The sequence below is a fragment of the Apteryx mantelli genome, chromosome 17 (assembly GCF_036417845.1).
Source record: "Apteryx mantelli isolate bAptMan1 chromosome 17, bAptMan1.hap1, whole genome shotgun sequence".
Classification (NCBI taxonomy): domain Eukaryota; kingdom Metazoa; phylum Chordata; class Aves; order Apterygiformes; family Apterygidae; genus Apteryx; species Apteryx mantelli.
The window spans coordinates 16,870,874-17,999,522 of NC_089994.1; the positions used below are offsets into that span (position 1 = coordinate 16,870,874).

General features: G+C 47.5%; 39 protein-coding genes, 1 long non-coding RNA gene and 1 pseudogene across 75 annotated transcripts; 20 read left to right on the forward strand and 21 right to left on the reverse strand.

Moving 5' to 3' along the window:
* Nucleotides 1-4,497: 4,497 nt before the first annotated feature.
* On the forward strand, nucleotides 4,498-53,163 carry MLXIP (MLX interacting protein). 2 transcript variants are annotated; one of them, XM_067306848.1, is made up of 17 exons: nucleotides 4,498-4,874; nucleotides 33,250-33,356; nucleotides 33,706-33,791; nucleotides 35,162-35,251; nucleotides 35,529-35,570; nucleotides 36,992-37,163; nucleotides 38,186-38,275; nucleotides 39,182-39,273; nucleotides 39,441-40,104; nucleotides 43,094-43,215; nucleotides 43,854-44,040; nucleotides 44,746-44,870; nucleotides 46,912-47,013; nucleotides 48,874-49,001; nucleotides 50,057-50,180; nucleotides 50,512-50,641; nucleotides 51,274-53,163. In XM_067306848.1, the coding sequence occupies exons 1-17, from the start codon at nucleotides 4,498-4,500 to the stop codon at nucleotides 51,393-51,395; spliced, it is 2,760 nt and encodes a 919-aa protein (XP_067162949.1). In that variant the 3' UTR covers nucleotides 51,396-53,163. The 2 variants fall into 2 exon arrangements, 1 of the variants encoding a protein (XP_067162949.1); XR_010885882.1 differs by lacking the exon at nucleotides 50,057-50,180 and having other exon boundaries at nucleotides 4,673-4,874; nucleotides 51,274-51,339.
* A 13,830-nt stretch (nucleotides 53,164-66,993) lies between these two features.
* LRRC43 (leucine rich repeat containing 43) lies at nucleotides 66,994-73,403 on the forward strand. The gene is made up of 11 exons (XM_067307343.1): nucleotides 66,994-67,110; nucleotides 67,226-67,435; nucleotides 67,546-67,656; nucleotides 67,752-67,891; nucleotides 68,253-68,491; nucleotides 69,180-69,398; nucleotides 70,283-70,422; nucleotides 70,533-70,619; nucleotides 70,876-71,082; nucleotides 71,674-71,761; nucleotides 73,234-73,403. Exons 1-11 carry the CDS (start codon nucleotides 66,994-66,996, stop codon nucleotides 73,401-73,403), a joined length of 1,728 nt encoding a protein of 575 aa, XP_067163444.1.
* Nucleotides 73,404-74,582: 1,179 nt separating this feature from the next.
* B3GNT4 (UDP-GlcNAc:betaGal beta-1,3-N-acetylglucosaminyltransferase 4) lies at nucleotides 74,583-76,905 on the forward strand. The gene has a single exon (XM_013956188.2). The coding sequence runs from the start codon at nucleotides 74,918-74,920 to the stop codon at nucleotides 76,007-76,009; it is 1,092 nt and encodes a 363-aa protein (XP_013811642.2). The 5' UTR covers nucleotides 74,583-74,917; the 3' UTR covers nucleotides 76,010-76,905.
* Nucleotides 76,906-79,590: 2,685 nt separating this feature from the next.
* Nucleotides 79,591-84,322, reverse strand: DIABLO (diablo IAP-binding mitochondrial protein). The gene is made up of 6 exons (XM_067307114.1): nucleotides 84,256-84,322; nucleotides 83,260-83,380; nucleotides 82,737-82,868; nucleotides 81,617-81,727; nucleotides 81,365-81,461; nucleotides 79,591-80,334 (listed from the first exon to the last, which is right to left on the reverse strand). Exons 1-6 carry the CDS (start codon nucleotides 84,300-84,302, stop codon nucleotides 80,120-80,122), a joined length of 723 nt encoding a protein of 240 aa, XP_067163215.1. The 5' UTR covers nucleotides 84,303-84,322; the 3' UTR covers nucleotides 79,591-80,119.
* Nucleotides 84,323-91,675: 7,353 nt separating this feature from the next.
* On the reverse strand, nucleotides 91,676-101,186 carry VPS33A (VPS33A core subunit of CORVET and HOPS complexes). The gene is made up of 13 exons (XM_067306765.1): nucleotides 101,085-101,186; nucleotides 100,841-100,906; nucleotides 100,265-100,392; nucleotides 99,526-99,715; nucleotides 98,589-98,705; nucleotides 97,738-97,912; nucleotides 96,780-96,973; nucleotides 94,853-94,979; nucleotides 94,606-94,673; nucleotides 93,839-93,976; nucleotides 93,039-93,176; nucleotides 92,684-92,852; nucleotides 91,676-92,119 (listed from the first exon to the last, which is right to left on the reverse strand). Exons 1-13 carry the CDS (start codon nucleotides 101,184-101,186, stop codon nucleotides 91,926-91,928), a joined length of 1,806 nt encoding a protein of 601 aa, XP_067162866.1. The 3' UTR covers nucleotides 91,676-91,925.
* A 157-nt stretch (nucleotides 101,187-101,343) lies between these two features.
* On the reverse strand, nucleotides 101,344-182,470 carry CLIP1 (CAP-Gly domain containing linker protein 1). 2 transcript variants are annotated; one of them, XM_067307009.1, is made up of 29 exons: nucleotides 182,407-182,470; nucleotides 166,784-166,979; nucleotides 164,913-165,484; nucleotides 150,553-150,677; nucleotides 149,235-149,451; nucleotides 145,951-146,148; nucleotides 145,451-145,554; nucleotides 143,110-143,170; nucleotides 141,928-141,960; nucleotides 137,613-137,717; nucleotides 133,126-134,070; nucleotides 131,611-131,727; nucleotides 130,524-130,581; nucleotides 130,202-130,285; nucleotides 128,970-129,126; nucleotides 128,154-128,319; nucleotides 127,853-128,068; nucleotides 124,558-126,843; nucleotides 123,179-123,316; nucleotides 120,795-120,901; nucleotides 116,793-116,913; nucleotides 111,757-111,809; nucleotides 109,156-109,176; nucleotides 105,888-106,005; nucleotides 105,442-105,601; nucleotides 104,679-104,723; nucleotides 104,634-104,644; nucleotides 103,013-103,137; nucleotides 101,344-102,368 (listed from the first exon to the last, which is right to left on the reverse strand). In XM_067307009.1, the coding sequence occupies exons 2-29, from the start codon at nucleotides 166,875-166,877 to the stop codon at nucleotides 102,146-102,148; spliced, it is 6,660 nt and encodes a 2,219-aa protein (XP_067163110.1). In that variant the 5' UTR covers nucleotides 166,878-166,979; nucleotides 182,407-182,470; the 3' UTR covers nucleotides 101,344-102,145. The 2 variants fall into 2 exon arrangements, with proteins under 2 accessions (XP_067163110.1, XP_067163111.1); XM_067307010.1 differs by lacking the exons at nucleotides 104,634-104,644; nucleotides 109,156-109,176; nucleotides 124,558-126,843; nucleotides 141,928-141,960; nucleotides 182,407-182,470 and adding an exon at nucleotides 172,835-172,896 and having other exon boundaries at nucleotides 104,674-104,723.
* Nucleotides 182,471-188,857: 6,387 nt separating this feature from the next.
* Nucleotides 188,858-206,236, reverse strand: ZCCHC8 (zinc finger CCHC-type containing 8). Its single transcript, XM_067307283.1, has 14 exons — nucleotides 205,305-206,236; nucleotides 204,427-204,467; nucleotides 204,048-204,122; nucleotides 202,358-202,463; nucleotides 201,519-201,596; nucleotides 201,095-201,198; nucleotides 199,252-199,317; nucleotides 197,260-197,320; nucleotides 196,648-196,790; nucleotides 195,778-195,920; nucleotides 194,463-194,578; nucleotides 193,678-193,761; nucleotides 192,616-192,730; nucleotides 188,858-191,871 (listed from the first exon to the last, which is right to left on the reverse strand). Exons 1-14 carry the CDS (start codon nucleotides 205,485-205,487, stop codon nucleotides 191,048-191,050), a joined length of 2,139 nt encoding a protein of 712 aa, XP_067163384.1. The 5' UTR covers nucleotides 205,488-206,236; the 3' UTR covers nucleotides 188,858-191,047.
* A 968-nt stretch (nucleotides 206,237-207,204) lies between these two features.
* Nucleotides 207,205-223,135, reverse strand: RSRC2 (arginine and serine rich coiled-coil 2). 2 transcript variants are annotated; one of them, XM_067307284.1, is made up of 10 exons: nucleotides 223,042-223,135; nucleotides 219,630-219,786; nucleotides 218,686-218,729; nucleotides 215,830-216,020; nucleotides 214,710-214,853; nucleotides 210,813-210,935; nucleotides 210,646-210,725; nucleotides 209,823-210,055; nucleotides 208,381-208,470; nucleotides 207,205-207,847 (listed from the first exon to the last, which is right to left on the reverse strand). In XM_067307284.1, the coding sequence occupies exons 1-10, from the start codon at nucleotides 223,045-223,047 to the stop codon at nucleotides 207,668-207,670; spliced, it is 1,248 nt and encodes a 415-aa protein (XP_067163385.1). In that variant the 5' UTR covers nucleotides 223,048-223,135; the 3' UTR covers nucleotides 207,205-207,667. The 2 variants fall into 2 exon arrangements, with proteins under 2 accessions (XP_067163385.1, XP_067163386.1); XM_067307285.1 differs by lacking the exon at nucleotides 223,042-223,135 and adding an exon at nucleotides 217,703-217,780 and having other exon boundaries at nucleotides 215,830-216,042; nucleotides 219,630-219,669.
* A 345-nt stretch (nucleotides 223,136-223,480) lies between these two features.
* KNTC1 (kinetochore associated 1) lies at nucleotides 223,481-266,867 on the forward strand. Of its 6 annotated transcripts, XM_067307282.1 has the most exons (63): nucleotides 223,481-223,618; nucleotides 223,720-223,840; nucleotides 224,222-224,337; nucleotides 224,713-224,785; nucleotides 225,895-225,972; nucleotides 226,554-226,588; nucleotides 226,844-226,954; nucleotides 227,850-227,943; nucleotides 228,289-228,341; nucleotides 228,605-228,717; nucleotides 229,537-229,591; nucleotides 230,078-230,176; nucleotides 231,304-231,347; nucleotides 231,462-231,527; nucleotides 231,616-231,691; nucleotides 232,884-233,009; nucleotides 233,101-233,190; nucleotides 233,881-233,946; nucleotides 234,437-234,498; nucleotides 234,883-234,994; nucleotides 235,834-235,977; nucleotides 236,221-236,277; nucleotides 236,360-236,461; nucleotides 237,575-237,691; nucleotides 238,193-238,336; nucleotides 238,631-238,729; nucleotides 239,733-239,836; nucleotides 240,004-240,109; nucleotides 240,962-241,096; nucleotides 242,324-242,443; nucleotides 243,256-243,325; nucleotides 243,401-243,468; nucleotides 244,514-244,806; nucleotides 245,493-245,665; nucleotides 245,866-245,963; nucleotides 247,323-247,464; nucleotides 248,452-248,508; nucleotides 249,069-249,232; nucleotides 249,773-249,877; nucleotides 250,646-250,774; nucleotides 251,401-251,517; nucleotides 251,889-251,998; nucleotides 252,232-252,442; nucleotides 253,099-253,188; nucleotides 253,528-253,699; nucleotides 254,116-254,174; nucleotides 254,331-254,547; nucleotides 255,081-255,154; nucleotides 255,470-255,680; nucleotides 255,793-255,902; nucleotides 256,596-256,645; nucleotides 257,363-257,441; nucleotides 258,110-258,228; nucleotides 259,084-259,219; nucleotides 260,252-260,347; nucleotides 261,258-261,314; nucleotides 261,745-261,799; nucleotides 261,895-261,958; nucleotides 263,007-263,136; nucleotides 264,280-264,369; nucleotides 264,940-265,085; nucleotides 265,989-266,079; nucleotides 266,342-266,867. In XM_067307282.1, exons 1-63 carry the CDS (start codon nucleotides 223,487-223,489, stop codon nucleotides 266,375-266,377), a joined length of 6,669 nt encoding a protein of 2,222 aa, XP_067163383.1. In that variant the 5' UTR covers nucleotides 223,481-223,486; the 3' UTR covers nucleotides 266,378-266,867. The 6 variants fall into 6 exon arrangements, with proteins under 6 accessions (XP_067163383.1, XP_067163378.1, XP_067163380.1 ...); XM_067307277.1 differs by lacking the exons at nucleotides 223,481-223,618; nucleotides 223,720-223,840; nucleotides 224,222-224,337; nucleotides 224,713-224,785 and having other exon boundaries at nucleotides 225,899-225,972; nucleotides 254,098-254,174; nucleotides 255,449-255,680; XM_067307279.1 differs by lacking the exons at nucleotides 223,481-223,618; nucleotides 223,720-223,840; nucleotides 224,222-224,337; nucleotides 224,713-224,785 and having other exon boundaries at nucleotides 225,899-225,972; nucleotides 254,098-254,174.
* Nucleotides 266,868-267,306: 439 nt separating this feature from the next.
* VPS29 (VPS29 retromer complex component) lies at nucleotides 267,307-272,060 on the reverse strand. 2 transcript variants are annotated; one of them, XM_067307078.1, is made up of 4 exons: nucleotides 271,939-272,060; nucleotides 269,331-269,522; nucleotides 268,700-268,935; nucleotides 267,307-268,380 (listed from the first exon to the last, which is right to left on the reverse strand). In XM_067307078.1, exons 1-4 carry the CDS (start codon nucleotides 271,939-271,941, stop codon nucleotides 268,263-268,265), a joined length of 549 nt encoding a protein of 182 aa, XP_067163179.1. In that variant the 5' UTR covers nucleotides 271,942-272,060; the 3' UTR covers nucleotides 267,307-268,262. The 2 variants fall into 2 exon arrangements, with proteins under 2 accessions (XP_067163179.1, XP_013811654.1); XM_013956200.2 differs by lacking the exon at nucleotides 271,939-272,060 and having other exon boundaries at nucleotides 269,331-270,869.
* A 150-nt stretch (nucleotides 272,061-272,210) lies between these two features.
* Nucleotides 272,211-282,182, forward strand: RAD9B (RAD9 checkpoint clamp component B). The gene is made up of 12 exons (XM_067307344.1): nucleotides 272,211-272,244; nucleotides 273,079-273,149; nucleotides 274,096-274,245; nucleotides 274,806-274,920; nucleotides 275,912-276,011; nucleotides 276,994-277,100; nucleotides 279,087-279,193; nucleotides 279,668-279,732; nucleotides 280,325-280,447; nucleotides 281,187-281,436; nucleotides 281,525-281,562; nucleotides 281,750-282,182. The coding sequence occupies exons 1-12, from the start codon at nucleotides 272,211-272,213 to the stop codon at nucleotides 281,928-281,930; spliced, it is 1,341 nt and encodes a 446-aa protein (XP_067163445.1). The 3' UTR covers nucleotides 281,931-282,182.
* Nucleotides 282,183-283,330: 1,148 nt separating this feature from the next.
* PPTC7 (protein phosphatase targeting COQ7) lies at nucleotides 283,331-306,688 on the reverse strand. The gene is made up of 6 exons (XM_013956187.2): nucleotides 306,395-306,688; nucleotides 296,018-296,197; nucleotides 292,826-293,024; nucleotides 290,493-290,616; nucleotides 288,283-288,412; nucleotides 283,331-286,972 (listed from the first exon to the last, which is right to left on the reverse strand). The coding sequence occupies exons 1-6, from the start codon at nucleotides 306,594-306,596 to the stop codon at nucleotides 286,914-286,916; spliced, it is 894 nt and encodes a 297-aa protein (XP_013811641.1). The 5' UTR covers nucleotides 306,597-306,688; the 3' UTR covers nucleotides 283,331-286,913.
* A 2,402-nt stretch (nucleotides 306,689-309,090) lies between these two features.
* Nucleotides 309,091-314,889, reverse strand: LOC106495689 (uncharacterized). Its single transcript, XR_001294480.1, has 3 exons — nucleotides 314,823-314,889; nucleotides 312,426-312,470; nucleotides 309,091-309,143 (listed from the first exon to the last, which is right to left on the reverse strand). It is a non-coding gene; the product is annotated as an uncharacterized lncRNA (long non-coding RNA).
* On the forward strand, nucleotides 314,500-329,846 carry TCTN1 (tectonic family member 1). Its single transcript, XM_067307069.1, has 15 exons — nucleotides 314,500-314,683; nucleotides 315,705-315,825; nucleotides 317,809-317,939; nucleotides 318,672-318,838; nucleotides 319,246-319,333; nucleotides 320,192-320,301; nucleotides 323,384-323,404; nucleotides 324,098-324,220; nucleotides 325,263-325,388; nucleotides 325,772-325,854; nucleotides 326,277-326,417; nucleotides 326,708-326,864; nucleotides 327,992-328,117; nucleotides 328,446-328,590; nucleotides 329,177-329,846. The coding sequence occupies exons 1-14, from the start codon at nucleotides 314,500-314,502 to the stop codon at nucleotides 328,587-328,589; spliced, it is 1,722 nt and encodes a 573-aa protein (XP_067163170.1). The 3' UTR covers nucleotide 328,590; nucleotides 329,177-329,846.
* An 88-nt stretch (nucleotides 329,847-329,934) lies between these two features.
* Nucleotides 329,935-335,861, reverse strand: HVCN1 (hydrogen voltage gated channel 1). Its single transcript, XM_067307071.1, has 6 exons — nucleotides 335,818-335,861; nucleotides 333,605-333,864; nucleotides 332,976-333,080; nucleotides 332,441-332,672; nucleotides 330,627-330,739; nucleotides 329,935-330,274 (listed from the first exon to the last, which is right to left on the reverse strand). The coding sequence occupies exons 2-6, from the start codon at nucleotides 333,821-333,823 to the stop codon at nucleotides 330,209-330,211; spliced, it is 735 nt and encodes a 244-aa protein (XP_067163172.1). The 5' UTR covers nucleotides 333,824-333,864; nucleotides 335,818-335,861; the 3' UTR covers nucleotides 329,935-330,208.
* Nucleotides 335,862-341,208: 5,347 nt separating this feature from the next.
* Nucleotides 341,209-359,982, reverse strand: PPP1CC (protein phosphatase 1 catalytic subunit gamma). 3 transcript variants are annotated; one of them, XM_067307330.1, is made up of 9 exons: nucleotides 359,815-359,982; nucleotides 359,020-359,163; nucleotides 357,827-357,885; nucleotides 348,817-348,948; nucleotides 347,329-347,559; nucleotides 344,694-344,798; nucleotides 343,547-343,770; nucleotides 342,868-343,002; nucleotides 341,209-342,403 (listed from the first exon to the last, which is right to left on the reverse strand). In XM_067307330.1, the coding sequence occupies exons 3-9, from the start codon at nucleotides 357,873-357,875 to the stop codon at nucleotides 342,314-342,316; spliced, it is 966 nt and encodes a 321-aa protein (XP_067163431.1). In that variant the 5' UTR covers nucleotides 357,876-357,885; nucleotides 359,020-359,163; nucleotides 359,815-359,982; the 3' UTR covers nucleotides 341,209-342,313. The 3 variants fall into 3 exon arrangements, with proteins under 3 accessions (XP_067163431.1, XP_067163432.1, XP_067163430.1); XM_067307331.1 differs by lacking the exon at nucleotides 359,020-359,163 and having other exon boundaries at nucleotides 359,815-359,866; XM_067307329.1 differs by lacking the exons at nucleotides 357,827-357,885; nucleotides 359,020-359,163.
* Nucleotides 359,983-370,418: 10,436 nt separating this feature from the next.
* Nucleotides 370,419-384,352, forward strand: CCDC63 (coiled-coil domain containing 63). Its single transcript, XM_067307345.1, has 11 exons — nucleotides 370,419-370,496; nucleotides 377,436-377,602; nucleotides 377,758-377,947; nucleotides 379,514-379,633; nucleotides 380,120-380,301; nucleotides 381,070-381,251; nucleotides 381,755-381,975; nucleotides 382,647-382,721; nucleotides 383,129-383,321; nucleotides 383,811-384,020; nucleotides 384,207-384,352. The coding sequence occupies exons 1-11, from the start codon at nucleotides 370,419-370,421 to the stop codon at nucleotides 384,350-384,352; spliced, it is 1,764 nt and encodes a 587-aa protein (XP_067163446.1).
* Nucleotides 384,353-385,609: 1,257 nt separating this feature from the next.
* On the reverse strand, nucleotides 385,610-390,755 carry MYL2 (myosin light chain 2). The gene is given in 8 exon segments (XM_013956185.2): nucleotides 385,610-385,900; nucleotides 386,291-386,339; nucleotides 386,425-386,500; nucleotides 387,815-387,919; nucleotides 388,897-388,972; nucleotides 389,690-389,779; nucleotides 390,641-390,697; nucleotides 390,699-390,755. Coding segments are annotated over 8 exon segments (609 nt in total). The 3' UTR covers nucleotides 385,610-385,801.
* Nucleotides 390,756-400,130: 9,375 nt separating this feature from the next.
* On the forward strand, nucleotides 400,131-477,927 carry CUX2 (cut like homeobox 2). Of its 2 annotated transcripts, XM_067306918.1 has the most exons (20): nucleotides 400,131-400,235; nucleotides 457,892-457,970; nucleotides 462,593-462,730; nucleotides 462,889-463,003; nucleotides 464,209-464,285; nucleotides 464,390-464,456; nucleotides 465,914-465,962; nucleotides 466,695-466,802; nucleotides 467,043-467,234; nucleotides 467,398-467,456; nucleotides 467,547-467,595; nucleotides 467,685-467,784; nucleotides 468,102-468,758; nucleotides 469,723-469,824; nucleotides 472,202-472,968; nucleotides 473,248-473,407; nucleotides 474,546-474,815; nucleotides 475,228-475,416; nucleotides 475,581-475,854; nucleotides 477,111-477,927. In XM_067306918.1, exons 1-20 carry the CDS (start codon nucleotides 400,173-400,175, stop codon nucleotides 477,844-477,846), a joined length of 4,251 nt encoding a protein of 1,416 aa, XP_067163019.1. In that variant the 5' UTR covers nucleotides 400,131-400,172; the 3' UTR covers nucleotides 477,847-477,927. The 2 variants fall into 2 exon arrangements, with proteins under 2 accessions (XP_067163019.1, XP_067163018.1); XM_067306917.1 differs by lacking the exons at nucleotides 400,131-400,235; nucleotides 457,892-457,970 and adding an exon at nucleotides 458,020-458,347.
* A 4,352-nt stretch (nucleotides 477,928-482,279) lies between these two features.
* On the reverse strand, nucleotides 482,280-484,015 carry PHETA1 (PH domain containing endocytic trafficking adaptor 1). The gene is made up of 2 exons (XM_067306999.1): nucleotides 483,686-484,015; nucleotides 482,280-483,256 (listed from the first exon to the last, which is right to left on the reverse strand). The coding sequence occupies exon 2, from the start codon at nucleotides 483,243-483,245 to the stop codon at nucleotides 482,490-482,492; it is 756 nt and encodes a 251-aa protein (XP_067163100.1). The 5' UTR covers nucleotides 483,246-483,256; nucleotides 483,686-484,015; the 3' UTR covers nucleotides 482,280-482,489.
* Nucleotides 484,016-490,833: 6,818 nt separating this feature from the next.
* On the forward strand, nucleotides 490,834-520,260 carry SH2B3 (SH2B adaptor protein 3). Its single transcript, XM_067307035.1, has 9 exons — nucleotides 490,834-491,040; nucleotides 499,098-499,826; nucleotides 512,953-513,054; nucleotides 513,177-513,268; nucleotides 513,382-513,473; nucleotides 513,591-513,826; nucleotides 513,961-514,132; nucleotides 515,051-515,429; nucleotides 517,150-520,260. Exons 2-8 carry the CDS (start codon nucleotides 499,125-499,127, stop codon nucleotides 515,317-515,319), a joined length of 1,665 nt encoding a protein of 554 aa, XP_067163136.1. The 5' UTR covers nucleotides 490,834-491,040; nucleotides 499,098-499,124; the 3' UTR covers nucleotides 515,320-515,429; nucleotides 517,150-520,260.
* A 904-nt stretch (nucleotides 520,261-521,164) lies between these two features.
* On the reverse strand, nucleotides 521,165-576,076 carry ATXN2 (ataxin 2). Of its 10 annotated transcripts, none has more exons than XM_067307239.1 (25): nucleotides 575,859-576,065; nucleotides 568,196-568,232; nucleotides 566,448-566,507; nucleotides 565,662-565,733; nucleotides 565,274-565,424; nucleotides 557,207-557,331; nucleotides 555,850-555,941; nucleotides 552,850-553,047; nucleotides 552,177-552,355; nucleotides 550,427-550,636; nucleotides 548,151-548,333; nucleotides 546,374-546,433; nucleotides 545,540-545,647; nucleotides 544,608-544,678; nucleotides 543,568-543,875; nucleotides 543,021-543,084; nucleotides 541,792-541,944; nucleotides 540,332-540,398; nucleotides 538,151-538,335; nucleotides 537,387-537,519; nucleotides 532,968-533,021; nucleotides 527,389-527,534; nucleotides 526,219-526,446; nucleotides 522,664-522,832; nucleotides 521,165-521,808 (listed from the first exon to the last, which is right to left on the reverse strand). In XM_067307239.1, exons 1-25 carry the CDS (start codon nucleotides 575,984-575,986, stop codon nucleotides 521,780-521,782), a joined length of 3,210 nt encoding a protein of 1,069 aa, XP_067163340.1. In that variant the 5' UTR covers nucleotides 575,987-576,065; the 3' UTR covers nucleotides 521,165-521,779. The 10 variants fall into 10 exon arrangements, with proteins under 10 accessions (XP_067163340.1, XP_067163335.1, XP_067163334.1 ...); XM_067307234.1 differs by having other exon boundaries at nucleotides 540,338-540,398; nucleotides 546,374-546,562; XM_067307233.1 differs by having other exon boundaries at nucleotides 546,374-546,562.
* Nucleotides 576,077-586,808: 10,732 nt separating this feature from the next.
* On the reverse strand, nucleotides 586,809-603,564 carry BRAP (BRCA1 associated protein). Its single transcript, XM_067306921.1, has 12 exons — nucleotides 603,383-603,564; nucleotides 602,974-603,123; nucleotides 602,004-602,205; nucleotides 600,964-601,153; nucleotides 599,149-599,262; nucleotides 598,459-598,607; nucleotides 595,740-595,815; nucleotides 594,970-595,108; nucleotides 594,368-594,477; nucleotides 592,546-592,635; nucleotides 590,522-590,625; nucleotides 586,809-589,240 (listed from the first exon to the last, which is right to left on the reverse strand). Exons 1-12 carry the CDS (start codon nucleotides 603,462-603,464, stop codon nucleotides 588,880-588,882), a joined length of 1,767 nt encoding a protein of 588 aa, XP_067163022.1. The 5' UTR covers nucleotides 603,465-603,564; the 3' UTR covers nucleotides 586,809-588,879.
* Nucleotides 603,565-603,921: 357 nt separating this feature from the next.
* Nucleotides 603,922-620,302, forward strand: ACAD10 (acyl-CoA dehydrogenase family member 10). 4 transcript variants are annotated; one of them, XM_067306960.1, is made up of 14 exons: nucleotides 603,922-604,402; nucleotides 604,944-605,092; nucleotides 606,022-606,216; nucleotides 607,901-608,059; nucleotides 608,830-608,989; nucleotides 609,425-609,566; nucleotides 610,926-610,994; nucleotides 612,221-612,402; nucleotides 612,969-613,119; nucleotides 614,342-614,487; nucleotides 615,594-615,767; nucleotides 616,686-617,050; nucleotides 619,133-619,204; nucleotides 619,520-620,302. In XM_067306960.1, exons 1-14 carry the CDS (start codon nucleotides 604,132-604,134, stop codon nucleotides 619,631-619,633), a joined length of 2,349 nt encoding a protein of 782 aa, XP_067163061.1. In that variant the 5' UTR covers nucleotides 603,922-604,131; the 3' UTR covers nucleotides 619,634-620,302. The 4 variants fall into 4 exon arrangements, with proteins under 4 accessions (XP_067163061.1, XP_067163062.1, XP_067163063.1 ...); XM_067306961.1 differs by having other exon boundaries at nucleotides 619,136-619,204; XM_067306962.1 differs by lacking the exon at nucleotides 610,926-610,994.
* Nucleotides 620,303-622,824: 2,522 nt separating this feature from the next.
* Nucleotides 622,825-634,026, forward strand: ALDH2 (aldehyde dehydrogenase 2 family member). Its single transcript, XM_067306777.1, has 13 exons — nucleotides 622,825-622,980; nucleotides 624,173-624,277; nucleotides 626,008-626,148; nucleotides 626,929-627,008; nucleotides 627,764-627,875; nucleotides 628,846-628,974; nucleotides 629,514-629,627; nucleotides 630,007-630,109; nucleotides 630,832-631,016; nucleotides 631,374-631,538; nucleotides 631,868-632,025; nucleotides 632,817-632,931; nucleotides 633,481-634,026. The coding sequence occupies exons 1-13, from the start codon at nucleotides 622,852-622,854 to the stop codon at nucleotides 633,511-633,513; spliced, it is 1,569 nt and encodes a 522-aa protein (XP_067162878.1). The 5' UTR covers nucleotides 622,825-622,851; the 3' UTR covers nucleotides 633,514-634,026.
* Nucleotides 634,027-635,223: 1,197 nt separating this feature from the next.
* MAPKAPK5 (MAPK activated protein kinase 5) lies at nucleotides 635,224-662,397 on the forward strand. The gene is made up of 14 exons (XM_067307413.1): nucleotides 635,224-635,290; nucleotides 639,971-640,044; nucleotides 641,330-641,405; nucleotides 642,610-642,707; nucleotides 644,194-644,302; nucleotides 646,973-647,062; nucleotides 647,695-647,790; nucleotides 649,024-649,104; nucleotides 653,152-653,339; nucleotides 655,775-655,895; nucleotides 656,569-656,699; nucleotides 657,335-657,450; nucleotides 657,812-657,916; nucleotides 658,718-662,397. Exons 1-14 carry the CDS (start codon nucleotides 635,255-635,257, stop codon nucleotides 658,810-658,812), a joined length of 1,416 nt encoding a protein of 471 aa, XP_067163514.1. The 5' UTR covers nucleotides 635,224-635,254; the 3' UTR covers nucleotides 658,813-662,397.
* Nucleotides 662,398-664,371: 1,974 nt separating this feature from the next.
* On the forward strand, nucleotides 664,372-666,678 carry LOC106492966 (disintegrin and metalloproteinase domain-containing protein 21-like). The gene has a single exon (XM_013952898.2). It carries the CDS (start codon nucleotides 664,372-664,374, stop codon nucleotides 666,676-666,678), a length of 2,307 nt encoding a protein of 768 aa, XP_013808352.2.
* Nucleotides 666,679-668,448: 1,770 nt separating this feature from the next.
* Nucleotides 668,449-670,941, forward strand: LOC106492967 (disintegrin and metalloproteinase domain-containing protein 20-like; annotated as a pseudogene).
* Nucleotides 670,942-671,526: 585 nt separating this feature from the next.
* Nucleotides 671,527-685,955, reverse strand: TMEM116 (transmembrane protein 116). Of its 2 annotated transcripts, none has more exons than XM_067307173.1 (11): nucleotides 685,908-685,955; nucleotides 684,417-684,463; nucleotides 684,160-684,223; nucleotides 680,279-680,410; nucleotides 676,085-676,189; nucleotides 674,319-674,368; nucleotides 673,825-673,908; nucleotides 673,603-673,741; nucleotides 672,884-673,028; nucleotides 672,696-672,769; nucleotides 671,527-672,149 (listed from the first exon to the last, which is right to left on the reverse strand). In XM_067307173.1, the coding sequence occupies exons 1-11, from the start codon at nucleotides 685,926-685,928 to the stop codon at nucleotides 671,949-671,951; spliced, it is 1,062 nt and encodes a 353-aa protein (XP_067163274.1). In that variant the 5' UTR covers nucleotides 685,929-685,955; the 3' UTR covers nucleotides 671,527-671,948. The 2 variants fall into 2 exon arrangements, with proteins under 2 accessions (XP_067163274.1, XP_067163275.1); XM_067307174.1 differs by lacking the exon at nucleotides 685,908-685,955 and adding an exon at nucleotides 685,408-685,490.
* A 1,660-nt stretch (nucleotides 685,956-687,615) lies between these two features.
* Nucleotides 687,616-691,616, reverse strand: ERP29 (endoplasmic reticulum protein 29). The gene is made up of 3 exons (XM_067307133.1): nucleotides 691,441-691,616; nucleotides 689,576-689,714; nucleotides 687,616-688,408 (listed from the first exon to the last, which is right to left on the reverse strand). The coding sequence occupies exons 1-3, from the start codon at nucleotides 691,558-691,560 to the stop codon at nucleotides 687,906-687,908; spliced, it is 762 nt and encodes a 253-aa protein (XP_067163234.1). The 5' UTR covers nucleotides 691,561-691,616; the 3' UTR covers nucleotides 687,616-687,905.
* Nucleotides 691,617-693,153: 1,537 nt separating this feature from the next.
* NAA25 (N-alpha-acetyltransferase 25, NatB auxiliary subunit) lies at nucleotides 693,154-726,630 on the reverse strand. 2 transcript variants are annotated; one of them, XM_067307389.1, is made up of 24 exons: nucleotides 726,544-726,630; nucleotides 723,311-723,396; nucleotides 722,200-722,338; nucleotides 720,348-720,466; nucleotides 717,378-717,452; nucleotides 716,389-716,496; nucleotides 715,700-715,778; nucleotides 714,686-714,797; nucleotides 713,431-713,520; nucleotides 712,904-713,073; nucleotides 712,021-712,133; nucleotides 708,750-708,957; nucleotides 707,793-707,882; nucleotides 706,075-706,255; nucleotides 705,270-705,369; nucleotides 700,653-700,804; nucleotides 700,212-700,337; nucleotides 699,658-699,901; nucleotides 699,312-699,435; nucleotides 698,882-698,947; nucleotides 698,271-698,368; nucleotides 697,449-697,559; nucleotides 696,846-696,992; nucleotides 693,154-694,980 (listed from the first exon to the last, which is right to left on the reverse strand). In XM_067307389.1, exons 1-24 carry the CDS (start codon nucleotides 726,599-726,601, stop codon nucleotides 694,861-694,863), a joined length of 2,916 nt encoding a protein of 971 aa, XP_067163490.1. In that variant the 5' UTR covers nucleotides 726,602-726,630; the 3' UTR covers nucleotides 693,154-694,860. The 2 variants fall into 2 exon arrangements, with proteins under 2 accessions (XP_067163490.1, XP_067163489.1); XM_067307388.1 differs by lacking the exon at nucleotides 726,544-726,630 and adding an exon at nucleotides 725,641-726,202.
* A 4,892-nt stretch (nucleotides 726,631-731,522) lies between these two features.
* TRAFD1 (TRAF-type zinc finger domain containing 1) lies at nucleotides 731,523-743,874 on the forward strand. The gene is made up of 12 exons (XM_067306829.1): nucleotides 731,523-731,559; nucleotides 732,545-732,609; nucleotides 734,059-734,194; nucleotides 734,269-734,322; nucleotides 735,653-736,061; nucleotides 737,544-737,810; nucleotides 738,703-738,773; nucleotides 738,969-739,181; nucleotides 740,943-741,075; nucleotides 741,387-741,699; nucleotides 742,486-742,546; nucleotides 742,932-743,874. Exons 2-12 carry the CDS (start codon nucleotides 732,566-732,568, stop codon nucleotides 742,974-742,976), a joined length of 1,746 nt encoding a protein of 581 aa, XP_067162930.1. The 5' UTR covers nucleotides 731,523-731,559; nucleotides 732,545-732,565; the 3' UTR covers nucleotides 742,977-743,874.
* A 418-nt stretch (nucleotides 743,875-744,292) lies between these two features.
* HECTD4 (HECT domain E3 ubiquitin protein ligase 4) lies at nucleotides 744,293-822,770 on the reverse strand. Of its 6 annotated transcripts, XM_067306824.1 has the most exons (76): nucleotides 822,600-822,770; nucleotides 810,168-810,685; nucleotides 807,505-807,594; nucleotides 807,025-807,155; nucleotides 804,695-804,803; nucleotides 803,903-804,041; nucleotides 802,817-802,987; nucleotides 801,455-801,647; nucleotides 799,890-800,051; nucleotides 799,681-799,794; nucleotides 798,325-798,465; nucleotides 797,734-797,966; nucleotides 797,123-797,268; nucleotides 796,122-796,192; nucleotides 795,340-795,445; nucleotides 794,579-794,699; nucleotides 793,432-793,560; nucleotides 792,095-792,219; nucleotides 790,883-791,036; nucleotides 790,475-790,575; nucleotides 789,518-789,716; nucleotides 787,889-788,008; nucleotides 786,577-786,681; nucleotides 785,654-785,817; nucleotides 785,020-785,253; nucleotides 784,599-784,791; nucleotides 784,334-784,438; nucleotides 784,162-784,250; nucleotides 783,381-783,556; nucleotides 782,736-782,871; nucleotides 782,449-782,590; nucleotides 782,170-782,336; nucleotides 781,440-781,586; nucleotides 780,940-781,124; nucleotides 780,376-780,529; nucleotides 779,753-780,033; nucleotides 779,209-779,398; nucleotides 778,315-778,396; nucleotides 777,329-777,531; nucleotides 777,010-777,145; nucleotides 776,160-776,342; nucleotides 775,714-775,884; nucleotides 775,152-775,321; nucleotides 774,619-774,734; nucleotides 773,659-773,762; nucleotides 773,222-773,383; nucleotides 772,935-773,083; nucleotides 772,600-772,679; nucleotides 772,319-772,482; nucleotides 771,552-771,789; nucleotides 770,966-771,102; nucleotides 770,667-770,793; nucleotides 769,540-769,677; nucleotides 769,021-769,157; nucleotides 768,700-768,860; nucleotides 767,432-767,613; nucleotides 765,763-765,968; nucleotides 765,303-765,433; nucleotides 764,868-765,073; nucleotides 763,735-763,914; nucleotides 762,163-763,466; nucleotides 760,285-760,492; nucleotides 759,248-759,471; nucleotides 759,016-759,167; nucleotides 758,661-758,767; nucleotides 757,587-757,710; nucleotides 756,573-756,763; nucleotides 755,291-755,437; nucleotides 753,912-754,031; nucleotides 753,617-753,772; nucleotides 751,617-751,720; nucleotides 750,584-750,805; nucleotides 749,927-750,093; nucleotides 749,236-749,431; nucleotides 748,201-748,423; nucleotides 744,293-747,769 (listed from the first exon to the last, which is right to left on the reverse strand). In XM_067306824.1, the coding sequence occupies exons 1-76, from the start codon at nucleotides 822,768-822,770 to the stop codon at nucleotides 747,633-747,635; spliced, it is 13,257 nt and encodes a 4,418-aa protein (XP_067162925.1). In that variant the 3' UTR covers nucleotides 744,293-747,632. The 6 variants fall into 6 exon arrangements, 5 of the variants coding, with proteins under 5 accessions (XP_067162925.1, XP_067162926.1, XP_067162927.1 ...); XM_067306825.1 differs by lacking the exon at nucleotides 822,600-822,770 and having other exon boundaries at nucleotides 793,438-793,560; nucleotides 810,168-810,478; XM_067306826.1 differs by lacking the exons at nucleotides 793,432-793,560; nucleotides 822,600-822,770 and having other exon boundaries at nucleotides 810,168-810,478.
* Nucleotides 822,771-840,733: 17,963 nt separating this feature from the next.
* On the reverse strand, nucleotides 840,734-845,032 carry RPL6 (ribosomal protein L6). Its single transcript, XM_013952904.2, has 7 exons — nucleotides 844,968-845,032; nucleotides 843,986-844,207; nucleotides 843,771-843,869; nucleotides 843,069-843,212; nucleotides 841,939-841,987; nucleotides 841,422-841,606; nucleotides 840,734-840,932 (listed from the first exon to the last, which is right to left on the reverse strand). The coding sequence occupies exons 1-7, from the start codon at nucleotides 844,992-844,994 to the stop codon at nucleotides 840,780-840,782; spliced, it is 879 nt and encodes a 292-aa protein (XP_013808358.1). The 5' UTR covers nucleotides 844,995-845,032; the 3' UTR covers nucleotides 840,734-840,779.
* Nucleotides 845,033-845,408: 376 nt separating this feature from the next.
* Nucleotides 845,409-877,252, forward strand: PTPN11 (protein tyrosine phosphatase non-receptor type 11). Of its 2 annotated transcripts, XM_067306906.1 has the most exons (17): nucleotides 845,412-845,555; nucleotides 850,267-850,389; nucleotides 851,637-851,831; nucleotides 853,144-853,336; nucleotides 854,765-854,881; nucleotides 855,426-855,539; nucleotides 861,010-861,106; nucleotides 861,742-861,821; nucleotides 861,954-862,112; nucleotides 865,300-865,431; nucleotides 866,572-866,726; nucleotides 867,399-867,466; nucleotides 868,123-868,274; nucleotides 871,961-872,073; nucleotides 872,279-872,380; nucleotides 873,771-873,828; nucleotides 876,934-877,252. In XM_067306906.1, the coding sequence occupies exons 1-15, from the start codon at nucleotides 845,542-845,544 to the stop codon at nucleotides 872,346-872,348; spliced, it is 1,782 nt and encodes a 593-aa protein (XP_067163007.1). In that variant the 5' UTR covers nucleotides 845,412-845,541; the 3' UTR covers nucleotides 872,349-872,380; nucleotides 873,771-873,828; nucleotides 876,934-877,252. The 2 variants fall into 2 exon arrangements, with proteins under 2 accessions (XP_067163008.1, XP_067163007.1); XM_067306907.1 differs by lacking the exons at nucleotides 868,123-868,274; nucleotides 872,279-872,380; nucleotides 873,771-873,828; nucleotides 876,934-877,252 and having other exon boundaries at nucleotides 845,409-845,555; nucleotides 871,961-872,028.
* A 34,903-nt stretch (nucleotides 877,253-912,155) lies between these two features.
* On the forward strand, nucleotides 912,156-940,663 carry RPH3A (rabphilin 3A). Its single transcript, XM_067306905.1, has 20 exons — nucleotides 912,156-912,232; nucleotides 912,329-912,343; nucleotides 914,930-915,073; nucleotides 921,025-921,154; nucleotides 921,375-921,461; nucleotides 921,903-922,050; nucleotides 922,299-922,340; nucleotides 924,552-924,692; nucleotides 927,689-927,763; nucleotides 927,862-927,927; nucleotides 928,011-928,223; nucleotides 929,611-929,690; nucleotides 931,398-931,472; nucleotides 933,471-933,580; nucleotides 934,228-934,354; nucleotides 935,102-935,158; nucleotides 935,409-935,560; nucleotides 937,742-937,823; nucleotides 938,694-938,790; nucleotides 939,174-940,663. The coding sequence occupies exons 1-20, from the start codon at nucleotides 912,156-912,158 to the stop codon at nucleotides 939,302-939,304; spliced, it is 2,049 nt and encodes a 682-aa protein (XP_067163006.1). The 3' UTR covers nucleotides 939,305-940,663.
* A 51,218-nt stretch (nucleotides 940,664-991,881) lies between these two features.
* Nucleotides 991,882-1,004,959, forward strand: WSCD2 (WSC domain containing 2). Its single transcript, XM_067306910.1, has 8 exons — nucleotides 991,882-992,310; nucleotides 996,611-996,725; nucleotides 997,307-997,491; nucleotides 997,647-997,768; nucleotides 998,557-998,731; nucleotides 999,196-999,360; nucleotides 1,002,272-1,002,472; nucleotides 1,004,416-1,004,959. The coding sequence occupies exons 1-8, from the start codon at nucleotides 991,947-991,949 to the stop codon at nucleotides 1,004,766-1,004,768; spliced, it is 1,680 nt and encodes a 559-aa protein (XP_067163011.1). The 5' UTR covers nucleotides 991,882-991,946; the 3' UTR covers nucleotides 1,004,769-1,004,959.
* A 10,115-nt stretch (nucleotides 1,004,960-1,015,074) lies between these two features.
* Nucleotides 1,015,075-1,020,209, reverse strand: CMKLR1 (chemerin chemokine-like receptor 1). Of its 2 annotated transcripts, none has more exons than XM_067306971.1 (3): nucleotides 1,020,069-1,020,209; nucleotides 1,017,853-1,017,926; nucleotides 1,015,075-1,016,970 (listed from the first exon to the last, which is right to left on the reverse strand). In XM_067306971.1, exon 3 carries the CDS (start codon nucleotides 1,016,899-1,016,901, stop codon nucleotides 1,015,816-1,015,818), a length of 1,086 nt encoding a protein of 361 aa, XP_067163072.1. In that variant the 5' UTR covers nucleotides 1,016,902-1,016,970; nucleotides 1,017,853-1,017,926; nucleotides 1,020,069-1,020,209; the 3' UTR covers nucleotides 1,015,075-1,015,815. The 2 variants fall into 2 exon arrangements, with proteins under 2 accessions (XP_067163072.1, XP_067163073.1); XM_067306972.1 differs by lacking the exon at nucleotides 1,020,069-1,020,209 and adding an exon at nucleotides 1,018,311-1,018,365.
* A 76,673-nt stretch (nucleotides 1,020,210-1,096,882) lies between these two features.
* Nucleotides 1,096,883-1,100,592, forward strand: FICD (FIC domain protein adenylyltransferase). Of its 2 annotated transcripts, none has more exons than XM_067307275.1 (3): nucleotides 1,096,883-1,096,967; nucleotides 1,097,984-1,098,325; nucleotides 1,099,347-1,100,592. In XM_067307275.1, the coding sequence occupies exons 1-3, from the start codon at nucleotides 1,096,883-1,096,885 to the stop codon at nucleotides 1,100,420-1,100,422; spliced, it is 1,503 nt and encodes a 500-aa protein (XP_067163376.1). In that variant the 3' UTR covers nucleotides 1,100,423-1,100,592. The 2 variants fall into 2 exon arrangements, with proteins under 2 accessions (XP_067163376.1, XP_067163377.1); XM_067307276.1 differs by having other exon boundaries at nucleotides 1,096,923-1,096,945.
* On the reverse strand, nucleotides 1,100,510-1,120,909 carry SART3 (spliceosome associated factor 3, U4/U6 recycling protein). 2 transcript variants are annotated; one of them, XM_013946254.2, is made up of 19 exons: nucleotides 1,120,361-1,120,909; nucleotides 1,119,195-1,119,321; nucleotides 1,117,944-1,118,048; nucleotides 1,116,259-1,116,443; nucleotides 1,115,189-1,115,294; nucleotides 1,114,544-1,114,668; nucleotides 1,113,879-1,114,034; nucleotides 1,112,659-1,112,797; nucleotides 1,112,143-1,112,250; nucleotides 1,111,696-1,111,773; nucleotides 1,111,418-1,111,476; nucleotides 1,110,114-1,110,223; nucleotides 1,109,719-1,109,831; nucleotides 1,109,214-1,109,290; nucleotides 1,108,642-1,108,810; nucleotides 1,107,430-1,107,881; nucleotides 1,106,530-1,106,682; nucleotides 1,104,651-1,104,838; nucleotides 1,100,510-1,104,028 (listed from the first exon to the last, which is right to left on the reverse strand). In XM_013946254.2, exons 1-19 carry the CDS (start codon nucleotides 1,120,544-1,120,546, stop codon nucleotides 1,103,848-1,103,850), a joined length of 2,817 nt encoding a protein of 938 aa, XP_013801708.2. In that variant the 5' UTR covers nucleotides 1,120,547-1,120,909; the 3' UTR covers nucleotides 1,100,510-1,103,847. The 2 variants fall into 2 exon arrangements, with proteins under 2 accessions (XP_013801708.2, XP_013801702.2); XM_013946248.2 differs by having other exon boundaries at nucleotides 1,107,430-1,107,884.
* An 833-nt stretch (nucleotides 1,120,910-1,121,742) lies between these two features.
* On the forward strand, nucleotides 1,121,743-1,124,304 carry ISCU (iron-sulfur cluster assembly enzyme). The gene is made up of 5 exons (XM_067307151.1): nucleotides 1,121,743-1,121,831; nucleotides 1,121,916-1,122,029; nucleotides 1,122,326-1,122,436; nucleotides 1,123,268-1,123,346; nucleotides 1,123,748-1,124,304. The coding sequence occupies exons 1-5, from the start codon at nucleotides 1,121,748-1,121,750 to the stop codon at nucleotides 1,123,840-1,123,842; spliced, it is 483 nt and encodes a 160-aa protein (XP_067163252.1). The 5' UTR covers nucleotides 1,121,743-1,121,747; the 3' UTR covers nucleotides 1,123,843-1,124,304.
* Nucleotides 1,124,305-1,128,649: the final 4,345 nt, after the last annotated feature.

The window sequence follows — 1,128,649 nt, forward strand, 5'->3', positions numbered from 1 at the left end:
CAGTACCTTGCTAATTTAAGGTGCTGGCTGTGGGCTTGGTACTCAGTTGATGTGTAATGGTAACTTGGGGGGTGGAGGGCAACATAGTGTGAAAATATGCTTCAGTTTCAAAAGATGCTCGAGTCAGATGCTAGCAAGGATAAAGCTCCTTCAGTGTTTTAGAATGATTCTTTATATTCAAGAAGCGTCCTGCTTATTTTCACTGTTGTCTGCTCTGTCCCAGAGTAGCCTGCAGAGTTTCGCAGACAACTGAACTGACCTACTTGTTCACCACTACCAGAATGGTGAGCCACAGCTGGTTGGTTTTGTTCCCTCCCTTGCATTTACTGCGGTGCTTGTGGGATCCTCTTGTGAACCCTTACAATTTGCTAGTCCAGGAGAAAACTACCCATTTTTACTTAGTATATGTATTTTTTCCCTCTGGATGGGTGAGTTAAATCTGCACACAGATATCAGCACAGCAGAGCTGTATAAGGAATAGAGTGGAACTGGAGAGATAATAGAAAGAAGAGAGCAGAGATACAAGCAAGGATGTAATTCAAGGCAGTTCCAGAAGAAAAGGCCTCTGAACAGGTAAGGCTTGGCCAGTCGGGTTACAGAGCGAGCCACAGCGTGGCTTAGAAGCGGGTATGGAGCTGGACGTTGGCCCTGTGGCTCCCCGGGAAGCCAAACAGGCAGAGGAGCCAGCGGAGGGCACCAGGACCACAGGCACCTGAGGCTGGGGGTAGGATTCCCTGCACTCATGCACCTCACCAAAGTGCTTATAGATTTAGGAGGATAATCTCTTAATGCAGTGTACTCCACAGTACTTAGTGGTATATATTTTAAAACCTTGAACCCGTTTTTCTCTCTTCCATGCCTATTACAATTGAATTCTAAGTCAGTAAACTTGCCTCCTGTGCTAAAAGCCTGCTCTGTTGAGGGAACATCAGCAGAACATGGTGGGCTACAGAGTTTCACTTTGCACTGCAGAAACATTAAGAAAAGCATACCCAAAAGATGCTATACTGATATGTCTGGCTGCTCTTGCCCCTTAGAGTTTCCCTGTGCCTCCTGGAATTCCCTGCTATGGGAAGGAAAGGACAACTGGGAGCCTTGACTTGCTGGTGGGCACCAGTCACCTAAATACTGAACTTAAAAAGGCAAGGCAAGAGGTCTGTCCCTAAAATAAATGGATTTATTGTAAGGACTGCTTCTTTCCTTGCATCTGTAATATTTGCACTGAGGCTGATTAGAGGAGAAAATTAGAGGAGAAAACCCTTAATCTACCCTTAAAACCCTAAACTGCATCAAATGTTTCTCATAGCTTAATATTGCTAGCCCTGTTTTAAATGTTTTGCAATACTACTAAATTGTCTTAGAAGATTACATTGCTGTCTAGCTGCTTTATTTTAATGTTATCCCTCTTCGCAAACAGGAAGAGGCAAGTGTAACAGCAACTGTGGCTTCCAAATAAGTTAATAAGGTAAATGTATAGGTTATTGTCATGAAAGTACTGTACACAGCACAGTTATTGATCTGTAGCTGTGATTTTTTTGAGTTCAAGTGCTCTTAGAGCAAACTACATGTCAAACTTAAGATAGACACTGTAAAACTATGAATGTTGCCTTGAATTGTTTTCAATTTTTGCTCTCAGTACTCCCAATGAGAATGCTGTGTAGAGAGATAGCACTTTTCTTTTTATCGACATTAACATAAGCTAGCAACAATTGACTTCTTTGAAACTAAATTATGACTGTGGCCTGTTCTCAAAAGTTTTAGTCAAGTGTGATGTTGATTAAGAACTGAATGTTAGTCTTCATTTTAAAGATTAATAACAGCCTTCACATGATGTGACAGTGCTTTACCGCTCCTTTAATGTGCGGGGAGGTATTTGGCTTGCCGTTCCTCTCCTAAACAGTGATCTGTCTTGATTTCACACTCTCTAGTGGAAAATATTAGATCATTGCAAGGACATAATTGTGATATTGGAATGAAGGATTCTTACGTGCCCAAGACTTGCAATCTCTATTCCTTGGTCCTATTTCTGATTTTACAAAGAAGTTCCACATGGTGACTTAGTCTTCTTCAGGGGAGGAAAAAAATTAGGTAGAATAGCTTGTTTTTTAACTACAAGGTCCTAGAGCTGAGAGAATATAAGCAATTTAATGTAAATGCCTTGGAGTATGCTACCTAGAATACAATTACTCTCCTGGTGATGGAGGTTAGCTACGTGGAGCGAACCAGAAGTATGTTCTTCCTGACTTTGTGTGTGCATGTGTATATTTATGGGGTTTTGTGTGGTGAACTTTTTCTCTCCGCAGACTGATATATCCATTGGCCTTATTAATGTGCTTTGATCTTGATCTATAGGATCCACTGCTTCCCTTATGCTTTTGAGAAGGATGAAATTCAATCTTCACATCTACTGAAGCCATTGTGCTTATTTTACACACACCACCAAGCAGGTATGTGGGTTATGCTTGAACTACCAGGCTAGAAGAAAGAGCTTTATGTCCCAAGCTTTTCTATATGATTCTAAACTAATCCCTTCAGCCATCTCTGTAACCTGTGTCCTGCAGATCTCCAGCTACTTCGATAGGTATCCGGGCTTCTTGCAGGTTGTTTCTGGAAAATAATAAGCAATTTACTGTATTAAAGATGGTTAGAAATCTATGAAATACTTCTAGTGTTTCATGTGTGTAATTGCATATTTAGTGAGGAGAGAAAACTCACCATGGAAAAGTAGTTCATGCCAAAAAAAAAAAGCGCACCTTGGGTCTAGTGCCTTCCTCCTTGGCTTTACTGCCTTTTTGGTTTTAATTCAGGCTGAATTAAAACAGGACAGATGGTCTGGTAGCAGAGTCCTAAAAACATATTAAGTTGCATCTTATTGATTTTTCTCTAGGCAGTTCTGGGCTGTTCTCTTTTCTTCTTATATTCATGATTCCCGTAAACTAAGGGACACTTCCCAGAGAAAGTGTATTAGCAAAGGTGTGTTATTGTTAATTCCTGGTGACGGTTCTGTCCTTAACGACTAGAGCATCCCTAGCTGTCTTTAGCCTTAAGGTCAGAGGTGGTTATGCATTTTTGGTGCATTTGGTGCTTTCTGTGCCCCATCTCAGCCCCCGTGGCCCTGTCCCACTTAGTGGAAGTGCCCACTGGGTTGTTTCGTGGCAGCTAGCAGGAACGGGGACAGTTTGGGGGATTTGGGGGCAGTGGGGACAGGAGGAAAGTGGTGGCGTGCGATGGGGCCCTGCAGCAGTGGCGCCTTCCCGTTCTCTGCGACTCCGGCAAGGCTGCAGGCAGCCCTGGAGGGACATTTCATCACTGACAGCGGTACAAGGGGAAGCTCAAAACCCAGTGGGTGTTAATTATGGCTAAGAAACTGGTACAAGGGGAAGCTCAAAACCCGGTGGGTGTTAATTATGGCTAAGAAACTTCTGGGTTCTCGGTGTGGGGCGGGAAGGATGATCCTGCGCTCTCCGCTGAGCTGGGCTCTCGCTTTGCAACGAAACTGCTGCTGTCCACATTCGGTGTACAGGTGTGCAGAGCCGCTACCGCAGCATCGGCCCGTGCAGCCCCGCTGCGTTACTGCAGCGGCTGCTGGGCCTCCCTTTGCTCTCGCAAATAGAAACAGCCCCCAAAAGCATGCTTTCCTACGATGCACTGGCAGCTCTGTGTCTTCGCTGCTGCCAGAAGGGCCAGACCCCGCACGGTGCCTCCTTCAGCGCAGGCAGGGAAAGAGTCCAGCTCGGAAACTCATTTCAATGTCACCGTTAGCTGGGAAGGAAGAAAAAAAAAACGCTGTCTTTCTGTGTGTCCGCGGCGCGACACAGGAAGCGGATGGCTGCAGAAGAGCCAAGGAGGGGGCACTGGGGCAGCCGGGGCAGCGTGGGAGGCGGCTGGGGCTGTGCTGGGGCGCCGGGGGGCGGGAGGGGGCGAGGCAAGGCCCGGCGCTGCCCTAATCGAGCCCCCAGACACGAGGGGCCGCACGGGGCCTTCCCCAGGGCGGGAGGGGGGTCTGCTGCGCCCCAGCAGGGGCAAGAAGCGGGTTGGGGGCCCTGGTGGCAGGGCAGGGACCCGCAAAGGCAGGCAGCGGCCGGGGGAGGGGGGGGAAGTGGCCTCGGGGGTGGGCGAGGGCGGCCCTGGCTGAGAGGAGGCGGCGGCGCGCGGCCCTGACTGAGGGGAGGCGGCGGCCGGGGTCGGCCCTGGCTGAGGGGAGGCGGCGGCCGGGGGCGGCCCTGGCTGAGGGGAGGCGGCGGCCGGGGTCTCCGGCTGAGGGGAGGCGGCGGCCGGGGGCGGCCCTGGCTGAGGGGAGGCGGCGGCGGGCCGGGGGCTGCGGCCGAGGGAAGGCGCGAGCGCGGCCGCGGGGCGGCGGAGGAGGGCGGTGCCGGCGGCCGCGCCGCCCCGGCGGGGGCGCTCGGGCTGCTCGGGGCGGGGCGGGGCGGTGGCGGCGCAGAGCGGAGCAGAGCGGAGCGGGCGGCGGGCTCGGCCGGGGCTGGCGGCAGCGGGGCCATGGCCGCCGACGTGTTCATGCGGCCGGCGCGGCTGCTTGGCGCGGCGGGGCCGCTGCCGCCGCCGCGCACGGAGCCCGACGAGGACTCGTCGGACACGGACGACGGCGGCGCCTCGCCGGGCGGCGGGCGGCGGTGCGGGCCGCGGCGGGGGGGGCAGCCGCCGGGCCCCCAGATCATCCACTCGGGCCACTTCATGGTGTCGTCGCCTCACAGCGAGCACCCGCCCAAGAAGGGCTACGACTTCGACACGGTCAACGAGCAGACCTGCCAGACCTACCAGTTCGGGGCGGCCCGCGGCGGCGGCGGCGCCGGCGGCCGCCTCAGCATCGACGCCTCCCTCACGAAGCTCTTCGAGTGCATGTCGCTGGCCTACAGGTACCGGCCCGGCGCGCCGGGGCCCAACGCCGCCGTCTGTGCCGCTTTTGTTTTAAACACACCCGGGTGTGTGTGTGTGTGTGTGTGTGTGTGTGCGGGGGGGGGGGGGGGCTCCCGTAGGCCGGAGCCCTCGCTGCGGGCGGTGCGGGGCTGAACGGAGAGGGGGGGTCGTTGCGTTTCGGCAGCGTGAGCAGAGAAGGTCAGTGTGGGTTTTTTCCCCCCCCCCACCCCCCACGCACCCCCCAGTTCCAGGTTTTTACCCGTTTCGCCGCCGGCGTGGGAGTGCTGGCCGTCCCCGCCGGCTCGGCGTGGCGCTGGAAACCGCTCAGCATCCACGAGCGGGCTTGAAGTTTGCGGAAACATTCAGGGCTGCAGCGGCTCGGGAGGGATCTGGAAAGGGCCGAGTAAATACTAGTGTCCTTGCCTATCTGCAAGCTAGCCAACTGATCTTTTTTTTAATAATAATAATAATAAAAAAATAATAATAATAGCCAACTCAAGAAACTAGGATCTATCATTGTTTCCTTTGTTCCGGTGCCTGGCGTTGGTTAGCAGCACTTCCTGGGTTTATCTGCGCCTTTTGCTCAGGCTCCAGTTTTGCTTTTCGTCCATCTAATAAGGTGTTACGTTCCCATTTGCTCCCTTTGTCTGCCTTCCAAAATGGAGGCAGAGCTATGGGGTAGCAGGGTTTGGGAAGGATGGATGTCTGCTCCAACCTTTTGTTCCATGTGATGTAGCAGGAATTGGATCCAATCTGATGTTCCCTCTTAAGCATGTTTGAGAACTTGATTAAAAGGGATGACGGAAAACTCTTCTGAGCATTTCCTTGGAAATGTGTCTCCTCATGTGTAGGAACCATGTTAGCTTGATAAAGGAAAATGAACTTTGCCCACCCCAAGTTCCTTCTTGGTTTTACAGATGCTATTTCTGTTTTTAGGACGTTTTTTTTTTTTCCAAGTACTGTTGAATGAAGGAGAAACAGCAGAACTGTCTCTTCTGTATGTTTAGCAAGAAAATCTAACGTAAGCAGCCTTCTAATTTTGATTATTTTTGCCCTGCAAGTTATTAGTTACTGTCAAGACAGGGAATCTTATGTAGGTGCATACTGAGGTGGACATAAAATCTTTGTGTTTACAAATGAAAATAAGAGTGTAAAACTTGACTAAAAATTAACCAGTCTGCCTTTACATATCCCGCTCAGCTTGTACAGTAAAGTAACCAAAAGTATGAAGAGTGACAGAACTTGACTTTTCATGTCTTATCTTCTTATCAGCTGCTGTTAGCCTTTTTTATTTTTCTTTATGTTATGTTTCCACTAGTGTACCCTTGGGATTTTGAAACCGAGGATCACATTTAATGTGAAGGAATAATTCTGTGATATAAATTTGATAATATTTGAAATCTGATATACATGCATAAATTGAGCACTGAATCCATTTTAGCAGAAATGATTTTGCTGGTGGTGGCGGTAGTATGAGGCGAGGTGCAGAAGATACCTTCTTAGATGACAAAAGCATATCCTTAATATGTCTGTACTTGGCTACCTTAAGATTTGCTTGCTTCCATCCCATGAAATGCCCTGCCCAGGTTCAGTTTGCTTACTTGGTGTCTTTGTGATAGTTTTTATCAGTCTAACAAACTGATTGCAAAATTCTGTCTGAAAAACAGGATTAAAATCATTTTGGAAAGTCTCATTTTGGGTGATGAATCTAGGTATAAAATGAGGAGTTATCACCATTTAAAGAATGATAGATTAAGCATGTAGACAGAGCCACTCCACCTTCGAAGTGGTCTCTGCCTATATCCTCCATGGGGAACGTATGATATTCACCTAAACACCAGCTGGCTTTTGTGCTGCACTTGCAAGTCTGGTCTGAGGAGCATTGGTTGGCTTATGGGGGATGTTTTTGTTGCCTCTGCTGCGTCTTTCTGTTATCGTTTATCTGATTTAGCACTGACAAAGCATGTAGACACCATGTTTACATTTTTCCTACCACCTTCACTGGATAGAAATTAATTCTTGAAAATAATTAAATTAAAAAAAAAAAAAAGCCCCAAACTACAAAACAAAAAGGTGAAGAAATGTGGTTTTTGCTCCGTGGGTGTTGCAGAATCAGCAGCATGGGGCACGAGCTAACTAACGAGTAGGGGTGATGTGGCTGGGTTAAATACAAAAACAAGGAAGTTGCTGTAACAGAACTCTGTGTGTGTGTAATATTATTTACACTTGACACCTATTGCTAGTAGCTAAATGTTTAAAGTCTTAAAAAGAAGCACCAAATTATGTGTTATCTATTAGCTTTACCGATGAGCTAGAAAACCAAGTTTTTGTAGATTGCCTAGAGATCCAGCTCAGGATGGTTTCTGTTTGGCAGTGACCAAACTTATGCTGAATCACATTTGGTTTGGGATGCACAGCAGAGCCTGGGCTTTTTCAATTTTGTCCTCAACTTCAATTGTTTTTTTTTAAATACGGTTTTGTGGTGTTAAACAACTGTCACACTTTTCAGGATAAAAAACCTGTTTCTGAACAAGAGGGAAGTGATTCCTTCTCGCTTTTGAGTAGTACAGGCTAACCTGAATTTAATCTTCATACGTATTTCAGTCACGTATACGACTGCAGAGGTAGAAAAATCTAATTTCAGATGATCCACTTCGCAGGGAAAATATGACCACAGCATGCTTCACTGTACGGTTGGGAGATTAAAACAAGCTTCTAAATCAATAAGTTACTTATAAACAACAGAGTATACAACAGGTGTCACGTGGCCGGTACTGCGCGCTTTATCTAAATGTCACCAGTTACTTTTATGAGATTGATTGTGGGAACCACACCACACTGCTGAAGGTAAAAGAACCTTGGATTTTTTTCTTCTAGCTCTTCCCTCTCAGCCCCTTAAAACAATATGACCGTGCAGCTCTTGTAGGTAACGTAAGTAGCTATAATTGACCTATGGCAGGTAGGCCACTTTAAAAAGCAACAACGTTTTTAAAATGTGCTTTCCAAAACGAAAACGAGCTTTGACACTGTTCATTCTCATGTTCATGAGAAACTGTGCCAACAGTTATGTGGTCCATAATGCTTATCAAGCAGAATTAAGCCAAGTGATATGTAATCCTGATATTTAATTTAGTAAAGCCCTTTAATAACTTTAAAATTATCCAGATAATTCCATTACCCAAAAATAACTCTCCAGAACTGAACTATATTCTGACATGTTCTGACCATAGCATACCATAATGAATGATTTTTTTTTTTTTTCCTCAGATTGGGTCAGAAGAATTTCTGCTCTTCATTTTGTTGGGCTCTTGATTTCAGTGGAGGAATAATTTTCAGCTCCCTGCAGAATCCAGGCCAAAGGCTTATGTGAAGTAAAAAAAATTGTGATTTGAGAAAGGACACTGTAAGCATTTTATTGCCCTAATAAACTGGTATATGGGGATGTTAGAATTCCCTGTGGAAAGCCTTGCTTTCCACAATGGCACATAGCCTGTTTAAGGTCTGAAACCTGAGATATATGCACGTAGAAATGCAGATTTTCACATTCCAAACACTGAGAACCCCAAAGCGCCTGTGGTGGGAATCGGTGGCATCGTCTCAAGCTGCAGATTCTTCACAGTGTCCGCGTCTTTCCAGTAGCAATGGTTTGAGGCACTGGTAGTTGCTGGTCATTGAGGAAGGGAAATCATGCTGTTTTTTTCCCCCCCCAGGTTTTTGATGCTGAAGTGGTAGATTTTTGGAGTGGTGAATCCTGCTGGAATGACTTAATGTAAGCTTTGCGGGAGATAATATAGCACTCTTGGAAAAAATGGTCTTAAATTCATGCTTTAGTTATTTTCTTTAGGTGTAAAATGGGTAAAAGACAGCGCAGACTTCAGCTAGTGCTCACCCGGTGTGTCTTGTCTATGCCCTTTAAGGAAATGAGGGGTTGATGAGTGTCAGGGACCATTTCTTCATTTCTTTAGGAAGGCTCCTCTCTTTTGCAGTGCTCGGCAGAAAATCCATGCAGTTGAGAGAATGGGATTGCCAGTTGAGCATGGAGTGTGGTCAGGTACATAGTGTAAACAAAGCACAAGCTTTATTTTAGGAATTAATGAGTGTGAGTAGTATCTTTAATGTGTGTGGTTTTCTTTTTAAACTTTTGTTGCATGTAATTATGCCAGTTGATGTCCATCTTATTCAGTGGTAGAATATGAAAGGGTAAATGAAGATGACTTTGTGGGCTCATTTGTTAGTAAGCAGCCTCAGAGTTCTCTCTCCTTCTAAAAAGAGCTTAAGGAGCATGCCAGGCGTTGTATTTTAGGTAAGTGTTAACATTGGCATTAGATACTTGTCTAAAACCTGCTGGATCCTGCTCGTTAAAATTGCACAGAGCAGGAGAATGGGGCTACCTTGTGAAACGCTTGCCAGCTTGTTTCTAGATCTCATCTCTCTTCAGCAATATGACGCCTCCACTTTATGTAGATGTAAGCCAAAAGCATCCCTTCATCGGTTGGTTGATATTAGGGGTCAGCTTGTTTCCAAAGCATCTTTGCCACATATTTCTCTTAGAGCAGCAAGTATTTCGGAAACTTCTTAGCTTTGGTGGTAGCAGGTTTGAGATGACAAGCTTTCAGAATTTAATTATATTTTATAAGCTGCTCGTAAAAACTACTCTGATGAATACACCAATGTTCATCCCATGAATTAAGCCTAATTTGAACAGAGCTGCTGTGTATACGAGTAGTCATAGTTAAGTGTAATTTCAAAGCAAGAATGGTTTATTCAGAGTGCAGTATGAATCAGGACATAGTTACTGAGCTTATTATCTTGCTTGTGTCAAATGCTTGACATAGTCACAAGCTGTTAAGCTCTATTTAAGATGGACTGGTAAGTTCCACCTTGGCAACTTGAACATCAGAAAGGTTTGCAGAAAGGTTGCTGAACAGTTCTTGTTTTGAAGGTAATTTGTTTTGCCACAGCAAATACTTAATAATGGTAGTGTGAAAAGGCCTCAGTTGAAAGTAGGGTCTTGATGTCTTCAGTGCTACACATGGCATATAGGAATAAATGACATAATTTTGTAGATAGAGAATTAGATGTAGGGACAAACCTTTTTGAGTTCTTCTCCTGGTTATTTCCGTGGCTCTGCAGGTCACAAGCTTTTAGTGGTTTCTGTGGACAGGGCTGTGCGGGCTGTTCCTACACGCTGTGTGGTACATAGTAAGCACACTTTTCATGAGAACCATGTTGTTGATGCTATCTTTTGATTTACTGTTTAGTCTACATGTTTTGTTGTAGTTCCTTTGTCCTGTGTTTTCACACAGTAAACAGATTTTATTTTCTGGCTTAAATACAACTTGGATTTCATAATCATAATCTTTGATGGTTTGCTGAAATAGGGAAGAGGGAGCTAGTTTGTTCCCAGGTTGCCAAGTCGCAGTAACTCATGCAAGGTCTGATACAAGCTTGGTTGATAGGTGAGATTTGGAATTACTTTTAGTGAACATGTCATATAGCGTGATTATGAAGTGATGTGCTTTGAATTAAATAAAGGTTGGTGGCAACCAAAATTAACACTTTGATTGCCAGTTCTCTCCTCCTCACCAGTTTTCATTTCTTTCCTCAGAGTAGCAAGAGGAATTAAAGCCAAGAAACCCAGAGTTCAAGACTTACATTTACTCATGTTTTTCCACATGCTCCTTTAATAGGTCACTGAATCACTCTTGTTTTGTTATTCTCCCATGTGGAAAAAAAATATTCCACTTGTTTGGAAGGCAGAGTTGATACACAGTCATTTCAGCATCTGCTTATCTGTCTGTGTATCCTTAAGCTATGATTAGCCTTAATCAAACAAAGGGGGTGTCTGGTGGTATAACAAGCTGGAAAGTGGTGGGGAGGAATGGTGGGAGTTTTGTAACTATGTTGAGCTGGGGCTAGGCATTTCTGAGATGTCAGAGAGACTCACTGGCGTTTTAAATTTGCACAGAATTTGAAAGGCTTGATGTAGAGGGAACTCCGTAAGTTGTTTTGTGTAAGTGGAATTTTTTTCCCTGGTGACGGTACTCAGAAATCTGTTGCAAAGAAAGAAGATTGAGAGAGCGAGGAGTGAGGCCCAAACCTCACTGAAAGTTGGAGTAAGGTTAAGAAGATCTTTGAGGGACGTGTTGAAGGAACTGGAAGAGCCAAGAGCATTCATAAAGCTGCACAGTGGAGTGGACGGAGCTGGTAGAGGAGCTGGTTGGTAGAGCTGGAAACAAGATCAAAAGAAATGAAAGGCACTGTGAAATTCAAGTCAAACCAATGACCTTTTAGCTGGTTGGGAGAATTTGAGCCTGGGTTACAAACTTGCTGAGTACATGCTGGTGAGGAAATGTGTGGCAGTGGGGTTGACTGGAGTGGCAGCAAGGAAGGGGAAATTACTGAGGGTGATAGAGACTCTGTGAAGAGGAAAAGAGATTGGAGCTGTAAGTAGACAAGAACTGATGGGAAGGAGGTGGGTGACTGGAATAAGGATGAGATGGGGAGAAGAGAGGATGTGGCTGTAGTGTGGTTCAGGACAGGAAAAATAGGTGTGGAAGGTGCGATGGCCTGGAAAATAAGGGTAGGTGATTGAAGATGTGTCTGGAGTCCGAGAAGTCCTGGGTTTCTTCCCCATAATTTGGTCTGTGACAGGAGAGCTTGATAGGAGGCGCTTTGTAAAAGAGTGCCTGATAAAGGGAGTGAGGGAGCTGGATGGGCCAAGTCATGGAAGCCCTGGATGATCCTGCAGGAAAATGGTGGCAGCAGAGCTGGGATTCCTGGCTTGGTGTTGCTCTTCTAGTGCTGCCTTGCTTCCTTCTGCTGGTAGAAAAAAGCTTTGTGTAAATAAATAAAAATCCAAATCGGTTTAAAAACTTGGACCAGTTTAGATTTAATGTATTTCATTTGTAATAAACAGACTTTAGACTATATGCTTGTTATTTCCTTTCCTTTGTATGCAGAAATTAATTGCATTTACAGTTTTTATTAGCTGTCCTATAGTATTTTAACATCATTGGCGCAAGCAGTCTCTTTAAAGACAAAACTTCTAAGCTATTGCTGAGGAAAAAGACAAGCTTTCTAAACTCTTTGATGGCTATTGAAATATTTTACAGCTTTTATTCTTTTTTTACTTTCATACTGGGAAGGAAACCTTTAAAATGTCTATAAAACAATTACAGAGATAATTAGGAAAAGTACTTGTTTCAGTTGTCTCCAAAGAAAATAGAGTTGGTTCTTTGTGTTCCAGACAGCGGTGGAAAAATCTAAATCTGATTGTTTTTAGTGCAGGCTAAATTTACAGTATTGCCACTGTTTCTGAAGCAGGAAGGCTTGGAAAACATGGTTAAGAAAAAGTAGGTTTTCCAGAAATCACGTCTAGTAGTTTTACTACTAGAATAGAGATTCTGAACGTGGTTTTTAAAAAATAATTCCTTTTTTTTTTCCCTCTTTGCTCAAATGGGAGTTTGGAGGTCATCTTTGACTTATTTTGAATGTGGTTAAAACTCGTTCTCTTGATGGTATTCATAATATGATTAATGGAGACGTTTCATTGTAAGTAAAAGCAGTAATCAGCATTGGAAATATTCTAGTATGCGTTTGCCATGGCTTATTTACTTTGTGGCACAAGCACAAGGCTTTTGGATAGCCCTTTGTTTCTAGCTTGTTATCTGAATGATCTTAGATAAATCAGTTAACCACTTTATGCATCGCTCTCCCCCTTTTAAAAATGACCAAAACAGTCTCAGCACTGCAGAGACCCAGATGCATGCACCAATCATTTTAAAAGGGAGAAAGACAGGCATAAAGTTCAGAAGTTAACTAATATAGGAGCCTAAAAGGAAGGTGTATAACAGATGGCACTTCAGTTGCAAACCTAAATGATAATAGAAAAAAAGAAGACAAGTGGAAAATTTAGAAGGGGAAGAGGAAGAAGACCTGCAACTTACTGACACTGCTGTTAGAAAAGCCACTGGCCATTGTAACTGATGAGAAACCCTACAGATGCAAACTAAGGGATAATAAAACCAACTGGTCTTTGAAGGATGATCATGGTACTTCTGGAAGGCCCTGTTCTGCTGACTGCCTTCGGCGCTCGCTGGACTGTCTGTGAAAAGGAGCTGCCCCCTGTGGAAACAGGTAGTTCTGAACCTGAGAAGAAGCATCATTCTCCCCGCAAAAAGGGATTGCGAAGGAAGCTCAAGTAGCCAGAGCATCAGCTCTGCATTTTCCAGCCTGCTGATGGTGGGGCCTCCTGGAGAACAGGAGCTGTATATTCACAGAGGAGTTTGGGTTTTCCTGCTGTGGACTGCTGTTTTCTTGGGCTTGGAAGCCTAAATGGCTTGAACCTCCTTGAGCTGCCAGACAGTCGTCATGTGTCAAAGAGAAATCTCTTAAAAAGGTGAACCTGCTGCTCCAGTTTGCAGAAGGACACTACGTGTCAGGGAACCTGTTTTACTCTGCAGGAACGAGTGATGGGGGCCCCTTGTCTGCTCTCCTCCCTTTGCTCCGTGTGCTGCAGTCGCTGGACTGGATCTCACTGTGCTGAAAGCGCTGCTGGTTTGAGCAGATGGTTTGCGTACCCAGACTCCTCTGGGGACAGTGTTTATCTTACTGCCATTCTCATCTATGTGATGATCTTTTATCAGTCTCCTGCAGGCTTAATGCCTCTGGGGAATGTTAAGGGAGAGTCTGGATGAAGCCTTGTGCATTTGGTTGCCGTAGGCATGGTTGGCTGCAGGGCGATCACCATTCCCTTGCTGTCAAGTAGGTTTCAGTTTGTGCTTTAAGATGCTTATAGTCAGGGTGCTCTTTAAGAGCAGGCTCAGCCTCAGACACACTTGCCTTTTTGAAACACCATTATTTTTAAAGTCGGGCAGTCTAGCTGTATCATCATGTGCGTGATAGAAAATGGGACTGGAAAAGACCTTAGGAAGCCAGCTAGCCTCACGGCACAGTGAGCTAATTCCCTTGCGCAGTTATCCTGACAGATAACGTGAGAGAAAAGTTGGCTAAGACCTTCCTGTCTCTCCACCCTTTAAAGGCGGAATGGCACAAACTGCTGTGGTTCCCAAGCCCCTGTCCATGGCCACCTGGAAGGCACGTTTAACCTACAAAGCCCAGGGTGGTGCCAGTGGCCCTAGTAGCTGCTCCCTCTCCTCTGAGACTGTAACTCCAAAGGTGACAGGCCACGGGACCGTCCTTCAGGCCACCACCTGGATTACTGTATAGCAGGGTTCTAGTGAAAGAATCTGATTTTCTTTAATTAGGGATATGTAAGTGTGTTTAGGCCAGACCACGGCTGACCTACAGATCACCCCTCTTGGCATGATGCATTTTGCAGCATAGCATAATGTTTTTAGAAAGAGAGTTCAATTCTTTAAATAGCTAAGTGTGCGGCTTAATGAATTGAACACTTTTTGAAAAAAAGTGCAGAAAGATTTTAATGGCTTGTTACGGTTCAGTCAGACGGCTTTTTGATCCTTGGGTCTATGTTCATAGCCCAACGTTATCTACAATAGTAATGCACAGTTAGAGGCTTTCTCATCTCTCTACTCCTAGTTCAGCTGATGTTGTAGTGCAAGGAAACATTAACAGTGGTTGCGGTCTTTTTTGCTGTATTTACTGTTTTTCTTATGGGAAATTTTTCTTATGGGAATGTTTTGTTTTGTATGGAGAGTTTGTTTGTTTGTTTGTTTAATATAATGGGAGATTTGTGGATTGCCAGAACTATCTTTAATGTTCATTTATACCACACCAGAGCCAGCAAAGGATACCTTTACAGTTAAAGCACATGTGCATGCTTCTCTCTCTAATAACAGATAAACCATAGTTCCCTATGCATTCCCCCAGTAATTTGGGAGATGAAAGACAAAATTTTGGGGAGACGGTTCAGAGCAGCACTGGAAGAGCTGAGGCTCCTTCAGCAGAAGAAGCAAAAGAACAAAGCTTGAGATGCCTACCTGCTTCCCTCCAAAAGCAACTGTCCTTGTCCAAGTATAGGGCTCTGATGCTTGTTACAGCTTTGTTTCTGCCTGGGCATGGAAACACTTCTTCCATCTCGTTTGGGAGATGACAGAGTAGTCATGCTTTTGCTGCTGTTCAGTGGGATCTGCTTGTACTAGGACTAGCTTGTGAATAAGGACAAGAATTGTAGAGCTGAGCCTTAGGGGTGACTGAGGGGGTAAAGAGCAGGAAGATCCAGCTAGCCTTGCTCTTGTGTAAGAGCTTCGCCCTTCTTGAGAAATAAGATTGCCATTATTTAGTTTGGGAAGTGAAACAGCAGCTGCATTGTTTATACTTGGGTTTTGCAGATCCGGGGGGAAGGTGACAACTTGCAAGTTGTGTCTCTGATCAGTCTGTGTGGTGTTTGCGTGGTCTTCTGCGCTGCTTGCTTCCTACGCTGTATCTGCACTGGCATTTTCGTAATAGAGTCCTGCTTATGCAGACTCTTTGGGGTAACCACACTGAGCGCTTGGGTGAACACTAGAGCTTTACTGCCATTAGAGTAATTGTGGTAAATACAGTAGCTTGGTCCTGGGGCTATGTTGTGCTGGGCTGTGTGCAAGAGGCATTCAAGACCGTTCTTTTGTTCTGAAGAGTTTTTCTTGTATCTTCTACCACTGCTTAGAATAGCTCCTCAGGAACATACATAAACAGTCTGAGCTCTTGTCTTCTCACTGATCCTTCCAACACTTAAGCCAGTTGTTCCTCATATATCAGCAGGGGATTTTTAGCAATATCTCTGAGTAACGAGATCCAAGCAAACCCTGCACAGGCATGAAGGACGCTTTTGCTGCTGGGATCTCCCAAGATCATTGTTTTCAGAACGCTCTAGCATGGGATGTTTACTCGAAATCCGGGCCTCTGTTTCCCTCTGCCACTTTGTTTACTCTCCCTTCCCTCAAGGTCTCATAGTAACGGGTGCTCTGCTGTGGCAGTTCAAGGATATGTCTCCTGAAGCGACCTTGGCCAGCATAGCTTTGAGACCTCTAGCGGGGATGCAGCGATTGCAGTGACTTTTCTGTCCAAGAGTCACGCCACTTTCCCAAGCTACGTGAGCTAGCTGTCCAAAGCACTGTTCTTGTCTGCATCGCCGTGTCTGTGCCAGGGGCTTTGTCACCTTGGTTGAATTATTACCCAGCCAAATTCTAATGTAGAACATGGGTCAGACTCAGAAAATAAAACCAGGAATGATGATGCAGAACCCAGGCCTCTGCGATGGTATTTCTGCGTCTTTGGAGCAGCTGGAATGAAGTAACACTGGAGTTTCACAATAGATCTAAAAATAACGTAGGCCCACTGCATTTAATTACTGTCTAGCAAGAGTACATTCTTGTGAATATGCATATGAGCTGTCACAGGCTATTCAGCTAAACTTGCTCTTGCTGCATCTTGCATCCAGATTTTAGGCTGCGGGTAAACATACTCACTGTTTATCTTCGCTGTTGACTCCATTCCCAAAGGGGCAGGGACCAAATGGAGCATGAATTGTGGAGGAGCTTCTCAGTTCCTTGTGATTCTTCTTTGAAGTCTATTGCTGCTCTTCGTTATCTCCTTATTATGCAGACATTTGCTTTCAGTGCTGTGGTATGGCACTTGATGCAGCCTGTGTTAGTTAGTGAAAACTATTACTTTGTAGTGTATCAGAGACAGAAATGATTGACAAGGTAAAAAAGGAAAGGCATGCAAATAAAAAAAAGTAAAAAAGGAAATACCTGGGCTCTGGGCTTGGCAGCTGCTAGAGAAGTGCCAAACAGGAAGAGGCCGGGGGAAGGTCCTGTTGCATTTCTGATATGCCGATCAATGGCTATGGACATTATCTGCTGTCACATTTCCCAGAATGAAGAATGATACAACGTGTTATTTTGTAGGATAGTTGGTCTCTGCTCATTTTGATGAATTTCTGGATGTTTGCATAGAAGCTGTAGCCGGGTGAACAAGCTTATCCATGGCAAGTCAAGCTCTGCTAATGCTCCTGGCAGTGGGAACTGTCTGCATCCAGAGGACTTGCCACAGTTGAGTGAGGGGCAACACAACAAAGACAGGTTTTACTAAGCTGCACTGTGGATTTGGGAATGGGCTCTGCAATTTGCTTGTCTGTTAGCAGCACATAAAGATCTGGATGTTACATATCTTTTTTTCTCATGTTAGCTCATTCTGTACAGTGTCCAAGGAAGGTATAAATGTTTCCCTGTGTGTGTTCAAACTCCTGTGTATTAATGTCTGCATAGATAATTCAGCCTAGTCCAGCTTTTTGTTTGCTTGGTAAATACCTGTCCGTGGCAGGGAGGAGGGTGAGAGAACTTGAATAGAAAACATGGTGGAGTCATGCCAGATGTGGAAGAGCATGAAACAGTGGAAGGCAATGATCTACCTGCTTTTGCTCCTTTATAATACAGCCTTTAAGAAAGAAAATTGGGAGGGAGGGTTGTAGTGTGGCGAGCAGGGTAGTGACCTAGCAACACACACAGAAGTGCCCTCTTCTGGGGTTGAGGATATGGAATTTTCAGAAAGGAAGGGCTAAATCAAGCACTGGCAAGAATTTGAATATTATTGTGAAATACTTAGGTCTGCTGCAAAGCCAGAGAAGTTCTGTGCATGTTGTCATCTTATTTCAAATGTACCTAGTGTTGAGATAAGAGAAATAACTTGATCAAAGATACAGATATCCTTAAGGAGGAAACTGAACTTATTTCAGATCCTTAGCAGCCATGTTTGACACCTAAAACCTATTGAAAATGCAAAGCAGAGCTTGTGAAATAACTGAGATTCTGAAATGATCTATCCAAAAGCTGGGACATTTGAATTGTTGCAGCATTCACTGTAGTGGCTGTTCTCTATTAAGAATGTCATTATCCTTCCCTTTTCAAAGCAAAGACCTGACAAATCAATACACATACTCATCTCACCAAAGCGTGGAAAAAATGGGGTCTCTAAACAAGTCAGGAGAAATAATGTAGTTCCTCTGGTACACTTGTAGGGGGTGAGCAGGTTAATATCATTTCCCTTTACAAAAGGTTGACGTCCTCGTGATCATGCATCGAGTCGAGTATGCAGAATACTCAGTTAACCTGCTCTCGGGCCAGGAAAACTCGCAAGCCAGGACTGGAGCCGGATTAAGCTCTGGCTGGGTGACCCAGCTGGTAATTCTTAGAACCAGGTTTTGCTTTGGTTCAGTCTAGGGCTGCCTGAGATACGCAGAGCCAGTGAGGACGCAGTAGTACAGGTAAGGTTTTGCAGCGTCTGCGAGTTCCCTTGGCTGGAAGTAGCTGGAGGAGGGGAGCGTGCTGGGGATCCGGAGGGAGTATCATATGCATATGCTTGTCATGTTTTCATCCTTCCCCAAGCATCTGCTTGTGGCCACTGCTGGAGACAGAGGACTGGGAAATTTTGGACCTTGGGCCCAGCCTGTATGGATGTTCTTAGAGCTCTTGTGCTGAAGCAGGCTAGGTCTGGTGCCAGATACTAAAGTGAGCTGGACACAGCTTTAGTATTAGCTGTAAAAAAAATCCCGGCAGCATTTTCACTGTCTGCTAACCTTTTATCTTCATAAAGGAGTTGCCTTTTGACTCATAAAAATTACAGCTTTAGAGTGTTCTCATTTTATAGCTGCTCTTTGGTACTGAAACGTGTGTTCTCTTCGGAGCAGTGCAAGACGGTGTGTGTCAGTGGCTTTTGGGTTCTGGAGAGCTGCAGATAAGTTTAACTTATGTTGCTGTGCGGCTTCTTTCTGTGATATCAACCTCGTTCTGAGCTGCTGCCTTCCCTAACTGGGCGCCTGAAGGTACAGGATATCCCACTGTATTGTGAAAGCAGAGAGCCAATATGTTTGTAACTTTAATGTGCCTGTGCTCTGAGTCATTGCTTATATGCAGGAGGGATAGTCTGTAATCAAACTGCATGGGAACACGAGGCATTCGTATGGTTTGGTCTGTCTCTCTGGCTGTGTGAAATAGTTAACCCTTCCCGTATCGTGTGATTAGATTTCACTCACTTACTGCATCAAACCAGCATATGTTATAGAAAAGCACAATTCCACTTACAGACTCTCTAAGTAGATGCACAGAAATCTGAAATAAAAGTCAAGCCATTACTGCTTCTAATAAAGTTTGGGTCTGTGAGGGCTCTGTTTAGGAGCCCAGTATGCCTTCCATCTGTTCTCAGTATCCAGTCAGACAAGCAGAGTACTCAAATCTCCAGTAAAAATCTTAGCAGCGCTTAAGGAGCCTAAAATTTTTATTAGCAGTTTCTGTTAGCACATTAGTAGGCTTGGGATCTGACCTCTGCTTGCGGTGATTATAGGCTGCATGGGTGTAGCAAGCTTTTTAAAATGGGGAGACGGATCCTGGGGAGTTTAGAGAGATTTCTTCCATCTATAGCAATAAACATGTAACAAGTGTTACTTACCTTTCTTTTGAGCACTCTAAGGGACTCTGCGGAGTCAGACTGGGGCTGGTTTATTATTATTTTTGCAGATGGGACAAACATGGTTCAAAGAAGAGGCTTGCATTAGGCCCACTCAGTGAGATTTTTTTTCTTGTGGTAAGATTCAGGAAGGTGCTGACACTGTAATTTGTTTTAGTCAGGAAGCCACCACTTGCTCTGGGATGTGTACCATCTAGGTCCATTTGAAAACGTGCTCTTGGTGAGGAGAGGGGATCCATCGGTCTAACCGTACCTTAGAACCAGTGGAGGGGTGAATGGTGTGAGACAATTTCTGAAGCTGTTTTGCAGGTAGATAGTTGGATGTGATAGTCACTGTGAGCAAACGAATTACTTTATAAGGTGTTATTGCAATATCAAAGGTAAACCAAGGTCTTTCTCTGACATTTGCCCCATATAGTGTGATTAAATATTGCTTCATAAAGTTAATTGCTGTGAAGGGTTCTTAAGCCCTATGCCGTGGTGAGCACTGAAGGGCAGTACATCAGCTGATCCATCTGGCCCAAGGACGATTGTGGCTGCTGACGCTTGACAACTTCAGTTCTATATCATGCCATGACTTCCAGGCCAGCTAGGTGCCCACAGGCATTGGAAAGGCTGCTCGGCTATAGTTTGGAGATACAGGCAATAAAGAGAAGCTTTAAATTGCCTCTTTTTTTAACTTCCTGCTTCTGAGTAGTTATCTTTACATAACCGATTTGCTTGGGTTAGGAAATTCTGACAGAGTTTCATAGTGATGGAAAAAGGATTGCCAGTGCAGGCTTGTTACTTGTCTAAATCAAGTAAGTAGGAAGCCAGGGTCTGTGACTTGCAGGCTTTAATCTGACTGCAAGGTGTTGGAGCCATCGGTGTCTCAAAGCTGCAACTCATGTTGGAGTTTGTCTGTCAGTGGGGGATTTGTTAGTGATTTTTTTTTTTTTTAATCCATGTATAAATTTGACCACAGATACAGGGCTTTTCATCATGGAGAAATCTGAAGGGCTTTATAAACTCTGTGTATGTTAGACATGGATGGTCCCTTATGAAAGGTTTCCTGGGGTCCTCAGCGATCCTGCTGACCAGAGGTGAATCTTGGGATAACGTAGCCTTGTGCAGAAACACTGATGGTCTGTCAGACATGGTTAGTGTTTGCACGCATTGACTTTATTATTGGCTTTTTGTCCATGGCATGCTTTTCTCTGCCAAAGTATATAATATACTTGGGAAGAGTTTCTATTCTTGCATTTTCTCTTTTCTCACGCTTGCAAAAGTTTGAAAACATAACTGTATCGTAGTTACCATGACCTGCGTATTCAGCCTAATAGCTGACTGTTACTTCATCAGTTCTAGCCTCTGGAGACAGGGACAGCGTTTAAACTTCAGTGCTCCTGAGCTTGCCTTTCTGCATCTCCCTAAAGTGGAAATTAAAGATGGTGCAGCATTTTGATTTTAATCTTCAGAGCCTATGATCCTAGTACTCCAGCCTCTCAGTTCTCCTTTCGCTTAGCGCAGTGAATGTGCACTGAGCATCTGGAAAACTGGCTTCTCAGCCTTCCAGACTCAGCAGTTTCTCGCTGAACAGATTACGGTCACTTTTGACAGGCTTTGACAGTCTGTTTCCTGCTTGTGTAACAAAATTATACTGATGTTTTTTGTCTTTTTATGCTTGTGTGCTGTGTTTAGTTATTATCAGAAGTTTAAAATCTTTAAACACTATCATTGTAAAGTAACAAATTCTACTTTTCAGTATGACTGGCGTCACTTTTCTGAGGACAGGGCTGCCGCAGGCTGATCTGCTCCCACTCCACGTGTGGGAACCAGGAATCCCCCTTGGCCTGTCCAGTCCCAAACTGTCAGCACACGTGCCACGTGGGACAAGTGTGGTGAGGATTTCAGTGTCATGAGCATTAGTATGCTTCTCCGCCGTGTCCCAATTAATTCAATGAAGGGTCACTTACACAGCCTTTCAGAGACTGATGCAGACAATTTTCCACAGCTCCTGTATGAGCTGGTGACCCAGAGGTGAAAGTCTGTTTTCCGCTACTCGTTATCTGAACATTCAGCCTTCCTAGGAAGCTGCGGGCTTTGCTGGGGGGACCTTGGGGGATGTCACTGCTGTGCTTTGAGATGTGGCTGCCCCTGTAGCAGGAAGAGGAGAAACTGCCGATTTCACAGCTCTCTGTACTGGTTGCCTCTAAGAGGAGGGCTGGTTTTGGTGAAGGCATTGGAAAAGCATTTGTTTGCATTTAGATCCAACAGTGCTCTAATTAGAGCTTCCCTCTGAGATGTACGTGGCCTTGGAGAGGGGCTCTTTTTTCTTCTCCTTTTGTCTCACTCCAGTCTTTTTTATGTTAACTCTGGAAAGGATTTTCTCCCTAGATTATCTTTCTATGGGATTTTTTTTTTTTTTTTTTGATCTTTCAGTAGCCTTAGTAGTAACATAACTGTGCCTTTATTCTACTGGTATTTTTTGTGCAGTTTCTGCTTTAGCTTTTATGTAAACTCTCAAAAATCTGTACATTCTGTTGAAGTCTCGAGTCTTTAATGACTGAATTTGGTAATAAGTCTGGAGTTTTTCATGCTGCAGGGAGTGGGTTGCAGACAGATGGTATGAAAGCTTTGTTCCAGAAGGCAAGAGGTGGGGAGCGTCTCTGCTCTTTTTAAAACGCTTAAGTCACTTTCAGAATAAGATCCCTGAAGTCTTACAGTGTATTTATAGGCTTGCAATGTTGTGCGGAGAATGTTACATTATCCTCTGTCACAGAAGGGCTGGTTTCAGGTTTCTCCGCCTGTTGAGCGCGGTAAACAGCTCTCAGTTCCTGTTGGTCTGTGCGCTGTACTGATCTGCCCTGCTGATTATGGTTTGTTTGGGTTTCTCAAGAGCGCTGCGCGGGAAAAGTCTCTGAACCACAATTTAGGTGCTTAAAACCCAGTCCCAGGTTATCACATATTGATAAATTTATTAATCTAGGCTAATGCCTTAATGTGCAAAGTGATCCTGATGCATTCATGGCTCTGTACAAGAGGGTGCTTGGTGGCAGCTGTCCTTTGAAATGGAAGGAAGGAGCGCTGGACAGCAGCAATCAGTTCCTGATTGTCTGTATCTGAAAACAGCTCTTTGTGATGTATATTCTGATCCTGAGGAGTCCGAGCGAAAGCCGGTGACAAAAATCAAGTTTTAGGAAGAAGCGGAAAATTTCGAAAGACCATGAAAATAGCGAGCAGGATCACTTCCTTTATGCTGAAGCTGTTCTGAAAATGAAACTTTTCATCATGCATGATGGGATGCAGAACACGCTTCGAAGACAACGGAAAGCAAAGTTTACTATCTAACATGAATTGCTTTGCTGATATGTTTACCAAGGCAACAAGATGGTCATCATCATAACACTTGATACGAGTAGGAAAACTGTTCCTGTAAAGGAACTGTAAGAAAAGATCACAGTAGAACTAATTGTAATATTCTTACTACGCCAGCGACAACATTGTTAGATATACAAATGCTTCCTTTGCTTCACTAAGATCTTTTAAATCTTACTTGAGTAGCAGGGAGGTGAGAGATGAAGAGAAGGAAGTGACAGAGAGGAGAAGAAAGGGTGCTCCAAGTACAGTGGCTGTTTTCTAAAAGGGAGGCGTGCATGAGAGATGGAGATGAAAATAAAGCTATTGGTGAAGATGATGCAGCAAAGAAAATCTGGTACTCACCACACCCATCACTGCTGCTGATCACAGTATAGTAGTGGTGACCCATAGCATGTTACAAAGTCACGCGGGATGCTAAAGCTGATTTGTCTTTTGCTCCTTTCATACAAAGCATAGAGAATATGTTCTCTACGTTGGAAATTCTCAGGCCTGTTGTGTTAAAATGGTTTTGACTTTTATGTGAATGATGCTGGATACTCATTTTCTGGTCATTCTGGTCCAGGACACGACGCTGCCTGAGCTAGACTAACCCTTGTGTGCAGTCCCAGCGCCGGAGAGAAAGGGAGCTGGAGAGGGGGCTGCATTTGAGCTTTGTGTCTCGAGTAAATTGACTTCAGCTGCTTGGCCTGCAGCTTGCAGGCTGAGAACAGCTGTCTGGCATTCTGGGAGCTGGTTTCGTACATACTGCTTTAAATACAGAGATAACAGGCTCTTTTTGTTACAAGGGTGAGTTATTTAAAACATGAGGCATTAAGCTACGCCACAGAAAACATTAAAAGGAATTGACTTTCCACCCTCTTACCCAGTAATTATTATAGGCAACACTGGTAACACCTCCTGTTCTTAAGTTACCCACAAATTCCTACTGTGTAACTGTACTTTTGTTTGTTTAACTGCTTGATCTGAAATTTCATGTGTCTGAGCCTATGTTTTTTGGATGAAAACTTGGTCAGAGCGGTTCAGTTTGTTCCAGTCATAAAGCTGAGGCAAATGTGTTTCCCATACTAAAAAAAGAAAGAAAGAAATTCCAGTGATTTTTCAAAAGTCACATTACCCTGAGGTTTGGAACAGGGCCTTGATATTTGGAGAGCGGTGGCCCATGTGCCAGTGGAGTGCCCTGTCCTGTGAAGCTGTTTTTAAACTTGGTCAGGTTATAATTTTCCGAGAAGCTGGAAGTAGCGGCTAGTTGAAGCAGGACTGCAGAGCTGGTCGGGGTGTCAACTGGAGTTCAGCACGGGGTGGCGAGAGATCAGGAAAGGGAACTGGAGGATGCAGATTTGCAGGCAAACACAGGCATGTAGTCTCATGTTGGCCAGATCTGAGAAGTGGATAATGAAATATTAATAGGTCTATGCCTCAGTTTCCCATCTGCAAAATGAGGGTGGAAGCATTGTAGAAAAGCCCAAGAGGAATTTGTTAATCCTAAATAATAATCTATAAATCGAGCTATGAGTACTGAGCAGTAAACAGCATGAGGGGCCAGCAAGGAGAGTGCTGAACATTTCAAGATGTGCTGGGTACCATCTCCCTGTGCACTGAGGCTTAGGATGTGGCAGAACTTGTGTGTGATCCTGTCATCAAAGCTTTTCACCATGAGAATGTGCAGAGAAACCTGCAGTATAAAATCAGATGCTTCCTACCTTTTTCAGTGTTTGTATGTGCTACTACACTGTTCCTTTTATGTAGGATTTAATGCCAATTCAGTATTAAAAATGCATTAGCGTTCAGTTCCAGTTGGGATTTGGATTCCACTGTATAAAGTAGGAGTTAAATATATACAGTGTAGGAGAGCTAGGGAAGGTGTGAACTGAAGTATGCAAGTCTAACCCCTGCTGAAACCTACCTGCGTTCTTCTCCTTGGTAGCATTTCCTGCTTACGTTATTTTTAGAAATTTGAATAACCATAGTTAAATTGTTGGGTGTGCGGGCGCAGGGTCATTCCCAGCACGTGGGCTGTGGTGTGGGTACGATCAGCTGCGCTCTCCCTCGCCGGCTCAGTTCGGTTAGATGAAACAACGGTGCTTCCCCCCATCTCAAAGCGTTTTGCAAGTTCTGTGTGTCAGCGACTGATCTCTTTTCATGAGGGTATCCGATAGCTCTTTAAAGAAAGTCTTGATACTTAGCAGTTAAAAAGTATATGACATTTTAGAAGTTAAAGTTTATAAAGTATGTGACTCTTTTGCAGATGGGGAAACTTGTGTACAGCAAGGAGAGAGGAGAGGTCTTGCCCAGGAGTTAGCAGCGAGGGATGGTGACAGGGAGGCCTGTTCTCATCGTCCTGACGAAACGTTAGGAGTGACAATCCTTGCGAATTGGAGTGACAATCCCTGCGAAGCCTCTTCAGCTTTCTTGCTGTTTTAGTTTTGTGGTAAAGTGAGTCAATATTGGACAAATGTCTGAAAAGCAGGAATGTTTTTAGAAATATCCCTTGATTTCAGACTGGAAAAGAGAAACTCAGAATATTCTGAGTCTTTAAACAGACGCTGGTTGAAGGACGCTGTAGCCTCCGAGTCTCCTTGATGTTTATACTGCTCTTTATTTTCCCCTTCATTCCATGCTGTTTCAGTGCTCTTTTCACCCTTTCATAACTCGCCTGAAACCTGCTTCTCTCCTGAGCATTTCTCCGATGGTCCTTCCCAGCTGTCTCCCAGCATTGCTCTTTGTGCATCAGCTATTGCCTGTGTTATGTTTGGCTAAATCTACAGTTTAAAACTTCTTCCAGCAAAGGCATCTTGCTTGTTCAGCAGGAAGTTTATAGTGCGTTCGTTGGGGCAGGAATGTTTGGTTTTGTAGTATAACTGACTTTTTTTTTTTTTTTTTTGACTTTCCTGCTTCTTTTTAGGAGGTGCATGCCTCAGCCTTCCTGGGTGAAAACAGTTTGGATAGCACGTTCTTGGCAGGTGTTACAAATCCGGTTTGCCAATGGATAGCTTTGTTTTGTTTTAGTTTTTTTTGTTTTCTTTAAACTTTTTTTTAATGTGTTCACACAATAGGGGAAAAATGTTTGTCCATTTTAGTATCTCTGTCTTCAAGATTGAAGCATTATTTTAAAAGGAGAGGAATCGAACAGTGGGGCGGTTTGGTTGTTTCACAGCATGTTTGTTGTAACCTCAGCACGAAGCTCTCTACCATCATCTGTGTAGTGTGGGCAACGTAGCATCCCTCCACAGCCTGAATCTGCTGTCACGGGAAGACTTCAGGTAGGAGGATGAACTGGGTAACCTCAAGAAAATGAGCTGCCCTAACGCTCACTTTTCAAATGAGCGCTGTCTGGGTTTGGCTTCCTAGGGCTGTGGCTAGGATTGGCTTTGTAATTAGGAGTAGTAACAAGCATCAGTGCAAAAGCGTGGCCTCCTCACGAGTCCTACATGCGTTGACTCAACGTAGGAATGTTTTTGTTTCACTTGCCTGCCTCTCTGCTCCGGCACACAATGCGTATAATCTGATTCTCTGAATGAACCTTTGTTTGGGGAAATATTGTTAGTTTTGGCTCTTAGAGAGCTGAGCTGACAGGCCCAGCTCCCCAGCAAAACAGATTGGAGATTAAAAAACAAACTAAAACCACTCCTTTACAAAAAATGCTGGGGAGAAGCCAAAAAGTTCATTTTCTTTGTTGCTGAAAAGGCTAATATAGTTAGCTACTTTAATATCAAATTAGAATTTTTTTCTATTGCTTAAATTATAAGACCCTTATTACCAACACCTGCAAAAAAATCTTAGAATCTCTGCAGTCTGCTTTGTAAATGAAGACTGAATGATCATATACAGGAGGGAATCAGAAAAAACTCGCAGAAGTGGGCATTAAGGCTGGAGCTGACAAAGTGAAAAAGAAAGCTTTTAGCACAAGGGCAGTGGGAATTCATAAAACAAACAAAACATAAAGTACACTTCGGTAGGTTGTTCCTGTAACCAAATGTACAAAATTTAGGTCTGAAAACAAAATAATTAGTTTGCTTAGAGCTACAGTACATGAGACCCCTATGGCCTGTATGAGGAGGGGCTCCTGCAAGTCTGTAGAAGCTACTTTTCAAGGTATCTTTGCTGCGTTTGCTGGGAATATATATTTGGGCAGCAGGGTCAGGCCTGTGGAATCTGAGCCTCAGAGCTCAGAGGTTTGTGTTTAAATTCCATTTATGATAGATCTAGGCCAGGTGCTGTGAGAGCGCAAAAGGAAAAAATAACTTCTCCTGAGCTAGAAAGCCAACTCTAGCCCGAGATTTCCCTTGTCCTTGTGTAGCAAAATAAGTGAAAGATAAGAGGGTGAAAATGAGGCTTCTCCACGCAGAGTATGGAAGCATGTCAGGAAAGCTGGGTCCCATGCCCAGCTCTGTCTGTTGCCTGCTTTGTAGCTATGGGTGTATAAACCAGCCTCACTGCTTATTTCCTAATTTTTAAATGGGGGATTGGGCAGTGCCCTTCTTCCCTCCCAGGGTGCTTGAGAGACCTCTTGTTTTGCAAGGCGTTCAGGTCACTACAGTTGCCGGACAGCTTCCAGCTGAAAGTCCTTGCTCGGCAGCATTCATGTGCCGTGGTGTGGAGAATGAGCTGAATTTTTTTCTGAATGGGGGAAGGGGATTTTTCAGACTGTTGTTTAAGGCAAAGTGGAACAGTCTTTCCTACTGTCTTCTATTAGAAAAAATTATGAAACATAATGGTATGCTACTGTTTTGATCATTTCTGAGGCTGATTAAGGCTGGGGAACTGCAAGTTGAAGCAGAAACAACTTAATAAAGCATTTGAGCTGTATTTTTTTTTAAAAAAAAAAGTATGTTCTATTGTACTATATTACATAGTTTTCATTTAATCAACACTTATTCAGATTTAATGGAGCTTATATAAGCTGTCCAAACCTGCCTCCTGCAATTTAGTCCTGTTTGGGAAGTACTTATCTTAACGTTTAAAAAACTTTCCTTCTCCTCTGCCCCTTCAGTATTCTCTTTAGAAACCAATGTTTCTTAAAATAATGATTTACCAGTTAGTAATTAAAAAAGAAACCAAAAACCTCTTCTGGGTTTGCACACAGATAAATGTCCTTTTCTGTCCTAATCCAGAGGGTGATGGTATCACATGGGTTTATGTTGTCCGAAGTCCATTTTAAAATCCTCTGATCTAAGAGAGGAGAACAGGGGATTCTTCTGTTGTGAGTCATCTTATATCAGAGCTGGATCCTGCTTCCACTGGTGTCAGGAGTTTTTTTCCATTGACTTCAGTGGAGTTGGATTGAATTGTTTCAGTGCTCTAATTACAGGGAGCTGCTGCATCTTAACAGGGGTGGGTGGCTGTCTCACGTGCCCCATACCTGGTAAGGAAGAAGGTCAACCCTTTGCATTGTCCCTGCTGGGTCAAAAGAATCGCTAAAATATCCTGCAAGATCATTCATTAACTGCTCTTGCAGGCAGTATCTGTTAGCCGTGGCCTTTAAATTGTGTTCATTGCGAATCGTCGGTGGAAGGCATCTCTAACGTGTGTTTGTAAAAAATCTGTAAAGATGAGGAGAGAACAACCCTCCATAGGTACTGTTCCCAAGGGTGAGAAGGTAGAAGGGTGTTACAATGTAGTTGGAGCTAACGGTGTTTAGAAATGCCTGTGTAGGTGCAATTAAAATATTACCTAGTTTGTAGATTGGTGTTTTATGATTCTCGGGATGTTTTAGTTAAAAATAAGATGATTAAATCCCAGCTGCCTGCACTTTACTAGCTCTTAGAGCAAACAGAAATAGATGATTAAGAGTCTGGAGCATCTCTTGTACGAGGAGAGGCTGAGAGAGCTGGGACTGTTCAGCCTGAAGACGAGAAGGCTCAGGGGGATCTTGCCAATGTGTATAAATATCTGGTGGGAGGGTGTCAGGAAGACGGGGCCAGGCTCTTCTCAGTGGTGCCCAGTGGTGGGACGAGAGGCAACGGGCACAAACTGAAACACAGGAAATTCTTCTGAGCATAAGAAAAAACTTCTTTATTGTGAGGGCAGCTGAACACGGGCACAGGCTGCCCGGGGAGGCTGTGGAGATGCTCCAACCCCAGCTGGAGCTGGGGCTGAGCAGCCAGCTCAGGCTGGCCCTGCTGGAGCAGGGCTTGGACCCGGTGATCTCCAGAGGTTCCTTTCCAACCCCAACTGTACTGTGATTCTGTGAACGGCCCAAAATGTTTAAAGCCATGCAAATACCTCCTTCTTCCGGAAATGTTTTATTTTGGATTTTGAGAATCTCAGCATTTCGTTTTATTTTCATGAAGGCAAAACTTTGAATAAAAATGAAAGTTGCCAGGGCAAAAATCTGTTTTGTTACATATTAGAATGCACGCCTTCTCTAATTACATTTCAGACTATTAAAGAAAAATATTTTAAAAATCAAATGTACTTGTGTTTAAGGGAACCAGGTCACAACCTCACAGTGGACATCTGTTTCTTGTACTTTACTACAAATACCGTAGTGTTTGAAGGTTTTTAATTGCTTTTAAAATACAGCTACTTTTACTGGAATTTTAAAAATAAAGACAGTTCTGTTACTATGACAGATCCGTGCTGCATATCTGCCTGCTCGGATCTCGGTTGCCTGAGGTGGTTCCTGAGCTGGGAAGAAGTATTGTGTGTCGAAAAGCTTGGGAATGAAATCCAGCCCCTCTTGGCGTATGTGGGACTCGTAGGTGAAAGCTGCAGCGCAGGAGGTGGCAGCCGGGTTTGTCTGCGGCTTCTCTCTTTGGAAATGCTGTGACTCCTCCCGAGCGTGGAGGGGCCCTGGGACGCGAGGGGATTTCCAGCTCCGTCAGCTGTTCAGCTGACGCTTTCTTAGTTGGCTTGCTAAGCTCAAACCACTCGGGGTCATTTGGTTTCAGGAAGTGGCGATTTCTCCATGGGAGACTGAACTAAACTCCTGGAATTTATTGCATATTACTCACCCCGTGGTTTTCATCACTTCAATTTGAGCTACATTTGATAGCGATGAAGATGAGAAAGTTGCATATTCCTCCGGCATTGCGTGTGCGGGCAGTGCCGCCCGGGCTGCCGGCAGCGAGGACACCTGCAGACCTCAACCGAGATCCCAGCTGCCTTCCCTCCACGCTCCTGCTCCGCGAGCAGCCTTCGTGCAGCACCAGCACCCGCCCGCTCACGCCACTTGCTGGCACAGCAGCGCCCGCGTGGATGGGGCTGTCCCAGCTGGCACCGCGGGCCATCCATGTGTGCCCTCACGTTTCACACTGACGGGTACCTTGCAGCTCGCTGCTTGGTTGGCAAGTTGCTCTGCGTTCCTTGTAGGAGCAGCGGTGGCCTTGGGGGCCAGGGAGCTGGCAGGGGCAGCAGGCAGTGGGTCGCTGTGGGTTTTCTTGTTTTGCTGCTTTAAAACGTGAAGATGAGTTTGAGTTAGGCAGCTGCTCTCAGTTACAGCGCGGTTCAAAGTAATGACTGTTGACATTGGTGGAATTTGGAGTAGGATCTAAATATTGTTCTCAGCTTCATGCTGGTTTGTCTCCACTGAGGATAAAGCCGTTTCACTTATGACCTCAAGTTGGACTTGTGCTTTGCTCCCATGGGAACTAAAAATAATAATTATTTTAAGAATAGGTTCTTAATCACTTCCTTCTTTTGATGCACTATTTTTTGTTTAGTATTTTGTGAGAATGTAATAGAAAATGTTTTAAACTATTTGTATTTTAATTCCAGTTTTAATTGGCTACTAGGAGCATACAAGAAATAATTATAGTTCCTTTGAGGTTTTCTGTAGAAAAAGCAGGTGTTCTTGTTATTTTGAATGAAGATTAACTAAGTAATAGAGTGCTGTTGCTTTGGCAGACTATCCAGTCATACAGAGCGATCAAGAGATGAACATTAAGTTGACATTGCTTAGTCAACGGCATGTAGGCACTGTATCAATGTTTAGAGTGATGCATCAGCGTATTAATCTCCTCTTTCTCTCTCTCTGAACTGCTAACGTGCATATGAGAGACAGGAAAAGGTGTGTGTTAATCTGGGTTTAGAAATAATGGTAAGCCAAGATATACAATGAGTTTATGACAGAGCTGCACGGTGAAGGCAGTGAAGGTGATGAGATAGCTCGCAGAGATGGGGAGACCATTAAACGAAAGGAGGAGTAAAAAACTTGCAGATGCTTCCCTCAACTGGAAAGGTCTTGAAACTCAGAAATGGGGCTTGGGGAGGCATATTTCAAAGGGTGGCATGCGAGTGCTCCAGCAAAAAAAAGAAAGCAAAAACAAAAACATGAGGTAACAGGGGCTTTCCTAAAGACTTCAGTGAGCACATGTTGTACAGAGTGTCTTAGAGCCCAGCTAAAGCGAATAACATGAACAAACTGATAACTATTTTTCCTGCTCCTTGCTGACAGATCACGTTGTTTTCTATTACTCCTAGCCTGTGAAGCTGCCCACTGCAGCCAGCCTTCCCTGCCGTGGGGAAGCCAGCGCTGGCCCATTTCATGTACCAAATTCCGTTTGTGCTTTCTTGCTTCTCAAGCACCAGAGTCCCAAAAGTTGCATCAACCCTTTTGGCGTGAGGAGAGGGGCAGTAAAACCCTAGAGGGTTCAGGCTACCCCCAGAGGGGTAGCTGGGGGCCGTGGTTAACACAGCCCTCGCGAGCTGGTTACTTGTCTACTCTCTTGCTGGGGAATTGCCCTCATCCTTTTAGTGTGCTTTATCTGGCCTCTGCGCCTGCTTCCACGTGCATACAAAAGCATAGCAATTTATTTTTTAAGAGGATAAAGGAGTAAAAAAAAAAAAAAAACAAAACTTTCTGCCCTTGGGCAACAGCTCGCCTGACAGTGATTTAACCTGCTACTACAACTGGCAATGCACAGTAGTGGTGAAATTAAAAGAAAGCTAGCTGGTTTTTCTTTCCCTGTCAGCTTGGCTGAGGCCTGGCTTTTGCTCCTGCGCTGCTGTAGCAGCTGTGGGAATACCCAAGTGGTAACAGCCGTTGTGGTGCTAGCAAGGGAGAAGAGTAGGAGCCGTGAGCCAAACAGCTGAAGGAAGCGTAGCTCTGGCATTTTAGGGTCTTTTGTGTAGGCTGCGAAGACTTTCTACTTGTGTATATAGTGTTGCAAATTTTCCTTAAAAAGAAGCGGTGAGGAGGTTTCCTAGACTGAGTACGAGGCTGGGAATGAGCAGTTCTCGAGCCGTGAACCTCCCTCGGCATGGCCATGGGCTGGCTCAGTGAAGCCCCTGGTGCTTCTGGGCAATGTGCTTTCTTGTCTCGCTGTGGTTTTAGGGCTTAAGTTTAAAACGGGCACTTCAAAGAAAAAATACTCTGCTCTTTGAGTGCCTTTCTACTGACTGTGGGATATCAAGTACGGAGGGCCCCAGGGCTAGTACATCTCTGTGTGGTGTTATTGCGACTCGTGGTAGAGGTCACTCCTGGCTGACCAGGTACTTGGTCTTTTTCTCTGAGGGGGCAAAGTATTCAGCAGCAGTGGTATTCGTGTCCCCTGTTCGCATGCTCTTCACTACAGAAGCAAGTCTCATAACGTTGGCCTGACGCCTGCGATGTTTCAAGAGGAACCTTTTGCCTTTTGGTGCGTTGTCATATTCTTTGTGGTTTGTACTGTTGATCCGCTTGTGTTGTGCTGAAGACACACAAACAGCATCAAGTAGGAAGATGTATGACTATAAAACTGTAAAAATGAGGAAGGACCCTGGGACAGGTGCAATACCTATGTTTTAATCCGTGATGTAAGATTTACTAGATTACCGGTATTTCCTACTTCCTCTGCTCTGTCAGTAACCTAAGATTAATGATTCATAAAGGTGTGTTTTAAGGGTTGGGTAGCTGGTGTTTATACAGTGTTTATTGGAGTCTCTGTTTCTCCCTTTTTTTTCTTCCCTATCCCCGGAAGATTGTTCACACATAAGCTGTGCCTCTTTCCACCCTCCCCTTTCCTTGAAGGTGAGTTACTGTTTCTAGTCTGTTGGTGATCCCTTGCAGAACTGGTGGGTGACAGTTCTTCTTAGGCCAGAGTTGGTGTTTTGTTCTTCCTTTCCCATGTTACCAGCCTGGAGAATCAGAAGGAACAGCAGAAATGAATTTGCATTGACTTCATCCAGCTCCTTGTCAAGATCCAAGCCAGGCAAAACTAAAACTCAGCCAACCCTGCAAAAAGCTGTAGGCCAGGGTTTGAGCTGAATTTTGAGCAATCTTATTCTCCGCTAATGGAAGCTCATAGGCTGGCATTCAAGAAGGCCGAATGCTGGCAAGGAGAAGGTGGCCTTTGGGTAAAATGAGTAGCAGTCCTGCTTGAGATGCTTGTGACCCCCATGTAGCGAAGACTCGTGGTCACAGTTGTCAGCAGAATCTGAAGGAGGCCTGAAAGGTGGACTCCTCTCTGGCACCTAGGGTGGTAAGCCTTGGCCAAAGCATATACGTAGAGAGCATACAGCAAAACCTGTTTGTCGCTGGCCAAGCATGGCTTGTTGTACTTTCTCTTCTGTTGGCAGTTTGGCAATTTTAGGAGGGCGCTACTTATCTTGAAGAGAGGAGCAAGAAAAAACTGAAATCAGAATGTTTTTCTTTCTGTTCTGTTTCAGTGGGAAGCTGGTTTCACCAAAATGGAAAAATTTTAAAGGCTTGAAACTTCAGTGGAGAGATAAAATCCGTCTCAATAACGCCATCTGGAGGGCATGGTACATGCAGTGTAGGTATCGAACTTCGTTGCGTGTCACTATAAAATATTTTCTGCAAGACATACACATAAGAGGCGAGACAGGAGAACTGAAGTTCCTGTCTAATGGAAAGTTCAAAAATTGTTAATGAACTAAATGTCTAGAAAGTTGTCATGACAGTGTCTTTGGATCAGTCCTCTTTGCAGATCTCTACACTGATGCTGCACTGTACAATCCAAGTACAGTCTGAAATTTCCCCATTCCCTGGTGGCTATCTGGAAGGAACCCTGACTAGATTTTTTCACATCTTGCCATTCAGGTGACAGGGCTCTCTGCAGAGCCTGCACATGCTGAGCACTTGGTTTTTCATTTGTGTTTCAGATCTGGAGAAGCGCAAGAATCCAGTGTGCCATTTTGTGACTCCACTGGATGGCTCTGTTGATGTAGATGAACATCGTCGGCCAGAAGTACGTACAACCTGAGGAATGTCTATACTAGTGAGATCTAGAAATTGAACTAGATTTTCTAGTCCACTAGATATAAAGCAGCATAGCAAGTCTATGCTCTGGTGCGTTTATCTGTCTGGAAGGAACCATCAATATAAAGAATACGTGCTGTTGAGCCAGTGTCATGTTAAGATGATCAAGATGCAATCCAAAGGCAAATTATTATCTATGTAACCTATGTCTGTGTTCTAGTTTGGTGAGATATAAGTCTCAGAAGTGAAATTTGAATAGCTAAAAGATTCTGACAGCCACAGCTCTCTCTGGCTGGAGATTGCTGAAGTCAGTGGGAAATCAGAGTGCTGACTGTTTTCAGGACTGAATCTAAGAGGCCCTGCGAAAGTTTTCTGTATCTTTATTCATTTGATGAAGTGTGATTTCAAGACAACAAGCAATTTTTTTTTTCTCTGTCAAGGTAACTTCACAAAAAGAGTGAATATGGGTTTGTGTACTTTCATTTTGTGCTACTGTAAACGTACATGCAGACTAATAGGTGTCCTCTGGCTCCTTGCAGAAAACCAGTGAGGCCCTTGATGTGGCAATATTTGGCTCTCTCTATACTGCATAATTCCAGAATAATTTATAAATGCTGTACCCTTCTAGGAAACAGCAAGGTAGCAACTGCTACTGAAAGGAGTTCCAGAAGAGTTTGTGGAACTGTCCCCGAAAAGAACAATGTTAATGTTTTTGTTGAAAGATGATCCACGAACCCAAGAAAGTTGTGTTAAGGCTCTCATTAGTCTGCTGTCCTCAGTTTCTCATACCCTGGTATCTGTGATACATTAGAGACCCACATTGTTCTGATCCTTTTGTCGTTGTTAGGGCACTGGTGTGCAGTATGTGGCCTGCAAGGTCACGCTTCTCCCTAAGTTGGACCTTAGGCTTCTATTACTTTGTGTCATTCTTAACAGCTTTTGTGTATGCACATGCATGTTCACACAACCTTGTGAAATTCTCTTTGCCTGTTTGCTGCAGGGCAGGGTGTTATAAGCTTTATATATTATATTTTAGTAAGTTCGTTTTTAGTTGTTTGGGTCTTTTTTGTCATGTCTTAAATATTGGTTATGGTTGATCCAATATGGGAGATGCTGACACTGCAGTCAGAAGCCATCTCTTGTTTGTTTATTGTGGGAAAGATGAAACTGGTACTATGTCAGATTTGCTCTGTGATATCTGAATTCTGGGACAATGTGGTCTGCTGATACATGAGCTCAGATAGAAATAGCATGCTTTCTTTCCTATTTTTTTCTGCCTGAAAATTTGCTTGAAAAATCTATTGAATGTTCAACCATTCTGTGATTCTGTGTAATTCCTGGTATATGTTGTGTTCTCAGGCCATTGCAACGGAAGGGAAATATTGGAAACGAAGAATTGAAATAGTCATCAGGGAATACCACAAGTGGAGAACCTACTTCAAGAAAAGGGTCTGTTGGTTTGCACAGTGATAGTAACTCATTTGAACTAGCAGCAATATGCTGTTGCTTTTCGAGTTGCAGTGCCACTTTTGCTAGCATGCAAAAATACTTAAAGCTGATAATAAGCTAATGCAGGCATACTCATCTAATTAGTCCCACTAAACTAAAACTGATTGTGCAGGGACTAATTGTGCATGATCAGAATTTTGCAAAATGAGATCTTCTACTAGCATATACAGGTTCTGTTTTAACTTTGTTTTAAGTCTGTTTTGTTCTCCTTTTGCAGTTACAAAAACACAAAGATGAAGATCTTTCAAGTTTGGTCAGGGTAGGTAATATCTCTGATAAGTGGCAGCATTTCTGTTTGTAGAATCTGCAATAAGTAACAAAGCTGTAACATGCAGTAGCTTGCATTGATTAGAATCTAAAGACAAGCATCTTGCTTTAGTCTTAATTAAGGTCAGACACCTTAATGCTTTTGTGCCGTAGAGAGCAGTGTAAATTTTCCAATTTAAATTGGGTGGAAGAGAGGCTGAATGTAAAGTGCTGTGACAAAAGAAAAGAGAACCGGTATTGGGTGCCCAGAACGATCAATCTCTTTGAGGGCTGACACATTATTTCATCTTGTTGCTGAGTCGTAGCTGTCAGCACGGCCTTGCTTGTGTAACTGGATATATGAGGATGCGCGTGCTATGTGTTGCAGAGCTTCCTGCTGCCACAACATGGGCAAATAGTCTGCCAGGATCCAAGAAAGGCAAGATGCTTAGAGGAACAGCAGCATCTTCATTTAGTATGCCCCCTAAAGCTGTCAAACCTGCTTTAGGCATAAACTGATGATCAGAAGCATTGTTCAGATTTTTTTTGAAGCTAAGCATAAGTCTGGATCTGTCCCAGGTTCACAAAATAATCAGCTGTTTTGACCCTGAGCTCTGGTGCACCATCATGGCACACAGCTGTAGCTGGTGCTGCAGGCTGGCTCAGCCACAAGAACCTGACTGTGCACGCTTTTAGTCTGCAGCATTGTAAGGCAATGCAATTTAGCTTAGCCTGTAGTGAAGGAGGGGCAAGCCAAGTCACAGTATGTTGTAATTTTGATGTACTGAAAGTGCCCACAAGAACATAAACCTACCTCGTAGAGAGTCAGATTAATTACACCTAATTACATTTCAGAGATTCAGCAATACTTCAAGATTGGGAGGGTGTTTGTTTTTAGTTTTTGCTGTCCATGTTATTTTTAAATCTTTATTCAACCCAGAAGGTCATTAAACTGTAGGTGCAAAAATATGCATATAATCAATGAAGCTAGGAAGTGTTCTTAAAGTTATTTTTGGTTTTGTGCAAAAACTTCCCCCAGAGCGTGGTGATATTGTACTGAAGTTTGCTGCTGCTGTTCAAAGCAGTGAGCTTAGGTTATTGTATTAGGAGTACCACCGATCTGTTTCAATATAAAGAGATGATACTGATGCCAGACTAGAGGAGCAATTGGTCTGTTTAGTATGTAAAATAGGCCAGAATAGATGGAGTGCTGGTTTGATGCGGTGTGGCAGGAGGTAAAAAAGCACAGGTGGACTAATGTGAGAGGAGGCAGGGTGCTGGAGCAGGTTGTATGTGAATTCTGTCCATTTGAATGGCTCCTAAAGGAGAGTTTCTTTCTCTTAAAAAAAATGTGAAAACTGGAGACTGTTTTTATATATCTGCTTTACCTACCTGTGTCTAGGCAATCTGACTTTTCTTCCTTTCCTTTGGCAGGATGATGATGTGGTCCTCTGGCAAAAGAGAAGGTATGGTAGAGAAACTCCAGTCCCCATGGAGGAAGACTCCCTCTTGGATGCAGATATGCTTATGTCCGAGTTCACCGACACGCTGTTCTCCACGCTGTCTTCACATCAGCTGGTTTCCTGGCCAAATCCCAGAGAGATAGGTATTTTCTGGCTGTTAGCTATGTTGATTTTGCAGTGAGACTCTCTAGGAGATGTCTGGTTTGTTGCTTTGCTTCTTTTCTAGTCTTGTTTCATTCTGTGCTTAAGAAAGCTTACCTTATTTGGCTGAAAGAGATAAAAATAGCCCAAGGAATATAGCTGTTTAAGTTATAGAATCCCAGTTATTCATCCAAATATCATTTCTGTCTTAGCTTCTTATTCAGTGTTCCTGATATAGCCTCTAATACTGCTCTGAATAAATCTGTCTGTAGTGAGCACTGTTTATCACTGGAGAAGGCATTGTTATTTATCTCAAATCATATGTATGTATTTATATGTGCATGTGGGTGTGTATAAATATGTATGTATTTTTAAGGAATACCTATTCATTTATGTAGCCTCAAAATCCTTGGGTATGTCCCTTAGAACAGACGAAGTCACATCTGTAAAAACAGTCCCAAGAGCTATGCTGTTCTGTCAACCTCTTTCTAACCGAAGGCTCTGACTGGCTAATGGGACAGCAAATGTCCACTGTGCACCGTCCTTGCTGCATGGATATCTGAGCTATCTGAGCAACTCCAGAGCCACTGCAGTTTACATGAAGTGTGCTTAAAGCAAAATGAAATGGATGATGGTTTATTTTAAAACACTGTTTTATAAACTGTGGTGGTTCAGGATCTGATTCACAGCAAGCTGATGTCTTGTGCAGCAGGGACAGGACAGGAGGTTTGGGAGCAGTAAGCCTGTGAGGTGTCCAGGCTAGGCTATCCTAGCTGTTAGTCAGAGCCTTGAGGGTTTCACCTCTTCCTTTTCACTAGTTCAAAGTTTAATTCCCCAGCAGTCTGATCTCAGAACTGCGCTGTAGTCCTGAAGGAGAGCAGATGCCCAACCTGTTTCAGCAGCAGTTTTTATGTAAATGTCCTGGCCAAGCCTGGCTGTGGTGTGTTAATTCTAGCCAAGTGCCAAATTCCTATTGATGTTACTGTGCAAATGATGCAAAGCTAATCTCTCTTAAATTTTCCAGCTCACTTAGGAAATGCTGACATGATTCAACCAGGGCTTATTCCTCTCCAGCCAAATTTTGATTTCATGGATACTTTTGAGCCTTTTCAGGGTAAGAATCAGAAATATTATCAATTAATTTCTTTAAAATTACAGTGATTTATGAACTAGTGTTTTACAGAAAACTAAACTTTACAGATATGTACTCCCTTTAGAAGTTACAAAATTTGACTGAAAGGAGAAGAACATTTGACGTTTTCATTGTTGTTTATTTCAAGCAGATGCATGTGTGGGGAGACTCTCTTGTTACTGTGATCCCAACTCCTTGCTTATCCAGCTTTGAAAATCACTTTACAACTGTTTATTCCAGTGTTTGAACTGAGTAACTATTTGTTAATTGTGGCTTTCCGAAGAATGGCTTTTAGATCTTAAGTCATTGAGTAATTAAAGACAGAATATCAGATGTGGATAAGAGAACTTTTTGCATTAATCATCACCCACAGAATCACTAAGGTTTTCCCATTTAACACTTCTTAATGGTGAAATATCAGGACCTGTGTTAGAGAGTTGAAAACATTTTTGTTTGCCCTGGAATATTTGCTGGTACTCTCAAGAGTTACCTATGACATTAAACTACTCCTGACAGCGTTGATTGTTATGGATTTTGATGGAAGTTGCATGTTTGCTGGGCCTCCACGCGGTTTGCATCAGCTTACAGAATTTTGTGGGACAGGTTGGAATCAGCTCCTGGCTGTCTGCATATAGGTGAACCTTAAAAAGTGCAATGAATTTGTGTGATTCTCGGCTTCTATAAAAAGCGAAGAACCCTGCCTTGAAGAGATCAGTTCCTCTGGAAGACAACATTTAATTTCTTAGCCAGCAGTTGTGTGAAGCAAAAATCTTGTGGTTTCATTATTTTCTAAGTAATATTGAGACTCCTGTGAATTTGTGTTATTTAGCAATGCTGCCTCATCAATATGAAAAATAGAAGGTTAATAAGCGACTTTTCATATTTCAGATTTGTTCACATCCAGTCGTTCCAGTAATTATTTCCTTTCTGTGTCTGCTGTCAGTTCTGCTACAACAGACAGCAGCAGCCATTCTTCTCAGGTAAGGTTGATTCTTGATGTTTACAACAGACTCAGCTCAAACATGTATGTGTCGTGTAGAATTTCAGACATGAGACATGTTCTCACCTCAGAAGGAGTTGAGAAGAGGCTCAGATGAAGAGTTTTAGGGGTCAATGCTGAATCAGAAATATTTTTCTTTTCTGTCAGTCTCCTGTCCTGCCGTCGGGTTCATTACCCAGCGCGCTTCCAACGGGGAACCTCAGTGATGGACTGATTGCTCCCTCAGTACCTGCTCCTGTCATTCCTGATGTTGGCACTGACCAGTGCTCCAGCATTAGAAGCGGAGGATCTTTCATCCAGCCAGCGGACTTCACTCCTGACTCGTCTCTCAGCGGGCCCCAGCCTTTTGTCCCAGTATTTCAAACTCCTCTGCCACTGCTTCAACCTGCGACCCCACAGCACCAGTCCCCGTTGCCTGCAGTGCCTCTGAATACTGGCTTAAGCTCTCCACCATCTGCTTTTGCTGCCCCAGAAACCCAGAAGTTTGGCCTCTGTGAATCTACAGTTATCACCCATACAGCTTCTGCTACGCTGACCCACAATGCCCCTGCCACCACCTTCAGCCAGAGCCAGAACCTTGTCCTGGCAACGCAGCAGCCAGGGGCAGGAGTGCCTTGTAACCTGGCTTTCCAGACTGCTGTCCTGCAGGGGCAGCCCCGGCCCCAGCTTCAGTCCCAGCTGACGTTTGCACTCCCTAAAGCTGTTCCTCTGGCCAGTGCTGGGACAAGGCCCAAAGAGTCACAAAAAATAGTGCCTGCTCCGAAGCCTGAAACAGTGTCCTTAGTATTAAAGAATGCCTTCATCACCCCAGGTGAGAGGCATTGGTGTGGTGTTTCTCTTTACTGAGTGGGTCTACTAGGAGGGAGCGATCTTGCTTTTCTTTTTTAAATAGTGAGTAAAAACGCAGCTTGCTAAGGGTGTCCCGGCGACCTGTGAATCCACTGGAGTGTGGCCACGCTGCACGATGGGGTGCTCTGGACTGCTGCTAGCACTGGAAGCAGTTTTGTTGAGGGTGTGCAAAGAGACCTGCCAAAGGGGTGATTCACTATGTGGTTTTCAGCCCCAAGATTATATCTCCTTGTAAAATTTGTGCTGAGCTCTATAGATGCATCAGCTTACGGGTTGACTAGAGCTCTGCACCCCTGCTCCATAGAAACCTTGGTTGTGATATTTAATGCTGTTCTGATTAGCTCTGCCCCGCTTAGCCACGCAGCACAGATGGAGATGGCAGGGAGACAAGTGTGGGATGGAGAATGGCAGGTTTGTCACTGTCACTGACTCATCTGGTTGCCTTGGTCAAGTCTGTTTACTTATCTGTGCATCACTACCCTCTGTAATACCAGGGTAATATTTACCTGCTTCAGCTGTATTCTGAGGCTGAGCTTAGTGTGCCTGAAACTCTTTGAGACATAGTACAGGGGTTGGCTAGGGAACGGCTGTTGAAATGGACCACAGCGTTGGTGCAGAAGGAAGCATGGGAGCACACATTCGCAGACCATCACAGCAGTGATGGGCACCAAACATTTGGGTGGAATAGGACATGGAGCATGCAGAGACCTGGGGATCTTTGCCTCAGACAATCTAAAGACTCCTGAGATGCTGTCAGGAGCATGTGATTTTTTTAGTTCAGTGCATCAGTGTGCAACTGATAAGCTGGGACCTCCACAATTGCATTGACTGGGCATGATTTGGAGACATTTGTGGAGGCTGAGAACAGCAAACATGAGCAGAGAGAGAGTTTTGCTGGCAGTTCTTGTGGGAGAGCTCAAGACTAGGGCAGGACAGGCAATACACTTTTTCTTGGGATTATTGTACTCTGTCTTCAGACTTGTGCTGGATGGTGGCAAAGCAGCTTCAGCCACCTGAAATGTGCAACACTAATCCAAGAAAACCCCTGCCTGGAGGAGTATCATGAAATAGGCTTTACTAGGGAGTAGGTGTGTCTGCCAGGGCCTGGCACTGTGATTACCCATCAAAAAATCAGTGTTTAGGAGTGGGAACAGACCTGACGATCTAAATCTAACATGTCACTGGGAACAAGTTGGTCCACGGTTAATAGCACTAGGGTGCTCCTGGCCATGTTTCTGCCTGTAGTCTGTTATGAAGCAAGAGTCCATGTACCTTCAGCAGTCAAGACCTGCATTACTTACCTAGTAAAGCATTGTAGACAACGCTCATTGCCAGAAAGCCTTTGCTCCTAGCTTACTCACTGCCTCCTTAGTTGTATACCTTGCTCCTCATCCCGTACGTCACTTTTCCAGTACCTTATGAGTTACTTCTGCGCTATTGCAACCAAAAGTTTTGTTTTTCATCCAGACTTTTGATTTTTTTTTTTTCACTTCTGGCAGTGGCATGTGTTCAGGGATCACAGTGCTCCAAAATCACTGTGACATCAGGCTCAGAGTTCAAATCCAAGATTCTATCTCAAGACTGGAGCTTTATTTTTGGCAATAGAGTATATATCAGTACTTGTAACTGAGGCATTTATGCCTGTCATTTCTGTTCAGGACACACAAATCACCTCATGACTGTAAAGTGAATTGCATTATAACCTCTTTTGGAAAGGGATGTATTATGTTTATTGTCATGTGAAATAAGGACTCAGAAATCTGCGCAAGTTGTCTCATCAGGTGCAAGATTTCACATGGAAAAGAACTGTGCTATCACTACTGCAGCTTAAATGTTCTAATTTGGAGAGGAGAGTCTACAGAAGATGTGTATGTAGGATGGAAACCTGAAACCTCTAAAGGGCCATCTAAGCATGTGCCGATTGTTGCAGTTACCCAAATGTGGAAGTCAGAAATACCAAGTTTGTGCAGTAGAATTAGTGCACTGGTAAGAGTAGGCTCTTCCGCTCGTTAGAGATGTCATGAATACAGCTGGACAGTATAGCAGTGAACAGTGGAAGGGGGATGATTCCAGCTTTGCAGGTGGGAATGCTCAGACCAAGAATGAGCTGCCTGTCTCGGTGAGAGTGACCGTGCTTTCTGCCAGATGTACCCACAACAGGGCCTCCAAGAGTTGCGCAATCCATAGGACTTTCCAGTAAAGGAAGTACAAAAACTTTAGCTAATTCAAAACACAGTTGTTATTAGCCACAGATGACACAGACAAGGGAGAGGACATTAGGTATCGTGCACTGTCTCCCTGTTTTGCTATACGTATTCTTCAATATCCTCATGCTAAACTGCTGAGGTGTTGGTTGCCAGGGATTGAGCTATTCTGACTGTTTTCATACACCGTGACTTTACCAGTACAGAGGAGAGCTGAGGCTATGCTATGTGTCATGTAAAGCGGCTGTAAATCCAGACGGTGAGAGGAGCTAGTAGAGTGAGGTGGTAAGGGAGTGAAAATTTAATATGTGGACAAGGAAGCACAAAGTACGAATATGCATCCATCAAATGGTTTCTGTCAGGGGTCAGCAGAGCAAGGCTGAGATCCAAGCAGCATGGATGTGAGAGGAGAGGTGATGAAGATGATCCTCCTCCTGTCAAACCCAGCTATGATACAATGAAGACGTGTTGTACCTCCCTGATTTACTAGGCACCTCTGTAAATGTACCTTGAAACAGTGACAGTGATGCTAGAAGCCTCAGAAATAATTGGGGTGTTAGTCTTGTGTACTGCATTTATGGGCCTGAGATTCTCAAAAACCTAGTAGCACTCTGTGTTGCAGTGAAATAGTACCAAATAGGTACTATTAAACTATTTCTCTGTTCCATGCCAAGTTATTTCATACAAAATAATCTCCAGCTTTTTTTCCTGTCTCTTTAACTATTCTAACTTAATTGTGTTCTTCAGCTGCCTTTCAGGGACAGTCCAGAGCTGTGATTGTAACTCCAGCACCTTTAAAAAGAGAGGGGATTTTGACTCCAGCCATGTCTCAGTCTAATGTTGCAATTGCACCAGCTGGAATTGCCAGAGTAAGGAGAAGAAAAAAAATGTTTGTTTTAGGTCTGTTGCTTGCAAGTAGCTAGAGCTGTAATGTGCTCAGGAGAGTAACTGTCTCCTAAATCTCACCTGTTACCCAGCATATGTGTTTGTATAGTCAGCATTATGGTTTGCTTATTTTTATTTTCACTACTTTGTGTGCCTGGAAGCACTACCTAGTCTTCACAGCCTCTGTCTCATACAACAACATGATTATAAAGAGGCATGTGTACACAGTATTGTGAAAGGGGATGTTTTATACTTTTTTTTTAATCATCCAGAAGCTAGAAAGAACCTAGCATGCTCAACTTTCCAATTACAAGTTGGAAAGTGTGCCTTGAGTACATGAACCAATATATTTTTTTCCAATATGTTATGTAGAGGAAGATGGAAATAAGTTTTAGTATATTGTGCTGTTGCCGTGTTGTAATACTGCATTAAGTTATGAAGAGACGCTGGTCTCCTGCCAGAAGTCTGACTTCAGTGCCTGCCAATTTCTCACGTTAGCCCTTGTTTCATGTTATCAGATTGTTAATCATGTATTAATTTGCTACTTCTAGTGAAAAGCAAGGTAACAAATCTCTCTTTCTCTCTCTCCCTCTCTGTGTGTTTTTCCCTGTGCTGTTCCCAGGCTCCAGGGGTGACGGAGTTCCGCAGTAACATTCTGGTTGGTCCAGCGCAGCAAGCACCAAGTAACCAACAAACCCAGTCCACAGTCTCGCACCTCTTCTCTCCAAGTGTAGTCCAGGATGTGCTGGTGGAAGGAGAGCAAATCCCATCCCACAGTAGCAGTTCACAAGTTCCCTCGCCTACACCTAGTAAGTTAGAAAGCTCCGAGCGTTGTCTCCCCTGCACGTACAAGTGCATTTGCATTGGTTAGGTAAGAGGTAAATGGGCCTGTAAGATTTCAGCTGAACAGAGATCCCAGGATAATTTTTGAAGGAACAGCTTTTTAGGCCCTTTTACCCTGCAGCTTCATTTGCATCCAGTTGTTTCCAGTATTTGTTTTGAACTGCTGTTTAACAGTTGTTGTGATTTTGTGCTTTCTGTAAGTGACTCCTTTCTAAAAGGAAGCACCATCATTTTCACAAAGAAATAATCAAACCTCTTTGAAAGGCATCTGTGCAGAAAGTGCTGAATAGGTTTGTGGTTCAGTATCGTAACTATAATTTTTTGATCAGAGGATCTCAGATACAGTCCGCATTACAGTAGGTGGGTGCAAAGACTCCTTTGGTATGTGTGTTGATAGAGGAGTTTGAAGAGATGCATGCTGGTTTCTCTGGCAAATGGTTGTAAGCATTACTGTCAGGTCCCAGGCTTTTAGAGCCTCAAATGGGAGTCATGAAATGTCATGAAATATTAGGCTTTCCCAGCAATCTTGGCTAGCATCTAGCTGCTGTATCAATGAATATAATTTAGTTGTTGACTGTATTTTAGTTGTGTTCTGAATAGAAACTTCTCAGCAGTTACATTTGCTACAGAAAGTGCTTTTTTATGTGACTTGTCTTTTTTCCTTTATGAAGGCCGAGACTGTCAGAATTCAGGCCAAGCTTCCCCCTGCACTTCTGAGCAGAGCCCCAGTCCTCAGTCTCCCCAAAACAGCTGCTCAGGAAAACCTGCCACTGACCCTCAGATAGCTGCGTCTAAGGTGCGTTTCCTTTCCTTGGAGGTGTTTTTCTTGTTCGCCTTTGTAGCTCCTTTTTTTTTTTTTTTTTTTTTTCCCCCTCCCGATATCCGAGCGTGGACTGGAGAGTAAGTTGTGCTTCAGGATCAGTGGAATATTTGTTTCTAGGGCTTAGCTTGCACGGCATCTGTGCTGCTCTGTTCAATTTAAAATGTCAGACTTTATCACTCTGCTTTGTTCCTGGGGAACCAGAGGGGCCAGGCTTAACTGTGGCTCTGCAGGTCGTTATAGTCATGACAGCAGTTCCTGCTGCGGCTCACAGGAGTCTTATGACAGGTCTCAGTTTACCTGGTCAAAGGTTTCAGGCTTAGTTTTCTAAACATGGCTTTTAGCCATGGTTCTGTTGGAGCTCCTGTGGCTCTTTAGGCCTGCAGGACCCTGGCCATCCCTGGGGGGCAAGTTCTTGACCTGCTGAGTTTGTACATGTCTCCAGTGATGCTGTGCTGCTTCACAGAGGAATTCCTGTTTGGAGCACAGACTACTGGTTACATCTGGAAAACACTCTGGGAATTACTGGAATAAGATGGCAGCTGAAAGTGCTGGTTGTACTTCATATACAAACTGACCTTGTCAGAACATTTTCTTTGATGATATGAGAAACTTCTCCACAAAAAATAACAAATACAGGAAAATCGACTCTAACCCTTGCATCCCTTTTGTTGTGAAAGGAGCATTACTTAATCATTTTGCAAGTGACGCCCCCTTTTTGGCTTCTCTGTCTTTTTACACCCCATGAGTTGGTGTCAGCTTTGTTACTCCTGGGGCAGAGAGGTAAGTTTAAACATTTGCAGCCTGTGATTGCACCCAGTTCTATTTCTGTTGCAGAGGAGGATCAGAGTGCCACTTGCTGAGCGTGCTGCAAGATATTCATGGTAGCTTGCAGTTCTTTGCTTAGCGTAAATGCTCACGAGCAGTAATTGCAGCCCGTTCTTGCTGCTAGAGAGTAAGTTAACAAAGGAACAAATTCCTTTGAAAAAAACAAAGAAACCCTTTTTCATGATCCCCAGACGGGAATGAAGGCATGCTTTTGATGGGAAAGTAGCCACCAGATGGAGCAGTGTCCTTAAAAGTAAGGACACTGCAATCAGACAGGCTTTATAGCTGTTTCAGCTCACCTCTGTTGATAGGAATTGTATTGTATGTGTACTGTCAGTAACTCTTTCATAAGAAAGGAGAGAAACAGTGAGGTTTGCCTGTCTCCAGGTGTAGGTTCTTTGCTCCTTTGCAGATGGCATCATTCATTAGACTAAGCAGTTCCATTATTGCAGGGTAAAATTGGTTCTTCAGTGTGGCGAAACATGGAGGGCACTGGAAATCTCAATTCTGCTCTTGAACCTGCATTTGATTTGTTTTTGGGCAGCCACTTAACTGCTTTGTTGCATCCTTTTCCTTCATTATAAAATGGGGGGATGATGAGTTACTATTGGGAAGCCTAGCTCTGCAGAGAAACACATTCTCAAAGCGCAAACTCCTTATTTTCTTCCAAGGATTATGGTAGAAACAGCTTCTAAGTTTTTAATGCTGCAAATGAAAATGTAATTCCTGACAAAGGTTTTATCCTCAGTGTGGGTCACAGCTGCGGATGCTTTTTTTTTTTTTTTTTTTTTTTTGTCTGCAGTTGACACCAGCAGACATTCCATGTGTATTAGGAATAAATGATACAAACTATTAAACTTACTGGTCACAACAAGATTCTAACAAATTGCATGTCCCTAAATATAGAATTAGACTTCAGAAAAGTGAATTGTGTAACAGTCTTGAAAAAAGTAGGAATTTTTACTTTAAAAAGAAAACTTACAATGTTTGGAATTGAATTTAATAAACTGGACACTTTTTAATTTCTCAAATCATTGTTTACAAGTTTATAGCCCTTTTGCTTGGACTAGGAAGATTATGAATGCCATAATTCAACAAAATCACACTGTGAATTGCAATAGCTGAAATAATTATAGAAATAGAACAATAGAGGAAAACAACATAGATTGAGCTAATTTTATTTATGCAGAATCGAAGAATGAAGCAGATTGCAGCAGAACAGAAACGAAGGTTTAATATCAAGATTGGTTTCAGTACTTTGAACAGCTTGGTTTCGGCCAACTCCATGTTGGTAAGTAACTTGGCACCACTAACAGTTCAATATGGAATTTAAGAAACTATGAGTCATTCTGAAAAGAGTTGTTGATAAATGTAATCTCTCCGCTGTTGACTAAGAATGCCGGTCAGTGATTGAAGATACTTGAACTGAGGGACTTGGAAAGGGTAGGAGGAGAAAACCGTGGCTTCTTGTCAGAAGATTGTGAGAGCGCCCTTTTTCTCTTAGATAGTGTTCTTTCAATGCCTTTCAAACATTCCACAAGTCTTATCTGCTGAGATGCTGCAGCTTTAAAGCCACCAGGGAAAGAAGAAAACTGATATTTGCAATCCTTCTCCCGGAACCCCAGTAATGATGATTTTGTCATGTGTGCAGCATAAGATGACTTTGTATTTACTGTTATGTTGCTTTTCTTCTGACGTACTGGCGTTTTACACCCATTCAGGATGGGTTCTGGTCCCCATAGCTGGACTTAAAAAGGGTATGTCTAGCCAGTACTGTGAGCTTATTCTGCCTGCACCATGAGCCAGCCAGAAGCCAGGTAGATGCCATTGGTATGGATGTTGGGCCTGGCCTAATATGCCTTGATGTTGAGCCTGAGCTAGTACATCTTCCTATGAGAACAATCTGTTAGCTTAGGCTTTGTGCTGTGCTAACCGCAGCTATACTGCTTTTGGTCAGCTAGGAGCATGGCGGAGCAACGTCGTGCATCTGCAAATACTGTTGAAACATGTCAGTGCGTCGAAGGATGAAAAGTGTCCAGTGAGATTTCTGAAAGTTTCTACACAAATGAGATCTCTACTTCCTGATGGGAGTTAGGAGCCTGACCACTTCAGATGATTTTGAAAATACCACTAGGTCTCTTGACATCCAGTATCACCTGCCTTCAAGAATTTGGCTGTGTGTCCACAGACTTGGAAACGTTCTCAGGTTTTTCTCCTCTGTCGCTCATCTTCTATGCATACGTTTATAGAGGGGAAAAAAAATCCCAACTGGTTTCTCAATGTTGAATGGCTTTGTTTGAATCAAGAACGCATTCTGTCCTTGCTAGCTAACTTATCTCACTAAACTGAAAGCAAAATTGTTAAAACATAGGCTTGTCTGCATGACAGAGTTCTAAATGTCCTTTAAATACCAGAACTTTTTAAGCAGCATATCAATTGATTTCTTTACATCATTTTTATAGTTATATACATTTAGGCCGTAAGTTATCAGAATTTCACTTCCTATTTTGAATAACCTATTTGAAAAGTAGGCAGCTTTAAAAACTTGACTTTAATAAAATGTCTGATTATTTTGTTTTTCAAGTACAAATTTTTAATTCTTTCATCAAAACTGAAAGCAGTTTTTGAAAAAGATCTGTGACATTGTTTCTATTTCCTTTGGTGATAGCTAGATCATGTTACCTTCTGTTTGATAACTTCAGGCTTCCCAAACCAAGTAATCTAAATCATCAACTTGGAATGATGCTTCTAACAGCACAGTAAATGTATCAGCAAATGCAGCACATCCCTCAGTACCCCAAATAAAAATTTTAAATATTTTTAAGAGGACAAATAATTAAATATAACATTTTAATACTTCTTGAAATACTTCTTTCAAAAAAGAACAGAGTAGCAAAAATACAATTTGGGGTAGAAGAAAACTACTGCAACCACCTTTCTCTGCGCTAGTGTGCAAATGGGAGTCAGAGAAATGAGAATGTTATCTTAACTTAGTGTTTCTGTCTGTCTATCTATGTGCTTTGCCAGGGTGAAGGAAACTTAAGAAAAGGTGCTGAAGTGCTTTTCTGGTTGTTACAGCAGGTTAGGGGCAAACTCTTCATCTGTTTAGCTTTGTTCTAGAAAGTGAGCTCTATGTTTGTGTTTGGTCTAGATCAGCCATGCAATCACTCTCCAGAAAACAGTAGAATATATCGCTAAACTACAGCAGGAAAGAACACAGATGCAAGAGGAAACCAGGCGCCTTCGGGAAGAAATCGAGGAGCTAAACGCTACCATCATGTGAGATTTGGGGAGATTTCTGTAATGAAGCCGTGCAGGTGGAATGTTGCTTTGGCTAACAACAGGGGATGTTTGCCTCAGATGTCATGCCAAACAACAGATGGGTGTTGGAGACAAGTAGAGTTGCTACCAGCTTCCAGACAAAGAGCAAAGTTGTTGTGGGATGGGCACTGGTAGCAAACTGTGTGGATTTTCAGCAAGCTCCGACCATGAATGCACAACAGTGGCAGCATCAGCAAAGCTGCATCAGGTCAGTTAGAATAATTTGGAGACAGAGACAGTGACGATTGTTTTTAAAGCTAGGCCTACTGGGGATCAAACACTCCTACTCTTCATGATAGCTTTGCTGCAGCTTTCTTTCCAAATGCAACCTATTTTAACTGGAAGCAATATGGTTGAGTAGGTAGGAACCAGGTCTTGGAATTAAGGAGTCTTGCTGCTGCTGACTGAATGTAACCTTGATCAAGTCAGTTCACCTTTCTGGTGCCTCAGTTTCCTTCATGGGTTTATGCTATTTAGGCCTTATTGCAAAGCATGTTGAGATCCCCAGTGTTTTTTCTTCAATCCACAGAAGTGTTAGGCTTTATGTAATTAGGCTGACTAGTATATCAAAACCTTTTATTATTTTTTAAAGTATGATAACATCTGTTTGGTTTTATTTTAAACTGATCTCTTTCTTAAGAATCTTTGTAGCATTTTCTTCTGTAACATTGCTCAGGAGTAAGTCTGTAAATTTTTCCTTATCTCCTAATGTGCTTCTCTCTAAGTGGATGCTGAAAACTTTGTTTTATGTTAAACTTTGTTTTTAGTTTTGTTGCTTGTCATAAGAAGTGTGTGGTAGCTGGAGAAATCGCTTTGCTACATGAATATAGACAAAATTGATTGGAAAACAGTATGTATTCCTGGCCATAACAAATAAATACTGGGGGGATCTTTTAGTAGGAAGCTATCTCAGTCTGAGAAACTTGGGATGCATACTTTCCTCACGTTACATTTTAGTCTGGCAGGGAGTACGTCCTTTGTGGTGAGATGCTGACCTCAAGATGTCTTTTCAGTTCTTGTCAACAGCAGCTCCCTGCTACAGGGGTTCCCATAACACGGCAAAGATTTGATCACATGAGGAGTATGTTCGATGAGTACATCAGAAACAGGGCTCTCCAGAACTGGAAGTTTTGGATTGTATCCTTTTATATTAATCTGTTGAACATCACGTTTGGTATTGATATGTTTGGAGCCAAGAACTCTGGATTCTGATGCTGTGACTTTAAACTAAGTTGTTTAAGTAATGCATTTCCTCAGTTTTCACATCTATATGGGGTTGTGAACCCTTGCCTCTCTTAGTGCCCCAAACTTTAAAAAAATATTTTCCAAAATGTTGCAGTCCTTCCAGTAGCTGAAGTCCATGTAAAAGTCTGGGGTTTTTGTTTGTGGATCAAGCTATATTAGCCTTTCCCACAGAATGTTTTGAATTCTTCCTTTGTTCTCTCCCTTAACATTTGATAATTTGCAGTTCAGCATTATTATTAAGCCATTGTTTGAGTCCTTCAATGGGATGGTTTCCACAACAAGCTTTAAAGATCTGAATCAAACTGCAATGGCCTGGTTGGATCAACACTGTTCTCTTCCTGTTCTGAGGCCAAGTAAGTAGTGCTCTAACTAGCAGAAATTCCAGATCATAGTAAGTGAGACCATATATAATACTGCTTCTTGAAAGTCAGGGTAGGACAGAGAAAGCGCATGATGCTGAATACATTTCCATACATTTTCATTGTGTCAGTGGAAAGATAAGAAGCTCTCCTACTATGCACCTGGTTGCAAGCTTAACACTGAGGAGAAAAAACTTACTAAACTTCTGAATACAGATTGCAGAATTTAAACAGACTCAAGCTGCATTTAAATTTTTAATACTCCACGCTAGTCGGAGTAATGTTTAGCAGTGTGATTTGCTTCATTATAAAGGGAGAGGCTTCTCATATTTGTATTTATATTTACAGTTATTATTGCCAAGTGATACTCTCTTTAGTAGAAGAGATTGGTGTTGTGTTAAAGTGCAGTTAAACTCCTAGATCTCCATTTCTTGTTCTCTCAGCACAGTTCTTGCGCTTCCCTGTTTCTTGCTGTTGCTGTGTGTGCAGGTGTGCATGTTTTGCAGAAATATTCCCATACTTCTGCAGTACCTAACACCCTTGCTATACTTGTACACTCTTATGCATAGATTTGTTTGCAGTCAGATTAATGGTTTTTCGTAATACCTTTCTGACCTTTATTCTAGTGGCGCTGAACACCCTTCGGCATCTAAGTACCACCACCTCAATTCTGTCGGATCCATCGCGCCTGCCAGAGCAAGCCACTGAGGCCGTTAACAAGATGAACAAAACAGCTGGTGAAACCTAACAACCAAAGACAGTGAGTTGTGGAGAACCTGCCAGTCTCGGCAGCCTGGTGAGTCTCCTTTCAGCTGGTGCACTTTAGAAAGAATTCTCTCCATCATCCAAGACGTTGTCCAGGGCATCTGACTTTGCCTCGGAATATGTGGAAGTATGACGCAACGTTGTCATAACGTTTTGATTCCTCTTCAGTGCTGTGCTCTACTCCGTTAAGTGAGAACACCAAGCTCAGGTAAATTAAGCAGGTTTGAGTCCTGCAGGCAGCAATATATCTCCATCAATGCAGCATGCATCTATATGCAACAAACATCTTTCTATAAAGCAGCTTCAAGTAGTAATTTCTCTGAAGTGTAAATCTTGTACACCAAGGAATAGTCTCTTAAAGGGGAAATACACTTTTGATTTCATGAAACAAAATGTGCTTTTTATTTTGTTTTCAGGCGTTCAGTTCCATTTGTTTTACTTGAACAGTAAAAATTGTTAAACAGGATCATATTAAAAACCAAAGGAGAAGAAAAGTCCATCAGTGATGTCAACTCATGACAAAATACTAGAATTAAAATCTCAGGCTGTGTATTGTGTATTTTTATTTTAATGAGTGTATCATTGCATATGATCAGTTTCAAGGCAGGCTTTATTTCCTAGCAAATGAAGTAACTGATTTTTATTATTTTTCCTGATTTAGCCATTGCAAATGAGTAGCAGGCTGTGCAGTAGGTGCAAGAGAGCAGTTTTAGTTTCCATAGATTCTGCAATTATAATAGAAACGAGAAATTCATACCCAATTTATCTGTAAACTCTTTTCTTGCACTCTGCAGAGCTGAGCTGCCTTCCTCATAAAATGTGCTCATATAAAACACATCCATAGATAAATGTAGTAATGCTTCAGAGACAGGAATTGAGTTTGTATTGTTAGGAAATTGACTTTTATGTTTTCTCAGAAATTGCATCAAACCACATGGACTTTTAATCCATTCTTAATTTCTTTGTCTTTTTTGCATATCCTTTCTGCTTTCTATCTGAAAAACCTGGAGGACTTAGCCAAAGTTGTTTGTAGTAGCAAGGTTATTTTCAACATGGATTTTAAAACACATCTTGTTTAAAATCTGAAATACTGCATTACAGTTTTCTGTGACAATCTCCTCTGATATCACCCTTTGCTGCAGATGAGCTTAGTTTCATTACGGCAGTGGCAGTGTGTCCATCGTTAAACAGCACTGGGATATTCATTCAAGCCAATTGTTCGTGCTTTGGGCTGGAATGATCCTATGACCCTTGTAGTTCCTCTCCTTACTTGATCCTGATTCTTAGGAGCTATGCAAACCGTGGATAACACTGCCCTGGTACCTCCCATGAGTAGTTTTCTTCCAGTTTCAAAAGCAGGCTGTCTGGAGGTGATTAGCAGGTTGTCACAGTGCTAAAATGAGGAAGAGCCAAAACATACGGACGTTGCACATTCTGAAATGGGGTCAGTAGGTTCCCTTGCTGGGATGTAGGTTTTTTCTGCATTCTTCCAATGCAGCAAATTCTTCCCAGTCCAATTCTTCCCATTCATCCCCACTTGGTGGACTAACCTTTTAAAAAGCAACAATAGGTTTGGAGGGTGTGGGGGAAGGATTTTTCTTTCTTCCTTGTTCTGAGATTATGCAGATAATGGTTTTCATTGCAGCCTTCACTTGTGTGTGAGCAGGGCCCGTAGCAAGAAGAAAGCGTGAAGGGTTAGTCCCCGGGAACTGCTGCTTCCTGCGCAGAGGGACTGTGAGTTGGGGGGCTGAAGGGGGCTGCTGGGGGTGGAAGGAACCTAAGGGGAGACAAACAAAATGGCACGACCTGAGCACCAACATGCCTTTCTGCAGCTGTACAGAAAAACGAGGAGATGCTCTGCTCTGGCCCTTTCACCAAATCTCACAAATCATTTGGAGTTTGTGCCACATATGAAAACCTGTGTCCCTCTGACACAACCAGCAAAAATACAGGCCTCAGCTAAGCAATGGTTTGTTGAGATAGTGTATAAAGATTGTCATAATAATTAAACAGTGAGTGGCTTTTCTAGGGGGATCCATATCCAGATGTTTCATACATAATATTTTGGTAAAATGAGCAATATTCTTTGGGATGCATCTGAATAAAAGGTGTTGAATAAATATAAGGGTTTTTTTCTTTTTCCCTTTTTTTGTTATCAGTGCTTTAATTCTCCCATTTTTATCGCTGATCTTGAACTTGATTCTAGTAAAGCCTTTTAACACTGATTAGCTGGGCAGTGTCCCTCAAATTCTTCTTTACTGGGCTATCTCTCTGAGATGCATAGATATCTACATGCATATTTGCATGTTAAAAATATGTATCTGGTTTTATAGAAAGAAATCAGTAGGCAAATTATCCAGAAACAGATCCACCTGTGGTTTTGCTGTACATCTAAGATGAACACATTCTGTAATGCCTGCTCTGCAGTGCAGCCTCCTGCTTGTCATGTAGGAATTGTGCCTGGTTCTTACCGTATTCTTAACCCTGTGTCACTGTGTTGCAGCTGAGGTTGCCCTAGCATCTATGAAATGAGATCAAAATGTTTTCTCACAGCAAAGTGCACTACAGGCATGCTTCAAAGCCCAGGGAAGTCTGCTGACTTCTAAGCTTAGATCCCAGCATCTCAGATCTCACTGACTGCATTGGAAGCTGAAAGAGACCTTAAAGGAACAGGAAGGGGTAGTATGATAGAGCTGCTTAAAATTTTGCTCGTTAACAGTTTTGATCTGGATGTGGATGGAAAAATCATTGTGCTCATTTCACAATGGGCTAGTTACAATTGGAGGGAAAGTGCTTACTTTAATAACTTGTGGTGGAGAAACGAGCTCATGGCACATCTTTACTACATGAAGATTTGCAGCCTTTTAGGAAAAAAACTAAATCAAAGATTGCTTACTTAGGCAAGAAGGGAAGAAAGTGTAGGAGGGGGAGGGAAGGTAAAGTGCAAAGATACTTTCCACGTAGGGCATTTCCCAGAAATGATCTGGCTTCTCTTTGAAGCAGTGATTCAGTGTGTTTTTGCCACCCTTTTGCAAATCAGAATTCTCTTCTCTCCCCAGCCAACCTTATGTGATTTCACTTCAATAGGAAACACAGGAGAAGAAGGTATACTACGTCTCACCTCTGCACTGGGTATTGCTATTGGTGTGAAAAGAAATTGGCCACATATGTATGAATTCCTGTCTTGATTTATGCTTTGTTGTATATTTGAACTCCTTATTCCTCACCCATTGAGGAGTTTAATATATTTCTTTTAAAAAATACTTCATACCACTTCTGCCCTAATTTAAGCCTCTGTCTCACCAAAGTAAACTTATGCAAACAAAACACTCTGTGCCTCTAGTCTAGAGAGAATTTCAGGTGCCGCACATCTATCTGTAGTGGATTGGTGCTGGACTTTTAAAGAAACCCCATATAATTGAACAGAAGTCATATTCAGTCAAATCCAATTCACTTGGCTCAATAAAGGAGTGGCTGGATTAAATATTATGACCTGTGATACACACAAGGTCAATTTGAGATTGTCTAGTGGTTCCTTCTGACCTTGAGTTCTATTAATATATTGTAGATGTACCCCCCTCCCTCAGTTCTAGAGAACTTGTGCGTTATCTGGTGTAGTTATCTTAGACTTGTATGGTCCCTGTTAACAGGAGAAACGGGGTGAAAAACCGAGTCCAGGAGCGAGCTAAAATTGAGGGAATTAAATGAATAGAAGGGATGGAGACAAGTCCATGCTTTATCTTGACAATGTGATCTCTGCACAAAACCAAAGGATTCTTGGTTAATACTGATTAACCCCCTTGGCAAGTTTTTTCCATGCTTCACACCCTTAGGGAAGCTTTCCTTGAAGGGGGACTTACTAGAACGTTTCTATCTGTGCCTTACATCCTGCGGTCCTGTGCACATCTGATGTGTCTTGAGTCAGACCTTCTTTCCCCTGATATGATGATATGTGGAAAATTCAGTGAAATGACAAAGTGGGGCTTCCCTGGGTTTTGAGAGTGTATTTTATTTGCGTGGCATTACTGTGATTCTTTACAACTGAGATTGTAAAAATGGTATGTATATGAAAAAAGTTGCATCTTTCCTGCTGACTTCTCCATATTCTTCCCCTCCCATGTATGCATGTGTGCATATGTGCGCACACGTGCGTGCACACACACACACGCTGTCATACCAGAAGTTGTTTGACAGATTCTCAGTCAACATGCAAATGCATGAATCTCTAAATCTGGATGGCTTGGAAAGACAAAGGACTATCAGACTGCATTGGAAAGTAGCATCTTATCTAAGGAGTTAATCACTATTTTGTATCCTCAGGTTTTTTACATTCCTTCTTGTGTGTGTGTGTGCATGCATGCATGCACACATGATAGAGGTGAGAGGGGCAGGTAAGTTTAGTTTTGTTTGTTTTTAAAGCCCAGAACTCCCCCAAAAACAGACTAAGGAGAGGGAAGCTCATTGCAAAACCAGTAACACAGTACTTTTGTAGTCCAATTTACTTGGAAGCAATTTCTTTTTTTGTGTTTCTGGAGTGGACAATTCTTGCCTTGATTTTGCCAACTAGAAGGTACTGCTCAAAATAAGATGAATTGTCAGTGATTTTGACTTTTTTTTTGTTCCTGAGCACCTTTATCATATGAAGGATGAAAAGGCTAATGATCCCTGGTTTAGGTGCTTTAGGGTTTCAGTCATGCCAGTCCGGGAGAACCCAGGACCACTGTTGATGACTTGCAGGAGGTCTTTTGATTAGGTGAGACAACAGGAGTTGTCCTATCATTCTTCCTCAATTTGTACATTTGGCTTTTAGAGGAGCTTATTTGTTTTTTGAGGGTTTTGTTGTATGGGGTCCCAATGCTGTTCCCACAACATTAATTAAGGCCTCGAGTTTCCTTTTGTTTCATTCTCGGATGGATTTCATGCTCCTTTGCTGTGTTAGAGCAGAAGCAGTAGTACAGAATTGTAGATTGATCTGTAAAACTTAATTCAGTTACAAACACACTCGCTAGGTATATAATAGAATGACTTTGTAGGCATTATCTGAACTGCTTTTATATCTGAATTTTTCCAACATGAGTAAAGTTTTGAGACAAGAGAAATCAATGTTAGGAGCAATCCTCTTAATTAACAATACAGTGAAGAAATTGCTCCTTTCCTTCTTCTAACCATGTATTTAAATGTGTTTTAAGTGAATGGAGTTGATTTTTGTTGTAAAAAAACTTGGAGGTATGAGGACTTCAGGTTGTGCTCTTGCTTTGCCTAGGTTTCCTGTTCTGTTGCATGACACAACTTCTGTTGTGCTGTTGATATGTAGCACTTTTCAAGTAGGTCTATTAAATTGTGCAATGCATTTTTTTTATATTTACAACCAAAACAATAAAGGTTATTTTTTTGAAGAAACTGGTTGTAATGTCCTTATTTTCAAACTGGAACTTGGCTTGAAGGTGGGGAAATGGTGAGTAGAACTCTTCCTGGTTCACCCACCAGGACCAGCACCTCCTATCCCTTGTGCAACTCTGGAAGGTGACGGGGCTCATTTCCCTGCTAGCAATGCTGAAGTCACCCCTTGGGATCCTTGTGTTTGGCTCTCCCTTTGCAAGGCTTGTGTCCTCTATTGAGCTTCTGAAGCTTGGACTCCCTCTTTCAAGAGACTTGATGCCCCTTGGACCCTTCTCATTTGAAAGAGCTGGCTCACTCTGGGCTTAGTTGGAGCTTACCAGTGATTTACCTTTTCTCGTGCCTTGGCCACCAGGCTATATGTGCTCTGTGCTGAGTGTTCCCTGTCTCACCAAAGTCAGTGTTAGCCAGGTGAACAAAAACTGAGTATCTGCACTCTATAGTCAGCTCTGCTCCCTTTCTCTGAAGCAGATTAGAGATGGGGAATGAACAGGCTGTGTTCAGTACCACCTCCCCAAGCCCAGTCTGCAGAGTACACCTCTTTCTTCACCCTAAGTAACTGCTGGAGTTGTCAGCCTGCTGTTTCATATTTTACATGACATAATTTTCCAAACGTGTTGAGGTTCTGATGTGTTCTTAGAGCAATCAGACCCTTACTACTAATTGTATTAAGCACAGTAGTGTGGGAGAGCTCTTCTGACAAAACTAACTGGACAAAGATCTTTTTTTCTGTACCTGATTTTAACTTGCAGGCTAGTAATTCAAAGGTAGCCCTGGTGTTTCTCCAAGCAAGATAAAACTCCTAAGCCTGTAGGGGCTCCACCAACACCTTGAGCCTGATGGTAGTATTTTCTCTCAGGCTTGGATTTAGGGCTCTTGGTTGATATGCTGCCTGGGCAGTGGAGTCAACAGAGCAGTGCTGTGAGCAGACAACATGGTATATTCTCATGGAATCGATGTCAGTGTTAGAGATTGAGATGCTTCAGTCCATTTAAAAAACACAACAAACAAACGATGTTTCACTTTTGCCTTTAATGGCTGAATAAGTCGTTTCAGTTCTGTGTGCTTCAGTTGACACCTCGTTGGCATATTGGATTTCCTTGTGTCCAGTGGAAGCAGTCTTGAGTGACTGAGGCTCTAGTTAAAGTGAAAGATGCTAAATGAGTGAAAAGAGAGATTTCTAGTTTAAAAGCATTGCTCGAGAGTTGATGCTGATTAATCTTGCGCTTGCAATTGGTGGCTTTGACCTAATATAGCATATGAGAACTTTTAATGAGTCAGATCTGTGGTTTCAGGAGAAGGTAGAGCATCTCTCTTACTCTATTTGCATTTAATTTTTTTTTTTTTAATATCTTTGACTTGATCTCACACAAAGCATTTTGGTAGGAGAAGGCGGTGATGGAGAACGCTATCTAAACACCTTTAGCCTGACATCACTCTCAGTTGAACATACAAATGTCTGTGTTACTGTAGCGATACTATCAAACCTCGCTGGGAGGAAGCTGTGGCTGGAGAGCACTGTTGCTTTACAACTGATTTTGTGGTGATTTCAGTGAGGCTGGCATGACTGTAGCTGGTGTGCCAAAAGAGTAATTGAAATGGCTTATTCCTGTGGCTGATTCTGCTAATCCTTGAACAATACAAAAAGCAGACCTACGTTTGCTCTTTGCAAATTACTCCAAATGAAATAAGTGCCGTAAGATAATTGGCAAGTCAGTGGGCCAGCAGTCCAGGTCCCTCTTTATATGTATTGACATCCCATATATTTTTCCAAAAAGTATGTTGTAACCCAGCTCTGGCAGAGTTTGCTTTCTCCTAGCACTAGCTGAATCTGTTGCAAAATGAACAGCAAACGTTGGTCACTAGCTTTTTTTTCCCCCCCCTTCTTCTTCTGACCTGTGTTTACTCTCAGGAACTCTCCTAGGGCTATTCTCGTCAAAGAGGACTTCCTCCTGAGCGTGTTCATCAGCAGGAGGTGTGTGGATGGTGAGTACTTGGGTGACAGGGAAGTTCCCGGAGTGCTCACACTACAAGAGGGCCCTGTTATCATCTGGAGAGATTTTTAACATGTTCCTATCTCGGAAGGAGGTGTGTATACCACAAACCCAGGCCTGAGCATTGCAAAATGGAAACAAACCCACAAAAGGTTAGGCTCCATCACCTCCCTAAGTGCTGCTGCTGCCTTCCCTTTTGATGCTCCTTAGAAAGTCCATCCATGGCTCCCCCGTCTCAACTGCTCATTCCTGCTCCTTGTTCTGGTAGGCCTTGAAGCCAACAGCTTCATGTTCAGTCAGGATAAACGGGGAGCTCCTTGTCAAGAAAACCCTGTGTATGACCACCTCATCATCACAGCAGAGATGCGGCATGTGGTGCGAGTGGGTCCCCTAACTTGTGGCCTGCGAGGGCTGAGGAGGATTCAGGGCCCGAATCTCCTGTCCCAGGAAAGGTACAAACTTGCAGTTCTCACACTGAGCCCCAGCAGTCTCATCCTCCTAGGAGTGACTCGGACGAGCCTTGCTCTCTGCAGATGCTCATGCCATCCTCGGAGCCTCTCTGGGCTTCAGCTCCAGCTTTTGAGCTCTCTGCCGCAGGCCTGGACTGCAGAGGTCCTCTGAACCTCTTCAGAAGGAAGCCACGAACACACCTCTGCAGTACAGCTAGTGTTGGCTCTCAAATGTCCTCTTTCCTGTTTACTCCAAGCTCAGTCACCAGATACGCGACCCTAACCTGTTTTATTTCCCTCCCTTTTCTTAAGCTGTCCGATGTTCTCAGAAGAAGCAGGAAGAGCTCTTCAAAGAAGGAGCCTCTGTGCCTGGCCAGGGTTGGCAGGGAACCAACCGCACTGGGATAGACGGACCAAAGGACAGTAAGTGAGCAGCTCCACCTCTATAGGCTGCCTGCAGGACCCCAATAAACTGTATCTAACTGTTTGCCATAGGAGCCTGCAGAAATTAGCCAAATGCAGACCTCAGAAATGCTTTGGAGATACAATTGTGTCGCGTTGTGTATCAGACTATCTGCAATCACTGCTTCGGAAGGGCTGTCTCGCCTGTGTGTACACCTACCCCCTCATCCTGGCTCCTCTTGGCGCTGATTGTCGCTTCCTCACCTCAACCTTTGAAGTTTGATGTCAGGTACCAGCCGGTCTCACTGCCTCGCTGCATCCCAAACACTCGCGGCAAAGCACTGCCGTCTTTCAGGTACATGCAAGGAGAACAGCGGTTTGTCACAGTTTAGCATAAGCTCCCGAGGTGAGCCGTGTCTTTGGGGCTGGCAGTACACCACTTCATGCGCTCATAGGGAAGAACAACTCTCTCCCTTTTTCAGGTCACTCTTCCTTGCCCATGACATGAATTGGGACAGTCTGACTCACTTCTTTAACGTTTTCTTTGAGCCTCAGGCGAATCTGCTTCCCTTTCCAAGGAAAACCCTTTCTTTGCTCCTTTAGCTCTTCAGATACTCAGAAGGTGAAATAAAAGGTGTGTGCATCAGATGAAACCACAGGGAGTGGCTCTGTGTAATCCTCTGGTTCAGCAAGGTTTAAGTGGTTTGCTTCAACCGTTGGAAAGGGTGATGTCTAAGTCCTCAGTATCTTAATGTCTCCCTGCTCGCAGTGGTTTGTTGACCCTGTCTGGTAAGGTCAGCAGATGTTGCTTCTGCCCAGGGGCTAAGCACATCCTTAGACAGGGATCCTTTTACATTCCCTCTTCTTCCTCCAACCCTTAGAAACTGAGGTTGGGAAGTTGGGATTGCGCCTCTTGGACCCTGGGAAAATTGTTAGACCTGGGACTGAGCAGGGTAATCTGTGAGGGTGCCCCAGCCACCAGGGTGTCTCTGTTGCTCTCACTTAGACTTCCAGGGCTGGTAAGTGGCTTTCTGATTAAGAAGAGATCATGAGCAAAATCATCCCAGAAAGCCACCTTTGGACTCCACTCACCATGCTTGCACGAACCTCACGCAGGTCAAAGAGGTGGCTTATTAAAACGTTCTTTGAATTCAAGGCACACTGGCATGGCACTAACAGGAAAGAGGGCAGTGATAGCTGTGTTAACACCAGGAACCGGGTCCTGGAATCAGATTGGCCTCATCCTTCGGCCTGTCTCCAATATATGATGTTTTCGGACGGTGCCTGGAAGCGGTCCCGTCTGGGAGGAATTCTTCTCCATTGCTCCAGTGTCCTCAGAGCCCGGTTGCGGGTGGTGCCAGCTCCTGCACCACCCCCAGGAGCCCCAACATAGGTGAGCCTCTCCCCTCCCCAAAAAGCAGCCTCAATACCCCACCTGAGCGTGACAGAAGATGCTTCACGAGAACGAAAAGGCCGGGCATGTCGGTACGGTGGGCTGCAGGAGCAGGAGGCTCCGCAGCTGCATCTGCAGGGATGGCAGCATCTCAGAGAACCTTCACATCAGGAGGGGAAGCTGCTCTTCCGCAGGACGCTGATGTGCTCATGTTCAGGGGTTTGCAAGGAGGCTGGGGGAGACGGGCTGATACCAAAATGCCTCGCTCGGGCTGCTCGCAGGCTGTTCGCAGCCTCCCAGCGCCGCTGCTCAATCCGGCTGCGATTCGCCCGACGCTCGGAGCGCAACCTGAGTGCTCCCGAGCAAGGTGACCCTGCGCAGGGCTGCTTGCTGGTCTGGACCCACCGTCCATGAACGTGGGGGGGCGGTAGCAGAAAGAGGAGTAATCTTTTATTTATTTATTTATTTACTATTTATTATTAACCACCCCATTTGGGGGGATAACAAGGGGTTGATACGAGATAAAGGAAAAACAAGGATATGAGAAGTGCTCCTAGACCAAAGCCCATTTGAGTGTCTGTGCTGTGTTACCAGTTCCAGGAGCATTAATTAACTCAGGCACATTTTGGGTCTGGTGCTTGTGCCTGAGTGAAACCCAGTAAAAAGACAATCCAGCAGTATTTGTTTTATTTCATCTCATTTTAATTAAATTCTAGTTTTTGTCCAAAGATATAGTGATGGAAAGCATGAGTAAAACCATTCATCAACTAAATAGGAAATACACCATTCATCCCTCTCATCAATAAAATATAAAAGTTAAAACTCTGAATAAATATGTGTAAACTGTATAATTGCTTAAATAGATTTATAAAAATAAATGTATTGCATAAATTCATAAATACAAAGTGTACTCGCTAGCAAAAAGAGAAGTACAAAACCAGTCTATTGACAACCAACTTTTCTTTTGGAAAATAACCACAGGATAAAAATATAAATAACATTAAAATTTCTGAAATCATGATTTCCTGTTTGCTTATTTATATCATGACCAGTTACTTAAATCACCCTGACTTACTTTAGTCCATCCTTTTTATACAGTGTTGCAAATAAAACAATATAAATAGTTTTATAATAAATATAGTCAATAACTTAAGATATTCATGCTTTAAATATTAAATTAAACTAGATCATATAGTTAGGATAAATAGAATTACATTATTAATGTTGTTCCTGGCATCAAACTAATCACATAAATACCGGTAGGTCACATTTAGCCAAAGCTCTGGTACCTTGAAGTTATTTTTTCATCCTGGCGTATAACGCATTGTACCGTTTTGTTGTATTTTGCATAAACTGGTCGTATTTCTGCAAAACCAGCCAGATGTATGTCATCTTCTGCGTCGTTTTCATCTGGCTCCACTTGGCGTCCACCTGGGGAAGGTCCTCGCTCCGGCAGGCGTAGAGCTCAGCCCCCTCGCTCAGCACCACCTCCAGCTGCCTCAGACTGGCGTCCACGGGCGGAGCGGTAGCGTTGCACATGCCTTCTGCCTCGTTCCTCAGGTTCTGTAGAGTTTTGTAGAAAACGTGGAAGGCGCAGCAGTTTGCGTTGAAGGCTGGGCATTCGGGTATTGCCCGGACCATTGCTGTGGCTTGGGAGTCAGCCTTTAGCCACCCTATGGTTTGGGGCGTTACAGGGCTGCACGCGTTCTGCAGGGGAGGAAGAGGAGAGACGAGCTGTAGTAACCTTTTGCTTTGCATCTTTCCTGGTGACCTCTTCCCATTAGAGGGTCTAGGAGCATGCACGCTGATTTTTCAGGTTTTGTGTGCATTTTTTTGTTGTTGCTCAATAGTGATATTAACACCCACGCTCCTTTTATTGAGGAGGTATCACAAACTATCTATGGCTTTGATTGCGCAGCACTTTCTGTCTTAATAGCCTGTTTGGCATTGCTTTCAGCTTTTCTAAGTTTTTTTTTTTTTTTTTTTTAACCATATGGGTAAAATTTACTCATGGAAGAGACCTGCTTTGACCTGAAGCTATATTTGACTGTTTCAGCAGAAATGTTTTTAATTTCAAGCATGAGTTCAAGGGAAATCTCTTACATTGATGTTTTATCTATGTATTCTTAAGAATACCTTCCCAGGAATTGAGATTGCCTGAAGCATTGACTGAGCATTGACCCTTAGGATCAGTGCGCATTTGGCACAGAAAAGAAAGGGAAAAGAAAGGTCCAGTTTGGCTCCAGTTTTTAAAAGAAGCTTATTTCTCAGATGCAGATGAAGATGGCTAGATGAAGTGAGAAGGAGAGCATAGACTCATTAAGAGTTTGGTACCAAAAGTCTCTGAAGGTTTCAGCTGCAGGAGATATGTACGACCTGTGGCGACCAGGCTGCTACGCAGAGCACCCTCCCAGCTCATCTGAGCTTGAGCCCTCCAAGGGGCTGAGCCGGTTTCCTGCAGAAGTGCTCCCGACTGCCCTAGCACTAGGGTCAAACCCAAGAGCAAGGCGATTGTCCCCATTTTTTCCAAAGATCTGGCTGGTTTCTTCCAAAAAGCTGCCTGCTTCAAGCCTGATGCAATGCAGGAGGCAGAGGATGAGCAACGGATTAGTCTGGAAGATACAACCGGCATGAGCTGAGGTGAGGTTGCCCAAGCTCGCCCAACCTGTCCTAGACATTGTTCCAACTCTGTACTGAAATAAAGCAATGTCAGTGTTTTCCCTCCTGTGTGGAATAGAGAGACACTGCTTTTAAGTTCTAACCCAAATATTTCTTTTCTGATGGGCTTTCTAGTATTTTATATTAATTCAAGGGCTTTCTTCTCAGACATAGGCACAACAGATGCAAAATGGTACACTTACATATTTTTCAAACATGGTCCTTGCGTGTGTTTCCAGCACTGATGCTAAGGTCTTTATGCTGGTAGTAAAATGCTTCTGCCCTGTAGTAGTAATTTTGCCTTCTGAGGTGACAGTTGGGGCCAAGGAGACCAAAGGAACCAGTGAACAGATGAGGAAGATTGCAAACCCGTTGATTTCTGCATTCAAACGGAGGGGAAGAAAAAGGAATACAATGAATACAGCCTCAAGGCTCTACATCGATTTTGCAGAACTTCCTGGGTTTTGCTACGTACTAAATTTTTAAAGCGTATAGGCTTTAAGTTGCTGAGTTAACAATAAGCATCGAGCAAGGCAAACGTGCAGCGTAAAGTAAGGCATACCCACCTGTCTGGCGCTTCATGGCGGGCTTAGAGAGCAGCTGCCTTGGCCACAAGCTAGCTGGACGCTGGTGCTCAAGTTGCTGGAGCGCTGGAGATGGGGACAGCCGGGCTGTATTTAAGTACAGAGGAGTTTTGCGTCAGTGGCTCCCCCATGGGTTTTTTTTTTTTTTTCACATGATAGTTTGGGGTTTTTTTCTTTTTTGAAAGATTACATCAGAATTTGGTTCAAATGCGTCTGCACTGATTGTGATCTAGAATACAGTTTCAAACTGACACAGATGGTATCCCGTATCATCTCTTCAGCTAGGAGTTCAGGACACTTGGCTTCGCCATCCCATCCGAGTCGTTGGGATCTCCAAAACGCAGCTCTTTCTTAGAGCGTAGGCTCTGGTCTTCAACAACCTGGTGGAGCCCCAGCAGCAAGCGCACGGCTGGGGCATGACGGGAAAAAGCGACGAGTGGCTCGTATGCAAGGTAGGGCATTCGGAGCAACATAGGCATTAATTCCATGGATCTCTGTAAAACCCTGTCTTCCAGGCGCAATCCTTTTACATAACCCAGTGGAGAACGTCCAGGTCTCACCTCCCATCGCTGCCACCCTCCCTTCTAACTCGGCTGAAGCTGTCATCTGCTTCCAGTAACTAGATGCTGGATATTCTCATATGCAGCAAAATGGGGGGAAAAAAATCATTCCTAGGACATGCAAGTAAGAGGCTGTGATCAGAAGAGGACCTGCAGAACTACCACCAGTATTTTAGGACAAAAAGTGAAGGAAAGGAAGCCCCTACGAATGTTCCCTTGTGAAAGCATTAAGTGATACACGTTCACTTGTACTGCCTAGACCAGGGGTAAGAGAAAGACCTGAAAGGCAGTGATAGATCCAAGGATGTATGTGTGCAAAGTTACCAGAAAACTTTCAAGGAACAACATTTCGGTGTCAAAATCCTCAGTTCTTTCTCTTTTCCATGTGAAAAAAAAAAGCAAGCTCTGAAAATAAAAGGCTCCGTGTGTGCATAAACTTCCCCAGGGTGTCTGGGACTGGTCACAGCTGGCCATGGGCAACGCCAGGCAGCACCTCCAGCCCTCTCCTTCGAGGGCAACCCGTGGGACTCGCTCACCTTCTCCAGGACGTTTGTTCTCGCACAACCCGTGATCCTGGGCACGAAATAATGCAAAGAAAGAGAAAGAATGACCTTAACCTAAGGTATGAGGCGACGACAGTATTGCATTCAACTGGAGAGGAACAAGAAAAGGACTGTTCCGGCAGAGGCTTTTTTATTTGTTTTTTTATTACTATTTTTGGGGTAAAATGGGGAGAGGGGTGTTTCTTTGTGCAGAGTGTTCTTAAGGAAAGTCCCTACAACGCAAATTCGATGTGTACAGGCAGCTCCTTTTGGAGACATCACGGGGGAGGGGGGGGGTGCTTGTTTGGAAATCAAGCCACGGGAAAAGGAGGGATGGAGGCGGACGGACAAGCAGAACGGGGAGCTGGTCTCCAGGCCGAGGCAGGACAAGCCGTGGAGAGGCTGGAAGGGGAAGACGAGCAGCAGAGAGGTGCGTCTGGTTCGCGCACCACGGGGCATTGCAAAGGGAAAGGCACGTGAGCCGGTAGGTGCGGGAGACTTGGGCATCGCGCGCTGTCCCCTTCCAGCTCCTCCAGCTGAGCGGCCGCGGGCACACGCAGCCAGGGAGGGCGGCTCAAGGAATCACGGCCGGGTTTTCCTCCTAGCGCCGGGAATATTGGTTTGCGCTGTTCCTGGGGCAACAGGGCCCAGTTCTGACCTACAACCCTGACATAACGCAGCGATACAAGTAAGAAAAACGGTATTCTTGCACCTTGACTTTCCCGTGAAACACGATGCAGCCACCGGCGACCCGTTCTTCAAAGGTTTCCAGGCTTGCCTTCATTTTCCGCGGGGCCGAAGGGCGGCAGCATCCCCGCCGCGCCACGCCACGCCACCGCCTCCATGGGTGCCTGCTCTGCACATCCTTTCCCAGCTGCCTGCAGCTGCGATAAGCTGCTGAGCTGATAAGGGAGCAGATCGGCATCCGTCCTGTAAAACCCGCCGCGAGTGGAAGTTCAGCCTTCCACCACGTAACCGCCGGCCGCCGCAGGGCCTCTGCAGTCCGGGTGCTGGCGTTTTGCTGACACAGGCTGCTCTGCCCTACGATGGAATCTGCAGCTCTTGCCTCAACGCCCGTCGCTGGAAAAAGCAAATAAACCTCAGAGCTCGGAGACCCGAAGCTGACCCGGGGCTTGCAGGCCTGGAGCTCGTCTACTTTTTCCAAGTGTAGGGGAAGGTACTTTCAGCTATGAACTTTGTTTTCCGACAGCCTTGCGCGGTCGTGGCGGTGACAGCAGCGCGCTGCACACATGCGGAGCGTGGTGTTTTCGCAGCTAACTGAGGAAGGGACCGTTTCCTCCCCGAAACCCGAGCGACTCTCAGCGCGCCGATAACCGAACCACGGCAAATGCCAGGCCGCGGGCCCGGGGCGCAGGGCTGACTCCGCGCCCCGCAAAGGCCGCCACAACCCGCGGGTTTCTCCCCTCGCGCGGAGGGGAAGCAGCCCCCGGCCCAGCAGGAGGGGTGTCGAGCCGGTGCTTTATTCCCCGCGGCGGCGCCCGGCCGAGCGAGAGCCGCCGGCGTTTGCGTCCTTGCCATCTCCTAGCGACGGGGACGCTGCCGGCAACGCGGCCAGGGAATTCCCGCGGGGGCCGGAGCGGGATGGCAGGGCCGGGCGGCCGCAGCGCCTCGGCCGCGTTTCGGGAGCACCTCCGGCGCCTGGGCCTGCACGAGTTCCCCTGCGGCGCGGGCGGCCGGGTAGGAGCCGGGGGCTCCGGCGCTGCTCCGGGAGGGCTCGGCCAGGCGCTGCCTCCCGGCCGCCGGAGCGGCAGCACGTGCCGCGGCGGAGCCGACGCCGGCGGGACCCTGGCTGCCCACGCGCCTCCCCTTGCAGCAGCAGCGGCCCCGCGGCGGCGCGGAGGACGAGGAGAGCCGGGAGGCGCGGACGGAGCTGCTGCGCTGCCGGCACTCGCCCTGGGCCCTGCCGCCGGGCTGCGGCCCCGAGGACCAGCGCCTGCGGCTGCTGGCCGTGCGGGCGCCCGGGCTCGTCCGCGACACCGACGTCTTCCTCTTCTTCCGCGTCCTGCGGCTGGTCGATCAGGGAGTAAGTAAGCGCAGCCACCGGCTGGGCGGGAAAGCGCGGTCGGAGGCCCCGTGCCACCGCGGCGTCCCTGCGGCCGGGGGCGAGCGGCGGCCGGACCCGGCACTTTGCAGGTAGACGAGGTCGACGAGGGTCTGCTGCGCTTCCAGCGCCTGGAGGAGCTGGTGCTCAGCGCCAACCGCATCAGCACCGTGGCCTCGGCCAACCTGCCCGGCACGCTGAAGGTGAGCCCGCGACGGCGGAGCGGGTCCCATCCCGGGATGCGGCGCGAGGAGTGGCTAATTGCAAAGGCGCTCGTCGCCCCCGCTGCCCGGGGCAGGTCCTGGAGCTGTGCGGCAACGCCGTGAGCGACCTGCGGGACCTGTGCTCCCGGCCGCCTCCGCCGCTGCAGCACCTGGGGCTGGGGCACAACCGCCTGCGCGGCGCCGCGCAGCACGGCTGCCTCACCGCGGACTCCTGGTAACCCCGGCGGCCGAGCGCGCCGGCTCTCGCAAAGGCGGTGGGAAGGGGTCGGCAGCCACCGTGGGCAGGGCTGCTCGTGGGAGCCCTCTCCCTGCCCGAAGCCCTTCCTGGGAAAGGGCCTGCGGATCGGGCTGCGCCGTGGAAGGATGCGGTAGGGGGGTTAAGAGATGCTGAAAGAGCGTCTCGGTGAGTTGTGGGGCAGGCTGGTGAGGGGCTGGGTGGCCCAGGGACTTGCGGTGGCCTCCTGGGGGGGGGGGGCTGCACCGGCAGGTGCCCCCACGAGCTGCGGGCTGCCGGTGCTCTGCCTTCCCGCGAACATCCTCTGCCTGCCCCGGCTGCTGCCCTCTCTCTGCTCCAGGCCAAACCTCGTTTCCCTCGATCTGAGCTTTAACGCCCTGACGGATCTGCTGGGGCTGGTCTCCAAGCTGGCCGGTCTGCAGAAGCTCCGCGTGCTGCTGCTCCAAGGGAACCCGCTGGCTCTCCTCGCCGCGTACAGAGGCTTCGTCGTGGACAGCCTGCCCAGGCTCCGCGTCCTGGACGACGTGCACATAGGGCCCGACGAGAGGCACCGGTACCGCGGGCTGGCGGCGCGGCCTGGTGAGCCTGCGCCTCCGCGAATGGCCGGCGACTCGGGAGGTGGTTTGGTCGCAGCTGAGCTAGGAGTCCTCGGGGCTCACGCTGCGTCCAGTATCGACTTCTTCCTTGCCTTTTCTCTAATGCACCCCCTCCCCCGCGCCTCCCGCCCCCATCAGCACGGGGATGCTGCAGCCCCGGGGACGGGCAGCGAGGCAGTTTGCTGCCTTTCCAGTGCGACCTGCATCACAGTTTAAGCTGCCCGACGTGGTTAGGGCAACGTCCATCACTTAAACCCCTCTGTTTTCGTGCTGAATTGCTCGTCAGAAGGACGAGGGTTTTCTCGATAACCCCTTTTCTCCCCGGCCGGGGCACCGCGCAGGGCTGCAGCAGGCACCCCGAGGAGCGGGACGGCGGCGCGCGCGGCGCGTTGGACGCGGAGGGGGGGGGAAGCGGGGCAGGCGGGAGCCGGGATTGGGACGGGACGGGACCTCCCTCCGGGGGTCCTGCTCGGCGGGGCCAGGCCCTCGCCCTGCTTCCCGCTGTCCAAAACGTCGCCCCGGGGCCGGGGGGGGGGGGGGGGGGTTGCGGCGCAGAGCAGCGGAGCGCGGCGCTGCTCGTGCGGCGGGCGAGTGACCCCGTGCGGCGGTGGCCTGCCACAGCCCGGGTGGCCGCGGTGACACGCCCCCCCCCCCCCCCCCCCGCCCGGCAGAGCTGCTGGCCCGCGGGGCTCGCGTGGCCGTGCACGTGGGGGCGGTGAGGGGCCTCCCCGCGCCCGGCGCCCCCGAGCCGCTGGACGCCGGCGCCGACGTCGCCGTGGTCGCCCGCAGCTACTCGGTGACCTACGAGTTCGCGGCGAGCGAGGACGTCGGCAGCCCCGAGGTTTGCGCTTCACCCCGCGAGCGACAGCCGCTGGCCACCCCGGTGGGGGGCTTGTAGCCGCTATAGCCGCCCTCGGGGCCGGGGGTCCCGGTCCCCCGTGGGGGCACCGCGCTCTCCGCACGGAGCAGCGCGTTCCCGGCTCCTTGCCTCCCTGTTCCCGCCACGGGCACGGGCTGCAAAATGGGACCGCAGCGGGGATGCGTCCCCTGGGCTCGAGGCAAGCACAGCCGGAGGCGTCCCGCCGGGAGAGCCCTCCCTGCCCCAGTAACAAAAATCCCTCAGCATCCCACGGCGGCCACGCAGGACCCCGGCGGCGGGAAGGCAGCGCGGGACGCAGTGGAAAACGAGGGCCAGGAGCAGTCCAAGGCCGGCACCAGTAAGGGGAATTAGGAACAAACCTGCTATTCCAGCAGCCAGGGCAGGTTTACAGCTCCTTTGGGATGTGCTGGCATCAGCACGTCCCTCGCAGCCGGGCCGGCACCGAGCCTGGGCTGATGGATGGGGAATTGGCACCGTCTGGTCCCTGGCGTCACCTGAGCCGGGGCAGGAGCCACCACCTGCATGAGCCAGGCGGGTCCGAGCCACTGGCCCAAAGAAACCATATTCTGGTTCCTGCACGCTTGCCTGGTATCCGTGGTTTCATAAAAAAAAAACAAGAATAAACCCAGCCTAGATATTAACCCTGGCTCGACGTTACTGGGTTTATTCTTGTTTTGACTGGAATCGCGATAACATTCGTTTGCCATTATTACGATGGTGCAATGTCACGGGAAACTCATTAGCCTTAAACTGCTAGTCTCGGGGTCTGCTGTCGTATCCCGAGCCGATTCCGCAAGCAAACGTTTCCGTGCGGAGGGAAAACCCCCTGTCCCCCGTGGGGCGCCTCGGGGAGGAGCGGTCCCTCCGCCGAGCCCCCCCGGCGTCCCCGCGCAGCGCAGGTGCACGCCACCCCCGCGAAGCCCTGGGCAGACCCCATGGACTGCGGCTACCGGCGGGAGCACGCCGCCCCGGACCTGGTGGGGCTGAAGGCCTTCCTGGAGGCCGGGACCATCCTCTCCGTGGTGGAGGAGAAGGTGAGCGCGCGGCGGCGCGGGGCCGAGGGGCCGGGCGGTGTTGCGGTGCCGGGGGGAGCGGTGACCCCGGGCCGGGGGCTGGGTGTCCCCACGCGCCGCTGTCCCGGCAGGTGCTCTCCTGGCCTCTCGTCGTGGACACGGATGAAACCGCCGTCAAGAAGGGGAAGGCAGGGCGAGGGCTGCAGCACGGCGCTGAGGTAGGACGCTGGCGGGACCCGTGTTCGTGCGCTGCCCCAGCTGCCAGACCCACCGGGGGGGGGGGGGGGAGGGACAAGGGCCCCGGTTTGGGAATCTCCCGTCCACCCAAAAGTCCCCTCCTTGCTGCGGGAGGAGGCGGCGGCCGCTGGACGCGTCTCAGCCGGGATACAGCGGTGGGACAGCGTGGCCTGGTGCCCTTTGGCAAAGGAACTGTAACGCTCTGCTGAGGCTCGTCCCCACCTTGGTGCCCCGCAGGACACTGGGCCCGGGGACAAGCAGAAGAAGAAGCAGAGGGAGAAGCCCCGTGAGCTCCGCAGCGACCCTCCCATTCGGAGGACCCTGGGCACCGGGAGGGTGAGCCTGCAGGCCCTGCTGACCACCGAGGCCCTGGTGGCAACCGTGTGTGACCTCGGGATCCCGACCGCCGAGGAGCCGCCGCGGCCACTGAGCCCAGAGGAGAAGGTACCGAGTGGAGAGGCAGGTCTGCTGGGCTGGGGACTGCAGTGGTCTCCTCTACTCCTCCTCCTTCTCCTTCTCCTCCTCCTCCTCCTTCTTCTTCTTCTCCTTCTTCTTCTCCTCCTTCTTCTCCTCCTCCTTCACCTCCTCCTTCTCCTTCACCTTCTCCTTCTCCTTCACCTTCTCCTTCTCTTTCACCTTCACCTTCTCCTCCTTCTCCTTCACCTTCTCCTCCTTCACCTTCTCCTTCTCTTTCACCTTCTCCTTCTCCTTCTCTTTCACCTTCACCTTCTCCTCCTTCTCCTTCACCTTCTCCTCCTTCACCTTCTCCTTCTCTTTCACCTTCTCCTTCTCCTTCTCTTTCACCTTCACCTTCTCCTCCTTCTCCTTCACCTTCTCCTCCTTCACCTTCTCCTTCTCTTTCACCTTCTTCCCTCTCCCCCCCACCATGCTGCTGCGCCCGGGTGCCCCTTTCCGTTGCCCTATACATGCTGGTGACAGACCCCAGACAGCAATGGCCATAATCACGGGGCTCACTTTTGCCCCCAGACAGTTAAATCCCAAACCCCCTCACTGTGGAAACGTCTCTCTCCGCAGGACAGGAGAAAAGGGAAAAACAAGAGCAAAAAGCCAAAAGAGGGGAGAGGCAGCGAGGCCAGCCAGGGGACCGCCACGTCCGCCAAAGGTGACCGCAGGCCGGAGCTGGCCGGGCAGAGCGTGCTGGGGGCGATGGCCCCGTCCCGGGGTGCCGGGCTCGGAGGTGGCTGCGGGTGCCCAGGCGACCCTGCAAAGTGCTCAGACACATCCCGAACTTCAGGTGGTGAATACTGCGCTGCCCTGCGGGGCTCTACGGTTAGGCACACACCAGATACACGTTGTTGGGTTGGTGTCTGAACACGCACCGAGGGTCGGCTCATCGGCACGGCCCAGGAGCGTCCAGCAGCTCCGCTGGGGCAGGAGGGCAGAGCAGGTTTTCGGGTGAGAGCCCTTCCCAGCGCGCGGCCTCGAGTGCTTTGCAGAGGGCATCACCAGTCCGCGCGGTCCGGAGATGGGATGCAGAGCCATGCCCAGGGCCCCGTCCCCGTGGGCACTGCGGCCGCCCCGCGCACAGCTCCCCACCGCCCGGGCAGCGGCGCTGCTCGAGTACCGCGGACAGACCTCCCGGCCTCGCGTGTGTTTTTTTTCCAGCAGTCTCGTTTTGGCTACAAAACCAGCCGTTGCATTAACGCAGTGTTTGCTCTCCCAAAGATGCTCATTTGCAATGAGCGTTCCGTCCGCACCGAGGCGCTGGAAAAGCCGTGCAGCCCACGGCTGCGAGGGAGCCGCTGCCAGCGCCCTGCAGAGCAGCCGGGGCTCGGTGCTGCGGCACGAGCCGCTGAGATCAGCTGGATTTAGCTGCCGCGCATTTTTCTCCCTTCCCGCCCGGCGCTGCGTGCGTGCAGCAGCTCTTCCCTTTCGCGTGAGCGGGCGGCGAAACCTTTCTGCGGGTGGCCGAGGCGGTGCTGGGTGCACAGAAAGCACCCGCGGGGCAATTAGGCAGAAACTTGTGATTAATTTGGCGTCCCCCTGCCCCGCTGGCCAGCCCCCCCCCCCCCCCGGCTGCAGCACGCGGCGGCTGGGCTTCGCTTTGCAAAGAGAAGGTGCCAAAGCTGCGGCCGGCTGCCCCCAGTGCGGAGACCGGCGTCCCCCGGGCAGCGCCGGGGGCCGGTTTGCGTCCCCCCCTCGTCAGCAAACGCCCACAAATAATGAGTCCTCTCGGGGCGAGCGGGCTCGTTTCTGAACGGCTCCGAGAGGAGCGACGGCCTTGTCTGGAGCACATGGTCTGCCCGCGCGTCGGAGGACGTCGTTGGAAGTGGTCTCATGTAGGTCCCACGCTTTGATTTTCCAGGATCCTCCGAACGATTTATTTCTGCGTCTCTCTGCTTTTGCTAGAAATACCAGGGTGATTTTACAACAACAAACAACAAAAAAGCAAAATTGCCCCCAGCTTGACTTCCTGTTTAAAGACACTTTTGGGACTTCTTAAGTAAAGTCATACTAGAATAGGTTTTCCCTCGGGGCCTGCAAGTCAGCGCTACCGCGGTGGACACATCCCTCCTGCTGGCTTCAGGGTGATTTCTTCTGCAAGCGCAGTGACCGGTTTACTTCTTTCCACAGGAAAAGGGAAAACCAAAGAGCCCGCGGGGCCGGACGAGGGCCGAGGGGTGCCGCCGGCGCCGCTGACCGTTCAGTTCCAGATGCAGCTGCTTCGCTGGCCCGCGGCGGCCGAAGCCCAGCAGCCGGCGAGCGCTGCGGCGGCGGTGGCGGCAGCGGGGAAGGTTCATTAGCGCGGGTGTAGCGAGTCGTAGAGGTTAGTGAAATAAAACCCACGGAACACTGTGGCTGCCAGTTCAGCACGTACGCGGCCACAGGCTGAATCACCAACGCCAGGAGATGACAGAGTGAGCGTCATCTGCCCGGGGCCGCTGCGGAGCGGCTGCTGGACTGCTGCGGCGCCGGGTGCAGGGCCGGGGGCGCAGGGCACGAGGTGCAGAGGTTGGTGTGCAGGGTGCAGGGCCCCGTGCGCAGGGTGCAGTGCGCGGGGTGCCGAGCTCGGTGTGCGGTATGTGGTGCGCAGTGTGCTCGGCCCCGTGTGCAGGGTGCAGTGCGCAGAGTGCAGTGCGCGGGGTGCTGAGCTCGGTGTGCGGTATGTGGTGCGCAGTGTGCTCGGCCCCGTGTGCAGGGTGCAGTGCGCAGAGTGCAGTGCGCGGGGTGCCGAGCTCAGTGTGCGGTATGTGGTGCGCAGTGTGCCTGGCCCCGTGTGCAGGGTGCAGTGCGCAGAGTGCAGTGCGCGGGGTGCTGAGCTCAGTGTGCGGTATGTGGTGCGCAGTGTGCCTGGCCCCGTGTGCAGGGTGCAGTGCGCAGGGTGCCGAGCTCGGTGTGGGGTGTGCAGTGCGCAGCATGCTCGACCCCGTGTGCAGTGTGCAGGGCCCAGTGTGCTTGGTCCTGCGTGCAGTGCGCAGGGCTCGGTGTGCAGTGCGCAGGGCTCGGTGTGCAGTGTGTAGGGCTCGGTGTGCAGTGCGCAGGGCTCGGTGTGCAGTGCGCAGCGTGCGCGGCCCCGCGCGCAAGGTGCCCAGCTCGGTGCGCGGCGTGCAGGGTCCGGCGCGCTCGGCCCCGCGGGCAGCGTGCGGCGCCCGGTGCGCAGGAAGCGCCGCGCACTGTGCAGAGCCGGGCGCGCAGCGCCGGTGCCCGGTGCGCACCGCCCCCCCCGGGCTGCGCGGCGCCGGCTGCGCGCGGGCGGGGCCGGGGCGGGTCCCGGTGCCGGTGCCGGTGCCGCGCGCTCGTGCGGCGGCTGCAGCGGCTGCCGGTAGGTGTCGGCGGCGGCTCCGCTGCCCGGGCTCGGCCGGCGGCGGCGGCAGCACCAGCGGGGCCCCGGCCCGGCTCCTGCCCCGGCCGCGCCGTCGGCAGCGCTTCTTCCCTCCCTTTCCCTTCCCTTCCCGTGGGAAACCTCACCCCCCCCCCCCGGGCCTCGGCGGCGTCCGCGGCTGAGCCTGCGCGCCGGGCCCTTTCTTTGGGAAGCGGCACCCCTGTCCCGATGGGAACCCGAAAAAAAGGAGCTGGCGCAGGAAGCGCCGAGGCCGCGGCGTTCCCGTGGCGCTGACTCAGGCCGTCTCGCCCCCGCGCTCCCGTCGCTGCCGGGCCGTCGGCGAGGCCGGACTGCGCTCGCCGCTCGCCTGCAGCTGCGCTTGCGGGCCCGGGGGCTGCGGGGATGGAAAGGGGAAGAGCAAGTCTGCAGGTGTAATTAATAAACGACTTGTGTTTCTTTAACTCGCAGGGCCTGGGTTCTGCCCCAGAGACGGAGATGTATCCCAGGATGAAGAAGCTCGTGCTCTACACCCTGTCACTCGCGCTGCTGGCGTGTTTCTTTTACATGAAGAATGACATTAACTTGGCAGCATTGTCAGGAGACCAGAAAGTGGAAGTAGCAACTCTCAAGCCTAAGTCTTTGGTCCTGGACCGTGTTGAAGCCAGCAGGTGCTTGCCAAACCTGACCCTTGCCAATTCCTCTCTCGCCCTCCCAGAGCTTCACCACGTCTTTTTAACATACAAGCACTGCCGGAGCTTCTCCACGCTGCTGAAGCCCTCCAGGTGCAGCGAAGAGACCTTTCTGTTGCTGGCAATCAAGTCTTCCCCCATCAACATAGACCAGCGGGTGGCGATCAGGAACACATGGGGGAAGGAGGTCTCTATTGGCAGCAAACGCATCCGGCTGGTATTCCTTCTAGGGCGCTCGGAGGCCAGGATCCAGGCACACCCCCTGCACCAGCTGCTGGCTTACGAGAGCCAAGAGTTTGACGACATTGTGCAGTGGGATTTCATTGACAACTTCTTCAACCTGACCCTCAAGGAGCTGCACTTCCTCCGCTGGTTCGTGGAGGACTGCCTGCATGCCCGCTTCGTGCTCAAGGGCGATGACGATGTCTTTGTCAACACCTACAACATTGTCGAGTTCCTCCGAGAACTGGACCCTGAACAGGATCTCTTTGTTGGTGATGTGATCGCCAAGGCCCGGCCCATCAGAAACACCAAGGTCAAATACTTCATTCCAGAGTCCATGTACAGAGACCCCTACTATCCTCTGTATGCTGGTGGGGGCGGCTACGTCATGTCTAGAGAGACCGTGCGCCGCCTCCAGAGCACAGCAGAGGACACGGAGCTCTTCCCGATAGATGATGTCTTTGTGGGAATGTGTCTGGCAAAGATGGCAGTGACCCCGAAGAACCACGCTGGCTTTAAGACTTTTGGGATCCAGAGGCCTTTTAATCCTTTTGATCCGTGCTTGTACAAAGAACTGATGGTTGTGCACAGATTGAACCCCACTGAGATGTGGATCATGTGGACGCTGGTCAAGGATGACAGCATTAGGTGTGCGGTATCGGTAATACACCCCTAGAGAAGGGGTTGAAAACGAGGCCCCTGGTGAGCACCGGGGAGTGTTGACTGGTGACGAATACGTGATACTTAGACTAAAAATCAGGTTGCGGTAGAAACATGTCCTCTGCTAACAGACTGTACTTGAGCCATAGGGTTTTGTTTTGCAATAAGCCCTTTTCTGTCGGTGGGTTCCTGAAGCTGTTGAATTGTCACGGGGAGGGGACGGGACCAGTAGCTCGTAGCTGTGGTTAGACGCGGTACTGGGACCTCTTTGCTCAGTTCCTCCCAGGCAGCCGGAGCCAGGGAAAGTCACAACTGCCTCATAGCTAGTCACAGGCGAAGGGAGTGAGGTGCCACCTCCGAGGGAGGTCCTGCAGCACTGGGGCTGCTGCCGGCCTGCCAGGCTCCTGGAGGAAAGCGAGCGATGATTGATGAGTGACGGAGCACTTGAAATTACCTCTAACCTTTTGAAGTCAAGGCAATGGTGGAAGAAAGACCGGCGCCTGCTGCTGGGTCCACTGCAGCGCAATTCCACTGTCCCTGGCTAGAAATCCTGCAGGTCCTACTGGGCAGCAGGAGAAAGGGAATGGGGTGGGGAAAAAATGCCTCTGAAATTTAGTGCCTTAATGCAGCAGGGTAATCCAAGGACTTGGATTCCAACGTGAGCCCTTTGGGTTTTACAGAAGTCTGTTACACGTGTGCTTGCACTGGAAACTTCTGCACAAACACACTTTCTGGTTGGGTTTGGGAGAAGTATGTCTCAAATAATCACAGTGTTAATTATAACCACAGCGGCTGCAGCTTTTTATGTTGTGTGGGCAGTGTTGGGTGTTTTTTCTTTTTCTCTTTTTTTTTTTTTTTGTTTGTAGTGTTGGGTTTAAATAAAACAGAGTTTTGAAAGTATTTGCACAGGAGTATTCTCGGTCCCCTGAAAGCTAAGAGACCTCAAAGCCAGAGAAACTAAAATCTGGTGCTGGGTATACGCATTAAGGCGCTCTTGATATTGCAGAGAATAAGGTTATGTGGAAATGGAAACTTGCCGCTTCTTTTGCTGTGCGCGGCTGCCCTTCTCTGCCCCCATCCAGGCAGCAGGTACTAACACGGCGGCAGCAGTTAAGCTCGCTTGTGGAGCTGTAAATTTGAGGAAAGATCAAAGGTGAAGCCAAGGCTCGCTTCTGCTTTTATGAAGCTTCTCGGCTTCAGGGTGTCTCAGCGCTAGATCGGAAGGCGGCTGCTGTGCTGTGTGTGAGCGGTAAGCGGCCAGGAAGCTTCAGTGAAATTTGGGTTGAGAGGAAGTGTCTGATTACAGAACTCGGAGCCTATTTGTGTTGTGCTGCTGTCATTGCTCTTACACCAGCTGCGAGCTGGAGCTTTCAGATATGCCTGTGATGTGCTTCCAGGAGCTGCCTATTTGCACTGCTTAGAGTGAGGATATCCTTCTCTTACACCGGAGATTTGGCAAGCTCTCAGGAGGCTGGCGGGCTGCCTTGCCTCCCAGCGCCGTGGTGCAGTACTGTGCTACCTCCAGCTGAGAGATTCCTGGCAGTAGTTGGTCCTTGTTCGATCGAGTGTCTTTCCTTCAGCATCGCTGCTCTGTCTGGTTTTTTGACACTGGTGGTGCTGAACAGCGTGGTGCAACTTCACTTGTGGCCTTGGCTTGGTAAGGCACTGGGCGTTGTTCTAATTTAGCCCTGCTGCATGACACACAACTTTGTGGTTGGGAGTTGCAACCCTCATGTGAGCTGTTTCTGTGCCAGACATGAGTAGGTCTGAAAAAGTCGCTCCTCCAAGGGTGAGCCTCGGTGTGCCCATCTGCAGCGTGGTCTTTGTACAAGCTGCTACTGCAACTCCTCACTGATTATCACTGCGGCTCTAACAGCGATTAATGTAGGAATCAGCTGTATCTGAGAAATTGTCTGTGTCATTTCAAATGTATTCAGTGTTGGGTTTGTAAACAAGGCATGATGTCAGGCAGCAAAACCTAGTGACTTCTCTTCTCTGGGCACTGCTGCTTGTTCTAGAGAAGAGACTGGACAGAGCACGTCTGGTACCACGTGAACTGCCATGGTAGCATTTTTCTGTTCCGCTAGATGTTTCCAAATGCAAACTCAGTAACATAACGTAGAGAGCGAGACTCATGGCTGTTCTGGGCTTAGGTGTATTGGCTAATCACTGATGGGCAACTCTCATTTCTTAATGAAGGTGAGGGGCTCTTTTCCACTGTTTTGGAGGTGAGATAGAGCCGTTCATGCTCCTCACTCCCTTTTTGACTTGACTGAACTGACTTGTTTTCTCTGTCACATCTGAGGGTCAGTTTTGTGCAGGTACAGCCTGCATCCTAGGTAGTGAGAGAAGGGCATACGGTGAAATAGAGAAGCGGGGAAATGAGGGGGAGCTCTGAAAGGGGAAGAATGGACTGCTTCCCGAAGGCCCCGTATCAGTGCTCATGTCTTAAGCGGTACCGCTGCCAGGCAAGCATCTGTGTAGTTACTGTGTTACAGGAACACAAGCTGTGGGTGAGCACATACATTTGGGTAAGCGGCTTGGCAGAAGTTCTTACACTGCAGCATGTAACACAGAACAGATGCGGTTAGAGGCTGACCTGAAGTTACATTTGGCTCTGAGGGAGTTTGTGCCACTGCTGCAAATACTCCTCTCGTGGTAGCAGGTTTTCCCACCACTCCAGCCCAAAGACATGTTTGGGGCCCTCTGACCACTAGCGCAGGAGACACTGGTATCTTCCTATGTGCTTCGATTCCAGACTGCCATCCTCATCGAATACAGCAGCATCCAGTGAGAAGCAGAAGCAAGGGAGGTTTGTTCTTTTTTACTTAAGCATGATAGCTACAAACTTCACATAGTACTGAATAACTGAACTCACTTTTAAAGCCTATTTTTAACCTGCAAGTGTACAACGCTGTAGAGCTGGGACTGCATTTGTTCAAAAGGCAGGCAAAATGAGATATAGAAAGGCTCATGTTAGAGCTGAAAAAATTCCTAGTTTAGCACAACTCACAGTCTAGTAACAGTAACCTCAACACAGATGTAATGCATCACAATGCTAAGTTGTCTTGAAAAAACTTATTAATGTATGTGTTTTCCTACAAAAACTGATGAATAGGGGTTAACTGACTTAAAAACTTAACAGTGCTAAAGTTCCAATGGATGCTCTTCTACAAAACAATTTCAGCTTAAGTTTACATTGTCTAGACAATTAATATTGCAAACTTCACACTAAGCTGTCAAATTAGAAAATGAAAATAGTGAAAGACACTTGTGGTTTTGAAGCCTGCAGTGAAACATTAAGCTTACAAAAAGAGAGAATTAAGTTTATTTTCTTGAAACTTGGGCTGGAAAGAATTCAAATATGTAAAACTCATTTTTGCTTACTGCTTAGTATAGAAGTCTGCAGCAGTTGCCATAACTACTTTGTTTATAACCACAGTATCTTTAAAACCAAATCTCCTTTCCTTCCTGGGGAAAGCAGCTATACTTGAAGCAGTGACTTTTGGGTGCAGGAGATTACTGTATTAAACTGCAAAACCTCAATAAGAACAACTCGGGTAATTCCATAGAATGTTTTCAGATCTACAGCAAATGTTTCCTCTGATTGCAATTAAGTTTAATTAGATGTAGCTGTCAGAGTCAGCACCATTACAAACTTTTCAGAGTACAAATAGAAAACAGCACTTAATCCCTTATCCAAAGGGGCACACTCACAATGAGATGCATTTGCACAGTTTATTAAAGGTATCTACTAACAGACATCATTTACTTCACAAGTTAAAAATAATGACTTTTAAATACACTTCTTTGGCTGATATCTCATTAGTCTCCAAGTTAGAGAGATCCCACAAACATATCAAACCATTTGTAGGATCCTCCCAGCAGAGAGACACTTATTAACAAGCTATCCTTGATAGCCATTTTCACATTTGCATAGTTAAACACTTAACTGAATTGATAAGTATAAACATGATAGGTTACAAACAAGAACAGGGCCTTTCAGATACTTGGAATTGAGTTGATTTAAAAAATGGAATCACAGGCTTATTTGAGCACTTTCCCCACTATCCAACACCGACGTTTGAGACCATTCAATTACTCTAAGGTGACCCTTAAGTTCTTCTCAGTCTTCCCGAAGATAAGGGTCCTCACCCGCCTCTGTACTTCCTAAAATACCCTGTGGCAATGAAGATTCCTCTCCTTGAGCTTTTATGAGCTCTTCTGTTTGAGCTTCAGCTAACTTGGTTTCTGCTTTCTGGGACAGCTGCCGCACTTCTTGCACCTGTGATTTCACTAGCTGAATGTGGCTGCGGGCTGTCACTGAGGCTTGATCTGCACCTGAAAAGTAATCATTTAAATACTTTGGGTTAGAGGAGCACTCAGCAAACCTTCAATTAAGAAAGTAATTGTCTATAATTAGCACCTGCTTTGCTTAGTGTTTCAATAACTCTTGGGCTATCTGAATGCTAAATGTGTTTACTGTTCATTTACCTTATACAACAATATGCCTACTCTGAGATTTTTTGGGCCCCTAAAATTCTTCTCACCAAAGTGGATTTCAGCCAGTGCCTGATCAGAACGATCAGCAAGCACTAGTGGGTTTGAGAGCTAAGCCCAGCCCAGCCATCGTATCATATCAACTTTCTGTCCTTGACCTGTCCTGGACTGGAACCTCCTGACAACTAGAATGTCTGTAGCATTGCTGAACTCGGAAACCCTTGTCCTCCTGTACTCCTACAGACTGTCTTTTTCAGCAGTTTCCTCAGGAAGCCGCACTTGCACAGTTACACTGCCCTTGCGTATTCATCTGTTTCCTCCCTTTCTTCTCCCCCTGCTACAATAACTTTCCTATTTGCCACAAGTCAGCCCATAACTCAGTCTCAGAGCTATCAGTTTTGTGAAAGTTTGTATAGGGGGAGGAAAGACCAAAATTAGTATTTCCCTGAAAGGCAAATCTTCTCACTTTTTAGTAAGAAAGAATCCAGCTGGTGAGACCTGCTGGATCCAGGCATCATTAGTTCTACTCCCAGAACTGTGATTGAACAGTGCATTTAAAAATGACTAACTTCCTTCAATCATTTTTTGGCATAGGTAGTCTTAATCAAAACAGCATTTGCTGTTTCCAGGTCCATCTCTCGGAACACTAGTACTAGACCTGAAGCCAATAAAAGAATACAAGTTCCTGGCACTTCTGAAAACCAGGCACTAGTTCTACATTGGTATGTTAACTGAGCTTACATTCTGTGCCTCTCTCAACTCCATTCTCTCATACAATAATTACTGCCTAAATGCCGGTGAAAGACTTTGTCAGTATTTTTGCTTGCGACTTAGTAAGTGAATTACATTAATGCTTTTAACTGTGACTTACCTGATTGATATGCAGCTTCTGCAGCCATCTCTGAAAGACGTAATGCAGTCATCCAGCTGGATTCCAGCCTTAGATATTCTTGCTGTTTTGTTGTCATCTATGAGTAAAAACAAAGTATTATTTAACTTGATACAGCAGTATCTGAATGTTCTTCTACACAATACCTTTGTGGAAAGGTAAGCAAATGATAAGAGAGATTTCTGAGCAGAGTAAACCAGGCAAATTGATGACTGGAGGGATTTGTTTCTTTACCTCAACTCTGGCTCCTATTACCACCTGCCAAACTGCATCCACCTCTTCTGAATTCATTTTCCCAAGAAGATTTGCGTATTGCTTGTAGAGAGACACCAGTGTATAAACTGCCTGCAAAGAAATCATTTGACACAATTACGTGGCAATCTATAAATCACTGATGACGTCTCAGTGTTATCCAGCGTTAACTAGGCATAGAAAATAAGAACGAACCTGTCTGTATTTAATCCCTATTATTTGAAGTAGGTAACAAGATCTTTAAATAGTTCCAAAGGTGCTTTGCTCTTAAGTTTACTGTTAATTTGAAATGTGTTGAAAGGAGGAAGATGTGCACTGTGACTCAAACTGCAGAAATTTGATGCTCCAAGGGTGTGCATCATTCTTGGCTTTTTAGAATCCAGAGCACTGCCGCTCTGAAAGCCAAGTCTGCTACCACTTGTGCTACTCCTTGCAGTACAACGTGCAATCAAACATACTTGTACTGGGCAGCAGAAAGCAGAAATATGTAAACGTGCAATAGATCACAGCAACTTTGGGAGTACTGACAGAATTTGCCGTCTTCCTATAGCAGTGCTGTAGGTAACATCTCTTTATATACTTGCCGTACTAATAAGTAAACTGGAATGCATATACGCCACTCACATTGAAACAGCAAAATATGGTTTTAATTTTGTAAACGTCAAACTTAAATATGGCTCACTCCATTTTTCTGATGAAACTCAAGTATTTCATGGCCTAGAAATGGGTCCAGAAGGCAAAGAATATACCTAAGACTACAGGGTGGGGTATCCTAGTTACTCAGTATTAGGTATCTGACAACTGCTCAGGGTTTCTTTAGCACCAGTTCTGAGATATAGATCTTCCAGGCTGAAGTCCAAGCTCAAAGCAACAGTCTAAGAAATCTAAAAATAACTTCTGTATTTGATGCAGTAAGAGAATGGTAAGCCCGACCCCACTGTTCCCTAGGGACCTGACATCTTCAAACCTTGATGCCTCTGTTACTAAAGTTCAAAAAAACCAAAGTGCATTTTAACTGTGATTTAATAGGTGCAGTTAGTGCGTAATAATTTAGTATTTTGAGTATTAACTTGCTAGCAGAATGTGTAAATTCTCAGCTTACCTTTGTATACTCTGTCAAAGCTTCAATCAGTGCATATGTTGTTTGAGAGAGGAGAGTAGATGTACTATCAGTTACTAAGGAAACTGCTCTTTTAATCAAGGCATCATTACTGAGAGAAATTGAGTTCTGCTTCTGAAAGACAACAAATTTGCATGATCTTTACACTGGTTTTCATATATATGGTAATAGAAACAAGCAACAATAGAAAAATCATCATTGTTAATTATAAAGTTGGATAACCTGATGATGAGTAGAGTCAGGAAACAGAACAAAATCTTCCCTTTCTCTGAAAGAAAAGGCATCTTTTTCTGCAAGATGTTATTGAAGGTGAGCATTAACCTTCTCATTTTTCTTCCTGAACAACTATGTGGCTTAAACATCTGTGTTCCTGAGAAAGAATATAACTGTCCTGCTCTATGCATAAGGCTAAGTATTAGCTTGTAAAATGCTGAGCAAGTGGTTTTGAATATTAAACTGTTTCTAATGAGCAGGTGCTGTATGTTGCTCACTCCTCACACATTACCTCTATGACTGGGACTGCGCACAAGGTAACTCCCAGCCCCACTCCCACAATTTGGTGCCATCGTCCATTCAAGCCTGAGAGGCAGCGTCTCCTAACGTTAGCCAACACAGGGAAGCTTTGTCTGGAAATGCAAGAAAAAGTTAAGTGCAAAACATAACCAGTGTGTGGTGGAAAATAGGTATTGAAGAGAAACAGAACACCCAGAGACTGTCCTAGGTGTCCTAGTCTCTACCAGGTTTCTGTAATACAGCTGCATTATAGTGAATAAGCAAGTTTGTTTTGAAACCTGTTATATTACCTAAATATAATTGCAAGAAAAAAGACAAGCGCAGTAACTTGCGCATTATTAATCCTCTGAAAGAAAAAATTTATCTTGACTTGTCTGGTACCAGCATATTGTTAATATTCATTAATATTGGAAAACAGGGTAAAAAAGCATGCTTAGAAATGGTATACGCAAGTAAGCAATATGAGTGATGATTGTTGGCTGTGATCCAGCAACACTTAGGGCCTTCTGCTTTCAGTGAGTTTTATTTACATCCAATGTTGTGCAAGCGTCTGCGGGGTCAGGGCCTATCACTGAAGCACTAAAGCAAACAAACAGAATTTAGTCATGACAACATTCTTGCTATGGGTTAATATTCTGAAAATAACGGGTCGGTTTTCCTTCTTTTGTGCTGTGTGTTGAGCTACAGAACATCAATGGATAGCGGCGTGTGGGTATCACGGCTCCCGATTCCAGCTACAGTATTGCATCTGGAAGCAGCTACGTTGCGTTACGGTCATTTCTGACGCTGCTGCGGGGCCCCCGCGGTTCCAGGCGCGATTATATTGAGCAAACGAAGCGGAGCAGCCCTGCCAGCCGCGCCTGGCCGCTGCCGCCGGCTCCGGCAAGGTAAAGCGCCGCACAGCGCGCTCGCGGCCGGCGGGCCCCGCGGAAGCGCGCCCGGCCCGCCGCGGCCCGGGCACCCGGAGCGGCGGGGCCGCCGGCGGTACCTGAGGAGGGAGCAGCAGCCGCGGAGCCACCGGCCGCCCGCCGCCATCTTGGGACTGGGCGGCGCGCCGGAAGTGACGCGCTGGCCTCCCGGCGGGTGGGGCGGTGGGGGCGTTCCCGCCGTGGCGCATGCGCACGCGCTGGGCACGTGGAGCGGGCGGGAAGTGGCGCGCGCCCGGCCGTTGGGCTAACGGTCGCTGCGCTAACGGTCGCTGCCTCCCGCCGCCGGCGCTGTGGGGAGCCCGGCGCGAAGGGGAAAAGCGGCTGCCCTCCCACCACCCACCCCTCCCGGTACCGGCCCTCGCGCAAGGGTTGGGTCGGGTTTCTCCCGCGGCGTCCCCACTCCCACCGGTGGCTGCTCTGCTGTTCAGGTAACCGCACTTTTCTTGGGCCTGAAGTTGCCAGGCCTAAGAGAGAAACAGAAACGCTCGTTATGAGTTCTCAGTTCAGGGCCTTGCTCTTTGCTCTCCGGTTTGGCCAGTTCCTCCTGTGTAGCCCTACTCATAGACATCTGACTGAGACCAGCCATGTTCGCAGATGGGCCAGGCCATCGATGGGAGTGTTGACTGAGATCACACAGATGGACTTTGACAGGTTCTGCTTGTACCCTCCATCTGGTTTACTTCATCCTTATTTTTCAAGGTGACGCTGCTTTGGTTTTGGCTAGTTCCTTATTAGCAATAATCCTTAGCTTCTACAACTAACATTTCGTGTATGGTTCCATGTGAAGGGCCCTGCTGGAATCCAGATCAATTAAGTCTATTCTGTTTCCAGATACTAGGAGGTCAGACCTGTTCTCAGTGAGACCCATTTTACCCAGCACAGTTTGGTTTTAGCAAGACAATGCTGCATCTCAGTCACATCTTTCAGCTGTCTCCATGTTTTAAGCATTTGTTGAAAGCATTGCATACTCAAGAGAACCAAATAATAGGCCAATAGATAATGTGTTGTTGGAGACATTTACCCCCTCCCTGTGAAAGTGTACCTCATGAAGCTGTAAGGAGAGGGAACATCTGTGCTGATTTGAAAAGTCTGTTTCTGGGACAAAGTGGGAAAAAAAAGTAAATTCTGTATTTCTGCCTTCACACCCTTAATGAGTGAGAGTTAGGCAAGGCAGGACTTGTTTACTTCAGATGTTGGTCACGCTCAAATAGTGTCGCATGCCTCCCATTCTTCCCCTGTGCTTGGCAGGCTGCCATTCTCTGGGGGCATCTGTGTGGGGGTGGGAATCCCTGGATGAAACTGCTGGGAAGCTTTTAAAATTTTCAGAGAACAGGAGCAAATGTCAAGGAAACAGAAAAAGAATCTGCAAGAGCCACAAAGATCGGTAAGGTACATGCATATAGATATATATATTTTTAAGCTTTCTTCTTTTTTACATAAGAAAATAAGATTGTGATTAGGCAGTAATAAAAGAAAACACTTGCAGAGTTGGTGCAGGAGAAAGGGACTGCCATTCTGTTTGCTGAGCAGATGCCCAGGGCAAGCTGCGCAGTGGGATCTGTTGCGTCTGGGCCAGTCTGTGGTTGCAGGAGCAGAAAAGGAGCTGTCATTTAAGCACCAAGAAGTAAGTCGTCCAGCCAGCGAGGAGCAGCGCCCCGACCAGCACCGTGTAGCTGAACAGCACGAAGGCCAGGAGCTCCTTCAGCACCTTGAGGAAGTGGACGGCAAAGGAGTCCGGCATGGTTCTTGCAGCAGTGCGAGGCAGGTAGGGTGTCTGGGGCTGCTGGCACCCTGCTCTGTCCGGGTCTGCAAGAAAGAAGAGCAAAGGGGCAGCATGAGTCTTTCTGGGCAGGAGACTGCAGAGCTGTGAGTGTGAATCTACTGTAAGAAGTGGCTGTGTTCAGGAGGGCTAATGGTCACCCTGCTTTCTCAGAGCTTCAGCGTCAGGTTGGGATCGTGTGTGCTTGTTCACAGAGTCCTCTCCAGGGTTACCAGGCTGTGCAGTGTTGAGAAGGAGTTCAGGATCTGGTCACAGACTCCAAGGCAGGACTGATAACTAAGCAAATTAAAATATAGACACACATGCAGTGGACACTGATGTATAGGTAAGGACCAGTGGCCCAGAGTCCAGCTGGCTAATGGTGTCTTTTCCCCTGTGTCAGTTGCTGCGCATCCAGGAAGCTTCACATTTAGAGCATTTGCTGATGGTACATTACCAACAGAATGTTCTAATCAAAGTGGTCAATTCCTCCAAGGAAGCCACCATTAATATTTAATGATATAATAGCATCTAATGGAGATACTGGCACAAACTGAGTCCTTTGTTTAAGACTGAAGAAAATGGAACTTAAATACAAGTTTGCACAGCCAAAGATTTCTAACTCGCATTAAAAATAACCTTTAGATGGGGGACAAAAGGTAAGATATTTTAGAATTCATTTCTAGTTGTATTTTAAAGTCATACTTATGCATCACTTTAAAAGTTGCTCATTAGTTAGTTAAATGCAAAATCTGAACACTTTTTCAAAAGTTATTGGCTTCTTGGACTTAAAGCTGTGAAGACATATCTAAAAAATTCTACTGTGTCCCCAATTTACATGTTATTTTTAATTTTGTTCAGAAATATGCCTGCACTCTTAGTCAAGCTCATAAAGGGATTTAAAACCAGATTCAGGATAAGGCTAACCTAAAAGGATTATTTCTCATTTAAACAGTCTAAAGCCGGTCAAAGTAATCTGAATTCACATTCTGCCACTTAGAATATTTTTAAAGAGCTGTTATCATAAAGAGTTCACCTTTTGATTAAAAATAATTTGGTCTTTTTAAATAGTTTCAGTCATTTCCCCCAAGCTCAGGCACATGTATATGTTATAGAAGCTATTACGTTGTAAAAACAGCTATAGCTTCCCGGTTGTTCAAAGTATTGAAGTTTTCTATTTATAGTCTTTACATATTTTTTCATTACCTAAAGACGTTGACAAAGAAATAAACTGCTTACCCAGGTAGATGATGGAATCTACTTGTAAAGTTCCTATTTCTAGCCGGTTTTGTTCTTCAGCTGTCCCTTGAATTTCTGGCTTCCAAAAGGTTTGTGCTGTAGTTTGATCCCCTTCTGATCTGCTAATCCGGGAGCCAGGAGTAATGAGGTCGTATTTACAGCCCACATGAGGACTAATGCACTAGGTGTGGTCAGGACCAGTTGTTATATGACATAGCGCCTTTGCTCTCTGTGCGGCGCAGCAGTACAGAATGCTCCAAACAGCTCCCCTTCCCCAGAGCGCTTTTGTCAACAGTATTTTGTGATTGGAAGCAGTATGGCTTTCCTCGTGTTATCGGGTCAAAACCGGCATTTGTTTAAGTGTCTTTATTTTGCTCTAACAAAGCTCTGTGTCATCTTTCTTATGCCTTTTATTCCACAGTTCTGTTAACTGAGAGGCTGTTGAGTGTATTCCTCCATTCTCTGAGAAATTGTGCCTTAGTGGGCCACTTGAGGAGGAGGATACTTGCATACAGCTGTGGATCTCCCAAGATCAGCAGCAGGTTACAGAATGGAGCTATGTGGATTGAGTCAGGCTCTGTTATCAGAGGAGAGTGAGCACTGAGAACAGTCTTTCCGCTACACTCTCACTAGTTCCCTGCTGCATCTTTGCCCTTGCACGCTCAAAAACTAATCTCTGCCTTTTAGAGAGACAGCAAAAGATACAACTTCTTTGCAGCAAGAAGGTGGGGGCAGGGGAGACAAGATACCTGTTTATTTTTAGTAAACTGCTTTCTGATAATGTTATATGAAAAGTGAAAGTGTTTTGAGGTGGAGGTTGGTTAGTTTTTTTGTTTTGGGGTTTTTTTTTGCTTGTAAACCAGGCAAATGCAGACAGCAGAGAGAGGCAAGATTATATGTACTGCAAATCAAATCTCTTACCTACAAAGATAATATGATCTAGAAAATGGCCCCTTAATTTAATTAGGCTCTCTTGTTATCAAATTATTACCCGCATGGTCAGCAAGGCCTTAGACAGATGCAGAGCATAATCAAGCTGCTCAGGAAGCCTGTTAAGTAGTAATTGCTCCTCCAGAGAATCGATCATAGTCAAGATGGCCTTTATTTTATTGTTTTTGTTGTATAGTTCCAGGAAGAGACTTTGTCTAGTTTGTGTATCTGTTTGATTCTTGATTGTTTGTGGTGCAGGCTACAGCCTGTGCAAAACCAATGCAGCAGTGTTGCTGGAAAGTTAAAGTTTACCAAGTGTTCAGCATAAACTATTTGTAAAACAAGTTTAGACCCTAGTATTACTAACACATTTGCTGGGCCAAGTGAAAAAGGTAGGCAAGCTGTTGAATTGGTGTTTTGCTTTGTTTCTTTTATTCATCTGTTTTGTAGCTTTTATACATCATAAGCTTGGGTCACAAACTAGCCTAATCAGTGCTATTTGTTTCTTTGTGATTAGTTTAATTTTCAAGGTTCCGGGGAAAAAAAAAAAATCTGGAAATTATGATAGGGCAAAGACAAGACCCTCAAGGACAAACCAAGGACATTCTGTGTAATGATATACTGAAAGAACTGCACTGAATACCTTTTTTTTTATTATTAATATTTTGCACAGTATCATCTAATTTTTGATCCAAAACTGCTTCAACTTTCTCTTTAAACACTGCTAACTTATGTACTTTCACAGTGGAACTGTATGAATAAAGCTTAGCGGGGCAAGCGTTGGCTTCTTGCATAATTCATAGGGTTTGCTGGTTGAAGTTGCAGTGTGTTAATTTTAATTCAGGTTAAGTTAACGGATAAAAATGACATCATGGCTTGTTATTTTTATAAGGGAAGTCTGCAAGTTGCTTGCCTGCCTTAAGTAAAAATCCTCAAATGTTTAAAAATATATTTCTTTTAAACAGTCAAGAAATCCTGTAAAGATTTTTCTAATACAGTACATAAAATGGCAGAATGGACTGTAGTTAGTGTTATGGTCTGTGTGTGTGGAGAGGGAGAGAGGGAGAGAGAGATCTTTTAAAAGTGATCACATAAGTAAGTTTTTGTTTTATTACAATAAGCAAACTGGAGTTCGATGGACAGAAAGGGTTTCTGAGAAGAGGCAGATCCAGCAGAACTCAATCTTCCCTTTTTTTTTTTTTTGAAAAAAATAAAAAGGCCAGATCTCACAGTTAGTTATAACTAACTGTGACAACTTGGAAAAAAATGATGATTTGGGACATATGCCGCATGCAGGGTAACTAAGAGCAGAAATGTGTGCAAAGACAATGTTTTAATGTGTTGGGGGGTTTTTTTTAGGTTTTTTTTTTTTTTAGTTTTTAGTTTCAACTATTTACAAATGAAAGGCAATGCGAAGCAGAATCCCAAGTGGTTGCTTTCAAAGAGTGTGAGTACATATAGTGAGAGGGGACAGAGCAGAGGGCCTGAAGCCAGCAGCCTAGGCTCTGCCAGTGGTCAGCTGCACAGGCTTATGCAACAGTCCCTGGTTTTGTCGTCCCAGCTTCTAGCAATTAGCAAGACTGAGCCTTCTGGAGCTAGAAACTGCCTCATGCTCACTGGCTTAACATCAAGGGCTGCTGCCATCATGCCCATGGAAAATTCCATTTTACAATTTTGGGCTCTGCAACAGCTTATTTAAAAAAAAAAAAAAAAAAAAAAAAAAAAGGTGTCTTTAAAGCCCGATGCTTGCTGTTTCAATGAGATTGCTGGTTTTGGCCTGAGTCCCACCTGGGGAAGGCCCATGTGACTTTAAACGGGCTATCAACACACTGATGTAATTCATACTCTGGAGCTGCTTTACAGTCATGTGGGTGTACCAAGGACCCTGGAGAAGCAGGCCAGTTCATACAGACCCCCTTCAGCAGGCCGTTGAAGTAAAGAGCCAGTAAAAGGCTCCAACGTTTCCCTTGTTATTTGAGTGCAGTTAGTTTTATCTGCAGTTAGTGAGTGCTGCTGCCCTGCATGTGGACAGTTTAAACTGATACCGCATGTGGTAAAGGAAACCAAACGAACTTCTTGCCAAATAGCATGCAGGACTGTGGACTTGAATGTGCCCTGGAGGCAACTAACCATAACACACAGCTTGCTACAGCTACAGCGCAGGCTAAGCGAGGAGCATTACTCTGGATGCCTGATTGATAGCCACGGAGTTTCTGAAGGGGAACTGAGGACATGCAGCAGTAGCAGGAGCAGAAAGGTAGGGAGCCTCCTAGAACAACTGGCTCCAAAAGGAGCCTGTCAGCTCATCCTGTTTCATTTTTAAGTTATGCATGATGGAACTGTGAATTAATTGTCATGTAATTGGCCTTTTGTCCTCAGAGTGTATCTGAATCTATGCAGTAAAAATGTTACTGTTTCCCCTTTTCAGCAGCTATCTTTCCATTGCACAATCCGTTGCCAAGAACATGAGAAAACTTAGTTGCTGTGGTCTGGCCTCTTTGGCTGCTTATTTGCATGAACATGCTGGAACTTGGAGAAGCAGAAGTTCCTCATCTTTCATGAGAAAGCCGAGAGCAGAGGACACCACCCCCTATACAGAACCCTTGGTGATTAAGTGCTGAATCCATAGTACAGTCTTCATCTAGGGCTTTTCCTCCCTTCACCCAGCTAAGACGGCAACTTCAGTTTCTCCATTTCTGATTATATAAAGTCACTCTTCTTAAGTCCACAATCAGTGAGTTGGCAAACTGAAAGGGTTACTCCACACGACCTGCTCATGTTGCAAATGCTGTAGCCAAGCTTCAGAAATACCAGGCCATGACCTTTCTAGCAACAAAATAACGGTACAAACCTTGGAAGTGCTAGAAAAAAACTAATAGGAAAAAAGTTACGGTTTTAAGTTTTCTTTAAAGTGATGTGCTGATGTTGGAGGAAAGAAAGCACCTTCTGCCATGTCTTTGTTCTTTGCCATTACTTTTATCACTAATTCCAGTTCAAGTCATGTGCATTGCTACAAGCTCTCAAGAAAAGCATCACTAAGTCATAAAAAGAACATCACAAAAATTACTGGGTCAGGTAAGGTAACTGGGAATGCACATACAGTAGCAGGAATAAGCCTAGAACCAAGAGTGCTCGTAGGTCTAAACAGTGCAATAGTTCTGGACAGAGCCTAAGCATGGCCCAGAAAGGAGACCTTTGTAGCTACCAGTAAATACAGAATGCGGAGGGAGCCCAGAGGAAAGGAAATGAGCACGTTTTAGGGCCCCCCCCATGACAGCTGTTCAAAGCACAGCTGAGTATGGATCTCTGACAGCAACAGATCTCAGTGCATTTACAAAATTACCAGATGAGAGAGACTATGAATATTGGTATGCAATCAGGAGAAGACATCCTGTCTCCTGAGCTTCTTAGGAAGGTGACCAAAAAAGTAATCACATCACCAGATTAAAACTAAACTGAAAGGAAGAAAAAAAAGATGCAAACTGGCAAGTGGAAGGACCAGGCCCCCTCCCCTAGCACTTGGTTGCTGATTCAGACCACAGGCAGTGACATCTCTTTCTCCTATTGTTTATTTCATTGAAAGTGCCTTTCAGCACTGCTCGTCCGTAAGGAAGTTCCACAACAAGCAGCAACACCAGAGTGTGGAGAGGAATGAGGGTAACTGCATCATGACCTGGTCTCAGGAGAGTCTCTTCCACCATCATGTTTCTCTGATGTCTAAGCAGCCGTGCCAGAAGACCAGAGACCCATGTGCCTGTATCACACATGGCCTCTCAGTTTTACAGTCTCTTGCCACAGACCCTAGAAAGGGGCAGGCTCCAGTTTTTCCATCAGGGATTTGATCCAGCTTGTTCCATTGATCAGTTTTGTAGTGGCAATGACATATTCTGTGCCTCCATCTTCCATCTGAGACAGAAATCTCAGTGCGGCTATTTCTGCATATGTCACACCTCCCAGGAAGAACACCAGAGTGACTCGGTTCTCACCATGTTGACCTGTGTATTCAAAGAGATTTACAGACTTAGTTTTATTTTAATGTTTCCTATCCTTTGCCTGTCAGTCAAACTCAAAATGTCCTAAAATAAAGATAGCAGCTGAATTAGAGGAGAAACCTACTGGGCAGAGTACCAGACTAGGGCCCAGATATGCAAGCTATATTCCCAGCTCTGTAGTTTCTTTTCAGGATGTGCATCTGTCTCCTCAGGCTTAGTACTATGAGAGTGATGTTGACCTTTGTAATGTTACTTATTAAAATCTCAGTGTAAGGTTAGTGATTATTTTAGTACTCTGATGAGAAGTTAAATATATCTACAGCTCTATATTATAAAGATGCATTTTAAATACACATGGTGCTGTTCATTAATAGGCTGAATAGGTCACTGGCAGTTTTAAAGAAGTCAGGAAACTATCTGTCAAGAACAGGCTAGGCAGATCTAATATTGTGGGACAAGCAGATGAGGTAGATGCCCAGGCTCTGCCAGCCCTGATGCTTGTTTGCCTCATCCCAGCCTAAAAAAGATGCATGTTTCTTTTAAAAATGGGGAAACAACAAAACTTACGCTTTTTCTGAAGGCCAGTAGGTAACTGCTGCCTCTCCTCAAAATGGGGACCTGGCAGCATCTTTAAAACCTCTTCTATGCTCCGCCACCCTGGCCGAGCCAGTAGCTGTGCCAGGCGCACGCTCAGCGGAGCATAGCCACTGTACACGTAGGAGATATCGTTAGGATTCTGAGAGAGAGAGAGAGAGAGAGAGAGAGGAAATGCAAGAAGCAGGTGAGTGCTACTTCATGCCGGAAAGCAAAGCACCATAAAAATTAAACAACAGTACGGCGGTTTTCCTGCTGCACATAATCCTGTATTGTTAGATGTAGTGTTCACTGCATAAGCTGACCGGAAGCTAAAGTGTATGTTTACCTGTTCATTAACATCATCCATCCATAAGCGTAGGGTTTTCCTGATCGTAGGATAGTTATTCCTACCACTTGTCTGAGATTTCAAGAGTCCAGCCTTTTCCAAGTTGTTTAAGGTCAATATATGTTCATAGCCATAAGTCTGCAACATGAAAAATTTGCCTTTAATACCATGCCCACCTGTTCAACAACAAGCATTAGACTAAGTGTTGTACAAAATGCCTACTTCCCCCCTCACAATACAAACTAGCAAAATTCAGTAATGCAGTTGTTCTGAAATCTAGATATTCACCATGATGGTTCCCCAAAATGATGATTCCAATGGCATTGTCCCTGAAATCACTGAGCAGATTCATCTTAACTCATGAAGGTAACTCACTGTGAATTTACAAATGTGCAGAGTAGAAATAAACACTTAAAAACATTTTCATGCATTATGCTGAGACAACAAACATCATAAAGTGTAGCTTTCAGATAAAAAGGGCAAAGGTGTTAGTTTAAAGAGAAATTTTTGGTTAAGACTTTTCTAGACTGTATCCCATTTAGAGCATTTAAATGATGACAGCAAAGCATGCAATGATACAAACCTCTTTCTGTACCTAGATGTTGTAAGACAAATATAGGCACCTACTATGTCACAGTTGTCAGCCCAAACAAGTCCCAGTTCTGCATCCGTACACATCTGTAGTCACACTGAACACACTAGGGCTACACATGTAGCTGTCTAGAATGCATGCGCTGTAGCATTATGGTTTTAATGTAGATTTTATCTGAAATTTAACAATCCAAAAGTTATAGCCCAACCTGGATAATCTCTTTTTTATAGTGGTCCAGAACCTTCTGCTTCAGTCCACTGTTACATACAGATTGCAAGCAAACGAGACGCAAGATCTTGATTAATGGATGTTTTTGAGCAATGCAGTCTTCAATATAATTGTTAACCTATGGGAAAAAAAAAATACATAAGCTGTTAGCCAAAGTTTTGCTAAAGTGCCTAGCAGACCTGGAAAGAAAGATCTAGTTTTACCTAGTTTTACCATGCAAAAAAAAAAATAGCAAGAAAGGGGGTGCAGCTGCTTTCCAGGCAGCTTAAGACCATCTTTCGAATGGTGATATAGCACTGGTTCCACCTAGCATCTTTCTAAGGTCTGTTGATTCCACAATCAATAGCTAGACTGTGTTTGATGCACTGAAAAAGTTCTGATAATGGTCTTGAATTTTTCAGTGAGCCCTCACAGCACGTAGTGCCACTGTACAGGTCACAGCCCTCAAGCTGTGTACTCCTGCGCTACAGGCAGTGATACGTAACTGGAGCCTGGCAGAGCACACAGTATGGCAACGCCTCCAAGTAGGTTCAGCGACGCATGTCTCTTGGAAAAGACTTCTGTAAATGCACGAGGAGACCCACACAAGAACTCACAACTTTGACACTGGAAGGACACTATCCAGATCAGGTGTTTCCACTCTTGCTCTTGAAAAAAAAAAAAGGGGAGGAGGGAAGACCCTCCCCTCCCCTCAAGAAACATTTAAAAAAAGAGGAAAAAAAAGCAAGAATCACAAGATCTACTTACCTTGTCTGTGTCTATTCCAGACATGAACTCTTGTTCCACTGTTAAATTATCAAAGAAATCTTCTGATGCTTAAGGGTAAAGAATAAAAATCAATATATTAGCAACTGACAGCTTATTTTCTACATTTATCATTTTCAGCAGAGATGTACCAGTGGGAACAAAGCCAGTCTTTGGAAAGTTGAACGATATTGAGCAAGCAGTCTTGCATGTAGACACACTCAAATCAGACTATTCAATGAGTACTCACTGGTGATGTCTTTGATGAGTTCTGCAATTGAGGTGTGGTTTGCTAGGGAACTCCTTGCTGCCTGCATGTGTGGCAACTGTGAGACAAACTGCTTAATCTCTCCAACGGTTTTAGCGTGGTGTCTTTCCTAAAGAAATTCATCACCTAGATTAGATCTTGTTCAGTATAATTAGCCACACATCAGCTAGATCATTTCATTGCACAAAAGTTCTTTACTCACTGCTTAAATTACAGAAAGGGAAAATATGTGAACAGCAGTATACAAAACTATTTTTTTGCAACAACAGATATTGTTAGAGATGTTTGACCTTTCAGAAAAAATAATTTAAGTGCCCACTAAAATCACAGCATTACCTATAACTGCACTTTGAAAATTAGAGGAGCTAGCACATAGTACAACAGGAGGGAGGATCTCAGCATTACATTGTTTTTTTCCATTATACCAGAATTGCCAAACACTTTTCTCCACCTTTATCTGACTTCCTCCATCACTATCTGTTCCTCAGTTTCCCAACCAGCAAAACTCTACCTTTTGCATGCAAAGATGAATTATTTCGCCAGCTGCCAGTAAATGTGGAGCTTTAGGCAAATGCAGTCAGAGAAGAGGGCACATTTCCCCTCAAAGCAGTATTCAAAGGTGCGGAGGAATAGCAGGATTTGCATCTCTCTCAAGAGGAGGAGCCCGCCATTCACTGTACTTGGCTGTAACACTATCCCAGGTTTTGAGCAATTGTCCGATGAAGCACAATGCAGACTTCAGCTGTCAGAGCAGCCCAGAGGTCTGTATTTCATTTGGGCTACTTGGCTCTTGCTGCAACTTGGAATAAAAATAATAATTTGACTTATGTGTGAAGGACTGAAATGGGCAAGTACAGGCAGGAGAGTGATAATAATGAAGCCTGCAGTTTAAGAAGTCCTCTGTTGCCAATATGCTGCTGTTTCATTATCACCTATTACCTCTGACAATTTCTTAAATTTCTTTTCTTAACAACCATTATGAGTAATCCAGCCTTAAAGCCTTCAACACTAATATTGCAATAATACACATTTGCTAGGAGATGAGCCTAAGCACACTCCATTTGAGTTAAGGTACCACTACCTTGTCTTAAATGTGGCAGAAGTGAAGATGCAAAGAAAAAAAAAAAAATCAATACAACAATATGTCTTGAGAATCACCATGTAGTCTGAAACCACAGATGTGTAATCTCTGTCTCTTCATGAATTATCAATATGATGTTTCCAAACAAACCCACAAACACGCCCCACAGCATTCTCCAGTTTGTCTAAGGTAACATTTGAGCATCGGTTTAGAGGTTAAGCCTCCTGTAAGACAGTTGGGTCTTCCACGTTCCTAGTGTTTTTAATGCCAGCCATAATACTCTATGAATATGCATTCTGGAGTTTAATTTCTTAAAGCCTTCTCTCTCCATCCTCAGGGAATAACAAAGGGACAAGCAACTTTCAGTTAACAGGTAACAACAGCAATAAAGAGAAATGGATCAGTATGCTAAAATTAACTTTTGGCCTCTTGCAGACGTAAGCAGCATCTAACTATTCTGCAGACCGAAAAAAGCAATTCCTATTCAGGGAACTGTGGGCTCACACAGCAGAAATGCAGTTTAGGCTACCTTTGAGGACAGCAAAAGCCCCAGAACAGAGGTCTGGGGACAGCAGAGGATCTGCATTACATTTCTTAAGAGGAGATTTGACCAGCACCTACTCAGAACAGTTGAAGTGGAGCTGATGTCGTGCCAGGACAGGGGAACAGACTGGAGGGACTTCTGAGGACTATCTTTGTTTTCTCTGGCTGGGGGATTATTCCATGGCAGCAGCTCGAGCTGCCAATTGCAGCCCCACTGAACACAGACCATGTCTGCACCTGACGACAAGAATGCCCAAGGGATGCATGGTCAGATACAGGTCTCACCTCAAAGGCTGCTGAGATGATCTTGGCTTTCTTGCTCAGCACTGACCCCACAGCATTGAAGTTCTTGTCGCGGATTTCCGCATACAGCTCTTCAGCAGAATTCAGCTGGAGCTTCTTGGGTTCTGTGGGGAGATCTTTGCCACCCTCACCCTGCTTCTTTGGGGCAAACTTCTCAGGAGGGAGTTTCACATAAGCTATCAAATGCAGAGAAATAACTTCCATAAGAACTGGAATTTCACCACAAGAAGTTAAGGAAAGCAGAGCATGAAACTTGTCCTCTGATCTGGAGACAGTTCTGAGCAGCAAAGCCAACATAAAAGCCTTAATAACAACTTGGTGTGTGGGAATTAAGGACAGTCTCCTGTACTCACAGGGGAACCCACAGACCTACACACACAGGTATCAGAAATATGTACACAAGTATCAGAATCCAAGCACTCACTATCCTGCTTCCAAAGAGGTTCAGATGCAGCCTTCCAGCTAGTCATCAGTACAGCAGGGGGAATTAAAAGCTGTAAATGCCCCTTGGAGTTCTTTTCCTACTCTCCCAAAGAAAGGGGGAGAATCCTGAATGGCATTTCACAAACTCTTCCCTTTCCCTCAGTGTGGCACAACATGAACAATCCAGGCTGGAGGGTGAAGGCGTACACTAAAATTTCTACTCCCACACTGTGTGTTCTCTGTCACCATGTTTGCACCCAGCTGACATCCAAAATATTCACATTCAATAACATGCGCTGCACCCAACTCCTCTTCCTACGTAAAAAGAGGAGCAAAGCTCATCTTGATGGACTCTAGCTTGGGATTGCTAAATCAAGTGTCTGACCCATCCCCCTACTAATTTCAAGTGAGCTATTCCAACATCACTGTCACATAGTGGAAGCAGAAATCCACTTGACACACTGCAGCCTGCTTCAGCACACCAGAGGCTTCTCCCCCTTGGATGTGCAGTACTCACTGTTCTGAATTCCATAGATTTCATCAATCAGCCCTTCATACGTCAGCTGCGTAGCTAAAGGTGTCAACAGATCAACGTTACGGTCCAGCAACAAGAGGGTATCGAAGACAGGAAATATTGAGTTCTGGCTTCCAGGGAACTCACGCTTCATCCTGATCATCATATTAGCCACGTGCTGAAAATAAACCACATTGGTCTGGTTATGGTGCAGGCCCCAACAGAGATTTCTAGGCTCTACGAGCAGGTACTCATGCAAATATCTTGTTGTAAAGAGTCTTGTGTAAAGGAAGGGCAAGAGGTACAAACTGACTGACAGGAGGGGAGCAGGACAAGCAGACACAAACCAAGGCCTTCTCTACTAGCTTAGCACAACAGCGACAACTGTGGCTAAGGCACTGGTTTCCTCTCAAGCCACTCCCTAATTACAAAAGGTAGTAATTAAACTGTAGGTTGATCAGAGAGGAGAAAAAGAGGATGAGTGACTTATATGGAGAGATGAAAAAGATAAGGCATGAGCAGTAGGTTGCACATCTCCCTCTTTGTTCAGCCTTTCTGATGCAAACAGAGCAGCTAAGTGTTAAACTCCACAGAAAGACAAGTTGCTGAAAGCATAGTGGTATAACTAAGAGTAAGATATAGGAAATCGGATAAATCCTCCTGACAGCGAGGTTTATGGAACAGCAAAGATTGTTTTGGCCAGAGATGACAAAGACCTGCTGGACATGCTCCTGAAATTCCAGTATGACAAGAAGGGTCCATGGCTGGATTCAAAAAACCTCACAGATGTCAGTTAACCACACATGCCCCAAGCAGTTCCGAAGAACTAGATCAAGCAGCAGCATTTGCCTTACCCGGGCACACTCCCCCTTTCCAAAGATCTGAGGGATGGTTCCGTAGAGAGCCTGCAGTGTCATCAGCCCCTTCGCTGCATGGTACAGACTTGTCTGGTCACTCTCCAAGTAACATTCCTAAACAATGAGAAGGATTCCCAATGGAATCGATCTGACAGAGATGCTTTCACAGTCGAATGTGGTCCATGTGAATAGTTCAGAAGAGACATAGGCTAGGAGAAAAAAAACTATGGCCATTGACAAATATGGACCTTAACTGCAGGTGCTGTTAGTGTATTAATCATTTAATCAAACCATTGTAATATTTTCTGACCACACACACTGCTCCCAGCTTGACGGAGTGGAGTAATAAAGCCAGAAAGCGACTGCAGAGAGCCTCTCCCTCTAATTAGGCCAATCTGAGAGCACGGCACCTCACGACAGTGGCTGACAAGCAGCAACAAGCCATGACACGTCCTCTTGGCTTGACTTGATAAGGTTGAGATGGCCAAAGAAAGTCTCTCAAACATTTCTGTCCCCAAGTGAAACATTCTGAGTAAACGGGGTTCACAGTTGGTATGTGACAGTTGTTAATTCTCAGTACAGCTTAGTGCAAAACAGTAACCATTGCACATGGCTCTTCTGCAGCATGCTGACGGAAACTACACCAGTTCTTTGTAACAACTTAAATATTTTAAGCCTTATGAATGTTCAATTTGTGAAAACAACAGCAGAAATTTATAGCTAAGATACAGCTTGGTGAAATGATTCTTCCCTCTAGGTTTAGTTGGGAAATGAACTGAGAAGTTCTGACTCACTAGCACTCAGAATCAAACCACACCTCTGCAAGGCCTTTAATTGCTGTGTGAATAACTGAAAAACATGTTGAGAGCCTCTCTGTCGGACACCGACAGCCGGATACAAAGTGTTTTTCCTTGAAGATGAGACAAGCACTTACCTTGAATGCGCTCTCGGACTCCATGGACAGCAGGTCTCCATCAAAGGGTATCAAGTCGAGGCTGTACTGCTCTCGGTGGATGAAGGATCCCAGCACGCCTTGCTCCTTCAGCCACTGCTCACAAAGCAGGCTGCGCCGCGGCACAAACAGGATGTGGAAGTCCCTCTGGGGAGAACGGCCTCTGTCTTCCCTGGAAGAGTCACAGGCAGGGCACAGCAAACGGTAACTCAGCTACGCTGCTTAGCAGCACGACACAGACCGTAGGCTAGGGGCACTGAACACAAAGGAAGAATGCCACGCCTGGTTATTATTATCAACTTTCATTCCTAACTTTTTATTTCAAAGTGTTTTGTACCTAGCCACACGTGCCCAGAGCCACAGGCATGAAACCAGGTCAAGGCAGCCTCACTTTCCTGCAGTTCTCAAAAGGAGGGTCATTCAAAGCACGACTCATTACAGCTAATTAAAAGGAATGTACAGATTTCCCTCTGCAGCTCTCACCCCAGTGAAAATCCCCTCTCCCTTCCCAGGGTGTCTGGAGCCCCGGAAGCGGCTGCAGCGCAGTGCCAGCATGTGCACACAGTTCCCCATTCCAAGCTCCAGCAGGGCAAATCACGTGGCAGGTTCACAGCCAAACTCGTCGCTTCCCTCAGTGGGAACGCGAGACAGGGTTCTTGGGAAGGGAACCGCGAGCCAGCCCCTCCACAGCTGCAGGCTTTCTGTTAAGCATTATCTGTACCTGAGCACATTGTCTGTAATTATATCCATTAACTCTAGCTTGGGCCTAACGAAGAAAATGATATTCTTGACATCAGCCTGGGGCAGACGGCCTGGCTTGAGGGTGAACATCTTTTCCACCTCATGTTCCTACAAAGAGACCAGGGCGTTATTCAACTGCAGGCACCTCCTTGGTTTTGAACACCGTTTTCAAAAGAGAATAAATCAGCAGAAGCTCCCCAGCCATCCCATCGCCGCTCGGCTTTAGCAGGAAGCAGCACAGCGCTCCCCCTCCGCTTCCCGGCGCGGGCTACGCAGGTCTAATTCACTGCACCGCTGTATTAACGCGGGATGCTCCGCGCAACCCGCTGGGAGCTGGGAAGTCAAATCGCGCAGGGGACGTTCCCGGAGGCACCATGTCTCCTTAAAGACCGTTTTCATTCCTCTGCTTTTAAGCACCCACCAGCTCTGGTCGCGCGGGTTACAAGGCGGCTCCCCAATACCCGCTGCCCGCAGATTTCCGCACCCCCCCGTAGACACGGGGCCCCTCGGGCCCGGGAGCCCCTCAGGCGGCCTCCCCGCGGCGCCGGGCGATTACCTTCAGGAGGGAGTACTGCGCGATCAAGCCGAAGGGCCCCGTCAGGTACTCGTCCCACACTATGGCCTGCAGGGAGCACACAGGGCGGTCGCTGCGCCGCGGGGCCGAGGAAACGGCGCCTCCGCCGCAGCAAGGGCCGCGCCGCGCCGCTCCCGGCAGCTTCGCGGGCGGCGGAGGCCGCGGCAGGCCCCGGACGGGGACGGGGCGGGGAAGGGAGGAGAGGGGAGGCCCGGCCGCCGCTCACCTTGGAGCCCGCGCACTTGTCGAGGAACTCGCGGAGCTCCCGGCGCCCGGCCTCGCGCAGCGCCGTCAGGTTCACGCGCCCCGAGCTCAGGTGCGCCGCCATCGCCGCCCCCGCCCCGCCCCGCCCCGCCCACGTGACACAGCGGCGCCGGCCGCAGCGCGCAGAGCGCAGCGCCCCCCCGCGGCCCGGCGGCCCCGCTGCAGCGCGGGAGCGCGCTTCTCCCCCCGGCACCTCCCAGAAAGACACGCAGCACAACGCATTTTTTTTCCAAAATATAATTTTAATATATATACGTATATACACACACACACACGCACAACTCGCACGCGCACACTATAGAGAAGCTGGAAAAAAAAAAAAGCAAAAAGGGGTTTGTCACACACCGCTTGGGCTGTGCACGGCATACACGGTTTCCACAGAAGTCCCCACAGTAGCTTACGTCTTCTTACCTGCTTCATGATTTTTTGCATTTCACACTGTAGTCAAACTGAAAACAAGGCACTACGGCCATCGGGGTAGTGCACTGAGCTCACGTTCATTGACCAAAGCGCAATAAAATAGTTAATGAGTAAATGAAAATAAAGATGAATTATTTCTCAACCCATTCCAGTGTCAAAAAAGCATAAAAATCTACATGTACAAATGCAGCCTTAATGGTTTAGTGCAAATATGAAAATTAACAGCATAACTTTAAGGTATTTAAATAAGCTTTAACATAACTGCAGCACTCTTCTATACATGTTTTCCCATCAATAGATGCAAGGGTAGGGGGGCGGATCTTGTTAGAGATCATACAAACCCAAAAGCTGGGAAGAAACAGCATAAAATCATTTGTTAAACCATTTATTTATATTTCACTTAAGTTTATTAAAGGGGAATAAGGTATTTATTAGTGGAAGAGCAAAATATTTATCGATTCTGGAGTGGAAGGGTGAGGAGAACGGGAGCGAAGGGTCAAGAAACACTGTCCCTTTTCCTGACATCTGCACACACAAATGCTGGTGGTATAAATCGTCCAGTTAGTGCGTACAAACAGTTCGTTCTCCTGGCCTTGAATTGCATCAGAAGGTCTCGTCATCATTGCAATTGGTTGTCCAGTGCCCGAACACCTCACAAATATCGCAATAGGGGCGCTCTTCTTTCCTGCTGCCATGGTGGGTTGAATGGGGAGGGTCATCAGACATCTGTGCCTGGGTCGGACAGTCTTCAGTGTCATGAAGATCGAAGCAATCGCAGATATCGCAGAAGAGGCGAGGCTTCTTCTTGGATTGGCTTTCTTCCTCACTGCAAGATCAGTAGCAGCACAAGTCATGCAGGATACTGGCCTACTCCCCTGCCTCGCACAATCAGCTATCTCATAATTATTAAAACCAAGAAAACACCACAGTGGTCAACAATAACGATGAGAAATTACAAATACGCTTCTGAAAATCTTCTGACACCTCCTGCAGTACCCCAGATTCCCCCATGCTGTGGCATTTACTAAACAAACTGCCTCTTTTTGTGTAAACGTATCCACAGATATAAATATTATTAAAAGCAAAAGTAAACTGGTAAAAATGTTTTTTATAGAAGAGATCTAAAGTTAGAATATTTCAAGTAGGCTTGAGTTGTTTTTCACTGAACTGGATCCCCACATCCCAAAGCAGCTACTAGCCTCTTAAAAGCAAAGACTTTTACTGAGTCTGGAAAGGGGAACCAAGACTGACAGCAAACATGAGAAGATACACCAGTGTTTATCACAGAAATGCAGAGTTTTTTCACCACCAGATTCACAGTAGTAATGGACCTAACGGAAGGCTGGATTCAATCACCCTAAATTCACAAGAAAGTTAACGTTTGTCCTTCACAACTGCAGGTGACAGAACTGACTGCTAGCAACAGCTTCTGAAACACAAACCAAGTGAGTTTTCCTTTAAGATTTATACCTGTCATAATTAATTAGCTCCTCTTCATTGCCATTGAGGGCTGCTTCACACATTGTCTGCACCTTCAGCTTCAGTTCTTCATTCTTCCTTTGCAGATCGACTATCACTGAATTGAGGAAGTCAATCTACGACGTTCAAGAACAAGGACAGTCAGCAGGTTTAGGACTGCACTTCCAGAGAAAACAAGCAAAGAAATGCCCCTCAAAATGACATGTACATATCCACATTAATTCTGACCATTAGAACGTGGTATTACAGAGAGGATGTGGGGAGACCGAGAGAATGGGGGGCAGGAATGATGAAGAATTTCCCAAAGAACCTTTGAGACCCTCCGTACAATTTCTGTCCAGGGAGCTAACTAGTTCCACCCAACGGCCAACATGCCTGCCAGGCGTCGCTGGGTCTCCACCCACCACCGATAGATCAATTTCTTTTTTTTAATGCTGCATTATAAACATAAAAGCAAGCTGTATAATCCCAATCGGAACAGCGTCTGTGTTTCTTTGAACCTGCCGTTCTAGCGGCTACACCAGGGATATTACTTGGGGCTATCCTGGAGGGGGCAGTGGGACAGTGCAGCGCGCACATTCTCTCCAAACACGTCTCCCAAAGCAAGTTTGAGCCACAGACAGAGGCACAGAGATCAGCAGGGCAGCACTGCACAAGCATTGCACAAGCTGTCCCAAGGCTGAAAGGCAAGTGGTCAAGTAGCGCACAGGAAATTAACATAGCAAATAAAAATAAAAGAAGCTGAGAAGCAGAACAAACCATGTGCTGATTGGAAGAAAGCGTTGCCAGCAGCAGATGAATGCAAGGGATGCAAGGAGGAGGAAAAAAACAAAACAAAAAAAGAAAACAAAAAGGTGGTTAGTATGTTAGTTATACTACTTCTGATCTCTGCATAGACTATGTTACTAGGAAGAACACTTTTATCCAAGTAACTGACATCAGTGATCTAACAAGAACTTTTAATAAGCAGCAAGTGCTGTTATTATAACCTTGTTTCCTAGGCATTCGTTGTCACAGGCAGCCTGTTGCTCAGCAGCACTTTACATGTTCTTCATGATAATCATACTCTTTCATAGATGTTTCTCCTAAATATGTTACCAAGTATATTCTAACTAAGCAAATTCCTTACCCCATTGCTGCCAACTCAAATTCTGAGCAAGTTCTGCAGTTAAAAATAGCAAAGATAAATGTTTTCAACTGCAGAAGCTTGGAACTGGCACCAGCACTTGGATAGCCCCTTTCTCCAAGATGGCAAGCACCACATTTCCACAGGCCGCAGCTCGCTCCTCCTCCGTGTCCGTGAAGCCTTTGGAAAGGACAAACCTGCGGAGCCCTACGAGCGAGCTCTGCTGGGCTGCACCTCGCCAAGGGGCTGTGGATCAAAACTTGCCACTCTGGCTAAAGCATCCTGCTTTCCTGCTTGCTTCCTCACACCCCTACAGCCTAAACTATTTCTCCAGTATGGCTCATCACTTAATCCTTAATGTTTCCTGACATTAATATTCCCCCTCAGGAACAGAAGGGGAAAGAAAATCAGCCCATTATAATCCTGATGTATAAAATTTGATAGGAACCGTCTTTGAAAAAATATTTCACTCTGCTTGCTAAAGACACATTGCTGTTCTAATATGCTGATATTTCAGACCAAATACCTGACTCTCCTTTGCACCTTCATCTTGAAGTAGATTAGTGGCAGTGTCACCTTAAAATAATAATATAAAAAAGGAAGATAATAAATAACCAGTAACCTAAATTATGAAGCATACAATGGCTTAGTCAGAGACAGAAATAGTGTGAGCTTTTCTGGACGTTTTTTTTTTGACCAGTGCATTACAGAAGCTTATTCAATACTGCACATTATTTATTTAAATACAGAAATTTATGTATTTCTGTAGTTCACAAATCTGCAGGGAAACTCTCCTTTCTGTTGCAAAGACGAGACTGTAGTAGTACAGAGCTTATGAAGCTCAGCGTAAGGAATGAATGAGCGTCTAAAATGTTGGATTCCCAGTCCTGTGGTCAGGTAGGTGATTTTGTTGTGATGTCTGCAAGTTACTTTGCAACTACAAGACGAAAATCCAAAATCGATCTAAGGAAGCCTCTTGAACAGAAAATCTACACCATGGAAGGGATAACATTTTGGAAGGGTTTATGCATGTTTCATTTCAGGTCAAATTGCCCCCGCACCTAGTATAAATGAGGTGAACTGGTAATGTCAGTAGCTTTCATGTTTTACAGTTAGTCAGATTCCCTTCATTCAAATCTTGCAGGGGATCTACAAGAGGAAAGCCATATTTATCAGAAGTTACATCAGTTAGGCTTCCTTTTAACTATTTGGTTTACAGTTGACACGAAAGACGTGAAAATATACAAGACGATTAAAGCTGAAAGCACAGAGAGAGGAAACAGCGCTCTCTTACCTGAGGAGCTAGTTACAGTTAAAGGCTGTTTCTTGTTTTCCTTGAGTTTTTGCTCCAAGTTCTTCACCTTTTCCTCAAGCTTCAACTTATCAGACTCCAGAGACTTAACTACTGACTGCAAGGTTTTTGCAGAAGCATTTTCTCCACGGAGCACTGTGATCTGCAAGAATTATGAGAGAACGTTTAGGCCGTCCAGAGCGAAGTCAAAACACCAGCGGAACATTCTTAGCAGTAAGGGCTAAACAGCCACCCAAAATAGGTCAGCAGTCACCTGAACTAGGCACAGATATCTCAGGATTTAATTCTAAGGTTTAACTATGCTCAAGTAAAAAGAGAATTAGCCAACTCTTCAGCAGCAATCACACCAAGTCAGACACTTCCTAAAACAACAGGCTTACAAAAGCAGAGCATCTAGCAGCCTGACCACCGCATCTTCAAAATTGTACCTCGTTTCTGAGCTTCTCCAGTTCTTCATCCTTCTGTGTGATCAAGGCACTAGTAACACTGATGGATTTTTGTAAAGATGCTCTCTCTTCATCAATTTCTTTTTTTAATGTTGATTCTCTAAAAGAAAATCAAATACAACCAGAAATCACCTAAGGAAAAGTTTATTGTTGTTGCCTAAAGAAGTTTAATTTAATTTCAAATATTAAACTACTGTAAAAAGTGGCTCTTAAAAACAAATTTCAATTCTGCACGTGACTGAGATTTTATATATGTATAAACACTTCAGATTTTACAACTGTGGAAACAAAGCAAAAAGTTTACCTACGTAGTACATGCCAGAATCTGCATATCATCGTATCCATTTGAATTTAAACAAACAAGTTAATAGACTGGGGAGATATAGGATAAACAAACATTTCTCACAGAATGTTCCACAAAACCTAACTTCAGAGTTTTGTTACTTCTTGAAAATTATTAACAAGCAACAAAACGTACATGCAAAGCTCATTATACAAGTTGTCATGCAAAGCATTGATGATGCTGGAAATATCAGCTGGTCCTCACTAATTTCAATAACATCGTGATTGCCAGAGATGCGTACTTTGAGAACTTCTGGGCCTTTAACAGCTACTGTTTCAGCAGAAAACTATTTGGAATTTGTTTTACTTCAAGAAAGGCAGCTTTAAAAAGAAATCCTCCAAACCATGCACAAACTCTCCCTGTGTACAAACAATTTTGTCCATTTTCCCAACTTTTTCAGTTGATCCAATAAGAGCTATGACTTCCACCTAGAATTACTGCTGGTGTCCTTAGAGCGTCATAGCTACAACATACCCAGCACTAGAATATCCGAAAAACATTTGATGCTTTTTGTCTTCATGATCTAAAGATTTCAAAAGTAATCCAAAGAGTTAACAGGCGATGTGAAACCGCACCCGTGTGTCGGCACCACATTCACAGTTAAGCCCAGACTGGAACAGCCTCAGCACCACTGTTTAAGGCAGTGACAGGCACAAGGGCTCTCAGCAGTCTAGATGTCAGCCGACTGCACTAGCAGGGCTCAAGCATGGGCAGGATCTGGCCCCTTCGCTGGGCAGCAGCTGGCAGGGCATCGCTGAACTGAAGGCTACGGCATTCTCACACTAACACTAGCAAGTCTTCCCGACAGGTCACAACACACACCCGGGAGTAACTGTGCCCTGATGCCTACGAGGGCTACTGGTACAGAAGTTCCTTACGAGCTGAAAGGTTTCTGTTTCTTTTTTGTTCGTTTATTTATCTAGAGAGCAACTAAGCTTCTGAAGATGAAGCCTGTTTTCTATGCAGTTTCATGCATCTCAGTTTAGAAAACCAGGCTCATTGCCCCAGAAGTTAGCTGCTCTTTCTTCTTACTAGTTTTGAGGAGGCTGATGATGAACTAACCTACCAGATGTACGTCCAGGACAAAATACGAAGCGTGAAGTAGCCAATACTTCCAAGAGACCAAATGGCATAATGATTTCATCCAAGTAACTAAACAAAACTACAATCTCTTAGGACTGTTCAAGAGATTAAGAGTGGAACATGTCCCCGTGTGACAGTGTGCAGTGGGTAGGGGATAGCTGATAGGCCCAAACTGAAACGTTTTCATAACCATGGTATCTACAGTTAGTGAGAGCCACGATACCCAGACCATGAAATACAGTAATCTCAGTGACTTAAGATAAATAGGAAACTCAACAATGAGAGCACAATTAATGTAATTCTTTCATTGTTAAGATTATACTCAGGAATGGAAGCAGCAAGTGGAGAATCTGGGGTTTAGAAACGCTGGTGTGGCCACCACACAAGAATCAAAAGGTTGGTTTTGGTTTTGGTATATTTTTACAATGAGAGAATTAATATAAACAGAAACACAACGAACTGCAGACTGCACAATCTTGCCTTCAAATACAAGCTTATACTCCTGTTAACAAAAAGGGCAACAACATTTAATCGACCTCCTCATTATCCTTTGCCAATCCTGATTCCACAGAGCACTGAAAGCATGAGAGCAATCTCAGTTTTCTTCAGCAGGAATATTTACATGTTCTAGCCTAACCCATATTTTTAAATGCTTTGCTGAATTGGGTCAAGAGCTCGGAGCAGTGCAAGAGAAAACAAGTGTGGGAAAGAAACGTCTCTCCAGTGTATCAGATGCCGGGGAAGGCGGCTGCTGAGGAGCACAGCTGCCCTTTGCAGTCCACAGAGCTGCAACTCCACTGCGTGCTTTTAAGACTGGGGAAGCATTAAAGTACATCTGGAAGTTGCTGCTCACAAACTCTCCCATACCTGAGAGTTCGCCCAGGTTTCTCTGCTCTTCATGCAGCTGTAGAAGGGCAGGTGGGACCCCAGCGACTTGTCTCATGCTCAGGAGGTTGTTATTAAGCCAATGTTTCCACTTTTTGGTCAGATCCTCATCTTAGAGGTCAAGACCAGACACATTTTTTGCACATAAATGGTTAGCTTGCCATTTATTGGCCTTGGTAAAAGGGAGGCACAAGCATTTAAGTGGTTGAAAAAGGCAAAACAATTTGAGAGCGTATACATATAAATTTACAAATGCAATATAGGAGTCTAGAATACTGTAACACAAGGAGAGAGAAACAAGATAAGAAAGAGGAGAGAAAACAAAAGGGGGGGGGAAGGTCCCTGTTTTGTAGCATTTTTTTCTTTTACAGGACGTTCTCTACAGGAACAAGACTTCAAACTTTATGCATTTCAGAGTGCCTCAAACTGGAGCTGTAAACTGGAAAGCCTACAAATATAGCAGGTATATGTCACTTTAACACCTTCCACTTGAGCCTGGATCACAGCTCACTTCCAACATCAGCAGAGAATCTACCCCACTGATGCTCTCAGCTTCAATTTATAATATGATTCATAAGAGGGGAAGTAATTTTCAGGAGCATATGTTGAATGTGAAATAACTAAATATTGATTACTTTCAAGAAACAAATCTTGTGGAAAACATTTATTTTATCAGAAGAAAATTGGTAGAGTGAACTTAAACCCTTCCCCTGCCAATTCATGCCCAAAACATGTGCTTATCTGAAGGAATAAAAAAAAATTACTAAAAAACTACTTTATCATTTCACATGCCATTTAAAAATTCTACTTTCATGAGGAGGTTAAACCAGATTTTGAGCAGTGTATGGAAGTCATGGGAAAGTGCGTTTTTTAGCCTTAAAGTTACCCAGATTCTTCCCTTACCACAAAAATAAGAAATTCTAAGAATGAAGCAAATACCTTAAAGTGTTACTGGGCAAGCTTTAAAAATGCAAGATAACAAGAACCACATGTTAGAAACGTGGAATAGAAATGCAAAATTCTGTAAGGAAGAACGAAATTTGCACCAAGGGGCTTTCTTGTCTTAGTAAAAAAATATAGATTATATTTTTTTATATATATATATATAATATATATTGCTGAATATTTTACAAAACAAAAGCAAGACACCGAGGGACAAAAGCAGCCAAAATATGTACAACAACTTTACTTAAAAAAAAAATTATTTATTGTAACGTGGATAGACTTTCTTGAGTCTTACCATTAAAGACACACAGATATAGCAAAGGAAGCAAGGGCAGGAAAGGGAAGAGAGAGGAATGAAATGAGTATCGATAAGTAGCGCAAGCTCAAAGACAGTAAGACAGTTAGCAACCCACAATGAATCTAATGAGCTGAAGTAACATAGAATCCCCTTAGATTCATAAATATTAAATGCTCATCATTCCTAGCTGGACTATTTCATAGAGAAAGTCTGCTAAAATAAAGGAAGACAATTTCTGTGGGTGGAAGGAGATGGGAAAACTGCTGCTAGAGATTTGACCTAACTGAAAAAAAGATGTTTCTTGTCTTAAAAGTCTGAGATACTGAAACAAACAAAGACGACACAACTCATCATCAGCTTCAGTGCAATTCTGGAATATATACTTTATTTATTTATTTATTTATTTAGCTCTTTATTCAGCCTAACTTCTTTGTTAGCAGTAATGTGTCATGCATTATATGCATATTTTGACACCTGCAGTGTGTTTCAATGAAGCTGACTGTTCCTGCTACTCGTTTTACCCTTTCTATTGGAGTTTATCCAACACTGTTGAGAAACATGTCATTAACCCAGTCAGAGCAAACTTGGGCATCTCAGTGTAACTGACTGGAGGTGAGCAAAGACAAATGGATCTGACAACCCAGAAAGTAACATTAAGATTCACTTTAACAGTAACACAATTATCTAGGTTTATTTCAGGCAGCTCACACAGGGTAAAAACATACATAAAATTAACAACTCGATAAGTCCAGTGCAGATACAAAAAAATCAAACTCAGGAGAAGAAAAATCAGAGCCACACACTTTGCTTTTTATAACTTACTGCAGAGTTTGAATTTAAAATATATATCAGAAAATGGAACTGCTAGAAACTATTAAGGCAGTCTTGGGGCCCCATTCCCTCCATCCTTCCCTCAAGGTAAAAGTAACTGCCAGGAGTTATACTATTTAAAATAACTCTCACAGCCATTTAGAATATTTTTAAACATGTTAAATAATGGCTATAAACAGCTGCAAAGCTGTCAGCAGCACTAACATCATCCTCCTTTCCCCTCCCTTCCTCCACTTCAGCTGTTCTGGAGATAACCCTCAGCTGGTGTAAATTTATTAATTTCTGTACATGTCAAAAGGTCTATGATAATTTACATGAGCTTAAGACTCTTCATCTATCTTTTTCATCTCTTCTTAAAAAACAAACAAACAAAAACACATACCACCTTGCAACTAAAGACTGAGTGATCCAGTTCAAAAGGTTGGTTAAAATTGGACTTTCAACTATTTATTTTGCTTCTAATTATGGAAACTAATCAAACTGTTATGTTCTCCGAGGAAGCTTTAGCTTGTGTAATACCCCATGTGCACACTGATCTTTAAAAAAGTGTGATATTTAGCAATGGGACCCACCCCCAAATATCAAATTATTAGGGAATAAAGTGCTGAATAGCTAAAGATGTGCATGAATACCAAGGTGCCATTCACTGTTCTCTGCCCTATCATTACTGATACAGGAAATTATAAACAGGGTTTTGTTTCTTTGTTTCTCCTGGAACAAACGTGGTGTCATGGAGAGCTGCATCTTTTTCAAATAATTTATATAAATTCTTTCAGAAAATCTACATTTTTCTAAGCGTACTGTGGCACTTAGCCAATTAGCTCTCCCTATATACAACAGAAAGACAGCACATTTTGTAATTGGGACCATTTATCGAATAGTGGAGTTTACAAAGGGATGCCCCAGTCACCCAGGACAAATCTCCTGGTATTTAAAAACAGTGCTGAATGAACCACAATAACTACTGTTACAATGAATATCTCGAAACTATAAAAACAATAAATTCAAAGCTGAAATCAAAGCCGGGGGTGGGGGGGGTTCCATCCTTTTTTAATAACAATCCTTAGCACCACTAAAATGTTCCATTATTCTGTAAGAACTTAACTGGTGAGGGATGTGTGCATGTTTCTCACACTGATGGGCAATCCAATACTCCAGAGCAGACTAAACCCAAACACTAAGCTGGTTACTGAAAACGAAGAGGAACTAGCATAATGCAAGAGGTGCATAACTAAATAAGAGGAAAGGGTAAATACCACTTCTTAGCATGTTCCTATATTAATACGGATACATTTTCATCTCACTTTTAGTAAAGAAAGTGTAGAGAATGCCATCTATAAGCCAATCTGCGCAACAACCTCAGGACTTTTAAATATCAAAGAACTTTTCTTAGTACTGTTTTCATATTATGTTTTCTCACGTTTTCTGTAGGAATCTGTAGTTAAATGCACATCAGAAGAACTTACCTCTTTTTCATCTCTAATAACTGGTTATTGAGTACTGATCTCTCCTCTTCCAGCTAAAACACAAATACGAAAAGAGAGAAGAGGGTGAATACATTAAGAATTGTTTGCTTAGTTTAACACATCATAGCACCATTATCATCATAAAACAAACTTGGAAGAGGTTATGAAGCATAAAATTCTTCTGTCAAAGTAATCAAATTTTCTCCTGGGACAACACACAGACAAACACAAATTGTTCAGCGACCAGGAATATTAGCTAGTAAAACCTTCAACTGAAAATGTTGTTTCTGCAGGTTCTTGGGGTCTAAATTGACAAGAGCACATGGGTTAAAAAACAAAAACAGAAGAAAAACAAGAAAACCCACAAACAGACAAAAGACCCCACCACAGCAGATATACTGGAATAACTGAGAGCCTAAATATCTTTCAAGCCAATGAATTTTTGTTCCCCATTTCATCCTTTTTCCTTTCTTAATAATTACTAAATGGCCGGTGTCAGTAATTACTGCCCCAAAAAATTGCTTATACTAACAGCCACATGTGCCTTGAACACAATCTCTGTTTAGATTTCACAAGCTTTCAATGTCCATCCACAAATATGGGGATTTAAAAAGGAAGCCTCAGTGTCCTGGGAGCAACAGGAAAGTCTATTGCTGAATAAATACTTCTAACACACTGCAGACATTCCAGTTCGGCACAGACAGGCATAGAGAGTATATAATCCTCTGTACAGAGCAGAGGAAAGCACGTTCCAACGAGAAGGAAGCTCTCTGCCAGCCTCCAATTCCAGGCTAATGCAGCTCACCTAGATAATCGTCTCCTCCATATTTTATGACAACTTACCTTCTCCTTTCATGTACTGACATGGAGTAAGCCTTCCAGGTTTAGGATTAACGGTATCGTTTTGCTAGGTCTTAGTCAGACAACTTTACTTGTATGATTAACAGATACCATAAGAGTGTAGAGAAGCTATATTAAAAGGTCCCAAAGAAATCAAAATGTCTCTCAAACGGCAACTGACCACAAGGATGAGCTGTGTAAGGCTGCTGAGCAGCTTAGTAGCATGGGGGTATGGCCAAAGTTTCCCTGCAGGCAAGTCAAAAATAGCAATTCCACTGGCAGCACAAAATACACCCCCTGGTTTTGAGGATTTTTGTCTGCTTCCTACACACTGGCAGCCTATATGATCATTCTGAACTCCCTATATCTATACAGCCTGCTGACAAAGAAGAGAGGAAAAAAGCATGGGAAAATTCTGAGAAATGTTTCATCTGTAAATCCCAGAAATGTTCTGTTTTATCGTGATTCACACAAGGAAGTTCTGTGGATGTACCCCATTCGGCCACCTCTCCAGAGTCCGAGCTCACTGAAGGCTACAGCTTAGCTGCCCCCTCTCCTCCCTCACACCCATATTCCAATCTCTCGCGCATCACGGTTTTCCAGCTGGGTTTTTTGGACTAGTTCTCCTCTATCAGCATTTGCGTTCCCCTATGGCCATACAGCGCACCTTTAACCTGGCACCAACGAGCCACAGTCCACAAAACAAATTGCTTCATTTCCCCAAGATAGCTTAACTTTTGGGGGTTTATGCTCTGACTGCCACCTGCAGCTGGAAAACCTCATACTGACGCTCTTCACCCTTTGCTCCCCAGAGGCCATGGTCCACAATGCTCCAAGATGCTCCTTTCCCCAACCCAGAAACACTCTTCTTTCACGTCAGCTTCCTTCAGGAAAACACCGTGAGCAGAGAAACTGTTTCTGAACTTGTTTACCTCAGAAATCCTTCAACATTTGTAGAATGCCCTAAGACTGCGAGCATTAGCCTTGCACCTCCCATCCCTGTTAGTAACCCGGCTGGCTGGGAGGAGCCAGCTGAGCAACGCTCCAACAGGCCAAGCTAGGAGCGGATTTGAGAGAGAAAAGCAAAAGGAGAACAAGATGCTAAGGGAGTCGTGCAGCTTCTAAACCGCTGCTGCAGCTGCGGCCAGCCGTGGATCAAGCCTTGAGCAGCTTTGCGGCAGAAGGGGAGAAAGGCTCCCTCTTCTCATCCACGTTTCTCCAGCAATCTGCTCACTCTCTTTTCTACAGTTTTTCCAATGAAATTAAAAGGTCTGGGGAGGTCTGGGGCTCCCCCAAATATCACAACAGATAATTTGAAGCCAGAGAGTTCCCCAAACTGAATATCTATCTGACTGGGAGTCTGTAACTAATTACAAACAGCTAATTATTTATGAATCAATATAGATAAAACCCCCTCAGCATCTTTACTATAATACACTTTAACCTTTAGATGTCAGGATAAATCATTCATGAAACAGTATTCATTAATTTTGCAAAGTGTGTCACATGCAGCCACAGATTCACTAACCCAATTGACTAACATACTTGCTAGAATTTATATAGTTACCATAGCAACTGCTCAAAATACTTAAAACATATGCTTGCTACCTTTCTTACTGCATTTTAATAGGCACATGCCACGAAACTTGCACAGACCGAAATATTGCTACATTCTTGTGCTTTCCTCCCTGCTGCCCGCTTTTTCAATATCCACTGCATAAAATGCAGCTCCACAAGCGATTCTGCTCCATGTTAAACCTCTTCATTGTTAGGATGGACACTTGATCTCTAAAACCAAATTGAGCAATTCTTCACAGTAACATTTCTTCCTCTCTCGCCCTAGACAGCTTCAACTGTGAAATCCAGAAGCATGCTGTAATTTAGTGCCCAAATACGCTGTACGTTCACCCAAATGACAGCAAAGTGAAGGTGGCAGGGGAATTAGTGAGATTGCATTAGCCTAAGATAGCCCTATCAAAGCTAGATTCCTCAAGGCAAGCTAGTTTCGCAACCATTTCATTAAGAGAACCTGGCAGAATCAAAGGTAGAACGATTGGACTGTAAGTTTAGGTTAGGTAAGATCTAAAGAGAGATGAAAAGAGCGCTATTCCTCAAGGTAATAGGAGCTTTCTATCAGACTGAAAAGAAGGGTTAGTATCTTACGCACTCCAGATGAGACAGGGAATGCTTTTTAGGAGAACATCTGCTTTCACTCCCAAGCAACCAGGAAATACATGACAGTTCAGAACAAATATGCAGCACATTTCACCAATGTAAGCTGAACAACACTGAACTGAGAAGAGCTGCATTCATTAGTTATGGGACACCTGGAGGAATACCTGCGTTTTATATGACACCATTTCACCTTTGTTCCTTTTGCCATGATAGAATTCCCTGGAATACTGAAGGCCTCTCTCCAGTCTTTTAAAAGGCCATGCAGTTCATTAGACCTAAATGCACTGTGGCAAAAAAACTGTATTTAAGAAACATAACAGCCAGTATTCCCACGTTTGCAAGATTTAGACTAAGTCTTCCTCACAGAAAAGAATTAAAATGCAACACAAATGGCTAAAGAAGGCAATCAGACCATTTCTCCAAGCTCCAGCAGACCTCCCAAACACTAGATCTTGGAGCCTTCTACTCACAGGCAGAAAAGGCCATGGTGCAAGCAGACTGAGACTACTCCAGTTTCCAAGATGACTGACTATTCTTTGTGCTTCACGGATTACAGCTCTCTGTCCCAGGAATAGGAGAGGACCTCTGCTGACAGATCCACAGCTAGGCTGGACACAGTCATCAAGGCTGAAGTGACCACTGCCAGCCTATGCCTTGCGGGCTGAAGGGTGGTCTGACTGCCACCTCTGGCTACATAAGACAAGCAGAAAGATTCGCCCGATGTTGCTGAATCCTTCTCAAGTTACAACCTTTTCTGAATCTGACAGGTTACCCTCAAAGGTTCTGAAATAATTTAAGAAAATATGTGGGAGGGGGGAGCAGAGCTCCCACTGGCTGTTCAGGATGACAGCGTTCTCTTATCACATCACTACTCAGATGCGGCATGAGTCAGTGGCTGAGCCCACACGTCTGGGACTCTTGTTAATCATCTCCAAAGGTTCTTCAGGATGAAGAAGCTCATGTATTACTCCTGTCAGCAGCCAAAATGGTTTAGAAACAGGACAGATTCTGTAGTTACCCATCCTCAACATTTCAAAACAGGTCCCTTGGAGAAAAGTCAGCCTCTTGGCTCTAAAAACACCAGGCTCCGTGGCAGAATGAAAAGGATCTGTTCAGCTGTCACTGGAAACAGGCATACCCTCTACTGCACAAGTGCTATCTGAGAAAGACAGTACATAGGTCTTATACGCTCTTGCTTTTGAACTAGGTCTTCTAAAGATGCGTTCATGGCATGGCTGTCACCAAAACGTTCCAAAAGAGAAAGAAAAATAAACCCACCACATTACCACATTTAACAGCTGTAAGTCTATCATTTTTTGGCAAGTACCAGTGTTACAAGCTGTATACCTGTAAATGCGTAATTTAAGATTCCAATAACGTGCAAATGCAGTGATGAAAAAATAAAATAAAAATAATGAAAATCTTTCCTTGCTGTAAACTACTCCAAGAAAAAAATCTAACATCAATTCCAGTCCTCCAGTACTCACCAAGTGGCTGCAACAGTGTTCATGTACAGTATGAAGTTTGAGCAAGCATGCATGCGCATAGCACTTCTTACAGAGAGAGCCCAAGTAGTTTTAAATAGGGTTCTGAAAGACATCCTAAATACTCTTTTTTAGTGGGGAACGGGAGGTAGGAATAAGGAGAGTTAAATAGCTAGCTTCCCTTAGCACAGGGTAGATCAAGATTTCCATAGTTGTGTAACAAAATTGCTCCTGACAGAAATAGCAAGTGTCTTTTAATACATTTGGTTAAAGCACAATAAATTTATGCTTCCTTCCAAGCCTCCTAAGTATCCTTTACGGGTTACGTAACCTTCTGTTAGCCTGCAGTTCTAACCTCCCAATGCAGGTGGTTTCCAAATTTATTTTAAAACATTCTCAGAACAACTCGTCTTTAAATCACAAACACACAGTGCAACGTCACCCAGACCTCAGTGGAAACAGCACGTACACCGCTTTAAGCCAGTCAGACTGCAACAACCTCTAGCCATAGATCAGGAAATGTTCTAGCCACTCTACCTTCTGATGACTTGTGACTTCGTCCCTGCTCCTGCCCAGCTCCTCGGCAAGTTTCACGTTCTCCTCTTGCAAAGCTGCAAGCTGCTGGGACTTCTGAGCAGCTGCCAGCTTCAGCGCTTCGCTGCGAGGACAGAGAGTGCATGGTTACCATAGGAACGAGGGAGGCAAGAAAAAACTGGGGGAGAGAATCGGCTTCACAGCTTGGAAAAATACATCTAGGTCACGTGTCTAATGGGATCTATAATACAGGCGACAAGCTATACCTCCGATGCACGCTGAGGTGTCACCCTGACAAGCAGCAGCAGCAGCACAAAGCACGATTGCTTCCTGTTCCTTTAGAGGCGCTGGATGCTCGCAGAAACGCAGTGCGAGCTCACGCTGTTTGTTCTGCCTGTTTCTAATGATCAACAGATCCTTGGATTTACCAACACACTCAGACAGGGCACAGTTAGAGAAGACCGTCGGTGAACTTGAGAGCCCAGACTTTCTCGTAAACGAACGTATCTGAGTAGTTTGTAGCCAAAGCTAAAACATGAGAATTGTCTAAAAAGAACTTGTGATCCCACTTATTTAAACACTCCCTGTGAGGTCTGACACCCAAACATACAAGAATGGGCAAGATCACATGGGCAAAACAGAAACTATCTAATCTATTCTCATTTTAACAGCTACAAAACCAAAAAACCAGACAAAACAAAAACTGAAAAATAAAGATGGATTTGCTGGTTTCATTAGCTTCAGTTGCTACTAATAAGTCTGGTTTCCTTAAAGTAAGTTTATTTTCAATGCATTTTTGAAAATAAAATTTTTCATGCTTGCGACACAAATCACTGAGACAAGTTCCTGAAAGACAAGGTCAAATGTTATAAAAAAATTAAAAAGGCACACTGTTTCATTAAACAGTAATTTTTATGACTGTGTTTTGTTTTCATAAAAGGAAACTCAGTACTCCTATGTGCCAATATTACACAGAGTTAACTCCTGACTGGAATATTAAAAATATTTTCATGACCTTGGAAGGCAGAAGAATCCATAAGCCATAAACTTACTCGACACTTCAAAAAATAAAAACACTGGTCTATTGATCATTTGGCACATGTAAGCAAAGGGAAGCCTGATGTACTTTCAGTCTTTCGAATGTAACACGACTAACCCAGGTTTTCCAACTATCCCCTCCATCTCTGAGCTCCAGCTATATCAATTCATCAGTTTTCAGGTTCCACCCTGACGAATTTCCAGTGGAGTTTTTCATTTTAGATCAATAAGAACCAGTCTGACTGGATTAAACAGGCAGCTTCACATCAATGAATATGGAAATAAATTATCTCGGTATGACTCTACTTGCTGATGCAGGAATATACTTACTTTCAACCACAATTATTTGCTGAACTGCAGTACTTATCAGCTCTCTCCTTTTTGCTTTTAGCATTAAAGTATGGATTTAGGGCATTATAAAAAAAGAGAAGCAAAAAAAAAGAACACACACATAATACTATGGTCAATTTGCATGAAACACTTCTCTGCCATTTTTTAGTACCAAGGAATTTTAAACTGACAGCTGCAAGAGCACTTTTCAGTATGCAAAGCTAAATGAATAGGCAACACCCAGCTAGTGTCACTACCTAAGCCTAGTTTTACACGGCGAGCTGGTAAGCTCTTTTACGAACACACCACTTCCACTGTAATATCTTCCCACCTCCCAGAGCCACTGCTGCAAAGCAGCAGCGTGTCCCTGCCTCGAGGCAAAGCTCCCTGCGGGCAAGGTCGCCCCTCTGCTCCCCTTCACAAAGGCCTCCATCAACCCACCTCTCAAAGGTGTTCTCACTGCCCAAATTTCTGCTGATCAAGAAATGTCTATTATCAATCTAATTCCTTACTAAAAAAAAAAAAAAAAAGACAACATAGAATAATTAAGACCGCAAAGATCAATTAAGAATGAACTAGACAAGCTTCCACATATCCAGTGTCTCATACCGCTGACGATTAGAGACCACATTCAGCAATTGTCTATGACTAAGATTTGCCTTAAGGAAAAAAAAAAAATCACAAATTGATCAAGATCATGAGAAAACCTTTCAGTGCTGACGGTTACAAGGAAGTAATTTCTATAAATAATTTCTGCCTGACAAATTACAGTCTAATATATTTTGTCTTCCCATGAAACCAGATTCTGCTAGCCCCCTGCTGTCCTAGCATTAGAGCAAATAGTCTGGAAATAATTATTTTGCTTTGGCATTTCCCACAAGCATTGAGGCAGGTAGTAATTGCTCATGGAATTAAATCCTGTTGTTTGTAAAGGAGGTTTCTCTCTATATAGACATTCAGCTTTTTTTAAAAGCAAGCAGAAAAACCTGTCAGTTATATAGAAACTTAGCATTAATTCTGCGTTTTCCTTTCCTCTGTGGCCTGCCTTCATCTCAGACCGGTGATAAAAACTATCAACAAAATCACTTATGGAAGTAAAAAAAAAATAATAATAATAATAATAATATAGTCAAAGCTACTCTTAGTTTTCAGTTCAAATCCAGATTCCAGCTCTTGCTTCCATTAGTCACCAAATTCTTTTCAGAATGCGATGGGAACAAAGAGTTGTTATTTCATGTATCACATCTCTGAAAGCTGGGGGATATGTAGCTGCCACTGCAGGGCAGATATAACCAGGCTGCATTTTTATTCATGGTGATAAACCAAAAGCTTTGATACAATAAGATTCCATAGGGTAACAATTAATTCCCATTAGATGCTTTGCAGTTAATTTGTTGTATACAGTGTTACACATTACTGGCTTGTAGTATACAAGAGGTAGTTTCTCAAATGAAAGAAGTTATCTAAAATTAATTTATGTTTATCACATAGTGCTGCTGAGTAAGAATGTGCACATGGACAGTTATGACTAGGAAAAAGCCAATGCACAATAATTTGTTATTTTGTGGTAGTTTGTTCCTGCTGCAAATCTCAATTTCAGACTGTATGCTATCAGTTAAGAGCTCATTATTTATTTAAAGGATAAAATGCATAGGCTGAATTGCAGCAAGGGGACTTGACATTACCAAGAATGTCTACAATGAAAAGCAAAAGTTAGAATAAAATCATCTTTAATTCAGAGCAGCTAACTCCCAAGTTAGCAGTAAAACAGCAACAGAAACATGAATCTAAGGTTTTAAGTCAGGTCACGAAATTCAGCTGCTGCTTCCCCCCACCTTTTTAATATATTTTGAAAACTTATTGTATTCATTTCCTGTGAGAACAAATGACTACATTAACACCGCTAACTCAGAACAACCGCAAGCCCAGACGACAGACCAACCTGCCTCACACCCTTTCGTAGCATCTTTCTAATTATAGACTCCCTCTCAAGGTCACACAACGAATTATGGTCACATGATGAAATGTGGTCAGTTAATGTTTGCAAAATATATTTCAGATTTTAGTAGACCTTTAGTGATATTTTGCAATGTTAACACATTTGAAAAGGACATATTGTCTTGAGATGGACACAGCTTTACCGATACGCAATTAACTTTAGTTTTACATGCTATATACAGAGTTTGTATGGTACCAGTTAGAAGATACATGCACAGTATGGCAGCTGGAATAAACTGGATAAAGCAAACAATGAAAAATAAAAGTAGAACCATATTTTATACAAACAAAACCACTTAACACTGCAAGTGCACTTGTAATTAAATCCAAACAGGAATCCTTTGTAACAAAGCTTTTAAAATAATCTGGTGCCCTCAGGTGGCAGAACTATATACTTCATCCAACAAACAATAAATTATTTCAAACAATGATCACAGAAGTGAAGCATTTACTTCAATAACCTCCAGCAATTCAGGAGCAATGTTCTGATTTCAAATTTTATGTATGTCAAACTGGTATTTAATTTTGACCTAATACTTGTTTATAAGGATACTGAAGATGTACTGAAAAACTTTTTAAATGCAAGGTAAATATAATTGCAAGGCAAGGGTTTAACAGGTTAAACATTGAAATACTTACAATTCTTTTCTAAATTCTTCCATTTTCTTGTTCTCTAGATTTAGAAGCTCTTTTGATTTATTAAGTTCCTCTTCATTTTTCAAGTTGTTTTGTTTGAGCATGTCCAACTTAAAGAGGGAAGAAAAGAACTCGTTACAGTAATGAAACTGTATAATTCTCAGGTGTAGCACTTGGAAAAGGTATTCAGAAAAATGGAGGCCTGAGTTGAGCTGTTGAACTTTTTCATCTTTACCACTTAAAATAAATCTGCTATTTGTTAGATGAATGCTTCTCATTACAAGAAATGTGGTAAAAACGGTCACAAAAATCACTTATGGAACTAAAATAATCATAATAATAAAGTCGAAACAGTTATAAAAGAATGTAATGAGCTTTTCTGTTTTAAAGTCCAGCAGCCTGAAGAATTAAAAGTCCATTTAAAACCTGCTTACAGTAATTTGATATATAGATATTGAAATAATAGGTAATCAAAGCAACTCCATTTTAAATGCTATGCAACTCAATGCTTTTCTTTTTTTAAAAAAATAGTTTAACACTTCTGGCTAAGACCAGAGATCAGCTATTCCCCCGATCTTTATTCTTTTAAGGTAACTGATAAAAAGCTCTGCTTTACTATACCTTAACTTCTGAGAAACAGTAGGCTGAATGTTGCACTTGCAACAACAGGAAATCCATTCCTTGGGGAAATCTTGTTGCATGGGACAAATTGTTGTGTATTTTCTATCTACTGTGCTTGCATCTAACATTTAAATACCATGAGCTCGTGAATCTCATTTGCTCACATTCAGTGACACATTATCTTACATAACAGATTATCTTCAGCTACTCTCATTTACAGGCCTTTTTTTTTTTTTTTAATCCAGAAAGTGAACTGCTACTATTACTAACATCATCGCTTTTAATTCTCGAGCCATCAGCTCTCCTTGGAAATCACTAGTGTTTCAGCACAAGCTGTGGCATTTATGTTAGCCAAGCTGTTCACTACCCATTATTACGGGGGCTGCAAAAGATTAAAGAGCCATCAAAAAGAGGCCACAGAGTGCTTAGGATCTGCAGAAAAGCTACCAATTCAATGTTAGACTACATACTCTGGGGCCAAAGAGTGGGAAAGAGACCAGTGAGGACACTTTTCCCCCCCTAACCCTGAAGCATCACAAAGCGGTGGGAGGGGATGGACCGAAGAATGGGTCCCCGAGGCAGAATTGCTGTACTCGTTGGGACAGTCATGCCATGTATGCATTTGTGTAGCATCCAGCTCAGAGGAACTCTTACCTTGTCAAAGCACAATTCTGATGAATAGAAAAGAGGGGAAAAATAAGTTTCAAAGGAGAAATGAAAACACTACAGCATGTGTCAAGGTTATGGTGTAGACAGCAAGGAGACCATTATAGGCTAGAACTGGAGTGATAACTTTTGTGGAGCAGGGGTATTATTATTTAGAGCTCTGCAGCACTTTTTTTGAAGTGCAACTTGCACTCCAATACAACCAGGGAATTGGAGCACAGAGTGGTCACACATCAGCAGCTTACCCAAAGCCATACAAAAAACTTTGATGAAGACAGAAGTTGAACCTATGGCTCCTAAATCTGTGATCTGCATAAGCTACTGGAACATCCAGAACTCCTATTACATCTAAGATACTTTCTTAGGTTGCTGCATCAGGATTTAAGGGACATGACCTTCTATGCTGTAGAATATTTGAAACCACATACAAACTACAAAAGCACACTGTTCACATGGCTATATAAAGTACACAGATCTTCCATAAATATACACTTATCTAGTAGGATTTCACAAGTCAGATTGAATTTGGTGGTGGAAAAGTGACAGAGTCCACTCTCGCCTAATCCCCAACGGTTTCCTTTTCTCCATTCTCTTTAATACAATGCTTTCTCCTGTGCTGTTATCAGTCTTTCAAAGGGTTCTGGATTGCCTAGTGAAAAGCTAAGTTTGCGCTTTAGTTTTTCCTTAAGTCACGCACCCTCAGAAAAATGGGATTCAAATATCATCTCACATACAATTTCAATTTGATTTTGAAGTCAAAGTATGCATAACTCAATATATGACTAAATTCTACAGGAATAAACAAAGACACACAGAAGATCACATATTACCTGACAAATTGTCATGCCCTTACCTATTTCAGTGTACAACCCAGACTCCTCATCTTGCCAAATTTGCCAAGATTTGCTTAAACTAACGAGCTGTTACTGTGCTATTTCTTGCTATGTAACATAAGAATTTTGTTGCATTGTTTCATACCAGAAAATAACCAAAGCCTATAACACAGATTTCACATAAATTGCAGAGACACTGCAAGAAAGATCAAAGTTGCTTATAAGGTAGGTAAAATTTATCATATAAAAGCATTTAAATGTGATTACTTCATTCTGCAGCTTCTCATTTGTCTGTCTAGAGTTCTCCAAAGAGGCCAAAGTTTCAATCTTTTCTTTGTGAAGGGCATCCTTCTCTTTGGTCACCTGCTCCACAATCTGAAAAGCATCTTCTGCCATTTTAGCAGCCTAAATATAAAGAAAAAAAGAAGTATTACCAACAGGTCCTCCAAAAGCAAAAGACTAATCACAATACTTTATGCAGAACTCCTTGTTTAAATGGAAAACAGATGGCAAACAGTGAACTTTATTTTCATAAAGGGAATTGAGAGTACTTGCATTCTGAAGCTGCATAAAGTATAAAATAAATGGACATGAGAAGGTCTAATTCCATGCAAAAATCCAGTCATAACCCCATGCTCGTGTCACCACTGAGAAAGCCCACTTCCTTTTTAGTTTCTGGATTTCTAATTAGAACTGCTGTGATTACTCTTAGATTTCCAAACATTTTACAATAGTGGTAGTTCAACAGATATTCACTTCCAACAGACTGCTCTGTTTTTGCAGAAAATGTGGAATTATAAAAAGCTGTTAAAAATTATTTGAAAATAAATTTAAGTAGGAGGTAAAGCCAAATATCACATTATTGCAGTGCTTTTCATTATGATTTACCCTCATGAAAGAAAATATTTTCTGTATATTAAAATATCTGGGTAGGCATAACACATTTCTATATAGTATCTCAAATCCAATTTATATCGTAAGTGATTTCGTGAGTTTCAAGCTACACAAACCAAAATTCAAAAATACTATTTCAGAATTTGTTGGTGGTGAATACAAAACACTTCTGTGAATAAAAAGAACACCAGAGATGCCATTGTCTTGAACAGTCTGAAAGTCTTATAAGTTTAAATGGTTCTCTTGCAACACTTTTTATCCAATTGCATTTACAGGAGCAATACATTGTCTCATATTTTTTGAGTAGCTCAAATTTAGCTCAGATTTATAGTGTTCATTCTTCCAATTTAACATAAAATTGCACAAAGATCTAATCTAAAACCATATCTATTCCTACACTAGCTATTAAGCCGCAAAGTACTTCAACAGAAGCTGCTGCTCAGTTTCTCCTATGAGAGTCAGGAAACTTCCTTTTATTCACAGTTTACTTTGTTTTCTTGCAACATTCAGCGACAACATAGGCTCATATATTTAGACACAATTTAAAAAAATATTATAGCTGTTAAAGGATCTTTCAGACTCTGTTACAATTTGAAATAAACAAGGTAATATACTGAGATGGAAGGTAATTGCAGCCTGTTCACCCTGAGATGAAGTGCTGATTGTGCAATGGAGTGCAGACAGGAAACCATTGAGTTAGTGCTCAGTGTTAGTACAACCATACTCGATTGTTTAACAACGTGTCTCAATACCTCAATTTTTTGTGTTACTGTTTGGGCCTGAAGAGTCTCAATTTCTTTTAGTTTCAAAGCCATATTGTTCATCTCCTCCAGCAGCATCTGATTTTTGTCCTGAAAGACCAGTAGTTTGCCTGAGAGGTCACTATTAGTTTGTGCTAAAAGTGCTACTTCCTCATGCAGTTTATAATAGTCCTTGGAGAATTTCTCCTTCTCTTTTAGTATTTCTTCCTTAATGATGACCAGACACTTCTGTTCAGCAAGCAGGCTCTCATTTTCCTGGAGCAACTTTATCCTCTCCTTCTCTGTCACCTCGTGGCTTTCTCTAAGATCTTCTAGGATCTTGGAGAGACAGCTGTGCAAGTCCTGGAGCTCTGCTTTTGATTTAGACAAAGAAGCAAAGTCACTCTTCAGCTGGTCAATATTGGAAGCAAGTTGCTCTGTCTCTGCACTGAGGATTTCCTTTTCTTTAATTATTTCCTCCAGTTTAGATTCGGATTTTTCTTTCTCCTGAACCAAAAGTTCTTTCTCAGTCAGCAATTCTTTATTTTTCTCTCTCAGCTCTTCTATTTCCTTCTCTAAGAAGCTGATGTTGTTTTGAAGTTCCATACGTTCCAACAAAAAGGATTCCTTGTCCAGCTTCCTAGCTTCCTTTTCAATGGCTAAGTTTTCTTTCATAATCTCAACCTCTCCATTTAATTTCTGACACTTATCTTGCAGTTCAGTCCTCTCTCTAGTCAGCATTTCCCTATCAGAGGAACAGGTCTTGAATGAAGATGACAGGACCTGCTTGGCATGTGATATGGCAGCCAGTTCATTTTCTAATGTTCTTTTGGCATCCTGAGTCTCTTTCAGGAGATCTGAAAGGTCACATTTACAGGCTATTAGCTCTTGATTTTCTAGCGTCTTCTTGTCTAGTTCTTCCTTGAGGGCTTCAATGGAGTCTTGGAGTGTGGTATTCTCTTGGACCAGAACTCTCCTGGCTGAGACACCCAGCTCATGTTTTCTCTTCATATCAGAAATTGCATTTGCAGAAGACTCACTTTCATCAAGAAGTGCCAAGTATTTGCTCTCCAATTCATTCTTCTCTTGGAAAAGAGCTTCATTCTGTTTTTCAAACTGCAATGACTTACAAAAAACAGATTCCTTTTCTAAGCTCAGTTCATTGATTTTCTCGGTAAGGATTCTCTCAGCAAGTTCAGCGTCTGCTGTGGCCTTAGCAAGTTTTTCAGTAATTGCCTTATTTTCATTTAAAAGTTCCTCCCTTTCGGCCAAAAGCCTTCGTTCTGATGAAGAAAGAGCCTCCTTGTCTTGAAGTAACTGAATACATTCAGAGTCAGATATCTCCCTTGAGGCCTTAATTTCCTCAAGAAGCTGAGAGAGGCTATCAAGGGAAGCCTTCAACTCCATATTGTCTTTTAGCACCTTTTTAAGTTCTTTATGTTCAGCCTCTAGTTCTGTTTGCAGCTCTTCTGTTCTCACATTTAAAGCCTGGTTTTCACTAACAGTAGTGGCTAAGCTCACCTGCAGCTCTTCTATGCCTTTAAGGAGCTCTTCCTTCTCAGACTGCAAACTCTGGCTTGTCTGCAACAGATGGTCTGTTTCATTTTTTAAGGCTATATGTGTACTTTCAAGATCCAAATATTTACCTAGGGCTGAATCTCTCTCTGTAGTCAGAACTGACACTTCTTGCAGCAGCTCTCTTTGATCTCTGGCCAGGTCCTCACAAGAACTTTTCAGCTTCTGAATGACACTATCTTTGTCTTTAACAAGTGCATCGTTCTCTGCTAAAAGTTTCTTCTGATTATCCTCCAGTTCCTTCTGTTCCCTGATGTGCTTCTGACATGCCATATCTACGGCATCTTTGCTGGCCTGAAGTTCTTTCAACTGTTGGAGCAAGGTTGACTCTGCAGACCGGAGAGCATCATTTTCTCGAGTTATCTTTAGAAGATGTTTCTGTGCTACCTCTATTTCAGAGAGTAATTTGCCTTTCTCAGAAATTAGTGCCATCTTTTCCGTGCTTTTCTGCTGGCTTTTAGCCTCAGCTTCTTCCTTTTCCTTTAGGATTTTTTTATTTTCTGAATTAAGTTCATCATTTATTGTCCAAAGCTTTTCTTGGTCTTGTTGTAAAAACATAATCTTGGATTCCAACTCTAAAAGTTTTGATAACAATGAACCTTTCTCTACTTTTAAAGTATTCCCCTCCTGTGCCAGAGTCTCTCTTTCTGATATCAAACCCCTCATCTTGTCTGACATTAGTTCAATCTCTTTTCTGGCTGTTGCTAACACAGAGGTTAAGGACTAAAGAAAAAATTGGGGAGAAGGGAAAACAAAAATGAAGTCAAGCAGACAAATGAGAAATACAAATTAAGGGCAAACAGAGCTATTAAATTTTAAGTTTTAAAAAAGCGTATATGCTGACACACAGTCCCTGTGCGATCTGACCTGCTGATTGCCAATGATATTTCATTGCAAAACACCAATCATCCACAAGAAAACTCTTCAGAGTTTAAATGAAAAAAGATCACCCTTGAACGCTCCTCCATACAAGACTTCAACTTGTTTATAAAACTACCAATGAACAGCCACAAAATGATTTCATCAGAATCTAAGTGAATTAGTAGCAGGGAGTTAGTTAATAAGATACTGACTTCCAGTTCTCAGAGTCACCCTGTATAGCTAATTCTCCCCAAGAGTTTATCCAAGATACATTGTCATAAAATGTTCAATTCAAAATGCTGTATCAGAAATGTATTTAAAATTAACCTGTGTGTCAATTTATACACTAAAGATTTTGCTAAAGCATAAAAAAATAAATTATAGCAAATGACTAATGAGGGATGAAAGCAAGAAGCAATGTCAAAGAAATGGGGAAAAAAATATTCAAGTCAAGCTACATATAAAATAGCTGCACATAACACGGGATCCTATTACAGAGCAAAATTTCAGGTGTGTAACACCTCTAAATGAAAATTTCATAACATACTTTATTTATAATTCATGCATTTAAACACCGAGAATGAAATATAGCTCCAACTGATTGTGCTGAATCAGATATCTACGAACATAAAGTGTTAACTTCAAAGAACCATATTTCATGGATACTTTAGTGCCATATGGAGAAGACAGAGAACCAGTTAGTGGTGTATGTTTCACTTTCCCAACCACTGTTAATCTACCCTCGAAAAGTTCACAAAAGAAACACTGCAAAAAAACTTATAAAAGGATGAAGCCAGGCAAAAAGGAGCGATTCACTGAAACAGAAAGAATTAAACTTCAAATTACTTGCAGAGTAACAAAGTATACATACTTTGGCCTGTTCTGCTTGTTTCTTCAGCTCCTCGGCCTGTGTTTCCAACTCATTGTTTTTCTTTTGTGCAATTTTCAGCGTCTCTTTTGCATCCAACAAGTTCTGTTCAAATCCTTTGATATCTGCCTCATGTTTAGATATCATCTCAGAAGTTTCTTTTTCATACTTTGCCTGAAGATCCTTATACTGATTTTGGCTAGTCTCGATTTGCTTTTTCTGACAGAACATAAAACAATTGGAATACAATTAGAGATGTGGTGTTACAATATTCTTCATGTAGCTATTTTGAAGTTGTTCTTACCAGGTCTGTTAGCTGATCCTGCATTTTTTTCAGTTCTGCTTGATGAATCTTGAGAGTTTCTTGCTGACTCTGCTCAGCTCTCTGTGTTGTCTGCTCCACATTTTCCTGAAGCTCAACAGCCTTTTCATTTGCTTTTGTAAGCTCAAGTTGTATTTGTTCCAACTGCCTGAAAAGACCAAGTAAAAGAACAACATTACTTTTTGCTGATAGCATGATGAATGCAGAGATGAAAGACTTTAAATTGTGCTAAAGTTCTATAATCTGTCAAAAGATTAAGAAAGAAGTTTAATTATTTAGCATACAGAGAATGTTCTGCTAAATTAAATATACACAAATGAGAGCAAGCATTTGCAGAGCAGCACTGCTGCCACAGTTACCTTGTCTCCACAGTCCAGGGTTTTGTAAAGCTAAAGAACAACTATTCTACAGATAGTTTTTGTTTGAAACAAAACACATTCTCATTGCAAGTCAAGGAAGAGAACCAAGACTTTTCCATATCCAAATTAAACCAGCTGAGCAGGTAATCAAATAATTAGGAAGCATAACCATGAAGCAGGCCAGGTTATTAAAATATTAATTTACTCTGGACAGTAAAAAGTATGTGTTACATAAGAATTTTAGAATTCTAAAAGCGAGTCTCTCTTCACATCACTGAGGAGACTATTTTGATGAACTTAGTTTGATAGAAGTTCCCTTGTCATATCAATGTGACATTCAGGAGCATCTTGTTCAGCTATTTACAAAAGGATAAAATGAGAAGAGGGGAGTATGGGAGTAAAGAATTAATGTGAAAGTGTTTTGACAATGGTGGGATACCTTTCTTTTAAGCGTAGCTCATCATTCATTTTTGTAAGCTGGGCAGAGCTGTCTCCTGAAGACTTCATGATCTCTGCAATATCATTTTCAAGTTTGACTTTAGCTTCAATCAGTTGCTGTTCTCTTTCTTCTCTCTCCTTCAATTTCTTCTCCATAACTGAGCAAGACAAAGGTTAGTAGCATAGTAAATTTAAGAGAAATGGCATGCACAATATAGCTAGAAGACCATAAAGGATTCTAAAGAATGTAATCTTGATGCTAAAAGCCTTGCAAATTCAATCTCTAAAATTAAAAATCACAATCAGTTTTCGACTTTGCACTGTGAGCTGTAGGGAAGGTGAAGAACTTTTAGGAAACACTAGAAAAGCAACTAGTCACAAATCCTTTCTTTCAGAAATGATTCACTTAGCTTTAGGTCGCAGGCCATAAGAAGCTGGTATGAGTTCTACTCATGACAGAACAATCAAGCAAGTAACATCAAGTAATCAAGCAATACAGTGAGAGGCATGTGCGTTTTGCAGGCAGAAACAACAGACCAATTATTTAGCAGATCAGTGGAAAACAAACAATGTAAGCAAAATGAAATTAGAGCGAAAACCATCTCCATATACATTCAAGGCAGGCCCTGCCACCAAGGGCAAGAACAGCTCTCAGGATGACTCCTTGAGTCTTACTGATACCTTGAGAAGCTTGCTTACAGGGTGCACATTCTTAATTTCTTTCCAAATTGGTCTTAAATTGACCAGTGACTAGAATGATATAGCAAGCCTCCCTCCTATGAGATAGTAAGAAGTTGACAATCAAACTAGTTTAGAATCTTTTAGCTGTCCTTCAAAATAAAACACTATTTATGTACAACATTTCTGTGAGTTAGACCATCTTAAACTCGAAATGCTTCAATCCAGTCCCAAGCCTTTGTCTAGCACTGGGCCATTATCACAGCATGATTTTGTTGCAATGTTAAAGCAAGAATTTAACTATTTATTCAGAACACACTTAGCCAGAAAATATCCTGCCTTACTGCACCGTTTCCTTAACATCATGGTCACCTTGCCATGTCACTGTACATGGTGCCACAAGACTTGCTTTCTTCCTAGAAACAAGAGTTTTAAGTAAAACATATGCATTTGTGAAAGCATTACATACTATGACATGGCGAGCTGAGTAGGAGGCCACATGAAAGCACAAAGCTGATGCGTATTTCAAAACATTCCATTTTATTACTTCCTTACCTGTCATATTAGACTTCAGCTGTTCCAGTTCTGAAGACATGAGTGCAAACTGCTCTTCTTTTTGGCTTAGTTTTTTTATTGTTTCTATGGAAGTAAAATTTTGAAGACGAAGTTAGTAATTACTTAAGATTCAAACCACTCCTTGGCCAGGCATACTACTCTCAAAAAGAGAGGCTGCAAGTAATCCTATCCTATTTCTAGTTGCTGAAACAAATACTGCTGTTTTGCCATGTGTAAATCTGAAAGCACGTGAAAAAATTCTTTATTTTACAGTATTTCTTTTCTGCACTTTTTTAGTTGTTTACTTTAGCAGGAGACATACCTTGCATAGTTTTTTGAACATTTTCTGCTTCATCAGCTGCATTAGTAAACTTTTCTTTCTGAAAATGGATAAAAACCTAAGGTAAGACTTGGTAATGACAGTATAATTGAACCACTGAATTTATATTAAGTATTTTTCATGTACAAAATAGATCAATCTTCACTCCTATCATAAATGGATTTGAAGGTTTTGAATTACAGTTAGCATTGATATATTCAGCAACACAAAGCAAGCTTTTAAGATTTTCCCCTGTCTTGTTTGGAAGCAAGTCTCTGAACTTTCAAAATAACTTCTCCATCAGCTGGCGTAGCAACACAATTGCAGCCACACAGTCAAGAGTGGGAGACGTGGTTTCTGGGCCCCTCAATTTAAGAGGCTACCCATGCTGCTCAAAGGCTGTAGTAGGCATCTGCAGCCCTGTGATCAATCTCATACCAGGGTTTTCCATCTTTACCAGCAGGAAGAGGTGCTAGACTGTGAAGAAAAGGCAGGATATTGAGGAAGATAAGTGAGACTCTTCAATCAACTTAAAATAGTTACTATGGCCACGGAAAAGATGTTATGACAAGGACACTAAAACCTAAGTGGTATGTCTTTGTTTCTAACTCTGGTGTAGTTTCGCAGGAGAATCCTACCCAGCTACAATTGCAAACAATTAAATTTGCAAAAGGAGAAATCAGGCAAAAAAGTCTGTCTTCAAAACCCATTCGCAACTCATGCCTACAGCAAGCCTTAATTCATACAACAGATATAATCCTAAAGGGCCACGTGTTCCTTAACGAGTAGTGTAATTTTATGCTGCATGCTGCTTTTGATCTTGTTTATTGTTTTATCTGAAATCTGTAACAGATGAGTTCTATGTGGGCAAAACACCTGAAAACCAAGAAGGTAAGCGCAATGCTCTTCTCATTCTGAAATTGGATCCTATTGGTAATGAGACCTTGCATTTCTTTCTTGAATAAAAGTACCTTTGAAAGGCTTTGTTCAGTTAGGAAGACTCAGAATTGGTCCTCAGATTTCAATTACACTCTTACCATGAAAAGCAAAATCCAAAGGATAAAGTCAAAAATTTTTGAGTGTTACTCACCAAAACGTGAAGCTCCTTTTCCAAAGAATCTTTAACTTGATTTACTGCACTCAAGTTTTTCTCAAGGTCTAGAAGCTTTTGATCTTTGCCCTGCAGTTCTTTGGCCAGATTACTAGCCTAACAAAGATGATTAAATGGAGTAAAATAAAATTATAAACATGAATGAAAAAATAGGGAAATTAAAAGTTGAATCTGAAGGAAATAACTACAATGTTAAAACTACAGTAAGATGAAAAATAAAAAAAAAACAAAAACTGAAGAAAAAAACATGATCTGTTAATTGAATGAAGCTGATCTCCATCGATGACTACATCACAGTAGTAATTTCTTCTGGGATATGTTTGAAATAATTAAAATTTAGTTATCTTAGAATTATGGTGAAAATATTATTTAGTGGCAGACATTTTGAAGTATATTCAAACATTTCCAAGTGTACTTATGACATCAGTTGAATTAGTATTATTGGTTATTGTTTTGATTTTTTTTTTTTTTAAGCTGATACATTTAGCATTTATGCTTCAACTGGCTATTCTGACCATACACACACAGGGGATGTAATTTTTCTCTGTACCACACCCAGAGGTGGTGCAGAAACCCATCGGGAACTCTAAAAATTGGGCCAAAGGTCCATGGAAATATAGTATTTTTGCACCATCTGCGAACGGTTTAGGAAAGCTACTTCCAGTTACCTTCCCACTACTTTTACAATTAGAGCTCTAGCTTGTCAGGCCATGCACAGAGGTTGGGGGCAGGGAGGAGGGGGCAAAAATGAAATCTTAGCACTTTTATTCCTAGCTGCAGTGGTAGGATAACTTTGGGGTGCTGAATGCCATACTATTCAATTCAAAGACACATATCATCTGAAAACAAGAAAAAGCATGGTAAGCTGCATTACATTGCAGTTAGCACTTCAAAACGCTGTGAAAAGCTTCCATGACTACACCACTGCGCACCCTCATCTTAAAGAAAAGTTCCATCAGGATCTCCATTTCTTTAAAGTATTCTCTTGCCTCTCTCACCATCCTGTTTGCTAAGAGGACAGGTAGGGAAGGTACTGATTCTATCAGTATTTTACTTCTCTAGGTAAGACTATCATCAGAGGAAGAGTCTCCCCATTGATCCCTATGTCACTTTATCTGCATATCTCTACCACCAAAAGTTAAAACCTTGTATATTAAAGTGTGTGGATTTTTCTCCCCAATACACCAATAAATGAATGTTCATAACACAAAGCTTTCAGCGCAGGCACACATAAGTCTGCAGCAAAAAAGTACAGAAACAAAAAAAATTTTTTTTTTGGGGCCAAGTGGTGTGGACTGAGGACTGTGCAAGAACACTAGCTTTTTAGAGGTCTGACCCACTTAACACTTTCTCTAAACCTTCTCAGATGGTACTAAGATACACATCTAATAAAACTAAATTTTTCCTCTGTGATGAGTTTGCTATAGCAGATTAAAATAGTACAAATGTAAAATAAAAACAAAGTAAAACCAAAAGATGGATGTTGATACAAACCTTGCTACTTCCATCAACCTTTTCAGCCTCTAAATCCTGTATCTGTTTCTCAGCTGCCTCAAGCTGCTTGCTAAGTTTCTGGATTTCCAATTTACCTTCAGAATTGGCTTTTTCAAGTGCAGCAAGGTCCAAAAGCTTTTCTTCAGCAGCTTTGATCTGTGGTGTAAGACTATCAATAACCTTGGTTTGTTCATTGCACTTGGCTTGCAGTACCTCTAGCTCCTTTACCTTTATTTCAGCTTCCTGTAATTTGTTTAAAGTGTCTTCCATTTCTACTAGATGTTGATCTTCCACACTTTCCAGTTTGGTCTTCAGGCTTTCCAGGTTTTGCTCTTTCTCCTCTGTGACTGCCAACAGCTTTGCTTTCAGTGCTTCAATCTCTTTTAAATGATGAGATTTTTCATTTTCCTGCTTCAGTTTTAAATTGGACATTTCATTTTCATAGTCTAATTTAATTTTCTCAATCTGAGTCTTTAACTCTGCAAATTCTGCTGTCTGAGCCCCTACACCTTTGCTGAAAGAAACTTTTAGTTCTTCCATTGCTTGTTGATGGGAGGCAATCGCAGACTCCAGCTTTGATTTCCACAGCTCTATTACATCTGAATTTTCCTTGTTGGCATGATCAAGCTTGGTTTTCAAGGACTCATTTTCTTTTGTCATTCTCTCATTTGAAGCTGAGAGTGATTTGATCTCTTTCTGTAGAACTTCTTCACTAATTCCAAACTTCTCTTTCATTGAGTTCATCTCATTCTGATGTTCCTTACTAACTTCTGCCATTTTTTCTTGCAGGGAACTTATTTCTCGTAACAATGAAAGAGAAGTGTCCACATCATCAATGGGTTTACTAGACTCTAATCTCCCTCGAAGCTCCGCTACTTCCTTCACACGCAATGCTAGATCTCTTTCTAGTTCCATGATGCGAGATTTTTCTGATACTGTGGCCACCTGTGATTAACAGCATTTTGAGAAAAAAAGAATTATAATATATATATTTAATATATCGAGACACTAAGAGCTCAGTGAAAAGAAATCACCAGTTATTGCAAACAAAGCTCATTAGCATATTCTTACCAACTATTTGGATTATAATACCTTTGAGTTTCACTGTCAGCTCTTATTTCTATGGAAATGCTAAAGAAACCTTAAGTAAAAGCAAATACTGCCTTTACTTGGAAGGCAGTGAAACAAGACCAACTTGTTTAATTTATTTATAAATTATTGCTTTAAAAAAATAAGAGTCAATATCTTTGTATTACATGCATATTATATTCTCTTTAAAGATGGAATTTATTTAAATTGCTTTTCTGAAGTTATTTAGAAATAATGACTTGTTAAGCGAAAACTTACACTTATGTATACTGTTAATGTTTAACAAAATGCTTCTCAGAAGCATTTTAATGCAGACTAAAAAAAAGGAAAACTTTCAGGTTTGCATTTGTTGAAATAATTGCTTCCAAATTCATCTCATGCTAGCTATGAGACTGCCTGAGAAAATGCAAGCACATTTTTAGCCCACAAATTCTATGAAAGTCTTTCCATATCTACTCCATCGTTGTCTCTGAAAAAGCGTCCTCATTATCAAAGCTTTTCACCAACTGTTAAAGAAATCTATGGTATGCAAAAAGCACACGAAGCCACCACAATTATTTCTAATTAGAAAGTCACTGTTTCAGCCTCCTTATTTTACCAACATCCTGAAAAAGATATTACTTACCTGCAATTGCTCTTCAAAATGTATTTCTTATAGAGTACTTTCTTGGTTTTACAGTATTCATCCCCACCCTACCCTCAAAAACTTCTGCTTGCATGTTTGTGTGAATATGTATTTGTTTTCAAGAAGGCCATCAACTGTGTATACTATGATACATGTTCAAAGTTTTTCCCTGACCTAGCCAAAAAGAGCTAACATTCTTCAACTCCCTAATTAAGTGGCTGGAACAGACAAGGAAACGCAGGAAGTATTATCTAGAGTGAGCAGTGGACAATTTCATTGCTGTTGTGCAATGACTAAAACAAGCAACATTTTGTACAAATATGTAAGTACCAGTTTTGGATATGATACTATCAGCTGTATAACTACCAAGTGTTAGCTGACTCTGCCACAATAGGAATGAGGTAAGTGTATAAAACTCTTACCCTCTCTCAAAGGAATGTTTACTTTGGAAAAAAGGGAAACGGTAAAACATTTTATGATCCTTCAGAAAAAAAGCTGATTCACAAGCAGAGAATTATAGCATTTCTTTAGCTGAATCCCGTGTTTTATAAGTCTTAAAAATTTGTGACAACTTTCTGCTTTGTTTGGAAAAGATAATATTAACTCTTTTCTTCTAAAATGAAGAAACAATGCAGTAACTAGGGGAAGCTTGCACCTTGTAATGCAAAGAAGTTGTCAGTTTGAGAAAAAGGCGGAATAAAATTCAGGCTTCACTATGCCAAGTGATCTTAAGGGATTTATATTATAAAATGTACCACAAAAAAATGAGTGGTTTATTTCCATTGCATTGCTTTACATTGAAAATGTCTGATTCATTGTCTCTAGAAGCAGATTTACAGGTTTTCAGTAAATATCCTGACACCCAAGCCTGAAGGTTGCAGAATTAGTTATCTATTACACTCTCTATTATTGGATGCTTCCTGTCTCTGGCTATCAGATTCCACATGTCAGGAACAATCAACAGGGGCATCTTAAAGTAATATGGATGCGTGCTTACGCGCGAGGAATTTAGGACAAAGAGCACTTATAAACAATGGCGTTCCATTAGCTATGACCTAAATTCCCTTTACATAACTGGACCTGACAGAAGGAAATGCAGCTATCAGTTTCTGGTACAATATAACCCCCAAAATTATTAGGATCATTTAGTTGATCCTGTTGAGATGTCCAGTAATATCAAGAAAATAGTACATTCAGCTCTAGGAAGAAATTTTCAGCTTTAGGAAGAATTTGCTAATAATCATATATGTTGAAAGTTCCTTCCTCCCATCTTCTCTTTAATAACACTAAGTAGTTTGGCTGGATGTCAACAGCATGACCCACATTTGTCTGTGAGTAATTTGCTTATGCAAAACAAAGTTCTCTTATTTGCACAATGAAACAATCATCCTCTTCTCCCAAAATCAGAGATTCCATACCAGCATTAGGATACCCAAAAACAGGCCCAGCTGTGGGACTGTGAGTAAATAAAATTTCCTTACCACATGATACAAGCATTTCAATATTGTATTTCAAATGTAACAGAGCTGTAAAAGATGTTAAAAGAAAGCATCTTTTACCATTCTTTTACTATTTTGCTTCATCATCTTCAATATACTGGACAAGCATGAACCCGGACACCCTTTTTCATCCCTTTTTTGTCTAGTTTCACAGAGCTAAGAAAGTACTGCAGTACTTTGATTTTATGGGCAACAGCAAGGACCTGTCTAATAAGCCACCCCAAGCCAAAATTAACTCTCTAGAGAATTCTCACAAGAGAAAAACAACTGATGTTACATCAGCTAGTCAGCAGTCAGCTAACTAACGGGATCAAGGTTATAAAGAGAAGCCTGTTATGAATGAACTTCACAGAAGCCACAAAGAGCAAGTTAAGAGGATTAAGCAACAGTACTCCAGATGTTACCCATAACCTTAAATGTTTTTGCTTTTTTCATCCTTCTTGGATCTTCACTTTCAAAGAAACATAGATACATAATGCACCATTACAACACAATGGTCTTTGCCAAAAGACTTGTAAGTGTTAAACACTGAAGTCAACCAAATCAGTCCCATGGGCCTTGTTTCAAATGAAGCTGAATAGGGCTAGCACCTTTCTAGCAAGAACAATCTTTATCAGTCTCTAGAAAGGTGCTAAAACTCTTAGAAATGAGCATCTGCTGAACCTCTGTCTTCGGACAACATTTCTCTAGTAATTTTTTGCCAAGGCTACTGTATTACTAATGCTACTGGAATCCCCACGAAAAGATCATGTGATGGGTGGCAAAAAAAGAAGTAGAAAGCCACTGGAAACCATGGTTCAGCAAAGCAAGTAATACAGCCACTTCTTAAAACTTCGGAAACCAAATACAGCCCTGAAACACTAAGTTTGTGTTAAAAACAAAGACACCTCTGCATAAAGATGTGGATCTTTCTTCTTTCGGACATAACGAACTTTGCTACTTCTAAAAATTAATCACTGTGCACTCCTTTACATCACTTCACAGTCCCATTTGCTACTTTTCACCTGTATTCAAGCGTTATTTTTGCATTTTGAAATCATCTTACCTGAATTCCTCTGAAGAAATGCGTACACATATACATATACACACACACATTCTACTGAAGCTCAAAATTAATGCTAATTTTAGAAGTGTTCCAGCTACATCGATAGCATGCACCGATCACTGCAGAAGCAAGGAGCTCTTCTGGCATGTTTTATACCCAGCAGACAGTGTCATCAGAAATCCTCCAAAACACAAGCGAGTCTTGTTATTTAAATAGTGAAAACCATTACCCTAGTGTCTTCTAACTCCCTCTGGAGTTTGTCAGCTTTGGTCTTTTCAAAGAGCAGGCTCTGTTCAAGCTCCTTAATGCGGGCATGCTCCAGTTTGGTCTGCGTCTGTTAGTAAAAAGGGAAAGGAAGAGAACACAACGGTGCCACCATCACATGCCAGCACAAGAGGAGGTAGCCACATGCAGGCCGTGCCGCCAGAATCTTCTACCAATGATGAGCAGAGAAGATGCAGTGGATAAAATGAACAGGGAAATGCTATGGATGAATGAGAAAGATGGACTGAAAGTGTAAATTGACTGACATGGAAAAAAAATAAAAATCCACAAACAAGAAGAAATATGAACAAAAAGTTTCATGCAGCCAAGTAGAAGTTATTTATCAGTACATGAAGTTTTCAGCACAAATTAGAATAGTTATGGAAAAAATATATACATCTGTTCTAACAGGATGATTTGTCCCTTTTCTTGTCATCCCACTAATGCTTTTTTCCTCAATATAATGGGCTTATATTTTTAAATGATTTAATTATGAACCAGGGATGAAAATTCACCACCGAAGCTCATGTGATGACTCACAACCAGTCTTTTACAGTAGTAGTTGTATCTCAAGTCTCAGCCATAAAAATCCTTTTGGCCACGTCCTGGGAACATCAAGGTTCATTTGTCACTGGGATATGAATTATTTGAATAGAAATAAAGAACCTGGTTGCCTGTAACTGCAGATCCCTCCTAACTGTTCCCCCTCCTCCTCCAGAATGGAAGAGAGCAACAAGTGAGATTCTCCAAAGGCAGGCAAACAAGTGAATCAGTCTGGTTGCTCTATAATTACTGAAGTCTAATTACACTGAACAAGGTGTGAAAGTAAAAAATTTTAAGATCTTTGTAATTCTAAGAGGCATTGTTTTCCTAATGAGAAGTAGGAAGTACACAAAACTAAGCAAGCAGATACTTTCTGTCTTTTGCTTAAAAAAAGGGGCAGAATTTTTAGCAAGAATGTAGAATATCAGTAAGCTTGATACCCAGGCTCCCAGAGGCCTGCAAGACAGCTTGAAGTTTGAGAGATGCAGGAAAAGTCTAGCAGTTAGTCCAAATCTGACTAGCACCTCTGAGGTGGGGAAAAGAAAAAAAGAAAAAAAAAAGAAAAAGACAAGAGAAAAGAAAAAAGGAAAAGAGATATACTGAGTTAAGAACTAGGTGTCACACTTATTTCGGAAATGCAAAGATCTGAATATTGTGTCAATCTGAACAGGTCAATGTAATTTAAAAGTAATCTTCCAAATTAAAAGGATTGTTGAAGTCTATTGTTGTTTCACAATATGTTTTCCGGAAAGGGCAGCTTTTCAGGGCTTACCCACATCAAGAGTAAGATCTCCAGAAAGAGAATGAAGTTCTGGCTGGTTAGGCTGAAATGCGTTTATTAGCCAAGAAGTTGCATGCATCTCTCTTGACAGATGTTCTTCAACAGTTTAGCTGTAGCAGTTACTTCACCACAGAACAGAGTAAAAAGTTAGAAAAGCTCAGAACCCTATGAACTATTCTTAATAAGAGAGAGTCCTGCAGCCTGAAAAGCTACCCACTGAGCACTAGATTGAAAGAATCCAAAAGGATGGAAGATGCATGAATGATACCAAAGCCACACAGCTGCCAAGCCCCCAGTGTAGCAGTGTGTGCACAGCTGGCAGGACACTGCTGCTTCTCTGGTCTTTGTAATAAGATAGCTTGAAGTCCCTGCAGAACTGTTATTTATAAAGAGTGACGAGCTGATTAGGACTGCCTCCAAATCAGCCACAGCAGTTAAAAGATCTTACACAGTCCCTGCAGTGCAAGTGAGATGGGGATGAGTCTCCTGTTTTGCTTCAGGCCTGTTTTTCTCCAATCACAGTATTCCATTCTGACAGCATCAAGTTATCTTCTTTCCCAAAAGCATACAGACATCTGGTGCTGTTCTAGAGTAGGTTTTTATTGTTGTTGTTGTTGTTTGTTTTTTAAATATCTCTTCTGCTGAAAACAGTTGGCTGTTTTCACTATGCAGTTATTAGATCTAAAATACTAAAATCCATAATCATTAAAATTTGCTTCTTAGATTGATTCAATTTTTGAAATCCATGGCAGATGTTTCTCTATCAGTGGAAGATCTTCAGCGCATATTGGGGGGCGGAACACGACCAGAACTTGGGCTATTATATTTTACATCAAGCAGCCTTTGACAACTGAACTAAATACTCTGAGGGAAATAAAATTTTTAAACAATAGTGGTTTTAAAAAAGTGGGTATAATTTAGTCCCCTCTCTCGGACTGGTTAGTATTACTTCTGATCCACAAAAAAATTCTAAATCCTAAAAGTGTTTTATTTTAAGATTTTGAATAGACATATCTTCCTCGCTGCATTTCCTAAAAAGGATCTATTAAAACAAACCCAAAACCTGACACCCACAGAATTGTCCTCACATCACTTTGCAAAATATGCTATCTTAAGATTTTCCATACTACATAAACAACAAAACACTATTGATCATTAATTTTATAGACATTGCTTGAATATTGCAAAAATCAGAAATATCAGCACTGATGACCGATATTTTTAAACCCCATCTCCTATGCATTGCAAATAAAAACAAATTCTACCAAAATGGAAATAGAAGCTAAAAAGAAAAACTCCAGAGATGATGATCTTTGCTGGCCACTCTTTTCACCATTTAGGAGATGGGGGAATTATGCTTTAAACAAGTCTGATTTCCAAGGGACATGCTCCCGTTCCCATGAGGTAAATTCACTGCAAAATTTTGAGTCACTCAACCTTCTTCCCTGATCATCTAAAGAGAAATGTCTAAAGGATAAGTTCCTCTTTGAGGAAATCCAGAGTGCAGTAAATCAACGAGAGCAGAGTAATATAAAAAGAAGAAGAGAATTTGATTGCAAACTTCAACAGCAAAGAAAAACAGAAAAACAATATGGAAGTATCTTCCCTTTCTCTAAAACATCACAGTTAGATGAAGATAGGGAAATGGGACAAGCCTTACGTTGGCTTGAACCCTAAAGGATTCCACTCAATCCAAACATCAGAGCAGTCATCAACCATTTTCAGCATTTGTGTATTCTAGCTACTCTTTCACTTCAAAATAAACGTACAGTTAAGTTCTCCATCTATAGGTCAGTCTGTGAAATTGTGCCGAAGCCATAAATGCTGATAATCGGTTCTAGGATAGGGGCGAGAAGACCTTCAGTCCCTTCATGCTGAGATAATCACAGAACACAACCGAGATTATGAAACATTAGTTTTGAAACTAAGTGATCACCCACTTCTCTCCTTTAGAGAGTGAAGATGCCCATTTATGGAAAAATTAGAATAGGAAAATCGGGAGTAGAGATAGGATTAAACAAGGAGCGCACAAAACAAGAGAAAGGAAGGGCACATGCAGATTTACTTCTAACACACCGTGAGCCTGATTTGGAAGAATAGAGGAGACCCAGATCGCTGAAGTAGCTTCGCAAAAGGAACACCTAAGAATGCACAGCAGGAAACCAGTTTTAGTCTTGAGAACTTCCTATCTTGGCTGGGGATGCAGCAGAGGAGGCAGCTTGTGATAAATTTTCCTGAATCCAATCAAAAAGAGAGGGCTTTCTGAATTCCACTTATTCTGAACTACAGAAGTGACAGGGCTGTTTTAATTTCTTGTAAGCAGTTTCTATTAACCAGTAACATGTGTTTTTCCTGCATAATTCAGGGAGAAGCTATATTAAGATAAAGTGAAAAACAAGACAGTTTGGACCACTAACTCTTAAGTCTTTTTTAAAATTCTCTCTCCACTTAGCATTTCATGGCAAAAAAAGAAACAAGTAAGGGGGTGTGGGGAACATTCCAATTTAATTTAATTTAATTTAATTTTTTTTTTAACTTGGAGAAAAATTAATCAGTTAACTGCAAACTGCATCTATTGAACAGCAGTGGGAGCTCATAGGAAAGAACGGAGGATTTTGTGAGGAAAGCAAATTAAAATCCTACATTTAAATGAAAGACTTCAAGACAGTCATTTTCTACAAGCTCCTATACTCTTCAATTAGTTGCAAAGTTTCTGACACTAAAGAATTCTTATGATGACACATTTGCCCTCTCTTCAGTTAATGGGGATTACAACGTTTAGTCATTACACACATTCTTTTTGATAAATGTTGTAATTGCTCTGAAAGCAACATGCACACAAATACTAGAGTCAATGTTTCAATAACAGATTATGCAGTTAGTGAATAAGTATAAGCATTTTCTGTACACAATCTGTTAACATGGGATGTCTCTGCACATTTAAGTGCCCTCTTACATTTTCTGGATCTTCCGAAATCTGCCTCTTTCGCTATCAGTAAAATTAAAAAACAAAAACAAAAATATTTCACCTGCACACTTAGTACTATCATTCCAACACAAACAACAGGACACATTTCATTATATTGAATTCAGTTTAAACTCTAAGTTATGCAGCTTGACAAACCAGAGTCTCTAATACGGTTTGCCATGACTATCAACTAATTTAACAAAAAATAAAAAACTAAAACTTGCATGGACTAAACAATAGAAGGAGCATTCTATGAAGAGTCTAGATAGGTATTTTTTAATGAATGGAAGACTAAAATAAAAGAAATGTTATATGAAATGAATCATTTTCATAAGGCTAGCACTTTAAATCATTAAGGGTTCATGGGGTCACAAGTCAGTTAAATTTGTACTCTTTATGCTGTTCAAGAAGCTCTATTATTTTTCAGATTAAACAACAACAGAGAAGAACAACTAAAAAGTATCTTGCTTTTTAGCTTTAAATTTGGTAGGAAAACTGGCAGTGTTCAAATAGTCAAGAGTAACTCTTCATTAAATGTATTTTCTAATCTGTATAACAGCATATTGCATTTTAGTCTCACATTATAGCTAGACAAACAGTAGGAAGATAAAAATAAATTTCAAACAGTAATTGCTGTTTAGGTTTTGTGTAAAATTTAACTCATGATGAAACACACTGTTAATCAGTTTTCCCTAAGGCAAACACAGGGATTATTCAAAAAAACCTAATCCAAGATAAATGGGACTATTGTTCAATGTTCACTTCAAAGACACAAATATTAATTGCCAGTCTTACATCTTCAAAATGATTTTTTGTATTTGATTTTAAGCAATTTCAGAAATGTTAGTAAGATATAATACAAAATAATATAAAATAGCAAAAAGTAGAGTTTTACCATGAATTAAATTAATTATTCTAAACAACCACAGCCATTCCACAGTAGAACCCTTGCTAAAGGGTGCAACTGAATTAAGGGTGCAATCCTGGTTATCTTACTCAAGGACTGCAGAACTGGGAATTGCCTTCATGTGCTTTGCATACTCCTGAACCAGCATTGCATCTATTAATCATTCCTGCCTCTTTTTTCCAGAGAAGAGTACAGTTAACCTGAACTGATTGCATTTCAATGTCCTATTAAATGTGTTGTTTACCAAGCTAGAGATATTTTACCTCTAGGTCGCCTTTGGTAATGGATTCTTCTTCTACACGGAACTGAAGGTCTTCAACTTTCCTGTAAGGACAATTAATTAAAATTCAGACACCTTTGAAAGCAAATGCTTTCAAGCTCACTTTTCAGTGGAAATTAGAACTACAGTGACATCATTCTGATTATATCAGCAAACTGCCAGAAGCATCAGGGAAGGAGAAATCTCTCACACAAAATATGTCTTGAAAACAAAACCACTAAGACAGACATCATTCTTCTTGCAGCTCTGTAAAGAAAGTATTTTGTTGCATTTTCTGATGAGTTAAAAAGAAAACCTTTAATCATCTTTTCTCTCCTTCCTTCACCGTTTTGTGTGTCCTCAAAAGCAGTGACCTAAATGAACAGCTTGATCTAATATTTGGTGTATTCTACCATTCAGCCAAGAAATGGGCAGAAAGTTAGGAAATATAGGGGGGAGGGGGAAAAAAAAAACACCTAAGAGCATTCTAGAACTGTGCTGGTTAACTTGCATCAAAGCTCTAGCAGAGACAAACACATTAGCTGTCAAAATGAATGCCAAGATGCAGAATGGGGATATAGGCAAGAACACAGATACAGCTTGCCTTGCCCCTCCAGGAGTATTAGAATGACCAGCTAAAAGTAAGAAGCTAAAAACTGATTTAAAATAATTGATTTTTTTTTTCCTTCCCTCCCCTGCCTCTGGCATGCCTCAGTGAAGAAGGTTGTTAGAGCCAGATTTTCTCCTTTTCCCTTTGTTCCTTTCAGCACAGTAAGATGTGGCAAAGGAAGAGACTGGCATGCTCTCTTTCCTTTGAGTTACGCACACTGCTTGTGTCTGGACTTGGGCTGATAGAAGTAGAGAAGACCGCAACAAGGTCATTGTATCAAAGCGAATTACAAGTGATGGATGTCTAAAAGATAAAAGACAAAGACACTAAGAACTTAAATTTGTCTCATCTTAATACTGAAAGTGGGCCTTACCCCCATGCTTTGGAGAACACAGGATTAAAGATTATTTGACTTCAAGTTATTGCTGAGACTGTACTGAACACATATGACAGAGACCTTTCAAAATAAATAATACTAAAGTGGTTAGGAGGAATGAGAAATACTACACTGCTGAAGCCATGAAATATTTCCCTAGCTGTAAAATGTCACTTCAGTTAATGGGTAGCAGGCATACACAGCGACACTGTTACACTGCCTAGCAACACGCTGAAGGTGAGCTCAAGGCCACAGAGGACTGCAGTAAAACAGACCCCCGCTGACCTGGCATTCAGTGAAAACAGGTTCACGGCCAGGCAAACAGAGGTGCTGCGATTTTTTTTCTTTCTATTTAAGCATTCCATTGTTTTGTAGAATATATACAACCAATTCTAGACCTGACATCTACTGTTTTGAAAATTCAGTTAGAGTGAATCCCGTAAAGTGGGAGCATGCAAATTGCAATGGTAAACCTTGGGCAATTCCTTTGCATCTCCTCACCCGGAATTTCAAGTTTTAAGGAGGCCTTTCAGGGAGGCTGACACCTGCCTGATTTCAGGAAAGCACACAAGCCAACAGTGCAGACTGACAATGGGTTCCCAAATAGACTTGCTTTTCAAAAGCATTCCAAATCCATTAAGACAATTTGTCAGATTATTTCCTCACCTAACTGTGCATATCTATTTGTTAATCTCAGTTCCTTTCCTCAAACAGTTAAGAATGGCAATTACAAAAGGCATTAAAGGATTTGATGTTTTTTTCTGTAAGAGACGAACCCTACCTAGAAGCATGCAACTGATGGCAATAAATTATTCACAAGAGATGTAAGGTGTAAATTCCTATTCCAGCACTCTTAGGAAATGGAATTATCAGAACTTTCACTTTGAAGTGGGAGATGAGTGTTTCAAGAACTTCAAGCATAATCTACTAACTTGATATGAGTAGGAACAAAACCCCTGGCAACAGAGGGCAATACTAAAAGGAATGCATTGCATAAAATTCAGCTATAAACAGTAGTTACAGTCTCTAATCAGTCTCCACTTGGATTGTTTCTTGAGCAGTGCCATCTGTCAAGCCTAAAAGGGGACATTCAGTCACAAGAGATCTCAAAATACTAATTTCCTCTTCGAGTTGCAACTCATCATAGTATAACTTTCATTGGCTGCATTATACCAGCTGTAATATCCACCCAATGTAAAGAATTTCTTTCTTAGTATTATTTTTAAGAAACTGCAATACAGTTTTGTACAATAACTGCCCATACTTGCATTATTTGAAATGTGTTTCATATTTGCAAATCATTTTAATAAAAATTTTGTTCTTAACAGAGAGATACAAATGAAGACATTTTGGGGTCACCTTTTCTCTTCCTCAAGCTGATTGAGAAGCTCCACTTTCTCCCTATCAGCAGCCTCCACCATAGCTCGTAGCTGGTCCATTTTTGCTTCCATCTCCAGTACATGCTAATTGGCAGTAACAAGAACAAAATATAGTAAGTAGGCAAGTCAGGCAATACATAAATTTAATTCAAGTTATATAGCTATATATCTCAGTAATCATGATTTGGTAAAGTGATAGTCCAATGGACAGGAACATTACCATATTCAGATCTGCATATAGTAGTAGAAAACCATCACTTACTGAGATGTAGAGAAGTTCAACCAAAATTAGCTAAATTAAATAGATTTGCTATCTTGTCAAAACAAAGCCTCCATGAGGAATAGCTGATAAGTATGGACTATTTCAGTTTTAGAACACCATTTCTTACTCCCAGACCTTTTCAATAAGGCAACACAATTTTGGGAATTAAGTCCACTGTCTTATAGCTTCTATTTCAAGAACAGCAACACTGCTCTTACCCGATCATGTCCATCTCGAACAAGTGCTAATTCCTGCTCTATTTCCCCTACGTGACTGGTTGCTTTAGCAACTTCTGCCCTCTCCAAGTCCCTTTCTGCCAGGAGCTGTTCAATGTGTTGCTGCTTCTCCTTCAATGCCTCCTGTAGCGCTGTAGTACCAGAAATTTTTCTTGCGTACCGGGAAGATGTTTCTGTCAACTTTAGAAAGTAAATATGTTAAAAATCATTCTGTATCAGGTGAGAAAGCCAGGGATGCCTCCAGATTCTACAAACACTGGGTTAGTAAAGCAAATGCTTTCTGTAACCTACTGTACCTTCTCCTTTATGTTTTTAATAAAAGAAAAATATTTTTCTTGTTTTTACATTTAAATTATGTCATTTTCTAGAAGTTAACAATGGACATACCTGGACAGTAAGATTGTTTTGTGGTAATCAGCAGGTGGTTATGTAGGAGACAGAAGCGTTCAAGTGAAAACAAAAGTCTGGCCTCAGTTTAAGGTGGGTGCTGTATACTCGCATGAAGGCTAACTTGTTAGGTTTCTAAGCACCTTTTTGTGCAAGATATAAAGGCATCCTTACAGCAAGTTAAAAACATTCTCCCTCTATTTACCAAGTCATAATCTTAGGTCACCAGCAACAGTATAACATTCCCAAACGCTCTGGGAAAGCTTTTGGAAGTCCAACTGGCATTTTGTGCATCTACTCCGAGAAAAAAACATTCAGGATCAAAGGTGCTTACCTTGCCTTAAAAAGCCAGCCTTACAGCTAATATAATCCTAAAACATTTTGAAGTAGTACAACTGTTATCTGATAAAACATGTAACACTTAGAATTAGATTAATTCCAGAAAAAACTTCTGAACGATTAAACTTAAGAGTATAGATATAAATGAATGAATCTGGAAAACTATAGCTAAAATGAACCTTCAGGTTTTTCTTGACCTTGCATGATCTCTGCTCCACTGAATGGAACCAGTGTCAGTGAAAATTCAGCATGGCCCTGTCTTCTACTTCCTCAAGACTTTTTGAGCTAAAAGGGAAAGTGAATAAACTGAAATTACATCATAAAAGTGAACAAGAACTGAACTAAAAAAACCTGATACAGTTTATAAAAACTGACCTTACACTTAGCAGCTCAGAAATCTGAAGTGAACAACATCTCATTTAAAACCTTATTTAAAACAAAAACCCATATGCAAAGACTTGCTCTTTTGTTACATTTACCTTTAGCTCTGTCCAATAGTTTTGCCCAAGAATAAGAACATTTCCTTTCTGATCTTTTCAGAGATTGAAACATTGAAGAATAGTTGCCATACGCAGCAGGGAATGCCAGCACCCAGTAACATTGACCACAAAGCGTAACATGGACATAATTTTCCTGTCATCACAAAAACATGTCTACTCTTCTGTTACTGTGATTCCTACAGAATCAATATTTCTAACTTGTCTACTCACAGCCTTGAATGGCAAGTCCATAATCCATTGGAAATACTATATCAAGTGACTCAAAAGGTATGAGACAGAATAAGTTCACCTTCTAATAAAATGAAGCTTTCACTGATGTTTAGATTAGTTGTTTCTTACCTTCTCAGTTTCTGGAAGATGTCTCATTCCAGAACACATGAGAAACTTTACCTCAAGCACAACTATTGCTTTTTAACAAGTCTAGCTCCTCTAATCCAGCTTGACTTTATTTCTGATTTCAAAAGAAATCCAAAAGAAATCAGAGCAATAAAAATCTGCTGTGTCAAAATTTGATTTCAGGAAATCCTGTTTCTTCAGCAGGTTAACTTTTGAAGAAAGAAAGCGTCAAAATTATTCTCACCGTTCTTTCACTTGATTAGGAACCAAAGACTCATGCTGCCTAAGAACAGATCCGGAGGGAAGCTGAAATTTTAATTCCAGAAATAATGGATTACAGAAGCATAAGATTTTATGGCTCAAAACATCCAAACGCCCTGGGGCACAACACAAAGGCAAAATAAGCAAATATGCTGCAGGCATTTACAATGTAAAACTATGCTGTCTTATTGCCCAGAGTATCATAGCATACTAATGCTTCACTGAGAGTCTGCCAGGCCCATGAACTCTGCTGCAAGCAGGCATTCCCTTACTCTGAGGTAGTACTAAAACAGTGCACCAATTGCAAACTAGGGGGCACTGTGCAGTTAGTAGTGTAATTTCCAGAACAGATTAAGTAATAAAGTCCCTCCTTTTGTGCCAAATAAAGATCCCATATGCTTGTTGCAATAGGGTATTAACCCTGTTTTCCGGACCAACTCTTGACCTCTGTTCACTTGTAATCTGCTTCAGTTTTGAAACACTACAGTAAGTCACTTCTGTCCTGCACCTGCTGGTCAATGGAACAGTATGCTAGCTTACTGGTTTCAGTTCAGTGGGAGCTAAAGTGATCTCTTTCCAACTATATGTATTCATGTACTCTGGTTTCAAAAAAGAAAAAGAAAATCTAGTGTGAATACGGAAAAACAATTATTTCTATGCTTTTAATTGCCATGAAAGAGAGAAGTTTTTTACTCAGTTTGGCTTTCCCAGAAGACTTCCATTTCACTGCATGTGACCCAAGACTAGGACATCTATGTAGTAGAGTAACTTCAAAAGAATCCAGAGTAAGTGTATTAGGCAGAATTAGTACAATGTTAAAATTCATCTGAGCACTGTACTTTGCAACATCTAGCCTTTATGAATTCACAGGATTAAAATCAAATCTAAAGGAAAAGAAAGAGGCTTCTTGTCAGCAAAGACTTGAGAATTGCTAATTCTATATTTGTCAGTTGATTCATCTCTTTAGTGATAAAAGAAAGACTTTTACATTTTAGATAATTTGAAATTTCTTGCTCAGTAAAACTCAGTTTTGGTCTTTGGAAGCTTTGGTGGATACCGATTCCTCAAACACAAACCCCATAATACAGAGGTAGTGCTAGGAAAAAAAAAAAAAAGAACAACTAACAACATAGATTCCAATCAGAAAACACTGATGCCTTTTCATTTTGTTGGCATCACAAGCCCCTTTCTTATTGCAATAACTCAAGTTAGTCTGAGTTAACTGTGTAAGCTTAAATATTCAAGTATTTAGCTACATTTCAGGGCTAGCTAAGATTTCCTTCCTTTATGCATGCTTTGAGTGGGGGGAAAAAAAAAGCACAATTAGACATACATTGTACCCAAGATCTGCTCTGTTCTCAATTTATGCAAGTAAACCACAGGCAAGTGCCATGTGGATTCCTGCTTAGGCATGTAAAGCATGCAATAGAAAAAGAAGCTTACTAGTCCTGTACGGCTTGGCTTGCTGCTTACTGAAGATGCCACAGAACTGAGAGAGCTCAGGGAAGATGCACTTGGACTGCGTTTCAGGGCTGAGGGAGTTGCAATCACTTTTCGCACAGTTGTCTTCGCTTTAGCTGGGGTGGTTGAGGGGAATCCAATCTTCGTAACTTTGTGGACTGGAGCAAACAAACCATATTTTGGCTGACACTGAAAATACCTTTAAAAAAAAGAAAAAAGACACACATATGAGCACTAAATTAACTTCTGCCTTTTCATACACATGCTCTCACAAAACTTCACAAAGAATTCTAGATCAGTAGCCTAAAAGTACTAAAGGACAAGGTAACAGCTGGTGACAACATAATCTGTATTAGGCTGCCTAACAATTTTTTTAAATAATAGATTTTATGGGGCAGTGGGCTTTATTTTGAGAGGCTACAACAGCACTAATACAGCAGACTTCAGAAATTCAACATGGAGAAAATTCTTGAGCTAGAGATATCCAAGTTCTTTGTTTCCTAAAAATTCCATTCAGATTCAAATTTTAACATGTATATCCTTCCTCTTCAACACATTCTGCTGAGCTGGCCACAATAAATGTGACAGCAGAGATTTAAAAATAAAATCAGATTTTATTTAAATCAAATATTTATATATTTGATTATACGTGTTATATATACATACACACACACACAAAAATATACATATATTTGATTACATAAAGCAGATATTTGGTTATACATAAACAAAAGCTGCTTGGAATTTCAAATTGTGACTACCTACATTAAGGCACAATTCTTGTAGAAAATTTTTTTAATGAGTTGAACTGTACTTTATACCAAACAAGCAGGAAACATGGAAACATTAACTTGTGATGTGGTTTAATGCTTTCTAAATGTGACTTACTGGAGTAAGCATCTATACTATTCCCAGTCTTTATGATGGAGCAAATGTTGCTATAAGTGCCATCAGTTCCTGCAATGCAGAAAATTTTCCCCTAAGTTTTGAGAAACCAAGTAGAAGTTTAAAAAGCAGGAAATTGTATTTTCCACTACCAGCCTATGAATAAAACACACGTGGGAGTAGGAGAGATCAACTAATACCAGGAATGTGGAGTTGAAGCAGACTTTCAGAGACACGTAGGTGTCATAAAATTCAAATCACTGTTTAAGGATTTTCCCCCTCACCCCCCCACCAAAGTAGACAGTCAGGTTTGCAGTCTAACTACTCTTTTTGATATAAAAATTTTCACATTTAGAAAAGCAAAACACAAAGATCCAAAATCTTTAAGGCGGCTGTTATCTGATGATTGACTAACCTTGTTCCAGCCACTGCTCCATCATTCTTTCCCAGAGGTTCATCCAGCTCTACTCCACACCACTCTCCTTTAGCAAAGTCCGTTTCTCCCAGGAAACGAACAACTCCAGCTTTTGTTCCTCCAACCTGAAGCAATAAGACACAACAGTTTTTACTGCATTTCCAAATGAATACAAAATCAAGTGTAAAAATATTCAGTATAATCATAATCGCAAAGCACATTAATGATGTAATCATTTTTTATTTCAAGTTGTATATTCTGCTATCTCTAAATCTTGTTTTAACACCTTGAACAGGTTTTCACAACAAAATTATTTACAGGACCCCCCCCCCAAAAAAAAAACAACCCCCCCCCCTTTCCTAGCATTTAGTTCTCTTTGATTTGGCATTCAGGAAAAGTTTGCCATAACTGAAGGTCACAGTTCTCTTAGGTTACTTTATAGGGCTATAAGATTAAAAATATTTTTGCCAAGACTCAATATAAACAGGGTACTGAATGCAAAAGATTTGAGGTATAGGTACAAATAGACTTCTATCAGCAATTAAGGTTTTCTAAGAACTGCTTATTTCTTATCCTAATTTTAAGAGAAAAAGTAAAATAAATGGGAGGAGGGGGAAAAAAAAAGTCTTACATATTTTCTCTAAAGGATAATTCAGATAAACCATATAATCCACCTCTCTTGCATTTGAAAGAATTTATATAAAGTATAATGCATTGCATCTACATCTTTGCAAAGCGCTAACACGTTTGAATTTTCAGGGAGAAAAATCATTTTCTTGATCTTTTCTTCACACTTTTTGCACTCCTAAATGGAAGGTTAGAAATGATTTGTTTTCAAACTTATTAAATTTTTACAGCCATTGTGATCACATTCCTCTTGCTCACAATGTCTGCAATGACAGCTCTTCATAACTACCAGGGGAGAGAGGAATTAAACTAAATGAAGAAGCAAAAGGTGTTCAGTGCCACTGACAGTTGCCAAGAGAGGCCCCAAGCCAGAACTCAGGATTCTCGCAGGGCAGGATGACAATATGTTGTGCCCCATTTGTGTGAAAATCTGTTCAGCCTGCATCTAGCACTAAGCACTTCTCATGTAGCAAATATTAATCAAAACTACCTCTTCAAGAGGTTACCTGGATTCACCAGGGACATTTGTTTTTTGTGATTTTTTTTTCTTTTTTCTTTTTTTTCTTTTTTTAACTTGTACTTTATAGCACAATATAGCACACATTATGCAATGAGGAATATGTTTTGTAGCCTTGACAGAAAGCTTAGATGCAACCTGCTAACACAAAAACTGTCATTTTTCTTTTTAGGTACTTTAAAGTATATTAGCATTTTATACAACTCTAACATTAGACATTCTATTGGGGGGGGGGGTTACTTCCCAGGATAACTAGAGAACAACAAGCTTCTTGTACCATAAATTAAGGTGCATGCATACCGTACACTGGATAATTCAAATTAACGCATTTGAGGAGTGCTCACACAAGGGGTTAACAGTGAGGAATATAGACACGGAGGACATTATCCTGCATGGAAGCACTAAGCGTGCACAAAGTACTGAGACTGCGCACAGTAGCTGCCATACTGAATTTGTGCTGTAGCTTCTGGTCAGCAACTCTGCAGAGCAGACAGCTCTGTTAGCAAATCGAGGCTTCAGCTGATGACAAAAATTCCTAACCTACAGGCTTAAAACCTCAGAAAAACAGGGAAGAACGATTAACCCTTTTTTGTATTACTCAAATGAGAACAGCCAATAGAGACACTTTCATCCATATTTAAAAAGGCAGTCCTGTTTTCCTCTCTCATTAGAGGCAGCCTTCAAACAATTTTTAATCTGCAGACCACCTTTACATCTTGCTTTAGGTGGTTCTGTAGCAAATTTTTCTTCGTCATGGAATACAAAGACAAAGTTTACAGTTATCATGACTCAGCTTAAAATAGTAACTGGTAGAATGTTTGGTATTTAGTGTTCTTGGCAGAGAACAGGAACTTCCCCTTTCTTAAAAAATAAACAAGAATACTGCCTTGTGGGAAAGAGGAAAAAAAAAAAGAGGAAAAAAAAGAAACTCAACTGAGTTACATGGAATCCAAAGCTCCTCTAGGGTACAGTGGTGAAGAGGGAAAATACAACATCGTTTGTGAACAGTATTTCCTAGGAACAGCTATCCCTGAAGTCCATGTTGGTCTCCCTCATACATATCCTACTTTTTCTAGATGATAAATATAAAAGTACAAACATCAAAGTAAAATCCAACTGAGCGGTATGAAAGAAAAATACGTACATGTGCGTGTCTTTATGTGCATGTATACACATACATATCAGTCCATGCCAGGTTTCCCAAGCTGTTTTTATTCACTTTCTAGCTTGGTTGCTTTTCCTCTGCGCCCCCCTCCCTTCATTTTTTAAAATAAAGGTGGAAGACTTCTTTATGTGAAAAGAAAGACTGGTTAGTTCTATGCACAACTGTTTACCTACTCAATTTTGTGCTGCTGTCTGCCTGAATAAACAGAGCTAAAAGTCAAAGGAGGCTGTAAAGAAGCCAGGCAGGAAAGCTGGAACAATAGCCTAGATAAGGAGCATCCCCTCAAAGACAACAGCCAGGTCTGCACTTCCACAGAGGGAGTCCTCAGCTCCCTTAGCAGGACTGCTTGGCTAAGCCAAGGAGGTCTGCCAGCAAGTCTGGAGGGGGCTTTTGTTGTTTAAACAACATAAGTCAGTTAAAGAAGAAGGGGGGAGGGGGAGAGAGAGAAAGAGAGAGAGAGAAAGAGAGAGAGAGAAAGAGAGAGAGAGAAAGAGAGAGAGAGAAAGAGAGAGAGAGAAAGAGAGAGAGAGAAAGAGAGAGAGAGAAAGAGAGAGAGAGAAAGAGAGAGAAAGAAAGAGAGAGAAAGAAACTTTCCATAGAAAGGTAAGTAAGGTGAGCAAGATAAATCTAGTCAAAGCATGTCAGTGAAAAAAGGTTAACTGGATGTGAAGATTCTCCAAGAGGCAGGAACAACTGTTGCAAACTATTTCCTCCAACTTAAGCTGTAAATAAACCAGAACTGTGATAGGTAATAATTTGTTACATCAACTCGTGAAGTGATTTTATCATGAAACTAGGCGCTAAGTACCGGCTATCACCACAATGATTGTACTGAGTCAGCAGAGCGATATTGTATTGTGAAATGTATGCGCGTGACCTGAAAGGCACCACGTACAACGCAGAGGAAGACCCCAGCTTTCATCCCGACCCCCCCCCAGCAACAGCCGGCGCAACCACAGAAGTTACAGGCATATAAGGGGACTGTGAGCGGGGGATTGCGCGCGCCGTTGGTGGAGCAGGAGACTCCCCGGCCGCCCAGCGCTGTTTTGCTTACTTGTGACTTGCTCAATTATTCTATTAAATTGGAATTTATGCAACCCGGCCCGAGTGGTTGTCAATTCGTCGCGTTTACCCATAACAAGAACTATTGAAGCTCTGGTAAAATGCAGGTTGGTCTGGGGTGCAGGATATGCACTGCTTTTTGTTTCATACCTTAGCCCTGCTCACTTTCCACATATAGGTAAAAGAACGTGCGGCATTTGTTCTGAAGAAATCACACTGAAACGACTATCCAGGAGACACAATCTGGAAGAAAAGCTTTGGCAGTGTCCAGTCCCCACTGGACCTGCGACAGCAGTCACAGCGGATCTGCACAGGACTACAACCCAAGGCCTGGTGGGAGCGAGCAGATAGAGGAATTCATTCACCAAGAACATATGGGGATGCGCAACATGAGATCCCCAGGAGAAACAGCAATGTGACTAGTCTTGTAACCATGGTACCAGGCTTATTTTAAAACAAGACGCAATAAAGAATGCCAAAGAATTTTTATTTTCTCCAAACCTAGTCAAGCTTCCTTGAAGAGCCAGTTATTGAATTTCTGGCCTTCTGCAAATATTGAAAGATGCATCCTTACCAATAACAGTAAAGTGCTCATAACATGGATGCAGCTATATATGCAATTTTGCTCAGTTCTAAGCAAAAGCCTTCTAAATCTCCAGTTTTAAAGACAGGGTCAACACTGATCTCTAAAATTTGAATCTACTGCAGACTTCCAGTCACTCAGAGGTCTGCCTAAAATGGTATATATCTCTCCAGTTGCAATTAAGTAGTCAGCAGGTAACAACACACCTACTTTGAAAGTATTTAACAGAATAAACAATCACTTATTCCCTTGACAGGATAATGTGAGGAGCTACTGTACAATATAGTATGATAAGGGCTTATCTATGCATAAAAGTTGTTCTACATACAGATTTACACATAGTGCTCTAAAGGGAAAAAGAGATTAAGAAGCAATTAAGCCAACACAAAATTTTATATACTAATATGGAAAAAACAAGTGTATTTACATGAATCAAGTAATAGAAGCTGCTACAGAATGATAGCAAAATTGTAAAAACTATATAACTAGTTGTATTTGCCTGCAGACCTACTTCCTAGTAGGGCATGAAAGAATAAAAAAAAAAAGCCCTGTTCAGTTTTTAAAAGCTACATGGGAAAAATAGGGCATCATTACCATGAAGACAGTTTTCCATGACCTTCATTCATGCTAAGACAGGTCACTAAATAATAGAGCACAGAAAAGAACTGCCAAGTCTTTTTTTAGTCAGTTATCACACAATATATTCAAGCTGAACGATATAAAACAATAATATGCCAGAGTATCTAAGTTAGGCTATTGGGCATTGTGAGGTATGGAAATTTATTTGGAATTTGGCTAGTGTTATGTCAATCACATGGGAAAAGTGATTAAACTCCATTTATCAAATTCTAACTAAGCTTACCTGAACCTACTGCAATGTAAAATAAAGTAATAAAACAGGTTTGTAAACCCGAAACAATCACACTTCAAACACTTCTTGATGAAAGCACAGCGGTATGAGTAAGTCAAGCTGCGTGAGAACCTCTGGAGAGCTGCATTTCCAAAGATAAGCAGAAGTAGGAAACAAACACAAAAAAAAGTGCAATCCAGAAAAAAAGAGATTGTCTAAAAAGTCAGACTGCTGTTTAAACAATGTTCATCAAAAAACACAAATCTGAAAAATCCACTGTCTGAAACTCGGTCAGTAAAACAGTATCACTTACTCGGACACAGGTGGCACAAAGAACTGACCACTTTCCTTGCTGCGATCGTCCTTTTCAACCTTCACTAGAGGAGTCAGAAGAGCAGAGTTCAAAGTGAAGAACAATTGCTCTGTTTTCTCTTTTGCCTCATCACTGTAATTTATGGCGCGCTTTGAAAAGCATCGCTTGGATGTTTCTATGCTTGTGACACAGACCGGGAGTCTCCAGAACCACTCGAACTATGGCACCCATAACATGCAGCACTTGGGGGTGGGGGGGCGGGAAGAGAAGCACCCGGAGAAAATACAAACAAAAACCACCTTTGAAAATAACTGGGATCTACTAATCAGAATTGTCCTTTTCTTGTTTCTCAATACTTAATAAGCCATTTCCAGTTAGCAAAAACAGTTGTATTTAATTGATTCTTTCACTCATTCAAGGCCAGAAGGAACCATCAGTTCTGGGTCTCCTGTATCTGACAGGACATTACAATTCACCCAGTTATATCCCTATTGGACCCAGTAACTGTACTGAGCTCAGAGGTCTCTCTCTCTGTTTTTAGATCAGAGCTGATATCCATCAGAAAGTAAGCTTCCATTGGCAGCTTGTTTTCATAGTTAATCATCCCATTGTTATAAACACATTTAAGCTTCAAATAAAACAAATTTGACTTTGGCTTCTAGCCACAGACTCTGATTATGCTTTTATTCAGAAGATTACAGAGCTCTTCAGCAACTGGTATTTAGCATGTAGGAAAGTACGTACATGTTTTAAGTAAGTCACCCTTTAATCTTCACCTTCATAAATAAAGCGGATTGAGTTCAAGTGTTTCATTGCAAGATATTTCCTTCAGCTTGAGTCATTTTATCCAGTGTTTCCAATGTGCTTTTCAAAAAACAAAGGTTGTAACTATATGCAGTATTTGAGTACTGACCAAAAAGGTGCTGCGTACAAATGTAAAACACCCCTCCCTGCTCCTCTCAGCAATTCCTGTGTAGAGACACACGTGTCACCGTCCTTTTGCCACAGCAGCAAACCATGAACTCCTATTCAGTACCTTTGACTCCTGGATCTTTTTCAGACATTACTCTCTCCAGGAGACAGCTATCCAATTTATAAGCCCAAGAATAAGAGCATAAACCGCATGACAAACTCTGCAACTGAATACAACCAAACATACTCTGGTTTAAACAGCTTGGCCTACTAGGGATGAAAGGAGAGGTTCTCACGGGCTGCCCTTCGCCTGCTGCTATTTACCATTCTCACCATGCGGAGACTTCCTCAGAAATAACTTTTACTTCCAGAGCATCGATCAGAGTGCTGAATAGTATTACTACTAGATTAGTTCACAGAAAAACCACGCTTGTGACCCATATCCAGTAGAACCCAGACTCGAGAGGGGGGGGGGGAAGAGAGCAGGGGGAAGAAGGGGAGTGCCATCAACTGCCCAGTTCCTAAATACATTAATAGAAGTAAAGCACAATGCTAATTTTGAAGTTATACTGTCATACAGTATCCAAAATTATTAAAAAAGACCAAGCATCTTCTGAGTTTCCTTCATTAATTAATATCTTCAAGGGAAGAAGTAAAATTTAAGAACCATCTGCTTTAATAACACTATCATGTTTCAGTCTGTCAACATCTGGTTCCCCTGTCAGCTTTTGCCTTTCTTTTTATAGATATTAGACAAGCTAGCTTCTGCTTTTCCAGGTCATCCCATTTCCTTTTAGGAGTATCTGCATAACATTAGCACTCTTCCAGTCATGCCCTGATCAAGCGTTCAGACTATCTACTAAACTTAAAACCTGTCTCCGTAATTTAGATTTTTCAAACCAGCAGCTTTGTGAACAGCAGGATTGATGATGTCGGTTTTCCTCTGGCACTGGATATTACAGTTGAGTGACTTTGCTATTGAAAAATGCAACAGTGTCCACAGCTATTTCCACTGATGAGAACAGTATTTAGACAAGATCTTGATCATGTGGATTCTCTGGTGTGCAGAAGTCTGCAAAGTCACACCGCACCCTCTCCAAAACATGTGGTATAGATTCTCTGCCTTCTATTTGGCTACCTATTTTTAAGAAACTTTTTAAAACTTCTCTTTAAACCACTACTTCTCTGTTAAATTTGGTTGGCTAACAAGTTCAAAAGCAAGGTTGAAGCAGGCAAAAAAGATAATGTGGAATAGCAGACTTATAGGTACAATGTTATTACACAACTCTACTTCCAGAAAAAAACAAATTCGTAATTAAAAATAATCTGTTATTGAGGTTCCTCCACATGTGAAATAACATAGAAATAATTCGAATGTCAGAAACTTAAGACCCTCAATTCATTTGTCACAAAGGAAAGTATATGAAGAACTCTAACAGCAATTCCATACTGCAAACACCACACGTGAATCTGCTACCACTAAAAAGCAAAGGTGAAGACTAAAATAAGTAAATAAGTTGTTCTTTTGTCCATCCTGTGTCAAAACGAGCAAGTACAGCATGTTCCTGGACTTCACGCCCCTCAGGAAGGCGGGGGTAAGGTAGGGAATCCATGCACATACAAAATAAAAATTCAAACTTGCATGGACAAACTATTAACAAAGGGTGTGAAAAATCAACTATTATTGCCATAAAATTACATGTGAGTTACTGTGATGTAAAGACAAACAAGGAGTTGCCAAAACAAAATGACTCACAGTTACACACAACCAACACCTTCCTGCAATGATAAGATAAATTTAACATCTTATCTATCTCTGAACAAGTAAGCACAGAAAATTTGTCCTGAAAAATGTTAAAAATATAACACTAAAAAAGCTGCAGTTTGCACAAAGAAAATCACCAAGATCCGCAAATTATGGACAAAGTCTTTGGATACTCTCTAGAGTGTCCTTCAGATATATTTTTATATGTATTTTGCATGCTGTGGCAACCACTTCACAGTTAATTTACATCACACTCTACAATATCTAAAATGCTATGTCTAAATATACATAATATAAGAATCACTTCTACCCTTGAGTTAACATGACAAAGCCATCAAAACACCTTACAGTCAACTCAGCTTAAGGATGAAGCAAAAGTATGATTGAGCAGTTAAGCCTAGTGATACATTTGCAATTACAACAAATGAGGCTCAGGAGGGGTCAGCCAGGGTAGAGCGCACAACCACCACAGGTGCTCAACTTCCACAGCTTTCTTTCTTTTCTATTCCTCATGCGCATTGTGGCAAGACACCTTTGCACTGCTGTACGTGTAACAAGGCCTATGAATTTTTGCTTTTCAACAGTTAAATACTAACCATTTCGATTTTTAAGGGAATAAAAACTCAGAGGTGTATTTTCTATTTGGACTGTTACAGAAGCTAGAAAATGGAAAGTCTACAATAAAAATGCCACATTGACAATGCAGGATTATTTCTAAAGGGAGAAACTTCTCTTTACACGTGAAATACTTTTTCCCTTGTTGCTGTTAAGAGTCCTGGAATTTAATCAGTTCACAGCCTTACGTCAGGTTCACTTGAAGATAGGTTACACGGGTGGAAACAAATCCGACAATAATCTCCTATCAGTCTCTGCCTATTAGATCACTAAAGAACCCAGTAAGGAACTCACTTGCAAGAAATAACTTAGAGTGAGCAGTATAAAACAGACACAGTGAGAGGAAATTGAATATTACTCATACATAGAGAATAACTTTGTAGAAAGGCCACATCAGCAGATGCCTGTACATCTAGTTTGTAGTGTTTTGTGAACATATGGATGGAGGCCCAAGCTACAGCTTTACAGCTCAGCTCCAGCAGCACCAGATTTGGCAGACCATAATGAAGCCGTAACTGGTTGAGAGAATGAAAGCACTTTAATCCCTTGAGAAGGTTAAGGCCCCTTAGGCTGATAAGATTTTTTTTTTCTTCTGTTTTTGAATGTAGCATCTGGTGCCTCCAGGAAGAAGCCTAAGATACTCTCAGAACAGCTTCAACCCTTGGTAGGTGCAATGTTTGTCACTGAAAGCAGGCTTCCCCCTTTTATTTCAACATGATACCCTAATGGTAAAAATAAAACAAAACAAAACAACACTTTATATTGGGCTCTGGAGAACTCATGAGTGGTTGCAATGCCAGGGCAAACAATTTCTCTGGCTGCAACTCAAACAAACAGGAAATAGGAACTGGTTTAGCCTGAAAGAAATTTGTTTCTTAGCTTAGTTTTCAGCCAGACCAGTTCTTCCCCAATCTGATTTACTACATGGCCACAGCAACACTTCCACTGGCACGTGAAGGGAGAAGAAGGAAGAGGAGAGGATGGGATCAGTTTTTTCATGAAAATTTTTATTTATACTAGCTTTAAAAAGGTCAGCAAAATGCAGTCTCATTTTCAGTCAGCAAGTCAGCTAGAGTTCTGTTAAAGACCTTGCGCTCTTTATCATTAACCCAGTAAAAGAAGCGAAGGAAGCACCCAGGGAAGGAAGAGCATATTTCCCTATTAGCATTTCCTACTTCACAGCAGTTCCCAAACATGAGACCAGGCTGCCCCGAGTTAATGTTCTCTCTCTGCATATACCAACTAAATCATATCCAGATTCTGCAACATACTTTAGATGTTAAGAATGGAAATTATGATTAAGTCAGAGCTATCTGAACTACCCTTTGCATTAATCATTTTTCCTTTGCTTTGGCTATTTTTTCAGTAGAAGCTGTACATCAGTGGAACAAGTATGAAAAGATGACTAATGAATTACATATCAAATACTATCATTCTTTTAAATATGTAACTTATCTTCCTATCATTTTTCAACATTTATACATACTAGTATGAAGTTTCTCCAAATACTTGTTACTGAAAGGAAAATTACTGCTCAGCTTTAGGTCAACAAGGCAATTAAGTACAGGACTCGCTGAATTTGGCTTAAATAAACCAGGATCTAAGGAAGCCAGACTTCTTATCAGAGATTTCCCAGACAGCAGAGGGCTTGCCTGCCATTTTAACTTAATTGCCTTTGAGGAGAAGTAAACTACAGAAATCTAAGGGACCTCTCCTCCTGCCCTGGACCATCCATTTTGGGGCACGATACATCAGTTTGTGTATTTACTTCACTTTTAGTTTGATTTGCTTTTCATTTGTTTTGATTCCTCCAGAAACTCAAGGAAGAAAAGCTCTACGAAAACAGGGCTACTTAAATTTCTCCATCACTACTATACTTCCCTTCCTGACACTAGTGTCTGCAAGCAACTATTTTTCTAGTGCTTTCATCTCAATTTAATGACCCGGAATCTGTCATCATCAAATAAATAAATGAAAAAAATGTGGCCAATTGTTGCAGCAAAACTGCTGCGGATACTTTTCTGCAAACATCCACAGGAATACAACTCCGTGGACACACCCCATACCCTGAAGCACTGTCTGCCTGTTTTGTTATTAATGAAACTTTATATGCAGGGTCTCTTGGAAAAAGATTTTTTTATGCCCACTGAAAAAACAAACCTAAATTCCAACGCAAATCTTTGCCGCTTTTGCATCTTTTCATCTCTGCTTTTATTGCATTGTTCAGCATGACCTTAACATGAGATCCTCTAAGCAGGCTTGCATTGCAGGAGTATATAGGTGACAACCTCACAGCTCTACCTGGTTCTTGAAACGGCATTTCTCTGACTAGCGCTGTATCTGAAGTGTCTGAAACACTTAGCTGGCATGCCATCGCTATTTTTCTTAATGGTATCTGAAATAAGAAAAGATGATTTAGGGCTCCTTTCTTTGAGTCCAAATAAATCAGAAACTGATATTTACATCGGAAACCTCTTTTATTACTACATATATATATATTTTCAAAGACAAAGCAGTTTCCCCATAGAAGTTTTGGGGAACACCACCCATGACACCATGCTGCATTAGGTAATTCTAACTGAGTGCACAATAGACTGGTGAAACAATAGAGATCAAAAGAATACGGAAATAAGCTTAAGATGTTTTCTAACCATACGGAACAATGCAGACTATGGACTACGTACATAGGTGATTAAAGCAATCATCTCTCCAAGAGTTCTTTGCACATACAGCCTTTAATCAAATTGCCTCATCCCAACACCACTGGCTATAAGCACTTGATGCAGTAGTTTACTGTGACAGACTGCAGAAGCAAGTATGAAGAGTTCACAATTTCTTAGAAGTGGAATTAATGTTGTGATGCAGAACCTTTCATATAGAGGAACAGTAGTAACATTTCAGTAGGAACTGAAGAATATTCCAATAAAGCCTAGCTGATGGGAAATGCCAATTTGTTAAGCCTGAAATGATTTGAACCCAACATTTCAGGTTCAATGTAAATTTGACAAAAGTTTGTTATCTAATGCAGAAATGAGCTGAGATGAGATGTGAATTGCTAGCTGCATTTCTCTGGCCTTTAAACATTTGTCAAAATGGCTTCTTGTTTCTTGACAGCCCAGGGAAGGGGGGGGGGGGGGGGAAGAAGCGGTAAGAGCTTGTTTTCCCCTTTTTTGTTGAAGATATCATCCAAAACCAATCAGTTGCCAACAAGAAGTCTGAACAGGTCAATTTAAGATGACTCATATTAAATGCATTTTAAAAATCAAATGAAAGTTAGAGGAAAAATATTAACATATTGAAAAGCAGTAACACTCTACACCTAAAGATTACATAGAAAGATCAAAGTTGAGCCACATCTGAAGTCCATTCTAGAATGTAATCTTAACTGATGAGCTGCATCTTACCTATCTATGAATTTGCCCTTGAGGACATATTTTTCCAGTGAAGCATTTTAATAAGACTCCCAAATGAGCAGTTGCCTATCATGAATTCATTGTTCTAGTGAACTGCAATTCTACACTGCTGGAGGCTCACCATTTCCAAGATGCAATTCTGAGCAGTTGCTCTTCCCAGATATCCCTAATCATCTTCAGTATGGCATTGCTATTACCAAGAACCTTCATTAAGTATTCAACAGCAGTCAGTCCAAGTTGCAAGAACTGATAAATTTGTACAGTATTTAGGCATTAGAGATTTGCAAAGGCATGGCTGGACTGGAGGGCATCTCGGGGCTAGGATGCTACACTCTCACTTGGAGGTGAAATCCTGGGCTGAGCTGGGAAGTACAAATTCCATCAACCCTCTCATCCTCTTGTGTAACGTACTGCTGAAGAGTTACTGCTGTCTGCATGAATAGAAAACAAATGACATCCCAGGGAGCGGTCCAGAGGCATTTGTATCATTGATGGAGACTGGATGGCTAGGCAAGCTACAGTAAACGACAGGTCTTCCATAACAACTGGTGCTAGCTGTAGGCTCTGCAAACAATGACAGTTCAATTCTACAGTCCATAGCGCTGGACATGAATTCAATGAAGGAAAGAAATAATAGATCTATTCAGCCAAATTCACCAGTATTTGCACTAACCTGGAGATTTAAAATACTTAAATGTGAATTATTATTAGACATGATATCTGCTGGGAAGAGTCTGAGATCTATTAGAAAAAATTAGTATGGAAAACAAAATTTCATTTTTCTTAATACCAGATTTTGAGTATCTACTAAAAACAAAAAAGGGTTAAAGACAGCAGACAAGAATCCTGAGCATTTAACATCTGCATTTTTGTGCATACACTTGCTTACACTGGTGTATAAATTAGATATGCATCACTGTCATGCTGTACCAGGAATTGCCCCAAAACCTCAAATCACAGTTTGATATTTCAACAGGAAAACTTAAGGCAAAGAGCAGAAGTAGGGAGGATGAAGTAACACTAAATTTAATCTATTCTGCATAACAGAATTCGGGACCTGCTACCACCTTACTATTATCAAATCATGACATCTAGGATATGCTTCTCTTGTAATTTGCACTAATGTGATACAGCAAAGTTAGAGTGATGCCTTCACATATATCATAGAACTTTCCCTCACAAAAAGGACATTGCAAAGATCCTTGAGAAAAAAGCAAACAAGTGGTTAAAAAAAAAAAAAAGACATAGCTGATTATGAGAAGACAGGGCTCAAGTCCACTGTAAGAAATAGCTAGGGATAAATACTAAACCTTCATTCCCACTGGCACTCCACATCTCAGCTCAACTCCATCAATGATCTGAACCCTGCCCTCACTTTACCTTAGTCTCCTTCACACCTCCTTCACTTTGGCCCTATGTTTTGAGCTCTCTTTACAAAGAGGAGCAAACGGTCAAATTCTTCCTTAAGAAAAATTAAAAAATAAAATTAAAATATCAAGCTACCTTCACTGCAGAATCATTAGTTTGTGGGTCAGTACAACACAAACAATATCTAAGAAGTTTTCTACACAAGGTTCTGATGTTATCCACAGAAATACTTAATTCCTGTCCTTGTTTTAACCTAATGGAAATTTTGGCAGTTATATTGCGGGGGGGGAGGGAGAGAGAGATTGTATCAAAATTACACTAAACCAGTTCTTCAGTTTAATTATGACACATGCAAGTAATTCAAGCCTAAAATCTATTAAAGTGATTGTAGATCTGGGGGGCATACAAATATTATTCTGGTTTTATTTAAAGACTACAACTTAAATGATGAACCTCCAGCTTTCTAGTGCCTCTTCTAGCAAAGGATGGTTGTTTGAGCAGTTTCCCACTTTTCCTAGCAGACATATGTCAAATCAGTTATCAAAAAATGACCCATGCTCTATTATAGTGGTCTAAAAGGTAAGCAACACAGATTTAAAAAGTGTTTAAAGTAACAGAACTTCCTTTTAAAAGAGTGAAAGTGATACATCAACAGAAGCATTTGTGGTTCTGAATTTATGAAGGGCAGCCAAGTAACATGGCACATCACCAGCAGAACACGTAATTCTTGGATGATCACTGGCATTATGAGACTACTTCTGTTGCTGCCTGTCACTACTCAGGGGAGCCATCAATTATTCAACTGTTAGCTTTGTAAAGACTTTTCTGCCTGAACAGCTCAGCTTCTACTTAGCATGACCATAGCTCTTAAAGTTATGGAAAGATAAGCTACAAATAGGTTGTTACCAAACAAAGGTTTTTATCAAACACTGGCAAAATATGATAGAATAAAAACTGCCAAACTAACCGTTTTATCTTGGTACTGGGAAGATCTTCCTATAGTATGCAAAACTGCATGTGAAGAGCTTGTCCACATGAGAAAGTTAATGAAAAGAAAGCTAGAGTAAAAATGTACACTATCTGAACCAGGGTAGCAGAAGTTTTGAGTATTAGCAAAAATGACAATTCATCATTCAAAAAGCAGACACAGAAGCTGCAGGGAAATCTTACCAGAACTCGATCTCCAATTTTAAGCTCCCTTTCTCCTTTCTTCAGAGATCCTGCTTCAGAGAGATTTGATATAGATTCACTTGCAGTTTTTGAAAGATTGCTAATTTGAGAAGGAGTCGAGTGCTCTTTAGCAGCAAGTGGTGAAGTTTTTTGTGGAATTCCTGAAGGGGGAAGTGCAGCAGGGGACGAAGACACCACACTAGCAGCTGATGTGGAAGTCGGGGATGTAGCTCTAGAAGCATGAGCTGTCTGTGTACCATTAGCTTCATCTTCCGTCAGCACTTTTCTTGTCAACTTTGATGGTCTTGTAAATATTCCCCTCAAGGGTTCACACTGGAAATACCGAACTCCAGCCACAGAGCCATCATTCTTACCAATTGGTTCATCTAGAACAATCCCTGCCCATTGTCCCGGAGCAAACTGCGTTTCACCAAGAAACTGAATAAAGCCAGGTTTATTTCCATTGACCCAAACACGCTCCCCAATTCTGAAATCATCCACAAACTCATCATGTGCATCTGCAGTGGTTGTGCTTGCGGACTTTTCACTGGAAGCTGCTTTTTCTGCAGGAGCTAGAAACAAGCAGAATGAGAAAGCAACAGGTATCAAATATACTAATATTCCACTGGGCTTCATTTATTTGTTTCAATTTAATGAGCGTTTGGAAAAGCATGATTTCTAAGAGGAAGAGCACAATTCCAAGTTTTCTTACCTATGAAAATACTGTAATCTCTGAAATACATAATTCAAAGTCTAAGGACAGAGACATTGAATGCATTTAACTCAATCTTTACAAGACTTTAACCGAACCCTAGAAGTCAAACCTCAAAAACTAAGCAACCATCTTTATCATGATCATGAAAGTTTCTTCAAAGAAAAATGATGATGCTTCAGGTGAGTGAAGAAGTAGAATTCTGAACTAGGCTAAGGATTGTCAAGTATGTATGCGAAGTAGTTATCTCACAGGATAACTAGATCAGTCTAAATGAAAATTATGTTTCACGGCTGACACAATCCAAGTTGTTTAAACTAAATCATTTATGAGGGACATCTGGCACCTAAATTCTTCAGTTCCTCCAAAAACTCCATCCTGAATGTCTAATTGCATTTATTAAAACTGAGAAAATAGCTACTTTTTCAGTGAAGGATTAAAACATACACAAAAGCTTGAATCCACAGAAAGCTCACATCCAGGTAGCCAGCAACAATTTTCAGTGTCTTGATTTCCAGTACTATACTTTAACCATAAGGTCCTTATTCCTCTTGAGAGCATCAGCAGAGATGCATATCTAGACAACAGCTTTACAAAAGCTGGACTTCAAGACCCTCTGCTACTTGCAAACTTCTGTTAGTGTATTAAAAAAATTTTCAGATGTCCAACAACGAATATAATCGCTTAATTATTTGTGATGATTCTTAGAACAGTTGTATATAATTTTATACATTGTTATTTTAGGAGAAAGATGGAACAAAAAAGGTTTGCTGTACTTGCAAAAGTACATCTCAGCCAGCAAAACTGACAATATGCTAAATAATTGTGGCAGCCACTTTCCCTCTACTGTAATTTGTTGAACTGTTTTCAATTTGAAGTGGGGGTATGCTAGGATCAAAGGGTTTTTTTCTGCATTGCAGCATGCTTTCAACACTACAGCATTTGCTTTTAGAAACAGTTTGTTTCAAACTAAAATTGCATTCAGTTAGTAAAATCAGACTTTACTGCAGGTTTTATGTCATTTTTGTTAGATCAGAAATATGAACAAAAATAGCTTAGTATAAATAGTAAAAATAGTATATAATCATAGCTGTCAAGTTACTTTTTGTTAGAAGAAAAGATGAATAAGCAAAAGTTAAGATATCTAAATATTCATTACCAGCTGCAACAGGTGTAGGTGTTTTCAGTAACGTACTCCCAGGCTTGGTGATCTTTGAAGGAGCCTTAAGTCCACTTGGTTTTAACATACTCATCTTTCTGCAATGCCAGTGTTAATCTTCTTCGCCCGTAGTAACTATCTTTTTCTTAACATGGATACAGTATGTTTTTCTCTGTTTTCCACCTCTGGGTTAAACCTGTATATAAAAATATTAGACACAAAAAAATAGTATTTTAACTCCTGCAGAATAAAGAAGTTACTACATGGCAACCTGCGTATGATAACACACAATAAAAGCCGCTTTACAATAACAACTATAAGCATTTCCCAGGATAGCATTTCCAACCCTTCATTTCTTGAAAGGCATTTCCTATTAAAAGACACTAAGCCTGAACTTAAAACATCAAAATAATTCCCTTCAGTGAATGCTGATGTATTCATCTTGAGCTTTAAAGTAAAAGGCTATTTTAAGAAAGAAAAACAAAGCCCTTAACAGCATTGCTAACAACATTACGCATAGATATAATCGCTCTGTGCACCCTACTGTTTTAAGTCACATTTTTCAAGTGTTGCAACACGCCAGCAAAAACAACTTGAAACTAGAGAAGTCAAGAGAACTGGAAATTTCAGGATAAAAGGAAAAAGTTTTTTAAAAAGTTATTGGAACTGAAAAACTAAGATTGATCAACAGAGCTAGATGTTTACAACTAAAAAGTAAACATCCACCTCAGCTCTACTGGAATCACACACTTCAGATCACAGGATACATTAGCTCACAGTCCCCAACACAGCGCCCCAGCTACAACCCTCTGGAAAGAGGAGGAGGAGGGACTCTTCCCTGCGTTGCTAGGATAAAGCGCTGCTCTGACTTGGAAACCAGCTATAAGCTTTTCAGGGAAGTATGCCATGAGGTTTTTGCCACAGAAGGCATCTTCTTTCCGATTACAAAAGCTTTAGAAAGGCTTTTTAATTTATATTGTGAATTCAAAGCCAAGTTGTAAGCTGACTGGCTCCCCCCCCCCTTAAAAGTATAAACTGCTCTTCACGAACATAGCTTAGATATTTACTAAGATAGATATATATATATATAGCATTGACAAAACAACTATGCCCACTTAAAAATCACCACATACCTAAACAAAAACCTAAAAAATATAAAGGAAATGTAGACATGTGGCAATGTCAGACTGTTTGCTCAGATTATGACAAACAAGAACCGTAAAGCAGGTCTCAGCCCTGCTATTTACTCAGCATCTTGGCACCAGTCGTCCCACACGACAGGCAGAGCTGGCCAACTGCGGATTTCCCAGAACCAGTGTTACTAGCACCCAGGTGTGCATGCCAAGCACACGGCACATTTAAAGGCAAGAGAAACACTAGTAAAGAAGAGACTGATGTGCTACAGTAATGAAGACTAAAGAGAAACGCCACCCATGTCTTTTACCTACCAGTATAAGTTTTACCTCTCATGTATTATTAATAGCAAGCACAGTAGTGTTGCTAAAAATCAATTCACTGTGAAAAAAGAAATTGTCAGTCACGCAGCTCTGTGAACCTATATGACAAAGTGAAACATTCTTCTGCTATTTCAAGACTGGCCGTGCCAAATTTAAGCCATTTTCTAATTAGCCTGCAATAAATTTATACTTTAAAAAGCGTTAATTACCAGCTCAGCTGTATGGTATTTATCTACAGTTTAAGTTATGCTGCATGAAAACTCTGAAGTAGCACTGTGCAGATTGCTGAACATTTCTTCTTCCAGCACTGCCAGAAGTATGTCACCCACCCATCTGCAGTTATGACTACTGAAGAGAAAAATTTCTCTGCTCTTTCTGTAAGATCCACACCAATTTACTATTAAATTTAAAATGGGAGCTTTCATATTCACAAACAGCAAAGCAGAGAGTGAGATCTCTGAAATCGAAGTACAGGGACAGGTATGGCCCTATTTCTTCCCAACCCATCAAAATCCATGGAAGGAGCAAACTGTATACAATCATGCCAAACTTTGTGGTTTGGTAAAGAAATACAGACGTGTTACAAAGAAAAGCCTTTGAGATTAGTGCAAGACTTTGTTTTCCTTTATCAAAACACACCAAGTAATTTTCATTTTTCAAAGTGTCATCATTATCTGGCTCTTCTTATACTGAATCAAGAGGAATGCTAAATAAATTTTGTTATGCATCATTACAATTGGTAATTAACAGATCTATACCTAAGATATATGAGCACTTTACATTACTCTTAAACAGTAAGCTATTCACCTAAAGGATTATAATGCAGCTGATCACCGATTACGTCTGTAACCCATTTCAGCCAGCTCCAAATAACGCACTACCACAACACTTCCCTTCAGATTAGTCTCATGTTACATGTGGAGAAACCCTAATTAATGTTGATTCTATTAGTAAAAGCATGGTTCACTTCAGAATTATCATACTGAATGAGTATCATCCAGAATGAATAAAGACAGTTCAGTGTTCATAACTTGTGTTCATGCTATAATGAAAGATCTTATGGGCCTGTCTCCATTTGTCTTTTATTCTGCTTTTGAAAAGAAGCGGCTATTCTAGTTTTTTTTAGCTACCAGTCACTAAGAGCAGTCCATTACGAAAAGTAACACAAGCACTAAAATTCCAACAGGAGTATGGGGGGAAGGAATGGTTAGCAAATTGGCACACTGCACACAGTTGAGAAATTGTTTTGAAAACAGATTTCTACTGATCTTCGTCACTGCTAAAAATCAGAACGTCACGTCATCACTAGCCATATAAAAATGGGTCATGCGGTCTCCAGTGGAAAGGGAAAAAGGAGAAAGGTGTCATTTGACCAGCACACAATTAATCAACCCTGCAAGACAATTAATTCTACAGAATCTCAGGAACCAAGCTGTGCTTATGCAACAGTTCTCTTGAAGAGTCTTGCACCCATATCCTGCATCTTTCAGTGGGAATACAACCCCAAAGTTGCAAATTCATCTAGAAAAAAAACAAGGAGAGCAGAAAACAAGCAAAAAAAGGCTACACAAACCTAAAAGAGCCACTGACATCTGTCAGTTCTTTCTTTTTTCCTTCCTCCCAACTTTATGATGGTGCCAGTTTATCACTACTGGTTGCAATTCCAAGTCACAATAAAGAAGGATTTGATACAAACACATAAATACAAGAATTATCAAGGTCAGAATTCTTTTTAATTCACAGACCTCTGTCAGTGGCAAACACAAGATTTATGAAAATTCAACTACCTCTTTTGGGCCAAAGGCAAGAGCCAAGTTCCCTTCTGAAAAACCCCTGCTTCCTAAAACCAGGAAGCAATATTCTACCATTATATTTTTTTGAAACTGGCTATTCAAGTGCTGTTTAGATTGCAAAATATATATATATAGGATAGGTGGGTACAAAATATATGATAAAATATAAATCTTGTGTAAATCCCTCCCCCCCAATTATATCTTGCTTTTGAATAGCCAGTTTCAAACAATTATTAAATAAAGTTTTAAAAGTTTTCGTCAACAGAAAGCTAGAACATTCTAATACTGCATTTCCTGGCATGAGGCACTCATTCATATTTTAATCCTGCTCTCCACAGTCATGGGTTATGTATCTGCTGTGTCATTTGCTTTTTTCAATATACAAGCCTTCAGCTAGGCCAAAAGTAACACGATCTCTCATGCCCTGGTTTCAGTGTTACTGAAATCATAGCTTAATGCAACAAACTGCTAAAATCTAGGCAACTCATTTTAGCATATTACTACCTTATTGCAATAGTGAAAATGCAGCTTTCACTTTTAGAAAGAACCACAATCTTCATTTTCATATTAGCATTTCATAACAGAATTAACAAAACACTGCAAGTTCTTAATTTTGCATCACGTGATTTTAAGTATTACACACTATAGAATTTCCTCACAGGCTCCAGATGACAATTTTCCCTTATGAGAACTAAAGTGTGGTAATAACTAGCTACTTGACTTGAATTCTTCACTTTCCTTCCTTGAATCTTTTTCAGTTCTTCTTCAAAAAAATCTAATTACCAACAGGCAATAACTTAACTGAAAATTTCCTAAAGATTGTATCAGGAAACTATGGAAATACTGAGAAGTCATCTGATAATCTGTCCTATTTTGGTGTTCAGAAAGCCACACATTCCACCTAAACAGAAACTGTGCTCAAAGAGGAGATTTTAAACACAAGCTTTGCGCTTGTGCTGCTACTGGTGGGAATTGCAGTTGCCAGCAGTTCTGTTGCATGCTTAGTTTTATCAAATACATATCAGACTGTCACCAAGGCTGGAACATTTAAAAAATATATTTATTTATTTATTTATTTAAGGTGCTACAGCAGAGATATCAAACATACGACTTGCTGAAATTATGATTTCAAATACGATAACGTGTTACATTTTCTTTTATAAATATAAGGCGGCAAATCACAGAATCTGATACAATGAATTGTAATTTTTTTCTGTGTGGACTACTAGACATTTTCAAATGCAGATGTGAAGCTTTGCATTGCCACTTATAACCAATCATCAATTTGTTTATTCTTCTTAGTTACATTTCACAGACCCCTTGGTGTAGTTCATGGACCAAAGCAATCCATAAGCCATAGGCTGAAAACCACTGGTCTAAGAAAAATAAATTCTAATACACTGATAACATATATGAATTGTGTCAACAGGTTGTGATAAAAAAAAATTAACCACACAACCCTGAGTTAAAAACCATATAGCCAGACAGTTCTGAAGTTTTTACCATTCACTGCTGAAACATACTTATGTCACTCAATTTAGTGGGATGATTTTGATGTGCAGTATTATCTTTCGTCTTAGAAACAGTCAATTTTCATGAGTGACAAGATATTGAAAGAGTCAAAGTCTGAAGCAAATAAATCACAGAGGGAAGACACTCATTACTTGTGGGGGGGAGAGGCAGGCTCACTTAAAGCATCTCAGACTGAACTCCCAGAAGTTTAGACATCCAGAACTGCCAGTTGCTTTAGAAAATTTAGACCAGAATATATAAGTGAAGAGAAAGGCAAAGCACATTTTAGTGAATACATCATATGCACTGCTAATTTGGAGTTTAAAGAGATGCATTGATTTGTGGTCAAGCTGTCTAATCACCTAAGAAAACATCTAAGTCTCAGTGCAAGTAAATTTGGTACACTCTTCCTTGCTCTTAGCACCACCTCAAAGCACAGTATTTTCCAACAGTCAAGAGAGGAATTCCTACAATAAAAGAGTGCTGTCCACTGCTGTTGCTTTCAGAACAGTATTTCTAACAACTAGTACCCAAAAACCTAAAGGCACAATCAAGGAAGAAAAAAAGGTTAAAGTCTTAGGTCACTCCACATAAGACCCCTACAGTCACAACTAAAAGAGAACAGTACCAGTAGCTCTTTAATCTTAGCTGACATCTGAGAAGCGTGCTGCCATCGCCACACCCTCCTTCCTCAGGACAGGTAGTGCCAACATTAAAGTAAAATGTTTCATCTGATAAAACATTTGAAACTATGACTTGACAATTTAAGGAAGAAACATTTGCTAACATTACACCTCGCAACTACCATGGAACAGATGCAGTGTTTCCATGGAGAAGAGCAAGCTGTCTGTAAATTCGGTGGGGGAACAAAGAGGACATTCTAGAATAGAGCAGCATAACGTTTGAATTGACTCAAAACACAGACTGCGTAACGGCAGTCTTCTGCGTGCCGACACATGCAGCCTGACCCTGTGCAGCGTACTCCGAGACCAGAACGCTACTCTCATGTGGTTTTCTTGTACAATAACAAAGTGAAACAATTAGTTTATGAACCATCATCCACAACTGGTCATGCACAAGTTCTTCAAAAATTTTTATATTAAAAAGATTAGTATTAAATTCATAGTTAACACCATTAAGAGACTAAATATTGTTGGAAAACGCCTTTCAAGGTCAATATGCTTCTAAGCTTAAAAAAAGAGACAGCTCTGACTTGTTAATTCTGCTAAGTATACTGATGTTTGCAAAATAAACCTTAAGACTAATACATACTAAATATTTTCAAATACCTGTGTAAAATAAATAATTCTGCTAGGCAAAGTAAATCTTCTGAAGAACTCCCAGGGATCTGTTACCAGAGAAGATCATGTTTAATCACTGTGGTAGTCAAGCAGTAGGTATCTTAAAAAACAAAACAAAACAAGAAGTTCTAACCCTGCCGTGAAGAAAATATAATGACATGTACAAAACAAATCACAAATTCCCTTCTGTAGAAAAATGATATGGAAAATATATTTCAAAGACCACCACAAACCAGGAACTTCACTTTCCTAAGGGAAAAACTCATCACATGAAGCATTATGCTTGAAACAGCAGTCTGAACAGCACTTCTTGAGTATTTTTCACACTCTAGATGTTCATACCATTATTGCCAAGCTTTCAAAAGCTCATGAATCATGCCTCAAAAACCCTGACAGTGGTTTAGAGATAATAACCTGGAAGAGTTTTCTTTTCGCCCAAGAGTTACTCCAAGGGCTAAGACCCTTCATGATTATAAATGCTTACAACCTGGAAAACATTTCCAATGTTAAAACACAGTGTTCCAAAAGCAAATACTTTAAAATTAATAAGCATCTTTCACATGAATCAGATCTACTGTTTATAACAGTTCTAACAGTTATATTTGTGTAGATTGATACTAGGTTTCTGTAAAAGTGAGGATACATATTGCCCAAAGCAATTAAAATAAAGCTTTTAATAGAATTTAGAGGCTTTTTAAAATTATATAAAATTTAAAAATACAACCATATTTCAGTTTTAAACAAAATAAATGCCTTCACATTGCATTACTGTTTGTCTCTTCCTGCCTCTTTAGTAATATTTCTCTTTGAAACAATGTCCCAGATCAGAGGCCAACTTCCGAAAGGTTCAAATAGGAATCGGATGAATTCATGAACAGCAGGTCCACAAACTAACTAGATAAGGACATATCCACCAATATCCTTACTAAAATAATTCTGAATAACGTGGATATACAAGGGGGATAAACTGCAGAAAGCGTCCAGGCTCACATGTCCTCCCTAAATAGCATTTTCTATTGCCACTGTCTTATTTTGTTTCCAGGGAAGAATATGAGCGTAGTGCCCCACTACCACAAATTACGCAGTCAAATTTCCTGTGTTTTGGGAAATTGTAAAGTCAGCACACCCGGAGTGGAGGAGATGAGCCTCATCCCCAAACAATAATCTTCTTGATCATGGTGCCTTCTCTGCCAGGTGCTGGGAGAACACTTGGCTAAACTGGCTATTGGTCTGACCCAGTAGGCATTTCTTGTAAGACAGATATCTGCCTCTATCCAAACACATGTACATTTATACAATGTATATATATATACATTTACATTTATATATATTATTTGCCTTATATAAAGGCAAATAAAAAGTCTCTTTCATTTATATGGAAGTCTCAAAAAAAAAAAAAAGACCAAGTTGGTCATTTTGAGTTTCATACAATCAAACTCATTTTCTTCAGATTATTTCTTTATTTGATACTTAGAGTACTCAATTTCATTATGTTAAAGTGCACCCAGTTTGGTAGGGGTACTAGACCTCTGTCCTGTAGAACTGAGTCTAGCTGAGGTACTTCATGCTGAGCAACCAAAAAGACTGGATTATCAGTATCCAGTTTTACAAAAGTTGGCTTACATTTACAATGAAATAATGCTTCAGCACACAATATCCATTACAAATGTCACACTAAGCCTCGCATATGGTTCTGGAATAATTATAAGTAGTTAAACCAAAAAGATGAATTTGGAAGCCTTCATGCATTAGTTTTTCAGAACTTCTCTTGTAACAATGCAACACACTTTGTATTCTTAGCTATTTCCTACTTAAATACAACTATTTTGGAGCCATAAATTCACATCAAGGTCTCTTTGCATTTAGCCACTGAAGTTAATTAGCTAAATGGCAAGTAAACTACTTTGGGAACATAATGATCATGACTTGGTGCAAATTCAACATGTATTTTCAGCTCCAAAACGTTTATGGAATGAGTAGCAAATTCTGACAGAAACAGGCCAGAAAGAGCACTGTAGGCATTTGATAGCTGACAAAGCAAATCATAAACAGCATGTACTGCTATAACAGCCTCTGTAGTGGTCACTTTTAAGCTGAATTGATTATCTTAACGTTGCTTAAGAATTCAACTGCACTGTTCAGTGATTAGACTATGGGATTACACAGGTATCTTCAGGTATCATTTAAGCTGAAGTGAATAGAATTTAAGAGAGAATTTAAATGGAATACAGAAGATAAAGAGAATTAAGGGAATTTAAGAATTTAATAAAATAAGGGTCTGTATTTTGGAGTCTATATGTGACTACTCATTCAACGCAGAGCAATTAGGAGAAAGAAAGCATTTAAGCATTACTCAGCATTTAAAAACACAACTTTAGTCTTATTCTGTCTTCCAGAAACCATGGATTTTGATGTCCATTGAGCAAGGAATATGATGATGTGAATACATTCTTTAAGTACATCACTCCAATAAGAAGAGACACCAGAAAAATATGCATCATTTAGTTCCATGTTTATGTGCCACGAGAGCCTATTTATTTGGATTACTAGGTGCTATGCTTACTGCCAGCATCAAAATATATGGACTGGTAGGTGCCTATCAAATTGGTGTTTTGTACTTCATTTTTAAGGATAGGAAAGATTTTGTATTTAAAACTTGGATAATAGCTCAGTTTATCAGGTGCAAGAAATAAAAAGAATTCAGAACTTTCTCCTAAGCATACAGTTTGCACATACTGGTATAATAATAAAAAAAATAATAATAATAATGAAAGAATATCCCATAGCTTATATAGAATCATTCTTCTTATGACACTTGAATATATTCCACTTCAGCACATTCCAGCCCAATCCAACATAACCCTCACATAAATTCTAGACAAGTATACACTTCACAAAGGCAAATTCTCATCCTGCTTGAGCCACAAAGCCTCACTTTCTCGTACTGTTTTACAATTCTTAATATGAATGTGAATTTTTTTTTTTTTTTTTTTAGGGACAGACTCTTGAATAAGTTCATCTCTGATAATTTAATAGTTACACCTAATTAAACTAAATGGAATGAAAGCAATCCATCACTCTTCTGAAGTGCCTTCAGAGACACCACCAGTATGACTCCAGGAAATTACTTTAGTATGCAAGCTTTAGAATTTCTGCGTAACTCAAAATACAATTTACTCTGGCTATCTTAAAGATACAAAACCAAAAGGTTTTAATAAGTTGGGAAGTACGCCCATTAGCATGACACAGTTCTTTTGACAGTATCATTAGTCTGATGAACATAACTTGAGGCAAAGAATGGCTGATAAATTACTCAAATTGTATCACATCTACATGATCACCAGTGGAGATCTTGCAAATCTTTGAACTCTGTTACAGAGGGCACCGGTTTAGATAAAAATTACTTAGTCTGAAGCAACTATTATGTTCAGTGAAACAAAGACACCCAAAGAATACTCAAAATAGCCCCAAGACTGTAATGTAAACACTAGGTGTTGTCATCACTCATACCTCTATCAGGCAACCATCACACCACAGTTTAAGGACTTCCCCAAAAATAGCTCTGGTTTCTTTGTATCTGCAAAGGATGAATCTCTGTTTCTTTAAAAACTTGGAAGACACTCCTATCTTATTGCACACTTACAGGGACTTAGGAAGAACAAATCTTATTTGGGAAGCAATCCAAAAGTCCCACAATGTTGACCTCATTAGCTCTAATAACATTAATCTAGAACTCAACCAGTAATTTTAGAGTTGTTTCTTAACTGAAACAGATAGTAGATGCTATATCTCTAGGTTGTACAGATGACTCGAACAGTTTTCTTTTCAGCATGAGTTCACAGACCTGTAACATATTAAGGACCAAAGGCTTTTAGCTTATCTTCCAACCTCAAGGCCTTTATATGATAGCCAGGCCTGCATACAGCTCTGTTTCTCCTTTTGAACCTGCTGGTTAATTTAAACTAGATTAAATAAAAGGCAGGAGGTTTCTGAGAGAATTACATTCTTACAAGTTCCACAGAAGAGACCAACAGGTAGATGGGAGACTTGCGTTCAAATAGTCTTGAGTTTCTCCCAGTGACTTCAGATCAGATCAATTAATTATTAAAGCTAAATGGAAAAGCCAAAGTGTTGCCACCAATACATTTAGCAGCACAAGATTATCAGTATACATGAAGATGATATAAAATTTGAATATAATACAGTTAGAAAGGCAAGCACCATGAGACACATCTACTGAAAATTACATGTTTTTAGCGACATCGCTAAATGGCTAAATAAGAGACATGGCTGTCTCTCTACCATGGAAAGGGAAGGATCTTCACCGCAAACAGAATAGACTGGATTCTCTCTGCCTATGTTTGGGAGAAAAAGGCAGGACAAATTCCTGTGGCTGAGAAACTGTACTATGAACAAGGAGATAATTCAGATGAAAGACAGTAAAAGGCTTAGGGTCTCAAACCATCAGTCAGACATTACAATGATGCCATGAGAAAGGTAATTCATTAAAGCTTCTGTTCTGTTTATGGATTTTAATTCTGTATCAAGGACATTTTAAGTCACCCCATCTTATCATTCTGTAACCTACTATGCTCATCCAGATTCCTAACAGTTTTGAGAGCCTCAGTAAAAAAAAAAGTATACCACTGAAACATGAAGACTTAGATTATTGAATACGGAGCATCAATAAGAGAGGACTCCTAATGTCTGTAACAGTTTAAAGTTATTTTTGGGTAGCAATATTATAAGTAATTCTTTCTAAATCTATGTAGCTTTTAGAAAGATTCCCACCTTTAATTAACAAAGGAAGAGCTAATAACTGTTAAAAAGCCAAAAAATTCACAGAAGATACGATGCAAACTCTAACACTTCACATTGCCAGTGTACACATGCATTATAAAAATGTCACTGCTAGAGTCTATTAAAAGACTAGAAAGCACATGATCCTCCTAAACACACATCATTCTCTACAGAATGAGTCAAGGATTGAGAAGGCGAGAAAGTTTTCAGCTGAGAAAGTAAATTACCACGTCTTCTGATAAGCCCGTTATCAATACTTATTATTCTTCCTCATTTTTTTTCCCAAGGAGATTCACAACTGGGTTTTCAACAGCCCTCCATTTCAATAACAAAAAGAGTATTTTATTTGACTATCAGCACTGGCTTCTCCTGATGATAATGCACTTTAACTATCTTAGTAAGTGCATTCAGTCCACAACAGCAATTATGATTTTGGAACGGTAGAACATAAGCTAAGTTATTTGAGATCTAAAGTTTAAATGAAAGTTTGAAAAGGAAAATATCATCTCCTGTCATCCTCAAAACCAAGTACATATAAACAAGGACATACGGCTACTAACTGATATAATTACAACTGAAGTAGCTGAAGCAAAGATGCCACTTTTTTACAGTAAGAATTTAATTCTGATAGACTTGGATGAAACTGTAACTATTTCACACTTCTTGAAAACAAAGTCAGCAATCCTTTTTTAGCTCTCAGTGTTCTTACCCTTTTAAATAGTACCATGACTGCTACAGGGCTGGCATATAATAAACTAGAAGCACAAATACAGAGCTTAGATAAATATTGCTCTGATTCAGTGGATCCTGCTGTCAAGCATAGAAGCAGAATGACAGAGACAGATAAGCCAACTCTATCACTGAGTTTCGCTCATTGTCTTGCAATTTCTCATCAAAATAATCTAAAAATACAGACAGCGAGAATATAAAGATTAAGAAAACTGCACAGCTTTTAATGGTGTTTCTCCTTAGAAAAATAGAGTGGAGATATGTTTCAAATTAAATGAATGGTACCATTCACCCAAAGACCTCATGTCTGAGTTTGTACAGGACAGTTGACCAGGACCTCCAGGTGGAAAACTGTTAGGCAGGTGGTAAGGCAGAAACTAGTACATTCTGTTTGTAGAATACTTCTTTTAAATCCTTTCCAATCTTTCTGAAGCCATGGACTAGATACCAGATTTGTGGATATTTTAAGTGTCAACTGTGCCACTCCCCCAGGTCATGTGAGTGCAGCATCACTTTGCAAAAGTGCCTGTATAAGCCAGGCACCTGGACAAGCACAGACATAATAGTGGATGTTTGAAACCATCAGAGGCAGGAACCATGCTGCCAACAGAGCTGGCTTCAATTCTGCTGGTCAAGAAGAACGAAATGGTTGCTCCAGTAGAAATTGGCACCCAGCTCAGGGCAGCTGAGATTACAGCTAATGCAGGATATAATTGCCTTTCATTAAATAACAAAACACCATCCAACTGAAGCATTTCTAAACATGCCAGTCCAATAAGGATTCCAGTGCATTACTTTTTTATACATGCCAGCAGAGCCAGTAGTCCCCAAGGAATGCCAAAGGATTAAACAAGAGCTGCATTCATTCATGGCCATCATGTTCAAACATTAGAGAACTTGCATTTAACATAGAGAGTTAACATTTGACCTGAATGTTTTAGAGAGAAAGAGAAACGTAGTTTTGAAAATTATATTGGCAAGACAGATCGCTCTATTTCTATTGAACGAAGATCTATTTTAAGATATTCTCAGTCACTCCCCAAGAGAAACTTTAACATGGCCAAAAAGATAAACAGAGAAACACTAAAGAAATTATCCAACCTGTCCAACCTAAGTAAACAAAGGCTATCCTGGATATTCACATTCATACAGAAAGTCATATTAATCAGCATATATTGGCACTGTTCCATCTTACAGTATATTCACAGGAGGAAAGAGGTTGTTTATTCCCTATAGTACACCTCTGTGATGATAATACAAGACAGATGTTTCCCCCCACACACTCCAACGCACTTGAAAGTTGAAGTCTTCTCTTTGAAAGGAACCATACAAATTCTGTAAAACTAAGAAAAGTACTTCCATGATTTAAGAATTATGTGGAGGTTTTGAGATCTTTCTTTCCTTAAACAGAAAACAAACAACTGAATTTCTTTACAGTATTTGAATGTCAAACTTCAGAACACATTGCCAAACTCTAACATTCAAAAACTAATGATTTTATACCATATAGTAACAAAGACACATGTGAGAATTTTTTGTCCAATTACAACTCTAACATATCATCTCCCTCTTGATCCCTAAAAATATGGACATTAAAGGTCATGTTTCCAAGCTTTTCTGCTTCAGCCAACATATCTCTCTCCCTCGAATACACACAAAACTTTAGTGCACTATTTAGTGCACTTTAGTACACACAGGAAATCTTCTAGTGTGTATTAAGGACTGGTTGGGAAGAGAGAACCCCAAAATGCCATAATCTTACACCAAGAACTAATAATCTTCTATGCATTTTCCAGTCATTCTATTTTCAGTATGCCATGAGACAGTTTTGCCAGTAACTGAACAGTTATACATTCCTTAGACTAAGATACCTTGTTGTTAAGGAAAAAAATTATTATTTTTTTTTCCACTGTATTTAATTTGCTGTCTTGTTACATGCTGCAGCAGGTGCACACAGACACACACTTAAGAAAAATCATTCTCTGGCATTGCTATTTTCAGAATTGCGTGTATATTTCTGCTCTTAAAATAAAATTCTTAGCAAGCAGCAGGCATAACGGCACTTCCTTTTTTGTAGCTCTTTTTTTCTTCCTACATATTAATACAGACATCATGTGTTTTTAAATCTTTCCGCTCAAAGATCTCAAAGCAACTCATGAACTTTCACAAATCCCTAGGAGGTACTGCCTCCATTCTACAAACTGGGTAAGTAAGCAAGGGGGAGAAAAAAAAACCCTCTTCATCTCTCAAGTCATATTTTTAGTCAGGGACATACACAGTCACAGACTACATTTTTTCCTCCATGTTGTGTTTTGGAAGAGCTTTTTTTGGTGGTTTGTTTTTTAAACACATACACAAAGGTGCTACAATGAGCGGGAAAATATAACTCCTGGTTTTAATGCAGCAGGAACCATATTAATGGGATGGTAACCAAAACGATTACCTTGAGCCCCATGACAGCCGAGGCATTGAAAAGAGAACACTAAATTGCCTTAGGTAGCAGCACTAGAGATAGAGTGGAAAGCAGGAGGGGCCTACAGCATAGCCTTTGTCAGGAGATCCCACAAGTCTAACACCGGCTCCGAACATGGCCGAGCTGCCCTGAGCAGCGAGGTGATACGTGGGCATCTCATCTGCAGGTCAGTAGCTCCCAGAAACGAGGCAGGCATAGGGAGCAGAACTTAAAACTAAAAAAAGTCAAGGTAAACTATAAGCCAATTCATCAATCAGGAAAAATGACAGCATATAGTAAATAAGTGTGGGATGCTGAAAACTGTAAGTCAGCATTCAGCATGAAATACTAGGACCCCACCTCCGCAGAACCATCTACTCAAAGCACAAGTAACCAAGCACAGCTCCGCACCTTCCAAGACGGAAAGGTAACATCCACGCGGAGAACGCATTCAAACCAAAGGCCCTACCTGCCCCTCACGGATCACGAAGATGACACCCGAGCGCTTTGCGCGGCAGAGCGACGCGGGCCCGAGCAAGCCCCCATCCCGCTACGGCGGCGCCCACGCTGCCGCACGCACCGGTTGATCCCGATTTCCGCCCCAGCGCAGCGACGCCGCCAGCCTCGAGCGTGCAAAGCGCGGCCGGACCCCGGCGCAGCCGAGAGCCGGCCCCGTCCTGGCGGCGCCACGGTGAGGGAAGGCCACGCGCGAGGGGAACCCAGCGAGCCCGAGCGCGCGGGCCGCCTCGCCAGCGAACCAGCCAAACCGGCTGCTGTCACCTCGGCAGCGACGCGGGGCCACGTGCCAGGGCGACACTCGCCGCCTCCCCGGGCCAGGCGCCCGCAGCGATGGACGATGCACAGCCCGGCTGCCCAGGGCCCGCGCACCGGCCAGCGGCGCAGGATCGTTCCTGCCTCGCAGGGTCCCTCAGCACCCTCGGGCATCAGCACAGGGTCCCTCAGGGCCTCCCAGACCAGCACAGGGTCCCTCAGGCATCAGCAGAGGGTCCCTCAGGGCCCCCCCCCTCAACCACCACAGGGTCCCTCAGGCATCAGCAGAGGGTCCCTCAGGGCCCCCCCCCTCAACCACCACAGGGTCCCTCAGGCATCAGCAGAGGGTCCCTCAGGGCCCCCCCCCCAACCACCACAGGGTCCCTCAGGGCCCTCCCCACACGCACAGCCGTCACTGGGCCCCTCCACACCCCAACATAAGGTCCCTCAGCACCCCGCCACCCCGCAGACTGGGCTCCCCCCTACGTCCCCCCCCCCCACTCACCTCACAGACCGAGCTCTTCCCGCCACAGCGGGGTCCCGCCCCCCCCCCACACACACAGACCGGGCTCTCCCAGGACCTCCCCCCCGCCCGGCGCCTCACCGCTGGCCACGCCGCTCCCGCCGCGGCCCAACGCCCGCCTGCTCGCTCGCCGCGGGCCCGAGCGGCGGCACACCAGCACGGGAAGCGGAGGCCCAGAGGCGGGAGGCGGCCGGCGGCTCCCCGCTTCCCTCAGCCTCAGCCGCCGCCGCCCGCCCCCCGCAGCGCGCGCCCGCGGGGGGGGGGGGGGGCCAGAGGCCGCCTCACCGTTGCTGCCGCCGGCTCCACGCCGCCGCCTTCCACGGCCGCCAGCGCCGGGCGCAGCTCCTGCTGCCGCCTCCTCCTCCCTCCCGCCCCTCTGCAGCGGCGGCGGCGCCTCCCCGGCTCGCGGGGGGCGGGGTGGGCAGACAACGTCTGCGCCCGGCGGGGCCCGCGGCGCCGCGAGGCGGAGACTGCAGCAGAGGGAGCCGCTCCGCCCTGCCGCTCCTCCCTCCGCGCGCCCCGCCGGCCCTTCTCCCCCGTCCGCCGCCGCCGCCGCTCTCGCCTTTGTCTCCCCCTCCGCTGCCTCCTTTGTTCGCCCGCGGGCAGCGGGAGGCCGCGGCTGGGTCCCCGCCGAGGGGGCCGCGGCGGGAAAAGCCGCTCGGCTTAATCCTGCCTCCTTCCCCCGGCCTCCCTCTGCCGCTGAGCCGCCCGCGGCCCGGGCAGGCCCCGCAGCGCCCGCCGAACGCCGGGGGCCGCCGCAGCCCCCCGCGCGGGGCGAGCGCGGAGCTGCCGGGATCCCGCGGCGGGCGGCGACTCGGTCCGGCCGCTCCCGGTCATTCCCCGCTCCGGCCGGCGCCGGCGGAGGGAGAAGGAGCGGGGAGAGGAGACGGAGCGCGCTTGAATAACTTCGCTTGCCAGGTTTTCTCCGTTTTCCTTTTGTCTCGATACCCACAACTGTGTCTTCCCTTTCTCCAGACTACAGAATATTTTAATTTGCATTCGGCTTATCGAGGAGCGCGTGGGGACCTGGCATTGCCCCGTTTCTAAACTTTAAACAGCCACGTCAGTAGCTCCAACGCCATCAGCAACAATTTTGGATCAATGTTCAAGGTTGAATGAAAGACTTCTGCTTCACTTCTCTACCTCTTATAAATATGTAAGAGACCCAGCCAGCATTGGCCTAAACTTCTGAATTAATCACAAAGCAAACCTCAGTTTGCAGGCTCATAGATCATTTGGTTTATGCATGATACTCTTCAAACAAAAGGGTGATGAGAAAGCAATTCCATTCCTGGAAAGTGATTGGAATTTGTGTTTCATTTTGACTCCATTCTTTGGCATTAATCCAGCATGTTAAAGCACAAAGTGGTGTGACGCAGTCCCCCAAATAAAAGGTTTCAAACAGATCAGCATTTAGCAATGCTTGTTATAATTTCACTTCCTAAGTGTTAAATAGAAGCTCTTCCTGTGACCTTTAGATGTTAATCGAAACAGATACTCAAAGTCACATACAGCCACCATTCTTCCTCCTTGCAAAATTTTATAAAGTTTTGCTGAGTAAAAACTTTAGAGTTTAAATATTAGATTGCATTTAAAAGTAAGAGCAGGACCTGCAAGCGATGGCTTAAAACAAGAATACGACCCTGCAACTCCTACCTATGCAAATATGCCTAAACACAACGATTTTTAATTAGGGTAAAAGCTAGAGACTTAGGCTCTAACTTTTATAAAACATCTACATGAAATAGCTGTTGGCTTGTGAGCTACAGTTGTGACCCTGTTTGTTTCTGGTATCATAAATTTGAGCTTTCTGTGCTGATCAAATGCTAATAACAATGTGTTTCCCTCTAATACATTGTTTTCTATAGGTCCCCATTACTACTTTGATTTTTTTGTCTCAGGGTTTATTTATTAACATGTAGGTAGATTTCAAAGAGCATTCAGCTTGCTGCACAACATTAAATTTTTATTTAATATTAGCCTAATGTATTTAGTATAAAATCAGCAAGTAGAAGTCAGCTTACTACTGAAGAAAAAAACTAAGAGTTGCAGCTTCGCTCTGCTCTTGCAGAACTTCATATTCAAGCTTTAGTCAGTTTGATGTTAGAGTAAAGCTTCCTTCTATATTGCCTATGAGAGACATACCTAGTAGATTTTGTAGTGCTTACAATAAAAGTCCAACAAACTCAGGTAGTTTGTTTAAATAGATTCTTAGAAGCACTCCAGTGTCAAATTTCCCCAGAGCTCTATGAAGTAAGAAGTAGTAATGAACTAGCACATGGGAATTTAAGTGGAAAAATAGCAACCTAGAAGAATATTACTTTTATTTGCAGGTTGAATCAGGCTAAGTAAAACGCAAGCAGTAAAATAGAAACTGGGCTGAACGCATAGCAGAAATGTGACTCAAACATTTGTAATACCTTTCTTCACTTCCTTGCAAGAGTGAAGCTAAAAATGTCCTGTTTCTAAAACAGAACTGAGAATGATTTTGCATAGTTAAAAAGCTTCAACCTATAAAGAGGCTGTACACTTGTTTCTGCATGCAATTCTAGTGAACAGAACCATAGCTGCAAGATCAAAGTCATCTGGTAGGAAACAAGACAGCCAGTTATCTATCAGTCAATCAGTATCAACCTTCAAACCAAGAAAAAACAGCTTTAGAAAAACTGTAACTAAAGTTTAATGAATTCATCCACATTAGTAATGTCTGACTTAGTTTCTGTGTACCAGTTTACACTTAGATGGAGATATAAGCAGACTGTGATAATGACAAACATATCTAGTCAGTTCACATCCACTTTGTACCAATCATTATAAAAAAGGTGCTAGTACTATAAATCATAGTACTATGAAGGACTAAATATGACTGGAAGTCAGCATATCTAATTCTAGTTCTAGTGCCTCTCTTTTCTGAGCTGCATGAGCAATTAATGTGTTTAGACCTCTTCATGACTATGAAGACAAGCACTGCAGGATGCTCCAGGGAAATGTGGCTGACATAACCACTGGCATGTCGGCGACAAGTACGAGGACTACTTTAGATCAAAGAGAAATTATTCTCTTCAATAATACAGGAACATCACTTGAATTTGTTTCTGCCCTTTGTCATCTTTGTGAAGTGTCCAAAAGTATTTAAGCTTTCAGAATGGCTAAAATTTTATTCTTTAAGAACTGCATTTACGCATGTCCTGACTTAGAGATCCATTTTTATATTCAAAGGGATATATGTATGCAAGGACGAAGATCCAGAGTACATGTATAATTATTTTTTCATCTGAATGCACTCTTGAATATGTACATATTGCAACTCCTACATTGAATTGATGGTCACACGTGCTTCAGAAAAAGCAACTGCCCTTTTAGCAAGAAAGTACTGCTTCACAAATTCTGGTACAGAAATTGTGTGCTATTATTTCCTGTAGTAGTTTCAGTCTTCACAAAACACAATAGCATTTCTCTCCCTTTTAACCCAAGTGGTGTGTCTTGCTCATATATTTACAGCCATATTGATACCAAGGATATTTAGTCTCTTGAAGTCTCATACTTACCCTGGTATTTTTGGCTTTAAATTCTTGACTGAGTAAAACTGACAGCTCATGATTGATAGGCTAGACTAGACGAAAAACAGTCCTTTTTAGTGTTAAGTATTATATATCAAACTTAGTAATGCCTCCATTCTTTCTAGCATTTCAACTTTTATATTTCACTTTTTGTCTGCAAGAAGAGAGCTGCAAAAAATCATGGAGACAAGGTAGTTATTTTCACAGCTAAGTGGCTTGAAGGACTACAAAACTTTTTTCCATTCCTAATGCACTTACTGTTTTCCTTCACTAGATCAGCAGTCATAGAAGAGCCCTGCAAGTCCACAGTTCTTTTGCTGGAGTGCTACACAAGTCAAATTTTCATCCAATTTTACATTATTTGTTCTACCTAACATGGATAAAACAACAGTGAAAGGAACAGGCAGTATTTAGAGAGTCCCTTTGGCATGCTCAATTAAACAAGGTACTTACTTTAACAACAGTGATCTTCACCTTGACTGTTTCATTTTACACATAACTGAGAAACTGTATTCTATCAAGAAAAAATAGACTGTGCAAGTAGAAGGATAAACATTCTACCACCTACATAAAATGCAACAAAAGCTGAATTGTCTCACCTACAGAGAAGCAGGATTTTTTTTTTTTTTTGTCCTTAATGAGTGATGGGACTCAAAAGAAAGGGTAAGTCCATTTTTAGTCAGTCATTGGATGACAGCCAAATATAAATTGCAAAATACAATCTTATGTCAAACCTCTGTTGCATGTAGTTAAAGTTTAGGAAGTGTCCAATAGTTACTTACACATTAATTACCATGTTATGAAATCCATCCTGTTTGTAAGCTTCTCCAAGGACCAAGAGACTAATCCCTACCTCTGAGTCATTCCCCCCATCCGCCAATATGCAAGTAAGACTATCAGCTCTGCCCTGTATTCTCAGGAACAACATCAATATTTGATGGCATTTACTTACCACAATTTTACTGCCTCTGGTTTAAAATGAAGGTACTAGGGAGTTCCATGGCAAGCACCAATGCATTTGAAATACTTTCATTATATTTGAGCTTGTTCCTCTTATTCTTTTTCTTCAGCTAAATGCTTATCCTGCATTACAGTTTGCAGTAAAATAATTCTTCTTAGCAGCTACCATGTCTTTCAGATATCTTCTAGAATCTCAGCTATTGTTCTTTCCATCACATTTTAAGCACAGTGAATTAGGTTATAAAAAATAAGTTAAAAGTAAAGACCTCTTTTTTCCAGAAACTAAAGATAGCCACCAGACTGATGCCCTGAATTTTTTGCAGAGATTAATTTTTTTAAACATACAAAAGCATTTTTAAATAGTTTTGCTTTTGCTGTTCTAAACATTGTAAATGAATGTCAGTATTATATTAGCAGGAATCTGTGGGAAAATCTGAGTGATGCCTGCTCACACTATACCCACCTCATTACAAATTTTATTACTCATTTTAGTGAGCTCTAAACTAGGTTATCGTGCCACACCCATCACCATGAGAATGCAAGTTAAATGTATCAGAAGTACTTTGTTATTCCTCTTTTCTCAGATATTGCAGTTTCAATATATAAAAACAATGAGTAGTCATACCTGACAGATTCAAGAAATTAAAGAATTATGCAAGCCTCCTAAGAAAAGTCTAGGGCAGCAATGATATATAACACTTGATATGAACAGTGGACATATACATAATTATTTAGAGATCAAGATTAACTCAATCCTGACCACAAGAGAAACAGCAGTGACAACTCCCCATCCCTAATTAACTGTATGACTTATAGCAGAGGTAAATACACCAGGGATTTTGCTCAGTGGTTCTGCTTGAGTTTCTCAAAGCATTGTCCATACTGAACACCACCTCTACAGAAAGGATGATTTAAAAGATTCATCTAAGTGTCCAGTATTTTATATGGTCACCTGTATTTCAAAACAACTAGTACAAGTTAAAAACAAAAATGAAATAGTTCCTGCCACAGCCTGTCCACTTCTCTGAGATCAAAAGTATGTATTACAAAAATTCTCTTATTTTAAGAAAAAAAAAGTATAAGTTTCTTTTACAATTTGAAAGGCAAAAGAAGAACTATTCTCTACAGCATTGAAGAGTATTCTATTCCCAGCTATGTTTTGCACAGGGTAAGTAAAGAAATTTTTAGGCTAATGGGGAAAAATTTTTGTTTTGATATATGGTTTATACAGATCACTAGAGAAAGAGAGTTTGGATTCTAGCAGCTCCAGTTTTGCAACTAAGTATCCACAGATAGTTCCTTTAAGTTGATGGAATAAGAAAAAATGGTGGAAAGATGTTCTCAGTATGATACAGGTACTTCATGCTCTAACTTGTGGCAGGATGGAAGGATATTCTCTAAACACCATATTCAGATAGCCCAAATTCCAGGCAAAGCCTAGCACCCAATGCTTTCCAGAGACTGGCTCCAAGTAGCTCCCTGCTCAGTGTTTTCTTAGTCCCCTTCTAGTGGTCTACTGATGTGCCTGCTTTTGCCCATCAGTAACCAATTAGTTATACAAATTTTGACTATATAGGGAAATACTTGTACCATCTATTTTTTTTTATTATATTGATCTCATTAGAAAATAATGAGTACTGGTATCAAATGATACCCCCAAAAGTATATGCAAGTAAGACAGGGATCATCTGCTAACAGTGCAATTTGCAAAAAACAGAAAAGCAATATAAAAAATAATTCTGAGCACACAGACAATTTAGTATTTACAAAAGCATAAAGTCTTTCAATACATTATAAAACAAGATTGTTAAACCAAAACTATCCAAATTGTGGGAATTTTAATTTGAGGGTGTATGCATGTATGACAGCATGGGCTGTAGGTGACCAGTTGCATCAAATTATAGATGGAGAACAAAAACATTTCCTAGTTTGAACAACTAGTCACTCTGACCAAAAATTCCAATGGATATAAAAGCTGGCCTCAAACATTCGCCATCCCCTCCCTGAGCCCCAACAATAACATTTGCTTCAGACACCAGCAGACATTTTTTTCCAAAAATGAAAAAAATCCACATCTAAGTAGTTTGTGTGCAGCAACTGTAAGAGTGGCCAGAGTGATAAAAAAACTGCTGAACAACTTACAGTTAAAAGCTTTATAAAAATAAAGTCAATAAAGCATATTCAAACTAGAATTTAGCATTAGATTAAAACCTGGGTTGCTGAAATGACTTCACTTTATTCCAATACATTTAAAACAAATCTTGGAAGCAATAAAATTAATAGCTGTGTTAGCAGGAAGTCTGAGAACTTGCAGAAAGTTAGAAGACTCATCTGTTCTGATCAGTTAAGTGGAAGGTGATTATGAATTTCTTGTGAACGTACAGAGCTAAGTACAGTGTTAGAGGGTACTAAGCATATAACATAAAGACGATTTTAATCTTGGGGTGTAAGCAAAGCAGATGTAAGTATGCCTGTAAAGTTTAGGCCGTATGTTCTACTAAAGAAGTGGCATTTCATAAGAGCTATAAAAAAGATCATCTAGGGTGTGGAGAAAGAACTTAATGTTTAAAACATGATTACCTCAACACACCCAAAAGGTGTGTACACTTTATATCATTACCTCATGTCTCGCCTCACGTTATCATCCACGTGAATGATGCAGCACACAGCACATAATGGGTTATGTAAACTGTGATTACTAGTTTTTAACTTCTGGGGGGAGGAAGCATGGAGAAAGCACAAGATCTTTATGTGCTTCCCAATGGAGTTCTCTTCTTGTCAAGTGGGTAGAAACTGGAAGCTATGTACTATTTCCACCCCTGTTCCAAAAATCAATACCCTTAATTTATCCTAAAAAGGATGAAACAAAAAAGCCGTTTATTTTTACTACCTATGATGAACACTTTACCCTGACCACCGCTTTCCACATGTAACCAGATAAACTGAACTGGTACATGCTGCAAACAAACTTTTTTTAAGCAGTTCATATATAAAAAAATCATTTTAGTTTTCCCTTCCCAGAAAGTTTAGAACAACAAAGAGAAACAAATATAAATGCTTTAACTACAAAAAAAATCGTTTTTAAGTGTTCATATGCAGAGTATACCAATTCCACAGATTATGAGGAACATAAGGAAATATCTGCCTATTATCTACAAAGCTGAGGTTTCTAAAGAGTAGGTTCAGTCTCTTGTTACCAAAATCACCCTTGAACATCCCCCTTACAAGTATTTTCTTAGATACCTGACAATACTTTGCTTCACTGCGCATCTCACTTGGCTAGAAACTTTTTTTCCTGCATTTACACAGGACAAACAAATGCTTTAGTGGCTCCAGTGAATACTGTTAAGGCAATATAGTACTCCCTCTGCTGGCAATGCAAATAACGTACAGTCGTTCCACCAGTAGGTCCTTCAGGGAGAGAATTAAGAGGAGAAAAAAAAAGTTAGAAAAATTAGCAGAATTATAACACTTCCAGGTTTGTCCTTTGAGAAGATGGCATTCTCCAGATTATGAAAACTGAATGATATGGCAGTTTTCTACTTAAGTAGGTAAAATAATTTTAATAACTTCTTGATCATAAAAACTTAAACCACAAGTTGTGACCTTTCCTAAAATATTCAACTCTGTTCATCCTCATTTTATATCAGCTTGTTTTTCTATTTATCTTCAGCAGCTATTTTCCAAAAATCAGCATTTTGATGGTTTAGGACTCCAATTAAAAAAAAAATCTTTTTATAAAAACTCATTTATTAAACCTCTGTACACAAAAATGAACAGGTATGTACAGCAAGTTTACATGAAGGAGGATGTTACAAAAGATACAGTGGTACTTAAAACTGACCCACATAAATAATTTATAAAAATATTTGAAATGGTGAAGATAATGCTGGTAGTCCCTGATTACTTCCATCCAATTGCCAGGATTTAGATGTGGGAAATCTTTATGTTCACCCTTTTTAAAAACATTCTGAATATATTAAACTTATCTACAGGATAATTAGCAAAACGTATAAAGTATAGGTTATTATACAAAGAACAGATTAAAAAAATCACCAATCCACCTGAAACTCAAGGACAATATAAATCTTAGCCAAAGTAATGAACACCAACCCACAACTTCGAGTTTCATGTATTGGCAAGTAAATTGTTCTTAAATCAACAGTCCTGTTATTCCTTAGTGGAAGGATATGGGAAATTCCTGTATATTTTCTGGCAGCGTTGGTCCTGGTCGATATGGAAGCCCTGCACTGAATGCAGTTCCAAGGAAGACCGGGGCAGAGCTGTATTTTTCCAGAGTTTCTCCTTCCCATAAAAGGATGAAGAAGATCATCTAACTTTGTAAAATTGGAGGAGGAGAGAGACGGGCGCAGGGATTTGGACATAATGGAACAAAGGAAGACCAGTTAAGAGGAGGGCTTTTTCTTTTGCTGGTTTCTAGGGGAATTTTTTAAAACACTTCGTATGCGAAGATAAACACCTGTTGATTCTGCCATATTTTCAAATTCAAATGGCGTTATTCCTGCAGCAAACTTGCTCATGTCAGGAACAGGACTGGAGTTTTTTGCAGATGATTCAGTGCTTGTGACCACTTGATTAACACCTGTACTTCCTCCATTGCTAACCTCAACTTTGGGAGCAGGGGTGGTGTTATCCAGCATGCCTTCAGAATCTGCATTATCAGGATTTTCCTTTAAATTAAGTGAACTATCCCCTGGATTAGGACTAGTTTTAGAATGTTCACTTCCTGGTACCTGTGCGCTAATGTCAGAAAACTTAGTTTCCACTGTAACCACCTTGTCAGATGATCTTACTTCTGCAACAAGATCTACTTCATTCCTAGATGGTGATGATGTACCAGAGTTTCCAGTTAAAGGTGTATCAACAGGAAAATCAGAGTCACTGTTTGTGCTTTCTGCCTGCTCTAGTGCTGCCCAAATCAATCGCTGCTGTTCTTCTAGCTCTTCTAATGTCAGAGTATCCTCATCCATGGTTGAGTCCACTATTTTTGGCTGAGAAATATCACTGGAAAGAGTCAATGGTGGAGTAGTCCTAGGAAGAGGAGGGGGAGTGGGTGTTGTAGGTTGAGGTGGTGTAGAATTTAGTGGAGTAAGTGGAGGTGTCCCTTGTGGTAAAGGAGGAGGAGTTGAACTCGATGGAGGTCCAGGTGGCAGCGGAGGTTGGAACTGAAAACTGTTACGAGTTTGAGATCTTTGTGACACTTCCAGATCTAGAAACAGATGAAAGGCATGTATTATAATCTGAAATCTGTGCAGGGCAAGATTCAGAGTACCAATGCTCTGATTAACTAGCAGACTTATGCCTTCTCAGCTTTGGTTTTTAACTGATATGGAGCATGCCTTTTGAAGGTTTTAACATCCACTGGAACTATTTTTGGATTTTAATGCTGATGGCCATTCAAGAAAAAAAAAAAAAAAAAGATAAAATACTCTTGAATGTATTTAACAAACTCCTTCCATATTGAGATGCACTGAAGTACCCTCCCTCAGAAGAAATCAAAAAGAAAAGCCAGAAGCTTCAACAGCTATTCTAACATTGAAGCAACATTCTAAATCCTCTTAAATTTGACTTATTTTTAAGAGGTTGTGAATCACCATTTCATCAAAATATTTTAGAATTTGGAGGTCTTCATAACAGAACTATCTTTAGGATACACCTAAAGTAAAGAGATTGGAATTGGTGACCTAGCATTTCAGTTACTTTGAGCAGATCTAAAATCTCCTGCTTGGTATTGGAAGATAAAACAGTCACAGCAACAGAGAATGCTTTTTGTAGAGGCCCAAATGCAACTACAATAGGACATTGCTAGTCTATATTAGTAGTTACCATAAGTACCAATACAGAATACCAACACTTTGGTTTCTATCAACACTGACGTTTCAATTCAGAGTAAGTTATTTTGAAAATAAAAATTGAAACTTGAAGGAAAAAAAAAAGGGCAGAATAACTGTACCAGAATCTAGGTCCATGTCAGCTGCTGGTACCTCCAAGTTGTCTTCTTTTGGTCGCTTTGAATGATGAGAGCTTGACTGCGTTGCAGCCCTTTTATTGCTTGATTTTGTACTTGACTGAAGAGAAGTTACCCAGGAAGACAAAATAAATTAGAATTAAATCATACCAAGTAACATTTCCTGCTACAAGAATATCTTTAAAGCAATTTCATAAATTAAGCAATCACTTGGTGACCCAGTTTGTAAACTAGACATTGAAATTTAAGAGGTTTAATGCAACTGAACAGAACTGTTATTTTGTTTAAGTAGCAAAGGAAAGGATTGTCTGCATGCCTAACACAGGATTAAGATCAAGTTTCTACCTGGACACCTAGATCTTGTGAGACCATCACAACACAAGTATTGCATATTCCTTCACAGCAGGTTTTGAATTTGCCATTTAATTCCCTACAGCACTACACAGTAATGCTGACTGAGTATAGAACACACATCATCTGTGATCATCTGTGATCTTTCGTCCTTAACTGGAAGTATTCGACAGTAGGCAAAACTAGGCTAGAGTCACATTAGAGAAGATCTGAGAATGCTAGAGGACTCAGGTACCACATGTTTTCTGAAGCCGTTATAAGAAGATTACTGTTAATCATGCCTATGGCACTTATTATGGAAGTCTAGCACTTAGCAGACTGCTTTTAGTCTGTAAAACTTTAAAGCTATCATTATTCACAAATATTGAGAAAATATTGCATAATCATGATCTGCTCATGTTAACTGCAATAATGGAATTTGTTCTAAACATGAAACTCCTTTTTTGTTAGGAGAGATAGGCCAAGATACAGCCTACCTTACTGGTTCGCTGGAGTGCAAAGTCACTAGCATGTTAAGACAGTTTACTACAAAACTAATAAAAGCATCAGTTTCACACTTTGAAGTGTCCATAAGAAAGTCTATTCCCTTGTGCAAAAATGAAGATATAAACAAGAGATCATTGCTATCAATACTAACTAAAAGACTTCCTTAGACAACTTTTTTTGTGTGTGCGAATAACATTGAGATATATTCACCGCATGAAAATTAGAAAGGTAGTTAGCAAAAACATCCTTCTGTTGAGATGGCTGCATGGGTATGGAACCAAATATCCGCCATTCCTACAGCAAAAAAGAGAAACAAGGCTGATGTTGCATACAGTTGGCTAATAATATGACAGTAAAACATAAGAGAAACACTAAGAGATAACAAGCCAAGATCGATTAGAGTTCTCATCAAAAGCCTCATTTATCAGAGTAAATAGATCTTAAATGTGAACTTTTGGCAAACCAAAGTGCTCCACTTCAACATACAAACACAAACAATTGATGTGATGCACTATGACTGGCTAGTAGTAATAAAAATCGTCACCTTTATGAAATGTCATGTTAACCCTTTCGTAGTTACCAGTCTTCAACATTCGTAACACGACTACAGACTTCCCTCTGAAATAAACTTTCAGAGAAGAAGGCATATTTTGAACAATACATTATTTTTTTGTGAAAATTGTGACAAAGCTCTAAGCACAGAACTTTGAGTAAGAACTACGAACAAGAAAACACATTTGGAGGCCATTAAGTTGGCAAATGGAAAGCTGCAAAACAAAACATACAAGTTATTTTTAATGCACAGGCATTAACATCAATGATGAAGCTTGTTACTAACAGCATGTTAAATTGTTCTTGAATATAAAGTTTGGCAGCAAAGGTCATAAAAGATTCCTTGTCTGAAGAAAAATGTCAGCCACAGAATGTAATGCTATACTTGGCTAAAAGCAATTAATGTTCCTCAGTATGCTATTTAGAAAGCAGAGGTCACTTACATCTGGGATCCCACTTGGAGTGGACATATTAAAGCCTGGATAGTTTATCAACTTAGAGACATCATAAGTGACACGTTTTGGTTGATGGGATCCTTCATCTTCTGTTTCACCATCATCTATAACAAAATACAATTATTACAGATGCTAATTAAGAATGTTACTGAAGAAATCCACAGTTTTAAGAACACAGTTTTGATTTTTGGAAGGTAAGTATTGATAAAAGGCTTTCCAAATCACAAGGCAATAACAGTGACCAAATCTATCAGATATATGCATGCAGCTTCCCTAGAACCCTAACTGGATATTCATAATACTACTATTCCAAATCTGCCGTTAGTAGCCTCAGAATTTGGCTTCAGGACTGTGCTCTGCTCTGTGTCAACAGTGCATGTTTTCTCTTGGCATGGACCTAGCAGAGCTGGAGGCAACTGCAGTCTTGTTGTTGTCCATGGGACAGTCAGGCTTGTCTTCCAACACTGGAAAGGCTGATGTCCTGATAACGAGGCCCATCCAAAATTGGCGCGATCAGAGAAGAAAACTATCTGCAGAACAAACATTAGTTCTACACTTTGCTGATGGCCTGCACCAAGTGAGTTTTTATGTAGAACGTGAACCAGGAAAGCAACTGATAAAGGACAGTGTTAGCCAATTTTGAAATAATAAGGAAATAATAAGGGGGAAATATAAGGGGGAAATAATGGGGAAAATTTTCTGATAGCTAGTAACAAAACGTGATCTGTTTTTGTGTTCTAGAAAGGTGGCATAAGTGTTGGTTATTAATAAAAAGCTGGAAAACTACTCCATGGCAAATCAGGTTTCAAGAAATACATTCGTTGCTTGCTGGTCTTCATGTTGCCTAGTTTGATCTTGAAATCTTATTATACAGGAGTAAGTTACTGAACTTCAGAAAGTGTTATGGCTTCTTTCATGAAACATAAAACAAAGAGAAGTTGTAAACTCATTATAATAAGGAACATGAGGAAATCTGACAGCAGACTATTTGGAAGTCTTAGCAGTTCCATCCACCAGAACTCCACGTTCTGTTATCAGTTGTTGATAAAAGAGTGAAATCATATTGACAGTCTCTTCATCCCTGCAATTCTGTCATTAAAGAAGTTGTTTTGTTGTGACAGAATAGCTAGATAAAAGGGAGTATTTTTACATGACTGTAGACAAGAAAATTTGATTTACAACATTCTCACTCTTTTGTGAAGATGGCAGTTCACTAACTAGATATGTTATTGCCTTCTAAATAGGATGCAGCAAGTAAACAGTCTGCATACCGAGAACTGCATTCCCAGTCCATGTTCCTTACCTTTTCCATCATAAAGTGCAAGGCCCGAGTGTTCCATTTCAGCCTCTTTCAGCCAACCTGGAGGATAACCCAGCTGACGCATGCGATATATAAATGGAGGAAGACTCTTATCTGTGACACCAAGTGCATCTTGAAGCTCTCCACTAAGTTAAAACAAACAGAAAACAACAAGTCCTCCAGGAAGTCCGTAACTGAGTTTCAGAGGAAGGAAGTTATGAATATTTTGTTGAATTTTAAACTACCAAGTAAAAACATTTTAGTTTTAGAAGCTCACTAGAAGATGTTGGTTGTTAGAAACTTTATGCTGCCAATCCCAGAAATAACTAAAGTCAAAAACAGCACTGATATTAAAGAAAACTTGTAACACTTCAGTTTATCCAACAAGTGTAGGTATGTTTAAATATTTTATATTTACTGATGATTTGTTTAGACCGCCACAGCTATATGACGACTTTTTGTTAATATATAATTTGAACACCGAGGAAAAGAGAGTGAGAGTCTCAAAGCCTAAAATTTTCAGAATCCTGCATTCATCTTTAATTATCAGGAACCTAATATATTTATAATTCTCCCTGTGAGAAGAGCTGCAGTAGCAGCCAAAGAGTAAAATCCATCCCCCTACATCAGAGAAAGTGTCATGAGAAAAGGATGGACTATTAAGCTAGGCATGAGAATTTTGGTTTGAAAAATATCTGAGGAATTTAATAAACACAAAAGTTTATTCAGCAAACAAATTTGAACATAATACACCCATAGTTAAGATTAGCAGATTGACTTGTAGAACTCTAAAAAGCAACATTTGGCATTCCAAAGGTAGAAAAGTTATTCCAGAAAAGCAGCACAACAGTTAAAGGAAGGAAAAAGAGATACCTAATTACTCCTGGTTTAAATTTTCCAAATCTCTCTTCTACTTCTTCTGCATGATAACGCTGCTGAAAATTCTGATTGCTTGCTTCACCACAAGCTTCCAAATACTCCTTTCTCTTCTCACTTATACGAGCAGCATTTCGTGGCTTAAAGATAATGCAGTTGGAAAGTTTAATTTTGGACAATTTACTATTTATGCACTCCTTCACCCAACATAAAACTTGTACTCTTTGCCCTGAGCTTGTTCAATCTTTTATCACACATCCAAGGTATAATTACAGTTTTAATGAAAGTTAAACAGGAAAAAAAAAAAAAAAAAGCATTTGAACTAGCAGATCTCTAAAACAGGAATAAAGACTGTTCAAACTGAACAATGTTCCTACGTAAGCAAAAGGGGATATTCAAACCATTATGCTATGAAATTCATTTACATGCTGATTTAGTATGTTAGTGTATATAAGTTACATGTATAGAGAGGTATAATTTAATCAACAGAAATTAATAACTATTTGTAGATCCTGACCACTGCATCTTATTGTTATTTATTTAGTGTTGCAGTTACAAGGAAACATTTTTGGAGAGAGGCAGTCTTTTGAATACTGATGTAGAGTTTACCTTTGGACAGTCTTTCATTTGATGGTCTTCAGAACCACAATTGAAACAATGAGCTTTTGGCCTGTTTAAGAAACGCCCAAGAAATTATTAAGTTTGAAAATCATTTTGCAATGTTAAATGCAATTAATTCTTTTAAACTTTGTTGGATTTTTAGTCTTAAACTTAGAAAGAAAATATGTTAAGCACTCCTTGCTGATTTCACATGCTGTCTTCTGCTTTTCTGAAATTAACTGCTCAATGTAAATCTTGAAAACAGAATAACAAAATTTTGTTTATTTGATGGTCCTAAGTAGAATACAAGAACGGAGAAAGAAAAAACCACGCACAGTCCTGTAAAAAGTAAACGAATGCATGACTGCATGTGGAGAGGAAGGAAAGAAAGAAGACAACTATAATTATAAAGTAGTACTTCCAGACAGAAATGGAGTTTTTATATCCTACAGAGTAGCAGCTATTCCTTTAAGAGTGAATATAATAGTCACAGAATAATTCAGGTTAGGTCTCAGGAGGTCTCTAATCCAATCCCCTACTCAAAGCAGGGTCAGCTGTGAGAGCAGACTAGGCTGCTCAGGGCTTTATCCAGTTGGGCCTTGAACATGTCTAAGGATGGAGACCGCAAAACCTCTCTGGGCAACCTGATCCTATACTTGACTGTCCTAATGGTGAAAAAGCTTTTCCTTATATCAAATCATGCTGCAGATAGAAGAGTATTCACTGAAGGATTTCTGCTTTTGATTAAATATAGAAACATTTGCTTAGATAGCACCAAGGACAATGCAAACAAAACCTGTATCGTAAAGCTTATACTATGTCAAAAGGTAGGAAAGATGTTAAACAGTACTTTTAACTCTAGAGTACAGATAAGGAACCTTCATCTTAGTATGTCTGTAGTACAGTAATATCTCTATTACTCTTCTCATGCTTGTATCATCAGAGGTCTTACTGTTTTTACAATACTTAGAATCAGTTACCAACAGAAACAAGTAGGAGAGTATGAATTGGAAGGTTCTGGTCCACAGACTGAAGAAATTACACATATTGTGAAACTGCAAACTGAAAACCTTTAAGTCTTGTCTGACTACAAATGGAATTGCAGTTGACTTCGAGTTTAATTTTCCTTGTAAATTGATGCCATGGTAACAAGCATGTTTGACACTGGGGAAAATCCCAATCTCTTACAAGATTTTAGAGAAAGATTTTTTTTCCCTAAATATTCATTTTTATCAAATTAGGAGGGGAACCAAAAGGGGAGACTAACAGGTGACACAAAAACAAATGTCCAGGATAACTCCCCCCAAGTCTTAAAGCCTCTCATTAGATAAAATGAGGTGCATCATCTGCTTCACGTTTACATGCAATTCAAACAGAAATATTCTGCAGTGATTCAAGTACTTTACCACCATCTCATTATCGTGACTACAGCTGTTAAATCCGCTTTTCCTTCAAACTGTAGTATTTCCACCCAAAACAGAGAAGTCTAACTCAACACGCCACTTTGTCTTTGAATTTCCCAGTAAAAGCTTGTGTGGTCTTCACTGCATCTGAAATCAATGACTTCTGATGCTATGAAGACCACACAACCTATCACTGGGAAATTCTATTAACTTTACTTTTCCCCTTGTAAAAGCCATAAACCCAGCTCCAAGTCTGTCTTAAGAGCCTAGAAAATAAGTCAGACAGGAGTTGTTCTACAAAACACACAGTACCATGATAGTATACCAGTGCAAGGACGACAAAGCAATCATTAAAAAGACAAGCAACAGAAGACCAGAGCATAAACAGCTTCAGAAACAGTTTCTTACACACTGATTTTAGGCCCTTTCTAAAGAAAGGCAAGGGACCACAAAAACCCTCTCACTGCAGCTCAGCACTGGTTTATGTAATTTGAACTCATTTCTCGAGTATATTCAAGGATTTAGTATACTAGGGAATAATCACAGTGTACATCTGAACTTTTCAGCTCAAAACTTTATATTCAAGAAGAATACAAACCTTTTTGGTTTTACTTGTATTTCTTGTCCATCTAGGGAGAGAATCTGGCTGAAAACTTGCTGATATCTTTAGATTTCAATAAGGAACTGCTACTGGATGAAGCAAAATTTCAATCTCATTTAAAATACGAATAAAAGACTAGTAGTGCTTTTAATAGAATACTGACTCTACTGATTAAGTTACAGATGGGTCCTCAGTATAAAGTCTATACTTGAGAAGTACAATCCACTATAAACTATTTTCTCAGATGGATTTATGTAGTTCCCTTCTACCCCATTTCTATCCAATAACCAATTTTGATCTTTCTATCCACTTGCTAGACTGGAACCCTCTTGTTTAGAGCCAGAAATTTCACATTTATAATTGTGATATACTTCTTATCAGTCTTGTGAGTATTACAGACCTCAAAAAAACTAGTAATATATTCTGGCAGAATTTCCACAATATAACTCACTTCTCAAGTAGGTAAAGTCAGGGCATGTCATATTACTTCTTTTTACTTTTTGACTGTAATGTATCCGTTGTTCTGCCCACTCAGATAGAAACCTACAAGGAGAGAAGAGGGTCCCAAGGGAACCAACATGGAAAAGGCTGAGAGGTTCAGCAGAGTTCAGAAGCACGGCAGCATCCAGAATCTAACAGTTGCTTTTTTAAAAAAAAGCATTTGTCAGACACTAGTCAAGCTGACACACTGAGTGCAGTACTTCAGTCCCTTAGAGCCATGGTACCTGATACATCATTTAATTCACTAGTAAGGGCTATTTCAGGCTCAACGTCATCTATGGGAGCTCTAAAGAAAGGTGCAATAAGCATATCTAAAGAACAATTATAAAGCTAAGATGATAGATATGAAAGTTTAGCCATGTTAAACTTTGCATTTTAGGAGAAATTCCCCTGTTAGACATCTAATTCCTTTATTTAGAGGTTGGGAGAGGGTACAAATGCCACTTGAAGAGCAGAATTTACTTAATGCACTACAACAGAGGCAGCTTTTGAAATGTAAAATCACAGCACAGTGCATACACAGTCAAAGGCAGGCACAAGAAAACCCAAGTAAGCCAGCCCATAAATTTAGATCTTCATCAGATACAAGTCATTTTTAACACTAGGGACTGACCTTTATCTCCAGTTATTGCAGAAATGAAATGTGAAACAGGTTTTTTTCCTGACTCCTGAGGCAGAAGCAACGTTGCGAAATTGGGGGGATAAGATTACTTGAGAAAACTGAGCAATTTCTCGTCCAATTTCTTTTTGTCATTGAGGACTACAATATTAAAAAATACTTTCTCCAACACTTCCCTCACTCCCACCTCTCAAATACTGTCTTTAAGAAACAGCAAAGAGCCAACTTTGTAAATTAAGATGTAAGTTAAGAGGACGTAAATCAGGAGCATTCCACAATTAAGTTTTGTTAAGAGATTTTCTCCTTGGCTCCCAAATTTGGCTAAATCACCTCAGAGCGTATTTGAGTTTGCCAAGCCCTTTTCTTCTCTCAAATAACAGATCTTACAAAGGCATATCTGGAATGAGCTGTTATTCAAAATCTGATCACAGACTGACCCAAACAATCCCAAGATTCGAAAGATCAATTTACAGGGATGCAGTATTTACTCTTCCCAAGCATAACAGTCTTCTAAAAATCAATGAGCCAATCATATCAAAATATTTATACGTTTTGAATAAAGTCATATTAATTATTCATTAAAATTTTTCATCTTTAATATCTGATATGGCTTAGATAAAAACGTAAAATTTACCGAATAGAATCTGAGTTCAACGCTACCCACTAGCATTCTTTGGAGTTAATAAACAGAAAAAACCCTTGTTTTAGCAAACAGGATACTTAGGTATTTCCCATCCTTCTGTCAGCTGTGGATTCTCATTTAATATAGGCTGTCCCAGTTTATCAAGACAAAAATTGGTAAAATACAGAACACTTCCTACAACCTGTAGAAAAAAAGTCAGAAAATTGTCAGAAACGTGTCAGTATTTAGGACAGATTATCCGGTAACATTTTTAGAAATTTACAATGCTTGATATACTTCCAGAACTTTTCCCCCACTCTGCAAGAATTTTCAAATAATACATGCCCACTTCTGTACACATCAGCATTTTTCTAATGATGTGGCCAAAACATACTGAACTGGACTGTTATTACATTGGTAAATGAAATTTAGCAATGAGATCTCACTTTAATGGCACTCTACACTGAGTACATAGAATGGAGAGTTAGACCTACCATTGAAGAGTATACAGTTAAAACTTACACTGAAGGCTTCCTTCATTTTTTTAATGGAATTCGAGCTTGCTGCTTTAGAGTCCTCTTCCAAAAGGACACTGGAGGGCTGACATGAAAAGCAAAAGTGCAAATAATGAAAAAAAATGTAAAAAGGAGAGTTCCACAACTCCTAAATTATTAAAGCATGCAAGAGTCACAGAATATGGAGTACAGCTTCTACTTTTTCCATGACCAAACACACATTAGCTTAATAGTAGAATGAGATATCCATGTTAATCATAATGCTTTGTACAGTTCAAATTATGGCACAGCTCATTTCTAATCTTTTCTTTGATAATGAGAAATAAGCTACATAAGAACATCTTTATTCTTAACTCAAAAGCTGAAGAGAAAGATGGAGAAGTATGTCATTCTGCCTTATTATTCAAAGCAAACCATAAACAGGAATGTACAAATGAAATTCCAAATTCTAAACTAAGAGAAGAAAGTGGAAATTTCAGTATTCTGTTGTTCAACTATGCTCTTCTATAGACTCAAAGTTGGGCCAAACACTATCAGAAGAGGATACAAAAGTTTGTATCTTAGGGTCTTTTCTTGATTATTTAAATCAACTCATTCACTTTGCTTTTACACAGATTTCAATAGGAACAATTTTAAAGAAGCATTTATAAGGGCAGAAAGGATATCTTCATTGTCTTAGTCCTTCTCTATTTTTGGAAGAAGTAGTTTTACAACATTCATTTGATAGAGTTAGATGATTTGCAGTTAAGTTGGAAGCTGGCTATTTAGCAGTGTTAGCATTTCAATATCACCCCTATGAAGATACAAGGGAAGCAGTCCCTAATCACAACTTCAGCTTTAAAGTACCTGTGGCTTAACATTGAAGTGGGTTTTTTCTGGTTCAGATCTCTGTTGCTCTTCGTATTTCTGAACTAAATTAAAAATAAAATCTTCAATTTCTTGATGATATTGCCTGTAACAGAGTGAAGAAATATACAGAGATGAAGAAATCAGTGCAAGTTGTGGACGGAAGAACTTTTTTCATGACGTTGAACCTAGTGCTTTGATCTGTGAACATTTCATAATTCACAAGATGGACTGTGAAATAATCTTTCAAGAGAAACGTAAATATTCCAAGCAATAGGGCTTGTATGTTAGATTAAGCAAAAAACCTGACTGTTAGGAAGAAAAGGTTGCTGGGGGAGGAGGGGAGGCTCAAAAAGTTAGCATCAAGAGATCTTCCTGCTACTTCTAACTGTTGGAATTTTACAGTATTTCACATTTTTTGGTTCAACCAGTCCGTTCTTGGTTACGAAAAATCATGAGCATGAGTTCAAGTGTTCTTAAAAGAAACACACACATACACAAAAAAAACCCACACACAACACCCCCAAACCCTCAACCAGTTCATTATCATATACTCAGACAGCAAAAAGCCTGTAATGGCTTTTTCAAAAAGAAGTTAAAGAACGTTATCTAACAAGAATATGACTACAAAGAATGTTAAGATTTACAGTTCTTGTAACAACAAAATTAGCAAGACTGAAACATGTCAGATTTTTTTTTTTAGCATCTACCATTTACTGTTTTTTGAGAATTTAGAAAAGGGATGGTCAACTCTACTTCTCTCCTGTCCTCTTCCCACTTCTCAACAACACAAATGCTGCCAATTATTAGAAAGCATTCTTACTACTACTATGGTTAAAAAAAAAAAAAGACTCAAAGGCAGGGACAATTTAATTTACTGTGTTTAGTTATAACACTTGGGAAGTTTAAAGTGCTACTCAGACTCCAAGTTCCTGAAAGTCCCACTTTGTTTTGTGATAAAAAAAATACTGCTACTGAAAGCAGCAGACCTCCTGTCACATTGCTCATTCTTATCCTTCTTCTCATGCAAGCACCATCACACAAATGCAGAGGTGCGTATTCAAGGCAAGAAGTCGATCTGATTAAAACATCTCTCTTCCATGAATCTCCATACTACTAGATCAATACTAAGCTAGCAAACAAAGGAAAAGGGGAAAAAAGTTTGCAATGTCTGGCAGTAGCGTCAGCTTACACTAATCACAAAACTATGCCTTCAGATACAGTTTCCCCAAGTCCTGCAAAATATACCACCAGCAGCAGAGCTGAAACTTAAACTAAAGCATCAGAACAGCCAACAGCATTAATGTAGAAGGCAACATCCAAGCATCTTTTGTTTTGCTAGCTTTGGTTGTTTTAGAGACTGCTTAGAGAAGGAAGATGTGCCCTGCAGTACTACCTTACGTAATGTTTTTTCAAATACTTTTTTAAATTGAATATGAACTAATGATGAACTCGTACTGTACTGGTAGACAGTTTAATTAGTGTAAGTACATTTGAGGAAAAATAGATTACTGAAATGGAGTCTTGCTGAATTAAATAAACACAATCCAAGTTTAACAAGTTTATGTCACTGAATACCAGACATGTACTTCAGATAAATACTAACATATCCAAAAAAAACCCCCAAAAAACCCAAAACAGTCTAATCTCCTGTCAGGATTGCTTTTGCTTGGCAAGAGAAAGTACTTACTTTGAAATGACATTGTTCATAAATAAAATCTGTAACAGAGGCCCATCATATTTAGAGCTGTCCACTGAAATTCCACTAGAAGAACAGAGATGCAGACAATAGTTACTGTACGAGCTTTACTGTAAATCGTCCCTATCCATTTTATCACAACAAAGAGGCTCTATTCCAAAGAGCACACAGAGGAAAGTTTGGCCAATGCAAGCTCTGTTCTTTTAAAAGTTTCTTCTATCTAGGGGAAGAGGCATGAACACAATCTTTCTACAGGGGAATGTTGCAAAAGACATAGTGAGCTCAGGCAACTACTATCTCTGTTCCAGAGAAGTTCTGTTTTAAATACACATAGGTCACACAAAGTGCTTTTAATTCAACATTAACATACCTAGGACGAGTCAGAATATTCAGTTTCCTTTTAAGTTCTTGATGTTAACATCTTGTTAAGGAACATTACTTTCTTCAGAATGCGCACACATACATACACCCCTCAATCAGTTACACAGTTAACACACACACACACAAACCCACCCCTAACAAGAATTCCACAGAATAATGTATGAGGTTTTCAGGTTTTTCCATTTCATTGCAAAAAGAATCATTCACACACACATCCCTGTTACTGAAGAAATACAAATAAAAAGCAAATACAAGAAAATAGCTGGAAAAAAAGGACTGGCCACGACAATCCAAACAGTAACTCATTACATGCACTACGGCTGAATTGCAAGACTAATAACATTTTATTTTTAAAATACCTATATTCATCACAAAAGAGATAACAGTCAGAAAAGGGGCGTCCAGCATTATGCGTTTTAACAGTTTACTTATCCCAATACCCAAAAGCCCAACCACCTCCTTTGCCAACAGAGGCAAAAATAAACACTGACAAAACTTCAGGAAAAACTTCCTCTTAAGCGATGGAAGCAGAACCGGAGGGAGGAAGCTGCCGCCGCACCGAGCCCCGGGCCTCCCGCAAGCCTCAGGAGGGGCGCCGCCGCCTCCTCCCCGCCGAGCTCGGCTCTCACCGGCCGCCGGGACACCCCGGGGCCGCGGCCGCAGCGCCTTGCCCCCGCAGCCTCGCCGGGGCGGCGGGAAGGGCCGCAGCCCCTCAGGCCGGAGGGTCCCGGCGGAGGCGGCCGCCAGCCCCCCGTGAGCAGGCGCCAAGGCTGGCCCGGAAGGGAACCGGCAGCGGCGGCAGCGGCGCCCCCCGCCCCCGCCCCGCGGCTCCCTCCCCACAGCAGGCCCTGTCGCTCCCGTCAGGATATTCTCCGCCCGGAGCCGCCGCACCGTCTCTTCGCAGTCCCGCAGTCGCTCGCGCAGCTCCTCCAGGGCGCCCTCGGGTCCCTCCTCCTCCTCGAAGCGGAGGTGAGGCGGCGGCGGCGGCCCGTCCTCCTCCTCGAGCTGCTCGAAGAGCTCGCGATCCCCGAAATCCACCTCGGCCGCCATCTTGAGCTGCGGCAGGAAGGGAGGGGCTTGGCGGGGAGGTGGAGAGCCGCCGAGCGGGCAAAGGGCAGAAGGAGCCGCCGCTCGCGGCGGGAAGTGGCGGGCGGGCCCTCGGCCCCGGTGCGGAGCTGGAGGACCACAACTCCCAGCAAGCACTGGCCGCAGCCAGCCACCGCGGCGGCCTGCCTCCGGGCGCTTTGCACCCTGGGAGATGCAGTCCTCCCTCGGGGGATGCGGGCGCCGCGCTGCACACCGGGAGCTGCAGTCCGGGAAAGATAACCTGCCCCAAAATGGGAGTCAGCAGAGCTCGGCCGCCAGGGGCGGGAGGCTAGAGTAGGACCCCGGACTGACTAATTCCTCAAGGACAAACGAAAATTCAAAGATGCCAGGAATATACCTTTGGAACCTCCACTGTGGTGGTGCTTTTACCCTTTTTTTTCCTTTTTTTTTTTTGGGGGGGGGGGGGGAAGAGGGAAGAAGAGGGCAGGACAAGAACAAGAACATCTCTAGGTAAATTGTCTGCAGTACAGGCCCTGTCCTGGAGAGGATGTCATGTGCTCATGCTTTAGGCATTGCCTTGTATTTTAACATGCTCAAATACAAATATCCTTATACTGTAAGCTTGCTTTCCTCCTAATTATAAAGCTTAAGTTTCCAGTGCTTCAAAGTACTCTTAACAATACAAACTATTAGCAGCAAGGGGCTCATAGAAACACACCAATATTATTAACAAGAAAAAAAAGGCTCCCCCCCCCCCCCCCAAACACAACCTTGACAGGCAATACATTATTTAAACCAATTGCTACACATTGGTGCATATGTTATCTAAAAGAAATAAGGTTCCATTTTGCCCTTGACTGCAAAGGGCAGTGAATACAAGATCATGAAAGCAGCTATTCTACCTTGTATTAGACATAGCACATTCCCTTTTGAATCAGCACAAAAAGTTACTCAAGTTCTATCCTCCTTCCCAAAACATAATTGTTACAGCATGGGTCATGTAAGAAATGTAGATAAGGGAACGCATATACAAATAGGAGAACTTAGAGATGAAACATCTTAGCCGATATAGCCATATGATAAGCATAACCCCTGAATACTAGATTCTACGAACGCCAAGGTAAAATAAGCCTGGTAGAAGGTAAACGTTCAAATTTGGTCTCCTTATTTTATCTTTAAATTTATGTATACATACACTCAAACACAGATTTTTGTGCTTAGATATTTCTCACGCTTTAAAAGTTGCGTGCTGCTGAGGTCTCCTCATGAGAGTCAAGTGGAGCCAAACATTTAGCTCAAACTGTATTAGTAAGAAAATAGCTGCATACAGCCAATATATTCTTGGACCAAAAACTGGATGAAAAATGAAACTAAGCACATTTTAGAACTAAGTTTTTTCATTAAGCACATTGATCAAGTTTGACATTTAGATTACAGTCCAATATCTTACCTTTCTCAGCAATGGTTTTGTCATCCCTCCCTTTCTCTTTACTAAAAGGAAGGGTGTGCTAGTATCAAATTAAGAAAAGAAAACAAGTTCAGTATTCATCACCTTTAGTTAGGAACCATACCTCCAATCTCCATATTTTTAAAAATTGTATTTCAAAACAGGCAAAGCAAAACAAGTGCTCCATTTCTGACATCTCGTAATTAGTTCTCTGACATCTCATAACTAGTTTTAGAGTTTGGCCCAAAAGACAACTTAACATAAAATAAGACCTTAGAGAAAAAAAGTCTTTATTATTAACCAGGTTTTTGCACTGGATTATGTGCCTATTGGCCCAGACCGCTAAATAACATCTACACAATGTTTCTTTCATGTTTCAAGAATTGAAAATAACTGTACAAGGTTAAAGTACAAAAGTACACAAGACAGTGGACACGAAATATCCATGTATGAGTTTACCCCATCTGCTGCTTGGTTTGAAAAGTAGAACTTTAAACTAAAAAATACTGTCCTTCTATAGTTCTGTCAAGTTTAATGGAAGTGGGTATAACCTGATTACAACACTAACACCAGTATCACTGATCTGATATTTACAAAAAAATTGTATTTTTCAATAAATTAAAGTCAATGCAACACCCATGCAAGCTAGAATGCTAGCTTTTTGGTGAACAAGGACCCAACATTTGAACAAGAATCTTCCATAGTCCCAAACTTTAAAATCACTTTTTCTTTTTCCTCAAACCGCATCCATTCCTCGCATTGAAGACGTAAACCCCAATCCCATTCCTCTTTGCGTATGAGTCTGTGATCTTGCCATTTCATACTGTGCATCTAGATTTCTGAAAACTTCTTCCTGTTGTTTCAGAGTTTTGTAACTCTCTTCATCAACTGAACTACAGCCAGCTTCATCCTCACTCTAGAAAACAGAAAGAAGAAAATAAATATTAACTTCATAGGGAGTGGTCTTTTCATATATTATAGGCGTTCTAAACTCTTAAACAATTTTGCTTTGCTGTTTTCAAAGGCTGATGAGACTTCAAGTCTCTGGCTTTATTGCTGTAGTATTCTAATTTGGTTTCTTATCATGGTCAGGAAACATTTAGAGCCCTTCATGAGTCCTGTTCTCTAATTCATTCAAATAAATGTCTTCAATTAAGTAGCTATGCACTGTTACTAAGCATGACCTTTTATCAATTACAAATACTTAACTGAGTGAAGGTTACCACTAGTGTTGTTACAGACTGTAACAGATGCCTTGTTAGCCAGAAACACCATGAAATGCTAGAATTTGAACTGAATGCTGCTTGTGAGCTTAAGTCAGAAATAATAGAAGTTTAATTAGATCAGCTTGTTTCAGGTTAACTTTTAACATCATTTTTGTTAACATACACTTAACAAACCTATCCCGCAATTCTTAATAAACCTAATTACACATTCAGAACTCTTTACCTTAATGCCCATCAGTTTTCTGAATTTGACATTTTGGTCCTTGTTTCCAAAATTTAATTTTTCCCATATTTCTGCAGACTGTGATTTATCCTGCAAGAATTAAGAAAGATATATCAACTTTTTACACAAGTTTCCACTAAAATTACAACATAGTTGCAAGCAAATAAAGCCGTACTGAAAATGAACCCATTGTGCAATTCCAACACAGTTAAAAGTAAAGGATTCCATAAAGAAGTTTCCAGGTCATGTCTGACATGCCTCAATGTCGAAATGCTGCGGCACTCCCCACAGAAACACTTTCTGAGGGAAATTTGCTTAACTACATGTTTCAAAATGGTGGTATATTCTTTACTTGGGTAGAATGTAATTTCCATAAAGTTTAGAAACCTTGTCAGACTGCATACTTAAAGTGAATTACAGAAAAAACAGTATTTTCTTATTACAGCTGAGAGTGATACATAACAAGTCAGGAGGAACTGCTTAGACAGCATTCAGGTTTCTTCTCCCCTCCCATCAGTGCCACATGAACTAGTTTCAGTTTTTCACATCTTACGAAAGAGTCTGTGAAAAGCTAACTGAGCTTGTTATATAATGGTCACGTGATTATAATTAATCTAATACAATAACACACTTCAATATTAACATAGAGTGTTGAGACAGAACATAAATATTAAGTACCAATTTTTCCATGACACCTACAGGTGAAAACTCTGCTGAAATTCAGTGTTACTGTCTGAAAAAGCAATTGCTATAGATTTATTTTTTTTTTAAATCAATGGCCTGTGTTTCATTAAATACCAGAGCATTTATTTGAAACATGCAAACAAGGTCTTCAGACTTGTATGCTTTATAATTTTTGTTACTGTAACTATCACAGTAACAAATTACTCCCCAAAAGTGATTTAAGAAGAAATCTGCAGGCCTTGTAAATTCTGGACAGGATACAACTATGTAGAAAAAAAAAAAGAAAGAAAACCCACCCTATAGTCACAGAAAGAAGGAAGCCAAAGCAATGTAACAGAGCACAAGCAATCCTACTTATGAAGCTGCTAATCACAGCAGTGTCACTCTCTGGATAATTTACTTAGTTTACTGAAAAGTAATGGTTCACACTATAGAAAAGAGACCATTCTGTATTTGATATTTAGTTGCAAGTTATAGGCAAACCAACAAAAGTGACACCAAGATCTAATTACACCCCCTAAAGTTTTATGGCATTAGGGTTTTTCCTGTGGTTTGTGTCACAATAATCCTTTGTTCAATGTCTAGTCATCTTAGTCCTTTCACCCCAAAAGTTTTATCTTGGGTTACTGTTAATATGGAAACTTAGTACTAAATAGTAAATTAATTTAGCTGGAAAAACTGTTAATAAGCATTCTTAAACTGTCTGAATGTAGCATATTTCCAAACACGTTTCATGAGTTTAAGAAAGACAGTATTACCCCTTCTTTTTTGCCTTGCCAAAGCATCTTCCGCTTTTTTTCTTGTTCAGCAAACTTCATTGGATTCACTGCCGCTGGGTTGTAATAGCTAGGTACAGCTATTCCAGTCTCTGCTAGTGCTTTTGCTTGTAGTGCTGCCATTTGAGCTGCCATTGCTATTTGAGGAGTTACTTGTGTTCCCGATGCCAGAAGAGCAGCAACATTAATAACAGAGCCTCCAGTGGCTGCAGCCGCTGAAGAAAATGGTAATATGCTATCACACAACAATTTCAGACCTAAAAACAAACAAACAAAAACCCACCCTCACACAACCTCCCCAGTTTCCTTCATTAGAAGTAAATTGAAAGTGCCTGGATAAGAAATGCATGACAAAATATTTCTATTAAGAAACAAGTCTCCAGTAGTTTTAGTAAACCAGTAAATTATGACACTCATGCTGGTATTCCACAAACAAAATGCAAGAAATGCCCAAATCTGATGAAATATTTCATATTTCTGAATATTCCTGAGCTTGCATTAACATTCAAATTCTTGCTTAATGATGCATAAGGCAAGGGTCCAATGACCATCACCAAATCATTTACCAGTCTAACATAGAACAGTTTTGTTATCAAGTCATCAGTACTGGATAAGACAGGAAGAAATCCTGTTCTTAAACATTTCCTTGTGCTAGTGGTTCTTATATATGGACCAAATTAACAATTACCCAAAGAAAATGACAACTAGTACATCAGTTGGGCAGGACTGTAACACTTAGGACATAGCCTACACGATCTTTCACCCATACTGTTCTTTAGGAATTAGTATAATGCAGATGGACTACCTGCAGCCATTTCCTGTTGTTTCTGTTTTTCAACCATTTCTTTCTCTCTCTGTTCTTGCAATTTCTTTGCTCTTTCCAATCTAGAAATAAATGCAAAAAAATATTTAAATATGCAAATGCATCAACAACTGCTTATGTCACATCACATTAAAATCTTCATTTCTGACCTTCTGGCTAATGCTTCCTGTGCATCCATAGCTGTATTTCGTCCCCGAAAAGGTGGCGGACTCGGACTCCGGCTGTGACTCCTGCTGAACCTTCGGGGTTTTTCAATTCTTTTCTTTCTTTCTCTGAAATCAAATTTAAGACAGTTGGTAAAACAATACACTACATCTATTTAGCATTTCACAAGTTATTTGATTGTGTCTCTGGAAAATTGCAAGATTAATTTTGAGAGCTCTCAAGAACAGCTTTTGCACAGAGAGGGTACTGAAACAGTGTAACTAACAGTTGCACTCATATGGTAACAGCACAGAGCTAAAACCCAAGATTTCCAGCTGTAAGATGTAACAAAATGTGTAATTTTAGGTGCTGTTTTATCCTATTACCTAGTGTTTAGAACACTCCCTGTTCTAGTGGGTTGACTGAACACTGATAGCCCAAACAGATCTGCTCAAGAGACCTTCACTCTAAATCTTGTCAAGAAAAATCACTGTGTAACTTTCAGCAAGTCAATTGCAAGCAAACTGTAAAACAGATCAAGTCACAAGAATGTTTTAAAACCACGGAAGACCTCACAGCACTGTGTTAAAAACAAGCATACTGAAGAGATCAGAGTCAAAAACTGTCGTAAGACTCAGGGAAATGACTATCCTTTCCTTCTTTGTATACTCTCCATTAAACATGCTTTGGGCTACCCTTTGAGACAGGACACTGAACTAGATGGAACAGCTGGTTTAAACACGTCATCTGTCCTGTTTTTGCTCTGGAGTAAGATAATACCTGTACAGGGAATTATGATACATGCATTATCTGAAGGCTGAAAAATGAAAAGCACTTAGTTTAAATGTACTTTTTAGCAAATCCCCCAAATATTCAGTGCAACTCTCCTTTAGTAGCTCCCTCCCCTTTCTCCCAATTAAGTTCTTCACATGACATATACATCTACTCCCATTTAAGCAACAGCTACTCAAAATATATAAAGGTAGTACTATTACCAGTAGTTCTCTTTGCCAGTATCACCAATAACTACATTACAAGAGATAAAGGTTTCTCCCATTTAAGCCTCTGACATTAATGTTCTAAACAGAAAACTCTATGATTCTGGGAATGTCTGACAAAATTTAAGTAACATGAAAACTTGCTCTCCTTTTCCCAGATTTGCCATAAACAAATTAAAAGATGCACAAAGAATGGTTCTGTTGTTTTTTTACTTAAACTTTATTATGAACCATTTGAGATAACTGCTAACTAGAGTCAGAACAGCCTTTTTAAATAGCATTCAGCTATTCTGTTTTTTGTTTGCAATTTTTGTAGCTCCACAAATGTCATTATACTTAGCCTGAAGTTACAAGAGAGCTCCTTGTTTACATTATAAATCTGGTAGAAGACAAAGGAGGCAAGACTGATCTTTCAGTAGAAGATGACAAGATACAAACATAGCCACTGGGAGCGACAGATCTGCATTCTTAGATAATATATAATGCATGTTTCAAAGACACCTTCATTCTTGCCGTGCTGACTATTGTAGATTGGTCTTGACTTTGGTCTGATGCTTTATTGCACTGGTAAACATCAAGGAAATAAGAATTTGAGCTTTTGCATTTGAGCAATTCAGTTTGAAACAAGCAGATGGTGTTGTGTTTTCTACCTAGCATATAATCAGAGCAATGCAACAGAAGAACTGTGAACCTTCCACATGTTCACAGAACAGAAAGATTACATGCTTGTAAGGACAGATCACTCAAAGATACATGAGCTTGAGATTATGCAAAGAACCATCAACAGAAGTTCAAGCCATAGCCTATCAACTGTAGCACAGCAAATATTACATTTCATGAATAAGGGAATTCATTTCATGGTTGACTTTTACTAGATTAAGTTCCACATCATGCTCATCTGGCTTGTGAAAAGTTTTCCTTGAGCTTCACCCTGTAATTCTCTTTTCAAAGGCTTTAAATGAGCCCAGAATGTGATGAAGAATTCTAGCTACTGTTAGAAAGTACTTATGCCTCCCTTATTTTCCCTTCCCTAGAATCTGCAAGACAAAAAAAAAGTAAAGAAATGGATTCTTGCAACATATCCATTATTATGCAACAAGGCATGGTTCCAGTTAAAGAAATTCCTAAGCAATGAATATCCCTTACTTTTTCTTCCCACATTCACTGTTCTGTTTCAGGTAGTTTGAATTCCACTGCAGAAGCAAATACCCATTTTGGGATGGGGAGTTTTTATGGAGCCATTCAACAAAAAAAGTGTTCAAACATTAAGTTCACATAATAATGTAAATAATGGGGGATTAACGCCTTACATATTGTGCCAAAATGTGCTTAAATACCATCAACTGCATGTAATGTGTATATACAGACTGAAGACTCAGCTTTACTCACCCCAGCTGAAAGTTTGGTAGAAAGTGCATGCCAATATAGAATATGACACAGACCATGTAATTCAACATGCTCTTCAGAAAGATAAGTCTTCTTATAGTTTCACAAGTGATGTTGTAGCATTACACCAGTGTGCAAGATTCTTAGTCTCCAATAGTCCACTGTAACGTTGAGTAGTCAGCACCAACTTCTACACCATTTAAATATGCAATTTAAAATACTCTAGTGAAAATACTCAAACAAATGAACTGGAACAGTGGCAACACTATCTTGGGAGTTCCTGAAGGACATCAATTTACACCCAAAATTCAGGTGTTTTACTTTAGAGAAGCAGGAGGGAAAAAAAAAAAAAAAAAACAACAATAACCTTGTCACCCACCGTAGTCATTAATCCTATTTCAACTTATTCATCCAGAAAATCCTACAGGGTATTAAAAATGCAAAGGAGACACATACAAATAGACTCAATTTTACCCTGAAATACTGAATGATTCATCAGTTAGAAAACATTGCCTCCTAAACTCTGAGGAAAGCCTTAACTCTCTAGCATATTCCAGCTGAGGCACAGATCCCAACTGAGTAAGTCAAAGAGACCTGGAGTGAGCCAATATGGGTCTAGAGTATTTTAATCTGTGCTTCCAGAATTTAATTTGAAGAAGAAATGAAAGCACCCCTGAGAAGGGGGTGGGGCACAGGGGACCAGCATGGTGAATATTCTCTTTCTGGACTTGACAAAAGAACTGATAACCACTAATACAGAATAGTACACTCAGACCAGAAATAGTCCACGTGGCTTGAAAATTCACTTTAGTACTATACTAACTGCATTAGTTCACAGGTAAGATGAACAGATCTTTAAATAAAGTTCATGGAGCTTATCAAGATTAGCAAATACATTGAGCAGAATCTCTGACAACCAGTGATTCCAGTTAAACTTCCCTTTTACAATACATACATACATAGAAAGAAAGAAAAAAGTATTTTTAAAATAGCGCTCTCCTGATCACACTACTCTGTAGTATCAAACACACAAAAGGCTTAGTTGCATCTCATTCTTCACTTTTTCCTACTTAAAAATTATTCCCTAAGGTAGTAAATTCAGTTGTGATGTAAGAAACCAAAAGAGCTTGAACTGTGGTAACCATACTACACAAAATACTAAGTTACTTACTTTCTCTCTATAGTATCAGCCAGAGACTCTAAAATGGTAATTTTAGATGGTAGCCACAAAATTAACTCTACAGTTAAACATTTCTAGCTGGTAACATGGAATCATACTATGTAAAGCTGAGAACCTGAGACACTTAAGCTGTCTGGGACAAATGTTCCCATAGTAAGTATATGCACAAGTACCTTGTGTTTAACCCATCGTTAATGGTTAATGCAATTGAGAGGAAAAAAACATTTCGTTACACTGAATAGTCTTTAACTGTCCAAATCCAGCAGTCTTTTATACAACAGAACCCACAGACCATTCAACCAAAGAACAACACTAAGTATGTGAAAGTTAACACTTACCTGCTTCTGCTTCTAGTCCTGCTTCTACTTCTACTTCTATGTCTGTGTCTAGATCTTGATCTAGAACGAGATCTTATGCGGCGCTTTCTCTCTCTGCTGCGAGATCGGGATTTTTTCCTATCACGACTTCTACTACGGTGACGTCTGAAACACATGTCCCAAATTCTTACATATATTCTCATATTTAAGTTTGGCTTCTACTTAGGGGTCAGACACAGGTTTGTCAATACAGGACAAAATGCATCAGGCAGGGTGAAGGGGGCAACAAACCACATACAGAAGACCTTATGCCTGGAACAGTTGAAGTTACAAGACTAGGAAGTGATGAAATGGGAAAGGAACCAAACATTACCACCAACCACAAGAGAGAATTGATTTATTTAGAGCTTAAATACACAACCACACTCATCAGTATAGCCATTTTGATTTGCTCATGGAAGCATACACCTCAGCACAAGCATGTGGCCAAACTGATCAAATACATAAGTCTTAAATTCAAAGCAACTCTTCCCCTCCCCAAGATATTCTAAAACCTCGGAAGAGACAAGAAAAGTTGGGAAGTGATGCCCAGATTTCAGCTCGTGAGCTGCACAGAGCCCCTAAGTATATTATTAGTTGGTTCCTTGCTATTACATTTACTACTGGCCCCTCACCTACGGTCAGAGGTGGCTGAAAGGTTCTGCAGGCAACAACCTATTTGCCACAAGCAATGCTCCTACCACAAGTGTGCTAGGTGGCCTACTGCACAAGAAGGTTTACACAGCATCGTCTTTAGGTAAACTCTTGATTTAAGATGTAAAAAGCAATGACACTACATCTCCTTTCCTGTCACTGACAACAGGGAACATTTCACATACACTGTGTACAAGAGCTACAAACTCGGGTTAACATTAGACAGAATACCTATATAAAGCCCTGGAAATACTTTACTCAGAGTCACCCCGAAAAAAAACTAGTAGCAGCAATATAATTAAAATTGGAACATACAACATAATTTAACTCCAAAGCACCAGTTTATGTTACGAATATAATTCAATTGTATTTCAGAAATCTACACAAATTCCAAAGACTATTTTTATGAATGTATTTTAAGAAAAAAAAGTCATGTAAAACAATTTACCTTTCACGAGACCTGGATCTTGAGTGACTCCTCCCTCTTGATGATTTTCTTTCTTTGCGTTTATGTCTATCCTCACCATTTTCAGATGAATTTAGGCTCTCTCTTCCTCTGTCAGAAGAATGTTCTTTGTCATTGTGGTCTTCAGATTTGTGCTTCTTGGAGGACTTCTCTTTGGATTCATGTCTTCTTGCCTGTTTTAAGAAGAAGTTGGTTCTTTCAGGAAAATAGTGCAACAAAGAGAGTTAGTATGGGTATCAGAAGATAAAAAATGATAAGTTGTGATGCAACATTAGTAACCTTAGGAGTGTGGCTCAATCATGAGTGATGGCTATTTTACCTAATGCCACCAACTACACAATGTTGCAAATGCAAACTATCATTCCCCCCTCCCCTTCCCCTCCTCCCCACTGTCTGAAGTATTTCTAAAGCACCCATCAAGGTATCTTTACAGTGTTTCCATATGAGAGTTCACAGCATTCTAAACAACTGTCAGTCTCAGTTACTTTCTCTATTCCAAACACATAGTATGTTCCTATCTTTAAGAGTCTGAGAATATATGAATATGCATATATATGAATACTCACATTCACAGTTTAATATTTATCTACAGCCTACCATGTAGAAACAATTATTAAAGTGCATACATACAGTTGTAGACACAAACTACCCTTCTTTTGAAATTAAAGAATTCTTCTATGCATCTTAGATAGTTAACTTTAAGCTTTACAAGACTCTCTTCAGTCAGTAACTTCCAACAGTTTTTAAAAAGCAAAGCAATAAGAAGTTACATGGCTGACATCTCATTTTTAGTACTTAAAACTAACATGCATCACTGAGACCTCCCACAGTAGTTTTAAATTAAAGATATGCTGCTACACCATACCGCAATTTCTTCCTGCGGTGCCTCTTAAAAAAGAGATTCCTTTTTATAGCTGCACCGCCAAAAATACTTAGCAAGGTCAGGCCTGATTTTTGCCAGTGTTTTCCTTAGAGACTAAGTCATGACATCAACACTTTTTCTTAATATATCCAGTTTATTTTGAAAACCTTTCTAGCACAAGAAGCATAGCCCACTTATATGGGCTTATATTTAACAGTGTTTTGTTTCAAATCACAATTTAAGCATGATATAGTCATCTTAGACTAAAATTCAGTGTTTCAGAGTTTTCTCACTTATCTAAACCTGCTCTATGTTAAATACTTACAAATCCTTTCCCATAACCATAATGCTCACTCAAAAGAAGCAAGTCTGGAAGAGATACTGTAACTAGCTCACACCCACTTATCCAAGCCTTTCCAACTGCTTATTACCATAGTTCAGATTCTAAATATATTTCATCATAATTTTTCACGTATACATATCTGGTTGTAGGTTAAGATTTTTTTCCTGCTCTTACAGTATTTTATTTTTAACTCCTTGAACAATTACTTCTTAAACTATATAGCTGTTTTTATGCAAGATATTACTTCTACAAAGAAATTAATTTCAAATGTTTATGATGTAAGCAGCTGTTCTGATGTACATATTAAAGAAGCTTTGATATGCAGTATTTACTCTATGGGCAAAGAGCTCAATCTCACAAGTGAATGGAAAGAGTAGCTCAATCTACTGTAGGTCATTATACATATAATCTATTCACATAGTGAAATTTAGAAAGCTTTAAATAAATTGTGTAAGATTAACTTAGATCTAACAGCATGGTAAAACACTGGACACAATTTTAAATGAGGAACATCTTTTCTGAACATTAAAACACTATTAAAAAAAAAATCAGGCTTCCAGGCAAACACTTAGTAATAAAACACCATTATATCCCATAACGGATTTAAGATATTTTTAAGGGAAATATGAGTTTGAATGACTAATAGTTACCTTATCATGAAGTAGGCTTATAATTTTGCTATCTGAGTCTGCAGCGTCTTCAGTTCAGTCTCTTCGCGCATTAGCACGCTGAGTATGATTTATTATAGAAATGTTATCATGTGATCTAAACAATATATTCAATTTCACAAAAACTCTCCTAGATTATTTTTTTTTCCTTTTTTTTTTCTTTTTTAAACAGAGCTTCCATTGGAATGGGAGAAGGAGAAGTTCCTGACCCGTGTTAAAGTTAAAAGCCCCTCCTCTGACACAGCCTGCTATTGCCCCACATGGCTTAAGCTTCCTGACTATTTTCGATGCTCCTGGTTTGCTTGTTTCATCTCTTCTCTGGTGGTTAAGCCAGTTATTTCCAACGTATTATTGAAGCTGTCTCTTCTCACTCCCCTGAGTTTGGGGGGGGGGGGGGTTGCTGTTTTTTTTTGTTTTTTTGAGACAGCCCTCTGAAATTTTTGTTGCCACTGTCATACTTGCAGCTGACCCTGGCTGACATTGTTTGTCAAGCTGTAACAGTCTTTACAATTGAAGGTTGCAATAAACAGAGCTTAGTCAGGTGGGGAATGATTTTTAACAAATATACTTAAGTAGATGGGTATGCATCATTGAAAGTCCTGAATGTTGGACAGGTATAAAGCCACACAAGGTCTTAGAATAATGGAAGCTCTGTGAAACAGTCATCAAGAACACCATTTTATTTCTCCATATGAATTCTTTCATTTGGCTGTTTCCACAAAAAAAAGAAATTAAGTTACTAGTTTCTGAATGCATTTTTCTATAAAGCTATTACCTTGTCAACATGATGGCTGCAATCATGCTTCACTATGAAAGGATCTCCATATCCATTTTTAAGCTTAAAGTTTCCAATTTTTTTGTACTTACCATAAAGTCATTTATATAGGTTTACACATGTGCATTACTACAAGATACTTTTAAAGATGTATTGTACAATTACCTAAACACTACAAAGTGTTAATTACCTCTTTGCTTCTGCTCCGGCTTCTGTGTTTTCTTCCTTCATTATCTGAAGAAGAAAAAAAAAAAAGAAAAAAGACATTTATTGTTATTTACCAAGTTAAAGAAAAGATCAATTTGTTATAATCTTAAGTTTCTTTTAGTTGTTCCACCCCCAAAAGTCAAGGATAAGGACTTAAAAACAAACAACACTATTAGAACAGATTATTAATTCAGAATGTGAACTCTAGCCATTATTCCCAGTCCTTTATTTGTTTGCATTTACTTCAGCTTTGAGAGTGAAAAAATACACAGTTTCTTCATCTTCCAGTCACATTCTACTTTTTCATGCAGGGTAACTTAATTTTTTATTACCAACCATGCAAGTGTCTCAGTCTAACCATATCTAACTAAAACGAAGACAAACTTACAATATCTTTTTTTTGTTTCCCCCCTTCCCCCGTCCCCCTGGAACTATTTTATTATTAGCCTCCTCACTATATCCTCTGAGCATTGACTTTTTCCCTTAGCACTTCAGTCACTGAGATTGATGATAGTTTCAATATAATGCATTTGAGGTGCAAAACCAAAACTAGTAGTTTCAATTTTTCTAATTCTATCAAGTCATTGAAGATAAATCTGTATTTTTCCCCCCAATAGCTTTTAAGATATTTCAGTTCTACAAGCATACATGATTTAATAACATCAAAGTAATGAATACCAGAATATACTGGTGTATACTTCTAAACAGTTTCAGTTTCATTCCAGCTACCATGCAATATCTTTCCTGAAAGAGACCACGAAATTTCATCTCCGTAACATCTGATTTAATTCTTTGTCAGGATACCTGCTAATTATCCAGATGAAGAATATCCTACCTTTAAGTCTTTATTACACTGCAAAATTCTGTTAGCCACAAGATTTAAGTAAATATGCAATTAAAGCGACTTTGATTTGATAAGGACCATACCTGACTTCCGTCTTCTTTCTCTTGACCGTGAACGTGATCTTGAATAATGATGTTTTGATGTTCTAGGAGAATTAGATGCATCTGATTGTTCCTTTTTCTTCTCTCTTTCTGGAGAGGACTTTTCTGGGGCTACTCCATCTCGTTCTGTATCACTACCCTGCATACAAAGACAGAATATTTAAATAACAAAACTAAAAACTTAGGACCAAAAAAAAAATCCTGTTTATTTAAGATTCTACTGGTACAAAAGAAGCATCTCTCAGTATTAGTAATCAGTGCAAACGCTGAAGTAATTTTTGAAAGTTTACTCTGAAAACACAATTAAAATTACTTTCTGTCAAGAAGATCTCAGGAGTAACCATCCCCTTGTTTTTTAGGCACTTGCTTGATAAACTCGCAGCGAACTATGTAACTGCATAGCCATTAATTTTTAAAGGCTTTTAGGAGAACTAATGTACAATAAGCATTTCACTTCTCTGCTACGTTAGATTGTAATTTACTTTTTCCACAAGGTTTTGGAAATTTCAGTAAGACTAAACTTTACAGAAGTTTTGATTCAGTTTTCTCTAAATGGTTTTGTTTACAGGTTAACTACCTTTAAGCATTTATGTCACGAAGATTACTTAAGCACTATGCTGTCCCAACAGGTCTAAGTCACCTTACAAGTTAGGGCATTACTGAGGCATAGCACAGAACCCTCACAGTCTTTTGAGGTACAGCATGAACTCTGAAGAGAGATGAAATGAGGTATACCATATTATAGTGTTAGACTAATATGTTCATGGTATTTTAAAACTAGTAACTTTTGAACAATGAAAAACCTCAAACAGTAGCTCTATGCAAAAAATGGATATTTGTAAGAGAGTGCATATAGGTCACACCTGCCCATACCAACATTTTTTGTATCAAATTTTCTTAGATGACAAAATCTGGATGAAAAGCAAGATGTTCCCTCTATCCCGTCCAACCATTCTCCTAAAGCCAAAAATTTATCTTGGTGTGTAACAGTCAAGACTGCTTTGTGATATAATTTTGGGAGAAGCAAATGTTTACAATGGGCATATAGTACAATGAAAGGGATAGAATGGAAAGATTATACACTGAAAGCATGAAAATGCCCTCATTAATGCCTTCACAGATTCATTGATCTCTGTTGCTTTCATCATGTAAATGGCAAGCATAATCAAACCTTCTGAACATGATGTGGCTGCACAAGGTTTCACCAAGGACAATTTGGCCCAGAGAAAGCTACTGATTAGAAACAATAGAAAACCATATAGGTTCAAGTACTCAGTTGGGTTTAATCAGTTTTATTTTTACTTGTAAACTAAGCAAGAGACATGACAACCAGTCAGATGGTGATTTATAGTCATTATTTTGAAATCTAAGCAGTTGTTTTTGTTAAACCACAACAGATGCTATGAACACCACATTAGCTTTCTTGATCATTATGGTTAAAATACTGTGTATTAATGCTATGCTTTCTTCCTGAAAGACTACAGCTAGATCTTAAGACTTATATTTCAGTTACTGTTTTTTAGTCTATCCAAATCTTTATTAACTTGCAGGTGCACAAAAATACATCCACAGTTCAATCTCCATGGGTGAGAGGTAAAACAAGGTAGGTGTTCACTTCCCCATTACTATGGTATAACAGTATTTATTTCAAAACACACCATTATCTGGAAAGGAGGAGGGAACACAGAGACTTCATCTGCAGCAGAACTTTCACTATAGTCTCAGTTACACTTCTGAAAACTATTTTAATACCCCACCCACTCCCCTGAAAACTCTTAGAACATTAGATAAAAAGCAGGAAATGACTCTCCTATTTGTGACCTCAGCCATCACAATCCTTGGCATTCCACATCCATCTCATCTGTTCATCTATACGTTGTTAAAAGTCTTCTCCCTGATCTATCCAGTCATTCCCCTTTTTCATGTAAGGTTTCCAAAAGACTCAACTAATGAAACTTTCAAAGTAATTCTGAGATTCAAACATAATTAACTTTTTGAAGTTTTATGAGGATAAGAAAAACACTGGCCTGCAGTCTAAGTTAACTGGGTTTTTTAATGTTGTACCGAGCAGAAATTGAGTCCATTGTCACATTTTTCAAGGCTACCAGCCTCACTATTTATATATATTACTGTTCATTAATGCCCACCATACCTTACAGCAATCTCCCAACCCTACAAAAACAGACAGCAAAAAAAACACTGATCGACTTCGACAAGACTATTCTCAGTTATTAAAGCACACGTAGATTGGCCACAGGCTCAGGATTTCACTGAATCCCCACCTGCTACTTAAGAGGGATCTCAAAGATAGGGCCAATAACCTGGGGGCAAAACCGCAAGTCTAAAATTCTTCAGTTACTCTTAGAGAAATTTTTCATCTTATTCTTAAAAGGTTAAATTACATAAGCTCACAAAAATTCTTTTTCGAAAAGATAAATAATTTCTCCAGACATATATGGTCCTCTTGTTCTCCAATAGTGAAAATTGGTCAAATTTTCAAGGGAAGTTAAAATACCAAATTAACCACCACAAAATACTTAAAGCCAACTTTGATGAGTTTTATCACTTCAGATTTAGATTCTGACTTTTCTGCACTCTCAAGTGAATAAAATTAGTTTTGAAAAACTTAAAGACACCGTGTTTACATAGCTACTCTTGTTGACTCTTCATCTCATTTATGGGACAAATACATTCATACATTACCAGGCCACATGAATTTTACACGGGAATAAAGCTACAAACTTATACAATATATGAACATAAAGAACAGTGTCAGCATTCTTTTTCTTAGACTCCAAGCAAAGATAAGGTGGCCTAACTACAGCAAAGGCGTTTCCCATCGTCGTTAACCATAAAAGGGGAGAGTGGGGAAGGAGAAAAGAAAACAACCAATCGCTCCGTGCAGGAAGATACTGTAAATAACAGACCTGTGACCAAACACAGAGAAAAACAGTAAGAAAGAGAAAGCTACGGGAACTGAACAAGGCCCAACCGCCAGAGTGATGATCCTCCCTTTCCTCCCCTCCCAGGGAGCTTGTGCTCCACAGCCCTCCTAAGAAACGCCCGTTCCTACAACTGTATTGCTCCTCTCCTGGAGCAGGAAACGGCAGCGCCCAGGCCACAGGCCCCCCTCGCTTTTATTCAAGCCCAGAGAAACGAAGCAGAAACTTCTGGAAATAGGGAAAGGGGTAGGGAGTGAAAGGCGACCACCCCCTCCCCGAGGCCCATCATGGCGCCGGCAGGGGAAGGAGCGGCGGGCGCCATTTTGTCTCTTCGCGCACACGGCTTCCCGACCTAACCCTCTCCATCTCCCACGCTCTTCCCTCCCCCTCCTGCCGCAGCCCCCTTTCCACTTTGGCTTCCTCCAAAGATCCTGGTGAGTAGCACCACTTACCGCCATGGCCGAGCGCCTGGGACGTCGCTCCGCTCACCGGCTGCTCGCAGGGACTCAACCTCCCGCAGCGGCCGTGGCGCTCGCGAACTGAGAAAACAAGCCCCGCCCTCCCTCTCCCTTCGAGTACCCGGATGTAACAGCGGGGCGGGGGGGGGGGGAGGAGGCAGCGAACGGGAGAGGCCGCAGTGCATTCTGGGGGTGGGGAGGGAGAAGGTGGTGTCTTAGCAACGAGGGAGGGAAAGTAGTCGCGTCTGGAGGAATTTTGACCTGCGCTGCGACCGGTAGTGACAGCCAGGCTCCCGCCAATTCTAAAGGCTGAGGCGGCGGGGGAGCGCGGCGACCTCTCGGGGCGGCGGTGAGGCGGGAGGGGCTTTTTTGCAAACCCTCTGCCTTAAAGCAGGTTCTTTTAGCTCCTGTGTTTCCCACGTGCTTATTGTAGGTGAACATGTGGAATGATATTGAACTCCTTGCAAACGATGATACAGGAAGTGAGAGACTCTCTGTAGGTTTAGGGCAGGAGTGTGGAACTGCCTTGTACCAAGTGGATACACTAGTTCAAATAACTTCTTCTGAGAAGGTAGACTTCATCAGAACTGCGTTTTTCTTTTTCTTAATACTTATCAGAACTTGTTTGTCATATTTTACGATGTATTCTAACTATAATAACCTTTTTCTTAGGTCTCAGTTAATCCACAGTTGTACGCATGCAGTTCCAGGGATGGCAGTATTATTGTTGTTGACAGATCAGTGGCGCTTCTTGACAGTACTGGCCAGTCTCTTCAGATGCACATTCAGTTTGGTAAGTTCACCACGTTGCAATTCAGCTAGAAGCCAAAACTGACTTTTTAAAAATATGTATAATTTTTTATAGTAAATATAAAAAAAATCTTGCATGACTATCTACCCTGTAAAAGGAAGCATTAGAATATATGCCTACATAATAAAATGTCATTTCTGGTTCTGTATGTCATTAACAAAGTATTTCTGTACAACTTAATTAGGATGCTTGTCAACTCTTCACTGAAATGGAAGTATGCCCTTTCCTGTGTTCTGATTTATCAAAGTAAATAATTCTGAAAAAGATCTGTGATACTGTATTGTCCACTTCCTGTGTTTCAAATATGAATGTCTATTAATAACAAAATCTTAATATCTGACATTTTGGCATGGAACTTTTCAGATGCTAATGTGGATGTGGTTGGTATGTGTCAGGAAAAACATTTTCTTGTGGTTGGTGAGAGAAGTGGCAATCTCCATCTTATTCACATACCGTCAAAGCAAACCTTGCTAACTAAGGTACAGTGCTTTTTCTAAACTTTTCTGAAAGCCTTTTATTCTTGGAATTTCTTGGGTTGTTTTTTTTTTCCTTCCAAATATCAAAATATAAATATTCTTGAGTTAGAACGTGTCTTCTAGTTTGAACAATCATACAGATTAGTGAGACATTTTTCTTCCCATAAATAACAAATAAGCAAAATATATCCAGGAATGCATGTATAAACAAGAACCATCTCAATGAGAACATGCAGGGTGAAGCCTCAGGACTACTGTCTCTAACCAGTTCCTTATAAAAGAAAAAAGCGTAAAGTTTAAACTGGTGTTCAGTATTTCAAATAAAGATTTTTTTAAATCAAGCATAGAATAATAGTCTCTATGTTGATTCCATTTTAGATTTTAGTTGAAAAATCTTCAAGTGAAAAGACTTATTTAAATCTCATTATTGAGAAAGATAACGCAGTTGCAGGTAAGCTTTTGAATGACTTTTTCTTTATCTAAGTTCTTGTGTCTTTTTTTTTTTAATCATCTCCCAAGGAAAAATGGCATAAAATAAATAATCAGATGCAGTTTTACTTTGCATTGCAAAATATTAGATGCAGTTATGTCATGTTGGGCCTGACTTGTAGGTCAGTGAAAACTTTGGAAAGACAATCACTTTCAGAAAATTTAAAATTCAATTGCTGTTTCAGCACATCTTTTGTAAAACTGATTGTTTTTCGTGTGAAATCTAGTTGCTAAATTATGGACAAAACACACCATTCATGTGACCCAGTACTTTATTCTGGCTCTCCACAGACCTAGTTAGTACTCTATTTGAATAGTTAGAAATATCTAGACTAATTAATAGTTACATTTTATTTCTAGTAACCTGTATGGAAAAAAGTTACATTGTCTTTTTCAGTATTTTATATGTTTGAATTGCAAAGTGAACTGCTTGCTCTTCACTATTTTGTTTGTTTTTCACTTTTTTGTTGTAGGAGGGAATTGCTTTCCTGTAAAGATACTTAACTCTCATGAATTATTTTATGAATGGCATAGAAAACAACAAACTTTCATAACTCGGTACCTCTTTCTGTCAAATATGTATGTTTTGAGATTGCACTAAACCTATGAAAATGCTCAAAAAGGCAGGATTCCCTCTGCCTGATTCCCTCTGCCTCCTTCTTGCAGCAGGCTTTAGAGTGCAGCAGTTCATGTTCTACAACCTCCCAGTCCTGTCCGTCAGAAGATTGTGCATATATTTTTTTTGCTGAAAGCCCTTAGATATTTAGAGATGTTTGATATTTAGAGATACAAGATATTTAAGCCTAGTTTCATGATGAAAACAGAATTTGCAGTCTGACGGATGCACGCAAAAATCATAATTTCAGACAAAATTCTAAGATGTATGTACTTATTCTACTCTTTTTAAGTGAAAGTAACAAGCTTTTTGTTTCAAAATAGTCTAATCTGGTGGTCAGATTTTTTCAACTATCAGTTATTTCAGTGTCCTGTTTATAAACAAGTGTTCTCTTTATAGCTATTGGATAGTTAAGTTTGAAGTGTTTGTGGCTTGTTGTTGTTGTTGTTTTTTAGGTGTCTATCATATGTTCATTCTCACAAGCAATGGATTCTTTTGTATTATGTGCCTCCCACTTGCTAAAACACAGGAAGGTAGGATGACCTACAAACCATTTGGGATTTCCATATGAACAGGGAAAGCTGTATTTAAAAAACTTTTTCCATACTTCTTTCTACTGGGGTTAAGAATCTTGTCCTAAAATATTTTGTGTAATCTTAGTTTGTTTTCAAAGGAAACTGATAGGCAACTAGTTCTATAATAAAATTATTTTTGCATTCTTCCAAAAATTGCTCTAGCTTATGTTCCAGTGAGTCATTGTTTTAGAGAGAGTACGGAAGCGGAGTTTAAGTCATAATATAATATTGTACTGAAGAATATAGAGAATAATTTTAATTTTTAATGCTATGTAAGTGTAGTTATTAGTTAAAGTTCTGTAACTCCACATTGTGATCAATAGAAATAGACCCTATCAATGATATGGGCCAATGTGTTTTTCAGAATAGTCAGGTTAGGATCAAACTATCTTATATGAAGTTGGTTGTTGTTTGGGGGAGGGGAGGATGTTTGGGTTTTTTTCTTTTGTTTTTTTTCCCTGAAAAATTCTGAAATAGGTTTTCTTTTTTTTAACACTGATTTTTTTTTTTATTTATTTTTATTTTTTATTTTTACATAGCGATTGACAATACAGATATGATTACGGCAAAGAAGGTAAGAAATACCCATTTTCTAGCATATGTGGTAAAGCACAGAATCTGTAACATAACTTTTGATCTGTGCATTTCATTGGTTACTTATTAGTTTATTATTACAACTAGTAATTGTTTTTTATTTTTTCTTTACATTAGAGAAGTGAGCAGTTAAGTTCAAAGTTTTATCCACTGATGTATAAATAACTTTTAATTTCTTTTGTTTGCCTTCCTTCCTTCCTTTCTCCCCTGCCCCCCTCCTCCCACCCCCCCAAAGTTACAAGGACAGATAAAAACAGCCTTCATTTCCACAGAAGAGTATCACAGCCTTGGCTGTCAGAATTTTGTGATAAGTAACTCAATGAACAACATCCATCTGATAATTGGGGTAAATAGCAAGATATTTATAATGATTTTTCTGTGATCAATGATGACATTTTTTTGATCTGCAACATTTATCTCTAACTGGTTGAAAAAGAACACGTACATTTTATAGACTAAGACTTGTTGTTTCTCAGTTCCTTCATTACAGATTTAAAGGCTGTAAGTTGTTCAGTCTGCCTATGGTTTTTCTCCTAAGGAAACAATTGTTGTCATTTCAGACCTGGCACTGTTATGATGGCTAGGGAAAAAAGATTTTCACCCTGGTTGTTTCACCCTTAATAAATCACTGTGGTTCCTAGATTTGACAGGCTAGTGTATTGGTAGTTTAGTCCCTGGGCTTCGAGAGACAAAGCCAAAGTTGGCAAGAGTCTTCCTATCAGGTTCCCATTCAATAAAGTCTTGTCAAAGTAACAATTTAAGGTCCCAATTGAACAAAGCATTTAAGCGTGTATTAACTAAGGGAACTAATGAATAAGTTGAAAAATTTATTTTGAAATGCTCTGGTGGACTGGAAACAAGTTCTCAGAGTTCATTGTCTGAAGCCTGTTGAATTCAATGCAATTTCTCTCAGTTGGTTCAGTATACATTTCATTCAGGTTTCATATTCTACAAGAATAAAAAATGAATGTTTTGAAATGTGGCTTGCTTTTAGAAGAGCCAAAAATGTTCTGGGATGCTGACTGTAATAATTGATGTGGTAAAGGCCATTCTTGAAATGGGAAAGGAAGAAAGCTAACTTCTAAACATAGGAGTTTTTCTGAATATCAACATTCATAGGGAAGAAAGTGTTTGGCTAGTCTTGCAACTTTCCAAATATTTTTATAAATTAAACATAATTAAAGAAGCAAACCTGTCAACGACCACATTTAATGTAAAATTCCATTTTACTTTATTAATAGGGTGAAGGTGATTATGTACTCTCCAAATGGGAGATAGATAGTACCAATAATCTAGTGTCTGCTCAAAGTTTTGCTGATTCGAGTCTGATAAAAGGTAAAAGTCTTTTTTTTCTTAATAGACAAATGTAGAATTCATATTTAATTACAGAAAGGAATATGGTATTTTCAATTACTGTATTGTATTTAATAAATACACATATACCAAATGGAAAACTTATGTTGTAAAGGTACAATCGAGATGTATGCCTCAAAACTGTTCAGTTTAACTTTATGTAAATCGTGCTTCTGTTGAAGCTAAGATTCTAATGGAACTTCCTAGGTCTGTAAAGCTAAACATTTGTATGTTTCCAATGCTTGATTGTACATTGTAAAACATTTATGCTTCAAATATATTTCTTAAATATATTAAATTTATATGAATATGGCTGGGTTTTTTTAGGTGCAGTGAAACTTCAGGTTCTTGACAATCTGCTGTTTGTTTTAGATACAGAGGTACGTATAACAGTTTAGTCTTTATTTTACTGTTTATAAAAATTGAAACAGTTTATAAAAAAATTATTTTAAAATTATAGCTCTAAAATATCTTTTATAAAATAAAGTTACCTATCTCTTCAGAGAATATGATCTTTTTTTTTTTTCTCATAGTAATTATTTAAGCTATGGAATATGTTAATATTCTGCTCCAAAAAACCAACAAATATCATCTGTGAAGAAAATATGAGATCATATCTAAATATTTCTATGTTTTTATCTAGAATACCTTGAGCATGTGGGATGTCTATACTCTTACTTTAATTTGGGATTGGCCTTTAGTACATATTGAAGAATTTCTTCTAACTACAGATTCAGATTCTTCTTCAGTCATACAGTAAGTAAGTGTTATAGCATGAATTCTGAAAAGTTGTCTATCATTACAGGAAATGTCCAGGAGTCATTTGATTTTCTATGGTAATTGATTTTTAGAATGGATAATTTCTAGTTGATCAGATGAGCAACTAGAGTCAGGCTTAGACATGAAGAGGTCTAAGAACTGAACTGCATGGTACAAAAGATCTCTTTTGCATCTCCATGTAGTCTGTTGAGATTTTTCTAGGCAGTAGGCCAACATGCTGGACTGTAGCTCAGGTATTCTTGGCTCTGCATTGTAGACAAAAAAAAAAACAAGGTGTTTTCCTCAAAGAGATTCTTTTTCTTGGTTTGCTTGTTGTTACTGCTAAGGAAGCTTGGACTGATTCCATATTATTTTGGAAATGCTTCTCTGGAATAAGGTGTGAAGTATTGCTTACAAGCCTGATGTTATAAAAAAGCTATATGGTCTGTCCTTAGAATAGATAAATAGTAAGATCTCCATTCTGCAGATGGAGAAGTTAAAACCCGGAGGTGAGTGTACTGGTTATACTACAAAAAGAGTTCACAGAAAATAAGACTCTATTGCTCTTTACCTTACTCTTGCTATTGCACACCCAAAAAAAGGAAAAAAATCAGATGTGTTAGAAAAGCTTAAAGTTAGAAATTAAATGTCCCCTACATGCTAAAACATTGTTATTTTCAGGTCCGCCATAAGATTTTTAAATATACCAGTTTCCATGGAAAACTAAATTTTATAAAACTCAGAAGCCAGAATATTTCATAGTTTTAACATAAGATTGATGCAACATATTTTGCTCTTTTTTCCTTTGTTCTGTAGGCAAGGGCTTACCAGCGTTAAACTGATAATCCTGACAGTACCCGATAACAAACAGGTACAACTTCTTTATTTGTTTTCTCTTCCTCAATTGCTATGCAATTACTGATGAAAAACAACAATAGGAGATGGCTAAATATTTGGAGCATTCAGAACTTTCAGGAGCTCAAGGTCAAAACTGAGATGTTGCCATCTAGATAATAGGATATACTGAGTGAGGGGCCATCACTATGTCTTATAAGAGAGACTAGGGCAAGCAGCTCTGCTGTTTGTTTGATTGTTTGTTTATTTTTTAATAGTAGTCAAATAGGAGACAGCAGAAAATTTTACTGTTGTCTCATATACCTTCACAGGTTTCTTTAGAGCAATATCTTTGCTGTATTCAGCATTTACCTGCTGAATAAAAAAAAAAAAATACACCTTCCATCTAATTCTATAATAACCCAGAAATGATTCTACAAATATGACTGTGGCACCAGTATACAACACTTTTTCTGACCTGCATGTTTGTGTCTTCATTTCTCTCCTGCCTTTTTTTTTCCAGATGAAAAGTCTAATGGTTTTTGCATTGCCTGCTATGCAACTGCTGTATTCTTTGGAAGTATCTATTGTTTCTTCACTCGTTCAAAGTGGGAGCTGCACAGTATGTTTAGAATTTTTTTTTGTTCTTTAAAGAAATATAATTATCTGAATAGGTATAATTATTAAAGAGGGTACTATGTTATTCTTGCTAGATTAGAATGAAATTGTGCTAAAAACTGTGCAGGAACTGTACACAAAAAGATTAAATGATGTCCCCAAAGGAAAAGATGCAACATATAGTAAACTGAACAAGTTGATTCTGAGCCCAGATCTATTAGTTTAATGTTTAATTCTGCTGCCAATTGTTCTTGCTGCTGTTATAGCTAAAAGCTATATGAAGTTTTTAATTTTCTTAGTATAAAAAGTGGTCTGGGTTTATCTGAGATGTATTTAGATTTTAGATGGAAAATCTACTTTTTCTTTCTAACTTACTTCTTTGTAAAGACTTTAACTAAAGGAGAAAGTCAAAAAAAGTTGGTGAAAACTTGATGAATTAGGAATGTTATGAAGCCTGAAGTGGAGTGGGTATGTGAGAGGATACTAAGTCAGAAGTCTAAACAATGGCTCATTATTAGAATCATGAAAGTGAATGTAGTAAAGTTTGAATCTGATATGCAATGATAGGTTGATGAAATTACTTGCCTTGTATGAAGCACTTGGCAGAAAAATTATATATGCAGCTACACTGTGGAGAAAATCGTGGCTTATATATCTCTTTTTTTGGTCTGAGATGATATATGCTCTGATATTTCTCACACTGACAGTATTCCATTTGTGAATGCAGCACAGAGGTTGAATTCTAAAAGATGTGAAGATGGATACAGTGTGGCCTGGTTATGGCTTGGACAAAAAGAAAGCGAAGAATAAGTTTAAGATGATTTGGTCATGTGGAGAGTGAATTGATGGCAGTTAAACTGGGATAGTAGAGTGGTTTCAGCATGTAGATGAAAAGTCCAGTTAAGGCCATCAGAAAATTTAGATGGTGGAAACCATCCAAGAAATAAGTTTTGGGTTTTTTTTGTTGTTTGTTTTTTTTAAAAAAGAACACCATACTTATCTGAGAGAAGAGCAGTAGTTTGTTTCCAAATTAATAAACTCTTAAGGCACTACTGTTGTGCTTTCTTATGACTGTGGTGTTCTCTTCCCCCCCCACCCCTTACTAATGATTTTTGTTACTACTTGCTACAGGATACAATATACTTCTTGGAAGGAATTCATGACAATCATCAGATGTAAGATAATGTTTTATATATCACTAGATCACCACTGTATAAAAATGGCAGTTTACTTCTACATACAGTTATTTTACAGTTGATAAACTAAAATAGTTCCCTTATCACCCTCAGTTCCCCTGAAGGCCCAGTTTCTATTGTTGTGATGAGAAGTTTAACAGAAGCTCTGCCAGAAAATAGGTACTTTTTTCCTTGAAATTTTGCTTTTTCCCATCTGTAACTTGGCACTTAAATTTAAGTATAATGCTTTACTTTATTTCACCCCTAGACTAAGTCGCTTACTTCACAAGCACAAATTCACTGAAGCTGAGAATTTTGCTATTCAGTTTGAACTGGATGTTGAGGTAAGTTGCCCATTTTTGATAATTACACTGGGAGATTAATTAGTATAGCTGAACTTAAAAGCAAAGTTTCTGCCATATAGCCCAATAGAAAGCATTTAAAATATTACAGAAACGTTGGTATGTCACATTACAAACTCTTTATAAATGAAAGCTGATTCCAAATTAGCCAACTGCATGGTGAACTATGTTTTTATTTACCATAACTAACAAACACTGCAATGGAAAGTGATGCAGAAGTACACGTTCTGATCAAAATAAGAGTTGCTGGATCAAGAGCAGGGGCATTTGTGTTTTTAAGTATCAGGAAACAGTATTGCTTGAAAAAGAGAATTCTCCTGTGCATTCATTAACATTTAGTCAGACTTCATTCAATGATTTGTTCAAATAATGCAATGTGAATGCAAAATCTTTGCTTTATTGCTGAATCTCCATAAGGTATTTGTGTAAAGGTGTGGAACTCCTTCAGTTCCTGTTAACTTTTAAGAATTATCAGGATCTCAGAGTGACACCTTCCCTAATCTCACAATAAATAAATAAACCTCAGAGCAGTGAGATTCCCCATTCCCCCATCCATTTCTGTAGGCAGCAAATCTCACTTTTCTGGTTGAGGTTGTGCTGGATTTCCTATTACAGTCTGCAGGAATAGATTGATTCTGGCAAGAGCTTTAAAAAGTCTATAGAATATTCCTTGTAGTGGAGTTGTACACTTTCATAGACAACCTGCAAATAATCAGAATTTATTTTAAAAATAACCTCTTTAATAATGAATTAATGAACAAGTGGGATTAAAACATTTTTATATGGTTAGCTTCATATTTGTATCTAATATACAGGTAGTCTCACTTAAGATTTCCTTTTGCATTTTTGATTTGTTTCAAGTATTTAATCTTTCTAGGATCTTTAACATAAACTTAACGTTGAAGGTATGACTTTACAAGATGTTATATGGAAGTATGAAGAAGACTGTTTCTTCTGCTTTACTTTTTTTTAAACAGGCTTAGCTAGTGAGACAATTCATGATTGTTAGGAACTGATAGATAATCCATTTCTGTAATGAAATCATTTGTTGCACACAGCCACGCTTCATCTCAATACAATTGTGAAGGCATGTGTTGAGTTTTCAGTTGAATACTGTCTGCTTAAAGCTGAAGTACATCAAATTGAAAACTGAGTGTTTCTTTTTTTTAAACAGCTTGTATACAAAGTGAAAGCAAACACTATTTTAGAGAGACTGGCCTCAGCTTCTGTTGGGAGTTATGGTCAAACAGTCTGGTTAGATCTTGTGAATGAAGCCAAAGAAAATCTGCAAAAAATTCAGGTACATTTTTGTGTTCTCTCCTTCCCTACTATTTTAATTCAAATTATAAAGGCACTTAGAATTAATTTAAATTTTTTCCTTAATCAAACAGGATAGCCAGTTTGTTGTGGATTACTGCATAAACGCTCCGTGGCCACTATATGAAACAACTCAAGAAATGTTAAACTACGCTAAAGTCAGGGTAAGTTCAGTTTTTTTGTTTCATTAAATCAGATTTCTTGTACCTGCTTATTCCTATTACATGCTCCTGTACAACTTGAGGGGGACGTTTTCAACAAAATAACAGTTATTCAGAAAGTAAATGTGTTATAGATTGTATATTACCAAATATGAAGAAGAAGCAAAGCTTGTTCTAATCTAGTTCTTGCTGTTAACAGCACACATGATGGTCATGTTGACTAAAAACAGCAAAAAAAAAAAATTGCTTCTGAGTGTACCTGCAGTCTATGGGCTAATTATCTACATAACTTATGTATGTGAAGGGATTTTTTTTTTTTTTTTTGCTGTTTTCTGCATAAGGGCAAAAAAGGGATTGCAGTTTTATTTTCACATCAGAAAGCAGGTTTTAGTTTGGAGTAGCAGTCTTTTTAAGTTCCTTTTACTTTCAGGACTAAAAGCGCAAAATATGTGATTCTCTCCCCTGCCAAACATTTTAGTCTTTCCCACCTTATCACATGGAACTAGAGATGCACATGATCTGTCTAATCCTGCATGCATGTAGAAATCCAATCACAGCCCAACACTGTAGAATAAAGTGCACAATTTACAGAGGTGCTAGGTTTTTGCTAGTGTCCTCATTAAATTCATGCTACTGTCTGATACGTTCTGCAGCAACTGAGTTGTCAGCCAAATTTTCCTGTATTTGTTTCAGATCTTGAAGAAAGATGACAGAACCATTGCTCCGTCACCTGATGGGGCCTCAGTATCCATAACTGAGGTGAGGACAAACTTTGCAGCCCTGTTGTTTACCATATGGTAAACAATTATGATGTAGGATTTTAAAAAACTGTACTACTGTCTAACTTTTTTAAAACCTAAATATTATATTTTAAAATATGAGAGTAAATCACAATACTGACAGCTTTCAGAATTAAGTGATTCTTTCAGCCATAGAAAGATCCATTTTTGAGTGTTCCAGAATTTGGAGGATAAAACTTTCTTAGGGGCTTCTAGTTACTTATTTTATTTCTTAGTTATTCTTGTATACTGCACAGCTTTCATCCAGCTTCAAGAAGAATCAGTGAAAAATGTTTATAGAAATGAAATTTTGGATTAGTCTTTTATTAGACAAAACTGTATTACATATGTAACTAACTGAAATTCTTAAAGCCTTTTCCCGCATCTCTCCTTTATGATGGTTTTTCTAACCATGTAATATTGTTCCTCAGTAATCCAGATATTGATCTTAGTCTCTTGTCTGCATACAGGTATTGAGAGCTCAGGCAAGGCTTACCACTTTCTATGGAGCCTTTGGACTAGAGAAATTCAGGTTTGTTTTTAAGATTTGTTAAGATTGAAGGTAAATTTAATTACAATGGTTAAAGTATCTGCAATTGAAACTAAGATTTTTAAACTTTAAATCCTTTCTTTTCTTCCTGAAGTTTCCCTTCCTCCACTGCGGAGGATGGGAAGTTGAGTTAGCCTGTATGTTGAAAACATGTATTATTTATTGCACATGAACTGTCTTGTGTAGATATATATCTATAGATATTTTTAAATTTATATTGGAGGCGTGTAATTCCCTCCCTCCCCATTTAACACAGCCCTTATCTCTTACAGCACATAGCACTAGCTAGAAAAGGGTTTTTTCCCCCCCTTTCTTTTTAATATTGATGTATAATAATAGGATTTCTTTTCCTTCTCTAACTTGCAGTGGTATTGCTTGGACAGAATTCTTGAATAATGAAGACATTTTCAAGAATATCCTTTTTCAACTAGAAGAAGGAAATTTACCTTGTGCACAGTACCTTTGGCTTAGGCATCAGGTGAGAGGACATAGCCATCTCTTTGGTGTTTATGGAAGATGTTAAGTCCCTTTAAACTTTCCAGCCTAACTTAGGGTCAGACTGATACTGTTATGAAACAGCTTCTCAAAGAAGCAAAGGTCTATGGCAGAATCTCATCTGTTATCACAATGATTCCCTTCTCATCCTTGGAAAGCTGAATGTGCTATTGATTTAAGAATGAACTGGTATTTCTGATATCAGAATGCATGTTTCTATTGCATATTTCTATGCATATTTCACTGTCTGAAGGACAATAATTCTACGATTTATTCTGTGATTTATTCTGTGGTGGTTGTAATCTTCTGTTCACCTTCTTGGGAGCACAGCTCTTGGTCACTTACAGAATTTCTAAGTGGCATTTGCTGGCTACCTTGCAAGTCCTTTATAAACAATCATATAGACTCCTTACTCTGAATGACAGATTCATAATAGTGGCTACAGGGTATTATATTACTTAGTGCAGAACTTCCAAGTCCACATCTCTTATTTTCTTAGTATGATAGAACTATAGGACAAGTCCTAAAGTAAAAGTATAATTGTGCCACCGTAATTAGCAACAAAATTGCTTCAGTTAGGTCATGTTTAAGAAGACCTTACTCTAGTTTTTCTGAACAGAGTTTTCTGGGAGAGGGTTGTTTGTTTCTGGGATTTTTTCTTTTTAATTCCTATCTATGCATGCTGAGATTTTTCTCTTTGTGTTTGTGAAATATAGTGTTTCTTTGTATTGGTGGAGCAGTGTTACAAAGTATCAAGTAAAGCTCTACAAAGTATCAAATAAACTCTATAAACCTATTATTTGTTCCATTTTAATATTTTAGGCAGACTTTGAAAGCAGCTTTGATGAGAAAATGCTAGAGAACCTGCTTAATGCCATCCATGTCACTGTTCCTTTAAAGGAACTGTGCTTGTGGCTTAAAAATGTTGTGATCCCTTTTTTAAGAAGAGTTGTGCCAAAGGGACAGGTAAGACTACTAAAGAAATGTCATTACAGACTTAAATACAGAATGTAATTTTCTCAAACTAAGACAATTTTATAGTCAGACCTACAGAAATTGCATTTTTTTTTAAATGTCAGAACCCTATTCTTGCCTTTTTAAAAGAATTTTTCCCTACAGTTTTGTCTTAAAGGAACTCATTTCAAATATAATTTCTAATAGCAAATTTTGTTTTGATAAATAGTATAACTCTAACTGTATTTATTTCAGAAAATATTAGCAAAATGGCTGGAACAAGGTGCTCGAAATCTTGAATTAACTGATAAGGTCAGTCAAACTGCAGAAACTCTGCATGTCTTGTAGTTCTGTATGTGTAATATAGTTTGCTAATGTCAATTATTTTGAACAGGCAAATTGGCCAGAAAATGGGCTCCAAATGGCAGAGACTTTTTTTACAAGTAAAAATCATGGTGAACTGGGAATGACAACTTTCTACCAGTGGAATCCTTTGGTAAGAAAGGTGACTGATATATGATCACTTGGTATTAAGAAACTTCTGAACATATGCTCTGTGCTAGAATTGGAATGAATGATGATTAGATCACTATTGTTTTTGGTGAGGAATGACTGAATTCAGTGAAAGGAAGTAACTGAGTTCCAATCTTCTTGAGGTTAAACCTTTTAAAAAAATCAGTGCAATGTTAATACCCTTAATAAGTATATTAATAGTCTAAACATGCATAATATACTTGAGTGTTTTGTAATGCACAAATAAGCTTACATACTACAGAAACCTTAAATTCCAGTAAAGAACCTCCATGTGAACCTAAATCAGAAACGCGTATCATCTCTATCAAAAATTTTGGAATTTTTTTGCTATTAACCATGTGTTATGGTCTGGAGAAAACGGGTATCTTAGAATCAGCTAGCTGTGAGGTTATGAATATTGAGTTATGTAGATACAAATAAATCATGTATGTTATATCCTAGGTATACCAGCATCTATAAAAGTGGTAGCAAGAAAGTGGAAAACTGATAAAGCTTAAAGCTAAACAGCTGTACTGAAAACAAGGACATTCTGTATTCATTAAATCTACTGTCTTAAACTTCTGAATCCCACATGTGAAGCACGTGAAGGAAAGGCTTCCTCTGTTAAGCCCCATTTTCAACAGGCAGCTTAAACTTTTCATTGTATGCCCTATGAAGGTAACAATTCAGCACAGAGATTCATAAAGTATGCAAAGCATAAAAATTGTATGCAAGGTTTCTCAGGAAATCAGAAAAAACAGGGCTTCTACCCCCAAGAAAGGGTCAGTTGTAGGCACATTGCCCTTGATAGCCATTTGTCTAAGCTGTCTGTAAAGACTTTCAGTGAATGAAATGCTCATGCCTCTTCCCTATGCAGGGTGTTCTAGTGCTGCACTAGCCTTATCTTTAGAAAGATTTCTTGTTTTGTTTTGTTTTGTTTTTTAACATCGTACCAGAAATCCTTGCTGCATTGTAAGTCGATTATCCTTATACCAGAAATGTGGAGAATAAATTTTCTTCCTCTTTATGACAGCATTTAACTGATTTGAAGATTGTAGTAAGTCATCTAATGTTTCACCTATGAACACCGTTTCAGATATGTGGTGACTGTGAAGAGGCGCATCGGTTAAAGAAGCTGGTAAATGATCTACAAGAACTGATAAATCTGTACAGAAAATACAACTGCAGGCTGGCACTCTGTGATTTTGAAAGGGTAATTATGCAGGCACTTCACAAACAATGCTTTTGAGTAGTGGATAGTTCTGATAAATCCTATCCTACAATGTTTTTCTCCTTGAAGCTAGGCAGAATGAGAATCCTGAAATTTTCATTTAATTGGTTAATCCTGTGTTCATAAACCGGTAAGGCTATTTGATACATTGTGTTATAAATTTTGTTTCAATGGGGTATAAGTGTATAATGTGACGTGGTACTAAGAAAAGGTATGACTTAAACTCCATTCATTTGCAGTTCATGGCAAGTCATATGTACTAAGTCCTGGCACAATCATTAGCAACAGAGAAATTAGAAGTACAACTGAACAATAAGGGTCTTTGTAAAACGAAGATTTGGGGTGTTCGCTTTATTTTCAGCTAAACAGATGCTAGTTTCACAGATCTTTCAGTTGATTTATTTGGGCAGTAGATGTTGAACTAGGTCACTGGAGAAATAAAGAATCATGTTCTAACCTGCCATTGTTCTACTTGCTGCCCAGGAAAATGCAACTACTATTGTGTTTCGCATGTTTGATAAAATTTTGGCACCAGAGCTTGTCCCATCCATTTTGGAGAAGTTTATAAAACCCTACCTGTGCGAACATAATCTACAAAAAGATGAACTGCTCTTGCAGTATATAAAGGTATTCATATTTTCTCTCTTTTGAAGAATGTGTGAATGCAAGCAGGAAATCAAATCTGATTTGGCCAAACCATTTTTAGTTACGCTTGAATTTTAGGATCAGCTTTCAGATTAGCTTACTTCTGTTAATAAACTTACTGAAAGTTAATATTTCAGCAATAGATAAAAGATAAAAGAGAGAATAGCCAAATCTGTCCTTTAGTATCCAGAAACCTTTTCATTGTTGTTTATGTCATAGGATATTCCTGGCTTTTCTGAATTCAAATACCCTAATCTTCTTTATCAAAATATGCAGGATTTGCTAGAACGCTGTCGTACACGGTCTACTTCAGTATTTGAAACTGCATGGGAGGCAAAGGCAATAGCTGTCATTGGCTGCATCTCCGATACAGATGTATGTATGTTTTGCAAAATAGTCATTATATGGCTCTAATATATTAGTTCAGAATGAAAAACATGATTTTTACCTAGGAACAGTGAGTGGTATGAAGAGGACCAAATACTATGCTGTTTTTTTATTTTATCTTAATAATCTTCTCTCACGTCATGTTCTTTGCTTGATCTGACAGCACGCATGTTTCCTTTATCTTAGAATGGTTTGTTTCTACTTCATTGCCACTTTTGGTGGGCAGTTGTGGAAATGGCATTCAGCTAACAATTAACCACTCTCAACACGTAGGATCATGAAATGAGGTCCAGAATTGTGGTCATGGGGAGACTGGTTAGTGAGGCAGTGTCTTGCTTTATTGTTGAACAATCCAAATTACTTGGGTTACTTCAGTTTTGTACATCTATCTGTTTGGAGATATTCTGTGTCACCTTCAGCATTTTCTTGAATAATAACATTTGAGGGTGCTCTTAAAATGCATTAATATTGCATGAGCAGCTGCAAAGTTTATAGTAAGCACTGCACACTATATACTATAAATGTTATAGTGAGATGCCTTAATGAAGTTAAGAAACAGAATTCAAGATACCTGTAAATTAGTTAGCTTCTACCTTTGAAAACTGTAAAAGACTTTGTAAGATGTTTTACATGACTAAGTATCTTGCTAAAGATAGGGAAAATGTTCTCAAACGTATCTTAAACAAATGTTATAGAAACTTTGAAATAAGGACATACATACAGAACTTACAGCATAGTTTTGATGACATCACATGGAAAACTCACCAATTCTAGTATGTATGAAACTTGAGCTCTACAGTGTCATAAATTGCCATACCCATTTTCTAATCTAACTTGACACATCATATTATGATAATGATATTCCCTTTATGCAAGTGGAGATTGGGCCAGGAAATAAAATGCTTATCTAAATGAATCACATGTGAACAATACTTCAAGAGATTACCTGATAACTTATTTTGAAAAATAATTTCTTTATTTTCTTTTATAGCTGAAATTTGATGCGGTTCTGCAGATAATGCATGGTGCGATGGTACCATGGAGTGCAGCAGTGGAGCTGCTGGTAAAGCAGCATTTGGAAATGAATCATTTCAAGTAAGGCAACATCCCACACTCTACCTCTCATCCATCAGATGATTCTATGTATACTTTCAACAAGAATTTCTCATTTTCTTTTAAAAAAAAGTTATGTATCATCTGATGTATTATGATGCTCAAATCTAAGTAGCAAGGAAGTTAGCAATGGTCTGATTTGTCCACAGAGTAAAGTTATTGCAGGAAAGTTACCAGCTGATGGAGATGAAGAAGCTTTTGCGAGCCTATGGGATAAGAGATACTAATCTCTTAAAGGACAAGCAGATGATAATGGTAAATGATCAGCACTTCTCTTATGACTTCTATTAAGCAAAAATCTGTATGCTTATCTGCATGTATTTTGATGAGGTATTAAAGGCCAGATTTTGAAAAAGAACTTAGCAGTTCGTACCTGCCATCTGTTATCAACATCCATTTACTTGTATGGCTGGGACTTCCTTGTGCTGTCATTTTTCTTAACAAGGTACCTGAATCTGAACTGATCAGTTGAGAATATTTTAAATCCAGTCTTAAGTCTTTTTTCAATAACTGTATGAGTTTGGTTTGGTTTCTTTATGCTTGGAATAAATTAATCTTGTTCTGCATGCTTGCCTGAAAGCCACCAAGTGATTTTTAAGTGATTTTTATTTAAGAACTAGAAGATCTCAGATAGCCTATACTGATTAGCACAGCACTGATGATCTAGTGCTTTCCACAGGGGGGAGAGAAAAGAGGGAGGGAAGCTAAAGAAATGTCAGGCTACAACCTCTTAAGCCTCCCAGTCTGATTTCTCCTAAAGTCACTGCATACAATGTTTGGGGATTTTTGTTTTCAGTGTCTCCCCTTTAACAGGGAGAAAATACGAGCATTCCTGTTAAAGTCCTTTGCCATCTTGTTGAACTAGATGAGGCCCCTGAATTTTGAGAGTTCTAGGATAATTTGTACATCTATACCAACTACATAATTCTCTTTCTCCTAGCCCAAACCCAGTTAGTATTTAATCAAATTTTGTCTACAGGCAACTTCTAGATAACTAACTTGCTTGGTATGGGCTGTATAATTATAACACGGAATTATTTTATATAAATGACTTACTTTGTTATCCTATAACTAAAGCTAAACTCCTTATCTGTTTTCCTCTTACAGAGGCTGGTGAAATACATTCTAAAACAAGATACCCCTACTTCTTTAGAAGATGCTTTGAAAATTGTGGCAGCATATATGTTGCCTGCTGTGGAAGTCTACATCCTGAGAATGATAGACCTGATTGACAAAGAAAGGGTACTGAAATACTTCATGTCACTTGATATCAGTATTTAAAGACACTGTGCCTGTTTTCCAGAACAGGGGCAACAGTTGTACTATTTGCTGAAGTCTTATACACAGTTTTCATGTTTGTATTTTGTTACAGTTCTGCTAATTGTACACGTAATTACCTATACTTAACATTGAAAATTAGACCTTTGTCAGAGTTTTGAACATAGTGAACCCTCCTTCATTTCCCACCAAAAAAGATAAAAACAATGTCCCATATATATAAGACAAGCTTTGAAGTGAAGTATGCTACCTAATTTTCACATTTCACAGAGCTACCTACTCTTTCTGCTGGAATTGCTTTTGAGCAAGTTGCTTTCTTGCTAACAAGAAAAAAAGATTCTTTCTTCTGAGTTGGTAATGCAACATGATACCCCACATCAAAACATAGCTGCTTCTGTGGTATTAAGGGTGCCTAAGTTTTGTATGTACCACAGACTGTATGACTTGTGATACAGGGTATTGAATGTTCCAAGCTTAAGACTTTCCTGTTGCATTCAAACAAAACAGGTTCCTTTTCTGTCTAGAAGTGTTAATTTTAAGACACAGTTTGGGGGGGGGGGGGACTAAGAGATAAGTGCAATTTAAAGATTACTAAACTAGAACATTTAACTTTGCTGCATTACAATAGGTATCTTTAATTACCAAATTGGTGATTACTTCTATAATCTGTGGTTATCCCTGGTTATGTTATTATGATCTCTTTGACTTGAAGAATAGGAGGCTTTGAATCAAATTAACAAACCTTGCAAAATACAGTTTCTTACGTTAACACTTGTTCTGTCCTATTAGCACATCACATGCACAATTCTTGATAATCATACTGTTTTAGAAACATTGCATAAATGCCAATGAGCTATTTTGCAAGACTGCATTTTAATTTGCCTTTTATCACTCTCAGCAAGTAAACACATAGATTTTACTGAATGCTTCATAGCTTTAGCGAAAATTATTCAGGAGTTTAAGGAAGTCATGTCATGGTAAGTGTATTTTACGAGGACATTTGAAGTTCATCAACAGAGCATAAATCTTATCTACTGGGCCATCATGCAAACACTGAAGTAAAGAAACATGCATAACTTAGCTGCTAAGAAAATTAAACCCTTCTACAAGAAAATGCTCTTTTCTGTTTTGCTTACTTCTGATTTTATAAATAAATAAATATATATATATATATATTTTTTCCCCCTGCAGGGAGAGGAATCTCTGACTCTATTAAAATCTCTGACTCTTGCTGAAGCTGAGAAAGTTGCGGAGAGATTGACTGTATGGGGGACACTGGTATTGCAGAATAAAGCAGATAATTCTGAGGAGGTACTAAGTCTTTTCACATCATAAAGTGTGTGCATTAATTATTCTAAATACTCTTCCTACCCAGATGCTCTAAAAAAAAGTTAGGGAATGAAAATGTAAAAGCTGTGTCTTTCGGCAAAGAGGGCCAATGAATTGACCCTGTTTTGAGCAGAAGGTTGGACTAGGTGTCCTCTGGAAATTTCTTCCAACCTGAATTATTCTGATTCTGTATACTGTAAAATTACTCTATGTTATTTTTAAAGGCATCTCCACCCAGTGGCATCACCATCTGAATTCAGTTAATACTTTTATAAATCCTACTGCACTATTATACCTCAAGTCTTACATGTTTTCCAATTCTTACTTTAGTTGCTTTGAAAATATGTATTCAAAAACTGTAGAAGGTGTGGCTTTGCCACACACCAAAGTGGGATGAAGCACTGCAGTTGACAGTGCGCATCATTAGCTTGCAACCACAGAGGAGAAACCTTTTTCAACAGTTGTTTTAGGGGATTATTCTGGGAAGGGGAAAGAAGAACAAAGGGGGAAGAGCGAAGAGAGTTCCAAAATTCCTGTGAGATCTAATAGACTGTAGTGGAGTACATATATATTGCAGCTATAAAATACATGCTATTTCTATAAAGGATGTATATTTACAATAAATTTCTATTCCCTTGCTTTTCAATTGGTATTATTTTAGAGGTGAGAATTGTTGCTCAAGATATTTGCAGAACATTGCATAATATTTTAATAGAGCGAAAGCCTGAGAATCACAGCCTGTTACTGGCAACATTTTGACCAAAACAAAACCTTAACCTTTCCCTTTCCTTCAGCGCAAAACACAAATGTTTATGACAAAGACTCTCGTGGAAATCCTTAAATTCCTGTTTAGCATTCAAAAAGGTAAGTTATAACTTGCAAATCTTTTATTTTGTTTGTAAGTGGAGTCAGGAAGTAATTGTTTTTGTCCCCCAACAGAAAATCCTCTGAAGAAAGATGAATGTGAAGCAAACCTGAAAATGTTTGAAACACTTGCTACCCTGCAGGTAGGTATTTTCATAGCTTCAAACTACTTTTGATTTACTGTAGTTGTTTCAATTGTTCTTATAATGTGGATGATATCAAAAATTTATTGTTTACAACTTTTGTGCAAAAGGTATTTGTATTAGTGAATTCAAATAGATTGTAAGGCTACATCTATGCTACCAAATTAAAGAGTGTCAGGTCAAGTACCCAAGCACTAGAACTCAGTTATCCTCTTAAACTGTTAGCCTGTCTGGAATGCCAACTAGTGCAATCCTAGACAATTCTCAGGCGCAGCATTGGTGTTAGAATCAGCCAGAGATCATTCTTAATAGACTCTCCGGGTGCTCCTGTTCTATGCTTTAAGACTTTGATTAATCAAAGACTGAATCTGGTTAACTTCCGAAAATACAAATGTAAAAGGAGATTGAAATCTATGCTTTAAGCCCAGGTCTTCTGCTCAAACACATTATTATTATTATTATTATTATTATTATTATTTTTAAGTCACTCTATCATAGGCTGAATCACTCTGTCATAAAAGCTGAAGCAGTATCTTGCTGTTGATCAAACATTGTTCACATTGCTTAAAGTATTTCCTAACCATATCTCTGCCTTGTTAGAAAGGAGGTGGCTAAAATTGCTTACACATGCAGCATGCAACACTGTGCTTCTGGCAAGAAGCGACAGAACTTCATGATGTCCATTTAAAGCGAAAAGTTGGATATTCTCATACATCAAAGATTTCATGATAAAGTACTATAGTGTTTTATTAAGGTTTCGTTATGGTTTGTAAAATTAAATTATTTAATACTGCATTTGAGCAAGCAGTATCTTTTTTCTTTTTTCTTTTTTTTTTTTACCTTGCTTAGCCACTACCAAGCAAAATTCTCTAATTTATTACATAAATCGTAGCACTTGATAGAAATGAGTAAAATCAACCTTTTACTGAAACTATTCCTATAAGAATGAAACAAGAAATAAAAGCATTTTAACAAAGACAACAAAAATTTCCAAAGAAAGTCACATGAATAGAAATGTCATCGTATTTTTTTGTTGTTGTTGCAGGAAGATTTTGATATCTTTCTTTCAGTCAAAGATTTCAGGAATCCTTCGCTGATGTCTAGGCTTCTTGAGGAGCACATAAAAGCTTATGAAACTGTCAGATCTCTATCAAAGTCTAAAAAAGTGCAAACAATGAATTGTGATTCAGAAGATGGTAAAACAAAGAACCGTTCCACTGGGTCAAGGTTGTACAGACTGGCTTTGCTCCTGCAAAGGACAGAACAAGAACTGGGAGAAAAACTGGCCTTGAGAGCATTAGATGCTGGAAAAGTTGAAGACTCTATGAAAATATGCAGGTAAAATTGCAGAGGTTTTTAGGAGTTTAATTCTTTTTTAATGGGCTTTTCTGTATCTGTTTCTGATACTTTGTAGAAGTAAGTAGATATAGAACAACGGAAAGTTTTGGTTTTGTTGGGGAGGGGGGCGTTCATAAAAGGAAGAGGAATGTTTAAGCAATATGCTCTTCTTTTTGTAGAAGATTTTAAGCATAGCGTTGTATTGTATTCTCTGAAAACTGTAATTATTTTTTGCCATAGCATGATTACTAAGTAACAAGACTTCCTCACAGTTTTATAGCGAGGTAAAGCATCATCATCACAATATTAAATAGCTGTTGTGAGAGCTTTTCAACTCCTGCAAGTGGAAGAAAACCATTGTATACTGGCCATACAATGTCACGGGTTTAACTGGTGTCTGCCCCATGCTTACCTTGTCAGTTCAATATTACTACCCCCATCCCCAAGAGAAAAATCAGATGAAAAAGTTAAATATATTTCTTATTTTCAGTAGCGTGTTCACTTCAGTATTTATCTCTAAGGCAAGCTCCATTGTACTTTTTCACCTCAGTCAGAGAAGTTTTAGCTGCAGTGAATCATCTAGGTGAAATAATTTAAGCAGAATTTGTTTCTATTTGATGCCCTTTTGTATTTTTATTTGCCTGTGGCCTAAAATAAAGGCCTTTTTTAAATCTATTTTTTAATAGGGAGTTCTATGAAAATCACTGTAATGAAGAAACAGGGAAGCTACTCTTCTCAGCATGTCAAAGGCTTTGTCATATGTTAGGAGCTGATGTTCCAATGATCACCCCTAAAGATACGAATCTTCCAGCAGCGATCTATGAAATGGCTTGCCAAGCAGCTACCATATGCAGTCCTGGTAATTACTATTATTGTTTATTTGTGTTCATGTTGGAAAAAACATCTTTCCAAACAACTTTTTTCAAATGAACATGAAAACAAAGTGAACTTCTACCCATGCCTCTGCAAAAATAGGTGATGCAAAAAAACTAGTTTTCTTTTAATAGGGCATATAAGCCTTTCATTAATAGTATGCTAATGATATTAATGTTTTTACAGATTTGCTATTAGACTCTCTGGAACTATGTAAATATACTTTGGCTGCCAAGGATATTTACAGACAATGCCAAATAGAAAACTGTGGATTTACAGCAAAGGTAATTTCTTCGAACTTACACATATTCACAAAATATATCTTTTTTTTTTTTTTAATGCCTTCATTAGGGCCACTAAGATGATTAAGGGACTGGAGCATCTCTCATACGAGGAAAGGCAGAGAGAGCTGGGCCTGTTCAGCCTGGAGAAGAGAAGACTGAGGGGGGATTTTATCAATGTGTATCAGTATCTGAAGGGAGGGTGTAAAGAAGATGGGGCCAGACTCTTTTCAGTGGTGCCCGGCGATAGGATGAGAGGCAACAGGCACAAACTGGAACACAGGAAGTTCTGTCTGAACATGAGGAAAAACCTCTTTGCTGCGAGGGTGACAGAGCACTGGCACAGGTTGCCCAGAGAGGTTGTGGAGTCTCCTTCCTTGGAGATATTCAAAACACACCTGGACACAATCCTGCGCAACATGCTCTAGGTGACCCTGCTTGAGCAGGGGCGTTGGACTAGATGATCTCCAGAGGTTCCTTCCAACCTCAACCATTCTGTGATTCATTGACAATTCTTTCACATTCCTCTAGCAATATTTGATCAGTTCGCTAAAAAAACTACAACTTAAAACTTTCCTGAATATGCCAGTGCAAAGAGTAAACTGAAGTGAGCACTAAAAGCAGTGCAGCAGTGGCACAAGCACAAGTGGTTATTCACCACTTATGTTTCAGTATACAAAATCCTGCTAATGCAACTCTGAAAATAGCAGTGCTTTAACTGAAAAGCTGTTGCCAAGACTGCTAGAGAGCATAGAAATCTGACTTTATAAAAGCTTTTTTTAAAAATGGCGAAACAAGGCAGGCAGGGTTTGTTTGTTTGTTTTTAATGTATGTATTGTTTCTTAAACACACGTATTATGTGAAAGCATTTCCAACAGTTTTGTAAAATTTTAAGACAGATCAAATTCTTGAATAGCATCTTTGTTTTTTGTTCAGGTCAAGCAGTGCTTTGGGCTGTTTAAAATGAATGGGCTCTTACAGTTCAAGTGGAGTAGATCAAAGCAGATAGGCAAGCGTATTTATGCACTGAATGTTATTATTTTTGTCTAAATAATCAACTTGAAAAATGTTTGCCTATAATATGAATGTTTATGCTGAGCCTCCATTAAATTAATGATGAATGAGTTTTGGCTTTGAAACTAAATGCAACATTAAAGAGAAGTGTGGTAAAGTATATAGGTAGGAAATCTCTTCAATCCTATTTAACAAAAAGTAGTATAATAGAATCTATTTTCAAATGTAAGATCATGTTCTATTCCTATGTTGGAAAACTGTATTCTTTTGCAATGCTTAGTTTGTTAGTAGATATACCGGCTAGGTGTTCTTTTGATTACTTAAACTATTGACAATGTTCTTATTTAGACAACAGCTTTTGGAGGAGATAAAGATCCTTATGAAGAGTGGACTTATGATGACTTCTTTAATGAAGACGGGATAGTTCTTGATCCACAGATAGCTCTTCCAGTTGCATATGAAACTATTGCTTCTCTTCTGCCTATTTCTGGTAAACTTTTTCCTGAATATTGAGTCAATATGCAATCTATACTTCATACATATATATATATTTTTTAATCTAGGAGCAGAAATAATTCCACACATGTGGAAATTAACACCTCAGAAATCACTATTGGGGGAACTTGTGGAAGAAGTATCCATTGAGGGGGCTGTAGAATATAGAGATGGCTTCTTTATGTTCTGGTTCAGGAAAACTCTGAACTGCAAATACCTGAAGACTGATAGTGCTCTGGAGAAGTATTACTATAAGCTTGCCTTGTTCTTATCTTCTTTAGACTTCTTTTGGTGGCCACTAGCAGAGACAGGATTTTAAGCAAGATAAGGTTCATGTTAGATCTAGAATGATTGTCTGTATGTTGAACACCATTGTAGATGAACACAACTTTTTGAAAACTTCAAGTATTATGAACAAAACTCTACACTGTTGTAGGTGCTGAAAAAGACACTGTAGAGTTCTGTAGATGCAGCACTGAATATTTTAGGGTTAATTACTTTTAGGGTTTGGGGGGGAGATATAAATACTTTTTCCTAATGTGTCATTGGTGTATTAAAAAGCACTTATTTGCAAATATTATTTCATAGGGCTAAATCTACCTTTAAGGGATATGCTTATTTGGTTTAATCATATTTATTACTTTCACAGATAAATGTTTACATTGGCTGCCCTATCAAGGCAAAGGGATTTACACATAAAGAATTTACTCAAAACTGCTGGCTTGTATTCCTTTATGCATTTGAAGAGATATTCCTTCCTATAAAATGACTTATAATTAGGCTCAGAAAAAAAAATAGCAGTCCTGGCTCTTACAATTCATGTGAATTCTGTTCTTACCCAGTGCTTATTTTATGTACTTTTCTTACCCAGTTCTTATTTGACGTAGTGTCCTTGAAGTATAGTATTTTTAAATTACTTCCAGGATTCATAATGTTGCTGAGATCTTGGCACATTACTGACATATATTTATGTGTCTTTCAGAGAAAAAGCTGTATCCTTTGGATTCAACAAGCTTGGCAAACTGTGCATTTACTAAAGGTACCATGACAGCAGATTGACCACTTTCTCTAGTTGTCCAGTTATTTATACTTTTAAAGTGGGGTTTAAATTAAACCCACATAAGCATGACTAGCTTGTAGTTTTTAAATAGCTGTCTAGATGTTCCACTTACAAACTGATGTTAGGGAGACAGCTTGGTTCAGCACAAAAGACACCAGGCTTGATGGTAATTTCTATCATTCACCTGTGTGATTTTGGGCACATTGTCAAAGACCGTAGATTTTTTTCAGTACAGAAGTGCCAGAACTACTAGCTAGGGGTCATTACAGCCTTTCTAAGAAGATGACAAACATCTGGTTTTCAAACTAAAATGGGAGTCTGTATTAAGTTAAAAACCTTGCAAATTTAAGGTTTATGAAGGAAATTAAGGCTGATCTTTTGATACCAATTTAATGGGGAAAAAAACAAAAAAAAATTCCAAGAACAATATGCTTTTATACACACACACACACACACACACACACACACACACACACATATACATACACACACACTAATTGTTTTCTGGGGTTGTTTGTTTTTGGTGAAATATGTCATAGGACAGAACCTTCTGCTGCCAGCTAGAACACCCATCTGCGCAGAACTACAAAACCTCATGGAATGCAGTCAGTGTGAGTTAGCTTTGCGCCTAATAGTCTGTTCATTTGGATCTTGTCTTCAGCATGGTATATCAAACAACATGGATTTGTCCCTGAGTGAGAAGGTACGGCAAGGACTATGCTTAATTTTGCTGGGGGAAAAAAAATTTAGCATTATGTCAGCCATTAATAAATTTAGAGTTGTACAAGTAGCTGATAGGTTAGGGAGAGGCTATCCCCAAGACCTCCCTGAAAAATTACTACCATCTGATCAGATGCACAGTAGCTTTGTGAGATGGTAGGGTTTTTTCTATTTCTTGTGGGCATCTGTTTCGCTTCGCAAAGTATGTTCCAAACCAAACTCCTAGCCTCTGCTTGGAGGTCAGGAATCAAATTGGGGTTAGTAATAGGTTATTATACTGTTTCACATTGTGTTATCATTGATTAGTATGGGAAAAGCTGCAAGGGGAATATTCAAGCAGCATTGCTCCATTCAAAAGCACTGGGAAACAAAAATCCTTTTTCTCATTCACAAGAGATCTTTCTAAGATCTTAATTCTGAAAATTAAAATTACTATAGTGCTTCTTAGTATGCTATAAATGACAAGAGAATTTGAAGGCTTGGAATTTATTTTTAACCATCAACTATCTTTTTTTTATATTAGCTACATGATGGAAAAATGCTAGCTGACACCAAAAGCTTTCTCATTGCTATGAAACAGAAGTCCACTTCAGCAATTATGACCACTATCCGGACCTTACTACACAAGGTAAGAACATTCTGTATCAAGAGGAGGCTACCCTTCCTACTACAGAATTCTGACATTTTCATGTGGCCAAATGCTATAAACCCCCCACACTCTGGAAAAAAACATGCGTCTTGAAAAACGATAGACAAGGTGAAGGAAGCAGTGACAGTATTTCACCAGTGGGTTCCACAGCCTCATGTCTCCATGCTAGAATGAGACAGGGGTGGGCTGAACGGCCCGAGAGGGTTGGCTTCAGCAGCCCCTGCTGCCTTACTTCCTTCCACAGCGGGGGTGTGCGTTACTGAATAGCCCCTGAACTGACACCACCTTGCTGGCAGCCACATGTTGTCACCCTAGCACACCTCTTACAGGCTGTGCCTCTTAAATTATACACTAGTTGCTCTGCCTGCAGGCTTTTGTACAGTGGAAGCTTGAGTACTGTGGGAGTCTAAGTGTTACTAAATTATTATAATGGCCTTTATGATCTGCAGGTATTCTCCACCTGATTTTCAATCCTAATTTCATTTTAGATTTTTTTTTTAAACACTTTAACTGAAGAGTTTTTTAAAAAGCTATCAGAAAAACTTGCAATATGCTGTCTTCTAAGGTAGTTTAAACTAAAGCCAGTTAGTTTTAGACGGGCTTCAGTGTATTCAGATATTAACTTTTAAACTTGAAAAAAAATCTCTCTTTCTCTCTCTCATATATGTACTCTATATGTACTCAGTTCCATTAAAACAAAGTCTTAAAGTTTTATAACACTTCCTTTTCTTTTCTTTTAATACACAGGTGTTCAACTGTCGTCTCATAGATCAGAACCTGGCATTGGGATACTGCACAATTTTGCCCAAGGAAGATATGTTCAATAAACTCTGGGATGTCATAAACAATACATGGCAAAATTACAAAAAAGTTCTGGTAAATTCACAAGACCATGTATTTCTTCAACATAAACAGCATGTTAAAGAGTTTCTTCAAGATGTTAGGAATGTCATATAGAAATACAGTAGTTTGCCCTTATTAAGGGTACAGGTGTTTGAACAAGTTCCCCACTTGTACTTAGGGCACCGCTAAGAGATAAACCACCTCCGTTTACTGCAGAGTAGAATTGTGCACCGCTCCTGTAATATTTTGGAGAAATTGTTCTTTGACAGTAATTGTAAAGAATGGAAGGAATAAATACACATATTGAAAGATAAAGGATGATGGGAAGTGAAGGATAAAGAAATAGGGAGATAGAGTGCCATCAATTTGCAGAAGAGGTTGTGTCTAAAAATACCTTTTGTATTGTTATCACTTTCACTAGTACAGTACTGGGAAAATATTTCCGAGAAGCTCAATTTTAAAGTAACTAGACCAGTAGCTATGAACTGCTGACTCGGGAGGTGTGGTAACCCTGATAACATTTTCTGTGAAGACTGTTTCCTTCTTATACAATTGTGTGATCTTTGAATTGTTTAAGCTCCCCTAAAGATTTAGACCTTAGTATTCCCCATTTTCAAGTTTACTGTATTTGTGTTCACTTCTGTTCTCTCTCCTTTAAGGCAGTAGCTCTGGTTGGAGCACAGCTTGCTGCCCACTGTGGTGAAGAAGAAGAAAAAAGAAAATTCCAAGAATTGGTTACTGATGCAGAATGGGGTATCCAACTTGGTAAATTTGGGGTAAGTTTGAATATTCTGATGGTTTTATTAACTGATTAAATGTCAGTAGAGTTTGAGATGTATTTTGCATTGATTTAAAGTTCAAGTGTAAGGGAAGCTGGGGCTCTGTTTTAACTTTTCGTTCTGCCTGTGCTGAAATAAAGCTCAAAAATTGAGAAATGTATTAATTAAGGATGCTGTAAAAGAACTTTAAGTGCTTAAACATCATTTGGCACAGGGCCTATTCAGAAAATGCACTGCTTTTTCCTGCTCTAAAAATCTCTGCATTGTAGCTAAAGGAAAAGTTAAAAGGTTAACTAAATAAGGAATAAGTTTTGATACTGTCTAAAAGAGTTCTTTGGGAAGAACACTAAATGTTTCTTTATCTGTAGATTTCTTTTGAGACTGTATTTAGACAACCACCAGTAAGGAAGAAGGAACTCATAAGAACTCTGGTACAGAATCCAAAAGTAGACACAGATCTCATATTGAATTACTGCAGGTAATAATTGAAGCAAATCAGGCCTGTGTTTAATTGCTGCTGTAATAATAACTGTGCCTATTGAAATCTATTTTGGTTTAAATAGATCCTGATTTATGTAACATACAAATTGTTTTTTAAAAAAAGACAGACATAAATCAGAGTATATTCTGGCCTTAGTGAATTTGTTCATAAGGAAATAAGTACCTTGGCCACACAAAAGGTCACGAAGAAAACGTTCTGTTCTCTTCTAGTACTTTTATGCTGGACAGTGATGCCGCACTGCAGCTTTGCATTGAAACACTTCTTCTCCAGAATGCTAATACAAATCATATTGAAGATGACTCTGCAGAACACAGTGAGAAGCAACCTCATTCCACATTACTGGCTAGAGCGCTAGCAATAATTCCTCTACTGAAAAGCACGAAAGACCTGGTCATGAGCCTCAGTGGAATATTGTACAAGGTAAAAAATAAAAATAAAATAAAAAATAACAAGCAAAACAAACAGAAATGCATAGAGAAAGTATGCATCTTATCTCAAATGTTGCACATCACTTGAATGATAGATTAAAGTAATCACTTATGGTTATCATTCCATGGAAATCTGAAAAAGCTTATTTTTTTTCCAGTTGTGCTACAGAATGTAAATGTTATGTTTCAGTTCTCTATAGAGAAAAGTAGAACAAAATATCTAATTGTCCTTAAAGATAGGTGAAGTCTTCCATCCCCAACATGCATTAAAAAATGAACACAATAGTCAAATAAAAAAAAGTTGCTTTCAAGAAACACACCATACTAGAAATGTTTTAAAATGATACATTAAAAACATATAGGAGCAAAAGAGGTGTTTTGGGGAAGTTTGTTTGTTTGTTTTTGTTTGGTTTTCCCCTCTGTTCATCACTAATGTAAGTGGTCTTTCTGCAATATCCTAGCTATTTTTTTTTTTTTTAGGCTTTAGGATTGTGAAACAGAAGTCTCTTGTGTTAGGGAAGTATGTCATGATGTTTATACTGTTTCTTCAATATTATGCCTATTTAATTAGAATTAAAATTGAATAAGTGTAACTCAGTTGTATGTTTTTATAAGAGAAATCATATAAAATCTTATTATTTTGAACAGCTTGATCCATATGACTATGAAACTATTGAAATTGTCCTGAAAGTGATGCAAAATGCTGATGAAAAGAACACCAGTATCCAGCTGAATCAGGTACAACCAAATATGCTACTGTTACTTTGTAAATAGCATCTGTATTCTCTTTTGTCTGTTACTAGTGTAACATTGTGTACTAGTGTAATTATTCAAGAGTCTGTTGAAATTAAATCAGTTATTCCATCTACACAGCTTTCATTCAGAAAATGGCATCAAGAAATAATGATCTCTAGCTGTCTCTCAGCAATGAGTCAGAGCAGGGATAAAAACCTCTACAGATCTATAGTAACTCTGCCAAATGATATGTGTCCGAACCTTAGGTTTTACTGAGGGGAAAAATATAGTAGTCACAAGCTTTTTTTGTTTTTTTTCCCTCTCTCTCTTTTTTGTCCCTAGGCTTTGAGCCTTCTCAAACATCTGGAGTCTTATAAAAGAATTTCCCCACCTGTGGACCTGGAACACCAATATGTTTTAGAGCATGTGATTCCCTTATCTCCAGCTGCTCAAACCAGACTGCCCTTTCATCTGATATTCTTTAGAACGACACAATGTTTCTGGAACATAATATGTATGTTCAGTATTCTTTCTGGCTAGATACATATGTTATTCCCTTTCATTCTGCTATCTGGGAACTTAAAAGATCTAGGTCTATGTTTTGCTTTAACTGTATTTCTATACTAATGTAGCTGTTTTACTAATGCTTCTTAAAGCGCTTGTGCTCCCAAATTGCTGCTGGTGAGGTAACTGGCTTTCAGTCGAGCTAAGACAATACAATAGAGTTTAATACAGTGCAGAGTTCTGTCCTCAAATGGACAGAGCCTCTCGAAGAGCAAAGTAACCCAAGTATCCCACATCCCAGGCCAGCATACCTATTTAAGATTATATTTTTTTCTCCCAGTGAAGGCCTAATAATAAACTGAAAGTGCTTAATTTTATACAGGCAGACTGTGATACTATCATAAGCAGCACTCTATTTCCTTACAGCTGCAGAGCTCAGTGAGGAATCCTTCCCAACACTTCTGTTGATTTCCAAATTAATGAAGGTAAAGTTACATCTTTAAAGGATTTATTTCAGTTATCTTTTTTTTTTTCCCCCCTCAGAGAAAAGAGTACAAGCTTTCTTCTTTCCTTTTACATGTTTTTTTTGGACTCACTTATAAGCATCTGACAACTTTTAACCTACTTTAATGCTTTTCTAGGTTTCACTGGATACCTTACACATGTCTGCAGCTCGACATGTCTTTGAAAAAAAACTGAAACCAAAAATATTTGAAATGAGAAACACTGGATATACATCAGTTATTAACAAGGAAACAACTAAAACTGTACAGACAATTCAGTCTTATCTGTTGTCTATAATTAATCCAGAGTGGGCTGTTGCTATTGCTCACAAGATTGCACAAGAATTTCCAACAGGTAAGGAACATATCTGATGACTTGAAGGGCAAAGTAGCTGTGAGGAAGAGAATAGGTTTGAGAAAAGAAAAGCTAGACTGTAAGCAAACATCAGTTTAGTATTCTTGAATAAAGCCTGGGGAGGTTTGATGAAAATAAGATGTGTTTTGTCTCCTATATCCACTTTTGAACAGTAGGCTAGAAGGACCACTGTTGTACAACCTATCACTGTTGCATTCTATGCTCTTCCTTTCTCATTTAAGCCATGTTGTCTCTCTTTAAGCTACTTCATGTCTAGCTTTGTCCCAACATATCGTCCTCTTCTGCCAGACAAGTTTTCTGGCAAAAGGAAATATCTCAGCTAAATCCCAGCTTCTCACTTCTCTGAGTCTAAATAGATAATAATTTTTGCTCTTTAGGAGCAATAACATATATCTTAATATTTGAGAACTTTTTTTAAAAAAAAAAATTCTCTTTAAAAGGGATATTCTATATACTGTAGGGGACACTTATGAAAACTAACTTTGTGTATTCTATTTTTGTTTTTTTCTAAGGTCCTGACCAGATTCAGGCATTGAAATTCTGTCTCTATCTAGCTGAGAAATGGCTAAAGAATACTACAGCTAAGGTAATGACAAACCACTTGCAAAACTGTTGTTATCTAGTCAGGTATTTATTATAGTGTTTTGTCTTTTGGTGTTTTGGATAGTGAAGTATACATTGTACCTATGGAGAATACTTTCTTTAAAGCAAAGAGCAACCTGGGTAATACCATCTCTTTACAGAAAAATGTCTGTAGGTACAGATACAGAAACACATCAGAAGAACAAGTCTTGTACCCTCTGTTAACTGTTTTAGACTATAAAAAGATTAATGTGATTTTTCTAGAGCTTTTGAGTAAAAGGAGGTTGTTTTATATAAGAATTGTGGTGTTTTGCTAAAGGATGATGCACATGAAAAAGCAGAAGTCCTACAGAAGAAACTATATATGCAGTATAAGAGGTCAGCTACAGAAAATGTTCTAATAACCCATAAGTTGAACACTGCAGAACACTTAAAGTCTATTGGAAAACCAGCAAATCTTATCGTTTTACTATATGAGCATTGCAGTATAGACCAAAGAATCCAAAATCCAACTGGCAGAGATTATCCAGGCAAGTATGCTTTATCTAGTTTCAAAAGGACAAAAAAAGTTTTTTTTTTTGAAAAAATCCTAGGCAAGAAAATACTTGTTCATAAATATATTGTCTCGATCTATTTATGTAGATATCCATGCGGCAGCTAAGGAGATAGCTGAAATCAACAATTTGGATATGAACAAAATTTGGGATAAACTGCTAGATAAATGGCTGTGTCCAAGTATACTGCCATCAGAAGTAAGTCATCTCTGGATATTTGATTTTAGATAAAACTGGTCAATTACATAAACTATATTTTTCTCCCTTGTTTAAAAAAAAAAAAAAGCGTTATTTTTGCACAATTCACCTTTAGTACTCACAAATATATTTAAGATGCATCTGAATTCAGACTACAAATGATTTCAATACCATCTTACATTCTTGCAAGCCACTATCTCTAGCAGGAATAATTTGAAATGCCTTTCCTTATCTCCGTATAGAAATTAAAATCTTATCCTCAGTATTGCACTGAAGATGTGTAGCCAGTCAAAAGGAGTGAAGAAGTGGTGTAAACATATTAGCCTCACCCAACAGTGATTCCAGAGGCAGCAAGTGGCTGAATGCTCTCCTGTTGCAGCTCAAAGCAAACTGAGGGTTGACTGCTGCCTGTGTTGTACCCCGTACACCTGCATGGAAAAGGGCAGGGAGCAGAAACTGGCTCTGCTTCAAAATACCAGTTAGCGGGGTGAGGGATGAAGGAGTGTTGTTGACTGCCACACATACAGTTAAATAAAGAGAGGACTGATTAAAGATCAAAATTCCTTTCCTTGCCTGCTTTAACAGGGGCGCCCAGCCTTCAGATTGGATTTAAGCAAAGATCCACAACCCAGCAATTTTTGCAAACAATTCAAATAACTCTCACAACTTTTTTTCCCCCATGTATTTTTAAAGAAAACTCAAGGAATCTTTGGAGATGTACAGGAAGATGAAGAACTCCGAAGGTATATGTATTGTCTTACACATATTATAGCCAATTATTCTTATCTCACAAGTTTAACTATATCTGGCTTTTCCATAGGCAAGAAACCTATTACTGTAGGAGATTCAGAACTCGCTGCTGCAGTCTCTAATAAGAAAAAATTCATATCAAGACTAATGATAAACAAGTATAGGCAAGAAATGTCATGTTAGTGCTGACGATCTTAGACTTTATCTTCTTGCCCTATCAAATAGTAAAGTTTGTAACTAATAATTACTGCTAATATGCAGAAATAGAACTGCATAGGAGATAGCTGCCCTATAGCACTCCCATTTCTACTGCTTTGTTGCAAGCGCAGGAGCTACATTTTAATGAAGGCTGATTTATTTAACTTCTACATATTGTAATCAGAGCATTTCTTTTGCTTTCTAAAAGTTAATGGCACTAGATAATATAAAAATATCTGTCTATATTTTGTCTTTTTTTATTTGCTGGTAATGTCAGTTTTGAATCTTCAAATATTTAGTTATAAAATGAAATTCCATTTGCAATAACTTACATATGTAAGTGTTTGTAAGACTAGTCATTTGGGTTTTTCCCATCATTTTCTATAGCCTCAGAATCCCTTATCCTCAAACTCTTTTTGACAGTGAAATATATTTACATTTATATGAAAAATGATATATTTTACTTCAGTGGCAATGCTGTACTTGTATTTAAAACAAATGCATTTTTGCAGAGTTATATATCTACTTCAGTCACGCCCAATGGATTACAGTTCAAGAATGCTTTTTGCAATTACAACATCTGCCACATCTGTAAGTTTCTAAATACTAGTTTTAACTTGCTACTTAAACTTTTACCTCCTATTAAAATCAAATATTATCATTTGTTTAACTGTATTGATTTCAAATACAGGTTTTGTATCTGTCTCTGGATAGTTTATAGGCCTGTGCAAGTTCTATGCTTCTCCCCCCTGCCCCCCTTCTTTTGGAGTAAAATTAATGTTCATTTAATTTTGCTGTTGACTGTAAAGAGGGGCTATTGAACTCTAGGTTTTCTAAATTTACTGCTGATATTACCTGAAAATAGCTTCATTCAACATTTTCTAGAAAATGCTTTAAGCTAGTATAGTAATATATTGGTTCAGTTTGATTGGGTAAAGTTAAAGCAGGAAAATTATTTTAGCACACCCTTAACCTTCAGTCTTTCACACTTGTTGGGGGGGGTATTTTTTCTCTTTTATATTAATACTCTAAATCTATAAAACAGCTGATTTAGCAGTACTCTTTGAGGTTGACAAATATTTCAACTGGGCAGTATAAAAGTCGAAGGTAATCCAGTCTGTTACTTAGCATAAATTTATGCTAAATTAATGCAAAATCTTAGAAAGATCATATAAAACGCACATAACCCTCTTTTCCGCTGTTCAACCAATAGTTGTAGATTTTCACTTCTTTTTTTTTTCTCCTCTCTCCCCTCTCAGCCAATTGGTGTTAATCAGTTGACATTTGCTCACAGGAGTAGAGCACTTAAGTGTCTGCTCTACTTGGCGGATACCAATACTGTGGAATCGCTCTTCAAGAAACCCATTGAGAAAATAAAGTAAGATGAATTTTCCTTAAGGTATTACTTAACAATAACATATTGCTAGTCTTTAACAGTCATTGGAAGCAAATCTATAATATTTGGAGAAGGTTTTTTAAAATATATATATATATATTTCTGATAATTAGATCTTTTAACTTCACTGTAATTCAGTCCAGTATATCATAGTCCTTTTTGGTAAGCCTGGAAGTAACATAGCATTATGTAGAAAATACTTTGATCCATTTTGCATAGATTGCGGTTACTTCTCTACTAACTGAAGTATTTTCTGCTATCTGTAATATAGGACAATGTTCAGATTTTATTTTAGATAGAACATCTTGAGTATAAGTTGTCCTTTTTATCTTCAAATTTGAGCATCTTGCAAAGACATCCTCTGCAAAAATAAAAAACAAAACCCCAGCAGAATAACGTTGGTTCTCTGAAAGTAACTGTAGAACCAACTTGCTCAAAGTAGATCCACAATATAAATCTGTGCTGGTAACCTGGAGTTACAGCCTTTTTATGGAAAGTGATGTCTAGAGCGTGCGATGCCAAATACCTACATGTGGGTTTCTGTAAATATGCAGTCTCTGTATGTGACTTAAATTCTAGTGTAAGAGTTACAGGAACTGGTTTATCTTTAGAGATGATTCAAGCTGTCCATCATTCAGAATGAGGTTTCCGTAGGTATTACCAGGGTCTTTGATCTCTTTCATTAATACAAACACTATCTACGTTATTGTCCCTTTTATTAAAGCAACAGAAAACACCTTTTCAATATTCTCCTGAGATTCATTATGCAAGTTATAATGATCACTGTAAATATTATTAGCTCCTGGTTTTTGCCTTTTTTTTTCCTTTTTTAAACAGGTATTTTCTAAAATGCTGCATTTATCTGGCAGAGTTTGAAACTTTGAATATTCCATATACTTATGAATCATTTCATAAAAGCCCCAAGGAAGGGATGATTAAAGGGCTATGGAAGAATCACAGCCATGAACCCACGGTATGATCTTAAATCCTTTGTGACTTTTTTTGCTACACATTGTGTGAAATGTGCACCTTTCCATGTAGTGCATGTATTTCTAAATATAAGTTGCTCCATGGTACATACACTACTCATAATCACTTAAAAATTCCAGGAAGTATGCAGTTACCCTAAAGACTCTTCTGTTTCAGAGTGCCAATATCAGATAATGAAAAACATCTCACTAGGTTGTTGTTTTTTGCCATAATGCTTAATAAATTGCTATTACAAGCTGTTGATGTGCTGAGTACTGCCCGTCACATGATTATTTCCTAGTACTTGCCCACCTTCGTGTATCCCTACCTTGTCTCTTGCCTTGGGGGGAAGATTTTTGCTGCAGAAGCCCTCTCCCACCTTTTCTTTTTCCTCCCCTCCTCCCGTCCCCCTTTTTTAATAACCCATTGGGTACTTGAAATTGCTTAGACTAATACCTTGTACTTCAATATGAATTAAATACTAACAGGTGTATACTTTTAGAATAGCTGTCGGTTACTTATCTAATATGCCAGCAATACACTGAGTTTATGCTCTCCTTAGGAACCTAAATCTGACAATTGCTTTATGTTACTGAGTATGATTTTTAAACAGCTAAATTAACACTGAAGATAAGGGCAGGTAAATGAGATTTCCAGAGAGAAATTAGTTCATGGCAAGAAAGGATGCTATTCTACTAAGGAAGGCTTCAACTGTAGTACTTTTAATTTATAGCCACAAAAGAGAAGCGATCTGTTCTTTAGCCAAAATATACACATGCTAGTTTAAAATATGAAAATGACAGATTAAAAGTTTTAGTCTTCCTAAAATTAGAAAATAAAACGATAAAGTGTAGGGGGGTTTTTAATCCTCTTCAGGACGCATACAAAATTATTCTACATTCATGGTTGTGACCTTTCAGGTGATCAAGGTCCAGGTAAAACCATAAAAATCTGAAATTACTCTGGCAAACAGAAAAAGCTTGAAGATCATAAAGGTATATTTATTAAAATACACTGTGTCCTTGTTCTCCTTCAGGCTGTTAGACTTGTGTCTGAACTTAGTCTGGAATACAAAGTATATGACTCCCAGCTCTGGAACGGTCTGCTACAGAAGCTTCTTGGTTTCAATATGGTAAGGAACTTTTAAGCATGAAGTTCTACAGTGAGGTGAGAAAAAGGCTTTTTTTTAACCACTAATTTCTGAAGAATGTGATAAATATATAAATTCTAAACTTATTGCGAGCTATTACCTTATCTATGGTCTACATGGTTACTTTGTGCTCTGTGTCCCTGAACGTTTATGAAGCTTTGAGGAATGTGTTTTAATGGTACTGTTTGAGAACTTTGATCTTAAATTGTTCTAGCTGTACAAACTTTTTGAAGGGGGAAAACCTTTCAGATTTCAAGAAGATTAAATCCTATGATAAATTATTTCTTCATAGTATTATAATTTTACAACATATATAGACAAAAATATGCATAATAACTACATATATACACATACACACAAACAGAGTGTATCTACACATCTGTGTGTATACACACACATTACCCCCTCAAGTGTTCTAGGATTACTATCATAATTACTATTATGATAGTAATCCTAATTTTGTAATTCATAATCTTAATTAGCTCTGGTTGTCAAACAATGTTACTATAACCTAAGGAGGTAAGAGATGTGATTGGCATTGTGATTGTATCATGAGCAGGTATTCAAGCTGGCTTTAATCTAATGAGAGTCAGGTCTTAATAGCAAAGACGACAGGATCACCAAGTTTTCAGCACCAGTTGCATTACTACTGGAAATTCTGGGTACTTCCTGAGACAACATATGCTGCTACTGCTAGTGAAAATTTAATTTACTAAACTATAAATTGCATTTCCTCATGCATCAGTTGCTCCTCCTAAAGGAAACAGAGGTACCTTGAGGAACTAAGTTCACGTTCTACACACAAGACAACAAGCACAATGCAGTCCTGTAGATTATCACCAAATCTGTAAAAAACACTGTAGCATTTTATAATGTAATGTTTATGTTTCAGATGCAATATCTAAGAAAAGTTTTGATAGCAATTACTGGGATTCATTCATTGTGGGAGGTAAGCAAATATTCCGCCAGTGTCTCTTGCTCTTCTTCACCTAACAGGCATAGAGTATCCGGTGCGTGAGTGGCAGTCATCTATACAAAGGAGTGTTACACATGGAAAAAAATTCTCTTTAATGATTATTCTTATGACATTGCACCATGCAATTGAGCAATTATTCATTGCTTAAGTGATTCATTTTGCACTTATGGTTCCTTCAGCATACCCTTATTTTACAAGTTTTATGAAGTCGGACAGAGTAATGTCAAAATATGGCAAGAATCTTAGTCTAAGAGAGGGAGAAGCAATGTTAGGGAATAATTCCTCCAATATTTAAAAACACAACAGACTTCTGCCACCTGTAATGGGTCAAGATGCCTGTGTTTGCAAGTACATTTAGTTACAACTGTGTATGGCTATTACTTTAAAAATTTATTTTCAACAGATTCCCAACTTCAGTCGAGCTTGGCGAAGTGTAGTTCTGTCACCGTTTCTTGCAGGTACATCATTACCAGCTGTCTGTCATGCTTGTGTAGTAACTTTGTTATATAGTTACTTTATCATGGTTTCAGTCACTCATATCTTTATTTTTTAGCTTCATGTCCACCAAGTCCTAAGCAGTTAGAGGAATGCTGTGAATGTTTTGTGATTCTGCTGAAGTAAGTAGATACTACATCCTGCATTTGGATGGTTTGAGTGGGAATCTCCCCTTTGCAATCACTCTTCTAACCCCCTGGAACATGCAAAGGAGCTCTGAGAACTGGGGATTCTGACCCGAGGCATGGGGAATAGCCTTGTGCCTCTCGTGGGAGGGGCAGAATCAGGGTATATACTCAAACAAAATTCAGTGCTTGCCCACAGGCTGTTGGCAACATGTGCTATAACTCAGTACCTTGGCTGTCTAAACTGTACTGGAAACTGCTCTCAGAACTGGGACTTTGCACAGAGTGCTGAAAATCAGTTTATCTGCCCCTGTCACTGCCTCCATGAGGGATGTCAGTTCTGTCCTGACATTTTTGGAGACTGATGGTCACCCTAGAAGTCCAGTTAATTCTTTTTCTTAGCAAAATATTGTATGATTCCCCAAACGTTAAACAGAGTATAAGAGAGAACGCATTCATTTTCCTATGAAGAGTAAACCTTACATGGAAAAAAAGCCAATAACTGCACATATATAAACATGGTTAACCTACAGTATTAACTCTCCAAAACATTCTATACATAAACCTGTTTTGCATTGCCTTACAATGTAAAAAAAGCACCATAAACCATTAGCTAATTCACATCAATGCTCTGACTTGCTTGACAGAAGAGCCAGAGCTCAGAGACCCTGATCTGAAACAAAAGCCAGTTAGGAAATAAATACTGGAAAGGGATCCAGCTAAAGAGCATGCTCACACTTCTGTGCAGATGCGCATGTATCACAGCAATACTCTGGGCAGTTGCCAACACTTCAGCTCAAAATAAGGCCTAGAGTGTTCAGAAAGAGTTATAAATTTGGGAAGGGTGTCATGTTTTTAAGCTCGAATATCACCATGTATTTGTATTCTGTGAAACTTCAGCTAACGTAGGTTGTCCCATTCTGAAAATAAGATAAAGTTAAAAAATATTTGTCCATCCTAAAATCTCAAAGCAATTTTGTTGAAAATATTTAGACATCTAGCTATACATCTTATAGCCGAGAACTTCCCTCCTAATCTTCTGAAGGTGTCCTGTTCTGGCTGACTTGGACGTCATCGGAATAGCTAAACAATATGCACAGCTGGACCTTCCAGCTTTTGCTTTGGGATGTCTGTTGCTGATTCCTCAGTCTGAGAAACGAGAGCAGCAAATTCAGGTAAACAAGAAGTATGCATTTCTGCTGTCCAAAGGGAATTCATTTAAAAGTATTATTTTCAACAGAGACTGAAAGATGGTATCTTCTAACTCTAGGTTATTTGAATACATTGCTGCTAAGCCAGCTGCTCAGCAACCCCCACCCACAGCAGTTAGTTATTGCCCTAAATTTCTGCTTCTGAAAGGGATCATGTGAACACTTCCTCCTTTTTCCCTTTAAAAAAAAAAAAAATCAGCTAGCTTCAAGTCATCCTCAGCAGCTTTGTCACATGACTTTGTCTTTTGTGGCTTAGAAACCATTTTATGGGATCCCACCCTCCACCACAGTTATAAGGCCTGTAATGCCCAGCAGAGGCCTTGAGCAGCTGATTCATCCATCCACTTCCTCCAAATATTTACCAAAGTATTACCTTCCCCGATATCCAGTGTTTATTTACAGTGAATAGTCAGTGTGCATGAAAAGAAAAAACAAGCCTATATGCCAAAGCAGTGTGAAGTTGATGCCAACACGTATAATCGCTGAGGAGCTATTAGTGGGCTCGTCTCCAGCAGCTTGTAAGAGAAGTACAGAATCCTACTTCAGACAAATGTTTAAGGTTGTGAGCTCCCATCTCTTTAGAAAGATGCTTGATATGCATCACATGTTCCGACATAAACTTTTTGCCTCAAAGCTATGTCCTCAATATTCATGTATCTTCACTGTTTCCTTTCTCTTCTCATTCATTTCCATGACTTTATGCTCCATGTCATTCTCCCTGATGAAGCACTGTAGGCTGCTCCCTATCTGTCATGTCAACACTGGCACAAGTAAAGGCATCTTAAATTCTTAAATTTCCCTTGTTTAAAGTTCAAGCTAGGAAAGTTTTCCCAAATTATAGCACTAGTGTAAGAAATTTAGTCTGGCAATGACAGTTAGAAAGTCTCTGATAACAGCTACAGCAAAATACCATTTTGGAGTTAAATGTAATAAAAATACTACTCTTTCAGTCAAACTGCACAGATACTGGTTTGAGAATTTCATATTTGTACCTAGTATCTCAAAATACAAACTGTTCCTGAATAAATCAAATACTTGTTCTGAAGGGAAAGAGTTTATATTGTAATCATTCACAGAATATTAATGTTTTATATCTTTTTTTGCAAGGGTTTCTTATCAACATGTAACACAGAAACTGTACTGCAACAAATAGATGAACATATGAACACTGGAGAAGTAGTGGGGTTTGCTTCTCAGGTAAATAAATAACATCTATTTCTCTTACCTTTGACTTACAGATTTTCTTGATGGGTCAGTGTACATAAAACCTCTTTTCTCTCTACCCTGATTTTGCCAAGCATCAGTTGGCAAAATGCACACTTCTAAAATATAGCAACATTTTCAGGCATTTTTGCATTTTTATTAATTTTGTGCAACTGGCATATATATATATATAATTTTTTTTTTCCATAGTGCCATGTTACAGACTGCCCCTATTTGTAGGGCAGCATTGTTTGCAGCAGGAGTACTTTGTTTTTCTAAATAAATCTTTTATGCAAAAAAGCCAAAGGGCTCACAAATCGGCACTCTCTTTTACCCTCCCTTGACTTTCTAAGGGCAAGTTTCTTACCTCATTCTGCTATCTGAATCTGAGGTTAGTCTTCACGGATTCTGCCATTTTGCAGCACTACTGTAATGAGCAGAATTTATGTTGTTTTTTTAATCTGTCAAGAAAAATCTGAGCTCTGATTATTTAAGGATCAAGCTTCTTATGTTTAAAATATTAATACTTTTTCACTACTAAAACTTTTATCTACTACTTTTCAGATTAGAGCTTTGATTTTGGACAGCATTATAAATGAGAAGCTGTATGAAAAATTTTTGAAAACTAAGTATTTTTCACTGTTGAAGCAACAACTGATGAACACTCACCGAATTAAAGAACTGGTGGATTATTTTGCCAGCAAGAACTGGTAGGTTAATAGAAAGTAAAACATGATGCATTGCTGATGCTAGTCATAGAAACTGAATCTTTCCTTTATTTTGGTTTTAGTTACATAAGTCCTAGAGATTTTTCAATATTTAAGAATCTTAAGTACTTAAGAGTTTTGAAAGTATTGCTAAGTTAAAAAAAAAAAAAAAATCTTAAGAAAAATCTCACCTTACTACTTCGCATACATAGAGGACAGTTTCACAATGTGAGCCAAAATAACAACTTATTACCCCTAAACTGGCAAGCAGATTAAACTCAGTTAAAATAGGAGAAGTAACCTGACTGAAACAGTAAATGCTTTTGCTTTGAATCAGTTTACCTTACCTTCAGACGAGTTCAGCTCAGTAGTATCCCAGAGTCACAGCTTCAGCAGCAAGAGCACTTTGAAAACAATAAACAAATTGCCTGTACTCAAGATTTAGGAGTGGCTTGGCCAGTAAGTTTTTCAAGAGTTAGAAATGCCTATCAGGTTCCACTTAAATATTGCCACTGAACCTACTGCAGGGCAGTGCTAAATCAGCAATCTCAGTGACTCATAGCACCTGTGCTCATTGTGCACTGCTGCTAACTTTGATTTTACACCCCAAATACTTAGTCTTCAGTATTCCAAGTTAGTTTGTTACCAGTTATCCTACAGTCAGAACATGATAGGAACCAACAAATAACTATTTAAATTCTAGTATATGTGGGTTTTACTAACAGCCACAGGTAAAAATGCTAGACTTGTCATGGCTTGTTGTCCTCTACTGGGAAATGATAGGACATACCTGGTTTCAAAAATGGGGGTTCATACCTTGTGTTATACTTCAGTGCACATAGTCTAAATTCTTGGCTTTTTAGAGAACTTCAGTTGATGAAGTTGAAAAAATTTTGCCTCCTACAGCATTGATGATGCGACAGCCCTAATACAAGAGTATCAAAAGAAATGTGGAAATCCCACTCTGGTGGATGCATCAACTTCTGATATTCTGAAGGTAAAACAAACCACCATCATACCTGATGAGTATTTGTTTCCCTGTTTCTAAATTACGGCTTTCACTTAACTCTTTTTGCTAAAAGCTAGGTAGCCAATATTTTAGTAAAATATTTTGTATATAGTAAAATATTCATTGATTCAAATAAAATGTATTTTAATAAAATCTGTGTAGTGCTAAGCTTTCGAATGTTAAGTACTTCTACAGGACTCAAATTATATCTGATTTTCCTAAACTCTAATATTGTCCTCTTACCCGCCAGGTGTTTCAAAATGGACCAGAGGAGACCTGTAATTGATAAAGTCTTCATCTACCCTTTGTCTCTTCTCCCTCTACTGGCATGATTAGTGACATGCATTGGGAATACATGTTCTTGTCAGCTACCACGGAACTAAACCTTAATGCTCTTTTACCAAAAGCTACCACAAGCTTTTCAGATTTTTAACTGATCTAGGCTGTTTTTTTCTCTCCATACCAGCAAAAATATTCTATCCCAGTTGAAACAGTTTAGATTTACAGCAGGATTTCCTGTTTCTTTTAAACAGCAAGGTTCTTATTCAGCACTTTGATATTCAGATTAATTAACTTTCTTTCCACTAACCTTATATTATTTCCTCTGTTGTCAGAATCTCTCTAAAATGTCTCATTCACATAAACATCACCTTCTATGTTTGTGCTAAATTCTTTTAAACTAAGTGCTGATGTGTTTCATGTAAATACACTTTGTAGACAAATCCTAATTTTAATTACAGTGAGCATAAATAAACTGACAAATTGATTTTGGCTTTAAAGTATTCTATAAGCTTCTTTTTTTAAATGATGAAGTTGTCAATAAGTTCACATTGTACTCACTCACTGACCTTTCTTAATGGAAACCAACATTTGCAGAAGCTTTCTCTTAAACTGTTCTTTCTGTAGCTCCCTAGTAAGATAAAAGCAGTAAATTTCACTGCAATACATGCAGGGTAACCAAACCTAATTTTTTTCCCCTAAGATGCCAGAATGAAATGCTTGAGCTTTTTCTAAGGTAAAGCAAGTTTATTGTGAATAGAAGTAAGGTATTGAGTCAAAGCTTATGACACAGAAGTAAGGATCCTAGTTGATCCTTTAAGTTTTGTGGATAACCCATTAGTCTAACTCACTTTCATGACAATGGTAATACTGTACAGCTTTTCACAAATACTGCACTGGTAGGAGTCATATAAATACACAAAGAAAACAGGCCACTTTTAGAATTCTAAATCTTCTGTAGAAGACAAAAGATAATTGTTTTTATTGGAAAACTAGCAATCATGAAAAGTGGGAGCTGTTAAATACATTCAGTTCCCTACAACCAGCTGAGAGTAGGAGAACCAAAAGTTCCAGTCCTCTTGAACAACCAATTTTTTAGTCCTCAGTAGTAGTACAAGTGCCATACAGAATTATATTATTTAAAACTTTTGTACATGGAGGAAGTTGTGTATATATACAGTGTCAGATACATAGATATATAAGCTAAGTAAAGGAAAGCCCCTCTCCACTGATTACAGATTTGATTAGACCATCATTCAGTAAAGCATACAAGTTGTTTTAAACCACTTTGACTATAAAAAGACTAAAGTTAAACTTTCTACAGTGAAATTACTACAGTTGTGAGTTGATTGTAATCTTTTCAGAATCTATCAATCCCTTTACTCTTTCAACTTAATTTGGAATGAAAAAATTTAATATCAAATGGATTCTGAAGCAAATCTAACATGCCTCCCAGAATCTCAGTCTTTAATGCGTTTAAGCCTGTTACAAGAGGCTTATGCTAAATTTATCCTTTAGACATAAATCACCAAATCTACATCAGGCTGTTTGTTAAGCATTATCAAGAAAAAGTACTGCTAGACACTTTAAAAGCAGGTATAACTTGCATTTTTCAACAATGGTTCATAAAGCTTAGTTTTTCTATGAAGTGAAAAGTTTAATACAACATTAAGGAACAGTATTTAAACCAGTTATTTTAATGGGATATTTTTACAAATCAAATCATACAAGAGAAAATAAGCAAACACATTGTTGGTTTGAAGTTGATACCAATGAGCTACATTGTTAAGCTGTTAGCAAGTAAGTGTAGTACTGTAAACTAGCAATCAAGTATTGCAGAAACTTGCAGTTCCAGAATGAGATGGTAAAAATACCAGACAAGCAAAGACACTTCAGGATTTTTTGTACTCAATTCTTTCTACTTTCACATCATCTCCAATTAGTTGATAAACATATGTAACTACTGTAGAAGCTTGGATATCCATCAGCACAAATGAAGGAATGATGTTGCTAGAAAGGGGGGAGGAAAATAGTATTAATAGTATAGTTAATAGCTTTAGTGTTTGACTATTAAACTTCTTAACAGAAGTCACTCCAAGAAACATGGATTTGAATTTTGTAAGCACAGTACACCAAATCCAAGCTTTAAGTATTTTACTATCATTTGTTTCAGTCAGGGAGATTTAACAAGTGCTGTCAACCCCCACCCCCATCCCTGGCATTTAAATTTACAAACACCAACCTTCATAATGATTACTGTCCTTCAATTTTGTTATCAATGAGAAGTGTAACAGAAAATCGCCATAGGTATTTCCCATACTTCACTTACTTCTCTAAGGCATGATAAGCTCCTGTAGCTGATCCTGGATTGATATAGAATTTGTTTTCATGTTCAAATGCCTCAAATTTGTGTGTATGTCCTGAAATTAAGATGTCCACATCAAACTGCCTTTGTAGCAGTGCCAGGCTGGCCATATCACCCCAAGGAATAACCTGATGGCCATGGATCAGCCCAATTTTGAATTGTCCAACAGTTACAACTTTCTGCTCAGGGTAATTCAGGTTCTAAAATTAAAAAAAAAAAAAAGTTGGATTAGCTATACAAGCTTATATTAAAAGATGCAACACCAAGGAAAGTGGGGAGCTCATGGAAATACTCTGTGTAACTAGTCCTACTACTACACAACGAGAGCTACAAAGCTCCTTCATGAAAACTGTTGAGAACTTAATAAGATGCAATGAACTTCAGTGATTTGACAACAGCACATCCTCTTTGCCAGAGTCCTAGACTTGGCTAAGTACACAAATTACTTCCTGGGCAAGTCACATGATTGATCATAACCCCAGCTCTTTTGCTCAATTTGATTTTCATATTGCTCTTAATACTATGCTCCATTTACCCACTTTTACTTAAATTACAAATAACCTAAATATTGCCTTTATGTAAGAGAGGCACATACCTCATCAAAGTCCCCTCTCACAACATGAACATCCCCAGCCAGAGTCTTGAGGTAGTCATAAGTGTCCTTGGTGCAGAGGTTTCCTGTGCAGAGGATGTGTTGGATCTTTCCTGGAACCAGCAGCTTTTTGAATTTAGCTGGAAGGCTGTTGCATCGGTGTGGAATGTGAAGATCTCCTAATACTAACACCAACTTATCAGGTGTCATGGCAGGAAAGAAAGATCATTACAGAGCCTTATTAAGACCAGCAAGAACCATTAGGAAGCAAAAAACATGGCAATATTTTCCTCAATTTCATAATTTTGCCTTTGATATAAAAGCTATTGAAATAAAAAATGAAACAATGATGGAATTTATGTATATTTGAGGGAAAACAATGGCCCCTATTAATACAGAATGGTGCTGAGACAAGGGCCTTAAACACACAAGGGTCTGTAGAGGCTCTCATAAAAACAAAAAACTTCTACAGACCCTTCTGTTTTTTATAGAGGTATAACAAAAGAAATGTATTACTACTCGATGTAATTTACACAAATTTGGGAACTACAATAAACTGATTTTTTTTTACTTTAATTATTTATTCTTCCTCATAAAAAGTAATAAAAAAGCAAATTTGCAATATGTGTTAAGGGTTAACCAGAATAGGAAGCTTAATCAGAGCCATTATTGTAGGAACCACTGAACAACAGCAGAGTAAGACAACAATTTTTTTGTTAAACAGGACACTGCACGGAAGATAAACCAGACTGCTGCATACAGTGTTTCCATTACCAGATATATTCATAGTTTCGGTAAAATAGATGTTAGAAGAATACAAATTTAATGCCTGAAGATTCTCTAACATCATAGTAATGGGGGCTTCAAAGTTAAGGATTCAGATGCAGTAAGACAATAGTTTAACCTCACAGGGTTTAAATGTGCTAATAAAGAAATAATTAATGCAAGCAAAGTAGCAATAAATTAATTATGCAAAAAGGGCATGAAAAGCTCTATAAAGCATGGGTATTGTACTACTACACTGTAGAAACACTGGATCTAAAGACAGTCATCCCTGTTATCCTGATAAATACCTCCATATTGACAGCAACAGTTTATCTCCCAACCAGAATGTTTTGTTAGTAAGCCAGTTCCTAAAAGGACAGCCATCAAACGTGTTTGTAAAGGATATAATCCATAAACAGTGGTAACTACGCTATGAAGTTACCCTTTTAAATATTTGCTATCTTTTTTATCCTTAGGCTATGCCAATATATTCATGCTAAAGGTCATAAAAAAAGGCAGAGAGGGCTTGGGATTTTTTTTTTTCTTTTTTAACTAAGAAAGTGCCAGTGCTAGTATCAAAGCCATGCATCTCTGGAGAACAGATAGTTGAAAGTATTGGTAAAACAACACAAGTTTTTTAACTTGCAAGTTACCAATTTAAAACAAGTCCAGGACAGGAAAATAAACATTTTTGATGGCCTTGTAAGAATTCCAAGTGAAAAATACTCTTACTACTATCAGTCTAGAGATAGTATACTTGAAAGCATATAAAAAACATATTCATAACAAGCGATTTTGATTATAACAAAGTGGCAATAGATGAATTCTCCAATTGATGCTTAAGGGACTTGTGCATGCAATACAAGTTATGTATTTAATACTTAATCAAATTATGCTGCCACTTAAAACAGATAACCCCACTGAAGTGAGCAGAGCTTATGCATTCAAAGAGCATTTCCTTCGCTGATGAACAGGGAGGCCCCATACTTCCCCCCAAATCAAGTTTCAGCTCCCTTTAATTAGAGAAAAGCTTAGAAGACTACAATAACAACAAAAAAATTATTCAAGCGTGTTTAATAATCACATGTATTGGTAGCATAAAATAATGACCAAGTATGATACAACACCTGGCTTCAGCCAGGAATTTAGGTGCAGTCTTGAACATGGCTTGAACAGCAGCCGCTTTGTAACTCCATGTACGTATCACCTCATTCACAGCACGCAGTAACATTAACAAGCCCTTACCACCAGTGTTAGCAACGGCCAAGAGGAGTAAACTTACTCTGTGCCCAGCCTTATTGGAATGAAGAAGTTGATTGCAGACAGGGGGAATGAAAAACAGGGTGAAACATGATCAATGTTAAACCAAAGAAAAGCAACAGAAAAGAAAACATAGCCAAACGAATAGGCAAATAATAATTAATGAATTTTTAATGTTATGAGGGAAGCGTTAAAAAACAAAATAAAATATAATAAAATAAAAATAAAAAAAAATCGGTTATTGTGCCACAACCCGCCCTGGGCCGCGACGGCCTCCTGACCGTCGCCGGGGGCACCTACCCGCCGCCGGGCTCCCCCCGCCGCTCCCTGACCCCCCTCGCAGGCGCCGCGGGGCGGCGGCCGCTGAGGGAACAAGCGCCGCCGCCTCCGCGCGCGGCCGCTCCGCGGGCGCGGGCCTGGGCCCAGGCCCCGGCCCCGGCCGCCCCCAGGCCGCGGGGGCGCAGGGCCGCGGCCCGGCGGCGGGGGAGGGGGAGGGGAGGCGGCGCGGAGGGGGTTGGGCCCGCTCCTCCCCCGCGGTGCGGGGGCGGCCCGGGGCGGCCCCGGTCGCCCCCCCGGCGCCGCTCACCATCCTGCTGCGCTCCGCGCGGCGCCCCCCTCGCACAGGCTGGCGGCGGCTCCTCCCGGAAGCGAGCGGCTGGCTCCAACCGCCCGCTACGGCACCTCCGAAGGGCCAACGCAGGCAGAAACGAGCTTCGCCGCGGCCGCCCTGCCGCTACATCCGGGTCTCTGTGGAGCGCTGACCCCGCCCCCAGACTCTGCGGGGTTTCCCGCCCTTTTTGGAACCGTCGTGTGAGGGGAAGGGAGGGAAGGCGGCAGCTCCTCCGCCTCTCCCCGGCCATGAAGTGTGTGATTGGGGGGGGGCACCTCAGAGGTACCGGTAGCCCCCGGGAGAGGCGGCACGTCTGGGGCAGAGGGGTCTGCGTGGGGGGGAACAAGCACCACAGCGCTGGAGCGACGCACCGCCTCAGGGCAGCGCACCCCGGCAAGGCCCGCGGCCCTGGGATGGGCAGCTGCGCTGGGGCCCACACACGCTGCCCGCAGCGAGCTTCCCCCGAGGGGGCTTTCCCCCCCCAGTGCAAAGTGGGGCATGAAGCACCAGCACTCGCTGCCAACCCCGGCTGCGCTCGCAGGGGGTGAGGAGCAGCCTCCCCCCTCAGGCGGCCAAAGCTGTTTCCAAGAGGCGACATGCTGCCCCTGAAGGTTGTTCAGATTTGAATACAAAGAGCCGGGTTTGGGGTGCTTTCAGGTGGATAAGCTGTTACTTTATCTGCACGCCTCCTTATGCACCTTGTTCTCCTTCCAAAGGCCCAACTAAACCTCCCCTTGCTTTTCATGCAAAATGCTGCTCTGCCGGTGCCAGGGTGGCCAAGGCGAATTTTGAGACCCGCTGCTGGTTCCTTGTGTGTTCCCTAGGGCTAGGTCTTTACAGCTGCCCTGCTGCTTTCCTCTCGCTGAAACCAGCTGATGCCTACGAGGCATGGTCCCTAACTTCAGCAGGGCTTTTTTGGTCCAATAAGATTAAATTAATTTGCGGAGGCATCAGGTCATACCAGTTGCTGCAAAGGGACATCCAACATTTGAGGCAGCTTTTGAAAATGTCAATGTTGATTTATGTTTCCTCTTAAGTTATTGTGGAGAAAATGTAGTCTAGCTTGTTTTTCATTTAACTGAGAATGCATATTGCACCTTTCTCCTTTTCTACTAGTGTTTGGAAGAGCAATACATGCCATAGCACGTATTAGTGATGAATTTTGGTTTGACCCAGTAGAAAAAGGTGTAAGTGAATTTCATTTATTGTAATTTAAAAAATTCTTTTTTGGAAACAAACATCACTGGATTTTGTATTTAATTGTTTTCCTACAAATTCCCTTCAGTCTGAGTTACATTCTCCCTCAGCTTCCTCCACTTTAAATATGGACAAATGCTGTATTTTCTGTCATTGTAATTATGCAGACTGTATCATGGAAGATTCGTCTCCACTCTGCCCCTAACATTCATGGATTTTTGTATTGCCTTAGCTGAAGCTTGTCCAGAACATCCAGAGTGCTACTGTGGGTTTCATTTTTAGTGTCATGGGTCAAAAGGCTTATGTTTTGTACTACATCGGAAACTGCCTCTAAACAACATGTTTTTGTGCTGCTTTGCTGTGACTCAACAGGAAGAATGTCCCTCGTTAATCAACCATCACTTCCAGCAGAATTTGGGTTTTCTTTAGAGGCTTCTTAGTCAAGGCTGATTAGGCTCAACTCTTCTTACCTTGCAGGAAAGCTTGCAAATTAGAAGCGGAGCTATTTTCTTTTTATATCTAAAATATTTTTGAGGTGCTAGTACTGTGATACACAATGTCTTTGCTCATTTGTTTGCATCATGTGGATGGGCAAGAATTAAAATTGCATTAAAACAAGCTCCAATCTCTCAAAAGCCTCAAACTCAAGCTTAGCTTTAAATGTTTAGGTAATTCACACTTAAAGGCTTAACTCACACACTTAAATGCCCCTAGATTGGAATCCTATGTCTATATTATACCAGTGACTTCTGACCTGCAGTAAGGAGGGTGATTAGTTTGAAGACGATTATAGGCACGATGCATCTATGTTTATTTTGGGACATGCCTGTTGAAAGGTTTTGTGCTTGGGTATGGTACTGAAGCATAGAGATAGCCTTTTTGTTGAAGGTTCAATATAAAACAGTTTCAAGTTAATGAAATATTTTTTATTTTCAGCTTGCCTTAAGATCAGTGAATTCTTCTAGGTCAGCCTGTGCATATATCTTCTTTTCATCTATGTTTTTTCAACATTACTGCTGGACAGCCGGGTCCAAATCATGTCAGAGGGAGAAACAGTTACCCCTTCCGTGTAAATTGATAATTAAGGTACATTTTAGTGGATTGGTATGCACAGCTTTGTAAGCTGCAAATCAGCCCAATTTTTAAATTAAATTATAGGGGGAGGATTGTTTAGGCATATAGGTGACATATTAGCATTCTTGGACTAAAACCCGAAGACTACTGTGGCTTTTGGAGCTCTAAGCTCTAGTGCTCCTGAGCAATTCTGCAAACGAGAACATTTGTGTTTAATGATGTTTAGGAGATGTAGCTTCCGAGCTGTACCCTGCCGTTTCCAAACGCTGAACCGGTTTCATCTTGGGGTGAAGAAATACCATGTTTGTGTCGCTTGAGTGTTTCTCCTGTAACCTTCAAAAATAGTACGAGCCAGAGAGCTTTGACCAGTTCTTTAGCAAACAGGCCTGTTGGCCACCCGTTGCGTAGCGGGTGAGGATGGCAAGGATCATTATCGCTACCTTGGTGTCTGCTTACAAAGCAGTTTTGGGAAGCCATAAAAACAGGAGCTTGACATAAACTGCATGAGACTAGGGAAATAATACTGCAAAATTGCTTGGTAACCTTTGCACCTTTTTTTTTTTTTTTTACAGTCAGTTCTTCCTGTATTTAGATGTGTAAATATGCTGGAAAGGAATGTAGAGAAATGCAACATTTATACAAATATTAATGATCGTCACATAACTTTTCAGCTCATCTGTAAACACGGTAGGTTACATAAAGTGACTTTCCAGAAACAGAAGCAGTTTAAAACAGGAAGACAATATTTAGTGTAATTATTAATTGTGTGTTACTGATGGAAAATTATGCCAAACACTTTCAGCCTCTTCACATCCTAATTAGTATTTTTAACGCACATCACCTTGTTAAAAAGAAGTTGTAACAGGATTTATCAGTCAGCTTTCTTCTGTGCTTCAGTTCAGTAGTTATGTATGTTATACACTAATTGTTAGCCCACTGCTTGCAACATTTAAAATTAGGCTGCATTAAATTCTGAAAAAAACCACACATTCTGGAATTTAAAAGGGGAGGAAGGGAAATCCTGTTTTGGCAGCTATTTGAACTAGAGAATTTACTGGGTCTTTACCCTTCCAGTACTTACGGTTCTTTGGCTTTGTAACAGGTCTGACATCCTCAGTCCTGCGGAAGACTGTATTCGTAGACATTAGTCTCCGCAGAACTCACAAAGAACCATTATCTATGAACACAGCCTGCAGAGCTGTGCTATGCAATGGGCAGTGTTTTAGAGCATTAAAAATGTAGCCTGCATTAATAATAATGAGATATTATATTACTTAGGTCAAGTAAGCTAACTTAGCTCATTCGTCAGCTCATGCTTATCTAGAAATAAATAGAGACCTGTATGGATTTAGTTTTGCTTTCTCCCACCATTTATATTATTTACCAGTTAAATGTTGAAGGCTTCTTTTCCCTGTGCTTGTTGCACTCATTGCTGTTCACTTGTTCATTGTGAATTCTTAAGAACCACAGATTTTAGAGAGGAATAACTAATAGTATGAAAGAAGTCTTAGACAGCATTTTAATTCAGTTTTCTATTTGTGAGTGAGTTATTTCCAGGTAGGTAGACTGAATTCCTTGGTTCCTTTTTTAATGAGATTTATGAAAAAGAACAATTAATACTAATAAGCATTAAAAATTACAGGCCAGCATTAATCTTTGTTCATACACTTTTACTTAGGTATTGTGAAAACACATAATCTGACTTTTCAAGAATGTGATCCACTACAGGCTGTTTTTGCAAAGCACATGTGTCCAAATGTACTTAAACTCCAATCCAGGTAATGAATAAACATATTTTTCTTTAAAAATCATACATGATGCAATCCTGCTCTCATAGCAATTAACATAATCAAAACCTGATTAGGGCCCCACAGCTGAAAATGGTGAAGTCCTAAATCCCACATACTAGTACTTGATATTTCACATTACAGCTTCAGAAACCTGGAGTATTCTGCCATTAATCCTATGCCGTCTAACCTTGAGAAGTGTTTAATGTATAATTTGAATTAATGCTTTTGAGCAACTTCCACCTATCATAAATAAAGTTGTGCTTAAATTGTATAGGAAAAGAATCCAGTGGTAAAAGTACAAGTTCTTTTACAAAATAAAGCAAAACTTTGTTTTGAAAAGTAACCCGCAAAAAAAAAAAAAAAAAAAAAAAAGCCAATGAGGAATCCAAGATTTGGCATGCTGTTGAAAAGAAAGGCAACGAACAGTTAGACTGTGCTTTTCCTGACAGCATTTCTGTTAAAGTGCATCTTGTGCATAGATGCTTTTATCACAGTAATCAACCATTAACACACTGGAGATAGATATCTCTATATAGATATATATCTAAATATATATTGTGTATCTATTATGTATTGTGTTTATAAAACCATAACACTATTTTTAAAACTCCAAGCTTTTGAATAAAGAATGTGACATGTGCTAAAAATATACATATATTTGCTAAAAATTGCTATATATATATATATGTACATATATAAAATAAAAAAAGAGTGATTTGGCAGTATGCACAGCAGTATGAAACATTAAATTTGATTTTCATAGTTATTAGTTGTAATTTTAATTTACATATGTAACTATTGCAGTATAAATCAATTTAAAAAAGATACACTTTAAGAGGGGCACATTTCAAAGGCAGTTTTTCTAATCAGTATTGCCATGTAACAATTTTAATTTCTAATGTGAATAACAATTGCTAGCTAATAATTTGTAACATATAAAATTATTTTAAAGCTAAAATAAATTTTATAGGCTGCTGACTGATATAATGATTCACTTTCCAATGAGTCAAGAAGAAGTAACCCTAGCAGTTACTCCAATGAAAGTTTGTTTCAAGAGTTACACCGAGGAAGACACTGGTAAGGAAATTCAAAATATGAAAGAATATTGGGACTTTAAAACAAGTGAACTGAAGAAATAATAAGAAGCATTGCAGCATAAATGGAAAATGCATTTCATGGCTGAATGAGATTTTTTAGGAAAGGGAACATACAGAGACAGATTTTAAGTCATATTGCCACCCATAGGATTTGATATATTTATGTTAAGACGATATGTTTTTAATAATATTTTTTCTGGTATCAGTGGCAGATACCAGATTGAGCAGCCAGTTGAAATAAATTATGCCATTTGCTGAGGCTTGAAGAAAGATAATTATCGTGCTGCAAGAGCAGACACATGGCAACAGGCATGCAAAAGGAGATCATTTTATACTTTTAAAAAGAACTATTTAAATCTGAATACCATAATTATAGAATTGATATCAATACTGAGTATATCTTAACATAAGGGCGATACAGTGTGTTAGCTGGCCTAAAACTTTTACGTTGTGCGGTGCCATTTACAGATTGGAGATGGAGAACCATCTAGCTTCTTGGTGGGTGACTCAAACTAATTTTAGTAATTGTGTTTCTGAAGCAGGGGCTCTTGTATATCATATAATAAAGGGATGTTTTTCATACTTGCTTCTGAGCAAAGCTGAGCATAATGACCTAGAAAAAGATGCCTGTCTAGAGCGCAGGGGTGGGGACCAGGCTGAGAACAAGCTCTAGCAATGGAGAGGGAGAAGGGTAAAGTGGTGGAAACTGGCTGGAATGAAACAGGAAAGAAATTACTGAAAATAGAAAGACACTAAAAAAATTGTGTTCTGAATGATCAGTTTTGTTATTTTAGAAACATACACTTAAACGGGTTATTGTAAGAAGGAGAGTGAAAAAATGGTAGGTAAAAATGTAATTCTGTAAACCAAAAAAAAGAACAGTCAAACAAGGGGAAAATGGAAGAATTGAAAGCAGCATTCTTGTTGTGTAGAATGTAATGTAATGTATTGCCTGCAGCAAATGTTCTGTATATACTGAAACAAAACATATTCTTTGAACGCATCATCTGGTGATGGCTTGGGTTTTTCCAGAGTCAGATTTAATTTTCAAAGAAAGAAATTATACTTTCTGCCTAGACTTGTTTCCATTTGCATGCAGTAGGCTCTGTCTTGTGGAACTTGGCAGGTGTAGTAGAAGAGTGCATTTCTACAGTTCTAAGGAACTCTACAAGATGATATTTGTACATGCGGTTGGACCTTATTGAAAGCTGAGACAAGAAAATTCTTAAGCAAAGAAACAGAAGACTGGGAGTAGTTTGTAATACTTTGTTAGCAGCCTGGCTTTGAAAGCAAACTGGATAGGAGCGCACTATTTAAGCTGCTGTAATATTCTTCTGAATGCCTGTGAGATTGTATTGCATCATGGAAGTAACCTCTTATTTTCTTTTCACACCCCTTATAATAACTAGAGGGGTATTCTAACGCTAATGAGCAGCAATTTAATACCTAAAAATGAAGAACCTATTTTCCAGTCTGCCACTTATGTAAAGTCAGGAAAAGATTACATTTTAAAACAAATAACCTAAGTCTGCATTCTTATACCTCTGATGGTTGTCAGCAACTATGATTTATCTGCTAAAGTCATGCTGCATTTTGGTCTTATCATCTATGCAACACTAAAAAGCTAGTAAGAGTATTTATGAAGAACACCTGTAGACAATGCAGGCTTGCAAGTACAAAAGCAGATATCGGGGTTAGATCACACAGTGAAATATAAAATACATTTTGTTAAAATCATTTTAAGCCCGCAATATATACTCTTAATATTTTGGGGATTTCCAAGGTATTTTACTTAATTGCAAAAGAAATTTAGCCAAAGCCAGCTAGACATTTATTACTATTAGTCACTATAAAAATAGTTATTTGTTCAAACAATGCTGACCTAAAAAACTCATGGTTATAATCATAGTGTTGTTGAGTTCAAATTTCCATTTTGAGTCCTTGACTTTCTTATTATTTTGAACAGACTTTTCAAAGGCAATGCATACTGAAATACAGCTAAATCCAGATGAATTTGACTACTTTCAAGTTGGAGTGGATTCTGAAGTAACATTTTGCCTTAAGGAACTGAGGGTAAAATAAGAATTTGTTTTGAAAAGAAAACATTTTCCATGAATTTGCATAATTTAACCTGGAAAATACAGAATGGTCCCTGGTGAAGGTGTTCTACCAGGCCTCCTGATCATCATCAGTGTTTATCAGCTGCTGAAGGAATAGCTTTAAAAACAAGGATCTGCAGGACACTGCAGAGTCCCTCGCTATAGCCTTTGAAGGGCAAGGGAAATGTTTTTAAAACAACAAAAATATAGTTTCAGTGCTGGGCAAGTACCTTATAACTGTACTGGAGAAAGTATAGTGGCCACAGTCTACACGCAGAAGCTTCTTGGGCAAAACTCCAGTCAGGGAAGGCAAGAAATGCATTCTAGAAGCAGTAGACTTTTACCTTCTCTTTTCACGAGTAAACGACAGTTGGGATAAATTCATATTCTATTATTACTCTTCTTCTGTTTTTAAAATAGCACTTAACCTCCCACCCCTTCTTTTCAGGGACTACTAGCATTTTCAGAAGCTACCAGTACTCCTGTCTCAATCCATTTTGACAGATCTGGAAAGTATGTTTTGGAACACGCCTGTCTAGAACAATTGCAGTTACAACTCTACAATCAATTTCTGTCTGCAGGTTACTCTATGAATATTTAACTGTAACAATAAAATTGATTTTAATTTCTTACCAAAAGCTATATTTCTAATTAACCTGCAATACAGAGTTAAGCAGTTTGTTATTACACGTGAGGCATTTAATACAGGCATCAGTATTACGAAGCTGGCCATGCTGACTGCTGAGCACCCACAAGTTACGTGGGCATTTCAGGTTTTCAGTCTAATGCATGCAACAACTTTATTTTATTTGGTAGTCTAAAGAAACAATACATTTTCTGTTTAAAGTGCAATTTTAACAGTTACATGTTGAAAAGCACAACTGAACTAAGTATAATAACTGTGTAACATTTGCTCATTGATGCATTTACATCTGCAGTAGGAAGCCATCTTATATTCCTAAGTAGCAAATACTTGTATTAGCTTTTAATCTTTCTAGAAGGGTTATTTTTTTAATCAGTGTGTATATAATTGCATGAGCTATGCTTCCTCCCCAAAATCCATGTAATTATACATGCTATTTAGTCTCTGAACGTTTCTGTTTAGACCAATTGCTTTCAGCATTGAAGATATGGTGCTGGAAGCCAGCTTTATTTTGGCTACCTTATCTGACATTGAAAACGAGACAGCCTCCGAACAGCCTCCACGCTTTTCACAAGGGCAGGACAGGTAACAGCGGGCTTCAGGGGTGGGTGAAGGAGGCAGATTGCCTTAGACTGAAAATCAAACAGCAAAGTCAAATTTAAAGGAAATGATCTTAATTATTATTGGACATTTATAAACATTGTACCCAAAACCGGAGCCTTTGTTCACAGGAAAATTCTCAACTATAAAGGTTCAGGAAAAAGCTGACATAATTTGAGACCCAGACAAAGCACTACCATGAGACAGTCTCTTCCTCCACTGGTGGATTCTTTTCATCAAAGCAAACAGCTACTGATCTGCTATTTGTATAGGCCCTGCCATAGTAGCAGGCAGCCAACATTTGCTTGAGCAGCCTGAGTCCCCTCTCCCATAGGATTCTCATACCTTTACCTATCACTGGCGTGCCAGGGAATGGTTTTAGACAGATGTTCCCTTCTTGAACACAGTCTTAACTTTCATTACCGGTAACGCTAAGGTACCATTTTGGCAGCAAAAGGAGAGACAGCACAGGAGTCTTGGGATCATTTCTTAATATGCATAGCAATAAAATTCCAGGTGCAACACTCCACGCCCGCCTCTGCTTTGCTTAGTCTCCATGGAGTTCTGTTCCGGTAAGGAAGGAAGGGAAGACACTAGCTGAGAACCTGTTCTAAAGCCATAAGGCTTTTCATTAGCAGGAAGTACAGGCTGCCACTAAAGACATGTAAAGGCTAGTTACTAACCCGACCTACTCTCTCACATCCAGCTTGAAGACATGTATGAGTAAATCTGAAAAAACCTCCGTGGATAGAGATAGTAATTCAGAAGCAATAGCTTCCAGGAAGCCACAGTGGAATGGAAATTCACAAAACACGGAGCTGGTAGCACCTAGAAGTCCTTTGGCAAAACAAGAGATAAAAATTATTCCCAAAATCTCAAATAAAGATACTACAGGCACAGAAGGAACTACCATAACTGAGACAGATGACTATACAATGCTGGAAGCAAGGCCAACACATTTTGATTATCACAAGGTAAGGAGACTCTAATCGTATCTACGTTGTTTTACGAAACAGCGGAATAGTGTTCTTAAGCTGCTATTTAGCTGCATGCTCCATGTAGTCTAAGTTGCTACACACTGGTATTGGGTTCTGCACATGGTATTTCACTGAACAGGAAGCAGCTTTCACAGCAGCATAGTTGACAAAAATTCACCATGTTTGACTGTAATGCTGTAAATATTTGCAGATGGCAAATGTATTTTACTTAGAAACACTGTAGATTGACAAAGATTAAAAAATGTGCTTTTTAAAGTAACAAAGGCTTGAGAAATAATTAACCCCTGAGGTGTATCACATGCGTAGTATCTTACTTGTATAAATATTGCATTTTCCAGTTTCATTCCTTGTTTTTTGGAGCAGTGTCTTTTAAGGAGAAAGATGCCATCAACCACATCCTCCATAGTTTAGCAACAGCTAGCGACACTGAAGAGGATTCTGTCAATATGCAGAGATCTCAAGTTCTCTAATAATATGAAGTGTCTGCAATAGTCTTTACTTAGTGATTACGATTGCCTTCAAAGATGGAAGTATATTTGACATGGTAATTGTAGAGCTGTTTCTAGTTTTAGAAAGAAGTTTAATTCTATTATGAAACTGTCCTACTGTTCTTAGACAAGTTAGATCTTATCAGAAACTCCTTTTATCTGTATTCTGAGCTTGTAACAGGATGGTAGACTGAATTTCACTAACATCTATTGAGAAAGTCTGAAAAGTAGAAATTCTACCTAATTTGTACCCCCCCTTTTTTTTTTGCAAGACAAACATACAAAAAGGACAGAACTCTACTCAAGATACAATGCTATAATTTTCCGCTATGTCAGCACAAGTTAAATATTTATTCACTACTTATGTTTCACAGGAGTCTGATTTTTGAAATCCAGCTTTAAGAATTAAACACACAAGTTTTTTGTTGTTGTTAGCTTTGGTCGGGTTTCCTACTATTTGTAATACTATACGTTAGCCACCAGAACTGTGGATGTATTCATAGTGTAATATAAATTTAAGTCATGCTTGAATAGACTGAGATTTGTAAACTAAGTATGCTGTAGATGCACTGCTTCATGTTCAGCTCCCCAGTAGCACACTAGAGAATTCACACTGCGTTACCACTTCAGGCAAATTAAACTACTATTGTAAAGTTACGAGCGATGGAATAACAAACCCATCCACTCTGGCATAGCCAAATACATTATTGCTATATAATAGCTGGTATTTTTACAGAAACTTTGTAGAACTAATATTGAGCTGAGTAATTAATAATACTATACACTGTGATGGAAATGCATTAAAAATAAAAATATTAGTGTCTGAAAGCATGAGTTCAAGATGTTTCTTATGTTCTAGAGTTGCATTGTTCTTCTCCCCCCCCACCACCTCCAACACAAATCAGTGACATTGGCTCTTTACCCCTAGCAACTGCATCTCAACAAAAAGCCACAAAACTGCATTTGCTGTTGTTTTCTTGGGGAGAACTTATCCACAACTGATCTGTTGTACTGCTGCACTGAAAAAGCAGTTTACTTGTACGGAACAGAGGAGGAGATTTGCACAACAGTAGTGCCCAGCTTTGCTCACTGTCAAACAAGCTTGCAGGGAATACTGCTATTGTGCAATATTTCCAAAGTCACACTGGATTAAAATACTGAAACTTCCAGTCTTTGGTTAATTTAAAAGATGGCAATTCTGTTTGCCTAATGGTTAGAGAGACGTTTTATCGAGTAGGGTATGGTGCCATTCACACCTGGATTTGAGAGAACGCTGTACAATGGTCTAAACAAAAGCCAAACACCCTTAAGAGCTAGTGGCTGGGCCACCATATCATTGCATTAACAAACAAAATTTTTGCAGTCAACTTAAAAAAACCACATTTTAGTATAAATACTATATTTATTAAATATCTTTACAATTCATTTAAATGTATTTACAGAACTATTCCTGCATAAGTTATACCTCAGACATGAAATTCACATAATTGCCTCTTAGGTAAGCATAGATGATAGTCTCATTTTAACAAAACAAAACAACAAAAAAAGCATCCTCATTAGATACAGACTCAGATTTGCTTTATTATTTCAGCTATCTTTGTAAGAAACTACTTCATACAGTCAGTTACTACACATACACAGTCTGGTTTTCCCCCGGAGAAAGGATGTCCATTACCAAGAGATGGAGGTTCCATCACAAAATACTTTGCATCTTCACTAGACCTTCACCTCTCCCTTCTCCCTTACTCAGGCATAACTATCTGGTCCCAAAATCTGTTTTGTTTTGGTTTTTTTTTTTTGGCCATACCTTCTTTATAAACCTAAAGAAAGTAAATTTAGAGGGAAACTGTATGTTGCAGGTCTCCCAAAGATAGCCATAAAAGTAGCAAGGAACCACAGTTTTTCAATTCACCACATCTTAGCCCTTTTTTACCCATATACCTAGTAACACCGTTGCAGAAATCCCAACTCCTGCAAATGCTATTATATTCTGTGTACCATAGGTTACTGGTATATGAAACTCTTCCTTCTCCTTCAGATTACTGCTCCCTAACAGCCAGCTCCTGATAAGAAACATAAAACTCTCAGCAGCAGCTGGAAGCCAGCTTGTCCTCCATTCCTGCATGTTCCCATTTCATGGCACACCTTTCTTGTACGTTCCTCACGAACAGTCACAATAATCTAATCCTAGGAAGTGTTACTGCTTCATGCATCTTTTAAAGTTATTTTGATATTGTGGGCCCTGTCATTTCCTTTTCCAAAAATTTGTTGTGCGCAGACAGCTTAAGTTCATAGGAAGAAATTAGGTTTGATATGTTTAGAGTGCACATCTTAAAAAAACAAAAACAATCAAGCATGTGATAAAAATATTAATTCTTTATAATACAGTATTGCTTTATAAACAGATGGAAAAGCTATAAGCTTTACTGGTCTTTGGTGTGTCCAGTGAGGGATAAACTCATGATTTGTAAATTAAAATCCAAATTTGTTCTTTATTTAAAAAAAAAAGATGATGTGATATGAGGCAAATGGCTTTATATATACTGCTCAACTAAAAACTGCTTTAACACAAATAGCAAGGCTTAGACTCAAACCCACCAGGCAGCACAGTTTAGCTTCTGAGAAGGTGGCTGAATCTCTACGATCTCGGGTTCCAGACCCGGGATCAAAAGAGGCAGAGTACAGCGCATGCAACATCTCACATGGGGGCAAGCACCTTTGCCATACTCATTTATCCGATCCACATACATCTCCTAATTTAAAGTTCTAGCAAGTCGAAAAAAATAATGAGGACTGGACATGAGTGTACTGAGAGTAAGGGGTAAGAGTGCAAAACAGTCCAGGTCTACCGGGGCATTATTTTAAGGTAAGTTCAAGGGAGAGAATAATTGATCAAATCTGCTCTAATAAAGAAGCATGATAGTAAATACTGAAGAATAAAATGTAAAGATACCCAGATCTGAGAGAGAAACAGTCCTCCCAAATACTAGAAACAAAACCCTATACTGCAGCATGAATACATTCCTTCTAACAAGACAGCTAGATACAGCTTGTTCAATTTTAAAAAATAACAAGGACTGACAATTTGTGCAAAGTTATCCACCACTCACTGTTCCATGTATCGCAAAACTAATTAATTTTTTTCTTCATTAATATAATCCTCCCCGTACCCTCACCAAAATAATATTTTGGTCAAGTTAGGGTAGTTAAGGCATTTTGACAAGTAATTATAAGGTGATTTAAAATAGATAGCTAACATTATGCCAATTTAGGAATAGCAGATAAATTACTGAAGAGCTTCCAAATTAATCACTTATTATAAATGAAATGCCTGTTACAAGCATGATGCATTGAAATATAGTAAAATGACATGTACATGGTACATGTTAAATGATCTTAAATAAAAGCTTGACATAGTTACGCAAATATACAGTACAAGTCCACAAAAAATTCTTTAAACAAGTTGAGGTAACCTCAAACTTAAACAGTTTTAATACAATAAACCAGGTAGTAAAAATCTCCTTTTGAGATCAGGTAAGATTACTTACTGACCAAGTTTAACTGCACTCACCTAAACATCAACATTACCCGACTTTTTATATATAAAAACATGGCTTTAATTTATTTCTACATACTTTTCTACCAGCAAAAAAGTTAATGAAAAACTGACCAAAAATATATATAATCTTTACAGCTATCAGCTTTTTGTATGAACCTCAGGAAACAAAGGAGAGCTTGATGGAACGGAGGGGAACAATTGTGAGCTACTGTAATTCGAAAGGAAATGTAATATTGCAAAGTGGCTATTAGATAACTGTAAACATCATTAAGGTTCATTCTGAAAATCCTAAACTTTAGTTATTGAAATGTAAGTTTTGCTAATTATTCATTTAAGTTTGCATTTTCATACCTACTGCTGCTGCCACAGCATAAGCAGAGATGCACGTTTGAGAGTCAGAAAGACAAGGATCAACTTGACTTAAATTGGTGCAACGTACTCTGTTCTATATAAGTGGGAATGGCAATATCAACACAAATTATGTTCAGTTAACAGAATTATCTACCAAAAGCAAAGAAGTTCAGAGTTGAGGATGATCCGTACTTCGTGCAACCTCTCACTGTAGCACTTAGGCCATATCATCACATGCTGGTGAGATGGGTTAAAATGCTGCAGGGACCTCAGCTTTGAGCGTCTTGGCTTTTTGAGACTGAGTTATTACTTATGTTTAAAAAAAAAAAAGGTTTACCCACAGCCAAAACATCCAGATACCTGGCCCATTATGGACGAATGATCCGCAGAACTTTTAAGATCACAGTTAAGCACCTGAAATCACAAAACACATTTGCATCCATATAACTCGAACTAAGTATGTTTTTGAAATTTTGTACTAGAAAAGGCTCCTAGGCTGACACCATGTATGGCAAAAGCAAAATGTTTACAGCAGTTATAAAGTCTCCTGAAAACCGGAGCTTAGAAACACAAAACCTCAGCTATCACTGTAACAAGACTATGCTTCTGAAACTGTGTTCTGTAACATACCCTTTAATGAATAGTGAACGTTTCTAGGAGATATAGTAACACACCCTCTTGTAGAGGTTTTTTTCTATTAAATCTAGTTTGAATGCTGATAAACCAATTCTATCCATTTGAAAGTAAGTCACATTTCAAATGCAGTAACAACGTGCGATTGATCCTCCCCCTTTTACGGACAATTACTAAGCTCTGAAAGACATGCTTCAAGCCTTGAGTTTCTTCATTTCTTGCTGGCAGACAAAGACCAGTGTACTACAAGAGTGGTTCTTAACAAGGACTTCAGTTGTGTCTCAAGACAGGCAACGAGCTTGAAAACTGGCTGCTGAGATCAGCTGCAAAGAAAGAAAGCAATCCTGCCAGCAGGAAACTGTACATGTGAAGCTAGGAGCTCAGGGATAATGAAAACATCAGAAGCCGACACTCTGGGCAGATCAGTCTGTATATTCAGCTACAATAGAAAGAAGGACGGTGATGTCATCTGGTTTTCCCCCTGTAACATAAGAAAAATAAAATTATTTCATCAAACCACAGTGGGTCATCTTAGATAACTTCTTAGTCTGTGATATTTCCCTACTGCAAGCTCTTTTTAAAATAGTTTAAATACTCAAAAGTAGTTTTGCGTAGACAAGAGAACTCCGCTTCCTCCACTTCCTTTCCGAACGCAATTGAGAGTAGCAACAACATTTACCAGGGCAGAAGAGTTCTCCTTTTTAAGCAATATTGAGATCACAAACTGTTAAAAGGAGTATAGAACCCTGAACACCGTTGTTAGCCAGCAGAGCAGAAAGCCTGTTTTCTAATATACAGAGATTTTTTTTTTCTTTTTTTTAAATTACCTGAAATTGATTTGTTACAGGCAAGCTCCCATAAGTAAAAAAGTTTCTTCTCAGGAATTTACTGTAAATCAAACACTGAAGTATCTCTTTAACATCTTCTCCAGCACTATATTACTGCAAATCCTTTTAAAAGCTACTTAGTATTTTTAATAAGCACTTTTCAAACCAGAGTAACTAGAACAATACACTCCAAAATTCTAGAGACATAGCTCAGAGAAAAGGTATTTTACTATGCAGAAGTTCAAATCAGTCCTCTGGACTCAAGAGAGCTGCAGTTTCATTAGTGAATAATTGTGCTGGACAGCACTAGCAATAGATTCCATTTAGAGTTTCCACCACAGATCAGGCTCTTTGTAAAGCTCCTGCTCCATGTTGTTACAACTGTTGTCCCAACCTTTAGGAAAGGTGCTAAAGGGCCTTGCAGGAAATCCTGCCCTCCTGATACAGAGATAATGAGGACATCTTTACTAGCAGAATTTTTTTTTAAATATATATTTAATAGGACTATGAACTCTGCCAGGGGTTAGTGACCTTTCTAGAGCATAGAAAATACAGCCAACACTGAGATCAGTACTGGGATAGTAATGTTAAAAGGACAAAACAAACACAAAAACCCACAAAGAGCCTGAATTCAAGGAACAAGTCAAGAACAGTTCTCCTGGGAGCCTGGAGAATTTGTTCCGGGCTGGATTCCTGGTGCAGGAGAGCACATACTACATTGGAGAGCGTGCTGAGCCGAGTTCTCTGCATTACAGCCGGCTTCTGATTAGCTAGGGCCTGGTACAACCTCGTCAGGATCTGGGGCCCTTGGCAAACACAAAGCACTAGGCTGGGGCGGATCTGTTGCCAAGACCATTTCTTAACGTTGTGTTTTCATTACCAGATTTTAGAATACCAGAAATTCACTTTCTAACTTAAGATTTCTCAAGGATGGCAGGAGTGGGAGGAGGAAGAAAAATCTTACCTCTCACATTCAATCCATTGTCACATGCAAACTGTGCAAACGGTGACATGTAAGTGGGATCATATGCCAGCTCGTGAGCTTGCTCAGCAATGCTTCTTGCAGTCTGCTGTATACTCTCATAGTTGGAGTTCTAAATTAATGAGGGGAAAAAAAGTTATTCTTGTAAGAAATTCTATCAGTAGTCATTTTACTGATGCATGTCAGCTTTATAGACACCTGGCTGCAGACTTCTCTCTCACAAGTTCATGTACCAGTTATCACCTTCTGTTCCAAAAGGAACCTTCACTGTGTTTTAGGCCTTATAAATTCGGGCTAGAACTGCAAATCTTCAGAACTGAAATCTAAACCTGTTCCCTACCAGCAGCTATAAGACTTGTTTTATAGAGGAAACATAGGTTTTAAATACTTAGAAGACTAATACTTGAAATAGATTAAACAGTCTCACCTGAGGGAAACAGATTTGATACCTAATACTAGCAGTTCACAAGGAAAGAGCCATTCTTTCCTCACAAACCAGGCTCAGTTGAAGTAATTATGTTTTAATTTGAACAGAAAGTCTTAATTCTCTGAGCCTTTTGCCCAAATCAACAAGCGCTTACTTGGGAGAGAGAGAGAGAGAGAGGGTACTTAAAAAATTAGATGAGAAAATTTTAATGAGGCAAACTTTCTATGGACTTCCTTTTCTTCAAGTTCCAATCTTTTTGGTTTCAGTACCGCTGCTGCTTTACTCCAAGACTTATTTTTTTCATACTCAAGCAAACATGACACGACAAACACCACTGGTTTTGTTTTTAACTATTTTTTACGTGTCCTGTCATCTCAGAAGTTTTCCCAGCAGTTTGGGGAATTAGAAGGCACTTTGGCTGAACTTCCTACCCCAAGGAGCACTCCAGGGCCTTACTGAAATAACCCAATAGGTGGAGCTCAACTTTCTTCCATTAGAGAATTAAACCCCTAGTGTCCACTTAGGCTAAGGTTTTGTCTATGCAGAAAAAGGAGAGCAGGAACGTAGCAAACCCAAGTATTATTTAGCTAAAGCGTAAGCAACAGCCACACAGGCTAGCAACCAGCGTACAAGTCGCTTCCAAATCTGGTCATTAAAGCGTGCTAATGCACCTTCAACGCTGTCATTACCGCTGCTAGCTTGGTCAAAGCCTCTGCAATAGTTTGACTTGTACTACAATCACAGTTTTCCTTTTACAGCGTATCTGCCCGCTTTTCACTTTCAGGTCTGAATACTACACCAAAAAGAGGGGGGAAATGACAGTGGTGACTGTAGAGAGGGGGAAACAGTCTACCTCATGCTCAGACAGAGACCTCTCAGACATTTTGTCTGTAAGGACACATATTTCTGTCTAACATCACCTTTCAGTTGTGCAGCTGCAGGATAAGAGCAGGCAAAATTTTTTGAAACCGCACTATAATTCTACACATTAGCCTTATTTGCACTTCATAACATCAGAATAGTTTCCTCAGGAAAGTTATACATATTGATACCTCACAAGTATGCTTTCCTGTGTGTAAGTAAATAGCCTTCAGCACAACATTCTCATCCAAATTAAAATTGTTTAATACATTTTTACCATTTAAATGAACATTCACAGTTACTAACCTGGAAAAGTTAAACATTTGTGGAAAAAAAAGAAATTTTTAACAGAAAGGTAAAGATTTTCACGCCCAGGCAACTCAATTCAGATAGCTCATACTTCTTTAGAACTACTGTTTTTTAAGTTTTCAGATAACCTTCAAATTATTTTTAAGTATAGAGCCCACTCCCTCAAATACCCATAAGAGAATGCTGTATCTTCACGTATACAATCTACAACCTGCAAGTACAGATAAAATACAGTGTATGAGCGGTTGGCCGGGGCAGAGCCTGCTGTTGAACACCTCTCCCCATTTCCTTCCTTGCCTCCCTCCCATTACTGGCCAGTGAAACGGTACTGGCTTTTACTCAGGAAGTTTATGCAGAAGCTCCTTCTTCTAGATTCAGAGTGGGCGAGATCCAAGAGAGGGCGTTTTGGGGTGAATGTCCCTTTCTATTGCTCACATGTGGCATCAACTGAAAAGCTGCCAAATGAGAGCGCTCTGTGATGGGTCTTGTGTTTTATGCATAACACAGGTTATGGGCATAGAAAATAATGGTAATAGCTCTGAGGGATTGCCGGGCAAAAGCTATGCGAGAGATTTAGAACACACACACTTCTCACCTTTAGCTTTTTTAACTCCTGAAGAATCATGTAGTCAGGCATGTTGTCAAAGAGTCCATCTGTTGCAGTCAAAATAATGTCTCCAAGTTGGACGTCAAAAGAAGTACTATCAGCAGCATCAGGGCTGTGAAGGTAAGAGGTATGTCAAAGAAATGGACTCCAGCTCACACTAAGGCACCAAGCGATGGCAAACTAGCACACCAACAGCTTTTGCAATTCACTACCGCTATGTGTTTTGCTGCAACAGAAGAAGAATCACCAGCTGTGGAGCTTTTGCACCAGGGTAGCTTGTCAAGAAAGCTACAACACAAGAACTGTGATTGCAAACAGGTAATGTTCCAGCTATTACACAAAGGATTTGCATTTAAAATTCCCAGATGAACAATCCTGCAGACTAATCCACTTTGCAAGTGTATCTCCATGGAAACCAGTAAGCAGAATGGCAGTTCAGGGCTTCCTTCTTACCCATCTTAAACATGTAATAGAGCTATACTTGAAAGGACAATTCATAACAGGAATGGCCAAATCACTTTCTATCGCAATGGATAATGAAGTACGTCCGGAATTCACTACCAAGAGACCACAACAACTAGGTCTACTTATGTCTCACACATTACACAATACAAAGAAGAGGAAATATGTATTTTGGCCATGAATACAGCTGCAAAACCTGATTCTCAGAAGCAGCATAATGACAAAAACTTAATTTTAAAAGATCCTTTGGGATCTTTAAGAGAAAGAAAACGCACAGCATATCACGCCATTTGGCTATCCCAAAAAGCAGAAGAGCTGCTTTTGCTCAACTGATTTGTAGCTTCAGGAAGGTTAATAGGCTTTAGATTGTCTGCCCATCTCCACATATAGCCAAATTTAACATTTAATTGGGGCAACAATAAGAAATACCAGAGGAGCATTTAGACAACAAGCATGAGTACTAATTAACGTCAGCAGCAGCACAGAAACTAGCCAGCAAGCTATAATCATGATTCAGAATGGAAGTGTGGGAGCTGATTTATCTTGCGCTTTCCTTGTTATGCAATGACTCCAATTACTTCGTTTTCCTGATTTCCACTGGACGTTATCAGTTATCGCTTGTGGTAATTTTTTTTTCTTTCCACATAAGACACAGTACATCAGAAAAATTAAAACATTTTAATAGTTCCAGAATTCCAAAAAGTAACTTAAGGCTAGTCTAATACAGAGGTTTGTAGATTATTTAAGGGTTCTAATTTCAGAATCCTACACTGGCTTCTTCTCTGCAGCTTTATGAAGTAAAAAAGTACAAATGAAGTCATAAAACCACATGCAAGAACGGTGAGGAGTTCCAATAACTTTCAAAAAGAGCTGTTTTTGCAGTAAACATTACAAACCTTACTGCATCAGGCTTGAGATTTAAAACCTTAAATGAAAAAATTAAGATTCCTATTCCGTTCCCTATATACTATGTAGTAACTCCTTGAAGACACCTTTTTAAAATCTTTTTGTATTCATAAGAGGGACAACACACTAATGAGAGCATAACCATTGATCTGAGAGCTAAATTTTGACACATTTAAAATATGAATACTTTTTTTTTTTTTGCATTTTATTTTGCATTTTATTAGTGAGATTTCACAAATTCAGAGGAGTGATTTGCCTGACATTCTAGATTTCTTAGGGGAGGACACAAGTACAAATCTGCCTTTGGAACAACTCATTTCTGTGAACAGATTGTCCTTTCCGAATACTCTAATTTCCCAGCCTGGTGTTCTGCCAAACAGAGTTTTGCTCATTTTGGTCAAATACAATATGCTGCTGGAAACACAGCTACTCAGAAACACAAGCTACAGTCACATGTTCCCCTGCTCTATTCTTCAAGTACTTATTACCCTGCTGCCAAGATATCTAAATTAGTGTACTCCCAACCAGTCGCAAGAGAGTACAGACAGGGACTGCAACAAAAGCTGTCGATAAGACAAGACACTCGTGCAGGATGGCCTGCACCCAACAGCTGTAGCCTTCATTGCAACCGCTTTATTGAGCAAAGTCCCTCCCTGGACCAGAACATGCCGAGCGCACACCATAGACTCTATGGGAATATGTCATTATGATAACCATTAACCCAAAGTTGGACTGCACAACAGCCTACAAAATTTGGTAAGTATGAGATGAGAAATATTCACATTACCTTAAATACAGATGAGGATGGATGCAAGACTCTGATTGGATACTTTACTTAAAGCCCACATGCTACACTGCACTATCCAAAAAAAGTATGGTAGCGGCAAAACTGCAACCTTCTGGAAGTTAATCACAATTACAGATTAAAGATTTAAGATCCTGTCCCATCTTACCTGTCACTTAAGACAACTCCTTCTGCTTCTGGTGGAGCTATTGACAACTGGAATGGAGTGTTGAAGTAATGTTGCTGTTCATCAGATCGATGTACTACTTCTCCTCCTCTGACTACCAAAAATCCAGAATCTCCCAAGTTGGCTGTATGTAAACGATGACTTGTTCTGTCTAGAACTACTATACAAGCTGTACTGCTTCCTGGAAGCAAACGGAAAATGGTAACTGGAATTAGCCTTACAAAAATTGCTCATTCTATATGGAAATACTCAATAATGACAGAAAATTAATATACACTTAAAAATAGCAAGATACCAGAAATCTTTACAACACATACTATGACTTTATGTAGAACTTTTCTTGCTTTGGTCTAGGTAAACACATTATGCTGACAAATACCTGTTTTATTCCAGTTTATTTACAGCAAGATATGTCAGCACGTTTACAAAAAACACAAAATGCAGAAATTCTGAAAGCATGAGAATAATTGAATTCCCATAGCATCCATACTATGCTAGGTGTCTTCCACACCTTTTCATTCATCAACTGAATACAATCCATGACAAGTAAATAGATAATTGCAAGCGGTTCTTAGATATTGTTCCATTATTCTTGTCAAATATAAATATGCTTTTCTTTACGGCATGACTCTGTAAAACTGTCAACAAGAAAGGCCTAAACATTTTAAAGGAGCACAGTTTATTCATGTCATCCATTCAGAAGTAATATACTTCTCTAAAGCTGAAGAAATTAGCACCATTATCCAGTTAAGTGACAACAAACAGGCTATGCTATACATAATTTGGTGTTCTGCTAGCTTTTTAAAAAAAATTTGTGACAATACAAATCAAGTTTAACACAGTTCTATTTAAACAGGAGGAAACTTTTTTGGTAAATATCGTCACTACCCACCTTACTAAGCTAAGAAAAATTCCTGTCTTGTGTTCAAGATATTACTTCCACAAGTTGAAAGAAAACATACTTCAGAGACAAATACTGCTCCAGATTAAAAATTTAAAGCAAGACAGAATGGAAACGTTTCTACAAGTCTACAGTGCTCAGAATTATTCCAGTCATGCTTGAGGACACTAAGGAATTCTTGATTCATTCCTGGGGATCTAGCTACCAACTGTGCTTGGTGGCAAACCACAACAATTACTGTATCACAAAGACACTCATAACGCAGACTAAGTGCTTCACAGAAAACATAAATCACTTAATTTCTGCCAACAGGATAGCAATGCATCCAAAAGAACTTTCATTCCTGAAAAGTGTGAAATACAGCTGAAGCACTTCTTCCTGACTTCAAACTACCTCCAACAGAAGACCCCGTATCATGGGCTAGAGTATAACTAAACTTCTGCCCTAACGTTCTACCAGCAGAAGTTTCCAAGCACAGCTACACCTTGGAAGGACCACGGACTTACAATGAGCTAAACTCACAGTCAGGCTTGCTACCAAAGCTCAGCTGACTCTAGGCATCACTTATTCCAGAGGCTTCACTTTCTAATATAGGAATTCCCTGCAATTCACTTGCACTTGATTTGTTCTTTAGGGCATATAGTGAACCTCTGTTCTCCACTCTTAGAGAATAAGCCAAAGTAGCATCTTGAAAAAAAGATTAAGATTTTATATATGACAGAGTCCAAGACTGTTCTGTAATACAAGAACAGTGCTTAAATAAATGCCTCAACTTTCTCCCTCTTCAGTTTTATGTTAAAATATTTGGTAGATTCAATTCTGATAAACTAAGTATCAAGGCTTAAAGCACAACAGCAAGGAGAAGTTAACGTTTAATGAATCCTTCCTAATGAAGTCCTCTCCCTTCACTTTATTTCAAATAAATCCTAAGTGTTCGCTGCTGGGTTAATTCAAGGGTTTTCTCCTACTTCTAAAAAATACTGTTCTTGGACAAAGGAAAAAGACTAAAGACCATTAGCTTCAAATTCTAACTGTATTAACACAGTGTAACCAGGAGGCCATGTGTGGAATGCAGATCTTGTGACTCAGCATATGCTGCTTTTCAGAACTTGAAAGGTCAAGCCAAACAGGGCTGCCTCCGTCTACAAAGGAGTTGTGAGAGCTCTCACCAGCGGCCCACTTTGTAGATCACTTACAGCTACATATGCTTTGCACAAATAAGCACTACTAAACACACAAAATCCTAATGCCATTACTGACCATCACTATTTTAGTGACACTTGAGGTCACTTCTGAGGTTTGAACCTATTCTTTAGGCATATAATGCGAGAACATCTGTTCCTGAGCTCAGCAGACAAGCTAAATATAGCTTACCCAGCACTCTCCTGGCACAGTATTTTAAGGTCAGGTGAGAAGTATGCATATCATGCAGGGTAACTCTTTCTCGGTGCATAAGAGGTCACATGCCCTTCAGAAACCTGTTCTGTTTGCAAGGCTGTCAGCTGAGCCCAAATTTTGCCTTAATTTCTATCTGCTCACAATTTTCAAGGCATATGCTGCCTAAAGTCATGCTTGGCACAGAATATGCTAGGCATATACTTTAGTTTGCCAAAAGCACCCCCCCCCCCAAAAAAGACAACCCTATAATGATCTCCCTCCCCATGAATTATAAAAATAATATAAGATACCAATGACTGTATGATATAAACTAACTACTTAAGTCAGCAAATTAGGTTTTAAGTTTGTTGGACAGGAAAGGCAACAAGAGCAGTGAGTGAGTAGAACTGCATCCTATTACTATTATCATCAGAAAATATTTTTGTTCGGACAACTTAAACAGCCACAAGGAACTCTTAACAGTTTTGAAATAGAGAATGATTATTTATATGCACATTTACACAGAAAGAGAGAGAGAGAGAGAGAGAGAAATAGCACGCCTGCACAAGCACACACACAATAACATATTCTATAGCAAAGCTTATTTTGCAAACTTTCTGCAAGCATGGGTGAATTACCACCTTTCAAATACAAAGGCAGTTTGTTTTCTTTTTTAAATAAACAAGAATTCCCTGCATTACTGAATGAGTCAAGATAATTTTTAAACATACAAGCAAAAATAAGATGCTATCAAAACAGACATCTTCATCTCTGTTAAAGACAACTGTCTGTAAATTTGTTGTAGAAGCATAATAACAGAGTTAAGCAACACCGAATAAGCACATGTCTAGATAACATACTACACAGATCCAATTTGCACATCTTTGCTGTCTTACCAAGCAAGGGTACTTTGTTCTGCAGCAGCTCACAATAACCTGCGGTGAGAATCCCAACAGGATTACTTGGTACAAACCGTCCTTCTTTTACTAAACGTTCACATGTTCGCATTAGAGTCCCTGAGAACTGAGAAGGGTCAACCCCATAGTCTCTCCAGCCACCTACACCATCTGCTACCCCTAGAAGAAAACAAAACAAAAAGGGTTATATGAACCGAAATAGCTACCAAAACAAGGTTTTTAACTGAATTCGCACACAGTTATTACATTCAATAACTAAAAAGCACCACACAGCACCTGGCTGAAAAACTTTAAGAAAAATATTTCTAAGCATTTTTAAGATAACTTCTAACATCAGCTCCTACATAAAACTCCAAATACCATCTGAGTTGCTAAAAAGAAGGTAAAAGTCTATTGCTCAGAACTCCATGAGGAGACTGACTGCACTAGAGAACAACTGTTGGGGAGCTTCTTGGGGATCCAATCACATTAACCTTCCATTAGCCCATTAAAAAGGAAGAAGAGTTTTTTATTGACTTTCAGTTTTAGAGTCCTATGATTTTAAACAAGATAAAAATGATAAAGAAACTCTTCCCCACTACTGAATGCCCCGAAGTCTTTCCTCAAGCAACTTGCTCATTGGAAGGATGATGCTTTCCACTTGGTAACGTCATTTTCTGTAGAAACAAAACTATTTTTCAAAAGCGTTCAAAAACCACATAAACCAACACAATGCTGGGACCTACATCTTGCAAAAGCAGTTTGTTGCTTACAGCTCCTGCCAAGTAAGAGAATGAAAACTGACTACGGTCCAATCATTTTTCACTTAGTTATTCAAAACAGCCTAGATAGCAGAGGATTAGACAAATTCTGCCAAAGCTTGGGAAGCTTCTGCGCAACAGCAGAGGCAAATACCGAAGATGCACATGGAAAGGAGGTGGTCAGAGGTGGATGAGCAGCAGAACCAATCACTATGTTCATAGTGGTTTGATGCCACTGCCAGGTGGAGATAAGAAAAGCCAGCTGCTACAAAAGACTAAACTCCTCAGCTGAGTCAGGAGTAAGGGGTAGATATCGTACAGAAACCCATCAGTATCTTGAGCACTTCCAACAGCTGCATGTCTATGCTTTCCTTATCCAAACAGCAGCAGTGCCCCATTTCAGCTTTCTGAACCACAATTTAGTATCTTTAGTTCTTAAACTATGAAGTTTCCGGTGAAATTTTGACCCTTGTGGTTATGAGGGGATGCAGGTACAGTGGCAACAAGGAAGATGCCTAACAGGCTGAAATAAGAGATCTTTTCATGAGATAAGAAAAAAAACCACCACCCCCAAACCAGACATATTAACAGTAAATAAAGGGATATGCAGAATGAATGAAGAGACATTAATCCCAAGAGAAGAGTCAGGGAAACGGATTTTTAACCAAAACTGAGGGAAAAAAAACCTACTAACAGCAAATGGTATTCTGCTGCCTATTTGGCCAAAATATTTTGAACTTACCCAATCCGTTTTAATGTTAAAATTAAAATACTGTCTGAAGATAGGTATTATCCATGAGAGCAATCTACCCAAGGAAAAAAATAATTCTATCTGGAAATTTTTTCAGAATTTAAGAGTCTTTTTGATCCTCAGACTATAAGGAACTAATCACCTGGAGCATAGGGTTTTATAACAAAATAAAACTCACATAATTTGTTCATGATAAAAGCACAAAGACCCAATTTCAGAGATCAGACTGTGCTAAAGAACTGTCTCTTTAGAAAGAACACCACTTCTAGCAAACGCATGAAGATTTGACTGAGACGGTAAAACTAAGTTTGCCTCATCTACAAATGCCCTTCACATCGGACACTGTCTGAAACTGAGATGGAAGGTTTAGAGCTGACCTTGGCACGAACTATAATCTGACAGGAGGTTATAGCCAGATTCTGAACAGCCTATCAACATTAATCAGATTTCTCCCAAAAATAGTGCACAACCTTTCAGACACCTGCTTTGTCCGTGTTTTCTTTCTTTGAAGAACAGTATAGGAAGGCAGATCCCTGTGTTCATCTCTCTAGAGCAGAACCTGGAACAAAGCTCATGCAAAAGCAGCCTTGGCAATCTGCGACATGCCTTTTCTGGTTCCTTCAGGAACAAACTAATCCTCTCTTTACAAATCCCACAGGTTCTGGTTAATACTGGATTAACCCTTTGCTTCCTACCACCAGTCACACAAGTCTAAAATAAAAGATCAACAGGAAAAAGTTTCCATTCTGATCTAGAATATGAACTGAAATAGAAACTGAGAAATGTCAGTTTGGATGATGATGATGCCTGCTTCGTATTAAGTTACCAAATGAGCATCTTTTTTTTCCCCTTTGATGAGCACAATCCGGCTATAATTTTTTCTAGCTGAATATAGCAGTACGAAGTTGAAGGCCATATATAAATGGACCTCTTGCATCTGCCATGTTACTAGCATTGCTTCAGTGACGAAAGTATTAATGCAATAAAAAGATGATGTTTGAAAATTGCTGACCAAAGCTTTTGAGTCCTAAGGTTGTTACAAACAAGCTCATCAAAAGTTACATAGTTTCCTCAAATGCTCAACAGACCTTTTCATTAGTTTTCTTGGGAAATATTTAAATAGAAATATTACAGCACCACTATACAGTACAAGAACGACAGTTTTCATGAAAAGCAGCTGATCAGGTTAATTATCCAAACCTATCTCAATTTTTAAAACACACATGAGAGTATGCCAGCCGATTTCTTTGGCTCACTTCTTACTCCAAGCAGGAAATTTGAATCTGTAATCATGGCAGGGTACTTCAAACTCTGTCTTGAGTCATGAAATGGCTTTTTCTGTCTTCCTTCCTGTCTTTTTGCAAGCTATAAACAGCTATCAGTACATTCTGCCAGTATCTTCCAACACAAGTATCCTCTAGTTAGTCTATGAGTAGGTCCCTCTAACTTAGCTCTGCACCGCACTGGAAAGAACAGAGCATCTGCTTCAGAATCAACAAGAGAGTCATGCATTCCTTCTCCATCCCTGGCACGGGAGCAGCAGGACCATCACATTCCCGAGCAAGCCCATAAGTATGCTTTAACTGCAACATCTGTCTCCCCTAATCTGCTCCCCATAACTCATGCACCATCACGATCGCATAGCTCTTGTCCTCTCCCAAGATAGACAGCGTGGGGTTTCTGCAAGGATTTTTTTTTTTTTATTGCATGCTTTAAAAGAAGTCAGGTCAATTAATTTAATTTAAGTTAAATGACCTTACAGGCTCCTAAAGCATGGTACGTGAACACTGCCAGAATAGGCAAATGCTTCCTCCTGCTCAGGCACAGAGCCAGGAATTACTGCTGCCACCCAGATCAATGACAGTACACAGGCAAAATACATTCAGGAAGCTCTAAATTACACAGTACCACCTGGAAAGTATCTACCTTCACTGTTTTTGCCTTAAAGTAAGAGTTTTCAGTTCCCCAAGATCTTCAGCCAGCCTGTCCTACAAACCAGGATGGTTTTTAAATAAAAGCAGCATTTTAAGTTCTCAACATAAACTAGACAGTTTTATGGAAAAGGAGTGAGATTTTAAACAGGTTGAACTCACTGCTACTGAAAAAAGATGAAATGTAAATGAGACTAAAGTACAAGAAAACTTTGTGACATTTGACATATAGAAAAAATTGAGCTAAAAAGTATTTGTGAGACATTCCAAACTCCAGAAGAAGTAAGAACAGAGAACTATACTCTCATAAATAGGTCACCTTCTATGCAACAGCATGTTTTCTCCTCTCTTACCAAAGGAAAATGTATAAGTACTGCTATTTGCGGTATCACTGCCAGGGAATAATGATAAGCTATATTGATCCATATTATCCTTATTTTCACCTAAGACAAAAAAAATCAAAAATTCAAAATAATTATTATTTTAACAAGTAAACAAGATTACTCAAGTTTTGGTTTTCTTACATTTCATCAAAAAACATTAAATATGGTATTCTAGAATCCACCGTTTAACCTCAAATATTCAGCTTACAACATATGAATCATAGCACATTTAAAACAAGCTGCGTGGCTGACAGAAGAATTGCTGAAGTTGAACTGTATAAAATCTTTGATTTTTTTAAAGCTATTCAGTGAATCAGAACATTCTATAAAAAGAATATTTCATTGGATTTTCCCTGTTCAAGCCTATTCAGAGGTTACACAAGTGTCCATGTACAATAATGAAATGCCCGTGGCTAGATGAACAACCACCATAAATAAAGCAACTGAAAATATCAAAATAAGTTACTTACTTTAAATGAGCAAATGCTTCTCAAATATTTCACTGCATTATGCGGACCCTTCAGAATTAGTGACAGAGTTAATTCTCCACTACATTGCCTTCTGCTGGAAAATACACAAACACTACTGCCAGATTAAATACTCGCTGCATGTGTCAGTTCAAAAATTGGCTCTTTCTAACTTCTTAAAGACTGAGTAAATCAAGATCTCTCATAGAGATACAATCATAACAAAGTTTCAAAACAAAGCACAAGTGATTGATGCTGCAGTACCAGAACTGAGCAAGTGAAGATAGCGGCATTCAAATCTTTTAAAACTGAATTCATAGTGCTAAAAGCACCCGGGCTAAAACACCAGCTGAAATACAAGCTTAAAGTTGTTTTGACTACCAGAGCACTGCATAAAGTTAACTGCAGAGGCCCAGAGAACAGACAGCCAATGCTGAGACTACTACTATGTGCTTTTCACTGTACACATTTAAGTCAGATCTAAATGTTCCGTCTAGTTCAGACTAAATAAAAACAGTCTTGAAGTTCAGAGCAAAATCATGACATTATCAAACCTGCTTCAAATCAATAGCTTCAGGACTGGAAGTTCTGGCCAGCTGGCAAGCTCAGCTGTCCATGGTCAGAATCCAAAAGTATCACCCTGTCCCAAAAATCTCTTGAAAGACAGTCACTTTCAAAACTCATATCAGCTAAGAAGAACAAGTATACACAGAAGCACCAGACAGGCACAAGCATGCCAGTAGGAATCGCTTTTGCCTGCAACCACAATTAACATTGCAAGACATTCCACTCATCTTAATGAGCTTTAAACTTCTTGAGATCCCTACCTGAATTAGCCACGAATAACTGATAAAAGAGCACCAAAAGGATATATTTATGCGACCAGATTTATTTTGCATCAAATATAGAAGAAAGACTAAAACGTTAACAAGGCACAGTCTATTGTACTACACAGAAGTTCGAAATATAGCACCTAATATTTGTCAGCATATCAGAGTCGAGATAAACTGATCTATGATTTATTTCATCAGTGACAAGATAAATTACACACCTAGATAAGCTCTCCATCCAAAGCAAGTTACAAGCTTAAAATCAGCATTAACTTTTCTAGCAATTTCAACAGCAGCATGTATGGGATCATGATATTATAGTCAAATAGTCTCCCCCCTCCCCAAGTTTTAACACAGAAATAACATAGTTAAATACAAATCCCTAAAGGTAGATTATGTGTGACTAATAACTAGTTACAAAATGAAAGGTTACTTACTCACATTAGGCATTTTAAAAGTTATGCTAGTCCTTAACTACACTTGCATTAAAGATACTGGAAGAATAACTGGCTAAGTGAAAATGATAGAAAAAGAAGCAGGAGACAAAGTGAGAGGCAATACTGAAGAACATATGAAAGGAATAACAGGAAACTGAAAAAATTAAATTGTGCATCTACTTTCAGGGGAAAGCAGAAGCCCCTTACATCAGTTTTCTCCTGCTACAGTCCACCATTATTTCTGAAACAGGTTTTTACAGGTGGATCTCTTACCCATTTTATTTAAGTCTAAGTCTGAGAAATCGCTCAGTGGATTTTGAGAGTTACAGGAAGGCACTAAACTAGTATTTATCTCTAGAAGTTCTGTAAAAATTTCCCCATATAGCTAGAACTACATAATCTCTCAAAATGTTGAACAATCTGGAAACTTTTTTGCAGCTGAACTGCTAGTGGCAGTTGACAATTAAATGCTGAAAAGGGGTAGGTAATGTAGAACACATCAGTCATGCTGTACTGAAAGTACTTATAGCCTGAATAATCTCAGGCTCACATATTAATAGTTCAGAAGAACCAACGTAAACAGCGGGAAATTTTTGCAGTGTTTCCTGCAACATAAGTATGATTAATGCCTCACCTACTGTACTTGTGTTCAGCTTTGCTTATTTCCTTCTGTGATTTCTGACAAAACCTGCTTTTCTTTCAAGCAGCAACCCTTAAAACCTGCTTGTGAAAGGAAAATTGTCCACTATCAACAAGCATCAATAGCACACACAATAACAAAAAAAAGCATTCAATTGCAAATTCTGATCAGAACATGTTCAGTGCTCTTACAGAAACTGTAGTAAAGAAGAAGAATCAGATTTTAGTTTCATCCTCAGAAAGAGAGCTACATTTCTCAGAAGTTACATTCTATACTACTTAGGAATAGCTCTGCTGACATTTGGATTAGCTGTCCTGGCAAGCGTGTCAGTGAATTTAACTGCTAAAGGGCATGTTTCTCAGTAATCTGTAGTTCCTTTACAAGTGGCAGTACTTATGTTCCCATGTTAAAAAGAAAATTTTGTTTTACATTCCTGGACTATTGCATGTAGACTTTTTTTTCAGACCACTGAATACTTGATCTAAGATGTCCTGAGTTTTCCCCGTACAGTAGGTGAAACTTGCAGATCACTTGCCTGCTTTAGTTTGTAAGTTTTAGCAGCAATCTCTTTAATAGATACAATACCAAATAAGCCACTTAACACGGTCTTATGTGACCTTCAGGCATCAGAAAGAGAAACGCTTTGTCCTCTATAGTTGCCAGAGCAACCTTGACATTTCATCTACAAATCCTTTTACGTTTTTTAGTTTACTTTTCTTGTGCATATTTTTCTTGACAAATAGCAAGACTAACAACTAGCAAGGGGCTTCATTTGTCATGGGGTTTATACCTCCTATGTAGGCTGCTGACAAATTTAATTTTTCAAATAAAATGCTATTCCTTTCAGTTCAGATTTGAATCAAGATTTGCAGCTGATAGAACAACTGCTAAATTTTAACTTTGTAGTGGACAAACGGTTCCCTACTACTGCTGAGGGTACAGAAATAGTTTGGAAGACTAATCAAGTCATACTGGCTACACCCAATCTTTTACCCAGCACAGACTTTGTATAAGTGATGCTGTCACAGGATGCAGACTGGTTGCTGTAATGTTTCAACAATGAGTCACACAACAGTTTGGAAAATGCATAAAAACTAACAAAGACATCAGGAGCCTGATAAGGCAGGAATAAGCAAGAAAAGGCAGATCCCAACAACAGAGAAGAAGATCACCAGCATAAGACATCTCAACATTTATAAACAAGTTTCAAAATTTAGTTTTGTAAAGTGAAATGCTTATATAAAACATTTAAATTCATTACAAAAAAAATTGCGTTTTGTTCCCTACACTCTAAAAAAATCCACTCATATGATAATTAGAAAAAAATGAAGGTGTCAGTTTCTGAAGTTTTGTTTTTTAGCTTTGAAAAATTACCTATCTATCCTTTACAGTTAAAAAGGCATGTTTTCAAATACGAACTGCTATGTAAATATCTACAGAGTCAAGAAGATGTTCAAATATTTTGACCATTTCATTCTGTAACCATGTGAGGATCTGGACAACCAAGAACCTGACAGTGAACATACAAAAAGGTACAACATGGTACAAACAGCAGCAGTAAGCAAACACTTGCATAAATCATGAGGCTCCAAGAACAGAGATTAATATTAGCAGTAGAGCTATTTCCTTTTCTCAGAGGCATCCCAAAGGAAACACTATGGCTTTGAGTTTCTTGTTCCTTCCTGTGCTCAGGTTGAGAAGAAAACATACAAATCTAACAGGTATGTAACAGCCAGAATACAAAATAAGAGACAACGACCCAAGGATTCAAGCACACCAGTAACAGTCCCTACAAAGCCTTTAACGTCTATGGGAGGGCTGGAAATAACATGAATCTTCAAAAGGTTTCTGTTGATCTTACTATGAAAGGATAAAGTTAAACATTGTTAAATTTTCAATCTTTGCAGTATACATGAAACAAACCAAACACGTTTAGCATTTTTGTATATAAATAGATCTCTGCTATTAACATACAACCTCTCTAGCCCTAGTCAACTTTTGTTTGACCAAAGAAAATGAATCCCCAAGCACTCATGCCAAGTAGCTGGGAGTAGCTCTTTCACTGTTACACCACACCCATATCCACCCCACACAGGCTTACTTTCCATATATTGATTCCAGAAGAGACCGCACAGAATAATTTTAAATTAATTATCTGGCATAGCTTTGTCACTGATGACTACTATGGCAGACTAAATCTAAGTGATCCCCTTGAAATTCACTCTTCTCTAAAAACATCCTTAGTGTATACAATATTCACTTCTGCCAAAAGCATATGAGCCTCTTCATTAAACTAACGCTAAAAATTTTGAAACTTGAAATGGCAACAGTTCAGACAGTTTTGCTGAGGTGTACCGAGTTAGTACAAAAGTTACGTGGCTCACTAAAAGATGGATAAGGAACTTCAGATTTGTGATGAGAATAAGGGGAACTTGAGGACAGGGAAACCCTGGTGCTGAAACTTCTTTTGCAGCAGCATAGAGGAGCTGGTGAAAAAGGGAGAACAAAGAGGCGATTGCACTAGCTGAAACAAGGCAGCAACTACAACCACAAGCTTAAATTCCAGATGAAGAAAAAGCAACAACTTAGATTGCATCAAAAACCATCCTGAGTGTTAATGTTTGCAGAATATGCAGCGATTTTAATTTATTCCTACATATGAATATTAGAAAAGCAATAAAGAACAAAAATGAAAATGGCTTTACAGAAAAAGAAAAAAGAAGTTCTATTTAAATTCTGTTTTCATTTTGATACTTAAAATATGCTGGTCTGAAGCCTTCTTTGCTGTTTGATCCTTGAGTGGAGTTACAATTCCATTTGTCATCAAGTTGCCATGAAAATTAATGCAAAGACAAACTTAGTAATGCGATTCTCTGTTGATTCCAGCAGGAAGACAAGACAGGCTGCAAGTTCACATATGGTAATTACCAAATATGGCCAAAAAACCCTAAACATTAGCAGATGGCTCTAAATACACTCCCTTCCCCATGCAAAGAGTCCACCTGTAAGTAAACAGAGATTCTGCATTTCTCTTAGGGATGAATACCAATTGCTCAGCTATTTATCAGTGTTGGCCTCATATGAACTTTAAAGGCAGCCAGTGTTAGTCACATGTTAAAGTATGGTTGTCCAACAGCTAATTCTAATGGCAAAAAAGTTACTCTGGAACAGGCACAAAAGAGACACAGATTACCTAATACATTGATAGAGCTTCTCTATCTCTTTGAAGATATAGCATCACCTACAGCTCCCTTAAGAATAACCAGCAAAACTGTTACCTAGCACCAAGTTACAGTTTCCTGAAATAATGTCTGTTATATTAAAATGTAATTAAGTTACAATGACAGCACAAAATTCTTAAGCATCAACCAAGCACTGTAACACTGTGACACACTGCAACAAAATCCCACCATTTTTCAGTTGAAAAGGCGGGGGGGGGATCTTTTTTTTCCTAAACATCAAAAGTTGCAGTGTAAAGTTATTTCTGTCACTGAGAAGCTCAAAAACTAACTCTTGCAAGTTGCCAGCCATGTTCAACCTTGACTACACAGGAGAAAGGTCAAGCACTGTCAGAAACAATGCCACTCATAAGCTGAATATTCCATTGATTTGCTATAATTATTCACTATATTGAAAGCTAAAGTCTTAAGATCCACCTTGCACATAAGTGCAGACCGGACTGTGTAATCAGGATATGAGAAATACCAAAACTGAGGTTTGACATTTGAAACCAGTCTCAATGTCACTTTGTCTTTCACTTGACAAGGACAAAGCATGGACTAAAATAAGGAAGTGTCTGCTTCAATGGTCTTCTGTGTTGAAAAGGAATACATATTGCACTTGGCTAGACTTTAAACATGGAAACAAAGTGAAGCGTGCTCCAGGTTGTTTCTCTGGCTTTCAGAGCCACTAGGCCTTGGAGGCACCTACAGGTGACACACACCAAGGTTGGGCCTGGACTGGCGGCATGCGCTGCCCCTTCTCAGGGCAGGCTGAGCCCGGGGGGTGTCACGCTGCAGCTAAGAGCAGAAGGCAAGTAAGAAGGGACCCTGTTTTGCCGTTTAGAGGCACCGCAGCCCCAGCTCTGCCGTGACCGGCGCGGGGTCACGCCGCAGCCCAAGCGCTTCAGCATCTGCGGCTCGGGGCCGGGGCTGCTCGCAGCCGCTTCAGCACTTACCCAGCACGTCTGCCGAGCGGTGCCGGGCCACGAAGCAGGCGTCATCCCCGTAGCACATGCCTTTCTTGAGGATGCCCTTGCGGAAGTCTTTGCCGAAGCCGCAGCTGGCCGTCACCAGGCTGTAGTCGCGGGAGTCCGTCTGAGAGAGGCCGCCCAGGACTGCCCGCGCCACCAGCCTGCCGTAGGAGAGCACCGAGAACATGGCGCGGGGCGCCCAGCAGCCCAGAGCGCCGAGCAAGGGGAGCCACCGGCGCAGCCGCCTCCCCACCGGCCCGAGCCCGCGGCAGGCGGCCAGCCTCCCCCCGGCCTGCCCCGGCCCCGGCCCCGGCCCCGGCCCGGCCCCGGCCCGCGCGGCCTGGCCCCTCCTCGGCCCGGCCCCTCGCTCTGCCCCCGCCCTCGCTGCGCTGCCCCCCGCGCCGCCGGGCTCCCCTCAGCGCCGCCGGGCTCCCCTCAGCGCCGCCGCCGCCGCCTCCCGCGGCGGGGGGGGGGGGGAGGGGGCTCTGCCTCCTCCTCCCCGCAGTGGCCGCCGGGCGCCGCCCGCTGCGCTGGCGCGGTCAGAGCCGGCGCTGCGCGCTGCGCCCCCTCCGCCCCCAGCCGGCCGCCGCCATCTTCGACGCGCGTGCTGAGGCCCGGCGAGCGGGCGGGCGGCGAGGTCAGCCCCGCCCCGCGCCACGGCGCCTGCGCGGCGGCCCCCCCCCGCCGCCTCATTGGCTCCCCGCCGCGCCTCATTTGCATGCGGAGAGACAATAAGGCGGTGCGTCTCCCGGCGGCCCCTGCGGCGCCCTCCCCCTCCCCCTCCCCCCGCACCGCCTCCCGCCCTCTCACATGACGCCCCGATAAGCGGCGTCGCGAGGCCCGGCCGGGCCCGGCCGGCCGCTCCTCTGCCCCTCGCCGCCGCCTGGCCCCCCCCCCCCCCCCCCCCGCGATTGCGCAGTTATTTTTTTCGGCCCACGGGTTAGCAGCGCTGCGCGCGGCCTAGATACTTGTCCTCCACACCCGTATCGGGTTGCGCGTCTCGCGTGCTCTGAATAACTTGAAGGAACTTGGTGGCCTTCTGCGCTTTTGGGCCATTGAGCACGGCTGCCTGAATCACAGCAGGCGAAATTTATTTTTAAAAGGAGAACTCCTTGTGTTTTCGTGAGATGTACAACCAGCTCTCCAAAAGACGCTTTTTTTTTTTTTTTTTTTAATTATGTGATTCTAGTTGAAATGTGTGCAAGGGTACAGGCTATTGGTCCATTTTAGAGATGGGAGATTAGGTGCCAAATAAAAGAGGGCCCTTCAGATAGGGTCACCATATGCAGTCACCACGTAAAAAAAAGCACTGGATAGTATCACAATTCCACATCAGAATGTGATATATAAACAAAGAGAAGCAGAGTGTGTTGGTTTTCAAGTGTCAACTTGGACAACTTGAACACACCAACCCCTTAATGAGTCACCCTTTTCAAAAAGGTTAATTCCTTATCCTCCGCAGATTGGTTTTCTGCGCAACTTGTGGCTGTGCAAAATGGCTCGGCGCTTTGCAAGTTCCTACAGTAGCTCTAAACAATGCACGTTAATTCATGTAGAGCCTATGCATACTCACGCATAAAGCGGCTGCCACCGCATTATATAATCAAAAAGGTATGTAAATAACAAAACAATAGACAGGAATAAAGCAGAGGTTGGCCTGAAACCTGACTTCAGTGAAAGCAAAAGCTGCGTGGCATACTTCCTGGACCCAACCCACTGGGAACATTCATATCGAAGAGATGTCATTATAATAGGATAAGTACGCATTTCAGTTGCTGTCTATCTCGATGGAGGAAATATTCATTGCCTTTAAATTCGTAGAGGCTTAAATGATGCACAAAAACTTTCAGCCTAAAACCAAAATTGTCTCCAAACTTCAAAAATTAATCTGCTCGTTTGCTATTCAGGATGTAGGGAAAGACAACGCAGAGACCTTGGAGAAGGCCCAGGCCCGCTTTGGTGAAATCAGAAGCTGCCACTACTCTTGCCAGCAGGCTGGAGATAAGGGTGTGCTGTGCCGCAGCCAGCCAGGGCGTGTGGGATGACAGACAGCGCTTGCAAGGTGGCTCCTCTTAACAGCAGACCTCGCTGCCGCACCCCTTCCAATATTTCTAGCAGGAAAAGGAAACACAGACATGCAGTTCACTCATTATCTTTCCCTTTCCTTCTTCCTCCTTCTTGTCCAGGTCCTTTCTAGGTTAAGCCCAACCTGACTCAAACCCTTTTCCCTTGATGCAGCAAAATTCAACATTGCCTGTAGTGCTGGAGTACCCTGAGGCAGCTCTGGTTAGCAGCACAAGGTGTTTTGTCCTACACTGGTTTGATATGAGTTGCTTCTCAGTCTATAATCCCCTACCTCACTTCAACTAAATGCGAATTTTTCTTGTCTCCTCACATGTGTCTTAGAGGAGGATGGGACGCTCTTTGTAGCACTTTGCCAGTCAGCCGCGGCTCACAGATTGAGAAATTCAGTGCAAGAGCAAGGCTGTCAAACCTACTTGGCAGAGCATGACTGTTTCAGAAGGGTTTCCAGGCCAGGATATAACATCAGTTCATCATTAGCAGTTCAGAATCCCTCCATGCCAATTCACCCACTCAGGTTTACCCAGACAGCTGAGGAAGACATCATTTATGTGACAATTAACCTTTGCTGAACTCTTTCACTCCTGCACGATGACACCTTTTACTCAGATGAAAAAATACTAGTGTTTTTCATTCAGAAGATTCTGAGCTCCTGTGAGAAAAACAGAAAGAGTATTTTTAAATGAATTAGGACAGAGTTTGTTTCTCACTGTACAATATCACTACTGATAAATCTCCTTGTAAATCCCTCCCAGTATGTGAGAAATGTGCCCTGCTGTCTCACCCAGTATTATTCTCGTACCCAGATGGGCTATATCCTGCCAAGTGATATTTGTTTAAAATTCTCAAATTTGGCACAAAAACTGGGGCAAAGGGCATCCCCCTGGTTACTGCCGCTGTGTTGAATCTTCCCAACTCAAAGTCCAAGATCCATTTACATCATTTAAGCTGCAAAACAAAATGAACTCTTCCCACTAGGCTTGCTTAGACAAACTAATAAATGCAGTGGGGAGTGCTAAGCAGAAGTGGTGTCCAATGTAATCAACTGTTGAAGGCACAAGCAGAGTAGTAATATTAGTTCAAGAAACTAGTGTGAAAAGGACAACATTATCAGGCCTCTCCACTTGGAAGAATCTTGAGAAGAGTCAGAGCCAGAAGATCCCCACCCTGGGGAACTTGGACCTCCCAAATCCCAGCTTTCTGTGAAATCTGGGGAGAGCTGATTTATTTGGTGTATCAGTTTCTCCATCAGCTCTTTTAGAACCTCACCCAAGTCATCCAGCTTCTCTATAAAATGCAAACTATCGTTGTTTAATGGTGACTATGACTTTTGGTCAGTGTTAAAGTTGTTTTGAATGGTATCAAACTGAAAAAACATATTTAGATCAAATAATGCACATACAAAACTGTTCCTCTTAGGATTCTCTTCTGTCTAATTTTAAAAATTTAAAGTAACAGGAATGATACGATTTCCTAGGGAAGCTCTTTCACAATAGTAGCTCTAACTGTTGAGCATTTTATTACTAAAAATTTCCTAGCACCAAAACCTGTCTGAGGTCAATTAAAAGCCTTTTATGTGGTGTGTTCAGAAGAAACACTTTATCAAAATGCTGCAGATCATACAATAGTGGGAACAGCACACATTCAGCCAACAAACAGCTTGAATATCTGGTCCATCATAATTTATGAAGACCAGTTTTATTAAGCCAGTCCTGCTCTGAGTTAGTTTAAATGTCCAAACATAAATTTAAACTGTTCAATCAAAAGGAAGTCTGTCCATGAGCAGAATTTCTTTCATTGCCCTGCTGCAGAGAAGCATATTGACTTTGCCAGTTTACTCACTAAGATTTGCATATTAGTAACTACATTCAGGATAGATATTGGTGCACTATTCTGAAAACTGTAGTATCTTTTGTTCTGAGGAACAGCAATAATTTCATATATGTAAAAGTAATTAAAATATTTAAATATTAAATAATTTTAAAAGGCAATGGCTATGGTGAAAGTTATATAGCAAAAAAAAAATCTTACTGAATTACTAAAATAAGCTTGGATGAGAGAAACTGAAATGTAAGTAGTGCTTTTTGCTTAATCTTAGTGTTTTATAAAAGACAAATGCCACATGTTGCAAATGCCACACTATTATGTTTAAATGCACATCAAAATTTTGTTGCTTAAAATATAACTAAGGTAGTAATAGAATAAATCCTTTAAAATGGTTTTAATAGACAACAATCTACTGAGTCTTAAATGGCTTGAATTTTCATTTTATAGGACCTCCTATATGAGGATCACAGTGCCCTTTTAATTATTAACTCATGTTGATAGGATAAATTAAAATCTCTGTGATGGAAAACATGTCTTATTTATTAATGTCCTGACCTTGTCCTACACACTGTGGAGCATGCTCTTTGGAACCTGCTTCTCAAGTCTAACACAGTTTTTTTTTTGTGGTGGTAGGATTTTTCAAATGTTTTCTCTTATATGTATTTTTGGCATGCCTTTCTTTTCTGTATGACAAAGTTTTGTGGGTTTTTTTCCTATTTCCATTTTCTTTGTGTTTGTTTCTGCATAGACTTTTACTTACTGCATTCTGTTAATGTGTATATATATCTGGAAAGGCTTCATGACTTTATTACACTATCATATCCCATAATTTAGAAATTCAGAATTACTCGCTTAATAAAGCGATAATAAAGAGGAAAGTGAAGTGACACAACACCTATGCTTGCCCTATTTTTCTTTTATGGCCAGTATTGGAGATGGGGTTAGGTGAACTGTTGGTCTGACTGAGTAAAGCCCTTACTTCTGCACAAGCTGTCACAAGAAAACCTGATTCATTGCATCATACTTTGCTATTGAACACTTTCCCATTTGTTCTATTCTATTTCAATGGTAGATGCAGTAAGAAATGATATCTTCTTACTTATCCAACTCCTGTGCATGTGTGTTCAGAGTCCAATCTGTGTTTGGCACTAACTCACAGACTTTAGCATAGCCTGGGTTTCATCTAGGAGCCTGTTCCACTGTGCACCATCAGCTTTGCAAAGTCATTCTGGATGAAAAAATGTATTAAATTCTATTTTCCCTTGCACATTATCAGCGGAGTAGAACTCTTCACTGATTTCAAATCCATTAGAAATGTGTAAGTTAACAAGTAGGGGTGCTTCGATATTAATTATCTCATCTGACAACAGTGCAGTCGCACAAGTGAAACAGAAGACAGGATATGACCAGTGATGATACTCAGAGGAGAAAACTATAAATTAAGCACCACTTTCCCTCCAAGCCCACAGACTAAATTCTAAGTCTCAAATTTTACAAGACTTACAGATAGGAAAAACATCTTAATTCTTGTTAACTGACCACATGCAGTATATGGAACTGTTTAGTCAAGGAAGCTCAAGGAACTGTAAATCCCCAAGTCAGCATCGTCCAGGGAGATGTTTGGTCTCAAACACATGACAGTGGAGGAGAGAGCAGCCACCTTCCTACAGGAATGCCTCTCAGCTGGGACAACAAGCACCACAGCAATTAGAAAAACTTCAAAATCTATTTTATTTTCCCTCAAGCAAATGGGTGTGGAAGCTTCACTCACCTTACAGTGACAAAAGAAAAGAACTTCACTCTCCTTTCAGCAGGCAGGAAACCAAGCCCTCTTTACAGAAGGCGCTCTTCCCTGCCTAAGGCCTCCTTCTTCTCCTTGAAGCTGCAAGACTTCTAACTCTGCTAGCTGGGAATAAGTCCTTGGTTGACGTCTATTACCTGGGCCTATCTCCTGTACAAAGCAGTGCCAAATACCTGTTGTTTTTTTAGGAGACCATGTAACCTCTCCCCTACACACGCACATAGTCTCCACTGTGGCTGCAGCCAGTCCTGGCACAGTCTTAATGAGAAGCAGAAAGTACTCCCACAATGACATTTTTATACTCACTTTCTAAAACAGAACTGTACGTGAAGTCACTGCTATTCTTCAAGCCTGAAAAAAAAAAAAAATAAAATAAAAAACCTAGCAACATGATTTTGGAGACCTTGTTGAAAGGAAATGCATGAATGTTTCCAGCTGAATCAGACTAAGGTAATCTCAGAATCAGCAAAGAAACAAAAGAACAAAAAGTACATCAGTTCTCCTTCTAGGAAGGAGGCAAATACAGTCACTTGGGGTTATACTTGTTTTACCAGAAGGACTGTAGAATGGAGACCCAGGTCAGACAGTTATTGCATTTAAGGCACCCTGAGGTCTGAGGTCCAGTGGAGTACACCAGATTCTCACCTTCATGTCACCATGTCCTTAGTGCACTGATGACTTTCCAAGGGGAGGGATGACTCCAGGGTTTTGCCAAGCGATATGGAGCTATTTCAAAGCCATCTTAAGTAACTGGCAGTTGTTACCAGCTGTGCTATGAGATACAATCAAAATGACCTTGGTAGCCCTGTACCGTGTGCGCCAGACAATAGCCTGTCTCCCATAACTCCGCAGCACTTTTGTCAATAATTGGCTCTTGTACAGCACCAGTGGAGCAGTAGAAACCCGAGTAGGCTAAAGAGATTAATTAACTCACCTTGTCTTCTTTTGAGATGTGGTCTGCCCAGGCCAGGCACGACACACTCAGGCAGAAGACAGAAGAAGTGGCAAAGATGCTGTACGCACTGTGGAATTATTTCAGTTTTCAGTAAAAGAACCTGGAACCTCTCCAACATGCTAAATTTGCATGCAAACATGAAGTTATCCTGTTCAGATGTTGTGACTGGCACTGAGAACAGCCAGATATGTTAAATGCAAAACAGAACATGCCCCCTTGTGGTCATGAAGCTTTCGGTGGCTTCTCTTCAAGATGATAGGAATGACTCGAAAAATAAGAAACCCTGTGTAATGATGCACTGTGTGCTTCGATGCAGGAGCAAACGTTGCAAAGCCACTTCTGATCAGATAATGCAAAAGACAAACCTCAGAAAGTTTAACTTTAAAAAGCATGTGTTGTCTCCCGGTTAGACCCAAAGCCTGGATGTTAAAATTCGTGAGATAACTCTAAGGAACCTTGGTCATTTAGTCACTGTGTAGCTCAGTTTTCCCAACTATCAAATTGGTATAAAAATGCTCAGATATACTGCAGAGGTACTGTCAAGATTAATGACTGCGTGCACTGAGCATTAAGGACCAAAAGGACCCGCAGCATTGTCAAAAGAAAATAAAAAAGGATACTTTAAAAATTACAGTTTAAGAAACGCAGATTATTAAAAACAAAGTTGCATAAATACATAAATCATAGGATTTTATAGCTCACAAGGGGGACCCTCTTCTGCCTTTTTTTTTTTTTGTTGTTGTTTTTGCATACGGTTTTCCAGTAGTGCCCAGCCTCGCCCCCGGCCTCCCCATGCTGAGCGAGGCGTGGGGGGATGGCTGCAGCCCTGTCATGCCGGGGCCAGGGCCCGCCATGGCGGCCTGTCCCGTGGGGCCTGCGGCAGTCTCCCTCCCATGGTGCCCTGGGGCTCTGGGTTGGCCTCTCTCCCATGATGCCCTGGGGCTTGGCCTCTCTCCCTGATACTTCATGGCTCTGGGTTGGCCTCTCTCCCATGATGTCCCGGGGCTCTGGGTTGGCCTCCTTCCCATGATGCCCTGGGGCTTGGCCTCTCTCCCTGATACTTCATGGCTCTGGGTTGGCCTCTCTCCCATGATGCCCTGGGGCTGTGGGGTTGACCACCCTCCCATGATGCCCTGGGGCTCCAGGTTAGCCTCCCTCTCATGATGCTGTGGCTTGGCCTCTCTCCCTGATGCCTCATGGCTCAGGGTTGGCCTCTCTCCCATGATGCCCTGGGGCAAACTCTTTCCCATGATGCCCCAGGGCTCTGGGTTGGCCTCTCTCCCATGATGCCCCGGGGAAGGGGGCGGGCTTTCCCGCCCCTCCCGTGATGCCCCGCGCTCCCTTAGTAACGGCGCGGGGCGGGGAGGGGTGGGGGGAAGCGGCGCCCGCCCGTCGCTAGGGGCGGCCGCGGCCATGGCGGCGACGATGGCGGCGCTGAGAATCGCGTCCTTTCTCTTCCTCCTCCTCCTCCTCCTCCTCCTCCTGCCGCCGCGGCCGCGCAGCGCCGCCAGCGCGGAACCCGCTCCCCCGCCCGGCCCCGCGGCGCCGCCGGAGCCCCCCGCTGCCTCCCGCGCGCGGGCGGGGCGCAGGCCGGCCCCGGTGACGGACGGTGGGTGCCCGCGCCGCGCCGGGCCCGCGGGGAGACCCTGCATGCCCACGGGGCCGGGCACGGGCCCGCCCAACCCGAGACCCCTCGTTCAGCCCGGCTCTGCCAGTGCAGAGCGGCGCTGTGGCGGCACAGCTCGTACCTTAGCAGAGCCGAGCTTTCAGCAAGCGTTCCCGCTCTCTGCCGGTTAGCGGATAGCTTTAACTTTGATTCCCCAGCGTTGTCGCCCCTCGCTTCCATTTTGCTAGATTACCTGCCAAATCAGACGTGTCCTAGTGCATGCCGCTTTAGGAAAGACTTAAGCCCCTGCTCTCAGGGGCACAGCCTCGCAATCACATTTTCCGTGTTTAAACTTCCCTTGTTTACAAGGTGAGCAAAAGACTCCAATCCTAAATTCGGCTGACAGAACAGTCAGAACTTTGGAAATTCTGGGAACTGGCTGGATACAGTTCAGGTGGGCAGAGAGCATCCAGAGGGCCACAGGGAAATGTGTAAAAGTCAAACTGAAAGGAAAGAAGCAGTAGTTACAAGATTAAATACTCATTTATATCCAGCCTATGGAGTGCTGATCTTCATTTTCTACGTAAGCAACTTTAAAGAAATCAGCTCTGGTTATGCTGGAACATCAGGGAAATGTATTACCGTATCCTGGGATATGTTTGATACTTCCAGACTTCTCATTGCTGTATCAAAACCCTTCTCTTCCCCCACAAAACCCAGCTGAAACAAACGTAGTATTGCTACATTATTTGTATCTTTTTTTCTCAGCAGTAGTGAATAATATTTTAATACCTTCAACATTCCTATCAACTCTGATTGCTTTTTTGATTCCACAGGGAACACAGGATCAGATTTATAGTATGGCTTTGAAAAGATAACTTTCAAAAACAACTTGTTAAAAAAAATGTGAATTTGGATATAGACTTTTGACCATTGTCAAAATAAGGCAAGGTGAAAAATGAAGGTGTTCGGGTATGTGTTGTAATGTGTTAAGATTCGATTCTAATTTAAATCTTTTCTCCAGTTGCCAAGCTGTGTGTTTGTGATCTGTTGGTGGCGCAGTGTGATGTAAATTGCTGCTGTGACCCTGACTGCAGTGCAGCGGATTTCAGTCTCTTTACTACATGTTCAGTTCCTATTGTCACGTAAGTGAATAAATAGTTTTCTGAAATACAAAATCCCGTCCTATTTGCCGCATGCATTTGTAAGGACTCTATCCTCTCCTTTTACAAATTCCTAACCCAACCATGCTGACTATGCTTTCATCAGTCTCCCCTGCATTAGGCATGTAGTCCTTTGCCCCCAGTGAGTAGAAGAACAGCAAATTGACATTCCACCCCAGTTTCTCATTCCCTCTTTTCCAAACCTGTGCTCCTTGCTTTTCCCCTCTTCCACTGTTCTGCTGTATGTGGGCACTTAGCTGGTGTTGCCTTCTTTAGGGGGAAGAATAATGTATCTTTAGACTTCAATCAATATAACAGTGTCTAGAAGCTAAAAAAGCTGGTATCATGGGACGATTTGACCACCTCCGTGGGTCATCAGCAATTTATCAGTAACCTCTTTCATTGATGTTTATTATATCAGATAGAACCATGATCAATTCAGGCCTGTAGTGAAGTACTGTGAGAATAAACTCTGATCTTAGTTTTATGAGCAAGTGTCCAACTTGCTATCTCACTGCCATTGTCACTTCAGAGTAAAATGTAATGTAATAATCAAAAAAAAAATGCTGATAGACCGTAAATAGCAAAGAAACAATTATCTGAAAATACCTTTACCCAGATTTAATCTTCTCAAATAGAAGTTCAGAAAGCTAATTTCAGAATCTTAATGTAAAAATTTAATGTAAAAATCTCTTGGTGACTTCTCAGAACAATAAGTGTAGCTCACCAACCTACCTTCTGCATAAATTATGCCAATCTGAAAACCAGGGTTTATTCTCAGTGCTTTGAAATTTGAATTAGCAGTCATTCTCGAGTGCCATTTCTTATTATTCTTGCACACAATGACTACTGCTACCCATTTATAGGTATTTATATAAATCAGAAAGGTCTAATCAACGCCTTCCTGAATGACAGTTTAATTGTCTCAGGTGACTATTCTGTCTTTGTCAACTAGAAATGCATAAAATCAAGTTGTGTTTTTTTTTCCTAAATTCTTTTGTGTAAGATTTTCATTTTGCATAGAAATCCATGGCATTTTCAATGACTACAAGTGTTCTGGATCTCATTATTTACTTGTAGATTTATACACATTTGAATAATTGTGGTAGTTACTAATAGGGTTTTGATCACAAGTTAGAGGTTATGTGGTCTGTAAGATGCAGAAATCAGTGATGTCTTATTTAGGATGTGATCCTATTAAGAAATGGTTCACCTCATGAAAAAGTTTAGCTCCATGCATAAGAAGCTGTTTCTAAAAGTCATTTCACTTTTTCACTTTCTGCCCTTGACAATTTTGACTCACTCTGCCCTAAGTACCAGTTTCCCAGGAATCACCTTCGTGTATTTCTAGCACATCAGAGACACTGGTACAACCCAATTGGATCGGTATTTCATCTCCCTGTTTCTCACCTTGTCATTTCTTCTATATGCATTTCAAATAGGTCACTGTGCCTTTTTACAGAGGTAAATATTATTCCATGTCCATGAAACTTACCTTTTTCTGGCCGACTTAACGTCATGCTTCCTTCAAGGTCATCGTTCCCACCTGTCTTATATGAATGAAAGTGCTTCTGAGCTGTCCAGTTTGTGATGCATCCTGCATTTGTGGTGTCTCACACTGTCTGAATCCCATCCAACTTGTCATCTTAACACTAGTATTATTATTATCAGGTTCTTCCCTTCACCACTGGCTGTCTTGTATCTTATTTCATGATGCTCTTCACACTGTTTCCTCTGCTAGATATAATAAAGAGTTCTCCAAGATGTTTTTTTTGTTTCTAAGCACACAGTATAAAATGATACAAGCCTTCAAAGGATACAGAATTGCTATACAAACTGTGTTAAAAAGAGAATAACCCCATTAGTGCTTTTCTGATGCTACCGTAACACATGAAGATAACTTTAAAATGGTATGGTTAATACTAACTTCTAGTGGATCATTGATTTTACTATTATTATTCACAGAGGTGACAGCAATCTTTGCAGTCAGAAAGCTGCTATATATTCACTTGATGTTGAAGCAAATCCACCAGAAAGGATATTTAAATTAATTGACCAAATCAATCCCAATGTTTTCTGCATTCATGCTGCAAACTGTAAGTAGAGTTTTTGCCAATACTAAGCATTGCACTATTATTTTTGTAATCTTTATGTATCAAAAAGACAGACCAAAATTAAAAGTAACTAAACCTGTCTGAAAACTGATTATTCCATATGCTCACAAGCTGTATGTTGTAATCCTTTCACTTGTGAAACTATGGAGTCAAAACATCTCAGATACTCTTCTTAGTCTTCTCTGTGGAAAGAATGCTGTTGGCTCTGACTAGGCTTAATTACAAATTTTAATAAAATTTTCCTTTCCATTGGCAACTATGGAGTTAAAAAGTGACATTTTTCTCAAAAAGGGGGAAAAAATTTGGGGGGGTTAAGAATTTTGTAGAAGTGGAGAAGTGATTAGTGTTCTAGTCTCTTAATTTAATTATGACTGTGCAGTATTTATCTGAATGCTTAGCATGGAAATTGTACTAGTTGGCAAGCCTTTGTTTTGGAACATATGATGCTATTAGAAACCATGATTTTTAAAAGAAAGGGCCTTACCTCTTTCCTTAGATTTAGGTATGTACTTTCATGAATCAGGGTGAAATCATAAATTAAGGTACCTCCTAGCTTTTCTCCTGAATGTTCCTCCTCCTTTGGTATTTTCTGGTCATTGATTTTTTTTATTATTATTATTTCTTTTTAACCCCCCCCCCCAAAAATTATTTCTAAATATTTTTTCTGTATCTTGTATCCTAAATGTTATCTCATTCTTTAAAATGTTTTGACAGATAAACAAGCTCTCTCCTTCATTTCCCCTGAAATGCCTACTTCTGAAAATTTTGATCAATTGCTTAAACAGTTTGGAAGTGCTACTTTCAGTACTGAGTTTGATAGCTGGAGTATAAACCCAGATTCTCCAAATTCTTCTGTTGAAAATGAAACATACAGATATGAGGTAAATAATGGTCTTATGCAATCGGTATTATATCGTTCCATATCAGAGCAAGCGAGCATTGTTTGCATCTGCTTTTAAGAAGCTGTAGTTTTTCCTCAAACAGACAAACTTTATTTTGGTCTTGAAATATGGAAATATCAGAGTAAAATGCAACAGTTTGTGTTAGCCTACTTCAGAAGTGAACTACATTAGATCTGTGAAAAATAAGTAGCTGTTTTATTACTATAAACATGAAGAAGGCTGTTAGCCTATGGCTTAAGAATTGATGTGCATAGAAGTATGCAATATTGAGAGCTGTAGTGTAAATAAAGGCTTCTGCTGTTCAGATTTGCTGTTAATGCAAACGCTCTAAAGCTTTCCATGAACTGAAGTGTACCTATGTGCTTGAATGTCCTTTTATTTGGCAGTATGGTGTTCCTGTACAGACAGTGGATGCATTTCTGAGACTGCCTAGTCCTGTTGTCTCCTCCTGGTGCTCTGACGCTAATCCTGCAGGTTGGAAAAAGCATTTGAGTTCTAGTTTATTTGGTTTAGAGTATTCTCCTGTTATTCCTGACTTGAGTTTAATCAGTCAGTAAAATAGCACATACACCAGCTGAATTCAGATAAAGCTTTCTGAACAAGTGTTTTTCAAATATCTTTTATTTCTGTGGGTTTTTTTAGATATACATGGGAAGCTGTTGCATGTAGATTAAACATGCAGCTTTAAATATGTAAATCTTAGTGAGTATTGTTAATGGGTTGTTTATTTCACTAAAACTGAACCTATTTGTCATAACTGGCTTAATAAAATAATACAAGGGTGACACCATGAGGGAATATATTATTATACAGAGCAAAACCTAATTGGGCAGTCTTTGTAAGATGTCCCTTTAGTGCAATGAGGTTCCTTTCACAGCCTGAATGCAACTCAAGTCAGACCTGCAGGCTTGGGCCTACATTTTAACCTTTCATGCAGTTCCCTAAAAATCTGCAGAGAAAAAGAGAAGACTGCAGCTTCCCAAATCCTCTGTTATTATTAAATATGGTAGCATAATGATCATGATGATGAGCATAGGAAAATTGAAGTCTCTTGTAAAAGAAAATCTTACAAGATTTCTAAAAATGCAATCACAAATCTTCCTGTAGCTTTTATTAAACATCTATTTTTAGGAAGTAATGTTTTGTCTCATTGCATTTCTGGACAATCTAAGATAATGTCGTGCTTTACAGCACACACAAAACCTTATCTGCAGTAGAAGTTACATTTACTTTCAGTTTTGCATTTAATTAATGTTCTTATGTTGGTTTTGTTTCTGTTTTCTTAATTACTATTTAATTTCCTTCAGTAATACTTTGTGACTTTTTTTCCAGGGTTTTTAGTAAACCAGGCTACAAAATGCAGTAGATTAGTAAGTGTGGAAAAGTGTAGCACCATTCAAGCAGTTAGTATGCTGTTCTATATTAACTCCAGCATTTTAGCAGTAAGTATGATTTGAAACCATCATATAGCTGACAGATGGTATTGTCTTTTTTTTTTTTACATCTACAGAATGAAGTAGCTTTTATTTCCTAAGAAAAGTGGTGTTTCATTTGGATTCTAAGTTGTGGATTAGTAAACAAATCTTCCTGTGCAACAAACTTTTATAAACAAAGCCTTTGAAAATGTTTTTACTTCCAGCTTAGATAACAGAAGAATTTATTGCTCTCTGCTTAGCCAACAAAAATAATGGTCTTGAAGATACAAGTTTGTGTTGCTGAGCTAATAGACTTAGTGCAATGGCAGCAGTTTTATGCAAGTGTGCATGTTTAAGCTCTTCTAAGGAGCCTATTACCAGAGTACATAATTCTAGGAAGTCTGGGTTTTGAAGAGTTGGTAAACCTTTGTACTTAAGAACCTGGCAGGTTGAATCCTCTGCATACATGCCTTATTTACAAGCCTAGATTTTTAATAGTGAGGTATTTCACCCCAGGTCCTAGGCCTTCCTTACGCTCCTCCCCAAGGATAGGACCTTTTACCCCATTGAGAACAAACTTGTTAGTATCCAGCCTACTACCAAATCCAGTCTATGGCTGATCTTTACATTCCTTTCTGAACTGGAGGATGTCTTCTGTATAAATAAGTCCCTTTTACATATGTTCAGGAAGATAAAATAAATCAAGCATGCAGAATTACAGCTGAGGTACCTAATACCTTAACTTGATGGCTCCCTCCAGAAGGATGGACATCAACAAGAAGCAGCATCCTCTCCTCCCTTAAAATATTTTTAATTTATATATTTATTTGAATTCAGTTAATTAGCACTCCATAACAAGTGACTGCTTAAAGACTGCTTCTGGTCTTCTGGTTCACCTAACAAATTCCAAAGCCCTCAATGGCAGCAGAAATTCCACTAAGTAGTTCACACTCTCACAGGTGGGATCATTCTCCTAATCTTTGAGGATGTAATTGAAATCAGCTAAGGCTTACAAACTTTAGCTTTTGATTATTCTGCTGTGGAAGAGATGGAACAACTGCTGACTCAGAAATGCTTTGAGTGTTTCTACATGCACCCAAGGTCAGAGTTTTTGGAGGCTGTAGAACCACAGGAAAAGAAAAAGCATGCCCCAGGATAGGCTCCAAGTGGCTGGATGTTTTTGAGTTAAGAAGTGTATTCTCTTTCCTCACTGGAACTCCACATACCAAGTTATGCATGGATCATTTGCCAGTTACTATGTCCCAGCTTGGGAGAAGGAAGGTTCCTGTCCAAAGTACAACAGATGTTCAGGAGGGATCAGGTGCAAGAACTGGAGAATGACAGATAGCCACAAGAGCTGGTCTGTAGGCAGCTCCCCTTCCCAGAGGGAGCTGAAGAGACAACATGACTATAGAAAAGTGAATTTGGGGCTGTTGGCTTTGGGGACAGGATGGTCACAGGGGAGAGCAGGGAGCTCCTCCAGTGCCAGCAGGTGGAGCTGCCAGCAAAAGAAATGGCAAAACACATCAGCCTTCTCAATGAGAGGACTGGTGCAGCAATTCCGTTCAGAAAATCCCGTCATTATCAGCCCATACTTACTGCCAGGTTCGGCAGCTTGGGTGATATGGAGATATTGGTAATTGTTGTAATTCATCTCTGCTAGCTACCCTGGCCTGTCCAGCAGAGTCAAGAGGTGTTTAGGGTGCTTGGTACCCTCCACCAAGATACAACACTGTGATGCTTCTCACGATGTGGTCAGTGAGTACTGTGCAGCTGACAGAGCAAAGCACTAGTGCCTGCCCCTGCTTGGCTCCCTGGCTTATGGGAAGATCAGTTCAGTGGGAGGCAGCCATGAGGCCGGAGTGCTGTCTACCATTGACCTGGCTTCCCAGTGACCTACAGAAACAAAATCCATCATCCCAGCCACAGATAATAGAATTGGTTGGAGCTGTGATCATTCCCTCTTCCCCAGTCAAAACCAGCATGTTTTCCTGAAGGCAAGGTCTAGTCTTTACAAGTGCTTCTAGCCATACAGCTGCGTCTGATTGCTGAGCTGCACCTGAGGATGTTAGACCAGATATTGATATAAATATGTGACAGTGTGTGGCAGACTTTACCTGCATCACCTTCACATCCAGCTCACAGGCGTTTATTCTCTGCCGTGACATTAGATAAGCAGCCTGGTCTCAGTATCATGTCATAATTCTGCAGAACTGGTTTCGTGGCTGGACTCCATGCTTTTAGTCCCTTCCCAAAGATGTGAATCAAGGACATGTTGGGAACTCACAAAAATAAATCCGTTGACAAAATGGTGCTGTGTGTGAGTATCTTGCAGCCCTGATTGAAGACCTTGGTCTGACATTTCTTCCTTTCCATCAAAATTTGGTGGAAATTTTCTAACAGGGCACCTGTGCATAACCAGGCACTATATAACAACAGAGGGAATGCTTGCTTCTCATTTCTTTGTTTAGAGACCATCGAACTATGGACTTGTTACCATCAGAATGGGTCAACAATAGCTCTTTATCTCTTTGGGTATGAACAGCCTGGCAGACTTCCTAAACTGGCAGCCTATGAATAGTTACAAGTGTTTTTGCACAGATCTGTAATAGGAACAGTATTCTCTGAGGCCCTCAATAGGCCAAACAATATGATACACGATAACAATTGTGTAAAACTGAGATGTCTTTCTTAGGTTGCCTTTCTGATGGAAGTGAACTTTTTCAGTGTTTCTTAGCTCTGAGTTGCAAATAGTGTGTCAAAGGGAAATACTAGATTCATCTACTATTTATTGAATGTATTATTTATTTATTGGGAATGTTGCCAGAGTTAGGCCTGATGCAAAACTGATGTCAGTAAGAAATTTTCCATATATTTCAGGGGAAGGAGAAGAGGATTGGACTGTAAGATTTTTGCCTACTAGCCACAAAACCTAGCAGTTATTTTCACACTACCTGGATACTATAGTGTATATTCAACTACTTCCACAAAGTAAAAGTCATTGTAATAATAGATAGTTAAACAGGCAAAGCAATTAAGCCTTAACTACTACTTGTAATAGTTCAAATCTTTGCTATTGTTTGAAATTGTTCTTTTTTTTCTGCTTTAGGTACCAAAATCAAGTCAGATGGTAAGTATCCTTCTGTCTTACTTGGAACATCTGGGGGTAAAATTCTTGCTCTTTTATAGTCAGTGGGAGTATTCCTCTGACTCCACCAGAACAGGGACTTTGTCCTTGCTCTTTAAATGAAAACAAAAAACAAGAAACAAAAAACCCATGTGCATTAGAACACAATTGCCACATTTCCTATCGGTAATGATACTTAGCAACTCCAAGATAATATGCTGCCTGCTGAAACTTAAGTCTGATGCATCACCTCCATGTATAACTCTCTTTTAGCTAATATTTGCTACTTAAAAACAGAACCTCTCATTGAACTTCAGCAACACATGTAATAATGCAGTTGTTAAAGGATTGTTGCCTGCAGCCTCCGTGGAAGAGAACCCTGAACTAGCTCTTTCTTGTGTCTTTTAATATGAATACCTAGGAATAAAAGAGGTGATGGTAGCACCTGGCTAGTATAACTGTGTCCAGGGAACAAGCATGTTTACTAAAAAAACCCACAAATAAACAAAAAACAGTTTTAAACTTATAAAATACTGTATAAAATACAGTATAAACTGTATAAAATATGACTGTTGGGCTTCTTTCATAGATATAAAAGTACTTGCCCGTCATTCAAAGTTCACAAACATAATAATACACAAAATGGCAAAAATGATTATACACAATATTCAGAAATGGCATGAATTTGTTTTTCAGGTTAATATTACTGTCCAGTCCATAGTTGTCCGATCTCTGAATGGAATACGGACCTTACTTGACAGTAAGGTCCTCAGGCTCCCTACAATTTTGGATGAACTGTGCATAAATATAGTTCTTGGGGTAAGTATACCCATTCCTTTTCCTCCTCACGTTGGATGGAAGGCATGTATACATCAAATCATGAAATCATGTTCTGATTCACAACTTACAAAGACTCAGGAAAGACTTTGCCCAGTTTCCATACATTGTGACATTGCTAAAGGAAATGCGACAGGAGAAACACTGCCTTTGGTGTGAAAGAGAGCATTGTGTTTTGCAAGGAAGTAATAAATATACATAGTATACATAGAGACAAGATAAAATCAATTTCTGTTACTACTATGAGTATATGACATCACAGACAATAAGATGAGTTTAGAATCTAAGTTACTATGCTTGGGAGATGATGTCCTCAGGCACATGGGTGGGAGAGGCAGAGGAATACACCATGCAGATCACATCATCTTTTCATCTTGAGTAGCTGAACATTAGCATTGGCTTAGAAAAAGTTTCCAAGAAGTCAGTTTTAAAGAGACTCCAATCTTAGATCCATTTCTGACCATTGCTAATCAGTGGTTTGATTTGGTAACAATCATGTCCTTTATCTCCTAAATCTGCTAATATGGATACTAACCTCTTTGGAGATGTCATGTTTTTGTCTGTCAGGTTAGACCACCACTTCATTCATGCTCTTCTTGAAACTCTCTCCCTTGGCAGGCAGGAGATGAGTGGCAAACTAGAATAAATAAACAATAGCTCCAAACCATGCTCCTTAATCTTTAGGAGAAAGCTAGATCAATATCTGGAGGGAAAAGTCTGTCTAATCAGTCCCTGTGTATCAGTACTTATAAAAGCGTTTGCTACTTTGGATATACAGGCAAGCCTTGTGTTTTTAATGAAAAGACTTGTAAAGTGACTAGCTACCTACTGAACAGTACTTCAGTTCCTCCTGTTCTCTGGACTCATCCTTGCCATACTGCAACTGAGGATATACTACATCTTTACAGTGTCGTAGAGTGGTTTTTAAGCAAGGAAACAACTTGTATACTTTTAAATTCCTTTATGCTAGTTTCATACTCATATGTATTTGTTCTAATTAATATACAAAATGTTTTATTTTCAGGTGAGTTACCATATTACCTACACAGAAGCAGGAGAAATAATAGAAGCAGCTGCTTCTTTTGTCTTGGGGGCAATTACCAAAGAAGCTCTTTCAATACAGCAGAGCTTTGAAATCAGCTTTACTCAGGTAACTGCTAGAGATGTTACGGATGACTTGTTGAAAGACATTTAATTACAGAACTTATTAAACTTGTATCAGAACAATTGTAGCAGCAAGGTAAAATGTAAATTGCACTGGCTACACAAATGAGGCAGCATTTCAGAACTGCGCATTAAGGGCCTCCAAAGTCTGTTTTTCACATTTAGAAGAGTCAGCTTGTGACTCTGTACAATGTACCCAGTGAAAGCAAAGCCTGATCCCAATGTTAGAGAACTGTTACAATCTTACAGAGAAGTCTTACTATTATCATTGTTCAAGGCTGTTAATAATACTAAAATACCTGAAATATTTTGTGTTTTCTAATAATTTCAGTTCAGGATAAGAACTAAGACTGTAAACTTGCATTACAGGTAAATACAAAGCCAGTTCCTCTCAGTGGTAATCCTGGTTATGTGGTTGGACTGCCTGTAAGAGCAGGCTTCAGGCCACAAGGATATCCTTTTCCTGTTGAAATTTGGTTTGCAGCAAGGTTGAAAAACTTCAAGCACAAAGCAAGTCCTTTGAAAAGAGACCATCATCATGGCAGAAGGTAGACAAAGGGTTCTTGCACTGTTCTGGTACATCTTCACAAACACTTTCTAGCATGGACATCTATAGAATATATCTGTTCTTTATGCAAAGTAAAGTGTGCTTTCTGGCTGTGTTTCAGAAATAGCAAATGACTCAGTCCTTTCATGGGACTTTTTAGAAGAGGTAGGTTTAGACCTTCATTGTATACTCCAGTGCTGCTTTACTGTGTAAGAGAGGAGTCTTGAGCTATTATAGTATTTTTCAGATATATTTTAGCGATATGACTAAGGAGTCTTTCTTTATAACATATATCAAGTATTAAATTTGCCCTTAACTGTGTATTACATCTGGCATCATTCAGAATAGTAACAAATATGGTCAACTTACCATTCTGCAAAGTACCTCCAACCAGGACTGTCTGGCAGCAGAAGGAGCCAGAACCCCAGTATTATTTGGTTATAACATGGTATCAGGCTGTAAGTTACGGTAAGAGGACACTTCTTCTTTCTTGATTAGTGCTTTTAACACACTGACAACCCTTTCCCTTAGAATCTGCTCAGATTCTGGGCCATTCATACAGCTGTAGGAACATCGGGAGTGGAGTATTTAATTATAAGAAATGTCATTTAATTAACAATGGTCTTTCTCTTGGAAAGATTGTGTACATTAGCAATTGTAGCCGGAAGGCTTAAGCAGCGCATGAGAGCAAGGAGAAATTATTATTGTGCCAGTCCAATGGATTTTGCTTTAACTCATTTCTTTTTTTTTCCTGGAAGAATCACTACAGCTATGGAATGCCAACTCTTGACTCAAACCCTCCTAGATTTACTGAAGGGACAAAACTTTCCTGAATACGTGGCCTCATTTGGAAATTCTCAAGCCCAGGATGTGCTTGACTGGGTGCCGATAACTCACCTCCGCACTTCAGAACAGGTGAAAGCCCTTCTCCTGCCCCCCTTATCACTCACTGTCCTCTCTCGCCTGAGATCTGTACCTGTCCTGCGGCATCAGCTTAGGCAAGGCCTAATCCCCTCAGACCCATGGGAAAAAAAAAAATTTGCAGAAATAAACTGGGGGAAAGTCCTCCTGGAATATCCAAAACAAGGAGTCACACTCTTGCTGTAAGGAGAGAGTTTACTTTTATCAGGGTGGTATCCAGACACCTCAGCTACAGAGCAAGGCAACACATGAGGTACGAAGCAACCCCCACAGCTTAGAGTCTTGCTCTGCAGGTGGAATGAAGCACAACTGCTGAGGTTGAAAGAGTGAACTCACAAAATCAGTGTTTCTACTTGGTGCTCTAATATCAGGTAAGAGCAAGAGTCCTTTAAAACAGAGTATACTTGAGTGAGCTGAGCAACATGTTTATTCTTAACATCTTCTGCACTAGCCTTTTTCCTCCTGATGCAGAGCAGTCCCCACTTTTGGTGGTAGGCAGTGCTGCTTGGAGTGGGCTGAATGACAGCACACCCTCACTAATAGCTTATATGTAGGTTTCTTACATGCTTTTGCAACTAAACTATGAATTATTTCTGTAAACAGAACCCAACAGTTGAAAAGTAAATCTCTAAAAATACTTAAGACTGTAGGCCTCAACATTCTGTCCTGGCGGGGTTAAGGGTTTCCTACTGTCCCAGCAGCATTACTGAAACAAATCAACTCCATTAGGGAAGCCTTCCTGCCCGCCTGCTGAAAAGAACCATCTCAGCAATATCACTACAAGCCAAAGTCCAGTTGAGTTAATATCCAAATGTATCCTGCACTGCTGAGGTAGAACGGTCCTGTCTGAAGTGCAGTTACAGAGTCAGTTTGTCACCTTTGAAAGTGGACAGAATTTCTTCAAAACTGTGGGGAAATTCCAGGAATGCAACTGAGATGAGGCTGCAAGCACCCGTGCTGCCTGCACAGGCAGCAGTCCGGAGCACAGGCACGGCTTAGTTGCTCTGGTAACCTCCTGGCGCGAGCTTTCTAGGGCCATTCTGCCAGTTTAATACGATGAATAATTAATGTGGTTACCTCTGTACAACTCGGACAATGAGAGAATTTATAACATTTTTCAGAGCTCATGCCAAATACCAGTATCACTTGAAATAGAAGTGAAGTGGACTAAATATGGATCCCTAGTCAATCCACAAGCCAGAATAGTGAATGTTACAGCAACTGTCACTACTGCCACATTGAACCAGGTATGTCATTAAATTACAGGATTTAAGATAAAAAGAATGGCTTGTTTTGCTTAGGGATCAACTGTATGATAGCAGCCCAGTTAATCTCTTTAGATAAAGGTAAGACTTTGTGTTAGAATGTATTGCATCCGGTTTTTGTTCCAACTCAAACATAACTGTGGGCTGCTTGCCAAAACACACTTCTCATAAAAGTTATACATCATTCATGGAAATAAATGTGAAGCTGCTTAAAAAAAAAATTACAGATAATATCTGAATATTTAACCTTGTCCCAAAAAGCAGTCAAAGAGAAGACTGAAGCTAATGCTCACATGTATTTTCATTGCAGCCTCCCTCAGGAAGAGAAAGGACTATTCCTATAACAAGTTCTGTTGTTTTCACTGATGTTTCTTCACCTGCAGAGCCAGGCTATAGAGCTCGGCCTACCATTAATGTCAAATTACCCTTTGATTTTTTCTTTCCGTTTGTCTAAGGTAAGTGTGCATCAAAAAAAAAAAAATCGTTATTTCTGCTTTTTCTGATTTTTAGCCTGTTTCCTAAAGAAGCAAGGTTTACCCAGTCACTCTGCTGGGCAATCAGTTTCTTCTAAGGTGTAGATATAGTGAGTCAAAATTGGCCAAGGGAGAAAGGGCTCAGGTTCTCACAAACTTGGCGTGGGGAACATTGGTGGAGAGTTTCCTGCCGCAAGGAGAAGAGGTTGCAGTATGAACTTGACGGATGTCTGTACTGCTGGGCTGTCAGCTGGCCGGTCAGCCCAGGTACAGCGACTGGCCTTTCAGCGCATATGTTTCTTTGAACTAGCTCCGGTAAGAGCTGCCTGCCTTGCAGCGTGGAGGCAGGAGGGGAAGGGGGGAAAGCACGGGGGCACAGAATACAGCTCCATAGGAAAGCAGGCTTCATTAGTTCTGCTGTTCACAGAATAAGTTGTTAATTAAAGCAATCATGTACTATTAGATAAGGCCTCAGCTTTATCTGTTTTCATAGATGAGTAAGCCACACATTTCCAGCTATTTTTCCCAAACCACTAATTAACTACCTTTCTTTTGAAAATTTGAACAGTTAAGTGATACTTTCAGAAGAGCTCAATGACCCTTCCAGCTGGCTCTGACTGAAATCGATTGGAGAAGTTTCCTACAGTCGACACGTTTTAAGATTCCCACTCAGTGAAACTTGCTCTTCAGCTAAAAATACTCTCACCACAGGGACCTGCTAGTACCTGAAAAAGTTCACATTTTGTTCAAACACCAGCCTGCTCCTTTAAAATATGCTTTCTAATGTTTTTTCTGGAGTCTTAACTATTCCCAGCAGTCCACTCACCTACATCTGTTCTTACACATCCTAATTCTTCCGATGTGTCGATTTATGAGCTGTGGAAGCAGAGAGAACTTTGTAGCACAGCAGGCTGCAAATGAACACGTAAATGGAAGAAGAGAGGAGAGAATATAGTATCAGAATTCAAATTTGCTGTTGAGGACAGAGGCATTGTTTGACGCAAGACAGCACTCATTTGCCTCTCTTTTGGTGCTCATTTGATTGTCAACTAAAGGAGTGGTATGTTGGTATTTTTGGAAACAAGCGTTATATAAATAATGAGGCAGCACAAGCAGCAACAGAAATGAGGAAACTACTAACAATGTGAAAAGAATGGTTGGCAAAGAAAAGATGTAGCAATGATGAACGTTCAGCTTGTAGAGAAGAAATGACCCTTTTGGCCCAGATTCTTATCATTTGTGCTGCAAGTTGCTACAAGATGTTGCTAACAAAGAACATACGGCAGAAAAATGTAATTCTTTCAAATAAGTGGTACTTCCTGGATGTATAGCTTATAAGATGTCTTTATTAAATTATTTTGCAGCTTTGACTGTACAACTGTACAAGAAAGGTCTTATGAAATCACTGTTTACAGGGAATGTGTGTGTTTAATTTTCCAGTAAAACTATTTTTGCAATCCCAAGATCTAATCAAATGTTTATAGACAACACTATACAAGAGAAAGCAAAGCGATACGAAAACCTTTCAGGTCAAACGGGTACATTTCAACACTGCACTCTCTCCATGGCAGACTTCCCCACCTTCAAAAAACCCGGGCTCCTAGTTTTGCTCGCTGATGAGTCCATGCTGTTTTAACAGCCTGTTAAGCCTCTCGATTTCTTGCTCCTGTTGGAGACAGAAGTCAAGTCATTAATACAGCTCTTACCTTAAAATAGTTTCCCAGCTTCCTACAAATCTTCCCTTCCCTGAAATACATCTCCCTCTGCAGTGAAACAGGACAACCTGGCTAAAGCGAGTAGAACAGAGGTAGCAGTCGCTGCTTTGCAGTAGGAGCAGCTAAGGGAAGCGCTGGCAGGACAGGCAAGGCTGTGGTTCTGCAACCCAGCATGTCCCACAGCTTTCAGGTGAAGAAGCCAAGCTGGCAGTGGCAAGCTTGCGAGAGGATCCCGGGCCAGGCTGTCCGAGGGAGCAGCTGGAGGGCAGGCCTTCCTTGTTTAAATTTAAAGTGGTTTCTTACCTTCTCTGTGCAGCTGTATTCAAGTTGTTCAACCTTTGCTGCAAGTTGCAGGTTTGCTTGTTTTAGCTTGGAGACTTGCTGTTCGGAGCGGGTCTTCACTGATAAAATTATTCCTGCGGAAGAACACACAGCGGAGTCATTTTGCAGTGTAAAACAGCCACTAGCAGAGGTGAACAGTACACGGGGTCTGTACTCAAGGGGTTAAACTTGTTCCTCGCAGGCTCTGGTTCTGTCATCTTCAAACCACCCTTCCCAAGCGCCTTTCTTAATGAGGAGGTTTTTAAATTAGCCACCCTGGGGATTCAGGTACCGATACTCTGCTGGGAAGAGGCAGTCTGGCCTCAGAACCGAATGAATCAAACTCACTCAGATCCTGAATTTGAACTCATTCCCTTGGCAGAGCTCCGGGGGGACGTTACTCACGGCTTTGAAACAACGCGGAGCCGCGTTTTAACAGGTTTCACAGAGTCGGGGCCTCGCTCCGACACCAGCGCACAGCGCGGCCGAGGGAGCAGGGCTGTGTGTCCCCCCCCCCGGCAGGCGCCGGGTGCTGCTGCCCGTGTAACGGGACACTGCGTCCCGCTGCAACCAGCGTTGCGTTCGGTTTGCCAGGTTTGACTTTTGGTGCGACTCCGCAGCAGAGGCGCCGCTTCTCCTTGCGGCGGAGGTGTCGTTTCTCTACTGAATTACTGTTAGGTTATTACCCGTGAACTCAACCCCCACAGCGAAGGCAATTTCCTCCCACCCTTTTCTGAGGAAAAAAATAGCTTGGCGAGAGCGTTGAGAACAGCACGTTCTTCCTACCTGGCAGAGCGCTGCCCGGCTGCTTGCAGAACGACGCGCGCTAAAGCGGGCGGCAGCGCCTGCCCGTGTTTCCAGGGCTGCAGGCAGCAGGCCTGGCGCTTCGGGGCTCATTTCTCTTAAGCCAACCCGGCGATGCCGCTTATTTGCGTTGATAACACCAAATGTCTCCCACCTGCCTGTAACCCCACCACCATCAACCAAGAGCGACCAAGGGCAGCGAACCGTGCCGGGCCTTCGACACGCAGCACCCGAGCGGCACGAGCTCGGGGCGGATTTTGTCCGTCCCCTCCCATCGCTGCCGTCCCGAGCGGGTAGACGCGATGAGAAGCACGAGGGGGGAAAAAGATGATTTACTTGCAAATGCAGGACTGGTTTTCTCCTGCAAAACGGTGCGGTAAGAGACACCGAGGTGTCGGTGGCTCACGCCTCAATGCTCAAGGCCGGTTTGTCCCCGACCTGCTCTCGTGTCTGCCCCTTCCCGGCCGTTGCCGCAGGTGGAGCACGTCCACAGCGACGGCGGGCAGGTTGCAGACACCGTCCCGGCCATCTCCTCCCTTTACCCCAGCTAACAACATTATTTACAGCCGTGTCAAGTACCGAGCACTCGCCTAAAGGTCACTCGTGATGCACAGGACTCGGGACGGGACTTGGCCTGAGGTTTTATGCTGGAATTAGGGATAACCTCATTGCCACATTTTTTCTTAAATCCTCAAGTGACTTTTCAGGGAAGGAAGGAAACGGCTCCAGCTCCAGCTGGTTCAGAAATGTCTGAATTCACAACTTTGCAGCAATTTATAATTACAACACTGAAGCCAGGAAGGGAGGGCAAAGCCTGATTTGGGGACACGTTATATTCCCCTTTTTACGGTGAACCCTCCGAATCCTACTGAGGAAGATCCCGAGTAACATCCGGACGTTGCCTCCAGCGTTGCCGGAGACGCTCCCGGCAGGACGGAAGAGCAACTCCGGCCCCGGGCCAGCGGAGCCGCCTGGCCGCCGCGTCCGCCTACCGTTGACTATCCTGGCGATGCGCCACAGCCGCAGGAGGATCAGGAGCCCCACGGCTTCGAACTCGTGCTCCCGGAAGAGGAGGACCAAGTCGAGGACGAACGACACGATGACGACGGCTCCGTCCAGCACCTCAAACTTGTGGTGGAAGAACTCCCGGCGGTAGACGAAGACTTTAAACCCCACCTCGACCAGGAAGATGGTCAAAATGGAAAGGGAGAGGTAGTGAAAGACCTGGGAAAAGACAGCGCAAGTTTAGGGCCGAGAAAACCCCCCCCCTCCTGCAAGGATTCGCATTGCGCGGGCTGGACGACCTCTACCAAGCAGGGCATGCCGGGTCAGACACCACGAGGAGGAGGCCTGGAGACGGTTCTTCTGCTCCAAGGGACAGAGCGAGGGCTGCTGCGCAGCCAGCGGCCCGGCCAAGCTAAACCAGGAGGTGCAAAGCCCTGCTGGCCTGGTTGTCCTGTCTAGCAGGCTTTGAACCACCGAAAAGTGGGAAGTCACGGTTCCCTTGGAGACCTCCTTGCATTTTACCTTCGGGGCTATGTTATGTTTGTCCGGATGGATGATTTTCAAGTCCATAAGCAATTCCCCGAGCACCAACAAGGCATCCGCGATGACCAAGCAGACGACCAGGATCTGTCGGAGGAGGAGAACAGTCGTGAGACCCCTCGCGAGGCAGGTGGATCGGCTGGATGAGCTGACGCCATCCGGCAAGCCGGTCCCCAGGGAAGAGACACTCGGCCACCCCGGCCCCGTGCGGCCGGCCAGACCCTCCCTGCGTCCCTGAACCTGCTGGTTGCACCCGGGGGAGTTTTCAGTCGCGCCTGCTCCGGCGGCCCGTTAGCGGGTTATTGCTGCAAAGCCTCACGTGGGTAAAACCCCTCGGTTTCGGCTCAGAGCCGGCAGGTGCCTCCGCTGCCAGTGTGGGCTGGGGCGGCGTCACCGAGGCTTGTCACCGCTCGGCCGCGCAGGAAACACCTGCGCCCGCCTCAGTCACCCGTTTCCGATGCAAACGGTCCCGGCTCAGCAGGTAACGGGCCACCGCCGGAGACGCCGCACGGCTGCTGCCAGCCTCACGGTTTATCGGGCACCGGCCCTGGCGTGGCTTTGGGAAAAGCCTCGCCGTCGTTTCCGCTTTTCCTAGGTTTATTCTGCCTTACCTGGAACCTGTGGGAGCTGAAGAGCTTTTTCAGCACGTCCTGGATGGAGACGCGGCTCCGGGAGGGCTCCAGCTTGAGCTCTGACTCCGGCTGCTTCTCCCCGCTCTCCTGCCCGGCCTCCTCCTCCTCCTCTTCCTCCTCCTCCCATTTGCGGTAGTCGTTGCTCCATTGCACCGGGTCGTCCCCCACCACCGTGAAGTGCTTCAGGTACCTGGACATGGCTCCGGGTCAAGCAGGCAAAGCCCCGCCGGTGCCAGCGACTGAAACGCAAGAGCGGTGCGTTACCCAAAGCCCCGCCGGCGGCGCGGGGCCCGGCAGGGAGCCAATGTCCCCCGGGGAGAGCCGGGTCCTCGGCACCCGCTTCCCCGCCAGCGGCACGACCGGAGCGTCAGCCGGGCCCTGCTGACGGGAAGTTGCTCAATGGTGCTGCTGCCGCCGCGGGTTTTGCATCGCCTCCCCCGGGCTGCGAAAGCGCCCTTCGAGGCGGCCCGGCCCACGCAGCCGGCCGCCGGGCAGCACGCGGCTCCCGCCGCCCCGCGCGGCTCTCCAGGGCCGCCTGGGCGCTTCCCGCCCCGGGAACCGGCTCCGCTGCTGCCAACGGCCATTGCTTTCCCCACCGTCCCACGCCGGCATCCCGCTGCCGGCCCCGACCGGGGGAGCGAGGAGCAGCCGCCGGCTCCCGCGTCCCTCTTTCCCCGGGATGTTTCGCCGAGCCCCCGTCCCCCTCCCCGCGACGGCGAGCGGCTCCCGACCTGCCGCTCGGCTCCCCAGCGCCCGCTGAGCCGGCGGCCGCTCGCACGGCCCGTCCTCGCGTTACTGCGCGGCGAGGAACTTCCTTACAAGGTATTTCCAAACACCTCAAAACAAAACATTAATTGCCGGAGCAAAACACCAGCCCTTGTCGCGTGATGCGAGAGAAGGCAGCTGCTGATTCACCCTTGGAAAGAGCCATCGTGTTTCCATTAGATATTGATGGACAGGGTTTTTTGGTCAAAACCTGAGGGCAGGCGCTTTTCCTCACCTTCCCTTTGCCCCCTCATTCCCAAGCCACGCGGGCCGGCCCGGTGGCAGCGCACGTGGGGGGAACCCTCTGCTCGAGCAGCCGAACGGCTCCGGCACCTGCCCTGGTGCCCCGGGGTGGCCAACGTGCCCCTCCGGGCTGCGGCCGAAATGGGCCCCGCGGGGGCTGCCGGCTCCCCACCGAGCCGCGCTGTGGCTTAGCGCTGAAAAACATCCTGTAGAAAAGCCTCCACGTGCACCCGCGTCCGCGTTCCCCTTTTGCAACCCCCCCGAGCCGCTTCCTCTTTCGGATGCTGGGGCTCGGCCCGCGCTGCTATCAGCCCATCAGAGCTGTGGGGCAGCTGTCGGTCTGTCTGTCTGCCCCACAGGCTGTTCTCCTTTCCCCTCTGGTCCTGGTGACCGGCTCATCCCAGGAATGGGGCCCAGCCATGGCAGGAGCTGCTCACGGCGGCGGGGGGCATTTCCCATCGGAGGCCGGGGGGCTCCGAGCTGCGTCGTCGCCCATCCGCAGGAGGCGAGACGGACTCATTGCCGGCGCCGGGCACTGTGCCGACGCGCAGGGGCGCGAATCCCGGGTCCCGCAGGAGCCCCACAGCGGAGCGGGAAGCTCGCCCCACGCTTCGGGCCCCCGATCCCCACGCAGGCAGCGTCTCGCTCACCCATCTCGCAGCCCCTCGGCTCGGTGCGGCTGCGGGGCCGGGACAGACCCTGGGCGGTGGCAGCCGCACACAGCCAAAGCCTAAACTGGGGTGCGGGTGCCCCCAGCCCCGCTCTCCCCACACTGTCGCCACCGGCTGCAGGGTGACGCCGGCCGGGAGCGACGTCTGCGCCCCGCTGCCCAAACCGGGACGAAACGGCACTCGGAGGTGACGGCGCATCCCGGCCACGGCGGCGGCTCAGCTGCTTCGCGCGAGCCCCGACGGGACCCCGGGGCGCTTCTTGCCCGAACCCGCATCAAGTGACCCCCGAATCGCGCTGCGTCACGGCAAGCGACCACCGGCGGCTGGCGCTGCCCGGGGGAGGCGGTGGAGGCGCCCGGCGGGACCGAGACCTCCGGCCCGGGCCGCCCCCGCCGCGAAGCCGCCCCGAGGGGTCCCCGGCCGCCCCCGCTCCCGGCCCCGCCGCGGGGGCGACGCGCCCCAGGCCGAGCCCCCCCCGCCCGCCCGCTCGCTCCCCCCCCCCGGCCCCGGTACCGTGCGCGTCCCGGCTGCGCCCGCCGCTCCCCGGCCGCGCTGCGCCGCCCCCGGCCGCGCCGCCCCGCGCTGCGCTGCACCGCGCCGCCCCGGCGGGTCGGGGCCGCCCCCGGCCCGGCTCCGCCTCGGGCCCCGGAGCCGCCCCGGGCGCCGGCGCTCGCCGCCCCGCGCGGGCGTTTTCCGTTTCCGCAGCTCTGGCCCGCGCCTCGCCCCGACGTGCCCGTGAGCGGGATCCCGGCGAAGCGGCCGCAGCGCGACTCGCCGGCTCGTTTGAAGCGGCCGCGGAGAGGTGGCGCAAGGCGCGGGGCTCCGCCGGGACGGGCCGCAGATCAGTCCCGCCGGCGGGCCGGGATCGAAAGCGCTACGAAGGTGTAAGCCTTACAGATTAGGCTGCGATTAGCTTGCCTCCGTTTTATCGGAACTCACGGTTTATCGGAAGTCTTCTTCTTGTTTAGGGTTCTCCTCTCTTTCAAACGCGAGCTGGTTTTGGAAGGGCGCTGAGCAAACTCAGCTACAAAAAGGATCAGGAAACTGTTTCTGTTGTGCCTTCGTTGGGACAAACCTGAAATATTTCTAATTCTCCCCTAAAGTGGAGATGTCATTCCATCTTTCTATGCTTCTATGAAAACCTAAAGAAACTTGTTTCTCTGGAAGAGGTTTTCCCTCTAGAGAGCATCCTTCTGGAAAGCACTTAGAACTTTTCCTGAAACATGAGAATTTTCTCATCTCAAAGCGCATGAGTCCCTCCAGGTCCTCCTTCCCTGGGCACAGGGGATCGGTGTCAGCAAAGCCTTTAGAGAGCTCGGAAACTCCCACCCCCCTGCAGAAGGCAAAAGTGGTAACATCTCACCCCAAACCACCTACTTGCAGAGATCAGCTGAGTGCCAAGGACTGTAGGACAGCCAAGGTGAGGCCTTGGAGGCCACCACCAGCAATAGCAGGACTTCCACTCAGTTCAGGAGGGAGGAGTTTTATTTGGAGCGTTTCCAGCTATTTAGGTATTTTGACCTCAGCTGCATCCAGAAAACACTAATCCAATCAGCTAATGGAAGAAGACACCAAAAGAAGGACTGAAACTGCACATAGCAGACCTTCCTCCTGAGATTTTAACAAACCCACCCGTTTTCAGAGAGGAGTGTAGGTTTCAAGAAGAAAACATCCAGCTTTCCCTCCCCAGGGATCTGAGTGGAGTCGGTCTTTGTAGGGCAGACCAGGGTGGGTTTCCTTGACAAGGACCAGGAGTTTGTCAGCACAGCTGCCAAGGAGTTTACTGGGGTGATTACAAACACAAAGCCTCATTCTCAGAACTTAAATAAATAACTCAAGAACCGGTATGTTCCTAAAGAGCTCTGAGGGGCTGCGTTTTAACCATGTCCATGAGGTGCCTTGGAAATCCAGCAAGAGAAGATGATACCAGCAGAACCCTCGAGCTTGCAGTGAGGAGCACCAGGTGGCTAGGGCAGAGCAGCTGAGAGGGCTTCTGCATGATTCGAGGACAAAAACACAAAACCTGGAGTGTCTGCAGCACGACAGTCTATCCCATTAGCCGCCTCAGCCTAGAGCCTCCTCTTAAACCCCTTCCCACTGTATACGCTGCCTACGATTTGAACTCTGTAAGTAAATGAAGCGTCTAGTGCTTCAGGGAATCTTCAACCCAGTTCTTGCTATCAAGAAGATCCATTAGCAATATGTGATTTTGTTGGAACAAACTCTGACAATACTTTCCTCAAACTCCTCGTGTGGCAAAGTAACAGTTTTCTGGCTAAAGGAATATGTAAGAGCAATCTTCCAAGATTTACTATCATTTTTGCTATGCATCTTTATTTCATGTGCAGCTTGTATCATATAACCAGTTGTTTTCTTAATCAGTTTCCTGGAGGCAAGTCACTCGAATACATGCTGTGAATGTACTTACTATTTTCTACACTTCTATTTTTACAGAACACTTTTTCACAAGACAAATCTGTTAATCTCAGCGTGATCCTCTCCGCAGCAGAATGATGCGAGGTCACGGTTACGTGCCTGAGCTGCACGAAGTGAGGTCCACGCGCCGGGTGGCAGAGCCGGGAGTGCAGGTCCACCCTCAGCACTGCACCCGGCCCTTGGGACCACGCGAAGCAGCTGCTGTGCCCCGGGGGCAGGACGGAGGTTATCAGCCTTCCAGCTGCACCAGTCTCGAGTCTTGGCCCCTAGCAGTTGCAAATTGCATCGTGTAAGGGGCTGATACCACTGGGTATCAGTGCTGGGCACCTGCATTCAAAGCTGAACAGGGATAAAAATCAGCCAGGGGAATGAAGAGGAGCTCAGACTGCATCTTACAAAGAGAAAGAGCTTCCTTTAACTTAAAAACAAATGCCCATGAAAATGAGAGACCAGCAAAATGTTTTCTGATGCTGAGGCTCAAACCTCTCTTTTAAATAGAAGCAAGAAGGGTAGAAAACCTAACTGCTTTGAAATAGCTCAGCCTTCATTTTATCAATGAAGGGCTGCCTAAAATGAAAAAGCGGAGTGGATAATCCTCAGGGAAAGCACGCTTTGTATCACGCTTTGCAAACCACAGACTGCTTTCCGTGGTGCCTTAGGAGCCGATGGGGCGGCACGGGCAGCTCAGCCCCTCGCCCCTTCTGAAGCCCCGCCGTGGCCTCGGCACGTTGGCTGTGGGGTTTGCAAGGCTGAGCAACAAATAGCGGCCTGATGTGGTGCCTCCCACGTGCTCTCCTCTAGATTCGATTCTAATTCAAAAATTAATATTGTTCAAACTCAGGCCTAAAGTGCCTAATATATGTGTATGTACATCAAGGGACTTAGGTCCCTAAATCTCTTGTATCTTCCTATAGAGGCTGCCTAAGTACCTTTGGGGATCTGGTCTAATGTACACTGCAAGCAAAATTAATGTTTTGTTCTTGGTTTTAAAGTACTGCGGCTTCACTTAACAGCCTAGGACTGAAAGCCACAGCAGTGCTGACAAATCTTAAAGAGAACCAGAAACAGCTGAAGATGTCATGTACTGAAAAAGTCTTTGTAGAACTAGATGGTGAACAAGACTCGTTTCATTTGGTTAGAGAAACATAGTTATCTAGAAAAATATCCAGATCAATACAGCGTTACTGGTTACCACTCCTCCATGGGGTAACACACATTAAACCACAGACTGTGGCATCCCGCAAAAGGCACAAGATGAGGACGCCGGAAACCTTGGGTTTATTACAACTTTCCTGCTATTTTTGTGGTGACCTTCAGCGAGTTACAGTATCCCTCCCTGCTGCAGTTTGCAAAGTAGTAGGGATACTCATGGTATAGTCGATGTCTCCTACCAGTTACTGCTTGGAGGAAAAGCGTCCTTTCGCTGCACCTGTCAGTGTAAGGATCACCACTTGTAAAGCTGCTTTACTCCCCTCTTAAGTTAATGAAATTCTCTGATAGGAAAGTGCTAACACAAAGATAAAATGAATAGGTCACAGGCAGAAGGGCCTCAGTAAAGGTTTACGCACTATTCTATTCATTTGTTGTGTAAACTAGATCTTCATACAGCATCATTATGAAAAAACAACAGGAAAAGCCTGCAGCTGCTGTTCCTTCTCTCCCTCCGCTGATCAAAAAACCCAACGCCAATAGCCATTCCCGAGTAACGAGCATAAACCACCCTATGCCTATGCACATCTGATCATAACCCGTAACAAGATCAGTTATCCTTTCTTCCTGCCTCAAGCCAGCAGGAGAAGAGCCTTTTGTATCTCTGCTGCTGTGCTGCAACTTCCCTGATCCAGAGCAGCTGGTAAGCCCAAGACATTTGAAACACCCTGCTGGAACACGGCCATGCAGAAAACGCAGCCCCTTCCGGCGGCGCGTGTCACTTAAAATACATGTGCAGGGAGAAAAACAAGGCTGAGGGAAAAGGTGCGACATGTAAAATGGCCAGTGAGCTAACGAATGCTCTCGCAAAGAGCGGTGAATGCATTTCTTCAGATACAAGTCAAATAAAAACTGGTTTCATGTGTTATATTAACTAGATCAGTAAGGGAGGCAGGTGACTTTTATAGGAGATGGAAAAATTATACAGCTATAAACCTCTCCCCCCAATGTGATGTGACCTCACCAAAAGTTAGCAAGAAGTGGTTTGATTAATTATCTTTAGGGGGAGAAAAAAAAAAAATGTTCAGAGTAGGAAAAAAAAGGCTAATTTAGCAGAGAAATGCATTAAAAAAAAATCAATGGCTGGGAACTGCCCAGAAGATGCACCTTAGTCAAAAAAGTTCAGCTCAGTACAGGGGAAAGTAAAGGAAAATTCATCTGGCAAACAGGAGGCCAGAATAGAGATAGTGGTTTATCTGAACCAAACGTTTCAGTGACAAATTTCTCCAATAAGCAGACTCCATCACCCACCAGAAGTTCATTACTGCAGCAGTTCTAAAATAGGCTGGTAATATTGAACAAGCAACTTCATTCGACTTCTAAAGATCCTGCAGTATTTTCCACAAGGCACGTGTGAGAAGAGGCAGCAGATGAAGGAATAGATACCAGATCTACACTCCTGTCAAGGGCAAGACAGCTAACAGCTCCACAGGCCGCATTCTACCCTGCGCGTTTCCTTCAACTGTAACCTGTTTTAGTGTAGACAAAGTCTTGCTAAAGTAACAGACAGCAGTTGTAAAATTTGGACAGTTGTAAAGTTTACTGACATTCCTTTCTTTGCCACGAGTTTACATATTCAACACTTCTGGAAATTGGTCTTGTCCTCAATTATGACCCTCTTATGTCAATAATCCCAAGAGACCAGTACCTTTATTCCAGATAAATCTCACTCAAAATACAAGGCTAAATCTCAGGCTGCAAATGTGCCACCTGGGGGGCAGATTCAAGAAGCCTGAGTTTATTTAAAAGGGAAAATGTGGCTTACAGGCTGTGGGTGCAAATTGTGGTGTAACACAGCAAAACAATAAACACCAGCAGAGATGAGCAAGTCCTCCTGTGCATGCATACACCTGGGAACCACTGCTCCTACGAAAGTTTAAAAATTCTTGGTAACTATCCTGATCACAAAGTTGTGAAAAAAACAGAAGCTTAGATACAAATATTTGCAATTGCTGAAATGTAAAGTTTTGCCTTGCCTGCTTTGTAGATCCACTACAATACATGAAATAGGCCAGCAGCATAACGCCTGAGCCCTCACCACATTTGGTGGGAGGATGCCTGTATTTTCAAGGGCAATGTCTGTGTTAAAGCATCAAACCGGATCCGAATCAAGGACCCTTTTAAAAGCATACATCCAGTGCTTGTAGCTTAGACAAGACCAAACCAAGAATCTGTGCGTTTCCAGAACAATTTATTCATCTAAGTCAGGTGTTCTGATAGCAGTAGTGTATATGTTGTGATAAACTGACACTGAGAAGATTTAACAATTTCTTCATTTAATAAGTGATTTTTCACTACATGGTATTGTACACTGTTATCTGTTCAAAAAAGATTAACAGTTTTTAAAAAACAAGATACTGTGAGAGATTTGTATAAACTGGTGATCAAGATTAACTCCTCTGGTTGGCTTATCACACTCGTTTCTATGCTTCTTTGTAAAACAAAGTCTTTAGGCCAAAATGCACAAGATCACTCAGGCAGATCTAGAACCATTTCCATAACTTCCAGCTTTCTGAAACTGGCTGTCACAGGACTAATGCAATTGTGAAAAGGTCCACTCAATAGAACATATGGAAATTGTACAAAAAAGTATTTACTTTTACCATTAATAGAACAAACAGCACAGCATTTCTACTTGCTATTTCAAATCAAGACTTCCTTATATCTCCGAGAGGAAGGCATAAACAGAAAGCCCTGCCAACTCATTGTGATAGGTCGTGTACATACAGTTTTCTAAGCAAACTTTGGCTTCAGGAAAGAGACACAAACACTTAAAATAATGGCTTTAATTGTCATTTAAAGTATACGGAGAGGGATGTGTGTTTTAATTAAATATACATCATACCAGTGTTGCTGGCAAGGTTGTTATTCCTAATGTTGACAGCAATAAAACTAACGTGTACATGACAAGACATTAAAAGAAAAGCAATCCCTTTAAAACAAATTTTAACGTAAAAAAAAGTTCACAGTGGTTTGTATAAACAGTATGTAATTTCTGACAGTAACAAATTTCTACTCTCACAGCACACTAGTGCCCTCTTTAGATCCTAAAGAAAACAAGCATTTACACTACTCATTGTACAGATTCAAAAAGTCAGTTGTACAATTACCCATAATGACAGGATAAGATGCTGTGGAGTGTACAGCTGTAACATCAACAAAAGGAAAGCTTTTAAAACTCTTTTCCTGGGAGGGAGAAAAGTCTTTCATTTGCTGTTACAACCAGCAAATGCCATTCATCAAATCAAAAGGAAAACCACAAACACATTATCTATGTTGAGCAAGCTGAACAGTACACATTACAGTTTTAAAAATGGAGGTTATATACTATATTACAAGTCCCAACAAGGCAGTGCCAAATTGACTATTTCTTTGCTTGTTTTGTGATCATACCCCTGGGAGGCGTTACAGGTCTGCTAGCATTGGGCTTCTTTTTCTCTGCAGGTTTCAAAATCTGGAAAGACAGTTCAGCCATTTAGAAAAAGCTTTCTTACACTGAGTCATACAATTCATTTTCTAGTAAAAGTCAATGTACAGGTCATCTGGACAAGTCAAACTTGCCAAGAAATAAATACCTCTCCTACTCAGCTATGACAGGGTTTAGAGCAATTAATCTGAGATCTTATGCCAATGGAAGCAGGAAAACAGCAAATGCTTTACTTGCATGATTTAATTCCAGGTAAAACAGTTCATCTGCTCACATCAGCAGAGATTTACCACATTTTTAAATATACCTGGAGAGAAAACAGCACTATCTACATTTTTGTTTTTGTTAGTGTAGTCACACTTTAAATTTGCTGTTTTCAACTTATGCTGCACTGGTACAAAACCATACTTGCTTCAAATAGATCTTTACAGATATAAAATGTTACTGTGTTACTACACTAACTAGGAAGTAAAAATCTTAAGATATAATACCTGAAAGGAGCACATTAGAGTTTCATCCACACTCATCATGGCACCCGCATTATCAAATTCTCCACAGTAATTTGGGGCAGAAAATAGAGTTACCAATTGTCTTTTTGCAAAAAACTCATACCCATCTTCAACAACCTTTAAAGAGAAAAGACAAAGTATTAGACTGGACAACTCCTTGCCACAATGAGCAAAGCAACAAATCTCAAATGATGCACACCCAAGTCAGCACACGCAGCTCAGGAAAGATTAGTTAGGGCATCACTAACGGAGCCAGCAGCTGAAAGGCTGGCTAGGTCTAAGCAGCAGAAGTTCCAAACTTTTATACCAAAACAGGAAGAACAATGACAGGTTCCAGTTCAGCGCATGGTCCATTAGCAGCGAGAACAACAGGATTCTGCTAGGTTCAAGATAATCTTGTTTAAGAGTCAGAGCCACAGCTTATATATATTAAGAAAAAAAAAATTCATAACAAGGGTTATTAAACACTGGAACAAGTTGCCCAGAAAGGCAGTGGAATAGCGATCCTTGCAGATCCTTGACTGGACAAGGTCTTGAGCAACTTTGTGTTACGCTTACATTTACCCTGCATGGAGTATATGCATAGGGATGGACCAAATGATCACCTCAGGTCCCTTCCAACTTGAACTATTGTACGGTTTAATGCACAAAATTTAAATACCTGATGAGCTCTACATATGAGATCCAAATCATGTTTATGGAGAAATTTAGCAACCACTTCTGCACCAAATGTGAAGGACACTCCTCTGTCATTTTCACCCCATCCTAAGACATCTTTGTCAGGATCAGACCATAAGAGATCACATAGAAGACCTTGGTCTGGTACATCAGTGGGGCGCATAATTCGTCTTATCTGTTCCATTGACTGAAGGTCTGGTGACAAGCCTGTTCAGAATCAAGACATACAAGCAGTTCACCTTTTATTCCAACTTTGTTCTGTAACATTGACACATTGAGACAAAAATAACTTCATATCCAAAGTGATTCATTATTGCAATTTTATGTAGTTCAACGGCAATGCTAACGGACTTTTTTTAAATCTAGCATTTATTTCAAAGCTTTTGTAACTGAAGATGAGTCATTTTTTAGAAGACTTGCTGAGAGCAAGATAAGCAAAGCCATTTTCACATTTTACAGGATTACAATAATTTTACTGTAATAATCTGCAAGCATCTGTTAAAAGTGCTGTTAAATAACAGAGGCATTAATACTAGAAATCATAGTGTATGCCTATTTAATAGATCAGGCCTAGTAAGATGAAATACAACACCAAATAGAAGTCACTATTTTTCCACTGATGTCTCCCTGGGCAACTGTAATTACTTGCAAATGATAAACATTTAAACAGCAATACATATTTCACTACTTTAAAAGTTGTATAAAGCAAATAGCACAGCAGAGCCAATTTCTACAAACTGAACTCCAAAATACATCATGTTTTCAGAATTTACATAAATCTTAGGTCATATAATTCTATAAAAGCTATGAGGATTCCTTACTTGAACGGAGACCCTGTTAAATATGTAAAAAAAAATTAGTTAAAAAAAGCTGATTGCATCCAAAGTTACAAAACTACCAGCTCAATGATTTGCAAAACTTTGTAATCTAGCTCAACCCTACCTCATACACGAACCAAGGCAGAGGAAAAAAAAAACCAAACAAACGCTTCAGAGCTTCAAAAAATGAAGAATAAATCAAAATCAACATTTTCCAACAGTGAAAGAGCACACAATGTAAACATGACTTTGCCATGATTTATACCACAATATTACAGTCTCTCGAGTATCAACTAGGGAAGCATTACCCACCTCCATGACAGCAAAATATTTTCTCATCCACAATAGCTGCAATTGGTAAACAATTAAAACAATCTGTGAAGGTTTTCCACAGCTTAATATTATATCTTCTCTTACCTAGAAAGACATTTTAGGGAAAAAAACAGTCAATACACTTTTCCGATGCTAACTACAAACAACCTAATACGACCATCTTAATTTTACCAATATTTGCAAAAGGTTAGCAATAAAGCCTATACACCATTTTCTTGTAACCAGTACAGGTAAATAAGGTAAGCTGCAAGCTCTCTCACACAGAGAGGAAAAACACAGCTCTAAAGTGGTTCTCAGTGGTACAAGTCTGTTTAAGACTTGCATTCGACTTTCAGAGGACAGACTCTCCAGCCCCAACCTGCTTTGGAAGATTATTCCTTAGAGAATCTGATCACTTTCAGAAAATTACTTGCTGCTTTCTTCTGTAGAAAATAGCATTTCTTTGAAATCATTTTTTCTTTAAAATTCTGCTAGTACTTTACCACATAAGGTCTCTCTAGGCTAAGAAATAGGACTGAATAATGAAACTGCTACAGCTTTACTTTCCAAGGGACTCTCCCAACAGATATGAACCCTGAACGCATTTGAGATGTGACTAAGTGTGATTAATCTCTGAGGAGTCAGTTCTGAAATACCACACGTCTTTGTTTCATTGTTGGAAGAGGAGAGCCAGACATGGAGAGTACATCTTGTAAGCTACACGCTAAGTATGTCCCCCGACAGAAGCTGCGAGAATGCTCAGTGCGCAATTAATGTAACAGTTTAATCTCCTCCACAGTACCTGGATTTAAGCCACATCCTTTGAAACATATGAACATACACTTCTACTTTACAACACAACTAGGCATAACACTTGTTATATTATGGTAAGGTTTATGTATAGTCTCCATTACAATAGATCTTAATGCATTCGTAGTGACAGAGCTGACAAATTAACAGCACAGCAACACTAAGTTTGTTCAAAAGAAGTGCTCATAGCCTCAAATAAAAGCAAATTTCTTAATTAAAAAGTTGATGCACTGGTGGTTCAAGTAACTTTTACAGCAGAAGCCACCTACTGAACAAGCAAGTATCTGGTCTTCAATCCAAACACACATCATTCAAAACTGCAGCAGAAGATAGCAAGGTTGCAATACTCTAGTCTACTATAATCTTACAGTGATTAAAATCCCCAAATATTTATAGTAAAATACTTCTCACCATGATCAGAAATGGCGTTCAATATTTCAAAACACTCTCAATGTAAAAAAACCGAAAAGCTTATTTAGCATTTTCCCTAATGTGTACTATGAGAATAAAGATTTGATGGATCAAGTCTTGATTTTATGGGCAGCATGAATCAAACAGTTGTCAGAACAGCCTATATACTTCCAATATTACAAGAACACTCATTTTATCAATTCCCCTCTGCAAAAGTGTGTATAATCACCAAACCCTTATTTCCATTCTATACAAAGTTGTTTGAACCTCACAAGATAGAGAACTACCTGTAACAGCAAACAGGGAATCACCATGTCTTACTATGTTAATATAATGACTAGTCTTCTTTCCCTTTGGTCTGAAGTGAAGCGCATTTCCTTGCAGAGTATTACTGATGCTGAAAATTGACAAACTAATTTGGAGACTGAGACCCATTAACAAAGGATGAAATTCACCCATCTCCAGATGACAGTAAAAAGCCTATGCACCATCTAAGCTTAATTCTGAAGAATTCAAAGATGAACTCCATGGGACGGACAGAGCACCCGTTTGAGGAACATGAAGCTCTCCTGTCTCTGAAGGGATATGAAAGGATACCACTGAGGTTCAACCGGTTTAAGCCTGGAGTAAAACTTAATAACCCGAAATCTTAACAACATTTAGCATTTCTTAAAGAATACAAAGGTCATTTTGGATTCTCTAAAAACATACACAACTTCTGAAATAAGTATCCACAGTCTTTCAAACATGAAGGCAGTGGGAAGATCTTTGAAAGCTATGAAATATGTCAGTACTGAAGGTTTCACATATGCTTTGCCCAACTTATGAAAGGGAGGGAGACAATTTTTTTTTTGACCTAAGCAACAGGGCATGATACAGCAGAACTGCATACAGTTTCAGGTCCTCCAGAAAAGAACAGCAAACAGTTTTTTTTTTTTTTTAACATTACAAAATTACAGGTCTTAATTAGACTGCATGCACTGTAAGAAAACCATGATAAAGAACAGTCCATTCTCCTGATTAAGTTATAATGCAAGTATACATCAGCATCATTTTAGCTCAGATGAAAGAAACAGAGGTGAACTGCAAAGCATGTGTGAAGTAAAATTCTCTCTCATCTGATTAGATGATCTAACCATAAGAACTTTAACAATATGTAGCAGTAAAAATGGTTATTTAACACAGTGGCTAATTAAAATCATCCATTTGCACACTGCTTTGTATTGTAAGGATCAGAATGCAATAGGATCACTCGAAGGACAGATTTCCCTTGCTAAAATAAGCCAAGGGATCACTGAACAGTGTAAAGGTAACTGCAAGTTAAGATAGAGCGATCTAATATTGGAAGACTGGGAAACATCAAGCACCTGCTACCCTTTCTGAAGTCACAAAAATACACACACATATTACTTACATTCATCATAAAATCCATAAATTCTATTGATGCTGGCACATTCATGGTTCCCTCTAAGGAGGAAAAAATTCTCTGGATATTTGATTTTGTAGGCCAATAAGAGACAAATTGTTTCTAAAGATTGTTTTCCTCTGTCAACATAATCGCCAAGAAATAGGTAGTTGCTTTCTGGTGGAAAACCTCCATACTCAAAGAGTCGAAGCAAGTCATAGTATTGCCCATGGATATCACCTATAAAGAGCATTCATAAATGGCATGTAAGTGACACTTAGCTACATTCTTTGATTAATTCTAGAGAAAGAGCAAACAAACAAAACTTCAGAAACAGGAAAAGCATGCAGTTACATATTGCTTACAACCTATTTAAAATTATGTAGTTTATCTTAATGCATGCAAAATTATCACATTCAGAAGTCTGACACCTATGTAAGACAATTAACTGTACTAAGAGCAAGCATGTAACTACTTAAAAACATCCATGTGTGTAAATCAAACCAAGATTCCAAGAAGACAATTCTATGTGTTCAAATTGAAATCCAACATCCAGTTAAGCCCTTTACTTGACTAATGGCTATACGACAAGAACCTTTACTTTATTCTTGATACCTCCACATAGCATTAGTGATGTTGATGGGAAACAGACTACTCGGTGAATTTTCTTTCCTCTATCATTTACATTTTCTTGAAACACTCAGTAATTCAAATTCTAGCAATTTTGTTGGCTCAAAAGTGAAATTGGTATTTCTGCTTTTGTTTTGAATCATGTTTTTGTTTCTGGCAAGGATAACACTAAATCACGTTTTTTGAACTATCACATATTATAAATACCAAACAAGTTACTTCAATTTGAAGTAAATCCTATGCGTTAGAGCAGGATAAAATACTGTTTGCTGGAAGCTTTTAAAAAGTGCATTTATTGGATCTTTTATTTTGATATTCTTCATTCTTTTAGCATAACTAGACATGTACATGTTTGCAAAATGAACATCACTGTGTATAAGTTCAGTGAAACCAAACCAGAAAGTCAGTCCAGGAAAAGGTATAGAATCTGAAGTTTCCAGCAGGACTCTGTAAAATTTTGTTAAACCATTGTTCAGCTAACTCTTTGAATAGCAGCTACAATAAACTATTTCGGTTCTCCTTTGCTTCTCTTTGTTCAGTCATGAGTGGGCTGAACATTATTTCATCTGTATAAAAATTACTTTCCAAAACTCTGCCTGAATCCCTTTCCCAACAGACCTGGTAAAACTGGATGGGTTACTTTCTGTTTTTGGGTTTTTGATCCCCACCCCAAATCCCGTGTTTGTTACCACCTCCCTTTTTTTCCCCTGAAGGGTCCAACATGGGTTTATTTTCCCTTTTGCTACAATCATTTATTAGTTTACCTGTCAAAAAGTAGCACCTTGCATTTGTCCTCCCCTCTTAGTATGTCTGCATCCATCCGAAAACCACCAAAGCCAAGCACTGAATCAAAATCACATTACTCACCACATATTTTAAGTGGAGCTTCAAGTTCTAGTAGAATAGGCTGACTGAGAAAGATTTCTCTGGATTTCAAGCACAGTCCTCTAATTTCATTCTCTTGAAGTTGGACATTTTTACCTGGTTTTGATCCTCTCACTGTCAGAAGAATTCAGAAGTCAGTTATCCAAATCAACAGTATACCTAGTGTTATTTTAAGAAGCTGACTAAATGCCATTGTAATATAGAATGAGAAGACAACAAGATAACATCAGTCTGCCACCCCAAAACAGAACTGCCATATTACCAGAAAAAGGGTATCGTGTTCTGTTTTAGTTGTATGTTGTTTCATCTAACAGAACTCTCAACTCACTATTTCCCCCATTAAATTTCACATTTTAAATAGAATCACTCTAGTGCTAATTTAGTTATAAAACACATCCTGGATAATGTAACTATACTTTTCAAAACAGTTATGCATTTGTTCTCAGTAAAGCTGTCTGAACCTGAGAAAATGAAGTGGCCTGTTTAATCATGGACAGCACAGCTCAAAGGTGCAAACTTCCCTAAACTACCACATAACGCTGCCCACCAAGGCAGTTTCTAAATAAACAAGATCACCGTACCAATAAATGCTGTAGTGCCCCATTCTACACTGCAGCTAGCAAACACAGAAGAAAAGCCTACAATTGAAAAGTCAGAACTATACATAAGGAAACATATCTTCTGATCAGAATGTCACAACAGCTCCTCAGAATGAGCAGCCTACTTGACAAAAGGTTATCAAAAGTATTGCTACCAAGTATTTTGCATGAACTACAAGAGAACCAATCCAAGAGGATGATTTTTCTAGTACAAGTGATTTTAAGAGACACATAGCAGAAGACCTTTGTCTTTCCACCTCTTTCTACAGAATCTTACTGCACTGCTATGTTTTAAAATTTAAGTTTTCTATTATAATGGAGTCTATGATTGCAAAAGTCTCCTCCAAACTACTATGAAGACTTAAAAAAGTTTGAACTGGCATAAACATATATCTTTTTTACATGGGGATAACCATACAAATACCAAGATGCCTGTTACCACTTCACCACCACCACCATGAGGTTACTTTAGATTATGTCAATATAGTTAAAGCAGATAGGTCATGAGTAAGCTGAAAAGTAAACAAATCAAATTAGCCTCAAAATTCATCACTAAGAAAAAAAACCACATCCCCATTTAAGTGAAGAGAGCACCCAAACCACATAACTTTTATGAAATGGAAAGTTTCATTCTAATTATGGATCACAAGTTTTAGAAGTTCTGTGACTACATTTGTTTTAGAAGGTTTCTGTACATCCCATCATCAGGATTTGGGACAGCTAAGAAGCTGGAAATCAATGTCTGTGTAGCCAAGGAAGGTAAAAAGGGGAAGGCTGAGAGAAAAAGGAGTGAGCTTGAGAAAAAAGGGGGCCAGTACCAATGGCAGAACCCTTCTTCCCCAGTGAGTTGTGTGTACAAGCAAAATTAGGATTCAAAGTTAGAAACGTGGGAGAACCCTCTGACAGGAGCTCAGAAAAAGGTCCACGTAATACCAGCAGACTCTTGTCTCAAAGCCTAGCTACTATGATTCCTCTTCAGGAAACTTGTTAAAACACATTAAAATTGAACCAAGTTGATAAAGCCCACAACAAGGCTGATAGGGAGTCATTAACACCATTAATACTTTGAAAAGTCTGAGTTTTAATACAGAGGAAGCTTGACTGTCTCAAAGCTACAAAGGATTTTATCAAGAAGGGAAATTGTGCCTGTACTTCAGAAAAGAAGATTCCAGATTTTTGGCCATTTAAACTGAGCTGTTTCATTTATTGCTTGGACAGGGAATCCAGAGAAACTCATTTGTACTGCAAAAACCAAGTATTGCTTTTACAGTATCACTTCTCCATCTTTTCTCTCCTTACCATTCTCTTTGAACATCAGAAAAAACAAGATAGAGACCTAGCTCCCAACCTCAGACCTCGTTTTGCTTCTTTTTTAATCCTTCATTCCCTCCCTGTCAATCTCCTCATTCCTTGCACTGCAGCAGTGAAGAATGGCTGGCTCTCTTTAAAACCTGCCAATGCTTCTTCAAAATCCACAGGAACTCTGAACTACTGCTACCTCAGTCTTTCCTAGTCTGGACACTGAGGACCCCAGCTTGGCCTGAACAAGCTTGTACTGTCACTAGTGCAGTTCTCCCTCCGTTTATCTGATCACCTCTCCCCCCCGTCCCCTCCCGTTTCCTTGCACAAAAGACATTTGTATGGCAGCCATTCTATGAATAAGGCTAAACTGCAAGCAATAGCAGAAGAGCAGTGACCACATTGTTTATCAGGGTTAGGATAACACTAAGTAACAAAAAACATCATGCCCTTATTGGTGTCAAAACCAGTGATGAGATGGAGTACTGATAAGGTTGAAGCAAAAACCTTGTAGCAAATTCGAGTAAGATTATGAAAAGACAGGAGTAATCTTCTACAATATAACCCACTGGTTCAGCCACATAAAGGCAGAATGATCTCAGAACTTTAGCCCCAAATGGCTGGAAACACTGACAACACTTCTACAAACAAAATTACTATACTAAGCAGTGTCATTTAGTTCAGCTACTTACTGTATACGAACTGCATGGAATTGAGACTAAAGAACCTAAGGTCTTATCCAAAAAATCTTGGTCTTTAGATATATTAAAAAAAAAGCAAGCAATAAGCCCAAACCCCTTTCAAATACATGAACTGATGCATTATCTTCCTGAATCCATAAACAACTTTAAATACTGTTTCAGGCTATTTCCCTTGCTACTGTTAATCTCACAGTGAGAAGTGTGGAAGCTACAGATGACTCAGTAGTCTCAGTAGTGCCCCTGTAGATCTTGCAGTATATAAAATCAAGAACTGTGATAGGAAAGAAAAGAGGGAAAGGGGCTTTAGGAAGAAAATGGTTGAGTTTCAAAGGGATTACAATTTCTCATTAGCACAAAGTTTTTCTACCTCTTTGTGCAAGCCTCTGATCAAAACCCGAAGACTCTGTACAATCAGTGTGCATGTGTCTTATCTGGACTAAGAAAAAATAGTGATTGTGTAATATCCATCAATAAAATCAAGTGTCATTTGGACCCAATCAGTTAGCACTTACAGCGTTACTGCCAACACAATTCTTTCCTGCATACTGACTCACACCCCAGAGACCCTACTCGTTCTAATGCTGTCTGTACTAGAGAATCACTGACAATGCCCCAGAACACATAACCTTTCTTCAAGCAAGTTTCAAAACTGATCTTCAATTCAAATTACAATGTGTACTGACAGGGACATTAAGTTAATTGTGGGTCAAGAGTCACAGCTTTAACAATGCTATCATTCAAGCAGTATATGCTCCCATATTATTCACTGTCTATGTATTATCACTCAGCACTGACATTACATGGGCACACTGGAATTACCACTAAACTTCAAGTCTTCCATTAAAATATTTGAAGCAATGAAGCGTATAAATGAAAGTTAGATCTTTGTCACAGCAGTTTATCATGCATGAAGCTTTTCAGCCATACAGTAATTTTCCAAACACTTCCTGAGCAATAAGCAAGTTGCTCAAAATGCCAAATATCCAGAAGCAATAAAGAACAGAAATTTATAGAAAAAAGTGATCAGCCAATTGAAATATAAATGTTAGTTTTTCTGACTCAAATATTACAGCTCATCTTTGGTTTTGAAGATAAATACAAAATACCTGTGCTTAGACTTTTTTGAGAAGGCAAAAATGTAGCTTTCCATGATTTGGTCTTGTTAGAAACTGCTATAATCAAACCCTTTACCTCACTTCATAAATTAAAAAGTATAACAAAAATACAGAATATATGCTATGCACTGAGTCACTAATGCTTATGAATAAAGCAAATGCATTCACTTTTGCTAAAGATTAAATGAAAATCTGAAAACTGACTGCTTCAGATACAAGTTTCACAGGTTTCTGATATATTTTCATTGAAACAGTACAATCTTCTGCAGCTTTAGTCACTTGGTTGTAGGAAACCTTGACAGGATGAAATGACACTTTGTTGCCAGAAGTTTATATAAACTCACTAGCACAAATGTCAGAAGGATAGAAAAATAGGAAAATTTGATTCAGTTCTGTAGCATACTGTCTGCCAATGACATTTTGAACACCACTGTCCAACATAGAATCAGCACAGAAAAAATTAAAGTGTTCAATTTCTTCTAACATTGACCTACATCCTGAGAAACTGGAAAGATTATTTTTGGCTTCAGAAGAATCAAATTTGCAGCAGAACTGCAGGTTGGTTTGAGAAATCTATATTTTTAGTGCAAGGATTCTCTCATCCATGATGAAAGAGCTGGTGAGGAAATGCAGGATATTCAGCCTCAATGAAACCTTAAGAGGTTTCTCTGATTAAGCCTTCAAGATTTAGTCTCGCTAAGAAGGGCAAAAATAATACACTATGAGAAATGTTGTGTTTACAGTTTCTGTTCTTTGCTTTGGACCAAAACAAGGCAGCTTGTCCTGAGATTAGACAATGCAATACTAATTGGCAGCTTGGTCATAAAGTTGAAGAGGCAGCTCAACAGTACTGTACACACACATTTGTTCTTTCAATGCCCAAAAAATAATCTGGGACAGCTGAACAAGCTAAAACTTAATCAGTAGAGAAAAGTGCCCATTTCAAACACTATTTTATTTATATCTTGCCTCAACATATTGTTGCACTATTTCCAGACAGTAACATATCCCCTCTTTTAGGCAGAGATGCACTTTAAAAAATCATTTTCTGAGAGCTTGTACTACAATGTCCAGTCTGGGTGGTCCTCTCCTAACAAGTAAAATCCTCTCCACTGTACAAGTACGAAAAGTTTTGGAAAACAAGCTCTCCACCGGATGGAAAGACTAAAGAAAAGACCACTCCCTGGGGCCTCCATGATCTCTGCAGAGGTATTCTTCCAAGTCACAGACTAAGCTAGGAAATCTTACAGCTTCTACAGATATGGGCTGTGGAACCAGCCTAGGACACAAAGGGAGAGCAATATATCTGGTGCCCAGTTTAAGCCTTAAGATTTGCACTTTAGAGCTTTTCATTTCTCATACTTTAAGACTGGCCTCAAGTCATAGCTTCTGGGACAATGGCACCTTCACGCACACTTCTCTTCACTCTGTGCTACTCCAGACCTGATTTTTGAGAGTTATGAAACTCAATAATTCCTCACAGCCTGTCCAAAAGGCAAATCAATAGGTTCCTATTACTAAAATTAATATTGCACATTCCAAGACAAGGAGGAAGACTGCCAGAAAGCAACAACAGATACCTACTCTAAAGTGAATGCAGTACCACAGCAGTCCAGCAGAGGGGGAAAGGAAGTAAAAACAAGAAGAGAGAAAACTGCACCTGTCTGTTTGGGGGCAAGTAAAAAGAACTACCACAAAGGATAGCTGCAGCTGCCAGAAAGAGTTCAACCCCGTTAAAAGTCTAGGATAACTTTTATACATTTCTTTGTGAAGGTTATGTCAAGAACTGTGGGTTCTAGCACAGAAGACATTACAACAGACTGTATGGCACACCACTGCTAGCACTTCCCAATATTCATAGTTTGCTGCTATATAATCATTTAATGAAGGCAAATGCTTTTATAAAAATAAGAGTGCATTAGCTCATTCAAGGGTACTATGAAAGGGAGGGATACTTAGGAAAAAGTTTATTCGTCCAGTGTTTATTCAAAAATATTAGAAATTTCAGTGGTCCAAATGTCTCATTTTCCTTTAATACTATGTTAAAAGAAGCAATTAAAATGCTGTCAGTTAAAGTGCTAGACTCAAGTTGTTGCATAGAAAATGCTTTAAATAAAATAGTCTATCAGCAGTTCAGTTCATTTTTAGCTCATTAAGCAAGTCTTTCTCAATTTTATCATATATTTTATGTTAAGATGCCTGCAATCCTAAAGACATTTCCAAAAATATTGCAGGGTGTTTTTATCTTGTTTTTAACAGTTCCTTGTGACAGGTTCACATTCAGCTTTGCACCGTTGACACAAAGGGAATAAATAACTTGAAAGCGATTGATGTAAAAAAGGTTTTAGTTTCCTTCAGGCACTACCAACTTTGATCAGATCATTTCAAATTCAAAATTGAAGCTGAAAAGCAACTCCTTAGCGCCCAAGCCTCTGTATGAAAAAGTTCTAGTCTACTCTTTTTAGTAGTATGACAAAAGCTTACAGAAGCTTTATCAAACAGAAGATTTTGCATGACTGCAAATTTTCATCTTGTAAAATACTTCCACACTGGAGACAGCTATGTACTGAACTCAGGCACACCGATCCAGCTACTCAGGAGTGACAAATGCCTACACTTCACTGATTAGGTAACAAAGGCAGAATTTAACTGACTTATCTGAATCTGCAGCAGTGATAGGAATCTAATCCTTGTCTTCCATATGCAGAGCTCATATTTCCATTATTAGAAACTGCTGCAACACAGTAGGAAACAATTAACTTGGAGCTATAAGCTGCTGAAAACTAAGTGATTCGAAGTTAGCAAGTGCTGCTTGTCTATAAGAAACTGTATCACCTATCCCAACCCATCAAGAAGTGAAATCTGACCAAGTTTCAGAGTAGGGCGAGTGAGAGTACTGTGAGAACCAGACATCTGCCTCAGTCTGTGAAACCAACCAGAAAATCCCCCAGGCTTGCATTAACCAGAAAGATGTAAAAATCGGGGAACTGCATATGTAAGAAATAGTTCTCTGTTGCCAGCAGAAGTTTATATCCATATTCTTTTGTTCAACTATTTTTAATAACTGGAAGATCCTCCTTCCCCATTAAAAGCAAATTAGATAGAGTATCTCCTCGACAGCTATACAACAGGCTTTACCAGAAATAGAAATCAGTGGGTGTATAAACAAGAAAGTTTGAGAATTTAGAGTCTTTCTGCCGATTTTAGTGCACTAAGCAGGATTTCAGTTTTCAGAAAGGCCATTCTGGCCTTACATGGCTTTATCCATAGTAGCCTCCATTCATTACCTACAGTTCTCCCTTAATAGCAATTGCAGAAGCTGTAATGTAGAAAAGATTTTCAGAGACATACCTCAACTTGGGTTCCACTTACATATCTTGGAATTGTGTTATTTTACCTTGTTATTGTAAGATTGCAACATTTCAGTCTTGTTTTCTAGATATGTTACAATGAGCTCCACTTTCAAACCAGATCCTACTTATACTATCTGTGTGAAAAGCTGCCAACACACTAGATGAAGGAAGCAGTTAAGGGGCTCAAGTTATAGAAACAACATCTGTCATGAAGAAGAAAGGAAACCATGCTCACGCTCAGGGAATCTTGGGATTTCTTTTCACAGATTCTTTGCCTGGAGCAGAGCAGGAATTCTGCCATTTCCTGGAACCCTTTTCCTGACTATAGAGATGCCCCTAATTTTTCATCTTACAGGGAGCTTCGCTAGCATTTTTCTTGTCTACTGTCAGTTTTTATTTAGCAGACACATACAGCTGCAAGCTCAGAATTATTAATTTTACAAGCGGTTACTGCCTACAATACTCCTTCCAGGAGAAGGATAATTTGCCCTCAAGTTTGTCCCTTCTTATTCCTCAGTAAAGTGAGCCGGTTCTATTATATTTGAGCCTTTATCCGCTATCAAAGATATTTAGGAAACATTTCAATACTCAATGCTGTTATTTACTATACTCTTGAAAGTCTTGTTCTTGTGAAAATCATAGCTAGGAAAGTAACTAAAAGTGACAAAATTAGACAAACTGTTCTCATGAAAGTGTTCCTAGTAGAACATAATCCACATTAGCAAAGGAGTAAGGCAAGCAAAATATAAGTTCAATTACAACAAAAAAAGGATCACTATGTTCAATGTTTTCATCAAGCTGCTCTCCAAGGTTGAGAACAATGTCACTGAAAAAATGTTTTTTGTGACATTTCAATGCCAAATGGCTCTGTACTATAAACATTTGGAGAAATAAAGACTCTCCAAATATTTACCTTAGCATGAGAAGCCAAACAGATATTTCAAAGCCTTTTAAAGAATAATCTAGTAATTTCAGCTAAATAGCCTAATGTGGGTGGGATATATTGACTATTTGGGGAAAAAGTAAGAATAATGTCATTTGATCAGAATAATTGCCTCAATTTTTATAAGAGGAGACATCAGGAGAGAAAGTAAGTAAAACTCCCTCACAAATACATTATTAATACCCTATATTAAGAACCAAAGCTGGAGTAATTTATTCACCATTTAACCACTTCGCTCCACCTGGACGATTAGACTAGACCCACTACCTGTGTAACTCTGGGTCTCATCCAACAGTGCAATACCAAGACATATTATAAAATACAAATATCTGCTTAAATGCATTTTATTACTGATTTGAAATACTTCATAAAGTATCTCCATAATATTGTTTTGTTACCTTTAAAAAGGAAGAAGGGATTATTGCCACATTACCTGTTCATATCCCTTACATTTTATTAGCAAAATCACCTGAAATAACTGTTATAAAAATACGTAAGTATACAGTTTAAAGACAGGTGTAATGAAATACCAAATTGATTTAAAAATTAAACCTTGCACAAGGATTTGGGCAATTCAATTCGAGTCAGCTAGTTATTAAAAGAGTTTTTGTAGTGCGTATGCAGTTGACTATCATTTTAATCAGTGCAGAACCCAGCCTGAAAAGGGTATCAACTGAAGCAGCATTCTGGGTACAGATATATCAAACTTTATATAACTGAACATTATGCAATTCTACTAAAACTGCACTGAAAAAGAACACTATATTATATAGAAATATGTCTTAAATTTCTCATGTTTAGTCCAAAAAATCCCCTTACAAACCCTTTGGATTTTTTTTTTCTTATTTGATACCATGCAGAGCTGCCCTTTAGATCAGACTTGTCATCTACCTAGCCGTACCTTAATCATCTCAGGAAAAACAGGATTCAGGAAGTAAATTTTAAACTACAGAGAGAATGGCGTTTGCACAGTAACTCACACAATTTAGCAGTCTATCAAAAATGCAGCACTTGCTCAAATGCAATATCATTTTGCCCTTTCTGGAAAAAAAAGTTAAAAAAAGAAGAAATTATCAAAGGTCAACCATTATTGTCTAAGAAAGAGGTATTATGCCTTACAATACACATTTAATAAGCAATAAACAAAATATAGGTCTAAATATGGCATGGGTTATTAACATTTGTAATTGAAATCCTAATTAAAATGAAATTCTAACTAAAATATCAATAAAGTCAAGAAATTCTTTCAGTTCTGACAGGTGACGCAACCTTAGGTAACAATATCTTTTGTTACATAGCCTTCTCAAAGATCTTGTTAGTGAACCTTCTGAAGCCTAATTTACAAGCTCTCATCTCCTCTCAATGTAGAATACGGATATAAGCTAGGTAAGAATTTAACATATTGATATAATACTTATTACTTTTTGAAACTCTGAACAAGAGAAATCATTCAAATTACTCAGACCTTTTTTTAGGCTTATCTTATTTCAAGCCTTTGGTATTAGTAACTTGCACTTTGAAAAAATTGCATTAGTTACATTAGGGCAAATCAAGTAAAAATTATAATTAATATCTGCAATAAAACTAAGCATTTATTAATATGTCACCAAGCATGTAACACAGGACCTGACACCTACAAAAGTATATTAGAGCATCGGGGAAATACTGGTCTAAATTATGAATGGAAGCCTCCAAACAATTTAAAGCAGGAGAGTTTAAATTGGCAACAAGCAAAACATAAAACAGATCAGAGAAAAAACACTATTTACTTTTATTCATTCTAGTTGAATAATCCCAAAATACAGCTATTGGATTTGTAATCCCAACCAATTTTTATAGTATCACTATTGTCCCTTTGCCTTGCCTTTCATTATCCAGGCCATTACACTGAGTGAAATTTTACAAGAGTGGGAGAGCACCGAAAGGTATTTCTTCACTATTTGTCTCAGCAAAATCTTAGATGACTTTGTGCCAGACAAAAAAGTTAACCCCCTGACCAAGCTCTTCAAGCGTAAATCCAGATGAGATGCCTGCCTTAACACACTCGAAATGAGGTTGGATCAGTCTAGCTTCCTTCTCTAAATAATCATAATTTTTCTTGATGCCAGGAAGAAAATTTATCATTGGCTGCTTCTCAACCTTTTGCCCTAGGAAAGATTAGCCGACAGTTCTAACCTGATGCTGACCCTCACAACCAAAGGGAAGATGCTGAAGACACCTCCTGCGACGTCTAGATTTTCCTTAGATTTTGGACTCCATGCAACTCTCTTCAACCCAAAGCACTAGCGATACAGGACAATAAGCCCTTCCAAATATTGTCTGAAACAGAGCAAAACCCAACCTGCAATTCGCATTTTAAAAGCCACCATATGATATGAATTAAGAGCTAAAGTCTAATGGCAGTATCAATACAAGCGGTTAACCAATGCTAAAACTATGATACCCTGAACCCGGTTAAGTCCCCTGTCGACAGAGGAAGTCTTAATTTCCAGAGCCTCACAACTACCCAGCTAAGCCCAGAGCCCGTGTGCGTGCAGCAAAGGCAAGCTAAACACGGGGGTTTTTAAACACTTCCCTACAAAAATATTACTAAGCTAAGCATCTCCTCAGAGCTGCAGGGAAGGAGGAGGGGGCCAGCCGGCAGGTCTCGGCACTGCGCCGGGAGGACACAGGGGATGGGAGGGCAGGGGCAGCTCGGGAGACACGAGGGCTAGGGGAGAAGTTAGGGCTGAAGGGCAGAGGCGCCCGGGCAGGCGGCAGCGCCGAGCCCCGGGAAGACAAAGCGCCTCGGCGCCCCTCCATTTTGGTGCCCCGACCCCCAGCGGGAGCGCAGGGGCCGGGCGACCCCGGCGGCGGAGGCTGCGGGGGGCTCAGGGAGGCGCCGCGCCGGCGGGCTCGGGGGCACCGGCTCGGCCTCCGCCCCCCTCCCCGGCCACCCGCCCCGGGCTTCCCTCGCGCCCCGACCCTCACCCTCCAGCAGCCGTTGGATGATGCTGTCGATGTTGAGCTTGTCTATATCCGCCATCGCCTCTCAGCGGCCGGGCGGACCCCTCCCCGCGGCTCCCCTCCCTCCGCTCGCTGCTTGGCCGGGCCCGACTTCTCTCCTCGGCCTCTCTCGTCTTTTCCCTTCCTTCTCGCCTCCCCGCGCTCCTTCTTCCCTCTGTCCCCCCCCGCCCCCCCTCGGCCGCCGCTCTCAGCAGAGACCCAGCACTGAACAAAATGGCCGCCGTCTCCTCAGCGAGCTCGGCCGGCGCACGGATACTATGAGCGCGACGCGGCTCACCGGAAACCCTTTATAGGCCGCGCGGGAAGCGCGCGGAGGAGGGCGGGGAGACGCGTCGCGGCGTCCCGCAAGCGCGGGATCCCTCCGCCGCCGGGAGGGGGAAGTAGTCCCACGGCGACCGCCGCCGCCGCCTGGCGGTGTCGCGGGCGTCGCCACGCGCGGGGCCGCTCGCGGGTGGGGAGGGGAGGGGAGGAGAGGAGGCGCCGCGCCCGGCCGTTGGCGCTGGGCCCTGCACGGGGAGCGGCCGGTCCGGCTCCCGCACGGGGGTTAGCGGGGTTTTCCTCTCCCCCCTGCCCCAGCGCCCGCCGTGGAGGCCGGCGCCGTGGGGAGCCGCCACCGGCGAGGCGGGCGGCAGGCCCTGACCGGGCACGCGGGCCTGGCCCGCCCGTAAAACGGGGCGAAACGGCACCGGCTGTGGCAATTTTCCCTCGCCGAAGCCCTGCAGCGGGGCGCTGCGGCCTGCGAGGCCTCGAGGGCCGTGCCCCGGCTGCCGCGTCGCTGTCGCGCTCGACGCTTGCGTCTCTGCTCGCGCGCAAGTGTCCCCGCTCTTGGGGCGAGCCCTTAAGCTTAGCAGTGCCGTGTATGTGACTCCCCCCACGCGACCGCTTTTAAGTACAAACGTGCAGCGCTTGGGAAGCCTTAGGGGGCCGGCCGGAGAAATTAGCACGTTCCCTCTGCAGTGCCTTACTGTTTTATTTCACATTTCCATTATTATTTTATTCAAGCGCAGCAAAGGCTTGGCCACAAGCAATTAAGCGAGGTTCTGCTCGTAAATTGGATTGCATTTGCAAGGGAGATGGGGCCGCGCAGGCCTTTCCTAGCGCTCGGTCTGCATCTCTGATTGAATATTGTTTAATTGCTTTATTTACTCCTGGTTTAATTTGCAGGGATGGCTGTGTCAACCGCTTTCCTCCTCCCCTCCCTTCGCCGCGTGAATTGCTCCCGCTGTGCATGCCAGATTCCTCGTGCTGACAGTTATATAATGTTCATAGCGGCTTATTACGGTGGTGGGGCCGGAGCAGAGTTCGGGTTCAGGAGGGTGATGAAGCAGAGGACTTGCAGGCTCAGCACCCCTCGGAGCCGGCGTGAGGAGGGAGACGAGGGGACGCGGATGCAGAGCGTCGGCAGCGCGGGCTCTCGCCTGTTGCAAAACGCAGCTTCGACGTCCGGCTTCCTGCGGCAAGTGCTTATCGTCGTGAGCACGCCCAGGCCGACGCGCTGATCTCGGTCACACCGGTGCGAGCCCAAAGCAGCCCCGCTGAAGACAGTAGAGTTACTTTGGATTTACTTCAGCGTGGCAGCGTCTGCAGATTTACATCTATTCCTGTGCTGCGCCTTCCTGGCGAACGCCTCACCCCGGCTCTTTCGCGCCAAAGGCTTTCCGTCTCTTCCAAATCCCTGCTAATTCTGTGGGGCAGGTTTTTCTCTAGCGAACTCCTCTGGACTTAACTGAATTGTTCAAAGAGGGAAATTGGTGCTGCGTTTCCAGAGAAACCTTCCTGTCCTTGTTTTCTTTGCTGGAAATGCCCTTATCTTATCTCAACCTTCAGCTGTTATCCCTCCTCCCCTGGTGCCCTCCCCTAGGACCGGTCCTGCATGGATCTGAGCACCTTTCGTGGGGCGCTGAGTCCCTTTCACTCCTGTTAAAGCTCTGGGAAATGGGGGGGGGGGGGAGGCTCAGCGCCTTCCAGAATGTGACCCAGGAGATTTAATCCTATGAGCATGGAAATTTATTGGGAACATCACGCTTCTGGAAGGAAGGATCAGGCCCTTCGGAGAAGACTGGTCAGGGCAAAGACCGTATCTCACTTGAGTAACCAAATCAGGCAAGGTTCAAAGCACCGTCAATTTGCATTAGAGGAGCCGCAGCAAAGGGGAAATGCGAGAAGTGGCAGAGGAAGGGAAATGTATTCAGACCCCAACATCACCTTGATAACCAGCCTGCTTTGCTGCCGCTCTGCTCCTGCGTCTCAACAGCAGCTGCGAATGCTTCGTCTCCTTTTAGAGCGGATCAGTATTTTTGCACAGGGTCTTTTGCATTTGCGTTTTTGCTACATCAACACAAAAAAGAAGAACGCTTACTTAACAGCAGTAAACTCCATGCAAGCCACAGTTATTAAAATGCCACCACAAAATTATTTTTTTAATAAGCTAATTTTTCTCTGCTGAAAATAACAAGCCTCACCCCACAACAGCTTCTCTTGATTAAAACAGGGACACAGCCAAGGTGTTATAAATATCCTGAAACTGTTTTTTTCTCCGGTGTTGCTCAGAACAATGATTTGTTTCTAGAGGGGGAACAATCAGGGAAATCCCTTTGCCCTTAAACGCTGCATGCGGACTTGAAGCATTCAATAACCCTCAAGCTTAGAGTTCATATATTTCCCCCTTCCTTGTATTTGTCTACAGTTTGCATTATAGTTTGCTAAATACACGATGATGTACGATTTATCTTGCTTGCAGCTGTGAGACCTTTGTGTCTTTTCCTCCCTCCCCTCCTCAAATTCCACAAATAAATCACTGCTTGAGTAACATTCCTTGGAAGCCTCAGGATAAAATATCTTTCCCTGCTGATTTGTCCTCCCCATCTCACGCGCATACTACTTTGTTTATTGTAGGGTTGCTCGTAATCTGGGCTGCTGGGGGATAGGATGTATAAATATCTTTATATATTTTTTTTTTTGTATAAATATACATGTACAGATAATCATGAAACGCTCCTTTTTTTTTGTTCCAGTATGTAGGTGGATCCCAAGAAATGCTAGTCACCCACGCTTCCCCTTGCTTTAGATTACATATTTGCTAAGTCCGTGAAATTCAATGTGTTTGTGTACATTTTCAACAAAGATCTGCAAGGGCTGTGCAAACACTGGAAAAATAAAAAATGTGGGTCAAATGTTGTTTCTCCTAACTGGATGTTCAGACATGATTTAAATGTTTTCATAGCTCCTACTGTTTGCGTCCAGATATCCTGCTGTTATGATCAAGATAAACTTTTTATGGACGCCTCTGACTCCTGATGCCTGAAGTATTTTGCCGACCCCAAAATTTCGGATGTTGCCAGAGTCTGGGGGTAGACGGTGGCAATTCGTCAGACAGAAGAAGAGCAGCTGGACAAAGCCATTAGGCTGCTTTGGAGACGAAGGGGTCCGTGTCCTGCTCGGAAAGGAGCCGGTGACGCAGAGTCAGGTATTTTCTTAGTGTCATATTTTATTTACAAAACATATGGCGCATTGATCTGCCTCGAGCAACAAGACGTGCAAGCTGCAGGCGGGCAGGTCCTTGGTGAGGGACCCGAAGAGGAGATGGAGGCTTTCCGCTGCGCTGGATCTGCTGCTGGCATCCCGGGGCTTGCCAGGGATTTGTACCAAGCGCGGAGGCCGAATGCCAGCGGCAGAGCGCCTTCCCGAGATTTCCTTGCGTGCGCTCTTCTCCCTGCTCACCGTGCTTCTGCTTTGCTTAGGTCGTCAGCCCACACACGAGGAAATTGGGAAGCCTCGTCTTCCTTGCGCAACACCTCATCCCGGAGGCCGCTCAAGGCGTCTGCTCTGCGCTCACGGGGAAGGTGCCCGGCCTTGGCCTGTGCAGCCGTTTTCCGTCACGTAGGGTCTGTTTTCCCCCTGCCCTGCTTCGCCCAAAAGCTAGGCCTTGAGTTTTCCATGGAGCCGAAAACTCACAGTCCCAGCCGTTGGTTTCCCTCTGAAACCTCCCGGCAAAGGAACCTGTCAACAACAACGACAAGTCTATCTCAAGGTTGTTAGAATCACATTTTCGATAGAAAATGTTGAAAGATTCTGTTCGAAAAATCTTGAGACATGGTAGAAAAGTTATTTGCAGTTCCTCCCCTCCTACCTTTTTTTTGTCAAAGTTGATGTACTTCAAGGCTTTCTGATGAAAGGTATTTTCGGATGGGAAAATGTTCTGCTGTTAAGTCTTGGAAGGTTAAAACTGGCCAGTAAAACCCTTCTCATATAAAAACGTCCTAAGTCACTTCTGTTTCTGGTACAGCTGTGACCACAGTAGGACTTTCCTGCTATAGCTGTTTCCAGCTTCTCCGTGAGTCTGTTGTACGGATCTGACTTTTAAGGCTAGACCAGCACAAGACCCCTTTGGAGAAACAGCGGATTGGTGCGTCATGCCGCAGCTGAGCGTCCCTGAGCATCGTGACGGAGGGCCGGTCCATCGCTTAGAATAAGAGGAGAAACAGGGCTAAAGAAGACTTCGTCCTGCTTTAGGTGGTGAACAGCCGTAACGGATCAGCTGACGCTATTTTGGCAAGGAACGGAGCCCCCGTCTTCCCCTCTTGGGTCAGGAATCTCGATGCTCCGCCAAAGGCTGAGTTTCATAACCAGCTAGAAAGCTTTTGCGGGGGTCCGTGGGGCTCGGCTGATTCCCGCAGAGCCATTCGAGGACGAGGACAGAAAACAACGGGCACAGCAGCCAGCGCTGCACATCCAGCAAGGGGCTTTCCAGGCCTCCTTTAGCTGGTCTGTGGCGGGGTGAGCATAATCTCCTCTCTCTCCTTGCTGTGCACGGAGGGAGGCGGCTGGGAGTGGAGGGGTTCGCTGAACATCTCCCCCCTCGATCTCCTTGCTCAGACATCGTTACAGAGGGTTTCAATTTTCCCACCGTGTGGAGTGGACGTTGCAGGAGGGGCAGAGGCAGCTGCACCTTGGAAAGGTGAGTGGGACATTTGGGGTGGCTTTGGCTTCACATGGCTTGAAGAAAGCCCTTTAGGGATGTTCCTCATTGCATTGGCCAGAAATGTGTGTTAGCAGCCCAGGACTGGCAAGCGGCTGAGTTGGGACGCAGCTGGCTTCTTTGCTTACACTGATCCAACGTAACTCGCTCATGACATGGATGAACTGTTTCTCTGATTAAAGCCAGTGAGAGTGGAGGACCAGGAGAGCTGTCAGGTGAGTGTGAAAGTGCAAATAGGATGCGGGTCAATTCTAGCTTGATCTGCTCTTTGTGGAACGGCGGCTGTGCTTCTAGGGGTCCCGGCGGAGAACCATCACGGCACGAGAGATGCAGGAACGAGTCAGAGATCTTCCACCCGCCCTGGGCATCACCGGCTCACCCGGGGATTTTGAAATGAAAGTGAAAATGGAAGAGGGCATCCAACCTGCAGACATCTGCTGGCTTCCAGGAGGCCGATGTCTCAGGAGCACCAAAGCCTTCCCAGGCCTGGGACAGGTTAGAAGTGCTCAGAGCGTGGTGGCTTTGCTGGCCCAGGTTTGGGTTTCCCTTACACTCCCGTAAATCCAGAACAGTCCCACTGACTCCCGTCGGACACCCGGAGTTTCTGCTTATTTGCAGTGTCTGAAAACGTGGTCCACTGTGGCGGTAGCTGCCACGTGCGTTTGTTTATTTGTTTCCGTTCTCACCTCCTCCTCAGCTCCCCATTAGCGAGGCTGGCAGATTTTCAGGAGCCCGGCTGCTCTTACGTAACGCTGCGCCAAAAGGTACGCGCAAGGATTCGGGGGAATCCGTGCCTCGAGCCGGCTTGGAGCCCTGCAATCCCGTCTGGTTTGTCCGTGCAGCTCGAACACGTCGCTGCGAGCTGCTGCTTTGCCCTGGCGCTTCCTCTGCTTTCAGCGTCCCTCGGAGACGGGACGAGGCGGGGAGGAGGATGTCTTTAGCGGGTCCGTTCAGCGCGGGCTGCCTTCGCCGTGTCCGCACTGAGCGTCCGCGTGACTGCCGGTGGAGTTGGGTGGCGTGCCTGAAACCGCAGCATCTCCCAGGCCCCCGAGGGAGCGTGGCCAGAGCTCAGGACTGGATAAGCACAGCGATTATCCGGTTGCAGGAGCCGGTGCAGGGCTGGTTTCACCCACCTGAAATCTGCCCGGGCTCCCTGCTCCTCTCTGCAAACCAGCTCCAAGCCCTGCGTTCCCAGCAGGTCGCCTGCTAGCTGACTCCGCTGCTGCTTTTGAGCCATTGCTTTCGCGTACACGGCATGGGATGATGCCACCGGTTGTAACGCGGAGGCGGGGTGGCCGGTCCCGCAGCCACGTCTGCGCTAGCTTCGACCTCGCTCGCATGGGACCGGCTGCACGAGCCCCCGGGGAGCCTGCGGGGACCTCGCCTCCGAAACCCTCTCCACGGCACCCGCGGGGATGTCGGGGCTGGTGTGAGCTAGTTCGAAACCATCTTGACGCAGCTCCTGCAATCCCACCCCTGGCTTGCAGCACCGACGTGCCCCAAGAGCCAGAGCCAGGATCGTTCACGTGTGAGTCTCCAGCCGGGCTCCCTCGGCGATAAATCACAGGCGTTTCGGGTCAGGTGCGGTGGTAAATCGAAGGGCTGCGAATAGAAACCTACACAATAGTGGTTATTAGCCAGGAAACTGGGCTTTTACGCAAAGGCTTCTACGCAAACGTAGGCTGCGAGACAGCAGGTGAGACAGGAGATTCAGAAAAATTAACCTGCGGAGAAAAGGGAGCCTTGGAAATTTGCCACTTTTGTTGCAATCGCTGCTCTTCAGGAACTTGATTTTTCCCTTCTTTCCCTCCGCATTTTGCTTTTTGCGCTTTTTGCCTTTTAAAAATAGATGCCTTGTTTGCATTAGGAGCGTTCCGTGTTTGCACAGCGGGTGAAATCGGTCCCTGCGCTGAAGGCCAATGCGCGACTGCAATCGTGTGAGGCTGAAACGGTGCATTGGCTCCGAGTCAGGCGGCCGCGTAGCAAATCGGGCCCTGGGTATGGGGCTGCGTTAAACTTCTGCCCCAGAACGAACGGCTGCTGCAGGTGGGCACGTGCTCCCGGACAGCAGCCGTCACGTCCAAGCTTGACGGGGAGGGAGACGTCCCACGCGAGGCTTTGCAAAGCTTGCGAGGATCGGACCGGCCTTTTTCGTGGCACTTCATGGGCTTGCGGCGTGCCAAAGCCCGCAGCAAGGACGGATCCCCGCTGCTGCGCACGCTGGGGACGGCCGAGGAGGAAAAGCAGGTCGCAAAGCCTAGACGCAGTATTTCAGGAGGGAAACAGCTCCTGGCAGGTTGCGCACACCTGGAGGTTTCATCTGGCAAGGGGGAGCGTAACCCGAACCATCACGGCTACTCCCGCGTCCCTCCGCGTGGGACACCCTGTTCCCAGCACAGCTGCCTCTTCCCAGGTGATTCAGCCTGAAGCACAAACGTCCGGAGGAGAAGGAGGCCAGGAAGGCTTCCAGGCATGGAGAAACCTCTCCCGGAGCCCAGCAGAGCCTGCTCCTGCGCAGCGAGCGCCCGGCAGCGCTGCACGTTCACCCCTCGGCCGGGCACCTTTCCCTTCCCTGCAGAGCCCGCTGCGTGCCGGGAGCTTAACTCCTCCAGCGCGCCACCCGTGCTGCCTTCGCGGGACATCGGTGGCGGAGCCCGGCGAGCCCGGCTACGCGGAGGAGCACGCGCGGGGGCGGCTCTTCCCTGCCCCGTCGGAAACGGAGGCTTCACCCCGCTCCCGCTCCGGCACCGCCGCGTTAGACCCGGCTGCCTCTACCGTTTCTCCCAGTGCAGCCGCAGACGGGCGGGGGGTATTTTTCCCTCGGTAGCATGTAGGTCACCAGAGAGCCTTAGGGAGGTGACAGCTGACATTCATCCTTGACTTTGACTCTGTGCGTCAAGCTTTCCGCAGGCAGCCGAAGCGCGGTTGCTGGTGAGACCGGCTGCCTTTTGTGCGGCTTCAATTAAATGCCTTCCTTGGCGTGGGATAGTTGCCAGGGCTCTTTTTTCTGTTTTGAAAGAAACAGTTTTATTTAGATATATATATAGAAAAAGCCCCACCTGGCTCTTTGGAAGGGTTTCCGCTGGAATGCAGCAGCTCCCATATTCCTCTATAAAAAGGTGAGACCGCGACGCCCTTCCGCCGCCTCCTCGGGCCAACGCGGGCCCCGACGGATGCTGCGCGCCGGGCGTTCGAAGCGGCCAGCGTCGGCTTTAAGCAGGCGCGGGTACGGAGGGGCGGTGACTCCCTGCCGGCACGCACTGCTTTTCCCCAGCACGTTTATTCACTTTTAGCTGACCGGGGCAGCCGGCGTCGCTGAGACCTCAGCCCGCCGCATGGAGCATCAAGGTGCCTATTGCAATCTCTTCCCAGCCGCAGCCGGTAAAGCAGCCGGCCCCGACGAGCCGCCCTCGCTCGCTCCAGCAGCAGCAAGTGCAGCAGCGCTCCCAGGAGCTGCCGAAGCGCTCCCGGGAGCTGCAGCGCCTCCAGCCCGGCCACCCCGGTTGCATGCAAAACTCACGGCGCGATGAAGCAAGTCGGAAGGGGAAGCGGCGTGAGTCACTGGGTGAAACTGCGGTGTCTCCGCTGCGCTCCCTGTGGTTAAATCCCGGCACCGGGAGTGCCGGGTGATGCCGGGGGTGCGAGGAGCTGGAATAACTAAACACACCTGAGCTTTCCGTGCCCCGGCTGTGCCAACATGCTCGGTCCTGCTCGGTGCTTTTTATAGCGCTCTGATTAATATGGAATTTGTCATATGTGGCTGGACTTGGTGGCCACAAACCTCCCTGGTTTTACTGGTCCCGCTCTGGAAATGCCCTTCGGGCTGCTGGGGTCTCGGGTGCCCCATTAAATCCTTCCCTTGCGACGCCCAAGTTGTCTCAAGCCAAGGTTTTAAGTACTCTGCCATTAAGTGCTTGATTAATTAATGCCCTTCTGTTTCACCTGCTTGATGATACTATTCAGTGATGTGACAAACTTGCCTCGCAGGGCACCACGCGTAGCACCGCGCGGCGACACGGGCTGGATCTGCATTTTTGGTAAAACAGAATTTCCAGCTCCAGCTTTGCAGTTCCGGGTCGTTTCCTCGTCCCTCTCGGAGTCGCCCATCCAGCCGGTCTCGCTGTTCGTGGCAGATGCTGGAGGTCGCAGCCATCAGGGAGTCAGGACCTGCAGCGAGGCAGGACCGTACGGCCCAGGGCGGCTGCAGAGCATCACCCCGGCTTTGGGGACACCGATTTTTTCCGGGCGAGGAGGGAAGGCAGGATCCTTCCCAGCCCGGCCGGTGCCTGACGGGCGAAGGGGCAGCGCACCGAGAGCGGCGCCTTCGGCCGCCTCCTCCCGGCTCTTGCAGGAGCGAAGGTTCGGCGGCGCAATCGGAGCTGACGACAGCGCTGAGGCCAGGAGCCGGCGCGGCGGAGCGGGGCTGGGGGGAGCGCGCGGCGTGGTTTTAAAGCGCGGATGAGTGCCCGGGGAAATATTTTGCCGGCTCAGAGAGAAACGGGAGAGGGCTCTGCGCAGAGCCGGAGAACAAACTGCATGGGCGGGTTTCTAGAAACAGCACAAATTGAGCTGGTAAATTATAAAATGCCACGCTTGAGGGCTGTTATATAACGTCCCTTTACAGAAGCCGGTAGCTAAATATAAGATAGAGTTACATTTTGGGCTGGTGTAAAATGATGCTGCAGCCCTGCTTTGTGTGGGCCGGCCTGCGATGGAGTGCCGCGAGAGCCGGCAGGGCTTCCAGGGCCCGCTCCGCTGCCGGCCCTCCCCGCTCCTCTTACGCGCAGCCGTGCGGGAACGCGCCTGCTCCCCGTGTCTCGGTTTCCCTCCTGTTAAATCAGGAACAATGCGAAACTTCATTTCCTTTCAGCTGCGTTGTCAAGATTAATTCATGTTTGCAAAGTGACCTGGGAATCTATAGAAACCCGAACAGCGTATCATTATCCCCATCTAAACTTGGCGTGCGGTATCAGCGGGCCGAATTCTCCTCCCACACTGAAGTGGAAGGGTTGTGTCAGCTTAGCCAAGAGGAAAATTCCAGCCAGAATTCCTAGCAAAAGATCCAGCAGAGAAAAAGCCTTTTCGGGCTGAGACCATTTTGTTTTCCTTGAGAAAATTCGCCCGGTCACCAGCTCCGAGCGCAGCGCTCGGCTCCCGCAGTGCCCAAGGGCTGAGCGGGTCGACGCGCGTTTTGGCTCGCTCCTTCCCCGCCGGCGCTGCCGCTCGTGCCCGAGCCCCGTGCAGGGGCCGCCTGCGGAGGGGAGAGGGGCAGCGCTGCCCGCCGCAGCGGGGATGCGGAGAAACCCTCGTCTTCTGCCGGGGAATGGATGATGCAGAGCAGCGGGGTCCCTGAGCAGGGCTGGTGCGGTCCTGCGGGAGCCCTGAGCCCCGTGGAGCCCTGCATCCTCCTCCTCCTCCTCCTCCTCGTGCCACAGCCGGGCCCCCAGGGCAGCCCACGCCCGGCGGTGTTTCTGCGCCCACATCGGCTCCGGGCACTGCACGTTCTCCCTTAAAATCACCCGACGAGCCAGGCCCGATCCTCCGCGTGCGAAGCCGGCCGGAGCTGCTGAAAGAGATGTTTTCCGGCAGGATGGAGATGTGCATTGGAGTTGCCAAGCAACCGGCGCAGCTCCGCTGCCTCCTGCTCTTCTTCCCGCAGCCCATCCAGGTGGGACAGCGCGGGGACAGTGCAGGGACGGTGCGGGGACGGTGCGGGGACGGCGGCCTCCCCGGCCCTGCAGCATCCCGCCCCCCCGGCTTTGCTCCCGGCCTTCGCCTGCCGGCACCGGCGTGCACAGGGCGCTGGTCGCCCGCGGCCGAGGAGAGGATGCTCTTCTCCCTGTGGGGCCACCGCGCCTGGACACCCGGCCCGGCTCAGGCCGGGGGGCAGCGGCAGGACGGCGGATGGACTCTGTCCGTCACCCCGGGCGGGAAACCCAGCAGGCCTGATTATAATCCAGCTTCCATTAGCGTTACCTCTGCATTTCCTTGGGAAGTGCTTCAGAGTTACACTGTCCAGAGAAACACGCAGCCCGTACCCTTGGGATTTTCTTTTTAAAGCTTTAATTTAAATCAGCTCTTGAGTAACAAGTGCCGGTTCGGAAAATCAGCTCCTGCCCCGCTCAAAGCCTCGGACCGGCGGCGAGGGGCACGGAACGACGGCTGACGGGAGGCAGCCGCTAGCTGCGATCTTGCAAAAGTCAAGTTGCTGAGTGCGTGGTGACAAACAGCGAACGCAGCCAGCTCGGATAAACGGCAAAGGGACCAGGCTGTTCAGAACAGCCTGTTCCTGCTGCGGAAACGAGGTGAGATGCCGGCAGCAGGCTGCGAGAGCGGCTATTCTCGGAGCGAGCGGCGCCGAAACGCTGCTTCGGAAAAATGGAAGGACCGAGACGGGGTAATTAGGAGGAGACACGTCCTAAATCAAACCAAAAGACTGCGAGCGGTTTTGCGGGGATGAGCTTCCCCGCAGCGAGCTCTGTGCCGAAGGAGCCCTGCTTTGCTGTGGCGCTGATGCGCGGGCAGGGGAAGCCCTGCTAATCCCCCCGGGCCGTTTGCTGGCGTTTGGCCGTGCACTTTTCTGTGCTGATGTCCTCCCAAGAAATCAATTGGCCTTCATTTGATTTGGAAGAGGAAAGCAAAATAAGATAAACCGAAGGAAAGCAATTCCAGTTCTGATGCAGAATGTTCATAGCTTAATTAATTGCCTTTGAATGTTAATTCGGAATAGTTTCCCTGAGTGATCCTACACAGGCAAATTCTCAGTTGCTTTAAGTCACTTCCAGAGCGCGTTCGACTACTAAGGTATTCTTAGTCTTGAGCAAGAGCATTTCACGGGATTATAGTCAGCAATGTTTAATTGGAAATAGCTGAGATTGCCACTTTGCACAGCTCTGCCGAAATCACAGGCAAAAAAGTCTCCAGGAGAGAGTACCGTTCCCGGGCAGGCGAGGCGCCGGGTGAGAGCAGCTTTTGCAAACTGCTCTGTCCTCGAGCCCTCTGACACCTGCTCTGCTCCGTTTCTTCAGCAGAAATCTTCCTGCAGCACGTGAGCGCTCGCTACTGCTTCACCAGGTTTGGCCCTAAGGCCAGTGACATTTTGGGAGGTCTTTTACTGCTTTGAGTCAGCGCTGGTTCAGGCAGCATGTCCTCAGCTATTTTGGTGCTGCGCTCTCCCACCGCGGCGGCAGGCTTTGGGCAGTAAGTCAGCACGGTGTACCTGCCGCAAGGACGTTTCTGTGCTAGCACAGAGGGATGAAGCAAATCCCTGTGACTAGGTTCAGCTCGAGGGGCTGATCCTGCGGCAGAAGGGAGTTTTGCTTTTCCAAAGTCGAGGCCTGGGGAACCTAAAATGACCCTTTAAAAACACTGAGTAATGCTGTGAAGGAGTCAGTTCGCTGCTGGAAACCACATTTTGCTTGGTGTCAGCAGTTCAGAAGAAACCCATCTGTAGATTATGATGACGATTTGCTCTTTGAGTGAAGAGGGATAACAGCTGTGCAAGGAACAGCAGCCCCCCCCCCTTACTTAGTACAAATTATGCTTAAAACTTGGAGCCATGTGGTTGTATGGAGAAGCGTCTATCCCAGTCCTGCTACCTAGAGGCCATTGCTGCTGCTGCAGTCGTGGGAGAACATAGCGAGAGGTGAAAACTAGCTGCTGTTGGGCTATTTGGTCATCTCTCATGATGGATATGTGCTTGTTATTTTTAAGAAGGGTGTCTTTCTGCATGCTTGCAGAGAGCCTGGCATATCCGGCTCCTGTCTTGCTTGAGATTTCTGTTTTAGGTGTTAAATAAGGAAAACAGTATCAGATGTTTGTACTGTTGTGTCAAATGCTTAGCATCAGAGCCTCCTCCCATGGAAGGGTGCTTGCCAAGGCAGGGCAGGCAGCGAGAAGTGCTGCACAGGAACATCGTGCTGCGATAAAACAGCTCAGCGTTTGAGGAGCGGATGGCATACGTTTTGAAAGACACCTTTTCCATAAGAAACACACAGTGCAATATTCAGGTCTGTTGTAAAAGGCTGCAGATCTACAACTCTCAAGCAGTCGCACGCTTCTAGGACCAAAGCTGCACTTGCCCATTGGAGGCCTGCGTAGTTCATGTGCATACAGCGATAACCATTCCCTGGAGGAATGAAATAAAACCTCGGTGGAGACTGTGCTCATGAGAGCCTGTTCCCAAGCAAAGGTTTTGTAAAGCCGGACACCCTGGTGAGACCACGAGGCCAGGGAATTGCTACAAGTCCCCAGCACAACATCTCTGCAAAGATGGACCATGTACCTGCCTGAATTCAAGACCTCTAAGGTTTTGCCATCAGACTCCTGGCTGGAAGATTTTTCGCCGTCACGAAGTACCTTAGCAGTTGTCAGCATCTTCCTGCTCCTCCCAGCGAAGCTGCTGGAGCTGACGGGAGTTTGATTATGATTTAATCCAGGCTTTTTGAGGGGGGAAAAAAAGTTTTGACAGTTCCATATATAGTCTTCTGACTCACAGATTTCATGTGTCAAACACTGAAGACGGGTTAAGTAGAATTAAGTTCTGGATTTGTTATAAATAGGGATTAAGTAACATGAATGTATTACATTTGCATGAAAATACGGGCCTGATTCTCTCGCTTACCCCAGTGATTTTCTTTGATGTCGCTGAGATGCTCGCAGGTAGGTGAGTGCAGATCAGAACCAGCCCAGCTCTGCTGGGTCAGAGCTCCCTGCAGATGCCGTTTTACTGGACTGGGTGAAATGGGGGGAATCTGAAGAAACACTGCTGAAAGCAAGGAGAATTTACTCTGGTTGCACAGATCAGAATTTGGCCCTTAAAATAGCACAAGCAATTTTAATTAGACCCAAAATCTGCAGCTGAAGGAATAATTCCTCTATGTCAATCAACCTTAAGTGTATCTATTAAATTGAAGAAGATTGGTTAAAATGATGAAAATTGCAAAGAAAGTCACTCTTCTTCTGTTTCTCCCAGAAGATAGAGATCTGCTGGATTCAAATGTTCCTGTATCTTTTCCTGCTCTGATTACCATTGTGCTCGGCCCCAGCCTGAAGGTCCATCCAGACGATGTAGTCACACTTACTCAGAGTGTGTTTGACAGTTGAGCATTGTTTGGGTGAAAAAAGTCCCCTTTAGTAAAATAAATGCTTCTGCAATGAGTGCAACAGACACAGACTCTACCAAAACAGTTTCCTCGTCAATAGTTTAATTTACTGACTTGTTCATGGCTAAACAATTGAGAATTGGTCCATGGAGAAGGAACGCAGAGGATGGACAATACCGCTTGTATTTTGAGGCTGGACTATTTGCTGTGTAGCCAGCCCAAACCAAGGGAAACCAGGCTCTCTGCAACAGTGGTTGAGCTGCCCCACTGTATCTTCTCTAGAAAAGATTTTGTCCATCCCTATGGCTCTACCTTTATGCTGAACCTGAGATTTGACCCTGTTTCTGCTGAGGGTAAAGAGCAAAGAAACCGGAGGGAAAGGAGCTGCAATATAACACAGTCAGGACCGCCGAGACTGAGTGACAACCTGATCCCTGGAGAAGTTGTAGTTATTATCCCACGGAGCTGTCGATCACGGGAAACCGGCACAAAAAGCACATCTAGCTTCCCGGGGCACCAGCAGGACCCATGGGGGAGGAAGGGCTGGGTGGGCTCGGGTGCCTTCGCAGCTTTGCTCTGCCCTCGGTCGTGATTTTCTTATCTAATGCCACGTTCTGCTTTCTTCTGGGAAAATCATTTCCAATTAAATGCATCCTCAGAGCCCGTCTGGCCGTGAATTAGCCTGAAACTCGATGGCTGCCTTGTTAGCTCATCGAAGTCTCCGGGATAACTGGGAGGCGCAGTCTCAAGAGCGATGAGCTGTTCGGGGATTTTACGCGTCTCCTTGAACTAACGGTCTCGCTGCAGCCGTGCGAATGGGGACGCGAGCACCCTTTGCTCGCCTTCGCTGGCTCCCTGTTCCCCCCCAGCCTGGCGCCAAATAAGCGACACCAGGGCTACAACGCGCGGCCGCCACGATGCTCTGCACCTGCAGCCGCCAGCGCTGCGGCACCCGTCTGCCCTCTGGGGATCCCAAATCCGCGCCCGAGCGAACCAGCCCTCTCGGCAACCCCTGGAAGGCACTGGTCGTGCTCTCCATCCTATGGGGAAGGGATCATGACTCAGCCCTGCCTGGAAAGGGGAGAAGCAGGCGCGAATCCCAAATTAGCCCCCTGTACTGGCTCTGGGAATAGGCACCTCTCGCTGCTCCATCCCCGGGGTCTAGCGGCCGTGGGGAGCAGGCGACACAAGTCGTTTGCTGCTCTTGGCCATGGTGGATGGAGCCTTGCGGGTATCCGGATGCTGCTCCGAGCTTGCTTATTCCCGGGGGGAGGCCAACTGGCAGCGACGTGATGATTGCTGGCTCTCCATGGGAAAAACTGGCAGGGATGGAAACCGGCTGGGAACCACGGGGAGCTGGCAAAGGGGCCAGGAGCAGGGCAAGGGAGCGGTGGCCTCGGGGCTGCCTGTGGACAGCTGCGCCCCGGTGAAGCAGGACCCCGGCTGCTGCTCTCGGGTCTGAGCGAAAGCCTCCATGCCCAAGGTTATTGGGATGGATTTGGACCTTGCCGAGGAAAGGGGGAGTGGGTGAAATGAGGGTTTCCCCTGCGGTGGATGCACGACCAGAGAGACATCAGAGCACCTGTCTCAGGGCTATTTTTGGGGACATATAACCCCCTTAGGTCAAGGTGGTGTGGGCTCCTAGGGCTCCTGTGGGGGCAGTGGTGGGTGGTGGAAGAAGATGGTGCGCGGGCACCCCAGCGGTGGGGCTGGATCCCGCGTGAGGCTGGATCCCACGGCGCCGCCGCGGCAACCAGGCCAGGGACACTCGCCACCCGGGACAGGCTCAGGTGAGCGCAGGACCGGCCGTGCCGAGGTCTCCTTCCTCCCTCCTTCCCATCCTCGGCAGTGCCCCCGCGTGCAGCCCCGGGCGCCGTCGCATCGCCGGAGCGGACCCGCAGGGCCCTTCCTCCCCGGATGCGGACCCCGCAGCCTCCCGTCCGGCGCGCTCCCAGCACTAACGTGGCACGGGATGGGTTTGAGCCCGCGAGGGGCTGTGCTTGCCACGGGACTGGCAGCCGGGCACGCGGTGGCCGCTCTCCGGTTGGGCGCGAGGTGCATGGTAGGGCTGCGGGAGTCAGCCCTCGGGATCTCCCTGGCTGCGGCAGGACGGGGACCGATGCCAGCTCCCTGCTGGAGAGAGCAGGTCTCCGTCGCACGGGCTGATGGCCCCATGCTGGGTGCTCCCCGGGGCTTTGCCCGCTGGTGGCGCCACGCTCCGGGAGTGCCGGGCCTTGCTAGAATTTCTATGGAAACCCAGGTACTAAACGGGTTGGAATAGCTCAAACCATCTGTTCTTCCCCTGCTTATAAACTCGATAAGAGGAACATGTTTCGCGATGACATCACTACAAATGCTCTCCTTTTATTCATCATGCAGCCATCTGTGATTATTTCCTCATGTGCCAAACGTATGAGCGGGTGTTTAGGGCCGGGCAGGGAGATGCGGCCACAGCCCTGAGCTGGCCCATGAGATCTGTTGATCCAACCACATCATCTCCTTAACCAGATTTCATTTTTCCCCCTCAAAACCAGGCCTGGCCCTGCAGAGGCTCTCTTGTTCCCGACTCTTGGCGTTTGCAGAGCAAACAGCTGGATTAGCCGGAAAAAATGAAGGGTTCAAAGGTAAAAACCAAAACACAATCCAAACCTGAACTTGCCCAGCAGTGGTGTCAGAAGCACCACAGAGGCTCTGCAGTGGGGACAGGATTACCTGCAGAAGTAAATGCCACCTGGACAGCGCAAGGGGAGCCAGGCTTTCTGTCTCTGCCTTTTGCCAGCAAGGTGTTGTGATGCTTTGGGGACTGAATCTGTCTGCCGTCCCATACTGGGAATGGGACCATGTCCTGCGATTTGGGTGCTGGGGGAGGAAGGGCTAAGGAATATGGGTTAGCTCAGGACACGAGCATCCTGTTGTGGATCTAGCTGCCACAGCTTCAACCCTCACTGGTTATTTTTTTGGCTAGAAGTTACCTTCCCAGGGGTGGGACTGTGTGCATTCCTGCTCTGCTTCTGGGCAAAGTCAGCTGGGCTCGTTTGCATGACCCACAAGGGCAATTTAGGGTTCTGACTCACGCGGCCTCCCAGTCATGCTGGGTGATATGAGAGGCGACTACTCCCAGTCGCCTGCCCTGCCCTGCCGCTGGAGGTGTGCACCCTGCTGTGGAATTGGTGTGATGAACATGTGCCGATTTCAGCTGGTGTTAATGCACCTTGCCCTGGAGAGTAGCTGTAGCGTGGGGAGTGGGTTACCTAAGAACCGAAAGTACCCACTAGACTTTGCTCTGAAGCGGATCAGAAGTGCTCACAGAGTTTGTTAGTGTGGGTGGTCATGAACATCTTGGGTAGTAGCAAAGAGCTGAAGATAGTAACAAATAGCTATGTGTGCAGTAAACAGCTGGAGGTGGTGATGTCTTTAACACACTCCAGGTACTTGGGTCCAGACCGATTGTCTACAACTGCGCTTTGTGTTTTCTTAAGTGATCAGACTCTCTCTTTCTGCAGCGGTGGAGAGGGTCCTCTTTGAGGAAGACAGTTTCAGACTTCACTGCAAAAGAGAAAGAAAAGATGGCTGAGGCAGAGCTCGGGAAACTGCAGCAACGGTTTCGGATATTGGCAGAAAGCAGGAAATCTTTTGGAGCCAACTTGAAGCACCGAATGTACAGTCAGGAGTGAGTGCAGCTTCAGCCGGCTCCACTGTGATTGGAAAGTTCCTCCAAGCTGAGATCTTTGGGGGACTCTGACACCGAGATGGGAAGGGGTAAGAACCTGCCCTGGCTGTGCAGGCAGAATGTGCTAAATGTCCTTTATCGTTCTATTTCTACAGGAAAGAAATAAATTCACTGAAACAAGAACACAAAGAGATGTCATTAATGCTGAGCCATATCAAGTCCCCAAGAAATTTGATGCTGGATGACAGAAATCGTACGGAGTTTAAATTCCTTTTGCGGACCAAAGATCACTATGATTCTCTGATTAGAGCCAGAAAAGACATGTTAGCTGACCTGGACAAAAAGGTAAGAGTATCTGAACCATTCCCCGACTGAGCATGATATAGCACAGCAGAGCCACAGAGTGAGCAGCTCTCTATCCTGGTGTGACTATAGTCTGGCCTTTTCAGTTTGCAGCTGAGGAGGAAAAACAGTTCCACATGTCTCTATAAATGCACATCATACAGCATTTCAAAAGGGTTACCTACCCCATCACATATCTTAGTAAATCTTACCTGAGTAATACCAAGGCAATCGGTAGGGTTTCTTGTACAAGCAGCAACGCGGGTGTTCCCCAACAGGGTTAAAGAGGGTATGGGACTGCGCTGCAAACTGCTGATACACGTTCTACCCTGTTGTGATCCTTGATAATACAATGCCATGGATAGTACCTTCATTTCTCCAACTATTGTCATGAAAGACTCGGAGTAAATCAAAGCCCTGAACTAAAAAGTTAAAGTGACAAGAAAGTATTGTGCCTGTATGTGGTCCCTTTGCAGGTGAATGCTATGGCTGAAACTCCAATATGTAAAACACATTTAATTCAGGCCTTGGAATATAACACTACATCCTAGCAAAAGACACATGACAAAGATTCCCATTGCTAGGCTAGGCTCCCATTCAAGTCAGCAGCACCGGCCAGGAAAGTAGGATCTGACTCTAAGCGTTGTCATCTTACGGCTCTGTACAGCTCCTGTTTAAAAGCACACACCTGCCTGGGGTTGTGCAGCATCCCTGCGCTTTTCTCTGAACGTTCGTTGCTCCTGAAAGAGGGGTAAAAATGGAACATGTAGCAGTGCTTCCTAAATGTGCCTGAGACATGGCAAATAAAGGAGTAGCGACACATCAGAGGGATAGCCCATCACTTCTCCCAAGGAGAGCCTGGTTGGGTCTGGTCCGTGGTGGGGTGGGAGGCCAAGGAAAGCCCAGTGCTGCAGAAGTGACAGATCCATGTAGCTTCTGCTCTGAACAAGTCGCCCATGACAGCAGTAAGGGAACATGCTCAGGTAGTCCACAGTTGCTAGGAATGCTGTAGAGCTTTCCACAAGGGGGTTAGCTTTCAGTCAATGACTTCAGGATCTCTTGACTGAGTCATAGCTCTCCCACCTGGCCCCAGTTTCACGGTTCTCCACCTTCTTCATTCTTCTTGAGGATTTGTTTCCTTTGGCAGCTCCCCAGTTTTGGCAAACACTGTCCTCCACTCAGTTCCAGGGAGGGCTATACAGATCCGTGCGTGGCCAGCACAAGAACCACTATCATACAGTCCTCTTCATTGCCCCTTCCACTCTACACATAGCGCTGCTGTGCCTTGTTCAGCACCTGCTGAATTTCTCTCCAGAGGTGGAGAAATGCATTTCCTCGGTGACATGAAAATAAAGGGATTCCTCATTACAGTTTATGTTTCTGCATCCACAGAATGGGATCCTGTGGGATTAAGCTGTTTCTATAACTATGATCTCATTAATGACATGGTTACTGTAGTTCAGGTCAACAGAGGGTATTTTCTTTGGCTAAGTGTCCTGACATGAGTCCAGACTGTAAGGGTGAAGATTATGCTTTAAATTTGTGTGTGTGTGTTGTGTGTGTGTGCAGATAATGGAAATGGAAAAAAAGATTACAAGACAAAACCTGATAGCAGCGAAGGTGAAGCATGCAAGCAGTAGCAAAGGGCTGCAAAAGCAGATTCAGACACTGGAGATGCGTCTAAACCACGTAAGCAAACATTTTGCAGAGCTTTGGAGACCATGTGGGGTGCCAGGCTGGGGCCTGTGTGCAAAATGCTTTTGGATTAGGATAAAAGGTAATAGTGCAAATGCATTTGGTCCACACAAGCTGCACAAAGGGTTCGGAATGTTCCCTTGGCCTGATTGCTTCCAGAATATCTCAAAGGCTCCTTCAAGCCTGGTGACCCAAATGCAGTGCTTGCACCATGCCAAGAAGCCCGAAGGTCCGCACCTGTTTAGTGACAAAACAGAGCTGTTTGAAGCCAACCTTGCCTTGGACGATGCTAACGCCAGGTCTCTGCCACAATCGGCCTGACCTGCGGGCGCCTCCCCTGTCTTGGGGATGGGGATAGCACAAGGCCTACTTAAGATCTCTCGGGCTGTGTTTGTCCTAGTTCTGGTCAAGGTATTTCAACAGAGGCCTGAGCTCACTAGTCCTGTACCACCCACAAACCTTTTGCTTCCCTCTTCTCAGGTCACTGTCCATTTCAATACCATCCTGTCTATCAATACCAAGCTCCGAGGAGAGATTGAAAACTTGCGAATCCAGAAAGCCATTTTGGACAACTTCTACTTAAACCTTCACAAGAAGCTGGATCAGCAGAACAGAAGGATGAACATTGTCACTGAGCAGTCCACACAAGCCTATGAGCAGCGGTACATGGCCTTTTGAACCCTCTGTGGTAAACTCAGCAGTGAAGGGCAATTTCAGAGAGAGGGTTCATCACCCTCTTGTCTAGAGCTGGGTGCTGTCTAAAGGTTAGGTGCCTAGTCAGTGGAGGGACACTTGTACCTCTGAGGAGTGATTTATTCCACCTATCTCAGATGTCTCTTGGGATGGGGCAAATTGCTCTGTGGGGCTGCCTCTTTCCTGTGAGTCCCACCTGATCCTAGATTTGCGTGGGGAGATGCAGACATACCTGGAGAAAGGGGGAGCTGGTGCAGAGGCCAGCCAGCTCCAGTCAAATGAGCCTGGCTGCCACAGTTGGGTGCTGTGTCTGAGTAGAAAATCCCACCAAGAGCTCTATTAGCTTGCTGCTGGTATTGGGCTAACAGAGCTGTGTCTGGATCAGAGCTCACTGACGTGCACAGCATCGTGGGGGCTTTGCTGGGTCAGGCACAGAGATGCATGGCGACGGTCAGGAATACAGGTCTTTATAGCTGTGCTGCTTTCTCCCAACACACCTCACCTGGGCCCTGGTGGTCTTTGGGGTGGGAACAACTGCAGACTGTAGCAGCCAAACCATGGGATCCCCCAAATCCGCTAGGCACTGTCTGTGATGCAGGAGGCCCCATGTCAGAGCGGTCCTGAGTTGTGCTCTGTGGGATCCACGCTCAGTGAATGCCTGAGAGAGTGCCCGTGGATGGTTGGAGAAAGGATGGACTTGCTAGTATTAGTGCTGTGTAACTGCTCTCTGTGCATAGGGTGGAGGCCCTGGCAAGGACTTCAGCCACGAAGGAAAGGCACTGCAAAGACACTGTCCAGTACAACATCGAGCTGCAGGAGCGGGAGCGTATTCTGGACCAGGAGACCAAGCTGAAAACCTTCATGCTCATCAAATTTATGGATCGCTCTGAGTTGAAGGAACAGGCCAAAAAGGAAGAAGGTATCACATGAGAGAAACTACATGAAACTGAGGCGGCAAGCCAGGAGTCCGCAGGGCTGATTGTACCAGTTTATAGCACCCAATCCAGGGGCACAACATCTCCCCTGTCCATAGGCCCCTGGGAAGGGAGAACCTCAGTTAAGGGCCATGAACCCCCTTCTCCCTACAAATGAAAAGGATGAACAGCCATAACCAAGTGAGACCACACAACGCTTTGTGTCTTGAGGAGGACTTGGGGGAGAGGCAGGAAAGGGGAGGCAGGGAACTGGCCCCATATGCACATTAAGGAAGACCATGGTTCCTTTTCCTCCCAGGGAGGGATTCCCCTGTGTTTTTCTCATTCCCGTGCAGACTGTGAGCTCCTTGATGAGTTTTTAGGGGAATCACTACTCCCCATCTGCCCCAAGCCCCTGTCAAACCCCACAGCATCCACAGGTGAAGGCTCTGCAGTGGGTCTGGCATGAAGGAGAGGGTACAGCTTGGCATCTCCGTCTCTCCCTCAGCCTTGAAGGCAGTCCAGCGGGCAAAGCGGAGACAAGGTGAGAGCTTCGAGAGCCGGGAGGTGGCTTACAGGCGCCTGCTGGAGCTGGCAGAGAATGGGGACATCGATCGACTGGTGAAGGAGTTCATTGAAAAGGAGGAGAAGAATTTTGCCTACTTCAGCTACACAACTGAGCTGAACAATGAGATGGAGAGGCTGCAGAGGAAGATCAGGAACCTCCAGGTCCGCTCCAGCCCTGCTCTGAGGCTCTTGTGTTTCCTTTTTCTCAGCTAGCATCTTTGGGTTGGGGTAGGCTTCTCCTCTTCTGGGTGTCCAGCATCATCACCCACACCAGGGCCCAGCTCACAGGCTACCACACAGGTGTGACTGGGAGAATGGAAAGGGGTAGCCAAAAATATAACTCCAATGGACAGAAAGCTGCTTTCTCAGAGCTAAAAATGTCTCAATGCTGCCACCGTGCACCCGGCAGATATATTGCAAAAGAGGGAGCTCCAGGATCGTGAGAACCACCACAGCCCCGCCTTGTGGGGCTGCTGGAGTGAGAAGAAACGTTGCCTGTCCTGGGGCCGTGGCCTGCTCTCCTGGCCTGGGGACAATGGTTCCCAGAGGGCCCAAGTTGGTGTCCCTGCTCCCAGGGCAGAGCAACAGTCCCCAGGCTGGGAGGAAAGGGCGGGTTGGTCATCTGGAGGCGATCTGCAGGAGGTGACTGCCAAGTGGGTGCAAACCAGCCTTGCTCCATGGAGCCACGCTGTGAGGGTCTGGTCCAGCTTTTCAAGCTGTGCTGATCCCAGGGCAGTGCAAAGTGGGGTCTATCCCCGCTGCTTGGCACCCTCTGTTACGTATGTCTGTCTGACGTTTAGCCACTACCTCCCCATGTGCTTGTGTTTATGCAGAATGAAATTATGCTCCTAGAGATGGATCAGGACAACGCAGAGAGCAGTGACCTTCACATCCTGAAGGAGTTAGAGGTAGGGAGGCTGGGATTTCCCTGTGCAAGATGGCAGGACTCTGCCCTTCCCAGCATGTGTCCTAGGGAGGCTGGTCCTGACAACTCTGCTCTGGCAAAAGGCTGGAGAGGCATAGGCAGAAAAGGCTCTGCATTGGCTTTGCAGCCCTGTTGCCTGAGAAATCCTAGCGTACGGTGAGAGGATCACTGCAGGGCTCCTGCCAACCCCAGTCTTCCAGAGCCTGGGGCCTGGGCTGCGCCACGGGGAGCTAGGGGAACCCCTTCGTAAGGGCTTTCCCCTGCAGGGATGGGAGCATCCCACAGCCTCCCCTGGGGTGTCTCCAGTGTCCAGACTGGAACTGGCCAGCACCAGGGTGGGGGAAGAGGGCAGGGGGCTCCTGTGATACCTAGCGAAACTTTTGCTGATAGGAAAAGCTAAGGAAAACCACTGAGGAAGCCAACCAGTACGAACACAGCTGCAAAGAGAGCGGCAAAATCCTGGGCCAGCTCAAATCTGCTGTCGAGTTCCTGTTCAAAGAGATGAACTGCGACGCCACAAAGATAAAGGAGCAGCTGGGGGAGAACGGGGAGATCACGGATCTGAACCTGCTGCAGTTCTTCAGTGCGTCAGGGCTGCCCGCCTTCCCCTGCCACGTGGCCTGGGCCTTGTATGCCCAGCCTGCCCCTTGCGCCGTGTTTGAATTTGAGCCAGTTTTCTTCCCTGCCCCACATGCACCGGTGTCCCCTGCTTAATGGGAACTGGGGTGCTAGCTCACACTGAGCTAACCTGACAGGACAAATGGCCTGGTGGATGCCCAAGCCCTCATCTTGGCTCTGGGTAGGGGATTCAGTGCTAGAGCGAGGTCATGGTGGGGACAACCTAGCGGGACAGGCTGCCTAGCGGTCAAAGGACCGACTCTGGACTCATTTCAACCTTCTGCCTGGTGGAGCCCTGTTTATTTTGCATCAGGTCTGACTGGCTGGCGCTAGCCTGTGTCGCCCCGTGCTCAGAATACAGGCTCAGGGTGGATTTTGCCAGAAACCTGGGTGAGGGCAGGTAGCGGCGGTCCGTGGTGGGCCATGGCAGGATGTCCCTCACCTCCCCGCGCAGATATCATAGAGAAGAAGACCAACGAGCTGCTGCTGCTGGCATCCGTGCTGCGCTACGCGGAGGCGGAGGCGGAGGCCGAGGGGGAGCAGGACGCCCTGCCCTTCACCAACCCGCTCCTGGGTGGCACCGGGCTCCTCAAGACCATGGACCGGGCCCGGCTCTGCCCGCCGCCCCCCGGCTTCGACCGTGCCACCGAGAGCACCGAGACCTGTGAGTCTGGGGGTGGGAGGGCGGGGGGTCGGCATGACAATGCAGCTGGCCAATCCGCAACGGCCACCTTGTGCCCCTGGCCAATCCCTGGCTGCCACCTGTCCTCCCCGGCCAATCCCGGCCCGGCCTGCCCCGCCCTGCCAGGTATATGAGCCGGGTGGCGCGCGGTGGCTGCGCTGTGGTGATTGCCCCTGCGGGGCGGCCATGTCGTTGAGGCAGTCGAGGAGCCGTTGGACCACGACAGCCTGCGCAGCCTGATTCTTGAGAGCCAGGAGGAGCGGAGCAACGCCACCGACAAGGGCAAGAAGGCGAAGAGCGATGCCAACGCGTGAAAGCCGGCGGTGCTGAATTAAACAGGCCCCTTCCTTAGCTCCCGCTCTGCTTCTGCGCCCGGGCAGTGCCCCTCCTGCCGTGGCCGTTGCGGCTTCCCGTTCCCTTCCCCTCTGGAAGGAGCCCAAAGCCTTTTGCACACTTCAGCAGCTCCCCAGATGATGTAGCGGCATCACTTCACCCACGGCTGACAGCAGCCGCGGCCGGGGGTGGAGAACAGCTGCTCTCCCGCAGCCACGCGGCCCACGGCTCCCTGGCAGTCCGCGAGCACTGAGCGGCACCGCGGGCCAGGAAGGAGGGGGTTGTTGTGCTGATGAGAGCTGGGGTTTGGCTGTGTCTCTGCCCCTTGCAAAACTGCGGGAAAGCCAGGCCCTGCGGGCTTGGCCGTGACTGTGTTCTTTGGCAGTTGATGCTGGAGGTGGCCCTGATTCTGTTTTACCCTTGTCAGGCTGTTACTGTCTCTCATTTCTGAATGCTGAGGCCAGAGCTGGTGTAAATCAGCACTGGTTTTGCTTAGCTCACTTAATGTACACTGTGCACCCAAAAAGCACTTGGAGGCAGTTGGAGGTGGGCTGTAGAAAGCCCTGAGGGCTGTGCACCCCTGCCCCACGGTCAGCTCTCCCCACTGGACAACGCAACGTGTGTTCATCATGAGGGAGCTTCTGCAACTGGGCCCTTGGTTTGCAGGGCTGCTAGGATGGAGATGGGGACCATGGTGGGGGGCTCAAGGCCCCCGTCCTGCTTCATGCCTGCTCCTAGGGGCCTGGGGAGGACATGGTGGGGATGAATGCACTTGCTGAGCGTTCCCAGTGAAGCTGGGAAAGCCAACAGCTCTCTGCTGCCTAGTGGAAGGGGATAAACCTGTGCTAGTCTTGGGCAGGTGGGATCTGATGGCTGCTAGTCACAGCCCAAGGTGAAACAGGCAGCGGCTGTTCATGTGCAGAGGCTTTCAGGGCTGGGAGCTTGGCCAGGCTGGGAAATCGCAGGACACTGGCACTCCAGGGCATGCAAGGGTGGTGTGAAGTAGGGCTGGGAAGCTGGAGGACAGTGCTGCTGGGATGGACAGATCCAGGAGCTCCCAGCTGGGCCATGGCAGCCAGCAGAGCAGGGCCGTTGTAGCCTCCTCCTGCCCTGGGAAGGCACAGTGTAATCGCAGCTCTCACGCTGCTGCCACATGTGCCACACCATGCACAGACACTCCACACCAGTCACCACGCAAACCCAAGCACCGCTCACACCAGCAGCTGGATTTCCTCTAGCCAAAATGCAGTTTAATGTGGATGCCGTTCAGACTGGTGTTCCCCGTGACAGGCAGGTCCGCAGCACAGCGAGCTGGGCAAGGATGGGATCAAGGAGAGGAGCTGGTGACGGAGGGGGCAAAAAGACCCCCGGTATGACCTAGAGAGAGGTGGTCCCACGGTGCCAACCCCTGTGCTGAGGGTGAGAGTGGGCTAGTCCTTCTCTTCACCGTGTGTAATGACGTGGACGAGGTTTTTGTAATCAAGGTTGCCGGAGACATCTGGAGGGAAGGCCGCGAACATCTGATCGATCTGCCAGGAAAGGGCCGGAGGTGAAAACGTGGCACAGGAGGTTTTTGTGTCTGGGGCCAGGAGAAGAGCTGGGGACCCATCTAACCCCCTTTGAAAAGAAACCCCGGGTCTCCTGTGCCCTGCTCAGCTCGATTGCTGCAGGGTGAGCAGTGGTCGGTGGGTTCTGACAGCACCCTGTTATTTAGCTCAGTAGCCCAGAGGATTCCTTGGAAACGTAATTTTGCCTGCTTTGCCACCCCACCGTGAGGTCTCAGAGGGGAAATCGAGGTGAAACAGGATGCAGGACCCAATACAGAAGGGGAAGTGGAGCCAGCACAGCTTGGGCATGGGCAGGGACAGAGGGAGGCTGGAGGCTGGCGAAAGGGGGGAAGGGTGGGAAGGAGCTTGTACCTCTTCCTGGGAAAACCTCTCGCCCTGTGTCATCAGCATTTCTTTGATGCTGCAGATAAGAGAGGATATTGTGAGTATGAGGGAGGCCTCAGTGCGGATCACCTCCCTCCCCTCCCGAGCACCTCTGCACTTACTAGGCGGATTTCAGGCCTTTGCCCTCTGGATCAAACACCTTGAACGCGTTCAGGATGGTCTCCTCCGGGTCGGCACCTGGGGGTGACAACACCACGTCCGTTACAAGCGGTGGAGGAAGAAGCCAGGCGGAGCCTTCTGCTTCCCGCAGCCTCCAGCAGGAAACTCTGGGGGCCGGATGGTCGGGAGAGTCGGCTCCTGTGCGGCCAGGACGGGAAGCAGCAGGCTGTGCTGCGGGTGGGTTCTGTGGGAATACCAGACTCCCACATCGGCCTGAGCCTTGAGTGTGTGTCATGGCATGGAGAGGAGCAGATGTACGGTCACAGCGTGCCTGCGAAGCAGGCTGTCACCACCGCCCTGGCATCCGGCATATATCTAATCTCTTGGGTGTATTTATAGAGCTCCGGGCGTAGGATCTTGGGCCGTATAGCCTCCCGGAGATCTGCAGGGAGGCTGCATGCCTAGCTTCACAAGTGATATGGGGGAGCAGGCGGCCAGGGCAGTTAGGTCAAAGTCATACTGTACCCAGTTCCCTTGCCAGGGTGACCGTTGGGTACCACCGTTAGCATCAGCAGGCTCTGAGGCATTGCAAGGTCTGCTGTCGCATCTTTTTGTGAGGATAGCAGCATTGCAGCCTCTTGTTTGTTTTAAATGCCGGGGAAACTGAGGCGTGTAGACTCGCTCATATCCTCCAACACATGAGAGGGTGAGAGCAGATGAGATCCAGGTCTCTGACAGGCAGTCCCTGCCCTGCCTTTGGGACTGTTGCTGTCGCAAGACAGCACAAACATTTGGGCACTGGGACCTCTCCAGCGGGGTGGTTGCTCTAGGTATGTAACGCACTTTGTCCTATCTGCTGTGTTTTGGGGAGTGGAGGAGGGGAGACCATAGGTTGGTCTGTCTAGGGTTTCTGGGACGAGGACTGGAGCTGCTGGGGAGAGGGTTTGTTGCAGGTGATGGTCCCACTGAAGCCTCTCTGTACGGGGGTCCCTGTGCTGCTGTTGGGAGAAGCTGGCGCTAAGGGACGTGGAGGGATAAACTGAAGGAGATGATTCCACAGGAATCTCGTGCTCATCCGCAGGCATCTGCTTTTGGTGTGGGAGAGTTACTGAGTCAGAGGCATCTTTGCTCTGACCCAGTCTGGCTTGTTCTCGGACTCTGCACCCTGTAGTATTGCAACCAGCATTACCTGCATTTTAATAACCTTTGCCCATCCTTCTTTAGCAGCTCCCATTTGAGGTCTCCAAGGAGCCTCTGTGATGGGAGCCAGGTCTCACCTGAAAGGGTGGTGGAGGCCCCAGGAGTTGGGCAATTTGCCCAAGCGGTGCAGGAAACTGGAGATGGTGTGGGTGCCCGCCGAGCCCTCCCTCTGCTCCCCGGGCTCCCTCTCACCCTTGAGTTTCTCTCCAAACATGGTCAGGAACACAGTAAAGTTAATTGGTCCAGGCGCCTCCTTTATCATCTCTTCAATCTCCTCATTTTTTACATTCAGACGTCCTAGGGGAGAGCAGTGTTAGGTGAATCAGGTGTCAGGCTGCAAATGTGTGCAGACCTCCAGGGTCTGCTCCATGCATCGAGGGGCTAAAGACACAAATAGGAAGCCTTTCCCTGGAGGTCTTTCCCCTGCCGGAGGGAAGCGGCAGAGGCTGCAGCCCGGGGGAACCATCTCTGACAAGAGCAGTAGCAAGAGCGGGGAGGGGAGAATCCTGTGCTGACAGAGGATGGCATGGGCTGGACATGTCCGGCTCTGTTTTCTTCAGGCTTCAGGATCACAGATAAGAGGACTGCAAAGGACTGAGCTGTGCTAGTCCATTCCCCTGCCCCATGGCAGGATCAGCTCTGCTTCAGTCCTCTGTGGAAAGCATTTGTCCAGCCTGCTCTCAAAGCCACCATTGCTGTGGGTTCCCCCAGCTCTCAGGTGAACTGCTGTAATCATTAGGACGTCGTGAGCTGAATTCATTCCTGGCTACGACTGTCAGACCCAAACAGGACTGAGTGCCTGCGTCCTTTTACCTGGGGTGTGGTTGTCTTTGGCAATCCCTAGACCCATCACTGGTTCGTGCTGGCCTCACTGATGGGAAAGCCAAGCTTGCGACTTCACAGCTTTCCACAAATCCTGAAAATCCCCACAAAGCCTGTGAACCCAGGGATGCCGTGGGACGGGTACAGCAAGGTGCTTTTTGGCATGAGAGAACAAAGGGAACATTTGGCTCCGTATAAGCCAGAAGCTGGTTCTCTCTGGTACCTATAGGATTAAACACCTGCTGCTACGGGAGCTGCTCTGGTACACCACGTGTATGATCTGCTCATCTAATAGAAGTGATTTGGGATCAGGAGGTTTTCAGCAAAACAGACATGAGATCCACTTACCCACTGGGGCCTGCTTAAATGGAGACTCATGGGTGATTTCTCAGTTAATAGTTTTACTGTCATCAAAGCTTTTGGGAAGGAGAGATTCCTAACAGGGGACTCACCAAGTGCGGCAAACGTGTCTCTCAGATCCGCCTTGTCGATGAAGCCGTCTCGGTTCTGATCCATGATGGTGAATGCCTGGGAAGAACAGGGAGCACAGGGAGAGGGAGAGCTGTCAGCCCTGGTGAAGGCTTTAGTACCCTCCTCTTCCTCCCATCGCCTTCAAGGGGAACAGAGGGCCTCGAGTCCTGCACGGGATGGGGCTGTGGGAGTCCTCACTCAGCAAAGGAGCAACAGTTGCTGCAGTCGTCCAGCAGCAATTCTGGCCCTTTGGCAGTGGCAGTGCAGGGTGACGGCTTCCTACGGCAGCCCAAACCCTAATGCCACGCAGACCCTGGGCCGTGGCCAGAGCCACCTTGCACTGGGATGGGACGAGCTGGGGAGGGCAGCGTGAGCCATCAACTGCCCCAGCTGGGACCAGTTGTCCCAGTAATTGGGATCTACACATGGCCGTGTGTCAGCTGTGCAAGAGGTAGGTCACGATGAGCTCCTTGCACTGCGGGTGGGAGTTAGCTGGGGTGATGTGTTCCTGCTCTCGCTCGCGGATGCTGCCAGCTGTGTGTGCCGTCATTCCCTCCTCTGCGGGGTGCGTGCTCCTAGGAAGCTTTGAGGCAATTCCACATTTAACAATGTCTCTGAATCGTTATTCTCACTTTTAAAATAAAACAACTTAAAAATGGGCATGCCACCTCTTGTTGCAAACCAGCCACCCCTGATCTGAAAGCACGGTGTCATGCTGCGCTGAAGGTCATGCTGGGTCAAGGACCCTTGGTCATTTCTACGAAATCCACCTACCTCTTTGAATTCCTGGATCTGGGCCTGCTCGAACATAGAGAAGACGTTGGAATTAGCACCCTCAATCCTCTTCTTGGCTTTCTTGGGTGCCTGCAGGGATTCAAGTATGTATCACTAACTCGCTGTCTTTTTATAGTGTGGAATAAAAGCATGAAACTACCCTATTCTTAGTCATAAGTCCTTCACGGTAGCTCTAGGCTGGTGCCTGCTGTGCTGTCGTCCCTGGGCACTTGGTGGTTTCCCAGCACATTGCTCAGGAGTTGTGGGCACATGCGGTGCTCAGAGACACTGAGGGATGTACAGATTTCTGCTTACACTACAGCTCCATCCTTGCTCTCCTGATGAATTTTGCCAAATAGGTGACAGGAAGGATGAGCTGGAGAATCACTTGGCAAGCAAAGCCAAACGTTTGCTTATTAAAAAATCTGTCTCCTCCTGCACTGAGGCTTGACTTGTCTTTTAAACAGGAGATGAGGACAGACTCGCTCGCTATGCTGCCTTGCTAGGCCTGTCAATCATCCTGTCTTTCCTGTTGCACACACTCCTGCAACTTCTCCCTTCTAACCGAGGGCTTCTGCCAAGAAGAAACAGCGGGAGAGTTTCGGGGGACAGAACTACCCCCTCACGGCAGAGAGGAAGGGGAAGAAAAAAGATGACATTTGGACCCCAAAGCGGTTTGTTCTGTTTAGAAAGCTCTGCTGGCTGCCACTAGCATGGGAGATACCTCTCTGCTCCCGCTTCTCCCCGCTCTTCCCTGCAGGGAGCAGGGATGCTGCCACTGTGGCCAGAAGCTCCCCAGCTTGTTCAACCTTTTTCCAGAGCAGGAGGGATCCTGGCCTCGGATCTCTGGAGCCTCCGTGGCTCCCTGCCCATTAAAACTATCCTGGCAAAGAAAACTAACGCCATGGATGGCACCTCTTCCCGCGGCAGCCTCGGGCGCTCGGTACTCACCATGACTTCGCACAGCTGCTGGTGTTGCTGCAGGAGGAATCTCGGAGGCAGTCCCTCCGTTCTCCCCCGGCCGAAACAATAAATACCTCCCATTCCAGTTTAAAAATAACCCCATGCCCACTTTTGGCTGTGATAGGTAAGTCAGCCGCCCCCAGCTCTGTTGTCTCTGGCTTGCTCCGTCCCTCTCTCGCTAATCTGGAATAGCAGCTTGTTGTCAGCGGCTGACGTGACATGCGAGACACAGAGGGTTTCAAGGTTACCGACGCGCCGGGCGGCCCGGCGGCTCCCGCATGGGAGATACCGACCCCGGGCGCGCGCCGCTGCTCTTGCAGGAGCGCTCCCACCTGCGTTTGTCAGTCGGTCGGCAGCAGGACGGCCGCGCGGGACGGTGCCGTGCCGGGAAGGAGGATTCAGCCCGGGGAGCGAGGCTTCCCGCTGCGCTCCCAGGCCACGGTGGCGTGCCGCCCCTCGGCACGTGTGTTGGGGTGCCAAGCCATGGAGGATGGAGCCCCGGCTCCTTCCGGCTGCAGTCCCCTGGCCTGAGGGATGCGGATGTTTTGCTGGGAGACTTCAGGAGCCTGTTTGGCCCCATCGCAGCTCCCGTGTGCCCAAGGCTGGGGGTCGCTTGGCCGCCAGTGATGGGGGAGCCATTGGGTGCAATGGGGTCCCTCCCTGGCAATGCCCGAAGAGCCAGAAACAGTGAGAGCGACTGTCCCTGGCCGAAGGGGACGGTCCCGGCTGTGCCGCACCCCGCTCGGAGGCCGGGACACGGCGCCGTGCCAGCGAGGGCCGGCCGAGGCCAGAGGCGGATGCTGCGGCCCGCGCAGCCGGGCAGGAACACAGCGCTCCCGTCTCGCGTGCCGCCCCCCGCCGAGGCACCTGTCGCCCAGCTGAGCCCAACACTTGCTCCGGCCTCGGCCAGGGAACCGTTGCTCCGGCTCGCCGGGCACTGCGATCCCCCTGCGCACGCAAACGGACCGTGCCGTCGCCCCCCAGCACGAGGGGCTCCAGTGTGCACGGGCCAGTGGCGCCTGGCGCGCTGGGTGGGCTGCGTGCGGTGGCGAGGCCAGCTGTGCTCGTTAGCGGCGGCTGCTGCTTAACGAGGACAGACATTTGGCAGGGGAGAGCGAGGAGGGCTGGGAGGCGTCTGGGAACAAAAGGGGACGGCCTTGCGCCAGCACTTGTGAAACCGGATCCCCCCGCGCGCCCGGCGCTGCCAGCACGCCGCTGCCCTTGTTCGCCCAGAGGACACAAATATCATTTTTAATTCCCCGGCAGCCGCTGCTCGGTCGCACCTCCGCCTGGCCCGGCACCGGGGGAGTCTGGGCGGCCGGTGCGGCCGGAGAGTGGCACGGAGGAGGAAAGCCGGCGGGCTGCGCCGGGGCGGCCCCAAAATACCCTGCCCTGGCTGCCGGGGAGCCCGCAGGCGGGCGATGAGCCGGATGCATCGCGGCACGGCGACGAGCCGGATGCATCGTGGCACGGCCGCGACCTCGACGCAAAGCGCAGCTGAATTCAGCGGCCGGCCGAGCTCAATTACCTTAATTTGTGGCAGTAGGGAAAAATCCATAAACATCAGGGCAGCGATGCGGAGCGGTTTAACGGGACCGGTCGGCCGCGGAGCCGCCGGCGCTGCCCAGGCGCTGTCGGGCCCTGAGCGCCTGCTGCCCCGCCGTGCAGGGAGCCGGGGAGCTTCCCCCAAATATTCCCTGGGGAGGAAGTGCCGTTTGCACCCGCGCAGCCTGGACGAGGTCGGGCCCCGGGTCCTGCCTGGCCGGGGCGCGCGGGGCTCCCAGTGTACGGCCGCGCGCGCCAGGGCAGAGCGCGGCACAAGCCTCCTGGCCGGGCAGCGGGTGCAGATGGCTGCGTGTGTATCCGCTGGCATTTGTAGCACGGTGCATCTGCTCCGCTGTTCACTTCTCGCTGTCACGCATAATCCTCCGTGCTGCAGGGGCCGGATCCTGACCCCCCTTAGAGGACCTGAGTCCGACCCGGGGCTGGAGGCAGGCCCCTGGCAGGCCTGTTCCTTCCCCTGCTGCTGATATTCAGGGACTTATCGGCATCCAGGAAAAAACAAGGGCTTAAAAAATATATATATTATATATATATATATATATGTGTGTATGTTTATAGAGGTTGGTAGTGGACAAAAGAGCTATTGGGAAGCGGCTGCGGCACATGAATGGATGTCAGGGAATAACATATGTGTCTGTGCAATGACAAAATCAAGCATTGTCCCTTCTTATCTGCAAAAGAGCCTGTGTTTTACATGAAAACGCCTTTCTAATTAATAGGACAGCCCCTCTTGAGCTCGATAAAAAATGGAGTCAAAAGGATTTGATTAACCCCTGCTCTTTTCAAGGCGCCTGCTCTGCCTCGGCGAGGCGCGTGCCTGCACCCGAACCGAGCCGCGCTCAGCCTGGCCGCGGCCGATAGCGTCCGTCCTCACCCCAGCGGCGCTGCTTTCCGGGGGGCTCCCGGGGGGCCGCCGCAGCCCAGCAGGTCGCGGCGCTGCTCAGGACGGGGCTGCGGCAGGGGCATCCCACCCTGGTGCGAGTGCTCCTTCCCAGCCGCTGCGGGAATATATTCCTCATGAATATATTTTGCTCCCACCAATATTTTTTTCCGCAATCAGATCCATTTGACTAAACTGATACATATGTATACACGCTGATACATTCCCATTCAAACCAATGTAAATTACCTTTGACCAATACATTTTCCTGGGAAATCAATGCATTTTAACACTAGATAATATTTATGAAATTGAATTTTTTATTGAAGCTAATGCAATTCTCTTCTATTTTATGCATTTTTATTAAACTAATGCATTTTAAATTAAACTATTGTATATTAACTACAATGGCTGTTGGTACTTACAGTAAAATAATATATGTTGGCTGAAATCAATACATATTCCAAACCTAGGATTTTCCAGTTAACAAGGCTATATCAAATATAACAAATGCATGTAGCTACTTAATTTGATGCTTATATACACTGGCTGGTGTATTTGTTTATTGGTAATGATTATTTTTAAAAGGGGAAAGCTTATTAAAGGTAGAAAGATGGATTTCTGTGCAGCTCGGTGCTGCGGTTTGGAGCTGGCGGAGGCTGGCTGGGGGCCCGCGAGCCCGGCGCCCTCACGCTCGCTGCCGAGGGCGGCTCGGAGGTTGCCCGCGTGTCCCGGCGCTGGCTGGCCACGGAAGCAGCAGGAGGCAGGGGCTGGGCAGGGCGCTTCCGACACCGACCGCCTCTGTGCCCTTGGCCACATCCCTGCGCCTTGGTTTCTGTCGCGTGGGGGTTCGGGCGCTTCTTTCCCTGTTCCTTCGGACTCATCCTCGCTCGGCACAGCCCTCTTTGCTGCCCTTTCGGCAGGCAGCTTCTTCATGGACTTTCAAAGAGTTTCATCCATCTCCCTTTGGCATCCAGAAGGTTTCAGCGTCTAACTGTTTATTCCAGACAGACTTAATTTAGTAGCTCTGCCTGATTCAGCTCTGTTTTCACTGGGACGAATCCATCACCGCCGTAATCTCCAGGAGGATTTGCGCAGCTTGGTCTTGGGGCCGAGGAAGAGCAGCAGAGCCGGGAGCCGTCCGGCCTGAGGACAGGGTCGCTGGCACAGGGTTAGGCCATGGATGGGGTGAGGATGGCCGCTGCCTCCAGGCTGCCAGCCCGTCCCAGAGGTGCGCCCCACGCCGTGTGCAGGATGCGGCCCCTGAAGGAGGCAGCGATCCTGGCCTCCCGTGCCGCGATTGATGGGGCAAAGCCATAAATAGCAGCATTATTTGCCGGGCACATGCTGAACGGCGCCATAGTGGAGATAATTTCGGCGAAGCAATAAAAGAGGAAAATTAATTAAAGAGCATGTGCTAATTGCAGCGGGAACGTGCCTGGCAATAAGTCGCCGTGGCAGAAATGCGGCTGGTCGCACTCCGGCGGAGGAGCCGTGGGCACCCACCCCACGCGCCCCACTCCCCCGGCGTGGGGACCAGCGCCACGCGCGGGGGCACAGAGAGCTGAGCCCGGGCACAGCTCGGTGCATGCTCTGCTGGCAGGCAGGGGCGGCAGGAGCACGGTGGGCTCCCGGGGTGCCCGAGGGGTCACTGTGCCCCCTCGTGTCACTCTGTTCCCCTGGTGTCCCACGGTGTCGTCCTCGGTGTCCTCCGGTGTGCCCCCCATGTCCCGCTGTCCCCCGGTTTCTCCCCATGCCCCCCATGTCCCCCTCCGCCCTCCCCGGTGTCCCCCGTGTCCCCCCCGTGTCCCCTCGGCCCGGCCCGGCCGGACGCGCTGCAGCCCCGGCGGCGGCCGCCAGGTGGCGCCGTTGTCGCGGGCGCGGGGCTACGCGGGCGCTGCCCGGGCCCGGCAGGGCTGGAGGGGAGAGGGACGGGAGGGAGAGGGGCAGGGAGAGGGACGGGAGGGAGACGGACAGGAGGGAGGGGGCAGGAGGGAGAGGGGCAGGAGGGAGAGGGGCAGGGAGAGGGACGGGAGGGAGAGGGGCGGGGAGAGAGCAGGAGGGAGAGGGGCAGGAGGGAGAAGGCAGAAGGGAGAGGGGCAGGGAGAGGGACGGGAGGGAGAGGGGCGGGGAGAGGGCAGGAGGGAGAGGGGCAGGAGGGAGAAGGCAGAAGGGAGAGGGGCAGGGAGAGGGATGGGAAGGAGAGGGGCAGGGAGAGGGATGGTAGGGAGACGGACAGGAGGGAGGGGGAAGGAGGGAGAGGGGCAGGAGGGAGAGGGGCAAGGAGAGGGCAGGAGGGAGAGGGGCAGGAGGGAGAGGGGCAGGAGGGAGAAGGCAGCAGGGAGAGGGGCTGGGGTCCAGGAGGAAGAGGGCAGGCTGCAGAGAGAGGCAGGAGGGGGGCAGAAGGGAGAGGGGCAGGGTGCAGCGAGCGGGGAAGTGGCCCCGTTGCTAAATCACCTGCCCTAAGGGGCTTCGGCGTTAACAAGCAAAAGTTGAAATCATTAATGAGAACGTGGAAAACGGGCTGAAGTCGTTCCACAACGCGCTCCGGGAGAGGGGTCCTATTTTCCCGCAGTAGCACAGAGCAGGCAGGGCCGGGCATCGCTGGGACGGCGCCTGGCCGCTCCCGCTGAAGGCAGGAGAAAGCCCGCAGCGGAGCAGGGCTGGGAACGGGGAAGGCGCTGGGATCCCTGGTGGGATTTCCCAGACCCCAGGACCCCCCTCCCCAGGCTGCCTTCCCCCGTGCGTGGGGCCCAGGGGTCCTGCCCAGGCAGAGACCCCCAAAGGGGCGGGAGAAAGCAGCATTGCTCCGAGGAGAAGTCAGCGCGGTGCCAACAAGGAAGCAGCCCCGCTTCGACGGGGAGGGAGCACGCGACTGTGCCCACGCAGCCGCGGCGGCAGCAGGGGAGGTCGGGCCGGTGGCCCGCACCCCTGGCGCGTATCCCAGCCCCCAGGCCTGACTGGTCCCTGCTCCCCGGTGGCACCGGTTTCCCGCTGTGCGGGTCCTGGCGTCCCCCTGGCGTCCCTGGGCCGAGGCGGCTGCAGCCGGCGCCGCGAGGAGCCCGGCACGTGGCGCTCGCTATAAACGTCTCCGCTCGGCCGCCTAATGGGGCTGGATCGCCAGCACAAAGGACTTATCGGGCGGATCACAAACGACAGGAAGGAGAAAATAAATTAACGCCTGAAATGGGAGTGTGCTGAAATCTAACCTTTTTTTTTTTTTCCTGAAGTATGCAGAGAAGCCCCTTCCATATTTTAATTAAAAGCCTTTCAGAAGAGGAGGCAGAGGGCTGCTGTTTACAACGGGCTATTGTCAGGCGCACAAAGCGAGCCGCGCCACAGACAAACTGATTTATTAACCTGCGCAGTGTTGCCTTCTCCGGAGCGGGTGAACCCGGCACGGCAGGGGCAGGAACGCGGCACGGCTGGGCCGGGATCCCCTTCCTTTCTCCGGGAGCCTGGGGGCAGGTCGCCGAGGGCCGCTCGCCTCGTCCTGCCCGGTGAGCCAGCGCAGCAGCGGGGCTGGGCTGGGACTAACCTGCCCCGTGGCTCTCTGCCCTCTGCGCAGGCCGGGGACGCAGCCCCTCTCCTCTTCCTTACGGCTCCCATTGATTTATTAACGATTTGACCGAAGAGAAACGTTCTGCCAAAGCCCACGGTTTCGTTTGCTCACCGAAGATGCTAAGTTACTTTTTATATCTGATTTATGAGCAGGCTCTTCCGTTCTCTTGGTGGGAGAACGGAGAAGTGATTTATGGGCGCGAGATCGGCTTTGCTGGGGCAGGGAGGTTCCCCTCACCCAAGACCCGTCTCTGACAGCGTCCAGCAGCAAATGCCTGGAGCATCTTGGATGCAGATGGATGGAGCCATCCCCAACCATTGGCATGGACAGGACTTTGCAGGGCTGGGGCTACAGCAGCAGTACGGGACGGCAGGACTAGCAAGGACCCCTCCACACTACCCCGGTTTATTTATGTGTCCTGTAAACAAACCTTGCCCAGTGCAAGTCACGGCTCTGAAAGAGGGATGGAAACAAATCCACCTGGAGAGACATTCCCCCCCTCCGCACAGCCTGAGCTCTGACCCCGGGGGCCACTTACTGCCTCCTTGAGCCAAAGCTAGGGCACCTGCCCAGCACTGTCAGCAGACCCCATTTCATTACCGGTCTCAACATCTCCTTGTCAGTCTGAGCTCTGTGATTCTTGCAATCGTGGCTTGCAGTGTTAAGAGCGGATACACATAGAACAGTTGTATTTATGGAGCAAACTTGGGCACTAGACTTGGACACACGCAAGAAGAGGCAACGTGAAGGCACCTGCCGGTTGGGGTCTGGGAGCCTCGGTGGAAGCTTTGCTGTTGATGTCAGTGGGGTTGAGATCTCAGCTCGGGGTCTGCAGTTATGTCCACTGGGTTCTGGTGGACCCTTTCGGCCATAGCAATGGGAGCAGGCATGCACAGGTGGGGGCTGGTGGAAACCCTTTTCTCCAGCTGTCACTAGTGGTGAGGGGACAGGATAGGTGACAGGTTGGAGCAGGGCTCGCAAAAGTATCCAGGCTCTTTCTGACACATCGGCTCTTGCAAATCGCTTTATTGAATTTTGTGATTTTCTGTTCACCTGGAAGACCACTCAAAGTATTTTGTCATTGTGGGATTGCAAGCAGCTCTCAAAGTTTCTCTCAGCGGAAGAGATGAGAGGGGCAAGATCATGTGCCAGCTGTTTATGCTGTGTGTTTTGGGTGTCTCCCTTATTATTTTGGACAGTTTTCCTTGCTCAGCTGAACTTCAGACAGCAAGAGGGGAAGGAGCAGATGTTTCCCAACCACTGTCAGAAGAGCCCGTGGAGCAGTGTGTGCTTTGAAGGATGCTCCCCTTCCTCAGCATTGCCTGAGCTCAAATCTCTGCTTTTCAGTAGAAAGTCAGTCCTGCAAGTAACTCCGGCAGGACGGCACCTGGGCTACCAGGTGGGAAGCATCAACAGTGATAAAGGTTTAACAGCCAGGAAGCCACTTCCTTCTCAGTTCCCTTCCCAGCAAAGGGAGACTCCAGCGCTATGGGAGCTGCTGCAGCATGAGGAGCTGGGCAGGGTCGGGGCTGGGAAGGAGAAGGGCTACAAGTGACAACTGACACGGGAATACGTTGTCCTGGGTTTGCTGTTGTCTATGCGCATGAGCAATGTGGGCTGTCTGGATTGGGAATAGCGACTGCTGCTGATCTTCTTCCAGCCCATCTGAGCACGGACTCTGGAGCCTCCCGGAGGGGAATTGCCCCAGGTAAGACCGGGGGCCTCTGTCCCGGCGTGTTGCCAAATGCCAGCGGGGTTGTCGTGTGCTGGGCTCGCTGCGGTTGCAGCCCTCGAGCAAAACTTCTGCTGCTGCTGCCCCCTTCTCCGTGGGGTGGTGGTGGCCTGGAGCCACCCCGTGCTGTGCCCTGGGGGAGGGAAGCTGGTGCTGCCCCAGGGCCTCCGCAAACCCCGGGAGGAGGGTTTCCCGTGCGGGGCGGCAGCTCGGGGACCCGTGCTTGGGGGGCCGTCGGTCGGGGCGGCCGCTCGCTCCTCCTGGCTGACGCTTTCTTTTGTTCCGGCTTTGATGCGGGGGAATTAGCATCTCATTAGCTGGCGGCGGGTAAAAAGCCGACGTCGCCTCTTGGGTCTCCTAGAGGCGTTCGCGCTGCCGCTCCGTCCTCGGCGGCCCTCTCGCCGTGGGCTTGCGTCGCGCCTTAGCCGCAGAGCGCTGGCCTCGCGCTCGTCGATGCGTGCGGGGCCTCGCGCTCGTCGATGCGTGCGGGGCCTCGCGCTCGTCGATGCGTGCGGGGCCTCGCGTGCGCGTGCCGGGGCAGCTTGGGGTTTTTGTAAGGAACAGCCTTAATAGGAGCGTTAAAATGCTCCACTTGTTCGGTGAGCAAACCCCTGCCTTTAAAATCTTGCGGAAGGAGCCGTTCAGCTGCTCTGCATCTAAAAGCGAGGCTCAACACAGCCGGCATCAGCTGCATCTCTCCCGTGAAAGCGCAGCAGTTCTGCTGCTGGAAGTTTAATTTATTATTTTCCCCTGGTGAAATGGAAATTAATGTTCAAGACCCTTTGGATGTAGGTCTAGTCGGTACAACAAGACAGAGCACAGTGCAGGGCAGAAAGTGTAAAGCTCTTTATTTATTCTTTCTTTTTGGTAAGAAAGCAATCATTCAGAAAACAAAGTGGGTATTTCTGCACGGGCTGGGTTACTGCTGAAGCGCCAGCGGCCGTGCCCCATTCTGCCGTCGGAGCTGCCTGAATTCTTTAGAGACCAGCCGCATTAAGTCATTTAAAAATATCACGGTCTTGAAACAATCTGAATTATTGGATTTTTATTTATTTATTTATTTTCCTCCTGGCTGCTGCGAGCGTGTTTGCTGTGGCAATTTCCACTAAGGTCAAAGGTGCTGGACACAGCAGCTGGGGAAAAAAAAAAAAAAAAGAAACTGAAAAAGTTTACCTGCTGCTTCCAAACACCATTTTGGGTTTATATATATATATACATACATACACACACACACTTACATACATGTATATTTTATATATATATCTCCATCTGGCAGGCTCCCAGGTAGCTGCTAAAGAGAAACCAGGCACTTCTTAAACTTATTATTATTATTATTTAAAACGAATGAACGGGACGGCACGAAGTTGGCCTGGAGGCCCGCGGGGGCCCGGCGGTTTTGCCGCCCTCCCTCCTTCCCCCCCCTCCTTTCCCCCCCGAGGCCTGTCGCGGGCGGCGGCGCCGCGGGGAAGGCGCGGGCAGGGCCGGGCCGGGCCGAGCCGCCCGGCGAGCGGCAGGTGCCTCGGGGGGAGCCGCCGCCTCGTTCCCCCCCCCCCCCCCGGGGCGGCCTGGAGGCGCCGGGCCGGGCCGCCCCCCTCGCAGACCTGGGGCGGGCCCGGGGGAAGGAAGGAAGGAGGGAGGGAGGGAGGGAGGCGGCGCGGCGGCGGGGCCGCCCCCGGCCGGCGGCGGCTCCCGCCCCGCCGCTGCCCCGCGTGTGGAGGCGGCGGCGGCGGCGCGGCTGCCCGGCGCGTCGCGGCGCGGCCCCGCGTCGCCGGGCTCCCCCAAGATGGCGGCCGAGGTGGGATCGATGTTCCGGTATCGGACGCGCTTTGATGTCCGCCGGCTCCAGGTTGGTGGCGCCGCGCGGCGCGGGGCGGCCGCCGCCTCAGCCCCGCCGCGGGCGGGGGGGGCCCGGCCGCCTCCCCCCTCCCCGCTCCCTCCTCTCCCTCCTTCCCTCCCTCCCTCGTCCCCCGCCCTTCCCCATCGATAGGTATCAGGAATCGATCCGCCGCCGCCGCCGCTCTTTGTTCGGTTCAGCCCGGCGCCGCCGCAGCGGCCGGCGCGGAGCAGCGCTGGCGGCATGGAGCCCCCCGGCGCCGCCAAGGTGACAGCGCGGCCGCGCCGGGGGGGCCCCGGGGCGGGGGGGGGGTGGCACGGGCGCCGCCGCCGCCGCCAAGTTTCCTGGCGCTGCCCCGCGCCGCGCCGCAGGTGCCCGGCGGGGAAGCGCCGGCGGGAGCGGGCGCTCGCAGGGCAGAGCCTCCTCCTTCGCGATCGATGCGGGGCGGCCGAGGGGCTGAGACGAGCGCGGCGAGGGGGCTCGCGGCCGCCCGGAGCCCCCCTGCGCCGCTATTGTTACCCGGCACCGGAGGATTTAGCGGGCGCCTTTGGGTCCGCGCAGCCCCGAACGTCGGTTAACGGCGAGTCCGCGTTAGGCGCCTGGCGCGGCGGCTCGGGGGGGGGGGGGGGCGCGGAGCCGAGCGGCGCGGTTTGGGCTTGGGCTTGGGCTTTTTGGGACCGGGGCTGCGAACGGCCGCCCCGGCGGCAGCGCGGATCCTTTGTGGCTCCGCTCCGGTCACCGATGCCGTATCCAGCCGTAGGGCCGCTGGGCTGTGAAATTAACGGTAAGTCCTTTGTTAACATTTATGAGGGAATGTTTGACCTGGGAGAGAAGGGGAAAAAAAAAAAAGGAGGAAAAAAAAGAAAAAAAGAGGGGGGATGTTGGCAGTTGCTGACCTTAAGCAGGCTCCTCTGTAGCGGAGAGGCGGATAATTAACGCGGCGCCCCGCGAATGTGGCACATAATGGGATGGAGCCTAACCTGGATCCGCTGCAAAAGCAGAAACGCTCGTTTACGTGGATATTAAACGGGGCTTATCCCTGTAGGATATTACGGAGTTTAAAATGCAGCATGCTTCGTAGGGGAGTAAACAAATTTAAATACGGTTTATGGGGCTTCGGTGCTGTATCAACAGTTCCAGCATTTAATGCGTTTTGGCTTTTAAGCAGATTACGTGCTACATCTGCGATACCCAACCCTAAAAGTAATGCAGGTACTACGGATAGTCGGCTTGCCGTGACTGCTCATTTACGGCATTGTGGCTGGAAAGGGATTACTGGTCTAAGCACTTCGGATACAAAAGCATTCCTTGGTACATCATGCTAATGACTTTTTTTTTTTAATTCCCCCCCCCCCCCCCCCGGTGTGTGTGTGCACAGACCTCGATTTAAAGGAAAATATTGGCAGCCACTTTCTCGTGCGTTCATCAGCATGGGGAGGGGGGAAGTTTGCTGGAGCGCGGAGGGCAGCGGGAAGGGTGGCGAGGCGGCGAGCGGGGCTCCGCGCGGAGGTGGGCAGCTCTGGGTCCCCGCCGTGCCGCTCGGCCGGTCGCTGCGGCTGGGTGCTGAGCCGGGAAGCGAGCGAGCGGCGGTGAGCGGTGACTTCTGTCCAGGCAGCAGGTCTGCCGCCTCCCCGGGATCGCGGTGGGAAAGGTGACCTTGTGCCAGCTTGGCCTAATGCCCTCTATTAAAAAAAAAAAAAAAGGGGGGGGGGAGAACAATCTGTTTATTATTCCTCCAAGACCTTTTTTCTCTTTTCTTCCCTTTTTCTTTTTTTAATGCATTCCTTTAAGCAGCTCTGCTGGCCCAGGACCCGTTGGGAATGGCAGAGTTTGAGCAACCCTGATGGATGGTGGGCATATGTAAAACATGTGGATAATGTGATACTCCGTAGCACTTTGATCAAAATGGCATTGAGCCCTTTTACAGCAAATAGTCTCGGAAATGAGAGGAGATAAAATTCTATCAAAGATAATGCCAGGCATATTTCATTTGGTTATGAGATTGTTTTATTGTGTACATTACTAATGCAGTATTTTTTTTTTACAGCTTTCTTGTGTATAATAGTCATAACGGGATTCATACCTTTATTTTTTTTTTGTTTTAATTTGCTCATGTTTTATTATGTTCAGTTTACCATTGTATGGATTATACACTCTGCATTCCGGATGCCTTTTTAATCTACCCATTCTGTATTAAAACGGCAAAAAATAGGAAGAGTTGTGAGCCGATGATCTGGGATAATAAATACAACTGCGAGCGAGGAGAGAGAGACCTATTATTGCCATCTTTTATAAATGTCTTCACATCTCATTATGCAGATTAGCTCTGGCTACATGGCTCTAGTGTTTGGTTCGTCAAATAAAGTGTTGTTCATTTTATTTCCCGTAATGCGAGGGCTCTCTGCGTGCCTGCGTGGAGGAGCAGACTTTGTGGCGAGTTGGGCAGAAACTTCCGCGGTTTCTCCGCCGGGTTGCGGTGTGCCGAGAGCCTTGGAGCATGTTGTGTTTGATGGAATGTTTTCACTGTTCAAAGTTTAGAAAAAAAAATGTGGATGTGATTAAAATATTATAACCTTATGATATTCTGAAGTGCATAAATTTTACATATCAGCTACAGAGGGAGTTTAGACATCCATTAAATGATATGACAGCTTGACTTATCTAAATGTGCTATCATTTAACAATGTGTCAAAATTCTTCTTTATATAGATGACAGCAGTAAATAAGCTATCAGTTCTCTTGGCTGCAGCTTAATTCCTCAAGCTTGGACTAATAAACTGAACTGCACTCTTGCAGCAGAGCCCATGGGCAGGGTAGCCATGGGGGGAGGAAGGGTAAATTTTGGGGCTCTGAGCAGGGGAACTTCACCTCCCCAAATCCCTGGGCCCTGCGTGCTGTTAGGGCTTTGAGGAGAGCGGAGAGATCCGTGGGATTTTTCCAGTTTGCTCTGCCTCAGCAGCATCTCCCCAACCAGCACAACCGGTGGCTTTGCCATGGTGTTGTGGCAAGTGCCTTTTCCACCCCTGCTTTGCCGAGGTGCCCTTTACAGCTGGAAGGTGCTGGTGGTCACCATGCTTGGGATGTCTCTGGCTTCTGGAGAGAGAGAGAGAGGTCTCCCCTGCTCCTGGGGCAGGGGAAGAGGGTGCACCTGCAGGAGCTGGAGGTGTCTGGGGCAGGGAGAAGGTCCTGCCCCATCTGCCCTTCTCTTCCCCCACTGGTGACTGGTGGGTCTGCAGAGTGGCCGACCACCTTGCCTGGAGACAGAGGGGAGAGAGGAGGCTCCCTGGTGGGAAAAGGTTCCCTCAAACGTTGTTTTCCCAAGGATGCATGCTGCCATGTGCACTTCTCCTGCTGCGGCTTCCTAGATGTGTTGAACCACAGCATTGCAGATGAGTTGGTGGGTTGGGACCTCTGAAGGCTCTTGCACAACCTCCCGCTTTCATGGGAGGGAGAAAACCAAAATACTTCTGAAAATGAAATGTTCGCCTGATGGTACGGTATGGTGCGGTGGGTGGTGGCCGCAGTGGAGTGGCAAGGTCCGCTGCTTGGGATGGCAAGTTCTCCTGACCTTTAGCAACCCTCCCTCTTGCCTGCGAGTCAAACTAATCTGGGAGTGCTGTCTGCAGCTTCAGAGGCGTATGGGGAATGCCAATGGCTGTTGCTTGGGACCTCTGAGCACTGTGAAATACAGAGCGGGGCAGTGCTGGCGCAAGGTGCTGTACATGCAGACGTGTGCAGGCTGGCCCGGAGCCTGCCTCGGTGGCGTTCGCTCGGCGTTGACCGCCCATGGGCACAGTCCTGCTCTTGGCGTGATCCTTCCCCGCTGAAACAGCAGGGTTTACTCACACAAGTAGAACTTGTGCTCGTGCTGGGGACTGGCTCGGAGATGTGTTGGGTTGTTAACGTGTCCCATGTCTTCTGGTGGCTCAGCTCCTGCCCTTGCGGCAGGGCGGGTGGGAAGGCGGAACGTGTGCTGGAAAACCATGGTTTGTCTAAGGGGGGAGAAAAAAATCGGGAGCAGGGGGAGTAATGAAGCCTGGTTCTTTGCAGCTGTCTGTCTTCTGGTTGGGTTATCTGGTGCCCAACAGGCACGTGCTCCTATCGAGGCGTTTCCCACAACTGGGGATTTGTACTGCCTTGCTAGTGGGTGTGGATTCTCCGCTGTCTATTACTGCGGCTGAGCTCTGCAGCCCGTCTCTCGGCAGGGACACTAGTGGTATTGCTCTCCTTAGCCCAGCCTGCCTTCTCTGGAGCCGTCTTGCCTTTGAGGTGTAGGTCTGCAGCAGTCAGAAACGCTCGTCCCCTCCATGTGCCACCAAGGAAACTCAGCTGAACGGGTTGTCAAAGGGCAGCCCGTGTGCCAGCGTGGCCCGTTAAGACGTCGGGGGCGCCTGGTTCTCTGGATGTTGCCGCACTGGAGTGTTTTGTGGCGTCCCCTTCTCTGTTAGTGAATACTGTGTTTTTAATACCCCTAATTTTTGCATAAAGGGGAGAATAAGACGGACTGGGTTCCTGCTGTCGAGTCTCAGTGTGTTGTGCATCGGCAGAGAAAGTCAGACTGTGAAGTTCCGAAGTGTAATGTTTTTTTTTTTCCTGTGGTTGAATAATTGAGATACTGCCAGACAAGAAGAGAACTGCAGAAAATGAGAGTTTATCTTTAGCTCTGCAGCTCTCACTTTAGAAACTGGTGACCCCAATTCCAGCCTGAAGAGTGACTTCTTCCCTAATTAATAAATCCATTAATTAATTGTGTGCATGCTGCAGCCCATTAGAGATGTGTGCGCTGGCCTCCTGATCCAGTTTAGTGGATTGTCCCTGTGGCCTTGGAGGGGAGGAGGAGGAGGGGAAAAAAAAAAAGGGACTGTGACCAAGAGGCGAATAGGGGACGTGGATGAAAATATAATTCGCTCCTGTGGGACGGGAGCGAAGGGCATCAGCCCTGTGACCTCCTGGCTGGTTCCCCAGGCCGTTGCCTTTGAGGTGGGCATGGCCGGTGGAGCACTTGGGTTTGCTGCAGCTGCTTTAGTCCTGCTGAAATGGGGGAGAGCGCGGAGCGGGTTAACCGAGGTGGGAGGTGGAGGTTCTCCAGGCCCCGTCCTGCTCCTGGGCACCGTGATGGTGCTGGGCCCCACGGTGCGCCTGGGGCCACGTCAGAGCATCCTGCCGTTGGTGTTGGTCAAGGGGTGAATGCTGCCTCGCGCTCCGGGAAGGCGAATTCGGCAGGGCTTGGCGGGGTTTTTGTGCTGCAGGTGGAGCTGAATGTTAAAATGTTTGGTGATCCGAATTATTATTTATGACCAGATTTAGCAAACAGTTCGCTCCCAGCCTGAGAGTCCTTTAGGAGGTGCTTGCTTCGCTAGATAACCTCGGCGGAGCGTGCAGAGCTCGCTATTCATCTCCCTCCATATGTTGGCACAGTAGCTGCTCCCTTCAGTTAATTTTTCTTGCTGTCTGCAGAGACTTCAAATAAAAATGCAGGCATAATTGTTGTGCGTTGCAATCCCCGAGCTACTCTTTTCTCTGCCGAACATGAAGTTAACTGCTGGCAAAAGAATCGCCATTTTTAAAAGGCAGCAGTCCTTGCTTGACGCCAGTGAGCGTGTGGACTTGGGGGGCCGGAGTGGCCTGCCCTCATCCGCTGCCTTCCCTCCTGCTGTTTTTCACTGGCTGAAGAAAGCCAGCGTTGAGCCGCTTTCAGGTTCCCGGGGTGGCCCCGTGTCTTGGCGGGGGCTTTGCAAACTCCGAAGGAGAGCTCAAAAAGTTCCAGCGAGCAACGAATACGAAATGTCCCAGGGAACGTATCTAGCAGCATCTCTTTGAAATCTTTTTTTATTTTTTTGCCAAAACTAAATTTTGGGGCTCACTTTTATCCCAACCTCTTCTAACGCTGTGGGCTCGCGTAGCGGCCGCCGCTCCGTCTGAGCAAACGAGCGGTGACCGCAGCCGTGGCGGGTCGTTCCCCCGGCGAGACTCCTTGCCCCCTCCATGGAGGATTGCAGGTTTTTTGTGGAAGATGCTCAGCGCTGACCGGCTGCATGTCCGCAGGCCAGGTCGGATTCAGGCCTGGAGCTAGACGGTTGCCTTCCACCCCGTGCAGCTCCGTGGCAGATGCGGGGGAGGCGAGCGGCGAGGTCGGATCGCCGGCTGGTGCTGCTCCCCTCCTCCCTTGGGTATCAGCACAGTGACGTTCCTTCGCGTCTCCGGCCGCGGGAAGTCCCGCTTCTTGCGTTTTGGTGAATTATCACAGGAGCTGCTGATACAAAACGACACATTTGAAATGCAAGGCTGGTGTTTGCAGGGATTGAAGGTGTTGGAGACCTGAAGGGTCCTGCTTGGTTTAAATGGGATTAATTTAGGGTTCAAAAGCAACGGTGTGTGCAAACAGAGCTCCTCCTCCGAGCCTTGAGATGGAGAATAGATCTGCTGCATGGTATCTTTATTAATAGCCTAGAAGATTCCCCTCTCAAATTGGGAAAGGAACATTAGAGGCATCCATTCCACCCAAAAAGGCTTGCTGAAGTTTCTCAGAACATTCTGTACCATCCTGCTCCTATTATAGAAAGATGTAATTCCCCAACTTGGGAGATAATAAGCAGGTATTGACTTCTGCTGGGGTCATTATCAAGATTTATTCAGTCAATATGGCTTCTTGGGTCAATAAATCTTGAGGTTGATAAAGGAGGAATATATACTTGCCGACTTTATTAAAAAGTTTTCCCCTTTCGTAACACTTTCCTGTGTATGTTGCAGTAGGATCTATGACTGAGTTCTCTTTAATTACTTCTTTTTGCGGTGCCCATTTTTCTGCAGCTCTTGGTACATCTTGCAGAGATAGCAAAAAGCAGGAGGGAGGCTGCAACCTTGTGTTGAGTCTGTTTTGCTCGGGATTGTTGCCTTTTTAGGCGCTCTGTGTGTTTTGCCTTGGCGATGGGTGGGTGGCTCGCCGGGGGAAGCGGTTCTGCGACGAAGCCGCTTGGCTCGCGCCGTCTGCGGCGCGTCGGCGAGCGGCGGGTCTGGGTCGCCTGGGGCTGCGCGTGGGGCTTGGGCTCCGCTGCAGCGAGAGAGGCAAAAATCCGGGCTCCTGTCCCAGCCCGATGTACGGATGGTGGGACTGCGTCCCTCTCCCAGACTCGGACTGAGGAATCTCTGCAGTTCAGGGTGGAATAAAATAGCTATGGGTTGGAAATGGTCCTGGGGGCCGGGCGAGGAGGATCCGAGCGGGAAGCGCATCCGCGGGGCTTGGGCCGAGGAGGCTGCACCCTTTGCTGCATGTTGGGATCCCAAATGGGGACTAGCCGAAGCGGGTGGCGGACGGGAGCGTGCGCCTGCCTGCACGTGCCGGCTTCCTACTGCGGTCCGTCGTGACCCTGGGATTCGGCTCCTGGATTTGCCGTAGCCCCCGTCCGCAAGGCATCCGCCACAGGGATCTTCAGTAAAGTCTGGCCAAAAGGTTTAGGTAGCCTGGAAAGCCGAAGTGCTCGTTATTTACCGCAGTGCTTGTTAATTAGCAGAGGTGTGTGGCTGCGGCAGCCCCGCTCCCGGGCTTGTCCCGGCCGGCGCGGGAGCGCGTCTGCCCCGCTCCCGTGGAGCAGGCGATCCTGAGCGCTGCCGACGAGGTTAATGGGAGATGGGAATCCCGCTACAAGGGCAGGGTGTGATGGCAGGGTCGCTTTAACTTTATCTGTGTATTTAATTTTATTTATTTTGGCTGCGGCTCCCAAAGAGCTGTTTTGCAGAATTCCCGCAGTTGGCTTTTGTTCCCCCTTTGGCGCAGCGGAAAGGGGTAATTTCTCTTCAGTTGAGCTTCCCGATCTCCCGCACGCAAACACTCGCGCAGATGCACGCGCTGACGGCTTCTTGCAAAATGGTTTCGGGGCTCTTTTTTAATATGGCCTTGCCGTGTAATTATTTTTTTGACTAGTTTGGTGTAACACTTAATGATTTCCCCAAAGCCGAAAGAGGACCCCAGAGTATTGATTTCGCTGCTGTTTTAAGTGACTTGCCGCTAACGCGTGGCTGTTTTAATATTAATTGGTTGGTGCGTGCGTGCTAGCGAGTTCTTCTGCAACGCGGATTTCTGAAAAAGTAAATAACCAATTTGAACCCCGTGTAAATATTACCCTAGTGGGAGCCGCGCCGTGCGTCAGCCGCTCCGAGCGCACTGCCGTTGCCTTTGGTAACGCTCCTGCGGTTTTACACCGAAGTCGGGACCTCGGGCTGCCTTTGTTTGCCTCCGCCGGGATAACGTGATAACGCGTTACCTGGCGCTGGCGGCGAGGCTCGTCCTGGCCGCAGGGGACGCTTCTTCTCTATTAATCGTCCCACCCGTGGATGGAGCGAGCTGCGTTCGTCCGGGTTTTGCAAACATTGCTTAATCCCCGGGAGCCGGGTAATTATTACCCCTCTCTTCCCCCGTGTCCTCGGCGCGGGAAGGAGGCGACGTTCGGCCGCGGAGCCGGGAGACCCGGGCTCTCGGCCCCTGCGGCACGCTCGCTTCTCCGCCGGAGCCCAGCTCCCGTGTCCGTGCCCCAGCTCGTAATATCCCCCGAATCCCGGCAGTCGCGTGGCCGGGCTTTGGGGGATCCGAGGGCCGGCTGGAGCGCTGGGTGCCCATCAGGCAGCGATGGGGCTGTTGCAAGGATGTGGGGAGAAAACCGCTGTTTTTCCTTTCTGGCGGAGCGGGGACGGCGCGATGCAGCCGTCGGGCTTTGCTCTGGCACGTACCTGATTAGCAAAGACGCTGCCTTTCCCTGGGTTTCCGCAGCCGCTTCCTTTTTAATTTTCCGCCAGGAGCGCGCTGCGCACAACGCGTCGGTAGCGGAGCCGGGGCCGCGGCGTCTCCCATTACTGTACTCTTCTTTCAAATAAAAGCAGCTAATTAACATTATTCTTTAATTATTGCCTTTATCAACAAGGGGTCTGGTTTATACCAGCAGGATAGTCGCTTTGCCTTCCACTACCCAAGTGAATGCTTCAATTCCTGTTGCTTTTGAAATGAATTTGATGTCATCTGCCTGTTGTCACTTAATGGGGACACTTGGGTAATGATTGCGCATTCTCACCCTGTTAGCAGCACTGCGAGCGTGTAATTTAGCCCCTTAGGCAACAGTACTTTTGAAATCTCTGGATAGTTTTGAACTCTCTGTTCTTAATTAAATATGCAATTTTTCACGGTAACCAGGTTAATTCTTTTGTGTTGTGTTGTAATACTGTTAGGAATTTTCATAGTTCTTATTAAACATTATTCAGGCATTGTGAATTCCATAATTAAAAAAAATGAAAAGAACAAAGCTTGATTCACTTCTTTCTTTTCCCTGGCTAATTTATCAAATGAATTTTGCAAATTTTTCTTTTTGTCCCCAGACAGTGTGCCAAGTGTTTTAAAGGGGAAGGATTTAATTGCTCTGTAGGGATTGGTTGGTTATGAAGGATTTGGCTGTTTGATTAGTAAACCCTATTGGGAATGGTTTAATGCTCCATGATCTTAAAAATTGTCTGATTGTGAGGCTCTCCAAGGATGTTTTCTCTTTGCGTTACGTACGGCGCCGGCTTCGCACAAGTGTGATTATGAGCTGGCGGGGAGGGAGCGGAGGGCTAGGTCGCGCTCCGCTCCGGATCGGCGCCCGAGGGGAGCCGCCGCTTCCCCTGCCGCGGCTGTTTGCCGGCGTCGCTGGAGGTCGAGCCGCCCGCACTCCGGGAACCGCAGCCGGATCCTGCACCCGGTCCGGCAGGTGAAACTGCTGTGACCTGCAGCAGAGACATCTCAAAGTCTGAAAACGCGTTTTCTTTTTCCCCCCTCTTGCACGCAATCTTTCCAAAGGCCTTCCGAGCCGGATTCCTCTTCCAAGACCAGTTTACCAATACCTGCCTCGTAGCGTAACAAAATCATGCCGAATATCTGATTTAGCAAGAGGCCAAACCTGCCGCGTTCTCCGTGGCGCCGTGTCCGAATCGCTCCGGCGTTTCCGGAGACGGGCAGGAGCACGGAGGCACCGACGCTTCCCCGCGACGGGGGGGACCCGCGCTGGAGCCGAAGCCTTCCCTGAGCCTGTGCCGTCCCCGGAGCGGCCCGAGTGCCGCGGCCGCTCCGAAACGCAGAGCCGGGAGCCTGCAACTGAGGAGGCCTTTAAAAAGCAACGCAAAAACGCTCTGCTTGTGTCTTCTGTCCTCGTCTCGGGGCTGGCGGAGACGGTGCCGCGTTGTCAGTGCTTGGGTCCTGCTGCTTTTTGTCCCCCTTCCCCTGCACCCCTAGCAGGGTGCCAAGCCCCGAGTCCTCCCTGAAACTGAGCTTCGGATCCAGAATTGATGAAGGCCGCGTCTTTGCGCCGATGTCAGCGGGCTTTGGAACGGGCCCTTGGCTTCCATTTCTTTGTGGCGTAACGGGGGAGAACGGGGCTTTTTCAGCTCCCTGCTGGGAGGGGAGTTAGGGATTCGCTCGTCCCTGCGAGATGCTGCTGTCGCGAAGTGCCACGCTCCGGCTTGTTGGACTTAACGTGGCGGGGGAAAAAGTCAATATCTAGTATTTCTCCTGTGCTGTTGATAATGCTGCAACGCTCCTTTCAAATATCCGAGTTCCCAGATAAAACAAATGCTTTACCTGAGTGCCCTAATTGCACAAGGGGGTGAAATGCCCAGATCCAGGAGGCTGCAGGAGAAAAACGGCATTTTCCGGCTCCGCTGCTGCAAGCGGAGTTGCCTCATTGCCGCTTTAGGCGAGGAAGAGACGGGGCGCCGGAGAGGGGCGGGAGGGTGCGGGGCTGGTTTGGGCCACGAGGCTTTCGGAGGTTCCCGGCGCTGAGGGTCGGGTCGGGTCTCGTTCCTCTTCCGCCCGGCATCTCCGCGGGATGCGCGCGGGGTGTCCCTCGGAGATGCCGCTCGCCGTGACGCTGCGGCCCAGACAGGATCAATAGCGGCAGGTCTGAGGGGGCTCCCGAGGGGTTGTTTCGGCTTTAAGGAGAGGTCAGAGAGCCATCCAACTTATAAATATGTTATTATTTCAGAGGAAGAGTCGCTGTCGTCTTTGAGCTTGGCTTACGTGGCGCCAACCTTTTCCCCCGTCTAGCTCGAGCCTCTCGCCGCCGGCGCGCTCGGCGGCCGGGGGACACCGGCTGCGGCGGGGCAGTCGAAGCAGGAGGTCAGCAGCAGGGCCCTGAAGTGGGGGCGGAAAATAAAACACCCAACGGTTCTGGGGAAGGGGGTCTTTCCCCTGAAAAGCAGAGAAAACGGCACGCGAGGCCGCCCCCGTTGCGTGTGTTGGGCTGGAAACCCGTATGAAGGCGTTGCTTTGGGAGGTCTGGGGAGCAAAGCGCTGCTGGCCGAGGAGCCCGGCTGCACCCCAGTTTCCCCGCTCTTTGCATTTTTGCATTTGATCCAGCACCAGCCTGGCTGCGCCTAAAGCGGCGATGCAAAACGTTTGCTCTCCCAGCCTCTCCTTTCTGCGAGCTCTGCCAGCGCCGGAGGCTGCCGGCGCGGAAGGGAGGCCGGCGGCGGGAGGAGGCTCCTCCAGCGCCGCGGCCGCAAAGTCCCTTTTGCAGAAGGCCCGGCCGTCGGAGAGGTAATGTATTTGCAGCCGTGACACCGGGCGGCGGCGTGTCACGCGCGGCCTCCCTGGGGACCCGCGGGGCGCTCGTGGCGGCTCGAACCCGCCGAGGCGCCGGCCGGGGCGTAAAATCCATCAGGCTGGCGATATTGCTCTTGGACTCCTGAATAATTTACGGCTGCAGAGCCCAGCCAGGTTCGGGTCAGTGGGGTTCATGGGTTAATAACAGGTTTGGTTTTTGTTGTCAGCAGCTGCCTTGATAACATATGAAAGAATCCTATTCTGTTGATTAGATTTTTGAAATGGATCAATTTTTAATCAGCAGAACATCTGACTCACTCGATAAGAGTAGCATTGTGCAGACAGGATGGAGGCTCTCTTTATTTACAGGATTGTTTGTTTTTACTAATACGCAAATCCTTGCCGGGGCCGGAGCCTGCCCCCTCCTCCCTTCTCCTCGTCTCCCCCAAAATAAATTGGCTGGATTACCGCCAGCTTCGCAGCGGCCATTTGATTCATCTGCTGATTAGTTAGTAAATCCATGATTCTCCTTAAGAGATAAGAGTACGCGCTAAAGGCTTGATTTAGCTATCTGTTGCTATTGATGGGGAAATATTTACTCGCCGATGGCAGAATTTTGCCGAAGGTCTGTGAAACGGCAGGCGGGCTCGCGCCGGGGCCCCGCGGACGGGACCGAGGCCCCACGGTGCCGGAGAGCCGCTTGTCCCCGTGCAGCGGGTGCAGGGGTGCACGTGGCAGCCGGAGGCGCCCCGTGGCCATTACCATGGCCAGTCTCATCGTCACCCTTAGTTCTAACAGAGCTACCTGTCTGTTAGGAGCCAAATAAATACTGGGTGCGGAGATGGACAGATGCTATTTTTGTGTCTTCTTTTCCTGAGGACTTGGGGCACCAAAAGGCTCCCCCAAACTTGACGCGCAGCATTGCATCTTAATAGCTGCCTGCGCTTCTTTTTGCAGAGACATGCACAAAATAAATTTTCTCCTAAGTGGAATTTGGCGTGTCAAAATCTTACCCTGCAGCGAGCATTAACAGCTGAGATAATAGAACTCCTGGAAAATTAAACTCAGCTTCCCTCCCTCTCTTTTAATAACAGAAAAGGTAAAAGTCTCATAAATACAACTTTGCGAATAGTGTCACTAGATTAAAGATTACTTTGCGGTTGCTCGGCGGGTGCTGATGGATCACTTGGGAAGGTCTCTTGCTGGCAGATATTGATATAGATAAGAAGTTGGTCTTAATGGTAATTTGCATAGTTTTGCCTTGGGTGCTTTGAGATTTCGCTTTTAAAACTTGTGCCTTCTGGCAGTCCCCTTAACCTAAATAAATATTTTCCCCCTTGCCACAGATTAATTAAGATCACAGCTATGTGGGGCCTTGCTGCTGGCCGTATGTATGTATGTATGTGTGTGTATATATGTGTGTGTGTGCGCATGTGTGTTTTTTTTTCTTAAGATTTGCCTTGCCTCTTATTTAAAAATGCTGGAAAGCACTTATTCCCCCTCGTGCTGTCCCAGAGGATCGCCAGACCCAGGTGCTGACGTGCCGCGGGTGTAGTGCATGTGCTGGGATGAGCTGGCCTGGGGCACGCGCGGGAGCCCTCCTCGGAAAGGGATTTCTCTTGCAGACTCTTCCTAGCGAGCCCTTGAAAACCGCTGCAGCCGAAGAAGGGGCTTCCTGGCTGCTCGGGAAATAGGGAATCACGTGAGCTCCTCTGGAGCGAGGAGACTCGAATGAATGAGAGCTTTAATGTATTGCAGTGCTTTATGCACACACATATGGTGTCGTGTATATACATATACACACACACACATGCATATATGAGCCCAGTGTTATCTCGGTGCAGCTCCTGGCCACGTGCTCGGGGCAGGCTGAGCTTCTCGGCCCGCCGTGCTTTCCCCGATGCCTCCGGGAAGCCCTTCAATATTCCCAGCGTGGTCGCGGTACCTAAGCAGCGACTGGGTAGGGTTTGCGGCAGGGTGAGTAGAGAGCTCCTGCGCAAAACACTATAGCGTCCAACGCTATTACAGCAGCGTAAGCCCAAGGGTTCATTTATATAACCTGGAAATAACACTGCAGGAAATGGGCAGTTTGCTAATAGCCACAGTAATAGCTTATAGACTCTCGCGCCCATCAGCAGGAACGGGCGATGTATCGGTTTCTGCTAAAAACATTAGCAACATCAGAAGTTAAATATGCATATTATATCATCCCTGGCAGTTTTATTTTCAGGAGAGCAATGGGTGTCACAAGTTCATGACTTTAAAATTAAGTTTATTTCTGTGATGGAAAATGTGCTTATCTGTTGAGCATCTCCTGGTTATTTTCTGAGATGAGTGGAAAGAAAAACATTTTTACAATGAATAGAGGGGCAGCTGACCTGAATTTTTTTAATAACCGGCGCTTAGGAAGTATTGATTGAGATGAGCAGCGTTCAGCGTCTTTTGTAACGTAATGAGGAACCGTCCAGTTCCTATGCTCGAGCAAGGCGGCCGCCTTCTCTGGCTGCCCAGCGCTGGGTCTGGAGGACGGGAGAGGTTTTGACCCGAGGAATTGGATCGCTGGCGGTTCCTCCTTGATGCTCCCACCAGGGCCTGGTCCCCGCTGCAAGCGTTTTGGAGGTGAAGCTCACCCTTGTGCTGGCATCGCTTTATTCGCTTTGTTATTCCCCATTACACTTGTGGCACAGCCGCTAGGCTCGGCAAGAGGAGAGCTCAGGTGTTGGAGATCCCAGCGCAGAGCAGCCGCTGTTTCGGCAGAGGGCTTCTCCCTGCCCGCAGAGGTGGTTTTCCCTGCTCGCTGGTGATGGCGGTGTCCACCTCGGCCCTGGTAATTTATTAACTCTCAAAATCGCCTTTGTGTTTAACAACTAAATAAGTAAATGAATCACTGCTCAGTCCCTGCGTTTCAGAGTCATTGCTGCAGACATGAATGACCCCAAAATGAGTTGTCACTGGTGCTGTTGACCCCGCAGGGCTGGGGCTGGGTGAGCTGAGCTCCTGCGCGCAAGATGAGCAAATTGCACTCGCGGTATTAGAAATCTTTTGCTCCTTAATTTGCAGTTTAAGGGAATGAAAGGATGTTGCTCCGTTGTCGCTCGGGGTTAATTTGGGTCTGTGAATTTGCGCTGTTTGACTTTGCTCGTGGCAGAGTCCCAGGGCTGGCAGGTACAGCCGCTTGTGTCGCTCGAAGGCTGCACTGATCTGATCTGGAGCTGTCGAGACAAGCACAGGAGCCTGTCCTCCTCCGCCCCCGATCGTTTAGCCGCTCTCGCAGGTACGCGCCTCCTTTGGTTTGAGCATCACAGGGTGTTCGAGTGTTTTAGGGGTGGCCTTAGGGGACACTCGGGTAACGTAGTGGCCGAAATATCTTCTATCTATCCATTGCTTTCCTTCGTATTGAAGAAAATCCCTTTCTGCCACTGTGTTTTTTTGGCTAATAAATGAAAATAAGAGCCCAGCATCTCTTTAAATAAAGAGCAGATGGAGCCTCCTGAGCGCTAGCGTAGTCCTGGCTCGGGCAGCGAGTGCCGGAGCCCTGAGCTTGCAGGCGCAACGTGCAGCGAGCGCGCACCCCGCTGTCTGCCCGCGGCCCCGTTATTGGGCAGGCGGCGGACCCGCGGGAGCCCTCCGCTTAACACCCGCGCCGCGGCGGTGTCGGGTCCGGATTGCAAAACTGCAAGGACGTTTTCAGGAGACGCCTTGCCGGGGGGGCTCCGTCTCCGCGGTAGAGGCGAGATGAGGCGCTCGTCCCCCGTCCTCCCTTTCGGCGCGCGGTGGTTGCGGTCGTGCAGCTAAATCCTCCGCAAGCTGCTTTGAAAAGCACTTTTGGGCCCCGACGGGTTGTAACTCCTTGCTGCGGGCCTGAGCCTGCGAGGTGCTGAGTGCCTCGTAGCTGCCGTCGGCTCTGCTGGCTCGGCCAGGTGCTCCGCATCCCTCCCGGCGTCGGAGCTTCGCGAAGAGCTAATAAGCAATCTGAGGAGCCGCGCTTTTTACTGTTATAACTGGCATGGGGTTTTTTGGTGACAAATACTTTATAATGGATAATCCCAGTCTGCTACTTTAAAAAGCTATAAAAGAAAATAGCGCAAGTGCTGGCTGCTGAGTTTGCCTGTAGCCGGTTGTTCCCGATCTCAGTAGTTAATATTGCCTGATGTACAGCCGTGGCACGTCTTGCCAAAAAGTTTTGGGCTGCGGAAGCCTTTGCAGGAGGCCTGGAGCAAAACCACCGTCTTTCTCCATTTTGTGTCTGAAAGGCAATGCTGTCTAGAAACCGTGGTGTTTTCTTCCCATCACCCACACTGATTTCTCATTGAAATGCCCTATTTTTTAAAGCGGCCACAATTGATAATTTAGCTTGGGATAAAGCAACCTTAGAGCTTTTATTTCTCAGAGGCCAAACATTGATGTTGTGTGAAATGGGAGCTTTGAGAAGGCTTTGTATGGAACTTAGCTTCCTGAAAAATTTATTTGCTGCGACTGTGATCTGCAGGAGCGAATTGATGTTTATCTATAGTAGTTCTTGCCAGAAAAAAAAATGCATAACTGCACTTTCTTTGGAAGCCCTGAAAGGCCTTTTAAATAAGTGTCTAATAGTAGGCTCTCAATAGCAAACAGCCAGCTTGATAGACAGTATACAGTATATTATTAACTATAAGCAGGCTTAATCTTTTTCTCATGTTTTAGAGAATGCTTTGTAACCTTGTGGCCAAAGAATTCATGATCGCCAGGTAGCTGAAGCTAAGCAAAATTATACCGGCTGTTACTGCTGAGAGATCGATAATGCCGGGAAGCACACGAGGCACGAACTCCTCTCTGCAGGCAGGATCCTCGCGCTTGCTCCGGCCCTTCCCGGGATGCTGCAGCCGCTCGCACGGGTGCTGGCAGCAGGGAGCAGCCGGAGGCTTTTCCCCCCGGTGCAGGTGACACGTGCTGCTGGCAGAGCTGCCGGACGGAGACCCCCATCGCCGCGGCCTCTGTCCTCTCGGGGCAGCGCTGGCAGCAGAGGGACGCCCCGTAACCTGCTCGGATGCTCGGCCTCCGTGCTGCAAGGTTTGATCCCTCCGAGCTGGGCTGAGCCGTCGGCAGCCTGGGGGGTTTAGATGGGAAGAGCGTGGGCCATTTGCACTGGCAGTGTGGGTCTCCGAGGGGCCCGACGTCCCTCGCTGGGGAGCTGGCGGCATCCCGAGGTGTTCACGGCACCGCGTTTCCCCCTCGTCTTGCGACTTCCCTCGCTGAGCTGCGGAGCGGGGATTCCCGCGCTGGCCAGCCGAGAGCTGCGCGAGCTGCTGACAGCGGCAGCCGGTCTCATCCAAGCGCGTTTCCCACGGCTCTTGCTGGGCGCTCCGGGCTCGGCGAGTGGCCGGCTGCTCCGGGTTGGCGGCGGCTCCGCCTGGGTGCTCAGCTGCGGCATGTCCCGCAGCTCCCTGCCTCCGCTGCGCGGCCGCGTGCTGCGGTACTGCTCAGAGAGGAAGAAGGACGGGTCCTTTGCAAAGACCTGAGACTTGAGCTACACGGCTTGGATTTAAGGAACGTGCCAGTACGATGGTCGCTTCTCTGGAAAGGAATGCTCTGGTGATTTTATTTCTTGTTCTATTTTGCATTTGTCACGCGGGAGCTGGCAGTCCTGCCCTTGTCGTCCTCGCGCTGCAGCACCCGTCGCTGGCGGATCTGAGCTCTCCGGTGGTTTTGAAGCGCTGAGTTCCAGCCTCCGCGTCTGTGAAAATGAAAACGTGTCTCAGGAGCATCTATACAATCCAGAAGACAAATTAAAAAAAATGCAGAGTTAACGACATAAATATCTGCTGATTCCAAACTCATCTCTTGAGCTTGCGAAGCTCAAGGTGGGCAAGACTAAGGGGAGTTGCGGATTTTCATCTTGAGCTCTCCCAACTCAGCTGGGAGCAGCAAACCCGCTCCGTTACGCAAAACAAGCTTCCGTTGCACAGAGGGCTCCGCCACCGGAGCCGCCGTCAGCCCCGCCACCGCCCTCTCGGGGACTGTTGTGTTAAACCCTGCCCGTCTCTTGCACGAAGGCTGGTCTCGCGTCCAGGCCCCTGGGTCGGGGCCGTGGGTGGCCTTCTCCAGGGCACGCGTGGGAAGCAGTGCCGCAGATGGAGCGGACCATAAGGAGCGGGAAAACACCACCTGAGTGCTTGCCGTGATGTCTCAATTACCAAAATGTCCTCGGGCTGCTGGGAGCAGTTGTGTTTCTCTTGCATTTGACATCAGCTCATCCAACTTTCTTCTTGCGTAGTCTTCTGTTTCCCTGACAAAAATGTAAATCGCTTCCTTTGGTTTTTCTACCTTGTTTGCTCTTAAATTTTATTTTAAACTGCAGTTCGAGTGACGGCTGCAGTCCTGCCTGGCTGCAGGTGCCCCGCTGTTAGAAGTGGCGTTCCCGAGCGTGTCGGCAATGCCAATCGTGGCAGCCAAATCCAGCTCCCGCGTCTGGGGTGGTGGGATTGGACCTGATGGCCCGAGACCAGCTTTGGATGCCCACCTGAGGTCCCCATCAGCGTACTGACGGAGGCAGCAGCTGCCTGCAAACAGGGCAGAGTCCGGCCCCAGGGCATTGGTGGGACGCGAAGCAGGATCGAAGGAAGGTCGCTTGTCTTCTCTCTGCTGGATGTGGCAAAAAGTAGCTCCTATGGGTCTTGCGAGCTCTGGGAGGTGGTTGCACCTCCTGGCTTTGCAGGGAGCCCCGCCACGAGCCCACGTGGTTCCTCGGGCCGTGCGTGCTTGTGTCCCCTGGTTTTGTTTGCTGGCGAGCGATATTTGCCCCAACGCGAGGGCACTAATGGGGCGTCCCACCCCCAGGAGCAGAGCTCTTAATTTAGAGGCCTTGGTTTTGGCAACCACTGGGGGAACTCTTGGCCGCATGCTTTTTAGTGACCTAATTTGCAGTTGTTTTTTCCGCTTTGCCTGCCTGCGCTATATTGGCTCCTCGGAGCTCCGGCCAGGAGTCGGGGAATCGATAGATGGTTAAGGTGATAAGCGGCTTTGCTAAAAACCAATTTTGCGAGGGGAGTTTGCAAAGAGGTTAGTGGAGCGGCTTTGTGTCCTCACCCCAGACCGCGCGCCCCGGGCAGGAGCACGTTGTCTCGCGTTGCTTGGCCAGCCTGAATTAACCCGTGAAACATCCCTCGGGACCGGGATCCCAAAGGACACCGGGGTCTGCGGCATCGTGTCCCCTCCGCAACGTGCCCACGAGGCCCCATGTGTTGGAGCCGCTCTTCTGCTTGGCCTACGTTGTTTCTCTGGCTTCCGTGAGTCTGAGCCCATCCCACCAGAGGGTTGACTCCAAGGAACAAGTCTCCTTGGCTCCTGCGTGTGAGCCAAAGAGCTGTTGGGCAAATCGGGGAGGTAAATGTGCCTGAAGGCAATATAAAATTAAACGAGCAGAATTTGCTCAGCTGATAACTTAGCCAGCTCGGAGCCGGCGGCTCTGATGGCATCACACTGGCAGTATTTGCATAGGGATGAAGCGTTCCCATGCAATTCCTCCGCCGTAGCGAGGCCTAAGCAGGCTTTTCTCTAATCTCCACCGTGGGTGGCTTCTGCTTCCGACTATATTTTCCCCTGAACGAACATATATTCTTGTGCCTGCAGTCAGGAAACTCCCGCGGCCTGTTTGCGTTGTGCCGCGCCGATGGCGTAAGGGGCAGCGCCGGCGCGCAGGACGGGCTGTGCGACCCGCGGCCGGACGCCTGGAGCGGGTGCGAGCGTCCTGCCGGTGTCGTGTCGCCGTGCAGGAGGGGTTTCGGTTGAGGACGGGGGAGGCAGGGCCAAAATCACCTGCCTTGAGGTCTTGGCCGGAGGAAACCCATTTGGGAGGAATGGGCAGAAATAAAAGGGGAAAATCGCCTCTTGGGGACACGGCCCCGGAGGTGGCGGCGGCTCTGATCGCAGAGGGCACCGACAGCCGTCGGAGGAGACGAAGCTGGTGACCCGTGACACTTCTCTTTCTAACTAAATTTTTGCAATTTCTGCATCTGTTTCAAATGCAAAAGCACTAGCGTATTTTGAGACGTGATCCAGCCTCGCGGCAGTCGCCTTTGCTGCTTAAAAGTGGCCCCAGCTCCCTTCTGGGGGCTTCAGTGACCGTTCCCGGCTTCACGGGTGGCTTCCTGGGTGTCCCCAAGCCCCAGCTGCTGGTCCAGCCTGGCAGCCCTCGGGGCTGGTGGAGACGTCCCCAGCAGCCCACCCTCCGCCCCGGCCTTTGGTCAAACATCTCCTTGGCCTTGAGGAGACCTGCAGTAATTAGCAACCTTGGGTTTCCAGAAACCGGCCCAGAGACGTCTCCTGGGCTCACTGCTATTGATTCCCCCACGTGGTTTGGGCTGGTTTCAGGCTGGCGGCTGGATTGCCGGCTTTCCTGCTGGGAGTCCCAGGCTGGAAGCGATCCCTTTCCCGCGTGGGCTGCTCCGTCCCACGCCTCGGTCCTTGCTCGCTTTCTCCGCTGAATATCCTTGGGGGTGAGGGCAGGGAGAAGCGGTGCCACCCTTCGGCGGAGCCTGGCGCGCGCGTGGGGCCTTGCCGGCGTTTCTCACGCGTCTTGGTGCCGCCTCGTCCTCCTTCATCGGCAGAGCATAGGCGTCTGGCTCGGAGACCGGGATGCCGCTGTCCGGCCCACGCCGAAGCTGAGGCGCCGTGGCTGAGGGCCGAGACCACGGGCAGCGTCCCCGGCTCCCTCGAACGGCCGCCCTCGCTCTGCCCGGCGCCACTGCGATGTTTCGGCCTCTACTTACCCATCTGTAAAATGGGGGTTTCTCCTTGGCCTGCTGCCCCGAAAGGGGCCTCGTGGGTGGCCTGGGCTCGGAAGTTGGGCTTCCTGGGAAGCTTTGGTGTTTCTCGGCGTGTTTGTTTGGATTTGAAACAGAGATGGATTTTGTTTCCTTAAAAAAAGAAAAAAAGCTTAAAAAAAACAAACTTGGAATTTTGGGGGGTTTTGGATTTCTCAGTTTCGTTTCAAGCTTTATTTTTCTGGGTTTTACTGTCGTATTGTTGTTCGTTACCGCATCGTTATGCGTCGGCAGCTGTAACGCTCCCCAGACGTGTCAGAAACCGCTGCTATAACTGAAACCACCTTATTATTTAATTTATTTTTTAATCATAGGGGGAAGCTGTTCCTGAATGCAGATTGATCGGAACATCTTATCTCCCCTAGTCAAAGCGCCTCCTGTTTGTGCTGGAATGAAATAGTTTGACACTTTGACACGACGTGTCAAACACTTTCCCCACTACACAAACAGCCGAGACTTTGATCTAGGTGTCAAACTGTTTTCATTACAACAAACAGTCGCCCCTTTGATCCCGAGAAGAAGATAAGCGGTTTCAATTGGTGCTAAGTAGCAGCTGCTCTTAATGATTTCAAACATTTGAGAGAGGGAAGGAAAAAAAGAGAGAAAAAAGAAAATATACAATAATAGAATAGTTAAACTATTATGTCATGTTATAAACTAGTCCCAGCGCTGCGGAGTGAAGTAATGTAGGCGTGATAGCGATGGTGGGAACTCGGCATATCGGTGAATTCTCCTAAAGTTAAATAAATAAACAATCAAAATCTTATTTATTTATTTTTTATTAGGAGGTGTTCAGAATTGTTTTTCCCAGTATTTCAAAGGGGAATGTTTTCAGGAAAAACCACACTCTGGAGATAAAGGATCCTGTTAGGAATAAGTGTGGCATTTTCATAGGAAAAAACAAAACAAAACACTTTTTTTATTCCTGGCGGCGATCGCGCGGGCTGCCCTTGCCCTCCCTGGTGCCGCGTCCCGCTGGGCGCTTCGGCACTTGCGCGCGGGTGTCCGGCTCCACGTGGGTAAGGATTCGGCCCTTCCCGCCCGTTCCCCTCCGCTGCCTCCTCGGGGATCCCAGCCGCCTTCCCTCGCTTCCAATGCTTGCCCGTCATTTTGCGTGCGGCCTCGAGCGACCACGTCCCTCTTCCCCGGGATCGGCGAAGCGGCGCTGCCTTCTTTTGCCTCCAATTTCCTTCCCGCCGCCCCTGCGCGGGGAGGGATCCCGGGGGGGCTCGTCGCTGCTGCGAGCGTTTCGGGGAAACGTGCGGGCTTCCGCCGTTCCCTGCTCGGTGCCTCTTCCCGTTTCCTTGGAAGAACGTGGTTGTCAGAGCAGATCCCTCATAGGTCACCGCATCCCTGACCGAACATCATGAAATACCAAGCCAGGCACTGAGAATCATAAGATGCTATTTTTTTTTAATTCTTATTTTTTTAAAAAAAATTCTTAATTATTTTATTTATTTTTTTAATATGCAATTTTGAGGAAAAATGGGTAAGAGTTTCTCCCCGGTGTAGCCGTGTTGGCGTTAGCCAGGCTAAACTGGTGTGAATTTGGCCCCAGCGTGGCTGATTAAAAGCGGCATCACCTCTTTTCTATTTGGAGCGTCGGGTTCATGAACGAATTCCCGGTGAGCAGCTGAAGAGAATTTACGTGACGTGCTGAAATTAGGAGGTTACAGCCAATAATTAGGCTTAGGCAGAGGCTTTTTCTTTCCTCGCCTGCTTACGGGCGCTTTCTCCAGGCGTGCGCCTCGCCACGGATGTTGCCTTCGGTTTTCTTGGCTCGGAATTTGGGGTTTTAGCCGTTTGCTTAGGAGTATTTTTTCCCGTTGGAAAATCTTTCCCCTCCCCATACTAGTATTGGCAAGCCGTCCCTCCGTGGCCTCGCACGCAGCAAAGTGTCCCCGGCCCGCGCCAGCGGGGAAGCGCCGCAGCCCGAGACGACAGGGCGTTGGGGGCTTAATTTTAGCCAGAACACGTGGCTCGTTTTTTAGATGCTTCTCGAGTCAAATCGTAGTGGCTTTGTTAGTCAAGGGAAGAAAAATCTGAAAAGCTAGGAAGGCGACGCGTTGTAGATGATATCTGCTCGCGGGCTGAGTTACGGGATTTAATACAAGGCGGCTTTTGAGGGTTGCACGCTCTGCATCAGAGCGCGGAGAGCCCGGGTTCGAGATTAAAACTCACATTTCATTTTTATACACTGTGCTTAATCCAATAATGATTTCATGTTACAAACGGCAATAATATCTTTCAGCATAGTTAATCAGAATAGACTTAATGCTGTCACTATTTATTAACCTTTGCTGAAAAGCAAGAAGTTTTCTTCCTAATCTGCGATTGTTGCTCTTGTCAGGCTCTATCAGGCGAGGAGCGGCGCTGGCATTCGTTAGAACCGCGCGAATCCCGTAACGACAACCGGAACGCCGCGGTGGTGGCGGGCGCGCGAGACCTGCCTTGTACTAGCTGTGAAAACCGAGCAGGGAGCGGCGAACCCCGACTGCTGCTGCGGAAGAGCCACGTTTGTCCGCCGGCCGCTCCGCCGTGGTGCTGGGATGCGGCGGTGCGGGATGAGCCGCGAATCGCCGCCTTTGCGCCCTGCAAAGCCCCAGCGTGGCTCCGGGAGGCCGCGGGAGTTGCCTCGGTGTCCTGGGTTGCTGGATGGTTGGGTGAGGTGGGTGGTGGGACCCCAGCGGGACGTCCGGTGTTGGCCACCGCGGCCGCTGCTGGATTTGGAGCGCGGGGCGACTGCTGATCTCCGGGTGGGGAAACTGAGGCACGGGGCAGTGGCGTGACTTGTCCCTCTCACCTGGAAACGCAGAGCATCACCCCGGTGCCCGCAGCGGAGGCAGGAGGGAGGCCGGGGCAGCGCTGGTGGGGACGCCGCGGTCCCACGGCCGGCGTTTCCCAGGGGCTGGAGCTCGCGGCTCCGTAACGCTGGCAGCCGAAACGGGGGGGTTTTGGGTCAGGGAGCGCTTGCAGCCAGGGCAGGGGTGCGATTATTTATTGGCACGGTTGAAGGTGTGCGTTTTTGAAGCTCGGTGGTGATAAAAGGTCATTGCATGAAGGAATTTCAGCATTCGATATTCTCGTGTTTGTCTCCCGTTGCAAAGCCTGTGCTGGAATTGGCTTGTAGGAGCACCTGGAATTAATGAGCCAGCGTGGTACTGTGCAGAAATCAATGTTTCCTGCATTAATTGCACCGTGTTTGAGCTTTGTCTTTTTATTCTGAGTTATGGAGTTAGAGCCGGAGATGTCTCTCTCCAGCTGCAGCCCAGTTTAGTTTATGAAGATGGTGTCGCTTTCCCCGGCTGGGCTGGAGCGCTGGGAATCCCGTAGGAGAAGCTTGAGCGTGTTGGCCGTCGCCGAGAGTTAGGAAACGCGCTGTGAATTGCAGAGTTTAAGCACGGAGGACTAAGAGTTGCCCCAGCGAAGGGCGGTGTTACGGGCGAGGTTTCGGGTGGCCGGCGGACCTGGGGTTTGCTCGCGGATGCGTTCTGCGGCGCGTGGGCCGGGCTGTGCAGGAGGAGCCCCGGGTGCACCCGCGGGTCCTGGCCGGAGCGTCCCGGGAGCGGGGACGGCAAGCTTTTCCTGCGAGGAGGACGTTGTGCGGGGGCCGGCGTGCACGATGCTGCTGCTGCTGCTGCAGCTCGTTTCTCAGCACTGAAGCTTTCCTTACCCTAACAGGGACAATTCCCTCTCTTAATGCCTCCGCTGCCTGTCCCTGCTAATCAGCCAAATGAGGGGAACGACCATGCAAGTCGGGTTTGATTTAAATCTCCTTCAAGACGGGAAAGCTGCTGGAAGCCGGCTCGCTGCAGCTATGCCGGTTGCAGCTTTGATTCCCGTTGGAGATGAACGGGGAAGATGGGTTTAGGTCTCCGCAGAAGGTCGGTGTATCTTCGCAAGTGGTTTGCGGTGGCTTTTGGTTATTAGCGTGATTATTTGCGCCTTCTGTAACGGAGCATTGGTTTAGATCGAGAGCAGATCTCCCCGAGACCCTCCAAACTCTGACCTGCTATTTCGGAAGAGCAGGCATTGCTGTCGTTCCTTATTTTTAGGATCAACTAGCATCAAGCATTTCTTTGATGTTATTTTGGTCACTTGAACAGGTGCAGTTATTTTACATACAGACACTAAGAATCCAATTTTGCTAATATTATTAAAGCATAAATGTGGTATTTATATTTTTAGCAAACTGCTCTTTATGGTATTGATGTACACGCAATGTAGTCCTTGCATAAATAACTACCATAAATCTGGAAGCATTTATCATTGGAAATAGCTGTGAACTCAGTCAAATTCTTTTTGTTCAACATGATTGTGGAGCTTCAACTGCAAAGTAGAGAGTAAAATATACAGTATATTTTCTGTAAACAGCTCGGAGTTTCTTCCAGTGAGCTGATTGATCTGTGGTACGAGGTAAGGCTTAGGATAATTTGGTGAAATGAAAAAATCTGGAATAAATTACAATAAATGGGATCTTTGATGTGGCCTGTCAATAGCGGTGCTGGTGGATGTGTGTGTGTTGTCTTCCTGGCCAGAGAAATTAACTTCTGAACTTGATGGCCACAATCTTTTCCTCCGGACTTTCATCCTTTGTGCTGATGGGCAGCTGGGACAGCCGGTTATTTATCCTATATAAATAGGATAGCCGGTTATCCTATTGGTATCTGAGCCCAGGAAAGCCAGGCTTCGTATAGCCGAGGCTTACAAAAAAGAGTTTCAATCTTGTTCATTTTTTGTGAGGCAGTGATCACTTAAAAAAAATCCCAACCCCTCGTTTCTGCCGTGTTTGTGCTACTTGGAGGTCTAGAGTTCGGAGGTCTGGAGTCTTTCTTGTTCTAAATTTAGCCATTTAAAAGAAGATTATGGACTATCCACTTGGGACTTTTAAAAAGGCTTTCACAATAACTCTTGAAAGCCTGATGCCTTTAATCCTTAACTTTAATTTAAAATAAAGAAATCTTTTCAACTGCCTCCTTCCCTTCCCCCTATGCCATTATTCAAGGCTAAGGTTCTTTGCAACTCGCTCATGGAGCAAGGATGTGCTAAGCTGTTTTAATTTCTTATGAGGATTTTTTTTTTAATAAGAAAAATCAAGTCAACGCTCGAGAGTATACACAGCAGTTTACCGCGATAGGAGGAATTAATCAGTCTATAAAGTTCAAAATGTACAAAGAGGGAGGAAAAAAAAAAAACCCGACTGATCAAACACAAGGCTCTTCTCTGAGATGCAAAGATAAAAGCCTTTTCCTCTGCGAGCTTCTCGACTACTGGCAGCCAGTGGGGTCAAGATTTTTTTGTTATGGAAAGCTCGAGATAATTAATGTTGTTGAAAGAGGACGATTCGTTTGGCGTCTCGCAGGCTAGCCCCCGAGTCTGGGAGCTTGTGAAGCGGCAGCGAGCCGGGGAAAAAGTTACCCACTGCGGGAACGGCCAATTTAACTGAGCAATAAATAATATCGAGAGATAAAAAAAGACCATTTAGGAAGTGATGTGGTGCTGCCGTCTGATGTGGGGCACGCATTCCCGCTGCCTCCGCCGCTGCCGGTTTAACGGGCAGCAAAGGGCCGGAGCGGCTCCGAGGCCGGAGCGGCGGCGCGGGGGCCCGGCTGCCGAGCGCTGCGGGTCAGGGGCTTCGGCAGAAACCCGCCTTTGGGGGGGCTTTTTTGGGGGGGTTTGGCCGCTCTCCGCCCGCATCCGACCTTCCGCCGCTGCCGCGTCATCTCGCGCGTCCCCAAACGGCCGCCTCGACCTGCGGCGGTGGTTTTGGGGCCGTTTCCCACGCCCGGCGCCGAGAGGCTGCGCTGGGGCTCGGTCGCTGCTGCCTTTTCCCCTCCCGCTTTGGGGAGGGCGGACGCCTCCCCGAGCAGCCCGGGGCAGCGGGCAAGGGCATCCCCGCAGGATGCGGCACCGGCACGAAGGGGGAATTGCAGAAAAGAGTAAATAAAAAGAGGGTTTTGTGCCCCTTGGCCCTGCTGGGCGCTGCTCTAAGGCGGGAGCGTGTTCAGGGAGGTCCCGGGGGCTCATGCATGTGTCTCTGCGCCCGGCTCTGCCAGAGGGGCAGAAGGAAGGAGCCCCAATTTGGGATGCAGATCAGCCCCAGGACCTGTGACGGCCTCTGGAGCGGTGGGATGGGGAGCGCTACAGGCAGTAATAGCAAAAGGGCTGGTACTGGGGGCGTTTAACCCGATGGAGGCCCCGGCAGGGACCCTTCGCCTCGCTCTGCGGCTTCCCGCTCGTCCTGCAGCATCAGACGCACAGATGTGGTTCTGCAGAGAGGCCCCGGGAGCAGGGGCTTTCGGGGGATGCTCCGCGTGGGGATCCCAGCGGCACCGCCCTGGCGTTACTTTTCCGAATGCTTTTGCAGGGCAGAATGTCTGCAAGCTCTTTTGCTGCGTGCTCGATCTCCTTCGGCTCCTGGAGCTCGTTTGGATGTGTCCTATTACGGCGCTTGTGCTAAATCTGCCTGCGCTAATAATCGATAGCTGCATGGTCACCCGAGCTGTTTATGTATCTCTTCTATCAAAGCCGTGACAACCCGAGATCAAGATGTGAGCAGGCAGGCTCATACATCGAACGCTATTTAAAAAGCAGGATGAATTAATTACTGGCATTAATGACTGGGGATAGACTTTAGGAGGCTTCGGCTAATGGTTTGGAGCCTCTAACACGAAAAAAAGCCCTAGTAGGTGGCATGTTTTGGTGCTTCCCCGCTGACTCTTCAACAGGCTGCGCGTGCCTGCGCCGGGGCCGCATTCACTTGCGGGAAGCCGCGCGGGGTCTTGTTATTCCTAATTTTTGGTGGTCGCTTGCAAGGTGATGGTGTCGCCTCCAGGCCGCGTTCGGGTGATGCCGAGCGGATGGATGGGGTGGAGTTGGTCTCCTTTGAGCTTCAAGGATGGGGAGAAGACACCTCCGGAGCACCTCGAGGTGCCTCCCGCGTCCCCGCTGATGGGGCAGCGGATGGTCCTACCTGCCGCGCCGGCCCTGTCGGGAAGCAGGGAATTTAGGTAGACCTCTTCTCCCATCCCGTCCTGACCCCCAGCGCCAAACCAGGTCCTGTCGACCGCCCGGGACCGCGTTCGCTACCTTACAGCTAAGCGAAATGCTCCCCGCTAAATGGAGCGGTCGCAGCCAGATTCGCCCCGTCCGGCCGCTCGTTCAAATCATGTTAATTATTACTTTTCTCTAATTGCTCAGGGGCATTTCTGTCCTTTCCCAGCCCCCCTTCAGAGGAGCTGATAGGGCCGAGCCGATGTTCCCGGCCCCTGCCTGCCTTTCCATTTCGGTTATTTATTAGGCAGCATAACCACAATTGCTATCAGACAGAACTTGTCAGCTCCGAAAGACATGGGCAAATTTTATTAGTTGACAGAAGGGTTTTTTTTCCCCTCATGAAAATATTAAAAAGTCATTTTAGTTTAGAAACCTAATTTTAATTTAGTTAGGTTTTAATTTAATTTAGTTTTTAAATTCACTTTCTGACAGAACTCAATTTTTCAACTGTAATTTGATGCCGTCAGTGGCCATAACGTTTAATGGCCTCCCTATAAATTGTTAGGATTACTCGGAGATGATTTACAGAACCGGGGCTGATCCGGCGTTTGGGCAAAGCCGTCTCCCGGCCCCGCGGCGCTCTGCAGCTTCCGAACACAAGCCAAGGGCGAGGGAAGGCGGTTTTACGGGGGCAGCCGCAACGACCACTGCTTTTACCTAAAGGCTGAAAGCGCACAGGGTGCCCCGGGGAGGGCCAAAACGGATATAAACGCGTGAAAAGCACCGCTTTGAGCCTGGCCTTGGCCACCCGGGAGGACTTGTGCTTTTTCCCCTGGGGCCAAAGTGGAATAAACCCCTTTTTTTCCCCAACCCCAAACCCGTCCTGGCGTTTTGCCTTGCCGGGGGACCCCGGCGAAAGCCGAGCGGGACGGACGACAGTTCGCGCGCGAGTCCGTCTGGTTTCCGAAAGCGAGACAAGCCCTTTCGGAGCGCCGGATGCAGACAAAAGCTGAGCGCTCGGGTGTTTTAAATCAGGGCAGAGCATTGTAAAATACAGTGCAATTGCATAAAATACTGTCCCAATTTAATCCATCTATCTAAGTGTTCCATCTAATTACTATATTAGAAAAGTCTTCAGACCATGTATTGAACATTATAAATGGGGATAAAATGATTCTGGTAATGGCTTAATAAAACAGGTGAGGTAGTTCAGTCTGTCTGCTTACATCTTTGGATTGGGGCCAGATTGATTTGGCAGAGGGAAAAAAAAATCCCTCTGTGCCTGTGTTGTTACACTTTGGAGAGTGTATCCATTAGGAGGCTTTGATTTTTGTCTTGTTTTTGGCTTATGAGCGTCAGCTATTGGCTCGTTTCATTAACTAGAAAGGGGGGGATATGCAGGACCCCTGGAAACTGTTGCGTAGTGGAATTTGTGTACTTTCTTAAAGAAATGGCCAACCTGTGCGCTCGCTGGTGCAAAGAAAATCGCCTGAATCCCGCAGCTCCCCAGTGCGTCTCCCAGCAATTAATTTGTCTTTTCCTGCTGGCCTGCGCAACGGGTGGGAGCTCAGCGTGCTGAGAACTGCGTCGGGAAAAGGAGGGTTTTGCAACGCGCGGTCACTTTGGGTGCCGTCCCGGCTGGGAACGCTTGCCTAGCCCCTCGCTCCAGCGCCGCGGCGCGCGGCTCTCCCTGGAGAAAAGCCTCGTTGGTGAAGCGGGCCAAGAGGCATCCAGTGCCCCGCTGGTTTCCGAGGTCTCTCCTGCGATGCGAGCGGTTTTTGGCTGCCTGTTTGTGGAGTTGGATCTCGGCTCGTTGGCACGCTTGCGGGAGCCGAGCACGTGGGTGCTTCCAAACCGGGCCGCTCCGGGAGCCGGCGCCATCCGCAGGATGCTCGCCGGGCAGGCCGCAGCCGGCTGGCGCGTCTTCTGCGTGCTGGGAGCCGAGGGCTGGCAGCTGCTGCTCGCGCTTTATCCCGGGGGTAGGAAGCCACCGCATCCGTGCGAGGGGCGGGGAGGTTCTGGGAAACGCGTGGAAGCTGCGATCTGCTCCCAAAGCCGCGGGCTCTGGGCAGGGGCCCCACGCCAGGGCAGGCGTGGGCTGAAGCCTCTCTGGCCTGGGGCAGATTCGATGCTTCTGAGATGCCGAACCCCTGCAAACCCCAGGGAGCCCATCAGCAGGGTCTCAGCACCTTCGCAGATCAGCGCAGGCGTCTCGCATCCCCTTTCAGCAAAGCAGGGAAAGATCAGTTGGTTTTCAGCCTGGTGCACAAATCCTCTGCCTGCACTTTACCCGTCGGTGCAGTTTGGGGTCGATGGGGTAGGCAGCAGCTCCGCGGAGAAGGACCTGCAGGTGCTGGCGGGCGAGCTGAACGTGCCGGCAGCGTGCCTTACGGTGGTGAAAGCCAGCCATACGCTGGGTTGTAGCAAGAGTGCAGCCAGCAGGTCTTGAAGCGATTATTCCTCTCTAGTTGGCATTTGTGAGACCACATCTGGATTGTGTCCAGTCTGGGACCCACAACGGAAGAGAGAGAGTGAGGAACTGGAGAGAGTCCAGCAGAGGATCACTGAGATGGTGAAAGGCCAAGGCACGAGTTGCAGCAGAGAAATTCCTGTAGAGCTAAGGAAAAAACTCTTCCCCTGTGAGAGAGGTGCAGCCTTGGGACCTGAGAGCTGGTGGGACCTTCATGCTTGGGAGGTCTTCAAAACTCACCTGGACACGACCCTGAGCAGTCTGACCTAGCCTGGAGCAGGGGGTTGGGCCAGAGCCCTCCAGAAGTCCCTCCTGACCTAAATTTTTCTCCAAGCCTGTGGTTCTGTGCTTGTGCAGAGCAGGGATGAGCTCCAGGGCTCCAGCTGTCGGCAGAGTGCCACCATCCCACGCTGCATGCAAAGAGCCGCTGGCGCGAAGGGAACCCTACCTCTTCAAGCCCAGTTTCCTACAGAAGCGAGGCTTCCTGGGTGGCGCTAAGTGTCCATCTCCCTCAATAACTTTTGATTCCATCGGTCAATTTTAACCCAATTACCGGAGATGTAGACATTTCAGAGATATTAACTTCTGCAAACTTTCATGAAAATAGGTTGTCAGGCTGCCAGAGGAAAAAGTCTTAAATGATTGCCCTCCATCGAGAGAACGGTTGCGTGAGCGCAGTCGTGGTGTTAGACACCGGAGAATCCACCGGGGAGCAGGGAGAGAAGAGACGGGACTCGCTCGGGGCTTAAGCAGCCCTGCCTGTATTGCCCGCGCCACGCTTGGAGGAGAGCGGGCTACGCAAAGACCTTGAGAGCTGGCCCATAAACGACAAAATTAAAGCGGTTTTGGTTCCCAGCGTGACCCCCGGGTGCGTGTGCGACGACCGCGGCGCTCGGGCAGGGACCATCTTCGACTCGCCCGACCCCGGGACACCCGGGTGTTGGTGTCCCCGGAGCCGGCGTCCTGCCGCGCCGCTGCCGAGGGGAGCGATTCCAGCGCCCCGGCGGGGGGCCCGGGTCTCCCGGAGAGATGCCGTTCCCGGCCGGCGTCCCCCACGTTGTCATGGCGACTAACGCATGGGACCCCGGAGACCGGTCCGGGAATTAATGGCAGTCCTGGATAAAGGATTCCTGTCGTGGCGGGGTTGATGGATTACATTGATGTGCCATTTGTCATACTGTAATTGTTCTGGCAAATGTAATACCCACTAGTATAAACATTGTGCTGCTTTGCTAATAAAACTGAAAATAGGAAGAGAAAGGATGATACAGTGTTATGTTCACTTAAAGAGACAATGCCTCCTTTCTGCATCAGCACGCAGTTCTTCTTCTTGAAAACCCAGCCGGTTTGGCACTCTTTTATTGATGAGTGAAAACGTGCATGGAAGCGGTTGCGGGCCGGCTGCGGCCGGGCGCTCCGACGGGGTTCGGTCCCTGGCAGCGTCGTGCTTTGCTTTCTCCGGAGCCTCGCCGGGCTCCAGCACGGTGCTGGGCACCGTGGGTTTGCCTTCGCCTGGGGGAGCTGTGGCCCGGTGCATCTTGTCCATGGCTGGGCTTTCCATCCCAGGTGGTTAGGAGGGGGGAGATTTATTCATTTATCCTCTCTTTTTCCCCCGGGTGGAATCCTTTCGTCATCACGTTGCACCTGTAAATGGCAGCGCTGCCAGCGTCGCTGGCGACGGCTTTAGTCCGATGCGGGCTGGCCTCGCTGAACCCAATCCAAGGCTGAGGAACGGCGTCTCTGCTGGGTTTCGCTTGTTTTGCATCCCGCCTTTTCCATCGGTGGGGAAGGCAGCGGCGGGTTTGCAAAGAGGCTGGATTCCCGGGCGAGGCGGCGTGGTGTCCGTCCCGCTTGCGCCCGCCCTCGGCCGGGCTGCGGCAGCGCCCGTGGTGAGCTCGCGTGGGGCGATGCACCACCAGCAGCGTCGTAGCCCCGGATGCGCAGCCCAGACCCCCCTTCCTTGGGTTTAGAGGGAATGGTGAATCCATACCTGCAATCTGGGCTTTCGGCTGAGCCTCGCTCTCCAGCAAACCCTGCTGCCGTATGGGAGAGCTGGCGAAGCCGCCGCCGCAGGGCGTTTTGCATGGAATGCCTGCGCCTTGCAGAGGCGGAGGTGACCCCTCCTCGGGGGGAGCGCGCCCCGCGGGGACCCGGCCCCCCGGGCAGCTGCCGGCAGGTTTTGTTTCCTTTGCAAGAGGCGGCTTTGGGCTAGGTCGCGCTCTGGATCCAAGCGAGCCGAGCGCCGATCTCTCCGTAACGCGGGAAGGATGCCAGCACCCTGGATGGCTTTGTAACGGAGAGATTTACGCTGCCGTGATTGACTGCCCTGCCGCTGTCCGGCCCTCGTTACGGGCGCTGATGAGGCTCCTGGACGCTTCCCCGTCCTGTTATTTATGGTCTCCCCTCCGCTCCGATCCCTGCCGCTTCCCCCGGTTAGGGAAGCTGTGTCATTTTAAGAAGCCGGTGCCTGAATCCCCAGGTATTCTTGCTTTCTGACTAATCAGCCCGCAGATTATTAGCACAGCGAGGGATTTCAGGATGGTGCTGGATTCCTCATCCCCTCCGCACGGCTCCCCTGCTCTGGCTTTTCCTGCGGGCTGGGGAGCGGTTCCCGCGCCCGCTCCAGGGCACAGGCTCCCGCGTGGCCGGGGCTGTCGCTCTTGGCTGGTCTTTGCTGTTGAGTCCCCGCTAGGCTCAGGCGCTGAGCGAAGCCGCTGGTTCCTGCCGTAGCAATCGTACGGTTTGGTCCAAGCAAGACTGAGGCAGCGGGGCCCCTTCGTCCGTCCCGGGACCGGCAGCTTGGACCCGCACGGTGCCGGTGCTTGGGAAGCGGCCGCGGGAGCAGAGCTCGGGCGACCTGCTCGGCCGCGTCTTCTCCTATCCGTGCCGGCGCCAAAAGCGACGTGGGGTTTTGTTCTCGGGTCTCGCGTGCAAGCAGAAAGCAGGAAACCAAATACGGCCCCAAATTGGGGAGAAAGAGGGTGAATCTGCCCCCTTGGGTGCAGCGCGCCTGCGCAAAAACCCACGCGAAGCCTCGAACGTTTCGAAGGCGTCAGAGTTTACACGATTGTATCTCCAGATGTTTGTAAAGTTTATGGTTGACCTGATTCATAGGAAAAAAGATAAACACCCTTTCCATGTTTGCAGTCATATGTAATTTTTATCTCTTGACCTTTAAACGTAAGCAGCAGTAAAATGAAGAACTATGGCAGTCATTTAACACCCTGCCTGTACTAACTGGTTTCTGCCTGTGAGCCGTGGTTTTAAATTGGCTAATGCAGAATACTTGCAGAGCTAATAATAATTCAGATTACTCCTGTCAGCTATTCCAGTTTCATGGGTAATTTAGTAGTTGAATAAATTTTTAAAAAAATTCATTCGTTCCCATGCACTGTTATGAATCAGTAGATGGTTTACCATTGGCAGCAGTAACTGTAAGAAGATTTAAATTGCTACTGAAAAGGATTTGAGTGAAGGTAATGTTTTATAATGTTCTAAGCCATATGCACTACTTTCAGGCCTCATCAGTTTTACATTGATTCCTAGTGAAGTGTTTAATTGCATCATGAATGCAATATAATTCAGTTCTTTTTGCTAATATGGTATATATCTCAAAGTGATATACAGCACTGACAGCGAAGACTCAGAATTTTCTTAGGATTTTAAAATATGCATGTGCGTGTTTGCGTGTGCGCGCGTGTTACGTGTGCACGGCTATCCGCGCCCGGAGAGCTTTTCCCGGGGTAACTTCCCCGGCTCCAGGTTGGCGCGTGCTGAGCGCTAACAGCTCTCCGGGGATGTCAGAACGGGCATCAGCAGGTAGGTGGAGTTTCCCTGATTGGGTAATTGGCCATGGATCTTAAATACAGGCTCGGGAATTTTATACACAGATAGGTATATTTGTGTAGGTTTTATGCCAGGACTGCTCCGGCCTCGACCGGTGCGTGAGGATCGGTGTGATGCCACGTGCTTCGAGCAGGGTTGCTTGCAGCCGGGCTGGGGCTGGAAGGCGGCTCCGGGTTCGTGCTCCGAGCCAGCGCCGGGCTCTTGGAAGGGGGGATGTTCGGAGACCTCGGCATCCCCAGGCGCGCTGGGGTGCGGCTTTCCCCAGCCCTGCTGAGCCCGCGAGGAGGCCCTGCTCCGTCGCCGTCGCCCCGGAGCTGCCGGTTCTCGCGCCCCGAAGGCGCCCGCACCGCCGCAGCCCATGGGCAGGGGATTAAAACGAACGCGTTTCCCTGATAACATGGAGGCAATTTATTTGAGTCCGTAAAAAGAGCTAATTACTGATGCAGCACACGGCTACGCGCTGCCAGCGGTGTCTTGCGGCAGCCGTGCCGGGTAGCCGCGCGGGGTCGGGCGCTGCCTTCGCCCCGGCGCCCAAGCGCGCTCCGCGGGGCGCAGCAGCCGTCCCGGTGCCGCAGAGGCCGTGCTTAACGCGGCGGAGACGCGGCTTCCCAACCGCTCAGCCTGGCGGAAAGGTCGCTCCGTGCCGGAGGCGGCTCCCGCCGGCGCCCCGGCCCCGTTTCCGTGCTCCTTGCGCGGGCATTGACACCAGCCGTTTCCCTGCGGGGCTGGGTCCTTCCTCCCTCCCTCCCTCCCTCCCTCCTCCTCTGCCTCGCTCTCTTGCTTTATTCTTTGCTCGTTGCAACTTAATTGGGTAATTAAGGATTGGGGGCGGATGGCTCCGCCGGGTTCACGGGGGGTCAGCGCGAATCAGGCCGCCGCTTCCCGGCTCCATTAGGGATGAGCCAGATGCTCCCGCGCCGCCGGCCGCCCTCTCCCCACCTGCCTCCCTCCCGGCTCCACGCCGCCGGTGCCCCTCCGAGCTCACACGGGGCAGCCGCGGCGCCCGCCGCCTTCCCCCCTTTCCCGGGCGGCGCCTCCGTCCCGCTCCCCACGGAGGGAATTTTATCCCTTGACCCACGGAGGGGAATTTCTGAGCGTTATTTATGAATAGGAAAAGGCTTCTGGCAATCCCGGGCAGGAGGTTTCTCGCGCTGTTCGCGGGTGCCGCGTGGGGCCCCGGGCCGGACTCGGGGCTGTGCCGCCTCGGGAGCTCCGGCATGGAGGGCACTCCGGGCTCGTCCGGGGGGTCCCAGCAGAGCCGGGGGCCGCCAGGCCTCTCCCAAGCACCAGGGAGGTTTCGAGGCCGACCGGCCCAGACCATCGCGGGGGGATCTCCGTCACCCTGCAGAGCCCATCGTCATCTTTTACAGCGGGGGAAACTGAGGCAGGGAGCGGTTACGGCTGGGATTTTCCAAGGGGAGGATTCCCGACTCCCCGGCTTCTTACATGAGTCCTGTTTAAGGCGCCTGCGAGGCTGCCACGTGCACCTATGCCGGCTTTAATTCCCAACCCCTCAGATTGCCACGGCTTTGCAGGGAGAGGGTGGAGGGCGCGAGGAGCAAGCAGGATCGGGCCTGGGCCGGCAGGTAGCCGGCGGGGGGAGCTGGGGGCGCGTTTCCCACGCGGGTCTGCAGGCGGGTGGGAATCGTTAGCTCGCCGCAGCGAGGCTGCGGTTCCCAGCTCGGGGAGTCTTTCGTTTTGAACGAACCGGTAACGCGACGCCCTTTATTTTATTTTGGGTCCTCCCAAGCCGGGAGCGGCGGTTCCCCTCGTCCCTGCCCGCGGGAGGGACGGGAAGGGAGGCGAGATGGGGTGGTTTCCTACCCGAACGGTCCTCCGCACCGCTCAGGATCTGTCCCTCTGCAGTTCAGCTCCTGCCCCGTTCGCCGCCCCTGCAGCGAGGCAGAGATCGGGCTGCGCAAGAGGGCAGAAAACTTGGAAATCGGTGTTTAAAAGCTACGGTGGGTTTAACGGCAGCAGCAGGCCCAGGCCAGAGCTCCGCGGGGTGGTTTTGCCTCGGGTCCCGCGGCCCGGCGGCGCCTTCGCAGCCCCTTTTGCAGCATGCAGCGGCGCCGCTGCGCCTCCGGTCGGCATCTCCCGCGGAAGCCGGCGCGGGGAGCCCCGGACCCAGCGATCCCCCGGCGAGGAGCGCAAGCGCAGGTTCCCCTTCCCTCACTTCGCTCGGAGCAGAGCCGTCTCCCCAGTAATTCATCCCTCAGCAGTTGGTCTTGAAAGCCAAAGCCAGTTTGATGCAAAAGGTAAAAACTCCCTGGACCCCCTAAAAGGTTGGAAGCGTCTGCTGCAAAATCCTCTCCTAACGCCTCGCGCGGTTGATCTTTGCACAGGCCTTTCCTGGGGGCTCCGCTCTTCCCGCGGAGCAGCGAGGGTTTTGGTTCCCCGCGGGGCCTTCCGCTCGGCTGAGCGTGGACGAGCGGAGGGGATGCATCTCGGTGGCCCTGTGCTGAGAGGAAGATGGTGATTTTGCACCGCCCGCGGCGGCTCGCTTGTGTCTCTGGCTAGCCGGACTTTTCCAGGTCCCTGCAAAACAGTGTCCCAGCATCCAGCACGTTGACTCCTGGCTTTCCCACCCTCCTTCTCGTGGAGGAACCCGGCTCCGCTCGCCGAGGCGGGGGGATGTGGAGCCCGGACAAGGACCAGGTTTGCTGGGTGCTGCAGGAGTTTCGTAGAGCTGCAGGCAGGCCGGCGGGAGCAGGATACGGCCCCGCGCTCGGAGTTTTCCTGCCGGCGGCCCCTCCTTCGCCGCCGTGCTCTCCGCGCGCCGCCGTTGGGGCAGGGATGCATTCCAGTTGTGTAGCCTAATGCGATACCCAAGTCACTAACACGATTATGCTTATATATCATATTAGAGAAAATGAATACTAATTCAATACAAACTACTAATTCAGTAGAACAGAAAATTGCTGAGAGAATAGAAAATTGCTGAGCGTGCCGAACCCCTGCCTTGCTCCAAGTAAATACGTTGGCTGCTTTTTGAGTTTCTGGAGCTATTTTTTGCAGTGCTTCTCCGTGGCACAGTTGGCTGGAGATGCACAGCGTAGCGGCTCTTGGTGCGTCCGCGTGCCAAGCCGCGGAGCGGCTCCAGGGAACGGGCTCGTCGCGGGCATGGGCTGCCTGCCGGCACCTCGGGGCCTTGGAGGAACGCTCTTCCCTGCACCTTGCCCCTGGGGCAGGTCGGCCCCGAAATACCCTGGGCCCCGGGGGCCCTGGCCCTGACCCCCAGCCCTCCCTGCCGCCAGGATGTACTGTTCGGCTGCGCCGATGCACGTGTCAGGCAGCGAGAAACTCCCCTTTGCTCTCGAATCCAAGGCTCACAGCAGGAAATTAGGAGATTTTAGGTGGTACCTGCAGGAAAAAAGAAGTGGAAGGGCTGGAAAACTGTTCCAGGCGCGTGGGAAGTATTGCTTAGGCGGGAGACTTGGCGTGCCTGTGCCGTGCCGTCCACCTGAGCAGGGCGAGGATGTTACAAGACTTTTGCCTCTTCGGACGTGTGCGTCCTTCCGCGTTTCTGGGCCGGGGAAGCTGCTGGGGGTGACCTCTCCGAGGTGCAGGGGTGGGTGGGTGGGTGTCTCGGGGGACACCGGGGTGCTGGACAAGGTCCCTCGCTTTCTGCAGCCGCACGCGGCTGCAGCTTGGGGAGCGTTGCGCGCTCGCAGGAAGGTAGCTGCTGATGCCCAAGCTACGAGAGGGGCCGTTTGGCACAACTTGGTTCCTTCTTCAAGTTGTTGTCGCTTGTACAAGTTTTCAGGCCAAGGCGGCTGCTCCGGGGACCGTTCGGGCAGCACAGAGGTGCAGCGCGGGCAGCGGGACGGGCCCTCCGGAGGCTGATCCTGGGAGACGGCAACGGCCTCCGCTCCTGCCAGGCTCGTCCTTTGGTGCGGGAACTCCGGAGCTACCTCCCACCTCGGAGCCTGCGGTTGAGCCACTGCGTCTTCCCATGCCCGTGGGGCCAGGCGTCGAGGCAGCGTTTCTCGGATGGAGCCGGGGCAGTGAAGCGGGAGTCGTAGTCCTGCCGGCCTGGGGCACCGGAGCGTCGCAGGCAAGGCCGCAGCTCGTCCGGGTGTTGCTTTGCGCCCCTGCGACTGGGGCGCTTTGTCTTCTCGGCTTTGAGCCCTTGGAGTTCAAAACGTGACGCGTCCTCAGGTCGGGCTTGTTGGCTTTTTCTCCTACCGCCAGTGTAACCGGGGGACCCGGGTCCTGTCATGCTGGTTGTGTGGGTCCACAGTGCGTTGAACATCTCAAGTCCTGGTTGGTCTCTTCTGATGGCTGAAGCTGTGAAGTTGGCTGGGGAGCGTCTGCCTGCAGCCCTCGGAGATGCCACCTCTAAGGGCACCTCCACCGTTGCCCTCAAACGAGGTGACCCGAAGGCGGGGAGCCTCTTTGCCTGCACCCAGGGGTGCTTCTGCTCCCTGGTCGTCATCATCGTCGTTGTGCCCATGCATGCACCGGGGACACAAAGTACCCGGCTGTTTTTGGAAACGCCTGGTACCGGCTTGCCGCGTTCAGAGAGGACCGTGAGCGGGACTTGCGTTGTTTCTGTACTAATATGGTAGGAGAGTCTTATTGTATTAGCAATTTCCCATCAGATCATGTCATATTAGTATTGTATTGTATTAGTATTTGTTTCCACTAATGTGATGTGAAAGTTGCTAATATGATAAGACTCCTGCATTGTATTAGTGAAAACAAATATTAATATGATAGGATGGAAAATAGCTAATAAGAAACTAAGTTGCTAATCTGACGTGATGGATCTCCTAAAGGAATTGGTTGCGGCTTCCCTGTACTTTTCCAGAACCACTTTCAACGGCGCTCGGAGGGGGAGCAGGAGCGTGGCGCCAGCGCCGTGTGTCTCGGCTCCTGCCATGCCATGCTGTGGCGGGGCTGGCCGTCGGGCCAAGCCTCCTTGTTGGAGGCACTTGCCATCCCCTCCCCGGCGCAGGTTGTTCCCATGAAGGGGCTGGAGGTTTTTGAAGGGACAAATCCATCGCAGAAGTGGGATACACGGAGGCACGGGCCCTCGTGCGCTGCGGTGAGAGGGGCTCGTAACTCCGGTTCCTTCCTCCCTTGGGCTCGTTTGGGCTCTTTTGGGCTTAGAAGTGGGGTCAGGTGGGCATGCATCCCGGGAGCAGCGCGTGCCGTAGTCTCATCTCTCCTGGAGCACATTGCATCCTAGCCAGACGGGATGGGATCGGCTGCGTGGACATTTGCTGTCGGCAAAAGATGCCCCGGGACGGGCTTGGCTGCGGAGCCGGGGACTCCAGCCTTTCCGGTGCAGCAAGCCAAGCGCTCGTCCCCACGGGGCCGCCGCTGGCCTGAGTGCCCAGGCCTGGCCCAAGCCCCGCGTCTGAAGCTCTGATTAAAGCTGCCTTAAAATTTTTTTTATCATGAATTCCTTGGTGCTGAGCCCTCCGCGTGTCTGTGTGGAAACCGGAGCGACTCGTTCAGAGCCGATTTTAATTTTGGAGGCAACGTTGGGGGAAGCGAAGCTGAGGGATGCCGGCACTGCCGTGGCTCGGCCAGGGCCCGCTTCAGCCCTCCCCGGCGCGTCTCCGTTCCCGTCCAGGATGGCAAGTCCTCCTCCTCCTCCTCCTCCCTGTCTCCATGGCAGTTTCCAGGCCGGTTTGCGCTGCGAACGTTGCCGCAGCGGAGCGAGGCCAGGACATGGTCCCTGCTGTGCGGCTCCTCTTGGCGAGCTCCTCTCCGCGTTGCATCTGGGTGCATCCGCCGGAGCTGGCGGCTCTCGGGAGGCCCCGCCGGGCACCCGAGCCAGGAACCTCCTCGGATGCATTAATGCGATCTCCCGCATGTCGCGGGGAAGCTGCGCCCGCAGCAAACCCCGATTTCCGGGCAGCCCGGGGGAGACCGTGCCTGCAGCCGATGGACGCGGCGCGCCAGCGACGTTCCCTCTGTGTTTGCAGGAGCGCGTTCCGAGTACGACGAGACCGTAATGAACAGTTTCCTAATTTTTATTTTTTCCAGCCACCTGAGCAAAGTATCAATTTCTGACACCAAGAGACAGAGGAGGTGAACCAGAACTAAATAAAAATAAACATTAAACAATTATTGGAATTTGGGTTTATTTAAAAAATCAGCAGGGTTGAGGGAACAAGCCACCTATTAGCCGGGAAAAGCTATCGGGCTTTTTACCACCACGCTGTTTCTTGGCGGCGGCTGGCGTTGGGGCTGCACGAGCCGCGGCAGCCCTGGATGCTATTGATTAAAGATGATGTAGCAGCGGCGCAATTATATCACAGTTTGCGCTCGCCGCAGTAGGACCGGCGGCCTCTCATTTGTCTGCACGAAGATTGGGTTGTTTGCAAGCTTTGGCGGGGGGTGCTCGGCTGCGCGCCGTCCCCGTCGGAGCCTCGCGGGGCGCCCGCGCTCGGGCCGGGCTCGCCGCCGCCGCCGGCGGAAGCCCTCGGATCGGCGCTCTTCCCTTAATTTCGTGCACGACGGTGATTCCAGCAACGCCTGCGTTTTATCAACCGAATCGATGCAAATAACGGGATGTTGCCGGATAAGTTGGCCGGCGCTGGCTCGTGCTTCCCGCGCTGGGACCGGCCACCCCGGGGGCTCGGATGCCACGGGGACGGGGATTTCGGAGGCGTTCCCAGCGGTTTGAGCGAGCCGTAGGCGGGAGGTCGCGCGGCGCGGGACGGGGCGCGTGCGGCACACTGCCAGTCTATAACGCAATCAATTCCGTGTATCCCTAGTGCAACGGCAACATTTATTTAACGTCTTTTATAGAGCAGCTGAGTTTTATCACAAATCACATTGCATTTCTATTCATCGGGGACCCCTTGAAGGCTAAAACGCACTTACTTTCCTCGGAGGAAATTTACCAATTCCTCGATAAAGAGCCATTTGCCTCCCTATGTAAAATTGACACATTTATTGAATATTAAACACGGGTTGGTTTCTCGTGCGCCTCCTTCGACTTTATCCGCTTGCCCTGAAAAGTCGTTAGGGGAAGGATATGTCAAAGTTGCAATAAAGGGCTGCCGATGTGCGGAAAAGACACTTGAATTTGCCGGAGAGGCTGATTTTTCCCCCCGTTTGTTTGGAAATCGCTAAGGTAGGTTTTGAGCGCTGGCAGCGACGCCGGGCCCGCGGGGCGGCGAGGCTCCCTCCCCTTGGTGCGCGCTCGGCTCCCATCCTTGTGAAGCTCTTGTTGTTAAAAAAAAACCCAAACAAACCCTTTTTCCTGGGTGAAGGTCGGGGTTGTGCGATGTTGTAAGAGATGCTGTGTGTTACCAAGAGTTAGTTGCGCTAATTAGCAGGAGGTCCAATAAAACAAGTTTTTCTTTTATCACTGTTACTAAGTGCTGTTGTAAATCAATTAAAATGTATTCTAGTAATTCTGTTTTTCCTTTGGCTGCCCTGGGCTCCTGTTTGAAGAAGTAGAGCCAGTAACAGCACTTTGTGCGGCGAAAACCGCGGTGGTTGGGGGAGAAACTGTGCCAGGAGCGAGGGCTGGGGAGCCACCGCCTCTCTGCGAGCCGTCTCTTCCTTCCCTTCGAGCCTCCTCCCTTTCTCCTGTCTAAATGGCCTCGTTTTAAGTAGAATTTGCAAACTTTTGCTGGATTTTCCTCGTTTTGCGAAGGGTTTCTCGCGGCGCGGTCGATAACGGGGGGAGACTCGTTAGCGGAGGCGTTCGCTGGAGGCTCCGCTCTTAGCGGGCAGGAGGCATCTCGCCCGGGTGGTTTTGCTAACTCTTGAATATCAGCAGAACACAAATAGCCATTTAATGATAGCTGGGTTTGAGTCCCAAATAAAGACCTACCCGGTCTATCAGCCTACCCGGAAGATGAAGGATCCGTTAAATCCTACATGGAGACGAGCATCTCCACTGCGACTGCTGAACTCCTTAAGGCAGGCCAGGCTCGGCTTTGGCTGCGGCAGCCACGCGCGACTGACCCGTCCTGTCCTCTCGGCTACGCTTATGGAAAATGAACTTGGTAAATTAATTGGTTTTTTGTTTGTTTTGTAGGATTTATTTCTTAGGATTTAATTTTTTCCCCTCTGGAACAACCTGACTCTTGCATGCCGCGGGGGTCCGGTTCCCGGGAAAGGTCGGTTCTCCGCACGACGAGGCCTGGCCCCTGTCTTGGCCACGACTCCAGCTCAATCTCTAGATGCTCGGTTATAATCCCGGGTTGGAAAATTAGGCCCTTAGAGCTGAGATGCCCCAAAATTGCTGGGAATAGGAGAGGACCTGGGACACGGGCGACTCTGAGACTCCCAGCCTGGGAACCGCGGCCCCTTCCGCCCTCCGGGGCAGAGGGGCTGGTGCATTTTAGGGGCATTTGTCCATATTAATCTATAAAACAAGCTGGCATAATAAATGTCGCCTAAATAGAACTCTAGTAAACATAGCTCATCTTGAGTGTACAATAAAAATAATATACAGCTGCCTCGCTGGCGCAGGCGCCCGCTGGTGCGGAGGAGCCGGGATATCACGCGCCAGCCCGGCGCAATTTGCTAGCGGCTGCCGAGCCGAGTTGCAGGGTGCTCAGGTTCATGCTAATTTTCCAACCTCCTTTGTTTTTTCTTCCTTTTGCATCTTTGCAAGAAACGGTTGGTTTAGAAGCGCCGAGATACGATGTGCTTTCCCTCTCCCCCTGCCCTGAAGGAAGGCACTTGCATCGGAAAAAGCCTCTCGCGCTTTCAGGGGAGGCGGAGGGGCGAGGTCGGGGACGGCGCGGTGTTTTTAAGATTGGGAAGGGGGAGCTCGGTCGGGGCTGGGGGGACGTTTGCAGCCCCGCCGGCGCGTCAGACCCGTCCTGCTCCTGGGGGACCCTCCTTGGCTCGGCGCCCGCGGGGACGGAGGAGACCTTGTTCGTTCGTAATAGAGCCGTCGGGGACCCTCCTTCCCTCCCCTCCGCGCCCATTAGGCGAGGAAAGGGAACAACCTGCCTCTCGCATTACCGAGGAAGAAGTATCACAAAGCAGCTCTCTGTAAAAATAACCTTTGCAGTGCACAGAAAGACCCTTCTTTATGGGTGAGGGAAAGTGCTTAAAATGCTTAGAGGGAATAAACAGCTTTTAATGAAGTTACATTGCCACATAATGGGTATCATAAAATTGCCTTCATAGTACAGGGTCCCAGGATGGCTTTTATTATTGACTGAGCTGGAATCCTGTCTGTAAAGCTCCAGCAGCTGCAGAGGGGAGAATGCAAAGTCTTCTTAAATTACCTGATTGAAATAACTGGCAAATATTCTGCTTTGCTGCTTTGTTGAAGGCAAAGCTGCCTTTGGGGTGGTCTGTCAGACCTGGTTTGCAGATTCTGAAGAACACAGGAGTTTCATTGCAGCAAAACAGATGTTCATCTTGTTTCTCTATCGGCTGTTTGATGAGAAATTTATTGCTCTTCTGCTGGGCTGGAGCTCCTCTGCTGTGGAGTCTATTAGCCAGCCCAGGAGCTGGCGGGAAGCCAGGAAAGCAGTGTTTTGATGAAACCCATGAAAGCTCTGGTTCGAAGGCGCCAGTAATAATGCATCGGCTAGACTCTTCTGATTGGGCAATTGATTGCTCTGATTTGATTTATTGATCAATACCCTCAAATTTGGCGTCTGAGAAGCTGAACTAATCTTTAACTGCTGTGAACATCTCTGCCTGGTGGAGAATTAGAACTGATAAGGAATGTATGAAAGGAATCTGAGCTTATCTTAATCACACAGTGCCCCAGCGCTGCCTCGGCTGAGCGCGGGGAGATGTGTGCAGAACACAATCACCAGGCAGAACAGGGCAGATCTATAAATTGATGGAATTCAAAGCCTCCAGCATCGATTACCATTATAACAAACAGTGGCGCGCAGAATGTCTGATTATTTTTAGACAAAGATTCTGTGCTCTCAGCAGCAATTTTGCTGATGCTGTCACTGTGTCAGATGTCTGTTGTTGATTGCAATTAGATGCAATACAAAAAAAAAAAAATTTAAACTATCTCTGCCTATAGTTTTATTTCCACTTATTAAATCTCCTCCTTTGTTTGCCTCCGCCTAATGTCTGCAGCTGGATGAAATATTGCATTACCAGAAGAGATCTCTTATATTCAGTTGGGTATAATCACTTTACAGATCATTGGATTATATCTGATATGGTTCAGATAATCCTGGGGAAATGTGGGGCATTTACTCTGCCTTGTTTAAACGCGCCCTGGTTTAGGGTTTTGGATGCAAATCTGCATAACGTTTGGGTTTTTGAAACAGATCTGCAAACCTCCAAATGATCTAATTCTATTAAAATACTAATCAATTCCCCATTACGTCATTCAGCTTTCCCTCGGTGGCAGACGTCGGATCCAACGTGGATTCGTTCTTTCCTCTTTGAGCAGCTTCTAGAGCTGCAACAGCGGAGGCTTTAATGGTTTTACAGAATGAATATCCCTTTGCGGAGACTCGATCTTGGAAGCCCTCGGCCGTGAAGGGCGCCGGGCGCGCGCCTCGCCCCGAGCTCCGGCGGGCTTTGCCGTGGGGCTGGCTCCTGGGAATCCGCTGCCGCCGGATTCCTGCGGCAGTTTGACGATTTCCAGTTTCTCCCATGTTTCAGAGCTGTTGGTTGAGGTCTGCTGCACGGCAGGGCATCCGTGAGCCGGAGCCCGTCCCGGCATGCCGCTGCCGGGCGGGAACGCTTGGGGCTCGCCCGCGCCGTCGGGACGACTCGGGACCGATTTCCGAAGCGGCTCGGCCCTGTGCGTGGCGGCGGACCCGGCGGCGGCCCTTCGGGAGCCCGTGCCGCTGGGGCAGGCGCGGGTCTGGCTGCGCCGCGGAGCCTCGTCCTGCCGCGCGGACACGTGCGGCGGCTCCGGAGGCCCATGGAAAAACGCGCCGCCGCCGCCGAGGAGTGCTGTGCTGCTGGCAGCTGGTGTTTTCTTTCTTTGGGAAATCTAATATATTGATTAGCTTTCTTCAGAACGGCATCAATAAAGCGTATAATGGCATGGCTGGTGCCTGCGGCGTCTCCTCCCCGGGTCGGAGCCCTGCCGGAGCCGGGAAGCCTGGGGTGGCCGGGCGGCTCCGACTCCGGCTCCCACCCAGTGCCTCCCTTTCCTGGCAGCGCCGGGACCATGCGGCCGAGTGAGCGGCCTTGGCCGGGCACCCTGCTGCTCCGCGCCGGGGTGGCCCAGTGCAGCCTTCCTCCTCCTCCTCCTCGCGCCGGGAAGGGGGAACCCGCTTTGGCTCCCGGGACGGGGGCTGTGCCGGCGCCCGCTGCTGCGTGAATCCGGTGCCGTTCAGGCGATCCGGTGGGCGGCGAGGCCGGGAAGCGCCCCTGCCCTGGCCCTCTCCGTCTCCCGCGGCAGCGGCCGCCCCCGGCAGGAGCGGCCGGCCGATCCCCGGGGCGCCGGGATGCCCGCCGGGTCCCCGCGGGGGCATGGGCGCGCTGCGGCTCCGGTTTGGCCCGAGGCTCGCGGGTTGCCGCTCCGGCCCGGCAGTCGCGGCCGGAAAAGAAAGCAGATGATGCATTTTCCATTAAAGCGTCTCGGGGAGTTTAGAGGGTTTTTTATTGTTGTTTTTGCGGTGGTTTTTTTAAGCTGATTGATTGCAGTAATGAATGGGAGCCCGGCAATGGTTTGGACCGGCTGCTTGGCTGCTGGGCGCCGATTTAAAGTCCTCGCTGGCTTTGAACCCTCTTAACTATTTCTGTCAAAGCAGAGCAGCTTTCATCTGTAAAATATGCAGAAACAAAGCGGGATCTTATTTAGCACTCTCCTAAGCCCGGCTCTGACCTTAGGTGCCAGCGTCTTTAGGAACGGATGTCTTGCAGTTGTCAAGAGCCATATTATATACTGCTGTTTTATTTATGTTATTTCTTCTTGGTTCACTGGACAGCGAATCCTTCCCGGGAAAATGGCCCGTACCAGCACGCGGCGCCTTGTCAGGATGCATCACGGTTCCAGGCAGCGCCACCCGCGGAGGATAATCTTATGGCTGCTTTTATTTTTCTTGCTGGTTCCAGGCCAGGATGCTTCCCAAAGCGTCGCTGGCGCCGCGTGGCCCGGGTCGGATTTCCATTTTCCACAGGGGGCCGAGTGCTCGTGGAGACGGATTCGCCCGCGGTGCGCGGTCGGCATAGCCCGGGCTCGGGTTTGCAGCGCCCTCGGACCGCGCGGAGCTGCTGCCGCTGCCCCGGCCGCCTGCCCGCCCGCGCGGGGAGCATCGTCCCCGCTGGCTCGTTTCAGATAGCGAGCGGGAGAGGGATTTTTCAAGGGGAGAAAAAAAAAAAAATTGACAGCTGATGACTATGGGAAGATGTTTTTAAAAGGCGAAACAATTTACAATAATTAGAAATTTATAAAATGTCTTTAAACATGGTGGTAATAGGGATAAGAAAACACTTGCTGCGATGTAATCAGTTATTAGCAGCTGATCATTTATCTCGATGGATAGTTGCTGCTGGTACATGAGACACGTAATAAAAGGACTCTTGATTAACTAATTTGAATATCTTTTGAGAACAAATTCCGAGTCCTCTTTTCTCCCCATTGTAACGGATCCGTACATCTGCGAGATAAACACTGAATGAATATGGTAATGAATATGGCTCTGGAAGCGTAGCCCTCGAGCGCTGCCGTCACCGCCGCCGCCGCGGAGCTCGCGGGAGAGGGGCCGGGCGGCTCGGCAGCGCGGGGCCGGGCTCCATCCTCATCCCGAGCGGCCTTCCCGCGCCGGTGTCCCCGTCCCGCTCGGGCCTCCCGGCGCGTTCGCGGGGTGGCGACCGGGGCAGCAAAATATCAGGGTAGCGGGAGCTGTTGAGCTGCTCGCGAGCGGCCACCGATACTGTGCATCAGATAGCATTGCTCGAAGCATGTGTATATGTGCGTGTGTATATGTATTTTTTAATGCAGCCTTTTCATATCTGCCTGGGAATGGAAGTCTAACGCGCGTCTCGAATCTCTGCCCTCGTGGAGATCCCATTACAGCCGCTTTGATAAAGCGCCGTAAACCCCGATTCCATTTTAGATTAGGAGCTTGCGTGGCTCCGGCTGGGCCCGGCCGAGCGGAGCGTGCCGGCTGCGCGGTGTCCCAACCGGCGGCGGGGCACGACCCTGCGGAGAGCGGCGGCAGCAGAGGGACGAAGCGCGGCGTGCACCCGGGCCGCGCTTTTTTCCCAGGCGAGCTCAGCAATGCCCAGACCAGATCCGAGCCGTGGCTGCAGCCGAGCCCCGGCCGGAACGCCCGGTGCAAACCCGCGATGCTCCGCCGTCCGCTAGCAGCCAAAGGAGGGGTCCGTGCACGGACGTGCCGTGGCCAGCGCGGCTCTTTGGGACCCGCCAGGGTTTACGGCTGCGTGGGACGCATCAGGCTCTGGAGCACGAGTTTCTCCTCCTGGTTTTAGGCGCGTCGGGCAAAGGAGAAGTGCGGAGTTTGGAGCTGCAGCCTGCCAGAGCAGCGAGGCTGCACGTCTTGTACGGGCGAGCGAGACCCCGTCCAGCAGTTCTCCCCTTCGCAGGGCCGGGGGAGAGGACAGCTCTGAGTTAGCCCCGTTTGTGCCTTTTCCCCTCGGCACGGCCATTCCTGGCCCTCTGCTCCACGGGAATCCGCCAGCATCGCAGCGATTCCCACGCCAGGTATTTATTCCTGGTCCTGCCATGCGGATGGATTCAATTCAAGCAATTCTCCCTAGTCCCCCCCACGTTATGATTCACATAGCGTCCAAAACGGATACCTCGGCAGCAAGAGCCCCAGGTATTTTATATTTATGAATCACTTTCTCTCCCAGATCCCAGCTTTCCTCTTCCCTGGTGCCTCTCCCGTGTACCCACTTCCTTTGGCCCCTTCCCGGGGCTGGTGGTCGTGCGGGGCAGCATCGCTCCGGCTCAGCTCCTGGCTTCCCTCGGCCTGGGTGGCCGGAGCTGCTGCTGATCCTTAAAACGTGCCGATAGAGGGAACGCCGCCTCCGAGAGCGGGCGCTCGGCTTTGCCGGGCCGTCACGTGAGCCGCTTCGCCTCGCCCCTTTCAGCCGCTTTTAGGGGGAGCCTCTAGCAGCAGGGGGGGCTCCTGCTCGCTCCTTTGGAAAAGATAGCGAAAATAGCCAAAAATAACCGTACGCCCCCGAAACCTGCGGCGTGCCGGGGCGGCCCTGGCGCGTCGGTGAAGCGCTTCTCCTCGGCGCTTTTATTTGCTGCGGCGGGAAGCAGGGTCCGCGTAGCTGGGGCTGCGGTTTACAGGTAATTAAACTCAGCTCGGTGAGGATTTAAACATTAATATTGATGCTAAAGTTTTTAATAAAATATAGGTAGAGAGATAGAAAGGGGTATCGATTCCTAAAGGCTTTTTATTTTTTCCTTTCTCCCGTTTTATTGTAGCGGGGAAGGGTTTGATATATTGGCAAACATGAAATAAGAGCGTCCTGTGCCGGCGCACGAGTCTGCAAATGAGGATGGATACGCTAACGGCAGGACGAGTCGGGGAAAACTGTCAGGACAGTGCATTTTCCGGGATCAATTCCTGGCGCGGGCCGGACGGAGGAGCCGGAGCGGCGCTCGCGGGAGGCGACGACGGGGACGAGACGCCCGTGAGCGAGGCTGGCGGTTCGTTGGGTGACGGGTCCGGGAGGCGCCGGCGTGACGCCCGCGGTAACACCCGCTTTGCAACCCGCGTGCCTGCAAGGCGCCGCAGGGCGGTTAGAAAGATGCTGACAGCCGTTTTTCACTCCCTGCTTCTCTGTATCCACACAGGACTTGTACTGGCGAGAAGGCAGATGAAACTATTTTTTTTTATATATATATATAAGTGAAATATTTATATTGTCCAATAAAAGGCAGTAAGCTCGCAATCTCTCACCAATTCATTTGAGCCCGAGAGCTTCCCTGTGCGAATGTTACGCCCAGCAGTGACCCCTGATAATTGACTCCATACATCTTTAGCCTGGCGCATTTACATAATACGTAGGAAATGATTGATGGCCCCTGTAAGCCGCCCGCCGAGCGCCCCGGCGAGCGGTGCCCGCGTCCTCCCGCGGGGGCGATGCGCCCGGGCGGCCCCGGGCACGGGCGAGCCGAGGGGAAGCCTCTGCCCTCCGCGTCTGGCTGCCCCCGTTTGCCTTAAACCTCCTCGTTCCCGGGGCCGGCGTCGCGGCGGGGACGCTCGCGGCGGCCCGGGCTCCTCGCCACCCTCCGCCGGCGCCGGCGCCGCGGCGGCCAATTTATCAAAAAGCAATTAATAGCGTTCCCCCCACCCGCCGCCCTTAGATTTTCTGGTTCGAGTCTGCCGCCGCGGACCGAGGGGCAGTAATTAGGCTCTGTGTTCGCAGATAAATCCTAATGAGGTTTTCCCGGCTGGAATAGGCACTCGTGCCGTATCTCTCCATCAGACAAAGGCCTCTCCGTTTTGCCACGTTTTTATGGCGCCGGCATAAATTTTTTACAGATGTTCGCGCTGCGATACAAGGCGGATAATTGCCGTGGGTTGCCGTCTTCGGGCCCGGGGTGGAAACGCCGGGGAGGGAGCAGCTGGAGCGGGGCCGGGCGCGGGAGCATCCCGGATCGCGCCCGGGCGGGATGCGCCTCTCTGCTGGCTTTGGCGGGTTTTTCCCCTTTTTTCCCCCCCCTCCATCAAACCCGCTCGGCGAACGCCGCGTCTGCTGCGCGGTTCGGCCCGGGCGCGCGCCCGGGTTCGGCCGTTCCCACGCCGCCCTGGCCCCAATCCCGAACTCCTTAGCGCAGCCTTTCCCTGCGCTGGGAGTGAGCTGCGCCTGATTTACTGGGGGCCGCGCAAAAAGGTCAGTTTGCTTAGTATCGGCGCCTTCGTTTTTTCAAATTCTGCCGAAATTAAAAAGCCATATATATCTTAAAAATCTTATTTATGAACACTTAAGTGCAAGTAAGTCATAGTTGGACTGCTTCCCTCCCTGCTGATATATGTAATCTGGCAACCAAGTGGACTTAGAACAAAATCTGGCAATACAATATGCTGTACTTGACTATTTTGACACTCCGAGTGTGATGTTTTTTTACAGTTACTGATGAGCTTATGTCACTGCTCCTTTTGGAAAAGCGAGGAGGAGGGTGGGGTGGGGGGAGAGCGGAATATTGATTAGCGAGCTCCTGATTATCTCAACAACCCTCTTGGCTTTGCTTTGCTTTGCTTTTGCGTGGAATACATAGTTTCTTCAATTATTCATATAAACCCCCTTGTCAATATTGCTAACGCGCCTTGGCTGCGCGCAGCAGAGAGAAATCATTCTGGGGGAATTATATTTGTACAATTCTAAAAACAAATGCTCCTAAACCTCCCTTTTTTTTCCGCCCCGTTTCTTTTTTTTTCCCTTTTGTTTTTGTTTTGTTCCAGGAGGAGCTCGACTCTGCCGCTTCTGAGCCGGCTGCGCGGCAGGAGGAAAGCGAACGTTCTCATAAACATTTAATTGAACTCAGCCGGGAATTTAAGAAAAATGTACCTGAGGTACAGTGTATTTGCTGTGATAGAATTAACTCGGTGGGACGGCGCATTTTCCTCCGTCGAAACTAGATTTTGAGCGCTGTAGACGTAAGTGACTAACAAGAAAGGAAGCTAATTAGCCACAAAGACAAATTATAGGTCCTAACCTTGGGGTATTCTTATTCCTTTCCCGCGCGGCCTCCGGCGGCTGCTTTGTACTGGAAGCGCCTGATCCTGGCAGGGGTTGAGCGCTTGCTCCCGGGAGGTGCCCGGCACCGGCCTGGATGAGACCTCGCGGCGCCGGGAGTGAGGGCGAAAACGCTGGGTCTCGAGGCGTTTATAAAAAAAAAAAGCGAGCGTCGAGCGTTCGGCTCCGAGATCCTGGCGCCCGGATCGCAGCCCAGATGGGGGTGGATGCGTTTTTCAAAAATTAGGAGGAGAAAAAAATAAAACTAAAATAAAAGAGCAACTCCGGAATAGGTTCCCGCGGAGCCTGCTTGGCTGGCTGGCTGCTCGCTCGCGTTGTTTTCTGCCAGGCCCAGTTGCTCCCGCCTGCTGCTGCGGCGGGGAGGCAAAACAAAAGCGTCGGAGGGGGAAGAGCCGGGCAGGGGCCGCCGCCGCCGAGCAGCCGGCTCCCGCGGGGCGTCGCGGCTTCGCCGTCCCCGAGGAGCAGAGCTCCCGGGCCGCGCTCGGAGCCGGCCCTGCCGACGGGGCCGCGGTGCCGCCGCGGGCAGAGCCGTGCTCCTCGGCACCGGCCGAGGGCACCGGATCCGCCGCGGAGGGTGGGTGCGCGCCGCGAGCCCCGCGCGCCGTGCCGGCCAGCCGGCCGGCGTCCCCGCGAGCCCGGCCCACCCTCGGCCCCGCGGCTCGAGTCTTCCGAGGGCTCGTCTACCACTGCGTTAGCGCCTTGGTCCTCGCCGGGTCGCCCGAAGGGGCTCGGCAGGGGTTTGGACACATCGCTTTTGCTCCCTGGAGCCCCAAGAGCAGCATCCCCGCAGAAGCACGGCGGTGCCAGAGATGCATTGCGCTTCAGGATGCCTCTTCTCCCCCTGTTTTTTTTTTTTATTTTCCTTCCTTTTTTTTTTTTTTTTAATGCTCTCTCTTCTGGGGGTTGCTTTCTGCGTTCCTCTAATGTGCTTAGGTTGAAACCCCCAGAGAGATGTAGGTACTCGGAGCTTGCCGGCAGCGACACATTAGAATCTGTCATCTGCTGCGCATTACCTTATTTTAAATCTGTCTCTTTGGAGCTACGTAACTGCATAAGGAAATATTAAAGTAAACAATAACTGGATTTACACAAATGCGACTGATTTCCATATTTTTCATCACTTCATTTTATTACTCAGTTTACTGATATGCTCATTTATTTATAGGGCAATCCAGTATTGATTCATTCCCATGCACTGTGCATAAACACATAAAAGAGAGTGATAACAATAGGAATACATTTTCAGTCTTTTAAATACTGCATTTTTTCCAATAGTCTTCATTAGATCCGCTCCGGGGATGAGAGCTAGGCGCTTTCGGGAGCCGCAGCCAGTCCTTGCAGCGAGGCGGCTCGGGATTGACGTTGGTGGCGGTGAGACGGGGATGCGATTCCTGGCCCGGCGGCGTCTCCGTTGCCGCCTGCGCTGCCTTCCTCCCCTCCAGGCTTTTTTCACAGGAGCTCTGGGGGGATTTAGGCCAAAAAGTGAATTCCGCTCTCTTGAGTTGAGGTTTCTCGGCTGCTTCGGGCCCGGGCAGCCGCTGTTTGGGTGCTGGCTGGGGGCAGGAGGGATTTCACTCCTTAGCCTGCCGGGGGGAGAATTGCACCCTTCTGCCCCATCCCGGCAGGATCTCCGGGCGCGTGTCCAGCGAGAGGAGCTGAGCTCCAGCTCCTTGGGGGCTGCAGCCCCGGCTAGCGCGGCCCCTGCCGCTCGGGAGCAGGGGCGGAGGGGCGGCGAGGGCGACCCGCATGGATCTGCCTGGCGCTTCCCGCGGCGGCACCTCCGGCCTTGCCAGCCTGGCCGGGATCCTGCGTGGGCTCGACGCCGTGGGACGCCCCGCGCTGCTCCCCAGCCCCTGCCGTGCCACCCTGGCCAGCCGCTGGGGCCCTTTCCTCTTGCTTTCCTCCTTCTTTTCCTTTTTTTCTTCTTTTTTTTTCTTTTTTCTTCTTTTTTTTCTTTTCTTTTTTTATTTTTTTCTTGTTTTTTTTTCTTTTTTCTTTTTTACTTCTTTTCTTTTTTTTTAAGCCATGCTTTCCGCTGCGCTCCCCATGAATATTTACCAGGGAGAATATAGCGCTACATCATCCGAGTCATGGGAAGGAGCCCATAAAAACGCGGTGATGGATGGCGAGAGTTCCCCCTCTATTCCTTCTTGTAAATGGGAAGCGGGGAGAAAAAAAAAATCATCTTGAAATATTAACCTGTGCTGGGGCGGATGGGCTTTTCTCGTTGTTTCGGCTTGCCGTTTCCGTAAGGAGCTCGTATACATTTAGGCTCCCGTAGCCTTCATATGTAATTTCTTTCCTTGGGAAGGGGGGGGGATTGGGGCCAGGAGGGAGAGTGAAGAAAGGAAGAAATTGTACCCGCTGAGAATAAAAACAGCTTTTGTTTTTCGTCCTGATTAGATAAAGGGCAGTTTATTTCTCTGGCGGAGAATCACAAAAAGCTGCCCGCGATGGCAGTTTAATGGCAACAGCTTGAAATGGCCAAAGTTTGAATATCCTTGCGCACAGAGAAAAGAGCAAAGCGAAAGCCCTGCTAATTACAAAAGTTGCTTTATGAAAGATAATTCAAAGCAATAATTTAGCAAACATAATCAAGTAGCGCAGATGGGGATTTTGATGAATAGTTTGCAACATGCAATTAGCAGCTCTTGCAGTTACATATCATTAACCCTCAGAGCACAAAAATTATTTTCTCATTATTAGATGAAAAGGTAAAATTAAGCTGACTAGACAGTAAAGGAACAAACTACAATTAATTACCTTCATTTATTACAGTCATTATTTTAAACTTATTTTTTTTTCCTTTTACTCTGATAGATAGATGAAAACATGTAAATTAAAAGTTTTGTTACGCTAAATTGGAGGTGAAGCCCTGCGCTGCCGCCGGGGCGGCCCCGGGGCCGGCCGCGCTGCCAGGCGCGCGGGGGGAACGCGGCACAGACCGCGCCGCCCCGAGCCCGGGAGCTCTTGCGGCATCCGAGCGGATCTGTTCTAGGGAAACATCGGGTTTAATGATTTTTCTTCTGTGCTGGAGCATCCAGCCCAAAACTCATCCCGGCGTTGCGGTGGCTCCTTATCCTCTCTGCTGGTTGCTCGCGCCGCTTTGCGGGCGCGAAGCCGGAGCGGCTCCCGCGGCCCGGCCCGGCCCTTTCCCACGCTGGCCACCCGAAATCGGCTGCTCCGGGAAGCCGCCCGCGCTTCCCTCCCTCCCTCCCTCCCTTTCAGCAGGCGCATCGCTACCAGATGGTTTACAGTTGCCAACTGTCAGTAAACGCACTGAAAAAATAAATTAAGGGGGGAAAAAAAAAGCCTGAACCTGTCAGTTAAAAAAAAAAAAACAAAAAAACTTATGGTGGTAAAAATGGTGAAATCGGCTCGGGCTGTTTTCCCCGCTCGCTCCGTGGCAAATACAGGTTGCAGCCGCAGGTGGTGGCGCCCGTTTGCTGCCCTCGGGCGACGCGTCCTCGCGCTTTGCGAGCGTCCCAAAAAGCTCAAATCGGTAAATACGAGAGGCGAAACCGGTTCCCTGCCGGCGGCGGCGGCGCTCGGCGAGGGAGGCGTCGCGGAGGCGGCCGAGCGGCGCTGCTTTTCCGTCGGCGCTTTGACTCGCCGCAGCAAATTCCCCGACCCGGAGCCGCGGCGGTTTACGGGGACGCCGGGGCTTCAGGACGCGGTTACCCACGGTTGCTGCGCCCCGGCGTAAGGTCGAGGGGGTTTTGGTGGCCGGGGAAGCGGCAGCACCCGGAAAAAAGCGAAAAGAAAGGAAAAAAAAATCTCCTGAGCTTAGCATCCTTTGACTCCGGCGTCAGGAGCTTTGCCAAAGCATCGTTGAACTCGTCAGGAAGTATTACAACAAAATTAAGGACTAGCAGCAATTTTCTCTCATTCGGGATCATGTGCTTTATAAAGTAAATTATTAATGCATTTTTTTTCCCTCAGTTTAGCAGTTATTTGCAGCAGCCTTGGTATATTTCTCATTAGAAATAACATCATCTAAAGAACCGTATTGATTCATACTTTTTTTTTTTTTTAAGTCTTAGAATCACGAACGTGAACAACATATTTATACGACGTTCCCTTTAACTAGAATTCTCGTGCTTTATTTTTATATTATTGATCTTTTTGACACGAATTGCTTTCTGGCCTTGTGCGAGCGGTGTAAGCGTTCCGCCCGCGGAGGAATGGACTTGGGGAGCGCGGGGGTGCGCGGCCGGGGCTGGCGGCGCTCCAACGCGGCCGCTCCGTAGCCCGGCGTCCCGGCGGCTCCGTGTCCGAGTGCGCGTGAGCTTTTAAATAGCCCGGATTTGCAAACCCGAGGAATGTTTCTCCGGAAAACATTTAGGGATGTCTCTCCCGGCGGCTGCCCCCAGGTGCCGCCCGGCCCGGGGGGAAGCGGCCGCTTTTCTGCCCCGGGAGCTGCTTGGAGCAATCCGCCTTTGACCCCGGCTGGCACGCTGGGATGGAGCCGCCGCCGGCTGCTCCTCCAGCTCTCCCATTCTTCTCCTTTCCTCCCAGACTTCTTTACACATCAGCAAAAAGAGAGGAAAATAGCAAAGATTTGAGGGTTTTTTCTCATCAGTTATTTTTTTCATCAGTTTTCTTTAACATTTGGGGTCTCTGCTGCCGCTTTCTCCCTTGACAGCTGTTCCTCTTCTTTTAAAAAGAGCTCATTTGTGTTTTACTGCCACGAGTATTTAGATGGAAATAACCGACTACTTATCCTGCACTTGATCTCGCGTATGTAAGAATAAACTCGCCCCGGTGCGATGCAAATCCCGCGTCTTTGGAGAAGGAGACGCTCAGACGGGCGCTCGGTGCCGTGCGCTCGCGGCGCAGGGAGGGCGCTCCGCCGAGCCTGGGGAGTTTTGCCATTTTGTCAGTCAATTATAATAATATTTCTGCTTCCAAATGTTTAAAAAGTTGGCTTCGGAAGGTATAATCACGGCACAGAGGCCAGCCTGACAATAGTAATTAATTAGGCTATTACACATTCTACAGTGATAATTGCTTTGCTGGAAAGTCACCAGCCATGAAAAAGACCCGGCGCATAAATGCAATTCATCAAGCCGAGCGGCTCCGGCGCTGGGGCGGCTTCTCACCTTGAGCCGGCGCGTGCCGTGGAGGCGAGCGGGAAACGAAGGGGAAATTAATGCCGCGGGGCAGGCGGCGGCGGCGGCGAGGCCGAGCGGGGCCCCGCGCTGCACGGCGGCTTCGGCAAGCGCGCTCGGGGCACGCGGGGGCTTCGTTAAACCCGGGGCGTGCTTAGCGCCGGAGAGGGCTCGCGCTCGGGCTCGCGGCGACGTCTAGCCCCCCGCTCCCGGCTTTTTCTCCTTTCTCTCTCTTTTTTGGAAGAAGGCGGGTGAAGCAGTGGCCTCGGGCCCGTCGCGTTGCGTCGCTGCCGCCGGCGCGGCGAAGCGCCCAGCGCGTCTTTGGTGGCCCCAGTGTGCCGCTCTTTCCCGCGCCCGGGAGCCGGGGGCCGGCGGCTGCTGGTCGATGAAGTTGAGCCGTGAATGTTCGCGGGAGTTTAACCAATGGCTTCAACCAGAACGGGAGGTTTCCCCGGAAAAGCTCCAAGCGTTGCTTTTGGACGTTTTTCGGGCGTTTCGGGCAGGTCGGGGGGTCTGGACCAGCGCTCCGGTTGCAGCTTTGCCTGCGGGCAATAGTTTTAAAGAAGAAACCCAACCTGAGAGGCAGCGAGACGCTGTAATTCGGGATGAGCAAAGTCTTTGAGAGCCTTTTTAACGTAGCCGGTTTTCTTGTCACCGGCAAACCGCCCCGGAAGCATAAACGTTCCTGACGGAGAACTGCCATCCCGGGATGGGAAAGGCCTTGCGGGGAGCGCGTTGCGCTGCCGAAGCGTCGCGGCACCCCTCGCGCGCCTGAACCCCCCTTGCCCTCCGTCGGGGCTTCCCAGCCCAAGCCGAAGCGGCGGGGGAAGGTGCCGGGGACGGCGCTGCCCTGCTAAAACGCCCAGCCGGGGCCCAGGGCCGCCGCTCGCTTTCCCGGGGCCTTTGCGCTCCCTCGGTGCCTTTATGATTGCTATTTTTTAAAGTGCCCCGAAGCCAAGTGGGTTTGGGGGAACGCTGCAGAGAGCCCCCAAATCCCTCCTCTGCTGGCAGCACGGCGGCGAGAAAGGAGGTTTGTGTATCAGATGCTGAAAAAAAGCCGGACTTATGCAATTTTAACAATAGAAAAATGATCTTTGTGCTCCGGTGCCTGTGAGCGGGGAAGGAGCAGGCAGTTTGCTCAGGTGGCTGCTGAATTACAAATGAGCGGTTTGCTTTTGTTTTGAATGACAAGCAATTTAAATTCAGCCTTGCGCCGTGCGTTGGAAGCTTCTCTAGCGAGGAGGAGGAGGAGGAGGAAGGTGGGAGAAGGCGGCTGGGCGAGGCTGCGTGAGCTGCCCCGGGGCCCCGAGTTCGGACTTTGCTTGGTGATTAGCCCGTCAGCAGCTTCAGCTTGGCTTAATTGACTATTGCACCGTTGCTAATAGGGTGTCCGGCAGCCTGCGCCGTCGCCCCGTCCGCGTCCCGCTGCGCCGAGCACGGGAGCTGGGAGCGGGAAACTCGGCGAGCCAAAGCGCTGGAGTCCGGCGGGGGGAAATCCCCGCCCGGACGCGTCGGCACGCGCTGAAAAATTAATGGCAGTAAATGATTCATGCTCATGAATGTTGGATGGCCGCGCGGCGGGCGGCCGTGCCGTCGTGCCGTTAGCGCCGCGGCCCCGGCGGCGGGAGGGCGCGCGAGCAGGTGGGGGCGGCCGGCAGGCGTCCCCGGCGCGGCGCGAGCGTCCCCGCCGCCGGCCACCCCGGGAGCCGGCTCCAGCCCAGCAAGCCCAATAAGAGGCCAAATTCTTATTTCTTATTTAAGCGCCGGCATTAAATTATAATTTTCATTTGCTCAGAGCGCATCAATGATTTAGGCTGGCGTGACATTGCAATAGCGCTGGGAGCGTAGCCGAAGGCAGCGCGTGCCGCTGCGCTGGGCACGGAGCGGCCGCCCGGCTCGGCGCTTCCCGCGGGAGCACCGCCCACCCACCCCACGTCTCCCATCCCGGGCCTACAGCCAGAGGTGCTTCCGCCTGGGAAACGGCACTGGCCTCATGCTCTGGTCCCCGCGGTGTGAAAGCAGGGCTGGCGATCGGATGGATCGTGGGCGGGAGATGGGGGAGCCCCGAAGTGCATGTGCCGCTCTCCGGCAGAGCGTTTCCATGAGCCCGGAGTGTCGGCAAAGCGAGGCTCGTTGGTTCGGCTCGGGAGCCTCCCGTCCTGCCGTGTCCCGTCCCCCATCCCGGCGTCGCAGGGCACGCGGCAGCCGCCCGCCCTGGTTCCCCCCGCCGAGCGCGTCCCCTCTCCTCACCTCCTGTTCTCCTCTCCCTGCAGGTGATTGCACTTAGCACAAGGAGCAAGGAGGCTGAGACGGCTTTCCTGACCGTTTGCAAGCAATTAATCGCAGCTCCAGGTAAGGAACGCGGCGGCGCCTCGGCTCCGTAGCGAATAGCTTCCCGCCGCCGCCACCGCCCAGCTAGCGGCCGGACCGGAGCCGCCGAGGAGCGAGAAGCGCAGCGTCTCCCGCCGTCCCGGCCGCCTCCGCCCGGCGCCCCAGCCCGCTCGCATCGCCTCCGCGGCCCGGCCCTGCCTCCGGCGCCGGAGCTGGCATCGCCGACGCTGCCCCTTGCATGTCGCTCTGGAAACACCAGCCGAACGGACGAGTGGAAACGTCTTTTGCCGTCGCTGTGTTTCAGCCCCTGAGCCAAATGCATCTTGACGTTAGGAAAGGAATACATTTGCTCAGCCCTTGTAGTAGCGCTGCAGCTCTCCCCACTTGTCTTTTCGACGGTAAGTTAACCGAAGCGGCTGAGCTCCGTCCTGCGGCGCGGCTCCCGACGCGGCGCCGGACGTGGCTGGCGTCCGGCGTCCCTCGCTTCGTGCGCGCGGCAGGACGTCCCGCGCCGCGGGCGGCTCTCGGCTCGCCCCGCCGAAACCGCGGCCCCGCTGCTCCTTCTTTGCAGGCCGGGTGCCGGGACCGGCGCGGGGCGGCCGGCGAGGGGGTCGGAGCCGGCGTAGCAGCGGTTCCCTCGGCTCCGGGCTCCCCGTGAAGCTGCCCCCAAGCCGCTCGCCGTTCCGCCGGCGCTGGGCCCCGCGCTGCCCCGAGCCGAGCGCGGAGCGGGCAGCCGGAGAGCGCTGGCTCCGCTTGGCCCACGGCACGGCACGGCACGGCCCGCGGCGGCACGGCTGAGCACGGAGAGCTGCAGACTGCTGAAGATGCACAGAAGGGCTCCTGCAGGGCCACTAATTCATTTTCCAGACATTTAGGAATAACAAAATGTTTTAATGATTTCTTAGGGGAATTAGGGAGACGTATTTTCGTCCTCATTAAATTTTATCCTGTGCTACGAGAACCAAATGTCAGCTCGGCTCCCCGAACCCGGTTATCTCCCCTCCCCGCGCTCGCCCTCCTCGCAGCCTCCCCGGGGATCCCTCCCTGCACACACACACACATGCACGCACACATGCACGTGGATACGCACATGCACACGGATACGCACATGCACACGGATACACACATGCACACGGATACACACATGCACACGTGCACACACGCATACAGATACACACATGGATACACACACGCCCACGGATACACGCACGCACGCCCCGGCGCTGCTCCGGTGCAATCTCGACACGCTCTCTGCTTCTCCCCATCCTTGCTCCCGCGGTTCCCGTCCGTCCCGCGCGCTCCCTTCCCCGCTCCCGGCTCGTCCCCGTCCCGCCTCGCTGCGGATCCTCCCTCCCGCCGGTTTGTCCCATCGGTTGCGCGCCCGTGCGTCTCTCGACGGGCGGACTCTTGGTGGAATACTTCGGAAGCGCCGCATAAGTCCTGATTCGACATTTTCTGCTTTGAATGGCTGCTGTCAACACAAATCTCTGGCAGCGCCTGCAACGGAGCCTGATTGCTCAGCAAGTATTTTGATAAGTGAGCTGGCTGCGTGTCTGTAATTACGGGAGAAAACCGTAAATCTTTGGGATATTGTTCACACAGATGTGGCGCGAAGGGAAGGGGGGGGGGAGCAGTAAAATGTGTTAAAAGCATAATTAATGTCGTCGTCGTTGGGGATGATTTGATTTAAGGCCGACTTTGGCTCGCGGAGGGTTTCGCAGGGCTCTGGCGGGCGGGTTGCGGCAGGTCGGGACGGGGCGGCGCGAGAGGCGCCGCGGCGGCGTGGGGCCACCGAGGGCCCCCGCTGCTGCCGGGCCGGGTGGAGGCGCGGAGCGGCGGCAGATGACGGGATGCGGGTGCTGCCGTCGAGGGTGCCGCGTGCCGCGACGGCTCCCCGCGCCCCCAGCCGAGCCGGGATGCGTCCCGCTGCCCCGGGACCCTCCCGCACCACCGCTGCTGCCAAAAGCACGTACAACATCGCCAGCTAGCGGCAAGACCTTTTATATAAATATATAGAGAGAGAGAGGGAGAGAGCATAAGGCAGAGCGATGCCGGAGCCTGGGCGGGGGGTTCGTTTTGCAGCAGACCCGCTGTTTCCCGCGCGGTATTCGGGACCGAGCGGTGCCACGCAGGCAGTCGGCGACGCTGTGGGTCGCCCTGTGGGGTCCGGTGCCGCCGGGGGGGGGGGGACAACCCGGCTGCCGCCAGCCCCTCTCCCGCGGGATGGACCGCGTCACCCTGGCACGGTCAGAATAACCCCGCTGGGCTTTCCGCATCGCCGTCGTCGCGGCTGGCACCCGGGGCGAAGGATGGGCGTCGCGCCGCCTGCGCTCGCGAAGCCTTTCGCAGGCCTTTCCAGCTCCGCTCCGGAAATATATCATCCCGGGATAAGCGGCTCCACAGGGAGAGGAGCGGCAGGAGAACACGGCAGCTGCGTGTCAGCGCCGGCGCCGTGGCTCGAGGAAGCAGGAGGGAAAATGCTGACCCGCGAAAAATCCCCCCCCCCGGCGCTTTATCGCTCCTGCGCCGTCTCTCTCGTTAGGGAGGCGAGAGGAGGCGCCGGCGCCGCTCGCCTCGGGGACCTGCCCGGCTCCTGTCCCCGCGGGCGGCCGGCGGGACGCGCGGAGGGAGCCTCCCCCCCCCCGGCCCCCGCCGCCCCGAGCGCCGGGCTTAATTACCCGTGTCGTTATCTGGGCTCGCGTGGTCACTGACGTTGTTAACGGCTGTGAAATCAGCCGGTGTGCGGGAAACGGCCATCCACCCTTCGCGGGGCTGGGAGTTTCAGGCCGGATGGCGGGATTGCAACGCTCTTCGGGCCCCTGCGGCCGGCCGGATCGGAGCGCGATGCACCTCCGAGCCTGGATGCCGCCGGGAACCCAGCCCGGGAAGAGCGGAGAGCATTCCCGGCCGTCCCTTCCTGCAGCTCAGCGGGACGGTCAGCCGCAGGGGGCCGTGTCCCATGGCTCCCAGATGCACCGGGGTCTCCGTCGCCTCCCTCGGAAAGCTGACGGGTGTTATTCCCTACGGCGTGCTTCGGGAAGGGGCCGCGCGCCACCCTGCTGCTTTGGGAGATGCCAGCCCCAGTGGGAGCAGGCGCTCTCCGTGCTTCTTTCCCAAGGCGCCCCTGCGTCGTTCCCCAGCGCCTCAAACGATCCCTTCGGATGGGGCGAGCGGGAGCCCCGGCACGGCCCTTCGGCCCGCTCCGCGCCGGCCTCCGCCTGGGAATTACCTAGCAGAAGAGCTGCCCCTTCCTCCCGCCCGGAGCGGAGGCAGCCAGTTGTTCGGTTCTTTTTTTTTCCCCATTACAGTTATTATTTTTTTCGCCCTTGGACACGTGCCACGAGCGTGCGCCGTACAGCAGCGCGCCCAGCTCCGTCCCACTTCCCTGTTTATCTAACTTCTTGACTCGGGAGAATTTGATTCTATTTTCTTTCCTCTCCTCTTTTAAAAAAAGAAAAAAATCTAGACCTATATTAACCTGGCTCGATAGGAGGCATTTTCTTGAACTTATTAAAAAATCCAGACTTGTAAATTAATTTGTTCGTGTTGTACAATGGCAGTGCAGATGGACTCATTAGCATGCACACAACAAATAATTATAGATGAATTTTTAGCTGGCCTGCTTAATGGGCTTGCTGGGTTAATTATGTCAATGTATAATTACATCAGCCCTGGGAGACATAATGGCACACCCTGCTGAGCAGGCGCTGGCTAAGGACGGCGTAGCGCTGACGGAGGGGAGGCGCGCGGCCCCGCGCGCACCTGCTCGCCTCCGCGCCGCCCCCCTCGTCTGCGCCCCGCCGCGGCCACCGGCGTCCCGAGGTGGCCACCGGGGTCCTGGAGTGGCCGAGGCTGCAGGGGTCTCGGGGTGGCCACCGGGGTCCTGGGGTGGCCACCGCCACGGTGGTCCTGAAGTGGCCACCAGGGTCCCCAGGTGGCCACGGCTGCTGGGGTCTCGGGTTGGCCGCCGGGGTCCCGGGTTGGCCACCGCCACGGTGGTCTAGAAGTGGCCACCGGAATCTCGGGATGGCCACGGCTGTGGGAGTCTCGTGTGGCCACTGCTGCAGGGGTCCCGAGGTGACCTCTGCCACAGCACTCTTGCGGTGGCCACCAGGGTCTTGGGGTGGCCACTGCCACAAGGGTCTTGGGGTGGCCACTGGGTTGCCAGGATGGCCGCCACCACACAGGTCCCAGGGTGGCCACTGGAGTCCTGGGCTGGCCACCACCGCTGCTGGGGTCCCAGGGTGGCCACTACCGCTGTGCAGGTCCCAAGGTGGCCACTGCCGCGGGGGTCTCAAGGTGGCCACCAGGGTCCCGGGGTGGCCATTGGGTTGCCAGGGTGGCCACCACTGCATGGGTCCCAGGGTGGCTACTGGAGTCTTGGGCTGGCCACCACCACCACGGGGGTCCCAGGGCAGCCACTGCCGCTGCGCAGGTCCCAGAGTGGCCACCGCCACGGAGGTCATGGGGTGGTTGCCGCCGTGAGGGTCCTGGGCTAGCCACCACCGCCACCGGGGTCCCACGGTGGCCACCAGGGTGCTGGGGTGGCCACGGGTCCCGGCCCAGGCAGCTGCCGGGAGGGTGGGCGAGGGCCCGGCGGCGCCCATCCCGGCCCCTCACCGCCTCCGTCCTCTCTCCCGCAGACCCCGCGCCGGTGCTGGAGGCCGCCCGGAGCTTGGAGGACCGGCTGCAGCAGCTCCAGCGCCTCGAGCCGCCCAACCCGCCCGCGAAGGACCTCGGCCGCCCGTGGAAGAAGCACCCGGAGCCCGTCGGCACCCGAGGTAGCTCCCGCGCGGGCGCCGCGGCCCGGCTGCGCTCCCCTAACGCGCCGCGGCGGAGCGAGCGCGGGCTCGGGGCCGCGTCCGGGCAGCCCCCTCGCCCCCGGGCTGCTCCGTTCCCCCCGGCTCGTGCCGCCTCCGTGAGCTCCGTCCCCCCACAGAGGGAGCGTCTCCGGCTGGGCTCGCCGCGGCGGACGAAAGCGGCCTCGCGGGCACCAACAGCAAAGCACTTTTCGCAGAAACCTTGTTGCAGAGAAATGAGGCAGAAAAGCAAAAGTACGTGAGTAGTCGGGGAAAGGGGCCTTTAAAGCGGAAAGTAAATGTCATTTTAGCTGCTGCTCGTCCTGCCTCGAAACCTGGCTGGTACGTTGGCGGCGGTCTCGGTGCTCAGAGCGTCCGTCTGCCCGTCCTCGCTTGCCGGGGTTTATCGGGCGTCTCCGAGGCTGGACGGGTCCGGGGTCCGTGCCGGGCTGCCCAGGGCAGCGCCGGCCCCCGGGGTCTCCCCACGCGGGGGCCGAGCGAGCCGCGGCCCCGGCCCCTCGCCGGATTTCTCCGCCGCGCTGTTTTGCTCGGACAAATCAGTTAAATCCAGGTCGGCGGATGAACCTCATTAAACGTCCTTTTAATTTCGACGCTCCTGACTTTCCCGGTGGCGCGTTTAATGGAGCTTCATTGTTATTCCTTAACACGCTGCACCGGTAAACAAATGAGGAATCTTTAAAGCCTAAATTGCAGATCTCTCCGAGTAAGTTCCTGGCAAGTGCAAGCTATAAATAATGCAGAATAACTTTTCCCTGATTGCTTCCCCCCCTCAAATTAATTAGAGGAGGGGGCGGATTGCCATCCCCCCTCGGAGGGATCTCGGTGCGCGCTTCCCTTCCCGGCTCAGAAACCCCCCGGCCTGTCCCGGGGACGATGCCGTGCGGGGACGCGGGGTGTCCGCAGCCCCGCGCGGCCGGTGCCGAGGGCTCGGCGGGTGCTGGGGAGCCGAGGACGCCGCCGGAGGGCTGTCGGCGGCGTGGCGGGTGGGTGCTCCGCGCACCGGCTCCGCAGCAGCGGCGCTCGCTCCCCTCTTCCCGTTTCTCCTCTTTTCTCCCGCCACCTCTTAATTCTTCTTAATGAATCCTTTGTTAAGAAATTTGCGTCTGGGCTGCGATCCAACGTGCCGTTTTCAGCCTGAAGTGAGTTTTTACAGCCAGGGCTATAAACCCCTTGAAATCAAGGCTTTTAATGGAAACTTTGATAACAGCGATGGCGTGAAAACGTCTCTGCTGCAATAACTGTGCGTTTCGCCCAGCATCACTGAGCGATGGCTTTTAAGAATGGGGTAAAAGAGAGGAAATAGCAAACTGGGTGGCGAGCGAGTGCGGCGGAGGGTGGGCGCGCGCCGGCCGGGGAAGAGCTGTCGTCCCCGGGGGGGGGGGGGGGGGGGATGACGCCCGCGCGGGCGCGAGCAGCTTCTGATGCGCTTGTGCTCGCAGGGGGCTGCAGGAAGCACAGATCACTTTGGCCGCTCGCCTGGGGGAAGCAGAGGAGAAGATCAAAGTGCTGCATTCAGGTAGGGGCAGCGCGGGCGCGGGGCAGCCCTGCGCGCCGGCCCCTCCGCCTCCCGCGGCGCCCGCCGCCTCCTCACCCGCTCTCTTTGCTCTTCCCGCTGGCCAGCGCTGAAGGCAACCCAGACGGAGCTGCTCGAGCTGCGATGTAAATACGACGAAGAAGCCGCCTCGAAGTAAGTCGCCGCTCTGCTGCGGAGCCAAATCCTGGCCTGCCTGAGCGAGCCGGGGTCTTTCTCCGGCCCACGGCTTGCCAAGGGAAGGAGCTGGTCCTCCAGGACAGGAGTTTGAGCAGACGCTGGGCAGGTGCCGGCAGCCCTGCCGTGGCCCATCCCGCGCAGGGATCCCTGTCCCGGCTCGCGCGCTGGGCAGATCTCCCTCCCGACCCGTCCCGCCGTCGCTGGTGGCCAAGGGCGGCTGCATCTCCCGGCCGGGTTCGCGTGGCCTTCGGGGGCGCCCAGTCCGTGCAGGCTGCTCCCTCCGTTCGGGACGGGCGGTTACGTGCCGTTTGGAGGTTTTCCCCTGTGCTTAATTTAAGAGCTCCCACCAAAGCAGCCAGCACAGAGCGGGCGTCCCCAGCACGCCTGGCCCCGTGGCATCGTCTCCGAGTTTGCTTCTGGGGCTGATGTGGCAAGAGCTAGACCAGTGATGGGGAAAACGCTCGGCTGCCTCTGGGCTGAGCCCCGCTGTCCCCGCGCGCCTGGGTCGGGGTCACCAGCGGGCACCTCTCGTGGTGGTGCTCCGGCCACGTGGGTGCATCGCGTTGGGTGCTCCCCGGGGCAGCGGACACGTGCTGAAGCGATTTGCGGCTGGGACTTGAGAACGGCTTTGAGACTAGGTCCGTTTTCGAGTTGTCCCCAGACTCCGTTCGCGTGCCCGAGGCTCAGCTCAGCGTCCACGAGGGCCAGGTAGCGCCCGCGTCCGAGCCGTGGCCCGGCAGAGACGTGTCTGCGAGGTGTGCAGACGGCTCAGGGAGCTCCTGCTGCTGCTCAGATACGTTAAGCGACCGCGGGAGCCTCCGAGTCCCGGTCGCTCCTTAGGTCTTCCCGAGACGTGTGTTGTGCCCTCAGGCTTCGGAGCAGCGCCCGTGGAGCGGCCGAGCGTGCTGTAGGCACGTGGGCAATAATACAGGGAAGTGGGTTCTTCCATCGGCTCCGGGCCTGCTCCATCCCTCCAGACCCGGAGATGTTCTCCCTTGGGCTCTGTATGTTCTCCCTTCCCGGGTTTCCAGCAGCAGGCAGAGCTCAGCCCGTGGATTGCATTTCACAGCCCCCTCTGCTTCACCAGACGTACATTTGCACGTTCTTATTTTTGTTGGTCGGGTGCCATTTATTTTTTAGTCGAGCGCGTCTTGTCCCCCGCTCCGGCTCTCGCCAGCCGCAGAGCCGGACGCTTACGGCTGCTCGGACGTTGGGCTGCTCTCGCGAGCGCAGCGGCACAGAGAGCTGCCGCCGCCGCCGCGGCCCCGGGGGCTGGAGCGGAGCCCAGCTCGTTACCTGCGTTAACCTCGGCCCGTCCCGGCAGCGGGCAAGGGAAAACCAGATGGGAAGCGCGGCGGGAAGCTCCGCTCGCTGCGCGGGAGCCGCTGCATGCGGAGCCGCTGCGGCTGACGCCTCTTGCTTTGCGGTCGCAGGGCGGACGAAGTGGCGATGATCATGACGAACCTCGAGAAAGCCAACCAGGTGAGCAGAGCCGGCTCTTTTAGCGAGCGCAGAACGAATTCCCCGTTTCCTCCCCTCCGCGCTCAGCCGCGACCCGTGCGCCCCAAGGAGCCCGCGGGACCTGCACCCCCCCCCCTCCTCCCCAAATCTGGCTGGCCCTGAAGTTTGTCCCCAAAAACGGTCCGAGGCTCTGCGGGGAGGCAGGCGGCTGCCCGCGGCCCCGAGGGGTTCATGCCACCACGGCTGGGCTGGGCTCCCCCAAACGGTTGTGCCGCGGTTCCTCTGAAGCAGCCCCGCGGAGGATCCCGCGCCCCGGGCGGACCCCTCGTCTCTCGCTGGTGCTCGGGTGCATTTCAGCTGCTGGCTTTTACGCGTTTAACGCCTCCAGCCTCCGTCTTGGGTGTTTTCGGGCAGCACCGGTGCAGGGGTGAGAGCAGGATGACCCGCATCAACCTGTGCTGGTCTCGGGCGTAATTATTTCTCGTTGCTTGCGTTTCCCTTCGTTAGTTTTGTTTAATCCTGGAAGCGCGGGTGCAAGTAAACACGTGCAGATAATAAAAGGGGCCTGAAGGGCCCTTGGCGTGTAAATAGGGCCTTTCGGCGTCGTGCAGGCGGTCCGCGGCCGGCGCACGGGGACGACCCGTTCCTGCCGCGAGCGCGCGGGGGATGTTTTACGCTGATGCTGGCGCTAGCAGGGGGCTCCGGCGGGCGAAGCGGGGCGCCCGGCCTGACGCCCTTCCTCCTCTCTTGCAGCGAGCGGAGGCGGCCCAGCGGGAGGTGGAGAGCCTGCGGGAGCAGCTGGCCTCCGTGAACAGCTCCCTGCGCCTGGCCTGCTGCTCTCCGCAGGGGGCCGGCGGCGGGGTGAGGAGCCCCCCCACCCCCCCGTGGGGTTCGGGAGCCACCCAGGCACCTTGCCGGGAGGGATTCAGGCCGTTCTGCACCGTCGGGGCATGGGGCGTAGCGTCGGCTGGGGACCCCGCTCCCACGTCTCCTGCCCCTCGCTTTGCCTTTCCCGGCCCGCGGGCACCGAGCAGAGCCCCGGCCGCTCGCCCCCCCTCCCCGGCCGGGCCGCGGTGCTGACGGTGTCCCCTCTCCCGGCAGGACAAAGTGAACTATTCCATGTGCTCAGGGTCGAGGCTGGAGGCAGCTCTGGCCGCCAAGGACCGGGAGATCCTGCGGCTGCTCAAGGACGTGCAGCACCTCCAGAGCTCGCTGCAGGAGCTGGAGGAGTCCTCGGCCAACCACATCGCCGAGCTGGAGGGGCAGCTGGCCGCCAAGAACGAAGCCATCGAGGTGAGCGCCTGGCCCCGGCGGCGCCCGGCCGTGGGGCTGCCCGAGCCGTCGCTCGGTGCCTTCGCCGATCTGCGTGGGGCCGGACGCAGCCCGCGGCGCCGGGGGAGCTCCGTTCGTCGCTCCGCGCACGGAGCTGCGCTCACTCCCCCCTTCTCCTCCGCAGAAGCTGGAGGAGAAACTGCAGGCCCAGGCGGACTACGAGGAGATCAAAACGGAGCTGAGGTAGGGCACGGCGGGCGCCGGCTCCCTCCCCTGCCCGGCACCGCTGCGGCGCGTTTCCCAGCCCGCCTGACCCTCCCGTTCCTCTCCCAGCATCTTGAAAGCGATGAAGGTGGCGTCCGCGAGCTGCAGCCTTCCGCAGGCAAGTGCCCTCGGCCGCGGCGCCCGTGCCGGCTCTGCCCTAGCCGCTTGCTCCGTAACCCTTCCCCGCCTCCGTTTCCCTCTTTTCAGAGCATGTCAAAGCCGGAGGAGGCGCTGCTCCTAGGCAAGGAGGCTTTCTACCCCTCTCAGAAATACCTGCTGGAGAAGCCGAGCCTGCTAGCCAGCACTGGTAGGGTAACAGCATTTACCCGGGGCTTTTCGATTTGTACGCGCGCGCGTTTTGTGCCGTTTGGGTTTATATTCGGATCCTCCCCTTGCCGTGTGTCCGTGCTCCTCCCTGGATGCCAGTGCGGCGGGCGGGAAGGTCTCCGAGCGGAGCCAGGACTCCTGGGTCCTCTTGGGTGCCCCAAGGACTTCCTTGCCCGGGGCGCCTCCGGGGAGCCGGGAACACGGCCGGGAGCGGAGCCGGGTGGGGGAAACGGAGGCAGGTGGCCCGGCGGGCGCCCGGCGCTATAGTGCCTGCCCACCTCTCTCGTTGCTCTCTAGAGGAGGATCCCTCCGAAGACGAGGCGGTGAGGGAGTCCCTGGGCCTGGAGCAGCCGTACCCGTCCCCGCAGCAGCTCTCGCACGCCCCGGCCGACGAGCCCTCCTCGCCGGCGCCCGGCCCGCCGCCCCACGGCCCCGGCCCGGCCCCCGAGGGCCAGCGGACTTTCTCGCTGTCCCCCTTCCCCGGCGCGGCGCCCGGCGAGAGGCTCCCGGCGGACACCCTGCTCCCCAAGCCCGTCCCGCCGGCCGGCTACAAGAGCGAGAGCGCCGGGGGGCCGCCCTTCGCCTCCGCCTACTTCGCCGGCAAGGGGAGCGGGGCGCCTGGCGGCAACACCGGCACCGGCACCGCGCCGGCCAGCGACGCCAGCCCCGCCGGCGAGCAGTGCGAGGGCAGCGCCGCCGACGAGGAGCAGCTCGACACGGCCGAAATCGCCTTCCAGGTGAAGGAGCAGCTGCTGAAGCACAACATCGGGCAGCGGGTCTTCGGCCACTACGTGCTGGGGCTGTCGCAGGGCTCCGTCAGCGAGATCCTGGCCCGGCCCAAGCCCTGGCGCAAGCTGACGGTGAAGGGCAAGGAGCCGTTCATCAAGATGAAGCAGTTCCTGGCGGACGAGCAGAACGTGCTGGCTCTGAGGACAATCCAGGTGCGCCAGAGAGGTGAGTGGCCCCGGCGCCGCGCAGCGCCGGCTGCCCCGTCCCATCCCATCCCATCCCAGCCGGGCAGGCCGGGAAACCCGCAGGAGACACCCAGGGATTATTTCTCGCCGTGCCCAGCTTGCCAGGGTGCCGCCGGGTCGGAGCCAGCCGCCGGGCAGGATGAGGTCCCGGCAAATCGTAACAATTAAAAACAAGCCGTCACGGAAGCCGCGAGCCCGAATGCGCTTTGCTCGTTTATCCTGACAAGAGCCATTTAATTATTCATTAGCGTGTTTCTTCGCATATGAATCAATGCGCTCGGGAATGTTTTGTTAAAATAATGAAGCCTTAATACTGCGGGACGTTGGTACGGTGTCGGCACCGCCATGAAATAATGATGCCCCGCAGCGCCTTCCCGCGCTGGCGCTGGCTCCGGTCCTGCCGGCCTCCAGCCCAGGTGGCGAGGCGAGGCGAGGGGAAACCGAGGCATGGCACAGGGGCCGCTCACCCCGCCACCGCGCGTCTTTGTCCGCCTGCCCCAAACCTGCCTCCTTTCCGCTCCCGCGCGCTGCCCAGCACCGGTGGAGCGCTCCCGGGCATCTCCCTGGCAGGAGGCCGTTTTCCTCCCCGGAAATCCAGCTGCTTTGCAAATCCAAGCAAAGCACAGGGACCTTGTGCCAGCGTTAGCCCTTCGTCCGGCACAGCTGGGAGGGCACGGATACGGCGCGGAGCCGGGAAGCCCCCTGCGATCAGGGCGGTCTCTCCCCCCGCACGCCGGGCTGCAGACGAGGAGGCGAAAGCTGCCAGCGGAGCTACCTGGGCTCCCTTCGCTCTGACTAGTGACTAATCGGGAGTGACAGTTTTCTTAAAACCAGCATCTCTAAAAATAACTGAACACGAGCAGCAGTAAATACTGCCTGACATACAAGCGGAGCTTGTAAAACCAGCGCCGGTGACAAATCTGTTATCGTGCCTCTTTGATCAGGTAGCATCACGCCGCGGATCAGAACGCCAGAAACCGGCTCTGACGACGCCATCAAAAACATCCTGGAGCAGGCGAAGAAGGAGATCGAGTCGCAGAAGGGAGGTAGGTGCAGCCGTGCCGCGCTGGGAGGCCCCGGAGCTGCCCCGTGGATCCCGGTGGCGAGAAGCTCCCGGTCACCCCGTTTGCACCCCTGGCTCTGCACTGCGAAGGACCAAGCCCTCCCCAGACATCCCGACCTTCCTGTTCTGGCCCCAAAACGCGGCTCCTCCTCTGGACCCACCTCACAGCCCGCCAAGGCAGCGTTTTGTGAAACCGGGTCTCTTCTCAGGTGTCTCAGATCACCGGTGACATCTGAACACCTTGATGTTTCGTTGAACTTTTAGGGCTGTGCTCATCGGCCTGCTCGCCCCTGGCACTCAGGTTGTCCTTCCAGGGCTGCCCTCGGGAAAGCAAGGCAGCCAGCAGAAGCCTTCGACTCCCTGCGCGGGGGGGTTTACCTCCTCTGGGAAACGTTAGGAGCCTGCAAATCACAAAAGGTTGAGACATCCTTCCCCAGAGAAAGGTTTGGGCTTTCGGAGCCCAAATGTAGATGCCCTGAGCTTGGAAATGCTTTCTTACCCCAAGGATCCCTCGCAGGTCCTGGTGTCCCTGCAGGCGTCACCTGGGGCACTGTCACTGTGGGCAGCCCGTGGGGACCTTGGCTGCAAGCAGGAGCCTGGACCAAGATGGCAGGGCCAAACTGGGCTTTTGGGGGCGTTTCTCCTGCTCGGATGTATGATCTGGAGCAGGGACCTGTTGGGGGCCTTCCCGGTTGGACTGGATCTCCAGGGCGCTGGGCAGTGTCATTTTGTCACCTCCCTGCCCGCAGTCGTGATGAAAAGTGAAACGCTGACCTAAGGACATCCGTAGAAAATATTTAGGGATCACAGTGAAACGAAATCATGTTAAATGTTGTTAGAGATGAAGCTTTCCCACGTGATTGAGTGCTGCGGTGCCTCCGTGCCGTCGCGAGGCTCCTTCTAAACAGAGGCCCTTTTGCATCGGGGCTTTTAGGAACTTCGGACCTAACCTCTCCCTTCCCCCCTCCCGAAACAGATGATTAAATGAGAACGCGCAATCCATATGGCGTGAGGAATCATTAAACCAGCTGTGCGCACAGTCAATTACAAGAAATGAAATACATTAAAACAGGTAGTCTGCTGAGAAAGCAGAATCCCTGAGAATTAAATTAGACAAGAATGATGGAAAAACAGACGGGGAAAACAAACATGTTTGTATATTGCCATCGTTGTTAATAGGATTTACTCTGCAATCGTCGAAACAGAATCCCAGTTATATATGTAGCTTTCAGAGCGTTTGCTTTGTTGGGTGCTGCCGTCCACGCTACCCGGCCGATTTCTGCGCTTATAATCTGCCAAGCAGTCCCCGCGGAGCTGAAATCGCCCGCCTTGCTTGTCTGCCTGAAGGAGAACACTATTAACAAGATCTGGATCAAATCCCCTTTCGCCTGCGTTTTGAGTTATGGCAACATTTTAAAACAATGCGCTGAAAAAAGAAAAGCTGCAGTACTTAGAAGAGCATCAAAAATCGCCTTCTGGCGTGAAGATCGAGGACATGCCATGCAAACAGCTGTACTGGCACCAGGCTAATCCCAGCTCCAGGAGAGGCCCGGGATGCACATTCACAGGCAGCCTGGAAATTCCCGTTCCTTCCAGCGAGGTGTGAACTTCCCACCCAGGCTGGAATGATTTACGTGCGTGCCATGCTAAGCAAAAGCTGTTCTGTTAATAAATAAAGGCAAGGGAAGGAAATGCAATTAACAGCCAATCTCGCTAGGGTTTAAGGGGATTAAAAAAAGCAACGAGCAAAACAACCCCCCGAGTCCTCGTGCTGGGGGAGCCGGGTCCCAGGACGATGCTCGGCGCCGGCCTCGCAGCGAGGCTCTCCGGGCCGGGCTCTCCGCTCCAGGCCTCTTCCCGGGGCACAGGGGCACTTTGCTCGCTCCCGCACACCGGGAACGCTCGCAGGCTCGATCCCACGGGCGGTTTGTCAGGAGCTGATCCTATTCGCTCGGATCCTGTCCAGCTCAGCAGCCGCGGAGCGCGCCGTCCCCAGGGCCCGTGTCCGTAGAAAGGGAAGAATCATTAACCCCGTTTTACAGAATCATTTACCCCGTTTTAAAACCGAGGCGAGAGGGGGAGAGGCGCTGGCCAGGGGCAGGAGCGCAACCGGGACCTCTTGCACCCGAACCGGGGCTGCGGCTCTGCCAGACGCCCTTCGGCAGAGAAACCCCCACCACCCGCAGAGTCGCGTCTGCCGTCCGGGAGCAGAACTCAAAACCTTCCCGCACCCTCTGCCCCGGGCCCCGCCGCGGCACGGCTCTGCCGCGAGGACGCAGCGCCGTGCCGGGGGACCCCGGGACGAGCCGCCGCGCCGCCGGCACCCTCCCCGCTCACTCCCGCTCTTCTCCTCTTTGCAGGCGAGCCCAAAAACGCCTCGGCTCCTCAGGCGGTCGCCAACGGCTCCGGCGGCACCGGCTCGGAGGACGCCATCAAGAGCATCCTGGAGCAGGCGCGGCGGGAGATGCAGGCGCAGCAGCAGGCGCTGCTGGAGATGGAGGCCGGGGCCGGGCGGCCCGGCGGCACGCCGCCCGCCGAGCGCGCCACGCTGGCCGCCGTCAGCCAGAACATCGTCCAGGCCTACATCAAGCAGGAGGACGGGAGCGGGGCTGGCCCCGGGGCCACGCCGGCGCCCCTCGCCGTCCTCTCGCCCGCCGCCTTCGTCCAGAGCATCATCCGCAAGGTCAAGTCGGAGATCGGCGACGCCGGCTCCTACTTCGACCAGCACTGGGCGGCGGAGAGGAGCCTGCTCAGCCGGCCCTACACCTCCGTGTCGCCCTCGCTCTCCTCCTCCTCCTCGAGCTACTCCAGCATGGCCAACGGCCGGGCCTGGCCCCGGGGGGACCCGGGCGAGAGCGGCGCCAACGACGAGGAGCTGCCGCCGGCTGACGACGAGCCCCACAAGGCGACGGAGATGAAGTCGGAGGGGGCTGAGCCGCAGGCCGCCGGCCGCCTCTCCTACTACCCGGCTTACGTGCCCCGGACCCTCAAGCCCACCGTGCCGCCGCTGACGCCGGAGCAGTACGAGATGTACATGTACAGGGAGGTGGACACGCTGGAGCTGACCCGGCAGGTGAAGGAGAAGCTGGCCAAGAACGGCATCTGCCAGAGGATCTTTGGAGAGAAGGTACCGGCCTGGGGTCCCCGGGGGTCCTCTCCGCTCCGGGGGCTCATCCTGCCCCCGGCGCACTGCCCGGCCCCGTGTCCCCGCCGGCGGGGCTGCCTCGGCCGCTGCCCTCCGGCTGCTCCTGCCCGGGGTCCCCGCGGGAGGACCCGGCGAGCCCGTGCCGGCCGCAGGGCAGAACGGAGAGGAGCAGAGGCGCCGCTCGGCTCGGCTCGGCTCGGCTCGGCTCGGCTCGGCTCGGCGGCCCCCGGCCCGGCCGCTTAACCTCTCCGCCGTCCCCAGGTGCTGGGCCTGTCGCAGGGCAGCGTGAGCGACATGCTGTCGCGGCCCAAGCCGTGGAGCAAGCTGACGCAGAAGGGCCGCGAGCCCTTCATCCGCATGCAGCTGTGGCTGACGGACCAGCTGGGCCAGGGCATCAGCCAGCAGCCCACCCCCTCGCAGGGTAAGTCCCCGCCGCCTGCCCCGGCCCCGGTCCCCGAGCGGCGCCGGCACCCTGCACGCGCGCTGTCGCCTCCCGGCGAGGCCCCTTTTATCCGTCTCTCCAAAGCTGCTGTTCTGACACGTCCAACTCATTCCGAACCCCCTTAATTAGTATGTTAGACAAGATAAGGCTGTTACACAGATCCTTCAAATGTTATTTTGTCAGGAATGGGTTTTGAAAGTCATCTAGTTAAGGGGAAAAAAAAGAAGAAAAGAAAAAACACAACAAAATCCTTGGCTTTGTGCCTGGAATAAAGAAGTAACTGGTTTTTTATGTTAATGTTGTGTTTTTGCTCTTTAATTATTCCGCTGTCGCCTCCTGCTCTGCAACAGCGGCCTTAGAGATTCTGCTTGTTTTTCCCCCTTTCCAAAGGCAGAGCTGCTCGCGGGCTGCCCGTGCTGCGGACGGTGCTAAACGCTAAAATCCCTGGTTGGTTCCCGCTGAGTTCCTCCCTCTCCCCTGGCCTCCGCCTCCGCTCCCTCCGTCCTCCCGGCCCAGGAGGTTTCCCACGGAAAGGGGTTCTCAGTCGGCCGCTGGTGCCAAACCCGCGGGAGACTGGCAGCCGTTCGGGAGGAGGGTCGGACTCGGAGGCACAGCGCTGCACCATGCGCCTGGCCAGTTTGGAAAACAGGGTTTTGCTCTCAGCAAAACCACCTGAAATGGTGTTTTAGGAGCACATAAACGCCTTTCCGCTGCGGCGCGCGGTGGGCAGCCGGACCCGCAGCTGGGGCGGGCGAATGGCGCATTGCAGGCGATGCTGACGCTGCGCGTGGAGGGGGTGGACTGACTGTTGCATGCTGCATTTTGGTGCTTGCAGACAGTTATGCAAGCAGAGAGGTCGTTAGCGACATCGCTTTGGAGGAACCCTGTGCTGGGGCTCACGGGGGAGGTTCGGGGGACGGGCTGGAGAGGGGCGACGGCCCCGCAGCCCCCCCGTCTCCAGCAGAGCTGCGGGCCACGCGCACGCGGCCTCCGCCGCCCGGGGAGCGGGGCAGGAGCGAGCCGATAACGTCTGCATCCCCGTGGTAAAACTGATGGGTGGGGGAGAGGCTGTCCGAAGGGCGCTGCTAACGCCTGCTCTCCCCGGCGTGTTTCGCAGCCAGCCCCGCGGAGGCCCAGCCGTCCCCCTCGCCGCCACCCAGCCCCTCGGAGCAAGACAAGGGCTCGCAGGAGCCCCTCACCCTCGCCCTGGAGAGCAGCAAGGAAAATCAGCAACCCGAGAGCCGGTCGGCCTCTGTGCTGAGCGGGAAGATCTACCCCAACAGCCAAGGGCCCGTGGGCATCCAGGAGATCGTCGCCATGTCCCCCGAGCTGGACACCTACTCCATCACCAAGAAGGTCAAGGAGGTGTTGACGGACAACAACCTAGGTGCGCACCGCCTCGGGCACGGCACTGCCTGGCTGCCGGGCTTTGCCGGCTGCCGCCGGGCTCCCGGTGCTGCCCGGCCCGGCGGGGAGCGGCGCCGGGCGGCTCTTGGGGTGCCACCTCCTCTGCTCGGCCGCACCGAGACACCTGCCCACGTGCGCTCACCTAGGCTGGCGGGGACGGGCTGCCCGTGTCCGGTGCCGCTCCTGGGTGCGTCGCCCCGCGTTTTAGCAGCCGCAGAGCCCCACGTTCTCCCCGGCCCCACGCGTTCAAGGGGAACCCGGCCGTGGGCTCGCTAGGAGCGAGGCTGCCCTGGAAACTGGGCGCATCTCCAGCGCGGGGGCAGACGGGGGTCCAGAGCTCCAGCCCCGCTGCTCCGGCCCTGCTCTAACCACCTTTGCTTCTCCTCTGCCAGGCCAGCGGCTGTTCGGGGAGAGCATCCTGGGCCTGACGCAGGGCTCGGTGTCCGATCTCCTCTCCAGGCCCAAACCGTGGCACAAGCTGAGCCTGAAGGGGAGGGAGCCCTTCGTCCGCATGCAGCTCTGGCTCAACGACCCCCACAACGTCGAGAAGCTCCGCGACATGAAGAAGCTGGAGAAGAAAGGTGAGCGGCGGGGCCATGACGCGTGCCTGGCCGGGGGGGCTTGGGGTGCTGCAGGCTGGATCCGCAGCCACCGATGCCCCGCAGCCCTCGCGGAGCGGCCGGGGCCGGCGCGGGCGACCTGGCTGTCCATCCCAGGAGCGCTGCACCGTCTCCTCTCCCCGCAGCCTACCTGAAGCGTCGCTACGGGCTGATCAGCGCCGGCTCGGACAGCGAGTCCCCCAGCGCCCGCTCGGAGTGCGCCAGCCCCAGCCTCCAGCCGCAGGACCTCAGCCTGCTGCAGATCAAGAAGCCGCGGGTGGTGCTGGCGCCGGAGGAGAAGGAAGCCTTGAAGAAGGCCTACCAGCTGGAGCCCTACCCCTCGCAGCAGACCATCGAGCTGCTCTCCTTCCAGCTCAACCTCAAGACCAACACGGTCATCAACTGGTTCCACAACTACAGGTACGGGGCGCGCGCTCGGGGGGGCCGGGCAGCACCACGACACCGATCCCCCCCGCCACCTGCGGAGACGGTGGGGCGAGGGGATGCGAGGAGCGCTGCGCCGTGCCATCGCGGCGGCATTACGGGGCCGTGGCACCTTTGCGGGCACCCTGTCCCCCTCGCCCGGCCGTGCGTCCCAGCAGCGGGGACCCAGAGCCGCTGTCGGCCCGTAGAGGTTCACGGGGCACAGGAGATCGGCCAAAAATCGGTGCGACTTTGCTATCAGATACCCATGGGAGATGTCCTACTGCTCGAGCGGGTCGGGCTGGGCGTTGGAAGCGATGGCCGTGGTGGCATCCATCCGCCACGGAGCAGCAGCCCGGCGGCGCGTGGGGGAAAGACGCCAGGGCGGATGGGACTGGGGACCGTCCCCGCGGCAGCCCAGCCTCGGCGAGCGGCACGGGCCCTTTCCCTCGGGCCGCGTCGCAGGTGTCCACCCGGCTCCCGCATCCTCCTCCCCCGTCCCAGAGACGTTTCTGGGCCGATGCGGCCAGCCTCGCGCCGTTTCACTGCTGCCCCTAGGCGAGCAGCGCAGTTGGAGGGGTCGTGCCCCCTCCAGCTCTATAAAACGGTATAAAAAGGCACATAACTGCTCGTGTCAAGTCCGCTTAGCCTCAGGCTCTCCTGGGGCAGCCCAAAGTAGATGGTAAATATTTATGGAAGCCGGCCCAAGCTTCTCTCGCGAAGCGACTGCTTGTTGGGAAGACTCAGGGGAGCGCGGGGGAGATCTCGGAAAATCGGCCTTTTTGATGAAAAGTTGACCGATGTTTTTAAATCCGAAATTTTCCACAACCTTTCCCCGTGTGTCGTTCCAGGAAAGCCACTCCTGTTCTCAGTAAACGCAACAGCCCTAAAATAAGTCTTTAAAAAAATCTTGGTTATGTAAAAAAAAAAAAAAAAAAAAAAAAAAAGGTAGTGGAAAATATTTGCAGAATTGGGTCAGTTTGGAAGGCTGCAAACTGGAAACGGCTCAAAGCGTCGCAAAACCATTTCCCCATTTTCAGGCCCGGGTAGTCTCTGCTTTCATGTGGCACCGCGGCGCTGTCAAAGGGAGCAGGGATTGAGGCCAGCGCGGGGGGAGGCCAGCGGGACGCTCGCCGCAAAACGCCGCTTCCGATTAGCGAAGCCTTTCCGAACCGCGCCACCCCCCACCCGAAACGTTTTGAGGGAGGACAAGCTGGGGTTTTCACGCCCGGCCTCTGCTTGCGTCCCCCCAGGTCGCGGATGCGTCGGGAGATGCTGGTGGAGGGCGCCCAGGACAACGACACGGACCCGGAGGCGAGCGGCGGCGGTGGCGGGACCGGCCCCGCGCAGCCCGGCGCCCAGCCGCTGAGCCCGGATTCGGACGGCGAGGAGCGGAAGCCGGCGCCGGAGGAGGGCGAGCCGCCGCGGGCCAGCGAGCCGCCGGTCAAGGTGAAGGAGGAGCGAGCCGAGGCCGGGGAGCAGGGCGGCTGCTGCGACCGCCGGGACTCGTGCAGCCCGGCCGGCGAGCCGGAGGCGGCCGCGCGCCATCCCGGCCCGCCCCGGGCCGAGCCGGCTGCCACTCAGGACGCTGCCCACGGCGCTGGCAGCCTGCCGCGGCGGGGAGGCCGGACCGGGACCGGGACCGGGACCGGGACCGCTCGGCACGCGCCCCGCGAACCCGAGGGCGGCCCGCCGCCCGACCCCGCCAGCTTCAAATCCGCCTCGGAGTCGTCGTCCCGCTGCAGCCTCGAGCTCTCCCTGAACTCGCCCTCGGCGGCCTCCTCGCCCGGCCTCGCCGCCTCCGTGTCGCCCCTGCCCTGCTCCGCCGGGCCCCTCTCCCCGGCGCTGCCCGCCGGCGCCCCGGCACCCGGCCCCCGGCTCAGCACCAGCGTCCAGCGGCGGCACGAGAAGATGGCCAACCTCAACAACATCATCCACCGCCTGGAGCGGGCCGCCAACCGCGACGAGGCCCTCGAGTGGGAGTTCTGAGCCCCGCCGCCGGCTCCCGCCACGGTGTATACATATATATATACGTCACACACACACACACACATATATATATATATATATATATATTTTGTTAAATTCACCGCGTACGGAGAGGCGAAAGGTGACCCGACCTGCTTGGTGGAGGAGAAGGAGAAGGGAAGCGCAGCCCGCGCCTGGTGGAAGGGGGCCGAGAGAACCCGCTACGAACCGACCCCGAGCTTTGTTTTAAATGTGAAAAACTGGGAACAATTTTAGAAAAAAAAAAAAAATATTTATAGACCTCTTTTAGATATTTTAATAAAAGGATACTTTGGAATTTATTAACAGCTTAAGCTGCTTTGATATTAAAGATAGCTATAAAATCAAGATGATGTAGCAGTTGTGTCATTAAATGTACACTGAAGTCTTGTAGTTTGCCACTGGATGAGATTAAAAAACAAACCTAAAAAAAAAAAAAACCCACAGAAAAGACTTACTGAACAAAGCCATCGAGAAGCACTATGAGACTGACCAAATTTAATAAACTTTTGCATAGCGGTTTTCCACATTTGTCTGTAAGACACTGCATTACTTCTACCCCATCCAGAGACTGTGTTATAGTCCGTGAAGACTCTAAATTGAAAACCTGGATGCCATCAAGTATGTATTTAGTTCTGGTGGTATGTTTTTGAAGCCTTTGTAACACAGAATGTCACGTGCAGTTGTATATGTTGTAGAAATGTCTGCAATAGCCTTCTTGAACAAGATGTAGCATGGTACATAAGCGGTTCCTTGCACTTCCTCTACTTAGCCCCCGCGACAGAGCCGGACCGACGGCAGCGACCCCAGCTCTTTGGCGGCGAAGCTTCGCGTCCGGTTAAAAAAGGAAAAAAACGCCAAACCAAACCGACCGAGCGACGTAACCTGGTAGAGAGAGATGGGAGAGGGCCCTGGTGTAACGACGTCTCGGGCCGCTCCAGTTCGCCGGGCTTCCCGGCGGTCCTGACGGCGGGCGCGTGATCCCTCGGCCGGAGCCCGTCCCTCCGTGGTCTTGGTCCGGTTGAAAAGAAAAAGCGAAAGAGAAGGAGCCTCCGCGCTTTGCCCCCTCGAGCACCAGTGCTTGGGGACAAGCACTCAAAAAATATAAAACGCCACCTTCCCCGGGGCTCGAGCGAGTCCGCCTGGGCGGGAGCCGCTTCCCGCCGTGGTTTCTCCTCGCGTCGGATCCGGCTTTTGAGGCTGAAGCACTTTTTTTTTTGGTCCCTCGGCTTAGGGCAGGTGGGAAGAGCGCCAAGGCAGGAGGAGCATCCTCGCGGCTCGGATCCGCCTCCGGGCAGCGGCTCTCACAGCGCCCGCGTGCCGGGGAGCTGCCGTCCCGCGATCCGACCCGCCTTTCAGAGACGAACGGGGACGTGAGTTGTGTCGGGCTGTTCCGCCCCGTTTTCCGTTTGCCGATTTCCTTGATGCATTTTTGCAAGCGCTGAAACGCAGTGCGCCCCGGCGGGCGCCCGCGCCGCGACCGCAAGCCACGCGAGGGGACAACGCGTCGGCCGGGCTCCCAGGCTATGCATTGAAGAGTTTTCCACTGTATACATTTTTATCAGAATAGAAGGTATTTTTATATTTTGGGGGTAGTTAACGACCGATTTTAAAAGCAAACCCGTTTGGCTCTGCAAAGGCGAGGATCTCCCCCGGCGCGCTGCGGAGCCCCAGCCCCGTCCGATCAAGCGCCAGCTTGTCCGAGGCGACTCTTTTCCCTGCTCCGACGCCACCGCGCTGCAGAAGGTCGAGGCACGACCAGCGACTGCTGTTCTCCTTAGTGTGCTAGTTTTAGCTTTAGTGGAACGGGATCCGACGAAGCACTTAGGCCAGTCTCGAGCACGGAAATCCTGTTGTACTGAAAGCTAGCGGGACATGGCGCTCCCGTTTCGTTAGGCTCACGCACTGTACTGCAAAAGTTTCTATGAGATCGATGAACTTTGTTAAAAAATTTTGGAAGGAACAAGTTCTGTAAAGAGCCACTAAATACAGACGTTGGATAACAGCGTGCTGTCGGGCTGTGTTTTGTTTGGCGGCGCTCGCCGGTCGCCGGACCTGCGTTCGCCCCCCCCCCCCCCCCCCCCAAACCGCGGTTCCCGGCCTGACGTCCCGGCCGCATCCCTGCCTTTCTGGCTGCCCTGGCATCCCCAGTGCCCTGGAGCGCTGCAGTGCCAGCCAGAAATCCCAGGGAAAACCACTTGGCGTCACGGTGCTGGGTTTCATCCCCTGCCCTGAGTGTGCCGGTCCCGGGGGGGGGCTCGGCTTTTCCTCGGCCCCGGAGCGCCGAGCGTCGGAGCGGGGCATTAGCCGGGCGGCTCCGTGGCGGTTCCTGGGGGCGTCCGCGTCTGGGGCATGAATAACCCCATCTGCTGCGTAGCTGTTTAGGCCTGTTTGTCAGCTAACGCGTTGGGAAGGATTTATTTTTCACCACTTTTTGGGAATGTCTGGAGCAGCGCGGCTGGCTGCTGTGGAAACCGCGACCCTGCTTTGCAGGCAGCCGTCTGCCCGCTGCGGGAGCACCGTCACCCCGCGCGGCACCGGGTCCCAGCTCCCTTTGTGCCTCAGTTTCCCCAGGAGGACTTCCACCCCCCCACCCCCCCCCGCCGCCATCCCGCTGCGAGGCCTCGCGTTAGCACGGAGCTGGAGCCGCGACGCGGTCGTGCGTCTTCTCCCACCGGCCACGGGCACAGCGACCTCCAAACCGGCGTCGGGGAGGGCTGTTCCTGCGCCCCGACAGCTCCGGAGCGGGATGGCAGCCCTCGCTCCGAGGCGGTTTGCACAGTGCTGAGTGAAGGCACGAGCTAACGACAACATTTGACTGCGAGGGCTGGGATTATTGCGGCAAAAAATAAAAATAAATAGAAAAACCCTGCGGCGTGTTTGCAGACAATCTGTCTCCCATCTGATGGCACTGGCGCCCAAGCTGGCAGGCGCCAGCGGGACGCGCGTGTGTGGGAACAGCGCGGGAACCGGCCCCCGCTCCCCTGCCTGCGCCGGCGGTGCCCCATTCCCGTGGTGGGAATCTGCACCCTGGAGCAGCCTCTCCCGGCTCTTCCTCCGGTCGGCTTTTTTCCCGGCCAGCTGCGAGCACCGAACAAGGTCCCTGCCCAGCCCTGCCGGCGCGGGAGAGGGAATTAAAACTAAAAAAAATAATAATAATTTACATCTGCGCTTCCCACCCCGGGGCTTAACGGCACAAAGGAGAAGCGGGGCCACGCGGGAATTTCTGAAACGACCTTTATTTCAGCCAGGGCTCGCGCCCGCTCCGAGAAGGCAACGCGCGCCCGAGCCGTTGGGCTGGGGACGGGGCCGCCCGCCAGGCGAGCGGTGACGCCGCTTCCCCCCGAAACCGGGCAGCGGGCCCGGCCCGGCCGGAATTAAGCGACTTCTTAGCAAAGCCTGGCCACATGCGAGCGGGGAGCGTGCAACGCCGGGCGGCGCCTGCCGGGGGAGGGAAACACGGCACGGACGAGCCGGCGCTCAAAGCGAAATGAAAGGTCGTGCCAATAAAATTATATATATATATATATATACAGATAACTTAAACGCCACAGTTGCCAGTTCGACCCCATGGACTAGAAGGGTGTTAACCCATATCTGTTCTTTTTATCGGCAGTTTTAACGCTGATAAAGACGGTTGGTGAAATAAAAGAGAAGCAGCTGCATTAGACCCCCCCCATGCAGCCAAACGTGACTCGAGCGACGCTTCGGTGCCGCGCGTGAATCATCCATCACCCCGGCGCTGACGCACAGGTTCCTCTTGGTGGCCGCGAGCGACACTTCCCCATATGGGAGACTCCGCCGGGAGCCGGCCCGCGGCTTTGCCAAGAGCCCACGGCCGCTCCCGCGCCTCCCCGGGCCGCCGCGCACTCGGGGCCGCTCCGTGCAGCCGTCGGCGGTGCCGGCGCCGGCCCCGGGGCGGCCGCAGCTCCCCGAGGGGCCGCCGCACGCCGGGGCCGCGCTGTCGCTGAGGAAGGGCTGCGCTCGCAGATATTTTCATTTTCAAACCACATCCGGCCGGAGCAGAGCGATCCCACCCGGAGCGGCACGCTCAGCCCTCGGCTCGGCTCCAAGCCCCGAGCGCGTCTCGCTGGCAGGGACGCGTCACCACCGGCCTCCCCGCCGCAAAACGCCCCCGGTCAACACCTGCCCCCCCCCCCCCAAATCATTGCATAATCCCCCTGCAAGAGCACCAAAACGCCCCCGGGGCCGGGGCGGGCGCGCTCGGCCTCGGAGCAAGGGGAAGAGCAACCGGCCATGCTGGGCTTAAGGACTTGCAGGTTTGGGTCAAGACGGATGCAAAACCTGCGCTTGCCGCTTCCTTGCCCGGCACGGAGGTGCGGGCCGAGCGCACCGCTCCCGAAGGATGCAGCTGCTGCGAGAGCTCCCAGGATCCGGCTGCTCTTCTGCTTGGCGGGGCCGGCCCCTGAACCGGGAACGGCGGGCACATCCGTGCATCCCTGCCCTCGGCGCTCCCGGCAGACGTCGGGGAGGCCAGGCTGCGGATCCAGGGTGAGGAAGAGGAGGAGGCTGAGGCAGCGCTGCGGACGATCCCCCTCCTTCCCCGCCACAGTCCATGGAGGGACGGGAAGGGGGGGACGCGGCTCCCAGGGCCCGGCCACCCCTCAGGGCTGCTGGCCCTGCCGCCTCTCCAGCCATTCCCGCCGCAGCCGGGCCACCTCCCTGCCGTAGCGCTCATGCAGCCGGGAGAAGGCGGACGTCCCCCCGGGGCTCTCCGCCACCACCGCTGGGTCGCCGCTGGACGCCCGCCGCCTCGGCGGCACCGGCGGCGGCCTGGGGCTGGCCTCGGCGTCGCAGCCGCTAGCCCGGCGCGGGGCGGCAGCGCGGGGCGGCGGGTCCGTGCCCTGCGCGTTGTTCCACACCGCGCAGCCGTTCTCCTTCGGCAGGGCGCCGGGCAGAGCCGGCCGCCGCTCCGGCGACCGCTCCGGCGCCGCCGGCTTGGCGCTCCGACCGCCGGCTGGGCCCCGCTGCATCTCCACCAGCTGCTTCTCCAGCTCGCGCACCACCAGGCGCATGTAGTCGAAGCTGGCCCGCGACAGCGACTTCACCCACGCCTCCATGGCCGCCTGGCTCTCGGCGGCCAGCACGTAGGTGCGGGACTTGGCGCCGCCGAAGCGGATGGCGAAGGCGAACTCCTCGCCCGAGTCGCAGAGCTCCACGGTGCAGCCCTCCAGCACGATGACGCCCACCGGCTCGCGGCTCTCCCGCTCCTCGAAGTAGAAGAGCATGTTGCCCTTCAGCACGAACCAGCGGCGGTGGTAGGCCGTGTGCCGCTCGCCCCGCTTGTAGAGGAAGCCGGCGTTGTCGGCGGGCGAGTCGCAGGTGGCGTAAAACGCCAGGCTCCGCTCGTTCAGCTTCATGGCTCCGCGCCCTGCGGGCAGAGGCGAGAGGTGCCAGGGAGCCTCCCGCTCCCTGCGACGGAGCCCCGGCGTGGGAAAAAGCAGCCCTTCGCTCGCTGCCCCGCCGGGGGGCTCCCCGGGGAGGGGGTTTCTCCGCTGCAGGGCGTTTTCCCGCGGGAGAGCCCCGGACACGGCTCGGCAGGCGCCGCACGTCACCGGCTCAACCCAGGTGACCTTTCCCGGCAGCGCCCTGTTTGCCCTGCGCCACGGGGAGGGTTTACGGCCCGCACCGCAGATCCGCCCGCTCTCTCCGGCAGCAACGCGGGAGAGCGGCCGCCGGTGCCACGGGTCCATGTCACCTGGGCAAGACCGCCTCCGTCCCCATCCCCGCGCAGCGGTGACGGATGAGCCCACCGCCACCTCCGCGTCCCCGGCCTCTCCGCACGGGGCTTTCCGCCTACCTGGGCGCAGCCTCCGGCTCTAGCTCCGGTCTCCAGTGGCGCAAGCATCAGCGGTGCCTTGTAGGTGCCGGTGCCGCTGGGGTGGTCACGCTGGCCATGGCAGCGGTGGGTCGCGCGTCCACTTGCCGGGCGTCTGCTTGGGAGCGGGGCCGGAGCGGGCCTGGTGCCCGGGTGTCCTGGCTGCAGCCACCCGCTCCGGCGCAGCTCCGTCCCGAAACGCCTGCAGCTTTAACGAGTCAGCCTCCTTCGGGGGGGACACGGGACAGACGGGCGAGGAGTATTATTTTCCTATTAAGCCACACCGCAGCATTAGAGGAGCTGACACACGGGGGGGGGGGGGGGGGGGGGGCTTTGGGGCTCCCAGCGCAGGGGGGCAGCGGGAGGCCGCTTGCTCCCCGGGGCGCGGCGTGGGGGTCCCCGATGTCCGCCCGGGAGCAACGCGGCGCCGCTGCTGCCCGCCCGGGATCGGGATCGGGATCGGCACCGGCAGCGGCACCGGGCAGCTCCCGCGGCCGCCGGCCGAGCCCCGCCGCGGCCTCACCTTGAGCCCCGGGCACCGGGCGGCCCCGCTCCGCTCCGGCCCCGATGCGGCTCCGACCCCGACCCCGACCCCGATCGGCCCCGGCCCCGGCCCCGCCGCTCCGGCCCCGCCACCTTTTGTCCCCGGCTCGGCTCGGCTCGGCCCGGCCCCGCGGGCGGGGCGCCGCTTCGCCCTGGCTCCTCCCGCACCGCCCCTCACCGCGGCCCGCGGCGGCGGCGGCTCCCCGCGCTCCCCCGCGCCGGGGGCTCCGCGGCGCCGGCAGCGGGCGAGGCCGAACCGCGGCGCCTTTCGCCCCGCATCCGGCCCTGCGACGTGCCCGGGAGCCGCTTCTTGCCCCGGCGGGGTAGAGCGGGGCTGGGGGGGGGGGGGGGCTCGGCCCCCTCCCGGGACCGTCCTGGCCCAACTGCTCCGCCGCGGCGTGACCCCGTCCCGCGCCGCACGCCGGGCCCCGGCGCTGGTCGCTCGTCTCGGGGCGGCTTCGCTCACCCGAGGAGCCGGCCCGTCGCAGCCTCCGGAGCTCTGCCCCGCGTGCGCGTCTGCTGCTGCTGCTGCTGCTGCTGCTGAGCCCGGCGCTTCTGCCGCTGCCCATGGCACGGAAAAAGGGTTGCGCACACCCAGCGTCCGCGGACAGACCGCCCAGTGCCTCCCACGGGGTGACGGGGAACAACAGTCCGCGGCGTGTTAGTCACCCCGGCAGGAATAGCGAGCTGCAAACAGCCCTGATGAAAGCACGGATGTGGGGGCTCTGCGAGCTCCGGAAAGCCTTGCTTCGTGCGGGTGGGAAACCCGGGAGCCTAGCGGGGAAACCGGCTCCCTAACGCTGAGCTTTTGCAGCGCGTTTTGGGGGCAAGGAGCGTGTGGACAGGAGCATCATCGGCTGGGGCACTGGGAGAGGCTGGGAAGGGGGCCAGCGGGGAGGCCGATGGACAGGACGGGCAGTAGAAGCCCAGTTTCCGCAGGTGAGGTCTGCATCACCTGGGGTCCAGGCTGCGCTGATGCAGGCGGCAGCGCGACGACGAGCAAGACCTCTCCACTCTTAACGTGTGCAAAGCCACGTCCTTGAGAGAGCCTGGGACAAGGCGGGTGGAGAGGGGGCGCTGCGTTAATGCAGAGGAAAAGGACGAGCCGAGGGCTTGCGGAGGCGCCCGCGCGGAGGCGATGACAACTCCGGTGCAAGAAGTCACTGCCTGAAAAGCGGTGGGTGACGATCTGTTAGGTGGCATGATGCAGGCTCCCCAGCTGCCAGGGCGTTGTGCAATCGCGCGGGCAGCGTGCGGTGACCTTCCTGACCACAGAAGCCCACGCGGCCCTCGAGCCGCTGATGTGCTCTCTGGCAGGCGTCCATCCGTCCAGCGCTTGCCCCATCCAGGCCAGGGGTGACTCTGCTGTGCCTGTGCCAGCGCCGGCTGCCCCGTGCTGTCCTCGCTATCTGTTGGCAGGACACATGTAATGGGGCACCCACGAAGGAGCCTGCTGGAGGAAACCTCGTGGTTGACTTCTGCTCCCTTCCAGAGTGAAAGCGTCTCCAGGCCGAGGACCATGTTCAGCAGCGCTGCCACCCTTCTCGTGGTGTCCCCATAACCACTAGGGTCTGCTTCAAGTACTGGCTGTCCTCATCGCTCCTCCCTTTCTTCGCTCCCCTGCTCATCCGCGTGGCAGTGCGTGTGTTTTGACAGCACAAAGTGTTTGCAATCATGTCGGAGGCCACCTGCGCCGTGGTCTGTGGGCCACCGATGGAGAAGCTCTGCTTTGGCCACCCCCTGCCCGAGGGCCGGCTCGGCCCCGCTGACGCGCTGCCGACAAACCCGCGTCTTCGCCCTCTCCCGGCAGTGGACACCCCGCCGCCTCCCTGCACGCTCTGCTCCGGGGCTTTGCAATCTCTGCTCGCGGCAGCGGTTTTCGGTGCACCGATGGGTTTCCTTATCACCTGCAGACTTTCTCTTTCGGACTATAAAAAGGGATTTAAAACAACACCAAAACCGTCTGTGCTTTATCTTCCCCCCTGAACAGAGCTGCTCTGTTCAAGGCTGTTGGTGTGAGGTCTCCAGGTTTCTCCGCGCGCTGCTTATCTTTCCAGCTTTGCTGAGAGGCGCCCTTTAGCCCGATTAGGTTAGGAGAAGCAAGGACTGGAGGGAGAAGCAATATCTTTTATTAGACCAGCTGTGATAACTGAAAAAAAAGTGGATGTGCTCCTGGGCTCAGAGTTTCTTGGACAGGACTCAAAGCCTGGCTGCTTTTTGCAGCCCAGTCAGCTGCTCGAGCAAAGGCCGTTCCTGCACCACTGCCGCAGCCTGATCGGCCACAGCGACCCCGCCACTTCCCTGCGAGCCATTTGGAGGCTGCTTCGGAAAATTGCTCCGATTCCGCAGAAACCTCTAACGAAATTCCCCGCACCTTTTGCTTCCCGTTGTCACTCCCTTGGGATAGTCGCGTGCTGTTGCACAGACTCCAAAACTTCCTCTTCTGAGCAGCCTGGGGTTGTTCTCCCTACCTGCTCCCATGGCGTCCTCCCACCGGAGAGGCCCGGATGCACCCATCCCCTCCGGCCCCCGCTGGGCTCTGCCCTCCGTGGGGGACTGACCGGCCCAGCAGAGCAGCCCACATTCCCGCGTGCCTCCATGCAGGGCTTTCTGTCCGGTCCGTGGACACAACGACAGCGTGGGCCAAATTTTGCTCTGCCAAGGCTCTCCTGCTGCGCCGGACTCGGACACGCTGCCCAAATGGTCCCTGAGGGGCTGGCGCACTTTGAGGTCAAGGTGAACTCAACCCACTGGTGGCAGGGGACCAGTTTTGGATCCTTGGCTGCGCTGGGAGGCTGGGCTGGGCTCGCCCCTGCTTTTTCCCACGGGTCCAAAGGGCCGGAGGTTGCCTGGGTGGCTGCTCGGAGGCCACGGGCAGCACCGGGACCAGGGTCCCAGCCCTGCTCGGGGCACGTCTGCAGCTCAGCCTGGCCCATCCTGCGGGGTTGCACTGCCCCCCCCCCCCCCGTGCCTCAGTTTCCCTAGGCAAGCACCGGCCTTGCGGGGGAGCTGGATAAACGACCACCTGGCAGGCAGGGAAACGGGAGAGGACAAGGGCCCAAGAGGAGGAGAGGGGCCGTCGGACGCCCTCTCGAACGCTCCTGGGCTGCCCTCGGCCTCCGCTTCCTGCTTTTCCCGGATGACGGGTGACTTAGTGGCGCGATTACACAGCGGCCGGCGCTCGACCACTCAGCGAGGTGAGCAAGGGGAGCTCTTAGTCATGGGAAGAGTTCGCTCAGCGGTGCCCGACCGGCACGCCGCCGGCCGAAAGCCGCCCGTTTTGGGGAGGTGTCGCCAGCCGAGAGGCCGCTGGCCGCCCCGCGCTGCGTTCGTCGCGAGCTGTCGGTGCAAAAGCCCGGTGGGCTGCCGGGGCCGAGCATCCACATCCCAGGACGTGGGGAAGAAGGGGTGCAGGAGGGCTGGCCGGGGCCGAGGCAGATCCCCGCCGTGCCGGCGGCTCACGCTGCCCGGGAGTCCGAAGGAGAGCCCAGAAGTCGTGCGCTGAGGTTGCCACCTTGCAAAGGAGTTTTTATGAAACCCCAGCATGGGGCTGGCACAGCGATCCCGGCACGGAGACCCTAGCGACGCGTTTTGGGGTGCTCCGGACCAAAGCGGGGCTGCCCCTGCTTGCCCCGCTTGTCTTGGCAGATGCGGGAGCGGGTGCGGATTTGTCACCCGGCCTGGGGGACCCCGGCAAAGCGGCGCTCGGAGACGTGCCCGGGCGGCGGGCAGGCCTCGCCGGGCCGTGCAGTGTTGCCGGTGCCCAGGAGATGGCAGCTGGAGCCCAGCGATGGTGCGGGCAGAGCCGGCTCCTGCCCCTGCAGCTCTTGGGGGGGCACCGTGCCCACGGCCCCCCGCCTGCCTCCCAGCCTGCCGGCCGAGGCCACGAGCGAAGCTGTGCCGAGGTTTGGGGGATCGCGTGCTCGGCACGGACCCTCGCAGCTGCCCGTTTCCAGCCCTCAGCCCCGGACCCCATCGGGAGACCGAGCTCAAGCCAGAGCGGCCGGAGTCACCGGGATGCCACCCCATCCCTCGCCGGCAAATGCACACGTGGCATTTCCGAGCCGTTTCCGGGCCAAAGCAAAGGAGTTTAACCAGGAAAGCGTGCAGGATGGTGAGAAGCGGCTGAAGACTGTTGGGCAGGATAAGCAAGCTGCAAAGGTTGGAAGCTCAGGCTGGACCGAGCGGGAGGGAGCAGCAGCCACCGCACGTGTGCCTGCCCGGCCGGCCGCGGCGCCCTGCCCAAACAGACGGGGAAAGCAGAAGTTGTTGGTGCTGAATTGGTAGCTAGGAACCGTAGAAAATCAATACAGGAAGCAAAGCGAAAGGGGAAATCTCAGGCCACGGTGGCTAAGGACACCAAGAGGGCGCTTCTGAAAAGTAGGAAGGACGTAAAGGAAACGGCGACAGCCCTGGCCTCGGGGCGGCCGTCGCTGGGAGAGGGGCAGGCACAAGGACGCCCCTTATTGCTGCTTTGTGTTCAGGAAAAAAGCCAGAAAGTCCAATTCCGTATGAAGAAACGAAAGGAGGAATTTTGAAAAGCAGCTTTTTAGGTAAAACTCCTTCAAAACAGCAGCTCCCAGTCACTTCTGTTGGGGGTTTTAGGAGGGCTGGTTGGCTGCAGGGTGTCCCGGGCTCCCCGGAGCAGGCAGAGCCCGGGGTTACAAGCCCTGCCGGGAAGTGTCTCCTCGGAGCGGCAGCTGGGCTGACCACGGACAGGGCTGTCAGGCTGCAGCCCGGGGACGAGCCGGAGGCCGAGGCAGGGGCAGAGCACGAGCAGCCTCGTGACCGATGCTGGCACGGCGCCGCGTTTCAGTTTCAGTCTTTTCCCTGTGAAAAGGAGATGGATCCGGCATGGACGACAAGAGGCACCGGCGGGGGGGGCGTTTCAAGGCACCGCGGAGGATGCGGAAAGCACACTGCTGTGGCCACGGGACCGTGCGGCGACAGACTTTCAGCACGCAGCTGCCCATCTATAAATGCCTCGACGTGCTTCAGCCCGCTTTCCAAAAGCGAAACCCCCGGTCTTTGCATTCCTGACGCCCACAGGTCAATCCATCGAACGATGCCCATAAAATCCCACCTGGCCAGGTCCATGGGTTTCCCCGGTTTGTCCTGCCAGCCCCCGGGGGCAGAGCTGCTCGGCGGAGGGCTCTCGCGCTCCCGGTGCTGAGCAGCACCTAGTTACCTGCCACCGCTCAAAGGTGAAACCCGGGTGCAGGAGCCCGCGAAAGCCCCATGGGCCGCTGAGGACACCCCCGGCACGAGGAGAGGCTGGTGGCGGCTGCGCCCGGGGCTGCAGCCTGCGGCTCGCAAGGGCCTGGGGGCTTCGAGGTGTTCAGCGGGGACCGCGTTTATGGGAGACAGGATGCTCTTGGTGCTGGGTGCCGGCTGGGCACCACAAGGAGGTCTCCAGGGAAAGGCGAGCCCCTCCGTCCCGGTGCTGCAGGTCCTTGGTCGTGTGAGGTGGCCCTGGAGGTGCTCTCGGGACACCTGGCGAAGCTGCGAGATTTCAATGGTCCGGACATGACGGTACAGACCGCAGACCATCCCTTTCCTGGAAAAAGGTGCAGTGAAAGTTTGTCGTCCTCGCATTTCCCATGGCTTGGTGGAGCAGGTGGCTGCGGTCCCGCCACACTGGCCCTGTTCCCAGGGCTGGCAGCAGTCCGGCCGAGCATGGCCCGCGGCACCTGCCCCGGCGTGGGGCCAGTCCTCAGAGCCGGGCTCCCTCCCTGGCGCGTGGGAGCCCAGAGGTCCATCGCCAGGGCCAGCAGGGCCGTGTCGGCATGAGCCGGCTCTGTATTTCGCGGTTGAAGCCCTAACCCGCGATGAGGAACAGCCACAGGCGCGGCGCTCCAGGAACGGGTCCCCTGGGGGTGCGGGCAATGCCGCTGCGGCTGCCTTTTGCAGTAAGATGATTTCCTTGACCTAAAGGTAGAGGCTACGGCGAGGACTCAGGCTGGCGACAGGTCACGAGCGGCTCCGCAGCCCTGCTGACGGCACCACAGAGGCTCCCTTGTGTCCCGGCCCGTGGAGCCGCAGGGGGGACACGGCCAGGAAGGAACAAAGCTCCCGTTTTCCTGCAAACTCCCCTCCTAAAAACAGCGCGGGGCTGCAGGAAACACCCCAAACAGCGCTGCCCCCCCCCCCCACATCAACGCTACCTCCCAACCCGCCCGGGGCAACTTCCGACGGGCAGAGCTGCCCCCTACCAAAACCCGACCTGGGGAGGGGTGTGGGGGGGGCTGCAGCTGGGCGCGCCCAGATGTGCCCGGCGCTGCCCGCGGCGCGGCAAGCGCAGCGCAAACACACGCAAGCAACGAGCGCTGCCGAACGCGCAGCCGGGGCGTGTTTATGCCGCTGCCTCCGCGGGCGATAAGATAAACGGCGCCGGCGGGGAGGGGCGGCCGCGGAGCGGAGCGGTGCGCGGCCGCGGAGCTGCCGACGGGGCGGCGCTGCTCTTCCCCCCCCCCCCCCCCCCCCGTCCGCCCCAAACCCGGCGCGGCCGCTCCGCCCCCGCGCAGCCTCCGCCCTCGCCCGCGCCGCTCCGCTTTACATAACCGCCCGGGGCCGGGGTCCGCGCCCCGCGCCGCCGCGGCTCCGCACGGCGGAAATGCGGAGCCGCCTGCGCCGGTTTCCTGCTTGAGTTGAGCCGAGCCGAGCCGAGCCGAGCCGTGCGCCCCGTCTGTGCCGTCCGTCCCGTCGCGTCGCGTCGCGTCGCTCGGCGCGCCCGGGCTCGGCGCTCCGCCGCGCACCACCATGGGCGAGCGGCGCACGGGCGCCTTCTCCTGCAGGTAACCGCGGGCGCGCAGCGGGGTCGGGTCGGGTCGGGTCCGGTGTCCCGGGCAGCGGCCCGGCTCCGCGGAGGCGGCGGCGCTGCAAAGCGAAAGCGGCGGCGGGTCCGGCCGGGGACGTCGGGCAGCGGCAGCCGCTTCTGCTCCCCGCCCGGAGCCGCCGCTCTGCGCCGCGCCGGCACCTCCTTCCCCGCCGGGGCTGCCGTGCGCCGCCGTCCCCTCTCCGGGACCCTGACCCCTCTCGCACCGCTCTCCCCTCTCTTGTCCCGGGGCCTCCTTCCTCCGGCACCCTCTGTCCTGGGGGTGCTGGTCACCCTCGGGGGCTCCCTATCGTGGGAACCCCCTTGCCCCCAGCACCCGCTGCCCTGGGGACCCTGTTTCCCCTTGGGGACCTGCCGTCCTGGGCACCCCCTTCCCCCGGCACCCCCTGTGCTGTGAGCCAGGTCACATCGGGGACCTCCTGTCCTGGGGGCCCCCTTCCTCCCAGCACCCCTCTTTCCCCTTGGGACAGGGACCCTATTGCCCCTGGGTACCCTCTTCCCCTGGTCCTGGGGAGCCTGTTCACCCCTGGCACCCCCTGTTCTGGAGACCCCCAATCCAGGGGTGCTGGATGCATGGAGCCAGCCCTGCACCCTTCCTCTGCTGGCCCCGGACCCCTGCAGCCCCTGGCATGGATTGGGCCCTCTTGGAGGGTGCAGTGGGGAGATGTTCACCTGCTTGGGCAGCCCCGTCGGGGGGTGTCACCCTGTCCATGGGGCTGTGCCCCACATGCTCGCCCCATCCCCCCTTCTCCTGCGCCCCCATGCCTGCTGCAAGCGCCAAGCGGAGGTGCCAGCTGCAGGCCGGTCGGAGCCTGCCAAGCGGCTTCTCTGGCTTTCTGCTCCCCGGGGACTTTGCTGGCTCAAAGGCGCTGCCCGTCTTGGCAGGCGGAGAGGCCCCAAGCACGAGGCCGGTGTGCCGGCGGTCAGCGTCCCGGCAGCCTCCTGGCCGGCGTGCCAAGCCCTTGGCACGGGCGGGAGCGCGGCCGGGTCACCCGCGAAGGGAGCCAGCCTGCTGGCTCTGACGGTGGGAGTAACGCGGTCATTGCTGCCCGGGCTGGGATTTACTGTCAAGGAAACGGGGGAGAGTTGTCGAGCTGCGATTTCGATATTGTAGTTGCAAATTGATTCAAGATGTGCCGGAGCTGTGGGCTGGTGTCCCAGGGACTTTTTGGCTTGTTGCACTAAGGTACTAAAAGCAGCTGGAGGAAGAGGTGGCCGGTGCTGGGATGGGCGCTGCTGGGATGCCTGTTCCCGTGTGTCCCTGTGTGCCGCTGGGCTGTCCTGGCAGGTTTTGGGATTGGAGTTTAAAGGCCCGTGAAATTGCTGGAAGGCTTTGCTCTGGCTTGTTTGGGAAGAGATTGGTGCCTCGGGTTTCTTTTTAACTTGCCCTCCTTTCAAGGAGGGCTTTGTCCTTGTGTATTCCCCCAAATACTTCCTTTTTCTGCTTTTGCCTTCATGTATTTACTGCCTCTGAAAAGACCCTTTTCGTTTCACTGGAGCCAGCGGAGCGGCTGTTCTGCCAGCGTCCTGCATTGCTCCGGAGAGATTTGTCTCCCAGTGCCGCGGCTTTCGAGGGGGCCTTGTGTCTTGTTTAACGAGAGCGAAACTCGCTGTTTCCTCCCCACCAGCTGCGCGTTTCGTGCAAGATCTGTGCTCTCCTGTGAAACAACCCTGATAGCGTGAAGACGTTTGGACAAATCCCAGCAACTGAGACAAAGTGAAAGTGCAGGACCTTTGCGCTGGGAGGGTTTTGCGGTACCGTCAGTGGCGCTGCCGCTGCTGCGGCTCGGCGAGGAGGAAGGGCTGCATCCAGCCGGGGGCCGGGGAGGCGGCAGAGCCGGCGGGTGCCACCCTGCGCCCTGCCACATGCCCCGTGCCTGGCTGCGCCCCGCCACGCGCGGAGTTACCCGCGGGGAAAGCCGAGGGCCCCCCTCTCGCCGCCTCGCTCCAGACCTTGTCTTCTCCCGCGCAGACACAGCAGGGATGGATTTAGTGCAACGCAACAGCCCCAGCCCGGAGAGCCCGTCACGAGGGGCTGCCCCGTGCTCGGGCGGCAGAGCGCCGTGTGGCGGGTGCGAGTCGTGCTGCCTTGCGCCAGACACCGCGGTGATGGGCGCTGCGGCGATCCGGGAGCAAGCAGAGCTGCCCGCGGCAGCCAGGCTCGCGCTGCAGGAATAGCATCTTCGGAGGAGCCGGGCTGGACGCAGTGGCTCATCCCAGTCGGCTCCTGCGGGATAAGCAAGCGCGGAGCTTGCGTCCGGCCTGGGATCCGTGCGGGACGGTCACCCCGGTATAGTCGGTACCCGTGAAGTGGCCGGGGAAGCCGAGCGGGCGGATTTCCCCAGCCGTAAAGGTGTAACGCTGGCTGCGTTTGCGCATGTCTGCAGGGCAGCTCGACGCGGGCAAAACCGCCGCCTAAGGGCAGCTCTGGCCTCTAATAGAGCAAGTTTTTGATGAGCCGTTTATAGGGCCAGGCAGCAAACGGGAGGTGTATATATATCCTGCTGGAAAGGAGGAATGGGAGAAAGAAACCAGCCCCCCCGAAGCCCTCTACTTTTAACCTGATTTCCTAAGAAAATAGAACTTATATGAGCACGTGGTGTGGGGTCTCTCTGACCTGCTCCACTGTCACTTTTGAATCTGCTGGTTCAATTCAAGCAGCTTTAGCAGAAGAAAAGGGAGGAAAACTCTCCAGACATGCTGGGTGCCTTCAGTTCACATGGAAAAAGCCGTCCGGGTTGCAGGGAGCGGTGCTGCAAGACCACCTTATACGAGCCGCTGGAGAATCCCCGCCGGGTGGGTGCTGCAGGAGCTGGTGGGGGGGCTGGCGCCTGGCCCAGGAGCTCATCCAGGGCCGAGGGGCTCCCGGCCCTGCTGCGTTTCCCAGCCCGGCGTGGGAATGCGCCCTTGGACCCTGCACCGGTTGCGTGCACAGTGCAGCCGGGGCATCGGCAATGCGGGGTGCGGGTCTGTGCCGGGCAGAGCTGGCGCGTGGAGGGGGCTGGGTGCCGGGCACCGCTGGGCTGGGTGCAGCCGGCTCTCCGGCCGGCTGCCCGCTGGCGCGGGGCCCGCGTGTGGAATAACGGCGGCTTGCAGCATAGTATGAGGGAGGTGTGCGCCGGAGCCGGCCCTGCGCCGGGGGGGGGGGGGAGCAGCTTCAGTTTGGAGAAGACAGATTTCGCTGTCGATAGCGCCGGGCAGTTTCGGCTGCGCTGCCGGGGTCGGGTCGGGCTGGCGCGCAACCCCAGCGTGCTCGGCCGGCTTACGGCGACTCTGCGAATAGCTGGGTGCTGCTTTCCGGGGGGTTATTAGAGGCCACATAAACCCTCATTTCCTCTCATTAAGTCATTAGCGCCGTGCAGCGCAGCGTGCCTGCGCCGCTCCGTGGCTCCGGTAATGCTGCGCTGTGCCAGGCGCCGGATCGCGGCCGCTCCGAGATAGGAAAAGCCCTGGCCAGCATCCACAGGCTTTTTTTTTTTTTTTTTTTTCCTTTCTTTCTTTTTTTCCTCTTCTTTTTTTTTATTCTGCTGCACCAGTGTAAATCAGCAGCAATTTCACTGCTGGCGAAGCCGGGCTGCAGGAATGGAGAATAATGCGCTGGACGCGTGTTGAAAGGCAGCAATAAAACTTCGCGGGGCTTTTTAAGGGCGCGGAGCTGGAACCGCTTTAAATGGGCCGCGCTGCCCTGCGGCGCCGGTGCCGGGGGCCGCGCTGTAAACGTGTCGGGTAATAACCCTGCGCGAGGCGAGCGCAGCTCCCGGGCGCGCTCCTTCGTTATGTTTTTCCCCCCTTTCCTGCACATCGGGGTGTTTTGCCCGCGGCGATTTCCCACTTCTCCTGGGCTAGAGCCTGCTGCCCTGCTCCGGGCTGCAAAGCGGCTGCGTTTTACACGCTCAGCCCAAAACGGCCCCACGGTTGCCATCGTACCCGTCCGTCTGGGCCACCTCCAGCCGGTCGCTCCGGGCCGTCACGGCTGGCAGGATCGGCACAGCGGGATGCGGGCGGATGCTCAGGGCAGGGCCGTGCCAGTGTCACCCCTGTCCCCGCTGCGGGGTCCTTCCCGGGAGCCGGCCCGCGCCGCCCACCCTGCGGGCTGGCCCCTAAAACCTGCCCTTCCCGAGCGCCCCGACCCCGGATACTCGGGCGCTGAAAAGCGCCGTTCATTGTAACGCGGCCTTTTGGAGCGGCGTCGCGCGCGGGCTGCGGGGCCGTGCCAAGAAAGGCTGCTGCCGCGCTCAGAATAGCTCTTTTCATGGAGGACATCCTGGGAAGGAACAATGTTCCCGCTCGGGGGATTGTGGGAACTTTGTATTTCTGGGACTCGGGAAGCCGGGAGCTGCGGGGCAGGCGAGGGTGTCACCAGCCGCTCGCTTTGCTCCCTCCTGAAAATAGTTCACAGGGCGACTTTTTAATAGCTTCGCACTTATTAAAGGGTCCCTTATTTAGCTGTCGGGCTAAAAATGCCACGGGCCGCACAGCTTTCTATCCGGTTTGCGAAGTCGTTCCCGGGAGAGCCGAGGGGGCTGCGCGCAAATCGGATTTCCTACGTGTGCTGCTGGCTCGCGCTTTCCTGGCGTGAGCAGCAGCGGCGCGGGGCCGGGGCCGGTTTCGTTTTCGGATCGCTGTGCGCTGGCCCCGCTGCGCGCTGCCGGGCTCGGCTCGCACATGCTCCGTGGCCCGCGGGACCGGGGCTCGCGTGTGCCTGCGCGCGGCTGGGTTTGCGCAGATAAAACGTGCGCAGGAAGCGCGGCCTTTGCGCCGTAAAGCAGCTTTCCCCGCAGTCTGCAGCGGGAGTTGCCGGCGGGCGGCCTTTTCCCGCAGCCCGGCACGAGGCCCCGTGTCCCACACAGCCCTGTGCGGGGCGCAGGTGCTGCTCCGTGCTGCCAGCGCATCTGGGTGCAATTCAAATAATTCAAATAACATATGCATTTACCGATTTTTATTTTTTTTTAATTTTTCTATTTTTATTTTTGTTTTGCTTTTCAGTGTTTTTTGTTGTTTGCTTGTATCCTGTTTCGCAGCCAGGAAGGAGCACACAGCCCTCATGCCCAGTCCGTCTCTCCCGCTGCCTCGGGTTCCCCTCGCCGCCGCTTGCCGGCTTGGGCAATGCCGCTGGTGGAAGTGTTTAATTAAATCTCCCAGGAGGCCTGGAAGCAGCTGGGCTGCAGGGATTAATCCTTGCGCAAGTCCAGGCCCGTTGCCACCGCCCGGATCAAAGCGTGCCGGCGGCCAGCCCTTCCCTGGGAAAGCGGCGCGGGGGGGCGGGAAGCGCTGCTCCAGGCCCGCCGTGGGAGGAAGGAACAGCGCCGGACCTCGGCAAGCCCCGGCTGTGCCGGCGGGAAGCCGGGGCTCTCCGTCTGGTGCGGATGGAGTCGATTAGCTGCTGCAAGGATCGCTCGGGCGTCGCACGGAGCTGCAGGACAGCCCGGAGGAGCGCCTCGGAGGAGCGCGTGGAGCGCAAGGGCTTTGGGAAGGAATTCTGGCCCCAAGCGCGGCCGCCTGCTGCGTCTGGGCATCGCGGAGGGGGATGATGCGCCCAGGGACCAGCGCGGGGCCGGGGCTCTTCCCGTCGCAGTAGCGCCAGCGGGCGGGTTTGGAAGGGATGTCCGTGTCCTGCTCCAGGGATTAAGCCTGGCTGGAGCTGCTAGTGATTAGGACAAGATCTTCGTGGGAGACGGCAGCTTGCTGAGACGAAATACTGGGCTGGAGCAATTGCGGGTCGAATTCCGGCCCTTCCTGCATTACTCTCATTTCCGAGATCAAAAAAACACGAGCGTAAAAATACCGCGGTGCCAAAATCTTCCTGGCTGGGCCGAATGGGAGCCGCTCGGGCTGGTCGGAGGGGGACAGGAGACTCCTTCCGCTCCCTGCTGCTCCAGGCAGCCCGTGCCTCCGAGCCCTCGCGTGGAGCGACATCCCGGCGGTGGGCGCCCGGGCGGCGTTAAAGCAGGAGGAAGCGGAGGGAGTGTGTTTCCCATCAGGACGCTGGCTGGAAAAAGCACGAGCCGACCCGCTCGCGGCCTCTCCCGACGCCGGCATCGCGCCGCTTGCACCTGCGGCTCCGCGGGAGCCAGCGTTTCCCGCGGGCGACGGCGCGGGAACCTGGCAGCGGGAACTGGGAAGGGGCGGGGGGAGAGGGTGCCGCCTGCTGCCCCCCCGGGTCGGATGCGCCTCTGGGGCCGGGTGTCCGGCGGCGGAGCCGGCGGCGGAGCCGGGAGGAAGCGGGAGCGCGGCAGAGGGTGCTGAGTCATCCGCGGGCTGGCGGCGCTGATAGACGGCGGCGCCCGGGGGCCCCCGCGGGGGGTTGCGCTGGGGCGCTCGCGCTCGCCCCCGCGGCACGGCGCCTCCGGCCGGGCCCCAGCCCCAGCCCCAGCCCCAGCCCCAGCCCTGCGCAGCTCCACCGGGAAGCCGGGCCCCGGCGAGGCTGTCCGGGGGCAGATAAAATCTCCCCTCGTCTAGAAACTTCTGCGGACGTAATAGGAAGCCCGGCGGCTCTGCGGAGATAGAGGTCCGGCTTCCCGGCGGGGCGAACTTTTATCATCCTCGCTGTCTGCAAACAAGCTCCGCCGCGCTGGCGCTGCCCAAATCTCCCCGCTCGCTTCCTCCCGGCCCCTGCGATTTCTTTTTTTTTTTGGGTTATTATTATTTTTCTTATTTTCCCTCCCCACCCCCAGAAAAGCATGCAGTCACTTTTGCTCCCCTTCTAGCACCCGCGCGGCGCTGCTGCGGCCGGGCCGTGCTTTCGGGAGGCCGCCGCGGTGGAGGAGCGCCGAGGGCGTCCCGGGAGCGGCAGGATACGGGCAGGGGAAGGATGTTTCCTGCCCGCGTGGCGTGCGCGCCTCCGATAAATGCCGCGCGCGAGCACGAGGTACGGTAGTAAACAGGTGCCGGAGCCCGGCCGTGGGGCGAGCCGGGAGCCGACCCCGGCTTTTTCCCATGTCTCCGGTGGCGGCCAGGCTGGCGGCGCGCCCGCGGTTTCAAGGTCTCCTGGTGCCTGCAAAACGGAGCGGGGCGACCCCGGCTCCAATCTGCCGCGGTTCAAGTCTTTCCAACCCGAATGGTGCTCCGGCTTTAGGAGCCGGTTTCCTCTCCCTGAGCCGCCGGCTCGGACGCGAGGACGCGGGCTGGGAGCGGCCGGTGCGGGGCTCCGCGGGTGCCGTTCGCCCAGGGTCCCGCAGCGGCGGCAGCTCCCTCGCGGGTGAAACGTTCCCGTCGCCTCGTGCCTCTGGAGGGTCAGAGGCATGCGGGCCGGCGCTCCCGGGATGCCTTTCCCCATTCCTGGTTGTGTAGCTGCTTCTTCCCGTGCCCCTGGGGATGGGTCAATCTGCCAGTGGAGTCCCTGGATTTTGCAGATATTTACTGCGTACGGCCCATCCCGTCCCCCGTCCCCCCCCCCCAAGCTTTATCAGCTCGACTTAACGAGGTCCTTGGAGGAAACCCCCGAGGGCTGTTAAGCCTTGGCAAAATGAAACCGGATGCAGCCGGCCGCGCGTTCCCGTGGGGAGATGCAGGCAGCTGTGCGAGCAGGAAGCCCGGCAGACGCCGGGAGCCGCCGCGGCACCCCGGCCGGCCGGCCACCCCGCGCGCCCTCGCCCGGCCGCGGGGAAACCAAGGCACGGCCCCGCTCCGCCGGCTCGGCGCGGCGGCGAGGATGCTCGGAGCAGTCTCGGCCTCTCCCGGCCGTGTGGATCACTCTCCTTTCGCGGGGAGCCGTGCTGGCATCCCGCAGTTTTCCATGGCGGTGCAGCTCACTGCCGTGCTGCTTGCCGGGGGGATGCATCCGGCCGGGCGCCCAACGGGTGCAAGGACGGAGCTTGGAGCAGGGGATGAACAAAATGCCGCAAGATCTTTCGCTGTGGGTATGAATCAGCGGAAGGACGGCGCTCGGGCCGCTCTGCGGTGCCCGCGGGATTCGTGCTTGTGCCGGGGGGAGGGCGTCGGGGCGGGGGGGCGAGGCGGGCGGCCGGCGAGGCGAGGCGAGGCGCTGCCGCCGCTCACGCGCTCTGTGTCTTGCAGCAGCCGCGCGGCGCCGGAGCCTCCGCGATGAACGGGCACGCCGTGCCGGCAGGCACGCCAGCGCGGCCCCGGGGCTGGAGCGAGTTCTGCGAGCTGCACGCCATCAGCACCGCCAAGGAGCTGGCCCGCCACTACCTGCGCTTCGCCACCGAGCACCCGCACCACGACCCGCTGGCCGCCGAGAACTTCTCGGTGCACTTCACCGACCTCTTCCAGCAGTACTTCTGCCACGAGGTGAAGGAGGGCTTCGCCAGCAGCCAGCTCCGCATCCTGCCCGCCGGCCCCGCGCGCGACTACCGGGAGGCGCCGCGCCGGCACCCGGACGCCCGTCCCGGCGCCGCGGCGGCCAAGGGCGAGCCGGAGCGGAGCGGCCGCTCGGAGCAGCGCGGCGCCTTGCGCAAGTCGTGGAGCTCGGAGGAGCTGGCCGCCTCCGCCCGGCGGCCCTTCTCCCTGAGCCAGCTGCGGCGCAGCTGGCGCAGCCTCTTCCGCCGGCGCTCCTCGGAGGCGCTCGCCGGCGAGGCCGAGGGGCCGGAGGCAGCGCTCAAGCCGGGCCCCGGCAAGCGGGCGCCGCCGGCCGCCGTGCGCAAGGAGGGGCTGCTCAAGTACGTGCTGCTGGACGAGAGCTGCCTGGACAGCGGGACGCGCTGGCAGCGCTGCCGGCTGCTGCTGCGCCGCGCGGGGCCGCCCCACGCCGCCGACTACGTCCTGGAGCTCTTCGACCCGCCCAAGGTAAGCGCCGGCCGGCCACCCGCGGCCCCTTTCGGAGACCCCGCAGCGGTCCGGACCCCCCCCTGTCCCACGCGGTCTTCCCGCGGTGCGCCCCGTCGCGTCGCTCGCCCGCGCGCCCGGCCCCGGCGTTGCGCCGCCGCGGGCTCGTCCGCGGACCGTCTCCCCCGGCGGGCGAAGCTCGCTCCCGCCGTGGGAGGCAACTTTGGCCCCGGCGTTTCGGCCTCACCCCTCCTCCCCCGGCCTTGCTGATGAGGCGAGAGGCAGCTCGGTTCCGGTAACGCGAATTTCCATTTCGCTTCTCGCCGCCGCCGCGGCCGGTTGCGCAACCCGCCTGCGCGCGGAGCCCGGTGCCGCTCGGCGCACGAGCCGTCCGCAGGGTCGGTGCTCGCTTTCGGGGCCGCGTCCGGAGGGCGGCACGGGAGACGGTGTCTGCGCTCGCTCCAGGCACCTTCTGCATTTCGGTCGGAGCCGGGCCGGGTCCCCGACCCTGCTTTCCGGCGAGCCCCGGCTGACACCTCGTGTCCCGCAGGCTCCCGGCAGCGCCTGGCCCCGCGGGAAACAGGGAAAGCAAAGGGAAAAGAAAACCGGGCTCTGTGCCTTCCTCGGCTCCCTGCAGGGGCTGAAAAGGAGTTTTTTTTAAAAAAGAAAAACACCTTAAAGTGCTTTCGTGGATAGAAATTCGGGCGTCGTCTACCCCGGGGCGCTGCCGTGGCGGTTAGAGAAGCGCTGAGACAACGATGTGGCAGGATCCGAGCGAGACCCGAGCGATCGCAAGGGGCAGGAGCTTCGTCACGGCGCTTCACGCCCGCGCGGGCGGTTCCTCCGCGCGGCAGCTTTCGTGCCCGTGCAGCGGGCTGGGTTTCTTTCTCTTTAGTCATTTAGCTTTGATAACTATCTCGTGTTTCGGAGCAAGGAAGTCTCGGTTAGGGGATGCGGCGCCCGGTCCCTGCCGCGAGGACGCGTCTGTGATTCGCCGCGGGAGCCGCCGGCGAGCGGCTTGCCTGAGCTCCGGGCAAAACCCCCCCAAAACACCTGCCGGCTTCGAACCCCAAAGCCGCCGTGCCAGCGCCCGGGTGCTCGCAGAGGGGGCCGGGGGAAGGCCGGGCTGCTCGCTGCTCCGCGGCCCCGGCGCTTTGCACGGGTCGGCAGCGAAGGCGCAGCGAGCGGGTGGCCGCCCCGGCGCAGGGCCGGTTTGGGCGACGCGCCCCGGGGCCGAGCTCGCCCGAGGATGTGGTCACGCGCTTGGAAATCACATCTTGCAGCAAGCGAATCGAGGCTCGCTGCCCCCCCCCCTTTTTTTTTTTTCTTTTTTTGGCCTCCCCACCCTGCCAGGAGCTCCGCAAACAAGCCCCGGGCTGAGCGCGTCCTTCCTGCCGACCCACTTTAATCTTTAAATGCCGCTTCTGGTCCCGTTCTCGACGTCTTGCTGTCGAAAGAGGAGGGCGCCAAGAGAAACTGGAAGCGGCCGCGGCGGGCGATAACAGGACGGCTCAGCCCGGAGGTGCTGCGAGAGGCGCCGTGCCCCGGCACGGGCACCCCCGGCCCCGGCGCCTCCGGGGCTCTTCCGGCTCGGCTGCGCGCTGGGAGCTGCTCGCTGCCCCTGTGTGCGCTAGGAAGCCGGGAGGATCGCCGAATATTTTGCAAGTCTCTTTGCATTTTTTTTTTTTCTCCCCGCTTTGCTTTGTGGTCCTCGTCGCCGCTGAGGGATGCGCCGACATGAGGAACGTTGCTCCCAGGATTTTGGAAGTCTCTTGGGGAAGTGGGTTCCTGCGGAAACCCTCTCCAGAGAGGCCCATCCCTGCTGGCTAACTGCGGCACAGCCGCGTCCCCCTCCTGGTTGCAGCCCGTTTCCCACTAACCTCAGCTGAAGGCTTCTGGAAGCTGGAAGTCGGCCAGATCTGGAGTAAATCAGGCTTCAGAAGGAGCTTTCCGTATAAAACCTTAAAAGGTGGTGCTTGGGAGCCTAATGCGGAGAGGCGCGGTGAGCAGGTGTTTAAACCAGCTGCAAAGCCGCCGCTGGTGCCACCGGTGCCGCAAAGGCGGCCCGGGGACGGCGGCTCGCCCCAAGCGCGGGAGGCGAAGCCAGGCCGGAGGAAAGGCAGCAGCTGGGCGGTGGTTTTCCCTTTAAATTAAGGCGAATCCTCCCTGGGGAAGGCTGGGGGAGCCCCTTCCCTTCCCTTCCCTTCCCTTCCCTTCCCTTCCCTTCCCTTCCCTTCCCTTCCCTTCCCTTCCCTTCCCTTCCCTTCCCTTCCCTTCCCTTCCCTTCCCTTCCCTTCCCGCCAGCTTCCCAGGCGCTGCCTTTCCCGGGGTCCCACGCTCAGGTGCTTTGAAACAAGCAGCTACAAAAGCAGTTGCGGGTATTTTCTTTGCCTGTTGGTTTCCGGCCATTCCGGCTGCGCTCGGGTCACCCCCGAGGTTTCCCCTGGGAGCGTGAGAGCTGCCCTCCCCTCTTTGCCCTCCCCAAATTTCCAAGGGCTTGCAACAAACTCAGGAGCCCCAAGTCCCCGTATTGGGGAGCAACCCCATAACGGGGCGAGGGGAGGTGAGAAAGGGAGCGTCGCCCCGGGGGTGCGCAGGTGGTGCACGGGCGCAGGGACGGGATGGAGCGTGCAGCAGGAATGCGGCGCGCAGCGGGATGCAGCGTGCGTGGGCGCAGGGATGCAGCGCGCAGCGGGATGCAGCGTGCGTGGGCGCAGGGATGTGGCACACGGCGGGATGCCGCGAGCCCTCGTGGTGCAGAGCGGCCTGACCGCAATGTCGGCTTCTCTTAGATCTTGCTGCTGTTGGAAACTTTTTTCCGCCCGGACTTTCTCCCTCGGTGCGCTCCAAAGAGGCCCCTGAGCCTAATCCCGTAATGTGGCCGGCATCAAACGGCGCGGGGCTCCCTGAAGAGCCCAATCCCATCTCCCGCTCGGGCGGGCGTGCGGGTGCCAAGCCGTGCTGAGCCTCCCGCCACGACCGGGGCTTTGGGACGGAGCAAGCCGCTTCCCTGCTGCTGTTGCATTGGGTTTGGCTCCTCTCCTTCCTCCCTCGAGCGCTGGAACACGCTGTTGCAAACGAGGGATTTGGAGGTGATTTAATCGGGAGCCCTCTACCAAGGCAGGTCGTGTCGCTAGAGCCCGCGGGAGGCCGCGGCGGCGCGGGGCGCTCGGGGTTGCACCAGCAGCCGTGTCCTGCGCGGCGCCTTGCGCTCGCCTGCTTTTAATTAGCGACGGAGCAACGAAAGTGGGGGGGGGGGAAAACCCGGGCGGCACCGGCCCGCTGCCCTCCTCGCCCGGGAGGGCTCGGAGGGGTTAAGAGCAACGAGCTGCAGCCCTGCCGGGGCGGCGCACGCGATGCTCTGCGGCTCCCGCCCTGCTCCCCTGGCTCTGGCTCCGGGCTTTTGCTCTTGTACGGGCACGCGTGCGGATGTGCGCAGGCACCGGTGCCTATGGATAGCTATGGCATGTATTTAGGTATGTATACGTATATACGTTTTATGCGTGTATATATATTATTTACTTCTTTTTCCCCTCTGCTCACCTTCTGAACTTGGCCTGCAGGTTTTTCTTTTCTAATTTTCAGTTTTATGCAAATAAAGGGTTTTTTGGTTTTTTTTTCAGTTTGGGCTCCTTCAGCTAAGTGCATTTATGTAAACGAGTTATTCGCCGCGCAGCAGCCCCGGGGAGACCCTGGCCGCGTCCCCGGGAGCGCGCGCCCGGGCGGATTCGCCGGTGTCCGCTACGAGGGCAGCGCTCGCACCTCCTGCCGCCCTTCAGCGGCGGCGCCGAGCCGGCTCTGTCTCCTCTACCAAGCCACAGACCGTCACGTCGCTCGTAGGAATTTAATAGCTCTGAGGCCTCTGCGCTTCTGTGGGTTTGAATCAAAGCTGGCCAAAGAGGCTCACGTGTTTTTGGGCAGGCGAGTGCGCAGGCGTACGCGCTCCTCGCGCCCGGGTCCCCTGCGGGAGCCGCGGCAGGCGTCCCCGGCGTCCCTCTCGCCTTCGCCGTGCCCCGCGTCGCCCGTCGCCGCGAGCAGGGCGCTCGGCAGCGGCTTTCGGGCTCTCCGGCTCGTCGGCCCGGCCCCGGCCCCAAGCACCGTTTATTTTTTATGGCCCGGTCCTAAACCCCGTGCAAACTGGGATTTGCAGCGGAAATGTCCACAGCCGTTTATGTTGACCAGATGTTTTTGCAGGAAGGGGAAGGGAAATGGGATTTTCATTTGTGCTGGTTTCTTTATAGCGTTTTAATGAAACCCATCGCATCCCGTAAACGACTGCACTCCGCGCTGAATCCAGAAGGATCCTTCCGGTGAAAAAAACAAACGCGGTGCCGGTGCCGTGGATTTTACAGCCTCGTCCTCGAGACGAGCAGTATTTTTATCTCTGTGTGCTCGGTGCGAGACTGCTTCGACTTCCTTTTTTTTTTTCTTCTTCTTCTTTTTTCTTTTTTTTCCCCTTTCCTTTCACCTGAAGCTCATTTCTGAGAACTGCAGGCTCCTGAGCGAGCAGCTCCGCTTGCCGGGGGGAGGATGGGGCCGTGGCGCCGGCGGCTCGTTCCCCGCTCCCAGCGAGTCCATCCCGGCTGCCGGCGCAGCCACGTGCCCACCCCATCCCGGGACACCGGGTCGGACCGGGGCCACTGGAGCGCGGCATTAAGGGACTCGCCCAAGGGCACTGGGGGAGGCAGTGGCGGAGCCGGAGCTCCCTGCGGCTCCCGCTCCGGGCCGGGCAGGCAGAACCGGGATGTGTTTTAGGAAGACCTGGCCCCGGCTGTACTGTTTGCTCTTAAGGAGAGACCTCTAATTATGCAATTATGCAAACGTCCTTGTCACCTCCGCACCCGTGCGGCAGGGCACTGCCACCCCCCCTGGTTTTGGTGCTCCCCGAGCTCCTCCATCCGTTTATTCCTGGAAGAATGATGGAAAATCAACTTTTCCTCCCCGGTGTCCATGCAGGTGGGCAGGGGGTGCTGGTGCCCGCAGGCTCCGGCCAAGCCGGCACGGCCAGGAAGGGGGTGGCTGCAGCGGGGACATGTCCCCGTGTCCCGCTCTTGTCAGTCTGGATGCCATCCGGTGTCCTCCGTCCCGCTGGCCTCCGCCGGGCTGAATCCCTGCAGGCGCCGTCGTTGCTCCCAGCTCGGCCGCGCGCGGGCTGCCACCGCCGAGCGGGACGGCTGGCGCCTGCCCTCACCGCCGCGCCGCGCCGCGCCTCGCGCGAGCGCTGTTCTTCGAAGGCGAGCGGCGCCGGCTCTCCGCTGGGCTTCTCGAGGTTGCAGCGGTGGCTTTCTAATTTTTTTTTTTTCCTCTTCTTTTTTTTTTTTCTCTTTTTTTTGGCGTTTCGGGGTGAGGGAGCGCAGGGGGGGTGGGGGGGGAGGGCGACGAGACAAAAGGTTATTTGTCATTTATTAACCACAACTTTTTCCATCCTTGGTCATGCACGGAAAAAACACTTTTAGCAGCGTAACCGCAGCCCCGGCGCTAATTGCTGAAGAACAGAGTTTCTTATTTTGGAAACTGTTGCTGGGATGGAGCGTGCCGGTGCGCGACCGGCCTGCGGCGGGAAGGGCGCAGGAGAAGCGCCCCCCGGCCGGGTCGGCCCCGTCCCCGGAGCCGGCCGCCACCACCGCCGGAGCGCTCCCGGCTGGCCCCGCGGCAGCCAGCGTTTCCCTTTCTCCTTCCGCGCCCGGAATAACTCCTCGCGGTGCCTTGCTCGGCGATGCTTTTCCGGATTTCCCCCGGCCCCTCTCGCTGCCGTGGCCCTGGGTTCGCAGCCCAGGCGGAGCAGGCGGGAGCCTTCCCTTTCATTTATTTAATTATTGATTTTTTTAACCCATCCTTTAAAATCCGCTCCCGGGAAGCATCACCATCCGTGCGAGGAGGCAGCGCGTGCCGTCCCCATGCCGTCCCCATCCCCTCCCCGTCCTGTCCCCGATGCCGGCATCCTCGCGGGGCCGGCAGCTCCCGCCAGCCGGGCGCGGGAACTGCGCCCCGGGAGCGGCTGCGAGAGAGAAGCCCGGCCGTGTAGGTTGTTGCCTTTTCTTTTTTTGCCTTTTTTTTTTCAATCTTTTTTTTTTTCTTTTTTTTTCTCCTGTTTTGGTCCAGGATGTGGTTGTTTCAAGGCTGAGTGCCTCTCGCAAAGGTAAATATTTGTGAGAGCGCGCGCAGAGGGCGCGGGGTCTGGACGGAGCCCCGGGGCCGGGGTGGCCGCCGCCGCGCCTCGGCACCGTGCCGAAAGCGGAGCCCTTCGGAGCCGCCTCCGCTCGCCCCGAGCAGCTCTGCTCCGGGACCCGAATCCCCCCCCCACCCGGAGGGGGGGACACGGGCTGCGTTTTGCAGGGACCTTTCCCCTGGCTGGACGCGGAGGGGCCGATCCGGCGGGACCCCGCGCTACGGACGAGCCCCCGCAGCCCCTTCCATGGGCCATCGAGGCAGGAGCAGCCGGCGCCCGGGATTTCTCCCGCGGCCAACGCGCCCCGGCTCAGCGGATTAGGGATGCTACGGGAAGCCGGGAGCATTGCTGTTCCGAGCCAAGCCGCCCCCTCCGCGCCAGGGATTTCGGGTGACTCAGGCCCCGGCTGCATCCGGGCTCCCGCTCGCATGCCGAAATCTTGTTTACTTTCCGTGCTCTTTATTTATTCCAGGAAATTATTAAAGCAGCCCACACTCGAAGGGAGTTTGGCTTAAAATAAAACCAAAGAAGCGGCTGGCAAACGGCGTCTGTTTAAAGAGCCTGTTTACAGCCGCGGCCTTCCAAAAGGCTCTTTTGGCCGCGGAACGCTGTCGCTGCGGCCGTGCCCTGCCCCGCGGCCGCCTGCGCCGCGGAGGGGCTGCGGGGGCCCAGGGCGACGCGCCCGCCTTTGCCCAGCCCTTCCCAACCCTGGCCACCGGGGGGAAAAAAAAAAACCCGGGGCGCTTGCCGCTTTTTTCCCCCCGTCCCGGGGGCGCCGGAGGGGCTGGGGCCGCTCGGCAGCGGCGGCGGCGGCGCCCCGTGTTTTGGTGAACGAGGAATCCGCGCTCCGTGGGCTGCTGCGGTTTGGGGCTGTGTTTTCTTTTTTTTTTTCTTTTTTTTTTTTAGTGCATTTATTTAGCGTTCAGCAGCCGTTTGTGATCCCAACAGAGGGGGCTTTGTGCCCGACCGGCGCACAATCCCGCGGTTCAGAGCCGGACAAGGGCGCCTGTTGTGGCCGCCGAGCCCCTTCCCGTCGGGGACGGCTGTCGGCCGCGCCGGGCTCCCGGCACCCGCCGAGCCGGATTCTCTGGGCTGGGGACGTTTTCCCCTCCGGTATTACCATTGCTGCGGCCGGGCTCCGAGGGAGCGGTGGGGTCCGAGAGGGGGTTTTGGTGATGCCGAGCCAAATATTGCCTCGGGAGCAGCGGTTTCCCGGTGCGACCCCGGAGGCCAGCCGGCACCGCGGGAGCCGCGCAGGGGCAGGTTTTCAGGACGGGGGTGAGACCGGCGCTGCTGGCACCCTCCTCCGTGCGCGGCTCGAGCCCCGCGCGGCGCCCGACGGTGAGGGATGCCTCCCGGGAAAGCTCGTCTCATCTCGTCTCGCTTGAAGACGTGAAAGCCGAGTCGTCGGCAGAGATAAGCATTTCAAAGAAGTTAAAAATAGTATGGAGTTTAGCAGAAAAGCGAGCCAAGAAAGCCAGTCTTTTCCTGATGTTTTCCACGGGCCCAGGCAGGCCTCAGCATGCAGAGGAGGCCTGGGCTGGGGGCGGTGTGCGACGGGGGACCTGGGCAGACCTTCCACCGTGCAGCGAGGCTGTAGCTGTGCTTTTGGCATGCTCAACTGAGGCAGGAAACCTCCTCCATCCAGTGCCCATACTCAAGCCCAGGGCAAACGTATAATCCTGCGGAGACGCTTAGTGCTGCTGTCATTAGGTTTCAGAGTGAACAGCCTCTGTGTGCAGAGTGCGGTAGTGGCGCGTTGATGTGCAGCAAGAGAGACCGGAGTCTTGCTCTGAGTCAGGTGCAGAGATTTCTTTCGCGGTTCTGGGGGCTGGGACGTGCCAGCTCTCCAACCCCGAGAGCCCCCCAGCAAGGTTTTGGGGGGGGAGCCGAGCGCTGCCAAGCCCCGCACGGACGCGGGGTTGGATGAGGCACGCGAAAGGACGGGTGCACATGTCGGGAGGCGAAATGGCCAGCTCGGGCGGGTTGGAGGCTGTCGTTTACTGCGGCGCTCGCGGACTCCCGGGCAGCGGCTGGGCCGGGCCGGGGGCGAAGGCGGTGGGATGCCCCGCGCGGCCGTGCTGCCGCCGTGCGGAGGCAGCGACAGGCGGGTGCATGGCCTCACCCCGGGTATCCCAGTGGCCTGGAAATCCCTGTCCCGGCCAAGGGCAAGGAAACGGACGAAGAGGCCACGGGGAAAAATGAATTAAAGGAAGAGAGGAGGGGGCTGCGATTCGGAAACCGGAGCCAGGGAAAAGCAGTGCACAAGGAAAGGGAAAGGCATTGACGGAGGAAAAAGCCAGGGCTGCTGGGAGGTTGCGAAGCCGAGAAACTCCCCAAGCCACGCGCTGCCGAGACGTCCACGGGCCGGCAGAGCGACGCGCTGCCAGCTCTCCCCGTGCCCGACACCGGCGTGCTGCCGGCGAGGCCAGGGGGTGCCCAGGCAGCCGGGCGGTCCCTTTGGGAATAACTTGGGTGCAAGTGCCCGGGGACGAGCGCAGGGACGAGGGGCGGCGCGGACGCCCGGGGCTCGGCGCTGGCACGGCCGATGTCCTGCACCTCCCACGCTGTCCGTCGCCCCTTGCTCTCCGCTCCCTCCATCCCCGCGGGAGCTCTGCTGCCCTGTTCCCGAGCTAAACCCGGCGTCGCTGCCCGCACGATGGGGCCCTGGTGTCCTGGGAAGCGTTTATTCCTCAGCAAAGGCGACGGCTCGCGGCGGCGGGGCCGGGGTGGACGTGATTGCGTGCCGTGGTCTCCTGGAAACTGCGAAAACCTCCCGCAGGTCGTGAGCGCGGGATGTGGCTTCCCATTTGCGCGAGAGGCGGCGTGGGGAAAATCCCGGTGCGCAGAGGGGCCAGCGGCAGCACCCACCTTTCCGGCCCCCCGGAGCGCCTGGGCGGGATGGGAACCGGCATGCAGGAGGCACGCGGGCACCTGCGGGGCTCGTCGGCACCACGATGCCTTTTCCCTCTCGTTCTCGGAAAGCTTTTCCGCCTTCCTCCTTCAGCAGCCGGGAGAGGACGTCCCCGCGGTGGCCGTGGCCCCTGCGTTTCTGCGCGGCTCGCGTTAATCGAGGCGGCCGCGCCACGTCGCGTGGCGAAAGCTTTCCTGCCCTGCGCCTGCATGCTGGGGGGGGGGGGGGGGGGCTGTGCTTTTCCAAAAAGCCCCAAATATCCTCGCTGGAAGGCTGCGCGGGAGGGGGTGCAGTGGAGCCGGCAAAGCCGTTCCCCCGAGACGGGTGACTTTCTTTTAACTTATTCCTTGCATCGCGAGCAAGAAGCAGAGGGGGAAAGGTGTGTTTGTGGGTTTTGCCAGAGGCTCTCTGCAAAGAGGAAGAGCATCTCGCGGTGCTGAGCGTGCCCGGGGTGCAGCGAGGCGCTCAGCGGCGCTCCCACGAGCCCGGCGGCCCGGGACCGAGGCGGCCAGGGCTCGAACCACACGTAAACACCGGTATTAAAGAAAGTAAACGGTGAAGGAGCTGCGGTAATATTTGTTAGTGGAGATTTTTCAAGCCGGAAACGCGGCGGCTCCTCTGCGCTCTCGCTGGAGCGGCTCGAAGCCTCAACGCCGGAGCGCAGCTGTGACCTTGGCGTCACCTTGGTGTCTCGCTTCCAGCGCGACCACAGCACCGCCGCCGAGCCCAGCCGGCAGCTTGCACCTTCCTAGGCTTGGCAGAGGCTGGCAAAACCCACTTTCTCCCGGTTGCCGTGCCCTCTCCGGGCTCCGGCAGAGCGCAAGGGCACCCGCGGGAAAATCCCCGGGCTCGTTCCCGCGCTCCTTCCCGGGCTCGTTCCCGGGGCTGGGGTGGCTGGTGCCAGCAGCTGGGTGGCGAGCGGAGGGGCTGTGCACCCTCGTGCCGCGGTCGCCGTGGCTTTTTTCCCCTGCCCCGTGAGCGCCGCTTCCCGTGAGCGCCGCGCGGAGCCTGTTTTCTAAGAAACCGGCTAAAAAGGGCCGGCAGGAAGGGGCCGCGCGCAGCCTTGCCGCCGGCTCACCGCCCCGCCAGAAATCGCCGTGCAGGCGGCTCACCGAGAGCGCCGCCGCCACCGCCACCGTCCGCGGGGTTATTCCTGCCTGGGGAGGTCGGCGCCGCCCCGGCGGGATGCGTCCCGGAGGGGCCGAGGCTGCCGGCCGGCGGGGCTGCGGGCTCTGCTCCCGTCCCCGTAACGCGCCTGCTCGGGGCCAGCTCTGCTCTGCCGGGCCGGGAGCGCGTCTCCGCGCAGGTTTCAGCTGGGCTCCTGCTCCGGATGCTCCGAGCCCGGCCAGGGCCACGGAGCATCCGAGGTTTCTTTTGCACAGGAAAACCCTGGAGGCGTTTTTCCTCCAGCTCCCAGTTTGCACTGTGTTCCCTGACCTGCCGGTGGGTGTTGCTGAGGCCGGGACCCGTCTGGGCCACTTCTGGCCTGGCTAAAGCTTTTTTTTTTTAATATTTTTAAACTCTCTTTGCAAAGAATCGCCCGCAAAAAGACAAATATCAAAAATAAAAATGATCAGCGTTCAGCAAACCACAAGTGGGAGGAAGCCGCTCTAACGCACTAATTCTAAGTAGGGTCCTGAGGCCGCGGGAGGGAGGGGATGGAGCTGGCAGCCCAGCGGGGTCCACCCTAACGAGCTCGCAGCCCGGCTAACGAAGGGCTTTGGGGAAAGTGCCCCAAACCCCAGCCTGAACGGGGGGAGTTGCTGAGATCACACGTCCCAGCTCCATCCTTTTCCAGTGCTGCCTTCATCGCTCGGGCAACCTCCTCCTCCTCCTCTGCGCCCAGCCAGGGTGAACCCGGCTGGTCCCAGAGCAGCGCCGACCTGCCGCCGCTCGGTTAATCCCTCCTTTTAATTAATGAACGAATCCCTCGCTGCTCTGCGAGCCGGAGCCCGCGGCGGTCGGGGCCGGGCCGGCAGTGTTGAGTGTGCACTTTTGGTTACCGAGAAATCCCTTTCTCGGTAGGCTGCGCCGCGGGGCAGGGCGCCTTGCGGTGAGGCGCGCCGTTTCGGGCCGGGGGCACCGGTGCCTGCGGCAGGCGCTTCCCCGAAGCCCGGCGGCCGCGCCGGCTCCCTATCTCGCCGCTGCATCGTTTCCTTCGCGCCCCGGCCCTCTCCGCGCCTCCCCCCGCGCGCCTGCCCCGGGAGGTGCGGAGGCGAGCTCGGGCCCGGCCGCCGGCCCGGCTGCCTTCGGAGAACGCGCTTTTCCTGGAATTGCCCCCTGCGCCGGTGCCGGGAAAGCGGGAGGCCGGCGCGGCGGCCGGCTGGCTCGGGCGGCGCTGCTCAGTGGGCGCGCGTGCCGTGCTGTGCCGTGCTGTGCTGAGCCGTGCTGTGCCGTGCCGTGCCGTGCTGTGCCGTGCCGTGCCGTGCCGACGCGGCCGCCCCGGCCCCTCGCACGCGCCACGGGCGGCTTCTAAGAAGTTTGTTTCGGCGGAGCGCGGCGCCGATAAGGGCTGGTGCTGCGCGGGGCGCTTCCGGCCCCGGAGTACACCGAGTGCTCGGTCGAGAGTGAGAGCGGCGGAGAGGAAGCGGGAAGGAATGGAAAAAAAAAAAACGAAGAAAAAAAAAAAAAAAAAAAGCCCCGAGCGAAGGCAGCCGCCGCACGGTTTCCAGCGCCTGCAGGCACCGACCTCGCTGCAGCCCCGGCTCCCGCGGAGCCTCGCGGCGTCCAGCGAACGGGCAGCGCTGCTCCGAGCGGCGATCCGGAGGGGCAGCGGCGGCAGCGGCGGCGCAGGGCGGGTGAGTCAGCCCCGGTGACGCTGCGGCCGCCGCATGAATCATAGCCACCCAAAATTTTGCAATTTTGCTGGCAGCCGGCCCAGCCCGGGGGCTCGGGACACGTGTGCGCGCGCACGCACGGCTCGGGACCGGAGCGAGGGCCGCGGGAGCCTGCGGAGGTTTCTAAGTAGTGCCGGAGCATGGTGCAGGGTGACCCGCGGGAAATGCGCCGTGCCGGGCCATGCTGCGCATCCGGGGCTCCGGCGGGCGCTCGTGCATCCGCGGCCAGCACGTGCCCAGCCTCAGCTCGTCCGCCACGAGCCGCGACGGGCGTTCCCTGCGGCGGAGGAACCGAAAGCGGCCGCGCGGGGTATTATTAGAGTTTATGGAAGCGTTTGCTCAGCGTTTTGTCGGGCGCCTGCGTCAGAGCAAAACCGCCCGGGCGGCGGGGAGCCGTCGGCACGCCACCGCCGCGTGTGTCCGCGGGGCGCCTCCCGCCGAGGCGGCCGGCTGCACCGCTCGGCGGCGGGACGTGCGGCCGCGGGCGTCCCCGGGGCTTTCGGAGCGAAAGGAGGGATCCTCCCGGTGGGTCTCGGGGATGGCGTGGACCCGCCACCACGTATCCGTGGTTTTGGGCAGCTCCTTGCTCCGAGCTGCCCGTGAGCTGGGCCCCGCTGCTCCGGCAGCTCCCCTAGCCTAGAAATCCTGGCTAACGGCAGGCAGAGCCCCACGTCTCCTGCGCCACTGTCCTGGCTGAAGCCGGGATCCCGCGGGTGCTCCGACGGCGCTTCCCTGCGTTGGGAGCCGAATAACGCGGCAGCGTCCCCGCCGCGGCAGCGCAGCCCATAGCACCAGCCCTTGGCTCCCGCTCGGAGGCGCCGGCTGCAGAATAAAATAAATGAATGGCAGGGGTGGAAAATAGCCGGGTTTTATTAAGCTGAACCTTCGCCCTCGCCGGGATCGGAGGCCTTGGGGCCCCGGTGCGGTGAGCAGCAGCGAGGCAGCCCCGAGTTCGGCTCGGCAGCGCCTCCCGTCGGGGTCCGGCACAGGGATGCCAAAGGCACCGCTCCGGCAGCTGCCAGTCGTGGGAAAACTCCGACTCCCAGCTGCTGGAAAGCCGTGCGGCTCATCCCCGAAAACCTTCCGGTGTTGCTTTAGGGGTCGGATCTCGCCTTGGCCGCCCCGTATGCGGGTGCCGCCGCGTTCGCGGTCCCCGGGAAGCTCCGGGGCGCGCTCAGCCCCCTTGCGCCGATGGGGGGGCTCAGCCGCCGCGTCCCCTCTCCGCAGGCCTCCAAGCCCAAGCTGCACGCCGCCTGCTCCGCCGTGCGGGAGGTGCGGAGGTGCACGCGCCTCGAGATGCCCGACAACCTCCACACCTTCGTCCTCAAGGTAGGAGCCGCAGCCGGAGCCGGAGCCGCGGCCGGGCTGGGGGAGGCGGGAGCCGAGCCGGGGGGGGGGGGGGGGGGGGGGGGATGCGTCCCCGCCGCCTCTCTAACGCCGCCGGCTCCCAGGTGCACGACGCCACCGACGTGCTGTTCGAGGCCGGGGACGAGCAGCAGCTCAGCTCCTGGACGGCCGAGATCCGCGAGTGCGCCAGCCGAGGGTAAGCGAGCGCCCGCCAGCGCGTCCCTGCATCCCGGGGGTGCAGGGGGGGCTCCATCCCGGGAGGGGGCTTTACCGGGGGCCCCCGCGCCGCTCAGCCCGGCTTCTCGGCAGGTCCGACGCGGGCGACCCGGAGCTCCTCGCCGGCCGGCGCCCCGATCCGGCAGCCGCCACCGCCGCCGGCAGCACCGACTCCCTCCACCAAGGTGAGGGCCGAGGGGTCCCCGCTCCGGCACGCCGGCCGCCCCCATCGCCGGGGCTGGTGGCCGCGGAGGGGGGACGGGGATGCCGGGCCGGGCGCTCAGCCGCGCTCTCCGCCGCAGGGCCGACGCAGCAGGGCGGCGGCGGTGGGGGCGGCGGTGGCGGCGAGCCGGCGGGCCCCAGGACGGAGCAGTTCCTGGCCGCCTTCCCCTGGTTCCACGGCCCCATCTCCCGCGTGAAGGCGGCTCAGCTGGTGCAGCTGGGGGGCCCCGAGGGCCACGGCGTCTTCCTGGTGCGGCAGAGCGAGACGCGCCGCGGCGAATACGTGCTCACCTTCAACTTCCAGGGCAGAGCCAAGGTACCGGCGCGGGGGGGAGCAGGCACTCCCGCGGCAGAGCCGTTTGTCCCCTCCCAAAGTGTCCATCTGTCTGTCCCCCCCCCTGCCCCAGCGAGGGTGCCCGCGGGAGGCTGACGGCTCCGTGCTGCCCGCAGCACCTGCGGCTGTCGCTGATGGAGCGGGGCCAGTGCCGCGTGCAGCACCTGCGCTTCTCCTCCATCGTGGAGATGCTGCACCACTTCCAACGGTATCCCATCCCCCTGGAGTGCGGGGCGGCCTGCGACGTCCGGCTCGCCAGCTACGTCGTCGTCGTGCCCCAGGCGCAAGGTAGGGGGTGGGGGGGTGGGGGGGGATGCGTGGGGCCAGGTCTGGGCTTGGGAAAGGCTCGGACTGGCCGGCGGAGGAAGAGGAAGCATCCGGGCAGGGACACGAAAGGTGACTCCCAAGCTCCGGCTTCCTCTTTCGAGAAAGGAGAAGCCACCCCAAACCGCCGACCGCAGGGGCCGCTCCGGCCACTTCCTGCTCCCGCGGCACCCGGGGTGGTGGCAGCACGGGATGCGCTGGGGGCACGTGGCGAGCCGGCACCGCTGGGGCACGGGGGCCACAACACCCCCTGCCCGCAGCCGCCTGGCTCCCTCCTGCTGCCAGTATTTCCCCCCTGCAGCCAGTATTTATTTCCCCCCTGCAGCCAGTATTTCCCTCTGCAGCCAGTATTTCCCCCTGCAGCCAGTATTTCCCTCTGCAGCCAGTATTTCCCCCTGCAGCCAGTATTTCCCCCTGCAGCCAATTTCCCCCCCTGCAGCCAGTATTTCCCCCCTGCAGCCAGTATTTCCCCCCTGCAGCCAGTATTTCCCCCCCTGCTGCCAGTATTTCCCCCTGCAGCCAGTATTTCCCCCCCCTGCAGCCAGTATTTCCCCCCCTGCAGCCAGTATTTCCCCCTGCAGCCAGTATTTCCCTCTGCAGCCAGTATTTCCCCCCCTGCAGCCAGTATTTCCCTCTGCAGCCAGTATTTCCCCCCCTGCAGCCAGTATTTCCCTCTGCAGCCGCTATTTCCCCCTGCAGCTAGGTAAAATCTGGCTCTTTTTCCCAGCTCCTTTTGCCAGCTTGGTCCCGATCCCGGCTTGCAGCTGGCACTGCCAGTGCGAGCACCTGGCTCGACGTCTGGCTGCAGCAGCAGCTGGTGGCGGCGGCGATGCTGCCGGGGGAGCAGCTAACCGACCGCAGCTCTCCGCCCTTCTCCCGCAGCTCCCGGCGCCGGCAGCACCATCCCTCTCCCCCTGCCCGTCCCCGGCTGGAGCTCCGACACGGAACCCTGCTGCCCCCGGGCCCGCGGCCCCGACGAGCCGCCGCCGCCGCCGCCGGAGCAGATCTTCCACGTGGTGCCGCTGGCGGCGGAGCGGGCGCCCAGCCCGGCCATGGCCCCCGGCGCCCGGCCGCGCGAGGCGGACGACGAGGCGGACAGCCCGGGCCGGGGCCGCCTCCGCGCCGTCGACAATCAGTACACGCCGCTCTGACCGGGCGCCGCGCCGCCCCGCCGTGCACTTTCGCGTGCAGAAGGCACCGAGACCTTCTGGGAATCAAGGAAGGGGAAAGAAAAATAGCTGTAACTCTTTTCTTCCTTCTGGTTAGGGTTATATATATATATAATTATTTTTTTTTTGCAAGGAAGGGGGTAATTTTTCACTCCTATATGGGTGTGCTCCCTCTATTTGGCCTGTTAAAGGGCCTTTTTTTTTGTTGTTATTATCAAAGCTTTCTGGTTACTGTTTACACACGCCGTTCCCGGCCGCGCTCCGGGCGTGCGGCAGCTTTGCCTCCGCGGCCGCCGGCGCCATCCGTGCAGCGGATGCGTCGCAGTCGGTGGCGGCCTCCCGCCTGTCTTTGACATGACAGAGCCCCGGAAAGGAACCAGGGTCTTGAGTTACTCCTGCAGAATTGGGGAGAAAAAAAAAAAAAAAAAAGAAAAAAAAAAGAGGATTATAAGTTCTTCGACAAGTTGCTGGTTCGGGGCTGTGCCGCGGCAGGGAAGAGCCACTTCCTCCCGCGCCGCGAATGTGCTGCCGCTGCACAAACCCGCCAGAGAAATGCAGAACTACCGGAGCTGAGCTCTGGGTCATGCAAAGATTACATTAGCTATAAGAGTTTGTTCTTTATTTTTTAGATAAGGAGAAAACTGGCTTTTCTTGCTTTTTTTTTTTTTTTTTGCCTTTTTTTAAGAAAAAACTAGCACAATTGCAGTCACTCCCTGCACCAGCAAAAGGCGTACGTACTTACACCCATTAGCGTTGCTAATTAAGAGGTGAACACTAACTTGTCCCTTGTTAATAATGTAACTAGTTGAGGACTAACGCGAAGACTGACATCTCTTCACAGCGAAAAATTCATCCCAGTGATGGAGGCTTTTTTTTTTTTTTTTCCTTTTTTTAAGGCACGAGTCTAAAGTGAATTTTTTTCCTGCAAAATTTTTTTTTTCTTTTCTTTTTTTAACCTCGAGTTGATTCTTACAGCACAGGCGTCCGCCCACCCCCGCTCTTGCTTACCTTTTTCTAAAACACTGTTTAACTAATACTGGGGGTATGGTGATATTTAAAGCTATGCAAAAGGCCGCTGGCAAGCAGCGGCCGGGGGGGGGGGGGGGGGGGGGGTTGGCTCCCATGAACTGCGTTTTCTTGTGCCTTACTCAGGCGAGGGTTATGGTTTGGCACTTCTAAGCTGTAATTATGGATACAGCAGGCACTTTAATGCCGTGGCCTGCGTGCGGCTTTCCGGAGGGACGTTGGTTGTATGCACAGCCAGGCGCAAAGGTTGAGCGAGCCAGGGGGTGAGAAAATTAAGCTACTGCTGATGTGTTCAGGTTCCCAGGGGAGAGAAAAATACATAAATAAGTAAATGATGCCCTCCATGCCGTGACCTCGCGGCACCCGGCACCGGGCAGGCAAGCCGCTTTTGAGAAGCTGCTGTTATTTTTAAGAATAAGGAAGGGGCTGAAGCCGTTGCAACATTGGCGAGGGGATGTTCGCAGGCAGCAAGCGACTTCCAGCTTTGCCCGCGGGGCCAAGAAAAAAAGGAAAGGGGGGGGGAAAAAAAAAAAAAAAACATCGGCCTCTACATGAAGTTCAGCCTTAGCCGCGTGTGCCGGGTTCTCAGCAAGATGCCGCAGAGCCAAGCTCTTCCCACGGTCAGGAATGTAAGGGCTGTTTTGCTGAAGGGTGCCAGGAAGGGCAGATGTAGCGACGGCGCTCGCCCAGCCCAGGCAGGGCCAAAGCAGCTCGCGGCCAGAAGCCGGCCAGGAGCCGCTTTATTTTTATTTTATTTTATTTTTTTTTTTTCCTCCCCTTCTGCAGCACGGCCTGAGACGGGAGGTGTAAGAGAAAACTGAACCGGACAGTGTCAAGTCCAGGGCTGCCGTACGCAGAGAGGCTGCGGGAGAAGCAAAGCGAGCCCCTGTCCTCTGCTGAAGCTTTTTGGCCACATCTGCGGCATTTATTTATTTTTTCCCCTCCTAAAACCAGAACAAAGACTGCAGGCATGAGCAGGGTCCCCTCGCACCAAAAAACAGGAGCATACAGCCAGGGCTGGCTTCTGCCAAGCAAGTCAGGTCCCTTCATTCCTAGTGTAGGAGGCCCCAGGGTCTTGCACTTACAGACAGCCGGCGAGGGGAAGGGGAGGAAGCATAAGACCCTTGGCGGGTTGGGATGTGGGTCCCTGCTCCGTTTGCTCTGGAGCAAAGCTCTGCCGAGCTCCAAGGCGGCGGCGCTCCGGGGAAACGCTCCCCGCACTGCAGCACGGTGAGGTTCAACGGCACCGCGGGGCCGCATCGGGCCCCGGGGCTGCAGCGTGGCCGCGTTCAGCCGAGCCTTTCCCCAGAAGATGAGGCAGTCTGGCCCCCATCGGCCTGTGATCAGAGCACCTGCCCCGAGGAAAGGGCTGGGAAAAAGGATTGCTGGTCGCAGCCCTCGCCAAATAAATCTGCTGCTGCTGCTGCTGCTGCTGCTGCTGCTGCTGCTGCTGCTGCTGCTGCTGCTGCGGCGGCGACAGGTTGCTTTGGCACCCTGAGCCTTATTGTACGAGTGCCAGCCACTAAACATGCACACACATGCGGTGTTTTTAACCTGCAGTTTAATTGCAAGGGGTTTCTGGTGGTTTCAATGGAAATTGCTGTGCCTGATTGGTAAAACATGCACTGGGTTCATTATCACCCAGGCAGCCAGTTCCCCTGCGCAAACAAACTCCAGCGGCTGCAAACTGCAGCTCTGCCCGCCCGGGAGCAGCGGGAAAGTTGCTCTAATTATTTCATTAAATTGCTGTCACTTCCTTGTCAAACCGTACTGCAAAATTAGCCCGGGGCCTTTCGGCTGCTAGCCCCGGCGTGCCGAGGGGCTCGCTCGCTCCACGCGGGCTCTGCAGGAGTGAACGCGTCCAACCCGACCCAGCGCTGCTGCTCGCCTGCTCCGGCCGTCCAGCTCCACCTTCTCCCTATCTCGCTCTTCCCCAGCCAAGCGCCTGCTCTGCCAAAGCCGGCAGCTTTCCTCGCCCCTCTGCCATACGGGGCTGGCAGCTCTCTCGCCCCGGCCCTCCGGGAACGCCCGCGGCAGCTTTCCAGGCCGTTTCCCCAGCTCCTGGATGGCTGCATGGAGTCATGTTTCTCCTAGAAAGTATCTGGCTCGCGATGCAGTTTGGAGGCTGCCGCGTGCTCCTGCCTTTTCCCCCTGCCAGACGCAGTTCAGAAAGTTAGCTCAGTACGTACAGTGCTCTTGATTGCAGTAGTGGGCAAAGGCCACTAAGCCAGTGGAATATAAGCAACTTGAAAGAATTTTTATATTCTTCTGGTTACTTGAAGAAATAAGTAGGTTTAGTTCTCTGGCCCACATGTGCTTTTATCCACATTTACAAAATATTCAGGATAGCTGCTTCAGTGTTTAGCTGCAGGAGGATGGAAAACCAAGGGGGACTGTGACCTCCTGCACCCCTCGCCTGCTGCACGCAGCAGTTGCCGTCACCTCCTGGGCTACCTCGGAGGAGAAGGAGGCAGGGGTGTAGCACTGAGAAAGCCTGATCTGACTACTGAGGTCTCGGCTCGTGCCTTAGCCCTGAATATAAACTTGACTTCATGAGCGTAGAGCGCAACGTAACCAAGCTGTGACGCGGCTGGACACCGCTCTGCGCCTCTGGCTGGAACCTGGAAATGTCTAAGCCTCCCCGCGGAGCAGGCTGCGAGGGAAGGAAGCCTGATTTTAGACCGACTCAGGGCAGTTACTTTGGACAACGAAGATGTAAGACAACAGGTAGTGCCTTCGCTGTCTAGCGTATCACAACGGGAACCTGGTTAGCAGGTAACCTAAGACTTACTAAATCTTTAGCCCAGGTCCAGACAAAACTTCCCTCCCTCAACTCCATCTTATGCTTAGGAAAGTATTTGTTTGCTGACAAACAGACCGTTCCCATCTGCGGCTCTTGCATGGCCCTTGCGGTGGACAGGCTCCAAAGAAGTTTGTGACGTGAGCGTGAAGCATTATTTAATCCCTTCTCCCTTTCCACCAGCTGCATCATCCCAGCCCAATGGAATGGGACGGAGCAGGTCACCGAAACACTGACACCGTCACCTCATGGGTTGTTTTTGCTTCACACTATTTTCCAACAAATCCTGTAGGAAGAGGTCCAGGTCCAGGGAGAGGCCAAAGCCAAAACCATGATAAAATCATGGCAGCCCAGCCCGAGCCAAAGCCGATTTGTTTGCAGCACCCCCTTGCACGCACCAGCACAGCTGTAAAGGATCTGGGCAGCGGCTTTTTGTTTCTCATAGTCTTTGGACCACAGAACGCTGCTGTCATACAACCAATGCAGTTTTACTTTAACAAGCATATAAAGCCTTGAAATCTTGACTAACAGGTTTGAATACAGTATTCCAAAATTAAATTTAAGCTTGTTCTATCTGAACAGACCATAACCTTTGCCAACAACCACCAGCAGTGGGGGAGTCGACTGTGCATTCTCTAACTCAGTTTTTAAGAGGAAGATTAAAACCAACAAATTTGTTGGGTAACAGACTATTCTGTTGGAAGTTCTACTTTTCACCTGCTCAGAAAAGTTCTACTGTGCATTCTTTAACTCAGTTTTTAAGAAGAAGTATAAAACCAACAAATTTGTTGGGGTAAGAGAATATTCTGTTGGAAGTTCTACTTTTCACCTGCACAGAAAAGTTTTCTTGTATAGTAGGTTTTCTATATATTGTTTCTGTAAGTACTGTACAAGTAACTTATTCTTAAATAATGCAATTTTACCATAATATTAAAAAAAAATCTGCTCTTATACTGTTTCTAGAATTTGTTTCTCACTTTTAATATTTAGTCTGAGTCTCTCCAGATGCTTGGATACTATTTTAATAGATACTGAATTAACAGCTGCTAAAAGACAGAAACCGTCTATTAGAAATTAAATAAAAGCTTGATAGCCCATGCGAGCAAGTTGATTCTTTTCAGAAGACACATACAAGGAGTCTTATTCAAAGTTACCATTACGGTTTGTAAAGGTCTTATGCCCCCTACTGCCCACCGGGATTTACTTGTATAAATCAGTTACATTTTACTACACTGTGTTGCTCTGAAAGGACTAAGAAGCTACTAAAGTTACTTGTATTCCCCCACATTTCCTCTCCAAGCCGCAGTGTAACCTGTCAACTGCTGTCCACGAAAACTTGCATATACAACAGTGTGACTTGCCTTTGAAATGCAACTAAATCAGAATCCAGTTTAGCCAGTGTCATCTTTTGGCGTGCCGCTTCAGGGTGCATGCGCCATGCAGAACGGGGAGGAAGACCGCAGCGTTTTATACGCGGTGAGGACTAGCCTGCGTATTACTGAGGATGTGAGAGTCTGTTACTTTCTCCTATCATCTTCCCCACCATTTTCCCAGTCCTTTCATTAAGTAGTGCTTATCCCATTTTCTTCCTTTTCCCAGCAGCACTGCTGCCTTACGTAGTTTTACCATCTGAAGCATCAAGGCCTAGCACGCGACCCATCTCCTGGGAGACACCAGCCGGGACGCTAAGGCTTAAGGCGTTAGCAAAGGGATGTGAATGCAAGAAACCAGTTAAAATGCGGGGCGATTGCCAAACCACACCAAACTTTCCATCTTGAAACCTTCGACTTATTTTTGCAATGGTCCTGCAAGTCAAACACCACTGATTTGGTTTCACTGGAGAAAAAACAAAAAGAGCTCACCCACCCACAAACAAAAAACCCCACCACAACATACTGCAAAGCCTGGCTCTAAACAAAGCATTCCTTTCAAATTGGATCAAAAGCTGGAAAACACATTAAAGAAAGATGCTGGTAACACAAGACACAAACACTAAGCAGATCAGTTTTTAAAACTTTTTTTATTTTTTAATTTTTTTTAAGTTTTTATTTTATATTATCTACAAAGTAAAAGTTTTCTTAACTTAAAAGTTACATCACTGTCTCACGATAGTGATCATCTCATCAAACGTGATTTATAAATAATAATTCATCAGTTTGACGATTAGAATTTTTTTTCTTTTACTGAACCTGTTTCAAGTTTAGTTAGAAGTAAAAGGGATCTCCAAGTCTTGATTTTTAGTGATAATAGCAGCAAGAATCACTCTTGTTACTTCTTTTGCTAGCTGATGAGTTCATAACTTTGAAGGGTCATTAAAAAATAAATAACTTCCAGTTTTCAGCAAGCAGAGTTGGGGCATTTGCAGGACTCAGATACAGTGCATGGAATTATGGAATAGCCCACAAGTTCCTAAATGCCTCTACTCAGTCCGAATCTCTCCCACTGCAAGATGAACTGTTAGCATTCCTAGTGGATGTTACAAGAAATCAATTTTTTTTTTTTTAAACAAAATAAAATGAAATTCTAGTTTTCTGTGCTTCCAGTTGGCAGAAGCAGTAGAAGGAGGGTATTTGGCCTATAAAAGGTATCCAGCCTTTCAGTTATTCCAGATGAGCCTTACAACTGCTGTTGGTGGTGGGCTTGTACTGTAAAAAAAAAGTTCAAATGTAAATAATAAATTGGCAAGCCACACAACAGTTTGCTAGTAAAGTGGTCACAGGACAACTACTGAGCTGAACTTCCTTTTTAAAAAAAGAAAAAGAAAAAAAGAAAAAAACCAAAGCCCTGCATATTAAGATGTCCTTTTTTTTTTTTGTTTTCCTACCTAAACCCTCAGAAAGCATCCTTGTTCTCCTCACACATCCCCCAAGACACAAAATCAGGTATCTAGATCACTACAAGAGTTCAGAGGCTGTTTGGAAAAAAATAATACAGAAACCTAGGTAAGAATTAAATTTAACGTGGAAAAAAAGTCATATAGCATCTACTTTTCCCCAAAAGTAAAAGCTGCAGAATGTTGCTCTGAATTAAAGAACAGACTTCAAATGTCATTTTACTTCAGCTCTCAGAAGTCTAACAGTCCTACCCCTTCAGCAATATCTTCACTCCTATCCTCAAGACCAATCACTTTAAATTGAATAAAACCCCGGATCATTAAAAACAGGCTACGCAGTCCAACCCCCAAGGCAAAACCTGGAAGAACACAGTCCCACAATGCCAGTGTCTGCACAGTTATCCATTTCTGCAATTCAGCTATGCAAGGTCTTTGCTAAGTTAGCTAAATCTCGTAAACATAGCTAGGCCTGCATTTGGGCTGGCAAAGTATAAATGCTAAACGCAGAAACAGTCCGCTTTCAGCAGTCTGCCACTGTAAAAGGACATTTTCAGGCTTTTTTTTTTTTTTTTGTTCTCCTTTTCCCAAAATCTGGCTCATACAGTTTTCCTCACTAATACGACCTGGCTCAGTTAAGGTGCAGGTCTCCCAGGCACACACTCCTCACCTGAAGGGTGCGTCATATAGGGGAAATGTGTTGTTGTCGAGACTGGAATGGGCTGTAGTGCACTTTGAGCGATGGCGGCTTGGGGACCACCAGGTGGCTGTGTCGTCATTAGCATCATTGGAGCATGGGCAGTTGGGTGAGAAGGAACCATTCCTGACTGTACATGAGCCTGCAACAAAGAGCTCTTTAGTATGAAATGGTCACAAGGAGGCATCACTCCTGGCCACATGACTATCAAGTTTTCTCCAGCTGTAGCAGTAAATCCAGAGATTTACTCCATTTTAAACAGATTAGCTAAAGAGTACAAATAGGGATTAAGTCAGAGATCTTAAAGCAAAAAATAATAATTAAAAAAAAGGCTCAAATCCCTACTGCTGGCTCTGAGTAACGTTCTCAACTCTAGCAATTTGACCGGGGGCACTGGGAGAGACTACCAGCATTAAAAGGTGGGATATAAAAAAAATAATAATAATAAAAAAAGCCCAGCAACAAATCTTCAAAACATTATTGTTAGTAACAGATCAAAGCACTTCCTATGCAGAGGATGCACTGACACGCACTAGAAGTCTGGCATCCCCTTCTCAGCTTCTCATTTATTACACAACCCCACACGCTTTCACGGCTCCCTGCCCTAGAAACCGCTCTCTCCAGTGACCTGTGCCCACGTTATCTTTCATCTAAGCAGTCACTCTAAGATGAGTGATTTCATCCCTTAATATTGTTAGGTCAGCTTTGTTCTGTTTCCAGTTAAGCTCATCATATTTTATGTCCTTGTGTAATCTAAGCAATCATAGTCAAGTCTCGGTGGAAAAAGGAGATTAATCTTTCCTATGGCTGATCACCTTCTGGCAAACAAGTTCAGTGTCTTGTCAGTTGGCTTCTTCAGCTCAGAAAGAACAGTTTATGACTAGATTGTCAATATTTTGCTTTAAAATCCAGTAAGCACTAGTTTCTTAAAAGTATAAAACATTAAGGAACTCAGAGCTGTCAAGTGGGTCTGTCTCGAAAAAAACGCAGTTGTATCAAAGTTTTGATTTGTCCTTCTACCTTATCCCATTAATAGAGCACTACAGTGCCATAACTGCAGCCTCACAGGTCTCACGTGCCAGTAAAGACAAGTAGCAGGTAGGGCTACAATTTTATTTTTTACAGACAAAAGGGCAGTCTCTTATTTGAGTCATCACAGACATTCCTGAAATTTTTAAATCAGGCTCAAAATTAATTATTAATAGCATTCAAGAAGCTTTTTAAGGCAGGAACTGCAATTCAAATCTTACTCTTGTTCTAAAAAAGTTTTAGAAGATAAGGCTGTGAAACGGAAACATCTTTCAGGATCAGCACCATTTCTGCTTTGATGAACCTGCTATTACAGCAGCCATAATTATAAAGCAGCTATTCATATAGCAGCTGTATTTAATACAGACACACAGTGGATAACAATTTCTGCTGTGGCTCAAACGCTTTGCAGATTGGGAGATGACAGTACTTTGTAATGATTTTTAAAATACTGTTTCTCAAGTGAGATATCTAACAGCTCGAGATCCATCTGATAACCTCAGGGGAAATCCAACTGATCCCCTGTGTTAGCCTAACTGAAATTCTTACATGATGAGATTTCACAATGGTATTCAGCAGTTGGAAATCAGGCTGCTGAGAAGCTATTAAATGCAGTGATTAGTTTCCCCACAATGGAATAATTACATGCATTTAAATTTTCTTAAAGAACTGTAGTTATTCCTTCATTAGAGATTTTTAGGAAACTTCTTCATTTCAAGAAGTCAGTTAGTTTGATATAAATATCATGGATTATATACTGTAATTTTCATCCTAAAAAAAATTTACAGTAGAAGAGACTGTGTAAGTCAAAAATCAAGGGTAAAGCAGGCTTTGCCTGTGATTGTTAGAAAAATACTGGCTATGCAGTCTTTCTAAAACTTGCATCTGATTTGCTTTAGCAAGGTTTGCTTACGAAGTGCTTGACACACAAAAAGGAAAACAATGATAGCATCCTACAGCGCAGGCATGGGCCTGGCTGTTTCGCGTACGGTTTTGCCTCTAAGTCGACCTTGAAACCAACAAGTCTCAAGGCACAGCACTCAACATGCCACTAACACAAGAGCTTCCAGCAAGACCCTTCTAAGGAGTCACATGCTGGTATTTCAGGGCATCCCAAGAAGCTATGCAACCTAGGCATTCACAGCAGTACCATCACACCAGATCACAGCAATAGCTCGTTTAAGTCTAGAATCTTGCTTCTGGCAAAAAACAGAGCCTGAGAGGATGTGGCAAGATGCCACAATAGCAGTATTTAAGTTTAGACATCCTCTCTTTACCCTGCCACAGGAAAAAAAAGCAGAGAAATTAAAAGCCTAACAATTAAAAAGCTAAAACTTCAACATCAGTAAAACAATTCTTAAATAACAGTTAATTCATTTGATTAACTGAGCGTTCCAGGGACCAAAGCAAAGACTTTTATCAGAATTCAGTAAGGGACTGAACACCTATTAGGCTAACATCCCTAATTACAGTTAGTGACAATATCCCAAACTATTGTCAACCTGTATGAGAAGGCATAAGCCAGACACCAAGTGCTTGGTGTGAAAAAATTGTGCAGACAAATTGCTTAACTGTCCACTCATTGACAAAACTCACTAAATCTATGAGATTTAGTTCCACATTAGAAAACCTTTTAAACACTGCTTTATGCAGAGCTCTTGACTAATAAAGTGCTTCCCTTCCCCAAATTTTTTTTCTCAGTGAGCTGACCACAAGAGAGCAGTTAAGAGAAGTGGGATTCTGATCCTGAAGCAAGGATTGTGGTTAAGTTGTCCAGCAAACATCAGGAATCTCCTGTTCATTTAGAACCTGACACACGCATTCAGGGCTTTCTTTCTCAGCAAGGATTGCCCTGCACATATCTGAATTGAATCTCCCTTATCTCCCACTGCAGTGCTGCCCTGATACTCACTCCCTAGTAATCCTTTGTAATATCCTTTACTGGATGTACTTGTAAAAGTTTGACTAAAATGCAGAGCCTAACACAACCACCAGAATTGGCAACTAAACCTTCCTCGACTCAGCTCTCACCTCCAACCCTTCTGTATGCCAGCTCTTGGTGTGATCACGCAGCAAACCTGATCAGTGCACTGATTTGACTGAGAAATAGCCTAAAATAGGGGTGAGGGGCACACGTTAGCGGAATCAGGTCCCCAGTCTCATTTGCTGCATGACCGAACAGTTCTGTGAGCAGAATGGTGGGGTAAGACAAGGATAGGAGGAGCGAACTGGGAAGAGAGCTCATTTTCTTTCAGTAGCAGTGCCAGCTTCAGATATCTTCATTAAACTACAGCCATAGATGTACTGAGTGTTGGAAACTGAGGCCCAAGTATCTTGTAAAACTCTAAAAGAAAAGCAATGTACAGACAGAAATCTAAAAAACATAACAGGTAATTTGTGCCGAGAGGTGACAGAATGGAAATCCCTTCAGCAGGCCCGACTGTCCTATCTTTGTGGCATTAAGACATTTAGTCTTGAAGGTTGTTAAACTGTGTTTACCTGGGGGACATGGGCCATGTGTGGCGGATTGGTATATGCAGGTTGAACATGGGAGGGATGAATGGTGAAGACTGTTTGTTGTGCTGTAGGAAAACTATTTTGTGGAGACTGCGTATTGGAGCCTGGCGTCATGGAAGGTGGGGTTGGAGCTAGACCTGCATGGTAAATTGCCGACTGCTGTTGTGGGTTTGCCAGGTGGAGTGCCTGAGCAGCCTGATGCTGATGATGCTGCAAAAAAAGGATAAAAAACGGTAAGATTAAGGCTTTGGTCTAGAAAGGGTACACATTTATTCTGCAAGCTTGTCTAAGAAAGGCTTGCAAAACTGCTCTTGATATTGAATATCTTAAATGGCAGATCTAAGCATCGCCACACCTATGGTAATAATGAAACTCATTTCTGTTCCACAAGGCTCATTTTCCTTGCACCAAGGAGTCATACGAGCAGGAGCCTGGAAAACTGATATATTCACTAGAACGTAGAGAGCCAGGTACAAATAGGAAGGAGAACCTGCAACCTGGGAACTGGACACACTTCACAGTTGCATTTATAGCAGTCCATAATCATTACCAGCAAGTAACTAAGGCATACAGCATTATCATGAGGTCTGCCAAAAGCCTATTTTGTCTTCAGCAAGGAGAGAAGCTCCCTACCTTTGACAAAAACAAATTAAATATTTCTCAGCACTTACCTACTCTCTATTTCTAGTTGTAACTCTGCTCATATTAAGCTGTGACAAAATTTTGAACCTTCCTTAATCTTAACACAGAAACAAGCATTTTTAAAGCTATACCTCATCCCCTCAGAAGAGGGGGAAATGAACAGTTAGGCTCTATGCTGGCCATTACTACGGGAAATAGACTGCAACAAGTTTTCCTGCTAGCTTACCTAACAGACTATGCCATGAGCCTACTACCTTTGACTCCTAGGCACTGCAAACAGAGAAAAATGAAATGATACGACTCTACTCCCTCCCTTCTAGGAAACAGAGGAGGATGTAGAAAACTCCTGTAAGATATCTGTCACATACAGTTTGTTTAGACAGCTGCTCCATTCTACCATTCTTCCTCTCAAGACTGATATATTGACGTAAAGTAACAGACTGATACAATGCCTCCTAGTGAGTGGGTCAAATAAAGTTTAAAAACATTCACTCTCTTGAGCTCCGTTACCTGCACGGGGCTAGGAGCAGGGTGGCTTCCAGCATGTTGGCTTTGCTGCTGGCCAGTTGGCGTGGCAGAAGGCTGAGGATGCGGAGGATGCGGATGCAGGGTAGCATTAGGGTGGGCATACTGCTGAGCAAGTGAGCCAGTGGAAACTAGGATGAAAAAGAAGAATGTTTAACAACTTATACAGAATATACATCTTATCAAATCATCTACACTTGAAGATTTCACTATATCTCAATCATACTGTAAATCTATTCCCTCCCCCTTCTAAAAATATTTATCTTGAAATTGCTGAGTATCTTACCTTGTTTTCATGTAGTTTGTTTTTTTCAGGAAAGTCTATAAATAACCGTAATTAGACAGTTCATCTTCCCTAATTTGACAATGTAACAGATACTTCATATAAAAGAGCAAAATTTCAACTTTTGTTTAGTCAAACAGACCAGTTTAAAATATCAAATTTATCATTTCCATACAATTTAGTTTTTCCTGAAATATACTTTAAAAAGGTGTTACAAGCCATTTTTATTTCCACCATCCAAAAAATTCTTTGGCCTTATACCTGGCTAACCTCACCATGCTACTCTTCTGGAAATTGCTCACAGCACAGCCAGTGCAAGGTAGGTACACTGCATGCATGTGTAAGAGCTATAGGGTCACACAGCATACACATAAAATTAAGAAAACTAAGGCTTCTTGAGGACCAAGTTTTTGTTGAAGCCAGTATCCTGTACTAAAACAACGCATCTTTCTCCTCAAGGCCAATTACAGAATCTTTTCTGGATCATCACCGTTCTTCATTCCTTGAAACAGTAGCAAATTAGGTATGAAATTCCATAAAAGGAAAGAAAAAAAACACAACAACATGAAACTTTCACACAAGTGAAACCACATCTGTTGCTACAGCCATACCGGTCTCCAACAACAAACTAATTTCTACAAGTCCTCCTTGAGGAGTCTGCCCTGTTTTGCTTCAAAATGGGTCATGCTAAATCGCTTTTTTATTTCTGAGGGAATATAAGAAAATATGAAAAGCCACAATAAAAGAAAGACTGCTCTCAAACTCAAAGCATTTAACTGGAGAGCAAGACCCTAAGGAAATGAAGCTGCACTGTCTATTCCCCTGCATTGCTTTTGGATCTTGTGTAACAGCCAATCCACAGCTTGCAAATACATTTCTGCATGTGATAGCATGCACTACTCTTTCCAGTATTACAGCTGTCAAAACTGAGGCTAGTTTTGCTGCCCACAGGGCTGAAAGGGAAACATTCAAAGCAAACTATCAACCTGCTGCTGAACCTGTTCCATGCAACTGTTGCTCATTCATTCAAGTAATTTCTGACCAAATTTAATTACTTCTTACTATCAGGGTTACAGCATTTTTATGGGGGTTGTATTACACAAGAAAACTTGATGGCCATATGACATGCCTCTCTGCAGCAAGCCTTTGCAGGTAATTTTCTGAGGCGGGGTGGTTACAGTGTTGGGTTTTTTTGTCTGAGTCAACAATCTGAAAAGCAAGTACAGGGTTTGAGAGGGGGAAAGAAAGCAAGGTACAAGGACAAACTTTAAGCGCAACTGTTATGCTGCAGACACCTCCCCTGGGTATTTATGGCTAGTGACATGTGTCATCTCATTTCTGCAAGTAACTGTTCACTGCAGATTTTGAAGGTTTTCACTGTGTTGGGCTATAGGTTTCCAAATACATAGAACTGCCTGAGTGTATATAAAGGATGAAAAGCAAGGGATGGATGGAGAAAATGGACAAAAATGTAGCTGCATCTGAAAGCACATCACTGTTCAGCAGGAGCAAGTCTCAAGAGGACAGCAGCCACGTGGTGCTCTGTTAACTGGCCTTGATACATTACTACTCTATGCACATATTTGTTTTTCTCCAGTTTGGTTCGCTATAAAGCTTACAATACTATTTCTCTAAAATAGTCAAACTCACTAAAATACATGCATACAGTATCTTTTCACCTAGTTGAGCCCTATACAGGCCACTGTGAAGGTCTCTCCTTTATAAAATAACTGTCTAGCACATTCAATTTAATCCCACTCTGCCGTCTTGAAAGCTCTACTAACTCTTCAGCGAGCAAATGGTCTAACAGTGATGTGCACTACAGTTTCAGGTAATTCTGCAGATGAGCTTCCTATATACTTGTAAAGCTAAATCCTTTCAGTCTGAGTTCTATTTTGAGCCTAGCGTACTTTAACTGGTAAATCTTCATATGTTATCAGCATTTCTGATGGGGAGAATTTTTTTTGGAAATGCTTCAACGTTTTCTATGCACACTGGCAAGACTATGTATCTTCTGCCGCAGCGCTTTGCTTTTCATATCACTACTAAAACTTATTTTGCAGCAGCATCCCCAACAAATTTTTATTTAGACAACTTTCAAATATTATTCCTCCCTACAAAGACTATATGAAAATGATCAATGGAAACACAGACCATTTTTACAGTATGAAGTTTATAGTTTCATAAAGTAGTAGAATTTCTCAACCTCACTATTATACAACACTGAAGAAGGCCAGAAGTATTATCTCCATCAAAGTAATGGAAATAAAAGCACAGAAGGATTTGCATGTTTGCCAAAGGGCACGCTACAAGACATCTGCCTTCCTCAGGTCTCATTCCACTGCTTTAGCCACAGAGTTGGCATGCCTGACTGTAAATTAACTTCAGCTCCATTCAGGAGGTTTTAAAACGTACATGAAAATTAACTGCAAGTTGTAAGATATTCAAGGCTTCCCACATCCTGCCACACTACTTGTTAAGAGCCCCAAAATAATGTGGTACTCCCTTAGACCATTAGTGCAATTCATCTTGCATTTCTTTACAGCTAAGAGAAAAATAAACTAAATTATTCTGAAGTAGATACATTATACAATAAAACTTCACAAAGAATTTATCTCTTAGGAAACTAGTTAAACACAGAAATAGTGCCCCAAAGAACAAATGCAGAAGGGGAGAGGGGGAGGTGCCAAGTTTTTGTCAAAGTATCAGCTCTTCCATAACCTTTAAGGCATTTTATCCATAGCTTTGCATTTAAAGGAACAGATTTTTTTTTTTTTTTTTAAGAGATTTAGAATTTTCATTTCCCTATCTTCTCCTCTCCCACTTTTGTCTTCACACATTACTGTAATAAGCTCTAGAAGTTTACCTGAAACTAGTTCAGATGCTGCTGCAAATTATGTTTTAATAGTAACATTAAAAATGCCTTTTAGAAAAAGTTATCTGGAGACTTAGATAAGTCCTGTATAGATATTGTAAACAAATCAAGGAGGCTTCAGGAAGAGTAGAAGCAAGTTTGAAATAAGTGCACAGACCTTTGTCAGCTTAAAACCAAAGTTCAAACTTTTAACTCTAGAAATTTAGCAGGTTTTCCATGTTCAGCTAGTGCAGTTAAGAGTTCAAGACAAATAAGTAAAATCTGTGCTAGATTAGCATGCCTGTGAAAGAAGTCTTGCAAAATGGTCAGGAGAAATTCACCTACTGGTATCAAATAAGAAAAAAGATAAGACGGGGTGGGAGAGGAGGGAATAAAATCACAAATTATCCAGTGTTTTCCTCAGTGTGTCAGCACTTCAGAGATTTTCCAGATGGCCATCTAGTATCCGAGAAAGTGCTGAGAAAGCCCTAGGAAGGGACAAAATAGCTCTGCATGGCTCGTAGCTGTAAGTAATGTCAGCTCAGCTGAACTGCAGTGGAAATCTACTGCTCCTCACTCCCTATGCCACGCGTTTCTCTCTCCCAGAAATACTCACTGGCCTGACCTGCTTCACTTCAGCACCTTTTTGATCAAGTAGTTTCCTGACATGAGCTATTTAACTGAACTAACCTTGTGAGGATATACGGTGAAGATAAGCAATTCAGTAATGGAGTGAGCAAAAACATCAGATGGATTTGATTACCAAATTCAACTCTACAGAAGTGCAACCCTGATTGTTGTTTCTGAGAGGCAAACAAAAAGAGGTCAGCTATCAAACTCACAGCTGAAATTAAAAAGAGGTCAGAGCAGCAGAAATCAGGTAGATCTCCCAGTTATAAGGGTATATACAGAAATCGTATCATGTAATTTCATGTTTTCCCTGGTAGAAATTTCAGTGCTGTCAATGGGCACAGTGGTCAACGTCCAAACATCAATGCACTGAAAGAGCCTATTTTCAGGAACTGATCGGAGAACAAACCTGAATTTAAGACTATTGCCAGATCCAGTAAGATGGTGAGGATAACTACATTTAAAAGACCTGAATGGTAGGAAGCAAAGAAATAGCAATGTTTCTTTCATATTATAAACATTTACAGAAGTCATTTTACACATGTAGAGTGGACTTCATTTAAAAGAATATCCACTAAAGGAACGAGTTTATTAAAATTATTTCAGTGCACCAAACCAAGATGCATGAACATAGCACAGGCCAACCTCCTACTACACTGGTTCACGCAAAACCTTTTCTGTACAAGAAACACACAGGAAGTTCGCTCCAGAACAGATTTTTGGAGGAGAACAAGGGGAAGCTCTCATATCCCTCTCGCAGGAGCTAACTCAAGAAGGAGAGAAGGAAGCCTGGCATAGGTTGCATAGAATCACAGACACAGCAACAAGCCTCACTGCAGGGCAGGAGCCAAGTCCAAAGACAACCTGAAACTGCAGTCCTCTTTCCCCACACCTTGATGACAGCTATAGATCATCCTACAACTACACACCCCACCCAAAGTCTAACTGACCAAACCAGCTTCCTCAGAGTTCTGGGTAAATGACAATGTAAAAGACAGTATTTTTTAATTATTCGCCTTTCCTGGTACACACATGCAACTGAAGCCTGGATTAGCCATTGCGTACTTAAGAGTACGGAGTACAACAGCCCCTCTCGTATTTCTTATGTTGATGTAGGTCACCAGCTTGGAGAGCAACACACAGGAGCACCAGAGCCAAGTAATATAACTGGCAATGTTTCCCTGACAAGGAGGAAGCCATCCCGTGCTGTACACCAACACAGAACCCTTAACGGGGAACTTCGTTCTCGTCACAATAATAACAAAGTACATTTTTCACCGCACTCACTCAGTGACACCAGAGTAACTCTACAGAAAGCTTCCTTAACCCCACCTGCAACTCAACTCCTCCCAGGGGTTCAAAACTCGAGCCACAGCTTTCTAATGAGATAAGGCACAAGATATTTTTCCTTTTAGGATGCTGACTAAGTTGCAAAGTTTTAAAATCTCATTTGAGCTATGAAAGATAGGGAGCAAGAGTGTTCACCTAGGTTTTAAGCAAAGATTATCCACACAGAGCACTAATTTCTGATAGCAGATGAGTGACTAGGCAGTCAAGTTAAAGATTATTTGGTATGCAAAATGCATTTAAACGTCTGACAAATCAGCTTCCTGTGGTACTCTAAATCCATTCAACAGCTTCATTCCCCCGTCCATTGAAAGGAACCTTCCTGTGTTTTCTATATACTGGTTTGGTGCAAGGAAACTTGTTCCCTCAACACGTCCCATTCCTTTAACATCTATTCTTTAGAAAGTGCTTTTCTGTACAATCAAAATTAGTACAAAAAACCCAACTCACTGGCAAAGTAGAAAGAAGGGCCTGTCTCCTTGCTGTATGGTATTTTGGGACATGCTGAATTTGGGAAATAGAAAGGTAAATTAGCCTCTTGCCACGTGCATACTTCTCGTCTTCTGGATAGGTCAGCATCTGTTTTTTGGTTTTTTGTTTGTTTTTTGTGGTTTTTTTTGAAGATTGTAGATTCATGCAGATATTTTTATTTACTTAGTTGCTATGAGAGCAGGATATTTAGTTTTACAACTGGGTGATGACGAAACAACTTGAGTCTCAGGTAAGCCTTCCTTCTGAACTGTGACACTGAGGACTTCAGTTCTTAATTTAGTATTAACACAAAAATAAAGTCTATGTCAATTAATGGTCTATTACAGTCCACTGTAATGAGAAAGTTAAAATATAATTACATTAAAACAAAAATTGGCCCCTTGCTTTTTCAGCTATACCACTGGCATTCTTAATAGTTCCAAGACACCTTTGGTGACTGGTTCACTCTTAGTCCCTGGAGAATCCTTTGAAGTTTATATTATATCCACCATTGTACTATCGGGGTAATAGAATTTACTCTACTGCTGAGACAGAAACCAGATAAAGTTAGAGACAATACCAGACCAGTAAAACATATGCAGAAGGGGAAAGGGAAGGGAAAGCAGGGACAGGAATGAGAACACAAAAACAAGAAATGCATCTGTATAAAACCAAGGTCTGGTTTTGCACAAGTTTGTTTTTAAACACAAAAGTAAAGTTTTTCAGAGGACTCCAGTTATCCAAAAACATAGGCAATTTATCTACATGGTAAAACTATTAAAAGTTAATTGTCACAGGAATATATCCACCTGCAGCTTAGGTAACCAAATTTTCCACTGACACCACAAGACAGACTTGTGTCTTTATGTTACACATATCAAGCAGTCTAACTGCAAACCCTGGCTGGTAAATTCTACCAGGCCAATGATGCTAGTATGCCGGAGATCACGCAGAGCCAGCACCTCAGAGAAAGACAGAGGCTCAAGATGTTATACTCCAAAACCAACATGTAGTTTAGCAGGGTAAGAATGACAAATGAGCATTAAGGTATTTGTACGTGGCAGTTAAAGGTGTGTGCGCCGCTCTGTTTCAGTAGTACATGCATTTTAAACTTCCCATGATAAAGACATCAAAATGGTTCATATCTCCAGAGGTTACAAGCTGAAGTGTATAATAGACGTTTTTAATGTCTGGCTGGTAGACAGGATGAAAGATAGTTGTTCGAACACTGTACTTCCCAACTGTGTTTTTAGGGGAAAAAACCAACCATTTAAACATTCCTCTGTCATATGTTTAGACAGTCTGCTAGAGGCCAAACAGCTTAGCTACTCTGCTTCTCTGGAGCTCTTGTTAACTCCAGTTTGTGAAACAGAAGCAGGACACACATAATGACTGACAAAGAAACCCCAGAAGTGCAGAAATATCCTGTTAAACAGCATTAGATAAAGATTTTTGGGGGGTTTTGTTTTTAACTGAATAATTGCATATCAACAAGTATAAGTCACTAAGTTTTTTGGATTGAGATCTCTCTTCATAAGACAGGAAGGAAAAAAAAATATATATACTTTCAGCAGTCAGGATAATTCACTTAATGGATAAACAGGCATTTCTCTTCATTGAAAGGTAGTTACTGTTTGCCACAGACTTTTACTTCGCACAAACCATTGATGAAGACGGAGTTTCAGATCTCGCCAGAAAATATTTCACACCTTAAGAATACTAAGCAATGCCCCCCCAGCCCTCACATCTCAGTGCAGTTGTCCTTGCAGACATCTTCTTTCTACCACATACACAGGAAAAAAACAGAGTGAATTTTGCAAGAATTCTCAGAGAAAGCACCAGCATCTTGAAGGATAAAAGGGTACTATAACCCACTTAATACTGACAACAGTGGAAAAAAGTCAGATAGCAATTTTAAAGAGCCAAAAAGGAATCTGAGAACTTGCTTGAGCAAATGTTCTAGAACTCAAAAGCAGCAATGGTTGTTGTTTCTCGAGAAGTTGGTACTCTCTATTTTCTATTAGTCTTAAAAGAGGACCAGATTAGATTCAGAATCAGTATGTTGGTGTATTTAATTCAAAGATACTGTGGGTAAGCTTAAGATTCCCAAAATACTGAACATAAGTTGTAGATATCTTTTACATTACAGTTCAAAACTATCTAATGTCACTCAGTGAGACTATGAATGAGTCCAGTAAGTTGCCCTTTAGCAATTTGCTCCATGAGCAGCATATCACCTTAAGCAATTCCACATTTTTTTTCCAAGCAGTCACATATTGATAAATGGAAGCTGAAGTAATACATTATAGATGGATACATTTTGAGGAAAAGCAACCAGTCTAGGCAAGGTCTTCAAGGATTCATCACATGGAAGACTTGCAAAAATCTGAACTGAGACTGTGCTGCGCTACAGCAGAAGTCATGTAATGTGTAGCTAACTGAAAATGTTGCAGGTTAAGGGTGCAGCTGGGCCAATTCTTGTTAGACTAAGCAATAAACATGCCTGCACATGGCAAGAACATGCTCTCACCAAAAAAGTTGTTCATGATGCTGCACCATATCCAACTGGTTTGAGTGATTTCTACAACAAGAATTTCTAGGACTTGATCATTTACTGGGAAGGTGGGGAAACATTTAGAAGAGTCACCAAGTAGCTACTGAAAAGGACACAGGAGCACATGCAATTTCTGTCAAATGAGGTGCTCTTGGAAAAACAGCATTTAATTACGTGGAAAGAAATACCGAACAATTATTCCAAGTTTGACCCAGCTTCAATAGTGTGCACTGGTAGGTAGTCACATACCTACAACAGACAAGCTGCAAAACCAACACAAAAATGCACAAAATAAGAACAGTTGTAAATTAGAATATCAGTGAAAAAAGCTATACAGAGATTTGATCAAAGCCAACCAAGGGAACAGGCTTGTACTTCAGTACTACAGAACCCACTGGGTACAGAAGATAAGGATGGTGCACAATGGGATATTGCTAAGAAGTCACACGCATCCATTTTGAATCAGATCTCAGAGATTATCTCATGTCTGGTTTTATTTTAATTAGGATTCGAGAGGAGAGTTTTCACCAAAAAAGGTCTGAAAGCCTTTGATCATTCACTTTATCGGAATTCTGTTTAATCTAATGAAAAAGCAAACAGAAGATCTGTTTACATGAACACCTCAAGCACAAGAGTTGAAAGGATCAGAGTAATACAATTAGCAGGACCTGTGAGAGAAAGAGACTTAAGCTCTACAAGTAACTTCCATTTCAGCTTTATTACAAATGAGCTGAAATGTTCTTCCTCCAAGTGCCAAAAAAAGTTTCATCTCCATTATTATTTTTGTTTCTTAACTGTGTTATCATACCACTGCAGAGATCTGACAGGAGGATGTTTTCAGATGGGTAAGACACAGACTTGGTTAAATCAGAATTAATTCCGCACTAAACTTCAGATTTTTAGGCTTGTAAGTTTTCATGATACATCATGGACTTCCATTAAGCACCGTAAAACATACAAAGATGTCTAAAGGTACAGAAAATCTTTTATTAGAATCTAAGTCAATAATATACGTGACCCAATAAAAGTCTTCCTCAGATGCTATAACAAGTATTGAAATGCCATGTTTTCAAGAAACCATCTGCTGTTTTGACATTTTATGACAATTACCAAGTCTTTTGGCAACCTTGGATCTACCTGTTTCAAAGCATGTTTTGCAGTGAGTTTTTCTCCTCTGAATTGGGTATTGATTTACCATACATTTATAACGCTTTAGTGTTCTTCACATTATACTTTGTAGCGAGGTAACCCACATTTTCAGGATTTCACTGTAAGTGAGATATGCCCATCTGGTAATGCTGGAGACCAGTTGTCAAAGTCAGAGCAATACATGAGTTGTTTCATATGCTTATTCTTGACTTACCAAAAAAGAAAGGTAAGTAATACAAGTTTTATTTTGCTTAAACAGCAGCTTTCATACTGTTAATAATACTAGTAGTATCATAAAGACAGCATTTCACTAGTTGTCAGAACTAAAGTCAAGTTTTGGAACTGAGATCATAGCCTTGCAATAAAACCAGTCCTACTTATAATCAAGAAACAATCAAGGGATGTTGTGTCAAGAGCATCAAGAGAACTTGAACAAACTTCTTTCAGCAGATATTCTTTAGCAGCTTCCCAGGTTGAAATTTCATCTTGGTCACTGGCATCTTACTGAAATCAGCATACTTGAGTTTTCATTTTAACCAGGTGGCTCAGTTTTCAATGCTCTGCTCATCATATGATTTATAAACCACATTACTGGTGTAATCTGAATGATACCCACGTTTGAAGCTTGAGATTAAAGATATCCCTGCACAATTTAACAATTTAAAAAGTTACATATAACACAAAACGTTTCCTACCATACATAGCATGCGTCTGTTCATGCGCACCATACTGTGTTGCAGAAGAAGATACTAAACCAGGCTGTGCATGTGTTGGTGGTGCCATCATTCTAGCGTTGCCCTGTATTACAGGGCTATAAACGTGAGGATGCTGCATTCAACAGAAATAAGAAAAAACAGACAGTTAATTGAAGGACTGTTGTAAAGAAACTCATCTGATCAAACCAATAATTACATAGAGATAGAAATAGCTTGCCTTACTAAAAAGCAATGCAAACTACAGATTTCACATTATTGCCATTAACCCAAATATTCCTAAAGACATAGGCGTATTTTCTGTAGTGGGCTAGAAACCGACAAAAAAGCACTAGTGTGACTAATTTCTGTCACTCTAATTATGTAGTAAGCTTATATATGTAATTATATACCTGTCCAATTATATATGTATATTTAAAAGCCTTTAAGTAACAGGGGTACACCAAATAGTTTAGTTTTAGAACGCAGAATGGGGAGATGCCCTGTCTGTGATCTGAAAGGAATCGTTTCTACCCTTTTAACAGAGCTAAAAGGCAATACCAATAGCAAACACCAGTTTCTAAACTGACTTTAACATTTGTCACAGGCTTTGAAGCACGTGACATCAAGACCAACTATCCTCCAGAATACAGAAACTGTTCATAGTGGCTACTTACAAAATTACTGGAGACAACAGGCAGTATTTAGAACTGAGCCACTTAATTATTTCTGTTTTGACTAAGCACGCACACTAAAAAGACGCTTACCTGAGATTGGTAGTGTGGCACATGCTGCACAAGAGGCTGATTAGGAAACTGTTGGGGACTATATGCAACATATTGTGTTGAATAAGCTGGTGGCGTAGCTACAATCGGAGGGCCTGCTGCTGAGGCAGGATGCATCATGGTGCTCTGATGATGTTGGTCTTGCCGTTGCTGTGGCATATTTGGTACTACAAAGCAAAGAGCACCTCATATTAGAAACACATGGTGAAGAGCAACTGTCTTGCTGAAAGATTTTACATTACAATGTCACCATGGCAAAGTAGAATATCCTCAGCCCTCACCTTTAACCACTGTATTAGAGTTCAACCACAAAGGACCTGCATGGAAAGGAGTTCCCCTAGGAAACATTCAGTTTTCCTCACTGCCTTTCAGCTATGTGCATGGCCACAAATCCAGGCCTGCTTTTTTGTGAGGTAGGGGAGAAGGTGGAGGGAAAGACCGACTGACAAGAAGCAAGAACAGAAGAGAGAGGTTTTATCAGGATACCTACATTAATCAAATTCGATCCTGTCCCCTTCAAAAGGCTTAATTTACCCCCTATGGGAACTACTGGGCAACTGTTCCATTGAGTGAAAAGCCAAGTCTGTGAAAGTTACTTGTGCTCATGGCTGAGGAGAGCAGAATAAAAGTCTCCACGCAGCCACAGTTTTAGGTATTCACCTCTTAAGCTCTGTGCTATCCCTCAGGATAGCAGAAAATAACTTTTGGGTCACAGTCAACACTGAAGGGGACAAATCATCCTACAGGAGGAAAAAGGAACAGGAATAATTAGAGGGAAGAAAGATTAAGAGAGCAGAGCACTGCAATGTGGAACTACCTGAGCTACCCTGGTAAGAAGGCAAACCAAAAACCACAGCAGCAAGGCACTCAACAGACTAATTTAACCTACTAAGCAACAGGGCGTGATAGTTCAAGGTGAGTTCCACCTTGCTGCAGTGAAACTGCAACTAAAAGCTAAGGTAACTCAAGCACCTGTAAACTCCACTGCAATGTGCAATGTAGACAGACCCCTTAGAAAGAGGAAAAGAGGGAAACATTGAAGGTGTCAGTAAATTCACTCCATAACGATATTTACATTGCAAATCAACTTTAGAAAAAAGTAAATATAGGAAGCAACTTGAACAGCATAAAGGCACTGAACTTAAACGCATGTAGTTCCTTCAGGGCTCTGCTGCACACAGGATGGACTCAAAAAGAGAATTCAGAATAGGAGACCTGCCTCACAGAGCAAATGAGAGTATATATCAATATACATTTGATTAAAATAATCAATATTACCAACCAAGACTTCATGAATCAGCCCACTGTAAAGTTCGGATATTTCAAAACAGAAATACATTACAGGTTTTGTCTTCCCTACATTCATAAAGGCTACTTGTTTAATTCTAAACAGCAGCAGAACTGCTCTTTTAATCCATTTCCTCCAGTGACTGGAGCTACAGGACTGGAACTGATCATCACGAACCACTGTATAAAATTGCAAGAAAGCATGCACTGTGTAGAATTAGAGTATTATCCGAAACATGACTATAAAAACAAGACCATCATTTTTCTGCTCCTTTGCTTCACTGAAGAGATGAGTGCACACGTCAACATACACACACATGTACGGGTTCTCATCTCCACAGCCACAGGTGTCACTCATTAAAAACATGGTATTGTTAGTCCAGTTACTCAGTTACTGTTGCAGAAGGGACGCAAAAGAACGAACTGGGACCAGCAACAAGCCCTTTTCAGAACAGAGTAAAACACTCTTTCTGAAGAAATACAAATTGTTCTTGTTGACAAAAATACTCTGTTAAGGCACCATTCAGGGCTCTGCTGCAAACTCGTACAGAAAGATCCTTTCTGAACAAACCTATAGCATTTAGGAAATATAGGAGACATTCATCTTACGCAAATGTTCCAAGTAACAGAGACCTTTTCCAGTTTATCAAATCAAATTCCAAAATAAGCAGCTCTCCATTACTCAAATTTATCATGTTTTGGCTGAATTAGGCAGTCTAGAAACACCTTAATATTTCCATTTACTTTCTTTAACTAAAATAATATTTAAAATATCAACTGAAAACAAATTAACACGGAATAGGCAATATACAAGCATTTGGTATTTTATTCATGCTGCATGCAGACTAAGAACCAAACAGGCAGTATTATTCTCACCTTTACCTGCTCTATATGTCTTGGCTTGGTTCACTGGCATGGGCGTCATGGGAATAGGATACAAAGGCTGAAACAGAAGGAGGAATTGAAGCTATGATATTCCTTAAAAAGCGTGTAGGGGAGAGAACTCTGTTTTAGAATATTCTAACCCGAGCCTAGAAATAAAATTAAAAAATAAAAGAATAGATAGATTCTAATTATATGAGAAGTGATTATTTCTTCCTGTAACTTTACAGACATAATTAGATGACAAACATTACAGATATGATAATTAGAGTGCTCTGCTATGAAAGTTTCCATTATGAAATTAATCTCAATAAGAACTACCATATCCTAGTTTTCAAACTGTGCTTGAAAGGTTCAGAGGAAGAAACAGGAAAAAGCTAGCTTGAAGATCACCAGAACTTTTTAGGCAATTCATACAAAGGTAATGCTTTATGCTAAAATATTTAACAGTTCAGCTCTTCACCAATGTGATATACACTACCAGAAAAATTCACCGTCACTAAACCAAGCCAATAACATTCTGGCATATCTATTTTAACATTAAGAAAAAGATATACAATTGCAATTTGCAGATGTTTGCAGGCTATTTTGGAGTTTTATTATAACATTTATTATAACCAGTTTCACACCAGTATCTTGCAGACTCCTTCAGTTCTAATAGGAGGAATTCTTGTAGCCTTTTTCAAGCCAACAACTAAGTTACTGAAGAAACCACCCAGTGTGTCCAAGAGGTGTTAATTAACACAGTATGAGAGCAAAGTTAGCACAAGTTTTATCCCTCTCTCCCTGGCAAAACCTGCCATCCCACAGGTAGGATTGTTAGCCACATCTTTTTAATCACCAGCAACAATTTTCTCCAAGATGAGGAAAAATAAACTTCCCAGATTTTAAATATGGTTTAGTGACAACTGCCTAACCTATGATATTTTCTTGTATCATCATGATTAAGTCGGCATGTACAAGCAAACAGGACCATATGATCTGCAACAGCCTTTCTCAAGTAATGACTGGATATGCTACTTCAAACAATATATTAAGTCAGACAGTTTTAAAACAGAGTTAGATTTAAAATCCTAGTAATCCCTACAACAACCAGAAATTAGTGGGACACAGCCAGGAGCTAAAGACAGAAAAACAGTTGCTTAAAACTTTGAAAGTAAGACTATGCTTTGAAGACTGGGGAGGAAGCCTGCACAGATTAACAACAAATGTGAGAAGAGCTGCTAGATTTTACAAGTGTTTAAATTCTTATAACATCTAGGTTGAGGGACCACTGGGAAATGTTAGTATTTACATAGCTAGAACTTACCAGCAATGTAATCATGCCAATCTTTACAACAGTAATATAAACTGTACTGGTTCATTGTTTTAACTTAGGTCTCCTAAGTCTCCTAGACTCACTAACAATCATCCCTTAAAGTGTAAACAAGTTTATATTACATGCTGCACTTTACCTGCACGCCTGGACTCACTGGAACCGGGTACATCATATTTGGTGCAAAACAAACAGGCTGAGTGTACACTGGAGTTGGCTGCTGATGACCCACCATGGAGGGGCTAGGCTGAGCTTGCGGACGAGGTGAGGTTGGTGTAGTAGAAGGCTTCGGCTACAAACAGAGTTCAGCAATGCATGTGCAGGATTAGCTTGATTATACCCCAAATACCTTCCTCCCACCCCTAGGCCCCCTCCGCCCCTCCCAAACATTTGCCTATGCCTAAACTCGGCCAAGGAGCTCAGCGTTCTCTGTAGTTCTGCTGAAGGTACTGCCTTGCCTGATTTCTAAACATGATTAAAATTAGGCTTTGATGCAAGTACCTTAAGTGTACCACTCATCTACCAGCTGCCCTCTCCATGAGGTAGGTGGCAAGAAGAGAGGCTATCATGCTGGTGAAACTACAACTTGACAAAAGACCTCCCCACCAATTTACTGCTTTAAGGCAGTAATTTAAAACTCTAGAGCTCACTACAGTTAAAGATGTCCTTTTTACCCTACACTGCTTCACAGTGAAGTTAAACTTGACTGCCTTGTTCTTTTCATTTGGATTGTAAGACAAGGAATACCCGCATTAGAATTAGTGTTTTCTGACTCCAAGTCAGAAATGTTTGCATTATTCAGTGTTATGCTCAGCCACGAGAAGGGTTTTAGAAACAGAAGCAAACCATGCATTTGCAAAACGCATCACAGATGTTTTGTGCCTCCCTTAGGATAACCCAAAGATAATTACGATTAAAAACAAAACAAAAAAACCCCACACATCCTGAATATTTCCTAAAAGGGCTAGCAGCTATTTCAGCAGTTCTGAACATGTCAGAGTGCCACTCTAGGCAAATAAGAGAAACTACAGCAGAAGATCTGAGTAAAGGTTCATGAAGGCAAAAGAGAGGATTTCCACCAAAACCACTCTTTGCATTTATATTAGGTAGTTGTCTCTCTCACAAGAAAGCCTATCAAATCTTTTCAGGCTGGATCACCAGATAAACTGCTATGCTTAAGGACCCTAATAACCAATAAGTTACAATCCTAATAACTGTCAAATCAAAGAGAACCAGTCACATATTTAAAACTGACTAGTGGGATATCTACTCAATATTCCTGTAAACTTGGATCAGACACCCATAAAGGAAAGCCATATGTGTAGATCTCTAAAAATAATGTTGAACAGTATCAAATAACTAACTTACTTGAGCAAAAGATCGAGGGTTGAACTCTTTTGCATTAGGATTAAGTGTTGATTTTCTAACTTGCCTAAACAAAGAACAAAAAAAGATATTCAGCATTATTCCTTTAAAGCCTATCTGCAGAACTCTCTAACAATTAGAAATTTAGAAAGATGAAATACCTAATTTCCATCTATGAGTCAGATTTTTTTAGAACTCAGATGACACACAGCATACAAAAAGCTACTCTTACTGACAGCACTCTTACTATGCTTATCCATAATAAGTTTTCCAGCTGTTGATACTCCAGCTCACATGAGACAGGGCAACACTTAAATAAGCATTTAGATAAGGATTAGGCATCAAGAGGACCAGAGTTCTATATGCAGCTCTGCTGCTGACTCATTAAATGATGTTTAGCACAGTCACTTCATCTATTGCTCTCGCTGTACAACTGAGAATATATCAACCATATAAACATTTACGATTTTACATGTTTGTAATACTGTGTTCCATAAATAACTAAATGCTAATAATAGATTTGCTTATTCTTAAAGGCAGGATTACTCACTCAGAAGTATCTTTCTTCTCCTCTTTATCCTCTTTATCTTGTTTACTTCCAGGCCCAGATGTCTGTACACCTTGTGAAGTTACCTCTGGCCCTCGCTTTTGCTCGGAACTATTACTTATTGATGGAGAAATACTTGGACTATTAGGTTTGCTACTGCCACTGTTAGAGTTAGTATTACTGCCAGTTTCTATGATAGATTCTTTAGGGGTTGATTCTGTCTTTTCTTTAACCACTTCTCTTGATTTTTCACCTTCTCGAGTTTTGTTTAGCAGCTGATCAACTGCATCTGAAGAGGAACTCGACTGTAACTGAAAAAACAAACAAACAAACAAACCACCAAGGTCTATTTTCAGTAAATTGCTACACAAAAACTGGAGACACAGTCTAATGCCATCACATATACAGAGTAAAATACAGTCCCATAGGCTTTAATCATCCAGAAATGACCATTTAAAACACACACTTTCATTTTTAGTAATGAAATCTCTGAACACTGAAAATCTTTTAAGCCTACACTGTGAAAGCAACCATTCAGAGACTCCATTGATCTACACATTGATTAGAAAGTGACAAGAAAACTTAAGACAACCCCCTGGACTCACCCCATGTAATTTAAAAGTAACACCTGAGAAGTTAACCCTTTAAAAGACCACTTTAACCAGGAGATATATTATGGAACAGCTGATATTCATCTTAAATTTTTCTTCAGCCAAACTCTCTATTTAAAACAGCTCTTCCATATGGAGCATAAATGCGATAATCATTTATATCTAATTACCAGGTAGGTTTCAACTAGTTTTTTCAGTGTACAGTATCTAAGTCAATATGCACATTTACGGGTATTAGGCAATTGTACTAGGAAGAATCAGCACTGATTTTATAGTATCTACTATGAATCCTTACGAATATTTTCATAAATTAATCACAAGTTTTAAAGATCTGTTTTCCTGTTAACACATGCAGTGTTTTTAATGCATTAAAATAATTTGGATGCACATGAGAACTATGATATCCTTAAGTCAACATATAGAGAAACTTACCCTAAAGTCATTCTTAAATTTCTTTAAATCATCAATTTGTTTTCTATGTTCTGAAACAATTGGAGATACACCTGCCAAACATAAGACCAGCATTGTCCAAGCATTTCCAATACAAGTTAAATATACAATCCTACATTTCTAAGTTTATCTAAAAGATAATGCTTGCATATTTAAAAATGAAATACATCTGTGTCATTTTATCTGTAATTGGATATACTTCTACAAACTACACACATGAGCACACATAAGTACTCTGTGAAACCATGGTATTACAGAAGAATTCGATGCACGTATAGTTCTAACACATCACACCAAGACAGAAGTCCTTAGATGTGGAGACTACACCTCATCTCCTCTGAACACAAAGAAGCATGCAATAAAAACTTCAAAATATAACTGCTTATGCCAGAGTTTCAAGACACAGAAATTAAAGTTGAAACACTGATCAAGTTCAACAACATGAAAAAATTTTATTTTGAGAACTGAATGAACAAGCACGGCTGCAGAGAAAGCCAAATTTAAGACATAATAGCAAGAAGCAGCACTATAAAAAACTGTGGTGACCACAAAGCTCTGATGTATTATGAGCATAGCTCCTAAAAGGAAACACTCATCCACAGTCCAAGGAGAGCTTAAAAAAAAAAAAAAAAAAAAAAAAAAAAAAAAAAAAAACCACACACCAGCTTGAGGGAAGGAATTGCACCATCCACATAAGCATCTCCACGTTTTATCGTGATGAAACGAGCCAAGAACAACACTTAAGGTCGTAAACCTGCCACTTCACAGCTGCGTGACCAAATATTCCTTGTAGAACACCCAAGACAGGTCACCTCCAAGTCTTCTTTAAAATGTTAACTTCACTAAATATATCTGGATTAGTGCTTGGAATTCAATAAGTTATTCAAGTATGTATGGAAGCTTTTGATACAAACCTTTGTTTTCAGGTTTAGGAAAACTAGGAGAAGTCTCACTGGGCTTTATATTCTCCTTGTTTCCAGCTGCAGAATTTTGCCTCTGGTCCTGAAGTCTAGTATCTTTAGCTAGAAAAGAGGTTCTCAAAGTCATTTTCTTATACACAACTCAAACTGATCAAAAAGAGATGGCAAGATAGGAATAGAAGAGAGATTTAACCACATTTAACTTACAAAAAAGAAACCATACATTCCACATTTTATACTACCTAGTTTGGGCCTGGAGGGGAATCTCACCTTCCTCACCTATGATCATTATATCAAACCAAAAAACCCCAGAACAAATTCTTCCCTGCCACACACAGATCCTTAACTAGGCTGAAAAAAAATATAAACCAAGAGTGAATTAATTTCAATAGTCCCAGCTCTTCAAATAAAATGCTACAAAGATTTGAGAGTTCTTAGACCTCTATGACAGTACTCTTGAAGGGTTTTCTCCTTTCATTATGCTCAAAATATTCTTTGAAAGCAGTGGCCTAGATTTCTTCCAATTAGAAAACAGCCAGAGAATCAGTTTGAAAAAAAAATCCTTTTCTGGCTGAATTAAGTCAAACACCTATAAGCCCATATGTCTTAAAGGACAGAAGAAATTAAGCATACAGGCATATCAAAAAGCCTTTCTCCAAACCTTAGTTTAAAGCTATCATCATGAGAAAAGGGAACTGGCTACAGTTGCTATGTTGTGTCGAACAAAAGCTTTCCCATCATTTAGACAGCAGCTGCTTCTTTTATGGGCATACTCATTTTCAGTGATTAGAGATACGGAATATTTGCCAGCTAGTGAGGGTGACTTACCTTCACTGGAAGGGGTAACTGCTCTGTTGGATGCAGGGCTGGCAGGTGTGGGAGAGGCTGCTGGAACAGGCATGGCAACAGATTCAGTAGGAATAGTACCAGGTTGAGGAGAAGGCAGAGCTGGTCCCGTGGGAGTGCTGCTCTGCCTTGGAGACCTAGGCCTGTGTGTTTTAGGGGATAATCTTGGAACTAGAAACAAACAGGAAAAAATAGCTATAGGACAAGTTTCCTCATCTGCTCAGCAGTTTGCTTATTTTTAAAATGAGGCTAAAAAACCCATGCTTTAAAATACTCAATGCAACATTATATAGTAATTGAAAACCTGTTTACCTTTCAGGTACATCTCCTAGTTCTTTACAACGCAGCATTTCAGATAAGCGGTACGATTTTCCTGCAGATTGTCCCCTAACACATTCACTGCCCTGTAGTCCCACAGGGGAACTGCAGTATGCTCCCTGGCCCCCCATGGTACAACTACAAAAGCTCACATTAACACCATTTGAGGCAGAACAGAAAAGGTGGTCAATCTCAATACAAACAGATGTAAAACATTTTTAAAGGGGCTAAAGAGCACATCCATTTTACATAGTCCTCTTTTGGAGGGATGCCGACTGGAAAAAAAAAAAAAAACATATCTGATTGAAAGAGCATTATTTGATATATATTTTTGCCCCTGTGTTAAAGCAACAAGAAAAGTTGTATATTGTTTAAAGAATGAGCTGTACCTCCTGCTTCCTGCTCATCCCACTGTGGCTAGTTAGTTGCTTTACATCATACATAAACTTCAAGTGAGCAAGAAGAAAGAGAGGTAAGTTGTTCAACAGTCCTATTTGCATGTTAATAATATGTAAAGTGAGAGTGTGAAGGAAAGATGAATCAGAGTGAATGCCAGAACAGAAGAGTTTAAAACTTTTCCACAAGGCAACAGGTCTAGGGGGATTGTCTATGCATTAGACTGACAATAATTCATACCTTCTTTCTTAAAAACGCATTCCCATTAAACACTTTCCTAGAATTCTAGCACTGCTAAATAGTGTCAAACTCCAAACTATAGCTGACTTGCTCTTTGATTCAAGAAAGCATCCAACTGCTAACAACTCACTATAACATGGTCCCAACCACAAAAGCTCAAGACCAGGGCAGATGTCACCAGACTGAGCTTTAAAAGGCAAATATTAAAAAGATAACTGACTGAAAAAAGGAAAAAGAAAAAAAAAAGGAAAGAAAAAAGAGACTGACTGTATCTGCTACTACAGTACTTAGACAAAGACAAAACAACCACTTAAAACCTAGATCATTTTTAAAGGAAAAATACATCCAACTTAACTGGAATATCATTTCACCTCTTAACTCCAGCCTTCCTCTATCCAAGCATCTCATTAACTTGTAAATCACATCAACCCCCTTATACAGCCATTATCCAAACTCAATGATGTAATGGAACATGTATAACTTTTCTTGTCTCCTTCAATAACTTTCCTTAAAATTACTCCTTTCAATAACTAATTCCCACTTTTTTCCTTCCTTTCTTTTCATACAGGAAAACTGATTTAAATCTTCTGCAGTTAAGACAATATTGCACTTCTAAGGACTGACTAGCCAACCATTTTACTAAGCTAGCTGGTAATGCCCTTCTCCCACTTCATCTAAGCAAGCTAAGTTAGCAGACCAGTGTTTACTTGGAGCCTGAATTATCTAGAAACGCAGTATCCTGCTTAGCATTAACACTCTAAAATACCCCTGGCAAGCCATCTGCAATAAGCCAAGCTTTACCTACCCCCACTGACAACTGATGACCACGTCCCACCTGAAGGGCTGCCTCGTGCCACTGCAGTAGTAGATGCTTCCCCTGGTGCATTATGAGATACAAATTCTAAGCCACTTGAAATTGTACCCCTACCAGTAGAGACTCTGTGACCTCGAGGGTGCCGTTGTGCCTTAGGAGACATCCGTGGAGGCCCTGAGAAAAAGAAGACAACCCCACACAATAAATACTTAACATCCATCGCCTAGTGTATCCGAACATACTATCTATTTTTAGAACTGCGTTTAATCTTCAATTCTAGTAACTCTCAGTAATGCAGTAAAACAGTCGAGCAAATTACACTGACATTGACTAGAACCAGGGATCCGTAAGACTAAAAAGGCCAAGCCATTGGTCCAGTCAGACTATCAACATGCTCTTCACCTTGCTACAAAAGCTCATATTCACTGATATTTAGACGCTGTATCAGAATTGAAACAAGTCCTGGATTTAAAATATTTGAATCCAAGCATTCAATATTGTTTACTGTGCAAGACAAGCCAAAATAGTTAGTGGCCCAGCTCCCTCCAGATGAGCACTAGGTCTCTGTCATCAACACAGTTCTGGGCTATCAAACATTTTCAAGAAAAAAAAAAATTGTTTTCCATCACTTTTGTCAGGTGGTCAATGATACCAAGCATTTATTTACAGAGTAGTCACCACTGGCTGACCAATGCTCTTGGGGAATTTCAGTAGAACATTCTGCACTTAGGCTAAATTGGAGGTCTGCAGCAGGTCATAATTCATTTACGAGTCAACAAAATTGCAACTTAACAAGTTATTGCTATCCCAAGGTTCAAGTCATGTATGTTTAACTGCAGGAGCTAGAGCCATACAGTGAATGCAGTAACTCTGAACAGTTTATACAGCTGCCACAGAATAGTTATGTTCAATTCTGAGCAACAATACAGTTACTACACCCTAATAAACATTTTCTTGCATAATGCAAGTTCACACTAAAGTGTTGATACTTCAAACAGAAAAACTGTGCATGACAATGGACAACCTGGCTGATTATAGTTCTTCATTTTTAAAGTACATCAATAATAGAGAAAAATGCAGGTAGTGGCTTTCTGGTTTCAGATAAGAGATATCAAGTACCTCTTCTAGTTGTATAAAGCTTTAAATGTCAGCCTCTATTTTAACCATGAATCTAAAGTACACTTCAAACCAAATTATATACAAGCAAGCATTGTAAAGACTACACACTTTCCAGCAATCCTATTCTTGCAATAGAAGTTACACACTGCAGTAAGCAACAGTTCACTGCATGCCTGACAAATGAATCACAACTGCTAAAAAATAACTGAATTTGCATGTGGATTCTCAATATCTTACTTTTTAAAAACCTCATATCGATAAATGGACAATAGTGCATCATACAGACGTGCCCACTGCTGCCCATTTTCTGGTTGCAGATCATCAGATAAATGCTGATAGAGCATTTATCAGGCAAGCTGCAGAATAGTGCTACTTATTCAATTAGCAGGATGACTTATCACTCCTGTTGCTCCAGTGGAGCCAGCTACAGCAAACAGACTGCAAGTTTCCAGTTAGTTTAGGATAGCCAGTTTGCATTTCTCCAGGCTCGCTGTGCAGGCTAGATTTTGAATGGAGGGAGGAAAAAAAAAAAAAGGCAAAAAAAAAAAAGGCAAGAAAAAAGCTTTCCTCATTGTCCTCAGAGCACAGACAAACTTAGTTCAGATACTTCTGTGTATGGTTATCGAAGACTCCCAGGTTAACTTTCCTCTGCAAATTACTGAGTACTAGGAAGCTGAGCAAACTTTAGATCTAAAGTTTTCTACAGGTTCACCTTGAAAGCAACTTACCCTATCCTATTCCACAGAGCACTTCTCTGAATACAGTATTTTTACAAAAGGCAATTAAATGATTTCATTAAATTTGAAACTGCTTTGTGTTGAACTGTATTAAAATGTGAGACTTTATATGAAATAATATTCTTAAAACTGCCCTCTATAATTATCAGGTTGTGCATGTTGCTGTTTGTTAAGACACTGAGCAGCGTTTGCAAAGCTGAGTTTATTTCATACCAACTTGGGAAATTTCACAGCTTTATTTTGTTTTTGTAAAGTTCTTCAAATAAAAAGGTTAATAGAAATAGTCTGATAAACTAAAGTTAAACACAAATTATAGGTTAAGTAATGAAGAGGAAAAACAATTTTGTAATTAAACTCACAAAGGAGTTAAACAAAGACAAACAAAAACATGAACAAATCGTGGTATTGTACCTTCTGAAGACATGCGTTTAGGCATAGTAGAGACAGGAGCTGGAGAACCATGAGCAGAGGGGTGAGACGGGGGCCTGGAGGGCCGCGAGGGGGGCCTGGAGGGCGGCCGTGTAGGGGTGGCTGCCCGAGGTGGAAGAGAGTTGGGACCTGACTGGTAGCGAGAAGGTGGGCGAGAGGAAGGAGATGGGCAAGGCGATGGCCAGGGAACACCTGACAGAACAAATGATATGAAGGAAAGTATAAAAACTAAAGAAAAATTATGGGGAAAAAGGTCAACAGAAAAAAAAAAAGTAAAATATGACAAAATGATTTTTCATGTTTAACCCTTTGGGGACGGATTAGTTTATTTCTGCAATCAATAAAATAGGCTCTGCAAGGTTATTTCCTCCACTTCAGGACTGGTCAAATTTAACATCTGAATGTCATATAAACTCCCCAAAGGGTTAACTAGGATCTACAAATACTACTAAGGAATAGACAGTAAAGTTTGATCTGTTAGCCTATCATATACGTTCTACAGTACACATCACTCTTGACAAGGTCCATAAATAACTACCAAAGGATCTCATACAGCGGTTCACATAGAGTATTGACTATACAAGCTACTACTTTCCAACCAAATGATGAGCAATATCAATTCTAGGAACTGCATCTTTACAAAAAACAGCGGTGTTCAGTGTCTGAAGCCTGACATTTATGCCTTTATCAGTTATCTGAAGTATTAATGGAGTATTTTAATATAGCAGATATGGGGTTCATTGTTTCTGAAACAAAGAATTTAAAATATTCAGAATGGCTTGTGAATTCAAGTACATGATGTTCATTCAGCAAAGTAATAGGATGACAGAAACCACAAACACTACAAACAGATTTCAAAGTCAGCATTGTTTGGGCAAGACTCAGTTGTATCTCTTTTATGCAGCTGACACTGTATTTAAAATGAAAATATCACTTACCTTTAGAGGTTCCTCAGACTTCCTCTCCAGACAGAGGCACTTCAGTACTATGCATTTTTATTTATACACAACATTCTCAATAATAGCACTTTTAACTTAAAAAAAAAAATAATGCCTCAAGTGTGGACTACTGCTGAAATCTATCTCAAAAAACAGCATTTGGTTTATGAATCACTGAGGCCCACTATACAGTGCCTAGTGAAGTCTGTTCATAAACATTACCCGTGTGTACAGCTGAAAATCCTCAAACAGCTATTTGGAGAGAAGAATTTTGATTCCTTTTCCACATAACATTTCCGTTACTTTCCCATCAATGACCCTCCCCTCATGTCACAGTAAAGTCGGTGAGCTGCCTTATTTTTTTTTTTTAATGGGAAACAGAATTGATATAGGCACCAAGGAGGAAGAGTGACATTTCCTCCAACACAGCTACCATTTCCCCTTCACTAGATGTCAGTATTGCTACTACTCAACACAAAGCTTAGTAGTAATAATACATAAAACAAATTTTTAATCTTTAAAACTGTATACCACACCATCATCTAAGGAAAAGGGTTTTTTAGAAGGAAAACAAGTGACATCTCTGGATATGAAGCTACACACAATGCAGTCAAATGAATTTTTCATTTTTCATTTATCAATAAGTTAAACCCAAATGAAAACCACTTCTGTGTTAAATGATAAATGTTAATCTAGTTTATGAAACACACATCATAAAACCATAGGCAGTTTCAACAATTAGATAAATGACCGCACTTGTATAAGGCACATTGATTTAGACTTAAGATACTTGCCTCCGTTAACTACTCTTTGATCTGCTCCAGAGTTAGAACTGAAATCTGAAGTATGGGATCCAGATCTTGAAATTGGTGGGCCCGATCCAGACTGGCCCATCCTTGGTGAGTTTTGTCTTCCACTTCCCCAGGACATGACATCTCTATTTCTCTGTCCAGGTGGAATGTATTTATTTTCCCTGAAATACAGCAAATTTCTATCAGTGATAAGGCAGAACTGGGAGATAATGAGAAGCACCTGTTCAAATGCTCTGATGATACTTATCTTTCTCAAATCAAGTTAAAGGAAAATTCAAAATAAAATCAAGTGTTGACCTCATTTATTAAAATTGCCTTTTGATACTGAACTCACACTATGCTTTCTTTGAGCCTGCAGACACTGAATGATTTAGTACTAACACCTGAAATTCACTGCCCTTTTCTGTAATTCTGTATGAATTTACCACAATGAAACTTCAGAAGGAAGAAGTCAGTGTCACCGCACAGATAACACAGGGCCAAACAGAGGTGCACAAGTTAGCATGAGTGCCAGAAACAGTACATGATTATTGGCATAGGGCTCTGAACCTAATCAGCCCTGCTGAAAAAGCATGGTTTCAATGAGGAAATTACTACTGTTACAAAATATGTACAGCACTTAAATAAAAATAGTATTCATAGTGTATGTAAGTACCTAGTGTTCACACCATGTCCTTCTCGTTCACTAGCATTTCTCTGAACAGCAGTATATTTTTCTTCTTCTGTCCTTTCATCATTTTCCAAGGCAACTCGAGCTTTGTATTGGGCACTTGATTCAATTTCCTCTGCTAATTGAGTTGCTCTGGCTTCCCGTTTTAAAAACTCTTCTGAATTATCTCTTTCTAATGGCACCCTAAAAGACAAGGGAAAGGAAAAGAAGAATTTCTCCAAATGCATTCAAAGTACAGAGGATCTACAAAAATTATCTAGTGCAAGCAGGTCAGAGTAAAAAAACTGCTTATAAGCCAGAAGACTGGCTATGTTTTTTAGTATAAGTCACACCACTCCAGAAACACTGATAAGACATTATATGCAAATTCAGTGCCATTTACCTGCCTAAAGGAGCTGAGGTCAAGGTGCAGTTTTTCCATATGATTAGCAAAATCCCCAGGCCTTAAAGCTGTGCTAAGGCTTCAACTCTCAACGTAATTGAGTACATTAATAATAAAAACACCTTAGTCTATTATTTAGATAGTAGGCTAACATAAAAGATCAAATTTGAAGTTCTTCAGCTATTTAGACTTTCCCAGTAGACACAAGCGTCACCACTCCTACTGAAATTAAAGAGTTACACACTTAATCCTTTGATAATTCCAGCCATAGAATTTCGGCTCTTCCTGTTACAAGTGACTGCAGAAGAGATGAATGCAATGCAGTAAAGCATAGGACCGGAAGTCAGAAAATAGCTTAAAAGCCACACAAACAGAACAATAAAAACCCTATCCCTTGTTTGCCATGTTATAGGACCTCTAAATCATCTATCCAGTGTATCTGTGACATTAGATAATACTATACTGTAAAAAGTAAACGGAACTCCCTTAAGAAAGCCACCAAGCAAGAATTCAACACACGTAGCAATGAAATACTCTGAGAGCTAACTGGTACTTCCTTCTGTCCGTTCACTGTTTTTCCTGTTCCATTTTTTGTGGAAGTGTCAGGTTTTATGAAACAACTTCGTGCTTTGTCTTTGATCCAAATTCTGAGTTCTAAAAGTTATTTCATCCAACCTTACTTTAGAATAAACTACATAAAAATACAAAATGAGGCAGAAGCTTGGACCATGCTATGCTGGGCATTATATAATCACTGTTGCACATATTTTGGATAATACAAAAAAGAACAAAGAAAGTGGGTGGAAATACAGGCCAAGTTTGAAATAATATATGCACGATTACTCAAGTGCTGGAGGCAGAACCAGGAAAACGAGTGGGTTTGCCAAATTCCAAACCACCACTCTCAGCTACCAGACTACAAGTTTTTCCCCACACACATACACTTTGCCCAGCCCATAAGTCTACTGGCCTTATCAATGGTAACTGTTAAAAATTTTAAATAAAAACCTTGACCTTCAGGATGAAACTGGGGCTACGAGTAAGATATGCATGAACACCATGCATACAAACCTGTAGTCATGGGACTTACTTAAACTATATTAGGTATGCACACAACAAAGCAAAATACCCAATACTTCCTCATTTACTTAATGATTGAAAAAAAACAGAACAAAACAGAACAGAACAAAACAAAAAAAGAAAGTGATGTCTGCAGCAGCACTGATGGCAACTTAAACAGGCAAAAGAATGTTTTTACTTTTCCTAACAGAAAAATGGCCATTAAAGATGAAACAAAGGCAATGGGCCAGATGACATTGTTTTAACCCTGGCAATACTAGAAGCATGTACAATAGCTCATCAGCACACTACTGTAGTACACTTGCTAGAATACAAACTTATATCTTTATGTAGTTTTACAAACTATATCTGCTCATATTTAACTCTAGAAAGAGAAAACAACCAAGCAAATCCTTTACCATCCTTCAATTACATGGGTAAGCCTTTAGCTAAGCTGCTTCTCATGTACTTGGAGGATCAGGTAGAGAGCGGAGTTTCCCAGGTTAGCAGACAACAATGTAAAGCAAGTTGCTTGACCGGGAAACAATGGAATTTGTCTCTAAAGATTTAAAGCCACCTTCATGTTTTAATCTGTTTCCATTAACACCCATAAAGCAGAAAAACGGAAGATTAAAGTTCAAAAGTACAGAGACTTAGATCAGCAAAGTATTCTAAAGAACAGCTTCCACAGGATTCAGTTCTAAGCTGATTAAGCAACTTTGATTATCACCATGTTATAGATCTATTTTAACAAAAAGTAAAAATAAAGTTATTGAACCAGAGAGCTGTAGACAAATGCTTCAATTCTACATAAACATCAGCATGTTCACTGCAATTCCTGGGCTTTCAAAAATAGGTTTATGCCTTGGGGGTGAAAAGAGTGGGAACAGATTAAAGACACTTCATGATGGCTGTGCAACATCTGCAATTGATGTGTTTATGCAGTTGCAGTTAACATTATAGCTGGAGACTACTGGGAACGGGTCCACGCTGCCAAAGTAGCCAGAGGAGGCTTTATACTTCTATTTTCAAAGTATTAGTGTATTGTAACTAAAACTTTATATTTGGACAAGTCTGCTAAACAAGTTATCCACAGCACACAAGAACCCTTAAAATATCAACAGCACTTCAAGTTTCCAATATACATAAAATCAATTATCTCAATAAAATTAGGATTTAGTTAAATTGTTCTGACTGGTTAAACACAAACTATGGGTACAGTAGCTATCTAAAATAGATTACAGTTTTAAAATGTTATTTTCCACTTTATTCATAAAAGTTTTTGTAAGAAATAGGCATTACTGAATGCCTGTTGCAATGGGAATGAACTGTGCCCATTTAAGGGAATATATAGTGATATACCGCATCTAACTATTAACAGAAAGCTGGCAAAGTTTCTTAAGCACTACTTCATCCATTGTTTTCTCAGTGATTTGATTTCACAACCTTAGAAATTATATAAAACTATCTTCAGAATATAAAATTTAATCAAACCAGGGAGAACATTAAACACAAGTCTAATAACAAAATATTTTGGAACTTACGTATAAGAAGATAAACTGCTGTCATAAGTTGATACTACACCATAATTTTCTTCATTGTAACGAAACATGTCATTGGGATCCCATCCATTAGACTAGAAGAAAACGATGCTTGTTTTTCAAAATGACACTGGAAACACATTCCCTTAAAATTAAGGGCTGATGGCAGAAGTTAAACCTTTTGCCATTTCTCCTGGGCCTACAAACTCACTGTCCTTATAATGAAGTTATTAGAGCCACAGTTTTATTTCAGGGATCTTCATCTATCAGATGCACAATTTTTGCCATCAAAAGCCAGTGGTTTGAGTTTTTTGAACAAGTACCATGTCCATTCTATACTAGATTACTGGCTAACAAGAAACATATACATGAACGCCTTTCCAAAAAGTGAAAATTGACACTTCTGAACATTAGAAGTGTGCCTCACTGTGGTAAGTGCTGCATCTTTTCAAATGCACTACTAATGCAATTACCTAAGAGATGCACACCACAGGCAGAAGACCCCTGTTGATCTGCACAACTTCCCCACTTTAGTAAAACTGCTGTTACAGCACTTGAGCATTTAACCTTCACAAACGATAAATGTTTTGAATGTTTTATAAAAGCACTGACGGTATTAAGCATTCTAATAAATCTGAGCTGTACAATATGTACACTAAAACTGACAGGATAACTGTTCTATCCAGACAAAGTTAATATTCTCCACGGTAACATTACTAGATTCTTCTCTAATCAGTAACGTTACCTTCTTTCCTTTACATACTGTAGTCTGAATGCCCTACTAAAAAATGCATGGTTGAGTAAAAGCTGATTCCTGTGATATACAGAGAAACTTCATTTGAGAATATACTCTCTATCAAACAATTCAGAATCTACTGAGATTGTGTCTGTGCTTATTAAGTCATGGGTCAGACTTCCATCAATTTCCTTCATCTTAGCTCAGAGACAGTTAGCTAAGCACAATTTCACCATAATTTCTGACGCAATAGTAGTCAGACAGAGATGCTCTGATTAAACATAAATCACTTCAGTGTAGTTCTGAATTTGGAGTCCTTAATAAAAGCTCCTCTTTCAGTCAGCCCTTGAGTCAAACATGTCCCTTACCACAGCAGCTGCCATCTGTCAATATTTGCCAAAAAGTGGCATTTGAAATCCAGCTATTCTTAATCAAATTGTAAAAAAGTACTGCAGCAGCTGCTAGCAAAGTTTGAACATACACCCACACAATGTAGGCCAGCAATTTTGGTCATTACTAGATTAAAATTAATGAATACTGCAAGGCATGTCCAGATAAACAGCTTGTTTTCTAGAGGCTGTCTTAGATGATTAAAAAAAAAAAAAAAAAAAAAGCTTTACTTACAACATCTGTCTCTAATGCCTCAAGCTCCTCAGTAGCGGTGGTCTCTCCTCCATCCCATGGTTCAAGATCCTTTTCTTTGTGTTCACCATTTACTTTAGCACTGATGGCTGAATCAGTAAAAGCATCTACAACGGAGCGGGGAGGGGTGGGGGTGAAATCAAATTTGGTTAAGTACAGGAAGACATTGTACACACTGGTGTATTTGAGGAATAACCAAATACAACCGAATTACAGGCATACGAACATTATTCACTTCCTCTTGTGGTTGCTACATTCAATGAGATTACATTAAGAAAAGCCTACTACATACTTAGGAAAAACTATGGAAGGACAGACTAACGTATTTGTTTATAGGTCTCTTTGCAACTTTTAGTATGAGGCACAAGGCAAAGAATAGTAGTTATTAACTTCAGAATATTTTACACAAACTATATGCATGCTTTTTTTTTTTTTTAAACTAAAGAACAGGGCTACCTGAGTATCCCCATTCATCTATATAATCCAACACTTAAATAATATGCTTTTCCAAACAGCCTACACAACCGTACACCAACATATTATGCAAATATCAAAAAAGTAGCAATGCAAACCGATCGCATTCCCCAAATGCGCAGAATACAAGCTTCCCTTCAGATACCTGTGTTTCTTCTATTTCCATAACTCCTCAAGATACCAGATGCACACCCAAACACTTTTACTCCCTTCATAATATAGCTCTGAATCATCTAGTAGCTCGGTGTACCCATTCGTTGTGACATGAACAGAGAAAACCTTTCTTCCTGCAAGAGCTTTTTCAAGTAGCAGCTTACCCAGATCACACAGCAAGATTCAGAAACTCTCTACCTCTTGTTCTCAACATCATACCAAAATAAATACACCATTAGCCAGGTGCACTAAGCAACAGGGATCTGCTACTATTTATATAAAAATTATACAATTTTAAATAAAAGATAAAGAAAAAAAGATCATGAACTTTTATTTTCATACTTGTTCATGTTTCATTCAAACCAGACTTTATGAAAATAACTGAAGGAATAATACTAGGATATGAAAGTACTTTAAAAAAATGTACAAAGCCATTCATCAAGGAAGCCAAGCTTGTACATTTGTAAGCAACCAAATCTTATAGCTGCCTGCAAATTCTTAAATTACTGAAACATAGGGAACTTTACAAAAAATAAAAATAAAAAAGTTTGTTAGAGTGCTTTCAGTCTAGAACTTCTCATTGTCATTCTACAGATAAAATACAGAACAAACATTTCAGATCTTTAGAAAAGATGATATCAAAGCACCAGGCAGTGCTAGATATGAAAGAACATGGTTTAAATTATATTTTGGCAAGATCTGAAATCTTATTGAAGAGAAATGAACTTTGAAGCCATCATGAAAAGAATTCACAAAGTGATTTGTTGGCCACTACTGTTAAATTTTAAACAATCACTGTTTTTTTTTTGTTTTTATTTTATTTTTTTAAATAGAGACTGTCAACATAACCTATTATTCCTGCTTTACCCAATTTCACAGTCAAGTTCTGCACATGTATTGGTATGATCTGTCATAACAGTTAACTGTGTTTAGTCTGTCTAATAACATCCAGCACTATCTCATGAAATGCTCGCTCAACTCATACACACAGAGTATGAGACTATGAGACTAAAGTGACTATGGGTAAGCAATTAAGCATTTAAGCACTGTTAATTAGCACATACGAAACAAAACATTATAAAAGATGTATGAGAAGTAAGAGAAGTTTATTAGCTAAACATTCATTTCAAATACAAAAGAATCAGTAAAATAAGAAAAGAAAGGCAAATGAAAGAAAGACACCTGATGAGGCACATCACTGTTAAGGCTCATGTGAAATTGCAAAAACCTGCATCAATCACCTTGAGACACATCATTGCATAGTCGGCCAATGAAAGCTGTGATAGTACCTACTCAGTTGAAGGTTAACGCTTTCAAATGAGATATTTTAGCTTGTCACTAAATCTGTTGCCTTTACCAGGCATGTTCTAGGATTATTTGTAAACTGTTCTGAAACAGAGTCATTATAGCATTGTACTACCTATTAGTGCTGATGCATTATTTCAATTGTTGCATTTTCAACTGTTCAGAATAGGTAAAAATCAAGGGTGAGAACAGAAGTCATCAACTAACTGCAAGATATTCTAAATGATTCGGTGAAGTTACGCATGCAAGTTTTATAGTGCCATAAATGTGCGAGCAAAGATATTAAGTTTCCATTATATATTATGATAACAAAAGCATTATGAAAGGCAAGATGCAGAGACAGAGTGACTGCCAAAAAAGTTACCTGTTTCTGAAGGAACTACAACAGATATGGAAAGAGAAAAAATTGGAAGACATCAGATATAAATACAGGTGGATATTTCACATTATATGGCTGAATTCAGACAAAGCTAAAATGTTTCTGTGACACTAACAGTCATATTCAAACTGATTAAACATCTCCCACCTTAAAGAGATCATTTCTGTAGGAAAACTTCAGAGATATTCCCACCTGTTCACAGACCCATGTATTTCCCCAGTTCTGCTTCACAAAAATCCTCCAACTAGCCTACAGCTTTCTAAGGTACGCCAGTTTGAAAGAAAACATCTCTCAATTTTCTCTTCACGCAAACAGCTTTTTAATTAAATACACTTTAAAAACAGAAAATATCTTTAAATATAACTTGAAACTACATAGTAACAAAGTGCTACCTCAATCCACAGATAAGTAGCAACAAGAGAACATGTTCAACAGGAAGGCAAAAGAAAGACACTTGTATTTGGAAACTCTGTTTACCTCATCAGTACTCAGTAGCTAACCTAGCCTTAACCTGGATAGGCTAGACAGGCTGGTGCTTTGTTTCTGTGCCTAACACCATTAATTTCATGTTTCACATTTGATCCTCTCCAATCAGTCATTCTATTACAAATACAAGTTGGAGACTGCTTATGTCATTCAGCAAACAGAAATTTGCATCTAAGCTGCTTCACTGGTGGGAGGGGGAAAATCTTCCCCAATGGGATTAGATAAATCAGAAGCAAGAAGAGGATGATGACAGTAGCTGACAGTGGTAATTTTCTGTAAGTTACAGGGGTGCTTCCTTAATTTCTATGAAATGACTTCAAGACAAAAACTCCATACAAAATGGTGCCATTTTGGATACTGTGAATAAAATACTACCTTGATAGACACATATACTCGACCCACAAAAAGCCACATAAAAAGTATTCAACAGAGCACTGTTAAAAAGTGTGATGATACAAAGGGACTTGGACAAAAAAAAAACCCAAGTCAAAATAAGAACCCCACCATCTAAAGGATGCTGCAGATCCAAGGAAGATTTGTACAGTCAGTCAGTCTTAAGTTTCCCCATAGAATCCAGTATATCATGGGGCACAGGAAGCCTCACTACTCTTCATTTGTCCCTCACTTTAGGACACAAGTTACAAGCAAGACTGTGACCTTTGCAATGCAAAAAAATCCCGCCATTAGGAAAAATTCATGCTACAAATGCAAACTTCTAATCACACAATACAGTCTCATGAGTATCCAGGCAAAGTTCAAACGTAGCAGAAAGATACCTCAAGTCACAGATCACTATTTTCCCAGAAAAAACAGCCAGACAGGCACATGGGACACCAAGATTAAAAACGCATCAAGTCAAACATTTCCAAAAGACATTTCCAAAATTAATGAACGACAAAACTAAGAACACACGCAAATAGCAAACTATACAAATAACTGTTTCCAAAACAAAAATATTGCTCTTAAGATTATTAGTAAAATAGAAGCTAGAACAAAAATTGCTGCTACAAATGCCAACTGTCAGACTAGTAACAGACAAGACACTGACTGGACAGACTCAGCCTCCACCTTATCTGATGTCTCATATCTCTAAACTGTTGAATGAACAATTCACATGGCACCTTGACGTGGGCATATTTTTAATCAATTCCTTTTATATATGGTAAAAAAACAATTCGAAGATCAAATGAAAATTGGTCATACACACAAAGAGCTCAAGTTGTAACACCCAACTAGCCCCCACTGCCTTGTATCTGCTTAACGTGAAATCTCCTTAGCAAAGGACTTTGATATGTAAAACCTCATTTCTTGTTTCAAAGCTGGCTAACAGGAAAAAAAAAATCCCAATGACACTTCTTTTTATGCAGCCAAAATTTACATTAAGCAAAGGCAAATTAAATATACATGTTCTGAGAAAAATTCAGCTTGGGCAAATTCTTCAAATATGCACTATTAAACCAGTAAAAAAAAAAAAAAAAAAAAAAAAGGATTACCAGGCTGGAGCAATTAAGAGCCCATGTTTGATTAACTTCAGTGTTTAACAAGCTTGTTTTATCAAACATGTTTTAGGCTAGTAATGGTCAATAGCAGAAACAGGCATTTAAGTGCAACTCTGAGGTTCAAATTCTATTAAACCAATCTGCTTTATGGTCCAAAGACATTCAAACACCACACTGCAAACAGCAAATCAAGTTTAGCATGGCTTGAAGTAAACTGAGGTCCCAGCTTAAATGTTTCAACACTAAACTCTTATTTGTTTTGTAACTACTTACTACTGCTTCGAAACATTAAAACCAGTTACCACCAGCTCTGCAGAGCTACATTTCCTTCCTTTGTTCATAATATGCCTACTGCTATTCCCCTTGCAACAGTTTCTCTGGAAGGATGCCACTTTCACTGCTAACTCAAAAGAAACCTTAAATAGCCAATTTTCTTTTGCCTTTTTTTCCACTGGATTTGTAATATTTTTCTCAGAGTGTAGTAACTGTGCCAAAAAACAATAAAAACATTGTAGAAGTCTATTACTTTAACAGTAATGATCTTGAATTGTCTTGTCTTTAAAGAGAAGCCAAGGAGACATTTCTGAAGCCTTAGCCAAATTTGAATCACATGCAAACTAGCACTGTTGACTGATTCAAAAATCAGTGTTTAGGGCTACAAGAACCACTGCTAAAAGCTTTTCTGTAGAGAAACATAGCCTCCTGTTTCAATCATACAACCCAAGCACTCTAGCAACTACTAGATTTAAGCACTGCACCTTTGTCTCAGAAGGTGAAGCAGAAAGACATTACATGGTAACTTACTGCCAAGGATTTGAATTTGCACATTAGAATGGATTTTTAGCTCCTGATTTCCACTGGCACAGGCAGAAGACAGTGCCCATCCCTCATTAAATGCAGACAGAATATCCTTGCAGGGAAGATGGATGTTATGCAATTTCACCTGAGTTTTCCAATACATATTTCATTCATCAGGTTGCCAGTACTGCAGAAAGCCCTAATTCCACAACGGGAGATACTTAATTCCTTTTGAAGCCTAACAAAAATCTACAAGAGCATGAAGGTCTATGCAAACTGACAGAATTGGAAATAAGGGCTCAGGAAGTAGGGACAGATTTATTTTTAGAAAATAAACAGTTAACAAGTCCCTGTCTGCACAGATCTATTATTTTTTTCCCATCCCTTCAAATTTCTGCAATCTGTGTAGGCACCACACTCTCTCCACTGCTGCATCTAAAGGCGTGATGTTATGCTTGGCATAAGCAAATCTAAGACTGCTGCTTCCAAACAAGGTGGCTTCACCCACCCTAAGCTTATGCTGCCATCACCTTCCCTGCACCAGCACTATTGATGTAGCTGTAGGATGAATTACCTGCTCACTGCTCCAAAGCTGCACAAGTACTATAGTAATGAAAGGTGCTTAGCAGCTTAAGATACTTCTTTCAGAGACAACTCTGCCTTCTACTCCCGACAAAAGGAGAATCCATCCCATTCCCTTACTCCCCACCTACTATTCTTTTCTAGTCCTCTTTCAGTCATCTTTTCTATTTCTGTCTTTGACAGAAAGGCAGAGTGAGAAACAGCTAACACTTCTGCTATTCAAGGCTGAGGATAACTCAGAAGATCAAAATCCAAAGAGTCAGGAGCACCATTTGTCCACACTCTGGTTCAGCAGAGCAACAAGTGCCAAAATAAAAATCCACAGGACTTGAGAAGATACTTTCACTGAACCAGGATACACAAACATTTCTGAAGCAGTATCTCTTGCAGAAAGTAAGTTTACTTCGAGGCCTCCTTAGAAGTCTGGTAGTCTTCTAAGGGGGGGGAAAGAAAAACAGCCCCACCAACACACCCTAATTTAGTAAGTCTCTCCTTTAGCAAAAGTGCCTGGGGAGTGCCTTTTGTTTGACTTCATTTTTAGAGAAGTGAGAGCAAGTTGCCTTTCTTCCCAAGCATGGCCAAACTGTCTACTAACTTGTTTGTGAAACAGCTAAAAGATATTGAGGGCTAGGCAATTTTAACACATTTGCTTCTGGACATGTATTTTGGAAATCTATGGAACCTAACAGTCCTCACCTGAAAGTTCAGACTCAGTTTCAGCTTTCACCATGAAAAGCTTAACTTTTTTAGCTTTTTACACAGGCTTATCTGACTACATACCATGAAGGCTTGGGTTTATTTATAAGAAAAAAAGGCCCACAGTTCCTACATGTGTGTTCATACATTTCCGTTCTTCTGAATCCTTAGTTTACCCAATATGAATTACCAAGTTTTGCATCCTTCCAGTTAATCTTGCTCCAAGTCCCTACAGCTTTATTTCAACTCCCCTCGCCAGCTACCTGGAGATTTAGATTCAAAGAAATTACACCTAATAAAGCAAAGTGAGTGACTGTTCAACCTGAAGCAGTCATTTTCTTCTAGAAAAGTTTCACTGAGTATTATTCCTAGAAATAGTAATATGTTCTTCATTCCCTCCATTTACTAAAGCTCTATAAAACCCTAAAACTCTATAAAGACTGGGTAATGGACAGCTCAGTCTGCATTTACATTAAGGTGATACTCATAGCATATCCATTATAAAACAGTCTTAGGGTAATTTAAAATCAGAGTACGGTCCAGAACCCGGAACTGGCACTTATCTGTATTGCAATGCTACTCTTGCTCTGACAATATGCATCATCTAGGAAAAGCAAATTCCTTGAAGCAAACTCTCATTCTTCAGTTTTAAATCAGACAAAAGTGTATGCATGTATGAACAAAAGGTGAAAACAGCAAAATCTCATTAAATGCCTACCAATCCCTATACATCTCCTCTAAATCACTCATACATGGGAATAAAGCATGTGTTTTACAGTAAGCATTTAGCTCTCAGTGACACTTGTTGAGCCTTGCAGTGTGCAACCTGAAGATATACATATATGCCCAGCAAATCAGGAACATAAGCAAAGAAACCAGATAGAGCTGTCTGATTACAAGCCTCTTAGGCTCCAGAAAAATTATCAGGGTCTTGGAGGCCAGACATTAAAAAAAAAGTACAAAAACTGTCTGATTGCCTATAAATCATTTAATTCTGACAGCTTCAGATCAAGCCATGTCTTGAGATTTTAAGACTATTTGCCTGACACCCCACTAGATTCTTCTGTATTTTGGAGAACCTAAGCTACATATCTATAAGGAAGAGACCAGAAATAAAAAATGAAAATAATAATAGTAATAATAAATGAATATTGGATTCTTCTAAAGAATTTTTAACTTTATTTGCAGTAGTATTTTTAGAACTATATTTACACAAATGCGTGTGTAGAGATAAAACTTACTTAACTAAAAAGGATTTATATATACCAACTCTGAAGAATAACCTTTTTATAGTTTGTGTATTCTTGGCTTCTCATATGACATTTAACTAGCTAATTTAGAAAGAAGTTTACAAAAAAAATGACTCCCACAAAATCTGTAAAATGTTTAGTGACACTACCAAGAATTTGCTTTCCAGACACCAAAAACAGCTACTCAAAGCTCAGTACCCCCAGAAAGGCTCTGCAACCTATTTAAAAAAATTAGATAAATCGCTGATTTCAGAAGATGCTCAGCTGCTATCCTGTCCATTGTCTTCAATGGGATATTTGGATACTCAGAACATTTTTTTAAGAATTAAGAGTCTAAATATGGTTTTTGGATCCCAAACCATCTAGTTTGAAAATCTTGACTTATGATTTTAAGCTAACTGTAAGAACCTTTAAAAAGAAAGTATACCTCTTCTTGCATAATTGGTATCCATATCCTTAAAATGCACCATAACAAAATCTGAAGACTTGAACAAAATACTCTCTAGTATATCTTCACGTTTTGGCCCCAGACTGGATTCTGCAGTTTTCCGATGGGCAGCATCAAGCACTAAATCACACTATTAGAGATATAAAAAGAATACACTAATTTAATATACAATAAGCTACTTGATAACTTCACATACTTGCAGAGAGTAGATATTTATAATAGTTAGCAAAAATAAATCCGCTTGTATAAACCTAGATATGAATAGCCAAAATAATTCATAATAAATATTCAAATATAATCCTACTACTGAATAAACAATGTTTGATCTTTTAAAGTAGGGAAGAGTCAAAAAGAAAGCAAAAATTACCTTAGGACTGTAGGTTTTAAAAACTCCTTCATATATACCTCCATTTTTCACCTGTACTTCACATTTGGATCCCTAGAATGAAAAAAATATATATATAGTTTTCTATCAGTCTGACAAATGAAATTTGAGTTTTTCTCAAACATGTATCTTTACATAAGCATAGTGTATAAAAATATGGCTTAATTTTTAGTTAAATCTACTCATTCAGCATTCATGCATGTATAAATATGCCTTTGTGCTCTGCAGATGCACACAGCTGTGCACACCAAAATTTGTTCTGAAGGGATTTAAAGATACTCATAGAAATATTTTCGGTACATACAAGACTCTTGACCAGTTATGTGCCCAGACAAGTTTTTGCAAGAACATAATCTGTGCATGTGTGTAGGTGCAAATAAGAATGAAGGCTTACTCTGGATTCTAGCACAAGGATGCGGGACAGTCTTGGTTACTCACTTGCAGCACGTCAGCATTTCCCTTAAAATTTAGGGAAGGAGGGCTTGTGTGCCTTGTATACAGACTCATTTCACTTACTCATAATCTTTCTAAAGGTAAAAAAGCCAAAATATGGCCAGCGCATGTAAGAAATCTGCCATACCTATTCACATACAGTTTGTAGCTTTGTAAGCCAAAGTACAGAACAGCTATTATCGTGATTCTTTAAAGTTCAGTCTTGGCAGAAGATGCCTACCATTTAATATTTGCTCCATTACAATTAGTGCGATATTTTACAATTCTATGTCACGATAAAAACTGTTTACCCTCCTGCTAAACATGAAGACTTACAACAACTGATGTAAGTATGTGAACCATTCTCATGTTTGCATAGATGCCATCAAAAGAAATCTGAAAAATAAAAATGATTTTGTCAGGAAACATAGATACATTTTACTGTAACACCTAAAAAAGCCAGTGCTTCAAAAATAATGAAATTTTTTTTCAGTACATACTAGTTCCTAGAAATGCACTAGTCCAAGACCTTACTCAGATAGCATACACTGAATTTAAGTCACACTAGAGCCACATTGAATTTAAGTCACACTAGGGCCCTTACCCCTTTCGCTGATCACTTAAACTGAACACCCTCCCAAACAACAAACTTACGTGTCCCAAATGTCACTCAACAAAGAAATGCCCTTGCTGGTTAGGTGAAGTTCATATACAGAGACTCATAACTGAAAACACCCTGCTATCATCTCTGTCTTGTTTAAGAGCTATCAATGGGTAAGGTACTTCAACAGCTATAGAAATAAAAAGTGCTTTAATGGCATGCTGAATTACATCATTTCAGGGACTAGCTAACAGACCTGATTACACTCGTTAACAGAAGCTACAGGCACCAAATCATGAAGTGACAAAGTGCTACAAAACACCGTAAAATTAGTCAAAACTAAATTCACAGCAGTACTGGAATCTGAGATCCTGCACTAGGAAAGCTGACCACGTATTGCCCAGATTGCCAGATAACAGTTAAGTTTGCTTAAGCATACATGAGGTGGTAAGGATGTTGTTTTGTTGCAACTTCTCACATCTCTCCCCATCAACTTCATGATTACGAACTAACAGATGCTGAAACATGCAAGCACCCCATCATAATTTGAGCTTTTTAACTGGCAACTTCCCTTCTGAACTCTGTAAGCTTTTTAATCCACTTATGCCTGCAGGTTAACCACACATTCTGCGACATCAACCACTGTTCTGAAAAGACACGTTTAAAGATGCTCAGCACTCAGTATGGGGTATGTAAAGACTTCAGCACTAACACAATATTCAGCACTTGCATCTGACCTCTCTTTTTCACCTTTCCCCCCTCAAAACTTTTTTAGTTTTAGAGAAGAGAGTTAATAAGCATCTATGCAAGTAAACTACAGTCCTTTTAGACCTTCCTACTCCTGTCCCATTCCCCAAAATAAACCATCCTCAAAAACTAGAGCACAAACTCATTGGCAAAGGCTTGGTTAATGCAGTTCAGAGATACATTCTTTAAATCAAGAACCAAGGTTTTGATAAAATTTTGTTCTACAAGTTATCCCACATCTATACTTTAAAACCATACAGCCAGACTACTGATAACACTGAGATAGTTATTTCATAGTAAAGCTAAACAAAATTGTTACTTTTGTTCAACTAAATGCTGTCTTCCTCTTTTGCCATCTGCTTAACGAAAAGACCAATGTTATAGTCTTCAGATAAGGCAATGCTTTTGAATTTGTTCCTATTTATTCCTAAGTTAAATTTTATCCACACATCTACAGCTATAACTACAAAACAGAAGAGATTGTTTCCATAGTTCAAATGTTTAAGTGTCCGTTCTCCATTCACTCCCCACAGAAGACTAAATTAAACGAATGCAAGATAATGCATCTTCAGAAAAGCATGTCTCTGAATATTCTAAGACACTCATCAAGGTATTCAAAGGAAAAACTTGACAGAATAATCCACTATCTGCTATTCTTACATTGATACTCAGGTTCACTGTAGGCAAGTAGTTTCCTCATACCTCAAAGTGGTACAATGAGAAAATACATACTTACTGTAGGCTGAGGTGGTCCTTTGCCACTGCTGCGACCTCTGAAATTAAATATATGCATCAGATGCAGTTAAAAAATAGAACTGCTGAAATTAACCAATTCTTTAACAAAAAGCGTTCAAAACCCCATCTTAATTTAGTATTGATAGCAGAATCAAAGAAAAACAGCACTACTGTAGAGCAGAAATTGATGTAGTTACACCCCTCCCCCTTAGCATTTATCTTCCAAAATACTCGCCTACAAGCAAACAGTGTTCTTTAACAGGTAAAAGGGTTACCTACAGTAAATCAAAGGACAAAATCCTAAAGCCATGTCATTATGAAGAGCTAAAAAATATTACCTCTCAAGCAGAATCCTGTAACTAAAACAAATTCCCAAACTTTCTGGCATGCAGAAACAAAGCACTTAATTTGCACTTTCAGGCTCAATCTCTGGCACAGGATCACTTCTTAAATTTAAGACTAGAGGATTAGTACATTGCCATTGTCTTTTTGATTACATATTATTGTAATTGTCATTACACAACTAACTGACCCATGCTGCAAGCTACAGAGCCCTGATTCTGTACAGCCTACCTATAGCGCTTGAGTATCACTGCAATCAGAACTGAACAAGTTAACCTACTTAAGTCTGTCCACCCCTCAAAAACAGTAATCATTTTTAATGCAAATCAGTCAACATTTAGCATTTAGGCCACGCAAAGGCTTTTAACATGTATGCTCCTAACACATTGCAAACTGAGATGAAACAGTCTGCAGCCTCCAATGCAGGGATTTGAGTCCCAGCAGTGTCCCTGCAGCTAACAAGCCCGCAACAGTTACAGCTCCTCCAATTCACAGGTGTACCTTATTTCAAAATTAGGACTACTAAGTGCAAGGAAGTAATTTTGATACTCAAATTCATACTAAGACATATGATATTAAAAATTACATGAACTGTGAAAAAAGGGCACCAGAATTTTTTCACCATGATATAAGTACATTTACATAACGAGCTTTCCTAAAGAATGTGATACTTGAAAGAGAACTTAAATTATACAAGTATGGTCAGATTTGATTCAGATTTGTATCACAAGAATGACCTTAAGAGTGCACACTGTAAGTAAGGCAAAATGAAGTCTTCCATTTTATAAAAAAATCAGTTTTTGGAAGAGACCTATCTCACAGATGCACATATTTATCTAAAGAGACCCAAAGAATCACATTTATGTTTCAAAATATCCTGACAACATTGGAATCTAAATCCAACTGAAAGTCAGCTGCATTCAATTGCTTTTGAAAACACTATGCTGTGTTTAAAATACAACCTTCCTCCCAAAACAACATCCAATAGGCCTCAAGAGTCAGTCAAGAAATCAAAGGAACTTCCCCCAATGAACGTGAATATCCCTCAAATATAGCTTGCAGAAATAAGCTAGCAAATCCATCAGAGAACCATGAAAGTCCTTAAAGAGGAAAAATGAAAAAACTCTGAACTACCACCTATCTAGTTCAAGAAAACAAGCTTCTGAAACAGGAACTTAGTCGTCTTATACAGCATCACACATAGTGATGATACTTGCTGATTGGTTAAAAAAAATGCAGATTTCAGATATCAAGTGGACATTTTCAGAATACTTGCAGAGTACTAATCTAACTAAAAAAACATACAAAAAAACCCACATAGAAACACCTAACACAAATGGTCTTTATTTAATTCCCTATCAGCCTTAACATTCCATAAGGCAGTGCCGTAACATTAAGCTTGCTCTGGTGACAAGCAATCTCACCATTTAAGTTTGCCATTTGACAAATGGCTACCTGTGATGTGGTGCTCAAGTGAGCCCTTCATGAACCTGCAACATTGTTTTCAGCATAACATTCAGATGAATCAACCTCTTCTTTCTTAAAGTCATTTAACCGGAGGTGAGATCCCCAAATAAAGAAGCTACAGTCCAGTTCTGATTTTTTGCTTTTATCATAACCAAAGGCTTCAACAAAATACTGTCTTTCAGGAAAACTCTCACAAAGTCACACCAGCTTCCCTCTGTTGGTCTCAGACATTTTAGTAAGATACTCCAGATACTGGTCAGCCACAAGTGAAAGAGGTTGTTGTCTTCTAAATGGAAAGCACTCCCATTTTTAGTGACAAGTATTCTTAGAACTTAAATAATTGGGTTGCTAGATTGGTCAGAAAGTTTGGAGTATTCCTTTTAAGCATTCAGTCTGTAGTGTTCTAGATTTTCCATCTCCTACCGCATTTCCAAAGTTACTGTTTCTACCCACACTTCTTTAAGAAACACTTTAAGCAAAGGTTCTGCACATCCACGCTGGCAAGAGATCACAAGTTATGAATCAGTCCAAGAGTTAAGATAATTACAGAAATTCTATATGCTACACTGATCTACCAGTTCTCTTTACAGACATGACCTCATGTTTCCTAGCTATAACTATTAAACATGAACTCTAAAAGGAAGATGTTCACTAAGATTTTAACCAATTCTGCCAATACTGCAATACAATCAAAACCACATACTTTCTGCTAAAATCAAGGGCATCAACTTGAGGTTTTTATTCCAACAGGTGAAGACTCAAGTTCAAAATATCTTTTGGCACATCTTGGATGATACATCATATTAAAGACAAACTAGGACCTTTACAGAAGTAGAAGGTAGACAGTCCTCACCAGAAAAAGTTTACCACAATTTAAAACAGGAGAGTAACACTTAAAAATTAAGGGGGGGGGGCAGGAGGGGGAGAGGGGCGAAATGAGAAGGGTCAGATAGCAATTTGCCACTACTGCCTACACTCATATCTTGATTACAGTAAGTATGTCAAATAAAAAAAGCACATTTTGTATTACAGAAGTGCGGTTAAAGGTAAAGCTGAAAGAAGGTACAGTAACTTGGCAAATCAAACTTGGAAACCCATTCCAGTGCTTCAGGGTAGGGAAGTCAAAGAGTCAGACAAATGCTGCACCAGACAATACTGTTTGACCAAGCAATTAATCTTAGTAGCCAACTCATTGCAGGGTAGTACTTACACCTTAAGAGTGAAAGTCTACAGAAGTGCTTACTCCCATATGCTGCACAATAAACATTTTTCCCCAATGGCAAGTTGCAATTTTTTTCTATTTTTATGAACATTTACTATCCTACTTCTCAACATCCCTCACCTCCTGTTCTAATGTTTACATGCTGAGTAGAGTGTTTGTATAAGCAAAACAAGGTCATGCATTCATATTTTTCTTGTTAAGTGAAAACTAAAGCAAGGAATGCAAGTCTTTCCAGGATGCAAAAGGTCTCAGGTTTTCTCTCCAACAGCATCTTCACTCTGACACCAAGAAACAAGAAACAGATGCATCCATGCTGCAATTAATGGAGATGACCAGTAGTCTACAGCGGGCATGCAACTACAAAGAGAGCTGAATTTAACAGAGCGAATAGATGTTTCTGGAGTACTGACTGGCATTACTACAGCTTTGAAAACAATTTAAAAGAGACTAGAGAATTTTCACTACAAGTAAACACAGAGAACTGATAAAGCGCTTTCCTTTAGAGGATAAATACCATAAGTGGAGACAAAGTTCATACTCGTTTAAGAGCAAAATTTGTCTATATAAGATACAAATGAACTCAAGCTGTCAAATTAGATCATATAAGAAGTACTGCAGCAGTTTTCAGTAGTCTTTCCCTATACTGACATTAGTAATGTCAATTCTTGTCTTCTTATAAGATGACAACTTCCCTAACCAGGTAAGTATACCTGCATCAAGCCTGACCCCGTGTGCACTCTGCAGCCTGTTGACAGAATTAGTCATTGTAGAACCTTCTTCATTTATATTGCTACAAATCAGTTGTTAATTTAAAACTTACACAAAAGCGGGTAAATAATATCACACAAAATGGAAAAAAAAAGGGCATTGATTGCTCTTAAGAAAGACACCTGCAGGTTATCCATTAATTTTGCTCAACAGTTTAACACAACTGCGTCAAAGTTATTTAGGATTATTTAACAACTGGCTATAACACTGAACTGTTATAAACTTGGACCTCCAAGAAGGTTATATAAGCCTGAAAAAATTTAGGGGCTGCTATACAAAGAACTTTGTGATTTCAAGATGCTAACAAGCTAAACTGAGCGAGAAAAAAAAAAAGTCTTCTTCCTTTAGGACTCTGATATACCAAGACAGAAGTAGTTCATTGAATTCAGTAACACACCTTGACAAGAACCTAAAATTAACTCTACTCAGAAACTTTAAAGACAGCAGATAGTTTTGTAAATAAAGAGGCTGTCAATGAAGTTTCTTTTTAGAAGTACATACTATGCAAGTCAGAGGTATGTATCTAAAACAAGACACATCAAGGGAATAATTTCCATTTTCAAGAACTGCTATCCAAGAGGCTATCCTATAGTCAGTCACTGCAGTAATTTCTAAGAAAACAACACATGCAAAGATGTTAGAATGAACTAGAAATTAACTTGGAATGACAGGTGACCAAATATCCAGAACAGTCACTTTCACTATTTCAGGGAGCCTTGATACTCGATATTCCCAATTACTTCTGTCTCAACAGAACGGACACCTCTCTTCTGCCATTTACTTAAGCCTTTTAGTTAGTCTAATAAAAAAAGTTGTCAAGGACAAAGAAAATAGGAGTAGGCAATAAGCATCAAATCTCAAAAGCAAGCTACACAACATGGGATAATTTCAGTTTTAACATGTTAATAGGTAAAGCAATTTATAAGAGTAATTTACAGTATTCTTAAGAGGACTCTCAGGTCCAATTAGGCAAGAAAGTTACAAAAGCAAGGGGAAAAGACCTTTTGCCACAATTGTAACTACACACGTAACCATCCAAAACCTTGGCCTGACATGTTTTGCCTTCAGACAAAATACCAATGGGAAAATATTGACAATAAAGAAGGATGCACTGCTTGAAGGAATACTAAGACAGATGCACCTTTCAGTCATAGAATAGCTAACCCTTCTATGCTTGTAGTAGGTTAGAACTGAACTAAACACTAAAAGTAGACATTAGATAATGTTTTGACTAGCACAGTGGAGCAGGTTCATATACGAAGTTTGCATTTTCTCCAATTGCAGTTTAACATGCTATTGGCATCCCCCCTACAACCTGATTTTCCATCTGCCATATTTCACATGCAGTTACTACTAAGTAAACATAGCATTTCATTGAGTGCCTGTTTACAAAAGAGTTATTAATCTTTCTTGGGTTTTTTAAACATTTTTAAAGACATTTTCATTTGTGATTTTTTCCCTAATACAAAAGGAAGGATAATGAAAGCATAAACACTGGAATTTCCTATTCACCCACACAAGATCTTACTTTTCTAATAAGAAAAACGTATATTAATCATGACAAGATGATGGAAACCAGCACAGTGAATAAGCAAAGCTGACCTTCAAACTCACCATCAGATGTAGAAGGACCAGGTGCTTAGCCCAATTAAATCTTACAGTAATAAGCATACATCATAAAATTTAGTCTTGGACAGTTTACTGCCAATGAAATTTCTACCCAAATTTAAACTTTTAAGAGCAACTTAGCCAAGAAAAGAAACATTGTTTTGCATTTCAAGAAAATAAGAAAAAGAATGCTAGCGCTGCAGAGTAATGAGTTGCAAAACTACTAAGAAAAAAGCTTGGCATAAACTGGAGATGCTTGTTTAAGTTTCTATTAAACAAAATACACTTAAAATGGAAACCAAGATGCAGACCACCTAAAATCAAATTGATTTTTCATTTAGCTTTTCACCTGAGCCATGTATGAACAAATTTGCAGCATGAGCCATCTTTAAATTTGTACTGCAAAAAAAGATCAAAACTCTTCTTTAGGATAGTGACAGGAGGAGTTTTCTGAAGGTGTTTCACATAAAACTATCAGCTCTAAGACTGTGATTTTACAGACCCTTCGTTCAGAAACTACTTGAAGACCTGACTAACAAAGAACAAGGTGCAACCACCTTCGACAGAACACGTCAGTTCCTAAAAAGTTTTGAAGCAGAATCTGCCAAGAAAAAATAGAAAGATTTCTCCTCCAAGGGTTGCCTAACAGCTTTAATTTTAACTTGACAAAGAAACTGAAGCTTGCATTCCTTAATCTATAAAGGCAAGTGTTCACAACTAAACTGAAATTTCAAAAAAAGCTATAGGTTTTGTTGTCCTTCATGTTAACCTCTACAGTGCCACTGTGTGTTGGCAAGGATAACTGTTTAGCAAAGAACACTAAACATGAAGTGTTCAATCTAGACACCCATGTATAAAAAACTGTTAAATTGTTTCAATGAAGTGCTGAAAGTATCACTTTTTTAATTTATTTTGTTCTTTTTCAGCCCTACTAAAGCCTTTCCACTTCCAGTTCCACAGACTGGTAACAAAGTAAAACCCTATTTTCAGTGATGTCCAACAATGGGACCATAGTAAATTCTGTTTTATTGCCAATGCACTAAACCGAGTAAGAGCATAAAAGCCAAGTTAGCAAAAAAATAATGACTAAAACTTAAAATGAAACTGCTCTGAGAGACTATGACCTTCAACACTGTTACCATCTTGCTTTGCTTTTTTGTTATGACCCCCAGTGTTAGAAAAACTCAGAACACCAGAAAGTCTGTTTTCTCCCCTCCTGTCTTTCCTCCCTCACATATATGTGAATTTCTATAACCAAGGCTCTTGGATAAGGAACACGAGCAGTATCAATCTTCCAGAGGCAGCGGAAGATAGCAGGGCCTCAGCAGTGTGCATGGGGAGGGGGAGATAAGAGAAGGGGAATCCGAGTCTGCTGTGAAACCCTGATTCCTGACCCCCCCCCCCCAATTTGTGGAGAAAAAAAAAAAAAAAGAACTCTCGTGTTTGGATGACGCGTCCAGCATATATCAGTTAAATCAGATCCATCCATAACACTAAGCAGCGCTCCAACCACTCTGCTTGGGCTCCGCACGATATTTTATTGAGATTTAAAAAAATAATAATAATAAAAAAAATCCCGTCAGCAGAAGGTGCTCTGCGAAAGGCAGATGTTCGCATACTTTAAAATTGCGGACGTGCTGCCCCCGGTTAAGACACCCCCCAGGCGTTAAGAGCAGGCGGGAGGGGCGACCTTCCCCCCCCCCCCCCCCCCCCGCCGGCCACCTTCCCGCCCGCGGCCCGGGAGGCTTCGCCCCGAGCACGTGCGGCCGCGGCCGGGCCCCGCCGCCCCCCGCCGCAGGCCCCGCGGGGGCCTCGGCCCGTCGCTGCGCACCGCGGCGCCGCGTTCGGCGAGAAAATGGTCCCCGCGCGGCGGCGCGGCGCGGCACGGCGCGGCCCGCCCTGCCCGCCGTCCCCCTGAAGGGCACCGCAGCCGCGGCCTTGGCGAGCGGCGGGCCCGGCCTCGCCCCGGCGGCACTGCGGAACCGGCGGCCCGCGGCGCCCCGCCCGCCGCCATGCCGCCCCGCCGGGCGGAGCCCCCCACGGCGCCGCGCCGGGCCAGGCCGCGTCCCCCCCTCCCCGTCCCCCCCCTCCGCCATGCAGCAGGCCCCGCTCCCCCCTCCCGGCCGCGCCGCCGCCGCCGCCCATGGAGGCCGGTGCAGGGAGGAGGGGGGGGGGATGGCGGCGGGGGGGCGGCGGCCGCGCCATGGCCTCGGCCGCCGCGGCGGGGTCGGGCCCACCGCCGCCGCCGCGCACCCACCTGCCCATGTTCTGCCTCCCGCCGCCCGCGGCTGACGGGAGGCCGGGGCCGCCACCGCCGCCGCCGCCGGGGGGCTTGCGGTTGTTGCCGGCGGCCTGCGCCGCCGCCGCCGCCTGCTTGAGGGACATGGCGAGGGGGAGAGGGGCCGGGGCGAGGGGCCGAGTCCGCGTCCGCGCCGGGGCCTCGCTGCGCTCGCTGGGGCCGGGGGCAGCCGCTGTCTCGGCCGGTTGCTCCCAAACAGTGTGAGCGGGGCGGAGGGAGCGGAGCGCGGCGCGGAGGGATCCGGGGGGAGGGAGGCCGGGCGCCGTGAGGGGAGGGGGGGGATGGTGAGGGGACGGGAAGGGCGCGGCGGGGCGCGGCGGCCGGCGGCGCCTCCTCCTCTCGGAGATCTGCCCCCTCCTTTCCTCCGCGGCACCGGGGCTGTGGTGGCGGTGGGGCAGGCGGCGCGGCGGCGGCGGGCGCGGACTCTTTACGGGAAGTCGGAAGGGGCCGCGGCGGTGATGCGGCCGGGTGAAGGGGCGGGGAGGGAGGGGGAGCGCGGCGGGGACACGTGAGGCGGCGGCGCGGGGCCGGCGGCCGCTGCCCTCCGCGCGCCGCAGCCCCCCCCCCGCCTCAGCGCCGCGCGCGCCCGCCCCGCCCCGCTCCCCTCAGCGCGGCGGCGGGAAGCGCTGAGGAAACCGGCTCGGCCCCTGCGGAGCGCGGCTCGGCCCTGCCCCGCGGCTCGGCCCCCTCCCCGGGCCCTGCCCGCCCCCGCCGCTAACGGCTCCCTGCGGGAGGCGGCGGGTGTCGCCCGGCGGGACGGGGACGGGGGCGGAGAGGCGCCCGCCCCGGGAAGATGGCCGAGCTGCGCCAGCGGCCAAGCGCCGCCAGGAGTTACCTCAGCGCCCTGCGCTGGCGACCGAAGTTGGAAACCGATTTTTTTTCCCCTTACCTTTGAGCACAAAGACATTAAATTCTCTCACCGGTAAACAATTACGTCCCGCAGCCATTGTACGCAGTCACCGAGCGAAACGCGACAGAAATGGAGCCGGGGGGATTATCACATTCTTCACTGAAAACCCCTCCGCTATTAGAGATTTCTGTGGCTTTTTTTTTTTTTCCTTCTTATTGCTGCAGTCAAAAGAAACCCTAACTGACAAAAAAAAAAAAAAAAAGAAAAAGAAAAAAAGAAAGAAAGGGTATTTGATCCCGAAACGCCTGCTCACTCTGCTACCTGTCTGACACCACCAAATTCCATGTATTAGTCTAAAATGCAGCCACTGGCCAGCTCTGGTTCATTGATTGCGTTGCTGAAAAAGCAGAGTCCTCGCAGACTCTAGAGCGCTCCCAATTCATACCAGCGCATAAAAACAAAGCGTGGTCTGTCCTGTTAAAAAGCTGTGTACATACACGATTAGCAAGAGTAGACGTAGTTTCAAAAACACGAGCTAAATTGATTTATAGCCATGGTTACTCAAAATGCTTAGAGTTTAAGCTATTCATAGAAATGCTCCAGAAGTCCCACAGGATTCAAGCGTAATAAAAAGGAACGATGCTGTTAGGCAGGCATTATTTATACACCTTGCTTGTAAAGCAACAGTTTTCCCAGGCGGTTGGAAGAGTTGTGGGTGGCAACACACAATGGTAAAAAGATAACAATATTTAACAGCTTTCTCGAATTAGCGTTTTCCCTACACTTTTGACTGTTAAACTGCTTGTTTTGTTTCACCCAAATAACCTGTGGTTAACACATTATTAACTAGGTGACAGATACCAGCTGAAATGGGCTCAGAAGAAAGAATTATTCAATTGGAAGCACTTCCTGAACGGAGCCAGCAGTTTAAGGAAACTAGGTTTTCCAGTCACTTTAGCAAACTTACTTGTCGCTTTGCTATTTCACAGCCACAGCATTGAGATCCCCAAGGATATCAAGAGTTTCAGCAGTCCAAGAATTTCTGTAGGACATATTAAAGTGTGCAAAGTAGCGCTACCACAACCTTTAGGATCATTTATTGTAAAGGCAGAGATTGTCTCACTGCACTTACAAGATAACTAACATTACCTAAGAAAAGCTAAGAGAAGACAAGCCTTTTTTTGTAAAGATGAATATACATGTATTGTTCACATATGTTTTTATATGTGTATGTGTGTGTGTATATATATATATGTATTTACTAACCTACAGAAAGTTGTCGCCACGCTCTCTAGGGCACTGTTTGTAAGGTCTTGTACGTCTTTGGTGCTACTGGACCCTAAAGTGAGGGCCTCAGTGTGCTACCACAATACAAGAAACATAGCAGGTAAAGAACTTGCCTTAGTTTCAAAGCATATTTTGGATCTTGAAGTAAGCTACAACTGAAAAGGATTACTTCCTCAATGATGTGTTTTATCAGCGCGCTTTGAATTTTAAAGGAGAGTTACCAGGAAAAAAAAAAAAAGCACAAGAAAGTCTGATAAGAGACAACAGAGCATAACCTATCCAGATCACTTAATAGTTTTTTTAGATGTAAAGGAAGTTACTTTCAATACTTTTTCAGCTAAGAGTATTTACAGGGCACCGCAATTAGTCATTATTTATGTAACTAAAGGTTAGGAACTTTTAAAGAGACTGCAGCATTTTGAAGTGGCAACCATGCTGTGGGATCCCACTGAGTAAGATGAAGCCCCTGATATTCAAGGATGTCAAAAGAACTAAAATAGGTTCCCTTGGCAGAGATCGTTTCTAAGAGCTGACATGACTATATTAAATTATATTTTGGGGTAACATTGCATACTTGGAAAGCTGTTGTATGAATAAGACTCTCGTGTTCATATCTGCAGTAATGACTCAAGTGCAGTTGCAGTTTGACTTGTTTTCTCCTTTAATGTATTCTTTGTTTTGTTAAGCTCTGTCTGGCTTTCGTTGTGTTTTCCCCTGCTTTGTTTGTCTAGCATCTTCATACAAACACTTTAAAAATAAATATAGGAATGACCACATAAAATAGCTCAGATACTAATGCCGATTAGAGGATCTGCAGTTAGGTTTCTGACTCCAGTGGTGGCCTTCGGTGACTGCCCGTGCAAATACTGCTTTTCCTCTTCCTCTTGTGAGCTCACTTCCACAACAGACTACTCACGCTTCCAGTGAAATGGAGTTATACTGGCGTTATGGTGTATAATTCACTTTACCTGCAATGTCTACTTCCTCTCCTTGCATACAGTTCTTCTTGAAGGTCCTGCAATTCCCAATATTCCATATTTATCTTTTTATGATTTGGATCTATTTATTTATTTGTTGCTATTCCTTACCATTATATCTGCTAGTTTAGCTGGAAATGATTTGTGACAAAGGACAGACAACAGTCTGTGGCTCCAATGGTCTAGCTGTAGAAAAGTTCATAATTCAAATTTGTATGCTTGATGGTCAGGAAAGAAAAGCAACTATTTATAATCAAGAATCACATTCTATTTTGCTGCTTCCATTCTTATTCCAGGTCTTGAAGACCACTGTTTTCATTCAGATTTGTGACTACATGTGCAAGCTGTGTTTGCATATGGAGATTAATGATTCTGATAATATCATGACTTACCTGGAACTGCTACATGAGGTAGCATTTCCTTGACATAACCTGCTTTTCAGTATTGTGCTCTCTTCCTTGAGCCAGCCAGGGTGATCCTCAACAGCACTCAACAAGATGAAACACGCAAGCCTACGGAGGGGCAACTAACACTAGCACTCGGCATTTATTTTAAGCAAAATCAGCTCTTAGAGAAGCTCACAGAACTGGGTACTTCTGCACTTTTTCTCCTGAAGGCTTCTATTATTTACTTCCACTATCCCTAATCCTGCTCTTGGAGGCTAAAGTGTTGCTGACAATGCTACAGGCACATTAGGAAAACAAATCAGGCCCTCTAAGAAGAGAAGCACTTCCCAGAGAGATATGATATTAGCTAGTCAGCAAAGCTGCAATCAGTTTTAACTGATGAATTCAATACTTGCCAAACCAGAAAGAGGTATCTGCACAACGAACAAAAACAAAGCCCAACTTCAAAAGCCTACTAGGTGAGACAACTACTGCCTATTGCTGACTGTTTTCCAACTTTCCTCCTCACTCCAGCTGCTGCTATGTAGCACCTGAATTCACAGCTGGATTCCAGGTGGAGACCAGCTCCCATCAGATACATCTCTTGACCCACCCTTGCACTGTTATAACTATTTCCTCCCCGTGCTACCCATGCCATTGCACTTCTTGCAGCCCATGGTAGCAGTGCTAACAGGGGCCAGGCGGGAGCTTTCAACCCACTAACTCCTCCTCAAACTCGGTTCAGGCAGGGTGCAGATGACAGATAGGCCTGCTGAAACATGCTTTTACTGCATCCAGTAGGAGATTAAGGAAAATGGCAATGTCCGCAGAGCTTGAGAGGGGAGGAGGGGGGTACAGAGGTGCCAGAACTTGTTTCACCTATAAGCAACATTTCAGTGAACCTTGCTCTCAGTTTCCATTGGCCCCAGACGCCAAACAAGAACATTTCCTTCCTTAGGAGACGAAGCTCCAGGATCCGCGCACAACAGCACACTACTCCATGGCAAGTGTTTTGGGACACAGCTGCAAATTGGGAGACACCGACTCTGCCCCCAGCTCTGCCAAGCAAACTGCCAGGTGATCTTCAGCCTAGCACTTTCTGCTTTCAGATTTAGCATTTTTATAAAGGGGAGGGAGGACCAAGACTAACTCCTGCTAAGCAGCAGCAGACAAAGCAATCGTTATGCCAAGATTTAGCTCTTAAATCCCTCAAGAGCTGGTGTTCATAGAGCATAAACAACCTTTGCCTCACAGCCTTGTCAAGCGGTACCTCCGCACTTCCCAAGCGCTATCACACGGACCCTTCAGTGCCCATCCTCTCCCGATCCCTTTGCTGGGATCGGCATGCCAACAAGAAAGCCAGTTGCCATGACATTTTGTCCCCTACAGACAGATGTCCATTAAAAACCAAGTCAGCATCAGGTTTGCTTCACAGAACAGCTTTCAGTCACTATTACCAGCCCCTGAGGAATTTCCACTGTGCCCTGTCACCTCAGATGTTTCAATGCACTTTAGTATTAATCCCTAGCGATTAGACAGAAACTACTGCAGAACATGCACAGGTACATTTGAAAGACAAATTTAGGATCACAGTCTTTTTTGTGTTTTATGTTTCTGGCAGATGACTAGCACGTGGTATAGCGTTTGGAAAGGGCTGAACTGGTTACCTCTGGCATTCTCTCTCCTGTTCTCAAAAGCTCCTTGCTGAAATCATCAGACAAATTGGAAGTGAGATGCACAGATTTTTCCCTGCTCTGACACGTTATACCTGAGGCTCAGATCAATGATTTTGGACAGCCAGCTTGGCTTCCGAGCAAACCTGCCTGCGTTAACCGGGAGCACCAGCAGGAGCTCCGTCCGCAGGGAAAGGGCTTCCCCTTCCCCACGCAGGAGCCCCCGCCCCCATCTGTGCAGTATATTCTGCTAGTAATAGACTCCAGGCCGCCTCCGAGAGCAGGGCTAAGCGTTTCCAGCAAATGTGCCTATGTGTTAAATAGTGATGTCTTCTTCCTTGGTTACAAGACCACATTTTTGTTTAAGATTGGAAAAGAGCTTAATGGATTCCATACTCCTCCTCAGCCCATCCCGTCTGCGTCTGGGGCCAAAGGCTCGTCAGAGGTGTCCCTAGGGAAACGCAGGGAGCTTCCTGCTAACATGCTGGCAGCATATCACTAGCCTCTCGGCAGGACTGGGCTTCAGAGGGAATTGTCAGGTATTTTTATTTGGATGGTAACACAGTGCTAATGCATGAGAACTAGACACTGAAACTTAACTATGAGCGGGAGCGCAGTGAAATCAGATTTCATTGCTAAAGCTCTGCAGTGCTAAGGCAACTTGGATAACGGCAACAGAAATGTTAAAGAAATCCCCTAACTGATGTCCAGGGAGGGATCTCTCTCCTCGTCTCTGGTTTTAAACCTGGCAGGGTTTCTATCATGTTCTTCGTTTATGCTATGACACTTGGGAGACATAGACCTTCTGTGTGGGAGTTGACATTTTGGAGACATTACCGCAGCTCAGAGCCCTGCATCCGGGCTGGCTCGCACTGGCTTTTCCACAGCAGCGCAAGAGCCTGGGCTTGCAAGGGAGCCGAGCACCGTTGTTTCAGCTACAGCCTGTACGAGCTACAAATACTCATCGCTCTGTAAAACATGGGGGTCCTAGAACGTACCGAGATGAGCGGTCCCGAGGGGGATTCCCTTCCAGGCCCACGGAGCCGTTTCCCAGGATGAAGCATTCAGAGTTCTGTTCTCAGTTTCAGCTAGCGCAGCTGCAAATATGAACAAAAATATCTAATCCTCTTAACTGCTTCTGCAGTTTGACTCTGATCACTGCAGAGAAAAATGCCATGATTTCGGCATACTGTCCGCATTTCCACCCAGCTGTTTAGAAACTCGGCATTTACACAGTTGTTCATTCCTCCCTGTTTATTCCTTGGGAAGAAAAGTAGCTGTTTCACTTCTGGCAAAGAAACTGCAGATGTATATGTAATTAAAGAGGAGAGGTCAGATGCTCCTGGTTCCCAGGACTACATTCGGGTCTTTGCTCTTTCCCTGAATAGGCAGGATCCAGTTCGTATTTCTTCTTCACTCCGGTGAAGCTAGAGCATGTTTGAAAGCTGGCAAGGAGAACCATTTGGAAAAAGCCCTCTTTGCTCCTCACGTAGCCCCCGCACTTGCCAAGGGAAATCCCGGGCCCAGCTCTGCTTGGACCGGACCAGCCCTCGGCAGCCCCGGCTCGCCCATCCCACCCCACTGCATCTCCCTTCAGACTGGGGCTCCACTCAGACCCTGGATTCAAGCCAACGGTGCTGGGATTTTCTCCGGCCTGCATTAATTGTGCTTGGGCTGAGTTTCCCAATGGCGCAGAGGAATTGTTCTAAGACATCTAATCACATTTTATACGCTAAACAGATTTGCTATGTTTTAAGTTTACAGAACTCGAACACAGAGCTCATGAGGCTGCCCAGGTGCTTAGTTCCCATCCACAGTAGGGGGGTCTCCCCCCACCCCAAGAGGAGAACCCCTCCAAGCTGGGCTTGTTTCACATGCTTAGACTCCCCTGCTTTACAGGCAAGCGCATACATTTCTTGACCTAGCAGAGTAACATGTCCAAAGAGACTTGGAAATATTGCATAAAGTCACACATAAACAGAGATGAGAGGAAAGAGGGAGACTAGAAGGCAGGGGCATGTAAATAGTTATAAATGTCACCATCTTTGGATCCAGAAAAACAAAATATGCTCTACGCACACCTTGTCCTCCAAGCACATTAGTGGTGCGTAAGGACACCAATAATGAGCAAGAAAAACAGCTGAGTTTCAATCTACCTCCAAGAAAAGCACCCCTCAAATGTGTAACAGCAACCTGACTGCTCTTTCTGTGCAGCCGTCACCGGTGCAACGCCTGGTCCTTGTTCTTCAGGGCCAACAGCTCCCACAAAGCTGCTCCAGCTGGAGGGGCTGCTGCCCAAATAGAGCGGAGCTGGTGCTTGCGCTGAGGCAGGTGGGGGCTGGTTGCTGAGGGTTTTCTGAGCTGTGCTCGACTCTGAAGCACATGGAGTTAAAGCCTTTACTGCTCGGCGTTGCGAGCTGCGTTAGGAGTGGATAGGCCTGTGCTCACCAGGAGACTGAGATTTTGGCCTTCTGTGCACATTTATTAATGTGATGAGTTCATGGTTGTGGTTGTTGAGGTTATCTGGATTTGAGGGTGGGGAGAGGAGTGGTGAGGCCCTCTCTGGTTGTGTCTTACTCTGGGACCCCAACGAGGACCAGTTTCCTGGTGGGGAAGTAAACATTGTTTTCTTTTAGGTGTTTGATGCTTTAACCAGGCTTGGGATGGAAGGAGTTCATTGTGAGAAGGCAGAAGGAAAACACACCAGCGTCTCGATGTCTGTTGCCTAACTCAATTAACCATTATTTCCAGGTCAAGAAGGGGCAAAGCCATAAATGCTGCTGTGTTTGCTCAGCGGAGACACAGGAGCAGGAAATGTCACGTGTGAGGCTTTAGCTTGGGCACTGAATAAGAGCAAAGGACAAGTATTGCTTCCTGTTTCAAGCAAACCCACCGCTTTTTGCTGTTTTCTCACCAGTGCAGCCCCTTGGAGTGCCGTGGTCACACAGCGACCGGGTCTATCCCCTCCCGGGCACGGCTGTGACCTGGAGGTGTCACTAAGCAAGAAAAGGCATGAGCAGCAGACCCTCTTCCCACGAAGCAGCTAAGCGACCTACATGGAGGGCTACTTCCTAGAGGGGTCCGACACTCACGTGTTTCCAAAATAATTGTGAACCTCAGATGTTCATGATTCTCTTAACCTGTTTGAGGCAGCTGAAGTTGGGGGCTACAGTGAACCAGTGCACAGAGCTGCCTCCATACATTGCCTGGTGTAATGTATGCTGAATTTCAGCCTGGAGAACACACAAGTGTCATTTCCATTCTGCAAAACACCCCTCCAAACACTGCTAGCTGTGTGTTGGTGTCGGGCCTGGTTTGGGAAGCTGGACCAGCTGGATGTGTCTGCCTTTAAATTATAGTTATTAGACCAAAATGCCCATTTACGTAAAAAAGAAAAGCATAGGAGAAATGGGTGCAACTTTCTTGGAGCTCAAACGAGAACAGACAAGTCGGTCAATGCAGATCAAGGCAGGAATTTTCCATGTGGCCTTAGGGAATTAGGCTTTGATGAAAAGACAAACCTTAGCTGAGGTGAACAGAAGGAAAAGCGGGTGCCGGTTACCCCAGCTTCCTGGGGGACACTGTTGGCAGGACAGGAACGTGCTGGTTTGGCAGGGCCCCTGCTTGCCACGGCACGGGCATGCGGAGCGCTGCAGGGGAGTTACCTGCGATACCGCCCTGGGGGACGCATCGAGGGATGGGCAATCTGACAGCCACTAGTTGCTCCGCACTTTGCAGAAGATCCTACGCCTCACCCCAAGCTGTGGTTCCTGCAGCCGGCTAGGCTGCGTGGGGAAGGGCACTGCAGGGTACTGCTGCTCCGACTCGGAAAGGCCTTAGGGAAACCCATCAGCAGAGAGATGGCGGTCACCAAAGCTCTTCCCTGGATACTGTACCTGCTTTGCTCTGCGTCTCTGTGGGTGACCCAGTCCCACCGTGCGGTTGCCCGTTGTGCAGGAACCATGAAACATCCCTTGGTGCTCTTGGACTTTATTTTAGGAGTTTGTTTTATGGTCCTGCAGTCTAAAGGGAGCTCACGGGCTGCAGGTCAACCCCACAGGTACCGGAGCTGGTTGTGGGGGTGAAAGCCTTGCCCCACCAAGAAGCGCTGCTTTTGTCTCCTGTTAAGTCTGGACTTAGCCATTCGCGTACAGGAAATGATATCCATGGTGCAAAGCAGTTATGGCTGAGGCTTGGGCGCCGGCTCACCCTTGAGCTGCCCTCGATTTCCCTTCCAAGGAGAAGGGTGTCACACGCTCCATCCCTGCCATCCCTCTCTGGCTGCAGGCTCTGCTTCCCCCAGATCAGGAGCACAAGCAAGGAGAAACGATGTTGACTTGCCACCCTGTTTAACCGCCTCTCCTCCCTGCTTGCTCAGGAACAGCTGCCGGAGTGAATCATTTCGGCATCCTCAAAGCAAGAGGGGCTCTGCCAAGCTTCGTGCAACTGCTGGCTCTCGCTTCTTTCCATCTGCATTTCTCCCTGCCCTTTTTAAATCCTGCAGTCCTTCCTACAGTCCCAATGACCGCCTCTCTTGAGCAGATGGGTCCTCTCACCACCAAGGTGCAACACTGACACTGCGGAGTCTGGAGTTTGCTGGGCGTTTCGGGCATTACCGAGCTGCACGTGGCGAGCTGAGCACTTGCGTCGCCATACGCAGAATCACTAGTCATTTCGCATTCCTGTTGCCTCTGACAGTCTGCGAATCAGGGACCTGTTGCACCACAGGACCCCGTACGGGGAGAGTGCATCACCCCTTTCTCGCTCCTGCTAGAGCTTGTCCTTTCCGTTACCATCGCACAGCCCTTACGACCAGTGCCAAGCCAGGCTCTGTCCTGGCTCTATTTAATGCCACTCCAGACACCCAACACAGCAGCAGTGGAGACAGCATAACCCCTTTGCTGTTCAGTAGATGGAGAGTTTTCCTTCATGGTTTTAAAAAAGAAAATAAAATCTATTTTAAAGATTCTTAATCATAGCAGGACCTTGGCCAATCTCATCTGTCCGGTGCTTGGGGGAAGTTTTATGCTGCTGCAACCTTTTACTGTCCCGGTGCTAAGTCATTAGCCACAAGTCTGACCAGATGTTTGAGTTGCAGATGTCAAAACTTGACCGCAGGCTGAAGAGGTCTAAGAGACACTGCTTTTTTCAGGTGTCCAGGTGATGGGTGAGCAGGAGGTGTGGACCAGCCTCTGCTGGAAGTTTACCCTTCCCTACAGGCTCCCCGTGTCCTCAAACCTCATCGGCTCCACTTCTGCCCAGCGGCAGGATAAAGAGCACGGTCCCACCCGGGCAAGGACCGCACGGGTCCACAGGTGCAAGCCTCACCCAGCAGCAGCGTGGGGAAGCCCTGTTTACCACAGCAGTGAATAAATGACCGGATGCACGCTTTAGGTCACCTTGCCACCTAGCATGAATTTAGGAGAAGCTGAAGGAGCTCTAAGACTGGGGGTAATTTGGCATCCGTCTTGAGCACAGAAGCATTCATTCAACAAGCCGTGCCTTTCCTGCATGAGCTGCCCCCTTCTCATGAGCCAGAGATAACTGCCCAGCCTTATTAGCTAGCACAGCTTGCTCAGCTGAACCAAACTTCCCCCTAACTCAAACATGACAAAAGACTAGTTTAGACAGCTTTGCCTTTGACTTAAAAGTCAAGGCTTTAAGAACAGGCCACATTTCGTCCTTTTCCCCTGCCATCTCCTCCCTCCACTTCCACTTCAATACACAAACAAAAATACTGTACGCTGTTTTAATTTTTCAATCACATTTTTTGAAAATGAATTCCAAGATACAGTACAGCATCTTAGTGTTCTACATAAAGCAAGCTTTCAGCAAAAGGTAGGAGGATCTTAGATGGTGTAAAAATATATCTTAAATAAAATAGTTTCTATAGGAGAGCAAGCTGTGTTGTATATCTCTAGCTCTTTAGAATATTTTACAGAAGGCAGAGGCCTGGTTGTACAATCCACACACTAGAAAAGAGTTAGTGTACATTCATGCTACAAAGTTAGAAAAGGTAGAAGTTCTGGATGACTGGGGCAGATCTTCAAACCAAAGCAGTGGATGCAATGAGGGCATTAACAAGAGCCACGTATTTCAAAGTAAGGAAGTTTAACGCTTCCCAAAAGAAATAAAACCTGCCAGTCAATAAAGTCATGAAGCAGATTAAATAAAGATTCACCTTACTAGGGTTGTTGTATTTATTGTAACTCATTTCTTTCCATTGGCCAAAAATAATTTCTGTCAATAAAAGACTAGTTGTTTTATTTCTTTGTTCCAGTTTGGAGCTGGCAAGTCGCAGCTGCGTTTTCAGTGTTACGGCCTAACATCAAGGCTGTTCCCACAGCTCTAACAACCGAAAAGGACCATGCTATGATCCGAGAAGACAACTGCAGAACTCCCCCAGCCATTTTTCACAAAGGAGCAGCCTTAAACTCTCAGGCTGCGAGCACAACACAGCAACAAGGACATTCGCTCCTCCAGCCGGGGTAAGACTGTTCCCACTCCAGAGCATCATGCTTGGTATGCCTCCAAAGAGGAAAAAAGCCAGATTTTTCCACAGATTTCCCTTAAGGGGTCTGTGCACCTTTCGGGCAAACAACGCCATGGTTTTGCCAACCAAGATTTTGGATAGAGCCATATTTCAAACCAGAACAGGCAGCACTACGTGATCACAGCAACTGCATACAACGGCTGCATCCGGCAGGGAGGGTCCTGGCGCAGAGCAGCGCGCTCGGCTCCGCGGGCCCAACGTGGAGCGCGGCAGCCCCGCGCGCCGGCGGCTGGCAGCTAGGGCAAAGGCCGAGTACTGGCCCGCAGGAAGCGAATGTGTGAAATGCTGCATTGGTCATTCTCCCCACCTCATTCTGAGGATAGCACTGGAGCATATTCCAACATATTCCTAGTGCAGCTAACAGAGGGAAAGCGGACGCACCCGGCTCTGGGAAGATCAGAGCGCTGCCGCGGCTGTTCATGCTCAGCGTCTACCAGTCTTTGCAAAGAAGGTTCTATTTAACTTAGAGAAATGCCTGAAAAATAACCATGTTAAACAATTTCCAGAGTATAAAGCCTTCCATGCTCTCTGCCCCAAAGGCAGCTAGCACTGGCCTTTTAAAGGCCATCTTTAAAATGAAGAAATAGTAGCTCAGCAAAGTCCCTTAAAGCATTTAATATCCTAGATAGGACCCTTTAGGACTCATTTAGTTTCTTACACCACTAAGATAGTTTGTTTTCCACACCACACTCCTTTTTATTTCCAAACTACAGTCCTACTCCTGCACTAACAGTCCTGCAGTGTCTGGACTGCATATACTAAAAGGAGATGAACACAATCTAATTTACATTGTTCCTTAAATAAAACCACATATTAATTGAGAATACTTGTAATCCACAGAGGTGGGGGAGAAGGACGTGGGAAGCCTTAAACACTGGGTCTAGCCTACAACATCCCCTTAGGGAATGTGATGTTTAACACATGTACACCCCTCCCACCCACACACAAACACCCGCCCCCAGAACAGCACATTCTCCAAGAAGAAAGTCAAATGCATGATAGGAGGGGCTTTGAAAAGGTAGGGAGGCAAAAAGGTCATTAAGATCTGCCTAAAAATAGCTAAATAGTGCAGTGAAATGCTTTTAAATACCACAGACACCTTCGTTGACTGGCAACCAGTTTTATGAGAAGCTCTGAAGACAATTTCTAGCTGAGCTTTACTGAACTGGGTGTTCACAGCCAGAGGCCTGAGAGGCGGCCAGGCCTGCCAGGAGCGTGGCCAGTTTCCATGTGGGAGCAGTATGTTCCGATTCTCATTTGCCCCTCTTACCACGGCCTCTCCTGGAAGATGGTTTGCCCGTACCCCCTGTGGAGGAGCTGGCAGAAGATGCCACTGCAATGTTGATCTGTCCTTCCTGGATCTCTTGTCGGGTCTCAGCTGGGAGGTGATTGATTTTCTGTTGTGTCTCTAAGTAGAACATGACATCCCGCAACTGCTCCTGGATTTCCGAGATCTGCAGGTCCTTCTGTTCGCAGGTTTCCTTTAGCACTCTCTCCTCCTCCTTTAGTTTGTTCTGAAGCAAGGCTTGATTCGCTCGCAAACACTTATTCAGTTCTTGCTCCTCTTTCAGTTCATTGGAAAGTTTAGCCACTTTGTTATTCAGCTGAGAGCACCTTGCAGAGAGAAGCACAAGTCAGGGGAAAAAAAAAAAAAAGTGCAATACACCTAGATCGGACATTACTGCCTCCTTTTTACTTTCAGTCCTTAGGGCAGCTGACCCCAGCTGTCCTCAGCCCCACCAGGACCGCTCAGGACTTGAGCGGGGCCTCCTGGCAAAAGTTGGGGAAGGGGTAAAAACAGACCTAACACAAAAGGACTTCAAACCCCTCCAGGAATTTTCTATCCAGCATTAGGCCTGCCGACACCGGCTTGCCTGCATGTGTTACCTGCACATGGAATAAAGTGTTGTGGGAGCAGAATCCCAGCTTTGTCACTCAATCTGCATAACCCAGGAGAAACCTTTCCCTCGCGAGTTAGGCAATCCCATCTGGTACCAAAGGCCACTAGCGCAGGCAACAGATGGGATCTGGCGGGAGGATGGGACTGTAACCTTGAACGTGCATTTGCAATTGATGGAATAGGTGCCAAAGATGATACAGAGATTATATATGGTCCTTAGAGAGCTAAGGAGAGTTGGGGAACTTCCAGATCCTGATTCCCACCACACTCTGAATACAAGACCCTGATGATATCACTTCACTCAGAAGCAAGATGCTCCCACAAGGAGATCAGCAGCACCATGTTACACAGACGGTGCTTCCCTGCTCCTATCAACAGCCCAGTGCTTCTCCCCTGAAAGCTTGCTGGCATCTTACGCAGGCTGCTTTCCACTCAGCAAGGTGAGCTGCAGGAACCACAGCTCCCTAGCTCGGGCTCCCAGCTACAGCCAGGACTGATGGAGAGGCAGCAGTGCTAGGGGGCTGGTGGTCCAGCAGGAAGAGACCATGCAAACCCACCTACGGAGCTGGAATGCACCCAACCACTCAGTCCCCATGCCTGACATCCTTCATCTAGGCACCTCAACATCTACATAATTCTCTGTGCTGGGTGAGACGCCTCTGCTGGGCTGCCTTTCCTCTTTGGAGGATGTAACCTCCAATTGCAAAACAGACTGGTGTCTACTTCTGAGCAGGCAGAGGAAGAGAAAGGTTTTCCTGAATGCTGACTATGCAGACCGTGTGAAAAGAGCCAAGATCCCCAAAGCTGCATTCCACTCAACAGGCACATTCGTAAACACCCACAGAAATGGGAGCTTTTTTAAAATAAGCTGGGCTCTCAAAATTGTTTAAATAGCTCAAAATTGCACAGCAATAGCAAGATTTTTTTCCTTTTTTGGATGCGAATGTGTAGAGTTTTAATGGCTGCATGCAACTAAACCTGGCAGCGGTACCCACTTCCTTTCGACAGACTGCTTTTCTTTGAGCAAGTCATTCAGCCTCTGTTCCAGACTGTCACACTTCTCAATGGTCTCTTTAAATTTGGTCTTCATGTTGTTAATCTAAAAACAAACACACAGACATTTCAAACAGATCAAAGTCCTGTGCACTTTCATTATGACATTCATTTTTCTGGAGAGGTTTCTAGACTTTGACCAATTACTGTACCCAGGTAAGCAAAAGTTCACATGAGTGAGAAGAGCGAGTGCTGCCAGTTTGGATTAAAACCCTCTGTGTTACGCTTTGCAGTTACCCCAACAAGAACCATGTTGCCGTGGAAGTTGCTCATACAGAACAGCAACTCAGGCTGCAAAATGTGCCAAGGGATTCCATTCAAAAAAGGCTGCATCAGATCTGTAACTTTTTATCTACTGCAGTTCAGCATTCATTTAGCCATTCTCTCAGATATTTTCTTCATCTGCCAGCAAACTTAAGTTTTCATCCTAGGGCTTTATAATAGAAGGCTTTCGCTCATTTTAAACTAAACCTCATATAATCATGGTCAAAGTCTGAAAATGAACACGCTATTTCTGTCAGCATTGACTCAGCAGTCTGCTGTCATAAGACAGTGACCTACTGACATGAATACCTTAGTCATGCAAAATGCAAACAGAAACACATATACATTGGCTTCCTCTTCCCCTCTATTACAAAACTAGAGACCATTACTGCTGAAGAATTATGCTCCAGTCCTCTAGGCATTACGCAGAACACATGAAAACCTGTTCTGACACAAGACTTAGCAGATTTATAGACAGAAATACCCCTTTCCCCTATAATGATGTCAAAAGCACGCTTGCATGTACTGGTGACAGGAGTCAAAAGGAAAAACGCTTTCCTGGAGGAGCAATCTAGATAAATGTCAGTGGCAGCACACACACTGTCCCCAACGATGCCAGAGCAGGTTTTAAGCCTTCCGGCCTTAATCACTGAATGTTTATGCAGCTGATGGTTAATTCGGGGAAGTAGCCCAAGCAGTGATAATGGAGTACACTGCATAGTGGCGCTGATCCAGATGAGACTTGCATGGATAGAATGCCATGAATAAATTGTAAGAGTCTTTAAGCATAAAACAACATTTAGGGCATTTATCGTAGTTGTTTCAGTTTAAGATTGGTTGGTGGATCGTGTTTCCTGGTCATGTGCAAGATGATTTTTACTACAGCTTTTTCTTTTATAGGCATTTGCATAATATTTCTGGGACTGTTCTTTAAACTAGGGTTGATCACTATTTTGATGGTATTAGAGGTCATGCTTTCTACGTTTAGGATGCCACTTAACTGCAGAGAGTAAGTGACTAATTAGAAGTCACGCAGACAGTTCAGTTAAGGACTCAAGTGCAAGTCCTGACTCACTTAAAACCTAGTTAAAAGGATCTACATAGAGTGAAAAGCATTAAAGGTATTCTCACTGAATTTTTACTCATGACATTTTGAGGCCATCCTGCCTACAGAATGCATTATAGTAGCAGACTCTAAACTTTTCCCAAAGGGTGATGAGGGGGCACAGGAAGATCGCAAAGAAAAGGAAAATCAGTATGTGTTTGGTGCAGAAAGACAGCTTCCACTTTCTGCATCCAGGCAGATTAGAGTCGCACTGTCTATGCTACACTAACCTTCCCTAGAGATACACTTCAGCATGAGACAGACTGGATCAGCAAGCAGGGATCCTGCAGCAGCACAGACTTGTTTTCACCACTGCTGCAGTTTCCCGAGCACCACATGCAAGTCAGCCTTCAATCTAGGTGGCAATCTACCTACTTCTGCACCACTGAGCAGCAAATTGCCAGATCTGAACGCTGAGATAAGGGCTACACCTTGGAGCCAATTTTCTCAGCTGGAAGTGAAACAGGCTACGCGAGGCTACATCGCGCAGAATTCGGGCTCTAGGAAGGACTGACTAGCTCCATCTCCCATTTAAGTTAATGATGTCCAGGGGCCTGTTTCAGCAGAGCTGTCACACAAGCCCAGAGCAGAGCTCACCTCTTCAGCAGTGTCCTTTTCTATCCGGACGATCTTGTTTTCCCAATAGATCCGTTGCGATTCCAGCTGGCTTGTTAGCAGATATGAGTACTATGATCACATAACACACACACAACGGTCAGCTTTTTCAGAAGAGTGGCTATGCTGATTAAGACGACAAAAGGGCTCCAATACCAAAGTCAATTTAATCAAATGAAATTGAGCATAGAGGGCATTCTGAACATGCATCTGCTAGATATGTAGTTTGCATGTATTTCACCAATTCAGTTTAAAAATCAAAACACTTTAAATCAAATCACTTCACTTAAAAGTAAAGTAAAGCCTTTTGAGCACAACAGCAAGGATCAAGTGAGAATCCCCCCCAAGCTATACCCAATATCATGCTAAGTACTTTTTAAAACAAGAGACAGATTTTTCTTTATAGTAGCAATAAGCCTCTAGAAGTTTTACACTCCACAGAAAAATGAAACATCAACCATCCCTATCATGAGGGCCTGAAATTTCAAAGGCCGAGTTGCTGAGTTCTCCATCCACTGCCCAAAACCCAGGGGAGAAGGGTAAACGCACATCTCTAGCTTGACTGGAAGAGCATCTTTGGAAAAGCATCTTCAGCTGTGTACAAGTATTCTCAAGTATTGTTCTCCAAAAAGGATGGCTCATTCCAATATTATTTTGGCATCTGAACAAGGATATAGTGCCTTACATCCCCTCTCTTCCCTCTTGGTTCTGCAGTTGACTTATGAGGATGTGGGAAAATGCGACCATTTCTCAACATCAGGCTAATAAGCACCAAATTAGGCCTTCACTTTAGAATTAAATGAGTAAAAAAAGCTGTGAACATTCTCAGTAATATCAGAGACCAAAAAACAGACTGCAAAGTCCACTCTCTGCAAATATTTAGATCTCATAAGCTAGATAGAGAGGTATTTTACATACTTTAAGCACCAGGTTCCTAAAAGTAAGGGTTAAAAATAGCTGATTTAGCCTTTAAGTATAACTCAGAAAATTCATGGAAAAGCAAACAAGGACTTTTTTGAGCAGTAAGTTTACAGAGGCTGGTCTCTATGTTTTGCTCCTCCTCAGACTCACTTATGTCTGATGTGGCTGAAATCACGTTGCAGTATATCCCTCAGTAGAGCAGTAATTTGAGTTTCTCTTAAGATAGATCACTGGCAGGGAAAAAACACCACACATGGACCTTTGTTTTTGAGGCCTCCACACTTCTAGTTTGTGTGAGAGAAGCTGGCCAACAGGTACCAAAAAACCCCCATCTGTTCAAGGGAAGGGAGCAGAACAAGGCTGTTATCACACAAGCTTCCTCTGGGAGCCAGGGTAAGCACACAGCTATGGATTCCTGCACATCTGCTCTGTTTACAAGCAAAACCGCTCGTACTGACAGTTCCGTGCGTATCCTGGGCTCTTAAGCCAAGTCAAAGATCCACTAAGGCTAGGAAAGTGCTGGTGAGCGAGGCTGGGCGCTCAGACCGTTCCTCACTCCACCGACCTCAGTGTTTGCAGCAGAGCAACTGGCTAATCTTCAGCCTGCTAGTGCACACAGGATGAGATTGCAGCCAGCTTACTCTTAGCTGCATTGGCTCTGCAGAGCCCAGAGGAGTTGGGGGGGCAGGGGGGAGGGAGACAGGGAGACGAGAAAACAAAACAAAGTAAAAACATCCTGCTTCTGCCTGAAGATGATTGCCTACATGCAGGGAGCAGATCTGCTGCATAAGCTGATGTCATTTTCCTGTAGTCATATCTGGATTTGAAACATTTCATTTGACACAGCAGCACAACGCAGAGGCCAAAGAGCCAAAATATTTACCTCTAGTTGTAAGGCATCAATTTTCTCTTCCTGACACATATCTCCCTCACACTCATACTGAACTATCTTCCCATCAGTTTTACTTGCAACCAGTCGATGGACATAGTTATCTGAAGAGAGAAAATTCATCCAAAGGGAGTTTTAGTTTATCACCACCCAGGTTGACACCAATGGAAATACTTTATGCAGCACAATTAACCATGCAGACTGCTGCAACAGCATATTAGTACGGCAGGAAGCCAACAACAGATGTATTTGTTATTTAGCAGACTTCACATAGAGACCTTACAGGATATTTATTACAACAGCCCATTCTCATACCTCAGGGCAAATTGATGGAAAGGGAGCAACAAACACATTCCACAGAGGCTACAGGACCAACCAGGTTCATTATGGAATCTCATTCTCCCTCCCCCATCTGGTACAGTCCCACAAAAGCTGCTATTAGAGAGGCAATGGATGTTCCCAAAAGACAAGATATTAGTGCAGATGCAAACCCCTTTATCTCCAAGAAAGCTCTATTGCAAGTGCTCTTACAAGGGGTCTCAAAAGCCGTTTTACAAACAAGGTTGTCCTACAAGAGGGGAAGAGAGACCACTTACCTCCAGCATAATCCCAGACTCTGTGGTTGGTCAGCTGCATTGCATAGGTGTGCTGGGTCTCCTCAAAATGTTTGTAAGCGTGTCGACTCACATACCGGCCACAGCCTATGTGCCCGCATATTAAACAGATCCAAAGGTTCTGTCAACAGAAGGAACAAGCCCTGTACATACAATACGGTCAGGCAGTGGTACCAGAGCTTTGAGAAAGTGGGATCAAGGACACTGATGTCCTGCTGCTGCTGTGTATTTCCAGCCACTGTCTTAGAAAGCGAACAGCATTTGCTTCTCCTCCTCTTTGAAGCCTCACTCAGATTAAAGGCTAAAGAAAAGGAGTACCTGCTCATTCATGCCAATTATAAGCCTGCAGGTGCCAGGCACTTTGATACTAGCACAAGCACAGACGGAAGAATGGCCTTGATTAATGAACAAGGCAGCACAGCAGGAACATGAAAGCAAGCTCTGAAGAACACAGACCAAAACTTCTCATTGTTAGTTTAGCCCCCTGCTATCATACGCATCTAATCACACAAGCTCTGATCAGCTTATACGCTAGTATGTCTCTAAGAATTGGAAACATTTATCAGAACAGGAAAACCTGGGTGGTAATATCCCTTCCCAGTACTTATTCTAACTCAAGAAGAAAGCAGATACATCACTGACTGGTAAAAATCAGTCCAACAGCAGCCACAGAATTCACCCCCAAAGCAACTAGAGCAGCAGCGCAGTCAAATCTAGTCTAGATCTCACTCACCATCCACCCACCCACTTACTTCTTGAACTCCACACTCAAAACACTTGTTCTCTTCCACTGGCTCAGGGGTTTGGCAGTATCTGCAGACAGGACACCTAGAGGGCAATAAGCATCATGATTAGACACAAGGAGCTCTATCTTAATATTATGGTAATTAAAAATAGAGCCAGAGATCTCAAAATGAATACTTTACGCAGTGGGACACTCCCTACACACACGCATCTTTCAGCTCTCATTTTCCCAACTCAAATTTGTCTCCATTCCACACAAGTCTATTGTTTTTAAGCCAGGAAATGACAGAACAAGTATTGATTCTTCCAAAGCCATTCCATGGTCTCAGTTTGACCTGGTTTTGCTGCAGTCCAGGTGATGAGAACAGCTGCAACCTAGAGTAGCAGTGGGGCTGCCAGTGACCTTGCGCCCTGTAAGCACAAAAGCAATGGCAGAGCTCAAGAAACACTGCTCTGCCTCAGCTGCAAGCACTGCAAGGAACACCTGTACACATGCCTAAACATTGCTTCTCCACACTGCTGCCAACTGACATCTTCAGTTGAGAGCTATGATCATAACGATCACCTTGGTCTTTGAGGAGGACAGCTGAGAAGGCAGGAGCAAACTCAGTGCTCTAGTGAAGCAAGAAGTATGCAGAAAGTGAAGGTTTTTCTAGCCTTCTCATTAGATGAAGGCAGTCCAATCGTAAAAGGAAAAGGCCTCTCATCACCACTTTATTTCTTAGACATCCTCCATTATCTACAGGGTTTTGTGGAGCAGTTACACATTGTTGTGGAAAGATGCTGCAACTACACACTGCTGAGACAGCCAAGTAAGAGAGGGAGGTTCCTACACTTTGCAAAAATAGTCTGGTACTTAAAACATCCCTCAGAAAATGAGAGCTCTAGCTTCAGTTTCATCCCTACCCCAAGGGATTCAGCTTCAGCCCTTCCATTAAAATGTCCCATAACCGCTGCCTAGAAGAATCAGTAGCAGGCACCCTGCTATCATTTCTCATGAAACTATAACACTGTGCTGTCAGAAACACAGAAGACCCAAGACCAGAAGGAACCTTTGTCCAGATCCTAACCACCAGAAGACTCAGCTAGGGAGGGAGGTAACCCAGGATCTGGATTCTGCTGCCAGGACTGCTCATGTATTTTTCATTAGCTGCTGGATAAGCTATAGAAGTAATCATGGGAGTGGACATTTGCATTGCAATAAGCTTCCTAGACAAATTCATGTGCTTACAGTCTCTGGGGTGCCTAAGCAAAGTGGGCAGGAATTTTATTCTACTATTCTCCTGGATTGGGAGCTTAAGTTCTTCTTAAGGTTTATATTAATTATTTAAGTGCTGCTTTGAATCTTTTCCTACACTGGCTAAGCTCCACTGCTCCAAATTTAAACTGGTTTTGATTTATGGGGCAAAGCAGCCAATAAACTAGAATAGCTACAAATGCTAGAAATCCCACTGAGGTTCTGTTACTGTGGCTTACAGGTGATACACAAAGAGAGGGTTAAAGTTTCCCTCCTGGTCTATCCGCTAGTCAGACAGCCAGTGGTACTGGTAACAAAGAAGAAAACACAGTGAAGATAGGGCTCCAGTCCAGCAACCTTCTGCTGCAGTATCTGTGACTGCCTGATGCGTAGTAAAGCGGCAAACAGTGTCCAGAAGAATGCAAAACACGCACAAGCGATAGAGCTCTTGACTAGCACTGAGTGCTGCTGCAGAAGACTTAGACACATTGAAACATCCAACTAAGGGAACGTGCAGAACAGTGAGAGCAAGAACAGGAAAGAGTTTGCAGTAGAGCGAAGAGCAGCTTTAAGGACAAGTGGGTGTTTTGCTAGTAAAGTTAACCGGCCTGTTAACATCTCAATTAACCCTTTCATGGATCTTCTCAGCATCTCACATTGTGATCAGGATCTAGACGAGCCCAGTGAAGACTACTGGATGGGCCAGTAGGTGCCATTACTGACAGGACAAGTCACACCTGCAAGCACACAGCTTCTGCTGGACCAGAGCACGGACACAAGTCAGACCCTCAGCACTGCCCTGTGCCAGAGGGTCTCAGTGGGCCAGAGAGACAGGCCAAGCCACCCCAGGACACACGGCTTCCCACTGCTCAGCCTGCACCCACCTTCTGCAATAGTGCCTGCTTAGAGCAGCTCCCTCCCCTTCCCACTTTATGGAGTGATCTTGCCATCATCCCTTCTTCCCCTGCCTCCCTTCTATCTCTCACTCCAGTCCTGTCTCCTTGCACAGCCTGCTCTAGCCCAACTCTTCATCCTTCTGAGTGTCTAAGTGAGACAGGCAGGACTGCTGCCCCGAGGGGTTCCCCAGGTGTCCCTAGGCTCCAGTCAGCTGTGGAGATCCACCTAGAGCACAGCCTCAGCTACGCCAGGGGAACCCAGTGATCAAATGGACACGAAAGACTGAGTGAAATAGCATTGCATGCAGATGCAGCCCTGTTTGCTCCAGTATTTCTATCCTATAGTATTTTAAAACTATCTGCATTGCTCTGCAACAGCCCTGTTGCCTTAGCAGCGAGGCCCGCAGGAAACTTTGTCCAATTACTTTTGGCTGGGAGATTTCTCCCCGAAAGTCCATTAATGGAGAAAAGGAACATTAGAGCTCGCAGTAGTTCCTGCCGCCATGCTCAGATGAGCAGAACCAGTCTTGTCAGCATGTAACCACCACACTCAAAGCAGGGCTTTAGATGTGGAAACAAACAAAAGCCTCTTACGTGGTGTCCTCCCACCGCTGCAGACACTGGCTGTGAAAGCTGTGGTTACACAGCGTGGTAAGGATCCCGTTCACAGACTCATCCATCCTCTCCAGGCACACTGTGCACTTTGGGAGCTCTGTCAGATCCATTACAGGCAGGCTGGCCCCCTTCAAAAGAAAAGGCAGAGACAAATTGCTCAGCATCCTCCAATCACCATAAATTAAGCACACACATTAGAATGAATCTTAAACTTCTCTCTCATTACTCCTGGCACTGGGGTGCCAAAACATTCCTAGGCATTCCTGTGAATCTACAAAGGGGTTAGAAATTTCCCAGATGCAAAAGGAAAGTGAACTACGACACATTTAACAGACCACATCCTCCTCACCACACCACAGGCTCAGTGTGGCTGCTGCACCTGCAACCAGCCCGATTCAGTTTTCTGGATTCATCAAATCTACTGCACGTGGCAGGTTTAGATTAGAGACACCGCAGCAGTGAGCCATGAAGCCCATAAAGTCACCGAACAAACTCTCTCAGGTAGAAACAAATGGGAAATGAGCTTTGGATTGATGTTAAGCAGTTTTTACAGTGTCCTGCCCAGTGCAAAATAATCCTGTTAAAACTCTCTCAAGTCCAGGGGAAAAAACAAACAAACAAACCCCAATACAGACCAAAAAACCCACCAAAATACCCCAAAACACTTACATCTTCTGATTTGAAGACTTCAGCCCTTTCCACATACACCAGCTGGCAAACATCTTCCTCTATCGAGTTGAACTGCCGACCATTGCACGCCATATAAAAGCTATCCGCATCAGCCTATGCATAAACCAAGGGAAGCTGGTCAAAAAGAGAAAGCTTTGCAGCTGATACTACCAAGCAAGAAGAGGAGGAATCTGCTGCATCCTCTCTTCCCCACTCCGCCAAGTCCCATGATATCAGAGGAGATATTTCAGAGAGTCAGCTCCTGCCAGCAGGCATTGTGTCTTCACGCTGGGTTTAATGCCATTTTCTACCACTTGAAGTCAAGAAATGAAGTTCACAGCAGTGACGGCTACTCTGATATTTGAATACTCAGCAGCAATAATGGGCTTCTCTCTTCAGCATCAGCTTTGCCCCTCATCAGCAATTTCAGTGCATTTGCAAAGCAAATATGGTGTCTTTGCAAAAAAAAACCTTAAAAACATGGGATGAGAGGGCCACATTCCAGGACACAGATACTTGCGTCAGGGAAAGTAACAACAATTTAACTGTGGGAAGGGATCCATTTCACTGGGAGCAATTCAGGCATGCTCTGAACCATCCCTGAGAGTCAGCTGCAAAGAGGCAGAATCAAAACAAAACCTGCCAAACGTGTCATCCATATTCACTCAGTGACCTACCCAAACCCTATCTCTAGCAAGTGATCCCACAAGAGGCAAGCGAGCTGACTGCCAGGTTCCCATATTCCTAGCTGTCCCAGCCAGGTGCGTAAAGGCCCATGAGACAGGCTTTTGCTACCTGCAGAGACAGCCATCGGGGTCAGTGGGGAACAGGGCTTCAGAGAGTTTCCTAAGACCCAGGAATTTAGAGTGAATTGACTACAAGTTTATGGCTTTGCTGCAAAGCAGTGCAGCACTAGATATTTGCCCAAAGTTGATACAAAGCGATATACAAAAATGCATCCTTGTGTCAACAGTACATAATACAGAACACATACAAGTACTGCATTTTCACAAAAGCCATGGGAAATATCTTATGTAGCATTCGTGGCTGAGGGAAGTGCTGACCAAACCATCTCCACAACCCCAGAATATTTTGTTTGCAGCTGGGAGAAAGGAAGGTACAAATGAGAGGGTCCACGCAGGAACTGGTGGAGGGAATGCCTAAAGCAATGTAATTCAGGAAGACCTGCGAGCAGCAGTGGGATGTCTAGTTACAAATGCATCCCTTAGACTCAGCTTTCGGGGATACTGCCCTTTTCACACTATATCAGCAGTGGCTGGGAGACCACCCAGCTCCTCAGAAAAACTGGCCAAGACTTTTCAAAAAGGCAAGCAAAGCCCAACTGGCTGGATTCCTTCTGTTCATCACAGCACAATGTATCGCTCTCTTTGTGAACATGCAGAGATGCATGCTGTCCTCTTCTTACTCTTTTTTTTTGAGAGTAGAAAGAACATATTATGCAGAGTATTAAACTCAAGGGGCACACTGACCTCTGAGGCAGCAGAGAACAGGGTTTGTCTACATATCCTTTATATATATATATATATATATATGTATGTATGTATTTTTTAAATATCTGCCAGCAAGAAATAGGATAGACAGAACATGACAGACACTTGCTTCCAGTTCAAAGTGTGGATCTAACCCCAGTCAGCAGCAACAAGAAAGAGCTGGGCAATAGGACAGGCCTGTTTCTCAGCAGGTAAAGTGCAATCTTGGCTAACAGCAGGCCAGTGAAGCCAGAGAGCACCCCCAAACAGCAGCTATATGACACTGTGGCACCCCTTTCATGACAAAGGGATCTCTGGCTCTTACCTGCGAGCTAAACTTTATCAGCACCATGTACTGGTTTGGAGTAGAATCTCTGATGATTTTCATATGCTCAATTACTTCATAGAAGGAGGCCACAAACTTCATCAGGTCATGACTGGTCATTGTAGCAGGGACTGTGAGGATGCACAGCATGGCGCTGCGCCTTACGTCTTCTTTTAAGGAGGTCATCTTGCTGATAAGACAACAGTTAGACAACTTCACGTCATTTCACAGGGAGGACAAAGGCACAACTGGATACATCACACTTCCAACAACTGCGGTTCTTAGAATAATTTTGTTGGTAACCTCAATCCTCTTTTACATACTTGTAAATATTAAGAAAGAGAAGCAAGGGGTTGTGTAAGTGTCTAAAATACCCATACGGAACTATTCCTCTTTAGCAAAGGATTAAAACGGGCAGCTCCAAAAAACAATGGTATTGTCAGGAATAATTCGACATCTGTTTTTCTATAGAAACAGTTGAAGTTGGCAAGCCACAGATGCTCATAACTATTCCTAGAATGAGTGAGCAATGCTTGTTATTATTTCAAATGCCCATTTTGTGTCTCCTGATAGCATTCAGGAAGGTCTGAAATGGAAGTTCTCATGCAATTATAAGGGAATGGTGTGGAATTGTAATCCCTGAAATAAGGGATGAAATCTCCAGCTTTGGATAGCTTATTAGGCCTGCAGCCAAGATCCTAGAGGTCACAGTTTAACCGTGGGATCCCTCAAGAAGCTGCTTTCAAACATCATCTTTCAGGAACCAGCATTTGTCATATGTTCTTACGGCCAGCCCCTGGCACGAGCACTCTCTACCCAGAGCGGCGTCACCACAGCCGGGAGACCTGAGCCAGCCTCAAGTTCTACCATTAATGCAAGGCACCGCCTGCCATCGCAGGTGAAAAGTCACCCTTCCTGTTTGTCCCTGCTCAGCTGGCTCAGGAGCCAGAGCCCTCAGGTGACCAACTCACCCTTCTGGATGGTGGCATGATTCAGGAGCCCTGTTCCCACTACAGCTACAATTAGTCAAGCAGTCTTACTTTGTTTTGTACAGATGCATAATGCCATGAACTATTTCAACTGATGGATTCCCGCTGAAGAAGGAAATCTGGTCAGGGAGCTGTTTTGAAGGCGAGTCTGGAGCAGCCTCACGCTCTTTACTTTGATCGTCATGTTTATTTTTGTCCTCGGCAGATGTAGCCTCTGAAGATTTTCTTCCTTCCATGGCAGCTTTTGTTTCATCTTTTACAAATCAAAAGCTTTCAGATTACTAACCGCACATCAGAAACATCTACTGTTCTCTAAGCACAGCCTGCATGTACACAACAGCACTCTGAGAAGTCAAATTACATCCTGGAAAGCAGCAGAAGCATACACCTCTAATCTTTGCTGTTCCAGGGGAGTCTCAGGAGCTGCCAGACACCTGGTGAGAGCCCCTGGCAGGACCCCAGTGCTGCGAAATCAGCTAGGCAAGTTCTGTACTGGGCCAGGCTAAATCCCAGCAGACACTGACACAAACACAAAGGAACGAGGGCAGGTTTGCGGAGCACGGGCAAGGCGAGCCACGCAGCCGCGTGCTAGTCCTTCTCCTCTGCTTTGATGGCAACTCTGACAGGACTTGGCATTGCTGTCCTTAAGCTTCCCACTTATCAGGGAAGGTAATGTCTGTAGAGCTGAAACGTTTGACTCCTATGGGCCAGGCAGCACAGCCCAAAATAAATTAACACTTTACTTAGTGAGAAAAGTTTGTGAGGAAGAACCAGCTTTCCTATCCAGTCCCCAGCACACACTCCTTAACTTCTCCAGTGTTTCTTAATATGGATGACTAAGGACCTGCAAATGCAGCAGCAGTTTTATCAATCCAAGACTCCTAAGACAGTTGTTACCCACAGGACCTGATGCCTGGGGAAGCATCCTGCTTCCTTTCCACACTAAGGGGGAGCTTTATAAAAGCAGTGGGCAACACCCACAGACCCCAAACCCAGCACTTCCACCCCACGAGGCTGGTACCTGGCCGGGGCTGGATGGTCTCGATGATCACGTCGGTCATCTCCCTGCGGCCGAGGTGCTGATGGAGGATGGCTGCCCGCTCCCCAGGGCCCTTCCCCTCCAAGCAGGCGGGGACAGCCGCCCCGGTGCTCTCCGCGGCCATCTCCGGAGCTGCGCAGGGAAGAGAGAGCTTGGCACGGGCCGGCGGGAGCAGAGCCTCGGCGCTGGTGGCAGCGGGACCCACCGGGGGCAGCGGGACCCTGATACCCCCACGGGGACCCAAACGCCGCGACCGCCCCCCCCCCACCGGGACCTCGGAAAGCGCACTGCCCCCCCCCCCCCCCCCGCTGGCACGGCCGACCCGCACCCCGGGCCCGGTCCCCCGGCGGGAGCGGACCGGACCGGACCGACCGGGCCCGGACAGACTCACCGGCCGCGCTGTAGGCGAAGCCGCCGGGCAGCGGCGAGTGCTCGGCCAGCTCCAGCCGGATCACCACCAGGGACACGCTCATGGGCCCGGGCACCGCGGGCCGCCGCCGCCGCCGCCGTAGCGCTCCGAGGCCAACGGAGAGGAGGCGCCACTTCCGCCTCGCGCACCTTTACCCTCTGACCCCGGCGGGGTCACGCCGGCGCCGTCGTGACGTAGCGCCGGCGACGCAGCGGCCGGAGAGCGGGGAGGGGAGGGGAGGGGAGTGGGGACTGCGAGCTGGGTCCGGCTGCTCCTCGCGCGACTTCCAGGCCTGTTCTCGCGAGACTTGGCGGCGGCGGGGGTGGGTCAAAGGGCACTGAAGCCCTGCCCTCTTCCTGGCAAGGCAAGGCCCGGCGGGGGGCGCCGGGGGCCGGGGAGGGCCCGGAGGGGACGTACGTCCCCTCCGGGCCCTCCCCGGCCCCCAGCGCCCCGGGTTGACTCTAGGGGTGCGACGGGAGCGAAGCAGGGATGCGCATTTCCCCCCCCCCCCCCACAGGCAGGCCTGCGCTGGGGGCAGCAGGCCCCGTTGCCATGACAACGCCGCTAGGCCCAGGATTGGGGGGAGGGGGGGGAGGCCCTATGCCCTTGGCCAAAGGGCGGGAAAAAATTTCCTTCGTTTCCCCTTAAACCGGCCCCAGCTGGCGCGAAAGTCATGGTGCAGGGCTGTGGGCCCCCTGTTTGCTCCCCCTCCAGTCAGGAGCCGTGCAACGATGCTCAAAAGCCTGCGTATGTGTTGTTTTTCCCAGAGGTCGTGCGTATCTCTCTGCTTTTACAGCGGTTCTCCTCTCTGCGTGGCCGGCGGCATGTACCTGCGACGCGTTTTCCGAGCCTCGTGCTGGCAGGGTGCCGGCATCCCCTGGCCCGCGCCATGTGCGGCGCCGGGGTCGGTCCGGGGCAGGCGTTCGGGATCGTGCCTGTATAAAGCGGTAATCTTTGACATGAATGGAGTGCTCCTGCCGGCCCCTTACAAGGTAGCTGCAGGTCTGTATCCTCATCTCGCCTTGCTGGTTTTATGCATATAGACAAAATGAATTTCACATTTCTTCATCGGTCACCTCTGGTTCCTGTAAGGTATTCAAGAATTTGCTTGCAGTGACTTTGATGATACCGCTGCCCAGCACAACCAGTTACACCATCCACAGCACTAGCACTGACAATAACTTGTCATTTTTTGACATCCCCAGGTCAGGGCCTGAACACATCGGAAGATTAAACTGTCCTGCAATAACACCGACTGATGCCACCTAACAGTGGTGCTGGGTGCTTCAGGACACTTTAAGGACTTAATGTTTTCACCCCAAGGGTATCATGTCTAAAATGAGGATGAGGTGCTTTGGTTTGGGGGATGCCAGAACTTCTCTCTGCAGCTGGGTAAATTACCTCAGTCCAGCATGTCTCATGAGTGCTGGTGTTGTGTCTTTTGAATCAGATTTCAAGGTTGTAGAGGGATTTCTAGCCAGTTTCCCAGTTCTGATGATGCTATATGTGCTCTCTCCTGGCTTTCTTACTTCTCTCTATATAGACTGGGAGGTCCAGAATTGTATTCCAGCTGGCACCATCCAAAAAGCTGTACTCGCTGGAGGGGAAAACAGTCCCTCTCTGAAGTACACCAGAGGAGAGCTGACGACTGTGGAGTTTTTGCAGGAATTTGGACAGCAGTGCTTTGAGATTGTAAGCCAACTCCCGTCTCCTTTCTTTGTGCTTCCTGACTACAGGGAAATGGGATCCTGCAATGTGGGAACGTCATGGTTCAGTAAGGAAAGAGGAACTTTTAAAAGAAAATGTTCTGTGGAAGTTGTTTGTGCTTCATGTATCGAACAAGAGTGGGCTCAGATTTACCATCTGCAGTGCAGGTTCTTAAAGGCTTCTTAGACATCTAGGAAGTATTGCTATCCGATCAGGGCAGATTTTTCACTGCCCTCATCATTCTGGTACCCAAACAGGATGACGAGCAGAATTTGCCATCACTTCCGCCTGCCTCTTCCTCCATATTCCATAGCTTTCTAATTTCAAGAGACCTCCAGAATCAGCAGAGATGATAAGTCAGAGACGGTCCACCACAGAGACATCCCCTCTCTTATTTTGCTCGATTCTCTGGCTGAGACCACTTGCTGCTGATTCCTGCACAGACACACCTGGACCCTGGGGAAGGTTCTTAGGTTCAGGAGAAGTCCCTCCACTACAGCTTGTGTTTATTAGATCCAGGAACACAATGTAAGAGTCCTCTTTTCCATAAACTCTTTCTGAAACAGCTCAGTTTGAAATACAAGTTCCTTTCCTGCCTCCTGAATGGTAATGCTGCATTTAACTCCAACCTGCCTTGATTCAATAGCAGGCACAGTTCTAGTGCACTTCTCTTTCCCCACATCAGCCCTTTAGCTTAACTGCTTTTCTGTAGAATTAGTAACCTGAGAACTCCATTTTATTTGGTCTAAGCCAAGAAATTCTCTGGCTGCCTTCCACTGCCAAAGGAAGTAAGACAGCAAGATAAGGTGATCATGCAATCTACCTACCCAGCTGCTCCTCGTCTTGCTTTTTCTTCACTGCTTAAAAACCACTTATAGCTAATTGTCATTATTGGGGTTTCTCTGGTTTCTTAGGCAAATGTTTCTGTTCCAGTGGGTTCATTTCTCTTGAACTTAATCAGAAATGAGATGATAAAACAGCTCCCCATAATGGCAGAAGCAGTACAGTGTATCCATGCAGAAGGTCTTAAGACAGCTGTTCTAAGCAACAACTTCTGTCTGCTGAATGGAGAGAGCTTTCTGCCCCTAGACCGAAAGCAGTTTGATGTGGTAAGCCGGGACAGACTTCAAAATGCATTTCTCTGTCTAGCTCTATAGCTCTAGCTTTCTCTCTCTCTATATATGTATACATTTTCCATTGAAAACCCAGGACTGTTTAAAGTCATCTTGTCAACATTATGTCATTATTGACTCATCTTTCTGTGTATTATAACAGTGACACTGGTGTCTATGAAGTTCTCTTGGTATACTGATGCTCTCTTATGACGATCTGTGGTACCTTTCATCCCAGTGTTTCAAAGCACTTTAATAACCATGGCCTGTCCAGTGTCATCCCTCATGCAATGTGGCACTTGTGTAATGGCAGGCAACTGCACTGTATGTGAGAAAAAGTGCGTAATAATTTGTGGGGGCAGGTAATAAGTGGCGGGGGGCCGTAATAAATGTCAGGAAAAGCATAATATGTTGGAAGGGGGCGTAATAATTTCCAGGGTGGCATAATAAGTGGCATTGGGGTGTAATAACTGGTGGGGGCAATATCTATTCATATCGATATCGAACCTTATCGATAGGCACTGATACCTCCCGTTCCTGCCACACACGCGTAGCTTTCAGACTGGGGCTGATGTTGCTCTTGGTAGGCACCGATGACTCTCTCTCAGTATTGAGCCCTCTCGATATGGAGCAGCACTGATGCCTGTCGAATGCGAGACCTATCAATAGTGTTCGATGTCGATATCAATAATAAGTGGAAGAGGCACGTGATGTGTCGGAAGGGGGTGTAATAAGTGTTGGGGGCCGTAATAAATGGTGGGGGGTGTAATATGTCAGAAGAGGGTGTAATAGTTTGCAGAGGGGTGTAATAAGTGTCAGGGGGTGTAATAAATGGTGTGGGAATGTAAAATGTCGGAAGGGGGTGTAATAAGTAGTGTGGGGGCATAATAACATCGATCCCTCTCAGTATGGAGCAGCATTGATGCCTGTTGAATTCCACAACTATCGATAGGCAGCGATTCCTCCCGTTCCTGTTCCGCATGCATAGCTTTTGGTCTGGGGCCAATGTTGCTCTTGATAGGCATTGACCGTTTTTGACCTTGATGGGCCTTGACGAGTATTGATTTCCATACATATCGCTAGTGCACAACATCCCCCCCCCACCTCGCAAATTATTATACCCCCTTCCAACATCTCATATGCACCCTCCACTTAATATTAATATCAAACCCTATCGGTAGGTGTGGATATCTATGGATGTCGTGCGCTAGTGATAATTGCAACACAATTGCAGTCAACACCTCTACTGCTGTGAAGATTGCCTTGGCGTTGTTGATAGGTGTAATGGCCAGTACACCACTTTTCCAGACCATCTGGAAGGTGGTGTACTCCAACAGTTCCTTGGACAGCACTGAGCAATTAGTTCAGCACGTCCGGGGACATCCACTGAGTCACCTGGATCATTACATCTCCTTGGATATCATCCATCCGAGGACTGGCTGATCCTGTTTAGCTTATTTGAACTGACAGATCCACAGCCAAGGCAATCAGCACCCAAACAGTTACTTGGATCACATCTTATCCAGCTCTGTCAGCCCTCCACCCCTTGTGTCCTTTATTTCACACATTACTTTGCCTGTCAGTCTCACTCCCACCCTCCTGTCCTCCATTTCCAACACTGCTCAGGTGTTTGTGATCACAGTAGATTCATGCATAACCAACCCATTGTTTGTCACTGTAGATAGTTGAATCTTGCCGCACAGGAATCTTCAAGCCAGATCCTCGTATCTACAAGCTCTGCTTGGAGCGCTTGGGTGTTCAGCCCCAGGAATCCATCTTCCTTGATGACATCAGCCAGAACCTAAAGGCAGCAGCCCAACTTGGCATTAAAACGGTGAAGGTACAAAGCAATGCAATCAGGGCAGGCTTTGGATATGGTTTCTAAGTCCAGAAACAGTGTTTGACTTGAATGGCTCAGCACTTCCAAGTGGCAGCGGCAGACCCATGTTGCCAAGCCTTTTGTTTTAGCCTGTCATTATTCCTGCAGGCTGTTGCAGGGTTAAAGGGGAGCACTGCTGGCAAAGTCTGCGCTGGCCTGTTTCGTTCCCAGCTCTAAACCCTACAACTAGTGTAACCTTGGAGAAGTCACTTCTCTTTCATAGACCTCAGTTCCCTATTACAGAAACAGCCTTAACCATGTGGCTAAGACAACCGTATCTGTCCAATATGAGATTTTAAGGGGTATTTAATAACCTTGTGGAAGCTCTGAGGCTTCACATACCTGTCATCTGAGGGCTGGATAACCCCCAAGCTTTGGAGATAGTGAGCACAGGGGTTTTACTGCAGTGAGGGGACCAGTTGGGAAGGAACAAGCACAGGCCAGGTGGGAAGAGTGAACTCTGCTCCCTGTGCACACAGGGAATTCCAGCTCTTATTCCAGCCCAAGCTCACAGGGATGTGCCTGTACCATTGGAATTGGACAGAGACCAAGGCAGGTGGCTCCACGAATACTGGTAACGGTTCTCCACGTTGGCAGGGACTGACCGACGAATGCCTGTGTGTCTTAACAGATCAGTGCCTTTGGACTCGCAGATAAATGCATCACAAGTGTGCAGACCTCTTTATTTTATCTTCTGTCGTCCAATCTTTTTCCCTCTCTCCTGCTTTCAGGTTGATGATACAGAAGTAGCCCTCAAAGAGCTGGAAACCTGTCTGGGTTTTCCTCTGCAAGGGTTTGTTCCATATACTTGTTCAGTGAGACCAACCATGGGGATCCCAAAAGATCGTCTCCAAAAGTACCTTGAAAATGTCCTCAGTGGCCAGGCAACAGGTATTGCAGTGCTTTTTGCTCTTCAGCCTGAAAGTTCACATATCCTGGAGCCTTTGGTTCTTTCCATCATATGACAGATGGATTGAAAGTACTAACAAAAGGCTTCTCACCCTCCAAGCAAACATTGCAGCCTTTTAAGTTTCAGTGATCACTCACTGTTGAACTGGGAAGCAACATTTTAGGACTTCCTTGTGTGGGAGGGATTGAGCAAAAGTTGCCAAATGAATGCCAGGCATATTCCTGGCCTATTGCCATCTGCGAGCTACTGCCATGGTCCCCAGGGATTTGGGACAGAGAAGCAACGTGTAGGTTCCTGGTTGCTGCAAATGAGATTCCAGCCCCAAGCACAGGAAGGGAAACTAGAACTGGAGAAGTGGTGAAAAGTAATTCCAGCCTGCGTTTCTGTCTGCTGATCCTTTGCTCGCAACCGTTCAGGTCCATTGATGTTACGGCAGTTTGGCCACGGAGAGTCTACCCGGACCTACTATGTCAAGTTTGGAGATAGCTCGCTAGTGCTGAAGAAGGAGTCCTCTAACCGTCTGCTTCCCGCAGGCCCTGCTGTCGCCAAGGAATACAGGTGAGAAGGCAGCTGCTCTGGCTGTGTTCCTGGTGCCAGCTGACTGGTGAAGACTGTTGTAGGAGATCCCCGACAGCCCTGTCCGAGGGACAGTGCTGTATTACAGCCTTGACTTTTCTGGTCCACATCACACACAGCTCGCACACTTGCCTCCCGCATTGTCTTCCCCTGCGTCTTGCAGTGTAGCTCCATATTCCAGTCTGTGATCCATCCATTCGCTACAGCTAGCGTGAACTGTCCTGGACTGAGAGACAAGGCTGTACTGCTGCCCTGCAGCTGGGGGTGAACACACAGTTGGCACCCTGTGCTCAAAGCCCCCGTGGAAGGCACCCTTCCCACTCCCACGCTGTGCATCCTCCCGGGCCATGTGGCATAACACAGCTCTCCCAGCACATGTCAGGTGAAGCAGGATCCCTGTAGAAGTCCCTACGTCCCATGAGAACAGAGGTGATTTGAAAGCTCAGGATTCCTGGAGGAAAGATGGACTGACCCTGCCTGATAGATAGGGGCACGTTCCCCTAGTCACATTAAAGAGCATTGTGTGTGATTCCGGAATGACACTCTTTGTTCTGAATTGGTGTCCCGCCAGGCGTAGCGAGGCATGGCTGCTGTTGTCTCCTCTGTTAACTAAAGGGCTGTCAGTAATTTTTGCCAAGTAAACAAGTTGGTTATTCCCTCTCAGCCTGGTTCCAAAGAGGGCGATTGCATTCTGACTTGGGAGTTTCACGTGCATGGTCAGATACAGGTCCCGGCCCATCCTCTGCCTCTCTCCCCTTGGCTCGCAGACGTGCAGGCTCCCTCAGGTCTTCCTTCTCCCGTGCGCTGGTTCTCATGGCAGGGAGTAAGTGGCTGTGTGCCCCCTCCCAGGCCTCATTCGAGTGGGGGGCCTTGCTCAGCAGCCCGTGCCCAGCAGCGTGCCCCCTCGAGTGGGGTAGCTGCCTGGCTGCTCACGCTCTGTGGTGCCTGGCACCTCGAGTCGGAGGCAGGCTGCAGCACAGCTGGAAAATGAGCGGTGAGGAGCCTCGCTGAGGGCCGGTCCCCTTGCGGTGGGGCTGCGCTGCAAACCAGACCGCTGTGCCACACGCCTCTGCAGCGGCGGCAGAGCAGCAGGACGCGTGGGGGCTGGTGTGCTCTCCCCTTGGCTTTCCGGGGAGTGTGGTGGATGGATCCTGGGGTTCTGGGCCATATGAAGATTTTAGCGTGTTTCTCTCCCCTACCCCCAGCCATGTAATTTTAGTGTATTTAACACTGAGCACGGGAGTCTTTAATATTGTACATCTGCCTAGCAAAAATGCAGTTCTGGTATCGATTCCCTAATGCCTTTCTGTGCTGACATGGCTCTCTGACTTGCCCTGGCAGGGTGCTGAAGGCTCTCTCTGAGGCCGGTGTTCCTGTTCCCACTGTACTTGCTCTCTGTGAGGACAGAAGGTAATCTTGTCCCTTAGCTTTCGCTGTGTGTTTGATAACCTCAGCCGGAGCCCCGCAAAGGCAAGGAGAAAAGAGAAGAAGGGGGCGCTTGCGCCGGGGCTGGGTTAGGTGTGAGAACCCAGACAGGCAAACAGGGGTGTTTGTGCGGACTGGCACAGCAAAGGCTCAGTGACTCCAGGGATGCAAAGGGGGCTGTTGACCTGGAAGGATCCCTGGCCTGGCTGTTGTGTTTTAAAACATGAGATGCTGGTGGCTTGCAACTCCTAGTGCTGTTTTTGTAAGTGGAGTGTTTACAGAGTGGTTCTGGCCCCTGCCCCTCCTTCCTGCCTTCCCTTGGCTGTAGTGGTGGTGGTCTCCATACTCAGTTGTGGTTTAGCATCACTGCGTGCTGTTAAACAGCTGCTGGGATCTGTCCCAGGAGCTGCTGTGTCTCCCAAACCAGGCCTCATGAAAGTGCAGTGGCCTAACTAGTGTTCGCCCAGTCTTGGGCTAGAGGAGCCTCTAGAAGTTCAAAGGACTGTAACATTTTTATTTGGCTTGTTTGAGGTGTGTCCTTATTTTAGTAATTAATTAAAATGCTGTCTTCCTTTGAAAAACAACTACAAAACAGTTCTGTGGGGCTTTCTGCTGACTCTGGCTCAATATGCTCAGGTTTCCAATAAGAAGGTGATTTTTCCAACTGCCAGACCTCAGACTTGCCCCATGATCTAAAGATACGATAGCAGCAAGTCTGTGCCTGCAATGTGCTCTGTAGTTCAGTCCTTGGGGGACGAAGGAGAGACTCTGGCTCTCCCCGTAGCTGGCAGTCAGCACAGCTCTGCTCGGATCACTGCCGGCCACTGTAGTAAAGTGTCTCTCTGCTCTGCCAGGTAAATGCGTGCCCGCCGTTCATGATGTTTGCGTGCAGTCTGATGGCCAGGCTCCAGAGCACACTGCGAGGGGAGCAGGGAGACCACTGGTGCTGTAGCCCAGCCCCAACCTCTGCTTCCTGGGGCTGGAGGGACCGAGACTGAGCATGCCGCAGCCGTGCCGCCAACGGGTGGCCTGAGCTGGGCCCGAGCCCAGGCCGCAGCGGGGAGAGAGTGCTCCCGGAGCAGTGCTCTTGAGGCTGCTCGTCGTGCCACACAGATAGGGCCTGGGGGCATGCTCGGGGTGCGGGTGAGGTCTGAGAGGTGACAGGGAGCAGGATTACCCTCAGACATGCTGGTTCCACCTTGCTTCCCCAGCACCCTTGGCACACCTTTCTACCTGATGGAGCACTGTGCTGGCCAAGTCTACAGGGACGTCTCCCTCCCCGGGCTGCAGCCTAGCCAGCGGAGGGCTATTTATGCTGCCATGAGTCAGGTCCTCTCCAGGATCCACAGCGTAGACCTCAGAGCAGCCAAGCTGGAGGACTATGGGGAGCATGGTGAGAGAAGGCTACGTATCCTCTATCGCTGCTTTCTCTTCCTGGGTATCAGCATTTCAAGGGACAGGTTTGGGTACAGGAGTTGGGCAGACTTGGTGGCAGATGGGAAAGGGAAGGTGTGCAGCAGAGTGTCTGATCCCCAGGCCTGCTGTGAGCGTGTGGAAAGCTGCTTGGGATCCTCCATGTCTGCGTTTTGTAGTCCCGAGTTTCCTACCTTTAGCAAGAGCTGCACTGTGGCTTCAGGGGTAATGTGCTTGCTGCTGTCTCTGATGAAGCTTCCTCAGCTTGTCCAGTCTCTCTGCAGGGCTATCTCAGCTTCTGAGAGTTGGTAGAGAAGTTACATTTTTGTCCAGGATCGGATTATTTGCATCAGAATATCAAATCCAGAGCCTAGTTATGAATGTGCGAGACCCTTGGAAATAATCATCAAATCCTTGGAGCTTATCTCGGGGTGCTGGGCAGAGACCTGTTTGGCTATTTGTTCCTGCCTGCACCTTTTGTGTGTCTGTTTTGAAGCTTCTTTGTGCCTATCCGTTTCCCTGAGAGCCTTCATTCCCTTATTGCAGGTAATTACATTCAGCGGCAAGTTCAGACCTGGACAAAGCAGTATCGAGCTATGGAAACACATGTTATTCCAGCCATGGAGAGACTCATCGAGTGGCTGCCTCTGCACTTCCCTGAATCCCAGAGGACGACGGTGGTGCACGGTGATTTCAGGTACTGCTTGGCTGACGGCACTCCCCTGGACAGACCGTAGAGAGGGAGAGAGGGTGTAAAGCAACATGCAGGACCTAAAAAGGTGCTGAGCTGGGCTGGCCCAGCAACCTCAGGGCAGCCTGAAAACCATGCTTTGGGTCAGGTTCAGCATGTTCTGGGTATGAGATCAAGGAGTGCCAGGAGCCCTTTGCGTCTTTTGCACCCAGAACTCCCGCATTTTCCCCCATGTTTATTTGCCTACTGATCTGTGGCAGTTTAAACTGGTGCCCATTTTAGAGTGGGGCACGATGGGCAAGAACTGAAAGCCTGGAGCCCTGACATCTGGTTCCAGCCTTGCTGCCTGCTTGGCATTTCAGAGTTTCTTGGCGTGACTACTGCAAACACTGGTCTAATGCTGGGGGGTCATAAACCATTTCTGCACTATTCAGAAATCAGTCCTGATGCAAGTTGCTAATGATATTTGGTGCTTAAAGAGTTTGCATGGTTGGTGAGATGCTGCAGGATGCATGGCAAAACTTGCCTGCTGCCGGTGTTATGGATAAAGTCACTTGGGTGTGGTGGCTGTGGACAGGCGAGGAATGCTGAGAGCTACTTCAGCAAGGAGAACTTTTCTTCCTGTGTTGTCAGACCTTGGCTGCCAGGGCTGTGAGTCCCCGAGTGTAGATTTTTGCCGATTCTGGGCCAAAGCTCCTTCACACATGGTGTAGTACACACAGTTTCTGTGTGACTGGAAGCAGGTGAGCTCTCTGCATCCTGGCAGGGATGTTGCCCTCTCTTTTTCCTCCTCAATAGGCTGCTGCCCTCTCCTGGGAGTCACCCTGCCACTGAAGGCTGTACTGAACAAAATCTATAGCACACAACGGTGCAGGGCCCTGAGTTATTGTATGCTTTAAGATGACCAGCAAATCCCCCTGGACAGGGACTTGCCTGCATTGCTTTTTGGATAGGCTGTCCTGTAACATCTGTTAATGATCTGAGGCTCCAAATCATCTTATTTTATTTTTCAAAGCACAGTTCAGTTCATTATTAACCAAGGAGTTCACTATTGAGTAATCTCAGTCCTTCCTGACCTATGCTTGCAGGAATTAATGTTTCACTTGTGCAGCCTCCCAAAGCAATTTTTGCACAGAGCAAAGAGCATTGGAAAGCACCTGCTGCTGCTGAGCACTGGCTTTTTTTCCCCCTCTTGGAACGTTTCTGACCTCTTTTCCCTCTGATACAGGCTGGATAACCTGATTTTTCATCCAGAGAGGCCAGAAGTCCTTGCTGTCCTTGGCTGGAAGCTTTCAACTCTAGGAGATCCCGTCTCTGATGTGGCAAATAACTGCATGGCCTACTTCCTGCCACCTCACTTTGATACACTGAGAGGTACAGAGAGGGGCGAAGTCACATTTGACAAATGGAGATAGGAATCAGAGTTTGGAAACAGACTGGCTCCTGCCCAGAGAGCTCAGCTGACAGTTGGGCTCATTGCATTTGAGAAGGGCTGCCTGTCTCCTACCATATTTCCTACTCTGTCCTTTCTGCTCTCCCTGAAGAACCTCCCCATCCCTCCAGGGCAGAGGCATCTTCCTGCATGTGCAGTGATTGCTGTGCCACGGTCACCCCATCCCCAGTTTGTCTGGGATCTGCCACCCATTTGACGAGAAGATGCTCTGGCTGTGAGCTTGGCCATGTGCCCTCTCTATCACCCTGTTCATGAACACGGGCCTTTGTTAACAGTGGTGTCAGGGCTGGCCCCAGAGAGGAGGACCCTGCTTCACAGCTTGCAAATCTGGATTTAAAAATCCGTTTTGATTATTTTCTCTCTCACTTCAGCTGTAAAACTTGGGAACTTGTTTTCCAGAGGAATGAGAAGAAACAGACCTCCCTTGGGTGGAGGACCAAGCTGTGAACTAAGCCAGCCCAGAACAATTTTGTCTGTGAAGCTATACACTTGCTAAAAGGAAAAATCTAGGGGTAAACAGTTAGGAAAATTACTCCCTCATGCAGGAGGACGAACTACCAGCCGCTGCTTTCCCAGTCTCACCCCAGTGAAGAAAACTCCCTTGTATACTTTTCACCTAGGTGGGCTGGTGACAAACATCCATTGTTTTATATGGAGACAGCACGGCAGCAGTGCTGGATTCATTCTGTTATGTGAAGGGTGATTGTGGCTGAATTACTGCGGTCACACGTTTCCTGCATAGGTGAGAGCCACATCGCAGCCGAGCCCGGTCAGCTACCCCTGCCCATGCTGGCTGCAGTAGCTGTTAGCAGCTTCTCGGGTTTGTTTTATTCTGAGCTGTCCAGAGCTTCGGGGCTGGTCCTAGGTGGGTGCAGGTGCACCAGATCAGCCCATGCTTAGAATGACAACAGTGACTGTCTCCACTGCTCCGCAGCCCGCATGGGTCTGCAACAAGCCTCAGCATCCCAAGAACGCTCTGAGCTCCTCGCTGTCATCTGACTCACTGTTGCCTCTTTGCATCTTCCAGGCTTGCGGAAGTGTGATCTGGGGCGGCTGGGAATCCCCACAGCAGAGGAGTATTCCCAGATGTACTGGGACCACATGGGAGTGGAGCGCCCCGAGAACTGGAATTTCTACATGGCCTTTGCCTTTTTCCGACTGGCCGTGATGCTGCAGGGACTGCACAGACGCTCTCTGACGGGTGAGGATCCCAGCCACGCCAGCCCCGCTCTGCGCCGGGCCGCTGCCTCGGTGCGGGGAGAGCTCTGGGGCGCAACCAGGGGAGGTCAGGCGGCAGCATGTGCTGCAGTGCTCGGGCACTCCTGGCTCTGTGTCCTGAGAGCTCTGAAATTGCAGGCAGTAAAGCAAAGCCTGGGAGATACCTGGCTCTGCAGGAGGCACAGGTAGTCTTGAGCTTTCATCGCAGAGCTTCCATAGGAAATGAGAGGTTGAAATGAGGGATCTAGTTTTACCTCTGCATTTGGAGATGAGTGGTGTGGGAGTGTATGTGCAGCAAGTTATTGCTGCATGCAGGGAAGAGGGATGGGAATAGACTATCCTTAAAGCACAAAGCTGGGCCCCCCCCGCCCCCCCACCCCAGCACAGGCTCTGGAAGGTGTGAGGCTGTTGACTTCTCAGGCAGACTGTGTTGTGCAGTCAGGTCGTGTCCTGCAAACAGAAGAAAGGGCCAAAAGGGAGCACAAACAAAGCATTTCCCCATCTGCTGCTCTTTGCTGGATGCAAGTTCCAGTTTGCTTTCTGCATTTATCAGAGGTTGTTGTGTTGTCGCTTTTCTTTCACGGGAGAACTGAGCAGGGGCCAGAGTTCAGAGCTCAGAGATGTGTCCTACAGGTGGAGCTCTCAGACTTAGCACCAGCTTTAGCAGAGGCGCTCAGGAGGGTGTTGCTGTGAAGTCTCAATGGAGTTTATTTGCATACATCAGGTCTGACCTGGGAGTTTTGCTCAGAGAAAGACAAGATGTTATTTTGCTGTTCCTTAGAGAGTCTTTCTGAGCCCTGCGAGGCTGGCCTGGGCTAGGGCATGTGGGGATGTTTGGGATGTGGCTGCGTAATGTGGGTTGCATAACAGCAGAAGTGTCCGATTCTTCCCTTGTCACCAGGCCATGCGAGGCCAGCTCCGGGTGAAAGCTGCCGGGAGCATGCAGAGTTCGTGGCTGACCTGGCTTGGGATTTTGCTATAAAAGAAGGATTCCGTGTGTTTAACAGCCTCCCCGCCACGAAGCCTTTCATACGACCTTACAGTACATGGGCCAGGCTTGGGCCGCTCCTCACCAGGAGCTATGTTACCCAGCCACATCCCAGGGCAGCTCATGCGCCCAAAGTCCCTCTGATTGTTCCCCCCACCAGCCTGTTGGGGACAGCCCAAGGTCTTTACTGCAAGCTGGAAAGGGCCATGGATGTCCAGTGGGGTCACCAGATTTCCCGGCACAGATGGACTCCACATTCTCTTCTTGAAAAATCTAAGGTGAGCCACTTTCCTTCTTAAAGTAACCTTACTTTGCTGCACCTACAGCAGGGTAGGTGCTCTTGGCATGCTTCTAGGTGCTCTTGGCATTCCTGATCACATTGGACACTTGCTTGTAGAGCCCCACAGCTAGGATTCCTTTGCTGGCAACATTCAGGTGGCAGAGTTCATGTTATGGGCAGCAGCGATTTCGGAGGCCAGGACTCCCTTCCAAGATGAACAGATTAATGCCAGGCCAGCTCTAATCACTGGCACTGCTCTGCCAAGGTGCAGGATCAACACATGCTGCCACCAAAGCCGATGGAGTCCCCAGAGCTTGGCTGGGCTTGGGCTTTTCAATGCCTGCCAGTCCAGTTCTTGATCACTCCCTTCTCCTGGCAGGACTCTGGAGCATCACTGCTGTCTCTGTGTGTGGGAAGGGCTAAGTCCATTCTGCTTGTTCCCAAGATGCTCCAGACGAAAGCGTGGCCGGGCCTCTTCATATGCTGGCTTGGGAGGTTCCTCAGATGGGGCAGGAAGCTCTCCTGCTCTCCCTGGCAGCAGCTCTCCCTGCGCTCACCTCCGTCAGCAAACAGCCTCCTGCCCAGTGATAAGGGTGTGATCGGCAGTGCAGATGCTGGGATGCCTCTTGGACTTTGACCCTGCCATCATCCTGGGCTCGTCCTGGGCACAGAGCAGCTACTGCTGCTCCTGCCCTGAATCTCTGAAGCAGAGGGACACTGGCTGTTCCTGGTGGGGTGGTGAGGAAGCAAACATATCAGTGACTTGCCCATGGTCACTTCGTGGGTCAGTGGCAAAGACGGGAGTAGCACCAGGTCTCTTGAATTGTAGTATTTTAATTATGCATCTCTTCTTTCTGCCAATGCAAGGCAAGTTGGGCCAATAGGCAGGTATCAGGACACCTGGGTCCCCTTCCTGGCACTTCCCAGTGCTGCTGGTGGACATGGCGCAGCTCAGGGCTCTGGCAGCTCTGGGCTGGGAGGTGTTGTAAACAGATTTGCCGGGAGTGGAGTCCGAGGTAATCATTCACAGAGTGTGTCATGAAAGCAAACGCTGCTATCTGTGGGTTGCTACTGAGGTTATATTATTAACACATTCTAGTGACATTATCAAATTCTAGCATGTTGCTTAACTCCCTTTTAGCTGCCAAAAAGAAATCCCATTGGCTGTTCAGCCTTTAAGAAGCATTTCCTTGCGCTCAGGCAGAAACGAGCAAGAACCTGCATTTCAGGCTACTTAACGGCTGAGCCCCTAAGAAGGCAGAAAAGGACGAGAAACAGCAGCTCTAGGGAACTTGGAAGTGCTGAGCTGGGCAGGTCTCCTCCTCCCTCTTCTTTCTCACTCTCTTCCTCAGATCTGGGAGAGAGTTGGCACATCTCTGAATGTCAGGACTGCCGCACTCTCTCTGCTCCATGGTCTGGGCTTGTGGTGGAGAAGCTGCTCTTTGCCTGGGGGAGCAGAGAGCCCCTCATCCCTGCCATCTCTCCTTCTATCCCACTGCTCCTTCCCTTAACATGATCCCCACATTGCCAACCGTTGCTGTGATTGCATGTTGTGAAGGCCAGTGGAGGAGTTGTGCTGCCTGTGGAGGAAAGATAATGCAGTGAAACATTAAACAGCTGTGCAGTCCTGGCTTGGGAGTGTCACAATGCTCGTGAGTTGGGCAAGGGCAAGGGCAAGCCTTCCCCATGCCAGCTGGCACTGCAGAGACCGGGGCTCTTACCAGCACGGACAGCAGCAGTGACGCCTTTGGGGGAGTTGCAAGGCTGACGTTATGACAGCTGAAAAGGCGTCTTGGCTAATTGTGCCGCTTCCCACGCAGGGAGGCGACAGACTTGCACGCTGGTCCCAAAGGCTGCCCATCTCTGCAGTTCTCCGGGGAGATCGTCTCTGGGGGAGCGGAGCGGAGCTCAGGTTCCCTCCAGAGCGAGTGTGGTGTGTCTGGCCCATGCACAGGACACGCAGCTGCGCACCCAGCAGCTGGCAGTGGTGCCTGGCAAAGAGCCAGGACTGGCTATCAGGGGAAGCCAGCACTAGGTTATGGGGAGTTAGAAGGATATAACATGTCCCATCCTCTTCCAGCAGGCAGAGAGTGCCATGACCAAAGCAGCAGCTCCAGCAATAGCTGTATGGGCCATGGATCAGGCTAACCAGGTAAGCAGACGCATGCACCCAACATCTGATCCTACTCTGGCCCAAATAAAGCAGTAGCAACATGTGCAGACCTCCATTCTGGGGCCTCCTCTGCATCAGGAATGAGGCATTGCAATCTGGGGGCCCACAAGCGTGGGGGGAGTGATTTGTCCTGTCTGTTGTGGGATCAGAACATGACACTGTTTCCGGGGGAGGACATTTCTCCAGCACTGTGTTCCTGGCATACAAAAAGGGCTGGGGCATCTGCTGCCAGGTTTCCCTGGTCCTGCAGTCCCTTACTTGCCCTGCGTGTGTTCTGATCTTATTCTCATGCAGGTCTCTGGAGCAGAGCATCTTGGCGGTGCTGACCCCCAGCATGGTGCTTCGCTTGAGGCTGGGCCCCACATCTGCCTGAAGGTCCCACGCGCTTCACAGGGCAGCGCTCACTAAACTGGGACTGAGCTGCTAGCCACGGCACTGGGCAGACATGAGGCTAGAGCCACCACTCTGGCATGGGAGAGGTCGTGCTAACTGCAGCCTGGGAGCTTCTGAATTTCAATGGTGTTTGCTGTTATCCGGTATCTGGTTTCAGTGCCGTTATTGCCAGGCTCATTAATGGTGGGGCAGAATCCATCCCTGGACCAAGAGGCTGCAGTCATTCAACACCAGCCTTGCAAGGGGGAGAGCAGATCAGGAATGACAAGGTTAGGATGCAAGTCTTGATTTTGAGGGCAAAGAGAGTGGAGCAAGGCATCTCTTCTCACTCAGCCCAACACCTCCAGCAATCTGCAACTGCTGGAAAGGCTCTGGTCAGCAGCAGGAGTCAAATCAGGCCATTGGGGGCTCTGGCTTCAGGGGAGGCTCTGAAGCTGAGGCAGTGCCTGACTCCCTGGAGCTGGAAGGAACTCAGAAGACCCCCACGGCCCCATGACTGCAGTGGATATCTCTGGGTTTTGTTGGGGACCAGGGACGATGTGGACCAGATCAACACAGGCTTTCAGTGCTTCGCTGAGACCAGCAGCAGGAACAGAATCATGGGCATGATTGTGGTGATTCCTGGGCTCTTTATTTGTAATCTGGTATTAATGCAATATTAAAGCGAGGGACCCACTTCCTTGAGTTCGCTTGGTATAGTGACAAGTTCAACTCTTCAGTATTTTATGCCCCTTTTGCTCCCATTGGAAACGTTGTGTCAGGACAGTGGGATGTGCAGCTTACTGCTTCCCTAACCGCCAAGTATCTGTCTGGGCCTGGCCTGTCTGACAGGTTCCCAGCACTGACTTGTATCGCAACGCTGGAGCTGGCGCTGGTTCCTCCAGCTCAGAAGGTCTGTCAGCCTTGCAGCCCGTTTCCACAAGGCCAGATCCATCAGCTGCCCAGGGTGGGCACTGGGTCCCTGCTCTTTTGGGGTACTAGGGGTGCTACAGAGGTGCCCCCGGATGGCTGTGCTGGGTACTCAACGCAGTGACCGAGTGACCAGAGGGCTGGAGGGAAGTCCTGTGACCTGACCTCTGTTGATGGTTTCTCACAGGCTCCAGAGTGAAATTCAACCCCCTCCCAGGCATTTGGCTCTGCTATGGAAGGGGGGAGGCAGCCTCTGAGCCTGTGCTCTGCCAACACAGCCAGTTTGGATCATTTCCTAGCAGGCACCTGGCTTTGTACCTCCCACCATCTCGTCTTTCAGGCAGGCTCTATTCCAGCCAGCTGTTGCAGGGCTGAGAGTTTGAGACTGGGAGCTGGGTCTGCCATGAAAGCGTTTGCTCCATTGCATGTGGTTTTAATGTTGCTGGGTTTGTCTGCTAACCCCCAGGAAAGGGAATAGATCTGCTCAAGAGGAGCAAAGGCATTAACACGGGGCTAATGCCCTGGGTCACCAGTTGTCCATCCAAGTATCGGCAGAAAACACATGAAGGACAGCATACGGGAGCTCAGCTCTGAACGAGATGTGACTGCAGCTCAGCTCTTCGATCTGTCCTGTGGATAAGCAGCCTGACCCAGTCCCTCTGGGAGGCCCACAGTGCGCACAGGCACATCTCTTCAGGGCTACAAGTATAACAGGTCTTTCCAGCATATCCCAAAAGTGGTTAAATGCATGCAGGTCTGTAATGGGAGAGAGAACATGTTGGAACAAGCGGGTCTCATGAGTGGCCACCTCGTAAAGGGCTGCAGTCCAGGACCCACTGCCTGCGGCACAAATGGGAATCACATACCCTTCAGGAGATATGGGTGACCACGGACGAGAGAGGTTGAGATCCCTGCACAAGAAGATTTCTCTTCAGCTGACTTAGAAAATGTGCAGCCTAAACTGAGCCCTGCTGGACAACCTTGAGCAATTGCTTCATCTCACTGGGCTTCACAGTTCCTACCTGCAAAATAGGGCAGATGATACTCTCCTCCTGAATTAAATGCCTGGAGACCTTGCAGATGCGGGAGTTACATGTTACCACCAAGACTTCCAGCAACCTGGGTCTTTCAGGACAGCGGGTTAAACTATTTTTGAATTGAAAAAATGTACAATTTTTCTGTCCCCTTTAATAAATCAGAGCCACCAACCCCCAGTTACCCCTCACAGACCCCTCAGCAGCGGTCCTAAAGGAGTCAAAGAAATGCTGTCAGAAGGTAATTACCACAAGTTTATTTTGGACGTTAAATATTTTTTCAGCCTTTTTGGTCTGTGGTTTCCTTAGCGATGACAATGATAATTTTAAAATATCCCTTGTTCACTGTCACATGTTAGACATGCTGAAGTTGTGGAGGACATCTTAAGCAAGCAAGCAGAAAAGGCCTTTAGCCGCTGTTGGGAGGATTTTGCAAAGCCCCTAATTTGCATGCACCAAATAGAGTTCCTGTTGTTAGGGCAGTTTGCTGGCTTTATTTCACTTCCCCTACACACAGAAGTTTCCTTTCTCGATTCTGTGTGCATGTTAATAGCAGCAAGTTTGGGTAGCCAGGGATCCCAGGGCTGTTTATTACATAAGCCAACCAAGCTGTCACACCTTCTCCGTAAAATTAACTGAAGCAATAGCGATGTTTCTGGTCTCCCTCTGCCTTTATTTCCTCGGTGACTACACAAAGTTCCCCGCTTGGGGAGCCCAGGCAGCGCCCGCGCCAGACACCCGTGGGTTATTGCCAGCACACACATGTCCTGGCGGTGTTGTCCTGGGCGTGCCGTGGATGCAGCTCTCGGCTCTGCCCTGATCTCCGGCCCAAGCCGGGCTCCTGCCCCGCACGGGACTGGGCCCAAACCTCCCAGAGGTTTCACCTTGCGGCATCGCTCCCCAGCCAGCGCCCGCTGGATTAGGGAGCTGAAGCGGCTCCACGCGTGGGCACGGCTGTCCCGTGGGCACTGAGCCCCGCCGGCCCGGGGGCTGCGCTGGGCTGTGCCAAGCCGAGCTGTACCGTGCTGAGCCCAGCCGCGCCGAGCCCAGCCGAGCTGTGCCCAACTGAGCTGAGCCCGACTCAACCAAGCTGAGCTTGACCCAGCCAAGCCAAGCTCAATCGAGCCGAGCGGTGCCAAGCTGAGCCGAGCCGAGCCGAGCTGAACCGCACCGCTGTGAGCCGAGCAGCGGCTGCCGCGCCGCCCCGCGGGGAGGAGCCGCCGCCGCCGCCGCCGCCGAGCCGGGGGAGTCGCCCGCCGCCGCCGCCGCCGCGGCCCGGCGCAGCGCAGCATGTTGCGGGCGGCGGTGCGCGGTGCCCGGCTCTGCCGCGGCCCGGCCCGGCTCAGCGCGCCGCTCTCGGCCGCCGCCGCCTCCCCCATCCCCGCGCCCAACCCGCGGCCCGAGGTCGCCTGCACCAAGGTAGGGCCGCGCCGCGCCGGCGCCGGGAGCGGCGGTGGTTTGCTCCGAAGCGAGCCCTTGCGCGGGGATAAGGGGGCAAGGAGGCTCTGCAGCTCGGCCGGAGCCTGGTGCGCTGCCCGGGCGGCGGCGGAGGGCCGGGGGCTGCGAGCCCCAGGCCGCTGCCGGACGCCCGAGGTGGGCACCCGGGAAGCCTGAGCGGGGCGGCCCGGTGGGCCCCCGCGGTGGCCGGAGCGTTTCGGCCCAAAGCCTCATGTTGCAGGAACTTCCCGCTGGAAAAATGATTCTGGGTGCAGCAGCCAGCCTGAGGTAGCTAGTTGTGTGAGCTGAGACGATCGGCTCGATTCTGAATATTGCCCAACCGCTGCCATCAGTGCAAACGAATAAAGAGCAAAAACTATGTGAGCCGTAGGGCACGGGGACGGAGGGAAACCTACTTTGCTTGACTCTGGTTATCCGCAGAGATTAGATTGTTCTCTCCTTGCACGGCTGTCCCGGGGAAAGCGCAGTTTGATCATCTGCGTGACGTCCGGTGGAGAGCTAGCGCTCCATTTCCAAACTGCTGAGCCACTCCTTCCCAGTGCCATTTCGAGGAAATCAGCGGTTGGCTGAGTGATCAGCGAGAGCAGGCTAATTCTCGGCAAGCTCCACGATCTTTGCACTGACCCTGTTGGCTTCTTTCGGGCCCAATGTGTGGAAAAGTTCACTCTTTTTGAGAAGGAAAGCAGGTGGATGAAAAGCTAGTGCCTGGCCTCTGATTCTGTTTCAGGGCAAAGTAATGTTAGGCACATTGCATAAAATTGGCTAATAAGAGAAATGCTGCAAAAGCTCTAATACCGTGTATAAAATCAACTGCATTATGAAGCATTTTTATGCCCTTCAGTCTCCTGAGCATCCCTGTGCAGCTCCAGCTAGACATTCACATCTTGGAAGGACCTCCTGAAATGGGAACCACTTCCAGTTCCCTTGCTGTTTGCTGAGCTGTGACTTCTTTTTATTACTTCATGGCTTTGTCTTTTGTCTTGTACTAGACTAAAATATCTCCTTCGTATTGGGGCACAGTTTTGGAGTCGTTAGGCATGGAGTCTCTCTAGTTAAACAACCGGTTAAGATGCCCTCAAACAAATAAAGCACTTACTCATTCCACCTAGGTCTGGCTCGAAGGCTTAATGCTGCTTTGCTTTTTGTATTACAGATCTTTATAAATAATGAATGGCATGATGCAGTCAGTAAGAAAACCTTCCCTTCTGTCAATCCAGCAACAGGAGAAGTTATCTGCCAGGTTGCTGAAGGTGATAAGGTAAATGTTGTCTTGATGAGATCAGGGTCTGGTTTTAGTGTAAGCAGGGATGGCAGAGCTACTTAGGTGAGAGATTAGTTAGCATGTTCTTCTACAAAGTGCCATGTAATCAAGTGTCTGACCTATAAAAAAACCATGTCCAATGCTGCATTTGTTTTTCCCTGCCTACTGGTTTCCAGAAAACACTCTGCCTTTGCTTCTTACCAGTGGTAAGAACTGCAACTCCGCTATACTTTGCAGTACTGGTGTGGTGGGAATTCCCTCTTGGCTTTGCCACAGGCAGGCTAACGGAAAGGCATCGGAGCCAGGACTGGAAAGGGTGGAGAGGAATAGGTGGGTGTGAAGTGGAGCCTGTGTCTGGAGATTTGGGAGCAAGCGTGGATGGAAGTTGCTGGGCCAGGCAGGGATGAACACGGACACCTTTGCGGCCAGCGGATGCTGTGCCAGGGTGTGTGAACCCGAGTCACGGTGGAGAGGAAACAGAAGGACAGGATTCACCTGAACTTATGTTGTCCACACTTAGTGGGAGACCGTCCACAGCCCAAGGAAATGAAAAAAAGAGAGAGAGAGTGGGGAGTAGATTTTCCCTGTATCTTATCCAAGGCCCTTTGGGGGATCTGTGGCAGAGCTGAGGTTTTTTTCCCAGCAGCCGTGGGCTCCTGCTACTCTCTGGAAACTTGTCCCTGTTCCCTAGGGGAGCAGAGAGTGAAGGAAATCCTTTGTTGTTTGTTTGGCCATGGGAGACTGGTTTGTTTTAGTGAGAGCCATTGCAACAAGCCAGAACAGTGAACCCACTAGAAACAAGTTAATGCCGTGACAGAACAAAATGATGGATTAGAAATATTTGATCAAGTAAAAAAAATCTTTAGACTGTCTGTTGGTGAAATCAAAGAAATCCTGCAATAGTATCAAAGCAGACCTCTGCAGCTTTTGCCTTGCCTTGTTCTAGGATACAAATATTAACCCAGCAGATGGTATTGTGGAAATAACTTGACGATGTTTGCACTCCACATAGCTAACATGGAGCGTAAGCGCACGCGGTGGTGGTGGTTGCGCAGCTGCTGCACCCATTTGTGTCACTGCGCCTTCAGCCTGCTCTTGCCCCGTGGATGCAGCCTGGGCGCGAGAGCCGCGGCCGGGCCGGCGGGCAGCGTTGGTGCGCAGGCTGTGCCGCTGCGCAGCGCTGCCCAAGCTGGTGCTCTTGGGGCAAGTGCTCCAGGTGCCGCAGCCCGTGACCTCTCCGGGTCCGGGAGCAATGCGTGTCTTGCAATGGGTCAGCCGCCAGCAAAGCTGCAAGTTCTTACCCTGGAAAAGGCTGGTGCCAGCATCCAGTTGTGCCATCAGGCTGGAGGCTGTTGAGTCCAGGGAGGGCTTCAGCTGTCTTTTGACAGACAAGTTTTTTTGATTATTTTTTAATCTGTGACATTACCGACAACTCCCAGCTTTTAGCTTAGTCTGCCTACTGGCCTCTGTGGCCAGTCTGCTGCAGAAATCTTGAAGTGGCCAGGAGAGCGGTGTTGCTGGCTGGTTTTGCAGGTTACCCTGTTGCTGCTGGTTGGGAGCTTGGAGGTGTGGGTCAGTTTGCACCGCTCTCTCTTGCTCCCGTTGCCCTCTGGCTGGCCAGGTTGACCAAAGTGAGCAGGGTCCTTTCTGCCTAGCTGCTAACTCCTCGTGTACGTGTGGGGGTTGGCTACTCTTTTCTCACCCTCCTTGTCTGGACTCCTCTACAGGCAGATGTGGACAAGGCTGTAAAGGCAGCCAAGGCAGCTTTCCAGCTGGGCTCGCCTTGGAGAAGGATGGATGCTTCTCACCGGGGGAAGCTGCTGAATCGCCTTGCTGACCTGATTGAGAGAGACCGGGCTTACCTGGCGGTGCGTATCGCACTCGGTGGCTATGCTCTGCTGCAATCCCTAGCTTTGGGTGGGGGGAGGCAGAGACGGGTGGTTTGCTTCTGCGGGGGGGTTTGGGGATTTCTAGCCACAGCGTACATGAGCAGAGGCCGTGGAAGATAAGGTCATACATCAGGGAACACTGTGTGCCCTTGGCTGTCAGCATCAAAAGATGCTTGAAGTAGGAAGGGAGAAGGCAGATCTTCTCACTTGTATGCAGACTGTCATAGGTCTTTGGGGTGTGAAAACACCTGGAGATTTTCAGAAGTTGACTGGATGAGGCCCTGAGCAACCTGATCTGCCTTTGAAATTGGCTCTGCTTTAGCAGGAGGTTGGACTAATTGATATGCAGCAATCCCTTCCAATCGAAATCTTTCTGCAATTCTAAATGAGAATGTGTCCTACAACTAAATCACTTCTTCCCGCCTAAAGAACAGACCCAGCCAGTGCTATCATTCACTACTAGTTTGGTTCAGTTTGAAAACTTCCTCCTGTATCATTAGAGACCAAGGGTTCATATACTGTGCCCCAGGAAAGGAGAGAGAGCATCTGTTTAATCTGTCCTATTTCTCAAATAAGGCAGCTCCAAGCTTTTTCAGAGGGCTACAAAGGATGGGGAAGTATTTTTGGGAAGCTGAAAGTCAGCACAAAGGCCAACATGCAGAACTGATCCAAAGATCAAACCAAGGTTTGGATCTAAGCCTGTACGCATGACTTTCCTTTCCCCACCTCCTCTTCAAGCAATCTCACTGTCTTTTGTAGGCGCTGGAAACTCTGGATAATGGCAAACCGTACTCTGTTGCCTACTTGGTGGATTTGGACATGGTAGTCAAATGTCTCAGGTAGGCATTGAGGCCACACCGACTGCCCAGTAACACTTCATTCCCTGAGCTTGTGTTCTGCTGGCCTACAGCAGTTGAACATCTGCACACGCGGAAAACAGATGCCCCTGATTCAAGCGCTGCGGCTGACAGGACTGCATGCGATCTCTCGCTTGTATTTGGCCCACAGCAGGGTAAAATCTGCCCCTGAGCCAGCAGCTCTTAATGGGTTTAAACCTGTGCAATCAAGGTCCTTCACGGGGGGCTCCGGAATGGGCCTGCCTGGAGGTGAACACATCACTGAAAGATGTTGATGTGACTTAAATCTCTGCTTGTAGGTCCCCAAGAGATATTAAAGATCACACCAAAATATGGCAGGTCACACTGTGGTCTGACTGGACCCAGTTTGTGGTGGGGTTGGGTAGGAATTATCAAAAACATTCATTCATTTCACTGGATGCTCCTGCCTGCTCCCTAAGGTATGTGTGCTTCTCTCTCGCTATATATAGGGCCTGTACAAATGGCGGTGATCTGTGTCACCCCACAGCGTGACAGAATGTATGTTATGCAAGGCACTGCCAAATGCAAGGGACAAATGTTTGTATTTACTGTCTGTTCTTAAAATCACCTGCTTGGGAAACATTTGTATTAGTATGTATTTTAAGAAGTGACTGAAAAAGCGAGGGAAGCAAATAGCTGAAGGAAATCTCTCTTATTTTCTGATGGCAGGAGACTTGTTATTCTGAATTCAGTGACTAAAATGTTGCTGTTGCCAGATATTTTGCAGGCTGGTCTGATAAATTCCATGGAAAAACCATCCCTTTAGATGGAGATTTCTTCTGTTACACAAGACACGAGCCAGTGGGAGTCTGTGGACAGATAATCCCAGTGAGTAAAATGTATTGGTAGTTCCTGCAGTATTTCAGGAATTCAGTGTTGCCATAAAGGGCTGTCTTAAAATGCAAGATATTATCCATTGCTAAGTACTGCTTCCTTCCTGGGAAAGCAAGTTAGGCTTGCACCAGCTGGAAGGGCTGTGACTTTGCTCTGGCAGCACAGAACTAACTTGTTGATTTTGTGGGCTATCTGTGAGGTTTTTTTTTTTTTTTATTTGTGTGCAAAAAAGTAGAATTTAAACATCTTTGTAGGAGTTATCCTGCTACCACAAACATCTTAAATCCTGCAGTTTGGTGATCAAATCATTAGCAGGAATCATAGTTAAATTTTAAATTACTACTTAAATGAGCATTTAGCGTTAAAAACAAAATTCGGCATGATGAGGAAATAAAGAACTAGCATGGAAAACTCAGCTGTATGTGCCTGATCTTATTTCCGTGAAAGTAAAAGCGTAGCAAGGTGGTTTGTTAACAACAAAGCCACATTATATAATGATCCATGGATAGTATTACCTGTTTATAGGAGTACCCAGATTCTGGTTATTGTGTACTGTATTTGCATGTTTTTATATTTGTATTAAGCAAGAGTTGAATGTAAATGCCTCACTTTGGAATCTACACCTATCTGTGAGCCCTACTCTGTCACTATAAACAGGCTTTCTTTCAAAACAGTTCAAAAGATCAGAACAGCATTTAGTGGCTGAACTGACAGTGAAAGTTAATTCCAGAAAAGTCGGGGTTTTGAGGTGTCATGGAGAGACCTCAGCCTTCAGATTACAGTTTTCCTGGACAAACAGAAGGCAGTGCTTGAAAAGGAACCAAACGTGCTGAAGAACAGCTAGGGAAGGATCAAAGACTGGTTCCGTAGGTGCTGCAGCAGATTTGAATGAAGCTCACTGGTTTCTTACTGATTAACTGAAAACCTGCAAGTTCAGACCAGCAAATACCTTCTTGTTTTTTAGTGGAACTTCCCACTGTTGATGCAAGCATGGAAACTTGGGCCTGCCCTGGCTACTGGGAATGTGGTTGTGATGAAAGTGGCGGAGCAAACACCCCTGAGTGCCCTCTATGTAGCTAACCTGGTCAAAGAGGTGAGAGAAAAAGCTGTTTTTCAGCCAGCTGCCTCACTGTCACTGTTGGATTGCAGCGTGATGCAACCAAACTGGTGCCTGCATGCGCCAGGAACAGAGAAGTGTTGTCAGATCTGAAGAAAGACTGGATTATCTTGTATATCTTCGCATTTGATTTAGCAAAACACTCCTCGTCTTTTTACATGCGTATGCAATGCAGAGGATGTCACTCTCGGTTAGGGAAGGACTCTTTGGGGTTCAATGCCGTAACAAATCTGTCCGAGTGATTAGACTCTACCTAGAGGAATGCTGTACTTCAGGGTGAGGAGAAAGCTAACATATGTAGCTCCAAACTAAATTTGGGGTAGGGGAGAAGAAGAAGACGTGTCCACGTCCTTGCAAACTAAACCTTAAAGCTAAGGACCGGGAAATGAAAGTGAGGTAGAAAAGGCTCTGTTCTTTGTGGGTAGCATTTTGAAGCATTACTAACAGGTCAGGGTAGGTGTAACCTTTGATTTGTAAAAACAGTAACATTGCTCTGTCCCGCTGGGAACTGGCAGGCTGGATTCCCACCCGGCGTGGTTAACATCGTTCCTGGCTACGGGCCCACTGCCGGGGCTGCCATCTCTTCCCACATGGAGGTTGACAAAGTGGCCTTCACTGGCTCCACGGAGGTAAGGGAGTACCTTAACCTTTAAGCTCTTGGGGACATAAAGAATATGTTGTAATATCTCTTTTGTACAAAACACTAGAGGTGCCTTGCCTTCTACAACTTCCTTTAAAACAAATACAGCTGGCTTCAAGGTGTGACATTTATTTTTACTTTATGTAAGACTCTTTTCACGTGCTTTCTTAAGAGCACTTCTTATTGTTTCCCTTGAGCTGCTCCTTATTATAAGTGAATCTCTGGGCAGGCTTCAGTCGTTTCCTTAAAGCCCTGACAATGAAGGGTTTATTATTAAACTGCTGACTGAGATCTAAAACCAACTGCTCTGCTAGTTGTTCCAGTACATAAGAGTTTAATTCCTAATAAATGTTCTTCTCCTGGTGCAGGTTGGGCATCTGATCCAGAAGGCTGCAGCAGAGAGTAACCTAAAGAGGGTGACACTGGAGCTTGGAGGAAAGAGTCCAAATATAATCATGTCTGATGCTGACAGTAAGCACCTGCTAGCTTAATATTTGATCTGTACCTCTTACTTTGGCTTTCTGCAAACAAAGCTCGAGGGGAAACCTCTCCTATGTCATATGAGCCTCCAGCTCTGACACCACCTGGCTGTCCTCACCCAGTACACTCCCTGTGCCTCCTGCTGCAGCTGTGTATCAATGCTTCTTCACTCCCACTTCCTTCCCAGTAGTGTGAAGAAGTTCAGTTATCAACAAATAAGAATTGTTTCAGTATTTTCCTTCAGCCTCCTCTTTTCTGTTTTTTTTTTTGTCTCTTTCTTTCTCTTAGTTTGAACATCTTGTTCCCACTCTTTTCTAGTATTACAAAGTTCTAGTTCTCTCTCTTGTATATAAACACATTTTTGGTCTTGATAAAGCAAGACACATGCTTTTAAAAGGCAGTAAAGAAGGAAACTCTACTAGGTCCAAAAAAAGGTGTCCTTAATATCTGATAATTTCAAATAGAAACTGTAATCTGTCTCAGTTCAGATTTTTTTTTCTCTAATATAGGGTGCTCATATGGATCTTCATACTAAATCTGTACTTAACCTGGGTCATACCAAAGCATGGAATATGGCTGTCAGCTGAAAGGACTTTGTGTCACCAGTGTTCCAGTAGTTGGCATGATAATTGTTCAAAAGAAGCCACCTGTTGACTCTTTGGTTGGTTTTGTTGTGTTTATTTATCTGTTTTCTTTTCTCTCCCCAATCTTAGTGGACTGGGCTGTGGAGCAAGCCCATTTTGCCCTCTTCTTCAACCAAGGGCAGTGCTGCTGTGCTGGATCCCGAACATATGTCCAGGAAGATATATATCATGAGTTTGTGGAGAGGAGTGTTGAGAGAGCCAAGTCCAGGGTGGTCGGAAACCCATTTGACTTTAAAACTGAGCAGGGACCTCAGGTGAGAGCAGGAAATCTCTTGAACTGTTAGTTCATGAAATAGTCCCAATCTGGAGTAGTTGTGCTTCAACAGGTAGAACGAAAGGTTTCATTCAGTCTCCTGATTCATCTCCTTTGAACTGTGCCCATTATCCCCTTGCTTATGCAGAACGGATTAGTTAATTAGCCATTCTGATTTTTCCAAAATCTCCACTTGAAGCTAGTATTTAAAAATTATCATCTCCCTTTGAAGCTGTCCTGGCAGTTTTATCTAAACAAGGAGTTGACAGAGCACAGTCGCATGCAGAGCACGTTGCAGTAGAATTCTCTTTTACCCCCAGGAAAGATAAGCTGATCTGTCTGTCTTAATGGCTTCTAGGTAGATGAGGAGCAGTTTAAGAAGATCCTTGGTTACATAAGTGCTGGGAAGCGTGAAGGAGCCAAACTGCTATGTGGTGGCAATCCTGCTGCAGACAGAGGCTATTTCATCCAGCCAACTGTCTTTGGAGACGTGCAGGACAACATGACGATTGCCAGAGAGGAGGTGAGACCCGCAGCACCTTTCCGTCTGTCAGCTCCTCACTTCTTTGTCATTTTGCCCCCTCTGATGCAAAAAGAAACAGGTCTACAAGTACTAGACATTCTTGAGCAGCAAGCGGAAATAGGAACTCAATGCTTCTTAGAAGGTTACCACAGCAAGCTACGCTCCAGATTACATCTTGGCTGCTTTGTAATACTGGAAGTGACCAACTGATACTTCAAATTTGACCTCCTATGTAACTTCTAACAAACATACATAACTCCAGCATCAACCACAGCCTGCCCTGGGATCAATTTACACAGATTTTCATGTGATCTGTTTGTATTTTTTAGATATTTGGGCCAGTCATGCAGATCCTGAAGTTCAAAACAATCGAGGAAGTAATTGAGAGAGCAAATGACTCCAAGTACGGTCTAGCAGCAGCAGTCTTTACAAAAGACCTTGACAAAGCAAACTATGTGTCTCAGGCACTGCGAGCTGGAACGGTTTGGTGAGCCTTGACACTTCCTCCTTCTCTCTAAACTGCCAGAAGCTTTCCTGTATGCTGTGATTTCTCATTCAAGCTTACTCTCTGATAGCTTGTCTTTTCTTCGGATCCAATTTTACATGTACTTCACTGAATATAATGTCAGACCTTGAATTTTAATGACAACTTTTGGTAAAATTTAGGTATATTAAGCTTCCATGAGACCACTGGGAATTAATAAATGGGATGGGAAAAAAATTCCAGTACCAGAGTTTGCCAAGGCAGCAACTATTACTAGGCTTCGAGTGCCAGTAGTGATTAGATCACAAGCGTGTCTGTGCAATTTTGGCTGCTACAACTGATGTTACTTTGTGTTGAAGTCTATGCCAAAGGCAGTACTTTGAACACCAGTTTACTGGTCTAGAACGTGCAATTTTGGAGATCAGTATCTCACTGTTTTTTTTTCAAATGGTACTAAGTAAACTTCAATGGTACTAAGTGAAGTAGCTGCTTGATATCTGTCCTTAAAAGGAGGTGCGAGTGGCAACCTGGACACTTGGTCCTATGATATGAGAGATATGAATTGGTTTCATGATCTTTGGTTTCCTGATTGACCATCAGGAAACTTTTTTGTCCTGTTTGAGGGTCCAGTAGTCCTGATTAACTCTGTTGGCTTAGACATCTAACAGATGTGGAAATCCAGCCTAGAAATTCAGTTGCCCCTCTGTTTAAACAGCTGAGATATCCGTTTGCTGAGACTTTTCCATTAAGTCGTTCTGAAACTATAGATGCTTAACACTTTGTTTCCTTTTCAGGATAAATTGTTATGACGTGTTCGGTGCACAAGCCCCATTTGGTGGCTACAAGGCATCCGGGAGCGGGCGAGAGCTGGGACAATATGGTCTGGATGCATACCTAGAGGTGAAAAATGTGAGTATCCATGTATCTGAGTACTTCCCAACCGTCTGCTGTACTACCAAATTGTGTATGAGCCTGTTGGTATAAGCTGGCTTGAGAGTTGCAATTCTTCTAATACTTGAAACAAATTTGGAGCTGCACTTCTGAAGTAACTGCAAACAAAACTCCATGTAACTGTATGAAAACAGAAAGCTAGTCTTGTTTCATACTGCTGAGGAAAATAAGGGTATGTGACCTAATACCACAGTTGGAATAAAACTTAAGGATCTTAGTTACCAGTTGCCTGCACCACTTGGCACTGTCTTCAGGTGATCATTTTAGCTGTTTCTTATTGTAAAGAATACAAGTGCATTGATCCTTTGAGAATTTATTTTGTGGAGAACAGAATTCCTCCCTAAGGAGTGTGTGCTGGGAGTGCACCAGCTATAGGGAACAGTGTTTACAGTGGCGCCTGTTTCTGGTTCTCCCCTGCGTAATGCTGCTGCCTCTCTGCTCCCAAGTGTATAAAACTGAGCCCTGTCTCCAGTTAGAGGAAACTAACTTGTGACATTTTTTTTCTAGGTGACAATCAAAATTCCACAGAAAAACTCGTAAAAGACAGTAGCTTCTCCATGCGTTTGACCTATGCAGCTTCATGAGATACAAAGCAAGGAACCCTTTTCTTAAAACACACAAACTTAGGTGGAGAACATGTAATTCCACATGTAACTTCTAAAGAAATGATTCTGTAGAAGGTGCCTGAAGGAGCTTTTGTTTAAAACATTACTTGGCTTTAACCTTTTAAAATACCAAATATGGTCAACTGATACTCTTGTTGCATCTGTATCTAAGAATGTGCTTTTTTTAAAGAAATCATTTGAATGCTTGTCTAATCTGCAGGAGCATTTTACTAACATCATAGCTAGCTGCATAAGCAAACAGCAGCTCCTTAACCTGTACACCTACATCCCTCTTCTGTAAGCAAAATGAACTGAGAATCAGTTGTGTAATGTAGCAGGACGGTAACATCGCAACTTGAATTTGTGAGGTAGAAGTTTGTTCTCAGCCGCTTGTACCCGCTCTCATTGTATCTACTCATAATAAACATTCTTGTCTTAGTAAACCTAATCTTAGATCTTGTTGCAGTTTTTGTCTGTGCCCTAAGCAGAAACTCAAGTGTATGGGCCCATTTGTATTTTCTTCCAAGCATCAATGCTATAGACTCAAGCAACTTTTAAGGTTTTCACTGGCTTTCTGTGCCTTGGTGAGTGCCTTTCAGCAGGCGTGCTAGAGCCGCGGTGGGAGTCACTTTTATCTCGCGGTAATTAGATTAAGTCCTGAAATGTCAACGCCTAAGTGCTTTGTTGTCCACATCAGGAGGGCTGGAAGCCAGGTATGCTATGAGGGGGAGGTGTCCTCTTTCACTCCTGAAGGACGCTGGTGTGACGGGGTAAGAACGGCTTCTTCAGGCTTGCTCTCCTCTCCCCTGACGCCCAAGGGGAGCTGGAGCCCGCGGCTCCAACCGCCCTGCCCGAGCGGGTGGCGGCCGCAGCGGAGACCGGCCGGCTTCCCTCAGGCGAGGAGCGACCGTTAGCGCCTCAGGGCGGCGCGAGCCGCGCGCCCCGAGCTCTCGCGAGGTCTCGCGTCACCGCCCAGCTCTCGCGAGCTCTCCCGGCGGTGGGAGGGGACCGGGCGCGCGGGGCGGGGCCTGCGCAGGCCTCTTAGCCCCGCCCCTCCGGGGAGGTCCTTGCTCCCGCCCCGTTCTAGACGTCATCAGAAGGAGCCCGCCGGCAGGAAGGCCCCGCTGGGGGCCTTGGCGGCTGCGTCGCGCCCTTAGGGGCGGCGGCGGGCGCCTGTAAACGACGCGGCCGCCGCGGCGGAGGCTTCTAAAATTCCCCGGTGGGAGCGGGGGGAAGGCGGGGGGCCCGGGCCGGTTCCCCGCGCCGTGCGCGGCGGGGGCGGTAACGCGGCGGCGGGGCGCGCCGCCCGGCGGGTGTGCCCCGCTCAGGGTGCCGGCAATGCCTGGCTCCCGGGCGGCGCGGGCGGCGGCGGCGCCTCGGCGGCGGCGGCTCCCGGGCTGAGCGGCGGCTCTGGGCCCGCCCGCGCCCTCCCGGCGGCGCTGCCCCGCCTCCGCGCGGGCTCCCGGCCCCCCGGCCCGGCCGGCTGGCGATGAGGCGCTGCGGCGGCGGCACAAAGGCTCCTCCGGGGCTGCCCGTTGCCTAGCGCGCCCCGGCGCCCCCGGGCCGGCCCCGCCGCCGCCCCCGACCCCCCCCCCCCCCCGCCGCCTCCATCCCCGCCGCGCCGGCCCTCGCTGGGGGCGGCGCCCGGCCCCCGCCGCCCGGGCCCCCGCGGGAGGATGTCGGAGGATCCCGAGATGGACAAGACGATCAAGGTAGGGCGCCGGCGGTGGGGCTCGGCGTCTCCTTCCCCCGGCTGCGCCCCGCGTCCGGGCGGCGGCGGCCCGGGCAGGCCCGGGGGAGCGAGGGGGGGGGGTCCCGGCCCCCGTCCTCTGGCGGCTGCGGCTCTTCCCCCCACCCCGGGCGCCCGCGAGGCTCCGAGCAGCGGCGCTGGGCAGGGCGACGGGAGCCGCTGGCGGAGAGCGGCCCTGGGGCTCGGGGTTGCGGCCCGCCGGTGCGGCGGTGAGGAGAAGCAGGGCAGCGCCTACCGGAGGCTCTGTCTGGCGGCGGTGCCGGCTACGGAAGCAGCGCTGCCGCCTCGATCCCTCTCCGGGCTCCTGTTCGGGTGCTGTCATGAAAACAAATCTGGCATGTGGGATGTTTGTGTTTGGAGCGGTGGCAGCGGAGCTCCGCCAGATCCAGGCTTTCCTTTCCTTTTTTTTTTTTTCCCCCCTCCAACGAGAATCGCTGTATGAGCTTAACACTTCCTGGGGAATCCTTCTGTGACCCGACTGAGCAGATTTCCTGAGGAAAGCAGGGAAACTGTTTTGACAATAAAACAATGTGTTAAGGACTCTGCAAGTTTTTATGTTACACAAAACGTTCCCGGTCACAGATTCTGGTTCCCTTAATAAATACTTAATAAAACAAATGAATTCCGGAAGAGCGTAGATAAAAAAGACCTAATGTATTGGAATTTGTCTTTTTTTTTTTCCTCACCTGTGTTCTCTTCCACTGTGGGATTTAGCCTTACATAGCTCACTGGGTTGAAAAGGAGATGTTGCAGTACAGTCCTGTATTGCTGAACTCTAGATTGATTTTAAAAAACGTACAGGCCTTGCTTTTTGAAATGAAAAAGCCAAAAGTGGAAGGGAGTCTAGGCATAATGTTTGGGCAATCCAGATTGTAAGGAAACTACAGGGTCAAGTACCAGAGTGGTATATGGACTCCTCGCACCTCATTACCAGTCTTAGCACAGTGCAGGTGAAGTTCCTGTCCAGAAGGCTTTCAAAATGAGTATTTTGTCACGTACTTCTGTGATGGTTCATGTAAAGGTAATGATTTATATCATAGCTCTTGACTACAAACAAACAAGCAAGCAAGGAAACCCACTGCCCTGCAGGAGCGGGGGCAGCCTCATGTCTGCCTTGCTCCGCGCAGATTCTGGGCGAATGTTTTGGGCAACAGGTACTGTCTGAATCGGAGGCAGAGTTTACTGCATTGGAGCATTATGTCGATTCCTCTGTTCCGCTAGTGCTCAGTTATTGTTCAAGTCTGATTGGTTTTTGTTTGTATCTGCAGGTTTAAGTTCTGTGATTCGAGGCTGTGATCACTGTTTAGTGTGAACTAGCAGAAGTCAAAAGACCAACAGCTTAGCAGTGGGGAGCCAGTTACATTGATTATTTGCATATCACTTGTTGAATATGTGGCATTTGTCGAAGGAGCAGCCTATATACTTTTAATCAAATTTGAATACGCGTTATTATTCTTGAAGTACTTTTATGTCATACCTCTTTCCACTGGGATTTAGTGGAAACTGAGAAGCACCTGACCTTTCCGCTGAGCGTGCTTGAAGGATGCCTAACTGTGTGTGAAAGCAGCTTCCCTGTTGTTGATCAAGTCAGGAGAAACTGCAGTCCTGGCTTTCCAGACTGCTGCCATCCCAGACGTCTGTTTCTGCATGAGAGATGCTCAAACCGTTGGTTTAGGTACCCTGAGCTTTTTGAAAGGGAACTGTGCTACGGAAGAGAATTCAACTTGTAGAATTTGTGTGAAATTTCTTGTAATTGAATACATTTCAGATCAGTTTATTCCTTTTCCTGATGTAAATTAATGTAAGGAGTGATCTTAATATGCAATGAGAAGTTTAAAATTCCTCCCCTAGTAGCTGCAAAAAGGTTTACAGTAAGAAAGTTGCACCACTGCATGTTTTTTTTTTCCCTGAAAGTGCACTCTCGAGCACTCTTCTGCCTCCTATTCCCAGCCTCAGCAGATTAGTTCCAGCTGACCTGTCAGCCAGTTTACAAGTTCAGGGCTGTGTGGTGGTGCTACTGTAAGGAACGCTGTTTTCCAGATGTGGAGCAAAGTACAGGATACTGGGCCTTCTGCTACCTGCGTCTGTAGTGCATTAATCTAGACGGAGAGGCAAGGCATTTAGGCTCAATCAATTGAAATAGATTTTAATATTTTCAGAGGGCAATTTTATATTTGCGCATTTTAAATATTTCATGAATGTTAGGAAAGCATGTTGATTTGCAGCTACGTATAGTCCTGACGCTAGACTTGGAATTTGTATTTGTGAGCTAGAAGAAGCTTTAGCCAACTCTATAGATTAATATATATTAAAGTTCACAAATTATATATTTCATATCATTAGGAAATGGTGAATGATGTTTCTTGAGGACTAGTTTTTTTTTCTTCCAAGTTGTCAAGCTGCTTTTGAATAAATAAAATATAAATGCAGAAAGCAACAACTTTTGGCTTATTATTTTAAAACACTGCTAAATGCGCAGAATATGTAAGAGGAAATAAATTAGCTTTTAATTAAAAATAGACTTACTATTTGTAGTTGTTGGTCTTACCCTTCAGGTGTTGAGAAATATCAGATCTTGTTCTTCCTTCTTTTGATTCATAGATCACAAAGTTGCCGAGCCCCAATCAGCTGCTCTGGTACTAGGCTTCTACTTGCTCAGCCAAAATGGAGAAAACGGTCTCTCTGCCGTAGCAGAAGCAGCACTGTTTTGTCAAGCCCGGGCTTGTGTGTAGAGACAGTATCTCTTTTTAGACCTACCTGTATAGTTGCAAAGGTTAGGTAAGTTTTGGGGCGGGCACACAGGCCCTTCTTCATTTTTGAAACAAGAGCAACAGACTTCAAAGCTACATAAAAAAAATAAGAAGAAATTGTTATCATTTAATCAAGATGTGGTTCGAGAGTGCTTTGGCATTTGCTTCTCCAGCTCAATGGTTTGACTTTCTTCAAAATTTAGACAGTAAGTGTGATCCCGAAAGCATGTGCTGAGAAGATACTGCGCATTTCAGAAAAAACCTTTCTCAGCTTAATAATGCTCTTCTAAAATTGTGTTTTCGTTACACCTGTGATGATCTCAGTTCTCTGTATCTGAATAGCAGGAAAAATTGGATTAGCTCTTCCCGAATACGCTTCTCAAGGCTCAATTAAATTTGTATTAATTAAATTGATAAGAGCCAAAGTTTCTTTGAGGTTTCTACTTGAAAACCAGAGGCCATATGTAGTCCACTGATCCTGGAGTGTTTTTCCTAGGATTTCCAATTATATCGTAATTATTTTTTTCCTAAACACCTTTCATACTAGTCACTTATGATTTATATAATAACCACGCCAGAATTATGAAAAAAGGCGAGTTTTCCATTTGCACCTGTCGTTTGCACAAAAAGCAGCCCTCTTATCCCTCCAAATCTTGCCTTAAATATCCGCTCTCTTGCTTTGTGTTCAGTCCGTGCGACCGGAGGTTTGGCTCCGGCACGGCAGTGGTGTTGGACCCCTGCTCTCTGTACTGCAGCAGCGTCAGCGCTCCCCACGTTAGGGGCTGCCGTTTCCCATACGCTTAGTTGAGAGCGTTATTGTTTTCAAATTTCTGGTAGTTTGTATCATGAGTAAAATCCTGAAATGCAGCAGGTTTTGAATGAAGATTAACATAAGGGAAAACCTGATCAAAATCAAGTTACTTTGCAAGCAGTTGACTCTTTCGTTTGTTTTCTATGTGTTTAAAAAGTGTTTTACCTGCCTGTTTAAGCTTCTGTAGTGCTAGCTTTTGTTAACACCTCTTGCAATGCATCAGAAAAGCAGGGATTTTTGGAAAATTGATTCTGAACATGTGAAACAATGTTCGTGTAAAAATAATTCCAGAATTTTATAGCATGTATTACTTTGTGCCTTGTTCCCACACACCATTTCTACCATCCAGTGCTGCTCTGTTGTTGGATCACCCTCTGCCTAAGAGCACACGGCAGCAGTATTAATCAAAATGCTCCGTACTAAAGCTACCTTTGCATCTGTGTTATGACATGTTTAAGCATGATAGCACCCAAGCTGTGTCATAACAAAACCAAGCCCTGTTTGTATGGATTAGGACAAAAGGATTATAAACATGAGCTCGGTTCATTATCAGACTAGTTAAAACTAGTCGTGCATTTAATTTACAGTATAATGATTCCAAAGGTTTGAAAACCCTTATGAAAGAAACAAAGTGATTTTTTTCAGTCATATTTATGATCAGGAAGTACATAATGGTGTCAAAACTGGGGTCTTTATATTCAGCTGCAATTGATCATTTATAGGCAGGAAAGCTGGATTTTGGAGTCAGGGAGGGAAAGTATGCTTTATAAGCTTTCTGTATTAAAAGCCCAAGATCCCATTTACTGGGCTCAATAATCCTGTTTCAAAGTGCCAAGGTGAGCAGTCTCAGCAAGATCCTACAGCTGCACAGCAATCGTCTTATACGAGCTCTCGTGTTATTATGTGAACAGATGTATTTATGTGTAATTTTCCTAGGTGAAGCAAAACCCCAAAGCAGACTCTTTCTCTGCTTTAGTATCTTGCAGATCAGGTCTGCTGAGTTGTTTTTTTGGAAGGGATTTAGTAATTCCTTTTTTCCCCCCCCCCTCCTTTCCCCCTCCCCCTGCTCCTTCTTGAATAGGAAACCTCCATTTTAGAGGAGTACAACATTAACTGGACTCAGAAGCTGGGAGCTGGGATCAGTGGTCCTGTTAGGTAAGAGAACACACCGGCGGATTTGTATGTAATCTCAGCCTGTTACGTTACCTGTGCAGAAGTGAGTATGTATTTTAAGTGTGCTAATAACAGAACGATGTGCTATCTTGAAGACTCTCTTTATAAAATAAATAAATGTCTCTGTACTCCGTGTGGTTGGTAGCTGACGTGTGAGCAAGGTATTGTCTTTTACTGGGTAGGTTTGAAATGAAAATCCTCCTTGCCTCTCTGCTTTGTCCCGTCTCACCCTCGTATTCCTGAAGCAAAGTGGCAACAGGAATCGGTTGTGAAAAGATGGCGGTGGAAAATGGTGCTCAAACACCTTTGTCCTTTTGATGCTACAGTCAGTACGGTGCAAAGGTCGCTGCTCCCATCTACGGTGTCAGCACTCTGTGCCGTTTAGCTATTTTTACCAGCTATTTTTTCAGATCATCATGTGAGGCCGAAGCAGATAGTGCCACCAGCCCTGCATCTAATACCAGCCCTGCCTGTCATGAATTTCTGACCGTTGCGGGACCTGGACGCTTGCTGTAAAGCAAAGCAGAGGTTCCCTTTTCAGCAAGCGGTCTCCCTCTTGGGAGCAGGAATTTGTTCACAGGCTCCGCAGAACAAATGTCTGCGCCTCTCTGCTGCCGGGTGGTTGGCAGGGTGATCGTCTCTTGCCACCATTTATCTTCCCGTCCAGGCAGCTGGTTTCTCCTCGTCCGTTTTCTGTCGCTGCGTTGCCCCGATCTCTATTAAAATATCCCTTTGTTCTTTATTCTTTTAGCTGCCTGCTGATACGTGGGCCCTTCCCTCTGACGCAGTTCAATTGTTAGCGTTAAATGGGGGAAAGAGAGAGGAAAACGTGCGCAGCGCAGTTGGTGGCCTTGCCAGCATAAGGGTTTCCATTAGGCAACACTTTATTTATTGCGGACTAGGTTCTCCATTGGAGATGTTCAGGCTGCTATTAAGCGGTTTGGTTTTTTTCATCAAAAGTGTCTCTTAAAGCGAATGTATACAGTACGTTGTGTTTGTCCACAGTTACCCGGTGCTCTGAAGCGCTCTCTCTGCATGGCTGAAAGTGTAATTTTGTGTGAGGTGTTTCTACATCGTGTATTTGTTGCAGAAGACGGTGAAACTGGAGGCTTTCGAGCCTGGGTGTCATGACAGGTGCCCGGTGTGTGCCGGAGTGAGCCTTCTTGTAGCTCCCACCTGAAGAGCTCGCTCGTAACTGTAAAGCAATTGCTTAAAGTGTCTCTTTAATATTCTTGCTGACTGAATAATTTTATTGCTGTAATACCAGAGTCTGCGTGAAAAAATCCTCTCAAGAACGCTTTGCACTGAAAATTCTTCTCGATCGTCCAAAAGCTAGAAATGAGGTATAGTTCCTGTTTATACTGTCTGCCTTCTGACGCGCTGCAAAGTCTCTCCCTTTCGGGGAATCGTTTCAGTGGTTTTAAAAAACCTCGCTATGCAAATCGTGCAACGCAAGATTCCTTGCATTTGATCCTAGATTTGCTGGGCTTGGGTTCTAGAGGTAGTGGGTGAAACGAGGTGAGGGTCCTTCTCGCTGTGTATTTGCTGAAGGTGTGTGTTGTATATGTGCAAGGGCAATTTATAGAGCTGTTTTGAACCTAGTGTTCTCCCTATGCCCTGGGTAATGGACCCTGAATTGTTTAGAAGTAATTTGGTTTCCACACATCTCGCTTTTGTATGTCATTACTGTAAGAATTGCTACGAATGCTTGAGTTACATGAGTCTACATGAGAAGCTAAATAAGCACACTGATACTGCTTGTGACTATATTACTGTGGCTGACAAGAGCATGCAAGTATAAATTCGCATCATAAACTGTCAATCTATTTAAAATGATATGCAGTTGTTAAAGTTTCTGTGAAAGCAAAATAAATATTCATTGTCTTCGAGGTTTAGGCAACTTCCATTTCCTGTTGCTGAGCAAATTCTCATTTAAAATTCCCAGGGAAAAAATCTGTACAAAGAGCATCAAGGCTTGACTTGATATAACAGTCCAGGTGGCTTTAAACAGGGTGAAATTCCTTAGGTTCCTGTTTCAAAAGGCCTGAACAGGAGATGAGGCTTTACCTATCAAAAGTGCTAGACTAATCCATTTGGCCATAAAAGGAAATGGATTATGGAACTTCAGCTTTTATTCATGAATTTCCAGATATGTGTCAGTTTAAATGCTATCTTATTGCTACTTTAATGCTAATTCTAGCTTTAGATTTCTTAAAAAGAAAAAAAAAATCCTAAAGATTAGGCGTTTTCTGGAACTCTGCTGGCTTTGATTCCATGGTCTGTAACAAATAGGTTGGCAATGTATGATCTTTTTGTCTTTTCAGTCCAAGTGGCGTAATGGCTGTTGGGTTACTCATTTGTATGCTTTCAGGCATTTTTTATTTTTTGAATAATTGGAGGTCTATTTTAACTTGTGTGTGACTCATGCTGAGCACAGCTGAGCAGCACATAGGCTCGCGTGTGCTGGAGCCTCGGGGCAGAGGGAGGAGCAGGACTGGGCAGGTGCGTGTCGTTGTGTACAGTAACGTTTCTTCCCTTCTCTTTAAGGTACGTCTGCACATGATGTGTGCAACACATCCAAATATTGTTCAAATTATTGAAGTTTATGCTAACAGTGTGCAGTTCCCACATGAATCCAGCCCAAGGTAAGATTACATAGGGTGATTCACTCCCACAGCTTGCTTTCCATGTTTAGGCCAAGGTATAGTGGAGTTTGCTTTTTATTTATTTACTTATTTATTTTTTATCGCAGTGTGACCAAAGTGAATGTTTATTTGGGGATTTCAGACATGACATTTATACTTCAAACTAAGCAGCGCTTGCTATTTCCCCTGTCGGTGCCCAGACCTTTGCATAGTGAAATGAATTTGCTTCCTTCGGTACTGGTTTTGAGCCCAACTTCATTTCTTAGGGTTTTCCTTGAAAAGCACAACAATTTATGATACTTGCATTGTCTGAGAGGGTAAAATAAATTCTGTCCTGCTTAAATACTGCTTTAGTAGCCTGAGTTGAATTGTTTGTAACCTTTGAGCATCTTTCTCCTTTCAAAGCACTGTAGCAGAGTTAGAGCTGTAGCTTTTGTTGCTACCCAGAATCATAAGTGAGGTCCCTTTATGTGGTGGTGGTGACTGTGGACCACTTAGATTGACAGTATTAATTAAAAAGGGGGGGGGAGGGCAGGAAAAGGAAAAAAATAGCTTCTAAAACTACTGTCCTGTAATGTCAACACATTGTCCTTGTCTAAAATGAACACAGCAAAACATGAGCCAGACCAATTATTTTTCATATAGTAATATGACGTGGGATAAAATGTTGTCTTCTAATTAGATGTTAGTTGTGGAAAAAAAGAGTTGGGAGAATTAAAGAACTGAGACCTGTCTTAGCCTCTGATGTATCTGATTTTGCTATGTGATGAGAAGAATTAGAAGTTAGCTTCCTGAGGACCTCTCAGTCCTGATCTCCACACTTCAGGTGGCTGGTAATAAAACTTTTAATGAAAATCAGAAGGTACAGCAGAGAATCCTAACCCAAAAGTGTTAAAGGGAACTCTCAGCCTCCTGCTTCTAAATTGCCATGAATATCTTCAGCACCTAGGAAGGCAGCTAAGCAAATCGGCACGTCTGGAAGGATGGGTGCAGACAGGTGTATGCTGCACTCTAAACCAGCTCACGTTTGGAAGGTGTTTAGCCCGTTTAATGCAAGACTCTGCCCGCTGTACTATTCTTTGAGGGCGGAGTTGCATGTTGAAATGTCTAAATGGCTTCTAGGCTCAAACTGGCTCGCCAGTGAGAAGTGTGGGGGGAGCTTGCAGGTATCTGTCTGAATCCATCCATGGAGACATGTCTGTGATGTTTGTTCCAGCTGGAAGTGGGAGCCCAGCATGAAGAGCAAACTATAGTTTCCTGGCTGACAATCAGTGTGTCAGATTGTGCTGGGAGGCGGAAAATCCTGCAGCTTACATGATTAAAGGCAAAGTTACTGAACCAAAATGGCTAGAACAACTGTAGAAGAAACAACCATTTTTCTCTCTTTTGGCCTGCATCAATAGATATGAAATATGCATTATTAGCTTAGCAATTCTGTTATTCTTTGATTATTTTTAATGTAACAAAATGAAATGCTTTTAAACAGGGCTCGGCTTCTAATTGTAATGGAGATGATGGAAGGGGGAGAGCTATTTCACAGAATCAGCCAGCACCGGCACTTTACTGAGAAGCAAGCAAGCCAAGTAACAAAGCAGGCAAGTTAACTCCCATGTATAAGCAAATCCATGAATGATAATGGCTAAAGTTTTTAACAATTTTATGGGGTGGGGGGAGGGGAAAAAGGAAGCTAAAATAATCCTCAGTTCTGATCTGATGATCATTGCCTGCTTTGTTATAACCTGACAATGCCAAAGTTTTGATAGAAACAAAGAATTTGAAGGTGTGGGCTAGTTTTTCTGGGTTGGGACCCTGGTGTCTGCTGTTCTTAGCTGTGGTTTTCCTGCTGTGGTCTACAGAGCACTTCACCAAAGAGAGCTCTCTTCCTCCACAGTCTTTCTGCTGTCTCCTTTGCCACTGTTCTCAGTGTTACATCCAGCAGTCCGCAGGCTCTCACCAGACCTCACGTGGCCCCTTGGCTCCTGTCTGAGAATCGCTCTCGGCCATGACGCAGACTCAGTGTTTCTCTCCCTTCTTGGGTGGGGAAGCACATGATAATGTACCCGTGTCCTGAGCAAGTGGTTTTCAACATGGGTTCTGTGTCTTATTTTGTGGAAGTCCTAGCTATCGTGGAAGACCCGAAGAAGAATGTACCCGTGTAGTTCATATCTTCTGTGCTGTTTGTTCTGGTGTCATTCTTCCCTCTCCATCTCTCTAGGCAACTATAGCTCACGCTTAAATGTTGTGTTTTAATACATCCCTGGTATTTATTACTAGAGATTTTGGTGTCCATCAGGCTCTTTGTTGCTTAGCAGTGCATCTGCTGTGAGTAGCTTATCTCCTGCTGAAGTAGGCAGGATGACAAAGCAGAAGGGGCTCCGTGGGATTCGATGCAGGGATCCCCAGTGTCAGTTCTTCTCAGTTCTGGGGTGGACTTGTTCCCTTTCACTTCCAAGCTGTTGGAGGAGGTGTGGTGCCCAGCCAGAAAGCTTGCATTCATGGAGGGGTTGCAGAAAAGGTAGTATGGCTGTGCGTCGTGATATCCTTCCTAGGGAGCTGCACCAGAGGACCAGTAGGCTCCTCTAAGGAATTACAAGGGAGAAGGAACTTGCTGTCAGAATGGCTGAGCCCTTCTGCATGCTAATTGGTACCACGGCATGAAACCCGGGGCCAGGGTTGCCATCGTTTGCTTCTTGCAGAGGTTGTAGCGACATTCCAAACAAAAGATGTATGAACCGTAGGTGAGAGACTGCAGTGGAGACGCTAAGCCGCAAATGTCCAGCTCCCACACCAGTGATCGCTGCAGCAAATAAAGGAAAGAAAACATGAGACGAGATATTACAGCATTTGACATAAATTGACATGACTGTTTATGAATATATCAATATCCTGATTGCTTCCCCCTGTGCAAGGGAGATGATGTTTGGTCTGAAGCAAAATGAGAGCCAAATAATTTCATCTTAATTTTCTGCCTTGTGCTTTGACTTGTTTCTAATGAAATGCTAATTGTGCAGTTACCTTTTGGGCTTCAGCCAGCAAAGAAATTAGATGGAAGTGCAGGATTATTCTTGATGGTTTGTTTTCATGTCCTTTTGGGTGGTTTGATTTTGACAGTGCAAGGGGCTCTCCAAGGTTAATTTGTCACCAAAACCTTTTAAAACAAAAACCAAAGACAAGACTTTGAATTAACCTAACCATACACAAAGTCAGAATTTATTCATGTCCCAAGTAACTCTTTGCTTTAATGTTTAAACAAATGTACTTTGGAAAAAAAAATTTAAAGCCTTTATTCTTTCATCTGGTGATCATTCATCACTGTCCTGAGCTACAAATCTTAGCTCCCTGTACCCAGTCAGTGTTAAAACCTTGACTTAAAGCTATGTCATGTTTTCTGAGAATGTATTTGTATTGGTTTCTGAGCTAAGTTAATGCTGAACATCTCTTGTCACAGTCATTTGTAGTCTTTTAAGGACTCAGTGCTTCACCCTACTGTACTTGGGTACAATCCTACAGAAGCCAATAGGAGTACTTTCAAATAAGGCTAATGTGGCTTTACCTTTTGTTTCAGTAATGCTGTTTAAGTATTTATGTTTGTTTTCTTTAAATGGATTGCACTTGCAAATGTACAGCCTGTAGAGCTTGCATGACAAGATCTCGGGTTTTAAAACTACAGCAGTGTAAGATGCTGTCCTTGAAAAAATCTAGTAATGTATTTCTGTGCAGTATCACATGAAATGAGTAAATTGCAGGCAGGCCCTTCAAGAATTAAAGAATAAAACTGTCTGAATGGTGACTCTTAAGCGAGTAACAAATGCATTATTTACCAAAATCTTGAAGCAAGAACTCATTGTTGACTGTTAAACAGAATGTAATTGCTGAGGAATGGGCAAGCAAGTTTAGTGACCTTGCAGATCTTGTACAGCATATAAAAGGACACTGTCATGATCCGTTTCACTTCTGGGGATTGTAGTAATGCCCTGAGTTAGTCCAACTGAAATGATTGGGAAGCCTAATACAACTTATTTTCTGTTTGCTTTGAGTGAAATGCAAACTGAAGAGCTTGGCTGGTTTCATTTCCCAATCTTCATGCTTTACTGCACTATTGCTCAGTATGGCCAGGAATGTCTTAACTCAGAATTGTATCCAAGTGGAATGAAAATGTTTGGGACTTAAGCTATGTTGGCAATGTCCTTTTTAAAGCTAAAAGAACTGTCCAGGCCAAAGGAGAAGCTCTACAATTGTAGTTGATTTGTTGTGCCCTTTTTCAGATAGCTTTGGCTTTGCAGCATTGCCACTCACTAAACATTGCACATAGAGACCTCAAGCCTGAGAACCTTCTCTTCAAGGATAACTCTTTGGTAAGATGAAGACTTGGTAATCTTTGTTTATTGCTGAATTCTGTAACATAGCTCGATGATATTCAGAATAGCTGAAAAATATCAAATGGCACCAATGCAAAGTTTTGGTGACAAAAACAAATTACCTTTGGGCTTTTCTATACTCTGATCCGCTTGGAGTAGAGTGTGTCCATGCCACAGATGCTAAATGTGGGTCAGGTTCTCCATCTCGACATGGAATCCTATTTTGTAGAGGAGAGACTCCTCCCTGCCCCGTTTCTGCCCCACGTGCAATCAGGATGTGCTACACAGGCACTATAGGTGCTTTGACTGAAATACCCATAGCATGTGGCCTATTTCTTTCTTCTCTTACTCATAACCACCCTGCATATGCAATGACCTCCCTACAATGCATTTGGAGCTTTCAAAAGCTGAGACAGGGACTGCTTTGAACCAGAGCACCCAGGAGAACAAAAATGATTGTTGCAAAGGTCATTTCTGACCTCATTAGCTGCTTTGTGAAATGACAAGGGCGTAAATACACAAGAGGAGTATGCTGTGGTGAAGGTAAGATGAATAGGAGGGCAATAAGGTTGTAGCAGATAAGCAGATACAGTGAGATTTCATAATGAAACCTCTCCTCCTTGTTTTAGGATGCACCTGTTAAATTATGTGACTTTGGATTTGCCAAAATAGACCAAGGTGACTTGATGACACCACAGTTCACTCCGTATTACGTAGCACCTCAGGTAAAGAATAATTTCACTTCTAGATTATAGAGCAATAATGTGCTTTATCGCCTGTGCCTTCAAAAGCATCTCATTTTAAAAGCTCCTGCTATACTATTAAAGGCTTATGATGCAGGAGTCTAGAGCAAGTGAACAGTGTAGGGCAGCGGCCTTTCAACAGCAAGTGCCACTGTGATCTGCTGGTTACAGCAGGGTATTGCAAGGCAAAATTCCTGGATTGTTTCTAGTGTTGACTTGCTGCTGATGCCTCCTGACTCTCTCAGTCCTGACTCCCACCAGTGAGAGTACTCCGGGATTTTGAGAGCTGGTCTCTTGCTGTGTTAAACCAGTTGGTTTGTAGAAGTCCCTGCTTCACAGTCCTCCTTCCAGCTCGGCTCGTATGAGATTACGTTCAACAGGACTATGCTGAACAATAAGGTTCTGTAAAAGCAGTTGCTCACAAGCGGGGCAGTGTCGGAGGGTTACCCGTTTACCTTGCCTTGGCCCCCTTGTCAGTGTGCGTTAAGACATAATCTATAATTACAGACAGGCTGTTTTTTGTAGTGCTGCTTTCCCCGCTCTTTCCTTTGTTCTTTGTGTTTGAGTCCTGAAGAAAGCTTAAGAAAACGGCAGAGATCACCATTTAATTGTGGTACTGGGCACTTCGGCAGCCTTTAACGTCTAGCAAGAGTAATTGCAGACGTCAGACCGTGCAGCCGCAGGCAAGCGTGCCCCATACGTGGCCCCCTCAATTCACCACAGTCTGCGGCACACGCAGGGTTTTTAAAACAAATGAACTGCCAAACACTTAAAGATTTTCCTGAGTATATTTAAGCTGAGATTTTTGTAGAAACTTGCTACAGATTTGAGCAGGTTTTCATGGGAGGGGTAAAAAGGGACATATCTGGAGCTAGGGTTACTCTCCAAACACATTTTAAATTCTAGTTCCTAAGCATGGAGGTGTTAGAGCTTTTGTAGAAAACAGGTGTGAGCAATTGCTTTAATTCAGGCAAAACTAGGGTTTTCATCCAAAGCAGCTAAATATTGTAGCTGAGATTTTCCCCTATGTAAAAAGTCTCAGTCTCTCATAGAAAGAATAGCTTGAGTTTGGCAAAGTCTTCAGTAGCTGGAATAACTGCACCTAACTGTAAAGCATCAGGCATCTTTGGTCTAGGCACTGCTGTTGTGCCTGTAATCTAGACGTATTTTGCAATTTTCTTAGGATTGTTCTTTTTTTTCCTCTTGTGACAACAGGTATTGGAGGCACAGAGACGGCATCAGAAAGAAAAGTCTGGTATTATCCCCACCTCTCCAACACCTTACACTTATAACAAGGTAAGCTATGAAATAGGCCACATGTCAACATATTTTAAGTAAAGTGTCTTTCCCCCCCCCCCAAGATGTATGTGCTGTAGAAGTAGTCTATAGACACAGCTTAACACCTAAGGCAATAAAGTTTATTGCCCTAAAATCACATGCTTACAGCCAGGAGCAATAAAGTTGTTTTAATCTTGTTGCTCAGGGATGCATCTAACTAGCCAAATACCTCGTGGTGAGTAGAAAGCAGGATCTACAGGAAACCATAGGGGAATGTGTCGCTTTACTCACTAGTATATATGCACGTGTGTTTCCAGCAAGAAGGAAGTAATAACTTTGGCACTGTATTTCTCATAAGTGGGTTTCATTCGGCTACTCTAAAAGGTGTTACAGAGTAACTAGGTATACAGCAGCATTTCTCTCATTAAGTTTATTAGGATCAGACCAAGTTTCGTCCGGCTGACTTGGAGAACTGGTAAATCAGAAGACTGTGATTTCTACAGGTAGCTTTCTCAGTCACTTTAGAAGAGCCATGCTAAATGGTGCTGCTGTCTCTGTGTTTTCTGATGAAGTGAATAATGAAATGGTTGCTTGATCCAAGCCTAATTAGTGATCCTCTAATTAAAGGAGAAACTTACAAACACTGTTAACAGGAGCATCGAATATTAACAAGATTTTGAAGAGAGTAAAATGATTCTGCTGGGATGTGACCATGAGGGAATTTCTTTTGCCTCCGTAAGAGATTGATTCAGAGGAATCCTCTTCTGCTGTCAGTTGGGGCTTCTGAATATGCAAAGCACTGTTTTAGGCCAGCTTGTTCTGGCAGCTGTGATGGTGCCTCGTCTGTATCAGGGATCTTCCGCAAGATGAGCACTAGCATATTGCACTGTCTGTCGCAGTAGGCCGTGGGTGATCGCAATTGATGCTAGAATCTCGGTGGAGTTTGTGACGGAAAGTGCCTGAGAAGGTTGTGTTCCTTTTTTGATCATTCCACAATACTTTCCTTCACGTCAGCATCGCTCTCACCTACCGTGCTTAGCAGTGTCTGGATCGCTGAGTGTTTTCCTTTGAGACTCTTTGTTTTGATTAAAGCTAGCTGATTTCTGATTGCAGTATTAAATATCTGCACAGATTCCAGCTTCAAGGATGGTTGGCTAACCCACGCATGCTAGAGGGGATAGTCTGATATATAGTGATATGTTTGAATAGCTTCTGTAGAGAGCTAAAGCAAAGATAGGCAGAGACAGCCTTCACTGAATTAGTCTGTGTGGGCTTCCTAATCATGAATCTGCCTTCTTCAGGGTTATGGCTCTCTGTTTTCCATCCTGGAAAAATGCTTAGCAGCTGTTCCAACCAAGCAGCTACTTTTTATAAAAGGGGTTCTCAGGCGGGTGCCAGTATTCTTCCAGTACAGAATTGCTCCTGCCCTCTTTCATGTGAAAAGTCCCAGTCACAGGTGAAGTTCTTTTTTGTAATTTTTGAAAGTCTTACAAGGCAGGGGCAGGAATTCCACCTCTGTGGACTGAAGCAGATTGATTCTCCAATAATAGTCCTCTCCCAGGGTCTTCTCTCCCTTTTGTTGCAGAAGGGTAGGATGCAGTTCCAGACACACCTAGAAGTGGTTGCTTACTGTTCATGTTGGTAACAGTTTGACAGCGGTTTTGTTCTTTTAATGAACCAGATAGCCTTGACCGTGGCAAATGAAGCAAAATTTGGGCCATGTTCTTGTATGGAATTAAAGAGCCTTGAAAACAGATACCGACTGGAGTGTACTCGCATACTGACAAGGTTAACACTCTGCTGCTGATGTGTTTTCCCCTTGGTATATTCAGCTGCCTTGATCTTCTGGGGTTTTTAGAAGGTGATACGATGATTTTGTTTTCATGTGGGGCAGATCATTTAAAGAATTGATCAGTTCACTCTGAACTGCTTTCGGTCATGGCTGCACTAACTGGAAGTGCTGCTGAATGAAAGCAGCCTTATCCTTACCTTGCCAAGTGTGACTCACCGCAAAAGCGGCATCTGGCATATGCCTAATTCCCTGAAATGGACTATAATGAACTCCCAGGTACACTGTCCTTCCACCGCATTTCAGAGTCTGCCTGGAAATGCCTCTAATCCACCTTCATGATCAGCAGCTCTTTCCCACACATTTAAACTGGAGAAAAAAGCACCTCTTTGACTTCCTGAGTATTTGCATTAAGCTATGTGTGTATTGGATCAAATATGTGCGTGTATGTTGGAGGGGTTTTTAAATACAGATTAGACTCTTGAAAACTAGGGTCTAAGTACCATATACACAAAGACTTTGGACACCTGATACCTATTTATATGCCTAAAATCCCATTGATTTCATTAGAAACCATCTCCAATCCCTGGAAAAACAATGAGAATTTAGGTATCTAAATAGAAAGTAGACTTCTAGATCCATCAGGGGTTGGCTTAAACACCCTGCTAAAAAGTGTACATATGTGGGTAACGCCATGGGGTTTCTGTTGTCATCAGCATCCACATGTTTTGTAAAAGTCAAGGGTACAACTTCATGAGCTCAGTAGGAGCTGATCTAAGTGTACTCCCTCTGGAAGATAAGTTTTGCCTTCAAGGGACTGAGTCGGTGCTGAGCGAGTCAAAAAGCAGTCGTTGGAGTCAGGGATTTTTTGTTTGCTGGGTTAGTCCATGCAGCTGCAGGAGCACCAGTGCTATCCCAGAGGAGGCGGTGGAATATACAGCTGGGTGCAGACAGGGTGGTGCTGAGGTTGCTCCTTTCAGCAGCTGTGCGGACTTCTGTCTGCTTAAACTGATTGCAGAAACTCCCCAGCCCCCCAAATCTGCCCATGGGTGTCTTTTCACAGTCATCTGAACCTGAGCTGAGTTCAGACTTCTCCATACACTTGGCTATGTGCTCCTTGCTCCTTGTGCTGGCACAACCCTTTGGGAGTCCCCTGGAGGACTCATATGGCTGGAAACCAAGCCAGTGAAAACAAATGTTTAGCTGCGCAAATGCTAGCGTTGGCACAAGAGAAACAGATGGAAAGGATGGAAAGGATGGCCAGGGTCAGAGCAAGTCCTTCCAGCCCCAAGCTGCACTGTGTCATTGTCAAGTGATAACAGAGCTCTATCCTTAAGTATATGGTCCCATATAGCAGCTCGAATCAAAGTGGAGGCTGCTATGGTCCTCTTCCCTACTTCAGACTAGTGTTGATGTTGCATGAATGCAGAGTGATCCAGATGGGGAACTGATCTGGGATGTAGCTTCTTTATGGGGTTGGCTTTTGGCTGGACCTGCTTCTCGAATGAACTTGCTCTGTATCGTGCAAGCAGTAACACTAGTGCAGGGGCTGGGGAGGGGAGCTCCGGGCTGGGGTGGGAGGGATGCTGTGAGCACGGCATAACCAGCTGTCAGATACTGCTCCTGCTTATGTGCAGGTTCTTCATCTCTGTGGCTTTCAGGACATGTTTTCCTTGCAGACCTCTCTCAGTATTTCTGCCAGCTCATTTGTTTGGTGTTTCATTTTTAAATCTCAGATTCTAAAACATGGCTGTATAGCATTCTCTTTTATTTTGTGCTCTGATATTCAGAGACTAGGGTTCAAGTATCATGAGAGATGTAATCAGTGCACAGCTTGCCCATGCCTCTGGCGCACTGGCTGTTGCCGTACGATGTACCATTGCATAGCGCAGAGTTACAGAAGCTTTCTGTAAACAAGCTCGTTTGGGCCCTGGAAGCGGTCTAGCCTGGCAGCACGGAGTTATCTTATGCCTATGTATTTGCTAGGAAGATATTTTAAAATACCTTGTTAAGCCAGACTAGCTGGCAGTAATAGTGAGCTGGGGTATTTCTGTTGAAGAAAAGGATAAAAGATTAAGCAGCTGATGGGAAGAAAAATCCGTATGAAATTTTATTTCTGATGGAGTCTTGAACAAATCCCCGGAGCGATTCAGAGGGGCCTGCGGGGGGGGGGGGGGGGGGGGGAGCTGTGCTTCTGCTCTCGCAGGGAGGCGCGTGGAACTGCACCACTGCTTGCTGCAAGCCGTACCCCAAAGTGATCGTTTCCTTGCTTTCAGAGCTGTGACCTGTGGTCCCTGGGTGTCATTATTTACGTGATGCTGTGTGGATACCCTCCGTTTTACTCCAAACACCACAGTCGGACAATTCCAAAGGACATGCGGAAAAAGATCATGACAGGAAGTTTTGAATTTCCAGAGGAAGAGTGGAGCCAGATCTCAGAAATGGCGAAAGACATTGTGCGAAAGTGAGTCAGCTGAGGAAAATGTTGTATTGCTCTTTCCTTAAATTAAGAAATTGGAAAATCACTTGACAGCATATTATCACAAAGGGCTCAGTTTTCCAAAGGTGGGGGGAATTGCCTGCAGCATATGCAGCTAAAATTTTTTTTGTCATATTCAGCATGAAGTAAGTTTGTTTGTTTGTTTTTTTAAAAAAATTTTTTTCTTTCCCCTCTTTTTTTGCTTCCCCAACTTGTGTTCAATTTTTGACGTCTCCTGTCTGTAAAATTGCAAGCATGTTGTGCATCTAGCCTGTAAGGGCAGTGGTACAGTAAAACCCTTCTACCTTGCTTCAGAAGAATATAGAGAGCTGGCTGCCAAATCTGCAAGCACTCCGTAGGCATGTATCTCCTGTGGAAGTGTCTGAACTCCCGTTAAAATCGAGGGGCCTTTAGGTGGCTAAATAGGATCTATCCAACTAGGTGCCTCCGTAGATCTGTGCCTTAGAACCCTGCGCACGTAACGTCCAGTCCCAAAGGAGTCAGAACAGAGGCGTGGGAAGGGAGGTCAGAACTAATTTCCATTCAGTGTCTTACATAAAGAATACTGGCAGGTCGTGCTTGGCCTCAGATGGGTGTATTAAGATCTGTTGCAAGGCACGAGACTACAGAATAAGGTTTTCCGTGGTTATTTTATTCTAAGTGCTAATGGAAACTTTTTTAATACGAGTACACATCTCTTGCATATGTTTCAAATACTGTGATCCAGTGGTGCTGTCTGAAAGCAAGAATGTGACACTGATCAGCTCTCGACCTCACTTATTTTTTAAAATGAGAGGGACTTTCTGCCTTTGCTTGTACCTTCAGAGGAACTGGAAACGTACAAGCAACATAAATAGAAAAAAAAAAAAATCAATCTGATAATTTTTAACAGTCACTGTGTCCTTTGAGGTTCTGTAAAGCCTCCAAGGACTTGAAAGAACATTTTTGGAAAGGGTGCAGGGACCTGTTTATAGCAATGCAGGAGAGCCCAGAATCTTTCACCAAATAAACTGCAGATTATGTTGCAGTGAAACTTCCGTTTATGCCAAGGTCAACTCTTCTTGTACAGAAGCTTCACAGTCAAAAGATTTCATTGTCTTCTAAAATGAAACTCTGTTCACACAATGTTGTTACTTGGATTCGCTTGACTTCATGTGATTCTCTTAATAACGCTATCAGGGCTCCTTTTCCTGCTTTTCTGTCTCTTCCAGCCAGTGAGTCTGAATCTGTGTTTATGATGCAGGAATACTTTTAGGTTTTTTGTAACTTTGGAGAAGTTTATATTTTATTTACATAGACTGCTATTCGAGTGAAGCCTTGCTTCTGGAGGTTGTATTCTGCATTCAAGTGGCTGCTTCCTTTCAGGCATGTTGAGATGATTTCTGTCCTCAAGCTTTATAAATTGGAATGCTTGAGAATATATTAGGACTTTGAAAAATGACAGAAAAGGAATGTATGTATCGTGGGTTTTGTATTAAAACTGAACTGGAGACCTGTTTGTCAGCATGGCCTTGCAAGTGAAATTTATGAGCTAGCCTATGGCCCTGCTGATGTTTTGTAGAAGTTTCTTCTGCTTTTTCAGTACATTGAACAATTCTGTTTTGCAGTCAGGAAGCTGATTTAGAGTATTGTCTAAGCAAGTATGACAGTCATCAAGTCATTTTGTTTCTAGTGTAGCCTCTTGGAATAACTTGTTAGCACTTGGGCTGAAATTTTACTTTTTTATTAAAGAGTTATGATTATCATGAGAACATGAGTTTATCTGCAAAACCTCTTTCCAGTGATTTTTTTTTTTTCCTAGTAAAACTTAATTCTACAAGGTTTGCAGAGATCTCAGAACAGAGTTTCTTATTTTGAGGTGCTGTAGCCTGCTAATTTGTCCATTAGTGGAGCCTTTGGCAGAGGGAATAAAGCTAAGGAGCTGCATGGTGAAAGCAGCTAATGCAGAAACCAGCTCTCCAGCTTTGAGACTTTGCATTACTTTGCCATGCCCAGAGTCTGTGGTATGAGTATAGACTATTATGCAGATGAGCTCTAGATGCGAATTTCTAGAGGACATCAGTCTGGATCATTTCTATTTCGTTTGGAATATAATTCCCATCTGGGAGGATGTGAATATAGAGTTCAACCAAACACAGGTACTGCTAGAACAGCCTTCAGGAGCTTTCTTTGCACTGAGTTGCTGAATATAACTGAATGAGCTGTGATAGTGTTAAACCATCCACCAGCCATTTTACCTCACTGCCCCTTGCTGGGGTGAAAATCAGCCTGCTTTGGGGTCAGCTTAGTGTTTTACCTCTTAGGAGACCTCTCTGATGTTTAGAGATTGCAAAGTGTTCTGATCCCAGACAGAGCAGCAGATCGTTACATGGAAACTCTAAACCAGGAGTTCTTTATGGACTGATTGATTCCTCACCCAGGCTGCTGAAGGTCAAACCTGAGGAACGGCTGACCATTGAAGGTGTCCTGGACCATCCCTGGCTCAACTCCACTGAGGCACTTGATAACATCCTACCCTCCGCCCAGCTGATGATGGACAAGGTCTAAGCAGTGTTTTATTTTATCAAGAATATTGCACAGGGGAGCTGGGTAGCTCCTGGGTGGCTTAAGTGTTTTCTTTCACGTAGTGTTATGCAGAAAAAACTCCCTTTCTTCTTCAGTGAGGGCCTGAGATCTTTGTATGCAAATGAGAACAGTTTCATTTGAAATTTGGACTAGGATAAGATGCTTGAAGATAGGTGGTAAAGTGCAGCAGCTGTGTGCTAACAAGGAGAGAACAGAATATGGCAGTAGACATAACTGCGGACTCCTCTCTAGGTCTTTTTATTTTTTTCCCCATGTTTTACACCTGACTACAGCTCAATGGCTTCATTAATTGGCAGCAAGAGAATCATTCATGTAATTTCCACTGTTCCTTGCTTCCTTTAAACTCAGTACAGACAGGAGTTCAGAATTGTCTCTCTTGAGTTTGTGAACATGAGAAGCAGAGATGATACTTTGTCATACTCGGCCCCTGTGAAGCTGAGCTCCGTTGTCCTACAATCGATGGCTATAGTACTAAGCATGTCATGAGTAATGCAAGCCTGAGTTTTGATATGCATCTCTGAAATGCGTAAAATATATTTTTTTGGCCATGGCAAACATTGTCCCTGTATTGCCCTGTTATTCACAAAAAAGCTAGTTAAAACATTAAGCACAGCTTTTTCCATTCCAGGCAATGGTTGCAGGGATACAACAGGCTCATGCAGAACAGCTTGCGAACATGAGAATCCAAGACCTCAAAGTCAGTCTCAAGCCCCTTCACTCCGTCAACAACCCAATCCTGCGCAAAAGGAAATTACTGGGGTAATTCTCTAAAGCTGTTTCTGAAAGATCAAAATGTTGGCAGCCCTGATGCCTGCAGAATGCCTGTAAGCCCTGCTGCAGGTTATTCACTTGTAACCACACTCCTGAAGTTCTGATTTGGTTGATGCACTTATTTCCCTGCTGAAGTGGGTAGTTGGGAGTGGAGCAATACTTGCATAATATGCTGTGTTTTCTGACACAGTGAAGGGATGGAGGAGATGGAGTGCTGTTAGCATGCTATAAAGAGAGTGGAACAGATCTGGTATGAGAAGATAGGACATCTGTTGAGTAAGGTAGAGCAAACTGGGAAAAAGACTTCCAAGATTTTGTTCTGATGCTGACATTTATTTACTCAAAAAGTCAGGTAATCTCTCTTTGCTTGAGTTACCTGTCTGAAAAATAGGATAATGCATTCTAGGATTACTCAAATTAATTTAAAGAAACTTTTTTTTTCTTATTTCAAGTGGTCTTATAATGCAGGACACTGTTATAATTAGTGCTAAATCTGGCTTGCTTTCCAGCCAGAGTAAGCATGTGCTGTACTGGTTCAGTTATGCAATGAGTAATGGAGCGAAGTTCTGACTAAAGTTGGGTTACATTCAGATTGTATTTGTTTCCTCCTTGTTCTGTTGCAGCACTAAGCCAAAGGACGGTGTTTATATCCATGACCCTGAGAACGGCAGTAATGATTCCAACGTGGCTCTGGAAAAGCTCAGAGACGTGATTGCGCAGTGCATTCTACCGCAGGCTGGTAAAGGTTGCCACTTTTAAGAAAGTTACATTCCTAAACATTCAAGGCACTGGCTTTTTGTTGTGCCTCAAGATCAGTCTGTGTTAGTAGTGAGGAAGGATAAACAAATATCCTGTCATCACAATCTCAAGAGGAAAGTCTTATCTGTGTACTGTAATTTTGGTGCATGCGTGATATTAGTGTTAAGAGTCACATGCAGAGCTGTTAAAATGACTTTCAAACAGGAGTGGCTGCTCTCAAACCAGTTTTCTAGTTTGCGTGAGGCAAGGCAGAATAACTGCACGTATTGTTTACTGAAGCTCTGAATGTTACGGAGAGCAAGAATGACAAACCTCCTGTTTATCTTTGTTCTCCTAAATAGGAGAGAATGAAGATGAGAAGCTGAATGAAGTAATGCAGGAGGCCTGGAAGTATAATCGAGAGTGTAAGTTGCTGCGAGACACTCTTCAGAGCTTCAGTTGGAATGGTAAGAAATTCCTCCTGCTACCTGGAGAGCACTGCTAATGCCAAGTGAATGAAGGGAAGCAGTGATCTTAGATGGAAATAAAATGAGCAGCTTGAATTCGCACCAGAATGATTTAGATTTTGACACACTTCCAGGCCCCTGTTCTGTCAGCATGGATGTTCTATAAATGAGGTTTAAAGTCCTGCTTTAAAATTTGTATTTGATGTTCAGGATAGAGTTTTCAAAGGCATGAAGTCATTTAGGAACTTAAGACCGTAGGCAGATCATCACTTTAGAAACTGCTGTAGCAGTTCTGAGCCTGTTTCCTTCTGGCTGTTTTTTACTCTCATTCTGCTGGTGGCTGCTGCCCTTGCAACCAAGCTGTTTCAGCAGATAGTATGAGCAGCCTCACCTATGTCAGCACAAAACCTCTTCTGCTCAGTTTGGAGAGGGAAGAGACTTAAACTAGGCCAGCTGACTTGGGGGTGACCTGGACTGTGTGCTCGGGTGGCTCCCTGACAGTACAGGGCTGCAGAGGCGTCAGCCTCCAGGAGTGGATGGTGACGAATGGAGGGTGACTGCTGGCATCAGCGAAGTTCTCAAGGGCTTACCCGTGCCTCTTCCCTTGGGCTGTTTTTTCTAAGTGCTCTTTTTTTCCTTCAATGAAACTTGAGGTCATAAGTCATTTTGGTGCCCTTGCAAATGTTGTCCTAAATTTCTATATGAAGCGTTATTTTGTGTTCAGTCAGTATATGATTCTAGCCATGATTGATTTCCTCTTTGTGCCCAGCACCAGCTGACAACCTATTCTTTTCCTTTCAGGCAGAGGATTCACAGATAAAGTGGATCGGCTAAAACTGGCAGAAATAGTGAAACAAGTTATTGAAGAGCAGACAAACTCCCATGACTCTCAATAGCTGGAGCTTCTTAATCTTATTTTTTTTACCATTCAAGATTTATTCTTTAACTGTAAAAAGTATTTTTATGTAAATTAATAAATCATAATTATTTCATTAAATTTCCATACTGCTTGAAAATGCTGTATAGTTGTAGATACAAAAAATCATTGGTACTGTAATATTTTTTTAAAACTCAGTTCCTTGAGGTATATATGATCACTTATGTACTGTTAATCATGAGTCCTGCAGATGGGGCAAATTATATTGTTAAAGACCTTTTTTTTTTTTCCTTAATAACCAGTTGCAGAAGCTGCCTTCCATCTGCTATACATACAGCCAGCTGCAATGACTTTGTATGTGAATGAGACAGCCACAGTTTCTCAACACCCTGCTCAGTAAGTACTTGAAGCAAGTGCTGTGAAACACAAACTTCATAACTACCCTTTGTACCTAAATTCTGAGTCTTTTTGTAGAGGCAACAAAATAACCTTCTGTTTCGCTAGTTGACCCCAGAGCTACACTTGGCCTTGCCGAGGGCACCCGAGTCCATATGCTTGCTGTATTTTTCAGTTCTGATCAGTAGCCCACTTTCTTCTGTAACCCATCTTCCTCTGACCTTCTTCAAGGCTGAATGACCATTCAGCATAAGACTCCTCTTTTTATCATATTATTCAATAGCAGAATAGAAGAATGCTCTAGTCACTTGTATACAAGTTATTTTTATTTTCATGGTGGGATCTTCTACAGGCAACAATTCATGTGGGGTTCATTTGCCTCATCCCCAGATGAGAAGTTGTGTGTGTTCCACCCACATACTCTGTTCTTTCCTTTCTAGAAGATCCAACACTTGGTTTCAAACCCGACCTCTTGGTTGAAAGAGATCATCCTGGCAAGGGTCATAGTGCTGCTGTGTGAATCCACCAGTGATCCTTCTCTTGTGTCACTCTGGAGTCCAAGCTTCCCATGTCTTTGATGCCTTTGAGCTCCCCCTGGGGGAGCGAAAAATGCAGGGCTGCTCCTTGACACATGTCCTTATGCTGCCTGGACCTTGAGGCTGCCCAGGGCAGATTCTTACACTAGTCTGAAACATTGGCTCCAAAAGCTGCTTTTTTATTTTAATTAAACAAATGAAAAGAATCTGTACATATTTCTAGTTTTCTACCTTCTGACGCTTTTCTTTCTTTTGAGACTGGTCGAAGGCTTTTTATAGAGATATTTTGGTACTAAACCTGTGCAGACATTGAATGAGTTTGGTCTGCAGACTGAAGTGCCAATTCAGGACTATTAGTAATGACTCTTGAACATTATTGTTATATTTCATAGCTCGTTAATTTGGGGTTTACATTTACAAACCTGAGCCATGAATCTCCCAATTTACTCATATGGCAGTCCAGCCTTGTTCTTTTTTGTCTTTTTTTCTATAACAGACTTCCTTGTAACCTTTAGCTTGGATGGCAAACCAGTGTCTGACTCTTTCTATAAAATTTTATAAACAGTAACTTAGTTTTTCTACATGAAGGAGATGCTTCTTTTCCCATTCTTTGTCATCGCCTTGTCAGTTTTCTTTTAATCCTGTTACCGGTTTTCCAGTGCCGGATTATTATGTGGTAGAACCACAGTCCCTATTTAACCATCACTTTCTCTGATGGAAACGGGAAGTTTTTCATAAGCCAGAATTGTACCTCTAACACTAGGTGGAATATTTGTGCACTGACATGTATCGATGACAACAGTAGTGAACTATCAAGAATAGAACCCCCTTCTCCTTACTAGAAACATAATTCTCGGTGGAAAGTGAACTTGGTCTCCCAGCTCTCCTACCCTACAGAACAGTGCAGCTTGAGAAGAACTTCCAAGTCCTTGGTCCACAGGACAGAATGAACATGGGGAATTGAACTGCGATCTTCCTCAAAAGAGATGACTTCAGATTAGGGTGTCTGTACAGGACAACATGAGACATGAGCATTTGTCATTTCTTGGTAGTATCAGCAAGTTTGCAGGCGTTATGCTTTTCTATCCTTGCCCTAAGTTCTAGATCATGTCAACATCCACACAATCTTTACATGTCACTATCATTTTCTTTTAACTTGAAATCAGTGGTTTTTCTGGGACATCTCATTGTACTGGAACTTTTAAGAATGGCAAATAGAGAAATAAACAAGGAAATCACCCTTGTTCGAGCGCAGAAAATTCTCCACAAAAGCACTTTGGAACCGTACCCACTAAGGAGGAGGATGCTCTGGCAATGTCTTGGGAGCCAGAACTTCTTAGCATAAAAATGGATCAGACTGTAGCTACTCTCGTTGTTAACGCTCAGTGCAGTCGTTAGAGGCTACTGCTGTGCCACGGTCTGATGGATGCAAGCAGCTTGCGAGCGGTGTGGAACGTAGCACCCTGGGACCTGTTTGCTCTGGCAGGTTGCTCTAGTGGTGAAGATAGCAGCAAGGCTTGCACGCTGCTGTGAAATGATCTCTAGGAAACGACTGCAGCCTGTTTCCGCAATACCAAGTGCGTACCTGGTGTAGCAGGGAGCACCTTGCGGTGCAGTAACAACTGCTGCTCGCTGACTTCTAAGGCAGCTTGGAAACGGGCAGAGAAGATTGGAACCGACTGTGCATTAGAGGGTCCCTCCTCTCTTCATGCTCTCTTTAACTTACACAATGGAATCGTTTTAAGCTGTTACTAACAGTGAGATGGGTACATTCGTGACCGACCATTAACTGTTTTGGTGTCTGGAGAGAAGTCGTCACATTTCTGAGGGTTTTTGCAATGAGGAACTGCTTTTTATGGGTTTACTGTTGATTTTATTGTCTGTAATAAGTGAAAATGGCCTGATGTAAAATGGAGGCAGGGAGGGACAGGTTAAGAAAAGACAATTTGAAGATTCAAGGTCAAATGGTTTTATTTATATGAGAAAGTTGATCATAATAACTTTACTCTTTAAAACGTTAAGTTACATTTTAGATTTCAAAATTAAACACACTCTAATGGATCTCATTTAAAGTTATATTTTACTTTCTCCTCCCTGTGTTTTATTTTTCAGTTGACATAATGCAAGGTATCTTGTCTTGATTATGTAATGTTCTACTTGGTAATAAATCTACTGATCCTTTATAGCAGACTGTGAATATTGTAAATATCTTGAGAGGGAAGGGTCATGTGGGATCAAAGAAGAAATTCTTTGTAAAAACACTAAAAGGATATGGGAAAACTATGTAGTTTTCTTTTTTTTAGATTTTTATTTAAGAGAAAAATATCTGAAATCATTTGACCTTTTCAAAATTTTATGTATATCTGACTTCTCCTGTGACTTGATTATTTTCAGCTATATATATACATATATATAAAAAAACAAAACTAGAAGAACTTGACTAGGAGAAAGAGTTTTTGATTGGAAATAGCAACATGTCAAAGTTTTGCTGTCATCACTTCAGGTTTTTCTTTTGGAAATCTGAGTCTGTCCTCATCTGCCATGTTTAACTTCTGTGTATTAAAATGTTTTCATTTCTCCTTTTCAGTGTTAACTGTAATATGTTAGTTTATTTTGGATCAGTATTATAATGTAAATATTATGCATCAGTGTATATAAATGATTTTACTAAACTTAAATTTACTGGCTGCTTTTGTTTGGTTCCTAAGTCCCTTTAGCACAGAATAGGAAGGGATGGTCTGGCCTGGAGGGCAGGGCAGCGCCTTCCTCGTGCCACCACCCTTCTCACGCCAGCTGCGGACCTGTCCTGCCATGCTCAATCCTCCGACCTGTCTGCTTTACTAACATTGAATAATGACATTGCTTTGTACTTTGCACGAGTGCCATGAGGCTTTGCTTTTGTAAAGCACTTTGAGATGAAAGAGTGACTGACAAGATCGGCAGCCCAAAGCCCTAGAAAATGGTGTGCTCTGCCAGGCACCGTAACCTGAAATGCCTCCTTCAATCCCTGTTTTCCATTAGATGGCAGCAGCATCTGCCCAGTGCTGCGGGTTAACCCCATAAGGGCTATAGGGGTTCGGTTGTAACTGCACCTTTTAATAGTCAGGGAAGGGAGGGGATTGAATTGCTCTGTGTGGACAGAGTAGTCACTTAGCGCTTAAATGGCATTTCCTCTGTCAAGTACAGCAGCTCCTCACTTCTGCCGTGGGTATCCCTTGCTATCCTGCCCTTGATAGTATCCGGTTTCTTCAGTAAGAGGGTGAAGCTCTTTGCAGGGCGCTGTGTTTTGCTAGGGTGACTCGGAAGCGCTGCAAGCCCAGGTGAGGCTTGGGGCAGCCTGGGCGCTTGTGAGAAGGCAGCAGACCTTCGCTTGGGCTGGCGCTGAAACTTGCTGCAAGCGCTGGGGCGCTTCTCCTCGCCTCTTACAGTCGACTCCTTCCAATGCAGTATGGCACTTGTGTGCTTCCGTTCTGGAAAGAGCTTTATTGCCCCAAAGCATGTTTTGATTGGCTTTTTGACAGCAACCAAATATGCCATTGTCACATGAGCGTTTCAGAACAAAAATTGCGCTGAAAAGAGACGGCAAGGCAACAGTGGTGCCTCAGGCCATCTTCATGTGTAAGGCTTAAATTAACATCTGTCTGCTCAGTAACTTTGGGGAATTGTTAGTGTGCTAGAGAGCGAGGGACTGTCAGAGCGCCCACAGCATTGGAAAGGGGAGCAGGAGAACAGAACAACTCCTGAGCATCCCAGGCACGTTTAAGGAAGCCAGGCAAGCTGCAAAACTGCTGTCGAGTGCTGTGTCGAAGCGGCAGATGAAAAATGCTCCCCTGCTCATAGAAGAAGGATGCATGGCCCAAAGTGTGCATCTCCCTTTCCGAGGAGAAGAAAATTCCCCTCAAATCATTTAAGCCTTCGGTGACGTGCACTCGGCAGTGCTGTGCCCTGCAAGGATGTCTGTCAACAGACACCGAAGGTCTCACCGCTGAAGCCAAAAGCCCCATTAGCAACCAAAGCCTTATTAGTTTCCCTGTAATCTACGGCTTTCCGCTTAGGCATGCTTAATCCCCTTTTAAACAAATTGCTGTAGGAGCGCGGACTCATAACTCTGGGCGAACGGGGTCAGCCCAAGTAGGGCACAGCATGGTTAATGGGGGGGCTGCTGCCGGCGGGGGGCCATGTGCTGCGCTGTGCCGTGCCGCTCCGGCCTCCCTGCGGAATGTTTGCGTTCGAAGCGGAGCGGCAGAAACGGCTGCGTGCGGCGACGCTGCCAACCCCAGCGGCGGCTCTGCCACCTGGCACCGCATCCCTCCCTGCGCCGCTTTGCGCTGATGTAGCCGAAAGCCGGGCTGGCTGGCTCCCGCCGTGTCCCAGCACCCTGGCGGACAGGTAGCCGAGGGAGCGCTAAGAAAAGGCGCCTTGGGTAAAGGGAGGCTGGAGCCTGGCTGTGGGCTGAGCGGGGGAAGAGGGGAGGCTGCGGTGGGGCGGCTCCGGGAGGGAAGGTGTCGGGGAGCACCGTCTGGCACATCCCGAGGCCCCCAGCTAGCTGCTGAGCCGGGCTCCTTCTTGCTGACTTAACAGCAGATTTTCTCACGTCTCGAAGTCCGCATTTTCCTCTCTTTGCTCCAGCTGGGGAGGCAGCAGCCATGTCTCCGAACCGGAGGCAGGCGGGTGGCGTGCCGAGGGGTATCCCGGCAGGCCGCGGGGCGCAGCTCCTCCGGCTGGGCCTCTCCCTTCTGCTCCTGGCGCCTCTGCCGCCCCGGGCAGACTGCAGCCCCCAGCCCTCTTGGGGCTACGCTGCCTACGAGATAGTCGTCCCGAGGAAAATTGGCCCCAAGGCCGGGAAAGCCAGCCAGGACAGAGTGTCCTACATCATCAACGTTCAGGGGCTGGATTACACTATTAACCTCAGGCAGAAGAAAGACTTCATAATAAAAAACTTCCCGGTGTTCACTCGTGACTCCCGAGGTGAAATTGTGGTCCAACAGCCCCACGTGGCAGCGGATTGCTATTATCACGGCTACGTGGATGGCAGCCCCGGCTCCACGGTGACCCTGAGCACCTGCTCGGGGCTCAGAGGCCTGCTGCAGGTTGGAAACTTGAGCTACAGCATTGAGCCCCTGGCAGATTCCTCCACGTTTGAGCATCTTCTGTTGCAGAGGGAGGACACAAGTCCTGAAATGATAATGTGCAAAATATCCAACGAAGGGAGACAATTTGCGGGCGCTGGGATAGCGACCAGGCAGTTCCAGCCCTGGGGGCACACGCGGTATTTGGAGCTCCTTGTTGTGGTGGACAAGGAAGGGTTTGATGCCTTTAGTAAAAATATAACTAATGTGACACTGGAAGTTATTGAAATAATCAACCTGGTGGATGGGCTGTTTTATTCTTTCCGCCTTCGCATTTTAATAACTGCACTGGAAGTTTGGGCAGAGAAGAACCCTATCAGTATTTCCAAAAACATAACCGAGGTTCTTCATAATTTTAATTTTTGGCGGAAGCAGAAAAGCCTTGCACACACTGTGCATGATGTGGGGTGTCTATTTGCTGCACTGGACTTTGGTCATGGTACAAGAACATTGCACATGGGTGGCAAATCGAACTTTGCCAGTGTGTGTGATAGAAAACGTGCCTCTGCTGTTGTATCATCATTTGCAAAGCAGACTTATATGCACACTGCTGCCCAGGTCGCTCATGAGTTAGGGCATGTCATTGGCATGGAGCATGATGACAAATACTGCACGTGTGGAAACACCTCTAAATGCATCATGAACGCACACAGCATGGTGAACTATCAGTTCAGCAACTGCAGCACTAAGCACTATTTTGATTTTATAGCATCAGGGAAAGGATACTGTCTGGATAACGCCCCAGAATCAGTAATGCCATTTACACCACAGCGTTGCGGGAATGGCATCCTGGAGCCTGGGGAGCAGTGTGACTGTGGCTCAGCGGCACAGTGTAAACTGGACCCTTGTTGTGATAACACCTGTCAAAAAAAGGAAGGAGCCATTTGCACTTCTGGAGGCTGCTGTAAGAATTGCAAGCCTCTTCCAGAAGGAGAAGTGTGTAGGGAGAGCACCAGTCCCTGTGACCTGCCTGAATATTGCAGTGGGACATCTGAACATTGCCCAGCGGACATGGCCATGCAAGACGGGACTGTGTGCGCCGAGGATGGGTACTGTTATTTAGGCAAATGCCAGTCTCGCACGTTACAGTGCATTCATATCTTCGGTGAAGAAACAAGACCTGCTCCACTTAAATGTTTCAAGGAGGTGAACATGAAAGGGGATCGGTTTGGCAATTGCTGGGGGAGTGGGGCAGGGGGCAAATTTGAGAAGTGTAAGCTAGAAAATGTCCTGTGTGGGAGGATGCAGTGTACAAACATTAGACACGTACCTTGGCTGCAAGATCACACAACCATCATTCAAACGCCGGTGGGCGATACCTGGTGTTGGGGCACAGACTACCACTTGGGCGTTTTAGATGCTGGAGCTGTTGAGGATGGCACGCAGTGTGGTGAGAAGAAGATCTGCATTAACCGGACGTGTGTCCCTGAGGCCAAGTACCTGACATCCCACTGTTCTTCCAAGAGAACGTGCAGAGGAAAAGGAGTTTGCAACACTAAAGGAAACTGCCACTGTGACGACGGCTGGGCGCCTCCCTACTGCCAGTTTGCCGGCTTTGGAGGGAGCATTGACAGTGGGCCTGCACCAGTCACTAAAAAGGGGCTTTTTAGGTTAATCATGGCTAGTATGGTAATAACTGTTGCTGTTCTCCTGGTACTTGCAGCACTCGCCATTTTGCTCATGAAAATGCTTGGAAGAACCCAAGCATTAAACAGACTAGCCAAATGCTTCCGGTCGCGAGAACAGCCTCCTGAGGAGGATGTGCAGAACCAGCAGGAAGGAGATAGCTCTAAACCAGAGGGGAGTCAAAACGCCATTGCATAGGAGTCGTACAGCAGCAGTGGTGAGGCTGGATTCAGGCATTCACTGGATCCAGACTCCCAGCTGTAGCGGATTCATGTAAAATGGATTTAGATGCATGCGTACAGTTAGGGGACCTCAGTTTCCAGTTTATAGAACAGCAAAATGAAATAGTTTTGAATGACCTCGGTAGGAAAAAGACATCATTGACTAAAATGACAAGGAGACTCAGGTTAATTGGACACCATCCCACCAGTTTGCATTGACAACTGACACAGGCAGAGGAAGAAGGTGTCTGGGGCATCTATGGGGGTCTGCAGCAGGGAGGCCCCGTCCTCACTCATCGGTCAGTCCCCAAAGTGCATGGGCTCGTCCCTGCGAGCAAGGAAACTCCTGGGTCCTGGACCATCCCTGACATCTCAGTGGAAGGGCTGCAGACTGTCCACATTATCTATATAGGACTATCTCTACACCCTATAGCCTCCTGCTGCTCAGCACCCTGCTCCCAGGCTGGGTGCATGCCTTTGAGCCCGTCCTGGGGGCATGCGAGCGCCTCCTCTACTGCATGCAGCCAGGAACGAACGCAGGACACAGAAAACGTCAGACCCTGCTAAGCGCGAGGAAGCAGGAGGGAGGAAAGGCCTCTGAGGCTTGTACTGCAGGAAAAAAACTGTGTGGGAAATATCTGAGATCCTTCGATGTAAAATAAAGGAATTACGGAGAGAACAAGGAAAAAAATAGTTCATTATTGCTCACGTCAGTGGTCTCCACGGCTCTCTGAAAAGCACAAAGCTGACAGGATCATTCGGAGAGGAGCTCGTGGAAGGGCTTTGGGCAAGCGAAGAAACTGCTGGCGGCGTCTGATCCCTGCCAGGCTGAACTGGCAGAAGCGAGGCCGCCGCTGAGGTCTCGATGCAAGGGGGGGGCAACGCGCAGGAGCCGTGTTCCTGCAGAGCGGGTACGGAGCCAAAAAAAAAAAAAAAATTGCACACCACCAGCTCGATGTGGTTAATGATCAGTCCGGAGCCCTTCAGCGTGGCTGTCACAAGGCAAACTGAAGACCCGTGGCGGTGCTGAGCTGGAGCGTGCGTCCTGGGCACTGGCTCAAGAGAAGCCAGGTGGAAAGAGCACCCGAGAGCGGACCCGCAAGCCCTGCGCGGGGCTCCGTTTGGGGGCTTCCGGACTAGCTTGCCGGGTTAATTTCTGCTGTAGGCGACAGGGTTTTCCGGGTATGAATTTCACCCCGGAGGCGGGCACGGTCTGCGTGGCAGCGCGGGAGGGTTCAACCCCCACCAATTGCCCCTGGGCACTGTTTACAGACAGGCCGAGGAAGAGAGGTAATGGCCAAGGGGCCTCGGCATGTGTAAAGCTGGGTCAGAGCCGATTCATAATTCCATGGGAGAAGCGTTATGGTCATAAAGCGTCAAACTCGCAACGCAGCGGCAGCCTTGGACAGGGGACCCCTCCCCGCCTCCTGGTGGAGGATTTGGGGGGGGGGGGTGTGCAGCGAGGTTTATGAGTCCCCAAATCTCACTGGGAAAGCCGTTAAAACTCAGTGTGGCGATTAATTGCCAAATTCACAACGAGCAGGTGACTCTCAGCCAGGGAACACCCTGAAGAGGAGGAGGAAGGGAGTGGGGATAAGGATATACGGCCCCCGAAGCTCCCTGAATGGCGGGGGAGCATCTCTGGGGGACGGGCTCAGCCCCCCAGGCTGCACCGCGGGGTCAGGTGGCTCCATCCCTGTCACTGAGAGTGCTCGTCGCCCGCCATGGCGTGGCCTGTTCCCCCAACATGGCGCCCAGCCCGCTCACAACATGGCGGCCGGGAGGTTCTGTGGCGCTTCTAGAACCTTCCCAAGGGGTGCGGGGGGGGGGGGACAACGACGATGACACATGTTTTGGGGCGACACGTACCTTCATCTGGTGTCCACAGCTCCCAGCGAGGCTGGAGAGTCCCGAGGGGCCCGGAGGTGCCCGTGTGAGGGCGGCAGGGCCCTCACCGCCTCCGCCGAGGCTGAAGGAGGGGAAGATGAGGTGGCGGCCGGCGGGCTGGGGGAGCGCCCTGCTCCTCACGCTGGGGGTCTCCGTCGCCTCGGCAGCTCGCCTCCTCGCCAGCGCAGCCGGCCAGCACCCACCGCCAGGCTACGCCGCCTACGAGATAGTGAGGCCGCAGAAACTGAGCCCCCGGGCAGGGAGAGCCCTGGCGGGCGAAGCGTCCTACGCCATCAAGGTGGAGGAGGAGAACTACGTGGTCCACCTCACGCAGAAGAAAGGACTGCTGGTCAAAAACCTGCCCGTCTTTACTTACAGCCCCGGAGGGGAAAGGATGGTGGAGCAGCCCCACGTGCCGGAGTGCTACTACCTCGGCTACGTCGAAGGGCGCCCGGGCTCCCTGGTGACGCTGAGCGCCTGCTCGGGTCTGAGGGGGCAGCTGAAAATCGGCAACCGGAGCTACAGCATCGAGCCCGTGCCAGGATCCCTCACGTTCCAGCACCTTCTCTATCGAAGGGAGAAGACCGCGGACAAGTCTCTGACGTGTGGACTGACCGAAGTGATCCAAAACCGACAAGGTAAGGTCGGAGCTAAAACGCCCTTAAGCGCGCAGGACTATTATTTCCAGAGGTTGAAGCACACCCGGTACGTCGAGGTATTTGTCGTGGTGGACCACTACCTGTTCTCCTTTCAAGGGAGGAACGAAAGCGCTGCGATGCATCTGGTTACGGATATTATCAATTTGTCAGAAATGTACTACTATTCTCTGAAGGTTCGCATCTGTCTGATCGGGATGGAGATCTGGACACACAGCAACTTCATCAGATACAGCCAGGATATAGAATATGTTCTTAACAACTTTAATGACTGGGCAAATCAGGCTCTTTCTCAGAGGATGAAATACGACCTCGCACATTTATTTACTTACAGGGACTTTGGACTAGTTGTTGGGCTGGCATATGTAGGTACCATCTGCTATGCTGGTTATAACACAGGTGTTGTCTCGCATATACGGAGAGATTTCGTAATCTTTTCGATTATTTTTGCTCACGAGCTGGGTCACAACCTTGGGATGGAGCATGATGCAAAGGACTGCACGTGCGGGAAGGCCACTAAATGCTACATGACCGGAGAATCGCTGGAAGACACCAAGGCTTTCAGCAACTGCAGCGTTAAGAGTTACGTAGACCTGCTCGACAGAGGGGATGGCGACTGCTTACGCAACATCCCGGAGACTCACAGACTCTTCTATTTTAAGCACTGTGGCAACAAGGTGATAGACGAGGGAGAGCAGTGCGACTGTGGGAGGCCGCTGGATTGCCGAGGCAATCCTTGCTGTAACCAAAACTGCCGGCTGAAGCCGGGAGCCGTCTGCTCTGTCGGGCAATGCTGCCAGAAATGCCGCTTCCGTGCTGCAGGACGCAAGTGTAGGTCAAAGGCAGATGAGTGCGACTTGCCTGAATATTGCAACGGGACTTCTGAGTGGTGCCCGGAGGATTTCTACGTTCACGACGGGACGCCATGCAGTGACAACGGCTACTGTTACCAGGGAAAATGTGCAACCTATGACAGCCAGTGCTGAAAAATCTTTGGGAAGGAAGCTCGGGGTGCTCCAGAAAGTTGCTTCAAAAAGCTGAACGTGAAAGGGGATCGATTTGGCAACTGTGGGGGCGATGGGTCCGAAGTTGCTTTTGTGGGATGTAAACCCCAAAACGCTCTGTGTGGTAGGCTGCAGTGTGTAAACGTAAAGAGAATACCCTTTCGGGGGGAGCCTGAAACCATCATTCAGACGCCAGGGCCCCGGGACTGGTGCTGGGGCACAGGCTACCATGCTGGGGTAGATATACCTGATGTCGGAGGAGGGCTTGACGGCACCAAATGTGGTCCACAAAAGATCTGCATTAACAAGACATGCACGGATGCCGTGGTCAGAACAAAATGTGATGCAAAGGCTTTGTGCCAGGGAAGGGGGGTTTGCAACAACCTTGGACACTGCCACTGTGAGGCTGGCTGGGCCCCTCCGGACTGCCAGTTCCACGGCCTGGGAGGCAGCGTGGACAGTGGCCCTCCACCGCCTCTCGTGGTCTCCATGGCGGAGGTTGTCCGAAATAAAGTTTTTGGGACTGCAATAGGGATCTGCATTCCTGTTGCCCTCACTCTGATTGCTCTCCTCGTTGTTGTAACCAAGTACAGAACGGTGATAGTTGCATTTTTCTGTACAAGACTAGCCCAAAAGGGAACTGAGCTTTCTGCAGATGAGGAGCAGAGTACGCAAAAAGAAGACAATGTTTAAGGAAAATGAAAGCAGTGGAAAATCCATCAGCTGCAGGCCCCTGTGGGCATGTCCCTGAAGCTGGACTGCTAGTCCCAGGAGATGTGTATAAAGTGATTTACACAAAGTAACTGTGTAAATTGTATAAAAGTTAATTACACAAAACTTGAGTATTCCCTCTTCTCATATTACCTACTATGTAAATAAATTTGCTTTGGACCTAAAAAGTGAAACTATTAGAAAATAAAGTGTAAAAGTTATAAAGTTGTTTTAATTTCAATGCAGCTAAAGATGCTTTTTATTTTTTAAAGAATTGTGAGGCCTTAGTAAATAATTCACTTGAGCATCTAGAAGAGTATAGGCAGATTCATGCCAAGTCCTGCTCACCTGGCTCATGAGAGGTGCTCCGTTGTGTTACATAAGCAAATTTTTCCTAATATTGTAGCTGAGCAGGAGTTGGCATGAAGAATAGAAGCGAAATGTGTGAAAAGTCAAAGCATGGAACTGAGCTCTGATTTTTTGTGCTACATTGTAACTTTTCATTCCAGTGCAGTTGGCTATTAGTATGGTACGTTTCCATTTCTATAGTAAATTAAAAGTCATAGATTTAAAAATATTCACCTTTGCTTTACTGTTAAGTTGTAATGGAAAATACATGACAAATACCGAGAGAAGTAAAACGTCCTTTGGCCACCTACCTTCAGAGGAGCTGCACCAGACCTCTGAGTTGTTACATATAATTTGCTGCATTTCTAGAGATACTTCCATAAGGAGAAAGTCTGTATTAAAGATTTACCATGTTTAAAGAACCTATTTAAAGTCCATACAAATCTGAAAAATAAATAACTACCTTGAAAAGTGTCTGTCTCTGACAGATCTGCTCAGGCTTTTCCTGCATTACATTTAACTTCGTTGATGATGAAACAGTTCAGACCAAGGAAGTCAGAGACTGGTTCTGGCTGACACTGCTAAAACGTGACAAGGCACCGTTAGGAGGCTGCTCATTCTTCTTTCGATGCAGGAGCTCATCACAGCAGAGTGGACGTGGACGCCTCTGTGTCCGCAGGGCTGGCAGGGAGCGTGCTGGCATAGAACTTCTTCTGGGAGCGCAAGAGAGGAGTCTGCGTGTCCACGTCCCGGCAGGCGTTGCGTTTGAGGGAGAGGAAGATGTGCTGTGTCCAGCCGTACACGATGCAGTTCAGAAGTCCCTGCGAAGCTGCTGTCAGAGCCTAGCAGAGACCACAAGGGAGATCAGGGCTGTCTTGTCAGCCAGCGCTGCACAACGCTCCATACCAGGCTGTCAATCCTGGTACGTTACGCCAGGTCTCCACTTACAGCATGATTTTATCTAACTGCATTCCCATGTGATATAGGAATCTCACAGTTATTTTAATCATCTCTGCTAATTGCAGCCTCTGCAGTCACATTAAGCAGCTGGACAAGTGTCGGGGAGGAACTGCATTTGCAGACTTGATCTTTCATAGGAATGGAACAAACTAACTGAATTCTGGGGACCTCGTCTAGGCCTATTTTCTGTGATTTCTCTGACACTGTGATTTTAGTTACTGAGGCCTTTTCAAGCCTATGAAAAACATAAAACAGCTAAGAAAGATATTTGCCAACCAAAAGTATAAATCAGATTTAAGCTCACACAGCAGTGATCTTTGAGGCTAGAAACATGCCTTGTCTAGTAGAGATTAGAACCAAGCAAACACTAATATGGCTGTTCAAGTAGCGAAGGCAATACATAAGTGATTGCAGATGAAGAGTTTTACCTGTAGAATAAAAAGAGCCATGTAGACTTTGCTGTTTGCTGAAACTGTCAGCTTCAGTATTCCAAGGAGGACAGCTGTGAAAAGTGATTGACAAAAAGGTGTTGCTTTAACCCAAACTGTTTCGAGTTTCATTGTCATCTATCATGTCTTAGGAGAATATTGTGGAAGTAACTCAGTATTCTGCTAACCTGGGCCCCAACAGCAGAAGAACGCGATGGGGTAAAAAACCACTCGTTGTTCCACCATCTTAATCATTGCCCATTGCTGATCTCCCAAGAATCCTGTGGAGTTTACAAACCTTTTGTACAAACCACGGGCTTGAACAAGTATAACCTGAAAAGAATAAGCATATATAGCTGTTTGTATTTTATGCACACGCTCTGATCTGCTTTGTTCATCTAGTACAGAGTATCTCATGCTTTTTTAGCCAAGTCTTCATTACAATCTATCAAACCTTTTCATGCCATGCAACAGTGTGCTCCCGGGTGGACGGTAGTCTGTTTGCATGCAATCTTTTCCAAACTGAGGAATCTTAACGGATTTGGTCTCTTGCTGTACAGAAGCTTGCCCATGCACTGGGTGATCTCTGCTGTCATTCTCTGAGCCTTCCCTACTTGCTAAATCCTTTTTTGGGATAGGTTGACAGAACGCAGGATCCCAGATGGATTTATATGGTAGCACAATGATATTTTCTATTCTCCCACTCTTCCAAAAGAGAGGCAGCACCACACAGTTCTTCCCCTGACATTGCCTGGCCCATGGTACCATTCAAGCAATCTTGGGAGACTGCTGAACATCATGCATGCAAAGTGACCTGTGACTCACGTAAAGATGAAAATGGGCAAGACTTCCTCTCACAGTTATCATCTGGGTCCAACGCCTAGTGCAAATGGACTATGTTTCTTACCAGAATGGCTATGAAGCTGATCAGAAAGGAAACGAGGAAGACGCCAATGCCATAGTAATACATTGCACGGCAAACAGAGCCACTCAGGGTTAGGAGTTCATTAGTGGGCACAGCTATTTCTGTGTGCATCAGGAGACATCTGAGGGGAGAAAGGGAACACACTGAGCTCTTGCTGTGGCTCAGAAGCAGTGAGGCTGTTGCGGAGAGAAGCTTGCAGCTTACCCATGCTTCTGGCTGAAGTTCTGATAGCAATTACTGCTGTTTCCCAGGCAAAACACAGGCACCATCAGAAGAAAAGGGATCAAGCTAGGAGGAGAGAGGACAACAGGACAGTTATTGCACCACCACCCCTCCCCACACACTGCTTGTTCTTTCTCCTGTCACTATAGAGGACTTAAAAATTGTTTTTATTGACACTGTTATGGAAGAGCACTTTACCAGCTTTACTAACTTCTGCACTTTCATTCATGCAGAGAATACATTGTTCAAGTGAGCAATATCTGAAAAACTATATGCAGCTATATAGTCATAACTAAGTTAGATGGAGAAAAGCCCTTACACACAAAGACTTTGGCTCTGAGTTTGTTGGCTCACTCTGCTGTCACTGATGAACACAGGTTTTAGTAATACTTGCTTCAAAATAAGTAGGGGGCAGGGATCAGAACGCTCCAGTTTACTAAAACCGTATCATTCTGCCAGAGGGAATTAAGTCTTACCTGGACAAGATTGTTGCTACTCGGCCAATGTAACTCACATAATCTACAACCTGCAAAGTCCAAAGAGTTAATTAAATGATCATTTCAATACAGCCATTGGTTTACAGGAAATGGCTCCCATAGAGCATTTTCGCAGCTCAGAGAGTTCTACAAATGCTGATTAATCCCCAGACCAAGTACAAATGTTTGTTTCCACTTTGTAGATGGGGAAACTAAGGCTCAGGCAGAAGGTATTTCTGTCTGAGCCAGGAGTTCCTGGTCATAGTACTAGATTGTTAGCCTTTGCCTCTCCACGGCCACGCAAGCAAAATTTGGAAGTGCTTTCCAAGGCAGGATTCATGGCAAGTCACACTTTACCAAATCAGCACTGCAGGGTTCACTGTGCACTGAGTTGCAATAGAAACAACCGCTGCTTCCAGAAGTTTACTGACTTGTTCTTCCTCAGGACTAGAAGATTTGAGAAGGAAACTTTAAACTGGAAAAGAAGCAGACACTTGAAGAGCTCTCTGGCGAAACTCATTCATTTTTTTGTATTTCTTATTCATTTAACCTGGCCTTGTTCATCAGAAACCTCATCACATTCTGATGAAAAAATGCAAACAATTCAGAGTGTCCTGGTCTCTGTCCACCGGAAATGTACTTTGGCAGCTGGCATCCATACACCAGCTAAGACAACACAATACAGGCACTTCTGTAGCGCTGGAGAACTTATGGTAGAGGACGTATGTCTGAGAGAGTCTAGCAAAAAATAAATCAGTTCTACAAATGGATCCAAACCCTACCCTTGAAATGTAGTCTGATCTGTCCAGCTTGCTGCTCCTGCACAGAGACATGAAATATCTGGGGATGCAAAGTATGCTGTGCACATCAAATGTCCGAGGAAGAGAAAAGCTATATGCAGAAATGGGGCTGATGTTTTCATTGAGAAGAGCCACATCAACAGCCTGCTGTCCAGCAGCAATACATTCAGAGGAATTCTAGTTACAGAGCAACAACGGTGCCTCAGTGTTTAGCCAGGTGTGAGAAATGAAACAACTGCAAGGAGAGATTTTGGTCATGCGGCATGTGAAGTGTTTGTTTAGCCTGTAACTCAAAGGGTGTTCTTCTGAGTGCTGTGTCCTTGTTCCTCAGTTCCCAGCGATTACACCGGTTCACAAAAGGGCTTTTATAGAGGCCAGTGATGATGAAGTGAGAACTGGCGCTTGTTCACAGACCCCGCCAGTCATTTCATCACTAGCTCACTTTGTCACACCTTCTATCTCAAACTCTTACAATATATTACTGATGCTCTCGAATGCTGTATGACGTCCAGGGAAGGTAGAAACTGTCAGTTCTCAGTTCCAGCTTGTCCAGGCACCCCCTCCTTTTCTGTCCTTCCTAGAGACTCATTCCTCTGCTATGTACTAGCAGAAGACCGTAACAGCAACAAACCAGTTGCTCAACTGGTGCAAACTGCTGTACCTCTAATTGTGGGAAAACTTCACCAATGCCCTATCTTGAACCTTCTCTGCTCCGAAATGAACACTGCCATTGCCACTGCCTGTTTTGGTATTGCAAGACTAATCTTTCACTGAGAGCAAACCCAGCCCTAACTCTGCTGCTAACTCAGTGGCATGGGCAAGATATGTCAAATCCATACAGCCACAGGGCAGAAGGGCCTGCAGAGTCCTAGTGGCAAGACTTGCTGTTATGTATGCACCTCCTGAAGTGCCACAACACCACAGTTAGACCTTGGTACCCAACAGTTATTGTATTGTCCTACTCACCAGGGGAGACGTCCTGTAAAGGTTCTGATTGTATTTCATCTTTAGGTCCACGTACAGATGCCAAGTGTAGTTGACAGTATATAGAAAAGAGGCCACATAGAATATCTGAGAAATACAAACAGGCAGGATTTCAGTCCTATAACAATAGTTTCTGTAGCACTGTTAGCTCATTGCTGATGAACCCAAAGCCTGAGGGCTAAAGACAGGATATGAAACACCATAGTGGACCACCAAAGGTGAGGTTCCCTGCACAGCGCAGGTGCAGTATGAATGTGCACCCATGGCCTTCCTGAGACCTTGTGCTCATGTCTGCTGGCTTGCAGTGGGACACGAACTGGGAAAAGCCAGGTTGAGGAGGTGTTCTCACCTTAAACCGCTCAAAGGAAGCTTCATTTGGCCTAAATACAGGGATAGCAGAGCTGGTGATAGCTGGACAGTCCTACAAACAAAAGTCTTTCTGACTTGGCTCTCTTTTTGGCCACAAACCTTACAACACAAAAGGGTGAAAAAGCACTTTAACCCCCTTTATGCCACATCCATTAGGAACCGCAACACATGCTGAACTTAGATTTGCTCCTCACATAATGGGCTCACTACACAGTGAATTCACGGAAACAGAAAACAATAGTATATTTAAAGAGGAAAGTGGGGGAAGAGAATACAATATCTGCACAGTGAGTCTGAGTTAATGGGCTAAGAACCCTTTTCTTCTCCATGGGAAAAAGGAGGAAAGAAAAGATATAAAATGCTATTTCTCACGGTGAGTTTCACGGCCCATGATTCTAGTTTGGGATGAGACCAAATACATGAAATCTCCTATGACAGAACAAATTTCCCCTGCATCTGTTCCTGAAAGGCCAGCTATGGTTGCTCCAGGCAGCCAAGTATAAGCAGTGCCACCTAATCATACTATATATGTGTGTGTTGTGTTTGTTACAGGAAACACATGCTTCAACGGCAAAGACAAAGAGGAAGGGCTGGGCAAGTGAATTTTTCTGTTGATCTGCTGTCCTCTGCCTAAGAGGGAAGGAGCACAGATTTGTCATCCTGGTACCATGTAAGTCCAGGAAAGCAATCACTAAATAAAGAAACTTGGTCTCCTTCGCTGAGACTGCCAGCTCTCCTGGTTGATTCTCAAGAGGCTGAGTCCAAGGGGCTGCTACGTTGCAGACGGAACATTACAGTGGCTCTCCAGTTCATTAGAGGAGGTTTAATGAGGGTTCGTTGCCCTTCTTCAGTTATTTCCGAGGAAGGGCATCAAAACAGTCCATAGAGATAATTTTCTTGTGCTTCAAAATACCTCAGAGAGCTCACAAAATGTCAGCTCTGCCTTCTTTTCTGGAAGAGGGAACCAAAAGCCACTGAGAAGCTGCTGGCAAAAGGAGAAGGGAGTTGTGCTCTCCTGAGAGCCAGCTTTTGGGCTGTGGACAGCCCTGCAGCACTCAGCATGAGGGCCTAAAGCAGGGGCTGGGGGACATGCGAGTCCCTCATTATAACCCTTCTGCAGCTTCCCATTATGCACGCCAGCTCAAGTGGAGCCTGCCAGGACGCTATTCGGCTGCTGGAACTGAACTGGAAGAACGTGGGAGAACTGTGTAATTATAATTGCAATCTCTCCTCTGGACTTAATTGCAGCACAAAGGCAAGGCGGGGAGGAGGAAAGGACAAAGTCAAGGAACAGCAGAAGGAAACACTATTTACATTTATTATCATGACTTCAACCAAACTCTGGTGCCTAAACAAGGAAAGTCCATGGAATAAAGCAATCTACTCCTTTACGACACAGGCATGGATGTTAGGGGACTTCCATCTGCAGTGATAAAGTGATGGTGAACAGGCTGTGTAAGCCTATTGCCCTGCTCCTAAAGGCAATTCCACAAGACAAACATATCACATAGAGGGTTGTGTGGGTCTGCAAACACCACTGCTAAGCAGTCCTGAGCCTGTCCCCACCCCTGTCGTGCAGTACGTTTTAGAGTTTCTAGGTGTTTTTGTGTGAACAAGTTACATATATTTATGAGACTCCCAGGAATGCAACCTCTGCAGGACTTCTGTGTTCAGCACAGGCAGGATGGGGCCAGGAGATGTTTATTCATTTCATTTGGTTACAGATCACTTGTGCTCTGCAGAAGGCGCTGGTCAAACCTGTTACTAGCTCCTACCTACGCACAAGGTGTTCCCACCACGCAAGGGCACCGTTCGGGCGTTTAGTAAGGTGGCCTGCACTGTGTCACATGCATCATGCAGGCACAGTTGCTATGGCAAGGGCTCCGTTTGTTTTAATTCCTCCCAGAGCAAACAGCAGCAAGAACTCTTGCCAGATGCAAGCCGGCTCTGCCACCCCTGCAGTCCTCCCGCCAGGAGTGGTCTGCCAGCCTGGCTCCTCCGCCAGCACACAGGAGAGAGGCCCGGCAACCCTGCGGCTGAGCTCGGGACGTGGTGGGCACCCTGGACACTCCACCACAGTGTCCTGACTGACCTCCGCTGGCTGGAGACAAAGACAAGTCCTGCAAGGACTCCCCTGGAGCCCAAGGCCACTTATGCCTTTCCAGGTGTGGAAGCAAAGCTCCCTCATTGCCCTCCTCCCACCTTCTCCACACTTGCTGGTGTCCCTGAGAAGCTTGCCACATGCTGGAAAAGCAAGGGAAAACAGCCAGAAATGCATGGGGGCACAGCATGCTTATGGGTTAAACTGTAAGGAAAAGAAGAGAGCATCTCCACTGAGAAATGATGCTGTGTTGTCTATACCCAACTTGTCTCTGTCCCAGCAATGCAACCTGTCTTCCCTGGACCTTAAAGAGCTCTCACCAGCAGTAAAAACTGTCCTCCACCTAACAGCTGCAAGTGAAACTTCTCTGCAAGGCCTCAGAAATACCCTCAGTCCTGCATGCTCCTTCCATGTTCAGGCTCTGCAAAGCCTCTCCTAAGCTGTCTTTATTTTCCCCTACACCATCTTCTGGAAATCGTCTTTGATATTGCTCTGCGTCATTCCCAAGTGGCCAAATTACACAGACCTTCCTGCTCCCTGTCTCAAAGTGAACGTATAGCATTGCTTCTAAAGCAGCATAGAGGAGCCAGAGAAATCAGAAGTGGAACAGCTGCTCTCCCGGTGCAGTACTTGCCATCGTGAGTAATACGATTTTACCCTCAAGCACAGCTCTTAAAACAAGGCCGAGCTGCAGGCACTCATCCCCAAACACACAGCAGTGTGAGCGCTCTCGCAGGCCGCACACACAGTTACTTTCCTGTCCTCTCTTAAGGTACATGAAGAGCCTTTCCAGCTTCAGGCACTGTGACTCAGTGGAGACATTTCAGTTCCCGTCTGTGGGTCCCATCGCACTCCCCAGCGAGGTACACAAGCCCACAGGAGGTACCGCTTGCTCTTCCCAGTCACTTTTTTTGTGGGCCCTTTAAAAGGAAACTGTTAACCCCAAAGATCACCACTTGCAAACCACCACTCTGGCTCAGGCTAGGCTGTGCCCTGCAGAGTTTTTCGAGAGCAGTGATTTGCAAACCCTAAAGAATGGAATAGGAACTCAGTGAAGCAAAAGCAAACCATCAGGAAAAGGACATTTCACTCATTCCACTACAATTAGGCTCCAGCACATGAAATCGGCCCAGAGCCCTGGAAGGCAACCGAATTGCTGGGGCATGGGGCTGAGCTCGCACTGACAGAAGAACCAGTGAACATCCCCAGGATTGCAGGAGCGAGGATAGGGCCAGGGCAGCAGGATCACAGGCTGCAGGGTCGTTTACATGAGTAACATCACAGGTCCGAGCTCAGGAGAATAGGAGAATGTGTCTGTTCCTGCCCAGAATGGGGGAAGCATTAAGAGGAATAGAAAGTGGCAGTGCAGGACACACAGAGATAATCTTTGGCACTTGTCCAACAGGAAATAGATAAAGAGCCATCGACTCTTTACACAAGCAACCCAAACACTGCAACCACAAAATCCCATGCTCCGTTTGCCTTCCTCATTGCCTGCCACAAACTGGATCTACCTAAAACCAAGCACTGTTATCTCTGTTTTACACTCAAGGTGAAGAGACCTGATAAGTCAAGTTCACACAGGGAGTCTCTGCCAAAGCCTGGCTGGAAATAATCGCCTGCAGCCCTGCTCTGATCACCGGGGACGATAACTGTGGCAATGAGCGCAAAGCAACAGCACGAATCGCGATGCCAAGGCTACTCACTTGTCCTGTTGCTTGCAGGTTATAGCAGATGAGATCCTCCTTGGAAGTCGGCGTGCTATAGAGAAGTGCCCCAGCGAGCCAGCACATGCCGAGAAATAGGTCAGAGAGGCTCAGGTAGAAAAGAGGGCGAACCTGGGAAAAGTGAAAGTGGTCAGCAGGTCCGGGCAATGTCTGCAACAGTCCCAGGATCACCTACAGCAGCAGCGTTACCCCTTGTCCAGATATGCTTTCACCTCCCAGCTATTCTGCTAGGGCAGCTCTCCCTGCGCAAGAAAACTGTCATGATTCTTGCACTCAGGGGCTGTTTCAATATAGACACTCTGCTCTAAGCGCTCTCTCTGCCACTACCAATGTCCCAGGATCCAGGAGCAGCATTAAATCATACAGAAAACATTTTAAAGGTCCAGAATATTATGATTCTGCAGAATGGGACAAGTTTGCAGGGAGAAGTGATGTTGTTTATTAAATCAGCTAATACGGAAATCAAACTTTTGGAAAATACAGACTTCTTCAGGTCTGAAATAATCTGAAACAGACTTTTTTCCTGTGTCTTTCAAGTAATTTCAGTTGGTGACTAAGGCTGAAACCATTTTATATGCAAAATTAATTTCCACTGTGAGAGCCACTGGTCTCTGCTGCACACTGCTCATATGCGATACTGCATCTTGCTGGAACAATCGTGTCTCCTCTAATGGCATTTTCCAGTCCACTTCCAGTTCTCATGCACTGGCCAAAAGCTGAGACGTTTAGGACTGTAAACACTGCAGGAAAATATTTGTGCAAAATTCTGGCCAACATTTTCATTGTTATTGGGAGAGCAGCCGCTCAGGAAAGCTAGCCTAATTGTCTACATTCTTAATTGTAGTCTTTGGCACCTAATTTTCAGCATCCTGGAGAGAAAATTATGGCTTCTTTTTTCCCAAAGGGAAATTATAACGCTAAACACAGCATGAAAACATTTCAAGAGGCCTTTATTTGGGGAAGATTGTTTCACAGAACTGAGCCTTTGGGTGAAATTTGCCCCAGTATTGTCCTTTAAGTAAATGTTTGACACCCATCATGGTGTCTTATACTTGTCTCTTTCCTGTGAGTAAAGACAAGGAGCTTAGTGAGACTGATAAGCAACAAATCTGCTAGAACTAGACCTGTCCTTATGGCACAGTTTTAGGGAAGATCCTGTTTGGGCTCTGCCTAGGCTCCATCCGGCCATTAAGCAGCAAGGCTGGCCCTCTGCTTTCAATCAAACTGCTGCTGTTAGCTAAATATCTGGAGCTAGTCTGCACATCATTGCATTTACAAATGCCTCTTTTAACCAATTATAAATCCAGTCTTCCCCTGGCTAGTGCAGAATTGAAGCACAGGCAGGCAGTGACAGGGATGACAGCCTGGGGATGACTTCCAGATCGTGAATGTGGCAGGTTAAAACTAAGCAGCTCTGAAATAAGCAAAGGAGCAACTTTTGCAAATGAACAGGCGACCCCTTTCTCTAGGAACAAGTGTCTTTGGAGGGAAGCACTGCTGTTTGGTTGAGGAGCTATTTTGGCACAAACTTAAATAAAGAAGTAGATGACATAGTCTGTAAGTAAAAGGCAGAATGGTTCTTACTTGCAAAAGGGGGGGAAAAAAAAAAGGTATTTATAAAATAGAGGAAGGGAACGTAAAGACGTAATGGTTCGGATGAGCTGCCTGGCCAGAGCACACGTGTTCATCTTGCTGTGTCCAACCACCACTCAGGGACGTCTGCCTATAGAAAACCTGCTGCCACAACAGAGGAAACCCTGTGTTTATTCCTTGCCATCATATCTTCTGAACGATTTAGCACATGCTGAAGGTGTAATTGACCCCACAGAGACAGAAAATAAGCTTCAAGAATTCAGTATTTGATTTCCTGGGCTGGGGGTAGTAGGGGAAGTTGCAATAATATTGTTCTCCTCTCAGCCTCCGGAGTTGTTTATTTTTAAACATTTTACTCTGGAGTCTCATGACTCAGGGAATGAGCTGTTTACAACAAGCTCCGATACAGATTTCTCCCAGCCCCTTTGTTTACAAATTTGCCCACAGGACCAGGAGAGTGGGGCTGAGGGGAGGCTATTTTGCTGCTTTTGAAACACCAGCAACGCATCCCCCTGGCAGCAGGGCAGGAGCCTGGCAGCCTGATGCAGGCTCGCCAATCCAGCTGGTATCCATCGCATCCTGCACGGATTTGCAATAATAATCTGAGCAGAAACATCTGGGCTCCCTGAGCAGGAATGGCCCATCTGCGGCTAGGAGCCATGTGCAACCCACAAGCCGTTGCAGCGCGGCTCTCAAGCCACGGCCCCGTCATATGACTAATAGCACAAGGGCTCCTGAGTAATGCAGACTCCTAGCCGTGGAAGTAAACCCGCAAAGGCTGCTGAGTCACGCTGGGGCGCTTGTCAAACCCAGCTCCATCCGGCACCACCGGGAGAGCGAGCCGCATCCGGGGCTCCCCTGTGCTCCGTGGCGCAGGGATACGCACCTTGTGCGGGACAGCCTCAGGAAGGTTGTCCATCTCAGCCCTAAGGCCGCTAACTCCCTGCCTGCCTTCCTTCCTTCCTTCCTTCCCGGGACCGCCGCAGCTCAATCGCAACATGCTGGGCGGACTGTCTCCATGAGGCTGCCCACCCGGGAGCCAGACTGCCCCGCTTACTGTAAGCGGTGCAAATTTGCCCTGCAAACCCAGACACATTCTCCTTCCCACCCTACTACATCCAGCGATGTGCCAATTGTGAGCTTGACTGCACGCCACCCTTCTCTGAGGGTGATTTACTGACTTCCCTGAAAGTCCTGGTCCTTGGGTTGCAGAACAGACCTGCAATGTATGAAGAGCTGTGAAAACAAGGAAGGTGCAAAACAGCTCTACAGTGACAGATCTGCCAGCTGCGCTCTCCTGCTCTTAGCAGTAACCTGTTACGTGCATGGTTTGCACACTGGGCTGCCAGAGCAGATCAGCTCGGTGCATGCGCATTGCCTCCAATGCATCCCGGGAAGAGGGCTGGAGCGCCTGCACAGCCTTCGGATGGAGGCCCACGATCACTGCAAACCCGCCAGCCAGTGGCTCTGCACTTGTAGTAGTTCTGATGCCTCCCAGGCACATGGGATTCCCTGCACATGCAATCTGTGCGTGTGTGATGAACTCTGAACACGCTGGGCACTGCATGCCTGCCGGATCAGCTGTGCACGGGTGGACAGGCCTGCTCTGAGCGCGGTTTGCAACCGAGTCTCACCGCTTTAGCATTAGAAATGTTAATGCTTCCTCTGCACGGCCAGGACAAATTTTTCAAAGTCGGGACACGCCTCTCTGCATAGTTCAGCACAACAAACTGCTTTTCAGCCTCTTCTGTTTTTGTATGGACTTTACAGCACCTTTGAGTTATACTAGCTTTAGGAGCACACCTGCCTGTAAAAACCACTCAGAAACGCCCAAAGACAATGACCTGTAAATGCATTTTCTCCAGGGGCATATCCAATTTACACTTCAGCAGCTTTCTACACACAGGTCCTCAGCCCTCCACGCTTTTTGCTCCACAAAGGAGGTCACTCTAAACAAATCCCCATTCCCAGGCACGGCACCTGAAAGCCTGAGCTGCAGAAAGCGTGGTGCTGAGGAACCTGCTTCTCCCTGAGTGGGCATAGTTCAAGGTCAGTCTCTTAAACTCCCTGCCGTGGAGAAAGAGTCCAAATCCTGGAAAGCCCTTTGCCTCCCAGATGCAACAAACACAGTTTAACCATGTGAGCCCAACACCCGTAACCGTTCCTAGCAGAACGCCTGGCCCACGCAGGTCTCTGCGACGCACACTACCCACCTGCAGGGTGCCAACACCCCGACTTAGAGAGAGAAACGGAGGTGCAGCCCTTACCTCGGGGGACCGCACGGCGTTTTGAAAGATGGCGTAGGCGATAATCGAGCTGGAACCTATAACACTGAGAAAACAAAGCACAGGTTGGAAAAGGAGCACATCCGTGTCGCTGGAGCTCAGTGGGCTCTCTTATTCCTGAGGAAACCAGCGTCACGACGATCATGCTCCCAAGCCGGCACGAAGGAGCGGTACAGGCTGCGGCGACCTGCCCGGGCCGTCCCTGGTGCCGGGGACGCAGGTTTAGCAGCACGTTCTACCTTAGCATGGCCATGGTGAACTGTATCCACTGGAGAGCCGAGTAGACCTGGAGGAGGAGGAGAGGGGTGAGCTCAGCTGGGCCCTTCTCCGGGTGCGACGCAGGGAGCCGGCCCCAAACGCGCGACTCGGGCCGGAGGAGCCGCGTCCGAGGGGGACGCCCCCATCCCCTTTGCCCAGGGCCGCTGGCGTGGTGGGGCCAGGCATCCCAGTGCCACAGGAGACGGAGCCGCGGATGTAGCTGGGGCGCCGAGGGCTCAGGAGGCGCTGGCGGGCGAAGGGGCTGAGCGGGGGCACGTGGGGAGAGGACGGGGGTGGTGGGGTGCGCGTGGAAGGGACGGGGCAGAACCCCAGGAGAGGGGACAGGAGAGCGTCCCCACGAGGGGACAGGCAGGGTCCCGGGAGAGGGGACAGGGCAAGATCCCTGTGGAAGGACAGGGAGGTGCCCCAGGGAGGTGACAGGGTCCCCATGAGGGGACAGGCAGGGTCCCAGGAGAGGGGACAAGGCAAGATCCCTGTGGAGGGACAGGGAGGTACCTCAGGGAGGGGACAGGCAGGGTCCCAGGAGGCAGGTGCCTCAGGAGGGGACAGGGTCCCCGTGAGGGATGGGACAGGCAGGGTCCCAGGAGAGGGGACAGAGCAAGATCCCTGTGAGGGGACAGGCAGATGCCCCAGGGAGGGGACAGGGTCCCCATGAGGAGACAGACAGGGTCCCCAAGAGGCAGGTGCCCCAGGGAGGGGACAGGGTCCCCATGAGGGGACAGGCAGGGTCCCTGTGAGGGACGGGACAGGCAGGGTCCCCATGAGGGGATAGGCAGGGTCCCAGGAGGCAGGTGCCTCAGGGAGGGGACAGGGCAGGTGCCCCGTGAGGGGGGACAAGCAGGGCCCCCACGAGGGGGGGACAGGGCAGGTGCCCCGTGAGGAGACAGGGCAGGGCCTCCACGAGGGCACAAGCAGGGTCTCCCAGGAGAGGGGACAGGCAGGGTCGCTCACCTCCTGCCAGCCCCCGTCCAGCGGCGCCGGGAGGGCCATGGGCAGCCGCCGCCGCCGCCGCCGCGCCGCTCCGGGGCTGCCCGCGCCGCCGCCCCGCCCCGCCGCCGCCGCCCGCGCCCCGCCCGGCCCCGCGGCGGAGCCGCCTGCACCGGCCCACGGCCCGGGGGTCTCGGAGCGGCCCGGTCTAGGTGAGCGCCAGGGGGTTCCGCCGCCCCGGTTACTCCGTGATCTAATCAAGCCGCGGTGCAAACTTCTGCTCAGCGCCCGCCCCCCCTTTGCAACGCGGCTGGCTCTGTCGCGCTCTCGCGGCGATGGAGACCCCGAGTCACGCCGACCACAGCGGCCCGCGAAGGTTTAAAGGAGAAATTCCCCGCCCGCCCTCTACGCCACGTGGCCCGAGGCTGCAGCTGCCTGCGCGCTGGGTCTCCCCTCCAGCATCTGACCCGAGGCGACCCTGCTTAGCTTCCCCCCCCCCCCCCCCCCCCGCAATAAGCTCGCACCGGCCGCCTCGCCCCGCTCATCGCGCCTCCGGAGCACCGCCTCTGGGTGACGTCACGAGAGGGCGGGGCCAGCCGTGAGGGGTGCGCGCGCCCCCGGCGGGCTCCTTTAAGGCGGGCGCGCGGGTGGCGGTTGGCGGCGCCTCTGAGGGGGCGCGCGCGGGTGGCGGTTGGCGGCGCCTCTGAGGGGGCGTCCCACCTCCACCGCGAAGGTAGCCTCGTCTTTAGGGCCTCGGAGGTTCCTTGAAGGGTTCCCCGAGGCCTGGAGTAAAGGGAGCGCTGCCCCACGGCCATGGGGGAAGGACTGTCTCCTCAGGAGCAACGTGGGAAGCATCTTCACACAGGCCCTATGAAGGGCAGCATCCGAAGCCCACCTGCCTAGGAGCCTGTAGCCTGGATGTGCTACAGCGTGCTATAAACCCCTCATTTCTGGGGCATTCCTCTCTCTTCCAGGTGGCATCATCTCCTGGCTGATCAGTCCTTGCCTTCCCTATTAACCCCAGAAGGCAGCAGCAGTTTCTCCAGAAAGCAGTGCAAGGAGCAGCTGTTAATTGGAACCAGATTTTTTTTTTTTTATTGTAGCATTATTAATACATTTTATCTTGCAGGGGTATCTGCTCCTTGTACCCACCCCAGGATTCAAAAGGCAGCAAAGCTCCCACAGAAATCAGTTTTGCTTAGCTTAAAGCACACTCTTAAGGTAAAATGCACAGAACATGTTTCTCTGCAGACTCTCTAAAGCCCTCATCAGCAGTATAGCATCTTACAGTAGCCATCTGAATTCCACACAGTATGAACCACACATGCAGTCACAGCTTCTAGGACCGAGCTGATCTCTGGATTTAGGTACCCTTATTAAAACATTATAGATAGGGGTTATAAGGACATTAATGCTTACGCTTCCTGTTATAAGACCTTATTTTCAAATATTTAACACTCTGCCAAATGCTGTTGAAGCTTTAGTTTGATAGTGTCAATCATTTTTTAAGACAAGGTTAGAAAAAATATTTTATCCACGTTAACTACTGCTCAAGACTTTCTAAATGTCCTTATTTGTCTCCCCCTCTCGCACATATTTTGAACTTGGGAAGTGAAGTTTGGAGGGGAAGGACAGGTAAAAAGCACATGCATCAGATGTGCTTTTCAGCCACAGGAAATTCACCTGGATTTGCCTAAGTTACAAGTTTTTGAAAAAAAAAATCACAGTTCTGCATAAACTCTGGCAAGTCTAAGTGTAATAGCACCTCAGAAAGATTCTGCCCTTGCTTAGGACTTAAATCACTCACTCTGCCTGGATATCAAAAAAGACTTCAGGAGAACATTCCCTGTAATGGCTGCTCTGGCCAGAAGATGAAGAGCAAGCTCTGATATGCAGAGAACCTGTCTTTACTGAGTGCACCAACATCTGGCTGCTACCCAAGCCAAATAGAGATGGAAGCCACTGGGGGAGAAAGCAGAAAAAGGAAACAACAGGTCACTTAGTCAACAACAGGTAAGGAAAACAAGACAACAAGTAGCACTACCGGGAAAACAGCAGATATGAGGAGGAGGAGATTAAAGAGAATAAAGCAGAGAGACACTAAAAAACAGGGAAAGATGGGAATGAGGGGGGCACCAAGTCTGTACCTTTTAAAACATATAAGACGGAATGTGAGACTGAATTTTGTTCTTGTTTGTCAGGGAACAGCTGTAAAAACCACCAGGAATGTGCTTCAGGACAATCCAGTGTTTTTTTTGTCTACTTTAACACTGTTATTTAATAGTATTACACAATACTGGCATCTTGCTTTAAGGTAATTTTTTAAAACATTTAGAATACTTTCTTTTCTTTCTTTCTTTTTTTTTTTTTAAAGGAATATCTTCCTCTTGATCTTCTAATGAACTGAGAATATCAGAAGGAAATCTGCTGCTCTCTTGAAGTCAACGGGAAGTTTGCCTGTATAGGAGAACTGGTTAGGATTCTGCCAGTGTTTCACAGCTTGTACAAAGTTCTCCAGCATACTAGAGCTCATCTTTTTCATTATTCTTTTTCAGGAAAGAAGCAAGGATATTGAGACTTTTCTGGAGCTCCTCCTTTTTTCCGTCACTCATTTTGTTCTTCTCAATCAGTTTTGTGATTCGGACAACTTCATTAGCAGCAAATTCTTCTCCCTGCTCTAGTATCTTGCTCATAATTTTCAAGTATTGCTCAGCTGACTTCTTATCTGTTTCTTTTGTTTTTTCTAAACTTTCTTGCCCCTTTTTCAGGAGGGATTGGCGTTCCGATTTTTCAGTGGTGCTCACAAACTTGCTGGCCAGCATATCATATTCTTTCAGGCAGCCTGGCATCCCCAGATAGATGCCATTACTCTTCAACCAGCGCTGAATAGCCCCAGCTTTGATTTGCCCAGTGTAAGGTAAGGGGTTGTCAAAGTCACCGTCTTGGAATAGGTAAAAAATAGGGTATTTGTCCTTATCCAGCTTGTATTTTTCACCCAGCTCAGTGTTCAGCTTATCACCATAATCTGTCAAGAGAAAATAAAACATAACACATTACGTTAATAAAAAGAAAGAAAGAAAAAAAAAGGGATTCTTTCCTCCCCAAACCAATGAATATTCATCTCTATAGTTTCAACGCTTCCTAATAACCTCTTTGCAGGGAAGGCCACACACTGAAACAAAAGCACTCCAGAAAGTCATTTGTGCAAGGTGAACCATTGCTAGATTTTCCAAAGAAAAACACTAGATTCTAGTGGTACTTTGTTGTGACTATGATAGTCTAAGGACATCAGCGGGACCTCTACCCACAAACTTGGCCTCCTTATGGGAAATCAATAGCGATCTTTTTCTTGTTTTGCCCTATTAATCGATTTTATTTGATTTATGGTTGAATGGAATTTTCTCCAAATCTAAGTGCAGAAAGAGTACATGTATGCATTTTATTCTGACAGCATGCCAAGCTACAAGAGATTATCTGATCTTACATAAATTGCATGTATTCTTGAGGACAGAAAACATAACTTTAAAGGGATTTCAACTAGTCTACACAGGTAAAACCATGCATGTTTACAGATGTTGGCCTGGGTGAAATTTCCAGTAAGACAATTCCTGTAAGTTTAAATTCTTAATTCTATCCACAGAGCAAGAACAAGAAAGGTGATAGGGATTCATTCTTCACCGCTTTTCTCTTAAAGCTAATTACAAGAACATCAAGTTACACCAGCTGTAGTGCAATATGCAATAATCACTATCTGTGCTTTATCAGCAATAAATGGAAGGTTTCCTATACTGAATTAATAATACAGCATTTGTTTTGTTTGACCAGGTTAAAACATGATTCTTGTAAAGGCCTGTTCCCTGAAAATGAACCAAAAGGTTTCTCTCAGGAAAACAAAACGAAACAAATTGTGAATGAGAAGGGTGGCATTCAATTTAGCAACGTGGGCTGACTTGTTTCATTAACCAGCCGAAATAAGATAAGCAGCACTCCTACACTCATCGCAGGAGCCACAAAGCAGGCAGCTTCGCTACTAGCCAGACCAGGCGCATTCAGTGTTTTAGTCTGACTGGCTGGGCCAGTCTAGTTTCTCGTTATCAGAATTAACTCAAAGCCTATCTGGAGCAGAAATCCCAGTGAATTTTATTTCCTCCACGAGAACCCTTATTGGACTAATCTGTTCAGAGTTTCTCACCTGATATTCCCACTTCAGCCACCAAAAGATCTTCACTGGAGCCTGAGCTCTCTGCCAGCTTTTTAAACTCATCCTGTTTGTCACCATAAGGATATTGTGTATCAAATTTCACAAGGACAAACTTATTCTTTGGAATTACCTAGAAGGAAAAAAAAAAAAAAAAGGAATCTTTAACATGTCATGTTTGAGCAATTTATAAGTCACATATGGTTGCTCTAGCTTGTTCTTATTTTCCAAAGCAATGAGTAGATGCAGAGGGAGAATGGAAATTTAATAATTATGCACTTTGAAAAATGACTCATCGCAGTGTAGAAGGAGGAAAGAGTGAACATATGTATTCCTACACCAGATGATAAAGATTCCACATGGTATATTTTGGGAATCTGATAATGGCTTTAATTATACCCATGATGTGCTTGTTTAGTTTAAATCTGATGATCATCTTGGAAGGAAGTCAGCTAAACAACTTCCAGTGGGACATTTAAAAGCCAAACAGAAAGTCAATCTGAAGTCTCTCAGTATGAGAACTACAGCTGTGCTAACAGAAGGTATGGGGAGCGAGCTAAAACGCTGGTCGGAGGAGGCATACTGCTTCAGTAAACTGAGATCTGGCATCTTCATTGATTCCTCTTCATTTGCGCTGTTGCTGCCCTTTCAAACGAGCCTGGCAATGGATCTGCTACCTGGCTTGGGCTCTTTTCTCCCTCCATGAGAAGACCTTGCAAAATATGTTTTCTAGTGAACACAGATTGCAACACTGGTCCCCACCTACAAAGTCCGCTGCAGGCACTATTCAAGCACTGACAGAACAGCTGGTTGCAACACTTGCAAAAAAGTCTTTAGTTCTAGGCCTGTTGATCACTTTCCATTTATTTAGTGCCCTTCCTCATGAGAAGTGAATATTGCATATATTAAAACTGTGCCATTTCTGATGGTTTTTAAAAGTCCCTCTTACAGCGTACTGTGAATTACTTCAAATCCCTATGCATTGCAAAAGGGCTAGAAACTGCTAAGGAGTGCAGAATGCAGTAGTGTAAAAGCATCAAAAATGGCCTATCATAGCAGAAAAGCCACATTTTGGGGAGGCTGATATACGTCAAGAAGTATTTGCTCATATCTGAGCAGTTTGTTTAGGCCAGATACTTATTGAACCAGCTCAGCTGATTGTTGTCTCTTCAACTCCTCCATCAACTACTGAAAAAACTCCTCCGCCTAACTCGATTAAGATATTTACATTTTAACTTGATTTGGAGCGGGGGGGGGGGGGAGGGAAGAACTGTGCAAGACCTCGGTCCGACACAGAAGCCTGTTGCTTTCTGTTTCATAAAGTAAAATAGCGAAACGGGCCCCGGCAAAGGACGCTCCGGCGCAAGGTCTTGCCGTGGGTCTCCAGCACGGCGGAGAGGAGCAGAGCAGAAGCCGGCTGACAGCGGCGCCCTCGCTGCGGCGCGGCGCAACGCGGCGCCCAGTCCCTCCGCGCGCGAGGACGGCGGCGCCCCGGCGCGGCCGCGGGGGCTCGGCCGCGGGGGCTCCGCTGCGGCGCCGCCGCGCGCCCGGCCGGGCTGCCCGCGCGCCCCGGATCCACTTGGAGCGCGCCCATTGGCTGCTTGCGGCAGCCGCCTCCCTCCCATTGGCTGCGCCGCGGCAGGCCCGGCTCTGCGGCCACTCAGCGCGCCCCTGCGCTCTCCCCGCCGAGGAGCCCCGGCGCCGCAGCGGGCACCCCGCGGGCGGCGGTCGAGCCCGGCCCCACGGCCCGCTCCCTGCCCGGTGCTCCCCGCACGCTGCCGTGGCGGCCGCACATGGCCCCGCCGCCGAGACGGCGCCCTCCTGCCCCCCCCCACCCCCCGGTCGCACCGCGGCGGTACCTTGTAGAAGGTGATGGCGTCGAGGGGCAGGGAGCCCTTGGTGTGCAGCGCGCTGCCGCCGGGCAGCGCCAGGCCGAGCAGGCAGAACAGCAGCGAGCCGGCGGCGGCCGCCGCAGCCATGGCGGAGCGCGGAGCGAGCGGCGCTGCCGGCGGGTCACGTGAGCGCGCGGTGTCAGCGGCCGCCGCCGGGGCCGGGCCCGCCCCGAGGCGCGCGGGGAGGGGAGGGGCGGGGCGAGGCAGGCCCCGCCCCCGAGGTCCCGCCCTTCGGTGACTGATCGCGACACACCGCGACGAGGGTGGCAGGAGCTAACGGGTAACGAAACGGGCTTCGATGCCCTTATAAACCCCTCCGAGTGCAGAAGGATGAGGCATAGCGCGACTTCCACGGTCACAAATTACACAGAGTGAAAGTTCAGATAAGGCTGCGGATACAACAACAAAAATCCCCTTTTAGATTAACAGCCGTTAAAATAAAGCCAGGGTTATCAGTGATTGCAAAATATAAGTGCACTTTTTGAACAGTTAAAATTGGTAAAAAGTACAAAAATGATGGGCAAACAGGTACTGTACATTTTTTTTTCTCCCCCTGTATGTTGATGAAGGCAGCAAACTTCTGACCTTTACCTGCATCAGACACCATGATTTAAAGCAAAGAAGAGTTGAAATCCGTGCAAGGCTGGTGGCTCATGATCCCAGTAGTATAAAAGCAGTATTTTTTTTTTCCTGTCTGTAGGCGTGGTAGTTTTTAAGTATGTTTTTCAATTAATCATCAAAACAACAAAACAAAAAACGAGTGGAAAAGGGTGAACAGCAGCAATGGGTTATAGCTTGAATCTCTTACCAAGTCCCAACAGGACACATTCTGGGTGGGAAATGCTCTTTTCTAAGAAGTATATATTTAACAGGACACAATTTATAGGGAGAGAAGTTCTCCCTCAACCAAGCCCCCAAACAACCAGTATGTAGCTGATTTTGTACGTCTGTTCTGTCTCCTCCTAGAGAAAAATTACAGCTCGTGAAGAGATGGTGTCTGACTTTATAAAACATTTACCAAGCAATCCAAAAATTTTACGTCTGAGAAGCTTATCATTCATTAGTTACTGGAACTGAAAATGGGGCAGCAGCTAGCACTGGGATAGCGTTTTTCCTGTACAGGTATGGAAATGGTCCAGCACCAGCTGGACATGGGCCCGGCTGAATGCTGCAGCGGGAAGGGAGCGCGAGCCCGGCTCAGGCAACAGGTGCCTGTTCCGCTCTCGGAACAGTTTCAGTTCCGCTTCTAAGGGAGCTGATGCGGAAAACTGTTCTTTTTTTAAAAGGAAGTTCTGCTTTCTGGCACAGGGAGGACTTTAAAAGCGTGGTTATATTAAGCTTATTTCACTTACACGTTCACTGTTGCTATCGATATGACTGGTTCAGTTCTAGCTGTTGCCGCAGCCGTGCGAGGAAGCTCCAACGTCTGTCGGTGCCGGGACCGTCCCCTCTGGAGCAGGGCAGCGCGACACCCTTGTGCTCAGTGCTGGCACCTGCCCGAAGCCCTGTCCAGGTTAGCGCTTCCCCAGGGGAGCGAGGGGACAGAACATCAGCGACGGCCCTTTCTCTCCTTTAACAAAAATGGGCAGCGCAGATTTCTGGCTCAGTGCTTCTCTATCAACTACGTAATCTCAGCAATGGGACTGTTTTCACTTACCCTATGTATTCCAAAGGATCAACTTGAGTCATCAGTCTTGCTTTAATTTAAGTAGCACACCCTTCGTTCCAAAAAAGGTATTTTTATACAACGTATAAGACAGTTCAGTTTGTTCAGGAAAAGTATTACTATAAAACAAACTTAACACATTTTGGTATTTCTCCAGTCCAGAGCACTTACCAGACATTGCAACTAAACCATTAGCACATCCCTTTCAATTCAGACAATACCTAGGCAGCCTTCTTTCCCTTTTAGGATGGGCCAAAGCAAAACTAAATCCAGCAAGAGCAGCCGTGTGAAATTTTACACAGGGGATTTATTTTAAAAAAATACTCTCATCAACATTCTAGCATTTCTAACAAAACATATTCAGAAGAGATGACAAAGGTAGGATTGTCAGCTCTCTTAAAACTTTAAATATAGACTTCAGATAATAGCTGCTTTAAATCAGAAGATGAGGAATCTGTAAAAGTCTGACCTGTCCCTCGTATAGTAGGTACGACATGTACTTTTATGCCTACACCAGTTTCAGGCTGCATTACTCCTTTAAAATGGAAAAAAAAAAAAGAAAGGAAAAAAACCCCAGCAGAAATGCAGATTCAGTGGGAGCAGATGATGCAATTGCACTTTCTAACAGAATGCCTAATGAGCTAGTACTTGAATAATCAAAGATCAACTGCAAAAAGCAAGCATACAGTTACAAAAAGCATTCTCAGCCTCATACCACAGCGGAAGCAAAAGTTACCTCTGCCAACTTAAAAACCAAAGCCAAGAGGATTTAATTTCTATTAAAATATTTAAGTCTTAAAGTTTCAATAATCTAAATACACTTTTTAAAAGTCATGATGATTGCTGTTTTACATTAAACTGACATGAAATCAGAGACTGCAGTGTCAGACTTCACTGCAGCCATTATATACACGGTCTCTGGTTTTGTCTTTTTTGCTGAAACATTGATTCCCATCTTTCTCTCTAAAGCTTACGGGCCAAGTTTGCTCTTCAGCAGGTTCGCAGTTTTCTCCAACACGAAAACAACCTGTGTGTAAACTGACACCACCCACCTCTTCCCTCCAGCAGTTCTCTCCGGGTTCAGTCCGTAGAGGAACCTGCATCACTGCTAGGCATGGCTTACGCGACCCTACTGCCCGAGGGCTGGCGCTGCTGGAAGGCTGTAGGCGGAGGGCGTTTCTCCAGTGCACGTTCTCTCCCTGCTGGACTGACACACTGAATTCAGTAGGACCAGGCGGCTTGTGGATAAAACAGGCAGCTCCAAAACTGGCTCATTTCATTGGAGGCGGCTGAATGTGGGCATCTACAATTTCGGCATTTCTAAGGCAAGGACCATACAAAAAATTATAAACACTGTATGGTGATGAAAATACAACTCCTTTGAGATATATGCTTTACACTGGATTTCTATTGCTGCTTCTAAAGACCATCTCCAGTTGTTTCTAGAGGTCAAAAGGGAAGAAAGTTAATTTTCTCCTGTTGTAGTATGCTTATGAACATGTATAAAAAGTGGTCAAACCCCAATGAGGGTCCCTGCTTCTGGTTTATGTACAGTAATTTAAGTCAGCTGAATATATCTGTAATACCTAAAAAAAGTTATTTTAAGATTAAGTCCTTCATGCATTATGAGGAAGTTCTGGATTAAAGTGATGGTATATTGGATGTTGCTTGTCTGGGACTCCGGTGTCACTCTCCTGGAATCTTTGTCAAAGATGCGTTTCTTAAATCTTTAGTTTTTTAATGGTATCAAGTCTCTTTTTCAGCAGCTCTCCAATTTCCTGAACTGAGTGATGGTAACTGCTCTGGACCTTCCCTTGCACAGTCTTTGTAAACTTTTCTTCCTGCAAAGCACAGAAGAGATACAGGTCACTCACTCCACTGCAATCGTTTAAATCCTCTTTTTAAGCCTCTTCCACCATCTCTACAAACAATAATAAGAATTTCATTCGGACCACAATGTAAGATTACAAAGGGAATCTTATCAGCACAGAATAAGCAGCAGTAACTGGTCAGCAGTATTAATTCCCACATATACTGGTGTTCCCCAGACAGGACTAGGAACACATTAACTTCTTCACCCCTGGAAACACATTTGTGCAAAATATTTATGGCTGAAATTGAGGGGTGTGTGTAGCATTTTTCTAGAGGTCATTTATTAAAGCTGGGAATCTCTTACACTGAAAACTGAAATCATGGAACAAATGAATGCTGACCAACTTAGAAACCCTTATACTGAATTCCAGAAGCATGGTGAACTACAGCGCGTGGGAAGGGTTCAGATGACACCAGCTCAGCAACACTGAGATCTAGGTTTCCTGAAGGCAAGAAGCCATTTGATATCCCCTTCCACGTGCAATTTTCTGATGGGCCCAAGCTAAAAGACTGCCCTGTCTCTCCAACACTGCTTAAAGAGGATTACTGACGTGCAACATCGCTGGCCTTGCTCCTGGAGATAAAGTGAGGTTAGCACTGACCTATCATGAATGATGTTATATTTTTATGCTGTATGTTTATTTAATAACGGCTCTTGGTGTCCAAAGAAGCACCTAACACCATTGTTCTGCAAGAGGCAACTTGCTATCAAGAAGCATTTTGCCGACACTCATACAGATAGTGAGCAGCAAAGCCTGTGAAGCACAGCCTGAGTGAAGTGACTGGATGTGGGAAAGTCTCATGTCAGCCGCAAGCCTTGGCTGACACGTTGTCAGTCATGTTCCATTCCTGAATGGCACCAGAGTTTTCTTTAATACTTGAGCGCGACAACTTTTTTTTGAAAGCACTGTTTAGCTCTAGACACACAGAGCTGCAAACGCAGCTCTGGGCCTGAGTAGAGCTATACAGACTGCATACATTAGGATTTCCTACAACAACGTCAAACAACGAATGGAATAGCAAACATCATGAACAAACAGGAAAAATCGCAACAGACTCCTATGGACAGTTCTGTTCAAATCTATGCAAGTCTTATGCCTGATTTTTGCAGGTCTGTCTTCCGTAGTAATTTGATGCCTTACACACAAGGTTTTGCTCTTATTTGAGAGCAATGGCTTGAAAAGCCAAGCTTCCTCATTAGGCACATGCTTCTCAAGTCTAAATTTGGCACTGGGCTTGGCATGAGCAGTGCCTATTACTCCTGCCTTTGGTTTTCTTTATACAGCTAAGAAGGGGAAAAAAGTTGCCAGTCATTTTTCCATACGTATCAAGTAAATGTTTCCAGGGAAGTGACTTTGTGAAATCTCAAAAATTTCCTGGAATACTTCTTTTGCATCCATTAAAGAGCAACATAAAATACAGATGATAGAACAGTCATACCACAGACAAGAAAATGATGTTAAAAATCTAAGATTTCCTCCTCTACATACCACGCTAAGTGAAAGTAGTTTAAAATTGTTGTGTTAAAATCTCATTTTCTAATACTATTTTGTGCGGTAAGCAAAAACTGATAAGATGAGGCAGAGTCACTGTACCAGATCATGAACTATGAAAAACCAACTCTGCCACTCCAAAACCCAGCTTCTAGCAGTCTGGTCCCTGACCTCTGGGTAGCAGCTGAAAATCAATCATAAGTGGTTTCTTTTTTCCTTCCAATAAAAGATTTTTGGGTGAATGCTTTTCTCCCCAAGTTATTCTGTAGGTATGTAAGTATAGATTATTATCTGTCATATACAAATGTACAGAGCACAAAAATAATGATGCAAGTTCTTACCTGTAAAAGCAGAGTGTCCTTGAGGGACAAGTCTTCAAGTTTTAGTGCAGTCAGAATTATTTCAAGCCCTTTGATGTAATCTATTACATTGGAAGTTAATGTCTGTAGGTCAGTAACATAATCCAGAAAATGCGTAAATACAGGAGGCTATAAAAATAAATACATATTTTAATTATAAACACATATTAATGTCTATTCAAATGACTATTCCATATAACAATTCACTTTGTAAAGCCTATAAATTCTATTCCCCCATGCCACTGCTAAGCTATCCATATTGATCCATATAAATGATACCAGTTAGCTAGTTTACTATAGTGCACTTGAGACAGGAAGGTCTGAGATGCTCTGAACTGTGTGTTTCCTATTTAAAACCTGTCACGGGATGTCAGAGATGTGGCACTCTCACCATTTGACTTTAAATAGAAAAGAATCTTTAAACATTAATACTGAGTAATTGCTAGCCTACATCAGATTCTACAAGGTAGAGCTTAAAAAAAATCAGTATATTAACAGATCATCTGCCTGGATTTTGTCCTTCAGCATGAGTGCCATTGGACTTGGGTGGTGGGGTGGGGAGGAGAAGAAAGGAGTACTGTCTACCATAGCTAAACTGCTTTCTTTTTTTTTCTTCTTCTTTTTTTGCAAGTTGGATTTAAAAGGTCGGAGGACACTGTCACAGTAACTTGATACCCACAGGGTGATGGAGATCGTCTGAAAAAAAAAAAAAAAAAAAAAAGGTACAAGTATGTTACAAGTTGCATTTACAAGGTGCTCCTAAACTCATTTTAGCATATTTACTGAAAAGACTCAGAGTAGTTAGAAGATGCAAAGAACACTGCTTCCACGAGTGACTGAGATCAAAGAACTTTCACTGCATTCCAGTCCCAGCATTTCTACTCTGAAGTACTTCAAAACTTTTATTTTTTAAGACTTGTGTTCATCCCACCTCCCTTCAGACTGATTTCTCACTCCATGCTCAATGAGTGGACATGGACACTTCCAAAAGGCAGTTCAGACCTTAGCTCGAGTGAAGGGCCCAGTGGAGGAGCCAAGCTCTACGCTTATTTACAGAGGGACCCTAAAAGCAACTTCGGATGCACCAGAAAGACGTCTAGCTACATGTGCCTAGCCATGACTCAAAACACTCTCATTGCCCAAAATACTTCACCATTTCATCAAGAAACACAGCCTTGGGCTCCATGTTATTCTCTAGTTCTAGTGTGAAGATGAAAATTAAGGTTTATATTCACATCAGCCCAAGTGCAATTACATATACAGTCAGTGGAATAGCAACAACCCTCAAGCAGAAGCAGGAAGGGAGCTGAGTTTGTGCAGCTCTGGGATGTCAGATGGAACTTTGTTTTTGTATTAGGTGGGCGAAAGTCTTCAAAGAAACTAAATAGCAGCAAAGAAAAAAAATACCTCAACAAAGAAGACTAAGTTTTCTAACAGGTTTGGATGAGTTTTCAAGGTGCCATCTCTGACTTCAATCAAGTCACCTTTACATTTATTGAACAAGTCTGAAAAGAGAAAAGAAAAGCCTTACTGAGGACATGTAGATCAACTTAAATGCTTAATTTTCTGTGCAGCATGTATCTCTTGTAGTGTGCAAAGCTGTGAGAAGACTGATTGTTAACCAGTTAATGACAGATTTGGCCAAAGCCTTTCAACAATGTCCAGTTCTAAAATTCCCTCCGAATTGCTCAGTATGCAACACGCACACACAAAAAATGTCATTAAAAATAGCATCTCTCCAGCATTTATAACCACACCTGGACAAAGTACCAGGGAGACAACAATTGCAAAGACTAAGCTGCAAGGTAGCGAAATGACAGGACATAAGGACATTCTGTGGCATGCAACAACTTAATAATCAGATAAGCCAAGGGGAATCTCAGCCTTGTTCTCAAGTATCTTTCAAGGGAGTTTGCAGATGTATTAATATACTTTTTCATAGTTGCAGCACACTCTCAGGAACACATCCTTATACTACGAAGCATGACCTTAAATACCAGTGTTTATTTACTATTTACCTGTCAATCGTTCTAATAAAGACTTGAAACTATTCCCTATCCTCTCCTGGACTTCTGCTGAATCTTCTGAAAGAAAAAAAAAATTGCCATTTTAAACCAAGTTTGTACATTTTCTGCTTCCAGAAAACCAAGAGGCATTTAAATGTAATTTAATATTAGCAGTCAAAACCAAATGCAACTGCTTTCAAAAAGGACCCAGTATTATATCAGTATATACTGCCCAGAAAGACAGACTTGCATAGAAGATGAAATTACTGTCTCCTGGATAACTTAGTGTCATTCAAAAATTTGCACAAGCAGTTTAACAGTTTGGGTCCAAATCATCTAATGCCCTAGTAATTTTCAAACTAAATGAAGACATATTCCGCTCCCTCCCACCACACACCATGACAGTCTGGTTAAGCCCCTGCCCTGCCCCTCAAACACTTACCTAAGCCATTGGTATCTAGTTCATAAATATCACTAACAAGATAAAACAAGCTAGTCTGGCATTGACAGCTGCCATTACTGAAGAAGCCAGCCATTCGGGTAGGAGGAGGGCCAAGGACAGGATACTAGGCAAGAAGCAAAGAAAAAGATAAAGGTGTTGCAGCTTTTCCTTATCCAGAAAACAGTGTTTGTCTCTGGCACATCTCTCAGTCAGATTCACACACTACAAACTCGGGGTCAGTTAAGTGCATTCTGCAGCCTGTTGGACGTTACAAGGTGCATTCAGTTTCTCTGCTTGCATTCACGTTCATTTAATATTTGGGAATAGCTTTTTCCTTAACGGATACCTGAATTTTTTGTTCTAGAAACTTCTTCCCTGAATCCACTGTCGCTTCCAGCTGTTGAAGCAGAGATCGAATTGTATCAATCTTGGACGAGACGCCGTTCTCTGCAGTCTTTTCAGAGTTCTTTGGTTGAATAGTGTGACTAAGAGTTGGGAGTCCGCTTACTAGCCTTAAAGTTAAAGATCGGATTCGCAACCACAGGGTTTCTTCCTCCAATGAGAGTTTCCTATGTTCTTCAGAAATGTCCCTGGAGAAAGGCACCAAACGTTTTCAGGCAAATGCTTCATATTTGCAAAGTAGCAAGCTTCGCTCAGGTACAAAAGCCTATCCAAAGTTTTGGAACAATGTATGAAGAGGAAGGAGTAGTCAGAAATTCAGAAAACTGTATTAATATGTAAGATGGCAGCACTGCTAGAAGTGATGAATGATGCTCGTTAAGTTTGCAGTTAGCCAGTCTAGAGAACATTTAAGTATGGGAGCTGCCCTAAAAGGATTTTCTTTCCCCGTAAGTATTATCGAAAAGGTGCGACTCCACAGCTCAGGGTATTTCTACTCACCTGTCTTTTGGATCCCAATTAAACAAGACTGTCAGGTCTCTGTTGTCACGCAAGTCTTTCCATGGAATGTCATCCTCCTCTGGGCTCAGACTCATGGACTTTATACTTTCTTCTAAACTGGTTGATCTGTACATAAGAATTAGCAACATTAAAAATCAAACATTTGTTAATTAGAAAGAGAAGGCCCAGCTCACTAACAGGTCACATTCTCTTCAGTATAGGTCAACTGTAAAATGTCAGAAAAGTTGTATATATCTAGGATACTGTCAAGGATGCTGGAGGGCAGAGCAAATTAGAAGCAGGGAGAAGTAGCTGGCAGGTTTTTACTGCAAAGGTGCAACCGTAACTGACTGAGGTCTCAATGGACCAACGTTCTGCCTATACACAAATCCCCAGTTTGTATACTGCCCAAGGTATTGCACTTACTGCTGCTGTACTTACATATTTGCTTCAAGTAAGAGGTCTAGCAACATCCGTTCTGTGCGAACTTGCGCGAAGTGAAGGGAGGAGTTCAGCCTATTTCTAAATGCAATGAATTCTGGGATCTTCTCAAATGCACCATACTTGTAAGCTTGAATGATATATTCTGAGGTCTAGAAGAAAACACACATCATGGCTGTATTAGTTACTTCCGTAAGTTCAAAACAACCAGAGTTTAACAAGATCACTGTGAAGAAACTGCATTTCTGTGGCTTTAATTAACCTAGAGGTACAGAGTCTGGCAGATACTCATTTTCTGGGACAAGCCTGCAGTTTTGCTTGTCCAAGTCATCCCAGCAGTTTTGCTGCTTAAATTTAAGAGCACCCAGATGTTCCACTGGGCAGCATTATTTAATAAGCAACCCCAAACTGAGAAACATCACGTTGCTGTCGCCACTAAGACTGAAAAATACTTAAGGGAAGGGGGAGTTGATTTTGGAAGGTACTTTTTTTTTTTTTTTTTTGAGAGATGCATTATTCGAATCATTGTCTCATTATAAAAAGTACTTTGAAGCAAAATAAATGTATCCCAGATTTTCTGGAGCCAACTTGGATATGCATCGCATATTACCACAACATCAATTAAAAAAAATTACTCACACATTTTTTTATTTCTCTTTTTTTATTGGATTTTTGAATACAGTATCACAGGATATCATCATGCAGTGCATACACATTACAATACAATCTAGACACCAAAGGAAACTGTCAGGGTCCATAGGATAGTTTGCTTCTCCTCTGATGAAATGCAGCAGTACAAGGCACTTGACATATTTCACATCAGTCCAAGCGATCCCCAGAAGGAGATCTATATGATGAAGGAGCCCCAAACAAGAATTATGTTTTAATGAAAATCTCTAAATGTAGAGACAGAAGGAACAACTTATGCTCCCAGTGAAGACAGAGTACTACATTTTACATCAGAATAACTCCACGAATGACAAATTTTGGTAAATCAAACATTTTCTTCTGAACAAGATTATCAGATGCACTGAAGATGAAAGGCACCAAAAAAACCCTAGGTAACTGTATACTATACTAACAGACTCCACCTGTCTGGAAGGCTCTGAGAGACTAGAAGCTAGTACTCACAGATGAAAGCCACTAATTCTTTTTTTCAAAATAAGAAGTGTCCTCTAGATAACCAAATTTCTTGGGGAAAAAAGAGCTATTTGCATTATATGAAAAAAATATGCCAAATATTCAACAACATACCCTCTGTTAAACAGCCTTGCAGAGTTCATGTCAGGCTGCGGGACTGCGCTATGGGCGCTAATTCAACTGCATCGACGTGGCTTTTAAATCCCCATGGGACACGTTGGTGTTCTGTTTGCCTGCAGTATCTGGAGAAATTAAAGACGGACGGACACAAGAAAATTAGAGAGATTACTTGTGATTCTGCATATTTAAAGGAGGACTGTCTTGAAAAGGATGAAGTTGCCTTTTTAGCATTGACCAAGTATAGCAACACTGCCTCTCTCTCCTCCCTGTCCTTGGCATCCTCTCTCAGAACAGAAATATTATGTCAGCACTGCACAACATCCTGGACAACTGTTGCTCCTGCGACCCCCTCTTAAATACAATTCATTTCACTGCAGGCTGTAAGTTCAGCAAGTCAGAAGGAATGTGTATTCATCCAAAGTGATCAGTTTGAATCAGTAGCTATATTTTTATGCCAGATCACTTCATTTAAACCCCAAGCTTCCTGTTTCGGGCAGAGTCCCATCCACACAATGCTGCAGGACACACTCACTGTGCTGTATATTTAACTGGTATAGGAGACATTCCAACCATCTTAAACACCAACCTAGAGAGGAGCAGGCAGCATCTGAAATCAGCTAAAAAGGTAACTTTAAAAGTATAGTCCTCCTTTAACACTGCAGTTAGATGCTGTTACGGATCTGAATGGGAAGCTGATGTCAAGACCCTTAGCATGAAGGGGCAACCCCAGCAGAACCACAGAAGCAAAGAAACTGGTGGCAGATTCTGACCTTGCAATACTGAAGACACATCTTAGGGTAAGGAACTTTTTTTTCCCTATTCTCTCCATTCTTGATATGGCATCATCCTAGACAAGCAGTACTCTGAAATGAGCCTTGACCTCCTGCAATTTGCACCTCATGGCTGGTTTTAAGGACACCTGCTATTTGCAAACTTGTAAAGCTTTTGATGCGTTTCCCCATGAGAAACAACTTCAGGTGGTAACCAGTGAAAGCGTCCAGGATACGTGCGAGATTGACTCTGCTACCCAAGATCAATAACGGCTCATGGTCCTTTGGTCGCAACACTATCTCCAAGAAGAAACATGGCACAAGTTGGTTTCAGAGACATATCCTTGCCTCGTAACACGAAGAATTACGTAACACTGATTGCATCATTTTTTCTCCCTCTTGCAATTCCAACCTTTTAAGGTGTGGTAGTGAAGCAGGTCAATTTATTCAGGCACCACCTTTTCGTCATTTCTGGAACATTAGCGGAGTAGCGTTTTCTTGGGAACAGCACTTAGAACATGGCTCAGTGGGTCTTTATCTGTGTACAGATGTTGAGCTATGGAGACAATCACTTCTTCTCTCCTGTAAGCACCATTATCATCATTCATGTCAATAACCTTCTTCCAAGGTAGTGCTCAGAGGCAGTAACCACACCTGAAATTACTTCAGTCGAAGTGTTTTTCCAGGGAAAGATGATTTCTTGCTGCTCTCAAGCAGATAAGTCACATCTGGCAGTCTCTTCAGTTCACTTTTCTCACCTGGCACACTGCAGTCAAAGGTTTTATTCAGACAGCTGATTCTAGGCATGCTTTTCATTAATACCCACCGAGTGACTTTCAAACAAGAAACAAGTTACTCCTCATCAAAAAGGATAAGAAGCCATTACAAGCAACAGGTATGTAGGAGAAAGCTGTTTGGATCCAGGCTTTCACTCCAGCACAAAACATTGACTCAGGAACCCAGAGCAAGTAGGATCAGTGCTTAAACAACAAGTAATTGAGGGAAGCAGACGAGAGCAAGCTCCCAGTGCACCATTCATGTGCATCTCTGTGCATCCCCCTCCGCATAGTAAAGTGTCATTTCTGGGTCAGACGCAGGTGACACTAACTCAGCATCTCTACCTTCCAAGGACAGGAAAATGGTAACTGGTATCCTGTATATAGGAATTACCTAGGTTGCCAAAAGAGCAAGGGAATTACTGTGTTACAGGTACTATGTGAGCATCTTTACTATTGAGTATAGACAAACCCTCTGTTTTATCTAGTTCTGGGAGGGAGGGAAAGCAAGTTATAAGACTGCAGAGCCTTGGGAGCCTGCTTAGCCAGTGACTGACTGGAAGAGTTGCAATTGGATTGCACCTTAGTTCCTTACCAAGTGAGAATCATTTCTTTCCACCTACCTCTCACCAGTGATCAAACTTCATAAAATATAAATATACAGGATCTGTTTCTTCTCCTCAGAATGGGACTGCCTTGCAAGTTTTAGGGAGGTGGACCAACATTATGCCTACAGTTCCCTACAGCAATTCTAGACTATTTGTTTATTTCTGTATATATTTTCACTAAGATTTTAAAAAAATGTATCTTGCTTCACCATTTTCCTACTTAGATAATTTTTCATGATTCCATGGGAATTCTGAGACAGCACTGTTTTCCCTATAAATGTATCAGAATGTACATCACAGTGTACTTGTCAAGAATCTTACTTGGACAGTACAGTTACTAATCAGCAAGCCACAAGTATGCTAGATGCCTAGTTCATGGAGCGTATTTTAGGAAGTACCTGATGTCTTAGAGGAATTCAGCTACTCTCCCCTCACTATCTCCTCCATTCTAGTCCTAAGCTTTTCAGTCAAATAGACTCTCTTTTAATTCACACCACTTTTTGATGTGAATTGGATAAAGCAGATAGTTCCCATTAGCACAAGACCAGCTTTTGCAATTTGATTCTGTCACTTCAAAATAAGGTCAAATCTCAAGCTCTGCTCTGCCTTCAGTGAAGCTGAGACTTTGAGTCATTTCTTTCCCCCTGCCTCCCACCTGAAATTCTTCCACCTCGTTCCTTCCTCTTTCATTACCTTTTATAATGACAAATATTCCCCACCAGCCCTGAGTACCCAGGACAACTGTAGCTGAAGTATGCTGCTTCAATAAGTGTAATACAAAGGATTCGTATGTATGCCAGCAACACCTGAACACACCATCCCTGGCTGCTGTTTGGCTTTCTAAAATGCTAGAGGCTACAGCACCAGGACTTGCCATTTGCCACATTATATTTCACTTGAATTAGTGCATAAATCACAACCCATTCATCTAAAAGTAACCACACCCAATTTTTGAGGAGTATTAACATTGACTTTTAAAAATAAAAACCTAGAAGCAAAGTCCCATAGAGCAATAAGTTACAATTGCTTGTAATGAGAAACACAGGTTGAGCCAGCCTTTACTATAACCGAAGTTGCACATAGTATTCCTGTGTGTTATAACTTGCTCCAGTCCCATAAGCCCTCACATAGGGCACAGACTTCTGTAAGGCATCATGACATAATTGCTCTGTTACAAGGACAGAGAGGTTTCTTTCAACTTACATCTTTCTGGTTGGAGTGAAAAAACCTGAGTGCAAAATTGCAGGATTGGGATGCAGCAGCATAATGGCCCAGAGACTCTGCATAGCGCGTCAGAAGATAGCTGCAACACAACACAGTGCAAGTCAGACATCGGCACACAGCGCTGGGGAATCTTGAATTTCATCAGGGGCAACTCTGACCACAGAAATGCAGCATAAGAAAATTCATCTTTTATGAATTTCATTTTCATTCAGCTTTTATGAAAAGTCTGGAGATTTAACAGAGGGCATTCACAACATACATATTAAAATTTAATCTTAACAGTAATGAAAGGAATTCTTAATATTTTTAAAAACAGAAAACGGGGGCATGGAGTTCCTGCAACCATCTTGTTAATTGTACAAGAGCTTTACTGAATTAAATACCCACAAAATATGTTATGAACACATTACAAACTAAGCAAGGCCATTTGGTGTATGTGTTTTACCTAGTGCTCCCAAGCTTTGCTGAGCAGTGACACAAGCCAGAACACCAAGCTATGACTGGCATCGAGATACACATTTCACAGATTTCTTTCACAGAAGAAAAAAAATAGATCCCTTGTAGTTAGTGCTCCCAACACCCAGAACAAACAGATGCTCCACTAAAAACGGAACACACTACAATAGACTTAATGCAAGTGTGACTTGCTATTCTAAAACACTTTTTACCCAACGCCCCGTGAAAGTCTGATATTCTGGTAACTTTGAGTGGCAAAGGAAGTAGATCTCAGGACTGGTTCATGGAGGGTCACCTTGACCAATTATTCTCAGTATATACTACCCACCCGATGGTGTCGTGCTGTATGTGTTTTGCATCAAGGCTGGAATACAGTTCTGCAACAGGTTCAAATGCACCAAGCCTGCAGTAGATTCGAATGAGCAGCAATTTGAACTGAGCGTTGGAAGGACTATGAGATAGCCCCTCTTCTAAGAGGGTCAGGCACTGCCACACAGCCGTCTCTTCACCTGGTGACAAGGACACAAACACAGACAGGCGTGATCAGAGAGAGGCGCTGAACACCGGCAGCACAACTCACTTGGGCATCGAAGCTTCCTTCCCCGTGTTACACACCTCTCCCGAAACAGCCCCGTGTATTTAAACACGCAGACTGCGTTCATCAGCCACCTTGCTGCCCTTGAACGTAACACCCAGCCCAGCATTTCCACTGCTGTCTGGAGGCAAAGGCAGAGGAATAATTCGTCACAGGGAATACCCAGCTCACATCTGTCAAAGAGCAAAGCCCTCACGCATGGCCACCAGCAGAAGTGACTTTCCCTAAAGGGTCCTGGGCTGTTCAGGATTTCTAGCTTGTAACCACAGAGCCTCCCAAGCATTATGAAAGATCAGCCCAGAAACAGGAATTCAAGAGCCTGTGACGCTCCACCTGTGAGGGTGTGAGGGATTTACCCAGGTTAAAGACTAAACCTTCTTCCAGAAGGACAAAGCCATAACTGCCTGCTGCACAGGCAGGAATTAAAACAGTGCCCAAGGACACCCACCACCGGAGGCAGACTCTGCGCAATTCGGACAGTAGGGTGGTGGGCAGAGCAGATGTGCAGTGCAGAATATTCAGGACAGGGCAACAGGTCTGAGCAGAAGCCCTAGAAGCAGAGGAGCCCGGAGACAATATGGCAGCAAGGGAAAAATATCCTCGAAACACCTCTGACATCAGAAGGGAGTTGGCAGAAGAACTTGTGCAAAGGGAGAGAACATCTGCACAGGAAATGCAGAACAAGCTTCTGAGGACAGACAGCACTGAGCTGCAGGAGTCGCCAGCAAAGCTCTGCCAGGACTTCACAGGGATTAACCAGGAAAAATTAAGTCTCTTTAGGTCAGTAAGTGAGAATTGGCTCAAACACCAACTGAACAGAGGGACTCCTGGAATACCTCAGATTGAGAAAAACAGAAAGCTGTGCGACTAACAAGCCATGCCAGGTACACGCTGGCCACAGGGGCACAGTCGCCCTACCGGAACCATGCAGGGTGCTGCATCCAGTCTGGATCATGCAACGTCCACACAACGCTCAAGACTCTTCTCCCCACCACACTGATGTCCCATCTACTTCTCTTCATTTGATTTGTCTATTTTATTCTGTCCCCAAAATCTACTTTTAGTTTCAGTTAGTAAGCTGAGCCAGAAGCCATGCCTTCCTACAGAACCACAAAGCAATAAGCAAACTCCTCCTCAAGATAAATGATAAGCAATGATTACAGATACATTGCTCTGTTAAAACTTCTAATAATAAATCACAAGGGAGAACTACTATTTATAAATCATGGATAAAAACAGATCTAAGAAAGAAAAAGGGGGGGGGGGAAGACATCTGGTTCTGCTCTGGAACAGCCAACCCATAACAGTGTAACTCCATGGGATTTGGCAGTGACACCTTTTGTCCAAAAGCAGCCCATTATCTCAAAGAAAGCAGGACTTGACCATCCAGGAAAGAGCAGGTATGAACAGAACACTAGTTGGGATTAAGACAGACAATTTTAGGGACATACCTTCCTCTAGCCACAGATCAAGCAGCAAGTGAACTGCAAGCAGGCAGTAATAATCTGAAAACTGCAATTCAGTTTTCAAACAAGATTTCCCTGAAAAGAAAAATAAAGTCACCCTTGAACTGCACAGTTCAAACATTTCATACAACAGTGCTGTCAGCTGTTTTTTTTTTTTTTTTTTTTTTTTTTACACTGCCAGCATTATGAAATGACATAGCAGTCAGGCACATAATCATCACAGCTTATTTATAAAATCCAGAATTTTCTTAAAAAGTGAAACAACTGTAAGTATTTTGCATTTCTTCATTTATTTTGTTTTCAGTTCATTCTCTTTGAAATGCCAGAGGGGCACATTCCACTTTGCCTCTTCTGTGCTTGGATTCAGACTCCAAAGAGAAAGAAAAATAAACTTAAGAAAATAACTCACAGAAAACCCAAAGCTTTGCAAATTCAAATATTTTGTGTTAAACAGGAAAATTCTGCTAAAGATTTTGAAATACATATATTTAAGAACACAAGTGAATCTGGACCACTTTATATGCTAATAGCTGCTGGAAGAAAAAAAAGATTCTCCTACAACTGCAAGATGTATAAATAGACATTATTGCCCCCGTATTTGTCCTAAGTAGACCTGTAATATAAACTGGTTTTGTTTAAAAGGTCAGGCAATTTTGCCAAACATATGATACAAATGTACCATCTGATCTGTTCTGGAATGCCTAATTTGTCTTTAAGACAGACAATTGAAAAGAAACAAAATTAAAAGAAAACACGTTGGCAAGACCAAGGATGTCACCATACAAGAGAGGGTAAAACACTGTCTGAGTCACTGGTGCTTTGCACCAACAGCAGCACTGGCCGTAAGAGCTTGCGCTGTTCCCTCCCTCCAGAAAAGCCTTGAGCTTCTGCTCACTAAAAGCAGTAAAGGAACCGCAACAGTAGTTTTGAGACTCTTCTCACCAAACTCCAGTCCATGGCGGTATCTTAACATCAGCTCCTGGACCACAGTCAGCTTCTGCTTCTTATCCATGGCATGATAGATACCAAGCAACCTTGAGAGCTGCACCACACACAAGTGTTGCTGCAGGGCTTTGATATCATCCGGCAGTGCAATTTCGCTCTCTGCTGTTGCTGACAGAGGGATTACTTCCAGCAACTGACTGATGAACTGAAAGAGAAACACCAGAGTTAAGTTCTGCAAGGCACCTGGGGCTGCACAAACAAAAAGCATCCTTTCCTCCCTCAAATGGGGAAAGGATGAGGCGATAACGTCGGTATCAATCTGGCGATAACGTCAGTATCAATCTGGAAGTCGCACTGAAATCAGTGGTTAAAGAGCTTGCTGTAATTTTTTTTTTTTTTAATAAAAGCGGTGAGCACACAGTTATGACTTTAGCTCAATAGCTTTTAGAAAGTTTCAAACAGATGGAGGAAAAAATCCGAACAATATTCACAGAAAAGTTTCCAATACATTGACACACCAGGGACTTTTTAAGCACCTGTTAACACTCACAGTAGGAACACAGGCAATTAAAAAATTAGTTACTGAAAAGCTTAACAGCACACTTAAAGGAAACGATGGTTTGTACAAGCTATTAAATTTTTTCTCAATCCTGAAGCAAGGTGTTGAACCCAGTGAGGTCATCACCTTTGATTAATGACTTAATTCAAGAAATAAGCTGTAGAAGAAAAGCAGCCTCTCACTGTTTACAGTTCTACTAGGCACCAGCAGACTTCTCACCCCACAGTCAGCACTGGACAGAGGTTTATTTCTGCCCTAAGATTCAACCAAGTTTACAAACTTAAACCAAGTTACAAACTTAAAACTGAGTTAACAAAACCAACTGCATCAAACGCATACCCTAGAAAAAAACCATGACAGCTGGATAAGAGCTCCATGTACAGCAATTCCAGTTTTCTAGTCTTTGATAGAGACTTTGTTGGCAAATGTTTTCAATTTGACCACGATTTTACCAAGCTGGGCAAGGTCAACCAAATCATTTGGCTGCATATTCCCATCTACCCTGCAAAGAAGTCAAGACTGATGCCATCACAGCAATTATTCCTGAAATATCTGCACGTGCCTAATGGCCCGACAAGATCACCACATTCTCAACTACTGAACTGTAACATTATTCACAGCTCTTAAAAAAAAAAAAAATCTGGCACTTCATAGCCTCAGTGTGTCAGCACGGAGACAGACAGCTTCTGCTTGGCTATTAGTAGAAAAGGTGGTAGTTCAAGCACTATCCCTTGTGCTTGAAGGTGCACATAAAATCACGATGTGCAGCCTGGGCAATAAAGCCTATTTCGCTGCAGTAAGCTCTTCCTCTGTTTTCTCCACACTCTTAACCAAAATCAGCAAATACACTACGCAGTTAAGAGCTCTGCATTTGAGACAGCACTTTAAGGCTTTGCTCCCATTTTTCTCTCCTGTATGTTTCCCAGCGATGCGCTACAACGTGAGTCCTCACTGAAGCATATACCAGTGTTTCTGAACAGCCTGACTTGCTTTAGAGTTCATAGATCCTAAACAAATGGCTATGAGAACTGACTTGCCTTCATCCCACTTGCTGCGGGCAGCTGCAAGGGAAGAGTATGACGGCTCCATTACTTAGAAGACTTACTTCAACATCTGTTGCTGTGCAACAAGAATTATTCTAAGCCAACCTAAAAATATTTCCTTTAAGTTAAGAGACCTACAAAAGCTTTAGCAAATATATTTTTTCTCAGTAGATCTAAAAAAGAAAAAGCTGTCCAGGATGTGAATCAAAACCAGTAACAGTGAAAAAAAGGCTTCCAGAAATTTAAGCTAGTATAAACAACAAAATACACCTCAACTGCCTACATATCTCCCCCCTTTTCATACATCTTCCTTACTGAAGATTCAGCTCTTAGCTGCCTCCACTCTCACAAAGCACTCTTACAGCGTTTATCACAGTTCAAACCATTACATGTTTTCTTAAACATTCCCTTTGAATTCTTTTCATTTCTCTGCTCAGCACTTAGAGTTGCTGCATTGCTCCCATATGCTGAAGTTAATTAAAATAAAAAACCAAAGAACCCCACTCATCTGCATTTTAACACCACTAATCCTCTTCAGCTACAAGTCTCCTTGGCCGCATTAAGCCGCGGATGCATGCTACCGAGACACAACAGCCAGAAGGTAGCCACATGCTGGAAATGCCTTCTAATACCACGTCAGCATGCAACAAAATGAAACATTCACTAAATCAGCAACAATTTCAAGGCCAGTCAGAAAATTTTACAGAATTTATTCAAATTCAGGCTTTTTATAAGTACTGGGAAACGCCTGTTGCCTGAACTATTAGTATTAAATATAATTTTTTCCCCCAGATTAAGAATTTGTTTCCTGGAAAGCTAGGATTAAACTTCTTCAGTGCTTCAGGACTTAAGGGTTACCTTAAGAGATATGTAAGTATCACTATTTCCATACATCTGAGTTAAATATTCCACTGATCACACCTGTTGCCAGCAGGGGAAGGAACGTGCCTTTCAACTTAAAACATCAGCAGCAAGCCATACATGCAAGGGCCATCATTACTGTTATTAGTGAGGCTGCGGGACGAGCTTGCATTAGCAATAGGGGAATATTCCTTTTTTTAAATAAAGGGAACAGCACTATCTATACTTTGTGAACAAACATTTTATCAGCAGCCCCTGCCTGGTCCAGCATTCTCTGTCTAGCCCAACCCAGCTCTGATATTTTACACAATGGCTTAGAAAAACAATGGGTGAGTGACAGGATTCCCAGCTGCTGAACTCATTCAACAAGCTGCTCGTGACTCTGCACAAATAGTCTTTTCAATCAAGAGGGCTTGTTTCAGGGAGAGCTTCTGGAAAGTTACTCTTGGTCTCTTGGTCACCATCGATCCATCCATTTTTCAATGCTGCAGCAGAGAAACTGCTCAAAGAAACCTGTGCCTTGAAATGGCAATAAAAAGGCCAAATGAATACTGCATCTGGGCCTGAGACTTTGCAAGATCAAATCTATAAAAGCCTCCAGTAAAAATCCCTCAATGAAATTACTCAGAGAATTCAGATATTCATTATATTTTCTGCAGTGCAAGGAGTTTTCAAAGTTTCTAATAAAGGATAACAATGTCATATTTCCAGCCTTTCAATATGACCATCAGATGTCTTAAGTTAAAGGGACCAGCCTGTGAACAAGCTCTGCAGTTCTTCCCACCATTTCTTTATCTTTCCTTACCTTTGTATATTGGCTGGCTGGGAGGAGATCCACAAATACTTTGAGATCAGTAAAACAGCAGGGTTTGTCCCCAAATTTTCTGAAGTACTGGAACATTAGTTCTTCTGGATCACCTAGCAAAAAGGCCAGTTCATTTTTTTAAATGCTCCATTAAAAGCTGAACCTGTAAAATCACTACAAGAAGTCTTCAGTAATGCATTTTTTTTTGAGATTACAGTGATTTACAAAACGGATAGCTGCACTACTGCAGATTTTAACAGAGGCTCAATGTCTTTGGTAACCAAGGACACATGGAAAAAAAAAAAAAAAAACCCAAGAGCTTCATTCAAGCTACTTTAGCAGATAAGAGCTCAGCAAAACAGGCATGCATACACAGTCCCTGCTTATCCAACAGTAATTTATTTTTGGATGCAAATATAAAAGGAACTAGTGAGTAGCAAAGATTTTGCTCTAATCATATTCTCTCCTTCACTGACTCCCCAATGTGATTTTTAAATGTGAGTTTTTAAAAATGAATCCTGGGATTATTGATAAAAAAATCAAAAGGAAAGTCACCCAGAGATTACAGCTAAACAGCAAGACTGACTTTCTACAAAAGCAGTGTATCAGCAATGCACTTTTCATTGCAAAGTCCCTGACTGTGTGCTCCTACATCCAGTAGGTGCTTTTGAAAACTTCTCTTACAAGCCCTGGAGTAGTTTAGAGTTACTTGCTCTTCTTCAGGGTGGTGCTTCTAATACTTTCCAAGTTCTTTATACACCAAACAGTGCACACGTTTTCATAACAGGCACTGGAAAATCATTGAGTTAAATGTAAAAAGCTTCTTCTAAGTTTGTGTTCTCTCCCTAAAATATTAAATTATCATCCAGTTAGTGGCTCTTACCTAGTTTATGTTCATCATTACAACCTCTGTGTCGCAAACGCCTAATCAGCTCCAGTTTAGCTAAATATGGTCCCCGAAGTGGCCGAGAGCTCTTAGATTCTTCTGTTATTCTGTCTTCTATAAATTTCACAGCTTGCTCTATAGAATAGTGCACCTCTCCTTCCAAAGAGCTGTGCAATTAAAGAGACAAAAAATTCTTTGACTTTTCCCATTCCTAAGGCATTGACGACATGTATTCAGCATACTCCCAAAACGCTCCTAAGGAAGTCTGGCTTGTTTCTCTACCTCAATCACTGTGAAAAGTATGACCCGGAAGAGCTCTACAGTGTCCAAGCCACTATTTATATAGTGGTTTCCAGCAGGCTATTGGCAGCCTCCAAAATCAAGTAGGGAGAAGACATCATTTTGGGCCTGATGTCAGGAAGTCATCCAAAGATGCAAACAGCATTATACTGAATATGTGAAGGTAAACATAGTTCTTTTTAGCACAAAGGAAAGACAAATCCCCCACAAAACAGTTAACTTACTGCTCTTCTTCAAGTGGAGGTGTCCAGGATTCATCAATGAGTTGAAACACAGAATCAAAGTAAGTAATATAAAACTGCCAATCATCTGAGCTAAAACAAAAATAAGGCATGGAACAAAGTTTAGGGAAGTGCCAATACTGTAACTCACTCAGAAAACTGCATAAAAAGGAATAGCACATATGAAGATTACAGAAAAACAACTGCAATAAGAATCATTTTCCCATGAGAAGGTGTCACATCTTAAAATAATGCAATCATCCTGAATTTCTTGAAACATATCAAGGTAAACGATTTCAAAACAGAGTTGAGGCAAGTTGCAAATTCTCCTTTTTGCATTTGTATTCCAATCAGAAGACACAGCTCAAGCATATCCCCATAAAAACACTAAGACAGGAGATGTTTCACCAGCCCATTTTCAGAGCAATTTAAGGAGCTGCAGAAAAGGAGATGCCAAAAGTGAAAGGAAGCTGAAAACGTCTTCATGCTAGTTTTAAGCGTATTGTAAGTGTTGCGAGGTCATCCCTCCCCCATTTTACTTTTGTGTGTCCTGTAAAGCAGAAGCTTGTTTTCCTGTTTTTCCATGGCAAATATATTTAACAAACACTAAATACTATGAACAACTCCTTAGAAGAGAAACACTTTTTGCAGTCCCCTTGGACAGGTGTTGCAGACAGGACTTCCTAATCTTTAAGATCGCTTTTATTTTTTGTTTAGGATTAAGGCACAGCTAAACAAAAAATAAAAAACAAACTCCTTTTGACAGTTCCATGATACAGATCTGATCATACTGGTATGTTCTGTTCTGGTGCATCTGTTCAAAGCATTAGATGCAATTCCCAGAAGAAAGTCTGGCCAACTGAGAGAAATGGAGTTCCAGGAAATTAAGTGTAAATGCAGTTCCCATCTTCTCCCACCCTGAAAACTGCGGCTGGACAGCCAGAAGAGCCTTTAGAAATAAGGAGGGAAACAAAAGTTTATTGCTTGAACATGTCACTAAAAGTCAGCAGACCTTCAAAGAGAAGGAACTACAGTCGTGGCCCTGACTCTGTGTGACTTCCACCATGTCTCTATACCGCTTTATTTTTTTGCCTTTTCCCTCAGGCTTTGGAGTATAAATGCTTGGAAATGCTTTGAGAACCTCTGATGTTATTCTATTTTAACCACCCTTTACAAGAGCCACTAAACAGGCAATTCACAACCAGCCAGGAATTCCTCCTTCATTCCTTTTAGCAGAATTGCAGAAATCTCAACTCACTTTTTCAGCAGCAGCCTTCTAGACAGTGCGTTGCACTCGGGCCACCTGCGCAGCTTCTTGTACATCGCCATGCACTTGTTCTCTCGGCTTTGGAGCTCACTTGTCAGTTTCTCTAAATTAAAACAGAAGTGCAATTTTATTTAATCCACTGATTTCTTTCACTTTCTGAATAAAGCACCTTATTATAGCCAAGGGTGCAAAGCAGTAAATGTAAAACAACAAGAGAGGCCCTCAAAGATGGAAAGGCCAGAACCAGTACTAAAAATACTGCTAAATTGCATGATAAATCACTGACATTTTAACATCCTGCATATTGCAGAGCAACAGTGCTAGAAATTAAGGTTTTAGCCAATATATAGCAGGAGAATCCGCATTTAATTGTGCTGCGGCTTCCTATCTCACTACATACGGTAGCACCAGGAACATCTTGACAGATCAGTACTTATTTTTGAACAGGGAAGAGTTCTAGGCACAGAATCAGTACAGAAAAAATAGTTGCCCACCTAGTACTTGCAGAAAGTAAGAAAGCTACAAACACCAAACTACAACCCACTCAGTTCTCTTCAGAAGAAAACCTTCATCTTCTCTCTGAAAACTCTTTTCTTTAAAAGCATCGTGTTGAGTGCAGAATAGAACAGATTCCTATGGAAATTTTCATAGCCCAATTCCTTTAAGCTGCACATGCATTTAACCACCGGAAAAAAGTGAATCCTCAAAAACACAGGATGCACTTTTCCTAAGATGGCAGCTAAAAAGTAACATATGACTACTTTATTACTGAAGATAAACATAATGCTGCAAAATTCAGCAGGCAATACAACATATAAATACCATAAGCAGCTGGGTAAAAACAACACGCACAAGAGCACTTCCACTGTTTGCTTCAATGTGCTGCTCAGAGTCAGAGCAGCTTATAGCTTTTTTTTTTTTTTTGGTAACCAGTGAAAAACCCTGAAGCAAAGCAAGGAGCTGCTGTTCCTCCACACAACTGTGAATATTGACAGAAAAAGTTACCTCCTAGTTTTCCTCTCACAACATCTAAGGCTTCCCGATACTTCTCCAAACGTTCCAGAATCATGTAGTAAAGTTCAACCTTAAAAGAAAGATTGGACTACAATGAAATTTGCTAGTAAAACAATATACAGGAGCGCCAAGAAATAAAGTGGCTTGTGCTACAGTCATTATAAATAGGAGAAAGCTAGGACTGCATAGCTATCTTTAGCATCCAGCACGGTGTAACATTCAAGAATTTAGGTCTTTTCTCCATTCTCAGTCCTGAAGTTTCTCTTGGGGCCTTCCAGGGAGCAAAATCAAGTACTTCACCGGTCAAATCAAACACCAGAAAATTTCCTTGGTCACACTCTGGCAAATCCCTCTCAGGCCTCTGTTCTTGGTTTTCCTTTTGTCCCATTCCATTCACATTTACTTTCAGAACACTACTTATTATTTTAACAGATATTAAATAATAACTAATAATGAATAATGATATATCCATATAACATACATATATGTGGATATATCCATATATATCTCATATCATATGATAGATACAATGTGTGTATATATATGGATATATATCATATATATGATATAACATATCTACATATATAAATAATATCCAAGACAGTAACCAACTTCCTTTAACACTGCATTCCTTTTCTCAATAACATTCAGGTCAAGTTGAAAATATCTGCAAGTCTTACTTCAGCCTCAGCTTCAATCTTATCCTCTTTCACCATTTTTTCCACCATTCTTTCTGCTAGCGGCAAAAACATCGTCTTTGAGAGGTTTTCATCCTGTGCTGATATAGACTAAGGAAAAGAAGAATTATTTTAACAGCTCATTAACTTCGTGTTGCCCCACTCACTGCTTTTTTTCCCCATTAGAAGAAGGAAAACAAACAAACAAGTCCTTCAATTCCCCACCAAACCACGCATTTAGGGATGCCATCTGTCACGTGCAGAGAATGACTGCTCTGTTATATAGGCAGCAATAAAACTAGTAATAAGCCGAAATGCTCGTTCTTGATTACATTGTCCAAAGACTTATGTAACTAGGCACAAAATGCCCATGTTGCAAGAACAAGTCTGCCTTTTCTATAGCCCAGTACTTCAATGTAATTAATGTAAATAATGTGATTAATGCCTCCATGCTTACTTTTTGCTTGACCAATATTTTGTCAGGCTGTTTGATTAGTGCCTAAAATTTATCTCTCAACTAACAGCAGCACAGCTGATCTGCTATCTAGTACTGCAGAGTTTCTGTAGTCTGAAAAAAATGCTGAGTTCAGAGCTCTCATTTTTCTTCCTCCTAGAACCTTTATAATCTAGTTAGAGAAAAACAGTTTCTGAGCTAAGGAGCTGCAGATATTATTTGAAAAAAAAAATCAGCACTTATTTATTAGCTCTTTAACTAAACCAAAATAAACAGACAGTAGGCTACTAGTACAGATAGGTTGTTCAATAAATGTGATAAGGCAGACTGGTTAAGCTGCATTAAAAACGCCATAGCATTCATTTTGGACCATATCAATGATGCTGTTTAAGGAGGGCTCAGCTCTCTCCCAGCATCATAAACAAACAGTTCAAAATGGTATTTTACTTAAAATACCTGTGGTGTTCACTCAAAACACTTCTATGTTTGCACTATACCAGCAGCGAAATCTTAAACTCATTTGCAACACTGTACCTACCTGCATAATCAGGCTCATCACAGACCAAAAATAGTAAGGATTTTTGGGTACAATTTTATAAAGTGCCATTCCAGCCTGAAAAACATAAGACAAAAATTCATCGTTCCTAAAACGCATCTGTTTGAGCTTTCACGACAGACACTGCAAGCTAAGCAGCAAAGATAGCAGCAGACAACTCAGAATCAGCAACTGATGGGAGGATTTTATCAACCTGCGAGCCCTTCCATCCTAACATGTATTCTTAAAGAAGAAAATGGAGGGTGAAACTGTTTCTCTTTCAGAGATTATCATATTTTGAGTAGGTCTGACAAGGCATGGCAATGAGCATGTGCACATATGATTGCCTGAACAGATGACAGCTTCAATAAGAAGTGGTAACACCACCAGAAAGCAGGAGACCTGTTCTTTAGGAGTCAGGGGGATGTTTCCAGGTCTGATTTTCACTAGCACGCTCAGTCAGGGCTAAAGGCACAAAGCACATGCCTTGTTCAGGTAAACAACTACCCTTCAACATTTATTTCATACATACACGTACTCAGATACCCGAAGCATGAGCCCAGCTAAATTTGCAAAGAAGTGGTTAAACCAAGACTGAGCTGAAAGCTTGGCTGTATCAAAGCAGAGTCAAAGCATTCGAGATTCTCTAGCCCAACACAGAAATAATTCGTATTCATGCATTTCTCTCACAGGTTTGCAGTGTTCGTATACAACAGAGGACAATATTTTTACAATTAATTGGTGTGGGTAGGAAACTACATAAAATACAATCTACTACCACAGAAAGATTTCTCTTCATTTGTATAAACTTTTGTGCCAGTTTTATGACTGCAATCTTAGTTTGCATATTCCAGTACTTCCAGCTGAAATACCCCAGAACACAAGGCAGAGGTTCACTGTCACTCTCCAGTTGCTTAACATCCATGCACTGCTTGCATCTCTTAGGTGCTTGGCTCTAACGCTTAGGCCAATTCAGAACATCCCATCTCTGACAATGTTGGAGTAATTTCATCAGATACACATCTGTATGATATTTTAAATGTACAAAAGGTCAGTTAAACATTAAATATTGTTACCCCGGTAAGACTGGTATTTTTCCATTCATGGCTGTAGAGAGGAATACTATTACTAAATATGGGTCTGAAGAAAAATAGCATATTTTAGGTATACTTCCATTAGAGAAAATTACTCAAAACTTTGAGGGTTGGGTTTAGGGATTTTTTTTTTATATAATAATAAAAGAAAACTTTTTACAGCTTTGTAGACCTTTCAACCCTATTATAGCTAAACTAAGACTACTACACTGTTCAGTTTTAGATGGCCCTGTGCTGCTCAGGTTCCTGAGAATTTCCGAACTCTGAAATACAAAGAGAGAGCTGAGTGCTTGTTCCTTTTGAAGCCAACAAAGCCTTAAAAACAGAATATATGGACAGCAATACCTAGAATTACAAATTTTATCAGAAAAACTCATGGTACTAACTTGCTCAGATTCTTTAAACCAAAAAAAATGTTGTTATTATTTTCATATGATCAAGTATAAAGTTGAGTTAAAGTTAGGTTTGCTGTAATCAGCAAAAGGAAAGTCCCTATTTAAGACATTAAATTACAGGCAGATCTATAAGAGAATATTTAAAGCTGCTACATAAAAACAAAATCAAATAAAATAAGGAAAGAAATTAAGATTTAAACCAATATCAAACAGGCCTTTACCAAAGCATCACTGAAAATTCCTGTTTCTGTAAAAGTGAACTATCGGATACAAAATAGCTTTACTCCATGTGGAGCTAGAATCTGATTTCCTTTAGGCTGCAAAAGTTAACCTCAATTTTTTGGATATTCAGCTACACAATATAGCAAGCAAGAATAATCCATGGCCTTCTACATTAGGCTCCAACTTTGCGCTGACATATGTATTATGTTGTTAATGATAATCCTGTAATTTGATGTTACACCATCATTGGTGGAATGCCACAGCCTATTAGAGAAGGGTGTAAGATGCAGTCATCAAGACTGTAGATTCATGCCTTCTTTTCAGAAAATAATTTAAATATAAGTAATACCAAAAAGCAGCTCTCAACCAGCCAAATAAGGAGCAGGCTTGAGATCAGATATATAGTAATATTGCATATTTTAATCTTTCTTAATATACCTACATGAAATTTAACAAGGTGACAAACTTTATGTACATCAACAACTTTGCCTCCATCTACAGTCTGAACTAAAGCAGTTTACAGGTTGAACTAGAATGGAGAATAACACTACTGCTCAATATATTCTTTCAACTATTCAGACCAGATTTGTACAAAAATTCAAGTCACCTTAACATAGCAGGAATGAGAGGGAGTTTAGAACTTATTTCCTTGGCTCTGTGTGCTTTTTTATACATAAGAGGGAGTGCGCGTGCTTTGAAAAGAATCTTCCATTTATAGGCATTCTCTAGGCACCTAATTTGGAAAGGATGAAAACAAAACTAACCAGCAAGACACTATACTGCCAACTGAAAAGTAAGACCTACTTAGAAGTGCTTTTATTTTTTCTCCACTGAATTACAACCTATACAAGCCTAACTATATGTTAGATTCCAGCAGTAAGAGCTTGGGCAAGATTCCTCTTTTCTTCCTAAAGAAAATAGCAAATTAAGGAGTATCAAGTTTGAAAATAAGGATCAGAAGATCTTGCTAAATCTTTTCGCATATATTCCAGAATTCCTTTATCATGCACTGCCTCATAAGTAAACACTGTATTGCCCAATACAGATCGACAGAAAGCTCATGTCCCAAAATAACCAACATACCCTATCAGTTCAGATATGCACAAACAAGACATCATCGTCCTAGCTCACATAAGGAAAAGGAAACATTTGTCTTCATACAACCCACCCCACAGTGGTCTTTTTAGGCAATAACAGTATGATACAAAAAGAGAATCCAAGTGACACCTAAAAACGACCAGAACACAAATTGGTGATTGTACCTGTTGCATCTTCTTGTATTCTCCCACCCTGGCGTAGGCCATGAAGAGATGAGAGTGATACTCTTCACTGTTGGGAACCTTCTTCACAGCTGCCTCATAAAGTTTAGTTACCAGCTCCGCTAAACCAAAAGCAGATGCTTGTGTTAAGATACGTTTGGGATAAAGTTTAAAGAACAGCCACCTCCGATAGCATCACTGATATTCTGAAGAGCAATCTAATTAGGCTCATCAGCCACAGAAACAGCACTCTTTCTCTCCCAGGCTCCCAAGCGCTACAAACAGTAGTCAAAGGAAGAATGTGCTTCAAATAATATGTACAGAGATAATAGCAACAACCAAGCTGCTCAGAAACAATTCTAAATCTTCGCTTCAGCAAATTTATCTATTTTGGATCATTAAATTGAATCAAGACTTGTATTCATGCTAGACCACCCTACGTGAATTACGTATCAAGAACATAGAACATTTGCAGAATCTAATATCAATTCAGTTGCTATTATCACAGGTTTGTCTATGTTACACATATCCTGTTACTTCCTAATTGCCTATTTTAATATTCTTAAAAAGCAAAATACTTCATAATATACTAATATAGGCCTTTCATAACTAAATACTTATGACACCATGATAAGCAAAACTTATCTTTCCCTCCTTCAAGAAAAAAGATTTTTTTCCCCTTATACACAAAATTATATTCTGGCACAATATTAAAAACTAAATGTAATTTATCTTTCATAATTTTAACATAATTTATGTATCCTCAACACATACACATAAAATATCTAATCAATTTTCTTACAAGATCCAAAGTGGAAGTGCCTAACATCCACTATTTCCTTTCTGAGGTATACACCTAAAAGTTTAAAACCTGAGCTTAGCATTTAAACAAGTTGTTTAGAATCATGGAAACACTCCTGACATATCCAGGACTCTACTGTTTATGTTGAAGTCGCAAAAAACATTTCACATTTAAGAAATGTTACTTTAACACCACATATATACATAAATACACTAAGTATACAGAAAGAAACAAACTAGGATATATGTAATTGATATACATCATTAAAAGGTTGCAGATCAATTCCAGATATCCATTCCTACAAAAGCGGTTTCACCCCATTGTCATTTTCTGCTGCAGTTGGACAGTAAACATTGCTGTCACCATCAAGAACCACAAGAAGTTGCCAGAAACAACTGTTTAGCGCTATATATAAGCGGTATATTAGGTCCGCTTTCTTTCAGCAAAGCATGTACAATTTCACTTGATCACTTCAATATTCATGATTTACTATGTTTTAAATATCCTATCACAACAACAAACCATGTTTAAAAAGATAACCCAGGCAAATGACAGGTCAGGAGTTCCCTTCTGTTTGTAATACTGCCTTCCTTCAGGCCCTAAGAAGCTGTGTTAAGTGCCTTCCAAAACACAGTGTGTATGATCTGTCATCTTTATCATACATAGTAACAACAATTTCCAGGAGCTTTCATTAAAAAAAGTGAACTCATACACTGATCACAATGGATGATTAGTGTGCCACTCATTTAAACACTGTGTACACAAAGTTAATGAGAAGAAACCAAAACAAAGTACTTTGCTTTATAGCAATCATTTAGAGCTTTATCAAAGAGGCGTTTATAACATGAGTCAAATGAAGCATTTAAATTCATTGACTCTCATAATAATGTGCCTATACTTGAACTCTGGACTTGGTACTTTCCTGTGAAAACTGTCCAGGTTTTTTTTCCTCCATGAAACTGGGGACCACATATACTTTTAAAAAGAACATAAATAATTATGATTTTTAAGCAAGGCCAAGGACAAGGGGGAACAAAACCCAACTAAACTTACGTCTGTGCATTTCCCGGTAAAGAATAGTTAGTGCTTGCAAGGAATTGTCATCTGTGGGTTCAAGTGCTGCTACTTCTTGTGCCAGAGTATATGCTTCATCTTGCTTCCCTGTTCTCTGCAAGCCAATTGCCTTTAGAACCTATTGATATAACACAGAAACAGCCGTTAAAAACACAGTTGGCAGTTACCAGTGAAAATCCTTTCATTCCTGGTGAAGAGAAGGTTTGCCCAAGCACCTAATCACTTCTACAGAACTTCAGTTTTTATTAAGTTTCTAATCCACATGGTTGTGGAGAAAAGCTTCCAGATGTGAGCTGCATCAAATGCTGTGGCTTTGAATTTCTTAACGCACATGCAGGCACTCTAAGGCATCAGCTGCCACTCAATTTTTCCTGCCTGCAGACTGAAAACTGGCCAGTCCTGCCAATTCACTCCTCTTTCTAATAACCGGCCAGGCAGAAGTGACATAAATGAGATTCAGGTCAGTGATACTCACTTCAGCTTGGGAAACTTCCAAAATGTAGATGCAGTATGAAGTGGAAAGGAAAATCCATAGGGGGAAAAAAAAGAAAAGCAGAAAGATACTCTGATATTCAGAAAACCAAAAGAAGAACCAAACTCCTTTCCCTTCAGCAGGGGCACAGCAAGGAGAACAGTGAACAAGAGGTAGAAAAGCAAATGCCTCAAAATCACCTTGTTTTATTTTACTGGGGAACACACCTTCAAAGTAAATATTTCCATCTAAACTGATTAGCTAGGTTGCTTTTATGACCAAAGACAAGTATGTACCTCAACCTAAAGTCTAAAATAGGCATTTTTAAGGCAGAACTCACCTGCCACATTTGCCTGAAGCAGCTATGACAGGGATCTAGACCACTAGCTCAGGCGCAGCCACCTACACTCTAGTCATCAGAGGCAACTCGCTCAAAGAATCTGTACGAGGTCTCAGGCAAACGAGAAACTGCGATTCAGAACCGGCAGCAACATTCCACAGGGCTTAGGAAGCACTGCGGTTTGTGGAAGACCACAGACAGTGCTTGAAAAGCAGCGACACTCCAGATCTCAGAACTACGCTCACCAGATGAGATCAATGAACAGCAGTCACACTCACCTTTGCACAGTGAAGATCCTTGTGTTTTTTGAGCAATTTATCTGCTTGCTGGATTGCCATTTTATTATTGCCATTATCAAGATAATCTGTGTAAGAAAAACATATATAGTATTATAACACAAGACTGTTCTGGAATGCTACCTCTAATTTTACTGTGGAATAGGCATTGTTATGCCAGTAGTACAAAATGCGTTTTCATTTTACAATTACTACCAAATCAAATGTTCAGGAAATATGTCATTTTGCAGACTAAGTATTCATATCGCTGTATTAGTTTTAGTCTTTCGAACAAACAAGCTTTTGTAATTACTCCACATAGATCATTATAGCAACAAAAGAGCTATATAACGCAGTGTGTTCTGTAGCAACAGCTCTTAGCTAGCAATGGAGCTTACGCTCTTTGCTTTAGCGAAAGAAGAAGTTAATTTGGTATGCCTTTGGGAGACTTTCAGTGACTTTTAACAGGCAGTAGTTTAAAAACTGGGCACTCATAATCTATCAAAGCATTAAGCGAGAAAACGCACTTGACCACACGACCCACACTTCAGGCAGAGCAAGTTTGTCCCCTAATGGAATATCACTGTGCTTTATGCAGACCAGTTTTAAAGACAAAAAAGGTGAAGTTCCTAAATTTTCTAGGGGAATATTCCACTATCTAGTAAGAACTCCAGCTGTAGAAAAACCCTGTCTCAAGACCATTTTCTCCTTTTCTCAGCTTTGTATTATTATTTTCAGCCTCACCTACAGCGCATTATCATGCTATTGCACAACTACAGGTATCAAACTAAACAAGCAATTTTAGATTAGAACACAACCCCATACCCTTCCCCTCCCTCAAAGACTATTAACTGAAACCTAGCAGAGCAGCTTAGCTGCACCTGACATGCCAAAAAGGAAGAGTCTGCTCAGGCTATTCTGGCCCTTCCCCAACCAAATTGCGAACAGCACTAATGCTAGTTAACTGCAATTACATTACACATCTTTTTCTCTCTAAGACCGTAGTTCTCATCGTGAGAGGAAACCCTTTACTGAGTTGAGAGGTGACTTTTAGTAATTCCTTGGTAGGCTGTACAAAGCGCGCATCTATATTAACGATTTCTCCTCCAGCAGCTTCAACACTTGCTTCCATGGCCAAGCGAGCGGCGCAGATTTGAAGTAAAGCGAGTGGGACTCGTGGGACAGTACGGACTAAACCTCAAAGGAGGCAGTCTGCCCACACTAACCAAAACAGAATGTTGCTGGATAAAATATCCACACAGTTTGAAACAGTAGCGCATTGTCTTTACACGGCTTAGATGGCCATTTTAACTTACAAAAACCTGTGAATCACCTTTAATGTCAAAACTTAAGCACAGACTAATCGGTGAAGAAGATTTAAAAAAATTCAGAAACAGAACATATTGACAATCACTCCATACAATGGCAGAGCTTTCTTGATTTAAGGATCTGTGTTGCACAGTTCACATTCACACAAATCATTTTCCAGTCTTCACTGGCTGTCTCGGAGTTGTTTTACAACTAGCTGTACCGATAAGATCTCTCCTTTAGGTCTTCTAAAGTAAATCAAACAAACCACAAACCTCTCTAAACTGCAGCAGACTAAAAAGATTGTATTTTGCTAACAACAAATAAGTTTGTTGGAAGCCAAAGTAGTTGGCAAGTTCCAAGGAAATTTAAGATAAAGAAAAATATTGAAGTCTGTATTAGCAGCACGTCTGTAGATGGAGATATTCAGTGACTGCAAACGCAACATATTAACCTTCAGAGGAAGGTGCAATGAATTAAGACGAAAGATAAACATATCTGACAAAGAATCCTAGGTAATCAAAGCTCAAGGTGCAAACTGAAAAGCACTGTTTTAAGTGACATAACCAGACCATTGACCTCACACTGCACATATCCAGTTTATGACTTTTGTGAAGTCAAACACTTATATCTTTACAGCTATATACCTTATTTAGGGTTCTGCCTCACCAAAAACTGAATTCAAAGCATTACACTGCAGATGATGCTTTCTAGAAATAGCAGCAAGCATTTCTAAAGATATCTCACTAGAGGTTATACTCTCTGGAATTAACACATTGAAATATATCTCAGCATCATCTGGTTTAACCTCGGTTACCTTTTCCAAGTTTCTTTCTTTTTAAAGGAACATTTAAGATGTCATACAAGTTATAACGCAAAAAACTGCGCATCAATAAAAGCGGCAATCACAGCATACGCTAAAAAATTAAGAAAAAAAACCCTTAAAATTGTTACATAAAGGTAAACTGCACAGCTGCAATAACGGTTATGTAACAAACATTTCACTTTAACACCACTGTCTTCACCGATTTCGCAGGAACGCAGCGGAGGAGCGAGCCCACACCACCCCGGCCTCCTCGTGGGAGCAGAGCCCCAACAGCAAGGGATATTCCCGGCTGAGCTCATTCCAGAAGGAGGGCAGCTCTCCTTGTGTTCCTAAGGAGACCTTTTTTTTCCCTGGCACTAGAGAAAGTTGAGGACGTTTTCTGCAATCTCTCCCCGTTCTTCCGTCCTGCAGATGAAGCGACGGCGCAGCCTGGGGAAGCGCTTTTCTTCCCTCTTTCTTCCTCGGTATTTGCATAAGCAGAGACAAGCTTGTCTGCAGCGACTTGAGCAACCCCGACTGCAAATATTTGGGGGGCAGCTTAACACGGGCGGTTCCTCAGCCGGGCCGCCTCCTTCCTTACAGGCGCTGCATCCTCGTCTCCCAGCTAACTTTCCGTAAGGCCACGGCGAGCGCCAGGGCCGCCCAGCTCCAACGCGCGGCCTCGGGGCGCCCGCGGCCGCCGCTGCTCGCTTCGGCCGAGGCGGCCCAAGGGACCGGGGCGCCCCCGCGACGCCTTGACCCCCCTTCACTCCTCCCCCCGCGCGGAGGGGGCGCGGCGAGGGCGCAAGGGCTCCGCCGGGCCGGGGAGCCGGAGCCGACCCGTCTCCCTTCCTTTCCCGGGTGGGAGGCGCGGCGAGGCCGGGGCAGCGCCGCCGGGCGCCTCCGGCCGCCGCGAGGGGAAGGGGGGGGGGGGGAGGAGAAGCCGCGCTCGGCCCCGGCCGCGGAGCGCGCGGCGAGGCGGGAGACGCGGCCTGGCGCTGGGCCCGCCTCAGGAGCCAGCGGGCCGCCCGGCGGGGGGCGCCGCCGCCTCAACCGGCCGCGGGAAGCGGGGCAAGCGGGGCGAGGCGGCGGCGCGGGCGGGCGGGAGGCGCGGGGTCCGTACCGTAGATGGGCCGCAGGCGCCGGTCGTTGGGGTCCTGCACATGGCCCCGCGCCGCCATGATGAGAGCGCAGAACCGCAGTGCGCAGCCGCCGGCCGGGGCCGGGGCCGGGGCCGGCCCGGGGGCGGGGGTAAAGGGGCCGGGCCGCGCCCGCCCCGCCGCCGCCGCCGCCGCCCGCCCCGCCGCGACATGGCGGCCCGGCCCGCCCGCCCGCCGCTCCTCCTTCTCCACCTCGCCGCGGCAGCGGGGCCGCGCCCGCCCCGTCGCCGCAGGCATGTCGCGATATCGCTCGGGCTCGCCCCGTCGCCGCGGGGGGCGGGTAGGAGGCGCCTTGCCACGGGCCTTCCCGCACTGCGGCTCTTGCCGAGGCCTGTCGCGATATGACCCGCCGCTGTAGGCCCGTGCCCAGCGTCCTGTCGCGACAGCTCGCGCCTCGCGGGGCTCTCGGCAGGGCCTGGGCTTGGGGGGGGGGATCCGAGCGCGCCGGGGCCTGGCGGGACGAGCGACGCCTCGCCGCTGGCAGACAGGGCCCCCGCGGCTGCTGGGGAGCCTGGAGGACGAGGCAGGTAACTCGGCCAGTTGCCGGTGGCGTTCACCGTCGCAGTAATCGCTTCTCGGTTCCTTAAGGCTTTGCCAAAACGTTAACGGTTTGGTCTGAAATTTCCTCCGCCGTTTGTCTGCCTCACGCCGATTCCGGTCAATACTGCATTTATGTTTCCCAGGGCAAACGTTAACCTGGACCACCCTCGCGCTCAGGATCAGAAATTGGTGTGTAGGTGCAGCCGTTGGCTCTGGGAACCTGCCTTTTAACACGCTTACGACAATTCGTCTGCATTACACCAGACTACAAGCCTCTCAAAAAATACATGGTTGAGACTTTAGGTTTCAGTAGCTGAATTCCTAGAAGACTCTGCCCTTGCTAGCTGGGCCGCAGTCGGACGGAAGAGGGTTTTCGCTGTAATTTGCAGCTTTGCCTTGCTCCCTGCCGGGCCCGGTGTGGATGTGAGAAGCTGAGAACAAGCAGGCTGACTGTCTTGTGCCAGCAACTGCATTGCCGGGCCTCAGAAGTGGGGAAAAGGAAAGCTGCTGACTCCAGCGCAAAAGGCATAAAAGGGCCTGCGAGAGTAGACTAGGGCAAAGGCACGAGGAGAGATCAGTTGGGAGAGAGGGAGAAGCTGAAAGTTGAAAAAGGGAAGAGAAGCACTAAAGCTGTGCTCTGAATTTGGCAAGTCCCCATAATTCTAAGTGCTTTAAAAAGCTAGCTTTTTATTGTCTCAAACTGAGCACCCAGAATAGGTGGCTACATTTTATATATTTTTTTCTGTACCTCATACTTTTCTATAAAATGTAAAAATTAAATTTAGTTAACATGTTCTGATCCTTCATCAATAACAAACATTTAATAAGTTATTTGGAAAATATGAAAATGTTAGGAACTCTTTCTGCTGTGTCTCGCTGAAGAGAGCTAAATTGGTTATCAAAACCTGTTTAAACACATAAATCTGCTGCTTTTGTTGAGAACTAACGATTGCATTAGTACATGCAGAATCCATTTTCCTGCTGCTGTTTAGTTAGTTAGGTATGGCTTGGCAGTAGACAGTGATTTCCTGAAACCGTTGTTTGAAACGATCAAGAGCAGACGCTCCACTACTGAGTCATAGCCTAGTTCAGCGATCTGATCTTTGTTGGTCAGGAGGAAGAATGCTGATATGTCTGACCAAATACAAATCTCACTACCATCTTGAAAATAAACATAAGAAGTGTTTATATTCAATTATATTAAATAGCGTCCTGTCCTGGTAAGCAGAACAAGCCTCATCAAATCTAAATTGTTTCCAGCCATGCTAAAAAAGCGGATGGTAGCACTTTTCCCATCAAAAAGTCTGTAATCCATAACAGATACCAAAGATACATTTTGCTTTGATAGGAACCTGTAGTAATAATTTAATACTCTGTTGCAAGATGTACCTAGCTAATGCTTGCAGAAGAGAAACAATAGACATTGATACTCACTGGACCTGAAAAAAACTATAAAACATTGCATAATTTGGATTATAATTAGGCTCCATAATTTAAACTCTGTAGTCATTACATCTTCTATCTGCCAGCATCTTCAATGTCATGATGACAAAGTGCAAAGTGCATGTATTCTTTCACTTAAGGAAAGAGAAATATAAAGACTGAAATTATCTATCAGGTCATCTTTTTTCCTCAGCTACTACAATTTTGGTTGATAGCTGAGACTGAATACTGAATTAGGTAGACTATAGATTCCTGTGCTGATCTGGCAATGCTTGTGGGTGCTGAAAAATATTATTAGCTTTGTATGGGAGTGACCAGTTCTTGATGAATGCAGTAACAGTATAGAAATGGAACTACTGCCATGAATTATATTGTTCAATTAGATGTAATATTCGATCTTTAATTACTTCAAGTAAAAATTACACGTGTCTTCCAAGAAGCTGTCATTTCTGTGAAAGGTTGTAGCTATAATGACTATCTGCTCCCTTTTCCCTCTTTCATAGGAACTGCTTGTTTCAGTAGGAACTGACTCCCTTTCCTCCTGCTCATTGCTCGCAGAGACGCAGCTCCATTCTTTGGTGAGCTCAGAGAGCGTGTTTCTTTTAGGTTTCAGAAAAGGCAAGGTGAGGCATTACTCAGGAAGCAATTCCTGAGCCTGGCTTAGTCGTAGTGTAACTTGACTTGCATCTGCTTGTCAGTACTGAAATTTGTGCTGTACCTTCTACACCTATGTGCCGCACCCTTCCAGCATGTACTGCAGTCACCAAGCGCAGCGCCTCGAAGTCCTCACTCTTCCAACAGTTCCTCCAAAGTTCTCGGCAGAGCCCATGTTACAAATATGATATCTTGGTTTCGCTTGTGAGAAAATGGAAAAGCTGCCTTATTTTTCTTTTTTTTTTTGTTTGGAATTTTAGGAACAATCTAGCAGATTCTGAAACCATAATAAAGATGTTGGGCTTTTTCCTTTGTAAATACAGGCGATCATTATTTTGAAATCAGAAATTCAATTTCACAGAGAGGTCCAACTTTACCACAGAGGGGAAGAAGATGTGGGAGAAAGGGATGCTCCAAATGTTTACCAACATTCCTTCATGTTAATTTCTAATATAATTAATGCAGAAATTCACTCTTTAGTCAGTAGACTGGTAATCAGAAATCAAACATTCATAATCAACTAATTGGAAATGTTTCTCACTGAGCATCATTCCTATCTAGGGACCTTTTAGTAAAGTCTGTGTACGGAGTTGCTCATGTTAATGCAGTTTTCAAAAAGCAGATTTTTTTGTGGGGGGGATCCCGAACCAGACAAAAATCTGCCTTAGGCGGTTGCTTTATTGCAAAGCAGTACAGTGCCTCAGCAACCTTCTCGTTCAGAGAGAGCCTGGTCGGATGAAGGCTGCAGCCAGTACAAAGGAAGCTTGTCTGTGGTTGCACTTGCTCAGAGAAGTTGGTTTCCTTTTAGAAGATTACACAATTAGTAACATTTGTTAACAATCTTTTTTTAAGTTAAAGCTGGGTTTGACTGGAGGTTGCTTCACTTTCCTCTTAAAGGCAAGTCTTACAGGGGATTAAGTGTTGCAGGCAGGGCGGCTCCCGTGTTACTCCCTTCCCCCAAGCGCTGCTCTGTGTGATCCTTTCCTGGCTTCCTGAAATCCCGTGCCAAGAGTTCCACAGCGTGGCGCAGGAGTGGTGCACTTACCTTCCACACATCATACCTTGCACGCTATGAAGGGAGAGAGGGATTTTCCTAGATAACTTTATTTGGAAAAATCACATCTTTTCTCCTAGATGCCTTCTTCGCTTCTAATACAATGCAAAGCTCCAAAGTTCAAATGTACAGCCTGTTCAGTCTACACGCCTCTTTCTAGGATGAGACAGAGACATTGGTATGCTTCAGGATATTTTTCAAAACACTTTCTCTCTGTATCTTGCAGATATGCGCAGTCACAACTCCTTTGGTATGGTGTGGAACCCTTCTCAAACACACATTGAGAGGGAATACAGCCCTAAACTGAGACTGATATAATTTATCAGTATCTAAAAAGGTGAAAATGAAAATTCTCTTTTGGCATCAAAGTGAAAAATTAGGACTTCGAAGTGGTAAAAGACATGAATTTTATAACGTAGCCTTTTTCAACATTGTCACTGCACCCTTCGCTACTACACTGTGTTTTGCTCTGTAACCTGTTACATAGGCTGCTTAGTTACTTGCAGTTTTCCTGAAGTATGGCATGAAGGACTGTCCAGGAATTTAACTTCCTTTGCTGAACATTCAGTCCTGGAGCGTGTTATGGTCCTAGGATTTGGTGAGATACCATCAGAAGACAAAAGGCCGCTTGCCTTGTACAGGTCTGTGTCGGATCAGGGCAGAGCACACAGGTCTGGTTTGCTTTAGCTCAGGAACAAGCTCTTTGGGAAGGTGCTGAGAAGGGCTGCAAGAACAGGCCTTTGGAGAATTGTAAACGCAAGAGGAGCTGAGGTTTAGCCTGGCAAGATGAAAGCCGAAATGGAGAAGACTACTGGTGTGCCTCCAGTGAGCATGGAGAGAGGAGAGCTGTCACAGGGGACAATTTTGGCACCAGAGCAAGCGTGCCAACAAAAGAACCGGCCATGGAAATCTGCGGGGTGAAAGACGGTTTCTAATCTGCAGGCAGGAGGCTGGTGGTTGCGGCTGGGTTCAGGACGGCGCAGGAGCCGCATCCACCACCCCACAGACACCCGCAACCCGCCCGGGCCCGGGCCCGACTAGGCCACAAGGGGGCGGGACCCAGCTTCAAATATTAAGGGGCGGGGCTACTAGCCCAGTGACGTCTCCACCAGCCAATCCATGCCCTGCGGGGGCGGGGCCAGTTTGACCAGTGAGCGGCAACCGCTTCGCCTAATCAGCACGCGGCGCGGCGCGGCGCTGGCCAATGGGGAGGCGGAGGGCGGGCGCGGCGGGGCCGGTAGGAAGCGCGGGGCCAGGTCGGGCCCGGTGTTTGATTCCTGAGGAGCTGGTGAGTGGGCCGGGGGGGGAGGGGGGAGCTGGACGTTAACCCTTCTCGGGGCGGGGGTCGATTGCCCCCCCCCGAACCGTAGCCCCCAGCCCCTCCCCACCGCTGAGGGGAAGGAGGTGCCCCCCAGCCCCCCCCCCATGGCTGAGGGGAAGAGGGTGCCCCCAGTCCCCCATCTTTGAGGGAAAAGCAGTGTCTTCCCCCTGCCCCCCCCCCCCCCCCGTGAGGAGCGGGGTCCCTCAGCTCCCCTCACCGCTGAGGGAAAGGGGGTGCCCCCCCCGCAGTGCCCCCAGCAGCCTCACCGCTGAGGAGCAGGGAGCCCCCCGTCCCCCCTTCTACGGCTGAGGGGAAGGAGGTGCCCCCCCCCTTGGTGAGGTGCGGGTGTCCCCAACCCCCACCCCAGCGCTGAGGGGAAGGGGGTGACCCCCCCCCGGGGAGGTACGGCTGCCCCCGGACCCTTATCTTTGAGGGGAAGGGGATGTCTTCGCCCCCTCACAGTGAGGTGTGGGTGCCCCCAGCCCCCTCCCCCCAATCTCTGAGGGGAAGGGGGAGCCCTAGCGGCCCCCCCCCCGGCGCTGAGGGCCCCCCCCCCCCCCCCCCCGGGCATTAGGCTCGGGCCGCGTCTCCTCCCGGTCTCACGGGGCCGGGCGGGGGCAGCCGGCAAGGCCGCAGGTGTGGCGGGAGCTTGTGTCACCTGCGTGCGCCTCGGTGCCCCCAGCCCGGGGGGGGGGGGGAACGGACCCTGCAGGGGAGCTGCCGCTCAGCCAGCGGGGACTCCCGGGGCTCTGCAACGCCGCAGGAAACGAGCATTAAAATAACCCGCTGAGTAACAGGGGAATCTTTCAGGCTCGTCGCTGAAAACGGAGCGTGCCGCGTACTGGAGGCGTTACTGTGTCACCGCGAAAGACCCGGTGGTCGCCAGCAGAGTCCTGCGATTATCTTGTGAGCACAGCTGAAACTGTAAATGTTTCATTGTCCTTTCTTCCAGTTCTCCGACAGAAAATTGGCTATGGCTGCAGTTACAGAGCCGGAAACCCAGCTGTGTGGCAACTGGTAAGAAATGAAACTGAATACTTGGCAGAAGTGAAACTGCGTGTTGCTTGCTGTGCTTTTGACAGATAAGCTCAGAGGTCAAATGAGTAAGCAATGTATGTTCCCTTCAAATGCTATGAAATACTAGAAAATGCAAGTTAATTGTGAGAATACTTTCTTTTTAGGAACTTTTGGGTTTTGTTTTTGTCTTTTCGAGTATTAGCATCTTATAAAGCCACTTTTCCAAACAAATTACTCAAGTTTCTGACTTAGAGGTGACTAGAGAGAAATCAAGGTGTTAAGTGAAAATGAAGAATTGATTATTTTTTTTCAACGAGGTGTGGATGGAGTACTTGATTCTGAGTTTTGCTTTAACAGATGTGGGGCTTAGAAGCAGAGAAGTAAAAATAGAGTCAGTAGGTACATATTGATGTGGCAGTTGTTTCTCTTTGATTAAAAAAAAAATCTTTCCTTGGAAGCTGCAGTGTTGGTAATACATTTACTGATAATGATCTAATCTCAGAAGTCTTATTTTAGATACAAGCAACTGAAGAAGTTGATGTATTTTCAAAGAGAAACATTGAAATCTAAATAGTTTCTTGCAACATCAGCCTAGTTTGTTTGCAAGAAGTGAGTATGCGTTGTTTAGACAGTGCTGCTGGACTTTGTTGCTTTGCCAGACCGTTGGCTTGTTGGGGCCTGGCAAGGGATAAAACTGAAGAGCTGTAGTGGTTTTCCTTTGTGGCAGGGAAGGGCACTTAGTAATAGGTTATAATGTCAATTTTGGTGTTTTGAAGGCTGATTTCTTGGCGGGGGGGGAGGGGAGAAGGGGAACTGATACTTTCATCTAGAAATAATGCTGCCTGCTTGAGATAGAAATAGGGCTAAGCTCCTAGTGCTTCAGTTCCACCTGTTCTTTTCCAAATGGACCTTTTTTGGTTTGTTTGTAAGCATTGCATCCTCCTGAAGATAGGAAAATAAGTATCTTTGAAATTAAGTAAGTTAGGGATCTTGGGCCGCAGAGTAATATGGTTGCTGTTATCATTCAGTTAGCAGGTCTAGAGTAACAGAATCTGCTGTTTATTTTTTTCCCAAGCAGAGCACTACTGGGTCTTCTCTCATAGTCAAGTTCTTCCTGAGAAGAAACCTTTATCTTTTCAACTGATCTATTAACTTGGACTTGCTGATAACTTGTATATGCTACAAAGCTTCTCTTTCACATAAGGAAATTAAGCCACCTTGATTTTTATCTTAATGCAGTGTGAAAATTGTGACCTCTGCATGCTGTATACATTCATATGCTGTCTATATGGAACATTGAGGCCTGGTTGGGTTTACCTTTCTCTTTAGTTACTCAGTTCTCTAAACTATGAATTCTTAGAAAACTTTCTTAGGATTTTCTTTGAAAAACTGTTCAAAATTGTTGTCAGCATATTTTCTGAAAAGTAACCCTCTGTGTCTCTCTCATAGCAAAAAGCATATTCCTGTTGCCAATTTCACCATCCATGAAATCTACTGTAGCAGAAACATTGGAGTATGTTGCTACTGCAATGAATCAATCCCAAAGACTGAAATGAAAAACCATATTGAATCTGAACATGTGCAGGTAATGAACAGATTTTGCCTATAAAAATTGCTGGGTTTTATGGAAATGAATCTAATGAGATGCGTTTATTGCAGGTTACCTGTAAGTGTAGTATGAAGATAGAAAAAAGTCTCTTGGAGGATCATGAGGTTGGTGGACTTTGTGTTTATAGACCCTTGTAAGGTACTCAATGTTTTCAAGCACTGACTCTGGAGCCTTTCTGTCAGCCAAGACCTGGACACCAGCCTGTGATTTATGCATGTCTTTGCTGTATTTAACCATGCTTTCTAAGCTCTGAAAAAATCTGTTTGGAAACTGCCTTAAAATGGTGTAAGCTGCTCAAACCTCTGTATCAAAAGGGTATCTGTGGTGATAGGTAGTTTTGTCCTTATTAGTGATTAAGATGGAAAATGATATGCTACTTCAGAAGTTCAGAATATGATTAACTTGATTTTTATTCCCTTAATTTTACACATTTTTGTCTTCACTGCAGTCATTATATGAATTTTAAGAGCTTGTCATGTCTGAACAGGCTTTTAAAATAAACTAAGATAGGGCACAGTGGGATTTTTCTAAGTTACTGAATCCAGTTCTATGCTGTCACCTTTTTATAAACTTCAGTATTTTGTTTTCCAGTGGGCTCATTTAAAGGTAGCTCTGAAAGAACTGCCACACAAGTCTGCTTATTGATGAGGAAAAAGTGATTTTTCATGGAGAAAATGTCCAGTGCAAAACACCTCAAGTGGTTTATCCTGCAAGTTTGTGTGTGGAGCCTTTCTTTTATTTTTGTTTGCAAAGCAAATGATGATCTCTTACTGTATCATCTTTTATTTTAACATGTATTTCACATACCTTTGAGCAAGCATATGCTTAAAGTTTTACAAAGTTAACCCCTTTTAATGGTAACTTATCTGGCATTTAATGTAGGGTAAAGAACATATGCAAGCAATTATTGGTGAGTAGTAAATGCACTGTAAATCTGCTCCCTAATTTAGCACACACTAAGCTTTTTTCCCTTTCTTTCTTTTTAGTACTACTTTCAATGAAATAATAATTAGCATTGGATCTCAAGACCATATCTAAAAACTAACTTTAAAAAAACTCAATGTGAATCTACTGTTCCGGCATTACAAATTTAAAAAAATTTTGAAAATCTTTTCTTTTCTTCTGTATTATTTTTGTATGTTTTATTTTTATGTTAACTTTTATCATGTTTCTCCTGGGCATGGTAATTCAACACAGAATGTTCTGAATAGTCAGACTACCTCAGCAGGCATGTTTATGATCACACAGGTTATACAACATGTTCTTATATTTCTTGCATAGTATCTTATTTCAGACTATTCTTTGGTGTAACTTTGTATCTGGCTAGAGAAACAATAGACTGTTCAACTCTTGAGCAAACTGAGAACCTCCCCTCACCTTTGCATAAGTCTTCAATATGTGAAGAATAATCCCTTTTTCTTTTTTTCTTTTAAGGCGTCAGCGTGCCCTTTGCGTCCTGCAGTCTGTCAACATTGTGACATACAGCTTACATTCAATAAGCTTCACGATCATGAAAGTTATTGTGGAGCTAGAACCGAGACGTGCAGTGGGTGCGGTCTTAATGTAATGGTAAAAGATCTGAAAGAGCACCCTCGAGTCTGTGGGAAAGAGGTGAAAAAAGTAAGAGTAAGCAAAACAGTGCCTCGCTTTGAGCATGAGGATGCAGATTTGCGTTCCCTTCGAGACATTAAAAACCAACTAAGATCAGATAACTATGCTGGGCCTTTGTGGAGAATGCCCAGGGTGCTAGAAAATCAGCTTTACAGCAGCTGTGTAGGAGACAAAACACTTAAGGCCATTAGTAGAAGAAATGTTTCAGCAGTACAAAGAAATCGGAATCAAGGTAAGGGATAGATAAGGGTAATAATTTGCTTCTAATTTGACATTTGGCAGTGATCCAAGTATAAGGTTTTGTAGCTGCTTTATGTGAAAATACTGAATAACGAAAACTGCAGAGGCAATGTGAGTGGGACTTTTTTCTACTGTTGAATAGAACTGCAAATATATAAGCCAGTCAAAAAGAGAATTGCTGAGATGCCTGGTGTTAAAGGCTAGTACCTTGCCTGTTCTATTATCAGAACAAGTAGCTAGTTTAAAAATGAAATTGGAGTTCTTTGCTCACTGCAAATTCTGTCCGTTTTTATTTAGCGGCTGTACTCTTCTTTGCTTCAGTTAAGTAAAAGGGTAGGTAAGATCTGTATGTGGGTTCACATATGTGGTGCTGAGCATTTCTGCCATAGAAGCCTGTTCAGACATAGCTGAGATTATAAATGCCTCTGCTCTTTCCACTTAAGCCTCTAATCTCTTACCTCAACATGCAGAGGGTCATGTCATGTTTTAAGACATACCCTTTCCATGAGCTCTCTGCTGAGTGTATGCTCTGCTTTGTTTTGGACCACTCGGGGGATTTAACACTGCAGAATACTAAATTATAGTCTTCATTGTAGAGGACTGCCTCACTTGTAGAAATAACTTCTGGGTTTATTAATAAAGCTAAATAATCTAGAGAACTATAACTTGTAGGCCACTTGTACTAAATTCAAAAGAGTGTTCACAAGTAGGGTTTTTACCCACGTTGTAAGCTTTATTTAAAATTCTCATATAATCAGTACAAATTAAATACTGCAGCTATTTGAAATATGCCAGCATGGGGGAAAAGCTTAGCCTTTCTTTAGACGTCATTAATTCAGGCTTGGGCCCTGTCTTGGAACCCTGCTTTTTTTAAATGCAGCCTTGCTACCAGAAAGTGTTTCAGGGTTTTGTTCTGTATATGTATAACTCCCACTGTTCTCAGATATCATATCATTAAAAGGAATTAGTTTTCCCGCTGATGTATTGAAGAAACAGGACTTGAAATGTTTTAACCTCGTAAGGAGGGACTAGACTACAATATTTTATTTGGACCTTGTTCACAATGTAGGTTACAGAACTTTCCTCAATGTAACTTTCATAAAGCTCCCAGTGCCTGTTTTAACTAGCTGTTCAGTCTTAAGGTCAAGCTACGAGAATCTTATGTGTTTTCTGGTAAAATGCTCAAATGTTCTCAGGCTCAAGCCTTACATGAGCTTGTGGCATAAGGGAAACAACTTTCTTCTTTTTCTCTAGTTCCCTTTCTTTGTTACAAACAAAAATAGGGTGATTCTTCCTTCTTCCTCCAAAATTTGATGCAGGGGGTGTCCTGAGGCTTTGAAAGGCTGAACTCAATGAGTGTCCACATCTGCACATGTGAAACCCTCTTAGTGTAACTAATCTAATGTTTTTAAGAAGGTAACTGCTTGTTACAGGGCTAACGTTCTCTAAAACTTATGATATTTATCTTTTGAAGAGGATGACCTGGAGCAGCTGGAGAGAAATAAAAACACTAATTCTTCACTTTATGAAGAGCAGAATGCCAGTTTAGACTACATGTTAGCCCTTAGCCTACAAAATGAGAATAATCCTCACAATAATAGTGCAGCTGAAATTCACAGTGACTTCTGGAAAAACTACTACACCAAAGAGTCTGTGCCATCTGCCTTTGTTAATGAAATGGACAAGTCAAACATCTCTTACGACTCTCTAGAGTCTTTTACCAATTCAAACCACATAAAAAGTAAGTATAAACACTGACTTTTTTATCCCCCCTTTAAAATTTGGGGTAAGGGGGAGGGAAAGACTGCGTTTTTGGCATTGGAGTGTTAAAGATTTTTCTAGCATTTTAAAAATGCCAAAATTGCGCTCTTTGCAACTCCCTCTAAATCATTTTTAGATAATTAATACACAGGAGATTAGACACTGCATGAGTAGCATATTCTAGAATTTTTCTTTCCTTTTCTAAGTTGTATCTTCTGGTCCCTCAAAATTTAGCAATACTAGTGTTTAAATTAATGATACCTCTTTGAAGGAAGGAGGAAAAAAAAAGCTGTAGTGAACTCTGACCTTGATATCTTAAAATTATTTTCAACTTAAAACACTTGGAAAAAGTGAAAGATGTTCTTATTATCCTAGGGTTGCAAAAGTGCCTTCCATTCAACATGAAACAGTAATCTCTCTAACTTGATGTCATTCTGAAGTGTTTTTTTTAGAAACAGAATGAAACAGTCTGTGCCTGCCAGGGCTGAGAGATTAGTAACAAATGAGTAGGTGACAACTTTTTCTGTTGAATAAACACAATAGGAAGGGAGGATCTGAGGGGACACCTGAAGTGCCAGGTTATTTTAAAAAGAAGAGGTACTGAAGGATTATCTGTGGTGGCGATAGGCTTTTGTACCAGACCGGTGAATACATATTTGACCCCAAAAGGTTGTTCTCGTTCTGGGTGACCTGATTTTACATGCATGAACCTGACCAAGTGGGACTAGAGTAACCATTTCCTCCCTGCTTGCTTCGAGTGCTTCCCGTGGCACAGAGCAGGAGTCTGTTGCTTAGGAATTTAGAAGATCAGTTGATCTGATTGCAGCAGACCTCTTTATGGTAGAGGATGTAACCTTTTACTTACCTTGCAGGCAATGAGATCATGTTGCCGTGTGAATTTTGTGAGGAGCTCTACCCTGCTGAAGATCTGATTCTTCATCAGGTTTAGTACTTCTTGTATTGTATTTAGAAAAATGTCTGTACTGCAAACCCCTATTACTGTGACTTAAAAAGGGTAGAGTGTTTGCTCAGTGATACTGTCAGAACTGTCGCAAGTTCTTGTTTGCATAGCATGATTTTTAAAAGGCCGTTTATGCTAAACAAGATGGCTAATTTTTCCATGTTGCTTGCATAACAGACAGGCTGTAATCCAGCAAGTGCCTTTGCATCGTTCAGTAAAAGAAGTTCTCCAAATCCACGAAAATATGATGATTTGCATGATTTTGGGTCTGTAAGCAGTAGATTTCTTTATTCATCCCGACCCCAAGCTGTCCAGGCAGAAGGAAACATTATCATTCCATGTGAATTTTGTGGCATCCAATTAGAAGAGGAGGTACTCTTTCATCATCAGGTACTGAATCAATCCTGGGACCAAACTTGATCTGTTGTATCTAATCTAGTTATTCTAGAAGTAGGCTAACTATAGCAATTCCTGTGACCTTTTGGGGCTGCACATTCCAGGAATCCATGTAATTGTCCCCTACATCGGATCTTCCTGAACAAAGACTGTTGAGTCTCATCTAAAATGTTGTGGCATGCTGGGGCTCTTACTAAAAAGAAAGAGCAATTACTTTGAAAGCTCTTATGATGAAAGCTAAAGAAAGGGCACTGAAATTGCACAATATAAATGGTTGACTTGTACATAAAAGTTGCTTTGAAAACATAGGAACCCGGAGGTATGAATTGCAGCTGAGGCGGGAGAGGAGTACAGGCTATAACCGGAGCAGGCAAGAAGGGAAGAGGACAACATAGACTGCAAAGCTGGGAGATGGAGAAATGTTCCTGATGTAGAAGGGTGGATGTAAAGAGAGGAAAAGGGCAAAAGCTTGACTGTCTCTGAAGCTAGGTCTAGCTATGCCTAAGAGAGAAGCGGTGGGTTTATGAAATGATGCTGGGTTTATGTACATGCTGTAGAGTTGTTAGAGTATTCTGATTCTTCTATAGATCACTGTCTGGGATTTCTAATATGGAAGGAGCACTAGATCTTGGTACTATTTAAGCTGTTATTGGTTATTTCTGCTTTTTAAGAATGTTGGACAAATGCCAGTTAGAGCGCTTGGTGCTTTAATACTTTTGTACACCCTCTAAGGAGCAGATTTGGGGAGTGGCGTACATGTAGAAGAAATAGTCCTCTAGAATTGGCTAATGTCACAGAAGTTGCAGAAAATGCTGAGCTTGCTCATTTTCTGTTTCGGAACTGAAGGAACTGGGGAGTTGATGGTGGTTCTTGCAGTCCTAACTAATAAAATAATGAAGCTGTTTTTTTGGATGGGGGTGTGTGTGCTCTTTTTTCCCTTCCTCTCCTTTTCTTCTAGTGATAGTAAGATCTGATAAAATGTCATACCTTATCCTTTGCTAAATAGTGCTTGAAATGAAGAGGAATTTCTATCCACCTTCTATTACAGTTGGCTATTGGAAGACTTCCCCCCCCTCCCCCCACCCCCATCTAATGATTTTTGGAAATGCAGACTCCAAAGACTGCTTTTTCCATAAGCTTTTAGTATTTTTGGTGAAGCTTGTGTATGATGGTCAGGACTTGTTAAGAATTAGTGACTGGAGCTGAGTTGCTACAACATAGTCTGTCTGCTAACCACCAAAAGGACACTGTGTATTTAATATTTTGTGTTCCAAGTAGTGCTCTTGGTGTCTCAAAAAGGTGAGGAAATCTTTTCCATTCCAGTTCATAATGGCATTGATACAGAGTTGTTACCTGGAACTCGATCAGAATTACACTTAACAGCACTTCAGACTGCTTGCCACATGCTTGGGGTTGGCTTTGCAGGGTCATTTTTAGGAGTGAGAGACAGAATGCTGAATAACAGAATATGGTCTTAGGTTCGCTGGTAATGAGGCCCCAAATACAGTGTGTTCTGTTCAGGAGGACAGACTGAGACTCGGTTCCATTTTTGCATAGGTCCTGTGATAGCTGGGAGCTATTCCTAAACTGTATCTGTAAGAGAAAATGTGGTTGTCAACAAGCCAATATCTGCCTCTTCCTACAGATGCATCCCTACTAACTAAGCTTTTTGAGAGGTGATGCTTTGCAATGTTTTCACAGGAATAAATCTGAATGAGCTGTCACTTAAATGCTCAAATTTATCTTTTGCTTTAGGACCAATGTGATTTGCGCCCAGCCACAGCCAGCCCAGCGGATAGCTTGCCATCAAAGCATCCACTGTCTTCTCAAGACAACACAGAGAGAAGAGAATCGCCGGAGCTGGCTAGGAGACGCATCAGGCATCAAGGTGTGGGCAAAATGCAGACATAGGACATTGTTTTCCTCACCTTTGCAGGATTGCTGTTCATGTTCCAAACTGAATAGATGTTCTTATTCTGTTCTGTCTCCAAAATGTAAATGTCTTCAGTTGTCTACCACTGTTCTAGTTTTATGTGAGAAAGATTGAATCACTGAAACTCAATGTACTAAAGATCTTGGTTATGAAATTTCATGCTGCTGGAATGGAAATTCTAGTTTTGTTATTATAATCTGAAGTGTCTCTACTGTCTCATGTTGCATTTGCTGTTCCCAGTATGTGCTCTCTTCTTGTCCTTTCAGGAGATGTTTCTCCTCGGTGTATAGAAGGCTTCAGGCAGCAGAGGCTTGGCTATCCTGCGCGAGGAACCAGACCACTAAGTAATATGGCAAATGCCAGGAATGCACCAGTGACCTCTTCTGGTACAGCGAGAGCTGGTGATGCCCTGAATTTGAGAGGGAAGCCTAGGAAGGTGGCTGGTAATGAGGGAAGACCAAAGAACAGGGCTGCAATTGAACCTGCAGGTGGGACAACGCCACGTACACGACCAACTCAAAACTTTCATTCAGAAGCTTTCACATCCAGCTTCTCAAGAACTTCTCCAACACGACCAAGGTAAGGTCTATGTTGAGGTCCTGAAAACTATCTTTGGTTTCAAGCAGCCACACTGGGCCTGCCCTAATGGATAAGGTGCTGTAGTGGCACTGTATAAGCAAGCTTTGCTCTGCTGAAAGTGGGGGGACAGTCTTAGGCTTGGCGCATTCTGATCTTTGGATAATGACAACCCAACAGCAGAAATAGTGACAAATCCCTTCCAGTCCTCTGCCTGATTTCCCTACAGTGCAAATCTAGATTTTGCTGATATTTGCCTGTGGAGTTTCACTCAATTTGGTTGGTACCTATCTGACTCTCAAACAGCAAAGTTCGTTTTTTTTCTATGAAAATAGAGTAGACAATAAGGTCGCTTGGCGATGAAGCGTGGGATAATGCATGCTTCTTATTTTTTTCAGAGACCTCAGTAAGACTGGAACAGCTTTCTCTTTACCCCTTCAAAAAACAATCACACCTAAACCTAAAACGAAATCCAAAAATCTTAGTGTGGTACCCATATGGCTCAACACCTACTTTCTTTGCTGCTTAATCCAGCTTGCATTACATGTAGCCTGAATCAGCTGTTTTTTCTGCAGTGCATGTGTATTATTGAAGTGCATTAAGGCAAAATGAATAGAGGATCTGGCTCTTCTGCTACAAAAATAACTGGGTTAGGATCCAGGGGGAGAATGAAGGGCTTCTAGATCTTCCAAACTCTCCCTGGTTTAAAGGGACTGTGGTTATTCAGCAGTAAAAGCACTAGGTTTCTGGAGGTTTACGTGATCTGAAAGCTTCCATGTTCTTCTACAGCATGGGGAATGGAGGAAGGATGTCGGATGTTCCAGTCAGCTTCAGGAACAGGAACATAAAGGTAAAGCATCCAGTGCGAAGCAAGAGATTGGTGTTTTGTTCTGTGTTCTGATGTTGACTAAATGGCTCCATTTCAGTGCTTCAACAGACAGGTTTCTATTCTCGCCTTCAGAGGTTAGAATAAATGCAGAAATGTTGTCATGTGCACAGTGTTAAAGTGCTATCGATTTGCTTACTGCATGCTTAGCTTATCCTGCATGAGTGGTTAATAAGAAAGGATATTTCCTGCCTCATTGTCACTATAAGTGGTACCTACGTGAGCAATACACTTGCCTCTCCTTTTTGTATTGGTTTTGCTGGGATGATGAGCTATTACAGTCCTTTCTGCTTCAGGGGGGTTTTTATCAAGCACTCTTAAAACATCTTTCTTTTTCCCTTCCCTCTAGGCAAAACCCCAGAGCCCAGAATCTGGTTATCCAGAGGACAAATGATCTACCACTTATGAAATATGTATTTAGCACTCTACGCACTCTTACTATGCACTACAATACTTATTTATCTGAGCGCAAGTAACTGCTATATTGCCATGTTATTGAAGACTTTCTATCAATTTAAATTTTTATAGGCAGTGATCATTTTATATGTATTTTTAATTTGTGAGAGTATCTTACAGGTTTTTACTTCTGTGATCTATACTAGCAACATCCCAAATTGGCAAATATATGTCTACCTAGGGAACCACATGTTCCATGTTTCCACGTTGGCTTTTTGTGACAGCCAGTGCAAGAGAATTTCTTTGACATACTAGTCTTTAAGTCCGTTTCCTGCTGCTCATGTGCTAGTTATCCTGAAGAGAGCAACAATGTACAATGAAAAAGCAAAGCGATCTATCAGCCAAGGCTACCCTGGGGAAGAGCTGGTCCTAGCCACTTATTTATCGTGTAGTTGAGTACCTGTCAGAGGCCTTTAGGAGGAAAGGCTCCCTGGCTGGCATACTGGAGAACATCCAACTCTGCGAGAGCAGTTATCCTTATAAATTAAAAGCCTGGGTGGTTTGGCTCAAAACATACTCAACAGCAGCAAGTAGCTGAAGAGAGTAATAATGTGGCATTGCAGCTGAACCGCTTAAAGCTTCATAGTGTATCTATCTTGCAGGTCTCTGCATTGGCTAAGCAAAGCCATCTCTGCCTTTTGGGGCTGAGGGGGTCTGTACCTCCAGCTGCACGTCTTTGCTGCCAGAAGTGCCCAGGGCATGGACAGGTGGCATCATGATTCTCGGTGGATGAGCTCTAATCCCCTGGTTTTGTTCTGTGAAATGCTTTTTAATGCTGTATTAGTTCATGCTTTTTAAACTCCTTGTAATAAATTTTATCTAATGATGTCCTGAAACATTGTGAAGTAGAAATCTGTTATGTGAAGTGACATAGTAGAATGGATTGAAAAAGCTTCTTTTAGAGCAGGCTTATCACTGGGGCCAAATGACAGGTCACACAGAATAGGTCTTCACTAATTCATGGTCCATTGTTATTACCTGCATTAGGTCTTCACTGAATTCTGCTTTATTTGTTAGCATCCTATGTGCTTTAGGAGGAGGTTAGGGAAGGGGTAGTGTACATTATCTAAGACCACGAACCTCCTGGAGCAGCTGGTGACCACGGATCATTACCCAGTAGAAGTTCTTGGCCAAGGCTTTTAGTAGAGGCCTCGTTGCATGCCGAATGCCAAGCCACTGCAGCCACAAGGATGGAATGAAACTAGTGATTGCTACTGTGATCTTGGTTCTAAAATAAAGACATTTTACGGACGCTTCCACCAAATGTAAGCGTTTATTAATACAAGAAAAGCAGAATAAAGATATTAAAAACAGGTGGCAATCAACCTTGCACTGGCATTTCTGGGGACAATTGCTATGGCAAGATGACAAGGGAACCTAAGCTGTCTCATCTGTTCTGTGAAGGTTAACAGGATGCCTTGGTTCAAAAACTGTTAGTATGAAAAATAACTCAAACTACTAAGCTGACAACTTGGTTTAGTCTGCATTATCTCTCAGGCAAGAGAAATATTGCACTTTCTCATTTAAGAGAAGTATTAGCCATTTTACTTGTTTTCCCTTTTGTACAAAATATTTACATTTCTGTTGCAAGTAAATACAAACAAATTACAGTGTATTAACCCATAAAAGTGGGATTTAAAAGCAGATAACCTGCAACTAACTTCTAGTAATGCTAATCCTCTGCATCAATGCAGCTTCAGAATTGGAGGACTTTGTATTTCCAGCCCCAAATAAGGACACAGAATACATCTAAAGGGATGTTAAGAATCTCCTTTATGCAGGTGTACACTGTATGGCCAAGAGCACTTGACAGGTTAATGTTGTGTAAGGTAGTACCAGGATGGACACACACCAAGCTAGAACTAATACTCAACTTCGGCATTTTTCCATTGTTTAGTATAATTTTACATTCTGAATGAATATATTAAAAAAAAATCACAAACCAATCTTTGCTTTGACAAACAAGCCTATTACAGACAATGTCAAGTTCATTTAAAGCACAAGGAAGTAACGATGATTAGAAAAGCTTTAATTAAAGGCCATTTGGGCTACAGCCCAACCACTGCAGCACTTCCTTCCTAGTAACTTAAAGACCCCCCCCCCCAAAAAAAACAACCCCCCCCCAAACCTAACCCTAGTTCTCACCAAGGGATCATATCATATTCTTCAGAAAAAAACCAAAGTAGATGAAGGTTATTTATTGTTGTGACATTTTTCCTGTAATAAGAAGCTTCATTTACACAGCAGGGTGTAAACAGCATTGACTAAAAGTTTGTTATTTGTAATCATAAATAATTAATTGTAATAAATATGTATCAAGTAACTTTACAGCACACTTTTCAGGGCCAAGATGCAGATATGTTTCACTCAAATGTGCTCTCTCTGGAAGGAGAAGAAAAACATTAGCAGCAGTTATCTTACTCACAGCTGTAATCATATCATTGGAAAAGACTGGCATACCGAGTTCTCAAACCCCTACGAGTGAGGTATTTGACTGCACTGCGCGTCCACTCAAAGTATTAAGGGCTTGAAATGAGAGATTAAAAAACAATACAAAATTGCAATTCAGAAGCATCAGAAAGAAACCCAAAATGTATCCTTGTCAGCAACAACAGTTCTGCCATGAAATCAGTTGACATTCTTCACATTTTCTGTTCGGCACCTGTTTGAGAATGCACTTCTGAGATGGGAATAAAATAGCTTCAAGCCATTTATTCTGCTTAGTTTTCCCCTTGGTCTCTGTAAACTCTACATGTGTGTTTGCCCTTACTCTGAATGATTTTTCAGCTACATATATGCTTCTACCAGAAAATGGACAAGATTCAAGAGTAAATATTATTCCTACATGTATCTGTTCCTTTGAAAGGGAAATACGTAATAGAATGGTAACACAGCTTTCCTAACAACAGGATTTGGAGACTCTGTATGCCAACAACTATCTCTACAACTGTTGCACACACATTTTTCCATTCGCTCACAGAAGAACAAGAATATACACACTTGTTTAGGCTTTTCTCTCTTACTCACATTTTATCTTCCAAGTACCACACACTCATCATTCCCAATATTCACAATAATATACAATAAATACAGCTTTTTCAATTCCCATTACCACTGACAAGCCAAATTAATTAGTGTATGCTGTCTTCTAAAGAGACATATAATACCAACCTTAAAGTACAGTTACACACGCATCATCGCAGACCTTTTGTGTGGTTTGATGTGCACTAAACACATCTGAAGGAAAATAACTAACTTGTAGCTCAGTACTGGCACTTAACTTATATAGTACGGAGCCGAGTAGTACAGCAGTAACTCCAGTATGTTCTTTTCGGTTCTTCAGCGCGCAGGTAATTAATTGTCATTTGTGTCTGGTTCTAAGTGATTAACAAAGTAATGTCTGACTTTTCGATGCCCCCAGTACAGGGCCATGCTCTTTTACATTAGTAAAGGAAGATGCATGTGTTGTTTCTTAAATCACTGCAGAACATATTTCACAAAATACAAAAGTTAAACTTACAGATTTGTTCTCTCTCTCTAGTCTGCCATTATCTTTCCATATAAAATAAAAGCTATATCTTCAAACAAGTAACTTTGTGCCTTCCCCCATCCTCCTTTTGGGTGTCATATTTCTAGGATAATTTGCTCTTAATTAAAGATCAATCAGTTTTGAGTACAAAAACAAGTTACAGGTGTTTAACCACATACTGATCATTCTGAAAGCCTGTTTAGAAACAGGATAAGGTCCCAGATTGTAAGCTTGAACTGTGGTATCTTACACCATACAGAGAAACCTCTCCAATACTTTAGTGATAATAAAGAAACTATTTTGTTAATAAACATAGCAGATATTCAAGAACATCCAGGGCAAGAACCCAATTGAACTATGGTCCTTTCACTGTTACGTTCTTTCAGTTATAAACTTTCCTAACTACAAGTGTCTAGCTGAAACCCTAAATTAACTGTGGTACCTACCAGTGTGCTTGCTTATAGTTAACAAGAAAGTGGTGGAAAGGTAAACGTGCAGTTTGGCAGCACGTTTTCTGCTATAAAACTCAAGCAAGTGCTGGAAGTTCTCAGGCTGTGAAAGAAGAGGTACCGTGCTCTGCTCTTAGAGGTACCCAGAGTGATTCCTCCCCCAACCCGGTTAATTCCATTTTTGCACTCAAATGTTTTGGGGAGAGTGATCTATAATCCTTTACCTCCAAGTGCTCCCAACCTCAGAATGCTCTCAGTTTTGTCACGTTTGCATGGGTAATATCATTCTAAATTACAAAATTAGAAATGTATGTGTTTAAAGGTTTTTCAGAATTAAATTATACACAAACTGGTCTTTACTAAACTATCCTACAAATATTCCACAAACAAGGCAGCAAAATAACCAGTCCACCACAAAATCTACAAATACAAAATGTAAGTCTTCCAGTAATTATTGTAACGGGAACAATAGTTCAGAAAATAAATTATCCTCCAACTTTTCACATAGTATAATGGAGGTATATATATATATATTTTATGCGAATTGAAGGGTTTCTGACATAGCCGAGTCATGAAACAATCCAGAAAGTCATCTCTAGTCTTCCCCCTCTTCAGCTCAGCCGCTAAGTGGATCCTCCCTGTAGTGTATAGCATATCGGAGCTTTTCTAGCATTATGTCCAGAGACGAGTACTGAGGAAGTTTGATCATAAACATGCATGTTTCAACGCGAATGTACCGGGAATCTGGAGAACCTGCAGGGGAAACACAAGAAGGTGTTTGAACGCACCCTCACTTGCACCTGATTCTCCACGAGTAGCCTTCCCCCAATGCCCATTACTAACAAATATCAAAATAATAATTTTACTGCCTATGTGTGTCTCTTAAACCTTAAATACCACTGTGTTAGTCCTATCATTTTAAAAACACAGAAGACAAACATTATACAAGATCTCATTGTCTCTAGAGGGCAATGCTCTAAGTAGCTTAAGCTTGTTTTAAGTTTTATTTTTGCAGAATTACATGGTTTGAAAATTCTCTCTTTTCTTAATTACAGCCAAAACCACCTGCATCTCTTTTTTCATTCTCCATACATTAAATACATGTTTAAATTAAAAAAGGGAGAACTGAAAACTAGAACTGCAACACAAGCAGAGCTGCCTTAAAAGGCAGTAAATAAACATACCTGCAGCTCCATCTGGGGGTGCAATTTTCATGGGGTAAGGTGGGACGTGGGCAGTATCAGGACCTCCGTCTTTGCACGGACACGTGAATGGAATTCGCTCCTGGTTGCAGGCAAACTTTATGAACTTACAGAGCTCCTCCTGAGTGAACATTTCTAACGCGCTCCAGAAAAACTCGATGTGCTGATCGGTTTCCATCAAGCCCACCTGGTACATGGTGTGTGCCTAACAGAGAGAAAAGCAAGCCAGATGTCCGCTGCTGCTTCCTTCTCCCCCCATAAACCTTCCCCACTTAAACTTTAAGAGGATAAAAGGCAATGGAAATTATACCTCTCTCCCCAAGTTCTCCTGCCTGTTCAAAATCATTACGAAATCCAGTCATGGTCTATACTGTTAATATACAGAGATTTTGTATCTTTTCAACCTATCTGCTTCTGCAACAGGCTTGTCCTAGTCTGTCTCCTCTGTAGTGCTGTTGGTGTAAATTTATTTTTCATCTAATTTGCAGGACTGGGACAGTTCATAATTGCTGCTAAGGAAAACAAAACACAATGCTAATACCCTCAGTTAAGGATATTCTACAACTTCTGACACAAGAAAACAGTTTTTTATGGCATATTTCTTATGGTATCAAAATGAAAGTATTTAGGATCAAAAGCTGTGTGTTACAGATTAAGTTTAGATTTTTAGAAGTTATTTGCAATTCAAAACAGGGGCAGCAGCTCTTTCAGTCCTAGCTCAAGTGGCAGGTTCTGAATAAAGCTCAATAAAATGGAAATAGTTTTGAAATTTGATGTTTAAAAAAAATTTAATTATTCCTATCTGGAAAAAGCCACACTCTTCTTATTTTTCTGAACCCAATTACATTTTTTGGAGGTAAAAGGGGGCGTCCAAGTACCGAGCACTGTTCCATAAGGACCATCATGGCTAAACCACAGGCTGAGTGAGGGTTCTCCCCTAAAACCTCCCACATGGAAAGGTCCTCATCTGCTTGTCAGATACGTAAGCTGTGCCAAAGAAGCTGCAGTACTTCGCACCTTGAGAAACTCCAGGTTAATGTAAGGTAGCCCACATGTCCTCAGCTCCATCTCCAGAGGGGTCAGCGTAGTTAGAAGCTGCAGGGGAATAATAGACCCAAGTCCAGCACGCACTGCAGTCATGCACTCTGGAGTCTGCAGCTCACGCATCCTCAAGCTACGGATTGCTGTTGCATACACGTCCTTATTCTCCCATCTGGAAGGAAAAAGGTTCAGGATAAGAAAGGAGAGTGTTTAAGAATCACCCTCTTGGCCTACCAAAGGTCATTACACAGGAGGGGTCTTCGGAGGGGTCTTCCAGTGAGTTTCAGCTTTTCAATGATCGAGGCTGAGTGTTAAACTATTTGCATTCTGACGCTTCCCAATTCGATTCCACTTTCTTCAGCTTATTCCTCCTTCCTCAGGCTCATGTTACTGGTATCTCCCAAGCCTCACAGCTGTGGGTGTTCAGCTAAGCCAGGAAGCGGTCAGTGTGCGCTGCTCCTGAGCCGTCTATTTCTTACAGAACAAAAGGCAATAAACAGCACTGGAGATTCCAAGGTCCCGCCAACAAATGTAAACTGTTCCCAGATTTTGTCAGCTTTCAGCTTGTTATGAAAGCATCTCTCGAGAGCCTGGTGCTTGGAAAATTATTCCAGAGATGGTTCTTTCCCACCTAGTACAACTTCCTGCCAAGAAAGTTGTTACTCACCCCACTGGAATGTGCCTGCCTCTGGGACAAAGCTCCACTTCTTCCCCTGTCATGGTCAGGTAGGTAAATTTACAGTACGGCTTGTTAGGACAGTCGGGGCTCTCTGTTGCTAGATGCTGAGAAGCAATTTCTGCACACAAGGCTTCCAGTTCAGTCTCATCATTTATCTGTCACAAAACGCAAGAACGATACCTAGTGATGAGCATGTCAGAACATCCCATTCTCGTGAACCATCGAAGGTACCAAAACAGTGCACCACCTGCATCATCCAGTGATGTAACTGGTGCACTGATGTAATGTAATAACAGCGTGAACACGGAAAGGCAGTAATTGCTTTGGTCCGTTATTTTCTGCTTTAGTACTATAGAGTTGCGTTAAGCATTTCAGAAGCCCTAAATTCCACTAAGCCTCGCAGCAAACATGAGGCTGAGCTGCTTTTCCAAGCCATCGGGATGCAAAAACCTAGCGCCTATACAATTGGCCAAAACACTCCACGGCGCTGCTCAAATAAAATAAATAAATAAAAACACCTGCTGAGCAGTGAAGGCAACCATCAGCATTTAGGGAGGCAGTAAGATTAGCTGCTGCTGGTCACTGGAACAATGTGCTTATGGGGGAAACTGAGGAAAAGGAGGGGAAAAAACAAAAGTTACTTACATTTTCAAATTTTTTGACGTAGTTGTAGGTGAGGATGTCAGCTTCCTGGAGATCAACATCGGGATCTAGTGGCTGTCCTACCAGGGTCTTCCAGAATGAGGGCAAAAGGTCAAGTGGAAGGGGAACATCTGCTCGAATCGCAATACCCAAGAGCTGCCCAAAGAAATGAAATAACTGCTCCTCCGCGTAGGTTATAGGGCTAGGCGTCAAAATGTACTTCCCCTTTAAAAAAAAAGCAAAAAAAAAGCATACAGCACACAAAACAGCATTTAACAGTTGATGCATACCCTGCAGGCACGAACCCCAAAGTAATGTGGCCGTGAAAATACCGATTGGAACAAGTTGAATACTGTTGAGTGGGCTACAAAAGGATTTACTGAAGTGTAGCATGGAATCTGTATATATTCTACGGTGATATAATATTACATTATCTTATCACTTAATGATCAAAAGCAATACCATAAAGTCTGCTTCCTTGAGAGAACCCTGCCTTTACAAGCTCGGCTGATCAGCATTTCTCAAGCTTTTCCTGTATTTGTGTTACCAGTCTGGTATTTAAGTCTTTTAGTTGTTGGAGGTTTCTGAAATACAGTCTGTATATATAACACCAGATCTGCCGTGCAGTTGGCCCTAAGTTGAGGAAAACAAGCAGCTGACTGTCGGAGACATTCACGGAGTAACACCAGCAGAATATGACTTCGCTTATTTGGAATGGACAATCTTAAAATCAGACAACTGAACAGATATATTGCAAGTAAACTTTGACCAGGAGTCAACACTGCAAAATGGAGCAGAATCAAGATTTCTTGGCTGCTTCTTCAAGCACATTTAGTACCATTTGAAGTGCAACAGGGGATTTATTGACAATCATTTTCAGATGTATCCGGCACGCGAGATCTATCTGGCTAAATGTGTTAACACGGGCTGTTGATCTGGAATTTCATTCTGTATTAACTGAATGTGTTCTACTCCTGTTCAGACATGCATTCAGTGAGAGAAAAGCAACTTCAATTTTTGTACTGCGATATCACACCTTATTCTTATTGACTGCAGAGCTTGGGCACAACAGCAGAAGGGAGAGCAAGGAACTCTGCAACTCTTTACAAACTTGCCAGAGGAAGTGACGGAAGGATCCACCTGAAAAAGAGAGGGGAAAAATAATGAAATGCCCTCCTAGGCCTGTTACAACTACCTTTTAATCCAGAGTTTGCTGTTCTCCTTGAAATCATGGTTCAAGCCTTAGATTACACATCTCTGACTGCAGAAACACATGACTGAATAAAGGTGGGGAAGATGACAACCACAGCAGTCTATTCATGTGCAAGTCTACATTTCAGTAATTTAATAACATGCAAAAATATTCCTCTGATTGCCTCCCGCTGAATTCCTAAATGCTGCTTTGTCTTCAAGCACTGCATGTGTAAGACTAGCACAAACATTTGTTACTCTATTTGGCCTCAAGTGGAATTCATAACTTGATTAGCAGATGAATGGTGCTGTCTTCATAACAATGTGGCTCTGCAGACAATGTATTTCCACAGCTAAAAGCAATGAGGCAATATATCAGGAATCATTACAGATGTCCGAGTTGAGGACATAACATTTCTCACTTTGGAGAGATTGTCAATAACAACCACAGATCTTAAAAAGAGAAGAATTCCCTGTGAGGGAACACATCAAATAGGCCTTTGTTCAGCTAATTTGTGCACACTTATAAGAATTTTCCTTTACACAGTTTGATAGATGACACTAGTCAGTAATCTGAGAAGACCATGCTGGGCTTTTCTTCTCTAACTCTGTCCTCCCCATGAATCTCCAATAAGGACCTACTACAATCAGCACATGGAGACCGCACTGATTTAGATCACTGCGATTAATTTTCTTCTTTGGCAAATACTTTATATTTGCCTAGATACCCTACCAAGCATTCAGCAGATGTGTAAAGCAAGATATCCCTGGCTTGCGCTTAATTTAAATCTCTTTCTGCAGTACTTGCTACCCACAAAGCATCTAATGGAGCTAGCACACCCAAAGCAAGTCAACATCCAAATGGGGCTGGACAGCATCCAGATAAAGGAGATTTTACAAAGTAAAATCTCAGAAGTTAAAATAGGATCAAAAGAAAAGAAGGCATAATAACATTATTTAATAAAATAAAATCTTGCTTAACACTTTCTGGTGAAAGGCAGTACTGTTATAACCTCAGGAGCCTGCCTCTCTACTAGTTAGGTGAAGCCAGGGCAGTCGTCCTTTATTAAGCTCATTCTTTTAACCAGTCACATGAGTTATTAAAAGGATTACAAGAAATACTGCATGTCTCCTCACAGAACTGAGGAAGATGCAGTTTTAATACTGTTTTCTGCTAAAATCATGGATATTTTTTAAAGCAGCAAAACCTCTAGCAGTTTCCTATTATACCTATCACCACTTTGGCTTGCCCAGGACAAGCTGAAGCTCGTACTTCTGATGTCAAGTTGAAGACAACTCTCAAAACCGATTCCCTTGGGCATGACCACCTTTTATCTTTAAAGTTTGCATATTCTTTGACAACTACATTTGGTAAAGTTTCCTATATTAGCATTTAGATATCTTACTCTATTGGCTAGCCAATCTCACATCACTTTAACATTATATACCACAGTAGCATTACCTAACTTGCAAGTACTTAAAAACATTTGTTCTCAACACAGTCTGGCTTTACTATGTCTGGGCATCAAACACCCTGAGAACGTATCCTTACTAAATGGTCTCCCCATGCTTCAAACAGCACATTGTTACTTTATTTACTTGCTCTGGTTAAGCAAGTTGTATGCCTAGACACTCATACTTCCTGCTATATTAGCTAAAAGACAAAAACTATCTGGGTTAACTAATTCTTGGGAGCTTCATTTCTTTTCCATCTGCAACACTACTAATGTCTCAAAAACCACTTTTCCTTAAAGTTAACATAAGTTACATTTTGGAGTCCATCTGGAGTAAGTTCAAGACTGTACCTGATGTCACCGACGTCACTACTCTGTAATATGGACTTACTTGTTCCGTGAACCTCCTCCCCTGTGAAACGGATGTTGAAAGCGTAAGTAGGGTCCCCACCGCTGGCAAGTTTAACACAGAGCTGAGAGGATGGCACACAGGCTAGCTGTCTTGCTGCCTGACAGAAATAGGAATTTTCTGAAGAACGGATCTCCCCTATTTAAAAACAAAATTAAAAAAATAAACCCCCTACACTTAGAGTATTTTGCATTATAAGCAGCTGAGTTTAAGACTGATTTGACATGTCTTACAACAAATTAAAATGAATTTGAGAGAGAAGAAATGTTTTCCATACCTCCAACTATTTCCAGAGGATCCAGGGTGATTTCTGGGGCTGCATGATCTGCAGTTCTTTGGACAGTGGCATTCAGCACTCTGTTCATTACAGTTACTTTTGTGTCATAAAAGATTAAACCTAAATAAACAAACACATATTTGAGTATAGTTAATCTATCCTTCTACAATCTTATTTTCTGAAATTCTTTAACGGACAACAGTCGAGTAACAATTTCATCTTCATTAGGTAGCTAAGAGATGGCTAATCCACATCTTCAGCTTTTTTTTGTAAAAACATTTGCTATTAATTTTCACTTGGAAAAAGTGCACTGAAATAGAATGTTGATGAACACAATTCTCACGTTATATAAATATTTCCTAGCAACTCCACTAGAAACTCTGTAAACCAGAAACACCTTGCCAAATATCCTTCAAAAATCTGAGATGTTTTGACACTAATGCTAGAAGCAAGAAAAGAAGATAAATAATAGGCTTGTCACATTACACTATAAATCTGGACTCTCCACAAAGACAAAACCTTTGAATGCTCCACACACCCACATGTTGGGTTTGCAAGTTTTTCCTCTAGCTGGGTCAAAACAAAAAAGCTTACTATTACACATTGATACCTTTGGAATTCTGTAGCCTGCCTTTCTTCAGATTAAAACAAGCTGGGGAAACGTAATGACTTAAATCTTATTTTTGTTTGTTGGAAGAGTCTAATGAAGGCTTGTAACAACTATTTTGAACTCTAATGCATGGTAAGTAATTTCTTGATCTCTTTGATTCCACCACCACTTCAATGACAGCTAGATTAACAACATGGCCTAGGATTCTCAACTGACCTACTGCTTGCTGACCAATGAAGAATTTTAGTTTATTACTGAGACTGTTGTAGCATATGGATACCTCAAAGAAGATCAAGGCATATTTGAAGGCCGTCTATAGACGGAAAAAATGGACCATGTCCCCCCAGGGTCAAGAAAGGTGCACAGTTTCTAGTAACTCCTTGTAATGATAATTCCTCACTTCCTGCTTTTTTCTTTTTTATACAAACAAACCAAAAAACAACAACAACCCAACAGTTCAAGTTTACATGAAATATGGCATCTTGTTTCTCTCTAACTCAGGAACACTGAGAAGCGCTCTTGGGTTAATGCCGTTTTTCTGCTGTCATCTCAGACAGATCGTGTGCTGGCTGACAGCGAAGCCGACAAGTCTCTGCTAATACAGTGAAACCATCCCTGTCCTGCTTTCCCTGCTTTCACCATGTTCTCATTTCTGTCACAGAGGTACGTGCATTAAAATTGTCTCCAAAACACACTAAAGTCAGTGCGGCACATACTGGACCCTTTCGGGCAACGACCGCAGGGCTTGGGCGCTCCCTGGGAAACCGACCTTTGGCCTCTTGCAGCAACGCAGCAATGCTGTTAGCGTACATCTCGGTCTGCCGAAGCTCCACCAGTGGCAAGAAGAACGTCTCTAATGTGGTATTGAGAGACTGAAGCAGTGCAAACCGTAAGCGTAGGCTTTCAACAGGAACATCTGAGGCGGGAAAAATTCAGTCAGAGAGATGAAGATATTCCCTACATGCTGTAAGTCCATCCTCCCAGTGGACTCAGTCCAGGAGTCCCAGAGATTGAATTTCTTCTGAAGCAGCCCCTCAGGACCCCTGCACAGCAGAGGGCTGAAGATACCTGTATAGCTGTCACCCATGATTTGCCTTTGGTGGACTTTAGTCTCCAGATGTCTGAGTCCAGGACCTTTCATCAGCACTGAATTTGCATTTATTCTGAGAAACTTGCAAAGGAATGCAGTGCTTAGAACAGGATTTGGGTGACTAAAGCTTGCCTAGGTCTAGAATTGAAATCCAACCTTCTTTCCCTCAAGCTAAACTTGCAAGACATCTTCCTGCTCCAGTCTGATCTAGAAGGTATGCTCAGAGAATGCAGAACAGTTGCAGTGGATTTCTGATAATGCTGCCAAAGGCATCGTGGTGCCCACACACACCCGAGGAGACAGGAGTCCTGGACTCAGAGTTCCCCTCAGCCTGCCGAGGCTCCAATTTGCATCTCCAAAAGAATGCTCCAACTACCTGGATGGCAGCCAGCCCATATGGGACTGCTACCCAGCTCTTCGGCTGAAGAGAAAGCCTCTGTGCAAACAAGGATGCAAGACTCATTAGTGTGGAGAGAGCAAAAAAAAAGAGGGAGCACAACTAGAGAGCCTACTGCTCTCACTGTTACCTTTTAAATCACTGTATTACTTCTCCTTCCTTTACCTGCGTCCGAGAAGAAAAGAGCAAGCTCTGCTCAAGTTCCATCACAGGCAGCATCAATGCTGACCCTTGGGAGCAGGTTCCATACCCTGGTTCCTGAATAAATGGAGCTGTAAGACTACAGTCTTGGTGCAAGCACTAAAGCAAGGGGTCAGATATATCCCTGTGTTCAGCCACTTCTCAAGCCTGAAGTAGCTCTCTGCTCAGTGAACAGATCTGAGACAACTAACTTTTTTTGCATGATGCAGGGAGCCTGGATTTCCTTAGGACCTTCACTTTAGAGGGCTTGCAGTTCCAGCAGGTGTCTTTCACAACAAATCCACAAGCAAAGTAACAAGAACACCAGAAAGCCAAGAAGAACACAAAGCACGAACAATTCTAACCACCATAATCTATACGTACTCAACAGACAGGAAATTCTGGGGTCTGCTGCATCAGCTGGATCCAAATACACTTCATGGGGATGTAGTCGTGCTGGTGTAATTGCAAGGTGACGACAAAGTCGGTTAATATACTGAACAAGGGCTACATCCATTTCCAGCGTCCACTTCCTGGATGCTTTTTGAGCATGTCTTGCATCAATGCAGGCACACCTGAAATGTAAAGGCATTGCAACTGTTGAAATGCAAACACAATGCTGCTTACTAAGAACATATTAAGCACAATACCAGATGGCTTGTTCTGCTTCTCTCCCCCGTTCTGTAAACAGAGCTGTTTCAGAATGGACATTACTATAATTCCATTTTGAGAAAAAGAAGTGATTTATGACCTACCTTGACTCGCTGTTATTAAATATGAATAAAAAAGGAACTGCATATTGCACTAAGCTCTCTTTAAGCTCTGAAGCAGATATAAGAGAAGGGAAATGTGGCAATTAGCTGTGGCTTGACACGGGAAGTTGAGAAGGATTCATTTAAGGGACTTTTTTCCTGTACAATATTAACAAGGAAGTAACAGTTCCCTCTCCTCCATCATTACTGACCCAGTAAAAATGCTGTCAGTATAAATATCCAGTACACAAAATAGAATAGAAATGCGATGTGGGAAGAAGCCAGAGAGAGCCAGATAGATCTACAGTTTTTATTAGGCCAATTTATACAGTTTGGAAGTAACAAGGACAAGATGAAATACCTTTGTGTAAATCAGGCTCTGACAACGTGGCTTATGATTTCCTTACCTATGCTGTGTACAGGAAAGTCAGGAACCTCATTCTGATGGCATAGCCTCTCTTTTAAGGGACATTTTAAGAAACTATTCAACAATTTTCTCTGCATGCCTTGCAGCCGTGGATAGAGGTATATGAGTTATTAACACACTGGTTAAAGCTATATGGAATAGGAAAATTTAGGATCAAACCTGTTCAAACTGAGCACAATAAATCTTTATCACTTTTACAAAACCATTTGCAAAACTTACCTTTCAAAATGTAGATCATATCCACAGGACAAAATAGCTCTCCACACACTACGGATATCCTGTTTAGATCGGTCAACCACAAATCTGTGAAATCCATCCAGTGTCAAATACTTCTCCTCAGGAACTGACAGCAGAGATGCAACCATCAAATAGTTAATAACTTACCATAAAGTCTACACATCATGTAGGAAAACGGTTGGTGTATGAGATGCTACCTGCCAGCTTTCTCCAGGCTTTGCCCTCCCACCACAGCTCATTTCTCAAATACATTCCAAACACTGCGCTGTTCAAGACCGATCCAGCCTTGAGTAAATGGCACTCATTTTTTCCCCTCACTGTTGCAGATCCCTCAGCTGCCCTCAGGAATACCTCACCAATATATCTGAGCAGGTATCAAGGATCCATACGTGGCTGAATGCTGAAGTAAACTTCCCTGCTTCTGAACTAACCTGATACTTCCCAGAATGAAGAGCAGAGTTAAAACTAATGCTTATTCTCTCTTCCTGTTGATGGAAGAGGGAAATATCAAAGCAAGATCCTGGAACCACCCCCGTTGCTGCATGGCTGTGCTGTCTCCTCTACGGATAGACTAGTTATGAGGCATCTGAAACTCTTCTTTCCTCCAGTTTTCCTCTTGTAATGTAAAAGATGATTTCCCTATACAAATTGAGAAACACGATTTAAAAAAGAATCCTAGGTCAACCCCATGATATCTCATTCCTCGCTGTACAAAAAACTCTTGAATCCATACCTCTTAAGAAGTCACTTCTCTACCCAATGTATCCACATGGCCTACGTACATTGTTGCATGACTGCTGAATGAACATTGACTTACTGGGCATGGTTTGCCCTCACCTACATCACCGAGTCCAGATTCACAAGTATGCGTACAAATAAAAGCAGCATTTTAGCAACATTCACTACTGTTTTAACATTTAAGCAACTTGCAAATTAGCCTAATTAAAAACAAAGACAACCCAAAAGCTATCATGACACCACTTAAGCAGGCTGATCCAAAAAATGTATTAACCTTCTAAGACATAACACTACAGAAAAATTCTATATAATTGCTACCTTCTTGTTTCTTTGTGGGAGACTTTTCAGGGTCCTTCTCTTCAGGTTTGCTCTTCTCAGGAGATTTTGGCTTTACAGTAGGTTTCTTCTCACTTAAAGCTGTTCGGCTAAAGGAGAGAATGTTTTTATGTTAGAACTAAGTTTTCTTTCATGAGTAAATACAGTGCCTGTTCAAAACACAGAGCATTGCTTGAAGGATTTTTAGGCCCTCAAGTCACATCAGATGCAAAGATTATTTTAGATCTCTATTGCAAATTTCCCTCTTCCCAGCACTATGTGGAAATACAGGGGGGGATCTAGATCCCTGAAGAGAAACCAGATGGTTCACAATTGCCAGGAGGCTCAAGACACTAACCTCACGCTATTGAGCACAGACTTTTCCTTTGTTGGTGGTTTAGTTACTGGGCGCTTCGTGCTCACAACTTTCACCGGATGCTGTTCTTTGCCTGCCTTGTTGTACTTGCTCTTGTCAAATTTCGGCTTGGGCACACCATATTTCCTTAAAATCTTCCAACAGAAAGGGAATGATTACCCAGTGCTTTCAAGTTATACAAAGAGATACTGAAACACATTTTTCAAAGCACTACCTGAGTAAGCTGGTCCTCTAACACCTTCTTTGGAGGGCGGACATTTGTGAAGAACACATGAAGGAGGTTTCCAGGCGTCTGAGAATTGATCTGCTCTTTACTTAGATAGATATCAGCAACCTTAATGGGTTTTGCTGGAGTTAGGCTCAGCATTTGCTCAGAATGAACACAGCTTTTAAATATTTCTGTGAGGACTTCCCGAGCACCTGGGACCAATTTCTCACCTAATACAAAAAATACAATAGGGTACAAAATACCATGATAACTCTTTAGAATTTGAAACAGGAAAAAAATGGTTTCCATTCAACAAAAATATTACATCACATACCACTTGTTCCAAGAGATAAAATGATTTAGAAAAATTCTACTAGCAGCTCTGATATTTCTGCACTCTCCTACCTTATGTGATAAAGAATTGAATGCCTTCCCCCCATTTTTTAAAATCAAATACAGCAATTACAATTTGAGTGACCATAGGAGTAATGAAAAAGCTGATTATTTATGATGCCAGTGTAAAGATTAAAGTTGTGTAGGTATATACAGTAACACCTGTCAACAGAACTAGTAGTGGATGCTGTTTCTTCCTCCAGATATTATCCTTCCCTTTCCCCTCATGCAGATTTTGGTTCATTCCAACTAATAACGATCCATATAGCTTTCAGTTTGTTAGAGAATATAAATTATTAGCTGTTCTAATTTGGAGACTATACACAAATTCTACTTTAGATGCTGTGTCTAACAGTGGTAAATGGTCACAATGGATATTTTCTCCAAAAAGTCACTAAATAATTTAGTCATTAGTTTTTCTACTGTATGGTTAGCTGTGGGGGCAGCTGAGCAAAGTTCAGATTGCAAACATCTGCTTGTCAACTAAGGGAAGGAAACTTGCTTTCAAATTACTCCCTGGCTCATTATCACCCATCAGTCAGCCAGTCATACTAAATTTACACCAGTCAGTGAGGGGAATCTGACCCCTATATATCATATAAAAAAAGTACACAGTACAAGTGAGATATCTGGCAGTATGAAAAACATACCTTTTATTGACTTATCATTGAAATAGTCTTCTAGTGCTGGGCTCCCTTGTGTGTCAAATAAACTCTGATTTACAGTAGAAACAGTTAAAATCTCTTCAGTTGACATTTCCATTAGTTCATCTTCACCATCCAGACTTGATAAACCAATGAGATCACTACTGTTAAATAAACTGGCTCGGATTTTCTCTATTTTAGCTCTTGACCTTATCTGTACAAATAAGGAATTTAGTTAAGAGGAATTGTGACAGAACAAATTAACTTCCATTTATACTAATTTGCATCTTACACTTTCTCCCCTCCCCATGTAGATAATCGCTACTGTATCTCCTCTACCATTCTTCTACATTAATCATTTGATACCAGAATTCAGGTTTAATCTAGAAATACATTTTCTCTAAGAACATCTGGTCACTGGAACCACCATCCTGCGAGTTAAACACATGCAGCTTTGAATGAATTATTCCATGTCTTAGTCTGGAGACAGTCCTTAGAAATATTAGATAAGGAAAAACTGAAAGTTTCAGATCAGTAATCTGTCATCATTTGCAACTCTGCCTTCCTTGCTTCAATTCTCCATTTAGAAAATACCTAAATTAGAACAGACCTTGAAGCCTCAGCTACACTGCCAGGAAACAGAAACAATAATTTCCTTTGATTCTGAGAATAACTATCATGCATCATTAACAGAGCAGCTACAGACTTGGAGCAGGTTTCAGTATGAATATGCTGACAGCTTTCTGTACACATTTTATGCTTTATTTCAACTCTGCTGTCTTCACATCAATTAATAGCTTGAGAAGAGCAACTGAACACTTTCTATTGGAGTAAGTTATTTTCTTCAAAAAGGGAAACTGATACAAGCCCAGACTATGTGGAAATGTCTCTCTGCAGACTCAGGCTAGCAGAAATGGAAGTGCTTCGGTAAGGTTCTGAGAAACCTCCAACATGCAGTTGGGGCAACAACAGTGAAAACTGAGTTTTCACCCATGCACGGGAACCTGACGTTTGATCTGGCACTAGTGACAACCACCTAAAATACTTTTAAAAATAAATGCGGAACCAAGTATCAACATGATTTATCATCTCTTCAAAAGCAGCAACGCAGAGGAATCTGTAAATGGTTTAATATGTGAAAATATAGCCATCAAGCATAAAAGAATTGTCTTATGGGTCAAACCAAAGGGCCTCCTATCCCAGAGTTAATCTCCAGCAGTGGCCAGTAGCAAATCTTTGAAGAAAATTACATGAAGTAGAGCATGAGTAGATCTTTTTCCTTTATGTATTCTCTCAGCCTTCAGAAATTAGTGGTTTAAAGATTTCCTGAGCTGAAGGCTGCATTGACTGCTGCACTTAGTAGCTACCAATTTGCCCATCCTCCATGAACTTAATCCCTTATGAATTCATTCGTACTCTTGTCGCCTCTGCAACATCTTGTGGCAATGAGCTCCACAGCTTAAGTGGTGCATGCAAGAGTACTTCCTTTTGTTTTAAACTTGCTACTTGATAACTTCACTGCTAGTCTCCCTCTGTCCTTTGAGAAAGAGTCAATATTTATAAGACTCTGAATGGTACAGAGAAAGTAAATGGAGAATAAAATTCTATATCCCTCAGTGATCCTTTCTAAGCTGAGAAATCCTAGTCTCCTTAGCCTCGCATTCGCATTGACATACAGGTTATTCTGCACCCATGACCTGTGCTGAGCTACACCTTGCTAACCGTACCTTTCACTCTCAGTCATTCAAGCTGTGGTCTCAGTCAAGCAGGAGGAAACACATAAAATACACTTTTTCCTTAATAGTCAGATCACAGTATCATCATAAAAAAAAAAAAAAGCACAATATACTAGAGAGGAATCCCCTCCTGATTCAAGGCTATTACCTCCACTACTGCAAAACCCTTGATTGGCCGCGATAAAAGTGGCTGGTTGTCCAGAGACGTGACTGTGTACATTGATCCAACATCAGACACAGATGCTGCCTCTACGTTGTCAAGTGGTTCCCCGAGACTTCCAAGGCTGCCAAGGCTTCCAGTGCTGCAGTGCGAAAGATCTAAACTCTCCTGGCTGGAAACAACATGTGGTTCTAGCAATCCTGGTGGAATGGCCAGTTCCAGTCCAGCTTGAAACTGGTCAACAGAGATATCGCTAACGGTCCGAGATATACCCTGCGAGCTGCAGAGGGAGGCCTGGCTTGTAGATGCTGAAGCACTAACACTCATAGCAGGGGTGACACTGCTGGAACTGCTGATATCCAAACTGTCTGCACTACTTGACACAATTGGTTTTTCCAGTTCAGTTCTACATTCTCCTCCTTCTGCTTTGTCCTTGATTTTTTTAGGATCCTCTTCCTGCAAAGGGATGTAGATTTCATCTTTGAAGACTCCACCATGTGCATTACATGCCTTTCTGATTGCACTTCTGACAGTATTCTCCTCTAAGTGAGTTGGTATTCCAGAAATCACAAGCAAGCGGCTATGAGCTGTTGGACCAACTAGTGCTTGACATGCATCTGCTACAGCATCATTTGTTACACCCAACCCTTGTGGATCCTTTTTAGTTAGGTGTCTGAGAATTATAAGTAGAGTCAGTGCTCTATGAAACCATAACATATCTTCAGGTTTGCTTCCTCCTATACTGAGAATTGCAGCATCAGTTTCGGCTGCTCTGGACGAAGACCGTTTACCTGAAGATGATGTCTTTTCCCGCTTCATTTTGACTTTTTTCCTCTTTGACAGCAAGCTTGGACTCTGTGGTGTCTGCCCCGGAGAAGATGAAGATGAGGAGGATGAGTCACTAAGATTTGGGGCACTTGTTGAAGACATCACATTAGCTGTTACACTCATATTGATAGGTAAGGTTACTTCTGCTACAGCAAGGCAGACTTCCATTAGAGCATGAAAGTATGTTGAAAACCTTCCTTGGTCAGCCACTCCAACACCAGAACCACCACATGCATTTCCAGACACCCAGTTTTGTGTTTCTTCATCATACAACTTGTGAAGTTCTGACTGAAGGGCCATAAGCATGGCCAGACAAGGATTTAGCTGAAGGGCAATAGAAGAGGACAATCCCGCTGGATTTTTTTTCTGCTCCAGACTGTGAATTTTGCGAAGCAACTCAGCCAAGAGATGAAATATCAACTCCTTCACGCATGCTGCCATGTCAGTTGTCCAGAGAAAGTTTCCTGTGTGTGAAAGGCAAGACATGGGAGTCAGCATTGTTTCGCTATCAGTAGCTTTATTACATGAGTTGCAATGTATGTCAACAATAAGCAAAATAGGAAGGCTGTCCAAGAAGTGCATAGCAACAATTTTTTGGAATTTGAAGAAAATTTCATTATTACAGAAAAGCTCAGAAATACGCAGCTACTGTCATTTTTCTTTTTTCTTAAACCCTCCATCTGAACCAGCACGTTATTGGTGCTCATTATTAAATAAATATTGTATCCTCACCCAAAAATTCCACTACTTGCAAGAGAACTGAAGCAGGAATAGTGTCCAGTTCATCTTCTGATTTTCCATCTCCATCCTCCAATTTCCAAGTTAGCAGCTGTTCTGTGAATGCCATTGCCAGAGGGAATTCAAGGGGAAGAGAATGTAAGACCAACACAGCTCCAGGAGGAGGAGATACTCCTGAACAAAAGGGCAAAGAAAAAACTCATCATGACTCTAGGCACTACAAAAAGTAAAAGTAGTATCAAATCTTATCATTTTTTTTGTTAAGGCTAAATTTAGGCTAGATGAGAAGTTTCTCTATTAAGCATCTAACAAACAAACAGAAAACTTTATATGTAATGATATCTTGATATAATCCATGGTGATAATGTAGAAATAACATTTTGTTTCCATGACATCAAATAGAACTTTTAAGCCTGTATTTTTTAGCCTAGAAGCATATAGGCCTTTCACATGCACTGTACTACAAAGAAATGGTTTTGTGATCAGTATTCAAGAAAACAGAGATACTGTTAAAAAAAACAAACAAACAAAAGAACTTAAGGACCTTGAGTGGAAAGTTTTAAGACTGCAGCTCAGTCACATACACTGCTCTAAATAAATCACACTGTTTCTCCCTTAGGCTGGAAATGGAGGAAAAAAAATTAACAATTGCTTCTGCTTGAGAAGCTGGGATGACCTATATATTCCTATACATATAGGAACTCCACATGTTAAAGGACCTTACAATCACAAGCGAAAAATAAATTTAATCTCCATCTGAAATACAGCATTTCAATCAACAGTAGCACCAACTTGAACATGGCAGAAATATCACCAGACACTACTTTGTGCAGCTCATGGACGACAGATCACCAGAGGAAGTGCAGATCCTGACAGATTTAAAAGGACTAACAAAATCATAGTCAGATGGCTTCCAGCTTTATAAAAAACTTGTCTGTTTGGTTAAGAGCAATGGTATATTTCTGCTAGGACACATTTCCTAATACCTTGTTCAAAAACGCTCTCATAAGAGAAGGCAGGACTGGGGACAATACAGGAAGCTCCTATAGAAACAATGATGTTGTTTGCCTCACTTTTGAGAGCACAGTTTAAAAATTTTTTTTTATTATTATTATTTAATTTTTTACCTAGTTTGATGTGGACTTTGTCTGTGGGGGTGATCACGGAAGGGTACTGGTTGGTTGTTGGGGGAGGTGTTAGGCCTGTGTTGGTTGGAGAGGCATCTCGAGGATAACACACTGCTTCAATTAGGTTTAATTGGCCATTCCTCTTAACTTTATGCCCAAGCCCATAGACAAGCACTCGAGCCCAAGGAGCTTTATACAGGGATGAACTGGAAAAACAGTAAAAAAGAATGTAATTAACTATTAGAAATCCTGACCCAAACACAGCAAGATGCAATTCAGACACTCTGCAGCATTTATCCCTCCACCTAGAAAACAAGCCTCTGAGAAGAGAAAAATCTGAAAAATGAGCACCTACATACACAGGGTCCACAGAGGCTCAGCAGCCTAGGCAGCACGCGCGTAATCTTTGCCACTCGCAGCCCCTCAATTACTTACTCTTTGCGGAATCCAGACTGACTTTCCTTACAGGACACAATTACAAATGCAGCCCCAGGAAAATTAACATCCATATTGACTTTGGATTCCGAAATTGGGAATTCTTCAGCAGGAAACTGTTCTGGTGCAGTCTGTAAAATAAAGTTTCATAAGGAAAGCCTCCAAGCAGCAGTAACACCCCCTTCCCACCCCATCCCTTCTTTTACAAATAAAATACAGCATTGCAAGTAATGATGTAGTCTGAGGCCACTTGATTTCAGTATGGTCCAGGATATCGCTACTACGTATGTTTTCAGTGTGCCCAATATGATCCGAAGAGCAATACAATCAATCCAGAGAAACAATTCAGTGTGAAAGACAATATTATGAAAGTTAGAATAATATATGAAGCAAGGGCTCCTTAGAAAGAAGACAGACCTTAAAAACCATAATAATCATGAACCGTTAATAAATATTTTACCTGCAAAAAGGAACATATTTGTTTAGTGAGATCTAACAGGCTCTCCTCTCCTTGATGCAGTGTCCGAGTGATGGCAACAGTAAGCCACTCTCTGATGGCTTGTGAATTGCCCTGGTAGAAAAGATCTGTGGCAGCACAGTTCTGGGAATGGATGCAATGTTGCAGGGACTGGGCCAGAAGAATAGAACTTGAACTGATTGTTCCATCTGCAATAACAGGTAAGATATGACAAATTTGGAAATTGCTTCAAAATGTTTACGTAGCCAGTGAAACAGACAGTGGAGAGAGATGTTTTAAAACACTTGTAAGATTACAAGCCTCTACATTCACTCCTAAGCAAGTGCAATCCCCCCTCCCAAAGATCAGCAATACAAAGGATCCTCCCAAAACCAAACCTGCACCCCTGACATGGATGGTTTCAGATGGGATGGCCCTCTAAATCTCAGCTGTACTCTTCATCTGCTTTAAACCAACCCTCAGGGAGGCCTGCCAGACATGCATGAGCTGTAAAGGTTCACGGCTGCCTTGCTCTGTCACACATACGAAGGCAAACATATTCCCATTTACTTCGTAAGTAGGAGGCTGAGGAACCAGAAGCACTCTCTTTCCGCCTCACATGGGATTCTAGATGAGGTGGAAGCAGCTTTATCTGTCCTCAAGCTTTCCCCAAGTACAAACATGATAGTTTTCAGGTGGCCCTGAGTAGGTCCCAAGCCCCCTGTGCCTCAGACAGCTCCCTTTCTGGAGTTAATGGTAGAAATCATAGAAAAAGCGTATTGCACAAAGGCATTAATTAAAGCTAAGTGTGGACATTCACCAAAATCCCAAATTGAAAACTGTATGTGTTAGCAGGACTTGGATTAGACATATTTTAAACTAAAGAAAAAGAAAAAAGGGGGAAAAAATAAAAAAAAGCTTGTGAAAGTATTTTCTAAAGCCATGCAAAGTAGTGCTGTACCCTGCAAGAGGATCTTATACAATGCAGCATCTGTTAGAGGTAGCCAAGTTTCAAAGTAATTGGAGAGGGGAACAGAACTCTCTTTCCAGTGGTAAATAATCACTTTCAATTATTAATAGCCTATATTCAATGCTTTATACTTCCTCTTTAGGCCCCAGCCATCACACATCTCTTTGCATGCAGAATAGCTTTGTCACGATAATTTTCTTTTTTAACACTCACTTGAAATAGCCAAAGATCCATGATTCAGCACATACATTCTCTAATCAGATCTGTGATTCCAGTAGGAAAAGGACAAACCATTTTGTAAAATGAAGAGTTGAATTTTGAAAACTGTGAGACCCACCTGGCATCTAGTATTAGTATCCTGGATTCAAACTATAAAACATTCTCAATTCCTTACAAGTATCCCATCTGGATACTTTTTTTTTTTTTTAAATAAACAGAAGATGACCAATGACAAAAGAACACAAGCACACATGTGGAATCTTAGGAGGGTCTCTGAACTCTCAGTTTTAATCAGATCATTAGCAAGAATCTAAGTTTAGTCCCCTGTCACTAAAGTAATCGTGTCAGAAGTCCATTGAGTAAACTTTTTAAGTGCCATCATTTTTAACTACTTAATCAAACAGTAAGTGCCAAACTCATTAGTTTTTTTGCCCCCAGAAAACTATTGTACCAAAAGCAGCTATGATAAAAATTAGTGCTTACCAGGAAGAGGTGGCGCAAGAAGTTGGTTGGACAGCAACTGCAGGTGCTCCAGAGTGATATCACGGATGGCAGGAATATGGAACAGGCGAGTAAACATGTGTGGAGACTTGGGGGCAAAGATATTAAGGAGAGCCATGCGGCAGTACAGTTTGGCCAGTGCAGCTTCACTTCGCAAAAGCTCTCTAGAAAAAAAAACATCAAAACACAAAATTGTTTCAACACACTTAAAATATAAGCCATATCCAGTAACCTGCCTTTGAATCCAAATCCAAACACACACACACACACATACTCTTAATTTATTCTTATTTAAATGGTTCAAATAGATCCAGATCTTTCTTATTTGCTTAAGATAGCTCTCAGCCCATCTAATTCTGGCATGAAATTAAGGCGTTTGAATTAGAAGCCAAATCTCCACAGAGTCAGTTGAGACTTCTTGAGCCTTTAGATAGCAACTGATTGATGGTACAGGAAACCTAGGCTCCCAGGAAGATAGATACCTCTTAGACTTTATCAACAAAACCACTCTCACATGACTAAGTATGGCGCTGAATTAAACAAAACAAAATATGCCCCTGTAGTCTTCTATTGCTTCTCATACATTGGCACAATCTTCCTGCAAATTTAAGCCCAAGGAGACCGCTCAGGTTGTGCAGTTTCAAGTGTTTAAACTCACAGAGGAAAAGAGCCATGAAAATAAAACCTATTTTCATTTTTGAGAAGAGATAAGATCCCATTTTTATACAAATCAGCATGCAAAAATAAAATGGCAGGATTTCTACTACTGGTAACTTTTGCATTAAAACCTCAGTCCTACGAGTGAGAAATGCAGTCTCATGAGGTGCAGAGAGTCCTGTATTTAACAGTGAAATTCACATTTCCAGAATCAAGCAAGACAGAACCCACAGACAAAAAGCAGATGTTATGAGTACCACTAAATAACTGAATGTACTACACAAGCAATCCAGCTTTGTGAAAGTTTAAATAGTTTAGTATTTATACAGACAGATCACTTCACCCTTTCAACAAGACCATCATAACCAGGTTCCTTTATTACAAAAATAAACACTGTTCATTAAAACATTAAGATTTAATTAATCTTTGTTGGTTTTAATCTAACAACTACAAAAAGATTCAGAAGTTTACTTCTGCTCAGAATAAGGTTGTAGTAGATAATTTCACTATATGAAATGTTATTGATTGAGCCATGTAATAAAAATGTCTTTTACATACTCTAACTTCTTCTTTTTTTCTTTTTTTTTTTTTACCTGTGAATTTGGATATTTGTATTATCCAGGGTAACCAAACCATTAGTTGCAGTCCTCCTATAACCAGCAGGTGGCCTTTCTAACATGTCAATAGGATACCAGTATCTTACCAAAACTCCTTCACTTCTGAGATAAGTCTCTACTTGTACCAATTCATTTACCTAGAATAACACAAAACAACACTGTCAATAAACACAGTAATGGATTTTTTTTGAAGAGCTCAGAATTAGCATTGTAAGCAATCTAGTACACTTTATCATAATTGCTCACAGATGTGTGATGCTGATGCATTAAAAGCCCTCCAAATGCAGCTTTACTTACTGAATCGACATCCAGCACTACACCGTGAAGACCAAATGTCTTCAGCATCCCACGAATAGCAAACTTTGGTAAAGCTGTTCCAACAGCATTACTGGCAACATTATTGCTGTCAGGAGAGCGAGTCACCACCGTGAGACCTGAATAGAAAGGAACACAGTTATTAAAATACAGCATTTTCTCAAGCTGACAATTTATATAGTGGATCTCTAACACCAGAGCTCCTTAGCTTTTATTTTGATTAAGATGAACGGAGTCCACCTGCATTAACAAGGCACATTAAAAGGGGCAGGGGGAACAAGATAACTTCATACACAGTACATTTATTTTCAAAAAAACCCCTAAAAATAAAAAGAAGGCACTCTGATAAAAAACAAACAAACAGTTCACGCTTCCAGTTCCATTCCATGTTCACCTAAAGATCTGTGTGTTTTAACCATATGGTATTGTCAGCACATGCAGAAATAAATCATATTTGGTTATAACTTTCTTTCTGGAAAAGAAAGATCAAAATGACCTTACCTTTTCGTACTTTATCAATTGTAAATTTATTTGCTTCATCTTTGATATCCTCAATGGTAGGAAGGTAGAGGTCTCTTGGGATGCCACCATTTTCCTCGTAGAGGAATTCTACAGTTTGTCGGGCTATATCAACCATTCCTGGCAGACAGAACAAGCTGCTGGTTAAATTGAAGCTTGATTTTGCAATAGCTACATACCTCTAGTGCATTTTCTGCATCACATTCTCAACTGATCATTATATATCACATTTTGCAAACTTTATTCATCTCAAAGTGATAGTGGTGGGCAATACTTATAAAGGCTACCTGACTTTAAGTGTATTTCTAAAGTCAACCCTCCTCAGAAAACAAAAGGACCTCATCTCCCCATAGCAGAAGAGACTTACTATGCCTGACCTTCAATTTACTGCTCTAATGACCAACCTTTGTACCAAAACTTTTAAAACATCCAAAAATGCTAGAAGAACAAGAACTATAAGGAGAGTTATATTTTCCCCTACACTTGAAATAAAATCTCTTGAAGTACTAAGAATTCTTATTCTCATAGCATCACAGGCAGGTGAGATATCTAATTACTTAAATATTCTCTTAGCCTGGCTGATAGGGAATGAAGGTTTCCCAACAGTGACTAGTATGTTGTTCTTCATTAGAGCTCAGAATTCTTACTTTACACTGACTCTCCCACAAACAAGTTGTCTTGTCAGACCTGTTCTTTTCACAACAATATCAAAGTATTCACTTAGATATTTCCTTCCTTGTTAAAGTGTTTCTCAGAAGCTTTGTATTGATGTAATCATACATAGAAAACGCATGTAGACAATTTCTTCCCAAACTATTATTACATGAAGATGCAAAAATACTTTGTAATTTCACAACAGCTGAATGAATTCTTCCACTATTTCTAAAACCATTTTCCCCATTTAAATAGTCCAACCTAAATAGAAGGGTTAAGCAAGGCAAAATCATGACCTCCCTGCAAAATCCTATGCACTTGAGAAAAAACAGCAAATGAAAACATCTTCTATTTTCCAGCCCTGAATACAGTAAGGCGTAAGAAATGCAGATGTTATCTCCACACTTATTGCACATCATGTAAAACAACATGCACAGAAATAAAGACAGCCATACCTAACTGTAAAGCTCCTTTAATCTGATCCAACCCAGACTTCCTCTCAGCTTCATTACGGAATCTTCTTCTAATTGTAGGGAAAACTTTAGTTTCCCAGGCTTTAACCAACAGGGCATAGTGATCCTCCTACAAAGGCAAAAGGTATTTAGAACACCAAAAGAAAAGAAAAGTTAATGGCAACTGTATTTTCTTTAAGAAAGCAGGGGAAACCCTTGTGTATCAAAACTTAAAGATTTCAACTACAAGATCCATATTTAAACAACAAGTCATAGCAGGCAGAAGCTGTCATGGTCCTCACCCGGGGAATATCATCATCGTCATCATCATCGCTTTCATCATCTGCAATAGGAGGGGGATGAGGATCAGGGCCTGACGTGATGAAGTTCTCATAACTGAGTTCCATTTTATAGTGGCAAGATGTGTCACTGTCATATTCTGCAAATGTGAATAGGGAAATAATGAGATCATAACACAGTAGAAAAAGTCATCAAAAATATTCAGTGAGGTTCTTGAGACATTCTGCATTCCATGGTCTCCAATCAGTTTGTGGAAATGTAATGCATTTTGACATAGTGCAGCTAATTGGCTGATTCAGTCAGTTATAGCATCTAATTATATTCAAAGTCCTAATAAGATAACTTCTCATTACAGTTACATTAGCTGAGAACAATTTGTGCATCCATATAAAGGATGACCAAAATAACTCTTTTTGTAACTCCCTATGTAAAAATCACAGAAACATATATTTGCCAATGGTTATTGCGCTACTTTAGCTAAACAGGCAGTATATAAGAACTTCAGCCAGAACACACTTAAATCCTGTTTAATTGATTACTACTTTTCCTGAAAGAGGTTTTTTAAAGAGTTAGTAATCATCACTTTACGTTGTTGAGCTGTGGCAACAGCAGCAATTCTGCAAGGAGGGCCATGGGTCCCAGGATCAGAAGCTATGCTAGTGCCAGCATCATTGTCACTATCAGAAGCCATGGCAAAAGGCAATGCTTCAAAGTTGGCGCTTATTTCTTCAGCTAGGTCAATGCACAGATCAGCAGCATTCCTGTGAGCTTGTCCTTCAGCATAGGCAAACTGGCGAGATCCAAAGTTAGCACGGACTTTCGTGTTCTGAAACAAGACGCACGTAAAGCAATAAGATAAACTGTGTTTTGTTTTGATCCTTTTCTTTGCTCTTATTTTAAAACTTTGCCAAAAAGATAAGCTGATTGCATCTCCATACCATATGGTTTTCCCAGCAATGCTGGCTGTAAAACTGGATGCAGCAGGAAAAGTATTAAGCTGCTAAGCAAACACTTTGAACTTTCCCTGTTTCTAGCTTCAAGATACAGAGAACTTAGCCAGTACACTTCACAGCAGGTTGCTCTTGGGAAGGAATACTAACAGACATAAGGGCTACTAGTACAGAATAATACAATCTCATCTCCACTTTAGTGTCCTGATGGGCAGAAACAGTTTCAAATAACAAAATGTATATGCACACTGGGAAGGGAATGAGAGCTCAACCTAATCGAATAAAGGTAAAAACTGTCACCCTACTGTTTATAGATAGATAAAGTAAGCTCAATACTTTCCACATAATTTTTTAAATGCTTGTGAAAGAACATATATCAACCAATGTATTTTTGTTAAAACTTGCCTTTTTCTGAATGTGGACAACTGGCCACATTCCACCAGAGACATCTTCTAGATACGGCCCAAGTCGCTGCCCACAATATGTAAAATAAACTCTGCCTTTAGCTGGCTGTCCTGGAGGGGGTGGTGTCCCTTCTGTTCTTTCCCAGCCAATTCCAGCTACATCCCCTACAGAGAAATATAATCATCAAAAGAAAAACATGATTTATCTGTTTTCTTGTCCACTATTTTCCTTTATCTTTAAGAGATTTTCCAGTTAAGCAAATTAGCCGTATTCTTACATACCAGGAGAGAGAGTCACATCCAGTCTAACACTCTTCCACTGTAGCAAGCTGGACCCATTGTAATGCACTGCTCGCCCATTGCTAAGTAATATTAGAAGAAGAAAATTAAAACCAGCACTGAAACAAATAAATATTATAGCTCTCTACCACATGAAGCCTAGGTAACTACAATACCGACAAAGGCAACTTAACTCCCCGTATTCTAATGAGGAGATATTCTAGTTCATCATTTTATCCTTTCATTTAACATGTATATGCGTTGCCTACCACAATATGCTCACAGCATTCCTCCCTAAGGAGCACATAAACGTACTGAGCAAGACGTCTCCAACGTACTTGTGAAAAAGACAAGTGCCCACAGGATTTGTCCAAGCACCATCCCGTTTTTCTGCCTCCGTAGCAAACCCAAATGAAACTATTGGACCAGTGTCGTCATCTGTATCTCCATAGGAGACTATTTCAATTTCCCAGTAAAATGATGGTGCCTAAAAATAATAATGGAAACAAAAAAGGGTAATAAATCATTCACAAGGTATAGGTCAAGCAAAAAATTTTCATCCTTTCTTTTCAAGCACTACTGAATATTAAATGACACAAATTGTTGTACTGTTGTGAGTTCTTACCTGTACTGGAACTGGTGAAGTAGCATAGATAAATGTGCCCCGAGGAAGTCCCCCACCTGCACTAGGATCAGCCAAAAAGGTCACAGCTGTGAGATGCGATGAAAACATGCATGCTCGCACAGGGGGAAACACTCTTGACGGGCTCCAAGTGATTTCTTTGGGCTGTAAAGAAGAACAGAGCATTTTACCAATTATAGTTGAAGCTATCTACTAAAATCCAATGACATTCTTTTATGAAGTGCATACTTAATACAGCACTTGCAATTACCATGACTGCAATCACAACAAATCACATCCCATTACATGAAATCACAGTAAATTAAATATTTAAAGAAAAACCAACCAGTTGGCTCCCACACCACAGGCAGACCCTCAGTATTGAATAGCTGGCTTCATCTGTGAGATGCCAGAAGACTCGGCACCATTTCTGTGCTCACCTGTCTTCTGTCTGCTTGGAGCGGAGGAGGAGGAGGGCGAGCACAGTCACGATATAGCATTCGTAACCTTTCACACTGCATTTCCACAACAAGGAGCCTCTCCCCTGTAACAACAAACCAAACCAAGTCATGAGGTTCCAAGCAAATCAGTCACTTAAGAGTCCAATACTTCAATTTTAAAAACAATAATCATATTAGAAAGAAATATGACAAAAATGCATTTTAAAATAACTAATCAAATATCTCACTCGCCTAATAAACAAAATTAAGTAACGGCTTTCCTCATGTTTGATTTATATTTGGTTATGTTAACTGAAAAGCATATAAAGTTCATTTAGCCAGCAAAAGCAGGAAGTCAAGAGAATTTACACCTACTGACAAAAATCAGCACGCTCCCTTTCACACTGGAAGTCAAACCGAAATCCATTTCACTCCTACCCTAACATCCTTTGCTTCACTCAGAACCTCTCAGTGGAGGAAAACGACATGTTCCTAAACCTGCCCTTGAACTAAGATTTCTGCTGGGCCCACTGCTTTTCCTTAAACAAGGGGGAAGGAAGTCAAGAGCTGAACAAGGAATATATGAAAGCATTGTAAAAAGCAGCAAAGATCATAAACAGAAAATATATAATCATATCAAAGCATATAGAGCAGGTTACACTAGAAGCAAGACCAATGGAGAGATTTTGGAAACATAGCACCAGACAGCTAGTCCCATCCTCTGTCATAATAGCATAGTTATTTTTGGGTCTAAACCTTATGCCTAATTTTTAAATGATTTAGCCTGATTATTAGCTCCTCTTACGTTAACAGCTTCAACTATACCGACCCACGCTGTATTGTGCTACCTATCATAAACTTTAAGTAGCTGGAGGACAAAACATTGAAATGGTTTTGAAAGCTGCTATGTCTCCACACTGAGTATGACAGTGAAGCTGCAAGGATGTGTTGAATACCTACCAGGGCTGCACTCCTGTGCTACCAAATTAAGAACTTCTACAGCAGCTGGACACTGTTGAATAAATTCTTCACAGAACAAGCTGTCTTCTAATAGCTGAGCCATCACCAGGCATGCTCTTAATGTAAAAATAATTTATTTAAAGCATTACAAAAGTGTATGCTGAATTCAAAGTTATCTTCACATGTATTGAATTCAAGACCATTTTTAAAGGAAGAACGCCAACTGATCTATTTCTTTGTGTGGTCGCTTAGCTATCCATTGGAACTTCCACAACACCACCTTTCCCCTGCTTCATAGCATTTGCTCAATGTATTGCCTGTTTTACAGGAGGCATCTCACTTTTGGTGCTCATTTTAACAACATGCAGACACTAAGTTTTCTTATGGAAGAAAAGAGAATTTTTACATTGTCCCCTCCTGTCATAAGCCAATATTGACAGAGGAAGAAAACAAGAAGGTATGCAGTTTTCTTGAACACATTTTGTACAGCATCACAACAGACTGAAGTGCTGCACAAAAAAACAACGACTCACCTAGTTCTTATTTCAGCAAGAAGCCGGACCACTGCCATTACTGGAGTTGAGCCATCTCCTGTTGCAGGAAGTGAGGTGTGAATAGATAGACTTCCCTCCTGAGGAAGCAACATGGACTGGACTGCCTGTACTACCTTCTCAGTAATGGACAGTTTATGAAGAGGCAATGCCTGATGGTGGGGGGGCACGGTAAAAAGTTAAATTCAAGTAGTTAGTTTCTAAGAAATGAGGGCGTTTTATTACCTGGAGTTAATTCTCATTTTGTACTATTACAAAAACAGCACCAAACACAAGCCAAAAAAGAAAAAAACAACACAGTATGCAATGGAACATCTTTAAGCATTGAAAGATGAATATTTGTGTTACTTGGATGAGAACTTAAATATAGGTATTGTTAAGAGATGTTTAAAATAATGAGGCAAACTTTATAAGTCATCTTTAACCAAAGATGAAACAGGCCTTTTACATGTTGCAGATTAATTGCCAGTACACTGTGACCAATAAATAAATAAATAAATAAAATCATATTATACTTAATATTGGATTCTTAAAACTACCGTACCTCAGATCTTGGAACACAGAGCCTAGATAATGGAATAGTTAACGTGTCTGATGCTTGTGAGGTCTTTCTACCGTCTACATTGGTAGGTGGAAATTTGACCGTTGCTATACCTTCTTGTTCATTAATAGATGCCACCACTCCAATGCTTCCTGCTATTCCTCTACCTAAAACCTACAACCAAAGAAGGTCCGCATAAAGTTTAAGGCTTCACAAATAAGAAACACAGTGTTTAACACTGTGCACCAGCTCAACACAAAATTACATCTGGGTATTTTAGCAAACTTGGAAATAATACGCAATAGCAATCTCCACAAATATTTTTGACACTGCTTCACAACTGCAGGCAATCAGCAACACTGCTTCACAGGTATGCTAACGCGTGCAATACAATGGTCAAAAGCATCAATTCTCATTTAAGGTATAAAATGTAAAAGATGGTGAATTACCTGAACTTCAGAACCTATTTTAATTGTCTCTTTAAAGCCGCCCAGAGCACAAAGGGCAGCTACCGCCTGTCGAGCAATTCTTTGAAGTTTAGCAAGTTTCCTTCCACTGCTACTCCCGTTCTCCAAAATACTCTCTGCATATTTCCCAAGTTGTGGAATGTACATCAGAGCCCGAGACAGAACCTGAAGGTAGAAAGGAAAAATACCAGATGACTTCAAAGCACAAATCAAACAAAAACCAACACCCCAAGCCTCCAGCCCACACACAGTCTCTGAAGAATTATTTTTGCTCTTGAAGAAAATTACATAACTCATCATATTCTGAGTCCTCTGAAGTGCGAATATCATCAAAGCCAGCTCCATTCCCTAATACCTTTTAGAATCACAGAGATATATGTACAAAAGTCTTCTCTCAAGGACTTACCCTAAGCAGCAGATTATGTGCTACAGGATTCAAAGGAACATAAAAGCAAAGCACTACGCTTTCCAGCCAATATTTTAGACCTTCAGGGGTCATGGCAAAGAGGACTGAATGGCAAAGGGAGGATAACTACCTAAACTAACAGCATTATTAATTATTGAAAAGAATGACAAGTTACATTTGTGCTGAAAAATGACAGCATATTCTTTATTGTTGGAATTTTTTTGATTATTTAAGCCATCCCAAGATGACAGTTAAATACTGACTATTAGAAAGGGCTGCTGCTATGCAGTTACACATCCTTGACTGAAGAATTACAGTAAGTAAAGTACAAAGGACTATCTCAGGAGACTGCTAATAATTTAGTTTTTTAAACTATAGAGTACATGCTTGTTGTACAATTTCAAACCTAATCCTCTGTTTGCTTACCTTTTCAGCAGTCGTTGTCCATATCTGAGCTGCATTTGATTCTGGTGCCATCAACAAGCTATGTAACAAAGCAATCACCTCTGCTGCCATGCTGTTTGCAACGTGACCACTGATAAATGGTCTCACAGGATCCGTCCTATACAGGAGGAGATAACCATTTGCCCATTAATTTCAAAACAGGAGAAGGAAAGACGCTTCAGTTGTTAGGAGCAATACACAACACAAAAAAGGGAAGTTTAAGAACCTCCAGATTATTTTCTAGAGTGCTACAAATAATGACATATGGAAAAGAAAAATCTACAGAATCAAAGTCACCTACCTGGCAAGCTCAGAATTCCTCTCCCTGCAAATAGAGGTTTGTGCGGTCTTCTTTTTGTCCCCAGTGGACAGCCCACTAGTGGTTTCTGGATTGACAGTTTCTATGGGTGGCCCAACACTAACTATTAGACCAGACTGTGCCCACTTAGTTGCCTTTCGGAGAGCTGCAGCAGCTTCTTCTGTAATAACTTCACAGCAGCCGCTCTGAAAATGAAATCGTCACACAAGAGAAATACTAACGTTACCTCTGTTTTGGCCACACCATAAGATGCATTTACTGCTCTTCCCTCTGCATATGCGAAAGTATCATAAACAAATCAAAACACCTTCCTGTTTATATATTAGTCACGGTCATGAGACATACATTCTCTCTGTTGTTTCTTCTCATCTACAAGGATATCAGAGATCAATGTGGATTCACTGTTTTTAGATATTCCATTCTTAGCTTAATGGTATAGTTTCTCTTCTTTGATTAAAACAAAATAAATGAAAAAACATCCCAAACCCAAACATGAGTCTTTCTGGTGTAAATACTTGAGAGAACGTCTTGAAATAAATAGGAAAATTGAATTTAAATACATGCTTTAAAATTCATACTATGAACTTGCATTAAACACTTACAGAAAGTGAATATTAAAGGTCCTTAACCCTGACCTACAATGGTTGGAGAATGCATTAGCTGAAATTCTTTTTCAGTACTTGCCACTCTATTTACATCAATGATTTTGTTATGCTAACTAACACACACACACGTTTTTTATATATATTTGTTTATATATATATGTATATATATAAATAAAATAAATGTTTTATATATATATATATATATATATATATATGTCATCTTTTTAAACAGTTCCACAAACTAAAACAAAATAGAAAACAGTATTTAATAAAGTGGATTTAACATCAATGAAAACTGAAAATTTTGACTGGCTATCAGTTTTTAAAGGTGTTGAATAATTTCCTATTTATTCTGTTTCTTACTTTAGTCATGTCTCGATCCATTTTCACCACTTTCTCCATGTTGGCCCCAGTTCCTAGTCGGAATGGGCGACCTTCTGAGCTACTATAAGAGTGAAAATAAAATGCATTAACATTATTTTCATTGTGGAAAAAAAAATCTGAACTATAAAGCCCACTTTAATATATTACATGTATTTTTAAAGGATTTCAAAGAAACCCTTGCAGTTGAGTTGCTTAGCAATAACAGAAATACTCCATAGTTAAGGACATACCCAGTTTGTACTCTAATTTGCAAAAGGAATATGAGGAAGACTATTGAATATTTTTATTTGCATGCCCTCCCTTCCTTCCCCTCCCCAGAAAGAAACATCATGAAATTGATTTTTACTGACCACAAATGCCTAAGGGCTTTGAGTTAATCTTTCACCTAGGAACACCCAACAACTGCACCTTTCAGTATCATTTTAAGGCACTAGTTCAGAACCGACTTGGAGCGAGGGGAGATGTGACCATAGCTCCAATTAACTTCATCACGTCCCCCTTCTTTTTCATACATCTGTATATTCTGCTCTGTTTCAGCTTGTTGCTCTCATCATTGCGAAATCATCTTCCATAAAAAGGACAAGTTAAGGGAATATTGGGATTTAGATTATTTCTGCTACAGCTTTACCACAAATTCAGTATAGTGGTATGTATTTTTATCCAGGTAACAGCATGCTGAGCATCAGCCCTATAACCTACTTTTGCATAATCTTATTATTTGTCAGTAAATATAACAGGATTGGGAAGTCATTCTGCCTTCTCATTTACTATCATGCCTAGGATGCGTCTTTCTACGGCTGTAGCACTAAAAAATGAACAGAAATGAAAATGCCTGAATTGGTTGTTAATTCTAATCCACTGAGTTAAGATTACCTCAGTAATGGCTGAAGGACTTCATGGGATGACTGGTCTTCCCGTTTATGAATAAAAATAGAAAGTTTACCATCCACTGCCTCGCTTTCCTCTCCAGGATCTTTATCCCCTTTTATAGAATTTTTAGGGCTGGCTTTTGCCAAAGCAGTATCTGGTTCAGAAGCAGTTGGAGAAAGAACCGTCTGGCATCCTTGATGCAGAAAGGGGGAAAAATAAAAGCATGAGGCAAGCATTTATTTTGAAACCTGCTCTGCTAACAAACTTTCTTGGCCTTAAAAGTAATTACAAAGAAAAATAACCCCCAAAACAACAACAAAAAACCCACATCCTCAGATACATTAAAACATCACTGTGACGCACACCTTTGTCAGAAAAATGTTACATTAAGAGGCAGATAGAAGGTCACAGAAATATAACCTTTGAATGCTGACGTCTCATACACCGTTTTCCTACCCAAGCCTTCTGTCAACACAAAAGCTCCTTGCAAAAATATGACTTGCTTGGTAATTTCTCAAATTGGTATGACACAGAAGGATGCCAGTACCTGGTACCACATAATCTGCAAGCTTTGCTAACAGCAGAGATGCAATCTTGGAGGCTGGGTCACTGGGATCATCCTGTTCACTGTTCAGAGAGGGTACAGAGTAACTCCAGGGAGGCAGTTCCACATTTCCACAGTCTTCAACACTCATGAGAGGAAGTGCAGCACGACACAACTGGAGGATTATAAGGACCAGCTTTGGAGAAGGACGCTGATCCAAGAGAAGCGACAGCAGTTTGGACACACAGGCCGGCTGGCTCAGGATTGCTTTACCTATGTGACTCCTGAAAAGGGAAAAAACCCAGATGACCTCTACTGGAAAAAAAATGGAATGTTTGATAATGCTCTTGAAATTAAAAACAAACAATCAAAAATTGGTTATTTACAAGATTTAAAAAAAAGACAATTTTATCTCCAACAAGACCTTATCTGCAACATTTCTTTAGCAATACCTGATAGCATTGAGAGACTAAACATGAAGATTGAATAAGTGTCAGTTTACAGTTATGTTTTAGAACAGTTTTGAAAGTTATTTTATCTTCACTAATGTCAACAGAAAAAAATCCAAAAGAACTGCTTTCATACAGAGAAAAAAAAAAAACCCTCCAGAGACAAAAGCCTACTACCTTGACAAGTCATTGAGAAGACTGAGAACATCTTGAAGTGCATCATTTCCTGCAGCTTGATTACCACAACACTCCGTCGCCCGTGCAAGGTGATTGGTGAGTAGGCTGGAAACCTGACGAGCCAGACCAGAGTGAACAGCTTCTGTTGAACCACCTTTAAAGATAATGCAAGATACACAATTGTAAATCACACAAACAAATGAATGCACACATCTACCAATTCCTTCCCACAAATGGAAAACAACCAAAATTATTTTTATTTTGCTATAGTGCACTTGTATATAAAACAGCATAATAGCATAATGAAAATTACTGCATTCAACTTTTATTTTCTTAATACTAAGTCTCTATCTATTTAAATAATTCTGGAAAATACACAGGAGGAGGGGGGGAAAGAAGCTAAAGACTCCCTCCCATTTTTATATCCACTTTTGAGTTCTAAGAACCCGAATGTTACTGAAGTCAGTGGTGAGTGAATGCCCTATTTTAGAAACATTTTCCACTTCTCATGTACTTGCACAATTCTAAAGCATACAACAGAAATATATTTGGCAGTATTCCTACCTTCTTCCTTCTCCCATTCAACACACCGATTGGCTAGCACCTGGAAGGCAGCCCAAGCCATGGTGGCCACCTTCTGTTTCTTAGTCTGTTTTTCATTTGAACTGGATTCTGTCTGGCTGCTTAAACTGCAGAGCCGGTCCATAAGCTGTACCAGGCCACTGCGTACCAAACACTTCTCTTCGCTCCTGTGTGAGAGGAGAAATTCAAGTTTTACCAAGGTAACTTTTCAGTCACTACCTACAGACACAGAGCATCCAACATTTGCTGTTAACTCAGCAGTTAATTACTTTACTTTGCAAAACTAGACAGTTCTGTCTCTCCGTTGCCCTCCTCACATCAAATTCTGTACTCAGAGAAAATTTAAACAGGATATTCTCAGATACTCATCATCAAGAAAGGGAGTACGTTTATATTCTATAATGTTTCTCCCCTTAAGGCAAAACCAAACAAGGACAACTGTGGTTTATTTCTTTCCCTTTCTGAAAGAAATACTTTCGTACCTTGTGTAAGGTATAGTGCATAAGAGGCCAATGCTATTTGCACAAGCAATGGGGTAGCGAGCACACAGCGAGACCACAGACGTCATAGTCTCTCCAAAAGCTTCCTGGACTTGTTCCACCATCCCACCACACGTGAGCTCTTCAATTCTGTTGGTAGTCAGACATTTGAAATCATGGCTTTCTAGGTTAAATGAAATGAAGAAACTTCCAAATACAGCTTCAAAAAACCCCAACACATATTAAAAATAACTCGTGGAAGATTCAGAGGCAAAAATCACTAGTTGTTTATTTAATGTTTTCATATAAAACATATGCAGCAAGATACTATTGTAGTTTTAGCTCAAACAAAAGTGAAATTTGACAACAAACAAAATTCTTACAAAATCGCTATCAAATTCAGATGACAGTATTAGGATCAGCTAATCTACTACTAACATCTAATAAACGTGAATGTAATATTAGTCAAAAAAATAACATACCCTAAATACATACTTGTGGACGCATCATCCCAATATGAAGGAAAATTAATCTAATTTCAAAAAAATATGTATTTTTTTAAAGTTTCAGCCTTTTACCCCACAAAGGCCAAAAAAATTTGTTGTTGTGGGTACAGTTCTGGGAATTTGAGCCTGACAGTTAGTCACTTCTTACAGCTTGTCTTGGTGCAATGCAGTTTACCATCTTGTACAAAGATCTAAACATTTAATTATTTTTAGAGAAGCAAACAAACCTTGGTCCTCCTTGAAGTACCATGGTCACTGGGCCTACAAGATGCGTCACACCACCAACCCGAACAGCTGCTGTCAGCAACTCTCTCATATGTACTAGTGCTTGCTTCCTTGTATTCCCACGACGCCACCTCGTCTGAGCGGCTAGCAGAAAACTGCTGCTGGATACCTATGAGATAATTTTTCTTTTTGTTAATGAGACATAAACAAGACACACCTCCACTCAGTGCAAAAGTTTAGACTGGAAAATATAACAATTTAGCATATTCAGAATAACATACCGCTTGGTCAGGATTTGTTCCAATGAAAGCAAACAGTTGCCCCAATAAGACACTGTACGTGGGTTTATCTTTGCTGTCCTCAATGGTCAATGACTGAAGAAGAGTGAAAGAGCTGCTTCTGTGGCTGGTAACATGGCGTCGCCTACGAGAATAGAGGCTAGTTAGACATGCTAGCTGTAAGTTGATCCAATGAAAATGATGTGCTACATCTGCAAAGTTTATGAAGATTTAAAAAAATATCGGCCATGCTATTCTAAAGCAGCTCAGTGGCATAAGCCCTTGTATACCTTTGACTTGATCTAGCAAACTCGAGATCTTCGTTACCAATCATTTCTAAGTCAGATGGTGCCGACATACTGCGAAGAAAGACAGGCTGGCGTACTGCGTGAGATATCACTTTTGTTTCAGATGCTGATTTACAAGCTGCAATATTACAGAATAGGAGAGCATGTCACTCCTAGTCTAGGAGGTTATTCACAAACTGTTTTTAAAATCAGTGTGCACATTCCAGCAAAAACTGTAAGACAGGATGGGGGAAACACATGCTTAGCAAGAACTTGCAGCTCAGTTCAGAGAGCTTTCCTGTTCTATTGTCATGTGTTTTCAGGTATTATTTCAAGTTAGCTTTTTTTTTTTTTTTTTGACTAGGTTACACATTTTATTTCAGTAATTCAGGAGATTAAAGTTTAAATTCTCCATATTATGACCAAAAGCTTAATTTACCATCAATATGACAATTAGAAAACAAAGGTTCTGTTTCATTCACTGTAAACAAATTAATTTGATTTGAAAAAGTAAATTAAAAAAATTACTTCTTAATTTTAATTTAAGTGAAAGAGAAGAGAAGAGAAAAAGAATAATTTAGAATAGACTAAATACATCTTAGAAATAAGTGTACAATGCTAGTAATGAGATATATTGTTTACTCATACCTGGAGTCTCTGTAGGGGTACCAGATATACTTCTTGTGATACCAGATTGTGCTGCAATAGTGACATGTAATAACAGCTCTGCTCTATTCATCAAGCTCTTAACTAATGCTTTTGTTTTAGCTAGCGGATGAGAGGACTTCTGTATCAGTGAATTCACCTCTTGAAAAAACTTCTCCCTGAAATCACAAAAGAGAAAAATAAAAGCAGCAAACTCAATTATGTTTTAAAGCCTACTGAAAACAGGCCTTATTGAGAGAAAAGTTATTGTAAAAAAGGTATGCCCCTTGTAGCCTCCAACTATTCTTTATGCCAACAAAGTAGAAAACAGAAAAAAAAAACAATGAAATAATTTAGTCATTTGTTAAATAAGTAATAATAACAAAGTACTAACATTAATATGTTAGGAAAAATGTTTCTAATAATTTAATCAGATATTGTGGGACAGATGGGAAGAATTAAGGTATTTGCACCTCCAATTAGAAGATCATCTGAACTTCTCTATTCCCAAAGGCTGTTTTCTTTCTATAGATCTACCAGCCTTTTAAAGAAATTAGAATATAAAACATTTTCAAAACTTTTACTACCAGCTTTTGTTTCACACCACTAAGTGTCACAGATACAATATGAGAATTAAGTGCTTATTTCTGTTACTTTTTATGTATGTATGCAACTTTAACCCTGCAAATAAACTTACAGAACCCACTGAAATTCCATAGCTGCTTAAAGTTGTCCATCTTTAAGTACCTTGCTTAAATGGCACATTCCACATCCAACTACTAACCTTAATGCCAGGACTACATTTTCAAGATCACTTCCATCAAAAGAAACTTCTTTCATTGAACACAGAAGCTCCAGTTCTTTCATCTTGCTCTAATCAAAGTGAAGAAAAAGGATGAACATGTATTGAAAGAGCAGCCTGAAGTATGAACACACATGACAGCAACAATACTTACCTCATTGAAGTGATAATCATAAAAGAATGGAACATTGTTCTCCAGCTTCCCATGCATGGCATCATCTACCTCATTCTGCCATTTCTGTTCCAGCTCAGCTACACTCTAATAAAGAGATAAAAATAGCACTTATTGCATTTGTTCATCTTAACGAGGAGATAAAAAAAAAATCCAGTACATTTTGTATTTCTGTTTCTGAAATGCTATTAATAAGTCTTTATTCTCACAAAAAAAAAAAAAGTTTTTTGTGTAATTTTCTTTTTACCTGTAATTGTCTCTCCATGGCATTTAGCTTCTTAAAAGTCTCTCCCATAATTTTACAAAGTAGATCATATTCCTCAGCATGTTCTTCCTGATACTGGAAATTTATCAGGGACTGGAGTGCATCAACTAAATTCAAATGCTTAATCACGCATGAAACTACCATCTCCTCCATTACTTCTGGCTGAATCACTTCCCTAGGATTATAGGTAAAGCCAAACTGATTAGGCAACAATAACTGGCTCACTTTGAAAGTTCATATTTACAACTCCCTAGATGTTGCATTCACAAACAAGTATTTATGGAATATTAAATGCCTACCATCAAGCTGACAGGCATCCTACATCCTTACCATTGCTTTTTTAATTCGCTTACTTTGGCACCAAACTTTTCAAACAAAATAGTTTGAAACAATGACTACTTACTTTATACTAGGTCTAAACTGAGGCCGAGCACGTCCTGAAATTTCCCTGAGTTTTATCATGATTCCTGGAGGCAGCCTAATCCTAGGCAGATCAAAATAGTGTCCAACAGGAGGCACTAGAACATCAGAAGGATATGTAAATTCTCGATCTTCATCTATAGTAAGAGGCAATGGAGAAGGACTTGGTGTAAGGGCTGGAGATATTACACCATTAGCCTCCACCTGCCACTGGCATCTGGAAAAATAAATGAATAAAAGAACAGCTGAAAAGGATTGTGGGTTCTTTTCTAAAACAGTCACCTCTCACATTCAGAAAGATGCATTAGTCAACAATACACTACTAAAAAGGACTTGATACAGCCTTATTTTGGAGCACAGCAATCGTGGCTTGTACTAAATATGGTCCAATCCTTTTCTATTTACTTAGTTCTAGAAAACACAACCTCTGTTCTCTGGATTATTTCTTTAGTTTTAGGTATGTCAAAGCTGTTGAACAAACTCTGCACAAGAAGCTATGAAAGCAATCACCTGTAAAACATAGGACTTGAGCACAACCGTAAAAGCCACTTTCTCTCAAAAACCCCATGGGAAGTCAGATATATGATTATTATTATTATTATTATTATTATTTTTACCTTTGTAATAGTTTAGATCTTAAGAGCTCTTGACAGGTTTCTTCATCTTTGGTAATTTCTGGTCCATTGTATAATATTCGTAGCATAGAACAAGCTAACACAGAAAGGCCAAGCGCCAGGTCAACTAAGAACGGCAAGCCTCCTGACACATCCTCTGAAGACTCCTGTAGTAGGAATAGTGATAAGTTGCACCAATCAATCAACTGTGAAGTCATTCTCTCATCTATTTCAAAATAAGACACACATCTTACACAGAGTGATACTGAAAAAATGCTTTAACAATTAAAAGCAATATATAAGAACAAGTCAAGACAGGAAGGAAGGGATTTGAACATTACTTCCCTGAACAAAAAAAAAATCCCCACGAGTAAAATTATTTTTGGTTCAGTCAGTCCTCAGCCTGCAGATCTGTCATCCTGCAGACCCAGTCTTAGCTTCCAGGCAGTGGGATTCAAGTTTCTTTTTGTCTGATCCCAGCTCCCCCCACTCTTCTCTATAGACTGGAATCATTATTTCCTCATTAACTCTCCAATTCCCACGTTGTTACAAGGTACTCAATCTCTTCAAAGAGCTCCTCATCTACAGGCAGTGACAGCTATTCAAGTGACCTCATCCAAGTGCAGCGCCAACGGTAAGAGATAGATAAGACATGCTTGGTAATGTTCATCTTCATAAAACCCTAAGCGTGCTATAGAGTGTGCCACAGGGCACCTCTAGCTAAGGAAGCAAGACGTTCAAAACTTAGGTCCTTGACATTGTAAAGAGATGTTTTGTTATATGGTCAAAATAAGTAAGTTGTTACTGTGTTAAATTTCAAAAAAGAACTTCAACTTTGATGTACATTTCTATTTGATATAAGGTACGTAAAAGAGAAAATAAATTTAAGCTGAACCTATCCCATGGAATCTGTCACGTTAGAGTACCTGGGCTCGAACAGTGCAAGCAAAGCCCCACATAGCTTTGTCTGGAGTGTTGTGCTCACGACCACTCCGCATTTCAAAGGAGAAGGTGACTGTATCTCCTTCCACCTTAAAATTTCAAAAGGGGAGGAGGGTAGGGGGGAAAAAAAAAAAAAAAGAAAAAAAAAAGAGATACATTTAAGAATTGAGGCAAACAAACAAGCTTTTCATAAAAGTGGCTTATTTTATGGATTAATTTTTAAATGACTGTTAACTGTTTCTATCTCCAATTACATACGCTGATTAGAGATCCTTCCCTTTTTGTAAGAATATCTTTTAGTGGACAGTTTGATTTTAATTTTGCTGCTGGCTAACTATGGTAAAACAAATAAAAATGTAGTTGTGCAATAAAAATCAGAATTTATGAAGTCAGTCTGTGTTACTTGGCCTTAGTTTTCATCAGAAAGCTTTCTTTATTCTCCTGTAAATACAAGCAATGACCAACAGTTCTTTTCCTGAAGGTGGGAAGACAGACAAGTTCTTCAAGGAGAGGAGAATGTTCATGTTAATAGAAGATGTTGCTAACAGAACAATATAAAAATCTATTTCTTAAAACCATTGAAATTCCATTAATTCTGAACACTGGTGTGTTTGAATGAAATTGCTTTCCAGGTCGTTACTTCTCGTTCTCCTTTTTCAAGTTTTTTTTTTTTTTGTTATGAATATTAGCCAAGTTTTAGCGTGGGATGATGTAGCACCACAAATACATAAGAAAAATGGCATTACATAAAATCTGAGGGAGTGTACTGAACAAAGTTTCTGAGGGATTTCTATATCTTACCCTTACTGCCAAAAGCATATCTGAAGGTATACAAATGTGTGGAAAGCTGCTACACCTACTACTTGTTATATCTGTGGGCTACCTTTAAAAAACAAACAAAAAAACCCCCCAAACCAAAAATAAGCAATCATTCCTATGGCACTTAAGAAAATATGCACAGCCTCAGGTTCAGTAAGAACTCCTCCTACGAGTTCTCATACATATTTATGAGAACAGTAGTGCTGTTAGAGACTCCAGGACTGGAACATACTAATAATGAATGAATTCCAATAAGATGTAACAAAACAACATAATCTCAAAGAGTAACAACACGCATAATATATGGATGAGTTTAACGTTGTTCCCCAAGGACATAAGAGCCTACTTAAGGAGTGATCTCATCATGGATAAGCATACACTTAAAAGCTTGGACTTCATTTAGGGTTAAAATGGTCTCTGCATGGTTTCCAAAAGAGACTTTTCTATGTGAAATATTTTTGGATTATAATACTGTACCTTTACTAAGTCTTTCGGCCAACCAGTTCCTAAGACACTACGGCTGCCATATCCCAGTGTATTGCCTCCATACTCAGCAACCTTCCTACTGTTTGTGTTAGGACCAGCATAGATCACCAACTTCAAAACATAAAATACACTGTTAGACTGTAAGAGAAAAACAAGAAAATCTAATAATAATAATAATACTTAGCACTTACACCGCGCTTCATATTTTCAAAGCGCTTTATTAACATTAACAAGTCCTCACAACAGCCCTGTGAGGTGAGTAGGCAAGTATTATTATCCCCATTTTACAGATGGGGAAACTGAGGCAGAGAGGGAGTTGAAGTCCTTTGCCCAAGGTCACACAATTCAACAGCAGAACTTCCTGCTACTTCCAGCTGTCTGTAGAAGGCTGGAAGTAGCCAGCAGAACTGGAAGTAGAAATTTGGAGAAATTCTACCTTCCAGTTCTCATGCTAAGCTCATTAGAACATACTGCCTCTCTAACAAAGGGATTGATCCTGCTCCCTTTGAAGTTAATGTTTTGCCAGTGACTTCAGTGGGAACATGATGAGGCCCAAAGTTTTCTGTAAGAGTTTAACCAGTAACTGGTGACATAAATATTTACACATTTATTTATAAGCAAATCTAATGAGAGTCAGTATCACAGGACTTGTTTTATGTTGGAGAATATATAGCAACAATGAGTAAGCAGCACAAGTAGCTCTCTAATTAAAAAAAAAAAGGCAGTATTAGTTGTGTTCTTGAAATTTAAAATACTTGTTCATATTAATCCATGTAAACAAGCCATTTATCATTAGGAAAAAAAAAAATTAACTTTTCCAGTTCTGCCCAGTTTAAACAAACTGTGCTGATCTACAAAGGAGACAGCTAGATTAAAATCTGAGAAACAAGGAAAACTGGACAAAAGCAAAAATGAGAAGGAAGTCAAACTTTTAGAATCTGCGCCATCATGAAATGGATGTAAAAACCTGGAAGAGCTGGTATGAATTTATGAGCAAAAAAACTTTGGAGGGCACTACATTTCTTCTATATCATAGTCACCACTACTTCCTCACGTCTTTGGAGGAAACTTTTCCTAATTAAGGATTCTAATTCTTAACAAAAAGCCCTTATAACTGATGAGTTTTAAACAGTGACAGAATCAATAGATGTTATGTTCTGAAACAATATACCAGAAGACTTAAGCATATACTCTTTGGACTATTTCTTCAAAAATAACAGAAGTTAAACATGAACCGGGAGATAATACACTTTCACCTCCCTGCCTTTTCAAGTCAACAGCTCATTGTATATTTTCTATCATTTAGCTAAGTGTAGTCTTACATGTACTGATGGAACCCAAAAATTCCTTTGAAAAGTTTTGACACTTGCGTGCAACACCGATAACCTCCCTGCATCACTATATTCTAGACCTTTGAAATAACTAGACTGTGGCATTGCAGTGTACAATAACCAGCTGTTATCAATAAAACCCTCTGACATTATCCTCAGCACTGAAAGTAAGGTGCCATGAAAGACAAGGGGCAGAAAAGATGAAATGAGAAGTGTTCCTGACAGAAATGCACAAGAAAGAAAGAACGAAAGAAAAGAAGAAAGATTTTCTGAATTGACCATTGCTTACCTTATCGTAATCATATTGTGAAGAACATCTGTTGTCAAATCTAAGATATAAACAGCGGGCTCCTGGGATATGTACAGTTTCTTTAAATTTATAGTTATCCCTGACAGGATGAACTGTTTCTACAGTCTTCCCGGCAGCCCAGGGAGCAGGGATCTTCAAACCCGTAAGAAAACCTGGTTCTTCTTTCTCTTCCAGCATTCTGAAACAATAATGAAAAATGAGTCATGAAATTCAACACACAGATTTGTACTATATATTCAAACATCAAAACATAAGGTACTTAAAAACACCTCTCAGTATTGATACATAGCAACTCAAAATATCGACTCCTTAGTTTAGGTGTAAGCGTATTGAGGAAATATGAAAAACTTAAATAGCATGCACTCTCTGCATTAGAAATAAACTATGCCAATCTGACATGTAAAACTGAGGTTTCCCCTATGCTTTCCAATTACCAAATTATGGTTAACAAGTTAAGTAGCAACATGAAAAAGTAAATGGTATTACATATTGGTTCTACAAACTCTGCAACACTGCAAATAAAAATTCAACTAACTAAATTAAACAAAACTTGCTTATTATATCTGTTTTTAAGCAGAAGCCATACAACTTTGAGTTGAGACCAAGCATTTTAACCCAGGTCTTAAAATTGTTACATTTATCTTTACAGCTTAAGCCATTTAATAATTTTTTTCAATACTGTTTCAACAGCATATTTCACAGTGCTAGAGTAAGTTACATTTTGTCATGAAGGTCTTCCTTAGCCTAATTTACTGTTATAAGATGATCAATTGCCTTTTATAAATGCTTTCTTTTAATCTCTAAGACAACTTCACAGACCATTACAACTTTGCCTTTTTTAAGATCATTGCTTTAAGATTAATCCTACAGCAATGGTCAAACCAACATCACAGAATATTTTATCCCATGAAGAGACACAAACATGAAGCAAATCACCTCTCATCAGGTAACAGCTTGCCCTTCTGCTCTGATGCACCAGTGGGGGAACTGTTCAGTTCTGAGAAAACTGGAGACTGAGTTTTAAGCAACAGTGCAGTCTGCATCACAAAATGTACAGTGTTAGAAATATGTAAACAATAACTCATTTTAAGAATCTCAGTACTGAAACATATTAACAATTATGTTGTAAGTTGTTAATGAGAATTAATATCTATTTAATGCTGTATATTAAGTTTGACTTGGTACAACAGCTAGTATCAGCTTCTGTCACTAGCTGTTGAGCAATTCTTCAACCACAATCTGTGGATCACTTACTGCAGACAGCTTACTAACACTTACAGCATTTTAGAACATGCATGCAACATCTTTTTCCTTTGTAGACAACTGCTCATGTGAAGGCCATACCTGACTTGTATAAAGAACCAGCTGCACCAGCTGAGGCATCAAGGCATCAGCCATGGTTAGAGTTTGTAAATTTGGATGCATCAGAGAAGTCAGTAGTACGGGAAGCAGATGACCAAGCATAGTAGCCTTTGTAATTTGTTCCAGGCCTTTTAATCTGCAAGAAAATTCAAGGTTTATACAGTGACAGCTATTTTCATAGATTATCATTACTATTTTTAAAGACAACTGTTTAATCTTCCAACAGACTGTGCAAGTAAATAATTCAAAGTTCAGCAGAGAACAGTTACGTTCCAGTGCATTAAAAAAAAAAATTATCTGACAAATATTACAGTTTCTCCAAGGTGTTAGCATCCCAGGCTTTGCTGCCAGTTCTTATTAAACAACGACAGACCAAAATACAGTAAATCAAGAGTTTAATAGTTATTCAGAAAAGTATAAGCTCCTATAGGCCTGGGATGAAAGTCCATACATACAACTGTATTTGTTCAGTACATATACCAGGCTTCTACCTCAAGTAGTTTATGAAGTAGCGTAAAAGAATTTCCATCCACAAAACTATATCTGAGCATGAAACTCATCTAAAAAGTCTTGAAAGGAATTGTAAACTGAATAAACAAAATTATTCTTGCAGGCACAGAAAAGCACAGAAACTGAAACGTGGATGAAAATGTTGGTATTTTTGTTTAATTAGTGAAACAACTTTTGTTTACATTCCAATCCCACCGTATATTTTTGGGGGGGGGGTGGAGGGGAGAAGGGCAAGGGGTTACTATTTGATGAGATGTGCAGGATGTCATAACAACATCCAAGATTTGCATTGGATAAAATACCAAGTACAGTTAATAGGGATGTAATATTTAGGAGTTAAAAAAGCCCTGTCTTATCGGAATATTCTCAGCTGACAAATTACCTTTTGTTTCCAGTTACTCTGCTTGTAAGTACCACTGGAACTGACTAAAAACATACAAATCTGAGGAGTTTATATTGATCTGTAGATCATCAAGCTGGTAGTATTGAAATGGAAAGTCTGATTCTAAAATCTTCAAAAGATCAGTGCTAAGCAAATGCTATAGTAAGAAACAGTTCCTACACATTCGAAGCTTGCATATGAAGTTACAAATTAAAAAATATTTAATGCTAACTTCTGCTTACACAAGCCACAAAAAGCAACTCTTCACTATTTTGAAGTAAGCATGTTCATATTTGTCTTACCTTTGCTCTCTGTCAGAAATGTCACTGTTTATAAGTGCTGTAGTGACTTGTTGCAGCATTTCTAGAACTTCATCACATCCCATCAAAATTTGTGTAGCAAGTGACAAAATGCTGGTCTTTAGTTCCTAGGTACAAAAAGGTTATAGGATACTTAAATTCTTAGAGAACTAAAAAAAAAAAAAAAAAAAAAAAAGACAACTGAATGAAAGGATGGGATTTCCAAATTAAAATAATGATAATGTGACCTGGCAGGCCTGCAGCGGTAGATTCATCCAAGACTTAAATTTGATTAATGCTAAGCCCCAAAGTGCTGGGAGAAACTAGGTGCATATTACAGGATGCACATCCAGTTTCTAGAGGGAAGGAGTCCCCAGTCCAGCACAGGAGAGCAGCTGTTGGCCAGCCAAGGTACAGCATTGGTGACAGAATGTCCTAGCAGGTATGAAGATCACTGTAAAGAGAGAAACTGGACAATGAAAACATGGGTGAATAGTGAGACAAGGAAAGTACTAAAACATTTAGCATTTACTCAGTGAGTCTGAACAAGTAACTGTAACTGCATCAGATTACAAGCACACAAAATCTCAAAAAACAGCTTAGCAAACAACACCAGAAGTTCAGAAGTTAAATACTATTATAGAAGAACCATTTCAAGAACTGTTACAAGACAGCCTGCATGCTAGGACAAACCTGGCTTAGATGAGTTTATTCAGTACTGCTCCAGCAGTAACATGAAATACGACAACAGTTTAATAAACCTTATACCAACAAAACTACCACTGTCTTCGAACCTTGTCCCCTCACAGTTCCCTTGCCACAAACACTGAAGAAAAAGGGTATCAGTGATTTCACACTATTTCAGACAACAGGAGGAAGACGGCTCTACATCAGATTTTTGCATTCTAACTGTAAAGCTTAAGCCAAGTAAGGCAAATAAGACAAAACCATTTTCTATCTAAATCTGAAAAACTAATGTTTCGATGTCTGTCTAAATGATAAGCAGAGGGATGGAGGGGGAACATGTGCAGAATTAATTCCAGGCATGTAAATTTTCTGACAAATACATATCAATTAAAATACATTTTAAACCTCATTACATAGATTTGGGAAAGGAAGCGTTTGCTCTCACTGACCATATAGAACTCAAACCAGAATACTGAACCCAGAACAACCACAGACTCTAGCTGAAGAACAGGAAAATACTGTCTGCTGTAATTTAACTAAACCAAGAGGAAAAGAACTGACAATACAGCACAAGTAGAACGTACTGCAGAAACAGAGGTGTCAGAGGAACACTGACTGTAGAGAGCCATACTGGAATAAAACTTGGTGTTTACCTGTACCTTCAATGTCTCTCCCTGCAAGGAGCTGTCACTGTCATCATTTTCATCAGGTTTAATCAAAATAGTGTTACTGAGTAGGTGGTTCTGTACAGCCATCAGATACCGCAAGCACGAAGATGCAGCCTTTAATATAAATAAGTACACTTTACATTATCTAAACCCTTTAATCAGTCTTGATTCAGCCAATCCTTGTACTTCAAAATATAAGAGAGGAAGAAATTAGGGGGCAAAGGACAAGTGAAAAAAAAACAAAAATGTTTGCCTTGAACAGAAAATTTTTGCTGACTTACAGCAGGCTCATTAATTCAAATGAAAGAGAAGAAACTAGTTGCAAAATACTGAATAGTGTGAATAAACAAACATACAAAATATATAAGCATTAACATTCTGTTTAAGTATGCAGTCATCATAATTACGCACTAACCGTTTGTATGTACATGCTTTGCAGGGCGTTCTAACATTATTTAAATTATTTAATCTTTAACTTTTAAGTTTTAAAGATGATGTCACCACCGAGCACACATATAAAGGTTCCATGTCAGCTGAAGCTAAACTTAATTCATATTGCTGAAGGTGATAGTTCCATGCTGCTACTCTTCTCCCATCTTCTTGCAACACTGGCCATGAGTTCCTGGCCCCCTGCCCTGTGTTTTCATACAAGTTCGCATGCCTTTGCAATCAGCCAGATCAGGGAGCTGATCCTGCTGAAAACTTGTATGCATATTTTTTCCATTAAAAATATCAACGTTCACTCATTTCTGCCTGTAAATGAGAATCCCGTCTGCTTGTATGAATCATTACACAATCATAAAAAGAGTTCATTTTCTTTTTTTAAGTTGTCATGAGGCTTTGACAGTTGAGATACAAAAGCACACTTTCAAACTGAAACAGCTAGCAGAGGAATAGGAAAATATATCCATATATAAACCTGTTTTAGCATTACTGCATGATTTCTTTTGCAGTAAGAAATTGTTTCTTCCTTCTATGCATAGCATAAGCAAAAGACATTCCTTTCCTATATTATAGTCAAGTTTCTTAACAAATAACTATGCCTCTATATACTTGAAAAGATGGTTGGATTTAAGGAGGAGGCAAAGAAGTCAAAAGCAAATTTACTTTTAACAAAATGCATTCTACTTACAGGCACAGTTGAAAGAAGCCTTTGAAAATCATCTTTAGATACAGTTTGGCACTTGGTGATTAAGACACAAGATTCTCGGACAACAATCTTGAGAATGTAGTGCAATAGCTCATCATTTAGTCTTTAAAAATGCAGGAAAGATGGGAAATGTTAACTAATTATTGTGCATTTTGTTTAGCTCAAAATACCATGCAAGCGCAAGCTGTACAAATTATGTGAAGCCCAACAAATGCCTGTTCAGAGCACTTCAGACACACAAAGAAAACCAAGCCTGAAACGTTTAACAAAATAGAAATCAATGCAACAATCTACCAATGATTTTCCGCACTGCTTTTATAAAGCTATATGATGTGCAATGACTCCTAAAAGAACAAAACAAAACACTCCTCCAGTTTGAACAAGTACCTGAGACTGACAGTTTTACCGCTGAAAACTAACTATGATGTTGCACTCCACATCACTGTGTTAAATGTTAAATTATCACTTGCATTTACCGTATGCATAGTGAACATCGGGGAATTCAAATCTAAGTTTGGGTACAGAAGTCTCCAAAGTTTCTGCTAATACCTCAAATCAACATGATCTCTCCCCTTTGCCCTCATGAAATCCTACCCACAATGCACACAAAGACAGTATTCGAGATTACACTGGAAGTAGGAGTACAAGCAATATAAGAAGATTTTATCCAAGCTTATCTAAAGCAAATAACAGAAACATACAACATTATATACTAAAAGTTAAAAAAAATTGCTTCATTTTACCTATAATGATCATCATCTTCACTTCCAAATCTGTTGTTCTGAAGCTGTTCAGCTAAATTAGTCAGGATAACGTCACGAAGTTGAGAGAGACCACTATTTCTCTCTCCTAAAATGGAATGCAAAAACTTTTGCAAAGCAGCATTTTACAAAATTTATTTTTATTTCCTCAGATATCTTGCTGAATGTATGTTACTGATCAGAAATAACTATATTTACAGTGTAGCCTGATTCCTTGTTCATATTATAGGCTATTAAGACTTGTGCATGTAGCATTGTTTTAAATTCCAAGGACTTTGACACATGAACAAGTTATTATGAAGTAACAAATTACTGTGCATCAGCTGCTCCTGTGTTCACGCTCCCATTTCATGGTGAATGTAAGTAGATTATTACTCTTTCACTGAGGACTAAAATCACCCCTGGTTACTGTGTAATTACCAGAGGCTGCTGTAGATAACACTAATTGTTAACTAGGTGTTCTTTAATATAAGCTGGACAAGACATATTACAAATACTGACAGAATAGATTCTTGATCCTTTCTGATCTTAAACAGTTACCATGATTTTGAGACAAATTTCCCCTTTCTGCCCCTAACATACACCTGTCCGTGCAGCCATTCAGAAGGCTGCTTCAGAATTGGAAGCACTCTATAATTTCCTAGAAAAGGCTGGGTTTAAGACAGATATTCTGTACTGTTCTCTTTGCAGAAGTTGAGAAGCATTTTCACATTTTGTTTTCAATTAGAAGAGCAGACTCTCACATGTCAGTAAGAAATTCTCACCTTCAGTTAGGACCAATTTCAATAAATTATTGATTTCTATTTCTCCAGGATACAGGATATTTAAACCAGAGCTAAAGAAAAAAATAAAAGCACTATTTAACATCTTTAAAAGTAAATGGAATAATTTCAATGGACATATGAAAAACAGTGTCATAGAATCTCAGCTTACTGTCTCACAGATAGTGCTTAGAATTGCTATATAATAGCTTCCTCCAACTTAGAAAGACACCTGCCATACCTTAATATATAGATCAATGTCATAAAATAAGCAGCGGCTTTCTCCAGCAAACTCTAGTAATCAACTATGTTTTTTTTGTTTACTTTGAAGACTTCTCCAAGAACTATTTGCTTCCCTCTGTGAAGCCCCACTGTAATTACTTGTACATACGACAGCACAATCATTTTACAGGAAACAGACAGACGTTTAAAGAAGGGAAAAAAAAATATGATGGCTTAAATAACAAATCAAACAGAAGAACTGTGGTGATGGAGAAAACAGCTGTGGCTCAAATATCCAGAATAAGAGACTGCAATGGGAAATGCAAGATCCAGTAACCAAGAAGCCACTACTGTCACAGTATTATGTTTACTAAAGAATGGCTCCTTATAAATGTCTTCATTTAAACTAAGCAGAGGATTCTACAGCTAGCACTTTTGGAACAACACACCTATCCATAAAGATCCCTTGTGGAGATATTTTTGCTTTCACTTGTGTTGAACTTTGTCCTTACTACACTTGTAATTACTACCTGTTATTTCATTGTCATCATGGAAAGCGAACACATTGCATTTCCCTTCTTCCACAAATATAGATCATAATAATTTTATACTAAAATGATATAAATTTGATCATATTTATTTAAAATGTAATTGCTGAATACAATTTGAATGTTTGTCTGTTGTAATATTAAACTTAACTGCTACAGTAACCCAAGTTTAATGATCTTTTTCAATAATTCAGATCTTAAATTCTTTTTAAATTAGACAAAACAGATATTTACCTAATTGCTAGACAAACTTCCTTCTGAATTTCAGCGCAAATCTGGTCCCTTGGTGCCATCAGTAACTGCCAAAGTAATAGGCCAGACCTTCTGACAATATCTCTATTTCTTTCAGTTTGTGGGCTGAAGAAAAACTTAAAAACCACCTACAAAAATAATTTAAAAAGCCACAACAATATTTAAAACACCTAACATAGTGATATGAATATGAACAACAGTGGTTTAAGTTAATTCATCTTTTCTTGTCAGTTTTTCAAGCTATTTGTCTAGATGACTAGAAATCTCAGAGTCAGAAATTGCATTTAGCCTTCCAAAATTTTGGGCTAGTACCTTAGCAACAAGACAAGCCATTCTTCTTCCAGCCCCTTAACAAAAAAAGAAAAAAACCCGTAGCCTCTCTGGATTTTACTTAAATCTGCAATGGCGGTAATCACACCTACTTTTTAAATTAGGAACCTCAAAGGGGTATATAAAACAATGCAAAGCCACCACTACTTCAATCTCCATTAAACTGAATGCAATGGAGAAAAAAAATAAGTGGTGGCCTGTATTCTAAGAGAGTTTCTTTTTTAAAGTGTTTATTGTGAAATATATTTAAGATGCTGTTGTACCTGAAAGACAACAAGGATGCAGCGTATTATACAAGTATCTCCATTCACCATAGCTTTCTCCATAATGTCACAAATACTGCTGAGATGATGTGCTTCAATTGGATGTTGTTTGCCCAAAAAATTTGTTATGGGAATATTGTTGCTGGCTGCAAGCAAATTGAGTTGGTGGATACACATGGCACCAACATGGTGCAGTAACTGGTTGATAACCTCATTTGTCGTTGTTGCATCTCCTAGAAGAAGAAAAGAAGTTTAAACACCATTTACAAATATGGATTACTGGATTACCATTTGCTTCTAAAACACATGATATCATTATCTCTAACTTCAAGGCTCCCACCTGCTTTATAAAGAGGAGAATTACTTGCATCCTTTTGTAACATGGTAAAGCTAGCAAGAATCTGGAAACTTTCAAGCATTTCTCTTCTTCTTCTTTTTACAAGGATCATGTAACCATGGACAGTATTTATAAACAACTTTTCAAGCATAATTTTCATGATTTTTGATAGAAAGCTTCAGAAGGTAGTTTCTCCAACAATCTTTCATTCAACTCACGCTTTGTGTAAAAGGATGACTTCTGGTTTACCTCACCTTTAGGTTCTGTAATGATATGACTAACTCCCAGTCTCTGACAGACACAATGGAACGCCTGGTTTCCAGGATTACACCACTGATCAATATAATCATTAGAGCATGTCCAGATCATGTTATTCATAGTATCATAACAGGCACCTAAGAGAAAGAAAACATTTTGCACACTAGATTTTAGAGCGTTTATTAAAAATCATCTTACGTATCCAATTTATTTCCTTAAAGAAATCTGTCATGTGATACAGCAAATTATGCATTGGAATAAAAAATGTTAAAGGAGATTTCTCAAAGGAATGAAGCAAATGCACACCCTTTTTGATGCTGAGTAAATGCACATCCATATCTGTCCCAAGTAAATACTCCAGTGTTTGTTATTTATAAACATAAGTAAAACATATTATTATTATTAGAAGTAAAATATATTATTCCTCCACAAACTTATCACACAAATTTATAACCTGACTTTTTATAAAACTGACAGTTTGCATGGTGCAACTGGTAAAGTTTTAACACAGACTCACCTCCGAAAAAGCTTACAACCTACAAACACAAGCAGGTCCAAAACAATAAAAGGAAAGGGAAGAGCGGACGGTAGACACAACTCTATGATAAGAAGTGTTTAGCATATTTCAGGAGTTCTTAAAAACACAACATACTTGTCTACACGTTTCAAATGGCTGAGGTAAATCTTTGAAAAGCAGCTAATGTGTTCAAATCATTCTGGTCCACCCTGGGGTTTGAAAATGTTATTTAAAACTATTTAGCTCAGACATTTTTAAGAACTATCTTCTTTCTTAGGCAAGGTAAATGCTGCGTATTGTTGCTAGCATTTTAATGAAATAGTGCTTTTAAGTAGCATGGACAGGGCTTAAGATACTATTTTCTATTTGTTATTATTCTAAATTTGTAAAAAAGAGTCCTGAAGAAAACTCGCATGAGATTTCAGTCATAAAGTGACAGGGAAATAATAATAATAATAATAATAATGTACATCTTTCCAGTTATTAAGATGCATTTATGTATTTACAAATACTAAGATAAGATAATTAAAAACCTCTAGCACCTTATAATATAAGCAAGGTATATATCAGACTTCTTTCAAGATTCTTTTCTGCTAGAGATAACACTTTCTGGAGCTTGTCTGCAGCTGAAATTGCACAAACAAATCATAGGAAATACCTTCAGAGAATTCTGAACTTGCAAAAATTAAAAATTTGCAAAATTTCAACATTAGCATGAATCTTACAGATGGCAGAGTCACTTACTGCAAACCAAAATCAAATTAAATTATTTAGAACACAGGGAATGTATATGTCCAGTTATGAAATATTCCCAGAAAACAGATCTACTTCTCACCCAGTCCTGGTACTAGAGCACCACGTCCAAGTGAACTTCCTGCAGCATCAATGAGATCTGCTCGGCTTGTGAACTGCCCATCCGAAATATTGAACACCAAGCTTGAAGCAAGAACTACACAGAGAAAAGTGTTCAGTAAGTTTTGGAGAAGTTTATCATGTTTCATAATAGCAAGGATTTAAAATCTACCGTAAATGTTTCTAACTTACTTTTTAAAGATGACAAAGCACTTGTCCCTCCAAAGAGGGAGCGCGTTGCAGAGCTGCCTGATCCACCTGGGGGTGGGACCAGCATCACCAAGTATGTTCCACACGTGTATATCGGCGTCTTTCTTAACATTTTCAGTGGCAGTCCACAACTAGTGTTTGCAGCTGGAATGTTAAACAGAAACTATAAAACAAATATGCATTTCTTCATGAAGTTAGAGACTTAGAAAAACAGGCAGCAAACAAGGTATAGTTCTATTTAGGGCTTCAAATAAATCAATATGGAAATTCATATAAGCAACATTTTGCATAATTTGGATGTTATTTGAAAGGATGGCCACTAAACTGTCAATATCCCACACATTCAGCATCAATCCCCAGAAGGATGCAGATGGTTTCATAGGGTTTTTAAACTGAAAAAAAAAACAATTTAAAAAATAAAGACAGCAATCTCCAAATCAGGAAACTTAGAAGCCTAAAACTTAAGTAGAAACAAAAACTGTGTTTTAAGAATTGTATGGTGATAAACATATTGAAAGCAATATCTTAGAGCCAAATGAACTTTTAACATAAAGAAACGATTTCAGATTCATTACTCGCTTACTATTTTAAGTTCCCCTGGTCTGCATGAAATCTCTACAGTCAAAATGATCTAGCTCCTGCCACAGCTGATCAACACTTCTCTGAGCACTGACTAAAGAATTAGCCAAGAATAACCACTTCTTCTGTAGCACTCTAGTTGTCAACTGGCAAAATACAGTCTTTAAAATAGCTCTTCAAGCTAACTCTTTGCCAGTTCCCCTGTAAGCATATCTATTTCCTGTACAATTTGTATTTACGGAAATATCTCTAATTCTTTAAATTCGAAGGAAAAAAAAACCTCATGTGGTTCTGGATGTATGTTTGAAAGAGGAAGAGAAGTAATTAAGGGCAAACTGAATAAAATCTTAAGACAAATTTTAAAAAGCTCCAGATCCTCCTGAAAGCAATCAACACTACGTTCATTCAAGATTGCCTGATTAACTTGGGTAGTTTCAGTAGTCCATAAAAGAACATCCAAACATTTTACAAATTACCTCAAAAAAGCAAAATTACCTCCAAATTATAATACTCAATGTGCTTCTGAAACAGAAATTGCGTTTTCTAAACTGCGTTCCATTTTACTAACAATTAGAAGGCCAGTTACCCTACTTCTGAACAGTCCCATTGAAACCTCCTGAACTGCTAGCAGAGAAATACGATTATCAATTTGATCAAAGGTGGCACAAGTTAGTCGTATAATCAAATACATAGCCAAAAAAGGTGCTGGGTATACAAGTATTCCTTCAATTTTTCATTCTTCAGTTTATTCCCACAACCAATGTCCAGTTTAGCAAAGTAACTTATAATTCAAGCATTAACCACTTGCATCCAAATACTGCATACATATTTCAAACACTTACTTTGAAGAAAAAAAAATTGCATACAATTCTTGACACTGAGATAGTATTAATTATTAGAAGTGATATTAAATGTGTTAAGAAACAAAAGGTGAAAAATTACTGTAAGCCAATAAAATCTCTTCTGACCTGCTTGGTCCTCTTTCAATGTATTAGAGATTGTAGAGCCAGTGAGAGCAGCCAGCGTTGCTGACGGGGAGGCTCTATACCTAGACAGCCTACTCAGAAGCATCTCATTTATACTCTTTGCAGATTCACCCTCTTTTCTCATTAATATAATTCGTTCCTGTAGAGGATTTGCTATACATATGCCATTTTCTACCTGTTAAAATGGAGAAAAGAAAAAACACTTTTAGACATTAAAATCCCTATGAGACAGAGGATCTTAATAGAACCTGCTTGCTGAGGACAATAAAATATATGAGGTTGGGATACGAACATAAACCTTGGTGTCAAAATTTCTCACAAAAATATTATAAAAGCTAGACAGACAAATAATTGTTTTGGTTGCGACTTTGCAATTCAATATAGTATCTTCTGATCTTTTAGTTCTGGAAGACAACTGCTTGTCATAACAATAATGTTAAAAATCTAATTTTTAAATATATTTAAGTAGTTTTCCAGAAATAAATTAAAGTTATTTCACTAGTGAGTTTTCTAAGAGAAGTCTTTAAATCATATGCCAGCCAAAAAGAATGATTATTTTCTTAGATGGTATTCTTTATGGGAAGTTTTATTAAATAATATACCTCAATGAAGATAAGGTCTGATTTACAGCATTAGATAATTTCTATAAGCTATACTACTATAACCTACCTCTTCCAGTTCCATCGTCCCACTAAGTACAGCAGTTATAATCTGCAGTTAGAAATTACTAAGCAGATACACAGACATCGCTCCCAAGGTACTTTGTCAAAGCTAGAGTCTTCTGTAATTTCAACTATCAATACACTGAACTGCTGGAAGCTCTGCTATGTAAACAAATAAATCTTTAGATTGAGATGGTGTGTGTGCGCGTGCACGTGTGCGTACACACCAATGATTAGCATACAATATAAAATCATTTTAGGTAATAAAATGCAGTGTTGACAAAACAATTATGCTTTTAACTCCTGGGGCCTGATCAGCTCTTAACGCAATGAAGCAGATCCACAGGAAACAATACGTTAAATCCTAGTACAGTGAATTACTGTCTCAGCATAAAACTAAACTGGTAATGATAACTGGTACTGATAAAACTAAACTGGTTTCACATTATAAGACAATTCACACTGCAAGAGTGTGATAGTTGTATGCCCTTTGAAAAGTAGAATTGAACAATACACCTTCTGTTCTGTTAAAGTTATTTTGTAAACACATTACAAAGCAGCTATTCAGATCACATATCTCAATACTCAAACCTAGTCTATTGATTTGAAAATGCTAATATTTAATTATGCACTAGCCATGCTACCAATTCAAGAGTCACAGAAAACACTCAAATTCACTTACTATAAGTTCAAAAATATCCATAAAAACAGAGTGGCCCTTTGGTGTTTTTTCATTGAGGCTTGCAGGAGACCAAATCCAGTAGAAATAAGTACCATCTGAAGAAAGATGCACGGTAGTCATAGTACTGCCAACTGGAAAGTGATTTACTGGCATTGGGATTATTTGACATACCTACAGTGGAAGGACAAAACAAGAAAGTTCTCATTTTGAAATCTATTCTTACCAGTATTAACAGCCTAATTAAAAAAATAATAAAATAGATCAAGTGCAGGTAGTCCATAATAAGACTTCTTATCGGACATACTGATGCCATTGCATTTATTTGTAATGAAGAGCTATTGTACGATGTTTGCCAAATAGACCTATTGTATTCAAAATAGCTTATATATCTAATCACTTAATGTAACTAAAAATAAAAGGATCATCTCTCTCTCTCAAATGATTAAGAATACACCCACAGTACCATTAGGAAAAAATTACATGCTAAGCAGCTATCTACTTTCCTCTACTTTTCTGAAACATTACTCAAAACTTCGGAAGGAAATGATGGCAAAAGGGAATCCAAACATTCAGTTTCAGGAACACACTGGACATGAATGTGCACAACCATCCTTAAAACCATGACAGGAAAAAAACCCCAAAGTATACAAACTGTCTAATTTTAGGAAGGATGGCAGTTCTTTATCTAAAAGACACAGATTAGAAACAAAACCTGAACACTGTTACATTAGAAGACTACATTTTTACTTAAAGTCAAAGTCCATTTTGCTATTGTTTGATTGTTTTATAATATGATCATACCATATTCTATCACTCACAATACTACCGTATGCATATAGAGACATACACTGTGTATCTATATGCATGCCTGTTTAAACACACACACACACACACAGAAACAGAGCAATATCTATAATACCCTTACAAGCTTTTTAATGGGGCTTTATAAAAGGCAGTTTCACAAAGTAAAAAGAGAAAACTTTAAACACAAAACTAATTAACCAGATTAGAAATGACCATGATAAATTAGGCGGTTTTCTTACTCTACTCTTACTCTGCAATGGACATACTGGCTGTTCTTTTTACCTGGAGGGTATGCTGATCCACAACCTGGAAAAGGGAGTGAGGCTTATTATCAAAAGAGACAGGCCGATGAAGAAGTTTGTTGTTGCCGAAAGCAACCCACCCGGTCTCCAGCTCCTCATTACGACAGTACACAAAACCTCTGGCAAAAAAGCAATATATTAAAACTTTTTAAAGACTTTGCCCTAATTTTTTTTGTTTTTAAGAATAATTCACAAACACATTCTTGAACTTTGACTGAACTTAAATCCAAGTCAATGTAAGTCAACAATTTCTGTAGTTAAGATTTTAAGCATAAGAAGCCTCATGACTTCTAAGCAATAATGCGAGGAGGTACAGTGAGTCACATCTGCACTAATCATTTATACAATGAATAACATAGTTAAAAAACAAATACTTACAAATTCAGCAATTGTACAGCTAGACATAAAAAGGTCACAAAATTTGTCTATCGTAGATCCCTCTCAATGAAGGATAAACCAACTTATTATACATTTAAAAACAAAAATCTAAGATACTAACTATTCTACTAGTATACCCGTTTTGAGCAAAGGGTTGGACTAGATGAGCTCCATAGGTCCCTTCCAACCTAAATTATGCTATAATTCTACAGAAAACATACTCAGTAAGAATTTCAAAGCAGAAAACCAAAACATTAAAATAACCTCTAACGAAAGTGCATAATATACTCTAGTCTTGTTAGTCCTAACATCCAAGAAAGATTTACCTAGACAAGGAAATTTTTTTTTTTTTTAATCTGCAGAAAAGCAAATATTCAACTATGCTGTTACTCACCGCAAAGTACCGTGCAATCCAGATCCTAATTTGCTTATTCCTCTGCCCACTGAATTAGTTGTATAAAGATAGAGCCCATCTGCTGCAAGACAGCGCCCTAAGTCTGCATCTGAATCGGGAGAAAAGAATACAGCAGAGACCTTCTATGTAACATACACGGCAGAATTATTGATGAGGACTGCACTTCTGCTAGAGCTACAACAGCAACCGAGAACCCACTGATGCTCCTTTTTCCGACAGGACAGAATCATGTTTTTAATACTGAATTTCTTCTTTAGTGTCCTTAGAGCTACCAGATCATAGTTAAAGTCAAATTCCTTTTACAGCAACTTCCTTGCATTTCTTACAACCCCTTACGGAGGTGCCTGGATTATGCACAACTCTCTCATGCAAACACTAAGGATATTTTGAATTTCCAAGTGTTACCAAATAAACTTAACAGGAATTTGGTGCTATCCACCTGGCTTTTCTTTTGACACAAGAAATGACACTAGCACTGTCTTTCATGATTCAAATTGACATTATCCATCTTTGAATAATCTCCTTTTTCTGTGTTGTGCTCTCATTTCAGTGCTAAAGACCTGTCTTCAGGTATTATGGCCCAAACTTCTATAACAAAAACACTAAGTGTGTAGTTTTTTTTAGCATGCAGAAAAGCCAGTTTAAATATAGTAGAAGCTAGACTAGCATATCTAACCATGCTTAGGAACATAGAACTATTCAACAAAATTCATTTCAGATGGAAAAGTCCTTTACTTAAATATAAAATAACTTTAGTATTTGCTATTCAGTGCTTTCAGAATGATGCAAAGGAGTGGAAGACTTCTGTTTTCACAACAGCCAATGTTATTCAGAACTCAGCACTGGGAGTAAGATAAAATACAGGCATGGTTTACGAATATGCAGGCCTTTCTGCTCAGAACCACCACTGCTGCAACAACATGTGTGTGGGGGGAAGGAGTAATCTAACCTTGTGCCTTAACCTAATTATTGGTACAACTTGGTACTGCTCTTACAGCTAGCAACCAGCTTCTTCAGAACACTGTTTAAATTAAAGACAAAAAGCATTTCTAACATAGTACTTATTATTTTGTGAGTGACAAAACTAACCATCAAAAAGGGACACACAAGGTAAAGCACTGTAACAGGGATGTCAATAAATCAGTCCAGTCAGCCTATTTATTTAGGTTTACAGAATCTGAGCAGTCATTTTTAGAGAGAGAGAGAGAGAGAGAGAGATCTTAAAAACATACATGTCTTCATTAAATTTGCAAACAGCCTAAAACGATAACTCAGATTTGTAAATTCCTATGCTTCCATCAAACTTAATGAGATATCATCAAAGTTTGAGCTAATATTTCTAAAGAAATGTGAACTCTCTCACATTGCAAATAAAAAAGAAGTAGAAATTGATAACTAATTCAGGGAAAGAAATAAAAAGGGAAGAATAAAAAAGGGACATATTGAACAGATTCAACAGAGACAAAAGAAGAATACAGGCAGGAAGAAAAGTAACAACTAATATTTCTAAAAATAAATAGGCTCTGACAACAACAGCTACTGAATACAGTGATACTGCACTGGACAAATAAATTATGCTTACTAAAAGACTAATGAGTAGACACGATTTAAACTCAGTTTAACCTCTGTGCAAAATTCCCACTGAAGTCAGGGAAGGTCACTGTACCTACTGCTTTTAATGGTACCCTACAACCTGATTACTAGACAATTAAAAACAGCATCTGATCTTCAGCAACCAAAAGTGACACCTAATTTCTGAACCTGTTATCTAGTATTTGAAAAAAAGATATGATATACTGTCACTAAATTAACACCAGACCTAAGACTTACCCTCTTCATTTTAATATAGAACATCTGATCCCCAAGTCAACTTTAAAAAGGAAACAAGTCATTTACATACCTGATTAGATTAGCATAATGAGAATGGGTATGACAAGCCAAACAAGGCAAACCATTTAGTACTCCTGTAAAATTAGGCTTACGTTTTCAAAACTTCAGTTTTGAATGTGCAAGCTAGACAACTAAGTGCCCCGGCAATTGCTCCCCTCCCCCTCTCATTATATATCAGGCTTCTGGATACTCTTATGATGCCTGGTTCTCTCCAGATGGTCCTTTTAAGCTCTTCAGCTTTCAATTATTTAATATGTACTGTACTTGCTTTTACATGACTTCCAACAGAAAAAAAAAACAAATCCTCTTCAATTTGAAAGCTTTAGATAATTTTTTAAAAATTATTAGCATAAAAAGCATCTTTGTTCTCCTCTGCTAATACTGATAGTATAATACTTTATAGTCATAAAATATTTCACCTTTATTTTCACTGCTGGAACTACTGTTGGCATCAGGTGCAGGTAACATGTCTTCAAAGCCCCAAGATACTATATGCTTTCCTCCAAGCAAACAAGAGGGAGATCCAGGTCCCCCCTCCAAAAGCAACAACCTTTAAGCAGAGAACAAAACAAGATGTACAGAGAACAGTGACTGCAAAAATAAGCTAAATCAGAAGTTAATCTTAAAGATATTTTTGAAGTAGTGTTACTGTCAGAGTTCATAAGCCACTTAAAGGAATCATCAATATTTAATTAAAAAAAACAAAACAATTAGTAGATCCTCTTACATTTGGCTTTCTAATATTTTCCTTCTGCAATTGACTACATTTTGATCTTTCCTCGAGCTTTCAATAGATGTGCTTAGGTGAATTTATCGTTAAAAGACATTTATCCATAAATGCATTTACACATTTTCAGAGCTGATGTGAAAGTGCTACAATTAGAAAAATCAGTACAAACCTGTATAATACATCAGCCACAGGCAAGGATCCTAGATCAGTCTGTTTCTGTAATAGATGTACTGTATGAACAAAGGTTTTCAGCGACCCTCTAAAAGGATAAGAAAGATATGAATTAAAGATGTCTATTGAAACTAGACTGAATGCACACAGAGAACAGCAAACATGTAGAATATAATATCCGTTATCACAAAGAGAAAATATCCAAGATATTTCATGAAACATCTTTTCTAATTTGCATTTCTTTTCTGGATGATTTTCAATTTTTTTGTGGAGGAAGTGAGAAGAGGAAGAAAGGGTAGCAGAAAGGAAGAACGCTGGCTAACTGCCAGCCCTAATCACCGTATTTTTCTGAAAGAGGAGGTAGCACCATGCAGGTAGGGAGATCAGCTACCACGGCCTGTGTCATAAACAACGTGTGTAGTAAAAGCAATCGAGGCACATTATAAAATACCTCAATTTTGCATCTATTACAGACAGCTACTTTCAGTATTTCTTGTAGTCAATTAACCATTTTTAGATCTTCAAACACAATTTGCAGGTTTTCCTGGGGCTGAGCCAAAGCATTAATAAAAGCTACTGCAGACAGAGCTAGAGAGGGCCAGGATTTTATTTCTTGACTAAAATGGATAATAAATTAATCAGTTTGGTCTTTTAAAGAGTCTGATTACGTTGGCTTCCAAACACAAATTAGGAAGCTTTTGCCCTACTGAAGTGATATATTTAAATGTATATAAGATTAGATTCTTTTGAAAACAAAGCTAAATCTAAACAGAAGTCATTAAACCTAAATAGTTGTGATATTTACAAACATATGGAGTCTGTAATTCTAATTATAATTCTTGTTCATTGATAAGTTCAATACTTTTTTGGGAGAGCTTACAAATTCTGTATCTTAACATAGCAAAAAAATGCATTTTTTTTCCTAGGAAAAAACAGATATAGGGGTCATTAAAAAATATTTTACAATTTCTATTTTAATGGTCAGGGTATTAGCAAGAAGCCACATTTTCTGAAAGATGTGGTTGGCTTTATTTCCAGATGTAACAACCGAGCTAAGTACAAGAATCTTGACCATGCCTTAGATGTGATAATAGTCAGTTATGAATTGATTTTTTCAGAAGCATGATTGATCAGTCTAGGAGATCCTTTCCATGCACTCTGCTGTGCATGGCCTTTTGCTTTCTGTCACACATGGTCAGACATATCTCGGTCAGCCTCCCCCTCCACCCCCAAAACCCTGTTCTTCCCACTGGCATTTTCAGCTGTATGCTTTCACTGATAAAACTCGTCTCAGAGAAAACTGATACTGAATACTTCAAAGCACCTCAATTAATTATTTAAATCAATATTCACCCTGTTGTTTTATTCTTAGAAAGATGAAGCACCCAAGATTGCAAGCAAGAATGTCAATAATTGTCTTATTTCAAAGGCTTTTTCTTTCTAATAGTACCCAATACATGGTACACATAATTTAATGAAAAATGCAGGGCTTTCATAGGTAAACAGAAATCATGTCAAGATATTATACCTCTGGAAGCAAGGCAAGACAAATTTGCAAAGAACATTAAAAAAAACCCTTCATTTAAAAAGCTTTATTTAACACGTAGCTCTTTTACAAGTTCAATTGCAAAAGAGTACTCAACACTTCCTGAAAATTGACATCTGGAAAAAATAAATGAGATCCTGTGTATCAAACACAATTTATCTATCTGAGCTACCGTTAAGTATCCTGACTTTTAGATAAGGCAGCTATCAATGCAGAAGTTTGCCACATACAGATTCTAGATTTCCTATTGACCTCATTAGGCCAAGTACACTAGAAATTAAAAGTGGTTTTCATATGAACAAACCCTTTCCCAAAACAATCAAGACAGCTACTGAGAACTTCTACTTCAGCATCTTAAACCAGAGTTATAGTTGACAGACAAGGCTGCAGTCCAAAGTGTGTGTGGGGGGGAATTAAACACTAAGGCCAAGATTTTCAAAAGCAACTAGTGACCTCAGATTCCCACCTTGATATGGCTTTGCAGGATCTAAATTACAAATGCTGTGATACTCTTCCCTCTCTCCCTCATCCCACTCCTGAAAAAAAGCAAGTCTTTTTTAAAAGCTATTATGGCCATTTTGTCCTAGATAGGTTTCGCACAGCACGCGCTACTCAAGGCACAGCGTAGTTCAACCTATGCTAGCTGAACTCTTCCCTGGCCACTAAATGAAAAGACATCTCCAGAAGTTTAACAGGACAACACTGAAATTTGAAATAAATTGCCCTGAATTTTCAAGTAATGCTTTCTACAACCAAATGAAGCTGCATAAACTACAGGACTGAAGGGGCAGTACAAAGGGAAAAGTGAGACAACTTTCTCATTTGGAACCATTCCTAGAATAGAACACTGCAGTAGAAGCAGCAATATGCACAAGAGGCTTTTGTAACCTAGATCCTTCTGTTTTTACATATGCTAAACACATGCAAAAAATAAATACTTAGCTTATTAGTTTCACCCTTTCCAAACCACTATTTTAGTATTAGAAAGAAAAAGATTAATGTAAACCAAAACGAATGTCAACAGGGTGATCATCTCATTCCTGACTGACCGCCTATAAACACAAACACCTACTACCAATATGAACCACGACATAATCTCAGCATAGTTTCCTTACCTTGCACAAGCCAAGGCAACCAGGGCGGCAGCAGCATTTTCTTTTTGCTTATATGGAATCTGTTGGCCCGAAGCAGAAGTTTCTTCCAGCCAGGAGCACAGCAAAGACTCTATTCCATTGAGGCAGTCAGCCGGTTCCTTAGTCAAACTCAGAGGCTGGCAGTCTCGAAGGCAATTCAATAGCACCTCAGCAGTTATGTTACAGAGAGAAGGGTCTGTTCTACTTTGAGACTGAATAAGGGGAAAGACCAAGAGCAGCCCCATTCGTGAAGTAAATGGGGCCTGTTCAGGCTGCTGTAAGAGGCCTTGACGCTTGAGCAAGGCCAGCGCTTCTTCATCGCCCGAGCTCTCCCGGTCGTGCTGCTCCTCCAAGGCTAGCTGGCGCTGCGCGTTCCAGAGTCCACGCAAAGCATTTAGTCGGTACTCCAGCAGTCGAGCGTAAGCATTGCTCTGGTTTCCACACACAGATCGTAAGCGCTCGGCCAGCTCTGTTGGATTCTTGGTCTCAAATGTTAGTATCTGAAACAAGGGGAAAAAAGGCTGGTATTTATATATATAAAAAATTAATAATAATAAAAAGCTAGAAGTCTACCATACGCCTGTAGTATAATTTCTAAAAAAAAAAAGTCTTGTGGAAGACAGCCGATTTTTTTTTTTTAATTTCCAGGCATGAATAAAGTTAAATTGGAGGCCAAAGAGCACGCGAGTGGTATGGAATCAGTTGTTATTAGGTCAGCATTGCTACCGAAGCCTGGAACTGGGGGCCACTGTCACAACTTTTTAACTTGACCATGATGCTAAAACAACAATAATATTATTTGATACATATTCTTCTTTAAAATCTATACCTCAGAAAGATAAAGATTTGCTCCCTGGAGCATACTTTGTAATCACAGCAACTTTGCTAACAAACTCAAAAGGACTGTGGGAAAAAACCCTACCGTGCTTACAGCCCTTTTATGAACAGTAATAGGTGAACAATATTTTTTAATAAGAATTTATATATTCTAGTTTTATTGCTTTTCAAACCAGAACACCATCAGTTCTCTAAAGTGAACCAAAAGTTTTCGTATACTTTCTCCCTACTCTGTTTTTGTCTTCCTCAATTTTATACTATTGCACCCAGCTACACCTTTTTCAAAATAATCCCAGCTGCTGACATATTTTAAAAACCTCAAAGTCTGATCACCATTTCAGACAGAAGAAAGAGGTCTTTCTGGCACTTCTAGGTAAAACCAGAGACCAAGTTGGAACAACAGAAAACAAGCAAGCAAATCATGACAGAAACAAATACATTTATGGGTTAGTACCCACCCTGGAACTTGGAAGAACTCACAGTTTGAGGTTATTTACAGACACCTTTTCTCCCTTCAACACACAACAGCTGAGATCAAAGTCACTTCAGCTATGCCCACTTCACAAGAAAGCGCTGAGCTACACATTTTCTGATGCAGCGTCCAAAGGACTTCTGCCTGCGTGCCACACTGCCCTGGCTCACCCACCCCCAAACATGCTCTGTTGGGTCCATCTTTATGATGAAATCTTGTCCCTCCCCATGTATTTTTTTTTAAATCTTCAAGGGATGGGGCATATGAGAGATTAAGAGATACAATGGGTAAATCTATACTTTTTTTTTTAATTGTAGGCAATAGTCATTCAGAATATGAAGTAGATGGTTATGTCTAAACTGTAGAATTTTGAAAGGATTGATCAAATGCTTTAAGACAAATCACAGTTGCCATTTCTACAAACACCCTTACTACAGTCAATGAAACAGCTTTTCAGTAGAGCCCAAATGCTTATCATTATAGTCACGAAAAGTTAATTTTAAAAATGTAATTCACATAATTATACTTGAATAAGTGTTAATATTGAGCTTTTTAAAACTTGAGTGGTTTTTTTTATTTCTTTGAACAGATGAGAAACATTAATACCTAAAACACATATGCATTTACAATAACTACCTCAAGTGCTAATTTTATACATTCTACTGTCTCAAAAATAAGTTTCACTGTTTGCTATTACAAATACAATTACATTCTAAAACAGTTTGCTTTTGGCATTCTTGAACTAAATTTTAAATAAGGGATGGATTCTCAACTAAGTGATAACCATCTGCAGCAGGGGAGGGAGCAAAGAAAAATATTTTCACCTTGAGAGTTAAACGCTGAAGAAAAGATATCTATGGTCTTTAGTATACTAATGACAAAGACACCACAAAAGAGAAATCATGATATGATTACTTGGGTTTCACTTTTATATTCTAATAAATACTAAGCAGGAGGGGGGTTGTTGTTGGTGGTGGTGATCTATGGTCTTGTCTCCTTCCTATAAATGTATTGGAACCCTGGAAACCATGCCAGATAATATTTAATAATAATAATAAATAGTAATTAATGTTATACATAATAATATATGTAACCTAAAATAGTAATGAATAATATAAAAGTTGTGCCTACCTAAATTATAAATTCCTGTATATCACTGTGTGATATATTTAATTCATAAACTTTGTACAGTCTCATTTGGATTTTGAATTCAAACTATTTCCAGTATGGAATAATGAGCAAAAGGTCCAAATATTCATAAACACATCAGAATTGCTTTATTTCAGCCAAATTGCAAACCCAGCCAAAGATTTATGTCTAACTGCAACTGATGAATGATGAATTCAGTTCTACCTGCAACCGAGGCATGTTTTCCAGCTTCCTTCGGGTTACCAGTGTCACGTTTGGCAGGTTCTCTCCAACCAAGCTGCAACCATACTGTTACAGAAAGGTCTGCATTTTTGATATTAATCTTAAAAACCTTGCCATTCTCTTTAGGTTCCAACTGAAGCTACATTTATAAAAATTAGTCACTCAGTGTGTTCTGCACTCTTATTTCTCATGTCCCACAGAAGTTTCCAGGAAGATAAATGATTCATCTTGCATATTGCTCTACACATGTCAGTCAGTCTTTCATAAATCAAGACAAGAAGCCAGTGCCAAACATTTACAGGTATGGTGACTAAAAGCCTTTTCCTGTTGAAGTTTCATTTTCTTACTGACTTCTTAGTTTATAATTTGCTTTTTAAGCATAGTACAGTATGCCTGAAACTGTTAAAAGTGTTTTGATTTGGTCTTTCATAAAATAAATATGTACTAATTTGGGTTAACAATAAAACAACTATATTAGATTTAACAGATTTAGAAGACGGTTACAAAAAAGCAGACTTACAGATTTTTAGAAACATTAGCTAGTTATCCAGAGATTATGGAACCAGTGAAGAAATTTTTAATTATTCCATGTATTCTGAAGGTCTAAGTAAGCATTTGCACTTTCAGAAAACAACAGGATATTAGGAAAAAGGTGCAAGATCATCTACTATACATGAATCTTCAAAGAACTTTAATAAAGTCTGTCTTCCTCAAAAGACTTTTTATTGACCAGAGGTAAGTACTTAGACCTACTTCCAAGAAGGAGCTTCAAAACTGATTTTTCACAACTGGTTATATCAACTTGGGAGCTCTCAGGGTTCAGACATGCTCCTCAAGATGTGGCATGCACCAAGGAACCGTTCTGGTTCTCACTCGTTAACAAAACACACTTCTTTCTGACCTGACACTAATGCTAGAGCTTCAGTTGGTCCATGCCATACATACTGCTTCCCTGTACATAGTCTAAAGACTACAAGGGAATCACAGCCCTTGCTGAGGTGTCCTTGCACACTGTCTACAGTTTTCTCACATCTTCAGGCAAAGCTTGTTATCTTCAAGCATCTTTGAAGTCAAAGCAGGTCAAAACAAGAAAACACTTATTCACAAAATCCAAAATAGACAATGCAACTATCAGTGTTTATAAAAGACACGGCAAAGAACAGAGATAGGAAATCTATGCTATCTCTACTTATACCATGTTTAAATCAGAATGGTTTCCCCCTTCCTTTACCCAGCTGATTTACTGCAGACCTTCCTGACACATGCCAGTCAGCAGATATTGTTCTGAATATCTTTTGCCTCAGGCTGTACCCACTAGAGAGGCTTTCTTGGCAGAATACACTAACTTTTATAGCCAATCTCCCTTTTTAAATCCCTCAGCAAGATTTAATCCTTCTCCTCAAAATTAGTTTATTCCCTTCCTATCCAGGAGATAATCTGACCATTCTCTTTGTCAAAATAAGCATAGATTCATTTCTTTGCAGATGTGCATATCTGTTAGTCAAGTTGTCCTCTCCAATATTTGACCAAACAAATAACTATTTGCTCAACAAGCAGTAAAATTCCCCTTTCCCCTGCCTCTTTGGTGACTCACTATTTACACCTGAATTTGAAGCTCTCATTTAGGACTGATTTCCAGCATACTTTCATAAGTGATACTCAGGCATCTTGCCTCTACAGTTTCCTATACAACACTTGGGGAAGTCTCAGAGCAGACAAGTGAAAGCTAGCACATCAAAAGCAGTCACCTGAACCACTAAATCAGTAAGTTCACAGCATAAAACATTTTTGGCTAACAAGGCTTAAAAAGCATTTAAAAGCATGAAAATGGGGACACTTACATTGCTTTGCCATAGAACACATTACCCAAGTGTCTACTTACAACAGATCCCAAAAGACAGTCTCTAACAGAAACACCAGCTCAACAGTAACACCATCAGGCAGATGTACAAAAATCATATGCTTAGAGGAAGAATACTAAATAAAAATCTAAACATACAGATTACATTCAGAATTAGCAAACAATACCAGAAAACTTAAAGAGAACTAGCCAGGCTACAAAAATAATGCAGATTAATATACTAGGAAGATTCGGAAAAGAATACATTAAGATGTTGATGCTTAATACTCAATAGTCATTTTAAGAAGGCAAATGTAAAGAGAACTGACAGAAAAATTTAGAAGCCTGTCTACCGTAAGCACATTGGTAGAGTTAACACGGTTCAATTTGTGCCTTTAGATAAGGCAAAGTAACGATCAATATTATAAAATTAGAAAAAATCTTTATAGTAGAAATATAAAGTTTTAAATAACAAGTTCTGATGAACAACAAAAAAAAAAAGAGTAATGTATCTGAATGTTTGCAAACATTCAACAATTGAGACATTAGAACTAGAGGAAGAAATAAAAGAAAAAGAATTGCTCTTTAAAAGGAACTCTTCCTAAATCTGATTTTATGAGTAGGGTAAACATCATGCTGGCAGTTTTTATAACTGGGAATCCTGCTCTTTAGTCCCTTTGAAACTACAGTTCATACAATACAACTGTAATCATTATCTTTTTTCCAACTTTAAGTCCACCTTTGGTTAGCAAAGACTACCTTTCAAAAGTGTACATTTTTGAAGTCTCAGGCTTAATAACCTGAAGTCATATACAATAAAAAAAAAATGGTGTTTATAAAAAGCTTATCGCCTTTGCTTTAATTTTGCAGTATCTGGTCCTTAAATATTATCTCCTTATTGAATCTTTTAATCAATTTCAATAAATATTTTCATTAGAAAATGGGGAATCCAAAAGCTCAATCACTTTAATTGGTCATTGAAAACATCTTCAACATTGAGAGGCATGAAAGATATCTAATTTTAGATCACCAGCCATGAGAAGGATGTCATCTTTCCCGTGTTATAAAATTTCTGTCCTCTTTCATCCCACTACACAACCTTAACCAAATACTTCTTCCCATTAATCGACGTTTTTGCCAATGCTGTTCCAGAAAGCAGTCATTGGCATTCACTGTTGTCAGGGTAAAATGTTTCTCTACAGAAAGTAAATACAATACAGGACATACCACAACTAACATGCACTAAATTATATAAAGAGTTTTAGCCTGAGGTTTTATGACCATATGAAGTTCAAAAGTAAGCTGCCACCAAAAGGTACTGTTTTCTCCTCTAGCTGAAATTCCTGCCCCCTCTTCCCCTCCCTAGAGCTGGCAGTAATGCTTGTGTTCTCATAACTAACCTCCCCCAACCCTTTTTTTAGGCTAGTTTTCTGTTTTAGACCAGTTCCCTGACTTGGCTCACTGCACATACATGTAGGTGAAATGGGAAAGAAAGAAGAAAATGCATGGCCAATGACAGAAGGGAACAAGGACTTTTTCTTTTCGTAATAGCCCTCGCAGTGGACTAGCTTGAAATACAGCCTCAGGCTGAATACACTGGTTTTATTGATCAGCTTCAATTCTACTACACAGGGAACTGATGAGCAATGAAAATGTGTATTTTTTCGTATAGCTATATACTGCAAGTGAAAGCTTTTTAAAATCTCCAAAATAGTGTTTAATTCTTTCTCTACGTAATTAAACTGGTAGAACTTTGCACAGAAAGAGAACTACTCCTTGAAAATAGTGGCACATTTTTCCCAACACCAGTTAGACCTATAATACCCTGTGTATGAAATAAGTATTATTCTCATCTCACAGAAGAAGGACAAGCCATATAGAAAGGGAGTAACAATCTGTAAATCATAAGACATATCTAACAGAGGCATGAAAAAAGTTAACTACCTTACTTTCAGCACCACATTATAGCTCTAAGATCATTCCTCTTGTATCAGACTTAACACAGAGAGCACTGTTTACTTGGGTTTTTTTGTCTTTAGAAATAGAAATAAAATCATATAGGAAAGACTGTATTCCAAGATTTATAGATTATTCTGTAAGAGAAATACCAGAATTAACAGTTTTAAGATACCCTGAAAATTGAAATATACATCAAAACTCAAACTGCTCCCATAAGCAACATTGTATACAGACTCCTAGTCGTCTATTTTCTAATGCTCTGCTGGGTACCAGCAGTTCTGCTTAGGGCAGTTTCTGAAGAAACAGTATGAAGATGGCTTAGTGAAAACATTGCCTTGATTTCTTTTAAAACATTTTTCTAAACCCTCTATAAGGCTTTTTGTTTGATATGCCTGTGAGTTTATACAATACATAACTATATGAAAACATTTTCACCCTGTTTTAGATGTTGAATTTTTATAATTTCTCAGGAGATGCTATGTACTATGCATTAGGCTTTTTAGTGTTGCAGTTGCAAACTACACCACCACAAATATATACCTTCAATTTAAAATCAGAAGTTTCAAGATTGTTCTGTTTTTTATTTCTGCTCCAAGAAATTTTAACCGTATCACCTTGTTCACAACCTCTATTGATTCATATTATCCTGTATATAGCAGCACAGCTTTTTGACGACTCAGCTAAAAGCATGAACTTTTTTCCCTTGTGAAAGCATTAGAAATATAATTACTTGCTCTGAGAAAAGCACTACCAAACCCATATCTTTTACTGCATACACAATATTGTACCAAACATAATCTTTTTGTACCTGTACAAATTTATTGAATAACCTTGACATCTGAGACCAATTAGAGAGTACAGGCAAGCTGTAAATAAAAAAAAATGCTATATTTTTTTTAATTGTTTAGTTTGTCCATTTATTTATTAAAATATTTATTTGGCTCCTATTGAGTAGCATATGAAAATCTCTACAAAGGCCAGAAAACTGATCTTTGTCCTTTAAGCAGCAAAGAGCATGGATCACTCAACTTATCAGCTACAATATGTAACATGCACTATATTTGGGAAAAAAGATGTTTGTGGAATTATCCTTTAGCATAAGTTTTCTAATATATAATTATCCTTTAGCATAAGTTTTCTAATACATCTCTATAAGGATAATTAGAACATTACTTTAAAAAAGCCCAAAGGCAGAAGTCCATATCATAGAACAAGTCTAATCAAATTCAAAAAGGTCATCTTATGATAACTGATGGTAACAACAGCAACTGTGCTAAATATCAAATTAGGCTGTACTGGTGGTACATGCAAAGATTAGATAATGAAAATAAGCTTGAAAGGAAATGATCAAGATTTCAAAGAGTCCTCTCAGAAGGCAAGTGAGATTGAAAGTGTCGTCAACTCCTGTAGAATACAAGCATCCTCTTACAAAGAGTTGTGTTGGTAACTCACACAACTGTAAAAATAACATTCCAAGGCTCACATTTGTAAGGTTATCTTTTTGTGCAGAATTAATTTCAAGAACTGACTTAATTTTGGTGTTACTCTTGAAAGCCATAAACACTCTCAAAGAGGAATACTGGAGTATTTGGAGTGGAAGAGGATCCAAAAGACAGAGGAATAGGAAAGTTACAAGTCTGACATAAATGCCTGGATCAGCAGTTCCCAAGCCAGAGGTTGTAACCCCAACGGGGGTCAGCCACTTAGTAAAAAGCCAATTGTTTATGCTGGCATTAGGGATTTCTAGCTTGACAGAAGTGAAGCTTGTAGATGGAAGTAGGGTCACAACCAGAAAAGATTTGGGAAGCACTGACCTAGATAATTACAGACAACTACTCTCTCTTTCAGCAGTCAGAGAAAAATGACAATGTGTTTCTGCTAGTCTGCAAGGAAAATGGGTGAAAGTTAGAAGTTTAGCAGACATCTCCAAGTCTAAATCATTTTGACAGAGAGCACAAGTTTGTCACAGGATCGGCATATCCTGTTAAAACAGTATTGAACTTCAGATGTTCAACCTGTCACTAGAGGGCTAGCCCAGATCATATTGCAGGCAGGGGAAAGAATGCCACCTTTATTTTTTGCACCTAATTTTGATTAAAATATATATATATAACGCAGAGCAACAGCTGCACAGTGGCATCTCATAGTCTACCCTTTTACAGTAATGGAGTGTGACAGGAGTCAAAACATCAGATGAGGACAGACATATACCTCAATAGCTATCTGTCTGGATCATGTATGAGCTACATTTCTAGCTTCACATAAAAAGCAGGTATTTAGGACTTTTCTAGGCTAGCCAGGAAGGATGGCTAGAGGAGGTATTCAAATGACTTATTTCTGTTAGGGTGTTATGTAAAATGTAAAGTGTTTACAAGTTAACAGTGGAGCAACAGTTAACGTTCTACTCTATACTGTGACTATGTATTAGTTTGTTCTTTCTTACCACTTATTTCCTTGTGAAAAAATTAACTGGACCTCTCACCAGTTAGCTGAAGAACTGCTGATGCTGCAAATTTAAAACTACTGAAAATACTGGACACAAATTCAGAGATCAGAAAAGAGGCCTCCTCAAATGGAACAATGACAACAGTAATGTGCATCAACTATTTAACATAAACTGCCTAGAATCAAGTGGATGTTATTTACCATAATATCATGATCTATATGAATAACCACTGTTCAGTAGTGTCCTTATAATTAGATTACCAAGGGTCAACATGTCAATTTATATTGCTGGCATTCTTATAAACCTCAGCACGCTGACTCTTACACAGGGACAGATTAAACTAGATGGTTTAAGGGACCACTCATACATACGCTCAAACATACATCTTGCCCCTCTCCCAGAGGTTATCGTCCCTGTGACAGATGTCTGAAGGGGAGGATTCTGGAAGTGCTGCAGTTTCCATCGTGGCACATAAAGGACAGCTCACCTGCCATTCAGCTGCCCCTCCTGAGCAGGTATTGACAACCAGGGCAGGGCCCGGACAAAATGGCACGGTAACATCTTCATTTGCTACCTGCTACTGCACATAAGGTAGTCTCAAAGAAATGCAAGACCATGTGCACTTTGAAACTGGTTTCTCTACATGAATGGTTTTAAAATATGGGTGAAAAGGCTTGCATAATTGCTAACTCATCTAGACTTCTTTTTGACTAGAAGATTTTAACAAGAAGCCCATCACAGCAGCAGCTTTTCTATGCACATCATTATGAAATCTATTAAAAAAAAAAGTAACTTTTTGATAATACATATACTTTACAAATGCACTGATGAGCAGTCTTAAAAATTAGCATCTATTGTTTATATCCCATCAAATTTGAAAAAAAACCCAAACCCCCAAAACTCTTTAAACCTAAACATACTCCTAGAACAAGCTGTCTTCAAAAGAGAAAGTTAAGACTTTTGTAACCTACTATCAAGGGAAAGAAAAAAAAAATCTTACGCAAGTCCAAATAACAGGCTTAAGTTTTCATAAAACTGTTTTGGCATAAGGCCAGCACTGTAACATTTTTTTTTTTTTATAAAGAAAGAAATGAAGGAGAAAGAAAGAAAATCTTTGAACAGAAGAACAAAAGAAACATACCCAAATATGTTGACATTATTCACTAATAAACTCTTTACGGGGATATTTAAGTTTTTTGATATGAAGTTCTTGATTAAAAATGTAGTATAGTATAAATGTAGTATATTTTTTCTTTTTTGCTTAATCAGGGTTCTGACTACTATTGACAAAGAAAGCACAAGAAGTGTATTAAAGAAGTTTACTAATCAAAGCAGCAGCTGCAGCATCTCCTACCCTTCTCCAATAACATATCCCAAGAGATGTCTATTTGGACCATTTTCAAATATGTTTTTTACATGGCAAGTAGGAGTAGAAAGAGTGCAAATGAGCTATTTAGTGAATTAGTTGATTCCATGACCACTGTCAAATAAGATGCATGCACCTATTTCCACAAAATGGCTCCTCAAAGCCATTCCAGTTTGCTAAGGTAGCCTATTTTTTGCACAAAGTCACAGAAAAGTTACAAGCAAGTTAATTTACATTTATGTTACTTGAAATTTCAAGGTTTTTTTTTTTAAACTCCCTCCTCTCAATGCCCCAAACTAAAAAAGATTTTACAATCAAAACCTGAAAAATAAGTCACTTGTGGTCACAAATTTTTAGTGGAAGAAAATAAAATGCTTTAATATTCTGTGCCTTAAAATTATAGATCAAAATGAGTACCATAGCAAAGAGTAATTTTTATTTCAGTTCCACACTGCAAGCATGCACAGCATACAGAAATGGAAAGATAACATGAATCAGTGGCATAGGAATGCTGAAACACTCTTTATGAAAGCATTATAAAGACTAGGATACAGTGACACTAATTCCATCCCTGCCTCCCCCAACTGATTATTGTTTCAGAGCCTTTCCTAACATTAACAAAAAATTCTGCAGTGCTAAAGTGGTTGTCAAGTGAAGCTATTTGTCAAGTTTCATGCTGAAACATATTTCTGGTCTAGCTTGTAAGATCTTAAAATAAAGAGATTTATTTTTTCCTCAAAAAGGGTATCCTTTATAACCATATGACAGGATAATAATGCTGTGGGAGTGGCTAGCTTTCTAACACAGTTGTTAGATATGATGCTGTTTCTAGAACTATGTAATTGTATTTGAGACTGTATTTCAATTCCAACCGCACTGAATGCCAAAGTGGACTCTGATCACAAGGGAGAATCATTCTACGCTTATACATATGCTTATAGAGATAAGTCATCCACCTTAAAAGTCTCTTTTCCTGTTCATGTGATACTTGCCAACATCCATTTCATGGTAGCAGCCAAGGCTATCTAGACCCAACTGCCAGTGTCACATCACACAGAAATAAAAATGCACATTCAGCAAGAAAAAAAACCACCATCTTTCCTTAGATAGGGCTGCAGGAAGTTTTCATAAACACCATAAAGACTTCATGTCACAGGTCTAACAACGATGTTGTCAGAACAGCAAGCCTCTGCATCTGGCACGGCTCATAAGTTCTTCTCAGCAACCCCCCAGTTAGCAGCCAAAGCCTCACGAAAGGGTTTTGCGGCCTAAATGCTTGTGATCTAACAGACCACATAGCTGAAGCTCCTGCTGAACCATCCCTTCTCAGCTCCTCTGACAAAGACCCTGTGTCATTGCAAGCCACACTGCCGGAGAAGAGGGCGGGGTGAGAGAGAAGGCAGGCACACAGGGAAGGAAAAATGCAGTCTACAAAACAGATGTAACCTACAATCCATGACACTCAGTCCTTCACTGTCTCCTTATAAGACAAAACAGCTGTACAATTTGCCAACAACAGCCAAGATCCCCAGCAGGTATCAGAAGGCAAAAAGCTAGAGTAAAAATCTCAGCTGTCTTCCTTGCTTTTTAAAAATGATCACTAGCAACACCTTAAACACAATACCTAGACATCCCAGTACCCTAAGCATCTTATTATTGGCAGAATAATTACCAGCCATAAAAAAGTAACAGCAAAAAGATACAAAACAGTAAACAAAAATACCTGAGCCAAAGACCACCTTGAAATGCATGAGTGTGGTTGAGATTTTCTAATCCTACTGATTCAAAACAAGGAGATAGCGCCAATTCCTCACCCTCCATCTTCATTAGCTCCTCACCACCCTGCTGCCCAGCTCCACTTTCATCATTTTTTCAAATAAATTAGACTTGAAACAAGCGGGACCGCCTCAATACTCGGTGGCTCCTTGCCCCAAATCTTTCCCCCCCTCCATCCGCATCCACCACCCTCCATCCCAGCCCCCCCTTCCTCCCCTAGTCATTCTCCCTCCAGTCCCCATCATCACCGGCCTCCTCCTCCTCTCCCCGGGCCCTCACCGCCGCTCTCCCCCCCCCGGGCCCCCCCCGGTCGCTTCCCTCAGCCCGGGGGCCGCGGCCTGGCTCACCTCCAGCTCGGTGTCGCCGGGCTCGGCCACCCCGACGATCTCGCTGGGCAGCTCGGCCAGGTCGGTGACCCGGATCAGCCCGTCGTGCAGGAAGATGGTCTCCTCCTTCACCGAGAGCCACTGGGCCGAGTCGGTGGCCGCCGCCGCCGAGGCGGCCGCCGGGGAGCCCATGGCGCGGGCGGCGGCGGCGGGGGGGCTCGGCAGCGCTGAGGCGAGGCGGGTCCCGCTACCCCCCCATGGCGGGGGCAGGGCGGGGGCAGGCGGGTCCCCAGCGGCCTGGGTGCCGGCGAGCCGGAGCGCGGCGGGCAGCAGGGAGGCGCGGCGCGCTGCCACCGCGGCGCCAGCGGCCCGGGGACCTGCGGGAGCCGCCGTGCCCGCTGCGCCGCCGCCACGTCCCGCTCCCTCCTCACACACACAGGTGACAGCGCGACGCCATGTTGGGGGGGGGCGGGGAGGGGGGGGGAGCTGAGGCGCGCCCGGCATGCACCGCGCGGGGAACAATACACCCTTCCCCCCCACCCAGCGCCGCGGGGCCCCGCCCCCCGCAGCGCCCCGCCTCCCCCCGCAGCGCCCCGCCTCCCCCCGCAGCGCCCCGCCTCCCCCCAGTGCCCGTCAGGGCCGCGGGCGCGCGCGGAGCTTCCCGCCTCTGAGGGGAGCTGCGCGCGCGCCTCGGCCCTGGCGCGAGGGCTGCTCCCCTCAGCGCCTCTCCTCACCCCGATGGTGGTTTCCCTCAGCGCTTCCCCTCACCAGCGCCTCTCCTCGCCCCCAGGGCTGCTCCCCTCAGTGCCTCGCCCCAGGAGAGGTCTCTTTTCCCTCAGAGTTGCTCTCTTCAGCAGTTTCCGTCGTGGCTAGTCAGAGCCCCTCTGAATTTTACCCTTTTCCCCTAAGGACTGATTCCCTCCTGGTGCCTCAACTTCCCCTCAGGGTAGCTTCTCCTCTCCTGGCACCTCTGGTCACCCCTTTTTGTCTGCCTTCTGGAAATAAGGCCCTTTTCTTCTCCCTGAATTAACCCCCTGTTCTCCCTTCCCCTGCCTTGCCTTCCTCTCCATCAGCTCCCTGAGGGAATCCTGTCGGGGAGTCTTTTCCTGAAGGACTGTGCATGAGCAGGTAGGTGCCCTCAAATCTGTACCTGCAGATTTGTGTATGTAGTGAGCATGCCAGAGGGTGCTAAGCAAAAGTTTTGCAACATCGCAGTACATGTGGAAAGAAAAAAAAAAGGGAGATCCAAAGAAAAATTGACCCTTCTTCTCTCTCTCTTTTGTTCACTGTCATGTAACCTTCCTGTTTTCCGCCAGTGTAATTTCACACTCAGCCGATGCACCTCCGCCTGAGCCTGCTCAGAGAGGTGGGCACAGACCTGCCCAACGGGGTGCACACAAATGTACCTTGCTGTTCAGCAGTGTATGTGCATGTGGAACAAATCATGATAACAAGAAAGACGTGGTTGATAAAGGTTAAATATTTTTAGTGTACATTTACTGTGGGGATTCCCACTGCAAGTGGCTGCCTTTTATGAAACAGTGACCGTGCACAACTGAATAGAGATGGAGCACTACAGATTTATTTACCTGTTTGATCAGATTATTTACAGTAATATATTGTTGCATTATAACAAATGTGCTGTGGTATTTGGGGAAAAAATGAATTCAAAACTGTAGTAAAATGAGATCTGATGCAAGTGCTGTATGTCCTATTAAATCTTGTTGGGAAGAAGTATTTTTGCCATGTAATGGACCAGCATTTGCATCTCAACCCCCATAAATAATCTCTCTATCACTGGCTCAGCAGTGTGAGGATGCAAACAACTGCCTAGTTCTTGTTTAAGGTCAGTGCAGAAAAAACATGGTTCAAAGAAGTTCATACAAGCAGTTTGCTACTGATCTGTGTGGTAACTCAGTACGCTGTGTTTGGTAGCATATCACTACCGTTCGTGTATTAGAGAGCAGAAGAGTCTCCAGGTTTGGTTTTATTATGGAAATAGGTATTGTTTTCCTCGGCACTAGAGATGCACAAAGGTGAGAATGAGTTCTCATTTTCGAAAGGGGAGAGTTGGTATCAAATGTTTTTGTAAGAGAGAGGCAGTTCATGGGTATATATTATTTTTGGTCAAGACATGACACAGAGAACAATGGCTGCAGATGGACATATCCATAGATATGAAATCCATCGTGATCCTCTCTTGGGAGCTCTGCTAGTAGTCAGGGAGAAGGCTGAGCTTTGAAGATTTCTTGGCAGGTGGGACCTGGCAGCTGACTTCTGGCTGTTGAGATAAGCTGTGCTCACAAGGTCTCCTTGGAGAAATAGGAAAGCTGCTGAGGTTAGATTAGTCACAATATTTTATTACAAGGTAATGACTGGTGTTATTGTTTTGTTACTGGGGTAGGAGTTTTACCTTGTTTTCATTCATTCATATAAGACAGAATAGAGAAAGAGAGGAAAAGTGTGTTTACATTTTAGTGGGAGTAACACTGAAAAAACTCATTCTGTCTATCTTCAGATTTTCTAATACTGTCACTGTACTAGTTGAATATCTTCCACCAAATCAATAGAAATAGCAGAGCTGGGAATAAAATAGGATGTTCACTTAACAAGCAACACTCATACAAGAAAGGCTTGTCAACAGGAAAAATGTGCGTTTCCTAGAGATGGTTGGGCTTTGGATGCATCTGTTGTTCCCTGAAGGACTGTTTCATAGCTGGGTAACCCCCGGCTGAAAATTCTTTGTCTCCACCTTTCATATGCTCCCTCCAGGGCTTTATGGACTGCTTTATCCCAGAGGACTATGGTTGTCACAGTAGCTCCCAGATGGAGAATCAGGGTTTGATATAGCTGTCGATTCAATCCGCTAATTGCTTTGAAATACAAACCAAGGCCTTGTATTTGAATAAGGAGCTGACTCAGAGCTAGAGGAGAGGTTTGTGTAGCTCTGGACGCATTCATGCCAGGCCAAGCACAGAAAAAGGTGTATGGTTGCACTGTATACTGGCCAAAGTCTGCGCTTTGTCATTTGGGGGGTGATGAACAATTTCTTGCAGCACAGCCAGGCTCCAAGGATCCCAATACATGTGTTTCAGCAAGAGGTAAGTAACCTGACCTGCCCCTGGAGTAAAAAGCAGGCCACTTAACTGTAAATTGGAGATAGTGCAGACATTTTAGAAATCCCTTTTAGCCGTATTTGACTGAAGACAAGCTGAACACAAGAATTTTTTTACCATTTTGTAATTATTTATTTGTTTATTTGGAGTTCTTTTGAATTTTAGAGTATTTGATCTGACAAATCAAAGTTAAAAATCAGTTCTTGAATTAATATACAGTGCTAAATCTGAGAAATGTGTCCTGTCCTGCTTCAGTGCGGGTTAATAAAATAATTATTAGTAAACGTAAGCTTCTCTTCTTCTATTTCCATATCCTGTTTTCTTTTATTCCTCTCTCTTACGGAGCACTAACTTATCCTACATACCCAGCATTCAGGAATTAACAGCGTATTGTACGAGCTATAAGCTTACATAACATGGAATGCTGCCATAGCTTTATACAAGAATTTTCAGTATTAAGGCCCTGATCCTGTAATGAATTCTGCAAATATAAAGCAGTCTGCCTGGCATCTGGTACAGAAGACCTTGTATAATGTAATGACAAAATAAATATTATTCTTGTTCTGCATGTAACCAGAAAATGTCAGCCACTGTAACTTCAATGTAGCATTCAGAAGATTACTGCAATAACTACAAAGAAGCGTTGTACTACATTATGAGAGATGGCGTGACTTAAAAACAGAATAAAATAATTTCGTGACATAAATCACCAAGCTGAAGAAGTAAAATCCTTAACTTGTAAATAGGCTAGTACAGAAAATCAGTCTTTTGCTTTAATTATTTTTGAGCAGATTGGTCAGCTGTCTACAGCTGGGTCCCTACTGCTTGAGCTGTGTTTGTGTCTGCCTCTGGTGGCCAGATTCTGGAATGATCTTATGTGTGGGGTCCCCAGTCCTGCAGCTGATTGTGCCCTTGTTCTTCCCTGTTCATCGCTGTTACGGAGATTTAGCATAGGACGTTCGCGGTCCATGGGCAGACGTTCAGTCCTGTGAGCTGAAAATGGAAATTCACTATTCTTGCCTGGAAAGGACTATTTGCCTATTATGTAACTTAATTTAAAGGATCATTGTCTTGGCCTCCAGTTTAATTTTGTGTTAACACAGTTGTAATGTATGAGGAAAATAGTTTTCATCCTAAGGCTTTGCTGTATGTGTTTCTGTTAATTTAGAAATGCCCATTTTAGCTTTAATGTCCTTTGTGGCACTGAAAAAATGTGTAAAACAGAAGAAATAGCTGCTATTTATATGTGATCTACAATAACCGGATTTCCATACCCTGAATCCTGGCTCCTCTGCCTTACATACCTATTACGTCTGATTTAGGGAGCCCTAAAGCCATCATTAATAATGCCACTATGCAAGGAATACTGGCATTTCTAGGCACAGTAACTACTGTTAAAAAATATGGTTTGTTTCTCTCTATGCAAAACTTAGAAAGGATAGAGGTGGAAAAATCAGTATTTGACAGAGGAGAAAGGAGAAACTAAATAGTGAAATAAAATAATTTCAAACTTCTGAAATTCATTTCAATTGCAAAGGAAAAATATTCACATTTTGATATGTTAACAATAATCTCTGAATAAGGCTCTGACATAGCAAGGTAGGTAAGAAGAACAAATAAAAAGAGATTTTATTAAAATGAGTAGGGACAATTTTATTATAGGAAACATGAATATGAATCATCCTGCTGGCAAACAGCCTTAGCTAAAATGGACATGAAGCAAATGTAAAGGTAAATTATAGAAACATAATAAAAAAAAAAAGGCTGGACTGTTTTCTTAGAGGTCATTTAATCCAGTCCTGTGATCCAAGCCTGGATCAACTGCAACTACACTACTTTTGTCCCATCTAGAATGATGGAGACTCCATCTGCTGTCTTTTCCACTATTGAATTTTCTTTACTGTTAGAGAGTTTACTAATGCTTAATTGAACATGTGGTACTGTAATTCAAGCTTTTTAGTTTTTGTTCCAGCCATCATAGGCATGGAGAACAGTTTATTTCCATCCCCTTATCTGCAGCCTCTTTCCATGTGTGAAGGCTGTAACCGCACCTCCTCTCAGTCTTCTCTGCTCTGAATAACCCCAGTCCTTTCAGACTTTCTCTCCGTCACCTGTTCTAGAAGTCTGATCAATTTTGCTCTTTGGTATTTCCTCCAATTGGTCCACATCTCTCTTGAGCTGATAGTACTTCAGATAAGGCCTTAGTGCTAAGTGGGCTGGACATATTACTTCCTATATCTTCTGTGCAATACTCCTGTTAAGTGTCTCAATGTGATGTTTGCTTCTTCTGCAGCTGTATGCTATTATTGACTCATGTTCAGCTTATGAATGAAATAACAATTTACACTTTGCTTCTGTTTATGGTATTTCACATGCATAACACAAGAAAGCAGGTATTTAGCGTTACTCTCAGTAATCTCATTTCTCATTTTCTTATTCAAGAATTTAATGCAAGGAGTCTTTTTATGGAGGGAAATATTTAAATGCTGCCCATCAGTGAGGAAGAGTGGTTGGGAGATTAATAGATCCCTCAGCGGTTGTCCTGAATTTCTGAATCTCTAATGTCTCAGAAGACTCATTATTAATATCCAAAAATAGGTAGGTTTTAAATACAGTTATTTGGTACTGTTTTAAAATTCAACTCCTTGAAAACTGGTGCAGTAAAATGAGGAAATAAATAAATAAAATCTGCTACACTATTCTGCTCAATATTGTAAAAGTATAAATGTAATGAGATGGATTTATACAATTCATACAAATTATTACAAGGACCACTTTATAAAGCATTTCACAGGGTTTGTGATAATAAATTGTCAAAATCCCTAATAGCTTGGCTGAGATCTGAAGATTTTAAATTCAGTTTTCAAGAATCAATTACAAAAATGTTAGGTTTTTGATCAGTGTATGCTGCAAGATCTGTGGTATTTTCTTCCTCATGTAGAATAGAGAAGTACTGCTTGACAATACTATTGTAATGCTGAAAGTGGTCTGTATAGAGATGGCTAATACTTGGACAAAAATCCAAAATAAATCTTTCATCTGAAATATCTCCAGCTTCATGTTTAATGCTTATTTTACATCAAGTTTTATATAAAACTCTTGGAAAGACAAAGTGCCATAAACTTTTTATTAGACTCTCCAGAAATAGATTGGGTTTCTACATTTATATTTCTATAATTTTCTATGTAGGTTGTTTGAAATGTTAATCCTGCAAATCTCTGTGTTTGAGAGCTATTCACTGATAAGAAGAAAGAATTCCAGCTACTGACACGAACATACAGGCTTCTGTTTTTTGTTTTTTTTTTCTTCTAGGAGCATCGCTTTGTTGCTCAAAGATGTCCTTTGTTCTAAGTCAGACATCTAAAATGTTCAAATTTGTGCTATTTTGTGTTAAAGAACTCAGCTTTAATTTTAGTTAAATCAGTTTAAGTTCCATTTGGAGACACAGCCCTATATCATAATTTAAAATCTTTGATAGTTAAGAAATGAGAATTGATCAGTTGAACGTATTAAAGCTCTCCTAGCTTTAAATTAAATATATTTTCATCCTCTACATTAAATAGTGTGAACACAAACTGTTTTACTTCACACTTGTATTTTAGGGAGAATGGCAATGTCAAAGTCATACTCAGTACATCATGCAGAAAATTAAATGCATTAACCTCTTGATCATGCTGCTGGCACAGTGCAGTGCCCCAGTGTAAGAGGAGGCAAACAGGATGTCAACTCCCTGTCCACGACTCCTACAGGTGATGGGTGTGGTAATCTGCCAGGATTTGTTTCTGATTCATTAGACTCCCTGAAGTGTTCATTCAGGATGATTGAAGCATGTTGTCAAACCTGCTGTCAGACTTCCTGGGGGAAGAGAAGGATGTTCACATCACCAAAGCCCTCATGGAAACGAGAAGCCTGGGATAGTAGCTGTGACTCCATCACAAGGTGTGGAAGCATCACACTGTACTTGCTGGTGCTGAGGAGGCAAGAGCTCCCACCAAGACTCTGCCCTGGGAGTTTACCCCTGATGGTTAACTAGCTCGTTAGCTTCATGGGGTGGGTGTGCAGGCTAAGTTCAAGTTACTTTATATTGATCAAGAACCTTATTTTACAAAAACTTATGTCCCTTTGCTGCCTCTGCCAGGCCTCAGTTAAGTCTGGATCTGTCCATTGGCAGGTTTACGCAGCAGAGATCATTATTTTAAATCTTTCATCTTTTATCAGAGGAGGTCTCATAAAATGTCTTTGAATGTTGGTCCAGATTTTCTGGAGTGGCCTGACTCAGTCGTGGCTCAGTCAGCTCCTTGCCATGCAGCAAGAGGAATGCAAAGTTCTGTAAAGCAAGGACAAAAGACTGAGCTATACTTCAGCTTCCATGTTTTTTGGTCACAGTTAGACAACATGGTTTTGCCTTTTTCCATCCCAGTCTGGAACTGTCAGAACCACACATAAAAAATACTTGGAAGAAGCTTCTTAATACAGCATTTCCCCTTTGCTCTCACTTTGGGATTGATGAACTTCATTGCCACAAAACCATGAATAGGGAAGGATTGTATCTACTTGTAAAGGTAGCTACCCTATCTGAATTTGGCTAATTCTGATACACACTAGACAAGACTGTCACCTCTTTTTTTTTTTTAATGTTATGTTAACACTTGTACAGCTTGTCGTGCCAACAATGCCTCACTTAACTAAACTGAAATGGTAATTAGAATTAAATGAAAAGACAGAAGAAGGGATACATAGGCAGGCCAGTGTGCTCATATCCTTTGTATTCTGCTACAAGGATTTATTTCCTATGATCTGTAGATGTAAGATCAAGAAATGTATGAATTATCTACTATGAGTATTCTGTAACTTGTGTTTCTGACATAATCACATCTATTTCTCTGGTATCTAAGTATTTTCCTCAGGCTTCAGCATTTTTCTGCCACACTGAATAATCAGCCCACCCTAACCAGATTTCATGCTATTTCAATTCAGGAGCTACTCTTCACAAATAAGGATGCTTAGTTTTCCTCTGTGACAAAGCAAAACTAATCAAGAAATAGAAATGAGTGCATCTTGGCTTTTTCATTTCTTGTTGATAAAAGTCTTGTCTCATTACAGGAAACACTTTAGAAATAACATAAATTACGAGTTTTCATGGCTTTTTGGAGTACAGGGAAGTCTATCTAGGAAAGCTTTTATGAATATTAGGCTAGTTTAACTTCATTCATATATCTCTGTGTAATCCATCATATGGTAAGGTTTAGAATATTTTGACATTGAGATTTAAAATACATAAATTAGCAAAATGAAATACATGCATGGGTAAGTGGGTGGAGAGCTGGGATTACTATTACTGGCAAGAATTTATCTATACTCTTTATTTTTTCTTATTATCTGCACTTCTGTAGCAGCTGGAAGCAACATTCAAAGACAAAATCTTACTGTAATGTTTTACAGACACATAATAGAACTGCTTAAAAGCTAAACACAAAGCATCACCTGGATTGCTGTATTTGGATTTGATCACTGCTTTTCAGGCTGGGGAAGATCTTGATGAGAGCCATGAGACTTCTTGAAAACACAGTCTATGAGGAAAGCTTGAAAGGATGTTGTGTTTAGAGAAGAGATGGATAGGAGACATGGTAATAACTGTGAAAGGCTGAAGTACACAGAGAAGAAATAAACTGCTCTTGATAGGGCAAAAATGGGCTTAACTTGCAGCTGATGAGATGTAGGGTAGACATCACAAACCATTTCATGTTGGTGTGGCAAGTTCAACAAGAGACTGGATTGTCTTCTGAGGTTGTGGGATCTCTGTTAGTGGAGAGCTTTAGCAATGCACTAGACAAATATCTGCTGGGTCTGATGAGGGCATAGCTGATCCCATGGTGTGGGAACAGATGGTTTCTCATAGTCCATTTGCTATTTTCTATATTCTGTTCAAAGTAATTTCCATACCCATGGTAGGGAGAAGGTAGAAGGACCTGTAGGAAGGAAAAAGAAAAAAGCATGTTTGGGAATGTCATATAGTAGCTTGCACATGGGGAGAAACAGAGAAGGAAGGAATGATGGAGGAATTACTCAAGATGGCAAGGAGCAAAATTTTGCCAGCTTGTTTCCATCAGCCAAAGTTTATAGGTGTTGTCCAGAGTGAAATGGCTTGGTCGGGCATTGTTACCTATATGTTTGAACTGCACCTGCCATAAAGGAACCCAGCCCGGCTGTGGTGCTTGCGTACTCCCATATGGAAGTGTTAAAGAAGAAGCATGCAAGTAGGCTGTTCAAAGGTCCCAGACAGGAAAATTACAGGGTTCCATAAGGGGAAGAGCATTTCTGCATATGGGATTTTCCTTCCAAAGGAGGACTGTAGGGTAAAGTGTATAAAAAATAAGCTAAAGCACAGGAGTGTTTAGTGCTTGCAAATGGCATTTATATAGAACAATTTTTATCTGGCGTTTCCTTAAACTTCTCTGTCAAGTAAATACATGCTTATAATTTACTACAAAAGGCTAGAGCTGGATCATTATGTAAGTTTTAGATAAAGATATGCCAATCCTGATAAAAAATCTACTCAGTCACCCATGCCAAGAATAAAAACCACAGTTCATTATATTTTATTCATCCAAAGGTGACTTGCCTTTCATGAGCACACCCCTAAGTAAGTATAATTTGCCAAGGTTTTATTAAAAAAACCCCCAGTAAGTAGAGAGTCTGAACAACAGGCGACAAAAGAGAAGAGTCAAAGCAGGATTTCAAATGAGCGTGCCTTTTAAACTTTTATTATTTTTATTTTTTACTTCAAAAATCAGTTCCAAGATCCTGTCAAGTCTTAATTAGCAGGTTTTCATAGGCATTGTAGCACTAACTACTCTTTTTCCTAAGGAAAGGAAGTCAGGTCAGTGAATCTGTGGCCTGAGAAAATGCTTTTCACTTTACTGATTCTTCTCTTCAGTGGTGACATGCATTCAAAACCTAAACTAAGACTGAAAGCCAGTAATTCAGAACTGAAGTCATGCAGTGTAAATTGGACTGCCTTCTCCTCTGGCGAGAATAATTTTGTTCTCTGTATGGCGTTGTGTTGCAGCTGTAAATGCCCATATCTTTAAAGTTGCTCTTCCCTTAGTGCCTGCCTCCCCTTTCCTTCTTTCTTGAAACACTTTTCCTGTTCTTTCCAGTATCTCTTTACTGTATTTTCCAGCCAATAGCCTACTTTTAAAAGAAGACTGGGAACTACTATCAGTAAAGCCGCAAAAGGAGTGCAACTTGATGAGATATTAAATGAATATGAGGGAGACGTACAAAAAAAGGATATAGGTGTCTACTGTGGTTCTGTTGGTGAAGAGATGTTGATGAGTTCTGTGTGAGAGGTAAACCAAACTGCATTTCTGCATGCTGCAGTCTTGCTATGCTCACTATGACTCACCTGTTTTTCCCACTGTTCCTTTTAGCCAGATGGCATAAACCAGTAAAGCCAAATAATTCATCATTCTACAGACCTGTGATGGGCTGGTCCCCAGATGAGACCAGGATGGTTGGAAGTCTTTTCATGCTGCTACAGGTAGGACAGTTTATTTTTTTGTAATATTGTAGAGTTGAGTTTATAAATGCTGCAGCAGAATGTCAAGTGCTAATAAAATCCTGACAGGTAAAAAAAAAATCTTGACAGGTAAAAATCAATCTTTTCTGAAATTGTTTTATAAACCCGTGTCTTTCTGCTTAACAACATAGCAGTGTTTCTTTAGAAAGAGCAACGGCACGAGTAGCCTACAGATAAACCATGAAGAACTGTTAATTGCCCTTCAACTAAAATAACTCCATGAAGCAATCAATCAACAGAAGAATGGAGAACAGCACTGTTTGTCAATCATCCAAAGCCAACCAACTATTTGGAGGGCTATACTAGCATCCCTGCCTTTGTTAGATTATTGGTTCATAAACAGACAGCATCAGCCCAGCCTTTCACATGCAATACAGAGACCATAATGCATATATTGTGCCTGTTCCTACATTCTTCCAGATTGTTGTCGTATGGGCTGTTCATTGCACATGACAAACACACAGAAAGGCCATTTCTTAGAATATCTAGTCTTGCCAGGCTTGGTTTGATGACCAATTGAATGGCATGAAAAGTTGCAGTTCGGGGTGACAATGCAAAGAATGATAGAAATTCTAATGACTATTCTTAAACACCCCCCCAGGAGACAGCTGCACTGACTGCACTGATGTCTCATGCTGAGACATCCTTAGCAGGTACTTGTGAAATCAGCTATTATTTCAGCTAAACCAAGCCACATCATTTGTGATGTTATTTGTATTATTTTCATTTTTTGATTCAAGCTGTTAGCCAGTTTGGAGATTAACGGGTTGTTTGTGTTATAAGATAATTACATGATCATGTTAGGCATTGCCTTGATGAAGTCCTGATTATTTACAAAGCATGCAAAAAGTCTTATTTCCCAGAGCATAGGATGAAACAAACCACAGGTTATTGCACACAGTACTTTGACCAAAACCAGTACTTTGACAAAAAAGCTCCCTCAAAGCTTTTTCTTGGATCAGCTTTCTCAAAATCCAGTTTTTCTTTTTTCTCCCTGTGTCCCCCTAGTGGGTGCATGTGTTTGTTTCTTTTCTTTCACTTACACAAACACAAAGCTCCAGATTTCAAATGCCCTTTTTGCACTTTCTGCATCAGTCCAGAGGGAAACCTTTTGGACAATATGCAATGTACAGAAGCTTTGCCATGTGCCTGTCATTTGCATAATAGTTGCTGTTGTTTCAGTTCTCTGATTCTAGAGGGGTATTTATTTTTTACGCTTATTTTAAGCAACAGCCATGGATATGCACCAACTTCAATGACATTTGGTGCAGCAGACCTCCATTTAAGCTTAGCAGGACATTTACACCAGTAATTTGCATGCTGCTGTTACATAATGTCACCAGTGAAATGTTTTGGGTGTACATTATTCTTTTTAGGGCCTTGATACTAACCTGTTCAGAAAAAAACCTTCCTCCCTTGTATATCAAGAACATAAACTTGCTACATAAGACTATTTTTACACATTTTGTCTTTGTATTTTATTCCTCGTGAAAATACACATTTTGAACAATTGGATACCATGTCTAGCTCTTTGTGATATCTGAAAGCCTTACATTTAAAAACAATTACATCCGAAGTGCATCTGTCAAGCAAGTGGAAAACCTCTAGATCAAGTAGGACTGACAAAATAGATGAAGACATAATTGCTTCTGTTTCAGTTTCCTGTTTTCTTCATGAGGTTTAAAGCCTTTCCTAGAGCTACATGGTTTTGGTTCTCTGAATCCTACTGACTTGCTCCAGTGGACTGGATAAATCACTTCTTTAACTTTGCACCCAGTTTCTCAATGTTGTAACAGCAGTTTTTACCTCTGCTGGGTGTCATAAGGCCAAACTACTGAGTGTATATAAAGCATGAGAAGTTGCTTATTATGATTATTAAAAAAATTATGCAAGCAAAGTGCTAAGCTAATTGAGAAAGAATGGAGAAACATAGAATGTTGCCCAGAGACTCCTTTAGCTGACTGTCCTGTAAAAATATAATGGTCAAAGTTCTTCAGAAATGACATTGCAACTGATAAAGAGGACTATAAAAGCATTTATTTCTCATACCACCTGTGCCAGTCTTCAAAACCATACACTGTATTTATTTTTTAGTATTAAATGCTGATATGATCTCAGTCGGGGAAGATACTTTGTAGATTAACAGACCAGTTTATCTCGGTGTAATTCAGGCACACACTTTTCATTCTTTTATGTACTTTGCAGCATTGTCATGAACTGTCTGTCTGCAGAAGGTAAAAACATTTGGCTTTTCAAGACACAGCATGAGAAAGATTACTGCTGTTCTACAGGTAGGTGAACACTGACCTCACTGAATTGAAGTTATTCACTCAAGATCAGAAAATCAACAGAGCTGAGCAAAAAATTAATTTCCTTAATCTCAAGTCATATTTTTACCACCGTCCTTCCCCTCTCATTATCATTATTACTGGTAATAACTATTTATGTCTGGTATAGCGTGAACCATGGTTAGGTCTGGCTGGTAGTTGCTGGTATACAATCTGTCATATGAAGTCATTTATACTGAGAAAGATAAATATTGAAATAACGGGGTTAAAACCAGGATAAAAAGAGCCCAAAGAGGCAGTCAGTTGACAAAAATGTTTTTCTTGTCTTCATCTGCCAGAGAGTGAAACTGGTTTGATATTAAAAAAAAAAAAAAGAAAACAACAAGTAAGAAATTACATGCTTTTTTAATGACAGACATGTTAAATTCCACATATAACCATCATGGACCAACCCCCTTGCATGATTTATTGCAAATGTTGACTACAGCCAATGGGGCGGGCTCACTTTGTGCAATTGGTGGCTTCCTGAGCAATAAGAAAAAAAACAGAACTATTATGAATAAGATGCTCATAAAATGTGGATCTAATTGCTCTAATTGCTTAAACAATATGAGTTGTCAAGTGCCTAATGCAGCCTGTTGAGAAATCAAATTAAGAGGTATGCCATTTATCTTTTCCTGCATCCTCACATTCCCACACGAATCACTGGGAGCTTTAGATGCTGTCTCCAAACCAGAAGGGGAGCAGTAGCATTCAAAACCGTACCCATAATATTGTGTCATTTATGTGAACTGCTACTTCAGGACAATGATGACAGGAGAAAGTATAGTGGTATTCACGGGACTCTCCTATGTAGTTCTAGATCTCTTAGACTAAGTTGTCCACGTGTTCATGTTTTAACAGAGTGGGAATGTCTGATAAAAATCTTACGAGCCACTACTATTTGTATTGGTATCAGGTACTACTTAACCTCCTGAACAGCACAGAAAAATTGTGTGATCTCTTATCCATATAGAACCTTAAGAGAACTCAGTAACGCAAACTTTGTAGCAAGCCAGGGACAGGGCAGAACTCCGCTGTCCTTTTTCAAGCTGAGTAGAATAATTGTTCACATCAAGTTTTAAGGGCTGGTTGGAAAATTGTTTTTTGTTAATCTTATTAAAATAAAGAGAGAGCAGGAAGCCCTCTTCACTGAAAGAACAGAAACAAAATGTATTGAAAGAAGAATGTATGGACTACGTGGAACAAATTCTCTAGTAAAATCTGTTCAGATGGGGTGTCTAGTGCTTGAGTCATTTAAAATGAGATGGGACTCAGCAGTTACAGAACAGTGAAAGGCGCTATCTTGCATTTGCTTAGGCCAGCTCTTCCCCATGAACAGTTTCTCAGCTGATCTTTCCTACGTTTTCTGTGCTGTCTAAAGCAGAGCTTTCTCCAGGTGCTGAAGATAAACAAAGAAACTGTCCCCAAATTCTATTTATTTTTTTCCTAATGTGCTTGTGGGGAGACCCAGAATGCCTTTTTGCAGAAGTGGGGTTGGGTATACCTCTGGCAGCAGTTCTGCGCAGTAGGTAGTAGAGGGAAAGCAGTGATAAAATGGAAGTATGGAGGCAGGGGGGAAGGTTCAGCTGCCCCTGGGTGACAAGGCACTTTCTATCTGCCTGAAGCATAGGTGAACTAAGCAGCTGATCACCAGACATCTGGACATGTGGCATATTTCAGCAAAAAAAAAAAAAAAAAACCCTCCCTCCAACACCTGGCCAAAATGGTATCAGCCATAGTGTTTGCTCTTTATAAGTAGGATAAGAACAAGAGTGTCTAACCTGAAATGCCAAAAGATGGCATTCTCCACAAACCTAGCACTGGAAAGGACTTTGTCTTACAAATGAGCTTCTGTTTTCAAGGCTTCTAGTCCTAGAAGCAAAACTAATATCTGACTCCCTGAGACTGCCAGCAAACATGGCAGCTGGAACTGGGACATAACCTCTCTAGGCTGGACTGAATCCACCAGGCCATTTCACAGGGGCAGCTAATAGGTAAAAATAGATGCCCATAGATAATAAGGCATCACATCTTATTACCAATTCCCTGAGAAAGCCAACATCCTTCTGTCTTTCCTCTCAAAAGGATGCTTTATTCTAATTACATATCAGTTTATTAGGCAGCTGAAGCAAAGAGCACATTTGATGCTAATGAAGTGCTGCTGTGGTTGGAGTCTGTAACTATTTTTGGACCTGTGTATCTCCAGCACTTTTGATTGGGTGGCTGGGGCTTTGGATGTCTCTAGCTTCTTCTGTGGGGGATGCTCAGTGAAAAGCAATGACTCAGCTAGCCAGGACTGCAGAACTGTTTACATGCTCAGAATGTGAAAAGCTGCGGGACAGCAAGAACACACACAAAAGCTTTATTTGGTGGAAGTATTTTCCAGGTAGTGGACAGTATTATCTAGACTGAAAAATCCTTCTGAATATTCACATTGTACAGTTTGTTTTTTCTCCTGTCCACCCACCACCTCAGAGCATTTCAGGAAAAAAAAAAAAGCCAGATATCACAGAACTCAAGGAAAATAACTTAGAAGAGTGAGACAAATCACAACCCTCCATAGGCTGCTTTTCCTTATGAAAGATGAGGGCTTTGCTGTCTATTCCATTTTTTGCAGCAAAGCCTGAGGAGCTACTTGGCACTGTAAAGCCATGATTCGGTGTTAAAATTTGACTTAACAGCTAGCACCCCCAGAAGCAGGCCTGCTCCCACGCCTCTTAATGCTGACACCAACACTCATCTGGTCCCACAGTGACTCAGTTCAGGAATCTAAACGAGCACAAAAATACTCATTCCTGCCTCTCCCTCCCCCCCTTGCAGGGCTACCTAGTCTGTTGGTTTAGCTCCTGGCTCACCATGTAGTGAGGCAAGTGATAGTACTGGTGCAAGGGAGGCAATGGTAGTGCATGAGACAACTTCTCTCTGGATTACTAAATCACATCCTGACAGCACATTGGGAGTCAAAGCCTCCCCATTCAGTCAAAGTTAATTGTTCTGAATGTCATTTCATGTATTCTGATACATGAATGAGGAATGTTAGAGTAACCAATAATTATAGAAAATACCATTACATCTAAATGCCTAGTAATTCTAAGACTAACTCATAGAGCTATTTTGTTACTACATCTTCCCCATTCTCAGAGTGTTCTCCCAGAGGGGAAGGGAGTAACAGAAGCACTAGCACCTCTTAAGTCTTCCCTTAGACTAACTGTGCAACTGAATCTTGGTTTGCAGACTTTGTAATACCACAAACTATATACTATCTTTGATCAAGCAGTCTTCTTTCTGTTGTTGAAAACATATTGGGTTAAGATCTTGCCTTGGTAATACCAGTAAACATCTTTCCTGTATTAGCAATTAGCAAAGTACTAGCAATAAGATGCATGTGACACTTCTATATCTTTTTAGAGTTGATTTATGTAAACGAGTCAGTCCCATCGCCACATTAAAATCTCTCAACTTAAGAAACCTCTGACTATACCCATTATCAACCAAACCACATACAACAGAAGATGCAATTCATCACATATCTTTTGTGGTCCTCAGAACTAAACAAAGGAAAACACACCTTGCCAGAGCACAAGGCAGAACCTAGCACAGAGCAGCATGAGACACACACCCTACCAGCAGGCTGGTGGGTATACATTTGGACAAAGCCTGCTCATTGGCTCCCTCTGCTGAACCATGCTGATATTTAATCTTGAACATCAAGAGGAAGATGGTGGAAGAGTCATCAGTGCTATATACTTCTACTCTCTCTAACGCAAGCCAGCACTAGCTAGAAAAAGACCACGCAGCCTCAAGTGGGAGATTCCACTGAGCCAAGTATTCTGCAAGTGTCCATCTCGTTTCATCAGCTCTGGAGCACAGGAAGCCTGACCTCTCCTTCCCAGTGAATGCTCTGGTGACCGGTATGTGACATGTTGCAGGCTTTCCCCTCAATGAGGGCTGCATTACTCCCTTTTCTAGCCCCCTCTTTTCATGAGGCTTGTATGATTTCAATGAAATCTCTACTCCCTGTCAAGTTTGACCCCATTGGCTACTTTCAGCTAAGAATTAATGGGAAGACAGATGGTGCAGTTATATAAGCCTTGTTTCCTGCATAAGTCTGGCTAAGAAAGAGCTCAAGTGTGCCAGGTCTGTTAATATGTACATCCTTAGGTTTTGTAAGAGCAGAGCTATTACGACCCAGGCATTGTCTTCCAGTTATCTGAACCGTCCTCAACAGAGGAAGGAACCAGACAGGACTAACTTTCTCTACTCACTTTCTGCCAGCTTTTAAGACAGCGAGTCTCAACTGAGCAATTTTTCCTACATCTCCCAGGGTAGAAACATGCTTGCCTTTAACAGTTTTTATTTTTAATTCATTTCTGAAACTACAGAATTAAGAATCATGCTCTTGCTTTTTGATCTAAGCAGGTACTGCTGTGGCAGGTACTCTTCTTTCTAACTACAAGCATTACAGCCCACAAAGGTAACCAAAGAACAGGAAAAATACGGAATTTGGGAGGGGACTTGCATTCAAGTATTGAGATTCCAGGAATGTTAAACAGTTATCCACAAAACTTACTTGGAGTGTTCCCAGTGTTCCCACTTCAAAATGCAAGGCATAGCTCCTGAAATGCCTCTAAAAGGTGTGTTGAGGCTGACTGTAGACTGACAGATCAAAGCTGTTCAAGAATACATCTCCAAGTTGTACGCACTCTTTAAAATGCTAATGAGTTACACAGGAGTTACTTGTTGCTAGGACCTGGTTCTTCATGCAAGTTACCTGAAGCACAAGGTACAAACAGCATTAAGGGTGCAGAGAACTACACCAGCACAACTGCCGAGATGGATGTTTATTCTGCAGTTCATCCTGACAGGGAGTTAATCCAGCATTTTTATATACTCTATTCCCAACGAAAAACCCTCTTTTTTTGTAACTCATTCACAGTTAAGAAATCTGAAATTCAAATGCTTGTTCTTTACTGTTTATGCTAAGTAGCAAAGAGTCTCATCCACTCAAAATGCTAGTTACCTACAGTCCCTCACTATTTCACATCACAGTTTTCCTGTCCTTTAAAAGGACTTGCATGTAGGATTTGCACAACACACTATTGTGAATTACAATGAAGACAACAGAAATTCTTGTGTTTTTCCCCTCAAATTTAATGTGGTGTTTTCAGAACAATCAGAACACCAATTTGTGAGGATAAACTCCATTTGAGAGAGAGAATGTAGACCGCAGGTACCCACGGAGCTGAGGCACCTTCTTGATTCTTGCCAGGATCTGTGAATCCACTGCCTTCTGGTCCGACTTGCGTTGCTCCGTTATCTCGTATTTCTAGAAAGAACATGGAATAATGTTAAAATACTTGTAGAGTGACTTCAGACTGATGAGTCTTAGGTCTATGGACCTAGGAGTTCAGTGCAAGCTCTGAGCTCTCGGCACCTCAAGAAAGCTTCTTTGCCTTCATTCTAAATACGGAAAAGGTGGTAGGAGACCGGAGGTGGCAGAGGGGACTGAAGCCACTGTTTGGCTTAGGTTACAGATAATCAGAGCCAGCAGCACACTTGGCAATATCCAAATAGCAAAGGTGTTTCTCAAGCAAACAAAACCCACCAACATTCAGTCAGAATAACCATGGCTGCTATTCTGCTAAAGGTAGAAGCAGAAAAGAATGCCATATTAATTCATTTTAATGGCATTACCTCACTTTACTGAAGACCTGTTAAATTAAAATTGTCCATTTGTTTCACAGAATTTTTCCCCTTCCAGCCTGGCTTTAAGTAACAAGGACATTCGCAAAGAATGATCAATTGCATTCCTTACTTCTTTCTCGGTGTCAAAGATCTCGCCTTCCTGGTGCTTGGGCTTACGCAGCCTCTTCTTCTTAAAGTATGCATCAGTAAGATGCTTGGGAATTCTCACTCCGGTGATATCAACCTTGGTAGATGTAGCAATAACAAATTTCTGATGGGCCCTACGCAAAGGGACACGGTTGATAACCAAGGGTCCTAAAGGCAGGAGAAAAAAAAAAAAGATACAAGAGGTCAGCTTTTTGGAAACAGCCATCACTTTTTAGGTTGAAGTTCTTTGGTGTATAAGGTGACTACGTTTTACAGAGACGCTCAGAGTTAAAATCTGACAGAATCCTACAGAAAAGCCAAAAGATGCTTCCTGATCTATTCCAGATATTCAAACTCAATTATCTCCTCTCTACCTCTCCAAGATTCACAAACATGATTCCACATAGTCAGATGAACACATAACATGCCAAGCCATCCATATGCTGGACACCAGAACAAGTTGGACTAAAAAACAGATTTGACTAAAAAAAGTTTCTTACCTGTAACAAGCAACAGGCCAGTAGCGAGCTGCTTCAAGAAGACCACACGCTGAAAAGAGATGTGACATTAGTCCTCAGGTCCAAGCATTACATCTTCTTTGATGCTTGGGAAACACTGCAACCAAACTGGGACCATGTCTACACTCAGCCCATATTACTGGTATATGCATTGACAAAGCATCCAGGCACAGATGCAGCTGTGCTGCATGAGGGGCAACCATCCACATGAGCCATGCTATAAACGTTTCAAAGTACAATTTTGCCAGTGTTACTGCATCTACGACAGATTGCAGCTTTCTACATGCTTCACCATTTAATGCTGAGCAAATCCTATTAGTATGTTCTCAGATCTTTTGCCTATTCCTATATATTTTACACTATGGTGAGACAGCAAAACTGTCACCCAACTTCTCTGAATACCCAAGTAAAGGCAAGAACTAGATAAAAAGAACAGAAGGGGATCACAATATATCATCAGACCTGTCCTACAACTGGATTTTATTCTTTCTGATCTAGGATCCTAGGTTTCTTTCCCTGAACAGCATTCTGTTAAGTGATGTGACAGTGAAGCTGAAGAACGCAAGGAAAATAAGGGGTGTCAGTTAAGACCTGCTAGTAAATGTCATTAAGACATGCAACACAGCTTAATTTAACGACCAAGTGTTATCACAGTTCAGATAGGATTGAATTTTTATTCCCATTCTTTGCAATAGCTTGTTAAAGACAAACTTTTGGCCTCATTGCTACAATAATAGAAACAGGCATCAAGTCTGCTGTCCTGTGACCCCAAATTAGTATGACATGAATCTACACACTTTTTACATTACAGCAAGACTCCCTAAACCTTGTCTGAACAACTGGATTAGCCCGTCTTATTTCCAGCTCTGTGTAATAGGACATTTCTTTAGAGACTGTTTCCCTTAAAGGCAGGGCAGGGGAAAACCAACTATACAGAGTTCACAGAACCTAATCAGAGTTGCAGATTCCTATCCAGGGGCTGAAACAGCATCCCATGAAATCAGCTGGTAAATTCAAGTTGCCTCTGCTTAGTCAAAGAGATTTTAGCACAAAACTGCTGCAAAGCCACCATGAGAGCCATGACAAGAACATGGGAAGAAATTCCAGGTTACCTTGCCTCTATGACGACCAGTCAGAAGGATCAGAACAGTTCCTGGAGTAATAGAGGCACGCAGCTTCCTCTTGTGTTGACAGAAGGGCTTTTTGCCATGACTCAAAAGTTTGCGAGGAACATCCTCAGTTGGATAGTATCTTGGCTAGAAAAAGAGGAGCAAAATATATTACCATCCCATATTCCATGATCTAGCAAACTTTCACTACAATTTCGATCATTACCCCAAAGATGACCTTTCTGAAAGATACCTTTTGCTGCTTGTGGCACTTCAGGAAAATACTGAATATTTTGAGTTACACAACTGCAAAAGTTAAGATCAAAGCTGTGTTTCTAAGCAAGGCAATTTCCAATTCCATACAGCAATACAAATGGCAGATGACCCACTCTTGCCTGATAATCAATCTCTGAATTACAGGCATCTCCCCAGAGAACTATAATCAATGGATCTGTTATCTCAAGGCAATAACTGAAAACTGTTCACTGTTACATTTACATGGCATGGGTTGAGGCTCTGGATGCAGCAGGACTGCTAGGTTGCACTGTTCAAAACACACATCATCTAGGCAAGATTTGCACAAACACAATACACATAACAGCCCATAGCAGCCTTAAACTGGGAGCATCCGAGTTCTTTTTCATCAGTGCAATGTAGCATTGCACAATCTGCTGAGAGCAAGCTTTTTCCCTGGAACATTCTTACCATTTTGCGGACTTTCACCACACGGCTGCCTCCATTCTTATCTCCACCAACTGGTTTGGTGATGGTTGCAGGTGGCTTTTCTTTCTTTTTCTTTTCTATCTGTAGGCAGAGAAAAGGGAACGCAAATGACATTTCAAACCAAAGTCACTGTGAAAAGCTATCAGAAGCTATCAAACAGCACACTTATTTGAACATGGTATTTCTTGTCCATCTACCTTTGTTTCTGGAGCAGTGTACTTGCGCTTGTACATTGCTTTTCTGGCATACATGGCTGACCGGGAATACCTCCCGATTCCCCGGGCCAGTACAGGGTTACGGCTGGCATGATGCTTCTTAGGCTTCCTTGTCTTCTCACGTATTTTCTTCTGGCTTGCCTTCTTCTCACCTGGTTTACTCTCGCCTGCTTTTTTATCACCTGCCTTCTTCTCGCCCGCCATCTGTGGATGCAAATAAAATGGAAATTTATGTATTGGGGTGTGCAGAGAAAACATTACAGTTGCAAAAGTAAAAGACAAGAATTAGAAGTCAAGCCTTTAAACCATTCTACTATTTTTCATGCACCTTTAACAGCCAAGGCAAATCAGGACACCATGGAGTGATCCCGTTTGCTGCCTGTTGGTTCCTAACGCAAAAGGCTCCTCTACACTAGTTACAGCAGTTACAAATTCACTCAATACATCCAGACCCTCAGCTCCACGGAGCCCAAGAAGAGGCACACGCATGGCGCGGCCGCAGCCTCCCTTCCGTCCCCGAGACCGTCGCAGCCACACGGTGCTCGGGACTCGCCCAGGAGCTCAGGCCCGGGGAAGGCTGCTGGGCCCCGCCCGCAGGGCTCGCCCCGGCCGGACCCGCCGCGCACGGCCGCATCGCGGGGCTACGCCTGCCCTCCCGGGGCCCCAGCTCAGTTCAGCCCTGCACCAGCGCCCGCAGAGCCCCGGCCCCAGCCAGGCCCAGGCTCCGTCCCAGCAACTCCGGCCCCGGCCCGTCCCGGCCTCCGCGCTCCGCCGCGGCCTAGCCGCGGACAGCTGACCCTCCCGCCGCCGCTCCCCCGCCCAGTGTCAGCCCCCAGCCCTCACCCGCGTCCCCCGAGGGCGCCGGGCCGGGTCCCGGGGCCCAGCGCAGCCGCGCGAAGGCAGATGGCGGCGGATAAAGCCCGCCGGGTCCCGGCCCTGCCCGCCGCCGCTCCGCCATTCTTACCTTCCGGGGAGGGAAAGGGACCAACATCCGGGCCCCCGCGCCCTAAAGAGAGCGTGGCGCCTGGCGTCACCGCGCCGGCCCCGGAGCACGCCGGGACTTGTAGTCCGGGCAGGCCGAGAGCGGCCGGGGTCTCTCAGGTCACTGGGGGCAGGGGGGAGGACAGCGGGAGGGGCAAGGTCAGGCGGCGGCCGGGGGGGTCTCTGCTGCTCCGGGGTGCCGCAGCGCGCAACCTCGCATCTGCTTTCTGCCCTCAGGCCCTGCGGGATGACACCGACGAGGCCCCCGAGGGCGCTTCCGGGGAAAGGGGCCCCCCTGAGCCGCCATCCCGGGGGGGAGACGGGGGCTCGCTTCCAAGGAGCGGGCGCGGAGGGCGGGGCCGGCGGCGCGGGCTGATGACGTCGTGTGTCGGCGCCGCGCTCTGTGCGCCTTCGGGGCCTGGAGGCGGCCGTTGTTCACGCTCCCCTCAGGGCGCCCCTAGGCCGCGGCCCGCCGGCGGCAGCGGCCCCCATGTGAGAGGCGGCCGTCGAGGGGGGGCGGCCGGGCGCACCGCGACCCGCCGGCGCCGCGGGAGAAAATGACATCGCGGAGGTGAGGCGTTGGGGGGGGGTGGGGGGAGGGGGAGCGGTACCGAGCCCCGCGGTGGCGGGTTGGGGGCTGCCTCTCCCCGGGGCGGCGCGGGGCCGCGGCCCCTCAGCGCCCGTCCTCGCGGGGGCCGCCGCGCCCCGCCGCCGCCTCGGGCAGGTCCCCCGCAGCCGCGTCTCCGCCCCTCTTCGCGGCGGACCGCCGCGGGATGGCCCCGCCGCCGCCTCCCCGGCGGGGGGCCCGGCCTCATGGCACGGGGAGGGGGAGGGGGGGCGCCGGCCTCGCGTCCCGCCCCCCCCCCGTGCAGGGCTGGCGCTGCCGCCTCGAGTAGCAGTGACTCTTTCGTGGGGGGGGGGGGGGTGCGAGTTTTTCCCTCCCCGTGCCCCCGTATGCCGCTGAACCCAGCCCGAAAGGTGAAGAACTTATCCCCGTGATGACCCGGTCGGTCCTCGGGCTGGTGTCCGAGGGCGGACAGAGTCGCGTTGCTCTCCGTGCCCTGGCGCTGGTGGCGTTACTGAAACTACAGCATGAGCCGGTTTTAAAATGAGCACTGATAAGCCGACCTGATCGAGGCTCTTGGTTTATTAGCAGCACTCGGTCTAATTTCAAATCCTTGTGGTGTTGCTAAATTAGGATGATAAACTTCGGTTGAGTCTGTTTTCTTTATTATAGTGTGTAACCTGTCCTTAATGTGTTTTGGTGTTTGTTTTATTTTAGCTGTCTGTTTTGGGTTGAGAGGTTAAGGTAAAAGTTAAATTCAAGAGGAGTTACTGTGATAAAAAGGACTAAAATATCTATATTCTTATCTAGTATACCTAATCTGAAATTTGGTACATGTTTTCAAATATCATCAAATAATAATATCAAAGTGTAATTTCTTCAACATTTGGTTGTCCTCTTTCTTCTTCTGCTTAAAATGGTGAAACTAGCCTGGTTGGTTTTCAGTCTGTGGCCATTTGTGGTTGATTTTTGGTCTTCTGATGTGTGTGGAGGATCCCTAGTGCATGTGTTTTCTGATTGTCCCCACTTACATGTTAAAATATGCGTACAGGTGCCCTTTTAGAAATACGTTCTACCTTCTCATCAGCAGGAGCAACCCTCTTACCCTGCTCAGAAGTTTAAATTGTAACTTGTGAGGGAGACTGAGAAAAAGGCTAGAAATATAAACTGATGAGCCTATAAATAGGATTAATTAAACTACCAGTCACCACCTCCATGAATGTCATGGTTGTGCCAGCCAAGGCTCAGAACTGATTTAATCTTGTGCCTTCTTGAAAAGGTGACTAGAAGAGCCAAATCCCGACATGGAAAAAAGTACTTTCTTTTCTGCCTTAATCTGGTAAACCTTTCTCCTACCATCTTCTCTCCTTTCCTCTCTTCCTTCTTCTCTATGCTGTTTATACCAACTTCACCGCTAAAGAGAAATTTACTGGTGATGTATGGCTTTTAAGATACAAATTCTGCTGGTTTTTTTTTGTTGACTATCCAAGATGCAACTATATTTTTTTTCTTAAAATTAATTTGTAGTAAGGTTATGTTTCCTACCATGTCATAGTTTTTTGAAAAAGATCTTTTAGGTGATGTTCCTTTATTCTTGTAAATGACACCTCACTATTTCACTAGTTACTCTTCTGGTAACACTTTTGTCTTACTGTAAAATAAGTGACTTGGAATGGTGTATGGCTGCAACTCCTAAATCAGAATTGCTCTAAGGAGTGTTTCATGTGTAGTGAGGACAGCTAGCTTAATTAGAGTGTGTGTGTGCGTGTGTGTTACCTTCTTGGTTGTACTTCTTGGCTGTGATGGTCTTTGCTAGGGATAGCTTCTGCACCTGCTCAGAACAGAGGTTGAAGAAGGAAAGCAGAAAAAAGTCTAAAATGCATTCCATCTCTATAAAAGGAAGTGTAAGAGAAAGTCTTCTATAGGGCTTATGTTACTGCTCTCTGTGCCTGCAGCCCCCTTTGCTCTCCCCTCCAGTTTTGGAAGGGATGTAGCCACCAAGGTTCAAAAGCACGTATGTGATGGCAATACTTCAAATGAAGCGATCTTGATCACTGGTCCGGAACCATTTAACAGAGATCACTAACACCCCCATTTTTCTATTTGGGGTGGCTGACAAATGCATCTTCCTACTCAAAGCCAAAAATACAAGGATGAAAGAGCAGGAGTACAAGTTACCATTAGAACAAAAGTTATGTAAAGTGCAATAAACTCAGTCTCCCAGATGTAGCTTTTCTTGTTCTACACTAAACTTTTTGCCATCTTCAGTAGGAGTGCGTATGTGGGGGTGAGAACACCTTTTCTTTTCTTTTTTAATAACAACCTGTCATCTCTTTAATCTATCTTTTAAGCACAAGTTATTTGTGTTCCCCTCTGTATGTTAAAATATATTGTTTTTCTGTTATTTTACATCATTCTAACTGGTGGAGTATGGTTACTTCCAGGTGTGTTAGGGACAGGGTAAGATACTGGAGATGATATATTAATTGAGATTAATAGGACATCAGCATATAATAAATCTGTAGAGTTGATTTCAGTAAGTTCCCCTCTATTTGTTTATACATTTCTGGATGTAAACTTGAACACACAAATATGTCTCTTGATTCCTATCTGTTTTTAAAACTTTTATAAATCTTTCAAAATGTGGTCACTTTTTTCTAATGGAAGTAAAATTTTGGAGGTGGAAGTGTGGGAAATATACTATCAGCTTCTTCCCTTCAAATCCATCATATCCCAGAATATGTTATTTAATATTTGGTTCACCCTATCTATTGATGCTTGTGCTGTTTCTTTTGTGAGACTGTTTCAAAGCAAAATATATTTTCCTGTCAGGACACTTATCTAATGACTATCTGAAGGTCAAGAGAAATGTAGGATTACTTATTGATTCATTTTAACTCCCATTTGCTGTGACAACTTGGAAGTATTTCTTTAATATATTCTTTTCATGACCCATACTGTGTAGGCTTGATTTCTTTTTTTGGTTGTTCAGTTAAAGATACAGTAATACTCAGTAGGTTTCCTTGGTGCAAGCAGAATATACTTACCCAGAAAAATACAAGATTCACAAGAGGGATCATTTACTGTTGAAATGAAATTGGTGCATCTGTAATCCCGATTCTCATTTGAATGTCTTGCTAGATGTTTGGATGTTCTGGCATCTCTAAAACTGTCCAGAATATTTGCATGAAAAGTTGTGCCTGAACAGAATAGGTGGGATAAGGCCTTTCTAGGAATATTGACAGCTTTAACAGTTTTCAGTATAGAAATAATTTCTGAACCAATTGAAGTAATAAAGTGATAGCCATAAATTTAGATATGCATTTGCATATTCCATTGTTGTTGTAGTAGCAATTTATCATGAAATCCTGATTGTATCAGGAGTGATCAGAAATGGTATGTAAGTGTTTTTTTTGTTTTTGTTCTTTTTTTTAAGGCATCACTCATAACTATATGAGGCTGGCTGCAGCCAGAGTCTCTTGCCCTGATGTTTTGCTTTACTTTCGAAAAACTAAGAACCTGGTGTACAAAGAGCAGTAGCCTGTGTTCTTTCTGCGGATACAGATGTGCGTTTCCATTTGTGTTTTTCATAATGTCTGATTTATGGCAATTCTGAAAATAATGGACCTCACTTAATTGCCAGAAAATACAAGCCTGACAAAGCCACTAAGACAGTTTGTGGTTGCTGCATTCACCTCTGTCCTTGGGCTGTCTCAAAGCTACAGTCTCCGCTGCTGCCTTTCTTTTTTTTTTTTTCCTTCCCTTTTCCCTCAGTTTGTTGTTTTCTAAAATCATGTCTGATAAAGACTCCTCTCAGCTAGAACACAGAAGTACTTTAGTACTGTAAGAGTGGAATAAAATTCCCAAGTTAAAGATCAGAGAAAACATAGATGTGCTAACTGAATAGCTAAGAATAAGTCCCTCAAAAGTTAATGCCAAAGGTGGGGACACTGAACTTCTTGGTTATAGACCATATACAGCTCTCCTTTGGCAGGCCACTATATTAGTCCTTCAGAAGGTTGTTTGTGGGTGGTGAATATCGATATGAGATTCCTCTGTGTTTGTATTTAAGTGTGGTATATTCAGATCAGAGCACTTGGCATGGTGGTTAGAAGACGGAGCAGTGCTCTTGTGCCTGGCAGTGGTCAGCGCCACGTCCTTTAGAGGAAGGTGGAAGAAGACTGGGCAGCTGAACAGGTTGCCCACAAGCGAGGTTCCTTCCTGACCTCTATCAGTTGGTGGTCAGCCTATGCCCTAAAGCATGAGGTTTTGTTTAATTTCTGACCTTAAAATGTTATAAAGTATCGCTTTGGATGTTTTTTGTTTTATTTATGAATGCCTAGTGTGCCAGTGATGATTGTCTATGTGAGTTTCTACAGAGTATTTTTCATGATTGTGTCCTGTTTTCCAGGAGTGAGCAAGTGTGTGTGACTCGTGGTCTCTGTTTGCATTGTATACCTTTCTTTGGTATTATTTATATGAGCAGTCTGAATATGTATAATGTAGCTCTTTCACTTTTAAAGCATCTCTTACTAATAGTAAAATTACAATGTAATATAAAAAATAATGCCTATGCTAAGATGGAAATTCCTATTAGGAACAAAACTCAGTATTGTCTGTTTTTAAAACTATTGAATTGTTCTGTATAGTTGTGTCATGTAAATTAACACTTAATACAAGAAGATCTTTTATTTACTCTATTTTTAACCTCATATAGATGGTTTCATCCAAATATTACTGGGGTGGAGGCAGAAAACCTACTGTTAACAAGAGGAGTTGATGGCAGTTTTTTGGCACGGCCCAGTAAAAGTAACCCAGGAGACTTTACACTCTCTGTTAGGTAAGTTTACATGTTGTTTGTCTTTCTCCCCAGACTGATAAGGTTCTCCCTTTGGTGCTGTCCTGTAGGAAACAATTGGAAATGAACTACTTGTGATGGGAGCATTCCTTCATCTCTTAGTCTGTTCACTTTTTTCCTCCTGAGGAGGATCCCAAATACCTTTACACAGCTTGGGAAACCACAGTGTAGTGGCTTCTGATTCTGGAGACAGCCAGGAAAGTTCAGGGGAAGTAGAAGCAGATTCATAATTGCATTACTTTATGCCATTTAAAAATCCATTTGATAACCATCTAAAAGTAGCAGAGGTGATCTGAATTACTGATCGGGCACTTGCGAGGAAATGTTCTCCAGACTGTGCCCTTATAGGGAAAGTCAGCAAGTTTTTAAGGGCAACTCCAGTGCTATTTCAGCTTCCCAAGTAGGCCTTTTGTAACAATTGCCCCGACACTGTGTGTGTAGCGATAGGGAAGGGAAAGGAGAGTAAGAGGAAGTGGATAAAGGAAAAGGGAAAAATAGGATTGGCGATCAGAATAATGTTGCTTGGATACCTTTGAGATAATGGACCTTGTTTAACAGAGGTTCTTTCAGAGTTGTTCCTCATTAATACTAGAGAATCTAGGAGCACAAATGACTTGCATCAGCCAATGACAACTGTTTATTAAAGGAGAGATGTTAGTGTGAATTTCTAGGTATCTCTAAGTCCTTAGGAAAACTGGTAAGATGTCAGATTCTTTGGATTTGACTACTGGGGTCCATTTAGTACTTAAGCTGCTGAAAAGGCATTAGTAGAGAGACTTGAAATCAACACTGTAAAAGGGAAAGCAGCAAACAAGCTCTACCAGGGTGCCTTGGAATGCCGAAGTCTTCCCCCCCCCCCCCTTGTGTTTGTGTATGCAATTCTTTGGAGTCCTTGGGGATTTCTTTTGGAGACTGTGGAGCCACAGAGCTTTCACTGGCTTAGAGCATCCCTTCATTACGGGAATTCAGTTTTCGTCCATTCTTTACTAACTGCTGGACAGCCGCTTTCCCTTCTTGCAAGTCACTGAAATGTGGCTGAAGCATGCTTCAGATGTTCGCTTGCTTAGCTATGCTGCACTATTTCAGTTGGAAAGTGATATAATATGTAAGTATGGATTTCTTCAACTCGAACAACAGAACACTAAGTATAGAAATAATTGACTGGAAATCAGCTGACTTGTTTTTTTTGTTTGTTTTTTTTTGTTTTTTGTCTTTGTTTCAAATATTAGGCGAACTGGAGCAGTCACCCACATCAAGATCCAGAACACAGGGGACTACTATGATCTCTATGGAGGAGAGAAGTTTGCTACATTGGCTGAGTTAGTCCAGTATTATATGGAACATCATGGGCAGCTCAAAGAAAAGAATGGAGATGTTATAGAGTTGAAATATCCGCTGAACTGTGCTGATCCTACATCTGAAAGGTCAGAGAAATAGTGGTGAAAACCCCAGTGTCCATGCATTGCTTACCAAAAGCATGAGTTATCCCTGTTAAAACGAAGGTCTGCTTCCATTTGATGAAAAGGTAGCCCTGTCTTACACTACAACTAGTCCCACGATTTCAGTGAGATTACTTGCAAAGTAGACTAATGAATATGATTAAAGGTGAAAGCATCTATTCTGAAGAAAATAGGTCTTGAAGCCTTCCTCCTGGCATGATATATAATAGTAAAAAAGGACGGCATAGTTCCCTTGATTCTTATTGGGAGAATGTTTTATAGTTCTGCCAGTGCTTCCTGAAGCCCTTACATACTGCAGGGAATTCCCAGGTATAGTTCTAGGCATAACTTTATGCACTTTTTCCAGCAGTAGGCATGTGTAAGGCATGTGTAAGAGTGAATGACAAATGCAAATGTTTGATTGCAAACTTGTTTTTAGGAACATGGGTGATAAGGGGAATCTGAGACTTCTGGCATATATTGAGGGAGTACATGTCATGGCCAGTAGATGTCAGTTTTTTCCCAGAAATGAAAAGGCAAGGAAAGACAGTAAAACAATTTCCTTCACTCCTCAGAATAGCTTTTATTTAACACTAACAGGGAAGTCTCTCTGCTAACAAAAGATGGCATTTAACTCAATGCAAGTGCATGCAGCAAGAAGTGGCAGAAGCAGTGGAAAAAAGTGTTTTGTTTTTTTTTTCCTTCAATAAACAAAACTGATTTGACCCTCCTTCAATAATTGTCTGAGTCTTCCCTGAGGCTTTCTGGGATTATTGCCTTTCTAGCCATGTTTCTAGAAGAACTGAGACTTAAGATTATCCTTTCCAGTTCTGAATATGGTGGAAGGGTGAGGTCTCAAAGATACTAAGTTCCCACAGGTTTCTTGGGAAAGGACATCCCAGTGAAGGAAATGGAACAACAATAACTGCCATGACTGAGGAAAAGGCTGCAGCGTAAGCTTACACTTACTAGATACCAGAGAATCCATTTGGATTGTTGTAGAAGACCCAACCCAAAACTTCATTTGAAGCTTGCATGAAATGCAGATTTTAGTGCTTGTAGAAGTGCTTGTTGTGAACTGTTTCTATAATCACATGTGTTCGTGCCTGTGTGCTTCCAAGACTCCTTTTGTCTTTTGATTTTTATATACTGGGAAATTTTCTGTAGACCTGGACACTACTTCAGCCTGCAATCTAGTACAAGTGTTTTGGGTTGTAATAACTGTTTAGACCAAGTGGGTTCAGCTGTGGCTAGAATGACAAGTAGGGTACCTATCTGTTTCTTGTTCTATTTGAAGGTGGTTTCATGGGCATCTCTCTGGAAGAGAAGCTGAAAAACTATTGACAGAAAAAGGAAAACATGGAAGCTTTCTTGTGCGTGAGAGTCAAAGCCACCCTGGGGACTTTGTCCTTTCCGTCCGGACAGGAGATGATAAAGGAGAGAGTAATGATGGGAAATCTAAAGTGACGCATGTCATGATTCACTGCCAGGTATGATGAAGCAGGAGCTTCTTTAATAGTACTACTTCTATGGGCAGTGGGTTTTTTATTCTAACAGGAGGGCCATTCTACACCGCTCACGTATTCAGGGAGTTGAATAAGTTTCCTCTTTCCCTGTGGTACTGTATGTGCTATATATCATCTGTTGGATCCAACTGACTAGTTTGAAAGTTTCAACATTCAATTAGTGTTTTATTTTTGACTGCTTGCCTGACTGAATCATGTCTTGCTACACCATGCTGTCAAGTACCTTCTAATAGATTTAACTTTGATTGCATCAGAAGTCTGTCTCTAATCCTCTGCTGATGGAGCCCTTCATGTTCATGAATCTCCTTAAGCAGGTTGCAGTCTCTTGGATAAATCATATAAAAATAGTAGTAATTGGACAAATAGAGATCCATCTGAGTATATCTGTCTCTCCTGTCATTTTTACAATGTCTCTCTTGATAGATAAGCAACATTCAGTAAATATTTTGAGTATTTAATCCAAGGAACATTTTAAAAGCTTGAATTTAGTAGAGGTTAGTTCTCCATTTAAGTACTATTACATTATAGTCTTCTGATTTTCATACATGCACAGGGTTTGCTGTTGAATAACAATCTGTGTACTTTTTTCCTTTTAGGATAAAAGATGTTGCAACAACTTCATTATTTAAAAACAGCTAAAATGCAATAACAGAAAATTTAGAGATAGAAATGGCTAAGACTTTAAAAGCTGTCACTGCTAGAATTTATTTATTTATATTTTTCTGGGAAGCTGGGGGCAGTAGGATAGAAACTGTTTTGTAGATTGTGGGTGTAGAAGGGACCTTAAGATGTTATGTAGTCTGCCTTACCAAGTCTGTCTAATTCTCCATGAAGACAAAATTATTCCTCGGAGAAATAACTTCACATTTCAGTGTATTTTGTTTGTATGGTAACCTTTCAAGAAAGCCTTTCCTTGATTTGCAGGTAACTACCATTAGCCTTTACGAGACTGAGGAAAATCACTTTCCTTTACTTCCTTAAAGTTGGGATGGTATCAGCCAATACCAGCCTTTCAGGACCTAGTGACAGACTGTTTTAGGAATTTGAATCTATTTCCAGAATTAGCTTCTGGGTTCTAATCATGTAGCTCAGATAGTCTGCTTGAGCTGACTAAACCTTGTTTCAGAAGGAAACAGCTCTCAAGGAGGCAGATAAAGTGATTTTCATTATGGAGGGCAATCCTTTTTGTCACCTAAGCGTGTGTGCCTGCGCACGTGTTTCCTGTTGTCTTTTTATTAAAATTTTACCATCCCTTAGTGGAAGGGCCTTACTAGATTTCTCTACTATATTTTTAAAGAAATCTTCTCATGTGTTGCATAGCCTGAAGATATTAGTGTAGACTTCCTCATAAGAAGTGCATTTATTTTGATTACTGAGCATCTGTCTTTCAAGGATCTAAAATACGATGTCGGTGGAGGGGAGAAATTTGACTCTCTGACAGATCTAGTGGAACATTATAAGAAGAACCCCATGGTAGAAACTTTGGGCACAGTATTGCAACTCAAACAGGTGAGTGAATGGAGAAAATACCACTAAATTTTGTTACCTTCAGCATATACTGTTGGGGAAGTGCAGTTTTTTCCATGTGTTCTATGAGACATCGTTTTCTCTTTCCTAATGCAAAAAATGAAGAAATAAAATTTGTGAAACTGGATGAAAAAGTCAATTAAATCTAAATGGGTACAGGTTTTTTTTTTTTTTTTTTTTAGCTGCTTGTAAAGGATAGACTCTTGTGTTTCTGATGCATATAGAACTTCTCTTGTTTTCATCATGGCCCATAATGATTGCAAGAGTAGTCCACAGATGAGACAACTTAATGCATTGAAGAATAACTGTGAGGCTTTAGATAAAAGCAATTGTTCCCTTCTCCCTCCCCCCTCTTTGCATGACCTGTAAAATTTTGAAGGCCAAATGGATATCTGGATCCTAGAATTCTACTTGTGTTACCTATATAAAATATACTTAATGGAGGGGTGTACAGTGCGTTTGTTTTAACTGTTGTCTTGCAGTTGTCATTGTTATACCATTGTTTAATATTTTGTACTTTTCTTAGCCTTTGAACACCACCCGTATTAATGCTGCAGAGATTGAAAGCAGAGTGCGAGAGCTAAGCAAGCTGGCAGAGACTACAGATAAAGTCAAGCAGGGCTTCTGGGAAGAATTTGAGGTACTTCATTACATTTCAAATGTTATATTAATGCTGATGAATTTCTGCACTACTAAAAAGCTAGTTTTGTTGCTGCCTTCCCAATAGTATCTCATCTCCTCCCCCTCCATCACTTCAAATCCCTGTCCTTGTCCCCTTCTCCTGTGTCAGGTACAGCTCATGTTAAAATCTGGCAGTTCTACTCTTGTGCCTGCTAACTGAACGGTTGAAATGTCTGCCTTTTTTCTCCAACCTGCGAGCTATCCAAGTTCTTCAATGCTGTTCATTCCATACCTAAGCATGATCCCTCCTGTATTTTTTCCCCATCCTGAGGGAGCCTGAAGTTCAGCTGTCGTCATATATGGCCCACCAGGACAATTAGTTAGGCACGTTCCTGGCTGCCTTTTCTCCATGTGGACAGGAAGAAGTCTGTAGGCAGGATTAACATTTCTGGAGGCAACAGCCTATTCCTAGCCTCTTCGCTCAGACCCGGGTACCAGTGCAGTAGCAGTATCTGATGCAGCTGGACCATGTCAGATTTATTGTGCATATGAAGGTGAATTACATTGTGCCTTCTCTGGCATGTCTCAGTGCAGAGGGATGGTTTGGTATGTGGCCTGCTGTGATTGGGAGGGAGGATACCACTGCTGTAAGAAAACTTCAGTGAGATTTCTCAGTCAATATATACTCTTGCCCTTGATTTTGTGGCTTCTTTAATAGCCATTTTTGTTGCTCTTAAAACTATTGTGAAGAGGGTAGCCTCACAAGTGACCTCTGAGATTAAAAAACATTAATTATACGTATTCCTTGGGCTCCTGGGGATTTATTTTTGTTTTGTTTGGAAGTTTCATTTAACTGCAGCCAAAATTCCATTTCCTGCCCAGATAGCATTGCCTTTTCTGTTCTGCATAGCTCTTAGGTGTTTAACACAGCTGTGCTGGTGCAGCTCTCCAGGCCTTTGAAGCCCTGATGATTTCAGGGAGCACTTACATTTGAAGGAAAATACAGCTGAAACTGGTAATTTCTCAAGTAGAGAAAACTAAGTGGGAATACTACATAACAGATTCCAAACTACTTGAGTCTACGCTGGGGCCTAACCCTTCTCTGACGACTGGAGTGACTTAACAGCTGCATGTGAATGATGATCATAATGAGAAGCTTTAGAAGTGGTATAAACTGGCCAAAACCATTATGTTTAAGATGCACAAAAAAATCCATAGTGGAGTGTGGAACTCCACCGGCAGATGGCAACAGGAAATCAGAAAGTCCTGTGATGTAAGCTCCATCATAAAGAGGCTGGTTTGGGCTATTGTGAGGCAGTTCTTAAGAAACTACTTGAATAGTGATGGATTTGCAAAGCGACAGTCCAAAGAAACTCTCCTCTGGTCAAACGTGTTCACTAGCTCAGTGCACTCTCCAGTCTGCTCTGTGACTGTTCTGGAAGGGGTGTGGGGGGGAAATAAAATCATGAAAAGCAAGGGATTTTTACCAAAGAGGTAACAAACTTCTCCACAAATGTGGATGCAGTGCAAGAAAGTGGGGTGATGGGGAGGTGGAAAGACACAAAATGAGAATTCTGCTTCCTATTCTTTGAAATAGTTTATTCTCCTAATTGGCTGCCTTCAAAGTCTGAAATAGCTAGGATACCCCTCCTCAGTGAGGAAGGAACAGGAAAGCCCAAGATAAACACAGCTGGTAAATTAAAGACAGCACCTTAAGCTGTTTGGTTTAAATTGGTAGCAGTTAGCTTCCTCAGAGCTGTATTGGTAGGAATTGTACCAGGTAACTAACCTGGGGTGCTTGAGCCACGTGTGGGTTGTAAGCAGGTGAAGATTGGCCCAGGTCTGCTGACCAGTCAGAATCCCAGGTGGAGGTGGAAAGCAAGCCAGCAGAGGCTACTGTGGTCATTCCTAAGGACTTAGGGCTCTGTTTGTTAAACCTACTCAGCAGTAGAGTGGTGGATCCTGTGTGGAGCAGTTCTCATCTGTTGCTTGTGAACCCCTCCTGGAGGTAAAGTGGCCTCAGCCCTTGAGAATTACCTCTCTTGCAACATGTGAACTTTGATATGTGGCTCTTTGTAGCTCTAATGGCCCAAACTTGCATCTGGGAATGAACTGCTTTTTCCAAAGACTGTGATCGGTGGTGTACTTCATATTACGGTGTTTCATCTCGATTGTGCCTGTGATCCCTGAATGGTTTAGCCTGAACACGCAATGAACATGATTGTTGCGAGTTAGCCAAGTAAAGTGTCTGTTAGCAATCTTCCCTGGAGACTCCATGCGTACCTTACTCTTATTCAGAGGGCATAAAAAGGAAAGCGTATACCCAGCTGGCTTGCCCTAGTTATTGGTGCCGGCTCACTAGAAGCCCTGTGAATTAATGATTTTTCTTGAGGGAAGCACTCTTGTGTGGTGCATTTAGGAATGAATTCTTGATTCTTCAAAAATGACTGAACTACTGCTTGGCATTTATGGTTTTTCTGACCTGTGCTCTTTGTGGAATAAACTTGTCTTGTAATGGATTTGTCAGTTGGTCCTTAGAAGCAAGGTGTTTTCCTGTCCTATAATTTTCCTGAGGACAAGTATTTGCTAGCAAGCCAAAAGTCTTACAGAGAAAGTAATTTTAAGAGATGAAAGATTCTTATTATAAGACATTCCGCTTTTCCTTTTACTGCTGTTAGTGAGGACAGCACTAATCCTCAAGTTATGATGTGGTATTTTGGGGGGGGAATGAAGCAACCTTGTAGCAGTTTTAATGTTATGGTTTTTTCATTCACCTCAAGTTAAGCAATGGCTGTCAGTCTTGGGAGGAAGCATGGAAGCAAACTCTGGGCTGTCCATGAAACTCTGCATGTGCTGTTTATGGTTTGGCTGTCCAGACAGTAGTTATAAATTACTTGTCTTTAGGCATATTTAAGGATGTACCTCTTGTCCTGTGAACCACTAGGCAGAAATGTTGGCAGTCTTCTGTAATGTTTTTTGCTTCTGAAAAATGGCTGTTTGGTGAGTTTAAGGCTTCAATAGTGTAGTAAAATACAGAACTACATTTCAGATTTATTGTTGCATTATGTATATCTCTTAATGGACTTGTTACAAGTTGCTGCTGTTCGTGGATATCTCCTCAGGGATGCTCAAAGCAATAATAAACTGTGTGAAGTGAAGATGTCTGAAGTTACTGTTTCCACACACTTGTTTCCATTTTATAACCTGCAAACAAAGCTTAGCTTTTGGTTCTTTTGCTTTGTGTTTCATTTGTCCAAGACCTCAGTGTCAAGTTTTGATAATTTATATAAAGGTTTTCAGTAATACTGGTTTAGCCAGGCATCTAAAAAAAAAACTCTTGCAAAGTGGCAGGAGGCAGGCTTACTGCAAAATGCCGTTTCACCCACGGCTAGTGATAGCAGGCAGTGCTTTATGGGAATGTTTTCTGTCTTTGCTTCACAGACATGAAACCTTTCAACTCTCCTGTGTATGGCTTTTGTTCTCCAGGGCCTTTGGTTTCCCTGTCTTTAGAAGGAACCTAATTGTCCAAGGTCAATACACAAGACAGTAACAATAATGGAGACCAAAATAGAAGTGAGCAAATGTGCCTGACATGCCTAAGCTTTAAAGCAAAAGTAACCTCTGAAAGAATATTAAGGGTGGTAATAGCAAAAGGAGCAGCTCCCTAAGTCTCCTGATGTAAAGACATCTAGTTTCTGGTCCCTCTAGCCATGTTGCAAATAGGGAGATTTGCTACCAGGCAACACTGCCATGAAGTGTGGAATTGCTGTTGTCCCTGTCATATTAATTGTGAGTTGGGCATAGAGAAGTTACGACCTTGTCAACAGGAAGAATTTACAGGTTTTCTTGTTTCTGTATTAGGATGATTTATATTGGCTAACCCTGTTTGCAGTTACTTGAGCAAGCTTAAATATCCCCAATGTTCTCAGGCTAGTCCAAGGAAAATCTCTGCAAAATCATGTGCTGGTTTCGTGAAATGGCCTTGTATAGATAGAAGAATCTAGGAAGTGGTATGTGGGTGTGGGATTTCTTATTTTTGCTCAAGTATTGTACATTGGCATTGTTTTGGGCGTTTTACTTGTATTGTCCGTACCTTCGAAAATACTATGGCATTCCCACGTGGACTTTGGCCTTGTTGATTTGACTATGGGTAGACAGGAAGCTTATTGTTGAACAAGGAATCAAATTTTGCTCCCAAGTCTACTGGCCTGTCCTCCCTAGTTAGTCGGCTTTATAGCATCTATGTGTGTAATAAGAGAGTGACAAAATTTGGCTTCCTTCATTTGGTGAATTAATTACTTCTTGTATGAAAGGTATAGCAGAATTTACAAGTTCAAAGTACTATTGCTACCCTCAGTGCTAATTTGCTTCTCTGGCTTTGTAGTGCCATCTGTGTGCTTTGATTATTCTCATCCTAGTGGGGTTTTTTTGTTTTTTTATTTTAATGAGGGCATAGACAAGAATATTTCACTATTCTGCTTCTGACTGCCTAAGGACTTTTCAGTATGCTTGATACTTAAATACGGTTGCTTCTGATGTGCTTTATTGGATTTCCTCTTATCTCCTTCCTCTTCTTTAGCTGCCTAGAGTTGGTCTGGCTGTGGTTTGCAAGCTGTTGTGGCGTTGCTGTAACACAGCCTTTATAATCTCAGGGGACGTGGCTTTGGGACTTTCGAGCAGTGTTGCTACACACTTGCCTCATCTGAAGGAGAGGAAGGAGGCTGGTGGGTAAGGCCTAGAGGGATCTAGAACAGCTCAGATGGAGAAGCTTAGCTTATAAAGGGCCTTACTCCTTTGCATACTGGCAATGATTTGAACATGTTAGTTATTAATCACTATCAGTACTAAAGCTGATGACAGTTCAGTGGGCAACTTTTAACCCCTTACATGCCTAATTCAGCAAGCAGGAGAAATGTGCAATTACTACTAACTTCTAAGCTTGGTAGGGAAGATCTAGTGATAAATGCCTATTTAGGCCTGTTCTGTAGGATGTCGCTTGTGTTTTTTGGTTTGTTATTTAGAGATCCCTTCCAGATAGCTAGATTTTTGAAGACAAAATTCTTGTTCCAGTTCTTTGTAGCCAGTTCTGTCTTCCTTGTGCAGTGTTCCACAGCTAAAAGCTTTATGGGACCAACTTGTATCTGCTTGGTCAGAACAATAGCATGAGAACTTTCTGGTTAGAGTCAATGTGGTTTAAAGAAGCTTTGAAATCATAGGTATGTGACTATAGACAGAAAATAGCTTGCCTTGTCACTCATTCTGTAGTATTTAAGTCACGCCTTCTGGTGCCTTGGAAGCAATGCTGTATTGAATTTGAATGGAGAAACCCAAGATCTCTCTCCCAGATCCTCAGCGGGCTTTAAAATCAAGTGGCAACTTTTCTGTGAGAGAGGATCACAGAAGTGATGGTAAAAGAGTCTGTACCTCTCTTCTTTACTGATGTATTGCTGCTTTTAATGAAACCAGTTATTTGTGCTGTTTTCATCTAGACTTTACAACAGCAAGAATGTAAACTTCTATATAGTCGTAAAGAAGGTCAGAGGCAAGAGAACAAAAACAAAAATAGATACAAAAACATTTTACCCTGTAAGTATTAATTTTTTTCATTATAATGTAAATCTTTTATGCTTTTTATGCTTTTCTATGCTTTATTTTTTGTTGGCTGGTAAATAGTGTTAATTAAGCACCAGTATGCTGTATCTTGTCTCTTTAGTGATAATTTCATCTTATGTTGTCAAATTAGTCCATACCATTTCCAATTTGTGCACGAATATGTGGTCTTTGTAGATACAGGTATTTTGATTCCCTGATATTGTGTTTATCTTCAGCTTTCATATAAAGGCGTCACATTCCTAAACTGGTATTCAGCAAATTGGAATGCTTAAGTTTAAGAGGATTAATTTATAGTACAAAAGGGCATGGAATGAATCTAGCAGTGTTTAGAAGCCCATTTATATTGACTTAGTGCTTGACTGTCCGTGCCCTCGTGAAGTACTGACTAAGGTGAATAAACATTTAGATGCTGTGATCCAGTTTCTTAGGAACTGGACGCTTGTCTTGAAGAAGATAGGAAAGGTTGAGTATTCTGACCACTTATTTGAGTTTGACAACTTATTTCTGGTAATGGTATGGAATTACCGATCTGATGGATATTTAAAAATAGCCATGTGTTCACAATTGTAGGATGCAACTGCTTAACATATTTATATATATTCTTCTAGTTGATCATACCAGAGTTGTTCTACATGATGGTGATCCAAATGAACCTGTTTCAGACTATATCAATGCTAACATTATTATGGTAAGTGTACTACTACCTACAGGAGTCTCTTATTGGCATAACTTATCTGTTCTTCAACATGCTCACCTGATTCCAAATTAGTCTTTTTAAATCTCATTTGTCATCCTTTGTTAAATTGTGTTTTGTCTCTAGCCTGAATTTGAAACGAAGTGCAACAACTCAAAGCCAAAAAAAAGCTACATTGCTACTCAAGGCTGCTTGCAGAATACAGTGAATGATTTTTGGAGAATGGTGTTCCAGGAGAATTCTCGAGTTATTGTTATGACAACAAAAGAAGTTGAAAGAGGAAAGGTAAAAACGGAACCTTAATTTGGCCTTGGGAAAAGTCATACATTTGAGTGCAAGTAAGAACTAAACTGCCTTAGTTGCACTGACTTACGAGTTGAAAGCTGAAAATCTGGTGCACCACTGCTTTCTCTGGAGACCTGGTAAGAAGGTACTGAGTGTCCTCTTTTATTGGTGTCTGTGGGAACTGAGGATGCACTCCTGTCATGTCATTGGGTTTACTCACTGAATTTTGGCTTCTGAATGTGAATGCAAAGTTATTCAGGGAATGAGCCTGTGGAAAGATGAGCGTAGCCAGAGAGGCATTCTGCATGTTCTAAGGAGTTAATTCCTTGTTCCTGTAACAAAATATTGCTATTTATTTTTAGCTTACCAAGCTTTTATAGACTTTATTAGGAAAAGCAGAGTTGTGGGGTTTTATTACTGTAAGAATGAATTGAGAATATTCCTAAAAGCTAGAAAATGATATGAAATTTGTTGCCTCGGATTCACCACGTTCAAGTGACATTTACTGGGCTCTGCTAGAATGCAATTCTCCCCTCTGACTTTACTTTCCATGCTTGATTTTGATAACATTCTTATGTGTTGGGCTAGTGATTTGGGTTGTAACTGCATCTGGTTAAGAATCCCTCAAGCAGGCATGATTTAGCACTTTTATTCTTAAAGTCAGGTCCTTTGCCTCTAACTGCCCTGTTCTGCATGAACACAGCTTTTTGTTCAGCCTCAGTAATCTGTGAGCCCCTTGTGAACTGCTCTGGCAATATTCACTGCTTTGAAGGAAGAAGTTTTCCTACGATGATGTATTCCAAGAACCTCTCTTTTACCTTTTAACATAGAGATCTTGCCTATTCACTGTCCTCTGGCAAATATGAGGTTGTTTTGTTTCTGGGTTCTAATGGCATATGGCAAAAGAAAACAGAATGACAGGAAATAGTTGAATACTGGTGTTCTGGCAATGGTGACGTTCCACTTTGTGTACAGTATAGTTTTATCTTGCTTTGGAATGTGTTGCTTCTGATTTTTTTTATTTTTTTTTGGTAAATAGTTTCTGTTCTTATTTTAAGTTTCTCTGCTTTTTTTTCCACATACTGTTGTCCACCTTTTTCATGAATATGATAGACCTGTTTCTGAGTGGAAAGCTGTTATCTTGCTAAATGAGTGTAACTTTTGAAGAAATCGGGGGTGAAGGTATAGCTCATGTTTTACTGTGCATGACTGATAATTGTGGAGGCTCCTTACTTCTACTGTGAAGGACAAGAGTCTTTATGTGCGCAGAAGATGATATTAGTAGATTTTATGGGCTATTCCTCACCTGGTTATCAAAACTGCTATTGCTGGTGTTTATAAAAGCCATGGACTCAGTTTTGTGGGTTTTCTAGGTGTAATAGACTTGTGCCCATTCATCACTTTTTATGAAGGGACCTTTGAAATACTTGATTCTGTTTGCTTCCTGAAAATACACTGAAGGAAGGAGACGCTATCCCTTTCCAGTGACCGCTTTCTTAGATCTTTGTGTTGGAAGAAGAGAAATTTTGAGATTGCTTTGGAAGGGTTGACTTGAATACATGTTTTTTTTGGATAACCTACTGAATGGGCCGTGCTCCTTTGCAGTTTCTCTGTGATTCTTTCCAAATTGTGCAAGCCTGCTTTCTGTGCTGTAGTCGTTTATATAATGCTTTAATGTTTGATTACTTAATTAGTGCTGCATGCATTGTTTTGTTTTGTTTTTTTTTTCTTGGTGCCTGTTTCAATTCTTCAAGAATTGCGAATAACAGTCCCAGTCCTGGTATAAAATAAAAGCTTTTTTATCTCAGGCCAAGGTGCTTTCAGATCTGCAGGAAGGAGAGAAACCTCTGGATCAGAGATGACTTCATGAACACATTGCCTAAGGAAGTGAGGAACTATGAAACGTCTCAGATCTGCATAGAACTCTGAACATGCTTTAGAATGCACTGTAGAAGCAAACAAATACTTACAAATTAAAATAATGGTGTTTTGGAGGCAGTCCATTGAGCTGATCATATATGCATCCTCTGTATCAGACTAATGCTTGTTTTAACATTGCACGTTACTGTTGAGGCTTGTTTATAGCAACACTTGCTTTTGTGTTCAGAGTTCTGTATTGAAAATGCAAGTTATATTGACGTACAGTAAGATCAACATTTTGTGTTTAGCTTGTATCCTTTTGGAGAAGTGGGGGAAGAGGGCAAAAGTAACAAAAAAAGCATCTTGTTGCCTAAGTAGGCTGGAAAGCATGTGTTCAAGCCTTCTTTTTTTTTTTTTTTTAAATTGTCTTCTGTTGGCAGAAGAAACTTCCTTGTTGCCATATTTTCATATTTGCAGTTACTAGTGCATATTTATGAGAAATATTTCTCCACAGTACTTAATGTTTGGTCTGCATTTGCGATTGCTAGAAGCCGTGTCTATATACCCACTGTAATTTCTCATCCAGATACTGTGTGGACTAGCATTGCAGTCATAGGTTAACAGGATTTGCTTTCCTGAGCTTTCACGGGAACCAAATGAAAGCAGTGAACTTGCTCTTTGGTGTGTGTAATATACCCCTGGCCAAAAATAATCTTCAGAGAGAAGTAGCACACAAAAAGCTCTAAGCTTCTAAAGCTACAGATGCATTAGGCTTCATTTTCCCCACAGGAAACAACTCTTTCTTGCGTGGTGGCTGAATTGGAGAGCTAGGTTAGCCCTTTTTGCTCCGATTCTAAATGACACACTTCCAAGTTTCATGTATGCTAAAAATGGTTTATGCCTTTGGCTTGTGTTTATTCTGCAATCTGTTAGATTTTGACTGTAGAACAGTCTGTAAGGCTGTTGCATTCCACTGGAAACTCTCAGTACTTTGAAACCAGTATTTGGTGGAGATACAAGTAACTGTATCCTAGTCCTCTATTTTTGAAACTATTGAGGATAAGCAGGTATTAAGATCGTCATGAAAGCTGCTAAGAGGAGAGATTGCCTGTACTTTTGCCTCAAATCATCCAGTGTGGGTGTGTTTGTTTTTTTGTTATGAGGAAAAGAAACCTTAAAGGTACTTTACTTTGTCAGTTAGCTGGCCAGTTGGTGCTAGTAATTGTCCTCTACCTATTTACAAGTAAACCCCTCAAATTTGTACGTTAACCAATTCATGAACCAGCCTTACCTCTTGCCGATTACTTTTTTGTTTTGAATCTTGCAGAGTAAGTGTGTCAAGTACTGGCCTGATGAATATTCCCTAAAGGAGTATGGTGTTATGCGTGTTAGGAATGTTAAGGAGAGTGCAGCACATGATTACACGCTAAGAGAACTCAAGCTTTCTAAAGTTGGGCAAGTAAGTATGTTAGTAACTTTGTCCTTTTAATTCAGGTTGCAAATCAAGAATAAATGGCAGAAATTGACAGTTTCTTTGGAGTCAGTAAAAGCACTAAGAGTGTAATAAATTGAGCCCTGTCCCTTTCTTCGAAGTTCCAGGTTTAGTTCCATACATTTTGTCTTTGGGATAATTGAAAATTCATATATTTAGTCACTTCTTGGTAGAAGATGATGCATGCCTGCAGAGCTTTGAGGAAATCTGGAAAGAGGGATGATACTTCTCTTAAGTACAGATCACATTTCAGTCTAGCTGGGCCTTTACTGGTGCCCTTTCAAGAAGGTATTTGAATGTCTTGTATTATTTTTAATCAAGGCACCTTTGGTCTGCATCTGATCTAGGGGCCTTCCTGTTCTTCAGTCCTGTTTGCTGTTGTGTTTCCAGGTTCTGTAGATCTGTTTATTTTTTTGCTTTGCTTTCCCTGAAACTATACCACTTCTTGCCAAAAGTCTTTAATACAGCCAATGGCCCGTAAAGCTGAGCCTAAATTGTGGCACAATGGTAAGAAAAAGAACAGTAATAAAGTGTATGAAGCTTGTTTGACTTAATGAATGTTAAGTGAAAAATAAACTGGTTGTCTATGGGTGCAGTGTCTAGAAGAGTGCTTTAAGTGAAGGATTTGAAAGAGGAAGGAATCAGCAAACTAATGTGGTAAGGAATGCTTTGGATGAGAGTGCAAAAGTAATTGTGGAAGAAAAACAAGCAGGGTGTATTAGGTGATATTTCCATGGGATGAAACTGAGTGGGGAGAAGTGTGCAATATAAGTGACACTAAGTAGGACAGTATGTAAGTTGTTAGATGAAGGTCACCATTAGTTAACCTTGGACAGAACCTTGCCGTGGCTTTTAACAATGAGGACAGAAATACTGTTGGAAATGACTGCCTGAGAAAAAGGGGGAGCTAAGGAAGCGGGTGATGTTCAGGCCAGGAAGAACTTTGACTTGTTCTCCCTTTTAAAGGGAGATGTCATACTATAGATACGGAGGAGAAGGTTGGATATGCTACCTTCTGGTCTGAGTTAGCTTTGCCAAATAAATGCTTTTAGCTGGATTTTGATCTGAAGAATTGCATTCTTTCACCTGTTGACATCTTCCTCCTAGGGGAACACAGAGAGAACAGTTTGGCAGTATCACTTCAGAACCTGGCCTGATCATGGAGTCCCAAGTGACCCTGGTGGTGTACTAGACTTTCTAGAGGAAGTGCACCACAAGCAGGAAAGCATTTCTGATGCAGGGCCGGTTGTGGTCCACTGCAGGTACAGTGCTGCACTATGCAGTCTCCTTCTGTGGGGTTCTGTTGGGCTGTCTTTCCTGCGAGGGGGGGAGAAGAAAGCTGAGAACTTTAAAAGAAAGCAATTTTCCCCGTAAGCTACTTGGGTTTTCATCTATCAAGTTCTTTTTGCTCTTTACATTTTTGGGAAATGTTGCATTTTAGATAGGTGTGAAATGGTTACCTTTTAAGCAATCTGTCTTTCAGAGCATTCATGTTGGTATGAATAAAAATTTCTGAGGCTGTATGAGAGGTGGTGTCAGTCTTGTCTAAATATATTCCAGGTACAGCATCATGGGAATTTGTCTCCCACCCCACCTCCTGCAAGTGAGACATCACTAAGTCTCAGCATATAAATGAGATACTTTTCATAAGGCAGGGAAGTGTTAGACTTGACTTTGTAGTTCTTTGATTCAAGGATGTTGTTAAACCCTAATGTACAGAAAATGCTGTTAATGACTTCTCTCTTCCATGTAAGTTGTTTAGGTCTCTAAGTGCTTTGGTCCGTGTGACCTCACCTGGTTTGACACTTTGGCTATAATTTAGAAGTCTAATGTGTCTTAATATTGGGTGCTTGCTTAGACTAGGGTTTCAATGGCTATTCAGAAAGCAACATGGTTATTTATTTTTATTTTTTTCCCCCCTTCTCTTTTTACAGTGCTGGGATTGGGCGAACTGGGACTTTCATTGTGATTGATATTCTTATTGACATAATCAGAGAAAAAGGTAGGGTTCCCCCCACTTTTACTTTCTTTTGGAGCACTGTGATGGTATCTGACGTTTGTCAATAAAAGGAGTGTTGATAGAACAGAGGACTTTATTGACGCTACAAAATGAGTGCTTGTCCGGTGTAAAAGGGTTCTTGGTGATTCACTCCTCTTGACTTAGTTGGAATCAAGTTGCTGAAACCCTGCTCCAGTTCTTCAAGATAATGAAAGCTTCCAGCTGAGGATTAGCCAGGAATCTGACTCTTCAAACAAACAAAAAAAAAGAAGTCAATCATGCATAGGTCTGTGGCTGTCAGTGTACTCCTGTGAGTTGATGCAAGTAACTTATTTTTAACTTATTTTCAGGGAAGGATATTGTATTTAAGTATCAGCTGCCATGCACACTAGCTGAACATGTATGTTCAATTGGGTTGTATTTAAAGTCTTCCTGGAACAGTGTAAAGTGGTGCAGTTTTCTCCTCTGGAACAGCTTTACGTGTCATGCTACAGTTCTAAAAGCCTGTGTACTGGAGATCAAAGATGAGTCCTGTGTGTTTGATCTTACCAACCTCACTTATTGCAAGAGCCTCCGACTATGCTAGATGATGAGACTGATCTCTCCCGCAAAGAGAAAATTTATTTTACTGTTCTTAACATTATGATGATTCTTTTTAGGTGTGGACTGTGATATTGATGTTCCAAAGACCATTCAGATGGTGAGATCGCAGCGATCAGGAATGGTTCAAACAGAAGCACAGTACAGATTTATTTACATGGCAGTACAGCACTACATTGAAACGCTACAACGCAGAATTGAAGAGGAGCAGGTACATTTGTCCTAAGTGTGAAATGTTCATAGGAACGTATCATTGGAGCAGGGAGTAGAATTGTTCTTTTGCTGCCTGTGACTTTTGGAGGCATGACTGCTGACTGGAGAACCAAAGCATCATGAAAAGGCTGGTTCTGCAACTGGCTTGTAAACTGTGTTCAGAGAAGTAAGCCTATGTTTCAATTCACTGCACTTAAGAATTACTGAAACCGTTAGATGGAATTGGAAAACTCTGAAATAAAGAACAATGCCTTTGGCCACTGGCAAAGGAAGAAAATCATTAGTATGAGAGGCTTTCCCATGACTGCAGCTAGTACTGCTCTACCTTCCATGAAAATGCTTTGGTGTGTGGGATTCTGTCGTTCCTGTCCCCCAACCCCTGTGCCCCAGATCTCAAACTCCTTTAACATTGTCTGGTTTTCTGGGCAAGAATAAACAATAAGGCCCTGTGAATTGATACAGAACCTTTTGCTCTGAGTTCTAAAGAGACTTCAAATCTGTCAAATGTATTTCTAACATACGATAATCAAATTCAATTTGATCTAAGCAAGATTAGCTTAGCAATCTAAGCTAATCACTCTAGTACCTATTTTGGGAGTCTAAAATTAAGTGTTAATTAGTGGAAAGGTAAGTATATTGGGCTGGAAGATTATAAAGAATGAGTGTGGTGATCCTGCAGTGCAGTATCAAAGGAAGAGAGCAGTTAGAGGAGAGACTTGGTGTGGTAAGCTGAGGGAAGGTTTGGGAATGGGTGGTGGTAACGGGAACAGTGAGGTGGGTGTGTGGAAGTACTCTGTTGCACTCAAATTCTGTAATCTACAAAAGTTACCTAGTATTGTGATAAAGAACTGACTTTCTGCCTGCTGTTCTTTTTTCATTCTCTGCCCCAACCTCTGGTCTTCGGGATTCTTATCTTTTTGTTTTGAAATTTCAGTATCTTCCCTTCTGTGGCTGCCTTGCTGCTCGGAAGGGGCTAAACCTGCAAGACTGCTCAGGCAGATGTGGGGAGCTGCATGTCTGTGGTTAACATAGTGCCAGGCTGAGATGCCAGCCTGCTTAGACTGAGTGTGTCAGCTCAGGCTTGGCATTCTTGTGTGGCTTCAGGCTTCTTTGGAGTGTGGCAGAGCTTGTTTTATATTTGCCTACATGAGGTAGACACATCATTTAGTAGAGAAGATAGATTTTTCTTCCTCTCCTTAGGACAGCTGTTGTGTGCTCTGGTGATTAGACACAGTGAAGAACAAGAAATCTCTCGTTTACTTCTTTTCCTGGCTTTGTCTCTCTTCGCCTTAGAGTTCCCTTGTATTTCTGTGTGCGTAGCTATGCAATGCAAGCCTTGTGTCCTCTGCTCTTGAATATGGTGTCTCTCAGCTGCTGTCATCTACAAGTGGCTTTGTAACTGTCTTTTGATTGCTGTATTGTTTTGAATAGTATTTTGATACTGAATGCAGCGGTGTATTTCTGTTACAGTGATCAGGCTCAGTTTAATTGCATTTCTCCTCTATTATATTACTAGCTCAGGAGGCACAAGTATAAAATTTCCTTAAACTGGAACAGAACATTGCTTTCCTTAGGAGATCTTGACCTGTAGCTAGGGCTAGTGGCAGCCATGGGAATAAAAAAGTACTCTTCAGACAAAAGCAATGCTTTGCAGTGGCTATAGGAACTAGTGTCTTGCAAAAAGCAAAACATATAGTGGGTTGGGAATGCTCCAAAGTATGCTTTGAGAGAGCAGAAAAAAAAAAAAAAGCAAAGTTAAGTAGAGCAGTAAAACACCGTGGGAAAGGCTTGAATTTCACCTAGTCCACAAAAGATAATTTGCTTGGGGATGAAACTCACTGTTTTTCAAAACTCTTGACTACTGGAACGTCCTTTTCTACACTGTAATACAGTTGCGGATGATAAAACCTGCAGCTGAACAAAATAGGTGGGGTGAGTTAGGGCACATCTCCAGGAAAGCGTGCAGAGGTTGATTTTTGTGCCCTTCCTGCTTTTCAATTTGGCTGAACACAGCCCAGCTCTGATGAAGAAACTACAGTCGTGCTAACTAGCCTAAGCTAATAAGGCCTGTTGTCAGGCAGCACTTGTGACCAGCTGGCCTGAAGGAGTGGAGATATGAATAGCTGCATCCATTCTCGTAGATGGGCCTGTATTTTATTTATATTCAGAAGAACTTTCCCTTTTGCATTCCCTTTTGCACTGCAGTGCTAAGAGCCTCGAGTCTTCACAGCATTAAGTATTGTTAAATATTGCCTGTCGTCTTATGGATGTAGAAGAAAAGCAAAGTGAACTGGGCTTAGTTATTTTTTTTTTCCTTGAAAATGTATATATTCTTTTATATTTAGGTAACCAGTAATTCTTAACACCCTTCTATTATTCTGAATTAGGAAAGATAATTACAGTGAATTAAGTTGGAGGAAGAAAAGCCAGAAATCTACTTTTTCTTAGCTTGTTTTATCTACTTCAGCCATCTTTTAAATAATAGAGTTGATCGATTTTTTTTATTTTTATTTTTTAATTGTATAATACGTTTGTAGCAGAAATTGCCATTCATTGTGCAGTTTAAAAAAAATCAAGCTCTGGTTTTGGGCTTCAAAATATTATTGGCAGCTGTTGCCAGGTGAGAGGCTTGTACCTATAACACTGTAGAATGCAGCAGAGTTTGAACCTTTGTATTTTGTTTAAATCTTGTTTTTTAGCTTTAACCTTCCAGGTTATTGATCTGGACTGGTGGTCTGTTTGAAAGTGATTTGTCAGGAGTAAGTGGGAGGCTGAAAGGGGGAGAAGTTCTTTAAATAATAGAACAAGTTGAACAAGTTTTGAACAAGTCTCAGAAGACCATCTTGAAAAACTTCAGCCTACATTGCTATGCAGAGCTTTCTTAATGGGAACTCAGCAGCCAGGTCTCCTAGGAGGCTCTGACAACCTCTGCTGTGAGATTGACTCAGGTCAGTTGATTTAGTACTCGTTTGAGCATTTAAAAAAGTACACCCTATAAAATTTTAAAGCAAGGCTTTGATTTATATGTAGGTTTCAGTGTACATTTTTTTTTTTTGTGAATGTTTGTCTTGAAAATGGAGAAAGCCGTATCCCCCTTTCTGTTCCAGTGTAGTTCTGCTTGCTGGAGCCTTCAGTATCTTTAGACGAATGCCAACACAATTGGCTGCAGCTTGTGGCATATGTTATGGAATACAAATAACAGCTTGGGTTCTTTTTATATCAAACCTAGTGGGCTAAGACGGTATTTTATTAGAGATCTTGCAAACAATGTTGTTACTCATTTGGCTACATCTCCAAGCTGGAAATAAGGTCAGTGGGAGGCCCACTGGCTGATGCTGTCTACTAAAGAATGAAGTGTGGTTTCTTCTGCCAAGTAAGATGAAGATTGTATATGAGTGCAGGTTCGCAATGTTGGTGCATCCTGCTGGAGATGGTGGTGGAAAGGGGAATATTGAAAAATGAGGCTTTTCAGCTCTTGCAACAAATAGCTAACGCCAACCTTCAGGTTCTATCTGTGCTGTGTTATATCTACAGAATTGAGATCTCTTGTGTTCATAGACAAACTCTTTTATTTCTAAATACAAGTAAACGTGGCTAGTTATACATGTAATTTCTGCGCTCCTTCAATGATTGTTTTTTATTAGCAGTTCAAAACCTGGCTTTTAATTGTGTTTTGCTTCACAGAAGAGTAAGAGAAAAGGTCACGAATACACAAACATTAAATATTCTTTATCGGACCAGACAAGTGGGGATCAGAGCCCTCTTCCACCCTGTACCCCAACCCCAACGTGTCCAGAGTAAGTTAGTTTTTGTTGTTAGTAAGTTTTGAACTGTACTAATTAATCTTTAGTGACCTCGAGTGAGAGGGAGTTATCACAGAATCTGCCCCAGACTGTTGCCCTGTACTTTGCGTTTAAACTAAATTGAGCAAAATAAATTGTCACTGAATTATTTTGTGTGTATGTGCCTGTTTTCCCTATGTGAATAATTATTTCATTTCAGAATGAGAGAAGATAGTGCTAGAGTATATGAAAATGTGGGGCTGATGCAACAGCAGAAAAGTTTCAGATGAGAAGATGTACAGGCACTTCCATGGAAAGACAGGTATGTATGTTCAGGAGTGACTGTGCATGCCCAACCTAGAGTTGGGGAGGGGGGTTGTGTGTGGAAGAAATTAGTACAACCATAACTTTAGCTGCTAAGTGGATTCAGATTGACACTTTGATATATTTTTATAACTGAAACTTTTCTGAAGAACTTCTGCAGCAACTTAACTGAAGAAAGAGTAAAACTTTCTATTTTACAGAGCCAGCTCATCTGTGGTACTTGTGCATCTCCTTTGGAGAAAATGTATGCAAAACCAATCTATAGGAAGGATTTTTCTAATGGCTGAAACGCATGTGATTTTTTTTTTTTTTTCTCTGCCCCCCTCTCCCCCCTTCATTAGGGAAACTAAATTTCAAAAGCTAATTTTAATTGAGTTGCATCTATGGTTACCCTTCCAAAGCAAGGTGGAATATCAGCTTGATAGTTTGGCCTTTGTTCTCATGTCCTTACTCAGCAGTGACATACACTGGAATTCTTTATTATCACTTTGAATAATTTGAGTGAATAATCCAGGAGAGTGGAATACTGTATGCCAGCAGAAGATGAGTAGTGGCTATAGTCTGAACTTTCCATGCTTTCCATGTCTCTTTGCAACTAATCTATGATCCTGGTCCATGATAAGAATTGGTGTGCATCTAAAGAGATTCAAGGAACATCTAGTCTCATGCTTGGTCTCATAAAAGATGCTGTGAGCAAGGTTACTGCTGTGCCTGTGTGGTGTGAGCAGGTCTCCATAAGGAAATGGAGTGAAATCACTATCTGATCTAACATCATAGCCTGTTACCAAAGCCTTTCAACTACTGTCAGCCAAAAGTGAAATCTTCAGAATCAAATTTCTTGCACTGTTGTTGGCATATTAGTAGAAATTAAATCTTTGCTTTTGCTGAAAGAGAAATTTATAGAGTCTCTTTACTCTGTTTTAAGTAGCTATTATAATTTGGTTCTTGCAATCAGACAACTGAGCAGATATTTTTTATTGGCTGATAAGTACATCTAATACATCAGTTAATGGACTGCGAATGCAGCAAAGGAACACTTTTGAATTTAAGGTGTCTTTAGTCATTAACTTCTTTTGAATTCTTGTCTAAAGCCTTTCATCTTCCCCCCCATATTTTTAAAGAATCTAGACATCCTATTTTTCCTTTTGCATGTGGTAACTGTAAGTATGCTTCATCAATTTGGTACAGCAATCTTCTCCCAAGTTTATACCCAAAGTCTCATCTTCTACTGCCAAAATGCCTTGCAGTTTATAAGCATGGATCGGAGACTTTTGGTTTGAGTTTATAGCTTTTCTGAGTCAAAATTGAGCATTTTCCTGTAATGTAGGACAGATAAATGGTTGCTGTTTTTCTCTAAACTTTTATTTTCTCTTCCCTTCCTTTCCCAGAAATGAATATGGTTTTTTAAAAGGTCAAGAAAGAGATGGAGGAAGCTTCACGTGAATGGTGAACTTTGAAGGCTTGGTACCTTTTTATTTATGGTTTTAATCCTTCGACAGTAGGCACAACTTAAAACCATCTAAAGATTGTTTATATCCTTTCTCTCCAATACCTGATTTACAATTGCTCATCTTCCAAATAAAAGGAAATCCTTTCTACAATGTAGACAGCTACTTTGTAGAATCAGTTTTGAATCCAGCAAGCTGTTGGACTGTCATCCATCTGTTTTTGACTAGTATTTTTGTTTCACAATATGGCTATTAGTAATTTCTTATTTGAGCAGTTGTGGGATTTTGGGGGGTGGGGGTGGGAGAGCAGTGAAATGGGTAAATCCGTTATGTTTGTGTAAAATACTGATGGGAACAATACTTGATTGTTTGAAAACAGTGGATCACCTGTGTGAATATAATCAGCTACATGGTAAAATTAGTCCTGATACATTTCAAACTGAGTTTCATAGGGGTGAGCAGTTGCAGATATGAAGGTGCTTTTTGTGATAACTGATGTCTTTTTTTGATCGCAACTTAGCTGAGTGGCTGGATGGGCTATTTTTGAGTAACTATGTAAGGTAGCCTTTACGTCAAATGAAACTTTTCATGTGACCTCTACCCAAAATAGGAATTTACTGCATCTCTCAAAAGACGCAGTGGCCTAGCAGTTTGTAAGGGCACTGTCTGTGTTAATTTGTCTGTGTTCATTTATTAAGCAAGAGATTGGACTAGTAGAGTTAAGGTATTCTAGAAAGCTGCACGATGACACCTTAACAGAATATTAAAAGCAGAGTGAAACAAATAACCCACTGTGCAGGCTGTTACCTTAGTATAAGGTAACCCTCTTCCCTCTTCCACAGGGGAGGTGGAAGCTATTGGGCCTTCAGTTTTTTAGTAAGGCCTTATGTTAGTGTAAGTGGCTGAACTAGAGTTGTGTGGGGAAAGCAGTGCATGGAAGCTAGCTATCCGCTAAAATTGCCTTAGCTGAAAAGGCCAGCATGGGCAGCAAAGCCAGCAGGCTTGTTCTGGTCCGTTTTGTCAGGCAGGAGTTTGCTACCGTTCTACCTGAAGTGCCTTTCAGAGCCACGTTGAATTTGCTGTCCCTGTTAGATTAAAAGTCATGTACATCTGAAACCACTTCTGATTTGTCAATGAAACAGATTCCTCTTCTAGAGATTCTAGAAGGCAGAGTTGCTGTTAGGCAGCCAGTTAGCTGGGTTTCTTCGCTTTGTTTGCTTTGTCCTATTTACTGGACCAGAAGCTTCCCTTGAAGACATTAGCAACTGCATGTGTGGATTAATGGCAGAATTGGTCCCTAGGAGCAGGTACCAATGATGTCTTACCAACATCTTCCCCTTGTTTTCGGGGAAGTTCTGTGACTTAGGTGGTGTTAAGGAACTATTGCCGTTTTCATACAGCATGTGCAGATGGTGAACACTGCATTAAATTGCTGTATGCAAGGGTGCAGGGCCAATGAAATTGCATTATTGGCCTTACTATGGAAATTATGCTAAAGCCTGGAATGTAATTAATGCAGCTTTGTGAAAGGTTAATTGGGAGATTACATTACCTTTTCCTGAGAGTGCTTTGCAAAATCAAATATTTGAACACTTTGTTTGAACTGAATGAAGGTGCTTCTTTAATGTTAAGCAGAATTTTGTTACTTTGCTTCTTGTCCTTTTTGTCTTTTGAGGTTTTGCTTTTGTTTTTTTTTCTTGGATTTTTGTTTTTTTGGAACTCCTGTCACCAGCATACTATGCGTTTTAATGTCATAGCCTCTAGTCTAGTCGTAAATATTTGTGCCCTTTCTAGATCTAAAATTTCTGTCACGATGAGAGAGAAATCTGGTCATTCAGTAGTGAGATATCTATTCTACATTGCCTGCCTCCCCTCCTGTCCCTATTTACAGCTTTATCCTGCTCAAAGGGATCAGTTAAGTGTTGGTATTTGTACAGAGCCATTTGACAGCAATCTAAATATTTGTTTAAAACATGGTAGAGTTGCACAAATTCTACACTTCATACGTTATAGCAAGGTGGGATGCATGTTCAGTTTGAAACCATTCTGCATCAAAATGGAAAGTCAAGGAAAAACAAGAGAAGGATCCTGAAAGAATCTGAACTCTGTTATGGACTCTGTTAATGTGATGTGTCTTAAGATTGACCTGTACAAGCAGCAGTCAGTTACATAGCCAACAAAGTTGCTTCTCATAACCTCATTTTAGCTGTTTAGAACTTGCCACTGTAGGAATGTGTTCTTGGAACCGGGGAAATCTTACTCTAGAATGTGTATTAATCTTGGGGAGCATATGGTGGAAGAACGTCAATGGCAAAGGGCGGAAACGATCCGAAAGACTGTGAATAAATACTCCATTGCTTTTTAACTGGAGTGTTAGGCCCTGCTGAAAACCAAAGGGGAGATTTTGCAAGGTAAAGTGTCCGCCTTTCATGCATAGGCGAGAGGGGTAATTTTTAGAGCTTTTTAAAAATTATTTTAAACAATGGTTGGGTTTTATGGCAGGTTAAGCAAGAGAGAGAAACGCCCTTTGGTTCAGGGGAGATAAGTGAATATGTGGGTTTCATGTATTTCTAGTGAGTTTCTAGAGAATAAATTTAAGCATTGACCTGCAAGCTGTTGCTGTAGCAATGGAATGGAAAAGGGATGCAGTTTTGAAGTGTTCTGTGGTGGAAGACTCTATACCACAAGGGAAATCTTAACACAGCTCCTAAGGCACAATAATTTATGCCAGCGTGAATTTGCTGCAGACTTCATTTACTGAATGTTTTATAGTATACACTTTAATTTCAGCTAACTGTTGTTAGGACTGATTGGTTCTCCTATTAATTCTGACCAAACTTTACTTTTTCCTCTTAAGGTATGTGTTGGAAACACAATTAACTTCATTAGCTGTATCCTAGTTATAAAACCTGTTTCCTTTTTCATTGTAGAGATGGGGAAAATCAGCTGGTACTAGGATGTATTGTTGGGTTTTTTCCACCCATAACTTCATTATTTCAAATTAATTTTTAATTTCTCCCCTTTTAAATAGTGAAACATGTAATTAATTATTTCAAGCCTGTTTATTTATGACATTATTGTGATTTTTTTTTTTTAATTACAGTACTAAAGACTAATGAAAAAGGATCCTCTTATTAGGTGGAGTAGACCTGGCATTTATTTTTTTTTCCTGCAATGTATGAAGTATTGTACCAGAGTATTAAATGAAATGTAATATTTTATTGAAAAATCTCTATCCTTTAAAAGGAATACTTTTAGGATGTCATCAATTTGATGTGAACCATGTAAATGTTGATAATGCGCTGTTTATTATACATCTAGTGTTTCAAAAGACTCACTTATTGCCTTTTGCCCACATACATTCTGTAGACCATTTACAATTGTCAAAATGTGACATTAAAATAATAGTTCATGTATAGAAATATTGGTGGTTGTCCATTGTTTTCTGTGCTGGTATTTATGGGTCTTAGTTCAGCTGCTCTGCTAGCTGCGTTGTGATTTTTATTGCTGCAAAGCTATACTATCAGAAATAAAAGCGTCTGTAAACATCAAAACTTAAAAAAAAAAAAGAAAAAAAAAGAAATAAACATCATTTTTCTTAAGATGGTTTGTCAGTTACTCTGTTTCTTAGTTTCCAGCCAGGAAAAATGGAGGTATTTATGGGCACCAACCTTCAAGTCTAGATCACGGTGTTTAGGAGTTGTAGTTCTGTTGAGCCCCCTGCAGCATGAGATGCTGTTGAAGAGAAAAGCTGTCGTTCCTAAGAGTCAGTGGAGCAAAACTCTTCCTAGATACGATGCCTACCAGCTTTTAACTTTGCTCCTGCTGCCAGTTGGATGCCCTGTGACAAGGGTCTCCGTTCTGCCCAGGTATTGCCTCTCCAGGTAGCTGCTGGTGGTGGTGTTCTGGGAGTCCTGGTGGGCACTCCTGCAGGGCTTGGGGGTCCGCTCCTGCCTTCCCTTTCCTGCTTCACCTCCAGATAACCGACCCTCACTGGTTCCCTGTTGCTCTTTGAACTTGGTGTGGAATATCCTTAAAAACTGGGGTGGTGTGGATAAGCCTCTTTTTTTCTAAATGTTGATATATAATCTAGTACTTTTAAATGGGGAAAGGAAGGGCAGCCCCACTTCGTTCAAATCAAACTCTAGAAGCGTGCCCTCCCTCCAGGGGTGAGGGGAGAAGGAAGCTGTTGCACTCGCTCCTGCTGTTCCTTCCTCCCAGCTCCTTCATCTCTTGCACCATTTGTCTTTGGGACTCTGCTGTTCCCAGAGATGTTTTTATGCCAGCACCATGCAGTGACTCAGAAGAAGAGCTGGTGCTTTGCAAAGGAGCTGTGTTGCACCCCAGGCTCCTTTCTGCCAGCTGCTGCTACCATACTTCAAAAGCTATCAACATTTCTGGCTCTGTAGCACTTGCAGCTAGACACTTCTACAAATGTAATGCTCTGCCTGTTCTCTGGGCTGGAGCAGAAGAGCATACACATGCCCCTGAGTCTAAGTATAGCCTCTCAGTCTGAGTCTGAGTATTGCTTTTTCTTAAAGCCATTGGGTATGCTCTCTCCGGGAATCAATAACAGCAATTGCATGCCTAGAAAGTTGAAAGCCTGAGTAGTGAGTTAGCATCACTAAAATAGGAGTTTGTAATTTAATGGAAGGTTCGGCTAAGCGTTAGCTCTCCCCTTGATCCTGCTTACAGAAGCTGAGTGGCAGAAATGCGAATGAGCCAACCTGCACCTTTTTAGGAAATAAATGCTATATGTTGTAACACAGACAACATAAGCAATACTGGTTGAACACAGGGCAAATATCAACCGAGTTTATAGTAAAAGAAGCTTAATCTCAAGGTGATGGCAAGGCATAGAGATAATCTACTGAAACGCCAGGAAGAAAGTAAAGCCCTGTGGTTGAGGCCTCTGTGGATTTAAATGCAAGCTGAATTCAAATGAGGACAGTAGCTATGTAGAACAGCTTGGCTTTAAGGTGATAATCCTGCAGAGTAAGATTTTTATGACTGTGTCTGACAGTTTGCATCCATTTCTGTATATAGACAATTGATTTAAAACCTGTTTTGGGAGGTGTGTGTGTGTGTGTGAGGGTTAGTCCAATCTGAGAACTTTGACAAAGATTGAAACTGAGAGTGATAATGGTGAAATCCATGGCACCTCTGCCTTTCTCCCAGGCTGCCTTGTTGCATTTTTCCCTTCCTCAATATAGAGTATGAATACATACGAATAGAGGTTACCATCATCGTGGGTCTATTTTAGGTTTAAATCTCTCCTCAGCTGGATGCTTTCTTATACTATTTTGTTGCTTAGAACGCTGTCCAAGTGCAAACCTTATGGCTAGTGTGTCTGCGCTGCCAAGGCATGCTGTCTGCTAGTGTGTTTTGTCAAACAAAAATTGCTTCCATGCAGGCACGCTAGGTGTTTGTGCTACAGCCTGTGCAACTGTCCTTGTCCCAGAAGCTTTCAAGTGTTCCTGTGAAATGAAGCCAGCCTTAATCAAAAAATTATTATGAAACTGGAAGAAAGTCCTGATGTTTCTCCTATTTGGAGGTGGCTCACAGCACTCTGAAGTTGGTGGATATTCATACAAACAGAGATGGTGTTGCCTAAGGGCAAATTTGTTGTCTCCATAAAACCTTGAAACGTTGGCTGACTTGTCTTTAGTAAAACTCGAATGCAGCTAGTGATTAGGTTGGATGACTTCTGAAATACGTCTCCCATTATACAGTAAGATGTATGCATCACTCTGCTTTTCTGAGCCTGTAACAAGAAGAGCAGAAAGGGTCCCTAAACTTTGCTGGGGAGGGAAACCAAAGGTGTCCCTCAGTCAGCTTATTTGCTATTTCAGAAGCAAACATTTTTCCTATGTATCTCTCTCCTGGCCCAGCTGGTGCAAATCAGAGTTCCATTTCCAGGATGGCAGTTCTTGTTCCATGTCCTTGTGTGTTGTGTCTGACCAGGCTTTTTAAGCCTTCTTGCACTACTGCCCTCATTTTGGAATCACTTTTGAGCCCAACGCATGGTGCTTGTGCTTCACGTGTCTGAAATCTTCCTTTGCCGCGAGTTAGTGCATGAGAATCAAATGCACGTGTCTTTATTTTTCTTTTGTAAGGGCTAGGAAAGATGTTACCTTCAAAAGATTCCTAATACGCTAGTTGCTCCCTGTTTTCCCCATGGAGTAAGACTCAATGCACAGATCAAAACATTTGACTTGAAAAGATCCCAGCTCTCCCAGTGAGGATCTCAAAGTACCAGAGGTGCCGCTATATTTTTAGCGCGCATCATCTTGACAATTCACTGCCTTTCCTGAATGTGTGTGTTTGCTCCTAATAAAGGAAGGATCTTTACACTCTTATACCAGTGCTTTTCTCAGTTTCCTTATTTGTGTCATTGTGTGTGAAGTGGGAGGGGGAGGAACGCTCTGGTCTCTCTTCTGCAGGAAATCAGACTAGAAGATTGCTGTGATTCCTTCTGGTCTTTTTATTTAATAGTGCTATTCTTGAGCTTAGTTTATGATTTATTTTTTTTTCTGGTTGGGATTTTTAATTTTAGAGATCTGTGAAAGCCCTATGTGTATTTATAAATATAAATGATGTCTAAAAGGAAATGAAATGCTGCATAGTGGATTTATCAAACTGCTTGATCTCTTGTTTCTCCTTTTGCCTTTAAGGCTTCGTATTTGTTTGCAGGGTGGGTAAGTGTCCTTTCAGAAGAGGGGACTGGTTCTGTCCCTTCTGGTGGTTAGACTGTAGGTATGCAAAGCAGGTCTAAGGCTGGCTGGTCAAGACTGATTACGCTCGCTGTCCCAGACACATCTGACCTCAGCGCCTGCCCGAGCACGGCAGTTCTGGCTTCTGCGTGGCTGTCAGAAGCTGGAAGTGCCATTGAGAGGGAGGTGGGTAGGACGGGCTCCTCAAGGCACCCTGCTGCTGTTGAAAAGCCCATTTGGTTCAGCAGGAGCAGGTCAGGAAAGATTGCTGTTTCTAAGGAAGAGAAGTGCCCAGTTTTCCTGCATGGAGGGATCTGTTGGCATTTGACCACCCTGGCCTTTCCAGGGGGAAATGGTGTCTCCTGGGAGACCGTGCTTTGGATACAGACCTGCGCGTGGACACGTTTTCCTGCGGCTTTCCTGCTGCTTCTGGTATCCTTTGGCAGTGGCTGATCATACTCCTAGCACTGTGCTAATTTAGCATAGCAAAGAGCTGCTCTAATTGGGGTATTTTTTGTGTAGGCTTCTGTGTAAACACCAAACCCCTCTGGGACTTCTCAGGCACACGAGCTCTGTGCTTTGCAAATCTCCCCCTGCTTTCCCCCAGTACTGCCAGGATCTGGGTTTCTGCGTTCGCTTATCTGGGATGCAGTGCTGTGTGTTGTACCAGTTTGCTATCTGCTCACACTCCTTTGATCTCTTGGAGTCCTCACGTTAATCACAGATGTTTGCAATGACTTGTGTTATTGTAATTAATGACCTTTCTGCATGTTGCAGTCCGTTCACATTTCTCATGGCTCATGAGCTCAGGAATACGCAGGACTTGCAGAGCATCCAAGTTGGATCTGGCATTGTTATTCCAGGTGTCCTGAACTAACTTTCTCTTTCTTGTGTGGTCTTCAGCCTTGTCGTTTACATGATACTGTGACTACTGTTGTCCTATAATAGAGATTTGACTGAGTGCTATATGAAATTTGAAATCAGTCTCTAAGGGTTCTCCCGCAAAGGTCTGTCTGGAAGTTAACCTTTTGATTCATAGCAGTTCGTAATTGTACAGATCATCAGTGGATGCGCTGAATTTCTATTAGCTTTGGTGCGTTTCCTAGGCTTAGATCTGCATAGTAATATCTGTGGGCAATCTGTTCCTAAAATTCAGTTGGATCAAGCAAAAGGCTTAGCGGTGACTTTAGCTGCAAAGATGTGTTCCTACGTAACTTAGGCTGCTGGGGGGGAAAACAGCAGACTGGTACTCAGATCGCTCTTCCCAGGCCTGGGTCACTGGGTGGACTCCATCTGGATAACGATGCTCTTGTGAGGGGCATGAGAGAGATGAAGCTGCTCTCCCAAATACGCAAGACCTGCTGTTGATGAAAACTGGCCTCACCAAAGGACGGAGCCAGCCTGCTGTGATCCTAAAGAACAAGTAAGTGCTGTTTGCGTGATTAGGTGCGACAGTCGGTGCCTCCATCCTTCCCAAAGAAATGCTTCTACATAGATCAGGGTCTCATTCCGGTTGGTTTTCTCTTGCCCTCAAAAGATGTTCTTTTGGATGGATTATGTAGTAACTGAATGGAGAGGTCTTACTGGTAACGCAGCTTGGCAAACGAAAGCGGGGAGGGAGCCCTTGCCTTGCTCACCACCCAGGCTTGCCCTCCGTCAGCACCGCTGTCCTAAGCAAACGCCAGGCTAGGAGGATCGAAGCAGGACTGAACGTTTCGAGAGCGCAAGGATGTTCCTCCCGGGGGCTTGGATCCTTTCTTCTGTTTGGGGAAGGGACTAGGGACGAGAGCCGTGGTGGTGGGATTCCTTCTGCAAGGCTGGGGGGGGCCGGATCCGCGGCTTCGCCGGAGCAGCTCGGTTGCACCACAGCACGGTCCAGGTGCCGGCGGGCTCCTCGGGGCCCCTCTGTGGCAGAAAGTCTGGCTCTCCTGGGCTCCCGTGTTAATTATTTGTGTGTCGAACGTGCAAGGACTTGGACCGTGAGCCTTGGTTTTGTGTTGCTCAGCCTGGTTGCACGCGACCGGCTTTTGAGCCCGGGAGGCTTCATCTGGAGACTGTTTTGTCCACGGCGTCCTCAGCGTTCAGCAGCAATGGGCAGCACAAAACGTAGCCGGTGCAGCGAGAGTCTGGGGACAATACCTGCTCTATCGGGTTTCTTTCTATCCATGGTTATTTCCTCACTAAGGGTTTCCAGGCTTCCGGGCGCTTCGGGAAGGTTGCTTTCACGTTCTCTTCCTATCGCTCACGATAAATGATGTGTCAGTTCCAGGATAAATAGGCAAGATGGGAAAAGCGTTGCCATGGTAACGGAGGGATTTCAGTGATTGGTATCCATGGCAATTGTTGCTAAATTCCGAGCGATTTAAAAAAAAAGCTTTATTTAAAACATAACGAGCGTGCCGCTGCCGGCGGCGCCGGGGTGCTGGGGAGCGCGTGTGCACGCACACGTGCACGCACGTGCAGGGGCGCTTCCCGCAGGAAGCTCGGCCACGCGTAAGGAACGAGGGAAGCTATTTTAAGGCCGCTCGGACGCTGCGTAACGCGGCCGCGGGGGAGCGTCCGCGGTCCCGTTCCAGCCTGCCTTCGCGTGGCCCCAAGAGCCGACGTGCGGCACCGCGAGGCAGGTTGATCCCGCGGGCGCCAGCGCCTCCGCCGTGGGGACGAGTGCCGAGGCCGGGCAGGGAGCCGCAGGGCTGGCGGGGATTGCTCCGCACCGGAGACCCCGCGGCTGCCGGCTGTGCCGTTAAGCATCCCACCCCGGCAGGGGGCTCGAGAGCTGCTGGAATGAGAGCCAAAAACCTCTCTGAAACGATCCTGGGCCAGCCAGGAGCTGTATTTTATCAGCAGGGATGGAAGGCATTGGAAACTGCTTCCTGGGACCGGGCTGGTGGCAATTCGGTTTTCTTTCTTTTCCCTCCAGGATGCAAATACGTAGCCCGGTCATTTGGAAAAGGTCTATGCAACGCAAGCAAGGGCCAGGCAAAGTCCACCCGGCTCTGGTCCGCCAGGACGCCTCTGCCCCAGGGCTGTGCCTGGTCCCGGTGCTGCTCCGAGCTCGGACCGGCGCCGCTCGGAGCAAGCTCCTGAGCACACGCTGGTTTTTTTAGAAGCCGTTCAAGAAAAAGCTCCTGACGAGCGTCCAAGCGATAACGGCCAGTTTTGTTTAATAGGCGGAATTTTTCTTTCCCCCGTTGGTCCAAATACCCTTTTTCTGAGCCAAAAAAAATCCTGCTGTTGTTTTTCTCTCCAGGCTTTTCCTTCTGTTGGACAAACATCTGCGATGGGCAGCGCTGCGAGGGAGGGCTGCGGTTTTTAAACAACTTCAGTTTGTGTGGCTGCAGCTCATGCAAATGCCTCGATATTTTTGGCGATGATGCAACTATCTCCTTCCTTTTTTTTGCATTTTTAGACATGGAAGTATGAAGCACTTTGTAGGTCCTACGAAATAGCACCTTTATGCGATTGCACTTTAAGCAATGATCTTGCAAACCCTTCCACATATGACAGATATTTCCAGCGTAGGAAGCTTCTTCCTTCCCGACACTTGCCTGTGTTGGGGGTGAGTCTGCGAACCGCTGAGAACGCCCGGGAGAAAATCTCCTTTCCTGCTCCGTGCGGTTGTGCCAGAGACTCAGGCAATAACGCTGCGGGTTTTATTGCGTTTCGGTGGCTCGAGTTCCTTAGCCTTGCGTGCCGCTTTTGCGCGTAGCGCTGTATTTCGGACGTCAAACCTCTGCCTTTGGCGTTTCGCCTTGTCCTGGGCTGCGGTGTGACGCGAAGGCTCCCGGACGTGATCCCTCGCCCCCCGGGTCCGTAGCGGCGGCGGCTGCGGATCGGGCTGGCGAATCGCCGCTCCTCGCAGCCCGCTCCGCTCCGCCGGGCGGTTAGACGGCACCAGGGCTGCTTTCGCTGTCCTTCGGTGCTGAGAAACGAAGCGTGTCCGCGCGGTCGCTGCGACGTTCGCCGAGTTTCCTAAAGGATCTTTTTACTAACCGACCTGCGCAGCCCCGTTTCCGGGCCGCGAGGCGTGATGAAATAGGGGCGCGCAGCCTGTCAAGGGCGCAACTGGTCGGCTTTGTGAATCGTAAAAGCGTGTTCCCCCTGGAATTTTATCCTGACGTTCGGTTTAATTTTGCTCGGCGTCGCATCCGTTACGTTGTGTAGCCTTGCCCTCGATGCTTGAGTTTGCCTGCTTGCAGCCAGGGCCGATGGGTTATTTAGAGAGCGAAGCTGCTGCTGGGCGGAAAACGAGGAAAATCAGCTCAAAGCGAAACCAGTTTAAAAGTGCCGGTGAGAAAGCGGGATCCTCCCGTCCGCTCAAAGCCTGCCGGGAGCGGAGGTGAAGGCTTTGCCGTCTGGCGGGGACGCGGCACGGCTGTGCCATGCTGTGCCGGAGCAACGCGGATTGACGGCATCGCTGCCTCCCGCCGGCACAGGGATCCCCGTGGCGCGGAGGGGGATTCTCGCGAGCGGCGGGGCGAGGGGACGAAGCCAAACACCCCCGTCCTCGGAGCGCGATCGTGCAGTCAGCGGCGTCCGAACGCGACGAGAGCGGCGGCGATCCGGAGGCAGGCGGTGGGAAGGTCCACGCTGACCCTAACGGGGAAGTCGATTTGGAGCTAACGGGTTATCCGGAGCTCTGGCCGGAGGAATGAGAGCGCTTGTTTTGTTTTCTCTTTCTCTCTCCTGCGTGTTTTTTCCAGCCTGACTCGATATTCGCGTGCTTTCAAGTTGCAAAACAAGGAGACGGGGCAAATCCTGCCAGCGAGGACACGGAGCAGCTGCCCGGAGCTGCCCCCGGCCCTGGTGCCTCGTTGCGCCCGTCGAAAGCCGTCGCGCGTGCCGGTGTGATCCGGAGCCCACGAGAGCTGGGGCAGGGCTGTGCCGGCCGTGGGAAGAGGACCGGCTCCTTCCCTGTTTAAGGCTTGTGCAATTCCAGGGCCGCGGAGCAGCTCGTCCCGCCTGTCCGGGGCCGCGCGTGGTGCCCCGAGAGCGGCTTTGCCCTGCTGCAGGTTCGATGAACTTTGCGCAAGGTAAAGGAGGCTCTGAGCGAACCCCGCTGTAGCTTCAAAATCTGGAGCTGGGCTAGACACCTCCGGTGGTCCCTTCCCACTTAAATTTTGGGATGATCCTGGATGGGAAGTTCTCCGGGAAGGGGCCCCCTTGCAATAGGGCACTGGCGCCGCGGTGGGGTCTGACGGGATCCGCAGGAGCTGGCGGCGATGCCGGGTGCTGCGACGTGCCGCTCCGGTCCCTGCCGGCGCCTCGGCCGGCCCCGTCTCCGTGCCGGGGAGCCCCTGCTCCCGGCGCCTCTGCCTCGCACCGGCGGGTGATTAGCGCGGGTGGAGGATCCTATTAATTGCGGCAATTGTGATGTTTAGATTTCTGGGTTAATTGGTAATATCTGGTGTAACGTTGTTTCCCTGAGGATGTTTTTGATCACAGTAATTAACCTCCCCTTTCGGGAGAACAGGCTTTAATCATCTGACTTTCCGGCAGCCCTGGGCGAGGATCCTGGCGGGATCCGGCGGCGGCGAGCGGAGGCCCTTTCCCTCCGCCAGCATCTCCCTGGGGGCTTCGTGCCCTTGGCAGGCCGGGACAGGGGGGTCAGCTTAGCTTTTTGGCTGGTGCCGGGGGGAAACGTGTCCTTCCAGCACCCGGCCCTTCCCTCCCCTCCGGCACAGCACCGTGGGGGCCGGTGAATGGGAGGAGGAACGGGGCTGCAGCGCCTGGAAGCGGCGACGGCGATGCCCCCGCTGCGGCCGGCTTGGGCTCCTCGTCCTTTCCGCGATGGCAAACGGGAGGCCGGAGACGGGGACGCAGCTACCAAACCGGGCGGCTTCGTTACGGGGCCACTCCGTTTCCCGCTGCCTCCCCGAATGCTCTCCCGCATCCCCTTCGCTCCCGCATCCCCTCCGCTCCCAAACGATGACGGATGTCTCCCTCCGGCCGGCGGCCGGGTTCGTGACGGGGGGAGAGAATTGGGTTTGCGAAGGTCGGCACATCGTTCGCGTGCGCGTTCGTCCTCCGAAGCCGGGGCGTGCGAATTCCCCGGCGCTTGGCGGAGCGAGGCGGTTGCGGGCGAGCAGGAGGGGCCGGGGCCGGCGGACGTGGGTTCGGAGCAGCCTCGCGCCTCCGGAAAAGGAGGACAAAAACGTCTGCTTTTGTTCCTCGTGCTTTCAAACCCGCTTAAAAGGATGGGATTTTTCAAAGGACTTTGGGCTGAATCCAGAGGCCGCCGCGGCGTTTCAGCGGCATTGCTCCGGATTTCCCACGGAGCGGGGTAACGCCCGCTGGAAACCCCGGCTTAAACCGAGGCAAACCGCAGCTCGGTTCCTTTTAAATCGGTGCTTCATCCTTTTGCTATTTTAAAGTAGAGGGAAGGAGCAAACCGCAGCAGCTCCTGCCTGGCGCGTTGTGCCGCAACCTCTTGAACGGGCAAACAGAGAACAGGTTTAATGGAAATCCATCAAGCAGTTTCCCCAAGGATTATCCTTCGAAATCGCCTTGAAAATAATTTGCGTGAAAGCAACGCCGCTTTGTGATTTTTGCCTTCCCCGCTTTCGGAAAAGGGGCAGACGCCTCCCGGGAGCGGGAGCAGGGAACCTCGCTAATTCCCTTTAGCCGGGGCTGCAGATCCTCTGATGAGAGACGGGGTGCGAGTGCCACGGACGGGGTGCGCGCGGGTCCGGGGCTGCCGCCGCGTCGTCTCTAGATCCGCGCCTGGATTTCGGATCAGGTCTCGTCCTCTGTAACCGATTCGATTTTCTGCCCCGACCGCGGCCCCATCTCCCTGTCGAATCTGGGCCGTATTCATGAAAACCGCTTCCCGGCACGGCCGGCTCCTCCCTGGAAGGAAAGGTGAGGACAAAACGCCTTTTCTTTAACTGCGGAGTAATCCCAGCTTCCTGAGGGCAGCGATAAATGAGGACGGAGCAAGTGGAAGTATTTCTCCACTGTCGCAGTTATTGACTTTGCAATGATCCTGTGATGATGATTATTATTTTTTAGTTAAAGATGAGATAGAGGTTTGATCTGAGCCGACTACGCGCATTTATTCTTCCAGGGGCCTGTTTACTAGCTTGGCTTTAACCCTTCCAGGCATTAGGGCTTTGCATGGTTTCCCACTCTTCAATTTTTTTGCAGCAAATCCTTTTCCCCCCCCCTTTGGTTAAACCCAAACGCAGCGCTCGGGTCGAATGTTCTTCTGGAGCATCCCTCCGGCGAGAGCGGTGCGCGTCGGTGCAACGGGAGACGCGCGGAGGAGACGCGACCGGCGCGTCTGCGGCCGTGTGGCAGCGGCAGCGCTCGGAAGCAGGTCCGCGCCACGCGTCCTCCGGCATCAGCCCTCGGCGTCGAGTCGTTTTCCAGCTGCAAGGAAAACCAACCGGAGCCAGCAGCTTTTTTTTCCCCATTTAACCTTCGTTTCCCCAGCTTGTCCCTCTCCTGCCAGTTTTCACCCCAAAGAACGCCCCGGCCATAGCCGCTCTTCTCCTGGCGCGAAGGACAGCAGCGACTTTCCTTCCCCCGGCGAAGGCTGTAAAGCGTTGGAGACCTTGCGAGGGGAAAGGGGTGGACGGATGCCAGCGGGAGAGGTGCGGGGTGTCTCCCGATTCCGGCACAGCCTTCCTCCGGAGACGCTTTGCAGGGAAGCGAAGGGGAGCATGTGCATGTGTGTGCGTGCACGTGTGCATGCAGAAGGGACCCTGCAGTAACGAGCAGCTACGGACAGTCCCCAAAACAAGGACGTTCCCCAGATGCCGGTGCGGGTTTGGGCTTCGGCGGGCTGCAGCGTGGACCGCGGTGGCTGCAGCTCTCAGGAACGATCTCCCCGACCACCCGGAGCCTCGTGGCCGTGGGGGAACCAACCTCCATCGGGGCCAAGGGACCTTCGCGTCCCGTCCCGGGGGATGCCACCCTCCAGGGCCATTGGGCAGCTGCGTGTTAACCAGCTGTTGATAAAATAGGAACAAATTCTGTGCTGAGATATATATATATATTTTGTATATTGTTCCAGCTTCTTAATCAAAATGTCACACAGAGCTGAATCCGATGCCCTATTCTGTTTGTAAACTAATTCTGGAGTCTCATAAAAAAGATCAGGTTGGTTTAATGAAATCTAGCTTTCATAAATCCGTGGTGATTGGTCCTAATTAAATTTCACCTCTTTATTAACCGAGTCCTGCTTCAGCTATTCCATTGCTTTGCCTGGCTTCAATGTCAACCAACAAGTCTAAAAACAACGTGGATTGTTTTGATGTACTTTTTTTTTTTTTTAATAAAGGGGTATTGTTAATTTTCCTTTCTCTTTCTTTCTAAAGTCTCTGTGGTGTTCTAAGACTTAGTAAAAGTAAAAAATAATAATCTAGAAAGAACTGCTTGGCCAGCTTTTTATTAACTTGGATTCAATTGCTACAGATTTTGCTGATTTTTAAAAAGTTTGGTGCTAATAGTCTCTGTTTATTAGTTTCTTTTAGTTAGTGTTGCATTATGAAATGTTTCATCATACGATCATATGGATACATCACCTAATTCTTCCATATGCAAAAAAACTTCTTTTCTGCATTATTTTTGATAGTTACTGGACTGACACTACTATTATTATTATTATTATTTTTTATGTCTAACTGGTGACCATAGATTTCTTGCTGAGGGGCTTCTCTTCCTCTCATTGCTTTTGTTCACTTTCTCATTTAGCTACTAGCAACTACTTAGTTCTTTTTTTTTTTTTTTTAACTTTTAAGACCCAGTTACACTTTACTGCTAAGTTAGGCTTTTATGAATTTCTTTCTCTGCTATGCAGTTGTGGCCTTTTAAATAATTAAGTAAGTGTCTGGCAGCAGTTTCCCATTCTCCTTTTTTTCCCCCTAAAGTCCTTCCCCGAGCTGACCTCACTCCCTCGCGTCCCCGGCTCTGGGGTTTTAGTGCTTTTAGAGCAGACCGCGCGCGCGCAGCCGCACCGCCCGGGGTTTTGTTGCGTCTGAGCTTAATGAATTAAGTCGTAATCACCTGTACCTAAGCGCAAGTGTGTGTGTGTATATAAATATATATATATATGTGTGTGTGTGTATGTGCATATATCTCTGTGTGGATAGCCGGACCCAGAAGCCCCAGTGCTGCAGGGTCCCTGGGGGCACCGGCAGCGCTGCCTCCTCGGCGGCACCCGCGGCGCGGGAACGGCACCGGCTCCGACGGGCACCTGACAGCCGCAGCTCTTCGTCCGCTGCTCTATTTTCCGTGAGAAGGATGAAAAAGCGGCGCGATCGGCAGCTTAACGTGCTCGTAAGCTGTGAAGCGGCTCCTCTCCGGCTGCTTCTCCCGTGCCGGGAGCGGGAAGCGGCACCTCCCGTCCCCCCCGCCGGCGGCTCCGGGGAGCGGCTGCTGCTAGACTCTAATTAACTGCGGTTTTGACGAAGGGATATCTGGAGCGATGGTGCCGGCGCCGTCTGCTCGCTCGGAGCGACGCTGCTGCCCGACCTGGAGCAGGACGGCGCGGCCGCGGTGTGGGGACGGTGCCGTGCCGTCCCCCACGCTGCAGCGTCCGAAGGGACCCGGCTCTGCCTGCCCCGAAGAGTCGAGGAGTAATTTCCTCGTCCTCGGGCTGAGGAGGTGATAAATGACGGCGTCTGCCGCGTTCGGCGCGGCTGTGGGAGCTGCTCGTCGGCGCAAGATGGATGGGAGCACGTGTGCGACTGTGCGTTTAATATAATTTAATATAATATAATGTAATGAAAAGGCAAACGGCAGAAGAAGCCAACTCGCTTTCTCCTTCCCCACTGTCCGAAACGTCTTTCTCGCCTCTTATCCCGTTCTCTCCTGAATTTGGAGTTTTGAGCAGCTTCTCCTGGAAGGTATTTTTGGACTCGCTAGGAATGAGCAAAAGAAGAGGGGAAACCCCAGGCCCCCCGCTCCTGCCGTGCGTTTTCCCTGGCGGAGGTGGAGGTGTCTCGGGTGCGTGTTCGCTATCGATCAGCGAGTCGAGGATCAGCCGTCTGCCGCTCTCATCCCGGCCCGCGGCAATCCCACGGCGCCGGCCGGCCGGGGGGAGTTCGGCTGCAACGAGGTCCCCGAAAGGACCAACGACAAAAGCGACAGTGCAGCAAGGAAAACACAGCAAGGATTTATTCCCGAAAGGCCATTTTAAACCGAAGAGCATCTCTTGCCGTCACCTCTCGCTGCGCAAAGGCCCTTGCGGCGCCCGGAGGAAGCGCCGGCGCCGCTGCCCCGATTCCCCGTCTGCCCCGGGGCAGAGCAGCGCCGGCGCCGCGCGGAGCGTCAACGAGCTTTAAATAAACTCTCAAAGCTGTGCATTAAAACCTAACGAGCCAGAGCATCAATTACGCCGATCTAAACGAGGAGCAGCTCCGCCGGCGGAAATGGTGTTTCTTCGGCTTGACGCTGGTGCCCGAGGGATCGGGAGCCGGCGGAGGTGCCCGCCGCGGGATTTTGCCTGGCGGAGGATGCTCTGCCCTCGCTCCCAGCCCTGGACCTCGTGTCGCGGTGCCTGCTCGCCCCACGTCGCTCTGTCCGCGCCGGGCCCTGGCGCTCCCCGGTTTGCACCGCGGTCTGCGCCAGCCCCTCCAGCTACAGCGCGTGGATCCGGCTGGGTATCCGTCCTGCGGAGCGATGCACCAAAATCATTATCTTCCCTGCAAAGTCCCCGTCTCCTCTGGCTCCTTCCCATGAACTCTGATTAGAAAAGCGGAGCCACCGGTTTTCCTTATAAAACTCCTGCCTCTTGCTAACGCGATGGGGGTTATTAATGTTGTGTTTGTCCTGGCTGCTCGGAAACTGCAGACCGCTTAATCCGTCTAAATCTCATCTTCTTTCCTGCCCTGCGTTTTGTTTTCGTTCGAGCTAGATTTCCCCTCTATTAACTTAACAGCACTCGCCGTTTCCTTTAATGTAGCAATTAAAAACACTAAGTGCAAACGTAGATGAAGGGCACAAGGGACTCCAGAGCCGCGCGGCTCTGCTGCAGCCCCTCCGCGCGGTCCGGGCAGGATTTCGGAGGGAGCGGGCTGGCGTGCGGCTGCCCGGGGAGAGCGTTGGGCTTCGCTTCTGCTTTGGGGCTCGCTGAGCACCGTCGCTCCTGCAAAGCCGGAACGACGGCTCCGAAACCATCCCCGTTTCCTGCGTGTTTCGGGAGAGGCACGGAGCATCCCTGCCCCGGGAAGAGCCCTTGGCACTGGTTTGAATAGAAGCACCTGCCACGGGGGCTGTCGCGCTTTTGGCTCCGCTGCCGTTGAGTGCTGGCACCGGGGGGATGCTCGGCCCTCGCCGCCCTCCCGATGCTCCGGCCTCCCAGAGAGCGCCGCATCCCCCGGGAGCAATGCAAGGAGAGGGCCAGGTCTAAGCTTGCCGGTGCCCCTTTCCCGTCCTCCCTCCTGTCCAGCCAGCAAAGCCTTTCCGGCTGCTGCAGCCCCCTCCGCGGGGACGTTTCCTTGCAAATCCTGATGCTCGGAGCGAGGCCACGGAGACGTACAGTGGCACAAAGGATCCCGAGGGAGAGGCTGCTTTGCCGAGCAGAGCCCGAGACGAGATCCAGCGGCGCAGCGAGCCTCGGAGGAGACGCTCCGAGCGGAGCCGATCCCTCGGCTGACACAGCGGTGATCCGTGCTTGGCCCGGGAGGAACGCGACCTGCGTAGGGATGGAGAGGGAAGCTTCATCCCCCCGTGCGAGCCTCCCCGCCGCTCCGCTCCCGGGTGCGCGTGCGTTTGCCGAGGGTGCCGGTTTGGCTGGCGCAGGGCTGGGTTTGATTTCTCGATGAGACCGAGGATCCCATCTCGTGATCGAGACCTGCTGCTTATCTGCCTGTCCGGCCGGTCACAACCAGATTTCGCTACAGCATTGCTGGCTTCAGGAATAATTAAATTCCTACAGGTTTGGCAAGTGTGAGCAGCGAGGCAGAGGGAAAACCGTTTCCAGCGAGAGCGGGGGCAGGAGGAGCTCAGTCCTTATCAGACACTAGAGAATCCCCCAGGGAGCCCCGCGGAGACGCCCCGGCTGTGGGTGAAGCGGATCCCCTGGAGCCTCCCAGGGCTCCCCGAATCCTCAGGGAAGCGGTTTCCGGAGCCGCTCCGGGGACCCTGTGCCCCAGTCCGATGGCGAGCGGAGCCGGGGCCGGCGGGCGAAACCACGCTGGCCGAGATGGGAAACAAGTCGCCGTCGGAGCGAGGAAGAGAGGAAAAGCGGGATGCGTATTTAACACCGGTGGGAAGCGCTGCCGGAGGAGCGTGGCGCCGGGGCGGGAAGCGCCGCCGCTCGGGTCACTTGTTCCAGAACTGCCGTTTCCAGCGCGTCCTCGACTCCTGCGTTTTGGATTTAGTGGCGGATTCTGCAGCAGATAAATCCGGGACAGGTTTGTAAATGCTGCATCGCTGGCAGCCGAAACACAAATACAGCCTGAGCCGCTGCCAGGCAGCCCGAAGCAGCGAGAGCTCTGTGTCAGGATTTACAGCCCCGGGACAAGGAAAGGCTCCGGCACTCGCTCGGGAAGGCGCCAGCTCCGCCACCGGCTGTTCTCCCAGCGCAGCCGGAGCGGAGGGAGACGAGGAGAAACCCCCCGAGCCTCCCGGCGCGGCTGGGGGCTTCCCTGGAAAGGGATTCGCACCCTTCTCGGGGCTCGGGCAGCATCACACTGGGGGAAACTTTGCAAAAATAGGTGAAACGTGCCCGCGGCTGCAGGTCCGGCAGCACCGTCCCGGCCACGGCCGTGCCGCGGGTCGGGGCGTCGCGGCCGCTTCGGCCCTCGCCGCGGCTCCTGCCTGCGAAACGCGCCGGCGCCCCGCTTGCTCGCGGTCGGGGCTGCTGGCGCTGCCTGTGCCTCGGGCCGTCTGGCATCTCCTTTCGCAGGACCTTGTTTTTTCAGCCGTTTACAGTGTTTTTGCCAAAAATACTCAGGCTGCAATCGTGTAGCTCTTTCCAAGAATAAAAGCGACGGGAGAGGCAGGCTCCCGCATTGGAGGGCTGCTGGCCCGGGCAGCGGCCGGAGCTGCCCCCGCCTCGCTGGCGCCTCCCGCCCTTTGAGGCCAAACCGGCCGGATTTGTTCAAGCGGCCGAACCGGCAGCGTCCGTTGGCTGGAAGGAGGCTGGAGCAGCCGTGCGCCGGGTCTGGGCATCGGCATGGAGCACGGCAGCAGCCGCCCCGGGACCGGCAGCACGAGGCAGCTCCTTGCGCTCGGGCGCCGAGGCATCGGCTCCCGTCCCCGCGTTTTGCTCCCTTTGCAGAGAAATCGAAAACCTGAGAGCGACTTCGTGTCTAATTAGCGTCGCGCGTCGCTCGTCCGTGCGGATCCCTGCTAGCAGCTGGGCAAAACCTTCAGTGGTCTTTGCCCGTGACCAGGCAGTCATGGGCCCTATTGCTTTTTTCCTTTTTTCCCCCAGTTTTTTTTCTAGCAGGTAGGTTTTATCCAGGCTAGTGCCCTCCTTGAGCAGCCGCTGCCCAACGGGAGCCGGGCTGTGCTGGGCGCCCCGGGCATCGCTGACGGCTCCGCCAGCCGCGGGGCTCCCTCGTGCCTGAGCCAAGCTCTGCGCGTCCCTTGGGAGCCGCTGCTCCCGGCCGGCAGCAGGCCGGGATTCTCCAGCCGGCACGCAAGGGCGATGCACCGGGCTGGGCGTTAGGGAAACCAAAGAAATCCAGAAAAATGGGAGGACCGTGCGGCCGGGGGGAGAAAGCCGTGCGGGAACACGGCCGATTCCCAGTGCAGCCTGCTGCCGGCTCCGATTTGCATCCCGACCTTGGGGGATCGATGAGGAGGTGTTTTGTCCCGCGGCGCAGGGCCGGCTCGCCGTTTTCTCATCAGGGCTCGGCGCCTCTAATTTATTTCCCTGCAAAGGCACATAATGATGCGGCGAAAAGTTATTGATTCGGTGGCGCTGGCAGCAGCCGCTGCATGCAGTGGAGGCGCTGGGGCCCTGCCGGCTCCCGGCTCCCGGCTCCCGGCTCCCGGCCCGGCGCGCTCCCAGATGGAGCCGCAAGCAGCGGCAGCGGCTCTGGGACCCCTGGGCTCAGCTGCCCCCAGCCCGCACGAGCGCCGCGGGGCAACAGCAGCGAACGCGCGGAGGTTGTTGCTGCTGCTGCTTTGAGCAAGGGAGGGAAGAAATAGGGAAAAAAGTGCGGCCGGTTTGCAGCTTCCAGCCGAGCCGGGGGGGCTGGTGTTTGCTGGATGCTGCCCCGGAGCTGCGTGGAGGCAGGTGCTGCTGGCGCGAGGTTTCGGCTGCCTCCCTCTCCCCTAAACCTGGTGCTTTGGACCGCTGGGACTGTCTCAGCCAGGACTTCGCGCCGGGGCTGCCTCTGCCGAAGCGCCAGGGCCTCGGGGCCGCCCGGATCCCCAGCCGGGACCTCCTGCCCGGGGCTGGGGATGCGGAGAGAGATGGGGATTCGGGGATGCGGCCTCCCCCGGAGCTGCTTCCCCCCGTGCCCGGCCCCGGCGGATGCATCCCCGGGACGTCGCTGGAGCCGGGCGCCAGCCTGCTGCGGCGCTTCGTCCTCGGCGGGAAGCCGGAGCGCCGGAGAGCTCGGTGCGCCCGCTGCGCTCGGCCCTTTTCAGCCCGGTTAACAGAACGGGGCACGGATGCAGAATCCGGGTTTCTCAGCCTGCCGCTTTCGCCGAGCGTCTGCGTATGAAGAACACCGAAGCCTCGGGAGGTTTGTTTTCCTTTAAGTAGCAGCACTAAGGCTCCGCAGCGCTGCTTCAGCTCTCGGAAGCAAAGCACCAGCCCTCGGCGCGGCCGCCCGAGCAGCAGCCGCGCGCGACCTGCGGGCGTCGCAGGGAAAACCCGGCTTCGGGAGCCCTCCATCCTTTCCGGGAGGCCGCTCGCTCGGGGCAGCGGGCTCAGCCCGGGCTTTGGGGCCGCCGCCTCGGGGCTGCCTCCGTCTCCTGTCGGCTTTGCCTGGGGGAGCAGCTGCAGCAAATTGCCCCGCGTTCGGGAGCCTCGACAGCAAAATCGGGTTTGCAGCCCGTGGCCCTGGGGTGCAGTGAGTGCGTGGGGGCTCAGCCCATGGCCCTGGGGTGCAGTGAGTGCACAGGGACTCAGCCTGTGGCCCTGGGGTGCAGCGAGCATGTGGGGGCTCAGCCCACAGCCCCGGGGTGCAGCGAGAGCGTGGATGCTCAGCTGTTTGGGCCGGCAAGGCGCGCGTGCGCTGAGGCATCGCTGGCAGGTCGCTCCTGGAGCTGCTCCAGCCTCTCCAGCCGGCGGTGCGGCTTGCGGACTTGCTTGCGGCTTCGTGCTGGGGATTCCCGGCTCTCGGTTCAGCCCCTTGCCAACCCGGAGGTGTCCCGGGTGCTCGCCGCGCTTCCGCAGCCCGGGTTCGCGCGCCGACGTCTCGCGGCCGGCTCTGGAGGACATGCCGATGGGCTGCGCGCGGCGGCCTCTTCTCCGGAGCTGGGGAGGGAGATGCATCCCGCTCTGCATCCCGCGCCTGCAATGCCGGAGTGTTTCATTGCCGCCTCCTCTCTGCCTCGGTGCCGCGGGCCCGTGCGCGAGCACTGGGAGCCGCCTGCGGGCCCTGGCGGTGCGGAGGGATAGGCTTAGGCGCTGGCTCAGGGGAAAGCGGACACCTGCACGCGCCGCCGCTCGGTACCAGCCCGGGCTTTGCTTTCCCCGTGTGAACATCCAGTTTTGAAGCCGCTGGGGAATGAGCCGAGAGCGGCGCGGTGTTTTCAGTGTGGAGCGGAGCAGCCGGCCGTTCTGCGGGAGGCCGTTTGCAATAGCGGCAAACGCGGCCCCTGCTCCCCCCCCCAGCCCGGGCGTCGGGATTTGCGGCGAGTTAATCCCCGCAGACAGAACGAAACTCCCGGCTGAGCCCCGTGCGGTCGCGCCGCGAGGAGGGGAGCAGCGGAGGGGCGAGCGCCGAGCCCCCGCGGGAACCCTCGCCTCCCGCCGCGGGAAACGGGAAGGAAAGCGGCTCTGCTTTAATGCACCACTGTGGGTTGGTGACCTAGAAAACGGGCTCGGCGAGCAGGAGCGCGACGTCCAGCCCCCCCCGCGCCAGGCATCGCCGCCGAGCGCGTGTGCGCTGACCTACATAGAGCGCGGGGACCCCCGGCCCGCAGACACGTCCCTCCGCCCCCGCGGCCGACGGCCCAAAGCGTCGCCAGCAGCAAAAACGTTTTTTTATCGGTGCACGTCCATGCTGTTGCAGTAAAGCCCGTGCAATGGGTGGGAGGAAGATGAGGCTCCTTCCTCCCCTCTCCCCGCCGTGCCCTGCTCCGGCAGAGACGAAAGGCGCCTCGGTTGTTCTCAGGCAAAACCAGTAAGTTTCCGAAACGCTGTGTTCAGCCAAGCGGAAGATACGCCGATTAATTAAATCAGTAAATAAGTTATGCTAATCCCATTAACAAAAGAGGAGCTGGAGATTAAATCTTTTATGGCACTTATTTAAAAATTAATGCAGGCAGTCTTGCGGGAGACGTGTTCTCCCCCTCCCCTCGCCAGGGATAACGGTGCCGTTATGTAGGACAGGACACTATCAGAGATGAGAAACGCGTGTAAAACGAGCGCGTATCTCATTAAACGTGTGTAATGAACGGACTGGCGTCTGCGCGATCGCATCGGGCCGAGACAGCGGCGCGCTCCGGGCTCCGGGGCGCCCGGCTCCGGGCCCTGCTGCCGCGGGAAGGGAGAAGCCGGCGCTCCGGAGGTGCCCGCTGGGAATCCGCCCCGAGCGCAGGGCTGCGGGCGGCTCTCGCCCGGCTGCCGGCCAGGGACGAGCCGGCGTCCTCGCAAAGCGCTTCTCCTCCAGCGGCAATAAACCAGGCTTAAGGAGCCGGGTGAGGGCAGAGACGGGAAGAGCCGGCGGCACGGTGCTGAGCCGGGGACGCCGCGGTGGCCCGGATGCGACCGGACACGACCGTCCCAGCGGAGGGGGGGCGGCGCGCGGGCGATGCCCCTCCGCGGTGCCTTTCGGGGCTGTGCTGAAGCTCTCGGCTGATGTGAAAACGCTTTGGTCTCGTTCCTGCGGGAAAGCTTACATGCAAAGCTGGAACAGTTCCCAAATTCGCCGGTTAGGGGATCTGTGCAGCCGCGGGGCAGGGAATGGCAACGCGTGGCTGGCGTCCCCGCGACGTCCCGGCGCCTGAACCGGGGACGCGGCCGTGAGCCACGTCTCTCTCGTAGGAAAGGTCTCGTGCTTGCGGCACCCACCTTCCTTTCTTCGGCCCGCGCGTGTCCGTGCCAGCGGCTCCTCACCTGCGCGCTCCAGGGAATCCGGGCGCTTTAATTCCGAGGACGAGCATCCCCGAGGGGGTTCGCACCGCTGGATGCCTCTGCTTTTTTAAGGTTGCTGCAGACCAGCCTCCTCGAGCCCCCTGACGCGCTGAGGGGGTCTGAGCCCCCTCCGCCCCCGCGTCCCCTCCCCGCCGCTCCGGGGCTCCCGCGTCCCCTCCGGCACGGCCCGACGCTCCAGCCCTCCTGCCTGCGCCTGCCCTCGTATCGGCAGCCGGGCCGCAGCGCTCGCCGAGTGAAGGGGGGGGAAAAGCTCCGGTTTTATTGCTCTGAAGGGATGGCGCTGGCACCAGGGTGGAATATTCCTGTAAAAATGCAGTTCTGCAGAAGTGACTTGACAGCCTGGAGCTGCAACGTTACCTGCGACGCTAAGACCCCTTCTTCCCTCCCGACAGCGGCTCCGCGGCGCCCGACCCGGGGAGGTGTCGTTCCCGCGGCAGAAGCAGCCCCGCGGGCAGGATTCGGCACTTCTGCATCTGCCTAAAGGTTTATAACGTTGCCACGACGAGTTTCCTGCGCTAGCAGCGGTGCCGCCCTCCTCGGCGCCCGGAGCGTGGGACGGTGATGCGCAAACGTCGCCGTCGAGCCGCTGCAAACCGCCGCACGTGCCGGCTGGAGCGGGGACGGTCCCCGGGCACGTGGGGTGGCGAGGGAGAAGCGGAGCCAGCGCGCCCGGGCCGCGCGGTGCAGCCGGGGCTGCAGCCCTCTTCCCTTTGGGAAGGACAAACTGCCGGGGCGTCTGCGCGCTAGCAGGAGCAGGAGCGGGAGGAGAGGGAAGGGGCTTCGGCGGGGACACGCGGGTCCCGCCTAGCGCCGAGCTGAACAAGGAGGAAAGCTGCCCGCTGCCCTTCCCGCATCCCAGCCCGGACAGCTGCCGGAGGGATCCGCAGTGCCCTGGCTGCTGGGTTCACTGCCCTTAGTTGCCTTCTCCGGTGGGAGCGTGTCTCCTGGCTTCCAGCCGGGGGAAGGAAATTCGGGTAACCTCTGCAACGCCGCAGGGCCTCCGAGCGGGTGCGAGCTCGGGTGCAGATGCCGCCTGGGCTGCGTCAGCTAGGAAACACCTGGAGGAGGTTTTTCTGCCCCGCAGACTAAATAACGGCTTGGCATTTGATCCTCTTTGGAAAAATAGGTGCAAACCACTGCTTGCCCCAGGTTAGGGGTCAAGTAATTAAGCCGGCGTTGAAGAGCTTTGCCGTAGGGCCGCGGAGGGCGCAGAATGCCGGAGGCATCGCGCCTGCGGCTGCCACGTCCCGCAGCCCGAGCAGCCCCGCTTCGCCGTGGCTCACGGAGACAAAAAGCGCTCCGGGGCGGCCGAGCTGACATCGATCATCTTAATTTAACTGGTGCAGCCGTGTTTGTACTCGCAGCTGCACGGGGAGGGCTTGCCACGAGCTTGGGGTGTTTCCCCCGGGAACGGAGTTAGCTATGGCTGCTGCTATTTATCCCGAAGCTTCAGAGCGCCCGAGCTCTGAGCGTTGATGGATTTCCATTCGGGTCTCCGAAACGCTTCTAGTCCTAATTAGAAACACTGAAGGAAAAACGGCTCCCAAAGCTGATGCTCGTCCTGCTTTTCCCGTGGGACTGGCTTTGCCACCCAGCTCTGCTCCCCCAAGCCCGCGGCCGCCTGGGAGGTGCCGGAGCGGAGCGAGGAGGGAGCCGGTGCCGGAAACAGCCGGGGGGGCTTGAAGGAAGCCGAGCCGCGGTCAAGCAAGAGGAGAGGCTCAGAGGAAGGGTTTTCCTGCAGACCGGGGCTGCGCACGTGCGGCCGAGCTGCACCCAGCGCCGGCGCTCCACCGCTGCCGGCACCGCTGGTAGGGCTCCCACCGGCAGCCGCCGGGGGGGCTCGGTGCCGATTCGCGGCCTGGGGCCGCCTGCAGTGAAGCGCTTGATTTCGCTCCCCGATTAGCCTGGCCGAGACCGGCAGCATCGCTCACAGCAACGCAAGCGAGGCGTTCGCCGTCTGCGGCATCGGGGCTGGCGTCACGCCGCGGTGCCCGTCGGCGCGCCCAGCCCACGGCTGCTGACCTGCAGGAGGGAAATGCCGTGTTGCTCTAATGCCCTCCGGGATTTACGCCCCTGTGCTTGAGCGCGCCCGTCCGGGCAGAGGCTGCGGCGGCTGAGCACCGCGGCTGAGCGCCGTCGACACGCGTCGGCCGGGCCTCCGGGCAGCACCGGGGCCGGGCTTGAGCGCAGCGCTTTGCCGCATGCTTAGTCGGATCGTAAGGTGGAATATAACGAATCCTTGACAATTACAGGGCCTGAGAATGGAGAAAATAAACTGAGGAGGCGATAAAAAATAAAGCTCCCATGCTTTGATCTGCTGTATGAGATGCCAGACTGCCAAAATGTATTTATAACACAACAAAAATCAAGCTGGCTCTTTTATTTTTAGAACAGAGGCTGTCTTGCTTCCCAGGGAATGAAAGTGCCAGGTATTTAGAACACATAATTGTGGCTGTTCCTTTTTCTTTTCTTTTTGGAAAGCAGGTTTCAGGTCTGATTTTGAAATTTCTGCACATGGTTTTTCTTTTCTTAATCTTCGGGGAGAGCGCCAAGACGTATCAACTTTGAAGTGCTGTGCTCATCTCTGCAACTGCTTTGCATAAGTGAGGCGTTCCTTCGCTAAATAAAAATACATAGCTGAGCCTGGACGGAGGAAAACGTCCATCAAGCACTTCTCTGGATGCCAATCAAGATTCAGCTGAGAATTGTAGAATAATTTCCTTACTGCAGGCAGAAAGCCGTTCCATCCTTCTGCTCTTCTGTCTATCCAAGGGTTTATTTTTAAAGACAAAGAAAAGTAGAATTTTCTTCAAAGAATTACCTCCAGCTGGTTGAAAATTGTTCACGTATAAATGGCGAAATCCAGCCACAGCAAACAGAAGCTTTCTTTCCTGCCCTGACTCGGCACTCAGCTTCTGCCCCTTCTCGAAGCTCCTGCCGTCGAGCTGCCAGCTGTGAGCCGAATTGCGTCGCCTGCCGCGGAGCAGAGCGCTGCCGCGGCTCCAAGTGCTCCAGTCTGCGCACCGGGAAAGGCCGAGGGCCAAGCGGCCGTGTCCTGGGGACGCCGGCCAGGCGGCGGGGAGGGGGGACGCTTGGGGGACGATAAAGAGTCAGACAAAATAAGGGCAGGAAAAGAGCGCGGCAGCCGCATCGCCTCTCTCCGAGGTGCGCGCTGTGTCTCGGGACAGGCGCGACCCTGCTCCCGAAGGTGCCCGCGGTGGGGAGACGCTTGTGCCCCGCGGCCTCCGTGCTATCCCAGCGCCTGCACGCAGCGGGCTCCCGTCTCCTCCCGGGACCGGCCTGGACTCGGCTCCCTCCTCGTTCGCTGCTGCTCTCTCATCCCCGAGGTCCAAGCAGGCTGCGAGCTCCTCGCGCTGCCGTGCAGGCGAACCCCATGAGTGACTCCAATCCAAGCCCATCGCGCAGGAGCTGGTGCCCGGAGTGGGTTCGGATCCTGGCCCTTTTTGGTTTGATAAAGGCATGGCTGCTTTAGGTCACGAGGGGCTGGAACATGGTTCTCTCTTTGCTGCAAATCACGTGCTTTCATGGTTCTTTAGAGTAATTCTCTGCCAGCAGGATCTGCTGCTCCTCAGAAGGTCTGAGCAGCATTAAATCCACACAGACCTCGGTCCAGAGAGAGCATGTGCTCCCCTGCTTCCCCGTGGCTTTCCTGAGCTGCTCGGCCCTGGGAGACTGCGTGCCGGGAGCTAAGGGGCACAGCAAGCACCTCCCAGGACGCCTCGGGCACGCGGCTCAGGTTGGTCTTTAGGGTTAATGCGGGCAAGGCCGGTCCTCGCTCAGGTGGACCTCAACATGTGGGATGCAGAAGTGGGAGGAGGGCACCGGGGTGGCCGAGTCTCACGGGGAGCGTGTTGCACACGGCATGTATATATGTACGTAGGTGTTGCAGGATCTGTGCCGGTTGCACGCACAGCAGAGCGCGTCCCCTCGCTCCGAGCCTGCAGGGCCCTTGGGAAAGAAGGTAGCTGGAAGGAAGCACAGGCTGGAGACACGGCCCTGCCGAGCTGCGTTGGCCGGTGCCTCCGCGTTGAACATCCAGCAGTGGGGAAAGCCCAGAGGCACCGAATCGCCGGGTTTGGGCAGGTGCAGGGCTGTGGGCGCTCCGGCCCTGGGGACCCGGGAAAGACTCGGCTCTCTCGGGATGTCTTCTGCTAAGCGGGCCGAGAGGGCTGGAGGGGACGCGGGGCGATGGGTGCCCGCGGGTGGGGGCCCCCGGGGGAGGGGGGTCACCGGGGGCGGTGTGTGCGCAGGCAGCAGCCCCCAGCGCCGCTCCCCCCGGCAGGGGCGGGCAGGCGGCCGGCCCGGCCCCCGCAGCAGCCCCGGCCTCGGCCCGCCCCCGGCCCGGCCCCGCGCCCGCCCCCCCGAGCCGCGCGGCCGCTGCGGTGCCGCCGCCGGAGCCGGAGCCGCCGGAGCCGCCGGAGCCGCGGGGCGGGAGGGCGCCGGCAGCCGCTGCGCAGCGGCCCCAGCCCCAGGTAAGGGCTCGGCGCGGCCCCGGGGGCTCCAGGCTCCGGCCCCGGGCAGGGCGGTGCGGTGCGGGCTGGGGAGGGAGCGGCGCTTCCAGCTTTTCCCCCTCGGCACCTGCACGCAGGGAGCACCGCAGCCGCCCGGGCGGAGACGTCGGGAAAGTTTCCAAGCGGCGCCGCTGGGCCGCGTCTCCCCGGCGGGGCTCGGCGTCGGGGCGGCCCCGGTTCCGCCGCCGCCCGCCTCAGCCGTGCCGGGGGCCGGGGCAAACCGCTGCCGACCGAGGGCTGCTGCGCTGGACGTGCGCGGCGGCTTGCTCTGCACTTGGCCATGTGCAGGCAACTTTGAGCACGTTAGGCTTTTATTATTATTATTACTTATTTATTTATTTAATCCCCCCCTGAAATCCTCTCTTGCCCCTTTCACTGGAGCGTGAGCAGCAGGCGCTGTCATGGCACCGCCGGGAGCTGCGCTCGGTTCCCGAGCGTGCGGCGGGCTGGGGATGCAGAGCCGCCTTCGCTGCCTGCAAAGATGCTCTGGGTTTTCTGCTCCCCCCTTCGGGCCGTGAAGGGGGAAGGGGAGTCGCTTCCCAGCTCAGAGCTGGTCCCAGGCTTTTAGCGGGTGCCGCTGTCCTGGGAAATCAGCAAAGAAATCTTGCAAAGGGCATTAACAGCTATTTGGAGTCATGATCTGGTACCTCCTGTAGGCAAAACCCATCTGCCTTGGAAAGTAGGTTGAGCCTGGTGATGTTGCTGTTCCCAATGCAGGACCAGGTCATTTCGAAAAGGAGCTTTGTTCTCTTTCCCACTTGTGCCTTTTTATTAATCCTGATCTCAGACAAGCGTAAACTAGAGCAGCAAAACAGCGCTCTCTGAGCAATTAACACTCCCCTAGCTCCCTTGAAAGCTCTGAGCGAGGTGGCTGCACTGAGCTCGGCTCTGCTTTGGGCTTGGTCCATGCTCCACTGCTCCCGGATCCCAGAAGTGTGTGTGGATTGAACTCATCCCTGCTTCTTGGGCAGCTGTAAATTATTTATATATATATTAATAGAAGGCTTCAATACGTGGAGAGTTGGCTCCAGGGATGCAAAGATGATAACAGATGAACCGTTTGCTTTCATTACTGGTAACAAAAGCTCAGGCTGTGGCTTAGCCTGGAAATAAATGTTGTTAATGTTGTGATACCGGGGTTTATTGGATGATGCATCATTCATCTGGTAGGGATTTGTCGAGCTGCTCGCTTTCACTGCAAGGGCTGGTTAGGAGATGCGCGTTCAGCCCTTCCTGCGGGGATCAGCCGGGGGTAAGCGAAGAGCCGCGGGCCCGAGCCCCGCGTGGGGAATCGGGGTGGCCGCGGCGGGAGCTGCTTCCCCTCGCCAGCTCCACACGCGTGTGTGTGCGCGGTCTGGGGACAGGCGTGCAGCAGAGCTGGCTTTGGATGGAGCCACCAGCCCTGCGAGGAGCAGCCCGCCTGGGTGCAAATCCTCCCCCCCCCCACCCCGTGCTCAAGCAGGCTGCTTTGCTCTTTTTCCTCCTTCGTAATCTTGCTTTTTGCACTGCCTCTTTAAAACTCCCCAGGTGAGCAGAGAAGCATGCTGAATTCAGAGGACAGCATGGCTTTTTTGCTAAGTACCCTTCTTTTCAGCGGGGTGAAAGCCGAGAGCCCCTTGCTGGACGCCGCTGCACCTCGCCGGCCCGTGAGTACGTGTGTGCTGGCGCCTGAGGACCGCTTAAGCTCTTCCCTGCTCCTGAAAGGAGCAGGGAGAGGGGACGGACTCGGGAAAGGTGCGGGGGATTTACAGGTGCAGGCATGCGGAGTTTCTCTCTGTGCCTAACTTTTGAGGGACTTTCCGCGGGAGCTGCGAACGGGCCCGTCTCCGTCGCCCTCCGCCGCAGCCCGGCTGGGCCGGGGGCGGCAGCGGCAGCTCTGGGCCGAGCCCCGGCTCCCCGGCGGCCGAGCACCCTCCTCCTCCTGACACACAGGTATTCCTCGCGGAGACGGTGTCACTGCAGTTGTTGCCAATTAGCGGTAATAATTAATTAATCGCTCCGGGCGGCCTCAGCAGAGAGCGGCGGGGCTGAGCGGGTGGGAGGCTCCGGTGCTCTGCTCCCCGTGGCCGTGCCCCCGCGCCGCGGCCGGCCTGATTAATTGCTGCGCCCCTCGTTAAGCTGGGGAGCGGGGAGCGGCCGGCGCTAACGACCGTGCTGGTCTGTAACGTTTACGGGCCGGAAAATGCCTCGGCTCCCGCCGGGCCCCGTCCGCGCCGGCGGGCGGAGGAGCAGCGCTGCCCGTCCTGCGGCGGCGCCAAGCGAGGCGTTTAACGAGGCGGCGTGGGAATAAGAAGGCGCTGCGCCCCGGGATGGGGGGAATGGGAACCCCGGGACGCGGGGAATGGGGACCCCGGGACGCGGGGAATGGGGACCCCAGCCCGGGGGCTGGCCGGGGGAGCGCGGCGGGGGCTCGGGGCTGGCGCAGCTCCGCCGTGCGGGTCCCGGGGCGGGCGGCCGCTTCGGCGCGGTGTTTCCCACCCGGGTGGAGCCGGGGCCGCGCGTGTCCTTGCGGCGCCCGGGGCCCGGCGGTGCAGCGAGCTGTTGCTAAGCAGCTTCTCCGGTGCCGGCATCGCCGCGGTTGCAACGCCGCCGCTGCGTTCAACGGTGTAGTGCGGGCTGGCGCCGCTGTTGCCTTGCTGGGGATGCCAAGAGCCAGCAGCCGCGGAGAAGCAATGCAAACCGAGAAGCGGTGGTTGTTGTTGTTGTTGATTTTTTGCCCGCAATTAATCATGGGGAGTAAATCCTCCTGACGGGCTCAGGGCAGCGCTTGGGTTGCGAAGGAGCTGTCTGGAGAAATGTCACCGTGCTGCTTAAATAAAATGGACTGTGCGCTGCTGCCGTTGGATGTGCCGTTGTCTAGAGAGTGACGGGAGGCCGGGAATCAAGGGGGAGGGGGAAAGCAGGCATTTTTCAGCACATTATGTGAATTCACAGGGAGCAGAGGCATCAGCCGAGTCACAGCTGTCGCGAGGGCTCGCGGCCCTGCTGCTCTGGGGGAGCTGGAGGGGCGCGTGGGGCCGCGGCGTTCGGGGGAGCGTGGCTGTGCTCCGGGCCCGGAGACCCCATCGGGGCGGGCGTGTGCCGGGTTTTTAGTCGGCGCCTTTTCTCTGGGTTTAGGAAGCGGCTGGTGGTGCACAGCAAGGGGTCGATCCCGTCGGACATAGGGGCAGCCAGCAAGGATGCTGCTTTGTGTTTCCCGTGGGCCTGCAGTCTGTGGGTCACTCTCACCCGTGGGCTGCAGGTGTCAGCATCGTTTATCTGCAGGCCACGTTTGACCTTAATTAGCCAACTAATGCTGAGCTGGCCCATGAAATCGTGGGGCAGCGTTTCCCAGGGATTGGCATGGGGATGGAGGAGGAGATGGTTGTGGGTTGAGGGCTCCCTGTTCCTGGGGGCTTTCCTGAAAGCTGAACTTCCTGGAGCCCTGGGCATGAGCGGGACAAGACTAACCCTGTGTCCCGCCGGAGGGGCGCGAGTCCCGCTCTCACGGCAGGGAAGGATACGGCCAGAGCTCTGCTCCTCCTGGTGCAGTGCTCATCGGTCTCCCAGCCCCTCCACCCTGGGCTGGGAAGCAGACGTCGATGGCGGAGAGCAGCATCTTTCCCGGGGCTGGAGCCGTGCGGCCGGCAGTTCGAGCCGGGTCTTTGCCTGGCTGGGGGGACTTTGGACCTGCCTCCCGCTTCCCCGTGCTGGAGCCGTCTGGGTGTCCGCAGGCGACTCCAGGCTGGCCACGTTCAGTCCACTGGTTGCACAGACATGTGCTGGCCAAGATGTCTCTCTTCTCTTTATTTATTTATTTTATTTTTTTTAAGAAAAGTCTTTAATGTGGGCTATTTCCTGAAGTGCGATCCATAAAGCAGCTTGTCCAGCTCTGCCCAAACTTTCTCAACTGCTTTGCATCCCAGATGAGACAGAGCATGAATAATTTCGGGCCCTGGAGGACTTTGCAATTTGAGGCGGTTGCACTGAGAAGGACGTGGGGTGCGAGGCAGCCGGCGCCGTGCTGCCGTCGCGCGCTGGTCACGGGCCCCCGGCTCGGCTGCTCGGCCCCTCGCGAGCCCCTTCCTGCGGCACTGCTCCCTTCCGGGTCCCGTGACTCGGGTCTCCTGCTCTTGGCTGCCCAGGTCTCATGGCCATCGCTTCGGCTTTTGGTCTTTCCACCGCATGACTGGGGTGGCTTTGCCGAGGCGGGATTTTCGGACCCGATCGTTGTCACCCTGAAACGTGCGCCCCTGTGTCCCGGGGTGGGAGCTGGGGCACCCAGCCGGGTGACAGCGCGCTTAGACCGTGTTTTCCTTTCGGATCTCAAGCTCCACCGTACAGCTGGGGATGCAAATCCTCCCACGTTCCCGAGCTGGCGTTGGAAACCCCGTTGGCCTGACGCGAGATGGTGTTTTGGATCCGTTTGAGCTTAAAAAGTCCTGTTTGGTGACGGCACCCAGCAGCAGCCTCCCCCTGGCATCCCGGCGGCGGGTCGGGCTCTCGGTTTGGGGTCTGGCTGCCGGCAACGAATAACAAACCGCCACCGACACGCCGTTTGCCAGTGCGTTTCCACGAATGAATGGACTGGCTTTAAAACCTGCTCTTTCAAACCAGATTAATCGCATTAGGCTTTGTCAATGCAAAAATTACCTCATCATTGGCACTGGCAGGTGGTGTAGAGCAGCAGACTTATTCAATATTTAAGAAAGCTGCATTGCAGAGCTGAGCAGGCTGGAGAAATAGGTTGCCTGTGTCAGTGTCTTTGCTGGTGGCGAAGATCTCTGCAGGCACTGTGAAGTGCGAAACGTCGAGCCCACCGCAAAAGCTTTGGCTATTGCGTCGGCAGTCTTTAAAATATTGAATTTTCTGTTTTTAACCCCGATAGAGTAGATTTCCAGACTGCTACGCCGGCGTTTCTGGCCAGCCCCGTGACGATCTCCCTTTGCAGGTGCCCCTGTGATGGTGGCAGTGCGGCGCATCCGCTGTGCGCGGTCGTTGTTCCCGGCCTCCTCCGGCGCTCGGGGTCCTGGCGGGTGTCTGTCCGTCCAGGGGACGGATGCTCCGGTGTGGGTTTGCAATCCAGGGCTCGTGGGGCTGGGCCACGGGGCTCCCGGTGGTTTCATTTCCCCACACTGTTCAGGGAGGCGGAAGGGACCCGAAATCCTGGAGGGGTGCAGGGAAAGGGGAATGAGCCAGCGAAGCCTTCGACGTGCCTGGCCGGGGGGATGAACACGCGCAGGCTCCATTCCCACGGGAAGCCGGGCGGAGGAAGTGGGTGGGATGCGCTCGGGCTGCAGGGCGGAGGTGCCAGCCCGCGTTTTCGCTCCCGAGCCCTGGAGCAGGGGACGTCTGCGCAGGGACGCCGGCTGCTCGGCGGCTCTCGGGGAGAGGCCGAGCGATTCCCGAGACTCGCGGTTCCTTTTCGTGACGGTCTGGTGAAGTTCGCGGGCTCTGTTGCGCCCCAGTAATGGAGCAGCGCGGCCGCAGTCACCCGCACCTTCCTCCGGGCCGGAAATCAAGACCCCGAGTCTTGGCTCTGCCCGGGACTCGCGATGCTTCTCGGGCTGCAGCCTGCCGCCTCCCTCTTCCCGACTTTCTCCACGTGCAAACCTAGGAACTGCTGTCCGGAGCGGAGTGCTTGGCCGGGAGATCACCCTGACTCTTCCCATCTAAGGAACCAGCAAACGCTGAAAGGTTTTCCCAAGGGGCGTCTGCAGGGTCTTCCTCTGCCGAAGAAGCCGAGAAATTAGGAGAGAGGCGGCAGGGCTGGCGGCGGCGCTGGAGGCAGGGCACGGCGGCGAGGGGCGCGCGGCAGGTCTGCGGGGCGAGCACCGGTCCCCGACGTCGCAGAGCCCGCGTGCGCCGCGGGGCCGGCCCCGGCCCCGTCCCGGAGGGCAGCGCTGCTCCTTGGAAAACGCCCCATCCGTCCTGCTGCCGTGGAAGATCTCGGCATCTTGGGAATGACTATTTCCATTTCATTAACTAAATGTTTCTGGCTGCCATCCGTCACGGCTTGGAATTTGATCTTCCAGGTGCTTTTGCTTGCGGGCAAAGCTTTGAGGGGGGCAAAGCCAGCAGGAGCCGTTTTGTTCTTCGCTGCGTGCTAAAAACGCGTCACGGAGCGTTAGGACAAGCAAGAGCAGTTGCTGGAAGCAGTGCAAAGCGGATCTTAAATCTATTATTTACAGGTGGCGAGAAAGGCCCGGGCGTTGCACCCGGCGGCTCTCGGGGCTCTCCTGCGTCGGCAGAGCGAGCCATCCCGGCCTCCCTGCCCCGAGAGGGAGCAGTTTTCCTCGCTGCCGGCTGAAACGTTGCTCATCTCTGTCCCCTCTTAGCTGGGAAAATCCAGGGGGTTTTGGCTGTCCTGTTGCTGGGCGTTACGTGGTGGGCGAGGAAGCCCCGGGAGCGGAAGCAGCCCCAGCTCCGAGGCTGGAGAGCCGGCTGCCGCTCCGCCACGGGCTTCCCGCGTGACCTTGGGCAAGTCCCTTCGCCCGGCGGCGCTGCCGTCCTCCCGGGGTCCCCTGTGAGTCAGCGCGGCGGAGGCTCACGAGTCGATTGGAGACCCGAGCAGCCGAGGATCGTGTAAGCGCGCCGCGTTAGGCGAAGCGCCGCGGAGGTAAATAGCCTGCCGGCTCATCGCGGATTTTTAATTTACGGAGCCTTCTGGAACGGGGTCATCTTCATTAAATACGCGCGCGGTGTTGGACCCGGCGAGGCCCCGCTCCCACCTCCGCTTCGCGCCGCGGCCGTAAATCGCCGGCCGGAGTTGGCTGCTGCAGTGCAGATCCGGAGGCGGCTTTGGGGAGTTAGACGAACAAGTTGCTGGTTTAGCTGACCTTGTCAATCGGGTCCTTCTGCTCCGGCGAGAGAAGAATCGCTGTGCGAAACCAGCAGAGCGCTAATTACCCCGCGTGCTTCGCATTTTTTTTTTTTCCCCTGTTTGTTTTTTGAAGTTGCTGGTGCAACAGCAACGATCCTCAAATCTCTGCAAACTCCTCGGGGAGAGGCGTCAGGGCCCGACAGAAAAGCCCCGCAATGCTGCGGAGCGGGAAGCAGGGCTCGGCGATTTCCTTTCTTCCCCCGCCTGGGAAAGCCACACGCTTTTCTCGCCTCTCGGAGTCTGTGCTTTCCGGGGGGCAGTTTTGCAAGCTCTGCTTTTCCAGGCTCTCCCTGGTGTGGCAGAGCAACCTGCTCCAGGTCCCTGTTTGAATTCTGGCGATAGCGGGAGTTTCTTTTCACCCTTACAAAGGAGGTAGGCGAGAGGTGCCAGATGCATCCAAGCCCCGTGGGGCCGCGTGCCGCTCTGCAGGGCTGCCTGCATCCGGCGCGGCACCCCAGCCACCGCGGCCGTGCCGGTCCCGGGGCCGTCGCAGCGAGCGCGGCTCCCTCGGGATGATGGTGCAAGGTGCCGCGGGACGCGGCAGTGCCGTGGGCACGTCCTTGCACCGCGCCTGGGCTGCGCTTTGGTCCTCCCGGCTTGCTGGTTCCTCCTGGCTTGGTTCCTCCGGCCGTGCCCGGTGCCAGCAGCGGCTGGTGCCCCGCGACACGCTCCTATCGGGTTAAACCAACCTCGCGCCTCCCTCGACTGAGCTGGCCAGGAAAAAGCAGCGTAATTGCTTTTGCCCTTGCTCTGCTGGGAATTCGGGGCCGCCGCTGCGGAGCGGCAGCCTGCAGCCATTAATGCTGCCGGGAGCAATCCTGGCCACCGGCGAGGACCTGCTGTGGGATTGATGCTGCCGAGCCGTTGGCCGACCCTGCTCTGCTCTGCTCCACGCGGGAGGAGCCGGGGGGCTCGATGGTCCCGGCAGAGGCATGCGGCACGGCACCTGCACGAACGCAGGCATCGCTCCCGCGGCTCGCCTGAGCCGTCCTCGGCTTCTCCACGGTTTTAGCACCCGGCGCGAGGTTTAGGGAGAGGATCCGGTGGGCGAGAGGCGGTGAGACGCCGGCCGAGCCGGGCTCTTGGGGTTTGCTCTGCGGAGCGGCTTTGGCCCGCGTTCAGGCGTCGCGCAGGAATGGCCACCAGCTCTCCCCGGGTCGGTGCCGAATCCTCGTCAAGCTAACGGGGGGGCTGCGGGGGCCGGGCGGCACGCGGGAAGGGAGCCGTCCCGCCGCACGTGTCCGTCCTCACTGCTGGCGCTGTCCCTGCCGCCTCGGCCCGAGCGACCCGCGGCCCCTTCCCGGGCGAGGCGGGCGCTGGGGCCGTTTGCAGCCCGGGGTGCCCCCGTTTGCGGGGCAGTCGAGCGGGACGCAGGTGGGGGCGCGCCGGGTGCTGCCGGGTCCCGGCGGAGGGGTGTTTGCATTCGGCGCCCTCCTCGGCGAGCGGCTTCGGGGAGGTCAGCGGCACCGCTGCCTCTTGCACCCGGCTGGGCTCTGCAGCGGGGCGGGGGGGTTGCAGCTCCGCTGCAGCCAGGAAAAGGCAATTTGGATGCAGGCGCTGCGAGCGATGCGAGCAATGCAGGTATCTGCGCTGGCGGGCGCCCCGCGGCGGCACCGCTGCGGGGGAGACGGGCAGCGGGGGAGAAACCCTCCGCTGGGCGATACGCGAGAAACTTCTGCAAGCGGCACCGTCGGCCGGGGCGCGGGGGCCCTAGCGAGGGGCCGATCGCCTTCTCCTCGGTACCCTGCGCTCTCGTTAACGCCGCAGCAAAGCCCGTGGTGGACACGTTGCCTTTTCTCTTTCCTTTCCCTCCTGACGACTGCAAAGGGAGGTTCGGGCTGAGCCTCTCCGCTCGTGAGTGAGACGTTGCAGGTGGCGGGTTTCACCCCAAAAGGGGCGAAGGGAGGACCAGCCCGCTGCAGCGCGGAGCCTCCCGCTGCCGGTTTGCATCCGCCGCGGTTTCGCCGGCCGTTCCCGTTCCCGCGTGCCGAGTAGGGGCAGCGTGCAGAGGGGTGAAAAGCCCCAAATGCCGCAACAGAAAAGCAGAACAGGAGGCGGCAGCAGCTGGTGGATGGAGCCTGCGGCCTCGTCCCCCGGGAGCCGGCGTGTGCTGCGCTCTGGCAGATGCCATGGTCATCCCAGGAGGGCCGGGAGCTGCCGATGATGCCCCAGCTGCAGGGCCGGGGCCGGCAAACCTCGGCACTGGGAATAGGCGAGCGCTCGGGCTGCGGGGACGGAGCTGCAAAACCTGGAGCCGGCAGTTTGCTTCGTGATGAAAACCGCCAGCTTTGGCGGAACGAGGAGGCTTTGAACAGATCTCTCTCGATGAAGCTTTCGGAGACAAGTAGGCAGAAGAGCGTGTTTGGAGCCGGGCGCCACGTCCTCCTCCAGCATCGCTCAGTATTTCATTTTGGAAAGGCTCTAGCGAGCAAAAATGCAAAGGGAGAAGTTTTATTCCAAGGGAAATGTCACTGGCGGGGGGAGGATGGGGAGACGTGCTGCTTTCTGGAAAGTTTTCTACTTTGTAGATTTTTCTTTAAGACGGAAGCGTCAGCTTTCCTCCCAGCTCCGAAGCATCGTAATTACGGTGGGGTCGGGCGTCTCATTAATCACCCGCCGCCGTGCTGGGCGCCCCGCGGGAGCGCTGGCGTCGGCAGGCTGCTATGCCTCCCGCGCAGCCCCGCGGCGGCGGATAAAAGCCGCGGTGCCCCGCTCGGGCAGCCGTCCCCGCGCCGTCCCCGCGGCTCTGCCCCCTCCCTGGCTTTGCTTGCGGCGGAGTCAGGATGGCAAAAAACTCTGCTGCATCTCAGGGCTCGGTGGGAGAAGACCACGGATTCCTCCCCCCGTGCAAAAAATAGAGCCCTTCCTGGTGTGGTTTTTATTATTATTATTATTTTTTCCCTCCGTGCGTATGGGGTTCTCTTCCTCGGCCGGCGCGGGGGCTCACCGGCGCTGTCTCTCCCCAGGTGCCCTCGGCGGCCGGCGATGACCGACGCGGTGCTGGGCGGCGGCGCGGACCCGTGGATGTGCCCCAGCGAGCGCGCCATGTCCCTGCGCGCCAGGTAAGGGGAGCGCGGCAGCCCGGAGCCGGGATCCGGGATCCGACCTCCGGCGCCGCTCGCTGACCTCCCTTCCCTCTCTTTCCTCCCGCCTGCCAGCAGTGAGAAGGAGCCGTGAGTATCCCGCGCGCACTCCGGGCTTTAAAGTCGCCGGTGGCGTTTAACGGCCCTGAAAGACGGGGGAAAAGCTTGCTCTGGGTGTAACGAAGGCGGTTATTTTCGGGAAGCATCACTCGGGGTTTAATGGGTTTCAGGTTTTCTTTTTTTCTTTTATTTTTTTCCTCCTTTTCCCCCGCGGGAGGCTGCGGGGCTTCCCGGTGGCTTTGCGGCAGGGCGGCTGCTCCCGCCGCGGCGTTCGCCGGCCCCGCGGCTGGGGTGCCCTGAGGACGGGCGCAGCCTTGCACGGGCAGGAGCGGCGCGGGAAGCGCCAGCAAAGCCGCTGGTTGCTTCGCTTGAAAATAACGATGATAATTTTTGCAAAGGAAATTGCTTTGCTCTGTATGAAGCAGGTTCCTCTCGCTTCCTCTCGTTCTCTTTTTTTCTAAATTTCCTTTTGCAAGTGTTAATCTTGCCTGGCTATAAATGAGACGTCACCCACTCACCCCGGCTATATTTACTTTTCGCGATATGCAAACTGCAATCGAGGGACCCGCTAATGTAAAACCGCGACCTTCCGAAAACGCCTCCAGGCGGGCGGCATTTGGAAGACGCGTGGCCTTTTGCATGATGGCAGCACGGCCCGGCAGGAATTCTGCCCTAAGGAAATATTATAAAATGGGAATTAAGCCGCGGCTGTCGTGCAGCATGTGCGACGTGCACGCCGAGGCTGCGATTTCTCTTCCCCAGCCCCGTCCTTCCCCGGCGCATGTCCGTCCCTCCGTGCCCGACCCTGGGATGGATTTATGGATGGTGCTTGCTGCTCCGGCTGGGGAGATGTGTCCCCGGTCTGGGCTGTCCTGCCTCATCCCGAAACCTTCAATATCCCCCGTTCCTCCGTGTCCTTAGGCCGGCGGTGACCGGCCCGTGCTTTGGTGCCTCTGGCAGCTGCTTGCCTCCACTTAGCAAACCCCAAACAGAAATGGGTCCGTGTCCGAAATTCCTTGTCCGAAAAAGGTGCTTTTGGTTGCAATAGCAGCAGTTTTGCATTTGCGGGTCTGTTTGTTTCCCTCTCCCTGGAAGCCTCAGTGTAAGACGCTAACAGTATCTAACACGTGCAAAGATGTAAATATGCACAAATTATTTTTTAGAAATCTTCATTTTTAAGAATTGGAGACGCCTGTGCTGCTGCTTGCTCAGGCTTCCCGCTGATGTTGCTGCCCCTGCGGAGGGGGGAGCGGCGGCGGCTCCTCTGTGCGAGCGCCCGCACGGGGACGGAGCGTGTCCCGGGGACGGAGCGTGTCCCGAGCCCCCGGGGCTCAGCCGAGGCCTGGGCCGCTCAGCACGCGGCAGGATCGGGTTGCCGGCCTTGTTTAAAGCTGCTGCTTGGCACTGACCTGGGAGCAGCTATCGGGGATATAGGGTAACTTTTGGTTCGTTATGCCTGGTAGCGCAAGGAACGGGCCGGTGCGCTGGGCAGGCCCATCCCGGCGGGGAGGAGGGGAAATGCTTGATTGCAAAACAGCTTGGAGGCAAATGGGCAAATTCCTGCTTTTTTGCTCGGTTGGAGCACCCGAAGCCTGGCCAGGTGGGTGCTCGCCTGGCCCTGCAAGACGGGTGTGCGAGCTGCGGGGGACGTGCCGGGGCTGTTCCCATCGACGGCCGCTTCTGCACCTCTGGGACGCTTCCCAGGGTGGGAGCAAGGGATGCAGACGGGTCCCAGTTTCAGCCTCGTTGCTGACAGCACCAGACAGTAACTGCGAGTGAGACGGCTGCGGGCTGGAGCTGGGGGATGAATACGGGTCGCCACGGCCCCGACGCCGGGGAGAGGAGCGGCAACCGCAGCGGGGATGTCGGCGCGGGAAGAGCCCCTCTGCTCCCGCCCCGCCTGCAGGCTCGCTCGCCCCGGCCCGGCGGCGTGCTGCCGAAACGCCGGGCAGGCGACGGCCCCGGGCCGCCTCTGGGCCGTGCTGTTTGCACCGTGCCGGAGCCCGTCGCTTCACGCCAAATGCCAGCGACCTTCTCCAAAGTCCCGCTCCGGCTCCTCCTGGCCACTCCCTGGCAGGCCAATGAGTATCCGTGTCTCCGTAGGACGTGCAGACCCCGGCGAAGGACTCGGGGCTGCCGTGCCGGGGACCGCGGCGGCAAGGATGCTCGCCCCGGGAGCCGAGACCCTGGGTGCTTGCATGAGAGGTTAGGGAACCCCGGAGTGGGGAAAGCAGGTGCCGTACCCAGGAAAAACGGAGCTAGGAGCCTCTGCCCTGCTGACACAGGTGGGGATAATCAGGCTCCCTGGCAGAAGCGAGCTCGGAGGACGGCAAGGTAACGTACTGATTTTTCCTGGTGTTGGGAATTTGGTGCCTGGTGGTCCCCCAAGGTGCACACGTGTGCGTGCACATGGACATGCACATGGACATGCACATGCACGCGCACACGCTCAATCCAAGCCTAAACACCGCGCTCCCATTGCAGCTGCACATCTGTCCCTCCTGCTGGGACGGGTCTAGTTCTTGCTGCCGTTGGGGTCTCGGTCTTGCCCGGGGCGGCTCTGGCCCTGTCCCCCGTCCCATCCCGTCCCCCCTCACTGCCGCCTGTCGCCCGCAGGGTCCCCACGGGATGGGCGGTCCGGGGCGCCCAGCCCGACCGGCAGCGGAAGAACGAGGAGCTGACGGATGAGGAGAAGGAGATCATCAACCGAGTGATCGCTCGCGCTGAGAAGATGGAGGAGATGGAGCAGGAGCGCATCGGGTAAGGCAACGTCCCCACGCTGTGCCGCGGCCTGGGCTGATGCTCCACGCGGGAACCCCCGAGCCGCAGCCTTTGGCCTGCCCGTGCCTCCGATGGGAAACGGCGGCAGGATGCGGCTGGGTTTCGAGGCGCTTCCGCAGAGGCGGCTCCGTTGCTCCGGGGTGGCGTGTTGAGCCGGGGCGGCTGCAGCGGTTCCCGCGCGGTGTCGGAGAGCAGCGCTTGCGCGTCCTCTCCGGGATGCACCCGTGCTCGCCGCCGCTCGCTAGCCTCACCGGGCTCGCGGGGTTTCGGGCCAGAAGGGATCATTAGTAACGTCTCGTTTGGTGGAGCGAAGCCGCTGCCGCTTGTCCTGCCCCGCGGCCGAGCACCCGGCGCGCAGGCGGAGCTGCGGCTCGCCAAAGGGAGCAGCACGGACAGATCCATCGCTCCCTCCGGCTGCTTGTCCCAGCGGTTAATTGCTCCTGCGGCCCGAAAGCTGAGCCCTCCGCTGCCGGAGCGGCCCCCAGGGCTCCCTGCCTTCGGGCTCTCCCGGCCCGGGATGGAGGCATGGGGAATCACGGAGTCGGGATGCGACCTCATCTGCTTTTAGCGCATTCCTGCCCTGCCTGGGCAAAGGTGCCAGGGAAAATAATAATAATAACAATAGTTAGGTATTGGACTCGCTCCGCCAGGGATGGTTTAGCTGCGGGAGCTCCGTAATCCCGCTTGTCAAACGTGGCGCCGGGTTTCGTTACAGAGCATCGCTTTATTCCTGCTGGGCTCGGATGGCCGCGGCTTTTTCCCTGCAGGGAATGTGCTCAGGCCCCAGCAGGTCAGCCGGGGCGTGCAGAGCGAAGGCTGGATCTCCGGCGAGGATATCGCTGCGTGCAGTAGGATATTGTTATATGCAGGTGCTGGTTAACAGCGTGCTGCAGTACGGGCTGCGCTTTGGTGGCGCCCGGTCCCGCGGTGCTGCAGCCGTAGCGTGCGGATTCATTCGATAGCTGCAGCCCCTTCCCTCTCGGAAGTGCTCGATTTACTTACGTATTTTTAGAAATTCTCTGTCGGAAGGGGTCTGCGGTGGCTCCGGCAGCTCGATGTCCCCTCGAAGCCCCGTCCCCAGGCGCTGGGGGCGAGCGGCGCCCAGCGTGTTTTGGGGAGGGCTGCGGGGCTCGATAAGGCGCTGCTCGTTTTGCCTCGGAGCGACTCCCGAGCGGACGATGGTTGCTCTAAAGCTGCAAGGGGACATTTGCATTAACACGGGCAGCGCTTCCAGCTTGCACCCAGAAACCAGTGTAAAGTAACTGTGAAGGGCAGAAAGAGACTCGGGGTGGTTCCTTCTCAAAAAGTGCTTCCAAACTGTGCTGTTTGCGCAGCTCTGCTCATTACCGGCCCGGTCAGACCTGCTCTCAAATGTGACACATTACGCTTAAGGGAATTCTGGTGGTGGATATTTTCTTTCCGTTCAGGAGCCCCTCGGATGTTATCCAGAGTAGCTGCTTGTAATACAAAATCATCCTGGATTGCCAGGGTGGCCTCTTTCAGGGATGCATCGGTCACGGCCGTATCGCTTGGTCGGACACGGCTGCTGGGACCACCACGGATTTTCTATTCCCCTAACAAAAAAAGGGAAGACCCATTAAAAGACTGATTTTGGCTAATATAAAGAATAGCTTCTGTGAAGCGACTGCCCCTTCCAAAGGGGGAGTCTTCGGAAGTCGTCTTTGGAGTCGTCTTCATAAATCGCGGTGGATGCGTTTGAGCGTCGCAGGTGACGCTTGAGCAGCCGTGCAGGCGTGAGCTGCAGACGGGTCTCCTTGCTCCCTGAAGTCCTTCCTGACTTAGCTCCCTCCCTCCTCCGTCCCCAGCCTTCCCGTGAGGCGCCGACTTTGCCGGCCGGCGCGGCGCGGGAGCGGATCGATGATGTTTGTTGAGAGGATGTTTGTGCAACGGGGCTTCGTGTCGAATGCAGCTCAGGTTAATCTAGCGAAGGGTTATTTTCAGCATCGGTGTGGCCAGACACCCACGGGAGACGTGATCTGGGCGCTTAGCGGCGCTGCAGGACAAGGCCAGGTTTCCTCACCTTTTTGCTGGGTCACTGGAGAGGCCGAAGGGATAACAGGAGCCGAAAGCCGGCGTGAGCAGCGACGCAGCTGGAGCGCCCTGGGCTGGGCTTCTCCAAGGGCTTCGCGGCGGCCGGGCACTAGGACATCCTCGGGGCCGCTTTAGGGTCCCAAAACCTGCAGGGAAAGGGGTCCGCGGAGGCGGCGTCCGCCCCGCCGCGCTCCCGGGGCAGATCCAGCCGCGGGCGTGGGCGACTCTGCTCATCCTCCTTCCTCCCGTCGGGCTCTCCCAGCCCCTCGCCCCTGCTCGGAAAGCGCCGGTTACCGAGCGGGGCTGCGTTTCGATGGGGTATCGCCTGGGTGACGCTGCAACAGATGGCCGAAATCGCGGGGGATTAAGTTGTTAACCCTGGTGAATGACCGGCGGCGGAGACGCTCTCTGGGGACCGCGGTCTCGTGTTTTCTTCCTCGCGTTCAGGCGACACGCAAATAAAAGCGGGGCGGGAAGGGCAGCTCTGCCGGCGGCAGGCAGGAGCGTCTCCTGCGATGGCAGCTGCGAGGTTCATTCCCGGCCGGAGACAGCTCGCGTTCTTCTGGAATTTGGGATTTTTTTTTTTGTCTGTTTTTCCCCAAACCTGCCGTCTTGTTTCCGAGACCCGGACGAACCTGCAAAATAACAAACCGACTGCAGCGCAGCGCAGGGGGCAGCAAGCAGCTGGAACGACGCGCCAGCGTGAAGCGGGATCCTTAAAAAGCTCCCGAATCCCCCCGACCTCCTCAGGTGCCTTCCCGCCGTAGGGAGGGCTTTGAAAGTAGACCTGCAAAAGCTCAAACGGTGCTTTACCTTCGGTTACCTGTGCGCGGGTCAGGAAGAAGGTTGCTTCTAAATTTTTATCCTGGTTTTAATTATGGTTTTTTTTTTTTTTTTTTTTAAATCTGTAGCTCAGCTTTTTTTCCTTGTCTTTTTATACCATTAAAATTAACTTTAATTGAATATTCAGACCTTTAAGGCACATGATTTCCCCATGGAAGCAAGTCATTGCTTAGTTCTGGAGTCAGTTCCTGACCTCTTTAGTGTTTTACTTTAATTTCTGTTTTCCGTATAAACTGTGGCTTTAATCCCCCCCCGGGCTCGTTCCCGCGCCGGCGCGGTGAGGCTTTGCCTTGCCGGCCAGGTCCTTCTCCCCGCCGCCCGGTTTACGGTGCGCGCTGCGTTGGACGTCCTCGCCGGCGCCGGTTCAAACCCGCGGGGTTCGCCTGCAGCCATCCGTTTCTGCACGGTGGCAATGGATGTTTAAACACAGCCAGCTCCCGCAGGCCTCTCCGACGCTACGTCTGGAGCCGCAGGACTGTCGGTGCTTAACAGCAGCCCCTCGCTGTCCCTCCGGATTATCGCTGCCCGAAAGCAGGAGGGAACGGTGCCACGGTTGCGCTGCCGATTCTTTCCCACGTGCTGCCCCAGCTGCTTCCCCGGAGCATCGCAATGCGTTTAACATCCTCTCGGCCGGCGCGGGAGAGCGCGGCGTGCGGGAGATGCCCAAGGCGGGAGCGTGGTCCCGGAGCTCGCCCAGCCGCGAGGTCTCCTCCCAGGTCGCGCTTGCTGTGGCTCCTCCGGACTGAGCCCGGTGTATTTATGGAGCCGGGCACACGCGGAGGCATGCGGTGGGAAGTGAGGAGTATGATGGTTAGTTCATATGCAAACTAGCAGGATGGACAAGTGGCACCTAGGGGCAAGGGAGGGAAAAGCCCTTGGGAAGGCGGAAAGCCTGCGCCCGGCTACGGGCAGAAGGAGGCCGCCGTCCCCCGGGCAGCGGTGCGCGAGAGCAAGGGAGCCCTGTGGCAGTTCCGGGCTCCGCGACCCGGCAGGGAGCATCAGCCGGACACGGGGGCGACGCCGGATGATCTTGCTTTTAAACACTATCAACCCCGTCATTAGACGGGGGAGCTGCCCCTTTGCACGGACCCCGACCCACGTGCGACGTGTCGCTCAATGAACTCGCCGCGGGAAACCCGGCCTTCCCGTGCCTGGCGATCCTCTTAACCGGGAGCTTCCCAGGGCCCGAGGACGGTGTCCAGCGCAGGGCCGTGGGCTCCTTCTGCCGGGTTTGCGCCAGGACTTGAGTTTTGCCTCCTCGTACGCTGCTTTCATGAAAGCATTTGAATCGGAAGCAAAACCGGCTTTCTTTAGCTTGAATAGATACTGTAATTAGGCACGTGCGCTTCGTTTCGAGCCGGCGCCGCAGGTGCGCGTATGGGCTTGCTGAAGATCCTCCCCTGGTTAAACACCAGAGCAGCCTGTGCTCTTGCCTAAGGAGATGCTTGTGGCGAACGAGGGACTGGGAAAGATTTTGCAGCTAAATAACGAAGCTCTTGAAATGCAAAGGCGTTTTTTTTTTTTTTTCTTCCCGCTTTGATTGTGCCATTTGTTCTAGTTTCTATAATAAGTTTGTTTGGGCTTGCAGATTTCCAACTGGAAGCTGCCTCGCTTTGGAGCAGAGCTCTTGCAGCACGGGGGAAAAAACGCAAAAGGCACGGACCTGCACATGTGCTTGGCTGCTAGGAAAATAATGGGTTTTGCCAAAAAAGAGGGGGGAAAAGAAGTTTCTCCTGGCCAGGCGGGTCTGGATGGTGCCTGCAATGGATGGGGCGGTGTTGGGGCTGCGTTCCCGGGTCGGGAGCTAGCGCACCTCTCCAGGAGCAGCGGTTGATTTAATTTCGTTTCAATACCAAGTGCTGTGGGAATGGCCGGTTTCCTGGGTTTAGCTGGAATAATGTTCACCGCTGATGCGGTGCAGCTCGCTCTGGGCGCTCGGGGCAGCCGCAGCGGCGTGCGGGAATGACGCCCTCCCGGAGAGCGGGACTCGGAAGCAGCCTCCAGGTTAAGAGCAAAGGCGAGCGGCGTTAAAGCACCTCGCCGCCATCGGAGGACGTTATTCCTCAACAGGTGCCATTTTCTTTGGAAAGCCTGTTTTCAGGCTGGGACTCGGGATCGCTCTGTTTGGAGCGGCCGTGGCGGCGCTCGCCTTATGTGCATGGAGGCTCGTATAAAACCATTGGGAGGTGCTGGCAGCAGAGCCTTCATAAATTCGAAGCTGTCATAAGGCATGTGGGAAACTGTCTTTTAAATGTCTTGCTTTTTTAATGCATGCCGTGTTAGCGGCTTTGCCGGATTTGGGTCACGCTGCAGTGGGAGCGGATAAAGGCCCCGCGGGCAAGATTTTCTGAAATTCTCTCCCATGTGGTTATCTGGTTTTTCCTTCTTCCTTTTTTTCTCCTTCCTTTTTGAATAGCATAAATAATGCTGCTTTTTTTTTTTTTTCCTTTCACTCTAGTGCTATTTTTAGGGCCAGGATTCTGGGCTAACTGACTGTATAATTCACCACCAGCTCTCCTGGGCTTGGCGAGCAACCTGCTTCCTCTAGATGGGCTCTGCAAGCTGCTTTTGCTACCGCTCTTCTTTCAGAAGTTGCTTAACTGTGTTTCTTTTTTCACCTTGGTAGCAAACGGATGCGTTTGTGTAGTTTGTTCTCCGGGGGGCTCTTTGCATTCTCCTCAAAGGGCTCGGAGTTTCCGTAAAGTGAACCACGTGCCCTTTTTTCTTAGAAAATGAGAAAACCGATTAATTCATTCAGTCCTCTTGCCCAAACCCGTCCGAGGTTTCTTCTCCCGCATCTTTTGCAGGCCGTAACGAGGACTGGGTGAAAAAAGCGGTTTCACGGATGCCAAAAACCGCTTTGCAGCCAAGGCGCGGGCTCGGAGTTTTGGCGCAGGCGTGCGAAGCTGCCCGGCCAGGCTCGCGGGGCCGGCACCGTGGCGGGGCGGCAGCGCGGGAGCGGGATGCTCCGCGGCGGCAGGGTCTCGCGCGGAGCAGACGCCCTGCGTGACGCCGCGCCGCTCGCTCTGTGCCAGGCGCCTGGTGACCCGCCTGGAGGACATGCGCCGCAGCGTGGCGGGGGACGGCGTCAGCCGCTGCATCCTCTGCGGGGAGCAGCTGGGGCTGCGGGGCTCCGCCAGTGTCGTCTGCGAGGACTGCAAAAAGGTGAGGCGTCCCCGCGGGCTGCACGCGCGGCCGCGAGCGCCGCGTCCCCGTCGGCGCCTCGGCGCAGCAGAAGCGGCCGAGCGCAGCGTCCCTCTGCCCGAAACGGGGGTTTTGCTGGGGGTTTGGGCGATCGCTGCTGTTCGCGCGGGGAGAGCCGGGGTTCGACCGGCTCCCGAGGCCGGGAAGCGGCCGGCCACGCGGCGCTGTGCTCTGTCCGCAGAACGTGTGCACCAAGTGCGGCGTGGAGACCACCAACAGCCGGCCCCACTCCATCTGGCTGTGCAAGATCTGCAGCGAGCAGCGGGAGGTGAGTGGCGCCGGCGCCTCCGCGGCGGCAGCTTTCCCAGCCCCGGATCGCCGCAGGGCGTTTCCGAGCCCGGCTGCCCGTCCCTGCTCTCCCCCAGCCCCTCCGCACCCTTTAAACCTTGCCCAGTTATTCAAGCCTGGTTCTTACGCGGTTCCTTGCTTTAAACAAAGATAAAAACGCCATTTTTTCTTGAAGAAGAAAGCTCGAGGCTGCAAGGAGGCTCCTGGCTCTCGTAGCTCCCCGTCAGCTGCCGCGCGTAAAAGCCGGGGAGTTAATTTACCCAAAAGGCGCCGCTGGTGCTGCGGGGCGCTGGCCGGACGGGCGGCGAGCCCCCGGGGCACCGCGGCGGGGTGACGGCTGCCGGGCTCTGCGCCCGCCTTCGTTAGCGAGCCGCCCGCGACGAGCCCGGCGCCCACGGCCCGCTGCCTGCCGCCTCCGCAGGTGTGGAAGCGCTCCGGCGCCTGGTTTTTCAAGGGTTTGCCCAAGCAAATGCTGCCGCAGCCGATGCCCATCAGCAAGAGCAAGGCGCCCGCCCCGGCGGAGCCCCCCGCCCAGGAGCCCAAGCTCTCGCCCCGCGCGCCCGGCCGAGGTAGGTGAGCGCGGGGCGCCGACCGCCTCCCGCCTCCCCCCGCCCCCGGCCAGCCAGAGCGGGGACGAAGCGCTGGGTCTGCCAGCGACGATTTGCAGGGACGAAGGGCGTCCCGGGGTGGTGGGGTGGGCTGCAGCCCCTCCGCGAAGGGCTGGTGGGTTTTGTGCGAGGGTGCACCCAGGGCGCACGATGCTCGCGCCCATGGGCTGGCGTTTCACTGCCTGTCGCTTTCCCTTCGTGCTCCCAAGGCCAGGCAGGTGCTGGGCCCCCAGCTGAGCCGGACTCCGACGGTAAGGACCGACGTTTGATCCCTGCCCTGTGCGCCGGCCCGTGCATCCCCCTCGGGTCCTCCCGCTCGCCGCAGCCCCCGGTGCACGGATGCTGCTCCCTGTCCTTTCCCCCTTGGCTGCTTTTGGTGCAATCCCTATGCGAGGATGGGTGCTGGCGGGAGGGGGGCGGCGTGTGGGATCTGCAGATCTTGCTGCTCCTCAACCCTGCTGCCGGCACCTGCAGACAGGCCGGACCCCGGGAGTGGAGGGTCGGGAGCCGCCGGCTCCTCCGGCACAGCTGTGGGGGCTCAGAGCGGCGCCGCTGGGCTAACCCGGTCCCAGGGACCCGCGGAGCCCCCCGGCCCCCTTTTCTCCAGGGGCTGCTGCCGTTGCTGCCTCCCGGGAGGGCGGCTGCGGAGCCGGACGGCTTCCTGCTGACGTCCCCCAGCGCGCGGGGAGCGGGTTATTCTGGGGCTTTCCCGCCTACTGCGCGCTCCTCAGCTGAAACGCTGGAATTCAAAGCGCTGAGCAGGATCGCCTCCGTGGGTGTTATTTCCTGGTGCTGATTTACATGTTCTTCGCTGTATTTTTCGGGTCATTTAATGGAAGTCCTTAGAGAACCTCCCCTGGAAACATCTGGAGGTTGGTGGGTAGCACACAAGCGCCTGCACCCCTGGGACTCCCCGTGCCGGTGCCCCTGTGGACCCCGCAGCTGCAAACCCTCCTCCTCCTCCTCCTCCTCTCCCCTTCCCCCTGGCTGGCTCTGCGGAGGAGGCAGCAGCAGGCAGGAGAAGCAGGTTTGTCCCCAGGCTAACGACAGAGCCGCTCCGGAAGAGCGCCTCCGTGCCATCGCTCGTTTGTCCCAGGATTTGTTGTGACAGCTATAATGCAGCTGTCAAACAAACTGCCCGCGATGCCCGGAGGGCTCTCGTGGCCGTTCCTGGAGCCGCGGGCGCTGCAGGTGTTGGGGCTGGGCAGGAGAGCACCCGCGGGCCGGTCCTTCCCCATGGCTCAGGATGCTGCCGCGAGCCTCTCCGCTGGCCGAGGGGTCGCTCCCCGTGCAGATGCCCACATCCCTCCCTGAAGGTTTTTGGCAGCCCAAACCCGAAGGGGAGCAGCGCGCGGGCAGGCTCCCTGCGACAGCTCGCGGCCCCGCTGCGCCCGGGGACGGCCGTTATCCTCCCACACAGCAGTAGTTGGGGAAACCACTTAATTAAGGTTCTCTTTAAACGCAGTGGTAGCTTGTGCTGTTGAGCTTCCCGGCCCTTAAACAGCCTGTTCTTATTAAGCTGCCGGCCTGAGAGCCAGGCAGGGTTTATCACAGCTCCGCGGGGCCCCTCCTGGTCATCAGCATGCTCATAACATGCCAGTGATTTTCCTAAGGCTCCCCTGGAAAATTATTTATTACATTGCTGTTCTGAGTGACAGGGCTCCTGGTTTTCCAAGCCTGTTTCCCCTCCTCCCTCGTGTTTAGCACCGTGGCATTTTTATCTCCCCCCCCCCCGCATCCGCAATCTGTTGCATTTTGCTTTCTCCTTGTGCCCGGTGACCCTGAGAGCTCAGTCAAGGATAAACATCCCATTTATGTCACGGCAAAGATTTATACCTGCCGTCTCTGGCACGCGCCAGGTGAGCGCCGAGACCTTTCGCATCGCATCTGTGGGTTGCAATTTATCAACAAGAAGTGGGTATCAGCATCCTCGCGTGCGTGGCCGTGATTTATCCGTTCGGACTGCCAGCGCGAGATGGATGCAAACAAGAGACAGAGGCAGCTGTCATAGTTGTCTTGCTAATAAATGGAAGATGATAGGGACAAAGAAAATACGAGGCCCCTGTCCTGGGGCCTGCACGGTTGTAACTCCGGGTGGGTCTGAGTGCCGCGGAGCAGCTTGCTGATGTCTCTGTCCTTGCATTTCCCCGGTGCTGTTGTGCTAGTGCTCTCGGCTTCCCTTTGGCTTTGCAGATCGTGGTACACGGGCTCCATGGGGCAGAGACGTTCCTCTGCCTGGCGAGGTGCTGCCCCACGTGTGCCGAATGGCTTGAAACGTGTGATGCTGCAAAGCTTCCTCCTCCTCCTCCTCCTCCTCCCGGTTGCACCAAGGCCAGACCGCATCCAAGCCGCTCTTCTCGCGGCCGGTTTTGGGGCGCGTGAGCGGGCGGGCGGTGCGAGGGGAGCGAACCTCACTGCTGTTTTATTGCTCTCTCTCCCTGCAGGCACCGAGCCGATGGCAGGCGCCGCTGCCCGGGGCAGCCACGCGGCGCCTGGCCGCAAGCCGGCCGAGGCCCGGACGGGACCGTGCGGCAGCGAGCACGCGGGCGGCGACACCGAGAGCCGCGACTACTCCGCCGAGAGCGGCGTCGGCAGGAGCCCCGGTGAGAGCCGCGCCGGGCAGCACTCGTGTTCCCAGCCGGCGTCTCCCCTCCCGGCATCGGCCCGGCTGCCGATGCTCCCGGCGCCTCCTCCTGCAAGAGGAGTCAGGCGGCACGAGGGGGAGGCTGGCGCGGCCATCCGTCCTCTGGAGCCGCCGCAGCGGGGAAGGGGAGAGCGGGGGGGCGCGAAGCCGGCAGCCGTCGCGCCGGGCTGGTGTGCGCTCGCAGCGTGACACGGAGGGACCCCGGGCAACCGCACGTTGCAGAGTCCCGGCGCCGGCTTTTCCGGCGGGTCACCTGCTGTTGTGTGTGAGCTGCGAGCAGCTGCTTGGCAGGATTTCTGGAAGGGAGGATCCCGGGATGCTCGAGGGATCCAGGGGACGTGTTGGAGGGAGGTCCCGGTCCCCAAGGCGGGGGGATGGCTGGGGAGGGGAGCTCCGGGTTTGTGCTCAAAGCAAGGGGGTTCTTGCCTGCAAGCCCCCTCGCATCCCCTCCTCTGAGCTTTGGGCACAGATGTGCCCCGAATCGCAGCCCTGAAGCGGAGGCATTTTGCAGTCTTGTCCGTGAAGGGTTTGGAGAGATGCTCACTCCCGGAACGGGATGCGGCTGAGCCTGCATCTTGGGATGGAGACAGCTAGGTCTGTTCTCCGCTCCGCGGTAGATTGCAATAGGCTTCAAGGTCTTTGGTGGCAAATAACTATTCTGCTCCGGGGAGGAGGGCAGGCCCCTGCTGCACACGCTGTGCTCCCCTCTGCAAGGGGGACTATTACGGCCCCTAAAAGGGCATTAAATTGAAAAGCCCTGCGTGCGATGCGAGAGCTCCAGGTGAAGAGCGGAGGGGGCTCAGCTACTTTACTAGGCTAATTTTAAACAGAAATGAGATGTAACAGAGTCAGGACCGTAAGCCAAGGCATTTTTCACGCCGTCACGCCGCCTCCTCGTGTGCTGAGGCAGGCATGTGCCCAGCAAGGCCCTGCTTAATGAGCACGCGTGGGCCAGCCCCCTCCGGCAGCAAGCTCGGCGCTCCGCTCTCGGAGGCCCGGCTGTTGATGCCGCTCGGTGTCGTTTCTCATTTCATGAAAATTTAATGTGCTCCGAGCTATTGTAAATTGTTATGATACGAGCGGATGACTGACAGCATATGCCAGTGCTTGTCAAGGCCCGAATCCTCCCTAGGTGCTTCTGTAAGTCGAAAGGCAGTTTCAGAGACTTCTTTTCATCTAGCAGCTGAGCTTGCAAATTTATTTGGTAAAGCTAAAAGCGTCTGGAAAATGTCCAAGTCCTCTTTAATTCCTTGAGTAAGAAAGGAATTTTTAATTGCAGAATAGTTAGAGGCGTTTTGTGCTGCCCTGGTTTCTGCCGGCGGGAGTCCGTGTTTTGCCATTTGGATGACTCCGAACCCTTCCTGCGGGCGGTGGGGACTGCAGCAAGAGCTGCTGGGAGCTGGGGCTGGCAAGCGCGCGGAAGGTTGCACGGACATGGAGCTCGACCCGGTGTTTGTCCAAGCTTTGCTCCAGGCTGCAGCTTTGGATGCCGGCAAGCCTGATGGGTTATGGAGCCGTAGCGTAGCTCTGGCGGGGGCTGCGTGGATGCTCCTGGCGTGCTTCAACCGAGAGGTGCGATATGCCCGTGCTCTCAGGGTCACGGGCCTGCTCCAGACACTGCTATTTTTAGGCAGGAGGCCAGGGAGGTGGTGCCTTGGAGGATGCATCCGTGCCCTGTCCTTGCCTCGACACGTGCACACACACCTGAGGCTGGGGGAATATTGTGTAAATTGTCCTGGGGATGCTGAGGCAGGTTTGCAGGCGGATTTCAGCATGGCCTTGCTTTAAACGGCTGCTTAAATCCATCCTGATGTAAAGAAGCGCCACAGACCTTAAGCATGTGCTTGTGTTCAGGCATGTGTTCAAATGCCTCTCTGAGGAGGGATGCTGTGCGGACACGTGCAGCCAGCTGGGGAGGAGAAATGCCACCAACACGAGTGGTTGCTCCAACCTGGTGTAAGGAGGGAAGGGGTGTCAATCCTGAATTTTCCTTGCATGCCACCTGGGGGTTGAAAATAGGAAAGGAAAAACAGAGAGAGAGACTGAATCGCTTGGGCGCTGCTCAGGGACGGTGCTGGGAGCAGGGACAGTGGTCATTGCTTGCGTTGCGCTCGCTTGGCTTTAGCTCCCGTGTCCTGGCGAGGGGGACGAGGATGGCTGAGGGCTGCGTCGTGCAGAGGGAGCAGGGATGATCTGCACGGCGCGGCCGAGAATAGCGCGGACGCAGGGGCTGCCAGCCCGAATTAGGCTCCGGGTCGGTGCTGCTGCCGGATCGCGCATGTGACGGCGCCTGGCAGCAGGTGTCTGGCAGCCGAAAGCATCCTACGTGCCTCAGAGCCCCCAGCCAGCTCGTCGAGGCCGCTGTGCATCGGTAGAGGTGACCTGTGCCGCGGGCTCGGTCGGGCGGGAGAGGAGCATCCGCATCCCGGCGGACGGCAGCGCTGCCCGCTCCTGCTGCTCGCCTGCCAGCTCGTTTCGTCAGCGCCGGCTCGGCGTTTGTCCCTTTTATCCGCAGCACAGGGAGGTTTTGGGCTCTTTTGCAGCCAGATTGGCGCAGCAAGGCCTCCCCCTAGCGAAACGGCCGCCGCCGGAGCCCGCGCCGGACCCTCTCTGTGCCTTGCTGGCCCCCAAAGTGTGCAGGGACCCCAAAGCAGGCAGGGGCTGAGCAGCTGCCTGTTGGCCGATGCCCTCTCCGTCGGGAAGCGGCAGCGGGAGCCGGCCTGCCGCTGGCTCCGGAGCGTCCAGCTTGGGCCTCCTCCGTCAAAGGCAGCGAGGGGCCGTCGTCGGGGTGGAGGATTGGGGTTTTTTTCCAGCATGGCATTTAACTCCCACGCTGCCCCAGAGCCGTGCTGGGCTCAGGGGGGGGCGATGGCAGCTCCGCACGCTGCCGTCTCCCTTGAAGCTGCTCTCCCGGCCGCGGGGCCTCCCGGCGCTGAGCCTCCCTTCTCCTCGCAGGCGTGCGGCGGACCAACTCCGTCCAAGCGCCCCGGCCGCCCCCGCCGGCCGCCCCCGGCCCGGCGGCACCCCCAGGTAGGCAGCCGCGGCACCCCGGCATGGCGTCGCTCCCCGGGGCGCGTGAGGGGAGGAATGACGGCGGCCGCCCCGCTAACGCCGCCTCTGTCCCCCAGCTCCGGCGGCGGCAGCGGTGGGAAGGCCAGGCCCCGCGGCGGCCGCACGGTTCCCCGAGAGACAAGGTACGAAATGGCGGCCGGGCGGGCGCGAGGGGCCGGGGGGAGCCGAGCGGGCCGCGCTCTGACTGGGGGGGGGTCTCCCGCAGCGAGCCCGCCGCCGGCACCCCCGGAGCCGACCCGCGCTGCCGCCGCCGCTGCTGTCGCCACCAGGGACGAGCGAGGAGGGGGCTACGCCGGGATGCCCGCCCGGGAGGAGAGGCCGCCGCCACCGCTGCGGCAGCCCCCGGCCTTCCCACCGCGGCAGCCGCCCCCGGAGGAGGAGGAGGAGGACGCCAACAGCTACGACTCCGACGAAGGCAGTACGTACTGCGGACCCGCTCCCCATGCCTTTTCTTGGCGTAAACCCCGGTTTTTGGGGCAAGGCGGTGGCTGTGGGACCGTGACTCGAAGCGTAAGGTCGTGGGTTTCCAGCAAGGAGTGTCTTGCGGGGGTTGCTCTTTCCTCAATATTTTACACCCAAAACGCTCTCCTTCCCAAGTAAATGACTGCGGTGTTGGTCCTCCGGCTCCTTCGAGTTCCTCAAGTGGTTTTAACGCCTGGTAAATAAGTAACTGGGAGAGGACTGGGCTGTTTTGTGACCGCTTTCCACTAAGCGGAAACAGCAAACCCTCCCCAAAAACGCAGCCTCTGCTGCTTTGAACGATTCAGCGCTGAGGAAGGAACGCGAAGGCCGAGTGGGGTCTTTAACCCTCGAGCGCTGGGTGTCGGCACGGCGGAGCCGCCGGCGGCCTCGGCGCGCGGGAGCGGGAAGCAGCGTGCGGGCTGGGTCTTGCAGCCTCCTCCGCGCCCGTTCCCCGCCCCGCGCAGCTTGCAGGATCGCGTCTTCAGTCGGTTTTGCACCCGATTATTCAGCTCTGACGCATGCTGTTTTGGGCTGTGTGCTAACACGACCTTCCCATTTCAGAAGGTTTCCAAGGGTGGTTGCATTTCCCCCTCAAAGCATCCTTAGCTGCCAAGAAAGGCCCCCGGATCCATCTCTATAAAAGGCGTGATGGTTTGGCTCATTCATTCACTCCCCTAACGAGTGGGTTAGCTGAGCGAGGCTGAGCATCCGTGGAAAAAGTAGTGCTTTGCATTTCCAGCCTGTTTTTACTGAGGAAGGGAAGAGCTGTTCGAAGACAGAAAAGGGTGCAGAGATCTTGCTCAATTAGGAGCGAATGTACTTAGCTGAGGTTCCGCATTAACTGTTCATCCCTTTCATCCTTTTCTGATGAGCACGCAAAGACAAGTGTGAGCTGGTTTCCAACAGCTCAAAACTTGGCCCAAGTGCTGATCCCTTGGAGCCTTGGGAGATGTTGTCCACCAGAGCTGATACACGTTTGCAAGGTGGTACCGAGTGTGGGGCTGTGCTGCCTCCCTGAGCTACAGCCACGGAAGGTTTTGTTTGTACTGTTGCATTTTTCTTTGCCTGCTGAGTATTAAAGTCAGCCAAAAAGCCACAAGCTGCCCTTCCTGTATCCTGGGCAGGTCTACGTTTGTAATGCTTTGATGACCAGAGCTTATGAATTTGGCTAGATTTATGTGTGGCAGTTTAGCTGATGCCAGTACAGTCTCGCATGCTTTAAATGCCTTTTAAATTTGAACAGCAAATCTTTCTAATTATTACTAATCAGGGCTGATTAAACAGATATTGGCTGGGATTTTAATAAAGTTATATCATCTTCTCTGTCTCCTCTCCATCATTAGCTACATTGGGAGCACTGGAGTTCAGCCTACTATATGACCAGGAAAACAGCTCTCTGCATTGCACGCTCATCAGAGCCAAAGTAAGTGCATGCTTTGGGGAGAAGATGCTTTTCTGCCCGCTGCACAGAGAAGTGTCTTGTCAACCTGCACACGTATGACTATCTGCTAGATAGTCCCTTTCTTTCCTTTGCTTTTACAGTCCTAAATCTTATGTGGTTCCCAGCTCCCCAAGCACAATAGGATTGACAGCAGAGTGGCTGCTTGCAGAGGCTGCTCTGCTGGGAGACCCAGCTCAGTATTGCTAACAGTGAGGAATGGTCTGTATTCCTCTAATCACCGGGTGCCGGAAGGGCCCATTCTCTGCAGTTCTCAAAAAAACTGGGATTGATTGGTTGCAGGCGACCTTGCTGAAATCTCCGTTTTGTGCCCTTACAGGTTGTGGAGGCTTAATGGATAAATGGATCTAAAAAGTGCTAGAATTCCTTACTCTTTCAGGCCACACACACATGGGAGAAGATGGTTATTGCTGGCATCAGAGCCTGAGCTGGCTTCAGAGATGCCACGTGTCAGGCACTGCCACTATGTGTTTGGCCCCTGCCTGAGACAGTCTGTGCTTGGGCTGGCAGGTCTCTGCTCCAGACAGCAGTGCAGTGGAGACCCTCTGTATGCTATAATTTACCCACCAGTGTGCTGAGGCATAACTGACTCCCCACAACTGTCTTGTGGGGCTGCCAAGATGATGTCTGCCCTGATGCGAAGGGTGGATTATAGTAACCATAGCCCTAACAGTTGCTTAAGCTCCTCTGCAAATCATTGTTGTTGTTAACTTTATCTCTTCTATCTACCTGCAGCGGGCATTAGTACAGAGCCAGCATCTACCACCTGCAGAGTGGGTTAGGACTTTGGCACTAAAATTCCAGGGATCTGCTGCAATGATTCTCATGACCTACCTGGCTTTTGTATGGAGCACAAAGGGAAAAAAGAGCAAGCTACAGCTGCTATTCTCTGCACAGTCTCTCTGCTTTGCAGAGTCACAGATGTGCTGGTAGAGCTGCAGGAGGTCAGAGAGCCTGTTGCCTGCTGGAGGCTCATCTCTGCCCTCTCCACTGCTTGCAGTTATTGACTGACCACTTCTGAAAGGCCTCCTCCAGTGATGGGGATGCTGTCCCTCTGGCACGATGCCTTGTCCTGTTTACCCTGGACATGGAGAACAAAGGATTCTCTTCAGCTTTGCAGCAGTCTGCTGTGGAAAGGCTGTAGTGTGTCTTTCTCCTCCTATCCCCAATTTCTTTCATAGGCTAAATAACCCTGGTGAGGTCCCGTCTCTTAACTGCCTTTGGAAGAGCTCCTTTGGGCTGCTTCTCTAGAGCGCTGCCCCAGGCATGTCTGAAATGCTCTGCTCTGAGGTGTTTTGGGGGAGCTCGCCTGCAAGGCTGGCCCTCTCACGTGGCATGGTGTGCAGATGTTTGCATCTTGGAGGTGTTTGCACTGCTCAGGGTCTGCCCACTGAGGGTGACTCCTCTTGTGGGGTCCCATATGACTTCTGGAGAATGTGGACAAGTCTGGCATAGAAAGGACTGTTCTGGGTTACTTTTTCTAGAGCTGGTTTGATTTTTTTTCAGAGGCATCTTGGCACTCACACTTATTCAGGGAGTAGAACAAGGCTTTTTGCTTTCAAAACACATTTTCTGTAAGTCGTTTTATAGTAACCAGTGGATAGGTTTTCCCTCTCCCCTGGCTCTGCTTAAAGATGATTCATATCCAGTGTTTCCTTTATTACCTTTTAGGGCTTAAAACCAATGGACTCAAATGGCCTGGCTGATCCCTATGTAAAACTACACCTCTTGCCTGGAGCCAGTAAGGTAATTCTTTGCCTGACATGGATGCATTTGACAGTAGGTCTGAAAACGGGACAGAGGTTTCTGAAAGGCCTCTGAGATGCCCAGAAATTAATGGAGAGTTGGGAGAAGATCACTGAAGAGCTTTGGGAATCTCAGTTCGCCTGGAGTGCTGTGTCTAGTGTGAGTTTGTATGGGTAGGGGGTGGTGGAAATCGCACTTGTGTGGGAGGATAGGGAGGAATGCAGGGCAGTACGAAGAGAGCAGGTCTGGCCTATTCAGCAGCTTGCACTAGACTTTCTCCCCTTGACTTCTCTGTGCAGTTGCTCAGTGCTGATATTTTACATATGGAAAAATTGTTTGAAAGTTTAATAGCAGACAGCCTTCATGGTATCTCTGAAAAGAGATAATGCTTGGAGACACTTTCACGTACACTAGAGACTTAAAGTGCCCAAGCTACAGTAGTTCATCTGAGGTGAACAAAGCAAATTATTCTGCTTTTCTCTGGAAATCGGGTACAGATGGGCCAGTTTGCCTCCTACAACTATTTAGCAGCATGTACAGGATAAATATGTGCTTCATGACTTGTCTCATTGAAAGAGTAAGTCTTTTTCTGTAGATCTATCTGTAAAGATACCGTATCAGCTTCATTTGGGAGGGATATGAAGTGGAGGCAGGTGAATACAGAGCACAGAAGTTAAATTCAGTGCCCTTTATGATGGTATAAGAGTCTTTTCTGACTGTCCTGTGATTCTTGGTGTGCCACAGTGTCACACAGGCATGGTGAAGAAATGAACGTGGCACAGTTCATCTTGAAAGACAGGAATCTAGTTAGTGAGTACAGAGGAACTTCAGAAAAGGTGACATTGTTAATGCATTGCAAAACATCTGACACAAAATCTAATTATTACTGGAGTTTGAAAGTCAGTTTACTTTGAAACTGCAGCATGTTCTAATTAGAGCTGTAAAAAAATACCCATTAAGTGAGTAAACTCTGCTTTTTTTTTCCCTTCATCAAAGAAAGCTTTATAAATTTCACTCCCCAACCCAGCTAAATTAAACTCAGTGGAGAAATCTTTTAGGGAGAAATGAACACTGCCGGCCCAGTGCCTAAGGAATGCTGTCCTTTTGCTCTGGGGATGCAAAGCTCTCTCCTATAACTGAGTTTTGCTCAGAGGAAGCAAGTGCAAAATGAGGGAAATGGATATTAAAATCATTGAATTGAGATTTACTGGTTTACTTTGTACGCGGAGACTTTTTGGTCACCTTGTCTCATACAGGGTAAATCAAGAAGTCAAGATCTTGGGAACTGCTTTGATTTCTATTGTTCTTCTGTTTGTCTACCCCCCCCCCAAAAAAAAAAAAAAAAAAAAGGGATGTTCATAAAAGACATATGAGTAAGTGATAGAGTCACCCAGAAGTCTTGCTTCACTGGCTGTTTAGGCCACAAGGGCCATTAGTCAAGCTCTGCTCAGCCTGCCCCGGTACTGTGGGTTGTACCTCTGGTGGGAAGCACAAGCAAACACAGTCAGATCAAAGTCTAAAAAAGACTTTGAATCTTAGGTGACATTTTAGTCTGAATGCAACTAATTTATTAAAAATAGATTAAGTTCTCTCTTGTTCAAGTCTCTTTGGGTGAGTAGACCCCAGACAGTCAAAAAAGCCAGAAGGCTAAGGCTCCTGGCCACTGCAGGCAGCTGAGTCCCCTGGGTTTGTTTAAAGGTCTACCTTGTCCCCCTGGATACTCGCCTAGTGTTCATACCTCACTGATACGATGACATTAGCAGATAGCAGTGAAATCTTGCAGAATCCTCCTGGGAGTGTGAAATAGATGTCTCTGGGGACAGCAGCCTTTCTAAGATAATCCCCAGTCAAATCACCTCTCTTTCCCATGCTGTTTTGTAGTGAGCCAAAAGTGATGGAGCTTCTGATTTATACTTCTCTGTCAGAAGCCTAAATTTAGATGGGGATAAATCCAGGCCACTGTGTGTAATTATATTGTGTTTTATTTTAATGCAACAGTCAAATAAGTTGAGAACAAAGACTCTGCGCAATACCCGTAACCCTGTGTGGAACGAGACCCTGGTGTATCATGGCATCACAGATGAGGACATGCAAAGGAAAACACTCAGGCAAGTAGAGGAGATGTGGTATCCCACAGTGTGTTGAGGTGGGACAGGAGCTGTGTGTCTCCTCTGCGCAGGAGAAAATTTCAGCTCTCAGTGCAGAGCATTTCAAGCCAGTCTTCCTCGCAAACACTGGAAGAGGGCACTGGCAGCAAAGTGCAGGTTTTTGACAGAGCATCTGAAAGTGCAGAATTTTGGGTCAAAATCCTTCACGTGAATATGTCGATTTTATTAGTTCTTTTAAAAAGGAAAAGGAAAGTAATTTTGACCCTCTCACTTAATATCAAATTATTGGTGTTACTATTATTCTTATCAGTATGTAGATTTATATATCCCATATATGTGTATTTCTGTACCTGCGATTTGACAGTATCCCAGCAAAATATTTAGATGTTTCTAAAAATGTTCAGCATTTCCTTTCTCTAGGAAATATCAAAACGTTGATTTTTATAGCAAACTAGAAATGCTGTTTTCTGAATGGCTTTGCTTAGAGGAGAGCCAGATGCCCGGAGACTTAGATGTTATTTTGCTTTGTCCACCCCCCTGAGCAGCGATCTTGTAGGAGTGTTTTCTATGTGGATGCTTACGTGCTCCAAAATCAGGTGTTGCTCCAGCCTGTTTGATGTTCACTCTCTCTTTCTTGTTCCCTTCAGGATCTCTGTGTGTGATGAAGACAAATTTGGCCACAATGAGTTTATTGGAGAAACTAGAGTTTCCTTGAAAAAACTGAAACCCAATCAGAAAAAGAACTTCAACATCTGTTTGGAGAGAGTAATACCAGTGAGTTTCTAAGAAACTCTTTTCTATTACCTTTAGTTCTGAGATTGCTAACAAGTGGCATGTGAGGGATCTAGTGGTGAGTTTGAAACTGGTACAATCCAAGACATCTCCATGCCTAACTTTCATTGACATCTTTGAGAGTTGGACTCCCACCCACGTCTCAGGGTCTGGGCTGATGCGACATATTAAGGCCAAGAGACAGGCATGTGGTCGGAATCCAGGGACCTGTTTCTAGTCTCAGTCAAAATGGTGTGAATCTGAAACAAGGAGGTCAGCAGTCCCTTGGATCCAGTGACAGAAACAAAAGGCAGAACTTTGCTCTTGGAGAAGTATCCTAGATTAGAAAAAGCAAATGGAAGAACATGACCTTCTTGAATTTAGAGCGATTAATAGTTAATGTGAAGAGCTCATTTCAGAAAGTGACTCAACCCTTTGGGGATCTCTGTGGTGGCTGAAAATCTTCTGACATTTGCCAGCCTATGCTGATTTATGTTGCTCTAGAGAAGAGGACAGTTTGTTGCCTGTCTGTGCTTTGCTCCCTGGTGCTCTGGGTGATGTGCTAAGTCTGCTGAAGTAGAAGTTATCAGAGTAAAAGAATCTCGATCTGAGCACCCTTCCACTCCTGAGGTCAGTGAAGGAGTTTAGCAGGGCTCCCAATGTCCATGCAGGAGTGTTTTTGCCATAGGGCAATGCTTCTCTCAGCTGCAGTTACTTATGGAAGTCTCTCTGTTCTCTTCCTAACCCAAGATGAAGCGTGCTGGAACAACCGGCTCATCTCGTGGGATGGCACTGTATGAAGAGGAGGTAAGAGGCTGTGATGTCCTCAGAGTGTAACATGCTTTCTGCATGTTAGGCCAATGATCTCTCATGTATGAACCCCTCTTTGTGCCCTCACGGAGGTTCTGCAGGTCTGTTGCAAGTTTTCCTTGTACTGTTTCCTCTTGCCTGCTCTGCAGAGATCACCGGCTGTTGCTGCTATATTTCCGGAGCTGTACTCCTGGGCACCCACACTTAGGGCCCATATCCTGACACCTCCTTTTGCTTCCTCTTGCAGGTAGATCGTGGCGGGGATGTGGAAGAGCGTGGGAAGATCCTTGTGTCCCTCATGTACAGCACCCAGCAGGGCGGCTTGATCGTAGGCATTGTACGCTGTGTTCATTTAGCAGCAATGGATGCCAATGGATACTCGGACCCTTTTGTTAAACTGTAAGTGAAAGCTGGGAATGACTTGATGTCGTAACTCGTGGTCATGGAGTCACCCGCTATCCTTAGGCATAAGCTGACGCACTATTACTGAAACCTCCTTCCAAAATCACACAAGAGAGGGAAGCATTTCCCAGGATGTAAGATCTGAGTCCTCAGCACGGAGAAATGAGTTGCCCTCTGGTGGCGTCTGTCTGGGACGATGAGGCTCCTGCCTCAGACTCTGTGCAGTGGCTAAGGTTAGGTGAGACAAACTCAGGCCTTACATGCATCTCTTCCCTGTATATTCACAAGCGCGCCAACCCACGCTGCTGTGTCTGTAGGCTCAAGCAATGTCTTCAGCATGCTGGTGGAGGGGCTGAACCAGCCAGCCCTGGTTTACAGTAGTGAGCTGCCTCCCGCGCTGTGGGGCTCGGCCCAGCTGCAGTGCATACAGCTCGCGCTAGCTTTCTGCTGATAGAGCAAAGTTGCCACCCATGCTGACTGCTTAAAAATGTAAAAGGTGCCTGTCTCTATCAGTTACTCTGTGGTCACTGCTGTGACAATAACCAGACAGACTGACAGGCAGTGTGGGGGGGGGTTTTGTGGTACCTGTGCCAAAGGCATGCCAGCGCCAGGACTGACTTCCCCGAGTGACAGCTTTGGAGAGGGAAAAATCTGAGCCCCCAGACAGCTCCATCAAACCCCGCTTGGTGCGATGCAGTCACTCCGCTGGCTGGAGGACAGCGCCAGGCTCCCAGGCAACCTGCTGTCCAGTCTGCAGCTAGCAGGATCCAGTCCGCACTCTCTGCTGCAAACAAATCAGCTTCACTGATGCAGACACCAGGGTTTGCGGCGCTTCGTGATGGCAGCGCCTTGCTGCAGCATGGAGCTTGTCTCCTTGAACAGTAACTCTCCTGCCAGGGGTTGAGAGTTGCAAAGGCTGTTTCAGGCGACAGGCAGAGGAACACTTGTTCAAATGGCTCATGAGAACACAGCGGATTGAGGACATTTTAACTTGAAGCTCATAAACTGCAATACATACAGGACCCTGCAATCATTCCAGATTACAGCTGCAGTACATGGTGGCTGCAGATGGGTTTTCTTTGCTGTTTTCTCTTCGTTTTCAGAAGAAAACTTTTTTCTTCCTAAAAGTCCAATAACACTCTTGTTGCTAGTTTTTGCACGTCTTTTTGCTGTTGAGTGGAACTGAGTGGTTTTCCACCATAGTCTCTCTTTTTTTTTTTTAATATATTCCTTTCCCACAGATAGAAAATGCTGGTTTTCCATTTTTAAATCAGCTTCCAACAAGGATCTAATTAAGGCCAACTGTACAAGTTAGTTCTGGGTCTGCAGCCAGACTGCAAAGCAGGAGCCACTAATTTTTTCCATATTTTCTAAGTGAAAACACCTTGGTTCAGCATGCTAATCTGCACTTTGTTAAAGGCTAATGGACTATTTTTAGCATTTTTTTCAAAAATCTCTCCATCTCTGTATGTGTTCACACATTCTTGGTTGAATTTTCCAGCAGCCAAGGCTCAGTGTTCAGAAATGTGGCTTGCCCTTGTGTATTGACAACTAACCTCTCTGCTAATTTTCTATTTCCTGACTATTTCAGTTACTCCACGCTGCTGGCCTCAGTAGTGCCGATGTAGTTGCTTTTGAGCTAAATGCATAGTTCATAGTTCAACTTTACCCTTTTGATCTGTAAAAATCCTTTAACCATTTCTTTTACATGAGCATGGCTTTGGAGAAAACAAACAAACAAACAAAAACTTGGGACCAATGTGCTTTTTGAAAGGAAATGTAAGCGTGCAGGTGCCATACAACAGAAACGGAGGCCAAGGCCCTGGACGGCAGGCTCTCTGCTTTCTAGTTTCTAAACATTACCTGGTTGCTCTGAGCAAGAGACATTCTCCCCACAGAAGTGTTTCTGCTGAGGTCAGCGTTCAGTGTAAAGCAGGTCTTTATGGTTTCCTGTGTGTAGTCTAGCAACCTGGAAAAAAAAAAAAGTATTTGGGATTTTACTCACTTTACATTCATTTTAGATAATTTTAGAAGGTGGGAAGACTGGCTAACCCATTTCTTTTCCTTAAATATCTTCAGTTGTTTTTTTCCAGTTCAAAAGCTCACATTTTTTTTTTTAGCTTACAAGCTCACGCTGTTCTTTCACTTGAGTTTTGAGCTGTTTTCTGTTGCCCCCAGTTGGCTGAAACCTGACATGGGAAAAAAGGCCAAGCATAAGACACAGATTAAAAAGAAAACATTGAATCCTGAGTTTAATGAGGTAAGGATGGATCTAATTTATATATTATTAAATCAACCTAACTATTATTAAATTGTGTGAATGAAGGTGAAGACAAGCTCACCAAGGTTTGGTCACTCTCTCAGGCTCCTTTCCACCTTCTGTATTCAGGAATATTTTAGAAACAAATGAGAAGGGTGTTAGTGAAAGCCTGCGAGGGCAGCCTAATTGAACGGTTCTCATTTTTGGCCTTGTCTCCTGCATAAGGGGGAAATATTCATGCTCAGCTGATCTCAGTAAATCAGTATCTGCCTTGACAGATCTCAGCAATTCATTAGCAGGTAGTACAGGTACACACTGAAACCTCTCTGCTGACTGTATTGCAAATTGTGCGTAACCTTAAATAATGTGGTGTGGTCTGAGTGAGCACCTGGAAGGGGTCCTGTGGCTTGGCCCCGGGGACGCGACTCCCTGAACTGAAATCCCCACATCCCAACTCCACTGTCCTGCTGCTGTCCTGCCTTTCAGGTGCGCCATGTTCAAAGACCAAATTGGCTTCAGCAGTCAACCCTATGAGAAACTCTTGGCAGGCTCTTCTTGCATCTTTAAAATGGGAAGGACCGTATTTAGAGGCTTTGTGATTTAGATGCTGCCTTGACAGGATACTTGCCAAATGCTAAGTTAGATATAAGGAGTCAACTTGGCTTATGTGTTTGTGAGGTACACTGGGAGAAGAGGTACTACAGGAGAACAGCATTTGCTCTTCATTAGTGTATTTGAAATATCCTCTTATTTGATTTTGAATTCAGGCTGTGCAGAGAGAATATCTGCAGTTCCTTAAGGCAGAATTTTCCTTCTGTCTTTCTTGAAAGCTGAAATCCTTGGGGTGACATGAGTTCTCTCCTTTTCCAGGAGTTCTTCTATGATATAAAACACAGTGATCTGGCCAAGAAGTCACTGGACATATCTGTCTGGGATTACGACATTGGAAAATCTAATGATTACATTGGTGAGTGAAAGTCTCTATGCTCTGGGATGTGTTTTAGGTGCCATACACAGCGCTAGTCGTATGGGAAGGATAAATAAGTCACCTGCGCTGTGAAGAACAACTCCAGGCTGAACTTTGAAGTGGGAATCTGCAGGCTGGCTGGGAGCTTGTGTCAGGCCATCAGATGGATCACCCAGCGCAGGGACCCACCACACTGCCCCTTTCCCATCATCCCAGAGAGTCTCCTGTGTGGACAGAGCAGCTCTAGTTGCTGCCATGAGATTTTAAATTGGGGTTGGGAAGAGAGAAGCGCTGCAAGTTTGGGCCTGTCCACATGGAGATTGTTTACTGGAACATCAGCATCATCTCTGAATATGATCTTCTGCCTCTTTCCTTTCTTCCAGGTGGTTGTCAGCTTGGCATTACGGCTAAGGGTGAACGCTTGAAACACTGGTATGAATGTTTGAAGAACAAGGACAAGAAGATTGAACGCTGGCACACCCTCCAAAATGAGAACCACGTTGCCAGTGATTAAAGGGAGCCACCGCCCAAACCTCCCCAAATGGCACATCCTCTGCCGATTCCCTGTAGATTTCTGATGTCTGTCTTCCAGTGCAGTCATGCCCTGTGCTACCCGCCTTTGATCCCAAGGCAGCAATGCTGTTCTGTCTCCTCTCCAAGCATCCTCCCTGTTCCCTGCTCTCACCTCCAAGTGAAACCTAACATAGATCTTTTGTATTTGCCTCCTTTTTTTTTCTTTTTTTCCCCCCTCACTGAATTATCCTGGTGTGTAATTTTGTCAAGCAATAGTTACCCTTTGACAGTTTCATTCGTCTCTTCCTCAGTAGTCTCATGCAGGTCGTAATAGCATTGCCTTTCTGTTGTGTGTGTGACGGTATGTATTCTTGCGGTCTTCACTCATGTGGCTCATCCCATCATCACCAGCTCATTGCTCTTTTAACTTCTAACGGGATGCACGGTCAGTGGACCTACTGTGCTCTCATTTTAGTATGGGGGGGTTGAGTGTTGATGTCAGAGCACTGAACAGTTCTGTTTGTTTGATGCTGATACCTCAGTTGCAATAATGAAAAAGCTGTTTAGCTTTGATGTGGGTTATAAACATAACTTGGTATCTGCATTGTCATGGTTAGGCTAAAGCCTGTGTCACAGATGTAATCCTGCAAGTATTGCTTTGGCTTGTTTTCGAATCTGGTACGTTTGAATAATGTTGTGGTACATGCTTTTGAGTTTCTGCCGAGAAGATCCGCCGATAATACAGCATTCAAATAGATAACTATAAATAGGGAGCCACTCTGCGTGCTTGCAGAGAAACAAGAGATTTGAGTTGGTTCACATTTGTTTCCAGCTGCAGTTCATTTTAGATCTAGGAACATGCACACTCCATTAATATAGGAACACACCCATATTTAAAGCTTGTGACTACCTCCTCTTCACTTCATAGCTACGTAGTAGTGAATAGATGAACTTTGAGGGCAGTTTGTTAGGCCCTCTTGAGACTATACTTTCCATTGCTGTCTGTGGTCGGTTTACCATACCACATGCAGGAGGGAACTCGATGGAGAAGATATTTCCCACCAACTAGTTGATATGTTCAAGGATTATTGCTTTAAAATACTACAAATAATGAAATTAGCTGGTTAGAAGTCTTCCAACTTTGTTTTGTTTTGTTTTTTTGGCAAGTCTGCACAAGAACCATTGTCTTCAGTCTGTGCTTTAATTATTGTCTGGAGGTGTTTTATTTGTTATTGATAAAAGGAGAGTCGAGAAGCTCTCATCTGATCTTTTTTGGTACCTTTCTGATTCATCTGTTGTCTCTGGACAACCTCAAGCATAGCAATGTCAATATTAGCACAATAAGCACTACTGGAATATATTGTCGGTCAGCTACAAATTGAGCATGTTGTATGAAATCTAAACCCCAAACCCCTTTGGTTCACGCTGTTGTCCCATGACTTCTCTTGCAGCTCGCTGCTCTAGTCTCTGCTGGTGTGGTATTGTGTGGTGTGTTCTGAATTCAGCTGTACCTCAGAGGGGGTTTTTAGAGTGGGTTTTGGGGGGGGGCGGGGGGATGGTTTATTTTCCTATTCTTGATCTCTCTCCCCCAGCCCCTACCCCCCAGCAGAATTCACTCTGACTAGTTATTTGCAATGAACAGCTTCACAAGGCTGTAACTGCCGCAGCTAGAGGGGGCTTTCTACCGCATGGAGGTTTGCACTGAGCTCTCCCGTATCGTGTACCATGATGTGCTCTTCTGCTGAACAGCCTTTGCCTAGCACCTCTCCGGCACCGATCCCTTCCTTCACCTCCTTTTCTTTTTTTCTTTCTTCTTCTTTTTTTGTTTTTTTTAAGAGCCCTGTGACTGTGGGGGCAGTCTCTGAACATATAAGAGGTGCATCACTCACCTGAAAAAGCCTTGGCCGTTAAACGTCGCAAGGCTGCGGGCCCCATGCACGGTGTCTTTGAGCTGCTGTTTATGAAGTGCTCCTTGTCCTCTCAGGCAGTGCGATTCTCTTCTGCTTTTAGGACGTAGGTGTATATTGTAACTGGGAGCGTTCACTCCTTTATTCATTTAACTGCCTACGGGATAAAATCTAGACGAGTATTTGTGTGCACACTCTCTCTTTCCCTCCCCACCGTTAGCTAATATAACGCTGTTTGTGGTGTTCTGATGAGAGCCATGGAGGCTTGCGGCCGTCCGGCCCCTTCTCTGCGTGCCGAGTGATGCAAATGCCCCAGAGCAGCAGCTCCCCAGCGTCTGCCACGGCGCAGGGCCTGCGCTCCCCGGCCGTGGAGGTGAGGGCTTTCCCCGCTGCATCCCGGCTGTGCGTTGCCAGTATGTTGTCCGGCTCTCCACAAGGAGACACCCTTGGACCACGAATGCAGAGAGGAAACCTAAGTGTGCTCCCTGCATCCTTCCAGCCCAAGCTAGGGCAGCTCTTCCTTCATCCCAGACTGCTCCTCCTTGCTGTAGCACGGCCAGCTAGTTACTCATTCAAGAAACAGGACAGTTACAGAAAGCGGCTCGGGACCTGGTGCCCCTAAAAGCGTAATGGGAAAAGATGCTTTTAAAATGGTCTTATCTTCCTTTTGTGCGGTTCTCGACTCGGCACTAGTAAGTGTGACGTCCTGGAGGCCCAGAGCTGCTCTGTGCGTACAGTGGGCTGTGCAGAGGACCCGTATGAGCTGGCCTGGTTCTTCTGGACCGTTTCCTACGTGCATCTGGTGCCGCCTCGTGCTGGCAGTCCTGCTGGAGGACGCACGGCAGCTTGCTGAGACGGGTTGGTTGTAGGATGCTGCCATAATCCATTCCAGCACGGTGAACCTGGCCCAAACCTTTGCACGCTGCTCTCCTGTCTCTCCCTGGGTGGTGTTTAGACACGACACACTTCCGAGCTGTGATGGGGAGATGTTTGACTGGCGATGAAATTACCTTTAAAAAAAAAAAAATTCTAAGCAATTTCTTCGTTTATTCCACACACGCCAAGTCTCCTTTATGTGTGCAGAACAATTAAATCAAGGTTGCCTTTACCTGGGCAGCTTCTTCCCATGTCCTGTAGTGACATTCTCTGCTCAGTCTGCTTTCCTTTCAGCAAAATTGTACTCAAGTCATCTATTTGCACCCATAAAAATTAAAAAGTGCCACTTGCCGGTCCCACTGTCCGTATTGTGTAAATCACAGTCCTTGTCTCCATTTGCCACCCTCTTCTGAGTTTTTTTGATGGTAATTTCTGCCCTGAACAACTTCCTTCCTTTGTAAATAAAGCATGCCCATATGGATTGGGAATGGTGCAAAAAAAAAAAAGCCTCCTCTACTGCTGTTTGCATTCAAACTTGCATGCAGTGATTTTACAGCAAAATACCAGTTTACAAATATTAAGAGAAAAAAAGAAATGTTACACAAACTAGAAATACTCCAGTCTTCCGCTGCATGCAGCACAACATCCTCTCTCTTTATGTGGTATCTAATAAAGTGAGACTATTGTAAAAGAAAAAAAGAAAGTTTCTTGGAGTGTTTTTTCCCTGAGGGAGCACAAATGCCGGGATGCGCAGGCGCAGGCGGGCTGGCTTCTCAGCCGTGGAGGCTCGTGGTGCGCCGGGGAGCGCAGAACAGTTACGCTGGGTTAGAGGAGCTGAGGGGGCATCTGGCATGGCAAATGGCACTTGCTTCCTCCGCAGGGGGAGTAGGTCGGCGCATCTCGGAGGTAGGGTTTTATTTTTGCTTCCTTTCCCCCCGGTGAATAACAGGTCACGTGTTTTTTGTGAATAATCTGGGTTAAAATCCTAGGTGCACGGTGGGAATCAATCCTCTGCGCGCAGGTGAGAAATCACGGGGCTCACGCTCTGCTTGTGCCGCAGGTGGATGCGGTGGAAACGTCGCCGCGGGACAACGCCGAAACCCAAGGTGCTGGTGGCCGCGTGTGCGGAGGGAGGCGGGTTGGCCGCTTCGCTCGGCGCCTCCGCACGTCCCCGCGAGAAGCAAGGCAAACCCCACGTACAGCGAGCTCCCCGCTGCCCTTTTCCTTCACCCGTCAGCCCTTTTCTCCAGCCTGGGAAGAAGGAGCCGGGCCCTGCAGTGCCACAGACGCAGCTCCTGGGGGGAAATGCCTTCTTGGGGTCTGGTTTGCCGGCGTGGTGCCACAGCCCCTCGACGGCGTGCGTCCCGGTTGGGGCGTGTGTTAGCTCCTCGGCTGCTTTCAGGGGGCTGCAGGGGGGTTTTCCCGGCCTGGATGAGGCAGAGCCGCCTGCGGGGAGGGGACGGCGGTCCCTGGGCACGCCGGGCAAGGCGGCGTGGCCACGGCTCGGCAGTGCCCCAGGGCCATCCTGCCCTTCCTCCGTGGCTGCAGCAGGCTGACACTGCGCTGCCCGAGCAGTTATTATCATTATTATTATTATTTGGTGGTGGTTTTAGGCGTGATTTCCAGCAGCCTCTCACGTGCAGGCCCCAGGGAAGGGCATGCTCGGCACCCGGCGCTCCCCCGGGACGGCCGCGGGCCATGGCCACGCTCCCTCGCGGTCTCTGCGGGGACCGTGCGCAGGCCGATGGCGGGGACGCAGGGCGGCCTCACGTCTCCAGTCCCCCCCGGGCGTCTGGGGGACCGGGGACGCACCACGGAGCATGGCTGGGCACCGGCGCCGATGCCCGGAGACGGCAGCAGATGTCACTGATGCATCAGGTATGGAGGGTGCTGGAAGGACACCCGCGGCCATGGCCGTGTCCCCCGGCAGCCATTTTGGTGGGGGGCTCCCCTCGCTATCACCCATTTTGGTGGTGGGTTCCCCTCAGTATTGCCATTTTGGTGGGGGGCTCCCCTCTGTATCACCCATTTTGGTGTGGGGCTCCCCTCTGTATCACCCATTTTGGTGGGGGCCTCCCCTTGCTATCACCCATTTTGGTGGTGGGTTCCCCTCGGTATCGCCGTTTTGGTGGGGGGCTCCCCTCACTATCACCCATTCTGGTGGGGGACACCCCTCTGTATCACCCATTTTGGTGGCGGGCTCCCCTCAGTATTGCCCCCTTGGGCCACCCCTTGCATGTGAAGGAGGAAAAAGAGAAAATAAATATTCCTGGCCTTCTAGGACAGGATTTTTTTGTAGGAGGCGACTGTGTTCCCCACGCCGCGTTGCCGCGTGCTGAGGCCTCCCGGGTCCCTTCCCTCGCGGCGCCCCTGGTCGTCCCGCCTCTGCCTCCGCGTGGCCATGGGGTGGGTGGCTTCTTGAGGAGGGAAGAGCAGGGTGCGAGGCTGAGTCTTATCTAATTCGCATCAGGCGCCTGGAAGCCCTGTGCCTGCGGACGTAACCGGATAAACGTGTATGTCTGCGGTTCCTTTCTAAAAATAAAATGCCGGGAGTTCAGCGCTTGTCCCCCAGGCAGCCGGGATGCTCATGGCAGCGGGTGAGGCGCCGCAGTTTGGCCAAGCCCTGGGGCACGGCGCAGCCCCTGGCGTCTCCAGGTGCCTTTGCGCTGGGTCCCCAAGCGGCCGCCGGCACCTCCTCCTCCGTCCCGGCGTTCCCCTTGGCCCAGAGGTGCTGGCTCCCCGGCCGCCCGCTCCCTGGGGGCTCTGGCCCCCCCATTCCCCAGGCTTGCTGCTGCCTTTCGCGGCTGCTGGCATTTAACCTGTTTCTCTGCCGCAGTTGGCGGCGCGTCAGCCCCAGCCTGGTTGCTGGAGCGTTTGGCAGCGCTGGGGCCGTTAATGACGCGCTGCGGCAGGGCTCGCTGCGGCCTGTCCTCGTCCGGCCACGGGGGGAGGGACGGCCAGGAGGTTGAGCTGTGCGCCGGCGGAGCGGGGCCCCCGTGGCGGCCGCCCGGCCGGCCCCGCTGCTGGAGGGAGCCGCGCGGCCTCCTCCACGCGTCTGGCACAGATCCTGCCTGTTGGTCCGCATGCATGAGGCAGTGCAAAACCGAGGGTCCGAGAAGGTTTAAAAAAAAAAAAAAAAATTGTGGCAGAAATAAATACAGCATCTCGCATCTGAGCTGCGCTCTGCGAATTAACTGGGGAGCAGCTCAGGGGGCTGAGCCCAGTGACCTGTCCCTTGCGCCTCGCTTGCAGGGACCCCCCTCCACTATTTGCACTACTGGGCTTCAGCCCGACTCGGGGGAATCCCTGCCGTGTCGCCCCAATGTGCGGCTGTGGGGCTCCCAATTTACGGCTGTCCTCCCCCATCTGCAGCCCTCGCGAGCCCAGAGGGCGCTGGAAAGGAAGATGCTTGTGAGAGCGGAAACAGAGCAGTGTCCGGGTGCTGTCCCTTCGGGGAAGGATAGACTTCTATCCCAGGGTTTTCTTGGAGACCCCACTGAGCTGCTCCATATGTGGAGTCATGGCATGGGTGTACAGTGTTGCAGGGACCTGGCCTTAGGAGTAGCCTGGTGAAAAAATATGGCCTTTTCACCTGGCTGCAGCTCAGCCTTCATCGGTGACAGCCTTGGGGTGGTGGTGAAGCTGTAGAAGTGGCTGTCCCTGCCCCGTGGTTGCTCCCATACTCTGCAGGTTTAATGTGCCTGCTTGTGATTTCCATGAGGTTGGGCCAGCAATGGTTCTCTAGGAGGGGGTTTGGGGCAATTAAAGCTCCCTGAAGCCTTTACACCGAGGAGGCACCATCACAGTGCGATGCAGTAAGTAATTCTCAGTGAGAATTGCACACAAGAGGCCTTTTGCCATGCAAAACCGAAGACCTTCCATTTTCCCAACCAGCAGTGCCACCCTATGAAGTGTCTGCGGCCCTCTCCTTCATGCAGCCTTCCTCTCGAGGAGGGTGACTGCCTCTGGTGGTATCACAGGACAAGATAAGGATCCCAAGCATGTAAATGCTAGAAGCCTCCACTGCTCTGAATGCAGGCCAGGGGCACCTTCCCCCCGGGAGAACTGGTAGTCACTGGACTCACCTTGAAGCAAAGGAGTCAGATGCATCCCTGGCAAGTTAGATACCTATTTGTTGTAGTTAGGTCTTGATGTCTAAGGGCCAGCAGCAATGACTGGTAAAGAAAATCTCAGGGATATTTAAAACTGTCTTGCGATGCTGACTGTATGTACTGTGTCTGATTACGTTTGCCAGCTGGTGGAAGAGAGGACTAGAAGGTAACTCTTGCGCAGAGCTAAGGGGTTATCCAATCTGCCTGTTCCTGAAATGTAGTTATGGTTCTCAGTAGAGCACTGTTGTACTGCTATCGATGAGCATCCTAAATTCTCCCACCAGCCAGGAGAAGGTCTCCTGTTCTGATTCACGCTAGTAGCAAAACAACCAAAGGTTAATTACGTGTGTCAGTGGCTTAAGCTGTCTGAGGCGGTCTCCCCTTTGGTGGAGAGCTCAAGGTAATCGGGAAGAATGATGTTTGTGAGCTGCAGGATGTATTGTCGTTTATTTAAAGGAAAAGGAGAGGGACAGCTTGGAAAGGCAATGATCATGAAGCTTTCCAGTTATGTCACATTACCAACTGGATGCTAAAAGGCTGGAGTAAAGAAAATGGGTCGTTTCCAGAGATGGCAAAGCTGTAAGCATGCTCGCTATCAGTAACTCTGCTAGTGGTGGTATTTTAGATGCGGTGGATGGAAGAAAGAGCAAGCCACTGTCTCAGTAATTACTGAGTGAGCCAAAGAACAGCAGGGCCAATTGAATTCCCCTTTTTCTGTTGATAAAGCTTGTTCTCTTCCAAACCTTTAGCGGCAGGAAATAGTTGGGTCTTTGTCCTCTGAAAAATAGTTCCCAGAGATGTCTAACAGCCTTGAAATTGAGTTTTAACTTCCTTTTTTTTTTTTTATTTTTTCGGCATGAGAGCTTCGCATCGATTTTTCTTTTCTGCTGTTGCCTGGCATTTGCACTCCAAGTGGTCAGACGAGAACTCCCAGCCAAGAGGCCACCCAGCTCCTGAAACAGGGTTTCCACCTTGGCTGAGTGCTCAAGTAAGAATCCCCTGTATCCCATATGATTAAGATGCTGCTTTGTTTAATTGCAGGAGAGGCAGCGCCAGCTGTGGTTGACTGTTTAAGTCCTGAATGGAAAGTGCTTCAAAAGAGAGAAAGAAGCATTTTGAGAGAACCCGTGGGGACAAAAGAGGGTCTTTTGTTCCACTGATTGATATTTCTGCTCCTATTTTCTGCTCAGCCTCTCTGAAAAGGAAGCCCTTGGATTGCAAATTACGCTTGATCAGGACCATTATTTGCATGTTCTGCTTTTGTAGGTAGCTTTACTGTTTTAATTACAACTCAGAACATCTGAATTGTTCTGCTGTTCCAATGAGTTTCCTTGCGTGCTAATTAGATTTAGACCTTTGGTGCAATCAATAGATTCTCATCTTGGTACTGGCCAAGCCAGTCATGACCAGTAATTTACAGCTCTAGTTGTTCTGAAATCAATATAGATTTGCTCTTCATTGAGAGGGCTGTAAAACATGAGTGACAGCAGGCACACTAAGCAGTTGACATGGAAGCAGATCCCTTGCTGGTCTTGGAGAGTGGCCAATACAATTAGACAGGAACTACTACAGAAACAGCGAGGCGAGTAAAGCAGACCTCTCCAGCTGAAGGAGTGCTAGGCTGAAGACGTTGACAAAGTGTTCAGCTCTTGCCCCGTTCCTGGAGCAGGAGATGAGTAATACAGCTTATGGCCAACTGAGAGCCTGCAATGCTCAAGGAAGCAGGCTCAGCTGGTTTGCTGAAGTCACAGTGCTTTTCCAAGAGGAGACAGCACATGCTGACTTGCACTGCAAACTGTGACCTTCTCTGGAACGGAAACAGCAGAGACAAAGCTGGTGCTTTGCCTGCAGGAGGCTGCTTTCATGTCAGCTGTTTCCTTTTCAAAATGCATTTTGCTCCAAAAGGTCATGGCAGGACCCAATGACCCAACCCATGCCATCGTCTTCTACTACCCTCTTCTAACATCTCTCCTTAAAATTTATAAAAATAACGTGTTTATTGTAACGGAGCTCTCATCTCCAGCCCTGCATCTCAGAGAGCCTTTTTCATGCCTCAGCATTGTTTTCTCAGGGACCAGAGAGCAGCGAGCAATGAAGAAGTGGTGGGAGTTGTGCGGGGATGAGGGTCACCCACACAGTGAGGCCTTGCGTCCTACAAGTTCTCCTGGAAACTGCTTGGAGTGACTTGCAGAGTGACACCCTGAGGATCTCCACAAGTCTTGTTCCAGTGCAATTCCTAGCCGTATCAGCTCCCTTTCTTCAGTTCTAGTACACTGTAGCTGCAGTCCTCTGAGAGAAAATACAGTGCCAGCGCTGCTGCAGATTGCTTATCGTCTCCTGGGACTGCCTGTGTCCTTGGCTGGAGGCAAAAAAATGCCATCGTACTCAGCTGCGTAGGAAGGGAGAGCCAGCCGGAGACGAGACCCTCATGCTGCTCCGTGAGCTCCCTGTGTTGGTCAAGAGGCCAGCACAAGAAAAGCAGTCTCAGTGACCCAGGATGAGAGAAATCCAGGCCTCTGCAGGTCAGTGAGCGGCTATTCTAATGGCTGGTTTCCATTCTGCTTTTTCTCAGTTCCTGATATTTCTCAGACCAGACCTCTGATTTATGCTTTTGCCAAAACAAAAGGAAAGACCCAAGCACCTTGCTAGGGCCTCACTCCAGTGGCTGAAGATAGAGGGGAGGCTCTGGGCCTCAGGTATTTTAAGGAGATGAGGAGGTAATTCACACATCTACATGGTGGACGGAGACAGGCCTGAGATCCTCTTGCCGCATCCCCAACCCGGTCAGGGCCGAGTTGCACCATTTATCTGTGCTAGCAAGGCACTGTGCCTGAACTATGAGCTTCACTGTAGCTCTGGCCGGTGTTTTGGGTGGCATCCACGAGGGATGCCCAGTGCAGTGAGGTGGGTTGAGCAAGGCTTGGAGGGGTGAAAGGACCCCAGGGTCCTAGGGTAGTAATGCAGGCAGAGTGCCTTCCTGTTGGCCCGATGGCTCCTGCCCTCGCTTGCATCTCCTGGCAGAAGGGGAGTATCGTCGGCCAACTGGTTGCAAGGGAAAACATAGCTATTTGCACAGAAGTAGCAGGAACAGCCCTTCCCAGCCATCCTAGCAGGAGCTGTTGGGGTGCCCAAACCAGTGAAAACTTTAGGGCCTTTCTTTGGCCTGGCTGTTAGAGGCTTCCTGGCAGAGACGCATCCATGTGAAGCACAGCAGCACCAGCCCCAGGGGCTGCAGGGAGGGTGCTGGCCTGTGCGTGCCAGGTGCAGCCTGGAAAGGCAAGCCACAGCCATGCTCCCGTGCAGACTGTGCTGGACCGGGCATGAGAAAAACCTTCTATGGCTTTGGGTCTTCTAAAAAAAAAAAAAAAAAGGAAAAAAAGTGGGGGAAAAAAAGCAAAGTTTTACTATTTAACATTTCATTTAAAAAAATAGAGAAGCTCAAATAAATAAATCCCTCTTCTATCTGCTTTCAAGCTTGGCTTTTCAAAAAGCCTGCAGCTAGAAATCTCTTTATCTCATAAGGCACAGATAATGATGTAATTATGAGCTCAGATCAATGGTTTTCATGCCTTCGGTGCCCAGTCTAAAAATAAAATGTTATTCTTTCACTTGGATGCACAGAACTGGGGCCAGCATCTCTGCTGAGCTGCTGGCCCAATGCAGAATCATTTACGAGTGGCCATGGAGGCTGGAGATGGTCTGCAGAAGGGTTCAGAAAGCCTTCTGCAGGTCAGATCTGGAAGGAAACCTTGTGTAAGAGCTGTCATTTTTCGTGTCTTGAATTTAACTCCATTACAGATGCATTTAGTAATGGCGTAAACTCAGCCCCCCTGCTCAGCCCAGGTTTTGCCGAGCCCAGCCCTGCAACCTTGGGAGATAATCTGGACTACAGGAAAAGCATTAACATGCTGGTGAGAGGACTGCCACTCCTTATGCGTAGATTGATGCTGATGGTTTTGGCTTGTCTCTTTTCTTCAGGGTTATACTTGGATGCTGATCTAGAGAGGCCAGCGAAGATCCCCCAGTGATGCTCACCTCCTCCTGACCACCTTGCAGTGGTGCCACTTCCATATTCTTGCAGTGCTGTCGGCTGCAGTGACATCGCCTGTGAAATATGGAACCACATTTTAGCAGTTGTGTGAGTTTCTGAGAGTTTCTTGGGAAAGAAAAATCCAAAGAATAAATATCAGCCTTTTTTATTGCATGCTGCATAATAGGAATATAACTTATTGCCATTGGAGAGCTGAGTGTTTGGCAGCTACCATAAATCCCCAATTCCAATTGACTCTGTGTGCACTTAAACAAAAGTAAAGGACACAGAGCCAAACAGCAAGTGTAATTGGAATAGGGAATGGAGTACTTTGATTAATCACAGTTTGAATATTAACTGGGCATAATGCTGATTTTATTGTAAATACAGTCAGAAGCCCCAGCATGTGTACCTGTCTCCAGCTTACAGCATCTGAATAACGAATGGGCTAAACGCTGCAGCATTTGTAATAGTTTGGGACTGAACTTATGGTGGCTGGCTCTCCTTCTCACCCCCTCAGTGAAGGGAAGCACTCAGACCCCAGGCAGTGATACAAATCACAGCTGACTAGTTCGGAGAGGCTACATGAGCCTTCTTTGCACAGCTGTGTGTTTTGTTGCGGATGCAACGGGTGCTAATGGGTGCAGGGGAGCTCCGTTTCTGGCTGGGCGGTGGTAGCTAGCAGCCCCTGAGGTTCCTCCCCTAGCACCTGCGGGAAAGACCTGTGCGCTGGGGTTCGAGGTTACAGGCAGACTGCTATGTGTTCCCATGCGTGCCATGCAGCACCTCCACCCCAGGCAGGCCCCATCTCCAACAGCTTACGAACTGGATACGTTCCAGGCTCAACCATAATAAAATCATGCAACCTGCTAATTATGAACCTAGCCTATCTGCCCACACTGGCAATCTCAACGTTACCAAATTGTTAGGCGAAAATGGCATTTAATTAGAAACATACAAGCAGATCTGATCATCTTCACTGTGCTGTTCTTTGATAGTATAAAATCTCAGCCAAACAGCAGCTCTCTGATACTATCCAGCCCAGAGGCTTGTAGCTTTTGCAGGCTTGTTTGCTATCATCATGCAGTTGAAAGCATAGGGAGGCAAGGGACAGAAAAGGCAAGTGGAGCTAGAGAGCAGGAAGCCCCTAAGCAGGCAGAAACTGCCTCAAAGCCAAAGGGTCTGGTGCCCATGGGGACCTTGCTGGGGTCTGGAGTTCTCCTTTATCCACTGGAAAGGAAAGGAAAATCAGATTCAAATATCAACATCTTCCTCAGCACAGGCCCCTTTCAGTGAGTGAAGTGTGGGACCCCAGAGGCTCACAAGGAGCTCACACTCAGTCGTGCCGTCAGATGGCTTCATGTCGATGACTTTGCATTTTTCAGATCATTTCAAATCATTTGGTCAAAAGCTCCTGCTTCGCTGTCCTGCTGAGCTCATCTCGACTACCAAAAGCTAGGTTCCCCCTGCGACTGGATTTCCAGTGAGCAGCATTTTGTGAATGTTTGAAAGGCTGCTCTGGCAGAACAGAAATACTGGGGCATTCGGGAAGAATTTGGCAGGAGGCATGAAGAGGAGTCCTCCAGCTCAGCTCCGCAGCCCATCTGAGCAGCAAACCTCTTAATGGCCAGCGAGGTTCGTTTCCCCTCCGGGCTGCGATGTAATGTAACAGTATGGCCAGGTGCTGGGAGCTGGGACAGTTGCATACCTATATGAGCCTGTTATATCCTAAAGGAAGAGGCAAATGCACGTGCATGTGGTGATGCCTGAAATGAGGCTCAGCTCATCTTTCCTAAAAGCATCATCTGCAAGGATCGAGGTGAGCTCTCCTTGTTGTTTGTCTTGGTGAAACCTCCATGAACAGTCAGTTGAATGTGCTGAAGGAACGAGGGAAAATCAAACCAGGGTGTAGGGGCTTGGCTCCATATTTATTAGTGAAAAGCTCTAATAATTTTCACATAGAAAACAGGACTGAGAAAAGAGGCAAAAATTCTACTGAAGGCTTGAAAACTAAAACTAGAACTGATAAGTTTTTGCAATCCCAAACACTTTTGGTAAGGCCAACCCTTTATAGAGCTCAGATGAAAATGCTCTTAAACTAGGAACAGATTTAGATTAAAACATACAGTTGTAAGTGGGCCTGACTTTGCAAAAAGCAAGTAAACAAAGAAGGGAAAATTCTCATGGAGAATCCTTTGCAAGACTAAAATTGAGTCCCAGGCCCACGGCCACTGCGGGGTGGTGGGAACATGAATCGCTCCCACCTGCCGAGCACCTGCAGGAAGGCTCCACGTGCCATGCCCAAAGCCCTGTTCAAGTCATGCAACTGCTTGCAGCTGCACTGAGTCAGAGGTGGAAAATTGTACCTTATTGTAATCCTGATGGAGTTAATATTAGCTGTGAACAGATTTTTACAGATCGTGGGCCTCGCAGGAAAGTTGATGAGAGCTGAAAACCAGCAGGACTTCCTAGAGGCTTAGTCGAGATTTCACTATTACAGAGACTAATGCAAAAACACTTTTCCATCCTTAACCCAAGCTGTTGGCAGCACACACAGGGCACCTTTTGGGTTTTGTTCCCCCCCTTGGTTACGAGTGTCACTGGCTGTGGGATTATACTATCTTGCTGGGTGGAAGCACCCAGATGTTCAGCCCCTGCTGCCAGGCTCCAGTCAAAGACAGACCTGGGCTCGTGGGAATGTGGATTATTTGGGGACACTAGGAAATGAATCAAAGCCTCTCGTCTAGTGTCACGTGGAGAGCCGGCTCCGTTCAGTGCTGCCTCTCCAGCTGAGAGAGCAGGCAGAGAACTGGCCTAAACTCTCCTCCAGCAGAAGCAGGGTGTGATGATGATGATGGAGCAAAGCAGAAGAGCTGCCCTGATGCACTAAGCAGATCAAACAGCAGGAGCCCAGCGCTTTGCCTTGAGAGCTGAATTAAATAGCTGGAGTCAAGATGGCAACTGAAGTTATCTGTTGTTAGAGAGCTGAGCAGGTTTCCTGAATCCATTAGGGTTGCAGAGATAACTGATTTCTCAGTTTTTCTGGCAGCGCTGTTAAAAATCTCAACAAACTGTCTCCTTCCAAAAACTATCAAAGCAAAAAAGACTTGTTTTGATCAAATCAAAACTGCAAAAGAAAAGCTTGGCCAATGAAAAGCTAAAAAGATTGTTTGTTGGGTCAAATGGAATTGCCATTTAGATGAAATGGTGTTTTTAAGCACAAGATGGGCTGTATTTTCCTGTGATTTAATTTTTGGGTGGCTCTCAAGTGCTTTGCTTTGTTTTGTGCTATGAAACTTTCCAGAAATGTGAAGAAAATAAGTTAAAAATGAAATGACATTAAGTTTCAAAGCTTCCTTTTGCATAGAAACCCCCAAATGTATTTATTCACCATATCAGAGCTAAGTATTATTGCTGAAAGTCCTTTATCTTCCATTGCAATGCAAATGTTTCACTGAAACCAGCCCTAATTATTGTGGTTTCAGTTGAGACAAATGCACAGTCTTCTGATGAAACGGTGTTTTAGATGGTAGCAATCAGTCCCTTCCCTCCACCGCAAGGTGTAAGCGCTCAGGACTCGTGTGTCGCTGGGGCAGTGAGTGGAAGGGAAGGGCTGGAGCCAGGTTTGTTCAATCCAGCCCCTCCGTCGTTCCCCCCCCGTGGACTGTACCTGCATGGCTGCTGGGCACAGAGGGGACAAAACTGGCCCTGAAGGCCTTTCCCTCACAATCCTTCCATCAAAATGTCGCAAATTTGTCCTCAGAACAGGAAGGACTAGGAGGCCAGCTGCAAAGCACTTTCTAAAACCCAGGCAAAGGAGAAATTAAAACCTGAGTCTCGGCTTTGGATAAAGAGCCTAAGGAATTCATGGGTGTTTCTGTCACTCGTCTTTGTTGCCTGGATGAGGGTCAGCATTATTAATTAAAGGCCAGCTAGACAGAGTTGAATGGCTGATTGTTATCTATCTGATAAGAGTCCTGCCATGGAAACCCTGATTGTTACAGAAAAGATCTCAATAGCCTCAGCAAATCACTTTGGAATATTTTTTAAGCATGCTAATAAAGAGTATTTTCCTTTTAAAATTCAAATGATTCAGATATGCAAGATGACTCCTACTTAGTTTTGAAAGGTAAGTGGGATCTTCAGGGACAGAATTTAGCCTGTAGTACCAGCAGCTGTATGCCTTATCTCCAAAGCTCTGCCTGTCCCCAAGGACAAGCTGTTAATAAACACTAGAGCCCCTGAGGACTGTCCTCACCTTGCCGAAGTTCAAGCATAGGTTTCATTTTCATCCTGAGCTGTTTGCTGGAGTCAGAGCCCAGTGGTCTCAGGGTATATTTAATGGCTTGGCCTTGAAAACTTGCTATGATCATGCAGTTGGGAAATTTTCAGAGAAACAGGTCTTCTGAGACAACTATCCAGGCTGCTGAGGCTGCGGGAAAACATCCAGCCCATTCAGCGTGGTGCTGTGCAGCCCCATCACGAACCTGCATGGCAGCCTCTGCCAGCTAGCGATGTCCTGTCTGTGCCTGGTCCTACCGCGCTGGTCAGACTGGTGGGGAAAATGGTGTTTGCTGCTGAGGTGTTTGAGGTGCTGGCTGGCATCTTCCCCTCTCTGCCCATGCACCATCCCCTCCGCTTGGCCACAGGACTGCAAGGAGAAAGCAACAGTAGCTGAGTGAGCTGCTTAGGAGACGCAGTAGCCTGTGGGAAGGGCTCCTAGTCTTCATCTGAGGAGCACAAGGCAATAAACAACCACCTCCCTTAATCAGAGGAGGGCACCTCTGGGAAAGAGGTGAGCCAGGAAAGGCTGGTCTTTTCAGTGGGCAGGTTCCCTCTGAGCAGTGCAGAGACACCGGCAAGCCTGAAGCCTGGCGTCTGACGCTGAAATAGCAGGGCCGTGTACAAGAAGGATTGCTACAGAGCAAGGCACAGCAAGAAAGCTGGAGCATGAGAGGCCTCTGAGAAAGGCTGCTTAAACCCTGGCACTTGCTGGTGGAGGGAGCTTGGAGCAGAGGAGAACGTGCTGTGCGGCGGTCGGGAGGCAAAGAGTGCACTGCTGTGATTTACCCCATGCAGGGCTCGTCCCCTCCGCAGCCAAGCAGCTGCTGCTGGTGCAATCTGCAGCCTAAGCAAAAGCTATTCTGCCAGTCAAGAAAAAAGAAAAGTGGATCAAAACATACTGTATATACGGAACGTACGGTATTTATACCTGAGGCCCCTGAATCCAATCTGCTCCATGCAGTCGTTTTTAGCAAGTAGCAAAGCATGAGTCTTTTTTCCACCTGTTTTCATACGTGCAGCAGTTTTAATCTATGAGCCCCTGCATCACAGTCAGGAGGCTCAGAATTACCCAGAAGTAATCATTTCCTCAGGAGCTGCTAGTAAACATCCTGTCACTGTGCTACACAGTCTCTGCTGCCCAAATAAATCAGTTCATAGTGGAGATATTATGCTGAGCGATGCAGGGGAGTCCGGGATGTTGCAGCGAAGCCACTCGGCTGGCTCGGCAGTGGAAGGAGCAGGGACACGTGCCAGGCAGTCTCAGGAGGGAGAAGTGTCCCCTCCAGAGCTGGGAAGATGCAGGATCATCTGCATCGTGTCTTCCCTCACAAGGAACCTTCATGGCAGGTGAAGACTTGGCCTCACTGTCTTCCTGAAGATTAGGATTTCACTCCAGGCTTGGACTGTAGGTGGGCTTGAAATGGTTCCAGGATTTGAGGACCTTACCCCTCCTGCCCCCCTGTTCTGCCTGACAGGGCTTGGATCCACCCTGCTTTCGTGGTAAGACGTGCAGCCAGGTTGCCGCGGAGGCCAGGCTTTGCCAGGCTGAGTTTGCAGGGCGATGCTCTTACCCGGCCGAGCTGCACGGCTGCATTCGTTAGTGCCATGGGGTTCTGGTGTACCCCAAGCACGTCCTCACCCGTCTACCAGAGCAGGGCTGCGCGTTCACGGGGATGAAAGCTGAGTTTGTTAGGACAGGGGCAAGTGATGTTCGTGAGCCATCGGAAGGCAACGGGGCACAGGACGCGCTTCCTAGCCGTGGGCTGGTCCTTCGGCCAGAAAGCCAGTGCTCGCTTGCGTGGGGGCTGTGCCCTGCGCGTGACGCACATGCTGCGCAGAAAGAGTTGCCCGTGTGCTGGGCCCCCTTCCTCACCCCTCCTCTTCCTCTTCCCATCCGTCTGTGCTAATTGGGCAAAGGAAAGAAAAATACAAAAGCACCAACTTATTCTTTGGTGAATGATTTGAGCAGAATTGTCTGGAACAATGTCTGGAAAAAAAGGAACAATGTTTCCCATACCAGCAGCTTTTTAATATTAGGGAAAATAGAGCCAAGTGTGAATAATTCATTCAGAGAGACACGAGCGCAGTTTTCTTATGTAACGGGCAGACAAACAGTTGAATTTTTATGGCCGCGTTTGCTCAAAACAGCGTGCAACGAGTGGCCTTTACATGGGTCCCAGGCAACCCCTGGCTTGTGTTCAGCACGTGACACTGGAGCATTGCTGCTTGCCTTTGGCTGGATTGTCCAAATAATGGGATTTTTTTTTTTTTTCTTTCCCTCCTTAAGGAAACAGCTTTCCTCCCAGTCACAGGAGCATGTGTATCAACTTCTAAAAACTCAGCGTTCTCCGTATCATTATCTTGAACCACGCACTGTTCTGATCTGCAGACATGCTGCTTGTGGCTCTCATTAAAAAGCAGAATCGGAAAGAAAAGTGCATTAACTGTGTGCCAAATTAACGGCAGAGCAGAAGGAAAAACAACAGCCTACAAAACCACTCTCTTAGAAGGTCCTAAATGCAGAAATGCACAGATGAATGCTGGCTGTGGAGCCAGGCTTGCTTGGGTAACGCGTTTCAGTGCACATGAAAATAATTCTGTATTGGAACAGCTCTCCCAGAGTAACAAGAGATATAACGTTATTGATTGCTTTTGTTTTACAACCATCGTCTATGTGATAATATTTGGCAGCAACATTAACACTGAAATATGAGCTGCACTCGGGTCTTTTTATATTTAATCATTTGAAAAATGATACAGGGAAGACATTTGTGACCTAGCAATCTGCATAATTGTCGGATGCTGCTGCCGGCGACGTGGGGAGATGCGGTGTGATTAGCGCTGCCGCGAGGGCCCGGCCGCACCGCGCCGGGGGCCGGCCAGGTGCGCGATGCGGGGAGCCGGCGCTCACGGCACGCTGCCAGCGCCGCAGAGCCCGCGTGCCCCGGGCGCAGCGTCGGCCACCCCGCGCCTTCCCCGTGCCTGGTATCGACCTTTCCCCCGACAGCAGGGAGACGCAGGGAGAACAACAGTACTGCAAAGTTTCCCGCGCTAATGGAAGGCAATTGCTGACAGATGGGGGAATTCGGCTGCCAAGAATTTGCAGAGCGGGGAAGCGTTAGTGCTTGCTGTTGCAAGGCCTTGTAGCTCTGTGGGCCTCTCCGGCTCTGAAACACAATATATGGCAAATCTGAGATCTCTTCCCCCTTCCGTGTCGGTAGATTTTAGATGAGACCCTATGAGAACAGATTATTCTTTCCTCTTTCCGTGGCACCCCACGTGGTTGCAGTTCAAGTGCAAAATTAACAATGCTGATGCTTTCCCAGGGAGAAGCATAAAAATCTCCAAGCTGGAGGCCACAACTGCTGTCCTCAAAGCAGTCTGATGGGGATGGAGTCACCCTGGCCAGCAGCAGGCTGCGGTGGGAATGGGGAAAACATGGCACAAGGCAAGTCAGCGACGCCTGCTCGGTGATTTTTATGTAGTGACAGCAGCTAAACTCAGTGTCTGGGACAGTGGTGCCGAGGGGAGGCAGCTCCATCACTCACTGCCTGCGGCTGCGCCATCCTCTGGCTGCCTGTTTTTTCGTCCCAGTTTATCTTCCGTGTCTTCCTTTCCTAATCAACTTGCAACACTTGTCAGCATCCTACACGGGGAGCTCAGGAGAAAGAGAGCATGAAGAAGGAGGTGGAGTGCACTGACATTTAATTCAGACAAGGACTTATGCTGAAATAGAGTAAAAAAATTACTATCTCGGCACCAGCCGAAGTTAAGGGAAGAGCGTTGGAGAGCCGTGGTCGGAGGAGGGCTGGCTCAGCTCCAGCGCGTGCGTGGGGCACGCCTGGCCGCTGGCCCCCAAGAAAAGGGAGAAGTGGGGCTGCAGGGGGAAGCCGGGCTCTGTGGATCTGTCGCCAGTGTGTCCCTGGCGTGCATGGGGACGTTTGCCCGGGGGTGCAGCCTGGTCCAGGCAGTGCCTGCCCTCGATGGAGCTGCTGCAGCTACCTGCCAGCAGGCCTGGCTCTGTTGGGAGTCGCCGGTGCCTTCGGCCAGCGGCTGCCAGTATCGTTATCTGATACAAGATACAAGAGCCAGGCCAGGCTGCCCAGATCAGCGTGTTCCTTTCCTCTGGCCCCTGCTATTGCTGGAGGAACTTCTCTTTTGGAAAAACAACAACAGGGAAGGAGGGAGCAGGGATGGCATAAGCATTTTTGTACAGATCTGGCCCAAAGGTTAATAAAAAAGCGTCATGTGTGTTGCCAGGGCCTGGAGGACCAGGGAGGACGCGCTCAGCAGAGCTTGCCCAGGGGTTAGCGTGTGCCAGCGGTGCTGCCCGGAGCCCAGGGCCTGGCAGCCCTGCAGCCGTTTTGGGCTGCAGGACACCCACTGTGCATATGCTTGAGTGTTTCGTTGGATGGGGGCCAGCATCTCTCAGCACCGAGCAGGGTGGGGCTTTGAAAGCTGTTGGCAATAAGTTCATTTAATCACCAAATTGCAGGAGAGAAGAGACATGACAGGTCACCTTGACCACTTGGCTGCCTGTTGCAAGGCCTTCCTCCATACTCAGATTGAAACGGTCCATCTTGCACCATCTCTGCATCACCCCCTGCTTGCTCTCCTCCCCCAGGCATCCAGAGAAGGTCTCATCACGTTCCATCACCCTTATTTAACCTCCTGACTTGACAACTCTCTTTAGCCTCAGCTGTCAATGATGCTTGAAGAGCAGCTCCCTCCGTCCACTCCATCTTTTTTTGCCCCTGAGATGTCCAATTCATGGTGGTTTTATTACGTTTGTTTGAAAAAGTCTCGTAGCATAAATCAGAAACCAGCAGGCCGTTCTTTTATTGCTCTCCACTGAATTCCCTGCTGTTGCTCAGCAGTGTCCTAATAGCAGGAGGGCTGCAAACAACTGTGCTAAGAAATGTATTCTTGCTCCCACCAGCTGAAAGAGATGCTCCAGGCCAAAACGCGGTCTGTCTGCGGCTGCTGTGGGCTCTGCCTCGCATGGCTGGGTGCAAAGCAGAGCACCCAGCACGCTCCAAACCCTGAGGGGTCCTGTCTTCACAGGGGCCTCCAGCAAAAGGAAGGAAGAGCCTTGACCCTCGCTGTGCCTGCCACGGGCTGGAGGTGGCTCCAGAGACCTGCCTGAGGGGGACGGCTTGGCCCACTTGCAAGAACTGTGTGGTTGCTTCCAAAGAGCCTTGAAGAACAGGTCAGCCTTCCCTTGAGCGCTCTGCCCAGGCCGGGTAGATCCGCACCCCAGCAGCCTTCCTCCCAGCTGTCGTGATGGTGCAGTTTCAAGCCGTGACGCGGCTGCGTTTCTGAAGGGCTGAGGGAGGGAGGGAGCTCAGCGGCCCCCGGCCAGCATGCATGCTTGTGTGTGTTTAACGTTAGCTCTGCGAGGATAAAGAGCATGCGGAGATTAAAAACAGCAACAGTACCTAGTATCCCCCAAGTTTTGGCTGAATGCAGCAAAGCGTAAACAGCCAGGAGGGTATTAGATGAGGTTGCGCTGGAGAAGGGGCAAACCCTCCTGTGCACTTTTTCACAGCTGCTTGGAAAAAGGTTTCCCATCCCTGTGAGCGTGCTCGGCTTTCTTGGTGTTAGCAATTACCCTGCGTCCCAGCACCAAAGCAGAGGCACGGCCTCGAGGGCAGGGCTGGGGGTTGCACTTGGCTGCAGGAGAACATCCATCTATTTTGCAGCAAGTTTGGCTTTTAACGCATTTGTCAAGTTAAACCCTCAGCGGGTTCCCAGGGAGCCTTGAGCTCCACAAAGCCTCGAGCAGACTGCGGGTGAAAGGAGGCAAAACACATGTCCTTCCACAGGCTCCTGGGATTATAAGCACAGCCCAAAAGCCTGAAGACAGCAAAAATCTATTCCTTGGGCTGGGATTTGTTTAGAAGCCTAATTATTTGAAGAGGTCGGGGAGTTTGATGTGGGGTGGGCAGAGGCACAGCATTTCTCCGGCATCGTGTGTGGTTTTAGGAGCAGTGCTGGCAGGTTGCCCCCTTAGCAGGCTGTCCCAGCAGTCCCGCAGAGAGGACAGCATCCCCAGGGCATCAGCGGAGGTGACAAAGGCGATGCCACAAACTTAGGGCCGGGAAGGATCTGTGCAAGAGGTCGATCCTCCACAAGTGCAAAACCAGGAGCATTCAACACCCTTTCAAAGGAGTAGAATAAAAAAACTAGACAGCAATGCCTGGCAAAAGTCTGCAGGCTTTTCCTGGGGTGCGATGGGAACTGTATCCACCTGCAAGCTGGGGTTTGCCAGCCCTCTCCAGGGACTCGGGAGCAACCGGGGTGACTGGGCAGAGAGCTTTCCCTCTGGGGCTGTGGATTTTATCTGGTTCCTGTTTTCCTCCCAAAGTCGGGCAGAACACGTGCTGTGATGGGGAATGCTGGCAAACAGGGCTGTGCTCGGAGGCTGGCGTCTTTTCCCTTTCCAGGCACTTTAATAGCATTAGGCTGACAAAAATTGTTTTAAAAGCCACTATTCCCAGCTGCAGCATTTCCATCTCCATCAAGTTGGAGTGACGTTAGCCCAGCACTTAAGCAATTTGGTGAATTAGCAGTTCAGGCTGGACCCTGGCAGATGCTTGTCGAGATTGATTTTCAGCCCTTTTGTGCCATCTATCATGGATGCATCCCAATAAATCCTTGTGGACAGCTGTGATCGGTGCTAGCAGCTTTGGGACTTGGCAATGCAGTCCATATTGAGATGCCACCAAGGCCACCTTGAACTTCATGACTGCCACTTGAAATGTCATAGCAATGGCAGGGAGACAAGACAGGTCCTTCTCCTCCAGGAAGGAGCAGGTTTTGGCTGCTGGGGCTGAAGATGGGTTTGAGTTCAGTGCAGGGTTTGGTCTCACTCTGGTCATGGATGTTAGTTTTGGGTTCAGTGGAACAGTCCCAGACACAGGCCTGGCCCCCGGTGATGCGAACTTGGGGCTGGGTGCTGATGTCCGAACGGGGCAGTTTCCAGGAGTCTGCTGCTTTTGGCAGTGCTGGTAATAAGCCTTCATTTCTGTGTGTTATCTCAGGAGTGGACAAGACACAGGACCTCTCAGAGCCTCTCCCAGACTCAGAGAGGACAGAAGCTCTCCAGACACCAAGAGACAAGACCTGGGACAAGGTGGAAACTCATAGCGCTGCTTTAGCTTACGGAAAGGTCAGGTTTTGCCTGATGGGGAACATAGTGACCTAAAAATACACTTTTTAAAAATGCCAGTGAATTTGTGAAATTAGCTAAGGTACAGAGCAAGGAAGACGTGTACCAAGGGTGACTTTTTAAGCATCAGCGTGAAAAGGAATGTTTTTAAATGTAGCAATTTATTTATGTATTTTTCCCCCCAGATTTTTATTTGTTTATTTTAGACAGATACTTTCCAGGGCGAGGTGCAACTGTTGCTCTGGCTCTGTTACTGCCAAGATCATGACAGCAGCATCTGGCTGGCTGGCAGTTTTGGCGTTTCTCCTACATAATGCTGGTGCCACGAACCAGATCAAAAGCTAGAGACACCGATGTTTGCTCGCTCTGTGTGGGACAGGGGTGAGCTGGACCCTGAACTGTGGCTGAGCTTGGGCCTGTTTCCAGGTATCGATCAGGAAAAGGCTCTTGACGTGGCACATTCAATTGAAAAAGTGCCTCTCAAAAAGCAGTATACAGTGAGGCCAGATAGAGAGGCCAAAGCTATTTGGGTTTTAAGTGATTAAAAGCCAGAATCTTAAAAAATGAACTAGGGCCGCGTGCAGCTGGCAGTGGTGTGCTCCTCCTGGGCTGGGAAGCCAGGGCATGGCACTGAGAGCTCACTCAAGGAAAAGCACAGGGTTTTACCCTGCCAATGCAGACGGCTTCAGCAGAGCACTCAGCCTAGTGCGTCCTGCTCTGACACACGACCGCCCGCTCACAGATCCTTGCTTGCTCCATCAGCAAACGGTCCCTTCTTGAGTTGAATAATTCAGTGCTATGCAGCAGCTTCCGGGCCCAGCGAGCAAGCAGCACTGCTGGAGAATGCCAACGAGCCAGGCGCTGCAGAGCAGCAACATCCAGCCACAGTTTGGGGCCAGAAAGCTGAAAATCGGAATTCCTCCTACTCACCCAACTGATGCCGCCTTGACCACTTGGGCACGTCCCCCTTTCCAGAAGAACAAAACTGCATTTCGAAACTTCAGGAGCCAAGCTGCAGGGTTCAGGACATGGTGCTGGCACAGTAAATCTGCTCCTCGCTGCCTCCCCACGAAGTCTCTGGGAAGATGCAATTCGTGTCGCGACCTCAGGGACACAAGCAATGAGGTGAGGTTTCAAGACATGGAGCGCCCAGAAGGGCTGGCAGGCAGGAAGACCTGGTCCCACGGTCCTGGCTGCTGCGCTCGGCTCTGAGGCCGGCGGAGAGCTGGGGCTGCCCCCGGCGCTCCCCTGCAGCATCCCAGCCTTTTGCCTCCTGTTGCTCTCCCACAGCTTCTCCCAGGCTTTGGCTTTGGCATCTCTTCAGGGCAGCCTGCGTCCCTCCCTGTGCTGCTCAGGACAGGGGAGAGCAGCTGTGTCCCGCGGGCTGGACACCGACACACGGGTACGTCGTGGAAGCCAGCCAGGTTTATCAATTCAAGGTCGCCCCGTGCAGCTGCCTCAGCCAACGAACGCGTGATTCACACCGCCGCCTCCTGTGCACAGGACGGGCGCGTGCCCGTGCCGTGGTGCATGGCCTGCCTCGCGTCCTTCTCTCGCAGTGACACTGAGGGCCAGGCTGGGAGCTGGGACCGCTCACCAGGGACACCCGGGGTGCCTGGGAGCATCCTTGCTGGGGGGATGCTCCTTGTGCTGCATGATGCATGGAGACAGGCAGTACATCATGCTCGACTTCAGCCCAGGCAGATCTGCCCTTGAGGAGGCTCTGGTCATGGGAGAGTCGATGGATCTGTTCCGCAACCTGGGAAGAAGGAGCATGGAGGCTACGTCTGACGAAAAGCGGCTTCGTGCCCCCCACTTTGCAGTGCTCCCCATTTTGCAGGGGGGTGGAGGGTTCACAAGCACCTGCCGTCAGCTCCAGGAGTCCCTGCAGCTTTAAACAAAACCAGTTGCTTCCGAGACAGATGAATAAGTTGCGTGTCAGACTTAAATGCAAAATAACAGACTGGAATGGAAGGAGAAAGAAATCATCCATATTCTTTAGTGGGCCTATTCCTGCCCGCCTGCGAAGCGCAGCAGGAGCAGGGCATGGGGTCCTGAGCAGAGCCGGGAACGTTTCACATCAGGGGTTATCAAATGAGAGTTTAACACTGATAAACACTCTCTGATTAGGGCAGCTGTACCTCCTCTCCTGCACATCGTGTTATCTGCGGGCTCTGCGCACTGGCACTGATTGATCTGTCAACATTAATGCTCCATTTTCTGGATTAACCGGGCTGTGTATGAAATAATTTACTGAGAATCATTAACCTAATGATAGAGGCTTTCTATAAACTGCGTAGCCAGGCTGTGGGGAAAATGGGCTTAATGGCTCTGGAGAAACACACACACAAAAAATCCTGATTGGCTCATGAAAAGCACCGTTTTTAGACTCACTGGGGGCTTCTGCAGGTGGACACGCAGGGGATGAGGCTGCGTCCAGCTCCCTGGGAAAGGCTGAGACCTGCCCGTCCTCTGAGCCGTTGCCAGGCACTTGTGCTTGAAGTCTTTCAGCCTCATCCTGTTGCTTTCTCCTCGGGACTGGAGAAGGGAGAGAAGTGGAAATGAGGCATGAGCAAAAATACAGCCTGTCTTTGCACCAGAAGCCTGCTAAGCTGTAGGATTCATGGCTGAAATACCAGGACAATATCCCAGCACTGCTCAAGGGCCTCTGTGGCTCTAAAGGGCTTATCTACCCCCAGGAGCTTCGCAGTAACAGCCAGTCTCCAATCGCTCCCATCTGTGGATAGTCTGTGTGTTAAGATGGTCTCTGCCAGCGCATCATTACCTCTTAACAAGCAATAAAACGTGCATGTTTCTCTGCAGATAGCAGTGAGACTTGGTTGCAAGTCCTGTTACGGATCTCCTCCAGGCGCCTGCGGAGCCAGGGGAGTGCCTGAGCGAGGACTTGATGAGGATTCCAGGTGGCTGCTGCAAACACGGGGCAAAATAAAATGAACTGAATACATAAAGGTCCTGGCAGGAAACATCCCGGAGGTCCGAGCAGGCAGGAGCTCTGCAAAGGAAAAACACCAAGGTAGCAGCTCAAAGGTAAGCCTCAAAGGGGGTTTTATAATGCCCAAACGTAGACATTTGCCAAAAGCTAAACTAAAAAGCAGATTCAGGACTGCAAATATTGGAGAAGACTTTCTGCCAAAGAAAACATGAAAGTTTTCTTTTGACAGAGCTGAAATATTTTCACAAAAATGTTTCCTCTTGGCCCAAGAGCAAGATTTGCTTGCAAATTGGTTGGAGCAGTCACAAAGAGACTGAATTGCCCTGAAAATCAGTGCAGGGGCATGGGGCAGCCAAACTGCTGCAGGTCACCTGGTGTTTTGCTCTCTCCCTTTGCCTTATTCTCGTTGCTCTGTTCCCTCCCAGCGCATGGGGACATGCGGAGCTGCGGGGTCCTTCGCCGCCTTCACGGCTCTGCGAGGAGGCAAGGCGGGCGAGATCCCTGTCGTCACGAAGCCACGCTGAGGGGCAGTGGCCGAGGTTTAGGGGCTGCAGCGAAGCTTTCCCAGCTGCTGCCTGCATTTGCAGACTGGCTCATCCATCTCCTGCTTCTCCGAAGACCGAATGCCCTGATATTTTCCAAGGAGATGGTAGCTTTCACGGAGCCAGGGAGAGGTTCCTGGAGCAAGGCGAGAAGACCAGGTGGATAAATCGTCTGGCACCCGCCCTGCGTAGAGGAGCTTGCAGGACCGCGGTCGCCGTGCTGCTGCAGGCATGTGGTGAGGACCTGGAGGAGCAACGAGTTGCTCCTGGACTCAAATTAATCAGCTTTGCTGTGGCTAGAGAGCAAGGAGGCGTTTAGACCCTTCCCAAGGGAGATCTCGGGATTGCTGCTATATGGACGCACTAAAATTGGAGCGACTGCTTGCGTTGCCCTTCCAAGGCTGTGTGAAGGTAAGCGCAGGACTCCTGGGTCCCCTTGCAGGTTCCAGCCTTCCCCAGCCTCAGCACCCCGTGCAAGGTGTACAGCGGTGGGAGCTTCGGTCTCTCAGACCCGGGGGAACGTCTCCTCCTTCCTAGGCCAACCGCCTGGCTGAGGAGCAGCTCCCGCCTGCCCCAGCGGCTGCTCGGGACAGGCCGGCAGGAGCGGCGTGGGAAGGAGCCGTCCTGGTCCCTGCCACAGCCTATTTGTCATCTGCTCTGCGAGAGCCCTTCCCAGACATCCGGCGATGACTGATCACCCTGTGCCTCCCCGGTAAGAAGCGGCCTGATTTAAATGGACAGACCATTTGCACCTCTCACTGTTTGGTTGGGAAATGCAAACAAGGCAATTTGCTCAGTGGCTCTTTGGGTATCGGAGGAGGTCAATGATGAATCATTTCTGTGCTTTATGATGGTCCATAATAAGGCAATACGTCTGCTTATTTTACGGGAATTGTAATCTGTGGAAGGGACCCTGATTAGTCCAGTCAGCAGCGATTTACGTAGGTGACAAGATTTATTTGTGCCTTTCGTTGCTCAGACTGAATGGGCCCTGGAGATGAGTCCCAACCGGCTGCAAATCCGGCAGCACCACTGCTGCTGGCCCCGCCACCGACCTGCTGCGCCCCGAGGCTGAGCGGGAGCTTGGGTCCCATCGCCTCTCCCTTTTCCTGAATAAACTGACCCGAAACCAGGGCCACGGCGACATCCTTAATGACACTGCAGGCAGGGCTGAAGCGGGGTGCAGTGGAGATGTGCATGAGGTGTGAATCAACCTCTGCTGTTGCATATGCTATTGACATTGCACTGGGATTTTTTTTTTCTTCCTTTTTGTTAAACCTGTCTCATGATGACAAGATCAGACTAATTTAAGCCTACTCACACTAAGTGTGCTTTAGAAAAAAGGTGTCAGAAACACTGCTTGGAAGGATGGGATACGAGGGAGGATGCGGGTGTTAATTACAAGGGAGAAAAGGAAGGAAAATTTGGCAGATCCCAGCAGAACACGCAGCCCACCCAGTCGCTCGGTGGCATCCTGCGCCCCATCTTGCAGACTCCTCCCAGCAGTGGCAGCCGGGAAAAGAGCTCCAGGTAAACCGTGACGAGCCTTGCTCCTGCTCTCCTTCTGCCCTGCGTCGGGTTAAAAAATAACCCAAGAGGGCAATACTAGGAAAACCTCCCGTAGTGGACGGTGCTGCGCAGTACGGTGGCTACCACCTGCATCCCAGCTGCGACGGCGACGTCCCGCGCGGCAGCATCCGCCCCCTGCGCCTGGTCCCCTGCGGAGATATCCGAGCCACGTCCCCGAGGTGCCACGCGCACCTTGAGCTCCCGTCTGTGCTTTTAAGCAAAACCAGAACTGTCCCCTCGGGTTAAGCCCGTCTGCCTCGTCCAGTCCTGCAGATTCGCAAGATAATAGAGCCCGAAATGTCACCTCGCGCTTTGGCAGCAGCAGATGGAATCAGCCACGTGCCGGTGGCTGGGCTGGGGCTCGCCCTGACACCCCCACGGACACGGTGGCCTGCGCACCCTGTGCTTGAAGCATCGCCTGACCCCACAGCGGTAAATACCAGCCGGGATCACAGCCCGCTCCTGCGCCGCGGCAGCCAGAGCCTCCCTCGGGGAGGCCATGTGTGTCTTGAAAGCCACATCTTCTGGGAAACAGTGACATTTCAGAAATTTGCTTTCTTTCGGATTTGCAGTAAAACCACATAAAAACTCTCCAGTGAAAGAAATGCCAGAAAATGTTTGTTCAGAGCCATGCCACCAGAGCAGGAGCTACACGTGGCGCTTCCCGGAGCAAAGCTGCCCGCAGCAGGCACTGGCGGGGCTGGTGGGATCCCCAGGGATGTCCCCAATGTGGCTCCAGTGGTGACACTGGGGTGCCCGGCTCTGGGATCCCCCGATAAATCACGGACATCAGTGGGGCGACAGAGGCTGGTTTCTGATGGAAACGTTGCCTTGCAGAAACCACCTGTGCTCTCTGGAAGGTCCCTCAAAACCAGCTATTTCTGCAGGAGGTCTTTCTGTCGATGCTTTGGCATTTTCCAGCGAGCTGCTGGAAAACTCCGGAGCAGCCCCTTCACGTGGATTTAGCTGCTCCCGTGCAGCCGGTTCGTGCCCAGCCCTTCCACGCCGACCCTGCCGCTCTCCTGCCGCATGGCGCAGGGCTGCCGGGCCGGCAGAAGGACATGTGCCCTGATCAGGGAAAGCCAGCAGCGAATCTAACCCCGAGGAAATGGCATGCCAGCGAGCTCCTGGATTGTGAAGATGCACAAGAGCCAAAGTGTTACGGATAGCGGTTGCAGAGGTGACATGAGCATCTCCAGGGCTGCGGCGAGCAGAGCCGTGTCCCTCCGTGCATCCCTGCCAGGGCATCAACATTCATCTCCTCTTCGCTTCTGTCGGAAATCTGCACTGTTCCAGCTCCTTAAATCTCCCCAGTCCCGGCTCAAGGCGAGCATCAGCCCAGATTGGGTCTGACTGGCGCGTTTCTCAGCTTGGGAGCCGCGCTGCCCTCCGAGCTGCTCCTGCCGCAGCCCCCATCGCACAGGCGTGCCGGTCCCCGCTCCAGCTTCCTCCACCAAATGTGCCTCCTTTTTCCTTCCCAAGGCGTTTGTGTGATCGCTTGCCCGCTTGCAGGAAGGAGGTCGGGATCCCTCCCCGTCGTCGCAGCTGCGCAGCCCGCGGAGCCGCGGAGCCGCGGGCGGGAGGGCGCTCCCCGCGGCGCTGCTTGCCCTGAGTTTGGGGAAAACGCAGGCGGCCGCGCTCCCCGCGCGAGCGGTCTGCTACGCCGGCATGACGGAGCCCTTGCACGGGGCGGGGGGGAAAGCAGCTTTTCGGGCCCCAGCGTGCAGCGGGGCGGTGGGCCGTGCCGCGGCTGCGAGGCGCCCCAGGTTCGCTCCCCTCGCCGTGGTCCCCAGCCCCCGGAGCGATCGCCAGAGGTGCTGCGCGGGGGCGCTGAACCCGACCACGCTTCGGTCATTGCTCCTCCCGCCCGTGTGCAAAAGGGAGATTTGATAACTGCAGCCGCAGCCCTGCTCGCGTTTAGGGACCGGAACCGAGCCATCCATCCGTCCTGGAAACGGCAGTGACAGCTCCTCCGCAGCTGCGGATCTGCACCACAGCTTTGCACGACCAGACCCGTTTCCGCAGCCACGGCTGCCGGGGAGGACGGCTGCATTTGGGCCCTGGGTGCCCGGAGCGCCGGGCTGCAGCCGGGGAAGCCCCCCGGGCACTGGGGCACGACAGTCCCGCCCGGGCCCTTAGCGCCTGTAAGGAGACGCGAGCAGATGCAGGACCTTGGAAACGGTCTTCCGAGAGCCCCAGCGATGACCCCGCCATCTGCTTTCCATCACCGTTTGCACTAATCGCTCGCTGCTCGAATTAATGTCAGGGCTGGTTCTGCGAGGATGCAAACGCCCTCGGCTCGCTTCGCCTGTCGCAGAGGCACACGGGGAACCGGGGGGGGCCCAGGCCGCCCCCCCCCCCCCCCCCCCCCCCCCCCGTCTGAAACCAAGGCTGCCGTGCCGCACGGGGGCCGGCGTCCCCGCGGCGGTCCCTCCTCTGCCCCCGGCCGGCATCCCCTGCCAGCGGCTCTTCCCCTCCGAGCGCTCGGCGCGCAGAGCCCCCGCCGCCTGCCGCAGCCTCGGCGTCTTCTCGCAGGGCTGCAGAAAGCACAGCGATGCCGTAAGGAATTAAAATAACTTCGCTGTATGAATCAGCACCAGGCAGAAGTAAGTTTGGGGAGAAGTATTCCCATTTATGTACAGAAATTGTGCCAGACAAGCAGGTTTTGACAAGGAGCTATGAACACGCAGAGGAAAGAGAAATGCCGTTGGCTTTCGTGCTTATGTCTTTTTACAATTTTTATGTCTGAATTGGAATTAACTTCTGAGCTGGAAAAGCACTAACCTCTGATAATTAAGCCCAAAATGCACTGGTCTCAACATTAGGTGTCACCCACACACACACGTTTAGTCCCCAGCCCTATTATTTTAAATTGATGCAATTATTCATCTTGCAGAGTAATATATTTTTGTTCTCTGGTGCCCAGTAGACCTTAAAGCAGAACAAATGCTTTAATAAAATTGAGATGGTGCTTCCTGGAAGCCAGAATGTTGCATTACTAAGAATTGCAGTGAGAGGAACAGGTTTGGGAATCTTTAATAAATTACTGCCTAATATTTCTTTCTTGCGACATATCTGTATGATTAGTAAATGTTTTCTGTTCACTGATTAACTTTGTTTATTTCTTAATTAGGTTTAGCATCGTCTGTCTTGTGGTTACGAAATAATTGTTTGATTAATGTGCCTGAATTTACATTTTCATTAAGCCCCTGAATCAGTTCTGTACCAATTAGCCGCAATGTAACATGCAGATCTGGGACATTAGGATTACAATTTTAGCCCATTAAGTAATAACTGTTGTATTGATTGGTGATAACGGGGCACAGATAGTAAATACACACCGGGCCGAGTTACGGCTCCCGGCTGGGCCCCGGCGTTCCCGGGGGCGGCTGGTCCGATGCGGGCGGCGGGCGCGAGGGGCACGACGAGATCGGAGCCGCCGGCCGGGCTCGGCTCACCGCCGCTCGTCCCTCGGGCAGCCCTGCCTCCGCTCGGCTCCGCTCCGCCGTCCGGCTCCTGTCTGTCAGCCGACAGTAATTAAGTGGCTTTAATTGATTCTTTCAATTTGGGCTTTCCGCGCGAGGACGCTATATTTAGACGCGGCGGTTCGCTTTCGGCGAGGCTGGGAGCTGCTCGCAGCCGGGGCGGGCGATGCGGGTCAGACCTGCCGAAAGGAGGGCGCAGCCCGCCGGCTCCCCGGGGGCAGCTGGGACCTGCCTCCGCTGCCCCTGATTCAGGACTCCTAATTAGTAATTAGCGAAGACGATGAAATTAACACTTGCCGTTCAGCAGCGGTGAGCTGCCTGCAGCAGCCGGGCTCCTTTTCCCGCCGTGACTCCGGCTTTTGGGCTAGGTTTTCCCCAGCGCTTGGCCACGGGCCTTGGCCATCAGCCTGCTCCCGCGCTGGCTCCCTGCCTGCCCACGGAGGCCGGATGCGGGACTGAGCTGGCCTGGGTAGTCCCTGAGCTTTCCTAAAAATCCCCCGCTCCTCGCGGGACGGCCTCCGGCCCCCCGGCTGGCCCTGCCTGCCAGGGCTGCATGTGCCCTGGACCAGCCCGGGAAACGGGGATGGGCACAGGGATGGGGACGGGGACGGGGATGGGGATGCAGCCAAGTGCCTCCTCTCGAGGGCTGGGAGCTGCCCGGGGCAGGGACGGGGACCGATGTCCCGGCGCTTGCGGCTTCCCCCCGCCGTGGGACCAAAGTCATCCTCTTCTCTTGCTCCCGGCAGAGCCGCATCCGCACGGATCGGCTGCTGGCCTGAAGGAGGCGGAACGACAGCGTGACCGTGTCGGACACAGCTAGAAACCTGCCTGGAGACGCGATTCCACGAGGGAGAAGGAGCAGGTGAGGGGTTTGGGGTTTTCTGGGTGACATGCCAGCCTCCGAGGATGTGACCCTGCTGCAGCTTTAAAGGTAGTAACACCCTGGAAGAGGCAGCGTGCGAGTGAGTTACTATATTTGCTCTCGTCACAAATGTGCTTTTTTATTCTAGATTCTGCTCCCAAAAACTAGGGCACAGCCATTACACGTGTCTGCTCCGAAACTACAGTAATCTCTTGCTGTGGGTCGGGGACGCGGGCGCTGCGGGCCTGCACCGCCGTGAGCGGCACCGCCAGCGGTCGGGGACGGTCTGCGGGCGCCCGAGGGGTCCGGGGGGCTCAGGGACGTGGTGCTGCCGCAGGCTCAGCCGCAGCAAGCGGCGGCCGGAGGGGACGGAGCCCGTCTGACCTTTCCTGTGCTCATTTGCGGCGCTGGGGCTTCGCCGGCTCCCGAGGCAATGCTGCCCGTCGGGGACGGCGTGCCTGCCGGGCAGCGGTGTCCGTCTGTCCCTTCGTCCCTGCCTCCCGCAAGCGCGCAGCTTTGGGCGGCTGCCACCCGGCTCGGCGGAGGAGCCGCCGCTCGAAACCGGGGGGGTTCTGCGAATCGAGGTAGGGAAGCGAGTGCAGCCCGTGCTGCACGCTGGAGAGTCCATGGGGCGCCGACCCTGTGGGCGTCTTGGCTCCCGCAGAGGTTTCTCTCTCCGTATATACATACGTATACATAGGTCTCACCTTCCCTCGTGACCACCGCTTCCACCAGCCAGAGGGCACTGGTTTGCCTGGGAAATCAGAGCTGCAAAATGACCCCCTTCCTTTTTCTCTCCCTCTTTTTCCTTAAACCAATGATTAATTTCCTCTTGCCGGAGGGGAGAAGCCAGTGCGGATGATAGCGTGCTCTCAGCTCATCTGTAATACATAAACGAGAAAATGTAAACAGCAGAAAGGAATAATAGAGGCAGATTATGCGGCAGTAGGAAGCTCCGGCAGTAATGGACACTGAAATATGATTGTCACCGCCTAATAAAAACTGTTAGGTGAGCTGCTTTGAGCAATTGCCTTATTAAACTGTATCTAAGTGTAGCTGTAGGTTATTCAGCAGCATTATTGACGAGCGCTCTATTGATCAGGCGCCTGGCGAAGCGCGACGGTGCCGGGGAGGGAGCGCAGCAGCGGGTCAGCACAGCGCCGTGCCTCTGACAGAAACAAATTAATTGAGTCTCCTGGGCCAGCCCATGGAGAAGCGATAAATCACCCGCTGATCGATGTGCTGCCGGCCGGCCGGGCCACCACCAGGGCTGCTTCGCCGCGCCGGGTCCCGGGGAGCCGAGCTGGCCGTTCGGGGTGTTTTGCAGCTGTTTGCTGCTGCGTGTCGGTCCGTGCGCGTCCCTTCCTTCCCCTCTGCCGGATCAGCCACGCTCGTCCCAAGGATACCCGCAGCCTGGCGGTGCCCGGCGGCCCCGAGTCCGGCTGGTCTCGCCCGCCCTTTCTGCATTACAGCTCACGCCGGGTCGCTTTTGGCGCTCGCCGAGGCGGGGAGCGAGTGACGGGTATCGATCCCGTGGCCAGGATGAGACCGTGCCGGTGTCACCTGGGAGGAGGGACAGAAACGCGCCTCGCGCTCGGACGTGGTGTCTCACGTCTTTCGGTGTCAGTGCGTCTGAGCCTCGCTGCATCCCTGGTGCCGTCGCGGGGGGCATCAATCCTCCCGGCGCCCAAACCCCCCCGAAAAGGCCGAGCGACTGGCAGCACGGCCGCAGGCGTCTCCCGCACAAGGCAGGGCCCTGCGCATCGCTGCTGTTTGGGGGATGGAAACAGGGGCCAGGACAGCACTGGAGAGGGCAGGATCGCGGCGCCGCCGGAGCCTGGGAAGCCCGGCCGGCTGCCCGGCCCCGGGTGTGCTGCGGAGCAGCGGCGATGCTGCGCGTGGCGAGGCCGCCCTGGCCGATCCTCTCCCCGTCCTGCCCCGCCGCGGCCCCAGCCCTGCGACCGCGGTGCTCAGCCGGGCACCGGCCCCGAGGAGCCCTGCCGCATCCCTGCGAACGGAGGGGATGCTGCGGCCCCGGCTGCTCCGCAGTGCCGGTATTGGTATGCGGAGGGGCACTCGTGGGCTCGGGGGGAGAGCTGGCGCCGGAGGAGATATTAGCAGCGAGTTGCAGTGATAGAGAATAAAGTTACGGCTGTGGAAGAGGCTGGTCTTAAATCCTGGCATGCACCATGCTGCCACAGCGGCGGTCCGTGCAAGAGCTCGCTCCCCGGCACCCGCAACTCCGGAGTCGGCGGGAGTTTTCCCAAGGGCGGTTTTCCAGGTCTGGTCCAAAGGGAGCTGTGAGCCCCACTGCTGCAGCACGGTGTCGTGGGCAGCGCCGAGCCTCTCTCCAGCAGCTCCCGGCCCCACGCAAATGGAGGGGAAAATTCCTGTATCCTACGTGGGCAGGGGAAACTGAGGCAGGCAGGGGCCAGTGTTTTGTCAGCAGGTTTCAGGCCCCGAACGACTTCCCTGGCCTCAGCGCCCCAGCGAAAGGAGCGTCACCGGTAGCAGCAGGCTGAGCTGGGGAGCGGGTACCTCTGCTGCCGCCAGCTCCGGGGCTCCCGGCGCCACGGCACGGGCAGGGCATCGCGCCCCGAGCTCTCGCAGCCCCCCGGTTTCCTTCCCCATCTGGAGAAGGGAAGCTCAGGGCCGAAACTGCAGTCGTTTGGGGGACGGTTTTGCAATTCCTGTTGAAAAATGGCTCCTTCATGTTTTTACCAAGTGGAATTTTACTGGCTGTTAATTTGCAATGTACCGTAGGCCTTTGTCACGCCAGAGAACGGCTGAAATATTCATTCTCTTCAATACAGGAACAAGTGGACCTAGACTTTATGGGCTTTATTCTCCCTTCGATGCATTAACATTAACAGGAATTATCTGCAGAAGTCTCCCGGGCGTCGTTTGGAGGAGGGCAGCTCTCGCTGAGCTCTGCAGCAGGGCCTGCTGCTCCCAGCCAGGCGCTGAATAATGATATTAATAATAATAATAATAATACAATACCCACCTTCCGGATAAGGGGAATGGGCCCAGCCCGGCCCCAGCTGGGAGCTGGGCTGCGGCTCCCTCTCACCAGGAGGAATTCGGCTCCGACGGGCAGCAGGCGGATAAACGGCTCTGCGGCTTTCGGAGCCCCCTCGCAGGCAACGCTTGTGTCTTCTGCAAGGCGAGAAGAGTTGGGGCAGGCGCCTGGACCGCTGGCGCCCAGCAGCCAGACCTGCGAAGGCAGCTCTAAACCGGCCATCTGCGCTCGCAGGGGGATGACCGTGGTGCCGTCAGACGAGGCCATCTCCATCGCAATTCCCTGTTTCCCGGCCCTGCTCCTATCTCTGCTTCCCTGCTGCTGAGCTGCTGTTTTGCCCCGCCATCCTGTGCCGGTGCCTGATCCCGCAGACGCGCTCGCGGGGCGAAGGTGTCCACGCGAACGAGCGCCGTGCCTTCATCCTAAAGGCTTTCGCTCCGGCTTGCAATCGAAAAAGGAGTCAGACCGAATCCTGCACCTTCATCTTGCAGGAGCCTCCCGCACTTTGGGAGCTGCCAAGGGGAAGATCATGAAACAGGTTGAGAATGGGGATTTCTGAAGTCTTTCAGGGAGTTTCTCCGCTCGATGCCCGGAGAGGAACGAGGCCCCAGCTCTGTCCCCGCGCGGGCATCGGCGCGGGGCCGGCTCAGCGGCTGCCACTGGCCTGGGGAACGCTCTGGGCAACCTCTCCCTGCTCCGGTGGCAGCTCTCGGGAAAACCAGGCTCCGGGCGGGTGAGGAGCAGCTCCGCTTCCGCTGTTCAGCTGCAGCAGCGCTTCGCATTGCCTGGCACGGCGCGGAGGAGCCGCCGCTTGTTGGCAAGCACTGGAGGAAGATGCTGAGATCCCGTAACAAAACCAAGTTAAACAATTTAGCCTCGAGATCCGCTCCTTGACTCGAGCATCGGGCGGACGTGCCGGGTGTCCCAGCCCCGAAGCCCCGGGAGCAGCCCTGGCTGGTAGCCGGGACCCCCCAGCGCCAGCGCGGGAAGCAGGCTGGCTGCCAGAGCCGGAGCGGGCAAAGTCGCAGCTACGCGCCAGCTGTGATTTGCCGTCTGCAAAGCTGCCCGTGGCCGGGGCGGAGGGCACCGCCGCGGCCCTGCAGCCCGCTGCCTCCGCGCACATCACTGTCTAGCAAATATTTAATCGTGCGTGACCCGGCCGTCGGTAAGATACGCGGCGCCCCGGGACTCGCCGAGGCTCGGCTCGGCCCCGCTGATTTATGTCGCCGCGTCTCCGCTGCTCGAGCCCTCGCTGTGCTACTGTCATCGCCTTTGCCGGAGCGAGGACGGAGCAGAGCTGAGCACGGGGCACGGCTCTGCCGGTGCCTCCTGCCCTCCGCCGGCCGCCTGGCCTGGAAATCCGCTCCCTCGAATGCCTCTGCCCTGCCGCGCGGCGGCTCCCGGGCAGGAGGAGTTCGCACTGCTGGGAAGCTGCTCGGTGGCAGCTGAGAAAGGGTTTAATTACCGCCGGCGAGCAGAGACCTCCGCGGCCCCGGCCTTGCTGGCGACGTTCGTGACGTCCGCAGCCCCTGCGCTCGGCCGAGCCACGCACGCACTGCGTGGTTACTGAGGGTAAATCCGTGGGTGAAGGTCCACGAGGGCAATTTGGCTCCGTTCGCCCCTTTCACTCGCCAGGGTCACGAGCACGTCCCAGCGGCGACCCGTCAGCCGAGCCGGGGTCTGCGGGTCGCCCGCGGCGCTCCGAAAGCGTGGCCGCAGCGGGCCGGCGGCTGCCGTGCCGGCATTGCGCGGTTCATGCGCCCGGGGCCTCGGGAAGGAGCAGGGCCGGCACAGAAAGTGTCTGCGAGGTGCGAACCACCTTCGCTGTCGCTAGAAGTGAAAAAAAAAAAAAACCTGCTTCAAATCCTCATTTAGCGAATTCCCAGGCAGACCTGCTAATTGGAAGGGAGGCTCAGCCGGAGCGCGGCTTCAAATCGGGAAAAGGAAAAACGCTCTTTTCAAACTTTACAGCAGCTGCGGGCTGGGGACGGACTGGTGCAGCCGGCCGAGCCGCCACGGCGCCGGAGGGAGCGCCGCCGGAGCAGCTGGGAACGCCGGACGTCTTGCCGTGCTCGGGAGGCTGAGGACGCCCCGGGGAGGTTGGTTTGTCTGCGTTTCAGCCGGAACCAGCCCAGAACAAGTAAGTGCCGGGTCCAAGGCTGGCGGCGGAGTCGCTGGCAGCCCCACCGCTATCCGTCCCGGGTGTTGCGGGCGGCGAGCGGGCGGCGAGCGTGCGGCTGCCCCTGCTAAACAAACAGCGCCATGGCAAGAAGATTAATGCTCTTCTAAAGCTAAACGGCTGCGTTGCAAAATATCCAGCCCAGATGGATGCAAACAGCTCCCGCCGTGGCCGTAGCCGAGCCGCCCGCCTCCCCGGAGGCAGAGCTCCCCGGGGACGCCGCAGGCATCTCCCATCTGCATGGCGCCGGCGCCGGGCGCTTTCCCTGCCCGCGCTGAGGGAGCCGCCGCCACCGGTGCCGGGACGCCACCGGCACGATCTCCCTCCGGGCACCACCGGCCCCGCGTGCGCCGCCCCGGCTCGCGCAGCCCCCGGGGACTTTCCCCGCTCGGTTAGCGGCAGCCGGCCGGGCCGGCCGTGGGTGCGGAGCGTTGGCTTTTTGTCGTTTATTAGTCGAGCGATCTGATTTAGGCGCTGCTCCCCCGGGACCTGTTGGCAAATGAGATGTTGTAATTCAGGAGTTTATCCTGGGGAACAAACAAATAAACAGAGAAACAGAAACCTCATGAATTTTTTAAAGAGCTTACCAAAATCTTTTTTTCATTTTTTTTTCTTTCCCCCTGAAGCAGAATGGCTAAAAGAGGAAATATCCCCTCGATCTGCATTCTCTGCGCTTCTTCTCCCTTTAATCTCTTAATCCTCTTGCTCCCAGCTTTAATCCACACGATTGCCTCTTTCTTGATTTTTTTTTTCTTTTTTATTCCCCCCACTCTAAATAATCACAAAACGGCGTGGGCCCGCGGAAGGCCTGCGTCCGATGGGCACCGCGCTCTCCCACTGCCTCCGCCAGGCCGGAAGCTCCCAGCGCTCGTCCCCCCAGCCCCGCTCCGGGGGGAGCGCTCGGTGACAGCCTGCCCTTCCTTCTTTTCCCTCTTCTTTCCCTAAAATGACTCCCTTGAACGACGGCAGCATTTCCCATGCCGCGGCAGGCAGAGGGGCTCGGGGCGCCTTCGGCGAACGCTGCCGGTGAGTCCCGGCGCTGCCGGCATTGCCGGGTCGGGCCGTGAGCAGGATCTGTGCTGCTGCCTGGGAAAGGCCGGGAGAGCCGGTGCCTCCCGCGAGAGCTGCATCGCCATCCCTGGCACCCTAATGAGTTAATTAAGAGAAATTAGGGCGAGAGAGGCGTAAGCCCGCAGGGGGACGTTACTGCAAGAGGCGGCCGGCGGGAGACGCGCGCGTTTGTCCCGCGGAGCCGGCTGACGAGCAGCGGAGCCGCTCGGAGAGGCGGGCGGAGCGGAGGGGGCGCGGGAGAGCCCGGGCGGCGATGGTGGGCGCCCGGGGAGGGCAGGACCTCGCGGCAAACCTGCCTTGCTCCCCTTTCGGCTGCTCCTGCTCCTCCCCGCCAAAGCCGCAGCAATGCGAATTGCGAATTAAAAAGAAGACGAAGAAAAGCCCCCGCGCCGCCAGCGAAAGCTCCTTGGCTTGCAGCCCTTGCTGCTTCTGGGCTGCTTCTCTCTCTTTTCTGGCCCACCTAAATCCCCTTGGCCAAGGTGGAGGCAAGCACCCCAAGCACGGGATTTGCCGAATATTGACTTTGAATCGGCCCCGGTAGCCCCAGCCCAGCTGTCGGCATCGCTTGCCGCCTGCCCGGGCTGTCGTTTTGGGGCCGGAGGAGAGTTTTTTTGCCCCCCTGGCCAAGACGCAGGGACGGGACCGGGGCTCAGCCTGCGCGTTCGCCGGCGGCTCGTCCTCCTGCAGGATTCGGCCTCCCGCTTTGGGGCTGCCTCTCCGCTCCCGCCGGGCTGCAGAGGGAAGAGCGAGGCGCCAGCGGAGGGGGAAAAACACTTCAAACTGCACACGCGCCCCCCTGGGTAAAAATTTGCTGCTAAAAAGTTGACATTTAGAATCACAAAAGGACTGAACGTTGCTTCAAAACCAAACTTATTTTTATACATCCAGGCTCATTAGTGGCACATAGCAAGAAAGCAACAAGCGACCCATTTAAATTGTAGATTCTGACCTTTAGGCTTAAGATCTTTCCAGACATCCTGTTTACGGCTTTTTTGTGCTGGCACTTCATAATCCTCAAAATGAGATTTTTATGCAGTCTTCTTTACTATTATAATACGCCTCATCCTCTTTTTCCCCCCCCCGACGAGCCCTCCTGAGACAACCCTGGTAATTAGAAGTTTTTGAAAAGACCCATAAATTAACGCTGCAGCTAGCTGCCTGGGCAGCGGGAGGGGGCCGGCTGCCGCTCTCCTCTCCCGCCAGCTCCCCGGCCCCGCGCGGATCTGTCCCGGGCCGGGATCCCCGGCCCCATGCGGATCTGCGCCTGTGCAAGGCAGCTCGGTGCACGGACACAACATGGCCTGAGCTCTGCTCCCCCGGCTAAGCCCTTTCGAAGAAACCTTAGCAGTTTCTTTAAACGCTTTTGGCTCAAAACACACATCCTCGATGTGGCAATTTATTTGGTGACATTGGTACTTGGGGACATTTAAGGGCAAGGGCGAAAGTCCCCCTGCAATAGCCTCTAGGCCCAGAGGGTGAAGAACAGCCCCAAATCCCTGCCAAACGGGACCTTTCTGCTCGAGCAGGACTGGGACCAGCTCAGGCTCCTGACGGGTGGCTGTGATTTGGGTCACATCGTTGGCATCATGTTCAATAAATCGCATCAAACATATTTGATGTTTCTGGACTTTCCAGATCAGGAGGACCCCTGATTGCTCCCAGTGCAGGCCTAGCCCGGAAAAAGCAAAATAATCTATTTGCTGAAAGTTATTTTTGCAAGTGCTATTTTAAATCAATGACTCTAAATTTTCCCACACACCAGTCAAAATGGCTGGGAGTGGCCGATGCATCAGAGCTGGCCGAATTCTTGTTTCTCTGGTTTGCGTGTGCTGCAAAAACCCACAAGCATGTGTTTGCATTTTTAAACTGTTTCCCTCGCCGCTGCCCCTTCCCTGACTCCGAGCGCCCTGCGCTCCCGCCGTGAATATTGCAGCCCGTGAGCTCGCCAATGGTGCAAAAAGAGGGTTTTAAAGAGAAGGCAGTTAGGCGTTTGCAGGAAGCAAACTTTCCCTTAAACGACGACCACCCAGGCGGGGAAGCGCACTGCGCATCCAATTAGGAGACCCTGAATTGCAGATACCCCGCCACGGGAGCGGGGAGCCGCAGGAAAGGCATCCTGGGGGTTGCAAAACGCAAGGCGATGTGGCTGTTTCTCTCGGTGAGAGCAGGACTGTTTGCAACCAGGGAAACCAGTGTGGCCTGACGCTGCTGCCGCCCCCGGATGATGGAAAGCGGCGTCTCCCCGAGGTCCCCCCGAGGCCCTGTGCTCCCCAAGCAGAGGTTTTTGCTGGAAGAGAGGGGACACGCGGCCCCCAGGGCTGCTCCCTGCTTGGGACCCGCTGCCACCGCAGGGGACCAGCTGGGCGCCGTGGGACACGGTGCTGCATCCGCAGGGAGGGACATGCGAGCGCAGCCCAAGGGACGGTGCCGCTGGCCCTGGCAGAGACCACGGCACCGGCCAGGGGGAAAACCACTGCTGGGGCGTTTTGCACGGCCGAGTCGGAGAAACCTTCTAGTACCAGGAAGATAAAAATAGTACAAACACCTCCTCGGTTCTCAGCCTCAAGTTCAGCCAACGCTCTTCCAGCCTGGTTTCCTATGGAAACAAGCCTCGCGCGGGCTGGCGGGCTGCGCAGGTCTGTCTGCGCTCCTGCCTCGGGGCGCTTTCTGCGGCTCCCTCGCACACGGATGCTCTCGCGCCCGGCGAGGATCGCGCCGAGGCTGCAGGTTTCCCGTCGGTGGCTCCCCTCGGCTGCCGTCTCCCCGAAGCCTGCTGTGGGGAGCCGGTGCCCCCGGGCCCCCGGTTCCTGCCCTAATCACGTAACTGCAGGAATATTTTCTCCAGATCCCTTTTTTAATCCCTTCCTGACTTGGAGGTGGTGTGCGGCTCGGGTTTTTTTCCAGGAGACCCATCCTGGCGGGATGCGAAGCACCCGAGTGTTCCTGCAGGAGTGCGCGCAGCTTCGCAGCCCCCATGGGGTCCCGCGGGCAGCGGGAGCAGAAAGCGCCTGCAGCCAGCGACTTCTGGATTTTATTTCCTTCTTTCTGACCTATTAGGGCAGGTTACGCAAACCTAGGAAATAGCTCCCTGCAAAGACTGGCTCATGCAGCTCACCCACGGCAGGGCCAAACTCAGCCCGGCGCATGGCGGCGGCAGAGGGGCAGGTAGCCAGTGGCGTCCCTGCTGCAGTGGGTGCTGGAAACACCAGCGGGCGACGGGTTTCCCCGCCGCAGCTGCCAAGAGCAGCCCCTGAGAACCCCCCCACCCCACTGGCAATTTTTAAAGTTGCCAATAGAGGGGGGAAAAACCCCTCTCACCTCAGCCACTTTAAAAATCCTAATTTTTCCTGCTCCCAGGGTCCTGAAGTTTTCAAGCTCATCTATTTTTTTTAATTGATCTGGGCACGAATGCAGGAGCAAACGTTTTCCTTTCCTGCCACCGCGGCTCCATAGACCTTCTCTAGGCATAACTCAAGCATCGCTCGAGCCAGCACATCTGCCAAGGGTTAACGTGTGCAGACCTGGGGCAACGCGGGGCGATGGGTGGTGGGAGGACGCACCGGTCCATGGGGTGCCCCACAGCCAGCGTGGGGGCAGCGCTGGGGCCAGACCCTGAGCGGGGTTCGGGGGGCACAGTAAGGCCCAGGAACGGGGCCCTGGGACAAGCTGGTCTCCCCGAGCAGGGTCAGGGGTGCAGCGAGGTGGAGGAAGGGGACCGGTGCGTCTCCCCCAGCGAGGTTCGGGGCAGGCAGAGAGGCCGGGGAAGCTGGGCCTGGCATCAGCATCGCCCTCCGCTCCGCGAGCGGGCTGGGGGACTGGGCGCCCCGCAGTGCGGGGGTGCAACCCGCACCACCCCCAGGGACGAGGCTTTTCGGAAGCCCCTTTTCGATCGTTTCCAACAAGAAAAAAAAAAGAAGGAAAGGAGTGGAAGCCTGAAAGCGGCGCAGAAGCGGCGGCAGGGCGGCAGTTAAGGAGTTAAGCGGTAGGCAGCGCTGCAGGCCGGCGCAGCGCGCGGAGCCGCCGCGGGAGCGAGCTGGATGGAGATGTTAAGTAACAGCGCTCAGACGCGGCTCCCCGCGCTGCGGAGCGGCACCGGCACCGGCACCGGCACCGGCAGCCGCAGCCGCCCGGCCGCGCTGCGCCCTGCGGCGCCCGGGCGGCACCGGCACCGGCACCGGCGGCGGAGCGGGCCGAGCCGAGCCGAGCCGAGCCGGGCCGGGCCGGGCCGGGCCGGGCCGGGCAGCCGCGGGCCCGGGCGGGCGGCGCGGGGGAGCCGGAGCCGCGGCGCAGGTAGGAGCCGGGCGCGGAGCGGGGGCCGCCGGCTGCCTCGCAAAGTTTCGCTGCCGGGGAAATGGGCTGGGGGGGGGGGCGGTTCGTGCTGCAGGAGGGGTTAAAACAAAGCAAAAAAAATAATAATAATTGGGGGGGGGGGGAAGCGCAACAAATGGAGCTGCGGTGCCCGGCGCTGCCGGCTCCGCGCGGGCGCACAGGTTGCACTGACGGTCGTGGTGTTTGATATGCGCCGTGACACCGGCGCTGCGTGTGCGCGCTTGGAAGTTACGGCAGAACGGGCGAGAGCCGCTCGGCCTCCAAGGGGTTAAAGATGCTTCGCAGGAGTTGTTAATAATTCCAGCCTTGGCAATGATTTTTTCGCTCTGTATGATGCTGCTGCTGCTGGAGAAAGGGCTTCTTGATTCGGAGATGAGGGAGCGAGACAGGCAGCGAGAGAGCTCTCGCCCCCTCCGTAGACTTTGTGCAAGAACATTCACGGCGAGGATATTGGAAAAGATGGTAATCCTTTCAAATAAACTTCCCCTATTCATTTTTTTTTGTCATCCACCCTGGCAACTTATTAGAATATTTTAATATAAAGTTAAAAAAAAATTACGTTCAGGAAAGAGCAGGATGCAGCTAAAGAATGGCGTGAAGGTTACCTTGAGCCTAGTGTTACAAAAAGCCGGTCCCTGTTTATTTGAGGAAAGCAGGATTAAATAAAGTTTCTCATCAATCCGACCCTGGGAGAGCCGGGGGAGCAAACTTGGTCGGGGGAAGCTGGCGCGGGGATGCTCGGGGTACCCGCCTGGGCCGGCCTGCTGCTCCCCGTGCCGCCGGGCCCGGGCAGTGTGAGCGTAACCACCCCCAGGCCGGGGGTCCCCTCGGCAGCCCCCAGCCCCCTCTCTGCAGCCCACTCGCCTTCCCTTGTGAGCTGTGTGGGAGTTTTGCCGAGTTCCCCTTTTATTGGGCTGCCCCTTTTGTGCGCTTGGGCTGCAAATCGCTGGGCTGGCTGAATTGCTAATGACGGGCTGGCCCTCGTTGCGCCTGGCACCAGGGAGCGTGAGGGGCTCGTTTGAGCCCGGTTTTCATTAGCAGTTATTATTATTTACTGTTCATGCGGCTCGCCCTTGGGTGGCAGGAGGGGACGTGGCGTGGGACCGGCGGGGATGTGGTGTGGGACCGGCGGGGGCGAGCAGCGTGTTGCAAAGGCAGGTTCCCTGCTCGGTTCTGCTCAGGGAGCTTTGGGGGTTTATCGGAGCCTCGTGCCTCGGAGCTGGGGCTGCCAGCGCGGGGGTGCAGCACAGCTGTCCTCTGCCCGAATTTCCCATCTGGCTTTCGGGTCCCTGATGCGCCAGGTCCCCTCCCGGCGTGGCAGATCCCGGGGAAGCCCCGTGCGCCCTCTCCCTCCTCCCGGCGCAGCCAGGGGATGAGGCTGTCTCTTCTCATCCCCAAGACAAAATGTCTCATCCTTATCCCAGGGGCCTTTTCCATCACGCGGCGGGGATGCGGGTGCCTCGGGGCCGCTGCCAGCCCCGCAGCGCTATGCCGAGCTGCCCTTGCTCTCACTCTGGCAGCGACTCTAACCCTTGGCCGCCGGCCTGCTGGCTCTGGCCAGCCGGGGACAGGGGTTACTCGATCCCTGGTTTCCAGCTGCGCCGAGCTCTGAGGTTTCCTTTGCCGCTATTTCCGCTCCGTGCTCGCTGCAGACCTGCGCTGGGGCAAAGCATCTGCCCCGCTTTGGGCGCCCCATGGCCTCTGCCCGGCACCGGGTCACTGTGCAGCCCCAGGACCCTGCTTGGCTGGGTCCCTGTGGCCATCCCGGGGTGTTCCTGGCCCTCCTGCCTCCCTGGGCTGCTTCCCAGAGTGGGGCTTTCCAGGGTGAGGCAGGATCCTCTTTCTCCCAACTTTGCTCCTGCCTGGGATGCAGATTCCCATCATTTTAGCATCTCTCCCATGCAGCCAGTTCCCTTCCCAGCTTGGTCCCTCTCAGCCAGCAAACCCCGGGAAGGGCTTTGCTTTTTCCAGCCGCAGCTGTCCTGTCCCAGGCAGGTCCCCTGAGCAGCCTCGGGTGGGTGCCCCCATGGTGCCCGGGAGCTGGCTTTGCTCCCGAGCCGGGATGCTCCAGGGAATAGAAATCTCTGTGCTTTGGGACCTCCTTCGCTGCACACTGGCCGCCCCAGAGCCTGGAGCGCAGGCTGGAGCAGGGGGAGCGAGCACGGGAGGGCGACCTGCTGTCCGTGTGTCCCCGCATCCCCAGGGAGTGCGCATGGGAAAGGCGACCCGCTGTCCGTGCATCCCCGCTGTCCGTGCATCCCCGCTCGTTGCAGCGTGAGTTTCAGCCTGCAGCCCCGGCTCTCCCAGCTGCGAGGCCTGAGGATGCTCCCGCGCGGCCCTCGTGCCGGCCGCTGTCACAGCTCCTCGCGCTGACCACGTAAAATCGCGGCCGCTGGCCAGCGAGGAGCGAAACGTCCGTCCCTGCGCCCCGGGATTTCCGTCTGCCTGAGCGGCAGCTCAGGGACGGAGAGCTCTGGAATGCAACCCATGGAGCCGATTTCTCCGTGGGACCTCGGATGTGTGAAGGCTGCCGAGAGCAGCCGGCAGGCCCAGGCTGTCTGTGCATTTGCGTTGCTTTCCGGGCGCATCCTCCGAAGTAAATAACCCGCGTGGGCAGCGCTGATTGCTTTTTGCAGGACTGCAAGGGACGGTGCCTCTGAAGTGGTAGGGCCCGGGTTTTTTCCGTCTCCTCAGCTAGTTAATTTTGGAAAGCGCTCCCGTGTGACTCCGAGAAAGAGCCTCTGATGTGCTGCGCGCTCGCCCGCTCGCGCCCGTCAGCCACCTCTCGCAGAGCCTCCTGCAAGTGGCCTCGATTTTGCAGGAGCTGCTGAATGAACTCGCAGATGCAAAGAGCTCAGGTGTGATTTGGCTAAGGGCAGCCGAAAGGAGGCAGCCCCAGGCGCGATGCAACATTCTGGCATTGCGGGTTCGGACTCGCTTCGTTTTTAAACAGACATATTCTCTCCTGCCCGGCCGCCTTGCCCAGCTGGGTCGCGCTGCCGGTGCGTTGCAGAGCGCCGTCAGGGATCTTTATCCCCGTTGCCTCCCTGATGGTCTCCCCAAAGCTCCCGCGTGGCTGCAGACGGTCGCTCCGCCAGCCCGGCCGAAGAGCCGCGCAGGGCCGACGGCGAGGGACGGACAGCTGGGAGAGGCCCCAGCTCCTCGGGAAACCAGGCTTGAAAGCGAGAGCTGCGAGAAATAATCATCCTCATTCTATTAATTTAAATACGCTGCAGAAGGTTTTGTCTGCTGCTCGAAAAGCTGTTTCTGCTAATTGCCCCAGTGCTGCGCGTAATCCCGGATTACTGAAGGCTGAGAAAAGTCTCCGTGGCAGAGACCTGCAGGAGACGAGCGTGGGTTTTACAGCGAAATTGGTTTCGTTTCTGCTCCGCCGCAGAGCCTCGCGGGGATTAACGGCAGCGAAGTTGCCCTGCATCCCGGTAGCGTCGCCCTCCGGGAGGCGTTTCAGTGGTGCCGAGCAAACCTGCCAGCTCGGGGCCAGGAACGGCCCATGGGATCCTCACTGCCCGAGGCCGGCGGGACTTTCAGCCCCGCGTGGGCTTGGTTTGAAGCACCAGCCCTTAAATTAAGGCCGGGTGCTGCTGAACGCGCTGTGCCGCGCGGGGATGGGGTCAGCTGCTCGCCCCCGCCGGTGCCTGGCACGGCCGCGGGCCTCGGCGTGTGCCGGGATGTGCTTTCGGCCCCGGATGCGCCCCGAGCGGGTTTGGAGCTGTGGGTTTTGCTAACGGGAGAGGTGCTCCCAGCCCCGGGCGCGGGGCTCCCGGCGCCTCCCTGTGCATCGCTCCCGTGCCGAATTGTTTCAGGCTCCGAGAGGCGTTTTGTGCAGATGAGCGCCGGGTGCCGAGGAAGCTGCCGCGGCCGCTGAGCTGCCGGCAAGACCGGCGGACGAGCAGCCCCAACCCTGCACCGCTTTGGAAGGCTCCAGCAGCACCTCTTTGACTCGGAGAAGCCCGATCTGCAGGGAATGGCTCCGCGTGGAGCTGCTCCGCATTGCAGGGGCTGATCCAACACGAACGTCGTAACTGCGTTTGCCGTCGGCTGAGAGCAAATTTGGCTGGGTCGAGCGTTCAGCCGCCGCGAGCCCGGGCAGGCCTGGAAACCCGGGACAGCGGAGATCGCGCCGCCGGGCAGCTCCCTTGGCTGCGTGGTTTGTCGCTGATCGTTAGGGGAGAAAAACGGGAAAGTTGTGGCTTCATCTGGAACAAAAAGCCCAGTGCCGCCGCGCGGCCCCCCCTGCACCCCTCTGCGCCCCGGGGCGGCAGCGGACGAGGACGTTTCGGGCGGCATCTGCGAACCAAAGGGAATCAGCCGGCCACTGCTCCGGAGGGGCGTTTCGCCAGCCTTCCTCCCGCCCTCCTCTTCCTCGGCCGTCTTGTCGCCCGCCTCGGAGCGAGCCCCGGGAGAGCGGCTCGCTGAGTCGTACTGAAAACCGTAACTGGATTTTGCAGGTGGGGCATAAAATACCTGGAGCATAAGACATATTAAAGCTCATTAGGTTAAGCCAATTTGCAGATGCATGGTGTCATCCGAGCGAGGCTAAATCAACTGTTCCGCAGGGCTTAAACGTCGCGGGGTGCGAAGGGAGTGATGGATCCCGGCCCGCTGCAGCCCAGGGACGGGAACCCCCCGGACCTCCCCAAGCAAACCGCCCCAAAACGCTGCTTTGGGGCAAAACCAAGGCAAATCGGCGGCGGCGGCAGCGGGGCCGGCGAGGGTCTGCCTGGGCATCCGTGCGTCACCTGCCTCCGCGCTCGTGTGCCCGCTGCCTTGGGGGTTGATTGTTCGCAGTACGGAAAACGAAGCCGGATCTCATCCGCCGTCCCATGGAGGCTCGTTCGCCGGAGGCTCATTCGCCCGCGGGACGAAGTGACGAGCCGCCGGCTCCTTCCGCCAGCGCGTCCGGGCCCTGCTGAAGGAAACCGAAGGAGGGCGAGATAAGATAACGCTGATGGAAAGAGTCGGATAACCGGCTGCTGCGGGGCAATTGGAATAATCCCGCGGGCACGTTGCGACGGGCCGTGCGACCCCCCCCCTCGCCTTAGCGCCTGAGCGCTAAGACCATCGGCAAATCTTCTGCAGAATGTTTGAAACTCGGCTCCTGCCCGGGAGCGAGGAAGCCAGCCGCCTGCTTTCCGGCTAAAACCCTCCATTGGTTTCCAGTGAGGAGGAAGATTTGCAAACCTTCAAACGCGTTCAGAAATCCTGCGAAAAAAATCCATCGGCAGATGGGCGAATCCTGCTCTGGGTTTGCAGATCAGACCGATGAATCCCAAAGAAGAGGGTTTTCCCTTTGCACATCTTCCTGACGTGGCCTACAGAAGGGATTTAGCTCCCACCCGGGGGCTTCGGAGCCGATGCAGCTGGGTCGGCTTTCCCAAGACTGCCGAGCCCCTGCGCTGGCTCGTGGTGCTGCACCACCTCCTGCTTGTCCCGAAAAGCGGGAACGGGAGCAAGGTTCCGGACAAAACCTGGCTCCCCTGCGGGAAGGGAGGCTGCTGCTCGGGGCCCGGCCGTGGGGTGCGGGCGCCTCCGCGGGCTGCGCTGGCGCGGCGCGTTGAACCCGACACCGGCGGGGGGTTTGCCAGCTATTGAGAGCCGAACTGTGCCGGCCATTGAGCGCCGGGAAAACCAGCGCCGGGAAGGGCTCCCGCGGGGCGCCGGCGGCGCCGGGCTCTGCCGGCCGCGCGCAGCCCTGCCCGCCCGCGCCTCCTGCGTTTCGCTCGCCGTGGAAGAGCTGCCGGGGATGCACGCTCGCCGGGGTCCGGCTTGGAAGGCAGGAGAGGGGAAGGCGGAAGGGCTCGCGGGGCGGCTCGCGCGAAGGGGGCGCGCGCGCGGGTGCTCAGCACCTCTGCGGTGTCGCATGTGCGAGTGCGAGGCTGGCGGCTCTGCAGAGCAGGATGGGCGAGTCGTCCGCTGCCCGGAGCAGGACAGGGCCGCGCGCTGCCGGCGCCGGCGGGCTCAAGGGGGTGAAACTGCAGGAGCTGCTCTGCAACGGCAGCAGTCGGCCAGCACCAGCACCCAGGGAGCTGAGGGCCGACGGGGCAGAAAGTCCCCGTGAGGGACACGGGGCTTTCTGAGAAGGGGCTTGGTTCTTCACCAAACCGCAGGGGTTTGGCACAGCACTGGGTCCAGGGAGTGCAGCGTGCACTGGATCCTGCACAGCGTGCGCTGGATATTGCACGCGATGCCCTGGATCCTGCACACTGTGCCCTGGATCCTGCACAGTGTGCACTAGATATTGTACACGATGCACTGGATCCTGCACAGTGTGCACTAGATATTGCACATGATGCACTGGATATTGTACGCAATGCACTGGATATTGCACACCGTGCACTGCGTCATGCACACCATGCACTGGATATTGCATGTGATGCACTGGATATTGCACACGGTGCTCTGGATATTGCACACGTTGCCCTGCGTCCCGCACTCCCTGCACTGGGTCTCCCAGGCAGATCACCTGGCTCCGGTTTGGACATTAGACTCCATCCTGTCCTTCTGTGTTTTAAAGAACTATTCTTCCTCTGTCTAACTGATAAGAAATGCTAATGATGTGATGAAATTGGATAGTTCAGTTGCCTTCTCCTCCTAATGGAACTCTTGTGTTCGTTAATTTGCTGTTTTTAATGGCCTGATTGTTCTCCTGTGCTCGGGGAACCACGTGAGCACTTCAGTGTATTTTGCAGCGGTCAGATGTGAGGTGGTGCTTGAAGGCAACTGAACCTTGTTGCTCAATAATTGCAGAGCAATTTGGAGACACGACTCAAATGTATAATTTATCGGCGCTTCATTCATCCTGGTCCCGAGCAGCCGCAGAGCCGTTCCCGCCGCTCGGAGGAGCCCCGTCGGCACTGGGGGCCACCCCGCCTGCGCCCCGGCTCTGCGCGGGGAGGAAGATAAACCTGGAAGATGAATGAGGATTTGTCCCGCCCCGCAGCCCCGAGGCCCGGGGCGACGCTCGCTCGCTTTCTGCTTCGCTGCCTTGTTTGCGCCGCCGCAAAGGGAGTCGCGCCGGGCGCGGAGCGGTGCTGAATCCCGATTCCCACCTCCAGGACGCGGATTTCGGCTGTCTGGTGCGAGCGTGGCTGGCCGGGGCGGTGGAGGTAGGCGAGGAGCGAGCGGGTGCCACGGGTGGCCCTGGGGCTGGCGCGGCCTCGACCGCCGGAGCAGCCGGGACACTCGGCTGCTCAGCAGGAGGCAAAGGCAAAGGAGCCAAATCCTGCCGTGCAAATCCCTGAGCCTGGGTGCTGGGACCGGCTTCGTCCCATCCGCCGGGATCGCTGGGCACAGCCAGAGCAGGGGAACAAATCATCCTCGGGATGATGCTCGTCCCAGCACAGCAGTAGCAGCCGCGGCTTCCAACCCGGAGCGGTTTTAGCAAGAGCGTTCGTGCGCGGTCGCGCCGAACCGCCGCCGAAAGCAGCCGCTCCCGAAGCCGAGCCGCACAGCGTCGCCCGTCGCGCTGAAACGCCTCGTCCGCGTCCCCGCCGGCGTCGCTGTTTTGGCTGGGGAAGGATGTCCTCGGGACGCCGCGGAGCCGGGCGCCGCTTCCCGCGCTCGCTCTTTGCGAGCGGCGGCCAGCGCGGGAACGATAAGCCGAGCGCGTCGTCTCCGCCGGGCAATTAGCAGAAGTATTAATGGCGTATATGCAAATGCGCCGTAATTGACCCGCGACTCAGCAGTTCGCGCTGGAGAAGGATGAGCTCCAGATGGCTTAATGATAGCAATCGGAGCCCCGTGTTTGGGTGCCGGAGCCCGGCGGAGCCGTGCCGAGGCGGGGAGGGGGCCGGGGGCTCCGCCGGCGCTCAGAGCCCCTAAAGCGTCGCGGCGAGACGTGTCGCAGTGCAAAGCGGCGGCTCGCGCGCCGGCGCGGGGAGGGAAGCGCCGGGGCTCCCCGGAGCGGCCGGTTCCCGCAGGCGCTCGCCCACCGGTGCACCCGGCCGGCTGCCTCGCGCGGAGCCGCCCAGCGCCCGCCCGGCGGAGCGGAGGTGCTGCCGTAACCCCCCCGGGAACCTGAATTAAAATATTGATGTATAATTCGTGCCATATGTTCCGCCGATATTTTTTATTTAATCAACTGAACAGATGGCGGAAACGTAGAGGCCGTTAAACTAATGGCACTTTGTCTTGCCATTTATTTTTGTCTCCTTCCCTAAAATAAGAGGTGCAAGTGACAGGCGGCGCGCCCCGGCTGCCACGAGCGTCCCCTTCCCCACGGATGCGCTGCGTCTCCCGGGCCGGAGCCTCGCTTTTCGGAAGGGAAACGGGGTAAAAACAAGCGTCTTCGAGCAGCGCGGGGCGAGGCGGCAGCCCAGCCGCCCGCGCTCGGGGCCCGGCAGCGTTCGCCCCGCGCGCCGGCCCCCGGCTCTGTTTGCAGACACGCGCGGCGGCAGCGATTCGCAGTTGGAGCGACAGCTCTGCGAGGTGCTAAAAGCGGCTCGGCGCTGGGCTGCTCCCGCGGCGGCGGCAGCGGGAACGGCAGCGCGGACGGGGCCCGGTGCCTCCCCGCAGCTGGGGGCAGGACGCGCGCCCGAGCGGCAGAGCTGCAGCCGGCTCCGGAGAGAAAGAAGGAGCAAAACGGGCGGCGCTTCCCGCGTCCGGCCCGGTGGCGGGGGGAGGCGGGAGGAAGCAGCCGCCGGCGTTGCTGCCAGCCGCTCCGGTGGGCACGCGGCGGCGCGGTGCAGTCACGCGGCGGCGGCGATCAGCAGAGGTTTGCTCGGCAGAGGATGCCGCGCCGTGTCCCGCGCGAGGCCGGCCTCGAAACACCGTCCGGGGCTCGGCCAGGGGTTGCCCACGGTTTGGGTAGGGAAACGAGATCTGCAGCGACAGGGAGCAAACGGCGGCCCCGGCACGTGGCCTTGGTGAGGCCAAGCCGCACGGAGAGAATCCCCTCTCCAAGGGAAAAGCAGCCCTCAGCTTCCCGGCACCATCGGGCTGCGCTGCCCCTGCCCGGGGAGGGAGAGGATGGGATGGACAAAGGATGGAGGGAGAGGATGGGAGGGACGACGGATGGGAGGGACGCAGGATGGAGGGATGCAGGATGGAGGGATGAAAGATGAAGGAAGAGGATGGGAGGGATGAAGGATGGAGGGAGCAGATGGGAGGGATGAAAGATGGAGGGACGAAGGATGGAGAGATGAAGGATGGAGGGAGAGGACAGCGGGACCCTCCCAGCGCGTGGGGCCGGCGCAGCCCGGGTCTCTCCGGCGGACTGCTCCGTGTGGAGTCTCTGCTGGCTCGTAGCGTTCAGCTCGCCGGGCTGCTCTTCTCCTAGCGGAGGCCCTCGGGGTGCCGCGCTCCTCTGCCTGCCTCTAGTCGTACGTCTGTGTCCGTGAGGCCTCTGGTCTCCGATAAAGTCCCTTTAAAGTCACTTTTAATGTCTTTAAAGGCGCCTTCTCCCTCCGCGGGGCGAGGCGCGTGGTTTTGCATCGGGCTCTTCGTAGCCTGCCGGCGGTTTCGGCCTCGCGCCTCCCGTTTCCGCAGGGGGATCGTTTCCCGGGTCTCCCGCGGCCGCTCGCTCTCGCCCACCGCGAGGCTTTGCAGGGGGTCTGTCCCCCCGCAGCCCCATCCGAGGGTCCCGCGGGCCGTCACCGGTGCCGCGGCGACAGCTCTCCGGTGGGCCGGGCTTTCTGGAAGCGGAGGGTGCCCCGCTCTGCCGGGAGCGGGTGCTGGAGCCTCTGGAGCTGCCGAGTGCTTTCCTCACCGGTCCCTTTCTCTCTGCCTTGCAGGTGGACGTCTCCCGCCCCGGCACTGCGGCGAAGGGCGGTCGCTGAGCCGAGCCTCCCCGTGAGCGTTTTCCGGACCGGCGGCGCTTCCGGAGCCTCTCCGCCTGGACGGGACGCTGTGCCACCGGAGAGGGGCTCGCGGGAGGCCGAAGGGCTTTTGAATCACCCTTGAGCTCTCGATTCCCTTAACATGATCCCTCCGGCAGCAGCGTCTCCGGGGCACGCCATAGGGGCTCTGCCGGGAGAAGGATAAGCTGGAGCAACCGCGATACTGCCGGAGAAAGACCTCTGCGTCCCGGCACCCCGGCTGCCGCTGCCTCCTCCGGCTCTCCGGGACTTGAGAACGAGCAGCGATATCTTTATAAGGCTTCGCTCCACGGCTCCTTCCTGACCTCCGGATCCTGGCAGGCGACCGGGAGCGACCGGGCGGGCGCAGCCCCGTTTTCCCACCCGCCCGGGGGTGAGAGAGAGCGGCTCCCGCGCGGGGCGGGATGAGGGCGGCATGGCCAAGCTCCTGCTGAAGCTGCAGCGGTATTTCCGTCGGAAGCCCGTGCGCTTCTGCACGCTGCTGGCGCTCTACCTGGCGGCGGGCAGCCTGCTCTTCCTGCACGCCGGCTTCGCGGGGGAGCCGGCGCCCGGCCGCGCGCCCGGCCCCGGCACCGCCGATTCGCCCGAGCTGCCCTACCTGGGGCTGCTGCCGCCGGCGCGCGGCTTCCCGGCGGCCGCCGACGGGGGCCGGCGCTACGGGCCCTGGTTCAAAAGCGCTTCCAAGGAGGCGGCGGAGCGGAGCAAGGCGGGAGCCTCCGGCGGCGCACGGAGCCGGACGCCCCGGGGCCGCGCCGCCCGCGAGAAGGAGGAGGACAGAGGTGAGGCGCCGCCACCGCGGGAGCTGCTCCCTCCCTCCATCCCTCCCTCCCTCCATCCCTCCATCCCTCCATCCCTCCCTGCACGCTCATTTTCCGCTTGCGTTTTTTCCAATTCCGCTTAGGCGTTTTCGGGCTCCCGGTGGCGCCGCGCTCGGACGCGGACTTTCTGCGGCCGCAGCACGGCACGGGGGTTTGGGCCCCGGCCGCCGAGCAGCTCCGTCCCCGGGGCCAAATGCAGACCTGCTTCCGTGTCACGTCCCCGGCCTCGGGGCTGCGCGCGCCTGCCCACGGCCCCTTTGGAGCAAACCCCTAGCGATAGCGCCAGGCTGTTTCCCACGTGCTGCCGCAGCCGGCGAAAGCCTTCGTACCCCCCACGAAAGCCTTCGTGCCCCTCTGGCGGGACCTTTCCAGGTTCCTAACTCTGGTTTGCGATATGCAGGTGTGCAGGCAGGCAAGGGCTGCCGACGCCGGCCAGGCAAGGGAGCGCGGGCAGCCGCGGCCGCCGCAGGGGCCGGGCGCAATCGACCGTCCCCGGGCGGCTGCCGCCTCCGGTGCACGGTGTACTGTCGCGTCAGAGCGTTATTAATGAACGAGGATAAGCGAACGTGGTGCTTCGCATTGATTTTTGGAAATGTCGTCCGTTCATCCGGAAGGCAACTGCATGCAGGCAAAGCTACTTGCTCACCGAGGTGCTTGAAGTTTGCATGTCTGCAAGAGCTGCCTGCAGGGGCTCGCGCGCCGCAGCCCGGCTTCTTCCCGAGGGCAGCCCGGAGCCCGGCAAAGCGCCGGGGACCTGCAGCCACGCGGGACGCCCTGGCGCAGGGCGCTCAGCCCCTGGCATGGGCTCGCTCCGCAGGGACGAGATTTTTGCAAAACGGGGACTTGCAGGGCGCCCGCAGGATTAGTCGCCCGGCGAGCGCACGGCGACGGCAAGCGTTGGCGTGGGACGGGGGATCGCGGGGGTGGACGCGCGGGGGTTCGTCCTCGCGCCGGGCGGCCAGACCCCGCACGCCGCTCCCCCCTGCGCCCCGCTGCCGCGGCCCCCCCCCCCCGGCGCAGGGCTAACGCGCGTCTTCGGCGGAGAGCGAAAGCTCTGGGTTTGCCGTCACTAATGCAGCGGGCTGGGGAGAAGGAGCAGCACAGCGGACTGCTACAGCGCAGTGCACCTGTGACAGCAGCCTAATGGATTGCCATGGTATTTAGGGAAATAGCTGCAGAATTATCCATTATAGGAAATGCGGAACGAAATCAGGAAGAGGAGCGGGAGCTGCGGGAGAGGCGTGCAGAAGCAGCCAGGCTCTTCCCTGCCTTCGCGGCGCTGCTTCCCCTCTCTTGAACCTGAAGGAGGCTTCGGTGGCTGTTGCAAATAGGAGATTTCTCACGGAGCTGATCCTGCTGATCCGCGGGGAGCCCCGGTGCGGGAGCCCCCGGCAGGAGCTGCGCCGGAGTGGGGCTGCTGGGAGGCTCCGCCTGGGAATTCCCTTGCGCCCGGGAACGGCAGCCCACCCTCCGCTCGGCAGCCCTGCACATTCGTCTGCCAGGCGAGTAACGGGGAAGCATTGAATCATGCACCGAAATACCCGTGAGCAGAAGCGCTCTGCCCAGGAGCTGGGCATGGGATGCTCCCCCAGGAGCCGGGCATGGGATGCTCCGAGAGAAGAAGAAACCCCCAATCCCAGCAGCAGCAAATGCAACAGCCCCGGCAAACCACCACTGCCACAGCCTTCGGCACGCTGGTGCTGCAGACTGCAGCCCCGAAATGCAGACTTGCCTGGCACTGCTGGCTCCCACACCCCGGCCCGCTTTCACACCGCCTGGCATGCGGAGCCGGCTGGGATGCAGGGAGAAAAAAACTGCTCATGGTTTTTAAGGGACTTTTTCCCATCCGCTAAAATGAGGGCGCGGAGAGGCTGCCCCCATCAGCGAGTCGCCTCCGTCCCCTCCGCTCGCTCCCCGTCGTGTCCTCGCACCCGGGCAGGGGGAAACCCCTTTCCGAAATGCGTGCAGCCTCGGGAAGCAAACCCGCCGGTCCACTCGGTCCCCGCAAGGATCCGGCTTAGTAACCCGGGGAGGAAACCTCGCGTGCGGCGAGGCCGCGGCGTTCATAAGCCGGCGCAGGCGCAGCCCGTCACGGCGGCGCGCGGCACAGCGTCCCAGCAGTGGCGAACGCGGGCGCGAAGGTGCCCAGCGAGGAGCCCAGGCAGCCCCGGACCGGCAGTGGTGGAGACACTTCGAGCGTTAGGAAACGCGAAGCGTCATCCCGGCGGCTCAGCGCTGCCGCAGGAGGCCGCCGCTCCAGCTGCCTTTCCTGGGGACACGTGCAGGCACCGAACGGCTCCGGCGAGGGCTGCGACGGCTCTGAGGCTCCTCCGGAGGCAAGACTTTATATTAAGCTTTGCATTAAGCTGTTAATTAATTTTTTGCAATGCTAACACCCCTGGTTATCAGCCTGGAGTTGCTTCTCCATCAGAAGAGAAAGACATTGGGGGAATTTAATGGGTATTTGCTGCGAGGGGTCCGTGACTCAGTTCACACCCCCATTTCCAGCATGGTCCCAACGTCCCCTTGGCCCAGGGAGACCGGTGCGTTGGACCAGGGCTGAATTTGTCTGCTCGGGTTATTTATTTATCAGCGTCTCGTCCTGATTGCTGGGCATGTTCCTCCAGCACGTCTCCCTGGTCGCTCCTCGTTCGCTTACTGTCCTTGCATCTCCCTAATTCTTCCAGTTGCCTTCCTAATAAGCTGCAGTGCACATATGTCAAGAGCGCCGGGTGGAAGGTAGCGCGCATCAGTCACCGGCGCTGTGAAAATTACTGGAGTAATGCCGCGCTGGTTAGATCTGTCACGAGCAAAATGAGCCGACCTTCGGCAACCTGCTCAGTGCTGTGGAAATGCCGAGAGCAATTGGGAGCAATGAGTTACGACTGTTTGGTGGTTAATGCTAGCAGGCACATTCCTCAATCCTCCTCCTCTTCCAAAAGTCTTTGGGCTTGGGAAGCAGGTTTGCAGTGCCGGGAAGCTGCAGTGGGCACAGCTAGAGGGCTGTTTGGTGCGGTGGGCACAGCTGGATGGGTATTTGGTGCCGTGGGCACAGCTGGAGGGCAGTTTGGAGCTGTGGGCACAGCGGGACGGGTATTTGGAGCTGCGAAACCCCCTCCACAGGGCTCGGTGGGGCTCCACTGCTCCAGTGGCCCCGAAGGGGCATGAGACTCTCGTGTCCCCATTGCAGGACTTGGCAGCAGCAGGGCTTTAGTTCGAAGCGTGACTACGTGAAGGACCCACGCCAGCGGGGTGGCACGAGGTCTCCAGGCTGCCTCCTGGGGAGGGTCACCCCCCGCCAGCGTCCTGCAGAGGGTTCCCCAAAAGCGGAGCCGCTAACCCCCCCCCCCCCCCCCCCCCCCCCGCAGCTAACTCAGCACGCGCCGGAGCCGTTCGGTGGCTGCACGCGGCCGCCACGACGCGCCTCACCCTGCCTTTTCCCTCTCCGGACGTGTGAATATCCACCGAAACGTTCCTTCTCCCCCTCCTGGGCGTTCTCCCCACCGGCATTTGCAGGACTGACAGGTGCCTTTTATTGTGAGACGTTGCATCAAGGTTCAATACGGAGCCGTCCCAAGAAATGGATTTTTCCCCCTCTGTGAGCGTTGGCACCATCAGCGCGCCCAGCGGCGCGGGAGAGGGAGCAGGGCGCGTGCCCGGCCCTAGCGAGGGCATCTAACGAGGAGCCGTAACGGGGCCCGCGCTCCCGCCCATGGCCCGGGGGCAGCCAGCCGGTGCGTCCGCACTGCAGATACGGAGATCGCTGCTCGGCTTCGCAGCGTTGCAACAGGCTGCGTCCGTCAAATCAGTGGTTTCGTCCTAATCGTCCGTTCAGCTCTGTTGCCTCTCTGCCAGCGTCTTCATCCGCTCTCGGCCCAGGCATCAGCCCTCGCCCCGCCGGGCATCGACGCCGGCGAGGACCTGCCGGGGTCAGGGCAGGGGCCGGCCTGGGGAGAGGAGCTGCGTTGCTCCGTCCTCGGCTCCCCCGCGCTCACCGTGGGCAGAGTTAAGGGGATCGCTTGTTCTACTGCTTCTCACGCCCCTTAGCTGCTCTCTTTTTGGGGCTACTTTGCTTGGTTTTGGTGATGGAAGAGGATGGGGGGGGTGTCAGAGCCTCCGCTCTTGCCAGGTGTGAGCTAATCCATGTCGAAAAAGTGGGGGGAAAAAATAAAAAAGGACACAAATGTGGCCAGAGGCCGTGGGCTGGGGGAGGGCGGCGCGAGCGGCTGCTTCTCACCCCCCCTCTCCGCCCTCTCCCCAGCGAAGTACATCGGCTGCTACGTGGACAACACGCGCCGGCGGACGCTCCGCGGCGTCTCCTTCTTCGACTACAAGAAGATGACGGTCTTCCGTTGCCAGGACAACTGCGCCGAACGGTGGGTAGGGTGCTGGACCACGGCTCCCGCGCCGCCGGCGCTCCCGGCCGGCCCGCGCCGCCCCTCTGCTCCGCTTCGGGCCCGTGCAATTCTGCGCTTTGCTTTTTTCCCCCCCCCTCGATTCTTCTCCTGGTTTTTTCCTCCCGGGATGGGGAGAAGCCGGTTTTCGGCAAGGCGACCTGCATCCCGACCCGGCCGGGGTTGCGGTTGCCCCTCGCGCCCCCGTGCGCTGGCAGATGCTTTCCGGGGAGATCTGGGCGCAGGCTGCATCGCGGGGTCCCCCCCCAAAACACCCCTCCCCCCCGAGCTTCCCAGCTGCAGCAGCCGCGAGCGCCCGGAGCGGGGTGGAGGGGGGGGGGTGTCCGTCCCCGCAGGGCGTTTGCTGCCGAGGGTCGCGCCTGCGCTCCCCGTTATTTTGGGGGGGGGGGGCGCCACGGGCACGAGCCCCGGCGCCGTCGGGACGGGCGGCGTTTGCAAAGGGGTTTGCCGCGTCGGAGCGGCGCCCGTCCGTCCCGCGGCCGCAGCCGGGGCGGTCGCCGCTCGCCCCCACGTCCCTCTCTTTCTCCCCCCCCCCCAACCAGGGGCTACCTGTACGCGGGGCTGGAGTTCGGCGCCGAGTGCTACTGCGGCCACAAGATCGAGGCGGCCAACGCGAGCGAGGCCGAGTGCGGCATGGCGTGCAAGGGCGAGCGGAGCAACACGTGCGGCGGCGTCAACCGCCTCTCCGTCTACCGCCTGGAGCTGGCCCAGGAGTCGGCCCGCAGGTGTAAGCGCCGGCAAACCGCAGCCAGCCCCGGTCTGGGGCTGGGGGGGGGGGGGCTGGGGGGGCCGCGGGGACGGGTGAGACGGATGAGTCCCCGCGCGGCTCGCGGTGGCTTTCGGCACCGGTTTTGGCACCGATCTGGCACCTCTCGCCCGCAGACGGCAGCGCCATATTCCGGGGGTGCTTCCGCCGGCCGGACAACGTCTCCATCGCCCTGCCCGCCAGCCAGACCATGCTCAACATGTCCGTGGACAAGTGCGTCGACTTCTGCACCGAAAAGGTACCCGGGGGGGTCGGGGACGCGCCGGCACCAGGCGAAAGAGCCAGCCGGGCTGGGGCGCAGAGCGGAGTGGCTCCGCCAGTGCCCGGGGAGCTGCCACGGCCAAGTGCCCCACTCGCTTTGTTAATCAGCGAAAAAAAGGCCACACTAGATAAATTCGAATCCAATTTAGTGCGATAATTATATGCATCCGAACTGCACCTGATCAAATTTGCAGCCGTGGAGTCCTGGGAGGCCCCGTGACCCCCCCCGTGCCCAGGTGCCCCCAGCTTCAACCGTGCTGGGTGCTTGTTTTCTTGCAGCCGAGCAGTTTTCTTTTTCTTGCAACCGAGCAGTTTTTCGCTTGCTTGCAACCAAGCGGCTTTTTCCGGCCGGACGCCGGCAGGGCACCGGCGGGCCGGGGAAGCGCTGCCCCGGGCAGGGCCCTTCGCTGCCTGCCGTCGCGCTCCAGCCCGGCGTGAAGGAGATGTCCTTCTCCTCCCCTGCCGTAAGCGCTTTGCCCGGGATAATCGGCAGCCCCGTTGGAAGGGACGGGGGAGGGGGGCAGGGAACAGCTTGTTCCCTTTCTGCCGAGGGACTGCAGACACCCGCAGCCCCATTTTTACCGTGTTGCCAAAGGCACATCACGCATGGCCGGTCCCTGCTAGGGACCTGCGCCGCGTTCCTGGCCCCCCACGGCTGCGCGAGCCGCCAGGCACGTTATCCGCGGGGCTGGGGCGGGGGTCCGGCCGGCGCAGCGGTGCAGCCGGGACCCCATGCCGACGCCTGCCCCGGCGCCCTCGCCGCAGGAGTTCCCGCTGTCGGCGCTGGCCGGGACCTCGTGCCGCTGCGGCTTCCCCACGAGGCTCTTCACCCTGCACGAGCGCGAGGACGAGCAGCTCTGCGCCCAGCGGTGCCCCGGCGAGGAGTACGAGAGCTGCGGCACCGCCGACTACTTCCTCGTCTACCAGACCCAGGTGCAAGGTGAGGGCGGCGCGGTGCGGCGCGGCTCGGCACGGTGCGGCACGGCACGGCGCAGCCGGCAATCGCCTGCCTGCACCCCCGTGGGAGGACATGGACCCCCCCCCCGCTCGGACCCCGTCTTCCCAAGCATCCCGCACCCCTTCCCAGGGGCACCGGCCCCATGCCACCCTGGAGAAAGTGACAGGCGGCTTGAAATACCTATTCGGCTGCCATTAAAAATTGCCATTTATTTTAACTTCCCAGGAAATAAATCCTCCCCTGAACAAACAAACAGCTTTAATTACCGCTTAAAGCGGGCGCAAGGAATAACCGTCTGCCATCTGCCTCCCGCGGGCTCCTTCCCCTCGCACTCTCGTCTCTCCTCGTCTCCGTCGCTAACCGGCGCGCTGGGGGACGGCGGGGGGCCGCGGGCCGGCGTTTCCCCCCCCCCCCCCCCCGCCCCGACACCCCGCTTCTCCTTGCAGACAACCGCTGCATGGACCGCCGCTTCCTGCCGGCCCGCTCCCGGCACTTCACCGCGCTGGCCAGCTTCCCCGGCGCCGGCAACACCTGGGCCCGGCACCTCATCGAGCTCGCCACCGGCTTCTACACCGGCAGCTACTACTTCGACGGCTCCCTCTACAACAAAGGTGCGCCGCGGCTCCGCGGCCGCCCCGTCCCATCCCGCTCCCGTCCCGGCCCAGCCCATCCCGCTCCCGCTCCCACGCCTGCACCCGTGGCAAGCTCTGCAAGGAGCGTTTTGGGGCAGAACTGGCGTTTCTCGCGTGCGCTGGTCCTTTTGAACCCACCGCGGGGGGGTCGAAGCTTCCCGGAGCGGCTCCAGCCCTCTCAAACAAGGGAATTCCTGCATATTTTTTTTTTCCACCCAGGAAAAGACTGGGTTTTGACCAGATTTGGGTTCAGGCAGGGAAAAAAATCCATCTTTTGGCGTTGCCTACAAAACCCTCGGACGCCGTGGCCCCGGCCGGGGCTGGTGGCTCCTGCCTGGGCGCTTGTGCCTTGCTCCCCACCGCCCGCCCGCCGGGGGCTCGCGGGGTCCCCAGCTCGCCCCGGCGATTCACATTTAATTAGTGCTTTAAGAGAAATTTGTGCAGTGAATAGGCATCGTCCGGGAAAATCCGTGAAGGAATAGGTCACCAAAAGCCACCCAGCAGCAAAAGCCCCATTGCACCCGTCAGGCCCCACCGGCAAAGCACCGGTTTTTTGGGGGACGGATGCCCCCACGCTGGGCCCAAATAGCTGCTCAGGGCCGGCCCCGCGCAGAGGCCGCCGGCTGGGCTTCAGGTCCTGCCACCGTACGGATAAAATTCCCGACTGGGTCCGGGCATCGGGGCAATGCTAATATTCGCGTTAATGAGCGTTAGCGGTTGGAAAAAGCGCCGATGAGCCCATGGGTGTGGGGAGAAGGGAGCTGATCTCATCTGCAGCATTAGCCACGTGCGATCACTTGATTCGCGTCGTATCATTTAGATCAGCTTCTGGTCCGGGAAATGTCCAAAAAAGGAGATAATCCGAAAGCAAATTATCCGCTTCCTCCACCCCCGTCGCCTCGCGTCTCCGCAGACCGGTTTCCCGCAGATCGAGGGCTGAGCACAGACTCGGATCAGTTTGCCCGCGGCCGGGCGCGAGCTGCGCTAATCCTACCGCAGCCTCGGCCCTTCCAGAGAGCCCCGGAGTCTCCTCCGGGCAGGAATAGATCCGCTTCCTAAAGGCAGTGAATCCCCCTGCCTCGTGCTGCAAGAGGCCAATCTCTCCATTGCAGAGGAGGTTTTTTCCAAGCAAATGTTGCTGCTCGGGGCACGCACGGCAGCCGAGCGGAATAATGTTGTTCGGAGGGGGATCGGCACAGTCGGCTCACGGCTGCCGGCTGCCTCGGAGCGCGCGCTCCTCGGGCCGAGCTGCTTGCTGGGTATCCATCTGCTGCGCTGCCATGACATGGGAATTACGTGCCGAGTAAATATTCCGCAGAGGGAGGACGCTTTTGCTCCCGCCGTCCTTAGGGCCTTCTAGGCAGAACGTCGTACGAACGCCGCCGCCGCAGCTAGGCTGGATGGGGAACGGCCGCGGCCCCCGAGGCTGCCGGCTTTCCGGGGAAAAGCAGCCACCACCTCAATGAAACAGCGAGGAAAAATTAAAAAAAATAAAGCCTGGGGCAGGGATGAGGCTTTTTCAGGCCAAAGGCAGCTTCCCCGGCAGCTCCTCCTGATAACACCCGCTGTTGCAATGGAGGGGAGGAAAAAACCCACCAATTATCCCATTTTATAGCCATTCCCGATAGTTTAATTTGCAGATCTTGGAGGTTTCCCTTGCTTTTTCCTTCTCTCGGGCGACTCGGAGGTGCAATCCTCTTTTCCAGCGCAGCCACCCGGAGCTGGGCCAGCAGCGCAGGCTGCAGGTTGGCGAATGGGGATTCGGACCCGGAGTATTCCCTAAAGCCCCGCTCGCCGTGGGAATGGAGGCAACATTTTTCCTCTCCCTCCCCTCCCCTCCTTCTTTTTTTAATTTTTGTTTGAGATTTACCCAATTCAGCCTCGTAAATGCGGAGCCGCTTCCAGCTGCTCCGGCAGCTCCCCAGCCGCATCCGGGGGCACCGCCGGGACCCCGCTGCGGGTTCCCTGCGGAGGGGAGGGCAGCCCTGGCGCCGCCGGAGCCGTGCTGCTCATCCGGCTGAGGACCCGATCCGTGGGGTTTCGGGCTCACCGGAGCAGGCCGGGATGTATCCAGGCAACCGGCAGCTTAGCCGTGGCACTGCGGAAAGCCGATTGCCCATCGCTAATTGATGTAGTGCATCTCCGTACACCTTAGCTCCCGCCCGGGCTCGACTCCGCCGCGGGCGCGGAGACCCGGCACCGTGTCCTGGTGCTGGGGGAGCCACTGCTCCGGAGGTGCCCCGCGGGCCTAGCGTTTTCCCATGGATTAGGGTTGCTGCGTGCCCAGAGAGCGGCGAGCCGGCGCTTCCCGCTGGGGAGCTGCTGCTCGGCTGCCAGGTGGGATTTTTTTCCCTTCCTGGTTTATTGGGAGAGTTTAAACACCATGGCCGGGGAGACGAGCGCTTTAAAAACAGGTTCTCGCCCCTCCAGTTCACGCATAGCTCCGGCAGGTTGGTTAGTGCTGCAGGCGGCCTGCGAGGGTTGTGCGGTGCCCGGGCGTTTTGCATCGGAGGCCCTCGAGGAACACCGGGATGCGAGGGATCGGACTGTCTGGGAGCCGGGCAGAGCTGCGAAACCAGCCGGGCCGAGGCCGCGTGTGTCGCGGCTCCGCGGGAAACACCGGCGGCTCCGGCTGACTCCGTGCCCGTAGTGCCTCCAGCCGTCCCCAGCAATTCCCACGCGCTGGGCAGCCCCGTAGCGCGTGAATTTTGCAAGAGCGCTGGAGTCGGAACTCAGGCAAAGCGATTATTTCCATCTGGAAGAGGGATGCAAATACTATTTCAAGCACCAGCTGCTTCCCTCCAACCGTGTTTTGCAACCTGATGTCACCCCTGGTCATTTCCTTCCTTTTTTTTTTTTCCCGGTGCCGACGGTGCCGGTGTCCCGGCAGGCTTCAAGGGCGAGCGGGACCACTGGCGAAGCGGCAGGACGATCTGCATCAAAACGCACGAGAGCGGCCAGAAGGAGATCGAGTCCTTCGACGCCGCCATCCTGCTCATCCGCAACCCCTACAAGGCGCTGATGGCTGAGTTCAACCGCAAGTACGGCGGCCACATCGGCTTCGCCTCGCACGCCCACTGGAAGGGCAAAGGTAGGCGGCCGCCCCGGCGCCCGCGGCACCGCCGCCCCCGGATCCACCGCCCGCTCCGGGCCGGGAGCAGCAGGATCCCGCGCGGGGCGGCGTTTCTATCCGATACCTCCCCCGTAATGCGGGTGTCCGGGCCCGGGGCTGCGGGAAACTCTGTGCAAAGGCCGTAAAATCCCTGCTGGGGAGCTGCCGCCGGCCCAGCCCTTCCCCGCGGGAGCAGCTCGGAGCAGCTCGCTCTCGCGCGCAGCCGGCTGCTCCGAGGGGAACACCTTTCCCGCGCACAGGTGCCCTGCGGAGGCTTGTTAATTATAGCAATTTGCAAATTGCTGTTGTGGAATTGGCTTCTTTGGAAAGAGTTAAAATATTTAGCTTCATCGAACATCTGCTACCCTTAATTCAGAGTTTGTTTAAGGGGAGCTTTTGCCGGCGGTGCTGCTGTGCGCCTGCGGTTCGTCATCGCCGCGATGCTCGCGCGCTCTCCGAGCCCGGCTCCTGCTGCCGCCGCGGTCCCGGCACCGCATCCGAATTGCGTCCCCCTTTTCTGTACAGGTCCTCCCTGCCAGCCTGCACGGCGCCACGAGGATATTGCAGGCAGCCGCTCTCACTTTCTCCCAGTTTTTTTTCCCCAGATTTACAGCTATTCAGTGACACCCGTGTAGCAAGCGGAGCTGATGCCCCTGGGACGCCGGAGCAGCCGTCGTCCCTGGGGAGGGTGTTTGGCTGGGAACGTGCCGCCGGCATCCCGGGGGACACGCATGCTGCCGGCGGCGGGCTGCGCACCGCTCCCGCCGGTCCCAGCACGCTCTGGCTTGGACGCGCATCGAAACACATCCCCGCGCCTCCCCAGGGGAGACGCGTCTTAGCCGCGTAATTAGCTTTCGGGGTAATCGTCAGGTTAATTAACCGTCGGAACAACTTGCCCAGAGAGAGGGAGCTTTTCCGGCGCTTGAGGGTTTTGAACGGGGCTTGGGTGTTTGCCGAGGGCCGCGGTTCACCGCGGGCGAGGGGTGAGGAAACGCGGGGTTTGGCCGCCGGGCACCGCGTGTCCCTGCTCGCCGCGGCCCCGCGCGTGGCCACAGCTGCAGGACGAGGAATTCTGGGTTTTTCCTTCTGTTTGCAGCTGTGCTTTCGGGAAGCCGAGGCTGAAGGCTCTGTAAAATCAGTATTTTGTTCCGTGACATTAACTTTATGATATCCCTGGAGTGGTTCCAAAGCAAAGTTTTATGTGATATGATTACACAAGGTGAATTGTCCTGTATCTGTTTAATGAAACAGATACTGTGTTTAATGATTCTTTGGGGAATTAAATACATTTAAGCTATTAATCAGGCATTGGTTTCTCAAGGAGGACAAGAGGAAGAAGCAGATACCCGGAGCTTTTATGCGTCATAAGATACACGTATATTCCACTTCCAAGAGAGTCATTGCATATTATTGATGTTTCATTATCCTTTTTATCACCTGATTTTTATGTGAGGATCAATTAGCTAGAAACCTCGGGGATAATTGAAAGATTTTAGTAGGGAGCTCAAGTAGTCGCCCTAGGAATCTGCTGGCAAACGCGTCTCGCTCGGGGGTTTATTAATCTCCCAGCCAAGAGCTGTGTTGACAGTGTGTGACGTGCAACGGCAGTGTGCAAGGTGCAAAGACAGTGTGCAACGTGCAATGGCAGTGTGCACGGTACCGTGAGAGTGTGCAACATGCAATGGCAGTGTGCAATGAGATTGTGCAACGTGCAGTGGCAACATGCCTTAAGAAACCTGGGAAAAAATGAGCACGGTTAGATGGCACGTGTGCCTCTGCGGCCACGCTCAGCGCGAAACGCCCCATCTTTGGAAAGGTGCTGCGGGGGCGAGATCCAGCAGCCCCGGGGCGACTCGGGGGGGTGGTGTGCTGGGGGGGGGAAACGGGGGACGGCTGCTAACGGGGCGCCGTGCCTCTTTCAGAGTGGCCGGAGTTCGTGCGGACCTACGCGCCGTGGTGGGCCACGCACACCCTCGACTGGCTGCGCTTCGGCAGGAACGTGCTGGTGGTGCACTTCGAGGACCTCAAGCGGGACCTCTTCGCGCAGCTGAAGCGCATGGTCGGCCTGCTGGGCATCGCCGTCTTCGAGGACCGGCTGCTCTGCGTCGAGGGCCAGAAGGACGGCAACTTCAAGCGCTCGGGCCTGCGGAAGCTGGAGTACGACCCCTACACGCCCGAGATGCGCCAGATGATCGGCGGCTACATCAAGACGGTGGACGCGGCTCTGAAGCTGCGCAACCTCTCCGGCGTCCCGGACGACTACTACCCGAGGTGATGGGGACCGGCTCGGTGCGCCCGGCCCCCGCTCCCCTGCGCCCGGGGGTGCCTTGCTTTCCATTCCCCATCTGCTGCTAGTAGCTGTGAGCGATTCCCCGCATGAGAAACGAAGGCAGGCGCTGGCTCGGCAGAGGCGTCCGCGGATGCGGCTGCTGGGCCTGATGCAGCCCCCCCCGGTGCCGGCGCAGCGCGGCGGTTCGGTGCCGGCGGCGCTCACCTGCGAGGGACCGGCCCCGAGCCTGCTCCTTGCCCATCCCTCGACGGCTCACTCCAGTCTCCGGCTGGAGCTGATCCTGCCTCCTAGGCTGGCTGCAGGTCGGAGCGGCGGCTGCGGGTCCTGCTGGAGGCCGAGCTCCGGCCGCGGGATCACGCAGCCCCGGGCACCATTTGGCCCTTCCTTCGCCGAGCGCGATGCAAAACCTTGCAGCTGAGACAGCAGTTGCACGGCTGCTCCCGGCCCCTCGGAGCACGCGCGCTCCCAGGAGAGCGGCGGGGGCAAATCTGCGGGGCTCGTCCCCGATGCCCCCCCGGCATCCCTCTCCCTGCTCCGCCGGGAGCTCCAGGAGCAGAGCCCCTCCTGGTGTTGCGGGCACCTTGCCGGTGCAGGACCCTCGCCCGGCCGCTGCAGCCTCCCTGCGCGCCTGCACCCGCCGCCGCCTCCACACGAGCGAACGAGCGGCCGCCGGGAGGACCCAAACCAAAGGATCTCCGCGTGCAGCGGGAAAAGGCATCTCGCGAAGCCTGCAGCGCTGCATGCGGTTCCCCGGCTCGTCCCCGGCCCCGCGCCGCGCCATCCGCCCGGCCCCGCCACGGCTTCGCTGCCAGCCCCTTCCCACCTTCCCTCCGGTCTGCAAGTCCCCCTTGGGTGTAGGTGCAAAAGCCATATATTGCCGCAGCCTTTTCTATAGCTACGTATCCGAGGATTGGCTTTGAACTCTCGAGCTTGGTAGAAAGACACGCACAGCGCTGAATCTCTAGAGATCTACCCGTCTGTCTACATTCGAGGAGAGAGAGAGAGAGAGAGAGAGAGAGAGAGACGACAACTCCACCGAGAAAAGGAGCATTTAAATAAAATATATTTTTCTAACGCGCGTGAGGAAACGACATCGCCTGGCGGGACGCGGCGGCGGCGGTGCTGGGGCTCCCTCCGCCGCCGGTTTCTCTGCGCCCGAAGATGCTGGGGGCTGGCGGGAGCCCCGGGGCGGCGCCGGATCTATTTTGTACGGAGTAGCTACAACGTTTTTAACTCTTCCTTTGACAAATCCTCCGAGGTTTTCTAGGAGCCCAGGCGACCCCCCCCCTTTCCCACTGGGGGAAAAAACCACCCGATCTCGCTCGCTGCGGTGTGCGCGGTGCCGGGGCTGCCTACCTCTGTCACGACAAACCCTCAGGTCGAGCCGGCTATTAAACGCGAGTTTTGTTGCTCTTCGGCCTCGCCGTGTGTTTGTGGAGCGGTTTTGGGGGGGGGGGGGGGGGGGGACCCGCGGCTCCGCAGCCCTGAGCTCAGGTTTGCTGCCGAAAACCCGATTTGGGGGGGGATTCTGCGTCGGGGGCGCTTGGTGCCCCCCGGGGGGGGGGGGGGGCCGCGGGAGGCGTAACGCAAGGCGCGTGGCGACTGCAGAAAACCCCTTCGGCGGAGGGAGACGGCGTTTCCCCAGCAAATCGTGGCTGCTTTGCACCCTGCCGCTCTGTCCGCCCGGGCCGGGAGCATTAACTGTGTTAATATTATTCCTGCGGCCAAACCACTGCGAATGGCAAGACTTAAAACGCCACCGAAGCGGCTCCTTCGTGGGAGTCTTGCTACCTTTGCAACGTCCTCCCAGAAGAGTTCACGCGGTTGCATCGTGCAAGCTGATGGATTTGCCAGGCGCTTTATTTCCGTTGCCTCTTGCCATGCTTGCTGCTCTATAAAAATAGGCTCGGCGGAATTTATGCCTGTTCTCTCCGCCAATCGCCCTCTTATCTGGAGGTTTTGAACTACTTTTTCGCTCGCGTTGCGATGGTGGCAATAAGGCCGGATGGCTGGGTGTGATTTGCTCCGGCAGGTCTCAGCCGGGGAAGGGACCGGCGCTGTGACGGCACCAAGAGCGTCGCCGTACCTCCGCTTCGCCCTCCGTTCCCCGGGGCTTTACGGATCGTTGGAGCTTAATTCACTTATTCCACCGCAGTCGCCTTTTGCAACGACGTTGAGCGATTTGCAGTTGTCATCCCTGCCGGCACCCGGGTGCGGAGCGATTGGCTCCACGCGCATCCCCCTCCCTGCTCCCGCGGATCCCTGCCTTCGAGGCGTTCCCGGGAAAAGCGGCACCGGCGGTTTCCCCCTCCGCTGCCAGCAGCCTTCCCCGGCGCCCCTGGCCCGGCCCCTTATGCCGCTCCCAAAACCACACGGCCTGGCACTTTTTTGCTCTGCGGGCCTGGTATTCAGTAATAGCGTTTATATTGCCGTCAGGAGGAGAAGCGTCCTTCCTGCCCCCTTTGCACGTGCAAAACTCCCGGCATTTCGCGCCCGCGCCGCTCGGCCGGGTCTTCCCGATCATCAGCCTGCGCCGCCGGAGAGCACCGAGATCCGCAGGCAGGGTGAGAAACGCTCCCCGTTTCCCAGCCGCTTTTCAGAAGGGGCAAATTTTCCACCTGCCCCGGCACCGTCCTCCCTCCCGAGAAACGGCCCCTTCGCCTTCCGCTGCGGCTCCCCGAGGGCCTCGTCCCGAGCCCCGATCCCGGCAGCCTGCAAACGGGGAAAAGCCGCGGCGGTGCCGACCCTGCCGAGCAAAAGGGCCCCTCTTTTTCCCAAATCGAACCGTGCACCCGGCTCGTTACCCCAGGTAATTAAGGGGGGGGTCTCATCTCAGCAGCGTGATACAGGCGCCCGTGGCAGCACTTTTCCAAAAGCCATAAAACGGATGGGAGAGGAGCGCTATAAATCCGAGCAGCAGTAATATTCATCCCATACAGAAGAAACATGTTTGTTTATCGTTTTTACTATTTTCCGTAGAATTTACAGTTGACAATCTGCCTGAATGCGGCGCGGATAATTTAAACATGGCTCCAACCAGCCTGGCTTCGAGGGAAGAGAAATGATGATAAAATATTTATTCTTTTTTTTCTTAAATCCAATTCCAAATAAAGGGCGTGATTTATCGGAGGAGCAAAGCGCAGCTTTATTTAAGGGCTGTGACAGCTAATTGAAAAAGAACAGTCATTAAGGACCGTAATGCGTTCCACAGACATGATTTTTGTGTATTCTGGAGTAATTTCCCAAACACTTGTGTGAGATGAAACCCAACCCAAAAGTTCCCAGCCCCGGCAAATGGCTTGTAATTACCGGGAAAGCAACAGCAGCAGGTTCCGGCTGCGGGGTGGGGAAACGGGGCGAATTAACGGGGATTTGGCGCACCGAGGTGACCACAGGATGGGACCGTGGCCACGGCGGGCTGCTGGCGCCCTGCAGGGCCAGGTCAGCCGAGGGCCTGGTGGTGCTGAGCCGGCGCTGGCGGGGTCGGGAGAGCCGGGGTGGCCAGGGCTGGGGAATGGGGTCCCAGGGCTGGAGATGGTGGCCCTGGGGACAGGATCCCAGCTCCCAGAACTGCTGCTCTTCCCTCCCAGGCAGCGCTGCACTGCCCCAAAACCTAGACCCCCAGACAGCCTTAGCTAAGCTAAGCGCTTACTTGCACGGGTCAGGGGAGCGGCGCTGAATCCCACATGCCCCGGCCATTTCGGTGCTAAGTCCCGGTGCATCCCGGCCTCATGCTGCCGATGGCGCTGGACACCAGGCCAGCCGGGCTGCAGAGCGGGCGCGGCGGCCAGCAGCACCCCAGGGCGGCCGGCTGGGATGGAGACCTTCCCCGGCATTTGTTCTGGGCACCGCGCGGAGGTTTCCTGCCGGCTCCTTAACCTGCCCCGTGCGACTCATTCGAAAGGGCAGAAACGACTCGCAGGTGAGGCCACCTGGCAGCTGCAGAGCGGGTCCATCAGTCGCTGCAGCGCACGGGCGCCGGGCACATCCAGGGTCAGCGGGACCCTCTGGAGACTCCCGACTTGGAATATTGGCCCCTGGGTCGCTGAAGCCCGGCTCAGCCAGCGCCACAGGACGAGCTTCCCCTGTGTCACTGAAGCCACCTATTTTTGCAGGCCAAAAATCCCTGATGCTGTTAAAAGCCAGGTGAGCCCAGCCAGACACTGGGGGGGGGGGGGTTCAAGCATGGAAAAGCATTTCCCTGGAAAAGGCCTGCGTTTGAGGCAATGTTTAGCTGCATTTCTTTGCTGCTCTGCCAAAAAGCAAAAACCTGGATTAAAAAGCACCTACACACAGAGTAGCTCCGCCGCTGAAGTCTCCTCCTTAATATTTCTGCCTGCTCCTCTTTTGTATGCATGCATTTTTAATGCTATTTATTTGATCTGTTTACTGCCGATCAGCGCAGGTAAGGCGTGAGCGGAAATCCCCGATGCTCCCTGGGGATGCTCACGGGACGGGCGGGAGCCTGCGGAGGCCAGAGGCAGAACTCCGGTTTTCCTTCTCTTCCTCCAGCTGGTCCGAAACGGGGCCGGGAGGGGGTAGATCTGCGTGGTGGGAGAGGGGCACCGCGGCCACGGCTCATCTCCGGGCTCGCGACGGGGCGTTTCTGCAGCCTTCGGAGAAGGGCGGCTCCTGCCCCGAAATCACAGCTTCCCTGGCAGCTGCTGCACCTAAAACCCCCCGATTTCCATCGCACCAAAACGCCGGGATGGAGCAGAGCTCCTCACGTGCAGGTTTGCAGCACTGCCCCGACAGGACTCGCTGCAGGGAGCAGAAAAATGAGTTATTCCAGGTTAACCCAGAGGCGAGAGCATGGCAGGATGCTCTGCAGCCCCGTCTTGCCCCGTCCCCTCCGCACGGATCCGGGTCTCCCGGGATCTCACGGCGGTGGTGAGCGCACGGGGCGGCCCAGCCGGGAGCGCTCCCCATCGCTCTGCGGATCGCAGCCTGTTAGGAGCGGCCGCAAATGCAAGAGCGGAGGAAATCGGCAACTTGCTCCCCGCCAGCCTTCCTTGCAGTTATCGTCCTGTTAAAATAAAGACAAAGGGAAGCAGGAGCGAAGCGGTGCTGGCGGCCCGGCCGGCCGGCATGGCTCCTGGCGCCGCGCTCCGAACCCCGAAAGCACAGGAGCGCGCGGGCGGCAGCACCGTGCGGGAGCGATGCCGTCGGGCAGGACACCGCCGGAGCGGAGCGAGATGCAAATTGCTCCCGAGCAGATACCGATCTCGGTGCTGTCATTAATAATTCTTTTTTCAAATAAGCGTAACAGAGCGTTCGCCAGATCTTATCTGACAGCGAACACGCCGGGATGACAGCGATACAGAGGAAGACGCCGGCAGCCGCTCAACGCGGAGATTAGCGAATTAGGCGGAGGGAGAGCGCGGCCCCGGCGGTCGCTGCGTGAAACCCGCCGCCTGCTTCGCCCCGCTGCCGGCGCGGGCGAGCGCTGCCGCCGGCCTGGCCACGGTGGGAGACAGCCCCGGATCCCAGCACGGGGCGATGCCGCAGCCCCAGCGCTCCCAAGTCAGCAAGATTCATATCGCCTGAAAAAAGGGGCAAAAAGGTGCGGTTTAACCGATTCACTCCGCGTAACTGTTTGGGTGCACGCGGATGTCGGTGGCTCCGAGGCATCTCCCTCCCGAGAGGTTCGAGTCTCACTCGCGCTTCGAAGGCCGACTCCTGAAAACAGCTTTTGCCCCCAGACCTCCCGGCTGGCAAACGAAGCTGCCCCAAAACAGCCAAAAACCCAGGCAAAAGGGTCCGCGGGGAGCAAAGGCAGCCCGAGCGGAGGGGCGGCGTGGGGAGAGCGAGGGGCCGAGAGGAGACCCAATGCCGAAACCGGGAGATGGGGAAGCTCCCATGGACAGCAGCGCTGGCAGATCCAGAGCAGCAGGTTATCCCGGTCGGAGCAAGCGGGTTCACGCACTCAGGCATCCATGAGCTTTTCTCCTTGTTCAGGAACGGGATCCCAGCTCTGCTCAAGGTGGGGATAACACTGAGACAACTGGACAGAAGTACAACCCGAAGCGTGATGATGCGGTGCAACGTGGCTTTGCTGCATGATAACGCAGGACGGCGCCGGCCCCCACCGTGTTTTTGGCTCTTGCCCACGGTCCCGTGCCGGGAGCTCAAGGCAGCACCAGACGGCCGAGTCCTCCCTTCTCCACTTGTATTTTTGGGATCATGAATTCATGCTGGAGCATCGGGAAGCAACTGCTTAATGAAGAGCCCTGGGAAGCCTCCCCCTCCGCACGCTGAGCTGCTGCACGTAGGGGTGTATTTGTATGTAAAACAGGTTTTATATTAAATAGGCAAACAGCTACAAAGACGAGCTCAAATATTAGGTTTCCAAAGCTGTCATTATAATGATGATTTAACCCAAGGTTATGTACCAAGCCACCGCTTTTTGGGAAAGCTGTTTGCAGTAATAATAGACAGGCTTACGAAATCCAGCCACGCAAATTAGCCAGGCGCATCCCCACTCCGGCGCTGCCCCGGAGGGTCGCGCTGCTGCCGGCCGGACCCGCGGGAGCTGCTCCCAGCGCGGCTTCCTCGGAGCCGGGAGCCCCGGGCTCGCCAGCTCCCCTCCCTCGCCCCGACATGATCCACGTGCTGTCCGCGGCCGGAGCCTGCCCCGCTGCAGGGAGGGCAAAGCCCTGCAGATTTGCACCGTCAGCGAGTCACCTTAACAGCTCAATGTTTCCTTAACAGCGTGGCTTCGCACCGGACCCGTGGAGGGATGAAGGAGGCACCACCACAGCGTAAGAGGAAAGTCGTGCATCAGGTGCAGGAGCTGTGCACAGCCCCGCTCCGACAGGGCGTTTGCTATGACCACACGACGTCCCAGGAGCACCAGCATCCTTGGAGCGGTTTTGCTCAGCAAGCTGGGATCCAGCGGGGTCAGGACTGCATTTCTCCCAAGTCAGCTGCGTTGGCTGGAATTACTGGTTTTCTTCTGCAGAAGGGGCTGCTCCTTGGGCTTTTCTACCCAGATATTGCCCGGACGCTGCTCCCTGCCCTAGGTGCTGCAGGGCTGGGGCCGGAGCTGGGATGCCCTACGTCTCACTCCAATCCACATGGTAAATCCAGCAGGAGCCTGGTCCAGCCACACACAGGCCCCATCCCTTCCCCGAGCTCCCTCTTCCAAGGCTTCCTCCATCTTCTTCATCATGAGGGTGCATGGAGCGAACATTTCCCAACATTTCCCCGGCAGGAGAGCCGCCCACCGCTGGAGGCAGCCCTGGAGGAGCCTGGGCACCTGCAGCGCTGTGGGGACAGCAGGAGCCCCGGCTGCTGCCGGCGAGGGGCAGCCCATGGAGTGGGACGCGGCCTCCCCACCGCCGCCAGCCCAGGCTTCGCCCGCCGGGTGCTCCCCGCCCCGGTGGCTGCCCCATGCTATGGAGAGCAGCACCCAACAGGTGGCAGTCACCAATCTGCTATTAATTTCCCTTATAATCCCCATCATCGTCCCGCTGCGCTGCCCTTCTCGGCGCAGGCTGAACACGCGCTATTTTGAGGTTCAACCCCTTGCCCATGTCCACCCCCTTTTTACCAGACCAGGCTCCCAGACTCTGCAAGACCAGTCCCAGCAAGGTCGGGCACATCTCTGCCATCCGCATGTGCTGGCGAAAGCGGTGGATGAAGTCCCACCAGTGGTCACAGCAAGGACGCGGGCGCTGCAGTGCGTCCCCCACCCTGCCCAGCGCGGGAGACGGAGGGACACCGGGGCAGGAGGAGACCCTCAGGGCGGTTTCAGACCATTCCCGGCCCTTTGGGGGCCGAGACTCCAAGCGCTGCCGGCTGTGTTGTCCCATCGGGTTTGCAGCACGGCTCATGTCTTGGTATGACACAAGCACTTATGAGAAGCCCAGAAAAAACAGCCAAGTTTCCAGCCCTGAAAGGCAGGGGAAATAGAGCAGTGCAAGACAGACAGCTCTGACTGACGGATAGGTTAGGAGTGTTCGCCAGCGTCCTACCTGTCTGGGCAGAGCAGGGGCTGCGGGAGCAGCCACCACTCCAGGCTGCGGAAAGCACGACCAGCCTCGCTGCAAGCAAGCACCAGCCTCCCCGGGCCATTTACGCTCCCGCTCACCCCGTTACCTGCCCCGGCTTCACCTGCTGGGCTCCAGCCCCAGGTTGCAGCCCGGCGCCGCCACGGGGGCAGGTGGGGGGGTGTGAACCAGGAGGTCCCCAGCTAGCGCGGGGGCCCGGCAGGGGCAGCAACGCTGCAGCAGCGTCAGGACCCGGCGTTTCCCCTCCCGCCGGGACCCCCCCCAGCGTTTCAGCTCCGTGCAGCCCCGGGAGCGTGGCTGCCCTGCGGGGTTTGGCTGCGGCCGGGGGCCAGGGCTGACCCCTTCCCCGGGGCCCGCCGGAGGAGGCGGCAGCTGGGCTGTGCCCGGCGGGATGCACGGATGCAAGTGGGGCATCGCGTCCTCCCGGGAGCAGGGCAGCTCTGAGCCCCTGCGAGCCAAACCGAAGGGGTCGTGCGCACACTGGGGGCCGGGAGGAGATGCCAGAAGACAGGGCTGACAGTCCGGTTGGCTCCGGTGCAGGCTCTGGAGAGGGCAGCCGTGCCCGTGCGGTGCAGGGGGGAGCCACGGCGGCGACACCCCGGGCGCAGGAGCACTGCGGCCAGGGAGACCTCCGCAGCGGGGCTGGGATCTGCAAAGGAGGTGACACCGCAAGGAGGTGACGCTTCCAGATATTCCCTTTTAACCAAGCAGGCTCCCGGCTTCGCTGCTGCAGCGCTCTGCTCTCCCCATCGTGTCGGCGCTAACGAGATTACGCAGGTAAAGCCGCGGGGGCGCAGGAGGGCAGCGCCGCGCGGGGCGGCAGGGCTGGATCGGCTACGTGAAATCCCGCTCGCCTTCCAGTGCCCGGAGTTATCTGAGGAGCCCCTGCAGCTCAGCACGGCAGCTCGATTACGGGGCTTTGTGAATCAGTTTATATCTGTGTCTAGCTTGATCTTCTGCTGACGGGAACCTGCAAATCGCTTAGTGCCTTTCTTCTGGGAGCTTGCCTTTTTTTTTTTTCCTTCTTCATTTTTGCATTTAAAAAAATAAATAAATACCCGGGGCTTTGCAGGCGCCCGTGAGCAGACTCTCAACGACTGCCGCGGCGGCTGAGGTGCCGGCCCCTGCCGCGAGGAAGCGCCGGCGGGGACGGCCGGACCCGGCGCCTCCGAGCCGCGCTGCAGCCCCGCGCCGGCACCGTCGCCCTTTGCTCGCCCGCCTCAGTTTCGTGGGAATTGCAGGAGCTGCGCCCGACACGGAGAAACCCGCACGTCAATAAGCGTGACGCTGGTGACCGCTCACGCGGCGCAGTCTGCGAGCCCAAATCATGAATTATCTCCCAAATTAACTGCGCATGAAATTGGATAGAGCCCGCGGCTCAGCCTATGCTTTCCAGGAGATTTATTAGCGGGCGACGTGGTCTCCCGGGAAGCTGCCGCCTGCAAAGGGCGCCTTGCTGACGGCTGATGGGAAAGAGGAAAAAATCTTCCCCTATGACTGATGGATTGCGAACGCCCAGCCCTGGGCCAAACTTGGGCTAAATCCGCAGCCGGTAAAACGTCGTGGCCGAAATCCCAGATCCCCGAGGGCAGCACAGCCTAAGCGCAGCAGGGCCGGGGCTTTTCACCCACGACGTCAGTGGAAAATTGGGGGCTTTTTGATAGAGTTTGGGAGTCCCAAAGACTAGAGGAGCCAGGGAGGCTCCTAGGCACGGCGCCGGCGCTGTTCCCGGGACGGTTTGGGCGGCCGCTCGCCCCCTGGCCCCTCCGCCTGCCCGTGTCCGTCTCTCCGAACCGGGCCGGTGCTTCCCGCTGCACGGAGGAGCCCCGTTTGCACAGCCGGCTCCTCCAGCCCCGGCTAAGTGTACTTATAGATTAAAACTCACCCGCTGTTCACCCGCCAGCTCGCTCGGGGCTGCGCGCTCGGCGCCCCAGCTTGACGGAGACGCTTCAGCCGTCGGGAAGGGGCTGCTGCCCCCTGCCAGGGAAATTCCCCCTCTGGAAAACCACCGTGAGCCGCGTCGTGGCGAGGAGGCGAGGGCAGCATGCTCCCCGGCGGCCCCGCGGCGTGTCCCAAACGGGCCGGGCCGTGCCGCAGTGCCATGCCCCGCTCCGCCACATCGGCTGTGGACTCAACCCCCCACGTGAGCCCCGCGCGGGACCCCGGAGAAGCCCGTGCCAGCCCTCCTGTCCCCCATCGGTTTGTCCTTCCGTGCTGTCTCTGACAACGTGCCTGGTACGGGGGGGGTCACAACACAGTCAAAACAGCTTGTGCTAGTACCAATATATTTTAGGACTTTAGAATACCAGTTAGGTGGCTATAGGCGTACAGAGGCGATAGGAAGTGCGTGAGCGTTTTCGCCGCAGCAGGCAGAGAGGCGGCGGGTGCCCAGCAGCCCCCGGCAGCCGAGGTGCCTCCTCGGACGCATCCTCTTCCCGCTGCCGCCGTCCCAACGAGGAATTCACCTGGTTTCCCCCCCCTTTTGTTGGTTCTGCCTTTGCCATGATGGGGAGTCCTCGCAGACCTCCCCGCTGCTCAGCCTCCTCGTCGTTTCAGGCTGAGCACTCACGACGCAGGCTCTCAGCCGTACGTGCACTGAAACCACTGGGCAATGCAGCTCAGCGTGTGGCTCGCGTGTCCTCTACGGCGGTAAATGTCTCTGGAAACCGAAGGAATGCCCTCATCGCAGGATATAGGCCAGACAACGCATAGGTTATACAGGAATGTCCGGAAATGTTTTCTTAAATAGTTGGAGAGTGCTGGGACAGCTCGGTGCAACCCTCTTTGCAATTGCAAAGAAAAGCTAAGGGCAGTTTTGTTTTCTCCGTGTGCACAAAGCAGTGGTCTCCAACTTCTGCCAGCCCCCAGGCAGCAAAGCCAGTCCAAGAATATGCTGCAGGACAGCATCAGACCATGCCCTTCCCCGTGCCAGGGGCCACAGCCAGGGTGGCCACCATTTTAGCCATGGACATGGGCAACACCAGAGGACCGTGACTCTGCCGCAGGCGTCCAGGTTGAGTTTACAGTACCGTTGTCTCCTTCTCAGTCATTGAAGACATCTTGGAGAAGCTCCTGTGAACAATGCTGGAGTGGCCCGTCTCCTCGCTGAGGGCGTTCACTAGCCTGGAAAAGATGGCGACCTTAAACTTCTTGAAGTCCTGGCCCATGAAGACGTAGAGGACGGGGTTCATGCAGCTGTTGGAGGCAGCGAGTGCCGTGGTTATAGGAATGCCGATCTCAAACACGGAGAATGGGACTGTGTGGGGCTCTGTTTCCAGGAGGTTCAGCAGGTGGTAGGGACTCCAGCAAAGGAAAAAGGTGACTATAATGGTGATGATGATCTTGAAGGGCTTTTTGGACTTGGCAAGGCGGTTTCGTCGTAGGTTGAAGACGATGGCGATGTAGCAGAAGGTGATGATGGTTATGGGAAGGATGTACCCGGCGAGGAACCTAGTGATGGTCACTGTTCTGTGTCTTGCTAGAGCCAGGGGGAGATAAGACTTATTGCTGGACAGGGAGAAGTTGCTAAAACAAATCACAGAGCTGGAGGCTTGCGCCGTGTCTCGGAAGATGAGAGAAGGGCAGCTCATAACGATGCCGATGGTCCAGATAATCAAGCAAACTAAATAGGCTAGGTTGGTTGATCGATGGTTTTGAGACCAGACAGGAAAAACCACTGACACATAGCGATCGAAACTGATGGTGGTGAGCAGAAGGACGCTGGTGTACATGTTGAGGATGAGAAGGAAGGAGTTTAACTTGCACATGACTTTCCCAAAGATCCAGTGGTACCTCATGGCAGTGTAAGCAATATTTATGGGCAGGAAGATGTTGAAGAGGAAGTCAGCGACAGCCAGGTTGAGAAACCAGATGGCATTGACTGACTTCTTCATCTTCAGAGTTATGATTGCGATGACGAGGCCATTCCCTAGTAACCCCAACACGCAGGACACACTGTAGATGACAACGGAGAGGATCCTAGCAATGTCTTTTCCATCGTGGGATGGGTTTGTCTTCAAGCTGTCTAACTCGTCATAGGTATAATCTGTATCGTCATTATAGTTATGAATATATTCAGAGTAATCAGAAAAATTATGCAGGCCCATTATCTGTAAACAGTTCACGGTCTTGTCAGTACGGGGGTCTCTGACTGATGATGCCTCTGCTTGTTTCTGCTGTGCAAACATACAAAGTCAAATCAGACAAGACAGACACTGGGGAAGCACCAGGGTCTGCTCCGGAGGAGGGAGCCCCCCACGAAAGCCGCGTGGGCACAGCAGGGCCCGGGAAGAGCCAGCTCGGTATGTGGAGCTAACAGCAGCACCTGAGCTCTGCGTTGCGCCCTGCAACCACGGCTAAAACCCACCACGGGCATCAGAGCCCGCAGACAAGGCAGGGCATCTCCGCGGGAAGCCCTGCGCTGGCGCTGGCCGGCAGCCCACGGCCGCTCAGTGCTCCTGGACGTACCCGCCAGCTATCACACCCGCTGCGCAAGGGAGCCGGGAGCCGGGGAAGAAACACAGCCAGAGATATAAGCACTGACGTCAACTCCAGAATGACCGTGGGGCAGGTTCCCAGGCGCCTGGGTGGCTTTTTGCCACCTGCTGTGGTTTGTGTGTGCTGGGTGCTGCCTGGAAGCTTGCAAACCCCCGGGCAGAGGCTGTTCTCACGGCTCCTCTGCTCGGAGTTACTCAGGGTTTACAGACCCCTTACCAAGACAGAAATCAGGTCTCTGAACCACAGGACGTGATTCAGAGTCATTTGTCATCACCAGGATGTGGCTGTAGCCTCATCCTGCAAAACAGGTTTATTACCCACCTACCTCCAGGGAAAAAATTAGGATTATGCTCATTAACAGCTCATTAATAGCTTTGAGATCTTCCCATCACTGCATATATTATGGCCCTTCTCTTTTATCTCCTGAGAACCCAGCAAATTGCATGCTTCTGATGAAATCCTGCATGCAGTTAAACACGCGCCTCCGCCGCTGCCAGGCCGGGCACAGCATACGGCCAGGGCCAGCAGCCGGCCCCGGAAAACCCGGTGTTAAATCTCACCTTTTCTCTCCTGTATTACGGGTGTATTTTCAGCTCCGCTCCTAATGTCCCTGCGTGCTCAGCAGCTGGAAACCCTGAAAGAGCCAGAGGAAAAGCAGGCGGTTTAGTGTCCCAAGGCAGCCAAACAAAGGGAGCTCCTTCCTTACGGAAGCATGTTTATGTACGGAGCCGTAATATTAACACCCAGTTCAAACAAAGGCCGTTTGCCCTTGGAGGATGAGGCTAAGGGAGGAAACAGATACCCAGGCTAAAAGCGAGCAGCAGCCGCCGCGATTTAACCCTGCGCAGACGCCGCGGGGTGGACTTCGCCGGGCAGCCGGCACGGGGGGCCGTGGTGGGTTTTTAAGGTACAAAGAGCAAGCGCTGGGTTGCAGCATCCCCCACGCCGCCTCCCTGGCCGGCCTTTCTTGACACCTCCCGAGCGCCTGGCTTTCCCCTCCGCAGAGCGGCAGCAGCACCTCCACAACTGGGAAAGGCACCCGCGGGTCTGGGGGGCTTTTGGGAAGCCCCGGTGGAGAAATCCTCCTGCTGCCGGTTTTCAGGCGCGTGGCATCGATCTTCCCGTCGCGGCTGAAACGCACCTCCCAGCCCACGGCACGCTCGGCGCACGTAATAAGCTAAAAAAGGCCGACGAGAATGAGCATCAGTACGTACATACGTACAAAGAACCCTACAATCAAGCCGACAGTAACATTATTATAAATAATTAAACCCATAAATATGCGTGAGGTGCCTGGAATCTAGCACAGTTCTTTCTCCGATTAAATAGGTGCCCAGTGTGTTTTAAAATTTTAATTGTGATAACTAACAGTGCCATTTGCAATAATCAAAAGCCCGTCTCCACCAGGCACTTAGAGCCCCTGGTTAAATGGGTTCAACGACTCCCCTGCTAATATTCACGGTGGGTTAGAGCCAAGAGCCACCGAAGGCAATTAGGAAAGCCCGACCGCGCCGGAGCCAGCAGCGGCGGGCGAGCCGCAGGCGGTTGGCATCCCTCCCGGCGCTCCCGCGGGACAGGCAACGCCAAGGCGTGCGGGAACCCTGCACTTTGGGACCCGCTCACCCAAGCGCTGCAGGCGGGGGCCAAGCAGGGGACCTGCAGGGACTGGGATGCACCGGGATGCACTGGGATTCACCGGGATGTGCCAGGAGGTTCGGGCAAATCACCCCTATGCTGGACCCTGCTGGTTTCAGTGAGTTTTAGCGCAAAGCTCACACCCCGCCGAGCACCATCCTCCCCGGCAGAGCTGCTTTGAAACCCCCTCCTATCTGTATTTTAACCGACTGTTTCTCCCTGGGCTTTTCCTTCTGCCCCTTCCCGCACGGAGCCCCCACTCCTCTGCGCCCTCCTGCAATGGCTGCGGCTGCTGTCGCTGCACGGTGGCGGTCGTGGACAGCTGGGGAAGATGCCGATTGGGGCAGGATTTCTCCAGGCGGGAACCGGACCCCGCAAGGCGATACCCCAGCCCCGCTCAGGCGCGGACAAATCCCCGTGCCGGAGCCGAGCAGCCCTGAGCGGCAAGGAGGGAGGCCGCGGCCTCCCGGCTCCGCTGCTCTTTCGGGACCGGATCCCACGGCACGGCAAGGAGGAGCGGCTTTCCCAGAGCCGTTCCCCCAACTGCCAGTGCCAGCTCTGCATTGCAGGACGAGTGCCAGCCACGCTCATCCCTGCGGTGAGGAGTCCTGTCTCTCCATCCTGCACTTCTTCCATAGATAAGTGGGTTCACGGGGCTCGAGGCCAAGAGGGCACTTAAATCATCTCGCCTGCCTGTGAAATCACCGACCCTTCACTTCCCCTCCTGCCCTGGCACCGAGCTCCGAGCTCATCTTCGCCCCTCAGCGGCACCGCTTCCACTGATACCGAATTCCTCGTTGTCAGAACTGCCCAGTTCGGATCTGCCCGGCTGCAGTATCCAAGGCCGGGCTTGCGCAAGCTTTCCCCACACCCAGCAGCCCCGCAGCTCTCACGCTTACGCCCTGCCGGGAAACGTCGCGCTGGCCAGGACCGAAGGCTGGTCACCTTCGGCATCGCTCCCTCCCGGGCACCTCCTCTGCCGCGAGCGGACAGGGTCCCCAAGGTGCCGCAGCTCCCTCTCATCTCCCCATGCCCCATCCCCATGCTGTCCCCATCCCCATTCCCAAGCACAGGTGCACTAATGGCACAGGCAGGCGGGAAGGCCGGGGGCACCGTCCTTCCCGCGGCGCCGCAGACTCACCAGGAAGGCGCTTACGCGCGCGCGCTCGACTTCGGCCAGGTTGGGGTTCAGCGGCCGCCGAGTGGAGCCCCTCGTGCTCTGTCCTCCCGCGCGGGGTCCGGCGGGGCGATGCCAGGGCAGGGCGCAGCGCTGCTGTCCTTGGCTTCCTCCCAGCCTTGTTCCAAGGAGACAAAAGCAGCCAAAATGAATAAGGTTTTAGGACAAAGCTTGTAAATTAGCTTGTGCTGGAGGAAGGCCTTGCCCCAGCGAAACCTTGATCATCAGAAGGATGAATTAAAGTTGATGATCCAGTGGAAGTAACAGGATCAGCAGAAGCGGTTGTTATACAGCTGACTGCTAATGTTCCTGGGTAATGAGCCATCCTAACTGTTCCCTTTACGGACCAGCGCTTTCCGCACTGTCACCTTCCGCAAGGCAGAGCCACAGGTGGCCGCGACGGCGGGTTTCCAGTGGGAGCAGAGCTGGGTCCACGCTCCGAGCCGGAGCCTGCCGCGAGGGCCGTGGGGCAGGCACCCGGCGCTGCCCACAGCACCCGCTCCACCGCGAGCCAGAAACCCGGACAAAGCCCGGACAAACCTGTCCGCAAGTTTTCCCGGCCCCGTTTCCCAGCTCTGAATTGCAGAGGGTTCCGGTGCCCTCAGGATGCCGGAGGAGGCTTTTGCGAGCGGCTCGGCGCCGCGGCCCGGACCCCGCCACGTCCCCCCGGGACCGCGGACCGCTGCCCACCACCGAGGCCGCCGGCAGCTACAAACCCGTGCAAGATCTGTCAGAAAAGGGGTAGGCTCGGATTTACCGCTGCTCAGAGCCGGCAGCGGGAGCAGGATCTGGGGCCCCGGGCAGGCGCGGGAAGGGGATTTTTGCGGCGCTGCAGAGTCGCGTCCCGGCTGTGCCCGCTCATACATCTTGAATGTAAAATCTCCTCTTTTGATTCTTTTTTAATCGCTGGGCCCAGCGCATGCAACGACATTCAGCTTGACATTTCCAAGGTCTGTTTAATGGATTATTTATTCGAACTGTCAGTTTACTTTGTTCTTCCCCCCAAACCCCATTTTCTTTTTATCGGGTTTTAACATTTGCACTTCAGAGGGCACCCGTGCAAGGCGGCCCGCAGCGGGGTCAGGCAGCGAGAGCCTCCGGGTGGGAACGTGCCCCGGATAAAATCCCCCGGGGGCGGCAGGAGGCAGAGGGAGCGCTGCCGGCCGCCCAGCGCGGAGCGGAGGCGATGGGGAAGGAGCGCGGGAGCTCCCGCAGCAGGGACGGGGCGCGAGGAGCGTCCAGCCTTGCTAAAGGGAGACCAGCTCGTTCCTTCCAGCTCGACGCATGGAGAAATCAAAACTGTAATGAAGCCTGAGGAGTCTCTGCCAGCCTCTCCCCAACGAAACATCCTCCTTTCTTATTGCAAAAAAACAGTTTTCACCTGAAAACCCTGCATAAGCGCGAGAGCATTTCAATATTCCACTCCAAAAATCCTTCCCCTGAGCCAAAACCATCTTCTCCCTCGCCCAGTCTATTCGTCTCCGTCCTCCCACCTCAACAAAAACGAACGCAGGATCCACTCAAAACGGTTTTCATCGTTTACTTTAGCCGCTCCGTTGAACGCCCTGCGATTCACACAGCTGTACTTAGTTATTCTGGTACCCAGAGGCAGCTCAACGCGGCCGGGGGGCAGCAGGCGGGATTCCCTCTGGCATGGGGACGCCGGAGCGGAGCCGGGGCACCAGCCGCATCCCCGCACCGGCCGTGCAACGGCTGCTGGCGACCCGAAAGGCTGTGACAGCAAAGCCCCGCTGCCCCGATCCCGTGGACGGCCACGGCGCGGAGCAGCGTTTCCGAAGGGGACGGGGACGCGCCGGGCGCACGCGGGGGCTATCGGCCCCGCTCTGCACCTCCCCGAAACCCGCCGCAGTGTTTGCACGGCGGGCGCGGATGCAGGTGGGGACGGAGGGAAGCGGCGGCGGCTCTGCCCCGGCTCCTGCCCTGCGCCCCAGCCCACGCGCTGCCCTCACGCAGCTGCTTTGCAGCTTTATTTGAGTTTTTTCTCCCCCCCTCTTCCTTAAAACAGTGGTTTCTGAGGGCCCGGCTGCATCCCCTCTCCCGGGAGGGCGAGCTGCGGCCATGGCCCTGCACCGCTGCTGGCAGCCTGGGGCTGCCGGCTCTGGCTCCGGCTCCGGCACCGTCCTGCTCTGCGGCAAGCGGCAATTGCAGGCAGATGTTTGGGCACCGCGCGAGCCGGCCCGGCCTCCCGCCGGTGTTCGCGGCGCAGCTGAGTCAGGCAGCGCCTGAAAATAGCTCCGGTTTCAGCCTCGGGGCTCCTGGTTTCCCGCGGCCCCGGCTGCTGGCGCGGCGGTGGCAGCGGCGCTCCGGCAATCACAGCGCTGCTCCGAGAGCCGGGAGCAGGTTCCAAGCAAACTCTGCTCGCGTTGGCGAGAGGCTCCCTTCGGAAGGGGCGTCTTCCTTCCGCCTCCGAGGCACCGAACCCGACCCCCGCTCTGTCTTTCCGCTTCACCCACCGTTGTCCCGGGGGAGCTGGGGGTGCCGGCCGGGAGCATCCCCCGCGGCCGCAGCCCGGGTCGCCCTGCGGACACACGGATGTCCGCGCGCATCAGCCCCAGCTCAAGTCTGACCCTGCAGGCCAGGTCCAAACGCGGCAGGCTCCCGTCGCTGTCAGGGAGAGCACGCCCTGCCTGGGACAGACGGACGGACAGACGGGAGGCAGCTTGGCAGCCCCCGCGCCCCCACTCTGCGCTCCGGCACTGCACTCCGGCAGGGAGAGCAGAAACCGCACGGCGAGGACACGAGCTGCTCAGCACCCGGCGCCGAGGGGAAACTGAGGCAGCGGGCGCTGCCCGGAGGCGTCCCCGGCTCACCCCCCCCCCCCCGCGTCCCCCTCGCCCGCGGCGGAGCCCCGAAAAGCTGCCAAGGGAGGCCCGAGGCCAGGCAGCAGCGCGGGGAAGCCCGAACCCTACCTGCGCCCGCGGCGCCAGCGTGCATCCCTGCTTCCCGCCTCCTCGCCCGGCCTCCCCGCATCGCCGCCGCCCGCGCTGCAGCCCCTCGGCCTCATGTGAGCAGGGCAAGGGAAAAAAAAAAAAAGAACGAAATAACTGGAAAAGGCAGCCTTAAAAAAAGCCCACTCTGCCCAGGGTGGAACGGAATAACAGCATGAGTCAGTGTTTATCTGGGCAGAGCCGGCCGCGGCCGCGGGCCGCTCCGGGTCTCCGCCAGCCGCCGGCGCCGGGCTCGCCTCCAAGCACAGGTCGGGCAAAGCTTTCCACGGGGCGAAAGCGCCGCAGGAGCCGAGCAAGGAAACGCGTCCTGCACTGGGGCCAGCGCGGAGCCCCCGGGCCGCCGAGAGCTGCGCAGGGAGCAGGAGCACAGCGCTGCTCCCCTGCTCCCACGGCCTTCTGTTCACGGGCCGCGTTTAGTACTAAAGCAGGGGAAAATGCTGGGAGTTTGCACCCGCAAAGGGAAAGGTTTTCTTTAAAAGGGCAGTTTATGTTTCTTCATCGCTTAAAATGACTTGGGCTGCTTCTGAGATGATAAAAGTTCTTTTATCTTCTATTCTTTTTGTTTTATAGCGGTCGCTATTAATTTTAGGCTCTCTTGGCATTTTGCAGGCAATAAAACGGCCAATAAAACTCCCTTTTTTCTGCAAACGGTGCATCTCCGAGATGCTCCTCTCCCCCCAGCCCTGCAGAAGGCACCGTGCTGCGTGCCAAGTCTGGCAGGAGCCGTGGCAGACCGGCCCCGGCGAGGGCTCGAGCGCAGCCCGCGGAGCCGCTCGCGCTTGGCCCAGCGCCGGCGCGGAGCTGCCTGCGCTCTCTTGCCCGGGCGCAGCCTGTGCCGAACCGCTTGCGATTTGGAGGGTGCAAAGGGGAGCAAAAGTGAAAAAAGGAACCGGGTCTGTGCCTGCTGCTGCGCTCGGCGGCAGAGAAGAGCTCCAGGGGCCGCGCTGGGCGCCGGGGCCCGGGGCAGACGGAGGAGCGCGAGCAGGTGCCCGCCCGCCCGCCTGCCCGCCGGCTCGGCCCGAGGCGCTCGCTTCCCGTCGCTGCCGCGCTCCCGAGGACGCCGCAGCCCGTGCGTCGCGGCCGGCTCGGCTCACGTCCCCTCCGCCAGCCCGCTGCCTGCCCAGCAGCCCGCGCACCCAGCGCCCTCGCCCGCGGCACAGCGCGGCAGCGGCGGCTCCTTGCAGCCCCGCGGTGCGGAGCGCCCTGCGCCGTGGCCGCCCCCTCGCTCGAGCGCGGGCTGCAGCCCCTTCCCCGCGAGCGCCCGGTCTCCAGCGAAGCCGGGTGTTCAGCGGAAAGCCAGGGAAAGGGGAAAGAAGGAAGCAGGTGGGGAAAGGGGAAGCTTTGAAGCAGATGTGGGCACAGCTCAGCCCGCACGGCCGGCTGGCGCGGGGAAGCGCCACGAGCTGAAACGCCGCTTCCCCAGCTGGGAATGCCGCTTCCCCGGCAGCCCTGTCCCTGCGATGGGGACACGCGGGACAGCAGCCCAGCCGGGAACGCGCCAGTGCTGCCGGCCAGCCATCGCCGCCAGGGTCCCCAGCGCAGGCTGCGCCCGTGCCGAGCCAGACCCCCAAAACCCGCTTTGCAAGGGCGGCGGGGAGAGACGCCCCTGCGCGGGCCGGCTCCCCCGAGCGAGTCGCGGCTCTTCTGCCGGCTGCGGCGAAAGCCTCACCGTGCCCTGCACCGGGGCTGGCGGACGCGTCTCCGCTGCCAGCGCGGGCGAAGCCAAAGCTCGAGGCCTCCCTGGGAACTGCGACGGGCTCCGGCGTAGGCAGCCCGGGAGACACTCACCTGGGCGAGCGGAGCCCCTTGCGCTGTCTCAGCCCGAAAAATCCTGGCTCCCGCGAGAAGGGCGCCGAGGCTGCCCGGCACGCGGAGCGGCATGCACAGGGCCCCGGCGCCGCCGCATCGCCGCCCCCCAGCCGAGCGGGATGTGCCGCGCCGCTCCTCGCCGTCCAGAGAGGGACGAGCGCGCGTTGTCCGAGGGAGAGCAACGCAGCGGCAGCGCGGGGCACGGAGCAGGGCTCCGGGGTGGCGCCCGGCCTGCCTCCGCCTCGCGGCGAGGAAGTGGCGCTGGGGGCAGGATGTGGGGACGCTGACCCTGCTTTTGCTGCGCTTTCCTGCGGGATTACGCTGGGCACAGGGGGCTGGGGCCGCCGTGGCCGGAGCGTGCCATGGGCCCAGGGGTGGCTCTGGCGCCCCGCAGCACCCTCGGGCAGGAGGAGGTCAGGCATCCCGCCCGGGCCGGGGGAATTTCGGCCGTGCAAACGCGGCATCGGTCTGGGAGCTCCCGGGGCAGGGCGAGCGCAGCCGAAGGCCCCCCCCGAGATCCGGGACACGGTCGCGCCCTGCTAGGTTTTGCCTCAGCCGGTTTTGCTCTTGCCGCCCGGCATTGTCCGAGTTTCCGCTCGCCCCCGTGCCGGCGCCTGCCCAGCGCCTCGGCCCTCGCGGCCCAGCTGCTTCGGACTCCTCTGGCTTTGGATACGGAGGGAGACGGACAACCCGAGGGGAGGAAACCGTCTCTCCTCCCGCCACCACCCACGAATGCACCCCAGGGACGCAGCGGAGGAAGGAGGACGCTTGCCCAGCTGCATCCACTCAGGGGGACTCGGAGGATTTGCAAGGAACCACCAGGCCGTCCAGCGCGGCGGCGGCGGAAACCGCTGCCTTCTGCGCGGCGCAGCGGCCGGCTCCCCGCCGGGACTCAACCGAGGACAGCTGAGAAAACCTGGGGCATCTCCCGACCCGGTTTAAAGAGGCAGCAGCAGCCTCGGGAACCCGGGCGGCGGTTGGCGCGTGCGCACACGGGCGCGGGAGCGGGGCGCGTGCCAGCCCGCCCCTTCGCTTTCCGCCCCCTCGCTGCGCCGTGGTCCCCGACGCTCTCTCGCGAGGTCCTTCTGACCCGGCCGTTCCCAGCTGTTCATCCAGCTGTGCCAAGCGAGACCCGGAGCGCCGGGGTGGGTTTGGACGCCGCAGCGGATTCCCAGGGATGAATCAGCCCGGTTTGGACCGGGATCCTAAGTAATACGACTCCCGGGGGCAGGCGCCCCGCTCGGTCCGCGCCAGCCTGCGCGCGGCGATTCCCAGCCCCACGCCGTGCTCGTGCCTTGCCCGGCGCATCCGGCGATCCGGCCCAGGGACCACGGCCGGGCTCTGCCCCCAGCCAGGGAAAACTGCTCTCCACAAGCCTGTCCGGAAGGACGGACACGGTTAACAAACTGCCTGCGCACACGGGTAAGGACGGCCGGGTGGAAACCCTGCAGCAGCATCACGGCAAATCGCGCACAGCAGCGAGCCCCGGGGGCCGGGGGCACCTTGGACCCGCTCCCGCGCGAGGAGGGGCAGCCCGGCCAGCGAGCCGCGGCCCCGGCGCCACGCAGAGCCGGCTCGTGCCAGCCCGGCCTGGGCAGAGGAAGGCCGAAGCTGAAAAACAGGAATTGGACCCCAAGAGGAGCCCTGTCTTTGCACAACGGAGCGGGTTACAAAATCGCCCAAAGGTCGAATCGCGAGGAAACTTGCTGACGTGCCCTGTTCGGCGGGAGCCCGGCCCGGAGAAAGGAGAAGAGACTCCTGCACTTCTGCTGCGCGGCACCAGGAAAGCGCAAAGCCAGACGTCCGCATGAAGGGGGGATTTGCCAACACCGGCGGCTCGTGACTGTCACAGCAGCGCGCCGGGAAGGTCCGTCCCGCACGCGGGGGCTTGGGGAGCGCGGCAGGTCCCCCCGGCCGGCGGGGAGAGCCCCGTCCCTGCTGCCAGCCCGCGGGGCACGGCAGCGCCCGCCGCTCCCGTGGGACGAGGCTCCGCGTGGGTGCCTGGATCGCGGCGGGGATGCGGAGCGACCCACGCTCGCCACCACGCAGCGGGGGCCCCTGAAGCCCCGGTCACAAGCTCATCACCCCCCCGACGTGCTCGGGTGAGACGGTCCCGCCGTGGCCCCCCCAGCAGCAGTAAAAGCAGTTTGCATCCAAAAGCAGCTCGGCCCTTTTGAAAATGTAAAACGCGACCTTAGCTCCAGCAGCGGCGCCTTGCACCGGCTGGCTCTGCCCGGAGCGCCGGGCTCCTCGCACCCCTCGTGGCTTCGGACTTTCCAGCCAAACCTGTCCTGGACTCTCCTGGAGCGAGACCCGGCAGCACCTCCCCACGAAACCCCTCTCGAGACGCGTGTGCCCGCAGCGCACCCGCGCCGGCTCCAGGCCACGGCGCCTGACGCCCCCTTCCCCAGCCGCCCGCTGGAGCACGTGGTGCCGGAGCCGCTGTGCCGGGGCCTCGGCAGCCCCACGGGCTGCAGGCTGCTGCCGTCGATTTTGCTCCCGGGAGGAGCAGGAGAAAAGGAGCAGGTTTGGCCGGGGGGGGGGGGGGGGGCAACAAGCCAGGGCAAAAGGTGTTTGCAGAAAAGGCTGGGCGGACACGGGGCAATGCGGCTCGGCCCGGCTGCCTCCCACCTCTTCCCCGTCTCCGACCCTTTCCATGGGGAAAATACCTGCTGCCTCGTGCGGTCCTGCACCTCTGCCCAGAGCTCCCTGCGCGCGGCGCCAGGAGGGATGAAGTCGGGGGGTCCCGGGCACCCCGGGCGGGCTCAGCCGGGGAGGAAGAGGAGCCGCTCAGCGCAGGAGGAAGGCTCAAGGCAAAGGTGGTGCCTCCCCGTGCTGCCGAGCCCGTCCCGGAGAGCAAGCGCGCTCTCACACCCTAGCAGCCACCCGTGTCCGGGCAGGCACGCGCACAGCGCCGCTCCTATCCGTTTTTAAGGGGAAGGGGAGGGGAGGGAGTCACAGCGGCATCGCTGGGGGTCCTTGGCAGCGCTTCGCTCCGTGAGCAACAGCTGGAAGAGGGTGTGACGGCGTGAGCTAGGAAAGCTGGCCGGGATCCTGCTGTGACCCAACGCGAGGGAGAAGCCAGCTGCTTCCCACGGGGCTGCCTTTCCTCCCGGCCGGGAGCACCCCGCGCTCGCAGGTCCGCCGGCCAAGGGCCGCCGCGGCACGAAGGGCCGGGCCGAACGCCCGAGCGGCGCCGTGCCCGGCGCGGGAGCCGTAGCCCCGGCGGCCGCAGAGCACGTCTCAGCGGCGTCCCCGCCTTTGATCCGCGCGGGTCAGCCCGCCGCTCTCCGATGCATCCCGGGCTCCCCCTCCGCCGCCCGCCCGCCCACCGCCCCCAGCTACTTCCAAGACGTTGACTCACTTCCCTTCCTGAAATCTGGCTTCCAAACGCCGCTTCTGCTGTCGCTGGGCTTTTTTCCCCGAGGGCTTTTATCGCCATCAGGAGCTAGCAGCTGTTTCGGAGCATCCTCCCCTCTGGCTCGCACCGGCACACGGGATGAGCCACCGGCGGCCGCCGCATCTGCCGGCCCAGTCCAGCCCGCGTGTCGGCCCCGGCACCGCTAACGTGCGCGGAAAGCCTCCGGAGAGGCCGCTCCAGCAGCCGGGGTCGCCCGGGCAGGCGGGAGGGGGGCGGCTGGCCCCAGGCGTTTCGGGGCCAGAACCCGCGGGTGCAGCGAGGAGAAGGGGCCAAGCCGGTCCGGGGCCATGGGAACGCAGCTGCATGGGGAGCGGCGGTGGCTCCAACGTGTCCCGGGGGCTCCGCGGTCTCCGGGTGTCGAGCGGTGCAGCCTCCGCCCCCGCTCACCGGGAGGTCGGAATGAGCCAGGGCTTAGTGTGGCACGGGGAAACTCCCTTTTCCGCCCGTGCCTTCCCTGGCTGCTGCCGAACCGCGCGCTTGGGGCCAGGCCTCCGCAGCAGCGGCCGGGACGCGCTCCGGGACAGCGAGCGCGTGGCCAGGTGAGGAATACCGGAGGGGTTACGGAAGATAACACCGATGGTGACGCATGCCAGCACCCGCAGCCTGGCGCGAGGGACCCTCCCGGCGCCTCTGCTCCTCCCCAGGTCCAGTCCCAACGTTTGCAGCGCTAAGAGCCATCGCTGGGGAAGGGTTTCGCCCCCGCGTTTTGGGTGCGAGGGCACCCCCTCGGGAGGGCAGAGAGTTTTGAGGGAGATGCCCCCGTTCTGCCTTCCTCCTGCTGGCAGGACACAAGGAGGGAAAGGAGCAGGAATCGCAGGACAAACCGGCTCCGTCACCTAGTGCCGCCTCCTGCCCCCAAGCCAGGACCCTTCCTGGACCCGCTCTGCCCCCAACGTACCGGATTCGATCATCAGCAACACGCAAAACCTGCTGGGGACGTGTTTCTGGAGCGCGGGGGCGTAGGTAGACCTCCACCTGCTCGCCGTGGCTGCGGGCCAAGCCGCAGCGCGGGGGGAGCACGCTTCCTCGGCAAGCTTCTAGGAGGATGACAGCTCCTCGAGGAAGCCTGGAAGCCAAGTCAACGAAGGGGGGAAAAAAAATAAAGCAAGCTAGCTATCGCCTTCGACGTGCTTCGAGTCGAACGGCGCTACTGCAGACCGTCTCCTGGATCAGCCCGAGCGCTCGGTGCCAGCTGCACTGTTTTACGGAGTTGTTGCTATCAGCAGGGAAGCACATCTGGCAGCGCCTGGCGGAGCTGGCGGGGAGCCAGCCGCAGGCTCTCCGAGGCGGCGGCGGCAGGATCGGCAGACGCGCGCGTTCTTCTGGCTTCGCTGCTTTTCGCAGCATGGGATGGAAACAAGGAAATCCTGGAAAGACGCAAACCCAGAAGGATGCACGACCTCGGCTGTTTCTGAGCGGGGGGCATGGCTCGCAGGATGAGAAGGGATGGCGCGAGCCCGCCGGAAAACGCCGCCGGGGCGGCGCGGTGGGACGCTGCCGATGCCGGGGATGCTCCCGGCCCGCGGCCAGCAAAGGCTGCTCTGCCCGGGGTGCGCGGGGCCTGCCTGGCCTCGAGGTCCATTCCAGCAGCGCCGCGGGGGTAAAGACATGCCGGGGTGGGAGCACGCCGCGTGCCATTTGCACGGAGCAAAGCAATCGCGGCTCTGAATTTAGTTCCCCCAAGCGTTCTCGGGAGCCTGGTGTTTCAGGAACCGCAGCGCTTTGCTTATTGCCCCTTCCGCGTAACGAGAGGGGGCTGCGCTACTCGCAGGAGGACAAATCCAGGCGGCACGCTTCTCCCGGAGCCGAGCCGAGCGCCGTGCCCGGCGCTGTCCCTCCCCGCGGGGCCTGGGGCGCTGCAGGGAAGGTCAAGCGGGGCAGCTCGAGGAAGACGTGCTAACGGCCAGCCGGGGAGAGCCAGCCGGGAGCAGTCACCCTGCGCCCCGCGTCAGCGTCAAGTGTCAACCAGCCAGAGCCCATCCTCGGGCACCCGAAGAGAGGGTAAAGACAGAGCATAAGTAATTACAGGTGGAGCTTTAGCAACGGTCAGAGGCAAGAGGGAAGCTCCAGGGAGCAGGGGGAGAAGAGGGAATAAATACCAAATCGCAGCCCCACTGCCCCCAGCCGGGGAAGGTACAGGTCGAGGCTGGATGCCCACGGGTCCCTCCCGAAAACGTGGGCTGGAGGAGAGGAGGAAGCCCGGGCACTGCCCCTCGCAGGCGGAGGGTGCAGCCGTTCCCCGTGGCTCCCCCGCTTGCGGTGACGGTGACAGCCCCCGGCTTCTAGACGTGTTGCTTTGCCCTCACACCCCGCAAGCGCAACGCGGTTTGTTCCTTCCCCCTTCCCTCCCGCGCCGGGCGACAGCAATCTGCCAGGTCAGCCGAAGCGGCTCTCGGCAGGCGCCGAGCCGCAGTGACGCGGCTCGCTGGACCGGGGACGCTGACGAGGCTTTTTATAAACCTCCCGGTGCCCTGGGCCAAGCGAGAACCTGGCAGCGAGCCGCGGGGGCCCCTCGGCGCCGAGCGCTGCTGCCTCGCGCCCCTCCGCCCCGCGCGGCGCGCGGGCACCCTCCTTGGACCAGAACCCGCCTGAGTCATCTTTAAGCAGATGACACGCTCTCGCTGTTGAAGAAAACACGAGAGGTGCTTTTCCTTTGCCGAGGGAACGTTCCCTGTGATTCAGCGCCGCTTTCTCCTGCCTTGCGGGAGCAGCGGGGGGAGAGGAACCCGCCGAGCCCCCCCAGCGCAGCCCAGAGCACAACTGCTTCGGGCTGCGAAACGCGACATGAGCCTGCACCGCCTTTCCCGGGCCCCAACCCTGCCCCGCTCCAGGGCTGGGTTTATCGCGCCTCCCCCTTCGCACGATTTTGGCTGCGCTGCCCATCAGAGGGGGACCGAGGCAGCTGCTGTTCCTAGCCTCCTCCTCCCTGCTCGAGCGCGGGGAAGCAGGCGAAGGACAAGCCTTCCTCCGCCTGCCCCTCTCTTCCCATGCCGGTGTCCTAACACAGACACGCAGGGGCAAGGAGAACCTCTTCGTTGGCACGGGCGCCTCTCGGGTCACCGCGGGGCGAGGGCACGGTGCGGGAGCGGCTCCCGAGCGTGGGAAACGCTGCACGACGGCTGTGAACACCCACACCGGAGCGAAGCCTGGAAACGCTGAGCTAATCCAGCAGCTGAAGCGTTTCAACGCCGCCTCAGGCTCCGGGCGTTGCAGCTGCCGGCAGCCACATCCCACTGCTCCATGTACAACCTGGAGCACTGAGTCCGGTGAGGACCAAGCAGGGAGCATCCACAGCCCCACTGGGGTCCATCAGGGCAAAGAAAGGCTCAGGAGCGAGTCTTGCTTCCCATCACTGCAATGCAAAAGGGAATAGGACACTATGGTGCAACTGGACAGCTCGGGAGCCGCGGCTCCTCCCCGGCAGGAACGGCTGCCCGCTCGGCCCACGCGCCCCGACACGCGCGACGGCAAACCCCCATCTCGGAGCTGACACGGCTCAGTCCGTGCTCCGTATAACCTGGCCTGGCTCTGTAGTTTATTCACTCACAGCACTCGGCGCTGGGTTTTGGCAGAGCACCATCGTTTCTGACCGGACGGACACGGCCAGACAAGTGGCAACATCCTGGCTGGAGCTTTGGGTGTGAGAGTAGGCATCGAGCCAAGAAAGAGAGACATAAGTTATCTTTTTGCTTAATGCTTATAACAGCAAGCCATCAGCCGACACACAGACCGCGCACAAGCCCAGGCCACGTCCGGGCACTGTCGTTCCAAGCTCACGGGACAAGGGCAGCAGCGAGGCAGGACTCTGCGCGTGTCCTCGGAGCGGCAGGACCACGGCCCATTTGTATTTTTAATCAGCTGAACACAGTCCCCCAGGAGGCTCTGCAAACCCCTAATATCCCAGCAGAGATCCCTCCCGCGGCCTCCCCATTTCCCACTTGCTGGATACGAGGAACGCAGCCCTCGTGCTCTTCGCTTCCCGACCTACTGCAGTAATAGTCTACGTATTCCATTACTGCCTTGCGATCCAAGTGGAAATGAAAGATCATTGCAAAAATAAGAAGTCCACATACAGGATGTCAAACAGACTGGTCGCTTCACATGTTTCACTGATTTGATACAATCACGGAAAAAACAGTTCCAACTTGTGCAATTCGCAGCTTATAAATAGCAACCAAACAAGGAAGCCGAGCAGGCCTCCGCGCAGCCACGGCTGGGCTCCGAGGACGCTGCCAAAACGCGCCTCGGTCCCACACGCTGCAAACAGCGCTGCCGGCTGCAGCCTCCGCGGGCTGGCGAGCGCGCGCTCGGAGGGAGACGGCGCCAGCGCCGGCGCTGCAAACCCACGCCTGCCCTCGGCTGCCGGCGAGGGAGACCCTCCGAAGGGCACGGAGGCAGGGGCATCTCTGTGTCCCACTGCTGCAAAGCGGGGAAAAACCAGATCAGCACGGAGGCTGGGTCCGTGCTAACACTTATCGGCCTCCCGCGAAGCCCCAGGGGAGACGCAGGAGGCCCAGAGGCTCCACGGAGCAGGAGGCGTCGCAACAGCCAAATACAAACTTTACCCCCAAAGCATTTGCCCTCAGCAAAAGCTCCATCTTTCCCCAAGAAACGAAGTCAGCGTTCCCGGGGTTTCGTTACTCCCTCCCCAAGCCTGGGAAAAGGAGCAAGGATGGGATGGAGCGACCCAGCCTCGAGGCTCGCATCCCACCAGCGCGGGTCCCGGCGTGCCCCACGCTCCTCCCCTGCTCCGACCCCATGCCTCCCGCGTCCGGGCGCCTTCCCCTCTCCCTCCGTCCTCTCCCAGCTGTCTGCAGCATTTGTCTTTCAGCCGCGTCTCCCTCCCTGGAAAGCTCTCAGATGCCCATTTTTATCCCGGCTTCCTGGGGAAAGGCGGCTCGCGCAGGAGAACTTGGCAGCCACGTGCGCCTCGCTTTCCTCCTAGTAATTTTAAGCATGTTGGACAATTCCAGACAAATTCGACGCAGAGCCTCAAGGAGATAATTGCCTACAGACGCCTTGATCAGCAAGCCGGGGGGAGAGACGAGAGCGATGCCAAAGCGCCTCCAGTCCCAGCCAGAGACGGAGGCCGGGCCGGTGCCAGGGGAGCCCAGGGGCAGCCGCCAGGGCCCCCCTGAACCTCCGGCTCCCGGGGACGGAGATGCACCCAGACGGGTGCCAAGAGCAGCCGGGACTCGGGACGTTCCCGCGCTGACCGAGCACCCCGGCCCTGCCCGTGGCCTCCCGGGTGAGCATGGAGCCACCCCCCCGAGGCAGGACGGGGCGAGCCGCCCCGAAACCCGCTCCCCGGCGCCCGTTGGCCTTGCGGCACCCGCGGCCGCGCGGGCTCCCAACAGCCGCTGACCAACGGGGCTGAAACCAGGCCCGGCGCCGCAGCTGCGAAGACAGAGGGAAGCAGCCCCGGCAAGCGGAGGGCTGCAGCGCCGTCGCGGGTGCCGCCTGCCCACCCGCCGCAGGTGCGCTCCTGGCTTTCACATCCCTCGCGTTTCTCGCCGAGAAGGGAAGCAAGAAGGGGACGGGGATGGCCGCTGCAAGGGGGGCGGAGGGAGCGGGGTTTCGTGGCCTCGCTCTGCCGGCCCCGGCAGGGTCCCGTGGGAGGGGGAGCCGGGAAGCAGGGGCCGGGGTCCCGCGGGAGCCACGAGGAGCTACCCAGGCTCCCGCCTCCGCACGAGGTGCCCAGCTCCAGCACAGCCCTAAATCCCCCCCGCGGGGACGTTTCCTGGCTGAACGGGGCAAGGACCGCGGTGTTTCTTGGTGGAAACGGTGCTCGTGTTGCCGTGCTCAGCGGTAGGTGCAGCCAGAGCAGGCTTGGCAACGAAGCCTGGCGCCGCCTGGCTTCCCGGTCCAGCCGGGACCTCCGGGAGCGGGAGGGAGGGCCGGCCCCGTCTGGTGAGCAAAGGGAGAGGTGCCTCATTAACAACCCCTTCGCCTTGTGCAAACGAATCGGGCCACAGTCAGAGGGTGAGCTCAGGGTGCCCACGGCATCTGGGACCTCACCGGCTCGGAGGCGGCGGGCGGAGAGGAGCCACCCACCAGGCTGGGCCGCCACGGCCTTTCCGTGACTCCCGAGCTCCATCCCGGTGGGCGATGAGCATTCCCAGCACCGTGGGCCAAGCCAAGCTGGAACTGCATCCCAGGGAAGAGAGTCGTTTCCCATAAATTGCTGGTTTTCTTCAGTCAGAAGAGGCTCGTGAAGGTTACTTCGGCTTTCACAGCGTAGTTGACATGCAGAACTGGTCTCCGGCCAAGGTAAACGTCTGCAGCTGAAGGCAGGCGCTGCAGCCAAGGGAGTTATTTCGGTGCCTCCGCAGGGCCCCGCTGGCAAGCGGCGGTCTCAGGTGCTGGCATGGCCAGAGCAAGTCGGGTCCGAGCCCCCTCCACGGCGTAAGGCAAGGCAGGGCTGGTGCGGGACTCGGACCCGAAGCGTGGGGTAAACCGTGGCCCAGCATGGCCAGCCCGAGCATCCCTCTCCCATCGCACAGCCGACTGACCACCGAGAGGAATTAGAGGGCACTGTAGCAAAATCCTTGAAGCCTTCTTCCCAATTTATAGCCGTAATAAAACCCTCTGGGCAAACAGGAAAGCAGGACATCGCAGGAGAGGTCAGCCGAATACCAGCGAGTCGGCTGTGGCCACGGCGCAGGGCACCTTGCTCGGCACCACCGGACACGATTCCCGGCAGCTGGAAATGGCTAACGAGGAAGGGGCAGGCTGGGGCCAGAAAATAACCCGACTTGAATAACCTGCCGCACGACAGGCATGAGCGGCCCCTGCCTGAGCTGCGGGAGCGGGGGAAGCCCCCCCCGGAGATCCCCGACACCAGGGGCTCATAAATACCCCCAGCCCGGGGAGAGGGAGAGCCCCCCACTTCTTTCCGACCCGCTTCAGTGGGGTCCTTTCTGTGCTCCCACATAAGGGGCGACACCACGGCCAGACCCCGATGCTGCTATGGAAAACCACCCGTGGGGCCAGCCCGGGACGGAGGCGGAGAGCCCACGCCTCCCCGTGCCACACGCACGCGGCCACGGGGCGCTTCGAGGGCGCCTGCCGCCACATGCCGCTCCTCTCCCCTGCGGGGTGAAGGCAGATTAGTTTTAATTAGAACCAAATCCATCTAACCCTTTCCTTAGGCGCTGATTACACATGTAATTAGCGGTTGATCTCGTTTGCCCGGCTATCCATCTCGGAGCCGAGCAGGCTCCCAGGTGACCCCGCTAGCTGGGAGCCGGTCCTGCTGCTCGAGGCAGCAGTCGGCAGAGGGGCAGGCAGGGCCCCTGCAAGGCGAACCCCCAAATTTACCCACAGAGCTAAAGATGCTAAAGGCAGCGAGACGCCCGAAGGCTCGGTCCATCCTGCATGGCAAAGTGCGGCTCTGTGGACAGACTCGTGCCCAGACCTGTGTGCTTCCCGTGCCGGTCGCTCCCCAGGTTTGGAGCCTCAGCAGGCTCCTGCCGTCCCGTCCTACCGTGGCCGGGCTGATGCTCTTCCTGAGGAGCTGATACTCTTCCTGAGGATGCATCCTTCCATTTCTTAGCAAGGGAAGGCTCCAGCCGCCTCCAGGGACTCCCTAGGGAGCAAAGCACACCTTCCTCCTTGGGCTGAGTGCGTCTGCCCCGGAGCAAGAACAGCTCCTCTCAGCAAGGCAGCGGAGATTCACTTCAGTGACCGAGCCAGGGTTGCGACGCAGGCGGAAAGCCCTCCTGGAGGGGATGATCCAGCCGAAGCTGCCCCTCCGCGGCCAGGCCTGCTGGCGGCTCTCTGGGGGCTCAGCCGTCTCGAAATCGCGCTGGATCCCTCCGGCAGATGCTGATGGAGCAGTCTGCAGCCTGCTGTTTCTCAGCTAGTCGCTCTAGAGGTGGCTTTGCTACCACACAGAGCCCTCCGCCTCCTGCCTGGGTATAAGCACAGAAACGGGCACTGCACATCCTATTTTCAGGCAAATGTGCAGGTACAGGAGAGGGATCAAAGCAAAAGCAGCAGAGCAAGACCACAGAAACCACATGGATCGCTTTGAACCAAAGCATTTCACCAGGGCCCAGTGCTAGACTGGCTTTGCCACCCTGCAGCGCCGGGGGCCTCAAGGCTGGGAGCCGGACGCTAGGCATCAGCTGGAAGATTTCACGCTAGCAGCTGCCCCTACTGGCCCTTGAAAGCCTAGTTTCCCCTGTCCCTGCTAGATGCTACTCGTATTTTCAAAACCAGGCTAAGATCTGGCAATAGCTTCAGAAACCCTTGACCCAGCCAGGAAAAGGACGGGCTGAAATCAGTCCCTCTCCAGGGGAGAGGAGGATTTTCCGCCCCACTGCGTTAACAATACCACCTCGGCCGTCACCGCACACTGGCTTTTATGGCAGGCAGTTAATTCAGCCCGCGCCAAATCGGCATCTGTAGTCAGGCTTCGCAGCGGCGCGGAACGCTCCCATTAAGTAGGAGAGCCGCGGTCATAAATACAAGGTAAACACTCCTTTGGCCCACATTGGGCCTATAATGCCACGCGAAAGAGGGATCTTTAAAGCCAATATATCAACGTTTGATTATATAGCACCTTTTGCATTCAAAGCATCCCCGAGGGCTCTACAGAGCAGCGAGTTCGGTACTCGAGACGTGCTCAGAAACAGAACCGGTGCACGCCAGGAGAGCGACGGGCACGGGGCTGCCCAGTCCTCCCCGCCGGCGCGGCAGGGCCACCCCGCCGGGGCAGTAATTTATCACCCTCGGCGCCCAAGGGGCCCCACTTGCGAGCAGGGCCAACGTGACGTTGAAGTGACAGGTTGTCGGTGCTGCCGGTGCTGGCAGCTCCCCGCCGGCGCGGCCCTGCCGGGGTGGTACCGGCCTGCCCCGTCCCTGGCACCATGATGCACCAGCTGCTGCTTGCCGCTTTCCATCCCAAAACGGGCTGGAAAGCCACCACCGGCACTGCGGAGCGTGTCAGGCCTCGAGCCCCATCCTCTCGCTCAGCGGAGCCGCGCCGGCACGTGGCTCTGCAGAGCCGCTGTGACCCTTGCGGGCAGCCGCCCTCCCAGGCACGGCCACGACCGCGCTTCTCACAGCAGAGCTCTGCCACGGTGCAAAGTTAAAGGTTGGCTCCACAAGCGGTTGCTCAGCGTCCTGCTCCGCCAGGACGGCTGCGCCGGAGTGATCTACGCTCACACGCCGGGCGATTTATTGGCCCCTTCTGATTTGTGCAGGAGCTGTCAAGCACCATTTAAAGTTCCAGGCGCGGAGCATGAGGGATTGCTGGGCACAGGCAGTTTGTTTTGTTTTAAAACCTCAGCGTGGGACATCCTTTTCTGCATTATCAATTAATTCATTTCTCCTCTTCAAATCCCCCCTGGCAGGTGACAGACAGGGCATCACCCTGCCGTGAATTTATGAGTGGAGGCTCTTCCTTTGCACCATATCTGAAGTTCATGGAGGCTCTTCCTTTGCACCACATCCCAGCGGAGTCTGAGGTCATTCTCAAAGGTGCTGGGAGCACCAGCACTCGTGCAAGTCGGATCCAGCTGTACTCCTTGATCCGCCTCTCCCTCCTCCTTATCCACCAGGAGCCTCTTTTGCACCGCAAGATGTTAAGGCAAGTTTGGGATGAGCTGGCGCTGTGTGCTGCTCCGTAGGACCCCATCAGTCTGCCTTGATCCCGTGCTCAGAGCGATCCCGCATCAGTCAGACGTTCCCCAGCCATCAGCCCTGTCCGTGCCCAAGCCCCAGACGCCTCCTCCACCACCACGGGGTTTTGGTCTCTGCACCCAGGCAGGACCCCTGCAGGAAAGCAGGGTTTGCCTTTGCCCCAACACAGCCCGCGTGGCCAGCCTGGTCCTGCTCCCCGTTCCGGGGAAGGGACAGACTTTGTGCGGTGCCACACGGGAGAGGGGAAGAGGGAGATTTTTCTACTTCAGTCACCCTCTCTGCACCAAAACAGTTCTTTGAAGCACTAAAGCCCGCAGGGGAGATGAGGACTTCTTTGCAGAGGGAGGAGGACGAGGAGCAGCAGCAGGCTCCCACGTGCAGCAGTCCCCCTCCGCGGCTCGTCGGCGTTCAGGGACACTTGCTAAACCCCAATGGGAATTACAGCGCTTCTCTGCCATGATGAAAAGCGGGAGATGAAACGTCCCGTGTCTGTGCAGCAGCCCAGCCTGGTCCTGAACTTCACAGAGCGCCTTGCGCTGCCTCGTACCCACAGCAGAGCCCCAACGCCAGCTCCCGCCTGGGAGCAATTAGCAGTGCCGGTTCCCGTCCCAGGGGAGCATTTCCCAGCCAGATCCGCTCGCTCCCACATACACCCGCAGGGCAGCATCTGCCGAGGAGGCCAGTTAGTCCGATAAGGAGCACGGCATCAAAACAGCCACCAGACCCATCTGATCTCCAGCCGCTGGGGTAGAGCTAAGGGCTTTGGTATGTCCGAACTGCACATGAGGAGAGCACGTGCTCTCCTCCCCGCCGCTTTTCGTTTGCGCTTCCCTCTGCCAGCGCCCGCAGCAAAGGCGCTGAGCTGCTTCTGTATTCCAGACCCGCACCGCTCCGAGCCATCCATCATCTATCATTTAATGAAATCTTGTGCCCCTTCGGCATCCACCCACTCTGCACTTCCCCTTCTCTGCTAATATTGTGGGCGCTGCCTTTTTTTAAGCATTCAAATATCAACCCTCTCTGCAATCAGTGACACGTTCACTAACCCCTTTAGCGAGGAGTCGCAAAAGCAAAGCGGGATCCTGGGGGCTGATATTCATGGAGAGTCCTGCTATTCCCAGGCTCCTCCGCCAGCCCAAACATGCAACGGGTTTCGCACAGGCAGACCCCAGCTTCTGCACAGCGTGGTGGGGGCCTGGGACACAGGGACAGCAGCAACGCTGGATACCGCCCCGGTGATGGGACAAGGAGGGGAATGTCCCATGGAGATTCATCCCCTGGCAACGAGCCCACGGGCTGGGGCAAGGCATTGCCAGCAGCATCTTCCCCGCCAAGTACCTTCACGCTTGACCTCAAGCTGCTCACCACCTCACCCACCGGGTCCCTGCGGAAAGCTGGGCTAAGCCTGGGCTTGCAGCCTGGCCACAGTCACAGGCTTGGGAGCCTTCAAGCCGAGCAGAAATCCTTGCCCCAGCTCCATCTCAGGTTGGCTTCGCAGAGAGACGTTCAGGGAGGGTCTCTCGTACCTCAGTTGAGTTTCAGCCCCTCCACGTGGCATCTCCAAGCTGCCTCCTCTCCCTTTGGCTGGGTGGGAACCAGAGCGGCTGCAACCCCCCCCATAAAGCCCCACTGCGACACCCCTGCGAGGCTGGAGCAACAGCAGCCCTCCGCAAGGGTCTGCACCAGCTGAGCACCAACTTCTCAACTAACCTCATTGCTGGGCACAACCACTAGCGCTCAAGAGAGCCGACACCCTCCTTATGAGGTCTGCAGGGTTAATTAGCACATGCTGTGCCTTTCCAGGGAGATTAATTACTAAGAGTACAAAAGGGTGAATTACTCACTGAACTGCAGCTGATCTGTCAAGGGATTTTTGCTTTAACCGCTCCAGCCTGGGAAGAATAGAGTTATTTAGTGCATTTTAAATTTCATGCCTTAGCCCCTTAATTTTTCAGAGCGATCACACTGAAAAGATCTAGGCCCTGGGCACATCTAAAACAACATCGCTCCAGGCGCGGTGGGCTTATGACACCCAGTTTCTGTGCCCTTCTCTTGGTGTGGCTGCTCTGCTGTCTAATAAGGGGCTGAGCTCACGTCGCACCCTCTCCCGGCGGGGCGGCACTAAGGAGAGCCGCTCTCCTCCCTCCCTCCTCTCCCACTCACTTTCACACCTCATTGACGCTTATTATCTTGGAGACCTCCTCCTCTTGTCGAATGTGGTTAAACCGGCAAAAAGACTTAAAACTGGGTGGGAGGAGGAAAGCAAGAGGCAGATATGCATACCGTACAAGTGCACGCTATTCATTTATTTAGGATACCGGGCTAAAAAACGCCTCATTTCCTTATGCCTGAGTACGCGAGCAGTCCCAGTTCCCATGGGAGGATGCTAAAGTGCAGTTTGGGAGAAATGACATTTGACAGTCCGTGCTGGGAGGTTATGCAGGTGTTTATTTCTCTTCTAAGGACAGCATTTTCTCCAAAGGCTCTCTCTTTATTTAGCTTGTTACGCACCCAGTGCCTCTCCCCTGCCCTAGCGCGTTACAGCGATGCCGAGAAACCTCCAGTCTCTGCAATATTCAGGTCTCATCTCAAGGAGAAGGCGCCGCGGCTCGCCGGGCGGTGCGGGGCGAACGCTGCTGCGGCGCCGCGGTTGCCCCGGCGTTGTGGGACAGCTCATTCCAGCCAGCGCGTCATTTATATTCTCCATCATGTTTTTAATCTCTGGAAATTTAATGGCCCAGCCATAAGCTGTAGTAAGGACACAGCTGATCTGCTGTCAATAAATCACAAGCTCTGGGAGACACTTCAGGATAAACCTTCAGCAGAGGAGACTTGTGAGCTTGTGATTTTTAATGCACTTCCACATAGAAATATATACGGGCCCCTGCTGCACTAAAGGTACGCGGGAGCACGAGGCACGCTTTAAAGTTCAAGCACAGCACAGCTGATAAATCTGGGTAACGGCTGGCTGCTTCTGTCTGGCCTCGTCTCCCCCCCTCGCTGGCCTAAGGGTATATTCGGGGAGAAGCACAGCAAAAGGGGAGACCTACAGACCCGGCGTCGGGCCTGGCCGGGAGCTGCAGCGGTTGCAGCACAAGGGGTTACGATGCTCGGAAAAATCCCTCCGGGTGCGGCTTTCTCCTCTGAGCCGATGGGGCTCGGGGAGGACGCCGGCGCCCTCCCCAAGAGCCCCCGCTTCCCAGGTCCGTTTGCTCGTCATCCTGCAAAGCATCCGGGAGCGGAGCGCTGCGCCGGCAGCAAGGCAGCGCGTAACACCGCGTCCGCTGCGCCGGCCGGATCCCCTGCCGCAGGGGAGCGAAGCGTTGGGGCGGACTGCGACGGCAGCGTCACCGATCCCCGCTGTGGCTCACGCGCGGGCAGGACCGTTCGTCGAGGGGGTGGTTCGGCACCATGGGGCCCATGCTGCAGCTGCGGGGCAGCTCCCGGCGTCGCCGCCTCCCCTTCTCCATGCCTGCCGGGCACGGAGCGAAATGCGGCGGCAGGAGGCGGCGGGAAGCTGCCAGGGCCGCAGAGCCGGTGCAAAGCGAGGCGAGGTTTCTCCTTGGCGCTGGGGCCGAGCGGGAGCTGCGGCGGGAGGGCCCGGCGGCAGGGGAAGGAGCGAGCGAGCAGATACTGCAGAAATATCATTACAAAAAACTGTGAATCTTTTCATCCTCTGCAAGGAAGGATAACAATAACCCGCCGGGATACGTGTCGCTACCTTAACGCTCAGGGCTTCGGGAAGCGCTTCGTAGAAGAGGAGCTCTCGCGCAGAATGCAAAACACCCACGACCGCGGGGAGCGGATTTAACCTTCGCCCGCCCACGGGCATCTGCAAAGCTCGAGGGAGCGGCGGGATGAAGACTCAGCTCCCAGGGCCCTGCCGGGGAGGAGGGCGCCGGAGCCAGACAACGCGCCAACGCAGCAGCAGATTTTCCCGGTGGCGGGGAAGCGGCGCTTGCGCGCTGCAGGAGCCCGATCCCCCGCGGGGCGGACGGGTGTCAGCTCCCCTGCAGAGGAGAGGGCCCGTCCGAGCCCTGCTCGGCCGCCCGGTCCTGGGGGCCAGGAAAAAGGCTTGTTTGCAGGCATTCGAAGATGAGCGTTGCCTGTTGGAAACCCGCCGGGGGGAAGCGTTACGGGCGAGCTGAATAACAAGCACTTTAAAGAAATAAGTGACACCCCAAGAGCAAGCACCGGGGATGGGAGAAGACGCCTTCAAGGGGTGGCGTCGAAGGGGTGGCTTCCCGTTCGACGCCACTTCTCCGGGCGGCGCCGGGAAGCTCTCCGGGTTCGAGCGCCCCTCGGAGCATCGCTGAGTAAATCCCCGCAGGCCGGCGCCGCCGCAGGGCTGGGGGCGGACGGGGGGCACGCGCGGGGCTTGCCGAGAGCCGCGGCTGCGACGATGGCCTCCATGCGCAGGTCCCTCACCAGCAGGTGACATCTTCACCAGGCACATCTGCAGGATGCAGCGGTTAGGCTATGGGGGGTTAAAACCAGGAACATCTTAATATGACGCTTCTTTTTAAAAAAAAGGTTCTTTTAATTTCTCCTCAAAGCACCCGGTCTTTACGACACAAGGGAAACTAAAAAATAAAAAATAAAAATCCATGATCAAAAATGTTTACGGAAAAAGAAAATGCCTGCTTCAAAGAACAAAGCGATTCTGGTTCCGGTTGGATTTTTGTTAACAAAGGGAAAATCGGTTTGTTTTTTTTCCCACCAAAGAGACAGAAAATCACAGCCACGATGATGACTTTCTGCAAACATTTCATTCGGCTGCAAAAGCGACTCCTCAGCTGCCGGGCCGTTAGGATGTGGTGGAGACGGAGAAACAAGGCATTGCTGGAACAAATGACTGTGAAAGGTGGGGTTTCGGCAGAAGAGAAAACGCTCCTGAGAAACAAGTCGTGGGAGACGCTGAAATACTTTCCTAATGTTTAACCTCTATTTTAGTGTAGCCAAAACCCTGACGGCACCCTGCTCCGTGCCCTCTGACTCATGGTGGGAAACGCGCTCCTCCGCCGGGCTACGCGGGAGGTGGCCGGCTCCCGGCCCCAGCCCTGGCCCCATCCCCAGCAGCTCAGCCCTGTCTCCATCCCTGTCCCTGTCCCTGTCCCCATCCCCATCCCTGGCAGCTCAGCCCTGTCCATGTCCCCATCCCTGTCCCCATCCCTGTCAGCTCAGCCCTGTCTCCATCCCTGTCCCCATCCCCATCCCTGTCCCCATGTCCCCATCCCTGTCCCCAGCAGCTCAGCCCTGTCCCTGTCCCCATCCCTGTCCCCATCCCTGTCAGCTCAGCCCTGTCCCCATCCCTGTCCGCATCCCCATCCCCATCCCTGTCCCCATGTCCCCATCCCTGTCTCCATCAGCTCAGCCCTGTCCCTGTCCCCATCCCTGTCCCCATCCCTATCAGCTCAGCCCCATCCCTGTCCCCATCCCCATCCCTGTCCCAGCAGCTCAGCCCCATCCCTGTCCCCATTGCCATCCCCGTCCCGGCAGCTCAGCCTCGTCCCCAGAGCGGGGTTTCGGAGACGGGGAGCGCACGTTACCGCCCGACACGCAGCAGAGTAACGGAAAGGAGGAGCAACACCCGGAGCAACAGACTGCAGCTACTTTCTGGGAGTTACATACGAGTTCCTAATGCCACAATCAATTAATTTGAATTCCCCACCGGATCCTCGCCATGTGTTTTGTTGTACAAGATTAATGGTGAATATAAAATTACTTTTTCACCTTGGGACATCACTATAAATCTGGAAAAAAACCATCTAGCAGTTTTCCATAAATATTCAGAGATTTAATGTATTGCTACGTCCTTTGTTACAGGAATTTACTATCATAAACATTTTTCCTCGGGCCGTTTTCGCGGTTGGCGGAGCTCAACGCAGCGAGTACAAGCGCGCAGCATGACAAACTCTTCCTTGGTCTTCTCTTCGAGGAAGGCAATTTGAAAACATGCCGTATCGGAGGGCCAGGAAGTCCAATACCCAAGTGCAATTTTGTACCATGTACTGCTCATTACACAAATCCCTGGCCCCATGAGGTGGGCAGGGAAGAGATTTCTCCCAGGCAAAAGACACACAGAAGAAATGCAGAGGTTCATCCCATGTAAACCTTCAGAAATCCAGATGGAGAAGTTCTCTCCGGGAAGGTGACTGCAACCCTGACATGAACAGCTCTGCAAGGGTTTCCACGCTAAAAATAATATAGCAGAGGAATTCAGAAGAGCTTTAAAAGACTCCCTTCCAGGGTCAAGTATTTTGATGCTAATCAGACCTACAAAATAGCCAGATCATGCAGCAGACTGGAGCCGCAAAATCAGCCCAAGATAGGCAGACCACGATGTCAAAAAGCCAGTTCTGGGGGATGAGATTGGATTTTTACATCTCGGCAGACATTCCTCTCATCCCTGCCTCCTCCACTACCCCGTTTCAGAAGCAGCGGGGCAAAAAGCAGCCTCTGCTCTGCCTACATCCGCCGCGGGGCTTCCCTCCGGGAAGGAAAGGGTGCCAGACGGGAGCAATCCACTGCCTTGCCTGCAGGCGCCTAGAGCCTCCCGCTCCAAGAAGCCTAGATCCATTATTTCGGCACAGCCCCTGCGTGCGCACAGGGGAGAATTATGACACTGATGGCTCTTTAATGGCTTGTGTTGTCTGCAGAATTGCTGAAGCTTAATATGTGCCTATCTTTTACGCCACACTTCAGAGTCCACCCAAAAACCAATAGGTTACGCTGCTTTCACAGACATTTTCCACGTGCCGAGGAAGACGGCCTGTTCTCTCTGCCTCCCGCTTCTGCGCGCAGACCTGCGCGCCTACAGCGCAGCGGCAGGCTGCGGAAAACGCACTGCCTTTCTCCTCGCCGGCCCACCGAAAAGCCGGGCTGCTCCGGTTTCCAAGCGGTGCAGTAACCCGCGGGTCCAGCGGCGCGGAGGAGCGGAGGCGAAGCCGAACGCCTCTGCCCCGTGCGGAGCGGCCGCGATTCGGGGGCGAGAAAACAAAACTCCCAGCTGCCGGTTCGGCTCCGCTGGAGAGAGAAGCAAAAGAAACCGCTGGGGCTGGTTTCGGCCGACCGCGGGGTCCCCCCGGCCGCGACGGTGGGCTGCCGACCCCCTCGTGCGGGCGGCGGTGCTCCCTCCGGAGAGGGCTTGCCGGGCCCTGGCTGCTGGAGCCAGGCGCCCGGGAGCTTGGGGAGGTTGGCGGCTGCGGCCTCGGGCTCAGCCGGGGCCAGTCGCATCCCGCTGGGACACACAGCCCGGGACGAGCCTCGCTCAGGGAGGAGAAGCGGCGGGAGCCTGCGGGAATACAGGAGCCCTTGCCGAAGCACCCGAGGTGTGGAGGGACTTGCGGAGGTGTCGAAGGCAGGCGAGCGCCCGCGTGGGCTGCAATGCCTCTGAGCAGGGAGCCCCCGCGCCCCCACCCCATGCCCAACCACCCGCACGGCAGGGGCCTCTTCCATGCATCCAGCCGGAATCGCAGCCGGTGCCCGGTGCCTGCAAGAAGAGCCCGGCTCGGCCCTCACCGTAACCCCACGGAGGCGGCGGACGCTGCACTCGATCCCCATCCGTCCGCCCTCCCGCTCCGGCCCCGCGCCCCCCTCGCCCCCGGGCTCCGCCGGCCTCCCGCCAGCACGGCCGTCCTTCTCGCCTCCCGGGAGGCCCGGAGCCAGACACAGATCCAGATGCAAAATGCAGATAGCTATGTATACATTTTTGTAGTCTCGTTGCAAAAATAGAAACCTTGATCTGACCCGGCTGGTGCCCTTTAAAACCCTCAGTAAACGCACGATTACTTAAGCCACCAGCCAGACTTGTCGTAAGAACAGCAAGGGACTTTGAACGTCACAAACGCTGGTAATAAAACCTTTCGTCTTTAGGAAATTAAAAAAAAAATCAAATTTTCCTTGCAATTAATTTCTGGGCAATCGCTTTCTGTCACAGGCTTATTTTCACCATCAGCCAGGCTGGGGGGGACGCGGAGGAGGCCGCTCCGCCGGGCGAGCTCGGTACACGAGGGCGTTTCACAGGTCAGGCAGCGCTGGTGAAGTTTGCCGCCGGCAATGCAATCCCGTTTCCCATCGGTGCGAGGGAGCGGCGGGACGGCATCCCGGCCATGCGTGGGGCTCCCCGGGCCCCGGGACGGGCGCGCGCGGCGCCGGCGGGGAGGAAGGGGGGCCGCGGTTTCCTTCGGGAAGCCTCAGCGTCCCTGACAGATTCGAGCCGCTCCCGCCTGCTGGCTCCGAGCAAGCGATGCCATTTTTGGTCTCATTTTTGGCCTCATTTTTGGCCCGATCAGGTTCGTCGGTCCCCCAGCGAAGGGAGTGGCGGGCGGTTGCCAAAGCCGCCCCTTCCTGCAGCCACAGCTAAATAAGAGCAAAAAATGTTTTCTTTTCCGAGACCGGGCCAGCAGGGAGGATATTTTGGGAGCTCTCAGTCTTATCCGGCGGGGCTCCGCTGCGAGGGCGGCTGCAACGCCGCAGCCGCCGCCGCTGGGCGCTGCTCTCCTGGCGCTGTGCCGGTGGGGGTTTCTGCAGGGATCCGGCGCGGGCAGTCGCCGAGGGGGCAGGAGAGGGGTCGGGGCATCGCAGCCCCGTGCCCAGGAGGCGAGAGGCCGCCGCCGGAGCACACGCTGCCCCTGCCCCTCGCCGGGCGGCACCCGCGGGGCAGAGCCTGCCCGGAGAGATCCCCCTGCCAGGCCGGGACGGGACAGCCCGGGCAGACGCGGACGGATCGCGATGTTCCCATCCCTGGGTCACGGGGAATTTCACGCTCGGCAGCTCCAGCTCGTTCGTCAGCAAAACTCGCCGGCGTCGCTCCTTGCAAAGGCAAGGGGACGCGCTGGGATGCCGCTGCGGCAGCGGGCAGCGGGATGGGGAAGGTCGCTGCATGCGGATCCGGGGACGCTGCTTCCGCGGCAAGCAGTGACCCGCTGCAGCAGCCCCTGGAAATCACGGTGCTCCCACCCGCAGCGCCGCCACCGCTTCTGCCCGTGAATTATGAAGGAGAATTTTTCTTGCCGGTCTCCGAGTGTTTTACCGGCTTCATCCATCAGTCTGTTGACGCGGCCATCGCGGCGAGAGAAGGAGAAAGCTAGCAGCTACCACCACAACAGCCTGAATAACTCAACGCTCGCCGCAACCTTCACAACCCAGGTGCTGGAGTTTATTTTTTCCGCTACCGATGGCTTATTTCGACGGAGGAGCCGCTCGCCGGTTGAACGCCGGCCTCCTGCCCCTCGAGCGGCCTGATTTCCATCCCGCCGCATCCCACATCAACGGGAGCAGCCCCGGGTCCCCCGAAAGGCTCTGCCCCGGCAGCGGCCGTGCACCTCACCGGGCCCCTTGGATCCACCCTCGGCAGCGGTGGGAAACTCAGCCCTGCGCTGAAAGCCATCCGTCCCCGGCACGGCACGACAGATAGAAGTCTGCTTCCTAAACAAACTCATTATCTGAAAATGATATTAAAAAAAAAAAAAAAGAAACTGGAATATACAGAAAATGATTAATTAGTGCTGCTGATGGAAGCCAGATCCAGAATTTGCCTTGGAAAGAAAACAAATCAGAGCCCAAACGGGAACACAGGGAGTGAAAGCTGTGCTTGAGAGCCGTACGCAAATGTTGCGTGTCACATTACACAGAATTAATGCTTCGGCTCGTCTCCGCAGATGAAGAGGCTTTAACCTAAAGAATCAATTAAGTTTCCTTGCAGACAGTCTAACCTAGCCCATGGGGAACTTTGGAGGGAGCGGAGCCCCTTGTCTTCACCGATGGCAACAGTAAATCTCGCCTCGTTATGGCACAGATCTTCAACATATATAGATATGTTTGCTATAACTCTGATACGGTTTATGACAGATTACATCCATCTGGAAACCACTTAGTTTAAAAAAAATCCATTATCTCTATTCCTTTAGGGAGCTTGGGGGTGAGCAGGAGGGATGTGCGGTCACGGCGGCTTCTCACGGCGCGCGCTCCTCTTTTGCTGCCACCTTGGGACGTGGAAGGACCTGGCTGAGGAAGTTGTTTGCTGAAGGAGGTTAGGACCAAATCGCAAATTAAGATAACTCTGTAATTCCTTGGATTGGAGGGGGGGGGATTGTGAATTACTTTTCCCAAAGTTTCGACAAAGGTGATTTTGGCTCTCGGTTGTTTCTTTCCATCGAAATTTTGCCATCGTATTTTCTAAGAAAATTCAAATGCTCTTAACGACCGACTCTTTATAGCAATGCTACTGGGAAATTTCCTCCTCGGCCTCGGCGCTACGTCACTGCGTATTCTCCAGCGTCATCGACAGCGTCAACACGTGCAATAGCTTCTCCAAAGCGCCCAGACGGAGCAGGATGCCCAGTCACACGCGCTCTCACCAGGCAGAGACCAGACCGATGGATGCATGGCTAAATGCCCAGGATTTAGCGGCCTGTGCGGTACCTGATCCCGGACTCACCACTTTGCATTGGCACTGCCAGGCTGGGATGCTCCGGGGGAAGGATGGACCGGTCGGCACTCGGCTGCCCCAAACCGGGGGCTACATGCGAGCAAACCAGCTGCACCACCGGGCCGGCCCTGCAGCAGCCGGCACTGCCTTTGCACAGCCCAGCTTTCACGGAAGCGGAAAACCTCCAGGCTGGAGCGGCGCAGGCGTCCCGTGTGCCGGCCCCACGCTCCTGGCCAGGCCCGTTGGCACCGCGCGGCCGGTGCGGAGCGCCGCGGGGCTCAGCCCAGAGGGAGAGCCCTTCGCGGCCGGCTCGCCCCGACGCCGGTGCCAGGCAGCCCCCGCGAGCTGCCTGTGCCAGGCTTCGCAGAAGGGAACAAAACCTCCCTGGAAAGTTATTTATTTTGGTTGGGAGGCGTCGTTCCAGCTGGGCTAGCGATGTCCTGAAGTAACCCGCTTCTCGGGACCGTGAGCCAGAGGATTGATGGAGGCCAAGAGACGTGTTCGCTTTCTGAAGTGAAGCAAAAAATCAGCTTGTCTCCTTGTAACGCGCTCAGGGCCGGCAAAGGCCGGGGGCAGCCCGGCTCTCCCGAGGCGCTGCGGGCCCGCGCGGAGCCGCCTTTCCTCCCGGAGAGGAGAGGAGAGGAGCGGAGCCCGCCGCGGCTGCCAGCGCGCTGGACCTTGGCCGAGTTCCCGGCGAGCTTCGCTGTTGCGCTAAGGGATCTACCCGTCGCGGTGAGGTGCCCCCCTGCACCCGCCGGCACGGCGAGACTCCGGGCGCCTCTCGCTTCGGCTGCGGGGACGCTCCGCGGAGGCGCGCGCGTGGGGAGGCCGGAGGCGGCTGTGCCCCCGGCTGCCCAGCCTCCCTCCCTCCCGCTCCGCCCTTCCCAAGCGGAAACTCCCTGCCCAGCACGGAACGAGGCCCATCCCGGCTCCGATAGCATCCCGATAGCGCAGCTCTGTCCATCCAGTTTGTGCCGCCTGTTGCATTTTAAAGGAAATTGCAGAGAAAATGGGAGCGCGAGATTGGCTTGAAGCTAAGCTGCGCCGTGCACAGCCTGGGAGTTCGGTGGGCCCGGAAGATCTGGCTGTCAGTGCCCTCTTCTGGTGGACCACACCGAACCCGCTCAGACGTCGCCTGTCCGTCTGTCCGTCCATCTGGACCACACCGAACCCACTCAGACATCGCCTGTCCGTCCGTCCATCCGGACCACACCGAACCCGATCAGACATCGCCTGTCCGTCCATCCATCCATCTGGACCACACTGAACCCACTCAGACATCGCCTGTCCGTCCGTCCATCTGGACCACACCGAACCTGCTCAGACATCATCCATCTACCTGTCCATCCGGACTGCTCTGCACCCCTCTGACATCACCCGTCCATCTGTCCAGACCACACCGAACCTGCTCAGACATCATCCATCTGTCCATCCGGACCACTCCAACTCCACCTGCTGTGCGGGGGGAAGGAGCTGCTCCCTTGCCCATCGCTATTCCTGTGCACAGGCAACGGGCCCGGGACCCCTGCCGGCACTGTGCCGATGCCCAGCTGAATCCGACCCAGGAGGACGCTGTGGATGCAGCGGCCCGGCACCTCGCAGACTGTGGGGTAGCGGCACCCGGGGTTGCCACCGTCCTCTCCCGTTGTCGGACGGGTCCGTAATCGCGGCCTGATCCTTGCTCTCCCCTTTATTCCCAGGCCCAGCACGGAGGGGAGCGGGGACACAAGCCGCGTCACCCGTGCCGGAGAAGGGACCCCGCAGGCAGCGAGCACCCGTCTCCCTGCGCTCCCACCTCCTGCCCCTCCCAGGCAGGGGCACCCGCGGGCCGGGAGCGTCCCCGAGGCGCGCGCACGCACGGATCCACCTGGGAAGGGGCAGTTTGAACAGGCCAGGACACGGCGATGCCAAGGGCACCAGAGCCTCGTCCTCCGTGGCCCCGCGGCTCCCGTGGTCATTCACGGCCCAGCTGAAAACCCCCCCTCTTTCCTCCTGCACATTTGAATCCAGGGGGAAGGTTTGAAATATTTTTATGATTTAGAAGTGCTTCACCCTGCATGGAAAAAGCATCTTCAAGATTGCTCTGAACAGAATAATTCTATGGCGCCTATAAACCTGGCATGTTAGCAAGAGACAAGAGCTCATACTCTGAAATTACAGCCTCAATCTATAGCCGGTGCGAGGCCAGCAGAGCCCATCTTGAATGTTGTCAAAATTGCTCTGTTTTTAAAAATGAGAAGCCACCACTGCAGATTAGGGGAATCTGAGGACGTGGGACAGGACTGCTGCAAGCACCAGGACACTCTGGGTATCACAAGCACATGCTGGCAGAGCAGTGGCAAATAATGAATAATGTATTTTTAATTATGGAAGAAATAATTTCAGCTTTGTTCCCAGATGCACAGCTCCTCCTAAATATGATAGAGGAACCAGCAGGAGCAATAAGTGCGTGAGATTAGAAAACGTTATTGACAAACTGTGCTTTGGATTTTAAACTGCCACGCTGCAGGTTGCAGCACAGAAGTATTAAAGCAGGGAGAGTGATTTACCATTAGAGAAAGTGATAAAAGCAATTGGCAACGGAGACAAATCCAGCTGGAGCTGCGCGCTGGCGAAGCCACCGTGTCGGCACAGCCGCGCCAGCCAGCGCCCGAGCTCGTCCGCTCCGGTTTGGGGACAGCGGCGGAAAGCGGTGGGCTTGCAGGGCTTCCCGGGGCAGGGACGGTACTCCGCGCCGTCACCGCCTCCGCTGCGCCACTCCGGGCAAGGCCCTTAGCCGCGGTGCAGCCGCTCCTCTCCGGGGAGCCCAACCTGGACTGCGGGAGAGGGGCGCCGTGGCCTGCGTGCAGCGCCTTGCGCCTTGCGCCCCGCGCGCCACTGACACCCGAGATGGCATCCCGCACATGTGGGATTTAGGTGGGATTTAGGCTCGTCTGCCGCCGCCGCCGCCGCCCTGCCGCGCGAGCCTCCGGAGCCCTCTGCCTTCTGCCGTGAACAGTTTGTTCCCGGGCAGCTCCGGAGCTGTCCTGCCCTGCTCCCGCAGCTCCCTGGGAGAGAGCGAATGAATCGCTCTTGTTTATTCAGCGGTGCTTCCGAATAAATCGTATCACAGACACATAAATATACATAAAACATTTTAACGGGGGTGATGAATAATAGCAGATGCTCCCTGGGAGAATACGAAGCAGCTCTTGCTCAGAGGCCGCCTGCAGCGGGAGCCAAGGTTCGCTCAGCGATGCGCGGCGATGCCGGGGCGGCCGGGGCCGGGGCGGCCCCCTCGGGCGGGCTCCCCGCGGCCCTGCAGCACCGTCCCGGGGAGGGGGGAGCCCCGTGCACCCCGGGGAAGGGAGAAGGGCCGGGGCGCGGAGCGGCTGGCTGCAGGGGCCGCGAGCGTGCCACGGAGCCGGCCGAGGGAGCGGAGAGCTCTGCTGGCGGCGCGCTGAGCTGTGGGAGCGAAATGATTCAGCTTTCCAGCTCGCATTAATTTAACTCCATCCAGCAGGCAATTATTTCACGGACTCGGGCAGAACATGTTCTGCAGAGGGATTTCTGGGGCAGCTTGCGGCTTCGGAGGCTGCGCCCGCGAGCCGGCCCCGGTGGGGCGGGAGGGACGGAGGGGCAGCGCGGCAGGCGGCACCCTCCAACCTTCGCGCCACCCACGTCTGATGAGCTTGGGAGGTCTCAGCTTGGACCCACAAGTCCTGAACCTCCATCACAAACGACCGAGTCAAAAACGATGGGGGACAGCGGGGTCCCGGCGGCACCAGGGTCCGGCCGCTCACAGCCCCGGCATCCTGTCCCCTGCCTGTCCCCACGTCCAGCACCAGCCCCGAGGGCCCAGCAGCAGCTTCACCTCTTCCCAGCCCGGAGGAAGGCGCAGCCGGTCCGAGCCGACACCGGGCGATGCTCTGCGCTTTGCCGTCCTTCCCCGGAAAGGATCTCAGGATCGTTTCATCCCAACCCCATGAGGCATTTCTCTCCACATAAGAGGCCAAGATGAGGATGAAAGAACCAGCTTTGACTTCAATAGAAGCAAACAAAAGCCTCTGCTAATTTTGTCTCCAAGGCAGGCCATTATTAACACGTCATTATTCTTCAGAAAATTTTGATCCTGCCCAGCCCAAGATATATAAAGTCTCTATAAACTCCACTGCATGATTTATGGTTTGGCATCAGGAGACAATAGCAAAGTAATTCAGTATTGTCATTTTTTGTTCCTATTTAAAGGCTTGCTGCAATTAATGTTTACCTGATATGAGACTTGCAGTCAAAATGGGATCTACTGGGTGGGAAAATCACAGTTTTCATTTGACAGAGATAGATTACTTGCAAACGCTTCCCCCAGCAGGATTGGAAAACTACCTCCAAGACACGAGCAAGGATGTTTGTGTTGTTTCCACCTAGTCCTGCCGCAGCGCCCAGCATTCTCACTCCAGTAAACCTGCCGGACTTTCCCGAGCTGGCTGCGAATTCCCTGTGCGCTTTGGGCAGGAGAATTCATCTCCTAAACTCAGCTTGGAAGCTCCTGGCCTGGCCGCACGGTGCGGGGACCAGGCAGCTGAGTCAGCTTTATAAAGAAAGCAGATGCTCTAAGACAGGAAGGATGAAAGAAACGGAGCTTGTTCTCCTCCCACGGCTCGGAGGAAAGGGCCCGCGGAGCCCTCCCACTCGCAGGGACGGCTGGGAACGGCAGCCAAACCACGCTAACTGCTCCCACATGCCGCCGGGGCCAGCCCTCGGCAGCCCTCGCCTCGGCGCCTCCTGCCCTTTGCTGCGGCTCACGACGGGAGCTTGCAGCGGAAACCCGGCCGCGTTTGGGTGCCGGGCAAGGCGGGCGAAGGTCCTCATTTGTCCTCTTCTTAGCTTGCTGCTCAAGGGAAGGACAAATCGGTTCGACAGATGAAGATCATTTCCTGCCACTTCTCGCTCATGCCAGCGACACCTCCCCTGCGGGACAGACGCGGGCGAGCAACGCTCCGGCAGAGCAGCAAACGGCGCCGCGGGGCCGCGCCGCAGCCCGCCTGGGCCAAAGCCGCCCCGGATGCGGCGCGGGAGACGCGAGCAGCCTGCCCCGCTGCTCCGCAGGACGCTCCGTGCCTCTCCGCACTCGTACGGAGCTCCCTCGACCTACGGGCGCCGGCTCGGCGAGGTGCCACGGGGTCTGCCGGAGCGCCCCGCTCCGCTCGGAGCCGCCCGCCAGGCACAGCCCAAAATCAGGGCAAGAGCCGGGGCGATAAACGACACCGCGCGGCTTTGCCGGCGCCTCGGGGACCTTGCAGGTCTCCTGCGTGGGGAAGTGCAGAGCGCCGCGTCCCCGAGGGCTTTAACGGGGGCAATCGGGAAGAGAGCCCGCGCGGACCTGCCCTTCACCCGTCGCCGCCCAGGGAAAGGCTGGGGGGGTCGAACAAGAGCTTTTGTTTCTGTTTCCTCCTCTTTCTAACACATTTTTTGTTGGGGGAATCCAGGCCTTAGAGACAAGGGGCTCCTGGGGTTTGATCTTTACATGTCAGTCAAGGCAGCGAGAGAACGAGGGGGAGATGGGTCCCAGATGTTGGGCAGCTGTTAAACAACAGAAACGGGGACGCCGGCACCCTCTCCGCTCCCGAAGGGCTGCCCATGCGTGACACCGAACGGAGAGCAGGAACCGGCAGCCCCCACGGAGGCCCGGGCACCTAACGAAGGGCAAAACGCTCCAAAACGGCCGACGTCCCCCAAAGACGACCCCTGCTCCCCAGGCCCCGGCGCGGGGTGGCAGGTGCCCGAGAGCAATTCAGGAGCCACCAGCAGCGCGATGCAGCCTGATCCCACGGCCCAGGGATGGGCAGCGGGGAAAGGGTAGGCAGCTCCGACCGTGCGTCCCAGAGCTCCTCCGGCACTCGGAAGCAACATTTTCATGGCTCTTCTCCCCACAATTTCTTTCTTTTCCCTCCCTCCTGCTTACAACCTCCTGATGGGCCCAAGCAGCTAAGCAGCAGCATAAAAATATATGCGGGCTGAGCTGGGGCCTCAGCTGCAGGCAGGGAACGGCGGGTGCTGTCGCGGGGTTTCTCCACTGCTGTTTGATTGCTGCTGTCTTCTTGTCATGGGCAAATTAAATTGGCTGCCACTAAGATAATTGCTTGCTCGCTTTGTCTTCCTTGCCCCCCCTCCCCTTTTTAAACGAGAGCCAAGTCCAAGTCGGGGGCGGCGGGGAGGGGAATCTGTTGACAGTGCCACCCAGATAATTGGGAGCAAGAGGGACAGCGTCTTAAAAGTGCAATTTTAATAAGGCTAAATATCATTACAGGAAAAGCGCGCTGGCTGAAAGCAGAGCTTCCCCCGTCACAGAATAAATGAGGTTTGCAGGCTGCAGCCCCGGGTGCTTGCAAAGGCGTCGCAGACCTGCTCCGCCTCGTCCTCTCCCCGGCTGAGCCACGTCTCGGCGCAGCGCTCAGCGGGGCCGGGGGCAGCTCGGGTGACCAGACGGGTGGGAACTCGCGGTGGGATTTCCTGCAGGGACCCATGCCACCACGAAGGCAGATACGTCCGCTCAGCAAGAGGCTCGGGCTCCCCCGAGGATGATGGAGAAAGGGAAGACGGCACCTTCCGCGACGTGGCGGCTCGGCAGGCGAACGCTGGAGGCGGCAGCGCCCCGAAGCGGGGTGACAAGCGGTTTTGTTCGTGGTTTGGCCCACGTACGTCTAGGAAGGAGGGAGAAGCCACCTCCTCTCCACAGGGCAAACCCAAGGGAAGGAGAAAATAGCAGTGCTTTAAATATTTAAAACCTAAATGTTTCATGAGGCGCAAATCAAACCGTTTAACCGCTGAAGCCCTTTGCAGCTTGGATAATTAAAGAGGGAAGGAGGGGGGCAGAGGGGCAGCGTAGCTGGGGGCGAACGAGCAGCCCGTTCCCCGCTGGCCGCATCCCCGGCGCTGTGCCGGAGAAGCGAGGGTCTCTGCCAGCCCAAAGGCGATTCGGGGCTGCAAATCCAGCCGAAACCCCGCTCACCCGGGTGCCCGCTGGAGCTGAGCGCCCCCAGCACGTGGCCACTCCCGGTCCCCAAAGCCAGCCCCAAGTCCCCAGAGGTGGTGGTGGCATCGCAACCAGCTCCTTGGGAAGAAGTGTAATGTGGCTTTTGGTTGCTCTGTTTTTCCCCAAATTCAAATCAAACCTGTATGTCAGCTGAGGCCTGAAATGCCGCTGCTGGAAGACGAGAGGGCCCAGGCGCCTGCACGTCCGCTCTGGCCGGAGAAGCCCAGAGCCGCACCAGCCGCCGGGGTCTGGCAGGAGCAAGGCGGCAGGAGGCAAAGCAAAGCTCCGTCTTAATCTAAGCTGACTGGCAAACGAACAGCACGAGGCCTCCTCTTTCAGAAGAAAACCATCATTCCTCTGAAGTGATTATTCCTAAACAATTCTATTATCACTAGATGAAATGATTATAAATTAATCGCACAAAGAACATTGTAATACCCCAGATAATGCCTGCACTTTATTAGTTTTCTGTCCTTCATCAAACAACTTCTTTGCAATAACAGCGCAAGATTTATCGAGCCGGATTCTCGCATTGTTTTCCTATTAAGATCTGGTTTTCCGTCCTGCAGGACAGAAGCGCTTTTGTTTAAAGACTGACTGTCGCGTGGCATCGAGCCTCCCGCGGTTCGGAGGCGCAGCAGCAGATCGTCCCCGTCACGCTCGAGCTCGCCCGGCTTCCCACGCCCCGGGCAGGGGACTGCGGGTTTTGGGCACAGACCGCCTCCGAGAGGCTGCTTGCCCATCGCCAGTCCTGGCACACCAGCAACCCTCCAGAAACCGGGGCTGCCTTGGTCCTGGCCCGCTTCCCTGGGGTAAATCCGGGGTCGCTCTGCTGGGAAGCAAGACGTGGCACCCCTGCCCCGCGGCAGGCGCCCGTCACGCCGGCACCGCTGGGGCCACCAGCTTTTCTTCTCAGATCTCTGCGCATAAAGGAGCAGTTTCCCCGCAGCCCCGGGAGCAGCAGGACTGTCATTTCTAATGTTTCATTCTTTCGTGCTGTTAACGGAAGGGATATTTTCTTTCTTTCATTTTTTATTCCCAAGCTGGAACTAATTCCCATGCTGCTGACCCCGTGGCACAGCCCGAGAGAGCCCCTCTCATTTATTCGGGCAGCTCAGCCCTGGAAACTTTTGTTAAATTCTCCCTTTAATTACATGCCCGGCTAGAGGTGTTCTGCAATTATCCAGCTTTAATTTCCTGTAGCAACATGTCTTCTAGACCCTGAAAGTCTCCCGGCCAGTGGCACAGGCCTAGATGAATTTCCAGGCTGCGTGCAGTACATCTTTGTCACGCTTTCCTAGCTGGGCAGAAAATTAGCAGAGAAACAACGGTGAGAGCCAGGCTCTTGGGATATTTCTCCCCTTCCTCATTAGACCCATTGCAGATTTTTAACTTTGTCTCTCAAACCGTCTTCTCGGAGGCTTGTGGCGAGGCTGCAGCAGGGCTTGAAGCAAGGGGTTTCCACCATGCAGCTTTCTCACTCCTAATTAGGCTACAAATGCATCTGACTTGCATCTTTTATCCAGGATGTCGGAGATGATATGTAATCCCATTTTCCCTGCTGTGTGTTGGTAGGAGCCTGTGTAAAACAAACTGTTGTGCCTGGCCATGTTGGGTACGGAGAGAGAAATCAAGCTGCTACCAAGCACAGGTGTTTGCTCCAGCCTTTTGTGAGACTTAACAGATTTTTCCTCCCTTCTTTTTGGAAAGGCTCCTCGGCATGGATCTCTTGCCCTGGATGACTCAAACCCAGCACTAAACGCGGGAAGCACTGGGCCACCAAAGAGCTGCAGGCCCAGAGCAGACAGAATTAACTGATTAACTGGTTAGCCCTCCTAAATATTGTATCCTGGAAAATCCAGCACCGAGCTCTTGGGTTTGTCTGCAAAGCGACTGGAGGGCGAAAATGCACCGGGAGGCTGCAGGCAGAGAGGAAATCCGAGGGAGCAGGTGCCTGTGAGAAGGTCTGGGGAGAGAGAGAAATGGAAACCACCTGCCTGCTGCGGGCGGGCTGCGCTGGAGAAGGGCTCGGGGCTCACGCTAGCTGAAGAAACCAGTCCAGCTCGAATCCTCCCTTTGAGAAAAGCGGGATAACAGGAGATGCTGCACTGGTAGGAGCGGACATTCAGGCAGGGGGGCAGCTGCTGCCGTCAACGCAGAAGTGCAACGGGAGGGTTTATGGCCGGGGCATCCCTGAGCGGCCAGTCCCGCGCTGCTGGGAAGCCGGCAATGTGTCACGCGGCGGAAAGCTCCCGCACTGCGTGCACCTCCGCTGCCCTCTTCCTGGGCAAGAAACCAGACCTGATTAGACTCGGTCTGGGAACGGTGACTTCCAAACAGCGCGTCTCCAGCGCGTCCAAGGGCAGAACTGCGCTTCGGCAGGGGCATCTCGTTTCTTAGAGCCGCAGTGAGGAACCAGCGGGAACCCTGGGGTTTATCCACCTTGGTATTCCCACCGCGGAGGGCCCCTCCCGGCCGCCCGCTGCCCCCGGAGCCAGCCACAGGGACACGTCGGCTCGGGGTGGCACACGCGGCGTCCCCGTGCGGGGCGCCCCGGCACCCTTCCTCGCTGCCTGGAGCCGGGAGCGCGCCGGGGGCCGTGGCGCCGCGCGGGGCTGCGGGCAGGGTCCTCGCCGGCTCCTGCCGCGAGCGCTCCTGCCTCTTGGCAGTCTCGCCACGCAGCCAGGCGCTTATATAATTTATAAGGGCCTTGGAGCTGTGCCAGGAGAGCCAATCAACTGCTGCAAATTTGCATATTAATGAATCTCATAAATAATACATACAGCACCAAACAGAGCTGGTGATAGCTACTGCAACACCAACAGCATCAACTGTCTTTTTAAATTGCTTCCATTTTGCTTTTTTTACCTTGGAAGAAAGGGCTCTAACCCGAGCCCTCTGAATAATATGTATTAAACCGCGCTGGTGAATAATACATAAGCTACATTTACTGTATCCATTACCAACTGGGGCAGAAAATGGAAACCCCGTATATAATTTTACCGCTCAACTTCACAATTGCCTAAAACCACGGTTTATGGGGGAGGTAACGTCAAAGACAGGTCACCTCCCGCCCACGTGCCACGCTCAGCACCTGCGTGTCCTCCTCACGGAGCCCGTCGCAGCTGCGGCGCGTCCGTCCCCGCGGGGCCATGCTCCCGCTGCAGCCCCCTGCCGCCGCCGCCGCCTGCAAACCCCGGCAGGGAACGGAGGTCGGGAGGGTCTTCAAATGCAGGCAGGTATTTTGGGCCGCGTCCTTTTCCCCCCGCCGGGCTGCCCGAGGAGGGGCCGCGCGCTCGGCCGCCGGCGCACGGAGCACCGGGAGCAGGAAGGGAGCGGTGCAGAGCCGCCCGGCGCCTGCCCTCGCACGCGGCAGTCGTCCTCCGCGGGCCGCAAGACGGGGGCTGCGAGCGCGGCAGTCCCAGCGCTTCGCCGCTCCCCCGCTCCGCCTCTAATCGAGCTGTTGCAATGTTTGCGCCGGGTTTAGCACCGACGAGCACCCCAATGGGAGCAAACGGCCTCCGCACGTGCCGCCTCCTGGCTGCTGGGACGCACGCGGCCGGGCACCCGAACGGTGACAGCGCCCTCACGGCAGCGTCGCCCCGTCCCGCTGCCCCCGCGATCTCAGCAGGCGCCCCGGCCCGGCCCGGCACACGGGGGCAAAGCTTCTTTTAATGCTGGTGTATATATATATATAGCACATTTTTGTATGTGTATATATATATATATATATATATAAATGTCTGAAAATTTAGTTTGAAAATGTCATTGCACCTAAGGCAAAGGAAAGCACAGCTCCCACTGACAGCACCATGTAGAGAAAAGGTCTTTCATAAACCAAAAACCTACCTGAGAGCCAAAGGAGACCTATCTGCCTCCGCGGGTACGGCAGTGGGAGCTGCGCCGCGCACGGGGAAGCGCCGCCCGGCCGGGACTCCCAGATGAGCTCGTCACCGGAGCGCACAGCCCCGCTGCGCCGCCGCGGCCACCCAGGGCGAGCGACCCGGCCGCCCGGCGTCACCGCGCTCGCGGCCAGCCCCCGGCCGGCACGGGCACCTTGGGCGCCTCGCCGGGGCGCCGCCGCCTGCAAACGCCGGGTTTATCAGCAAGTCGGCCGCGTGGCCCGCGCCCCGGGCAGCAGCACTGCGCAGGAGCCCCTGCGCTTATCGCAAACGTGATTACGCCTGGAACGCCGCTGCTCGTTAACTGTGGCCCTTCTTCCTCCATGGACATGAAGGCGGGAGAAAGGATCGTCGGAAGGCTGCAGAGGAGCGGAGGCGCCCACCCGGCGCGGCCAGCCGCACAAGCCTTCGGGCGCCCGCGGGGCTGCAGCGGGCGCATGGGGCTCGGCGGCAGCTTGGTTTGAGCAGAGAGCAAGGAAAGACCCGCAACTGCAGCGGGAGCAGCTGCACGGATGGCGGTTAGTGTTTAGTAGCCAGATTCCTGCTTCAAAGCTCCCGGCAGGTATCAAAGCACGCAGTGAACACGGGGAAAGCAGTGTCCCTTTCCCAGACAAGAGATGTGAGGATGAGACATCGCCTTAACCAAACATCCACAGCTCTGCTTGCAGCATCTCCAGACCAGCTTTCAGAGCAGCCCAGTCCTAATTTCCTTCTTGCAGGGAACAGGCTAATAGATTAAAAACCCTGCGCGCTGCCGCCTCTGCTAGGGGAGCGGCAGCGTATTCAGCTCCCGCAGCAGCCTTCAAGAAAAGGGCTTTTTCCACCACATCATCCTGTCGCTGAAGGCAATGACTACAAAGCACCTGAAAGCGCCGGAGTCGCATTAGAGTTGCAGAGAGCGCTGAGACTGCGGGCGGCTCCGCTGGCGGAGGTCACGGACCCGCTCCACGGCACCTGCTAAAGCCTGCTTTACACCAGCCCTAACGGCCTGGCTGCTCGGGCCGTCGCGGGAAACGAGGAACAACGTAAGTAATGGAGCTATCCGTCTTCAAAAGAGAAAAACAAACTTCCCTGCTCTGACAAAGGAGCCCAAACAGCCCCAAAGAGGGGTCTCAAGGTTAAACCACCTGGTCCGGCTTGCCAAGGGAAATGGGACAGATGGCTCTGACTCCAGCCCCGATCCGGGGACGGTCTCCACGGGCAGCATCGCCTGGGGCCAGGCACGGGCGGCCTCGGCCCCGCCGCGCGGCGAGACGGAGGGATTCTGCGTCACGCCTCGTCCCAGCGCAACGTCACGCGGGGAAGGTCCGTGCCGGGTACGCCTGACACCATCTATCGGCTTCTCCAGGCTTACGCTGCTGCAAAGCCCCCGAGAGCCCTTGGCTGCGGCGCACGCGGCTTTGGCTGGTGGGTTTGGGCGAGTGGAGCCAGCCCGAGCCGGGCTGCGGGCACCACGCGCCGCCGCTGCGCCCCATCACGCTGGCACCTCGGGGCAGGCGGCGCCGGGCACCGCGGCCCCCTGCCCTGCTGAGATCCCCCCGCGAGCGCCCGGCCGCGACCATCAGGCTAACGCCAGCGACCGGCAGGCACGCCAGCCCGGCCACGCTCTGCTCACCGGCTCTTTCAGCAGGTCCTTCGTTATCTGAAAGAGTCCAGGTCATCAGCTCTAGTTAATTAGCTAAATTATTTAAAATCAGAGTGGTTGTTTCTCAGTGTTTCACTTCTTGCCTTTCAAAGTGCAGCCACGTCCTCTGCCTACATTTGCCCCAGCCAGACTAATTAAAATATCCTCTTTACGGCACACCAATTAGCGTGCACTTGACCTTCCAAATGAGAACAGTGTGGAAGAGAGGCAGGGAGCAGGGATGGTCCCACCAAGCACTTCAACGACCGGACAAGGGGGGACGACTGTTTTGTCCCTGGTCCACGCTTTACTCGTCCTGCCTAGGACAGAGCCTGCAGTCCCTCTTCTCTTCTCCTCCCACAGCCCAGGGCAGAAGGAAAAGCAGCAGCTTTGAAAGCTCCTGCCCAGAGTTGCCACAGTTTGAGCAAGAGGCAAAACCCCCTGGCAAGGCCACTAGCAACATGCACATGGAGTCGCCCCTAACACCCACGTTTGGCAGGGATCTGTCCCTGCTTTCAGACAGCCCTGGCCACGGCGTGAGGAAGCAGGTTGCTGGCCTCGGCTGAGCACAGCAACCAGCTGCGGCCGGAGCAGGAAGATCTGACCACGCTTCCTCCTGCAACAGGGAACTTCCCTTGTCAAAGGGAGCACACGGTTCTATTTATAAGCACAGAAAAAATCACATCTCCCTTCGCCGGACAGCCCTGGAATCGTAACGGAGATCAATACGGCACACTAACGGATGATGAGTTATGTGCCAAGGTTGTGCTGCAGTTTTCCAACAGTCAATGCCTTTAAAGCGCCTGCTCCGGGACCGTGGGCAGGAATTTTGCTGCTTGGGAAACAGCATCTGCCTAGTGCCATCGACGTACCGACCCAAGCCGGCACAGAAGGCGCCACGGCGCTGCTCCGGCCGGGCAAAGAAGGGGTCTGGAAACGAGAGCGCTGGCTCTTCCCGGCCTGCCTGGGAGGTTTGCTCTGCTCTTCTCAGCCCTGCTGATTCCAGCTCCTGGCCAAAGCCAGACCACCCAGTAGAGAGGAAATTCTTCCTTCAAATTCCCCAAATTGGGGAATTTGGATAAAGTGAGTCTCAGATCTCATCTGCCTCTGGTTTTGTGAAATCCCAGCCAGCTCCCACAGGGTTTTTCCCTCAGCTACAAGGGCGCGTTCTCCCCTAGCATTCAGGGAAACCACCAGGGCAGAGCAATGTGCTCAGGCTCAAGCCCTGGTTCTGCCAAAGGTTTCCCTCAGGGAAGTCACCAAAGCCCAGATCTCGGCACGTACTGAGGCGCCTGGTTCCCAGGTCCCTGCTCACAGCGTGGAGGGCCGGCGCCCCGGGGCAGTCCCGGGCCGGCTGCACGTGCACTGACAGCTCAAGAGCTCGCAGGTCTCTGCACCGACACGCTGCTGTGGGCCGTGAATAACACGAACAGCACCTCTTTGGTAGCCACATCCACTCGGACAGGTCCTGGAGGCCTCCTCCGCTGGGTACAGAGCCAAACTCTGCAGCTGGGCAGCGTGCACCGTGCCCGGAGAGCATCGCTCTGCAGGAGCAGTCCCCCTTCTCCTCCCCATCATCTCCAAAGGCTGCAGGAAATCCACAGTAAATTGCTGGTGGGATTTTAGAAGTAGACCACATCAAAGGGACGCAAAGGTATTTTGAAATAACAAGTGGTGGAAAGCAGAGTCAGCAACGCAGAGGAAGAACAGGGGCCGGCCTGGGAACAGCGCCTGCGCCAGGCAGCGCCAGGAGGGCGGCCGGGACTGCGGGACTGCGGTGGGGCCGGCAGCAGGGAGCCACGGCCACCGGCGGGCACCTTCGCCCCGGCCCGCGAGATGGGACCCAGCGCCTGCCCGGAGCCCTGTGCCCGCCAGCCCTCTCCCACATCTACACTAACAGGGGAGAAACGTCCCTGGCGCCTGGCTCCGCGAGGTACATGGGGGCTCTGCGCCCCGACAAGCCCGACGGGAGAGGGCAGCAAGGGCAGGAGCAGCCCCCCGAGGCCCGGAGCGGCAGGCGCTGCCCCAAACTCCCCGTGCATCCCCGAGCCCAGGGGCCACTGCACGCGCTCCCACCGCACCAGCTCCTCCTGCCCAACATGACAGCTTCGTCCTTACCCGACCGGGAACGGCCGTCCGGTGGAAATCGGGTGGGTTTTGCAGAGACGGCACCAGCACGGAGCGGCCGCCCTCACCGCCCTGCTCCGGCGGCACAGGGGTAACAGCCAGGAGAGGCGTATGCTGCCTGCGCAGCGGCTCCTCAGAAACTAACTCTGCTGAACTTGGACCAACCAAAACATTTCCAGCGTGGTGCCTTTTTATATTTTGTTTTAAATAGCACCAAACCCATGCTCCCCTCCCCCCCTTCCTCATGAAGGCAACACTTTCCCTTTTTTCCCTTGCAGATGGCTTCACTATTAATTATGGACCTTAAAAAACTGGCATGGGTGAATTTATTTCCTGTCTTCTGTCACGGCAATTTCATGGACAAAATAGCAAGTGCACTGTCTTGTTGTTTTAATGTCACTTCAGTTCAGCAGCGCGCTTGGAGGCTGCATTAAGTCAGACTGGGGGGAGAGCGCTGTAATTGAAGTGCCCTTTAGAAAGCATCGAAATTTCCCTGGCATCTGCAGAGCTGCAGGAGCACCACGGTCCAGGTAACAACCTAAAGGGAGGTCAAGGCTGCAGATCCCAAAAGGCGACACTGGTTCAGTCTATCCCCAAAGCCGAGGGGGATCGTCTTCCTTTTGTTCTTCCCTTATTTCAGCCTGGTCACTCCAGAACAACGCGTGGAAGAGCGGCACTGAAGGAAGCCACCAGCCACTGCTCCTTGCTGGCACCCAGCAAGCAAGAGCTCACTCAAGGCTCCCAGAAAACCCTCAAACAATTACAAATCTGTGGGCGAAAGTGGTGGCAGGATGCTCACTGTCCTTGCTAGCCATGGCCCTGTCTCTGAAGGAAACATAAAAGGTGCAAGGCATCGTCTCCCTGGGGAATCTCAGACGAAGGAAGCCCTTCTCCTCTACAGGAACTCACCGCTGGAGGAAGGTGTGGAAGACAGAGCAATGCACGTGTTCAAAATGGGATGAAACAAGTTCACGGAAGAAAGATCCACCAATAGCTGTTAAATATGATGTTCTGGTTATAATCCCCTACTCAGAAAGCTCCTAAAAACTTTTTTCAGAAGTTGGGATGATAAAAGCACGGGCCAGGCATTTGCATGTGCCTTGGGCGCAGCTGGGTGCTGTCACAGTGGGATCCTGGTCAAGATGAACCTTGAGCTGCCCAGTGCCTCTTCCTGCAGGAAAGCGAGCTTGCGGCTCGAGCGGCCTCCTCTCGCGCCGCCCGCCCCAGCACACCACTGGCCCCCGCCGTGTCCCGCGAGCCCAGCTGCCGCTCCGAGCGAGGCGCGCTGCCCGCTTGCCCCTGTGCTCGCTGCTGTCCCAGCTGACGCAGTCATCCTCACGTTGCAGTGCCCCGCAACAGCCTGTTTATCTGAAAAACAGACCCAGCGGTATTGCCTGCTGTATTGAGTGCATGTTAAACATATCCTCTGGGCTATTGAAAACTCTTCTACAAAGCAAGGACCCATTTAAGTTTTATTTGCATGATGACAAGTCTTTTTGTGTTTTGTTGTTCCACTGTCTGCCAACATAATCATTATTTCACTCCATACTTTCCTCTTTAATCCTTCCTTGCTCCGGCTCCGAGCGGCGTGCAGTGATATATGCTTTTAAGGTGGAATGGAGCAGGGCTGACGACAAGCTTCCCATCAGAGATGAAGTTAAATGTTCCAGATGCTTTGGCGACATAAATTATGGCTCTTTCCTAAGCAGTTTTAACTAAGGTGTATGCACAGCACATCTATGCAGGGCGCCGTCTTCATTCCAGGCAAGAGCAAGGGCTGATCAGTGCTCAGATACCCTCAGCTCAGTGCTTGGTTTATAGCATAAACCAGGCAAGTTTCCTTATCACTCCCTGCGCACAGGTTGCACGTTGGTTGCAATTTTGAGAGAAGAAGATCCAAGCTGAATAATTTGGATCCCTTGAAAACCTCGAGGAATTACTGGGATTGGGGCAAGGACGTGGGGAAATTTGAACCGGAGGTCTCATCCGAGGAGCAGCATGACAGTACAGTCCGAGCCAAGGCCAGGGCACGGTCTCTATGTCCATGGTGCACGTTCTCCCACTTGAAGGCTCCCTCTTCTTCCTCGGAGTCCAGCCCAGCCCAGAGCGCACTGACAGTGCCCATGGGTGGCTGCATCTCCACCAGGCCAATGCCACCGGCTTTGCTGGAGGAGCCGTGTGAGGAGAGGACACGTCTTGCCCTCCACACTGACCCAGAGACCTTCCCACCGAGCTCCTGCATCCCTCTTCCAGGGATTTCCGTACGCCTGTTAGCCCAGCTGAGGTGCTGCGGCAGGCGCTGCAGAGACGCCCGCAGAGGCAGCTCGGACAAAACAGAAAATGAAAAACCCGCTTTCCTGCTCCAGCTGGAGGAAGCTGATAAATGCCACGGTTGAGAGCTGGAGTGGAGACTCAGAGGAATCAGTAACAACGAATGAGTCAAGAGGGATGAAAGCAAGTGGCAGGAGCTGCCCTGGGCAGCGCGGCCACAAGCTGTTGCCTTGGCAGTGGTCCAGTCCCGCAGAGCCACGTGGCCCATTTGCATCCCAAATGTTTGAATTTTGATTACAGCCCCCGAGGCGGTGGGAAGAAGAGTTGCTTTTGTGGTGTCTTCTGCAGAGGAGAGCTCCTGGGAGGCCCCCAGCGCGGTGGGCACGTCCGACGGCTCTGCAGGGCGGCTGCGAACCCGGGGCGGACCCGTAACGACCCTCCAGCGGCGCCGGCCCGCGCCTGGACAGAGAGCCGCCGCGCTGCTGCTGGGGATGCAGGTCCCTGCGTGAGGTCTGAACGTGGCCCGCGGCGGCAGGGCGGGCTCCAGGGGGATCTCAGGCGCTTTGCTAACCCAGCCCGCGGCGCCCGTCCCGCGCGAGAACGCAAAGGGGGGTTCTCCTGTTACCAGCTGCGCTGCTCTCCCCATCCATCTCCCAGCCCACGTCCTTGCTGCGCTCTCCCGTCTCAGCTGCAGGGAAGCAGGGGCAGTATTTCTAGGTAATTTAATTAGGTTTCCCTCTGCTTTATGTCCCATGACATAAAGACATAATGAAATTTTAAAATGCAGTAATTTTACACCAAAAGATTATTAATACTCCAACACTAGCTAGCAAGAGAACGCAAAACGATCAGGCGAGAGCTGCCCTGTATTTGGTAGATTTGTGAGATTTATGTGTTCCCGCCGGGAGCTGTTATTGTCGCTATCGAGGAGATGTTTTCTGCCCCGCGGCGCAGGTTTGCCTCCCCGCCAGGCCGCCGAGGCGCTGCCGTGCCTGCGCCTGGGAGGGACGTGTGGTCAAGGCCTCCGGGCTCGGGGACCGGCAGAAGGGGCGACGGAGAGGCTGGTGCACGGAGGAGGGAAGACGGGAGCGGCAGGCCCCAGGGCAAGGCAGCCTTGCGACCAGCCCGCGCGGAGCACAACGCGCAGGATCACTGAACCGCCCGCCCACGGCAGGAAAACAAGCCACGAGCCTCTGCTAATTAAGTGTCTTCCAGCAAAGCTCCTTCTCTCAGACCATTGTCACCTTGGTGCTGGGAAGCACGGGTGCCGGGAGCACGCGGGGATGGAGGGGAGAGGTTCTGCCAAGCCCCGGCTGCCGGTGGCAGTGCCGCAACCGCTTTGCTTTAGCAGGGACTGGAGCATCCCGAACAGAGCGACGCGGGATGCATTCGAAGCCGCGACGGGCCGACGGAAGCTCCGGGCGGTGAAAGCAAGCGCTGCTGGGCCCATTTATGATTTTAGTGATTGCTGGTTACCCACAACATTGGCAACGGCACGGCAGTATCAGACCTGCGGGGTTTCTCCTCGCTCCACCAACTCGAACACTTGAAGGGGTTTTGGCTCATTGCAACAACACTTCTGAACTTCTTGATGTTCAGCAGACAGGCAGCAAATTGCCTGACTGAGCTCTTCTCCCACCACCGCCGCGGTCTCTTATCTTCCCCCGAAATGTCTGGTTCAGACTGACAGCTCCTACCCGGGAGTCACAAAACAGAGCCGACAGCCAAAGTTCAGCCAGGAGAGAAGTTCACCAGCTCATTCTTACCCACATATTTTTTTAATCTACAGCTCCCTCAGAAATCGCCCAACCATGCTCACACAATAAAAAAGAGAAGAAAATTTAATAAGATTTCAAATTGCCTTCTCCTGAATTCAAATTGCTTCATATATTATGTTCATGATAACTACCGCACTTCCTATTTTCCTCCAGTCTTCTCTTCATATAACACAAGTTCTTGCACTAATGAATTCTAGATTTTCATTTAATAAATGTTGCATAGGAAATCCTCATTATTTGTGTCTTCATCAATCTAAACCAGAGACAGAGAATGCCCCTTCCTAAGTACCTGGGATCGATAGAGTATGAAGCTCACGTATAGATACTCTGCATGCTGCCACCAAGAAGAATTCAGTAATTGAAAAGACCTTATAAATCAATAGAGCTAAATTGAAAACTCAGACAGAACTCCACATAATTCACCTGCTCGCTTGTTAAGACTTCTCTACACTTTTAGAAAAAAACATTGGTAAAACTGAAGAGAAAAACTAGACATTTTCCTTTGATATTGCTTGTTTTGCGAGGAGGTGAGGCCTCACCCCACCATAGCCCTAGAATTAATTTGTTCTGATCCCCTTTCTTTTAAGCCTCACTAATTATCTTTAAGTTTTTACTTAAAACGAGATCAATTTGCAGCTTGATTTGTCTTTCCTCTGGTGTTTCGGAGCACTGTTGACTCACATTAAGAATTAACCGTGCTTCAGGAACTCAGCGGTTTTTCTCGTCCTGGGAGCATGGCGGCGAGGAGAAGAAACAACGCGAGAAGCCGCTTGCCGAAAGCCCAGAAACCTCCGGGGAGCCGCAAGGGCCGGGGGGCCGCAGCGTCGGGGCGGTGCCGCCGGCTCCTCCGTCCTCCCGAGGATCCCGCTCTCGAGGGAGAAGCCCCAGCCTGAAGCCGTTTGGAGGTGCCCCTGGCTTGGCAGCCGGCCGGGGCAAGGCTCGCGGGGGCGATGGCGCGGGGCGAAGGGCTCTTTGGAGTGAACTGCGCCGGAGGGACCTTCGGAGGCGATTTCCTGCGGGGCTCCGAGAGCCGGGTCGCTCCTCTCCCCGTGCCGCAACACAGACTCCATCCTGGGACCTGCACAGTTAAAATCCTCTGGCAAAACAGGAGTTTGCAGTGATCGAAGCCATTTCTACAACTAGTCTTATACACGAAAGCCAAGGGGAACGTGCCAACAGGTCTAAGCCAAGCAATCAGGACAAGAAAGCTGGGCAGGGCAGAGGGGGGGTGACGTTTTGGACACGGGGCGACACAGGGCACCCGACGGCCCCATTCCCGCTCGGTCCGAGGCGCGCTGGCCGGCAGCAGGCAGCGGTCACAGCCCTCCGCGACCCCAGCCCTGACACGGGCGCCGCGTGCTCCCGCATCGCTGCCTGTCCCGGGAATCAGCCCTCACGGAGCCCTGGAGGCCACGTGTCATCTCTGCATCGCCGCTCTGCAAACCGCCCCCGACCGGGAGGGAAGGACCCGTCCCAGGCTCCCGGCCGCAGAGGGGACAAGCTGGAAGAGGGCTAAGCTGGACGGCAGGCAGGGTCCCCGTCAGCTTTGGGGACGGCCCTGCCTCCCCCGCTGCACCCACCGGTCCTCCTGCGCCCAGGGGGACTGGGGTAAACAAAATTCATGTCCAGAGCAAAGCTGCTGCCCTCTGAGGCGCAGAGCAGGGTGCTAATGGCGGAGCGGCGCGCGCCGCGGTTCCTCCGGCCCGGCACGGCTTTCGGCAGCCGCCGGCAGCAGGAGCCTAATGACTCCAGAGCCCCGTGCCCTGCTCTTCCCCAGCCCGGAGCACAACGCCGCTTTCACGGCACTTACTGCCAAGCAGATTTTGGGCAAACAATTAATCCCACGCAGAGCTTGTCTGAATGTTAGGCGACCCCTTTTTTCCCCCTGTCCTTCAAGCAGAGGAAGAAATTACGGCCGTGCGACTGACTGACCGCGAAAAGCTGCTCAAAAAGCTTTTATTGCTCGCAGGGAGCACAAACCAGAGCGGGCCTTTGAAGCTGCCTTCGCGGAGGAATGACAGCACGATAATTCCCCCGAGAAGAGGTAATGCATTTTCCTGGGGTCCCTTCCTCCCCGAGCACTTTACAGCTGTCACATAGATGGATGTCTCTCTGGATGTGTTAGGCCCCCACCTGGTAGATCTCACCTTGAAGGGTTTGAAGCCTTCTAGGAAAGTTTTAGGGATTTTTTTTTTCCTTTGGTTGCTTGCTTGTTGTTTTTAAAAAACCTATTTTCAGACTTGGATCAATATCTTTTAGGTGGGAAGACAACATTCAGAAACTCAGGGAATTTACTGCGAAGGCCTCCGGGTCTGACACCACTTGGATTTGCCCTGACGGAGACTTTGCCATAGACGAGTGACGCCTCGCCCCAGCGATCGGCGGCTCTGGCTGCAGCTCAGTGCTGTGCAGCCCAACGCGATCTCCAAACCTTAATTAATTCAGCCCTCTGCTCCCCGTTGCACAGATGCACAGCGAAATTGGAGGCTCGCCCAGCAGAGAGGGGCTGCAAACCTGGACGTCCTCGAGCGGCAGCGCCGGCCGCCTCGCCGCCCTGCCCGGCGCCGGGTGGCCTCGGTGGGACAGGGCTCGCTCGCCCCGCGCCCGCCGCCGCAGCCCCGCTCGGCGCTGTCCCAGGCGTCAGCTGCCATTCGAGCCCATCAGCTTCCCAACGCTGACGGTTATTAAATTCGCAGCGGACCCGAGGGACCGCTCGAGAGCAGTTGGTGCAGAACTTCTGCCAAATAATCTGCAGGCCATAGACAACACCAAGCTAATGGTATTTAGAGGAAGAGGAACGAACAGTTGTACATAATCAGACCCAATTATGATATTAGTAGATGGGTCAATTAAGCGGGGCATCCACTGGCAGAGCCCGCTGCTACCTGCCTTTGGAAAGGAGGGCCGGCTGGCAGAAAGACGAAAGGTAAAACGGCGCTTTCTGAGCTCTAGACCAGGCCTGTTTGCAAAACGCTCACCGGCAGGGGAAGTCTTAGCATCTTTGCTCAGGCCACACCAGTGCAAACCGCCCACTGCTCCCTGCACGCTCCCCCGGCATTTCAGCAGGGCTCTGCGTACGGAAACTCAGCAACACAAAGCAAATGCACGCGTTAAGCTCTGGCTCACGGGTGCTAAGAAGTGTCTGTTGAATCAGGACTTCAAGCTCTGAGCCCACGCGGACAAATCTTCGACTTCTCTGCACTCTCTCTAACACCGTCCCTTTCGCGAGCCAGCCCAGTCCCTCCAGCAATAAAACCTCCCAGCATGCGAGGGGAAGGGACTACCAGAAATCAAAGCTCCTGCAAAGATCCTGGAGCAGCACACAAACATATTCGGAGGAATGATTTATATACAGCAGCAGAGGCTGGCAGCGGCTCGCTGACAGATGCGGGAAATATGTTTCCCAAGCACTGACCATGCACAGTAGCTTTGCGTTGCACGCTCTCCGGCGGAGGCAGAGCGAGAGCGAAACACGGGCGTAAAAACGGCAGCTTGAATTCCTGGCAGGAGCGTCACTCACTTAGAGAGATCTAATATTCATGCCTAAGTATTCTCCCGATTGCACTTGTTTTGGAAATTTTCAAAAATAACTATTTAAATGCGTCAGTTATCAATTAGATGTGTGATTTTGCCAGGCAAATTAAAACCCGTGCTCTTGTTTAATTAATAGGACAGCTTCATATTAGACAAATTAGGGACAGTCTTGATGAGCTAATTTGTTAATTAACAGAAGCCTTGAGGCTCTTGTTTTATTAAACTTTGGCAAATCACTGAATCTGCAGTGCTGTTTCTCCTCCAGACCCCCCCGCTCCCCTGCGCGTCAGGCCTGCCCTTCCCCGCTTGCACGTGGGTCCTCCGCTGCAGCCAGCTCGGCCGGTGCCCCCCTGCGAAACAGCCTCGTGCCCCGGCCACACCAGCTCGGTGCCACTTGTGGCTGCCCCGCGCTTGCAGGAGGGACTGGCGCCGTTCTGGGGACCCAGCACTGTCCTGGGTCACTGCGGCAAGGACAGGAGAGACTCATGGAAAGTCTTCAGTTCTGGCAAACGCTCCTGTTCCATCAGGACGTATTTTCCTGCGGGCCTGGGTTCCTTGGGTGCGGGAGGCTACGCTGAAAAACGTTTATCCTGCGCTACGGGAAAGCTTTCACAGGCACCGAAACGCACCGAAAGCCGAGGGGACTTCAGCTGCCGACAGGTCCTGTTGCTGCGGGAGAGATCGCTGATCAGCCCTGGCTTGTTTGCAGACCACGAGTCCCCAGATCCGGGGCGGATTTGCAGCCCACGTGAGCCGCGAGCCGGGACCCTGCTCCCAGGGAGGCCCTTCCACAGGCCAGCTCCGGGGGTTTCTTTGGGCTCTCCTGGCTTTTCTTCCTCCCAGGCGCATCTTGGCAGCGCTGCGCCTGGGGCAATGCCGCCGCAGCTGGCGCCCAGCCCTGCGCTCGGGTTGCCAGCCACCTGGATTTACAGCCAGCAGCTCGGCATCCGCGTATTTCTCTGCCCGCTTCCTTCAGGAGAATTTATTTCCGCTGTCGAGCAAGAGCGTGAATCCTCCGCAGCCAAGATGCCAGCTATCTTTGCAGAACAAAGTTCAAGTCTTTCTTCAGGAAAGGAAAAAAAAAAGGGGGGGGGGGGAAGAAAAGCTTCTGACCCAGTTCAGAGTGAAAATTTCACTTTTTTTTTTTTTTTCCCTAAAGACAAAGCTCCCCGCGTGCAGCGTTAATGAGTTAATTTACTTTAACAAGCGGGTTATGTGGCAGGAGGTCTGTAATGCAAATAGCGGGATGTAAATTAGTAACACTCCCACCCGTGGACAGAAGAGCCTCCCTTCATGTGGACGACACGGCCGCGGTGGGGTCCTCAGCACGGCACGGGGGCGAGGGACGCACCGGATGGTACGGGGGAGGCGGGATAACGGCTTCGCTCCCCGGCACGGCCGGTGGGACTCAGCTCGTGCCAAGCCGGGGCGAGCCCGTGCCAAGCAGTGCTGATGTTCCGGATGTCCAAGAAAATACAGCTGGCAACTTGGAATCGAGTCCAAATAGCGACATCCAGATCGGTGAGACAGAAGCGTCCGGAGCAAATAAATCCCCCAGAAATATCCAGGTGCTCCTCCGGTCCTGCCGAAGGCGCTGTGCACGGCGGGAAGACACAACCTGTTGCCAGCAAGGCACGACCAGTAACACCAGCAAGAGCGGCCGTGCTGGGAAGCACACTCACACTGGCAGCGCGCGCGCGGAAAAAAGTACCACTGCACAATACGCCTGGTGATACGTATCTCCTTACGGCTGCTCTTTAGTTATACAGCCTGGTACTGCAAATTGTACTTTACATTAAAAAAAGCAGTGTGATTTACTGAGATTGCACTATGCACCATTTTCCCCCAAACCAGATTAACCCAGAGCCTGAACAAACAGCTCCCTCATTTATTTTTAGCTATTGGTGCCTGCTGCGCTAGCCATCACGTTATCAAGTAAATATGGGAAGCCAGACGACTGCCAGCAGAGAGGCACCGAGAGACTCTGTTATCTTTGTTTTTAATGGACTGTCAGCTCCTGGGATGTATTTGCTTTCAGCCTTTAAAAAGAAACACTAGCTTCACTTTATACTGCAGAAGTTTGCCAAGTTTCCAGCTTTCACAGCAAACTTATTCCGCTGTAGCAGGCCCAGAATAACCAGAGAGCACCTCGAGAGCGGGCACGGCTCTTTCAGACGAAGAAAGCAGCAACAACAAAAAACCCACCTTGAATGGCAAATGCCTGTTACAGTTTCCATGAATACTTGGCAAAAGAAACGCTCAAGTTCAAGCTGACCCGGTTTGCTTGCCTTTTCCGTAAGGGCACTGAGAGTTTGCGCTCTGCTGTTCGGCCACCCCACGTCTCCGCACGTTGCCTAGGCTGCAGCGCTCAGCAAGAACGTGAAAGCTGGAGTTCAAACTGGGCAGGAACGTGCTCCTATATGGAGCTATTTGCGTTAATCAGAGATTAATTGAGATTGGAGTTCCTCTGGCCCAAGGCCCTGCTCGAAGCACAGCCAACCTCCCAGTCAGCTCAGATCTGATCCCTGTCACCTTCTCTTCTCCCACTGAACAAACCCGGCTCCCTTCCCGGCTGCGCGAAGGAAGCTCTCCTTTGCTAAAGCTGTTGTCCCCACAGCAGCTTGCAGCAGGCCACACGCTCACAGCAGCTGAGCAGCAAACACGTTTTGCTGGTAATGCCGCTAACCGCTCTCCAGGCCTGAGCAGACCCACTTCAGCCACAAGCTGTCCAGCGCCTCACTGCGAAGAGAGCGTTTGCAGGCAGCACCAGGCACGTGTGTTCCCAGGCACCTGCAAGCTGCTTTATTCCTCTTTCTGGAGCGTCAGATGCCGCTGGGGAAGGAAGGGCAGGGAGCAACCCAAAGCTGCCGGTGCCTCAGCACATCGGCACTTCTGCTTCCACAAGCAACGGTGCAACGTTACGGCACGTGCGTCAGGGCCACGAGATGCGGCGGGCGATGCGGCATGTCGCCCCGGCTGCTCCCGCAGCAGCACAAACCTCCGCAGATGTAGCATGCCAGAGATAGCTGCTCCGAGCTTTCGCCGACGATGCTCCTTAAAGGCTTCAGGTCAACGAACCGGCTGGGCCGAGCTCCTCTGAACTCGCTCTCGCCGATTAAACTTTACCTGTGAACAAAGGGGGCGACCAAGGGAGCTCGCGGAAGAGCAGAGGCAGCACCAGGCTGCCAGGAGCGTCCAGAAGGCAGGTTGGCTCCGAGGACGGGCTTTCCCAAGAAAACCAGCGGCAGCTCCCCCCGCCGGCACCTCCGACGGGGCTGGACGAAGCGCTCAACCCCGGCTTTCCCCGGCAGGGAGCAAGGGCGAGCAGGAGAGCGCCGCGGGCCGCTCTGCTCCCGGCCGCTGCGAGGTGCACGCGCAGCCCCTGCGCTGCCGCCCGCCTCCGCGGCTCCCGCGCCTCCGTGGCCCACCGACGGCACTGCCCTTCCCTTTAGCACCACGAGCTTCTCAAAGCAAACGGGTCTCCAGGAAATTGCTGCTCGATTTCCTTGTTTATTCAGTACAAGAATTGCGTGTGTTTGGGGATAAAGTGCTGTCAGTTATTTTCCCCTCTGTTTTCTAACACTCCAGCCCAGATCAATAAATTAATTCAAAATCATCTAACGAGCACTCAGCCTGTAATTTATTTTTCATAAGTGTTAATCCAATTCCTTCCAAACGCCATGCCTTTGGGACCCTCACAAATTAGGAAGCTATTCAAGACGCTTCCCTGACATTACTTAGGCAGAAAACATTAGACTCAAAATAATAATAATGCCAGACTCTTTCTAAAGATGGTTTTCAGAGACCCAAAACATGTTTCATTTTATTTGATCCTCTGCTTTATTTACTGATGCACCCTGGGGTTCATCCCAAGCAGTTCACTTCAGCCTTTAATAACCACTATAAAATGAGCCTTGCCAAAAGCCTTGGTCTGATGTGGCTTTTACTGTGATCCAAAATAATACTTATCGGGGGAACAACTCCTGCTTTAGCTGTCGCAGACCCATAAAATACAAGCTGATTTAAATCGAGGGCTTGCACAGCTTTTAATTCCTGCTTGAGTCGCTGTAACTCTTGCTCAGGCTTGGAAAGCTAAACCGATTCCAAGAAACACAACGAACTGATTCCAGGCTGTTTCAAGGATAGCTTAAAAACAGGAAACCCTACGGCTTCTCCAAGGCCTCCAGAAGCCCAGCTCTGCCCAAACTCAGGGCTCCGGCGCCTTGCTGGGGAGATCAAAAACGCGAGAGGCCAGTTTGCAACTCGGGCAGGAAGGCTGGGTGATTCCTCCTCCGTCGAGGGTGCTGCCCTGCCCCAAGGCCAAGGACAGTGTAACGTCCCACACTGCTGCTTCCTTGGAGGTGCCAAAGGACCCGCTCGCCCGTGCTGCGTACACGAGCTGCCCCGTCCCCGGCACCCCGACGGCGCAGGCCGCGGCTGGGGAAGGAGGAGCGCCTTCGGCGTGGTTAGCAGCCCCGTGCGAGGAGCAGCCTGTGGTAAACGTGGGGTTTGGACGGGACGGGGGGTGGCCGAGTCGGGTAAGAACCACAGGCAATTTGGTGCCTGTGCCCAGCGCTTCTGCAGGGCTCGGCAAGCGCCATGGGGCAAACCTCCCTGCTGGCGGCACGGCCTGATTTGGCAGCACGTGCCCCTCACCATCGCGTCCGTTTGGATGGTGGCAGCAGGCTCTGGGCCCGTGAGCCGGCAGCAAGTGCTGCGATCGGACCTCGTTCCCTCACGACTCAAACCAGCCCCGGTGGGTCCCGACTCTCCAAGCTGAGTGTCATTTTCTGTCCCCCCCAACAGGAAGGTTTGCCCAAACCGGGGGCGGGAGACACTGCACACTCGCATGGGTCTGCTGCCTTCACACAGCCCCGTTTCTGAAAAGCATCTCTGGTCCTGCCACCTCCTGCTTAGAGGAGATTTAAATCCCTGCCGGCCGGTCTGCTCCTGCACCTGGAGAGCGATGCTCAGCCCTTCTGATGTTCATTTCTGAGCCCTCCTCAAACCACGAGCATCGTGTTTGCAACCTTGTGAGCCTGCAGCAAGCCGAGCATCTCCGTGGCCTCTCCATGCAGGTACAACGTGCTCCCGCGTGCTCCCGCGCTCCTTGGGGCAAGGCACCCAGGAACTCACCGCCCTTCCCGGGCCACCTCGCTGCGCTCGGGACTCCCCGCGCTTCGGGAACCGACTCTCTCTGCTTCTAAGGCTCAGGAAGCTTCTCGGAGGCCTCCCAGCAAAACGGGCGCCTGGCACGTTAGTCCTGGCCTGGCAGGAGCCGCATTTCTCCTGTGCTTTCCCCCAAGACGGTCCCCAGCCTGCCATGGCTGGGCACCTTCCAGCCTCCCCCCTGCCACCTCCAGCCGGGCCAGGGCACGAGGAAGGCAGGTCTCCAAGAGCTGTCCCCAAGTCCCTGTGGCCACGGCACATGCTGGCCACTGAGGCCTCTTGGTCACGTCGCTGAAGGGAGGCCAGGCCACACTTCGTCCCCAGCTCCTCCCAGCGCAGCGAGCCCCATGGATCGCACGGCCGCCCTCCCCCAGGGCTCCTTGCGCCAGCCCCATCTATGCAAATACCCCTCTCAAAGCCATGGTGTCATTTTAATGAGAAGCTACAGTGCTAAACTGCATTTCTCCAGCCTCGGTCTCCAGATACAGCCCCAGCCCTAATGAGATTTCCCCTGCCTAGCATATTTTAACCAGCTCCACAACGAAAAACTCATATTCAGCTCCAGCAAAGAGCATCGCTCAGCACAGACAGGCAGGCAAGAAGGCACCCAGGAGAAATGAGCTCTGTTTTCCAGGGCCATCAGGAGGAGCAGGTAATCCAGTTGACACAGGGACATTTCCCCAATTCCTGCTGGAGTACAACCGTCAAACACTTTTGCATTAGCACGATATTGATGATGGAGACATCCACCTGCACAGAGATAACATAGCTCCTTGAGACGGGGACAAGATAGAGCAGGTCTCTCTTTGCAGACAGACAAACCCCCTGAGCCTGTGCAAGCTGCTCAGGATGCAGGCAACCTGGGGCAGTTTCTGTTCAGGACGATTCCCAATCAACAGCCTATTGCAAAAATAAGGACCAGCATGAAGCCAAGCCCAGGCCACCCAAGGACGAAGCAGCATGTCTCTGGATCGCATTGTAATTACAAGGTATAACCTGGCCACCCTCCCACCCAGCCCAGCGAGGACAGTCCCTGGGGCCGGTCTCATATCACACACTGGCAGAGTCTCTTTGCGCTTTGCATTGCACATGTGAAACAGAAATAATGTATGAAGACCTGGAAGGTGCTTGAATATCCTGAAATACCTTCTAGAGCTGCCAAACATTATTGTCATCCTGCTTCATTACTTCCAGAGCTCGAAAACATGAGCAAGATCCTCTCAAGCCCACAGGGCTGGGAAGGGGAAGGCAAGATGGGACAGGTCAGACCAGCTGCTCTTTGCGGGTCTGGACAGGGAGAACTGGTAATGTGCTTTGTCCACTGTGGTTATGCCCAGACCGTGCTGTATGTCAGGTGCTCCCTCATTCCCTCTTCTCCCCCTGTGCAGCTGGGATCTGAGCGTTTTACATTTACCTAAGGTTTCGGGATGTCTGTCCGCCTGGCCAGTTATTGTGTAGCATCCCCCACGACGCACCTCTCTGCAAATCCAGAGCCTGTTGCACAGGCACAGCTGTAAAACAAGCACATGATTCTGCACGAAAGGCCTTCACAGAAACATAGCAGCCCAAATGTACCACTTGTGCAACCTTACGCTCTTCTTGCTGGGCAACGTACGTCCGCAGGCCTGAGCAAAGAGCAGGGCTGAATGCAAAAGGCCGACGACCCTCTCCGGGACCTCACCCTGGTCCTGCCCTACGCGCCCAGCGAGCACCCCCTTGCATTAACACGAGAGGATGCGTTTAGCACCCTCTGCTGTGGTTACCCCCACGTTTCACGTCCCAGCTGTACGGTCCTTCAGAGAAACTTTGATGGTGGCAAACCAGGTGCCTCTGTTCCTTCCCCAACAACCAGAAAGAGATACTCAGAGCTGTGTCTTTCTGTTCATTTAAGCAGCAGCTTGTGCTGCGAGCAGGAGAGAAAAAAAAACAGATGCTTTTCCCTTGTGGTTTGCATAATGCATTTCTCCTTCCACTTACTATCGAATACGGTGCACTTGGCCCAAAAAGAGAAACAACTTGCAGTAATATTTACAAGCTAATTAGGCAGAGAACAGACTTGCACATCACTAGAATACCAAAAAAGAGCCATTTGGGCTGGGAGGGCTTTTTCTGATTTTCTCTGGAAATCAAAACTGCGAAGGGCTGCTGCTTGGCTGCCCCAGAGACCTGAAGCCATCCCTCTCGGAGCACAGCCCCGTCCCCAGCAGCAGTTTGCCCGTCAGGAAGAGCAGATGGGGCCAGATGCCGCGGTGCTCCTGGGATACAGAGTCTCCTGCCTGGCAGCCGGCAGCCCCACGGCAGCCCCGTGCCGCGGCCGAGCTGGTCGCTTGCCAGGGTGCTCGTTCCAGGCGTGGGCGCCCGGTGCAGCCCTGTCGCACCACGTGCTGGAGGGACACGGTGACAAACCGCACAGTCGCAGTGCCACAAGGAGCGAAGCGCCTCGAGACCTGCGCTGCGGACGCTTTCCAGCTGTGGCAGCGCTGGGGATTCAGGCAGGCGCAGCCTCGCGCGTGCTGCAGTCTCACACCCCCGGTGCAGCTCTGCTACCCACGGGGCTGTGCTGCTCTCGCTCCTCCCTGCCGGACCGCAGCGTGTGCCGGGCACAGACCTCTCAGACCTACAGCACCACGCACTGTTTTAACTCCCTCCTGCAAAAATCTCTCCTTGCTGGGTGCTCTCTGCGGGAGCAAGGCGCCAGTGGTTCCTGCTGTCCTCCTAGGAGTTGAGCGGGGTTTGGCTGCAGCAGACTCCATCCTTCCCGGGAACAATCCAGCTTCAACTAACATCTGGCAGGCCTGGAGCTGGCCTGAGCGCTGGATTTCGGCAAGCAGCAGCAGCACCCTGTAGGCCTTGGCAATAACCCGCACCTCTGCCCACGTTACTCTCTTGCTGCACCTTGCAAGGTTAGGGGAAAAACCAAGCTGTAGGCTGCAGGGGGCACGGAGAAAGCTGAGAGCAGATTTAAGGGACATCAGCCACTGTAGCAGCTTACCGATAACGCTCTTCACCCCTAAACCGCAGGATTTCAGCATGAAAGCGTCAGCCAAACACTATGGGAGAGCGTGCCCGGGGCCATCACAGCCCTCAAAGGCCAGTGCCCAGGGCTAAAAGCGACTGGCTGAGACCTGCCAGCGCCTTAAAACAAGTGAAGCCACGACCACGCGGAGGGACGGAGGTGCACTGAACCCTGCTCTGGGCACAGCAGGGGCTAGAAAGCCTCCAAAGGACCCTAGGAGAAGGTCAGAAGCGGAGGTCAAGGACACAGGGCACCGGGATTACGCCTCTCTCTCGGAAGCGGAGCCGTCACAGCAGCCAACTCACAGAGCCCATCCCGGCTCTGCCCCACGCCAAGCACACGGATGCTCTCACTACGGCTCTGCGAAGGAAAGCGAGGACGAGGGAGATGCTTGTAAGGATGGGGGGGATGAGAAAGCAGCACGCAGGCCCGGTGCCTCCCCACTAAGAATTCAGGCAAGCAGCTGTCCCCGAACTAAGTCGGCCCTGCGACAACGCTGCCCCTGCCCTGCAGGCTGGGGGAAGCCAAAACGGCAGCACTGCATAGCAGCAGGGCCCAAAAATAAATACAGCTACTGCAGCGGGGATTTAGGGGACAAAGTCTAATCCCCCAGGTACCGAGCCTGCATCCCTGCCCATCTTCAGCTACCTCACTTGAACCACCCACTACTTCTCTAATTCTCTAAAATTACTGTTGAGAGAGGCAAGGCAAATAGCATCTTCTTTCACCGCAACGGAGAAGGATTTGAATTTTTGTGCCGTGGGCTTAGAGGAAAAATTAAAGCCATGCTTGAAAGAAAGAACAATTGCCTTTTATTTATATTTAGCAGCACTCCCTGCACAAACCCCATCCAAAATGCAGTTTACAATAATACAACAAATTTTACAGTACATAAAACTCTACGCGCCAAGGGGAAAAACGCAACAAGGAATCAACATGCTCCTTCCACACGTCGCTTGAGAGCGGCACTGCTTCCAGCCTCGCCAGAGAAGACTCGGGAGTGACCCCGCGGGGCTTCGCTCCCTGCCCGCTCCGAGGGGCCCGGGCCAGCGGGAGTCGGGGCAGCCACGGGCCACGCGCACATCTCCCACCTTGGCCCCGCACCTCTGTGGCCCAGCAGCAGCGACCGGTCCCACAAGCGAGGGTCGCCCACGTGCCGGGAGGAAGCATCCATCTACGGCCCCGAGAATCAACGCAAAAACGCTCCCCCTCTTGGGACGGGACTGCTCCAGCCCTGAAACCCACCTTCCCCGGAGAGGGGCCGCGTGGCATCCCAGCACTCCCCGAAGCCAGAAACGAGCTCCGGACAGGAGCGATCGGCGAGTCCCCGCGGCAGCCTGGGCGGCCTCTCCTGCCGCGCTGATTTAGGGCTCGCCAGGCGGCGGAAGGGCTCTGTGCCAACAGATCTTTGTCCCCTTCGGTGCCCCAGGTATCCATCAGGGAGCAGCTTGCTTTCGGAGCGCTAGTCCCCTGTCACTCAGGAATTATAGATCGCCCAGCAAAGCCGTGGGGAAATAATTGTTTGCTTGCTGCTCAGGCCGCAGAAATTCAAGGAGAAAATGAGATTTTGTTTGTTTGCTTTAGATCATGGGGTTTTCTTCCCTGCTGTGCTTATTTCAAAATCCCCTCTCCTCCCATTCAGCAGTCAAACAAGTACATGTAGGTACAACGGGTATTAGAACAGGAACGTGCCGATCCGGGGGGAGAACCTGCCCTTCAGCAGGCTGGTTGCCAGCCAGGCTCTGCACAGGGGAAGGGTTTGATGACCCCAAAAGGGAAATATCAACCCCACTTGATCCGAAAATTAGAGAAGGTGTCCACAGAGACACAGATTTGCAAAACCTCAGGACTTGAATTCATGATTTAAATAGCGCCTGGACAAAAAGCACACTCCCGACGAATAGAGATGTTCCACTGGATGCATTTAATCTCATTAACCCAGGAGCTGTTTGTGTGGTTTAGTTCAATCATGGCAGAGCGGGGAACCCAGACGCAGCAGCAGTTATACGCAGAAGCCAGCGGGGATGCTGCATTCAAGCACAGCTGAGATCAACCTGCCTGCTTTTACTGCCCCCAGAGCAGCAAAACCAGTGCAAAATAAATTACTCCAAGCAAGTTAGCGTTTCCTTGCAAAGAGGCCTCAGAAGTGCTGAATCCTCGAGCAGGCGATGCTCAGCCTCATCAGGAGGCTGGCAAAGACAGACATTAGCCCTGCGCCGAGAGGCAACTGCGGAGCCACGGTTACGCCGGCTGCTCGGGGCCTGCGGTACGGGGGCTCCGGGACCCCAGCTCTGCCTGCAGTGCAAGCACGCAGCCCCACGTGCCTTCGTGCAAAACACGGCTATAATTTATAAGGTCTCCTGTAGGCCAGAAGATGGTTGTTCTACAGTTCCTGCCCTGAGAACCTCTTTGGTTCTGGAGAAGACCAGAAGTAAGGACGCAGGAAGGAGCTAGAAAAGGGTTCTGACTTCAGAGAAAGGGGGAAGGCAGAAAGCACAGGGCCAGCTCCAGCTCTGTAGACAGCGGGATTTACAGCCCTCTGCCAAAGTCTTTCGCACCCATATTGCACCTCCATCCAATTCAATTTAATTGAATTGATTTCTTTGAATGAGCAGCTGCCTGAGCCACGAGACTTATTTATAGCAAGATCTTTCAGGCGACAGCGCTAATAAATGCCAGCAAAGAGGAGGTGCCCATGACCCCGACGGAGCCTCGGTGCAGCATAGGAACAGCCCATCTCTGCTAAAACTTGCTCTTCTCCCACTAACAAGATTTACCATCACCTGAAACTCCCCTGCACCATGTAGGGTGGCCTTTGCTAATGCCAGCCTGCAGCAACCCCACCACTTCCATTTGGCGCAAGGATGAGCCCTACGTAGGCACCAGGCGGTCCCGAGGCTCAGATCCCAAGTTGTCTGGAAGCAATGAGTGTGGGCACCGCATACTTCTTCAGAGCGGGGTCCAGCTCCTTGGCCAGCAAGGGCAAATCTGTGTGCTGGAGGGTTCAGACCAACACACCTGCAAGGGCCGAGCGTGGCCCCCAAGATAGCCCAGCGCGAGGAGGGCCAGAGCAGAGCTCCCTCTGGATCCTGCCGACATTTATGAGCAGGCAGGAGGAGGCCCTCTGCCCCTGCGGCCCGCTCCTCCCTGGGCTGTGCTGGGGGGCAGAAGACAAGAGGCTCTCCAGAGGCAAGAGAGCCTCTGCAAATGGATTCAGTGCAAGAGCTGCAGTCCTAGTGCTTTTTCTGCCCCTGCCTGATTCCTTATCCAGTCTCTAATGTCTTGCTATTAAATACAAGACAGTTTAAAGCACAAGAAAGAAAACCTAGAACTCTATTCCGGATGATCTGGAGGAAAAAAAACCTCCTATCTTTTGCCAAAAATCTAGGATTTTGCTTTCTCAGTCCTGAATTTCAATCTCAGAAAGCTCATACCTGCCATAGAGACAACTGCCGTTCACTTTACTCTTATCATTGCTAGATTCACATGGTTTGCAATCCCAGCGCATTATACAAATCCAAGACTATTGTGCTCTTTCATCACCCTCATTGTCAAAACCACTCCCTGCTTCGGGTTTTCTCCCTCTTTTCAAGCTTGGACCACATACCCGAGACACTCGGAGAGACCTGGGCTGTGGCTGCAGCAGGGCACTCAATACTGCTGAATTTCGTCCCAACTTTACAACTGCATGATTAGAGTTTATCTTCTCACTCCCCAAGCTTCACCTTCCCCAACTGTAAAGTATGTTTTATTCTAGGAGCAGAAGGCATATGGAGAGGATTTTGTTAGCTGATGGCTGAATGACACTGAAATCTTTGGTGCGAAACACAGGAAAAGAGCAAGTTCTCCCTTGAACTTGAGTATCATTAGGATTAGTCACACTGGAGCAAACCGGCTAGGACACGTCTTGGCCAGCCCAGGCAAGCACCACACACGTGTCTCCAGCGATGCTACCCCTGCTTTTGCCTTCTCTGCTGCATCCGTCTAAACAGCCCTTCAGCCGACAAATGAACCCGAACCCTTTTGGCCTGTGTAAAACTAACTGTTTGCAAGAACTCTGCTCTGGAGTCACAGCTGGATGGTTTTTGAAGACTCACTTCTTGAGGAGATTCTGAATATTTCTCACTTTTCTCACAACTGGAAATAATAGAGAACCTCCTTTTTGGTGCTATTATCGTTTGCATTCCTGGATTATCTAAACACTGCTTGGATGAAGATGTGAATCAGAAATTAAACCATCTCACAAACGTCAACCGTTCCTGCCAGACACTTTTCAGTCACCTTCTCCCAAAGCTATCCATCATGAGGCACCAGTTTAATTGAAGGCCAGTCCACTAGGTCATCTACATTTACAGAAATAGGTCCTACAAAGCTTTGACACTGTCTATCCAGCATTTTCACTAGCTCTGAGAATATCAGTAAACAGCCTTATCAGATACAAGGTTAGTCACGGGTTAAGTTTTAGCAGCTGCTGTGTTATTGTTGACCTCTCCCCCTTACTCTTACATGCTGCTTCATCCCTGATCCCAGCAATCAGCCCTGGCAGAGCGCTCTGATTTCACTGACAGACAGGTGGAAATGCTCCAAGCTGCTGGACCTGCTACTCTAGGGCTTCCCACACTCAACACACGAGCAATTGTGGCCTGCATTTCCCAAGCGCAGACGAGGTCTAAGGACAATTCCCCTGCCATAACCCGCTCCGCGCATGGGTGGTTTCCGCCTCCGACACTTTGCACAAGAGGTGAACAAGAGGGGACTGAAGAGAAACTGAATATAAATAGCACAACCCAGTTCTGAAGCCAGCCTTAGGCTCTGAGGACAAACGAAGGCTCAGGAGCAACTCTGCACACTTGAGGGAAGCTGATCAAAGACCAGCTCTCTGAAAGGAGTTGGTTTACTGCTGCGTTGTGTAATCCAGAGCATAACGGTGGACGTGTCACGGCAACGAGGGCTAGAGAAGCTTCTCATGGCAGAATGTTATTCGGAAGAGCTCAGCACAAAGGGACACTGGAAAGGCAACATATTTCTCAACATCTAGGCAGAAGGCTTGCTACAGACCCCAGAGGATCCTGAGCGCTGGTATTAAAGCACTTAAAGATTGCAAAGATCTGCTCTAATTGTTCATCCTAGTGAAATACAGGGAAAATAAACTTTTAGAAATCAAAGGCTAATGCATGAAGCAGATGTGCCGGCAACGATAAGGCAAAGCAAGGCTTTTAGAAACCAAATTTGAGCTTTGCACAGATTAGACATTAAAATGAACTCACTTAATTTCATGCCATATGCAAATCTTCACCAGCTGTCAGCTCTGTAATCACTGGAGACTAAATGTAATAACTAAACAAGAACAAAAATGCAGCAAAGATTGGGTTCTGCAGAAGTCCGTTTATTAGCAGTTTTATGTTCTGGGAAGCCAGGGAACATGCCAAGCCTACTGCCCACGTCTAGGGATGCATATAACCCAAATACCAGCAAGAGCCTCAGTAAAACGTCTGCAAATAAAGTAACTTAAAATGATGAGGCTACTACGTACTCCTGACATTTAAGGGTTTCCAGAAGAGCACCAACTGCTGCTTTTGCATGATCTGACTCCCACTAATTTGGTAGCTGGACCAAATGAGTGACCCAGCTTTCCTAGAGCAAAGGCCAGGTAAGCACCAGGCATCTTCCTAGACCACAGCCAGATGGTACAGCAAATGGCTGTCTCCATCCTCAGGCTTCTCTCTTCCTTTGAACCCCTCAATGTATGAAGCATATGTGCCAGGACAACCAGGAGTCCATAAACACAGAACAAGGAGAAATGTTCCTGCTTCCCTCTAGAGCAAAAAGCCTTTAAATGCTGATTCCCACCTAAGCAGAGTGTATCACCCTGGCTTTTAGTAGTACTGACCGCACAGCTATGCCAGGCAGCACCGACAGGCCACACTCGCTCTGTCCCCTGCGGTGTACAGAGGAGCTGTGCTGAATTATTGCACAACGTTGGCCAGTTACTGAAATATTCAGCAAGCATCACTTCTACTGAAATAATTCTACAGAGCTCTTAGCTCTCGCCTGAAGCCATTTGCCACGTCTGGGAGAAATGGCAATCTCTTACAATTGCTTCCAAAACGGACAAGCCTCTGGGAAAAGGGAAGCTCTTCGTTCCTTCGTGCAAAGGCACGGTGCTGGCCCAGCCAGCAGAAGCAACAGATGCATCACTGGTTTCAAGATCTGAACTGCATCCAGCTGTCAGCAGTGCAGGATGTGGCTTATATTCACCTGGCGTTAGCTGATCATTAGCTACGAACGGCACAGATGTAAGCTGCAGTTTTTGGAGATCAGTGAAAGGCAGGCAAGGAAGCCGCAGCAGGGACAGCGGAGAGCAGCTCCGTCTGCGACAGGCTGCCAGTCACTGCCCACGGGAGCTGCAGGAGGGGGCGGCACGCAGAGGGGCAGAGGCGTTACATTCAAGTACTGGAAAGCAGGTAACAAGGTGGCTACAAGGCAAGAGACGATAACAACAGCGCTTCATCAGAAAGGCTCCCTCAGAGCTAACACGGCAACAGGTTTAGACAAACCGCCTTAGCTGACAGACAAGACACAAACGCACGCGTGCGCACCAGCTTCGCTGCGTGTGTTTCCATGGTGCTTGCATTTCACCCGGGGAATCGCACACCACGGGCCTGCTCCGCCAGCACGCTGCACCCACATCCCAGCAGCAGGCGGCATGCAAGGAGCTGCACCTCGGAGCATCACATTTTCACATCCCTTCACCCAGCCTGAACAAGGCAAGGAGCATGCCGCAGCCCACCCCAGCATCGTTCCTTCTGTGAACACGCAGTTAGCAGGGAGGGCTCTGGGAACAGACGGCGCGCACTTCGCACGTGGCCGGGCTCTGCTGGCATCCCGGCATCAGGAGAGCGAAGATCTGAATGCGAATGACACAGCAAGACGCTTCCACGCGATGCTGAGCGCCTGTGAAATCTGCCTGCGGTGCTTGCCCTACATCCAGCACAGACAGATTTACACACAGCTCCCGCTCCGGCTCAGCCTCTTCCTGGTGAAAGCCATAAAGCCCAGCAGAGGAGATTTAACATTCCATTTCCAAAGTAATTAAATCCAGCCATATAAAGTGAAATGTTTAACAACTCCAATTTTTGCAGAGTGCTGGAGGAACCTGATAAAGATGGAGTTACACTGCTAGTAGTAAACAGGGGCTGTTCTCTGTTCCGCTACTGGTAGCGGGTAGAGGGGAGTCTGAATTTTAATTTGGAAGAATTTCAGAGGACACATTTTATTTAGCAGCATGCAGGGCAATAAGATGCATAGAAAGCTGTGAACTACGCATGCCCTCTTTCTCCGTATTTCCAAGAGGGTTCTCCAGCCAGTAGCTAAGCTCTGCTGAGGCCCAAAATGGCAAAGATTGCTTTGCAAATCCATTTATTCTAATTCTAGCTGTTGCCTTTTTGTTTCTGAATGTAGTTGCTGAGAAAATGGTCATGCAGAATTCCTGAGGTCAGATCTACATTTCAATGTTACTAACCACAGAGACGTTTTATGATTTATAAGGATCATCTGCCTGTTTTGGGTTGTATTTTTAACACTGATCAACATACACAAAAAGCCATGTGAATATCCCAGTCTCTGGGAGCCTTTGGAAACTTAGATTCACGGAGAAGTAAAGCCAGAGAGGCTGGCATTTATTGAGGCCGCTGCTCCAGAGCACCTGCTTCACTTCCCCAAGATTTTAGAACTGAAGTAGCTCTCAAAGGCTGTATTTATGGAGCATCCTCATTATCAAGCACGGCTCAGGGCAGCCCAGGGCGAGCAGAACCCCTCGCAGGCCGTCCTCAGTGATCAAAAGACTGAAACGTTAGAAATCAGTAAGAGAGCAACTCCCAGCTCTTCCTTCTGAAAACAATAATAATTGAGGACTTGATGGCTGCTGATGGAAGAGCTGGCCTCCAAAGCCAATCAGCAGGCCAAGGCATTCGGCCAAATACAGTAATTATAGACCCAACCACACTGGAAAAGCCTTATTTTCCCTAGAGGTCTGGTGGCCCCAGCCTCAAGAGCCAGGAAACAGGGAGTGCCCCTTCCAGATGAAGGACTGGATTATGGTGCCAGAGTCCCGCTAAACCAAGACATATTCCCTGCCCTGAAGAGACAGCACAGAGGTAGCACAAAGATTTGCTAACGTATGGCTGCTTTACACCTGTTTGTAGAGCAGGAGATGTGTTTCTCTATGTGGGGGCGTGCGCGCGTGGCTGGATACTTGTAGCTCCGCAATAAAGACTGCAAAGACAGAAGAGAATTGCAATAGGCAAAATATACTTGCTGCTAACGGAGGAGGAAGAGCAGGGAGCCGGCAGGCAGCGGGGAGGATCACAGAGGGCAAAAGCTGCTCTCCTGTACGGAGCGCCCAAGCTGCAGCAGCAGAGCCCACCGAGTCCTTTCCCTGGGAGGGATCCTGCTCCCGCGGAGCTGCCCGGGGGGGTCAGCAGCTCGGTAAAGGCCACCGCTTCCCAACCACGGCCCAACAGGAAGGCTGCTCCGAGCCGGCGCTCCCATCCGCACCTCCGCGCCATCCCTCCACCTTCCCCAGAGACCCCGCGGTGATGCTCCCAGCAGCAAGCGGGGGGCAGCAGGCAGCCGCTGCACCAGCGCCCGGGGGCCAGGACGCCCTGTGCTCCGGGGCCAGTCCCCAGCAGGCCCCCGGGGTGTCCCTCCGAGCCCCGTCCCCCTCCTCAGGCGCGAGCCCCCCGCTAGGGCAGCGGAGGCCCCCAGGGACCCGGGCACTGCCGCCCTCCTCCCGGCGCTCCGGCCTGCCGCGCGGTTGCCCTGGTGATCGCAAACCCTACCCTCTCCAGGCGCCTTTATCTTATTCTTCAGGTAGTTAGGGAAGAGCATCCCATCGGCAGCCCCCCGTGGAGCCGCCACGGCGCTCGGCTGCCTGCAGACCGCCGGCTCCCAGCTGCGGCATCAGCCTGCGTCGCGCACGAGGGGCAAACGCTGCCCCAGCCGGAGCCGCAGCTGCGGGGCCCGGGGACACCCTGCCCCCGGGGCGCTGGCAGGAGGCGAAAAGGCGTCCCAGTCTCCGGGGCGAGGCGGAAGGCCTTCCCCCGGGGGGACGGGGACGGCCACCTCCGGGAAGAGCCTCTGGCCAGCCAACAAGGCCCGCTTCATCCTCCAGCTGCAAAAGACTCCTGCAGCTGAACATCACCAAGGAAAAAAAAAGAAATAAAAGGGAAGAGTGATGAGGATCTAGTCATTCCCAAGCCCGCACTAAACAGAGAGGGCATTTTGAGAAAGTCCCGGGAGGGAAGAGCCGGAGGGCATCCAAGATGAGAAGAGGCTCCCTCAGCACGGAGCGCGCTGCCAGCCCCAGCGGGGCGCAGGGCCACGGTGTCCTCCCGGGCCCCCACGCCGCCGCCCAGGGGTCTCTCCCGGACCCTCACCCGGAGTGCAGGCCCCGAGAGCGCCCAGCGGCGCCGACCGACGCTTCATGCCCGCGGGAAGGGCCATGTCCAACCCAGCCAGTCCCACCTTCGCATCGGCGAGGAAAAGTGCCACGTCCAGGTCTCAAAAGCCGCCGTCTTGTCCTGCCGAGTCCCCGCAGGACACCTGCTGAGCTCTGACAGCTGTCACTACCTTAGCAGGGGGCGAGCTGAGACTCTTGCACAGGAGAATAGCTCCTTTTGTAATCCGCTCCTACAAAACTCCTACCCTCTTGCCTGTTTTAGCCCTCCTTGTCCTAGATTACAAGCCCTAGGGATGGCAAGTGTACGGATTTTTCACTATTGAATAATGCATCTTGCAAACAAGCCCCCGGTAACAGCGGGCTTGCTGCAATAGGTCTTTTCTGAGACGCAGACAAGCCTTCCCCCCCTCTCTGCCAAACCGGCCACGGCAGCCTGCGCTGCAAGCGGTGCCCGCAACGGCCTGACCCATCCGTGACGCCTGGGAAAGAGCTGGAGCTCGCTCGCACCCCTGCGCGGCTCTGGGGAATCACAGAATCACAGAATCACTGAGGTTGGAAGGGACCTCTGGAGATCATCTAGTCCAACCCCCCTGCTCCACCAGGGTCACCTAGAGCACATTGCACAGGATTGCATCCAGGCGGCTTTTGAATATCTCCAGAGAAGGAGACTCCACCACCTCTCGGGGCAACCTGTTCCAGTGCTCTGTCACCCTCACAGTGAAAAAGTTTTTCCTCATGTTAAGATGGAAGTGTCTGTGTTTCAGTTTGTGCCCATTGCCTCGCGTCCTGTCGCTCGGCACCACTGAAAAGAGTCTGGCCCCATCCTCTCGACACCCTCCCTTCAGATACTTATACACATTGATAAGATCTCCTCTCAGCCTTCTCTTCTCCAAGCTAAACAGGCCAAGCTCTCTCAGCCTTTCCTCATAAGAGAGATGCTCCAGTCCCCTAATCATCTTTGTGGCCCTTCGCTGGACTTGCTCCAGTAGTGCCACATCCCTCTTGTACTGGGGAGCCCAGAACTGGACACAGTACTCCAGATGTGGCCTCACCAGGGCTGAGTAGAGGGGGAGAATCACTTCCCTCGACCTGCTGGCAACACTCTTTCTGATGCAGCCCAGGATACCATTGGCCTTCTTGGCCACAAGGGCACATTGCTGCCTCATGGTTAACTTGGTGTCCACCAGCACTCCCAGGTCCTTCTCCGCAGAGCTGCTTTCCAGCAGGTCAACCCCCAACCTGTACTGCTGCATGGGGTTATTCCTCCCCAGGTGCAGGACCCTGCACTTCCCTTTGTTGAATTTCATGAGGTTCCTCTCTGCCCACCTCTCCAGCCTGTCCAAATCTCTTTGAATGGCAGCACAGCCCTCTGGCGTATCGGCCACTCCTCCCAGTTTTGTATCATCAGCAAACTTGCTGAGGGTGCACTCTGTGCCTTCATCCAGGTCATTGATGAAGAAGTTGAACAAGACTGGACCCAGTACTGACCCCTGGGGGACACCGCTAGCTACAGGCCTCCAACTAGACTCTGTACCACTGATCACAACTCTCTGAGCTCTGCCATTCAGCCAGTTCTCAATCCACCTCACTGTCCACTCATCTAACCCACACTTCCTGAGCTTGTCTATGAGGATGCTATGGGAGACAGTGTCAAAAGCCTTGCTGAAGTCTAGGTAGACAACATCCACTGCTCTCCCCTCATCTACCCAGCCAGTCATTCCATCATAGAAGGCTATCAGATTGGTTAGGCATGATTTCCCCTTGGTGAAGCCATGCTGACTACTCCTGATCACCTTCTTTTCCTCCACATGCGTGGAGATGGCTTCCAGGATGAGCTGCTCCATCACCTTTCCAGGGATGGAGGTGAGGCTGACTGGCCTGTAGTTCCCTGGGTCCTCCTTCTTGCCCTTTTTGAAGACTGGGGTGACATTGGCTTTCTTCCAGTCCTCAGGCACCTCTCCTGTTCTCCATGACCTTTCAAAGATGATGGAGAGTGGCTTAGCAATAACATCCGCCAGCTCCCTCAGCACTCGTGGGTGCATCCCATCAGGGCCCATGGATTTGTGGGTGTCAAGTTTGCTTAAATGATCTCTAACCCACTCCTCCTCCACCAAGGGAAAGTCTTCCTCTCTCCAGACTTTCTCTCTTGCCTCCGGGGTCTGGGGCTCCTGAGGGCTGGCCTGAGCAGTAAAGACTGAAGCAAAGAAGGCATTCAGTAACTCTGCCTTCTCTGCATCCTTCGTCACCAGGGCACCCACCCCATTCAGCAAAGGGCCCACGTTTTCCCTAGTCTTCCTCTTGCTGCTGATGTATTTGAAGAAGCCCTTCTTGTTGTCCTTGACATCTCTAGCCAGATTTAATTCCAGACGGGCCTTAGCCTTCCTCGTCGCATCCCTGCATACTCTGACAACATTCCTATATTCCTCCCAAGTGGCCTGTCCCCCTTTCCACTTTCTGTAGACTTCCTTCTTCTGGTTGAGTTTTGCCAGGAGCTCCTTGCTCATCCATGCAGGTCTCCTGCCTCCTTTGCTTGACTTCTTACTCATAGGGATGCACCGCTCTTGAGCCTGGAGGAAGTGATGTTTGAATATTAACCAACTAAAGCCGCTCATCTGGTGCGCTGTGCCCTAATCAGGCCTCCTCGCTCCCCGAGAGCCCGTCAGAGGCTGATGGAGCCTGGTGCAGCGTGCCAGGACGAGGGGCAGCAGGAGCGCGCGCCTACGTTGACACTAAATCCCTCTTAACGTGCATCGCTTCTGCGCATTTTTAGCTGACCCCCCCTCACTTGGCCAAAGGAGCAGGGAGGTAATAGCAAGAGCCTAGCTGAGCCTCTCACCCCAGGAGACCTCGTTATCCCACGAGGTCCCCACTGCCTCCTGGAATCAATTAAGTGAACTGGAGCTGGGGATACCTGGCACTTCACAGGATCAAAACCCAGGGAGAGGAGCCCGTAGGAGGCAATTTCCCTTCTGTTATTGACATGCAAATCATCAGTGCGGCAGCTCACAGGTTTAATATATTTCCAGATTGCCTGGCGTGGAGTCACATTAGTCAAGTGTATGTGGCAGTTAGTCCAAAATGACTCTTATTATAGAGTCAGCATTTCTACATCAGCTTCAAGGACAGGCTGGAGACAAGTGTTCAGCCAAACAGTCACTTGCCTTATCCCTCTCTAAGCTGCTTTGAGGCAGAACCGTCACAGAGTTTGGGGGACTGCATGTAAACGGCAGCAAAGTCCCTAGTGAGGCTTCGTGGTACAAACAGACCGAGATTCCCGAGAAGCGTCCCTTCCAACCTTGGCAACACACAAGACTGCAGTTTTCTACCCATCAACTTTTGAAAAATTGATCTTTTTCAATCAAAGACACCTGCCAAGAACCATGAACCACCACAAGAAACAACACTGTTCTCTCCCCCAAAATATATATCCACTTTGAAAACCTGAAAATGCAAAAGCTTTAATTTTTTCAAGATTTCTCAAGTTTGCTCCCAGTTTTCCATAGCTCTCAACACTGTGACTGAGAAAAGGCTTCACAAATATTAAAACAGGGAGGTGTCCCAAGCTCTGCCATTTCCACCCTGTCTCCTGTCGGGGAGATTACCGGCCTAGCGGTATTCACCATTCCACTTTGATAGTTATTTCTGTGCCTTACTGCCTTTCAAACGTTCAAACCTGTAGCAACGCACAGGCGATTGGAAAACTGTGCTGACTGCAAGTGCAATAATGAAAAAGCTTTTCTTCCATACAGATGGGACTCCTTATTCCCTCTTCCCTCTAAATTGTATTTCTCATTATACACAGACATGCCAGGGTAGCTTTGCTTGGGACCTGCTGTTTGAAACAAGCTTAGCATTCTGATGTTAAAATAGCTATGAATGGCTCTGTCCCAGCTTAGCTGAAATAACGTTGTGCTCAGCTGCAATATTGCTTTGAAAGTTTTCCTTTTGTCCATTTATTCCCAGTGCCGCAAACCAATCTGTCTTAGAACCTCATTCCTCATTATTCATTAAGAGAGCCGACAAAGCCCTCTGTTTCTGCACCCTCTCAGAGCTTTGTTTTCAGCTATCTATTCAGTCTTGTATTTGTGCATCTTCAGTGTTTGCACCGAGAGCTTTAAATTGTTCACTTAGCCTTGAACCCCCTCGCTCACTGTCTTTGGTTTGCAGCTAGTAGAAGTAATCACCACAATGCAGTCTGGCTCTGGCTTTTTGCTTACCCTTCTATTTTCTCTTTAATTAAAAATCCCTTTGGTCCTTGCACTGCTTGCTAACACTTGGATCTGGGACATAGCTTCCATTTGCCTTGTAAACGGTGCAGCTGAGAATGTCAAAACCGTTTTTCACAACAACCTTGTTTTGACCTGGGTGACAGCTTTACCACCAGGCATTTGATCTCTTACTTGCCCATCTGTTCATTGATTAAAATCCCACACTTCAATATGCAATTCTGTCTCTGCAACCAGTCGTTTCTCCTGCCGACGAGACCCTTAAACAGACAATGCACCTTCCCCATCGATGCTCTCAAGCATTTCACAGCATTCTTTAGCGTCTCGGGCTAACCCAACAGCCCAGGGGCAACCAGTTGCCAGCAAGACCCTCCAGCATCACCCAAGAGTACACGAAATAGAGATGAAACTGGGGCTGAAGGAGGACAAAACACCCCACGACCGCACAGAGCAGGCCAACGCTCTCAGAGGACGCTGGCCTGCAGTGCACCATCTCCAGGCTCTGCAGTACGACAGTCAGACACGGAGGCTGGGTGGGGAGAGGCAGACAAGTCCTCCCTTTTGCAACATTTTTTTTTTTCCTTTTAATATATTGCCCAAGAAAGCCAGAGGAACAACACCAAAGTCTGTTTTGTCACCTCCCATAAATTTGGGAGATGCAAGATTATCACAAGGTTCAGACTAATGGCTACTATCAGATGCAGCACTGTGCAAGCTTTATAGATACGCAAGATCTGTACCGCCAGCAACAGTTATACCTCATCAGGAATAGATCCTAAAATCCTCCTTAGAGCATACAAAGGCAATTTTCACCCAGTACAAACAGTTCCGAAGGCAAACCAGAGCCTCTCTCAACCTTAATACGTTTTTCATGATCACTGCCTCTAAAAGCAGAGAGGGATAAAGGTCCAGGGGAGGGACTGCAACACATGGGGAGGTTTCTACTGAGCAGCACAACGAGTCACTGCCATCTACTGGCTGCAGCGATCCTTTCGCTTCCAGATTCACTGAATTTGGTCTCAAATATTACTAAGTAATAATAATAGCTGGCCTCTTCCATGTCATCTCCAGCGACACTACTGTAAGACTTCTAACATATCTGCACGCTGGCTGTAACCAAGGGCACCGTTTCAAACGCAGATTCCTCCTAGAGACCGAGGTGCCGACGCGAACCGTTCTGCACCGCCGCAGCGACCGCAGCTCCGGGCACCATCACTGTCCAGCGAGGAACCGCGGGACCATCCGCAGCCGCCGGACAACACTCGTGAGGGCAGGGTGGGCCGAGCACACAGAGATACAGGACCGCTCTCTGGATCAGGACGGCCCGGCAGCAGACCTGTGTCCGTATTGTCCTAGCAGTCCAACCCCTTGCTCATGGGCTACAACTCCAGTGTTTCACAGCTCTTACGTTCTTAAAATCTACTAAAGATCTACTTTGGGATCTCTTTGCTATCCCAGACAAAATCATAAATAATTGCGACGCACAATGTACTGGCGATGGCAACCCATGAGCTGGCACCGATCTGCACTGAGGAAGCGTTACAGAAATGCTAAGAATCAGCAGCACTAGTGACGTTCCTGAGGGACAGCAAGGCATCAAACAGTCTCAAAAAAGTACTTTCCCAAGGCCACTGTGAGGCATCAAAACCAGGATTAGATGCCAGGCATTCCTGGCTACCAGTGTTGCTCTCCTCCGTTACACCAGATTCTACACGTTCTTCTCACCGTTTTTAAAAGGAAAATACATCATTTCTCTACAATCTTTCTGTAATTACACTTGGGTGTATTGGCCTTGAAAGAAATACACATTTCTGTTGCAGCTTTCTCTCGAAAGGCAGCTAGAGTTGCTCATCCTTCAAATACTAATTATTCCCAAAACTTATTCCTCAGCATTAATGGGCTCTGGCAGGCTCCAAATGGCCAAAGGACAGGGTAATTTTGTGCCGCAGGAACTGCTGTGGGCTCCGCTTGCTGCTGAGTGGTCTCAGAGCTGAGGTGCTGTCAGTCTCTTTTTAGGGACGCTGGTTGAACTGAGTTCATCAATCTGCTTTTGTCAATGCCAATAAAAATCAGTAAACATCTGAGAGAGCCCCAGCACTGAGAGTGGTGACTGCTTCTCCCACTGCTGACCGAAAACAAGAAAAGGAAGACTCTCTCTGGGCACCCAACTTTGTGATAAAACATGAGATTTTTTTTCCACAGGGAGCGTGGTCAAACACTGGAAGAGGGGCCTAGGGAGGGTGAGGAATCACTGCCCTTGGAGATATCAGAACATGGCTGGACATGGCTTCCACCTAAATTATTTTGCAAGTCTGTGACCCTAGAAACCCCCATGTAACACAACAGCAGCCCTAATTCTGAGCTGATGTAGAAGACGCACTACAGCCGAGGAGCAGCACAAAGCCGACATGGATCACACCGTTGAGGTCATTGCCCCATACTTGGAGGAGAGGTCCCTCTTAGGGCTCTTACCTGAGCGCTGGCAGCAGGTTCCTCGGTCGTTCAGGTGCAAAGGCAGCTTGTTTCCCATTCATGGAAGTCCACCATCCGAACAGACATCACGGAAGAAGTAGTTCTGAAAGGTCTGGGTTCCGGTTGCCATTCAGGAAAGGGGGTCTTGGTCCTCCTTTTCGGTAGGAGCAGCGATTTACTAGCATATATTCCCAACTGGAGGGAGGGAGAAGCAAGGCTTTGCGGAGCACCAGAGGAGGAAGGAAGGAGTGCTGTATCTGTGCTCAAATCATCAAGATGCATCTTGGAGCTGGCTCCTTCCCCTGGCTTTGCGATAGACAGCTACACGGGCAGGCATTAGGGATGACATATGTTCTGCTGAGGGAGCATCAAGCCTGCTTTTGCCATCCCCAACTCCAGTTTGCCTTACTTAGTTCTGAAAAAATGTCCAGCTTCTACAGGGAAACTGCTCTAACATTTAATATCCCTCTCAATTATTCTTATCAACTTAACTCTTCCGCCTTTGCATCTTATGACCACCCTTATCTCCTCTTTTCCACTAAAAGCACCAGTTTCTTCAAACTTTCCTCATAAGGCATGTTTTCTAGATCTCGTGGCATTCTGCTTATTTCCCGGACTTTCTTCAGTCTCCAGTTCAGGCAGCGCAGTGCCCAAAAAGCTGGACAGAGTGAATTAACTACATCTGCCTTTCCTACGCTCCTCACCCACAGCCATTGCAGCATTAACCCATCTTCCATTTCTGAGCCATTATAATCCCCGGATATTCTGCACGACTTGTCACTTTCCCGTATTCCCTGTATTTTGGCCCTGATTTCACCTTCCCAAGTGCAGTACTCATCTTCCTTGAACTTCATATTCGTTTGAGAACATTGCCTTATCTTATCAAGACCATTTAAGTTTGCTTCTTTTTCCCCCCTGAAGTTCTTGCTAACCCCCAACCTGGTCCCATGGGCAAGTTTTAGATACATTCTTTACTCCTTCACCCAAGCCAGTGCGAAAACTCTAACCACAAGCAAAAGGATGCCGGCAGACTCCCCCAGGGAAATACCACCCCAGAGTGACAGAAATCATTACAGCTGAAGAGTGCTGCAGCATTGTGTATTACAGAGGAAATGCAGTGTATGCAGCCTGCAGAGGAGCAATCTGGACCCGTTTCCTTTAGCATTTGTTCGCACACTTCACGTGGGATAGTGCCAAGGCCTTACTGCTCGTGAGCTCCATTTACCGCAGCCCCTTTTGCACTACTGTCGGTTACACAGAGGGAAAACAGGCTGAACGGCCACGATTCATTTCTGACAACCCAGATGATTTCTTTTTCTGCCAGCGATGATTCACTGCGCAGGGAGCTGGAAGGAGGCTGTCCATCATCGCGCCGAATTATCCGCAGCTCCCCGGAACGCGTCCTTCTCCCTCAGCAGCTCCCCCAGGTCCTCGTCCCTCGTGCAGGGGAGGGCGGCACATCCCCACCAAGGGCTGGGCGCCGAGCCGAGCTCTCCGCTGCCCGGCGCGCTCAGAGGTTGCGGGGCAGAGCAGAGGAGAGCAGCGAGGGCCGCAGAGCCCTGCCCAGGGGGGCAATGGCTGCCCCGGGGGGGGGGGGGGGGGGGGAATGGCGGCCCCAACGCGCCCAGTCCCCGCGCGTTGCGTAGCAACGGGGTGAAGCGGCCTCCACGCGCTTAAATAAGGACTGGACCGCCCCCTTCGCCTGTATTCCCTTCTCATTGGCTGTCTCGACTAAGATTGGCGTGAGCGCTCACCAATCATCTCCCTCCACGAGCCTCTCCCGCGCCGGGGGTGTGGGGCTATCCGGAAGACGCCACAGGAAGCCGGGAGCAGGAAGGGGGCGGGACGCAAAGGCGAGGAATCCGCTGCGAACGCCAATGAGAAAGGAGACGGGGCGCAGTTCAGCCAATGGCAGGGCGCGGGGGCCGGGACCTGGAGGAGGCGGGGTCACGAGGCTGTAGCCGGCAGCCGGTGGGTCAGGGCGGCGCCAAAGGTGACGGGGGGGGGATGGTTTGGGGGGGCCTGGGGGTGAAGAGAGCTGGGGGGGACCGGACTGAGGGGGACCCCGGGCTGGGAGGGACCTGGGGGTGAGGGGGACCCCGGGCTGGGGGGACCTGGGAGTGAGGGGGTCCCTCTGTTGGGGGGATACCGGGAGGTATTAGGGAACCACGGCCTGAGGTGAGACTGGGGGCGACCTGGAGGCAAGGGGGGGGATGGGGGGACCGCGGGGTGAGGGAGACCCCGGGTGAGGTAGGGGGACTGGGAGCTAAGGGGGAGCTGGGGGGATCCCAGGCTGGGGAGGAGGGGTGGATGGGAGACGCTGGGCTGGGGGGCACTGGGAGGTGAGGGGCACCCTGAGGCGGGTCCGGGAGGACCCTAGTGCAAGGGGGGGTTGGGGGGGCTCCAGGCTGAAGGCAGTGAGGGGGAGCCCAGGTGGGGAGGAGTTGGGGTGAGGAGGGCCAGGTTGCGGGGGAGAGACCTGGGGAAGGTACTGGGCAGGGGGGAGAGGCTGAGGGGGACCCACGGAGGAAGAAGGGAGACGGGGGGCTGGGGAGGGGTACCCACACTGGAAGGAGCATAGGAGCCTCCCTTTAGGATGCCTTTAGGAACGGGGCTCAGCCCCTGGCTTTGGGAGAGGCAGGCTTGGAGGAGCGCTGGGAGCTGTGTGTGCTGCTCCCACGGCGGGGAGGGAGGAGGTGGGCAGGTGTCAGTCATACATCGAAGAGGTGGGCTCCTTCGTTGTGGCAGAGCTGGTACGTGGGGCCTGGTTCCCCTCTCCACGCCTCTCTCCAAAAGCTGCGTCTCCTTGTGCTACTTGTGTTGCACAGGGATTTGCATTATGCCAAATACTGCTCCCACCCACACAGCCAGTCCCTGCGCTGATACACTTAGAGTTGAGGGGGGGAAGTGGGTGCCCCTAATAACTGTGGCAGAAAACCTGAGCCCAAGCACCACGCAGGCCCCGAGACACAGAGCTCGCTCTATAGCTAAAGCTGTTTCTCTTTCCAGGTCAGAGCAGCGAGAGAGGAGATGTTTCTCGTGTCTGTCCTGGAGGCAGGATGAATCTTGTGTCTATGGCGACAGATCCTGAACTGAAATGGATAACCCTGTGGGTCCGCATCAGGTGGGCGGCCGTGGCCGTGCTCCTCCTGGGCTCCCTGTTGATGCTGCTGCTGCCGCTGGCTGCTGTGGAAGACCAGTGCCAGGCAGTGCTCAAAGGACTCTCCTTCCTGAAAAGTAAACTGGGAGGCGGCTACTGGGGGATCACCAGGTACACAGGACAAACGACCGGACTGAGCGTGACCTCAAATGGGTTAGAGCTGCTGGTGCTGAAGGGCAAAGCCTCTCCAGGTAAGAGTCCGTCCCTGCGTGGACGCAGGGGAACAGCTAAGTAACTGTATAATAATAACCTGTGTCCGGAGATCCGCACCCCCTACCGGGTGATCTCCATGTACCCTCAAACGAGGAATGAACTCTCACTACCCAACTGCAAATTAAGTCAGCTGTAAATTACCGGGAGGTCACACGTGCCATGGCCACCCCGCTTCCAGGCAGCAGGCAAGCTGCATCCCATTGCTGTGAGCCACAAAGGGGCGATGGGCTGGTGTTTTTTCAGCTCTGCTTAGCCTCTCGGAAGTTTCTCCTGTTGTTTTATATACCAGTAAGCTCTATTAAGGTAACTGCAGGATGGATTTGTGTTTTAATGCACAGTAACCTGGGTTACAAAGCATTACCCCTGAAATTCTGGTGGTCATTAAACTGTAATATTCACTTTCTGGAGTGTGCACTGGCTGCAATTGTTAGCTTTCCTGGACAGGGCGTTCCTCTGGAAAACATTCAAAGGAGTCATTATGCTTCTAGCACTCTATCTTTGGTCACATTGAAGCTATCATTACTGGGAGGATGTTTAATGCTTCAGCAAAAAAACTGATAGAAGGTGCTATTAGCAGCTGTAATGTGGACTCTGCTTATATCCAGAGAATTGGCATTAATGCCACAGAACGAACTTAAGACCATGGATCCTCTCATGCAGAGTAGTCTGTTAGCAAAAGCGAGTTCCGCCAGCACAGCTGCACCTGCGCTGGCGTGGCCAGTTTGAGCTGCGTCGGTCACGGATCGTGCCTCACCACGCTTCCTGCCCGAAACAGCTGTGCCGTCAAATACGGGGTATGTAAACACGGCCCAAACCTCCGGTGTTTGCAGACACCGGAAGCGTCTACACCTTGGGTAAAGGCTGGAATACAAGTTCTTTGCTGCAGTTCTTCTCTACTGCTTTATTTAATTTTCTTATCAGTGAACAACAACAGGCTCCAGAGGTCTGCAGTAAAACCCCCTTCCCTGTTATCTTACTGCTTGTATTGTTGTCTTTCAGAAGTGAAGGCAGAAGCCAAAGCTGCTCTGAATCAAGCCCTTGAAATGAAGCGTCAAGGAAAGCGGGAGAAGGCCCACAAACTCTTTGTATATGCCCTCAAAATAGATCCCGATTATGTGGATGCCCTGAATGAATTTGGCATCTTTTCTGAAGAGGAAAAAGACATTCTTCAAGCAGACTATTTGTACTCCAAAGCGCTGACCATTTCTCCTTGCAATGAGAAAGCTTTGATCAATCGGGACCGAACTCTACCTTTAGTTGAGGAGATAGACCAGAGGTATTTTAGCATTATTGATAGTAAAGTTAAAAAAGTGATGGCGATCCCCAAAGGCAATTCCGCCCTGCGCCGAGTAATGGAAGAATCCTATTATCACCACATTTACCACACGGTTGCTATTGAAGGGAACACTCTGACGCTGTCAGAAATACGGCACATCATCGAGACCAGATACGCTGTTCCTGGAAAAAGCCTGGTGGAGCAGAATGAGGTAATTGGCATGCATGCTGCTTTGAAATACGTAAATACCACACTCGTATCACGAATAGGCTCTGTAACCATCAGCGACATTTTGGAGATACACCGGAGAGTGTTGGGCTATGCTGACCCCGTGGAGGCAGGGAGGTTCAGGACTACTCAGGTGTTTGTAGGGCATCACATACCGCCACATCCTCAAGATGTTGAAAAGCAGATGCAGGAGTTTGTCCAGTGGCTTAACTCCGAAGATGCCATGAGCTTGCACCCCGTGGAATTTGCTGCGTTAACCCACTACAAGTTGGTTTACATACACCCATTTGTAGATGGCAATGGAAGGACCTCACGTCTATTAATGAACCTCATATTGATGCAAGCAGGCTACCCACCCATCACAATCCGCAAAGAGCAGCGGGCAGAGTATTATCACGTCTTAGAAGTAGCCAATGAGGGCGATGTGAGACCTTTCATACGCTTCATTGCTAAATGTACTGAGACAACTCTGGACATGTTGCTCATTGCCACCACAGAATACTCCGTAGGCCTACCTGAAGCAGATGGCAGCACTGCTGGATGCAAACAAACGATCCCAGTCAAGACTTGAGTGTTGGGGACATTCAAAAAACAGACGAATGTGTAGGAGAACAAAGCCACTCAGTGCTCCTGCCAAGAAATAACTCAACAGGAGGTGTCACTCTTTAGCATTTCATTTATTTAAAGTCTTACATTTGATTAATTTAATGTAATTTATTTATATACATTATGCCAAGCTGACATGTGAATTGTTGATGTTGAGTGTGGACTGTAACTTGCCTGTGCTACTGGAAGGAGATGGGGAGAGGAGTCAGGAGGGTATCAGTTTGCAGATGTTACTCAACAAGCTGCAGTAGAAATAATTTTATTTCTCCTTAAAACTGAGTTTTGAGAAGCCATCATAACCCTTTACCTAGTTTGTTGACTGTATTATCTTACCTTATAAAGTAGCTGCTAGGCAAGACTGTCTTAACTTTGTGTTACCCCTTTCCTGTCATCCAACAAAACTTGCAGTTACAACACTGTCCTAGCCGTGTTAATCAGACCTTCCCCCTTCACTCATACAAGTTTGCCCTCCTTTTATTTGTTACTGCTAACGAAGGAGGCTAACTTCAGTTCAGCAAAGGGGTTTTCCCCTTCCAGTTCCGTTTTTAGTAGCACTTTGCATGTTTACTTTCAGTTGCCTTTCCTGTGGCGAGTTTGTGCAGCAACTGGGAAATGCTTGGTTTAAGATTACATATCATCTGAATGGAACAAGTGAAGAAATGCTCTCTGGCTCCTTATTTAACTGCAAGATGCTTTTGCTATACCTTAGACAGCAGGACCACGGGCTGCTCTGAGGCCCACCCCACCAAGCAGGATCCTTGGGAAACTGCAACTGTCTTTACCCATTTCAGTTGAGGGTTTGAAAAACAGCTTGCTTCTGCAACACTGCGGGCAGAAATCGTTATACATGACAGTGAGACAGCCCTGATCAGCCTTGCCCCTTCACTAAGGATGTGTAGAGAGAGTTCTCTACACCCTAAAAATTCTTTCACATTTGCCAAAACCTTTTAGCTCCTTCAGTCTATACAAGAGAAGTTTTAGCAATAACTTCAGGAATTACTAGTTCAGGTTATTGGTGTGAGAAATGTTTAAAGCATCGCAAATGCCTCTTTGTGCTGCAGTGTCAGTGTAGCTGGAAGCTGCTGTCCAGTTCAAATAATGGAAAAATTATATTGGCAGCACTAAAGATCATGTTTGAACACATAAGTTATTGTATCTTTGCTTTTGCTTTAAGGGTAAGAGCACCTGCAATCTAATTTATAAAAGAGTAGCTCTCTAGACCCTGCCTGCCCATTGCGTAATGGCGTAATTCCAAATGTAACAGATCCCAACACCTCCAACCTGGACTGCATCTAAGAGTTTTCTGAACTCAGAGTGCTGTTAAGCTTAATTGCATGGGTTGTTATGCTGTCCTATGCCAGTATCTGTTTCCTCCATTTTAAGTATTTCTTACTTGCAAGATAGTTATATTTTATAGAACAAGCAGACAATAGGACAAGATTTGGAGTTACCTATACCCTGTAGCACCAGTATTGATTACTGCTGACAGGGAAAACAAAAAGGGGAGGTTGTTTAGTTTTTACAAAGCATGCTTTATTTTTGTAGTGCAAGGTGAATATAAAAGAATTCTGCACTTTAGAGCTCTGAAAAAAAGAGTTATTTTAGTAACAGATTAATAAAGTATTTTAATATTAAAAAGTCTTTGTTTGGAATAAACTATTCTCAAAACACTTTTCTACTGCAGTAAACTAAGAAATGTTCACAACTCAGTTCCTAAAGTTCCACCCTGGTTCCCTGTGCAGTGCCAAACTGCATCTCTGCTGCACTGTGGGGCACAACGCAGGGCCCTGAAGTAGCAAGTCCAACCCTAGCAGCCAAAGTAACCATAACTCATCACTGCTGTTTTATTAGTTTTGTGTACATGCCTGCCTGAAATCAAAGGGCAATGCAAGCATCCAGCTGCACCAGCCTTAGCAATTCCCCCCCAAATTAAAGCTACATATTAAAACATTGATTAGAATGTTACTAGGTTGGTTTTGTGATAAGAAGCTGAAGGGTTTTCCCCAAGCTTCTGGCACAGAAGAGAGGGCGCGCAGTACTGTGGGCGAGCACTGATAAAATTTAGTCCTTCAGTGTATCATCCACAACTGCCTGCTGCACCTGGTTCAAAACTATGATGCTAACTCCTTCATTTCAAAGTAAAGTCAGGTCAAATCAGTACAAAATTCAAATACTGAAAATAGTATTTATTTGCAGCAGTACTCACATTGTACAAGTGATCTCAGTACTGCTTCCCCCCCCTCACGTTCGACTCCCATGTATGCTGGCTTCCAAAGTTAGCAGCAGCTTTAGTCAGAGAAGCAGTAATATTCCTATCCAAGATCGTGCACTGGATTATTTTAAGTCACCAGGGTGATTACTGAAGTGGTTTAGGATACTCATACTAAATGGAATGAGGTACTTAAACATATAACTGATACTATGTATCTCAGTGCACCTGAGAGGGGAGGTACATCAGTATTACCCAGCTGCCATAGGATAAGTGCAATTCAGTCACCCACATTTAAACAAAAGCAACAGTATTTATAGAAAACCTTTGAGAACTTGAGTTTAATAAACCAAGAAACTTCAGCTTGCACTTCACTTTTGTACAAAACCATACAGAAACCACCTGCGAAGACATGTGAGCTAGCTAGCAAACAAAAACAAAGAATGGTCCTCAGCAACAGCATGTACAGCTTTTATGGGAAACAAAATTACTAGATCTAGTATTATCTCATGACACTTAAAAATAATAGTTTGAATGTCATTTACAAATACACAATATAAAAAACAGGTCAACTTGAACAGGACGTTAACTGAATACATATATATGTATGTATATTTGTATATATACACATATACACACACATATGTATAGAAACTCTCCCAATACTAAAATAGGCCATTGTGGTGAAGTTACTAGCATTTGCCATTTTTTAATGGAAAGGTGGGTGGGTGGGTGTAAAAAAGAAAAGTGGGTTTGTTGTCAGAGAGAATGACTTCAATCACAATCTGAACTTCTGACCAGCGCAGCTTAACAAGGTTATCACTAGGCTTTCACATAGCATTTCATTCTTTAATGAAAGAAAAATATTCATGAAGTATTCATTAAGTTTCATGTGGCATCCACCCTGTAAAGGAAATATTTCCTCCCTCATTACCCTCAATATGAGGGATCATTTAAAGCCATTTTAGCAGAACATAGTATAACTCTTTGCTCTTACAAACAGAGGAAAAAAATGGATTTGTACCATTCTACACTGATCTTGATGAATGCAGTAGTCCAGAACAGTATTTATACATGATTGTGACTGGCGCTCTCTCCTTGCTAGCACAAGTAAGGACACAACATGGCTTCCATAAAGGCATTTCACATTTTACCAGACCAGCTGATTGCAGACTTTTTGCTCACTTTTTCAGTAGCATCCTGGCAAAATCAGCATTAGACATCTTTGTAGGCTCCTCGGAGGGTTCGGATGAAGTTGCTGGTGAATTCTGGACCATCCCATTCTCAGCCTTAGCCACAGGATGATTCTGGCGCTGTAATGCCCGAGGCATCATTGAGAGCTGTGTCCTTCCCTTGCCTCGCCTGAAGGGCAAGAAGTCACAGTTAAAGATATTCCAGTTCTCTTTGGACATATTGTTTTAGTACAGGGAAACAAAAAGCACTTTATTCACCAACAGGGACATTCATTCTTCTCATTTGTTTCAGTAATAAGCAGTGCACAAAGCTTTTAACTGATGCCCTTTGAAACCGTATACCTACTCCCGGCAGAAAGCAACTGCCCAACAGTCCTCAGAAACTGAAGCTCCCTGTTTTTCTGCAGGACACGTACAACGCAACGCCAACCCACCCAAGCAGAGGGAGCACGCAAGGATCAAAGAGCAGCCTGAATGCTCACGGTGAGCAGCGGCTAGTTCTTCAGAACTAGAGGATGGGGAACAGCTACTCGCACTGAGGTGCTAACATCAGATCACAGGATGTCCAACAGTGGGTACTTTTATTCACTACTGGACTCTTTAAATTGTTAATGCAAAGGAAAAAGAAAAATCTGCTTTTCTTCATCAGTCCAGCAATCAAAAATCTTACAATTCAGCATCTTTTAAACATTCTCTCATATCCTACAAGAAATTCCTACATTTCAGTGTATCAGGAAACCCAGTGCTTGCTTTCTAAGCACCACCTAGGGATCTCCCTCATGAATACTTACGCTCCATAAATCTGCCGTGGTGCTGCAAACTGTGAGGCTCGGCCTGCCTCGGGTTTGTCTGGCAGCTTTCGGAGAGGTGGGTTACTGATCGCCACCTTGATGACATGTTCTTTAACAGTCAGGCCATCCATTTTCAGTACAGCCTGCGAGGCCTGAGCTTCATTTTCATATTCCACATAGGCCAGGCCCTAAGTAAGGAAAGAGGTGGCCTTCCTTAGTTTGAGCGCACCTTTCTCTCTACACGACAGCTTTTGCAGAGAACTCTGCCAACCGAGAGGAGAAATCATACAGAAAACAGACCAAAACACGGCTAAGAGTCCCAGTGTTTTTCAAGACTAAAAAATTCCCACCTACGCAAATCTACACAGCCGAATTTCTTAACTCCCATTCATCACACCCTTATTTGTGGAAGAGGTATTCTGCAAACCAGAAAAAAGATGAAGAAAACCGAGGTTCCAGTGTTAACATCATGAAGTACTGTCTCAGTGCCGGGTCTTCATTTCTAAACATACTTATATCCAGGCTGAATCTGGCATGGGACAGACTTGAATTTACAAGGGAAGGTGGGGGGAATCTCTGGCACTGGAACAGGAAGATCCACACAAACTCTTCTGTGATTCTTCACTAAGCTGCAACTCATACTTCAGAAATTGAGTCCATTAATACTGGGTCAGAGCAGTCACAGTTTCAAGAGCAGCAAAACTTATCTTAAGCAGCTCTACAGAACTGAGTGATAGAAATTGTCTCTAAAGCCACTGGAATTGCTGCCCCAAGAACAACGACTGGTGACAAAGTATTCTTCACAGGGAATGAATCTGCGTGGATTTCATGAGGTAAGAGCTGCTAACCACAGCGTTGCTGGTACACCCCGAGCCCCTTATCTCCAGCAAGGCAGATGAAAAGGAATCTCCTTGGCATCCGATATTGCTGACAGCTACAGCAAGTTTGCTAAATGAGAAGCATCACCTCCCAATTCCGCTTTCGTTACTCTTCCAAGTGACATTCAACCCCCAAGCTGTGTTGTCTGGATTATCCAGCTTCACAGGACTGCACAGGCACATCAGGTTTTATGCAACGCATTCACTTAAAGTACATTTATTCATGGTTTAAACAGAATCCCCACTCAAATTAAGCTGGGAACCTGGACTGCAAGACCTGGGGTACACACAGGACCATTCATTACAAGATATGCCTGAACAGAAGCTGTATTTTAGGTATCACCAAGAGCTAGCGGAAAAAAAAAATTAATTTACATGCGTGTTATCAGAATGACACCTGTCAGAAGCACCCAACATGCAGACAGGCTGGAGGTGTCACACAGTGTTTCCACAGAACAGCAGCTGGTTTCAAATCTCTTATTTAATGAGCACCTACTTATTCTAGGATGGAAATAATCCTCAGAGAAAGGTGGCTAATTTCTCCCTGGCAAATTCATTACTGCAGCAGGTGTTATGAACAATAGCAGCAAGAAACTGAAGACAGGGAGGAGGGGAATCACTATCACGTGAACACTGCCAAGACAGTTATTTTAGAAAACAAATATTCTTTGCAGACTTACCAATGCCTCTTTTTACTAGACAAACTGCTGCGAACATCTTTCTCTTCACCCCATTTATATCACACATTCTTCTTGCTCAAGTTAAAAGAAGCACTGAAGAAAAAATCCTTTCCCCATCCCTTGTCTCTCATTTGTTGGCACAAAGCCACACTAAGCTGCATAAACCTATGAATTTCTACAAGCTTTAATGAAAAGCCAGGTTGGTAAACTACTTATTCAAGTCTTGTATTTTAAAAGCAAACAAGTCTTTGTATGCAAACCTCATGAACAGTGCCTCTTTGAAGGTTTTCTTAAAATTCACAGTGCATTAAGGATGCTTACCTTGGGTTTTCCAGCTCGATTGGTAACCAACCTAATGTCTTTCACATTTCCATGTGCTTTACACACATCTTCCAGCTCTTCCTTAGTGCAAGAAAATGGCAAACCAGATATAAACAGTTTATGTTTCTCCAATGTAGTACTATACCTGAACACCTACAGAAAGGAAAAGGCTGTTAGTTCCCTATCAAGTGAGGGATTCCAAACTATTATACTTCCTAAAGCTCCATCAAAACACTTCATATTTGTGCAATATAAAAAGGTTAAGAGTCATAAGTAGTATCTTGAAAGATATTTGTAAAACCACCCTCCCCCCCAAAAAAGCGTGCCCTTCCAAGGAGTGGCAAATAGTTCTTCCCACTGAGAAGTTTCCACACATCTATGTCTGCTTCATGGTGAGAACAGCCGCTATTAATGTGTTTTCTTGCTCAGTTGTCACCAAATACTACTCTTCTCTGTACAATAATCCAATAATGCAGAAAACGACATACACACAAATTGTAAAATTTATATCCAGTATGCATCATTAGCAAGAAACAGTGGATTTATAATAAATGCCTACAGCTATAAAAATAATACCAAGAAAAGCACCTTACAGATTACTTGAGAGATGCACAATTAGCAGTCTGGGTACACACATCATTAACAACTTGCTTAGGTTGGTTTAGTCAAAGATTTGAAGATATCTGCCAGTATCAGTCTTGTTTACAGCAAAGAAACATAAGATACAAGAAGTCCTGAAAAAACAGTTTTCCTGCTGAGACATAACAGGTACTATTCCAAACTAGCAAAATGTGAATTCATTAGATGCAAGCACTGCGGAATTAACATATTCTGCTAGTTTTTCTAAGCAGCCCCACTGTTCAGCCTATTTCTAGAAAGAATAATAAAAGAAAATTGTACCTTGAAGTCTGGATTCTTGTTCTTGTCAATACATGGAGAAACAAACATGGGTCTTCCCTCCACAACTTTGCGATCCAATCCAAGAGCTTGGAGAGCCGATTTTTCTTCCTTGAATTCTACATAGCAGTAGCCCCGGAAAGTCCCCTTGTTACTGAACACGGGCCGGATTTCGGCTACCTCCCCGCAGCCCTCAAAGAGCTCTTTCAGTTTCACCTCAGGGTCTGCCATGCTGTAAGAAAGATTGCTGACAAAAACTGTAACATTATCTTTACTGCTGTCATGGAGAACTTTGGGTATGTCTTTTCGACTGGTAGATGCCTTTTCCTTTTGGTTTGGTGGGTGATCGGGCTTTTCAGGTCCACTCCTTCCAAAGAGGCCAGTTTCCACCTCCATTTCTTCTTCAGCAAGTAAAACATCACCATCATCTCCCTTATGTCTCTTGCTGGGTTGCTCTGCTGATTAATGAAATTGAAAGCCTTACTACAAAAATTAGACTTCTTTTTTTTAAATTAAGAACTGTCCTCCATTATCACTATAGCCTTTGAAAATTGCATGTGAAAACAAGGACAATGACAGGTCTTAAAGATAGGACATAAACACTTCCCTCAGTCTTCTAATAATGAAGAACAACAGATTACATGACCAAGACAGAAAGGATTTAGGTGAAATCAACACGGATATTTCTCCATTTCTCTGTCAGTTACAATGACCTACTCAAGTTATTTCTTTGCCTAACAGGACGTAACATTTTTTTTCCCCAAACCAACTAAAAGTTTTCAAAACTCCCAGGGTGGCAATTTATTAAAAGTCTTCTCTTTCCACCCTCCAAGAGTCCATTACAATACTGCATAACCCAATTCAGATTCATGCCTCTACATCATTTGGCGAGTCAGGAAAATGAAAACATTTTTGCTTAAAGTATACACGATATATGAAGTAAGAAAAATCTCTTCAAAATAAACTCTAGAAGTTATTATAAACATATACTTCCCTTATTCAAAAAGCATTTCTCTTGCTTTCATTTCACTATAAGAAGATAATGATAAGAAAAACAATCTTTTTCCACATGGAATGAAGGCCTCCTAGGAGAAAGAGGCCCTGACAAGACAGCAACTCTGAAGATATTAGGGATAGCTCTTCCTCATCTACCTCTAACTGAAGAGAGGCAACCAAGAATCCTGTTGTCAGAGGATTGAAGTCTTAAGTTTTTACCTTCCTCTTCTTGCCCCCATTCTCCCTCATCATCATCCTCTGCTTTGCGCTTGTCTCCAGTCCTGGTTTTTTTAGCCTTTTTGGAAGCTTTCTTTTCGGCCCGAGACTGCTTTCGTTGTTCAGCTTTCTCCTCCTCCAGCTTTGCCAAAGCAGCTTCTTTCTCAGCAGCCTACAAACACACAGGATTATTTATTTATTTATTTAAGAGCCTGCAGATTGCAGAGCATTCCTAACCCACTATTTTCTAGAAGTGCAGAACCTGGAAGTTTTTCTCCTAAGCCACACAAAATACAGCAGTAACAGAATTACCATTTAAAGCACATCTCTGTTCTTATAGCTTGCTTAGAATGCTCAAGCCACTCTTGTATCCGTCCAGGTGTCAAAAGGTGGAAGAAAAGATCATCAAAAGAAACTAACCATACTTTTTAAACTAAAAATCAATAGTTTTGAGGCTTTAAGACAGTTCAGGCTCATCCACGGGAACTGACATTAGAAATCTGATATTCAGGCAAGGATGATCCCAAAATAGGTATTCCTATAAATCGCTTACATAGTTCACAGAAAGTTCTGACCTTTGTTCTTTGTTCGTTAACTCGAGCTAATCTGTTTTCTGTTTTTTGAACAGCTGCATCCCAGTCTTCCAGTGTTCCTAAAGGATGAAGAAAACCCTTGTGTTTAGCCCTCACATATTTTGAAAATGAGTTTACACATCTTTATTTTAATATTAACCATTACACATGAAAATTCTAAATATAACCAGTGGCCTTCAAGAGCCAAGCAGAGCAAAAAAATCTCTCATTTGTGATACAAAGCTCTACAGGATTTTTCCATGCCTTTTTCATATTTTGACAGGCTCTAAATCAGGACAGAAATAGAAGAACTGCTTCTGCACACTACAGCAGTCAAAAGGAAGGTTTCCTCTCTTAATTATAAAGATGGAAACAAATGCATTTTGTTGGGGGGGGGGGGGGGGGGAAGAAGAGGGTCACCAGAAAACAAAACACTACATCAAAATTCACTCTATCATTGTACACTAACTAGGCTCAGTAAAATGACAAGCAGACAACATGATGTTACCTTCTATCCTCTCCAGCGTGAGCAGCACCTCACAGACGTGCTCTGGATAGTCACTTGTGCACTGTACAGCTCGATGCAAGGCCTTCCGACAGTGCTGAGTATCACCATGAGCTCTGCATTAGGGAAATCACAGCAGTAAGGAGCCAATCCTTCATACCATAACCATGAAACAGAGATGACCACATGCTATGCAACTGCTCCTCCCTCCTCCCCAGACAACACACCCTATGCTTTGCTGTTGTAATATTTCAGAGATATGTTAGAGCTGCTGTAAGAATCTCAAAAGCACATTATAAACTCATATGATATATCAATGCTAAGTATATCTCTCTTATCACAAACTGATGAGGAAACTAGAAGATCTAATTAACTCTTCCATCCAGCCAAGCTCTTACCTTTCCAGGTTATAATATTCCAGCCACATATTGGCATATTTGGCATTCCCTTTAGTCATAATGTTGTCCCAAAGTTCTCTGGCCTTCTGCATATTGTTACATAAGCGGGCCTGAAAAACAGCATTCAAAGTATCCAATATAATTTAGGATAATTTCTTTAACACCTCCTTCCACCCCCCCCCCCAAAAAAAACCCCCAAACCTCACCGTCAGTGCTCATGCACATAAACCCAAGAAGATATGGGTTTAAGAGTCATAAAATTGAGCATATAATGCAATCCTACTATGAGTAATATTTCTCTGCCCAGCTGTTTTATCAGTCTTGGTCTCTGGTTCCCACATACATTTCACTTTGGTCATTACACAAAGTCTGAGATAACTATTTCTGAACTTTTCATTTTGTCATTATTCCTGAATGCATCTACTACTGAGAACTGGTTTTGCATTTCAGCACAACCTAAAGAAATATTTCATTTCCTCTATTATTACTCTAAGCCTCTTCAATTTGCGTGGGGGAAATTCAAGACATCCAAGTGGAATTAATCTGACCTAACTTTAGAGATACATGGGCTCTGCAATAGACAACTGACTTCACAGAACTGCTTTAGCATAAACTGAATCACACCTAGAAGCGCCTACTTCACTCTCCACCAAGTGCACAGAAAGTGAAAGATAATTAATTCAGATGCAGACCTACATTTAGTCACAATGACTACAGTATCTGAGATTTTTGGCAAGCCATTCCACACATTATGCCCAGAGAAATCACAGCACAGAAGTGACGTGACTGATCCAGATTCATGTGTGTGGCAAAGGAAGGAAAAAGAGAATGCCCACTCTCATGTGGTGACTGCATTAGCATGCTGAGATACTAGTACTAGTTTGAAACTAGTTAGTGTGGACAACATTAAATCAGGTAGGATTCAATGCGGTTTACTGACTTGGTCAGCGTTCAGTTCCAAGCCACTGTGGCTAGCCTGCTTACTGGGCAGCTAAACCAGTTACCCAAACATGTTCATACTGTATTGCAGTCACAGCAGTGACAGACATATGCAAACAGTCCCGACTAGCTTTCTCTAGCAGAATGCTGTTTCTTATCTGTGGTTCCTCGCTTCGAGGCTGAAACTACGCTCGCTGTGCTTGACCAGGCCAGATACATAGAAGTGGAAAAAGGATTTCCTCATTGAAGTCAGAGACAAAAGGCCAATCATTACAGGAGGAGGACTGCATGCTTTCTGTGCTAAGAATGTTTAAAAAGGTACATCCCCTCTAGTCTAGCAATTAAATACAGCAGACAAACATCACCTCAACTCTCGCCCAGTTCTGCATGATGGTGCAGGATGGATCCCCACTCTCACTGAAACCTTCGGATAAAAGAAAAAAAAAAATTCTTTGCGAATGGCTTTTGGAAATAATTTATTTATTAGACAAGTAAGCTCTACATTGTAGATGAAATATCTGTAGCTTATCTTCAAAAGTCTCAAACATTTTAAAGGAAGTTAATAAAACTAGCTTTCCACATGTATTAAAAAAAAAAAAATCACTTGAACAAGAAAAAAGATATAGAGGATGCTTTAACTTACGCTCTTCTACTTCCTGTTTCAAATACTCCACAGCACGTGCAAATGCAGACCTCAGCTCTTCTAGTTCTTTACTTGAGTCTTGAGAAAGAAGAAAGAACTGCCTTAAAAATAATGGTTTTCCTCTCTCATCCACTACAGCTTCTTCACTAAGATACAAGATGATTACATTTGAAGAAACAAATACTTCAGTAAAACTCATTATGTGCATAATATAAAAATCCTAGTGTCTAATACATAAACCAGGGCATTTTTGTGACAGCACAATCTATTCTCTCAACTAGCAGCCGCTTTAAAACAAACAAGTTAGTACATTTTATAGGCACTAACTGGCCAAAAGTAATTTTTGTGAGAGACATGAGATGACTTAACTATTAAAAAAAGTATGATCACTGTTTCAAAGAGATACACAGAAAACAGTTTGAGTATTTATTCACACATGATATATACCTTGTGTAAAATCCACCCTTCTTCTTAGGTAATCAAGATACGCCTGCCAGATTTCTACATAGTCCGTTGCCTGAATAAAACCTGCATTCAGAGCCTTTTCAAAAATTTCTGAAAGAGACAAACATATATTTGCTTTTTAATTATTAGCAAAAGTCACAAGCTACAGCGTAGAGGAGGAGAAATATGCACAACTTACATGCCTAAAAAGACAAGAAAATAAACAAAATCCTACATACAGTAAATTGGTTTAGGAAGTGAGTGTAAAAAAGGTTAATTCAGTAATGCTCAAGCAAAGTTAAAACAAGACGTTTGTTCAGAAGGGAAACTATTGCACATAAGCAGCTTTGCTCTAGAAGTGTGCTACTGTAAACTTCATCAGCTTTAACACTGCTGCATAAGGATTACAAGGAATCGTATCAGTATCATCCAGGTCACGATTTGTCGCGCACACATCCTTATTCAAAGTTCAGAAAGCAGTTCCACTCTGTGAAAAGTTTTGCTGAAGCAGTCCTTTACCGGAAACAATGCAGTGATCAACTCTATGCCTTTCCATCGCTAAGAGATATCGAATCCACAGCCCAACTGTCCAGGGACAGTTCCTAACAGCACGATCGTGAGCAGATAAGACCAGTTCTTTCACTTTCAGCTGCCGGTCCTGAAATAATAATAGAATAAAATTTAAGCTCATTAGTCAGGAGAGCCCATCCGAGACAAATACCAGCCTATACAGAGCTGACATCTTAAAACAAAAGAAAAAACAAACCTAAAAAGCCCACACCCCTTTTCATCTTATATTTGAAGAGTTAAGACAAGATGAGTATTTTCAACGCTATATTCCTAAAAATGCAGTGAACACACTCCAAATAGGAAAGACAGGCTCAGGAGTGTGGGGGCGGGAACTGCATGCCACACTGAAGTCCACAATACTTGACTGCTTTGTTTTAGCCAAGGCAGATTTTCTACCAGTGAGACAGGTGCAATAAAAGCACCAAGTAAATTCCCAACTCTTCTTAATATGTTAAGAGGGGAGAGAAGGATACAAGAAACAGGGTGCACACATAGCCTATTCAAGGGAGGTGTTGTTCCACCTGCAACCTGCTGTCTCAAGCTCGTGAGATAAGTAAAAGATGATGGAGCAACTCAGCCTAGATAAGAGCTCAATGTAACTTGGTACAGGAGGCTTAACAGAGCCACCATCTGTCCATGCATACCCCTCAAACATTTTCAACGGTTTATCTGTGCCCTCTGAAGGCCAGGCAGGTTCCCCAACAATTCGGACAGAGCTGAAGAACCACTTTTCCTACAAAGGCTGAAAGACCAGGAGGGACATCCTCAGGCGCAATGCCTCTGGCTGACTAACTACCAGAGACAACCCCAGGGCTTCCAGTGTGGCTGGTCCCACCCAGTCAGTTCTTTACTAGGTAGCCCAAACCTCAATGTCCCCTGGCCAATTTAATTCTGCAGTGAAAATACATAGCTGGAAGGAGAGTTACACAACTGGATGAAAAAGCGAGCAAATGTTCACTTGATCAATAGGTGTATCACTGATAAAACAGGAAGGAATAAAAGGTAAAGTGGAAACTGCCTTGACATAACTGACAAGTTACTTGGCTACCAGCTTCCTGAGAATTTAAAAACTAAGGGGCAGGATGCAGGTAGAACTTGCTGGTCATTTATCAACCACTAAGATAAAAAATAGGAAAATAAAACCCCAAATACCTGTTTTTTTCCCTTACCAAATACTGATTGTAGCGTGCCCAAAGATCCGGCACAAGGCAGTTCTCAGCCAAAGCCCTCTCATAGATCAACTGAATGCGAGCTGGATCACCTGCTTTCATTTCAAAATCAATATAGGCTTGATATTCTGCTAGCTTCGGTGTTTCAGCACTCAGCTATAAGACAAACAGGGATACAGAAAATAAACATCTTCCAAACAAAGCATGATTCAAGCAGTTCAATTCTCACTCATCATGCAAAATGATCTCATGCAAATTCCAAACAAGAGCTTGGCCTCTAAGCATCAACAGCTTTGTTAGGGTTTCAGTTTTGGGAACTATATTCCAGCTTTTGATTTTCACAGCTCTCTGAATACCATCCTGGTTCTAAAGCCAGGTTCAGATCCCTACTTATTCCTCTTAGCCCAGCATATATGTCAAGCCCTGAAGAAACCACCACAGAACTAAAACATGTACCTTCGGTTTGGCTGACACAGTACAGTGAATAGATGATCCTGTTTCTATAGTTTCCAATATATGATTGTTAAGTTTCTTGCACACTGCTCACAATTAAGAGTCACCTAGTAATATTCAGAGAGCTACTTTATCTCCATGACTAGAGACAAAATCATGCCAAAGCAACTTATTAACTCTTAGTCTTAAAAGAAGGTATAAATAAGAGTTACCAGTGCCTCTTCATAAGGTTTACACTTCTCCAGTTGCTGCAGGGCCTTTTTGTAGTTCTTTATTATTGCTTCTGGTATTGGATCTTCTGACCATTCCTCATATTCAGCATACGAAGATTCCATATCTATTAATGCAGACACAAAACCCCATCACTAACACATTCATTGGACTAAGTAATCAGAATTCAACCTATGTTTGATGCTAACACATATGCGTATTTGTGTTTATGCTTTCATATCTTTACTGCACGCTTAAAGGGTTCAAATATTTCATCTAATACAGTGCGTTCTAAAACAAACTCGGGACGAGTTACTTTAAAGCTAATGGTTTGATTTAGAAAACCAGAGTGGCAAGACTCCCAGAGTTTTAAAGAAAGAGACCATCCCAAATTCTTTCAATATATAAATGAAGCCAAAGAATTGTGCTTAACTTTTTCCTATAAGCATGTAAAGAGGCAAGAAGAGAGACCCAGGAAACTGAAAGTATGAACCTGATATGCAAGACAGGCAAATGTCATTGATTAAGCCACAGAAACACTAGAGTGGCACTTGTCGTGACACTATCAAAAGAATAACAACAACTAATGCTTGCCTCACCATAAGACAGCTTATCCATGTCATGTTTCCAAGTGCCCAGGCTCTTACCTAACAGTGGGATCCCCAGCTGGCGCCTGAACAGCGTGTGGATCTTCTCAAGCTGGCTGCAGAGCATCTGCTGCTGCTCGGGCGACGGAACGCTGCCAGGAGCCGGCTACAAACAAAAGGATTGAAATTTAACCAGTTCCCTCAACCCCAAGCTGATGAACATGAGGGGATATTGTTTATGCAGCAGGGAACTGGGCTCCAAATGACAACTTGATCCTTACAGAGCAGACAGAGCAAACTGGCATCTCGGGTGACAACTGTAAAAGCTAAAACCTGGAAGTTGCTAGATTCAGAATTTGGATGAATGCAAAAAGCATTCCTTACTGAAAGCTGACACATATATAGCGAAATAATAACCCCCAAATATGGCACATGACCATGCCATTTCACAAACCCATGGGCTGCCAGATAGGTTTTCAATAAGTTATTTGTGCAAGCACCAGATTTAAAACTTCCAACTTTCTTTCCATTTATGAAAGGGAGAAAAGGTGTTCTCCAGTTACTCTCTTGTTAGAGCTTCATTAGTGACTGGTTAACTTCCACATCTTACGTAGTAAACCATCAAGAAATAGGAATACTGATGTTCTGACCACCTTGTATTTTTTGCGGACTTCGAACCTGTATGTGCCACAAATAGTATACTATAACCAAAAAGCCACAGAGGGTGAAATAATAAATGAATTCCAAGCTGAAGTAAAAAGACAATTATCATCTTTACATTTCTAGACTACATGGCTAAATATCGAATGGCAAGAACATTACTGTTTAATAATGAAGTTACTTAATTTAAAGCTATTCTTGCCAGTTCAAGCTAAAGCAACACACTTTTACTTCTGGATATGAGATTTTTACGATCTTGTTTAAACACAGATCTATCACTGTATCATCTAAATGCACAAACATTTTTCCTAGACCAGAGGATCAGTGTCCTAGAGTTGATCAGAAACAATTAATTAAGTGAGACTGCTTCCTCTTTCTAGGAAGAGACTGATGCTGGAGCAGCACAAGATGACTACAGAAGCCTATTCCCACCACTCATTACTTACAAGAGCCCAGGAAACCGGCCTTACCTGTGCTGTTTCCAATATGGCATTCTCAAACTCACGGTATGCTTCCCATAACGCTGTTCCTTTTGTCACATGCAGTCCAACAGCAGTTAATGCTCTCTCAAATATTGAACGAACTTTCTCAATTCCTCCTTCCTGTCCAATGCCACCAATTGAATACTGGGCATATTCCAACCAAATTTCAGGACCTAAAAAGATTTGTGAGAAACAGATAACCTAATCCCCTCAAAAAAGAAAAAAAAGAAAAAGCAAAAACAAAACACACCTCTATTTCCTGAACACCTATCACTCACAGCATACAAACAGACCGAGATATATGAATTGTCCTTATCATCCAATGTAGGGAAAAATATATATATATATTCTAGGCACTTGTATCAGCACCAGCAGCTAAAGTTTCTCTTCTGAAAGAAATCACTGCTGTGATCATTACTGACTGACACTGACAGGCTCCTATATGCCACCTCTGGCATGCAAGCTACATTAAAGAGGTACATCGAGACTGCCCAACAGCCGCTTCACCTCTCTCAAGCCTGTGCACAGAGCTGGGACCACGAAGCTGTCACACTCCTACAGAACTCAGAGCTGAAGGTAGGTCCTTCTTCTCTTCCCAGACTCCCATAACTGCCTGCTCAGCCACTGCTTAAGCAGCAGAATTGTGAAGGCAAGGAGGACATGTCAGAATAGCCTTAGCTTGCCCAGCACCCATCCCAACAACAGCAGCACTTGAGCAAATCAAAGACCCCAGTAGAGATGATCAACCAATAGATGTTAGACTGCAAAACTCAATTTCCATAAAAAGAGCAACCCATTTAGCAGATCCCAACTACCTCCTCTCTGTTCCTCTCTACATTCCTTCTTCCTGAACTATCAGAAACACCCTGCAATGTCAGCTGCCCTCGTGCAGTAATGTGACATTTTATGTGTAGCTTCTGCAAGTGATTTTCCTCCAATGCTACCAAGTCCCCTCTACTACTCACTTCAGGCTACGTGGTTTCAGCATCTCCCCACAATGCCCCAAAAGAATAAGGTTATTCAATGCTTTAGCTTGGCACACGGCAGCAGTGAGGTCCTGACAAATGGAGAGACAAGGCACCACGTACTTCCCTCCTTTTTAATGGAAAGGACCAGAGACTAGCACTGCAGCATGGTAAGGGTTACCTATTCAGCAGGGTTTTGAAATGCTGTCTCCAAGGCAGTATCTGTGACCTGTTCTGAAAGAGCTGTCACATGGTGGAAACAGCAGTAAGGACAGCAGTAAGTAGCACAGAAAACAACTGTCGAAGCTAGCCTTTTAAAAGCATTCTTCTTCCAAAAAGGAAGAGCTAAAGAACCCATAATGGGTAACACAGAAGGCATTGTCTGCAGGTAAGAAGTTTATGAAAAGCCAAAAAAAAAGCATGCATAATACTTGCTAGTTTTTGAAATCAGAGAAGTGTAAAAAATGCATTTACAACTTTCTGCAACATTCTTTTAGAAAAACTTAGAGACTGCAGTGGTACATAAGTCTTCTCTTTAAACAGCCTTTAACTCCTATGCTACAGAAAAACTGAGGACTACTTCACACTCATAGTTTTGATCCAATTTCTGCATTATAACAGAAATAACAAAAGGAAGAAACTTTCCTGGAAGTAGAAAGCCATAATCGGAATGCAACACTATACATTTTGTGGGATATATTAACTTACAGATGTAGTCCTTCACAGCTCTCTCAAATAGCTCATAAACCTTCTCTCGCTCAGAGCTTTCAGAAGCCATTTTTATCTCATCCTTCAACCAGTCCAGCCAAATTTCTGAAAGCAAAAAGTTTAGAATGCATCACCACCATTCAGAAAGATTAAGTTAAATCCACTTGTTGAATTTTTTAGTCAGTTTTTAAAACAGACTCCTTAAAAAGACGGAGGGAGGGAAGGGGGAGAAGAGAGTGAGTTTGGCCTCCACAATTAATCATGATTAATTTCAATGAAAAGTCTGGTACAGACTTTTCCAACTTGGTACTAAACAAGTACGTTTGTATTTAGAGAGAGCAGAAGTTGCAAACATTGATTTATCAACACCTTGGGCAGAGGATCAGTGTGGTGTCAGTAACCAAAGAGGCATAAAGAGGTACATCTTTCCTGAAACTTTAAGAACAAAAAAACAACAGCACAGAAAACCCCCACCAGTAACCAACATCAGAGGCTGCAGAGTTCCTGATGCATAGAGGGGAAACCCTCCCCTGCCTATGCTAAAAGGAAAGTGGCAGAAGAGCCTCTGAAATGTTTACACCACCTCTGAGTTTGTTATGAATTAAAAAAATAAATAAATAAAAATAAAAAAACCCTTTCAAGGGCTATCTACTGCTTCCACTAAAACAAATTGCACAGGCAGGCAACAAAAATATTAACTTTTGACAGTCTGTCTAGGCTTCGAGTCACATTCATGGAATAAATGACTAGAGCCATTTCCATGCTGCCATCCCACAGCTGTATGTTACCAACCCCATAGCAAAGTGGGCACAAGCAAACATGCGCCTGCTCCTGGGCTGAAGCAGATCACACTCTGGCAGCAAGCCATCTTCATCAGCAGCTTCGGCAAACAGACCCTAAACTGGAGTAGCTGAGCACGCACACACGTGTGCGCACACATGCACACGCACCCTCCCACCAGTTCCAGCATAGAGCAGTAGCCTCTGGCAGAGGACAGTGTAGGCAGCTGCGAGCAGTAAAAGCTTGAATTCTGGCAGTGCGTCTGCCAGATCCCAAGGTCAACACTGGCCATCAACACCAGCATTGTTCAGAGTTTAAAGAGTCCCTGATCTGTTCTTTCAGACTTGTTTGGTCTGAAACAACAGTGTCAAGACCTGACAAACACATTATTTCACTACTGAAACAACGGCGTTTCACACAGATGACGCTTAAATAGCATTGGCTGCAACGTTAGCTGAAGATGTTCTATACCTTCAGTAAGCGGAAAGAGTTCACTCATCTTCTGACGAGCTCTTCTGAGCTTTACCAGCTCTCCCTCCTGGCGGAGCAGTTTTATCAGATCCAAGTGACAGTTGTAATCAAAAGCATTGATAGAAAGCTTAAAAGAAAAAGAAAAGTCTTTTTCAAGCACTGTTAAGCAATGGACCTGTAGAAGTCAAAAAACAGCTAGCAGAACACAACACCATACTTTTTTTTTTTTCCAAGCATGTGAACATCATCATCTGTTCACGCAGGAGAGACAAAACCTATTTTCCCACACAGGGCAGTGCCAAACTTCACTACTGTTTGCAAGATGCTTTCAGGTCATAAAATTAATAAAAAAATGCTGCCAAGTTAAACAAATCTTTAAAGTTAAGCTTTTAGAGTTAAAAGCTACTGTTGAATAGCACAAACACTGAGGTCAGGAGCACAGGACTACTGGTTGCAAAAATTGACCAAAGCTGTCATTTCCATCGGGAAATGGGATAGCACGCACCTAAACAGTGCTAATCTCACCATTCTTACACAAAGCAGATATTAACCAGAGAGCTTTCCTCAATAAAGAAGCGTTTTCAAAATGTTTTTGTTTCTTCAATGGCAAAAGCAAACAAACAAACCACACAGACAGCAAGAAGAGCTTTTCAATGAACGAAGCTGTTCATTCACCAAGGCTCTCCGCAGCAGTCTTTTTGAAAGAATCCCCCTCCCCCAAAAAACAACCAACCTCCCCCCCCACACGCACTTCAGACTCCAAACACTCCTGTCTGAACAAATCTCAGCACCGCACTACGTGAGTAAATTTTCTCAGTACCGCTGCGGATATTTCACTAGTTAGTCACAAAAAGGAAAACCACAGCGCAGGTGGGCTCCGCGCCCAGAGAGGAGACGCCAGCTCCCAGGGACGAGCCCTTCCCGGGGAGCCCGGGCGCAGCCACCCCTCTCCCCCGGGGCGCCCGCAGCCGCCCGCCGCCGCCGCGTCTCTCCGGGCAACGCGTGCGGCGGAGGCGGGCCGCCCGCGCAGGGGCCGGCCCGGGCGGGCGGCGGCGAGGCCTCGGCCGCTTCCCCACCGGGGCCGGGAGACGCTCCTCGCCCGGGGCCGGGCCGAGGGGCTGCCCGCCACCCCCTCCTCACACGCCGCCGCTTTACCCGGGCCTCACCTGCTCCTCCAGCCGCTGGATCTCGGCCTCATTCTCCTTCTCCTCATCCTCGCCGTCGCCCGACGAGTCCGAGTCGCCCTCATCCTCCGAGTCGCCCCCCGACTCGGGATCGCCCTCTGGCAACCGCTTCTTCTTCTCCTCCTCTGCCGCCGCCGCTGCAGCCGCCTCGGCTCCCGCCGCCGCCATCTTATGCAGCTCCCTTCGCAGCTAGCGCCGCTCCGCCAGCCGACGGGGCTGCCTGCGCCGCGCCTGAGCCGCCGCCGCGCACTGCCGCCCGGCAAACCCTGAGGGGAGAGGGGCGAGCCGCCGCCGCCCGCACGGCCCCGCGCTCCGCCGCGCACCGGCGCCGCTCCCCGCCGAGCGGCTCCAGGCCGCCCTCCTTGTCGGCGGCTGCGAGGAGCAGGCATCGCTGCGGCTACCTCGGGCCCTGGCCGCCAGGGGGCCTCCGAGAAGGTCCGCCCGCGCCCGGAGCGTGCGTGCGCCGCGGGTCCGCCATGTTGAGTGTGGCGGCTGCGCCCCGCACATGGTGCCTGGCGGAGGGCCCGGCCCCGCCCCGGCCGCCAAAGGCTGCTGCGCCACACTTCGCGATTGAAAAAAAAAAAAAAAAAAGCTAATAGCTAGAATCAGCGTTTTATTTATCATTCATTTTAGCGACAGTGACAGAGTTCTTGAAGAGAGCCTTCAGCGTTCGCTCTATTTACAAGATGGCTTTTGTCACATCTGGGTTGTATCACTGACGCATTACGCGAGGCGATGAGATAACAGCGTTTGCTCGGCGCTCTATCTCGCCCGAGCACATGCTCCGTATGCCGTCTGCAAAGCTGAAATACGAAACTTTCCTACCACCAGCAAAGCATACCTGAGAGCAACAACACAGCAAAAACAGGGGTGATACGGCAATTTGATTGAGCCTAGCTACTGTGTCACCGAAATCGGGGGCCTTTTGGTAACATCTGGACAAACCTCTTGTTAGAGGGCACAGAGGGGCCGCGGGTAACTGTCAGGGACATAACCGTCGATTGAGTATTTAGGATACACCTAAATCTACAGAACAGCCAGTGCCGCGGGTGCAGAAACGTCCGGGGAGTGCTAATAAACGAGGGTGGAGAGGCTCTCCCGGAGCCTCCAGGCACGGGCGGCCTGCGCCATTTCTGACAGGCGTCTGTCCGACCTGTTCGCACAGGCCCGTAACGAGAGCGGCTCCCCGCTACACAACCCCCCCCCCCGACGGCTCCTCACACACCCGACGGCCGCGCGCCCCCCACAGCGCGGTGCGTAACGGCCGCAACGGCCTTCGCGGCCCCGCCCCCGCGCAGGGGGCGGGGCGCCCGCCCGCGCGAGCCTATAAAAGGGCGGCGCCGCGAGACCCGCCCCCGCGCAGACCAAGATGGCGGCGCTGAGGGCGGCGGGGGCCGCGCTGCTGCGGCCCGGTCGCGGCGAGGCGGCGGCGAGGTTGGGCTACCACAAGAAGGTGAGGAGGGGGGCGGCGGCGGCGGGGGGCGCCGCGGTGGCGGCCGTTGGCGGCGGCCGTTGGTGACGCGGTGCCCGCGCGCAGGTGGTGGACCACTACGAGAACCCGCGCAACGTCGGCTCCCTCGACCGCAACGCCAAGAACGTGGGCACCGGCCTGGTGGGCGCCCCCGCCTGCGGTGACGTCATGAAGCTGCAGGTGAGGGGGAGGGGCGACCCCCGCCGCCCTGGTTGCGGGAGGGGGGGGAGGGGTCGCCCCGCGCCTGCGCGTGACCTTGAGGCTCCTCGGCCGCGGCGGGGCCTGCTGCGGCCTGGGCCCCCCCCGGGGCCGGGCCTGGTCCCTCTCCGCCCCCCCCCAGAGCCCGGGCCGGCCTTGTCCCCACTCCCCGGGGCGCGGGGACGAGGCAGGCGCTTCCCGATCCCCTCCCCGAGGGTGGTTCAGGGGCGCCTGGCGAGGCAGAGCCGGTCCCTGAGGCGCCGCCGCCGTTCCCGCAGGTGGAAGTGGATGAGAACGGGAAGATCGTCGATGCCCGTTTCAAGACGTTCGGCTGCGGATCGGCCATCGCTTCCAGTTCGCTGGCTACTGAGTGGGTTAAAGGGAAAACGGTAAGGGTCCCTGTCAAGGCGATACTGTGGAAAGCATTTAAAGTTTCAAGCCTGCTCTGTGTGGGGACCACGTAGGAAACAGAGGCCTGGAAAGCACCAGGTATAATTCGTGCCATGTGGTGCAGTAGCTTAGAAAGCAGCGACTGAGAACTTTGTCCCTGTCAGTGGCCTGGCTTCTGGGGCAATAGCTGTCTATTTCAAGAACCTGCACTAGTCTGCAGAGAAACACTTTGTGGGTTATACAGCAGAAAAAAACAGATACTGATCATGAGATCTGGGGAGGGGAAATCTGTAATGGTATTTTCAGATTACTTATCCCCTTTTTCTACAAGTTTAACAAGGATCGTGTTTCTGTATTGTGAGAAAACATAAAGAAACTTAGAACAGTTCCTTACAGTCATGCTCATGTATGGCTGCACTTTTTGGAAGATGTATAGTTTTGCCTAATGTTTTACAGAGTTTAATGGAAAATGTTGCCTTGGTCTTAATGTTTATGTGAGAACTGCAGGTCATTTTATGTATCAATAACACTAGTGTGTTTCGGTTAGTTAACACCACTGCTCAACTTGAGATGTTCCTTAAATTTGTTACTTGGCAGGCACAGAAGAAAATGGGGTAGATGTTGAGGGGCTTTCTCATGTTAGCATGTTATCCAGCATCCTTTGCTGCCAATGGCAGTTGAGATATTCTTCTGTGTGGATTCCGTTGGCCTCTGTAGCCTTAAAGCAATTTTCTGGCAAATACATTTGGAGCCTGTACTATACTGGTATATATTATAGTCTGTATTATACTGTATTAGACTAGTGACTTCATGCTAACTGTATGTTTCAGGTTGATGAAGCTTTGAAGATCAGGAACACAGATATTGCTAAAGAACTTTGCCTTCCTCCAGTCAAACTGCACTGCTCTAGTAAGTAAAGGATTAACTATTAAAGTCCAAACACAAGCTTGTGTGAATAAGACTTCTGGCAATAGCACAATGCTTCCCAATGTTATTATCCAAATAAAGTATTTGTACATGGAACAACTAAGGCTGGTCTGCAAGAGAAAGTAGCTTATATTCAGGCTTTGGGGTGACATTTAGAATTTTCAGGTCTCTCTCATCTTTTTGATTGTGTGTGGCTCAGAAGACAGGTGATAATAAAACATTTGACTTCTGACTTTCTACTTCTAAAATATTGACCCTGTTCTCAAACTCTTATGCTAACTTCTGCAGAGTTTACTGCTGCTGGTTTTACCACGTATTCTGTTCTAAATGATTTTTCAGCTTCTTTGAAACGTTCATAAAACCTTGTTTTGTTTTTTTTGTAGTGTTGGCTGAAGATGCAATCAAGGCAGCCTTGGCTGATTATAAGTTGAAGCAGGATCCAAAGAAGGAAGAGTCAGAGAAGAAAAACAATGCCTAAATGGACTGTAGAGCTTGTTCTCATTCCACTTAAATTTGCAGTGCAATTACTCTAGCTTATTAGTAGGATTCTGTGCACTACTAAATGAAGCTGTAAGATACGCACAACTTATGCACAATGTGTCGCTGTTCCATGTGTGTTAAGACACTCTTGTAGTGCTTAAGTGACTGGAATGTGGGTATTTCAGCAGCCTGTATCCTGTCATGACTGTTTTTTGAAATATTTGGGTGAAGGAGACTGCTTAACTGCAGAGAACTCTAGTGGCTTCTTTCAGAAGTGAAAATCCTGATGTTCCGGTGCTGGAATGGCTGCACTTTTTGGAAGATGTATAGTTTTGCCTAATGTTTTACAGAGTTTAATGGAAAATGTTGCCTTGGTCTTAATGTTTGTGAGAACTGCAGGTCATTTTATGTATCAATGCGGTATACAAATGCAGAGCAGTTCATCTGTCTGCAAACTACAGCTGTGTCAGAAGTTTCATTTCACAATGTGGGACCTGTTCCCTCTCATGCACTTTCCCCTGTGCTCAGTTCCTCCTCTCTGGGAGGTAGTGGGACCTTTCAACACTGAAGTGGGAGGGCAGGAACAGGCACTAGAGGGCAGTGGAAATACACTCATGGGAGCTGCAGCAACTACTGACTCCACTCAGGAGCCGTTGCTCCAAAAGTGCTTGTGTGCGCTGAAATGAGTGCCTTCATGGGGAATGAACGCCATGACTGCTGTTCCTGAAGACTCTTTCAATCCTGTTGTAACGACAGGCCGAGACTAAAAGCACCACTTTGTGGTGGTGAGAGCAGAGCTGTCTTTTTTTTCTTTTTCCTTTTCTACTTAACTTCTGAAGGCCTGTTCCCAATGTGTAATGGAAAAACAAGATTCCAGCAAAGCTGCGATGTTTTGGTGCTCATTTCCCTCAGCACTAAAGCGGCTTTGCCTGATGAGCGTGGCCAAGTGGGTGTGTGCCCTAGTGCCCCCAGAGGCAGGCAGTGAAGAAGAGGTCACTGAATTACGTGGGCACTGGGGGCCGCAGCGTGGCCGAGGTCAGAGGGTGTCTTGCTCTACCTTTCCCTGCACCCCGGAGTCAGGTTCTCCCCCCTTCAGCAGTGCTTGAAAAAGGGATGTGCGCAGGTATGGCTGTTGTTGAGAGCTGCTGGGTGCCCCTTGCTGTCCGTTCCCAGCACCGAGTGGGCGAGCTCCTGTATAGCCTTCAACATGGTCTGTTCTCAGCTTCGGTTTTTAACAGATGTTGCCTTTTGGGTGTTCTGGTGCCTGGCACAAAGGATCCCAATGACACTTCAGGGCACAGCACTTGAAGCCAGCTGTATCAGAAGCAGACCCAGGGTAATTTTGGAGCGTCTTTTAAGATGATTTAGCCCTTGCGTTTGCTATGTATGCTGTTGGAGAAGTACACCCTGAGCACACCCTGCTGCTTCCTGAGGAAGGTGACACTCTGAAAGGGCAGCGTTCAGCATGCGTGCTTTGCTTCCCTCAGATAGCAAGCAGCTGATCACTGAGGCTCACACAGGCTGTTTTGTGCCCTTTTAATTGTACTTAATTTGGTTTGATAACCATCAGTTTCTGAACTGAAAGTGTTTAGAAGATGAAACCTTTTATCTATGCTGCTGCGTGTACCCCTCTGCCCTTCCCTCACGAGCTAGTGGCCAATGCTCCGTTTACCCACGTCTCAAGAGAAAGTGGATCCTGCTTATCTCATCTCGTGTAAGAGATTTTGTTGTGGTATTTCTGACAGTCTGTGGCCTGCCGTAGTTTCAGGGTTGGCTCCTCTTTGTTTGTGGAAGGAAAGTCTTAAAAACGTGGTCTAGCAGACGTGTCTCCTGAGCACTCCTGCTGTGCACAGCTCAGCAGTTCGGGCGGAGGAGCAGGTCGTGGGGAGACCGAGGGGTCCGGCCCCTCGGGGTTTCCACAGCAAGGCGGAGGAGAGGCTGGCAATATCACACAGGCAAAGTGCCCGCACAGTCCTGATCGCATGAAGCTTCCTAAGGATCCCAGCTGCTCTGCCTCCTCTCCCTGGCCTCCTTTCCCTGCACCTCTGCTCCAGTGGGGTGCGATCCAGGTATCGGTGCTGCAGTCTGCCCTCGTGAGATCTGGCCACTTTAAAAATAAATGCATAAATAAATACCAATATTAAATATGGCTTGGCCCTGTCTGCCCACAGCTGTCCCCATCCCAGTCCCCGTCCCCAGGGGTGGCAGCACCTGGGTGGCTGGGAAAGCCGAGAGCAGCCCGAGAGCTGTGGGCATGCGGTGCCGGGGAGCGAACCCTCCCGCGTGCGGCTGTGGGGACCTGCTCCTGCGCCCCACTGGGAACGCGCTCGCTTTGCCCAGGCCTCCAGCTTCACCACTTGCACGTCCCAACAGCAGCACTCATTTCCTTTTTGCTCATTAAAAACCCCTGAGCTTTGATTTTCAGCTGTTAAAAACCATGTTGAGCAAGATGTTTGCTTACGATCCTGGCTACAGACAGATCTTAGCAAACAGGATATCGGTTTGGAAGTGTGAACACCCAGCACTCGAACGTTAAACACTCTGCAGTGATCTGGCACAGCTTTGCCCCCTGTTCTCCAGGCTGCCGCGCTCTCCTGGGCCTTGCGGTGATTGCTGTTTTCCAGGGAAATGTTTCTATAGCTTTCATAAACAAAATGAAAGTGCATTTGAAAACTTTGCCTGCTCTTGTAGATTTAAAATAGAACCAAATACCCCCCCAAAACCCTTGCTTTCCTTTTTTTGTATCATCCAGAGCGTTTCACAACTGCATTAAAACCAACAATGCACTTAAAAATGGAAGTGGCTCATTCTCATATCTCCAGCCGCAGCTCAATTTTCTTTTTCCTAATGCTCCAAAACGCAAAGCAGGACACGTGTTCTGGTTAGCAGGGTTCATCGCTGTCACGAGACCGCTTTTGTGGGCCCCCGGCTAGGTGCCGCTTTCCCATGCTGCCGCTGGGATGCGGCCGCCGCTGCAGCGAGGAATGCGCATGGCTCCCTGCGAGCGGCCCTGCGGTTTCCCAGTAAAGAAAACAGGGAAGTTTGAGACGCCCACGTCCGCTCTGGGGCAGAATGGGCTCATTGTGCTCCGAGAGCCCCTCGGACAAAATACAAGCTGGGAGATAAGAGCAGCGCGGCAGCCGGCCGGCGGGGCCATGGAGGCCCTGGAGCCGCCTGGCAGCGACCCTGCTGGGACAGCATGGGCAGAGCCGGGGGGGCAGGAGACCCACGAGCTGCCGCCACCCCTGGAGGAAGCGTCCTGGGGGTCCCTCCAAAGGCTGTGCCCCGGGCAGGGGCAGGGACATGGGGATGCAGGACGCAGGGATACGGGGATGAACAGGCACAGAGGGATATGGGCGTGCAGGGATACAGGAATAGAGGCGGGGGGATGCAAGGATATAGGGATGTGGGGTGCAGGGGTCTGGGGGGGCAGGGAGCTGGGAGTACATGGATCTGGGGATGTGGAGGTGCAGGGATAAGGGAATGCTGGGATGCAGGGATATAGGGATGTGGGGTGCAGGGATGTGGGGGTGCAGAGATAAAGGGATGAAGGGATGTTGGGGTGCGAGGATATGGGGATACAGGGATGTGGGGATGGGGGTACAGGGATATGGGGATAAATAGATGTGGGGGCACAGGAATGTAGGGTTGTGGGGATGCATGGATATAGGGATGTGGGGGTGCAGAGATAAGGGGATGAAGAGATGTGGGGGTGCGAGGATATGGGGATACAGGGATGTGGGGATGGGGGTACAGGGATATGGGGATAAATAGATGTGGGGGCACAGGAATGTGGAGTTGGGGGGGGTGCAGGGATGTGGGGTTGGAGGGTGCAGGGATGAGGGTTTGGGGGGGGTACAGGGCTGTGGCATTTGGGGGGGGGGTGCAGGGCTGTGGGGCACAGGGGTGTGTTTCCTTCCAGGTGAAAAAGCCTTGCGCCTTCCAGGTTTGCTCTGGACCGCCGCCGGGCGCAGCAGTGCACAGCGAGGGGGCAGCCGTGCCCCAAACCTGCTGCGGCATCGCCAGCGCACGGCCCAGCCTGCCGCTTCCCACGGCCCCGGCCCCGGGGGACAGAGGCGCTGCTTTCCACAGCCCCGCACGAGAAAGCCGTCGGGAAAGCCAGAACGGCACCTCGGCCACCGAGGAGCACAGCGGCAGCAGCGGCGCGGCCTTCCCACGCACACCGCCGAGCTGCTCGAGATAAAACTTTCTCAGAAAGTGCTTATCTGAGCGCAGATTTTGCAAGCGATAACCGTGCCCCCCCCCCCCCCCCGGGCTCCCAGGGTTTTGCTAACAGCGATAATCTTTGCAAAAGCAAGGCCAGGCCGATAAACACCCCAGCGTGCCGGGGCTGGGAATCCGCGCGGAGCCTCGCGGGGCTGGAGCCGGAGCCCAGCTGAGCCCAAACACCAGCGCGATAACGGGAGGCCCCGGAGGAGCAGCCGCCCCCAAGGAACAAACAGTCTCGTGGGTTACAGAAAGGGGAAGGATCCCTTAGCCGGTTTCTAAGCGAGACGTGCGGCTGTCCGCTTTGGACAGGACCGTGCCAAGGCCGCGACTCACCCTCCCGGCTTTCCGAAAAACCATGGCAGCACCAACGGGAGAGAATTTGCATAGGAATTGTCTTTATTAATAGCTGAAGGGGAGGGAGGGGGGTAGGAAAATCAGACAAAACTCCACCTCCAATCTGACGGCCACTCAGGTCACCGTGTCCTCCCGAAGGGATCTGAGTTTGGGGCGTAATAACGAAAGATCGGGTCCTTGCTGTTGGCTCCTCTTCCCTCCTCCCCTCCGTTAGCTGGGCA

Excerpts from the sequence above, each read along its gene's own strand:
- B3GNT4 (XM_013956188.2), top strand. The coding sequence starts at position 74,918 with ATGTATCCCAGGATGAAGAAGCTCGTGCTCTACACCCTGTCACTCGCG.
- TCTN1 (XM_067307069.1), top strand. The coding sequence starts at position 314,500 with ATGGCGGCGCTGAGAATCGCGTCCTTTCTCTTCCTCCTCCTCCTCCTC. Across the intron at positions 323,405-324,097 it reads TACCAAAATCAAGTCAGATG|GTTAATATTACTGTCCAGTC; the intron begins GTAAGTATCCTT and ends TTTGTTTTTCAG. Across the intron at positions 328,118-328,445 it reads CTACTGCCACATTGAACCAG|CCTCCCTCAGGAAGAGAAAG; the intron begins GTATGTCATTAA and ends TTTTCATTGCAG.
- KNTC1 (XM_067307282.1), top strand. The coding sequence starts at position 223,487 with ATGTGGAATGATATTGAACTCCTTGCAAACGATGATACAGGAAGTGAG. Across the intron at positions 249,233-249,772 it reads ATTTGTCCCTGAGTGAGAAG|CTACATGATGGAAAAATGCT; the intron begins GTACGGCAAGGA and ends TTTTTATATTAG. Across the intron at positions 255,903-256,595 it reads CAAGTATACTGCCATCAGAA|AAAACTCAAGGAATCTTTGG; the intron begins GTAAGTCATCTC and ends GTATTTTTAAAG.
- PHETA1 (XM_067306999.1), bottom strand. The coding sequence starts at position 483,245 with ATGAAGCTGAACGAGCGGAGCCTGGCGTTTTACGCCACCTGCGACTCG.
- SH2B3 (XM_067307035.1), top strand. The coding sequence starts at position 499,125 with ATGAACGGGCACGCCGTGCCGGCAGGCACGCCAGCGCGGCCCCGGGGC. Across the intron at positions 513,055-513,176 it reads TCCACACCTTCGTCCTCAAG|GTGCACGACGCCACCGACGT; the intron begins GTAGGAGCCGCA and ends GCCGGCTCCCAG. Across the intron at positions 513,269-513,381 it reads CGCGAGTGCGCCAGCCGAGG|GTCCGACGCGGGCGACCCGG; the intron begins GTAAGCGAGCGC and ends GCTTCTCGGCAG.
- RPH3A (XM_067306905.1), top strand. The coding sequence starts at position 912,156 with ATGACCGACGCGGTGCTGGGCGGCGGCGCGGACCCGTGGATGTGCCCC. Across the intron at positions 921,462-921,902 it reads TCTGCAGCGAGCAGCGGGAG|GTGTGGAAGCGCTCCGGCGC; the intron begins GTGAGTGGCGCC and ends CCGCCTCCGCAG. Across the intron at positions 928,224-929,610 it reads CTACGACTCCGACGAAGGCA|CTACATTGGGAGCACTGGAG; the intron begins GTACGTACTGCG and ends CTCCATCATTAG.
- HECTD4 (XM_067306824.1), bottom strand. The coding sequence starts at position 822,770 with ATGGGCTCCCCGGCGGCCGCCTCGGCGGCGGCGGCCACCGACTCGGCC. Across the intron at positions 780,034-780,375 it reads CTTCTCAATGACTTGTCAAG|GAGTCACATAGGTAAAGCAA; the intron begins GTAGTAGGCTTT and ends TTCCCTTTTCAG. Across the intron at positions 765,434-765,762 it reads AAATATGTTCCTTTTTGCAG|ACTGCACCAGAACAGTTTCC; the intron begins GTAAAATATTTA and ends TTTATTTTACAG.
- VPS29 (XM_013956200.2), bottom strand. The coding sequence starts at position 269,537 with ATGACACCTGATAAGTTGGTGTTAGTATTAGGAGATCTTCACATTCCA. Across the intron at positions 268,936-269,330 it reads TGAGAGGGGACTTTGATGAG|AACCTGAATTACCCTGAGCA; the intron begins GTATGTGCCTCT and ends TTTTAATTTTAG. Across the intron at positions 268,381-268,699 it reads GCTTATCATGCCTTAGAGAA|CAACATCATTCCTTCATTTG; the intron begins GTAAGTGAAGTA and ends CCCCCTTTCTAG.
- CLIP1 (XM_067307009.1), bottom strand. The coding sequence starts at position 166,877 with ATGAGTATGTTAAAACCAAGTGGACTTAAGGCTCCTTCAAAGATCACC. Across the intron at positions 149,452-150,552 it reads GGAGCAGTGGCTGGAACAAG|GTATTTTCAGTGTCAGCCAA; the intron begins GTTAGTCAATCA and ends TTTTTTTTAAAG. Across the intron at positions 130,286-130,523 it reads TGTTCAAAAAACTATGCAAG|AAACAATAAAAAAACTAAGC; the intron begins GTATGTCTCCTG and ends TTACTTCCATAG.
- MLXIP (XM_067306848.1), top strand. The coding sequence starts at position 4,498 with ATGGCCGCCGACGTGTTCATGCGGCCGGCGCGGCTGCTTGGCGCGGCG. Across the intron at positions 38,276-39,181 it reads TACTTTTGAGCCTTTTCAGG|ATTTGTTCACATCCAGTCGT; the intron begins GTAAGAATCAGA and ends TTCATATTTCAG. Across the intron at positions 40,105-43,093 it reads GAATGCCTTCATCACCCCAG|CTGCCTTTCAGGGACAGTCC; the intron begins GTGAGAGGCATT and ends TGTGTTCTTCAG.
- WSCD2 (XM_067306910.1), top strand. The coding sequence starts at position 991,947 with ATGGCCAAGCTCCTGCTGAAGCTGCAGCGGTATTTCCGTCGGAAGCCC. Across the intron at positions 999,361-1,002,271 it reads CGGCTCCCTCTACAACAAAG|GCTTCAAGGGCGAGCGGGAC; the intron begins GTGCGCCGCGGC and ends GTGTCCCGGCAG. Across the intron at positions 1,002,473-1,004,415 it reads CGCCCACTGGAAGGGCAAAG|AGTGGCCGGAGTTCGTGCGG; the intron begins GTAGGCGGCCGC and ends TGCCTCTTTCAG.
- ISCU (XM_067307151.1), top strand. The coding sequence starts at position 1,121,748 with ATGGCGGCGCTGAGGGCGGCGGGGGCCGCGCTGCTGCGGCCCGGTCGC. Across the intron at positions 1,122,437-1,123,267 it reads AGTGGGTTAAAGGGAAAACG|GTTGATGAAGCTTTGAAGAT; the intron begins GTAAGGGTCCCT and ends TGTATGTTTCAG. Across the intron at positions 1,123,347-1,123,747 it reads AGTCAAACTGCACTGCTCTA|TGTTGGCTGAAGATGCAATC; the intron begins GTAAGTAAAGGA and ends TTTTTTTTGTAG.
- VPS33A (XM_067306765.1), bottom strand. The coding sequence starts at position 101,186 with ATGGCGGCGCACCTGAGCTCGGGGCGCGTGAACCTGACGGCGCTGCGC. Across the intron at positions 99,716-100,264 it reads ATTACAGACAATGTGCTCAG|GGAAGACAGAGGCCGTTCTC; the intron begins GTACAGATAATG and ends TGACTCTTCCAG. Across the intron at positions 97,913-98,588 it reads GAAAGGGGGAGTGTGCCCGG|CACGTGGCTAATATGATGAT; the intron begins GTAAGGCAAATG and ends GTTTATTTTCAG.
- CUX2 (XM_067306917.1), top strand. The coding sequence starts at position 458,188 with ATGTCGCTCTGGAAACACCAGCCGAACGGACGAGTGGAAACGTCTTTT. Across the intron at positions 464,457-465,913 it reads GACGAAGAAGCCGCCTCGAA|GGCGGACGAAGTGGCGATGA; the intron begins GTAAGTCGCCGC and ends TTGCGGTCGCAG. Across the intron at positions 465,963-466,694 it reads ACCTCGAGAAAGCCAACCAG|CGAGCGGAGGCGGCCCAGCG; the intron begins GTGAGCAGAGCC and ends CCTCTCTTGCAG.
- PPTC7 (XM_013956187.2), bottom strand. The coding sequence starts at position 306,596 with ATGTTCTCGGTGCTCTCCTACGGCAGGCTGGTGGCGCGGGCAGTCCTG. Across the intron at positions 293,025-296,017 it reads GAACAAAGTACCCTTGCTTG|GAAGCAGTACAGCTTGTATA; the intron begins GTAAGACAGCAA and ends GTTTGCTTCCAG. Across the intron at positions 290,617-292,825 it reads GGAGTTGTCTTAAGTGACAG|CCCTGATGCTGCTGATAGTA; the intron begins GTAAGATGGGAC and ends TTACCTTCACAG.
- CMKLR1 (XM_067306971.1), bottom strand. The coding sequence starts at position 1,016,901 with ATGGGCCTGCATAATTTTTCTGATTACTCTGAATATATTCATAACTAT.
- ZCCHC8 (XM_067307283.1), bottom strand. The coding sequence starts at position 205,487 with ATGGCGGCCGAGGTGGATTTCGGGGATCGCGAGCTCTTCGAGCAGCTC. Across the intron at positions 201,597-202,357 it reads ACTTCAATGTTAAGCCACAG|CCCTCCAGTGTCCTTTTGGA; the intron begins GTACTTTAAAGC and ends TTTTCATGTCAG. Across the intron at positions 201,199-201,518 it reads AAATGAAGGAAGCCTTCAGT|GTTGTAGGAAGTGTTCTGTA; the intron begins GTAAGTTTTAAC and ends TTTTTTCTACAG.
- NAA25 (XM_067307388.1), bottom strand. The coding sequence starts at position 725,740 with ATGAGCTCAGCCGGGAATATCCCTTGCTGTTGGGGCTCTGCTCCCACG. Across the intron at positions 714,798-715,699 it reads TGTGAGAGGAAAACTAGGAG|AGAAACTGACAAGTGAGCTC; the intron begins GTAACTTTTTCT and ends GTTTTAATTTAG. Across the intron at positions 697,560-698,270 it reads ACTTAGTCTTCTTTGTTGAG|ACGATCTCCATCACCCTGTG; the intron begins GTATTTTTTTTC and ends TTTTTTTTTCAG.
- ALDH2 (XM_067306777.1), top strand. The coding sequence starts at position 622,852 with ATGTTGCGGGCGGCGGTGCGCGGTGCCCGGCTCTGCCGCGGCCCGGCC. Across the intron at positions 628,975-629,513 it reads TAGCTAACCTGGTCAAAGAG|GCTGGATTCCCACCCGGCGT; the intron begins GTGAGAGAAAAA and ends GGGAACTGGCAG. Across the intron at positions 631,539-631,867 it reads TGACGATTGCCAGAGAGGAG|ATATTTGGGCCAGTCATGCA; the intron begins GTGAGACCCGCA and ends TGTATTTTTTAG.
- LRRC43 (XM_067307343.1), top strand. The coding sequence starts at position 66,994 with ATGGCAGGGCCGGGCGGCCGCAGCGCCTCGGCCGCGTTTCGGGAGCAC. Across the intron at positions 67,657-67,751 it reads ACCTGCCCGGCACGCTGAAG|GTCCTGGAGCTGTGCGGCAA; the intron begins GTGAGCCCGCGA and ends TGCCCGGGGCAG. Across the intron at positions 69,399-70,282 it reads GCTGGCCACCCCGGTGGGGG|CGCAGGTGCACGCCACCCCC; the intron begins GCTTGTAGCCGC and ends GTCCCCGCGCAG.
- RSRC2 (XM_067307284.1), bottom strand. Across the intron at positions 218,730-219,629 it reads AGAAAGAAGACGGAAGTCAG|ATAATGAAGGAAGAAAACAC; the intron begins GTATGGTCCTTA and ends TTTCTTCTTCAG. Across the intron at positions 214,854-215,829 it reads AGATCCAGGTCTCGTGAAAG|ACGTCACCGTAGTAGAAGTC; the intron begins GTAAATTGTTTT and ends CATGTGTTTCAG.
- BRAP (XM_067306921.1), bottom strand. The coding sequence starts at position 603,464 with ATGAGCGTGTCCCTGGTGGTGATCCGGCTGGAGCTGGCCGAGCACTCG. Across the intron at positions 592,636-594,367 it reads TTGATGCCTTACAACTAGAG|TACTCATATCTGCTAACAAG; the intron begins GTAAATATTTTG and ends ATGTGATCATAG. Across the intron at positions 590,626-592,545 it reads AAAAGGACACTGCTGAAGAG|ATTAACAACATGAAGACCAA; the intron begins GTGAGCTCTGCT and ends GTTTGTTTTTAG.
- HVCN1 (XM_067307071.1), bottom strand. The coding sequence starts at position 333,823 with ATGTCCAGGTACCTGAAGCACTTCACGGTGGTGGGGGACGACCCGGTG. Across the intron at positions 330,740-332,440 it reads CATCGCCAGGATAGTCAACG|GAATAATTTTATCAGTGAAG; the intron begins GTAGGCGGACGC and ends GTTCTTCCGCAG. Across the intron at positions 330,275-330,626 it reads AATACAGCTGCACAGAGAAG|GAGCAAGAAATCGAGAGGCT; the intron begins GTAAGAAACCAC and ends TGTCTCCAACAG.
- RPL6 (XM_013952904.2), bottom strand. The coding sequence starts at position 844,994 with ATGTTGGTCCCTTTCCCTCCCCGGAAG. Across the intron at positions 843,870-843,985 it reads ACACTGCTCCAGAAACAAAG|ATAGAAAAGAAAAAGAAAGA; the intron begins GTAGATGGACAA and ends CTCTGCCTACAG. Across the intron at positions 841,988-843,068 it reads CTGGTCGTCATAGAGGCAAG|CGTGTGGTCTTCTTGAAGCA; the intron begins GTAACCTGGAAT and ends ATCTCTTTTCAG.
- TMEM116 (XM_067307174.1), bottom strand. The coding sequence starts at position 685,446 with ATGGCCCTCCCGGCGCCGCTGGACGGGGGCTGGCAGGAG. Across the intron at positions 680,411-684,159 it reads ACGCCGTGCGGTCCCCCGAG|GTTCGCCCTCTTTTCTACCT; the intron begins GTAAGGGCTGCA and ends CACTTTTCCCAG. Across the intron at positions 674,369-676,084 it reads TTTACAGGACGTCTCCCCTG|GTTGTAGATTATGTGAGTTA; the intron begins GTGAGTAGGACA and ends TGGACTTTGCAG.
- TRAFD1 (XM_067306829.1), top strand. The coding sequence starts at position 732,566 with ATGGCTGCAGTTACAGAGCCGGAAACCCAGCTGTGTGGCAACTG. Across the intron at positions 732,610-734,058 it reads ACCCAGCTGTGTGGCAACTG|CAAAAAGCATATTCCTGTTG; the intron begins GTAAGAAATGAA and ends TCTCTCTCATAG. Across the intron at positions 734,323-735,652 it reads GTCTCTTGGAGGATCATGAG|GCGTCAGCGTGCCCTTTGCG; the intron begins GTTGGTGGACTT and ends TTTTCTTTTAAG.
- PPP1CC (XM_067307329.1), bottom strand. The coding sequence starts at position 359,869 with ATGGCGGATATAGACAAGCTCAACATCGACAGCATCATCCAACGGCTG. Across the intron at positions 343,771-344,693 it reads AATATTTTGCTGTCATGGAG|GCTTGTCACCAGACCTTCAG; the intron begins GTGGGTAATGCT and ends GATTCTGAACAG. Across the intron at positions 342,404-342,867 it reads CTCTAATGTGCTCCTTTCAG|ATTTTGAAACCTGCAGAGAA; the intron begins GTATTATATCTT and ends CTGTCTTTCCAG.
- MAPKAPK5 (XM_067307413.1), top strand. The coding sequence starts at position 635,255 with ATGTCGGAGGATCCCGAGATGGACAAGACGATCAAG. Across the intron at positions 644,303-646,972 it reads CAAGCCAAGTAACAAAGCAG|ATAGCTTTGGCTTTGCAGCA; the intron begins GCAAGTTAACTC and ends GCCCTTTTTCAG. Across the intron at positions 656,700-657,334 it reads CGCAAAAGGAAATTACTGGG|CACTAAGCCAAAGGACGGTG; the intron begins GTAATTCTCTAA and ends GTTCTGTTGCAG.
- FICD (XM_067307275.1), top strand. The coding sequence starts at position 1,096,883 with ATGGCAGGGCGCGGGGGCCGGGACCTGGAGGAGGCGGGGTCACGAGGC. Across the intron at positions 1,096,968-1,097,983 it reads GGGTCAGGGCGGCGCCAAAG|GTCAGAGCAGCGAGAGAGGA; the intron begins GTGACGGGGGGG and ends TTCTCTTTCCAG. Across the intron at positions 1,098,326-1,099,346 it reads GAAGGGCAAAGCCTCTCCAG|AAGTGAAGGCAGAAGCCAAA; the intron begins GTAAGAGTCCGT and ends GTTGTCTTTCAG.
- PTPN11 (XM_067306906.1), top strand. Across the intron at positions 850,390-851,636 it reads GACTTTACACTCTCTGTTAG|GCGAACTGGAGCAGTCACCC; the intron begins GTAAGTTTACAT and ends TTCAAATATTAG. Across the intron at positions 865,432-866,571 it reads AGCTTTCTAAAGTTGGGCAA|GGGAACACAGAGAGAACAGT; the intron begins GTAAGTATGTTA and ends TCTTCCTCCTAG.
- RAD9B (XM_067307344.1), top strand. The coding sequence starts at position 272,211 with ATGAAGTGTGTGATTGGGGGGGGGCACCTCAGAG. Across the intron at positions 272,245-273,078 it reads TGGGGGGGGGCACCTCAGAG|TGTTTGGAAGAGCAATACAT; the intron begins GTACCGGTAGCC and ends CTTTTCTACTAG. Across the intron at positions 274,921-275,911 it reads TCAGCTCATCTGTAAACACG|GTATTGTGAAAACACATAAT; the intron begins GTAGGTTACATA and ends ACTTTTACTTAG.
- ATXN2 (XM_067307232.1), bottom strand. The coding sequence starts at position 575,986 with ATGTCCCTCAAGCAGGCGGCGGCGGCGGCGCAGGCCGCCGGCAACAAC. Across the intron at positions 545,648-546,373 it reads AGTTACCCCTTCCAGTGAAG|CTAAAGATACTAGACTTCAG; the intron begins GTAAGTCACCCT and ends CCTCTTTTCTAG. Across the intron at positions 526,447-527,388 it reads CTGCTCCTAGCCCCGTGCAG|CATCATCAGCATCAGGCTGC; the intron begins GTAACGGAGCTC and ends CTTTTTTTGCAG.
- DIABLO (XM_067307114.1), bottom strand. The coding sequence starts at position 84,302 with ATGGCGGCGGGCGGCCGGTGGCTCCGCGGCTGCTGCTCCCTCCTCAG. Across the intron at positions 81,728-82,736 it reads CTTTGACAGAGTATACAAAG|GCAGTTTATACACTGGTGTC; the intron begins GTAAGCTGAGAA and ends ATTTCTTTGCAG. Across the intron at positions 81,462-81,616 it reads TAATAGGAGCCAGAGTTGAG|ATGACAACAAAACAGCAAGA; the intron begins GTAAAGAAACAA and ends TTTTACTCATAG.
- SART3 (XM_013946248.2), bottom strand. The coding sequence starts at position 1,120,546 with ATGGCGGCGGCGGGAGCCGAGGCGGCTGCAGCGGCGGCGGCAGAGGAG. Across the intron at positions 1,114,669-1,115,188 it reads GCTGGGGATCCCACTGTTAG|ATATGGAATCTTCGTATGCT; the intron begins GTAAGAGCCTGG and ends CTGCATTAATAG. Across the intron at positions 1,109,291-1,109,718 it reads CACGCTGGAGAGGATAGAAG|GAACACTGGAAGACTGGGAT; the intron begins GTAACATCATGT and ends TTCATCCTTTAG.
- ERP29 (XM_067307133.1), bottom strand. The coding sequence starts at position 691,560 with ATGGCTGCGGCGGCCGCCGCCGGCTCGCTGCTGTTCTGCCTGCTCGGC. Across the intron at positions 689,715-691,440 it reads ACGCCATCACCTTCTACAAG|GTAATTCCAAAGAATAAGTT; the intron begins GTACCGCCGCGG and ends TTTTCCTTCTAG. Across the intron at positions 688,409-689,575 it reads GGCTGAAGTGGGAATATCAG|ATTATGGTGATAAGCTGAAC; the intron begins GTGAGAAACTCT and ends TTCTCTTGACAG.
- ACAD10 (XM_067306960.1), top strand. The coding sequence starts at position 604,132 with ATGCTCAAAAGCCTGCGTATGTGTTGTTTTTCCCAGAGGTCGTGCGTA. Across the intron at positions 605,093-606,021 it reads GACAGCAGTGCTTTGAGATT|GCAAATGTTTCTGTTCCAGT; the intron begins GTAAGCCAACTC and ends CTGGTTTCTTAG. Across the intron at positions 617,051-619,132 it reads CTCTTCTTGAAAAATCTAAG|CAGGCAGAGAGTGCCATGAC; the intron begins GTGAGCCACTTT and ends ATCCTCTTCCAG.
- CCDC63 (XM_067307345.1), top strand. The coding sequence starts at position 370,419 with ATGGAGATGTGCATTGGAGTTGCCAAGCAACCGGCGCAGCTCCGCTGC. Across the intron at positions 381,976-382,646 it reads GGAAGATCAGGAACCTCCAG|AATGAAATTATGCTCCTAGA; the intron begins GTCCGCTCCAGC and ends GTGTTTATGCAG. Across the intron at positions 384,021-384,206 it reads CACCGAGAGCACCGAGACCT|TGCCCCTGCGGGGCGGCCAT; the intron begins GTGAGTCTGGGG and ends CGCTGTGGTGAT.
- LOC106492966 (XM_013952898.2), top strand. The coding sequence starts at position 664,372 with ATGTCTCCGAACCGGAGGCAGGCGGGTGGCGTGCCGAGGGGTATCCCG.